This window comes from Lissotriton helveticus, chromosome 8 (assembly GCF_964261635.1).
Source record: "Lissotriton helveticus chromosome 8, aLisHel1.1, whole genome shotgun sequence".
NCBI lineage: Eukaryota > Metazoa > Chordata > Amphibia > Caudata > Salamandridae > Lissotriton > Lissotriton helveticus.
This window is the reverse complement of record NC_136069.1, coordinates 829852031-831005463: the sequence shown is the minus strand read 5'-3', so window position 1 is coordinate 831005463 and position 1153433 is coordinate 829852031. Positions and strand designations below refer to the sequence as shown.

Below are 1153433 nucleotides of genomic sequence, written 5' to 3'. Positions count from 1 at the left end.
AAGGCATTCAATAACTAGGATAATGTAAATGATATAACTATAGAGAAATAAGGACAGGGTAATCATCGAAATACTGTTATGAAATGCAAATGGAAAAATACTATATAATCTCAGAAATGTTTAAGCATGGACAGACTATGCATGGGTAACTATAGGAGGGCCTATAAAGAGTAACACGCTAAACTTAAAGTGAAGGGACCTTTAAACAGTCTAGGTAAGGAGGTTCTAGACCATATCAGAAAATGACAAACTGCAATGCAAAATATAATTTCTACAAGGTAGGATGACATGAGAACATATCAAGAAATTATGCAAATGACTTTACGTTTCAATAGTTTGCGGCAAAAGCATGGAAAAATCAACATGTGCAAGATGTCTTTTATTAAAGCAAAAGACTGAAATATAGAAAGGTGCAAGTTTAAGGAACTTAGAGCAGTATTTACCTAGACTGGTGTGGAAACCAAACCCTGGCCACGGGTCAGTTAAGGACAGGAAACCCTCAAGGAAGGATACCCCTCAAAGGACAGCAGGTGCAGAATGGACACCCCGGACAGGACAGGATACCCTCAGATTAGGAATCAGGACAGGACCTCAGGACAGGACAGCAAACCCTCAGGACAGGACCGCTCAGGACAGGACCGCACCCGCAGTTTGGAAGCAACGCCTGCGCTCCACCCTCTCTGCAGCTATCGATCAAGACCCCGATTGGGTCAGCGAACTCCCAGCAAAGTGCTTCGCCAGCACTTTAAGGTTCAGTAAAACCTTAGTCTATGGTCAATTTCGGACAGAGTGCTCCGCAGCTCTCTGTATCTTCAGTCACCTATTGAGTACGATGGGTCAGTGACAGGTCAGCTAAACCAGACAAGTCGGACAATTCCCTAGGTGAACCCAGGGTAGATATACTCTTTGGGACGGTGTACCACCCCCCAATGTTGCAAAGTGTCAGAATCCCTCAATTTGGATTGGTCCTAAGGTAGGATTTGGGTAACACACCAATCAGAATACAAGATTTGTATGCCTACCTTACATATTTGGGTACCGCCTAGCAAGATTGGGGTTCCCATGAGAAACTGTGCAGTAATACGAGTGACAATTAACATTGTAACACATGAGGAGCAACAATTCTCCGTTCTCGTAGCGCAGAGGTGGCTTTCCCAGGCGCATCTTGACTGTGGCTGCCAGTTGGCTGAGTTCCACTGTCCAAAGTTGCCACCTTTCAGTATTCTCTGGGCATGCGCAGAAGAGACCGTCAATATGGCTCCCAATCAGTTTGGACCCCCATTCCCCGCGGTACATGAAAAGTAAGCGAGAACAAATTAATACACAGAAATAACGTTATGAAATCACATCACAGGGTTGTACTTTCAACTTATCATCATAACATATACTTATGCAGTCTAAATGTTAGCTACATGGAAACAGGCACAAGAGCAGTGGCACGAGCAGTACCACATGATGGGCACAGCTATGTATTACGCATGCGCATAAATTTCCCTCCACTTCTGCAGACGCGTCAGGACACGTGAGTGTGGCTGACGCATGCGCAGTAACTAAATACAAGCGACGGCCATTTTACAGACACGGATTAAGTAGTTAGGAATACACATAGGCAAGCTTCTTAACCCTTATTCAAACTTAATATAAACGTTAGTAAGACGTACACTTATTACCTTGTTACACATAAACGAGGTTCATGACTTCGGCAAGGTCGCAAATATGCGAAGCTTTGCTTCATCAATCCCCTCTTTGATGATATTTACTATCATCACAAAATAAATGGAACCAGATGCCAACTTTCTTTCACACTTTATACAATTCTATCTCTTCCAGCAAGCGTTCCAACTTTTCTCTTTCAGTTTTGGTAGGGTGAGAAGTCTTCACCTTTTAGTATATCTGATCATTCACTTCCTCCAATTCAATCTCATCCATACTTCGTTTCACCCCTCTTGCATTCACTTCATGCTTTCCGGTGCGCTTGCGGCATTTGCAGCAGACAAATATGAAAAATAGGATGAGACCTATAATTCCAATTGGCATCAGTACTTTGAGCAATAAGCCTTTACCTATACTAGCGAACCAATGACCTACATTTGAGAGACCATCTACCAGTCTCTTCCAGGCACTATCAACCTCGAGTGGCCTGAGTTCCTTTGCCAAATTAGTAATATTTTTCACATATCTTTTGATCTGTACACTTTTATCTGGAATATAAGTGCAACAATGTTGCGCCTTCAACATCCGGCAGACTCCGCCCTCTTTTGCCAATAAGGTATCAAGAGCAAGTCGATTCTGCAAAACCATTGATCTGATCGCAACCATTTCGGTGTTGACCAGCAGAAATCCATGAGCTGTCTCAGTAGACAATACATCCACTATAGTAGACAATTTGCAAATTCTGTGAGTGTTCAGAACCACTCCCACTCCAGGTATCAGTGCACTGAAAATACTACCCATTATTTCACCTATGTTTTCTCTTTTACTACGCACTAAGCCATTAGTATTTTCACTGCTTCCAGCACCTCCATTCACATGGTATATTTTCGGGAAGACAATGCCAAAATAGCAACTTCCATACCAGTGATCCGGCAATTTGAAATAAGCCTTGTCCCCACAAATATAATAAATTCCAGGAAACACAGGCTCTGACCCATTTTTGAAACCCCAACCTCCAATTACCTTGTAATTATGTTCGCATTCACTGGAACCAATGAAAATGTTATTATAATAGCTAGTCTTCTCGCGGTGAAGACATAGCTTGCCTTTCTTTTCAAAATCCAGCAACAGAGCAGGACCCGCCCCACCAGTTGAGGTGCCTTCCATGTTTTCTGCCCACTTTGGCTTTTTCTGACTTTCGTCATTAGCCTTCTTTTGTATTCTAATTCTCCTTTTCTCTGCCATGTTTAGGAACATCTTTTCCTGCTCATGCAAAGAACAAGTCAAGTTATCTCTGTGTGCGTCCGCTATGTCAATGTTACCTATAGTCAGGAAATAATCTCCCATGTATCGTATTGCGTCACTTTTGGTATGTACAGGATTCAAGTTCCCACGTATAGGAAGCTCAGAAAAGATCACGTCATTGTTACAGTAATAGTACTGTAACGGTCCTCTTTTGTAAAATAAACTAGCTAAAATGCTACAGGAAATTCCGTATGTCAGTGGCAAGTGATGGTATGTCACGCCTTCAGCTACAGAAGTAGGTAGCTTCATGCAGACATAGCAATCTTCAATTTCCATAGTCTCTACATAGTGTATTAACAAGTTTGCGAAAACATTTAAGCGTGTCCTGTTTTTGATTCTATGATAATGTAGTTCCTCATCTGATGCTTCTAAGTCTTGTTTTGTTTGTCTCAGTGCTCTTTCATGTCTAGCTACACTCTGTGTTGTCAGCTCTTCACTGTCAGTATTTACAATTTCAGTAGGGACAATGTTAGTATCTTTACTCACAGCAAAGGGTATAAAGATTGTTAGTCCTATCCAGAGTAATATCAGGACAACTACACTACAGACACATACCTTGCAGCAAGTTTTGCAACAGCTGCGACTAGGTCTACCACTCACGTTTGAATCAGACATTTTGGCTCAGAAGAAGTTTCTCGACCCCTCTTTGTGACTTTACACGAGTATCTTACTTTGTGCAAATTCACGGTGGCTCTTCTTCCTCTTCGTCAGAGTACTCAGGGACGGGCTCTCCGTCGCTTACGTCAGTGATATCGAGATCTTCAAGCTCTTCTAACACAAGTGTCCATTCAGGTGACTTGTACTTTTTGTTTTGTCTCTTTATCCGATCACTCCTTCTTTTGGAAGAGTCTTCTGGTTGTTCTGCTATACGAGCACTTCTCCTTTCTTCTGCACGTTTTTCTTCTACTGTTTTTATTCTCAATCTCAATTTCTTTATGTATTTAGGCTCAAGATGCTTTCTTTTCTTAAGTCTTTTGGTTGGTACTTGGACTTCGTTTCCTTCTCTTGCCCTCTTATTCTCATTAGCTTGTGGCAATTCTGCTTCAGTATCTTCTTCTTCTATCTGACTAATTCCAGGGCTAGTATCGGTTTCTTCTGCCTGGGTACTAATCTGGCCTTGTTCAGGTATACTGTGTGTTTGCTCTTCAAGTGTCTCTGATTCTGTTTCCTGAACACGTTCTTCTAATTCTATCTGATCCTGTTCAAGCACTTCGATCTCTGGACTTTCTTCTGCTCGAACTATTACACTATGTCTAGTCTGTCCCTTCCCGATATCAGGTGTCAGTGGAGGAGTATCAATCACTTGTTCTGTATTCCTCTCTTGTTCAAGATCCTTCACTTGTTCGGTATCGGGCACTTGTTCAGTCTTATTCACTTGTTCTGTATCAATCACGTGGTCTGTCCCTGTCTGACCTTCTCCTTCCTCAGTTTTGATGTGAATCTCAAGATTCTGAGGCTCTTCGCCTATGCCTTGCTTTTCCTCACTAGTCCACTCTCTACCTTCCCACAGTCTTTCATTTGTTCGAATAGGGTCTTCAGTGAGGTCAATCAATGGAATCCACTCTTCTGGCCATATGCTTGGCAGCTCGTCTTCAGCTATTTCTGGCTCAGCTTCTTGGACCCCTTCAGCAGGCTGGACTCTTGGTAGTTCGTCATCAACTATCCTTGGGCCAACGTCTGCCGATTCTGCAGCTTGACTGGTACTGGGCTGTACGCTGTCAGCTACTTCTGGTCTGGCTCCTGCAGAGTCCTCTGCTGGACGTCCTTCTGCTTCAGGCACTTCGTCTGGTGGTACCTTCTGGGTGTGGCTGGCGTGTATCCAACGCGGAACCCCAGCACACTTGACTGCTGTGGTAGTAACCAGAATCACCTGACGTTTTTCTCCCCACCTTGGCTCCAGGCAGCTCTTCCGAGTATGCTTCTTTATCTTCACCCAGTCCCCTGGGACCAGTTTGTGGAGAGGAGTCGTTGGATTGAGGATGGCGTCTTCTCCGATCTGGCGAGAGATAGAACGCACTTGGTCACCCAATCTCTTGCAGTATTCAAGTACCAAATCATCAGTAATACTCAACAGTTTGCTTCCTGGTATCCATGCTTGTCTCATTATTCTTCCCATAATTATTTCATGGGGACTTAGGCCTGTTTTGCGATCAGGAATACTTCTGAGTCCCATCAGGACCAAGGGCAGGGCCTTCACCCAGTTCAATTTAGTTGCATCACACAGTTTTGCTAGCCTGTTTTTGATAGTTCCATTTATTTGTTCCACCACTCCAGAAGCCTCTGGACGGTAGGCACAGTGTAGCTTTTGTGCAATTCCAAAGGCCTTACAGAGTTCATCGATGACGTCATTATGAAAATGTGAGCCTTGATCTGATTCAATAGTGACTGGCACCCCGAATCTAGGTATCAGTTCTTTTAATAAACACTTAGCTACCGTTTTTGCGTCATTTTTGGGAGTAGGGAAAGCTTCCACCCATTTTGAAAATAAACAGACCATGACAAGGACATATCGTTTCCCTTCACAATGGGGCATGGTGATGAAATCAACCTGTATCCTTACAAAGGGACCCCCGGACCTCCCAATTTTCCCCAGTTCCACTACAGTCTTCTTCCCTGGGTTCATCTTTTGACATGACAGGCACCTCTGGCAGAGGGACTCTGCTACTTTCCTGAACTTCTTACTGTACCAAGTCTGTTGGAACACTAGAATCATGGCGTCCCTACCAATGTGTGATCCTTCATGTATCAACCTCACCATTGCGCTAAGTAGGTGTCTAGGTAACACAGGCATACCAGTTGGACCTATAATGACACCATCCACACGTCTTGGTCTACATCCATCTTCCTTCCACTTCTCTCTTTCTTGCCAAGGTGCCGCCTGCTGCCACTCTTTCACCTCATCCCATGTAGGCACTTCCTCAAACACCTGAAGTTGGCAGCTGGTTCCTGGCCCCCCTCGTTTTGGATTTACGATATACCGATCTCTTGCGCACCATTGGGCCACTCGATCAGCATAATCGTTTCCCAGTGATACCTTGTCCATGCTCTTCTTATGAGCAGCACATTTTACCACTGCCAGTTCCTTTGGTAACTGGATTGCCTCTAAAAGGTCTTGAATAACTTTTCCATTTCGAATAGGGGTACCCGATGAAGTCAGGAACTCCCTCTGCAGCCACAACTGGCCAAAGTCATGCACAACCCCATAACAGTACTGACTGTCAGTATACACTGTTATGCGTATGTTCTTCCCAATTTGGCAAGCTTTTATCATAGCAATCAATTCGGCTACTTGTGCAGACTTGATGTGATATAGATAACCTGCTTCCTCAATTTTCTCTAGGGACACTACTGCATAGGCAGCACTCAGGCCTCCTTGTTCATGCCTTAGACATGAACCATCTACAAATAATTCTTTGTCATGCTCAGGCAACGGCGTTTCTTTTATGTCTGGGCGTGGCTTGGTATTGAATTCTGTTAGGTCAATACAATCGTGTTCATCATCCACCCCCCCTTCCATATCCTTTGGGTCGGGGAGTAAGGTGGCTGGGTTCAGAATACTGCACCTGACAATGTTTACATTTGCAGCACCCACAAGAATCCTCTCATATTTAGTCAGCCGACTAGGGGTGAGATACTGTGTTTTTGTTCTGGTCAACAAAATTACCACTCCATGCGGAACATACACAGTTACCGGATGTCCCATGACAATTGACTCACTCTGTTCTAAACTGGCACAGGTAGCAGCTACTGCTTTCAGACAACCTGGTAATCCAGCAGCCACTGGATCTAAGGTGGCAGAGAAATATGCCACAGGCCTTCTCGTCGTGCCATGGTCTTGAGTTAGGACTGACAATGCGCAATTATCGCGAGTGTCACAGAATAGGGCAAACTCTTTGGAATAGTCTGGCATCCCCAATGCAGGGGCTGTACACAGACAATTTCGCAGCTTGGTGAAGGCTGTTAAGCTTTCATCATCCCATTCTACAATCTCGGGTGTCCCTCTCTTGGTCATTTTTATCAAGGGCCTGGCTAGGACTGCAAATCCCAGAATCCACTGCCTGCAGTATCCTATCACACCCAGGAACATTCTGATCTCTTTTTGAGTACGGGGTAACTGCATCTTTTGAATTATCCTCACTCTTTCCGATGTCACTTTTCTGACACCTTTTTCTATCTGGTGCCCCAGATATTTCACCGAATTTGCACAAAACTGTAACTTGTCAGGGGACACTTTATGTCCCTTTTCACACAGATGATTCAGTAGGGCAATGGTGTCAATCACACAATCCTTATGACTTTTAGACGCCACCAAGAGGTCGTCTATGTATTGCACTAAGACAGAGTTCCTAGGTAAGACCAAAGTTTCCTTTTTTTTTTTAAATTCTTTTTATTGAGAACTTTTTTTTTCACGTTATTTCCCCCCAGCACCTGGGGTGAGGAACATATCACTATGTACATTCAATCATTTATCCAGTAAAAGAAAAGAAAAAATAACTTATATTACATTACACATAGAGGAACATATACATCAGGTGGAGCTTAAGATTAGTAATTGATCAGTCCAATCATGTGGGGCACCTAAAATTAACAAACCATAAAGAAGAAACATGTGACACTTTGTTACCTACTAGTCACTTAAGAGTCCTCCCTCCTACCACACTAAATATTACAAACCCATATATTATATACATTATATATATTATATTTCTTCTCTCCATTTTGCTATCGGCTCCCATATTTTCAATCCTAATCTCCTCCCATACTTTCCTTTTCTAGAATATATTGCTTTTTCCAAGACCAAAGTTTCCAAACATTTTTTCAAGATCTGATTAAAGATAGAGGGGCTCTCTGTATACCCTTGAGGGACCCGGTTCCAGCAATACACGTGACCTTCGAAGGCAAATGAGAAAAGAAATGAGAAAAGAAATTTGCTATCTGGATGCAAAGGAATGGAAAAGAATGCATGACACAAGTCTATCACTGTGAACCACTCAGCATCCCAGGGAATCTGATACAGAATCACTGCTGGGTTCGGGACAATAGGGCAACAGGGAACTACTATTTTGTTGACTTTTCGTAGATCCTGTACTACTCTGTACTTGCCACTAGGCTTTTTGATACCCATAATCGGAGAGTTACATGGGCTACTCATCACCTCCTGTATGATGTTTCCTTCTAACAATTTCTTTATTTCCACAGCAACACCAGCTTTCACTTCTGCATTCATCCTGTAGGGTTTAGTATTGGGGTATACTGCATTGTCCTTTATTGCTATCTGTATGGGGTCCACATTTTTCATCAACCCTACATCTTTCCCAGTAAAGTCCCACACCTCTGGCTTCACGGCTTCTTGTAGTTCTTGGGGTAAATCCTGCATGGTCATTCGTTTAATTTCCGAGTCAGGGCGGACTAACATTAATTTATAAATGCCGTCTTCATCTGGGGTCTGAATTTCAACACCCTTTGGTGTGCAAAAGATGGTACAGTTCATTTTGCACAGCAAGTCACGTCCCAGTAAGTTTACTGGACTGGTGTCGCAAACGACAAATCTATGCATTTCCTTAAAGTTTCCAATTGAGATCTCCATGGGCTTGGTAACAGGAGTACTAATCAATTGATTAGATACACCCACTACTTGGATGGCTTCTCCCGAGAGGGGTAGGTTTGGAACGTCCACTGTTCTCACAGTAGAACGGGTAGCGCCAGTGTCCAACAGAAAGGTGACATCGTTTCCGTCAACCTTTCCTTCAATGTATGGTCCGGACTGGTCAAGTCAAGTCAAGTCAAGTCAAAGAATTTATATAGCGTGCTACATACCCAGAGGGTCTCAAGGCGCTTGAGGAGGGGTGGGGAATTAATTGTCAAATATCCACGTTTTAAGTTGCTTTCTGAATGCTAGATGGTTCTGGGTAAGGCGAAGGTAAGTGGGAAGTGAATTCCAGGTTTTAGCTGCCAGGTAGGAGAAGGATCTACCTCCCATGGTGGTTTTGTTGATGCGGGGTACAGTGGCAAGGGCCTGGTTGGCTGATCGTAGTTGGCGGGAGGGGGTGTAGAAGGACAGTCGTGTGTTGAGGCATTCTGGTCCGATTTCGCAGAGTGCTTTGTGTGCGTGGGTTAGGAGCCGGAAAGTGATCCTCTTATTGACGGGAAGCCAGTGAAGGTTTTTCAGGTGATCAGAGATATGTTCTTTACGCGGGATGTCTAATATGAGCCTGGCTGAGGCGTTTTGGATTCGTTGGAGTTTTTTCTGGAGTTTAGCTGTAGTACCGGCGTAGAGGGTGTTTCCATAGTCCAGTCGGCTCGTGACCAGAGCGTGGGTGACCGTTTTCCTAGTTTCGGTGGGGATCCAACGAAATGTTTTTTTGAGCATGCGAAGAATGTTGAAGCAAGATGAAGAGACGGCGTTGGCTTGTCTGTTCATCGAAAGTGAGGAATCCAGGATGACGCCCAGGTTCCGTGCGTGGTCTGTCGGGATGGGTGCTTGTGGCCACCAAGAGTCGTCCCATGCAGAGGGGGAGGTACCTAAGATAAGGACTTCTGTTTTATCTGAGTTCAGTTTTAGACGGCTGTGTTTCATCCATTCGGCTACTTCTTTCATACCTGCGTGTAGGTTAGTTTTGGCGGTGCTAGGGTCATTGGTGAGTGAAAGGATCAGTTGAGTGTCATCCGCGTAGGAGATGATGTTGAGGTTGTGTTGGCGAGCGATGGCCGCGAGGGGGCTCATGTATACGTTGAAGAGGGTGGGGCTGAGTGATGATCCTTGTGGTACGCCGCAGATGACTTCAGTGGCTTCTGACTTGAATGGTGGAAGGCGGACTCTCTGGGTTCCTTCGGTGAGGAACGAGGTGATCCATTCCAGTGCTTTTCCTTGGATTCCGATGTTTCTGAGGCGTTGTAGAAGGGTGCTATGGCAGACTGTGTCGAAGGCTGCGGAGAGGTCGAGGAGGATGAGGGCGACTGTGTCTCCATTGTCCAGTAGAGTTCGAATGTCGTCTGTTGCTGCGATGAGGGCGGTCTCAGTGCTGTGTTTTGCTCGGAAGCCGGACTGTGAGGAGTCGAGGGATTTGTTGGCTTCGAGGAAGGCGGCGAGCTGGTTGTTGACTGCTTTCTCGATGACTTTGGCCGGGAATGGAAGGAGCGAGATGGGGCGGTAATTTTTGAGTTCGGTGGGGTCAGCTGTGGGTTTTTTCAGAAGGGCGCTGAGTTCAGCGTGTTTCCAGCTTTCTGGGAAGGTGGCGGATTTGAAGGAGCAGTTGATGACGTCTCGGAGGTGCGGTGCTATGATGGAGTCTGCTTTGTTGAAGATGTGGTGAGGACAAGGGTCTGTGGGGGATCCTGAGTGGATGGAATTCATCAGGCGGATGGTGTCCTCAGTGGAGATAGGGTTCCAGTCATTAAGGGTGTTCGAGGGGGGTGCGGGTCCGGTAGATGGATGGGAGGGTTGGTCTCCGGGTTGGTTGTCGAAGCTGTTGTGGATGTCTGCAATTTTGTTGTGGAAGAATGAGGCTAGTGAGTCGCAGAGTGTTTGAGAGGGGGTGATGTCGTTAGAGTTGGCCGAGGGATTGGTAAATTCCTTGACGATGTTGAAAAGTTCCTTGCTGTTGAGGGCGTTGTTATCTAGTCGTTCCTTGAAGGCCGTTTTCTTGGCCTTTCGGATCAGTTGGTGGTGTAGGCGGGTGGCGTTTTTGAAGGCGTCCTTGGTGCTGGTGGTTGGGTCTTTTTTCCAGGCTTTCTCAAGGGAGCGGCAGAGTTTCTTGGATTTCTTAAGCTCATCGTTGAACCATGAGGCCTTCTTGCTGCCAAGTTTGCTTTGACGCTTTTTCAGTGGTGCTAGGATGTCGGCGCTGTTAGATAGCCAAAGGGAGAGGTTGGAGGCGGCTTGGTCGGGGTTAGAGGAGTGGGCTGGGGGGTTTAGAAGAAGCGATGAGGAGATCTGGTCGATGGTGATTTTGTTCCAGTTTCTTTGCAGAGTTGGTTGGGGGTGATTGTTGGGTTTGGGCTTGTTGTAGGTAAAGTGAACGCAGCTGTGGTCAGTCCAGAGGAGAGCCGTAGTGTGGCTGAAGGAGACATGATTGCTGGAGGTGAAGATAGGGTCGAGAGTGTGACCTGCGATGTGGGTGGGGGAAGTGACCAGTTGTCTAAGTCCGAGGTTGGCGAGGTTGTCCAGAAGGGTGGAGGAGTTGCGGTCGTTGTTCTTTTCAAGGTGAAAATTGAGGTCTCCCAGGAGGATGTAATCTTTGGAGGGGAGTGCGAGTGGAGTGATGAAGTCCGTGATGTCTTCACTAAATTGTGCGCGGGGTCCTGGTGGTCTGTAAAGAAGGGTGCCTCTGAGTGTGGTCTTGGGGTCGATGTGGATCTGGAAGTGAAGGTGTTCAGAGTTGGCGAGATTGACGTCTGAGCTGGTTGAGATGTGGATAGATTTCTTATGGACGATAGCGATTCCTCCTCCTGTGTGGCCGGTACGGTCTTTGCGTATGATCTTATAATCTTCTGGGATGGCAATGGTGATGTCAGGGGCGGAGGAGGCGTTCATCCAAGTTTCTGTTAGGAAGGCGACGTCCGGAGAGATGGTGTCTAGTAGATTCCATAGGTCAATGGCGTGCCTGTGGACCGATCGGGTGTTGAGCAGGATGCATTGTAGGAGGTTGGGGTCGGGAATCTGAGGTGTGCTCGCAGCGGAGTTGTAGACGGTGCCGATGAATTTGCAGGAGTAGCAAGAGAAAGGTCCATGGGTGTGTCCAGGAGCGGCTTGGACGCAGTTGGGGGAGCGGCCGGGGTTAAGGGCTAGGAGGGTGGTGGCATCGTAGGTAATGTGGGATGGTTGGGCAGTGCGAGGACCAGGGGGTCTGGCGCTGGGCGCGGTCCAGGCGCGGACGGGCGTAGACGGGCTTACCTTTGGCGCACCTTCGGCGCGAATTGGGCGCGAACGCTGCGCGTAAACGCTGCGCGCGGGGACAACTGTCATATATGGATGGTGGAGGGGGAGGGGCGAGGGCGGCTCAGCTGGGAGGCGGGGCGGGCAACGTAGGAGGACAACAACAACAAAATGGAGGCGGAGGGGTCAGCACGGCAAGAGCGCCTGGGGGAAAACGCCAATACAGCAAGGAATATACGCTAGCAATTGTAATATGCTAATAAGCAAAGCGGCAGTCAAATCAAACAGCAGGCAGTAGATTACAATTAGTTTCCGTGAAAATGCGCTGCACAACGATACCAGAAACAGCAATAAAGTTGCGCTGGCAGTTTCAAAATGCAAATACCAATAAGCAAAGCGGCAGTCAAAAGCACACAGCAGGCAATAGGTTACGAGCAGTTTCAATGCGCTGCACAACGATACCAGAGCCACAGGGGAGCGACCACTCAGCACAGAAGCGAAGAGCGAGTCACAGCGCTTCCAGGTACGGGAGCGCTGTTTGTAGTTTGTGGGAGGGCGGCTCAGCTGGGAGGTGGGGCGGGCAACGTAGGAGGACAACAAAATGGAGGCGGAGGGGTCAGCACGGCAAGAGCGCCTGGGGGAAAACGCCAATACAGCAAGGAATATACGCTAGCAATTGTAATATGCTAATAAGCAAAGCGGCAGTCAAATCAAACAGCAGGCAGTAGATTACAATTAGTTTCCGTGAAAATGCGCTGCACAACGATACCAGAAACAGCAATAAAGTTGCGCTGGCAGTTTCAAAATGCAAATACCAATAAGCAAAGCGGCAGTCAAAAGCACACAGCAGGCAATAGGTTACGAGCAGTTTCAATGCGCTGCACAACGATACCAGAGCCACAGGGGAGCGACCACTCAGCACAGAAGCGAAGAGCGAGTCACAGCGCTTCCAGGTACGGGAGCGCTGTTTGTAGTTTGTGGGAGGGCGGCTCAGCTGGGAGGCGGGGCGGGCAACGTAGGAGGACAACAACAACAAAATGGAGGCGGAGGGGTCAGCACGGCAAGAGCGCCTGGGGGAAAACGCCAATACAGCAAGGAATATACGCTAGCAATTGTAATATGCTAATAAGCAAAGCGGCAGTCAAATCAAACAGCAGGCAGTAGATTACAATTAGTTTCCGTGAAAATGCGCTGCACAACGATACCAGAAACAGCAATAAAGTTGCGCTGGCAGTTTCAAAATGCAAATACCAATAAGCAAAGCGGCAGTCAAAAGCACACAGCAGGCAATAGGTTACGAGCAGTTTCAATGCGCTGCACAACGATACCAGAGCCACAGGGGAGCGACCACTCAGCACAGAAGCGAAGAGCGAGTCACAGCGCTTCCAGGTACGGGAGCGCTGTTTGTAGTTTGTGGGAGGGCGGCTCAGCTGGGAGGCGGGGCGGGCAACGTAGGAGGACAACAACAACAAAATGGAGGCGGAGGGGTCAGCACGGCAAGAGCGCCTGGGGGAAAACGCCAATACAGCAAGGAATATACGCTAGCAATTGTAATATGCTAATAAGCAAAGCGGCAGTCAAATCAAACAGCAGGCAGTAGATTACAATTAGTTTCCGTGAAAATGCGCTGCACAACGATACCAGAAACAGCAATAAAGTTGCGCTGGCAGTTTCAAAATGCAAATACCAATAAGCAAAGCGGCAAGGAGGCGCCAAGTACACACTCCTCGTCCTCCCCTCTCAGGCCCCGTCAGTACTGGTCATCACAAAGGAAGGTATCATTTAGAAGATACTGCGAAGTTGCTGCATTTCTGTTCTCATTGCTTTCCCAGACTTCTATCTCATCTCCCTCTGCCTGTTTTCCCCTGTATACTTGCTTTGGTGCTCGGGGCACCTGAACTGTTTTTACCTGTGGTTGAGTCTTTCTTGGTCTCTCTTTCTGCGTCTGTGGAGTTAAATCAGGAGTTTTGGGGTTATCTTCGGGCAAGTAAGGACACTCGTTACGCCAGTGTCCAATTTCGCCGCACTGATGGCAGGGAAATTTCTTCATAGCCTCCTCCCTGCTCATTTTGGGCCGGGGCTTGCCTCCTCCCCCTCCCCCAGGGCCTTCATTCTTAGCATTTTTGACCATGTTACTCAACTGCTTTTCCTGCTGCTCTGCGAGCTTCACCTGAGCCCACATCACCTTTTCCTTGAGAGCCTTTTTCTTTTCTGCCATCTCGTCCTCGCAGTACTTTGCGTACCGCAGGACCTCATCTACCTTTTTGGAGTGCCAACATATTTTGTTATCTTTTATCCACTGACAAATTTCAGGTCTTAAACCATTTACGAACCTGTAAATGAAGTGCGTCATGTCCTTCATCTCGATGTTATCTATACCACTGTATGTTTTAAACACCTGTAACAGCCTTTCATAATAGGAGTGCACTGTCTCCTCTCTTTCCTGCGTTGTTCTGTCTATCCTGGTCCAATCAGTTTCCTTTGCTGGGACCTTTAGTTTCAGATGCTGAATTACTTGCTCATATTTTCTCATCACTTCTTTCGATGGTTCCCCGGTTTTTTCATCTCTCGGGTATTCCTCACTAGGCCAGGCTATGGCTATTTTACACTCTGCCCATAGATCGACCGGGACCACAATGTCGAAAAACCCATCCAGGTCTTTCCACAGGCATTTCTGCACCTTTACAAACCTTTCCACTTGCCGGTACCATTCAACTGGCTTCTCCCGCAGTTTCGGGAAATCGTTAGTAAAGGACACAATATCCTGTCTGGACCACGGAACGTGCACATACCTCCCACCGGGTACTTCGCGCATGGGGCATAAAGTTTCAGGCTTGTCTACTTCTCTCAGAGGGAACTCAGGGGTAGCTTGTCTGGAGCGGGCCTCCTCTTTCTTATGTGCCCACCTCGTTTTCCATTTTTCCACGTCTCCCCATTTTTGCAAAACTGCAAGCAACTCTTTAATCTGCGACTTTCTTCCTGATACATTCAAATTCTCTAAGTCTTTGTCTGAGAACTCAGCTCGGTATGGTTTCTGCAAGGGCTTTGATCTGGATATATCTATTCCCATACTAGCTGCGGTGTCTGTCAGTTTTTCGTGGAGCACCCTAGTACTCCTAGTAAGACTTTTACACATAAACAGCAACTCTTCTTCAGAATAGGTGTTCAGTCTGTCTAGCCCCACATTTCCTGCCATTAATTCCTCTATTTCTACTCTCAGTTTGTAGAGGTCTAAAGGTTTCGTTTGCGGAGCCTGTTTTTCTAATTCCCGACTCCAATTTTCAATTTCTTCTGGCGTTACCAAAGAGACACTCCTAGTCCCTGTTGCTGATTCTAATTTAATTTCTTTCGCATCAAAAGGATTATGCCTCTTCTGCACTCCCTTCCCTGCTTGTTTGTTTGGTAAGTCCAAGAACACAACTTCAGACTCGCACTCACTGGACTGATCGTCTATCAATAGGGGCTCTTGCCTCGGCGGGGCCATTATCGGGTTCATAACTGGAGGGTTCAGACCTCCTTGATTATTCCCGTACAACGGAACCACTGGTCCGATTGTTACCGGAATAGTCAAAGCTTCAGGACTGGTATTTAACTGGGAAATTTTCTGAATTATTTCTGACCTCTGTTTAGCTATGGCCTCTTGCTCCCTTTCATCTAACACTCTTCCTAATGTTCGGTCAGGTATCATCTGTGGGGTCAGTTGAGGCGTAAAACTCGGGGCCGTAGGATGCGTCTCACTTGGACCCCCACCATAATTTGGTTTCGGGAACAAAGTTCCGGTCCCAAATGACCTGCGCTCCTCCCCATATGGAGGCTGCAAAAAGGGCACTCCTGAACTTAATGGCTTCTCTTCGTTTTCATAAAGGGGTCTGGGGTAAAAGAGCTTTTCACGGGAATATTTTTCCTCCTGGTTCACGGGCATACTGGGATATATATTTCGTCCCTCTGGGGGCTCGGGCTTCTCAAAATAGGGTAATACCTGGCTCCCTTCCCCCCTACATAGGGATCTGTCCTCCTCCTTAATAGATGGACGCTGGTGGTTCTCTCCTGCACTGGAAGTTTGGGCTCCCTCATTATAAGGGGGCGGACTTCTCGTAAAAATGTCATCTAAAAATTCATCGTCTGACTCCCCAGGAGCTCCCCAATGCTTACTCTTTTCTGTCCTTTTCTCTCCCCCAGAAGGGTTACCTGCTGGCATCATGGGAAACAGACCTTCAACAATCATGCTCTGCCTCCACTGTTTCATCCTCTTATCCCTGGTCTCTTGCTTCAGCCTGGGGTACCATTTAGTCAGACCTTTGTCCATTCGGAGTTTCTCTCTTTCAAAAGCCTCAATCTCCCATTCCTCTAATGCCTCATACTGCGTTAGTCTCGGTCTGGGATGTAATTTATTCATGCGGGTTCTCAAATTGAATAAAATTCTACCATTAAAAGTACCGTCTAACGGAAAAGCCAATACTCCGTCATCTTTTGTGTACTTCACCCAATTCTCCAACCACACACAGGTGTTGTACCCTCGGTCAAACATCATGAATGAGGCAGGAGTATTCGGTGGCGGGACAACAACGCCTTCCCTAGATTTAATCGGTTTGTCCGTTTTGAAATAATTCTTTACCCTACTTACAAGGGACATCTTCCTCTTTCCTCCGTACATAATATCGTATCTATTGGCTTTCCACTGATCCCTTTCAAACCCTTGGTTTCTCGGATCGGGTCTAGTCTCTGGACAATACGAGTGCCACATACGATTTCTACGCTTAACTTTGTTTACAAAGCTACTTCCAATCAGAACGCGCCTTGCAATTGCGTGCAACCAATGAGGTGCGCGCGTTCAAATAATTTCGGCCAATGGGTGCGCGGCCCCTTCGTGAGACAGTTCTCACTCCTCGGCGCTTCACCCCTCCTTTACAATTCCAGCCCCGCTACCCGCCCGCTGTTTCTACCAATCCCAGCGCGGCACGGAGTGACGTCAGAGACGCTTCGCGACTGACTCCCTCCCTTCACAAGGTAACGGAAACTTTCTTTCCTTTTAAAGTGCTCAGTGCTTGGTTATTTTACAACAAATACACATTCGCCACAGTGCTCAAGTGTCTAGACAGGATAGCTTTGTTTTACTGCAAGTAAACTACTTCCATTTACTTTTCACGCGCTGCGGGCAGATCTCTTCTGCCTACCCTTCACTCTAGCATCGGTGAACCTGTTATTCCCCTAAACTCATCCACTTCTTTCCGGGATATATTCCGAGTTTAAGGTTTCCCAGCGGACCCCTCTGCTTTCACCCTAGCTCCGAGGAACCTGCTACTTTTCCGATGTGACCCTTACTAGGTTACGCCACTATGGGAATTTTGCCAATGAACCTCGTTACTGACATTTATTCACTCATGTATTCAGAAAAACCCTAGTTAGTGCTTCCCGGTTATCCTAACCTGCACCTAACTTTCCTTAAGCCTGTGACCTCAGGACAATGGATTCTATTCACCACTTGCCCTTTCAATTCCCCGGGGAGTTCGGACAACAAAAAACGATACGGTTTACAAATGCATGGATTAATACATATAACAATATAAGAACAAGAATAATAACAATACAACAATTCATGAATTTCCGCAGCGTATTCACAAGAGAGTGATCAGTCCCCTCGGAACAGCCGCTCTTATAGCAGCATTAATGTACTAGCAGCTTCCGACTCAACTAGTCTAACTAGTTCTACCTAACCTTTAGCTAGTCCCTAACCATCCTCTGATCTACCAGAAAACTGATAGAGCGCGCGAGGTCACCCAGCCAATGATTTCGCCGTTTCCGGCTTCAGGGCCCATATACTTTCAATTCACACTATTCATTGACCAGGCGACTTCACGGGCTGCTACCAATTGTGTGCGTGTTCCCTATTGTTATGACTCAGTGTACCCGACTTACCATCCACCGACACGGGTACCTATGACTTCAATGGATCAGGGGCCTAGCTGTAAAAGGAAAGGCAGCAAATGCAATTTCAAATGACATTCAATATTGTTTAAATGACCACGGACAACTGGAAGTTTTAAAATGTTTATCTAGAGTTCGTTATTTTCATTCATGAGATATACAAGAATAAGGCATTCAATAACTAGGATAATGTAAATGATATAACTATAGAGAAATAAGGACAGGGTAATCATCGAAATACTGTTATGAAATGCAAATGGAAAAATACTATATAATCTCAGAAATGTTTAAGCATGGACAGACTATGCATGGGTAACTATAGGAGGGCCTATAAAGAGTAACACGCTAAACTTAAAGTGAAGGGACCTTTAAACAGTCTAGGTAAGGAGGTTCTAGACCATATCAGAAAATGACAAACTGCAATGCAAAATATAATTTCTACAAGGTAGGATGACATGAGAACATATCAAGAAATTATGCAAATGACTTTACGTTTCAATAGTTTGCGGCAAAAGCATGGAAAAATCAACATGTGCAAGATGTCTTTTATTAAAGCAAAAGACTGAAATATAGAAAGGTGCAAGTTTAAGAAACTTAGAGCAGTATTTACCTAGACTGGTGTGGAAACCAAACCCTGGCCACGGGTCAGTTAAGGACAGGAAACCCTCAAGGAAGGATACCCCTCAAAGGACAGCAGGTGCAGAATGGACACCCCGGACAGGACAGGATACCCTCAGATTAGGAATCAGGACAGGACCTCAGGACAGGACAGCAAACCCTCAGGACAGGACCGCTCAGGACAGGACCGCACCCGCAGTTTGGAAGCAACGCCTGCGCTCCACCCTCTCTGCAGCTATCGATCAAGACCCCGATTGGGTCAGCGAACTCCCAGCAAAGTGCTTCGCCAGCACTTTAAGGTTCAGTAAAACCTTAGTCTATGGTCAATTTCGGACAGAGTGCTCCGCAGCTCTCTGTATCTTCAGTCACCTATTGAGTACGATGGGTCAGTGACAGGTCAGCTAAACCAGACAAGTCGGACAATTCCCTAGGTGAACCCAGGGTAGATATACTCTTTGGGACGGTGTACCACCCCCCAATGTTGCAAAGTGTCAGAATCCCTCAATTTGGATTGGTCCTAAGGTAGGATTTGGGTAACACACCAATCAGAATACAAGATTTGTATGCCTACTTTACATATTTGGGTACCGCCTAGCAAGATTGGGGTTCCCATGAGAAACTGTGCAGTAATACGAGTGACAATTAACATTGTAACACATGAGGAGCAACAATTCTCCGTTCTCGTAGCGCAGAGGTGGCTTTCCCAGGCGCATCTTGACTGTGGCTGCCAGTTGGCTGAGTTCCACTGTCCAAAGTTGCCACCTTTCAGTATTCTCTGGGCATGCGCAGAAGAGACCGTCAATATGGCTCCCAATCAGTTTGGACCCCCATTCCCCGCGGTACATGAAAAGTAAGCGAGAACAAATTAATACACAGAAATAACGTTATGAAATCACATCACAGGGTTGTACTTTCAACTTATCATCATAACATATACTTATGCAGTCTAAATGTTAGCTACATGGAAACAGGCACAAGAGCAGTGGCACGAGCAGTACCACATGATGGGCACAGCTATGTATTACGCATGCGCATAAATTTCCCTCCACTTCTGCAGACGCGTCAGGACACGTGAGTGTGGCTGACGCATGCGCAGTAACTAAATACAAGCGACGGCCATTTTACAGACACGGATTAAGTAGTTAGGAATACACATAGGCAAGCTTCTTAACCCTTATTCAAACTTAATATAAACGTTAGTAAGACGTACACTTATTACCTTGTTACACATAAACGAGGTTCATGACTTCGGCAAGGTCGCAAATATGCGAAGCTTTGCTTCATCAGTTTCAATGAGCATTGGATTTCAAGGTATAACGGATTTACGCTTTTTTTTTTAAAAAACGCAATAGTCTTCTTCGAAAAAATACGTCTCTGCCTGGGCTTACCTCAATCTCTATCTGTATGGTTCCTTCCAAGCAGCGGGGTAACGGTGCCGTCCTCGTACAGCCGGATCACGGGTGACAAGGAGATCACAAAAAGACTCCGTTTATATTGGAGAAATCCCGCCGTCGGGATAGGGCTCACCTGGGTGGGGGTACATGATAGCGATAACGGACTAAATTTTAACTTTCTAAACAAGCGCCATCTTAGACAGGGACACCGGCGTTTAAAGCCAAAGTTTTGCTCCTCTGAATCAAAATATACAAGCTGTATTTTTCTCCATAAAGGAGATCATTATAGCATAATAGCAATAACGGACTAGGTTTAACGTGTTTAAACCAATACCGTCTTAGACAATGAAACCGGTATTTAGGACTAATGTTTAAATCTCCTGCGACGCAGTAGACACACTGCATTTTACTCCATAGAGAGGCTGCATTTTACTCCATAGAGAGGGGAGTTGGTTCATATGCGAGATATTCACAGTTCAGATAGGGGGCGGATCTCTAAGGGAGGCGTCGCCATGGAATGCTAACAACAATAGTCCCTTCAGCCTAACTAAAGGGAGGGGTCCATAGCAAAGCCCCGTAATGCCTTTTTGGGTTTCGCCTGCCGAAGGCTGCGCTCTGCGCAGCTTTTCAGCGCAGGTGAAATCCTATGTCGACAATAAGCACTTCGGGAACGTCCCCCGGCTCTCATTGGCTAGCTCCATAAATGGAGGCTAGCCATTGAGTGCCGGATCTGTCCGTCAAGGCCGGACCAGATTCGGGGGCGTTCCCGAGATTTTTTCCCAGGGCGGAGTTACGTTTTTTCCCGTTCCCTCCCCTTTCACTGAAAGTGAATTCAGATGCGCTGTCCATTCCCGCCCCCTCCGTGTGCCTTTCCGCCCCCCCTCGCTGTCCTGTGCACGTTTCCCGCCGTCCGTGTCCTCTCCCGCCCCCTCCCGCCGTCCGTGTCTTCTCCCGCCCCCTCCCGCCCCCTCCCGCCGTCCGTGTCTTCTCCCGCCCCCTCCCGCCCCCTCCCGCCGTCCGTGTCTTCTCCCGCCCCCTCCCGCCCCCTCCCGCCGTCCGTGTCCTCTCCCGCCCCCTCCCGCCGTCCGGGCCAGTTTCCCGACAAGAACTCCCCCGGTTGTGCTGTGCTGAGTTGTACCGCTCCCCTCCTCTACCTTCCTCTGCTAGTTTCACCCTTCTTGTCACAGACAACGCTGCCGCCCGGAGAAGGACGCCTCTGCCTGGCCCATCAGGAGTTTGTGGAGCCTGCTTGAAACGGGGTTTAAGGGACGCTTGGGACCCCCTCGTCTGCGGAGCCGACGGGCCTGTCTGCGGCCGCCCCCTGCCCGTGAGATGAAGGAACGGCTGCTGCTGCGGACGTGAACGGTAAGTGGGTGACCACCACCGCGCGAGCCCCGGTCAGACTCAGCCCTCCACCAGAGTAAACACATGTGATGTTGGGGGGACGTGCTGTGTTCACTGGGCAGGCTGCGGGGGAGGGGTGCTGCCACTTCCCAGACACTGCTCCCGGGATGTCCCGGACAATGCTGGCGCTCTCGGACATGGCTTGCCTGGGGTGATGACTTCCCTCTAAACTCCTGGCTCGGGAGGGGGGAGTTGGGCTCGCAAGACAGTTTTACCGCTCTCTGAAAATGCTGCGTATTTCACTTGGAAAGCGCGGGATGTGTTTATTATTTCACTTGGAGAGCACAGTGTTTAGTTCCCACGGTCTCTGAAGTCGCATCTAGGCGCTGCCCCTCTTCCATTCTGCAGGGCTGTAGGGGGCGCTATAAAGCGTGCCTTCACTGTTCCTTCTCGAGGAGTATCTCTCTCCATCCTTACATATGCCCCACCACCCCCCATCATCTCGGATATCACCCCCTCCTGTTGTCAGACTGATTGTTCCAAAGTCTGATGGTCCTAATTTACACCTTTGCCTTCACATGTACTGACTAATTTGTACATACTGGCACCTCCTGGTGGACTCCAAATTGCGATCTTTTTTTGGGCTGGAGTATCGAGATCCAGCCCTGAGACCGCCAGAGGCCCTATTCTTGCCGTGTTCCCATACCAATGTCCACACCCTACAGAGTGCTCAGTTTACTTTACAAACTTAAACTTGCACCCATGACAGGTAGCCAGTGTTCAGGACTGTAATGCCTAGAATATTGTCCTAGTTAATCATCATCAGTGATACAAATGTTTGCCTTCTTTTCATAGAGTTTTTTTCTATCTGTCACATGGTTTATTTACGATTGTATGTTTTTCATATTTATGCCTACTACCCTTCCTGGGGGTATATATAGTCCATCCATCAGTCAGTACACATTCCTGTTGATCCACTTTCTCTTTGAGTGGAAGGTTGCTGTGATAATTCTGGGACAGTGGCTTCCCTTCCAATCAGTACTCTGTTGGCCCGTTGACTGCAGGTGTTAGCTTTGGTGCTACTTCCTAAGTATGTGGGGCGTTCTTTCTTGTGTCCAGAATACAGAAGCATTCCTCCTGGAGCCAGTCTTTTTTGACCGAACTGTATCAATCTGGTTTTGCTGATGCCAAGCAGGGCAAAGTCGTATCTTTTCATCCCTGCTGCCCTTGGGTTGTCTTACCTGTCTCGTACATGGTCCTCATGTTTCATGTCCCGATGCAGATGGTCTTGGTTGAACGCAGGTGGGTCAGCTTAGTGGGTGCCAGGGATCTCTAGCTTTTACCACGTGTTGTCATCTCTCTCCCTGCAGGAGATTCTGCTATACTCAAAGCCCAGAATGTCTCTTGGTCTTTTGTTTCACATTTTTGTAGCTAGAATACTATTTTTTTACTTAGTGGGGTAGGTAGCCAAACGCTTAACCCTCCTCTTTTTGCAGCTGGGCTTGGGACCAGCCATAGCGGAGTTTGTTTTTCTGCTTTGGTGCCATTATGCTGCTGACAACTGCTGCAGAGTCTGAACTGTTGCAGTATTTCATTAGTTCTCCTGCAGAGCTGCTTGCAGTTTAGATGGCTTTTTATCTAATCTATTTAATAAACCACGCTGTAATTTGCATCATTTAGACCTATTTTTCCTAAAACCTCCTTTGATGAAAGATCTTTGTCTTCAGATCCACGGGAGAGAGGCAGGCTTGCTTGTGACACTAATATGGTTCGTACAGGGGGGCGGTTTGAACGTTTTTGCATGGGCTGGTTTTGGTTCTCAGTTTGGCTCTGCTTGGTACTTAAGCACTTTCTTAGCTGTTATGGGTAGAAGACCTCGGGATAGCATCTTCTGACTTATGCGTCCCATCACAATAATTGATGCACACCTTCGTGATTCCTGTTATTTCACATTATTTCACATGCCTAGCCACTTCCTTTTGTTTAACTACAATTAACCATTAAATAGGTGCTTGCGGTATATTTCATTCTTGTAATGCTCATGCTGAGTCAACTAAACAGCAGCCCAGTTCTGCTGCTGCTCCGGGGCGGCATGTAAAGGTCAGGAGGGTCGCATGTGGCCCCAGGGCTGTACTTCGAGTATCACTGCTGTAGCTTGAACAGTATGGTATGTGGTAGCCATCTGAGATGTAATGGGACAGTCACATTTAATTGGGACATTAGAAGGCAGCACGTTTTACAATTGATACATCGGTTTAACACTCGCTGCGCCGGAACACTCCGGTTGGAGTAGCTGTTTACAAGTTTCGATCTAGAGATTAAACTATTGGCATTGTAAATGACAATGCCATTTATTTATCTGTTTTCAAAACCAACACATAAATACAAATTTTGTCATTTACAATGCCAATAGCTCAAACTTTTCAAAAGGCGATACCATTGCATTGTAAATACTTGTTTTATATAATAGCATTATGCCATGGGCATTCTTCATTCAAGCCCTTTGTCACAGAGTCCAGCATAAAAATCCAAAACACCTCCCGTTTTTTGCGGAGGTTAACAGGGTCTATACCTGGTTTAGCTTGGATTTTTTCCAGAATGAACCACCTTAAGTCAGATTCACAGTGGGATTGCTCGAGCCAGTGGGTCACTATAGGGGCAGATGTTTTTTTATTTCGAATGTTGCATTTATGCTCCCCTATTCTGGTACGACATTCTCGTCCTGTTTCCCCAACATAGGGGAGGTCACATGGACATAGAATCACATAGATTAGATTAGATGATCGGCAGTTGGTCATTCTTTTATTTCGCGCTATAGATATAGTGCGTTCCGTGGTTTTTATGGTCTCTCCAGTTATTGCTTGGGGGAAAGCGTGGCAAGTGCCACATCGGTGGTTGCCATAGATGGGTTTAGAGTTGGTTATGGCAGTCAATGTGCCCTGTGGGTCTTCTGGCAACTTTCCTCTTACTAGGAAGTTTTTGAGGTTCTTGTTTCGTCTAAAAGCAAAAATGGGTCGATTGAGGGGGGTTCCATTTCTCTCTAGATTTAACAAGTGCCAACTGGAGTTGATGGCTTGGCGGATTTTATGATTGAGATTAGAATGGCGAGTGACACATACCAAGTTTTCATTTTTGTCAGTGGGTTTGGGTTGGAACATGACGTCCCTATTTGAGTATCTCGCCCTTTTAAAGGAATCCTTCACAAGTTTGTAGGGATATCCTCGATGTAACCATTTCTCTTTTAGGATATCTGATTGGATCAAAAATTCCCGCATGTCCGTGCAGTTTCTTCGAATACGGATGAATTGGCTATAAGGGATGCTTTCCTTCTGGCATCGTGGGTGGAAACTCGTATATTCCAGAAGTGTATTGCGGGCGGTAAGTTTCGTGTATAGAGAAACACAGATCGTTTTGTCCTGATGTTGGATCCATATATCCAAAAATTCTATTTTGGAATTACTGGATTGGCTGGTGAATCGAATATTAGGGTCCGCTGCATTGAGCCACAGTACAAATTCCTCCAGGGAGTCCTGATCCCCCTTCCATATAAAGAAAACGTCATCAATGAATCTTTTCCAGTTTCTGACATTCTCATGGAAGGGGGCCATCTCATTGAAAATATTGATGCGCTCGAACTCCCCCATGTACAGACAGGCGATGCTGGGGGCACAACTTGCTCCCATGCTAACTCCCACCTTCTGTCTGTACATGTTTTGGTCAAACTCAAAGTAGTTCTCATTTAGAACCACCTCAAGGCACTGGAGAATAAATTGGGTGTTATTAGCCTCGGGTCCCATAAGGAGAATTTTTCTGATGGTGTCATAGGCTCCTTTTTGGGGGATGTTGGAGTATAACGACTCCCCATCCAGGGTCACCAACAATTCCCGGTCTTCATAAAATGGCAGGCCCTCCACCAGGCTGATGAAATGTCCGGTGTCTTTTACATAGGATTCTAATTCCATAACCAATGGGTTCAGGAATTTGTCTATGTATTTTGATAGGGGTTCTGTTGCAGAACCTATGGTGGAAACTATAGGTCTGAGGGGCGGGTCAGTACTGTTTTTATGGGTTTTGGGGACCCCGTATATGATGGGTACTCTCGTTATCGTGGGGGTAAGGTATTCAGGTTCGGCCTCACAGATTGCATTCTTTTCCACAGCTTTGGTTACTAACCGAAGGATTTGTTGTTTAAGGGCATTCTCTGGATTGCGGGTAATTCGTACATAATGTCCTGAGGATAAGAGTTCATTCATCTTATAGATGTAATTTGCTGTGTCAAAAAGGACGATGCCCCCCCTTATCACAGGGTTTGATGGTGATGTTTTTGTTGTCACTCATTTCCTTCAGGGCTATGTTTTCCAGTTTAGGTAGATTGTTCTTGGGCATGGGTACATATTTAATCAGTTTCTCAATCTTTTTCATTACAGCTTTCTCAAATATATTGACCTCCGGGCCCACCATATCCACGGAGGGAGTAAAACTGGAGGGGGGTTTACAGCCAGATATGTTGTTAATATCGCTGTTGGAAGGGCTGTCTAAAAATAATTTTTTGAGACGGACCTTGCGAAAAAACATTTGTAGATCTTTTGTCAGCTCAAATTTATCAAAGTTGGCCGATGGAACAAAAGATAGACCGCGGGTTAGTAGTTTGACAGCCGAGGGGTCCATCTCTCGGGAAGTTAGATTAAATACAGGGATGCCCCTTATGTTCTCCAGTATTGCTGGTGGCGAGTTTGAACATACATTTGGGGCTGGCCCTGACCCCGATGGAATCTCCTTGTTTGGGAGTTCCGCCGGTTGTGTCGGGTGTTGCCCCGGCGGTTGCCTAAAAAATGATTTTGTGGGTTATAGGACTCATAAACTGGATTTTGGTAATAAGTTGGTATTTTATCTAATACTACTGGGAAGAAGGTTAATTTTTAAACATTGGATTTACTCAACACTACTATCAAAATCAGAATGGCTTGACTCAGTCCTTTACATATATGGGATGGAGACAAATCGCTCTTCATGAACAAAAGTGACTACGTTTTGGAAGCCTTTCAGAGGCTGGCTGGATAGAAGGCGTGATAACAACTAAAACTTGGACTTGGAAGATGGTACAATTCTTGATAAAGTCCAATGATTACTGCCACATGGGAATCTGATGTGGTAGTCAATATCCCCCTCACTTTGACCATACTGCAGTTATCTTGATGTTTCCAAATAAGGCAGGATACTGGGAGAATAAGAGGGAAGCTTGGAAGTTTAATTTGGAAACAAAGATGGCATATAAGCACACAAAAAAAACACAAAGTGGCAACTGTCTAAAATTGTCATTTCTGCAAAAGTTACATTAAATTCGACCTGAGCAACAAGTCAGATGCAATGGAATGGTTATTTTGATACCTCGAAACCTCGGACACCTTGCTAGACTTTGCTGCTGGAGCATTTTCGACTTTACCGCTACTTCTTGCGGAACCCGCTTCGCTTGCCAGCCGCCTGTGCACAGATCTTTGGACCACATCTGTAAGGGATTGGGTGAGAGCAGGGCTGCGAGCCGTGGGACAGGACTACGTTTCCCAGGAGTCCTGTTAACCAGCGCCACCTGCCACCTGGACGCTCTCCCTGCTCGCCCTGCCCCATCTACAGCCTGAAAAGCACTTGTTTGAAACGTTGCTTTGGGACACCTTGCTAGACTTTGCTGGTGGAGCATTTTGGACTTTACCGCTACTTCTTGCGGCTGGCACGCTGCGGCGTGCCAGTCGCCTGTGCGCAGATCTTTGGACCACATCTGTGAGGGATTGGGTGAGAGCAGGGCTGCGAGCCGCGGGACAGGACTACGTTTCCCAGGAGTCCTGTTAACCAGCGCCACCTGCCACCTGGACGCTCTCCCTGCTCGCCCCGCCCCATCTACAGCTTAACTATCCTCCTATAAAACTAAGCACCATTCCCCGCGTTGCGGGAGCGCGCAGGAGCGCCCGGGGCGAAGCCCGGGCAAAGGGCGGGCCGTCTGTGGCCGTCCGGGGCTGAAGGAGGCCGGGCTGGGCCACCCCCTTGACATTTGGACATCGGGTCAGTGGTACTGTACCCTAACATTGTATACAGCCATTTACCTTTTCACACTAACGTAAGTTGTGCGATATATGTTTTGTATCGTACGACCGCGTTTATTGTGAATTGTAATTTACATTTCTTAAGGACTTCCCCCATACCTAAGATGTCTTCATCGGATTTGACCCCTTTACCTAATACCGTAGGAGTATCTATCCTTGGTCCATTGGATAAATATTTTGCTAGAGTTAAAAGTGAGGTTGATAGAGAGATAACGCTGGCGGAGAAGCGTGCCGAGCGCCGCTTCTCTGTTGAACTCCTTAAAAAACAACCACTCCCTGCTTTTCATAAGGTTGACACATGTATTTTATCAGACTTAGCTACACATAGAGAAACGGATGCTGATTTATTCAGCACAGACCTTTAATATTTCAAGAGACCCAATCAGTTTCTGACGCTATTATAGCTCTTTCTGATTCCAATACTACTGAGTCAACTAAAATATCCAATTCTTTAATTGACCTTAGCACACCTCTACCTATTGATGTGGTTCCCCTTCATAATACAAACGTACCTTCTCCTGTGTTTACACCTTTAGCTTTAGACTCACAATTGATTATTGCTTCTGGAAAAAAGTCCAAAAAACCTCTTACTAGGAGGACTAATAACGCTTTTCGCTCCCCGCCGAGAAAGAAGCGAAGAAAGGGAGGAGTCAAAAAGATGGATAGACTTCTCCCCAAGGCTACTAGTAACATGTACTCCCCATACAAGATAATTAAAGATGCAGGGAAGGCAGATTCTATAGGGCATCCAACTGTTACTTCGAAACTTGCACCTAACTATAAAGGGCTCTTAGAGGATATTGAACGCATCCTAAAAGCACTAATACTTCCTCTAATTGAAAGAGTTAAAAGGTTGGGGGAGAAAATGGATCAGATCCTGCCAGGGAAAAGTGGGACGGATCATCATTTACCTACCAATCAAAGCAAAATGCTTCCTACAGCCAAACAGCATTCCAAATACCCACCTAGGCAACAACCTGACACAACCATAACCAACAATACACCAGCTGCTAAAAAATCAAATGAACTAGTGGTCTTTAAAATTGCCACAGACACTGAAAAAATAGACAAAGAAAAAGCCCATATAAGTGTATCAAAAAGAGGCCAAAACACAAAGGATTTCCCCAGAAAGGCTACCAACATAACCAGAACTAAATCTAGTACTGTAGCAGACTTACCCCCGGAATCTTTAAACTATGTCATTATTCTTACAGGTGTTCCGGTAATGTCAGCTGGACATACAGAATATAATTCTAGTCTTAAAAACAAAGTCATTCATTGGCTGCGTAAGAATAGACCACTCCCCCCGCACCTAAATGGAGACATAGTTTCAGTAAGACGCTGCAACTGGGTAGGCTCACGACCCAAGGATATCGAAGGGGACGTGATAATAGTCAATTTTAAAGACCATAGACTAGTCACGTATATTAGTGACTGGTTTCCCGGGAGATGTGAGGGAAGCATTTCAACGCGGAACCTGAGTTACTTCTACCCAGAAGCTCTGATGACGCCCCTAAACAATCCGCTAACGTTAACTAAGAACCACCCCCCAATGAAGCATAGATCTGATGTATCATATAGAACTAACACAACCCGGAATCAGGCTGTACATAGATATTACAGCGAGCATGATACCCCTTTTCACCATCCCATGTCCACCAATCATCCTTCTTTGACGCGTAGACCTGATCCAACATATGGACGAAATTTCACCCCGAACCCGGCTGCCCAAAGATATCACAGTAAGAACGATAATTCTTTTTTCCAACCCTTGTACCCAAATCCACAACAACTTTCGGTTGATAATAATCATCTTTACACTAATAATCCCAGGGACTACTGGGACATACCACTATCCAATCTATTCCACCCCCAGGGAGAGGAATATTTAGGGTGGATTCCAAGTAATAATATTCCCCTAAGAAACCGTTTTGATCCATTAGTGGGAATGGAGGGGTTAGATTGACCATCAGTCAGCCAAAAGGAAAATGTATCCCTCAGAGGAGAGTTGGAGTTGAATATGAGGGAGAATGAGGGTGTAAGATGGAAGGATACCCTTGTGGAAGATGTCTCAGCCTGTGAAGCACAGATTATTAGCCCTTTAGAGTCAGAGGCTCCTATTACTTCTGAATGTGAGCCGAATTTATCTGCTCTAGGACAAGTTTTGGCAACCCAATCAGAACTTGTGGGTGACAATTTGGGCGACCCAAGGCTGCGCCTAATCTCATGGAATATCGCAGGTCTTGCTGGTAGACTAGAGGATGAGGCTTGGTTAGATTATGTGGGCGGTCATGATATCCTATGTTTTCAGGAGACATGGAGCAGATCGGCCCAGGACATTGATGGCTTTCAACCGTTTAATGTTCTGGCGGTCCCATCACCAGCAGGGAGGGCAAGGGGCGGGATAATGACAGCAATTTCCCTTAAATTGAACAATTTGGTAACTTCTAAGATAGTGGATACTCCATGGTACCAATTGCTTTTGTTGGAAAATCTGTTCCCTGAGCCGCTGTTACTGATCAACTGGTATCACAATGTTTTTGATGATAATGAGACATCCATAATTGTGAGCCTGGAGGAAGTAATATGTAAGGCACGCAGTGACCGGCCTCTATTATTTGTCATTTGGGTTGGTGACTTCAACTGTTCACTGTGTAAATTTGGTGGCTCAAATGTCTGTGGTTTGGAGGATATAAATGAACAACCCCTGATACACTTCAAGCACACACCACAGGGGAATGCACTAAATAATATCATTGTTTTAAATGATCTATGCATAGTGGAGCCCTGGGTTGCCCCTAATTTATTACCAATACCAACCTTTCAGGGAACTAGAGGCTCGATGAGTGTCATTGATTTTGCCATTGTGTCTAGTAGTTATTTCCACTATGTTGACAAGCTTGAGGTAATTGCAAACGCTGCAAGTGATCACAACCCCCTAATGTTATCTTTGTGTTGTCCTGTTACTACAAAACATCTAGTTTGGGAGCAACTCATAAAATATAACAGGAACCAAGGTGTCATTTTGAAGTGGGGGAAAATAGATGCTGTAGGCTTAGAGGCAGAGATTTTAAACGTCCATAGATCTGAATTTGAATCATGTTTAGCGCCAACATCCGACCCAGCAAAGGTCATTAGGAATTTTGAAATCTTATGTGGGCATGTGGCTGAGCATCTTAGAAAACCAATTGGGAAAAATAACCCAAAGGCTTTTAGATGGTTTGATGCCGTGTGCTCTGCTTTGCACAAATCCCTAAAAATGGCACTACAACAAAAACCAAGGAATAAAGAGTTGGTCAGAACGACTAGAATGGCCTATAAAGAGGCTATTAGAAAAAGAAAGCAGGAGCTAAAAAACCTTGCTTGGGAAGATCTAGAGAAGGCCTCAGAGCTAAAAGACAGTAGGCTTTTTTGGGAAGTAGTGAATCGTCCCCTTTTTATGAGCAATAGTAAAGATAATATAGTGATGCAGATTACTGGTGAATCGTGGGAAGCCCATTTTGGAAAAATCTTTAACCCAAATGCAATATCATCTCTGGGCTGGCTGGATGACACTGGGGAGTTGGTGGCCTCATCCACAGCTTTTGCTCTAAGTTCCTCGCTTACATTGCAAGAGGTGGAGGAGGCATTGAGGAAAGGTATACTATTAAAAGCTCCCGGCCCGGATGCAGTGCCTCTGGAATTTTTTAGGCATAATATTGATGTATGGGCACCATTGCTGCTGAACGTGTTTAGGGCAGCTGTTATTGGCCGTATCCCTGCATCATGGAAGGAGGCAGTGGTTGTCCCGATTTTTAAGAAGGGTGATAGGTGCGATCCCCGATGCTATCGCCCTACATCATTAATTGATGCATCATGCAAAATATTAGGAAGGGTTATTCTGGCCAGACTGGAAACATGGGCAGACTCTGTGGGCCTTATTGTGAACTCCCAATACGGATTCAGAAGAGGAAAGGGGACGGTCGAACAGTGTCTGAATTTGGCACTAATTATTGGCAAGTACATGAAGGCAAATAATTCCTCCATCCACCTTGCCTTCATGGACTTGTCAAGTGCTTTTGACACTGTTTGTAGAAGTAAGCTGTGGCAAATGATGGATGACATGGGTTTTGAGGAACCTCTGGTCACATTGCTCCGCAGATTGCATTCAGCAACAACTGTGGCTATAAGGTTCGGTCCAGGGGGGGAAAAAACAAAATCTATTCCCTCAACCGAGGGTGTGCGACAAGGTTGCATTTTAGCACCTTTTTTGTTTTTAGTATATACTAACGGCCTGGAGAAGTACTTGTTGGATCACTGCTGTGATTTTCCAAAGGTAAACAGTAAGAGTATCCCCATGCTTTCTTATGCCGACGACACGGTACTAATGACCCTTACAGGAAATAGTATGCAGATCTGTCTTGATGCCTTTAATACCTTCATGCTGGACCTGGATCTGAAGGTAAATTTTGCAAAATCTTCTGCAATGGTCTGTGGTCCAAAAGGGTCAAAATCCAGGAAGCTCATGGTAAATGATTTTACCATTGAAAAGGTGGATAACTTTAATTACCTAGGAAACCTTTTTAATAACAAACTGAGCTGGGCCCCATTAATGAAGGCTCGAGCTCAGAGTGCCAGTCGATCCATAGAGGGCCTGTTTCGCTTTTGTGGTAAGCTGGGTCAAAAGCCGGTGGCACACCTTAAAACCCTGTATAGATCTAAATGTCTATCTGTGGCCACTTATGGGGCAGGGGTATGGGGGACTGAAAGCCCTGCCACAATACAGGTCATGGAAAATACATTTTTAAAACGTGTATTGTCAATTCCATCGGGTACATCAAATAGTTTCTGCCATGACGAGATGGGAATGAGTTATGTGACTGATATCATTCGTCTCTCGCCTTTATTACTATGGGGTAAAATATGGCTATCTGAGGATCTCCAGCTTTCTAGAGATATTCTCCTAGACTGTAAGACTCTTGATAATGCAAAGCAGATTCCTTGGTTGTCATATGTCAGTGATACGTTGCATAAAATAGGTTTGGGTCATGTTTATGACAACCCTGAAAGTATCCAGGGAGACATTAAAGCCCAAATTAAAACAAGTTACCGGAAATCCTTAAACACACTATGCCCGGCTAGGCCAACAGTCTGTGTGGATAAACTACAGCACAAGTTTTATTTAACTTTTACAACCCACGTTCAATGGCGGTTTTATCTCACAAGGTTTAGGCTAAACATCCTTCACTTTCTTTTCGCCTTTCCAAAACAAGGGGGTTGGTGTGAGAGGCTGCCCCCTTGCCCATGCAATAACAGAGCTAGTCAGAACACCATAAATGTTGTCCTCTTTTGTTTAAAATTGTAATTATGTTTTTTAAAATGTATACTTTTATGATTCTTTGTTTGAATCGAATAAAGTTTTTGAACCGAACCGATACCTCGAAATATCATATTTAGTAGCCCCATTTAGAAGTTAGCATTGCTGAGTTGTCAGTGTGGGACTCCATGCTCATCAATTGAGCTACTAGCCTTTCCACAGTGAAATGGCAACGCAAGGTTTTACTGTCAGGACATGGAAAGTTTAGGGAACATATGTCCATCTTTTTAAAATAATGCACCCTATCTTTAGGGCTCAGTAAGCCTCCCTTAGAAGTGTTTTATAAATATTAAAAAGGAAGGTCTTGGCTTTGCCATTACTTTCAATGGCAAAGTCAGGTTATCAGTTTGAAACTGCTCTGTCAGCCGGCAATGGTGGGCTGGGGAGTCATGTTTTGCTTAGTCAAATACGTGGTCAAACAACAACTGCTGCAGTCTCGGAGGTACACTTTAACTTATTGGCCCTTGCAATCATATACTAGGGGCAACGTATTTGTTTGGTGGCATTTTAATGCGGTTGGTGAGGTCTTCTGTTCTTTTTTGTGCTGCTGTGTTTTTTTAACAGTTTTTTGGTTTAAATTTGTTAATTAGTTTTTAACATCATACGTAGCTGATTGGCATAGTACAAACATAAATGAGCGATTCGTATTTGCAATATGGGCAAGAGGGGTAAACATGTACAGGAAATCAAGGGCCTTATTTATGAAGGCCTTGCGCCGCCGGTGCGTCACTTTTTCATATGTTAAAAGTGACGCACCGGCGGCGCAAGGCCTTCATAAATAAGGCCCCAAGTTTGCAAAACTGTTCACACAGTACACAAGTAACATTTTCCAGTGGTACGGTCTTGGTGCCACCTATTTAGTAGGTCTGAATACTTTAATAAACACGTGTAAGAGCCTGGTTGGGCGTGTTTCCCTGGAGTCTGAAAGTATGCCTGGCCCAATGGTGACATATGTGCGCTCTGTAGTGTGATAGGTAATGAGTGCGTTCCCTATAGATGAACACCGGCTATGGAACTGCAGAAGAATAATGTTAACTTCAACCTTGGGGTGATAACTGTTATGCATCTTTGCATATATGATTGTTTAACATTCTGGTGTTTACTTTCGATATGTAAAGAAAATGCTCCAAAATGTTCAGTCTAAAGCAGCACCTGCACCGAAAATTCCTGTGACCGGTAAATACTTAACATTATCTAAGGGGATAAATTAGCTCTTCAAATAATTTAGACCACAGTTAGTCAAGAAATAGAAAATTCTTTAATGAATAGTTAATAAAAACCGTTACAATATAAAATGCAATATTACGATGAATTATTAAAAAGAAAAAATCCTTTCTTATACAGTTTTTAAAACAGCCATTAATTAAAATGATAAAAACACGGGTGTTCTTAGTGTCCTAATGATACAGGAAGTTGATTCTAAATTAGCAGACCACAGTTAGTCGAATTTTGTGGCAGAGACCGTGTCGAAACTTAGCGCTCCCAGTGCATGTTTTACATTATTGTGTCTCTAATGGTCTACTTTAAACTACTTTATGATGGCAAACCTGGCATTCATTGCTCTTATAATATCCATTTTGTGAAGGGCAATGAAATTGTTCAGAGATATTTCACTATCACTTAAGCGAATATATATTTTCTTCCAATCTTAGCAGATTCTTTTTACATTACCTCATTGGAGAATGTAGCTTTGTAACTTTTATGTCTGTCAGGAGGTTTATACATCCACAATGCAAGACAAGCCATACAACATTTTTACACAGGAGAAAGCAGCTGTTCAGGCTCTTTTCGAAACTAAGCAAGTGTTTGCACTGAATAGCATCCGGCATTTAAGATGAATCTCCTGTTGTTATCCCTCTGCCTGCGAGAGGTTGCCTCAAAACAAATTTCACTTGTTTGCTATAACCATTCACGAGATGATTTGTCAGGGGAGCTTTCCAATCCATATTTCCATTTCATATCTTAATGTTTTATGCACACTCTATTGACGGACATAAATTGAAGTGGTGTACCCAATCTTCCTGGCAAATCAGCTTCTTTGTACATAAAAAGAGAATCAGTGGAGTGTTCTCCTTGATTCCACTGAAATTGCGCCATCGAGAATCCATTTTTTATTACTATTTGCTATAGAGCGGCAGTGCCAGTACATGGTGGGGGCTTTTAAACAAAAGGATTTCGCAGAGGATGCAAATACCTAAAGCAACAAAAGCAAAACGGAAAAGTATGTTATAAGGCCTAGGGGCGTAGCTATCACTGGTGCAGCAGGTGCAGTGGCACAGGTGTCCGGAGTCACGAAGGGGCACTGAACCCTGATAACTGCTGTATTTCACTAACCTAACTACAAACCACGAGGTCGTTGTCCCTGCTTGAACTAGGGCCTATGGCATCCTTGCTACACTACTGATACAGTCCTTAAGCAACTGATCCTATATTAAACTTCCCAGCTGTTCTCTCAGTCGCACAATTGTGTGATATAAACATATACCAATTCAGTCAGTCAGTCATTAATCTTTATTCAATTTGAGTAAAACAAATTTAAAAGTTCATCAAAACACAATTACAATAATATCTGAGCAACATTCATCCCCGATAAGGAGAAAACCATATAGCATCTCATACACAGGAAGAAACAAGCATTTGCAATGTAATAGGTCTCGCATTAGGAAAGTTTGAGCTACTGTTATTGTAAATAACACATTTTTTATTTATGTGTTGGTTTTGAAAATAGCGAAATTAGTAGCTTTGTCTTTTACAATGCCAATAGTTATAACTTTCGCAAATGTGATACCTATAGCATTTGTAATGCAATATGTGTTGTATTTACATGACTTAGATGTATTGATATTACAAATAACAATGGCTTTTAATTTTTTTAAATGATTAATACTTAACTAAAAGTTAATGTAATTTATAACGGCAATAGCTTAAAGTTTTGTAAATACCTTTTGTGAAGATTATGTTTAGTGTATTTTATTGTGACGAAAAACCAAGAACAGAAGTGAAATATTAACATCTTTTTGTGACATTTGTAATAAAGCTTAAAACATTGAGAGAACATATTTGAACCAGTTGTTGTTGAATGGTTGCACAGATTGGTGCTGTGGTGGCGCTGAGTGATGTTGTGGTGGCGACGAGTGATGCTTTGGCGTTCAGTGATGCTGTGGTAGCGCATAGTGATGTTGTGGTGCCCCTGAGTGATGTTGTGGTGCCCCTGAGTGATGCTGTGGTGGTGCTGAGTGATGCTGTGGTGGTGCGATAGATAGAGTGCGATAGATAGATAGAGTGAGTGCGATAGATAGATAGAGTGATGACGATAGAGTGAGTGCGATAGATAGAGTGAAGGCGATAGAGTGAGGGCGATAGAGTGAGGGCGATAGATAGAGTGATGGCGATAGATAGAGTGATGGCGATAGAGTGAGGACGATCGATAGATAGATAGATAGATAGATAGATAGATAGATAGATAGATAGATAGATAGATAGATAGATAGATAGAAAGAGTGATGGCGATAGAGTGAGGGCGATAGATAGATAGAGTGAGGGCGATAGATAGAGTGAGGGCGATAGATAGATAGATAGATAGAGAGTGAGGGCGATAGATAGATAAATAGATAGATAGATAGATAGATAGATAGATAGATAGATAGATAGATAGATAGATAGATAGATAGATAGAGTGAGGGCGATAGATAGATAGATAGATAGATAGATAGATAGATAGATAGATAGATAGATAGATAGATAGATAGATAGATAGATAGATAGATAGATAGATAGATAGATAGATAGATAGATAGATAGATAGATAGATAGATAGATAGATAGATAGGTAGAGTGAGGGCGATAGATAGATAGATAGAGTGAGGGCGATAGATAGATAGAGTGAGGACGATAGATAGATAGAGTGAGGACGATAGATAGATAGAGTGAGGGCGATAGATAGATAGATAGAGTGAGGGCGATAGATAGATAGATAGAGTGAGGGCGATAGATAGAAAGAATGAGGGCGATAGATAGATAGAGTGAGGGCGATAGATAGATAGATAGAGTGGGGGCGATAGATAGATAGATAGAAAGATAGATAGAGAGATAGATAGATGGAGTGAGGGCGATAGATAGATAGATAGATAGATAGATAGATAGATAGATAGATAGATAGATAGATAGATAGATAGATAGATAGATAGATAGATAGATAGATAGATAGATAGATAGAGTGAGGGCGATAGATAGATAGATAGATAGACAGATAGAGTGATAGAGTGAGGGCGATAGATAGATAGAGTGAAGGCGATAGATAGATGTCCGTTGTTCCTGTCTGTGAGATGTGCCCCCTGTTGGTCCTGTGTGTGTGAGTTGTGCCCCCTATTCCTGCCTGTGTGAGATGTACCCCCTGTTCCTGTCTATGTGAGGTGCGTCCCCTGTTGTTCCAGTCTGTGAGATGCTCCCTCTGTTGCTCCTGTCTGTGTGAGAAGCATCCTCTGTTCCTGTTTGTGTGAGATGTGGCCCCTGTTCCTGTCTGTGTGAGATGCGCGCTCTGTTGTACCTGTATGTAAGAAGCGCCCACTGTTGGTCCTGTCAAGTGTGGGAATGAGTGAGAGAAAAGAGAGCAAGAGGAAAAAGAATAAAGGTGAGAGAGAGTGAATGAAGGGGAGTCAAAGAGAGAGATAGAAATAAGGGGAGATAGAGTAAATGAAGGGAAGCGAAAGAGAGTGAGAGAGAGAGAGAGAGTTAGAGTTAAGGGAGGAAGAGAGAGAGAGAGAGAGAGAGAGAAAGAGAGAGAAGGGGGAGAGAGAGAGAGAGAGAACAAGTGATACAAAAAAAAGTAAGCCATGCACGAGTGATTAACGAATGCTGATATTTTTAAGCCCACAGCGAATGTTACTTTGCCCAGTGGGAGAATATAAAAAAATGTTTGTAAAAAATTGACAGAGTGCGCAAACCAGAGAGTTAATGGGCAATACAAATAAATCCAAGAGCGAGCCGTGCACGAGTGAATAAGTAATGCTGATATTTTTAAGCACACATCTAAATGGTACTTTGCCCAGTGGTAGAATAAACAACAAATTGACAGAGTGCGCAAACCACAGTGTCAATGGGCAATAAAAAACCAGGAGCAAAACTCCGAACTGTACTCTATTACCCGTCAGCCTCATAAACACGATGTTTTGTGCGCAAAGGATTCTGGAGGTATGTATGGTAATTAGCATTTCCTGTTCACGGCTGGAGCAATAATTCCTTTGACACCACAGATGTTCTCAAAACAACAATTATTTCAAGAGGGCCCTTTGAGTAAAGAAAATCTTAATAATTTCACTTCTCTTTTCTGGGCCTGAAGTTTTAAATCTTACAGTACTTCCTAGAGAGGCACTTACGCTTTACATATATAATGTACAATACTTCTCGGAGATCTTATTTTGCAATGGGTCAAACGGCTTCTAGTAGCTTAAAGCATAGACACAGAGTGAAAGTAGTACTAATACCTAACTGTGGCAAACAGAATAAAAGAGGCACACCTATTATTGCATCGCGAGGAACACTGCGGTGCACCAGCAGGCTGCAAGTATGGTTCACAAGCCCCAGGAGGTGAGGGGAAGGATCGGCTAAGGTGCCTGCCACCTCAGGAGGAGGTCCGTGGGGGAATGAGCAGTGTTCCATGAGTGAGCAGTATTTCTTCCTGCACACGTGGGTAATAACACGGGAAGGAGGAAAGGATGAGGAAAATAAAATAAACCAATCATCCCACTGGACAGACAAAACAACAAGCATTGGCGGCCGCGAATGAAAAAAAAAAAAAAAACGCGAGTGTGGTATCCGGGCTGGGAGGAGTGGGAACGTGCCGCAGCCAATAGAGCCTGTACTGAGACCTAGGGCGTTTGGTATTGGCTACTAGTTGTTGAGTGGGCGGGGCTGTGTGTTCCGCGCCGCTCTGTGTGTAGCTGGGCGCCGCTGCCGGCTGTAGGTGCGCTGTCTCTGTTTGGAGCTTCTGTCCCCCGGCGAGATCCACATGCCTTCCCTGTGAGCCGAGGTAATGTGGCGCGGAAGCCCCGGGCTCCTAGTGCTGTGTTCCGGCCTTCGGGGCGGCGTCCGACGGGGGACTCCATGGCCAGGACAGCGGCTGTGAGGGGGGATCCCCGTCGATGGAGGCTGGGGCGGCTAGAGCGCCGGGCGGCCCGGCGAACAGCAAGGAGAGGAGGCAGCCTGGTGCCCACCTACCTCTGTGCAGGAGCCGCCTCCGCCGCTTCCAGAGGAGCCGCCGTAGTACCGGCTGGAAGACCTGGACACGCTGGCCACAATGGTGCGAGCCTGGTAAGGGGGGGGGGGCGGGTGAGTTTGCCTGTATGTGTGTGTCTGTGTGCCTGCGTGCATGTGCGCGCGTGTGTGTGCCTGCGTGCGTGCCTGTTCACCAACGCGAAAGCGTGCGCGTTCACGCACCCAAATCCAGCCAAATCGGCAACAGAGGCGCGTAACACCCTCCTGTCCCTAATTCCCCCGAGACGGCTGACTAAAGTTGTCGAACTGGAGCATCCTATCGGATGCAACTCCAGCTCGACCTAAAAACCCAGATAAAAACCACGACACATATAAACAGACCGTAGGTGTACTTAAGAATTGAAGGTACAGTAAGGCTGGCTGGTCGAACTTGCCTAACATTCTCTGCTAAAAACAACGGTTGAATGTACTTAAAGCACAAGTTAGAGAATTTAGGACATATAAAAACAATGTGCAAAGTATCAAGCATAGCAGCAGAATCACACAAAAAGGTGCCAGCCCACTAACAACTGGGGAAAGGTTCAATTAAAAATAGGTCGAACTCACCCATGATGAACTGGCATATCAAACAGCAAATATAGCGGCATATTATCAAGCAGGGCGATAAAATTATTGCAGCTTTAGCGGCAGAAAACTGCCGCTAAAGCAGCGATAATGGGCTTGATAATATGCACTTGAGAATTCCAATAGAAGCCCATGTTGACACCAGAACAATTGCTTCTATTGGAATTCCCAAGGACCTATTATCAAGCCCATTATCGTCGCTTTGCGGCAGTTTTCTGCCGCTAAAGCGGCGATAATTTTATCGCCGTTTCTTGATATTATGCCCCATAATTCGATAGGATTTGGGGATTTTAGCATAGTATAATGCATTAGAGATTTTTTAAGCAAACCCATTGTTTCAAAGACTTTTCTATAGTTTTCAGACGTGCCAAAACGAAATCTCAAACTTTTATGATTTCAGGTAGACAGATTAGCAGGGTAGATAAATTCTGCTACCGGGGCTTACTATTGGACACCAAACTTAATTGGCAAATTCTGCTCAATTCCCAGGCGCATACCCCTAACACAGCATTGAGGAGTTTTTGAAGGTGGCTCAGCTGACCCCCATATCACATCAATTGTTGATCTCTACAAAGCTAAATATGTTTCGACAGCTAGATTTGTTTGTGATGTCTGTGGATACAAGGTACTGTTACCCAAATCAGGTGGCAGTAAACATATCATTACGAAAGGTCCCGAGGTTACCCCAAAGTATACTGATGGAGATCGTATATGGGTATTGGCTATATTTTGGGTATATATTCAAGTTGGCCCTTTAATTCTATCGTTGTATATTTGGAACAAGAAGGAATTTGAGTTTAACAGAAGGATTTTAAGTGCTTGTCTTGCCCTCAATCGTAGGCTTGACATTCCTTGGTTAAATTATGTTAAATATGCTTTGAGTACTCTAGGTAACCAGAGCTATATTATATATACCTATATATATATACATATATATACATATATTTATTACCTACTGGCGGTTGACAGTAGGTAGTTATAGTTAGGACTTAAGTTTCCATAGAAAAAGCATTTTTTGTTTTGCCAATAACTTTTGTGGTGCATGACAAATCTCCACAAAATTTTCACAACAGGTCCCCTTCTTGGTTCAGCTGCTGTGTGCAAAGTTTTGCGATGATCCTTCAAGTGGGGGCCGAGAAAAAAAGAGGGTCCCAAAACTCATTTTCCCCATGTTAAGTCTGCAGGGATTTTTCTTTTTTTTTTAACACGACTACAGCCCGAATTGCTAAACAGAATTACATCAAATTTGGCAGAAAGCTAGATGTTGTTCCAGACAGCGTGCTTTTTGTGATTTGGTGTAAATCCGTTCACTAGTTTTTGAGATATCTGTCTTTAAAAAATATAGATAAATGAGGACGCGAGTTCTTGCATTGGACTCGCGAATCCTACAAAAATTTGATTGGCTGCCAACACTTCAACCAGGAAGCGTTGGCAGCCATCTTGAAGCTTGGCGCTGAGTCCCAGATAAAAAGTAAAAATGGTGATGGGGGTTTTCTGAGGGACTCCGCAGTTGACATGCGAATCTGCTGCAATTATTTTAAAATAAGCGCGTACAGGCTCCCGCGTTTCCTTTAAATTTACTACTGGGTGGGCCAGGCCCTGGGGGCATTGTGAAAATGTAGGAGGGGGCACACAGGTACCCCTGCTAGGACTCATCAAAGCACCGGGGACCGCCACCTCCCCGGGGCTATTTTAATTATTAATGTGGGCGGGCCCACTGAGCTCATCTTCAGCCCTGGGGAAGACCACCTCCCTGGGGCTATTTACAATTAATGGGGGGCCTCATGGACTCCCCTGCCCCAGGAACCACCACCTCCCCGGGGCTAATTAAAACGATATGAGGGGGCCTTGTGGACCTCCCTGCCCTTGGGACAGCCACTTCTTCAGGGCCAACTTCAATAATAAAATGTGGGGGCCACATGGATCCCCCTTCTGCCCAGGGACCGACACCTCCCCGGGCACATACTTTAATAAAAAATAAAAAGAACACGTGAGGCCCTATAGCCTGTCCCACAGCCCCGGGGACTGCCACCTCCCTAGGGTACAAATGCAATAACAAAGGAGGTTCATTACAGATCTTCGGCCCTGGGGACCATCACCTCCCTGGGGCAAATTTGAATATGGGACGGGGCCGTGCGGCCCCCTCCTGGAGCCCTATATGGCCCGGGAGACTGCCACCTCATAGGGCTGGCTCCAGCAATGTCCCAGGGAGCCCACCCCTGTAACATTGCAGTTTTCAATGGCATGGTGGGAGCACGGCTCCCGCCATGCCATAGCAAACAGTATGTTCCGCTTTGCTCAAAGCAGAGCACACTTTACTTTTACACATAAGAAGTTGCATGTCAGCAGCTCCCAGTGTGTAAAAGCAATACCAGCTCCCACAGAAGGCAGGGAAGCCGGTAGGGACTGCGGGGACCTTCCAGCTCCCCCCACAGCCCCCAACGATGTGGCCATGCCCTCAGGATAGAAATGGACCTGGGGAGGGAGGCCGTGCCTTTTAAAAAATATATATATAAAAATCTGGTCTCTGGGCTGAGGAGGGGCACGTAGCCCCCTCTCTTTTAATCTTTTTTTTTAAAAGTGGAAACCACAGGGATAGGGTTCCCGGGGCTGAAAATGGCCAGGGAGGGAGGACCCTTGTCCCCCCTCCTTTGAATTAAAAAAATTAAGGCTGGGCCCCGGGAGATGCTGGTACCCAGGGTGGAAATCAGCCCATGAGGGAGGCCACACAGCCCCCCTCCTGTTTTGATATATATGTTTTTGTTTTAAAATGGTCAGGCCCTGGGTATGGGTTCCTTGAGGTCCAAAATAGTCCATGGAAGAGGGGCTATGTGACCAACCATTCCAAAAATATGAAAAAAACAGTAACTCGCCAGAGGCCCCACCCTCTTTCTCCACTACTATGCAAATGCACCTCCTGGTTGGGAGATGAAGTCCCCTTTGCTGCTGAAGGTTCTTAGGGGCCAACAAGATCTCCTGTTACCTCCTGATTAGCTCCAGTAAGCCCCACACAGTTGGATTGGACCACACTGTAGGCAAAGAAAAGGCAGTGCAACTGTACATCCAATTTTTGCCTAAGCTTTTCTGGGAGGCCCATGATCATGCACTTGAGTTTTTTTTTTAATCTCTCAACTAACCCATTGCATTTTGGGTGATAGGGTGAGGTGTACCTGTAGTTTTACCCCACACTCCTCCCACATAGCAGTTATATAACTTGACATGAAGTGGGTACCGCTGTCAGTTAAGACCTCCTTAGGGAAACCCACTCTGGAAAAAATTCCCAGGAGGGCCCTGGCCACCACATGAGCTGTGGTGGTTCTAAGGGGTATTGCTTCTGGATACTTAGTGGCATGGTCCACCACCACTAGTATGTAACTGTGCCCAGATGCTGTAGGAGGGTTCATGGGACCAATTATGTAAATCCCAACCCTCTCAAAGGGAACCCCCACCACAGGTAGTGGCATGAGGGGGCCTTTGTGGTACCACCTGACTTACCACTTGCTTGGCAGGTGGTACAGGAGCGACAAAACTCCTTGGTGTCCTCAGACTTGTGAGGCCAGTGAAAGTGAGGGACAAGCCTGTCCCAAGTCTTACTTTGACCTAGGTGTCCTGCTAAGGGAATTTCCTGGGCCAAGGTGAGTAGGAAGCCACTAAACTTCAGAGGTATGACCAACCTCCTGGTGGCACCAGGCCTGGGGTCTCTAACCTCTAAATAAAGGAGTCCTTCATCCCAATAGATCCTATGGGATCCATTGACCTTCCCAGCAGCCTCAGAAGCAGATTGCTGTTTGAGGGATTCAAGAGAGGGGTAGGTTTGCTGCTCCTGACTCAGATCTGCCCTGGAAGGACCCCCTGTCCCCAAGAACTCAACCTGATCAGGTTCCAGTTCATCTGATACAGTTCCTTCACAGGGACTGAGATCATCTCCTTCAAGAGACTGACTCTCTCTCTGAGACCTGGGGGGAAGACACAGTCTTACCCATCCTGCCCATCCTGCCCCTCCTCTTGGAAGGCACCTCGGCCATTCTTTCAGAATCCAGGGCCTGTGCTGTAGAAGTCAGTTTGGCCTGTGACCTGGTCACCACAAACACAACTGCAGAGATTCCCAGCATTGCTGCATGAGTCCTAAGTTCTACCTCAGCCCAGGCTGAAGTCTCCAAACAATTGCCCAACATGCATTTTACTGGAAGGCCTGAACTAACCACAACTCTCTTTGGGCCAATTACCCCTCCCCAGCTGAAATTAACAACTGTTAAGGAATGATCAGTCCTGACATTGTTAGAATTGGTCACTTGGTACATCTCACCAAGTATGATCTGGTCAGGGCCCACAAGATATTTTGTCAACATAGTGACACTTGCACCTGTGCCCCTGTATGCCAGGGTCTCCTTACTCGTTGATCAAAGGCTGTTGTCTGTATTTGCCCAGGTTACTGGGACTGACAAATAAGGTGGCAATATCTATGCCACCATCACAGACAAGCACAGCCTTAGCTGAAGTTCTGACTAAGCCAGAACCCATCTCATAGCCCGGGATTAACCCTACTAATCCCTTCTTCCCTGTACCACCACTTGAAACTGCACTAGAGGGAGAGGTTGCCTTAGGGGCAGTGGTGGTTTGTGTTGAATCCTTGGCCTTTGGACAATTAACACGTGTTGCCCAATGGGTCTTTTCTTTACATAAGTAACACCAAGGTTTCTTTTTGCCTTTTCCCTTGTTGCTTCACCCTGGTTCTGGCCCACTTATCTGCTTTCTTTTGCAATTCTTGGGGAGAACATCAGATCAGAGTCAGATCAGATCAGAGTCAGCCATCAAACATCAGATCAGAGTCAATCATGTAATGATGCAACAACTGATTCTGGCAATTATTAAGGATCTTCTCCCTCATAATCAAACTGTACAATCCTGTAAAATCATTCCCTTTGCTGCCAAGCAACCAGCCTTTCCCGGAACCTTAATCGTACTGTCCACAAAGTCTACCCAGTCCTGATTTTGTGTCTTTTGGTCTGGGTGTCTCTGAACTTAATCCTGTACTGTTCAGTGGTTAAGCCAAACCCATCAATGACAGCACTCTTCAGGACTGAATAATTGTCTGCATCCTCTTCTCTAACATCGAGGAGCTTATCTCTACCTTTGTCAGCAAAGGAGAGCCACAACATAGCTGCCCACTGCTCTTGAGGGACCCTTTGTACCTTACAGGCCCTCTCCAAAGCAGTTATCCATTTATGGATGTCATCCCTGACATGGTAGGGAGGGACAATCTTGCTCAGGTTCCTATTATCAAAGGAATGTTCCTTAAATCTAGGGACACTGTTGCTGCCACCATGGGTCTCTGGTTCCAACTTTCTCCTAGCTCTCTTGACTTCTAGGGATTCTTTGTCCAGGGCCAATTGTTGTTGCCTGAGCCTATGCTTAGCTTTCTCAAGTTCCAGAAATTGGTACTCCCTGTTTTAAGAGTGGTCCCTCTTCCTAGATACAGAGGTCCCTACAGACTGTCCTGGCTGATTAGACTCTGCAGAGGGAGATCTAGATCTCCTTGGCAAACTCTGCACTCTTCCAGGAGGGGTAAAGAGGGGGCCATCTTGGCTTTCTCCACCATCTCCCTAAAGATCTGAGTTGTCCAGGTGTCAACCTTCTTGTTGCTCCTGGCCAGGGTTAGAGTCTAGGTCATAAAAGGTGTCACCTCCTGACCTGTCTTCATTCCCTGTCCCACCCACTCTGTCCTGTTCATCTGACCCAGGGGTCTTCCTAAGGTCATCTAACAGTAACATCTCAATGAGACATTGAGTGTTGGCACTTCTCCCTGTCTTCAGCTTTCTAGAGGCTTTCAATTCTTGGAATGAAAGCTCTAGAAGGCAGAGAGCCACTGGCATCTCCCTTAGTAGACATACTAAGTGTGGTGTGGTGTGGTGTGTGCACCTACCTAACCTAGTGGGAAACTAAACTCCCTTAGGTTGGAGAAAGGGTGTGCTAAACCCTTGACTTACCCAACCCCAAGTTCAGTAGAACTTACTTATCCAAGCTAGTATTATATGTACCTACTACTTAGTGGTTTTCAGTTAATCAATACAAAGATTTATCAGGTAAAACAATGCAGGCTTTAATTCCAACCACTGCACACCAATGTGAGAAGTTGGCCTGGTATATGATGTCCACTACTTAAAGTGGGCACCTTGCACCAGTCCAAACAACCCTTATGGTGATTTAAGAGGTCAAAGATAACCTTAGAAAGCTATCCAAGTGGTCACTGTGGAGAGCAGCCTGCAGGCTTAGTCTTGAAGAAATGTTAAGCAGCTAGTTTTACCAGAATGCAATCTTGTTGTATTGGTTAAATAAAAGGGAAACCACACAGTAGTTATAGAAATCTGTATTTATTATTATAACACACCTTAATTACCTCACAGCATCTGCTACACACAGATAAACACAAAGCACACAATACTGTAACATAAGTAGCACTAATACACCGTGGGCTCCAGGGGGAGACCAAACCATATACTAGAATAGTGGTACAAGAACCACAACTCGAGTCATGACATTGTCTAGAGGTTGTAGAATCACTGGGACCCCAAGGAACCACTCAAGGTGAGTAAGGAGGGACCCCACGGAGGACAGGGGCAGTGTGACAACACGACCATGTGCTAAGTACAATTCAATAGGAGAGTCGCGGTTGCAGTTTTGGTGTTTAAGGAACCTTCCCAGTGGATTACAGAGAAACCCTTTAGAACACAGAAGGTTGGAGAGCCATCCCACCCGTGGATAATGAAGTACCAGAGTTACCTATCCCAGGGAAGCCGAGTGCATAGGGTCGAAGAGCCGTCAGAAACCGCTGTCATTCTCAATGGGAATCTTCAAAGCAATGGCACTGCTGAAAAGAAGAAAAGTGTCCGGTGGAACCCACAGGTGGATTCTCAAAGGAAGGAATCTGAAAACAGAGTGGACAAAGTCTGGGTCACTCTGAAGTGACCAGGGGCTCAGTAGACGAATGCCCACCGATATCGGGTGCTTAAGGTGTGAAGAGGGAGACCTTGACTCTGCAACCATAGGGACCAGGATATGGATATGAGCTGCTCACGAAGGATGATGAGTGCTGAGTGGTCGGTTTCCGGCGGGAGCACCAACAAGCCTTGGCAGTGGCAACCCATGAAGAAGGTTGAGGAAGGTCACGGTCTGGCTCAGCAAGGACCCGGAGACTTACCACAGCAAGGGGAGTCAGGGCAGGCCTGGAGCAACCAGCGGAGACCAAGAAAAGCAGTGTTGTCCCTCAAATGGACCCACATGCCGAAGGCACAGGAGTCGTGAGGGGACCTTTAGCCATTTTGCAAAACAACAGCTTGGAGGGCACAGAGTGTGAGGAGGCCAAAGACCTTTGTACAAAATGTGTGCAGATTTTGAGTCTATCGATAGCCCGATGCACTTAGATGGGGATCACCAACAAGCATATGCACTTGCAAATGTATGCAGTGCACAGTGGTTCAAGTAATGCGGTCCCCACAAGAGATACTGGCCTCAAGCTTGGTGAGAGGGCAGCTAGACCGCAAGGAACATAGGAACCTATCTCCTGCGTTGCTGGAGCCTTCGGACTCCGCAGGAGCTCAGGATCAGCAGATGGGTCAGTTGTTTTGTGGTGCCTGCGAATTCAGGGAAGTGACTCCTTCACCCCAAGGGAGATACTTCAGTTGTCCTTGATGCTCCACAGGCACTGCACAGAGCCTGTATAGTGCCCGGGCACAGACAATGCTTTGGACAGAGAGGGAGGCGAAGTTGGGCCAAGTCCCCAGAGGCTCTTCACAGCCAAAGGTTAGGTACCAGGGGAAGAACTGGGATCCCAAGAAGGCTTGGCGCCATGACTGTAGGACTTCAGGGCACCGAACTGGCAACTCTGGCTATAAAAGAACAATGTCTCTAGTACACCTTTAGTAAATGCAATGGCTCCAGATAGGATTTCAGGAGAGCACTGGCCATGCCAAGTAGCTCACCCAGGCGACTCTAGTAAGGGATGTGGACACAGCCAACATAGCTGTCTGGTCCACTAACATGCAAAACTACAAACAGCATCCTGCTATTAATGTGGTTAGGGTGGACGCCTTGAAAGACCCTGGTGCAAGCATCACTATGGTGACTGAGTAGCTGGTATCCTCTGAACAGTATCTGCCTGCAAGGACCTATCCAGTCACCAATGCTGACACTGTGACAAAAACCCATCTCATGGTGATGGTGTCATTTGACTGGGGAAAGGTTGCTGGAAAGAAAGAGGTAGCAGTCTCCTCATCCATACCAGTTGCTTGGCAATGATTTGGAGTCATCAGCCTGGAGTGAGGCTGAACTGAGAATCCATGCAGAAATGCTTGGAATCTCAAACCGGGTGTGCGAAAAAAACAGAGTACAGAGAAGAACCCAGGGTGAAAAAGAGGTGTTAGGGCCTGGAAGAATGGCCCAACCCTCCCAGTGAAAAGGCAGGAAGACTAGGGAGCCTGCTTCCAATTAGGCACCAGACCCTTCTCATTCTCATAAGGAGGATGAAGAGTAAGTCCCAGAGGGAGCTGGGCCTCAGGGGCTGGAGCCTTACCGGGCTGAGCTTTTGGGCCCGGGGGGGCCCTCTAGGACAAAGCTGTGACAGGGGCAGAAAACCTGTCCCACTCTCTGCACAGAAAGGAGGCGATACGAGTGGTTCTCACACAACCTATTGGGAGGAGGGAATCCTTCACACTGAGACCAGAGACCCCAAACCCGGTGCCGCTAAGAGAGTGGTAGTGTATCTTCATTTATGGAATTTCTCCTAACGTTGGCCCATGACATCCCCCTAGCTGGACATCTTGACCAGAACAAAACTTGGTATAGGCTAGTCAGTCATCTCTACTGGCAAGGGATGCACCAGAAGGTTAAGGAGTTTTGTAACTCCTGCCCCACCTGTCAAGCTAGTGGCAAGACAAGTGGGCACCCAAAAGGCACACTTCCAGTGGTTGGGGTTCCCATTGGAGAAGTGTGGCTCAGGGGTTAGAGGCAGCAGACCCGGAAGCTGAGATTGGTCCTGGACCAGGGTTCAATTCCCTGCCTCGGCGGGTCTTGGGCTAAAAATTCCACGGACTCGATAATTCTCCCCCCGGTGCCTCCTCGACTCACGGGTTCACACTCTGCGACTCTGGGCAATAGCTTGCTTAATCTCCGCAACGGCCCCTCGCGGCGGGATGCCTGACTTTCACCTTGTGGATACCCTGCTATCTCACAGGGGAATATCAGGACGGGTTCCCTAAGCAAGCGCCGGGAAACCCACTGCGGGTAGCTGTGCGCTATATAAGCTCAACTACATTTACATTTACATTGAGAGGGTAGGGATTTACATTTTCGGTGCCCTTGACAGTATCAGGAAACAGATATATTCTAGTGGTAGTGGATCATGCCACCAGGTATCCTGAGGCTATTCCCCTTAGAAATACCACTTCCCATGTAGTGGCTAGGGCCCTCATTGGTATCTTTACCAGTGTTGGCTTTCCTAAGAAGGTGGTGTCAGACAGAGGTACAATCTTCATGTCTGGCTACCTGAAAAACATGTGGCAGAAGTGTGAAGTGAAAAAAACACGAAGGGGGTACTAATGGTCTGTACAGGCTAATGCAATTTCTGCTTTCTGACAAGTGTAGTGCATGTGCACAAACTGATGAATGTGAAGAAGAAAACCCATCAGCCCACCCATTGGCGGAGCTTCATCATCTGGGATTTTTCTGTACACTGGTATCTACTATGTTCCTCACTAGTGAAATCGTGAGGAAACTCTAGTATCAGATCCACCAGTGATGGGCAGCCAAAAGAGTGTGATGCTTAGGGCTGTGGGAAGAAACAAGTTGCAGTGCTCAAAAAAAGGGTGTGTGATGGTATAAAGTGATATTTAAAATTGACTATCATGGTGCCAAGAAACAAACTTTATTAGAAGGGCCACCATAATGACAAAGTTAAAAGCAGAGTGTAGGATAGTGTTTCAACAAATACTACTATCAGTTGATAAATTAACTGGTCAACATGTTTCAGCCAATCATGGCTTTCTTCAGGACCTATTACTGTGACACTACTGCAACTGTGAAGACAAAATAAACTTCAATTGTCCAAGTAACACAAAACCATGCTGAGAAAAAAGACCTACCATATAATTGATGCTAAATGGTAGGGAATGGAGTCATGGTTGAAGAAAATCCTCTCCTGAAACAAAAACAAGTGTATACAAACACACAGTGTGAAAGATTCAACAAGACCATGAAAGGTTTCATTGATAGACTCCCTGAAAAACTCAAAAAGAGATGGGGTGTCTTACTTCCATGGCTAATTTTTGCCTACAGGCAAGTGCCATAGAAGGAAGGGAGGGTGTTCTCCCCAATTGAACTTCTGTTTGGTCATCCTTTCAGGGGACTACTATGCCTTGTAAAAGAAGGATAAGAGAAACCTTTCTTGAACCTAAGCAATATATAGTGGACTATGTGATTGGCCTCCGCTCCAGAATGGCTGAATACATGTAGAAAGTAAATAACATTTTTGTGGCCAGCCAGGAGCTCCAGAAGCAATTTTATTGTTATTTATTTTATTTTAAAGGTTTTATATAGCGTTGGCTAAACCCGGAGATATCAGAGCGCTTTACATGAGTATCAGACCATGTTTGCAGATTACATCATTACAAAGGTTACACAGTTGTTAGAGCTTGAATAAACATAGTTACATGTAAGGTCGAGACAAACAAAAAGGACATATACATAAGGGAAAAAGCAGGCAAGGGGAGGAATTCAGGGGAGGGGGCAATGGTATGGCCAAAATGCTGCTATAGTTGATTTCTAACGAGCGCCGAAGGTGTGGGGTTTGGAGCCAGTGTCTCGTAGGGCTCTCCAAGACAAATGGAGTGGGCCCTACCCTATCCTAGAAAGAACAGGGGAGGTCACCTATCTGGTGGACCTTGGCTCTTGCAGGAGCCCCAAGAAGGTCATCCATGTAAACCGCCTTAAACCCTGCTATGAGAGGGCAAATGTGACCATGCTCATGGTTATAGATGAGGATTAGGAAGCAGGGAGTGAACCTCTCCCTAACCTTCTGTTCAACAATCCAAAAGATGAGTCAATTGAAGAGGTGGTCTTGTCAGACACCCTCACTGCCCACCAGCAGACTGATTGCAGGCAAGTCCTAAATCAGTTTGCTGAGCTCCTCTCTTCTTGGAATGCCACCCCCCGGGGCTGACTCCAGCAATGTTTCAGGGTGCCCCCTGAAACACTGTAGGTGTTACTGCCAAGCCATAGCAAACTCTGCTCTGCTTCGTACAAGCAAGAGCATGTGAAATGCTCTCACTTTCATGAAGCGGAGCAGAATTGTTTTAGGACAGAGGGAGCTGCATGTTTAGCAACTCCCTCTATCCAAAGGCACGATGCTGGAGGCCCGCACCCTTTCTTCACAACTCTTCAATCACGCCTCCTGGCGCGCTGCTGGTTGGGGGATAAATTCCACTTTACTCCGGAGGGCTTCATGACTAAAGTGGACTTCCTCCCCCAACCACAAGTGTGCTAGGAGGCGCCTATATAGTGGTGGAGAAAGGGGGCGTGGGCACTGCAATCACTTAACAATCCAGCTGTGTGGGACTTATTGCAGTTAACAGAAGGGGTTGCTGGCCCCAAGGACCCTCAGGAGCAAAATAGACTTCATCCCCCAACCTGTAGCGTGCCTGGAGGTGTGTTTGCAGAGTGTTGGAGCAAGGATTGCTAAGAGGTGTTCAGAGGCCACGCCTCCTTTCTACACCACTCTGTAACGCGCCTCTAGGTGCACTACTGGTTGGAGGAAGACCACTTTACTCCTGAGGGACCTTGGGGGCCAAGAAGTACTCCTGGTACATCCTATAAGTTCTACACAGGGGGTTCCTGAGAGCAGGTATGAGCCCCCTTTTCTCAACCCCTCTACAAACGCAACTACTACTAAAATAAAGAAATTCACTGAAAAAAACCAAAGGATACAGGGACATTTTAGTTAGGAACTAGCATTTAAACAACCCTAGAAATTCACTAAAAAACAGAGGTTACAGGGATGTTATAGTTAGGAATTAGCATTTAAAAAAACCTTAGAAATTCACACAAAAAAACAAAGTTTACAGAGATTTAGGCTCAGGATCAACTTGTACAAAACCAGTGAAATTCAGCTGTTATAGTTAGTGAGCTAACTATAACACGCACCCCCTTAATACACAGCTTATTACTTCAAATATTATATCACTCATGGCATGGTCATTGACACCAGTGATGAAATCACTTATGACATCTCAAATGACACTTCGGATTATATCATCCACAGAATCTCTGATGCATCCACTCAGAGCCCCCCATATAACCTTCCATACACCCACTCCAACTTCCACACTACCATTCTCAAACCCATTCATATGCCCATAACACTACTTACGCACCCACTTACTGATTCTTAGGACTGCACACACATCCACCCATTCACCCATATAGCCTCTCATACACCCACTCACTCACTTATAAAGTCACTGACATATCACTCATACACCCATACAGCCACTCACACACTGAGTCAGTCACCCATTGAGCTACTTACAGACCTACTAACTCACCTATACAGCTAATCCTACAACCACTTACCCATACACACACGCCCACTCATTTACTCATACAGATACTAAAATGTACTCACTCACCTAAACAGTCACTGGCTCAATCACACACTCACCCATATAGCCACTCTCACAATCACTCACTGTCCTATATGATCACTTGTATACCCCATCACTCACCTATACTGCCTTGCACATACGGAGTTACTCACCTGTATACCACTGACACATCCACTCACTCACCGTCACAGCCATACACACACTCAGTCACCCATACAGCCCCTCGCACACTCAGTCACAAATTCATACAGCCACTGACTCACCCACTCACTCATCCATACAGGCAGTCACACACACCCTCACCCACCCACAAAGACACTCAGACACTCATACCAGTACTCAGACAACCAATCACTCACCCATACAGACACTCACGTACCTACTCAAACACCCATTCAGCTAATTAGACACCAACTGACACACTGATACAGACATTCAGAAAACCAGTCACTCACCCATACATTCACTGAGACACCTAATCACTCACTTATACAGTCAATCACACTCTCACTGAAATATCCATACAGGCATTCATATACCCACTGATTCACCAATACACCTTGGTATATATATTTAACGCTCATCAACTTTTTAAAAACACTTAAACTCACTGGATGATGCCATCGGTGATGTCATTTGAGATGTCATCAGTGATGTCACTGACCATGTCATGAGTGATGAAATATGTGAGGCCATGAGCAGTGTGTTGTGGGACACGAGTTACAGTTAGCTCACTAACTATAACGGCTGAATTTCACTGGTTTTGTACAAGTGAATCCTTAGCCTAACTATAACGTCCCTGTAATCTTTGGGGTTTTTTCAGTGATATATTGTATTTTTCTTACGTCCCTCCTACAGAAAACTCTAGCTGTCTATTGTTGAAGACCTGTTACATAGAACGTCCTCTGCTTCTCTCTCTCTTCCCTGCCTCATTTCCTTGTCCCCGCTTGCTGGCAGGCAAGCACATTACTCAGTTTACTCACATAAATAGCATCATTAAATGTTTAGGCCCAGATTTACTAGCGCTTTGGGCAAAGTTGGCGTTACTTATGTAGTGCAACTCGAAAACAAAGAGTTATGCTGGGATTTGCAATCAAACACAAATCAGGATTTGCGTTGGATACTTTCCCAAAGTAACGCAAAGTTGCCCTATAAGCTGACTTTGCATCAAGAGGACATTCCATCAGTGGCATATGGGCATTCCCATGCAACCACCCATGGGTTTTGATACAAATCCTTATCTCCAAATATTTGAAGACGGGGAAATGTACCAAAATCTGATGCTTCCTCGAGGCAGGCCTAATGGGAAGAAATGTTTTAATATCTCATGTTTTTATTTATTTGCACGTGTGCCGCACAGTACAGCACACACAAAGCAGAAAAAGTATTCAAAGATTGTATTTGTTCTGGAATGGTTCCTTTCCAGTACAAAAACCAGCCCTTACAGAACGCACCAGTGGCGTAACACAGGCCCCGGCAGACCACGCGAGGCAGGGGTGTCCCCAAGCTCCAGGGGTCCCCCTCACCACAGTACTCTGGCTAGAGAGTTCCTGATTGAGTCTGGAGGGGGCCCCTCCATGTACCTTGCTGGAGGCCCCCTCAAGTTTCTTTGCGCCAGTGGAACATACACACCCTTACGTTATGGCACCAGGGTGTGTTGACACATAGCAGCCTAAGGTGGCCAGCACAGGGAGAGAGGAAAACAGTCCCACGTCGGTAAATATGGCGCTGTTCTGCTCTCTCCCTTTCACGCAACTGAGTGGCATATTACTAAGGGCCCTTATCGCCGCTTTAGCGGGACTTTTTCCCGCTAAAGCGGCAATAATTTGATCGCCCTATTACCAAGCTGTCGCTAACACCAGTTTGCGACAGCTAATAGGCGATAGCGAGCATCTTGGAGCCCGCTTTGCATGTCAGCGATATTTATCGCTAATGACATGCAAAGTGGGCGTGCCAAGATGTTAGCGACTGAAAACAGTCGCTAACATCGCTATCTCCTATTACCTACAAAGGCGTAGTTTTGGAAATATTCGCGCTAAGCGCGAATATCTCCAAAAGCTAACACCTGCCCAGAGCAGTTCTTAGCCATGTTATCCAATGGGAGGTGGATAACATGGCTAAGAGCATTGTCACGATAATGTGTGAATATCGCTGTATTTCCAGCGATATTCACGCATTTTAAATGATTTTTATCGTTTCTGAGATAAACCTTGATGATAGCAAGGTATCTCAACGATAACAATCGTCGTAGCGCGGCGATAAAATTATTCCTGCTAACCCTGCTTAGCGATAAATATAGCTATTTCTAGGTAATATGCCCCTCTGTGTATTAACTTTAGTTGCTGCGCTGCGTGACTTTTTCATAAATGTGGCCCTTCAATTTTTCAAACTGGTGGTTGGTTTGGAGGTGTTTTTATTCTGTGACCATCACTGAATAAAATGAAACGTGTTTCTCAAACTCCATAAGCGTTCAAGACAGAGACACTTTCGGGCTCCCGCACTCTTGTAATCCGTTCTTTCAGCTGTAGTGCAGGTTGCTACAGTGGTTTAGCGGCTCCATCATTTGCTTCTGAAAAATCCATTAATCTCCAGGTCACCAGTTTGAGGCCCGACTTCTCAGCCTTCCGAAGTGGCTGAGCGATAACTGAATAGGAATGTCTTTTTTTTTTACAGCACAGAAATGGCACCAGTTCATTATGAAGCTCTATTGACAACTTTATAATATTACACTTACCGTGCAATATCTGGAAAGTGGCCCCAGTACTCTGACTCATTTGCATACCCACGATTTCTCTGGCTGAAATTTCACGCGGCTGGGTCTGCCATCTTTTTAAGTTCTTTTTTAGCCTCACAAAGAAGGGATTTGAAAGGTGCGAGCAGGCAGTGGATTTGTCATTTGGAGAGGGTCCTGAAAATAAATGCCATCCTCCCTATGAAATCGTTTTTCGAATGTAGCTATATATACTACTAAGGGGCATATTACCAACAACTAGCGATAATTTTTGTCTCTAACTTGTTGTTTAGCTATTAGCAAGGTTTATCGCAAATGCGATAAAAAACGGCCGCAATGCATGAATATCGCTGAAAAGTCAGCGATATTCATGCATTAGCGAGCAAATGCTCTTAGCCATGTTATCCACCTCCCATTGGATAACATGGCTAAGAACTGCTCCTGGGCAGGTGTTAGCTTTTGGAGATATTCGCGCTTAGCGCGACTATCTCCAAAAGTTGGTAATAGGAGAAACAGTCGCTAACATCTTGGCACGCCCACTTTGCATGTCATTAGTGATAAATATCACTGACATGTAAAGCGGGGCCCAAGATGGTCGCTATCTCCTATTAGCTGTCGCTAACTGGTGTTAGCGACAGCTTGGTAATAGGGAGATAATTTTATCTCCGCTTTCTTGGCTTTTAAAGCCAAAAAAGCGGAGATAAACCCCCTTGATAATATGCCCCTTTGTTCGGTACAGCCACGGTTTCTCCTTAGACTGTGCATGGAGAATATAGCCCAGTTTATCAGGCAAGAGTCGCTGGGGAGGGAGAGATCTCTTCACGAATTTCTTTCTGAGCCCTCACTGTCTCCAGCATGGACCTCTTCTGCCCCTGTCAAGTACCACAGCGTGGTCCTTCTTTGCAAAGAGCCAGTCCAGCCTTCTCTGAGCCCACTGCAGAGCTTAATTAGAGACCGTGGTTTCTGGTGCTCAGCACCAGCACCTAATTGTCAGCTCCAGCACAGATGACAATCTGCCACACGGTGGTGCTATGTGTCTAATTTAGAGATGAGCACAACAACAGCTGTGTATTAATTAAATATACATTGAAAATGACTAATATCTGCCACTCAAGACATTGTTACGGTTTGTGTGAAGCTTACTCTCGCATCTTTGCTGTGCCCTCGTTAACTTTGCGGTGAGTCGAGAATTAAAAAAAAGTTTTCAAATAACGAAAAGGGACTTTGCTGTAAGTGTCTTTTTGTGGTACAATAATTGGCACTGCTGTGGTTGAGCCGTACTGTCTTCTCCATGAGAGGGCAGTGCTGGCTTGTACTGCTGATGACTGTACTGCTCTAAATTTAGGCTACAACTTCGCGTGCTGTTCTGTGAACTAGGATTTCCTCGGTCCGTGTCCATTCTTTAACTCTTATGTGTGTTTGAGTAAACCTCACAAAGCATAGCTCTAAAATGATTTGAGATCGGACACAGGTAGGCTATACAATCGTATTCTTTTAACCTTTGGATTTTGGTACCTGACGATCTGCAGAACTACAAGCCCCAGGCTGCATAGATAAAACGGGATAGGATCTGATAGACATGCTTCTCACTTCCTGATGCCACATGAAAGGCTGGCTAATGCACTCCAGATTATTTCTTTGACTTCTGAAGCTTGTGGTCCTGCGTGATTCTCTTATACATTAAAGTGCTAGAATACAAAGAAAGATCGGGCTGGTTGGCTACCCACCCACAGAGTCCCGAAGTCTGAGACCTATGCTGACATGAGACTGCTGCCGACCGTGCTGTGCAACAAAGGTTTGCTTTGCTAGTGCTGTGCCTTTCCGTAAGGATTCATACACTGCTGCTACTAGTGCAGTACGTCACGTGTAGATTTTTGAGGAAAGCATGAGTGAGGAAGCATGCTCAGCTGCGGATGTGCCCTCTGGCCTCTACTTTTTCTGTGCACGAAATAAGCCTACACTTCTGCCTTTCAGTGTTTAGGAGAGCAGCCTAGTGTTGCCGTGTTCGCTTTTTGTGTGTGAGGGAAGCTGTGCTGTTAAGCCTGTATTGTATCTCGTCTACATGTGTCAGATGCCTTATGATGCTGATGTTTATGTCAGGCCTTGTATGGGGTCAGACGCAGCTTTCCCCTGCAAAGACAGTGCTCAGACTTTGGAGAACACCCTTAAGTGCTGAAGATGGGCGTCTTGACTGGCAGAGCTGACACCACTTTGGGAGGGCTCCCGGAAATTAGACCGGATTGGTATCTCTTTCCTGGGAGACTCACAATCCTCAAATCTCACAAATATTACAAATGGAATACGATCTACATCACAACCAGTTTTACCATTACCTCCAGCTCAGCAGTTCCCTGACCTCCTACGTCACAAATATGGATAACCTCCCAGAATACAACAACTGGAGGCCAAGCTACTGCATCTTAGATCATAAAGTGAGGCAGGTTTATAGAACTCTGATCCACCAGACACCCGACACATCCAGGGGCCCCCAAATGGCATGAGTGGTTCCTGGGAGACTTGGAGGATGGGGACTGGGACGAGGCTGTCGCCTCCGCAAGACATGTGGCAAACGCGACCCGATTCTGACTCATTTAGCTGCATTATCTACCTTATGACACACAGTGTCTCGAGGATGGGGTTATTCACTCCCCGTATCGTATCCCTCTGTTGTCCCACCCAGTATGGGGATTTCATACATACCACTTGGTCATGTGAGAGAGTGGAACCATTCTGGAGGCAAGTGATAGCTACCTTGGGCACGGTAATGGGAACAGCCCTCCCCCTTTAGCCAAAATTGGCTATTGTGCACATCACGGCCGACTTAGATCTGCATCAACACTGCCACTTGGGCATGATTGTGGCCAATAGCAGCATTGATCATAGATGAAAAGATCAGGATCCACCGTCTGTGGAGTTCCAGCAGAAAAGTCTTGACTGGTGCATGGGCAGGGAGATTACTGTGTATGCAGGCAGGGGTGGCCCCCAAAAACACATCATGATTTGGGGGGCCTGAGCCAGCTACTGGGGTATCGGTCTTGGCTCTTGACCACAGCTGGAGGCAGCCATAGGCACAGAAATTCTAGCAGCGAGGGGTGACACATTTGTTTCTCTTATAGATTTGTGGGCATATGGGATAAGGGGATTGGTGGGGGGGAGGGAGCACTGGGAAGAGGCAAGAATGCTGTAAGCTATGATTGGTTTGTTCTTGTTTTGCTTCTTGCATTGTCAAAAGTATTAAAATCAATAAATTCTGTCTAAAAAAAACTTGTAATGTCAGTGCTATAGACAAATTGCTTGTAATGAGGACCTTTATTACGTGTGGGTGTTTTTTCCAGATTGTGGCTGAAAATTTTGTGGCACTGCAGATTGATGAATAATGGAGAATGTAAACGAGGACATTTATAATGTGTGGATGTTTATGTCTATAACTTCACTGAAGATTTGGAGACATGGCAGATTGTTGAATAATGCAGAAAGTAGGGGTGACCCACTTAGTGGTGGTGTTACTCACTGGGTTTGTAAGCATGCTCTAAGGTTATATACCGTTGTGCTTCAAGTATTTTCACTTACAGAAACAAAGTATAACTTGCACAGGCATATATTTCAGATGTCATCAATGATTTCTGGTTTTTAAAAGGTAGTCAGTGAAATTCTAAGATGTTTTTTAATGTAAGTTAAAATCTTGTAATTGCCCCAGAGGTAAAATACTGCAAAGTAATGACTCAATGACTCACAACCCATACCTCCTATCTAAGCAATGCCTTAGACGAAGGCTTGATAAGGGAGGGTTGGTCTTGCCTGATTTTAATCTATATTGGGCAGCGTTCCAATTTAAAAACATTCAGGTGCTGTTGGGGAAGCCTGATGATTCCATGTGGGAGAAGCTACAAAGGTAAATGGTGAGAGAGTCAAGTGTGGACGGATTTCTCTATAAGTTCAGTGCTCCCAGATTTTTTTAGAAAGTTTGATTAAATGTACTGAGTTCCGCGCTAAATTTAAGGTACAAGATGAGGAGATTGTGGAGCTTAGATTACTATTCAGATCTGGCCCCGGTTTGAGACTACCCTGGTACCCCGACACGCTTGAAAGACAGGTTAAATCTCCCACTCAGGAGGGCGGGCCTCATAAGATGGGCAGGTTTGATGACAATTGAGGGGCTACATCCTTGGGAAGTCTTAAAACCAAAAGCAGGAAATAACCTGTTTAAATTTATCCAGCTGTCTTCTTGGTTTGCATCATCAAAACAGGAAATGGGGGCGACTGGGAGCTAGAGCTTCTGCTTCAAGATATAAGATCAAAAAGCATGGCGGTTGCTAGGTGGTGTGAGAAACTTTTGGAGACTGATGAGAAGAATTAGTAATAATAATAATAATAATAATAATAGCACATATAGAGCGTGACAGCTACCTCAACGGAGGTGTCCCGGCGCTTTGGCGGAACTCAGGTAGGGTCACTGGCCAGGCGCTAAGAAGCCATCGCCTCCGCACTAAGTATGGAGTGGAGTCCTCCTGGAGACGGATATCAAATTTACTTGGGATAATTCCCTGAGGCTCTTGTATTCCACCGTCAAACCTACTAATCTGAAGAGGAATCACATTTTCACTATTAACCGACTTTATTGAACACCGTCCAAAATCGCAAAGTTTGCCCCTCAGCCCCCTCCTAAATGCATAAGGTATGGCCATTTGGGCGCCAAGGATGTCCATATTTTCTTTCAATGCCCTAGGTTAAGAGACTATTGGGGAGGCATTGAACTTTCTTTGAAAGATATTTAAAGTGTTGAGATTACTCTGAGTGCATCGCTTGTCCTTTTTGGGGTAGATGTTATTACAAGCAGTCTCCTCAGGCGATCGCAGAGAGGGCTGCTTTTCTACCTGATATTAATTGCCTGAAGAGAAATCTGTAAGATGTGGAGGGATCCTATACCTCCGAAAGTTGAAGATTGAATTAGGGCGGCAGTCAGGATATTGTGGTTAGATCAGTGCACAGAAACAAGCTGCTACCGGTGATATGGACTGATTTCTCATCTTGGTATTTTCCTTTGGGTACTGGCCATACATTCCAATGATTACATCAAGGCACCAACAATGGTGAAGGTCCTGTATGGTGTCAGGACCCTGGGCAAATGCAGTGATCGCTGGCTGGATAGATAGAGGGAACTGAAGCAACAAATATCTTCAATTAACAAAATACAAAAAACTGATTGCAACTAACAAAACTTCAGAGTTGCATTTCAGTGGAAACTAATAATATACAAGGTGCCGCAGATTACATCAGGAAAGCGATGAGTGCAGCTTTTTAAGGGCATGCAAATGTGTTCTATAAAAACAGATAGACTATCAGACTGCATTCTAAGAGGTGAAAAAATGAAAGACAAGGCAACAGGCATTTTCCAGCAATCTACCCAGGATGTAGAACAACATCCCTGTATCCACCATGAACGTCACAATGATGTTCAAATTTAGGAAAGATTTGTAGATGCACTTCTTTAAAGAACACTACATCACAATGTGTTAACCGTCTACAAACCAGATACCTCTCCTATTGCTTGTTTACTTTAAGCTGGTATTTGACCTGTACAGTGTTCTGCTGCCTTTTGGCTAGGTGTGTGTTGTAGAAATACCACATATCTACTATTAGACCTGCCAGCCTTAAGGTGGTCTTCCCCAAAACTTTTTGGCTTCACTCTGCTATTTTGGGGGATTCATTTTTGCTGGCTTAAGACTCTGTGCCCTTTACTACAGCTAACCAGTGCTAATGTGCTTCCAGTTCAGGGTACCTCCAGCCAAGTGGGACACTCCTCACTATTTTTCTTGGTAGACTGTTGGCTCCAGCGCATAATTTGTGGAAAAAAAATAAATGCCAGGGCTTCTGCCAGGAGGCCACTGAAGCTCGCACCACCCATTGCCCCTGCTACGCTGCTTATGATAGTAACAACACAACTACTACCCAGCACACTCCCACAAGTGTGACAATTAGGACTATTTCAGGCCCCCAAAGCTATAAGACTGATTTGAGCTGTAGGTAATTGTCATTTTAATGTATGTTGAATTAGTAATTAATATTAATAATTACCTGTTGTTGTGATTGTTTATAAATGAGCCAGATAGCACCACTGTGTGGCAGCCTGTCACTAGCGCCAGTGTTGACATTTAAGTGCTGGTGCCAAGCACCAGAAACCACCAGCTCAAATTAAGCAGTGGTTGGCTCCGAATAGACCATCGAGAGCGTTTGTGTCTACGGTGGGTACGTAACATCATCTGGGTCTCTTTGGAATGCAAGTAAAAGGTTATCCCTTGAGGCAATTAAGGGGCGCTCGAGCAGTCCACAAAATTCCTCCTTATACAGTACCAGTGACACAGCTATGGCCCATTGCACCAGCATGGCCTGCCGCCGCAGAACTCCAGAGAGTGTTGCTGCCTTCCAACTCATTGTAATCGTCCTTCTGGCCAACACTAGGGCCAGATCAAGTTTCCTCAATGTGGTCCCACCTACCCCTCAGCAGTCATAAAGTCCTAGAAGACAAGTCTCCAGCTTGTTCAGGCCTGACTCATCAGTGAAGAATTGTGCAAATCTCATCCCAAAGTGTTGTGCCACTGGTAGTCCCAAAACATATGTAGTATGCCAGCCATTGGGGGCTGTTGGAAATGGCCCTTTCTGCAGGCTCATCCCTAAACTTTTTGTTTTCTTCTCCCCTTTTTCTGACTTTGGTTTTGTTGGTTTTAGGACTCTGGCCCTTTACCACAGCTAATCAGTGCTAAAGTGCATCTGCTAACTCCCCTAAACATGGTAACATTGGTTTATCCACAATTTACATATTTAATTTACTTATAAGTCCCTAGCAAAGTACACTATATGTGCCCAGGGCCTGTATATTAAGTGCCACTGAACTGGGGTGGTGAAGTGAGCTAAAGAATGATGATAGATTCAACCCAGATCTGTGACTGGGGGTGAGTGTCTGAAAAGTTTCAGTGCTCTGTCCATCATCTCCTTGTGTTTGCTTTATTCGGTCTAAGTTGGCAGGGTATGCCCAGACGTGGGTCCCTTGCTCAATTTGCCACTGGATTCAAGGTAGCCTGGCTGATGAGGGGTGTTACTCCGAAACCGGTCCCAGGATGCTTGTTTGTGGTTCAGGGAAGACCTGGCTTGACAGTTCGGCCTGGACTGTTCCCATGAGGAACTGGCTTGCCAGGAGGAATGGGCTTTTTCTAGTATGTAAAAGAGAAGCTACAGATAACAATGCAAGCCGATCGCCAAGTATGCTTTTCATACTCCACCAAACTGATCTGGCAGTCATCTATCCACATGAGCACCTGGCAAAGGATTATCAGCACTGACCACTTACCAAGACATCAGCAGGACATGTAGTCGTAAGCAAAGTACACTCAAACTTGAGGCAATGATAATTATTAAACTAAAATATTCCTTATGTTAGTAGGTGCACTTCCCACCAGCAAACTCACATGCTCATCTACAGGAACAACTCCAGCATACACCAGTGAAGCACCCAAAACTATTCCACTCCATAGCTTCCACCCAAATACTCTCAAGGCCCACACCACCGTATGTGTCACGGTCACATCCACACTCATGCACCCCAGCACTATCCTTCATCCAAAACCTAAATCCACTATAGAAAAAGTTCAAACAAATTCTCATGGCAGTGACAAGGCCAAATGATTTTGTCATATCCAGACAAACAGTTGTTTTACTGAGATGCATTACATGAATCTAGCTTTTTTTTTTTAACCAATTAGTCGTTTTGCTATTTAATGAAACATGCTGCACTTTACGTGAATAATTTAGTAATTTATCTAAAGTGGTCATATTTAATTTCTAATGTGACTATGAGCAACATTTCCCAAGTTTCTTTAAAAAGTAACGTTTCTTGGAAAATCACTCGGAAGGATGACTCGGAATTGTGACAGCCTTTTTGGCCCGCTCTGAAGTCTGTTTAACTAATGCCTTAATATTAGCCATGCGAACAGAAGAGGAGGACTGCGAGGATAGAACGCATTTTGGATTGCTTTTAGATTTATTATGCATTTGGATCTCGGTGAAGGGAATAAATGACTAAAAGGAGCTGTAATTTAGAAAGTAATGTATAATTTACGGTGGTGATTATATTATGTATTTTTTTATTTTACTTATTTATAAAAATACCGCAGCCTTTTATGTCACCAATAGTCTGTGACTGTATGAAATGAGTGTAATAGCATTTGCAAGTTATCTAGCATTTTACGCCAACCATTTAAAAAAACATCAGCCATATGAAAAGTTAGTTACGCTGTGCTTGATATTTTATGTGCTAAATGTAAGAGGGAAGCCAATTTGTATTTAATCTGGACCTCATTCAGCAGCTTAAAATATTTAGAATTTAAGGTGGCGTTCATTTTTTTTAAACATACATTATTGATTTTACAAAGTGCTGCGTCACGCGTGGGCATGAATATGGTCTATACATAGACGATTCAGCAAGTAACGAAATAGCAGGGACAACTCTATACATATAAGGTACATTCGGGACACAGGCGACTGCCTGTGCGAGGCATTTGTATATTGGCGTCCACAAGCTACTATGGATCTATTGCAGATTGGTTGTCAATCAATTTCAATATGAAACACAAAAACTCAAAAAGCATCCCTGATAAACCCTCCCCCCTACCTCCTTTCTAGCTCACCCAAGTTAGGCTATAGCAGGTCTCAGGCATAACTCGTCGTCGATCTTTCCCCTGCAGGGGGTCTCATTCAATGGGGGCGCATTCCCTACCGCCAGGCCCTGCAGCAAGCAGGGGTGGGGAGAGCCGGATACAGCTGCAATCTAGAGGAAGGGGATGAGCGCTCTATCAGGCACATGCATCAATATTGCTTTTTGCAATTCCTTAATTGCGAAAAATAAGGAATCGCAATTGAGGAATTGCAAAATGCAATGCATCAAGAAATCGCTAAATAAATAGCGATTTCTTAATATTCCTTAATTGCGACTCGCAAATTGCGAGTCGCAATTAAGGAATACCTCCCCATTCATTCCTATGGGCCTAGAGGCCCATAGGAATGAATGGGAAGACATTCTCAATTTGCGATTCGCAATTAGCGAATCGCAAATTGAGAATGCGATTTCAAGGTTGCAGGGGTGTCCAAAGGACACCCTGTTGCACCCCTGAAATCAATCTGTGCACATATGTTGTGCACACACATGCCCTAAGGGCATGTGTGTGCACAACATGAAACTTTGAAAAATGCACACAAGTGCATTTTTCAAAGTTTTCGCAAATTACCATGAGGTTCAACCTCATGGTAATTTGCTCCCCTTAATTGCGAAATCGCAATTTTTTAAAGTTTCATGCATTGCATTTAGGGAATCGCAAAATGCGATTCCTTAAATGCAATCGCAAGTTGAGAATTCGCAAATATTTGTGAATTCTCAAATTGCGAGGGCCTTCACGCATTCCAAAAGCAGATTTTGCGATCGCAAACGGGCGATTTTTGCGATTCGCACCGTTTGCGATCGCAAAATCCTTTGATGCATGTGCCTGTATATGCGTTGTGGGCTAGGGGGTTCGCTTGCCTTAAAAGCATTAGATCAAATTCCATGGAGATTGGTATTTTCCGTAGTCCCTTATATTCTTCCCTCCTAATGGCTGTGCTTTCTGCACTGCCCCATTGGACTGCCTCCCCATGCCATGAATGCATTGTTGGGGAGAGGGCCGACTTCCATCTCATAGTGATGGAGCGTTTCGCTATAGGTAGGACTAGCTCAGCAAATCTGAGCTGTATTTTCTGAGACTTGGGGTGGCGGTAGAAACCGGGTATCCACTGCTCTGCTGTGTCCCAGCTAGAGATACCTGTGATGTTTCCTATCGTACATGCAATCTCGGACCAGAACCCCCCAAGGCATGGACACATCCGCAACATGTGCATTATGTCTGCGTTCTCTGTCTGGCATCTTGGGTAGTGATGGAGCAAGGTGGAAAAACAAAATTTTGTATACCCCTCGTGAAATTACTTCCTCATAACAGTAACATGAACTAATTGTGTGATTTTGAAAATTAATCAACATAGAATAGAGTGCACACACAACAATACACGTGGGAAACTAATTTTCTTATGTTGCAAACCATAATCGACTAATTAAGTGATGTTGTTACGTCTATAACTAACGCAATTGCTATAACCTAATCAAAAGCGGCATAAATGTGCTTTTGTCTGTTTATTTTGTGGCATAAAACATGAAGAATGGTGAGTAAATTACGCATATATGTTGCTTTATTTGCTAGGTAATAACTAACAGGGATACCTTAGCAGAGGGAGAGGTAAACAGAAGGGTTATAATTCAATAATTAACGTTTAAATTGTGTTTGTTTCTATAATAGTTCCCGTTCTGGCCCATACGGCCTAAACAAAATGGACGTTTCTGTGACTCTGAGATTGAAGTGCAGTACGCATGTGCAAAAGAGCTTAGAATAAATGTGAGCTGCCTGTGCCTGTGCAGAATGGGTCAAAGACGATGTGCCCTGTGGACCTGTCTGTATGCCAACAAAAATGAACGTCCGTGTCGTGAGCCTGCGAAGAAATGCGAAAATAACGACTTAAGGAAACAAGTGAAATGGACATAAGCTAAAACAAAGACCACTTTCATATTTGATGATCGTGCAAAATTTGAACAATAAAATGATGAGGTTATGCTCATCCGCCCCTCGATTCGTCCAATTAGAACTGTTAAAGACCCTAAATGTTTCAAAATTTAGATAGATTAGTTAGTGAAAAAGGGTATAAAAGTTCGGGGTTAAGAAAAAAGCTTCTTTTCTGATTTCCATCTTTGTATCCTGACATGCTGCCGGATCGCTGAATCTGTCCTGAGGCGCAAGGACTTTGAAATTTTTCTGAACTTTAACTTTTCTTGAATGGGTACGGAGTCTTTAGATGAGGTGACAATTAGGGAGAATAGAGAGATGATTTTTGGGAACTATTCTGTCCTATGCTAATGTCTGTGTCCTGAGATTGTGGTAAATAATTTGCCTTATTTCTGAACTATCGAACTAAAATAAATATTAATGTTTAAATGTAATTCTTCTTTTCTAGGCTACTTTACTAAATGAATAAAATAAGATTGAATAAATAAAGGTCATGCTAGACGATTTTCGCTTTAGAATAAAAATTAAATTAATGGAGAATTAAGCTGGTCTTGTTTATCCTTTAGTTAATTTTTACTAGCAGATCCATCGACAAAATAATGGTGGTGTGTCTGAAAAATTCCCTGTAGAAGAACCATGGTAAAGAATTAAACTGCAGATGTACATATTATAAATAGCGTTTAATTAGGACACTCCGCTAATGATACAGTAGCTCTCCTCTATTTTGAATTTTCACCGAATCATTGAAGTAGGGTGAATGTGTGTACGAGTGACTCACAGTGTTATGGGCCCCACTGATGAGTAAATGTGTGATTCAGTTCTTCAGGGAAAAGGTGATTTGTTTTAAAGAAATTTCTGGATGAGCGCTGCATTAGTAGCAAATCTAGGCAGTGGAGTACATGCAGTTTAGGCGGTGTGGAGTGAGGTTGGCCCTGTGAAGAATCATGTATTGTATTAACTTGAATTTGGGGTTATGGGACACTCTTTTAGGGTGTTCCAGAAGGGAAGCCCAGTCCTTGTCTGATAAGTCCCTACCCAGGTCACCCGTCAATTTCTCTCTCAGTTTCGTGAGGGGGGTCTTTGCATGTGCCCGGTTACCCCTATATAGCCATCTAATCAGGTGGTGTTCATTACCCATATGGTACACTGCATGTGCCAATTCATGTGTCGGAGGCTCTTCGCCAGTTGGTGCCCAGTATTTCTTCACATATCTAACTAGTGCTGCATGTAAAAGAAAGAGCGTGGGATCCCTTGGTCCAACAGCGTCCCATCTGCAAATAGTGCTCCCACTGTGGAGACACCCTCCTGTGTCCATCTAAGTATACTACGCCTAGCGACAAGCTGCTGGGTGTAGGGATTCCCAGCAGGGGGGTGTTAGGGGTGTAAGGCAGTGTTTGGTTTGTGTATTGTAGTGCCCATTTCCAATAAGTGGGTGCTGTACGCAGCAATAAGGGGTCTCAGAGGAGCTTTTACTCTGAGGCAACAGTAAGGTGTGGAGAGTACCTTAGGACAGGAGCTGTGGTGTGTAGCCCAGTTCGAGTAGGTTGCTCCCCGCCAGCCAGTAAGACAGCCACTGCAGCTGACTTGGGTTGCATTAGGCCCTAAAATCCAGCACCCCAAGCCTCCTCTATCGGTCTCCAACTGTTATTTTGTCAGACTCACTCTTCTGCGGCCTCTTCCCCAATTGAGGTCTGAGCGTAGCATGCCCAGTGTTTTAAAAAGGGAAGTAGGGATCAGAACTGGTAAGTGTGGAAAGAAATATAACAGGCACGGAAGCATGACCATCTTGGAAATAGCTATTCTGCCCACTACCGAAAGGGGCAGTGAAACCCAGAAGGAAATCTGGTGCAAAGCGCATTAACCACCCTCATCAGATTGCCCTCTAACAAGTCCTGTGATGACCTACATATTTGGATGCCTAAGTATTTGAAGGTGCTTGGGGCTAATAAAAGAGATAATTGCCCGAACCTAATGGCCTCCGGATGCCCTCCTGTTCTGAAAAAGAACGCATGAGATTTCTTCTCATTGACAGCTAGTGCTTAAGATGCATTCAAACTGTTCGAAAATAAGTGGTACGGGTTCCAGGTCACCAGCTAGGTTACGGATATACGGGATGAGGTAATCGGCATATGCTGACATTATATGTGTTGAGCTACCCAATTGGATTCCAGTTTCCACTGCTTCCTTCTGGAGTCTAACAGCCAGGGGCTCAAGTGCTAGCACAAAGAGCAGTGGTAACAGGGGGCAGCCCTGTCGTGTGCCTCTGCTCACCGAGTAAGACCACGAGATGTGGGCTCCAGATCGGGCCTGAGCCATGGGGGAGGTATAAAGCAACCTGACCCAACTCACATATTCGAGCGGGATGCCAACCCTGCCCATGGTATTAAGCATATATTCCTATCAAAGGCTTGGCGCAAATTGAGAGCAATGAACCCCGTCCCAATAGATTTATTAGGAGTGGCCACCATAACATGATAGAGATATCTGGTAATCAGGGAGGTACTACGGGCTGGAACGAACCCATTCTGGTCAGTGTGGATAAGTTGTGGCAGGAGGGGGAGCAGTCGGCGAGATAATATTTTACTCAGGATCCTATATTCTGTTGGTAAAAGCGACAGTGGGCGGTAACTCAACATTTCCAAGGGGTCCCTGCCCAGTTTGGGAAGTGAGATGACCAAGGCTTAAATGGTGATGAGGGGGAGGGTGCCAGCCTCCAGCGCCGTTTAGTATAAACGCTCCAGGTGGGGAACTAATCTTTTTTTTTATAAATCTTTTTATTAGCAAAGTAAAGCTTGATGGCCATTCCCCACAGGAGTTCAACTACACAGTGTTACATTTACAATTTGTCATAGAAATATGTCACAGCTGGTGGCATAGCTACAAGATGGTAACAATACATTAGTCTCTTACGGAGTCAACTGTTCGTCAAGGGAAGGGACAAGGGGAGGTTCACACAGATTACCACGGTATTCATTCCATTTTGACCAAACTACCATCCACTTCCGGGGGCAATCCCGGGCCACATAGATTGTCTTTTCCTGCAGCATGCACCAGTCAATGTCTTTCTTCCATGCACTGAGTGTTGGAGGTAGTGCCGCTCCTCATAGGCCTGCTATATTTAGTTTCGCAATAGCGAGTCCCAGCGCCACCCACAGTCTGCCTTTCGCTGATAGATGTGTGGGTCCCCAAATGTTCAACAGGTACCTCTTGACTTCAGGCCGTAATTCGACCCCCCCAAACATCGCATATACAGTTGTGCACCCGCTTCCAGTAGGCTTGCATTAGAGGGCACTCCCACAATATACGAAGGAACGTCCCCACCTCCCCACACTGTCTCCTACAGAAACCGTCCTCACTTCTGCCCATCAATACCAATCTGGTACCCAAGATATAGTCACGGTGTAATACTTTCAATCGTATCAATCTCAGTTTTGCTGATATTGCTACCTCTCTGGGAGAGGAGAGTGCTTCTCTCCACTCTTCGTCGTCTATGTCAAGACCATTTGCCTCCCACTTTCTCCTAAGCGCAAGCAGAGGGACTGGAGTGTGGTGTATACGTTTTTTGTATGTGAGGGAGATAGCCTTTTCTGGAAGGTGGCTGTCCAGTATTCTGTCCTGAAGGGGGGGAGGACTCCAGCAACACCGTCCCAGGTGGGATGTTCGCCTGGAGGGAGTGCCTGACTTGCATATATCGAAAATGTTCGCATGTGCCAAGTTATACGTGTGTTGAAGTGAGGTGAATGTCACCACCCCAGTCGGTGCTCATAAGTCTTTTATATGAGAGATCCCTATCTGGTCCCAGTTTCAGAACCCTTTTGTGCAACCCAGTGTTCCCAGCTTTTCAGAGAGTCAGAGCGGGGTGGCTAGTGTAAGTTTGTAAGCCCATCCTAGCTTACAATTAACAATGTGCCAGAGTTGGACAGAGTGTTTTATGGGTCCCGTGAGGGGATACCTGCCTGGATTAGAGTAAAGTGCAGCCTCAAATTCCCACCCGGGAGGAGCCACCTGTGCATACCATAACCGGGACCGTCTCCACCACTGTATGTACCCTGATTTATGGCAGAAAGATGTGCAGCCCAGTAGTATTTTTGGATATCTGGAAGTGCTATTCCCCCGTCGTACCACCCCAGTGTAAGTTTCTCGAGGGAGATCAGAGGCGCTCCGGACCATAGAAGGTCTCTCTGGGTGGCCTCGAGGTGCGCAAAGTATTTTTTGGGGACTAGGTCTGGGTAATTTTGGAGGGCGTATAAGAAACGTGGCAGCGCCATCATCGTGAAAAGCGCTGCCCGACTCAGTAAGGACAGCGGGACCTTCATCCAAACGGCTGTGTCTCTTTTGAACCATTGCAAAGGGGGCAGGAGGTTCCTCTCATGGAGATAAAAATTCCCAAGTAGGTGAACCCTTCCGTGGCCACCTTAATCGGGCAGTTACGCAGAATAGCCGGGGGGGGGGGGCCATGCAGGACATAGAGGAGTGACTTCCCCCAGTTAATGCTATAGCCTGAATTCTTCCCGAAACTGGTGAATATGTCTAGGGCCACTCTGAGGGACTTGTAAGGGGACGCGAGGTACAGGAGGATGTCGTCCGCATAGAGCGAAATCCTGTCCTCCCACCCGTCTGCCCATTTAAGCCCCCTTAAGGAGAGAGTGGGGAACTAATCTATCCAAGAAGGTGTCATAGAATTCCACCGGTAGGCCATCTGTTAGAAATAGGGTTCTCTAGTGGCAATAGTATACACCTTTGACCAAATAGGGACCCTTGCTTCTAAGTCAGGGAAAGGGTTTTGCACTACTGGATAACCCCTGCTCACCCCCTTGATAGCTTGGCATGAGCAGACAGGCTTATCTCAGAGGCAGTGTGCTAAGCATTTGTGAGCACATACGGTAATACAGTGAAAACACTACACATGGAGACCACACAGGTTTTATAAAGATAAGTATTCTTTATATAGACTTATCACAAGACCATAAATGACAAAAATCCACAATACTGTACTTAATAAGAATTTTTCAAGATGGTAGGAATAGTTCAAAAATAGGTTATGCACTTAAAAGTAGTCTTTAGCAACAGATAAGCCCAACTGGAGTTAACACGACGTCAAGGTCAAAGAAATCCCAAAGTACGGCACCGGCCGCGAGGTGCGCGGTGTCGGCTTCGGAGTCGAGACAGACCGACGAAGAACAGTACCTTGGAAAAGTGAAAGCAAAGACAGCTTGAAGGAATATAAAATCGATGTCATAATGTTGGCCTGATATATCCAATATATTTTAGCATGCGGTCTTAGACGAACCCCTTGTAAATATATTTCTACCATATATACATCGAATAGCAAGAATCGGGCCTAGGATGAACAGACGCCATTATGGTGTTAGCTTTCGCAACGTCTGTTTTGTTAGTTAGGAAAGCACGTGGCATACTGCTAAGGGGAGAGCCTGAAAGGTCGGCCTGGGCTATGAACAGACGATTGATTTTAACTTAGGAAACACAAGGTCACATCTGTCTTTGAACACATTCTTGTAGGCGCCATGTCTGTACTCCCGTGCACCAGAGTGAGAGGGAGGCACCTTTACTGACTTACCCCCAGAATAACTTGAGCTAAGTTTCGAATCAATCAGTTGTGCCTTATATGGGTTTTCCTGTTGGCTTCATGAGAAACGATACTTTCCTTGTACGGGGTTTTCATGAGGTATGCTGAAAGTATATATGCACTGTCTTGTATGTAATCCAGCAGTCTACTCTGCACACCTTTGAGAGCTGTGGCGAGAAGGAGGCTCCCCTATATAGGGCGCTTTTGCAAATAAACGATTGAACCTTCTCCATTGCCGACTGACGTATTCTTGGCAAATAAGGTATATGGGCTATTGGTAAGTATAGCTCTATGGTATATTCTTTTAGTACTTCAGTTGGCGACTCCGCCGGGACTCCGCGATAGGGTTGTCCCCTCCTGTAAGCAGGAGAAGAGGGACGGGGAGCGGTTCTGGTCGAGGGGGTGGATTGAAAAAGGATCCTAATTGAGAAACCAGTTTGTGGTAGAAAAGGAAAATTCGACTCTCCGGCCCAGTGACCTTCCCAGCTGCTAAATAACCCTTCGCCGGAGTCCTACGGGCTGACAGCCTGATCCTCCGGAAGGCAGTCCTAGTTTCGATATGTATGTTAAGCATGGTATTTCTCCCGTTCTGTTTAATACACTGTGGAACAAATATACTAAAGACAATGCAGAATTACAATGGCCTTTAACGGGGTCTTTTGATGAAAGAAAAATTAATTATTTACAGAATAAATTGTTTTTGAAAAGGAGCCGCTAGACTATTTTTGACTCGTTGACTTTATGGTTGAAGGAGGCAAAACGTCGGCGAATACGAGAAGAAAAATTGGGAAAGATTAAAGCAGAACAGACTGATACTCAAAAGGCAATGGCATATGAAAAGGAAAAAGTAGAAAAGAATATTGAACAACTGGATAGACAATTTTGATTACAGACAGATAAAAGTTAGGTGACCCGAACCGAGGCAGAGGATGAAATAGAGGAATTATTAGAGGTTCGCCCTCCACCTCCATATGCCCCCCAAGGCTTGTACCCGGCGGTCCTAGTGGACCGGACAGGGAGGGCGGGAGCAGCGGTGCCTGCAGTTGCTACCGCACCGGTAGCCATACATCCTCCGGCTCTGTTGTCCACCCCTCCTACCCTTCGTTCAACTACCTCAGATTTGATTACTTTGATGCCTGGGTCAGGTGCTGCCTCTCCCTTGTCCCCGGTATTTTTAACGTCCCCAGCTAGAGGAACGGCGGTCACCCCGATGGGAATGACCGCTGCCTCTTCAGATGTCACGCCACGACGCCCCATGGGAGGGATGGAGGGTCGACGAGTTTTTACTCGATCATCCTTAGGACCTGAAGAAAGATGGGCTATAGTGATTCAGGCATCCCAATGGATGCGGAATCCGATTTATACTCTGGAAGACATTTGAGGTACTATGAAAGATTTTGAACCGGTTACGCAACAATTAGCATTAGAACACATGGCAATAAGACTGATTTTCTTATGGGAGCAATATTTTCAGGAAGGGATGGCCCCCAGATATTATGTGATATCAAGGATCTAGCTTTTAAATTCGAATTACAGGTCGAAGAAGTATTTCAAAATGTTGAAACTTTGATACAATATCGGGACCAAATGAATAGGAAATGTCCAGATGTAGGGGCGCAGTATCCTATGAGAGAAGTGCACCCTCTTTTTCACCCAGAGATTCCTGAAGCGTTAGATGGAGGGGGCCAAGTGACCAGACCACGTGTAGAGGCACGTTTCCAAGAGCAGTGGGTCTATACCCCTTGGAAGCGGAGTGAGGTTCTTACCTTAAAAGCCCAGCTCCCTGACCCTCGAAAAAAAGCCACAGCTTATTACAAAGAATTAACAGAAGCCGCGAATTTTCCGTTATGACTTTAGCTGACATCGAGTTTTTTTTCGGTCTTTTGATGCCAGTACAGATATGGAGACAGGTACATGATTCAGATCATGCTGCCGAACGTGGAGGGACCTGGGATCAGATTAAGACATGGGACAAAGATCGAAAACCGGGTGACAAGCCTAAAGACGAGATTTTAGCTATACCCGCTCGAATGATTACATATATGCAAACCCTTATTCCCCCACGAAAGGTGGATTGGGATAAACTAACAGTCTGCAACCAAAAGAAGAATGAAAATGTGTCTGATTTCTTCACTCGGTTTGAGAAAGTATTTATTGACTTCAGTGGACAAGACTTGTCCACAGAAGGTGGCATACGACTATTTGTCAATAGATTAGTCACTAATTTATTACCAGAAATAAAGACACGTTTACAGGCTGCCGAAAGTACTTGGACCACTTCGACCCCCTCAGTTATTCTTAGCGTGGCCCAGTATTATGAGCATCGAGAAAACGAGAGCAAGGATAAATCAGATTAAAAGGTTAAGGAGTTGAAAACCCGAGTGCTGCTGCAGCAAGTTAGCAGAGGACAAAACGGTAGAAGGGGAGGAAGGGGCTCCTTCCCAAGAGGAGCAATGATGAGAGGGGGAAGAGGTCCGGGTCCTAATACAGGAATAAACCAGTGTTCCAATTGTAGACAGGAGGGACACTGGCGAGCTCAGTGTCCATTATTATATGGACGGGGAGGTTTTAATCGAGGACGAGGAAGAGGAGGTACTGATCGAAATAGTATGAGACGTGGTAACAGGTCCGGCGATGAATCAGGCAAAAACTATATTGATGATTTTCAGGGAAGGCAATACTATAATGAGGATTATCGGGAAGATGGCTATGATGGAAATAACTATGCATGAGACAGCCACGGACAGAGCAGGGGCCACATATCAGTACCAGTTGACCAACAGGGGCCTTATGTACAGGGGCAATTGATGGGGATATCTGAGAAGTTTTTAGTGGATACTGGAGCAATGAATAGTTATGTTGCTCATACACTGGTCCCAGGGGCTGCTCTGTCTGGGCAAAATAACGCATCAGTGGGATTTTCAGGAATCCCCGTGGTAAGCCCCGTTTCGAAGCCACTTCCCTTTACTATTGGCCCTGTTACTGTGGACTCACCATTTTTGCTTACTTCTAGTTGTGGCGAAAATATGCTGGGATTGGATATACTAAAGAAGTTGCTTGCTCGTATTTATTGTTCTCCTGATGGTGTGTATCTAACATTGCAGCCTCCTCTTGAACGTATGTCCCAATGTTTAGTCAAAGATGCACCTCTCCCTCCTGAGTTTTCAGACATACCCCACACTCTTTGGGCAAAGGGGGACACGGATGTAGGATTGTTGAAAATACCCCCTGTATCCATAACGTTAAAACCAAACGCTCATCTACCACATATTCCCCAATATCGAATTTCGCCCGAAGGTGAACAGGCTTTATTGCAGGTCATCTGTGATCTAATTAAGAAAGGAGTGGTAGAAGAAACGGCTGCAAACATTTGTAATAGCCCCATTTTACCGATTTTGAAAAAGGTCCCTTTAGATGGTGACCCGGATTATAAAGATACTTATCGTTTTGTAATTGACCTTAGAGAGGTTAATAAAATAGTGATTCCTCAATACCCTGTGGCTCCGGACATCACTGCAATTCTGACTATGATTCCCCCTACTGCACAGTATTTCTCAGTGATAGATTTGAAGAATGCTTTCTTTAGTATCCCAATACATCCTGACAGCCGTCATATTTTCGGATTCTCATTATCTGTCCGCAGCTTCAGATTCTGCCGTGCACCTCAAGGCTATACTGAGAGCCCTAGTATTTATAGCCAAGCTCTAAAAGCAGTATTAGATAAATTAGTCCTACCTCCTGGTAATGTTCTCGTCCAATATGTGGATGACATCTTAGTGGCATCAGTTACGGCAGATGGTTGTAAGGAGGCCACAGTTAAATTGTTGCACCATTTGGCAGCTAATGGTAATAAAGTCTTCTTATCCAAATTTCAGTATTGTCGACAGGAAGTGACCTACCTTGGTCATTTATTGTCGAAAGCGGGGAGAAGATTAACTCCTGAACGGATAACTGTTATTACTAACATGTCTGTGCCCCGTACTCAACGTGATGTTCGTGCTTTTCTAGGCATAACCTCTTACTGTCGCCAATGGATTCCTAATTTTTCTCTTCCGGCTAATCCTTTGTTGCATTTGGTTACCAAAGATTTGCATGAACCCTTGCCCTGGACGGATGAATTCTTTGAAATCTGCTCTGTGTTCTGCACCCGTCTTGGGTACTCCGGACTACCGAAAACCTTTTGTACTTACGTGCATGAAGTAGACGGTTGTTCTCTTTCAGTGCTAACCCAGGGTTTTGGCGAAAAGCAACGACCTTGTGCATATTTTTCGGCAGTATTGGATGATGTTGCCAGGGCCCCTCCTAGCTGTTTAAGGGCCACTGCTGCTGTGGCGGTGGCCATTCGACAGTCGGAGTGGATTGTTTTAAATACTGATCTCACAGTGATGGTACCGCATGCTGTGGACATATTATTGAATCGAACAAAAACTCAGCACCTCACGAGTGCAAGATTGACTGGTTATAAATTAACTCTATTTGCACCCCACATTATAATTAAAAGATGTGCCACTCTGAATCCAGCCACGTTACTACCCCTCCCTTCGAGTGATCAAAAGGACGATGTCCATGATTGTATATTTCGGACTGAAGAAGAAACGAAGGGACATGTAGACCTCACTGACTCCCCTTTATCTGACCCACAAGGGGAGTTGTATGTGGATGGCTCTTGTTTTAAGTTACCAGATGGCATGACAACAGCTGCGTAGGCTATAACTACCCTTAGAACAGTAGTAGAGACCGCTCCGGTTTCTCAGCATTCAGCGCAAGCAGCTGAACTAATAGCCTTATTAAGAGCATGTGAACTGAGTGAAGGTTTAAGACTAAGTATTTTTACAGACAGCCAGTACGCCTTTGGCGTGGCCCATAGTTTTGGGCGGCTGTGGAGAGAACGAGGATTTCTTACCCCCCATGGTCAAAGAATACAACATGGCCGTTTGATTGAATGATTGTTAAATGCTCTAACTTTACCAGAGAAGATGGCTATCATCAAATGTAGTGCCCACAAGAGAATTATTGACACTACAGGAGAGGGAAATGCCTTTGCCGATCAAGTAGCGAAAGAAGCTGCACAAACTAAAACGTCCACAATGTTTCCTAGTGTAGCAGTCCGATGGGTGGCGGAGACCACAGTATTTGATAATACTATTGAAAGTGTTAGAGAATTGCAGAAAGAAGCCACTCCTGATGAATTATTGAAATGGGAACAGGAAATAGGACTGACTTGACTTGACTGACAAACAGAGATGGCTATTGCGCAATGACCTGGTGTACGCAGTAGTAGTGATGGCCCATGGCACTGCCCACATTGGAGCAAAAGGTATTTGTGCATTATTGGACCCAGTGAGGAATAACTCAAATATCCCCAAGACTGCTGCCCATGTGGTTAAATACTGCATGGTCTGTTTACAGCATAATCCCGGTGGGAGAGAGACAGTTCTCAGTGGAAACTTTGCGCCCCCTTCTTTGCCGTTTGAAGTGCTACAAATGGATTATATTCAATTTGACAGAGTAAATTATTTAAGTATTTGTTGGTGGTGGTTTGTGCGTTTAGCAAATGGGTTGAAGCATACCCCACCAAAGACAATACTGCCTTGGCCACTGCAAAAGCCCTGATTAAAGAGTTTCTGCCTCGATTTGGTGTGCCCCGAATTTTATGGACAGACAACGGGGTGCATTTCAATGCAGAACTCATTAAATATATTTGTAAAGGGTTACAGATAAAACAAAAATTTCATGCAGCCCGTCACCCGCAATCTGCAGGACTGGTCGAGAAATATAATGGCATATTGAAATTAAAATGGCAAAGATACAGGAAAGCTCAGGTTTAAGTTGGCCCGATGCGCTGCCCCTAGCATTAATGTCAATAAGGGTAATCCCCCATTCTCGGGCTGGGCTGTCACCTTATGAGGTTGTTTTTGGTCGACCAGCCAATGTGTGGGGTGTCCCAAGGCCTAGATCTTTTCGTGATCTTGATTATCCTATGATGACGGATTATCTGTACGCTTTAACTAAAGATCTGCGTTCCATTCATCAACAGGTGTCAGCAGTACTGCAGCTGCTGCCGGAGGGTCCCGGACATCGCTTGGAACCAGGACAGTGGGTCCCCATGCGAAATTACCAACGGAAATCGAGTCTGGAACCCAGGTGGAGCCGTCCATACCAGATCCTTTTGGCCACTCAAACAGCAGTGAAAGTAGATGGGAAAAAGCACTGGATCCACGTTTTGCATGTAAAAAACCTACCCCTACCGCTTCCTTCTGATCAGCAGAACAGAGACAGAGTTCTAACACAAGAGGGAGAGCGGAGGTTGAGTTTTGTGCCTTTCTTGGATGCCATTGAAATCGGGCAAGAGGAAGGATTGTTGACACCGCAAGGAGATGAATCAGCCTCAGTTTCTGAAACCCGTGATAAGGCTGATCCCCCTGCGGCTTCTGAAAAACGTGTTGTACCGAATGTCCCTGCTGCTGTGTTGTTCCATGATCAGGAGCAACCTGGCCATCTTCGATACAATTTACGGCCCCGAAAACAGCGCGATACCCCAGTCTCGGATTGCAGGAGATAGGGAAAGACTTGAGCTGTAGGGCTGAAGATAGCTCTTTACTGGGGTATTGAGCAAGACACTGGACTGAACCCATTGAGAGCTTGGAACTGTTATATTGCTCTGTTCAGAAAGAAAGACTGTGTTATGTTAAGGGCCTAAATTGCAACGTTACAATTACAGTGAACATTGTTTCTGTGGATGAATAATAAGAGCCTGCCTGTGAGGCTCTAGACGGACACAGGGAGAAGAAACCCCTCTGGCAGTTGGCTTGCATCTCATTCCCGAGTTTAGTTTGAACTTTTAGTTAGAATGTATCCCTTTGACCGGTTTGCTCTTGAAGAGGAAAGACCTCTTGCTCCCAGACCTTTTCTAGAGAATGTCCCTATGTTTTCCGGTTGGGCTACCAGAGTGAAGATAGCCTTTGTAATAACTATTGCAGTAATTATGATAATATTAACGAGCGTGTTTATGTATTTGGAATTTCAATACCCTATGCATAAGGTATTAGGTACTACAGCAACCCCACCTGAGCATTTCTTTTATACCTTGCCTCCCCACAAAGAGCGACATCGAGAAACCTAGGCTAAAAATGTGTTCATAGAAATGTTGCACGAAGCTCATAGCACTACGAATAAGACAAACTGTTGGGTATGTGGCCTTTTGCCATCCGTAATTCATCGCCATGATTTATTCATTTCTTTGCCATTATCACACTTAGCAAACTGTGAAGCCTGGTTTCAGTTGTTATCTCTTATGTAGCTGACCCTAAGAGATATACTGAAAAGGATTATGAAGCCGTTTTAAAGTATATAAAACAACATCAGGGATTTGATGCGCAAGGAAACCAAGGAGAAGGATCTTTAGATCCAGACGCCTGTATGAATCTGTATACTACTTATGAAAATGCTACTTGGTTAAGAGAAGAAATGTTAGATTTTGAACAATTTAACTCCACACAATATTTCCAACACTTTCAAGACCGTAATGTTACCGATGAAAAGGCGATGCCAGTTCCTATTCTGAATAGCACTGCTTCCTTCTGTATACAAGGGAAAGGTCATGTTAAAGTAGGAAACAGTAGATGTAACTACACCTACACTTTGCATACTAACAGCACCCCACTTTTGATAACTCCGCCAAATGTGTATTTTGTCTGTGGTGAGAACGCCTACACTTGGCTTCCCCGAGGATGGGCAGGACAATGTTACCTGTCGTTCCTGTATTCTCCAGTGTATATAGCTCCTTCTAATTACCACAAGACACATCAGTTGATTAGACGGAGCTCGGATTCTTATCGAATTAGTAGAAGTATTGATACTGATTGCACTGATCAGACAGATACTGCTTCTCAGTAGTTTGCAGATATAGCAAAGGGCCTCTTCCCTATCTGGGGTCCTATTTTTGCTAGCAGGGATATTAGGCGTCTCTCTAGAGTGGTGGAAAATGTAGTTCAAACCACTACTGGGATTTTGACTAACTTGACAGTGGAGCTTCAGGCTACGAGGCTTGTTTCGCTCCAAAATCGGATGGTGCTTGACGTCATCCTAGCTGACCGAGGAGGAGCATGCTGTGTGATCGGCAGCTCCTGCTGTGTATATATTCCTGATTCTGCTCCAACCATACATTCCATACTGACACTGGTACTTGGTCCTTAACAGGGTGGTTCTGGAATCTCTTATCCACCAGGGGCTGGAAAATGTTCATGATCCTAGCTGGAGCACTTGGGGTGGTATTTGTTTGTTGCCTATGTCTTCATTGTGGGCCAGCATGCTGCTCTTTTTGTGCTGCCTGGCTCACTTCCTCACTGACCGTTTCACGACAGGCAATAATTGAAAAATAGTTAGTGCAGAAGGAAGTTACTGACCTCATGCAAATAGATGAAGGTGTGTTTTTAGATTAAACAATCTGGTACATTGTAGTATATATTGGCTAAATCACGCCAAAAGGGCGGTCTGTAGGAATATAAAATCGATGTCATAATGTTGGGCTGATATATCTATACTAATTTAATAAAGAGAGAGCCCAAACCTTTGAGTCAGGTAATCTCAGGAACCACAGCACTAATCACAACACCCAATACAGCGTTGGAAAGGGCAGTTGCAGCAGAAGGACATAGGCTATGCAGACGCCCACCATATGCATTTAAAAGGTAAAAGAACCGTGCCAGCAAAGTAGTCCCTTGTGAGCGTGTCTGCGTTGTGCTGTGGGCGTGTGCTGGGGGCGTGACAAACGCTGGGGCGTGTGCTACGTTCTGCCCTTCATGCCATGTCTCATATCGTGTGCTAATCCCACCCTGCTCCCTTTAAATACCCCTGCACCCCATAATCATAACCCACCCTTACTCCTTAAAATACCCCAACACCCTTAAACACTAACCCATCTTAACCCTATAAATATACCCTGTACCCCAAAACCCAAACCTATCCCTAAACCCTAAAAATACCCCTGTACCCCAAAACCCAAACCTAGCCCTGAACCCTATAAATACCCCTGTACCTCAAATCCCAAACCTACCCCTGAACCCTAAAAATACCCCTGTACCCCAAAACCCAAACCTAGCCCTGAACCCTAAAAATACCACTGTACCCTAAAACCACCCTCTGAACTCTTAAACACTAACCCATCTTAACCCTATAAATATACCCTGTACCCCAAAACCCAAACCTATCCCTAAACCCTAAAAATACCCCTGTACCCCAAAACCCAAACCTAGCCCTGAACCCTATAAATACCCCTGTACCTCAAAACCCAAACCTACCCCTGAACCCTAAAAATACCCCTGTACCCCAAAACCCAAATCTAGCCTTGAACCCTAAAAATACCACTGTACCCGAAAACCACCCTCTGAACCCTAAAATACCCATGTACCCCAAAACCTAAACCTAGCCGTGAACCCTTAATACCCCTGTACCCCAAAACCCAAACCTAGCCCTGAACCCTAAAAATAACCCTGTACCCCAAAACCCAAACCTACCCCTGAACCCTAAAATACCCCTGTACCCCAAAATCCATACATATCCCTAAACCCTAAAACTACCCCTGTACCCCATAACCCAAAACTATATCTGAACCCTTAAAATACCCAAACACCCCAAAACATATACCTCAGTACCCCAAAACATATACCCCTATACCCATACTTACCTTATCCAAACATTAAAAAAACATGCTTTTACCATTCATGCATTTACAACGAGTTTCGGTGTAAATGTATGCGTGGTAAAAGCATATAAAATGTAATGCCATGCGTTATAATGGCATTGCGGAGTCATGGTACTTTCGTAATGAAAGTATGCGGACTGATGGTATGCGGATAGAAAGTTGCGGAATAATGGGTGTTTACCCTCCCCCGGTAAGTACATTGGTGGCACGGCGGCACACATCTCCAGCAACAACTTTTTTCACCACCCTTTTGAAAAATGCACAGGTCTCTCTCATTGATGGCCAGCACCGACATACACTTTTAGACACACCTCCCGCCACAAGTGCTAGAATTGCGAACTTTAGAGCTGGGGAGATACGTTCGAATCTCGGCATCAGCTCAACATCCTGTGATTCCAGGCAAATCGGTTTGTCTCTCCGTGCCTACCACAAATGAATGTGTTCTTCTGTAATGTAAATTGTGCTCATGCCATGTTGTCGAGTTCGCGCTATGTAATATTGCAAGGAAAAAGAAAGTAGGGAAACTCGAGTTCACACACTACTGAACGCCCACTCTTAAGTGCATCAGTAGTGCACTGTGAATCGGAGCGTTTCACAGGCCTGTCACAGATAAGAAATGCTATCAAAACGAAATCCTACAAAACAATATACTACTGGCCGGCAGCAATTCATATCCGGACAACGTCGGGGCGCGCTGCTAGTCCAATATATTTTAGCATGCGGTCTTAGACGAACCCCTTGTAAATATAATTCTACCATGTATACATCGAATAGCAAGAATCGGGCCTAGGATGAACAGACGCCATTATGGTGTTAGCTTTCGCAACGTCTGTTTCGTTAGTTAGGAAAGCACGTGACATACTACTAAGGGGAGAGCCTGAAAGGTCGGCCTGGGCTATGAACAGACGATTGATTCTAACTTAGGAAACACAAGGTCACATCTGTCTTTCTTGTGGGATGAACACATTCTTGTAGGCGCCATGTCTGTACTCCCGTGCACCAGAGTGAGAGGGAGGCACCTTTACTGACCTACCCCCGGAATAACTTGAGCTAAGTTTCGAATCAATCAGTTGTGCCTTATATGGGTTTTCCTGTTGGCTTCATGAGAAACAATACTTTCCTTGTACGGGGTTTTCATGAGGTATGCTGAAAGTATATATGCACTGTCTTGTATGTAATCCAGCAGTCTCCTCTGCACACCTTTGAAAGGTGTGGCGAGAGGGAGGCTCCCCTATATAGGGCGCTTTTGCAAAATAAACAATTGAACCTTCTCCATTGCCGACTGACTTATTCTTGGTAAATAAGGTATATGGGCTATTGGTAAGTATAGCTCTATGGTATATTTTTTTAGTACTTCAAGCTCACGGAGTCGGGGAGATGCGGCGCCATTGGCGCGTTGCAGTGTTGGTTCCTTGCTTTGGGGGATTTGAGGCATTGGGACCTGGATGCTTGCGCAGGCAGCAGAGGCGTCAGTTCCGGACCAGAGAGGAGGTGACATCACAATGGCGCCGAAACCACGGTTCCGTTCGATGTCACGATGTCGATGGATTATTGACCACCTACGTCGGCGATCGGCTCAGCGATGATGACGGCTTCAGAGTCGATGCGGCACAGCAGCAGGTTTACGAAGTTGTCGCTGGCGTCTATGTGGCAGAGCAGCCGGCGTCGGGTCCACGTCGCAAGTCGGAGCAGCGCTCACGACTTTGTTACAGTTTACAGCGTCGCTCATCGGCGTTGCTGTTGCAGATTCCCTCTGTAGCACTAGAACAGCAAGTTCCAGATGCAGGCAAACAGAAGGGGGTGGAAGTCTGGTCTCCCTGAGACTTCAGTATGGAGGCAAGCTCAAATCAAGCCCTTGGAGTAATATTTTGCAGGATGATGAAAGTTCTTTAAAAGTTTCTTCTCCTTTCCTTGGCAATGAAGAGACCACTGCAGGCAAACCTAGCAAACAGCACACTGGCAGAGGAGCAGTCCAAATTCCTGCAGCTTCTTGGGTCTTCTCATTGGCAAAAGGTTTGTCTTGTTTCCAGAAGGGATCTAAAGTCTTGGGGTCTGGGGCCCCATTTTTATACTCAAACTTTCTTTGTTCTCTGAAGGCAGAGAGGCACCTGCCTCGTCCAAACCAGTTCTGGTCAGTCCTGGAGCACTTTGTTGACAAGACTCCTTCTTTCATTTCACAGTGTAGGCCATGGACATCAGACACACCACGAGGTGGAGCCAGCATTGTGGAGGGAAGGCACAGCCCTATTCAGGTCCCAGGTGCAACTCCTCCCTCCCATCTGCATGCAGATCTCTCTATTCAGCACTGTGCTGACTCGCCGTGTCTCCTGGAATCCCACAGGCCCTGTCACTCAAACTCCAGACAAGAAATACACAACCTAGCAGAGGCGGGCTTGGATAGTTAGGCAAGAAAATACCTACTTTCTAAAAGTGGTATTTTCAGACACAGAATGTTAAAACCAACTTCACTAAAAGATGGAGTTTATGCATACTAAATTTGAATTTTAACCATGTTCCCTGAGTCAGTTAGTATTATAAGATGTAATAATCAAACTGCCCATACTGGCCTATGGGAGGCAGGTAGCCTTGCAATAGTGAAAAACGAAAATGGCTGTAATTCACTATTAGGACATGCCACACACACCAGGGCATGTCCTACCTTATACTAACAATGCATCCTGCCCTTGGGTCTACCTTAGGGGTGTCTGATATGAAGAAAACGGAAGGTTTAGGGGCTGGCAAGGGGATGCACTTGCCAAGTTGACATGGCAGTCACAGACTGCACACAGACTCTGCAATGGCACGCCAGAAACACACTTTACAAGCTGCTTCTGTGGGTGGCACACCCAGTGCTGCAAGCCCACCTGCAGCATTTGATTTACAAGCCCTGGGAACACATGGTGCACTGTACTAGGGTCTGACAAGTAAATCATGGAGTCACTAATCAATACATGAATTTAACATAGGGAGCACTTGCACTGTGGCACTGAAACGCAGTGGCACAGTGCCCAAATCATCTAACCAAAAAGAACAATTGATTGACAGAATGCAGAACAATGTCATACATTACCCCAGTAGAGGGATCTGGGCTTAAATCCATCGTACTTTTGCTCACCATGCCATTCCAGTTCGGACCCAGCCATATGCAAATCAGTCTTGACCCTGCGCCCCATGGGAACAGCCCAGCCCGAACTGCCAGGCCAGGTCCTCCCTGGACTGGAAACAAGCATCCTAGGACCTGTTTCTGGCGTTCAGTCTTCATCAGCTAGGATAGCTTGACTCCAATGGCGTGGAGAGCACGGGACCCACGTCTGAGCATACCCGTCCCACTCAGGGTGACAAATGCAAAAAGAACAATTGATGGACAGAATGCAGAACAATGTCATACATTACCCCAGTAGAGGGATCTGGGCTTAAATCCATCGTACTTTTGCTCACCATGCCATTCCAGTTCGGACCCAGCCATATGCAAATCAGTCTTGACCCTGCGCCCCATGGGAACAGCCCAGCCCGAACTGCCAGGCCAGGTCCTCCCTGGACTGGAAACAAGCATCCTAGGACCTGTTTCTGGCGTTCAGTCTTCATCAGCTAGGATAGCTAGACTCCAATGGCGTAGAGAGCACGGGACCCACGTCTGAGCATACCCGTCCCACTCAGGGTGACAAATGCAAAAAGAACAATTGATGGACAGAATGCAGAACAATGTCATACATTCACCCCAGTACAGAGATCTGGGCCTAAATCCATCGTTTTTTTGCTCACCTTGCCAGTCCAGTTTGGACCCAGTCACATGGAAATCAGTCTTGACCCTGCGCCCCATGGGATCAGTCCAGCCCGAACTGCCAGGCCAGTCCTTAGTGGACTGGAAACAAGCATCCTAGGACGGGTTTCGGGCTTTCAGGCCTCATCAGCCAGAATAGCTTGACTCCAATCGCATGGAGAGCACGGGACTCACGTCTGAGCATACCCATCCCCTCGGGGTGACAAATGCAAAAAGAACAATTGAAGGACAGAATGCAGAACAATGTCATACATTCACTCCAGTACAGAGATCTGGGCCTAACTCCATCTTTTTTGGCTCACCATGCCATTCCAGTTTGGACCCAGCCATATGCAAATCAGTCTTGACCCCGCACCCCATGGGAACAGTCCAGCCCGAACTGCCAGGCCAGGTCCTCGCTGAACTGAAAACAAGCATCCTAGGACCGGTTTTGGGCTTTCAGCCCACATCAGCCAGGATAGCTTGACTCCAATGGCATGGAGAGCATGGGACTCACGTCTGAGCATACCCGTCCCACTCAGGGTGACAAATGCAAAAAGAACAATTGATGGACAGAATGCAGAACAATGTCATACATTCACCCCAGTACAGAGATCTGGGCCTAAATCCATCGTTTTTTTGCTCACCTTGCCAGTCCAGTTTGGACCCAGTCACATGGAAATCAGTCTTGACCCTGCGCCCCATGGGATCAGTCCAGCCCGAACTGCCAGGCCAGTCCTTAGTGGACTGGAAACAAGCATCCTAGGACGGGTTTCGGGCTTTCAGGCCTCATCAGCCAGAATAGCTTGACTCCAATCGCATGGAGAGCACGGGGCTCACGTCTGAGCATACCCATCCCCTCAGGGTGACAAATGCAAAAAGAACAATTGAAGGACAGAATGCAGAACAATGTCATACATTCACTCCAGTACAGAGATCTGGGCCTAACTCCATCTTTTTTGGCTCACCATGCCATTCCAGTTTGGGCCCAGCCATATGCAAATCAGTCTTGACCCCGCACCCCATGGGAACAGTCCAGCCCGAACTGCCAGGCCAGGTCCTCGCTGAACTGAAAACAAGCATTCTAGGACCGGTTTTGGGCTTTCAGCCCACATCAGCCAGGATAGCTTGACTCCAATGGCATGGAGAGCATGGGACTCACGTCTGAGCATACCCGTCCCACTCAGGGTGACAAATGCAAAAAGAACAATTTATGGACAGAATGCAGAACAATGTCATACATTCACCCCAGTACAGAGGTCTGGGCCTAAATCCATCGTTTTTTTGCTCACCATGCCATTCCAGTTTGGACCCGGCCATATGCAAAGCAGTCTTGACCTTGCGCCCCATGGGAACAGTCCAGCCCGAACTGCCAGGCCAGGTCCCCCCTGGACTGGAAACAAGCATCCTAGGACCGGTTTCGGGCTTTCAGCCCTCATCAAACCAGGATAGCTTGACTCCAATGGCATGGAAAGCATCTAACCAGCAAAACAGATAATAAACAGAGGAGGCAATCAGTAAAAAATGGAAGGGAGACTCATGCCAATGATGCCAGGTCCAACACGTGTCCCCTTCAGCTGAAAGGTGGGGAGAACTACCCTTCACCTTAGGAGTTCTCTTCACTTAGGCGGAAAAATCTGGACAGACCATCAGCATTGGTGTGTTCTGTACCAGAGCGGTGTTCCACCGTAAAGTCCATCCCCTGTGGGGAAATGGACCACCTCAACAACTTTGGGTTCTCACCCCTCATCTGCATCAACCATCTGAGGGGCCTGTGGTCGGTCTGAACCAGGAAGTGAGTCCCAAACAAGTATGGTCTCAACTTCTTCAGTGCCCAGACCACAGCAAATGCCTCACGCTCAATTGCACTCCACCTCTGTTCCCATGGAAGTAACCTCCAACTGATGAAGGCTACAGGTTGGTCTAGGCCCTCCTCATTTATCTGTGAAAGAACAGCCCCCACACCATGCTCTGAAGCGTCCCTCTGAACAATGAATTCCTTTGAGAATTTGGGTGCCTGAAGCACGGGTGCTGCGGTCTTCAGGGCGTCAAAAGCCGTCTGACAGGTGTCAGTCCAGTTCAATTTCTTTGGCTGCTTCCTGGAAGTCAGCTCAATCAAGGGTGCAACAATGTTGCCTTACCCCTTGACAAACCTCCTGTAGTACCCTGTGAGTCCTAAAAGGTCTCTCACCTGTGTCTGAGTCTTTGGGGGTTCCCATGCCAGGATGGTATCAATCTTGGGTTGTAGAGGCGCCACCTGGCCGCTCCCTACCTGGTGCCCAAAGTACACCAGGTGGAGAAGTGTGGCTCACCGGTTAGAGGAGGCAGACCCTGATGCAGAGGTCAGACCCGGGGACCAGGGTTCAATTCCCGACGCGGCAGGGTCTTGAGCTCATAATGTCCACGGACTCGATAATTCTCGCCTCGGTGCCTACTCGAATCGTGGGTTCTCACACTGCAACTCTGGGTAATAGCTTGCTCAATCTCCACTACGGCCCCACCGCGATGGGATGCCTGGTCTTCACCTTGGGGATGCCCAGTAGGGGTAATCTCGCAGGGAAAGACCAGGACGGGTTCCCAAAGCAAGCGCCTTGAGACCTTACGGTGATAAGGCGCTATACAAGAGCGTATGATTACGATTACGATTACACCACGGAACCCAGCCCGATCTGGCACTTACTTGCCTTGATCGTGAGGCCTGCCTTGAGCAGTGCCAACAACACTTCCGAGAGGTGGCGCAGATGTTCTTTCCAACTGGCGCTGAACACTGCAATGTCATCCAGGTAGGCGGCACTGAAATCTTCCAGTCCAGCCAACACCTGGTTGACCAACCTCTGAAAGGTGGCAGGGGCATTCTTCATCCCAAAGGGCATAACACTGTATTGGTAGTGCCCATCTGGTGTGGACAATACTGACCTCTCTTTGGTCCCATCAGTCAATGTGATCTGCCAGTACCCAGGCGTCAAATCAAACGTGCTGAGGTACTGTGCAGCCCCTAACCGATCAATGAGTTCATCAGCTCTGGGGATGGGGTGCGCATCAGTCCTGGTGACTGAATTGAGTCCTCGGTAGTCCACAGAGAACCAGAGTTCAGGTGTGGCACCAGGCATGGCAGCCTTTGGGACTAAGACCACTGGGTTGGCCCAAGGACTGTTGGAGGACTCAATCACCCCTAAGGCAAACATCTTGAAAATTTCCTCTTTGATGTAAGCTCTGACCTTGTCAGTCACTCTGTAAACCTCGTGCTTCACAGGAGGACTGTCCCCAGTGTCCACATCATGGACGCTCCACTCTGTAATACCAGGAATCAAGGAAAACAAATCAGAGAATTGTCCCAACAGTTGGCGCCAATCTTGCTGCTGATCAGGGGTCAGTGTGGCAGAGAGGCTGACACCATCCACTGACCCATCTTGCTCTGTTGCAGACGAGGTCAGGAAGAGGTTCGGTCTCCTCCTCCATTCCATCATCTGTCGCTAGGAGCATGCCCACTTCAGACCTTGCTAAGTGGGGTTTCAGGCTGTTAACATGCAGGACCCGCAAAGGGTTTTTAGGAGACCACAAGTCCACCAAACAGGTGACATCACTTTTGCGCTCCACCACCTCAAATGGTCCGGTCCACCTGTCCTGGAGCGCACAAGGCTCCGCAGGGGCTATGACCCAAACTTTCTGTCCAGGTTGAGGCTCAATCAGAGTGGCATTCTGATCATTCCACCGCTTCATGTCCTCCTGGCTGGCTTCCAGATTCGCCTGAGCGAGCTGTCTGAATCGCCGTGTCTGGTTCCTGAATGCCAGCATGTAACTGTATACATCCTGGGGAGGTTTCCTGGTAGATTGCTCCCAGCCTTCCTTCACCATACTCAAAGGTCCTCTTACCGGGTGTCCATACAACAGTTCAAAGGGTTGAACCCTAGGGACTTTTATGGCACCTCACAGTAAGCAAAAAGAAGGTATGGCAAAAGGACGTCCCACTTACGCCTCATAGGTTCCTCAAGACCCATAATCATGCCTTTAAGGGTCCGGTTGAATCTCTCAACCAGCCCATTACCTTGTGGATGATAAGGAGTGGTGAACTTGTATGTAACAACACACTCCTTCCACAGGAACTTCATATAGCTGGAGATGAAGTTGGTATCTCTGTCAGACACCACCTCTCTGGGGAACCCCACACAGGAGAAAATCCCCATCAGTGCACGTCCCACCACGGGGCCTTCACTGTCGTGAGCGGGATGGCTTCCCGGTACCGGGTAGCATGGTCCACCAAGACCAGGATAAACCTGTTGCCCATGGCTGTCTTCGGGTCCAGTGGCCCCAGAATGTCAATACCCACCCGTTCAAAGGGGGTACTGACTACAGGGAAAGGTTGGAGAGGAGCCTTGGGCTTCCTTTCACGGTTCCCACTTGCCTGGCAAGTTTGACAAGTCCTACAATGAGTATCTGTACTCTTCCGCATCTGGGGCCAATAAAAGTGTGTGACAAGCCTTTCAAAGGTCTTGTCTTGCCCCAGATGTCCAGCTAAAGGTACATCATGAGCCCACACCAGTAGGAAGGCTTTGAAGCGCTGGGGTAAAACCAGCACACAGGCTGACCCAGGCTCAGCAACCTTAGGCTCGCTATACAGGAGGTTGTTCTCCCAGCAGATCCAATGTGATCCAGACTGATCACCTGCTGCCTGGTTGATGGCCCGTTTCTGCAAACCCTCCAAGAGAAGAGCACTTCCTTTGCTCTGCACAAAATTCCTCCCTGGAGGGTCCTCCTTCTTGCTGCCAATGGGTCAGCTTAGGTAGGTCCCCAATTCAGCAATTTGCTTCCCTGTAGGTTCCAGGGCATCACCCTCAAGGTTTCCTCCTCCTGGACCGTGGGAACGATGGGGGTTGGTTTTCCATGCCCCCTACCTCTTCTCTTTAAGTCAGGTTCCTGGGCCATACTTCCAGGCTCCAGGATCTTTTGAACACCCTTGGCTGCAATAGACCGAGTGGTCACACACGCCCACTCAGGTAGACCCAACATCTCCAAATGAGCCTTCTTCTCCACCTTAGCCCAAAGGGAGTTTTCTAAATCATTGCCCAACAGACAACTCACGGGCATGGCTGGCCTCACAGCTACTTGAAGAATACCAGAGACCCCCCCCACTGAAAGGGAACTTGATCCACCTCACACTGGCTCTGTGAGTTGTCCGCTTTAACTGCAGGGAAGAATGCATGAGGGATAACCTGCTCTTTGGACACCAACCAGCAACTGACAGCTGTCACACTAGCCCCGGTGTCCCTCAGAGCCTCCACTCTATGGCCATTGATGGTCACCAACTGCCTGTACTTTTTAGTGTTATCAGGCAGCTGAGTCTTCGGGACCATCTCAAAGTCTCCTAATGAGACAAGGGACATTTCTGCGGGACCCCACCCACCTTGGGCATCCATCTCCTCCCCATCCAGGGCTACACTGGCCATCTGACGGGGTGGTGCATGGGGTGGCATATACTGACCCTTTTAGGGACACTGAGGATCAGACCAATTGTGTCCCACCTGCTTACACTGAAAGCAGGTAGCTGGCCCCCTGTGAACAGGTTTACCTGACGGGGGCTCTGACTTTTTCTCAGGGGGAGGCTGGGAACCCTTCCCTTCGTTCCCTTGGGAATTACTTTGGAGCCCTTTCTGAAACTCCCTCTGTTTACCCTTGTCCCCCCCACTCTTCTGCTGGAGACCCTGCCCACCTTTGGCTGAGTCTCCCACATGACTCTTGTGGACCCTGGTACTAACCCAGCGGTCCGCCTCCTCAGCAAGCTTCCTAGGGTTAGTCAACTTGCTATCAATAAGTTGCTGGTGTAGCTCTGGAAAACAATTAGCAGACAAGTGCTCCCTTGCAATCAAATCATAGAGCACTTCAAAAGTATCCACTTTGCTACCCTTCACCCAACCATCCATAGCTCTGCAAAAGAAAGATACATATTCTACCCAAGTGGTTGCCTCTAGCTTCTTACAATTTCTGAACCTCTGTCTAAAGAGTTCTGGACTCAAAACATACCTTATCATCAGGGCTTCCTGTGCCCACCATCTGTGCCTTCTGAAGGCACAGATGGTGAGCTGCCACCAGAGGGATTGATCTGTAAGCCCTTTGCCTTGATCTCTAACTCCCTCAACATCCTCTCATGTTCCATTCTCATTCTTTCTCTCTCCAAGAACAACGTGTTATTTTCTATTTCCCTCTGACCCTTCATCTTAATCTTAGCCATCCCCAGCTTGTGTGTCCTATTTCTCTCCCTGTCTTCCAGCTCTCTGGGGGACAGGTCTTCGGAAGAGATACTATTGCCAGGTGTGGACGGTACCCCTCCCCTGGCTGGAAACACTGGCCTATCCAGTTGCCCATCTGCATCCCCAGCTGACTCCACCACCAACTCAGGTTAATTTGTTGCTTCTACCCAGGCCCTCAGCGCCTTTGGTAGTCATCCTTTTTAGAAATGCCTGGTGTAGCAACTTTCAATTTCTTGCAGCGATGCTTGAGATGTTTCAAAGTGTAGGTTTCCTACCTCTCTTCCTCAAAATCTAGATCCATAGATGCAACAGATGCTGGTCTACTCATGGTAGTAAGAATTGGCAGTTCTCAGGAAAAATAACAGTCCAAGGAAAAGAAATTCGAGCCCAAAAAAATATCTGGTCGCGTTTGGTCTGCACTTACTAGTAGTGTACACCAATCACTGTATATGAGTCACAAATACAGGTCCACATCCTCACCTCTGACCACCAATGTTAAAACTGGAGTTCTCCTTTGACCAACTAGGGACCCTTGCTTCTAAGTCAGGGAAAGGAGATTACACTACTGGATAACCCCAGCTCACCCCCTTGGTAGCTTGGCACGAGCAAACAGGCTTATCTCAGAAGCAGTGTGTGTAATACAGTAAAAACACTACAGATGGAGACCACACAGGTTTTATAAAAATAAGTATTCTTTATATAGACTTAAAACAAGACCATAAACGACATAAATCCACAATACTGTACTTAATAAGAATTCTTCAAGATGGTAGGAATAGTTCAAAAATAGGTTATGCACTTAAAAGTAGTCTTTAGCAACAGATAACCCCAACTGGAATTAACATGAAGTCAAGGTCAAAGAAATCCCAAAGTACGGCGCGGACCGCGATGTGTGCGGCGTCGGGCCCGGATTCGAGACAGACCCACGAAGAACAGTACTTCGGAAAAGTGAAAACAAAGAGCTCACGGCGTCAGGGAGATGCGGCATCATTGGCATCGGTTCCTTGCTTCGGGGGAGATGAGGAGTCGGGACATGGATGCTTGCGCAGGCAGGGGAGACGTCGGTTCCGGACCGGAGAGGAGGTGACGTCACAATAGCACTGAAACCACGGTTCCGTACGATGTCACGATGTCGATGGAATCTTGACCACCCACGTCAATGATCGGCTCCACGATTATGTCGTCTTTGGAGTCGATGCTGCACAGCAGCAGGTGTCGGGCCGGCGTCGCAAGTCGGAGCATCGCTCACGGTTATGGCAGGCTTACGGAGTCGTCGCTGGCGTCGATGTGGCACGGCGGCCGGCGGCGGGTTGAAGTTGCAAGTCGGAGCAGTGCTCACGACTTCGTTGCAGATTACGGCGTCACTCGCTGGCATCGGTGTTGCAGATTTCCTCTGTAGCACTAAAACAGCAAGTTCCAGATGCAGGTAAACAGAAGGGGGTGAAGTATGGTATCCCAGTGACTTTGGTCAGGAGGCAAGCTCAAATCAAGCCCTTGGAGTAATATTGTGCAAGTTGATGAAAGTTCTTTAAAAGTTCCTTCTTCTTTCCTTGGCAATAAAGAGACCACTGCAGGCCAATCCAGCAAACAGCACACTGGCAGAGGGGCAGTCCAAACTCCTGCAGCTTCATTGGTTCTTCTCCTTGGCAAAAGGTTTGTCTTGTTCTCAGAAGTGATCTAAAGTCTTGGGATCTGGGTCCCCATATTTAGACTCAAATTATCTTTGTTCTCTGAAGTCAGAGAGGCCCCTGCCTAGTCCAAACTAGTTCTGGTCAGTCCTGGAGCACTTTCTTGACAAGACTCATTTTTTCCTTTCATAGTGTCGGCCAGGTACATCAGACACAGCACAGGAGGTTGAGCCAGCATTGTGGAGGGAATGCACAGCCCTATTCAGGTCCCAGGTGCAACTCCTCCTTCCCATCTGCATGCAGATCTCTCTACTCAGCACTGTGCTGACTCACCCTGTCTTCTGAAATCCCCCAGCCTCCGTCACTCAAACTCCAGACAAGGAATACACAACCTAGCAGAGGCGGGCTTAGATAGTTAGGCAAGAAAATACCTACTTTCTAAAAGTGGTATTTTCAGACACAGAATGTTAAAACCAACTTCACTAAAAATTGGATTTTATCATTCTGAGTTCAGTAATACTAAATTTGAATATCTACCATGTTCCCTGAGTCAGTTAGGATTATAAGATGTAATAATCAAACTACCCATTCTGGCCTATGGGGAGCAGGTAGCCTTGCAATAGTGAAAAACGAAAATGGCTGTAATTCACTATGAGGACATGCCACACACACCAGGGCATGTCCTACCTCATACTTACAATGCACACTGCCCTTGGGTCTACCTTAGGGGTGTCTGAAAAAAGGCAAGGTTTAGAGATTGGCAAGGGGTTACACTTGCCAAGTCAACATGGCAGTCACAGACTGCACACAGGCTCTGCAATGGCAGGCCAGAGACACACTTTACAAGCTGCTTTTTTGGGTGTCACAACCAGTGCTGCAATCCCACCAGCAGCATTTGATTTACAAGCCCTGGGAACACATGGTGCACTGTACTAGGGTCTGACATGTAAATCAAATAACTCAATCATGGAGTCCCTAATCAATACATCAATTTAACATAGGGAGCACTTGCACCGTGGCACTGAATAGCAGTGGCACAGTGCCCAAAGCATCTAACCAGCAAAACAGATCAAAACAGAGGAGGCAATCAGTAACAAATGGAAGGGAGACTCACACCAATGATGCCAGGTCTAACACCATACATACCTGGAGCCTTGTTACGTGGGAGTTCTCGGATGGCTTCCTTAATTTCCTGTTTGGTAATAGGGCCAGTCAGCTCTTGTAGCAATCGTGCAAGAAGCGCTCCCGATTTATCAGCCTCCGTATGTTTGAGTTTAGTATAGGATTGGTAATCCATTACTCGGAGGCGCTCCAGCAGTTCAGCATGTTGTATACCTGCCTCTTATAGCTCCTCCTTTTTTGTGGGGTTACTCACTGCGTCTTGTTCTAAATTATTCAGAGTGCCCTCTACAGACTTAAGGCATTTATGAATGTATAGCCTGGCCACCACAGTGGTGCTAATAGCAGTACCCCTTATGACAGTCTTGAACACGTCCCACTCTATGAGGCGTGAAGACACCGGGTTGGCATTTTCGTTTAAATAATTAGTTATGACCGATGCAATAGTGGCTCGGAAGGCGGCATCCTCGAGCATTTGTAGCCACAGCTTCCAGGTAGGGATGGGCGTAGGGATTCTCCCCCATGCCAGCGTGATTTCTAGGGTGTTATGGTCGGAGAATGTCTGCCCCAGATAAGTGGTGTGGGTCACCTGGGTTGTATTGGCGAGTGAGCAGAATATTCTATCCAGCCATGTATGTAGTTGGTATGGCGATGAGTAAAATGAGTAATTCCGCCTGTTCGGTTTCTTAAGACACCATACGTCCCCTAGCGACCATCCCGCCGGCCACCCACAGAGGGCATCCACTTGCTTAACAGAGACCTGGTGGACCACAGCTATCAGGATAAGGAGGCTCCTAACCCGCCCGCTCCAGTGCAATAAGAGCAGGTAAATGTATCCTGTCTGCGGTAGACCTCTTCGCCAGTGGTCAGGCAGCCCCCACTGTCTCCATCAACCGGCCCAGGGACGCTCAATCAGGCAGAGGGTTGGTACTCACGGTCTGCCTCCCCACACAGTTCATTCATTTAAGGCCGAAAGGCAAAATAAATCCCAGACAAAGCTGCGCTTCGCCACAAGTCCGGCGCTCCAGGCCAATAACTCGCCGTCTGTATAATCTAGTCTGCAGTGTCCATGTGCACTTCACAGGCCCCCAGCAGCGTAGAACATGTCCGCTCTTGCCTGCCTGCCGGCTCCTCTCCACAGGCGTAATGGGCGGAGGTGCCGCCGCAACGTCGTTTGTTTCAGCCAGCTGTACACAGGGCTGTCTCCGTTGCTGCACCGCCCCAGCGTCGTTTGTTGCAGGCTGGTGTGCACGGACCTGTCTCAGAAGCTGTCTCCAGTCCTGTCGCGCTGCAGCTCAGAGGGAGGAGATGGTAGGCTGCGCCCGTCAGGGACACTGCAGAGTGTGTCGGTACAGCGCTCCTCCCTCCGTTCACAGGCAGCCCAGCAGCATGGGTCAGCGACTCCCCGGCCAGGCACCGCAGGGTGTTTCTGATGGCAGCCTGGATGCCTCAGTGCTCCGCTGTCAGCATCGGATAGCCCAGCGGGCCTCAGGTACTCAGACACATTTGTCTCCAGTGGCTTTGTCGGGTTTCTAGTTTCTGGGCATCACACAGGATGCTTTCTGTCAATTCTGCATCCCTTACAGTCTGTGTGGGCGACAGGGCAGAAACGGGCTTTGGATGGCCCCCAGGGTTGGCGATATGTACCGGATAAGGGAGTCTGGTCACGGAGCTCCACTACTTTGTGGCCGCCATGTTAGGCATGCCCCCCATTAAGCTGGCATTCATAACTGTAAATGGGAAAAATGTGCACGAGTTCAGTAGTTCAATATTTGTTGGTATGAAGCAATCTACAGGCTTACATTTTAATGCCAGTGCAATACAGCCTCACAGTCATAGTTTTCATTTTATTTTACGTCTCGGTCTGATGTCAGCAGCGCATGCGCTGCTCTCGTCATACAAGAATCTTGGAATTGATACGATTCCAAAAGCCTCATCCCAGCACTGCCTTCAGCTTTCATTTGTGCGCGTCGTTTGGCGTCACAAATTATGCTTAAAGCTGTACAATGATTGCACTGAAGGCATGCCAATCATTTCTTGTTGCCGCCCAGTCTCCTTTTAGGCACACCCACTGGGATTGGATCGTTTACGGGAGGACTTACACTCTTTCCTTTAAAGGACTCAAAGCACTTTTTTTTCTAATTTGCAGTGCCGTCCACACACTTGTAATGGCCGCTGACAGCCTCTCCTGCTTCAGCACCCCACCCTTGCAAAATGTGGAATTTTGCTGCATCATCAACGCACCTTATCTCTCTGGTGTTTAGCTTTTTAAAGCAAACAATTCATCCATTCATTTGTGCATTATGATGAGCTGACGAGTATATTTCGTGTGAGGCGGGGTTGGACTACAGAGGTATGTTTGAATGGTCAGAGCCTTTAGAGTCAGAAAACCAGATCAGCAGAGCTGCTTTAGAGCCAGAGAACGAGGTAAGCAGAGCTGGTCTAGAGGCAGACACCAGGTCAGCAGAGCTGCTCAAGAGCCAGAGAGCCAGGTCAGCAGAGCTGCTCTAGAGCCAGAGAACCAGGTCAGCAGAGCCGTTGTAGAGCCAGAGAACCAGGTCAGCAGAGCTGCTTTAGAGCCAGAGAACAAGGTCAGCAGAGCCGCTGTAGAGCCAGAGAACTAGGTCAGCAGAGCTGCTCTAGAGCCTAAGAACCAAGTCAGCAGAGCTGCATTAGAGACATAGAACTAGGTCAGCAGAGCTGCTTTAGAGCCAGAGAACCAGGGCAGCAGAGCTGCTCTGGAGGCTGAGAAGCAAGTCAGCAGAGCTGCATTAGAGACATAGAACTAGGTCAGCAGAGGTGCTTTAGAGCCAGAGAACCAGGTCAGCAGAGCTGCTGTAGAGCCAGAGAAACCAGGTCAGCAGAGCCGTTGTAGAGCCAAAGAGCTAGGTCAGCAGAGCTGCTTTAGAGCCAGATAACCAGGTCAGCAGAACTGCTCTAAAGCCAGAGAGGCGGGAAACAACCTTTACAACGCAACTTTTACAACGCACTACCATTACAACAAAACTTTTAAAACACAACATCCATTACAACGCATGCATTTACAACGTAACCATTACAACGCATGACACAACAACGCACACCACTACAACGCATGTCATTACAACTCAGTCATTACAACGCATACCATTACAATGCATAACATTACCATCCAACACTTACCCTACTGTTGCACCCCCTGGAGTTAGAATAGTAATTTTTACCCCTACACTATCCAACACTTACCCTACTGTTGCACCCCCTGGAGTTAGAATAGTAATTTTTACCCCTACACTATCCAACACTTACCCTACTGTTGCACCCCCTGGAGTTAGAATAGTAAATTTTACCACTACACTATCCAATACTTACCAAACATGCAATGTAATATAATGCGTTGTAATGGTATGCGTTGTAAAGGTATTATGCGTTGTAATGGAATGCGTTGTAAATGTAGTTTTTAAAATTTCGTTGTAATGGCATGCGTTGTAATGGAATGCGTTGTAATGGATGTTGCATTGTAAAAAATACGTTGTAAAGGTATGCGTTGTAAAAGTGTGCGTTGTAACGTCATACATCCCAGAGAACCAGGTCAGCAGAGTTGCTTTAGAGCCATAGAACCAAGTCAGCAGAGCTGCTTTAGAGCCAGAGAACCAGAGAAGCAGAGCTGCCCTAGGGGTAGCGAACCAGGTCAGCAGAGCTGCTTTAGAGCCAGAGAACCAGGTCAGAAGAGCTGCTTTAGAGCCAGAGAACAAGGTCAGCAGAGCCTTTGTAGAGCCAGGGAACCAGGTCAGCAGAGCTGCTCTAGAGCCTAAGAACCAGGTCAGCAGACCTGCTCTAGAGCCAGAGAACCAGGTAAGCGGAGCTGCTTTGGAGCCATAGAACCAGGTCAGCAGAGCTGCTGTAAAGCCAGAGAAACCAGGTCAGCAGAGCTGCTTTAGAGCCAGAGAACTAGGTCAGCAGAGCCGTTGTAGAGCCAGAGAACCAGGCCAGCAGAGCTGTTCTAGAGCCTGAGAACCAGGTCAGCAGAGCCGTTGTAGAGCCAGAGAACCAGGTCAGCAGAGCTGCTTTAGAGCCAGAGAACAAGGTCAGCAGAGCCGCTGTAGAGCCAGAGAACTAGGTCAGCAGAGCTGCTCTAGAGCCTAAGAACCAAGTCAGCAGAGCTGCATTAGAGACATAGAACTAGGTCAGCAGAGCTGCTTTAGAGCCAGAGAACCAGGGCAGCAGAGCTGCTCTGGAGGCTGAGAAGCAAGTCAGCAGAGCTGCATTAGAGACATAGAACTAGGTCAGCAGAGGTGCTTTAGAGCCAGAGAACCAGGTCAGCAGAGCTGCTGTAGAGCCAGAGAAACCAGGTCAGCAGAGCCGTTGTAGAGCCAAAGAGCTAGGTCAGCAGAGCTGCTTTAGAGCCAGATAACCAGGTCAGCAGAACTGCTCTAAAGCCAGAGAGGCGGGAAACAACCTTTACAACGCAACTTTTACAACGCACTACCATTACAACAAAACTTTTAAAACACAACATTCATTACAACGCATGCATTTACAACGTAACCATTACAACGCATGACACAACAACGCACACCACTACAACGCATGTCATTACAACTCAGTCATTACAACGCATACCATTACAATGCATAACATTACCATCCAACACTTACCCTACTGTTGCACCCCCTGGAGTTAGAATAGTAATTTTTACCCCTACACTATCCAACACTTACCCTACTGTTGCACCCCCTGGAGTTAGAATAGTAATTTTTACCCCTACACTATCCAACACTTACCCTACTGTTGCACCCCCTGGAGTTAGAATAGTAAATTTTACCACTACACTATCCAATACTTACCAAACATGCAATGTAATATAATGCGTTGTAATGGTATGCGTTGTAAAGGTATTATGCGTTGTAATGGAATGCGTTGTAAATGTAGTTTTTAAAATTTCGTTGTAATGGCATGCGTTGTAATGGAATGCGTTGTAATGGATGTTGCATTGTAAAAAATACGTTGTAAAGGTATGCGTTGTAAAAGTGTGCGTTGTAACGTCATACATCCCAGAGAACCAGGTCAGCAGAGTTGCTTTAGAGCCATAGAACCAAGTCAGCAGAGCTGCTTTAGAGCCAGAGAACCAGAGAAGCAGAGCTGCCCTAGGGGTAGCGAACCAGGTCAGTAGAGCTGCTTTAGAGCCAGAGAACCAGGTCAGAAGAGCTGCTTTAGAGCCAGAGAACAAGGTCAGCAGAGCCTTTGTAGAGCCAGGGAACCAGGTCAGCAGAGCTGCTCTAGAGCCTAAGAACCAGGTCAGCAGACCTGCTCTAGAGCCAGAGAACCAGGTAAGCGGAGCTGCTTTGGAGCCATAGAACCAGGTCAGCAGAGCTGCTGTAAAGCCAGAGAAACCAGGTCAGCAGAGCTGCTTTAGAGCCAGAGAACTAGGTCAGCAGAGCCGTTGTAGAGCCAGAGAACCAGGCCAGCAGAGCTGTTCTAGAGCCTGAGAACCAGGTCAGCAGAGCCGTTGTAGAGCCAGAGAACCAGGTCAGCAGAGCTGCTTTAGAGACATAGAACTAGGTCAGCAGAGCTGCTTTAGAGCCAGAGAACCAGGGCAGCAGAGATGCTGTAGAGCCAGAGAAACCAGGTCAGCAGAGCCGTTGTAGAGCCAAAGAGCTAGGTCAGCAGAGCTGCTTTAGAGCAAGATAACCAGGTCAGCAGAACTGCTCTAAAGCCAGAGAAGCGGGAAACAACCTTTACAACGCACTACCATTACAACAAAACTTTTACAACACAACATCCATTACAACGCATGCATTTACAACGTAACCATTACAACGCATGACACAACAACGCACACCACTACAACGCATGTCATTACAACTCAGTCATTACAACGCATACCATTACAATGCATAACATTACCATCCAACACTTACCCTACTGTTGCACCCCCTGGAGTTAGAATAGTAATTTTTACCCCTACACTATCCAACACTTACCCTACTGTTGCACCCCCTGGAGTTAGAATAGTAATTTTTACCCCTACACTATCCAACACTTACCCTACTGTTGCACCCCCTGGAGTTAGAATAGTAAATTTTACCACTACACTATCCAATACTTACCAAACATGCAATGTAATGTAATGCGTTGTAATGGTATGCGTTGTAAAGGTATTATGCGTTGTAATGGAATGCGTTGTAAATGTAGTTTTTAAAATTTCGTTGTAATGGCATGCGTTGTAATGGAATGCGTTGTAATGGATGTTGCATTGTAAAAAATACGTTGTAAAGGTATGCGTTGTAAAAGTGTGCGTTGTAACGTCATACATCACAGAGAACCAGGTCAGCAGAGTTGCTTTAGAGCCATAGAACCAAGTCAGCAGAGCTGCTTTCGAGCCAGAGAACCAGGGAAGCAGAGCTGCCCTAGAGGTAGCGAACCAGGTCAGCAGAGCTGCTTTAGAGCCAGAGAACCAGGTCAGAAGAGCTGCTTTAGAGCCAGAGAACAAGGTCAGCAGAGCCTTTGTAGAGCCAGGGAACCAGGTCAGCAGAGCTGCTCTAGAGCCTAAGAACCAGGTCAGCAGACCTGCTCTAGAGCCAGAGAACCAGGTAAGCGGAGCTGCTTTAGAGCCATAGAACCAGGTCAGCAGAGCTGCTGTAAAGCCAGAGAAACCAGGTCAGCAGAGCTGCTTTAGAGCCAGAGAACTAGGTCAGCAGAGCCGTTGTAGAGCCAGAGAACCAGGCCAGCAGAGCTGTTCTAGAGCCTTAGAAGCAGGTCAGCAGAGCTGCTGTAGAGGCAGACGACCAGGGCAGCAGAGCTGCTGTAGAGCCAGAGAAACCAGGTCAGCAGAGCTGCTTTATAGCCAGAGAACCAGGTCAGCAGAGCTGCTCTAGAGCCAGAGTACCAGGTCAGCAGAGCTGCTTTAGAGCCAGAGAACCAGATCAGCAGAGCTGCTTTAGTGCCAGAGAACCGGGGCAGCCGAGCTCTCTAGAACCAGGTCAGCTGAGTGGATTTAGAGCCATAGAACCGGGTCAACAGAGCTGCTTTAGAGCCAAAGAACCAGGTCAGCAGAGCTGTTGTAGAGCCGGAGAACCAGGTCAGCAGAGCCGCTCTAGAGCCAGAAAACCAGGTCAGCAGAGCTGCTGTGGAGCCAAAGAAACCAGGTCAGCAGAACTGCTTTAGAAGGGAAGAACCAGGTCAGCAGAGCTGCTTTAGAGTCAGCGAACCAGGTCAGCTGATCTGCTTTAGAGCTAGTGTAGTGTAGTTCATATATTCCCAATAGGATCTGCGCATTGGAATAATATATCCTATAGATTTGACATAGGACTGAGGTCAACTAGATCTCTATCGAATATACTAAACTTAATTGTGTGTGTGTGCCAGCTAACTCAGAGGTCACTAGAACCTTTCTCGAATACACAAGAAGGGATTAGTTTCTGACAACCGCATAAACATGACAACTTTGTTTCCCAAGAATAAGAATATATCTCTCAGAGTCGCGGAAACAATAGATAAGTATCTCACTCAGTCAATCTTGCATGCTTCGTTTCTACATAGTTGCAGAGAAATAGAGAGACGGTAATTTTCAATAAAAGGGTTTATTGAACAGTCTTCTTTCTCATGCAAGAAAAGGAAACTGCTACAATAGTTATGCAGACTGCAAAGTATAATGCGTACAGCGTAAACAGTAATATTAAATAATACTGTAAAAGCATTGTATGCTTTCTAAGCCATATAAAAATACATACATAAATAACATAGACTAAAATACTCAATGGGTGCTTCTAAAATACGCCTACCCCAATGTACCTAACCTAAGTCTAGTACGAGGGAAGAAATAAGTATTGTGTAGCATAGGTTTCGTTTTTTTGCCAAAAATCTACCAAAGGTTTCTCTAGGTTCTTATCAGCTCCATACCTTGGTTTAGAATGAAGGAGGTCTGGTATCTCTGTCTCAGGACTTGATTTCCCAACACCCCGCAAGGGGAGCCGGAAACACTGGAGCTGGATTCTCGGCAGGAGAAAGGCAGCTTCCTGATCAGTGCGTCATCTGGAGAGTCGGCTTCCTTCTGCACTTGCTGTAATGAGCTGCGTTGGGCAAGTAGGTCTTCGAACTGCTCTGAACCACCATATCTTGCTAGAGCAAGTGAAGGTATATTTATACCTTGAAGGTGTTTAGGAATGCCATAGTTTGACGTAAAGTCGGGCATATGAACGTCAGGAAAGAAGCCCTAGGGAATAGTTGTTCTTTGTAAAGTAACTGAGTTCTTGGATAAATCAATATTCAAGCAAGGGGAAGTTCTCTAACTGCTTAAGCTGGTTTTCCAAGAAATCGTTGTGATGTTTGATACAGGTGGAAGTAGCCATGCCTGTATTTGGGTAGCATGGGCTATGCCTAAATAACGGCTTGTATTCTATGCATATATAAGGGCAATGTGAATTGTACCTATATAAGGGCATGAATCGGGAAAATTCACTTGGAGCCTAAAACGCCACACAACACCCACTCCACTTTCTTATGTATGACATTACTAAGTTCTAAACACATAAAAACATATCTAAACATGATGTGTTAAAACCCACCCAAAATACATAAAAATGCATTGGTACTGGTTGTACATGAAAAGCATATGTGCTGTACGCATTTAAAGCAATGTTTCATCCAAAGCATATAGATGAGATTTGAAAATGCTATCCGAATGAATCACGAAAATACATTTATGAAATGGCTCTTAATTACAGAAGAAAAAGTCGAGACCATTCCATGGCAGATTATATAAATGTGGACAAGGTCAAATATTGTCTCTTGGAAATTTTCAAAGAATTCTAGCTCTCTATGATTAGTTCTACTTTAAGCAGATTACTTTATGCCAAAAACTGAAAAAATACAAATTTGGAAAAACAAAGGTTTGATCATAGAAAAAATAGAGTTCCAAAGTTAGAAAGTTTGTTTTGAAAAATGAAGGTCGAATTCAGAGTCTCTCAGAACACTGCGTGCCAAATCAAAAGTCAGTGTTATTGTTTGGAGAAAACATCAAATCTTCTAAGTCTGAAAAGAATTTGTCTACCATTGTAGGTGAAAGTTGGATTGCCTCGTTAAGAAGATTAACCACACATAGATGTGAAGCATCGCCGTCAGTATTGGTCGCATTAGCAATGTTCGAATTGGGTACCTGTGTGCCGGTTTCCTCTCGTACCTCACTGTCAGAATTTTGCGTCTGTGAGATCTCAATGAATGCCGTCATCAGAATTGGTAGCCGCTGGGGACAACACAGCGCATGGGCCGTTACTGGTTCAAGCAAAAGCACTAACATCCATTGGCATGACTGATGGGAGTGTGAGACAGATGTCTAACAAGCATTCTTCTCAGTATAGCAGGCATCGTAGAACAGGTAAGATGCAATCTTGCCAGATTGGTCTGAATGACAAAAACCATGTGGTATTCAATTCTCTTAAACAAGTTAATCCCAAAATTTGGACTATGCGCTCACGACACTTCATCACCAGCAAAGTATTTTCCACGGTGATCTGGGTGTCTGCTGTGGATTGGCTTGCCATATCGAAGCAGAAGGAGCAAAAATAGTATCCCTGCAGCGAGTCCCAAAATGAGAGGCAGTCCGCAAAACACAGAGTGCACGAAGTTTGGAAATATTCCTAGGACTGCTTCAAAAGGTGCTAACAGACCCGAAAAAATTGTCTTAAATACATGTACAATATCACTCGTATCAGACATGTTTAAGATACAACCTAACATTTCTGATGAATTTACAGGGCAATTTGTAGTTAAGAGGGTGTGTATCTCGGCAGAAGTCCTTGCGACTTGCAGATAATAGGTCTCTTTGGCCGAGGTCAGTGGCACAGTTTTCTGTAAAAGAATGGCTTTCATTCTGCTTAAATTATCAATTTGTATAGAAGAGATGTTATGTGAAGGCCATAACGGCGACTCCCGGTCTGTCTTGGTTTTCGAAAACAATACTTGCATATAGCAAGTGACCCTGGCTGGCACAGTTACGATATAGGCTAAACCTGGCAACATGCCACAGCAGCCGTGATCATTCAACATAATGTAACTTCCATTAGAAATTTGCCTAAAAATTGGATCAATCACTGCAGCTGGTGAACCTTGCAGGTGGCAGGATAAATTGTTAGAGGAACCATCGCAGGCCCCGTGCAAATTAATACCCTGACAAAGGAGAGAGCCGCTTAGTGCGTTTTCACAATTTCTACCACTAAGAAACACTTCTTTCCCCCCACTCCAACATCTGTGTGTGTAAGGTAATTCCCAGGATGTCTTGATGTATTCTTTACACAACCTTTCATATATGCCTGCTGGTATATGTTTTAAGCAATAATGAAAATGGAAAATTGTAACAGGCAGAGTGATTGTACCGTGTATTATCCATTCAATGGTTGGTTTTTCAGCGACTGTAAATGGCAATCTTTCCAGTTTTTCAATGCTCAGCACCATATAGTCTGCTCCCTTCTGTGCCAGTTTGATCTGTTTATCAGTGAGATTGAATTCTGAAAACAGTGACGTGGTATTGATTAAACGCCCAGGGCACATACTCTGAACGAAGGTTTTGTAACATCCAGCCTAATAGCATTATAGGACGTAGTTGCGACTGACCATGTTGCAACATGACCACGTCCTGTTCCATTATGTCTATGGCGGAGGATACTACGCTGTCCAAAGAATATATCCTGGACGACAGAGTCATTACCCATCATCAACTACAGAGAGAGATTTCTCTAAATTAATACGATCAATTTCTCGTATTCGTTCTGCAGTCTCTGTTTGCGTAATCTTCCATGCTTCATTATACAGAGCATAGATGCCGGCGTATATAAAACGTTTATGATGCGGTTTAATAGGTCCTTGTAAGAAGTCCCTCAGGTCAGCGCAATCTTTAAGTAAAGATAAGTGTTGTTTTACTTCCTTTAGTGTAGACTTGTGTAGCCATTCAAGGCACAGTTTCCCTACACTGTATGTTGTTACTATTCCTGGATGCTGTCTCTGAACATATCTTGGATCTGGTCAAATGAATGTGAACCCTTGTGTCTTATTCAGGAATCTATCTTGACAGTTGTTTGTATCTGTGGGCCAGATTAACCATTTTTTCCAATCTGGATCTGTTCTGTTGTGAAGCAAAATAGTATGTATGTCGACCAACCCCTCTGAAGTGTTATTACTATCAGGTGTAGGTGTAGGCATGGACGGTTTGTTTAACTCCTTCATCTTGGCTAATCCAAGACAAGATGTCTGTTGGACAGTGTCATTCAAAAACATTATTTGCTCTGGGATGATGCAGGCTCTAAATAAAGCTTTTAAGCCCGGCACCTGCCATTCTTTTGTGCCCAAGACAGTTTTTGTCTCAATGTTGAATTTCCAGAAGTCGAACCCTAGCGAAGACAGCTGAGCATAAAAGGCCGCAGAATAAATTTGCTTGGTATTTGTCAACAAACTTTTCATTTCTGTCCTTGTGAGAAGTTAGCCTGGCATATGTTGTGCACTATTCTAGTGGGCACCTTGCACCAGTCTAAACGACCCTTATGATGGTGGTTGTAAAGTCAGCCTTATAGATCAGCTATCCTAGTGGTAGCATGGACCAACAGTTTTAGGCTAAAACTTCAGAGAGCATGTGAAGCCAGCTGTTTTACCATATAGACAGCTAGATTCATGAAAGGAAATTGCGCTCGCAATAGCTGCGAATTCGCAATTCCGCTCGCAATTTGCAGGGAAGGAATTCAAGAAACCCAAACAACCAAAATAGCGAATTCGCAATTAAAAATAGCGAAATCGCTATTAAATTCGCAGAATCCTGGAGGATGGGATTTGCGATCCGGAAATTGCGAGGAACCATGGATTCTGCGAATTTAATAGCGAATTCGCAAAAAAAGCCATTCATGAAAAATCGCTAAAAGCGAAAAACGTGAAAATCGCTATTTGTGACTCGCAATTTAAAAAGAACTCAAATCAGGTGGTAACCAGTACTGAAAAAAAAAAATATTCAAAAAACAGTTAGGTCACTCCCAACAGGTGCAGGGCTGATCAAACACATTTAAGGACATGCAGCTGGAGCCTGGTGATTCCCACAATGCCTGGACTTTACATGCTGGTGAGGCGGCGTAGGCTGCAGCGAGCTGCACGCAACAGACGGAGGATACAGGAGCGGATATTCCGCCAGTGGGTCACCCTTCTGGGCCAAACCAGGGAGCAAATCTATGCCAAGTACCGCATGAGCGGGGCCATGATAATCAAGCTCATCCGGGACCTAGACCCCCTGATGCAGCACCCTACAAGGAGGACCAATGCCGTGCCCACACATGTGCAGGCATTGTGCTGCCTGCACCTCCTGGCCTCCGGAAGCTTCCAGGGGATGGTCGCAGTTGCAGGGGGGGTTTCCCAGCCCACCATGTCCCGCTGCCTAAGGAGTTTCCTGGAGGCAATGCTGACCCGGCTACACCACTATATATCATTCCCCACCAGCCAACAGGACCTCAATGATACAAAGCTGCAATTTTACAATGTAGCTCAATTCCCACACGTCATTGGATGTATTGACTGTATGCACGTCCATATTTGCCCACCTGCTGAGACGGAGTACATGTACCGCAACCGGAAATGCTACCACTCCCTCAACATCCAGACGGTGTGCAATGCCAAAACAATAATCACGGACATTGTGGCACAGTACCCAGGGAGCACACATGACTCCTTCATCTTCAGGCACAGCGGCATCCACACACGACTGGCCAGGGGAGACTTTGGGGAAGGACACCTACTAGGTAAGTACACATGCCCCAAATGTGTACGTTGTGATCATGTAGCTGCGCAGAACAGGCACTCACTCTCTGCTCCTTACATACAGGTGACAGCGGCTACGCTCTCCGTGAGTACCTCCTCACCCCATACCTCAACCCTGCAACTCCACAACAACGGCGATTTAATGCATCACACATTCGCACAAGGAACTGTATTGAGAGGACATTTGGCCTGTTGAAAAGCAGGTTCCGCATACTGCACAAGACAGGTGGGGTCATGAAATATGATCCTGAGGTCTGCTGCCGCATCGTGGCCGTGTGTGCCATCCTTCACAACATTGCTACCAAGCGCAGGATCCTTGTTGACATCTCTGGCAGTGAGTCAGAAGGGGACAATCGGCCACCTGCACATGTGCGTCACGCACGCGGGGAGAATCCAGCAGAAGGACACAGGCGCCGCAACCAAATCTGCATGAACTATTTCTAGGGCACCCACACCCATTACTCAACTCATGCATGACAACATTAATAATGACATGAGGCACTTTACGTTATTCAGAATTTTAGTTACTGTTACTGCACAATAAACATGGCATTCTGAAAAGTGTGAAAAGATTGACATATTGCGTCATATGTCCAGGTTAGTCTGTATGGCATGCTTGTTGCGTCAGCATGTGGCCTCATTGTAATGCACAACAGTTCAGTGGCGTCTCCGGGTAGTTGCCCCTGACCTCCTCTCAACGTCCTCCTTCAGATTCTGCCATGCGGCAGCAGAGGGCCTGCTGCTGCGGCGGGGTGCTACGACCGGTGGTATGGACTGGCTGCTGTGGCTTGATGTTGCCTCACTGTTGTCGTCTGCCCCCCCGCCTGGCCATGGCCAGTGGTCTGCATGCCCTGCATGGCTGTTGCTATGTTCTCCAGGGCTGTTGCGACGTCCTGACAGCACTGCACCATTTGGCCCTGCATGGCCAGGGAGCGTCGCGAGAGCTGGGAGGTGGCGTTCCCAATAATGTGATTTGACCACGTGTACGCCGACAGGCGGGTCAATAGTTGGCGGTGTCTGCGGCGATTGACATTCCGCTGCCTGGACATTGCCTGAGTGTTGGCCTCCACAGCTGCTGTCATATGTGCCACATTACATGCCGTCTTGTACAGTTGGAGGTGGATGGCGGCTAGGTGTCGGGCCTGGGTTTGGTGCACACTCAGCATCCTGTGCTCAATAGAAAGCCCACCTGCTCGCACAATTCTGCCCCTGCCAGCGCGGGATGTGTTGGTGCGCGGCTCCCTGACCAGACCGCTCGTCTGGCTCCTCACAGCCGCAGGGCGGCGGGTTTGTTGGCGACCTGCTGCTGGTGTTGCAGGCCCCACTGGTGGCTGTGTGCTGCGTGGTGCTACAGCAGCGCCTGTTGTCACGGGGGTGGCACGGGCCACAGGGGCGGGTGGTGGGATGACCGCTGTTGTGGCAGCTTGCCCTGATGGTCCAGGCTGTGGGGTATGATGTGTATCCCCCTCCGTGTCCTCCGTGTTCTCCTCAATCCCCAGGGCCTCGCTGTCTGTGCTGGGGACATCAGCGCCACCTGTGATGTGAAGTGGACGTTGATTAGTGACATGTTCCGTACACAGTTAGGCTTGCTACATGCATGCAGTCTACCATTCCCTGTCTCGCTGCAGGATTGACTCTCACTGGACATGTCAGGCTCTATGGTACAGGATGGTAATTGTGGGCAGACTACATGTCCCACAATGCAATTGCGCTATGGAGCTGTACTTTGGCTGCATGATTGGGGTTTGTTATGGGATGCACTGGAGTCATGGACGATGTTAGGGGACAGGGGGTTGCAGTCGCATGGCACTTACCTAGTGTGTCTTGGGTTGGTCGGGAGGAGTCAAGCTGGGTCACACCCACGCAGGCCTGTGGGTTGATGGTCTCCTCCACTTGGTCCTCCAGTGGGGTGTTCGGTGGGACAGTGGGCTCCCCTCCACCTGTCGCAAATTGCTCCCCCAGCCTCTCAGCAATCTTTTCTTTTGCCCGCCCTCCTAAGTCATACCAGCGCTTTTTCAGCTCGTCCACCGAGCGCTGGGTCACCCACACGGCGTTCACTTTGGCGCGGATGCACAGCCATATGCGCCTTTTCTCTGCCAAATAGGCGGTTGTGATCCTTGGAAACTCCTTCAATTAGGTGTTCGAGCTCCTGCTCAGAAAACTTTATTTTGCGCTTTCTCCCACTGGTGGAAGCTCCTGCTGCATCCTGTGCCATGCTTGCCACTGTGGTGTCTCCTGCTGTAGTCCTGTGGGAATGCTGGAGGGGAGCTCTGCAACTGCTGCCTGTACTTCAGCCTCTCACTGCTGAATGAGGGTGGGAGCTGACTACTTCCTGGTTGTGATGTCATCACTGTGCTCAAGATGCGACTTCCCGTTTTTGCGATCTCGCAGTTAGCGAGATCGCTATTTGCGATATCTGTAATTGCGAATTCGCAATTTCTACAGGGGTATCGGCGGAATCTGCGTTTTTTTACCGATTTCTGGCTTCTCGCAATCGGCGATTGCGGCCGCTTGCAAATCGCATTTTTAAATCGCAAAACTTCATGAATGCCGTTCTGCAATTTCTAATTTGCGATTCGCATTTTCTCGCTATTTAAAAATCGCAGAATTGGACATTGATGAATCTGGCTGATAATCCCTTGAGTACCAAATGAAAGGACACCACACAAGGTATATATCAAATATATATGTATTTATTACTAACACAACCCCTCTGCACTCTTTATGAGGTCAGAGTTCGAGATATGTTACAAGTTATTCATTAAGCATACTATAAGTTGCACAAATACAATTCTGCCCTAGTGGCCTCACGAACCATATACTAAGTAAGTGGTATAAGAACCACTTCAGGAATAGTGAATAGGCCTAGGGCCTAGGGAATCGCTGGGGCTACACTACAGAACCAAAGGTTAGGAAGTAGGAGACCCACGAGAGACGCGTGAATTGTGGGAACACAGTCGCGAGTTACCATAGAGTTATAAGGGGAATGTAAAAGTTACAAAGTAGTAGATTAAGGACACTTCCGGATGGACTACGGTAAAACCCTTTTAAACTAGGACACTTCGAGAGTCAACACCCACGGGAGCACTGGAGCACTCAAGTTACCTCACCCAGGGAAGCCGGGTGCATAGGTATCTTTTCGTGTCGGGTTTCGTCTCTGTTTCCTATGGAGAGCTACAAAGAAGTGCTGCAGGCGACCAGGAGAAAGGTGTCCGGGTGGATCCAAGGGTGGATCAAAGATGAAAAGAACCTGAAAGCAGAGGGGACAGAGTCTGGGTCACTAGCCAGTGACCAGGAAGGAACCAGGCGATATCGAGATGCAATCAGGTGAAAAGGTGAAGCTTGTCTCTGCAGCCACGAAGACCAGGAGGCGTCGACGATGACCAGAAGCTGGATTCGAGCTGTCTTATAAAGGATCTAGTTGACTGCGGTATCGGTATCTGGATTGGACCCAACAAGCCTTGGTAAACGCAATCCACGCAGGAAGAGAAGATTGGCTTCAGGTCAGACCAGCAAGCTCTGGGTAGCTTCTCCTTCGCAGGGAAGCTGGAGCAAGCCTGGAGCAACCAGGCAAGTGGTGTAGATTCACAAGAAAGTCTTTGGAGGGCTAACTAGCTAACAGGCTAGCAACCAGGAAGACGCGTCATGCTAAAATGCAGGAGCAGGTCCCACGTGGCACTCGTGGAGTGTGGAGGGCTGAGCTTCAGTGCAAATGGCGCTCGGGTCTGGGACTTCTCAAACCCCAATGCACAACTTCAAGGGTGCCTTGGTCGTTGCACTGTTAGCAAAGTGCAGGTAGTCCAGGGTGTCTGGTCCCACGTCTCTCCTGTCCGCCACGGGTCTCAACGTTCCTGAGTCACTGAGTCTTCGGGTTCCGGCAGGAGCATCGACAAAGCAAACCAGCAAGTTACTGGTGGTGCCTGTTTGCACAGGGTGGTCACTCCTTGACCACAAGGGAGATGTCTTCAGTCTTCTAGTCGGTATAGTACGTCGAAGGTCCAAGAGTTTTGTTTCAGAGTTTCAGTCCAGGATAATCTAATGTCTCTAGACACAGCTCCTATCTTTATACTAATCTAAGGGGCTGGATTACCTGCTAGGTCCCTCCTATGGGTGGACCCTGAGAAGGGGGTGGTTACACCCCTTTCTCTTTGTCCAGTTTCACACCAGAGTGGGGCTGGAGTGTCCCAGCAACTGGTTTGGACCGGGCCATGCATGGAGCACCGTGTGTGACCCAGGCAGTGTGTCATTTTGCAGCTCTCCCTGCCCTAATACACTAAAAGTCTGTCTGGGGAGGTGCTAGCACCTCCCAAGGCAGGAAACCTATTGTCCAGGCCTCCCCTGCTGGAGTTTCGTCCAGCAGCAGGAGGTCAGACTCGTGTCTGTGGCAGCAGCATCCATTTTGTGATGCTGAGGCTCTGTTGAACTTTAACCGGGTAAAGCAGTAACTACATGTCTTCTCCCTCTAGAAGGGTGGAATGCTACCCCCGCCGCCAGAACTGGCGGGGGGGTAGTATTCCAAAGTTTTTGAAACTTTACGCAACATGTTTTGATAAAGCCAAACCAAAGTTAGCATTAGCCGCGAGGATTATAATGCACTTAAGAGAATATGGTATGGCTATATCATAGAACAGCCATAAGGACATGGTTCTGAAAGATGCAGAGGGGCTCAGCTCATGCTAGAGCTGCCTCTCACATAAAACCAAGCACTCTGCCTCCAGGATTGTTAAGGCCTGCCATAGGAGTGACTTATAGGTTACTATGTGTCTATATATAAGGTAGATATAGGTATACTATATCTAAGTAAGGGGTGATTACATGACCTTACCCAAGCTGAGTGATCAGCCTGCGGTGTCAGATTCGATGGCCAGCCAGGGGTGGCATAAAACTTGCTGAAGCCCCTGGTAGGCCTTGGATGCACCTATGTCCTGGGTACCTATGGTACACTATACAGGGGGAGTTAATATACCAAAATGATTGCACTCCAGGTGCACAGCCTGAGTTGAACAATGTTAATTATGAATCATGACATACACAATCTTAGGTGCTCTTTTGGTAGCGTCTCCCGACCTGTGACGTCTCTTAATATGAGCCTAACCGTGCTTCCAATTAATCATTAGTCGCATCCCAAAAGGCACACTTTCAATCTCCTCCTCTGTCAAAAGAGGATTCCACTCCAGTTTATTGGTGTTTCAACTTCTTTTATTTATATAATTTTCATATGTTTAAGTATATATAATCTTCAATTTTCTTGTTTATTCAGAAAATTCAATTTCATCAGATTTTCATTGCGTCAATCACTCCTATGCATTTCGGGCACTAGGACGCCCTTCCTCAGGGAGTAGCACTGAAAATTCAGAAAGCATAAGTACTATAAATCAATGCGAACTTATAACTCATGATAATATGCAAACTAAATGCAATGTGCAGCACAATTTAAATAATGGGGAAGTAAAAAGTAAAAAGGTGAAAGATAAAAAAAACAAGTGCATTCATGCTGGAACCAAAGGATAACCCCAGTGTTCAAAAGAGACACTTACATGAAATCCCTGTTCGCTCCGCGAACGTCACAATCTAAAGACAAACCACAATAATTTGTTAGCCTCTGAGAATTTTATCTGTATCTCCATACTCATAAAGCTTATCAGCCGCTCTTTCAGAATGACTAACCTTGTCTTAAATGCTATAGATGCCAGTCGCCAAAAGACCTGTTTCTCCACGTTTCACCGATTTAAAAAACGGACGCTTTCCGTGTTGCCGTGTTACTCTGTGCCCTGACTTCTATTGGTTAGTATTGCGATCACCTGACTCACTAAAGCTAGACAACAGACTCTTAATTCTAAAAGAAAACAACAGCTTTACAAACCTAAAAGAAAGACTCAAGCTAATGAGAAAGTAAATGAGATCCTCGAAAACTACATAAAATGAAAAACACTTCTCAATAATAATCCACAATCAATAACTAACTCATAAATATAAGTATAAAACAGGGGACCGAAATATCCCTAAAAAACGTGTGTAGTTGCAACAGATATCTAATCTAATAGATTGGAAATTTAAATCAGTATTTTGTATTATGTAACTTTATTACACAATCGCACATTCACATACATATCTGTTGCAACTACACACGTTTTTTCGGGATTTTTCGGGTCCCCTGTTTTATACTTATATTTATGAGTTAGTTGTTGATTGTGGATTATTACATAACACAAAATACCGATTTAAATTTCCAATCTAATAGATTAGAAATTTAAATCGGTATTTTGTATTATGTAACTTTATTACACAATCGCACATTCACATACATATCTGTTGCAACTATACACATTTTTTCGGGATTTTTCGGGTCCCCTGTTTTATACTTATATTTATGAGTTAGTTATTGATTGCGGATTATTATTGAGAAGTGTTTTTCATTTTATGTAGTTTTCGAGGGTCTCATTTACTTTTTCATTAGTTTGAGTCTTTCTTTTAGGTTTGTAAAGCTGTTGTTTTCTTTTAGAATTAAGAGTCTGTTGTCTAGCTTTAGTGAGTCAGGTGATCGCAATAGTAACGAATAGAAGTCAGGGCACAGAGTAACACGGAAACGCGGAAAGCGTCCGTTTTTGAAATCGGTGAAACGTGGAGAAAGAGGACTTTTGGTGACTGGCGTCTATGGCATTTAAGACAAGGTTAGTCATTCTGAAAGAGCGGCTGATAAGCTTTATGAGTATGGAGATACAGATAAAATTCTCAGAGGCTAACAAATTATTGTGGTTTTTCTTTAGATTGTGACGTTAGCGGAGCGAACAGGGATTTCATGTAAGTGTCTCTTTTGAACACTGGGGTTATCCTTTGGTTCCAGCAAGAATGCAGTAATTTTTTTCATCTTTCACCTTTTTAATTTTTACTTCACCATTATTTACATTGTGCTGCACATTGCACTTAGTTTGAATATTATCATGAGTTATAAGTTCGCATTGATTTATAGTACTTATGCTTTCTGAATTTTCAGTGCTACTCCCTGAGGAAGGGCGTCCTAGTGCCCGAAATGCATAGGATTGATTGACGCAATGATAATCTGATGAAATTGAATTTTCTGATGAAACAAGAAAATTGAAGATTATATATACTTAAACTTATGAAAATTATATAAATAAAAGAAGTTGAAACACCAATAAACTGGAGTGGAATCCTCTTTTGACAGAGGAGGAGATTGAAAGTGTGCCTTTTGGGATGCGACTAATGATTCATTGGAAGCACGGTTAGGCACACTATACAGGGGCTCACAAAGGTGACCCAGTACCCAATCAGGTATGTACCTAAAGTACATGGTATCAATTTAGAGAGAGAACAGCTGGGCTGTGGGTCTGATTAGCAGGCCCACAGCCACACTAAAGTCGAAAAAACAGAGAAGCACAGCAAAAAGTGGGGTGACCATAGGAAGCAGACCCTACTCTCCTACAGTCCTATTAACATTTTTAAAGTAAAAATATTCTGGATTTAAAAGATTAAAACTTGAAAAATATGGGAATTTGCCAGAAAATGTTTTTGCTGTACCCTTTGGTGGCGTAGGACAATGTTCCCATTGGTTATATTTCAGTACATTTCTAGGATTTGCAGATCTGTGCAAGAAATGATGACCATAGTGATTATAACAATACATTTGTTCTTAATCTGATGAACCTTCTAAGTATTCATGATTAGTACATTTTGCAGACATTTCTAAGTCTGACATCATCTTATTAACAGTCTTGAAGTCCCAATCTTCAGAAAAGGTACTAGATGAAACAAAGTCACTCAAGGAAATCTTGAACTGGTGTAGAATCTTCAACAATTCCGCCGGACCTAAAATGTCATATTCAGTTCTGTCCCAAGCTATACCACCAGGTATAGGAACGGCGGTGATGTTCTCTGATGACAAGTCTCTTTGTTCACGATGAGATGATTTGTGTGGCTTGAGGAGTAAGTTGATGTTCTTACTTGCTGTGTCCTTTTCAACATATCTTCCGTTTATCAGCATTCCCAAAGTAAATACAAGAGTCAACCAAAGTAGAAGAAAAAGTACACCCACCACAATCCAAAGTTCAATCCATGGTGAAACCAGATAAGTCTTTTCCAGTTGCATGTTCTTTAAAAATTATTTTTACTGGTGTCGTTTACGGTTTGTCAAGAACGCCTGTCTACAATGAAATAGCAACTGACTATACAAATGTAAAAAGTGATCAAGTGGTTCCAGCGATTTCAATGAATCCTGATGCAATCCCTTATTTCATTTAAGTCCTGCAAAACAGCCAAACGGTCTTTGATATCAAAGGGTTTTTGTTCTACCACTGAAGTTTGACAATCGAGATCCAAAATTATTATTCTTGTTCCAAAACGGAGTTCATATGGAGTGATTCCCTTTAGAGAACTTCTTGGCAGATTGTTAAGACTACGTTGAACACCTATTAGATGTTTGACCCACCCATCACCCGAGCCTAATACCCTAGCTGTTATAGATTGCTGTATGTCCCAGTTTTTTCTCTCCACTACCGAATTTCCCTCAGGATGGAATGAACTAGAGTACCGCTATGCAACGCCCAATTTGGCCATGGCCTCCTTGTAAGCTCGAGAGTTAAGCGCAGGACCCTGGTCAGAATGGAGCGTGCCGACTGCGTATGTGCCTATAAAGACTCGCAAATCTTTTAGAACAGTTTGAGCGTCAGCTGAGCGCTGAGGATACATCCAAATGAATCTTGTCTTAATATTTGTGGGACCGCATTTGTCCACAGGGACGTCTGTGTGTAGAAAGTCTAATGCTGTCTAACAATGGTGTCTGTACTGGCCTGGCTACACTGTAGTCAGGTATCTGGCGGCATTCTCTGCTGCGTTCTCTGTTGCAGTTGTGGCAATTGATTGCAAATGGGTGAATTTGACTATTCATCCCTGGCCACCAGTACGTCTCTGTTAATTCTAGTATAAATTTAGAGATCCCCTGATGTATCAGACCCTCTCCCAAATGTGCTTCGTGTATCAAAGCTACTCTACATTTCCTGTTTGGAATTACTCTATCCCCCACTCCAGGAATTCGAGCAAAAGGAACGGAGTATGCATCAATTATGTATGAGTATTTGAGTTGATGGTTTTGAGGTAACGCTGCACCGCTGCCTTTGCTTGTAGTATTGACAGCTAGCATTAAAAGAAGTTGAAACACCAATAAACTGGAGTGGAATCCTCTTTTGACAGAGGAGGAGATTGAAAGTGTGCCTTTTGGGATGCGACTAATGATTCATTGGAAGCACGGTTAGGCACACTATACAGGGGCTCACAAAGGTGACCCAGTACCCAATCAGGTATGTACCTAAAGTACATGGTATCAATTTAGAGAGAGAACAGCTGGGCTGTGGGTCTGATTAGCAGGCCCACAGCCACACTAAAGTCGAAAAAACAGAGAAGCACAGCAAAAAGTGGGGTGACCATAGGAAGCAGACCCTACTCTCCTACAGTCCTATTAACATTTTTAAAGTAAAAAGATTCTGTATTTAAAAGATTAAAACTGGAAAAAAATGGGAATTTGCCAGAAAATGTTTTTGCTGTACCCTTTGGTGGCGTAGGACAATGTTCCCATTGGTTATATTTCAGTACATTTCTAGGATTTGCAGATCTGTGCAAGAAATGATGACCATAGTGATTATAACAATACATTTGTTCTTAATCTGATGAACCTTCTAAGTATTCATGATTAGTACATTTTGCAGACATTTCTAAGTCTGACATCATCTTATTAACAGTCTTGAAGTCCCAATCTTCAGAAAAGGTACTAGATGAAACAAAGTCACTCAAGGAAATCTTGAACTGGTGTAGAATCTTCAACAATTCCGCCGGACCTAAAATGTCATATTCAGTTCTGTCCCAAGCTATACCACCAGGTATAGGAACGGCGGTGATGTTCTCTGATGACAAGTCTCTTTGTTCACGATGAGATGATTTGTGTGGCTTGAGGAGTAAGTTGATGTTCTTACTTGCTGTGTCCTTTTCAACATATCTTCCGTTTATCAGCATTCCCAAAGTAAATACAAGAGTCAACCAAAGTAGAAGAAAAAGTACACCCACCACAATCCAAAGTTCAATCCATGGTGAAACCAGATAAGTCTTTTCCAGTTGCATGTTCTTTAAAAATTATTTTTACTGGTGTCGTTTACGGTTCGCTGGGATCCTCGGAAAACGTATCAAAGTTCATGAAATAGCCAGAGGCAGTTCTGTCAATTGTAGGGATTGCATCAGGATTCATTGAAATCGCTGGAACCACTTGATCACTTTTTACATTTGTATAGTCAGTTGCTATTTCATTGTAGACAGGCGTTTCTTGACAAACTGTTATTTGGGTCTCAAGAGGTTCAAGTTCCATGGCTTTGTTGCATAGTAATACAGTACAGCGCCGAGACGCCTGCGGGCATTTGTTTGCGCTTAATAAATCCTAAAAATAAAATAAATAAAATAAATTTTCGCACTGCAGATTCTTCAAAGGTGATGAGTCTCTCCGTTTGAACCTCTTGGATAGTAGCCAGATTACGGCATCTCCTACATCTTTGGAGTCCACTTGACCTACTGCTTATGATCGGCCACATGATGTGGTTTTACCAGGTTGATGGACACAAACCTGTTCTCCTTTTTATCAGCAAGGGGCGGCAGTAATACTGTTCTTGATCCGTGGATGGCTGGGACAGGTACTGGTTGTCTTAAGAAGGCCCAAATTCCTTCTTGTCCGCTATCTTTTCTCTGACTAGATCCCCAATCTTTGGAATCCGGACAGGTCTTGCTGGGACGGTCGGTTTATCTTCAGTGGTTGTTGGCTTCAGGAACACGTTACTTTGGCTTTTTCTTATTTCATTTAAGTCCTGCAAAACAGCCAAACGGTCTTTGATATCAAAGGGTTTTTGTTCTACCACTGAAGTTTGACAATCGAGATCCAAAATTATTATTCTTGTTCCAAAACGGAGTTCATATGGAGTGATTCCCTTTAGAGAACTTCTTGGCAGATTGTTAAGACTACGTTGAACACCTATTAGATGTTTGACCCACCCATCACCCGAGCCTAATACCCTAGCTGTTATAGATTGCTTTATGTCCCAGTTTTTTCTCTCCACTACCGAATTTCCCTCAGGATGGAATGAACTAGAGTACCGCTATGCAACGCCCAATTTGGCCATGGCCTCCTTGTAAGCTCGAGAGTTAAGCGCAGGACCCTGGTCAGAATGGAGCGTGCCGACTGCGTATGTGCCTATAAAGACTCGCAAATATTTTAGAACAGTTTGAGCGTCAGCTGAGCGCTGAGGATACATCCAAATGAATCTTGTCTTAATATTTGTGGGACCGCATTTGTCCACAGGGACGTCTGTGTGTAGAAAGTCTAATGCTGTCTAACAATGGTGTCTGTACTGGCCTGGCTACACTGTAGTCAGGTATCTGGCGGCGTTCTCTGCTGCGTTCTCTGTTGCAGTTGTGGCAATTGATTGCAAATGGGTGAATTTGACTATTCATCCCTGGCCACCAGTACGTCTCTGTTAATTCTAGTATAAATTTAGAGATCCCCTGATGTATCAGACCCTCTCCCAAATGTGCTTCGTGTATCAAAGCTACTCTACATTTCCTGTTTGGAATTACTCTATCCCCCACTCCAGGAATTCGAGCAAAAGGAACGGAGTATGCATCAATTATGTATGAGTATTTGAGTTGATGGTTTTGAGGTAACGCTGCACCGCTGCCTTTGCTTGTAGTATTGACAGCTAGCATTATTTTGCCGTCTATTTTTGTTTTTGAACAAGTGATTGCAGCTACGGAAGCCCTTTGCACAGCTGCCTTTGCGGATTCATTAGCCAATGAATTCCCTGAAACGTGAACACCATCACGTCGATGACTCAGCGTATGTATCACGTGAGTGTTTTCTAGTTCTTGTCGTAACTGAACTACTTGTTCCCAAAGCAACTTATGCTTGATTGTGCCACCTTTTGCATCTTTGTAACCGTTTTGAATCCAGTTTTGCAAGTATTCATTGTAAGATTGAACACAATACTACGAATCGCACACTATGAGTGTGGGGAATTCGTGATCAGCATTTTCAAGCTACGAAAGGGTAAAGGGTGGTGCACAGCGAGTTTGAAGGTGGTTCTAGGACCGTGTTGTAAAAATGTTTTTTGGGTGCACTCGTGGGTAGTGTTTCCGTCTAAAACACCACTTTAATCATCAACAGTTGTGTATTGCATTGAAAATGCAAAATACATCCCCAGGTGAGGCACTCCGGGCTCAAGTAATGATTCAAAAGTTAGTAATCCGTATGTTTAGGATTTATTCAAACAAAGTTTATCACAAGGATTATGTTGATATTATTTTCATATCAATCGAATATTGTATTTTTCAAAAAGAAATCATCAGGTGAACAACTCCGATGCATTTCGGGCGGGGCCCTTTCTCAAGGAGTGCTGTAAGGAAGACAGAGGGGAGTGAGGATGATGGTGATGGAGTTCGGTACAAGCATAAGTTAAGTGCCGATCAATAGGTGTTCAGTGCCGGTTAAAAAATGAAAATGGGGTGTTTGTGCCGAATCGTGAACCAAACAGGGTGTGTGCTTAATGGTAAATGGACGTGGAAAGGTAGTTCGGGTAGAACGAACGTGGGTGAGTTAAATAACTTACTTCATTCCATAGTAACGCAAACGCGCTACTTCAAAAGTTCTGGCATCTAGCGGGAACGCTGCAGTGAAGTGCACGGGGGGAAGGGTAATGTGGGCTAAAAGAACTCGAAATGGAAGAAGGACTAAGCGGAGTGATGGCACCGTGGGGGCCATATTGGAAAGGTGCGAAGGAAGATAAAACTAGTACAACGGTGGGTCTGGAAAGAAAGAAAGTTACAGTACGGTGAACAATAAGCGGCAATATACAGCAAAACAGTGCAAGCATATTATAGATAGCAACTGTATTCGGTGCGGTCGTTGAGACCGAACGGTTTCAATGTCTGTAAACGGAACATCCATTCCAATTCTCTTTGGAGAAGCAGTTTGTTATTGTCAGTACCTTCTCTTTTGATCACAATTTCCAAAACGATAAATTGTAACTGTGCAATGGTGTGGCGAGATTCCAGAAAATGCATGGCAATGTTAGATTTCTCATTTTTGAGACGTATGTTGGATTTATGCTCGTTCAAGCGTGTCTTGATTTTTCTTTCTGTCTTTCCGATGTATAGTTTGCCGCAAGGGCATTTCAAAGCATAGACCAAATTGGTGGAGTCACATGTGGCGTTCACTTGTAGTTTAATGGCATTGCCCTTCATTGGATGGTGGATAATGTTGCCTTTTATGATACAGTTACAGTGGTTGCAATTTAGACAGGGTTGAGTTCCTTTGTATTGTTTACAGATGGAGGTGGGTTTTGACAGTATTTCTTTAATGTTCTTGCTTCTGGTGTAAGCAAACAAGAGGGGATTCAAAAACATGCCCTGAAAATCAGGTTCCATTTGGAGAATTGACCAATGTTTGAGTATAATCTTTTTGTAGGTCTGGCTTGCTGTGGAGTATTTAGAGACAAGAACGATGCGTTGTTGTTCTTTAGTGGGTTTTTTTGTGAGACACTCCTGTCTGGTGATTTGTGCCACTCGAGTTTCAGCCTCAGTGAGGATCTGTGCTGGGTAGCCCCTATCAAGGAAGCGATCATGCATTTCCTTGGTGCGGGCGATCATGATTTGTTCATCAGAAACTATGCGTTTGACACGCAACATTTGAGAGAACGACAAATGTTTTTTCAGTGATCCTTGATGAAAACTATGATAATGTAATGCGTTGTTGCGGTCCGTAGTTTTTCTGTGAAAGTCAGTGGTGATGCCGTTTTGGGTAATTTTGATGTTGACGTCAAGAAATGTAATTTCAGTGTCACTGATCTGCCATGTCAGTTTAATGCGTTCGTCCTTAGAATTGAGTTCATGTAGAGACTGATTTAGAGATTCTTTAGAGTCCGTCCAGACTATGAATAGGTCGTCGATGTATCTGACGTACATTTTCATTTTCTCATAGAAGCTGGTGTTACCATATATATTCGTTCTTTCAAAGTTTTCCATGTAGATGTTAGCATACGTTGGGGCGGCGCAGTTTCCCATCGCCATTCCAGATAGCTGGAGGTACCATTCGTTGTCAACTTGGAAGTAACTGTGGTATAGAGTGTATACCATAAGTTCCATTAGGAAGGATTGCATAGATGCATCAATGTTACTATTGAGCAAAGCTTGTTCAATGGCATCGATACCTCCCTGGTGGGGGATCGATGTATAAAGGGAGTTGACATCAGCTGTGCATAAAATGAATTGATTGCTGTCATCAATCTGAACGTTCGCCAATTTCTGCAGAAACTCAGTAGTGTCTTTAATATAGCTGGTTGCTTTGGTGACAATTGGTTGCAAATATCTGTCAATGAATTTTCCGGAGGATTCGTGAATGGATCCTTTAGTGGAAACAATTGGCCTGAAAGGTGGGTTATTTATCGTTTTGGAAATTGTGATCAAAAGAGAAGGTACTGACAATAACAAACTGCTTCTCCAAAGAGAATTGGAATGGATGTTCCGTTTACAGACATTGAAACCGTTCGGTCTCAACGACCGCACCGAATACAGTTGCTATCTATAATATGCTTGCACTGTTTTGCTGTATATTGCCGCTTATTGTTCACCGTACTGTAACTTTCTTTCTTTCCAGACCCACCGTTGTACTAGTTTTATCTTCCTTCACACCTTTCCAATATGGCCCCCACGGTGCCATCACTCCGCTTAGTCCCTCTTCCATTTCGAGTTCTTTTAGCCCACATTACCCTTCCCCCCGTGCACTTCACTGCAGCGTTCCCGCTAGATGCCAGAACTTTTGAAGTAGCGCGTTTGCGTTACTATGGAATGAAGTAAGTTATTTAACTCACCCACGTTCGTTCTACCCGAACTACCTTTCCACGTCCATTTACCATTAAGCACACACCCTGTTTAGTTCACGATTCGGCACAAACACCCCATTTTCATTTTTTAACCGGCACTGAACACCTATTGATCGGCACTTAACTTATGCTTGTACCGAACTCCATCACCATCATCCTCACTCCCCTCTGTCTTCCTTGCAGTATTTTCAAGCGCCATCTTGAATGCTTGTAGTTCAGCTCGCTGAGCTGTACAATCTCCTAGAGATTGCGGAATTTACCATCACACCAGCGACCTTTAATGATTTGCGCATGTAGCACTATAAGCTTGTTTTCCCCCAGTAGTGGGTTGGGCTGATCCGTCAGTATAAATTATACATTCATACTGCTCTAGAGGCAGAATCTCAGTATACAGAGGACACTCTTGTTCATATTGTAGAAATGCTTGTGTTTTCAAGTAAGGGTCAAAAACGTATTCAACGTCTGTTGCAGCAAGAGAATTAACCCATTGTATCCATCTCGGATGTAAAGCTTTTGCATTCGGAATGCTCGCCTTTGTCACTGCCTCTAAGGCAGGTACAGGAGTAACGACCATTACGCGCTTACCCTTTGCGTGGGCTCTCTCTTTTGCTACTGCAGTTTAAACCGCTGTCAGAATTTTTTCTGTTGAAGTGAAATTCATTTCTTCTTGTGTGTACAAATGTGATTTGAAAGCTATTGGTACTTTTTCTCCTTCATTAAAGGTTAAGTATGTGAATTAGCATTGTCCTGGAATGATTCGGATCACTAAGTTGCGTACGTTTACGCGTGTTTGTAAATGTTTTGTTGCTAACAAGTTTAGATGTCTGTAATCCAAAACTAGACGATATGTATTGTCTGGTTTGGAGACAGGAAACAAAGGATTGTTCATTGACGAGGTGCATGTTTCAATCACCCCTTGGTATTCAAGTTGATCTAATATCTACCTGACCTGTTTTTAGCTTCTTGCTTAACTGGGTACTGCCTTTGTGCAGTTGGTTGATTTTTTAACTGGATTTTATGGTGAGGAGAATCCTCATCCCGTCCTACATGATTTTTATATAATGCAGGAGCCTGGGCTACTGGCCATTTCCTGGCATATGTATATATAGATATATATTTTTTATTAATTTTATTATTCTACAGTTACAAAAAAGGAGAAAAGGCAAAATCAGCAAGCATGAAGCCTTCAAACATAATAATCAAACATTATACATTCATGTGGTCATAGAAGGCCCCCCATATATACATACCAAGTTTGCGCTTTCTTACCCCCATTATAGAATACAAACTCCATTCTAAGTTAAATAAATTATACATTTTGGCCCGCCAAAACTCAAACGCTGAAGGCTCTGGTTGAAGCCAATCAGATGCAATACTAATCGTGCAGCAGTCATTGCAACAAACAGAAAAAAATGATGTTTATACAAGGGATTCCCCTTTTTAACATCTTGGCCTATCCCTAATAACATTAAAGCCAGAGAAATCTTAAACATAACATCAAGAATTTCTGACAACATCAATGTCCTGCAAATAGCTAGTCAGTTTAACACAACAATAAAAAATATGAAGACTATCTGCCTTGTCCCTCCCACATCGGAAACATTTACATCATGACGCCCACTCCATTTAAGCATACAAACCGGGATATAGTACAAGTTGAATACTATTTTAAAAAATTGAGCTTTTAAATTAGCGGATAGGAGAACTTCCCTCGAACTAACAATAGCATTCACTATAGATAAATGTTGTTACCCTCAAGATTGCCTGCCAATACGCGTTTTGTTTCTCCATATCATCTACTCTAGTAGATAGTACTATTTTATATAACACCCCAATTTTTTCTTGGCGTCGTACAGCCTCGACCAAAGAGTTCGGTGTCAAGGCCATATTCTTCCGGCTGAGGAAATCGCAAATTTTGAGATATTTAAAAAACTTGAGAGTTAGGTAAATCATACTTGCTTGCGAAGTCTTCATACAATGGAATCAGACCCACCACTTCATCAAAATCTCCAACCTGCACAATGCCTTTATTCCGCCAGCCTAAAGCCACCCTGTCCCAAAATATAGAAGGGAGCAATTTTATGGCATTCATAGGTGTGTAATAAGATTTCTACAAACTTTTTTTTTCAAATTGTATTTATTGGTTTTTACAAAATGCAAGGCATAGTATCGTACAGAACCCAAACGCTAACAAATAGCCATTTCCAGAGCACATAGAGTACATATAATAAATCAGCACATTGCAATATTTATCTTAATTCTTGTCCTTATACATTCAACACGATACATAAAGTAAATCGACTGGGTGCACATTGTAAATCAAGTCAGCACGTTGCATCAGAAGTCATCAGTACAAAGTACATATCACTTGGTAAATCGAGTTAGGCTGTGTTATACCTCTCACGCATAATCATTAACAATTTTTTTAATATACTAGTGCAGGAGTTGCATCACTCCAATCCACCTTCTCCCAGTATACTCATTCACCTATCGAACCACCTTCTCATAGTTATACCTTATCGCATACAGGGGCCTCTGGATTTAATTGTGACCACTCCAGGAAAGTCTCCCATATCCCATGTGGTCTGGAAGTGGAAGGCATTTGTTACCAAAACAACTTCAATTGAGTATGTCCATATGTTACATCAGATAGCCAATCCGCAAACTTTGGAACTCTCTTCCTGCCCCATCGGATTTCTACTTGTCTACGAGCATAGAGCAGCAATAAAGCATGCAATTTCCTCCTCTTTGGCATAGTGTTCCGTACATATCCCAGTATCCCCAGCAGCGGGGATGGAGAGTCATCCCTGCCAACAATCCTGTTCACAGCATCAAACACCGCATTCCAAAATACAGTCAGTCTCGGGCAGTCCCAAGCCACATGTAAGAACGTCGCCTGTGAGTACCCACATCTCCAGCATCTATCATCCTCCCTCAGTTTCATGCGGTGTAGACTGATTGGTGTCCTGTAGTATCTGAGCAGAAATTTTAAGTGAATGAGCCTTAAGCGGTAGTTGGGCAATAGCTCAGCCAGTTAGCCACAGCAGTACTCCCACTGGTCCTCTGTAATTTGCGGTATTAATTCGCCATTCCAGAGGTCAAAGGATCTGGGTATCAGGACTGGGTAGTTGGCCTGCATCGTGGAGTATAAACGTGTCACCAGTTTCTTTGCTGAGGGCATTTTGAGAATATTTTCAAGTGGTAACAGCGTAGGAGGAGCCTCGGGGAAGTCCGTGCCTAACGCCCGGCATGTAGCACGCAGTTTGTGATATAAAAATGTATCCGCAAATGTCATAGTCTGTTCATCTCCCTCAGGTAGGGGAGGCCCAAACCTATTGTCAGGGTAGAGGTCAGCAAATGTCCTGAGTTTCAAACGCTCAGCCAAGGCTCTGCCAGTTCCCCCCTCAATACAGGGCATCATAGGGTTGTTTTCTAACTGTATGGATGGCGCATATAATATCAACAGTCCTGCCCTCTTTTGCAATTCACGCCATGCCCACCTCACCATTTCAGCGGTATCAACGTCTTCTCTCGGACGTTTCGCCTTGTGATACAGAGTGACGGATAGCGGTACTGGTGTCAAAGTGTCTCTTTCAACCGCAACGTGTGGTTGGAACGGGGTCTCATGCACCCAAAAATGGAGGAATTGAGCCTGTGCACATAGGGCATAGAGCTTCATATGCGGAGCACCCAGTCCCTCTTGTCGCAAGGGAAGGGTCAACAGATCCCAGGACACCCTTGCCTGTTCATTTGCCCACACCAGGGACAGCAGTTGCGAGCGCAAGAGTCCATAAAAATGTTGAGTCAGAGGAACGGGCACATTTACAAATAGGTATAGGAATTTAGGCAGGATCACCATTTTAGCCAGTGCCACCTTTCCTGCCACAGAGATAGGTCATTTGGACCAGATAGCGACCTTCCCCTCCAGCCTGGCGTAAGCTCTGCCAAAATTTAAGTTCCAGATTTCTTGTAGATTCCTACTTAGTCACACCCCCAGGTATTTCACCTCATCTTTCTCCCACCTCAGCGGGAATTCCGACGAGATCTCCCTCGTACCGTCCATAAGCGGGAAAATCACCGACTTTGCCCAGTTTATGGTTATGCCAGCAAAGCCTCCAAATCGTATAAATTCTCGCAGTACTGGATCAAGGTTTACAGCTCGGTCTGCTATGTATAGGGTTACATCGTCAGCATACATGGATATCAGAAGACTTTGTGTACTGAACCCAATGCCTCCAGCGGTGTGGTGCTGGCGTATCCTCGCCGCCAATGGCTCCATGGCTATGGCAAACAGGAGAGGCGAGAGTGGACAACGCTGTCGTGTCCCTCTAGAGATGGACAATTCGTTTCGACACCATACCATTGACCCTAACACGGGCCGTTGGGTGAGTGTAGAGCAGCCGAATCCACTTCACAAATAGTGTACTGAAACCCATGCGGTGCAGTATTTGGAATAGATACGTCCACTCCAATGAATCAAACGCCTTAGTAGCGTCTAAAAAAATTGCTGACACTCGGACGCTTGGATGTAGGTAGTGTATTACTGAGAAGAGCGTGCGCAAGTTGTGTGATGTTGATCTACCCGGGATGAAGCCGGACTGATCTGGAAGGGCAATCACCAGGAGCATCGGTTGTAACCGATTGGCCAGAAGTTTGGCATAAATCTTCACATCAACATTGATTAGTGATAATGGCCGGTAGGAGTCTAAGTCTACTTCCGCTTTGTCAGGCTTCAATAGTGTTATGATTAAAGCTTCGCGCATAGAGGGCGGCAATGTTTCCATCTCAAGGGCCAACTCATCAACGGAAGTCTTATAAAAAGCAGTGGTCAGCCCGTCCGGACCGGGAGCTTTGTTCAATGGGAGGCTTTTTATCACTTGTGCTATGTCGTCTGAGGTGATAGGTAGGTCCATATATAACCTGTGGTTGTCATTGAACCATGCAAGCGCAACTGACTCAAAGAATTCAAGCATTTTGTCCGATTGTTGCTCCCCGCGTGATTTATAAAGGTCAGAGTAAAAAAGCATGGAATTCAGTCAACACTTCACATTGTCCTCTTACCATTTCACCATCCATACCTTTAATCTCATGTACCCATGATACATCATTGGTGACTTTGATCATGTTTGCTAGTGTCCTCCCCGGTCTGTCACCCTCTCCATATCGCCTCGCCTCTGCATTCTTCCCAGGGAACTGAACCTCCCTGTTTGCCTCCTCTTCAAATTCTAACAACTTAGATTTAAGAAGGCCCGCTGTCTTAGCATCTGCGTTCGTGTACATCAGCCCTTCTAGGTCTTTTATCTGGGTCTCTAGCGTTGCCAACGTCCCCCTTATAGCCTTCAGCACCCCCGCCTGTCGCGCTATACACTGCCCCCATATTACCACTTTAAATGCATCCCATAGCATGGCCTCAGTATCCACTGATCCTGTATTAGTTTCAAAATATGTAACGATATCAGATCTTATTTCTTCTTTAAAAGCCTCGTCTAATAGTGCATGTTGGGGTAAACGCCAGGTGAATGCACGTGGCGGGGCTCCGGGGATGGACGGAGCAAACAGGGCGCATGATCAAATAAGGACCTCACCATGTGCGACACTTCCACCGTCCAGGCAGCCACATCTTTAGATATTAACCAGAAGTCCAACCTTGACCCGGCCATTTGGTGTGTGGAGATACAGGTGCCCTCCCCTAGTGTGGGATGTCGTTCTCTCCAGATATCTAAAAGGTTACCATCTGCTAATATAGCCGCAAGAGCTATCCTCGCCTGTGGGTGTAGAGCCCTCTCTGTGCCGCGTCTACCTGCGTCATCTGACAGAACAGCATTAAAATCACCTCCCCCACAGCCCAGTGCCGCAATTCTCAGCCAGAGTTGTCTAAAAAATTCAGGTGAATCAGTGTTGGGACCATATACTGCCGCTAGAGTCACCTCACGTCCACAATGCCTCCCCTTCAATAAAATAAAGCGCCCTTCGGTGTCCAATTCTGAATGTGTGCACTTCCACTCAGTACCTTTTTTTTGTCAAAGGTATTTTTATTGAGATTTTTGGAACAGAAGAGAAAAAAAAAACAAGCGACAGTCCCGCACCATTTCCCACGCAGGGGGCAGATAGTAAGTCAGGCGACAAAGATGTCATAAGTCGAGAGAAGAGCGTGCAGCCAGATCTAAGGAGGGCACAATCCAAGGGGAAGCAAGTGCAACACAGTCCAAATGAGAGATCAGGCTATATAGAGACAGGGCCAATAGCCAGAGTAGGTGCCACTGCAGAATCAAAATGATGAAAGAGGCCAGTATTCTCCCATGTGCGTCCATCTCGCCGCTTCCCACAAGTGGCGGGGCGTCACAAGAACTTGATCTAAACTACCCATACCCACCCCCTCCCCACCCCCCCAGTGGTGGTAGCCATAGTTACACACACAATCATTCGGATGAGTGCTTCTCACACTTGAAATAGATGAAGGGCTCGCACTGTAGGAGGGCAAACAGCAGATGGCAAGCCGGTAGAGAGAAAGCGAACCAAAGGGCCCCAACGGAACTGAAAGTTCCGAAAGTCGTTAAGGAAGATATCAGTCATACTTTCCATGCATGACAATTTCCACAATCTTGCATGCCACAGGGAAAGCGCTGGGGCCGTTCTGGTCTTCCAGGCCACTGCTAGGGTCAGTTTCGCCGCGCCAACACAGAGCCAAAGAATCTTTTTGTCTGCCCTGGTTTGGTGCTCCAGATCCGGATCCCGAAGACCCAGTAAAATGTGAGCCATAGAGTCCGCAATCGGGTAACCCAGAATCTCCTTTATGTGGGATAGGATTTCTTCCCAATAGGGACGTATGACAGGGCAATCCCACCATATGTGCCTGAAATCACCCAGAAGGCCACAGCCCCTCCAGCACCTATCGGAGGAGCCCGGAAATATCCAGCTCAATTTAGCCAGGTATAAATACCAATCTAGCATTGTTTTAAGGTGGGCCTCCTGAAGTTCCAATGAGTGGTTGTGTTTGGCTATATCATGCCACAGATGGGACCACTCCTCGTCCGAGATACTCCTACCGAGGAGATCTTCCCAGAGGGCCATGTAGCGCGGTCTAGGGGAAACGGTCGTGGACAGCAAAAGGTCATAAAGAAAGGAAATGGTACCCCGCATGGTGGACGTTTTAGTAAGCAAGGTCTCAAAGGGGGTAAGTGGCCTGGTGGCCGCGTCTCTGACCGAAGTGGACAATGCCCAATGGAGTAACTGGACGTGGCGGAACCGCTCCGGCCGCCGGACCCCATAGTCCCGCATACAGTTATCAAAGGTGAGCGGGGCGTAGCCATGGAATAAATGCGTGAGAGCAAGGCAGCCCCCCTCCCTCCAAGCATCAAATGGGCCCTCTCGCACAGCCGGGGAAAAGGCAGGATTAAAGTGTATAGGCGTAAAGAGGGACGGGAATGATATCCATCGCTCATCACCAGAGACCAAGTCCCACACCTTCAAAGTAGTGCTGGTGGGAGTACTAATGTAAGCGTTCAGGGGCCTATCTCCCTTGGGTTTCCATATCAGGTCCCAGATCGTTCTCCCCGTGACACTTCTGTCCATGTGCAACCAATGCTTTTCCGAAGTGGGCTGAGACCACGCTACTAACACCCGCAGTTGTGCCGCTTTGTTGTATAAATGCAAGTCGGGAAGACCTACTCCTCCATCCTTTCCGGACGTCGGAGGATGTTAAAGGAAAAACGAGCGCGACCCCCCCCCTGCCAGATGAAGCAAAGCATTAGTGTTTTGACACGGCGGAAGAAGTCCCTCTCAAGGACAATGGGGAGCGCTTGGAAAAGGTATAAGAACTTAGAGAGAAGGGTCATTTTGAGAGCGTGGATTCTCCCCAGCCAAGATATGAACAACGGTCGCCAGCGTGCTAGGGCACTCTGCATAGACTCCACTAAGGGAGGAAAAAGTATAGTTTCCCGATTGTGGGGGTCAGGTGGATCCCCAGGTACAATAGAGATGAGAGGGACCACGGTAAGGGCGTGAGCGGTCGGAGGTGATCCACCGCTGCTGCGGAAAGCGTGAGGTTAAGAATATAAGACTTGTCGAGGTTGATTTTAAAACCCGCTACTTCCTCAAAGCACAGTAGGGCAGGCTGGACGTGGGAGAGGGAGCGGGCGGGGTGCGAAAGGGAAAGCAGGACGTCATCGGTGAATAGGGTGATCTTGTGTTGGTCCCCAGAAAAAGGCAGCCCCTGAATATCCTGGTTCTCCCTTACCGCAAGCGCCAGAGGTTCAATGCTCAGGGCAAAAAGCAGGGGTGAAAGGGGGCAGCCCTGTCTAGTACCTCGCGAATGAGGAAAAGAGGCCGAAAGGTGCCCGTTAATCGCCACTCTAGACCTGGCAGTACTGTAATTCGCCTTGAGCATTGTCAAGAATGCGTTGGAGAAGCCAAACGCCGACAGGGTCCGGAACAAAAAACCGCGGTCCACGCGGTCTAAGGCCTTCTCGGCGTCAAGACCCACCAGAACCGCCGGGATCTTGAATTTGTTGGCTTTCTCGATGAGGTGGATTACTCTCCTGGTGTTATCGTGAGTTTGGCGTTCTTTAATGAATCCCGACTGATCTGGGTGGATGAGAGCCGGTATCAGGTCCTGTAGTCTGGTAGCGAGAATGGAGGAGTATAATTTGGCATCCACGTTGAGCAAGGCAATTGGTCTATACGCCGAGCATTTGGAGGGGTCCTTCCCTGGTTTGGGGATGACCGATATAACAGCCTCCGCCATGGAGCCCGAGGTCATGCCAGTCTCTGCCATGGTGTTTAAAAGTTGCACCAAAAAATTAACCACTTCAGAGGCAAAGGTCTGGTAGAAAAGAGCCGTAAAGCCATCTGCTCCCGGGGCCTTATGGGGATTTAGTGCCTTAATGGCAGACATGACCTCTTCCCTGGTGAAGGGAGCAGTGAGCAGCTCATTCCATTCCTCAGAGGCTCGAGGGAGGGGAAGCCCAGCCAGATATTCTCTTTGCTTCTCGGGGTCAAGGGTATCTCCCGAGTACAGTGCAGCGTAGAAATCGCCGAAGAGGCCTGCCTTGGCCTCGTCACTGTGTATCAAGGACCCCGCCACATCGCAGATCCCTCCGGTGTATTCTCGTTCTCTCTTGTCCCGGAGTTGGCGGGCCAGGTGCCTACCCACCTTGTTCCCCTGAGAGTAGGAAAGGCGGTGTAACGTAAGTAGGGTAAATTCCGCTCTGTTATTGTAATGAGCTCGTAGTTTCCCCCTGACCGCCATCAGTGGCCTAAGTGTCTGTCTGGAGGGGTTTTGTTTGTGCGTCAGCTCAAGAGCGGAGAGTTCCCGCTCCAGCTCCTCTCGTTCCGTCCATCTCAATTTGTTAAGGGCGGCATTGAGCGCCAAACAACTGCCCTGTATCGAAGCTTTGAAGGCGTCCCACCTGATAAAAATAGAAGTATCATTCTCGCTGTTAAAGTAAAAATAATCACGAATATCTTTCCGCAACGCCTTACAGGATGGATCATCCCGGACCAAGGAGGCCGGAAAGTACCACTTGCGTCGGACATTGCTACCCGCCGCCCAGTGTAAGCAAAGTGTAAGTAAACTGTGATCCGAAACAGATAGGGGGAATATCCTGGCGTCGAGCAGGGTCCCCCGGAGGGATTGACTAAGGAAAATATGGTCCAAGCGAGAATAAGAGTGATGTACATGGGAGAAGAAAGTAAAGTCCCTTGCCTGGGGGTGAAGAAAGCGCCAACCGTCCACAAGGCCCAAGTCTCCCAACTGCTGTTGTGTCTCGGGGGAAAAAAGGCCGGTGTCGAACCTCTGGCGATGAGAGCTGTCCAGTTCCCTATTCCATACTAGGGTAAAGTCCCCCATCACGATCAGAGTCCCCTGGACGAAGTCCTCAAGCCTCTGCAGCAGTGCCTGAATAAACGCATTTTGGCCTACATTGGGGGCATACAGTACCAAAAACGTGCTTAGTTTGCCAAGGCGCATACCTTTAACCATAAGCCAACGCCCCTCCCTGTCGTTACTCACACCCAAGGGCTGGAAGTGAAGGGCTGATCGGAAAAGAAGGGCCACCCCCCTGTGTTTCGTGGGGGCTGAGGATCTGTATATTATGGGAAACTGTTTGTGCTTAAGGCGGTGTTCATCCCTACGCGCCAAGTGGGTGTCCTGGAGGCCCACCACGTCTAATTGGTGGTCAAGGATATACTTCCACACCTTTTGGCATTTCTGAGGGGAGTTTAAACCCTTCACATTCCAAGTACTTAAGGTGAGAGGCATAATAGACGGTGAACCCCACCTTGCTCCATTAAAACCGTCAGTATAGCAGATCGCCTCCTCTCCAACCAGAACTGATGTCCCTGCATACTCCCCTCACCACATGTGTAAGCATCGTACAGAAGCCCAGGACCACGTCCACACCTTGTCCAGCAAATCCCGGACCCCCCTCTCCCTCCAACTCCCATGCCTCCAAGAACAGAATATCGAACATCTTCCAACCTCCACAAGACTCGAACACAAGGCACTCCGCTACCACCACTACCCACCCTTCCCGTCCCTCCCCTCCCACTGGTTACCCGTCCCCTCCCAACCTGTAGAAACTCCAAAAGTAAACCAAGTAACAGAAACATTGCAAGGTCTCACAAAGGGGGGTCCCCCAACTATGACCGCAAGGGTCTGGGCGACGAGCCAGGAAGTGTCCACCCAACATACAGTTCTGGGGAGACGCACCAGGGAGTTCAGAGATCATACGTAGTACCTGATGGGGGTGTGCCCCTCCGGTGTCTTCAAAGCACCATCCTGAGGCATCATGCCGCCGATGAGCTGTCCGTTCGCGTCGCCTCAGTCACCAGGGCAACCAAGGCTACTGCCGTTCCCCTCTCGTGTAGGTGAGCCGAAAGGTCCGGCCCCTCCACTGCAGCAGGCCTGCCCATTCTCCTCCAGGCCGGGGAGCGTGATCGGTGTCTCGCCGGGGAGCCCCCCCTCAGGGGGCGTAGTGGCGTCATCCAGGCCAAGGAGCTCTCTGGCCGCTGATAGCGACCTGATCTGAACAAGTCTGTTTTGCCAACGAAAAATAAGACGAAAGGGATGACCCCAGGAGTAGGCCACATTCCGCTCCCGCAGGAATGCGGTCACTGGACGAAATTCTCTCAGTTTCTGCAAAGTCGAGGCTGCCAGATCTTGAAAGAGCTGAGGACGGTTGGTCCAGAAACTGCAGGGGGTTAATTCCTCATGCTTATCTCAGTATGCGCTCCTTCAGCTGGAAGTCATGAACACAGACTAATATATCAGTGGGTGGCGCTCTCTGGCCCCGTGGAAGGCCCACCCGGTGGACCCTATCCATTCGAATTTCCTTGAGGTCATCTTCCGCCAAGATCTGTAGGAAGAGAGCTTCCACATAGCCTTGCAGATCTCCCCCTTCACCTCCCCAGGGCACCGCACGTATCCTGATATTGTTCCGGCGGGATCTGTGTTCTAGATCTTCAGCATGGGCCTGAAGGTCCAGATTCTGCTCCGAAAGCCGAAGTACCTCTTGTTGGAGTTGATGCACATCCTCCGCGAGCCCCAAGTCGTGCTCCTCAAGCGTCGCCACTCTCTCCCCGATGCCGTCCACATCTCTCCTCACCTCACGCAAGTCCGAGGCCAGCTGGAAGCGAAGCTCCGAAATGTCGTCCTTAATGGATGTAAAGAGTGCGACCATAAAGGCCTTGGTGGCGGGCGCATTGTCGTTTCCATGCGGGGGCGATTTGCTGGTTCCAGGGGACGGGGCTTGTGACGGGCCTTTCGGTGCTCCATCTTTGCCCGGCTTGTCTTTACGCGGTCTGGTCGTCATGGTTCTAGGCCAGCAGGCCACTCGTATACAGGGAAAGTAGTCAGACTTCCTCCTACACAACTTACTCCGAGGGCATGAGACCAGTGGTAGCAGACGAGACGTCGTCACGATGCCTGCCCCTTCTATAGCACCGCAGCGGGGATTTTGTTACGAGTATTCACAGTGGCGTGCTTCCCGCCAGGGCCCAGGATCCAAGTCACCCCCGCTTGCTGCAGCCAGGAGGCCCAAAAGCGCAGATCCGGTAGGTTGCGGAAACCGGCTGTCGCTGACCACCACCTCCAATCTCACTGAGAGCAACTGCGATGTAAGTCCCGGGAGAGTCCCCCAGCGAGGTCCCAAGCCGGCTCGGCCGCAGCCGCCGTCGCTCCTCCCCTGCGCGGACAGCGGCAGGGCCGGAGCCGCAGATAAAGTTAGGCCCCGAGATCAAGGCGCCCTCCAAATACTGGTCACGCCAAGGTCCAGCCAGGGGGGCGTGCCGCCACCAACCATGCCGGCACCAGGTAGGGAAGGTCCCGTGCACTCTCCGCCAGCCCCCTAAGCCCCGCTGTACCTTCTCCAGGCGGCTCCGGTGTCACACGTGGCCGAGGTCCCCCCGATCCCAGCGGGGATCCCAGGTAGCTCCCGATGCTCCTCTCGCCACAGGGCCAAGCAGGGTGCCTCCACCACACCTACAGCCGGGTTCGGGGGTGCGGAAGACCCGCAAGGCACAGCAGGCCCTCCAATCCCGCAAGGCCCAAAAGCAGCGGCCTCAAGTAGTGGCGCCGGCTCCCGGAAGCGGGCCGATCTCCGGGCTTCTCTCCACAGCAAAGTCCCCGCGGCCCCGGATCACGCCGCAGCCAGGTCTTTTTCTTAACCAGGGGACCCGAGTGTGTTATGCGCAGTCCCCGGCAGTCCGACCACAGCGCCGCAGCCCACCCGGATCCGGGGGCAGAGGCAGAGACAGGTTAAAGCGTCAGCGGCCGCCGACATAGGCCTCTTCCCGCTCCTCCGCAAATTGCCCGTGCTTCCGTTCCGGGAGAACGGAATGACACTCCACTCGCTCCCGTTAAGCCACGGGTGTCGGCAGGTGCTGAATCGGTCTTGAGAGATGCCTCAGGAAGCAGCTTCACAATGCTAAGCGAGTAGTGGCGCCGGAGGGACACAAAGGCACGTCTCACTCCGTCGCCATCTTGGCCACGCCCCCAATCAGTACCTTTTTTAACAAGAATGGCCACACCCCTTGCATAGTTTGAGTACACTGCTGAATATGTCTCCCCCCATCTGGCATTTTTCAGCTTCTGATACGGTGTCACATTAATATGCGTCTCCTGCAAAAAGCATAGATCTATATTATGCAGAGTTAAATAGGCATGCACCAGTCTCACCTTACGGCCATCACTCAAACCCCTAACGTTCCAAGTGATGATGTTCAATTTAGTTGCATTTGATGACATTAAAAAACCATATTAGCTACAGTTATGCCCAGCTCTGACATATTTGAGGACAGATAGAAGAGGTGCATACCCTACGCGACTTCTGAATCATGGCTAAAAAACACACAAACAAACCCCCCCTCACCTCCCACACCAACCCCCCAATCAGGTTGCAGCAGAACCCTCCCAGACCCAATAACCATAGAAAACAAATGTTTCATAGGGAACCTACCCATGGGGTGCGAGGGTATGCCGGCATACACCCCCGCTTACGCAGGGTGAATAGGGTTGTAGCAGGGATTGCTTCAGTCGCGCCAAAAGAATTTGGCTATCACATACACACCCACCTCTGCACGAGGGGGTCCCATGAGGTTAACCCCTAGATTCCATTGGCATAGAACAACTCACATAATCAGACCAACTTGCAATTTCAAATGTGACTCATCAAGTATACAAAAAAAACCCCAATAAGTTAGTCATTGTCACTCATCCTGTTTTCAGCGGTATTGTCCATTTCTCCTCGTTTCCTGGTCGGCTTGCCAGCAACATGTTTGGCGAATTTCAGGGCAGATTTCGCATCTGTAAAGTAATGTGCCTTGCCATCATGCGGCACCTTCAGCTTTGCTGGGTATAGCAAAGAATATGGGATTTTCGCCTGTATCAGCAGTCTCTTCGCCGGGAGGAATTCTCATCTTGCAGCTTGCACCAATGACGTGAAGTCCGGATAGAACGAAATTATGTTCCCCTGATTAGTTACCTGACCTTTCTCTCTCGCCAGGTGTAATATAACATCCCGGTCCTGATAGTTGAATAATTTCACCAAAATAGGTCGAGGTGTACCGCCCACCGGCGGTTTCTGGTCTAGCGTCCTGTGCACCCTTTCCACCACAAATACCGACGATAAATGCGGATCAAATAGAACGTGCAGGAGGTCAGTCATGTATGTTTCCATCCTGGACATGGCCGTTGTTTCCGGAATACCTGTTACACGGAGGTTACTTCTGCGTGATCTAGCTTCCAAATCATCATTCTTAGCTCGTATTTCGTCCAACAACTTATCCATTTGTAGCATCTGACTTTTTGTCTCTGTCTGGAACTCGTGAAACTCCACGTGTCGTTTTTCAAGCCCATCCAGTCTGGTCTCATGAGCAGAGACCTGTGTTTTGACAGTGTTCAGCTGCTGGGTCAACGTGTCTAACTTGGAGTTTATAATCCTGAGGCTAGTTCTCACCTCCAACAGAAGCGCCTTCACGTCCACTCCCTCTGCACCAGCCTGCGATTCGGTGTCAGGCCCTACCTGCGCTCCAGTGTCGGATTCCATCTGCCTGGCCGAACGTCGGGCGTCTATTGTTATTTTGGGTTGCTTCAATTCTTGCTTTCCCATATTTGACACCGGTTGTTGGGAGCGCAGGGATATTGGCAGCGCTCAGCAAGCCGCGAGGTCTATATGTCCAAGTCCCACCTCAACGTACTCAGGTAGCACGCGTCTAGGTCCTCATGCAGGATCGTCAGGTTGGACAAAATGGAGGATCCGCGTTACACCACCATTGCGTACAGGATCACCAAACTTTTAATGGCACTGCTCACCGGCAGGTCCTCACTTCACTTCCCTGCAACAACATCACAGGCAAATCCAGCATCCACGGCGGTATGCCCCAAGTTCTGGTAGTGGCGGAAATATGCAGGTAGACCACTGGCCTGTCCTGCCTCCGCACACGGTGAACAAGACGAATCTCCGCCACCTCTTTCGTCTGTGCAACGGCAGCCTCGGGTCCGGACACTCCCAGTCACTTTTCCACTCGTTACACACGTTCGTCCCAGGGCCGCGGTGTCATTCCAGCCATGTATAGGGACATACCTCTCTTTCAATGTGCTCGAATTCGCTATACTGTAGCGAACGCTGATAGTCAGAGAAGTTTCAGCCGCAGCGCAACAAGGCCTCTGCCGTCGCGGACTTTATTTTCGAGGCAGTCCAACGCCCTCCGGCCCCAGTCTGCACGTCGCTGCCGCCGTTACCAGTCTCCGACCATAACTCCGTTAATTCGGCACATCCGCTCTCCAAACTTTCACCGCCGAAGTCTCTGAGATACACCTCCTCAGTGCACTGCAGATATTTCGATTGTGACACCGATGAAGCCGGATAAATGTAGGATTAATCACCTAGTCAGCGGAGCTCACCTAGGCAGCGGCCATTTCGCAGCCCGGCTAGCCACGCCCCCCCCAGCTTTCTACAAATTTTAAATGCAGCAGTTTCCAAGACTTTAAACCTGGTCCTTTTGTAATAGCTACTATCAATTTCTCTAAATAAACATGTGAGGGAGACCTCGGGCCCGAACCTACCCATATCCCAAAAACCCTGCAACCTACTCTGTGGAGCCCTTACCTTATAAAAGAAGACATCCTCAAAACGACGCTGTTAATGGCTGCTTCACCCCTCCTCCCGCAGTACGCCGAAAATAACTCGGATGCTGTCGACGATCTGGAAGCCGGGACGGGAAGCCGAGTGGGCCAATCAGGGATGCTTTCAGAAGGTCAGGATAGGCATAAAATGCGAGAGAACACTATGGAAGGCGCGTCAGCCAGAAAGATCCCGGAAGGAGATTATCGAGTCGGGAATTTGCAGAGGAAAAACGCGGACGTCACAGCAACAGAAACGGAAGACTTCGGAAGGAGGATGTTGGAGCGGGAGAACCAGAAGATGACGGTCCAGAGACGTGGTCCAAAGATTGGTGGGTCCCGGAGGACGTACGAGCCGCCACAACTCAGGAGAGTTGTGGATCATAGCGGTACGTGACGGGAAAAGGGGCTTAGAGAGGGGGAGGGAACGTGCTATGGGTGGCGGGAAGTAAGGGGAAGAACGAGGGGCACATAGTTCTTAATACCCCCGTGCTCACCTGCTTCTTTTGTATCCACTTGCACTCCGCCTAAGAAAACCCTCCGATCCTTGTCCCTCCTGCATAACCCACATAAGCTTTTTTTTTTTTTTAATCACCAAGCAAGAAGGCACTTTGGTTAACTATTAACCCCCCCCTCACATGGTTTGGTGACAGTGACCTTCGGTACAGGACTCGTGTCTGACCGCTACTTTTCTCTTGTTTTATATTGAGCTGCTCCGCGACCCAGGGAACATAAGGAACACTTAATAGGTTTCTTAGCCACCGTGTGGACCAGGTAACATCCAGTGCCACCCAGACGCAGAGGAAGTCACTACGCCCATTCTGGAGATACCCAACTGTCTTTGATTTGGACGCACCAGACTGTCCTTTTTTCCCCAACCTTTGTTAATAGCCAAAGATAAACTTCTCATTATTGACCCCATACGACCTCCTCGCTACTGCTTCCGACCATCCCTCCGACAAAACATCTTCTAGCCTCAGTACCTAAAATTAGCTGGAATATAGATGGAGACTCCGCTATATTGCCAACATCCTTCCCAGTCAATAATATGTGCATTTTTTGCAAAAAGCAAACATAGTATTAAAAAACAAAATCCGGTATGGCTCGACCACCTCTTTCAATTGGGAGTGTCATAAATCTCAGAGCTCGCCGGGGTTTACCAGGAGCCCAGAGAAATTTAGAACAAAGTGATTGCAACTGTTGCAATTGGGTTGGCGATATTTCCAAAGGGATGGATCTAAATAAATATAATACCTTTGGTAAGACGTTCATCTTTATAATATTGCCTCTGCCTATTAAAGTAAAATGAAGTCGTTCCCATCTGTCTAGCGAATCTCTTATATTCCGTAATACTGCCACCCAGTTTGCATCTACTAATTCTTTCATTGACGTTCTAATTTTAATGCCCAGGTATGTGACTTTGTTTACTGATCTAGAATCTTGTATTGCAATATTGTGAGTACATACAATTTGCGTTTTAGCAACATTGAGTTTATAGCCAGAAACCTGGCCAAAATCAAATGCCAACCGCTCGATCTCTGTAAGAGCCATAACAGGATAGTCAGAAGTCACAGCTATATCATCCGCATACGCAAAAACTGAGTGAGGAGTATCCTGTACAAAAAAAAGGTTTAATTAAATGACTATTACATAGCATTTCAACAAAAGGATTTATATATAAAGGAAAAAGTATAGGAGAGCAGGGACATCCTTGCCTGGTTCCTCTTGTAATTTTGACCACCTCTGATCTCATACCCATGGCCGCAATTCTAGCGACTTGTGAAGCATATAACATCTATAGCGCAGTCATAAAGCCTTTCCCAAAGCCTGCCCGGTTCATCACTTTCCACAAATAATGCCACTCCACGCGATCAAAAGCTTTCTCAGCATCCAGTAAGATTAGCCCCAATTTCCGTTTCTCAGCTTGAGCAATATCGAAAAGAGTCACTACTTTGTGGACATGTGTGACAGTCCCCCTATACCGAATAAACCCATGCTGGTTTAGTGATACTAATGAGATAATAACCTTTGATATACGATTAGCTAAGATTTTCAAGTACATTTTACCATCACAGTTGAGTAAAGAAATTGGGCGGTATGATCCGGGCAGCTCCGGAGCTTTACCCTTCTTACTAAAAACCACTATGGTGGCTTCATCCCATGACTTGGGTGCCAGCCCTGTCTGTGCCACTTTAAAAGTTGCGAGCATCACCTCCTTCAACTGACCAAAAAAAAGCTTATAAATCTCACCTGGGAGATTATCAGGGCCCACTGCTTTCCCCATTGCTAAGCTTTTAACCGCAGTTTCTAGTTCCTCCATGGTAATTAAACTATCCAGAAACTCGATCTCACTGGAATCTAGTTGGCTAAAGGGTCCCCCAAGTATTACATTATCAGCTCCATCCTCCCGTCTCTGCTGTGTATAAAGCTCCGTATAAAACTGATGAAAAATAGCCAAAATCCTTTGTGGATCGCTGCTTAGTTCTCCTGACTTATCCTTTAGCACTGCAATGCGCCGGGAGGTTTCTTTCATTGCCAGCCTTAGCGCAAGGCATCTCCCCGTTGCTTCCCCATACTCATGGCATTGCTTTTAATAGGCCAAGTATTTCCGCGCATTCTCGATGTTCCACACCCCGTTAAATTTAACCCGACACCTAGCGACTAAATTTTCAAAATCCAAAATATTCCCTTGCTGTGTAATCCCTTGAGTCAACTTCTCCTCTGCTACTCTTAAAGCGAAGTAAAGTTCCTGCATCTCTAACTTAAGCTTCTTTTGATGGAATAGGCCATAGCTCAATACTTCACCCCTAAAATAGACCTTAAATGAATCCCTTATGATATCTGTGCGAGCGGATTGTTTATTATTATCAAAAAATTCCATCATCCAATTCAACATATATTTCTTAAATTGATCATTTACACATAATTTTTGATCAAAGGAAAAATTTATAATTTTATGATCAACCCTAGAGCTGGTATTTCTAAAACAATAGGAGCATGATCAGAAGAGATCCTAGGAAATATTTGCATGGCCGCCCCATCTAGAAAAGTAGAAGACAAAAATAAAGAATCCTGTTGTACCAGTTTTTTATGGGGAAAAGAATAAAACGTATGCCCTAAATCAGCAGGGAATAAACTACCCCATGCATCAACCAAACCATGATCTTTTAACAAATTGTAGAGGGCTTTAAAAACCCGTGGTTTGCATCCCCTATAATATTGAGGTCCTTCTACAAACTCCTGGGTCATCAGATTAATATTCATATCTCCACATACTATCAACGGAGTTACCCATGAAGCCAGCTCTAAATTTAAATCCTCCAAAATGAATGCCTCATCTAAATTGGACCTGTAAATGGGGAATAGTGTAAATTGGCAACCCTCCAAGCCTAATTCTACTATGGCCCAACTGCCCAGCTTATCTGCCAGGCATCACCCACTGGACATACATTAGGTTTAGCTAAAATCGCAACTCCTCGAATCATTGATGTTTGTTGTGAGGCAACAATTAGAGAATGCCTAGGTCTGCTAATTGATGACGGTTACTCCAGGGTAAATGCGTCTCTTGAAGACATACCAGGTCGGGCTGTGTATTTCGAAGTTCAGCAGCTATCCTCTTCCTTTTATTAACATTATTGAGACCAGAGACATTTAAAGAACATATTTTAATCCCTCTAAAAACCATTATAAGGCCAAGAATAAATTCGTAACTGACACCCTATTAACATCTTATTATGAGATAAATAACTGCTTACAGATAGTTTATCTGTTTTATTACTCAACTCCCTTACTAAAACTGTGGATTTGTTCCCCTTTTTACCCCACCTCAGTGCCCCAGCACCCTGAACCCCCCCAATCCACCCTTCCCCCACCCCTCCCTTTAAGGAGGCTTTAGAACTTATGGTCCTGCAGATGTCAAGCTTTCCGTGCGTCCCCTGCCTTTCCTCACAAGTCTGTTCATTCAAATTCACAACATTGCAAGTTACATTAGGAGAAGCGGGATAATTTAACAATATGATACAGTCATAATACATCCTGCTTAGACTCCATTACCCTTATAACCCTAAATAGAGTTCAAAAACTCCTTAGCAAGCCCATCATTTGTGAAAAAGTGAGTGCTTTCCTGAGAGATAAGCTTTTACTTGGCGGGGTTCATTAAATAAGCTTGAGTCCCTTTGGCCTGAAAAAACGTAATGAGCTGACGGAGCTGCCAGTGATTCTCCATTGTAAATCGACAAAAATCAGGCATGACAAAAAATGTAAACCCCAACCCTGCTCTTTTTAGGACGTGCCAACAAAAAGACCTCCTCTCTGGCTAAAAAGCTGTTAAAGGAAATCAAAAAGGGTCTAGGCTTAGCCTCGGCCTGTCCTGCGCGAAGACGAATATTAAAGGGAAACCTGTGTGCTCTTTCAATCTCTCTGTCCCAATTCCATCTGGAAAAGCATTTTTAAAAATTTCAGCTATAAACTTGTGGGGATCCTGTCCTTCTTTCCCTTCTGGAACCTGCATCACTCTCAAGTTATTTCTCCATGCCCTATTTTCAAAATCAGCCATTTTCCACTGGGTATCCTCCTTGATTGTATGTAGCGATTCCGTAACTGCCTTCTGCTGTGTCAATTCATCTTCCAAATGTGAAATTCTTGTCTCTGCCTCATTAAACCTTGAAGCAAAATCAGCATGGGATTTAGCCAACCGTCGTACTGAATTCTGCAGTTTTCGACACAGATTTTGCACCCTTTGGCTCTTCTCGAGTGTCTCATCCCCAGGGACGGACTGGCCATAGCGGGCACTTCCCCGGTGCTCTGCACGGGTGGGGGGCGCGTTTTTGTTACAAGGCCGTTCCGTCGGCCCTGTAACAAAATCGGCCGGAAACCGGCCCCGGCAAAAAGCTCGGCGGCACCTCCAACCCCCCCGAGTGGGGAGGGGGGCCGGCCGAGCACTTTGCCAGGGCCGGTTGTGGTTCCCAGTCCGGCCCTGTTTGAGCTCAAGTGTCCGCATCCGCATTGCTAACCAGCACTTCATTTACAGAAATAAAACTTTCCAATGGAAGGCTATCATAATGTACACTGCTCAAGCCAGGCATAGTTCACACAGAACATATACTCAACGAAAAGATCAGTGACTTCATAAAATTTCACACTGTGCAATTTCTTGCTCATGATAGACTGGTTTGAGTAGAAAATGTGGCTTGTACCTGATGAGAATTTTTTAAGTGACGTAACCTTGTGTGAAAGTTTCACATAAGATACTGCCAAACCACAATTCATGGTATCCATGTACTTTTGCCTATTTCGTAAATTGGCATGGAAACATAATTACACAATTTTACACACACCAAGTCCTAATGTGAGTCTGTGTAAATTATTATAAATGGTAATATGAAAACCCATTTTGATTGGTGAAGAGATATTAATACACAATGTCAAGCTGTCTGTCTTTTCCTCTCTATTTTTTGTATCTTTGATTTATAATGTTTAAACTCTACTGCTGTGGAAACAATAGATGGAAAAGCCAATAGGTCTCACCTGTGGGACTTACTGGCTTTGGCAATTGCTTTTGGCGGGACTGTACAGCATCAGGAGACACACAGGGCAGCATCTTTAAAATAAAAAAGACACTGACAAAGAAAAGACAATAGCTCACGCACAGGCAAGACCTATTGGCTTTGCCAATGCTTGCTGTAAACAGTGAGCCTGGTCCTTATAGTATTGATCTAGAAGAGTGAAAATACTTGCTGGACATTCCATATTTAAATCTATGCCTTGTAGATTGCGTGCAGATTTAAGCAACGGATGCATTCACCCACTGAGTTATCCCACAGCAGCACTGTCTTTAGAAAAAAGATATGTCTGCCTCTTATCTGATCATTTCCAGGCTTAGCTGTGTTCTATAGTGACCGACCCAAGTGTGACTCAAAAAGCATGTGACCCATCGCAGCCGCCAGCAGTTGTTTATTGCAGACAAGTAAAAACAACACTTTCTAGGAACATGAACATCATCATCAATCAAATGGACAGCGTTGTGTGCTCATGCTGTCTGCCTGAAGCATCTAGAAATGCTCCTTCCATGCTCCAACAAAGTTTGGTGTTCAGCAGGGGTCTGAGGAAACAGCTATGAGCAAAATACATTATTGTTTAAGAGGAAACACGTCAGTGAGTGGAAAAACGACACTCCTTTCTTTAAGAGGACTTAATTTGCGGTTTGAGAAAGAGTGACCCTTTTAGGCAACCAGGGGGGGCTAACCTGGCAAATGAAGGGGTGTGGCTAATTTTAATCAATAGGGGCGGGGCTAAAATGGCAGACAATCAGGGTCGGGTAATGCTCGGGCCAAGCTGAGAAAAAAAAGTGGTGAATTCTGCATTTGAAACTGGATAACAATTGGAGCACACATGAACCCTAAAACTACCCCCCTGGCCCCTTAAAACTCATACATTCCCTGATCCCTAAAATTAGCCCCCAGCACCCCAAAACCCATACCCGCCCTCAACCCTAAAATTTCCCCCCCTTGCACCCAAAACCGATACCCACCCTGAATGCTAAAATTACCCCCATTACCCCAAAACCCATACCCACCATGAACCCTAAAATTATCCCCCTGGCATCCCAAAACCCATACCCACCAGGAACCCTAAAATTACCCCTGCCCCTCAAAAACTCATACATGCCCTGAACTCTAAAATTAACCCCCTGGTCCCTTAAAACCCACACCTGCCCTGAACCCTAAAATTACCCCCCTGGTACCCCAAACCCCATACCCACTCTGAACCCTAAAATTATCCCTTTGGAACCCCTCCTTTAATCCATTTGTATTGGGCCTCCTGTTCTCCCATCTGGCTTTGAGTCTGTCCAGGTCTTTTTGTCTGAGATGTTGCTTCTTTTGGCCATTCCATTCTATGGGAGCCTTACATATCGCCACAAGAGTTCCTATTATTCGACCATGAGACACCCATTTAATCAGCCTCATAAGAATGAAATCCTGAGGTGACCATGCTGAAAATAATTAAAGTGTCTTACCTGTTACACGTAGGCAGGATCAATAGAATTATGCGGCAGGGGAAGGCTAAATCATGGGTCAGGGTTGACTAAAGAATGCAGCAAGAAAATGTAAATTATGTGGCATGATGCTGCACATTTTGTGAGTATTATTTAATTATTTTGGCTTCTTTACACTTGTTAACACTGTCTGGGCATAGAATGCACCTTATTGGTACCAGTTTATTACCAAACTATAGCAATAAGCTCCAGAAAGGTAACCAATCAACCTTTGGAAAGGATCTTCCACTGTGCGCCAACACATGTTGCTGCTTTTTTAGTAGGTTTTGAGCTAGAATATTTTTTTTAATCTGCAGATTATTTAGCAGATAATGGATTATTTGGCAAATCAACAAATATGAGAAAAACACAGCATCAGCACAATCGCATAATTCCAGTAGCCCGACCCATAGGTCCCTGCAGAAGGAATCATTCTATCATTTGAAATCATCAACATACATATGAATCTTGTATGAAATAATGTAATAACGGATAGAATGCTCTTTCGTTTAGCCAATGACAAGATAAAACTTTTCTTTTGTTAACTTTTTCCATTAATTTATTTTTCATGTAATGCTGCAAGTTTTTAATAGCCTCATAGTGGGGAGAAAATAAAGCATACCCCGAGTGAATCTGTATTCTAATTGTGTACACATTTGTACGCACTTTTCTGGGAAAAGGAAAATCCTTTGCAAAACGTTCTGTTACAACACTGTTTTCAGCTTCTAGGAACCTTGTGATTGGAGCCTGCAGCCTCTTTGGCGTGAGGGAAAGTGTTCATGATGTCTGTGATGTTCATTTGTTTATCTAAGCAGCTACTATCCCTGCAGAATTTCTTACCACTCCTCAGGCCTCAAACTAACGTATGTCAATGGTAGTAATATTTAAATAAACAATGAGGTACAGCCCACGAGACTTCATACCCCCGTGAAACATTAGAATGAAAAACTTATTTTTCAGTTCTTAATGGCCTGGGGTGGGCCAGCGATTTCTTGGGTGGGCCTGGCCCACCTGGCCCACCCTCTAGAACCAGGCCTGGTGGGAAGTATGCTTTAGAAGCTCAAACTGGCCATTGTCATTCTGTATGTGACAATCAGCCACAGACAGAATGAGAAAGGGCGGGAGGGGCTGCGTGGAGGAGAGCGAGGCGCCCCATCAGAGAGTTGAGGCCTCTGGCAGAGCACAGCTCTTCTCCCTGCAGGGCCCAGAATTACGGACAAAAGGAAACCGTAAATGCATGTGCTTCGCAGTGGGGGCAAGGAAGGGCGCTCCAGGTGGGGGGAAAGCACACCTCATTTCCCCCCCCCTGCGGGCGCCAATACCCACCCCCAACCTTCCTACCCTGAGGCCATTTGCTGAAACAGCAAGTAAGGAATGTGCCACAACCAACCGTAAATTGGGTTTAATCCATTGTTATTCTGCCACCTAAGTTCAGACATTGCCATATGCAAATCAGTCTTGACCCTGTGCCTCATGGGAACAGTGCAGCCCGAACTGCCGAGCCATGTCTTCCCTGGACCGGAAGCCAGGATAGCTTGACTCCAGTGGCGTAGTGAGCACGGGACCCACGTCTGGGCATACCCTTCTCACAGAGGGCGAACAGCAAAACACACAAGTTGATGGACGGAAGGATGCACATTGGCAAAACATTCACCCGCACTCACAGATCTGGGTTTAATCCATCAATATTTTGTTCACCACGATACCCCAGTTCAGACATAGCCATGTGCAAATGAGTCTTGACCCTGTGCCTCATGGGAACAGTCCAGCCTGAACTGCCGAGCCATGTCTTCCCTGGACCGGAATCAAACATCCTAGGACCGGTTTCTGGCTATCTTGACTCCAGTGGCGTAGTGAGCACGGGACCCACGTCTGGGCATACACTTCCCACATACAGCGAACAGCAAAACACACCTGGACGGGCCCAGGGGCAGGGGATACTAGCCATATTATGTTATATACAGCTAGGCAATTGTGGGACCTTAATTTACCCTGTCATGTTCCCCCTTTAGCCACCGTGGGGAAACTCACTGCACTTGGCATCCTACGCAAATCCCCCTCCCTCCACGACCTCTGCACCCCCTGACTGTCCCTTTAAAGAACCATATCTCCATCCGGGTATTATATTTAAACACCCGTTCAATGGTGAGACATCAGGCAGACATCTTCACCTTGCTGACGCAAGAAAACCCTGACCTACTCCTGCTGACTGAGTCCTGGCTCACGGAGGATTCTCTCCCCGACATCTTGGCTGCCCTTCCCCCAGATTATTTTATCCTCCATGCTGATCGTATCGCTGACCACCCTGGTGGCGGGGTGGCGGCTATCATTTCAAAACGATTTCATCTTATTTCCTCGTCCTCACTCGTATTATCACAAGTTGAGAACCTGATTATTAGTCTGGGAGCGGAAGCCGGGGCTTTCTCTTTTGCCCTTTTATATCGCTCTCCTCGACCCATGCCGGATTTGGCCGAGAAACTATGCGAACAATTGACTGCTCTTCTGCCATCATATTCCAGTTTCGCCCTCTTTGGGGATTTTAACTACTGGTTTAACGATGTCAATGCAGGGGCACAAGCCACGGCATCATCCGAGACCCTGACAAGTCTGAATCTGAGTCAGCATGTTTCTTCACCCACTCACGTAAAAGGTCATATATTAGATCAGGTTTGGACTACTAATTTAACCCTTTCCCAACCTTCTACACTTCCATGTGTGTGGTCGGACCACTACATAGTCGACACGACCATCACTCTTAGTGGGCGGACTAAGGCCCCCATGATGGCAGGTGGCTCCTCACGCAAATGGAATAAACTCGACTCTAAGGGATTTTTAGCAACCCTGGCCTCTACCTGCCTGATCATTCCCCCCTATGATGATGTTAACAGGATGGACACTGACATCGGTGGCTGGTTAAAAGGGGCCAGCGACCAATTTGCCCCAGTAATTAAGTTCCCCTGTACCAGACGTCCTAACGCCAACCGGTGGTTCTCTGATAACCTCAAGCAATTAAAGCTTGAGGTTCGCCAACTGGAACGTATATGGAGGCGGGATTATTCCAACTCATCTAGACAGAGATATGCAACAGCTCGCAGAGAATATAAATTAGCTATTCTCTCAGCTAAATCGGAGCATATCTCCGATAGAATCCTCTCAGCTACTAATAAATCTCGAGAGGTGTTCAGGATTATGAACGAGTTGACTACTGACGACAAAATAAAAGACTCCATTATCCCTGCCTCACAGCCGTCATCACTCCTCGACGCTTCCCTGAATAACCCTCTATCCTTTACTCTGTTCCCTACCCTAGACGCCTCCACTTTAGCGAAATTAGCCACCCGTGTAAGATCGGGGTCACCGAATGACCTTTGTCCTCCCTCGGTACTGCGGGACATCTGCCTTAAGTTGCCAGAATGCATACTTCCTCTTCTGAATGCATCCCTTATTTCTGGCACAGTCCCCAGCTCCTTTAAGGAAGCAATTCTGGTGCCGCTCTTGAAAAAGCCAGGGGCGGACGCTGCTGAACCCTCTAACTATCGACCAATTTCCCTGTTGCCCTATTTGTCAAAACTCCTCGAAGCCCATGTCACCCGGTGTTTTTCCAACTTCATCGAGAGTTCTTGCTTCCTCGAGCCCAATCAGGCCGGCTTTAGGCCGGCCCACTCAACGGAAGCTGTTATTTTGGCAGTCATGGATACCTTGAGAGGGAATGCAGACGCTAAGAGACCACAGGCCCTTGTCCTTTTGGACCTGTCTGCCGCGTTCGACACGGTGGATCATGATATCCTTCTCCACCGTGTCGGACAGGCAGGCATTCAGGGTCCTGCTCTTAGATGGGTCGAGTCATTCCTCACAGGCAGGTCACAAGCTGTACGCCTAGGTCCCTTCACCGCGTCAAAATCTTCCACTACTTACGGAGTCCACCAAGGCTCTTCACTTTCCCCTTTATTATTTAATCTTTATCTCCGCCCTTTAATTCGTTCTCTCCATAATTGGGATGTTACAGTCTTCAATTATGCAGATGACTTGCAGCTCGTCTTCCCACTTGATTCTCCACAGGCGGTTAACAACTTTCACGCCGTTATGACTTACAACCAACAATGGATGAATCTAAATCAGTTAAAACTTAACCCTGGAAAGACTGAGCTGCTTCTCCCTGGTTCAAGTGCTGCATATTGGGGCCCGCAGTTCTGGCCCCCTGACTTCGGTCCCCCTCCTACACCACTCAAGGCAGTCAGGAGCTTGGGGGTGACGATCGACGCGGAGCTGTCACTTAAAGCTCAAGTGGGTGCTACGATCTCTTCGTGCATGTTCCAACTCCGAAAGATCCGGAAGATCAGGGACCTACTCCCACATGCGGCCCTATGTCAGGTCGTCATATCCCTTGTCCTATCGCGCCTTGATTTTTCCAATTCCCTTTACCATGCACTCCCACGATTTCTTCTGCACCGTCTTCAGGTCGTGCAGAATCAGGCAGCCCGCTTCATCTTTAAGATCCCCAGGTGGCAATCTGCGAAGCATCTGCTCCGCAGGCTCCATTGGCTGCCAGTGAAGGAGAGGGCAGCCTTCAAGCTGGGTTGCGTGGTATTTAAATCCCTTCACTGTCCTTGTCCTGCTTTTCTGAAATCCTTGGTCACTCTGTATCGCCCTGCACGCTCCCTCCGCTCAGCTCATCATCACCTGCTTGTCACCCCCAAATTCAAAATTAATAAATTTGGGGGTCGCCGTTTTGTTTCTCTTGCCCCTAAATTTTGGAACCCCCTCCCTCAGACCATTAAATCCAGTGCATCCCTTCTTCAGTTCAGGAAACTTCTTAAAACTTTCCTGTTTACTCTTTCTGGGTAATCTTCTCTCTTTTTTTTCCTTCACACGTCCCTCCAGCAAGCGCCAAGAAACCTTCGGGTGTTAGTGCGCTCAAAAAGTGCCATCTAACATAACATAACAAGGTGATGGACGGGGGGTTGCACATTGGCAAAATATTCACCCCCAGTCACAGATCTGGGTTTAATCCATCGGTAGTTTGCTCACCACGCTACCCCAGTTCAGATATGGCCACATGCAAATCAGTCTTGACCCCTGCCTCATGGGAACAGTTCATCCCGAACTGCCAAGCCATGTCTTCCCTGGACTGGAATCAAGCATCCTAGGACCGGTTTCTGGCTATAAGCCGTCATCAGCCAGGATAGCTTGACTCCAGTGGCGTAGTGAGCACGGGACCCACGTCTGGGCATACACTTCCCACATACAGCGAACAGCAAAACACACAAGGTGATGGACGGAAGGTTGCACATTGGCAAAACATTCACCACTAGTCACAGATCTGTGTTTAACCCATCGTTATTTTGCTCACCACGCTACCCCAGTTCAGATATGGCCACATGCAAATCAGTCTTGACCCCTGCCTCATGGGAACAGTTCAGCCCGAACTGCCAAGCCATGTCTTCCCTGGACTGGAATCAAGCATCCTAGGACCAGTTTCTGGCTATCAGCCGTCATCAGCCAGGATACCTTGACTCCAGTGGCGTAGTGAGCAGGGGACCAACGTCTGGGCATACCCTTCCCACATAGGGCGAACAGCAAATCACACAAGGTGATAGATGGAAGGTTGCACATTTGCAAAACATTCAACCCCAGTCACAGATCTGGGTTTAATCCATCGTTATTTTGCTCACCGCGCTACCCCAGTTCAGATATGACCACATGCAAATCAGTCTTGACCCCGTGCCTCACGGGAACAGTCCAGCCCGAACTGCCAAGCCATGTATTCCCTGGACCGGAACCAAGCATCCTAGGACCGGTTTCTGGCTATCAGCCGTCAGCCAGGATAGCTTGACTCCAGTGGCGTATTGAGCAGGGGACCCACGTCTGGGCATACCCTTCCCACATAGGGCGAACAGCAAAACACTCAAGGTGATGGACGGAAGGTTGCACAATGGCAAAACATTCCCCCCCTGTCACAGTTCTGGGTTTAATCCATCGTTATTTTGCTCACCACACCACCCCAGTTCGGATATGGCCATATGCAAATCAGTCTTGACCCTGTCCCTCATGGGAACAGTCCAGCCCGAACTGCCAAGCCATGTAGTCCCTGGACTGGAACCAAGCATCCTAGGACCCGTTTCTGGCTGTCAGCCGTCATCAGCCAGGATAGCTTGACTCCAGTGGCGTAGTGAGCACGGAACCCACGTCTGGGCATACCCTTCCCACATAGGGCGAACAGCAAAACACACAAGGTGATGGACTGAAGGTTGCACATTGGAAAAACATTCACCCCTAGTCACAGATCTGGGTTTAATCCATTGTTATTTTGCTCACCACGCCACCACAGTTCACACATGGCCATATGCAAATCAGCCTTGACCCAGTGCCTCATGGGACCAGTCCAGCCCGAACTGCCGAGCCTTGTCTTCTCTGGACCGGAATCAAGCATCCCAGGACTGGTTTCTGGCTATCAGCCATCATCAGCCAGGATAGCTTGACTCCAGTGGCGTAGTGAGCACGCGACCCACATCTGGGCATACCCTTCTCACATAGGGCGAACAGCAAAACAGACAAGGTGATGGACGGAAGGATGTACATTGGCAAAACTTTCACCCCCAGTCACAGATCTGGGTTTAATCTATTGTTATTTTGCTCACCACGCCACCCCAGTTCAGGAATGGTCATTTTCAAATCAGTCTTGACCCTGTGCCTCATGGGAACAGTCCAGCCCGAACTGCCGATCCATGTCTTCTCTGGACCGGAATCAAGCATCCCAGGACCGGTTTCTGGCTATCAGCCATCATCAGTCAGGATAGCTTGACTCCAGTGGCGTAGTGAGCATGGGACCCACGTCTGGGCATACCCTTCTCACATAGGGCGAACAGCAAAACACACTAGATGATGGACGGAAGGATGCACATTGGCAAAACATTCACCCCCAGTCACAGATCAGGGTTTAATCCATCATTATTTTGCACACCACACCACCCGAGTTCAGACATGGCCATGTGCAAATCAGTTGTGACCCTCTGCCTCATGGGAACAGTCCAGCCGGAACTGCCAAGCCATGTCTTTCCTGGACCGGAATCAAGCATCCTAGAACCGGTTTCTGGCTATCAGCCGCCATCAGCCAGGATAGCTTGACTCCAGTGGCGCAGTGAGCACGGGACCCACGTCTGGGCATACCCTTCCCACAGAGCCTGAACAGCAAAACACACAAGGTGATGGACGGAAGGTTGGACATTGGCAAAACATTCACCCCCAGTCACAGATCTGGGTTTAATCCATCGATATTTTGCTCACCACGCCACCCCAGTTCAGACATGGCCATCTGCAAATCAGTCTTGACCCTGTGCCTCATGGGAACAGTCCAGCCCGAACTGCCAAGCCACGTCTTCCCTGGACCGGAATCAAGCATCCTAGGACCGGTTTCTGGCTATGAGCCGTCATCAGCCAGGATAGCTTGACTCTAGTGGCGTAGTGAGCACGCGACCCACATCTGGGCATACCCTTCTCACATAGGGCGAACAGCAAAACACACAAGGTGATGGACGGAAGGATGCACATTGGCAAAACTTTCACCCCCAGTCACAGATCTGGGTTTAATCTATTGTTATTTTGCTCACCACGCCACCCCAGTTCAGGAATGGTCATTTTCAAATCAGTCTTGACCCTGTGCCTCATGGGAACAGTCCAGCCCGAACTGCCGATCCATGTCTTCTCTGGACCGGAATCAAGCATCACAGGACCGGTTTCTGGCTATCAGCCAGGATAGCTTGACTCCAGTGGCGTAGTGAGCATGGGACCCACGTCTGGGCATACCCTTCTCACATAGGGCGAACAGCAAAACACACTAGATGATGGACGGAAGGATGCACATTGGCAAAACATTCACCCCCAGTCACAGATCAGGGTTTAATCCATCATTATTTTGCACACCACACCACCCGAGTTCAGACATGGCCATGTGCAAATCAGTTGTGACCCTCAGCCTCATGGGAACAGTCCAGCCGGAACTGCCAAGCCATGTCTTTCCTGGACCGGAATCAAGCATCCTAGAACCGGTTTCTGGCTATCAGCCGCCATCAGCCAGGATAGCTTGACTCCAGTGGCGCAGTGAGCACGGGACCCACGTCTGGGCATACCCTTCCCACAGAGGCTGAACAGCAAAACACACAAGGTGATGGACGGAAGGTTGCAAATTGGCAAAACATTCACCCCCAGTCACAGATCTGGGTTTAATCCATCGATATTTTGCTCACCACGCCACCCCAGTTCAGACATGGCCATCTGCAAATCAGTCTTGACCCTGTGCCTCATGGGAACAGTCCAGCCCGAACTGCCAAGCCACGTCTTCCCTGGACCGGAATTAAGCATCCTAGGACCGGTTTCTGGCTATGAGCCATCATCAGCCAGGATAGCTTGACTCTAGTGGCGTAGTGAGCATGGGACCCACGTCTGGGCATACCCTTCCCACATAGGGCGAACAGCAAAACACACAAGGTGATGGACTGAAGGTTGCACATTGGAAAAACATTCACCCCTAGTCACAGATCTGGGCTTAATCCATTGTTATTTTGCTCACAACGCCACCACAGTTCAAACATGGCCATATGCAAATCAGTCTTGACCCCTGCCTCATGGGAACAGTTCAGCCCGAACTGCCAAGCCATGTCTTCCCTGGACTGGAATCAAGCATCCTAGGACCGGTTTCTGGCTATCAGCCGTCATCAGCCAGGATAGCTTGACTCCAGTGGCGTAGTGAGCACGGGACCCACGTCTGGGCATACACTTCCCACATACAGCGAACAGCAAAACACACAAGGTGATGGACGGAAGGTTGCACATTGGCAAAACATTCACCACTAGTCACTCATGGGAACAGCCCAGCCCGAACTGCTGAGCCATGTCTTCCGTGGACCGGAATCAAGCATCCTAGGACCGGTTTCTGGCTATCAGCCGTCATCAGACAGGATAGCTTGACTCCAGTGGCGTAGTGAGCACGGGACCCACGTCTGGGCATACCCTTCCCACATAGGGCGAACAGCAATACACACAAGGTGATGGACTGAAGGTTGCACATTGGAAAAACATTCACCCCTAGTCACAGATCTGGGTTTAATCCATTGTTATTTTGCTCACCACACCACCATAGTTCAGACATGTCCATATGCAAATCAGCCTTGACCCTGTGCCTCATGGGAACAGTCCAGCCCGAACTGCCGAGCCATGTCTTCTCTGGACCGGAATCAAGCATCCCAGGACCGGTTTCTGGCTATCAGCCATCATCAGCCAGGATAGCTTGACTCCAGTGCAATGTTCCCTCTAATTTTTTTCCTCTGTGTGCGGCACCGTAAAGTCTTTGTGCGCTGCAGCCAAGGCTATGTGCGCCAGGAACCAGACTGAGCGTCTAAAGAAAGGGGCGCGGCCAGCATTAAAGGGAAAATGCCTGTGGGGCGCTTTTATCCAAAGTGTAATAAAAATAAAGAAAGAAAGAAAGCTTTTGTAGAGCGGCCGCTGAGGCGAAAGTGGTCGCGCTGTGAATTAAATAAATAAATAAGCGTTGCCGCCAAAGTGAAAGCGGCCTGAGTTGTAAATTAAATAAATGAATAAGCACAGCTGCTAAAGTGAAAGCGGACCGCGCCGTAATTTAAAGAAATAAGCGCAGCCGGTGTAGCTAAAACGGACTGCACTGAAATTGAACAAATACATGAGTTAATGACATGATATAAAAGGTGGCGGCATGCTGCAATATCGCAGGCAAAATAGGGAAGATCATTAAAGAAAACAGTGCTAACCCACTAGATAAAGCAGACTGTGTAACAACACAAGTAAAAACTCCAGTCGTTATGGGAGAATACAAATGCAGACAAGGCAGTACCAAGGAGGGACTACTAAGCCTATTCATGAATGAAAAGCAATGATTTTGTAAGGACAGTAACAGGAGCCAAGTTGGGTGGGAAATGGGCAGAGCTTCTATGCCATACCTCAATACAGCATGCCTCGCAGAGCAGCATATGCGCTGCCCAGGCTCGACCTAAAAACAAACAGATGCTTGGCCTAAAATGATATGGCGCTGTGTGAAGAAAAAGGGCACACGTGCCAGTTGGGCCCCCAGGGCACTGTATCTAATATGACCCCCAGGGGCAGTTCCTTACAAAGGGCGGAGGAACGTTGCCCCGCCTGCAGTGACTCTCCCCTACCCTTCAGACCATACCATTGTTGCTACCTTATAATTATCATAGGCAGTCAGGCATGCGAGCACTGTTCTAGTGGTGAGTGCCGGAGTTCCAGGCCGGGACCCAACTGCTGACAGCAGCAGGATCAGGACGATTTTTGAAGCTGGCTGACCAGTGCGCATGTCAGATTGGCCAGCTAGACATACACACTTCACAACGCACAGCTGGTGTTAACCTGCTGGGTATTTCAGGCACAGGGACCTAGGCTCAAAAGGAGCGCAAGGTTAGCTTTCTCAAACCATTCCTGGGGCTTCTCTCATGCTGAGATCAGCTCCAGGATTGTTAGGATCACATTGGAACGAAGTCAACGTGAACCACGTTCTGTTTCTTTCCTACCCTGAGTGCATGCACTACACACCACCCGGACCTTTTGAGGAGAGCAGGGGAGTTGTGGTGAGAAGGAGAAGAAGGGATGGAGTCACGACCTGAAATGGTGACTGCAGGCAGTGAGCGAGCCTGGGAGCAGTTGAGGAGCTGGACCCCAGTCCAAAAAGAAAAGAGGATTGAGCATCCCCACACTGTGGAGGAAGTCACCCTGCTGAGCAGAGCAACGTAGGCATGTTAGGGAGGCAGTCACCCCATCTCCCCCACCTCCCCCAATGTAGAATGTGTCACCAATATTGGGCTGCAGTAGCTGCCTCTCACTGAGAGCTCAGGGTCTCTGGACAGTTGTCTTCAATCTGTTCAAGGTCTCGTGTCCATGTCACTCTGAGGGTGTGCCGGATACGAATGGTGAGGAGTACCTGCACCTCCAGAGGGCTAACCTTTAGAAGCTCATTCATGCCGTAGATGCAAGGGTTGGAGTGCATGTTCTAGCTGTAAAAAGTGGTAATTTGAGGTTGGTGGATGTCGTGTTCTATTTGGGGGTCGGAGAACAATTTGATGGTTTTCTCTGTCATAACGTTACTTGCAGGAGCCAGCCCACAGTGCAGTTTCGCCTTGTTAAGCATTTATTCCACGCTAAAAGTAAGTTGGAGAGCATCCAGCTTGACCTAGAACACCACCGTAATCGATGGGGGACGCGCCGGGAGAGGGGCGTCTTAATAGAGGGTGTGTGGAATTAAAGTGGTTTGTATGGCCCTTCTCTCTGAGTATGCTGGAGTGTCTAATCTACCAGACCACCACTCACTAAGAACCATCAGGTGTGCAGCTCTGTATATGACTATGTCTGGTGTGACCAGGCCGCCCTCAAAAGTTGTTTTATAGCATTTGGCTAGTGCGATTCTAGCTGGTCACTCCTTCCATAAGAAGTGTTGCGGAGCTGCATCTAGGGTAGTGAAGAAGATCTTAAGTATGTGCTATAGAAAGTTTTGTAGTTGAAATTAAAGACGGGAAGTCCGATCATTGAAAATCGCAGATCTGCTCATGATTGAGAGTGGGGCCCAGAAGTCAGTCTTTATGCAGTCTAGCAAGGTGAGGCCGCAGGTTTTCATATGAGGCCTTCTGGCTGTCCTCTGTGATGTATAGACATAAGTATTGAAAGTCCAGTGCTCACACCTGCAAGACACTTGCCATGGTTAACATATGCGACTGATCCCCCATGGGGTATATTTGGAAGTATTGATATGAAGACCAGAGTAAAGAAAAAATTGCAATATCTGTAGGGCTCGTGGGCCCAACAGCTGCAGGTCAGACAAAAAGAGGAGGCCTTCGATGGCATGCAATGCAGTTTCATCTGAGATTCCCGGGCCCCATTCAAATACCCGTATGTCTGTCCTCACCCTCTCAACCGGTAGCTCGATGGCCTGGGCGAAGAGCAGAGGGAATGGAGCCTACCAGGCTGCTGAAACACTGTCTCCCCACCCCCCCCCTCCCACGGCTATTTTATTTAAAACGTTTTATATAGCGTGAACTTGATCCCGAAGGATATCAGAGCGCTTTACAATTTGAGGCAAAGGTAACAAATCAGAACATTAGTCTAACAAATTACCAACTGCGCCAACCAGGGTTTAATTCTGTTTCAATCTGATTATGCACAAACACAGGGGCTGACTGGCCTGTAGAGCAATCAAGCATTGCCTGATGGGGTGGTCTGACATAATGGTGTGCGCACAATTCTTTTTAACAGGTTGTTGGTTGGCTTTATGGCAAGATGGGTCCGTTTTTGCTGTTGATTTACCGGATATTCCCACAAGCATTGCCTGCAGAAAACACAAATGTATGCAGTCTTCCATATCATGCATAACACTCATACAGCATGTCTTTGCAAGTTCAAAACTTCCAAGCGTGGGCCACTTTGTAGCTATCTGATTTGCTGATGTGGGCTCAGGACAACATTTTGACCCAATCCGAGCCTGCACACACAACATCTGCAGGGATTACCTTAACCAATTGAGTTTTCATGATGTAAAGGTACAACAAAAAGTGCATTTCTTTAACTTGCATAATTTATCTTACAGTTTATTTTATACATAGTTTCCTGAAGATGAAAGACCAATAAAATAGTTATAGAATACTTTGTGCTGTAAGCAGAGCCAAGTTTTTGATCCCACCCTCACATTCTAACAGATATTGATCGCTTTCATTGCACTCACCTTTAGTGGCGTGCCCTGGTGCTGACTCACCTGTGACATTAGAAGTCCTCCAGAGATCGTCTTCATCCACCGTATTCTTGAGCAGATGGGCCAGTGAGCACACTGGTCATGCTGCTGATTGTAGGGTGTATATGGCTGCTGTCTCATTGTGGTCTGGTACTCACAGGCCTTGCTCCTCTTGTCTATTTGTTGCACACTGCGCTGGCATCTCACTAGGCTCTCTGAAAGACGGTACCCGTGTGTTTTTCTCAGCCTCTGGCTTCCTCATCGGCATCCAGTCAGCAGCCCTGAGACTGTAGGTTTCATGGCAGGCTGGGGCTCTGCTGGCACTTTTAAGTATGCGCCTGAAAAACGTCTCTGAAGTCTACAAGCATGACGTGTTCATTCAGGAATTTCTAAAAGCACTCGTCATGCTTGTAGACTTGCTGCATTTCATTTGTAAATAGAGCGTGGCATACAATCTGCCCCGCTTTATTATCAAACGAAATGCCGCAAGTCTACAGGCAGGACGTGTTCTTTTAGAAACCCCTGAAAGCACACGTCATGCTGGTAGATTTGCTGCCTTTCATTTGTTAATAGGGCAAAGCTGCAGGGCAGATTGTGTGCCTTTGTTAAAGTAATCAGGTTAATTGCAGCGCACACGGGCGCTGTGATTAATATGATTACTTTTAAAAAAAGCACACAATCTGCCCCAGAGGCGAGTCCTTTTAAACAAAACAAATGCAGCAGGAGCCACTTCCTGACAAACTTCGAGTGCTCTCCTTCTGTCTTTCGCGCCGCACGCATTTCAAAAGCGCGGCGCGAACTGTCATCAGCTGAGTCTGCACGCTTCGCATATTACACTGCGCGCTCTGGGCAACATATGTGCGCTGTTGCCCAGGCGCGCAGGTTAGCGGGAACAGTGCTCCAGTGGCGTAGTGAGCACGGGACCCACGTCTGGGCATACCCTTCTCACATAGGGCAAACAGCAAAACACACAAGGTGATGGATGGAAGGATGCACATTGGCAAAACATTCACCCCCAGTCACAGATCTGGGTTTAATCCATCATTATTTTGCTCACCACACCACCCGAGTTCAGACATGTCCATGTGCAAATCAGTTGTGACCCTCTGCCTCATGGGAACAGTCCAGCCGGAACTGCCAAGCCATGTCTTCCCTGGACCGGAATCAAGCATCCTAGGACCGGTTTCTGGCCATCAGCTGTCATCAGCCAGGATAGCCTGACTCCAGTGGCGTAGTGAGCACGGGACCCACGTCTGGGCATACCCTTCCCACATAGGGCGAACAGCAAAACACACAAGGTGATGGACTGAAGGTTGCACATTGGAAAAACATTCACCCCTAGTCACAGATCTGGGTTTAATCCATCGTTATTTTGCTCACCACGCCACCCCAGTGCAGACATGGCCATATGCAAATCAGTCTTGACCCTGTACCTCCTAGGAACAGTCCAGCCCGAACCCCCAAGCCACGTATTCCCTGGACCGGAATCAAGCATCCCAAGACCGGTTTCTGGCGATCAGCCGTCATCAGCCAGAATAGCTTGAATCCAGTGGCGTAGTGAGCATGGGCCCAAGTCTGGGCATACCCTTCCCACATAGGGCGAACAGCAAAACACACAAGGTGATGGACGGAAGGTTGCACATTGGCAAAACATTCACCTCCAGTCACAGATCTGGGTTTAATCCATCGTTAATTTGCTCACCACGCACGGAGGGCCTGGCCTGGCAGTTCGGGCTGGACTGTTCTAATTGGGCACATGGTAAAGACTGATTTGCATATGGCTGGGTCCAAACTGGAATGGCATGGTGAGCAAACAAACGATGGATTTAGGCCCAGGTCTCTGTACTGGGGTGAATGTATGATATTTTTCTGCATTCTGTCCATCAAATGTTCTTTTTGCATTTGTCACCCCAAGTGGGACGGGTATGCTCAGACGTGAGTCCTGTGCTCTCCATGCCACTGGAGTCAAGCTATCCTGGTTGATGAGGGCTGAAGGCCGAAACCGGTCCTAAGATGCCTGTTTCCAGTCCAGGGAGGACCTGGCCTGGCAGTTCGGGTTGGACTGTTCCCATTGGGCACAGAGTCAATAGTGATTTGCATATGGCTGGGTCCAAACTTTATTAGCATGGTGAGCAAAAAACGATGGATTCAGGCCCAGATCTCTGTACTGGGGTGAATGTATGACATTGTTCTGCATTGTGTCCATCAATTGTTCTTTTTCCAGGTAAAGGTGTTGTCATCATCAGTGACTGTTTACAGATATGCATTGAAATAGCACCTCTCCTTTGTATTGTAAATTAAAGGCATTCCTCATAGCAGACAAATAATCATATCCTGATCAAAATTGCGATGGCTTTGTACTTGCCCATATTATCTAAATTAAAAAAAAGTCTGACAATACTTTTGGTCACCTCCCTAAATTACCTCTACTCCTTCTAAACACTGTCTAAATACATCTATATATATAAAAACGAATGTATGACTGTCTGTCTGTTTGTCCTTTATGCATTACTACACCATTCATCCGATCGCCATGAAACTTTGGGAAGTTGTTGAGTACACTCCCACGAAGGTTTCTGGAATAATTTTTGTTAAAATATCGGCCCCCCCAGGGCACTCATAATCTTTCGAATATCGCGCGGAATTAGAAAAATCATCAGTGGCTCAGTGCACGGGCTATATTAGCAGCTACGAACAACTATGTAAATGCCATCAATTTCAGCATTCAAAACGGAATACCAGGCGAAGCGACAACGTATAAGTCCATCGATACTGTGATGAATCAAGACGAAGTTGTCAATTACCCAACGGAATTCTTGAATTCACTGGATTTGCCCGGTATGCCAGCGCACATTTTGACATTGAAAATTGGCTTGCCTTTCATTCTTCTCCGAAACATCAATCCACCAGGACTTTGCAACGGTACAAGACTTTCGGTGAAAAAGATAATTAACAATGTCATCGAAGCTACAATTTTGAATGGGAAATTCAAGGGGGAAGATGTACTGTTGCCACGTATTCCAATGATCCCAACAGATATGCCATTTGAATTCAAATGTTTACAGTTTCAGGTGCGACTCGCTTTTGCAATGACCATCAACAAAGCACAAGGACAATCGCTGCAAGTGTGTGGACTCCATTTGGAGGATCCGTGCTTCTCACATGGACAACTGTATGTGGCCAGCTCACGCGTCGGAAAACCTTCTGATTTATTCGTGTACGCACCAGACGGAAAAAGAAAAAATATTGTGTATCCACAAGCACTCGAATATATAAATAGAATTAAAACAACACTTTGAAATGTTTTCTATATTTAAATGAATAAGTTTCAATAAAAATGACACAATGTAAATTGAATGTTATCATAAAAAGTTTCCTTGAATTTCCTTTCTTCTGAGATCGCAGCAACGCGCGACGGGTAAGCTAGTTTTCAATAAAAATACATAAATTGTACAAGCTGTCTCCTTTGTTAGTGCTTTAGGGAGTCTGAGTCCAAGCAAAAGTAAAACCGTTTTAAAGTTTGCATCAGCTGAGCGCATTCTGATCGTAACACACTAATAAAGTTGTTTAGAAACTGAATTGCCGTATTGCAAATAAAAATAAAATGTACAACAAAGAAAAACCAATAAATACTAAAAAAAACTTTACCAACAACACTACAAAGGAGAAAAGTAACACTTCTTACAAGACGGCCAGAAACCAACTAAAAAGGTTGTGCGCATAAACAAACAGAAATACACCAAAGTGAAAGGATACAAGTAACAGGGCCCAGCTCCGTGGAAGGGAGCAAGACACCAAAAGGAGGGAAAAAAACACACATAGAAGCAAGCTTTTGGGAAGGACATGCAAAGAAATGAATGAAAAGCGATGGGTGGGCTGTAAGTCCAGAGTAGACACAACATGTCTTGAAGAGACAGCTCATGAACTGCCAAGGCGAGATCTAAAAAGCACCAGGATAAAAGTACTTTGACGAATTTGGTGCCCTTAACTACTCCCTACCTCAAACATTCAGAACCAGCAATGTTACCCCCTAACAGACACGCTGTCCTCTGGACTAATCTTTCTAAAAGCCGTATGTATGGGACACATAAAAAACGGACAAATATCAAGTAAAACTCCCAGTCAGCTGGAAACCTCTGCCATGCATCCAGGCAGAAAACCAAACAACCTGCAGGAGTAGAATGGCATAGAGTGCAGTGGCGTAGAGTAGATTGTTTCAGAGTAGATTGAAGTGGCGCAGAGTGGAGTGGTGCAGGTTAGACTGCAGAAGCATAGAGTGGCATATAGTGTAATGGTGTCAAATTGCAGAGTAAATCAGATTGGCATACAGTGGATTGGCTTAGAGTGCAAGGACATAAAGGTGAGTGTTAGAGAGTAAAGTGCACTGGCGTCAAGTGTATTGGCGTAGAGTGCAGTATTGCAGAGTGGCGTAGAGTACAGTGGAGTTGTGCAGCGTAGATTGGTGTGACCTAGACTAGAATGGTGTAAAGTCCAGTGGTGTACAGTAGAATGACAAAGAGTGCATTGCCATAGAGTAGGGTGGTACAGGGTAGAGTAGACAGCTGTGGATTGGCTTAGAGTTGATGGCGCGGGATTACCAGCTCAGTTTACGATACTCACCTGGGCCCATAAACATTCACACCTTGAACCGGTAATCCAGCTTAACTTCCAGCCTTTCAGAGTTGGATTCGCATTTAGGATTTATACCTGTACACCATGACTTAGCAAATCCTTGTCACCTGTACTCTAAGTCCTAAGGATCAAGGGAGTTAGAATAATAGGTTGAGAATACCATTTACCTTCATAAATAACCACAGACTCAGATAAGTTTTAAACACGTTATCTATGCAATATTTTATGAGTCAACAGCGACAGTAAGGCAGTCAGAGACTTCTCAAGCAGGAAAATAATTATTAAAGCATAAATTCTGCAAGATTTTAAGAGAATATTTTTAGACATTGGTACCTGGGAAGGGCGAGAGAGAGAACGGTACAAGGACATACCGCACAGATTATATTTACCTAGACTGGTGTAAGGACCAACCCTGGCCACGGGCTGGGACAAGAAGGGGCTCCCGACTAATCAGGTGCCAACAGGACAGGATAGGTGCCGGACAGGACAGGTAACCTCAGCTAAGTGCAACACCAGCGTCACACCCCTCTCTGGCTACACTTGGACCCCAACTGCGTAATCGATTCTTCTCCCTCAATAAAATCAGAGTGCTCGACCAGCCCTCTGCTCTCCTTCAGTATACGTTGGGTCAGTGACAGGTCGGACAATCTAACTAACTGAACCTACCTTAGTTATACCATTTCCAGGGCAATGTACCACCTCCCAGTGTTGCAAATTCATGTATTCCCTTAATTCGATTGATCAGAAAGTGAGGAGAGGTCATCACACCATACCAGTATGAGATCACTTCTATTCGATACAGTTGATCAATGTTCCCCCCCATAATTTACTTTCCCATGATTTTATTCCACCCAGCAATATTTGATTCAAATGTATATACAATGTATTTGATCACTTCATATTTCTTCCTCTTGTGGGATCAAACGGTCAGTTTCCCAGGAACATCACGGGTAAGACAGTCTTTGGCATGGTTTCAATGCCACTGCTCGAGGTCTTTCAGTGCTCCCGGCACATGCGCAGAGGGAATTCAATATGACGATTCAATTCACCCTTCAGGCCCAAATACGAGCTAATAATAAAGTCAAAGAGAGACACATTAGAATGCAAAAATAAATTAATGCACTGTATACCACTTGTTTCTACTCTAACCCCATTATTTTATTTTTAACTATAGCATTAATAGTTAAGCAGTACGAACAAATTTAGTTCGAGCAGGAGCAGGTGCATTAGTATGTGAGACATGAAGCGGCCATCTTTATTACTAGTGCGTAGCTGCAAGAATTCCTACCAAAAGCATAGATAAGTCACACCACGTAGATGTGGCAGACGCATATGCAAAAGAGGTTTGTGCATTTTCGCTGCCCATTTTAGACACTCGGATTACTGTTAGTGAAAGCACAAAGGTAAACTTCCCTTAGATAGTAAAATGTCGTGTAACGCAGGTTTTTTATTCACAAAACATGTTGATTAATAAGTTGCATGTTATTTCGAGAGGATTGAATCCGAGCAAGTTTCTTTATTTGTGAAACCTTCCTCCATCAGAGTGGAGTGGTGTAAAGTGGAGTGGTGCAGAGTCCAGTGCAGTGGTGTGGAGTGGTGCAGAGTTGAGAGCAGTGGCATAGAGTGGAGTATTAATGGTGTGGTAGCACACAGCCATTACAGAGAACACAATTCAATTGAAATGACCATTACATTTGCACAGACAGTTTCACTAATAAAACTATACAGTGCACAGACGAAATTGTGTGGAAATTGCATCACCTAGTGTAGGAGTAGGACTCAGGTCCTACTCACTCTGCGGGGCACCAATTGGATCCGATTCTTTCCAATCTTCCCTTTGACTGCTCACAGAGTGCTCGTCCTCTGGACTGGACTGATCATTTTGCAGTCCATTTCGCCCTATCTGACATTAAATTGCCTATCTTGAATAGACAGGGTAAGGGCGAATTAGTCCATAGATGGGGTAAAATAGACATTTTAAAATTCAATCAGTATCTCTTTGACACTCGTCCCCCGAATGACGAAGCCCCTCTTACAGATCTGAACTTGGCAGTTGCATCTTGGCTCACGAATGCCGTAAATATTGTACTCCCCCCTACTCCGAGACTATCCAAACCTCATCGGTGTCCGGCCCCATGGTTCTCTCCCGATTTGAAGGTTTTGAGGACCAATTGTAAGGTCTTGGAAAGGAAATGGAGGCGCACCTATTCTGTTTCTCGGAAGATCGTTTACAAAGAAGCATTGAAGGGTTACCACTCTAGGTGCAAAGAGGCGAGAGCTACTTACACGACAAATATAGTGTCGCAAGCCCAGAATTGCCCTCGCACCCTTTTTGCAGTTGTCAAAAAACTGACAGGTGCTGATACTTTACCGACCCCTCCAGCCTTGGAAGAAGCCCAATGCAACTCCATTGCTGAATTCTTTATAGCTAAAGTTGAGCGTATTAACAACTCCATGAGTGCTTCTAATACAGTCACTCAGTCTCAACCGGGGTGTGTGATTACGACCGCCCCTCTGTCCCCAGGGACACTGATAACTAATTGGCTCCTGTTTGACGATGACTCGTTTTTTGCCTGCTTGAACAGTGTGAGATCCGGTTCACCGCGTGATCCGGTGCCTGCAAAAATTCGAAAGCTGCTTGATCTTGAGTGCCGGCGCCCTCTCATGAGACTCCTGAATACTTCCTTAAGTGAGTCTCGTGTGCCGCAAGACTGGAAGCATGCGATGGTGATCCCACTCCTAAAAAAGGTTGGTGCGGATACTTCTAACCTTTCCAATTTCAGACCTATTTCTTTATTGCCCATCTTCTCAAAGATACTGGAGAGGCATGTCAATACGCAGCTTACTGTGTTTACTGAAAATCAGGGCTTTTTACATCCATCCCAGTCCGGTTTTCGGGCCAACTATTCAACTGAGACCGCATTACTAGGGGTGACGGAGAGACTTCGGCACGGCATCGATCGCGGTGAAACTTCTGCACTCATCCTTCTGGATCTGAGCGCAGCGTTCGATACCGTGTCCCATCCCATCTTACTAAACTCTCTCCGCTCCCTTGGAATAGCTGGCCCCGCACTTGCTTGGTTTGCCTCCTTTTTAAGTGAGCGCACATTCCAAGTTTTTTCTCAGAATGCTGCATCTACGATTTGTTCTTCGGCGTATGGTGTCCCCCAGGGGTCCATTCTCAGCCCGTTGCTTTTTAATATCTACATCAAACCTCTCGCTACCATCGCAGAGGAAGCAGGGCTGAGTATTTTTTCGTACGCCGATGATACTCAAATCGTTTTCTCCCTCTCCAGTACCGAAGATGGCAATGTGTCTGGTCTGAAAACTGGTTTATCACTTGTGGCTGAGTGGATGCAGAAGCATCTCCTCAAGCTTAACGGTGATAAAACCGAGATTATCATCTTGGGGAAGCAGAAGGATCTCTGGGGCCCTCAACATTGACCTAGTACCATGGGTCCTACTCCTCTTCCAGTCCAGGTGGTACGTAACCTGGGTTTTCTTATCGATGACAGACTGTCCATGAGGCAACAAGCCACCAAGGTGGCGGCCATCTGTTTTACCACCTTAAGATGGCTCCAAAAAATTCTCTGGATGTTGCCCCTTGCCACGCGAAGAACAGTAGTCCAGGCTTTAGTAACATCTCGCCTGGACTATGGAAATGTTCTCTATCTTGGTGCAGATGCTGCCACTGTGGGGAAACTACAGGTTATACAAAATTCTTCGGCCCGCCTCCTCTGCAACATCCCGAGGAGGTCTTCAGCTGCGCAGGCCCTCCGAGATCTCCACTGGTTGAAGATCTCAAGTCGAATTAAATTTAAAGCTTTATGCTATATTTTCAAAATAAAGCAGGGTTCTGCTCCATTATATCTTCAAAACCTGGTCCAACCCTATAGGCCCTGTCGTACCTTGAGATCTTCGGCGAATTGCGACTATGTCATCCCCAGATTTAAGTTAGTGAAGATGGGCGGAAGATCTTTCTCCCATCTTGGCCCCAAACTCTGGAATGCCCTGCCCATTGCCATGAAGACTGAGACTAATATGCTCAGTTTTCGTAAAAAACTGAAAACCTTACTCTTTTAAAGTATGTTTATAGCCGTGATTGATGTCAGCTTTCTTTCTTCTTTAGTCTATCCCTTGCGCCGGGAAACCCACAGCGGGTAGCTGTTGCGCACTATACATTTTAAATAAATAAATAAATATATAAATAATTTGTTTTGATCATATTAAAGTATTTTCAATTAACTTCAGAACTAACAAAAAATGTGGCTTCATTTGTTTTCCTAATTCTGATATATTCTGAAATATTTACACAGTTCATTTAAATGTTGTCATGTGCTAGGAAAAAACTATTTCCTGCCCCCAGTATCCAGCAAGATGGTCACATTATTCTTTTCACTTTGAAGTCAGAGAAAGAAAAGTAAGCAAGCTCCCTTCAAAGACAGCACCTGACATTTGGCCTTGGTCTTTGAATACTCAGCAAACGTGACAAGATAACAAGATTTACAGGCCTATTTACAGAAAGGATGAACTCAGAAAGACACTGTAAACAAGGTTTGGGCAAGGAAAAGTACAACCTCAAGCTGGACAGCCTAAAACAAATAAGGCTAGCAAATGGAAAGCAAGAAAATGTAAGTTACAATTCACAAAGCCAATTGTAAGCAACAGGCAGAATGCATTCCTAGGGCAACTTTCTAAATGTCTTCAAGCTGAGCTGTCTGGTAGACTACGACCTAAAAAGCATACTCGTCTCACTGGCAGCTTCTGCTTTCTTTAGGGGTACTCCTGGCACTGCTGATCAAGTACTCTTCATTGTTCGCCCATAAACACAATCCAAATCACATAGTTCACAACACGTAACTTGCTCTTTGCACAGGGAATGCCAGTTTGTCTCTTCTGCCGCTGTTTCACTGTAAACTCCTCCACGCTACTAAAGGAAGCAAACAAGATTAATAAAAAATAAACATTGTAAAATCGCCTTCATATACAATCTCAAATAAGTCATGTTTCCTTTTGTTAAAAGATTATGATCCAAGGAATGAAATGCCATTACGTTTACTAGGTTTAAATGTAGGAGAAGTTTCACAATGCATTTCACCGTGTCGAACATTTGGGAACCTCATTACTGCTACATATATAGTGTGACAGACTGATTACTTAATGAGACTGTGTGGAAATTAAGCGCCTCTGTGCTGGTACTTCTGCATTTCATTTGTTTCAGTTCATGCCTTTCCCACCCCTTTTGATCTTCCTTTATTCTTCCCAAATGGTCATTATCTGTACCCCGCTAAACCTAAGGTCGTACTGTGTTGAAGAAACAAATGTGTTTAATATATGTTGAAGGATTTTGTGCTCAGGGACTGTACTCATAATATGTAATCATACTGTGCACCAGAGCCTTGTCGGTCTGTTCTTACTGCTGAGGTATCTTTTATCTTCTGGTCATTTCAGGTAATAAACCTGGAAGCAAGGACTAAAGTGACAGCAAAAGAAGCTGAAGGTGATGTGAGTGGAGGAACTATTTATTTATTTATTTATTTTTTGCATTTGTAATGCGCACAGATACCCACAAAGGGTTTCCCGGCGCCATGGCTAAGAGAACAAGACACAGAAAGCAACTGCTGGCAACACAATGATGATCGCTATTTATTTAAACAGTTATTTGATTGGGACTGAAACTGTGTCTCTATGGAGGATCATTTGTTTTTGCTTTGACATTACTTGCAGATATATGTTTTGTTAAGGATTGGATTTTATTTTAAGCCTTACACTTCAGAAGTTCTAGCTAACGAAGTGTGCTATAGAGGAACAATTGCTGCAAAAATCACTGGAATCTGTTTTTTAGTAAGAGTGTGCTTTACTAGACCATTTTAAAACCTGAGGTTTCACAACCCTAGCCATGTGCATCCAAACCTTCCTACTAGTTTGAAAACTGTTTACATGTATGCAGTTCTTTGTCAATTTAATGTGACATACCTAATAGCAGGAATGGTTCCACATTGCAAAACAGTCGCAACGTATTCTTAATTAAAAAGATGAAATGTAAATACCAATAAAAACATTTTAAAAAAAAAGAAAGTATGTAAAGCAAATCAAAGTAAGTGAATTAATTATACCTGCAAACAATAGAGCTTTCCGTGCTGACTTTGAAAATACTCATTCAATCACGGTGTTGTAGTGTAGGCAAAACTGCAGTTACTCACTCAGCGTTTGTATGACTGGGGTTCAGCAGCTTTAAAATAGCAGAGCGACACGAGTATTTAAAACTATGGCCGTCACTTCAAATCAACGAAGCTGTGCTTGAAAAAAAAAAATAAGACAGACTCAATACTGAGCAGGCTTGATTAGTGAAAACCTCCCTATGATTGCCGCAGGGGGCTCCATTCTCCAGCTGCCTCGGCCCATAGGAGGTGGACCGTAACGTTTGCTAGGCGCCGGAGCGCCATATAATCGCAAGAGGCGTCCCACAGCGAGAAACACGTGTGGGCCATGCCCGGTGCCAAGAGACGGCCCTTCTGCTTCTGTCAGCCCCAGGGGGAGTTAGGGTGGGGCCACCCCCCTTAATTCTGCCACTGAAAGTTACTGAATTTTTGTGTTGTTACCCCTAGCCTATTGATTTGTTGACTCCCTGAGGACTGTATGACATTGCAATGCATACATTTACAATGCATGCCTTTACAACACAGTTTTTACATCCCAACATCCTTTACAATGCATTCTTTCACATTGCATGCCATTACATCGCATTTTCAGAAACTACCTTTACAACGCATTCCATTACAATGCATACCATTACATTGTATTTTAGGTAAGTGTTGGATAGTATAGGGGTAATAATTACTATTCTAACTCCAGTGAGTGCAACAGTAGGGTAAGTGAGGGATAGTGTAGGGGTAAACATTACTATTCTAACTCCAGTGAGTGCAACAGTAGGGTAAGTTTTTGATAGTGTAGGGGTAAAAATTACTATTCTAACTCCAGTGAGTGCAATAGTAGGGTAAGTGAGGGATAGTGTAGGGGTAAAAATTACTATTCTAACTCCAGTGAGTGCAACAGTAGGGTAAGTGTTGGATAGTGTAAGGGTACTATGCGTTGTAATGGTATGCGTTGTAATGACATGCGATGTAATGCCTACATTGCAGTGACATGCATTGTAATGATATGCGTTGTAGTGACATGCAATGTAATGGCTGCATTGTAATGACACGCTATGTAAAGGATGTTGCAATGTAATGACAGCTATGTAAAGGTAGTGCGATGTAATGTGTGCGTTATAAAGGTTGTTTCCCCTCCCTGAGATATAGCACCCTGATTTGGTCATCAAGCTTTTTCTTGAGCATCAATTGGGAATTGGAGGGCTGCTCCTGCCCCTGAGAAGCCTACTCCAGGTTCCACCTTAGACAGCTTTCTGCTACGTGCTGTGGGGGGTTATTAGTAGTGAAATTGACTTGGCGGAATGGTGCTTATCTTAGTCATCTTTGTCTGAGCCGTCACCCGAGCTACCACAAGCTCTCCCTGAATCTCATGTGTCCGTCAGCATGTCCCCCCCCAGCATTGATTCTCCTCTACAAGCCTTGGGCCCTGATCAACTGGCCATTTCCAATGACACCAAAACCTTGACTGTTGTCACTACTGAGGAGTGTGGTGATATTATGGTGCGAGACCAACCACCACATGCCTGACTAATTCTGAGGCGACCAACAACAGAGGGGGCAAGAAGAAAAGACTGGACAGAAATGCCATTATCAAAAAGATTACATCCAGAACCACCTGTCGTGTAAACTACCCCAGTCTGTGGTTCAAACTGTGAAAATAGCCCTAGTTTAATGAGTTGTATGCGGGATCCCTTGTCGGTTTTAACCGGGGGAATGTGTAAAAGTGTAATATCTTCACTTACTGCATCTCTGGGCCCTATTATTGATAGGTTAGGCAAGGATGAGGTAGCTTTGATCAAGTTGAGGGACACTCTGCGGATGCAACATTCTGAAAGATCCTCTCTACCTGGCCCGCTAGGTTGCACTACAGACAGGGACCATTCAACACACCCCTCAGCTACTAGGGGTACTGCCTGTAGTTGTAGTCCAGCCAGGCCTATTTAGGTGTCACGGGCATGTCCGCAAAGATTTTTTGAAGGCACTAGGGGGACAGGGTTGAGCAAGCTAGATTTTGTGGTTCTACTCTGCGCACTGGTCTTTCTAGGGGTCATACATTGCAGCTGACCCCTCAGGCTACCCCTTTTGTCATGATTTTAAGAAATGTTCCACCATTAAGCAAGAGCTCATGTGAAGATCACAAGCAACTGATCAACAAGGTTGTCCACAGGGCTAACACTCGACTAGGTACCTTTACACTAGGTCATAACCAGATCAATCTTGTGGGTAGAGTTTCTTGAGTCGGTAATACTCTGAAACCAGCTGACACTGATTGTATTGTTATTAACTTCAAAGACAGAAGAATGGCTAATGACATCTTGTCCAAGTTGAGTTTTACTCACCTTGTGCCAACTGCTATTGAGGCTCTACCACTTTCTATTTTTATAAACCCCAGGGTCGTCTGCCCACTCTTTTATCATCTGGGCTTACTTTCCCAGCCTCTAACAGGTTCACTCCTCTTTCAGAACTGTATCAACAGGATTGACCTCCTGGTGCAGCTACTCCCTTGGGTCTAAGTGATGTACCAGTTGAGTGTGTGCAACCTGGGATCGACATTGCCTGTCTGTCTGTGCCTTTCAGTTGCAGACCTATCCCATTGAGCTCACTGAAAGCCATGCAAAGCAATCACTATCTATAGCCTCTTGAAATATTGCTGATTTAGCCAGCAAATGGGACAGGTATGATTAGTTAAGCTTAATTGATCGCCATGCTATTATATGTCTCCAAGAGACTTTGCTTAATGACCCTATTTATGTGGACGGGTACGCTACCTATCACACTCCAGTAGTCGCTAATAACATGGGCAGGGCTAAGGGTAGTGCCTTCTCGCTTATTTCTCTCACATTTCAGGCAAAGGTGTTATGGTTGAATTGTGATTCAGTACACTATCAGATGATCCTGTTTCAGTGTTCTGCAACAAGATAGTTGCTGACAAATTTATATAACAATGTACTTGATCATTCCAAGGCTGATTTAGCGTGCTCTCTGCTTAAGAATATTGGGAAATGCACTAGTAACATTAAAGGTGGCTGTGCTGGGGTACTCTTGGGGGATTTTAACTTAAATGTATGGCAGTTCTCTCAGGGAAACCTCAGTGGCCTGGAAGATGAGGGTGAGGTTCCTTTCACCCACTTTGTACATTGTCCTCTTTCCGAGGAATTGAATATATTGCTGGTTAATTTTATTGTCATTTTTTCCTTTGATGCTTTAAGCCTAAATCCAAATACTACACCCACTTTTGTGGGGCGAGACACTCTGAGCCATATTGATTTAATTCTTTTTTATGAATCATTAAGAGATTGGGTCTGGATTACAAACTTGCTGAATCCCCCCTCAGACCGTAAACTTTTGTCTCTCTTCCTACATGGTTCACTGATTTCGAGAATGTCTGCAGTGGTCTATCCTCTTCGCTTATCATTATCTAACGATCATGGGGTGATAAAGGCCTGGTCTAGGGTCAATGAACCCTCCTTCCTAGCGCATTTAGTGGCCCCTACATTGCCTGACATTTTGGTCTGTTTATCAGACGACCACATTCAGGCTTGGGATCCTGCGCTTCTTAATAGTTCTGATAAGATCTGCCAAGTAGTATTTGATCTTCTTTTGGTCTCAAAGAATAGGGGCCCTAAGCCACCTGCAAAGTGGTTTGATGTTAACTGCACCCATTCACATGACCAGCTACTTGCAGCTTTGGAAAAACTCCTAGAGAAAAGGATGTGGTGAGGAGAAGTAGAGCTTTGTATCAAGACGTCCTTAGAACCAAGAAGAATACAATCAGAGAGGTAGCTTTTTTATCACTGGTGCAGGCTAGTGAACTAAGAGACTGCAAAGCTTTTTGTGCGACTGTGAATCACAGTTTTTTTAGGCCCAAAAAGATCCTGGTATTGATACTGTCATCACCCCTTATATCTGGGTCGCCCACTTCACCAAGCTTTATGCTGCCCCTTGCTTAGGATACTTGGATACCTTCAATCAATCCCTTTAGTTTCACCTCAGCTGTCGACTGGCCCTTCTACTGTGTCCCAGCCTCCTGCTAAGTTTTTTGCAGGCCCAGGTTTTGAATTAGAAGAGGTCATGTGGGAAGATGCTAGCTGTTCAGGTGGGCGAGCTCCTGGTCCAGATGGGCTTCCTTCTGATATGTTTAAAGCTAACAGCCCATTCTGGGTCTCTCGACTGACAAACATTCTTAATACCGTCTTAGTTGCTGGCCCCAGCAAGAAGTGGTCGCATGCAACTATTGTTCATAATTTTAAAATGGGCTCAAAAAATTATTCCCACTGTTACCGCCCCATTTCACTGATTAAGGCTACAACAAAGATCATGGGATGAATTCTGTTTGACCATTTGCAGTTATGGGCCGAGGAGCGTAATATACTCTCAGATCTTCAATTCGGTTTCCACTCCGGCCTAGGCACAGTTGTGCTGTCCTTATATCTATATTTGCTAATTGCCAAATATACTGTGGCTAAGCGTGGCAAGGTGTATCTAGCTTTTATGGATATGAGTTCTGGTTTCGACTGTCAACAGGGCCAAATCGTGGGGCATCATGACTTAGATGGGGGGTTGATTTGTACATTATTTTCTTAGATAACTACACAATGATGTCATTGCCAGTGTAAGGTATGGCCTGCGGGAACCACACCAGCCTTTACCCTGACAAGGAGCATACGCAAGGGCTGTGTTTTGGCCCCCTTCCTCTTTTCTATTTATATAAACAGCCTGAAGGATACATTGGTGGAACTTAAGGCAGATTGTCCTCATGTAGGTGACTGTAGTATTCCCACATTAATTTATGCACTACACAGTCCTAATTGCCAGGACTGCGAACAGCTTGCAACGCTTGTTTTTGTGAGTTTATGGCCAGTCTACATATTATGGTCAACCAAAATAAGATCCATATAATGATCTTTGGGGTAAGGAAAAAGGACAGTGCATCCTTTTTCATAAACAGCAAGAAAGTTGGCTCTGTTCCTACTTTTTCCTATCTAGGCATCCCCTTTGATACACATTTCTCATGGGCACCCCTGAAGACCAGTAGAGCTGTTTCCTTTTCTAAATCAGTGGAGGCCGTTCTTAATTTTGCTTGCAGACTTGGACAGAAGCCCATAAAGGAAATCTCGTCGGTTTATAAAGCAAAATGCTGTGCTATTGCTTCATATAGCATTAACAACCACAAGGGCTGTCAGACAGCCCTGAACCAGGGACAATAAGGGACAATCAATCGATACACCTAACAATTGGTTCAGGAGAAAGGTCGCTTAGAATGTGCAAATCAACATATCAAATTTAGAGTAATAAACAGTAGTAAATAAAAAGAAAGAAAAAAGAAAAATGAAGAAGCCCTTCAATCATAAAGCTCAATAGTTTCAGTATCAAAAGTTATTATTTATAACACATAGTAAAAACCTCTAAAGCAGTTACGCTCAAGACAAAGTGCTGGTGTACAAAAAAACATATCACAGACCAGACAAGTGGCAAGCAAAAATATTACATGTTACACTAAAGGAACAACATAAACAAAAATAATGTGTCCTTGTATAATTTTGGCCACAGAAGCGTCGACGGCGTTTCGGACGCTGTGTTACTACACGGTCATCTTCAGGAATTACAATTCACTTGAGCGTTACAAGTCTGAATAATAAAAAATGTTTGTGTTAATACATTTATTAAGGTAGACTTCTTCGAAAGAAAAGGCTTCAAAAGCAAGGAGAAAGCTAAAAAGAAAAGAAAAAGAAAATACAAAGTGGCAAGTCAATTTAAGAAAAAAGAAACTGTAATAAGCCAACAACACACCCAGTGTAACTTAGAAAAGGGCAAAGTCCACCACCAAGCTGTAAGAGTGCTCAAAAAAATCACCTGTATAAAAACAATCATTCGAACCAACCTTTCATTGATGGTCGTCCACAGGAATTCTAAAGGTATACTAAAAGAGAGAAAACTATTTTTAAGTAGTGTGAATTGCTCGAATGGGAACCAAATTACAAACCACCGAGTAGTAGAAAGACTTACTGCCACAGACGTAATTTGAACAGATCTCACTGTGTCATGGGCAATTGGTTGAATCTGTCCATGGTGTCAAAGAATCCACCGTACTTTCCGCCCATTTAATCGGCTGGAAATAGGGAAAAAACAACCTTATGTCTTCCACTATTTGACTATCAGAAACCTCACTAAAAACGGGGATGTTGGACTGATCCCAACTTAATTCATAGCAGAACAAACAGCATCGAAACTTTCACGAGCATATATCAACATAACGCCTACGAAATTCATACAGGGCAACCAATCATTGTCTCAATCTATTGGTGGTTCAATATGCAGAGCTGGAATATGCATATAAACTTGTGCATACCCCAAAGGACAAAAACTTGTTGAGCCACAATTATGTACGTAAAATACAAGCATACACGACCATCCAGGACCTTAGTGGAATTAATTCACAAAGTCCAAAATGTCGGAATTATACATGCTCTATATTCTAAGAGCATTATCAGTTAGTGTGAACAGTTCAAAGTCAATAGGCACTTGGTCATTCTATCTCAATTGCCCACCTCTCATAGTTGTAGATGATGTACAGCATTTCGAGCAACATTACGATCTAAACAACGTAAAAAAACGTCATAGCCACCATACCGGCGGAATGCGATCGCAGGCGGAGACCAACCACATTGTTAGATAGTATAAACAGTTCTAAGTCAACAGGCTCTTAATCATTCTATCTTAAATGCCCACCTCTCATAGTTATAGAGGATATAAAACATTTAGAGTAACATTATGATCGAAAAAACGTAAAAAACCTAAAAAAAACTAAAAAACGTGATGGCCACCATGCCGGCGGGGTTCGTTTGCAGGTAGAGACCAACCAAATGCACTCAAGAGCCGATAAGATTGGAATTTAAAAGCAACTACTTTTGCTTACCGGCTCAATCCAGGTTCCCGCAAAGATCGTTCGGGAAGTGAATTACACCCGCTACGCTCCCGCCGGCAATATATCCGAAAGTAGATGCCGTGGCACAGACATAGACAAGGGCCCATTGGATATGTGTAGATACCCAAGGCAAGCACAACAAAGCGTCATCTTGGAGTGTAGTAACAATAGCGAAATCTAGAAAAACATTATCCACTCCACTGAGAAAAAATCTACACTAAGGGAAACCGATTAACATGTAAACAAGTCGAGTAATGTAGAAGAATAATTTTTAATTCATTATTGAGAAATGTCCCAAAAGCTTTATAGCGGTGTCAGCGGAACAAAACTCATTGGAAAAAAGTCCAACAAAGTGAAATATCCACCTCATATATCATAATTGAAACTGAGAAAAGAAGAAAAAACATACACATCCACTAGAGAAAGAAAGGCGTTTTTATTCGAAGAGGCCTAGTTACAATGTGTGGATAAATTACACATCATGTGAGAGAAAATTATATTCACAGGTTACAGTATTGGAATATTAACAATAGTGAAACATATTACATATGTCAGAAGTAAATAGACATAATCCACAATATATTCCAACAGATCGTATTAGCTGGTTATAACAGAATGACACTCCTCCATAAACCTGTGAGGGGAAATTATATTCACAGGTTACAGTATTGAAATATTAACAATTGTGAAACATATTACACATGTCAGATGTAAAACAGACATAATCCTCAATGTGTTCCAACAGATCGTATTAACTGGTTATAACAGAATGGCCCTCCTCCATAGAGTTAAGACCCGTATTTATACTGTCAAATCTCAGTATCCAACGACATTCAGTTTTATTTAGAATGTTCACAATACTACCACCCCTGGCCGGAATATGTACCACTTCAATCATCTGCCAGCGCATATCACTGGGTGCATGATTGAGCTCTAAATAGTGGGCCACCAAGGGGGCATTCTCTGTTACGCACCGAATCCTGCTTTTATGCTGCACAAGCCTTGTTTTTATCTTTTGGGTGGTTTGACCTATATAAATCAGGTCGCATGGGCACTAAATCGCATACACAACATTTGATGTGTTGCAATTTGAGAAGTCTCGGAGGTCATGGTTAATATTGTCATGAGTGAACTGCTTTGTGTTCATACTTGTTCCACACATGAGACAACCACCACATTTATAGTGACCCACTAGCTTGTTAAGGCCCCACAAAAATGTCAAATTGGGGCTCTCTGTCCGGGGTAGTGCTCCTCGGAACCAGATGGTCACGAAGGTTTTTTCCTCTTTTGTAGGAGAATAGGGGCTGTTCCTGCATAATTCCGGTAGAGACAACCAGGGGCCAATGTTTCCTAATAATACCGGATATTTGGTTGCTTCGTGTTCCAAACGTGGTCACACATGGAATACGAATAATCTGTTTTTTAGTTTTTGGGGTCAACAGAAACTCGCGATGGTTATACCATGCTCATTTCATAGATCTTTTTATTAATTTCGGTGGGTAACCACGCTGTTGAAGTTTCTTAGCCAAGATCTCTGCCTCACGGAAATAATCCTCTTTGAAAAAACAATTTCTACGTATCCGCAGAAACTGCCCAAAAGGTAGGCCATCCCTAAGCCCTCTTGGATATTTGCTGGAATACTCCAATAGGGTATTCCGGGCTGTAGGTTTAGTAAATAATCTTGTGGACAGCTTACCATCATGCGGAAAAATTGTAAGATCCAGAAAATCGACCTGGCTATTGCTAGATCTAAACTTCAGGTCAGGAGAGCAAGAATTGAGCCAATTCAAAAACAAGTTCAAATCATCATTAGTCCCAGTTCAAATGAATTAAATATCGTCAATATAGCGTCGCCAATGGCGATCGCTATCACAATAGGGATTGTTGTTAAAGTCAAAAATAAATTGTTGTTCAAAATTGTCAACAGAATTTACAAAATTGGGGGCATAAGAAGCGCCCATAGAAGTACCCTTAATCTGTAAATAATATTGTCCGTCAAACTCAAAATAATTGTGTGTCAGTGATATCCTCAAAAGTTCAAAAATAAAGTCTGTAGGGACTGGCACAGGAGCTGTCCGAGAGTCTAAGACCATTTTAATCACCTCTATACCTTCGAGTTGGGGAATGTTGGTGTATAAGGACTCAAGGTCCAAACACACCAACAACTCCGTCTCGGGGCAAAATTGCATCGCCTCTAACTGTGAGATAATATCTCCACTGTCACGCACATAGCTGCGAGTGTCAGCGGCAAAAATCCTTGAAGAATACATCAATGTATTTGCATAAGGGCTCCAGGACCGACCCACAGCCAGACACTATGGGTCGGCCTGGAGTATTCAACAAATTCTTATGCACTTTCGGGAGAGTATATAGGACAGGCGTCCGAGGAGTTTTACAATTAAGGAACGCAAATTCCTTGTCACTCAGATAACTCTCTGTTTTAGCAATTGTGGTTGTAGCAGCAATCATATTTTGAATCTCAGTCAAAGGATTGGTTCTTAAAGTTTGATAATGGTTTGTATTGTTTAGTTGTCGTTTCACTTCAGCCTTGTATTTGGCCATGGACTGTACAACAATCTCCCCACCCTTGTCTGCCGGCTTAATTATAACTTCTTGGTTATATATTCAAAGTTTTTTTATTCAAAGCAGAGACTTCTTTTAGGACCATAGACCCAAAGGCCAGCAATTCAATTGGCATTTTACTAGTAGGTGGATTAAAGTCATAAAGAGCAGGGATGTGGGGCAATAAAGTTCAGGGGGGCCTTGAAAAAGTTGAGAATGGTTTTATCAAGAGGCTCCTAGCTGTCCCCCAAAGAACAAGCTCCTTTATCTGCTACACGGAGGTAGGGGTTGGTTACATTAGCGACTTCATTAAAATTCAACCCCTCATTCTGTGGCTTAGAATTTGGATGAAAAGTCAGACTTCTTTTAACAGGGCTGTGCTTGTGGACTGCTTAAAACTCGACCACTGTAAGTATTCCTTGGATGAAGTATATTCAAAACATCTGTCGTAGTTTGGGGCAGGAGGATTTGTTCACCTCTCCTAGCAATGCGTTAGCCAACTCTATTGTGACTTTGAAGAATGCTTTTTTAGAGCGATGTCTGGAGGGCGATTGCGGAGGGCTGCGGACAAGCCAGCGGTCCAGACTTTATGGGGATCTGTTTGAGTGTCAGTCCTGCACCATATTTAATATGGGTCGGCAATATGCATTGCAACTTTTTATTGGTTAGATTCAGGTTATGCACTGTGCACTTTTTCACTGCATTTCTGTCACGCAGGTACTATATTTCTCAACTACCCCTGCTTCCTTGTGACGATCAATCGCCCCCAAACTACATTACATTTTATGCTATTCTGTAAATTGTACTCATTGTTGAGGAAAAGCTATCTGCTGCCTATCTTTAGGACAGCAAATATTTGTTACTGCAGAACGGCTTTTATTTACCTTCAAACTTTGTCCACTATTTATATCTATATTTTTGAGGCTGTATATATATTGAACGTGCTATCAAGCATAGGGCCACAGTTTTATGAATTTTATATGGATTTGTGTATACTGTTTGATGTGCTTATTTATACCCCAATTGTTCTTATACTTGTATGGTCTAACTAGACCGAATAAAGATATTTGATGGTGATTAGTGGAAACAAAAGGACATACTCCTGATAGACCTGACGTGCACATGGTAAACTGTATGAGCAGAATGTAGCGGCCATTTCAGTGAGGCAGTAGTCTTAGTAATGCACAACAGCCTTCAGTTTTAAAAAATAATTTTTCTCCAACATCTCAAATGACTTGAAAAAATATTTCATATCTGACCCCGCCACCTTCGTTATCTCGCTTGTGGCTTATTTTGAAAACAGTTCGGACTGGACTGTTCCCATGAGGCACAGGGTCAGACTGATTTGCATATAGCCATGTCTGAACTGGGGTGGCAGAGTGGGCTAAAGAACGGTGATGGATTCAACCCAGATCTTTTGACTGGGTGTGAGTGTTTGATTGGTTCATATGCTCCGTCCATCACCACCCCCTTTTGTACTAATTATTTTGAAAACAGCCACATCCGACAGGTTTCCACGCGCACTTTTGAAATAATAAAGCACAAATTTCAACTGAGCCTGCTCCATGGTTGTTCTTGAGATGTGAGCATACACCCCTCTCACCGCCCCCACGTTTGCTGTGATGTCTCAAAGAAAGCCCCAAGCACATGCATGCCATCTAGCTCACAAGTTGGTCTATTCCCACCTCTACAAGAAGTAAGTCAAAATAATTAAAGCTCAGAGGAGAGGCGGACACCTGATCTACCGCCTCTCACAAACATAGCACTAGATTTTAGCGCAGTATATTAAAGAGTCGTGGCATTTGACGAGAATCACAAAGTGCGAAGAGAGATAGCAAAGAACATACATGTCTCACTTTCTGCTGATTTACTATGTCCTGAACCAAAATACTTAGGAAACAGAGCAACGCTTTCTGAGCAAAAATACTGACAAAACTGAGCAACTCTTTCTTCTTTCGCTCTCTAGTAAGCTCTCTCCGAATTCGCACACAGTCTGACGATGCAGAACTTTCTCTCTTCCCCAATTCAAGTCAAATCAAGAGATACTTTATTTCGGTCTAACAAGGCCATAAAAGCACAGATAAAACATATAAACTACAATACAATCAGGGCTACTTATCCAACATTAAAAGACACACATTAAAATATTTGATCAGTAATTCATAGGAATTATATTGTATAATAAATATTCTAAAAAAGTGCAGGTATCTCAATCATACCGAGTAAAATCAGTTTTTAAAAATAACCTAGAGTCACAGTTGGGAAGTAGGGTCATTTGGTTTGGGATTGCCCTTTCTTTAAAATTACTCGGCATGCACACCACATTGAGAACAGATAGCGGGATACTGAATACACAATGGGCATACTGCTATCATATTTAAGGATCCTAAAGGCCTGTGAGCAGTGGGAGGTTCCAAGGTTCCTACACAGCTGTCGTAGCCAACAATGTCTTGCTACCTTAAATGCCGGGCAGAAAAACAGTACATGAAGGCTGGCCTCTGTACAATTATTGCATGTCGGACAGTCTTTTGTGGAGTCACCCCCCCCCCCTCACTTATGTGTGAGAGCACGCAGGGGAAGTGTACCATGCCTAAACTGCAAGTATAGTTTCTTAGCAAGAGACGACTGTATATGGTCTATGACAAGTTCTAAACTATATTGCAGTTTAACTTCTAGAAAGGATGTTGTCAAGGTACCAATCCTGGAACTCCCCAGCAATAGGGTAAGATTATACTCCTTATAGTTCTTTGTCAGAAACTTCCTAGGTATTAATGGACAGCTGTCTTCGGGACTAGCCCATAAATCTCCCATTCCCATGGATATTAAAGAACTCTTGATGTGAGCAAGCCAAGATATTTTGCTTGCTCCATTTAAATTTGCCATTTCCCTCAATTCCTCTCTGAACATAGATAGCTCTGGGGTGCTCCCTAGGCGGCTCCAAAATGACAAAGGTCTAAGGGCGACCTCTAATGCAATGGGGCTAACTCCAAGATGCATTCGGAGGGGGGTGAGCGGTGTGCTTTTGGGAAGTACAAGAAGTTGACTGAAGAATGAGTTCTCAATCTTGGCAAGTTGTTCAGATGGCCGATGGCCCCAAATTTCCGCCCCATACAGGGCAGCTACTCTAGCTTGTGCCTTGTATATTTCCAACACCGGCCCCATCTTTTTGTGTGCACACTCCCTCTGCAACTTCGCTAGCCCCCCAATGTTTGAGCCTTTTAAACAAGCCTTCTTCATTTGAACACCCCATTCCTTTTGCTCATTTAGGGACAGTCGCAGGTATTCGCATAGAGGGACCTTCTCGAGAAATCCCCCATCTAATTGGGGATTAGGACGTTTTGAGTGCCCTACATTAAAAGCCATATATTTGGTTTTCTGGGTGTTGATCTCCAGGCCCCTGTTCTTGCAAAATGAGTGGAAGATATCCAAAGCTCTCTATGCCCTCTTCTCCAATTGGTTACCCTGCACCTCAGATTCCTTCCAATGCGGAGGCACTAATGTGTGTTGCTGGAAATATAACGAGGAACTGCATGTCCTGGCAGGCAGTGCACACAGCACTTAACAGGGACGAAGTGGCAGCTTGGGTGCTTGAAAGCAGCGACGGGGCGGAAACAGGCGCCCTCGGAAAACAGCAGCTAACATCTGAACTCTGTCTTTGAATGCAAAGAAAATGCAACAACATAAGAACATGATTTACAGCCCTGTATACAGAAACAGACAGAGCGACTGAAAACATCTAGCGCTCGTGTCAAATGCTGGTAGAGAAAGGGAAACGTCGTCCCTAAACAAATGCTACAATGGGACAAGTGAAACAATAAAAGTTCTGGGGTGCTGTTCTGTGGGAGTGAACAACTGATGAAAAGGAGGGACAAATAGTAAAGATTAACCACTTGGAAGGAAGGATTTTTAAAGAACACGGAAGCATACAAATGAAAAGCAGTGGGCTGGCTGTAAGTCCAAAAAGTGTACAGAAAGTATAAACAACAGGCCTCAAAAGCTCAACCTAAAAATAGGTGGGAGTTCTTCCTCCTGTTGATACATTTAACCATTTTTATCCAAGGCACCCAGCTGCATATGTAAAATATTTGCTTCAGTGTCAGATTTGTGCCCAACATGCCAGGCCGCAGAAGCAGGTCTCAAGCACATGTTCTTGCAATACAATCTTATTGGACTGACGTATTGACCTCACAGGACAGCTATCACACACCACAATTAATCAGAAACAAAGGTGTGCCTCTTTTGGCTGGTGGTAACGACAAATACATAAAAATAGTGCGATCATTTTCTGACTTCGCCCTACTCCTCGTCGAATGACAATTAACTATTTCTTGGAAAGTGACGACATGCTGCGGTCTAAGTAGGCTGAGGCAACAGCTCTGTCATGGCAGCAGACATGTATTAAATCTAAGCTCATATAATGGAATGGGATGAGTTCCAACTGAAACTAGCTGAATAGGAGGACACTAGTCCCTCTTGAAATGCGTTAATAACCACAGGGCTAAAATTGAGCTGATAGGCGGTTACATAATATTAGTTCTTCCAGTTATGAACCACAATGAGTGCATGTAACATTGATAGCGAACCATTTTTGTATAGGGGACCCATGAAAGGTACTCTGCCATAACTTAAAGTTGGGTAGCACATAACAAGTGTCACCACTTGTTTCCGAAATGCACACAGCATTGAATATCATTTCATGAGTGGTGGTAAGCCAATGAAATATAAACACCACTTGTGCCCCCATATGAAATGTTGGAAGAAATAGAATCCAAAAGGCATGCTTTTATTGTGTTCGTAACTGAACTTGCCGAAGGAATTTTGCCTTTCCATCTTTTCTATGTTCATAATATACTTTTCACATGGTTCAACTTGAAAAAATGTCAAACAAATAAATGTTTAAAAAAAGGTTTTGTCATTTTCATGTAGAAACCACTGTGTAAATGTAAGTGTTGTTAATGGAAAAAGTTAGTCTTGTTATTCACGATACTGATTAACTTCATAAGTAGCAAATGAGGGGGAGATCCTGTATATCACAATTATTGTTACCGGTCTACTCTACCTTAAATTGAATGTATGACATTGTTCTACATTCTGCCCATCAACTGTGTTTTTTGCAATTTTCACCCCGAGTGGGCTGGGTATGCTCAGACGTGAGTCCCAGGCTCTCCACACCACTGGAGTCAAGCTATCCAGGCTGATGAAGGCTGATAGCCAGAAACCGGTCCTTGGATGCTTGATTCCGGTCTGGGAAAGACATGGCTTGGTAGTTCGGACTGGACTGTTCCCATGAGGCACAGGGTCAGAGCTGATTTGCATATAGCCAGTGTCTAACCCAGGGTGGAGTGGAGTGCAAAAAAACGTTGGATTTAGGCCCAGATCTTTGTACTGGGGTGAATGTATGACATTGTTCTACATTCTGTCCATCAACTGTGTTTTTTGCAATTTTCACCCCGAGTGGGCTGGGTATGCTCAGACGTGAGTCCCAGGCTCTCCACACCACTGGAGTCAAGCTATCCAGTCTGATGAAGGCTGATAGCCAGAAACCGGTCCATGGATGCTTGATTCCGGTCTGGGAAAGACATGGCTTGGTAGTTCGGACTGGACTGTTCCCATGAGGCACAGGGTCAGAGCTGATTTGCATATAGCCAGTGTCTAACCCAGGGTGGTGTGGAGTGCAAAGAAACGATGGATTTAGGCCCAGATCTTTGTACTGGGGTGAATGTATGACATTGTTCTACATTCTGTCCATCAACTGTGTTTTTTGCAATTTTCACCCCGAGTGGGCTGGGTATGATCAAACGTGAGTCCCAGGCTCCCCACACCACTGGAGTCAAGCTATCCAGGCTGATGAAGGCTGATAGCCAGAAACCGGTCCTTGGATGCTTGATTCCGGTCTGGTAAAGACATGGCTTGGTAGTTCGGACTGGACTGTTCCCATGAGGCACAGGGTCAGAGCTGATTTGCATATAGCCAGTGTCTAACCCAGGGTGGTGTGGAGTGCAAAAAAACGATGGATTTAGGCCCAGATCTTTGTACTGGGGTGAATGTATGACATTGTTCTACATTCTGTCCATCAACTGTGTTTTTTGCAATTTTCACCCCGAGTGGGCTGGGTATGCTCAGACGTGAGTCCCAGGCTCTCCACACCACTGGAGTCAAGCTATCCAGGCTGATAGCCAGAAACCGGTCCTTGGATGCTTGATTCCGGTCTGGGAAAGACATGGCTTGGTAGTTCGGACTGGACTCATGAGGCACAGGGTCAGAGCTGATTTGCATATAGTCAGTGTCTAACCCAGGGTGGTGTGGAGTGCAAAAAAACGATGGATTTAGGCCCAGATCTTTGTACTGGGGTGAATGTATGACATTGTTCTACATTCTGTCCATCAACTGTGTTTTTTACAATTTTCACCCCGAGTGGGCTGGGTATGCTCAGACGTGAGTCCCAGGCTCTCCACACCACTGGAGTCAAGCTATCCAGGCTGATGAAGGCTGATAGCCAGAAACCGGTCCTTGGATGCTTGATTCCGGTCTGGGAAAGACATGGCTTGGTAGTTCGGACTGGACTGTTCCCATGAGGCACAGGGTCAGAGCTGATTTGCATATAGCCAGTGTCTAACCCAGGGTGGTGTGGAGTGCAAAAAAACGATGGATTTAGGCCCAGATCTTTGTACTGGGGTGAATGTATGACATTGTTCTACATTCTGTCCATCAACTGTGTTTTTTGCAATTTTCACCCCGAGTGGGCTGGGTATGCTTAGACGTGAGTCCCAGGCTCTCCACACCACTGGAGTCAAGCTATCCAGGCTGATGAAGGCTGATAGCCAGAAACCGGTCCTTGGATGCTTGATTCCGGTCTGGGAAAGACATGGCTTGGTAGTCCGGACTGGACTGTTTCAATGAGGCACAGGGTCATCTCTGATTTGCATATAGCCAGTGTCTAACCCAGGGTGGTGTGGAGTGCAAAAAAACGATGGATTAAGCCCCAGATCTTTGTACTGGGGTGAATGTTTGACATTGTTCTACATTCTGTCCATCAACTGTGTTTTTTGCAATTTTCACCCCGAGTGGGCTGGGTATGCTCAGACGTGAGTCCCAGGCTCTCCACACCACTGGAGTCAAGCTATCCAGGCTGATAGCCAGAAACCGGTCCTTGGATGCTTGATTCCGGTCTGGGAAAGACATGGCTTGGTAGTTCGGACTGGACTCATGAGGCACAGGGTCAGAGCTGATTTGCATATAGTCAGTGTCTAACCCAGGGTGGTGTGGAGTGCAAAAAAACGATGGATTTAGGCCCAGATCTTTGTACTGGGGTGAATGTATGACATTGTTCTACATTCTGTCCATCAACTGTGTTTTTTACAATTTTCACCCCGAGTGGGCTGGGTATGCTCAGACGTGAGTCCCAGGCTCTCCACCCCACTGGAGTCAAGCTATCCAGGCTGATGAAGGCTGATAGCCAGAAACCGGTCCTTGGATGCTTGATTCCGGTCTGGGAAAGACATGGCTTGGTAGTTCGGACTGGACTGTTCCCATGAGGCACAGGGTCAGAGCTGATTTGCATATAGCCAGTGTCTAACTCAGGGTGGTGTGGAGTGCAAAAAAACGATGGGTTTAGGCCCAGATCTTTGTACTGGGGTGAATGTATGACATTGTTCTACATTCTGTCCATCAACTGTGTTTTTTGCAATTTTCACCCCGAGTGGGCTGGGTATGCTTAGACGTGAGTCCCAGGCTCTCCACACCACTGGAGTCAAGCTATCCAGGCTGATGAAGGCTGATAGCCAGAAACCGGTCCTTGGATGCTTGATTCCGGTCTGGGAAAGACATGGCTTGGTAGTTCGGACTGGACTGTTTCAATGAGGCACAGGGTCATCGCTGATTTGCATATAGCCAGTGTCTAACCCAGGGTGGTGTGGAGTGCAAAAAAACGATGGATTAAGGCCCAGATCTTTGTACTGGGGTGAATGTATGACATTGTTCTACATTCTGTCCATCAACTGTGTTTTTTGCAATTTTCACCCCGAGTGGGCTGGGTATGCTCAGACGTGAGTCCCAGGCTCTCCACACCACTGGAGTCAAGCTATCCAGGCTGATAGCCAGAAACCGGTCCTTGGATGCTTGATTCCGGTCTGGGAAAGACATGGCTTGGTAGTTCGGACTGGACTCATGAGGCACAGGGTCAGAGCTGATTTGCATATAGTCAGTGTCTAACCCAGGGTGGTGTGGAGTGCAAAAAAACGATGGATTTAGGCCCAGATCTTTGTACTGGGGTGAATGTATGACATTGTTCTACATTCTGTCCATCAACTGTGTTTTTTGCAATTTTCACCCCGAGTGGGCTGGGTATGCTCAGACGTGAGTCCCAGGCTCTCCACACCACTGGAGTCAAGCTATCCAGGCTGATGAAGGCTGATAGCCAGAAACCGGTCCTAGGATGCTTGATTCCGGTCTGGGAAATACATGGCTTGGTAGTTCGGACTGGACTGTTCCCATGAGGCACAGGGTCAGAGCTGATTTGCATATAGCCAGTGTCTAACCCAGGGTGGTGTGGAGTGCAAAAAAACGATGGATTTAGGCCCAGATCTTTGTACTGGGGTGAATGTATGACATTGTTCTACATTCTGTCCATCAACTGTGTTTTTTACAATTTTCACCCCGAGTGGGCTGGGTATGCTCAGACGTGAGTCCCAGGCTCTCCACACCACTGGAGTCAAGCTATCCAGGCTGATGAAGGCTGATAGCCAGAAACTGGTCCTTGGATGCTTGATTCCGGTCTGGGAAAGACATGGCTTGGTAGTTCGGACTGGACTGTTCCCATGAGGCACAGGGTCAGAGCTGATTTGCATATAGCCAGTGTCTAACCCAGGGTGGTGTGGAGTGCAAAAAAACGATGGATTTAGGCCCAGATCTTTGTACTGGGGTGAATGTATGACATTGTTCTACATTCTGTCCATCAACTGTGTTTTTTGCAATTTTCACCCCGAGTGGGCTGGGTATGCTCAGACGTGAGTCCCAGGCTCTCCACACCACTGGAGTCAAGCTATCCAGGCTGATGAAGGCTGATAACCAGAAACCGGTCCTTGGATGCTTGATTCCGGTCTGGGAAAGACATGGCTTGGTAGTTCGGACTGGACTGTTCCCATGAGGCACAGGGTCAGAGCTGATTTGCATATAGCCAGTATCTAACCCAGGGTGGTGTGGAGTACAAAAAAACGATGGATTTAGGCCCAGATCTTTGTACTGGGGTGAATGTATGACATTGTTCTACATTCTGTCCATCAACTGTGTTTTTTGCAATTTTCACCCCGAGTGGGCTGGGTATGCTCAGACGTGAGTCCCAGGCTCTCCACACCACTGGAGTCAAGCTATCAAGGCTGATAGCCAGAAACCGGTCCTTGGATGCTTGATTCCGGTCTGGGAAAGACATGGCTTGGTAGTTCGGACTGGACTGTTCCCATGAGGCACAGGGTCAGAGCTGATTTGCATATAGCCAGTGTCTAACCCAGGGTGGTGTGGAGTGCAAAAAAACGATGGATTTAGGCCCAGATCTTTGTACTGGGGTGAATGTATGACATTGTTCTACATTCTGTCCATCAACTGTGTTTTTTACAATTTTCACCCCGAGTGGGCTGGGTATGCTCAGACGTGAGTCCCAGGCTCTCCACACCACTGGAGTCAAGCTATCCAGGCTGATGAAGGCTGATAGCCAGAAACTGGTCCTTGGATGCTTGATTCCGGTCTGGGAAAGACATGGCTTGGTAGTTCGGACTGGACTGTTCCCATGAGGCACAGGGTCAGAGCTGATTTGCATATAGCCAGTGTCTAACCCAGGGTGGTGTGGAGTGCAAAAAAACGATGGATTTAGGCCCAGATCTTTGTACTGGGGTGAATGTATGACATTGTTCTACATTCTGTCCATCAACTGTGTTTTTTGCAATTTTCACCCCGAGTGGGCTGGGTATGCTCAGACGTGAGTCCCAGGCTCTCCACACCACTGGAGTCAAGCTATCCAGGCTGATGAAGGCTGATAACCAGAAACCGGTCCTTGGATGCTTGATTCCGGTCTGGGAAAGACATGGCTTGGTAGTTCGGACTGGACTGTTCCCATGAGGCACAGGGTCAGAGCTGATTTGCATATAGCCAGTGTCTAACCCAGGGTGGTGTGGAGTACAAAAAAACGATGGATTTAGGCCCAGATCTTTGTACTGGGGTGAATGTATGACATTGTTCTACATTCTGTCCATCAACTGTGTTTTTTGCAATTTTCACCCCGAGTGGGCTGGGTATGCTCAGACGTGAGTCCCAGGCTCTCCACACCACTGGAGTCAAGCTATCAAGGCTGATAGCCAGAAACCGGTCCTTGGATGCTTGATTCCGATCTGGGAAAGACATGGCTTGGTAGTTCGGACTGGACTGTTCCCATGAGGCACAGGGTCAGAGCAGATTTGCATATAGCCAGTGTCTAACCCAGGGTGGTGTGGAGTGCAAAAAAACGATGGATTTAGGCCCGGATCTTTGTACTGGGGTGAATGTATGACATTGTTCTACATTCTGTCCATCAACTGTGTTTTTTGCTACCTTAAAAACAAGCATTGGCATAGCCAATAGGTCTGGCATTTGGGACCTGCTGCATAACTAAATACCTATAAGGCCCTAAAGGCGAGACCTATTAGCTATGCCAATGCTTGTTTTCCTATTGCAGGGAGAGGCAGGGGTTGAGCAGCACTGTGAGCAGGGAGAGGAGAGAGAGGTTAGATGCAATGGGTTCTGGCAGCACATTCCTGTTCCCTAGTGCTAGTCTGGGCATCAAAGGCAGATTGTGACAGGGCTATTGAGAGTCTGCTCTCCACAAGGTGGATTTCTTTGTCAAGTGCGATCACCGTCTTATCTATATACTCATCTAGGGTGTCAGATTTCTTGTTGACAGCCCCTACTGAATTTAGGCCTAGCTTGTGCTTTGCCATCGTTGTTAGTCACACAGGACACAAGATCCCGCAACAGGAAGCAGCTAGTAAATTAGACACGTAATGTGCCAAGATACCACAAAATCAGAACTGAAGGAGGTAATAGAATGATAAACTAAGTAAGAGATCACAGTACCTCAAAGTGAAAGGCCAAGATGGGTGGCCCAGCCTACTCTACGCACCGATGGGCCTGGACGGGCTTTGCTTTGGTGTGTCCCGTCTGCGTTCCACAATGCAGGGTGGTGTTGGTGCTTTTATAGCATGGTGGGGTATCCTCCTGCATTGCCCCAAGTCAAGAGCCTCCTGGCGACCTGGATACTGGTTCTTTGAGTCCCCAAACAATGCAGCAGTCGACCCACACTGCGGTGTGATGTTGACGCTTTTATAGCATGGAGGGGGGCTACTCCCCCTTGCCTTTAGTCAAGCACCTCCTGGCACCCTGGATACTGGGGCTTTGAGTCCCCAAACAATGCAGCAGTCGACACGCACTGCAGTGTGGTGTTGACGCTTTTATAGCATGGAGGGGGGCTACACCCCCCTGCCTCTAGTCAAGTGCCTCCTGGCGCCCTGGACACTGGGGCTTTGAGTCCCCAAACAATGCAGCAGTCGACCCGCACTGCGGTGTGGTGTTGACGCTTTTATAGCATGGAGGGGGGCTACTCCCCCTTGCCTCTAGTCAAGCGCCTCCTGGCAAACTGCATACTGGGGCTTGGAATCCTCAAACAATGCAGCAGTCGACCCGTGCAGCAGGGTGGTGTTGGTGCTTTTTATCGCAGTAGGGGACTCTTCCCCCTTGGCTCAAGTCAAGCACCTACTGGTGCGCTGGATACTAGGGTTTGAAGTCCCCAAACAGTGCAGCTGTTATCCTGTGCTGTGGGGGGGGGGGTGTTGGTACGTTTATAGCAGTGTGGGGAGCTCCTCCCCCTTGCCTCAAGTCGAGCGCCTCCTGGCGTGCTGGATACTGGTGCTTGGAGTCCCTAAACAATGTGGCAGTCGTCCTCGCACTACTCGATTGCAAATCAAACGAGACCTATTGGCTATGCCAATGCTCGTTAGATTTAATGACTCTCTGGGCTCCCCCTACGCCCCTATTAAATGTCTCAGCACATTTTAAAGGTCAAAATGTGGCCTTTCCCACTCTACTGTGCTCGAAGCTGTTTAGCTACACGGGTCGGTAACGCATTGATGCCCGCAGCAGTGCACCCAGCTTCAGAAATGTCCTTAGCACGAGGAGGCGCTGAGCCTTTCGTACGTTTTCTTACTATTTACCTCAATGTAAAAAATGCTTCTTGTAACTTAACTGTGTGGTTTTACGATCCATCCTGGAAATAATGACGCACATTCGATGAAATTACTTTACTGAAAAATACAGATCAGGGGTTTAGAGAGCTTAGCAAACTGTTAGCCTGAATTTACAGCTATTGCAGCATGCGACAGTAAAGCCTGCGTCTGGACAGCATGGAGGACATTAAGTTGCAACAACGGGCTCAGCACAGACTGCTGATGCACCCACTGCAGCGAAGCCATGCACGCGCGTGCACTTCCAGGCTTGGGGTGCGCGCTCTGGACCCAGCGTGTCTCGGCGACAAAACGTTTCACGTTGCAGCAAAGGGCCCTATCAGTAGCAGTAGGGTAATTATAACCTACCAGACCCTAATGACCAGGTATAGAGAGGTAAGGGCCATTTTGCTGCTGTCAAGGACCCGATGGGAGTGCGGTGGCAGATTGAGTGGAGCCGGACTAATGAAAATTCACAGTTCGTAACTTTCAATCAAGGTCTGTTAGAAGGAGTAGCTAGAACAAGTTAAAAGAACGCTTTTTTCCAGGATCGGCCGGCAGCTGCGGGAAGCTGCGGACTCCAACTTTGGAGGGTCGGGGAGGGAAGGGGTTAATGCAAAGGGAAACAAGTCTCGCGCTAAAAGTGGGAGGGGTGGGGGGAGTGTGGCCCAGAGCACACAAAGCGTCTCCCTTGCAGGAGCGAGCCAGGGGCACCATGTGGTTGCAAGTTAATTACAAACATACGGTGTCAAGCTTTCTTCTGCAAGTGAAATCGCCAGACGTGCACACGTTGCCATTGAAGGCAATGCAACGCGTGCACGTTTTTGGGGCCAAAACTGCATCGATGGCTAAAGGTCTTTTTCCAAGCAACGCATGAGCGCTGCTAGGTGAGACCTAATGAGTATTTAAGAAATGCATATATTATCTTCAAGTAGGTGTTGGGGACTTTTTGTTCCACCTGTAATGATGTCTGGGCACCTAATGCTGTTTTTTTTGCAATGGGAGTGATGAGATAAATTACCCTACTGGTGTTGCTATTGGTAGGAGTGAGCAACTCCCATGGTGTACTCAAACCTAGATCAATCTGGTTCAGAGGTTGTGTTAGATGCCAGACTGAATAGGAGCCGCAAGGGAAGTGTCCTATAACCCGGGGTAAATACCATAACATGTCCTGGTATGTTCTTTGTGATGTGTGTGGTGCTCTAGTGTGAATAACTATGTCACCAATGTTCTTACTCCGTTTCAGGGTGAACAGGAGTTTAGCTAGTGTACTATTACCTGTATTAAGGATGTCTCAATTTCTGTTGATGGCTTTTTTTTTTAAGTGTTAGTCAAGGGCTGTATGTACTGACAAGGACCAGTCTGTACGGAGTGTGTTTGGGGAAGGTTTCCATGAGGTCCTCTCTGTGGTTATTTCTGGCTCTTTTTGTCGCTCTTCGAATGAGATCTCGTAGGTAGCGTCTCTGGGTAAGGTGGTCACTCAATTCCGCTGCGTGTTGTTGAGCTTCTCAAGTTTCATACAGTTCCTTCGGAGTCTGAAGAACTTTCCCACTGGAAGGTTGTCACGAATAGCAAGGCAGTGAGTTCCAGGCCATAGGTTTCTTGTATAGTTCTGAAAATATACCATCGTCCTTTGGGAATAGTAGTAGGTCCAAGAAACGAAGTGAAACTCTGCTGGATTAGCAGGTAAATTTGAGGTGTATGATTCTTGTGGTGAGCCAATCTGAAAAGCTATGTAGCATGGTAAGGTCACCCTCCCAGATGAGCAAGATGTCACCTATATATCTCTTCCATAGTTTGAGGTTCATTTGGATGGGGTTACCAGTTGGGTAGATGTCGGAGGTCTCAAAGCTGTGCATGTAGAGATTACCATGCTTAGAGCAAATGTATGGCCCAGTGAAGTCTCAGTCATTGGGCCATTAGAGTTGGTTCTGGAATAAGAAGAGGTTTTCTTTCTTAGAGACGCGGACTCCATGACAAAGGAGGTGGGGATCAAGTCATCTTGTTCTCTATGTTCTAGCAACTCTGACTGTCAGTAGGATGTCGTCTTGGGGGATGTTTGCGTAGAATGATTCCACATCATAGGAGACCAAATAGTGGATGATGTTTGTGTTGAGTGATTCCACATCATTGCAGACCAAATTGTGGACAAGTGGGTTGAAATGCACATCATTCTGAAAGGTGAGTACATGTTTGGTGTCTGGTAGGTAAGACAGCACCTCAGTCACCATCTGTCAGAGATTCCAACCAGCCTGCCAAATACAAAGCCATCCTGCTGCTTGGAGAGCCTAAGATGCCATTGCATTGCGTTGTTCCACTCTGGAAGTGATGATTGGAGTTGCATGTAAGTGCCACCCATGCGCTCTGATGTCAGTTTCTTACATTCACTGGCCTGCACCCTCAGACATAGAGCCCAACTGCAGATTGCAGTAAGCAGTGTGCAGATTCACAAATTGTGACCTCGTAAGATGGAAAAGGAGATCAGTCCACAGAACAGGGAGGTGGGAGACCGCGGTGAGCAATATGCGGTTAGATAGAGGATCCACCAGAAAAGGTGTTACTAAAGGTGTGCAACCTCTGATGTATACTTCTAGCCGCATATTCCTCACCTTGTGAATAAATACCAAAGTACTAACTCTAAAGGTGGTGGGTCTAAGGAGTGGCTCAGATAAAAAAAAGTCCTTCAGGATCAGAAGGTGAAATGCCCTTCTTGTTGGACATGCCCGTCAAGGCATTAGTGTTTGGTGAACTTTTGCACTGAAATCCACATAAAAGCCTGACAGATTTCCAGGACAGGCACTTCACATGAGGAGAGATAGCAGCCTTAGTTCTGGTGCAATGAGCCCTCAAGCCTTATGGAAGCTGCTTCTTCGCCAAAGTGTAGCAGATCTTAAAATACCTCGTACAAAGAGCTGATCAGCCACCCAATGTTCCATGGTACGATCGATGTAAAAGATCAGCACTCCCTTAGGGTCCAAGTGGTGGAGTCTTTCTTCCTCTTTTGAGGGATGAGCCGATGCAAAGCAGTTTGGAAGAGTGATGACGTGTTTGACATGAAAAGGAGTCACCACCTACGGAAGGAACACTGCTCGTGTACATAACACCAATTTGTCCAGAAAAACGGTGGCATAAGGATGCTGGACAGAGAGGGCTTGGAGCTCACTTACACAGCAGGCCGATGTAATTACAGCCAAAAAAACATTTTAATGTGAGGAGATGCAATGGACAACTGTGCAATGTCACGAAAGGGGTATATGTGAGTAAAGTGAAGACCAAATTAATGTCCACTGTAGCACCACAAAGGGGTTTGCTGGAAACATATAATGCAAATCTTCAGAAAACGCATCACAACTGGTGATTTGAACCAGGACGGCCAGTCAAGCAAATGAAAAAATAGGCCGAAAGAGCTGGTATATAACCTTTAACAGTGCCCACAGCAAGTTATTGGTGGGCCAAAGACAAAACATAGAGCAATACATCTCACAGTTTGGCCTGCAACGGATCTGTCTGCCATGCGTCGCAACAAGCCACAACCTTGTCCCTGTGTTCAGCATACACAGATTTCATAGATGGACATCTGGCTGCCAGGATCACATTGAAGACATCAGGAGGACTGTTGAAGGAGATCATAAGTCACTATTCAATCTCCTCGCATGGAGGTGTAGATGGCCCAGGTGCAGAACCCTACACAGCTGCTACAATAGAAGACCCTCTCCAAGTGGCAGCCTGATCAGACAAAAGATGCTTTGACCCAGAAGTTCCAGGAACCACACTGTCCTGGTCCAATCCAGAGCCATTTGGACGACTTTGGCACAGTTGAAACCAATTTTTTTTAGAACGTGAGGCAGGTGAGGCAACTTCAGGAAGGTATACAGTCCACTGCACCAGTGCATGTGGAATGTGTCTCTAAGGGAGAGCCTACTTGGGAATTCCAACACACAAAAGTGTTGACACTGTGCTTTCTATGCCTTAGCAAAGAGTTTGAGCCAGGGTTCTTGCATCGCTGGAAGACACTCAGCTCCAACTCTGGGTCTAAGTGTCAGCAGCTAAGCTCACCCCCCTGATTTTTAAAGATCTTGTCTGGTTGTGAGCCACCAGTGAAATACCCTGGTGCCTCAAACAGCTCCAGAGGAGCAGAGACTTCTGGCATGGACCCACGACCGACCCTGTCTTGCTTGTTGCAGTACTATAAGCCAGGTTTTATGAAGGGTAGTCTCTGCGAAGGAATCAGGAGTGACTTCAGCAGGTTGATTGAAAACCCCAACAATGTTAAGACGTTCACAGTTGTCTGGAAGTGGTTTGCGACTAACTTTCGCAGGCCTGCCATCAATAGCCAGTCATCAAGGTAGTATCCCCGACCTCTAAAGACCAGTGCCATCAACTTTGTGAACAACTGAAGGAGGACTGATGAGGCAGAAAAGAGGAAAGGCAGATTGAAAAAGCTTGTGGCCCACCTCGAACTGCACATAGCACCTTCGTGCCTACAGAACTGGAATGTGAATAGGTGTCCTACAGGTCCAATGCCACCATCCAGTCTTCAGGATCCAGATCAGAGAGAACCTGGACCAGTGTGATTATCTTCAATTTGTCCTTGCCAGGAAGGCACTGAGAGGGGGAAGATCTAAGATTGGACGAATGCCTTCAGCACAAGGTAGTAACGGGAAAAACATCCAGTCTCTACTTCCAAGGCTGGAAACCTCTCTATGGCTCCTTTGCCTAAAACAGCCTGCACTTCCTGACACAAAATGGAGAACTGGTCCTACGAGAGCTGCTCAGTTGTAGGTGACAGTGGGGTGGGGCGGGTCGAAAAGGAATGGCAGGGCGTAGCAACATTGGACAATTAGGAGAGCCCACCTGTCAGATGTAAAGCTCTGGCACTGTGGCAGGAAAGGTCTGACCCTGCCTCCTAACAGGTGGCTGTGTGCCACTGAGGGTGCACTAAAGAGGTTTGAAGGTTGTTCTTGTATATACGGGGGCTTGGGATGTACACTGCCCCGGATAGCTTGGTTGTTATCTGCTGGGCTCATGGCCTGACCTCGAAATTGCTGGGACGCAGGACTTTATGCTGTTAATACTCCAAGGCCTGGCATATCTTAGAAAATGGAGAAACTGTTGTGGGGATTGCTGGACTGCTGCTGAAAGATAAAAGGAGAATACTGTAGCTTGCTTCTCCTTAAAATGCTCTAGGGCAGAGTCTGCCTTTTTGCCAAACAAACTGTTGAAAAGCATGTCCATTGAGGATGCTGAACATTCCCTAAGAAGGCATTTGATGCCATCCATACGTAGCGCTCTAGCACCACACTTGACTCAATGGCCCTTCCTAAATAATCAGTGGTGCCTAGGCCCCAGGGGATGAAGAACTTTGTTGTATCCCAATAATCCTGAATGGTTTGGGCCAAAGAAACCCATAAGTGTTTTGGTACTGCCAGTAAGATCACACCAATGATGTGCATGTGTGTAACGGCAAAGAAAGCAGCTGGCATTGACTGGCCTCAAGGCAATGCTGGCTAAGGAGAACATACCTTTTCTAAATGTTTCCATATGGCTGGACTCTGAGAAGAGTGGTAAAGGCATTCAGGTTGGTCCTGTTGGCAGATGCCTACGCAACCAAACGCTCAGAGATTGGATGTTGCGTTTCGTCAGCATTGCCTGGAGCTGGCCTATTGCAACGGGTAAACTGTCGATTGAGAACAGGTCCACAGCATGGTTTGCCCAAGTGCCCAAAAGTGTGTCCATGAGGACCTCGTTGAAGGACAGAAGAGGCTGGTCAGTCCTGCACCTGGACCAATGGAAGTGGGCCTAAGGTGAATACTCCAGCTGTACCAAAGCATTCTCTGCCGCGAGAGCAGAATCCACGCATCACTTCTGCTGCAGGAACAGTCCCGGTACATCACACTCGGAACCAGTGCATCGCCATCGGAACCACAGCTCTGGAAACAATGCATTGCCGCCACTGCAGGGAGAAGATCGATGCATCCTCTCTACTGCATGGAGAAACTTGGCGCATCATCTTCGGAATCGTCGCATCTCGGAACCGGCACATTATCTTCTGAACCGGTGCATCGCCTTCATTGCGTGAAAAAAAACGGCACATCACCTCAACTGCAGGATCGACACCGAAGCATCGCCCACCTGCACCCCGCATCTTTGTTGTCGCACCCAGGATCAAGGTATTTTATTCAGCTGGCCTCACGGGGTGCATGTATTCGGCTCGCACTCCATCACGGTTGGCCTGAAAATTTACTTTGTCCTGGTCTGGGATGACCATATATCCCACAAAAGACGCTTATTGCTTCTAACCGCTATTTTACAGCTTATTCTTTATAAATTCATATCTTATGTTCAATTTATTGGCTTTTTGTTGTTTTGGTCTTGTTTTATTTAGTAGATTAAGAGCTATTTTTCTAACCTGGTGTGGAATCTTTTTGTGTGGTGTTTTCACTGTTTACTGTTTGAAGTGTTGCACAAATACTTTACACATTGCCTTTTAATTTAAGCCTGACTGCTCTGTGCCAAGCTACCAGAGGGTGAGCACAGGTTAATTTAGGGTGTGTTTGTTACTTACCCTGACTAGGATTGTGGGTTCTGTTTCACCGGGGATTCCAACCCAGTTAACAGGAACCCAATTTATAATAAATGGCCTTAGACAACAAAATCTTTGTGTTACTGACCTCATTAGAACACCTCTGACAACCACCCCCCACACACACATACGAATTTTCATTAAACTGTCTGACATGAAAGAGCCTGAATACAAAGGCAAAATCTATGTTGAGACTGAATAATATTATGGATGTATTATTGTCATGAAACTGGAGGCCCTGTATCCAATAATATTACCAACTAAGTAATATGTGAATAGCTTTGCTTTCCTCAGTATGCGATAACGATGCAAAAAAAAAAAGAATAGGTTTTAAAAAGGCACTCATGTGTAAATCCAATTAAATTAGGGTTGGTAGACATCAGACCATGTTAAAAAAAACGTAATCCAAGATGTTATATAAACAATCTCTTACAAGTTAATGAAATAAGGCTTTTATTGAGAGGATATTAAACAATACATACAGTTCACGAACAACTTAGCTTCTGTGCAAGTAGGTCTGTATTCAATTGAACCTGGGTCATTTTCAATACAATCTCTCGGTAAAGATCACTGTTTAAGACAAGGTGTTCTCCGGCCCTACTCTGCTTCTGAGCTGACTGAAGCTCGTTTCTGCACTGCTCCACTGCATCCGCCGAGTTGGGAAGAGAAGCCGTGAAACTAGAGGTTCTCTTTTCAGCTTTAGATGTGGCTGTGAACTCTTTTTCTACTTTGTTTATTGCAGAGGTAAGAGATCTCCTGTGGGTCAGCATTTCAGCTTCCAGTGATTGGGCCAAATTGTTCTCGAGGCACTCTTGGGTCCCTAACATCAACTGCTTTACCACACAGGATGGCGGCAGCATTCCAACTAGACTGTGGAGAAACTGGAACAAAATGGACTGGTTTCTGAAAAAGAAAAAAAGAAATTAATGTTAAGAAATAAATGCCTATTTTTGTCTAATAATTTTTTCCTGTTAATCCATCTTGCAATTTCACCAAATTCATAAACAGAACATTTCCTGGTCGAGAACCAAATGACGCAGTTCAAATAAGCCAGAATTGACATTCATGATGTGAAATTGAAACAAATGCCCAGAATAATTTTGCAGCGCTTGGAGGAAGATGGAAATCAATGTGTCTACCAGGAGTGTGCTCAGGCTTACCCCAAAAATATCAAAATAATGCATATGGAAATGTCTTTGTAAATAAAAACCAGAACTGTTAAATTTGGAGTGTGTACACCTGCCCTCTCCTCGCAATATATTAAATAACTCTTGATATCCAATGATTTTATAATTTTGGTGTAGGTTGACTCAACACTCTTGTATTCACGTGTATTTTCTATGCAAGTGTTTTGGTCCTGGTTTATTAGCCGTTGAGCTTTTTCAAGAAGTAGTAAAAGTCTGTAGTGCCTTATGGGTGGGCGAAGCTTGCCTGACTCAAAGATGGCCGCATAGCACAGGGGCTCTGCTCAACCCAGCTAACAATTCATCAAAATCTTGCATATACCGCAACACCTTACTGGCGCAACCACTGTAGATCGCAGGAGGTTGACACAGTCCCTCCGCATGTCGAAAAAGCGAAGCCCAATGACAGAAGAACACGTGAGCATTCCATCTGAGTAAGTGGACCGGGTCAAGGGAAGCAGGCTGAGCGAAGGAGGTGCGGAGCGGCTGCACGCCTGGAACAAGGACCCCTGCTCTGGTGTGGGAGCTGCTGCTCCAATCGTCCACTCTGAGATCCCCGTGGCGGGGGTTGAACTGGGACCGCGCCTGAGCTTTGAGACCCTCCGACTGCTTGCCAGCCTGGGCCACTGACTGAAGGCAGTTTGACCTGCCCTCTCTTGACCGGGGTGTGGCCGCTGCTCACCAGACTGCGGAGATCGGGTGGAGGGTAGAATGAGCAGTCCGCCCACAATGTGTTTTGGGATGGCCGCCCCCTAATGCGGCTACAGGGACGAGACTGGCACGGTACGGAACTCACAGTTCGTATGATGCCACTGACGATAAAGAACACCCATAGGCGGGGGGGCTCCCCGGATACAGCAGCTGGACCACTGTAGGAAGGTGGCTACCTGACTATGGTTACCCCAAATTTTTTGCCTTGTGTTTAGCTGGTTTTTGACTCAGTTGGCCTGGTACCCTGCTAATCAGGGCCCCAGGCTATCTGCTCTCTCTGTAAAATGGATTCCATGTACCCTAGGTACATACCACAATTGGAAATGGACTCCTTGTCAGCCCCTGTACCATGCACTATAGGTGCTCAGGGCATAGGTGCCACCAAGGCCTACCGGGGGCTGCAGCATATCTTTTGCCACCCCTGGCTGGTTCTTAAATTGACACAACTGGCTGATAACTCAGCTGGGGCAAGGTGGTGTAATCACCCCTTGCTTAGATATAGTATACCTATATCTAAACCTATATCTGGACACATATAAACATGTGAGCCACTCCTATGGAAGGCCTCATCAATCCTGGAGGCAGAGTGCGTGGTTTAATGTGAGATGGAACTCTAGCATGAGCTGAGCCTGTCTGCAGCCGTCGGGAACAAATCCCTAAGCTGTTTCAGGATAATGCCATACCATATACTCTTAAGTGCATTATAATCCTCGCGGTTATATAGCAACTCTGGTTTGGCTTTATCAAAACATGTCGTGTAAGGTGTCATACGATTTGGAATACTATCCCCTCGCCAGTTCTGGCGACGGGGATAGCATTCCACCCCTCTAGAGGGGTAAGACATGTTACTTTACTTAAATGCGGTTAATTTCTAAAAGGGCCTCAGATCCACAAAATGGATGCTCCTGCCACAGACACGAGTCTGACCCCCTGAAGCTGACCGAAACTCAGCCCAAGGGGCCTGGACAAAGGGTTTCCTGTCGCAGGGCGGTGTTACAACCCCCCAGACAGGAGATAGTGGATTGTAGCAGGGAGGTTTGAAAGAAACCAGACACTGCCTGGGGAGCACAAGGCTGCCCCTTGCATAATCCGGCCAAACCGGTTCTGGGGCACTCCAGCCCCGTCCCAGCGCGGCCAGGATCAAAGGAAGGGGGTGTATCCACCCACTTCCTGGGTCCCACCCATAGGAGGGGACCTAGCAGGTAATCCAGCCCCCCAGATTCGAATAAGAGTGGGAGCAGTGCCAATGCACTTCAGATTATCCTGATGAAACATAAGAAACGAAACTCTGGACCCTTCGACATCCTACTCAACGTAGAAGACTGAAGAATCTCCCTTGTGGTCAAGGAGTGACCACCCTGTGCAAACAGGCACCATCCAGCCCTTGACGTCTGCTTTGTTGCAGTTCCCGCCGGAACTCGAGCGACAGAGATCGACGAGATCAAGCTTGCCTGCCTTCTAACAGCCCGATCCACAGTCCCTGCAGAGCTGAGACCCGTGGAGGCGACCGGAAGCGTGGGGCACGCCATCTTGGAAAGACCACAAGACGCTGACCGTGCAGCCCACGAGTGACCCTCGAAGCTGTACAACGGGGTTTGAGAAGCCCCAACCCTGAGCCACTCTTGCACCGAAGTTCAGCCCCCTACACTCGACGAGTGCTGCGTGGGGCCCTTCTGCTTCTTTTGGCTCACCGCGTTGGCCAGTCCCTTGCCAGCTGGCTTGTGGCCCCTGTGCCGACGAAACTTGAAATTCGACTTGTGATTCTGGTTGCTCCAGATTTGCACCAGCTCCCCTGAAAAGGAGCCCCCACTCTGACCCTCCTGGTCCGAGTGAGAAGCAATCTTCCAGTTCCGCGTGGATTGCTTTTGCCATGTGTTGTTTGCTCCAATCTTGAAGCCGACAGCGCCGACAGCGAGAGCCTGCGTGGGACAGATCGTGACCTGCTCCTGGACTTCGTAGATGCCCCAGAGCCCACGTGACAGCGGAGAGAAGCTCCTCGACAACCACCTGATTGCGCCCGACATTGCCTGGTTCCGTCCTGGTTCCACCCTGGTCACTGCTGAGTGACCCAGACTCTGTCCCCTCTGCTTTCAGGTACTTTTCGACTTGAGTCCACCCTTGGACTCCACCGGACACTTCTACTTCACCTCGCCTGCAGCCCTTTCAGCTCCAAGCACCAAGAGCCTGCGTGACGAAACCTGACTCAACTTCGACCCTGTGCTCCCGCTTCCTGTGGGTGAGGTAACATTGCAACGCCGGTGTTCCCACACTGGTACACCCCTCTAGGGTCTGTGTCTTAAGTTTTGTTCCTCTAGGTTCAGCGGAAGTGTCCTTAAACTTTAACTTTGTAACTTTTACGCACCATTGGTTAACATTGATGCATGCGTGCACTTTCTGCACTGCACCCGAATCCCGCGGGCTTTTCCCGACTTCAGCATTGCTTGTCCCGACTGCTCCCAGCGATTCCCTAGGCCTAACCACTGATCGAATGGTCTCTCTTATACCATTTTTTTAGTATATGGTTTGAGTGGCCCCTTGGCCTCATCCAAAATTGTGCAACTTTGTATGTTATACTGTGCTTTTGATTTAACGCTTGTGCCCCTTTATTCATAAAGAATACTGGGGATTGTTTTTAGTAATAAATACATATATTTTTATAATATATACTTGTGTGGTGTCCTTTCATTTGATATTACAGGATTGTATGTGGTAAAACAGCTCGCTTAACACGACCTCTTAAGTTAAGCCTTTAAGGCTGCTTAGTCCATGCTACCCCTAGGATAGCTTGTCTAATAAGGTTGACTTACAACCAGACACCATAAGGGTTTTTGGACTGATACAAGGTGGTTCCAGAATTGGAAACATCATATCAGGCCAACTTCTCACATTGGTGAGCAGCGGTGCGGATTTGAGCTTGCTGTTTGTTTTACCATTGCAATCTTTTTATCAAATTGAAAGATCACATCAAGTACCTCTAGGTACATATAAATCAAAAGCTTAGCATATTTAAGTTCTACTGAACTTAGTAGTTGTAGATTAAAGGGATTAGCACACCCTGACTACAACTCACTAGCAAGGTACAGTAGGGAAACACTTAGTGTAGGTAGGTGCATCACTTACACCACACTAGAGTCATGTCTGACACAGGAAAAGCCTCAGGGTCTGTTCCTGTGACAGTTGACCTTACCCAGGCAACTTCCAGCTATGACAAACTAACCCACAAAGACTTGGTTGCCTTGTGCATATCAAGAGGGTTAAAAAGGGGCAGAAGTCCCACCAGTCCTTCCCTGATAGCCATTCTAGAACAGGATGACTTGGAAAAGGCAAATGCAGTTCCCTTAGAATCAGGAGATGGAGTGGACCCCACAGCCACTGAGACCACCCCAGAGGAGGAAGAAGAGGAGGTAGAAGAAGAGGAGGACTCAGAGGTAGATGACCCTGAAGATCAGGATCAAGGGGTTAACCAGGTTGTAGTTGCCAGGCTTAACCAGGCCAACTTAAACCTACTGGGAAATGGAGAGGGCCAGCACCTCCCCAGATCCCACCAGAGCATTCTCCCAGGCAACAGAAGAGTGAGATCTCCATCAGGGGACTCTCATATTTCTAGTGCCTCAAGAGAATCTCAGGCCGCCCGCAGAAGCTGGAACAAGATCACAGCAGACCAGCTCGCCACCTCCCTGAGCCAGCACCCTCCTGCCAGCTCAGCAGACCCCAGCCAGGCCGCCGACAACCTCACGAAGTGGATCAGAAACTGCGCGGACGAACTCGCCCCACTGAGGACCCCGCCCAGCAGACCCGGCAGCAAGAAGGCCCCTTGGTTCACCGACGAACTCAAGAGCTCCAAGAAGAACTGCCGAGCCCTCGAGAAAGTCTGGAGAAGGGATCCGACACCGGACAACAGGACCTCCTTCAAGCTTGCCACCCGGAAACACCACCAGCTGATCCGCGCCGCCAAGAAAACAGCATTCAAGGACAGGCTGGACAACAACGCACACAACAGCAAGGAACTCTTCAACATCGTGAAAGAGCTCTCCAACCCCAGCGCAGGAAACAACGACATCACCCCATCGCAAGACCTCTGCAACTCCCTCGCCTCATACTTCCACAACAAGATCGCGGACATACACAACAGCTTCAACAACCAACCAACGCACACCATGACCGAACAACCACCCCCCACTACCACCCTCCACGCCTGGACCCCGATCAGCACCGAAGACACCATCCGCACGATGAACTCCATCCACTCTGGATCTCCGACAGACCCCTGCCCTCACCACGTCTTCAACAAGGCCGACGCTGTCATCGCACCCCACCTGCGAGACATCATCAACACATCCTTCGACACCACCATCTTCCCTGAGAGCTGGAAACACGCCGAACTCAGCGCTCTACTCAAGAAACCAACAGCGGACCCCACCGACCTCAAGAACTACCGCCCCATCTCGCTCCTCCCGTTTCCAGCCAAAGTCATCGAGAAGACCGTCAACAAGCAGACTTCCTCGAGACGAACGGATCCCTCGACCCCTCACAGTCCGGCTTCCGAGCCAATCACAGCACCGAGACCGCCCTCATCGCCGCCACCGATGACATCCGAGCCCTGATGGACAATGGAGAAACAGCGGCCCTCATCCTCCTAGACCTCTCCGCGGCATTCGACACGGTCTGCCACCGCACCCTAGTACGGCGCCTCAGCAACATCGGAATCCAGGACAAGGCGCTGGAATGGATCATCTCCTTCCTCGACGGAAGAACACAGAGAGTCCGCCTACCACCGTACAAGTCAGAGGCCTCCGAAGTCATCTGCGGCGTCCCTCAAGGATCATCTCTGAGCCCCACCCTCTTCAACGTCTACATGAGCCCCCTCGCGGCCATCGTACGCAAACACAACCTCAGCATAATCTCCTACGCCGACGACACCCAGCTGATCCTCTCCCTGACCAACGACCCCGCCGCCGCCAGAGCCAACCTGCACGAAGGGATGAAGGAGGTAGCCGAGTGGATGACGACCAGCCGCCTAAAACTGAACTCGGACAAGACGGAGGTCCTCATCCTGGGACCCTCACCCTCCGCCTGGGACGACTCCTGGTGGCCTCCCGCCCTGGGCTCCGCACCCAAACCAACAGACCATGCACGCAACCTGGGCTTCATCCTGGACTCCTCCCTCTCCATGACCAGGCAAGTCAACAACGTCTCCTCGGCGTGCTTCAACACCCTACGCATGCTACGGAAGATCTTCTGGTGGATCCCCACCGAGACCAGGAGGACCGTCACCCAGGCCCTCGTCACCAGCCGACTGGACTACGGCAACGCCCTCTACGCCGGTACCACCGCCAAGCTCCAGAAGAGACTCCAGCGGATCCAGAACGCCTCAGCCAGACTCATCCTCGACATCCCACGAACCAGTCACATCTCCGGACATCTCAGAGACCTTCACTGGCTCCCCGTCAGCAAAAGAATCACCTTCCGCCTCCTCACCCACGCACACAAAGCCCTACACGACCAAGGCCCGAGCTACCTCAACAGCCGAGTCAACTTCTACGCTCCCAAACGCCACCTCCGATCAGCCAACCACGCCCTCGCCGCCGTCCCCCGCATCCGAAGAGCGACTACAGGAGGAAGGTCCTTCTCCTACCTGGCTGCCAAGACCTGGAACTCCCTTCCGACCGACCTGCGCCTGACCCAAGACCACCTCTCCTTCAGGAGGAAGCTGAAGACCTGGCTGTTCGAGCAGTAGCGGCACCCCCCCCCCCCCCCAGCGCCTTGAGACCCTACGGGTATGTAGCGCGCTTTACAAGTGTCATTGATTGATTGATTGATAGAGAGGCATGACTGCCTCACAAAAGATAGAGCATAAGGCCAGGATGAGAGCTGTCAAACTCCAAATAGAGAGGGAGGAGGTAGCCCTGGCTCAAGCTAGACTTGCCTTGGCAAGAGAACAGAAAATGTGTGGCTTAGATGCCACTGGTGGCAGCAATATTCCTAAAGAGAAACCCAGGTCCTATGATAGTAGAAACCTGACAAAGATTGTGCCCCCCTACAAGGAAGGGGATGACATCCACAAATGGATAACTGCTCTTGAGAGAGCCTGCATGGTACAGCAGGTTCCTGAGGAACAGTGGGCAGCAATCTTATGGTACTCATTTTCAGAGAAAGGGAGAGATAAGCTCCTCACTGTTAGACATGAGGATGCAAACAATTACAAAGTCCCGAGGAGTGTCCTAATAGATGGGTTTGGCTTAACCACTGAACAGTACAGGGTGAAGTTCAGAGACACCCAGAAGACACAGACACAGGACTGGACTGATTTTGTAGATTGTGCTACTAAGGCTCTGGAGGGTTGGCTACATGGCAGCAAGGTACATGACTTCACAGGATTGTATAATTTGATTATGAGGGAGCAGATCCTAAGTAATTGTCAGAACCAGCTCTTACACCAGCACCTGGTGGACTCAGATTTGACCTCTCCCCAAGAATTGGGAAAGAGGGCAGATAAATGGGTCAGAACCAGGATTAGGCCTAAGAATCAGGACAGTAACCAGAAGAAGGAGTCTACCAAGCCTCAAGATAAGGGTGGGGATAAAAGTAAAGAAAAGACTTCCCCAGGGCCCCAAAACTCCAAGAATGGGGGTGGGTCCCAAGACACTTCTTCAACTGAGAAAAAGCCTTATTGTTATGCCCGTAAACAGGTTGGGCATTACAAAACAGACAACTGTTGTCCCAAGAATAACAATAAAGAGAATATACCTCCAAAGCCAGCTTCAGCACCTCCTGTTACTGTCAGCAGTAATCCCCCAGGAAGTGGGAGCACACCCAGGAATCTGGGTGGGTTTACTTTTGGAGCACAGGTGGACCCTGGCCTATCCAGGTCCCCATCACCCAATAATCTTGTTTATGAGACTGGCATGGGGTTTGCCAACTTCTCTGATTGCCCAAATACTTTGAGCAAATATAGACAAGAACCCATCATCAATGGTTTGAAAGTTGAAGCCTTTAGAGACACAGGGGCTAGCATCACCATGGTGGCTGACTGTATAGTCCCCTCTAAGCAACTTTTACCAGGTGCCACATACCAGGTAACAAACATTGATGGAATCCAAACAAATCATCCCATGGCAGTAGTAAGTCTCAGCTGGGGAGGTGTCACTGGCCCAAAGAGAGTGGCAGTGTCATCAAACTTGCCTGTAGACTGCCTACTTGGTAATGATTTGGAAATCTCAGCCTGGGCTGAGGTTGAACAGGAAACCCATTCTAGAATGGTAAATTCCAATAGAAAGGTTAGTGGGGCTGTAATGGCTACAGCCCCAATTCAAGATGTCCTTCCTGAAAAGGTTGGTAGGGCTGAGCAACTCTCTGCCCCATCTTTAGCAAAAGCTCTTCCTGAACAGAATAGCAAAGCTGTTATGATAACAGCAGAAACCCAAACTGAGTCCCCTCCTGAAAAGGTTGGTGGGGTTGTGATGGCCACAGCCCAAACTCAAACTGATATGTGTGTTGTGAAGCCTGAAAAGATGGATAACTCCACACAAACTGAGAGCATGGAGGAGGAAGAGAAATCTTCCCCTCACCAGACATTAGGACAGGATCAGCCTCCTCAGGGAACTGATCCTACCCCTGATGAAGGAACTGCCCCAGAGGTTGTTAGGCCTGGCCTGACAGAACCTCTGATGGCAGTGGACCCTTCTCAGGTGGGACCCAGTCTGGAGCAGGTAACCTGCCCCTCTCTCCCTTGCCTTAGCCAGCCCAGGGCTGCAGAGGACAAAAAGGACAGTGAGACCCAGAGGGCCCCCTGTCAAATAAAGCACCCCCATCAACAGATTAGGGGCACCAAAACTAGTAGCCCTAGTGAGGTGAAAACATTAAAAACTCCTGAGGGAGCCCCCTAAAAACAGTTAGGGACCTCCCACAGATGGATTCTGTTGGGCACAGCCAAACCTGGGACCCAAAGGGCCCAAACCTGAACTGTCCCTCCAGCAAGCCAAACAGAGGGACCCAGCCTCCAGCTTTAGGTAGCCAGAGGTTGACCCTGAGAGCACAGTGCAACTCAGTTAAAGAAAGAAAGGCACACATGGTGGAAGATAATTGGAGGAAGCTGAGCCCTAAATTAGTGGAGCCTCACTTCAATACTCCATATCCAAACCAGCCTTTAACTTTGCATAAACACACCCAAGGTAGTGATTCCCTATGGCGGAGACCCTCTAATACCCCAAGGGTGAGGGACTGCTTAGTGGACCATGAGACAGGGGGTACCCATGCTAGTGCAGGTACTTCCTTATATGGCCACTCAGGCAATATAGGCTTACCTGGCCAAGGATAGCCTTATCTCCTTTCGTTTGGGGGGTGGGGGGGGGGGGGTTATATAGGAAGGTGGCTACCTGACTATGGTTACCCCAAATTTTTTGCCTTGTGTTTAGCTGGTTTTTGACTCAGTTGGCCCGGTACCCTGCTAATCAGGGCCCAGGCTATCTGCTCTCTCTGTAAAATGGATTCCATGTACCCTAGGTACATACCACAATTGGAAATGGACTCATTGTCAGCCCCTGTACCATGCACTATAGGTGCTCAGGGCGTAGGTGCCACCAAGGCCTACCAGGGGCTGCAGCATATCTTTTGCCACCCCTGGCTGGTTCTTAAATTGACACAACTGGCTGATAACTCAGCTGGGGCAAGGTGGTGTAATCACCCCTTGCTTAGATATAGTATACCTATATCTAAACCTATATCTGGACACATATAAACCTGTGAGCCACTCCTATGGAAGGCCTCATCAATCCTGGAGGCAGAGTGCGTGGTTTAATGTGAGATGGAACTCTAGCATGAGCTGAGCCTGTCTGCAGCCGTCGGGAACAAATCCCTAAGCTGTTTCAGGATAATGCCATACCATATACTCTTAAGTGCATTATAATCCTCGCGGTTATATAGCAACTCTGGTTTGGCTTTATCAAAACATGTCGTGTAAGGTGTCATACGATTTGGAATACTATCCCCTCGCCAGTTCTGGCGACGGGGATAGCATTCCACCCCTCTAGAGGGGTAAGACATGTTACTTTACTTAAATGCGGTTAATTTCTAAAAGGGCCTCAGATCCACAAAATGGATGCTTCTGCCACAGACACGAGTCTGACCCCCTGAAGCTGACCGAAACTCAGCCCAAGGGGCCTGGACAAAGGGTTTCCTGTCGCAGGGCGGTGTTACAACCCCCCAGACAGGAGATAGTGGATTGTAGCAGGGAGGTTTGAAAGAAACCAGACACTGCCTGGGGAGCACAAGGCTGCCCCTTGCATAATCCGGCCAAACCGGTTCTGGGGCACTCCAGCCCCCGTCCCAGCGCGGCCAGGATCAAAGGAAGCGGGTGTATCCACCCACTTCCTGGGTCCCACCCATAGGAGGGGACCTAGCAGGTAATCCAGCCCCCAGATTCGAATAAGAGTGGGAGCAGTGCCAATGCACTTCAGATTATCCTGATGAAACATAAGAAACGAAACTCTGGACCCTTCGACATCCTACTCAACGTAGAAGACTGAAGAATCTCCCTTGTGGTCAAGGAGTGACCAACCTGTGCAAACAGGCACCATCCAGCCCTTGACGTCTGCTTTGTTGCAGTTCCCGCTGGAACTCGAGCGACAGAGATCGACGAGATCAAGCTTGCCTGCCTTCTAACAGCCCGATCCACAGTCCCTGCAGAGCTGAGACCCGTGGAGGCGACCTGAAGCGTGGGGCACGCCATCTTGGAAAGACCACGAGACGCTGACCGTGCAGCCCACGAGTGACCCTCGAAGCTGTACAACGGGGTTTGAGAAGCCCCAACCCTGAGCCACTCTTGCACCAAAGTTCAGCCCCCTACACTCGACGAGTGCTGCGTGGGGCCCTTCTGCTTCTTTTGGCTCACCGCGTTGGCCAGTCCCTTGCCAGCTGGCTTGTGGCCCCTGTGCCGATGAAACTTGAAATTCGACTTGTGATTCTGGTTGCTCCAGATTTGCACCAGCTCCCCTGAAAAGGAGCCCCCACTCTGACCCTCCTGGTCCGAGTGAGAAGCAATCTTCCAGTTCCGCGTGGATTGCTTTTGCCAAGTGTTGTTTGCTCCAATCTTGAAGCCGACAGCGCCGACGGCGAGAGCCTGCGTGGGACAGATCGTAACCTGCTGCTGGAATTCGTAGATGCCCCAGAGCCCACGTGACAGCAGAGAGAAGCTCCTCGACAACCACCTGATTGCGACCTACATTGCCTGGTTCCGTCCTGGTTCCACCCTGGTCACTGCTGAGTGACCCAGACTCTGTCCCCTCTGCTTTCAGGAACTTTCCGACTTGAGTCCACCCTTGGACTCCACCGGACACTTCTCCTTCACCTCGCCTGCAGCCCTTTCAGCTCCAAGCACCAAGAGCCTGCGTGACGAAACCCGACTCAACTTCGACCCTGTGCACCCGCTTTCTGTGGGTGAGGTAACATAGCAACGCCGGTGTTCCCACACTGGTACACACCTCTAGGGTCTGTGTCTTAAGTTTTGTTCCTCTAGGTTCAGCGGAAGTGTCCTTAAACTTTAACTTTGTAACTTTTACGCACCATTGGTTAACATTGATGCATGCGTGCACTTTCTGCACTGCACCCGAATCCCGCGGGCTTTTCACGACTTCAGCATTACTTGTCCCGACTGCTCCCAGCGATTCCCTAGGCCCTAGCCTAACCACTGATCGAATGGTCTCTCTTATACCATTTTTTTAGTATATGGTTTGAGTGGCCCCTTGGCCTCATCCAAAATTGTGCAACTTTGTATGTTATACTGTGCTTTTGATTTAACGCTTGTGCCCCTTTATTCATAAAGAATACTGGGGATTGTTTTTAGTAATAAATACATATATTTTTATAATATATACTTGTGTGGTGTCCTTTCATTTGATATTATGTGGTAAAACAGCTCGCTTAACACGACCTCTTAAGTTAAGCCTTTAAGGCTGCTTAGTCCATGCTACCCCTAGGATAGCTTGTCTAATAAGGTTGACTTACAACCAGACACCATAAGGGTTGTTTGGACTGATACAAGGTGGTTCCAGAATTGGAAACATCATATATCAGGCCAACTTCTCACAACCGTTCAGGACAGCTGGGACCGTGCTGCAAGCGGACCACACTGTAAGCCTCACCTGGAAGCGGCACTCTGGCATCGCCGCTGAGCAATGAGACTTGGTGGATAATTGCAACTGAGGCCCACCTCTCGACATAGGGCATGTCACCGCCATCAATAAGAGCTCAACCACAAAGTGATAGCACAACACTCAAGAGGATACCTGGCCAGTTGGCCTCAATTGCACTACCACCCCTGCCAAAGTGCACCTCATTGCTGGCACCTTGCTAAGGTCACTACACAGGTATAACCCCCATCATCACAAGCTTGTACCTGGTCCAGGCAGGCACAGCCAGTGAGGGTGGGGGGGATTGGAACAGAGCTGGTACAAGGGGTTCGCCAGGGGCACTGAATCCATGAGGTTTCACCTTTGCCCAGCGAGTAGCGTGGATCGTGGAGAGAGGGCAAGTGAATGCAAATTGATCGCAAGAAGGTCATCCGGGACAGTAAGCAACTATGGGCAAAGCGGACAAGGTACAAACCAAATTGGAATTTGGTTCTCGATAGACTCCAAGGCAGAGGGACCCAGAAGCACAGTCAACGGATTCGGAGCCAGAAAACGCGGAGACTGCACTAGATCCTGACCTGAAAGAAATACTTTCAGCCATGCAGAAAAGCTTACCAAGATGGACAAGAAGATTGATGCATTAACTTTCCAAATGGATCGGATGACAGAACGCCTGCACAAGCACACAGAAAGACTCGACATTTTGGAGCAAAGGGTCTCTAATGTGGAAGACATAGTATCGACCGAAACAATGAGCGCAAAGAAGGCAGAGAAACGTATCCAAGTGCTGAAGCTCATAACAGAAGATTTAGAATCCCGGTCTAGGAGGAACACCATCTGAATTATAGGAGTAGCCGAGACCTCTAATACCGACAATATAGAGAGATTTTTGAGACCCTTCTCTGTACCCCACTGGATAGAGACACTTTCTCAGCAATATTCGTAGTGGAACAAGCGCACAGGTCACTAGCACCATGTCCGATCCCTAGAGCTAAACCAAGACCAATAACTTCACACCTTTTGAATTACAGGGGTTGAAATGCTGTACTGCGCAAGGCGCGTGAACTAAAATCAGACTTTACATAACAAGTCCAGGACGCCCGCCGACTCCTCCAGACAGTTAAACGACAACTGCGAGAACTTCAGCTGGAATACAGCATGCTATACCCCGCCAAGCTATGTGTAATAGCAGATGGGAAAATACACAATTTCACAGACCCAAAACAAGTGACGCATTTCATCAAACAAAGGGGGAAAGCGGGGCGGGATGGAACTCCCCACGACAAAATGCCTGAGGAGGCACTCCAGGAAGATGAGGAACAATAACAAAAATGTATAGCAGTGAGTGGATTCCTTGTGAAGTCTAGTGTGCTACATGTGACCATGGACTATCTGGGCACAGAGACCAAGGTTTGCGAGGCAAGAATCTATGGACATCTAAAGAGGGTCTAAGAACCCAACGCCGGACTTATCGTAAGACTGTTCCTACTTAACCTATGGTCGTGTCATTGTGCCAGGAAAAAGTGCAACGAAGATGCGCCCCAAGAGCTCTGAATAATGACTCTTGTGAACATAACGTCACACGTGAGGGGGCTGCACCACATGAGTGATGACTTGGGGGCCACTGAGAGTAAAGACAGGCAGAAGTGGTTAGACGTATAAATGTTTATGCAATTATTTGGTGCAAGCTGGGGAGGAGCATGGGTCCGGGCGACTTCCATCCCTGAGTTTTCACCACACTATTAAGTTGGGGTTGGTGTAAGTTACTTTATGGACTTGTTGGGGAGGTAGTGTTGTTTAAAGTTTGGCCAAGCAAGAGGTTACTGCTTATGGTGTGAGAGGGACTGCGACTGGCACCCATGTTAAGAGATATCATACACTGACATGTGGCACATGACACAGATACCCAACAAAACTGCATACAGATACGGTCCCTTACATGGAACGTTAGGGGGGTTAATGATCAGCGTAAAGTTCGAAAAGTGGTTGCATACCTCAATAGGCATTCGGCGCAAATTGCATTTTTACAAGAGATGCATTTGGTGAGTAGCAGCAATGCGTTATCCCCACAGAGACTATGGGGCCAGTGCTGCGCTGCTGGTTTCATATCTCATGCATGGGGAGTGTTGATCTGGGTGGACTACAGATCAAAAATCCAGCTACAAGAAGTGTATGCAGACCCAGGGTGCAGATTTATTATAGCGCTGCTACAAATCAAAGTGGGAAGCGGTCCTGGTAAGGGTGTACGGACCGAATTTTGATGATCCACAGTTCTATGAGGCACTAGGAACACGATTGGCACGTTGGAGCACGCTTCCTAAGATCTGGGGCGGGGATTTTAATTGTATATTAGATCCAGCACTAGATAGACCCAAAGGCCATCCTCGATGTCCAGTCGCTGCTGCCCGCGCCATAGATGATATATCGGATGCATTAGACCTCGTAGACATTTGGAGGCAGAGAAACCTGAAAGCTGCTGGATACACTCATTACTCAGCAGCACATGATATACATACAAACATTGATTACTGGTTACAATCAAGAGACTTAGCACCTCGAGTTAGGAGATGTGAACCACTTCCACACACCTACTCAGATCAATCCCTAATAGTACTTGATCTTGATTTACGAGGGCAAAAACCGGTCCTGCTCACATGGCGATTTCTTCCATACTCATTACAGGATCAGGTGTTTTGGACCGAACTAGAGACAGCAATAACTGACTTTTTCGTGCATAATGTGGGCTCAGTGGAAAGCTTCACAACGGTCTGGGAGACATTTAAGATATACATATGAGGTATAACGATGGCTAAGCACTTGGGAGTGCTTCACGCCCCCTACAATGCGTGAAGCACTGATAGTTACTCTGCTAAAGTCAGGTAAGGAACCCTTGGAATGTGCCTCATATAGATCACTTTCCCTATTGAATGTAGATACCTAGTTGTATGCTAAGATCCTGGCCAACAGGCTATCACCATTGTTACCCGGAGTGGTAAAACAAGAGCAGTCAATTTGTCCAGGGACGAAGCATCACCTCCAAACTCTGAACACTCTTTGCAACCATACAGTAGATCAACCCGGAAGTAAAAGTTGCTGTGGTCTTTTAAGATGCAGAGAAGGCCTTTGACTCAGTCGAATGGGCCTTTATGCGCTCCTTACTTCAACGCATCAGAGAGGGTGATATATTCCTGACGTTCGTTAATGTCTTGTATAATAGCCCTGTAGCTAGAGTGCATGTTGGAGATGCGGTATCTCCGCAATTACAGATAACAAGAGGTAAGCCGCAGGGATGCCCTCACTTGCCCTTGCTTTATGCACTGGTGGCTGAACCTCTAGTGAGTGCCATACATGAATACCATTGCCACAGAGGCATATGCATCCCTGGATATAATCTCATTGTTTCCGCATATGCGGACAACACGTTGCTACATATCTTTGATCCAGAAAAGAACCTAGCTCCGGTACTCAGAGCAGTAGAACATTACGTGGCACTATCTGGACTCTGCGTCAATTGGGGAGAATCCATAGTCTTCCCCCTTACCCCACGATGCAGCAGATCCCCCTGGAGTTCCCACAAAATTGGTCAGCACAATCGGTTAGGTATTTGGGCATATAAATACACACAGACCCAGTGGTAGTAGTCAGAGTTGCCTACGGGAAGGCTATACACATGTTAGAAAAAGACACTGATCGTTGGATGCAGCTCTTTGTCATCCTGGTGGGAAGTATAGCGATCGTGAAAATGGTGGTTTTACCCAGATTTCTGTTTTTATTTCACAAAACATCCCAATCCTGCTGACGAAGTCATTTTTCGCAACATTGCGCTCCATCTTCATCAAATTGGCATGGGCTGGAAAACAACCGCCCGCAAATTGGGAGACTCTCACATTGCCCTACGACATGGGAGGACTAGGTACCCCAGACTTTGAGATTTACTATAAAGCGGCACAAAGCTCCTTTGCACACTACTGGTTTCACGGACCTCCTGAATTGAGATATCTCCACAAAGAAAGAGTTGCAGCTGAACCTGGGACTCTCCCCCAAACATTATTCTCCTCACCAAAGAGACGCTATGGTTGTTTCGATAGACTGAACACCACTGGGTACGCATGGTGGAGCCTTCTTGAAAAACAGGAGGTGCACTTCTATACTCTACCCTTATCGCAATAGGCTGGTGTTCATGGTTTAAGATTGTACAGGAGAGAGAGGTAGCAGCGACCTTGAAGACGCTGAAGGGCACGGTGAAAAGTTGGGAGGAGATAATAACCAACATAGAGGCCCTAACAAACATGACATTTTCATTTTCACAGAATCAGGCCTGTCCAATTGTGTTTTGAAATAAATTTGGGGTAGAACTGAGTTGGTTTTTGGCCCTGTATCTACAAGGTGGGAACAGCTAAAAACAATTTGTGCGGGAGGACCGTACGACCATTTTTACACAGCTAGAGCCACCATTTTTTTGGTTGTGCACGCTCTATGGCTCCGGGAGGATGGATAAAAAGGGGCACGCTAGAGAGCGCGCAGCGGCGGCGGCAAGATGGCCGCTCCCTGAAGATCTCCGCAACATCGAGCCACGTCCGTTTTCGAAGGGCTTCTTCCACCGCATCGTAGCTGTTCACGGAGGATCATTCATGGACCAGAAGGTGCCTGGAACGTGTAGGCAAGTGTCCGGCTGACTTCAGGGCAGTTTTGACCCTTTTTCATGCATTTTCATTCTCTGTCTCAGAGCCTTCAACACTGCGGCTGCCGCTTTGTGCACTCGCTTGGTAGCGCTCATAACGGTTATGCTGCCTTTATCATAGCCCATCTCCCCATCATGGCTCCAATTTTGGCATAAATGTTCAAATAGAAAAGGAAACCACAACTGCTTGTTTTTCTAACTGCCTGACCTCACTCCATATTTCGGTAATTTCCTAGTCATGTTGTCAGCACAGCTTCTCCCTCTGCAACATTCCTAGTCAGATCACAGGTTGCTTGCTACAAGTCATAGGTCGCCTCATTTTTCTACAGTGCTCCTGCAATGCTCATAGTGAAGGTCTATTAATAACTGTGTGCTTTTTTTCTGCGTCACTGGCTGATTATTATATTTACAATCCCTCAGTACTTCATAAGCTGCAGCATTCTTATCAGTAAAGAGGCCCTTTTTGTGAGCAATTTATTACATGAACTGTTGGCCCAATATCCTTCTGTTTGGTTTTATACCTGGAGTCTTTATTATCTTTTCTTGGTCTTTACAAGTAGTGTTGGGTGTCCGCTTCGTTCACCCTCCTCACCATGGATCATTCGCAGTTCAACAAAACTCATGCACTAGCAAGCGACTCAAAAAGGATCCTTCATCTCCATCTAAGTCACCCCTTCCCCTTACATTAGAGGATGTCATGGATGAACTACGACTCATTCGCCCCTTTATGTCGGATACCACAGCCACTCTTCAAAGAATTGAAGAAAAGTGATCCGGCCTTGATTCGCGACTTTCTGATGTGGAACAAAAGATAAGCGATGCACAGGATGTCATAGCCAAGGTAGACATCCTCACCCAAGAGGTTGCTCAACTCAAGAAGACTACATAGGATTTTGAAAATCGAAATCGGCGTAACAATTGACGCATTTATGGAAGTCCTGAAGGATCAGAAGGTAACGATATCATCTCCTTCTTGAATTCTCAAGTTTTACAGATTGTTGGCCTTCCTAAAACTATGGATTTTAATACCCAAAGAGCGCACAGATTGGGGCCTCGTCATACATCTTCTTCTAATAAACCTTGAGGTATCATTGCATATTTTCTGTTATATTCCGACCTCATGGCAATCGTTAATGGTGTTAAACAACACAAACAAATGTTATGGTCTGGACACAAAATCTTTTTCAGTCAGGATGTCTCTAAACCAACAGCCAGTCGTCGTAAGGAATTCCTTGATCTCAGATCAGCCTTGAAATCCATGAACGCTAGATATGGCCTCATTCACCCCTGCTTCTTCAAAGTAACTTATAAGGACAGAACATTTTCCTTCGAGGATCCAGCTGACCTTCGGAAGTTCATCCATACCCATCGAGGACAACTTATGGAGCTTAGCAAACATTGAGTTCATTATTATTGATTCTATATGCCGTATTCTCTCCTTCTGATCTAATGTGCATATCTTGTTTTGTTAATCCTCATGTATGTTTCTCTCTATTATTTTTTAGGTTTTCCTTCTAGTGTCTTGTGGTTGAAGAATCATGATTCTATTACCCGTTTGTCCATAATGTCTACTTTATCCCGTTGCATCTATTCCCTAATGTCTGGTAAGTTCCCTTCCTCCTTGTCTCATTCGGTTATTTTCTTAATTTTTGGAGTTATCCTCCCTTCTTTCCCCATTGATTTGTTTCTTCTCTTTGTTCTTTTGGGTGGAGTGGTTGTCTTGGCTTCTGCTGATCTCCCTCCAACATTAATGTTTTTTGTTTTCCTGACTGATTTGGCTAAAGCCATTTGGCTTCCTGTCATCTCCTCTTTTTTAACTTTTCCCACACGACTGTTCCCCTTTCTCTTACTGCTCATCCTCCTCCTCTTCTCTCCCTCTCTCCCTGTTTTCTTCTTCTGCCAGTTTGTTCCCTCTCCACCCCTATTCTCTCTCTTTTTCTGGCAACACTTTTACTATTTACCTCATGCTTCACCTTTCTCTTGTCTTATCTCAGTCTATAAATATCTATTGCTCTCTCAATCTGCTCTAGTTTCTATTTCTATGGTGGTCACATGGCTCAATCTCTTCCTTTTTTATTCTTCTTCACTATCTATGTCTTCTCATCCTCTTTCTATCCTATTTTCTTCTACTCTTCAATTGTTCTCTCTATCTTAGGCCTACTCTTATGTAATTTCAAAAGATGAATGGTCTTCATATTATCTCTTTGAATGTTAAAGGTATTCGCAATCCTGTTAAAAAACAATGCATTTTATCTCATTTAGCGAGATTGAAATGCCAAGTTGCAATGTTGCAGGAAACAGATCTTAATTCAAAAGACCTGTCTTCACTTGGTAAACAATGGGTGGGAGAAGCTTTTTGCTCCCCATCAGTGAACAACAAAAATTGTGTTATTATTCTGTTTCATAAGTCGTCGTCTGTTCAGTTACAAAATGAGTTCCACGATACTAATGGTAGATGGTTGTTTTTAGATTGTACTGTTAATAATACCAACATTTCCTTTTGTAATGTTTATGGTCCCAATGGTGTGGACCTAACTTTCTGGACTGACTTTTCCACGCTCCTCTCATCACACGCTACTGATGACTTAATTGTGGGCGGTGATTGCAATCAACTCATGGAGCCCTTTTTAGATCGGAAATCACAGACCAGATATGTTCCCAATAGGATGCAGAAATCCTTTTACAAAACCATTTCCTCCAGAGGCCTCATAGATTCCTGGAGAATATCTCATTCTGATAAACTAGAATTCTCATTTTTTTCTTCTGTACATGCATCACACTCCCGTATTGACTATATTTTCCTCACTCAACACATTTTCCAATTTATGACTAACTCAGAAATAGGCTCTATCCTTTTCTCTGACAATGCTCCTGTTATATTGGACATTGATTACCCCTCGCCTACTCGTGCCACTCGGCGTTGGCGCTTTAATAACTCTCTCCTCCTAGACCTCCAGTTCACTGATCATTTTATGCTTTTTATGGAGGAATTCTTCCACAATAATCTTCACTCCATCTCCCAATTCCATTTTATCTGGGATGCTTTCAAAGCTGCTGCCAGAGGATTCATTATTGACTTTGTTTCTCGAAAGAAGAAAAAAGCTCAATCACAGTCATCACTCATTCTTAAACAAATTCCCAACTTCCCTAAAGACTGGAAGCAGGCCTCAATTCTACCACTGCTAAAAAAAAAAACAATCTGGATGTCACCGATCCCAACAACTTTAGACCTATTTCTAGAATCCCTTTTCCTGCAAAAGTCATAGAAAGGAACATTAATGCTCAACTGAACACCATTCTACAAGATACTCAAGCCCTAGACCCAACCCAGTTTGGGTTCAGAGGAGGTCACAGTACTGAAGTTGCGCTCATAAAATCCACAGAGGAGATTAGAATGATCTTAGACCAAGGAGGCAATGCGGCATTGATAATGCTGGATCTCTCGGCGGCATTCGACACGGTCCATCACGCGCTGTTGATGGACCGTCTACGGGAGATAGGAGTGAAGGGCTCGGCATGGAAACTCCTTAAATCTTTTTTAGTTTCAAATGTGTTTTATTGATTTTGAGAGCAAAAATAGGCATCGCGCTACAATGCGAATGTATCAGGTAAACATAGCGAGCGAGACAGACAGGCATGTCTTCTCTGTAAATTGCTAGAGGGTTAGATGAACATACCAAAGTAGCGGTTTGATACCAAGAAGGCAAATGATAGGCAGTGTAAGAGAACAAAACTGGAACAACAAGACCCAAAAGTCCCCCCCCTCCCCATCCCTTCCTTCCTCCCCCCCTCCCAACCAGTGTGCCGTACGCAGGAAGCAACTTCAGATTCAGTCAAATAGGGGATGGTGCGATCAATCATGAGGGCCCTGTGTTTCACTTGTAGCTTCAGTAAGGCGCAATATTCGAAGGTATTTGGGGCATGTTATTTCATTGAATTCCTTGGATAAAAGGGATATCAACGGGAGCCAAACCTTTTGAAATGCAGCAGTGCTATGTGTGAGGGTGGTTTGGATGCGTTCCATTCCCAGGGTGAACCATAGTTTGTGTAACCATCCCACATGTGTGGGCTTGTTGGTCGATCCCCAAAGCGATAGGACGTGTTGTGTAGCCGCTTGCATGGCAATACCCATTTGGCGACCCCGAATATACTTCAGGGGAAAGGTGAGTGCATTGGGCAGGCCTAGGATGGTGTAGGCAGGGAATCTCGGGATTTCGGTGTCAAAGGTGGAGTCAATGTCATCGAGGACTGTTTCCCAGTATCCCCTAACCTCGCGGCAGTCCCAAAGGATATGAGTTAGCGTGCCACGCTCTCCACAACCCCTCCAACATAATTCGCTGCGGGTCGGGTTCCCTCTGTGAAGCCGGACCGGCGTGAGGTGCCAATACATTGCTAGTATCACCGCTGCTTCTCTACCTGTCGTGTTGCGCGTGGTATGCGAGGCCCTGTAATATATGTGATTCCATTCTGTAGATGTTAATGTCCTACCCAGTTCAGCCTCCCAACGTTTCTGACCCGCTGTTTTACCTGATGTAGGTGGGGGTGCAAGCATTTTGTATATGTCTGAGATAAGATGCCCATCCGTCTCTTTTGTCAGCAGCCATTTCTCGAAAACTGTCATTGGACGACCCACTAGGGTGGTGATGGCTGGGTCGGTGAGCCAATGCCGGAGTTGGAAATATTGAAAAAGGTGAGGGTCCGGGATCTCATAGCCCTGTCTAATGTCCGAGAGGGGAAGAAAGCCCCGTGTGTCAAAGAGGTCACCGGCGCACCGGCAGGCGGTGCCTCGCCACTGCAAGAAGGCATGAGGATCGTTTCCCGGCGGGAAGTCTGGGTTGTCCAGGATGGGGGTAAATGGGGAAGGAAAGGTAGTCAGGCCTTTCTTGACGGCGACCATGCCCCACACCTTCATAACGGTGCGGGTGATAGGTGAGTTAGAGATGTAACGCGGGCGGTGCCGTCGGGGAAGGAAAGGAATCCTCCATAAGGACGTCTGAGCCATAGCCCTATCTTGGAAGAGCCATCTTTTTTCGGATTCTGGCCTGCACCATTCCACCAGATATCGGAGTTGAGCAGCTTGAAAGTATTGCAGTAGATTGGGGACTCCGAGGCGCGCTTCATCCATGCTCTTGTGCGTCAGCTGTTTATGTAATCGCGCTCGCTTACCTTCCCAGATGAAATGATGGAGGGCGGCTTGTAGGTCCGAGATGGCGCTTGTCGGGGGTGCAAGCGGGAGGGTCTGAAAGAGATATACAATTTTTGGTAGGACTGACATTTTTACCGCGGCAACTCTCCCCAAGAGGGAGAGGGGTTGTTTAGACCAACGCAAGGTCCGCCCGAATCTGGGTTGTGAGGGTTTTGTAATTAAGAGCTATCGTCGATTCTGTCTAGGAAGTGAGAGTGATCCCCAAATTCGGGAGTTGTGCGGTCAACTGGAGATCACTCCCAAACGTAGAAGCAGACCCATTAGGATGGGCGTTTCCGCCCAGGGGTAATATCACGGATTTCCCCCTGTTGATTCGGAAGCCCGAGATAGTCCTCCAAAAAGGCGGGCACCGATCGGTCCGGATGGTCGAGGGCAACAATGATGTCGTCTGCATAGAGGCTGATTGTGTGCGGTTCCTGGCCAAAGGTGATACCTCGGATGCCAGGGTTATCTCGGATTTTCAGCGCTAAGGGCTCTATGTAAAGGGCGAATAGAAGGGGGGACAGGGGACACCCTTGTCTTGTGCCCCGTTGGATTTCAAACGGGTCTGATCGAAGACTACTCAAACGAACCCGAGCTTGGGGGCGGTGGTAACAGCAGGCGACCCAAGATTGGAAGCGGTTGCCCATTCCAAAACGCGTCAGGACTCGGTGTAGATAGGACCAATCGACACGGTCGAATGCTTTCTCAGCGTCAATGGCTAACAGGGCAGCATCTGAGTTCTGAAAATGGGCCTTGTCTATCAGGTGGAGTACCCTCTTGGTGTTGTCACTGCATTGACGATTAGGCACGAAGCCCGATTGGTCAGGCTCCAAGATCCCAGGCAGGCATGGACCAAGGTGCGCCGCCAAAATTCCGGTGAAGAGTTTCAGGTCTAAATTCAGCAATGAGATTGGGCGGAACGCCGAGCAGTGTGTGGTCTTCTTGTCCGGTTTAGGTAGCACTACCACTTCGGCCGCCAACATATCGGGAGGGATGGAGCCTGGGCTCTCAAAGGAATTGAAGAGCCGGGTGAGGACAGGAGCTAGCAGCTGGCCAAAGGTTTTATAAAAACCGTCCGAGAAGCCGTCAGGTCCCGGAGATTTAAGCGGGCGAAGGCGGGAGATAGCTGCTGTCACTTCCTCCAGACGGATGGGAGCATCCAGAGCGCCTGCACTAGCCCGAGACAATTCGGTAATTGCCGCTGTGTTCAAATAGGTGTCGACTTCTCCGAGGGGTACCGCCTCCGCCTTGTATAGTGAGGCATAATATGTCTGGAACGCCTCCGCGATCTGAGTTTCCTCAGAGAGGACGTTGCCGGATTCGTCTGTAAGCCCGGAGATTTTTGAGCATTGGGTTTTAGCCTTCAAGGCGCTGGCAAGCAAGCGGGCAGTTCTGTTGCCCCCGACGTAATACGTATGTCGAAGACGGAGCGCAGCGAATTCTGCCCTGTCAGTGTCCAAGCTGGCCAGTTGAGCCCTGGCCGCTTTCAACTGTCTCCAGACCCTTGGGGCGCAGGTGCGGCTGTGTACCCTCTCCAGTTCAGCAACCTGAGCAGTGAGATCATCTCTCTTCGCTCTCCGGTCTTTGGCCTCTGCTGCGGCGATTGCGATGAGTTCACCGCGGGCTACTGATTTCAGGGCCCCCCATAGAGCTGACAGTGATATCTCCGGCATATCGTTAATAGACAAGTAATCAACGATACATTTGTGGAGCCGTTTGGTGACCTCCGGTCTTTGCAGGAGAGTTTCGCGGAGGCGCCACGATCCCCGGGGGCGAGACGACACAGGGATGTTGAGCGATAGCTCCACTGCATCATGATTTGAGAGTGCCGCAGGCACTATACAAACCTCGTTGAGGGTATTGAGCAGTTCGGAGGATCCTAAGTAGTGATCTAGCCTGGCGTAGGTATGGTGTACGTGAGAGTAGAAGGTAAAGTGTGTTGCGTTAGGGTGTGCGGCCCTCCAGAGGTCCACCAGGCCTCTCTCTCGCAACCATTCTATTCCGGTCAACGTGATGGCACCCGAGTCCCCATAACGATGCTTTTGTTCGTGTCCATAACCAAGTTGAGGTCTCCCCCGATGAGCAAGAGCACTTTGGATGACTGAAGGGACTCCGAAACTGCGCCTTTCAAAAAAGTCTCCTGCCCTGTGTTCGGGGCATAGATGGATCCTATCGTCAGACACCTGTCGCCTATCAGGAATGTGTAGGCCAAAAGGCGACCTCTGACCTCCCCTGCCTTATCCCCCACCCTTCCCCGGAAGTGTTTAGACACTAAGATGGCCACCCGGCCTTTTTAGCTGGAAGGGAGGAAAAGAATTGTCGGGGGAAGGCACGAGAGCGCATTTTATGCCAATCTTTGGGCAGAAGGTGGGTTTCCTGTAATAGACAGATGTCTGCCCCGGAGTTCTCTAAGTAGGAAATTATTGCTCTCCTCTTGATAGGATTGTTCAACCCTTTCACGTTAAGGGTCAATACTTTCAAAGTAGGATCAGCCATTATAAGGAGAGTAAGCAGGGCAGCGCAAGGTGAAGGAGTGTGTCCCTGGCAAGCAAAAGTGTGACAGACTAGTCAGTATGAGGTGGACCTCCGGTATCCCGGCTTTCAAGGGAGGTGTGTATGAAGTGTTTTGTGCGAGTAGGCACATATTCGGAAATGTGCGGGGGGCTATGCGAAGCGATGAGGGACAAGTATGAAACACAGCAATTCCACCGCAGACAATTCCCTTTCGGCACACTGGTTCCCACCCTCCAACCCCCCCCCCAGGCCCCCCAAACAACCCAACTGTCAAACCATCTGTTCAAAGCCAAAACCCATTGTCTCAGATCTGAATGGTCATCTCCCCCCTCCCAACTCCCTCCCCCCAACCCCCAAACCAAGAAAAGGTATAGTCCCAGTCCTGTCAGTCCACACAGGGCCGTGGTAAAGGTTCTTACAAGGGTCATATCCGATGGCGGCCATCTCGGCTCCCCACCCGACCCCCCCCACCGCACCATCAAGGTGTGTGCTGTGAGCAATCTCCCTAACAAGAATATAGATCATTCAGAGGAGGAGGTCTCCTTGGCCACCTCTGCCACCGCCGTCACGCGCTCCTGCGTGGTGATGGAGGCGTCGGGTTTCAAGCGGTGTGAAGGGGACCGTCTGTGGCCCACTGTCTGCCAGCCCCCCCTGGAGGGCCCTTGCGATGCTTTCACTGTTGGCACATCATCTTCCTGGTCAAGTCCCAGAAGGGTACACGTGTCTTTAAGCGATCGCATTTGATGTAGAGTTCCGTTCCATTTAAATAAAAGTCTGAATTTGTGACCCCAGGAGTAAGGAATTTCTTGTCGCCGCAGGAAGTCCGTCGCTATTTTAAACTCTTTTCGTTTCTGCAATGTAATGGCTGACAGGTCCTGATATAGGGCGACCGGGTTACCCTGAAATTGAAGAGGCTGTGCTCGTCGAGCCTCCCGGAGAATCCGCTCTTTTAGCGGGAAGTCAGGGAGAAAGGCCAAGATGTCTGGTGGCGCGCTGAGGCAGCCCAACTCTGTGCGCTCTGTCAATACGGATGGCAAAGTCTGCTGGCTCCCTCAAAATGTTCCTGAATAGTGTTTGCAGGTATCCCGCGACATCAGTCCCTTCTGCTTTCTGAGGGACCCCCCGGACCCGTATGTTGTTGCGACGGGAACGGTTTTCAAGGTCCTCTGCGTGGGCCTGAAGGTCCAGCTGCTGGTCTGTGAGGCGCAGGACCTCTTGTTGGAGCTGCTCGATTTTGTTGCCCCTGGTTTGGTCAGCTTCTTCGATGGCAGCCACACGTTCTCCAAGACCCTCCATGTCTCGCCGAAGCTCTCGGACCTCACCCGTCACTTCCTGCTTCAGGGACTTGAAGTCGTCCCTGAGGGAATTAAACAGTGTCTCTAGGAAGGATCTGGTGATGGGTACCTGGTCATCGGACGGTGCCGGCGGAGTTTTCGTGGTCACTGGGGAGGGCGGATCCTTGCTGGGCTTAGGTTGGGTCTTGGCCAGCATTTCGGGGAGTGTCTGGGGCCCATTTTTCCCTCTGAGACCTGCAATGTCGTGACTAGCCACCGAGATGGTCCGGGCGGCGAGCTTCAGGGGTCGGAGGCAAGTGCAGAGGTCCAGCGGTTAAAAGATGAAGGCGGATCGTGCTACCAAAGAGTTGGCACGCCCACCGCTCCGTGCGGGGTCCCGACAGGCCGCCGCCGCTACCGCGCCGCCGGTGGGTTGTGCGTTGTTTTTCCCGGCTTTTCTGGGTCAAGTCCCGTGGGGCAGTTATGGCTTAATGGTCAGCAGTGCGGCAGCGGATTGAACAGCACCAGGGGTAACCAGACGACAGGCGATTTCTCGAGGGCCCTTTGTGTATCCCCAGGGGGCAGACAGCCGCAACAGGCCAGGCGCCTAGCGGGGTGGACTTCCCCTTTCAAGCACCGCACTCCCTCACAGGCGACTCCTCGGCGGCCGCCCTCGTTATTCAGCAAAGGCAAATGGGCCCAGACCCCCAGTTTTCTGACCGGGAAGCGCGTAATCCTGCCCCCTATACGTTGATGTAGCTCGGCCTGGTGGCCTGTAGGCCCAACCGGTCAGTCCCCTCGCCGGGAGCTCGACTGTGCCCCCCGAGCTCTCTCCGCGGTGCCCACCTCCACTCTCCTCACCTTCTTTCTTTGGCTGGGGCTTAGGCTACCTGCCGCTGCGGTTCCGGCTCTCCGGTCTCTCTCACCCCCGTCTCAGGTCGACCCCAGTCCCGGGAAGATCCGCAGGGGAGCAGCCGGTAAATTCTGAGGTACTTCCTCAGGCTCGGTCTGTTGCGGGGTAGCGTGGTGTGGTCCTCAGCCGGCGGAGGTCACCCCCGAGCTGCAGGGGCGAGCCGGCAAGGCTGCGCAGAAGGCCGCAGGTGCTCGAGCAGAAGGCCCGAAGCCGGGACCTCAATTTTCACAGCTCGCGGCCGGTCCACTCCTCCCCACCGGCCGGGTCGCGGCGGCGGCAATCCACGTCGATCAGGGGCCCCACCTCCAAGGCCAGCGGCAGGGGGCTATCCCGGCAGGCTCCGCAGGTAGCCGAGTGGCTTTGCCGCTGAGAAGGGCAGGGGCAACGAGTACTCAAGCCGGTCAGCGCTCCGAGGCAGCCGCCATTACAGGGGCCGCGACCTAGACTTCCTCGTTGTCCGAAGCCTCCCCCGGGGTGCGCAGGCTCAGCGACGGGGCCGCAGCTGTGGTCCGCTTCTGGTTCTCGTGGTTTTGGGTGCTTTAGGGAGATCAGGCGGCGCAGTTAGGTGCTTTTAGGCGGGATCGGGCAGGGAGCCTCAGAGACCTGCGTCCGATCACGCCACCATCTTGGACACGCCCCCTTAAATCTTTTTTAACTGATAGAGTACAAACCGTAGCTCTTGAAGAATTCAAAGCAGAGCCATTCTCTCTGCCTTGTGGTGTTCCCCAGGGCCCATCCCTGGGCCAAACCCTTTTTAATATTTACGTCTCCTCACTGGCCCCCCTTACAGAATCATTTGGATTCACACTAACATCCTATGCCGATGACACTCAGATAGTGGTGAACCTTCTTCCTGGCGGCTCTCAGACTGCCCCCCGGGAGGCTACAGAACTGTAGGACTGCCGTAGGGGTTTGGATGGCCCAAAACTGTTTGAAGTTGAATTCCAACAAAACAGAGGTGGTTTTGTTTGGAAATAATCCTAATCTCTGGACACCTGACTGCTGGCCAGTAGATCTAGGCCAGCTTCCCACGCCAGTTAGAAAAGTGAAACACCTGGGCTTCTGGATGGATGAGAAATTGAACTTTAGGGACCAGATCAATAAAGTGGTCTCGACTACCACCTATATTCTTAAATCCTGTAAAACAATACTGCAATTTCTCCCTAAAGCAGCACATAAAACTATTGTTTCTGCCTTAATCATGCCTAGGTTAGATTACTGCAACAGCCTGTACCTAAAGATACATGAGGGATCTTTGAACAAACTACAAGTTCTGCAGAACGCAGCGGCCAGATTACTTACCCGCATACCTAGAGCCAAATCCATCTCCGCCCAAATCAAAGCCCTACATTGGCGTCCAGTAAGGAAACACATCCAATTCAAAGCCTTATGCTTCGTTTTCAAAGCCCTTCATGGAATAGGGCCAAAATTCTTTAAACAACTCACCCAATGGTACACCCCGACCAGAACGTTACGCTCCTCTGATGCCAAGATGGTAACAATACCAAGGGTGAAGAAGGCTAACTGGGGAGGCAGAAGCTTCACAGTCCATGCAGCTAGGGCTTGGAATGCACTTACCCTCTCTCTGAGAAGCATGACTAACCTTTTTGCTTTCTGAAAGACATTAAAAACTTGGCTGTTTATAAATTGATCAAAAAAAACCCTACGTAACTATCTTTCATTTGATTCCTCTTCAGAACTTCTCCTAGCGCCAGGACACCTTTTTGGTAACAGATGCGCTTTACAAATAGCTTTAACATTAACATAGCTTTAACATTAACAAATCAATGAGCTTGAACACATCTTTTTCACCACTAATTCCCCCGATACACTTTCTTCTCTCATCAAAGCAAAAATGCAATATAATAAACACTCTTGGGACCCTGCATGTAATAATCTCCTTAAACGTAATGCTAAAATGTATGGTGGACGCAACAAAGCCTGTAAATCCCTTGCGAACTACTTCAAAGTTAAAAACACAGAAATCCAAAATCATAGCTATTACTGATACCCATGGGAACCATCAGTACACTGACGACAAGATTCTTGACTGCTTTGTCCAATATTATTCTTCCCTATATACTCCTTCTCCCGCTCAAATTGATTCTTTCTTTCAATCTATTCCTAAATCCCCTGACAATCTTTCAGACCTCTCTTCCCTAGAGACTCCCATCTCGGAAAAAGAAATACTCCATGCCATTACTCTTCTTCCCAATGATAAATCACCTGGCCCGGATTGCTTCACGGTTCGATTCTATTTTCACTTTAAGAGCATATTAATACCACACTTATTTTCACTGATCAATAATTTTCTTGCCATGGGTGAATCCAAGGGTTCCTTCACACAGGCAATGTTATAAAGATAAGGACCCCTCCCTCTGTAAAAATTACCGACCCATCTAATTAATCAACATAGATTGTAAAATCTATGCAAAAATTTTAGCCATTCGAATTAACACAGTCATTCCCGACCTTGTCAATATTTATCAATCTGGGTTTGTTAAGGGTAGATCCATTACGAATAATTCGAGAGCGCTCCTTAACATCATCCACCTTGCTTCAAAGATGGATTCTCCAATCGCAGCTGTCACATTAGATGCTGAAAAAGCATTTGATAGAGTTAGCTGGGACTTTATGTTTGGAGCGCTTAGGTGGCATGGTTTCAGCCCTCCTATTATCCAATATATTCAATTGTTATATTCTGCCCCTTCTACTTCCATTTGGGTCAATGGTTCCCAATCCACTTATTTTCCTCTTCATAGAGGCACCAGACAAGGCTGTCCCTTTTCCCCTCTCCTCTTCATTCTCGCCTTAGAACCTTTCTTAGAAAAATTCCGGTGCTCACCATCCTATACTGGTTTTTCATTTCAGAAAACTCATATTAAATTTACTGCTTATGCAGACGATATCTTACTCTATATTTCTAATCCAATCACTTCTTTACCTGCACTTTTCTCTTTATTACAAGAATACTCCCTAGTCTCTGGCTACAAATTTAATATAGACAAACCTGAGGTTCTACCACTCAACAAATTCTGCCTTCCTCACATGTTCCATGGCTCTGGTCTTGAATGGAATCCCAAAAACATTAGGTGTTTAGGCATTCTTTACACTAATAATATCAGAGAGACTTTTAAACTTAATCATAAAGACATACTTAAAAAGCTCTCTTCACTCATAGATCGTTAGTCCCCTCTCTTTTTATCCTGGTGGGGAAAACTAGCAACTATTAAAATGATGCTTCTCCCTATAGTCAACTTTTACCTCTCAATGCTTCCTATTTCTCTTCCTCTCTATTTCTTTACAACCATAAACCGCATCGTAACTAAATTCTTATGGAATAATCGCAAAGCTAGGATCTCTCTCTCTCGTCTCCATCAACCCAAAGATTTAGGTGGAGTTAATTTCCCCAACCTCACTCGCTTTCACTCTGCTTTTACTTTAAAACAGATTTGGCCTTTCTTAACAGACTCGTCTTGTCCTCCCTTGACAGCTTGGAGTACAATAGAACTTGCACAACTTTCACCTTTCTCATTTCTTACAGCTAGTCGCTTATCTCAACCCCAAAAACGCTTTCTCACTCCTACATTTAAGCACTCAAAAGTACTTGCCCTCTCAATATTTCGCTACTTTTTATCACAAGCAGATTTTAATTTTCTTACTCCGATTTGGTAAAATAAATTCATAAAGATTAATAACAGAGCCCTTTTCTGGAAGGAATGGATTGATAAGGGCATCATCATCTATGATGATCTTCTCACAGATAATTCCTTAAGTGATTTCTCAGATATTTGTGACTCCTTTCCCCTTTCTAACACATACTCTTTCCAATATCCCTTGCTCAAAAACGCCCTAACTACCTTTATCTCCTATCATAGCTCCCTGAACACTGCGGTACCGACTAGTTCCTCATCATCAGATTTTTCCTTCCCTCTCAAAGCTGCTGCCATCTATAAATTACTTTCCCGTCCTACTGCTGATAGGTCCAAATCTAAACTTGAGCTCTCATGGGAAAGGAACTTATCACAGGAATTCTCCCTTCAGGTTTGGGACTCTATTTGGTCTAAAATACATATTGTCACTCGTTCTGCCAGCACCACACAGACTTTATATTTTTTTTATAATAGGCTTTTTTTTACTCCTTCTGACCTATATAAATTCAAAGTACTAAGGGCCAGATGTAGGTAGGCATTTACCGGTCGGTAACGGCCGAATTTGGCCGTTACCGACCGGTAAATGCAATTTGAGATGTAGGGCCCTGTATTTTACAGAATCTGTAAATTTACCGATCGGTAAATTTACCGATTCTGTAAAATACCGATTCGGTATTTTTACCGATTCGGTAAAATTGATATGTAGGTGGGACTCTTCTGAGTCCCACATGCATTAAAAAATCGGTATTTTACCATCAAATCCTATTTGATGGTAAAATACAGATTCCGGTGTGCATGCACATGTGTGCATGCACACCTGTGCCATATGACAGGCAGACCTGCCCTTAGGGCAGGTATGCCTGCCACATGGCACCCGAACCCGTTTTGGGGGTGCTAGAGGGTGTCAAAGTGACACCCCCTGCACCCTTGTGAAATTAGGTATTTACCGATTCGGTAATTACCAAATCGGTAATGCCCATTCATTCCTATGGGCTTCAAAGCCCATAGGAATGAATGGGCATTACCGGTCGGTATTTACCGAATCGGTAAATACCGAATTTTACAGATTCGGTAAATGCACATCTGGATTTACCTACATCTCGGTACTTCTATTTTACCACTTCTTAAATACCGAATCGGTATGATTCGGTATTTAAGAGGTGGTAAAATAAAATTACCTACATCTGGCCCTAGATTCCCAAAAATGTTGGTCCTGCTCATGAGTTGATAGTGATTTTTTCCATATGTTTTTTCACTGCCCGTTGGTTGCATCCCTTTGGTCTCATATTTGGTCCAAACTAAATGATATTTTAACTACTGATCACCCCTTTGATATTGTTCACATTTTTCTGGGTGGCTCTTCATCCGTATGGAATGTTCAATATAATGTTCGTAAATTTATAGATTTATATATAGCCATTTCCTTGCAGATAATCACAACACATTGGAAAGATACTTCGAAGATTTGATATAGTGCCTGGTGGAATCTGTTATGTCACCACCATAGACTTGATCGTGCTTATGCTACTACTACACCTCTTCTGATCAAAAAAGATTTGTTATGGTTGCCTTTAACTAATTTTCTTTCTAGACATGTTCCATGAATTTCATCTTACTATCTTTCTCCTTTTCCAATCGTATTCATTATTTATTATGTCACATTTATTTGATTCTGTTATTTCATTATATTGAATTTTTATTGTAGGTTGCCTTTTCCTTTCCCCTCCTCTCCCCTCTCTCTTTCTCTCTCCTTCCCTCCCTCCCTCCCAAAATACGAAATACCTTTAAAAGCTTTTTTCCTTGGTATAGTTTCTATATCCCTTTTTGGGACCCAATTATACATTGCTAAATTGTGATATCTCTTTAATTTATTTTAATGCTCCTTGCTTTGTAATGATGTTTTACTTGGTTTACCTTATTCAATAAAGCTTTCTAAACAAAAAAAAAAAAGGGGCACGCTGCACGAAGGTGGCTGCTTCAGGACGGACCTGATAATTTTGCTGTTTGCACACGCTCTTGACGCACTTTAATGTTTTACACTTTTCATCAAATTTTAGTAACTATCCAATTGTGTTTTAAATTGAATTTGGGGGTAGAACTGAGTTGGTTTTTGGCCCTGTATCTGCAAGGTGGGAGCAGCTAAAAGCAATTCGTGCGGGAGGATTGTACGGCCATTTTGACTTCATCTGGACAGCTAGGGCCACCATATTTTTGGTTGTGGGCACTCTAGTGGCTTCGGGAGGATGAATAGCGCTACCCATACTGCCTGTCTTGAACTACGAAGGTAATAAACTCCTGTGTAATAGCAATGATTATTTTTGGAGCCTGGCAATGCAATATTCAGTTGACATCTCCATTAAATCAAAGGGACACCGATTTCAAGAAAGTATATAAGAAGGGAAGGACTCGGCAGCACTGATTAGTGCCCACTCGCTATTGAAAAATGGAGACCATATCTGTGATCTGTTGGAGGCTGAGTCTCTGGATTTACTATTTGTGACAGAAACCTGGCTGACGAATACCTAGTATCTGGCCATTGCCATGGCCACCCCTATGAGTATTAAGCTTTATAAGAAGGCGGGGGGCTGTAGCCATGGTCCTCAGAGAAGCTTGGGAGTGTTCAACTTTTGAAATTGAAGATTTGATTGGTGCAGAAGCAATTACACTGTCCCATCAGTCTTCTGTTGCGGGTGCTCTGATTTACAGATCACCAGGGTAGGAGGGACCGTTCCTCAAATCTCTGGAGACGGCGGTCACTATCTTAGTGGTGGAGTATGCCCACTTCCTGGTTTTAAGGGACCTTAACATACAGATGGCTAAAATGGATGCTAATGAGGCTAAGGCACTTAAAGATATTATGGCCTCCTTAGATCCCAGCCAATATATATGTAAACCGTCTCATCAGGCTAGCCAAATACTAAATCAGGTGTTCTCCAACAGAAGGCTACAAATCGATGACCCTATAACGGTGGTTTGATCAGATCACCACCAGATCAAGTTTCCTTAGCAGGTTCTAATTAAAACGTAAGGTCCTGCAACTAGCGTACCTGTAAGGTATAAAGCATTTCACAAAACAGCCTTTAGAATTTACCTATGCCTTCGAAATCAGCTCTCACTAGTTCCTAGGCAAGTTAGATAAGGATGTAGAATTGCTTGATAACTGTATTAAGGACTTAATTGATAAAAGTAAAAGACACACAATTGATGGACAGAATGCAGAACAAATCAAAACATTCACCCCAGTCAAGTGATCTGGGTTAAATCATCATTATTTTGCTCACCATGACACCCCAGTTTAGACCTGGCCATACGCAAATCAGTCTTGACCCTGTGCCTCATTGGGACAGTCCAGTCCGAACTGCCAAGCCAGGTCCTCCCTGGACCGGAAACAAGCATCATAAGACCAGTTTCGGAGTTTCACCCCTCATCAGCCAGGATAGCTTGAATCCAGTGGCACAGTGAGCCCAGGACCCAGGTCTGAGCATACCCAGCGCACTTAGGGCGAGAAGGCAAAAGACACACACAGTTCGGGCTGGATTGTTCCCATGAGGCTCAGGGTCAAGACTGTTTTGCATACAGCTTAGTCTGAACTGAGGTGGCAAATTGAGCTAAAGAACAATGGTTGATTCAACCAAGATCTGTGATGTGGTGAGTGTCTGAAAGGTTTCAGTGCTCCGTCCATAATCTCCTTGTGTTTGCTTTGTTCGCCTTAAATTGGCAGGGTATGCCCAGACGTGGATCCCTTGCTCACATTGCCCCAGGATTCAAACTAGCCTGGCTGGTGAGGGGGCTATGCTGAAACCGGTCCCAGGATGCTTGTTTTCGGTTCAGGAAAGACCTGGCTTGGCATTTTGGGCTGAACTGTTCCCATGAGGCACAGGGTCAAGACTGATTTGCATATAGATGGATCTGAACTGAGGTGGCAAAGTGAGCTAAAGAACAATGGTGGATACAACCCAAATCTGTGACTGGGGACGAAGGTCTGAAAAGTTTCAGCACTCTGTCTATCATCTCCTTGTGTTTGCTTTGTTCACCCTGTTGGCAGGGTATGCCCAGACGTGGGTCCCTTGCTCACTTTGCCACAGGATTGAAGCTAGCATGGCTGATGAGGGGCGTTACCCTGAAACCGGTCCCAGGATGATTGTTTCCAGTTCAGGGAAGACCAGGCTTGGTAAGTTTGAGCTGGACTGTTCCCATGAGGCACAGGGTCAAGACTGATTTGCATATAGCTGGGTCTGAACTGAGGCGGCGAAGTGAGCTAAAGAACAATGGTGGATTCAACCGAGATCTGTGACTGGGAGTGAGAGTCTGAAAAGTTTCAGCGCTCGTCCATCATCTCCTTGTGTTTTCTATTGATAAAGTGGTTCCTCCTCTTCCTAGCAGAACAAGTGGAAATAGGCCTGTGTCTTCTTTGTTCTCCAAAGGTTTGATGGCAGAGTACAAAGGATTTAAGATACTGGAAAGGCAATGGAGTACCATATGGATGCTAAGGAAACCTATAATCAGCACTCAAGAAATACCATGCAGATATAAGAACAGCTAAACATGATTATTTAGAAAAAAAAGATTGACAGTGCAGAGAATAAGGCCAAGAAACTATTTGCCATTGTTAAAAACTTATGTTGCTGTTAGCAAGCTTAACAACACACCACCCTTAGTTGGAATGGTGTGATTAACTAGCCACACACTTTCAAACTATGATTCAGTACATTCAAGCAGGCTTGTCCATCGGGTTAAAGGAAGATTCAGAGCTACTTGACAAATTGCAGGTCAGGCTGAGCCATCCACCTAATTCTACTCTCTTTAGTTTTGAGCCGAGGGCATCAGAGAATTCACTGCAAGCTTTGTGTATTTTTAAATTTGGTTCAGCATCTAATCAGCCTGCCTAACCTACCTGTAGGGGGTGCCTCTATCATAAACCTGCTGGCAAATATGGTACCCTCTTCTTGTAAGCAAGCAAAGATTTTACCTCTGGTAAATAAAACATGAGCAGATCCTAGTATTCCATCAAATTACACGCCGATTTTCTTGCTTACTGCCTTCTCTAAAATCTTTGAAAAGCATGTGAATCAACAGCTCTTCCACTTTTTGGAAGACAATAATTTACTGCATCCTAGCCAGTCAGGATTTAGGACCGGCTTTAGCACAGACTCAGCACTGTTGGAAGTCTCAGAACAAACTAAAGGCATTCTAGACAATGGGGGAAAGGCGGTGCTGATAATGTAATGTAATGATAATCAGCAGACTTAGATAAAGTTCCCCACTCAAGACCTCTAACGTGCCTCCAGGCTATAGGTGTAACAGGACTAGGCTTAGACTGGCTTGCTTCCTTCCAGGCAGTTCGAAGCCACCAAATCTGGGTTTCTCCTTTTTCCTTGAATCCATGTGAACTGACACAGGTGTTCCCCAAGGCTCGGCATGAAGTCCCACCTTATTTAATGTATATCTCACTCCTCCGGTCCAAATTGCTGAAGCACTTGGGGCAAAAACCATATCATAAGCAGGCGGCACGCAGCTGCTGTTCTCATGTGACAGGGGAGAAAAGTTGCCAGGAGCCCAGATTAAAACCTGTCTAACTAGTGTCGTTCAGTTGACGGCCATACACCAACTTAAATGTAATGCAGAGAAAACAGAAATGATCTTTTTTGGCAATACCGCACAGGAATTCTGGAAAACCTTTTGGCCTGATGACGTCTTCCCACCAGGCTTACAAGAGGGCTCAGTTAAAAACCGGGGGATACATTTTGATGACAATTTATCTTTCAAACCCCAAATTAGATCATTAGTAGGCACTTGCTTTGGGGTGCTATGCTGCTTGTTACACTTTCTGTCCTTCTCAGCAAATAAGCTGGTGATTCAGGCTTTGAACCTTCATATTAGACTATGGTAATGCATTATACTTGGGTATACCCCATCAGTTGCTGGGCAAACTTCAAGTTGTCCAAAATGCTGCAGCCCATTTACTTCTGAACCTGCCGATTAGAACACGGATGTCTTCCCATGCAAGATCTTCATTGGCTCCCTATCAAGAAAAGAATCTTGCATAAAGCACTTGTGCTGATACACCCTGCCTTGCATAAGACGGGGGCTGTCTATCTCAAAGCTAGGTTCAGCTTCTATAACCACAGAAACCACAGAAAAATCTATGTTAAGCTAATAAACTATTAGCAGTAATTCCTAAAATGCAATGAGCTAGCGGGGGAGGAATATCTCTTGTGTATCAAGGAGCTGTTGCATGGAATACCGTACCCCTGGAGCGATGAGCTCTAACCAATACGACAAACTTTTTTTTAAAAAGGCTAAAAACGTGGCTTTTTTGTTTAAAATTAACATCTTTTTAGATCTTTTGTCAGGCCTGAAGCTCGGCGCCGAGACACTCTTAGGAGCAGCTGTGCGTGGTAGAGGTTGCTTCATCATCAAGTTTACTCTGAAGGACTCACTATGCCCTGTTGAAGTCAAAAGTGTCTCATGTTTAAATCATACTATCTCATATTCAAATACTTCTATACATTTTAGATGGACAGGCAAACCAAAACATCACATCTCAGGAGAGGCACGTGTCCCTGCACTCTTAAGTATGGTACAACTGTTGTTTTGTTGCTCTGTCCAGCTGTTCCTGATGGAATATAATGCTCCACCTTGCATTTACTCAGAAAACAGTTTATATGAAAACTGATAAAAACTGTTGGAGGTGTAAGAAGAAATCTGGTATTGTGTGAGCAGGAGCAATAACAATATGCATCAGCATTAGGAGCTGTGGTCCTTTTCTTCATGTTAGCACTAAGCTATGCTATCAACACTAAGAAAACAACTAAACATGGGCTGCAATAAGTTGATACAAATATAGTTACTGAATATCAATATTAAAACCTGAAGAACCAAAAAATTCATTAGAGTATATTTGTCATGAACATCTCAGCTATCAGATACAAAATTTTAATGTTATGTCCACTATAGCTTAGTATCTGTCTGGAGAGTCACAACACTGCCGATTCAGCACAGCTCAACAAACTGGCCCTTATCTCTAAAACACCAAACACACCTGATCCTAAAAAAATCTATCATTAACCCCTTAAAACCTCAAATTACTGGCATTTCACAGATCTACCACCCCTCAGAATGATAACTGAGGAAGTGGATGCCATCTACACACATAGCTAAACCTTTTTTAAATAATTTCTTTATAATTTCGCAACTCTGTACAGAGAAAAAGATACAAGTTAAGTAATACAGAGCAAACAAGGAAAAGGAATAACAAAATTCGCAGAATGAGGCAAGTAAAACAATTACAGAACACAGTTAATAAAAATAAATAAAAATAAAAGGCAAATGATGTTGCAAGTAGATTCAGCAAAATAAATCTCAGAATCCATTCAATTAAAAAAAGAACCCCAGATTTGATCACATATCATTAAAGAACGAATACCTCTAGGTTTGGCCAAGGCCAATTCCATGGAATAAATGTCATTTATCAGTGACCACCATTCCATAATATGCGGGGGTTTAGGGGAGATCCAGGCACGTGCAACTGCTAATTTGGCACAGGATAATATAATAGTAACAACGGCTTGTTGCGGGTTGGGTAACAGATGAATGTCGAGTAATACAGAAGCTGCTGTGAGGGGGGGGGGGGGGACAAATCAGTTTTAATTTCAAAATGTTATCCAAAGAGGACCAAAAATCTGATAAAATTGGGCAAGAAAATAGCATGTGTTCCAGATCCGCGGCCACTAGTCCGCATTTTGGGCATTTAGTCCTGTCACTAAACAAGACATTAGTGGTCCATTTGGATATCCTTTCGGGTGTATGATAAAGCATACAGGTAGTTTTAAATTGCTGTAGCCTTAGACTTGAGGACTGTACTAAGTAATTAATATTATGAAAAGATGAAGTAATCATGGTGGAGGTGATGTTAAACCCACGCTTAGCACTCCATTTTCCTGCTAGTTTTGAGCAATCACTGGTTTTATAAGAGGTGAGGCACCGATATGCACTGCTAATTAGAGATTCGCTCTTTAATGAATAAAAGCAGTCCCAGATGTCAGAGTCCGATATTTCTTGTATTCTCATCTTGCGACGGAAAAAATCATAAATTTGCATGTATTTGAACTCATTGATTCTGTAGCTTTATATACGTTTTTGAGTGTCTCAAAGCATAAAAAACCGTGAATGCCAAATAGGTCCCCCAATGTCTTTATGCCGAGAGTGCACCAAATGTTTGTCAAATTATCACAAAAAATCCCTGGAAGTCCGGGATTACCCCACAATACCAATCTAGGATGAAAGAAAGAGGTTTTACAAAAAGCTAATATGTTAAACCATATCTTAACCATGACCCTGGCAGTCTTAAATTTAACTCTTTTAAAATAGTTGGGGTCATTAACTCTTAGTGGGAACATATTAGAATCAGAGTTTAACATAAAAATTTGAAAATAAAGTTGGTTATCTGTATTAAGTAAGCTTTGTAAATGGCCAATAAAAGTTGCCCAACAATAAAGTTTGAAATCCGGGAAATTAAGTCCCCCATTATCTAGGGAACCTTTAAGTAGTAACATGGAGCGATGGGCTTTACGATAACCCCAAATAAAACTACTAAAGATTCCATCTAGTTTTTTGAAAAAAAAGTTGCTAAGAGAAAGAGGAATAGAGGGGAATAAATAAAGAAACTTGGGAAGTATTTTCATCTTAATTAAATTAATCAGACCAATAATATTTAAGGGGAGTTTATGCCATTTCTTTAATTGAGTGGTGGTCGCTTTAACTAAAGCATTGTAATTAATTGATACTATCTCTGTAATTTTTGCTGAAATTTTAACTCCTAAATAGGTGGCCGTATGACATAGCCCCGGTACTGTAGCTGTTGGTATATAATTAGCAATAGTTTGGGTTTTATTAAGTTTAATATACAGCCGGAGACATTGCCAAATCTGCTAGCTTCCATAGTTATTCCATGTAAAGCCTTTACAATGTCTGTGGAATAAATAGCTATATCGTCGGCATATGCCGTAATTTTCAATAAATGCGGACCAGAGTAAAAGGGTATTATACAAGATTGTGATTGCAGAGCATGAAGAAATGGCTCCATTAAGAGAGCAAATAATAAAGGCGACAAAGGTCACCCTTGGCGGGTGCCCCGGGATATGGGAAAAGTAGCAGAGATCAAGCCTGTATAACTGATTCTCACGATGGGGTTGTCATATAAAGACTGGATCCATGTTAAGAACTGACCGTTAAAGCCCATAGTTATCATTACCGACCAGAGATAATCCCACCCCACTCGATCAAACGCCTTCTCAGCATCCAAAAGAATCATACCGAGTGGGGAGGGATTCGTCTCTGCTATATCGAAGGCAGTAACGGCCATATTAATATGAGTTGTGGTATCTCTGCCAATTACAAATCCATGTTGCTGTGGATTAACTAACTTGGGTATCAAAGGGGCTAGTCGCGTGGCCAGCACTTTCGCAAATACCTTTGCATCCGTGTTTATAAGCGAGATAGGGCGAAAGGAGCCACATTCATTAGCCGGCTTATCTTTTTTCAAAAAGAAAATCAGTTTAGCAGTGCTCCAAGAGTTCGGAGCTTTCCCATTCTCACCAATATAACTAATAACTTGGTGGAAGAGAGGCAATAGCTCGTCAATACAGATCTTATACACCTCTAGGGGGAGGGTATCTTCCCCAGCTGCTTTCCCAGATGGTAGAGACAGAATGGCTTGCCGTATCTCTAAGAGACTGATAGGTACAGACAGTTGATCAAATCCAAAATGGTCGGATTGTTCAGATATATGACAATCCAGGTAAGCCTGGATACTAGCCAAAGTAGAAGAGCTTTCCGGTGTATACAGTTTCTTATAAAATTGTACAAATTGTTCCAGTATCTGTAAGGGTTGATCAAATATGACATTATTAGGGACTTTTAAGTGTTTAATCAGGGTGTTAGCTCTCTCATCGACTGCTTTATAAGCAAGACGTTTCCCTACCTTGTCTCCACTTTCCTACTGGGCAATTTGGGATTTTTGTAATTTGATGCTGCTTTGTTCCCAGAGTAATGATTTTAAAGTAGCTTTTAAATGTCCAAGTTTAAGCCCCAGTTCCACCACATTAGAGGAAGATGTGAGTAGCGCGTTGGCCAATAAAAGTTCAACAGAGCAAATATAATTAGTTAAAGTTTTGTTGGTTTCACGGCGCTCAGAGTTTTGTCTAAAAAGAAATTGCTGGGTAAACCCCCGGATGCTAGCTTTACAAGCTTCCCACACAATAATACAAGAAGTAGAATTAAGATTATTTAGAATAAAATCTGTGATATGAGCCTTGAGTTGAGTAATAATCACTGTATTTGTGAGCAAATATCTAGGAAAAGAAAACATCCTGAGGCTTGATTGAATTTGCGGGATATTAAATAAAAGAGAAATAGGATTATGATCAGAGGTGATTCGGGGACATAACGCAATAGAGCCAGTATTCAATATATTATCAGAAGCCCAGGCCATGTCCATGCGAGAGCACAGTTTATGAGGGGCAGAATAGTAGGTGTAGCCAGCATCATTGGGGTGAATACTACGCCAGACATCTTTAATATTATGAATTCGTCCTATTTCTAAGATAGCAGCGCGGGACCTGCACATGCGTTGGAACGCACCGTGTCTGGTAGTATCCAATTGGTAATCCATAATACAGTTGAAATCACCCATAATGACTAATTCTCCCTCCCAGTCTAAAAGTTCAATATTCAGCTGGTCAAAAACATAAGAATCATCACAATTAGAACCATAAACCACACAGAATACAAATTTACATTTTTCGATTGATAATTGCACAATGGCCCATCGTCCAATTTTAAAGAATGGCAACCCCCCTAATTGAGGAATTAAAGGAAGAACAAATGATAACTTCATAGCCAAGCTGTCCCAGTAGTTTCCTATCTTTATAAGCGATATGAGTCTCAGATAAAAAAACAAAATGTGAGTCGTACAATGCTAGCTCTTCACGAACCAAACATCTTTTATTCTTATTATTTAAACCTGCAACATTCCATGCCAAACATTTTAGCCGTAACATTCCAAAATTGTATTCACGCGTATCTTTCCATACTGCAAAATTATAACAAATTAACCTTTCCCTAGTGCCTCCAAAAAAACTCCTACCCGAGTTTCTTTCTTTTTTAAACAAAAACCCTTTCCACGCCCCTCCCCCTGAAAGGCCCACGCCCCTCCCCTGACTCCCTCACCTCCCTCAGGAGGGTACACCCCTCAGCACACTGCTGCCGCTGTATTGGCAGCTACCCTAGGGAGCAGCAGGGGGCTCAACCCATTACCTTACCCGGAAATATGTAATCAGAGAGATAAGTAAGCAAAGAAGAAAAACTGGCCAAACAAAAAAAAAAACCCAAATAGGAAGAAAAAAAAAAAATAATTAAGTATTAGTTTAAATAACTAGATTCTCATTCTCTCTGAATTAAGCAAATGTAGATAATACACTCCCAGCCTCCCTTTCGTCAGTGTAAAAATACGTGCGATTTCCCTTAATAACTTTTAGGCGTGCAGGTTCCTGCAGGAACACTTGCGCGCCGAGGGACTTAAACGGATCAATAAGCTTACGCAGCTTCCAGCGCCTGTCCATGGTGGCTTTGCTGAGGTCAGACCGTACAAAAAAAGTGAGATTTTCAATAGTAACAGGTGAGTTAGGCTTAGCCTTAAATGAGACAGCCTGTCTCAGCAAAAAAATTCCGAAATAAATAAGAAAAGGGCGGGGAAATTTGCTCTCTTTGTTCAGTAGAACAGGTGGTAATCTATGGACTCTCTGGAGTTGGGAGTCCCAATCCCAGTCAGCTAAATCCGGGAATGCTTTCTGGAATAGATTAACTACATAAGCCGTGGGATCAGCTCCCTCTGCCCCCTCTGGAATACCAAAAAGCCTCAGATTTGATAGTCTTTGACGATTTTCTAGATCTTCAATTTTTAATTGTAAAGACGTAATCTGGGCCTCATGTTGCCCCACCGTAGCTTCGGTACGGACAGACCCTTCTTCAATATTAACCACTCTGCTTTGTAAATCCTCCAATTCCTGTGATATCCCCCCATCTTGTGTGTAATCTCTTGCAAAGAATTCGGCAGCTTATTGTTATCATCTCACAAATGTAGGAAATGTTCTTGTGCTTCCTGCCTGTGGTTGCTTAAAGTCTGCAGAATAATGTCATGAAAAGAGCTAACAGCCTCTTGTGCTCCTAGTGCTCCTGGTATGCTTGATCCAGGAGCAGTGATTGGAGAGTGTGGTACTACAGGAGTTGGTGAAAATGGAGTTGGAGAGGTAGATATGGTTAAGCTAGTAGGGGGTAAAGCGGCTGAAACAGTCTCAGTAGATACTGTGGAAGATAAAGAGTTGGAAACAGGCAGCAATAAAATACTAGAGATAGGAGAAGTATCCTCTAATGAAGCCGAAGAGTCTCTGGTGGAGTCGTGGTCTGATAGGCTCGTACCAGACAGTCTCAGAGTCATATTTTTCACCAACCCCTTTGCCTGTATCCATTTCCTAAGGGGGCTTTTCTCTACAGGGTGGAATTTCCTAATAGGTGGAACGGAAATTAGAGATGGTGCGTTTACTAAGCCAAGTGAGTTCCCTCTTTTATTCTTAGTCTTAGTCTTGGATTTTAGGTTGGCTTTATCTCTTCTGTCAGTCAGGTATTTAGCGGTATCTGATGGAGATCCTGTGTCCGCTAAATCCTCATACTCCCCATTAGAGGCATCTTCCTCGGTAGCTAATAGGCAGTCAGTAGGTATAACAGCAGATTCAGGTGCCGCCGCTGCCTCTGCTGCCTCGGAGGTTACATTGTCCCCAACTAGATTCAAACACGTAGTGTTCTCAGTTTCCTGGTTTAAAAGCCCATCATAAATGGTCTCCGACTGAGGAGCGACATCTGGCTGACTACAATGATTTTTAAGTATCTCAAAAACATGTGGTGCGGAGGGCGTTGGCTCAATTAACTGGAGAATTTCAGTACAGCTTTCCGCATCAGAGACCAGTGTCAGCTCAGTAGTAACAATTCCGGTATCTATCTCAACTGCTGCCACTGCATCAATGTTATCACCAGTCTCAATATCCACCCCTCTCTTGTTATTCTTAATATTCTTAATAGACTTGCTTGTAGAAATGCTGGAGACCCCGGACACACCAAGCACGGGTGGCCGAAGCATCTGCTTACCCGATGGAGTTAGGGTGGACCCTCCTGGTGCATTCACTGAAGCCACTGGATGAGAGGGAGCAGTGGTGATTTGTTTAGCTACATTCGTTGGAGCCATATTCATTGAGATTGCGGTTGTTGAGATGGTCATGGTCTGTGCCACCGTTTCCACTTCCACTGCTGCATTTTTAAAAGTGGCGCGGGTGGATCTCGGCACATTCTTAGGAGCCATTGATATCCGTAACCCCCACAGCGCCCGTGCTGTACGCTCTGCTGTAGAAGGCGAGATCAAGGCGAGTCGACACCACAGACCTGACCAGCCGAAAGTCGAGCTACTGACCAGCCATGGCATAGATTGCCATGCGGTCCAAAAGGGAGCTCCAAGCAGCCGCTGCATCGCGGTATCTACTGTGCGGATCAGATTGATCTCAATAGCTACTGTAGCTATGGGTGTATAAAATGCAGATTTAGGTGTTATCCTGAAGAAAACAATTCATGCACCTATGGTGTGACGGGAGTTTGCAGCGACGGCACTTTTCAACCAAAACAGTGAGCAGTGTTTTCACCAGATATCCAAATCCAAATCCAAAATTTATGTCCAGCGCGGCTTTTCTCCGAGTTTACTCTCTCTCCCTCTCTCGGGCTGAAGCTCTCCGCCGCTGCTTACACCGATCAGTACCAGGTTTTACCGATCGCTGAGTTCGGGCCAGAGCGCTTTCTCCGTTCCGCTCCGAATGTTTTCCCCCCGTCGAGTCCCTCGCAGTTCCCGTATAACTCACAGATCCACCAATCCACAAAATCACCAATCCGTCGAAGTGTGGGAGAAAGGGAGCATCTCAGCAGTCTACCGGGTAAGGTAAGTGGGTAGCCTCCGGCTAGCTACTGCTCCGTGGCGTCCTCAATCCGCCATCTTGCTAAACCTACAGCAATCATATTTTAGATGACTACTCTGATTTCAAACTATGCTGCAACACTGAGATTGTACACCGAAGTTGAGCTGGAGCTCCTCTCCTTTTTGACAATGGCGAGCCCTGCTTTTCATCCTGCTCTACCTCTTATCAGCCTTCTCCACTGTTAATCAATAAGTCCTCACCATCATCCTTTCAACTGATACGTGATTGGCAGACACAGCATTTAACCATCATAGGCATCTCAGGAAGAACACTTCCAGGTTGGCTGGTGCAAGAAAATAGGTTATTGGTTGACGGGGGTAACCCCCTAATCAAACAGCAACCACAATTCCTGGCAGGGTGAAATACGAGGAAAAAACCAAAATTAACCTGTGCTTAACCCTCTGGTAGAAAATTGCAAAGAACACTGTTGATGGACAGAATGTAGAACAATGCCATACATTCACCCCAGTACAAGGATCTGGGCCTAAATCCATCGTTTTTTTTGCACTCCACACCACCCTGGGTTAGACACTGGCTATATGCAAATCAGCTCTGACCCTGTGCCTCATGGGAACAGTCCAGTCCGAACTACCAAGCCATGTCTTTCCCAGACCGGAATCAAGCATCCAAGGACCGGTTTCTGGCTATCAGCCTTCATCAGCCTGGATAGCTTGACTCCAGTAGTGTGGAGAGCCTGGGACTCACGTCTGAGCATACCCAGCCCACTGGGGGTGAAAATTGCAAAGAACACAGTTGATAGCCAGAAACCGGTCCTTGGATGCTTGATTCCGGTCTGGGAAAGACATGGCTTGGTAGTTCGGACTGGACTGTTCCCATGAGGCACAGGGTCAGAGCTGATTTGCATATAGCCAGTGTCTAACCCAGGGTGGTGTGGAGTGCAAAAAAACGATGGATTTAGGCCCAGATCCTTGTACTGGGGTGAATGTATGACATTGTTCTACATTCTGTCCATCAACTGTGTTTTTTGCAATTTTCACCCCGAGTGTGCTGGGTATGCTCAGACGTGAGTCCCAGGCTCTCCACACCACTGGAGTCAAGCTATCCAGGCTGAATGAAGGCTGATAGCCAGAAACCGGTCCTTGGATGCTTGATTCCGGTCTGGGAAAGACATGGCTTGGTAGTTCGGACTGGACTGTGGGGGAGGGGGGAGGGGTGAAACCCTCCTCAAGCAGTAATCCAGACTGATGAACTCAAATTCCATTCTTGCAAGTATGGTCACAGAAATAAACAGTCAGGTATAATGAAGTGAATGTGGAAAAACAGAAAGGACAAATCAAGGAAAATGTTAAAAATTGTTGAATATGGATTCAAAATTTTATATTGGGATTTTTGTGTTAAACAAATAACCAAATGGCAGTGCACAAACACAAGCACCGAATGCCACGGCTGCTACCAATGCGAGAAATCGGGTTACCTGTTGGGGGGGGGGGGGGTGAAACCCTCCTCAAGCAGTAATTACAATTCTTGCCAGGGTGAACTCCAAGAAAAAAACAACTTAACCTGTGCTTAAGAACAGGTAGCTTGGCACAAAATCAGTTAGACCTAATACAGTGAAAACACAACACAAGAAAAATCATACACCAATATAGGATAATAGATTAAAATGTAATAAATTATTTGATACTAAAACGAGAAAAATTCAATTAGTACAACTGGAGATGTGCAATTTCAAAGGCTTAGGTAAAATAGTGCTTAAAACCACAAAGCGCCAACCATGGTTATCTGGTTGGGCCAGACCAGGACAAAGTCACAATTTCAGGCCAACTGCGATGGAGTGCGGGCCGGATACATGGTCAAAGTTAGTCTCTCTGAGAAATGTACCTTAAATCCTGGTTGCGGAGTGTAGCAGGTTTCAGTGGTCATCCCTAGAAACGATGAGAGGGCCGCGTCGAAGATGAGTCAAGTCTGCGGATCACAGCTGCGGTTCCAATGAGCTGCGAGGGCTGCGATATGGGCTTCAATCAAGGTGTAGGTGTTTCTGTTAAGAAGCTGCGTGGTCCGCATCTAGTGACGGTTCGAATTGACTGTGCAGGCTATGATGTGAGCTGCGTCGGTTCCGATGAGGCACTGCGAAGAGCAGTGTTTGGTTTGGGTTGCGTCGGTTCTGATGAGAGCAAAGCAGGGCTGGCAAAGCAGCTTTAGCCCCATGGGAGAAAGTGCCATCTTTCTTGCCTTGGTATGCCCCCACTTTTTTCTGAACTGCTTTGACTGAGTGTGCCCTGCGGTCCTGCCAACCAGGTACCCAGGGCCTGTGTTCCTTCCCTAAAACTGTGTTGAAACTGAAATCCAATTGGCATCTCTGGCCACCTGTCAGCCCCTAGTAAATGGTACCCTAGGTACCCAGGGCATGGTGACCAGAGGAGACCCCTAAGGGCTGCAGCACTTATTGTGCCACCCTTAGGGGCCCTGTACCCTGGCACCCACACACTGCATTTGTAGGCTGAGTGCCTAGGTACAGAATTAAACAAAGAGTAGACATGGCACACATCCCTGTGTGCCATACCCACAAACCCACTGCCCTGGCATACATCAGTCACCCCTCTAGCTGGGTGCCCTATGCCAGTGGTGAGGGCACAGGTGCATGAGCCCTGTGCCCCTACAGTACCAAGGGCCATTCCTGGGCACTGTAAGGGCAGTGATGCCTTTAAGAGTATATGGTGCTGGGAGGTCGACATTACGCACTCCACAGCACCATAATGGCTACACTGAAGACTGACAAGTTTGGTATCAAACTTCTCAGCACATTAAATCCACACTGATGCCAGTGTGGGATTTAATGAGAAATCTACCACAGAGGGCATCCTAGAGATGCCCCCTGAAACCTAACCACAATCCACGTCTGGTCTGAGCGACTGCAGAGGCTGCCACACAGCAGACATGTTGCTGGACCCCTGGGTGGAGAGCCCCCCGCTCTCCTGGGCCTGCAACAATGCACATCCTGGGTGAGGTGCTAGGCCTCCTCCCCCAGGATGGGCAAGTGGAAGCTTCAAAGGCATTCCGCCTCTGTGAGCTTCTCCAGACCATTTGCTGTACCCAGCAACTGGCCCCCACCAGTCCTGACCCCCACTCTGGTGGGAAGACTGGCGGGAAAAACTACGTCAGGAAGGGGGGTGTGCCAGCCTGTGCCAACCCCACCCCTAAGGTGGGGGAGACTAGGTGAAGCACGACCCCGGGCTCCGGCCATCTTGAAGATGGGGAGCCCTGCCCAATCACAGGTAGGCTCCTGCCCCCTCCCACGGGAGAGGAGCAGGCTAGGGGGTGTACCCACCCCGGGACAGGGATGGGTACCTATTGGTCCCTGCCCTTGCCCTACCTGGAACGCCCCTAAAATCAGTATTTATGGGCTCCCTGAACGTTCCTTCCGTAGACCCCGATAAGAAAATCAGAAAGAAGATCAAGAGGAAGAAGACGCGCCGTGCAGCTGCTAACAACAGGACGACAACAACTGACTTGGCCCCAGCCCTACCGGCCTGTCGATCCTGGAACCTGCTCCTGCCTAATCCCGGCGACTCCTGCGGACAGCAACCTTGGGACACCCAGAGGACCTGCCTGCCTTGACCCTCTTAAAGCCTGGGACTCCCATCAGCAGAGGCTCTGCTGCAACAACATCTCTGGTGCCAGCCAGGAAGCTTCGGACCAACCCACTCTGCACCCGCCGAGCCCGGCCCGGGCCCGAGTGATCCAGGATTACGAGGACGTCCCCCCAGCGACTGGGACCCGAAGTCCAGTGCCCAAGGACCCTCCTCGACGACCCCGACGACCCCTGCAGCCTCAGGACAGAGGACCCCTCCGACCGCGACCAGCAGGGGGTAAGATTTCCCGACCTCAAAAGACACCCCTGCACCCGGCGCCCACGGCCCTCTGTGCCCAACACCTGGGTGCCTACCTATCCTCCAAGACCCCAACTTACCCCTCGAAGTGTTGGTCGCTCCAGAAGAGCCTTCATCCCCGAGCCTGCAGCCTTTGTTCCCTTTTCAAGTTCCTCATTGAATAACATTGAGTCTGCCGCCCAAGTGCCCCTGACAGTGCAACCTGTACCCTATCCTACTTCCCCCTTTGCCCTGAACAAGTGACCAGGGGCCCAGCTCCCACAGCCGCCTGGCCTGCTAGCCAGCAGCCACCAACCGGAGGCCCCCTTTCCCTCATTGGATAACATTGGGCCTAACTACCTCTGCACCCGGCCGCCCCTGTGCCGCTGTGGATGAACCAACTGCACTTACCTGACCCTGGGGGACCCCTGAGTCTATGCCCAAAACCTTAACTTCACCAGCCAAGTACTCACCTGCAAACCGATAACTCACTTACCTGCTATTGGATAACATTGACTGGTTTGACTAAAAAAATCTTATAAGTGTGAAGTTTTGGAAACTAAAAATATTCATATAAAATCACCCGAATTCCGAATTCCGAAGTACTCACCTGTGATCAGGGGAGAAGCCAGTATTGTACCTTGTAGCCCAGTACTGAACGACAAAAGTAATCCTTACCGGGTTTACTAGTAACTTGTATTTTCTCCATAGGAATCCATTGTCTGCTGTTCTATGAAATTTCTTCTGTCTACTTTTGAAAACTAGAAATATTCTTTAAAAATCATACTGTCCACTACTCCAAACCTTCTGGGACAGGATTTATAATTATATTCAACGACTTTTTCACTACCGTCCGCCCAGAGACTTCGCGTATGTCTTACTGGGGGCAAATGACCCGAGAATAGCAAAGGAGCATGAGAAACACCTCTTGGATCTCATGTTAACACTGCCATGTAAAGTCGTGTTGAGTAAGTGGAAGAGTGCTTCCGATGTTTCCTTCAAAATTTGGCAGGAATGGTTGTCTGCATTAAGGGGCGCAGATAACGACGTTCTTCACTCTTCACCTTGGCAAAAACCCATGCCAAACTCTGGAGCCTACTTGATTCACTGGAGCTTTGCTATGACCCGCCGTAGGCCAGCTTGGGTGTTATACCTCCGACCCGTACCTCATTTAACCACATAAATGGACATGTATATCGACACTGTGAATCCGCTGTCTTGACTTAAATCCGAAGTCACAGGTTACGATGCTGCTGTTTAGTTTTCTTCCTTTTACTCCCCTTTCTCTCCCCCTCGTCCACTCCTCTCGCTCTTTCTTTTCTCCCTTCCCTTCATTATTTTGGTCCTCCAGGTCCAATATTTCACGCATGGGTATTATGTTAAATACTTTCTAGTTGTGAAATATCGGTTTGTCATTCGCCAAACTTATTTCTCTCGTGATATGTCTCTGGATTTTATTGCCACAGTATGTTTCATATGTGCCCACCCATGCATTATTCTTTGTATTCTTTTGTTTATTTTGTATTTCTTCAATTCCTCAATAAAAAAGATTTGAAATACAAAAATCATACGAAATACTGAAACGTAATTACTTACCTGTTTTGAGTTGAGACCCCAGTGCTGGCCCCAGGAGACCAGTACTGGATTACAAAAGTAACAAGATCGTACTTTACCTGCAACCTGAATTTTCTCCCATTGGATAACATTGCCAGATTCCTGTTGAAAAGTTTCTAAGTGTGAACTTGTTAAAAAGCTTTTTATTCCTGAAAAATCACTACAATACCTAAAACGTTTTTGCTAACCCCAGCTTAGACCCCAGGACTGAACCTAGGAGCCAGTCCTGGAATTACCAAAGTAATCTACAAAGTAATCCACTGTGTTTATATAAGGAAATCCATTGAACTCAATGCTAAATTGTGTGTAGAATTGTGTTGCCTACTGCAACCCCTGTACCTATTGTGTTCACAAAGTTTATTGCCTCTTTGCAAAGTAATCACATGAGAGTACTCATATCGAGAAAAGTATATTTTTATTCCTTTTGGTTCTAAAAATAAAACAACTATATCTGTTGATATAAAAACAATTGGCCTGGAGTTCAGTCCTTCAGTGTGTGAAACCTTTTGCTGACTGAGTGTGTACAACAAATGCTTTACATTGTCCTCTGGTACTGCCTTACTGCTTGACCAAGCTACCACTTTTGAGAGTAAGGTCAGTCCTGACTTTAATCTCTGTTATACCTCTGGGGTTTGTGGACTCTATACACACTGTACCTTATTCTGGTCCAGTATATATAGAGCCACTTTCTCACACCCCACTTCCAAGGGTCCAGGACTGGAGAGGCACCACTTCAGGAGTTAGGACTCACAGCAGGCAGAATCCAGGTGCAGGATTCAAGATGGTTGGAGCTCATCCTGCCAACACATATTCGCCCTTTGCCTCACTGTCTGGGAGTAGATAAAGACCAACTTCCAGCTACACTTAGTTATGTGACCCAGAATAAAGGCTGCAGGCACCAAATAGTTAAGCCAAGAAAATGCCAACGTTTTAGAAGTGTGACTTAAAATTCGACTTTACCATGAAAATGTGACTTTCTAAATTGCTCTTAGTCAAAACGTATCACTTAGTCAATCTATTAGGGTAACCTAATGATATCCTATGAGAGAGGTAGACCTTGCAATAGTGAAAAACTATTTTGACAGGTTTTCCCTACCAGCACATGTAACACTTAATAGTACATGTTCCATTGTTTAAAAACAAAGCACCCTCCCCTATGGGCTCTTTGTGGACCAGCTAGAGGTGACTTTTATGTATTTAAAAGGAAGGTTAAGGACTGGCAAAAAGTTTATTTGGTGAGGACGAAAGGGCAGTTTAAAACTGCACACGCAGGTCGCAATGGTAGGCCTGAGGTATGTGTAAAGGGCTACTTAAGTGGTTAGCACACTAAGTTTTGCAGGTCCACTAGTAGCATTTCATTTACAGACCATGGGTGCATGTTGGACTACTTTACTAGGGACTTACAAGTAAACTACATGAGCCAATTGGGTGGTCTTAAGGCCAACAAAAACAAAAGGTGTAAGGCAAAACAAAAAAACTTCTGGTGGGGAGAATTCCTTAGGCTGACAGGTTTAACCGCTGGCACTTAACGCCAGAAGCCTCAAGGACAAATCCTTCTCCATCATCTTTAACCCTTACACACCTCCCCAACAGACATGCTTGCAGACAACAACAAAAAAATCCAAGGTGTTCAGATGACAAACAACTCTCTGAAAATGTTCCCCACCATAGTCATGTGTGCTTTATCCTCATTCAAGTCTGAAAGCAGTGTGCCTAGCTCGAAAATTAAGCTGACAAAAAATGTAAAATGCAGCACCAGAAACGTCTCTTTGGCGTGAAGCTGGGCATATTCACTTCCCACCTCACTAAGTATACCAAATTACTCCGCTATACCGTTGGCAAAAAAAGTCTCTATATCGGTAAGAAAAACTGTGACAGCCTGGTATCAACACTGGCATCTATGAAAAATAAACATCAACAAGCCAGAATCAGATTTCAGAACCATGTCATATCTTGCTTCAATTATTGCAACATAATTTATACTGGCCTCCAAAATAGCTTTTATTGCCAAGCCACAAAGGCTACAAACCCAGTCTGTAGCTTAAATCAACTAAGCACGACCATCTCAAACAACCTCTGAAAGTTCTTCACTTGCTACTAGTAGAATTGAGGAACACATTTGTGGTCTGATGCACCATACACAAAGCATTTTGGGGAAAAGTGAAAAAAATTATTTCCAAGACTACAGAAGAACTAATTTTCAATCATCTGCTGCTAATGTTATCTAACAGTGCACATTCAAGTTGGTGAAACAATGAGACATATCATTAGGAGTACACGGCGCAAAACTGTGGCATGTCCTTGACCCTTCTTTACCAGCAGAACCAAACCATTTGTGCTTCAGGAAATGCCTGAAACCCGAACTATTAAGACTTATTCATTAACTGACATTGGGGGCCACAAGCTTGTTTCTTCCATTTATTATTGTTTTTCTGCCTGGCCTGTCTGTTTCCACAGCTGCACTCTGAAGTAACCAGCAGGCGACAAGACGCACATTGCAAAACTCCTAAATAAATAAATACTGACACTTGAAAACAATTTCTTCTTCCACCTGCCTCCAGACTAAGCTGTAGAGATGAAATACTACATTGCAAAGCAAAGTTTTTACATCAATTAATCTCCAAGCCAGTAATAAAGACGTGCAGCTAAGTTGATGCTGAACCTAATATTTCAACTGATGAATTTAAAAGAGCAAGAAATATACCTGCCAATTTGGTGATAATGCACCCCGCTCCCCAAACGTCTGACTTAAGGACTGCTCAGTTGGCTTTGAATTGAATTGTATAGAACGGTACCCGATTCCCAATACTTTGGAGAATGTAAAGGAGAGGAAAATAAGGGACTATTGAATAGATGCATAGTTGAAATTAATGTTTTGAGAAACCGGTGTAGCTAGTGAGTGACAAATAAGGAGCAGACTTGCCATAAGTATCGGTGATTAAGACCTGGATTATTGTTTAGAAACGTTTAACATTATCCACACAAAATACCCACAACATGAAGCAAATTATTGGCTGAACGTTTTGGCTTTCATTGGGGAAAGTTTGATTCCAACAGAAAACCAGCAAACTGATGACGTTCCTTTATGTCCAATATTGATATCTAGCTAAATTAGGAAAAGTCTGGCCATGCCTTCGCAAAAATAAAACAAATAATAAAGTTTCTGCTCATTTTCTAATAAAAGATTCACATTCAACCTATGAACGCAAATTTCTGGAAAGTATTTTACTTGACAGGATTTTACCATTCATTAGGAGCACCATTTAACTCCCGAAATAGTTTTTCATCTATTTTGTACCTGCAAAATACAACGAGAATTCCTTCACATAGTCCTTCGAGCGTCCATTTAAGCAGCACATCCTCAGAATTGCCCGTTCCTTTGTAAAGCAGATAGTCCGAGTAATGCTCGATTGGCTGGCACTTCATGTTCCTCAGTAGCCAGGTGCTCAGTGGAGAAAGAGTACAAGCATGCGAATGGATTTTAAAAGTAAATTTGTGGAAAGCAGCCAGAAAGGCAAACAAATCTTCACCTCTGTTAGCAGCTGGAAAACAAATGGAGCACAGTTAATACAAATTGAACCTAGTAGAGGCGTAAACATACATGAGGCAAAGCGCAGGAAAGGAACTTGGCTCAGCATTTCAAATAATAGAACCAATTACAAAGACAACATTGTTGACATGTGTATAGTAAAGACATTCTCTAAAGCATCTCACAGAACAGGCGTGTGCAAACACACACAAAGAAAGGATTAGCACCACAATCCTCATTAAACAATACTCAGGTTAATCTGCACCGGCTGTTTGCCCTGATGGACTGGGCACAGGGCGAGGCGGAGAAGTGCTGGGTTGCCTCGTTGAATACCGAGAAGGCTTTTGACACTCTGAGCTGGGCTTATCAGTCTGACGATGGTGGCGAGGGGGGCCATGTAGATGTTGAACAGCGTCGGGCTGAGTGATGATCCTTGGGGTACTCCGCAGCTGATGTCAGTGGGTTTGGAGAGGAAGGGGGGGGAGTCTGATCCTCTGGCTTCTGCCGGAGGGGAAGGATTGTACCCAGTCGAGGGCGGTTCCCTGTATGCCTGCATCATGGAGTCTGGCGGCTAGTGTGCGATGTGAGGCGGTGTTGAAGCCTGCGGAGGTCCTGGAGGATGAGGGCCACAGTGTGACCCTGGTCCAGCAGCTTCCGGATGTTGTCGGTAGCGGCGAGGAGGGCGGTCTCTGTGCTGTGGTTGCTGCGGAAGCAAGACTGGGAGGCGTCTAGGATGGAGTTTTCTTCGATTAAGGCGGTCAGCTGGGTGTTCACAAGTCTCTCTGTGACTTTGGCTGAGAAGGGGAGGAGAGAGATGGTCCAGTAGTTCTTCAGATCCTTTGGGTCAGCAGTTGGTTTCTTGAGGAGGGGTTTCACCTCGGGACATTTCCAATCGTCTGGGCAGATGCAGGATCTGAGGGAGGAATTGATCGTATGTCCTAGTTTGGGTGCAATGACAGCGGCGGCCCTGTGGAAGATGTGAGGGGGGCAGGGTTTAGTAGGGGCTCCTGAGTGAGTCTTCTTCATGGCTGCAGTGATGAGCTCGACGAACACAGGGGCCCAGGAGGTGATGGTAAGCTTCTCGGCGGGGTGGGTCGAGGGGTGCTGTCTTGTAATGGCTCGCTGAATTTGTCATAGAGGGCCTTGATTTTCAGGTGGAAGTAGGCGCTGAGCTTCTGAGAGGGAACCAGGTGCGACTTAGGCATGTTGATGGAGTACCCCAGGAAATGCAGGAGGTCGGCCGTAGTCTGGAGGTGGGAGACGGCTGCCTGGGGCGAGCCCGCCTTCAACAACCAGTTGTCGAGCTAGGGGAAGACAGAAACCCCTGATCTGCACAGCTGAGCTGCAACTACCGCCATCACTTTCGTGAACACCGAGGGCTGCTGGTAAGGCCAAAAGGGAGCACAGTGAACTGAAAGTGCTTGTGGCCTACGTGAACTACAGTTCGCGGTGGGCCGGCAGGACGGGGATATGAAAATAAGCGTCATGCAAGTCCAACGCTACCATCCAGTCTTGGGGTCTAGGGCAGACAAGACCTGAGCAAGTGTGAGCATCTTGAACTTCTCCTTCCGGAGGAAGCGATTGACGTTCCCAAGGTCTAAAACAGGACGCAGGCCCTTGTCCTTCTTTGGAACCAAGAAGTAGTGGGAGTAACAACCACAACCTAATTCTGGCACCGGAACGTGCTTGATGGCCCCCTTGGCCAAGAGGGCCATAACTCCCTGCTGGAGAAGTGTCACGTGATCCTCCGACATGTGGTGGCACTGTGGCAGCATGGCTGGAGGGGTAGTCTCGAAGGGGAAGGAGTAACCCTTTCGGACTATCTGCAAAACCCACCTGTCCGAGTTGATGGTGCGCCAGTGGGGGAGGAATCTTGCCACCCACTGGCATTTGGTGGGCCTGAAACACCGGACTAGGAAGGTTTGGACGCAGTGGCGGCGGAATGACCCGCCCGCTGGCCCCATGACCCACCTCTGCAGGTCCCACGTCTGCGGATGTGCTGAGACTGTTCCTGGGCAGGCCTGCGGCTCTGAAACAAACGTGTTTGGGCGCCCCTTCCTTAGCCACGAAAAGAGCGAAAAGCAGAAGGGAAAGGAGTGCGAGTGGCCGAAAGGCCTAAGGACTTTGCCGTAGCCCGTGAGTTCTTAATACGCCCGAACGCACTATCTACCTTGTCGCCATAAAGGCGAGTGCCATCAAAGGGCATGTCCATCAAAGTGTTCTGGACATCCCAGGAAAAACCAGTAGTCCTCAGCCAGGCGTGGCGGCGTAGCGCCACTGTCATGGAAATCGCTCTGCCCAGCAAGTCGGCGGTGTCAAGGCCACAACAAATTGTGAACTTGGCTGCGTCTCTCTGCTGAGCAATAGCTAGGGAGAGCACTGTCCAGGCCTCCTCCGGACACTGAGGCAGCACCTGTGCAACCGTGTCCCACACAGAATGGGAATAACGGCCCAAGAGGCATGCAGTGTTCACAGACCGCAGGCCCGAACTGGCGGAAGTAAATGTTTTTCTTCCCGACTGTTCCAGTTTCTTGGATTCGCTGTCCGGTGGTGCGGAAGGGAATGCGCTTGGGGACGCATAGGCCTGGACAACCAAACTCAGGGGTAGGGTGTTGGGAGAGGAAAATTGGGTCGCCCGGGCCAGGCGATGGCATCGGGCCACGTTCCTACCCACAGGAGCCCCTGTGTTGGGCCTGGACCAGGTGCCCAAAGGAACGTCTGAAAGTGCGTCATTAAAGGGCAGTAGCGGCTCTGTAGAGGAAGACGCCGGCCGAAGCACTTCTGTCAGGAGGTTAGTCCTGAAGGCCACCATAGGGAGCTCGAGGTGGAGAGCCTTGGCTGTCCTACGCAACACCACAGAATATGTACCACCTTCCTCCTTAGCCAGGGTAGAAGGAGACAGTGTGCCAGGTTCTGGAGTAAAATCCAGGTCACCTGCATCTTCCAGCCAGGTCCCCCTGCCCAGTCCTCCAAATTCTCTTCCCAGTCCGGGTCTAACACGCACTGGGTTACGAAAGGGCCCTCAGACCCCTCCCAGTCTTCCCCGTCCTCCACAACCGGATGTATGACGTTACAACGCATACTTTTACCACGCCTACCATTACCACGCAATTTTTACAACGCAGGATCCATTACAACGAAGTACCATTACCACGCATGCATTTACAACGCAGATACCTTTACAACGCATACAATTACAACGTAAGTATTGGTAAGTATATAATATTTTTTCAAATGTAATTTAATTAAAATTAATATAATGTAATTTAATTTAATTAATTTAATTTAATTTAATTTAATGTAATTTAATTTAATTAATTTAATCAATTTAATTTAATGTAATTTAAATTTAATTATATTTAATTTTTACCCTGTACCCTTTTACCCAAAAACCCAAAACTGACCCTGAACCCTAAAAATACCCCTTTACCCAAAAACCCAAAACTGACCCTGAACCCTAAAAATACCCCTTTACCCAAAAACTCAAAACTGACCCTAAACCCTAAAAATACCCCTTCACTCAAAAACCCAAAACTGACCCTGAACCCTAAAAATACCTCTTTACCCAAAAACCCAAAACTGACCCTGAACCCTAAAAATACCCCTTTACCCAAAAACTGAAAACTGACCCTGAACCCTAAAAATACCCCTTTACCCAAAAACTGAAAACTGACCCTGAACCCTAAAAATACCCCTTTACCCAAAAACTGAAAACTGACCCTGAACCCTAAAAATACCCCTTTACCCAAAAACTGAAAACTGACCCTAAACCCTAAAAATACCCCTTTACCCAAAAACTGAAAACTGACCCTAAACCCTAAAAATACCCCTTTACCCAAAAACTGAAAACTGACCCTGAACCCTAAAAATACCCCTTTACCCAAAAACTGAAAACTGACCCTGAACCCTAAAAATACCCCTTTACCCAAAAACTGAAAACTGACCCTAAACCCTAAAAATACCCCTTTACCCAAAAACTGACCCTAAACCCTAAAAATACCCCTTTACCCAAAAACTGAAAACTGACCCTGAACCCTAAAAATACCCCTTTACCCAAAAACCCAAAACTGACCCTGAACCCTAAAAATACCCCTTTACCCAAAAACCCCAAACTGACCCTGAACCCTAAAAATACCCCTTTACCCAAAAACACAAAACTGACCCTGAACCCTAAAAATACCCCTTTACCCAAAAAACCCAAAACTGACCCTGAACCCTAAAAATACCCCTTTACCCAAAAACCCAAAACTGACCCTGAACCCTAAAAATACCCCTTTACCCAAAAACCCAAACTTATAATATTTTTAATAAAATGATATACTTACCAATACTTACGTTGTAATGGTATGCGTTGTAAAGGTACCTGCGTTGTAAATACATGCGTTGTAATGGTACTTCGTTGTAAAAAATGCGTGGTAATGGTAGGTCGTTGTAAAAGTTGCGTGGTAAAGGTTGTATACCCCACAACCTGCCGGGGAGGCGGAAAAGAAGGAGGTGGATGGAGAAGGGGATAGAAATTCCTCATCGGCGTCAGAACCTGCGTCGATTGACACCGGTCCGGCACTGTCTCAATGTCATAGTGGAAGCCGGGGACGGCGTCGGCGATGTCGGTCATATGAGGCCAACCGACATTGACTTCGATCCATGGGCATCTCTCAGCGTTAAGAACGGGGCCGGAGCCGACGACGAAGAGCGAGGACCCCCAGTCGGACTCTCGGGCCCGAAGGCGTGCCGCAGGTCCCGACGGCCCAAAGACGCGTGCCATGGCTGACAGAAATTTCTGCAGCTGGGCCAGAGCACCGATGGACCCGGAAAGGGCCGGTAGGCCATCTGCAACTGCGTAGGCTCCGCTGGAGCAACGGGGGTGGCACCGCCCGCACCCTCAGCCATGTCGCGCGACAGGCTAGGGGAAGGCAAAGAGCGACGGCGCTTCTTTGACTTCTTGTGCTTCGCCTTACCTGACTCCGAGTGCGAAGACTTCGTTGAATGATGGTGGAGACGACTCCAGGGCCTCTAGCAACTTTTGGAGCTATGGCCCGGCACTCGGGGCATGACTCAGAGTTGTGGTCAAGCCACAGGCAGTAGAGACACTCACGGTCCGTCACAAACATCGTGCGGTGACAAACCGCGCAAGACTTAAAGCACAAGTACCTACTTGTGTAACGATATATCTGTAAGAGTCATTAGTTAGTGACAGATTCCTTACCTTAGAATATCCCCAGGCGTCAGACTGGATCCGGAAAGTTTTGCTTAGCAGTACCCCTGCGCGTCAGTAGGTGGCGTCCTGCGGCTCCGCGTCCATCACTGGCACCGTCAGCACCGAGATTACGCCACGGAGAGTACTTAGACGCTACCCATGCGCGCTGACATCAGTTCTATACACAACTTTCCGCGCCAGGAACGCAGAGTCATGCAAGATACTGACCACTGGTGCATAAAACTAGGGCCCTAAAAGGAATGACCTTAACCCTAGTAATCAGTTTGCAGAACGGGGAGGATGGGAGGGGCGATAAGGAATCTGTCACTAACTAATGTCTCTTACAGATATATCGTTACACAAGTAGTAACTTGTGCATCTGAAAGAGACACGTTAGTGACAGATTCCTTACCTTAGAATAGATACCCCAGCAATACCAACCCCGGAGGTGGGTCTGCGAACAAAATTACACCAGAAAGTCACGGAGCACAGAATGGTCAAAGAAGCCGTCCCTCCGGACTTGACTGTCAAGGTAGTAGTGCTTGGTAAACGTGTGCAGCAAGGCCCACGTAGCTGCCTGACAAATGTCCTGCAAGGGAACCCTGCATCCCAAGGCAGTAGTGGCTGCAGTTGCCCTGGTGGAATGGGCATGCATCCCCACTGGAGGCTCCTTCTTAGCCAACGAGTAACAGGCATTGATGCAGAGAACGAGCCACTGAGAGATGGTCCGTTTGTGCACGGCCCAACCTTTTTTGGTGCCCATGAAGCCAACAAAGAGCTGGTCATCCACCCGGAACTGTTGTGTGTGACTCAGGTAGAAGGAGAGCACACGTTGTAGGTCCAGACGGTGGAGACTCTCTTCCTCTCCGGAAGGATGCGGAGGCGGAAAGAAGGTAGGCAAAGTGATGGTCTGCCCGAAGCAGAAGGGCGTGACAACCTTTGGCAAGAAAGAAGGACGGGTCCGCAGAACCACCTTGTCCGGATGAATAGAAAGGAAAGGAGGTTTAGAAGAACGAGCCTGGAGCTCACTCACTCTTCTGGCAGAGGTGATTGCTACCAGGAAAGCCGTTTTTAAAGTGAGAAGACGTAAGGGACAGTTATGAAGGGGCTCAAAGGGAGCGCACATCAGAAAGGTCAAGACAAGATTCAAGTCACACTGAGGCATTATTAAAGGCACAGGTGGAAACGTATGCATAATGCCTTTGAGGAAACGGTAAAAAATCGGGGACATAAAAAGAGAAGGCTGATCTGGAAGCCGTATAAAGGTGGAGATGGCCGAAAGATAACCTTTGATAGTGCCCAGAGCAGAGCCCTGCTGGGCCAAAGATAGGAGGAACAGAATGACCTCAGAAAGAGGAGCAGAAAGGGGATCCACAGCCTTCGCTGTGCAACATGCCACAAACCTGTTCCACTTGCAGGCGTATACAATTTTGGTGAGGGACGTCTGGCTGCCAGAATGACATCACAGACTTCGGGAGGAAGATCAAAAGGTGTCAACTGTCGCCGCTCAATCTCCACGCATGGAGGTGGAGGCTGGACAGGTTAGGGTGGAGAACCGTCCCCTGCCTCTGCGACAGAAGATCCTCCTGAAGAGGCAGACGGATCAGGGGGTCGACACTCATACTGAGTAGCTTGGGATACCATACTCTTCGAGCGCAGTCCGGAGCCACAAGAATGACTTGGGCCCGGTCGCCCCTGATCTTCTTCAGCACTCTGGGCAGAAGGTATAGGCGGAAAGGCGTACAACAGACCGCAACTCCACTTGCAACGAAAAGCGTCTCCGAGAGAGTGCCGTCTTGGAAATTCCAACGCGCAGAACTGATAACATTGCGTGTTCTCTTCGGTGGCGAACAGATCCAACCAAGGCTCTCCCCACTGCAGAAAGAGACCTTTCACCACGTCCAAGTGTCCGAGTGCAGATGCCATTCGTGGTCCATCAAGTACCAGCGGCTGAGTTTGTCCATCCTGGCGTTTGAAGAACCTGCCAGGTGTTGTACCACCAAGGTGATGCCCTGATGTTCCAGCCATGTCCAGAAGCACAGAGCCTCCTGACATAGGGTCCAGGACCCCACCCCGCCCTGTTTGTTGCAATACCACATGGCGGTGGTGTTGTCTGTGAACACCTGCACCACACTTCCCCGGACAGTGGAAAGGAATGCCTTCAGTGCAAGTCGGCTATGAAAGACAAAGGTCCTTAGCTTATCAGAATCAGCGACATAAATGTAATATAGGCCATAATAGGAAACTATATTTGTCCTCTGTCCAGCCGGACAGGGTATTTATTTGAACACAATCAAACAGACTGATAAATAATTAAGAGGCACAGTCCTGTACCTTACTCAGTAGGGACAAACAACATATAAGGAGAAAAGGTTTCACAGGCAAAAAACGATCAATATTGGCCACTTTTGGCTCAGTGTTTGAATTGAAGTATTGCCAAAAATGCTAGACACAACTAAGTTAAACACAATGGTTAGGTTGTGAAAGCACTATGTGAAGTCGACGTTTCGATCCCTCTTGCTCTAATTACATGGGACCATCATCAGGACTAAAAATGATAACATTTGCCTGCCTGTAATATTAGTACAACCGCCCAAGTGTGGGCTTTGCATATCAAGAGCGTGTTGCATACCAGCCTACGCAGGTGCTCGCAGGGAATGGTACCCGTTTGGCCGGGTTCTAGGGATCCGGGCAGTATTAGATAGACTTCACGGTCCTAGTCTCGTAACCGGGTGTTTCTGTATTTCCGGTGTCGGGGGTTCGGGCAGTCTCAAAGAGCTGCAGGGTCTGGTTGAGGTCACCGGGAGTTTCTCGGGGAGTGCTGTGACTCCGTGATATTAGGTATCCAGGGAGCGGGGGAACGATGTCCTGTCCGTGGATGGACAGGACATCGTTCCCCCGCTCCCTGGATACCTAATATCACGGAGTCACAGCACTCCCCGAGAAACTCCCGGTGACCTCAACCAGACCCTGCAGCTCTTTGAGACTGCCCGAACCCCCGACACCGGAAATACAGAAACACCCGGTTACGAGACTAGGACCGTGAAGTCTATCTAATACTGCCCGGATCCCTAGAACCCAGCCAAACAGGTACCATTCCCTGCGAGCACCTGCGTAGGCTGGTATGCAACACGCTCTTGATACGCAAAGCCCACACTTGGGCGGTTGTACTAATATTACAGGCAGACAAATGTTATCATTTCTAGTCCTGATGATGGTCCCATGTAATTAGAGCAAGAGGGATCGAATCGTCGACTTCACATAGTGCTTTCACAACCTAACCATTGTGTTTAACTTAGGTGTGTCTAGCATTTTTGGCAATACTTCAATTCAAACACTGAGTCAAAAGTGGCCAATATTGCTCGTTTTTTGCCTGTGAAACTTTTTCTCCCTATATGTTGTTTGTTCCTACTGAGTAAGGTACAGGACTGTGCCTCTTAATTATTTATCAGTCTGTTTGATTGTGTTCAAATAAATACCCTGTCTGGCTGGACAGAGGACAAATATAGTTTCCTATTATGGCCTATATTACATTTATGTCGCTGATTCTGATAAGCTAAGGACCTTTGTCTTTCATAGCATACTTTCCCACGGTCCTCAGCCAACTGTTTGGGTCCCCTTGTTATATTAAATAGACTTCAGTGCAAGTCGGATCGCCCACAGCTCCAGAAGGTTGATATGGAGCCGGGACCCTGCCGGAGACCAGAGGCCTCTGATCTCCGCCTCCCACAAGTGGCCTCCCCATCCCAGGAGGGACGCATCTGTCACTACTGTGTGCTCCAGTTGGAGAAGGGAGAGAGACCTGCCATTGACCCAATCGCGATTCATGAGCCATCACTGCAATTGTCGTGTAGCTCTCTCTGAGATCTGAACATGATCGGAGAGGTTGCCCTGATGCTACGCCCACTGGAACTACAGGTCCCACTGCAGAGCCCGCATATGCCACCTAGCATGTGTCACCAGCAGGATGCAGGAGGCCATCAGGCCCAGAAGCCGGAGGGTCAACCTGACCAAAACCCGGGATAGAGGCTGAAAGATCGGAATCATAGCCTGAATATCCCAGACTCGCTGCTCAGGAGGATAAACCCGAAACAGCCTCGAATCCAGAACCGCACCGATGAAAGGGAGCTTCTGAGAGGCACTCAGGTGCGACTCGGCACGTTGATGGAGAACCCCAGCAAATGCTGGAGGTTGGCCGTAGTCTGGAGGTGGTTGACGACTGCCTAGGGCGAGCCCGCCTTCAACAGCCAGACGTCGAGGTAGGGGAAGAATGACACCCCCGACCTGCGCAGATGAGCCGCGACCATAGCCATCACCTTCGTGAACACCCGAGGGGCACTGGTAAGGCCGAAGGGGAGCACGGCAAACTGAAAATGCTCTTGGCCTACCTTGAGCCGCAGGTAACGGTGGTGGGCCGGCAGGACGTGAATGTGAAAATAAGCGTCCTGCAAGTCCAACGCTACCATCCAGTCTCCAGGGTCGAGGGCAGCCAGGACCTGAGCCAGGGTCAGCATTTTGAATTTCTCCTTCTGGAGAAAGCGAACAACGTCTCGAAGGTCCAAGATGGAGCGCAGGCCCCCCTTGTCCTTCTTGGAGATCAGAAAGTAGTGGGAGTAACAACCACTCCCTACTTCCTGACCGGGAACACACTCGATGGCCTCCTTGGCCAGGAGGGCCATGACTTCCTGTCAGAGATGAGCCAAATGATCCCCTGACATGTGGTGGCACCGAGGTGGCATGGCTGGAGGGGAGGACTGAAAGGGAAGAGAGTAAACATGGCAGATTATCTGCAGCACCCATTTGTCCTATGTAATGTCGCGCCAGTGGTGGAGGTGGTGGCGGACCCTGCCACCCACCGGCATGGAGTGCTCCCTGAAGATCGGATTAGGATGGCTTAGAGATGGAAGCAGCGGGGATAGAGGTGGACTGACCTGCACGCTGGTTCCCAGACCCTCCCCTGCGGAAGCCATGGCCGCGGCCGCCTGGGTCTGCACAGGCTTGTTGGAGGAGCGTGCCTGGGTGCCTCTGGCCTGGCCATGAAAGGAACGAAACCCAGGAAGTGGCAGGGTTCTTTGTAGAAAAACCCAAGGACTTGGCCGTGGCCCGTGAATCTTTAAAGCGCGCCAATGCACTGTCAGCCTTATCGCCAAAGAGGCGGGAGCCATCAAAGGGCAGGTCCATGAGCGAGCTCTGGACATCGGGTGAGAACCCATTTGAACGCAACCAAGCATTGCGCCGCAACACCACAGTCATGGAAATCGCCCTGCCCAATGAATCAGCAGTGTCCAAACCACACCTGATGTCAAACTTAGCCGCATCCTTACCTTCAACAACCGCTTGGGAAAGGACAGCCTGTACCTCCTCAGAACAGTGAGGCAAGACCTGAGCAACGGAATCCCACACTGTATGAGAGTAATGGCCCAACAAGCAGGCGGTGTTAACCGACCGCAGCCCTAAGCTGGCAAAGAAGAGCAACCTCTTACCAAATTGTTCCAGCCTTTTAGAGTACTTATCTGGTGGAGCCGTGGGAAAGGCGCTCTGCGAAGTCGAGGCCTGAATGACCAGGCTCTCAGGCGTAGGGTGAGTGGTCAGGAAGGCGGGATCACCCGGCCCCGGGCGGTGACACCTGGCGACGTTTTTATCTACCGGCGCCCCCGTGGCCGGCCGCACCCAAGTGCCCTTCGGTAAGGACCTCATTGAAAGGGAGCAGCGGCTCCGACGACTCCGACGCCGTCTGGAGCACCTCTGTAAGGAGGTTGGTTTTGAGGGCCACTGTAGGAAGGTCGAGATTGAGACCCTCCACAGCTCGACGTAGCACCATGGTGTAGGAAGCACCCCCCCTCCATAATAGGCGGAGGAGAGGCAAAACCCCGGGTCGGAAGAAACATCAAGTTTGCCCGCATCTTCCAGGTCGTCCACCCATTCTTGCTCGGAGTCACATTGGCAAGAGGGTCCTTGGACCCGTCCCAGTCGTCGTCCACCTCTGGCGTAGAGGGAGACGGAGAAGGTACGAACAGCGTTGGGAACGGTGCCGAAAACGGCGCCGATCGGGGCCGGGCCGGAGCCGCTTCCCAATTCGGATCCCAGGCCAGAACAAAATGGTCCAGGAACCAGGGCAGGGGTGGGATAAACGGCACCCAGTGCGATGCCAGGGGTGGAGCAGAGGGCGGTGCAGGGGTTGGAGCCGGCGGCGCTGCACCTCGTGGCGCCGGGGCCGGAGACAGCAGCGTAGGATCCCGTGGTGCCGGGACTCGAGCCAGTGGCGGAGCCGCCGGGCCAGTAGGAGCTAGACACGGGACTGTGGGGCCCCAAGGCGTGCCGGCGGGAGCCCGGGGCCTAAAACGGCAGTCCATGGCAGCAAAAACTCTTGCATCTGTTCGGGAGTCGCCGACGGACCCGGGTATGGTGGGTAGGCAGCGGGACTCCCAGGCTCCAGAGGAGCTGCAGGGGCGGAGCCCCTGTCCCCCTCGCTTGCCTCCGAGGAGCGATGGGGGACGTCGGAGAGCGAACACGCTTCTTCGTCTTCTTTTTATGGCGTCGATACCGGAATCCGAAGGCGGAGATTTGGAGCCCAAGGAGCGGCGGCTCCGGTCCCACAAGCGGTCGCGGAAACAACCCCTGGACCCAGAGCGGGGGTGTGACGAATGCAGAAACTCCAGCAATTTCCAACGCCACTCCCGCAGGGCTTTCGGGGCCATAGCTCGACAGTCCTGGCAGGCCCGAGAGTCGTGATCTGTCTCCAGGCAGTAGAGGCACACATCATGGGGGTCCGCCACCGACATATTACGGCGGCACATCCCACAAGACTTAAAGCCGGGCATCCCTACGTGCACCAGGTGAAAAAAGGGGAGACAAAAGTCTCAAAAGAGTAGTCAAAAAGTGACTAAGGCACGTGCTCAATCCACATCTGTGCTTGCTGGCGCGGAAAAAGAAAGAACTGACGTCAGAGCGCACGGGTGGTGTCTAAGTACTCTCCGTGACGTAATCTTGGAGCTGAAGACGCCAGTGACGGACGCAGAGCCGCAGGACGCCACCTACTGACGCGTAGGGGTACTGCTAAGCAAAACTTTCCGGATCCAGTCTGACGCCTGGAGATATTCCAAGGTAGGGAATCTGTCACTAACGTGTCTCTTTCAGATACCGAGCATTCCTATACACCATTAGTCAAAGACTCAAAGAACAGAGACAAAAGTCCCCAAAAACTCAGTCAAAAATTGACTGGGGGTACCGCTCTCTCCGGATCTGCGCTTGACGTCCGCGCGCGTGGACGCGTCTACGTAGCTACAGCGATGTCATTGCAGCGACTACGATGCCAACGACGTAAGCGAAGCAGCATGACGATGCCTACCGACGCACAGGGGTACTGCTGGCAAAAAAGTTTCCGGATCCAGTTTGACGCCTGGGGTAATTCTAAGAAAGGAATCTATCACTAATGTGTTTCTTTCAGATAGATATATCTATAGAGGCTGCTGGACAGAAGGCATGCAATAGACCTTATCCCAAACAGGTGGGTGTGTATTAACAAGGGAAAGTTGTGAAACATCCACATGGATCTAAATTGCTGTTTCTAGAATCAGCCCAGATGCTATTAATGGCTGAACGTGCATATTTGTCCAGGAAATCTGCTTTCACTGCCTAACTTGAATGGAAGTCATTTTGAGGAGAATGGGGAGGCAGAGCATTGCTCCCATTAAGAGAATTGGATTAGAATCCTCCTGTGCTTCAGGCTCCTAGGGCAGTATGTTGAATACTTTTAGATTGTGATGATCGTTAGGTTTTACATTTTGCTTCCCAGTTCAATTTTGTGGTCCGAGGCAAAAGTGCATTATGACCATCTGTTGTTGGTTGTCACATTTTCATATCCTTTTTTCATAAACCTGCAGCACAGTTCTCTGCAAACTGTGCAGGGGTTCGTCATGCTTCAAGCTCTAAAAATGCAGAGCTGCACAAGCACCAGATACATACTTACAGACACATACACACACAGCCTGCATACATACACATCCTGCAAAGAGAGAGAGACCGTGCAGAGATTGGCATGCGTACCACGTACCACAGACATTCTGCAGACACAGACCCACTGTGCAAATACACACTGCAGGTACACATACATTCTGCGAGCATAAACACACACGCATCCTAAAGAAAAACACGTGCAACCACTTGCATACATTGCAGAATGGAACACCTTACATGCATCCAGACCAGGCTGACTCACACATACCCTGTGGTCTGACAAACAAACATACTCTAAAGGTGCAAACATACTCTGCATATTAATGTCTGGAAAGGCATTCCACTTGTAATCCTACCCTCCAGCAAACTCAACCTCCGTAATAGTATAGTCTGCTGCCTGAATCGGTGGATGACACAAGGCAGCTGCTTAGACAAACCAGCTCAGAGGATGGTATGACCTGCTGAAATGTGTATTATTGATATATGGCCTCACAGCCCATGTAAGTCTCTGATGGACTGTATATATCTATGCGGTATTATCTTAATTGTTTATTTATATAAATGCAACTACAGAACAGGAAATCTGGGAAGGCTTGAAGGATCAAGTTGAACTCAGGCTCTCTTTTTTGGGAACTACAGAAACGGCCTGAGCAGCAAATTAATTAACTGAATTAATTCGGCAAGCTGCACTGAATGCTTTGAGACAGTATGCTGCTGTTTTCGCGGTGGTTCCCTTCTGGTTTAGGGCTGTATTGGCTTTGTCCATTTTTTTCCCCCATGTTGTACAGCAGCATGACTGTTGTGCAGCATGGCTGAAAGTAAAATAAAAAACAAGTGCTATGACACAGGAGTAAGGCGGGCAGGCAAGCAATACGAGGGGATGGAGGTTTGGGCAAAACCACGGGTATCGGGAGGGAGTCAGGAAAAGCACAGGCAGCAGGGTTGGGCTGACAGACTGCAGATATGTGCACTCTTGTAGAATGCAGGTGTAAAAATACATAATGTAAGTCTCTTTGGAAGCTTGCAGCCAGTGGAAGGGCGCTAGCCACAGGAAGCAGTACTTGGTCCAAGCTCCATGGCATGGATGAAGACTCCAAGCCCAGGAGAAAGAGGTCGGAGCTCAGGAGGAGCGCTGACCAATTTGGACGCAAGGAGATGATAGTGGTGTGGGAGGCAACCAATGGTAAGCTAAGGTAAGTAATGGACGGGCAAGTGTTGTGCACGCGAATCCTAAAAAGAACCAGATGGATTAAATGCTTCAATTCCCAAAGCTTGGAACATGTGGCTCCTATTCAAACATGGTGAATGGCGGATTTACGTGAAGCCAGATCTCTGCAACATGATTACAATTATGTGCACTGAGGAATATTACACAGCATTTTAAGTAACAGTACAGCATTTGTTCTTTCAATTTTTATTACATTGTAAACGAAGGGGAGAAATTACCAATTAGTTCAAGTTAAGCCTATGGTGACAAACATAGGATATTCTTACTAAATTGCTTCAAAGTCTAGTAATTCGAACAAGAATGTAATGGTCCCAAAAGGAAATGGAGAACAGAATATTTCTTTCCTATGCGTTTACCAATTAAGTAGATTGTTGGACACAAGTTATCCCACGCCTCTGTTTTTAAACTGCACTGGGAATCTCTGCAGCATGTCACTTTCACGTAAATTACAAAACTATAGAGTGTTATCTTATCTCTGGGGCACTGTAAAATAGAAAATGTAGCGGGTAACCTCATTAGCATAGTAAAGGTGTCTGTTTTTTTTAATGCATGGGCAGTGAGTGCAGGAGATTAAAATGGTCTGCTAAACAATGCAATTTGCAAAATGATTTTGCTGGCACATTCCAAAACAAAGGTCCACTGGCTCGGCTATGGATGGTGATGAATGAAACATTCTGCAGATTTGATCAGCGCCAGCAGGCTGGATACAGCTGTCAAACCCCTGGCCAACTCGACTGACAGAAAAATACTCTTAAAATATCACTAGTTTTTGATTCTTGTTAAATGCCTAATGTACTTGGAAGTGTAATTGTAGGAAAGTGCCCTTTTTGACACTGTAAGCCTCCACTTTTTGCCTAGTGTATGATGTGATTTCAAACTGAAAGTGCACTGGGTCCCTGCCAACCAGATTCCCGGTTCCACGATCGGCACAACTTCAGTCACCTCTGTAAGTCCCTAGCAAATAGTAACCCTGGTACCTAGGGCATTGGTACCGAAGAGGGTACGCTGGGGCTGCAGCACCAAGTGTGCCACCCTAGAGACCCCTCACCAAGACTTTGCAAGCTGCCCCTGCAGGCTGCATGTCTAGGTGCAGAGAAAACCAAAGAGTCGCCATGGTACAAAGCCCTGTGTGCCATGCCCCCCATACACTGCATTAAGTATAGGTAAGTCACCCCTATTGCAGGCCATACAACACTAAGGCAGAGTGCACTATATCTCATGAGTTGACATATCTGCATGAGCAGACATGACCCTACAATATCAAGCCCATTCTTGGATATTGTAAGTGCACAGGGAAGCTATATAGAGTACATGGGCGGGACATATCTGCATGAAATGAAATGAAATTTATTTTTGTAAAGTGCAACACTCACTCAAAAGAAAGCACTGTGCTTGGAGTAGAGTACTGTGGATTCCTGGGAGTGAGCCAGATAAAGTTACATTAATGAGATGGGGAGGGAGTTGGGGGTCCAAAATAGCCAGGTTTTAAGTTATTTTTTAAACGCTGCTTCAGATCTGATGGTACGCATATTACTAGGAAGGAGGTTCCAAGCTCTAGACCTTAAAACTGTGAAAGATTTTCCACCTCGAGATTTTACTCGAAATGTGAAAGGTTTCAAAAGATTCCGCAGATTGAGCAGATAGGAACATACAATATCAAGTCCATTTTTGGATGTTGCAAGTGCACAGGGAAGCCATAGAGAGTACATGGGCTAGATACTTGTCATTATAAGTTTAATAGCTCCATGATGGCTTCACTGTACCCTAAGATGTTTGGTACCAAACATCTTGCCTTAATAAATCCTCACTTATGCCAGTCATGAATTTAATAATACATGCACACACGAAACCCTTTAGAGGGTCCCCTGAAAACGTATCAAGCACTGGGGTGATCTCTGACTAGTCTTAGCCAGCCTGAAACCACCACCTATGTTTATGACCTCCTTGGGTGAGGGCCAGCACTCTGAGGCCAGGAACAAAATCTGCTCTGGGCAGAAGTGCTTCACACCACCCCCAGGATAGGATGGCTTCCAAAGCAGGAAGCTTCAAAGCTGATGCTGCCTTTGAAATGTGACCCAGGCAGCTCAAGCTAGTGGAGGATGCCAACCCGCCCTTTCCTGCTCCATATTTGGCAGGAGGATAGGCGGGAAAATAAGGTAAATTTGGAGGTGGGTCCCCATTCAGCCAGTATCACCCCTAGGGTGATCGTCCTAAGGGCAGGCAATGTGGACCACACTTTTCATTTCCCTTCATCTTGGTTTGAGAGGGAATTAGCTAATTAGGGTCAGGGTAGTACCCCTTCCCACAGGAAGTGGTCACTTAGAGGAAGTAGTCAACCTACATGTAGGTATCCCATTGGCTACTACCTATCACTCCCTTTAATGCTCCTAAATTTAGTATTTAGGTGGCATCCCTGGATCCTGAACCTAGATTTGATGGCACAGAGAAGAGCAGGTGGCCTGAAGACTGGAGCCCTGCTGACAAAAATTGGCGCCAAACCCTACTCAACAATCGCGGTGTGCTGTCTCATTTTGTTGTTTGAATTTTTTTTATTGCATTTCTTTTATGAAAGTACATGAAAATAGGTAACACAGCGGTATTGCAGGATATACATGGCATGTCCTATCAGTTTTCCATACGTGATAGTGAAATAAACACAAAGTAGTGAGAACAACATGACAAGATTGTTGAGCATAGCTGTATGAGAATACATAACGACGACAACAGTTTGCTAGAATAATCTATCCTTCCACCCATATCCCTGCGGTGTGCTGTCTCATGCTGCAACTGTGATGCCTCAGAGAACCCCGCAGCTCCTCCAGCCTACTACAAATCACTAAAGAACTCCCTTCGTGTAGAGGTACTACTCCCCTGCAGGCCGCAGGCACCGAACCAGCGAAGTCGGGTTTGTCAACTTGCTGCTACCCAACGACTCCGACGCAGCACTCAAACCAATATTGGTACATCCGCTCTGGAGGATCAGATCTGTCTCTCCACCAAGTTTGGAGACACCAGGACCTACCAGAGCTGTGCTGCAGCTGCACCCGGGGCACCGGACCCCCTACAGCGAGACAAAGAGTCCACTCCGGACTCCATCTGCCCAGAATGCAAGCACCCATCGGAGGACATCAAGACACCTGAGACCCACTTCATGAGTGTCTCAGCTGTCCCGAAATAGCCTCTCCAAGCTGCCTGCTACTGACCGCTAGGACATCTTGACGTGTGCTGCCAGGCTGACCTATCCGTTCTGCAACAGGCCGACTGGTCTTGGTAATGGCAATCCAGCTGTGCTCCTGTGGTCCTGAGGCCCTTGCGACCTGCTCCCTCAAGTGGGACCCCTCGTTTTTGCCTATAAGTCCCTATGTGCAGTGTTTATTCAAGTGGCCCCCTTCTCGTAGCGCACCAGTTACCAATGACCCAGCACCCTGCTCCTGGCCGAATCCGGGACGCTCTTGAGAATCCGCTGGTGGAACATTGGGCCGGGCCTTGCTACATACTTAAATTCTGAAGGTGAACCTTAAAATTCAAATGTGAGATTTTAAATGCATTTTCCTCTTTTCTCCCGTTGACTTCAATGGTGCATAATTGCACACAAAAGTAATTCCTTTTTCGAACTTGAAAAAATCATAACTTCACAAGTACTTACTTTTAGAGCAAAGTTCTTGGTCTGAAAAATTACATTAAAATCTGTGTTATTTTTATAAATTGGTTTCGGATTTATTCTTGAGTGTGTGTCTCATTTATTACCTCTGTGAGCACAACAAATGCTTAGCATTACCCTCAGATAAGCCTAACTGCTCGCTCACACAACCACGAATAGAGTGTTAGTATTATCTACTTTTGCCTCTAAATAATAATCTGGGTCTTACTCAGTGCTTAATTTGAGCCAGTGGTTTCTGGTGCGCAGCGTCGGCCCTTAATTCTTAGCACTGGTGCTTGTGGCAGTCTGCCACATGGGGGCTAAATTTGGGTATGTGCACAACAACAGCTGTTTATTATTTAATATACGTTAATAATTACTAGCATGTGCCACCCAAGCCATTCTTATAGCTTTGGGGGGCTTGAATAGTATGAACTGGTAACACTTGTAAGAGTTTGATAGTGAGTAGCTGTATTGGCAGCATGGCAGAGGCAATGGATGATGTAAGCTGTCCTGTCCTCCTGACTAGGGCCCTGGCACTTACTGTTTTACAAATTAACCACTGGTCTCACGAGACTCTGCGCAGTGTGCTTCATTTTAGTGCACTATATAGAGAGCCAGTGTCCTACAGTAATATTTCAATCTCTATTATATCCAAATGTTAACAAAATGAAAGAACCCCAGCCTTTTGATGAACTATGTGCTCAGAATGCAAGTTACAATTTAAATCCTTGCACATGTCCTGACTACTTCATCTTCTCGAGCCCTTTTAAACGTGTCTCAATTAGTAAATTAACTCCTGTTATTTCATGCCTGCAAGATGTCTGTAAATTGAACACTTGCTGCTGACATACGCCGTGATCTACAGGTGACAATGTCAAACTCCAGCAAGAACAGCTCAGCCTTCCATCCTTCAAAGGTCAGTAAATTCGGCATAATTATTATACGAGAATAGTATTAATACTTGCTATTTACAGTGCCAATATTGGACAGATGTGCAGCTTGGGGCGCTCTTTAAAACAACGTACTTTTATCACTTACAGCACTTCAACGTGGCGGGCTATGGCACTAAGCTCCAAGACTGTATTTCTCATATTTGCTACAAAACAACGTTTCTTCTCTATGAAAAACATTCACGTTTTTAATGTGTAATATTGGGAACACTTTCTAGTTTTGAAGATCAATGTTTTTTTTAAATCCCTAAATAATGTATCAAGGATTGTGGAAAGCAGACGATTTCCCCAAAAGTATTAGCTTAATTCACGGCTTCAACATTGCACGTTTTATGGTAATTACCTGTGCAGTGGTCCCGTGACAGAGCAGCTGAATGCTTCCCGCCGACAACATCTTCGAGTCGCACAGAAATCCTGCCACACGGTAGAGTCAGTCTTTCGTGAGACTCCGAGCACCCGCTTTGCTGTCGTGCTTTGGTGGCATGCAGCAGCACAAGGCAGGTGACATTCCGGAGCGCGAGCAGCGGTGACAGCTCGGTCACAGCGGTGACCGTCCGCGCCCAATCAGGCGGCGCGTCCGACGGGAGTCTCGCGGTGGATCCGCGCGCGAGGGCCTCGTTGCTCTGGTGACCCAGTTTCATCCTCTTCGCCAGCGGTTCCATTTGGCGTGCGGAGACGGGAAGCGTGGTCAGCTTGAGTACATCACTGTGACACGCGGTAACTGGGGAGACAGGATGGAAGCCTCGCTCCATCAGAAGGGATAAACTCACATCACTCAACGATCTGTAAAAAAAACACACAAAAAAAACATTAAAAAAACAACGCGATTGCTGTTACAGGCACGGGTTTTACAGTACAATTACAATCAGAACTAAATGCTAATTTCCAGCGTACAATCAACGTCTGTTGCACTTCCCTCTGGGTTTTAATTAAAATAAACGGTTGCTTTCCTGATGATGGAGCAAAGGAGGAGTTCAGCTTCAGTGGGTTTTTAGGCCTCATTTAATGCTGCCTAGATGGGGCAGGTAACTCGCACATTACCAGCGCAGGCGAAATTACAGAGCAGGCATTTGCTAAGAAAGCGCCCTGGGCGAGCCAAGTGTGGCGCCCTTCCTTATGTTTTCTCCTCTGCTCTTCTCTATCTCTCCATTAAGCGCTATAAATATCAGGTGTTACTTGGGAGGGAAGAACGTCATTTTTGCAGTACATGAAGATAAGGAACAGGCGGCCAGTAAGAAAACAAATATTAAAATAAGTTATGTAGGTAAGCTAAGTATTCCCGTTTGAAATGTGCAGCTCGCCCATGCCTAAAGCCAGTACTGCGAAATTACTACAAACAAACCAGGTGTTTTTCACCCCGAAATGTCACCTGTTCTCAGCATGTGAAATCTCTGTAAGAAAACAAGGAATTGCCATGGAAATCGGAAGCACTATTACCGATACCCTGGTAATTCCTCATTTCGAAGGCGACCCAAAGGATTCTATTCGTAATAAGCAGCAGACACCGCCCTCTTAGTTACCAGCACCTCCAATAGTGGGCACAGAGATGGTGGAATTACCGGCTGATTCTCTGTGGCACTTAGAATGTGGTTCCTTTAAGGCAGAGGGCCAAGAACAATAATGTAAAGATAGGGAGCTAGACCATCTAAGGATTACAAGTTAGCAGGAAGAGTATCCCCAGGGAGATACCACTCCAGCCGGTTCAAAGTGGACTTTAGTTCCTGAACATGGGATTTCCGGATGTGGAAGCACTGAGCCGGATTGTAATAGGTGGAAACGCTTCTGGTGGAATGGTAAATTGCAAGTAGGTTGGGTCAGGGTCTGCTGAAGAGTGGAGAATGTTCCCCCCAGCAGCATGTGGTACACGGTGCAACAAGTAGACGGAATGAGAGATAACCAGGTGGAAAAGGACATGTTGTTCCTGGCTAAGAATTATTTCCCAGTTGAAGGACCAAAGGAAGTAAGTGCATGGTTCAGGGGTACAATTACCAGCTACAACTGGTGATTTTATTCCCAGTAATTTCAGCACCTCTACACTGTACAATTCGTAATCTGCCCCAAAGTGTGTCATCATCACATGCACTAAAATTTGATCTATGCCGCTAATATTGCCTTATACTAATTAATAGATTAATGACATGGGTCATTTCTGTCAAAAGATCAGGTTTATAGCTGCAGAAAATCTGCAACTAAGGGCAAGACATGGAGCACTTATATGCACCAGCCACCTAAATGTTTATGAATCTACCTACAAAGTCCTAGGTTTGTCGGTATTCATAGGTTTTGTGGTTCATTTATCAATAAATCAGGATTTGTAAAGCACGGCTAATCACCCGATAGGATATCCAGGCACTTGCCGGTCCTAATATACGGCTGGGATAGTACATCATAACAGTGGCAAGTGCAATATTTTGTTATGGTAAAGGTATACACAAGAGGTGTAAAGATACTTAATATAACATAACATGTGTATTTGTAAAGCGCACGTTCACCCCTGACGGGGCATCTCGGTGCTGAAAAACAGATGTTTCTTGTTACCCAACTCAATGGTACTCATTTTATCGACCTCAGATGGATGAAAGGCCGAGTGGACCTGCTGGGATTTGAACCTGTGACCATGAGGTCGAACATAGACCCCTGCAGTAGATGCATTAGTCCACTGAGCCACCAGACCCGGCCAACTATACATAAGTAGGGCATTCATCTACAGGATGCATATGAGCAAATCTTCCTCAAATGTTTCTTTAACCGCATGCGCACTAGCGGGTTTTCCCGCTGTGCGCTGAATTTTGAAAAACGCGCGGTTTGTGACAAAGCCAGCTCGTCCTGCGCGTAGCGCAGGTAACGCCCATGACGAGCTGGCTTTGTCATCCGCGTCGAAGGGGTTAAGCTGCTGAGCAAAGCAATGGATTATCAAGAAGTAGGTAGTTCCTTTCACAGAGCTCGAGTCTCTCCTTACGGGACTGTTACAGCACCATTTGCTACTTTCAGGTCAATAGATGAGGGCAAGATTCTATGAGCTTTAGCAAATGAAAAAATATTCCTGCTAAGAGCAAGAATAAGTCCTTTGATAAATACCGATCCTCGGGATTGATAAATAATAGATATCCCACTATGCCTAAATTCTTTTAAGCATATCAGCTGTAAAGTTAAAAATTATCTAGTTTGTCGTACACTTCTTTATTATGACTTCAATTTTGACTGCCCAATCACTTTACCAGTGGGTTCCTTGGCATGTGTTGGCACTGGGCAACTGCCTGCTTTGCCCATGCCTTAAAATGTCTTTGCCTTCCCATGGTACTAAATGAAGAGGAACGCTCCACTATTTAATCGGGAAAAAAGGAAAGGTTGTCTCAATGGAGAAAAACTTTTTACTGATTGAGGGAAAAACTGTTTTTGCGTTTTTAGGTCAAGCCTAGAGCAGCGCGCATGCACTGCTTGCGAGACTTTTAGTAAGGGACTTCAGAAAGCTCACCACACGCTCGTGCGTGTGTTTTATTTTTCTGCACAGGCTATTGGGCTTTGCGTGCGTCTTTCTAAGAAAGACAGTACGCAATTGGGCAAAGGCGGTGCATGTCCCGCTTTTGCTCTGCCCACAGCCTATTGCTTGCGGTTACCCGCACAGGCATCATCTGTTTTGAATTATCGGGCCCAGACGCGTGCGCGATAATTCAAAACAGATGTCTCGCTGTGGCGCGCCCACCACTAGCGTGCTTGTTATCAGTGCCTAGTGAGCGCTGCCTACAAAATCTGACCGATATCCTAAATGCTGCAAAATCTGACCAAAGTCCTACTTACAGCATGTGACAGCTGTCAACAACCTGAGCAAATCTAGATAATCTCTACTTCAACTGAAAAATACCCGTTTTTTCTTACGATCTTCATAATATTGTGTGAAGGTTACTGATGACACTCAAAGAACAAACTCAATTTTAATTCTCCCTTTGAGAGTTTAATCAAAATTGCCCTGACGAAGTCCTCAGGCTTATTAGCTGGACAAAACACGTGTCGGCAAAGAATTGTACATTAAGAAAATGTTTGGGAGAACTGTACACTGCAACTGCTTATGAACTGTGAAGAAATAAAGGAAAAAGAAAATAATCTTTAAAGATACTCTTTATTTTTTTGAAGAATCTTTATCTTGATTGGACATTTTGTACTATTGTATCTAGATTTGCTCAGGTTGTGAATTGTGTAGTACTTACAGTAGGTGACATCTGCCCATGGAGATAGTTACTTAGAGAGCGTGACAGCTGCAAACAGAGTGTGCTACTTAGAGAACGTGAGAGCTGCTATAGAAAGTGCCACTGTAAGTATGTGACCGCCCACTTTTACAGTTCTTCTGTGACAGATCGGCTAATACCAGACCATACCTGCGCGGTGTCCATTGACAACTCAGCCGTCTACAGACAGCACCGATGGCGTCTGTGCTTGAGACAGCTCCTCTGGACAGCCCTCCTGTGACAGCTGATGCCTGTACCCCCTCAAATGATGGCACAGCTCTCCGGAGCGCTCCGGCAGTCACCATCTGTGACAGCCCACCAGTCTATAGAGGACGCAGAGAATTTTCTGTGTCTCCCTGTCTAGAGAACGCATCCCTGCAGTCTCCTCCAGGAGCAAGGCAGATGTCTGCATAGAGAATTCCTGCAGTCTAGCCCGACAACCCAGATTCTAAAGGCAGCCTCTCTGCATTGTTTCCAGTGACAGCTCAGCTGTCTACAGATGTCACCTCTGCAGTCTCCCTGTGACAGATCTTCTGGCTACAGAGAGTAACAATGCACAGTTCTGTAAAGGCCCAACTGTCTCGTCGCTCGTTCAGGTACCAGTTATCTCTGGAGAAGATGGCGGCACCTCGCCCCCCTGGTAAGGTTGGCAGCCTCTCTGCCACATTTGGGACTGAGAAAAAAGAGATCATCCACATAATAATTTTGCTGAAAAAGAAAAAAATTAATTGATGGGTAAAATAAATAACCTAAATCGCCAAAAGTATATAGTGTGGTTTCTCAAAAATTTAATTAGTAGGACTCCAGGTATATCTAGCTTACTTATTATTCAAAGGCCCTTCCTGGGTCCTGTCACTTGGTCCAAACCCCCATTTGGTGTTCACATTTGGGACAGTTGACGGCAATCCTCTGGGGTCTGCGATACCCAATGTGGAACCAGCAGGCTGACTACTCACGTTAACCCCTCCCTGGCTGCAGAGCCCAGTCCCACGCTGACTGGGTAAACACGTGGCCCGTGGGTGCCATTAGGGTATCACTTTTAAGTCATTGCATTGCTATGTACTGTAAAACTTGTACAGCGCTTCATAATCCCAAGGATGCTGCGAGGCGCTCCATGGCTGTGCCATTGGATGTAATCAGATTTAAGGACTGCCCACCCACCAAAAGTCCATCTTGCAGGATAGCTGGGCGGGAGATGCCAGAAACCCCTCACCCAGAAATATGAATGGGCCCGCTAGGAGGGCACTGGCAGCAGCTTTGAAGCAGGACTTAGTATCAATACGTCACTGCGCGTCAGGTAAACATAACCGGGGCATTAATGTCCTCCAATATTTGCTTCTAGTTTTGTCTACTTCTCCAGTCTTATATACTGTTAGAAAGGCGATCCCAGGGGAGGCAGAAGATGTCTGACTGACCACCCCGAGACCCACCTCTCCTTCTGGAGTTGGCCGAGCGCCGTCGAGAGGCCCCCTTGGCGAGGCTCCTCTCCTAGAATCGTAACAGCCGAGCAATCACACCACTACAAAGGGACACCACACAAGAGGGTAGATTCTTAGAGTCTTTATCAGCAATAAAGGTAGGTTCTCTCAGCAATATGTACAAATGGATCGAGGGATCCTTAATGTCTCGGTAACTGTGGGAAGGGGGTAGCGGGACAGTCTTAGTACCAGCCTGGCACGGGGATTCCCTACGCACAGCTCTCAATCCTCGAGCTGGGGGGTTCCGCAAGGTCGAGCCGCGACGTCGTCAGCAGGGCTCCGAAGATGGTTCAGCGTGGTCGGGCCGCGACAGCGTCAGCAGGGCTCCGAGGATGGTTCAGCGAGGTCGGGGCGCGACAGCGTCAGCAGGGCTCCAAGGATGGTTCAGCGAGGTCGGGCCGCGACAGCGTCAGCAGGGCTCCGAGGATGGTTCAGCGAGGTCGGGCCGCAACAGCGTCAGCAGGGCTCCGATGTTCCGTGAGGATCTTCTTCTCAGCAAGTAGGGGTGCTGCGACCAGGTCAGCAGGGCTCCGAGGTTCCAGGGGTCAAAGTAGCGAGTTCTTCTCAGGGTCAGCCGCGATTCAATCAGCAGGGCTCTCGACTCCAGGATACAACTGCCGACCCCATTCCAGAGCTGCCCCAGATATAGGTCTGGAGTCCTTTGATGTCCGGACCCCCGCGCCTGGGGGTCAGGGGGGCCTGGATGAGAGTGTACAGACACCCAGCAGGGGGGAGGAGCCAGCGCCCAGGGAGGCCGGAGAGCGATCGAAACCAGGCGTCCGGGGGCGGCTGGAGGGCCATCGAAACTCCCCTCCTCCTTGATCCGTCAAGTGGCCGCTTTACCACCTGGCCGGGTCTTGGTGCCTCGATGTCGGGGCTTCGCTGGGGCCGCGGCTGAGGTCGGGCCGAGGCCACGTGGTCCGGACGTGGAGGGCCCACGATGTAGTCGGGGCCTGAGATGGCGGCACGGGGTAGGGGCCGGACCCGCAGAGTGGGGCGAGTAGGGGTCGCCGTGTTCCTGAGGGGGAGAGCCGGGGGTCGCCAGGAGTGGCGGCTCTCGTTGAAGGTTGGAGAGGGTAGTTTCAGGGGGGAGGACAGGGGTCGATGCCGTCCAGGGCCCGCCATGCGGGAGGAGTGGGACCACGCCACAAGGCCGGGTCCAACACACGTCCCCCCCAGCTGAAGGCAGGGAGAGTCACCCATCTTCTTGGGGGTTCTCCTCGCCGAGGCGGAAGAAGCGGGACAGGCCGTCGGCGTTGGCGTGGTCGTTGCCGGGGCGGTGTTCCACAGTGAAGTTTATTTATTTATTTATTATTTATTTATTTGATTTGTATCGCGCGTTATAGCCACCGGGGCCTCTAAGCGCTGGTTGTCCAAATTAACCAGTGGGGCTGAGCATCTTACTTGATCTTGGTGGGCGCTTAGTGGCTGCTCCATGCCTGTTTGAATAAAACAGTTTTTAGCTTTTTCCTAAAAGTCAACAAATTGCGCTCCTTCCTTAGATCTGGGGTCAATTTATTCCACAGAGCCGGGAGTGTTTTAGAGAAAGCACGTCCCCCCACCGTGGCCAGTCTAAATCGGGGTTGGGATAGAAGAGAAGCATCCGAAGAGCGTAAAGTCCTGCTCGGTGTATAGAGTGAAATTCTGGACTTAAGGTATTTTGGTGCATTTCCGTACAGCGTCTTATGCACTATGCACAGTCCCTTGAAAACTACTCTCTGCCGAATTGGGAGCCAATGAAGCTCCTGCATCAGCGGGGATGAGTGGGTCATCCTGGGTTTCTTATAGATCAACCTGGCCGCGTCGTTCATAACCCCCTGTAGCTTATCCAGCAACCGCTGGGGTAGCCCTATGTACAGGGAGTTTCCATAGTCCAATCTGGCCAAGATGGTCGCTGAAACCACCTGTTTCAGGGTAGAGAACGATAGCAGTGCCGATATTTTCCTCAGTTGCCGCATTAAACCAATACAGGTTCCTACTACAGACGTAACCTGTTTTTCCATGGATAGTTTCCCATCCAGGTGCAGACCCAAACTTTTGACTGCTACCGCTGGTTTCGGTGGTACACCCAGCTCTACCGGCCAGAAACTCTCGTTCCAGGGGTTGCCCGTGATGGAAATGGGCAACACTTCCGTCTTCTCCGGGTTCATTTTTAGGGAGTTTTTAGACATCCAATTAACCGTGGCTTTAAGTATGTCCTGTAGCCTGGTAGACGCTCCTGGCCCTTCCTCAAGCCGGATAATGATCCCTTGTAGGGAGATGAACCATCGCAGCAACTTTGGGTTCTCTCCTCGCATCTACATCAACCACCGCAAAGGCCGGTGGTCAGTTTGCACCCGGAAGTGGGTGCCGAAGAGGTAGGGTCGGAGTTTCTTGAGGGCCCACACCACGGCGAAGGCCTCTCGTTCAATGGTGCTCCAGCGTTGCTCTCGGGCCAGCAGACGTCGGCTGATGAAGGCCGCAGGTTGATCAACTCCTTCGGGGTTGATTTGGGAAAGGACCGCCCCGACACCGTGCTCCGAGGCATCGGTTTGGACTACGAATTCCCGACTGTAGTCGGGGGCTTGGAGCACGGGGGCGGTACACATCACTGTCTTCAGAGTCTCAAAGGCGGTCTGACACTCGGGGGTCCAGTGCACCTTCTGTGGCTGCTTCTTGGAAGTGAGTTCGGTGAGGGGGCCCACAATCCTCCCATAATTCTTCAAGAAGCGCCGGTAATACCCAGTGAGCCCTAGGAAGGCTCTGACTGCTGTCTGGGTGACCGGGGGCTTCCAGGCCCTCCCAGGCCATGATGGCGTCGATCTTGGGTTGAAGGGGAGCCACATGGCCGCTCCCCACTTGGTGTCCCAGATAGGTCACGGACCCTTGGCCGATTTGGCACTTGCTTGCTTTTATGGTCAGTCCGGCCCGTCTGAGGGCCGTCAGGACCTCCCAGAGGTGCTTGAGGTGCTCGGCCCAGTGGAGGCTGTACACCGCAATATCGTCCAGATATGCGGCGCTGAACTCTTCTAGCCCTGCCAGTACCTTATTCACCAGCCTCTGGAAGGTTGCGGGGGCGTTTTTCATCCCGAAGGGCATCACCCTGAAGTGGTAGTGGCCATCGGGGGTTGAGAAAGCGGAGCGCTCTTGGGCGCCCGGGGTGAGTCCGATCTGCCAGTAGCCGGAGGTTAGGTCGAATGTGCTCAGGTAGCGGGCCGCCCCCAGGCGGTCGATCAGTTCATCGGCCCGGGGGATAGGGTGGGCATCTGTCCGGGTGACGGCGTTCAGCCCCCGGTAGTCTACATAAAATCGCAGTTCGGGAGTGGCGCCAGGGGCGGCGACTTTTGGGACCAGGACGACGGGACTGGCCCATGGACTGTCAGAGGGTTCGACCACCCCCAGGGCCAGCATCTTTGAGACCTCCGATTGAATGCAGGTCCGAACTCGGTCGGGAGCTCGGTAGGGCCGGTGTCGCACAGGCGGGCTGTCCCCGGTGTCGACATCGTGGACGCACCACTGGGTGACTCCGGGGGTGAGAGAAAACAAGTCTGTGAATTGACCCAACAGCTTTTGGCAGTCCTGGCACTGTTCTGGGGTCAGGGCGGAGGAGAGGGTGACCCCCTCTACGGAGCCATCTTTCTCGGAGATGCTCAGAAGGTCCGGTAGGGGCCCGGAGTCGTCTTCGCCCCCGCCATCAGTAGCCATCAGCAGGCTAAGTTCCGTTCGGAGAAAGTGAGGCTTGAGCCTGTTGGTGTGGAGGACCCGGAGGGGGTTCCTGGGGGACTCCATGTCCACCAGGTAGGTGACAGGGCTCTTGCGCTCCACCACTTTGAAGGGCCCAGTCCACTTGTCCTGGAGGGCACAGAGTTCGACCGGGGACATGACCCAGACCTGTTGGCCCGGCTCGAACTCAATGGAAGAGGCGTTCTGGTCATACCAGCGTTTTATCTCCTCTTGGCTGGCCTCGAGGTTGGCCTCGGAAAGTTCCCGGAACTTCCGAGTCTGGTTTCGGAGGGTCAGGAGGTACCGGTAGACGTCGGGGGGAGCATCTCGGACTGCAACCTCCCAGCCTTCTTTGACCAGGCTGAGGGGACCCCGAACGGGGTGTCCGTACAATAGTTCGAAGGGGCTAAACCCCAGGGACTTCTGAGGGACCTTTCGATAGGCGAAGAGGAGGCCGGGCAGAAACACGTCCCATTGGCGTCGCAAGGGCTCTTCCAGGCCCATGATCATCCCCTTGAGGGTTCGATTGAAACGTTCCACCAGTCCATTCCCTTGGGGGTGGTAGGGGGTCGTAAACTTGTACGTGACCCCGCACTGTTGCCACAGGGACTTCATGTATCGGGAAATGAAGTTCGTACCCCGGTCACTGACGACCTCTCTGGGGAAGCTTACCCGGGAGAAGATCCCCATCAGCACCCGGCCAACCACGGGGGCCGTCACGGTCCGGAGAGGGATGGCTTCGGGATAGCGGGTGGCATGGTCCACCAGGACGAGAATAAAATGGTGACCTTGAGAGGTTCGGGGCTCCAGAGGCCCCACAATGTCGATCCCCACCCGCTCGAATGGGGTGTTGACGACTGGGAAGGGTTAAAGGGGGGCCTTGTGCTTCCCTCCGCTCTTCTCGCTGGCTTGGCAGGTTGGGCAAGTCCGGTAGTGATTGTTCACATCACTTCTCATTTTTGGCCAGTAGAAATGGGTCACCAGGCGGCTGTAGGTTTTGTCCTGCCCCAGGTGCCCGGCGAGGGGCACATCGTGTGCCAGGTTCAGGAGGAAGTCTCTGAATCGGAGGGGGACCACCAGCACCCGGCTGGCCCCCAGTTCGGCAATCTTCTGTTCGCTGTAGAGGAGATCGTTGTCCCAATAGACCCAGTGGGACCCCGAGGGGTCTCCGCCGGCTTGAGCGGCGGCTTGCTGTCGGGTTCCCTCGAGGGAGGGACATGCTTTCTGTTCTTGACGGAACTGCTCTCGTGTGGGGCCACCTTCTTGGCGCCATTGGGCTAGTTCCGGGAGGTCGCAGAGCTCGGCAATTTCTTCACGGGAGGGCCCCAGTGGGCCGGGCTCAGGGTCGGCGTCTTCGGGGACGGAGGGCCACTCCGGTTCTTCGGTCGGGGTGGTGGCCCGGGCGGCCATGGATCGGGTGGTCGCAGAGACCCACTCGGGAAGGCCTAGCATCCCCAGATGCTCTCTCCGCTCGACGTGGGCCCAGGGGGAACTTTCTAGGTCGTTCCCGAGGAGGCAGTCCACGGGGGCATCGTCCCGGACGGTCACTTTCAACATGCCCGACACCCCCCCCCACACTCGAAGGGGATTCGGGCCATCTGGCACAGGCTCTCCGAATTGTCCGCCGACCGTACTGGGCACATTGGGCAGGATCTGGTCGGGGGTCACCAAGTGGCAACAGACGGCCGTCACGCTGGCTCCGGTGTCGCGGAGGGCTTCGGCCCGGTGTCCATTAATGGTGACCCACTGGCGGTACTTCTGAGTGTTGCCCGGGATCGGGGCCCGGGGGATCATGTCTCTTTCGCCTAGACATACCAGGGACATGGCGGCGGACTCCCACTCGGTCTGGTCTTCATCATAGTTCTCTTCTTCGCCCCTTTCTTCTCCCAGGGCGGCGGCAGCGATCTGGCAGTTTGGAGGACCGGTGGTGCCGGGTCGTTGGTTCATCGGGCAGTGGGGGTCACTGGCATAATGACCGGGCCACTGGCATTTGTAGCAGGTAGCGTTCGAGCGGGGCCCCGGCCGTGCTGTGGGGTCCCTCTTCGGGCCAGGGATGGCGAAGTGTGGGTCGGGGGCGGCCCCCGGGGTGGACTCCGGGGCGGCACCGTGGGGGAGTCTCGGTTCCTGTTCTGGCCTCCTCCGCTGCCTCGCTGGCGGGGGGGCCCCTGGGGTTTCGGCCGTAATCTCCCATCGAGTTCCGGGGGACCCCGGTGCTCACCCATCGATCGGCCTCGACGGCGAGTTTACGTGGCTCGGTCAGCTTGCTGTCGAGGAGATGCTGTCTGAGTTCGACAAAACAGTTGTTGGAGAGGTGCTCCCATACAATGAGGTTGAACAGCTGCTCGTAGGTGGTGACCTGGCTGCCTTTGATCCACCCCTCTAGGGCTCTGCTATAGAAGTTCACCTACTCCACCCATGTAGTACCGGGGATTTTCTTACAGTCTCGGAATCGCTGCCGGTACATCTGGGGGTGAGTCCATAGCGAGTAAGTAGGGCGTCCTTCATATGTTCGTAAGAGGTCATCTCGGCGTCTGGGAGCTCTAGCAGGGTGTCTCTCCCTTCGCTGACGAACTTCCCCCACAAGCCGGCACCCCAGTCTTCTTGGGGTATTCGATGAGAGGCCATGGCTACCTCGTAGGCCTTAAACCATTGTTGGATGTCGTCATTTTTATAGTATTCTTTGACGACATCTTTGGGGATGTGGACCTTCGTGTCCGCAGGAGGAGGTGGGCTTCGGTTCCCGGAGGCGCTGGCCTCACCATGTTTGGCCTTGATCTCAAGTTCTTTTAAGCCACGCTCGTGCTCGAACGTGAGCTTCTTCTTCTCTAAGTCCCTCTGCCTTCGTTTCTCCTCCAGGTCTCCTTGCAGCCGTAGTTGCTCAAGGGCTATCTTTTTCTCGGCCAGCTGTAGTTCTCCGTCCAGACGGAGTCGGGCGAGCTCCAATTCGTTGAGCCGGCTCCTTTCTCGCTCTCGGGCGTCTTCGTGGGAGAGGCCCGTGTCTACATTGGCATTTCTTTCCTCCGCTGGGGTTGCGAGGGTTTCCGGGTGCATGTCTGGGACCGTGTCATCTTCGATCTGGGGTGGCGTCGCTCCTGCCTCCACCCATGTTTGTAGGGCCTGCTGGAAATCGTCCTTGGTGCTTAGTCCAGTGGTAGCGATGCCCAGGTCCTTGCAGAATTGTTTCAATTCTTTGTGGGTATATTCTTCCAACCGTTCCTTCTGGAACTCCGCGGTCGGTCTGGTTTCTTTGGTACTCATGGTTGTGGTGTGTTTCTGTTAGTAGTGGGTGAGTTACTCTCTGTACGATTTGCGTCGGCTCGGATCGCACCGCCTGCCACCAATGTTAGAAAGGCGATCCCAGGGGAGGCAGAAGATGTCTGACTGACCACCCCGAGACCCACCTCTCCTTCTGGAGTTGGCCGAGCGCCGTCGAGAGGCCCCCTTGGCGAGGCTCCTCTCCTAGAATCGTAACAGCTGAGAAATCACACCACTACAAAGGGACACCACACAAGAGGGTAGATTCTTAGAGTCTTTATCAGCAATAAAGGTAGGTTCTCTCAGCAATATGTACAAACGGATCGAGGGATCCTTAATGTCTCGGTAACTGTGGGAAGGGGGTAGCGGGACAGTCTTAGTACCAGCCTGGCACGGGGATTCCCTACGCACAGCTCTCAATCCTCGAGCGGGGGGGTACCGCAAGGTCGAGCCGCGACGTCGTCAGCAGGGCTCCGAAGATGGTTCAGCGTGGTCGGGCCGCGACAGTGTCAGCAGGGCTCCGAGGATGGTTCAGCGAGGTCGGGCCGCGACAGCGTCAGCAGGGCTCCGAGGATGGTTCAGCGAGGTCGGGCCGCGACAGCGTCAGCAGGGCTCCGAGGATGGTTCAGCGAGGTCGGGCCGCGACAGCGGCAGCAGGGCTCCGAGGATGGTTCAGCATGGTCGGGCCGCGACAGCGTCAGCAGGGCTCCGATCTTCCGTGAGGATCTTTTTCTCAGCAAGTAGGGGGCCGCGACCAGGTCAGCAGGGCTCCGAGGTTCCAGGGGTCAAAGTAGCGAGTTCTTCTCAGGGTGAGCCGCGTTTCAATCAGCAGGGCTCTCGACTCCAGGATACAACTACCGACCCATTCCAGAGCTGCCCCAGATATAGGTCTGGAGTCCTTTGATGTCCGGACCCTCGTGCCTGGGGGTCAGGGGGGCTGGGATGAGAGTGTCAAGACACCCAGCAGGGGGGTGGAGCCAGCGCCCAGGGAGGCCGGAGGGCAATCGAAACCAGGCGTCCGGGGACGGCTGGAGGGCCATCGAAACTCCCCTCCTCCTTGATCCGTCAAGTGGCCGCTTTACCACCTGGTCGGGTCTTGGTGCCTCGATGTCGGGGCTTCACTGGGGCCGCGGCTGAGGTCGGGCCGAGGCCACGTGGTCCGGACGTGGAGGGCCCACGATGTAGTCGGGGCCTGAGATGGCGGCCCGGGGTAGGGGCCGGACCCGCAGAGTGGGGCGAGTAGGGGTCGCCGTGTTCCTGAGGGGGAGAGCCGGGGGTCGCCAGGAGTGGCGGCTCTCGTTGAAGGTTGGAGAGGGTAGTTTCAGGGGGGAGGACAGGGGTCGATGACGTCCAGGGCCCGCCATGCGGGAGGAGTGGGACCACGCCACGAGGCCGGGTCCAACATATACTTTTCCTCCATTTTCGCATTCTTCATGTTTTACTCTCCACAATTTCTGTACCCGCGGTGATCAGGCCTCCTCAAGCCCCCCTCTTTCCCTCCCACACCCTGTGTCCCTTCAGCAAGCATTACAGTCAAACTGACCCTGTCGTCATGTCAAGGGTAGAGCGTCGGCAAAGTTTTGACATGCATTTAACGAGTAGATAAAACCAAAATATGGTGCGTGTTCTTTGATAGAAACTCGCATACGTCATACAGTGGCTGGAAACGCGGGAGGAGAGTTTTGTGCCTAACCTCGCGCCACCATGTGCCATTCGATCCGTACCATGTGCCCACGCCAGAGACTGCTGCAGAGTCTCTGATGCAAACAGCTGCAGTCCACACGTGTGCACGTGTGATTCCCCAACGAAGACTTTTACTTCTGTGTTGTTTCTCAGTGTACCAATGGGGCGCGCGCAGTGGAAAAGGAATAATGTTTATTGTAGTTTCGGGCACGTGCCATGCGGAGGCCTGGGTGTGTCACGCCTGGCCTGAAGTGAGTGAATGAGGTCCTTGGGGGCGCTAAGTGCCTGCTTGGGGTCCCTTTCAAAGCAAGCCAGATGTGGGGTGTGGTTGGGGTTTCGTTGAGTGTCTTGTCATGGAGGGGTTATTGCTTTAGGAAGGCTGGACCCTGCTATTACCATGAGCTCGGTGAGGTCCAGGTATCCAGTGTGTGTGAGTTGAGTTGGCTGCAGAGACGCCCCACCATCGTGGCAGTTGTGATAATTCACAATTATAGCTGGTGCTGTTGTGAGGTCGGTAATTCCCAATATACGGAGCACTGGAGCTGTGTGTCAGGGAGAAGGTGACAAAACCATAAGGACTTCAAAAGAAGGAGAAGGCGGCCAGCAGCCCCCAGCTCCCAGAGGGAAGCATGCCCAGCACGGCGCACCCACAACACAAAGGGCCAGGTGCATCAAAGGGTTTTTGCCCCCTGTGTCCATGGGAAAATGTGTTCATGCATATGGCCCAAAGAATCAGAGTCACCTGTGCACTTTGCGAAGAAGGTGGAGATGGAGATGCGACCTATAAAATCCGAACAACCTAAATGTGATGATAAAGATTGGGCTTCTCAATCCTATTACATCAACACATAAGAAACACTCATATTATAACTCTGGAGACCACGCATGTTTTCTTAGACAAGCAGAGGAGACAAAAGAGGAATGAAACACAGATGTGTACCAGATATTACCTACTTGTGTGCGCCAGCGGTGCATCAAGATATAGTTATTCTTTTTCAGTTTATACAATGTGAATCAGATGTAAAAAGTAATTGAAGCTCATATTAAAATACAAAGAGATTACTTGACATTGACAATATATTATTGGCCCATGGTGGATGCTCCCACTCCTTTAATAGGAATAAGCACTATCCTTGCGGCAAATCCAGCGTGCATCATTTCAGTGGAAGATTTGAATGTTACTCAGTGTAAGCCAGATTACTCTGTCGCCCAGGAGTAAACTAATTTCTCAAAAAAGGATTAACTTATAGATGCATCAACGTTCGATTTTGCGAGTCCTTAATTGCGAAGTTTAAGGATTCGCATTTAGAGACTCGCAAAATCAGATGCATGTAGGATTTGCTAAAATATTAGCAATTCCTAAATATTCCTTATCTGCGATTCGCAAATAAGGAATGACATCTCATTGATTCCTATGGGCCAAGAGGCCTATAGGAATGAATGGGGAGGACTTCTCAATTTGCAATTAGCTAATCGCAATTTGAGAATGCGATTTCAAGGGCGACGTGTGTCCAAAGGACATCCTGTTGCACCCCTTAAATTGACCTTGACACTGGTATTGCGCACACACATGTCCCAAGGACATGTGTGTGTGTAACATACAACTCTGAAAGATGCACTTTAGTGCATTTTTCACAGTTTTCGCTATTTACCATTAAGTTTGATTTCCCGGTAATTCGCGACCCTTATCAGCGAAATCGCTAGCTATTTTACATTCATGCATTGCATTTAAGGAATCTCAATTTGAGATTCCTTAAATGCAATCGCAAAAAGCGATTTATGCATTTGGGATGATGCATCCCATATGCATAAATACCGGTCGCAGAGGTATTTCCCTTGATGCATCTAGCTGGAAGAAACACACGCAGGAATTGATATGAGTTTATAACTAAATTGAGATGTGCTGGGATAAACATTCCCGATTAAGACACCTCTAGAAATGCCAGATTTACTACAGGAGTGGTAGGGTATGCTCAGACATGAGTCCCTTGCTCACTGCACCATCAGGATTCAAGCAAGCCGGGCCGAAGATGGCTGCAATGCCAGAAACCGGTCCCCGGAAGCTTGTTTACTTTCCAGTAAAGAATTGGCTTGGTAGTTTGGTCTGCCCTGTTCCCATGATGCACTGGGCCAGGGACAGACTAATTTGCATGAAGCCAGGTTCTGAACTGGGATGGTGCAGTGAGCTAAAAAACGGTGATGGATCAAGCCCTGATCTTTTGACTGGGTATGAGTGTTCTGTTTAACTCAGATGCTCTGTCCATCACCACCCCCTTTCTGAATCGTTTTGGCCACTATAGGAGTGGCAGGGTATGCTCAGACATGAGTCCCTTGCTCACGGCACCATCAGGATTCAAGCAAGCCGGGCCGAAGACGGCTGCAATGCCAGAAACCGGTCCCCGGAAGCTTGTTTCCTTTCCAGTAAAGAATTGGCTTGGTAGTTTGGTCTGCCCTGTTCCCATGATGCACTGGGCCAGGGACAGACTAATTTGCATGTAGCCAGGTTCTGAACTGTGATGGTGCAGTGAGCTAAAAAACGGTGATGGATCAAGCCCTGATCTTTTGACTGGGTATGAGTGTTCTGTTTAACTCAGATGCTCTGTCCATCACCACCCCCTTTCTGAATCGTTTTGGCCACTATAGGAGTGGCAGGGTATGCTCAGACATGAGTCCCTTGCTCACTGCACCATCAGGATTCAAGCAAGCCGGGCCGAAGACGGCTGCAATGCCAGAAACCGGTCCCCGGAAGCTTGTTTCCTTTCCAGTAAAGAATTGGCTTGGTAGTTTGGTCTGCCCTGTTCCCATGATGCACTGGGCCAGGGACAGACTAATTTGCATGTAGCCAGGTTCTGAACTGGGATGGTGCAGTGAGCTAAAAAACGGTGATGGATCAAGCCCTGATCTTTTGACTGGGTACGAGTGTTCTGTTTAACTCAGATGCTCTGTCCATCACCACCCCCTTTCTGAATCGTTTTGGCCACTATAGGAGTGGCAGGGTATGCTCAGACAAGAGTCCCTTGCTCACTGCACCATCAGGATTCAAGCACGCCGGGCCGAAGACGGCTGCAATGCCAGAAACCGGTCCCCGGAAGCTTGTTTCCTTTCCAGTAAAGAATTGGCTTGGTAGTTTGGTCTGCCCTGTTCCCATGATGCACTGGGCCAGGGACAGACTAATATGCATGTAGCCAGGTTCTGAACTGGGATGGTGCAGTGAGCTAAAAAACGGTGATGGATCAAGCCCTGATCTTTTGACTGGGTATGAGTGTTCTGTTTAACTTAGATGCTCTGTCCATCACCACCCCCTTTCTGAATCGTTTTGGCCACTATAGGAGTGGCAGGGTATGCTTGCTCACTGCACCATCAGGATTCAAGCAAGCCGGGCCGAAGACGGCTGCAATGCCAGAAACCGGTCCCCGGAAGCTTGTTTCCTTTCCAGTAAAGAATTGGCTTGGTAGTTTGGTCTGCCCTGTTCCCATGATGCACTGGGCCAGGGACAGACTAATTTGCATGTAGCCAGGTTCTGAACTGGGATGGTGCAGTGAGCTAAAAAACGGTGATGGATCAAGCCCATATCTTTTGACTGGGTATGAGTGTTCTGTTTAACTCCGATGCTCTGTCCATCACCACCCCCTTTCTGAATCGTTTTGGCCACTATAGGAGTGGCAGGGTATGCTCAGACATGAGTCCCTTGCTCACTGCACCATCAGGATTCAAGCAAGCCGGGCCGAAGACGGCTGCAATGCCAGAAACCGGTCCCCGGAAGCTTGTTTCCTTTCCAGTAAAGAATTGGCTTGGTAGTTTGGTCTGCCCTGTTCCCATGATGCACTGGGCCAGGGACAGACTAATTTGCATGTAGCCAGGTTCTGAACTGGGATGGTGCAGTGAGCTAAAAAACGGTGATGGATCAAGCCCTGATCTTTTGACTGGGTATGAGTGTTCTGTTTAACTCAGATGCTCTGTCCATCACCACCCCCTTTCTGAATAGATTTACTACAGAAGCTCACCTAGATTTCTTCCTTGCCACATCTGGCATGAATGTATGGTGGGTCGATATTAATCTAACTATTTTCTCTGTATTAATGTAGTGAAGTCCGGAACATGGGATTATGAGGCCCTACTATAAATACAATCCGATCTTGAAAAATATTTTATTGTGCTTTTTGGCAAAAGGTGGTATTTTGAGAATAGCCAATGGGTCTCGCCTTTGGGACCTTAAAAGTGTTTAGCCATGCAACACTTGATGTTGTTGCACCAAGGATATTGTGCTGGATAACTAAACACTTATAAGGTCCCAAAGGAGAGACCTATTGGCTATGCCAATGCTTGTTAAAGTACTTATGAACATTTCTGCCATGCGAGCAATCCACAGTAGTACGCTTACTAGATCATAGCTGGAAAACTAAGTTCCGTGAAGATTTCCCTGGAACTTTTTTTTTTTAAACAACTTCATTTATAATTTGCATTGTCAACATGACATCAGTGCATTAATTCAACAGTAAGCTCATGCATGTAAGAAGATTACATTTCCAAGTAGAGTCCTTATTAATACCCTTTGAATCCCTGAAAATTTGTAAATCAATGCACATTGTAGGTGTAAATATATGCTGTGTACATTTAGGATTTTTCTGTGCATCGGGCTCTTTGTCTATATGTCAAAATACAAAAATAAACAATGCAGAAGAATCATGCTACACCAGTCCATCCAAAGACAACTACTTAAATGTCAAAACTAAAAAAATTCTCTTTGTGACTGACACGTCTCGTACCGACACATAACATGCCTTTCCAGGGCTGGCCTTTACAGCGTGGGTGGTTTGTGTTATTTTGAATCAAAAGCTGTCCCACATATATACAGTAGACTTTTGTGCTGTGCCTGTTTTACTCCTTTTAGTACCTGGTTGTTTGCACTATAGCCCACTTTTGCCTATAGTGCAGATGCACTTATTTATGGCAACCAACAAACCTGTGAACGCCAAACATGGAAATGCTGCCCAGAGTCCAGCAATACCGACATTTGTTATTTTTCAAAGAGAGCTAATGCCAACATAAGATTTGCAATGGCATTATACTTTTTTATTTGTATGGCAAAAAGTTCTCTACTTATGCAGCCTCAATGTGCTATGTGAAGACATTGCCCTAGAGCTGTGATTCATTCAGCAGAGATGTCCAGTGGGCGACTTTATAACCAAAACGTGTTGGTGATTAGGAGGGTGTTGGTTTTAGTCAGGTATGTGTTCTGTAAGTGGGGCATCTTGTAACTCTCCAACCTAACCTGTGTGACTGTTGCATGTGTAGTAGTTTGTCGTTGCATCGTGGTTCGGAGTGGAGGGGTTTCAATCATGAGGTTCGCCACCTAAATAACCTCTGTTAGCTATGACTGTACTTGTTGTGTAGTGGCAATGGAACTAGCGGCCTTTTAAACAAGCCAGGTGAACACTTGTCAGAATCTTTTTAAGTACAGTGCTTGATGATCTTCTGTTTCTCATCCAGGGTGTTTTGTTCCTGATCTTCGACCCAAGGGAATCATGCCTTCCTGAATTTTGCTTCCGTTTCCATGTAGATACAACCAGTGGGGGAACCTCCGCTAAGGTGCAAGAGCCTCGCCCCACTCCTCAAAAGGAAAAATAAAATGATAATAACGTATCGTTATTATCATTTTATTTTTCCTAATGAAGTCCGTGGCTCTTTGGGCAGGCCAGAGCAGGCAGAGGAGTGGTTTGCACTCCTTAAGTGCGCAAACATTCCTGCTCACTTTGCATCTTCCCCACCAGGCTTGCTTTAAACATCCTGTTGAGGAACATGCAAAGCCTCCAAGTCCCCGTCTGAGCGCCGTGGGTCAGCACTCAGACCAATCACAACGCTGCTACAGCATTGTGATTTACTATGGGAAGCCTGGGAGCCCTGGTACTTCCTGCTGCTGGTGGAGACAGGAAGAAGAGGACAGAGGAGAGGCAGCAGCCGGCTGGCCCAGGTATGTGTTTTTTTTTCATTTCCCCCATCACCCCCCCACCACTACTCCCGATCGGTAGCAGCCGCTATTGGCTACAACAGATTGGTGTCCATGTTGCACATTTTCCACTGTTTTTGAGCGTAGTGCTCATATGCCGTTCCTTCTGGTGTGTTGTGGACCAAATGTTGCCCAGTGTAAGAATCCTATATGTTTTGTGTCCTCTGTACCAGTCTTCCTGTCCTCTTGTTGATTTGCCTTGCATGTCTCATAACGGCTGTCTCTAGGTCCCCTTTCTCGAGGGCACCCTCTTCACTTCCCCATCTGCGAGAGTACTAAGCCTCAAGAAAGTGTGGTCCAGGCTGTGAGCTAGATAAATGTATGTACTGCCTGCTAAAAGGACAGGAGAGACAGGCAAATATGTTATATAAAGGGATTTATATCACGCACTGCTACTCAAGAGTGTCCTGGCGCATGGGGAAACAGTAACATGGGAGGCGGCAAGGGCTAGATGGATTGTTTAAACAGATGAGTTTTTAGGCGCTTTTTGAAGATGGACAGTTCCTTAGTATGCCGAAGGTCATCTGGTAGAGCATTCCACAAAGTGGCAGCCTTAACCGCAAAGGACTGCCCCCCAAGACGTGCTCTCCGAAATCTGGGGATCACCAGCCGTCTTTGCAGGGCCGAGCGAAGGGGCCGGCTGGGAAAATAGAAGGCAAACTTGGCACTGATATAAGCAGGGCCCGAGCCGTGTAGTGCCTTGTGAGTCATAGTAAGAGCTTTAAACTGCACACGCTGAGCAACGGGCAGCCAATGTAGGTTGCTTATCTGCTTGCGAACGCTTAGGCACCTCGGGATGTTGAATAAAAGCCTAACTGTAGCATTCTGAATAACCTGCAGCTTTCCCAGGAGATACCCTGGGATGCCGTGGTAGAGGGCGTTGCCATAGTCTAGGCGAGACAAGATGAGCGCCCTGGCCACCGTCTCCCTGGCAGAGCGGGGTAGCAGGGGAAAAAACCTTCTCAGGGCTTTGAGTGTGCCAAAGCACACCCCTGACAGTCTCTTGATCTGCTCACGAAAGCCTAGATCGCCCCCAAACCAAATTCCCAAATTCTTGGCAACTCGACAGTCTCCGGAAGGGCATGGAAACCCAGGAGGCCAGAGAGACTCTCTAAAAGCAGAGGGGAAATGGCCATAGAGGAGCACCTCAGATTTCTCTTCATTGCACTTCAGGCTAGCCTGGGCTAACCATGAAAATACCGATGACAAACACCGCTGAGCCACCTCAGTATGAAGATAATCACCCTTCCACGTGAAGAGAAGCTGGGTGTCATCGGCGTAAGCCATAATTTTGGCACCAGCTTCTCCGCCAAGTAGATCAGGGGTGTAAGGTAAACATTGAACAAAAGAAGGCTCAATGTGGAACCCTGAGGAACACCGGTGGCCACTCTACTATCCGATGAGGAGAAGGGGGGCATCCACACCTGTTGGGAGCGGTTGTCCAAGAAGGACTTGACCCATTCCCAAGCCGTGCCTGTAATGCCGATGTCAGACAGGCGGGAAAGGAGCTGGAGGTGGGGTACCGTATTGAAGGCGGCAGAGAGGTCGAGTAAAATCAGAGCCGCCCTGCCGCCCGCGTCCAGGCACTCCCTGATGGTCTTCGCAATCTCCACTAGAGCTGTCTCGGTGCTAAATGATGTCCTAAACCCGGATTGCGCCGGGTGAAGAGCTCCCGAGGATTCCACAAATCTCTCCAGTTCTTTAAAGGCCACTTTTTCACACACCTTAGCTAAGGCTGGAAGAAGGCAGATGGGTCGATAGTTGGCGAGAAGTGTGGAATCAGCTGACGGTTTCTTAAGGAGAGGGAGGAGTTTGACATGTTTCCATTGCAGGGGCACTCTTCCAGATTGCAGTGAGTTATTAACTAGCACCATGACCTCTGGAGAGACTATCTCCGCCACCCCACTCAGGACCCTAGCAGTGCAGGGGTCTGCAGGAGAACCAGATTTGAATGATTTTAGGATAGCAAAGACGTCTCTCTCATCTGCAGAGATAAAATGCGAGAAGAGCTGGTTGGGTGCGGAGGAGCAAGGGGCGAGTGATATGGAAGGTGAGTATTGCGCTAAGGGGGTGATCCGTAGGCTATCTTGTATTTTTTGTATCTTAGCAATAAAAAAAGTAGATAGATCGTGGCACCATTTGGATGGGATAGAGGGGTGGCGAGTTCAGCAGCAGGTGACAGGAAGCTGCGAACAATGGCAAAAATGTCCTTGCTGTTATTCTTGGCTTAAGAAATTCTATCAGCAAAAAAATTGCCTTTGGCTTCTTTAGTGGCAGCATAATACTCCCTCCGGGTGGCACGAAGTGCCATCTTAGCACGGGGGCAGTACTCCTGGCGCCATCCCTGCTCTAATTTTTTACATCCTAGTTTCAGTGATTTAATGGAATCGGTGAACCATGGCTGAGAGGGAGAGCTCCGTGGAAGGCATCTCGAGGAGGACTGAGGGAGAGAGTTGACCGCCTGGCTAATCCAGTTCGAAAACCTTTCCACCGCTCCATCAAGATTAGAAGCATCGTCCGGGCGCGTGAGGGACAGTGCTCTGGACAGGTCCGGGATGTTAATCTTCTTAGGATACTATCCAGAAGCCATGTCGGCCGGCAAATGAGAACTGCCAATGATCCATGAAAAACTAACCAAAAAGTGATCCGTCCAGGCGACGGGCCTGGGCGCTGACACATTAAGCTCGAAGTTGGAGCATACTGGATCTAATAAGTGACCGCATTTATAAGGGGCAACCAGGACCCGCTGGATCATATGGGTCAAATTACATAGATCCAACAGGTCCCTCGTCCCTGGGGCCAGCGGGTTCTCCAGATGAATAATAAAGTCTCCTAAAAATAGAAACCTGGAGAACCGGAGCACTCGCGAGGCAATAACCTCATCGAGAGATTTAAGAAAGGTGCTCGGCGGGCCTGGGGGACGGTAGGCCAGTAAACCACCCAAAGTAAAGTGCGGAGATATCTTCAATGAGAACTCCAACGCTTCGCCCTCCATAATCTCCCCCGTGAGTTCTTTGGTGAGCGTCCACGTTTCTCTGAACACTATTGCAACACCACACCCTCTACCTGACTGACAGTCAACCGTTACTATCTTATACCCCGAGGGATAGCTAATTCAACCACTGGGAGCAAGAATCATTCAACCAGGTCTCAGTGATAAAAAGGAGATCCAATTGTTCGTCCACAATCAGCTCATGCATGTCCGCGGCGTGTTTCGCCATCGACCGTGCATTGAAAAGAGCCGCACGAATATTAGATTTCCATACTGTGGTGGGGGGGGCGATCAGGCTGGTTCATGAGAAAGTGAAAGTGGCATGAGGGGCAGGTCTTCGACCTATCATTAAGGACCTCCCACTCACTGGCAGTGCAACAGGAAACTTTGTCTAGCCTTAGTAATGTCTCCCGGTCATAGGAGATCATTTCTGGCGCATCCCTGGCAGTGTCACGGCCAGCGTTCCTGGCCCTGTGCGCTGCCGAGTCGCAGACGGGCGCAGATGGGCTTACCTTAGGCGCACCTTTGGCGCGCTCTTGGCGTGCCCGCTGCGCTCGTCCGCTGCGCACACGAGGACACATGCGCGTTTTATGGCGTGCACCCCCGAGCAGCTGGACCGCTAACTTCGGTCCAACCGCGCTTCAGGACACACCCAAAATGGCGCTCGCCCTCCACACAATCAGCACCAACAGCCGAGGTGGACCGGGGCAGGGGAGGCCACAAAGAAAGGTAGGAGATGCTTTGACAATAATAGATTTTAAAAAACGAAGCGTCAAAGTGCAAAGTAACAGAGGATAAAAAAAATTCTGCGCCTGCATCTAAATCATGCAGGAGCAGTCAGCGTGATTCCAGCACCAAATGTCATCAAGGTTTAAAATGCAAATGCTGTAAATGCTGCTCCTCGCTGTCGCAGTACCCCCAGTGGGAAACAGGAGCTGCCACCACCTGATTAGCCCACCAAATAAGAACATGGATATGTATGCAACCATCAACAGATAGCTCATTATAGAAACGCATAGTTCTGCTGTCTATAAGAGGTGAATGGTAGCTCTGATGTTTAAGACAGGTGAGTGATTGCTCCGCTGCCTGTACTGAGCGAGCAATCCACCAGATGAGCATGGGATTCATGTGCCAAAGGTGATGGACAGCTGGGTTGTCAATCCAGGACCATAAAGAAACAAAGCAAAGCCATATGACAGACAGGCCATCGACGAAAGAGATGTTTACGTGGCAAAGGACTAGCAAGAGAGCCAAGAGTAAGCTGCCTGCATTTGGTAAAGAGTCTCTACCCCTAGATTCCCACAGTAACTGTACAAACATGATCATCGGCTGCCTTACAAAACATGGCATGCACACCAAGAAGAGCCACCTATGTTTCAAATAGAAAAAAAACTGATCTTCCACAAGTCACACCCTTGAAAATCACAGACCCACCAGGGTTGGAAGACCACCCTACAAATACCAAGAGCCCACCAGACTGCCAACAAGCATTACGAGTGGCAGTGTAGTTCTTAAATGTAATCAAAGCATGACACGCTAAGGAATAACCACAAAGAACCCAAGAACAGGCCATCAAAAGTCAAGAAGTTAAGAAAGTTACAAACGTTGTAGTTTACAACTGTTAGAAAAAGTAGTGGCTGCTTCTCACCTTTGACTTTGCCACTTTCGGAGTCTCACAATAAACTAGTTCTTTCTCCATCTATCTAGGAATGGATCCAGACATCTATGTTGGAAGCATGACTGAACTCTGCTGTTTTATCTCAGAAAAGTACTATTACCACCGCCTGACCAGCAAATCACACCTGTTTGTAGTCTGGTTGACCATCAATACCACTCAACTATGGCTCAGAAGCATCATAGGCTTTCCAAAGCAACGTCCAGAACACTGACATTTGAAAAGCTAATTCCATTGCCATTCTAGTACAGCCTTTTTCATGATCTACCTGTCTCAAGCATTCTCCAGGTGACTTAGAAAAGCCTTATCGGCGGTCTTGCAGCCATACAGCAGTGGCTCACACAAAGCCTCAACATGACCCAGACATAGTCCTGTGACAGCACATCCAACGTCCTCTTTACACAAGACATGGACTTTTCACTGCTCTACTAAAGATACAAGATTTGGAACTAACCCTGAAAAAGAAGAGTTCAAAAACTCTGTTAAAAATGTCCAGGTCCCTCAAAGGCAGTCTTTGGAAGTCAAAGATCACTTCTAACGTCACTTCTGACTCCAGGATCACTCCTCCACCGATGCACAGCTGTGCAAAGTGGGACATTGAGCACAAACTATCACAAGCATCGGCAAGTTGGACTATCCCAAATGCTCCTGCCGTGTATGCCATCGACATCTCAAACTGTTTCCAACATCCTGGACATAACAGCAGCCAATGTTTGTTCCCGGAGTCACAGACAGGTCACACTACAAACGTGAGTGATGATGTCTTAGTTCAGCCAGCATCTTTCATCCAGCAGCACCAAATGTCCTTTTGAATGGCTCTGAGACTATGGTAGACATACAGCACTGTCCTATTTATTTTGATTTCACCTGCTGTACTACATACCCCTCATTTGTTAATGGGAGGAATGTAGTGTCCAAGAGGACACGTCCTCTACGCAGCACCTTCGCCTAATAGGCTCTCTCTCACTCATACCTCAACAGATGTCATAAAGTCACTAATCCCTACTACTGAGTGCCTGAGCCCTCACTCAAGTGCTACCACTACATGTATGTGTTCATTTTTGCAGTGAAGACCCTGTGCAATGCGACAAAACACTGGTGTCTCCCTCCCACTCTTTCTCTCCCACCTTGGTGTCTCTGACACTGTCTTTCACTTCTTTCTCTCATCTGTCTCTGCCTTTGAGATCTCTCCATCGCTCATGTCTGAGCTTCTTCCCTTTGTCTTGCATACATACCCTTGAAAGCACTCTCTGTGTCTTGTCCCACCAGTTTGTTCGTTCAAAAAGCTTTATTCGATCATTAGAAAAATAATCATAAAAGTGCATATAATATTGCAAAATACAATCCATTAGAATTGAACTCTAATACAATCATTACTAAAAAATCTTAAAAACACGTTAATAAGAGTACAGATACGAGGCAAGTCCTCGGAGTAGCAGGTGCACACTATAAATCAGAAGACCATGCTTTTCCTAACAGCCATAGATTTCAGGATGTACATAGCTGTGAAAAAACAAATATCAGGCTCATTTAAAGAGAAAAGCAGCCTCATGGCCGAATTAATAGTCGTTACTGCATATTTTTTAAACAAGGGTTTAAGATATAAAAATTCTGAGGTGTAAATATAAATCACATACAAATAAAAAGTGCACAATACTTTGTTTCGTAACCCCATCACAAGGGCATGGTATAGAAGGATGTTTTTTTATGTGGGGGAACGCCACCAAGTGGTGTGCAATTCCAAGTCTTAATCTAATGAGGACAAACCGATGAGATGGCCTAGTGACTACCGTTAGATAGTTTTGAAAACCAGTGGTAACCATATTGGAGAAATAATACTGGGGGATTGTTAACAGCATGTTAGCATTTCTGCGTACTTGGATTTTCTTACTCATATAAATGCACTTAAGCTCTTTCTTAGTTATTACAGTTAGACTGTCTGGATTAACCATGATGTTCACGTTAAGTAAATCCCCAACAGTTGTTACAACGTAGTTAATCCAGGGAATCAGTCGGCTTTTATCTTGGCGAAGGCAGTCAATAATAATACTTCGAGTAAAACCAGTTTCCTCCTTCTGCCAGATTGCCCTCCATACCATCAAAGGTCTAAGGCTGATTAGGTCTGACAATTATTCCAACCCTACTTCCTGATGGATTATCTCGTTGGAGGCTGACATGGGTAAGCAAAGCAGTTTTTTAAAAAAACAGTTTTCTTCAGCTTGCAAATCCCCATAACGACAATGCCCCCATACGCCCGATCCGTAAAGTGCAATTGATGTGCATCTGTGACGATATATATGCAACATGTCGTGTATCCGACGATCCCCCAATTTATTTGCAAATTTAAAAACTCCAAAGGTACTTTTGGTCATCTTTGCTTTTACATTGGTTATCTCCTGAGACCACATACCATTACTGCTAAAAGTTATACCTAAATAATAGAATGTGTTTACGATTTGAATTTTCTGGCCCTCAATATAAAAAGCTCTCAACCTCCTCATATTTTTGCCACGTCATAATGAACGTTTTGGTGTTATTACTTTTTAATTTCCTTCCCTTGATAAAACCAGCAAACGTATCCATTAATCTCTGCAGACCACAAGGGGTTCTCGAAAGGAGCACTGAATCATCTGCATAAAGCAGGATCGGGATGGCCTGGCCATCTACTTGAGGAGCATCAGAGTTGACCTGCTTGAGCTCAGCGTCAATTGCATTAATAAAAAGGGAAAAGAGAAGGGGCGCGAGAACGCACCCATGTCTTATGCCTAATTTGACCCTGATACTATCGGTGCATTCTCCCGCTTGGCCATACCTTATACGGGCAGATAATTTGGAATATAATCTAGCCAGGTAGTGTATAATCCCGGCGGGGGCACCTACTTCTAATAGCATTGACCATAGTAGGGCATGGTCAACCAAATCGAACGCGCAGCTTAGATCTGCAAAGCAGAGAAACAACGAGCCCTTCTTGGCGCGTGTATACTTCCCTATTATGAGGTCTAAATTTATGCATTGTTCGATGGTCCCAAGGCCCTTCTGGAACCCATATTGAGAACATGCAAGGATTCCACTATCCTCTGCCACTCCTCTAACCTGGACAACAACACCCTACTCATGGTCTTAAGGGATGAATCTAAAAGGTAAATAGGTCGATAGTGCTTTGCATCGGACCTATTTCCCTTTTTAAATACGGGTATGATTATAGATTCCCCCCAACTACACAGACTACTTTCAATTACTGCCGCATTAAAAACTTTAGTCAAAACCGGGCCCCACAACACCATATTGGCTTTAAACAGGTCAATTGGAACCCCTTCTGGACCGGGGGCTTTCCCTCCCTTATTGTTCCTGATAGCATTCTCTACTTCTAATGCTGTAATATTTAAAGGTACAATTGGCCATGGATCAACATCCGTGATAGCTGAATTAACTACCCCCTCCGGGTCAAAAATACTGGTAAAGTGGGTGACCCAGCATTCCTCACTAACCTGGGCAGTTAAGATTGGCATGTCATCGTTCTTGAGAAAGGGGCTGTTAACCGTGTCCCAAAAGAGTTTACTATTTGAAAGTTCTACAGCCCTGGTCAGGTTATTCCAGGCTTCTTCCTGTAGTTCATGCTTCCTTCGCTTCAGCTGATCTCTGTATGCGACCCTGAGGTTAATAATAGCCGTCCTATCCCTAGGTCTACTAGATAGGGCCTTCTTTAACTTCTGCAATGACTCCGTACATGCGGAGCCAAACCATCCTGTCCTTGCTTTCTTATTACTATACTTTGAAGTGGTCAGGATATTATCAGTTAAGGTACAAATCTTTTTAAAACTTATTAGGATATCCACAGAATCTCTATTCCCATCCAGGCAAATAGACAGTTCGGGCAAACAAGCCGCCACAATTTTTACTAGAAATGTTTCGGAATTTACTCCTCTCCATTTTATTCTATGACCATTGGGTCTACAGGGAACGATATCGTTAACAGTGGGTTTAGCTGTCAATACCTTATTGCCCCAAATAGATAGTGTCAGCGTAATACAATTATGATCTCTGACCGCAAGATCCAGTACTACCGGGGTGTTACAGTGTAAGCTGATATCCTCTGAGATCAACAAGTGGTCGATAACAGTTGTGGCATTTCTGCCAGTAAAAGTTGGAACAGTTTTTCCATCCCTATCTTTGGCGGGTTGTAATACAACTAGATCGCATTTGGCCACAACAGAATTCAGTGATTCTCCGTAAGTACTATGGATAAAGTGGGTGTAACCCTCATCTCTTACATCATTAACCCCGCACACCTTGGTTAAAGATAAAGGGCACATCGGGATATTGAAGTCCCCCCCCCCATATAAGTGCAAAGTTAACACCAGCTTCAAGAGAAATCTTATCGAGGACCTTCTCTAGTTCATTGACTACTGCAGATGAACGGGAGGCGTCAAACATATTATTATAGTGATTAATTAGCAAAACGTTGCGGCCATTTTTATGTCGTAGCCATATCACTTGAGAGTGACAACCAGCCGTTTCATTTTTTATAACTTGCATAGGGAGATTGACAGAGAGTAGGATGAGAAGTCCTCCCTTTGCTCTACCCATAGTCGATCCCTGAGCTGGAAGATTAAAGGAGACAAAGCCCTCATAATTAATAATTTCCTCACTCCAAGTTTCTTGTAGACACAGTATATCATCGTTATTAACAAAGTCTTCCCACCCAAGAGAGTCAACCTTGCTGTTCCAGCCAGCGATGTTCCAACTGACTAAATTATACCATCTACAGCGGGTTAAAGTTCCGGGGTCAGGTGCTACATCGGCTATCCGGGGTATAACATCTGCTGACCTTATTGGCACTGCCTTGATAATTAATTTGCCATTACCAGATAGAGTAGGGCTACACTGGAGATTTTTCCCAACATAATCCTCGTTGTCTTGTGACCCCACTGCTTTGTTCTCTACAGGGCAGCAATCCTCCAGGGGAGTAGGTTGGTCTCGGATGAACAACTCTCGCGGTTCTAAAAGCACTCCTGGGCCCTACTCCTGATCCAGACAGTTTCCTAATTCCTGTATTGGATGGTACAGTCAGTCTACTGCATCTAGGCAGCTATAGCGATTATTGCTATTAAAAGTGTCTGGGAAATGCATAGGAACTGGACAACCCCAGTTCAACCTATTCCCTCCTCTCCTTTCTATTCTTGTCCATTCTTCACACCTCCCCTTAGGTTCCCCCGTGCAGTGCGGTGGATAAAAGTAGGATAACGGAAGTGACTGGATAGTGGTGTCTGGCGCTTGGCTAATCCAAGCGCATATATGAGAGACAGATCTAGGGTCTCTAAAGGTCACCACTACACAGTCACCTTTTAATGTTTTTACCGTTCTACCTAGCCATGGGGTCCTTCTTACCATAATAATCTCGCTTGAGATTTGGGGGGGTAATGGTCTATGTATGTTAAGCCAATTAACTACCTTGTTTTTTAGTGATACAAAAGGTTCCTTGGCCTGCACTTCTAAAACCGGGACACCGGCCAAGACAACCACTAAGGGATTAGCTTCGAGGGGCAGATCCGTAAAAAATGATTTTTTCTCCCTACTGCTGGCCGCATATGTCATTTGTTTAGGTGATGTATCCGGGTTAGTTGGTAAAACCTGGGCTGTTAATGCGGGGCGAACAGATATGCTGGGGTCATGCTGGGAAACAACTCCAGTAGCGGATGGAATTTTACATGAGGACTTGTTGGCGGTAATCAGTTGGACAGCCCCCGGGGTGCAACCCGCCCCTTGACTCTGTGTAGCAGTCGCTGGAGTCTTAACATTCTCCCTAGCTATAGTTAGTTTATCTAGTGTACTAGTATTAGCTACCACTAACTTTTCTAGCTGATCTAGTTTAGCATTAATCATACGTGTTCGCTCCAAAAAAGGCAACATCAAGGATTTTATTAGTGTTTCCATTTTCCCCAAAAACCCATCGTTTACATTACAGTCAGGAACTGGGATAGTTAGGGCCGAAAATCCCGGGGATACACTGAGTGGCTGGGGACTCAGCAGTTGGCGATTTGTCTTTGGTATTTTGGCTGAGCCCCCTTTCTGTGTACCTCCCCCTCTTTTCCTTTTAATATTTTTTTGTATTACAATGGGTTTATTACTTTTAGACAATCCCCGACTTGGGGGTTTTATAGGAGATCTATGTGGCAAGGGGGAATTAAGAATATCGCTAGAATCCGTGCTAATGATAGTAGAATTTTCGATTCAACCAACGTAATACATAATATAGAGCTCTGAACCACTGTGGGGGAAGCAATAGTCCCTATAGGGCCCAAGGATGAGCGTTTTCCTGTCACTAAATCTAGCGAAAAGCGTTTCTCAGTCAGGGCTATTTCTTTCTCCAGGATTGTCATGGCACGTTTGAGAAATTGATTGATAGAGCCAGTAACTACTCCACTTGTTGTCGAGAGAGTTACGTTTCTCTCTTTCCCTGAACGGAGGGACATTTTACTCAGGGTATAGATGGATTAAACTAATACATAAAAAACACAGAACATACCCAAAAGTAAAGTTAAGGAGGGAGGGCCTGGCCCGGCCTCAAACGGCCTCAGACGGCCCGCCTTTTGCCCGGGCTTAGCCTGGCTGGTCCCGCGCGTGTCCCGCATACGCGGGAATGGGCGTATCTAAATAGAGGGGTGGAGATTGCGGGAAGAGGCCTCAGCTGCGGCCGATGGTGATACGCAAGGCCCGCTGGACCTCGCAGTCCCGTTTTCTGATGAAGTTCAAAAGTGCTCTACCCCTCAATCGCCCAATATTCCTGGTCAGCCTCCGTTGGTCCATGTGGGTAATAAAGAAGCAGGAAGGATGAAACAAGCACTGTCCACGCCTGCGAGTGGCTCCCGCGAAGCGGGGGCCGCGACGCGTTAAGTACTGGAGGGGGAGGGTGCGGGAAGAGGCCCCAGCTGCGGCCGATGGTGATACGCAAGGCCCGCTGGACCTCGCAGTCCCGTTTTCTGATGAAGTTCAAAAGTGCTCTACCCCTCGATCGCCCAATATTCCTGGTCAGCCTCCGTTGGTCCGTGTGGGTAACAAAGAAGCAGGAAGGATGAAACAAACACTGTCCACGCGTGCGAGCGGCACCCCACCAGATTTTTCTCCTGCCCTATTTGGTCTAATCCCTACCACTTTGAAGACCCTTTTGTTCTTTCTTTCTCTATGCCTTTTAAGGTGTCTCTTTTCATGTCCAAACTTTGATCTCTACATTTCTCATCCCTTTACATCTTATCTTATTGTCTCTCGATCTTGCATCTCTGCTCGACCTGTATTTCATCTCTGTGCCTTCAATGTCTTTGTGTGCTCTTGAGAAATCTCCTCTGTCTTTCATCTCATCTATCTCTTTCTCTAGCCCTGATCTGTCTCATCTCTACCACTTTGAGCCTCCCCCTCTCTCTCTCAGCCTCTCTTGCTCATCTCTGTGCCTTTGTCTCTCTTACCTTTAAGCATCTGAAAGCATCTCTCTGTGCTTGTTTAAACTCTATCATTCTGCTCTCCAAGTCACTTTTGTGCTTCTCATCGGTTTACCTCTCGATCTGTATCTTGATATGTATAGCTCTTGCCCCTGTTTATTTATTTCATTTTATAAACTTCGCACATTGTTTTCATTATCTTTTATCTAGTTGTATGCCATGTTTGGCCCAATAATTTTTGTGGTTCCTAACCTGTAACCTGCACCTAATTTTCAATCACCATGTTATATTTGTCCTGTAATATGTGTCCATTTATTTATTTATTTTTATTTATTTATTTATAAAGCGCTAACAATCATCCTGGGTAGGATATCACGGCACTGAGGTTTGGTGCTGAGAGGTACGATAACCGCACTGATTACTAATTACTCTAGTTTAGGGAAGAGTAGTGTCTTTAATTGTTTCCTAAATGATAGGAGACATTTCCCGAACATCATCTATCTAATTACTTGAAGTTATAGCTCTTGCACCTGTATATCTATTTTGATTCGCATATTGCACATGTTGCTTCATTATCGTTTTATCTACTTGTATGCCATGTTTGCTTTATATTATTTTCTCATGTAAAGCGCTCTGATACCGCTGGGTCTAGCCCGCGCTGTATACAACTTCTAAAATAAATAAATAAATAAATCATGGTCTCGTATCATGTAGCTCTAATTTTCCATGTTTGACCTTCGTGCCTCTAGTCTTTTTCTCTCAGTCTGGTGATTTTATTTATTGCTCTTTCTCTTCCTCTTCCAGGTAAGAAGGTGTGGGGGAGGAAGCAGCTAAATGGAGTGTGATCACTAATATCAACCCTCCACATTCCGACCTTCAGCTCCACATTGTTCACTTTTTGCCTCAGGAGGAAACAGTCTATTGGAGAGACAACAGCAATGTTTTTCGGCGGAATTGTGATTTGTTCTAAGATATCATTTTGGGCCAGTTGGAATGTCACCACTGTGAGCTCACGATGTTGACTCTGGGTGGTGGAAAAGTTAATGATCCAAAACAATCCTCAACAGACTACATTTTCAGAGCTTGCTAAGAAAGATTCAGTAATCACCACATTTTAGTAGCATGTAGTTTAACAATATCATGCGTCCAGTTTGTGCCAGCTGTCTCATATATTAATTAGATGACTAGTAACTGGAATTTATTTCTGTATTTCTATTTATGATTTTCACATATGGCATTAACAATGCTGTACTTCCACAAGGAAACTTGCTTTGATAAAGCATTCTTGACTCAAAACGCATAGCATAATGTATCTTGCCTTAAATTTGATTTCCTGAGACATGGCAAGATCTGTTTTAGCAGAATGACTCTTTTGCACATGTTATTCTTCAACCTTCCTGCCTCCTGAATAAACAGAGTAGTTACAGCTGCTATCAGCTCAGTGGGAGGCAGGAAAAACAGAAACCTTGCTGTCACTGTCTGCTAGTGAGGCCCTCATTACAAGTGTGTTATAATGAAGATGAATCTGAGACAAGGTAAGTTCAAACGTCTTTATTCTGTCATCCACTCTCCGAACTGACAAGTTGTCCAACATTCCATGGTGCACTCTGGAGGAACATACCAAGTCAGTGGGAGAGGCGGGGGATAGTGGAAGGTACCAAAAGGGGAAAAGAGCCAGGGGAGGGAGGAGGAAGATTACAACAAAGTGTTTTAGATTTTGATAAAGAAAGAGGCTGGAAACTCTAGAATCCCACACAAAAATATCAGGCAATTATGTATATGTTCTCAAAAGGGAGAGTAACTCTTGTAATTAAATGAAGTCCAGTAGTCCAGGTGTAGTTTAGGTAAGATGATTTATTAAATTGTTATCATGAAGAGCCCCACCAGGAGCAGCCTTCCTGTGGCTCAGCCCATTCTCCACCTGACTCTCAAACCTCCACATTCCATAGCATCACCACACACCAACATTCCACACCCCAGTCACACTGGCTGAGCAGCAGGCATGACATATCTCTCATCTTTACAAACACTAGAATAACATTAGCGACTACTCCATGCATGTCTACAAAATAGCAAAACGAGAGGCAAGAAAAGTGCATGGAAGTAACAGGTGGAAAGAAGTTGCACACATGTTGCTGAACTCAGTAAGTAAACATATTGCAAATTTAAATATAGGGATGGTGCACATCACAATATCAAATGTAATAAGAACCTGCATGTAAGTTATTAATTGTAAAAGACCATTCATGCTAATCACCATAAATACAAATGAAGATATAAATGCAATTAGAATACATGCAAGTAACTTGTTGAGTGCAAGCACATTTCCATGATAAATATAGAGAGGTGGTACGTGAAAGGCAAGTAACTTGTTGAGTGGAAGCATATTGCCATTATAAATATAGGGAGGTGGTACACGTCAACATGTCACAATGCTTATACACTCATTAAATAAAACAAACACACCTCGCACATCTTCTCCCTTTCCATTAACAAAAAAACACCATACACTCTTCCACCCCACAGCTCCTCTACCAAACCCTTAAAGACTCAAACATGCCAGCTGGCGCGGTAGATATGAAAGACAATACGCAGAGAACCAACCACCGAAGGAGCAGTCGGGACCACCCCCTAGCAAAACACAAGGAGGGAAGACCTCTCAATCACAGCACACTAAAGCAGCACAATTACACTTACAAATGGGAGATTCACTTACAACTCTCCCACAGCCACACAATGGTGGCAGACCTGAGTGACTTCTTCTCACCCAGTCATCTCAAACACAACACCTACAGTGGGTGATGTTCCTGCATCATCCCACAACCACACAATAGTGGTAGACATAAGTGACTTATAAAGCCATTACAGACACAACACCACAAGAGAGCGATGTAACTCCAATCAACCCACAACCACAAAATAGTGGTAGAACTAAGTGACTTATCCTCATAAAGCCATCACAAGCGATTTAACTCCAATCAACCCACAAACACATAAATAGATGTAGAATAGAGTGACTTAATTCACGCAGTCAACTCAAAGACAACAGTCATCCTAACGGTAACCTCTACGAAAATGAGTGACATAATACACTCAAAGTCAGTCATCTTGATACAGCAACAAACACCTATGTATGTGGGTGATTAACTTATAAACATCCCAACACCACAAAATGTTGTGAAACCCCACACTCAGCAACAACCAATACATAAACTCTGGAGCCAACTATAAATAAAAAAAGTGAAACACAGAACATCTACAAAAAAATGTGCATAACAATTTCTCTTAGAACACCCTGTTGAAGTATATGGTGAGGGACCTCTCACCCTAGTGTACTGCACCATGGACGAAACTGTAAAAATAAGCTCCAAAGCAGACTGCAAGTCTATCACCACCAGAGAGGGGTCTCTCACCAGACGTCCTTCCATCCAGAGAAGTGCAGGAGACACCTCAGTTTACCAGCGTAAAGAGCACTTCTCCAATTTTGAGACTTCTCCGTCTTCCTCCAAACGCCTCACCAATCGTCCTGAAAGTAAAGAGGTTCGCAATGGGCAGACCCGCGGTACTTGCCACAAGTCTGAGCCGGCATGATTAAGTTACGGTGTGCTTATATGGATAAACGCCAATCAATACTGAAAACTCTTCTTCAAACGTCATAACCAACACAAAAGTACATGTAACTCTTCTCAACAATCAAAATGGCCACCAGGGCGTCATTTTGCGCCAGTTTCCAATGGAGATTAGACCTTCATTCTATGCTGACTTCAGTTACAGGCTGCAGGCTTTGTCTCGCGCCTAGAATGAATGCTGCAGCAAATGTGCTAAGGCTCGTGCGCATCTCGCGCTGCAGGAATGGTGCATATCCATATCCCAACCGCAGCGTCTAATGTAAATGCACAGTAACGAAATAAGGTACTCACACTTCATCTTCAAATAATAGTCCACACCCCTGCCATTTGAAGCAACCGAATCATGGGCTGGTTAATAATCCACATTTGTATAGCGCACAATCACCCGTTAGGGTCTCTAGGCGCTGGGGGCCGTCGGGAAGATTAAGCAAGCTATTGCCCAGAGTCGCATGGTGCTGGGCTAACCTGCCGCCGGAGCCGGGGATCGAACCCTGATCCCCAGATTCCAGCGTCAGTCGCCCTGGCCGCGGCGCCACAGCTCTATGACCGCAGTATGATGCCAAATTTTCAATTCCTCACAAATGCATTCATGTCTTTTCCCTGCAAGTAAGCAAGATGAAAAAACTACTGGGCACAACATTTCCTTGTAAGCACAGTGATGTCCCATAACATGTGAACAACATATAAGGTTCCAATTATATGACCGACGGTTTGAGGCAAACAGTCACACACGCTACTGATTGGCTGTCGATGGAACAGGACACTGGTGGGGCAGCAGGGCAGTTTGTAACCTTGAAATTAAAATCTTTGACCTCATTTTTTTCTGTAGTTTCTTCAGGCAATTAACCTCTCATAAGCTTGGTTTCTATAGTTTCTTATTTTTTTCAGCGTATCCATGTGGGTTCTTGTTTACGCCAAAATGTTGTAACTAAATTAAGTTCATCAGTCCAGGTGTAGATTAGGTAAGATGATGTATTAGCTGTTATTATGAAGAGCCCCACCAGGAGCATCCTTCCTGCTGCTCAGCCCATTCTCCAACTGACTCTCTTAAACCTCCAAATTCCACACCATCATCACACTCCAGTCACACTGGCTGAGTAGCAGGTATAACAGTAACCACACAGACGGAGAAATACTGAGTTCTTTTCCTGTGGTTTTCCTGGACTCAGGGCCAAATCCAATTACATTTTACAGGTTTGTAAACATCAGTAGAAGGGTGAATGGCGGACTGGGGTGGGGGCATATGGTCAGAAAGCCAGGGCAGGGTAGGATTTGGCCAGGGGAACAAGTTTATGATCCACGTTGCAGTTGCAGGTCTCAAGCAACACTGGGCTAGGGTCCTGTCCTTGAAGCGGCTTCACTGGGTGCACAACTGCACCTGGTGACAACATTCCCAGTCCGGTGTAGCCTGGTCAGTATGATGGAGTGGGGGGTGAAGTGCGTCCTTCAGATTTCCCAACAATCGCTGGCACTTAATGTTAAAATACATTATATGACAAGCCAGGAGCACGAGAGAGGCTTAAGGGGCAGCAGAAAGTGAGAGGATTGCGTATTGCTAGGGGTACTAAATGAGAGAAAGCACATAATTTGGGAAATAACCAACATGTTTTAAGTCTTTCCAAACAGGGACAGGGAGAGTGTGTTTGAGTGTGTTTTTTTCTGTGTGTGTAAAGATTCCTGGTAAAATATGACAGGCACCTCATCATACCCGACTGAAAGCACCTGCACACAACTATCTATCACAACATACATTTATTACGGGGTGTAACACCCCAAACCCCCCCCCCTGAAGCTGCGCCCTTGGACCCAGTTTCCCCAGACTTTCAAATAATGAGACCCAGAGTCATGCCTTAGGAAATGCGACCAAACAGTAACTTTCAAAATACTTCATTTGGTTAACAATGCTGATTCTTAGATGAGTCAAACTACTAAAGTCATAACACCATGTTATGTGCTTAAAAAAGGATGCTCAGCCTTTTCTTGCTTTAAAAATCCTAAAATCCACTTAAAGCAGTCATCACTTGTGTGAGTGTGGACTAATCTGCGTTAACCTCATTATATTGAATTGACGAATTGGTTTGTTTTGAAGCAAGAGGTTACTTCTGGTGGACCTGTGGGACTGACACCCAGTTGCTTGCGTGATGTCATAGCAGGATATTCTATTCATGTAAAGTCACGCTGGCAACACCACCTCCAACAACCACACACTATAGCTCTTTCAGTGTAAAGAGAATTGCCTCGTATAAATCTTGACTATTTAAGGGGAGGCTCATCCGTTCGAGCGTCGCCCCACTTAAATTACCCCCAAAGATGAAAAATAAAATGGTAATTCATTACTGTTGGAAATGGCCCTTTTTGTAGGGTTATCCCCAAAGTTTTTGCTTCTTCCTCTGTTGTTTTTCCTGACCTGTGGTTGATGGCAATAGGACTCTGGGCACTTTACCACTGCTGACCAGTGCTAAAGTGCATATGCTCTCTGTGTAAATTGTTATTGTAATTGGTTATCCATGATTGGCATATTTGTATCACCAAGAAGTCCCTAGTAAAGTGCACTGAGTGTGCCAGGGCTGGTGATACAAATGCTACTAGTGGGCCTGCAGCACTGATTGTGCCACCCACATGAGTAGCACTAAAACGGTGTCTCAGGCCTGCCACCGCAGTGCCTGTGTGCAGTCTGTGAACTGCCATGTCTTCCTGGTCAGTGTCTCCACTGACCAGGCCTGACCCTTCCTTTTCTGTGCACATTGGTCACCCCTATGGAAGGCCCAAAGCACCCCCTTGGGCAGGGTACAGTGTATGTGAAAGTAGAGCATGTACTAGTGCAGGTGACATGCTCTGGTAGTGAATGACAGCCATTTTCGTTTTTCACTATTGTAAGGCTACCTTGCCCATAGGCTATCATGGAGAATGCTGGCAACAGTGGCTTCCAGCATATCTTCCCACAGGAGCAAGGTAGGACATAAAAGTCTGGTATCCTTGAACTCAGAATTTAATAACACATATTTTAGGAAATCTGTTTTTTAAATCCTGTGTTTCAGAACAGCACTTTTAGAAAGTGGCTGTTCTCTTGTCTGACCTTTCTGTGTGCCTTGGCCTGTTTGTGAATTGACTGTCTGGTTTGTGAGTGACAGGGCTGGGGGTTTCCAGGCGACAGAATGAGTCCGCCCAGTGGTGAATAGAGAGATCTGCATCTAGATGGGAGGGAGGAGTTGCACCTGGGACCTGAATAGGACTGCGCCTGCCTCCAACAGTGCTGGCTCCACCCCCGTGGTGCGTCTGATGTCTCTGCCATACACTGTGAAAGGAGAGAAGGAATCATGTCAACAAAGTGCTCCAGGGCTGTGCTTTCCCTCCACAATGCTGGCTCCACCTCCTGCTGGGTGGCTGACGACCCTGCCCCTCTCTCTGAAACGAAAGGAGAAGCCAGGAAAACGAAGTGCTCAAGGAACACCCAGAACTGGTTCAGACCGGGCTCAGAGCCCTCCTGCACAAAGGGAACAAAGACTTTTTGAGGTATAAGTACAGGACCCCAGACTACAGAAAATTAGATCATCCTGGAATCAAGAAGGAACCTCTGCCAAGGAGAAAGCTGGAAGACTGAAGAAGGAAGACTATCCTGCTGCTGCTTCGCTGGACTGACCTACAGTTGCTTTGCTGCCAAGGAGAGGGGAAGGACTTTGCTTTGTGCTGTGTCCCCTTGCTTGAAGGAATCTCCAAGGGCCTGAAGAAGAGCTTGCTCCCTGTTAAGAAGTCCCAGGAACAAAAGAACTTTACCCCCAGCTTCCCTGAACTCTGCTGAGAGTGTTGTGTCCTTTCTAGCGTGCTTGGGCCAGTTGTGGTGCTTCTGGAAGTTGTACCTGTGTTGGGAAGCTGGAAACCAAGATCTTAAAGACTTTCTGCAAGTTTTAACGCATCGCTTGCTTGCGGAGCGCATCCCCGCCAGTGCGAGGAAATTCCCGCCGTAGCGAAGGCCGAGATCGTCGCAGCGCCTGTTGCCGCAGCCAGAATCGTTGCATCCTTCGCTTGCGGGACGCACCAGTCCAGTGCGGGAAGATTACCATCGCTGCGAGTATCGTCGCAGAGCCTGTCGTCACTGGGTGAAATCGTCGCCACCCTTGCTTGCGGACGGCATCACGTTGCTGCGAGAGTCATCGCATCGAGGGGCCGCGAGAGGAGAAGATCGATGCTGAGCCGCGCATCGTCGCCGCACCTGAGATCGTCGCCACCCCGGAGATCGTCGCATCGCACCTTTTGCGAGCCTTTTAACGCAACCTTAAGAACTCATTTGAAAACTGTATTCTTAAACTGTGTAGGTTGGATTTTTGTCGTTTTGGTCTTGTGTAGTTTAGATTAAAATACCTTTATTTTTCTAAACTGTTGAGAAGTCATTTTGTGGTGTTTTCACTGTGTTACTGTGAGTGTTGGTACAAATACTTAGCACATTACCTTCGATAAGCTTGACTGCTCGTGCCAAGATACCAAGGGGGTGAGCAGGGGTTATCTGAAGAATGTATCCGACTTACCCGGACTAGAAGCAAGGGTCCCTATTTGGACAGTGGTACCTACCTCTGCCAACGAGAGATTCCCAGTTCTAACAATTACTATTTTATTTTTCATCTACCTGTCCTGAACTGAGCATTAAGGCAGGGCCTAAAGTATGAAACTCATTGAGTTTCATTTTGGGATTCCTTGTGGGCCGTAAATCGATCTAGCTCATGAATATATTAATCAGGTAGGTTGCAGTTTGCAACACATTAGGAATCACAGTCATCACAGGGATGGTCGCCTGCTGAGGTCATGTGATTGCTTTAAGGAAAACGGGATCCATTTAAAAAGAAAAAAAGAAAACCTTGAAGTTTCATTCATTTCTGTGGGACCACTGCCTGCTCTTAAAATATTATTTACATTCTCGAATGAAAAGGGGTCCATTGGGAACTCCTTACCCATTTCAAATGGGTTACCATCAGTTTTATACTGGTGGTAAAGTATTACTGCTTTATGACCGAAATGTCGTCACATAAGAGTAATACATACCATACTGATTCTGTATTTGGAAGGTATGCCCTAAACATGCCCCTTCCAAATAATGAATCGCAAATGCAAAATGCGATTCGGTATGCATTTTGGGCCAAAATGTACGACTATTCCATTTGGCGACTCGCTAATTGCGATGTTTTACAAAATGGAATGCACAACAGTGTATGAGACACTGTTTGCGATAACTAAATGGGTCGTAAATGACCTTTCTCATTATGTTCATGATGCAGGTCGCAGTTTGCGACCCATTGGGAATGGCTTGCACTCACAGGGATGGTGGCCTGCTGGGGTCAGTAGACCACCATGTCTGTGACTGCTTTTTCAATAAGGCTCTTTTTTATTTTTATTCTAGGGCAGCCCATTTTCTTTACAGCAAAATGGGATGCATTTAAAAATGCAAAATGAAATGTTTCTGTTTAATTTTTAAGAGTAGAAAGTGGTCCATGGTTCCCTAGGGGACCCCTTCCCGTTTGTGAGGTACTAACCACCTACTTGAAGTAGGTGGTAAACTGCGAGTGTTTGGTGACCACATTTGTGGTCGCAAAACAATTGTACATACTAGTGTGACTCGCTATTAGGAAGGGATGCCCTTTTCTAATAGAGACTCACAAAGCCTATTTTGTGAGTCGGTAGTAGGTTACGGAGTCGCAAAATAGGGTTTGTACATACCACACACCTTTTTAGTGGTCCCAAACGGGCCTATTTCCATATGCAACCGCTAAAAAGGGTTGTACATCTGACCCTCAATCCTGTGCTTTAAAGATCAAACACAATTGTAACACATTGTTAAATACAGAGTAATAAACACACAAAATAAAGGCCCATTCAAAAAATACAAAATATGGCCATGCTGTCCATTTACAATCCCAATAAACGTGCTTGTTTACTCACTAGTGTTCCAGCTAAAACAAGGGCCTCTTGAAACTGCTGTGCACTGCTTCTAATATTGACCTACTACCCATTAAGCAATCTTACTAAATGTGCATAAAGGTCTTCCCAAAGTGAGAGGAGAATCCCACTGGAAATGTTGTTCACACATGGTGATGCAATTACGCATCATGCTTCCTGTGCACACATGTTCTCAACTGGCAATGCATTCTGCTATCTAGCTGTCTTGAACAAAGAAAACATAAGTAAAGCGAAATAATCAAGACGCACAGATAGCCGTAGGAGGTAGGGAATGTTGAGATTAAAATCACAGGAATCTGACGCAATGAAAACGCAGTCATGGAAGGGCTTTCTGGGCTGGAGCAAGAACAACTGGCTTGTCGAAACAGTATGGTTTTAGCACCTTGCAGAAATTAAGCCAGGCTCGATGGTATTATAAAAAAATTGTTAAGTCCTCCCAAAGGCTGACAATAGGATACCTGAGGCCATGAGGCCCAAGGACAAATATGGAAGATGAGCAAAAAAAGCCACAAAATCTGAAATCGTACTTGTAGGGCTACTGATATCTGGCAGACCTTCTTTGCCATCCACTCACTTTAACACCGGCCAGTCCGATTTCAGATTTTTTGGCATTTTTTGCTCATCTTCTTCCATATTTGACCATGGGATGCTCGAGTTTTGGGGGAAGGTTCCTTGGTAACCTCACATTAAACTAAATAATGTTGGGAAACTTGTAGCACGATGACTCACGCTACCTAAGACATTTAGGTATAGATGTACAAACAAGAGTAACACTGAATAGCGTTTTTTTGCGAATCACTCTTTGGTAATCACTATTACTAATGAAAAAAGGAGCTATTTAACCCCTATCCCTTAAAGAGTTATTCGTAGTGGGTCGCAAATAGACCTACCTCATGAATATTAATGCAGTATGCCCAATTTGTGACCCACTTAGGATTCGCTGCCATCAGCAGTCGTTGTGGTCTGCTGGGGTCAGCAAACCACCATTTCTGTGATTGCATTCAAATAAAGCAACCTTTAAAAAAAAAATGCAGCCAGTTTTCCTTAAAGGAAAACGGGATGTGCTTAAAAAGAAATGAATGAAACGTTTAAGTTTCATGTTTTTAAGGTAGGCAGTGGATAACTGCCTGCTCGTAAAAAGTATTTTTATAACCATTCTCAAAGAGGAAAGGGTCCCTTGATTACCCCTTCCCATTTGAGGATGGGTCACTACCAACTTCGAGTTGGCAGTAAAGTGCGAATGTTGTGCGACTACATTTGTACATACCAATGTGAATCGGTATTTGGAAGGGATGCCCTAAACATGCCCCTTGCATACACCGATTCGCAAACCCAAATTGTGATTCAGTAACAGGTTTCTGAATCGCAATTTGGACTTTGTACATTTGGAAATGCCTTTCTGCATTCGCAAATGGCCCAATTCTGCAAATCGGGCAGCTTGCGACCGGAAAAAGGTGTTGTACATCTGTCCCACTGTCATTTAAAAGATAGGAAAGAACCTAGTACAATGTGTTAAAGAGAAGCCCAGAAGATCCGTCTTTGAAAGTTAGTCTTGCATCTTCAGTAGTTTTGAATGGTCTGTAGAAATAACACACGCAAAGGCAATGTAACATCTTTGAGGATCATGCAATCCAACTAGGAGGTTGGGTTATTGGTTATACTATGATTTCTACATTAAGAGAGAAACATACAAATATATGATATATATGAATAGATTTGATTTCGTTTAGGTTCACTAGCTATAATTAGATTTTGTTATTTTGGAGAAAGAAATATAAATCTCATTAAAAAATCGACGAAGATACTGTAAGCTCAATGTAGACGATGTTCACGTAGCAGGGGTAAAGCCACAGTTATTACGTTGGGGGTTGACAGGATAGAAGAGTTTCGTTATTGTGAACTGAAGGTGAACAGTGAGGTGGAGTAAGAAATACAGTTTGAGGCCATGTAAGAAGAATCAGCTATTTCTACTATTGTTTGGGATTTAGGATTAAAATGCATTTTAAGAAACGAGTTTAATCGGGTTGGTTTTACAGGGATTGTTTCCTTTTTATGATGAGACCACAAGTAATGAGTAATAAAATTCGTTTTTTGTATTTTTGGCTGACTTTATCTCACATTTTAAGATGGTTACACTTTATAACTTTATTGGATTTGTGTTATGATGATTTTTGCTACGCAATCAATAAACAGATATGAATATGTTTAATAATAACAGTCAGAACACCCTGTAGAAAGCTGTTTCAGTCCGACCATGCCACTTATCAGTAAGATAAAGTCGTACACTTACAGGTCAGCAGAATCGGTGAGCTTTACTCCGACCACCCAGCGGTCATCCACGACACGTTGCCACACTCTCTCGACAAGGTGTCCGGGGTCAGGTTGGGGCATCTCTTTGACTCCATCTGAAGGGGTGCAAGGTGGCTCCAGATCATCCCAGAGAGACACAAGGCCTTCCTTTAAAAAGCAAACATGTTTACGTCAGTTGTGTAACAGACCTGCTGGACACACTATTATAATACGAAAAGCCAGGATTACACTCGCATTACTAAACAGTTACATCTACACTCAGAGTGTAGCGAAAGATAACTATTCCTTGCGCAATGGATATTTGTGGGGCATATCTGTGGAAAACTCACTGCATGAGACCCACACATGCCTGGCTACAGTGGGATGCTAAACAAAAATACATCTCTTTCAAAATAAAATACACACATCTCTCAACCAGCAAAGAGTTCCTCAACATTATCAACCTGAAGGGAACTCTACATGGACAGACAACGAGTTCACATGCATAAGGAAGACGACCAAAAAAGCTGCAGGATTGTGGAACTCCAGCTTGTTCTGGTTTCAGCATGTGTGTCTTGACTTGCCCTCATTTCCACCCCAGTACCGTACATTCGCGGTGTGCTTTGATCTCACTTCTCACTCTACCTCTGGGTGCCTTAACAACCTAGCTCTGACAATGGAGGCAGTTTGGGTTTTTTAAAACTGTGGATCCAGAAATGTACTGGGGAGGAACGGATGATGTTACTGGTAGTGTAAAGGAGACTAAGGGATTGTAGTACTGGTAGTACTATCCGGGAATTCTCAACTACGACTCTTGGAAGCAGGTTTCCAAGCAGAAGAATTGGGAGGTTGAGACAGTCAAAAAATGCTGATCTCCAAGTGAGCGATTTGTGCCACTGACATCATAAGGCTCTAGTTTTAGCCCATAAACATCCAGAAATACACGAGTGCTCCAGGCAACATTATCCTGATCACTGCCTCCTACCCTTCTCAGTACAGCTGCTTCTTTGACTCACTTGGAATGAACGCCGATCTATCAATGCAAAGGAGGCTTTGAATGTTGTAGTTACGAGAGACGAACAACCCGAGCCCCATGACGCGGTAATTAAAGAAAATTACGACTTCACGGAAAAAAACACAGCGTGGAATAAAGGCAGAACGTACATGTAATGTCTGTGAAGAAGATTACAATGGTTCCCTTATTCAGTTTCCTCAGAAGAACTAAAGTCCTGTCTACAAAAACACTTGGAGAAGTTTAAGTGGCCTTTATGGTGACTCCATTAGTCTTACCCCATAGGCTGTTTGTCATTACCAGCTGAATAGAAAAAGAGGAAACCCTGCCAGGGTTGATTTCAAGGTCCCACAGGGGGATCCTTACACTCAAACAATAGGTGACAAGAGGTTACATATCAGAGCTGACACTTCATCACATAGAGTCCATACACCTTTTTTATGGAAAAATATATATTTTATTTGTCATTGGTTAGGCTTGTTTTACCATCTTGTTCACATTGCATTGCCTCCATGTTACAACTTTAGCTCTAGCGGCTATTAGATATTTTTCCTGCAGGCTGCCATGTACCTTTATAACTGTCTATGTATGAGTGTATAAACATTGTATCGATTGAGGTTGTGAGTGAGAGTATTTTTAGTGGATGACTGTGGGAGTGTGTGGGACTTGAATAAATGTATGTTATCTAAAGCCTCTTATGGCACACTGTATATTCTCAAAATCATTTGGCGTTTTATATGTTTTTCTAAGCACCTATGTGGAACTCTCTATATAAACTTTAGCCTAACCAATGACAAATAAAATATATATTTTTCCATAAAAAAGGTGTATGGACTCTATGTGATGAAGTGTCAGCTCTGATATGTAACCTCTTGTCACCTATTGTTTGAGTGTAAGGATCCCCCTGTGGGACCTTGAAATCAACCCTGGCAGGGTTTCCTCTTTTTCTATTCAGCTGTTATTTCCCTATTTCCTGCCAGTATCCTAAAGCCCCATTGGGGAACCCCCTTCTATTTCATAATGTTTGTCATTACCAATCTGTGGGTACCCTTGCCACCGAGTGGTTGGACCAGAACGCGTTTCTATAGGAGCTTTAATACAGAGATGTGGGCACCAATACCGAGCAATGGCATTCCCCCATTCCAGCATGTATGTGGGATCTTGCCAGATCCCCTTAATTTAAAAAAAAGGCAAGGTAATCAGTGTGTGTTTTCTGTCTAGTGGCAGAAGAGCCAATAAGTGGCAATAATAATGACAAAACCCTACATGTTAAGAGTAACAAAGCTACTTTAAAGGTAATTTTCCCACTCTTATGTCCAAACTCTTTCTCATTCTCAGCTTGCGAGTAGATTTCACTGCAATAAAGAAACAAACCTGAGAAAAGCAGCTTTTATTTAAGCAAACAGGTTCCCGAAGCCCTCCTTCCAAACTTAATCCCGCTCAGGGAAAAAGCCTCCAGAGCGTAATCTCAGCAGAATATATGGAGTGACCAAGGTGACCACATGGCATGTATCTCTGTAGGAAAATGCCTGGAGAATTACACCAGCAAGGGCTCAGCCATTGTGGAGTGTGCCTCGAACCCCATTCTAGAGGTCAGACCTGCTTGACTGCAGATAAATGGAGGAGTTTCTCTGGCTCCAGTAGAAAAACTTGGGATTACCACTGGGACAAATGTGACCCGGATGGCAGAGACAGCTGCTGAGCAGAGATACATTTTCACATCTGAGAGACCCGTGGGTATCTAGGAGCGAAACTTGATGGCAGAAATTGGAGCTCCTTAGATAGTGTTGAGAATGGAAGTTGGTTTACGAAGATTCACTGGGATTTCTTGGCCTCAACTGAGACTGAAGGGGTAGACCTGGTCTTCAACTTGAAGTATTTCATCTTCGCTGCCCTGGATGGTGTGAATAGGAAGCACCAATATGTGTCAAAGGAAAACATACTTTTACAAGACAGGAAGGTCTTTAACAGCTGGGAAACAGGAGGTCTGGACACTGCCAATTTGTCGGTACTCAGTGTTTTTGACATGGCTGTGTCCGTTGCTAGAGGAATTTATCCACCCTCGGACTGAACATCTTTTTCCCCCAACAAAAAAGGAGATTGATGACTTTTTCCTGCATCTCCGCTTCAGGTCCAGGGAACTGAATGATGTCTGCTGCTGCATGACCAGGCCAGAGTTGATGGTCATGAAGGCAGTGTCAATGAGTTCCCTGGAAATCAAGAGTTTCTGCTCTGCAGCTTCCTTGCTAAGAATATGCACACATCCCTACTCTTCCTGTCTTCCTTAGCAGAGTTTGGGCGCAAGGAGACCTGAAAGTTCAGCTTCTACAAAAGGCAGTGTCCTTAACCTGACATAATGGAGTTGAAACTGACGTGAACATGGATGGACCACTGTAGACAACCTGCCTCCTTGTCCATGGGGAAAAGAGTCACCTTACCCTCCAGGGAAACTACAAACAGTACCACAGACTGAGCGGGAGAATTCCTGGGCAAAAACTGGGTACAACTTGGAAGAACAGACCTTGAGATTGCAGGATGAGAGAAAACCGCTTGAAATCTCTAGAACCTGCTTGAGAACCTGGGATCCTATGGCAATGGCTGCCCTTCTCTCTGAGCAATTTCAGCCATAAAGGCACACATCACAAATGTATCAGTCCTTTACTGGCAGGAAGGGTACTTGGTAAGGCACCAGGTAGCAGAGACTCCAGACTTACCTCATATTTTTTTTCTTGTGGAGAATAAGATGTCACATCAGAGATCAGTGACCTTTACTCTGCATGCAAGCCGGTCAGTTCCATATGCTGCATTATGACGCACACAGGGGTAAACTCTGACAGTAAGTAAAAGCTTGTTTTAATACAGCTTTAGAAGTATTATGATCTTCCTACAAGTTGTCAGGGATACCCATAAACTCAAAATGTGACAAATCTAGAGTACAAGAGAATGCAAGAGTACCTGAGACGCCATGTAGATACAAGGTTCACTATTTATGAACACCCCTTTTTCCTTTGTAAAACATATGCATGCCTATGAACAAGAAATAGTCTAGTGTTCCTTTGGCATTACATGTTGCAACCAATGGTAAAATGGGCACTCTGGGATGGCAAAGTGGTGACCTTTATACTTTATAAGGGTGTAGGAGTTAACATTGCATGTTAGCCCCCTTACCATACAAAGTCTACAGATTTTCAATATTACAATTTACTTTGTTCGACCTGTCAGCCTTAAAGCGATGTTCCCCCAAACTTTTTGCCTTCTCCCCCTCTTATTTTTCTGAAAATTGTTTTTTTTGGTCTTAGGGCTCTATACACTTCCCCACTTCTATCAAGTACTAAAGTGCTTGTGCTCAATCCCCTAAAACATGGTAAAATCGGCCTACAACTGATTGGCGTATTTAATGTATTTATAGGTGCCCAGTAAAGTAATATACTATATACCCAGGGCTGGTAAATTAAATGCTACTCGGGGGCCTGCAGCACCTATTGTGCCACCCACCTAAATAACCCCCATGCCTAGCCTAAAACTCAATTTTAATACGTATAATTCACCCTTAAGATAGACCCTAGACACCCCAAATGGAAGGGTGCATTTTGATGAAAGTGTTGGACATGCAGTTTTACATTTTATATGTCCTGGTATAAAAACATTCACAAGTTTGTTTTTTACTACTGTGAGACCTACTCCACCCATTGGATATTATTTGGTTAGCTCATTACATTTAATAAAAGTTAACTCTTGATTGGGAACAGGTGGGAAAGTCATGTTTGGTGTCTGATGAATTCTAATTTAACACCCTATTTAATGGTGAATTTGGATTTTGAGTTGCAATTCTGAAAATGCCACTTTTAGAAAGATTAAGCTAAACAGAAAATCTAGCTGCCTAATTGTTGTACTGACTCAACAAGAGGACCAATAACTTTATTTTTATTAGCGCTTGAGAGTTATTCACATATTCTTCGTGATTTACTTCAGTTATTTATAATACTTTTTTTTAAAACATGACATCGGAGGGCCAAACTTATTTAGAATTTTTAACTTAAACACAAATACATTTCATAGACAGAAAAACCAAAATCATATTATAACATAACAATAACTTTGTTTATACAAACTTAATCAGTACATAAAAAGAATGGAATAGACCATTCTTTGACCAGGCCTTCGTTTCAAAATAGCACTACACAGTGGAAGTAACAATTAACACATAGAAACAATGAACCTCTGCCGGTATATACTAATGGGGGCCACTACTTGTGAATGTGTTAACTAGAGGAATAGGCACTCTGACAGTATTTCCACTATCATGTTGATTTCTTGCAGATATTCTTCCCTCAGAGGCTAGGCCAACGTGTTTTGTACCCCCTTGGCAATAATGGGGTTCTCCTAAGGACCAAGACTGAGTCGATTTTGTGAATGGTAATATATAATAATGTACTAATCACTTTAAACTAACATAAACCTTCCTCTTCTTTCCAATTTTGAATAAGAACATTATAAAGTACCTCAACTTTTCAGGTCGCTTATTATATCACAAGTGCTACTTCTGAACGATTTCCTTGAAAGCCAACTGTCGGTTTTCAATTGTGCATGCCTGGTAAATGATTGGTAAACTCAGGTTACCATCCTGTGTAACATAGTTGTTGAATCAAATAGTGCATATATTCCTGTCACATTTAACTGTTGTTGGTGTCATGACCTTGCCCAAGAGCTAATTGTATTTCTTATTTGCTGTCATTATGGTTTTCAAACAAACGATTTGTTATTAATATTTTTATGGAAACTGCTCGGATGTTGACTTGAACGTTTTTGATCCCTTCCGTCTGAGATTTTAAGTAACAGTCCTGGTGTGTTTTGACCACGTAACTCCATTAGGCAAAACAACTGTTTACCAAATTGATTACTTGCCTCTGATTCCGAAATTATTTTAGTTAATTTTTCCTTTGACTGCGGTCAACTCCGGTCACTGGATAAGTCGGTGTGAAGTGTGATCTCGGCGGTTAACAGTCAAGGCTAAATCAATCAAGCACTATATCGACATTCATTGCCTGTCGGTCTCTGTGGTTCATTATAACTTACTGGGAAGCTGTTATTGCATGCTGGTAATTGTACAAAAGGAAAAATGAACTAAAATCACTTGGGAATCAGAAGGCAAGTAAGGAATGAGGTACTTTATACTGTTGTTATTCAAAAGTGGATAGAAGAGGAAAGTTTATCTTAGTTTAAAGTGATTAATACCATTCACGCGTTTTCCTAGCTTCTGGGGGATGAATAGCCGCAAGAAATCAACTTGATAGTGGAAATACTGGCAGAACGCCTATTCCTCTATAGGCATATACCTATATACCGGCAGAGTTTCAATGTGTTAATTGTTATTTCCGCTGTGTATTGCTATTTTGAAATGAAGGACTGGTCAAAGAATAGTCTATTCCATCTTTTTTATGTGCTGATTACGTTTGTGGAAACTAAGTTATTGTTGTGTTATAATATGATTTTGTTTTTTTGGTCTATGAAATTTGTTTTACAAAATTTGTAAGTTAAAAATTCAAAAAAAGTATGGCCCTCCAATGACACGTTTTAAAAGAAAAAGTATTATAAATAACTGAAGTAAATCATCACGAATATGTGACTAAATCACAAGGGCTAATAAAAATCAAGTTATTGGTCCCAACCCCTTCTTTTCAAAAAAACATTTAGAAAGTTGACATTATCTTGTCCTAACCATTTGGTGCCTACCGCCTGTTCCTGGGTCACATGGCTCGGTATAGTTGTCTGTTGGCCTATGAGTATTTCTCCCTGTCAGTCACACAATAGAGGGACTAGGTGTTGCCTGGATGGCCCATCTCAGGCAGAACATGGGTGGGGGAGGCTAAACACATCCCTACCTGCGCTTCAAAAGTGTGCGCCTCAGCTCTCACACAAAGAACTTCAAACTAGTCCATTGTGCCTGCAGACACACAGGGACGGTGGCAGAGTAGAGGACTGCCCTGCTATTTGAGTTCTGCTTTCCTGCTTGAACCCAAGATATCTTAGAGTGACTCCAAGGGCTAGTTGGCTGGCCTCCTGATCGGAGCCTGAGGGACAGAAAAGGCTCCAACAATCCTGATCCTGCACCTGGACCCAGCCTGAGTCCTGATCCTCCAAGTGGTGCCCCTCTCGTCCAGGAACCAACTTGTGCTAAAGGTGCCCATATAGTTCGAATCCAAAAGTGGGACTTAAAGAAAATTCTGCCAAAAAATGCTCTGAGAACCGAGAGCAGTTCGGGACCTACATGCTCGCTGATCCGCCAAAGGTGCATCGTCGGTCGGCCTGGCTTTGTGGCAGCTCCGGCTTCATTCTTCTCTACAGCAGCAAGTTCTGTTCAGTACTCCTTGCAGAAGGGGTATCTGGCCTCATGGAGCCCTCATCGGCTACAGCTTGCAGCTTTGTCCAGCTAGAAATGTTAGACTTCCATAACAGAGTAAAAATACTCACTGTGACATTTTCCAGCAACTTCGGTAAAACAATGCCTCCTCCTCAGACTCCGCCGGCTGCCTTGCCCTGCTGAACTTTACCTTCTCATATGATTTCTTTAAAATGTCTTCCAAGTCTGAGGTAAATGGAGACCAGGCCCAATCCACTTTGTGTATCCAAACCACCCTCCATCGAGGTCAGCCCTAACTTCCGATTTTGCCCCCATCTCATGCGACTAGAATTCTGTGGTTGGAGCTTTGATCTTTTAGGTGATATTTTTCACTTTAAAAATTCATTATTGCGGTCCTAATGGTTAGGTTTTTGTTGTTGTGGTATTAAATATTTTATTAAACTTTACTCTATTTTTCTAAATTAGTGTGGGATTTTTCTTGTGTTGTGTTTTCCTTCTATTACTGTTTAAGTGCTGCATAAATACTTTACACATTGCCTCTAAGTAAAGTCTGGCTGCTATTCTGCCATGCTACCAGAAGCTTAAGCACACGTTGATTTAGTGACTTGTGTGGTTCACCCTAACAAGGATTGTGGCTGATGCTTGCGAAGAGCTCACACCTCCTCAATCAACAACCCAATTGCATGTTTGCAATAATTCTTTATTTAAGTCATACAACATATCGCACCCAAGAGCTACAAGGCACCAAATACGGAAAACTTTAAACAATCCAATTTCTCACACACTCCCAATGAAGTGCCAAATCCAGGAAGAGGTGAAACCATTTTGCACTAGTAGATTATTACATACCCCCATATATAGGCCTTTCCAATCTTAGGCATATAATTAGGGAAGAAAGTAGCAGAGAGATAAGTGTCTAAAACTGTAAAGTGGACTAAATCCCATGGCCATGTTCAAAGGAGAACACAATGTAGTAGATAATCCACTTAGAGATAAGTAAAACCTCACATGTAAGTAAATTGCTTCACAAAAGCACAAAGTTTGTTTTGATGTCCAGTACAGAAGTGACAAGAATTTAATTAACAGGCATAGGGAAAAACGGTGAAGTGGTAATCTGAAAGCATTTGGAGGAAATATATAGAGTTCATCATATAGACCACACTTCTGTGACAGAGTGAGCACACTAATTGGGTCCTCATACTTTCCTGACTTGAGTGTTAGCCGCTAGAAAGGAATACCTGAAAGACAGTAACAATAAGGGCTGCTAGACTGAGGGCAAAAAGGAGACCACATGAAAAGTTCTTAACATCAGATAATAGAGTTAAGAGGACCTCACTATATAGAGTTGCATTCTGCAGTCCTGACAAAGTCATTGAACAGCATTATTTTACCTAAAAATGAGCTTAAATGTATTTGCCTGATAGGATCCAAAAATGTTTTTGAAAATCTATCCTATTTTATTTTGTGTATATTTTTCTGACAATTGAGCTCTCTGTTCCACTAGTAAGGCAGGAGATCCAGGTAAACTGAAATATTCTTCACTGACCAAGAGAGTATACATCTAATGAAGCTTTGAGAGACATTACACCCAAGCAAAGGCAATCAGAATGATAAGACATTTGCTCTCAATGAAAATGTGAACAATGCAATAGGTGTGCAGTGGCAGCCGCTGCCAATCTGAAGTGGAGGGGCGCGGGAAGGGAGGGATTTGTGGAATAATAATAAATAAAAAAAATAAAAGACTTAACTGCTGCTGACGCTGCCGGCCACCTTGGTACTCCTCTGCAGCTCTCCTCCCAGCAGTCCATGGGCCAAAGCAAAGGCTCCCCGCTCAATCCAGACAATGCTCTCATGCTACACCTAGTATGAGAGAAGAGCCTTTATTGGCCTGAGGAGACTGGTCTGACCCTCGCTCAGGCACAGGGAGCCTGTGGCTTTTCTCCATCCCGGCTGTGCAACTCAGCTGGGCTGGAGAAATATAATTGCCCATGTCTGTTTGGCCAGCCTAAGAAAGCCGGTCAAACTGACATGCACACTTAAAAGTGCCCACCATTCTTTCCCCCTGCCATGGCCCAGCCCTGCCCAAGACTTCACATCTCAGTCAGGTGGCTAAGGCAGTGATAAATAAAATGATAATAAAATAGTTTTATTATCATTTTATTTTTCAACTGCTGGCAGTGGGGTGACCCTCCTCCGCTTTTACAGAGGAGCCGCGCCTGTAGGTATGAAAGACTAGAATGAAACATTTTCTGGAAGTCCCATAGAAGCCGGTTTATGCAATTTTCACAGCTCTTTAACAAAAATATACACTGGTGATGCAAATAGAATGCATCACTCCTCTTCTCCCCAATTGTGATCGTGCGGAAATGCTAGCAACAGGCTGTTTTTCCCTGGAGGCAATAATAAAAATATCTGTAAGCTCTGAAATACAGTTCATGATCATTCATTAGAGGGAATCCACTCTCCTGGGACTTGAGTAATCTGCCTAAAAATTTCAGAACCCTGCAAGATACAATAAAAATGGAGTGACAACAATGAAATATTATGAATTTCTATAAGGGCCTAGAACAGAAATTGAGGATGCTCTGTTGACATAGGGAATAAGATACTTACCTTCGATAATGCTCTTTCTGGAGGATACCCTACCTACTAGCAAATTCCTCACCTTGTGAATACCCCCAGGCGCCAGCCTAGATCCAGAAATGTTTCTCAGCAATTCCCTTGAACACTGATAGGTGGAGTCATGCGGCTCTGCTTCAGGTCCGTCCCATCTTGGAAATGTCTTGGGGCCACAATATAACTACCGCTTCTGTGCATCGACGCCAGGGTCTTTCTGATATACGTCTGTGTCGTTGGATGCAGAGCCCTCAGTAATCAGATTGTGGCAGTGTACAGATCTCTAATTGGAAACTCTCTAGTCTGGACCAAATGAGTCCCTTCCACAAAAATGGGGAGGAGTGTGGATCGGCGAGGAGTCCGCAGTTAGATAGAATATCCACCAGCAAGAGCGCTACCAAAGGTAGGTAACTTGTTCTTCTGATGGATACTAGCACTAGCTATCTAGAAAAGATGGTTGCAGGAAAGAAAGGCCTAGCTGCTTACTCATGCAACAAGATGGCATAATCGCTAAGAGGAACACTCTCTTTAAACTGGGCATCTACAGAGGGCAGCAGTGCACTGGCTAAAATGGAAATATAAAGTCAATATATGGAATGTGAGAATCAGATTCAAGTCCCACTGGAGCATCACAAAGGGATTTAGCAGGAACAATGTAGGTCAGCCTTTTAGGGAAAATCATCACAACAGATGATTTAAACAAAAATGATTGATCATGTACTGTTAAAAAAATGATAAGGGAGACAGATAACCTTCAACTGTTGCCACAGCAAGGCCTTGCTGGGCTAGTGATAGAGTGAAAAGATGGACATCATACAACTGGTCTTTTAAGGGTTAGATATACCAACAAACAACAAACTTCACCCAGCGTCTCGCATTGATGGCTTTAGTGGAGGGACGCCTGGCTGTCAAAATGACATTCACTTCTTGGGGAGGGCGAACAAAGCCCATCAACTAATGCCGCTTTATCTCCAAGCAAGGTATAAGTTGCACAGGCTTGAGGATAGGACCCTGCCCTGCTGTTGTGATAGGAGGTCCTCCAGAAGACGTAGCCAGACCAGAGTACAGATGCTCATGGAAGAAGTTTCAGGTACCACACTCTCCTTGCCCAGTTCACCAACACTAGGATGACTGGGGCCTGATCGTTCCTGATCTTCTTCAGCACTTTGGGAAGGAGAGGTACAGGTAAGAGGGCACACAGGAACCCAGAGCTCCAGTCGACCTGAAAGGCATCACTGAGCAAGAACATCCATGGGAACTCTGGTGCAAATGTTTGGACACTGAGTTCTCAGTGGCAGCAAAAAAGAAAATCGAGCCAGGGCTCTGCCAATTGCTGGAAGACGCTTCGCAACACTTCTGAGTGTAGCCACTGTTAATCTTCCGCTAGGCAATGCCGTCTGAGTTTGTCTGCTTTGGTGAACAAAGATCCTGTCAGGGAGATGCCTAGTTGACTCAGCCATTTTCACAGGCGCAAAGCCTTTTGGCATGGGGCCCACGATCCCACTCTGCCCTGCTTGCTGCAGTAGCACATGGTGGTGGTGTTGTCTGTGAGAACCTGCACCTGTTCCCCCTTGACGATAGGAGGAATGCCTTTAATGCTAAGCAAATAGTCCGCAATTCTTAGAGACTGATGTGAAGGAAATTTTCCATCGGAGAGCAGAGCCCTCTGATCTCCACCTCTCGCAGATGACCTCCCCTACCCAGCAATGGTGCATCCATCCCACCTATTAGCTCTTGGTAGGTAGGGAAAGGAGTCTGGCACTGGTCCACTTACAATCCAGTTGCAATCCAGTAGCTACCACTGCAGATATTTTGCAGTATCCTCCAAAACCTGGATGAAATCCCAGAGCCAATGAGACTTCAGATCCCACTGCAGGGCCCACATGTTCCACCTCAGTGTTCCACCAGTAGGATGCAGGTGACCAAAAAGCCTCTGAGCCACTCTCACTGACATCCAGGTTAAAGATTGTAATATTGGGTTCAAAGCCTGAATATGCTGACTTGTTAAGGTAAAGAGAAAGCTTGAATATACACCTTATCCAGGCTATCTCCAATGAAGGGGAACAACTGTGAAGGAGCCTGGTGTGACTTCGGCACATTTATGTAGAGTTCCAGCGATGTCAGTAGGTGGACTGTCGGCTCGAGGTGCTTCAAGGCTGTTTGAGGGAGCCCATCTTCAGCAACCAGTCATCAAGATATGGAAAGACTGATCTTCCCAACCTTCAAAGATTGGCAGCTACCACCACCATCACTTTCGTAAACCCCAGAGGTAGACTGGCTAGCTCGAAGAAAAGCACAGAGAACTGAAAGTGCTTGTAGCCATTCTGAAATTGTAGATGGGCCTGTGGGACAGCGATGTGGTAATACCACCATCCAGTTGCCTAGATTCTGGGCAGACAAACCTGGGCCAGACTGAGGATCTTGAACTTGTTGTTCTTGAGGAAGAAGTTCCAAGGGTGAAGGTCAAATGTAGGACAAAGCAACAAGAATAGCAGCCGGTCCTGATGGCATCCTCTGTACAGCTAATGGTCCAAGGGAGCCTGGAATTCCTTTCACAGAAGCTGTTGCATTGTAGATGGTATGTTTAGAGAGGTGGACAGGAAGAGTAATGAATAATTATTCTGGATCATTTGAAGAACCCATCTGCCAAAGGTCATTTGTCACCCTTGGAGGTAATATCTTAATAGGGCCTCCAACCAGGTGACAGTGCTTTGCTAAGGACAAACAAAAGAGGTTTTGCAGCAGCGGCAGAGGGGGTGAGGTTTTAGGCAGTTTGTTGACCGAGGGAGCCTGGAAGCTGTTGACTGGATCCTCGATCTCTACCTTGAAATGCTTGCGAGATCTGTTGCGGAGGCACGATCTGGCATTGCTGCTGATGGATGCCTCTTCCGAAGCCCCAAAATGGGCACTATTGTTGGGGAAACTGCCGTATGGGCAGTGTGAGGGCTAGACAGCTCACTGTTGCCTTGCTTTCTTTGAGCACAGGTGTCCTCAAATGTCATGTCCATCAATGATGTCTGGATATAAATTGAGAAGCCTGTAGATTGTACCCATGCATGGCACCGAAGCACCATGCTGGTACCAACTGACCTATCTAGACAGTTGGCAGAGTCCAGGTATGATCGTATCACATATTTCACCAAGTCCTGGCCGTCCTGTATTGTCTGATAGAGGTTGGTCCAATAGTAATACAGGACTGCTGGCAAGATATTGCTTACCATGTCTCACAACACAAGCAAGTAACACCCCAGGAGGAACTCCAGGGGGTAAATCAAATTAAGGATCTGAAGGCAAGGCTGGTAGAGGAGAAGACGTGCTTCTCAAACGCATCCATGTGTTCTGACTCTTTGCCTGGCAGGTGATCAGAAACGCATTTGGGTTAAGTCTAGTCGTGGAGACTTGAATCACTAGGCTCTCTAACATAGGGAGCTGGAAGAGGAAAGCTGGGTTCTCAGGAGCAGGTGTTTATCATCCGGCTACCTGTCAGTTGACAGTAGGGCAACATCCTAGCTTCACCCAGGTGCCCAAAAGAGTGTCTAAAAGGCTCATCAAGCAGTATAAGAGGTTCTGAAGAGATCTGCCCTTGCTGCAGAACCTCTATAAGTATATTTGTTTTAACCGCCACTGAGGCCACCTGGAGATCAAAAACTTCTGCTGATCTTTGTATAAACATTGCAAATGAAGCGGCAGGAGAAGAGTTTAGGCCAGTGTCATGCGAAGTGTCAAGGCTGGAGGTCCAGAAATAGATTTTCATCATCATACATTTGCAATTCTCGTCACTGTTTTCGTGTGGCTCTGGGCATGAAAATCTGTGTTGTATCAGAAGTGTGTCAGTCAGAATGAGAATGTGGCAGAGGTCGTAGTGACCACGACTTTGATCAGGGTTGCAGTTGATTGGCTGCAGAGTCTGAAAGGATTATGGGCTCTCCCTCAAATGTTGGCAGGGGAGCTGCTAACATAGACCCATGGAGGAATGGTGTGGTGTTCAGCGCAGTTTGAGGAGTAGGGGCAGACTGGGGTTGAGTCACGGCCAGGGATGGATTCACAGGCAGTAACCAAACTGGAGGCCTCCTCGGCTCCATGGGCCCCAAAGGCATCAGAGGGCACCAGAAGGGTACTAAAAATCTGCAATGTAGCCTCCTTGAAAGCTTGCTTCTTCTGCGGTGTTACCGATGACCCCAGGAATCCTGGCTGGATCGGGACTAGGGAGGAGATCATTTCTGAGAGTGCACAACTAGGACTGAGGTCTGAGGGTACCCTGATGTCTTCTCCTGATAGTGGTCGCAAGATGGGGAGACATGTTTCTACTTCTTGTGTTTTTAACTTAAAGGAGGATTTGTAGTAGGATGACAGCCTCTCTCGGGAAAGGCCTCCAGACCGAGAACACACACGCATCCTCGACTTGGACCAGGAATTGGTCAGGTGACAGAAATTGAGGGAGCGAACTCTGGATCCACCTCAGATGGAAAGAAAGGAACTGACATCAGTGCACAGAGGTGGCAGTTTTATTGTGGACCTGGTGTAATTTCTAGGGAGGCCAGGTCTGATGCAGAGCCACACATCGCCATCTATCGGCGCATGAGTGAATTGCTAAGAAAAATCTCCAGAGCGTTTGGCACCTCAGGGTATTCTCAAGGTGAGGAATCTCCAGTTAGAAGTATTCATCAGAACCAGAGGTCATATCTGACACAATTAGAACATAATGGTCTTTGAAATGACAAAAAAGAGAGGAACTAACTTAATGGGTCAGAAGAACAAGTTACCTATGTTAACGCTCTTTCTGGTGGGTACTCTACCCAACTGCAGTTTCCTCGACTTAGAATACTCCCCAGGTGCCAGAATTGATCCCCCTTGCCACTAGGTTGCCTTGCTGCTACGCGTCTGCTCCATAAAGGCCTCGAAGTGACAGGGCAGAACTGCATAAGCACCAACCCTGTGCACTGATGTACGTTTCTTGTTTTCCTTTAGTGCATCCTCTGACACAGAGGGGGAACAACTGTTGGTACCCGTTTGCCGACTCCTAATTTGGAACATTTTTAGATGTTAGGAAGAGGCCACTCAAAAGAACAGGGAGCAGGGAAGGCAATGAGGAATTTGTGATTAGGTACAGCATCCACCAGAGAGTTACTGAAGGAAAGTAACTTGTTCTTTTTTACCACATATTTCTTTCTTTGGAATAGATACAAAAACAATACCTTCTTCTGGTGAAGGATTTGTGGAATGGTCTAGGACCAAAACAAAGTCTTGCACGATAGAGCAAGCAAAATGTTTTTTCCTTCGGACCTGGCTGTCAAGGCAGCAGTGCTTCGTGAACATATATACTGGTGCCAATGTTACAGCCTGGCAGATGTCAATGGTAGGCACAATTTATTTATTTATTTTTATTTATAATTACACTTGATTAAGCGCACAGCTACCCGGAGGTTTCCCGGCGCTAAAGTAGACACAAGGTATAGAAGGTGAAGGGAGCGATAGGTCAGCATCTTACATATCAAATAGCCAGGTCTTGATGCCCTTGCGGAAGGTCAAAAAACACCTTTCTGATCGTAAAGATAGCGGTAAGGAGTTCCACAGCGAGGGGGCTAGCAAGGAAAATGACCGACCTCCCATTTTTGCTCTTTTGATTCGTGGTACTTTCACTTTATTTTGGGTGGAGGACCTAAGTGCGCGAGATGGAACATAACGCTGCACTAAAACAGAAAGATAGTGGGGGGCTGTTCCAATCAAAATTTTGTGCATAAGACACAAGGCCTTGAATTTAGTCCTATTCTCAATACGCAGCCAATGCAGGTTACGCATGTGAGACGAGGTCGAAGTTCTAGCAGGAAGGTTACAAATAAGGCGAACCGCCATATTTTGTACCACCTGGTATTTCCTAATTACCTCCTTACTGGCACCCAAGAGTAAGATGTTCCCGTAGTCCAGGCGTGAGATGACAAGAGCCTGGACTACCGTCCTCAGGGTGTCAGCAGGCAGCATCCACGTGATTTTCCTCAGCCACCTGATGATGGTGGTACAGGTGGCGGAGACTTTCACGACGTGCTGCTTAAAGGACAATTGGTTGTCGAGGAGGACCCCAAGATTACGAGCATTCGTAGTTGGGGTAGGAAGAGGACCCATCTCCGGAGGCCAATGCTGTGGGCCCCATAACGAGATATCTTGGCCAAACAGAAGCAGTTCCGTTTTGTCCCCGTTTAATTTTAATTTGTGGTCATGCATCCACGCAGATATTTGTCGGAGTCCATTTTGAAGAGAAGAGGAAGAGGAATTTTTGTTGGTGGAAAGTGAGTAGATGACTTGCATGTCATCGGCGTAAGAGTAAATCGTGAGACCTGCCTGCTCAGCCAGAAAGGCCAGGGGTCTTACATATAAATTAAAAAAAAGGGGGCTAAGGATAGACCCTTGCGGGACACCGTGTTTAGAAGGGAGGATAGATGAAACAGAAGTGGGAGAAAACACTTGAAATGTGCGATCAGAAAGAAAATTAGCAATCCAGGCCAGGGCGGAGCCACCGACCCCCACAGATTTCAAGGTGGACAACAAGATGGAATGGGAGACGGTTTCAAATGCGGCACTCAAATCAAGTAATATGAGTGCCACTGACTCCCCATTGTCCACCTTTAGTCTAATGGATTCCGACACTCCAAGAAGCGTGGTTTCAGTCGAAAAGCCAGTCCTGAACCCGGATTGGGAACCGTGAAGGAGATTAGAGGTTTCAACATAAGAGGAAAGTAAAGAGTTAACGTGTTTCTCCAAAATTTTGGAAAAGCATGAAAGCAAGGAAATGGGGCGAAAGTTTGATGGAACATTGGGATCAGCATTGGCCTTTTTTAATAATGGAACCACCATAGCATGCTTCCATTCATTGGGTACGATAGCTTCAGTTAACGACGTATTCAGAATTTTTAAAATAATCTGAAGCAGGGCCGGGTGTAGGGATCCCAAGACTTGTGGGGGCATTGGATCAAGGGGGGAGCCGGATTTAATATCTTGAAGATACTTTTTTAAAAGTGTAGAAGAAATAGGGTCCCAGGCATACAGAGGAGGACGTGCAGAGGAGGAGCCAAAGTGAGTATCAAATGAGGGGGTGCAAAGAGATGGATCAGAATTAATAGGCCCAGCCAAATTAGAGTTAAAAGTATCATAGATTTTATCAATTTTCTCAACGAAAAAATTGGCCAAAACCTCACATTGAGCAGTATTTAAACAAGGGTCTTTGGGTGCCGTAGATGCACCTGAGAGCTCCTTAACGATTTTAAACAGCGCCTTAGGTCTATTTTGTGCCGTAAGAATAGAAGTGCTGGCAAAGTTGGCTCTGGCGGTGTCACAAGACAGATGATAAGCTTTAAGGGCTACCTTATATTTTATTTTATGGTCAGGATTGTACTCGGAACGCCAAATGCGTTCCAGTTTTTTACAATTTGATTTTTCTTGACGAAATGCGTCAGTAAACCATGGTGCTGGTGGGTGATGTATTTGGGGTTTGTTTTTTTGCGTTGGAAGACAAATATCCAAAGCCGTTGTCAACCATCGTTTAATGGTGGGCAGCTACTTGGTGGATATACTAGGAAGCGCGGGTTTATCCTTGATGAGAAGGACGTTAAGATTGTCAATATCTAAATGCTTCCAGTTCCTACTAGCTTTGTGAGGAAGAGCGGGATTCAAAGGTTTAGCCATCTCTATTTTAATTGAGAAATTTACAATAAAATGATCTGACCAAATGACTGGTTTAGAGGATTGATAGGCGATGCCAGCAAGATTCGAGATAATAGGATCTAAGAGGTTGCCGGCTTTGTGAGTGGGATCAAAATTATGCAAATGAAGATCTAGAGCTGCCAAGTCCTGTAAGAGGCGTGCAGCAGTAGCACACGATTCAGAATTAAAATGAATGTTTAAGTCGCCGATGATAATGAAGTTAGTTGATTGCGCCACGAATGGGGAGATGAATTCTGGGAAGGATGAAGCCCAATTACTGGCGGAACCCGGCGGACGGTAGATCAGCGTACCCGTTAAAGTGAATTGAGGGGAGAGTAAGAGCTTAAACAAACCCGCCTCACAATTTGGGAGATCGAGATCTTCCCATTTACAAGAGAATTCTCTCTTGAAAATGATAGCGATTCCCCCACCGTCTTTGGAAACACGGTTACGCCCAATGTAGGTGTATCCATTGGGAAGAGCCATGGCGATGTCCGGGCCAGAGCTGTCCGTAAACCAAGTTTCAGTGACGAACATGGCAGCTGGGCTATCAGTCTCCAGTAAGTCAAAGATGTCTCTCTTATGTTTCACAAAAGATCGACAGTTAATACTGATGAACTTCCAGGTAGGGCAGGGTTTATGCAAGGTAAGGGAGGAGTTGTGATTTAAAGATGACATTTTCCAAAAAGTGGAAGACATAGAGTCTAAACTTGAAGCGGAGGAGTCTAGTGAGAGGAAACAGATCGGGCACGAAGTGGGTGCATTATGACAGTTAAATATAGCCTTAGAGGAGCAAGGTGGCCCCCGCAGCTGCAAAAGGGCATCCCGGGAGTAGGTGACATAGCTAGGGGCAGAGAGACTAGGCCCTAGGCCCGTGCAGGCGCGGACGGGCGCAGACGGGCAGGACTCTGGCACGACTCCGGCGCGCCAACGTCGCGCCCGCTGCGCTCGTCCGCTGCTCTGCCGCATGAGGGCCATCTATATAGGCGGTGACGCCAGTGAGGGGAGGAGTCAGGAGGGCGGGATAGGGGGGGAGTGAATAAAATAGTCCCGTTACCGCTCGCCGCTCGTATTCAGCGGGGCGGTCCAAGCACGCAGCTGCTCCCAGTCAGCAGCAGAGATCTCCAGGTATTACAGTTTTAAAATTAAAAGTTACAAGTTAGCGCTCAGCGCGCTGTCACCTCTGCCCAATGCATGCCAATGTACTGTTAACAGTTTTAGCCCTTGTGGAATGAGCTCTCAGACCTTCTGGCTGCTGCTTATTGACCAGTGCACATACAGAGGACTATCCATCTTGACCGGGTCATTTTCTGCACAGCTTTCCCTTTCTTCACCATGGAGAACCCCACAAAAAGATGTCCATCCAAAGAGTGTACTTTGATATGATTTATATAAAGCCTTAAAGCCCGTTTGGGATCCAGTCAATTAAGTCATCCTCTTCTTTCAAAAGGTGGAGGGGCAGTGTGGGTAAAGATCACTGCCAATGTGCCAATAGCAGAAGGAAGTCCTGACTATAGACAAAAAGGCCAACCGAGTGCTCAGCACCAGGTTTTCAGGGAAAGAGGTGGTGTACAGCAGTTGCACCAACACTGCCTAAAGTTCACTGACACGATGAGCTAAAGTAATTACAATGAGTGAGAAAGTCTTTAAAGTCAGACGATAAAGCCAGCAGCTGTGCATTGACTCAATAAGTGGACCCATGAGACACCAACACCAAAATAATGTCCCACTGTGGCATCAAAAAGGGTTTGGGAGGAAGACTTTTGTCAACCCTTTTATAAACCTCATCACAGCAGGTGATTTAAACAAAGACGGTTGACAAGGTAAGCACAGAAAGACCAAAACAGCAGACAATCACCTTTAATAGTGTACAATGCAAGGCTTTGCTGCCAGAGACAAGACAAACAAAAGAATATCTGACAGCATGTGTGATTTCTAAAGAGTCTGTCTTGTGGATACCACACAGGGCACAAATGTGACCCAGCACATAGAATATTTTGGACTTCGTGGAAGGGTGCACGCTGGCAAGGATGACATCCACCACATCAGGCAAGCAGTCAGCTGCTGCTACTCAATCTACACACATGGAAGTGAAGAATGTGCAGATTAATATGAAGGATCCTGCCATACTGCTGCAACAAAATGATCCTCCCGAAGAGGTAGTCTGGTTAGTGAAACTAGGTTTCCATCAGAGTCCCCTGATATCCACCTCCCCTAGATGATGTCCTGCACCTAATAGAGGCATGTCCCTTACCACCGTCAGCTCTGCGTGGGGAAGGAAAGGGCTCTACAGCTGGTGCAATTGCATTCAAGCAGCCACCACTGCAGAAGGTGAGCCATTTCCTCAGAGATCTAGATGACATCCATCAGATTTCCTATATGCTGAGCCCTCTGGAACTTCAGATTCCATTGTGGAGCCCACGTATCACTTGGTGTAATCGACAAGGAGGATACAGGAGGCTAAGAGGTCTAGAAGCACCAGAGCTGGTCAAACGGAGATTCAGAACTGAAGCTGAAAAATTGGGATCATATCCCTGAACATCCTGAACTTGTTGTGCTGAGGGGAAGGCCCTCAACTGCACTGTATGCAGGATAGCTCCAATAAGCGGGAGCCTCTGTGAAGGAGTCTGGTCTGACTTTGTCTTGTTGATAGTGAACTACAGTGTTGTCGGGAGGTTTTCCAATGCCTGAAGGTGATCTATGAATGACTGTGCCGAATCTGCCATCAACAGCCAATTGTCGAGGTAAGGCAAACCTGGGATCATTGATCTCTGAAGGTGGGCAGCGACCACCACCATAACATTTGTGAACACCAGAGGGGCGTTGATGAGGTAAGAGGGGAGCACAACAAACTAAATATGCTCCTGGAATACCTATAACCACAGGTAACGTGTGTGGGACTGCAGGACAAGCATGTGAAAATATGTCACCTGCAGGCAAAAAAAAGACCCCATCCAATCCCAGAGCCAAAACAGACAGGATCTGGGTCAGCATGAGCTTTTTACATTTTCACTTCCTCAGGTAGGCATTTAGAGGCCTATGGTCCGAAATAGGTCTACGACCCCCATTTTCCTTCAGCACAAGGAAATAGTAAAAGTAACAACTGTCTTCTTTTTCCAAATCCTGATCCCTCTTGATAGCACCAGTGGAGATTAACACGTGCACTACTTGCAACAGGATAAACAGGTGCTTCTCTGAAAGTCGCTCTGGCGTGGGGAAGATGTGGTGGAGCAAACAGAAAGAGTGTAGCCATGCTGAAATATTTAAAGGACTCATAAGTTGGACGTGATGGATCTTCCTCCTTGGAGGAAGTGCATCCACATGGTGGGTGTGCACAACTAAAAGCAAACTTTAGCGGCTTGGTGGCTGTTGCCACAGGCAAAGGGACTAGGAGGACGGAGTCTCTGCCTACCTCCACGTTGCCTACCAAATCCACGTACCTGACCTCGAAAGAACTGGGGTGAGGTTGGGAGGACTGAATTTGCCTATACACTAACCCCCAGGGTAGCCTTTGAACTTGCTGAACTGACACAGGAACTGCTTGTCATGGCTTAACAGAACTAGGGAGTGTGCAATGTCTATACTTTCTTTAAAATGCGCCAAGGCAGTCTCGGCTTTTTCACCAAAAAAGCCTTAGCCTTCAAAGGGCATATCCATCTCCAGAAAATCCTGTGGAATGCATCTATAGGTGTCGGCAGTGAACAACACTAGTGCCAACCGCTCTTCCCAGGCAATCAGTAGATTCTAAGCTAGCTCTAATTACATATTTGGCCATGTCTTGTCCATCACAAACTATCTGAGAGAGGAAAGCCCTAAGGTCTTCGGGACTGCCAGCAAGATCTCAATGGCTTTGTCCCAAAGGGCATGTTTGCGGTGACCCAATAATCAAACAGCATTTACCAATTATATTGCCAGGCTGGCAGGGGAGAACATATGCTTGCCTAATGCCTTAAACCTCTTGGACTCCCTATCTTGAGGAGTTGTGTGAAATGAAATGAGATTCACCCTAATGTTCAACCCTGAGCCATAAGGCTTGCAGCCGTAGGAGATTTAATGAGGAAATCAGGGTCACTACGAGCCAATCTGTAGTGCCTGCTCACCTGCCTATTCACTGGCGGGCAGGAGCAAGGCTTTGACAAAAGGGCTCTTTAAGCGAGCATTTCCAGGACCCCAGCTGCCCTTCAGACTACTAATGTGTGCCTTGTACAGAGTCAGAGCCAAAAAGATAATGAAGCCTATACTGGCACATCTGCCCTGGTAGAAGCACTAGGCCACAGTCAGGCTGTATGGTGATCGGTTACTCCTTGGTTATTTCATAGCACAACATGAGTTGAGATCGGGCTGAAGTCGGTACAATGTCAGACATCGGAATCAACACTGGATTTGATGGTGTCGTTACCAGTGTTGACGAGGAAAGGCCGTTCATGTCTTGGAGCTGCAGTGAAAGTCTGTACCGGAGTATGTACAGGGTCCAAGGGATGAGACCATGGATAGATCCACTGTCAGTAAATCAATGGGAGGCCCTTGGGGTTCCTTGACGCCATTGAGATCCTGAAGTGCACCACAAATTTGCAGTATGACCTCCTTGAAGGCTTCAACCTGCTCTGGCATTGCCGATGGCCCAGGAAACTTAGGGAGCACCAGAATCAGTTGGGGACCTACAGGGACACATACTAACATTTTGATGCTCTTGTGCCTTCATTATGAATACAGAGTGGCTGCAAAGGTTTGAGTCCTGCCTCACTTTTTTGTGTTTGAACTTTGTTTTGGCCTTATGGAGGACATCGACCATGATTTGATAGGAATATCCTCGGGAGAAGACTGAGGTTCTTACGTTCAACAATGTACTGCTGTGCTTTTCGATCCTGGATTACCTTTGGGAGCGAGAGGGCACATTTGTTGCATGAGTGAGAGCTATGTCACAAGTCCAGACACCAGTGACACATCGTGCGTGGGTCCGTGAGCGACAACTGCTTTCACAGGAAGGTTTGAAACCTGTCATTTTAGAAGGGGAAATAATTCCCTAGCACAATGGATTAAATCTGAGGTAGTGGAAGGGATGAAGAAATTGGGAGCCGAACTCCAGATCTGCGTCGGAAGGTTTTGAAAGAAAAGAACTGATGTCAGCATGCAAGAGTGCAGTTATATGCAGCTCTGCTCTGTAACTTCCAGAATAGTGCAGAGCTGCACATCGCCATCTGGTGGCATATAGGAGCATTGCTGGAGAAAAGGTTCTGAATGCAGTCTGGCACCTCTGGAGCATTCTAAGGTGACAAATCAGCAGTTAGAAGCATCCATCTTAACTCAAAAATTGCAATGTGAATACTAGTGTCCTTCAGTGGAGATATCGAATTGAAGGAAACATCTCCATCAAAAACTTCAGGCGCCTGGTACCTACAGCACTTGAGCTTTTCTGATAGACAAAAAAGTCCCACTTTACACTGGAAAAGTATTAACCTAGACTGGAAAATATGGGCCAAATGGACCAACAGAGAGAAAATTAGAAGAGCAGTTCCTTTTTCTGAAATAGTCTGTAAAAGTTTTCTCTTCATCCTGGTCTGTGTGACAAGCTGACTAGTAGTAAGTCACTGTATACATGTTTGATTGTTTGAAAAAATAAAGGAAATAGATTCTTTATAGGGAATTCTATTTATAAATGGATGTCTAAGGTCTCTCCAATGAAAATCACCTCCATGTTAAATGATCAACTGAGGTTGGCAGTGATTCACATGCAAACTTACCAAACAGGGATGTTGTTCAAAGCGGTTTGCCGATCTCAGAAGATGAAGCTGTTAACCCGGCAAAAAAGCTATGGTTAAGTTATGAACATCTAGCTTAGAGATCTAAAGTCTGTTCAGGCATCTGATCGGGAACAAATGCACTACAATTCTCAAGCTCTTCCTATGAGCATGTCTTAAAGGACTATGAAAGTAATCACCCTTTCGTTCAAAGACACACAGTTCGGTCAAGGACATATAAGCTACTTTCAGCTTTACTAAGAAATTTGACAAAAAGTGACCACTGTGAATGTTACTATTTTTCAACATCTCATTCAGACCTTTCAGACCAGAAATGTTTATGAGCTCTCTATACATTTATTAGGTCTGAAATTGGAGTGATCATGCCTCCACCCGATCAATAAGGACCACCTCCACGTATCCAAGATCCAACATGACAGAATGCCCCCCAGCATTCTCTTTAGGGGTTGCAGATTAATGCTGGAAGTGGCATCTCTTTCATTTATTCACTCAGCAGCCTTAAAAAACATGATTTATTCAAAGACTACAAAACCAATGAATCTTTCAACAACTCAACAATACAACAATAGAGTAAATTCCATATATGCAACATCAAGGAAAAGAACTTCCTCCTCCTTCGCTGTTCAGCAGCCAGATCAGAGCTTTTCCTTAACCATGCATGTTAGCTTAAACAGTATGTCTATATCCACTCAGTAATGTGTATTATTTAGTTATTCAATGGCGCGCACTACCGCCTTAGCCATCTAACACGGGCTGTACTGGCATGATGATGGTGGTTTCCCACTAGGGCATCCAGGCGGTCTCAGATGCAGCCTGCTGCTGGGCCTAGATCACGGGTGTGCGGCGCTTATGCTACTGAAGACTTTACTGGGCTCTGGCCCGACGCGTTTTGCTATGTTTGAGAGAGAAGCACGGTGCAGCTCAGGCAAGGAGGCCTGCTGCATCATCGTGGCCTCCCCAGCTGGAGCGGCTGCATTTTGGAGGCGTGTCTCGTAGCAACGAGATGTGCAGTGTGGAATTCACCCCAATAGGGTTTATGGAGGGCATGCATCTCGGAAGGAGGTGCGCCTCTCCCGACCATATTATGCACATTAGTTGTTATGCGTAGAGGATTGCCTTCCTGCATACCTTAGTATATAGAAGGCTCTTGATAAGCAGTACATCCGCGGAGTGTTTCTTTGTTACCGCCAGTGTATTTAGAAGCTGTTGAGGAGGAGCAGATGCTTCACCCTATCCATGAGGAGCTAGTGGATGCCATAGACGCATCCCTAGAGAGGGCGGTCTCTTTGGCTCCAGGAACCACTGAGTCAGCAAATTATCAAATAGACAGTGGAGACAGTGGGACGCAGTCTCTTACACCCAACTGGGGAAGGTTTGAGACTTGAGCCTGCTTCTGATGCACAGGGGGCCCCTAAGGGCAAAAACAAGGCCAGACTGAATGCTAATACTAGGGTGATCGCTACCTAGTCTGATGCCTTCGAGAGGCTTCGCCTGGTCTTAATAAAAAAGGCGGCTAGACGCCCAGGAGGCACAGTATGATTCCCAGACTGAATACAACCTTGAAGACGATTCTTGCTCCCACCAGGGAGCAGATGACAATACCAGGGATGGTTCAGATACCCCTGATGGGGATTCGGGCGATGAACCAGGTCCGAGTGGTCCCTGGCAACTGGAGAGTGGCGCTAAGAACCCCAGGCTGGAGGACACAGGCGAGCAAGACTTCGCAGGGTGCCAGGCATGTTGAACCCAGAAAAAATCTATCACCCCTGCTCCACAGAATGGGTTCCAGCGTCAAAAGTGGCGCTCTATGTGGCCAGCTGCATCAGAAAACCCATGGACCAGGAGGTTCAGGGACATCTGAGGGCGGAGTGCCACAGGCCCTGCTTGGCCAACAAGGTGGCAAGCACCCCAGACATCGACACCAGAATGGCGACCTACATCACAAAGGTTGTCAAAGATCCTAAGAAAGGCCTAGACCATTCCTGGTGCTCCTGTCAGGATAAGGTCTTAGCTTTTGTGGAGCCACTTACCATAATTATTGGATATGACTGAAGATGCCGGGGAGCCCGGTCATTTGATTGACCCCACGATACGGTCTAGTTCGGCTCAGCGGGCTCTCTGCTTTATAGGCAATGCTAACTGCGCATTATCGACGGAGTGCCAACCTCCTTACTGATTAGGATTGAACCCAGGCTGGGTGAATTGGCCACCACTAAAGCTGTCCCAAGGTGAATGGGGGTCTCTTTGAGGAACCCTTCATTAAGGAGTTGCCATGCTTTGTCAACACCTTCTCATCCCTGGACAAGGCCCAGCAGTCCATCAAGGTCTTTAACCAGCAAATTTTTGGATGGGCTGGAAGAGGAGGGAGACGCTCCTCCGGCCGCGCATTCAACTCTAACTCCCATAAACTTCAGATAAGGTACTCTATCAGTGACAAGACCACAAGAAATTTGGAGGGTTCTACCCCTCGAGAGGTCATGGCAGGGGACATGGTGGAAAAGGAGCCTTCTGCGGAGCCAGCAACGCACCAGGTGGCACCACCAGTAAGCGATACCCCTTCCTCTTTACAGAGGGCAGGTGGAAAGTTACAGTGGATCAGCCAAAAGTGGGTGTTAGTGCGAGGGTGCTCCAAACCATGAAGAGCTTTCACATAGAATGTTATGCTACACTCCATCAACACTCCCGACCCCATCCCATATTCTTCTCACAGGAAGGGATGTGGGTGTTAAACCAGGAGATGAGAGAATTTCTCGAAAAAGGGGCCATTACACATTCTGTTCTTCACCCCAGTGGATTCCTGAGCAATTTTTTTCTAGTCGAGAAGGACAAAGGGTTCAGACCAGTCATAAATCTGAGAGATTTCAATTGTTGGCCATTTCAAAATGAAGGGCATCCACCCCCTAAGAGATGTTCTGTTGCCCAACGACTGGTTAATATGGCTCAATCTGAAGAATGCCTGCCTCAACACTCTGATTTTTCCTCCCCACAAACACTTCCTACAATTCGTGTGGGACTGAAAGATTTTTGAATTTACATGCCTGCCATTCGGCATGTCCTCAGCACCTTGGTGCTTCACCTAGGTGTTGCACCCGGTTATAGAATGGCTCCACGCACTGGAAGTGTGACGAATAGTGTACCTGGATGACATCCTCCTCATGCACCAGGAAAAATCCACTTTCGTCTCTCAACTTCAGATGACCAAGTCTCTATTGCAAGAGCTAGGCTTTAAAGTGAACGTCCAGAAGGGGGAATTTGTGCCGGAGCAGCAAATGACCTCTTTGGTATTTAACGTCGATACAGTATGGCAGTCCCTCCATTTGCCCCAGAAGAAGATACTTCTGATTCATCTGCAGGTATGCAAAACCTTGGAAAGGGAGACGTTTTCCCTATGTTATTTGGTTCGAATTGTAGGCCTTTAGTCTTCATCGACCCAGGCGATCTCTCTGGGTCCACTGCATTACCGGGCCCTACAACGCTTGAAGGTGCAAAATCTCAGGAGGGGACTGATGTATGCGCAAGAGATTTCTCTCTCCCCAGAAGCCTGGACGGATCTTGGGTGGTGGCTCGATCACATGCATGTCTGGAACAGCACAGCCATATTTCGATCAGCCTTGGATCTGGTAATCAAGCCAGATGCCAGTCATCAGGGATGTGGTGCACGCTGTGGAGATATTACCACAGGAGGACAGTGGCCAGAGAGAGAGGAGGCTCCCCCACATCAGTTGCTTGGAACTCCTCGGCGGATCCTTCACGGTGCAGAGTTTGGCGACTGTCGGAAAGTGGCCTTTTGCATGATTACCCTCCACTTTTTACCAGTTTTCTGATGCACTTTGACTGAATGTGCACTGGGTTCCTGTTAACCATGTTCCCAGTGCCTGTATTATTTCCCCAAACTGTACCTTTGTGTCCCCAATTGGCACACCAAGGGCATTGTGACCAGAGAGGGTCGCTAAGGGCTGCAGCGTGTATTATGCCACCCTAAGAGACACCTCACCAAACACGTGCATAATGCCAATGCAGCCTGCGTGTTTTGCTGAAGCTAAAAATGAAGAGTTGAGGCAAAGAGAAATGCAAAGCTAAATGTTGCAAGGAGATTGGGGCAACCGTCATTCCAACAAAAATGGAGTGGGAAACTGATTTAGACTGGTGCTGGCAGGCAGAACAAACAATATGCAAAAGTAAAGGGTGCCCGAGGAAATAGGAGAAAATATGGGGAGCCTGACAGACTTATAGGAGTTTATAGGGGAAGTAGTGTAGGCATTGTCACTACATGTGGGCGAGTTGCTCTTCTAAATACCTATGTACTATTGGCTGCACAGAAAAAAAGAAGATATGGTAATCCAATGTAACTGTTTTCTAATAGTACTGACCACTGAGCAATTATTAATATAAATAACTTAAAAATAAATAAATGAAGAATCGACCTGGCACACATCCCGGTGTGCCAGGCCTGCCAGCACTGCAAGAGGCATAGGTAAGTCACCCCTATAGCAGGCCTTACAGTCCTAGGGCAGGATGGACTATGCCTCTTGTGAGGACATAACTGCATGAGCAGATAGGCCCCTATAGTACCTAAGTCCATTCTTAGACATTTTAGGTGCACAGTAAAACCATACTGAGAACATGGGCTGGGAGCTTGTCAATACGAGTTCCACAGCTCCATGATGGCTTCACCGAAACCCAAGATGTTTGGTATCAAACATCTCAGATTAATGAGCCCACACTGGTGTCAGTGTTGGATTAATTAATAAATGCATTCAGAGGGTACCTCAAAGGCGCTCCCTGAATCCTTACCCAACCTTTGGTGTGTAGCGGACTGGTCTGCACCAGCCTACCACTCCAGCCATGTTTCTGACCCCCTGAAGAGGGAGTCTTGTGCTCTTGTGGGTCAGAAACAAAGCCTGCTCTGGGTGGGGGTGCTTCACACTTACTCCCAAGCAGGAACAGCATTCAAGGGTGGTGAGCCTCAAAGGCTTACTTCCCTTTGTAACGCTAGCCAGGGCCTCTCCTGCTAGTGGAGATGCCCGTCCCCTGACCAAGCCCTACTTTTGGCGGCAAGGTCAGTGGCAAAAAAATTAGCACGAGAGGTGTGTCCCCTCTTAGCCAGGACCACCCCCAAGGTGTTCTGAGCTGATGTGATCCCCTCCTTTCAAAATCCTCCATATTGGTTGTGAGGATTTCAGCCAAAAGGAATAGGGGTATGCCCTCTTCCCCAAAGGGAGTGGAAATACAAAAGATGTAGTCACCCTAAAGGTAAGTAGTTCATTGGCTACTACCTGCCAGCACCCCTAACACCCTAAATGGAGTTTTTAGGGGCACCCCTGAACGTTAATACTTAGTTCCTGATGACCTACGATGGAAGAGGACAAAGAAGAGCTCTGCAATCTAATTAGACTGAAGACACCCATTGACTTGGCCCCAGCCCTACCAGCCTTTCTGCAGCCCTCGAGATCCTGCGAAAACCGACGACTCATCCTGCAGCCTCCAAAAGCCTCTGGAAGGGCTACTGCCTTCAACAAAGACCAGAACTCCTGAGAACATAGGCCGAGTTCAAGAAGAAACTCCAAGAAAGGCCTGTGACCTGAGGAACCGTGAAACCCTGCTACCAGATCCACAACTGCACCCGATGCCTTTGGCCCAAGTCCAAGTGGCCCACCAGTCCCAGCGAGGTCCACCAGCGATCCAGAGCACAAGTCCACCGTGGGCTGACCTCCTCTGGACTCCATGACATTGCCTGCAGCCTCAACACGAAGGACGCCCTGAGGGGGACCTGCTCCAGTGAAGGTTTCCCAACATCCAAAGGCACCCCTGCATACGCAGCCCCCTGGCCTTGGGAAGCCCAGTTGACAATGCCCCGGCATCCAACAACATCTAAATTTACCTGCCCAACCACTGGTCTCCACAGTCCAGCTCCCTGCTCCAAGCCTGCAGCCTTTTGTGAAACCAACGATCTCTAATCACTTGCATTGGGCCTCCGACACTGAAACTGACCTCTGCACGCGGCCGCCCCTGTGCGAGGGAGGGTTTATGTTGGGTGCTACCTTGTGACCCCTCCAGTGCTTGTCCTAACCCCTGGAGATTTCCCCCCAACCACCAACAGCGTTTTACGTACCAGTTATCAACATCTCTTTGAGTGCCTCCAGTCGACATTGACTTATATTTGGCACCCGACACTGATACTGACCTCTGCTGCAGTGCCGCTGGTTGGTTTCAAGTCCCGAAGACTGAAACTGTAAGTGCGTTACTTACTTGGTAAATTGCATATTTGTTTTCCTTCCATAGGCTACCATTGGTAAAGCTGAATATGTTACCTGTATCTAAAAGTCTGCTATTTCTAAAGAAATGTACTTACCTTATTGAAGTGAAGTGTTGCTTGCGAGTAATCACTGCTTACATTGAAATGTATTGTATATGAACAGTAGTTCATCACAAAAGATTGCCAATATTGCACGGTACTTACCTGCAACTAAGTTTCTTTGATTCTAGAAATAAAATAACAAAGTAATCTTTTTTTACAAATAAATTGGTCTTGGATTTAGTCATTGTGTTGCAACCATTTCTTGCCTGAGTGTGTACAACAAATGCTTAACACAGCTCTCTGATAAGCCTAACTGCTCGCCCACACTACCACAAATGAGAGCATTAGTATTATCTACTTTATCCTCCTTAAAGCCAATGGACTCTGTGCACACTATACCTTACTTTAGTATAGTATATACAGAGCCAGCTTCCTACAGTGGCCAACAAGGTGTCCTGCACCATTCTGCTGGAGATGGACAACATCTCGGAGGTGAAATACATAAGCCGCCTGGGGGATACCAGGTCCAAGGTAGTGGTGGATTTGACCATGGACATCTGGAACAATTGCCTGGAGCACAAGCTGTCGGTGATGGCAGAATATCTGCCGGAGAAAACCAATCAGTCTGCGGACTGGCAATCCAGACACCTGGAGAATTACAGCAACTGGACGTTTGATCCCTCTCTATTTCAGAGACTCGTGGCACGGTAGGGCCAATGTCAGGCAGATCATTTTGTTTTGCCACTCAACCATCAACTTCTGTGTTTTTTCAGCCGGCGTCCTGACCATCTAGGGGAGGCGACAGGTACCTTTCTTCAGGACTGGAGTCAGTTTCGGGGGTATGCGTTTCCCCTATTTTCGATGATAGCCAGACTCATGGTGTTGGTCAGGCGATAAAAATGCAGAAGTGATCCTGGCGACACAGCTTTGGAAATCACAAGTATGGTATCCAGTTCTGGAACTTTCTATGGAATTTTCAATCCTACGTCCCCTGACTTCTCATCTACTAACGGATCCTCATGGCAACTTGCACCAAAACTGGTTCAGGACAGGACTCTCCTATTGATGGGTTGGAAGATTACAGGGGATGTTGGAAAGCCCCAGGCCCTTCGACATGGGCTACCTCACTCATCAGAAGAGCCCGGGCAGATTCCACACTCAAGAGATACGGTTTGGCATGGAGGAGGTGGTCACGCTGGTGTCTGCGAAGGGATCTTGATACCGGTGGGGGCAAAAGTAGGGCATATTGTCAACTTCCTATCGGAGTTGGTGTATAAGGGGTTGGCTTGTTGCACTGTCAACGCATGCAATTGGCAAATATAGCGGGCCATATACCTATCCATTATATCCCGGTTGGGGAACATCCACTAGTCTATCAGCTTTCGGGGGTAATAGGTTGTCTTTACCCCCGGAGCCGAAGTATTCTTCCCTTTGGGATGTGAATGTGGTGCTTAGAAGTGCTGCAATCAAGGCAGGATAATCAATATCTGTCGTGTAAGGAACTAACAGGAAATTTAGCAATCCTGTTATGTCTCATCTCTTGTAAAACAGTTTCTGATGTTCGTGCCTTAGATATTACAGTGTGTATGTTTTCTCCAGAAAGGGAGTCAATCGCTATTTCACAATATTCTAAATCCAATCTCAGGGTCGTTCACTACCCGGCCTTCCCGAGTTCACCCAAAATTGTGAGTGGTCCGCTGCCTAAGAGCTTATGAGACTATGACAGAGGAATACAAACCACCTGGAATGGCTCAACTGTTTATTTCTCTCTAGAAGCCTTTCAAGAGAGTCTCGGCGACGACTACTACCTATTGGGTGAGATGCATCCAGCAAGAGGTAGGTATTGATACATCCTCCTTTGGGACACAATCCACCATTGGAGTTATGGCCTCGAAGGCCTTCTGCCTGGCAATCCTCGTAGAGGATATTCTCAGAGCAGCTGATGGCCTTCGGATCCCACTTTCAAGACCTTTTATTTTATACCAATCACTCGCATGGCTTCACTGGTTGTCAACCAGCTTTAAACTAGCATAATATGAGCCTCTGGTCCTGACAGGATATAACATTTCCTAGCTATTGTGAAGGAAAGTTTTAATTCCTTTAACGACACGGAGACAATGAGTATCCCTTCTGATTGGGTACAATCTATTACCCTCTTGGTATCCTACAAAGTATTCGGTGCTGGATGAGTATCTTATGAGTATTGCTGTCACAGCACAGGTTTAATGAAAGTTTTCTTCTGCAATATTTGTTCGGAAATGTGCCTATTTTGCTAGGTAGTCACAATAAACTTGTTGATGTATGGATAGCTTGATCTTTACCAGTACTGTCGATATTGTTGACTGGTTCTAGTCATGTCACTTGCAGTGCAAGAGAACCAATGGCTAAAGTGTGAAAGTATTGGCCATAATGGACTGGAGCAAAATGTAAATGACAGTTTTACAAAGAAATGGATAACGAGAGTTGACCTACAACCAATCTATTAATGAATATATGTATGTATTTTTTATTTGTGAACTGTTTTGATACATGAGGTGTAGGACACACTGAAACGCTTTTCAGGCCAGATCTAAAAGGAGAGGATGACTGAAATGTGACAACAGATCAGACAACATGAATTGGTTAATAAATACTACACTTCTAAGGCCTAGGGAGTTCTATGAAACGTGTCAGCACAATTGCGTTGCTTATACTCTTACCTCGAGTGCACTTGGCAAGACATGCTTCCTCCCCTGGGAAAGATCCATCAAAGCTGCGCAAGATTCCGTGAGAACACTTTCCTTTAGTTGTAAATGTTGCTGCAACTCTTGGACCGAGGCCATGCCAGCCTGTACGAAACAAACAACAGGCAATGAAATAGCCATCGCATAATCACGTGTTTAATTATGGTACATGGGGTGAGCACAATCTAGCATTAAAATAAACAGAAACATGAAAAAGAATACATGCAGCTTGTTTAGTCGACTTTCAATTTTACACACTTTAGTTAGACCACACTAAAGAATGTAAGCATTAGCAAGTTTGGCTGCCGGTGGCGCTCCGTGGGGTTCTAACCACCATGTTAATAAACGTGAGGCAAAAGGGAAGAAACTTTGATTTTTACAGCAACATGACTGTTTAATAAAATTATAAGTTTTACACTACAGTGTAAAAATAGTCCCTGTACTGTGTAACAGTACAGGGACTATTTAAATATTCAAATACTTCCACTGGGTGCTAATCAAGCCAGACCCTTGCGTTGGGAAGACTTTAACCTGGCATAATGTGGCCAGATATTCAAACCATTTTTAAGTCACAAACACGCGCATTTTGAGTTTGCAACCGCAAAAATTATTTTTTTTAATGTACCAATACCACGAGGAGTATGTAAACTCTTACTGACTCCTAAAATAGCATTACAATGTTATTCCAATTCTGTATTAGAAAGGGAGTATTGTAGGCATCTCTTCCAAATACCGAAATGGTATGACATGTATCTGTTTTGTGACCAAAATCATTCGAAATGTACTAACTCTCGAGTTGGGGTGTAAGTCATTAGCAAATTGTAAGGCCCCTACCCCCTTGTGAATGTAAAAAATGTTGGGGAGTAGGCTGCGGTAAAGGGGGCCACTGCCAACTTTCAAACTTAACAAACAAATACAAATAAAAAGAGTATATTTGTTTTATTTATTTTTTAACTGCTGCGTTGTTTGCTTAAGGAAAACGAACTTCATTTATAAAAGAAATTTTACATTGTTTAAAGACAATCTTAAGAAATGGTAGTCTGCTGACTGTAGCCGGCCACCATCGTGGCAACGGCCACCTCTTGGAGTGGGTCATATATTGCAACTTACCTCATTAATCGTCATGAGGTAGGACGAATTACGACCCACTCCGAACTGGAATTTTATGAACCAAACTAATGCTATATAGGTCAGTTCGTAAAATTCCATAGCGATAGCAAATTAAGACCAGTATTTATTACATCTGGCCCACGATTTGTAGCCTAATGAAAAAACTTTTTAAAACAACTTTAAAGTGTGAGAGTGTGTGTGCGTGCACGCACACTTGTATGTGTAGGTGTGTGTGCTTGTGTAGGTGTGTGTGCATGTGTGTAGATGTCAGAATAACCAAGCAGGGTTTTCAAAATAGGACAGACAATCCTCTGCCAAGGAGGTTTAGAAAACACAAACACTTTTCAGGCCAGATCTAAAAGGAAACAGGGTAGATGACTGAAAAGTGATAAATGATCAGACAAGATGAATTGATTAATAAGAAACTTTATACATAGCCTTTGTTTATAATTGTAGCCTTGGCCTCCCTACCAATCCTTATTATTGCCCTTTGTCAGCAACCCTGAAAATTGTGCTTCAAAGTTTATTCAAAATATGGTTGGTTGCTGCTTTTATATTTTAAGGATAAAATGACTGCCTTCCATCAAATTTTATAAAAAATAATTTATTGATTAATCCTGAGAAAGGCTAATTCCAATAAAAGTCAAAGAAGCGGCCTGTGTCTCTCTGCTATACTGGTTTGTGAAGACTAACAGAAAATGCCATAAAATTGATTTTTAATGTGGATAGGGATAGAAACCCTCACCGTCTTGGTAAACACTTGCTGCTTAGGCTAAAATACAGGTGTTAAAGAATCTCTGCTCAACCTCTACCAGCTGTAGCAGAAGCAGCAAGCAATTATCCAGAGAAATGTGTGCTAAGTTCAAGAAGTAACAACAATTTTATAGTCAAGAATAAAACACACAAAAATTCTCAACCCCAGTTTAGGAAACAGGAAAAAGTTCATGAGCAAAAAAACATCAAAATTGCCCAAGGAGAACATCAGACATGAACTTTAAAAAAAGGGTATGATGAAGATCAGGAAAATGGTCAGGCGATTTAGTCGATGTTTCTTAAGTAATTTTGCCCGGCGTTAAACGCCTCTAATACCTTATGAAGATTATCAAAATAAAGAGGCAGGCGCTGGAGACAGGAAGACAGGAAACACGTTTTATTCCGACGGAGCAGAACACATCAGATCGGACAACAATGTATCGTCTCGAGGTGCTCTCTGACAGCCTCTCTGAGACCTGGTCTTTTATACACTGGTTTATGACATGTGACCGTTCTTTATTACAATAAAGACATTGTGAAGTAGTGAAAGATGACATCCCCGGTACCCCCCCCCCCCCCAGTTCCGGCTCATTCCAACACGTGGCTACAGTAGAGGTCCTCACCCCCCATACAACAGGAGGGGGCTATCACTCAGCTGAGTGTTTCGCCGATTCCTTTGGAATGTGCGCGCCTGATCGAATCTCAAGGGGTGGGGAGGTCATGATCAATAGTAGCTCCTTTGAAAAGGGTCGAGTGCATACAGTAGTGGGCAATAAACTGTATCCTCAGGCCAAGGGATGACCAGCGGTTCGTACAGACAATCTGGCTCAGAGGAAGGGGTCATCAAAGGAGAGGTATTCATGGAAGGAAAGGATCAGTGTGATTAGTGTGGATAATCGGAAGGAGGTGTTGGTCAGGCGCGGGGTGTGATTCCTAGAGACAGAGTCATGTGGAAGAGGAGGGTTCATGACTTACGCATGTGGATGCGGGGTCAGCCAGAGTGCATGGGGGAGGCTTGCAGGGTCAGGGAAGTGCGCTGATGATCGATCGTGAACAGGGAGATCATGGTACCTAAAATGGCTGTCGTGTATGTTCATACGTGAGTCTGAGGAATGGACAAGATGGCGCAGATGATGTTCAGTTCACGAACTAAAATTCCACAGTCCTCCCTTATAACATGTCTCGCCAGTTTGTCTATTCGGATCTATCCCCATAAGACCACGTATTTCTACCTCATAGAGGGGACTCATGTGCTCAGTTCCGAAGTCCAAAGTCTTAGGGCACATACAGTTAGAAATGAGTGAACACAAAGGTGGCAGACATTGAATACCTAAGCAGCACCCACACAGTACCACGACTGGTATCAGTATAAATGTATACAATCTCCATCCCCAGTCCTTTAAAGTGTCCCAAAACCAGCTTCCAAGCGACCATCCTTCTTGCTCTTGGTGAACCTCTGAGGATAGTCTATGGAGGTGTTCAATTGCTTTGTAGACTGAAGGCGAGTTATCTGGCACGTAGGTGTAGCAGCTGGAGCCGATGATGCGGCATGCTCCTCCACGGTCGGCCAGAATCACATCTAGAACAAGGCGGTTTTGGAGAGCCACCAGGCGGACTGCCTGAAGCTCAGCCGTGTTGTTAGCAAGGATGCCAGCCGTGATGTTAATGGTTGTTTCTCCTGCCTGAGTTAGGTGTCGGATAGCGCGGCTGTTTGCCATTGGTCCCCACAGAGGAACAAGTCCCTTTGCTGCATCCAGTAACTGTGCTCCGGTGGAGTCGGCTTGTTCAACGTCTCCGGCGCCTTTTGCCGGTGATGGTAGGCTGAGGCCACATACGTGGGAGGAAGAATGAAGGCGATGTAGCACGTACCCCTCCAACCTTTCGGGAGCCAGGTGTAAGCTTTGGTGCCCCCGATAAGAACCCCTGTAGCGGTTTCAAACCGAAATCGATTTTTCTTCCATTGGTGGAATGTGATGCTATAGATGTCTTTGAGCGGGGGGTGCTTAAGGATCTCAAAAGAATGCGATATTGTAGACCACCTGGTTCTGACAAAAATTTATCGTTAGTACAGTGGCAAGCCTTGGATAAATTGAAAGAGGATACCTCAATTGTTATTCGGCCCTCTGATAAGGGAGGGAATGTTGTGGTTCTGGATAGAGATGCATATTTGAAGGAAGGTCACAGACAACTGTCAGATATCACGTGTTATGAGAAATCCGATATGTCCCAAGTAACTGAATCTAACAGAATCTATGGTGAAATGCTCAGTGATTGGCAAGCGCGGGGTCTCATAGAATGGGAGGAATATAATTACTTGAATTGTCCATATCCACGCATTCCCGTTCTCTACCTGTTGCCAAAAGTCCACAAAGACCCGACTAATCCACCAGGGAGACCCATTGTGTCATCTATTGGGTCCCTTCTTGAAATGACATCCAGATTCATCGATCATTATTTAAGACCTTATGTTGTTAGCTTGCCCTCATACCTCAAGGATACCACCCACTTTTTAACAATCATTGAAGGTATACATTGGGAACCTAATTACATTATGGTCACGCTGGATGTGTGCAGTTTGTACACATCCATAAGACACGACTTTGGATTAAAAGCTGTAGAATATTATCTGAGACGACGCTCTATCGCTTTCCTCTCCCACTCCAGAATGATTCTTCAAATGATGGAATTCTGCCTACGGAACAATTTTTTTCTTTTTGATGAGGCCGTGTATCATCAGTCACAGGGCACAGCGATGGGCACCTGCTTTGCCCCCAGCTACGCCAATTTGGCGATGGGCTGGTGGGAGGAGCGGGTGGCCGCCCATTTGGAAAATCATGATCGCTGTGTCCTGTGGCTGAGGTACATAGATGAAATTTTTTTAATTTGGGATGGGGATATGAAATCAGCACATGCCTTTGTGGAGCGTTTGAATGACAACGATCACAATCTGAAATTCACTGAACACATGAGCAGAACCAGAATTGAATTTCTGGATGTGCTAGTGGAAATCGTTGACAACACCATGCAAACAAAACTGTTCCGTAAGAGCACGGCGGGTAACAGTATCCTGAATGCTGCCAGCTCACATCCCAAACAACTGATACACAGTATCCCTTATGGAGAACTGTTACGTGCAAGACGTAATTGTAGCTCTGATGACAATTACCAGTCGGAGAAACAGACCATGATTGGTCGGTTTCTGGAACGGGGATACAGTCCTAAGAATATCCAGGAAGCATGTGCCAAGGTTGACACCATGCAAAGAACTAAATTACTCCATCCCGAAATTGAGGCCAGTGAAAAGAACACCTTACGATTCATCACCAAATATTCGGGTGGAGCTTCACAAGTGCGCAAAATATTACACAAGCATTGGCATGTGTTACTGACTGACACACATTTGGAGAAACACCTAAGTGTCAAACCCCAGATCACTTTTCAAAAAAGCAATTCCCTACGGGATGAGCTAAGTCCCAACCTGATAACTGGGAGGTCTAGAAAATCTAGACCTGTCTCAATAGGCTTTACTAGGTGTAGGAAGTGTAAGGCCTGCAGTAACAGTGTTGATTGCAAAGTTCTATCAATTGCAGGAACTAAGAAAAAACTAACGATCAGAAAGAAATTAAATTGTAACACCATGTATTGCGTGTATGCACTATTGTGTCCATCCAATAGAGCATACATAGGAAGTACCATCAAATGTGCCAAACATCGTGTGCTGGAACACATGAGAGCTATAAGACATAACAACAGACAGTATCCGGTTGCACGCCACTTTTACGAACAACACTTCCAAAATGAAAAATTACTGAGAATGGTTGTGATTGACGAAATTCCAACTAACATCCGTGGTGGCAACCGTAGACTGGCACTTCGTAAGCTGGAGTCCAAATACATCATCGATATGGAAACGATGATGCCACAGGGTTTGAACTCGAGTGAGGAATTGTCAATTCATCTACGTTAGGAACCGAGTAAACATTCATGTCCCAGCGCCCCCTTTTTGATCTGAATAATTTGCAACACTTGTAATATTTGTATATAGTGCCAATAATCAGTATCACTGGCTAGTGGTATGATAGGTAGGAATGGATCTGCTCCTGGATTGTCTATTGATACAAATGTGTTACATTCAAGCGTGCTCTCTTTTTGGTTGCTGCCGTTTTCTGAACTGTTTTTTAGAAATTTGTATATATGTTTTTTTGACTGTACGATATTTTGATTATTTTTAGGTGATGGCACATTTTTGGTGAAGGTGGGACACGCCAATTGGATTTTGACCAGCGCAGCCAGACTGTTCAGTATACCCCCTTTTTTTGATGCTCATGCCCACTGGGGCGAGACTTCTTTACGTTCTATGTTAATCTAGACTAATTCTGAGTTGCCGGCAGCGCAGTGTCGCAGTTATCTTTGAAAAATGATGGCCCACTTGGGCGGTTATATATAGATATTTTGTGATTACAAACAGTTTGATTGGAAACAGTTTGATCAATACTGCTTTACATGATGGTAAAATATCACTGTGAAATGCGGGCACAAATCAATATTATGAATTGTAAATAGGGTGTACGAACATACATTGTATATATTTACCATTAACTGTGACTAGGCCAAAATGGCGGAACATGTTAGTAAGTGGTTCACTGATACTGATTTCACTGTGGTTTTTGAGTCCCTTTTCTATGTTTATGTTTATCACGAAATATTTAAATGTGTACACTGCGGAGCTTCCTTAGCGTGATCAAGCCGAAAGGTGAAACGCGTTGCGGTGCAGTATTACATTTTGAATAAATTACCTGCAATCCTTGCAAGGTGTCCGTGGTGTTTCTTCCGGAGTTGGGGAGTGCTGGACTTTGATAGTATACAGGGCTGCCGGTGCCCTGCCCACGGACCGCCCTGCCTGTCGGCTTTTTTTGCAACCGGAGTTTGTTGGCTCGCGTGCCACAAACAAAGTACATATTCGGAGAAGCAACAAAGGAAGGGGGATCAACTGAGACCAATGTTCTGGTGATGCGGCAGGAACTGTGACCCACCAGTTGTGTTCCCTGGCCTTCGAGACACACGAGTCCTGTGACATTGATGACAGACAGGGCCACGGTCAGGGTGGCAGCCGTTTGCTTCCGCAGGTGGGAGAAGGTGGGTCTGGCTGGATTGTGGAGCACTTGCATTTCGACTCTTTCTTTGGCAGGGATGTTCATAAGGAAGGCGGAACCTGAGGCCGCAGGACAAATGGGGGCAGACGTTCTTCCTGTTTTGTTCAGCCAGAACCCATAGTAGAAGTGTGACACTGTCTGACCAGAAGCGGCGTTGTCCTTGTGGCTCTCCTGCAAGAGGATCAACCAGGCGAGGCAGGAGCCATGAACTGAGAAAGGAGAAGGGATGAAAGGTATGGAGTGTTCAGTGGCATGCGGGAGCAACCCGCAGATCCAGCAGTTCGTGGCATTTGTAGCAAGGTTGTGCTGGTGCAGCAGTTGTACGAAGGAATTGTTCCAGAACTCCCTACGCCTCTCTCGGAGCTGAGGCGAAAGGGAGATCAAGTGATGCTCTTTCATGGTGGTTGGCTGTACAGTGGTCGGCAACATCTGATGAGCGGGTGTGCTTTCCTCCAAGATCCAGAAGGAAGTCATGAGGAGGAGGCAAAGGAGGAAGACAATGAAGAAAGCGATTGTCTTTGATTCGTGCAAATTATCAGTCTTTGGGTTCCTGTAGTGGGTATTTCCTGGTGCTTCCGACGTCTTCTTATCTGGCGCTTCCATCATCTTCTTATCTGGCGCTTCCATCATCTTCATCTTCAAGGTGCTCGGTAGTGGGCAGAACCACAGACTTTGTTTAGCTTCTCTCCGGGTAACCCTTGGTTGCTTTGAGCCACCGTTCTGAGATTTTTAACTTAGTCAGTGGCCTACTTAGCCGAAGCTCCCTCCTTTCGACGCAGGAAATACCCTTCCCGGGATGGCACAGTGGGATCAGAGTGCTTTGCAAGTTCAAGTGCCTCGGTATCGGGATAGCAGTTCAGTGATGGTCGGTCTTTGTCCAGGAGCTCTTCTTGGGTGCTGACGTTGTCTGTCGTGGCCAGGGTCGAGGAGACCTTCTTGCAGAGGTGTGCGTGCAGCCAGTGCTTCTTCCCCTCTACTCGAAGAGCCGTCCGAGTGGTGATCAGTACTTGCCAGGGGCCCGTCCACCGGGGTTCCAGACTCTTTGCTCGTTGGAAGTTTCGGATTAAAACATAATCTCCCGGTTGGATATCGTGACCGGGACCCCTGGAAGCATCGGGGATAGCCTGCTGCACCTGTTGATGAATGACAGACAACGTTTTAGTTAATTTGCACAAATAATCTGACAACAGGACCTCGGGGACGTCGTGAATGGAGGTTGGTTTGGGGGCAGTCCAGAGGTTCATTGGTCGCCCAAACACCACCTCGTAGGGGGTCAAGTGGTGCTTAGTGGGAGTGGAGCGCATCGATAGCAATGCCAGTGGGAGGGCATCTGGCCACTTAAGTCCTGTAGTGGCCACTATTTTTGACAGTTTCAGTTTCAGTGTAGCATTGTGTCGCTCAACTAGGCCAGCGGATTGGGGGTGGAAGACCGCATGGAACCTTTGTTTTACTCCCAGCCCCTTCAGGATTAGTTGGATAACTTCAGCTATGAAGTGGGGGCCATTGTCGCTCCATAAAATTTGGCAAAGGCCGTAGCGAGGGAAAAACTCTTTCAGTAGTACTTTGGCAGTAGTCATGGCAGTGTTATCACGGGTTGGATAGGCTTCCACCCATTTGCTGAAGGCGCATACAATGACTAGTACATACTTCAAGCCTTGGCATCTCTCCAGCTGGATGTAATCCATCTGAAGGACTTCAAAGGGGTGGTCGGGGGTCCCAAACCCTCCCCGGGGTACCACAGTTCCTTTCCCGGGGTTGTGTTGTAGGCAGATAAGACACTGCTGGACCAGGCGTTTGGCTGAGTCGGGGATTTTGTTGTTGTGCCAGACTTTGGAAATGAGTTCAATCATGGGGGCAGAACCTATGTGTGCAGGGGAGTGTGCCATAGTCAGTATGGGGATCAAGTATGAGTCAGGCAGCAACCACTTGTTTGTGTCCTTTGTCCGCCAGCAGCCTTCGTCGTCCTTTAAACCCACCCGTGCCCACTCAGTCAGTTCGTCAGGTGTGCTGGCCGACTGGATGTCCCTAATCGTTTCCCTAGCGTCAGTCCATTTTTCTGCTTGTGACCTGGTCACGTACATGCGTGTCGTCGTCCTATTCTCAGCTGTGGTTCGGGCAGTGATGTCGGCTAGTGCATTTCTTTGTCCAACTAAGTCTGTCACCTTCTTGTGTGCCTGACATTTGATCACTGCTAATCGCTTGGGGAGGAGAACTGCTTCAATCAGGGCGGAGACTAGATCTCCATGGAGAATGGGTGTGCCGTGGGACGTCAGGAATCCCCTTTCCCTCCACAAGAGCCCAAAATGGTGAACCACCCCGAAGGCATACTGGCTGTCCGTGTAAATGTTCGCCGTGGTTCCTGCTGCTATGATACATGCTCGTGTGAGGGCAATTAGCTCTGCTGCCTGTGCGGATCGTTGCGTGATACGGGCTGTTTCAACTACTGTTCGGGCTGTCGTCACCGCATAGGCAGCTGAGGTGGTGCCGTCTGGGAGTTTGATACAAGAACCGTCTACCCATAGTTCTCCATCAGGGTCTGTAAAAGCAGTGTCTCTAAGGTCAATTCTACTTCTGGTCTGTTCGTCCGTGAGGGTCACACAGTCGTGTATAGGGGGCACATCGGGGTCATTTTCAGGCAAGGGCAACAGTGTAGCAGGATTCAAAGTCGTGCATCTCTTAAGAGTGATATGGGGTGCAAGTAGAGTCAATTCGTACCCCGTCAGTCGTGCACTAGTCAGGTGTTGAGTCTTGGTCTGGTTCAAAAGGGTGTCAACTGCGTGGGGTACTAACACCGTGAGAGAGTTCGAAAGTACAATTCCCTCACTCTGACGGATAGAGACAGCAGCAGCGGCTACCGCTCGAAGGCAGGCAGGTAAAGCTCTGGTAAAGCTCTGGCGACCGGGTCAAGAGTGGCAGAGAAGTAGGCACAAGGGCGTTGTTTGGCGCCGATGGGCTGAGTTAGAACAGACAATGCGCATCCCTCCCTTTCGTGAGTGAAGAGGGAGAAGGGCTTGGAGTAATCTGGCGTTCCTAGGACGGGTGCCGAGCAAAGGGCATCCTGCAGCTCCTTAAAGGACGCTTGGCATACGGGGGTCCAAGGGAGTGGGAAGGGAACATCTTTGGCCAACAGGGAAAGTAGGGGTTTTATGACGAGACTGAAATTTGGCAACCATTGTCGGCAAAAAGAGGTAAGGCCCACCAATGAACGGACTTGCTTCTGTGTTTTCGGGATGGGGGTGTCTAGGATGGTCTGGATTCGGTCGGGTGTAAGTTTCCTCCCTTCTTTGGACAGGAGATGGCCTAGGTAGGTCACTTGAGGTTGGCAGAACTGCAGTTTCTTTTTGGAGACTTTGTGGCCATTCTCTGCAAGAAAATGCAAGAGTTGGATGGTGGCTGTGATTGCAAGAGGAGTGGTGTCGGCCGCCAAAAGGATATCATCGACATATTGGATCAACACCACTCCATCTGGTAGCTGGACGGTGTCCAGCTGTCTTTTGAGGACCTGGCTGTAGATGCTGGGACTTTCAGTGTAGCCCTGGGGAGCTCTACAAAATCGGTACGAACGGTTTCTTAATGTGAAGCCGAAGAGGTAGCGGCTGTCTGGATGGATGGGGATAGAGAAAAATGCATTCTTGAGATCAATAACTGTGAAGGTGGTGGCAGTGGACGGGATGAGGGTCAGAATGGTGGTGATGTCTGAGACTACGGGGTACTGTGGCACTACCACTTTGTTGACTTCTCGCAGGTCGATGATGAAGCGGTACGCTTTCTCATCTCCCTCACCTTGTTTCTTAACAATGGGTAGGATAGGGCTGTTGCAAACATTACTAACCACTTCCTCTACCACTCCTGCATCTACCAGGGACTGAATAATCGCTACCAATGCCTTCTCGCCTTCGGGCGATATCCGGTACTGTGGGAGTTTCGGGAGTATGGCGTCTGGTCGGACAGTTATGTGCACAGGATCGATCATCATTCGTCCTACATCCGAGTCGTTTCTGGCCCACAGGTACAGGGGTAGGGTGTCGAGCAAGGTTAGGTCAGCATCAGTGATAGAGTACATATGTCGTGCGGGGCAGGATCTGGACATGCTCGGGTTGTCGTACAGGATGACTCGGACTCCATCTGGGGAACATCTAATAGTAGCTCAATACCCATAATGGCGTCAGGGGAGTTGGAGGAGAGCAGAAATGTTGTGTCCGTGGGGTTGTTTCCTAGGTCAAAAGAGATAGGTACAGACAGGGGATTAGTGGAGGGCGTTCCATCGAAACCTATCGATGTAATGTGTGAGCCAGACAAGGGTGCCCTTGGAATCAGTCGCTTTGATAATACACTACGTGTCGCTCCAGTGTCTACCAAAAATGGAGACTTTGTACCCAGGACCTTAGCGGTGACGTAAGGACCTTGCTGGTCAACACAGAGCTCGACTGGATCCCTCCGTCGCCCTTGGCAGTCCTGTGCAAAGTCGTGAGCATTGTCGCAGCCGGACTGTTGGCACTGATTCTGTCGGGGGCGGTCAAATGTGTTCGGTCTGCCAGGTTGGTCACTGTTGGTGTCGTGGGTGTGCCCTCGTCCCTGCCCTCTTGTCCTGGGGCCATTTGCCATGTCCCTTGTCTCGTGATTCTTAATCGTTTCTCGGAGGACCGGGCATTGAGACTTCCAGTGGCCAAATCCTTTGCAAAACGCACACTGGTTCTCATCGAGGTCTGTTCGTGGAGCGCCAGGTGTGGGTGTGCGGTCTCTAGGGGGTGGATTTCTAGGGGCATTTGACCGGTAATTTCTCCTATACTGCTCCCTTCCTCGAGTCACTCCCTGTAATTGAGCAATCATCACTCGTTCTTTTAAGTCCTTTTTCTTTCTCTCCGTCGCCCTCTCGTTCTCGTTCTTTTGGTGTTCGTAATACTGAGCCATCTGAAGGATAGCTGCAGGTTTTGAGGCCCCGCAACTACTCTCGCTTGTCTGTAACTTCTGGGAGACCTCTTGTAATAGCCCCTTTACGTAGTTTTGCACGAATAGGTGCTGTCCGGTTGCGGTGGTCATGTCTTGGCCACTGTAATCGGAGAACACTGTCTCAAATTGGGAGAAATACTCTGATACGTCTTCCTGGGGTTTCTGACGGCAAGCCGTGACTATCGACCAGTCTACCTTTCTCTCTGGGATCAATGTCTTTAACTTCTGCACTATTTTGTCCGGGAGTTCCAGTATGTCTTTTACAGGTTTCTTACCGGGCTCTCGCTGCCTATCTAGTTCACCGAGTTGATTCCAGGTATGTCCAAACAGATCTGTGTGGTTGGCCTTCCGGATTTGCTTCCACACGTCAGCCGGCAGACATAACCCAAAAAACAAATCAATGTCCGCTAGAGTCATTATGGTTGAGCCCAAGGCTGTACTTAGTTCGGTATAAAATGCTGTCGGGTTCTTTCTTAAATCGGGCAGGGTTTGCCTAAAGGTTAAAATATCTTGTCGATCCCATGGTTGATAAACCCAGTTGTACACAACCCTCCCTTTTGCATCTGTGTGGTTAATATCGTCGTTTGTTCCCTGACCTCTTGGGGGAACCCAGTAGGGGGCGGCTTCTCTGATAGGCATCATAGTGTTGGCTACTTCTAATGGGGGCTCAGCCGTTTCAGAGACTGTGAGCTTAACCTCTGGTTTCTGTTCAGTGAGGTGGCGGAAGACCTCAAGCGTTTGCATGAAGAGGTCCGGCACATCATGCTCAGTCCCATCTCCAACATCGATCTTTCTATATAGAGCCGTCAGCTTAGCAGGACCCTTAGTTTGATACCTATCCTCATATGCGTTCAGGGTGTGGAAGCTGAACCGTAAAATGAAATGCCGTTTGTGGCTACCAGCATGTGAATTGTACATATCCATCGCATATTCTTCGCTCTCTTTCCGTTCTACCAGTGTCTTTGCTATCTTATCAATCCCATCCCGCTCATCTTTGCTCAACCTATTCGGTCTTGTCGTTAGCTGCTTGCTAGTCTCGGGTTCATCTGATGTTGTTACCGATGTGGCCGGTGCGAAGGCCATAAGGGCCGGGGCACTAGCGCTAGGGTCACCCTCGCCCGTGCTCAGGACTGGTAGGTGCTGTGCCAGTGGCTGGCAGGGGGCATAAGGAGGGGGCATGTAGATGATCGGAGGACCTAGCAGTAACTCGTCGTTTGCCCATTGTTTGGAGGGCATCTCTGGGTAGAGCGTAGAGGGGGTCCTAACAGGGCATTGGCCTGTTGACCCTGATTCTTGCGTTTGTCTAACTTCCTCTCTCCTTTTTATCTCTTCATCTAGTTCCTTCGCTGCCAGGTGGGCTGCCTTTTGTAATTCTTTCCCTATTTTTGTTTCTTCTCTTTTCCTTCGTTGCTCTGCTTCTTTGCGCCACATGCCGATACTATCGAGCATAGTGGGTGTTGCCTTATTTATTCTAACAGCTGTTTCTAGCGCTTTTATTTTATGATCATCAAAGGAACCTATCAGTGGCCACTGATTTCTGGGGTCCCTTTTCGTATATTTATGCCATAGCTTACTATAAGCTATGGCGACTAGTCCTTGTTTAGTGAACATGTCCTTATTAGGGGTGCCTTCCAATGGAGCTGGATGGTTCATCTCTAATAAACGGTCCGGGTTGATCCAACTACTGACCAATGGGGAGAAGATAGGCATGATGGGTTACAACGGGGACAAAAGTCTGCACTACCTATCCTTCACTACTTCGCGAAGACTAGACAGAATATTTTTATTCTGCAGTATTCGCAAATAGGGAATACCCAAAGAGAGAACCAATATCGAACAATTAATGTTCGTTCAATCAAACAATCAGTGGCGAGAAAGAAATAGGCGCGACGGGTTACAACGGGGGCAAAAGCCTGCACTACCTATTCTTCACTATCTGCAAAGGAGGACAGAATACCTTTTTTTTACCCTTCCCCGTTTGTAGACAGAGAATTCTCGAGAAAAAACAATCCTCGAACAAGCAATGTTCGGGCAAACAATCAATCAGTGGGGGAGAAAAGATAGGCACGACGGATTACAACGGGGGCAAAAGCCTGCGTTACCTACCCTTCGCTGCATGCAAAGGAAGAGAGAATACTTTTATCCCTCTCAGTTTGCAGACAGAGAATCTCCAAGAGAACCAACAATTCGGAGAGTAATACTAGTATTTTCAATCAAACAATCAAATATTTCTTAGTTTGTCGTGTTACACGACCTTACCCGGACCGTATGGACAGTTTCTCGTCTTCCGCTTCCAGCGCCCGATCGTCCTCTACTCTCTGCTGCTACCGTGGCACTCCTGATGGTTCCCAGTCAGGACCGAAGATCACTCGGGGAGAGGTCTGCTCGGAACCAGTGAAGTTCAGATGATCGGCTGTCAGACGAGGGTCTATCGGACAGGAGCTCTTCCGATCGTTGCAGTCGTTCACTCTGTCGTCGGGACCTCTCCCACTGGATCCACGTGTCGCTGATGGGCCCCACACGTTGGGACGCCAATTGATGAAGATCAGGAAAATGGTCAGGCGATTTAGTCGATGTTTCTTAAGTAATTTTGCCCGGCGTTAAACGCCTCTAATACCTTATGAAGATTATCAAAATAAAGAGGCAGGCGCTGGAGACAGGAAGACAGGAAACACGTTTTATTCCGACGGAGCAGAACACATCAGATCGGACAACAATGTATCGTATCGAGGTGCTCTCTGACAGCCTCTCTGGGACCTGGTCTTTTATACACTGGTTTATGACATGTGACCGTTCTTTATTACAATAAAGACATTGTGAAGTAGTGAAAGATGACATCCCCGGTAACCCCCCCCCCCCAGTTCCGGCTCATTCCAACACGTGGCTACAGTAGAGGTCCTCACCCGCCATACAACAGGAGGGGGCTATCACTCAGCTGAGTGTTTCGCCGATTCCTTTGGAATGTGTGCGCCTGATCGAATCTCAAGGGGTGGGGAGGTCATGATCAATAGTAGCTCCTTTGAAAAGGGTCGAGTGCATACAGTAGTGGGCAATAAACTGTATCCTCAGGCCAAGGGATGACCAGCGGTTCGTACAGACAATCGGGCTCAGAGGAAGGGGTCATCAAAGGAGAGGTATTCATGGAAGGAAAGGATCAGTGTGATTAGTGTGGATAATCGGAAGGAGGTGTTGGTCAGGCGCGGGGTGTGATTCCTAGAGACAGAGTCATGTGGAAGAGGAGGGTTCATGACTTACGCATGTGGATGCGGGGTCAGCCAGAGTGCATGGGGGAGGCTTGCAGGGTCAGGGAAGTGCGCTGATGATCGATCGTGAACAGGGAGATCATGGTACCTAAAATGGCTGTTGTGTATGTTCATATGTGAGTCTGAGGAATGGACAAGATGGCGCAGATGATGTTCAGTTCACAAACTAAAATTCCACAGGTAAATGTAAAGAATTAGTTCCCAGTTGATCATGACCCAGGTCCAATTTCAGGCTGACTGCGTTGGATCGGAGGTGGAGTTCACTAAGCGGCTCAAAGATTTTACAGTTCAAAGTCTTGCAGTGGGGCACGGTCCAAGGCTGAGGTCAGTGAAGGTTTCTTCAGGTCAGATACAGCATCATTAAGCACCCCATAAAGCTGGGGTAAATTTGCCACCTGACTATGGTCTAAGGTTTCGCCTTCCAACTTTTTAGGTCATCAAAATCCTCCAACGTGGCAAGGCTGGAATCTGTAGCTAGGCTTCCACGTGGCTAAATACCTCTACTGGAACATTCCCTTGTACCAGTTTTCAGCACAGTTTTCAGGTGTGACCTCCCAGGCAGCTATAAGCATGTGGTCCCAGTACACTAGAGATGGAAAAAAAACCAAAGTACTGCTTTTTACCAAACTGATGAGAAAATTCCTTCTGGTCACTCTAACAGCCCTCAAGGTAGGATTCTGGGTAACAGATCTCTCATCCGCTAGGACTACAGCAGGGTCCAATCCTCTGTGGCCATTTGGGCCCTCTTGGAGTCAGTAATCATTCTGTTGTTTTTGTCCCTGAAGGAGGCAAACAGGACCATGGGACCATTGGAGAGCAGTTCCAGAGTACCTGGGTGCCCACAGGAGTAACAAGTCAATTTCTTTCACCAGGATCTTCAGAAATGATCTTCTAACATCCACGAATCTTCCCTTGAAGCGCAATGCCTAACCTGCGCACTAGCCAATGATTATAGAATTTTCTACATTCCCTATTGACTACTTTGTCACACTACACCCTTCTCCTTTTCAGCATTTCCTTTTTGGTTTAGTACAAAATTTACAAAACAACTAAATCCAAGAATGCTGCATCTATCTGGCAGGTCTCTGGGCCTTCCCTAGCTACTCATCATTTAGATGAGACACCCTCTCCTCATTTAGGGTCTAATTTGGGTTTCCCTCCTGATGCTGAAACAAGAAGTTCTAGGTTGGGACCGGAAATGAACGAAGAAGTGTTAAGCCTGTCCTTCACATTGCAAACTCTTTCTGTACACCTCCCAGACGATTAATACTTGATAAGTGGCTTGTTGTTGACAACAATCCTGTCTACCAGGGCCCAGAGGGGGAGCATTGAGAACAGAATAGGAAATTATTATCCAGGAAGATGTACTGCACTTCTAGAGTAGAGCTGAAAGGCACACCAGTCTTAAACCATTTTTTTCCGAGGCAGCACAAAGTATAATCTCTTAAAGTTATTTTTCCACAAAAGTTGTCTAAAATCTACTTTCATCATGGAGTTAGATTTTTTAAACTAAGTGAAATATAATTTTGAATCATTTACCTACCATTTTCCTAGGTTGAGTAATAAAATATTGATTTTGTTTAAATCTAATCCTGTTTCGGAAAAATATAATTTTACAGAAAGAGTAAAAACAGCTGTAGAACAACTGTTCACTGTGACAGTGTATATTAAGCACCCTACCCCAGAGCTTACAAGGAACATTTTAGTGGTGACGTATCTAATACAAAGGCTTCCCTACATGGCAAAGGTAGTTTTCCTACCATGTATCACTGCAGTGCATTTAAACTGCATTCCACCAAGCTATTTCCAAGTTTTTATGGGCAGGGAAACATCCACGGAGGGCATTGAAAGATATGACGTCAGCTAAGGACCAGGGCGGTTGGTCGGTCCCTGACATCCAGATATTTTATTGGGCGGCTAATCTCCAGCAGCTGTTTGATCTGCTGGGCAAAGGGCACACAGAACACCAAAATGGATCCTACCCCTCCATATACAAATTACTGCTTGGGGAAGAGGTCCACGGCTGTTTGACACGGCATATTGATCTCGCCTACTTTAAAAGAGTTAAATTCAAGGTAATGTTGCTTTTAAAATTTGGACTTCAATTAGGAAAAAATTAAAATTGAATAGGATACACATTTACACCCCTTTACAAAATAATCAGTTGCTTCCAGAAATTTTCCATGACGGCTACATGGAATCTTGGAAGGAGAAAGGGATACGACTCATTGGAGATTTACTTAGCGACAACACCATTATGTCATTTGCTCTAATTAAAGAAAAATTTGGTCTGGGGGAATAATCATTTTTTTAAATACCTACAAATTAGGGAATATCTATTTTTAAAAAAAACGGTCCTGTGCCACAAATCTCCATTATTGGAGGCAGTTTTAGGTTCACAAGGGGTTTCAATCTCTACACTTTATACTTTACTTAATAATTTAAAGGAGGATGATCTAGGCAAGCATATGGATTTTTGGAAAGAGAAGGTGCAGGCTGATCAAGGGGCCTGCGAGGATTCTCTGATATTATGCTTCACTGCAGCTATCTCAGCTAATATTCAGGTTCAGTGTTATAAAACCTGGTTTAATCTGTACATTACTCCAGCAAGGATATTCAGGTGGGGAGGCACCACTGGTATTTACTGCCCCCGCTGCGGAGAACTAGGCGCCGATAGTGTGCATATTTTTGCTAGATGCCCCAGTTTAGTTAACCTAATTGGGAAAGTGGGTCTTTATGTTACACAAATAATGAATAGAGATATTATGTTATCACCACAGGTTATATTGCTGGTTATAAGCAACCAAGGGCTGTCTTCACCTAACACGACACTTCTATATATTATGATGGCGGTGCTCAGGCTTACTATAGCAACTGTATGGCTTGATAAAGATCCCCCGTCAGTTCACAGTTGGCTGGCTAAACTGTTGGCTACATACCGTTGGGAGAAAGAAGTTTATAAACGCAAAGGAGCCAGAGCCCGCAAAAAAGGGGCAGACATATGGGCCCCAATTACTTTATGGAGTAATGATTCTATATCTTAAATTCTAATTTGAATTCTAATTTGGCAAACAACTAAGCAAATAGCTCTGTCAAGGGCAGGATGAACTGCAAGAAGACAGACTTACAGGCAGTAATCTGGAATCCAACACCCTTCGGTCCTGGGAAGTGGGTGGGCAGGGCGGTGGGTGGGGGGGGGGGGGGGGGTTTAGAGTTAAAAAAATAAATAAATAAATAAAACCCGGATGCTCATATATGCTGTTTTTTCTGTTTTTTTCTCTCCCTGGTTTAGTTCTGACTTGTTCTCTCTGATCTGTAAAACATTCTGTATTTTGTACGATTTATCTGAAAATGTTTTGCTTAAAATAAACCTTTAAAAATAAATAAATAAATAAACTGCATTCCAGCCACTTTACAATGGTTCTACGTGAAACCATACATTTTGTCATTCATGTGGGTCGTGTAAATACATCCTGTAGCCCAAATATGAAATACAATCTCTAACCCAAAAGTGCAATTTTCTTACCAATTTGCGGTGAGCATATTAGAGTTAAATAAACCAATTGGTAGAGAACGATTTACAGCACCATTTTAGGGGCAGAGCGCATGCACTCTGGTAGTGAATGCCAGTGCCAATACAGTGTACGAAAAAAAGCAAAACATATGATCCAGAAAAAGGAACAGCAATCCAGGGTGATTATGCAGAAAATTTGACTTTGCCACATAAATGCACTGCCCCATGTCTCTCTGTTCAGGATTCCTTAACAGTTCTATACTGAGTTTTTTTGGTGCTTTTTGTTGCCCTCATTTAGACCTCAAGCACAGTAATATATGGTTCAGTGAGCCAGCAGACAGAGGTCTAATGGTGTCTGATGCAACAGAAATATTTTCTGCACCAGGTATGAAAGAAACAGAAGGAAGGCTGATATCAAACATGATGACACGCTGCAACTTAACAACATTCTGGTTTATAGGGCTATGGTTTAATCAGCTCAGTGTTCAACAATCTGATAACTACAAGTGGGTTTTGATTCACTGAACAATAATAATATATAACAGTAATGCTTTCCAAGACCCACAGTTTATTATCTGATTTTTATTTGGTCAGTGTTTATTGGCATCTACCCCAACATGGGCACTTAACTTGATACACTTATTGCATTTGATGATCCCTCGTTTGTACACTACTTTTACTGCTTGAATACCATACAAAAAAGAAACCATAAAACATGGGTTCCAAACTACTTTCACTGTGTTATCTTGCAGCTGAAACTAACTTGTTACTGAATGACAACATGATCTAAAATGATTACACAACAGGATTTTCAGGTTGCTACATATATTCTGTAGCTATACTACTGTTACAAGTGTTTGCCCATGCAATGCACAGACATTAAAATTGGTAGACGGGATGCTTTAAAGCAACCACAATTCCCTGAGAGATGACAACAACCTTAAATAGTTCTTTTGGGGCCGATTAAGAGAACTAATCTGAGACAAAATCCTAAACTTACTACTTTTGGTTTTCACAGAAGGCACTTACTACTTTTGGTATTCACAGAAAGCACTTACTACGTTTGGTATTCACAGAAAGCACTTACTACGTTTGGTTAAACATACTACTTTTGGTTAAACTTACTACTTTTGGTATTCACAGAAGACATTTAGTAGTAGTAAAGTTAGGAGTCCTCACTTTACTACTTTTGTGAATACCAAAAGTAGTAAGTTTAACCAAACGTAGTAAGTTTAACCAAAAGTAGTAAGTGCATTCTGTGAATACCAAAAGTAGTAAGTGCCTTCTGTGAATACCAAAAGTAGTAAGTTTAGGATTTTGTCTCAGATTAGTTCTATGAATCGTGCTCATTGATTTGATCCGCTTCTCTAGTCCTAATACGCCTTTTAATTTGGTCCTCCTCAAGACCAGTGCAGTCTTTGGAGGGCAGGTATTGGCTCATCTCATTGCAGAACATATGGGATACACAGCAAAGAGGAAAGAAGTGCAGCAATTAAAGCAAGTTAGGTAAAGGACCGTCTGTGGTTCCATGATGGACTCCAAATATCCCCACGTTTCCTTAAGTTGGCCACAGGGTTCTCTTCAGTTAGTTACCTCCTGACCTAAAACTTTGCAATTGATGCTCAGAAGTATTATCTGAACTGAAGCAAATTTTCAACTTAACTTAGTCACCCAGACCTATTGCCAAAATGCTATATTCTATTCTATTCTGTATTCTATTCTCCCTACATTGTAATCATGCATTTGGGTGCTCAATGTGAGTGCTCAACGTGTCAGTACTGTGCAAAATTATGATTTTGTTTACCTAGGAAAGTTGGCATTTTTGGAGAGAATCACCATGTGTTCTTGCCAAGGAGGTGTTACCTCAATGGTTTCTGCCCACTAAATGGAAATGCATAGAAGCTGCGCAAGATACAGTGGTGTTCACAGTATCATGCGACTCCACCAGCAACATCTGACCATGTGACAGAAGGGCAGGAGTTGCTTTGAGTCTTCTAAACACTCTTCTTCCAGCAACCAATCTATTCCATAATACCAGGGTGGAATTTGTAGATAAATTCTACATTTGGCTCACCCAGAGGTGCTGGACTACTCATCCAATGTGGGTGAAAAGTGATATGCATTCCAAAGCACAGCACAGACTATGCAATAGTTGTAATCTCGGGGTAAATTCCAAATGTGTATCACAAATAAAGCAATACATATTGCAATGTTTTGCACCTGTGGGTGTGATGAACAAGTTAATTACCTTTGGTAACACTTTGGTTGATAACTGTAACTAATCCCAGGTTAATCACCTTATGAATTGCCCTAAGCGACGGACTTGATCAAGAACTTCTTCTAGTGATTGCTCACAGGTGACGATAGGTGGTGCCATCATGTTCTGGGGTGACCTTGCAATGCCTCCAAAAGTGACATGAGCTTTTTGTAGGCGCCACATCTAAACGCTGACAGAAGTTCCTTTTTTCCACGCTCTTTGACCTAGGGCTCTGTGTGTTTTTTTAAGAACATACTTTATTGGTCTTGCCAACATTGTACTCCAAGAGCCATATCATGCATGTACATGTTGAGATAAAGCATTGGCATAAGTAAACAATATAATATTTTGTAACTTAACAATAAACATAGTGCTATGGAAAGTAAAGAACAAATGTCGCGGAGAATTGACTGTGTCCCTGTATCACTTCCCTGGTGATTAATCCTGGTCATCAACTTGTTGGCAGTGAGCATACTCTGTGTGTTAGCCATGGAGCAGTACCGCTAAATCAGACTATGTGGGCTGTAATGTCGGTGGGGCAAGGAAAATACCTCTGTAGTATTGCCAGTGCTGATGTGTGCATGCATGTTTTTGAGGGCAACCCGAGCCTTAAACCTAGGCTCCTCCAACCCCATACAGACATCTAATCCTCTCTTCCAAACACCCAGCAAGGGTGGAGATTCTGCTTTCCAAGAGTAAGCTATGTTTCGTTTGGCCAGTGTCAAATCCAGAAAAAAGCAGGTGGCGTTTATACTTGTTACCCCCAACATCTGAGGGCACAAGTGAAGGAGTCAAATGTTTGCAACTTCTTATTCTAATTACGCCAGAGGCGCGCTTACTTGGGTAGTACCCGGGATCCCCTTTGTGCCTAAGGGAGTTACTTTAGATCCCAAGGGGAGGTATGAGTTACTTGCATGGTATACGTTTGCGGATGTAGTTACAGCGTATCTGGGCTCTGAAGTCCTTCTGGCTAGGGAACTGTACTGTGTGCTAGATGGGAAAATGGATTGTTTTCCCTCTAAAGTAGTCACTAAACAAGCTATGTCGAGCACCCTACAGGACGTTTTGGCAGGCATGGGCTTACTGGATATTTGGGGAGTGAGATACCCTAAAATGAAGGCATATTCTTGCTTTGTGCCTGCTACGGGTACATACTGTCACCTAGATATTTGTCTGTTATCAGGTACATTTCTCCAATGTGTGGAGGCCATTTCCTACCTAGCACATTACATATCTGATCATTCCCCCTTATTGGTATGCTTCAGGATGTCTAAAGAGGCCCAAAGTCTACTCTTATGGAGGATGAGGGTGGAGGCTCTGTCGGACCTGATATTCAATGAGACAGTGAAGTAGGTGGGTGAGCACTACTTTGCTGATAACTGTTGTAGTGCCTCTACGAGAACAATAGAATGGTATGCAATGAAGGTAGTACTATTCTGGGGAATATTTGAAAATAACCTATGGGGTGAGGCAACAACTCTCTAGGTTGTTAGATACCCTGAAACAGAGATTAGGCACTATTGAGGCCAATCCGGTGGAACAGCCTAAGGTGCTTTTGAAGTGGAAGAACTGTAAGCGAGAGTTACTGGAAACATGGGATAGCCTGGATAAATTTGTCCGCAACACCTATTGGCAGAGACTTCATATGGAGGGAGACAAGACGAGCAGACCACTCGCCACTCTCCTTCGCACGAGATGGGCATTCTGCTCCTAGTGTGGACCTGCAATAAAACGGTTAGGACAGTATGTACACAACAGGGAATCCTTGATGTATTTGCGTCTCATTTACAGGAACTATATGTATCCCCACCGCACTGTTCATCTAGGGAGATAAACAGTTAGTTGGAAGGCCTGGAGGTGATGTCCCTAAATAGGGAAGAGAGGGACAGTTTGGATGCCCTCCTAACTAAGGAAGAGATAATAGCGGCAAATGGAGCATTGAGGACAACAAAAGCTCCCGGCAGCGATGGCTTGCTAGCAGAATTTTACCAACGCAGGATGGGTACAATAAACGAGAGACTCCTTGATGTCTATACTGAAGCTTATGGGGAAGAATATACTCCCAGCACCCATGAGGGAAGCCCTCAGTTATGTTAACTAAGTCAGATAAGGACATTGCAGAGGTTGCTTCATATCGTCCTCTTTCGATGTTAGATGTGGATGCAAAGATTCTCGCGACACAACTCTTGCCATATATGCCCCAACTGGTTCACGAACACCAATGTGGTTTTATACCAAGGAGAAACACCCTCTGTAACTCTAGAAGACTCTTGCTGATCTGGCAAGTTTTGGCCTCAATAGAGGACCCATATGCGCTGGCCCTCCTTGACATCGAACACGCGTTCACTTCTCTCTCTTGGGACAATTTATGGTAGGTACTGCATAGGGTGGGCATTGGGAAAGCTTTCCTGAAATGGGTCCAGATATTGTACAAAAAAATGACAGTGAGGTATGGTGTCCCACCAGTTCCCTTTGCATCATGGGACCAGACAGGGCTGTCCTCTACTTCCTCTTGTATTTGTGTTAGCAATGAAGTCGGTAGCATGCAGGATGTGAGAGGCAATGCGGAGATGGGTGTGCAGATGGGGGTGGGGGGCACACATGTGATCTCCCTATATGCTGATGATGCCCTACTTTATTTGAGTCAGCCCGAGTATTCAGTTCCCATTATGTTGGCACTCCTCGCCGAGTTCAGCGATATATCCGGGTTGTTGGTTAACCATACCAAATCTAAATTGTTCCCAATGGGAGGACTGGTCAGTAAACCAACAGAGGCCCTTCCTCAGACTGATCTGACCTGGGAGACAAACAGCGTCAGGTACCTGGGGATTAGACTGGCTCACAGTGCGACGGAGCTCGGGCTGCCAATATGGGGATGAGGAAACTGATTATTGAAAACCCACTGGTGCAGGGTCACCATTAGTCCATGGGTTCTTAACAAGTAAGGAGGAATTGACACTGGAGTGAAATACAAACCAAGGGTCATTTAATAGCATTCATGAATGGGAGCTCATCCGACAAGCACCATGGAGACACTCTATGAGGAAGCACACCGAACGATGGTTACATGGGTTTTTATAGCAAAAGATCACAAACAAGGGATGCTCAGAGGTAAATAGAGCTTTTGGAAGAACACACAAATGAGGTAACAGTAAGAATCAACAGCCTTGGTGTCTTGTGCAATTGTCGAGTCCTAAGGCTGCACAACAAGATATGATATCTGAGTAAACTTTCTTGAGGCTTTACCATTGTCAGAAAAACCCTGAGCAGACGCCAGCTGTTCTTTTGCACTGACTCTGCATGTATACACAGCCTACAATGCCCCAATCTAGATTCTTTACTCATGTTTATACAGATGCAGTGTCAAGGATAGAGCCAGGCTGGAAGTACGGCAGGGTTGAAAAATGGATGAGGCATAGCTTAATCAAAAAAATCAGAGAATCAGATTTTACATTTTAACAGGGAGAATGTTAGAGAGATTGAAACCATCAAAGTTTTGGAACACTTTATTACTGTCCTTGATAGGGAAGCTGGCAATAGTCAAAATGATTATACTGCCCTATTGTCTTTATGTTTTTCAGGAAACCCTGTATGAGATCCCTGGGCAAGTTTCTGTGAAACTAGATAAACTAATTGGGGAACTGTTATGGGCCTCTGGAAGAAAATGCGTGAGCCTATCCACACTTAAACGTACCTGGGGAGGGGGAGGCCTTGAACTTCCATATATATCTCGCAGCCCACCTACAACATGCAGTGCATTGGTTGGCCGGCAGAGAGAACAGGGAAATCTGACTGTTACAGGGCACATGTGGAGGTAATGCTCTCCCGGAGTTGCTAATGCTGGGTGCCACGGTCTTTGCCAAAGTGCCGACTATAATGAGTCAGTTACTCAGGTCCTAGGAATGAGCAGTCAGGATAGTTTTAAAGAGTTTGCCTTTGAAATGCCAGTATGGGTTCTTTGTCCCTGTAGGATCAATGTCTATAAGTAAATGGCATGATACCTTGAGGGACTTGTATCCAGATGACCGTTTTATTACACTTGCTGACTCTATGTCTTCCTTCAACCTAGGATCAAGGCAGTTTCTTCAATACTCCAAAACAGTAGCACCAGCCTGAGGAATTTGGTTGTCTTTCCCTGAGGCTACCTCGGAGTTCCACACTCTGGTGGCCACGCTAAATTTAGGAGGTGGCGTATATTGATTTTACATTTGTTTAGGGTCTTGGGGGAAGACCTGCCTCACACGAACTTCCAGTGTATGCCAGATGGCATGACATATTGGGAACACATCTACAGGCTAAGGACTATGTGGCTATACATGAGGGGGTCAGGACTGTGTCCTCTAATGCCCGATCCAAGCTGATGCAATTTAACGTTATCCATCAAGAGTAGCTGACTGCAACCATTTTACGTTCTATTTACCCAGACAGGTCCACTGCATGCCCCAGATGCAAACATTTAAATGCAGATTTCATACACAGAATCTGGGATTGTCCCTATTTGTGCGGGTAGTAGGAGGAGGTACTTGTCTCCCTGAATGTGGCCATGGGTTGGGACGACCCTCCCCCCTCCGGGGAAATATAGGGCGGTGCCTACTGGGACGGGTTCCTATCAAAAAGAAAATGTTGTTAAGTAGAAGATTCCTACTTCTAGGGCTCACGGTAGCTAAATGCAGAATAGCCATTCAATGGTTATCCCCAACTGCCTCCAAGCATGCTGACTTGAGAAAAGGTATGGTGAATGGACAAATGAGGAGGAATGCCAAATGCGTAAGTCTCATAGGGACAACAAGCTGATGGATGATTTGCAGGCATGGGCTGTGATACTCACCGACGTATTGGATCCCCGGGATGCCTGTCCCCTGTGAGCTGTGTAACATAGGGGGTTGGTATCCCCTAGAGTAGGGGGTCGGTGAGGTAAAGTTTAACCCCACAATAGTGAAGGTTGCAGAGAATGCACTGTTCTTTCATGTTAATATAATGACTGATGCCTGGTTATGGCTATGTCGGGCGAAAACACGTATGGGAACCAGGGACTAAACGATGGTTCATTGAGGACGTTTATCATACTTCATAATGCTGTTATCACACTGTTGTGTTGATTTGTCACTACTGCATCTTGATGTTGTATAAATGCCAATGAAAACAATTACATCATGAGAGCATCCATACACTCAAGTGAATCCTATCACAAGGATGTGTGAGTTATCAACAATATAGTTTCCATCAACCAATGGGCTTGGTTCATTGCTAAACAATTAAGTAGAAATTACTAGTATATCTATCGACTTATCTGTTACTGGGTGAATTATACGGTTGTTTCTCTCATCTACAGGAATCTAATGGCCAGCTGCTAGTCTTGAATTTCTCACCAGGGATCCCATATCCTTTCAAATTTATGTGGGCAACCTCTTGCTCTGTGTACTACCTAGTCGGCCTGCATACACCAGTCCAAATTTTGGACCCATAGTGCCATTTTAGGACACCACCCCGTCTTACCACATCCCTCCTGGCCACAATCAGGGACGTATTAGGCAGTAGTAGGGTATATTTTGGAATTGTTTGCTTTCCCCATATCCCCAAACATACCATTCTCTAGTCAGTTCCCCATCTAAGTCTATTGCTCTTACTATTGTTCGCTGCACCCAGAACTCTCAAATATTTCGTTGGTATTTCATAGAGTCTAAAATCGTTTTTTGAGATAGTGTGCTAACAAAATGTCTCCCGAAGACCACATGCTTCAAACCATGCCAGCCAGCAGGAAGCAGATATCAGTTATTGGTCTCCACAATGTCTTCCTTTCTACCAGTTCATAATATGTTCATTATGCCCAAATGTCCCATTCATTTTTCAAATCTGCATTTCGCTTCCATTTCTTTTCTGCAGTGGATGTGCCTTGGCTGTCAATACCTTGTATTATCCCCCGGAATCCTGTTGTAATGGCAGTGGTCACTATCTTTTTTCCCTGTATTTAAATGTACTATTTTGTCATTAGTAGTTTTTATATATCCTCTGGCGATCTTTTTTTTGCCCATTCCAATTTCTATATTTTTGAATTTCAGGAATTGATAGGAAAAACACTGCTCACATGAATCATATCAATAAGACCTCATTGGTCCTTTGTATTAAATATCTTTTCTCTTGGCTGTTCTCTTACGTTACGTACTCTGGTGCTTGTGTTTACCACCTTATACATACCTGAAACTTCCTTTGGCGCATTTGGTGCTAATTTAAAAATAACTTTCACTAGTGGTGAATTGTAATGTTTTAATCTTTTAATTACATCAGTATTTATTGCTTCATAGTTTCATAATTCTTTCTGATATTTCTATATAGTACGATTTACATACAAAATGTATTCCATTTATGCATTGTTTCCTTTCCGATTTTGCATAATCTCAGAGTTTCCGATGTATGGTTCACAATTTACGTCTTCAATTAATAATATGCTCAGTTTGTGCACTTCAAACATGGAAATGTTCCATTTTTGAGGGGTATATTGGCCTTTGCGGTTCTTTTTTCTACCGTAGTTGCTTTAATCGATTCAATTACAAGATTCTTTTCATTTTCATACGCTATCATCGATATTTCCTTAAATATTTTACTCACTTCGGTGTCATATTTAATTAGAGTATTTCATAACAAATGTTAATCGATAACTTCCCCTTTCTCCATGTACTGCAATAGATGCAGCCTTGTAACAGATTGCATTTTGGTCTCTGCCTTTCTTAAGATGTATTCTTTGTATCCTCATATCAATGTGTTTCTTTTGATGCCTCTTTTCTTTGTCTTTTTCTGAGAGATTTCATTTTAACCTATTGCATGACTGTATAGTACATTATTATTGATTTCAAAGCAACAGGGTTTCAAACACTACCAGGAAGAAACTCAGGCATGTGCGTCCCCGGATCCTTTCTTTTACTACAAACTCCCTCTATTCTGAGAGGTAGAACCCTTGATTCAGTTGCCTCTCCCCAGAAATTACTTTTCCCCCCAGCAATGACACCAACCAGGATGTCACCAAATCACTAATCTTGAAAGTTGTAGCTTTGCTTTCATAGACCCTATGAGTGTGGGTTAGGAGCTATGGAAGGGGGCGAGGATTCTCCTATGTATCTGATATATTCCAGATCTATCACGCCAGTACATCTATTCATCAGCAACATTCCAATGCTCTGCAGTGTTGACTATCACTCTGGCTGCTGGCAGCTCTGCAGCTACTGGAACATCTATTTATTAGGCTTCCAAATAGTCCCAGTGATCACAACCCAGTCTGTGTCTTGTTAGGAGGGAACCTCATGAAAAAAACTAAAAAGGATAACATAACTAGGGATAATGTGTTGCAACCCATTAATGGCGGGCGACGCATTAAATGGAATGAGGTAATACAGACCGAATTCAACGAAAAATTTAAAAAGAACTGCGAAAAGGAATTTTTAACTTGTCTTAGCTCTAACCCCGAGAGCGAAGGAGTCCTTACAGCCTTTGAGAATATTGCCCGGAATGTAGGAAAGATGTTGGACGCACGGGGGGGGTAAATCCACCTCTGGAGGACCTAAGTGGTTCTGGAAAAACTGTTCTAAAGCAGCAAGAGACCTGAAAGAGGCCCTCAAAATACTTCCCCGAGATGAAGCCCTGATCAGCTCACTCCGTCTAATTTATAAAAAGGTGCTGACAAAAAGAAAGAATGAGCTGAAGAATGCGTTATGGGAGGAACTTTTAAATCCACTGACCCTATCTAAAAGCTCTAGATTTTGGTGCACAATTAATCAATCATCCCTAGTACCGACAGGGGCTACTAAAGTGGGGTCAAACATTACGGAGGACGAATGGGTGAACCACTTTGTTACCATCTTTGAGGATAAAAATGTACAACCAGCACCCTTATATGAGAGGTCAGGACGGGACACAATGGCATTCTCAGTAGGTGAATTAATGGAAGGAATAAGTAACCTTTCTAATAAAAAGGCCCCGGGCCCAGACGGCATTCCTCCTGACCTTTATAAATCAGACCCAACTTTTTGGGCCCCAATTCTCACAGCTGTGGGAAACGCTGCAGCCGAAAAAGCTTGTCCAGCTTCATGGGGTCTTTCAACAATAGTCCAGGTATTTAAAAAGGGAGACCGGAATTGCACATTAAATTACAGGCCTATCTCCCTGATTGACTCCATAGTAAAAGTTCTAGGGGGCGTTATCCTGAAGAGGTTATCCATTTGGGCAGAGGAGAATCAGATCATCTCCGATATACAGTATGGGTTCCGTGCAGGTCATTCTACCATGGCCCAATGCCTCAGCCTCTACCTAATCCTGGGTAAATACTCCATCGCACAACCAGGAACTGTCTACATGGCCTTCATGGACCTTTCCTCGGCCTTTGACTGTGTCAACCGGGGAAAGTTGTGGCAATCCATGAAGGCCATGGGGGTAGAGCAACATCTGGTAAATTTCCTTATGGATTTACATAGTGAGACAAAGGCCAATGTCAGATATACCAAGGATCTCAAGGTCACGCGTAGTTTTAGCACCAGACGGGGGGTCAGGCAAGGGTGCATCCTGGCCCCCTTTCTTTTTAACTTATATATCAAGGACTTAGAAGATCATTTGCTTAAGACGGGGGCGGACTACCCGTATGTGGGACGTCGGGGCCTGCCAATTTTACTGTACGCCGACTATGGAGTTCTCCTAGCCCGCACCCCTAAAGGACTACAAACATTATTGGACGCCTTCTATGGATTTATGTTAACACAAGATTTATACATAAACAACACTAAATCCTACGTGCTGCAGGTGGGGGAGGCTGCCAGGAAACAGCACCCATTCAGGGTAAATGGAATTAGGGTGCCTACATGAACCTCCTTTTCTTACCTGGGGGTACTTTTAGACCAACAGTTGAACTGGGTTGCACTTATGAATAGAAAAAGGGGAGAAGTAGCTAGGGCCAATGCTGCCCTTTTTGATTTTGCAGCTAGAATGGGCAATAGACTGGTGGCAGCCATGCTAAAGGTCTACCGCTCTAAAAGCCTGGCGATAGCTACCTATGGGAGTGAACTCTGGAGATACAGCAATCATGAGTGTTTACAAGTTGTTGAAAACAAATTTTTAAAACAACTCTTGTGTGTCCCACAGGGAACCCCGAACACATCAGTGCACGAAGAAACCGGCTTACCTTTCATCAGTGATACTTTGTCATTGCGTCCTCTCATGTTCTGGTTGCAATGTTGGCTCAACAAACACCTAGGGCTCACACACAGCTTGCAAAAAGAAACCTTGAGCCTAGAACACATGTCTAGAATACCCTGGTTGAGATACCTTAGAGATAGCTTTGGCAAAGAGGGTCGACCTGATTTATTTTTAAACCCGGCAGGAATAACGAGAAAAGATCTTACATTCATAAAACAGTCATTCATACTCGTAAGAAATCAGACAGAGAGGAAAAGGACTGGTTGAAGCCTAACGTACGCCTTCATTAAATGTTAATAACCTCATTTGCCGAGGAGCAATATTTACTCTGGCCATTACCAGCATATGAGCGTTTTCTTTTAATCAGGTTCAGGTTTAACCTGTTCCACCTTTTACTGGCAGTCCCTAGAGGGAGTCACAAGGGGACGGTGTTAGCACCCTGTGGCTGCGACAAATTGTCTCCACAGGATCTGCTCCACTTCATGTTCTTTTGTAAATATTATGAATTCCCCAGTGCTTTTATCTTAAGTCTATCTTAAAAAAAATGAACTTTGTACAAGCTCGCCCTGCGTTATTTTACCTTCAATTACTGTACCCAGAAAGTATTCCTCATGTGGCTGGTTTTTAAAAATGTACTATGAAGTACAGGAAACACTTGGATATGTATGACAGTTAAAATTAACCCTTGTGCCTTTTTTTGTTCCCCTTTGACTGTGCAACAGCTTAACATCTTATGTTATGAATAGCCGGAACTCTTATATTGTATTTTGTATTGCATGTTTTTATTTGATAGCCTGGAAGGGTATTTTTATAAGTAACATGAACTTTTATGGTTTTGCACAAAAAAAACCCGAATAAAGTACTTTTTGAATTTGAATCACTGGAACATCTGAAGCTCAAAAGTGAGCATTTGAGGCACGCTATGCTCTCATGTGGGATCAACAGGCATGTGTACCTATATAGAACATATGAGGCTACGCCTCAGATGATGCTGAGCACAAATATGATGGCAATATTTGGAATTTGAGGCTAAGCCTTTGCATTTAAAGATGTACCTGGCACATGATGGTTGTGCATGGACACACAAGGGTTTTGCCTGGACGTATAATGGCTGTGCTTGACCATTTGAGACTGTAACTAGGCGTACACTGGTGTAATAAATGACGGCATTACCTTTGTATTTTATCGATGTGTCCTGACATAATCATGGCTGCAACACTGACATATGGCAGAACCCTAGATAACTTTTGGTGGCATGTAAATAGACTTCTACCCTTAATAACTTTTTTTTATCATGTTATTAATGTTGCAACTTTAAGAGAAAAGTTACTTACCTTTGGTAGCTCTCTTTCTGGTTGATACTCTATCTAATCGCAGATTCCTCACAGGGCTGAACTAGGAATCGAAATTTTGCCTGACCAGCCCCCATATGGTGCATAGCGAGCAAACGAGTCTGACCATTATAAGGGGGTTTTGGAAGGTCCCCTGCCCAAGAATACTTGGGGGCAAATGGCAAAAATGGTGCATTTTACAACACATTGTTCATTATATATTCAGTTGTATTTGTGTTTAAAGCACTGAAAGTGATGACCTTACAGAGCACCAGGACATGAAAATCTTTATTGGGGCTCTTCAATAATTCCTTCACTATCACCTTCCAACAGTGCCTCTCATCTCTCCATAACCCCTTTCTCACAGGTGTACCATTTGTTTTATAGCGCCTCTCATACCAGTGTAGGGTGAAGGAGCATTTTACATCACAGACACACACAGAGACAATTAATCATAAGTTTGTAAATCAGTGTACAGGAAAAGTTACATAAGAGAAAGGTACAAGGTGTAGGATTCACAAGTCATCCATACTGGTAGGCATTTTATTTGAGAGTGCTTGGTCTGGGGAAGCACAAACTCAGGATTCGGAACGTAACATAGTGGTTACTTTTGACTTTAATAATAAGCATTTATTTCTACCCAGACAAACTCTTTTTAGCAAAATTAGGATAATGGAAGGCTGAGAAATAAACATAACTTTCTAACCTAGATTATAATTGTAGTTTATGAACTGCACAGTAATAAAATGATCTCTGTGACAAATGCAGTAAACCACTGAGCTATGCACGTAAAATACTGTTCTGTGATCTACGTAGTACACGATCTTTGCAGCAGGCATATTAACCCTCTGCGCTACCTTAGATGAGTCATAACTGCCAATAGCAAAACATCGATCTATCACCAATAGGTATAATTATCACAAAAGGTATTGTGGCACTTTTATTATTGCCTGAAAACTGTTGGATATACAAGGAACTCTGCAGTGCTTTTAAAACTGCTCATTGCGAGGAGGAGCTTCGCGGGCATCCAAGATGGTCGCATGAGCACCGAGCTCCCCGGACCCGCGCCGCCCTTCACGAATGTCCTGACAACATCCTGATTTCGAAGACGAGCTTTTGTTCGCACATCCTTGCTGATCTTCGCACACTTTGAAAAATCAAATTTGGACGCTGGGGTCCACTTTTGCATCGTCTCTACCTTTTGAGGCCCACCCCGAGGTGGACCGGGGGCTCGGTTGCTGTGCGTGCCGTGGAGTAGTTGATCAACAACGGCTGCTGGGGTCCCCTCTGGTCGACCCTTCCTGACTTTCGGTTTCGGTTTCTGCTCCCGGCTCTGATTTGCAGAGGTGAAGCCTGGCACCACCTTCGGCTGGCCTGTTGTCTCCTTGCTATTTGGTAGTGGCCCGGCTAACTGCCTACAACCCGGCCCTTTTGTGTCTACAATCATCGGAACTAGTCTTATTGACTGTCTGGACACTCCGCGCCCGGCCATTTTTACCGGGTCGCAAGGAACCCTTCGGGGTCCCTTTTCCAAAATGGCCACTGGACAGCCTCTTGAGAAGCGCAAGACTAAGGCACCTCTCCGTGGTGGCCAAAATCAGACTGACATCATGGATCACTTGCAAGTCAAGGGGTCGCCAGGCGCTGTGGGCCGTGCCTCGGATAATCCTAAGACCCTCTTTTCAGCGTCTTCGGACCCATCCTTGCAGGACGTCATGGGAGCCATAGCCAACATGCAGGCCTCTATGGGACAACAGTACGAGGCCTTAGTCTCCAAGATCGACACCGTGGCCGTTGACATTACGCTGATTAGAGCGGACCTGTCGAAGACCAATGAAAGGGTCGAGTCATTGGGCTTGAAGACTTCTAGTCTTACTGCGGATGTCACAGAGGCCCAGACTGAGATGGCCAATCTGCGTTCCTCGCATGACCTACTGGCTCGTCGTCTCGAGGACTACGAAAACAGGGCCCGTCGCAACAATGTGCGCCTTATTGGTGTCCCGGAGAATCCCGAGATTATGGGGGTTGACCTTTTGGTGGAGGACTTGATTGCCAACTATCTTTCTCCCGCTGGACTTAGCAAGTTCTTTGCTGTTGAGCGCGCTCATCGTGTCCCCGGCGGGAAGGCTAAGCCGGGTGCCCCCCCCGAGGCCCATTATTGCCAAGTTGTTTCACTTTCTGGACCGGGACGCTGTCCTTCAGGCCTCACGGGACAAGGGCCCAGTGAACTTTGAAAATGCCTCTGTTTCTTTTTATCCTGACTTTTCGCCGCTTGTTCAAAAGCAAAGACTTGGATTTCAGGGAGTTAAGAAGCGACTGCGTGACATGGGTCTCAAGTACTCCTTGTTGTTCCCTACCAGGCTCCGGATTGAATATCGGGAGCGTGTGTTCTTTTTTGATCGCCCTGAAAATGTCAGTGACTGGCTTGACTCTCTGCCTGCAAGAAAAGAACATACTGGGCACCCCGGAGATGCCGACGGGGGTGTGGCGGAATGAGGACTTCACCTGTGGATCCCAGCGTCTGAACTTTTCTGCTGTTTCAGCTGAGTCTGGACTTGGGTCTTTTGTTAGGCCTAGATCAGCCTGGGGGTGGCGGGGGGTGAATGGGGACTCTTCCTCCTTCTGGGTTCTTTGCGTAGCTTAGTTTAGTAATGGGGCGACAGGCACACTGCAAGTTGGGGTGGCTTATTAGTCTTACGCAGGGGTGCAGGGTGGGGGGAGTAACATGTTCAAGTTGGGGGGTGGTGGGGGTGTGTGTGTGTGTTTTTGTGTACTCACGAGGCATCGTATTGTTTTTCTCATTCGTACTGATCGTGGGGTTCTATGTAGGTCCTGCTCTTTCTCCTTTTCAGGGATGGGGGATGGCGAGTTGAAACTGTTATCCTGGAATGTCAATGGATTAGGGGACCGAATTAAGCGAAGTATTGTTTTGCGATTCCTTAGGCGTCACTCCCCTGATATTGTTCTCCTACAGGAGACGCATTTAATAGGCAATGCTTGTCAGGCAATGAATAGGCGCAGTTATCGGTTGGTGGCCCATGCGGGGTTTACTTCTGGGTCCAGGGGGGCTGGTATTCTCATTCGGTCCTCTCTCCCTTTTGCAGTTGACGAGGTGAGACTTGACGACAGGGGGCGCTATGCGGTGCTCACTGGCAGGTGGGAGGGGAGGACCCTGTCCATACTTTCAGTCTATGTCCCCCCGGGTCCGCAGGCTTTAACCTATGCCGATCTGTGTAGAGCCCTTTTGGACCTTCCTGAGGGGCTCCTAATTCTGGGTGGGGATTTGAATTCGGTGGTTTCTGGCACCTTTGACCGTCATCCTCCCAGGGATCTACCCAGGGCGCAAAGGTGGTTAAGTGATTTGTTAGAGACCTTCGGGCTTGTAGACGCCTGGAGGCTACTACACCCTACACAGTTGCAGTACACTTTCCACTCGGGGGCACACGGTAGCCTGTCTAGATTAGACTATTTCTTAATGCCTGCTGTTCAATCCTCCACCATCAGAGAAATTCGTCAGCTCCCTAGGGGTATTCCGATCACTCCCCCTTGAGGCTCCGGTATGAGGTAGGGGCCGGCGATGAGGGTAGAGTTGCTCCTATTAACCCGTGGTACTTTCGTAACCCCAAGACCCGCTCGGCCCTTGTCAAAGCTATTGAACATTATTTTGACGACAATGTGGGGTCTGTTTCTTCTGCTGTTTCGTAATGGGAAGCATTTAAAACTGTTATACGTGGTCAGTCCTTATCCTTGATTGTTGCCGCTAAGAAGGCTGCAAATGTGGAGGTTGTGCGCTTGGAATCTGAGATAGCCTCTTTGGAGGATGATCTTTGGATGGGCGTCTCCAGTGCCAAGTTGCACTCCCTTGCTTTGAAACAAGCTGACTACAAGGCTCTTGTAACTGATGCTGCGAAAGTGATGTATAGGGAGCAGCAGGGACGACTGTATGATGTGGGTGATAAAGCGGGTAAATTGCTTGCGTGGTTGGACAAGAAAGAGAGGGTGAATCGTGTGGTCCCCGTGATTGAGCGGCCTGATGGTGAGTGTGTCACTGACCCAGCTGGGATCGTTCAGTGTTTTGCGGACCACTTCGAGACAGTGTACACCTCCGTTTGTGATAGGGATGAGGAAGACTCCCGATTGCTGTTGCGGGACATTGCTTTGCCTCGCATCTCTGACTCTGACAGAGTCCTCATGGATGCTCCGCTCTCTGTAGACGAAATTGCGGTGGCTATTCGTTCCCTCCGTTCCGGTAAGGCGATGGGCCCCAATGGCTTGCCCATTGAATTGTACAAGCTGCGACCCGACAAATTGGTGCCTTATTTACGGGACATGTTCCTTGCGGCCCTTGAGTCTGGCTCCCTCCCCTTGGACCAACGACTCACTACTATCGTCGTCATTCCCAAGGAGGGTAAGCCCCGGGATCGTTGTACTTCGTACAGACCCATTTCTTTACTCAATGCCGAACCCAAAATTTTGGCTAAACTATTTGCTAATCGCTTAGTAACTGTGATCGGGGACTTGATCCATCCAGATCAATCCAGTTTTATCCCGCATCGCAACACTGCTTTGAATCTGCGCAGACTCCACGGAGTTCTCGCAAGAGCTGAGACGCTTACTGAACCGGCCATTTTGGCTTCTCTGGACGCTACCATGGCCTTTGACACTATCGAGTGGCCCCACCTCTGGGCGGCCCTCTTGAAATTCGGGTTTGGGCCGGGCTTCATAGCCTGGGTGAAACTTCTTTACGAGAGTCCCCTGGCCCAGGTGGTTGTTAATTGAAGAGTGTCCTGCGTTTTTACGCTTGGAGGGAGTACCCGGCAGGGCTGTCCACTGTCCCCTTTACTTTTTGCTCTCGCTCTTGTACCCTTGGCGGAGTGGCTCCGCTGGGAACCATCTATGCGAGGCATCCGATGGTCTCCTGATTTTGAGGATCGAGTCTCGCTATACGCGGACGACATCCTCTTATATCTCACTTCCCCTAAAAAGTCCCTTAATGTCCTTTTCGATGTTCTTACTTCTTTCGGAAAGAACTCCGGTCTTGTTATCAATTGGGCTAAGTCCTGCATCTACGTTTTGGCCGGAGACCTCCCTCCACTGCTGCGTAGATTTCCGATTCACGTAACGGAGACCGGTTTCAAGTACTTGGGGATTTATGTTTCCTTGGACCCCTCCAGGCGTTACGAGCTTAATTTATTGCCCCCCCTTCAGCGGCTCACGCTTGATGTGGCTCGCTGGCGTAGGTTGCCGCTGTCGCCCCTCGGTAGAGCGGCGCTTTTCAAAATGATGTCTCTGCCTCGATTTTTGTACGCACTCCAGAATTCCTTCGACCCGATTGCTTCGGGCTATTTTCGTGAAGTGGGGAACCTACAGAGACAACTGGTCTGGGATGGGCGTGCCCGCATTGCTCTTTCTAAACTCACGCTTCCGTGGTATGACGGTGGTATAGCCCTCCCGGACATCAGACCTTATTACTGGGCCTCCCAGTTAAGTGCGATTAATTATGGGACCTACGCACCGGGCCCTGGCCCGGCGTTCTCCATGGATAGATTTATTTTGCCAGGGGGGATCTTTAGCAGAGCACTGTACTCTGGTGGTCTCCGTGGAACACTGACCGGTCCCACTAAGATTGCAGTGAGAGTGTGGCGTGATGCAAATGCGGCCTTGGGTTGGTGTGGCAAGTTTACTCGGGCCACCCCTTTGTATGATTCGGAATGCTTGGGACATCTGTGGAAAACGAAAGGCTTTGATAAATGGGATATGATTGGCATCAGCAAAGTGGGCGATCTGTGGTCGAAGGGTACTGTCAAGTCCTTTGATGTGCTTCGAGTGGAGTATGAGCTTGGTGACAATGAATTCTTTAGGTACGCCCAGATCCGTCATGCTCTGTTGTCTGTGTTTGCTGCGGGTGCTGATATTCCTGAGTCTTCCCCTCTGGAGGACCGCATTTTGGATGGTCATGTGCCCGACAGCACGATCTCATTGATTTATAAGAAACTCATCAATAACAGAGCTGATTTGCTGGTCCGCCTCCGAGCTGCGTGGTGTGCGGATGGACTTGAATTGGACGATGAGGACTGGCAATCTGCTTTGTCCTCACCCAAGGAAGTCGCCATTCCTGCTCGTTTGAGGTTTGTCCAGCTTAAGATACTTCACCCAGTGTATGTAACTGGGCCTTGTCTGGTTCGAATGGGTTTTTCTTTGGATGGATTATGTAAGCGTGGCTGTGGGATGTCTGGTTCCTTTCTCCACATATTGTGGGAATGCCCGGAGATTGTTCGGTTCTGGTCCCGTGTACATGATGTCATGGAAATTGTCACGAGTGTGTCCCTGCTGCCCGAGGCCAGGCGTTGTTTGCTGAATGTTTGGGAACCTAATGACTACAGCTCAGCACAGGTCATATGGGCGACCCTCGGAAATATGGTCGCGAAGAGGGACATTGCCCAGCTCTGGGGTTCACATAGGCCACCTACCTTATCCAAGTGGAAAGAAAACATGGACTGGTGCATGTTCCGGGAGAAGACTGTATACCTCTCCTGGGGACGGCCCAGGAAATGGTGTAGAATATGGTCCCAATGGAACGCCTATCGTGGTAATATATGTACCCCCCCACAAGATGTAACCGTTGATGTGTCTTCGTCCCCTTGATTGGCATTCCCTTGTCTTATATGGTCAATAACTCCGCTTGTTTCCTTGTCCGCCCCTGTCCCCGTCCTATCCAATTGCTTTGTATTTATCTAGCATTTGAGCTCTGCCTGCACGGACCCACGACAATGTAATATTATGTTTCTTCCTTGTGAGATTTAGTTTGTCTTTCTGTATGTCTGTTTCTTTTCAATAATTTTTTTTTTTTTTACTTAAAAAAAAACAACTGGTAATTGCTACAAAACCACCCCCAATAACAAAAGTGGCCCCCACCCCTCCAGCCTCCCGGGGAAACTCCTGATGCCCGGTATGGCCAGACCAGCCTTGATGCCTCACATTAGAATACTTCCCAGGTGAAAGATTGGATATGGAAATATTTCTCCAACAATCCTGCCACATGCCGCTAGGTGGCTCCATACTGCCCAGGAAGTAATGGAGAAGAGTTGCATAGAAACACCACCCCTGCCTGTTGACATCAGTTTCTTCCACACCTTGAGACAAAATGCAATTGTTGGTATCACTGTGCTGATTCCTAAATTGGGACCTTTACAGATGTTAAAAAGAGGCTACTCTGCAGCACAGGGAGGAGAGAGGGTGGTGAGAAATCTCCGGTTAGATAGTGTATCCACCAGAAACAGAGTTACTGAAGGAAAGAAATTAGATTTTTTAACTGCAGATTCCTCACCTTAGAATAGATACCAAAGCAGTATCTTCTCAGGCAGATAGTCTACGGTGTGAACTCAAGCCAAAAAGACTTGCAGGATCAAGTAGGCGAAATGCCCTTCCCATTGGACCTGACAGGTAAAGCAGTAGTCAAGGATATGCACTCTAGTTGAAAATGCAGTGGTAGCAGCCTTATCCCTGCTGGAATGTGTTCCCAACATTTCTGAGGCTGTTTCTTGGTCAGTGCGTAGCAGATCTTACTGCATAGGACTATCCACCTCGAAAGGGTTCTCTGCTCCGCCTTCCTTTTTTTTACCATGGAAAACATCATAAAAAGCCTCCCCTCCTCTTTCTAGTGGTGGGGGAGGGGCGCAGAGAACACTGGAAGGGTGATTTGTCCCATGTGGAAGTGTCACAACTTTATGCAAGAACGCAGTCCGCGCTCTCAGCACCAGTTTGTCCACAGAAAGAGGAGATATAGGGCGGTTGCACCAACAGTGCCTGAAGCTCCCTCATGCAATAAACTTAAATAATCACCATGAGGAATACAGTCTTTAAAGTCAGAAGTCGTAGTGAGCAGTTAAGCATGGGTTCAAATTCCACACACATGAGAAACACCAAGACCATTAAAGTTCCTCAGTGCATCACAAAAAGTCTGGGTAGAAATATGTGTGTCAAACATTTTAAAAACCTCATCACAAGGAATGATGTAAACAAGGTCCGTTGGTCTGGCAAATGGACAAAGACTGAAAAAAATAACTTTTAATAGTGCTCACTGCACAGCTTTGCTAGCCCAAAGAGAAAATTAACAAAAGCACGTCCAACAGCATGGCTTGTAAAAGGTCAATCTTGTGGATACCACAATAGGCTTCAAATCTGTCCTAGCATCCACCATAAGTGGACTTTGCGAAAGGATGCCTGTCAGCGAGGATGATCTCCACCTTGTTAGGTGGCAGATCAAACATATTCAAATAAAAACGCTCAATCTACATACATGGAGATGTAGATTGTGCATGTTGGCATCGAGGACTCTACCCTGTTGCTGCAACAGAAGATCTACTCTAAGTGATAGACTGATTTGAGGGCAGATTCTCCAGCCCAGAACCTGATCTTTTTCAGAACTTCAGGAACACGGGGCAGAGGTGGGAAGGAATACAGGGTGTAGGAGAGTAGGGTCTGCTATCCTATGGTCATCCCAAATTTTTGCTTTTTGCTTCACTGGTTTTCGACTACTGAGGCTGTGGGCCTGCTGATCAGACCCCCAGCCTGCTGTTCTCTCACTAAATTACTGATACATGTGCTATAGGTACATACCACAATTGGAAATGGACTCCTTGTCAGCCCCTGTATAATGCACTATAGGTGCCCAGGGCATAGGGGCCACCAAGGCCTACCAGGGGCTGCAGCATATCTTTTGCCACCCCTGGCTGGTTCTTAAATTGACACAACTGGCTGATCACTCAGCTGGGGTAAGGTGGTGTAATCACCCCTTACTTAGATATAGTATACCTATATCTAAACCTATATCTGGACACATATAAACCTGTGAGCCACTCCTATGGAAGGCCTCATCAATCCTGGAGGCAGAGTGCGTGGTTTAATGTGAGATGGAGCTCTAGCATGAGCTGAGCCTGTCTGCAGCTGCGGGGAACAACTCCCTAAGCTGTTTCAGGGTAATGCCATACCATATACTCTGAAGTGCCTTATAATCCTCGCGGTTATATAGCAACTCTGGTTTGGCTTTATCAAAACATGTCGTGTAAGGTGTCATACGATTTGGAATACTATCCCCTCGCCAGTTCTGGCGACGGGGATAGCATTCCACCCCTCTAGAGGGGTAAGACATGTTACTTTACTTAAATGCGGTTAATTTCTAAAAGGACCTTAGATCCACAAAATGGATGCCTCTGCCACAGACAAGAGTCTGGCCCCCTGCAGCTGACCGAAACTCAGCCAAATGGGGCCTGGACAAAGGGTTTCCTGTCGCAGGGGGGTGTTATCACCCTCCAGACAGGAGATAGTGGATTGTAGCAGGGAGGTTTGAAAGAAACCAGACACTGCTTGGGGCGCACAAGGCTGCCCCTTGCATAATCCGGCTAAACCGGTTCTGGGGCACTCCAGCCCTCGTGCCAGGGCGGTCTGGATCAAAGGAAGGGGGTGTATCCACCCACTTCCTGGGTCCCACCCATAGGAGGGGACCTAGCAGGTAATCCCGCCCCCCAGATTCGAATAAGAGTGGGAGCAGTGCCAATGCACTTCAGATTATCCTGATGAAACATAAGAAACGAAACTCTGGACCCTTCGACATCCTACTCAACGTAGAAGACTGAAGAATCTCCCTTGTGGTCAAGGAGTGACCACCCTGTGCAAACAGGCACCATCCAGCCATCGACGTCTGCTTTGTCGCAGTTCCCGCCGGAACTCGAGCGACAGAGATCGACGAGATCAAGCTTGCCTGCCTTCCAACAGCCCGATCCACAGTCCCTGCAGAGCTGAGACCCGTGGAGGCGACCGGAAGCGTGGGGCACGCCATCTTGAATTGACCACGAGACGCTGACCGTGCAGCCCACGAGTGACCCTCGAAGCTGTACACCGGGGTTTGAGAAGCCCCAACCCTGAGCCACTCTTGCACCGAAGTTCAGCCCTCCACACTCGACGAGTGCTGCGTGGGGCCCTTCTGCTCCATTTGGCTCAACGCGTTGGCCCGGTCACTTGCCAGCCGGCTAGTGGCCCCTGTACCGACGAACTTTGAAATTCGACCTGCAAATCTGGTTGCCCCAGATCTGCACCAGCTCCCCTGAAAAGGAGCCCCCACTCTGACCCTCCTGGTTCGAGTGAGAAGCAATCTCCCGGTTCCGCGTGGATTGCTCTTGCCAAGTGTTGTTTGCTCCAAACTTGAAGCCGACTGCGCCGACGGTGAGAGCCCTCGTGGGACAGATCGTGACCCGCTCCTGGACGTCGCAGATGCCCCAGAGCCCACGTGACAGCGGAGAGAAGCTCCTCGACGACCACCTGATTGCGCCCGACATTGCCTGGTTCCGTCCTGGTTCCACCCTGGTCACTGCTGAGTGACCCAGACTCTGTCCCCTCTGCTTTCAGGTACTTTTCGACTCGAGTCCACCCTTGGACTCCACCGGACACTTCTCTTTCACCCCGCCTGCAGCCCTTTCAGCTTCAAGCACCAAGAGCCTGCGTGACGAAACCCGACTCAACTTCGACCCTGTGCACCCGCTTCCTGTGGGTGAGGTAACTTTGCTCCGCCGGTGTTCCCACACTGGTACACATATCTAGGGTCTGTGTCTTAAGTTTTGTTCCTCTAGGTTCAGCAGAAGTGTCCTTAAACTTTAACTTTACAACTTTTACGCACCATTGGTTAACATTGGTGCATGCGTGCGCTTTCCGCACTGCTCCCGAATCCCGTGGGCCTCTCCCGACTTCAGCATTGCTTGTCCCGACTGCTCCCAGCGATTCCCTAGGCCCTAGGCCTAACCACTGTTCGATTGGTATCTCTTATACCACTTGTTTAGTATATGGTTTGAGTGGCCCCCCGCCCTCATCCATAATTGTGCAACTTTGTATGTTTAAACTGTGCTTTTGATTTAACGCTTGTGCCCCTTTATTCATAAAGAATACTGGGGATTGTTTTTAGTAATACATACATATATTTTTATAATATATACTTGTGTGGTGTCCTTTCATTTGATATTACAGGATTGTATGTGGTAAAACAGCTCGCTTAACACGACCTCTTAAAGTTAAGCCTTTAGGCTGCTTAGTCCATGCTACCCCTAGGATAGCTTGTCTAATAAGGTTGACTTACAACCAGACACCATAAGGGATTGTTGGGTCTGATAACAGGTGGTTCCAGAATTGGAAACATCACCTATCAGGCCAACTTCTCACGTTGGTGAGCAGCGGTGCGGATTTGAGCTTGCTGTTGTTTTACCATTGCAATCTTTTATCAAATTGAAAGATCACATCAAGTACCTCTAGGTACATATAAAATCAAAAGCTTAGCATACTTAAGTTCTACTGAACTTAGTAGTTGTAGATTAAAGGGATTAGCACACCCTGACTACAACTCACTAGCAAGGTACAGTAGGGAAACACTTAGTGTAGGTAGGTGCATCACTTACACCACACTAGAGTCATGTCTGACACAGGAAAAGCCTCAGGGTCTGCTCCTGTGACAGTTGACCTTACCAAGGCAACTTCCAGCTATGACAAATTAACCCGAAAGGACTTGATTGCCTTGTGCGTATCAAGAGGGTTAAAAAGGGGCAGAAGTCCCACCTGTCCTATCCTGATAGCCATTCTAGAGCAGGATGACTTAGAGAAGGGAAATGAAGCTCCCTTAGAATCAGGAGATGGAGTGAACCCCCCTGTAACTGATACCCCTCCAGAGGAAGGAGAAGAGGAGGAAGAAGAGGAGGAGGAGGACTCAGATGTAGAGGACCCAGAAGATCAGGATCAGAGGGGTAGCCAGGTCCTAGTTGCCAGGCTTAACCAGGCCAACTTAGACCTACTGGGAAATGGAGAGGGCCAGCACCTCCCCAGATCCCACCATATCATTCTCCCAGGCAACAGAAGAGTGAGATCTCCCTCAGGGGACTCTCATATTTCTAGTGCCTCAAGAGAATCTCAGAGAGGTATGACTGCCTCTCAGAAGATAGAGCATAGGGCCAGAATGAGGGCTGTCAAACTCCAAATAGAGAGGGAGGAGGTAGCCTTGGCTCAAGCTAGACTTGCCTTGGCAAGAGAGCAGAAATTGTGTGGCTTAGATGCCACTGGTGGCAGCAATATTCCTAGAGAAAAAGACAGGAACTATGATAATAGAAACCTGACAAAAATTGTGGCCCCCTACAAGGAAGGGGATGACATCCACAAATGGATGACTGCTCTTGAGAGAGCCTGCATGGTACAGCAGGTTCCTCAGGATCAGTGGGCTGCAATTTTATGGTACTCCTTTTCTGAGAAAGGGAGGGACAGGCTCCTCACAGTTAGACCTGAGGATGCCAAAAACTACTCTGTCTTGAAGAGTGCTCTTATTGAAGGGTTTGGCCTAACCACTGAGCAATACAGGTTGTTGTTCAGAGACACCCAAAAAGCACAGACTCAAGACTGGACTGATTTCGTAGATTGTGCCACTAAGGCTCTGGAGGGTTGGTTGCAGGGAAGTAAAGTTTCAGACTATACAGGATTGTACAATCTTATCATGAGAGAACAGATCCTTAATAACTGTACAAACCAGCTGTTGCATCAATACCTTATTGACTCTGATCTGACCTCTCCCCAAGAATTGGGAAAGAAGGCAGACAAATGGGTCAGAACAAGGATTAAGCAGAACCCCAGAACCAAGGTGGTGACCAGAAGAAAACAGACCAGAAGGGTGGAAATCAGAAAGATAAAGAAAAAGACCAGAAGTCTTCAGGCCCCCAAACTAATGGTAAGGAGGGTGGTTCCCAAAATGGAAACAAAAAGAAGAAGAATAATGGCCCAAAGAAGCCTTGGTGTAATAACTGCAAATCAGTTTCACACTGGGGCAGTGAATGCACCAAGACAAATCCAGTCCCCACCACTGCAGCTCCTAAAGCACCTGCACCCCCTAGTACAGTCAGCAGTGGTGGAACACAGCCAAAGGGTGTATTAGGGTTGACCCTGGGTACTGAAGTAGGATCTGGCCTAGTCAGAATCCCTACTCAGGCAGTTCTCCTATATGATGTGGACCTAGCTTTGTCCACTACAGTGAGTCCCAGTAACTTGGGCAAATATAGGCAGACGCCTTTAATTAATGAGAAACTGGCTCAGGCCTACAGGGACACATGTGCCAGTGTCACAATGGTGACACCTGACTTTGTGGACCCTGGACAGATTGTACTAGGTGAAAGTTACCTAGTGACCAATGCAAGCAACTCCACTACTTCCCATAGTGTGGCAGTTGTGAACTTCTCCTGGGGAGGGGTAGATGGCCTAAAGAAAGTTGTTGTGAGTGCAGACCTCCCAGTAGACTGTCTGTTAGGCAATGATCTTGAAAGCTCAGTTTGGTCAGAAGTGGAGTACAGGACTCATGCAGAAATGCTAGGGATTTCAGCTCATGTCCTTGCAGTGACAAGGTCTCAGGCTAAGAAGTGCCTTCCTGAACCAGTGGTGGATCTTGGAACAATAGACCAACCACAACCCAAGAGAAGGAGCAAGAGAGGAAAGGCTGAGCCTTCCACCTTGCCCCAGGTTGAGGATCAAGTTTCAGAGGAAACTGATTCTGCAGTCCAAGAGGAGACTGTCTCTGAGGAACTTGAACCTGACCAGGTTGAGTTTCTGGGGACAGGGGGACCCTCAAGGGCAGACCTGAGGCAGGCTCAATTAGATTGCCCTTCCCTTGAACCCCTCAGACAGCAGGCTGCTGCTGAGGCTGCTGGGGATGCCCAAGGTACCCATACTGTGTATTGGGATGATGGACTCCTTTACTCAGAGGCTAGAGACCCCAAGCCTGGCATGACCAGGAGGTTGGTTATACCTCTGCAGTTTAGGGGGTTCCTTCTTACCTTGGCCCATGATATTCCCCTTGCAGGACACTTAGGCCAGAACAAGACGTGGGACAGGCTTGTTTCACACTTTCACTGGCCTCATATGTCAGAAAATGTCAAGGAGTTTTGTCGCTCCTGTGTCACTTGCCAAGCCAGTGGTAAGTCAGGTGGCACAACAAAGGCCCCCCTAATACCACTACCTGTGGTGGGGGTTCCCTTTGAAAGAGTTGGAATTGGTATTGTGGGTCCAATGGACCCCCAAACAGCATCTGGGAACAGATTTATACTGGTGGTAGTGGATCATGCCACCAGGTATCCAGAGGCTATTCCCCTGAGGACCACCACAGCACCTGTGGTGGCAAAAGCCGTCATTGCAGTTTTCTCAAGAGTGGGCTTTCCAAAGGAGGTACTATCAGATAGGGGCACCAATTTTATGTCCAGCTAGCTGAAAGCAATGTGGAAGGAGTGTGGAGTAAACTACAAGTTTACCACCCCCTATCATCAGGCCCTAGCCGAAGATGGCCGCCGGGCAGGAGCTCCCGTGAAGAGCTCCTGGTGCTGTGGATCCCATACTGGGCTTTATCCATGTTAGCACACCCCAGCTCGCCGGAACGTGAAGCTGAAAAGTAACTGGAGTAAAAGTAACTGGATTGGCAAGTAACTGGATTGCCCGAGGGGTCCTCTCACGGAGATTGGAGCCTGAAGCTGCGGATTGAAGCCCTCGCGCACCCACCGAGACAGAGTCTGAACTGGGGATTGACGACTGAGGAGCCCCCGCGACCTGCCTCCAGACACCCCATCGCGGCACGGCTGAAGCACCGAGGAGCCTGCTGAGCTGCTGAGTCGGCCGAGCCGCCACTGGATTGAAGCCCTCGCGCACCCACCGAGACAGAGTCTGAACTGGGGATTGACGACTGAGGAGCCCCCGCGACCTGCCTCCAGACACCCCATCGCGGCACGGCTGAAGCACCGAGGAGCCTGCTGAGCTTCTGAGTCGGCTCTGAGGACTGTCCCGTGTCCCGCGCTCACACCACCGCAGCAGAGGACTTCAAATTAGTAACAACAGATCACCCCAGCAGCACCGGGGCCAAAGGGGATCGAGCACCGGACCCCTCCCCCCCTCCCGATCAAAGGCAGATGCTGGCTGCTCAACACTCGCAGCAACGGAGCACCGCGGGATAGCTGGCACCAGAACGAACACCGGACCCCGCTTCCACACACGAGGTGAAGCAGCGACCCCCCCACCCAGAAGACGCCGGTCGCACACAGGGACGAGGCCAAGACAACACCCCCCCCACCTCCCCTCTCCCGCCCGCTCCGCAGTGAAGGAACCCCAGCGGACTGGAGGGCTGAGAGGAGCGGGGGACGCCGGCTTGGTAGGCGGATGTAGACACTGGGGAGGCACAGGCTCTAGCATCGAAAGAAGGTATTTATTTTTGCACATTTTCAGCCCTAATCTGCTTTGCACAAGATGGCGGGCGCCTGAAAAACACAAAAAACTAAGGCCATAAATCACCTTCTGTGCCCATGAGGTTCCCTCGGGATGACAGTCTTCTTCACAGGGTGAAAACGAAACTGCTCTCCCTGCTCCTGCTCTCAAAGCATGAAAATAAAAAGAGGACTAATGTCTCTCAAAGCATGGAAATAAAAAGAGGTCTAATGTCTCTTTCCCCCTCTGTGGCGGCCATTTTGGTAAAGTCTCTCTCTCGGATCACCATCTTGGACTAGTCACTGTTGCTGGGCTATTCAATTTATCACTATCGGAGGTGCATCAAGAACTCACCTTTTTAGGCTAAGCCCAACTACTACCACTACTGTTCTCTGAAATACGGATCTGTGACCTATTGCACTCTGTTGCACACCTACCTGTTTCATGTAATAGACTACCTGCAGCTGCATTCGGCTCTACAAGTATTATACTCACTGTATATTATCTATAGGTTTACCTGTTAACATAACTACTCCCCAATTGGGCACTGCTCTACTCTGCACAATCTCCCCTTTTATGACTGCACATATGCCTGTCGTCTCACTAGTGTATTTTCTGCCTGCTAGTGCCATCTCTGATCCTGATAACCTGTTGTGTGTGCATGTGCATCGTGCTCCGGCATATCACTAGTGTTCGCCAACTCCTGCGCTATACTGCCACCATACCAACATGGAGCTCAGCGGCAAACACACATATACAATTAACTACCCTCCCGTGCTCACCAAAAAAGCTACTAAACGTTTTAAACACGACTTCCTTAGGTCCCACCCAGAAACACCCTTTGCCGACACCTACTTCTCATCGGTCAATGGACCCTTGAGCACCGACATCATTTTCCACACCACACGCAGAGCGCAATGGAAAAAAGTGTTCCTCACCCTATTCACCGTCTCCACCTCCAGGAAATCCGCACATGGCCTAACACTCTCCATTACATCGTCCCAACTCCTCCCAGGCAGAACCACCATCACTATATACAACAACGGGATTGTCTTAATTCAAGCGACAGACAGGAACCTGGAACTACTTGACAACATGTTCCCCTCTCTCAAAGAGCACCTTTCCAATCCTCGGACTTACACGCATATCACCCCCTGTCCTACCTCTCCTAACGTCACAGCTCTCACCCTTAACTCTCCTAACCCAGTTCAGCAGCAAGAAGACACGCACCGCACCTTCACACCCTGCTCCTCAATCAATCACCTGCCTGTCTCAGCTACCCCTCCCCGCCCCTCATACACAGACATAGTGTGGAAAAGTAAATTTTGCCATGTTCTGTGTCCCTACGCGTCCTCCATCATATGTTATGTGTGCATGATTAATATGCATATGTATTCCCCATGTTCGATTAAAGACGCAATTATATTTGTGTCCACCTCTAGTATGCCAATTTCCAGTTCTCGTGAATACTACGAATATCAGGCCTATGTAAAGCTACGTTGCCACGTTTCTCAGTATGCACGTTATTTCATTGTAAAGTTCCCGTTTCTAGGCCTCAAAAGGGCCCGGACACCAGATTCAGCTCCTGTCTTCTGAGTCCTCGCTGAGGAGCGATACAGCCCCCACCTGTATCCTCGACCCTTCACTTACTTCCTGCCTTGCAGTGCCTGGTTCAGCCTGGCTCTGCCTCTGAGTCTGCCAAGAGTATGTTATGATTCTAGTTAATCAGTCCAGCCCTCCTTCTCTGCATTCTTAAGCTACTGAACCGCATCAATAGTTTCCGTTATTGTCTAGCCTTTACGTCTCCATGTAAGAGAAATACTGCATTTAATGGTCATTTAATATTCTTCATCACGCACTACATGTAGAATAATGCATGCTCCAGTCTTAGAGTCCGTTAGCCTCTCCCCTCCTGACTCTTAGTTTATATCAACATGTTCTCTAAACATTAGATACTAGATATTGCTTAGGTACATGTCGCCCTGACTCTCCAGACTTCGGTCTCTGCTCCTAGCACAGAGTTCGTAGCCCCCAGCTTCTCCTAGTAACACGTCATTGCCAGTTTGCGCGCACCATTAGGTCAGAGGTCCCGGCTCCTTAGGTAGCCCCCTCCATGTTTCCGCCCCATTCATGACATATTCTGTTACGTTTGCATCACATGTCTATGTATACGCCTCTGTTACACCTACTTTCACCCTTATCTTTCGCGACTGCTATTGACTACACCCACTGCTCCGCCTATCGTATGTATTGTAATGCAACTGTTTTAGTATATATGATCGTGTATTGTTATTAAATGTTGGCGCGCTCATCCCAGATCCAGCCCCGGCAGCTGCAGGGCCCTGCCATCCTATTCCTATGCAGGTTGTCCTGTTCCTGTCCTTTATGCTGTAATAAACCTGCAAACTCCTACTACCTCGAATCTTGACTCTTATTTATTGAGCTATCTGTTATTGCTAAGTCCAGACAAACCTAGATCCGGTATTATTTATTTATATACCACATAATGGCGCCCGAACAGGGACTTGCCCTTTCCCCACGCGTCGGTGAAGCCACGCCGACCCCCTGACCCTCTGCAGTCGTGACGGAACTCTTCTGCGCACCGGCAGATATTTCTGCTTTAAGTATCCCTCAGGCCCACGGAGGAGACGGAGGTTGCGGTCCAGCATCCAGACGAGACGGTGGAGGAACGCGGCGAGTCCCGACCAGAGCCCAAGCCGAGAGTCCAAGGTATCCGGAGGCCCACCCGTAACAGAAGTCCGAAGTTCGTCCGTCCGGCGTCGAAGCAGTCCAGTCCAGTCCAAGGCCTTCCGTTCTTGCTGCCCGGTGAGTACCGTTGCCGGGGTAGTATCTAGACAGGGTCAATCTAAATTGTCTCTGGTCCGATGGGTCTGGGTACGCAGATCTGAAACGAAGTGTTCACCTAGGTGGATACGGGTCTTGATGCGTCCCTTTATGGGACCGGTATGTTCCGTGCTGTTTCAGCAGCGCATCCAGTAATTCTAGTCTGTTCCGTTCTCGAGAAATTCATGTGTTTCTGTTCTCAGTGTTCCAGGTAGTATTCTGTCCGAACTGTTGCTTCATAATGTTATTCAATGTATTTTCAATGTCGTGGTATGCCTGAATTGTTTTTCTCAATTGTTATTGTTCCTCGTGTATTGTATTGTGTTCAGATTCAAGTTTGCAATGTCCCTCTTTTCGAGATTACGTCAGTTAAAAACTAGAAAGGGTCTGCTAGAAGAAGCAGTTCCTGTCCCGCCTAGGGACAGTCCAGGTCATTTTATGTATCAAAAGCATGGCATAAGTGCCATACTATATCTAGATTTATGGGTAGAGTATACCAAACAGTTAGAAGAAAAGTATAGATGGCCCGTATCGGGTACATGGGATGCCGAGTGCATCATGAGAGTAGAAGAAGCTTTATGGAAAAAGAAAGCCAGACAGTCACAGAAAGATGCCATCGAGTTATGGCGCAAGGAATCTCATAAAAGAACCGAAAAAGAAATCAGAAAGTCAGAACTAAGTAGAGAATCCTTGGAACGAGCCCAAGAAAGGGAATTAATCGAGATTGGTGAACGAGTTAAAACCGAACAGTCAGACAGACAGAGGCATGCTCTTATTAAGGGTATGTATCCTCTTCTTGCCGAGGGCTTGCCAAAAGCGACCCCAGAGGCATCCAGTAATTTCCTGCCACCATTAGTTCCGACCAAGCTACGTCACAAACCGACCGCAGCTGATATTTTCATTTCGTCCTATTTGGACGACACAGTCCCAGAATATGCAAATCCTGTTCCTACTCCGCCAGTCCCTGTAAATCAGGCACTTCCCGCTCCTCCAGACACCGGAGTACCTGTTACGGTACCCCCGGTCCAGCCCGCCATACAAGTCCAGCCTGCATTTCCATTTCCCACTCTGCCAGGACGAAGAGCATCAGTAGACGACTCTAGTTTAGGGGCCGCAGGGGGAGGTCCTCCAGGAACCCCGCCGCCACACAAGCGTTTAACGTTAGTCGAATTACATGCACAAGCGTCACAGCGTACGCCCAGACATCAGTCTGTTGCAGAAATAAGAAAAGCCCTTAATGAATGTGGCTATGATCCAGTCCCAGGCGAGGATAATATGGTTTTATATTCATTACGCGTGAGAAAGGTGACCGAGTATCTAGTCACCCTACCAGATATGAAAGGAGATCTAGACAGAATATATCGTTTCATCCGTACAGGGGATGATCCAGAAAGTATTAGTGAAGTCATGTCTCAAAGGAAAGCTGAGATCCAGCTCATGCTATTAAAGTTCCTGATTAATTGTCTAATAAGAGAACAAGATTCCCCGACTAAAGGTCAGGCCGAAATGAAAATCCTGACAAGGTGGAGTGATAATATAGCCGAGGGTAAGCATAAGAACATCAGTAGTATAGAGAGTATGTACAAGAAAATCCGTAAGGAAATAATAAGGTTACACGATCAACGTAAGGCAGCACAAGTAAGCGAGAAAGAAAATGACTCTTCTACAGAAGAGGTAGAGGATGAGAATCCCGCCAGAATAGCGTATGTAGGAAAATCTAGATTTCCAGATCGCCATTTACGCCTAGAACACAAGTCAGTTTTACATCATCCAGCACCAGAACCAGGTTCCCTAGAACAAGTATTTCAAGCTACCGATCACATTCTGAAATCACGAATCGGTTATAGCGAGTTAAGTACCATGCATGAACAAGAACTAGTCCGATCAGCAGTCCGATGGATTACTGATTCTACCACTTTTCCAGACGAAATAGTGGCACAAATGTTCCTGAAATTGCCCCCAGCCGAGCAACGACTGGTGGGTATGTATATGATCCAGCACCTCATTACATTGTATGAGGGTCAACATTCTGATCCAGGTCCGTTACACGATGTCCTGAACGAGTTACTCCAGTATAGATGGAAAGGTTTAGGTACCGATTTGATTAGTGTCATTCTAGAACAGCGCCACAAATACAGAACGTTTTTGAACCCACATTTTGTTCATGTCTCACCCCCAGAAAGTAAACCCTTTTACATAGACAGACAGAATCCGTTACGAGAAGTACATCCAGTTAAGACAGACGGTGGTGAAATGCAACGAGTGTTTGTTTACACCCCGATCACAAAGATGGAACTCTTAGAGATGAAAAAGTTAATTCCCTGTCATGATAAAGATCCAGCAGGGTTCCACCGAGAATTAAAAGACATGCTCCGTATGGGAGAATACACGTATCCAGATATCATTAAAATGTTAAAAGTCTTGTTGCCCGCAGGGGTATATGAGAAACTCAAAGAAAAAGAATGGGAGGTGGGAGAGAAAAAGATCGATTGGGCAGTTCTAGAAGCCGAAGACAAGGCACGAGTACCAGGTACCGGTCTTGGAGATAAATGTAAAGAATTACCAGAATTATTAATACAAGTTTTGCCCAGACTATTAGCAACTAAAAAGGAAGACTGGGATGCAATCTCAGCATGTAAACAGAAACAAGACGAAGACACTAGTGATTTTTACTCTAGATTTGAAAAATGTTTTATTATAAACAGTGGCCTCAAGACGAGTAGCGAGTCATACCCTCATCTTTTTGTTACTAAACTAGTCGAGAATTCAAGTCCACAAGTTAAGAATCGAGTTTTGAAAGTCGAAAGTACCTGGCAAGCTAATACCCCATCCCAGATGTTACAGATGCTTCAATATCACCAGAATAGAATCAGAGAAGAGCAAGATCACGAAAGGAAACGTATGAAAGACACGAAAATGAAAGTACTAGTTGCACAATCCGTTCCTCAAGACAGTCAGAAAAGGGGACCAAATCAAGCCAGTCATCCTGCAGCTCCCGTTAAAGGAAACTGCAATTATTGTAAACAGCCAGGTCATTTTATAAACGAGTGTGCAGTTCTGAAACACAACATAGCTACCGGTAAGACTAAAGAAAGACCACGTCCGCCGAGACAAGAACAAGTTACACAGACTCCTCAACCACAGAATGTACCACAGACAGTTACAGCACCGCAGCCTATCGCTGCAACACAACATGTTACACAGCAGATGTACCAGTATGCACAGTCTGAGTATCCAGAGTATCAGCCATATTCATGAAACAGCCTAGAGAGGGAGGTAGGCTTGCCTCTCATCGAGATACCTGTAGATCAAGAAGGTCCCTATGTTCATAGTCAAGTATTAGGGAAAGACAGAAAGTTTCTGATTGATACAGGGGCAAGTAGGACCACTATAAGTCACGCCGAAGTTCCAGGGGCTCCGCTCTCAGGCTCTAGAAATGTTTCCCTTGGATTTTCAGGAAAACCTATTGTAAATGAAATATCAAAGCCAGTTACTCTAGAAGTAGGTCCATTGTCCCGCACTACTGATCTGTTACTTACTAAGTCATGTCCAGAGAATCTATTAGGCATTAAAACACTGAAAGAGTTAGGTGCAGTTATATGCTGTTCCCCAGAGGGAATACGATTGTTCCTACGCGACTTCAAGGGTCACTATGTATTACGAGATTTTGATCCCAGATTGTCTAATGTTCCGCAGCATCTGTGGGCGCAAGGTCCAACTGATGTTGGTTATATGCAAATCACACCCCATCGTGTGACTCTCAAGCCAGATGTAGTGTTAACACGAATTAGGCAGTACAGATTGCCACCTGAGGCTGTAGCAGCCTTATCCAAAATTATTGACGAGCTCATCGCTCAAGGAGTAGTTGTAGAAACTGACTCCAATGTATGTAATTCTCCGATCATTCCAGTCATGAAACGTACTGATCCAAATGCACCTCCAGTATATCGATTAGTGATTGACCTTCGAGAACTTAATAAATGTATTATTCCCCAGTACCCAGTTGTCCCAGATATCTCTTCCCTATTGACAGCCATTGATTCTGAAGCCTCATTTTTACGGTCATAGACCTCAAGAACGCATTTTTCAGTGTCCCCATTCATCCAGACAGCCAGTTTCTTTTCGGATTTTGTTTAAATGGAAGGAGCTATATGTTCACACGAGCTCCTCAAGGTTTCACAGAAAGTCCTAGTATTTACAGTCAAGCACTCAAGAGACAACTAGACAACATTCACATGCCAACTGACACTGCCCTGCTCCAGTATGTTGATGATCTACTGATCACAGCCCGTTCTGAACGTGACTGCGAGCGAGCATCCCTTACAGTCTTGTATTTCCTAGCCGAGATGGGACACAAGGTGTCCCCTTCGAAGCTTCAATTCTGTGTCCAGCAAGTGGTCTAGTTAGGACACTTACTGTCCAAGTGGGGTAGGCAGTTGACACCAGACCGTATCCAGTTAATAGCGAGTCTTCCTCAGCCCAGGACCCAGAAGGAGGTACGTGCTTTTATTGGCCTCACTTCTTACTGCAGACAATGGATTCCTCAGTATGCATTTCTAGCTAAACCACTGATACAGTTAACGACACAGGAGGCAGCCGTATCGACTGTTCTCCCTTGGACATCTGAACATGCACTTAGTTTCAATGAGTTAAAGAAAGCCTTATGTCAAGCTCCAGTTCTAGCAACACCGAACTACAGTAAGCCTTTTATACTTTTCGTCACTGAACGCGAAGGTACAGCATTATCTGTCCTCACACAAGATCAAGCAGGACAATACAAGCCCTGTGCTTATTTTTCGAGCACATTAGATCCTGTAGCCCAGGCTCTGCCTGCGTGCCTCAAGTCAGTTGCAGCCACAGCACTAGCTATCAGACAAAGTGATTCCATAGTGTTAGGACATTCCTTGACAGTACAAGTTCCACACTCCGTGGAAGTTCTTTTAAACCGAACACAAACTCAGCACTTGACAATTGCACGTTTAACAGGTTATGAATTGACACTGTTCCAGCCACACATAGAAATCAGACGCTGCAACGTTCTAAATCCTGCCACACTGTTACCGTCAGTTAATTCGAATTCTGCCACACACGACTGTGTGGAAGTAGTTAACATCATGACAAAGCCAAGACAAGACCTGACAGATATTCCATTACCAGATCCAGACCTGACACTTTATGTGGATGGTTCATGTATGAGAACAAGTACAGGAGAACTAGTAGCCGCGTATGCAGTGACTACTGACACTGAAGTTATTGATACACACCGTATTGACACCCTGTCTGCTCAAGCAGCAGAGCTAGTTGCTCTGACTCAAGCCTGCATACACGCTAAAAACCTGAAAGTTAATGTTTACACAGATTCACATTACGCATTTGGAGTTGTACACGACTTCGGAGTGCTCTGGCAGGAGAGAGGTTTCATGACTTCTCATGGAACCAAGATTCAGCATGGTCTCCTTATTCAGGCTCTGTTAGATGCCATACATTTACCGACATCCATTGCTATCATGAAGTGCAAAGCACATACGAAAGTTACTGACACTATTTCTCAAGGTAATGATCTAGCAGATCGCACAGCCAAGCTTACAGCACAGACACCAGACGTTCCAGTAAATAAGACACCGACATACACTCCAGATCCAACTACATGTATGACAGTTAAGGACCCTACTCAAGATGTCATAGATATCCAGTTACATGCTACTCCCGATGAAATCAAGAAATGGTCCGAACAAGGAGGGGTCCAGACAGATCAAGGATGGGTAACAAAGGGTAAAGCCACATGGTTTCTCCCCGACTCCATGGTTCAAGTCATTATTAATACCGCACATAGTCCAGCACATTTAGGAGAAAAAGCTATGTTAGACAGTATCCAGAATATTTGGTTCAACAAGCATTTACGAGCTGCAGCCAAGCAGAAAGTCCGTACCTGTATGATATGTTGCCAGTTTAATCCAGGTAAAAGTGTCCCGGTGGAACAAGGTGGATTCCAGCCTCCTGACCACCCTTTTGAAGTCCTCCAGATGGATTACATTCAGATGGAGCGATGTCGAGGTTTCAAGTATGTCCTTGTAGTTGTATGCGCTTTGTCCAGGTGGACAGAGGCATATCCAGTTCCAGATTACACAGCCGCGACCACTGCCAAGCAGTTGGTTCGTGAGTTCTTCCCCCGTTATGGACTCCCTAGAGTCGTATATTCTGACAACGGCCAGCCATTCTCATCTGAACTCATGAAGCACGTGTCCCTTTTGTTAGGGTACCAGTGGAAGTTCCATTGTGTACGCCATCCAGAAGCAGCCGGTCTCGTAGAGAGACATAATCAGACCCTGAAAATTCGAATTGCAAAAGTTTGTCAAGAGAAAGGTGTGGACTGGCTCATAGCTCTGCCAGTTGCCCTGTTCTATATGCGCATGGTCGCACATTCCAGATCAGGTCTGTCCCCGTATGAGGTCGTTTTCGGCCGCCCCCCTAACATGTGGGGTACTCCTAGACCTCGAAGTATTACCGATGTTTCAAGTAATATGCTGACAGATTACCTAGCTTCCTTGATGTCTGCCCTCAACTCTTGTCGTTCACAGGTTGCCGCCGCATTTCCAGACAATACCGAGGTGGCACCGCATGAAATCGTTCCCGGATCCATGGTCCTAGTGCGAAATTTCGATCGTTCAAGTCCGCTGGAGCCTCGCTGGAAGGAGCCCCGACAGGTCCTCCTGGCCACTCGCACAGCCGTGAAGTTGGAGGGACGCAAAGGCTGGGTGCATCTTTCGCACATCAAGAAATTTTATGGATTGAAACCAGTTTCAAAGAACATTTCCGAGGATTCAAAGGACTGCCAAAGTACTATTCTTAAGGACTGTCCCGCAAAAGACACTGATACTGCACCCTCCCTGTTAGAGACAACTCCGCAACAGGAGTATAAGAAGAAATTAAGGTCTAGTAAAATAAGTCAGCCAGTTTGATTGTCTAAGTCCTCCCCTAGGTGAAACGGTTAGACCGGTTTCTGACATGTATAAAATAGACCCCCATAGTGAGAGAGTTAGTCAAAACTCAATCCGATGTATCGTTTTTCTATGTTTCATATTATTTCTTAGTATTATGATTTCCTGCACCAGTTATGCATTTTATCTGTATTTTCCAGTTTCTCATGTAAATAAGTCCTCTAATGTTACAGTAGAGCACACGTTTAGTGATCTGCCTCCTCATGAACTCTCTTACCGCCTCGCTATGCGTAACAATTCTTTTATCCGCATGTTACATTATTCACACCAGACCAGCAATGCCACTAATTGTTGGGTGTGTGGTCGACTCCCCCCTTTCCAGACACCGAAGGGAGTTCTGCCACTCTTTCCTTATCCATTTTCACATAATGGTTCGTGTGGAGCATGGTCCACGTTAACGTCATCTTTAACAGATATGTCTTTTCTTAACAGTACATGTTTTCCAGACAAGCAAGGTCTTCCCCACAGAACAGGGTTAGATCTAGAAAACGAAGTTTACAATTTAGGTAATTATTCTTCGAATTTCATGGTCCTGAATGTTCAGTCTGATTCCACTCCAGACTTACCTGCTATTTCAGTACTACCAGTCAAAGGCGAATTATGTGTTAGAAATAATGGTTCCGTACATGTAGGACACAGCGATTGTACTACTATTGTCAAGTACAGTGACAGTGGGAAATCTATTTTCATATAATTTCCGCTTGGGGATGGAAAGTCTTGTCCTTTCTAGGTATTGCAGTAGCGATCATATTCAGCTGCTGCCTCTGTATACAATGTGGCCCTGCGATTTGCGGCATTTGTGCTACCTCTTGTATTCCTAGTCCCAAGCCCCGTTTTAAATCCCGTTCCAAGAAAATTCGAGACGAGCAAATGATACTATATGAAATGATAGATGGTATCATGAATATTGATGTTTCCTGATGGAAGCGTAGTGACAAGGAGGGAATGTGGAAAAGTAAATTTTGCCATGTTCTGTGTCCCTACGCGTCCTCCATCATATGTTATGTGTGCATGATTAATATGCATATGTATTCCCCATGTTCGATTAAAGACGCAATTATATTTGTGTCCACCTCTAGTATGCCAATTTCCAGTTCTCGTGAATACTACGAATATCAGGCCTATGTAAAGCTACGTTGCCACGTTTCTCAGTATGCACGTTATTTCATTGTAAAGTTCCCGTTTCTAGGCCTCAAAAGGGCCCGGACACCAGATTCAGCTCCTGTCTTCTGAGTCCTCGCTGAGGAGCGATACAGCCCCCACCTGTATCCTCGACCCTTCACTTACTTCCTGCCTTGCAGTGCCCGGTTCAGCCTGGCTCTGCCTCTGAGTCTGCCAAGAGTATGTTATGATTCTAGTTAATCAGTCCAGCCCTCCTTCTCTGCATTCTTAAGCTACTGAACCGCATCAATAGTTTCCGTTATTGTCTAGCCTTTACGTCTCCATGTAAGAGAAATACTGCATTTAATGGTCATTTAATATTCTTCATCACGCACTACATGTAGAATAATGCATGCTCCAGTCTTAGAGTCCGTTAGCCTCTCCCCTCCTGACTCTTAGTTTATATCAACATGTTCTCTAAACATTAGATACTAGATATTGCTTAGGTACATGTCGCCCTGACTCTCCAGACTTCGGTCTCTGCTCCTAGCACAGAGTTCGTAGCCCCCAGCTTCTCCTAGTAACACGTCATTGCCAGTTTGCGCGCACCATTAGGTCAGAGGTCCCGGCTCCTTAGGTAGCCCCCTCCATGTTTCCGCCCCATTCATGACATATTCTGTTACGTTTGCATCACATGTCTATGTATACGCCTCTGTTACACCTACTTTCACCCTTATCTTTCGCGACTGCTATTGACTACACCCACTGCTCCGCCTATCGTATGTATTGTAATGCAACTGTTTTAGTATATATGATCGTGTATTGTTATTAAATGTTGGCGCGCTCATCCCAGATCCAGCCCCGGCAGCTGCAGGGCCCTGCCATCCTATTCCTATGCAGGTTGTCCTGTTCCTGTCCTTTATGCTGTAATAAACCTGCAAACTCCTACTACCTCGAATCTTGACTCTTATTTATTGAGCTATCTGTTATTGCTAAGTCCAGACAAACCTAGATCCGGTATTATTTATTTATATACCACAATAGACTTGGTCCCTCCACACACCATTCGCTTTCCCAGCCCCCCTACTAACCTGCGTACCTCCGCTCAGCTTCCTGTCTCCTCCCCCACACTTTGCACTCCCGTACCTTCCCCCGCACATTTTCTCTCAGAGCACCCCTCCTCCCCCAATGGCACCCCTCACAACATGACTCTCTCTCCGACTTCCGCCCCCCCCACACTTAGCACTCCCGCCACACCTAGACTGCATCCCTCCTTCAACCTCCCACCCCCCTCGCTCACTCCTCAATATTCCACCTCCTCCCCCACAACAGCCAGCCATCACATCGCCCCCTTATTCCCTTCCCCCCCTAGCACGGATGCGCTTCCCAATAACACCTATCCTCTCGTTAACGCCCCCAACACCCACATCAGCTCCGCTTCTCCACCCGGTCTGCCCCCTGTCATCGTAACCGCCGGTTCAGCGCCAGTACCCTCCCCCAACTCCGCGCCCATCATCACCTTGGACATTATTATGTCCACCCTCCTCCAATTGAAAGAAGAATTTCATTCCATTAAAGAGTTGCTCTTCACACACCCCATCAGACACCCGCCCCCCATCACCACCCCTACCATACCTAACACCACGTCCCTCTCACCTCCTACTCGCCCTACCACACAACACTCCACACACCGGACCTCTATCCCCCCTCGCAATACCAACAGTCGCAATAACAATTGCAATACCAACAATCGCAATAACAATTGCATTCTCATTACTACCAAGCGCAATACTCCTCCTTCTTCTACACCTAACAACACCTCCTCCACACCTCCTACTCGCCTCATCACACATCGTTCCCCACATTGGACCTCTACCCCCTCTTACAATACCACCAATCGCCCCAGACGCACCACCAACACGATCTCTGACCTTGACGTACACACCCTTCTCCACTCTTACGACCCGGCTCCCCAAAAGCCACTAGCTACCAACAACATGTCCATCCCTACGATTATATCTAACCACCTCAGGCATCAAAAGGATAACAACAGAGGCGCTGTCCCCAACAACCTCACTAATGTACCCCTCGTTTTGGAATCATCCTCCACCCTTTGCACCCCTAGCCTTAAATGCATACTGCTCAACTGCAGATCGGCCCAAAGACATTCCACGCAGGTCGCTGACCTCATCATGTCCCTGGAACTGGACCTAGCCATTCTGACTGAAACATGGCTGTCTGATTCCTCTACACCTATACTGGATATCCTAGTCCCTCCTAACTACTGTATCATTAGACTTGACAGGGACAAAAAGATAGGTGGTGGAATTGCCTGCATCTACAGAAGCAACCTCTCAGTCTCCAAAGTGGCCGTCTCCTCACTTACTTCCTGTGAATACCTATGCCTTGATATCATCAGCGAAAGCAAACCGGTATGCTCACTACACATTATATACCACCCACCTGGGGACAATTTCTCCTTCGTCCAACAACTCATGGATACAATTACAGCCAACTCAGGACGGCAGCACACCCAAATTTTCCTTGGCGACTACAATCTCCACTGGAATGACAGCAGTGACGCAGTGGTAAACAGCCTCAAAAGCTTTCTCAACGCACTTGATCTCAACCAAATATGCAACAGCCCGACCCATAAGAGAGGCTCTACCCTTGACCTTATCATCTCCAAAGAGGGCGCTATTCAACTGGAGTCAATCCAACCCTGTGACTGGTCAGATCACCATATTGTCTCCTTCCTCATCAAGGAAAAAAACAGACTTAACTCAGTTCAACCCACTAAGCACAAAGTGTGGAAAAGAGACTTGAAGAAACTCAACCCAAACTCCCTACCACCCAACAGCTGCAATAGGCTACTTCCCCCTCCCGGCGTTACAGACGTTCAACTTCTGACTGACCACTATCTAAATACTATGTCCACAATAATCGATGAGGTGGCGCCCATGCAACTAAAAAGAGTCTCGTCCAAGAAGACTTCCAACCCATGGTATGACGGAAGCCTCAATGAGGATAGACGGGCGATGCGAATGGCAGAGCGCACCTGGAGGTCAGCCCCCTCTGCAGTGCACCTAAAAAGTCTAAAGAAACAGAGAAACGCCTACTTCAGGAAAATAAAACGCTCAAAAAGAGACTTCTTCAGCCTCCAGCTCGCCCAAGCTAAAAACCGTCCAAGAAAACTGTTTGAGTTAGTCAGAACACAATCCAAAGAGCAACCCCAGACAATCAGTTCCATGGACGTTACTCCTTCCTGCGAAGACTTCTCTGCCTTCTTTATCCAAAAAACTGAGAGAATAAGAAGCGATCTCCTCAATGACGCTATCCTGTACTCCAACCCCCGACACACAGCAGTGCCTCAACCTAAGAACAATGCTACTTGGTCATCCTTTGACACTTACTCCGTAGAAGAAATTGGCAGACTGCTCAGCGCCTTGAAACCTTCCAATCACCTCTCTGACCCCCTTCCTGCTAACGCTGTAAAAGACTTTTCCCCCTGGCTTCTCCCACTCTGGTCTAAGATTATCAATAGCTCTCTTCAACAAGGATCCATCCCCAACGCCCTCAAAGTAGGGCAAGTCACACCGCTACTAAAAAAACCAACAGCAGACCCCACTGATCTAAACAATTACCGACCTATTACAAACATCCCCACTCTCGCTAAACTGTTGGAAAAATGTGTACAACTACAATTGACTAAACACATAGATAAGTTTGATCTCCTAAACGCTCATCAGTCAGGCTTCCGAGCAGGGCACAGTACCGAAACTGCCATGACTCACATAGTGGACGATGCCCTCCAAATCCTTGACCAAAATGATACCTGTCTCCTCATCCTTCTGGATCTCTCCTCAGCATTCGATACAGTTAAACATGAGAACTTACTCGAACTGTTAAACACAAGAATGGGCATATCTGGGACTGTTCTAAAGTGGTTCACCTCATTTCTACACAACCGGACACAAAGAATCAAAAGCAACAACCTGCTGTCCTCTCCGGTACCTGTATCGCTAGGCGTCCCTCAAGGATCCTCCCTCTCCCCAACACTGTTCAACCTAGTTATGGAACCTCTCACTACGTTGTTACAGGCTTCTAATGTGCACTTTCACATGTATGCCGACGACACCCAACTTTATCTCAAAATACAATCGCCCAAGGACATCCTGCTGCTGAACACCACGATCAGAAACACCCAATCCCGGCTTGCTGAGAATCACCTCAAACTCAATGCTCTGAAGACCGAGTTCCTCCTGATCTCACCTCCCGCTAAAATATCCACGGCTCAAACATGGCTTAAGCAATTAACGGCTCTAAATGTACAGCCCATCGTAGTAGACTCAGCAAAATCTTTAGGCATAACACTTGACACCAATCTCAACATGCAGCAGCACATCAGCAAGGCAACCAAAGGAGCGAACTTCCAAATCAATACCCTGAGAAAACTTAAACCTTTCCTTCCTGCCAAAGACTTCCAAACTGCAGTTCAATCTATAGTCATCCCGCACATAGAATACGGGAGCACCGCCCTCTGCGGGCTCCCCCTAACTACAACGGCACCCCTAAGAGCGTCCCTTAACGCCGCAGCGAGACTAGTCACAGGCTCAAAAAAACACTCGCATATCTCCCCGGACTTTAAATCACTGAACTGGCTACCTTTTGAAGCCAGAATTCAACTGAAAATCGCATGCATGACACACAAGGCTGTGCATCTGAATTCACCCGCCTACCTCACTCAAAAGTTGACAATTTCGGGTGGCTCCCGAACTACTAGGAGCACAAACAATCTTTTGCTGAAACCTCGAAGATTTCGGAAGGAAAAAACGTATAAACGTTCCTTTTCAGGAATGGCACCCAGGATCTGGAACTCACTCCCTCCTGAAACAAGACTCATCTCCTCCAATACAATCTTTAAGAAAGAAGTTAAAGCGATCCTCATGGCAAAATACACATGACCTATTAATCCGTATCACTCATAAATCTGCTCTGTAAGGCCTGTCCGACCTTGGCCTATTGTACCACCCGTATTATCGAATTACGTAATTGTATACGCTCACTCTTTGTATTTTGTTATAATGCTCGTTGCACCTGGTTGATTATGTATATTGTTATAGTGTTGACGCACCTGGCTGACTTTGCACACTTTACCCTCCCCACCTCAACGATCTATACATCCCTTCTACTGTCGCACCTGTGGGACTATACATCCTGCACACACCCACCTCAACTTGGCCCACCTTTAAACTCTAAATACTCTAAACACGCTTAAGCAAGTATATGCTCCTTGGTATCGCACTTTATGCTATTGACGCAATTGTTTGTCTACTCTCAGTGTACCTACACTACCACACCTGTAACCTACCTCATGTCCTTTGACCTACCTATGTAACTAGCACCTTGTACCTAACTACCTCATATATTACTTTGTATATACGCTTTATTACTTTGTATTTCTACTTTGTATTTTTACTTGTAAAGCGCTCTGATATCTGCAAAGATCTTGTTCGCGCTGTATAAAACTCTCAAAATAAATCCACAGTGCAATGGGCTTGTGGAGAGATTTAACAAGACCCTAAAAGGCATGATAAAAGGATTACTAGAGAAGCTCAGGCGGAAATGGGACATTCTTTTACCTTGCCTGCTCTTTGCTTACAGAGAGGTCCCACAGAAGGGGGTTGGCTACAGCCCTTTTGAACTTTTGTTTGGCCACCCTGTAAGGGGTCCATTGTGTTTGGTGAAGGAAGGATGGGAGTTACCTCTCAAAAAGCCTAAACTAGACATAGTGGACTATGTACTTGGTCTCCGCGCCACCCAGTAAGGGGTCCATTGTGTTTGGTGAAGGAAGGATGGGAGTTACCTCTCAAAAAGCCTAAACTAGACATAGTGGACTATGTACTTGGTCTCCGCTCCAGGATGGCTGAATACATGGAGAGAGCATCCAAAAACCTGGAGGCCAGCCAAGAATTACAAAAAGCTTGGCATGACCAAAAGGCTGTACTGGTAGAGTTCCAACCAGGACAGAAGGTGTGGGTACTGGAGCCAGTGGCCCCAGCAGCACTCCAGGACAAATGGAGTGGACCCTATCCTATCATTGAGAAGAAGGGAGAAGTCACCTACTTGGTTGACTTTGGAACCCCTAGGAGCCCTCACAGGGTAATCCATGTGAATCGTTTGAAAGCATTTGTGGACAGGGGGGACATGAGCTTGCTCATGGCCACAGATGGGGATCAGGAGGAAGAGAGTGACCCTCTCCCAGACCTGCTTTCTCAGAACCCTGATGATGGTTCAGTTGATGGAGTAGCCTTGGCAGGCAGCCTCACTGACCAGCAACAGATGGACTGCAGACAAGTTTTGCAAGCCCACAGGCATTTGTTTTCACTCACACCCAGCCAGACTGACTGGTGCACCCATGTGGTGGACACTGGTGACAGTCTGCCTGTGAAGAATAAGATCTACAGGCAACCTGACCATGTCAGGGATTGCATCAAGGCTGAGGTGCAAAAGATGTTAGAGCTTGGAGTGATTGAGCCATCAGAGAGCCCATGGGCCAGCCCAGTAGTCCTTGTGCCAAAACCTCATACCCAAGATGGAAAGAGAGAAATGAGATTTTGCGTGGACTACAGGGGTCTCAATGCTGTCACTAGGACAGATGCTCACCCCATTCCAAGAGCAGATGAGCTCATTGACAGATTGGCTTCTGCCAAGTTTCTGAGCACATTTGATCTGACAGCTGGCTACTGGCAAATCAGACTAGCTGAGGAGTCAAAAGCCAAAACAGCATTCTCTACCCCTAGTGGACATTATCAGTTTGTGGTAATGCCCTTTGGTTTGAAGAATGCACCTGCCACTTTCCAAAGGTTGGTGAACCAAGTCCTTACTGGGTTGGATGACTTTTGTGCAGCATATCTAGATGATATTGCTGTCTTTAGCTCCACCTGGGAGGATCACCTGATCCACCTGAAGAAAGTTTTGGAGGCCCTGCAAAAGGCAGGCCTGACTATCAAGGCCACCAAGTGCCAGATAGGGCAGAGTAAGGTTGTATACCTGGGCCACCTAGTAGGTGGAGGTCAGGTTCAGCCACTGGAGAGCAAAATCCAGACCATACAGGACTGGGCTCCTCCAGTTACCCAGACACAAGTCAGAGCCTTCTTGGGCCTGACTGGGTATTACAGAAAGTTTGTGAAAAACTATGGGTCTATAGTGACACCATTAAATGACTTGACATCCAAGAAGATGCCAAAAAAGGTTCAGTGGACAGTTAGCTGTCAAAAGGCATTTGAAGACCTGAAGAAGGCCATGTGCTCTGCACCTATCCTGAAGAGTCCTGACTACTCCAAACAGTTCATTGTACAGACAGATGCTTCTGAGTTGGGGGTGGGAGCTGTGCTCTCACAACTTAATCAAGATGGTCAAGACCAGCCCATTGCTTTTATTAGCAGAAGGCTGACCCCCAGAGAGAAACGTTGGTCAGCTATTGAGAGGGAGGCCTTTGCTGTGGTTTGGGCCCTGAAGAAGCTGAGGTCCTACTTGTTTGGAACTCACTTCCTTGTTCAGACAGACCATAAGCCCCTCTTGTGGCTAAATCAGATGAAGGGTGAAAACCCCAAACTACTCAGGTGGTCCATTTCCCTACAGGGGATGGACTTTATAGTGGAGCACCGCCCAGGGACTGACCATGGTAATGCAGATGGTCTCTCCAGGTACTTCCACTTAGAACATGAAGACTTATCTGGTCAAGGTTAGTTTAATGTCCCTGCGTTTGGGGGGGGGGGTTGTGTAGGAGAGTAGGGTCTGCTATCCTATGGTCACCCCAAATTTTTGCTTTTTGCTTCACTGGTTTTCGACTACTGAGGCTGTGGGCCTGCTGATCAGACCCCCAGCCTGCTGTTCTCTCACTAAATTACTGATACATGTGCTATAGGTACATACCACAATTGGAAATGGACTCCTTGTCAGCCCCTGTATAATGCACTATAGGTGCCATGGGCATAGGGGCCACCAAGGCCTACCAGGGGCTGCAGCATATCTTTTGCCACCCCTGGCTGGTTCTTAAATTGACACAACTGGCTGATCACTCAGCTGGGGTAAGGTGGTGTAATCACCCCTTACTTAGATATAGTATACCTATATCTAAACCTATATCTGGACACATATAAACCTGTGAGCCACTCCTATGGAAGGCCTCATCAATCCTGGAGGCAGAGAGCGTGGTTTAATTTGAGATGGAGCTCTAGCATGAGCTGAGCCTGTCTGCAGCTGCCGGGAACAACTCCCTAAGCTGTTTCAGGGTAATGCCATACCATATACTCTTAAGTGCCTTATAATCCTCGCGGTTATATAGCAACTCTGTTTTGGCTTTATCAAAACATGTCGTGTAATGTGTCATACGATTTGGAATACTATCCCCTCGCCAGTTCTGGCGACGGGGATAGCATTCCACCCCTCTAGAGGGGTAAGACATGTTACTTTACTTAAATGCGGTTCATTTCTAAAAGGACCTTAGATCCACAAAATGGATGCCTCTGCCACAGACAAGAGTCTGGCCCCCTGCAGCTGACCGCAACTCAGCCAAATGGGGCCTGGACAAAGGGTTTCCTGTCGCAGGGGGGTGTTATCACCCTCCAGACAGGAGATAGTGGATTGTAGCAGGGAGGTTTGAAAGAAACCAGACACTGCTTGGGGCGCACAAGGCTGCCCCTTGCATAATCCGGCCAAACCGGTTCTGGGGCACTCCAGCCCTCGTGCCAGGGCGGCCTGGATCAAAGGAAGGGGGTGTATCCACCCACTTCCTGGGTCCCACCCATAGGAGGGGACCTAGCAGGTAATCCCGCCCCCCAGATTCGAATAAGAGTGGGAGCAGTGCCAATGCACTTCAGATTATCCTGATGAAACATAAGAAACGAAACTCTGGACCCTTCGACATCCTACTCAACGTAGAAGACTGAAGAATCTCCCTTGTGGTCAAGGAGTGACCACCCTGTGCAAACAGGCACCATCCAGCCATCGACGTCTGCTTTGTCGCAGTTCCCGCCGGAACTCGAGCGACAGAGATCGACGAGATCAAGCTTGCCTGCCTTCCAACAGCCCGATCCACAGTCCCTGCAGAGCTGAGACCCGTGGAGGCGACCGGAAGCGTGGGGCACGCCATCTTGAATTGACCACGAGACGCTGACCGTGCAGCCCACGAGTGACCCTCGAAGCTGTACACCGGGGTTTGAGAAGCCCCAACCCTGAGCCACTCTTGCACCGAAGTTCAGCCCTCCACACTCGACGAGTGCTGCGTGGGGCCCTTCTGCTCCATTTGGCTCAACGCGTTGGCCCGGTCACTTGCCAGCCGGCTAGTGGCCCCTGTACCGACGAACTTTGAAATTCGACCTGCAAATCTGGTTGCTCCAGATCTGCACCAGCTCCCCTGAAAAGGAGCCCCCACTCTGACCCTCCTGGTTCGAGTGAGAAGCAATCTCCCGGTTCCGCGTGGATTGCTCTTGCCAAGTGTTGTTTGCTCCAAACTTGAAGCCGACTGCGCCGACGGTGAGAGCCCTCGTGGGACAGATCGTGACCCGCTCCTGGACGTCGCAGATGCCCCAGAGCCCACGTGACAGCGGAGAGAAGCTCCTCGACGACCACCTGATTGCGCCCGACATTGCCTGGTTCCGTCCTGGTTCCACCCTGGTCACTGCTGAGTGACCCAGACTCTGTCCCCTCTGCTTTCAGGTACTTTTCGACTCGAGTCCACCCTTGGACTCCACCGGACACTTCTCTTTCACCCCGCCTGCAGCCCTTTCAGCTTCAAGCACCAAGAGCCTGCGTGACGAAACCCGACTCAACTTCGACCCTGTGCACCCGCTTCCTGTGGGTGAGGTAACTTTGCTCCGCCGGTGTTCCCACACTGGTACACATCTCTAGGGTCTGTGTCTTAAGTTTTGTTCCTCTAGGTTCAGCGGAAGTGTCCGTAAACTTTAACTTTACAACTTTTACGCACCATTGGTTAACATTGGTGCATGCGTGCGCTTTCCGCACTGCTCCCGAATCCCGTGGGCCTCTCCCGACTTCAGCATTGCTTGTCCCGACTGCTCCCAGCGATTCCCTAGGCCCTAGGCCTAACCACTGTTCGATTGGTATCTCTTATACCACTTGTTTAGTATATGGTTTGAGTGGCCCCCCGCCCTCATCCATAATTGTGCAACTGTGTATGTTTAAACTGTGCTTTTGATTTAACGCTTGTGCCCCTTTATTCATAAAGAATACTGGGGATTGTTTTTAGTAATAAATACATATATTTTTATAATATATACTTGTGTGGTGTCCTTTCATTTGATATTACAGGATTGTATGTGGTAAAACAGCTCGCTTAACACGACCTCTTAAGTTAAGCCTTTAGGCTGCTTAGTCCATGCTACCCCTAGGATAGCTTGTCTAATAAGGTTGACTTACAACCAGACACCATAAGGGATTGTTTGGTCTGATAACAGGTGGTTCCAGAATTGGAAACATCACCTATCAGGCCAACTTCTCACACAGGGGTAATGTGTTCCATTCCAACTGGAATGCATCTTTTATCGAGTGTTCTTGTGGAACTCGGGGCAAACTTTCTGACACTGCTTGACAGTTGTCTACTGGAAGGAGATCAAGGGAATTAGGCGATCGAGACAGTACACAAGGCGCTGTAACACGTTCTATTAGTACGGTGCTAAAAGAGAAGGGATGTCAGCCCTGCATCCCTGACACAGAAGTAAGAAACATAAACGTAAGTCTCCTAGCACACACAATATTTTATAAAGACAAATCTGAATCCTTCTATTATTCTTATGTTCTTCAATCTTTTCTTTAATTGAATTTGAATTCTTCTGCCAGTCTCTGGGCTGTACTCCGTAGTCTCTCTCTGAAGCAAATCATACGTTCATGTGCAGAAGTGCCAAATTTATCAATACTCTATGATTTTTCTCAATCTGCATAAGAGCGTCTTGCTCTAGTATCATCTGTGCCTGAGTACTGGCAAGAGGATCCACGTATTTATCTCTCGGCGTAGGAATCCGTGCACGGGTCGGCAAGTTCAAAGCCGGTATCTCGGCGTGCGTGTCCACCTCGCGTGTAAGGTGTGATGGTGTGTAGCCTTCTGACGAGGGACTTGGCACTTAACTTTCTTTTTTATTTTTTACAATTGAATTTGTCCTTCCACAGGAAGGTCAGAGGTTGAAGGTCTAAAAAGAGCCAGACACCCTGTCTTTCTTTGGCACAAGGAAATAGTAAGAGTACCAACCTTCTTCTCTTTCAGAGTCTTGACCCCTCTAGAGAGTAAAAGTTACACCTGTTATAGGAGAACGGACAAATGCTACTGTGAAAGTTACTCTGATGTGGGGGAAGGTTTGGCGATGCAAAAGTAAAGGTAGCTCTTGGAAATGACCATATCTTGTGTGATATACCCCCAGATTTCCCTTGACTATTTTGGCAGGCTGGAGACCTCTGTGCACTATATTTCTGCTAACCAGAGGTTAAGTGCCTCAGCTGCCCCTTTCAACAAGTTGAAGTTAGCATACCCCTGATTGTCATATTTAACTTATTTATAAGAACCTAGTATATGGTACAAAGGTGTACCCACGGCCTGCAAGTTAAATGCTACCAGTAAAACTAGCACCCATCGTGCCACCCACTACAGTGACAGAGTAAACATGACTATAGGCATGCCACATGTAGCCAGGGTGTGTAGGTTTAAACTGCTAATTCGACCTGTCAAAATAAGCCCTTTTGAAATGCCTAAACCTTCCTTTAAAATATTAATAAGCCACCTCTAAGGAGCCCTTACTGCCTATAAGGGAGGGAGCATGGTATTTAAAAGTAGGACATGCCAGGTCCTTAAAGTGAAAAGGCACTAAAAGCTATGTTCACTTTAGCAGGGTTGGCAGCTCCATCAGGAATCATTAGCACGCAATATTAAATGTAATATTGTTATCTCCAGCAAGGAAACAGCCACAAATGTAAATCATGGATTTTTGTAATGTGCATCATAAGCCCAATTCACATGTGAAGTCAAATTGGTAAGAAACATTTCAGAAAAAGGTACTTTTATATAGTTACCTTTTTCTCTCCTAAAGCGTCTAGAGGCCGATTTGCATAAGCTACAGCTGTCACTAAGGAGCTGAATAACACCCTTGATGAGGTGTGAACTTGCTTCCAGAGTTGAGAAGAGGGCCTTAAGTGTGGAGAAGTGTTCTTATCCTGTGCCAAGGTGACCATCTGGGATGTGCCTAGGAATGTAATTACCAAAGCAACCTACCCTGTCACAGACTGATGTAATTAACACCTGGGCCTGGGCCCGTTCCTTCCCGTTGTATCCCCAGCCATGCAGGCAGCAATCTCAATGGGAAATGAGCTGCCCCAGAACTGGTTAAGAGTGGCCACAGAGGAGGGGTTGCTCATTTCCCTGGCCAAACCTCTGGAGTGGGCACACAGGATCTGCTCAAGGGGAAAAGGGTTTCATCATCTTAAATTTAGAGAGAGAGAGAGAGTGGCAATGTGGGATTGCTTGAAGTAGGGTATACAGGAAGTGCTGTTAAACCGGGTAGGGTTGGCCCTGTAACTTTTACCCCATTAGGGAGGGGACAGAAGTCACCCCAAGCCACAGGCTGGTATTGGACATAAATGTTGTACCAACAGTATTCGCCTCAGAACATTTTCTGGACCAGTGGAAGAACAGAAGAGGACTGGGCCTGCTGTCTGTGACCTGAGTAGAGCCTTGAATAGTCCACCTGCTCTCCGTCTTGTACACAGGAGAAAGAAGTGAACTCATAAGGCTGACCTCCTCTTTGTGTTACAGGAACACAAATAGCTACAAGAGGCCTTTCTGCAACTGCCCAGTTAAAACTGGACCTTCCCTGGACCCTGCTGCAGGTCACTGCTAGAACGTGTGTTGATCCCTAAGAGCTGTCTCCAAGGTCCTGAACCACTGACTATTGTCTAGATGTACTCCTCCTTGCGGTTTCAGAAACCTGGGACTTAGAAACCTTTTAGCAACCTTTTGCTTGGAGAACCAGTGAGGGACCGGAACCCAGGGGCAGCTCCACCATGTGGGCAGAGGAGCGTCGCCCCACTGCTTTCTTGCAGTGCGAGAAGCAGAAACATAAAATGTTATTATAAATACCATTTTATGTTTCTGCTTCTCGCACTGAGAGAAAGCCGAAGGGTTTGGTTGGAGAGGGTGGTGGGCGGTCCTGCTCTAGGGCAGGGGAGTAGTGGCTTGCCTACTCTGAGGGCGCTGACTGCTTGGTCGGCCCCAGGGCTGACCAAACCAGTCATACACACTCTCCCTTTTCTGCATGTAGGCTGCATGCAGCCTACATGGAGAAAATGGCCTCCCCATAGACGCCTGTGTGGTCGGCTTCCCAGCCCATCGCACAAGTTACTACTTGTGTAACGATATATCTGTAAGAGACATTAGTTAGTATTAGATTCCTTACCTTAGAATATCCCCAGGCGTCAGACTGGATCCGGAAATTTTTGCGTAGCAGTACCCTTGCGCGTCGGTAGGCGTCGTCTGCGGCTCCGCGTCCGTCGTCAGCGCCGTGATGACGTCGTCGGAGTACTTAGACGCCGCCTCCGCGTGCTGACGTCAGTTCTTAGACACAGCTTTTCCGCGCCAGAAACGCAGAGCCATGTGAAAAACCAACACTGGTGCCATTGAAACTAGGGCCCTGAAAGGGGACAACCCTAACCCTAGATATTGGTCCGCAGAACGGGGAGGATGGGTGGGTCGGTAAGGAATCTAATACTAACTAATGTCTCTTACAGATATATCGTTACACAAGTAGTAACTTGTGCATCTGAAAGAGACACGTTAGTATTAGATTCCTTACCTTAGAATAGATACCCCAGCAATACCAACCCCGGTGGTGGGTCTGCGAACCAAAATCACACCAGAAAGTCCCGGAGGACGGAACGGCCAAAGAAGCCATCCCTCTGGACTTGACTGTCCAGGCAGTAGTGTCTTGCAAACGTGTGCAGCGACGCCCACGTAGCCGCCTGACAGATGTCTTGTAAGGGCACTCCCCTGCCCAGGGCAGTGGTAGTCGCCGTGGCTCGGGTAGAATGAGCCCGCAATCCAGCAGGAGGCTCCTTCCTAGCCAAGGAGTAGCATGCCTGGATACACAGGATGATCCACCGGGAGATGGTCCTCTTGTGCACCGCTTTCCCCTTCTTCGCGCCCACGTAACCAACAAAGAGTTGGTCATCCACCCGGAACTGGCGTGTGCGATCCAAGTAGAATGAGAGCGCACGTTTTGGGTCCAGACGATGGAGCCGCTCTTCCTCTTTAGAGGGATGCGGTGGCAGGAAGAAGGTTGGCAAGGTGATAGACTGCCCGATGTGGAAGGCCGTGACAACCTTGGGCAGGAAAGAAGGTTTGGTACGCAGCACCACTTTGTCTGGATGGACAGAAAGGAAAGGTGGAGTACAAGAAAGGGCCTGGAGCTCACTCACTCTCCTGGCAGAGGTGATGGCAACCAGGAAAGCAGTCTTCAGAGTCAGAAGGCGGAGAGGATAGTTGTGAAGTGGCTCAAAGGGAGCGCACATCAGAAAAGTAAGAACCAGGTTCAAGTCCCACTGAGGCATCACAAACGGAACAGGAGGAAACGTGTATGTGAGGCCCTTAAGAAATCTATTAACAATAGGGGACTTGAACAAAGAAGGTTGATCAGGCAGCCTGAGAAAGGCTGAAAGGGCAGAAAGGTAGCCCTTGATAGTGCCCAGAGCAGAGCCCTGCTGGGCAAGAGAAAGAAGGAAGAGAAGGACTTCAGAAAGAGGGGCATTGAGGGGATCCACAGCCTTTGCTGTGCACCATGCCACAAATCTGTTCCACCTGCAGGCGTATACCGACTTTGTGGAGGGACGCCTGGCTGCCAGAATGATGTTACAAACTTCAGGAGGCAAGTCAAATGGCCTCAACTGTCGCCGCTCAATCTCCAAGCATGGAGGTGGAGACTGGACAGGTTCGGGTGGAGGACCGTCCCCTGCTGCTGTGACAGAAGGTCCTCCTGAAGAGGCAGACGAACCGGGGGATCGACTGACAGACTGAGTAGCTCTGGATACCAGTACCTTCGAGCCCTGTCCGGAGTCACAAGGATGACTTGGGCCCGGTCGCGCTAGATCTTCTTCAACACTCTGGGCAGAAGTGGTATAGGCGGAAAGGCGTACAACAGACCGCAACTCCACTCACGACGAAAAGCGTCTCCGAGCGAGTGCCGCCTTGGAAATTCCAACGCGCAGAACTGATGACATTGCGCGTTCTCTTCGGTGGCGAATAGATCTAACCAAGGCTCTCCCCATCGCTGAAAGAGGCCTTGCGCCACGTCCGAGTTCAGACGCCATTCGTGATCCATCATGCACCGACGGCTGAGCTCGTCCGCCCTGGCGTTCAGAGAACCTGCCAGGTGTTGAGCCACCAGGGTCACGCCCTGGCGTTCCAGCCATTGCCAAAGGCGAAGAGCCTCTTGACAAAGGATCCACGACCCCACCCCGCCTTGTTTGTTGCAGTACCACATGGCGGTGGTGTTGTCCGTGAATACCTGCACTACACTCCGCCGGACAGAGGGGAGGAATGCCTTCAGTGCCAGACGAATCGCCCGGAGCTCCAACAGGTTGCCGGGTCTCCGCCGGAGAACAGAGGCCTCTGATCTCCGCCTCTCCCAAGTGGCCTCCCCAGCCCTGGTGGGACGCGTCCGTCACAACTACGTGCTCCGGTTGGGGAAGGGAGAGGGATCTGCCGCTGACCCAATCGCGGTCCGTAAGCCACCACTGCAGCTGTCTCGCAGTGCCCTCCGAGATCAGGACGTGGTCGGATAGGTTGCCCTGATGCTGGGCCCACTGAAACTTCAGATCCCACTGCAGAGACCGCATCCGCCACCTGGCGTGATGCACCAGTAGGATGCAGGAGGCCATCAGCCCCAGAAGCCGCAGCGTCAACCTGACCGAAACCCGGGATAGCGGCTGAAAGATGGGAATCAGAGCCTGAATATCCCGGACCCGCTGTTCGGGCGGATAAACCCGAAACCGCGCCGAGTCCAGAACTGCTCCGATGAAGAGGAGCTTCTGAGAGGGGCACAGGTGTGACTTCGGCACATTGATGGAGAACCCCAGCTGGTGCAGGAGGTCTGCGTCGTCTGGAGGTGGCTGACGACTGTCTGGGGCGAGCCCGCCTTCAACAACCAGTCGTCTAGGTAGGGGAAGACTGAAACCCCTAACCTGTGCAGATGAGCTGCGACCACCGCCATCACCTTTGTGAACACCCGCGGGGCGCTGGTAAGGCCGAAGGGGAGCACGGTAAATTGAAAATGCTCGAGGCCCACCAAGAACCGCCGGTAGCGCCGGTGGGCAGGCAGGACGGGGATATGAAAGTAAGCGTCCTGCAAGTCCAACGCTACCATCCAGTCTCCTGGGTCCAGGGCAGCCAGAACCTGAGCCAGTGTCAGCATCTTGAACTTCTCCTTCCGGAGGAAGCCGTTGACGTTCCTTAGGTCCAAGATAGGGCGTAGGCCCCCTTTGCCCTTCTTGGGTACCAGAAAGTAGTGGGAGTAGCAACCACACCCTACTTCTGGCCCAGGAACGCGCTTGATGGCCCCCTTGGCCAAGAGGACTGTAACTTCCTCCTGCAGAAGTCGCAAATGATCCCCCGATACACGGTGGTTCTGTGGTAAATAAATAAATAATACCCTATTTTTGGATGAATGAATGAATAACAGATAGCTCAATAAATAAGAGTCAAGATTCGAGGTAGTAGGAGTTTCTGCAGGTTTATTACAGCATAAGGACAGGATCAGGACAACCTGCATAGGAACAGGATGACAAGGGAAAAGAGGCCCGGCAGCTGCCGGGGCTGGGTCTGGGATGAGCGCGCTAACATTCAATAACAAGACATTCATTTATATACATAACGCAAACACATAGCATTACATTGCAGTAGGCGTAGCAGTGGGTGGAGCAGAAGGCATGACGTGTAGCAGTCGCGAGAGATAACAGTAAAAAGAGGTGTAACTAGGAGTTTACTTAGACATGTGAAGTAAAACGTAACAGAATATGTCATGAATGGGCGGACACATAGGAGGGGGCTACCTAAGGAGCCGGGACCTCTAACCTAATGGTGCGCGAAAACTGGCAATGACGTGTTACTAGGAGAAGCTGGGGGCTACGAACTCTGTGCTAGGAGCAGAGACTAGAGTCTGGAGGGTCGGAGCGACATGTACCTAAACCCTATCTGGTATCTAATGTTTAGGGAACATGTTGATATAAACTAGAAGTCATGAGGGGAGAGGCTAACTTGATTCTAAGACTGGACCATGCATTATTCTACATGAAATGCGTGATGAAGAATACTAAATGACCATTAAATACAGTATTTCTCTAACAGGGAGACGAGAAGGCTAGACAACGACGGAAACTATTGATGCAGTTCAGTAGCTTAGGAATGCAAAGGAGGAGGACTGAACTGATAGCTGGAACTATAACATACTTTTGGCAGACTTAGAGGCAGGGCCGGGCTGCACCGGGCAGTGCGAGGCAGGAAGTAAGTGAAAGGTCGAGGATACAGGTGGGGGCTGTATCGCTCCTCAGCGAGGCTTTCAGGAGACAGGAGCTGAATCCAGGGTCCGGGCCCTTTTGAGGCCTAGAAACGGGGACTTTATAATGGAATAACGTGCACACTGAGAAACGTGGCAACATTATTTTACATAGGCCTGATATTCGTAGTATTCACGAGGACTGGAAACTAACATATTAGAGGTGGACACAACTGTAATTGCGTCATTAATCAGAAATGGGGAATAACATATGCATATTGGTCATGCATACATAACATATGATGGATGGGGCGTAGGGACACAGAACATGGCAAAATTTACTTTTCCACATTCCCTCCTTGTCACTACGTTTCCATCAGGAAACATCAATATTCATGATACCGTCTATCATTTCATACAGTACCATTTGCTCGTCTCGAATTGTCTTGGAACGGGATTTAGAACGGGGCTTGGGACTAGGAATACAAGAGGTAGCACACATGCTGCAAATCGCAGGGCCACATTGTATACAGAGGCAGCAGCTAAATATGATCGCTACTGCAATACCTAGAAAGGACAGGACTTTCCATCCCCATGCGGAAATTACATTCCAGAACCAACCGGACCATGTCCAGGTGCCTGGATCTTGATGTAACAGATGGGCAATTTTATGGAGTCTGGTTATAGCTGAATAAACAGACGGCGCGTTATTTGGAATGAAAATGCAACAACTGGATCCGAGAATTCTACAGGCCCCGCCCCTATCGGCCAGTATGACGTCAAGGACGAGACGATTCTGTAAAACGACAATTCTCATAAAGGATTGTTCTTCAGTTAAGTTACCTAGAGCAGAGGCAGTCTCATCTACTACAGCTTCAAGGGTTCTTGTTAACCTACGAATTAACTTACTATTTACAACTGTACCTAAATAAGGGAAAACACCTTTATCTATATCAATGAATTGCTCTGCGGCGGTTTCAGTATAATCGACAATCGGGAGATTTCTCTTGTGTCTAGTGTGTACTAAGAAAGAATTCCTATGATAATCAGGTGGGGCTAGAAAAACAGGTGGCAGTAGGAAAGCAATGTAACAGGTTCCCTCCCAATCGAGGGGCAGACGGACATATGCAGTTTGACCACAAACAAAATAAGAATGACGTGAAGCTATAAAAATAGATTTCCCACTGTCACTATACTGGATAACAGTAGTACATTCACTATGACCTATATGTACAGAACCATAACTACGGACACATAATTCGCCTTTGACTGGTAGTACTGAAATAGCGGGTGAGTCTGGAGTAGCATCAGACTGAACATTCAGAACCATGAAATTCGACGAATAATTTCCTAAATTATATACTTCATTTTCTAGATCTAAACCTGTTCTATGGGGGAAACCTTGCTTGTCTGGGAAACATGTACTGTTAAGAAAAGACATATCTGTTGAGGATGACGTTAGCGTGGACCATGCTCCACACGAACCATTGTGTGAGAATGGATAAGGAAAAAGTGGCAGAACTCCCTTCGATGTCTGGAAAGGGGGGAGTCGACCACACACCCAACAATTAGTGGCATTGCTGGTCTGGTGTGAATAATGTAACATACGGATGAATGTGTTATTACGCATGGCGAGGCGGTATGAATATTCGTGAGGAGGCAGATCACTAAACGTGTGCTCTACTGTAGTATGAGCAGACATATTTACATGAGGAACTGGAAAACACAGATAGAAAGCATAGCTGGTGCAAGAAATCATTATGCTGAGAAATAATATGAAACTCAGAAAAACGATACATTGCAGTGAACTTCGACTGACTCTCTCACTATGGGGGTCTATTTTATACATGTCAGAAACAGTCTAACCGTTTCACCTAGGGGAGGACTTATACAATCAAACTGGCTGACTTATTAGACCTGAGCTTTAACTTATACTCCTGCTGCGGAGTTTTCTCTAACAAGGGAGGGGTTGTAATAAAGTCTGGTGCGGGACAGTCCTTTAAAACAATGTTCTGGCAATCCTTCGAATCCGGGGAAATGTTCTTGGCAATGTCTTTGAAGTCTGGCTTTGGTCCTTTGAAAAGTTTTACATGAGAGAGGTGGACCCACCCCTTCCTGCCTTCTAACTTGACGGCAGTTCGGGTGGTCAAGAGGACCTGACGTGGCTCCTTCCAACGTGGTTCCAGCGGACTTGATCTGTCAAAATTGCGGACCATCACCAAGGATCCTGGAACGATCTCGTGCGGTGCCACCTCTGTATTGTCTGGAAATGCGGCGGCAACCTGTGAACGACATGAGTTGAGGGCAGACATCAAGGAAGCTAGGTAATCTGTCAGCATATTACATGAAACATCGGTAATACTTCGGGGTCTAGGAGTACCCCACATGTTAGGGGGGCGGCCGAATACGACCTCATACGGGGACAGACCTGATCTGGAATGTGCGACCATACGCATGTAAAATAGAGCGACTGGCAAAGCTACTAACCAGTCCACACCCTTGTCTTTACAGACTTTTGCTATACGGATTTTCAGAGTCTGATTATGTCTCTCGACTAGTCCAGCTGCTTCTGGATGGCGTACACAATGGAACTTCCACTGGTACCCTAACAACAGGGAAACGTGTTTCATGAGTTCGGATGAGAATGGCTGACCGTTATCAGAATATACGACTCTAGGGAGTCCGTATCTAGGGAAGAATTCACGAACCAGCTGCTTGGCAGTGGTCGCGGCTGTGTAATCTGGGACTGGATATGCTTCTGTCCACCTGGACAAAGCGCATACAACTACAAGGACATACTTGAAACCTCGACATCGCTCCATCTGAATATAATCCATCTGGAGGACCTCAAAAGGGTGGTCAGGGGGCTGGAAACCACCTTGTTCCACCGGGACACTTTTACCTGGATTAAACTGGCAACATATCATACAGGTACGGACTTTCTGCTTGGCTGCAGCTCGTAAATGCTTGTTGAACCAAATGTTCTGGATACTGTCTAACATAGCTTTTTCTCCTAAATGTGCTGGACTATGTGCGGTATTGATAATAACTTGAACCATAGAATCGGGGAGAAACCATGTGGCTCTACCCTTCGTTAACCATCCTTGATCTGTCTGGACCCCTCCTTGTACAGACCATTTCTTGATTTCATCGGGAGTAGCATGTGACTGAATATCTATGACATCTTGTGTAGGGTCCTTAACTGTCATGCATGTAATCAGATCTGGAGTATGTGTCATGTTTACTGGAATGTCTGGTGTCTGTGCTGTAAGCTTGGCTGTGCGGTCTGCTAGATCATTACCTTGGGAAATAATGTCAGTAACTTTCGTATGTGCTTTGCACTTCATGATAGCAATAGATGTCGGTAAATGTATGGCATCTAACAGAGCTTGAATAAGGAGACCATGCTGAATCTTGGTTCCATGAGAAGTCATAAAACCTCTCTCCTGCCAGAGCACTCCGAAGTCGTGTACAACTCCGAATGCGTAACGTGAATCTGTGTAAACATTAACCTTCAGGTTCTTGGCGTGTATACAGGCTTGTGTCAGAGCAACTAGCTCTGCTGCTTGAGCGGACAGGGTATCAATACGGTGTGTTTCAATAACTTCAGTGTCAGTAGTCACTGCATATGCGGCGACTAGTTCTCCTGTACTAGTTCTCATACATGAACCATCCACATAAAGTGTCAGGTCAGGATCTGGTAACGGAATGTCTGTCAGGTCTTGTCTTGGCTTTGTCGTAACGTTAACTACTTCCACACAGTCATGTGTGTCTGGATTTGAATTAACTGATGGTAACAGTGTAGCAGGATTCAGAACGTTGCAGCGTCTAATTTCTATGTGTGGCTGGAACAGTGTCAATTCATAACCTGTTAAACGTGCAATTGTCAAGTGCTGAGTTTGTGTTCGGTTTAAAAGAACTTCTACTGAATGTGGAACTTGTACTGTCAGGGAATGTCCTAAAACTATGGAATCACTTTGTCTGATAGCTAGTGCTGTGGCTGCAACTGACTTGAGGCACGCAGGCAACGCCTGGGCGACTGGATCTAATGTGCTTGAAAAATAAGCACAGAGCTTGTATTGACCTGCTTGATCTTGTGTGAGAACAGATAATGCTGTACCTTCGCGTTCTGTAACGAAAAGTGTAAAAGGCTTACTGTAGTTCGGTGTAGCTAGAACTGGAGCTTGGCATAGGGCTTTCTTTAACTCGTTGAAACTAAGTGTATGTTCGGATGTCCAAGGGAGGACAGTCGATACGGCTGCCTCCTGTGTCGTTAACTGTATCAGTGGCTTGGCTAGAAATGCATACTGGGGAATCCATTGTCTACAATAAGAAGTAAGGCCGATAAAAGCACGTACCTCCTTCTGGGTTCTGGGCTGGGGAAGATTCGCTATTAACTGGATACGGTCGGGTGTCAACTGCCTACCCCTCTTGGACAGCAAGTGTCCTAAGTATACCACTTGCTGGACACAGAATTGAAGCTTTGAAGGTGACACCTTGTGCCCCATCTCGGCTAGAAAATACAGAACTGTAAGTGATGCTCGCTCGCAAGCACGTTCAGAACGGGCTGTGATCAGTAGATCATCGACATACTGGAGCAGGGCAGTGTCAGTTGGCATGTGAATATTGTCTAGTTGTCTCTTGAGTGCTTGACTGTAAATACTAGGGCTTTCTGTGAAACCTTGAGGAGCGCGTGTAAACATATAGCTCCTTCCATTTAAACAAAATCCGAAAAGAAACTGGCTGTCTGGATGAATTGGAACACTAAAAAATGCATTCTTGAGGTCAATAACAGTGAAAAACATGGCTTCGGAATCAATGGCAGTTAACAGGGAAGAAATGTCTGGAACAACTGGATACTGAGGAATAATACATTTATTAAGCTCTCGTAAATCAATCACTAATCGATATACTGGGGGTGCATTTGGATCAGTACGTTTCATGACTGGAATGATCGGAGAATTGCATACATTGGAGTCAGTTTCTACAACTACTCCTTGAGCCATGAGCTCGTCAATAATTTTGGATAAGGCTGCTACAGCCTCAGGTGGCAATCTGTACTGTCTGATTCGGGGTAACACTACACCTGGCTTGAGAGTCACACGATAGGGTGTGATTTGCATGTAACCTACATCAGTTGGACCTTGCGCCCATAAATGCTGCGGAACATTAGACAATCTTGAATCAAAATCTCGTAATACATAGTGACCCTTAAAGTCACGTAGGAACAGACGTATTCCCTCTGGGGAACAGCAAATAACTGCACCTAACTCTTTCAGTGTCTTAATACCTAACAGATTTTCTGGACATGCCTTAGTAAGTAACAGATCAGTAGTACGGGACAATGGACCTACTTCTAGAGTAACTGGCTGAGATATTTCATTAACTATGGGTTTTCCTGAAAATCCAAGGGAAACATTTCTTGAGCCTGAGAGCGGAGCCCCTGGAACTTCGGCGTGACTAATTGTGGTCCTACTTGCCCCTGTATCGATCAGAAACTTTCTGTCTTTCCCTAATACTTGACTGTGTACATAGGGACCTTCTTGGTCTACAGGTATCTCGATGAGAGGCAAGCCTACCTCCCTCTCTAGGCTGTTTCATGAATATGACTGGTACTCTGGATACTCAGACTGTGCATACTGGTACATCTGCGATGTAACGTGCTGTGTTGCAGCAATAGGCTGCGGTACTGTAACTGTCTGTTGTGCATTCTGTGACTGAGGAATCTGTGAAACTTGTTCTTGTCTCGGCGGACGTGGTCTTTCTTTAGTCTTACCAGTAGCTATGTTGTGTTTCAGAACTGCACACTCGTTTATAAAATGACCTGGCTGTTTACAATAATTGCAGTTCCCTTTAACGGGAGCTGCAGGATGACTGGCTTGAATCGGACCCCTCTTCTGACTGTCTTGAGGAATAGATTGTGCAACTAGCACTTTCATTTTCGTGTCTTTCATACGTTTTCTTTCGTGTTCTTGCTCTTCTCTAATTCTATTCTGGTGATACTGGAGCATCTGGAGCATCTGGGACGGAGTATTTGCTTGCCAGGTGCTTTCGACTTTTAAAACTCGGTTTTTAATTTGTGGACTTGAATTCTCGACTAATTTGGTAACGAAAAGATGAGGGTATGACTCACTACTTGTCTTGAGACCACTATTAATACTGAAACATTTCTCAAATCTAGAATAAAAATCACTAATGTCTTCATCTTGTTTCTGTTTACAGGCTGAGATGGCATCCCAGTCTTCTTTTCTAGTTGTCAATAATCTGGGTAAAACTTGAATCAATAATTCTGGTAATTCTTTACATTTATCTCCAAGACCGGTACCTGGTACTCGTGCCTTGTCTTCAGCTTCTAGAGCTGTCCAATCGATCTTTTTCTCTCCCACCTCCCATTCTTTTTCCTTTAACTTTTCATACACCCCTGCGGGTAGCAGAACCTTTAACATTTTAATGACATCTGGGTACGTGTATTCTCCCATACGGAGCATGTCTTTTAATTCTCTATGGAACCCTGCTGGATCTTTGTCATGACAGGGAATTAGCTTTTTCATTTCGAGGAGTTCCATCTTTGAAATCGGAGTGTATACAAACACTCGTTGCATTTCGCCACCCGTCCCTTGGACTGGGTGGACTTCTCGTAACGGATTCTGTCTGTCTATGTAGAATGGTTTACTTTCTGGGGGTGAGACGTGAACAAAATGCGGGTTCAGGAACGTTCTATACTTGTGACGCTGTTCTAGAATAACACTAATTAAATCGGTACCTAGACCTCTCCATCTGTACTGGAGTAACTCGTTCAGGATATCGTGTAACGGGCCTGGATCAGAGTGTTGACCCTCATACTGAGTAATGAGGTGCTGGATCATATACATACCCACCAGTCGTTGCTCGGCTGGGGGCAGTTTCAGAAACATTTGTGCCACTATTTCGTCTGGAAAAGTGGTAGAATCAGTAATCCATCGGACTGCTGATCGGGCTAATTCTTGTTCATGCATGGTGCTTAACTCGCTATAACCGACTCGTGATTTCAGAATGTGATCGGTAGCTTGAAATACTTGTTCTAGAGAACAAGGCTCTCGTTCTGGTGCTGGATGATGAAAAATAGACTTGGGTTCTAGACGTAAATGGCGATCTGGAAATCTGGATTTTCCTACATACGCTATTCTGGCGGGATTCTCGTCTTCCTCTTCAGGATCAGAGATACTTTCTTTCTCACTTACTTGTGCTGCTTTACGCTGTTCGTGTAACCTTACTATTTCTTTACGAATTTTCTTGTACATACTTTCCATGGCACTAATGGTCTTGTGCTTACCCTCGGCTATATTATCACTCCACCTTGTCAGGATTCTCATTTCGGCGGGATCTTTAGACGGGTAATCTTGTTCTCTTATTAGACAATTGATCAGGAACTTTAATATCATGAGCTGAATCTCGGCTTTCCTTTGAGACATGATCTCGCCAATACTTTCTGGATCATCCCCTGTACGGATGAAACGATATATTCTGTCTAGATCTTCTTTCATATTTGGTAAGGTGACTAGATACTCGGTCACCCTTCTTACGCGTACGGAATATAAAACCATATTATATTCGCCTGGAACTGGATCATAAACACATTCGGCAAGGGCTTGTCTGATTTCTGTAACAGACTTATTACTTTTAGGAGTACGCTGTGATGCTTGAGCATGTAATTCGAGTGCTGATAAACGTTTGTGTGGCGGCGGGGTTTGAGGAGGACCTCCTCCTGCGGCCCCTAGACTAGAATCGTCGACTGACATTCTTCGTGCTTGCAGAGTCGGTAATTGTAACGTGGGCTGAACTTGTATGGCAGACTGACCCGGGGGTACCGCAACAGGTACTCCGGTGTCTGGAGGAACGGGAAGTGCCTGGTTTACAGGGACGGGCGGAGCACGAACAGGATTTGCATATTCTGGAACTGTGTCGTCCAAATAGGACGAAATAAAAATATCAGCTGCGGTCGGTTTGTGACGTAGCTTGGTCGGAACCAATGGTGGCGGGAAATTACTGGGTGCCTCTGGGGTCGCTTTTGGCAAGCCTTCGGCAAGGAGAGGATACATACCCTTAATAAGGGCATGCCTCTGTCTGTCTGACTGTTCGGCTTTAACTTGTTCACCTATCTCGATTAATTCTCTTTCTTGGGTTCGTTCTTGGGATTCTCTACTTAACTCTGACTTTCTGACTTCCTTTTCCGTTCTTCTATGCGCTTCCTTACGCCATAACTCGATGGCATCTTTCTGTGACTGTCTGGCTTTCTTTTTCCATAATGCTTCTTCTACTCGCATGATACATTCGGCATCCCATGTACCCGATACGGGCCATCTATACTTTTCTTCTAACTGTTTGGTATACTCTACCCATAAATCTAGATACAATATGGCGCTTATGCCATGTTTCTGATACATAAAGTGACCTGGACTGTCCCTAGGCGGAACAGGAACTGCTGCTTCCAGCAGACCCTTTCTAGTTTTTAACTGACGTAACTTGGAAAAGAGCGGCATTCTAAACTTGAATCGGAACACAATACAATACACGAAAAACAATAACAATTGGGGAAACAATTCAGGCATACCACGACATTGGAAATACATTAAACAACATTATAAATAACAGTTCGAACAGAATACTACCTGAAAATACTGAAAACAGAACAGAATTCTCGAGAACGGAACAGACTAGAGTTACTGGATGCACTGCTATAACAGTACGGAACATACCGGTCCCATAAAGGAACACATCAAGACCCGTATCCACCTAGGTGAACACTTCGTTTGTGAGCTTGGGTACCACCAACCCACGGACCAGAGTCAATTTAGACTGACCCTGTCTAGACACTACCCCAGCAATGGTACTCACCGGGCAGCACGGAACGGAAGGCCTCGGACGGGACTGGACTACGACGACGAACTTCGGACTTCGGACTTCAGTTACGGGTGGACCTCCGGATACCTCGGACCTTGGACTCTCGGCTTGGGCTCTGGTCGGGACTCGCCGCGTTCCTCCACCGTCTCGTTCGGATGCTGGACCGCCTCCTCCGTCTCCTCCGTGGGCCTGAGGGATACTTGAAGCAGAAATATCTGCCAGGTGCACGGTATGGTTCCGTCACGACTGCAGAGGGTCAGGGGGTCGGCGTGGCTTCACCGACGCGTGGGGAAAGGGCAAGTCCCTATTCGGGCGCCATTATGTGGTAAATAAATAAATAATACCCTATTTTTGGATGAATGAATGAATAACAGATAGCTCAATAAATAAGAGTCAAGATTCGAGGTAGTAGGAGTTTCTGCAGGTTTATTACAGCATAAGGACAGGATCAGGACAACCTGCATAGGAACAGGATGACAAGGGAAAAGAGGCCCGGCAGCTGCCGGGGCTGGGTCTGGGATGAGCGCGCTAACATTCAATAACAAGACATTCATTTATATACATAACGCAAACACATAGCATTACATTGCAGTAGGCGTAGCAGTGGGTGGAGCAGAAGGCATGACGTGTAGCAGTCGCGAGAGATAACAGTAAAAAGAGGTGTAACTAGGAGTTTACTTAGACATGTGAAGTAAAACGTAACAGAATATGTCATGAATGGGCGGACACATAGGAGGGGGCTACCTAAGGAGCCGGGACCTCTAACCTAATGGTGCGCGAAAACTGGCAATGACGTGTTACTAGGAGAAGCTGGGGGCTACGAACTCTGTGCTAGGAGCAGAGACTAGAGTCTGGAGGGTCGGAGCGACATGTACCTAAACCCTATCTGGTATCTAATGTTTAGGGAACATGTTGATATAAACTAGAAGTCATGAGGGGAGAGGCTAACTTGATTCTAAGACTGGACCATGCATTATTCTACATGAAATGCGTGATGAAGAATACTAAATGACCATTAAATACAGTATTTCTCTAATAGGGAGACGAGAAGGCTAGACAACGACGGAAACTATTGATGCAGTTCAGTAGCTTAGGAATGCAAAGGAGGAGGACTGAACTGATAGCTGGAACTATAACATACTTTTGGCAGACTTAGAGGCAGGGCCGGGCTGCACCGGGCAGTGCGAGGCAGGAAGTAAGTGAAAGGTCGAGGATACAGGTGGGGGCTGTATCGCTCCTCAGCGAGGCTTTCAGGAGACAGGAGCTGAATCCAGGGTCCGGGCCCTTTTGAGGCCTAGAAACGGGGACTTTATAATGGAATAACGTGCACACTGAGAAACGTGGCAACATTATTTTACATAGGCCTGATATTCGTAGTATTCACGAGGACTGGAAACTAACATATTAGAGGTGGACACAACTGTAATTGCGTCATTAATCAGAAATGGGGAATAACATATGCATATTGGTCATGCATACATAACATATGATGGATGGGGCGTAGGGACACAGAACATGGCAAAATTTACTTTTCCACAGTTCTGCGGTGGCATGGCTGGAGGAGTCGCCTCGAAGGGGAGGGAGTAGCCCCTTCGGACGATTTGCAGCACCCACCTGTCCGATGTGACAGTGCGCCAGTGGAGGTGGTGATGGCGAACCCTGACCCCCACTGGCGTCACATGGGCCTGAAAGCACGGACTAGGAGGGTTTTAAGGCGGATGCTGCGGGGGAAGGTGTGGACTGACCTCGCCACTGCCCCCCGACCGCCCGGACGGCGGTTCCCACGGCCGCCACCGCGTTGGGTATTGCCCTGCGGTGCGTGGCTGGCGGCGCGTGTGGGCGCACCCCTTCCGTGGCCACGAAAGGAGTGAAAGGCAGCCGATTGCTGGCGCTGGCCCGAGAGGCCCAAGGACTTGGCCATAGCCCTGGAGTCCTTAAAGCGCTCAAGCGCATGGTCTGCCTTGTCGCCAAAGAGGCGACGGCCATCGAATGGCATGTCCATGAGCGTGCTCTGGACATCTGCCGAGAAGTTGGCGGACCTCAGCCAGGCGTGGCGTCTGACCGCCACCGTCGTTGCCATCGCTCTACCCAGCGAGTCAGTGGTATCCAGCCCACACCTGATGGAATACTTGGCTGCATCCCGGCCCTCCACAAGGGCTTGGCCGAGTTTGGCCCGTACCTCCAACGGACACTCTGGCAGCACTTCCGCGACCTTATCCCACACAGAGTGGGTGTAACGTCCCAAGAGGCAGGCGGTGTTGGAAGACCGCAGGCCTAGACTAAGGGATGAGAAGATCTTCTTCCCATACTGGTCATACCTCTTGGATTCCCAATCCGGCGGGGCCGACGGGAATGCGGTCTGGGAATTGGAGGCCTGGATGACCAGGCTCTCGGGGGTAGGGTGGGAGGACAGGAAACATGGGTCGCCCGGGGCTGGGCGGTGGCGTCTGGCCACGTTCCTATCTACGGGCGAACCCGTAGCGGGCTTGGACCAAGTGCCCAGAAGAACGTCGGTCAAGGCCTCATTAAAGGGCAGCAGAGGCTCGGCCGAGCTTGACTGCGGTTTAAGGACCTCAGTGAGGAGGTTAGTCCTCACGGCCGCGACGGGGAGCTCAAGGCCCAAGGCCTTGGCAGCCCTGATCAGCACCACACTATATGTTGCCCCCTCCTCCGAAGCCACGGTAGGAGGGGAGACAAACCCAGTGTCTGGAGGTGTCCAGGCCACTGGCCTCCCCAAGGTCTCCTGTCCAGTCCTCATGAGACTGACACTCCCTGGTCAGAGGGTCCTCAGACCCCTCCCAGTCCTCTTCATCACCCATCTCCTGACATTCAGGGTTCTCAACCAATGGGGCCTGGTCATAAAAGTGAAATTCACCAAACGACGTCTGAAGCGGCGCCCAGCGGGGCCGTCCCGACGGCTGAACAGGAACGGAGGTAGGACCGGGGCCGGAGCCGCCCGGGGCCGCGCCGCCCGAGGACGGCGCCGGAGGCGACACCTGAGGGTCCGATGCCGGGGAGATCGTCAGATCCACTGGCGACGAACCAGACCCCGAAGGAGGACCAGCGGCGTCCTGCGGCGCCGGGCCCGAAGGCGCCGGCGGCGTCGGAACAACTGGACCCCTCGGCGCCGGGCCCGAAGGCGCCGGCGGCGGCGGGATAATGGGGACCTGCGGCGCCGGGCCCGAAGGCGTCGGCGGCATCGGGCGGAAGCACTCGACGGCGTCGGGGCCGGAGCCACCGACCCGCTAGGGGCCCCAGACGGGTCCGTTGGGCCCGGAGGCGCCGCGGAGCCCGTCGGAGGAGAGAGTTTCCTCATGGCCATGAGGAAGCGCTCGATCTCCTCCGGCGACGCGTTCAGCCCAGGGACCGGAGGGTGTGGAGCTGCACGCGGCGCCCGCGACTCCAACGGAGCCGCGTGGGTGGTGTCACCCGAACCCCCGGCCGCATCGCGCGAGCGTCGGGGGGAGTCCGAGGAGCGATGACGCCGCTTGGACTTCTTGTGCCTCTTACCTGACGACGACTTCGACCCGGAGGAGTGCGGCCTACTCTCGGAGCTGTCCCTCGACCTCCCATGGGATCGGGACCTCTCACGGCGCGGGACCGACTGCCGGAGCTCGAGGCACCTACGGGACCGCTCCCGCCTGGCTTTCGAGGAGAGGGCCCGGCAGTCGGAGCAGGCCTTGTCGTCGTGGTCGACGCCCAAACAGGACAAACAGACGCGGTGAGGATCCGTGACCGACATCAGACGGTCGCAATCATCACAGTGCTTGAACCCGGGCATCCCTACGGCACTGTTCAGAGTCCAGAGACTTCGAAAAGCAATCAAAAAGGATCAAAAAAGTTAGTCAAAAAATGACTAGGGTTACTGCTTTTTCCAGATCTGCGCTTGCTGGCGTGGAAAAAAGAAGAACTGACGTCAGCACGCGGAGGCGGCGTCTAAGTACTCCTACGACGTCATCACGGCGCCCACGACGCCGTCGACGGACGCGGAGCCGCAGACGACGCCTACCGACGCGCAAGGGTACTGCTACGCAAAAATTTCCGGATCCAGTCTGACGCCTGGGGATATTCTAAGGTAAGGAATCTAGGGCCAGATGTAGGTAGCCAAATACCGGTCGGTAACGGCCGAATTCGGCCGTTACCGACCGGTATTTGGCTTTTGAGATGTAGGTGGTTCTGAATTTACAGAATCGGTATATTTACCGATTCGGTAAATTTACCACTTCGGTATTTTACCGAATCGGTAAATATACCGATTCTGTAAATCCATATGTAGGTGGGACTCTTCAGAGTCCCAAAGGCCCTACAAATTCGGTATTTTAACACCCAATCCAATTGGGTGTTAAAATACCGAATTCAGGTGTGCATGCACATGTGTGCATGCACACCTAGCCATGTGACAGACAGACATGCCCTTAGGGCATGTCTGTGTGCCACATGGCGCACATGCCTATTTTTGGGGTGCCAGAGGGTGTCAAAGTGACACCCCCTGCACCCTTGCTAAAATCGGTAATTACCGATTCTGTAATTACAGAATCGGTATTGCCCATTGATTCCTATGGGCTTCACAGCCCATAGGAATCAATAGGAAATACCGAATCGGTATTTCCAGATTCGGTAAATACCGAATCTTAACGATTCGGTATTTCCACATCTGGAAATACCTACATCTCCCCCCTTCATATTTACCACTTCTTAAATACCGAATCGGTATGATTCGGTATTTAAGAAGTGGTAAATATGAATTACCTACATCGGGCCCCTAATACTAACGTTTCTCTTTCAGATGCAACGCTGCCACTGCAGCATTGTGATTGGTTTAGGTGAGGCTGCCTGCTTTCTGTGAGGAGCAGCGAGAGAGGAGCAGACACAACGCGGGCCCGGAGTGGGCCGGCGAAGGTAAGTTAAACAACTTATTTTTAATAAAACTTACCCCCCCTAGTGCGACCATGAACCCCCCCCCCCCCTCCCCACGAGTTATGCCGGCCGCGACTGCCGGAACCTATGTGTCAAGCCGATCTGACAATGGTGCTTTGCTGCTGGGCCAAAGATTCAGCTTGCTCCCACTCACATATTTTACACATCAGCAAATCTGATTCAGAAGGACTTTACAGAGAAGGTATCCAGCCTCGTGGAGCCCTCTTCGGCTACAGTCTGCAGCCCTGCTGGAAAAATCCAAGCCCAAAAAAGTGACTAAGTCAGAAGGAAGAAATCTTTACGGGGTGCAGGCACAAACAGTATTCAGCCACGGAGGGACTTTCTCAGAGTGCAAAATTTTTATTTCTCACGCTCAGAGTTCTCCCGCCAAAAGTCAACAGCTTCACCTAGAACTCTTCCAGCAGCCATCCGATGACATAGAACCCTTTTTGGCCACAGTCTGCTGCCTTTCCCTACTGAGGATTTTTTACTCCATTGCAGAAACTAGGTTTGGCAGTAGAACTGCAGACCAGGTCAAACCGGGGTACTGTATCCTACCAGCGCTCTATCATGGTAGCCCTTAAACTATGCTTTGGTACAGTTCAAACGGATTTGTTATCAATTACCCCTCCCATAGTATTTTATTTAGGTAGGGTACTCAACAGAATAAAGTATTTCGGAGGAATCCTTAACCTATTTTTATTCACACTACATTCATCTACATTTGACTAGGCCCCTCACCCCCACTGCACCATTACGGCAAGGAACAAAAGATATCCGGCAAAGAGCCCCTTTAAGGGTGCCCGTTGGGCATTGCAGCGCCGGCCCAACGAGGAGCAGGCTCATATGATGAAGCATGACACCTAGCTTGCTGGGTGTGTGAGAGCCCTAGTTCCGAGAGGAGGAATTCCCCATCTCCTCTATTTAATTTGACACCTGTTTTTCCTCTTTTTTTCCCCCTCTTTTTTGTTTTTCCTCTTTTTTATTTATTTTGCCAAACATTCCAGGCTTGACTCCTTGTGGTGAATAAAACTTCACCTAGGAACTGCGTACCATTCTTTGTTTAACCACAGTTCAAACGCAACCAGACGACTGCGGTTGGTGCTTAATGCTTTTTGGCACTATTTTCACAATTAAACTTTTAAAAATCATATCTCCGGTTCCCTTATTGGATTTTTGTCATTTTGGTGTAATTTTATTTATTAACATATTCTCTAGTTTTCCAACTTGGTTTGGGATTTTCTTCTGTGGTGTTTTGGATTTATTACTGTTTTGGTACTCCATAAATACTTTACAATTTGCCTCCAAGTTAAGCCAATCTGCTCTGTACCGGGGTTTGCGCACATGTTAATTTAGTGACTTTATTGGTTCATCCTAACAAGAATTGTTGTTACCCGAGGTGGGTACCTACTCCCTAAACTAATATCCTGATTTCTTACTGTAAGGTATAGCCAGGTTGAACGATTTGTAGGAACCATCTGTTGGACCTTGTGAGGAAGTGCTCGAATCTGGCCCCACAGGATTGGTGTGCGCCACTAAAGTGGCTTGGTGGCTGTTGCCACAGGGGAAGTTGACTCGGAGGATTGCTGCCCCTGCTGACCTACGTGTTGACTGCCAGACCCATGTCCATGGCTTTGAAAGATCTGGGTGATGCTGTAGTCATTGGGGACGCGGTCTTTGCCTGTATGCCAGCCCAATAATATAGGTTCTGAATTTTAAGAACTGATGCAGGAACTGCTTGGCAGGGGTCAACAGACCCAGGGACTCGCTGTATCTCTACTTTATTCAAAACCCTTCAGGATAGAATCAGCTTTTTTGTTGAAAAGGAGTGAGCCATCAAATGGCATATACAAGAGAGAGACTTGTACATCTTCCGAACATCCGGTGGAATGCACCCACGCTTGTCAGAGGAGCATAAGACTGCTGCCAATTGCCCTTCCCAGGCAATCAGTAGTATATAGACCTGCACAAATTACATATTTGGCTGTGTTTTGTCCATCATGAATTGTCTGAGCCATACAAGCCCTAAGGTCTTCTGGGATCATCTCCAAGATCTTGTTTTCCATGTGCAACAGGGTATGTGTGTATTGACCCAATAAGCAAACAGCATTGACCGATCTCAGTGTCAGGATATCAGAAGAGAACAAACTTTTTTTCATGTCTACATCCTCTTGAAATCCCTATCCAGAGGAGTCATGGGGAAAGAATTGGGATTCACCTTGCAGGTTGAAACCTGAACTACTTGGCTCTTTGGAGTAAGATGTTAGTGAGAAAATCAGGATCACCAGGAGCTGGTCTGCCAAGCCTGGCTGCCTGCCCATTCACCCATGGGCAAGAAGAACAGGGCTTTGACCCATCAAGGTATCAATGAGGGTCTTATTAACGAGGTGCAAGGGCTCAGACGTGGCAGATTCAAGCTTCAAAATCTTAGGTTGTTTATTTTGCCCTCGACTGATAGAAGGAGCAAATCCAGAACCACATCTGCCCGGCAGGCCAATAATGCAAATGATACACTCTCTTCCGCTTGTGGTTCAAGTGGCGAGTCAAACCTTAATTCAAGGGAGGTATCAAGTCCACTGGTCTTTTTAAGTCCATGTAAAAGATGTTATCTCTATAGTGAGGGTAGAAAAAACGAAACTCCTATCCACCATCATCATCTCCACCTCAGTGTGTACCCTGCTTAGAGTCCGAGCAAAAAAAAAATAAGAAAGACTCTGCTGGCACATTCGCCCTAGTAAAGGGAAGGATTCAGAGTCAGGCTGTATGATGATTGGTTGCTCTTTAGTAATCTCATAGAGTGACATCGGTCACGATCGGGCAGAAGGGTGTTTGGTGTTGGACATTGAAATCAGCATTGAATCCTCTACCAGCCCTGGTGGTGTCAGAACCGTTGTTGATGAGGAAGGACCCAATGCACATCTGGAGCTGGAGTGTACATCTGTACCGGAATCAGTTCTGGGACGGAGGTGCGTCCAAAGGGGACAGATGATGCTGAGAACATTTCAGACAGGAGGAACCTGACTAGAGGCCCTGTCGTCCGTGGGCGTAGGAAGTGTGGGGGAAGCAGGGGACATATCCCCCCCAGATTTTGGAGTGAGGAGACACGGGGGACAAGGGTGGGGGGGACGAGGGGACAAAGGAATTTCCCCTCTCCTGTGATTTACAGGGCCATTAGCACGCGACAGCGCATAATGGCCCTGAACTTGACTTGTGACCAGCCTCAAGTTACCTGTGATTAGCTGCATGCCTGATAGAGCTAAAAGGGATTAACACCTCCCCCCTGCTTCCACCCCCCCTCCCTCGTCCTGTGTCTCAGGCTGGGGCTGCTGCAGCTCGAGTTGCTGTGAGCTCGGCTGGACAGTGTCTGGTGTCTGCCTCTGTCTCTGCTACACACAAGTTTTTCACAGGTCTTTCTTTAAAAGACCATTTACATTCATTTGAACTGGCTAAGAAGGCTTTGTTGTTTTGTAAACTTATTCCAGAACCCCCAGTGTCCCCACTCTGCCTATTCTCTATTCCTTACTTACTTAATTGTATTTTTACTGTCACAGTAGAAGAAGGCATTTAATGAAAAGGCATCTCACAAGTAGGGATGCCGCCACCTTTCCAAAAGAAAAATACCTACCATTTGTTGTTTGCTGAGTCCGCAAGAGAACTTTTTGTTGAGAATATATTGTTGCTTACTTTTATTTTTTGTTGTAATTTAGTCTTTAATGTTGGTTTTTCAGAGCTATGACACTGCTTTGTTGGAATCTTTTAAACCTGAATAACTATTTTCCTACGGGGGCATTCATTTTTAAACGTTGAGCGCAATTCTAACTGTTTTAGAAATGTACAAGCTTTTGTTGCACTTGTATACTGTGATCATTATTGCTTAGCCACAAAATCAGTGTTCATCCGTTGAAGTGCTTGCTCTTCCACATGCAAAGCGCTGTCACATTTCATGTTGGTTTTCAGTGCCTTAGAGACAAACCAGTTTAAAGACGTGCGGGCATTCTCTCTGGGAATTGCAGCCTGGAGTTCATACCCTGACTAATGAACCTATGGCAATACCCCAATAATTTGACATTACAGTCTCAAAGTTTGGAAACCGGGGGGGGGGGGGGGGGGGGACTTGACAACTTCTGCAACAACACGAGCTAGAATCAGGATACTTTCTCTCATTGTTGACCTTTATTAAGGTTAGTTTTTTCTGAATTCAGTCACACTTTGTTGTTGATAATTGCTCAGAAGTGACCACAAGCATGTGTGAGCACTGTTAAAAGATTCTACAAAACCAGATATTTTTTTGTGGCGCAGGTATAAACATGTAGTACATTTTTCATTGAAACGAGTTTGATTACTTTCAGTTATGTGCAACATATACATATGTTCTGAAGCGGATATCTGTTGCTAGCAAGGCTTGCATTTTGTAAATTCAAAGGGGAAAACTTTATTGACCAACGATTTTCTTAGGATGCAGCCAGGCAAATGTGAACCTGAAACCAAGTTTTTGTAGTTTACCACAGTGGTGACCAGTTTGCAATTGTTGCTTGAACTCCTGTTCGACTTTGCAGTTTTCTAGTGCAGGGGCTACAGCGTCTGGAGCTGGCAAGAGTGCCTGTAACATGTGGGAGACCAGAAGACTATTTCTATGGCACTTAGCATAACAGAGTAAAGGATTTTGCTGATTCAATGCAGGCAAAGTATGGAGGGGATTGCTGGTGAAAGGGTGCAAGGTCAGCAGTCTAGGTATGAAGTTGTATGGAGGCTCCTCTACTGTGGCACAGAACGGAGGGAAAGTCCCACCCTACACCTGATACAGCAGAGAGAGGAAAGGATGGCACCCCAAACTGAACATCGGTGAGCAGGGTATGGTCCTCAGAGAGAGCAGAGGAAACAGGCAAAAGGAGGACTCTGTTGGGACTGGACAGTAGAAAAAATGTTGTAAATGAACCCTTTGATTTCCCCGTTTGGCATCCACTGCCATGTTGAGAGAGCTCCTGAGAAATGGATTGGAGGTCACACCTGAAGCTGCTTTCATAAGATATACAAGTTTAGTAAATTCCTTAGGGCAATAAGGCAGTGATCCACATTCCTATCTACTGGTACTTAAAGCACTGTTCACATTAGGTTTGCAGTCAAATGTGATTGTTACTCTGTTTTAAGCATTCTAACAATTAATAAAATAAGACCCATCATTTTGGTGTCTCTAGAGTGAAGAGCTTTTTTGTGTTGTGCTGTCGTTGATGACTGTTACAAAACACAATGTCCATGAAGATGATGTACAGGCACCCCAAACTCTGCAGAGCCATTAGAAATCCATAGTAAATGTAGATTTTCGGAAGTAAGCAAGGAGCACCTACAAGGAAGATTCATACTGTGCTCTCTAATTGAAACTCAGGAATTGTGTTCAGAAGCACCACCAGACAACCAATGGTGCAACAGGTTTGCTAGAGGATGCTTGAAGAAATTAAAAAATAAAGGCATTGAGGCACTCAGCATGACAACATCAGAGTGAAGGGTTATTTGGATCTGATGCCATTTTACTGACAATGTGCTGAGATGGAGGAGGAAATCAAGTGTTTGGAATTCTGGGGGGGGTCTCCCTTTTAGAGGTGACTGGTAACCTCTGATTGCCGTGGGATTCCTGAAAAATTTGCAGTTGCAAACTGAACAGTTTTTTTGTCACAGATGTAGCACCTTTGTAACTGTAATTTAAATGAATTACCACACCAAAGATCATTTTGTGGGCCCTACTTCTACTAGCAAAAATGTAACTAAAAGGCTTCAGTCTGTGGCCAGGCTCTATACTGTGCATATACAACCCACACATCAATACAATGCTGAGTTACTACGGGTGTCTGAGGATACATCCTGCATTCAGACACCTCACCCTTCATTCTCATCACTCACCCCTCATTTTCACGCTCACCCTGCACTCATAGCGATCACACTGCTCACCATGCACTCACACCATTCACCCTCCTCCTACCCTGCACCAACATAAGCATACCTCTTACCCTGCATGCACATGACACTCCACTCACTTGTCACTTTCACTGCTCACCCTGCACTAACAGCCATCACACTGAACTCACACAGTTACTGTCTACTCACACATTCATCCTCCTCTTACCCTGCTCTCACACAAGCACACCACTCATCTTGTACTCACAGCGACTGCACTGCACTCATGTCCCTCACCATGGACTCACGCTGTTCTCCCTCCACTTACCCTGTGGTCACATGAATACACCTTTCACCCTGCACTTACAGTGATTGCGAAGCACTCACACCACTCACGCTTTTCACCCTGCACTTACATGAGCACACCACTCATCCTGCAATCATGTGCCACTTCAATCACCTGTCAGTCTCACTGCTAAATTTGCAGTCTCACTCAAGCACATTTCTCACTAAGCATTCATTACTCCCACTCTGCACTTTCACCCGCACCCAAACTCATATGTCACAACACTTACCATGCAGTCACTCCTCTCACCCTACTCTTCCACTGTCACATCGCTCACTGTGCACTCACATAGACATTCCTGTCACTTACACAGCTCACCCTTCACTCACATCTTCACACACATCTTGACTCACATCTTGGCTCCCATGGGCACAACACTCACCCTGCACTCATATCACACAACCAAGCACAGCACTCACCCTGGAGCCACACCACTTACCCTGCACTTCCTCCTCTCACCCTGCACTCACACAGACAAATCTCTCAGTCTGGATTCATCAAGGCACCCTGTTCATCCTTCGTGCACACAGGGACAATAGTCTGCCGGAACACACCACTTACTCTGCACTAACTACACTCCACATGCACTCACCAGACACTCTCACAAATCACCCTTCACCCTTGCCGCTCACCCTGCATCACACACAGGCACACCATTCATCCTGTACTCACACCACCTTGCATTTGCCCCTATCACTGCACTCACTCCTCCCACCCGACAATCACATGGGCCCTCCTCTCACATTGCATGCATGCAGCTCACCTGACACTCACATTGGCAAAATGTTCACCCTACACTCTCGCCACTCATGCTACATTCACTCACACTATTCACCATCAACCAGAACTTACATGAGCACACCTCTAACTCTACACATATACAAAATTTTACAACTCTCATGAATCTACAAATATTTCTACAAAGGCACCCTTAAGAATACCTGCTCTTTCCGTGGTACTACATGCCTAATTAATTCCATCTACAACAAAGGGGCTGGTGCAAGAGCAGAGAGTGGACTGACAATGTGGTATGGCATGAGGAGGAAGACTAGGGCGGAGGCTTTGGGGTATGGTGCTGGATTGAAAAAAGTGTGACAGCTTTAGCCATTCCTGGCTTTCCATTTACTACAATGCTTCATCCAGAGACATGTCGGTTTGTTTTTACATTGCAAGTTGGGTCTCAAAAAAATCAAAAATGTAAAGTGTTACTGGATAAAATCCATGGTTGTCGAAGAAGTCAAGCATTTCATTAGGTCAGTTGGATGCTGTGATACTACATGTTAATACTGTAACTGCTTGATCCAAAAGTGAAACCAAATTTAAGCCATGCAGAGCTATTTTAAGGAAGTGCATTTTTCATTCATATCATACTTGTAACAAACATTGACAAAGCAATATATTACTATGTTGAATAATGTGTAGAGAATCTGTTTTCATTAGGTTTCCCTAAAGGGTAAGGCAGGTACAGCAGCAGCAGCAGGGCAAGCTTTTCTAACACAATAAAAGCAAATTTACTAATTGAAGTGTGAGTGGCAGTGTGTGAGTGAGTGTGACAGAGTACAAAGGTACAAGAGTGCAAGAGATATAGTGAGAAAGTGTGTGAGAGAATGTGTGTGTGTGAGTGTATGCATGCTATGCTTACAGAGGGAATTTTTATAGGCACTCAAGACTATTGCTGCAGTATCCATGGTAACTTTTTGGCACTGTCATATTGAATGTACTCATTGGCATATGGGGCTCCCCCATGAAAAAATTAGGACCTTGGCATAGTGGAAGTTATTTCTGACATGAGACATTTAAAAACAATCAGATTTACTCCTACAAAAGCCAGGCCTCCTTGGTGCACCTTGAAAGTACTGGAATATTTTATGAATGCCCATAAGGGTCTGTCACATTTTAGCAATTTGATCTCACAAATTTAAAAACATTGTCAGGGAAGAAGTCAACTCTCCCTTAAATCTTCTACAAGAAATCTGGTAAATTGTTTTGCTTGCTGCAATCTGGGGGAAGTATCCCACCCCACCAATTACATGGATGCTTTTAATCATATAATGGCTATAAGGTTAGGTCTGACCCCGTTTCAGGAAATGCTTGTGCTACCCCATTGCTGGGAGCTTGACCGGCTTTAGGGCGGTGTGATCTGTTGCAGCCGCACCTCGCGTTGACTTTGGTGAGGGACACGGAGTTTAAAAATTATTTTTGGTTTAAAAGCAAATGAACTTCCTTATGCATTAGGCAGTTTTCAGGCAACAATAAAAATGTCAAAATAACTCTAGTGATTAATGTTCCTACTAGTGAGAGTTCGAAATTTTGTCTAGTGAAAGTTTTGGCTCATCGTAAAGTAGCACGGAGGGTTAATGTGCCTGCTGCAAAGAACATGTACCATGCAGATCACAAAATTGAGTGAACTATGAGTAGCACTATAAAAAATAGACATGATTTTTCCACATTTGGTCTAATTACTTTATGAATGCAAATAACAATAAAGCATACTGTGACTATATTCCTGCCTTTCTCAATATTTTTCTTCAAAACTATCCGATTATATTCATTTACGGGGCGTACGGTTTCATGCAATGGACGATTTGTATAGGGACGCTGGAATGTCCACAAGGTTGTCCCTGTCCTCCCCAGAAATTTAGTGTCTCCTACGCCCCTGCTGTGGTCCCTTGGGGCCCAAATGTGTACCTGGGGGAGTGGAGGGCACCAAAATTCTGCAGCATTATTTCCTCGAAGGTATCAATCTGCTGGAGTTTCGCTGATGGCCAGGGAAATAAAAGGTGCAACCAAAATCAGTTGGGCAACCAGGTATCGAGGGAAACCAACTGATATTGTGATGCCATCGAGCATTCTATTTGGATACGGAGAGGTGGGATGGGGTTGAGTCCCACTTTGATTTTTGTGCTTATGTTTAGACTCCAATTTGGACTTACTGGAAGACTTAAACCACAAAGTTGACCTTTTGCGGCAATGGCCTCTGGAGCCAGATTGAGTATGCGCCTCCGATAATTTAATGTAATTAGCAAAATATAGACCACTGAAAGAGCTAGTTAAGACAATCCTTCCCAAAGTCTTTGACCACAGATCAGGAATTAGGTATATCAGCGAACCGTGAATATTTAAACCTTTTTAAAATGCATAGAGTTACCACATATTGCCAAGGGATACTACCATGCACACACGGCTAGGAATATGTGACGTTGCAACACATGCGTTTACAACGCATGCCTTTACAACGCGGTCGTTACAACGACCCAGTTGTTACCACGCATTCCATTACATCGCAAGTCGTATCAACGACTTGCTGTAGGGGGTGCGCTGGACTTAGGAATAGTATTAATTACTATCCCTACTCCAGTTTGATCAACAGCAGGGAAGCTGCTGGATTTAAATTCCAACACCTTCCCTAGTGTTGCACACTCCCTGCATGATACGACGTGCAATGTAATGGCACGCATAGTAACAAAGCGGTCGATGTAACGACCGCGTTGTAAAGTTACCTCGTTGTGTTTACAGCATTGTAAACTCGGTTTCCCAACTGGAATATGTGACGTTGCAACGCATGCGTAAACACTGTTTACCGGCTCTCCTAGTAAATCGATTTGTAGCTTAGAAATGGGCAAAAGTACACAGAGTAGAATTTGTGGTTCTGTGATCCGATCCTCGCTCATAGTCCAGCTGGGCACTTTTATTATATGCATTGATTATATCTGTGAAGCACACTAGACACTGAAACGTGCTGCTAATAAGCGGGCAGAAATGTAGTTCTATCTGCCAAAAATCTGAAGTATCAGGCACATTAAAAGGTAACCTAAAATCAAGTGCCTTTAACACTACAGCAATCGGTGCTTCACAAAATCTCACACGACCGTTTAGTGGCGAAGTAAGTAAGGCTCATGAATTGCACAAAGTAAGGGTAAAAGTTAGCCAGACATTCACTTTTCATTTTTGCCGAACGTGCACAAACATATCAGTGGAAGACAGATACATATTACACCATGTATAATGGCAGAAAAACATTTGACTCGTTCAGCAGGCAACATGCACATTCTTGTGCCAAAATGTAGTAAAGAGACAATGTTGTAAACTCTTCCGCGAGAATGTGACCTGCGTTACTCCTTTTATGCTGCTTCCCAGCCTTTTAAGGCAGAATACACATTTATTCTATAATTAATCTAGCATGCCCTGATCCTGTTTAACTTGCATCAGTTATATGCCATCTGCTCTGGGCAACGCGAATGCGACGTGAACTGTAAACAAAAAGGCCCTAAGAGGATTTGCAACTCTAACTGATTCAGCAATAACAACGGCACGTGAAATCTATCATGTTTAAACCAGCAGAAGCAAAACACTGTCCTTCAAAGATTACACAATAGTGCCTTAAAAAAGATCTGATTTTGTGCTACCTTCTTAAAAACGAAACCTAACTTTTGGGACAAACGTCCCTAAGGATCTTTCTCCTGTGATAGCCTCTTTGTATATTCACTACTGAAAGTTGTGTTTTTTCGTCATAGTGGCCTTGAAACTTGGAATCCCTGCAATATAGTACATATGTTTACATATGTCTCCTGAACAGGGTGTACCTAAGGAATACCACCAACTGCAGTAGAGTCTTTCTACTGACCTTACATCATCAGACAGAGATGACGGATGGCTGCTGTGAGCCCTTGATATGCCTTTTCACCTTTAACCCCTGGGAGAGTGGTCTACTAAACCTTTTGTTGGAATCAGCCCACACTCCCTTATGTGGGATCTTATACTTCATCTTGAGGTTATGTTATATGACACAAACCAACATTTTCAATCTGGAAGTGAGAGATTTTGGGGAAAACAAAATTGGGGCAGATGCTTTTTCCCACTGGCTTATATTGAGGCAGAGACAATTTTAGGCTGGAAACGCCTAAAATAAAGCACAGCCTAAAATAAAGCCACTTTTGGGCAGGGACATTTTAAGGATTTAGCAGGCCCTGGGCCAAATATATTTTCGGGGCCCCTGTTCGGAACAACTTTGAATTTATGATCCAATTTCACCTCTTTCATGCCCTCCTTGGCCAGGTCACACTGACTGTGCACAGGCACATTCCTCCAAATTCTAAATGTGTTGTAGGTCTAATATTCAGGGATAGTGATGTGTGTTTTCAATATTGTAACAGAAAAGCAGTTCACTAATATTACTGCAAATAATCTCTGTTAAGACCTCCCATTTCTCATATGTGAGGTCTTGTTTTGCTCTAAAGAAATATTTTTATGGCTGTAGCATGAAACGTAAGCACATTTCTTAGCAAAATGTCCGTGGACTCACACATCAGGATCACCCACATTAAAAATTGAAGAAAGGAAAATGGTCTTTAAAACAATCTGTTTAAGAACTTTTCAAGGACATCAGGGCAAGACTCTTCAGAACAGAGCTGGCTCTATCAGTGGGCCCCTCTGAAAGGGTGGAGCCTGGGCCAGAGCCCACTTTGCCCATGCAAACGTCTCTGTTTTTGGTTAAAAAATTGAGAGTCTACGGCTCGAAAGGGTCTTTTGGCATGTATGCCGTACACTTTTATTGCGTGTGGCATGCATGGTGACGGTGAGCTATGTGAAAGATGTCCTCCTCAAAGACACAGCACTGGCATCCCAAGATGGCGGTTCCTTGCATTACGTTCAAGACCAAGCCAGCCCCCATGATGTGAAGAAGAGACAATGCCTATTCGAGTAGACGGAGAGCTTGAAATGATTTGTTTAGACACAAGTACAGGAGCCCAAGACCAGTTCTGCTCTCAGCGCCAGCGTCCTTCCAACTGATTAAGTTGAGAAGAACAGCCACCACGAGAACAACACTGCGCAGTGGAAACACCATCACATGAAACCAAGCCACGAGCAGCATGACTGGAACCAGTCATACAAGTCGTGTGCCTACATATGCAGTATAACAATGATCAGTACTACATACCAATATACAGCATGGAACATCATCTTCACCATTCATAAAAAAAAAACCAACAACCTGGAAAGAAGAACTAATGAAAATAAAAAATACTTGCAGCGAGAAGGCAGAGACACATTACGAGTAGGCATATTGGAGGAATAAAGTAAGTTAGCAGTGATGCAACCTGCAGGGCAATAAAAAGTATTTGGGGAAATATGGAAGGTATGGTTACAGAAGGCAACTGAAACTTGACCACCAATTCGCATCAAGAAAGGCATGATGATTCACTTCATTACCACGGCACATCTTGACTTTCAAAACCTTATGCACCTGTTCAGGAGAAACATTCACCAAGCTTCTTCTGCTTCACCAACCTCACCCATGATTAATGCATCTCCCTTGGATAGTTTGATAATCTGGGTGGGATTCAAACATTGTGACTCCTCTTTCTTAACTTTGGTGAGCTTCGTGATTAAAACCCAATCACCAATGTCGACATCAACATCCTTCCCATGATATCTTTTAACAAAGTTGTCTTTGATGCAGTTTTGTTGTTTCCCAACACTTGTGGTAATTTTGTTCTTAGAAAGATGAAAGGGACGAGTGTACCTGTTCATATTCATAATCATAATCCAATCAGGACATAAAGTAGTTCTGAGTAGTCTTATGTGTAGGAGTTTGAAGGGTGAAATACTGGTGGTACAGTGTGGTGTGGTGAGGTAAGACCTTTTTAAAAGAAAACTCTCGACCTCAACACCCATTGCAAGTGCTGTAAGAATAACTTCTTTTGTAATGTGTTTTCATGCTCCACCATATCGTTTGAGCTGGGAGAATATAATGTAACCCTGAGGTGCCTAATGTGAAATGTATTAATGAAAGCTTTCATTTGCATGGATGCGTAATGTGTTCCATTATTTGTGACAATTTCTTTTGGCGCCCTCTTGATTTAAAAACAATTCTTAAAAAATGTGATAACTGCTTTAGTATTTTATAGAGGTGTGAAGTCAAAATATACATATTTTGAAAAATAATCAACATATGGCAGAAATATCATCATATGGCAGCCGCAATGCGGACGGATCGCTACAGCGGCGACGAGCGCACGCTACCATTTAAGTTTTAAATCCCCCCCACCATCCCCGCTCGTATTAAAGAGTAGGTAACGGGGAACAGTAAAACAAACAAAAAACCCTGACCTGTCTTCGGCTACTCCCCCTCCTTTTGAGGCATCTGAACACATGGAGGGCGAAGAGTATTCCTGACCCCAGCTGTGTAGACCGAAAGATCAGCCTAGAAGAGAGTTGCAGCGGACTGGGAGAGCAAAAAAGATGGTTGAGGTTTTAGAATGTATATTAAAAATTACCCCCTCATTAAGGTCCTTCTTTAAGGTGTTATCCCCTGATGTGACCCTCAGATAACAAGCCAAAGGGGTTGCTGAGTGGACAGGGACAAGCAGTTTAATCAATGATGGTAGCGGAGGGGAGCACATCCAACCCAGCAGGGGTATTATTCATGAAGCTGTTTTAAACAATGCTAGACCAGATGTGTCTCTAGGTGGAGAAAATGCTAGATTCTAAGTTGGTGATAAAGATGAACCCCTGTTTGATACGACCCTAAAAGTGATAGGAGAAGAAGACACAAACTGAGAGGCCCCAGCTAGCGATTTAGAAGCCACGTTATCTTCACTCACGGCGGATATCAGGAAAGGTTTTGCGGTTTAAGAAGATACTTAAGGTGAAATACGCAGTGTCTGTGAGGCCCTTGAGAAAAAGATAGCCTTCTGTATATAAGAACGCAGACTCTTGAGATTACTGTCAAGGAGCTGAGAGAGGATTTGAGTAATATTAAGACGGAATTAAAGGGGCTACGGCGAGATGAGCAAGAGTTGCAGGAGAAGCTGGAAAATAACTCAAGAAGGAATAACTTGAGTATTCTGAATGTTCTGGAGGGGAAGGAAGGTGATGAACTAAAGGCATGTGTGGTTTCTCTTATAAAGGTAACAGCTGAGGCTTTTGTTTCTTTGGCAGAGCAGAAAGTTTTCTCAGTCAAGCCAGGCCTCTCTTCCCCTTCCGCAAGTTGAGGATGAAGCAGAAGTGACGAGCAAGTGACGAGCAAGCGGCCAGGCGGCGGCGGTGCAGCTGAAGTGGCCGCGTGGTCTCTGGGTCTCTGAGAGCTGGGTTCTGCTAGCACTATTGGATACGGCCTCGGGTGAGAAGTGGAGAAGCCGGAAAAGGGAGAAATCTGGAAGGCTTTGTCCATATCGGGACGAGAACAGTGGGACTGAACGGGTGGGGCTAGAGCAGCGTCTGCCTCTTGGCAGTGAGGAAGCGGGCAGCATTAGGCTGGTCAGTGCGGTTTTCACAATGGGGGGAGGGGCGCCACAGTTTGGGTCCGTCTCATCTCTGTTTTACTCACATTGTTTTATTCTGCTGCCATATCTATCCTGCTCCCGCTCGGCTCCCGCCCAGCCCTGCTCCTTCTTAGAAGCATAGGTTACTCCTCTTAGAAACATCGGTTACCCTTCTGCCCGTGAGAGAGTTTAAGGGGGAGAGGGGGAGAATGCACAAAAGGAGCAGGGGCGAGACCTGGTTAACTTGTCAAATCCTGCCAACCTACAATATTCTTGCCTTTAAAAGCAACATAAAGTTTGGTCATTGTATGCCTACCAAGACAAGATAATGTGTCCAGGAAATATCCAAGTATATCAATAACTTGGTCACCATTTGCCTTAGGTTGCACATCAAGAGCCTAAAGTCTGACATCCATACCCAAATGCCCATAAAACAAAGTGTCTGCAATGAAGTGATGGGGCACCATCATGGTAAGGGTTATGACAGACCCTAAGTTAACCTCACACAGTGGCTTCTTTATTAAATCAGAAGTCACATCAGTGGTCAAGACAATCTTGTAAAGATCCATGTCACAGTCATCCTGACCCAAATCAACGCTGCTCATTTTGAAAGAAAGTCTACTGCTTTTACAATCACTTTTTTGCACTTGTTGCACTTTCCCTGTGCAGTGGAACTTGTACAGTTACTCATTTGAGACTTAGAATCACACCTGAAATAAGTAACATTAGTTTTATGTAGAGGCAACTTGTAGTTCCCATCTTTAACAGAAATATCACGAATATTGTCAGGTTTATTAATGGCATTAACTGGAGATGCAGAAGCACTACTAGAATGTTCCTGTGAAATAAGGCGAGTTGACACAATTGAGATTTTAATGTTTTTGGCAATACCAACCTACTCTAACAATGAGGATCTCTGCTTTCCTCAAGTAAAAGCTGTAAACAAATAGATCACAATAAAATTATCTACGGATATTTCAAAGTTGCAACTGGAAGCCAAAAGTCTCAAAGCTAAAGTAAATGTATCTACACTCTTATCAGGGTTTTGTTTACTTATGAAGAAATTAAATCATTCTAAGAAAACACAAAGCTCTTCCATAAACTTGATCCCGAGCCTAGTAACTGCCTCAGCATACTCATCCCAGTTACCAGCTTGATTAGGAGGGGCGTGTACCTCAAGTTAGTTGTCAAGTATGTGATGTCCCTCCACGATGACTATAAAGGAATGGTACTTGCATTTGGGTTTAAACTCCTCAGCATTAATGAAATCTAAATAGTTCTCAAATGAACATATCCAGGATTTCCACCAAATGTGTGACTTGCCTGGCTTCCCTGGTGTAAGTATTCTGGTTCTTGGTGTATCTATGGGTGGGATGACTCTCTAACCTTGTGGGTTCCACTGGGTTTATTCAGGGTCCACTGGGAAGGGTAACTTCTTCTTAAAAACTGCAACTGTGACTTCCCTGTTGACTTCTATTTGATACGTGGCTGTGTTTCCACTCTGCACACAGCCTCCGTGGGGTTCCTGGGTACTTACCATGGGTGGTTCCTTGTGTCCCCAGCTCCTCCGAGTCTCCTGGGGCAAGTCCTGACTCCAATCACAGTTAGTATTCCACTTTTTAGTATATGGTTTGGTCTCCCCCCGGAGACCACTATATTTTGTGCTACTTACCTTATTACAATTGAAATATTTTTGTGTATTTACCTTTATTTCTCCTGGTAGGAGATATACCATTGTGTTAGTAAGTTTTCTGTAAATTAAAGACATATTTTTATATATACACTGTATGGTTCTTTTTCGTTTAACCTACACTACATGATTACCCTGGTAAAACAGTCTGCTTAACACTGCTTCAAGATAAGCATGAAGGCTGCTCCCCACAGCTACCAATCTGAGAGGATTTCAAAAGGTTATCATAGACCACTAAAATCACTATAAGGGTTGCCCGGATTAGGGCAAGTGCATCACTTAAATAAGTGTGCACCATATGCTAAGCCAGCCTCCTACATTGGTTGCAGAGGTTGGAATTTAAGCTGCACTGTTTTACCAGTTAATCTAGGTATGGCTAGATGAAAACCCACACTACACCTAGTATTAGAAATGGGGGTCTCTGGTTGGCAGAGGTTTGCACCTTTGTCCAAGTAGGAACCCTTCTTTCTAGTCAGGGTAAGGGGGATACACTTCTAAAATAACACCTGCTCATCCCCTTGGTAGCTTGGCACGAGGCCCTTGGTAGCTTGGCATGAGCTGACAGGCTTATCTCAAAGCAAAACCAAAGGGGATGATGGACGGAGTGTTGAACATTGCAAGCACTCACCCCCAGTCAACTGATCATATGTTTAATCCATCATCATTCTTTAACTTACTCCGCCACCCCAGTTCAGACATGGTCGTATGCAAATCAGTCTGACCCTGTGCCTCATGGGAACAGTCCAGCCCGAACTGCCAAACCAAGTCTTCCCTGAGAGGTAGTGTGTAAAGCATTTGTGCATGCATACAGTAACAGTGAAAACACTGGAAATGGACACCACAGCAGTTTAGAAAAATAAGCAAACTTTATCTAAACCAACAAGACCACAAACGACAAAAATCCAACACAAAATACTCTTAAAAATAGTTACGGTGCAAAATAACCTTTAAATTGCAGGAAAAACTTGAAAATACAGTTCCTCTCACGTCACGGTGCCCGGCCTTGGTCGTCACTGAAGGATTTAAGTACCTAGGGGTGTACATCACCAGAGACAGGGCGGAGTTTTTCACCAAAAACCTGGAGCCGCACCTGGCAAGGCTGGTGTCGGATGTCGCTCATTGGCAATACCTGCCTCTCACACTGATGGGGCGCGCTGCGCTCTGCAAAATGCCGATGTTGCAGCGTCTCCTCTATATTCTGCAGAACACGCCTTACTCGGTGCCGGACGGGGTGTTTCGGTGCATAGCCCAGGCCTTGCGGACGCTGCTTTGGGACGGAGGGAACCCGAGGGTAGCACTGAATAAACTTACGAAGGGAGTGTATGATGGAGGGCTGGCCCTACCGGACGTTCAACTGTATTACTGGGCGTCTCAGCTCCAGGTCGTTAATGACTGGGTGTATGGGGCGGCCTCAGAGCCAGCCTACAGGGTGGACAGGTTTGCCATGCCGGATGGTAACTGTGAACCCCTTCTTTATTCCCGAAAGCAACGGAGGGATTTGCTCTCGCACACGGGGGTGGTGCTGCAGTGCTGAAGAGAGGCCAACAAATTCCTGGGATGGACAGGGATTGTAACTGGCAGGACCCCGCTCTGGTTTGGGGACCAGTTGATGGAGGTAAAATGGCTTGCCGGCTTCAAGGGCTGGAAGCTAATCGGAATCGAATACCTTGGGGATGTCTGGAAGTGGGGGCCATCAGATCCTTCGAATACCCCTCAAAGGAGTAACAAATGCTCGACTCCCAACACTACCATTACTTGCATCTCTTGCATGCTCTACGTGCACATATCCCGTCGGGGACTTCAATCCCCGAATACTTGCCAATGGAGGACACGCTCCTGCTTGACCCAATCCTGGAGAAGCCCACGACCACTATCTATCGTAAATTGATAAACAATATGCCTGACTCCCTGTTGTCACTGCGGACGAAGTAGGAAGGGGACATTGGCAGTCTAGAAGACGACAACTGGTAGGATGCCCTTTAGAGCCCGAGGAAAATTGCGGTGAGGGTCTGGTTCGGCTGGTTCAATTCAAAATCTTGCATAGGGTATACTACCCGCGTACGTACCTGTTCTCCTGGAGTTTGTCTCCTTTGTGTGCGAGGGGTTGCCAGGGAGAGGGAACTTTTTATTATATCCTCTGGGATTGCCCGAATGTGGTCCCTTTCTGGACTAAGGTGACTCGCACTATGGAGATTGTCGTGGGGTCTGTTTTGAAAAGGTCTATAGCAAGTGAAAAAACCTAAATCGATAGAGAGATCCGATGCATTGAATAGGAAATTAGGTGGTGTCCATGTGCACTCAACCATATAGGACTGTATCATTCAGGTTGTTGCAATTTACGTGTATTGTTTATTTACATCTACTGGTCATTGAATACTATCAAAATAAGTATCTTGATTAGATCTAAAGAGGTGCATTATGGCTGGTGCTTGTATCTTTTTGAATAAATGTAATATAATGTTGTCTATAGATACATATATGAAACCTTCGGTATTTCTCCATCCTCTTCCTCCTTTTTCCTCTCTGTAGTAATTTTTCAGATAGGAAATAGTAACAGAAAGATGTCTTGATAAAGTTGAAAATCTTTGAACCTACATTTTCTTCATTCTTTGAATGATGCGGCAACGAATAAGTAATGTACGTTTATCTGATATGACCTAGGTATTAGTACATTCTTTGGACATGTATATGATGTATCATTATGTTTTTTATTGTATATAAGGAATGTATAATTGTTAGAATTGTTAAGAAATGGAATCATAGATATATATATGCCCACTACAGCTATGCCCTCTTTCTTGTCTGTTTGATTGTCACTATGTTTTTTAAATTGTAGTGCCAAAGACGGGTCACCTGATGAAGGCTCCCAAGCCGAAACGCGCGTAGTGTGTCACCCACCGCTTTGCCTGTGTGTTACCTACCACGTTGCCTCCATCATTACTTGGCGTATGCTCACTTATGTGTTTGTTGTGCACTTTTTTAGACTTGTCTGTGTAAATTCATAGAACTATCCCTATATTATGAAATGTTTTGGAATGTATCCATGAAATGTATATCTATTTTTCTGAAAACTTAAGTTACAAAAATATACAAAAAATATATATATGTGAAAAATAAAATTGGAATAGAATACATCTATGTAGTTGTTGACAAGTTTGTATGTAGCGGGCATATGATATAGATGCATCTATCGATTTAGGTTTTTTCACTTGCTATAGACCTTTTCAAAACAGATTTTCTCCCCTATGTATAGCCAGTGTATCTTTATATAGGGGTCCCCTACTTCCTAAACAAAAGATTGTCGTGGGGTCGCCGGTCCCGGTGGAGCTATTAATGATCAAGGGCCCAACTGACTGGTCAAGGCACACTGAGATCTGGCTGGCTCTAGTGGCCCGGGGTGGCCAAACGAAATGTAGCAAGGGGCTGGGGAGCACAGGAGGCCCCACAATGGGACCAGTTGCGGCGGGACTTAGACTGGTGCCAAAGAGCGGAGGAGAATGTCTATAAAGCCAGAGGGTGTGTGAAAAAATGGAGGAAGATCGGGGGCCCCTGGAGAAGGTACCGGGGTGCGCAGGGGGCTGCGGGAGAGGTGTGATAAGAGGGATGCTATAACGATTCAGCATGACTTGCCCTTGAATGTACAATGTATTGCTAAATATTTCTAGCTATGCGATCACTGCTTTGTATTTTGTGAGTCTGTGAGCGATATTTAATTAAAAAGATAAAAAATAATAATAAAATACAGTTCCTCCAACTCGGTAGCCTTGTCCGGGGCTACCGCGATACTGAATACGACAGAGTCTAACAATTCCAGCCAACCGCATCAATACAGGTTAGCTGAAGAGCCAACAGACTCGGAGACAGTACCTTTTGTTGTTGCAGCCGACACGATGGTACGATCCGGTCCGGGGCAACCGTCGCAGTTGCGATGTGAGATGGAAGCGTTGCATCATGCTGTGTCCACACAGCTTGGTGCAGGCAGCGGTTCGTTGACAGAGTCGGTGAGACCAAGGCTTGGGTTGCAGGGTGAAACAGTGCTCGATGCAGTGCTGGCAGGTCACGATGCGGCAACGGAGCCTGTTGATGTTCGAGTCGGGAAGCGACGGAGTTGATGACTTCAGTGCAGTGTGTAGCGAAGCGGTGCGGAGTGCGATGCCCACAGGAGGCGGTGCAAGCAGCGGCTCGTTGACGGAGTCAGTGAGACATGGGTTGTGTTGCAAAATGAGGCAGGGCTCTCTATGGTGCCTTCAGGACACGGAGTCCAGCGACGGACTAGGTGACAGAGATGTTTACACTTTTCTTCTCCAGGCAACTGAAACCAGATGTTCCAGAGACGGTGCCCAGAAGCATGGTGAGGTCTTTGATGTTCCTGAGACCTCGTGAACAGGGGGCAAGCTCCACTTCAAGCCCTTGGTTATCTTCCTTAAGCAGGGGACTCAGCATAGAGCAACGTCCTTCTCCTTTCCTTGGCAGAAAAAGCCACTGCAAGCCAACCCCAGACAGCAAAGAGGCAGTTTCTCCAGCTCTTCTACTTGGCAAAGGTTCCTTTTGATTTCCCAGAAGTGATCTAAAAGTCTGGGGTCTGGCCCCCTCTTTTTATACAGCAAAATCCTTTGTTCTCTGGTGGCAGAGAAGCCCTTTGCTCAGTCATAACTAGTTATGTCCTCTCTGGTGCAGCTTCCTGGAAGGAGGTGGGGACAGCATTGTGTCAGGCAGACCAGGACCATTCAGATGAAAGGAAATCTCCTCCCCTTACTCTAAATGCAGCCCAGGTCTATTTAGCCCAGCCCTGACCCATGAGACTCTTTGGAGCCACTGCTTATCCCCAGATCCAGTCACTCCAAAGCCAGAACGTCAATACACATCCTAGCATAGGCACGCTAGATGGCTAAGCAAGAAAATACCTACTTTCTAAAAGTGGTATTTTCAGACACAAAATGTAAAAATCACCTTCACTATAAGATACATTTTAACATTCTGAGTTCAGGCATACCAAACTTTATTTTACTACCTTATTCCCAGGGGTAGTTATGTTTATAAGATGTCATAAGCAAACTCCCCATTCTATCCTATGAGAACAGGTAGCATTGGTGAAAAACGAAATTGGCAGTATTTCACTATCAGGACATGCCACACACACCAGGGCATCTTCTACCTTTTACATACACTGCATCCTGCCAATATGGGTACCGCGGGCTTACCTTAGGGGTGACTAACAAGTAAGATAAGGGAAGGTTATGGCCTGGCAAGTGAGTGTACTTCCCTAGATGATATTGCAGCCCTAGACTGCCCACAGGTACTGCAATGGCAGGCCTCATTTACATTTACAGGCGTCTTATGTGAGTGGCACAATCACTGCTGCAAGCCCACTAGAAGCATTTGATTTACAGGCCCTGGGCACACACAGTGCAGTGTACTAGGCCTGGGTGGTAAATTCTGTTCCACTCGCGGTATTTGCGGAATTCAGGTAATTTCACAATCCGCTGAGAACGCGGAATTGGCAAAAATTCTGGGTTTCGCGCAATTTTTTGCTTGTTCGCGCTTTCAAAATGCATGCTCGCAAGATATTTCTCCCTGAGAATGCAAACAGCGTTCGCAAACAGGAAAAAAGCATCGCGAACGAGCGGAACAAGTAATTTCGCTTGTTTGCGGAACTTTTGTGGGCTCGCAGAGATTTTTTTACCGTTTCGCAGAGCTTTGCGTAGCGCAACTACGCAAATTCCGCCCACCCCGCCCACCCCTACACTGTCCTAGAGACTGACTAGTAAATCAAATGTGCCAATCAGGGAATCACTAATCCATAATAATACTTTACAAAGGGAGCACTTGCACTTTGGCACTGAACAGCAGTGGCAAAGTGCCCAACGCATCTAGACCTGCAAAAACAAAGTCCAACACACAGCAAAACACAGGAGGCAAAGGCAAAAATACTGGGGAAATCCAAGCCAATGTTGCCAGGTCTAACACCTACTTTACCATGTTGTTAGTTAGGGAAGCCAGTGGGTCCCAAACTTCTAGATACAGTGGTCTTAAGTTCCAGGAACTTAGGACCCTGGCTGCATCCAGGAAGTTAAAGATAGGTATAAACCCTAACACAGACCTACTCTTACAGATGCTTCTGCAGTATGACCATCAGGATCCTGGAAGGCCAGAAGATCAGATTAACTCTGGGTTGGGCGAGGGCCCAGAAGAAGAGGGGACAGGGGTGGCTCACCCCAGTGACCCCAATTCTGGGCCTGGCCGGAGAGGTCTTAAGACCCCACTCTGGTAAACTCTGATCTCCCAGGGAATGGTTTAGATGACCCAGAGGAGCACCCTAGAGATTGACCACCCCCTTTGCTTCTCCTGGGATGGTTAAAAGAGTCCAGGGGAGGTCTAGGTCCTCCTCTATCAATTCTAATACCTCTAGCACTTCAATAGGGACCTTCATCTCTGACCTGATCAAACTTGAGAGAGCAAAGCTCAGGTTCAAGAAGGAGTGGTTTGCCCTTGATAAGGAGACCCTAGAAGGTTAGGCAGGATTTGTGACTAGGGTCCCATGGTGGCAGCTCTGACAAGCCTAGGATCAGGAAGAAATCTTTTGACACCAGGAACCTGAGCAGGTTAGCCCGTCCTTACCAGGAGGGGGTTAATATCCATAAATGGATCACTGCTTTGGAGAGGGCCTGTAAATTGAAGTAAGTCTCTCAAGGGCAGCGGGCAGCTATCCTTTGGCTAGCAAAGGTAGAGAGAAACTATTCACTATTAAGGAGGAAGCTGATAACTATACAGTTTTGAAGAGTGCCCTAATGGATGGGTTTGATTTAACCACTGAGCAAAACAGGGTTAAATTCAGGGACACACAGAAGGCACAAACCCAAGACTTTGTAGACTGTGCTATTAAAGCTCTGGCTTCATGGAAGTAATGTACATGACTATGAGGAACTGTACAATTTATTGAAGAGGGAGCACATCCTTAATAATTGTTCACATCAGCAGCTGCACTAGTACCTGGTGGACTCTGATCTGACTTCTCCCCAAGAATTGGGAAAGGAGGCGGACAAATGGGTCCACACCAGGATCAAGCAGAACAATAATGGTGGTGACCAGAAAGGCAAGATTTTTTATAGGACTAAGAGAAGGGTGGGGAGAAAGGTAAACACAAAAAGGAGTCTTCAAAAACACCCTACAAATCTTCCTCTGGGGTGGGTCCCAAGCCTCTTCTTCCTTTGGCAAGAAACCTTGGTATTACCTGTGCAAGGAAAAGGCCATGGAGGCAGGGATGCCTATTGCTCTAAAGCTAACACAAAAGAAGCTACTACAACTGCCCCCAAGGCAACTAGTGCCCTTAGCACTAGTACAATAGTAATAGTGCCCCTTATGGATTAGTAGAGTTAACCATGGGTTCTGAAGTGGGTTCTGGCCTAGACAGAACACCCACTCAGGCTGTCCTTGTCTGTGACAGTGGCATTGAACTTGCAAGGGCAAGTACAAGCAACAAACTCTGAAGAAGCTCTGGCATACAAGGACACAGGGGGCAGTTTCACTATGGTGACAGAGAAACATGTGACTCCTGATCGGATCATACTTGGTCAACTTTACCAAGTGACCAATACAAGCAATGTCAGGACTGATCATTCCTTGACAGTTGTAAATCTCAGCTAGGGAGGGGTAAGTGGCTCTAAAAGAGTTGTGGTTTCCCCAGACCTACCGGTGGACGCTCTGTTGGACAATGACTTAGAAACTTCAGCCTGGTCTGAATATTTGTGTAATATCCTCTGTCTTTTGTACAATTTTAGATTATATGACCTATACACTCTATCCTTTTGGCACATGCATTGGCACATGATGTGGCACTTTGTTACTGTGTTTACGGTTAGCATAAGAAATGGTGTGTATTTTACGTATATCATGTTGTGTTTCTTTTTGGTTCATTGTATATGTACTGTCTTTGTTTGTTATGTTGTATATATTATTTAAGGTAAATTATTGTGTATTTATATGTCCTTTATATGTATATTTATGTTGTATATGTTGGGATTATTACAGCCATGACGAAGTTCTTTTGGCACTAGGGAACGAAACGCGTTGGCTGTGTGCTGGTTTTAACCAAACTACATAAAGAGAAGATTTTTGGATAACGTTCGCCTCCCGACTGACCTAACTTAGAGTGCACCTTCCTTTCTTGTGGACTTGGTCTGAATTGGAGTTCAGGACACATGAAGAGATAATGGGAATCTCTGCCATTACATTTGCTTTTACTAGGGCTCAGGCCAAACAGGTAGGCAATGAGGGAGCTCTGGATCCTGGAAATACGCTAGCTCCTAAGAGAAGAAGCAGTAGGGGTAAGGAATGATCCTCCTCTCAGACTCCCAGTGAAGATTAGTCTCCTGAGAGATATGACCTTAGCCTCTGTGAAGGAACTGTCTCAGAGGAACTTGGGCCTCACAGAGAAGAGTTATTGAAGGAAGACTTGAGTTTGGAGCAGAAATCCTGTCTCTCTCTTGAACAGCTCAGATAACAAGCAGCTGCTGAGAAGGCAGGGATAGGATCTTTTGGGAAGGTGGGCTCCTGTTTTCTGAATATATAGAGCCCCCAAGCCTGGGGCCACCAGGGGGTTGGTTATACATCAGAAATTCAGGGGTTGTCTTCTCTCCCTGGTATATGACTTTCCCCTTGTAGGACATCTTGGGCAAAGTAAGACTTGGGACAGGTTTGTCCCTCACTTTCACTGGCCCCACATGTCTGAAGACACCAAGGAGTTTTGTTGCTCCTGTGTCATGTGCCAAGCCAGTGGTAAGTCAGGCGGTACTTCAAAAGCCCCGCAATTCCACTTCCAGTGGTTGGGGTTTCCTTTGAAAGGGTGAGGAATAGACACTGTTGGTCCCTTAAACCCTTCAACAGCATCTGGACACAGTTACATCCTAGTGGTGGTGGACCATACCACTGGGTATCCAGAAGCTTTTCCACCTAGGACCACTGCAGTTCCCGTGGCAGCTAGGGCCCTTCTAGGAGTGTTTTCCAGAGTGGGGTTTCCTAAGGAGACAGAGGTACAAACTTCATGTCTAGCTACAAAACTGCAATGTGGAATTAGTGAGGTGTAAACTACAAGCCTACCATACCCTACCATCCACAGTAAAATGGGCTTGTTGAAAGGTTTAACAAGACCCTAAAGGGTATGATCATGGGACTCTCAGAAAAACTCAGGTGAAAATGGGATGTCTTGGTACCCTACTCAAAGTTTGGAACACGCTCTTTCAGGATCGGTGCAGTATCAGAAGCAGGCAGGTTGGTGTTTTGAATGTGGCATGTGAGGAAATTGAGCTGATTGCTTTTTACCAAACATCATAAATTTGGGTGATTGATGAGTTTTTGTTATTCACGGTCTTCTTTCATTCTAGGTTGAGTGGCAGGATCGGTCCTTACTCCATTTTCCCTTTGGATTGTGTGTCATTCATTCATAGAGTGGGTGGCTAAGCAAACAGAGAATATGCCTTGTGAAAGGAACTTGGGTTTTTGCTTTGATGAAATTCACATTGAATGGTGGGGTGGAGGTATAATATGGGGTCAATTGCTTCCCAGTCAGGCGTGGGTCGAGGTCGTGGTCAAGCATTCATGTTTTCTGGATAGCATTCGTCCCAAGAAGGTTCTGACAAGGGCGGGGTAAAATATGCAGCAATTGAGAAAGCAAGGAGGAAGTTGAACAGAGAGATGCAGTGTTTTTGTGAGGAGAAGGGAGTGGGTTGGATAGAAGAAAAATGTACTTACCTTCGGTAATGCATTATCTGGTAGAGACTCTATCTAGCTGCAGATTCCTTACCTTTGAGTTTCTCAGGCGTCAGGCTGGATCCAGAAACTTTTGCTGAGCAATATCCCTTGCCTACACTGTCGGGTGGTTTCATTTGGCTCCGCGTAACGTCGTCTGTTGCGTCACTTATGACATTGCTGTGCCTACATAGGTGTCACCCAAGTGTGCAGATGCCAGTACTTTGCATTTTTCCATGCCAGAGGCACAGAGCCACAAAGTACCTGATGCAGTAGTCTGCAAAACTATGGCCCTGAAAGGGGGAGTTATCCTAGCCCAACAATATTAGTCCACAAAGCGGGGAGGCCAAGGTGAGGCTGTAAGGAATTTGCAGCTGGATAGAGTCTCTACCAGATAATGCATTACCAAAGGTAAGTAACTTGTTCATCTGATAGAGACTTCTAGCTGCAGATTCCTTATCTTTGAATTAGATATCCAAGCCTGGCAGTGGGCTGCGGACCAATGCCTTAAACTAGAAAGTCCCGCAGGACTGAGCTGGCAAAGTGGCCATCCCAGAAAGGGAGGGGAGGTGCGAAAACCACCCAGGCTCCGGCTCCGCGGAACTGTGCCTAGAGCATCGGTGCTCCTTACCTCTTCCATCGACGGATGACAGCTGAGTTGAATATTAAGTCCGCTTGGACTTCTTCTTTTGCCTCTACCCTGAGTGTCCAAAGGACCTCAAGTGGGATGAAGAGGACTTAGGGCTCTGGGAGCGGTCCCACGACCCTCGCTTCTTCGATAGGGACTGGGACCTCCGTGGAGTCTCGCTCAACGGTGTCGACTGCCAAGCATGACTTCGAGTCGTGGTCGGGCTCGAGACACCAGAGACAGACAGTGGAGGGGGGGGTTAACTGACAACTTGTGGTGGCAAGCACAGCACGGCTTGAAACCTGTTTTCTTCAAAGATATACCTGGCACACCAAGTTAAAAAAATCTCAGAATATGACAAAGGTGCCTTTTTGCCTTTCTCAGACGTCCCCTGGTCATGGCATCTTTCCATCTTATGAAATCTCCTCTGAGATGTGGAAGAGGTGTCACTATCCTCCTCATAAGAAGGAGATCTCTGTGCCTTGGCTTTCTGAAGCTACAGAAGAAGTCTCCCCTTTCTGTCCTTCAAAGTTTCGGTGGAAAAAGAGGGTATAAGCGGTACAGACATTTCTTGTGGGGGATCATCCACATTAAGCCTTTTCTTTCTACATATCTTGCATGGGCTCAAGAGACAATTTTTAGATGTCTCAGACATGGTATAAATAGCAGTAGTAGTTTCCTGAAACTGATTTGAAGAAAACTTAGAGCTCAGGGAGACTTCGTTCACACGACGTGTGGCAGAAAATCTGAGGGAAATAGCCTCTCTCTGGAGTATTCTAGATGGTACTGTATCCTTATCTGCTGAAGTTTGGTCCTTTTTTTTAAAAGGACATAGATAGGCTATTAAAATGATTGTTCATTACCATTATAACCTATAATAATGATACATACTGCTTTATTAGGGTACCGTGGGACTTCCACTTCGACGAGGGGGAGTGATTCAAGCATGTGAATCGATAAAAGATCCAATACTGGAGAATCTAACTTACACCACCTCACTAGAATTAATGATTTGTTATATCAGCTACGATTTTTCTGTAGCGCCAAATTTGCTTAATAACCAATTAGCCACGCATTTCGAGAATTTCAAATCAGAAAAATTTGAAATGTATCCATTTAGATTATGAATGAAAACCCATCAATGGCAATTAAGGCTACATCAAACATTGCAAGACATAATTAAACCATGTGATATGGCCAAATGAACTAGTAAATAAATACATTTTGAATCCGGGTCAAAGAAAGGGCTTTACAGCATCAGTCATGGCAAATCACAATCAAATGAGGCAGGTGTTATTGAGTATGAATCCCGTGTTGAGGTAAATCAGCTGTTACACGCTCTGCATACCAAGGGGGTCATGGGCCTCTGTGCAAGCAAGAAAAATAGACCCCCTTTTGCCTCCCCCCAGTCTTTGTTAAAAGATCTCTGTAACTGCAGTGCGGTTGACACCTTGAAACACTAATTCCAAGTGCACTGCACCAGTAGCATTGTTCACATCTAAGCCCATGCCCCTCTCTAGCTCCACTCCTCTTATACCTGCCTCCTTTCACTCTACCCTCCCATCCACTTCCAATCTCTTTCTTGCTGCTATGTATCTACGTTCTCCCTTTCTAATTTTTTTCTCCCCTTCAACCTGTCCACCTTATTGTCCTTCTTCTCTCTCCCCAATTTCTCCCTCATCCTGCCTTTGCTCACATATATGTACAAACGAAACTTTGACAGGATATTAACATAAAAAGTTAAACTAAGTCTTTGTCTAGAGACCTGAGGGTAGATGAAATACCTAACTTGTGTATGTGGAACACCATGAAATGAGAAAAAGTCAATGAGAAATGGTCTATGCTGTGATTACACCACATCCAACTCCGAGCAAGCACTGATATCACTATTTCTCTAATGCTCTCCCTCACAGTGTGGGCCATCTCACAGATATTTGCAAGCCCTATGCTGAATGGGGGAGCCCAATGAAGGGTGGGGGAACCTCTGCGCCACCGGGGCTGCATGGGCCTGTGTTATGCCCCTGGCCAGCTGCACAATATGGTGGTCACAGTGACCAGAATGAAAGCTGGAAATTAGGGTGGCCACACAAACCCAGAGGAGGGGCTGGTGAAGCTGGAGAAGGGGGCTGCTGGAGAAGGGGGCTACCTGGGAAGTAAAAACTATAACTGCCAGACAATACACGGAAGACGCATAGACATAAGAGAACCAGGGGGCAGGAGGATCTACAGAGAAGGGTACAAGAAATCCACAGCACTGAAAGCAAAGGATAAGCTCCCACTTAGGAACAAACATAGGAAAGGTGTAGCATGAAGGCTAGGGGAAAGGGGGCAGTGGGGTGGAACTGCCACCAAGATAAAAAAAAAAGAGGCAAAGGAAAATAAATGTGGGTGAGGGTGTGAAGAGCATTTCTAATTGCATGAACATTGTAAAAGAAAGTCAAAGGGTCACTTCGCATGCTTAATAGAACCATCGTTGGCAAAGTCAGTAGATCTGGCTTGCATTTTTGAGTCCTGTGCAAAGCATTAAAATGGCTGCTGTAGTATGACAATCCAAAACAATTGTTTCCTGCACGCAAAGCATCTATGAGATATTAAAAATTCCTATTTGTAAAGCGCGAACATATCACCTCCTTAAGGGTTTCAAGGCACTGGGGGCCGTTGGGTGGTTAAATGAGCTATTGCCCAGAGTCACATGATACTGAGCTGAGCTGCCGCCAGAACCGGGGATTGAGCTGTGAGCCCCATGCTCTGCAGGTAGCCACCCTGGCCACTGCGCCACACCTCAGAATTTATTGTGAGGTGATTAAGAGTACTTCTAGGATGCAAAATAATCCCTAAAGTATTTGGGTGCAAGCACTGCACAGGAGGTGGAATGATAGACAAAATAGCCAATAGCATGAGGCAAGAGAAAAGCACTTCTCTGGGTGGAGCCAAAGCCCATATTTTATGTATAATTTAGAGAACTCATAACAATAGTTCTTCCAGACAGCTTCCCGGCCTAAAACTATCAGACAGTGGAAAAGGTGAGTAGGATGATGTGTAATGATGCTGTAATATTAAAACTCCCATGCTAGAATTCACCTACAATCAAGTCCTGGGGAGAGGCAGGCAAAAGCAGTAGAAACCACTTTAAGAGACATGCCTGCCAAATTGTTATTTTAATGTTTGACAAAAAGAAATCAAAGATTATGAACATAAACGACTAGCACTAATTACCCCCATTTCACCCATCACAGAACCCCTTGAGTGAACACAACACAGCTATTTTTAAAATTCTTCCTTCAGTTAAGCTGATGTAGCCGACGGACACTATCCCAACTACTGCCACTTCTTTTCAAAGAGGACCCTATTGAGGTAGAGGCAGCCCCAGGGAAGGGAGTCTTCCTTCATGGAACAAAAGCACAACAGGAAACCAAGAAGACCTAAACACACCAGTGGTGTTTCAACCATTTAATTACAATGGGATTCCTGATTCAGACACAAGGCTGGCCTGGGTGTTTTCTATACTCTCACAACAGTCGAATAACAGTACGTTATTCTTGTCCAGGTATTTTTTGGGATTGTGTAACAACAACAATAGCTGTTGGCTCAGAATGTGTGGCACTGTAAACTAACCACATCATTCATAAAATACGCATAAATATGTGCTATGAAAGCCCTCCCTCTCCCAGTTCCTACACAACAGGCAGATCACTTTTTCACAACGGTGAAAGGGAAATACAGCACAACACAGAGCTGCAGTAGAGCTAGGCAACATCCTATTTCTACTGTTTCTCAAAGAAGCAGGTCTACAATCTCAAATTCATCAGAACGTATTTCAAAAGTTTGAAATAGGATAAAATGTAGGCTGCCCATCACAATCCTCTATACCAAACAGGTGTACAGCAACATAAGGTTTCACGCCTGATCCTAATGTTGCCACTTTTCGCAGAGAAAAATACCAGCCATTTGTTCAGGTTTTCACATTATGCAAAGGTCCAGACACTATGCCTAAACAGAACTTTAAATAAAATAGTCTGTGATTATTTTTAGCATGGCTTTTCTGCCTTTGTTTAATTATCAATCAGGGATTATTAAGGCAGTTGTAGAATTTGTGTTTACTGTTTAAACTATGTGCTGCTTTAGGTGATTCTCCTAAATTTGGTACCAACTGAAACATTAAAATACTGGTAATGCCGGTAGAAAACATGCCCACTGTAAGGATACTCCAAACATTTTTGCTACCTTGAAGGTGAAGGAAGTTCATGGTAGCTGTGTAAAGGGGAGGTGGGGTGCGAGTACAATGCTTGTTCCAGTGTCCCCAGGTCACAAAGCACAGTCATGGCCCACAACCAGACCCAACTTCTTTATTTTGTTTTGGAATGTAACAGCCTACAATGCCAATTTTTCCTCTAGCACAGGTGTACTGTATTGTGAATACATTTATATAGTGCTTCATACTCCCGGACGAACGCACATTAGTGTGTGAATAGAATGCTACAACCGGGAAAGTGCTAGATTTGCAGAGTAATGAATAACAGCGTGGCATACATGGGTAACGTTTTGGTGTTGTTCGCGAGCGACCAGACTGGTGCTCTTTTTTTATTTTTTTGCCTGAGGTAGGTGTGCCTGGGCGTGTTATGGCACACAAGAAGGGGAACGGGCCGAGAAGGCTCAGCCGGACTGTAGGAGGACCTTGGCTAACATGCCCCGAAGGGCGCACGGAACACATGGGCTGGTGCACAGCCGTGGCCAATTTAAGCCACTCGTGGCATTGGTCAGAATGGTTTGAAATGACCAATACGGAAGAGAAGGAGTGTCCCCCTGCATTGCCAAAAGTGGAGGCCAGCAGGGGCAACAGTCATCTGCTGACCATGAATGCTGTCCCACCCACCCACACCTACCTGGAAGTGGGTGTCGCAGCCGCAGCACGTGCAGATTTGGAGCATTTAGCTGAACCAGCACAAATAACCGGCATCAATAACACTAAGTAGGCTGGATGGGAAGAAGTGCCTGAGGGGAGTCTTTGGGATGCTTCATGGCAGGGACACCGTAGAGCAATGGAAGAGCCAAGAAGGGGATAACCGCTGTGCAGACACGGCACTTGCAGGCCAGGCACGGCCACAGAGCCGCAAATGTCACACATCGGTAGCACGGGAAGCCTAGAATTTGCAACGCTTAACCCCAGTGGGCCTTCTCTTCCATGGCACAGACTAGAACTTAGCCAGAGTGCTGTCAAAGACGATTATGGTGACAACCCACCAGCTTAAGACTGGGGATCAATGATTTGCGATTGGACAAACTGATGTATGGCGGATGCCATTTCGTGATTGTGTACACAGATGATTATTTATTGATTGTTGTGCTGATTTATGACCGATCATGTGGCTTATGAACAACTGCTAATAAACTGCGGCCAACTTTACACCACCACAAGGTCTGGAAGTGTTATTGATTATTGGTGGCTGAGCGGTGGCCAAGAGTGTCGCCCACCTGGGGCAGGTTAGATTTTCAGGCGTAAATGTCTGTTAAGTGAACAAATAGCTCAAGACATGAGCCATCACTAGCCTTTGTGAGGTCTGCCTTTGCCTTGTGTACTGTGCGCGTACCTATAGCATTCTTGTCGCAAGACTAGGAAGTTGCTAAAGGAGGCTCCTTAGCATATTTTATATCTTTTCTTGGGCAAACAATATTTTCGTAATAAAGGCTAGACTACATCTAAACATCACCACATGCTTTTAGTCTTTTACTGGAATTTTCGATGGAACACAATATTTTGGTTAGTCGATACAGACCTGCAATCTCGTTTCCAGCGCCTGCAGCGTGCGAAAGCGGATCTCCAGACCCTCGTCGGTCGCAGCTTCCGCTTCTGAAACAGGAAGGCCGCTCTGAAAAGCAAACAGGGCACGTCACTGCTTGAAGCTTTGCCAGAAACCATTACCGTGTAATAATGGAGACCCTGTGATAAGGAATTACAAAGCGAAGACACAACAGCAAGCAATTAAAAAACCAAGGGCTGGTGGCATTTGAGGTTGATGTTACTGCACAGACCAATTTATAAAAGGTTAATTAAAGTACCCGTCTCTTAAAAGAGGAGTGTCGTTTGGCTGACCATCAAGGAAGAAACACACATTAGTTCAAGTTTCAACAGCTGTGCACGTGTCAATTTAAATCCTGCTCAGAAAAAGAAACACACAGCCAATTCCTAAAAGACATTCTGATGTCCCGATCAGAGCTAATTTCGCATCAGTACACCCAGTTGCCAGTACTAATCAAAGTGAGAGGGTAGACAGATATGCTTAGTGCGCCTAACAGAGAAAACTGGCTCTTGCTTCCCACTATTACCAGATTTGGAAATTTAAACAATTGATTCTGGGATTATGGGGTGTAGCACAAAGGGGTCGAGTTATGAGGAGCCAAGTCTGATGACGGTCAACAAATGTATTATATTATTTTTAAACTTTACCCCAAAGACATTGGCAACAGTAGGCAAATGTGATAGTAAACTTGTTCTGGCTTAATTGGTCACAACAAGGCTGAATTTTATTTATCTTGCCGGTTTGCTCCACCTGGAAGGCTTTTTGTGCTCACTTTGCCACTAGATTCAAGCTAGCCTGGCTGATGAGGGCTGTTAGCCCGAAACCTGTCCCAGGATACTTGTTTCAGGTCCAGGGAAGACATGGCTTGGCAGTTCGGGCTGGACTGTTACCATGAGGCACAGGGTCAATACTGATTTGCATATAGCTATGCCTGAACTGGGGTGGCAAAGTGAGCTAAAGAATTATGATGGATTCAACCCAGATCTGTGACTGGGGGTGAGCGTTTGAAAAGTTTTAGCACTCCGTCCATCTCCTTGTGTTTGCTAGGCTCTTTGTGTGCCCAGGAATTCTGAGGGGATAATAACAACGAAAAGATAATTCTGGTGGTTAATGCACTTGCTGGAGAGATCTGGGTTTTGTTTCGTTACAGATTTGCCTCATCATAAGGTAGCATAGAATAAACTCCTATTACTACTCAAACCAAGGTGCTATACTTTAAAACCTGTCTTAGTGTTTCTCCAGACCAAGCACCCTTAACACATAACGCCAACTAGTGTGGGTGATATGTGACTCCTACACTTCGTAACTCTCATTGTCTTATCCAACATTTCCTATACAATGGATGTATTCACTTGTATAATTCACTGACTCTGTATAATATGCGTTTGTGTCTCTGACGCCATACATTGAGATGAAAAGGGCAAGAGAAGAAATTTAAAAAATAGTAAGTGCCATTCAAATTTGTTGATAGTGTAATTATTCATATATACAGATACATATGTCATTATTACAGTGAACAAAGTAAAAAACCTGCCTTCAAATCAGTTTCTCTTAAGCACTTGTGAAGTGATAACAAGCGGAGTATCTTTTTTTCCCTTATTTGCCTTGGCATCTAAGTGTTAGGTTCCAGGTAGCCCCCGGCCAGGATAAGACTCCAGCAAAGGGAGGTCTGACGGCCCTTTGAATGAGGCCTTTGTGTTGGCCCCAGCTTGAAATGCAAAAAATAAGAAACTCAAGTCTGAAAAGAAAGCAAACAACATGCGGATGCAGCTGAGTGTGCCTTGGTGTTGGCCAACTACACTTGGATAAATTCAGCATATTTCATTGTGGCCGGCAAAGATACGGCTCAATAATTGCTGCCCGATCGAGTATCTCTCTGGACCCTCCTCATTTCCTGCACTGCCTATTACTCTGACAAAGGGAAGGGCGAGCTTGGTTGAAAGAAAGGAAACAGGGCCATGTGAAATTATATAATGACCTTTTATCAGGGATTTCTGGTTAGATTTTCCTGAGCACCGTCATCTGGCAAACGCTAGGTGAGACGGGGCGAGTAAGCAGATTCTGTTATTAGAGTTAATGAAGATTCTAGGAACAGCCTGTCTTTTTTCAGTCCCCAACTACTACCTCAGCAAGGCGTATGATCGCAAGGTGCCGGAGTATTCACACTTCACACTTGTGCCCATGTTTTAGTTCAATTAATCAATCAATTATATCTTTATTAGGAAACAAAAGTATCCGTAAAAGTACAATTTAAAACACAGAAGATATTAAAACTGACATTTCATAAAAATCACAATAAAATTAAAAAGAGATATGTCAATAGGTTATGATGTTACTATAAGACAATTCTAATAAGTGTCCATTGTCAAGCGTGCCGGACAGCGATTTTAAGAAACAAACCCACATGAAAAATATATTCTCATCGTCAGTGAGTGAGAGCAGCTTGCTATATGCTACACTAAAATCCCTGATGGCAAACTTCTTAATTAGGGGAAGTAAAATGCTCATAGTGTACAGGTTTTAGTTACTTCTACTTGTAGCCAGCATCATCACTACCTGCGTTGAAAGCCATGACATTTAACAAAGGCTGTCTGCACAACTACTAGAAAATGACAATTGGAAATGGAACCACTCCAAACTAGTTACACGCCAACATCCACTGTCTGGAAAATTAGTGAAAAAAATAATCGTATCCAAACCACTCCACTTTTATTTTCTGTTCCAAGTTCTTAAAAAACGAAGGGTGTACTCTGTAGAGTCCCCAAGAGCTACTGTGACACCAGGGCTGGTCTCTGCATGGCAGGGAGAATCTCAGAGGTGAGGTGCAGTCACCTGAAATAAGTGTACATTGCTTGAGAAACTTTGGGTCTGGCCATCACCTAAAAGTCTGCCTGCTCAGAGAAGAAATGAAAGTACCTGGTAGTGCAGGAGGAGAGGCTACCAGAAGAAGAATCCCAGCCCTATTGCCTGTGTGAGGAACACACAATAAAGCTGCCTGCAAAGTGGAAGCATCATCTGGACAGACCTGTGTCTTGAGAGGTCATCCATTTTTCCAGAGTGCGGTTCTTATGGTGAACTACAAAACTTTGAGCCAAGCAGCAATGTGCTGTGGGCACCCCTCTAGCCCAAAGGACTTGTGTGGCACAATCTCAGAGGAGCCATTGCTACCAATGATGATCTGCCCCAGTCCCAAGGCTGAAACTCTGAAAGACTAGCATCTGCCAATTCAACTTGTTAGGCACATCTGCCACAGCTGAGAGCCTACTAGACTGGCCCTTGAGCTGCGACTGGCAAAGACGAGCATGCTCTAGTCCAGCCTGCAGATTCCAGCAATAGTCCAAGAGAGAGGAGCAGGGCCGCCAATGTGGTTGAGTGACAAGGCAGAAGACTCAGACGGTGTCAGCCAACAATGTCAGTCAACCGTGTCTCTGCTGAGCATGTATATCCAAGGCCTCGCCTTCAGAGGCTGAAAGGCAGTAATTCAAACAAAGATAAGCTGCAATAGGAGGTTGCTCTTATTGATGAGACACTTTGGGCTAAGAACTGTTCAGATTGACCTATAAGTTGCGAGGTGACGACTAAGGTGATGTGCAGTGGCCATCTTCATGGCTAGGACCTGTGTGCAAGGATATCTCTTTCTAGTTCACAGGCTGACATTCCTGTACTTGCTACTGGGGCTTGCATCCATGTATAATTTTGCCTAAACCGGACTTGTGGGGAGGCGACTACAGACTCTGCGGGACAATAGAGAACTGGGAGGATGGAACACTAGAGGGTGTAGCGCTTCAGTTAAACCTTGTAGTTATACCCCTGTCTAATTTGGTAGTATTCCATACTGCTGTACTATTAAATGTACTTTCTTTTACTAAGGAGAAACACTGGGTTGAACAACGATTTATAGTGTCCATTGTTTGACCATTGAGTTCTGAGTCTCTGTGGCCTACATTATCTCCCTCAGAAGCCTTTAACTTCTCACCCTTGCTACCCTGAAAGTCAAGTGCGGAAGGGTTGTACCTAGCCCAGTTTGCAGGGCCATAGTAAAATGGACCACGGGAGATCAGTAGCAAATACCTAGAAACACCACGATTTTGGCCCAGTACTCCCTATCTGCCCTGTGACCCCCCAGAATGAGGTATTAGACTGTGTGAATGGAATGCTTGGTTACCCAAGAGATTGGGTATTCCAACATGGAGGACCTCCTATAGATGAGGCCCCAATATTGTAGGGTGTTCAAAAAGGATAGTTGGACCTACAAAGCAAATTGTCTCCCTCTCCTGCAAGTCCCTGGCACTGCTCTACGCTTTGTCCCTCCCAACTCAGCCACTTAGCACCAGGTGCTATGGAGCGGCTCCAACCTAGGGGTTTTCAATGTTGGATTCTTTGTGACTGATAATTGCAGCAATACTGTGCAAGCTGTGTCAGACTGCAGAACACTTCAAAAGTTCAAAATGGTCATCAGTTACAAGATTTGTACTCATTCTAGTCATTCCAATAAAGTCCAGACACTATGGAGGATGCTTCAGTGTGCTAATTCCAGCTCAACAACTTCCATTACACAGGGGATTGATTCCTATATGTTAAAACTCCACTCTGGACATGCTTCAAACCCTGATAGTTGAACTAGATCATAGCCGTGCCATTGACAGCATGGCAACACGGACTACGGAGTTCATTATTAAAACCCTTACGTCCTTTGAGGATGTCACACTCACTCAGCAGAGTTGATGCGACTATTTCATCTCAACACTCCATAAGCCAAAGTCTGAGCTGTAGCAAAACATTTCAAATTGTGAAGTGACGGGGAAGTATGTGAAAGTGGAATGGTGAGTAATGGAAGTAATTTTGTGGCATGGAGAATTCGCACCGTCTAGTCGAAATGATGTATTGGATGTAGTGAAGATGGTTCATAGAAGCCGAGTGATTCAGTCCCTTTAATTCTGGGAGGACATATGTTGGAAGGGTGGTTTGAAAATTTTAGTTTGAGGCGAGAAGGAGATAGCAGGATGGTGAGGTGATATTGGTGTGTTGATGAGGGGCAGTGGGAGCTGAGAGAAGCACTGAGGCTTTCAGAGCCGTGCTAGTAGTAAGGAACAAATGAGAAGAGCATACACGGCGTTGTAGAGAGCATTGTGTAGGAAAGTGGACGTATACCAAATGCAAACGGGTAAGTAGCTTTGAAATCAAAGTTTGATGCAAGTGAGACATTTTGTAGTGTAATAGCAGTAGGGTCCTAGTAAACGTTGAACACCCTTGGGTATAACATATATATTATGATATATGCTATTATTTAGTATACCACGAGGGCCAAGTAGGAGGCATTACAAAAGCGATCAATAGGCAAATGGAGCCTTACTGGAAGTAAAGAGAACTGCAATTAACAAACAAGTATATAGATTAAGCCACATTAATATACAGGGATCATGATACACCAAGCATCAAGATTCTTCTACTGCATGCAAAAGCCATTTATAAAACAAGTGGAAATGTTGGTCATTTATAGGTAACGCCGTGGATCCAAGGCATGGCATTAACAAGAGAAGTGAAGACATGGAAAGTATAAACATATGTTTTAGTACAACCAAGAGGTGATATGGTAGAGGTATAAAACAGTAATGAATCTTACTACAATAGGACGACTCAAAAGGCTAATTTATGAGAAGAGATATCTGCGATACTGAAGCTACTGTTTAAGAGGCAGTTTGTGCACAAACTAGAGGGCGACTTCCAGAAGTGATTGGGGCTGTCTAGGTATTGTGCTCCTTGTAGTCACTTAGAGCTGAAGTAGCAATATCCATAAATAAATGTTCTTTCAGATCAAAACAAGACCTCACATATGAGTAATGGGAGGATGTCACAGAGATTATTTGCAGTAATATCAGTGAGCTGCTGCTGTGTTACATTATTGAAAACACACCTCTCAAACCCTGAATAGGGGACGTAAAAACATTTAGAGGCGTGCACTTGTGCACTGTCAGTGACCTGGCCGATGAGGGTATGAAAAAGCTGAAACTGGATCATAACTGTAAAGCTGTTCTAAACAGGGGCCTCCAAAATACGTTCGGCCCAGGGCTCTCAAATCCTTAAGATGTCCCTGCAGAGCTGCGGATGAAACGTTGATACAATTGAGCTAGCTGATTTTTGCAGTCTTTTTTTAAAAAAATGTAAAGAAATTTAAATTCCCAGCAACACCACTGTGAATCTTGTGAAAGATTTCAGAAATGCAAAGCATGCAGCTTCACAACTTCACAAACTCACAATGGCAGGACCATGCTATAACAAGAATGGCAGGACACTGTTTAAATAATGTAATTAATAATAGTGTTCAAGAAATAGTAAGGGTAATGTATCACCATGCACTTGTGCTCAATGGAATCTTCCAGGTCCTTCTCCCTAGTGATATAGTCCACCCACCAGTGACTCACCGAGCACTAGAATTCAGCATTCCTAGTGATTTTGTGCATGCCCTTGTCTGCGCTCTCCTAGTGGACCAGCTCTCTGAGAGGGGGCAGGCAACCTCGGCCTATCATTGGTTGCTAGTACACAAAGAAAGTGCTAGTACAACAAAAATAGCCACCTTCTTGTCGCAAAAACATTGCGACTCCTAAGGGGGCAACAGGTCTGGTCATTGTCTGTCTTGCTGTTTAGAAAAAAAATAGAAAAATTGAACTGCAAAACAACAAAAAGAAAAAAACAAACCTAACAAAATAAAAAGCAAAGGAAACAAGTCAATTACAAGCAAGTGTTAATAAAAGAAACATGCATTGGCAAAGTTAATAGGTCTCGTCTTAGGGAACTACTAGCTTTGAGAATGCCGGTGATGATACATAGCAACGGCTGGATGCAGTACAGCATGGCCAAAAGAAACAAGCATTTACAATGCAACGGTCTCGGCATTGCAAAAGTTAGAGCTATTAGCATTGTACATGAACGCGAGTTTAAGGTCTTGACATTGTAAATGACAAGGTCTTTTATTTATGTTTTAAAAACAAAAACATAAATAAAAGTCATTGTCATTTACAATGCCAATAGCTCAAAGTCGCGTAATGTGTATGGCTAACTACAGTAGCCAGAGAGAGCTGCAATGCAATAGGTCTCGCATTAGTAAAAGTTTGAGCTTTTGGCGTTGCAAATAATAATGCAAGCCCAATAGCCCAAATTATTAGTAATGCGAGGCCTATTGCCAACAGACAGCTACACAAAAATAACGATCAACACAAAAATCACTCTCAATAGAAAGCAACAAGCTCGATACTCCAATGCCAACCAATGGAATTGCTTAACGTGAGGGTCATGGGGTGACAGGTCGAACATTCGTAAAATGTTTCAGTTACTCTCTCCATCTCGACGCCAGGATACAGTATTGTTGCATAATAACAAAAAAATGAAGCATAATTTGTAAAACGTGAAAACTTGTGCCGTGGTTGCGTTGAAAGGTTGGCCAGGCGTTCCTCCGGTGATTGCGGCCTTCAAATGCACAGGATGTCTTTTTAATTCAACTGCTGTTTAATGTAATTAAATTCAATCTACTAAAAGAAACAAAACAAAAAGCGGGCAGGTTGTCTGTGAAGGGTCCTTCCCAGGGCCCTGCTGGTGCCAGGGCCTCTCATCGCAAAGACGATCGCCTTGGCAGCAAAGAGCTATGTAGGGTGGCCCAGTTCATCTTTTAGTGCCGCTTTGTGTCTCTGAGACACACGACACTGAGGCCATTGGGGGGAGTAGGGAGGCCCCTTTAATTAAGGTGCCTGAAAACAGGGTGAGAATTATAGAGGTGGGACGTGTCTGCTGACTTAGCGTTCTGCTGCCAGGGGTGTCCAAAATCAGGGCTGCTGCTGTGGAGTCATTGAAGGCACTTCTTACTGGGTAAGGACAAGGCTGCCAAAGCAACATCCACCCTCCCTAGGATTTTAGGGAAGGAACTGCCCGCACCAAGGTTGCGCCCGCTCAGTGCTTAATTTGTGCCGGTCCTTGCACACAGTGGGGAGCAGCACTAATTTTTGGGGATCGGAGATCGAAATGTAAAAAAGGGACACAGAAGGTAGAAGAAAAAGAGAGAGAGAGAGAGAGAGAGAGAGAGAGATATGTGATGTGATGTGATGTCATTCTTAGCGCCACAAATTGTGCCTTTATCAGTATAGGTTGCAATGCGGCACCGGTGCATCGAGAGGAGAGGGCCCCCGGTCACCAAAAAACAACGAAGTAGACCATTTTTAGACTGCAACCCACAACGTTCACCGCCTACAGGCCGAGGCCAGCGATCATCCCCTTAGCAGCGCTTGCTGCGCCTTCCACCTTACAGGCAGGTGGCACAGTGCTCGGGCACAGGTACTGGATACAGTGTGAATGCTAGGTACCAATTACAGTCGGATATGAATCCTAGAGCGTTGCACTACCCGTCGCTGAGCAGTGTGGTGTGCGCTCTGATCGAGAGTACTATGCCGGCCCTTCGACTGGCAAACAGTGGTCTGCACATGTGCATTCATTGGACGCAGGGCACGAGAGCAGGCAGCCACGAGCGCAGTGCTGGCAACCAACTGTGGTGTGCAGAAAGTGTCCCGGGTGTAGCGCACACCATCCCAGCGGGAGCTGTAGTGCACAGTTCCCACAGGCAGTGACGGTGCAGAGGAGCCTCAGGTACAGTGGAGAGGAGAACCAGTAGACGGCTGCAGTGTACAGCAGCAGCCAAGGGGCTGTGCCTAGTACCAGGAGCCTACCACACTGCACACTAACGGCCCCAGTGTACATAGTACCAGCAGGAAGCGTGGTTCACATTAGCAGCCCCTGGGACAGTACACACAGCCAGCATGCAGTGGCACAGCACATTGGTTTTCGGCACAGTGCCCGGCACCAGCAGCTAGCTGCAGTGCGAAGAAGCGGCTCAGATCCGGGTGCAGTGCCTTTTACCAGCAACAAATCTAATCCTTTCTGCTACGTCCTATGTACAGTGCCAGCCTTGGATTTCAGTAGGCAGTGCTAGCCAGTGGTCACAGTGTGCCCTACCACCTTCACATTCACAAAGCGGTGCCAGTCATGTGTTCGCTGCGCACTGTCAGCCACAGGGCATACCTGCTGCTCTGTGAAGTGTACAGTACCAGCCGCCTGGCACCGTGCCTTGTGGCGGATGCCTGGCATGAGACCTGGAGCTAAGCGCACTCTTTACGGCTGAATGCAGTGAGCGGTACCTGCTCTACGGTACAAAGGCAGATGCTTGCGTTGTCTGTCGCACAGGGAGCCATTATTGCGGCAGGTTATTTATAGATCCGGAGATAGGTGCCATCTGAAGGCCTGGAGTCCAGCAGAGCAGAGGGGCCCGAACAAAGCAGCGCGCATTGTGAGGATGCCACACACAGGGATGCAGCCTGGAGAGATGCAACATGAAAGGGGTCTGGGAAGAGTTATCGGCGTGTACACAAAGTTGTAGCACAACAGAAAAGGCAGCGTCTGCTCCAATGCAGATCAAAGAGCTAATACTGGCAAAAGCAAGCCTGAATTTTCTCTTTCATCCATGGTCCGGGTTTATCGCTAGCAGCAGAAATAAATATGTGCACTTGAGCATTCCGAAGTCAGACGTGGACACTGACAAATTACGGACAGAGAAGCAGCACCACGTGGGCTCAAGACCTGACCGATGTAAAAAGACTTATTAGCGTTGACAAAGGCAATAATCTTGCTTGCATTATGAGTCCTGACGAAGATTGTGAAAGAACTTGCGGCAGTGAAAAACAAGAAGCGGAAAAACGGAAGTCAGGGAAGGTCGCCTGTGACGGAGGCGGGGCCGCGTCCGGACCGGAAAAGGTATGTGTGCGACGGTGACGGCGGCGGGGAGGGGGGGGCCTTGGTGCACTTGTGTGTGTGTGTGTGTGTGTATATGTGTGTGTGGGGGAGGTGTCTGTATGTATGTGCGTGCGTGCGTGGGCGCTTGTGTCTGTGTGTATGCGCATGCGTGTGTGGTGTTTCGTGTGGTGTTTCGAGCTTCCCAGGAGACAGCGCCTGGCCACAGCGCGCGTGCGCGTGGCAGTTTCAAATCGCAATGCGCGTGGCCAGGATTGTCTCCTGGGATGCAGACACGGCCACAATAGGTTCTTGGCGGAGACGCGCTTCCGCGCGTTCAGCCGAGCCCTACAAAGTTGTATATGTCTGTTATTATTAATGCAAGTCTAGAGAATGCCATATGCACCATTCTTTCCTTTACTCATCCGGGATGGATCCGTAAATAAAAAAATGGGGAAAAAAGTAGCACAAAAGCATTTCTATAAAGCAAGTGTGTGCCTGCCCACCTCCCAAATATATATATATATATATATATTCACAGAAAAAACCATAGGTTATAGACCATATATAGTTAGGAATTAGCATTTACAAAACCTTGAAAATTCACTGAAAAAACCATAGGTTATAGACCATATATAGTTAGGAATTAGCATTTAGAAAACCTTATTTTACTCACACAAAACCATTGAAATTCCATATATAGTTAGTTGCACTAACTATATATCGCGCACCCGCAATCCACTGCTGATGATGTCACATATTACATCATTCATGACATGGTCAGTGACATCACTGATGACATCACTGATGACATCTCAAATGACATCACGGATGACATCACTGATGATATCTCATTTGACATCAATGACCACATCACTGATGATATCATTCATGTGACAATACAATGCATCTCCTCACATTTTAATATAACCTCTGTTACACTCAGTGTTAAATACAGAGTATAATTTTTGAAACCATTGACACACCAATACTAGTTACTACATACGCACTCACTGATTCCTACGTCTACACACACATTCACTCATTCACCCATACAATCATTCATACATACAATCAATCATCTTTACAACACTATCATATGCACTCATACACCTATACAGACACTCACACTCTGCCACTCATCCATGGAGTTACTCACACACCTAGTCAGTCCTGTAAAGAATCAATCACACTTCCATTTTCTAATCTATACAGTTAAACATAGAGCACCTTACGTTTTCAACCATATACTAACACATACTTAGTCTCTTATACAATCATTGATACAAGTACACATTGATCTGCACAGAGTCACACACCTCCCAGCCAGCCACACACACACTCAGTCTCCCATGCAAATACTTGGGCAATCAATCAATAACCCATATAGTTACTCATATAGCTACTGATCAACACATGCTGCAGTTTACAGAACAACAGACATAATGATGCACAAATTAAGACAGTTTAGTCACTAACCCATGCACTCAGTGAGACACATTTAATCACTCACTCATACATTCAGTCATGCACCTACTAAATCCTTCGTCCAGACACTTATACTTCCACTCATTCTTCAATATGTAAGACATATTTTAACTTTACAGAAACACACAGTCACTGGATGTTGTCATCAGTGATGTCATCCGTGATGTAATTTGAGATGTCATCAGTGATGTCATCAGTGATGTCACTGACCATGTCATGAATGATGTAATATGTGACATCATCAGCAGTGGATTGCGGGTGCGCGATATATAGTTAGTGCAACTAACTATATATGGAATTTCAATGGTTTTGTGTGAGTAAAATAAGGTTTTCTAAATGCTAATTCCTAACTATATATGGTCTATAACCTATGTTTTTTTCAGTGAATTTTCAAGGTTTTTTAACAGCTAATATCTGTAGCTGTAAAATGTATTCTTCTTTAAATCCAAAAATATATTTTATATGTTTATGAATAATTTTTTTTTTAAATATTTTTTTTTCTTCGTTCCCGCTTCGCGAATCGGGAAGCTTCCCGTTAGCTGACCTTGATGCCGCGAAATAGACCGCGAGCCGGTAAACGTTTCTTTACCGCAAGTGCCGCGTTAGAAAACAACATCGTGACGCCTCCCGTCCGCATGACGTTTCACGTTGTCGCGTGATACGTCATATGACGTGCTACGTTAGCGAACTGGTACGCGAAGCGAGTCGCAAAGCGCAGGTTTCTGGAAGCAAACCGGGAGGCCCTGCAAAGCGCTTAACGTAAACACAGCAAGTCATGTGACTTGGTAATAACACTTTTCATTGGTTCATTTCACTTTTGGTTTCCTAATGATGTAAGACTAGGTCATATAATCTAAAATGAACACTTTTGATTGGTTGAGAACTCTTGTTTTTCCCAAATGATGAAAATCCCTCCTTCTTTCCTCACTCTGACTTTCATCATTGTGAGAGAAAGACCCTTTGTGATCACTGAGCAATGGCTTCTTTAGTAGCTTCAGCTGGTGCTTCCCCACCACCTCCACCACATCCAAGGAAGAGTGGACCACCTGCTCAAGTTGTAATTCAACAAGAAGAAGAAGAAGAGGAACAGGAGGACGAGCACGAAGAGAGGCAGTTTTTGCCTGAGCAGCCCAAGACGTCTCACCGGAAAGAAAACTTCATTTGGCAATTTTTTAAAATTCCCAAAGGTCAGAAAAAAGTAAATGCAAGATACGTAACTTGCCTTATATGTCAAGATAGACTGTCCAGAGGGACCGACAAAAAATACAGTTTCGGAAACTACACAATGCATCGCCATATGACTAGGTGGCATCCTAACAACTACAGTGCTGCACAGTTTCGGAACGACCTAGATAATCTCCCTATTATGGCCAGAAGATCTGTTGTACCGGAAGTAACGGGACCAGAGGGCAGGGAGATGGTGCCAAATATACAAATGAGATTTGGTGATGTAAAACACATCTGCGCATTTTGCGATGGATTCATTTCCTACGGAGAAAAAAGCATCACTCTGATCAACAGAGCTATTGACTATCATATGCAAGTTTGTCCGAAACGCCCAAAATAATAAATACTTCTTTTTTTTGTTTTGTTGCTCCTGTTGAGCCCTTTACAATGAATCGTTTTCATTGCCCCCTCCAAGAAAAACCCAAAAAAATATAAAACTGTTCCGAAAAATTCAAAAACAGTAAAAAAATGTTCAGAAAAAAAAAAAAAAAAGTTCTTTTCAGAACTACCTCCCCGTTATTAAAAAATTGGTACAATATTTGGAACTGTGCCAACCTCTATTTCTCTTAGTTCGCTTCCTAGTTCGCTCGCCGGTACGCGAACCGGAAGCGAACCAAAAACAGTAAGTATAAGGGAAGGAAACAGACACTTATGTTAAAAGAAACACAGCTATAAGGGAGTAAACTAGAGATACCATTACCCGTAATCCACTGCTGATGATGTCACATATTACATCATTCATGACATGCTCAGTGACATCATCAGCAGAGGATTGCGGGTTTTTTGGCAACATGCCTTATCCACGGTTTAATAACGCTGCCTTTTGCTTTATATAAGTTTTCAAATTGTATGAAATATATACCAATAGGTCGTTATGAACCTTTAGGTAGTGCTTTTCTTCATGAGGTCTGGTCGCTTCCATACACATACAGATGTTTCAAAGATGATCAAGAAGTTTATCTGAATGGAGAGGAATGCACTGAGACGCCAGATCATTCACTAATGTGTAGGCACATACAGTTACACGGTTCATGCAACAAACACCGACCAAATATGGCTTGCGTGTTGCAAGGCACGCCAGTTCCTGCTATCATCCCCACGTTCAAGTTGTTGGAAAATGGTAGTTATTTGATGCTCAATAATGAAGATTGTTCTGAGTTAATTAAAAGTATTCCTTTTATCGTAACAGTAAGTGAACGGGTTATTTGCTGCAGAAATGTTCTATTTCCTCCCACACATGAACATAGGGAGTTTTCAATCTGGCCACAAATACCAACCTTGGGACACGTTTCAACGGCATGGCAAGAATAAGAGCTCTTTTGTCTCAGAGAGAGGTGGCCTTGAGTTCGGCCCGTGAAACTTTCGTACTTCACATAGCGAACACCCATACAGAGGTGCACACCCTTTTCAATTAAGATTTGCCTTTCAATTTCAGCAACATGTTTCCGACTATCTTTAACGCATCCTCCACAAAGTCCCTGGCACACTTTTTTAAAGTTGTTACCAGTGGTCTCGTGACTTCATTTGAGAAAATCTTTGGAGTCATCCCTGCTTCCTTTCATTGTATTTTCTGCACTCTGGTTCGTAGATTGGCATTTTTACTTGCATTACCAGCGGACGCTCTTGTGCTTTTTTACATTTTTAAATATGGATGTCCCTCCTATGCAACCTCCGACCCTGCAGCTGCTGACACTGTTCCGCAATCGCATGCTAGAATATTATGGCACAATGCCGTTGGCGATATTAAGCACGGCATATGGATTATCTTTTCGGTTCTCCTACTTCACCTGTGTCCAGCCTGTATTTCACTGCCTGACCTGTGATTTCGATTGGGCCATTGATTTGTGTCTCTGCTGACCGGTTTCTCCTGACGTCGACTTTAATCAGCTGATGACTCCTATCATTACTCACGAGTTGGTTTGTCCTGGCGAAAGGATTATGGCTGTGGCATTGATGCATGGACTACTTGGTCCCTGGAATTTACTGGCGGCAGCACAGTCTTTCTTGGAACAGAGCTTTCTTGAAAACCCACCGAGCTGTCCTCTGATGGTGATAGAGGATCCGGTGCTGGGAGAGCACGTATGTTCTTTTCCGCTTTTAAATTGGATGGCTGAACTGTTTTCGGATGAAGACGGTGACTTCCTATTGGAGGCTGTTGCAGCTTATTTTGCATACACAGTTATGTCATAGACCTTTTTCATGTTTGATATGCTGAGTACTAGCATTTCATTGACAATTCATTGACTTATTTGTCAAGTTTTTATTATTTACCTTGCCTATTGGCTTAAGACTCGATAAAGTACTTGGCTGTTTTATTTTTCTTTAGCATTAAATTTTCCTAGTTTTTAATGCTTTACCTTGCGGACCGTCCACATATAAACTTGCAATCTGCTCTCATGAGATGGCACTTCTATTATCTTATTCAGTTCGTTTCCGGATCATGAGGAGGTGTCATCTAGGTCCTGGATATCTTTACACCGTGTTAAGTTAGCATGGGCTCATTACCGGTTTAAACGCCATTTTTCCTTTTTTGCAACTTCTGCACACGACACTTAGTTGTTGCTTTAGCTTTCCACCTAGTAGTTCATCGTGGTTTACATGAGAATAATATGTTATTGGTCTACTATCTGCTTTACTTGTTAAACTATATCTGTACAGCGAGTGCTAAAGTTTCAAGAACAACACGATACAGAATTGTTATGAGGTCTGATCTCCACGACTTCATACTCATAACATAAGTGCAACTTCTGCCAATTCTGGGCATGAGGCGGGTTTTATATTGCTTTGCCGAACACACATACACAACAGTTGATGCGGTTCACATGAAGAGAGAGCTGGTGTATGCTGATGTGATTCCTTCAAATCTAAGACACTAAAGTATGGGCACGCCCTAAACCAACACAAAGAGACCTTCTTAGCAAATAATATAATATGTGTATTAGGGAGGGTGAGATATAAGCAGCCGCGGGCCGTGGAGGGAGTTACGATGGGGCAGGGAGGCGGGGAGGGGGAGAAGCAGGGTGGAGCCCTCTCTACCTTGCCCCTCCCCCTCCCCGCCTCCCTGCCCCACCGTAACTCCCTCCACGGCCCGCGGCTGCTTATAAGTGTTGCTAACTCTTATTCATTTACAGCATGTTAACATACTGTCACCATTCGCTTTTTATGTACTAGTAACTATGCTGGTAATTTTGCTACTGATAATATGTGTACTTGTATTCTCCACCCTGCTTCTCCCCCTCCCCGCCTCCCTGCCTCACCATAACTCCCTCCACGGCCCGCGGCTGCTTATAAGTGTTGCTAACTCTTATTCATTTACAGCATGTTAACATACTATCACCATTCACTTTTTATGTACTAGTAACTATGCTGGTAATTTTGCTACTGATAATATGTGTACTTTTATTATCTAAGGTACTACGCCTGAGAAGACGGCATTAGTAAATAAACATTTCAAATACACATCTGTTCTTCTTAACTCCATGTTCTGGTTTCTAAGAAATCTATAACGACCGACTGTTCATGAGTTCCACGTATCCTGAGGTACTATAAGTTCATATTCTGGATTGTCTAAACATTGAGAGTTTGTTATATCCAATGTGACACTGTACCTAGCTTGCTAAGGAGTTTTTGATTACTAACGTGAGTTTTGGGACACCCTAATTCGCCGAGGTTCCAATCCTCTGTCCACAGTTCTGTGTGAGAACAGAAACCCTGCGACAGGGGCACCCCCGACCCTTGCTGGAGCTTCATCACACTTGCGATACAACTCCAGCAATGCATTCGCCGAGGTTCCAATCCTCTGTCCACAGTTCTGTGTGAGAACAGAAACCCTGCGACAGGGGCACCCCCGACCCTTGCTGGAGCTTCATCACACTTGCGATACAACTCCAGCAATGCGCCACCTTTACGGCACAGATACATCACGCATCTGTGCTGTTTTTGCCCCATGATGCGCCGCATTGTAAATGCAGCACACCATAGGTGACGGAACAGCGGCACAGAATGACTAACACATCCCTGGTGATACGCCAGTCATCATAAATGTATCCCTATGCTTCTTATCTTGTTAGAGATGAACCGCCATATGTATCATCAAAGTTATTTGCATTTCCTAAATAGCGAACTTTAAGGAATAAATAGCGATTCTTTACCATTCCTAGTTTGCGATGAGCTATTTGCTAATTAGCCGAATGTAGCCCAATGAAGCCCAATGTAGCCCAATGTAGCCCAAAGATGGCCGCCAGACACACAAAAAAACAAATGTAGCCCAAATATCAGCCAGATGTAGCCCAACTATAGCCCAGTGACAGAATGACCAATCAGCTTCGCAAACCTCCGTTACGCGAAGCGGAGCGCTGTTACAGATATATATCTTTTTTTGAACGTTAATTTCTCAAAATCCACTGGAGCACATATATTGAGACCTAGCAAAGGCACATCGGGCTACCAGTCCCTAATATTTTGCCAAGTTTCGTGCAAATCCATTCAGCCGTTCAATTATTATTATTATATTTTTTTTTTGCCCCGCGGGGCCCTTTTAAAACCTCCACATCAAACCTAGGGGGTCAGCGAGGATCTACTATGCCCCCTTATAGTTATTTCCCCCTTTGTTTTGACCTCCTCTTGTCTCTCGATCCTACCGAGAGACAAGATGGCGGCCGCTACGGACTGTTTGGAATGTTGACAGACGCCGGAGAACCAATCAGCTTCGCTTCACAAAGCTCCGTTGCGCGAAAAGTCCGCGAACCAGTGCGCTGCCCGGTCCGCTGTTACAGATATATATCTTTTTTTAAACGTTAATTTCTCAAAATCCACTGGAGCACATATATTGAGACCTACAAAAGGCACATCGGGCTACCAGTCCCTACAATTTTGCCAAGTTTCGTGCAAATCCATTCAGCCGTTCGGGCTAAAAGTGAGGCCAACCGCCCTATGGAAAACTCAATGTTAAAAACACGTTTTGGGACCCCCCTTTTTTCTCGGCCCCCACTGGACGAACCCCCCCCAAATTTTCAAGGGCTGCTCAGAAACAAAATGTGCCATTTTCCTGAAAATTTCAGCCAATTCCGTCCACAAACGCCAAAGTTATTAGACATAGAATTTTCAAAAAACCCATAGAGAAAAAATCCTAACTATATATACCTACTGGCGACCGCCAGTAGGTAATGTATATTTTTAAAGACGGTTGGTGTGGGAGTGGCTACACAGAAGGTGGTATGAGAAGCAACAGGGAGTTGGCGCAAAGCAGCACACAAGGAAGAGCAACATGGGAGGTGGGAGAGAAGCACATGATCAACACCTCAACACGGCATGCATGGAGAAAGGGAATTTGGTGGTGGGAGAAGCACACAAGAGTGAGCTTGCAACATGAGTGAGACAGCAAAACGGAACCCAGGTGTGGCGTGTGGCACAGGGGAGATTCTCAGGAAGGAGAGGGATAGAAAAAACAGGCAGCTTACGCAAAAATAAAAATAGACACTAAAAGTGGGCAAGACAGAAGCCAGGCAATCAGAGACGATAGAGAGGCTATGCTCCAGGGGAGGACAAACTCAAGAAGGACAAGCAGGGACAAGAATAGTCAGCAAACATACTTTGAAAGATACAATACTGTCATTGTAGCCATTATGCATAAGCGATTTTATCTGCTGCGGCTGCCTAAAGTTATGTGTTCAAAGTTAAAACATTTAGATAAAAAGTTAATTCACAGCTACTGCCGTGCCAGCCTCGTTCTCTCTTGAACCTCAACTGATGACTGTTCTTCTGGCAACAGGAACAGTTCTTGAAACTTGTCCAAATAATGCAGCAATACATCTAAATGTTAAAAGGCAGCATTTGAGATTCAAATCATCCAGGAGCCAGAGCTCAATCTTGGAGATTCTCAAACACAGGCAATGAAATACTACCATGAACTTTGCCTTGTTTAAAGAACTAATTATTAACATTTCTGAGAAATTACCTTGTGGTTTCTATTACCATAACAACTCTATTTAATTCTCACAGGCTGTTCGACCACTTTTGACGAGATAAATATAAAGCATGAATATAGTAAAAACCTGAGAAGAACCTATGTGAAGAGATAACACATAGCTAGTAGAATAGCTCGGTGATATTGTAATTGTAGTTGCAGTTATATAGCGGGTACCACCAGGTCAGTTGTGATCATTAGATGGGGGGGCGGCGGAGGGGAGCACATGCATATGGTTCATTTGATTAATAGAAGAGTTAGAGTATATTAGTTATTGTTATGTTGCATTGGTTTGACTTTCAGAGGAACAAGGAGAGTGTGCGATTTTGTAAATGAGTTGTGAGCAATTTGCAGAAATGCAATAATAGAGACTTGGCAGCCATGCATTTGTCAGAGTAGTTTGTGCGCCTAAAGAGGAGGGATGCAGAGGATGGAAGGGAAGGAAGGGGGCATCTGAAAGGGAGAAGAAAAAAACAAGTTACTTACCTTCGGTAAGGCCTAATCTCTATCTAGCCAAAGATTCCTTACTTAAGAATTATCCCCAGGTGTCATACTGGATCCAAAACGTTTTCATCAACAACAACCCCTGCGCACCAGCCAGTGCCAGCGTTCAGCTGCTTATGGTGCAGTTTGCGTCATTTGTGCTGGAAGGGACGTGCGTGGTTCTTATTGAGTTGCCACCGCAGCACACTGACGCCATTTTGTTTTCACTACTTTCCACACCAGAAGCGAGGAGCCACAAAGAACACAGATGACTGGTGTGTGGAAACAGGTTGATGAAATTAGGCAAGCCCTGTACCTAAAAATTTGTTCACAGAGCAGGGAGGATGGGTGTGTCAGTAAGGAATCTGAGGCTAGATTGAGTTTTTATCAGGTAAGGTGTTTCTGAAGGTAAGTAACTTGTTCATCTGATAGAGTCTTTTAGCTGGAGATACCTCACCTTAGAATAGATACCCAAGCAATATCTTCCCAGAGGAGGGTCTGCAAACCTGATTTAGACCAGAAAAGTCCTGCAGGACTTAACGGGCAAAGTGCCCATTCCGACAGACCTGACAGTCTATGCAGTAGTGCTTGGTGAACGTGTGTAGCGGAGCCCACGTTGCTGATCGCCAGATGTTCAGGACCGGGACTCCGCGTACTAACGCAGTGGTTACAGCTTTTGCTCTGGTGAAATGAGCATTCAAGCCCTCCAGGTGTTGCTTCTTGGTCAATGCGTAGTAGATTTTAATGCAGAGCACAATCCATCGGAAGATGGTTCGTTTCTGCACAGCCTTTCCTTTCTTGGCTCTGACATACCTCATGAAGAGTTGATCATCCACCCAGAATGGTTATGCGCATCAATGCTCTTTTTGGGTCCAGCTGATGGTGTCTCTCTTCTTCCTTAGAGGGATGAGGTAGAGCGTAAAAGGTAGGCAAAGTGATGGACTAGCCTACATGAAACGAGGTGACTACCTACGGCAAGAAGGATGCTCGAGTCCGAAGCACCAGTTTGTCTGGGGAAAAAAAGTTATATGGAGGCTAAGATGGCAGTGCCTGTAGATCACTGATCTTCTGGGCAGAAGGTATTGCCACCAGAATGGCCATCTTGATGGTGAGAAGCCTAAAAGGGCAGGTATGAAGTGGCTCAAAGGAAGCGCACATCAGAAATGTAAGAACCAAGTTAGGGTCCCATTGAGGGTCAACAAAGAGAGCAGAAGGATACGTGTTGCATACCTTTAAGGAACCTATTTACAATAGGGGACTTGAAAAGGGAAGGCTAATACAGCAGCTGCAGTAAAGCAGAGATAGCAGAAAAATAGCATTTCAACATGCCCAAGGCAGAGCCCTGCTGGGGTAGGGTAAGGATAAACAAAAGCACTTGTGAAAGGCCTACAATAAGGGACCAACCTGAAAGGCTGTACACCAAGCCATAGACTTCGTATACCATTTTGGTGGGGCAACTCGCAGCTACCAAAATAACATCACAGACTTCGGGCGGGAGGTCAAAAGCTGTCTACTGTTGCCGCTCAACCTCCACATATGAAATTGGAGCATTAAGAGGTTGGGGTGGAGAACCCTTCCCTGTTTCTGCAATAGAAGATCTTTCAAATAGGTAGTCTGACCAGAGGAGCAATGGACATGCTCAACAGCTCAGGATACCAGACTCTCCAAACCCAGTCAAGAGCCACAAGGATGACTTGGGTCCAGTCGTCCCTGATCTTCTTGAGAACTCTGGGAAGGAGTGGTATGGGCGGAAAGGCGTACAATAGGATGGAGCTCCACTCAAGACGAAAAGCGTCTCAGAGTGAAATCGTTTTGGAAACTCCAGCATGCAGAAGTGCTGACATTGCGCTTTGTTGGTGGTGGCAAACAGATCTAACCAAGGCTCTCCCTACTGCTGAAAGAGACCTTGAATCACTTCCAGTTGGAGACACCCCTCATTATTGACTACGCATCTACAACAGAGTTTGTCTGCTCTGGCGTTCAGAGAACCAGTCAGGTATTGAACCACCAGGGAAATGCTCTGACTTTCTAGCCATGCAGGGTCTCTTGACAGAGGGTCCACAACCCCACCCTGCCCTGTTTGTTGCAGTACCACATGGCAGTGGTGTTGTTTGTGAACACCTGCACTAGCCTTCCAGTGAAGGAGGGTGGGAATGCTTTCAATGCCTATCGGATTGCATGGAGCTCCAACAGGTTGATGTGAAGTTCGGATTCCCCTGATCTCCACCTCCCTCATATGGCCGCCCCATCCCAGGAGTGACGCATCTGTCACTACCATCATATCTGGTTGGGGAAGGGAGAAGAGTCTGCCGCTGACCGAATCGCTGTCCTTCAGCCACCACTGCAGATCTTTTGCAGTGGCTTTCAAGATCTGAACCATGATCGAATGATTACCCTGATGTTGCACCCACTGGAACTTCAGGCCCCACATAAGAGTCTGCATGTGCCAACTGGCATGCACCACTAGCAAAATGCAGACGCCAAGAGGCTTAGCAGCCTCAAAGTCAGTCTCAGGATAGAGGCTGAAGTATCAGTATCATAGCCTGAATATCGCAGACTCGCAATTCAAGAGGATAAGCCTGAAACTGAACTGACTTCAAAACAGCTCTGATGAAAGGTAACATCTGAAAAGGTATTAGGTGTGACTTTCGCATATTGATAGTGAACCCCTGCAAATGCAGGAAGCCCGTTATAGTCTGGTGGTAGGAGACAACCTCCTGGGGATAGCCCGCAATCAAAAGCTAGTCATCGAGATAGGGAAAGACTGGCACCCCGGATCTCTGCAGATGAACTGCAACCACAACTATCACTTTGGTGAACATCTGAGGGGTGCTGGTAAGACCAAAGGGGAGTGCAGCAAACTGAAAGTGCTCATGGCTACCATAAACCACGGGTAATGTCTGTGGGCAGGCATGACGTACATGTGAAAGTATGCGTCCTGCAAGCCCAATGCTACTATTCAGTAACCCAGGTCCAAGGCAGAATGGACATGAGCAAGCATGAGCATTTTGAATTTCTCCATTTTAAGGAAGAAATTGAGAGAGCGCAGGGCTAAGATAGCACAAAGGCCTCCATCATTTTTGGGGAACCAAGAAGTAGTGGGAATAACAACCACAACCAACTTCTGATGCCGGCACCGGCTCTATGGTTCCCTTGGCCAAGAGAGCAACCACTTCCTGGCAGGCAAAGAGATGTGGTCCTCCGTCAGTCTGTCACAAGTGGGAGGCATGTGTGGAGGGGTAGTCACGAAAGGGAGGGAGTAGCCCTTTCAGGTAATCTGGAGAACCCAGTGGTCAGATGTTATCCACTTCCAGTGGTGCTGGTGATAACATTTCTTGCCACCCACTGAATGCCCATGATGGTCGGAGGGCAAACTAAAGAGACTTAGAGACTGCGGCTGTCGGGGTGGTGGTGGACTGGCCCGACTTCTTGCTACCTGATCTATGAGGTATGTGGGTACCGCATCCTCGACCACGCAGAGGCTGGGAAACGTGAGGGCTGTGATGGTTGGGTGCATAAAGACACGTCTTGGCCGTAGCTCTGTTGTCCTTGAAGTGCTATAGCGCTGAGTCTACTTTGTCTCCAAAGAGACGGGAGCCCTCTTAAGGCATTTCCTTGGGCGAGTCCTGGATATCCACTGAAAAGCCAGTGGTTCTCAACCAGGCATGGGGCTGAAGGGCCAACTACAAGGAAACCGCTCTGACAAAGGAGTTGGCCTTATCCAGCCCACAGTGTAACTTAGCTGCGTCCCTCCCATTAGCAATTGTTTGGAGAGTAAGGCACAGGACTCCTCTGAGACAATAGGTAGCACCTGCGCAACTGAGAGCCAGAGCAAATGGGAGTATTGGCCTGAAAGGCCCTCTGTGTTCAACGACCACAGTGCCAGGCTGGCAGAAAAAAACAACTTCTTCCCCAAGGGAACCAGCCTCTTGGATGCCCTGTCCGGTGAAGTGGTGGGGAATGCACTAGGATTTGCTCTGGAAGTAGAGGCACAGCCACCCATCTATCTGGAGTGGGGTGCTGGATGAGGAAAATGATGTCCCCTGGGACGGAGTGATGGCGACAGGCAATTGTCCTAGTCACAGAAGCCCCTGTGAAGGGCTTGGACCAGGCTCTGTGTAAGAGGTCCGTAAGGACTTCATTAAACGGTAAAAGTAGTTCGGATGGGTATTCTCTTGGCTGATTCACTTCAGACAAGATGTTCGCCTTGACAGCCACAGAGGGTAATGTAAGGTGTAGGACCTCGTCTGCCCTTCTCACCACCATAGTAAATGAGGCTCCCTCCTCCGTAGCCATGGCAGGAGAGACCAAGCCAATATATGGGGAGGTGTCCAGCCCAATGGATTCCAGCAGATCCTCAAACCAGTTGTTCGTATTGGTGTCTAGGAGCTGGTATTCATAAGGGTCCAATGGCCCCTCCCACTCTTCCCCAAGTCCTAGCCCATAGGAATAGGGCACGGTCTCTGGTCTCCATGAAATGTCTCCAGTTGGACGACACCCACCCGGCTCTGTGTTGGGCATTAGAATGAGGGTCTTGGCAGTGGGGCCGGCACTAGGAAGGGTCGAGGTGGCTCGACTGGCGCCGGTCCGGACCAGTCAATGGATCCAAGGGGCCTTACTAGCGCTGGGGGCAACCCTGCTGGCAGAGAACCAATAGGGGCCCTCCTGAAATCCGTGGGGCCATAAAGCATGCCAGTGGGGATGGGCCACCCAAATATGTGGTGGGTGGCCTCATAAAACTCACGGAGTTGGGTGGGGGTCGCTTTAACTCCTGGAACCTCGGGGAGGCGTGGAGACGGCCCTGGCGCAGGCTCAGCCATGGAGCCACGCCGAGAATGCTTATGTTCCATCGTCGGATCACTTCAACAGGCGGAGCAAAATTGAAGACCTTTTCAATGACTTCTTGTGTTTGCAGGACCTACCCGAACAACTTTGACGACAATCGATGGCTATGCAACCGATTCGGGGAACTTCCTCTCGGCCAGGATCGAGACAGTCGCGTGTTGCACATCAAGCGGGAAGGAGCTTGAGGGACTGCTCCGTCAAGGCATTGGGGTGCATGGCGTGAAAATTGATGCAGGTCTTGGCGTTGTGGTCACGGTCAGGAAACCAGAGGCAAAAAAGGTGTGAATCCGACGATGCTGACTAAGCCATGCGGATCTGAATGCCCCCAACTACTGGCACGCAGGGTTACTGCTCCCGAAAAATGTCCAGATCCAGTCTGATGCCTGGAGATAATTCTACTGCAAGGAATTTGTGGCTTGAAGTCTCTATTCGATGAGAGGTGACAAAGTCGTTTTAATAAACTGTTTTTAATGCCAAATTTAAGGAATGTAGAGAATATGTTTGAAACAGCATGCAGTTTGTGGATGCAACAATGTAGATAGAAACAACATTATTTACTTATGAAGATTGTGCTATATTAGGTATTTTTGATTGGTACTAGAATCAGGTAAAGCATTCCTCTGCTGCTAGGCTACTGCTAGTCCACCGGACCAACAAGGTCAGTGGATCAGCTCAAGGGCTTAAAGTTACAAATCATAGTAGGAAGCATATGCTGAGAAATATCACCAGCTTTAGTCTTTACTCTGAGGAAGCAGTAACTTGAAGATCATAGCTGTGTGATAATATACATGCGGTATGATATACACATTGAAAAGGAGATTCTGCAAATGCTGGAGTGGATGTCTTCTGATGTTCATCCTCAGGTCTGGCTCACAATATTAATTACAAACAGTGTGGGATCAATTTGAATGCCTCTGGTTTACTTTGACAACAGATGGAATGCGAGGACAGGTCCAAGACAGTGGAAGTGCTTTACCCACACACCAGTTGCTGGGGGGCAGGAGATGCAAACACTGATGTGAGCCTAGGGATGGTGAAAGGGCTCCCTTTACAAATTCAATGAACACTTTATTAGCAAATGGCTGCTTATTAGACTTCCAGAAGCCCTGCTATTTAAGTAGATGTCATGGGTGGGTCTGAATGTTGAAGGGAGCCATTTAGGTGATGCCAAGCCTTTTGTCTACCTTGATCACACTTAAGTGCAGACCCTTCACACCTCTTTGTGCCTCTGCTGAGGGCAATTCAAGGTGGAGATGGCCAGCTGTGAAGGTCACCACTACACAAAAGCTATGTATGGAGAGCAGCATGGGAAGACATTTGAAAAGACAACCGCCCGAACCGGTTCTAATGGATCCCTGCCAGCAGTAAATATTTCAATTTTTTAGAAGGATCACCCTTTAAATGAAGCTAGCCCTCAAGCTCCGCTCATGGTTACTCCTGCTGCTGCGCCTTCCTGATTCCAAAGGAGCATATGTCCACCTGCTGTTGAGAGACCTGTCTAACATATAAGTTACAGCTTTACTTCCAGTCTCAAACAGAAAAGCAGGAGTGGTTGAGACATGTTTTAAAACTCACACAAGCACTCTCCCAGTAAGTGCCTAAATCGAATTACAGCAGAAGACACATTTCCAGAAAATGCAGAATAAGGTATGTGTAGAGACCGTTTTTTTTTTCCTGGAACACGCCACGGGTCTTAAAGAGGGCACAAAATGTGTCGAGTGACTGAGTTATTTACTTTGTAAATATGAGAAATGAATCATAAGGCCGGCTCATCATATGATCATAATTGTGCAATCTTGCACAAAGTACTTTATCTTACTGTGCCTTAGTTTGCATACTGTTTGTGCCAAAACCAGGTCTGCCAACTTAAAAAAAATATCATTTTCACTGTGTGAGGAGGGGCGGGGACTAGGAGGGTACATGGCCTTGTGCTAATAACTACTTAAAAGGCACCTCTGCCCTCTCCAACCCTACCTCCCAAACAAAGGCAACAAAGCTTGCTAAGGCTGTTGCCTCGTTTTGAAGGTCACAGTGTGAGATCAGCTTTTCATAGGGTGGCCATATGAAAGGAGGCATTACTGTGTGACACACAGTGGCACCGAGTGAGCTGACAGGTCTCCAAAATGGCAGCACAGTTAACCTGTTGAAACTGAATGATTAAATGTGTACCCGAGGATGACGGCAGTCCATCCAAGCCAGCGTGAGGCGTTAAAGAGGGTTACCTGGCACACCCCTTTCAAAAACATAACATGACACACAAACAATTCACGGTTCGGCCCAAATGAGTGGTGAAGCAGGGGATAGGGGAACACTCCTCACCCCCACATTGCAGCCCTATTAAAAAAAGAAAGAAAGCATGATGGACCAACTCAATAGGGGTGAAGAGAGCAGGCTGTGCCTTGGAGGTGGGGCACAGTGTCAATCCTGCTTCAATTCCGCATCATGGCCCTTCTCTATCTTCCCTGTCTGAGTCTGCCAATATTGTTCAGAATAACAAGAGAAGAGGACCTGCGACTAGGTAGGATACGGTTTAAAAAAGTTATGTTGGAAAAAGGCTCCGACCCCTCCTTCCTCGGTGTGGTTCATCCGCCTCTGGCATGTAATGGCGATGGAGCTTTTCTCCAATCATTTAGCACCCACTAACGCTAAATTCACGCGTATCTGGCAACCCTTAGTGCTGCACCTCTCTAAACTGGAACATGCTAGATTCGTCCCTCCCGGCTTGAGGGCTCTCCAGTTATTTGAAGATGATTTTCTTCCTCAGGGGAGAGACTTATTAGGGTGAGGTGGGGTGGGCGGGAGATCCTCGATTGCCCCCACCTACTGAGGCTAGTATGGAGAAACATGATGACGATGACTGGGGTGTATACACCAAATAATCTATTTGAGGGAGCCTCCTCCCCCCGAACCCCCTCATATGTGGTCTCTCTCCCCACCTCTTACCCCTCCCTCTTACTTCTTTTCTCCTTCTCTCTTCTTTTTTGATTTCTCTTCTCTTTTTGTAACTTGACAGAACAGCTTTTTATTAGGAGATGGTTTATCTACAATTTATACCAGTCATTTTATGTAGAAGCCTCCCCCTTTTATAAGCGGCATGCATACTTGTTGGCTATCGCATAGCGCTCTTGAACTCTGTTAGAGAATGACACAGTTACAACCCTCCTCAAAGTATTCTACTGCTCTTATTGTCAAATGTTGTTCACGTAACTTATTGTCTGATTGTGATATAAAACAGATTTCAAACAAAAAAGGTATGTTGGATAGAAATTAAACAAAATTGCTGCCACACTGGATGTGGGGGGAGGGCCTTGTACAAAAAATGTAACAGGGAACAAGAATTCGCTGTGAGGAAGCCACTGAAAGTGTATGGACAATGGGGAACTTCCTGAAATGTAATAACCTAGAACCACTCGTTCTTGAGGAGTGACTAAGAGGAAGGCATTCCAAGTGCACACAAATAATCAAGTACACCCTTAGTCAGAAATTAGGAACTACAAGCTCAGCACTGGTTCATTAGCAGTTTAGAAACCCTGTCTACCCATCCTGAAGGGTCCACTGACACGCCTTTGCCAATAAGAGTATTTAAAAAAAAGGCTCTGAGCATGATTTCAAATTTAGAACTACTTTGGAAAAACACATTAAAAGTACAACTGAAGAAGACCTAAAAAGAATAGAACACAATAGTTAAGCTATCAAACTTCATTGATTGTGATTCTTGAAAATCATTTAGGGACAGAAGTCTGACTAGAATATAGAGAATGTTATAATAAATGGGTCAACCCACTAGTACTGGGACCTGGGTAATCAATGATATATGAGGAGGGGTCCCAGATGGAACAAATTAAAACACAAAAATCAACAATTTGACAAAATTCACTTCATCAATATGAATTTCAAAGAATGTTATTTAATATACATCCTTCTTAGAAAACTAATCACCATGTCTTTTACAATAATATAATTTAAAGCATTTCATGATAAGCCCAGAGAAAAGCGTGAAGGGGGGAGTGAAGGAAGGAAATTTGTGCAACATAGGTTCAAATTAGTCATAGAGAAATAACATAGTATGCGGTCTCATCAGTATTTGCACATGTAGTACCACACTAGATATATACACATTGTCATGTATCAACTCATAAATTAAAATAATCCTATCCTGTTAATGGCTGGCACAGTCACAAATGAACAGATTGCCAACAGGTAAGAGCAGATAACAGTGTGTCACACTGTTATCTGCCAGCCATTAACAGGATAGGATTATTTTAATTTATGAGTTGATACATGACAATGTGTATATATCTAGTGTGGTACTACATGTGCAAATACTGATGAGACCGCATACTATGTTATTTCTCTATGACTAATTTGAACCTATGTTGCACAAATTTCCTTCCTTCACTCCCCCCTTCACGCTTTTCTCTGGGCTTATCATGAAATGCTTTAAATTATATTATTGTAAAAGACATGGTAATTAGTTTTCTAAGAAGGATGTATATTAAATAACATTCTTTGAAATTCATATTGATGAAGTGAATTTTGTCAAATTGTTGATTTTTGTGTTTTAATTTGTTCCATCTGGGACCCCTCCTCATATATCATAGAATATAGAGAAAGCAGGGTAGATTTAGAGTTTGGCGGGCGGGTACTATGCCACGAAAGCAACGGATATGCCATCTGCATTATTACTAGTGCCATGGGATATAATGTCGGAAAGGAGAACAAGAGAACCCTACTCACAGAGGAACCAGGGTGCGTACTTAATAATCAAAACTGGAGCCACTGTTTTGAATATGGGATATAATGTGTCTACATGGGAGCCTGCAATCCCCATATAATACTGGTCTCCAATTTTATTCAATAAATGGAATTCAGCAATTCCTGTATCAAAAATTGTGACGCTCCCAGACACCTATTAGAAAGAAATGGCATAGCCACTCAACTGTAATAACCTATTAGAGTTTTGATGTCGCAATGCCTGCTGCCACAGCCAGGGGAAAGGCAAGTCAGGTCACGGAGGATCATTACGGCAGTTGTGTACAGAAAGAAAAAGAAGCCTTGCTTGGCTTTCTTCTGCTCTGTATTTCTAGCTGTTCAGAAGGCAAGCAGAAAGGAGAATTTTTATATAAACATAGTTATGTTTTGCACTCCCTAGATCAATACAGAAAAGTTAGAATGTTCAGCCCGTTTCCAAACATTCTAAGCAAGCTACTGCACCTTAAAATAAAACACATATACACACACTTTTGTGTTAACCCAATTCTAATATCTTTTTGCAAAAAAATCGTTTTTATTTAATAATCCGTTAGAGAAAGTTCACAGTAATATTACCAACGTCCTTCATGGGTCAGAAATTCATTATACACACAAGAAACAGCATAGATCCAGTAAAATGTGTATGAGAAAGAGAAACAAATTGGAATTTCGTTGAGCACAAAACGTCCCTAGTTCACAAACGTGATGAAGAACAGTGACACATAGTTAACATGACATGCGAAACTAAGGAACATGATCCAATACATCAATCCAGCCAATCATGCAATATCTCTATACATTGTTTCAGAACACCAACTCTGTGTGCGTATAGCTCTTCAAGGCGTTTTACATGCTTCATCTTCATTGCCCATTGATTAAAGGTGGGTACTTCAGTGAAGCGCTACTTTTGCAATATTAAAAATTTAGCTATCAAAATGGAAATAAAAAGATATTGTTGCTGGAGTACAGTATTTTGGATTGACGAAGGGAGCATGCCAAATAAGACTCTGTAAGGATCTGGGTCGATCCTAGCTTGCAGCTTATCACTAATGAAATCAAATATTTTCTGCCAAAATTGGAAAAGAGATATGAAGCTTATCGCTCTTAGCGCGACAACACCTAAAACAAGCTGCAGATAGCAGGGAATATCTTTTGCAGCTGAAAAGAAATAAAATATAGCATCCATTTGGAATAAAAAGCCATCCTTTTAAAATTTGCACCACAGAGAGTTGTATGAGCCAATTGATTGTAGCAGAGCCATGCCCGCATGTCAAGCCTACATTCTGTGAAGGCTTGCACCTTAGTCAAATAAGTGGAGAGCACTGCCTCAAGAAGCTTCAGATATAATAACGAATACCAATCCTCTGTCCCAGAGAGGCGATCGCAAAAAAAGTTTGACTAATGTCCCCAGTTAGTAAAATGGGAGGTTGTTTGTAGCTCATATATAAAATGACTAATTCACAGAGATGGTCAACTGTTCCCAGGATATAACAGTCTCAGACAACATAAAATCTCTGCGCCTGAAAAACCCTGCCCTTTCCCATTCCCTCGTGACTGCCATCATCAAGTGTGGGCAGTCCCTCAAGCAGATATGGAGATGAAAAGGGGGAATCTGATATTCAGCCTTTAGTTTCGCTTATCTAAAAGCCAAGACAGGAAAAAGCTTGTGCCTTTGGGAATTTTTTAAAAAGACAAGAAGCCAGATATCGGCCTCCCATAACATTGGCTGGAGGTAAAAGTAATCCAACTGGTTGCTCGTATTAGCCGCACAAACAAGCCAGTCAAAAAATGCAGCTTGATGGTACTTTTGTAGGTGTGGGAGAGCTAGTCCACCATCCTCTAAATTCAGCTGTAAAGTCGTCAACTTTCTTCCCCTGCCACAGAAAATGGGGAAGCATGGAAATAATTTTTATTAAAAAAAGATTGCGGAATTTAGATCGTGATATTCGCAAAGATAAAAATGAATGGAGGAAGATTGGCCATCTTTTTTTTATATAATCTTTTTATTAGCAGTATGCAGATCAGAATCAGCGTACAGACATTATTTTTACAAATATAGAAGAATAGTATCTTAACTAAGGCCATATGACCTATAATAGTAAGAGGCAGGGAGAGCCACTTATGAAGTAGCCAGTGCACCTTATTGAGGGTGGTGGTATAGTACAATTTAAAGAAATCTGAAAAAGTTTGTGTGACAACGATGTCTAGATACCTGATAGGACGAGTACTCTAATAATGAGGTCTCAGCGGCTGGCAGTCCCACAGGGGTACAGTTAAAAAGAAGAGCTTCAGACTTGATGTGGTTTATTTTGTAGCCCCCAATATCTGTAAAAGCCTGAATTTTAGCAAGTACACTGAGAATATTGTGCTCCTTGGCGGATAAATGTAAAATCATGTAATCTGCAAAAATGTTTTATCTTGGGGACGCCCTGAGTGGGATCCCTAATCTGTGGATCTTGTCTTAATGCAGTGGCCAGAGGCTCAATGAATGGGGCAAACAAAATGGGTGACACAGGGTACCCTTGCCTTGTGCCTCTATTGATCGTAACATACCCCACCATTTGTGAGTTGTTCATGATTTTAGCCTTAGCCACCTTATACAGATTTTGAAGTAGACATACCAATTTCCGAGGAAAACTGAAATTCAGTAGAATGGCAAATAGGACTTCCCATTGTACTAAATAGAAGGCCTTTTCAGCATCCAGCATGATGATTACTGCCTTAGTAGAGTTATTAGAGTAATAGTCAATCGACTGTAGCAGAAAGTTGACGTTGGATGAGATCAACCTTCCGGGCAAAAAAATACTTTGGTCGAAATGGACCAAATTTGACGCTAGGGCAGGCTAGACTGGCCGCAATGATTTTGGTAAAAAATGTATAGTTGCTATAAAGCAAGCACATTGGGTGATAAGAGCCTGGTTTGTCAGGGGGGGGCTATCTTTATTTAGGAACCTAATAGTTACTGCTTCCGTGAATGAACTGGGATGCTCACACTGTTCAAGGATCTCATTGAAGAAAACGACAAAAAAGTAACTACTTGGGCTTCAAATACCTTGTAAACTTCGGCAGTTTGGCAGCCACACCCACAGGCGTTTGCATTGGGGCAAGATCTGATTGCATCTTGTACTTCGGCCAAGGTAATTGGTGCTGTAGCTCCTAACTCACTAGATAGGGTTGGCAATCAAATAAAATGAAAACATTCCTCAATCTGCACAGGAGGAGAGCTATTAGTTAGGGCATACATTCTTGCATAGCGGTCAACAAAAACTTTGCCTATCAAATCTGATTGGGTAACTACTCTGCCTTCAACTTCATTAATAATAGCCTTAATTGCTTCGTTATACCTTTTTCTTTGACTGACCATGCAAACAAATGTCCTATGTGCTCCCTCTCCTCATAAAAATCTAGACATGTAATAGTCTTTTAGATTTTGGTGCGCTTGTTGGATCTTAGTTCTAGTACTCTGTGTTTGGGCCATGGACTGAGCGTGGCCTGATCGGGTTCGTACTGCAGGGCTGTAGCCTGTTTCTTTAAAAGTTTATTGATTTCAGCTTTAAAAGAAATTGGCTCACCCCATAGAAATGCTTTAAAAGCCCCCCAAACTGAAATAGACAAAGCTGAGCCTATATTTCGTTAAAAAAAATAATCTATGCCACAATGCATAATCATAACCCACCTGTCGTCAGTTTATAAAGATCTGCCGAGGCACCAGCGGGACCATTGGGGCCTCAGATCTTTCAATGAAAACCTCTACAAACTGGACTGAATGGTCGGATAAAGGATTGAGTAATATAGCTCAATCGCCTCTGTTCCATAAAAGAGGAAACCAAAAGCAAAACCCCCCCCCAAAATTCTTGAATCAGAGTTATATTGTTTTGAGTAACATATATATTCTCTCCCTAGTATGTGATTGACCTGCCATGGATCTACTAAAGCGAGTGGAAACCAGCACCACTGGGCTGGTCCATGGACTGTCAGAAGGCTCAATTACCCCCAACTCCAGCATCTTAGCTACCTTAGCCTTGATGCTGGTTTTGAAATGATCAGACAACCTGTACAGTTTATTTTTGACAGGTGGGTATTCACCTGTGTCAGTGTGGTGCACAAGCCACTCAGTGAAGCCTGAGGTCAAAGAAAACAGACCATCACACTGTTCCAGCACTTACGTGCAGTCTCTGCGCTGCTAGTCTGTCAATGTGGGAGAGAGTACAACTCCCTCCACTGACCCATCTTGCAAATACATTTTTGAAGAGGAGGTCAGGCATTGGCTCAGTTTCTTCCTTCACTCCCTCACCGGTGAACAGTAACATAGTCATGTCGGCCCTGTCATGGTGGAGTTTTAATCTTTTCGCATGCAGGACCCCCATGAGGGTTCCTGTGGGGTGCCAAAGTTGACCAGGTAGGTAACCTCACCCTTCTTCTCAATGATTGGATAGGGCCCACTCAACTTGTCATGGAGGGCTCTGGGAGCCACAGGCTCCAACGCCGACACTAACTGTCCTGACGTATTCTCAGACATAGTAGCCCTCTGATCATACCAGTGCTTCATGAGCTCCTGGCTAGCCTCTAGTTGCCTGCCTTGTACATGTACTTTGCCATTCGAGCTCTTAGGCCTAGCACATAATCAAGCACATTGTCCTTTGCTTCTTTGAGAGGCTTCTCCAAAGACTCTCTAAGCAGGCACAATGGTCTTCTCACAGGGTGTCCAAAATACAACTCAAAGGGACTGAAATCAACCCCTATTTGTGGAACCTTCATGTAGGCAAACAGTAAGCATGGAATGAGAACATCCCATCTCCTCCTGAGTTTTTCAGACAACCCATTGATCATACCCTTCAGGGTCTTGTTGAACATCGCCACCGGACCATTAGTCTGGGGGTGATATGAGGTGGTGAACTTGTAGTTAGCACCACATTCATTCCACACTGCTCTCAGATAGCTGGACAGGACGTTTGTTTCCCTATCTGAAATAACCTCTATTGGAAAACCCACTATGGTGAACACACCAAGCTGTGCCCTAGCCACTGCATGAGTAGTTATTGTCCTGAGAGGTATTGCTTCAGGATATCTAGCGGCATGGTCCACTACCACCAAGATACACCTATTCCATGATGCAGTAGGTGGGTCCAGGTGATTAACAATGCCCATCTCCACCCTCTCAAAGAGAGTCCCAACCACTGGCAGTGCTATCAAGGGAGCCTTCAACTTGCACCCTGCCTTGCCACTGGCCTGACTGGTGACACAGAAGCTGCAAAACTCCTTTACCTTTTCAGACAAATGGGGCCAGTAGAAATGGTTCACCAACCGGTTCCAAGTCTTAGTCTGTCCCAAATGTTCTGCCAAGGGGATAACATGATCCAAGGTCAGGGTGTGCTTTTGGGGCACCACCTACCTCCTGATGGCCCTTTCCTTGAGGTTTCTAGCCTTAGTATACAGCAGTCTATCTTCCCAGTAGATTCTGTGAAATCCACTGTCAACCCCCTCCTCTTGCTTGGAGGCAATTCGCCTCAAGCTCTCAAGGGTGGGACAGGCGCTCTGTCCCTGACAGAACTCCTCTCTGGAGGGTCCACCTGCTCCTGTCAGTTCTGCAAAGTCTGACAGGATGGAATCCCTTCCTCAGTGGTCAGATCCTCCTGTCCCTTTGAAGTTCCCTCGGCTGGCTCACCAGACCCAGTGCCCTTGCCCTGGTATGCTTGGCTCCTTGTTCCGGGGTCCAAGCACCCAGCCTTTGCGCCTGGATAGTCTGTGACCTGGTCACAGCCCATACCCACTCAGGGAGCACCGATATTTTCATATTCACCCCACCCAGGTACTTTAAGGTTGCCTCTACCATTTGCCTACTCCTCTCTGGGGCACTCCTCACCCCCACACTTACACTAGCAATCCCTGGGGATGGCCCACTAGTGGGAGGCTTCTTTGTGCAGACAGCATCTCCCTTCTTGTGCCCTGGCTGATTACAGTCAACCCACCTTTAAAGGATCAGAGAACCAACCATTCTTTCCTTGATGAATTTGGGCTGGGTCGAGCCCCACTCCTTGTTCAGGTGTTTGTTGGTCTTTGGAGGACTCCTCCTGTGTTTGACCTTTTCCCTGAGGTTTCCTCTGGGGAGGGATCTGTCCTCCTTTCCTCTGGTCGACCCCCTGGTGCTGATTGGAAACCCGGGTACTCACCAACTCATCAGCTGCTTCCCTTAGCTCTCTGGGGTCTGTCAGGTTAGAGTCCACTAGGTACTGGCATAACTTCTCTTCAGCACAATGAGTCAAAATACGTTCCTTCAAAAACAAATTATACAAACCCTCATGTGTGTCAACTTTGTTACCAACAATCCAGCCTTCCAGGGCCTTCACTGAGACATCCACAAAGTCCATCCAATACTTTGCACTCTTTTTCTGGGTGTCCCTGAACTTCACCCTATATTGCTCTGGAGTCAGAGCAAACGTTTTGACTAAGCATTGCCTCATGTGTGAATAGGATTTCGCCTCATCCCCCTTCAGGGTCTGGAGCCTATCCCTTCCAGCTACTGAAATCAGTTCCGACAAGAGTGAACCACAATGCTTGTGTCGGACCCCCCACATCTCTAGGGCCTTCTCAAATGCAGTGGACCATTTGTCAATGTCATCCCCCTCTACGTACATGGTACTATACCCTTGGGAAGCTTGTGGTCAAATCCACCACCGCATGACATCTCAATCTCTTCATCATTTTCACTGCCAACATTAATTTTGGTCACCTCCTCCCTCTCCAACTTTCTCAGCTAATTCCAGTTTCCTCTGCTCCAATGCTGTCTAAGCTAGCTGGGCCTTAAGCTGTCACTCTGCAGGGGAGAGTGGTGGTTCCTGAGTAGGGGTCGCTGCCCTCCTCCCACCATCTGGAATCACATAGCTAACACGTCAAACAATGGAGGCGGCATCATCCTCATCCTCCTCCTAGGTGACATGGGTGGGGGGGCAGCCTCCACCCTCTACCCCTTAAAACTCCTAAACTACCCCAGCTCAGGCCTTCAAACACAAAAGTTTTACTTTAATTTAGAGAATTTGTATCATCTTAATTCACTTCACAGAAAGGTGTACTTTTCAACACAAGTCCTCATTCACACCGCTGAACACCAAATGTTGGAAAGTGCTTTATTATTAGTGGTAAATATGCATCTACCACTAGAAATAAGGCCACTAACACAGTCTAGTGCTCAAACTGGGTCTCAGAAAATTATTTCCATTCTCAACCTTTAGTAGCTTGGATTAACTTTTAAAAATAACAATTTAGTAAATAATTTAGACACAACACAATAAAAATCCCACACTAACCTATACAAATAGGAAATATTTTTACCTTCAAAATGACAACAAAACGAAAAAAAATCAATGTAGGGAACCGGAGATATGAATTTCTAAAGATTTTGCACTGTATAGCACATAGAAATGTATATTGTCTATTAGGACATCTGGTCGCCCTAGCCGGGTGCAAAGTCAACATTTCAGGCTGAGCACGTTGGAGCCCTGCACAGCTACCCCTTGCAGTAGGCCTCATTCAAATTTTACCTTTGGACTTATGTAGTAATTCACTCCAAGCTGGTGGAGCTATTTTTGAAGTATTTATTGAAGGAGTCATATGTCTAGTATAAGAACCCCACCAGGAGCAACCAGCATGCTGCTCAGCCCCATCATAACTGTCCCTTTCCAGTAAAGACACTCAACATTCTATATCACATCATCAAGCTGTAAGACTCTAGAGGCAGGGCACAAGATGAATAAAGATATAGAAGCATGGACAGTAGTGTAAGATACTACATATTAAAACTTTTCTGGAGCTTTTTCTGCTGGGGTCCCTCGATACACTTCACCAGTCTGGGTTTGGTGAGGGTTCGCCGGCTTGCTTTCAAGGGTGCTCCCGGCCAAACTCTGGAAGTTGGACCTCCAGAGCCTTACAGGGGGACGAACCACCAGGGCAGGCCGGCTTGGGATGAAGGTCGCTGGCTTGGTGTCAGGGACTGTCCGGGACTGTCTCGGACACAGTCAAGGACATGGGCAAAGACTGGCGACTGGGTTGAAAACGTAAGCAGAAAGAGAAATACAGCGCTGCCCAGGATCTCACAGGAAGTCAGAGGCGAAAAGAGATCCACAGGGGAAGCCTGCATAAAGTAACAAGATGGCTAAGACTCAGAAAGGAAAGACACTCATAAGGCGATTTAGCATTCAGAATAACTACACCCAAAACGGACGTGCAAAACATATATATATATATATATACACACACAACAACATTAACAATAAAGGGAATATGGGGTAAAGTACTCAGGAGCTCCACGTTGTAAGACTGAAGCTCAGTAAATTCCTCACCCACAATTGCTGTTACAGATTCTGAATGCAAATACCCACATATAGGAAATACATGCAAAGGCAGGCTCTGTGGAGCTGATACCTATGGTGATGTTACAAATGTAACTCAAAGACAATACTCACAGTGAACAAGAAATAACACCTAGGTAGTCAGCTGTGCCCATGGATCCTGGTGATCAAACGGGAACATGCGAGGAAGTAACGGCAAGGGCGTAGAACTAAACACAAGCACAATAGACAAGGAGCTAGCAAGGGGGAGTGCTTAACAGGAAAGGAAGGAAATTACAGGGCACGATTGGCAGAAAGCAAGTAACAAACATAAAAGGTAATATAAGAAATAGAAAGACAGCAAACTAGGAACTGAAACCAAGGAAATGGGAAGAAAGGCAGGGACTAGAAAAGGATATACAAAAGGGGTTGCTACAAGGGTATGCTAGACTAGCACTGGCTCAGGAGTCAAGAAAACAAAGTAGCACTGAAGGCTGTGCTCGAGCAAGAACAAGAATTGAGCAAAAGCTCAAAAGCCAAGGTAGCACTGCAGGCAGATCTGTTTAGCCGAAGAGCCAGGTCTTGAGGGTCTTCCTGAAGGTGTTCAGGGAGGGGGCAAGTCTGATGTCTGCCAGTAGCTCGTTCCAGGTCTTGGTTGCAATGCGAGAGAAGGATCTTCCGCCTGCTCTGGCTCTATGGATGCGTGAGGTTTCGGCCAGTGCGAGGTTGGAAGATTGGCGGTTTCTTTTGGGTAGGTGGAAGTTGATTCTGTCTTTGAGGTGTTTGGGTCTGTTGTTGTGTAGGCATTTGCAGGCGTGAGTGAGGATTTTGAAAGTGACTCTTTTCTCCAAGGGGAGCCAGTGGAGACTTCGTAGGTATTGACTGAGGTGTTTGTGTCGGAGGATGCCGAGGACGAGTCTGGTGGCGGTGTTCTGTATTGTCTGGACTTTGCGGAGTAGGGACTTGTTGATGCCAGCGTAGAGTGCGTTTCCATAGTCCAGTCTGCTGGTGATGAGTGCGTGGGTGACTGTCTTCCTTGACTCAGGGGGGATCCACTTGAAGGTCTTGCGGAGGGTGTTGAAGCAGCTGGAGGTGACGGGGTTGACCTGTCGGTTCATGGTGAGTGATGAGTAGAGTACGATGCCGAGGTTCTTGGCATGGTCTGAGGGCGTAGGTTGGCTTCCGTGGGCGGTCGGCCACCAAGAGCTGTCCCATGCAGAAGGGGTGGATGAGGACTTCTGTCTTCTCTGCATTGAGCTTCAGGCAGCTGTTGGTCACCCTGACTGCAACGTCTTCCATTCCTTTCTGGAAGTTGAGTCTGGCAGTGGTGGGTTCTTTGGTGGGGAAGAGGAAGAGCTGGGTGTCGTCTGCATAGGATACGATGTTGAGGCTGTGTTGTCGGAAGATGGCTGAGAGGGGGAGCATGTAGATGTTGAAGAGGGTGGGACTCAGGGATGAACCGTGTGGGACTCCACAGGTGATTTTCGTGGGGTCGGAGAGGAAGGGTGGGAGTCTTATCCTTTGGATTCTTCCGGTGAAGAATGAACGGATCCAGTCCAGGGCTGTTCCTTGCATGCCTGTGTTGTGTAGTCAGGAACAGGGAATTAATAAAGCTCAGGAACAAAGAAATAACTAAAGCTCAGGAAACACTGAAACAAGTATATCAAAAGCTCAGGAAATACTGGAAACAAGGGTCGGTCTCACCAGTACACAGTAACAATGACCAACGCTGGACTGAAGGGAGCTGGGGCTTAAAAGAGCTCACAGTAATCACATTCATCAGGTGTGAGCAAGCCAGCAGCAGCCAGCCACAGGTGAGCTGAATTCCTCCAGCTATGCTTAGCCTGCAGGGGTGACGACGAAGTAGTGAGCAGGGAATTCTAGGTAACGAGTTTCAGGCATGAGCAGGCTAGCTTCCACAAAACCCGGCATGGATTGGCAATGGATGTCAATTCCCAAATAGTGTCCAAATGGCTGGAAGTCAGTATATGTATGATGGGGAATGTCTGGAAGCTTATTAGAACACTGGAAGGGCACACTATGAGGCCCCCTGGTGGTGGGCACTGGAACACAGGGAGCAAATCGTGACACTTGGCTCTCCCGGTTGTATTGGCTCCCCTCTGGAGCTTATTTCCAAAGTTGCTCCAAAGTTCTCCAAACTTCTGGAACTTCTTCCTGAAGTTCCTCTGGGGGGTCTCAATGTGTCCAAAACACAATCCAAGGGTCTGGAATACACAAGATGGACCTTGAAAGTTTGGGTCTTCAGTTCCCACAATCCACTTGGACAAAACCCTTACAAATCCACGTGACGCATTCCAGGTTGGGAATTCCTGGTGGTGATGGTCCAGATGAGCTCTGTAAACCTGTAGGGAGTGAGTCCACTATTTATTCCTATTGAAGCAAGTTAGGTCCACAGGGCTGTAGTTCCAGATTGTGCAGCAGGCGCAGTCCATTAGAGTGCAAGGCATGGCTGGAGCAAATCAAACTTCCAGCATGGACCCTTCTTCTATTAGTTTCAAGCAGCAGGTCTGAGAGGCTCTGCCCCTCTCAGATACTTATGCAGTGTTCTCTGGGATCAAGCAGGCGGGCACTCCAATCCAATGAGATACAAGGCAACACCCTAGAGCATGCCCACTTCCTCCAAAGTGTGGTATAATGGTCTGCTGGCCTCTAAACTGCCATGACCTACTATATACTAGGGACTTAAAGGTAGTGTTAATACCTCCTGTCCTATTAGGTACTAGGGGCTTATAGGGTAGGTCATGCCAATTATAGCGGTACCCCGAGACATAGTGTACCCTAATGTGTGTGTGTGTTTTCACTGTGTTTTCCACCATAGCCCTGGGCCTGGTTAGGCAGCGCCCAGGGAGGGTCAGTTTACACCAGTACCAGTCAGCATAAAATGGGGGTGCCTAGGGCACAGGATGACTGTGCAACACACATGCTTGACATTTAGATCAGAGCACTATTTGGTGACAGTCTGACCGTACTCTTGCCTCTCGGGGATCCCGACAAATCTGCCTTGAGTCCTTGAGGAAAAGCTGCTCCTGTAGAAAAGTATTATCCAAGACTGCCTTATCTCCTTCCCCACTAGGAGTTGCCATGACCCTGTGAGGCCATATTCTCCAAAGGGTTATATAGAAATGGTCCTATGCAGAAGTCGATGGGTTTCCCTGTAGTTTCACGAATAACCTGGCTCACAGCCTGACTGACTCCGAGGTCAACAACCTCCCTCCATGGCCCCTTATAGCCAGGAACCATAAGCAAAGAATACATTGGCAGCGTTTTAGGTCTGACGCAGCCCAGCAAGATGGTAAGTGAGAGGCGCTGGCAGAGACAAGAGGTACAGATTCGGGAGATGGTTGTGAATTGAGACTTGGGGTGGGTGAAGTGGGTATCGTGGAAGGCTTTACTAAGGCGGTAGCAAGCTATGTCCTTACCTTGACTAGCCCCATCAAAATCCGATGTTGATGAATTATTGAGACTGGGTCATTGGTCCCCACCTCAGTAACTGGAAGAAACCCTGGGGCCACCAGTTCTTTTGCGCATGTCTCCCACGACAGTTGCACCAGGTAATTTGCCTGACATACGTTTTCTGAACTTCTCGGCCCCTGCATCAAGATAGAGGTCATGCGTATTTGGTGTTTTGCTCCTCTTATGTCTTTGCCCGGTGCATGACTTAACAATATCCATTGAAAGTCGCTTCATTGATGCCAAGAATGTACATTATGCCTTTCTCTAGAAGTGACAAGATAAAATGTGAATTATAGGACAAAAAACAGGTGGCTTCACACCACCTTCCGAGTTGTGGCTAACCCTCTTTAGGATAGATATGAGGGGGTATGGCAAGTGAGGATGAGCCCGGCAACAACAGATTTAAGGAATACGCAGGTGTTCTCTGGGAGGTCACAAGCCGCATCCGCAGTTATGCAGACTGCCTACACAACCCCTCCAGGGTTTCCCTGTGCCAGTAGGGGCTGCTAATGGGGCCAAACAGGTCCCTCCTTGAGATTGCATGAGATCACGTTGCCTAGATACCCTGCTGCCTTGATGCCTTTAATGTCACAACACTTAAAAATGCTTGAAAAGCCATGCAACCTTGAGCATCATGTGAGTCTTCACTGCCTCACTCCCACTCCGCTCAACTCTGCTTGAGACTGCCACTACGTTTCCACAGCCAAGAAGCAGCCATGCGTAATGAGCCTCCTCGATCCACCGACTGCACTGAAATATAAAAGAACAGCCCACTTACTTGGGGAGCTGAAGCACTGCTTGCCTTGACACACGTGACTCCAATCCTCAAGTGTCCTTCAGCGTCTGACCCATTAAGATGTAAGGATGATCGGGAGGGAGGAGCAGAAGCAGATAGAAAGCCACTGAAGCCCAGTATGCGCAATGTGCATTCTAATCGCGCAGAACGGAGGCATGCTTGCCCAAGAGCGGTCAGGGCACGCAACAGTGCTGAAAAAGTACGGCAAAGTCCCGGGAGATCTCTCGTGTCTGCACCACAGCTCGTGTCTCTTGTGTCTGTACCGCGGAGCAGAAGCCTGGAACCACAAGTGGGTCATTACCAGCAGAGCGCGGCCATCTTGCCCTCGATCACCCAGATGCAGTCACACAGCCACAGAGCTCTACGTGGTGAATGACCATCAACAACTTTATGTGTTTAATTTTGCACTAGATATTCTATTTTTATTCTTGTTGTTTGCAAACATGCTCTCTCTTTTATATGAAATAACTAGGCACTAAGGATTTGAGTGGTTTGTGGGAAAGGTGATGGTGTGAGCATGTATTATAAGGCAAAAGTACCTCCAGCTGTGAATGATAAGTCACCTCCGAGTTCCAGAACCTTATAAAGGAATTCAGGCATTGGCCCCATTACTGTGCATAGTCTTGGGAATTACTCAGTGACTTGCAATATCCTTACAATATACGTCGGGGTACTTTATCTCATATATTACAGTGGATTTGACATATGACATAGTTGTTCAACTAGAATAACTTATTACAGTTCAGTTCTGATGTCAGCCATGGGGGAAGCCAGTTCACAGAGATTAATTACCCGCAGTTTCAAAAACGAAAACAAAAAAGTGACGTTTCCTTCCTCTACTTGGTTTTGTAGATGAACAGTGATAAACAGAAAGGTGATATTTATGGCAGTGTGTTTTTTTCAACGCTTTTGGTAATTATAATAAAGATTGTATCTCTTTGCATGTTTCTAATCGTTCTGAGCACAGCACTTTTTTAATTTTTCATGTATTAAACTGACTCAACTATTTTTTTAAAATAAATATCTAACTAATTTTGTGTCTTTAATTTAGCATTAGAGATTCTAATTGTATTCTTTACCAATATACTACCTCTTTCACACGAAAGCAACACATCACAAATGTAAGCTTTTGTGGGAAGAGTAATGGTGGGGACATGTATCCTAGGTAATAAAGTATTATCTGCCATACATTATAAGGATCTTACAAGTAACCTTTGAGCTCAATGACCTTAAAAAGGAATGTGGCCTTCAGCCTCATTCCTCTATATGGTCAAGGAACTCCTCAGTGACTTGCAATTTCTTTCTAATGTATGGCAGTGGTGGGATCATACACTGAAGAAACGAATTCCATATATTTTATGCAAGTAGTAATTATAGAGATATGATATCTGAAAAATTACAAAGTCTTTTTGTTTCTTGATACAGAAGCGCTACCACTCAATCCATCCAATAATCCCTTCAGATGCCATCTTCCGAAGTTAAATCAAGCACTTAAGTTAAAAAAAAAAACACACAACACACCACATGCTATCAGTCGTTAACGCTTGCATCTATCCTTTTATATGTAAGCCGGTCTTAGTAGGGTGAGTAAGAGGGCAACCAGCGACATCCAGGAAGAAAAAAGGGAGATGGGGGGAAAAAAACCAGGAAAAGATACTGGAAAATAGGGCCAGGAGGGTGGGCCTCGCTCCTATTGCATTTGCTGTAAGCGACAGAGGCATCAGGCTCAAGATAAAAGCACAGGGATCAGATCTCAGAAGATCCTGAGCATGGTCGTTTGTGCTGCCCATGTTGTGTTCTCAAAGTGATGCAGAGGCCTAGCCAGATATTGTCAGGGTGTGAATTCAAGTGGTCCAATTATAATTTTTAACATGGGCCTGTAATTGCTCTATAAGTTTTCTGCAGAGGTGCACTATGGGGTATTTGCACAACTCTCTCAACTATTCTGCGTGAAGTGAGTGATACTTAGCTGTCACCCAGGACAATCCACCCTCTTCAAAGCCATAGTGATAGTGTGTCGGGCCAGGAAAAGATCTCACGTCAACAAAACGTGCCAGCGCCCTATCTGCTGACGGTCTTCTGAATATTCTCAGCAGACAGTCTCTGAGGAATGTTGAGTAGACACCTCTGTGCTAGTAGCGATGGTATCTGTAACACAATCCCAAAAGTGAATGAGTCTTGGGTAGGACCATAACGTGAAAAAAATATCTTGCTGAGCAAAGCATCTGGAGCAATGGGCGAGGCACTAGTGAAAATCTTGCCCGGAGTAAAGAAGGCTCTATGTAAGGCGTAAAATGATATCAACTGAAACCTAGAGGGTTGTGAAACCTTGTGAAGGTATTAAAACACCTTCCTCCCACTCTCTATCATTAAAGGCCTTGCCAATATCACACTCCCATTATCTTTGAGTGAGGACTAGTCCATGGCAGTTGGCTGCAGTTGAGCCAAATAGAGGCATCTGACTAGTTTACGGCCCATTCTGAATGTGTGCATGGTTTGTAGGAGCTCTTGAGTTAGAAGTGGTTGTGGCACAGCTTATCAATGTGTGTGTAGTGCTGTTTTGATGCATTTGTAGGTTATAAATTGCCCTTTCTAGAGATCTTATTGGTCACAGAGTCTATGAAAGCCCATCAGGGTGCAGGACCAAAAAGTTCCCTAACTCTAGTAAAGTTTTTTCAGACCAGGGGGTTAAAGCTCTAGGGAAGTGACATCCAGAGTGTAACGAGAGGCCCATCAAAGGCAAAGCCAGTGCATGTAGAGGATAAGGCCTGGTTAGTGTGAGTCCATGCTTCAGCACTACCACAGCAACCGATAACAGCTTTGAGCCCTCAATAGTTTGACGGGAAGTAGGAAAAAAAAGGACACATACAGTCTCTCCGATGTGAGTTTGGTTTGGGACAGCATTGTTTTGGCCTCGGAGTGTTATGCTAACCATTTTGTAGGCCAATTGCAATTGGGCAGTCAAATATTTCCTGCAGTTTGGGACTCCCAAACCTCCTCTGTCAGTGAGTGACTGAAGCTTGGTAAGTGCCACTTTTCCCTGTCCTGTGCCCCTCAACAGGTCCCCCCCCAGAAGCTGATCCAACCCTTTAAAAAAGGATCTAGGTAACCCTACAGATATGTTAACAAAATAATAAAGAAGTCTGGGCAGAATGAGCATTTTAGCAATCACTGCTCGTCCTGTCAGTGAGATGGGCAATGTAGTCCAGAACTTAATGCGTGCTTTCTGTGAACGGGCATGTGGCACCAAATTACCTCCAATATTATTTGCGCTGAGTTATTCGAAGCACCCAGCACAAAGTTACTTAACCCTGCGCACTGTGGCCTAGGGCTGGTGCCCCTGCATAAAGGGAAGACAAAGGACTTACCCCCAATTGACTTTGAGCCCGGAGATGAGGTAGAACTGTCACAGGATCTTTTCTATCATGGTCAGATCGCCCGAAACGTCTTTGATGTAGACCAGTAAGTCATCTGAGTAAAGCGAGACTGCATGCATGGACCCAGCCACAGGGATGCCCAGGCCCGCTCTGCCCATTGGAGCGTCTCAGCAAGCGGTTCAATAGCCAACACAACAAGCATTGGAAATGCAATAGGGCTCGCATTAGAAAAGTTTGAGCTATTGGTCTTATAAATGAATTTTTTTTATTTATATGTAATTTTTTTAGATAGCTAAATTAATAACTTTGTTATTTACAATGCCAATAGTTATAACTTTCGCAAATGTGACACCTATAGCATTTGTAATGCAACATGTTTTGTATTTACGTGACTTAGATGTATTGATATTACAAATAACAATGGCTTTTAATTTTTTTAAATATTTAATACTTAAATAATTTATTTAATTTGTAATGGCAATAGCTTAAACTTTTGTAAATAACTTTTGTGAAGATTATGTTCAATGTTTTTTATTGTGACGAAAATCCAAGAACAGAAGTGAAATATTAGCATCTTTTTGTGATTTGTAATAAAGCGTGAAAGCTTGAAAACAGCTTGAAACATTGAAAAAACATATTTGAACCAGTGATGCTGTGGTTGCGCTAAGTGATGCAGTGGTTGCGCTGAGTGATGCTGTGGTGGTGCTGAGTGATCCTGTGGTTGCGCTGAGTGGTGTGTGCATCGGTGGAGCTTAGTGGGTGCATCGGTGGAGCTGTGTGGTGGGTGCATTGGTGGAGCTTAGTTGGAGAATAGGTGGAGCTGTGTGGTGGGTGCATCGGTGGAGCTGTGTGGTGGGTGCCTCGGCGGAGCTGTGTGGTGGGTGCATCGGCAGAGCTGTGTGGTGGGTGCATCGGCGGAGCTGTGTGGTGGGTGCCTCGGTGGAGCTGTGTGGTGGGTGCCTCGGTGGAGCTGTGTGGAGGGTGCATCGGTGGAGCTGTGTGGTGGGTGCATCGGTGGAGCTGTATGGAGGGTGCCTCGGTGGAGCTGTGTGGTGGGTGCATCCGTGGAGCTGCGTGGTGGGTGCATTGGGGGAGCTGTGTCGGTGGAGCTGCGTGGTGGGTGCATCTGTGGAGCTGTGTGGTGGGTGCATCGGCAGAGCTGTGTGGTGGGTGCATCGGCGGAGCTGTGTGGTGGGTGCCTCGGTGGAGCTGTGTGGTGGGTGCCTCGGTGGAGCTGTGTGGTGGGTGCATCGGTGGAGCTGTGTGGTGGGTGCATCGGTGGAGCTGAATGGTGGGTGCCTCGGTGGAGCTGTGTGGTGGGTGCATCCGTGGAGCTGCGTGGTGGGTGCATTGGTGGAGCTGTGTCGGTGGAGCTGCGTGGTGGGTGCCTCTGTGGAGCTGTGTGGTGGGTGCATCGGTGGAGCTGTGTGGAGGGTGCCTTGGTGGAGCTGTATGGTGGGTGCCTCGGTGGAGCTGTATGGTGGGTGCATCCGTGGAGCTGTGTGGTGGGTGCATTGGTGGAGCTGGGTGCATCGGTGGAGCTGTGTCGGTGGAGCTGTGTGGTGGTTGCATCGGTGGAGCTGTGTGGTGGGTGCATCGGTGGAGCTGTGTGGTGGGTGCATCGGTGGAGCTGTGTGGTGGGTGCCTTGGTGGAGCTGTATGGTGGGTGCCTCGGTGGAGCTGTATGGTGGGTGCATCGGTGGAGCTGTGTCGGTGGATCTATGTGGTGGGTGCATCGGTGGAGCTGGGTGGTGGGTGCATCGGTGGAGCTGTGTCGGTGGAGCTGTGTGGTGGCTGCATTGGTGGAGCTGTGTGGTGGGTGCATCGGTGGAGCTGTGTGTGTGGTGGGTGCATCGGTGGAGCTGTGTGGTGGGTCCCTCGGTGGAGCTGTGTGGTGGGTGCATCAGTGGAGCTGTGTGGTGGGTGCATCGGTGGAGCTGTGTAGGTGGAGCTGTGTGGTGGGTGCATCGGTGGAGCTGTGTGGTGGGTGCCTCGGTGGAACTGTGTGGTGGGTGCATCAGTGGAGCTGTGTGGTGGCTGCATCGGTGTAGCTGTGTGGTGGGCGCATCTGTGGAGCTGTGTGGTGGGTGCATCTGTGGAGCTGTGTGGTGGGTGCATCGGTGGAGCTGTGTGGTGGGTGCATCGGTGGAGCTGTGTGGTGGGTGCATCGGTGGAGCTGTGTGGAGGGTGCCTTGGTGGAGCTGTGTGGTGGGTGCATCCGTGGAACTGTGTGGTGGGTGCATTGGTGGAGCTGTGTCGTGGAGCTGCGTGGTGGGTGCATCGGTGGAGCTGGGTGGTGGGTGCATCGGTGGAGCTGTGTCGGTGGAGCTGTGTGGTGGCTGCATCGGTGGAGCTGTGTGGTGGGTGCATCGGTGGAGCTGTGTGGTGGGTGCATCGGTGGAGCTGTGTGGTGGGTGCCTCGGTGGAGCTGTGTGGTGGGTGCCTCGGTGGAGCTGTGTGGTGGGTGCCTCGGTGGAGCTGTGTGGTGGGTGCCTTGGTGGAGCTGTGTGGTGGGTGCCTCGGTGGAGCTGTGTGGTGGGTGCCTCGGTGGAGCTGTGTGGTGGAGCTGTGTCGGTGGAGCTGTGTGGTGGCTGCATCGGTGGAGCTGTGTGGTGGGTGCATCGGTGGAGCTGTGTGGTGGGTGCATCGGTGGAGCTGTGTGGTGGGGTCCTCTGTGGAGCTCTGTGGTGGGTGCATCGGTGGAGCTGTGTCGGTTGAGCTGTGTGGTGGTTGCATCAGTGGAGCTGTGTGGTGGGTGCATCGGTGGAGCTGTGTCGGTGGAGCTGTGTGGTGGTTGCATCAGTGGAGCTGTGTGGTGGGTGCGTCAGTGGAGCTGTGTGGTGGGTGCATCGGTGGAGCTGGGTGGTGGGTGCATCAGTGGAGCTGTGTGGTGGGTGCATCTGTGAAGCTGTGTGGTGGGTGCATCTGTGGAGCTGTGTGGTGGGTGCCTCGGTGGAGCTGTGTGGTGGAGCTGTGTCGGTGGAGCTGTGTGGTGGGTGCATTGGTAGAGCTGGGTGGGGGTGAATCGGTGGAGCTGTGTCAGTGGAGCTGTGTGGTGGGTGCCTTGGTGGAGCTGTATGGTGGATGCCTCGGTGGACCTGTGTGGTGGGTGCATCGGTGGAGCTGTGTGGTAATTGCATCGGTGGAGCTGTGTCGGTGGAGCTGTGTGGTGGGTTCATCGGTGGAGCTGTGTGGTGGGTGCATCGGTGGAGCTGTGTCAGTGGAGCTGGGTGGTGGGTGCCTCGGCAGAACTTTGTGGTGGGTGCATCGGCGGAGCTGTGTGGTGGGTGCATCGGCGGAGCTGTGTGGTGGGTGCCTCGGCGGAGCTGTGTGGTGGGTGCATCGGCGGAGCTGTGTGGTGGGTGCATCGGTGGAGCTGTGTGGTGGGTGCCTCGGTGGAGCTGTGTGGTGGGTGCCTCGGTGGAGCTGTGTGGTGGGTGCATCGGTGGAGCTGTGTGGTGGGTGCATCGGTGGAGCTGTATGGTGGGGGCCTCGGTGGAGCTGTGTGGTGGGTGCATCCGTGGAGCTGCGTGGTGGGTGCATTGGTGGAGCTGTGTCGGTGGAGCTGCGTGGTGGGTGCATCTGTGGAGCAGTGTGGTGGGTGCCTCGGTGGAGCTGTGTGGTGGGTGCATCGGTGGAGCTGTGTGGTGGGTGCATCGGTGGAGCTGTAAGGAGGGTACCTTGGTGGAGCTGTATGGTGGGTGCCTCGGTGGAGCTGTGTGGTGGGTGCATCCGTGGAGCTGTGTGGTGGGTGCATTGGTGGAGCTGTGTCGGTGGAGCTGGGTGCATTGGTGGAGCTGTGTCGGTGGAGCTGTGTGGTGGTTGCATCAGTGAAGCTGTGTGGTGGGTGCAGAGGTGGAGCTGTGTGGTGGGTGCATCGGTGGAGCTGTGTGGTGGGTGCATCTGTGGAGCTGTGTGGTGGGTACCTCGGTGGAGCTGTGTGGTGGGTGCATCGGTGGAGCTGTGTGGTGGGTGCCTTGGTGGAGCTGTATGGTGGGTGCCTCGGTGGAGCTGTATGGTGGGTGCATCGGTGGAGCTGTGTCGGTGGAGCTATGTGGTGGGTGCATCGGTGGAGCTGGGTGGTGGGTGCATCGGTGGAGCTGTGTGGTGGCTGCATCGGTGGAGCTGTGTCAGTGGAGCTGGGTGGTGGGTGCCTCGGCAGAACTTTGTGGTGGGTGCATCGGCGGAGCTGTGTGGTGGGTGCATCGGCGGAGCTGTGTGGTGGGTGCCTCGGCGGAGCTGTGTGGTGGGTGCATCGGCGGAGCTGTGTGGTGGGTGCATCGGTGGAGCTGTGTGGTGGGTGCCTCGGTGGAGCTGTGTGGTGGGTGCCTCGATGGAGCTGTGTGGTGGGTGCATCGGTGGAGCTGTGTGGTGGGTGCATCGGTGGAGCTGTATGGTGGGTGCCTCGGTGGAGCTGTGTGGTGGGTGCATCCGTGGAGCTGCGTGGTGGGTGCATTGGTGGAGCTGTGTCGGTGGAGCTGCGTGGTGGGTGCATCTGTGGAGCAGTGTGGTGGGTGCCTCGGTGGAGCTGTGTGGTGGGTGCATCGGTGGAGCTGTGTGGTGGGTGCATCGGTGGAGCTGTAAGGAGGGTACCTTGGTGGAGCTGTATGGTGGGTGCCTCGGTGGAGCTGTGTGGTGGGTGCATCCGTGGAGCTGTGTGGTGGGTGCATTGGTGGAGCTGTGTGGTGGGTGCAGAGGTGGAGCTGTGTGGTGGGTGCATCGGTGGAGCTGTGTGGTGGGTGCATCTGTGGAGCTGTGTGGTGGGTACCTCGGTGGAGCTGTGTGGTGGGTGCATCGGTGGAGCTGTGTGGTGGGTGCCTTGGTGGAGCTGTATGGTGGGTGCCTCGGTGGAGCTGTATGGTGGGTGCATCGGTGGAGCTGTGTCGGTGGAGCTATGTGGTGGGTGCATCGGTGGAGCTGGGTGGTGGGTGCATCGGTGGAGCTGTGTGGTGGCTGCATCGGTGGAGCTGTGTGGTGGCTGCATCGGTGGAGCTGTGTGTGTGGTGGGTGCATTGGTGGAGCTTTGTGGTGGGTGCCTCGGTGGAGCTGTGTGGTGGGTGCATCGGTGGAGCTGTGTGGTGGGTGCATTGGTGGAGCTGTGTAGGTGGAGCTGTGTGGTGGGTGCATCGGTGGAGCTGTGTGGTGGGTGCCTCGGTGGAGCTGTGTGGTGGGTGCATCGGTGGAGCTGTGTGGTGGGTGCATCGGTGGAGCTGTGTAGGTGGGTGCATCGGTGGAGCTGTGTGGTGGGTGCCTCGGTGGAGCTGCATGGTGGGTGCATCGGTGGAGCTGTGTGGTGGGTGCATCGGTGGAGCTGTGTGGTGGGTGCATCGGTGGAGCTGTGTCGGTGGAGCTCTGTGGTGGGTGCATCGGTGGAGCTGGGTGATGGGTGCATCGGTGGAGCAGTGTCGGTGGAGCAGTGTGGTGGCTGCATCGGTAGAGCTGTGTGGTGGGTGCATCGGTGGAGCTGTGTCGGTGGAGCAGTGTGGTGGCTGCATCGGTAGAGCTGTGTGGTGGGTGCATCGGTGGAGCTGTGTGGTGGGTCGTTCGGTGGAGCTGTGTGGTGGGTGCCTCGGTGGAGGTGTGTGGTGGGTGCATCGGTGGAGCTGTGTGGTGGGTGCCTCGGTGGAGCTGGGTGGTGGGTGCATCGGTGGAGCTGTGTCGGTGGAGCTGTGTGGTGGGTGCATCGGTGGAGCTGTGTGGTGGGTGCCTCGGTGGACCTGTGTGATGGGTGCCTCGGTGGAGCTGTGTGGTGGGTGCATCGGTGGAGCTGTGTGGTGGGTGCATCGGTGGAGCTGTATGGTGGGTGCATTGGTGGAGCTGTGTCGGTGGAACTGTGTGGTGGGTGCCTCGGTGGAGCTGTGTGGTGGGTGCATCGGTGGAGCTGTGTCGGTGGAGCTGGGTGGGTGGTGCATCGGTGGAGCTGTGTCGGTGGAGCTGTGTGGTGGGTGCATCGGTGGAGCGGTGTGGTGGGTGCATCGGTGGAGCTGTATAGTGGGTGCCTCGGTGGAGCTCTGTGGTGGGTGCATCGGTGGAGCTGTGTGGTGGCTGCATCGGTGGAGCTGTGTGGTGGGTGCATCGGTGGAGCTGTGTCGGTGGAGCTGTGTGGTGGGTGCATTGGTGGAGGTGCATCGGTGGAGCTGTGTCGGTGGAGCTGTGTGGTGGGTGCATCGGTGGAGCTGTGTGGTGGGTGCCTCGGTGGAGCTGTGTGGTGGGTGCCTCGGTGGAGCTGTGTGGTGGGTGCCTCGGTGGAGCTGTGTGGTGGGTGCCTCGGTGGAGCTGTGTGGTGGGTGCATCGGTGGAGCTGTGTCGGTGGAGCTGGGTGGTGGGTGCATCGGTGGAGCTGTGTCGGTGGAGCTGTGTGGTGGGTGCATCGGTGGAGCTGTATGATAGGTGCATTGGTGGAGCTGTGTCGGTGGAGCTGTGTGGTGGGTGCATCGGTGGAGCTGTGTGGTGGGTCGTTCGGTGGAGCTGTGTGGTGGGTGCCTCGGTGGAGGTGTGTGGTGGGTGCATCGGTGGAGCTGTGTGGTGGGTGCCTCGGTGGAGCTGTGTGGTGGGTGCCTCGGTGGAGCTGTGTGGTGGGTGCCTCGGTGGAGCTGTGTGGTGGGTGCCTCGGTGGAGCTGTGTGGTGGGTGCATTGGTGGAGCTGTATGGTAGGTGCATTGGTGGAGCTGTGTCGGTGGAGCTGTGTGGTGGGTGCATCGGTGGAGCTGTGTGGTGGGTGTATCGGTGGAGCTGTGTCGGTGGAGCTGTGTGGTGGGTGCATCGGTGGAGCTGGGTGATGGGTGCATCGGTGGAGCTGTGTCGGTGGAGCAGTGTGGTGGCTGCATCAGTAGAGCTGTGTGGTGGGTGCATCGGTGGAGCTGTGTCGGTGGAGCAGTGTGGTGGCTGCATCGGTAGAGCTGTGTGGTGGGTGCATCGGTGGAGCTGTGTGGTGGGTCGTTCGGTGGAGCTGTGTGGTGGGTGCCTCGGTGGAGGTGTGTGGTGGGTGCATCGGTGGAGCTGTGTGGTGGGTGCCTCGGTGAAGCTGTGTGGTGGGTGCCTCGGTGGAGCTGTGTGGTTGGTGCCTCGGTGGAGCTTTGTGGTGGGTGCCTCGGTGGAGCTGTGTGGTGGGTGCATTGGTGGAGCTGTATGGTAGGTGCATTGGTGGAGCTGTGTCAGTGGAGCTGTGTGGTGGGTGCATCGGTGGAGCTGTGTGGTGGGTGCATCGGTGGAGCTGTGTCGGTGGAGCTGGGTGGTGGGTGCATCGGTGGAGCTGTGTCGGAGGAGCTGTGTGGTGGGTGCATTGGTGGAGCTGTGTGGTGGGTGCATTGGTGGAGTTGTATGGTGGGTGCATCGGTGGAGCTGTGTGGTGGGTGCATTGGTGGAGCTGTGTCGGTGGAGTTGTGTGGTGGCTGCATCGGTGGAGCTGTGTGGTGGCTGCATCGGTGGAGCTGTGTGGTGGGTGCATCGGTGGAGCTGTGTGGTGGGTGCGTCGGTGGAGCTGGGTGGTGGGTGCATCGGTGGAGCTGTGTCGGTGGAGCTGTGTGGTGGGTGCATCGGTGGAGCTGTGTGGTGGGTGCCTAGGTGGACCTGTGTGATGGGTGCCTCGGTGGAGCTGTGTGGTGGGTGCATCGGTGGAGCTGTGTGGTGGGTGCATCGGTGGAGCTGTATGGTGGGTGCATTGGTGGAGCTGTGTCGGTGGAGCTGTGTGGTGGGTGCCTCGGTGGAGCTGTGTGGTGGGTGCATCGGTGGAGCTGTGTCGGTGGAGCTGGGTGGGTGGTGCATCGGTGGAGCTGTGTCGGTGGAGCTGTGTGGTGGGTGCATCGGTGGAGCTGTGTGGTGGGTGCATCGGTGGAGCTGTATAGTGGGTGCCTCGGTGGAGCTCTGTGGTGGGTGCATCGGTGGAGCTGTGTGGTGGCTGCATCGGTGGAGCTGTGTGGTGGCTGCATCGGTGGAGCTGTGTCGGTGGAGCTGTGTGGTGGGTGCATTGGTGGAGGTGCATCGGTGGAGCTGTGTCGGTGGAGCTGTGTGGTGGGTGCATCGGTGGAGCTGTGTGGTGGGTGCCTCGGTGGAGCTGTGTGGTGGGTGCCTCGGTGGAGCTGTGTGGTGGGTGCCTCGGTGGAGCTGTGTGGTGGGTGCCTCGGTGGAGCTGTGTGGTGGGTGCATCGGTGGAGCTGTGTCGGTGGAGCTGGGTGGTGGGTGCATCGGTGGAGCTGTGTCGGTGGAGCTGTGTGGTGGGTGCATCGGTGGAGCTGTATGATAGGTGCATTGGTGGAGCTGTGTCGGTGGAGCTGTGTGGTGGGTGCATCGGTGGAGCTGTGTGGTGGGTCGTTCGGTGGAGCTGTGTGGTGGGTGCCTCGGTGGAGGTGTGTGGTGGGTGCATCGGTGGAGCTGTGTGGTGGGTGCCTCGGTGGAGCTGTGTGGTGGGTGCCTCGGTGGAGCTGTGTGGTGGGTGCCTCGGTGGAGCTGTGTGGTGGGTGCCTCGGCGGAGCTGTGTGGTGGGTGCATTGGTGGAGCTGTATGGTAGGTGCATTGGTGGAGCTGTGTCGGTGGAGCTCTGTGGTGGGTGGAGCTGTGCCGGTGGAGCTGGGTGGTGGGTGCATCGGTGGAGCTGTGTCGGTGGAGCTGGGTGGTGGGTGCATCGGTGGAGCTGTGTCGGTGGAGCTGTGTGGTGGGTGCATCGGTGGAGCTGTATGGTGGGTGCCTCGGTGGAGCTCTGTGGTGGGTGCATCGGTGGAGCTGTGTGGTGGGTGCATTGGTGGAGCTGTGTCGGTGGAGCTGTGTGGTGGCTGCATCGGTGAAGCTGTGTGGTGGCTGCATCGGTGGAGCTGTGTGGTGGGTGCATCGGTGGAGCTGTGTGGTGGGTGCGTCGGTGGAGCTGGGTGGTGGGTGCATCGGTGGAGCTGTGTCGGTGGAGCTGTGTGGTGGGTGCATCGGTGGAGCTGTGTGGTGGGTGCCTCGGTGGACCTGTGTGGTGGGTGCCTCGGTGGAGCTGTGTGGTGGGTGCATCGGTGGAGCTGTGTGGTGGGTGCATTGGTGGAGCTGTGTCGGTGGAGCTGTGTGGTGGGTGCCTCGGTGGAGCTGTGTGGTGGGTGCATCGGTGGAGCTGTGTCAGTGGAGCTGGGTGGGTGGTGCATCGGTGGAGCTGTGTCGGTGGAGCTGTGTGGTGGGTGCATCGGTGGAGCTGTGTGGTGGGTGCATCGGTGGAGCTGTATAGTGGGTGCCTCTGTGGAGCTCTGTGGTGGGTGCATCGGTGGAGCTGTGTGGTGGCTGCATCGGTGGAGCTGTGTGGTGGGTGCATCGGTGGAGCTGTGTCGGTGGAGCTGTGTGGTGGGTGCATTGGTGGAGCTGGGTGGTGGGTGCATCGGTGGAGCTGTGTCGGTGGAGCTGTGTGGTGGGTGCATCGGTGGAGCTGTGTGGTGGATGCCTCGGTGGAGCTGTGTGGTGGAGGCCTCGGTGGAGCTGTGTGGTGGGTGCCTCAGTGGAGCTGTGTGGTGGGTGTCTCGGTGGAGCTGTGTGGTGGGTGCATTGGTGGAGCTGTATGGTAGGTGCATTGGTGGAGCTGTGTCGGTGGAGCTGTGTGGTGGGTGCATCGGTGGAGCTGTGTGGTGGGTGTATCGGTGGAGCTGTGTCGGTGGAGCTGTGTGGTGGGTGCATCGGTGGAGCTGGGTGATGGGTGCATCGGTGGAGCTGTGTCGGTGGAGCAGTGTGGTGGCTGCATCAGTAGAGCTGTGTGGTGGGTGCATCGGTGGAGCTGTGTCGGTGGAGCAGTGTGGTGGCTGTATCGGTAGAGCTGTGTGGTGGGTGCATCGGTGGAGCTGTGTGGTGGGTCGTTCGGTGGAGCTGTGTGGTGGGTGCCTCGGTGGAGGTGTGTGGTGGGTGCATCGGTGGAGCTGTGTGGTGGGTGCCTCGGTGAAGCTGTGTGGTGGGTGCCTCGGTGGAGCTGTGTGGTTGGTGCCTCGGTGGAGCTTTGTGGTGGGTGCCTCGGTGGAGCTGTGTGGTGGGTGCATTGGTGGAGCTGTATGGTAGGTGCATTGGTGGAGCTGTGTCAGTGGAGCTGTGTGGTGGGTGCATCGGTGGAGCTGTGTGGTGGGTGCATCGGTGGAGCTGTGTCGGTGGAGCTGGGTGGTGGGTGCATCGGTGGAGCTGTGTCGGAGGAGCTGTGTGGTGGGTGCATTGGTGGAGCTGTGTGGTGGGTGCATTGGTGGAGTTGTATGGTGGGTGCATCGGTGGAGCTGTGTGGTGGGTGCATTGGTGGAGCTGTGTCGGTGGAGTTGTGTGGTGGCTGCATCGGTGGAGCTGTGTGGTGGCTGCATCGGTGGAGCTGTGTGGTGGGTGCATCGGTGGAGCTGTGTGGTGGGTGCGTCGGTGGAGCTGGGTGGTGGGTGCATCGGTGGAGCTGTGTCGGTGGAGCTGTGTGGTGGGTGCATCGGTGGAGCTGTGTGGTGGGTGCCTAGGTGGACCTGTGTGATGGGTGCCTCGGTGGAGCTGTGTGGTGGGTGCATCGGTGGAGCTGTGTGGTGGGTGCATCGGTGGAGCTGTATGGTGGGTGCATTGGTGGAGCTGTGTCGGTGGAGCTGTGTGGTGGGTGCCTCGGTGGAGCTGTGTGGTGGGTGCATCGGTGGAGCTGTGTCGGTGGAGCTGGGTGGGTGGTGCATCGGTGGAGCTGTGTCGGTGGAGCTGTGTGGTGGGTGCATCGGTGGAGCTGTGTGGTGGGTGCATCGGTGGAGCTGTATAGTGGGTGCCTCGGTGGAGCTCTGTGGTGGGTGCATCGGTGGAGCTGTGTGGTGGCTGCATCGGTGGAGCTGTGTGGTGGCTGCATCGGTGGAGCTGTGTCGGTGGAGCTGTGTGGTGGGTGCATTGGTGGAGGTGCATCGGTGGAGCTGTGTCGGTGGAGCTGTGTGGTGGGTGCATCGGTGGAGCTGTGTGGTGGGTGCCTCGGTGGAGCTGTGTGGTGGGTGCCTCGGTGGAGCTGTGTGGTGGGTGCCTCGGTGGAGCTGTGTGGTGGGTGCCTCGGTGGAGCTGTGTGGTGGGTGCATCGGTGGAGCTGTGTCGGTGGAGCTGGGTGGTGGGTGCATCGGTGGAGCTGTGTCGGTGGAGCTGTGTGGTGGGTGCATCGGTGGAGCTGTATGATAGGTGCATTGGTGGAGCTGTGTCGGTGGAGCTGTGTGGTGGGTGCATCGGTGGAGCTGTGTGGTGGGTCGTTCGGTGGAGCTGTGTGGTGGGTGCCTCGGTGGAGGTGTGTGGTGGGTGCATCGGTGGAGCTGTGTGGTGGGTGCCTCGGTGGAGCTGTGTGGTGGGTGCCTCGGTGGAGCTGTGTGGTGGGTGCCTCGGTGGAGCTGTGTGGTGGGTGCATTGGTGGAGCTGTATGGTAGGTGCATTGGTGGAGCTGTGTCGGTGGAGCTCTGTGGTGGGTGGAGCTGTGCCGGTGGAGCTGGGTGGTGGGTGCATCGGTGGAGCTGTGTCGGTGGAGCTGGGTGGTGGGTGCATCGGTGGAGCTGTGTCGGTGGAGCTGTGTGGTGGGTGCATCGGTGGAGCTGTATGGTGGGTGCCTCGGTGGAGCTCTGTGGTGGGTGCATCGGTGGAGCTGTGTGGTGGGTGCATTGGTGGAGCTGTGTCGGTGGAGCTGTGTGGTGGCTGCATCGGTGAAGCTGTGTGGTGGCTGCATCGGTGGAGCTGTGTGGTGGGTGCATCGGTGGAGCTGTGTGGTGGGTGCGTCGGTGGAGCTGGGTGGTGGGTGCATCGGTGGAGCTGTGTCGGTGGAGCTGTGTGGTGGGTGCATCGGTGGAGCTGTGTGGTGGGTGCCTCGGTGGACCTGTGTGGTGGGTGCCTCGGTGGAGCTGTGTGGTGGGTGCATCGGTGGAGCTGTGTGGTGGGTGCATTGGTGGAGCTGTGTCGGTGGAGCTGTGTCGGTGGAGCTGTGTGGTGGGTGCCTCGGTGGAGCTGTGTGGTGGGTGCATCGGTGGAGCTGTGTCAGTGGAGCTGGGTGGGTGGTGCATCGGTGGAGCTGTGTCGGTGGAGCTGTGTGGTGGGTGCATCGGTGGAGCTGTGTGGTGGGTGCATCGGTGGAGCTGTATAGTGGGTGCCTCTGTGGAGCTCTGTGGTGGGTGCATCGGTGGAGCTGTGTGGTGGCTGCATCGGTGGAGCTGTGTGGTGGGTGCATCGGTGGAGCTGTGTCGGTGGAGCTGTGTGGTGGGTGCATTGGTGGAGCTGGGTGGTGGGTGCATCGGTGGAGCTGTGTCGGTGGAGCTGTGTGGTGGGTGCATCGGTGGAGCTGTGTGGTGGATGCCTCGGTGGAGCTGTGTGGTGGATGCCTCGGTGGAGCTGTGTGGTGGGTGCCTCAGTGGAGCTGTGTGGTGGGTGTCTCGGTGGAGCTGTGTGGTGGGTGCATTGGTGGAGCTGTATGGTAGGTGCATTGGTGGAGCTGTGTCGGTGGAGCTGTGTGGTGGGTGCATCGGTGGAGCTGTGTGGTGGGTGTATCGGTGGAGCTGTGTCGGTGGAGCTGTGTGGTGGGTGCATCGGTGGAGCTGGGTGATGGGTGCATCGGTGGAGCTGTGTCGGTGGAGCAGTGTGGTGGCTGCATCAGTAGAGCTGTGTGGTGGGTGCATCGGTGGAGCTGTGTCGGTGGAGCAGTGTGGTGGCTGCATCGGTAGAGCTGTGTGGTGGGTGCATCGGTGGAGCTGTGTGGTGGGTCGTTCGGTGGAGCTGTGTGGTGGGTGCCTCGGTGGAGGTGTGTGGTGGGTGCATCGGTGGAGCTGTGTGGTGGGTGCCTCGGTGAAGCTGTGTGGTGGGTGCCTCGGTGGAGCTGTGTGGTTGGTGCCTCGGTGGAGCTTTGTGGTGGGTGCCTCGGTGGAGCTGTGTGGTGGGTGCATTGGTGGAGCTGTATGGTAGGTGCATTGGTGGAGCTGTGTCAGTGGAGCTGTGTGGTGGGTGCATCGGTGGAGCTGTGTGGTGGGTGCATCGGTGGAGCTGTGTCGGTGGAGCTGGGTGGTGGGTGCATCGGTGGAGCTGTGTCGGAGGAGCTGTGTGGTGGGTGCATTGGTGGAGCTGTGTGGTGGGTGCATTGGTGGAGTTGTATGGTGGGTGCATCGGTGGAGCTGTGTGGTGGGTGCATTGGTGGAGCTGTGTCGGTGGAGTTGTGTGGTGGCTGCATCGGTGGAGCTGTGTGGTGGCTGCATCGGTGGAGCTGTGTGGTGGGTGCATCGGTGGAGCTGTGTGGTGGGTGCGTCGGTGGAGCTGGGTGGTGGGTGCATCGGTGGAGCTGTGTCGGTGGAGCTGTGTGGTGGGTGCATCGGTGGAGCTGTGTGGTGGGTGCCTAGGTGGACCTGTGTGATGGGTGCCTCGGTGGAGCTGTGTGGTGGGTGCATCGGTGGAGCTGTGTGGTGGGTGCATCGGTGGAGCTGTATGGTGGGTGCATTGGTGGAGCTGTGTCGGTGGAGCTGTGTGGTGGGTGCCTCGGTGGAGCTGTGTGGTGGGTGCATCGGTGGAGCTGTGTCGGTGGAGCTGGGTGGGTGGTGCATCGGTGGAGCTGTGTCGGTGGAGCTGTGTGGTGGGTGCATCGGTGGAGCTGTGTGGTGGGTGCATCGGTGGAGCTGTATAGTGGGTGCCTCGGTGGAGCTCTGTGGTGGGTGCATCGGTGGAGCTGTGTGGTGGCTGCATCGGTGGAGCTGTGTGGTGGCTGCATCGGTGGAGCTGTGTCGGTGGAGCTGTGTGGTGGGTGCATTGGTGGAGGTGCATCGGTGGAGCTGTGTCGGTGGAGCTGTGTGGTGGGTGCATCGGTGGAGCTGTGTGGTGGGTGCCTCGGTGGAGCTGTGTGGTGGGTGCCTCGGTGGAGCTGTGTGGTGGGTGCCTCGGTGGAGCTGTGTGGTGGGTGCCTCGGTGGAGCTGTGTGGTGGGTGCATCGGTGGAGCTGTGTCGGTGGAGCTGGGTGGTGGGTGCATCGGTGGAGCTGTGTCGGTGGAGCTGTGTGGTGGGTGCATCGGTGGAGCTGTATGATAGGTGCATTGGTGGAGCTGTGTCGGTGGAGCTGTGTGGTGGGTGCATCGGTGGAGCTGTGTGGTGGGTCGTTCGGTGGAGCTGTGTGGTGGGTGCCTCGGTGGAGGTGTGTGGTGGGTGCATCGGTGGAGCTGTGTGGTGGGTGCCTCGGTGGAGCTGTGTGGTGGGTGCCTCGGTGGAGCTGTGTGGTGGGTGCCTCGGTGGAGCTGTGTGGTGGGTGCCTCGGTGGAGCTGTGTGGTGGGTGCATTGGTGGAGCTGTATGGTAGGTGCATTGGTGGAGCTGTGTCGGTGGAGCTCTGTGGTGGGTGGAGCTGTGCCGGTGGAGCTGGGTGGTGGGTGCATCGGTGGAGCTGTGTCGGTGGAGCTGGGTGGTGGGTGCATCGGTGGAGCTGTGTCGGTGGAGCTGTGTGGTGGGTGCATCGGTGGAGCTGTATGGTGGGTGCCTCGGTGGAGCTCTGTGGTGGGTGCATCGGTGGAGCTGTGTGGTGGGTGCATTGGTGGAGCTGTGTCGGTGGAGCTGTGTGGTGGCTGCATCGGTGAAGCTGTGTGGTGGGTGCATCGGTGGAGCTGTGTGGTGGGTGCGTCGGTGGAGCTGGGTGGTGGGTGCATCGGTGGAGCTGTGTCGGTGGAGCTGTGTGGTGGGTGCATCGGTGGAGCTGTGTGGTGGGTGCCTCGGTGGACCTGTGTGGTGGGTGCCTCGGTGGAGCTGTGTGGTGGGTGCATCGGTGGAGCTGTGTGGTGGGTGCATTGGTGGAGCTGTGTCGGTGGAGCTGTGTGGTGGGTGCCTCGGTGGAGCTGTGTGGTGGGTGCATCGGTGGAGCTGTGTCAGTGGAGCTGGGTGGGTGGTGCATCGGTGGAGCTGTGTCGGTGGAGCTGTGTGGTGGGTGCATCGGTGGAGCTGTGTGGTGGGTGCATCGGTGGAGCTGTATAGTGGGTGCCTCTGTGGAGCTCTGTGGTGGGTGCATCGGTGGAGCTGTGTGGTGGCTGCATCGGTGGAGCTGTGTGGTGGGTGCATCGGTGGAGCTGTGTCGGTGGAGCTGTGTGGTGGGTGCATTGGTGGAGCTGGGTGGTGGGTGCATCGGTGGAGCTGTGTCGGTGGAGCTGTGTGGTGGGTGCATCGGTGGAGCTTTGTGGTGGATGCCTCGGTGGAGCTGTGTGGTGGATGCCTCGGTGGAGCTGTGTGGTGGGTGCCTCAGTGGAGCTGTGTGGTGGGTGTCTCGGTGGAGCTGTGTGGTGGGTGCCTCGGTGGAGCTGTGTGGTGGGTGCCTCGGTGGAGCTGTGTGGTGGGTGCGTCGGTGGAGCTGTGTGGTGGGTGCATCGGTGGAGCTGTGTGGTGGATGCCTCGGTGGAGCTGTATGGTGGGTGCATCGGTGGAGCTGTGTGGTTAGTGCATCGGTGGAGCTGTGTGGTGGGTGCATCGGTGCAGCTGTGTGGTGGGTTCCTCGGTGGAGCTGTATGGTGGGTGCATCGGTGGAGCTGTGTGGTGGGTGCCTCGGTGGAGCTGTGTGGTGGGTGCCTCGGTGGAGCTGTATGGTGGGTGCCTCGGTGGAGCTGTATGGTGGGTGCCTCCGTGGAGCTGTATGGTGGGTGCCTCGGTGGAGCTGTATGGTGGGTGCCTCGGTGGAGCTGTATGGTGGGTGCCTCGGTGGAGCTGTATGGTGGGTGCCTCGATGGAGCTGTGTGGTGGGTGCCTCGGTGAAGCTGTGTGGTGGGTGCCTCGGTGAAGCTGTGTGGTGGGTGCATTGGTGGAGCTGTGTCGGTGGAGCTGTGTGGTGGGTGCATCGGTGGAGCTGTGTGGTGGGTGAATACCCTAGTGAGCAACTAACAATAACTCTTAGTACCACACCCCATTACTTACCAAAATTGGGAGTAACTAAATATGTTTTTGTTTGTATTTGTGCAACAATGTAAAGCTCGTTTATTCAGTTGCTGCTCTTTACTTTGTCATGATTGTTTGACATCAGATTGATAGACTTCAGTCAAAATTAAGTAATGTTAGGCTAAACGTGCTTCCCGGCGGGGCAAGGAGAGTTAAGTGGAAAGGTAAACAAGTGTCGTAGAAACAAACAAATGTAGTCGTGCCTGGGCAGTGAAAGGGGAGGAGGGAGGAGAAATGCGAGTAACGGCAGCAGCAGCCTTTGATGTGCCGGCCGGCCGTGCAGTGAATAATTAGGGGAGGAGAAATGCCGGCTGGGGGAAGCTTGAGATGCCTGGTGGCTTTGATGTGCACGCGCTTTTTGCCAATGCGCTTGCGCATTGAGCATGTTTTTCTCGGGCACAGCAACAAATCGCCGAGATGGATAAGCTCTGTTTAAGCCACAATATAGCTCGCCAGCTATGCGCATGCGCATCAGCAGGCGAGCCCTAAAAAGCAGAGGGGAGAGGGAGAATCCCTGCTACATACAAGTGCCTTGCGGGCTACGAGGCCAACGTTTAAATGACTTGTTAATATTCAAAAGGAAGTTTTGGCAGTCAGAAGGGTTTATTTTGGGAGGTCGAAATGCCGTTTTTACACTGCTACAGTCAGGCTACATGGGAGCCCTGATTCCGCTGCCACTGTAGTGGATTGCACAGTAGGTGCTACAGTCCACAAACTGCATGGCACCTTCCATGTCCTAGGTGTACTTTTTTCACCATATACTAAGGAATTAGAGGCATGTTAAATGCTTCAATTGAGAATAAGGCAATGCAATCATCTTTAAAGGGGAAGCACAAACACGTTGCTACTGGTTAGCAGGCTAAGAGCATAGAGTTCTAAAGCCATCAAAGGTAAAAGGTCAAACAAAAGATAAAAATCCAGGGTGTCCACTCAGAAAAGGTATATTTTTTACAGTACACACGTGGGATTTCTAGAAAGCAAACCTTGCCAAAGGGCAGCAGAGCGCTGTACAGTGTCAGGTCAACAACTGATAGTAAAGGTAGCTGGTAGTAGATGGTTCTGAAGTGTTCTTTAAAGATGTGCATCTTCAACTCTTTCCTAAATTGGGGCAGAGTTAGGCGGTCCTTATGGATATGGGAATGATGCCCCTGATTTTGGGTACTTACATGGCAAAAGCCTGCTGCCTTCTTTTTAAATTCCATTGCCTGCAGTCTGATTATATCCTTGCTACGAGTGTGTTGAGAACCATCAGAGATAGGGAGCTTTCTGCAAGATAAGCGTGGATTCTGGTCGTGATGGCTTTGTAAATCATACAATTGAGGGTGAAGTTGATGTTCAGGATGAATCCAAATGACTTGGCACTCAGTGGACGTTGGGGCTCGAAGACGTCCAGATTCAGGCCATTGAATCAGTGTTTCTTGTTTTTGGCAAATAACAGGAATTCTGAGCTGGTTGGGTTGAGTTGGGGGTTGAGGCTGGACATCCAGGTTTGGATAACGTACACGCAGTGTTTGAGCCATTGGATGTCTGAAGCAGAGGAGGCTTTCAGGAAGAGTTGTGTATCATAGTCAAAATGGCGAATCTGGAGGATGTTGTCTGTGAGTAGAGCACCTATAGGCTCCACACAGACGTAAAAGGCAACAGGGGACAGTATAGAACACTGGGGGATTCCGAAGATGACATAGATCTTTTGTGACCTGGAGGTGTCCATGTGAAGAAACTGGTCTCAGGTGGAAAGGTAGGGGATGAACCAATGAATGATTCACTACCAGACAACGTTAATAGTGAATGCCATTCGAGACTGCAAGATGGGTGTGAGCATGGGAAGGTTGACTATTGAGGGCAACTGAAAGCTTGACTAATATCAAGAGGAAGTAGCCATCTTCATCTGTAGTCAGGAAGGCATCATCTGTGATGTGTTGCAGTCTCTGTGCTGCAGGGTGTTCTGAAGATAGATTCATAGTTGTGCAAGAGATTGTTAGTATTAATGTGATATTGGAGTTGGACCTTGGACATAGACTACATTTTCAATAATTGTGCTGATGAATGGAAGACCAGTATGAAAAAAGAGGGACAGCTGAAGAAGTAAAGTGAATGTTGCTGAAAGGGAAGAGCTGGCTGAGGGAAAAAGTGTAGCTGTCATGTTACATTTGTGGAGGGAGGTCAAGACTTGTTTTGCTTGAAGCTACTTGTCAGACTTTGGAGCCTGCTGAACTTCTTGCACTGTTGAAAAGAAAATACTGCTAAAGGCTTGTCACATAAGCTTAGCAACTCAGTTGAGCTTAAGAAACCAGCTGCAGTGCAATGAATGTGAATCGTTGTTAAAAATTGCTTATTCCATCTTTGCTGTGGAAATATACCAGCATACCTGGCATGCTCAAGCTCTTGGCTATACTGAGCTACTGTACAGATGTTTGCACACAAACCGCTGGTACTCTGTTACATCAACATCATCCAACTTGTCTCCACCATGAGAGATCTGCGTTTATTTTTACAGAAGATCCCATGAGTACTGGTACTACAGCAAATGGCAAAACCCACATTCATAATAATGTCTTGTCACCTCAACAGGCCTAACACATTTGCAACGTTGGGAGCTTGCAGCAGGAGGACTGGAAAGAACATTCTCAAGAACTGCCATGTTTCAGCTTGAAAATGTTTTGTATATAAGAATAGTGATACTTGCATATTTGACTAAGACATATTTTCACCAGCAGGCAGTGAAAATATATGTGTTTTTGTTTATTCTAAGTAGATGTTAGTTTTCTGTCTGGTGCCAAAGCTAATTGATCATGCTGTACTTTATGTAAGACCCAGGAGTGCATTGTGATAACACACCCACATCACATCCATTCAACCATCCTGTCCTAGGTCTCCAACTTACCTGTAACAAACCCTCAGCCGGTCCTTTACAAGGCTTGGGGGATTCACTGAAAACTCACCTAGAGGCATTTTATCTGTTGTTACCATATATCTGACAGACTCATTTGAAGAAGCACTTCTCTCAGCCAGGTCTGGCCATGGGGTGTACCACATGTTGACTGAGGTGCAGCGGTTCTTGTTTCAGGGGCACGATCCTGGCCCCAAGTATGACATGCAGAACAGCCAGTGGTGGCATGATGCAGGATCTCAGAGGAAAAGCCCAAGAGTCTAAGATCTTTGAAAATGAGCCATAGGGTTGGTGAATTTGGACTTTGGATCATTCAAGTAACAAAGCTGCCTCTCAGACCAGGACCGCTCTGTGATTACAATCTGCCATGGTGGTACATTTGAAACAGACACAAAGGACAATGCGTGATCCAATTAAACACTGTATTATAATGCACAATTATGTCTAGGATTAGGGCACAACATTCTTTAACTTTAAAAGATTGTAAGGTGAATAACTGACTGTAAGCTATAAAGTAAATTGGGCTCACCTCATAGTTCACTTCGCCAAAATCGGTGATTTTGAATGCACTCAACAGATCTGTGTTAGAAGATGAATCCTTGAAAAGTACAAGAATCTGTTCACTTCCTGCACCAATAAAATCATCCACATGGACAGACCTCACCCCTTGCCAACTAGCAGCCACCTGCAATGGAAACGAACAGGCATCTTAGACACAGGTTGGCTAGTGAAGTTTTATGTTACTTCCTTTTGTCACTGGAAGGATGTTTCTAAACAGGTGAACTGAAAAAAGTTAAGAACCCACAATCTGATTCGAGAAAAGACATGGCCATGTTTGCATGTATCACAAGTCTTAAACATAAAGAAGCAGAGGCAACGCGGAAAAGTTAGACATGTGTAAAGTGAAATCACACACAAGCACAACATATGGCGCTTGCAGGCTCAAAGAGCAGCACACATGCTCCCCAGAACACACCTACAGGCACCTATTTTCACAAACCCAATCAGACAGACTGTCAACTATAAGCAGAGACCTACAGTCATTAATGCATGCTTTGGATGTATCTGAAAATGCCCATCCCTCTCGAATATTAGCAGAGCACCTCCGTTTGACATATATCACATCTTTCAATCATACTTTTGATTACACCGAGAACAAGCATTTGCAATGTGAGAGGGCTCGCATTTGCAAAAGTTTAAGCTACTGGCATTGTAAATGACGATGCCTTTTATTTATCTGTTTTGCTAATTAACACATAAATAAAAGGCATTGTAATTTACAATGCCAATAGCTCAAACTCTAATAAATGCGAGACCTATTCAAAGAAGCGGGCGCCCTTGTCCTGGGCTGCTCAGAAAGTGAATGTTGAAGGAAAGCATGTTGTGCCTGCAGTAGGAGAAACTCATTGAAGAAAATAGTGCTTACAGATTACAGAACACGTACTGTATAACAACCGAAGTAAAAGGGCCAGTCCTCATGGGAGGTTACAAATGAAGACAAGGCAGAACTAAGGAGGGACTAACAAGCCTATTAACGAATCAAAAGTCAGCATTTACGAAGGGCATTGACACAAGCCAATGACAAATATGGGTGGAGAGTGTGCGGGGCTTCTATTCCATATTCCAGTAGAGCAGGCCTCGCAGAACAGTGCATTTCCTGCCCAGCCTCGACCTAAAAAGGCACTGACACTTGTCCTAAATAGGGTGTATAACAACAAGCATTTACAATGCAATGGTCTCGGCATTATTAAAGGTGGAGCTATTGGCATTGCTCATGATTTTTTAAATCATAAATAAATGGCATTGTCATTTACATAGCCAGTAGCTTAATCGCTTGTGTGTTTGAAATTGTGTTGCCTATTGCAACAACTGTAACTATTGTAATCAAAAAGCCTATTGCCTTTTCAAAAAGTATTTAACTAAAGTAACTCATTCTGAGAAAGTATATTTTGATACCTTGTTGGTTCTTAAAATAAACCAACTATATATTTTGATACAAAACAATTGGCCTAGAGTTCAGTTCTTGAGTGTGTGAGACCATTTGCTGACTTAGTGTGTACAACACAATGCTTTACACTGTCCTCTGATACTGCCTTACTGCTTGACCAAGCTACCACTTTAGAGAGTAAGGTTATATCTAACTTTAGCCTCTGCCAATCCTCTGGGGACTGTGGACTCGAATAACCTATTGAAATGGGGGTCTTGCAAACAAAGTGATAACAAGTGTTGGCACTTTGTTTGTGAGACCCCCATTTCAATAGGTTATGGGTATAGTAAAAATTGGGGAATAGAACTGTGGCAGGTCGTTAAATTATCCCTTTGACCCTACCATTCTCTGAGTGTTTTGTTGATGACCGTGGACTCTATACACACTGTACCATACTCTGGTCCAGTATATATAGAGCCACTTTCTTACAATACCTCAAAAGGCATCCTCTAAACTCCTTAAGTCCTGCATCAAAAATGTACCTTAACTTGAAACTTCAGACTCATGCCTCTCCTTTTCCCCCTCTTTCAAATGACTCCCTCCTTGAAGGCCATCCTCTGCATGCCTCCTTTGAGTACACTTATCTTTAAGACCTATGCATGTTTCCTTTTTCTTTTATTGTATTTCTGCAAATTGTCCATGACACATATCAAGGATCACAATTTCTGAATCGTCAATAGCCATGCCCATACCACCTAACTCTCCTTCAGTCCATCTAATAATCCTGCTACCTTCTGCATGATTCACATATCCCCCACTAATGATCACACCTATCTCCTATTAATTTACCACAAACTGGAGGAAATGCATGGAATGGTTTCCTTGAGAGCACAAGACTAATTCTAACAACCAAAAATAACCAATAACCACTGAATTAACCACTAACCCTGTGTTTACGAGCAGTTTAATGCTTGTGCTTTAACACTTTATAAGATGTAGTGAGCCCTTTTTTAATGAAATTACATGACACTTTGGTATAAGTGAGATTTATGAATGAAAGGCAACATAACATACCAAACATATATACCTACCAGGCTTACAGAGGTTTTTAAAGTAATATTACCACCACTACCTTCTTGTATTTTTTGTACTTGCATATTCTAGTTTATTTTTGGGTCAGCTATTGAAGTGACATGCGTGACACATCTGTGCTACCCTGGGGACTACTAAGTTTGGTGACAAGATGTGAGCGGACCGTTATGCTCCCAGCCAGGCACAACTTCAATAAAAGGAATTGCCGATTGTCTTGGAAGTATCGCATTTTTGAGTCTCTAGTACGGTCAAGGGACATTTTCTGATTCTAATTCACTCCCAAAGTCCTGCACGACACACAAATAATGAATGTGTAGCACAGACACTGCTGTTTGTGTCCAACGAGTACTCAGAGTCAAATTTCTAGAAAACAGAACAGCTGTCTGAGGTGTATTGGACCTATTATTTTACAGGACGGGAAGCTCAACCGGAGCAGTTAAGAACCCCCGCTTCTTTTTTTTCTAACAAGTGTCATGCGTGTGCAGGGTCTACCCGCCACTTACACTCTGCGGTACCACACTGGGCCCGGTCTCCATGACTGGATAACCAGACAACTCACTCTCACTACTGTTCTAAGTCTTGTCATAAAATGTTGGTGCTTTTTCCTTTTCTTTTGAGAAACGCAGGTTCAAGCCCCAGAGGATTCCAACAAATATGCATCTACCACTGGTTGTATTAATTCCCAATTCATTCCAATTTGTATTCTGTATTAGTAGCGTGGAGTATCGTCCTAAAGAATGGCTTCACATCTCAGACAGTGTACTTGATATGATGGGGACCTCTAATTTCGGATCAACTAACCCCTTCCTTTTTGTCTTCTCCATACCGGGGACAGGAATAAAATGTGTAGGATCCACCAAAAGGTAGTTTTAACTATTGTTTTCCTCTGCAGTCTATCTATTCATACAACCACATCTATCCCTACAGAGGACCGGCTTCTGTTTCCCCAATACCTAAAGTTTGCAATAACACTTGTGGAGTCAGTGTGAAGAGCACCCCTGTGACAAAGCAGCCACGGGTAGGGGGATCTTCCAACCTTTAAATTGAAATGGCCAACAGACCGACATTCTATTGCCTTGACAGTCAAGACCAGGTGTACTCGTTATTAGGAAGTTGTGGTCCCTCGTCATGGCATTAATATACCCCTTCATGCCAGCAAAAGCGTGCGTGGGTACTCATCGCTGCTCGCAGTCAGGGCAGGCTGCGCAGGCAGCCACAGAAGGATGCAGGGGCCTAAACGAAGCAGCTGCCCACTAAGTGCAGGGCAGCTGTAGGGACTGCGCCTGGCACCAGCGTGCCTTCTGAGCCTCCTTCGTGGGCTCCCCAAATGACACAGATGCCCCCGAAGATGCTGGAGCCTCGTGAGTTCTAAAGAAATAACTGGGGCCTCAGGAGCCTCGTGGCTCTGAACAACAAATGCCCCCTTTGAGCCTCCTGGGCTCTCAAAACAATGCTGCCACCACTGGGGGAGCGGCCCGCTGCCAGCTGGGGCCGCTCTACCACCAGGAATGCCCGGGATCGTGGGAGCCTCGTGGGCTCTGAGATACAAACACAAAATGCCCTTGAGCCTCCCGTGGGCTCGGACCAATAATGCTGCCCAGAAGTTGGAGCCTCTTGTGGGCTCTGGAGGACTCGAAATACACAAATGTCCCCAAGAGCCTCGGGGCTCTAAAGAACAAAATAATGCCCCCTTCGGTGGAGTCCCGCTCGGGGGACTCAATGAACAATGGCCCCAAAATCAGGAGGATCCTCGTGCGAGCCTCGCAGGCTCTCAGTACCAAATGCCCCCAGCGCTGCCAAACGGAGCCCCACTCACCGAGACTCCGGCTGCTGGTCTTCTGTTGGTGCCGCCTCTGGGCTTCGCGCCGCGTTGTGGAGCCCCCCTTCACAGGGTCTCCTTTTCCAGTGCGGCTTGCCAGGCGGCTGGGCTGGCTTCTGTTGGCGGCGGGCGGGGCTCTCTCCCTCGGGAGAGCCTCGCTGGGACGGGACGCTGGCTCCCTTCCGGCGGCGCTTGATGAACCAACAGGAATCCCACATGGCAAAAGAGGGGCTGGTCAACCACCCACTTTACATCACCCGCCACTGGATGTCCTCGAATAGGAAGCCTGTATTCACCATTTGACTGACGTCATAGCCACGCCTCCCAAGGAGCAGAGAATCGCCGTGCACGAACGCGGTTGCAGCAGCAGTCCGGGGTGTCAATTACATTGCTGCTGGTTACATTATTCACAGCAAGTCAGAACCAGAGTAATAAAAACTACACTGAGTAAACCCCTGAACAAGCGCTCGACATTTTTTTAAGCTAAGCCCTGTCCTTTTCAGACTGGGGGGCGTGTTTTTTGTTGAGTGACGGATGACGTCACGGTGAGAAAGAACACACAAAACACACCCCCGAATCCGAAAAAGACGGGGCTTAAAGGGAGTGACGCCCCTCTCCTCCAATGGCTGGCCAACATTTACGAGGGCAGCCAATGGAGAAGAGGGGCGGGTTCAAGCCCCCTAACTAAAAAACATTAAATCTTCGGACCGAACTGCGCAAGCGCAGCCTACGGTCCTCGACCTAAAGAGGAGCAGCATGTTCTGGTATGCCCATTATTAGGTATAGAAAGCATGGTTCTACAGCATTCATTTAATCAGGACTCACTTCCTCACAGATTGTTTCTTATTAATGCACATGTGCCAACAGTCATAAAAGTGAGAAGCAGGGACTACAGGGTGACAGGCGTCAGCGGATCACATGAAATGTGCGTTTGGGGGACACAAGTGTGGAATTAAAAAAAAATTACTTGTCCAAGAGACAGGATCATTCAGAAAACCACTTGTGAAGCAAAAATTATGTTGCCACTTTTGGTGCTATGCAGTTAGGAGACACATTATGGAGCATTCTCATTGTGTCAGAGCTCTGATAATAGCCTCTTGGAGCTCACATGCTAGTGTGCTTTAGATTCTAGCAAGGTGATTTTGTAACTTTCCCACAAATCTACTTGCTGGAAGTTGGCAGGGCTGGAATTCTCTGCAAGTCTGTGCACCGTAAAAATATGCACGTTAGCCACCAATTCCTCTTCAATTCCTTCCCACATTGGAAAAGGTTGAAAAGGTACTCCTGATGAAGGTAGGAGTAAATCCATTTTCAAGGGTGGGAAAAAAGGGGTGTAGGAAAGAGAATTTGCAACAATTCAGCACATTTTCACAGGAGCAAATAAACCTGTGTTAATAATTGCTCAGGGAAAAACAGAATTTCCAAATGTTTGTCAGGAATACAGTTCCCAGCCCTACTCGTTTAAACCTTTGAAATCCTAAAAGTCATACTGCAAGCACAACTACCTGCGGGTGCACTTGTGGGTCTTTCTTTAGGAATCTGGCCCCTAAATTATTTTCACTTAGCCCACAATGATGCCCTTAACACTTTTTACACCGATTCTCTATTATTAATAATATTGACATGCATCAAACATGTTTTAACTAACTGATGCCTTAAAGAAATGATATTCAAATCAGCACAATAGTTTAGCAAACATCTCAGCCTACGTTTACCATTATAAATGAAGGACTTAAAGCACAAAAAGGTGAAGAGGACATCATAAAATTACAAGCAAGGGGCTCCATGACATGAGAGACACCATCAGCCAGTCATGTTTTTTTTTGGGTTGGCGCAATTTTACAGGCTGTAATTTTCAAGCTTTTAGTGGTATTTACAAAACTGCAAGTGAACTAATGCAAAGATCTTTTGAACGCACTAGATGAATGTGTCACAAGTCATGGGACACTTGCCTGGTGTACAAGTGCGTTGATGGCTGCACATAAACACACACTTCCTCATACGCTGATGACACTTTCGTTTTCCCGATTTAAATCGTTCCCTTTTCATGTCCAAAGTTCGGAATTTAAGAAACAAAAATGCGCCTTAATTAACATCTTCACTTATTTCCTGGTACTTGTATTCCTCTCAACCCTTTTCATATTCAGTGTGTAGATTTCATAGTAGTGTGCGGTGGATAATTTTAAAGGTTTTGGCACTGTGTGAGAAATGAAGTATCCATGATAGGTAAATACAATAACCCTGAATCAAAAAATGAAGAAATGCTATCATAAATAAAGTCAGCGGTCCAGTGACCCTGAAGAGCACCCAAAGATTTCGCTTTTAAATTAGGAGATGAGTGTGTATTAAAAAATAGGATTCAAGATGTGGGGATAAAGAAAGATTAAGCGTTAGTGGTAATTATATGGAAAAGATTACTGTTCACAAGCTATCAGGGTACAGGAAAGGAGGCTAGGGCAAAGGTTGGGGTTGATGATATATTTTCAATGCTATGAAATTCTTCAAAAGTATTCTTCATTTCTACAGAAATCCTTGATTTTTAGGATGCTACAAATACCAAACGCAATTTAACAACAGAGTGATCCAAAAGACGAGGTAAGCAGCATCAGTAGAAACAACAAAGGAAATATGAATGATTTAACAGAGATAAAAAGAGTAAGCGTCCAATGAGATTCGAGAATGGGCATAAAAGGAGTAAAAAAACTGCTTGTGCACTTTGTGGATAGTCAATAATTGAGCGGTAAACGTCAGAGAGATAAACCATATGTACATAACTATATTAACAATCAAGTGGCTGGAAACCCTTAAAAAAATACAACAAACATTGGCAATGCCATAGGTCTAGCTTATGATTGAAAGGGCCTTGTGGGTCACTGATAGGTGTAGACATTCACTAAGTCATCATACGTACACTCTGTAACTAATCTTTACACTCATACATCCATTCATCAATCCCCGGACTCGTCTTTCCATTCACTCAATGACACAAACATACAAACATCAACATATGCAAGAAAAAGTAAAAGAATACAAATAGAAAATGTTTGCAATAACAAATATAAACACGGCAACAGGTGTCCGTATTGCATAGATGAATTAACACTTTTGTTTATTGGCATTTACAAGATTACATCACTGCAGTACTATATAAACACTGAATCAGTTTCCTGGGTTTACAATTAGCAAGGATGGGGTTATAAACTCTCTTGCATGAGGACCAAATGCCATAAGATAATAATACACATGTAAAATATAAGCAATAACCATGGCCATGCACGTCTAATGCTTATTACAGAAGGAAAGAGCAACATCAATTGCAGCAAAGCTGGGGGAGTGGGAGTGGGGTCCAGGGAAGGGCAATCCATTCTATCTACGCAGCGCCAGGACCTGTGCACCATCAGTTCCATCCGGGCTCAATTTTGCAGACAGAACTCCACGCCACAGTCGACCCCTCCTCAGACACAAGTTCAGACCCAAAGGACTCCCATTTATCAACCACTTCCCTCCAGAGCAGTTCAGTAGGTCTATGGCAAACCCCCCTTGCTTCCTCCCTCTGAAGCACGCTTTCCTCAAACAGTGCCCAGCTAGTGACATCAGACACCCATGTTTCCACATTAGGTCTCCTGGGTTATTTCCAGGCCACAGCCACACGTCGCTTGGCCAGGGCCAAGTCCACAAATCTGCTCCTCACCTTCTTGGGGCCCAGCCTATGGAAGAGGCCAAACAGCATGTGTATTAGGGAGTGACCTAGACAGGGTCTTATTAAGATACAAAATTATCCCCCCCAATAACCCTGCAAGCCTTGTGTCCAAAGTCAGCGCCTAGAGTCGCACAGCGAAGGCAAACTCTAGGCTCCCCGCCATACACAGTTTAAAGACATGTGTTGCGAGAAACTTTCTGCGGATAAGCAAGCACCCTCCCCCATTCAGCATCGGTCATGTCCTGGCTCAAGTCAACAATCCAGTGAGCCAAAAGAGCACCCAAAGGTTTCATTACCAGCCCATTTAGAGTCTTATAGAACCACATGACCAAGTGAGATCCTGATCCCAGGGTCAGAAGTAACTGAAGGACCGCATATGTTGGAGGTTCCTCTCCCGCATTCCCCTACAGGTCCTGTATGGCACGGATAAGCACCTCATATGGAATTGTCCCTCTGGCAGGCCATTCTGCTCCACCAGCTCTCCAAAAGGAATGAAAACATTTGTTTGAAAATAGCCTCCTAGGGTCACCAACCCCGCCTCTGCCCAGGAGTCCATCTGCCTAGCACTAAAGAGAGACTATGGGTCGCCATGAGGGAGGCCTACCAAAGGGAGTTCTAGGGCATAAGGGGACACCATACCACTACGTCGCAGCCCAAGTCGCTAGCAATTCAGGACGGTAGACAAAAGGTCCCCCTCAAGTGGTGGTCGTGGGTGGGTTCTGGGTGGGTTGCTAATGCAACTCTATGGCACCCACCATCCCATATCAGTTCATGCAGAAGTGTGTCAAGTCTCCGAAACCAGGACACCGATATTTTTACCGGGAGGTTTACAAAAAAGTAAAGAAGCCTTGGGAGCATAACCATTTTGGAGAGTGCAATACATGCCATGGCTGGCAATTTGAGTGTGCCCCAAAAAGACACACAAGACTTCAGCAATTGAATGGGCCCTCCCAGATTCCCCTCATGCAGATCGTCCAGATCGTGGAAGGCCTGGATGCCCAAAAATTTAAAATCTTTGTAAGTTGTGAGAGGTGTTACGAGTCGGTATAAAACTATTTTTGTCCCCATGAATCACGCCCTGCATATGGAGTAGCAGCCGGTATGCTAATACTTTGCTGAGATTTTTGAAGTCAGAGTTCAAAATGGAGAGAGGTCGGAAAGCTGAGGGTGCCACATATCGAGATGTAGATTTGGGCAGGGGCACCACCAGAGCCTCCCTCGTTGTTGCAGGGAGGATACCTGCTTGATAGGCATCCGCATACATTCCTGCCAATTTAGGCACTAGATCGCACGCTAACACCTTGTAAGGGGAGTGCCAGGAGTCTTACCTAGTGCCATATGTTTGATAGCATTCTCTCACCTCCACATAAACCATTAACCAGCTTAGTTGTTCTTTTTCCACCATCGGGAAGGACGGAAGTGGGAGTCCATCCAAAAAGGATTGACATGCTGTCAGAAGCTCTAGCTCCGGGAAACTATAGAGGGACACACAGCAAGACCTGAATGCCTCATTTATACGTTTGGCAGAAAAATGACCGTATCCGTATTGCATAGATATTGTAGATAGTCTATCATTGTTTTAAAGTTCGAGCATGACCGTCACATTTAGAACCAAGGTGTGAGCCTTCTTGGAATGGTAAAACAATGATAAACTATGGACAATAGCATTCCATAATTATCTTCTGGCTTTGAGGAAGTGATCATGTAGCATGTGGTGCACTGTAGGTGTAGGTGAAATTAGTGTCACGCAAGAAACCTGTTAGCTCTGCCTGGAGCTGTAGTATCCACTTAAGAAACATCCTGGGACACCCCGCTCAATCAGTTTCTCCAACCTAACAGTCCAGCCTGAACTGCCAGGCCAGGTCCACCCTGGACTGAAAGCAAGCATCCTGGGACCGGTTTCTAGGGTATCACCCCTCATCAGATTGAATCAAGTGGCACAGTGAGCATGGGACCCACGTCTGGATCCCCTTCCCACTGAGGGTGACAAAAGCAAAAAGAACAAACTTTCTCAAAGTGGCATGATCATAATTGTGATTTAAAAAAAAAAATAATAATCTACGTGGCCATTAAAGAGGATTTTCAATTACAATTCTTTAGACACCAAACTCGACTTGTCTACCTGCTCCCAATTGTAAGCTACAGCTTATTAAACGTAATAAGACAACTTCAATGTCTCCTAGAGCCATTTTCTAAATTCAGTGGGTTGGACTTTGTTTGTTCACAGTAGTGTAATTTTCCCTGACGTCCGCCCGTATACGTTTCAGGGGGCCCCTTTGTTTATTGGACAACTTCAATGTTATCCTATGGGAGAGGTAAGGCCTTGCAGTAGTAGAAAACGACTTTAGAAATTTTTCACAACCAGAATATGTAAAACTTATAAGTAGATGTCCTACACTGCATCCTGCTCTCTGGGCTGTTTAGGGCCTACCCTCAAGGGGTGACTTATATGTATCAAAAAGGAAGGTTTAGACCTGGCAAAAGGTTTTTTCCAGGTTGAAATGGCAGTTTAAATAGTACACACATGCTGCAATGGCTGGCATGAGACATGTTTAAAGGGATACTTATGTGGGTGGTACAATCAGTGCTGCAGGCCCACTGGTAGCATTTAATTTAAGAGCCTGTGAACAAGCAATACCACCTTACTAGGTAGGGACTTACAAGTAAACTAAATGTGCCAACTGGGCCGAAGCCAATTCTACCATATTTTGAGGTGATAGGACATGCACTTTAGCACTGGTTCACACACTATAACGTGTTCAGAGTCCTAAAGCCAGCAAAAACAAATTCGACAAAACAGGATTATTGAAGGCAAAACGTTAGGGGAGAACCATGCTAAGGATGCCAGGTCTAACAGTTAGTAATACCTGAAACATATTGTATGCTATAATCATAGTCTCATAATCTTAGTGAACATTTTGCAGTTGTAGGAATGGCATTATGCAACCCTTTCTTGTCAGTAAATTGGTCGAGGCTTTTAGTTTGCACCTGACAATTACATGAGAACCTTAAACCAATGGATAGAGTGCTCTAAGCCCCAGACAACAGTCTTCTCTATGACTGATTTCCTGGTTTCTGGAGGGGTTATTGCCCTGGAAGCTATAGTTATTTCCTTCCCATCCAGATACTTTTGAATTAAAACAGCACCTAACTCCTTATAACTGGTGTCTGTGGTTAACCCCTTTGCTGCTACGCCTTTTCCCACCCCAAGTGCTAAGCCTTTTTTTGCCAATTTGGGGTAATTCGGGGTTAGGCCTCCATAACTTTTTGTCAACATAAGTTATCCATGCCAAATTTGCGTTCTTTTTTCCCTACATCTTGGGGATTCTAAAGGTACCCTGGGTTTGTGGATTCCATTCGAGGGACTGAGAAATTAGCCAAAATATAGCTACAGTTTGGGTTTTTAGGGAAAAATAGGAAAAAAGTGCTGCAGAAGAAAGCAACTATTTTTTTTCTGCAGATGGCCTCAACGAAGGGTTTGCGGTATTAAAAATCACTATTTTCCCAGCTTTCAGGAACAAACAGACTTCAATCAGAAAACCAAATGTTTCAACACAATGTTGGCATTTTACTGGGAGATAGACCGTTTTCCTGTTTTTTGTGCTATTAACCTCTTACAGTTATTGGTGGAAACAGCCCAGCAAGCTATACAGTTCTAAAATGTAGACAAAATTCTGAATTCTGCATGGGGTCATTTGTGTAGAAAAAATATTGACGTTGAGTTGAAAAAGCAGCCATTTGTGTCTACGTTTAAATCTGTAACTTTTTTCACAAGCTTTAACAAGCATTTGCAATGCAATAGGTCTTGCATTTACAAGAGTATAAGCTATTGTAATTTACAATGGCAATAGCTTAAACTCTTGTAAATGCAAGACATATTTCACTTCAAAGAAGCAGCCGCCATTGTCTAGGGCTGCTTGAAAGTGAAATCGCGCATTGCGAAGAAAGCACGCCGTTCCGGCAGTAGGAGAAACCCATTAAAGAAAAGAGTGCTTACAGACTAAATAACACATACCTGTCGCAACAGATATAAAAGGGCCAATCGCCATAGGAGTTTACAAATGCAGACAAGGTGGTACCAAGGAGGGACTAACAAGTCTAATGATGACTTGCAAGCCAGTGTTGATGAAGGACAATGACAGGAGCCAATGACAAATATGGAAATGCAATCCAATACTGCATGCTTCGCAGCAGCGCATGCGCTGAGCAGGCTCGACCTAAAAAACTGGCCTCCTGCCACCCTCCCCTCCCCAAAGACTTGCACTCTCGTCTCCATGGAGCAGAGAGCAACAGAGGTGTCAGGCGGATAGTCTCTTTGAGAGCCTCGTCAAGACAGCTTTGAAAACCCTGTCAGTGTGGGTCTCATGAGAGTTGACACATCAGAGAAGCAGCAGTAAACAACTTTTGTTTCCCACTGCAGGGATGTGGTAGCAGTGGATTTCAATCTGATGTTCTTCCTACATACATAACATTCTTATAATCAATACAAATCTACACACACCATAAACTCGTTTGCTTTATCAGTAGTTGTCATGACCGATCACCACACACGTTTCAGGGTCCCAGAGTGACACGGGGATAAAATGCACTCAATCAAAATCACAGACGAGTCAGTGGGGAATTGAAACTGGAAACCAGGAACTAGTGTCTCCTGATACCAAGCCTTAACCTTCAGTAGCCTCTATATTTGCTCTGTGGTGTCATCATTTCAGCGCAGCAGCGCACGTGTGTCAGCAGATGACTTTAAAATGGCAGCTACGGAAGGATTCAAGCACGTGACAATTATTCGGGAAACTCCATTTAACAGGAAGAGTCCCAGCACCAGGAGCAGAGCTCCGTTTTAAACACTTTAGCGCGCCACCTGCATCATCCTGCCTTTCATGTGATTGCATTCCATTTTTAACCTCATGTCCGAGATTTTTATGACTTTGTAAATACATGCTACACTCTGTCAGTTATTACACGAGTCCCTGAGGATTCATTCACAGTAAGACATGTTTTCTTCACACGATCAGGAAAAACAGTGATTAGGGAACAAGGTTCAAAAGTGCTAACATTAAACTATTCGTCAACAATAAAGACATTTAATTAAAAGAAGCCAGTTTCTCCACTTCTGGCCAACATATAAAGGTGCATTCTAACACAAAAATGGAATTTCCATGGAAATTACATTTTTCGTATATGGACTCGTGTGTTTGCACAATTCCTCCCCTAGGTGTACATGTTCAAGCAGTTTGTGCAGCATCGTGGTGCGGGGGTTTGTCATCTCTTTTAGTTTCAACCACTCTCAAACAAGCATTGGCATAGCCAATAGGTCTTGCCTTTGGGACCTTATAAGTGTTTAGCCATGCAACACTTGATCTTGTGGCACCAAGGATATTGTGCTGGATAACTAAACACTTATAAGGTCCCAAAGGCGAGACCTATTGGCTGTGCCAATGCTTTCACCGGCTCTGTGGGGAAGTCCGACCTTTAACACACAGAGGAGAGGGACATAAACACTACTGGAGTAAGAAAAACACATTTTTAATGTATTATATCATATAATACATAACAAATGTATTTTTCTTACTTAACACCTTAATTTCTTTGCTGAATTCAGAGCTTCCTCCTCCTCTATTAAAAGCATCAGGGTTTTGTTTACATGTGAGGAAGAGGCCATGGCTATTTTATGGCTGTACGGGGGCAAAGCATGTAGTGAGGTGTGCGCACAGCCAATAAGAAGGCAGAATCTTTTGCTGTCTGCCGGGAGACCTCCTAATTTTGCGGCCAAAATAGTAAACATTGTGGCCATCGCGGCAATCAGCTAATTTAGTGATTTTTCAGTGAAGCGCGAAGTCGCGAAATGCTGGAGGGTCTGCCTAGTGATCCTGCTAGAGTGAACTCGGGGACTGATCGCAATCCTTTCTTCTTGCCTCTGGCTGCGGCATCAGCAGTATTTGTTTCACCTGGTGGTCTGGCGGTACAGACAAGGGCAAAGTCACTGTTTACCTTCATTGCGGTCGCGTGATTCCCGCTGGTTAGGCTTCGCACTCTCCTGAGCGAGTGGGCGGGGCTGATGGACTATCCCACATTCATTAACGCGGGTGGCCAGGTTGTTTTTTTTATGTCTTTAATGCGGCGTGCACACTTGCCTAACGCGACAGCAATCTCCGCATTGGTTTGTGGGACCATCTCCCTGGCACCTAGGGCATTTTCTACGTCAGCCGGTTTGCCAGTTATATGTATATGAAGGTTGGCAGTTCAGAGTGCATATTGTACTGCAGTATGGAGTCGGGTGGAAAAGTGAATGAGAAGTCCCATAATGTGGAGGATGCTGGTGCTTCTGAGCCACTTTCTTCTTTGGCTACTATTCAGCAGATAATCCAGGCTGCTGGTGCTGCTGCTTGTCAGATAGGGCACATAGATTAAATACATTCACCCTCCAAGGTTGTTCAATCGGTCCCTTGCTCGAAGTACCCTAGAGAAGAACAGCCACTATGTACTTCATCACATTCACCACTGTGCTTTCATAGTCATAAAAAAAGTTTTTCTCTCCAATTGTTTACAGAAGTACGATAGAAGAGTGGAGCTGTAGCATGCTAGTTGTCAGACACAACTAGGTATTAAAACTCAAACTTAGTTATGCTGATAAAGCATGGATGCTTTTTGTAGTCTCTCTGGAGGGAGGGCAGTAATCACGTGCAATGATGTAGCCTTATAAATCGGCGCAGTGCGGGACTTCATTATGAGGTGTTGGTGCCCAACGATTCCTTTACATCCTCGCTGAAACAAGAAAATACCAAAGGATTTAGTTTCTTCTGCCCTTCGGATCTCACACGTTTTTTTTTACCAGTAAGGGACAGCGTGGATTCCTGTGTGTCTCATTTAACATGCATGATCATACTCACAGCTGAAGCAGGATGCCGCATGTATTAAGGAACAGGCTGTTAAGCTGAAGTCGTGTACGATTATGTTGTCAAGCATGTGTGCCGTGTCTGCTACAATCTCTCTTTCAGTTCAGAACTAGGAGGCATCTAGGAATTTGAGTAAGGTGAAACAACACAACCATGTCAATTGTAACATACTTTTCATCAGTAATGCACTCTACTGGAAATGGCGTGCTGGTCTTCTGTATATGCCCTCTGGTGCTCCTTGCCCCGGAAACATGATAGAAGAGGTACAAATGCTGACTAAGTGCCGTGGTTTCTTAGAATTTGCATGTGTCATGAAGAGGAATGTGGTGCTGCGCGTGCCGCAGGAATGTGTACTCCCCCAGACTTTCATGCAGCTTGTGTGCATCCGAGTGACTGTGCTCCAACCTGAGGGCCTGACCATACAGATTGAAGAAATGTATGCCATTCTGGGAAATGTGCCTAAAAAGCAATGGTAAATTATAGTTTACCTACGGAGTTATGATAGAGTAATTAACATCGAAATTAAATATCTCATAGCAGGAAGCAATTTGACAGTGACTGACAGAGCAGGTGTTAGGTGGTTCATCTGCAGGAAGTAAGAGCAGTGAATAATTAAACAAGCATTGACCGCGCGGCCGTAAAAGTAAAGCTGCGCGGCCGTGAAATGAAATTTTTAAAAAACCGTGAGTGGTGACGCAAGTGGTGCGCATGCGCTTCACCACAAGTGCTACCTTGCCGGCTACCAGCTGGCTATTACGTGCATGCGTGCGCGCTCTTGTGTGCGTCATAGTAAGCTCGTCGCCGGGAAAGTAGCACTTCTCAAAGCAGCTACTAAATGTCTGGACGAGACCAGCGCATGCGCTGGATGAGGCCGAGACCTAAATATCATCCCACTGTACCGAATTCGTTTCTCCTCTCTAGTGTTTGCTGCAACGTCCATGTCTGCGAATATTCCCGTTTTTAGAGCTCTAGATTGCTATTTTCACGTTTTGCAAGTATGAGGGCCACGTCTAAGAACCGTTGTGTATTTTGGGTGACTTTGGTGTGTTTCACCAGGCCTAGGAAACAATGTGCAGGATCTGCGGGGGCTGCAAACCTAATATATCTGACAAATACGTCATTACTGCGCCCCAGTACTCCCCGATCTATGGACAGAGCCACGCCATGTGGTAAAAGTAGGCATATCCGCCTGCTCACCTCGGGCAGCTATGTTAACTTCCGGGTACATTAGTGTGAGGCGTCCTGGGGTAAAATATGTGCGGTGCAGATCAATGAATAGAGTGAATTTGAGCCAGGCATTCCAGGAAAGATCGTTGAACACAGAGAGGCATGCCTCCAACTGGGTGTGCGTTCGGTCTTTCCTATATCGCCCTCTCAGTATCTTTTCAGAGCAGTAAGGCGGAGCCCTTCCTTGGTTTGTAACATACTATATAAGACTCTCACTGCCTTCCTGGGCCTTCCATGTAGCAACAAAGTTTGTAAAACCAGCGATGTCCTGGGGGTGTTGAGCGTTTTGTTGAGGATCAATGACAGTTGGTGTGTTGGGGTGGAGTACAAAAGAAAGGTGCCTGCAGATAGGCCCGCAGTCGCTGTCAAGTCCTCAAACTGCCATAATAGCCCATCAGTAAAGAGATCCCCCAGGTAAAGAGCCCTGCATCTGTCAAGTGGCATGGGTGGCTATCTGCGACCATTTACTCCACCCAGGAAAAGATCTGCTGCATAGAAGATGTATCCTTTTGTCAGCCGGACGTTCGTCTTTCAGTTGAGGTGTGCCACTCGCATCGGTGCATTCACACTAAAAGGGGGTACTATCTATGTTGATCCCATCAACCACTCAGGTGTAGGTATCATGCGCAGGGGTGTACCCACACGGTGATACGCTCACCTGTACAGCAAGCAGTGTACATTGTGTGAGTGGGTCCACAGTGATACGCTCACCACTGTATTTATAAGGGGAAAAATGGTTAAAATCCAAACACTTATGATCCTAAGTAATGCATGGAATGGATGCACAGTTTAAAAAACGTTGGTGATATGCTCACCACTTTGGAGCATACCCATGATGTGTTACTCATTACTTCCATAAATGGATCCTTGGTGATACACACACCTTGAAATGTTTGATTTGATGTTTGTATCAGTTGAACTGATGTATATTTTAACTTATAGGACACCCAGTTTCAATTTTCTTTTTTAATTGCAATGCTTTGCTCTGTTTTCACTGTTTTTATTTATCCCTTTTCAATATTGAGTAGTAGTACATTTGGCAACATTTTGTCTAGTACTGCCCCACCACCTTCGTTTTTAGCAATGTAAGAGAGACCCTTCAATGGAGTTGCGATTGTGGTTTCCTATGTTTTTGGCTTATGTTGACGTAATCTTTCCATTTATACCTCACAAACTCCAAAAAAACTATTGTCTCTGTTCATATTCTTTCTAACCTAGACTATTGTAATGTTCTCTTTGTCGGTCTACAGAAAGGTCTTCTGGTTCTTCAGAACATGGCGGCCCAACTTCTGTTGGGAATTCCCAGGTATCATTCTGCCAAACAAGCTCTTATCTCCCTTCATTAGCTCCCAATGAAGAAAAGGATTGACTTTAAAGCCTTATGTATTTCCTTTAGGGCCTTACACACTTCTGAACTGGAATATCTAATATACTGGTTCCACTGGTATGTTCCACCAAGAAATCTCCAGTCTCCCACCCACAGTCTGGTTGAGGTCCCCTTATTCCGGCTATCTAACTGGGGTGGCAAAAGTTTTGTTACCACCACGTCCAAACCGTGGAACACTCTTCCTGCCCATGTAAATTCATAACAACGATAAACAGGTTTTCAGTTTGTGCCAGCACCTTTTTGTGCATGACTGTTACTTTGCGCACCGCTTGCTATCGGGAATGCATGCTGTGGTTGGCTCGTACATTGAGGCAGTCGGTGCCTGGCATGCACAAGGGTGCTGGCGCAAACTGAAAACCTGTTTATCGTGGTTATGAATTTACATTGTGATATTTACGGTTATTTCTCTTTGCATTGAAAATGACGTGCATTTATATGTTTTTACAGATTTGCCCCTGACGAAGGAACAGGCGTCTCGAAATGCATTGAGCTTTTTGTTTATTTTGGAATTATGTATTAATTTGTATTATTGAATTGTGAGATTGTAACTCATATTGAAATATTTGCTATTTTGAAAATGTCTGTGGTTAAAATTACATATGATATCATGCAATAATTAAATTATATGAGGTGAATGATAAATCGTTTTTACATTGAATACTGTTACGAAAATTGTTAAAAAATTGCTTCATATTAGTATTAACCTCCCCTACTGAGCTCGTGTGAGTCCAGGCTGCCTGTTTGGGACCTGGCCACTTTTGATCCTAACTGACGTGTTTGGCTAACAATAGGTACACGACGCACGTAAAATGAGTTAAACAATTAAGCATTTAGTAAATCACTAGATACATAGGTGTACATAATCCACACTTCTTTTTCATTACACTGTAAGGCTTGATGAGCCAGTACAGAAAGCCAGATGGCTTTGGGTAGGACTTTTCAAAAGCCCACTACTAAATGTCTCGCAGAGCAGCACATGCGCTGGCTCAGCGAGACCTAAAAATCAACACAGTAATGGAAATGTTCAAAATTTTATTCCAGAGCATAAAAAGAGGAAGAGATTATTGAAGAGTATGTGTCAGCTCTTAGAGCTTTAGCAGCATCATGTGCGTTTGAGACCATAATGTATAACTAGGTCTTAAGGGATCAGGTAATGATGAAAAACAAAAGTAAAATAAGTGTAAGAAAGACTTAGGGTGTGCACAGACATGACACTGAATGCCACAATTCGTATTGCAAAGAGAACAGAGCAGTCTGAGAAATGTGTGCATGAGATTAGATGTGGTAGTGGCAATGCTGCTGGGGATGGAAAGAAACCAGAGTCCAGTACAAGTGTTAATGCCATTAAAGGTGACAAGGAAAAAAAAGTGTTGCTACAAAAGAAAATTACATACAATTTGCTACAGATGTGGCAGTAGTTTTCATCTTGGTAATTTTAAAGGTTGCCCGGCTATTAACAAATCCTGTAGCCATTGTAAAAAAGGGACATTTTGGAAGGGTGTGTAAGACTAAACGTGAAACTACTGTCAACTGGGTGGCAAATGAGGAGTATGAGGATGAGTTGAATCCCAATGCTATAGTGTGTCACGGGATGCTGGGGTAAATAGTTTTCCGAATTGAATGTGTGGTACAGTATCATTAGTAAAGACCTGTGCAAGACATATTGGCAAAGTGAGAAACTGCTGAAACCGGATGTGCTTCCTGGTGGCTACACCGGTCACAGGATTGATTTACTTGGTTATTTCTGAGATAACATTTGTTTTAAGGAAAGGAGGACTCGAGGGAAAATTTACGTGGCCGCTAAGTGTGACCCCATTTTGGGATGGCCTCATCAGGAAGAGTTGAACATGCAGATGTACCCAAATGCAGTTCCGCTTGTGTATAAAGTGGAAGATGTAAAACAGGATTCATGTAATGGTGAATATAAAGTCAGAATTTCCAGAGTTTTTTTTTGTAATAAATGGGGAAATTTTAATGGGTTCAAACACAGAATTGTCTTACTGGATAATGGTGTTCCAGTCAGACAAGGTTTGTAATGTTCCTCTTTCTTATAGAGCTAGGTTGAAAGAGATGATAAAAGATGTATGTAACAACGAGGTAATTCAACCCATAGACTCTTCACCATGGGTTTCTCCGGTGGTCATTGCTGCTTTGAAGCATTCAGGAGATCTCAGATTGTGTGTGAACCTTGGGAGCCCTAACAACAAAATATGGATTGACAGGCATCCTTTACCAAATTTGCGTGAACTTGTTTCCACTCTGTCTGGGGCAACAGTTTTCTCCACGCTAGACCTGGCCATCAGGTAGAGTTACAAGAGGAGTCATGCCATTTGACCGCATTTGTGAACCCTACGGACTGTTTCAGTTCTGGAGAAAGCCATTCGGGCTGGCCAGTGCAGCATTCGTTTTCCAATGTTTGATAAAGGAAACATTTGAAGGTATCCAAGGAGCCATAGCTTTCCAATATGGCATTTTGGTCTATGGGAGAAATAAGGAAGAGCATTTATTCAATCTAAGGGTTGTTCTTCAAAGGTTACGGCAAAAAGGCTTGACTAGACAGTAATCGAAATGTAGATTAAAATGTGATGAGGTGGAGATTTAGGTCACTGTACCTTTAAAAATTGAATTAAGTCTAAACAAGATCATGTCAAAGCTGTAGTGGATACTCCTGTTCCAAAGACAAAGGAACAATGGTTATCTTTTTTGGTTCTTACAGAGTTTTAATCTACATTTATTGATAACTATGCTGCCAAAGTTGAATGTCTACACAAGTTGCTGAGAAAGAACAATTCGTTTTTGTGGAGGTTAGAGCAAGATAACACCTTTGTGGATCTCAAGAAAGATTTGGTCAAAGCTCCTTCTCTTAAGTCATTCGATGTTAGAGGAGAGTGCATTGTTGCTGTGGATGCCAGCAATTACGGTTTGGGGGTCACACTGTTATAAAAAATGAAGGATGAGGAGTATGTGGTTTTGTATGCTTCCCGTGCTTTGAGGGAGTCCAAGAGAAACTACTCCATAATTGAAAAATAATTATTGGCATGTACTTGGGCAGCAGGTCATTTCAGGCAGTTTTGTGGGAAACCCGATTTGCGTTAAGAACAGATCACTGTTGAAAATGACAATGTATATGCACATAAGCGGCGTTCATTTCTGTTCACTGTACCCCTTATTGTAAACAGAACGGATATCGCTAAACACTGACTGTGTTATCCCGCCAGCATAGACCCATGCACACACGTACACGACAGCCATTTTAGGCACCATGGCCTCTCTGCCCGTTCGTTCCTGGCACCCCTCCCCGCGCGCACTGCTCATGCATCGGCCATAAGACCCTCTCCCTCTGCGTGACCCTGCCCTAGAAGTAACCCTCCTGCTTGACCCACACCCCCCATTTCCTCCCAAGAGCACCCTTCCCCTCAGCTGATGAGCCCCCCCCCAACTGCACTTGGCCCTTCGACCCGGTCCCAAGTCCTAAGACCAAGCCTCGTGGATGTACACCCCCCCCCTTTTCTGCCCAGCATAACAAAACCGTGATACACCAGCCGAAGTCCCCGATCTTATCGCCTGTCCAACCTTTGATCTGATCATCCCCTCCTGCCCTGTAGGAGTGTCCGGCTGAGAGATCACAATCTCTTGTTACATTCAGGAGGGGAGAATGACATCTGATCGACTGGTATGGGAATAGGCCTGAAGCTGGGATTCCAAGCATGCTTCTTCCTACTTCAAAGCGTCTTTATTGCAATAAGGAATGTTTTGTGCATCATAAACATGTGTATAAAAGACGAAGCCTCAGAGAAACTTGTTAGAGCACCTCCTGAAGACACTATGCGAGTGTCCGAAATGACAGGCTCTCCTCATGAGAAATAAAACTCTGTTCTTGTTTTCCTGCTACCAGCGCCCGTCTCTTTATTTGGTAATTGTTCAAGATGGGAACTAAGAGGCGTCCTGCGCCAGCAGCCTGGGCATCAGGTGGGTTATGGGCTGACTTTTCCACATCACAAGCCTCTGGATTATGTTCTTTTTCCAGGAGGGGGCAGGAGTTTGACAGCTAGACTGGCACATTTGATGGCAAAATTGAAATCATATCAGTATAGGATTGAGCATGTTCCAGGAAGACGGACTGTTCAAGCTGATTTTTTTTCATTATTGCCATTGAGTACTAAGTTCGGAGAGAATGATACGAAAAGTGACTGTGAAATGGCTTATATGATTGAGGATATCAATAGCTGGGATCATTCTAATGATGATGTGGAGATGATTTCCAAAGAGTGTTGGGTGGAGCAACTGAGAAAAGACGTGGATTTTACTTCAGTATGTGATTACATGATTAAAGGTTGGCAAGATGAGTGGAAGCTCAATTGGAAAAACGGTGGTATTAGTTAAGGTACTGAATAAGTCGATGTATGATAGATTCTGTTTGTTTTGTGGATATTAAATTGTCCCACCTTTTGGGCTTAGAAAGAAAGAAGTTTTCCAAATAGGGCATGTAGGACATGTTGGTATGTTTGTCACTAAAAGGCGCATTCAGGAACTCTACCGGTGGCCTGTGTTGGATGGCATGGTGGAGGAACTGGTGAGAGAGTTTTGTTTGTGAGCATATAGTGACAATATGCTAAATCCTTGTGTCACAGAATCGTCTCCTGTTGAATTTGCTACTGGACAATGGAAGAAGTTGGGTATACATATTTTAGATCCATTTTGTGCTATTCCTAGGAAAGAAGCATTTGCCATTGTCCTTGTGGACTATTTTTCTAAATGGCCTGAGGTTAAAATGACTGAGAAAGTAACTTCAGAAGTTATTTTTGAGTTTTTAGAGAATGTTTTTTGAAGGGAAGGTTTGCCTGGGGAAGTGGTTTCTGACAATGGTCCCCAGTTTGTGAGCACGTCTTCTGAAGATTATTTGTCAAGGTGTGGGGTGAAGCATAAAACCACTATTATTATCCCCAGTCCAATGTTTAGACTGAGAGGTTCAACCATGTGGTCAGAGAGTCTATTCAGTTGGCTTGCAAGGGAGGTTTGCCTTGGAAGAAGGCTTTGCAGGCAACTATGCCATATCGCACTATGCCTAGTTCGGTCACAGGATGTTCACCTTTTGAACTATTGCATGGTAGGAAGCCACAAACCAAGTTGGCTCCTTGGTGGTTGAAGGAGTGTTGTGGAGAGTCATATGTTTACATTGATTATAAGAAAATCAGGGAGCATGTGGAATCCTATCAAGGGAAAACGAAGAAGGGTATGAATAAGAGCAGAGGTAAGCCGCCTGGTGTTAGAATTTATATTGGTGACTGAGTTTTTTTTTATCGTAGGTTTTATTAAGCGCTCAGCTACTCTAGCAGAGTGTCCCGGCACTGACAGACCAGACACAGCATAAATCATCCAACGGAAGGGGAATTAGAGGCAGAACAGCCACGTTTTAAGGTCTTTCCTGAAAGAAGCCAAATTCTCGCTCTTTCTCAGAGCTAGAGGCAGATCATTCCAGGCCTGTGACGCTAGATGTTGAAAGGATCGGCCCCCAGTCCGTGCACGCCTAATTACTGGGATCCTCGCTCGTGACATGGCAGCCGATCGTAAAGCTCTGGTTGGAAGGTGGAAGACAACTCTCTTCCGCAGATAGAGAGCCCCAATGCCATGAAGGGCTTTGAAAACGCCATAGTCAGGGCCTTGAACTTAATGCGCTTCCTAATTGGAAGCCAATGAAGGGACTCCAGAAGGCCAGCGGCATGGGAACGGCGACCAAGGCCGAAAATGGCCCGAGCCGCCGCGTTCTGCACTACCTGTGACCGTGACAAAAGATAATCAGGCAGGCCGAGGTAGAGTACGTTCACATAGTCCAACCTTGATCCAATCAGGGCTTGTACCGTTATTTTCCTATGGGCGATAGAGAGAAAGGGGAGACATTTCCTCAACATTTTGAGTATTCCAAAGCACTGCCCCACCAAGCCAAGAATCTGGGGTTTCAATGAAAGGCAATTGTCCATCTTGATTCCCAGGTTCTTAGCTACCTTGGAGTCAGTAGCAGGGGGGAACATTCCTGCAGGCCACCAGGTCTTCCATCCGGGATCAAGGGGGCATCCGAAGAAGAGAAGCTCGGACTTGTGGGAGTTGCATTTCAACTGGTTAAGTTGAAACCAAGCAAATATTGCGCCCAGGCAGTTCTTAATGCTCTCGCCATCAAAGTCCATGTTCTTACCACAAGTGAAGAGAAGCTGGGTATCATCGACGTACGATATAATCTGGGCACCCAAAGACGCTGCCAGTGCCGCGAGGGGGGACATATAGATATTAAAAAGAGTGGGGCTCAGAATCGACCCCTGAGGGACTCCCACCTCCAAAGGCGGCACTACAGCAGAGTACGGAGGGGCCCAGACTGTCTGTTGTCGGTTGGAAAGAAACGACTCAAACCATCTGAGTTCACATCAGGAGGTCTGTGGCAAGTGGGAAAGAGTTACCCAGGTGGTCAGAGCCTACTTAGATGATTCAAGTGTATGACAAAGCTGTGAAAGTTCAAGGAGGAAAGGTTTGGAATATGAGAAGGGTTTCTATTTTCAGAAGTCCTGTGTGTGCTGAGACTAAGAATGTGGATCAGTTTTCAAGAAGGGAGGATCACAGTAATGTTATCATGGATATTTAAACCAGTTAAAAAAAGTTTGATGCCAAAAGAAATGGAAACTGTTTCTAAAAGTAGTTTGCATGCTAAGGAGTTTGTGGATGTGTTAGAAGGAGTTCAAGAACTAAAGAATGTGCTGCAAAGTTCACAGAATATGTTTATTAGATTATAACCCATTAGGTACAGTAGTGCATTAACATTTTATATCATAGTACTTTAAGTCTTTGGTCAATAAGAATCACACCTTCTAAATGAGCAATTAAGAAGCAATCAGCATTTCCCTCATAGCCCTCGCATCAGGCCACAGGGAAGAGCAACAGGGGCACTGTGGTGCGGTTGTGTCTAGTGTGCATGACTATGACAGATCTAGCTCGTCTCCTCCACTTGCGAGTAAGGGGCAGCTGCTATCTACGCCTGGCAGCAGATTCTCCCCCGCGTGTACTCTAGCACTTCAGCTTTCTATATGCAAGTTGCAGGTCCCTTCAGTCTGCAGCTTCTCTCAAATATGTCAGTAGGGGGTCACAGATATCTCGTGGTTGGGAAGTCAGTGGCAGAAGCTCTGCATATGTCGTCAGTTGGTCCTTGCACTGCGTTAGATCGTTCATCCAATCTTTAAATTTGGGGGCTCGTCCCCAATCCATCAACACGCCACTCTGCGTTTCGCCTGGAGAAGTCCCAGGAAGATACATTTCCAGTGTTTGACTAGGAGTGCTTCTGTGTAGCCTAAGCGTCTTATGAGTGGAGTAAGGAGAATAAGAGCTCCATCTGGGACAGTGCATCTGCCATCTCCGTCCAATATTGATGTATTTGTGCGCACTGCCAGGGTAGGTGCAGGAAGTCTGCTCCCTCCTGTCCACATCTGTCACATAGGTCGTCTGTTCGCTGCTTGCTTCTATTAAGCCTTGCTGGTGTATAGTATACTCTGCGCAAAAATGTTAAGTGTATTATGCGCAGTGGACTACTGGCAGTGATCATCCCTGTTTGTTTGCAGCTGTAGAGTCATTTCTTATCAGTAAGTGGTGTATCTAGTTCCATGTCCCAACCAGTCCGCGAGCCTATCCGCGGGCTTGGGCACTCTGTGAAGGCAGCGCGGTAGAGTCTAGAAACCGCATTTGTCGGTCCAGGCGTCTTCAGTAATCTAGGTAGTGTATCTAGGATGGGGGGGTTCATGGGAAAAGCTGGCATGGCGGTCTTGGTGTCTTGCCTAATTCTGATATATAAAAAGATTTACAGTGGTGTTCTGGGTTCGTCGTTCAGCAGTGTGTTTCGATCTTTGAATACTCCCTCTAGATATAGATCCCCCATGTATCCACAACCCTCCTGCGCAGCATGTTGCGGCAGGTGGTCTTGTGAGTGACCAGGATCAGAAGGCAGTGTCCTCGCCCGGGACTCTGATTCCTAAAAAATAAGTTAGGGGTAATGGGTCCATGTATCCTTGCTCAATGGCTAAATGGGGCATGTAGGGGGCGGATTAATCCAGTAAGTCACAAAGTGGGTTTGAGCGCATAGATAATATAGTTCCATATCCGGCGCTTCAAACCACAAATGTTCCACAGAATTCCACAGGGAATCCATTGGTTCCCGGAGTCTGGTCTCTCACCATTTGTTTAATGGCTTTGTGTATCTTTTCTGCTGCAAGCGGAGCATCCAGGGCAACCTGATTTTCAGCAGAGACCGTTGGCATGTGTAAATCCTCCAAACACCTGTCAATGGAAGAGACGTCCACTGGCTTAAAGTTCTGTGTAATAGGAGACAAATACCTTGGTCATCTCAACTTGTGTATTCGCTAGAGTCCCTTGTTGGGTCCTTATTGCCACTATTGGGCTCTGGGGACTTCTGAACGCAAGAGTCATGCAAGTAGTCTTCCCGCCTTATCGCCCTCCGCGTGCTGATGACGCGCAGTATATTCTCTGTAGTCAAGGATACATTGACTGTCGTCCTGTCTCACTTTTATCAGGTGAGGTAGGTCTTCGGGATTACAGAAATCTGTAGTTAACCTCAAAGTCAGGCACAGGTACAAATCCTGGAATAGACAACGCAGCTTTCTTCCTGGCCTGATTCCTAAAATAGTTATCATTGAGGTGATCAACAGTAAAGGCTGTTGCTTCCAGCACTGCAAAAAAATTACATTTTCGGCAGAAAGTATAGCATTATATATATTATTTAGTTATCAGAAGTGGCGAAACACCATCTCTCCAGCAAATAAATACCACACAGAAATTCTAGTGTTGAAATTGTGTCCTGTGCATAGAATTTACAGCGAGATTTAAACATCAGGGTGGCAGCTGGCGGTGATGGGATGCGTAATAAAATGTGTAAGTCTGACTGCTGTCGCACTGGCTGCCAGGTGATTCATCATGCCTGCTTTCCAAGAGACAGTGTGAAGACTAACATTTTAAACGCACCTGCTCGGCCTGGTTACCGCTGACAGGCCGTGGTTCATTTTAACTGCAGCAATCATTTGTCAAACTCACAAAAAAGTAACAGTTGCACAGCTTGTTGCAAGGCATAAAATGGCACCGGCATGGGAAAGAAATGAAAGCGGCTGGTGTTTGTACCAAATAAAATGCAATTCTTTTTTATGGTGGGGAATACATTGCCTTCAACTGACCATTACTGTAGGCCCTACTCTTGCTTGTCACAGTTCCTACTCCGCTGTGGGACTACAGCATCCTGTAGACAAATGTGGCTATTTTTATAACCAGAAAGAAGCCTCTGCCCCCCAAATATCCTCTAAAGGCTAGCTCCCTCCATAAACGCTCCACGGGTGGTTACCTTGGCTACCAAGAAGTAACCAGACAAAGCGGACACTAATCTAACAAGTCGGGAGTTAGAGTTCATGTCGGAAAATGCTACCAGTTGGCCTGAGGCAGGGTCACTGGAAATATGTGGTTCTGCGCCACCAGCATTTTCCACCACATTATAGATTTGCCACATAATTCATCATCTGCTACATAATTTGCAAACATAACAAAAATATTGTTTCTAGCTCGAACGGATCAGGAGTTACTAAATAAGCAGCTACACGTGTAGCCTACAGTGGAAAGCCCTTCCCATAGGTTGGCTGGTAGCTTTTCAGAAGCTCAGTGACGTAATTGGAAGTTAAGCTGGTACAAATGAGGAGAAATGTTTGCCCAGTGTAAAAAAGACAAATTAACTATTATTATTGCTTTTCTCGCTGTATAGGTTAGTCAACCTGACCACATAATTTGGTCCTCCCTAGTCGCATAATTACAGTGGCCCTGGGGCGAGGTCACCAAGAACACTATGCAGGGGGAGGCAACAGAGGGCATGAGGGGAAGCAAACAGACAAAGACACACAATTAGCACCTCAAGCAGCGTTACTTCTTTTTTTTAAGACCCATTGTGAATGTCATCCCATTAGAGCTCTCACCCTACGCGGACAGTTTACGGACAACCATCTAGTGAGACCTTCATTTGAAGGACTTCAGCAGGTCAGTGATAAGATCCATATTGATTTGTAAATATGAAATCTAAGGAAAAAGATTACTCTGGCGGGTAAATTGGACTCTGCATGCAGCTGGCTTGAGGTTAAGCAAGAATATTTTCAAAACAGTGGTACGAATACTGGCTAAATACTGACTAAGAATCTCTGATCTTTGCAGGTTTATCCCCAAACTTTTTGACTTCCTCCGACTGTTTTTCTGACCACCTTTTTGTTGGCTTTAGGACTCTGGGTACTTTACCACTGCTAATCAGTGCTAAAATGCATATGGTCTCTCCTTTAAAACATGATATGATTGTTGTCTCCATGATTGGCATATTTGATTTACTAATTAGTCCCTAGTACAGTGCAGTACATATTCCTAGGGCCTGTAAATAAAATGCTACTAGTGGGCCTGCAGCACTGATTGCGCCACCCACCTGAGTAGCCCTTCAACCCCGTCTCAGGCCTGACACTGCAGAGCCAGTGTGTGCAGTTGTAAAGTGCCATGTCGACCTGATAGCATCGGGGTCCGGTTTCTGAGGGATCGCATAGGTACTCAGCGGGTGCCTAGCAGATCGGGCGGTGTGCCACTGTTGCTACCACCCCCCACCCGAGACCCATGGTGAAATTAATGATTACACCGCATAATAAACTTGGTTCCTCTCAACACAATGGACTCCAGAAGTACACCATTAAAAAAAAAAAATCATATTAGAACCTCAGGTTAGGGTGGGCCTTAGCGCGCCCATACCACCGAGGTTCACACACCTTTTCTGGTCCTGACGAATGCCTGTTAAATCACAACACACCGGCTGAAACATGTTGACCACGTTATAGTGGACCTTGCTGAACAGTTTATTCTGCTTTGATGTCCCACACCTTACTTTTATTCATGTCTGATTGGCTTTTAATAAAATGTATTGTTTGACACAATCTAGACATTTTTAACAATTACTTTCACTACACACTTCAAAACCAGTTCCACAGTAATTCTGGCGTTGAAGCACACCAGGGTGGCATTTGGCCTCTCTTGGTGGGGCCCGATGATGAAGCATGTCACCACCTAGGTTAGTGAGTGAGGGCTTTACGAAGAACCTAGTTGGATTCTACTGTGTTGCTCTTCTTATAATTATAAGGCACACTCTTTTGTTGTTTATAATCAGACCGGATAAGTTCACCTACTTACTAGGCCCAAACCTTCCCTTTTATGACATGTAAGGCACCCCAAATTTTTTGCGCTAGGCAGGCCCATGGGTAGGATGCAATGTAGTTTAAAGGTAGGCTATGTACTTTTATGTTTTCCTGGTAGTAAAAAAAACGCTAAATTGGTTTTTCACTAAAGCAAGGCCCATCTCTCCCATAGGTTAGCTTTGGATCTGCCTTGTAACACTGTACAAGTGTATCTTCCAATTGGAAGCAGATAGAAAATTGGAGTTTTGTGTCTCAGGACTAACAATTTAAAAACACATCTTTCAGTGAAGTTGGCTTTTACATTGCAGGTCTGAAAATGCAAAGTTGGCATTTTGTTAATTTAACCATTCTGCACCTCTGCCTATCCTTGGCACACACTTCTGGGTCAGGGAGACAGTTGGACTTTGTGAATTCCCTCTAGACAATCACAAGCAAAGGGAGCTGAGGTAAGCCCTGCATATCCTGAAGGTTCGTCACCAGGCTGAGCTAGAGTGGTGGGAGGAGTTCAAACTTGCACCTGAATAGGGCTGTGCCTGTCCCTAAACAAAGGGCTGCATACCCCCTATAGTGTGTCTGGCGCCAGGGCCAGGAAGGGCAAGGTCTTGTGCTCTACAAAGATCTTTCTTTGAAGTCTCCCTACTTCAAAGGCTAAAATCGGTTGAAGTACTGGTCTTCTGACACCATATACTCAAAACACTTCTGGATTGAGGACATTCTGCCAGGAAGAAGAGCTGTTGTGCTGCCAGGAGGGACTGCCACGTTGCCTTTTGCTTTGCTCTGCTGGTCTGCTGCCTGCTGCTTCTGTCCTGGGAGTGAGAGGACTGGACTTTGCTTTCTGCATCCTGCTTTCTAAAGTTTCTCCAAGGGCTTGAGTTGAGCTTGCCCCCTGTTGGAAGTCTCAGGGCCATCAAAGATTTCACCTGAAACACCTGGGTTTCTTTGCTGAGAGCCCTACTCTGCCAAGTGGTGCCAAATCTAGTTCTTGGGCTCTTGATAGTGAGTTTCTGTGCTAAATCAAAGTGCCACTTCAGGACTGGTGCAGCTGACTACACCAAAGCCATGGTCCCCGCTCAAAGCAACGACCATGACTTACAACACAAGCACCGATGCAGCACTTCCAAAGAGCCTCCACCGTGTGAGTCTTAAGTACCGCGTCACCGAAGTCTGTGACGCCCAACTCTGAAGCAGCACTGGTGGTCTCGTGGTGGGACATCGACCATGCGAAGTGGATTCCTCATGGCTTGACCTTCAATGCTTTGACATGTGGTGGTGGTGGTGATGGTGGTGGTGGCGGCGGCGGCGGGTCTGCCTGTGTGCCTGTGTGTGTGGTGTGCACGCACAAGCACTTTTCACATTGCCTATTTAGTTGAGCCTGACTGCTCTGAGCCAAGTGACCAGAGGGTGAGCACAGGTAAACTTAGTGTGTACTACACTTACTTTGACTAGGGCGTGGGTCCCTACTTAGATAGGGTGCAAACCACTGCCATATATTGACCACGTCTCTAACATGGGGATTCGAAGTTATTGTCTTCAAAAGCAAGGATATAACTAGGTTTATTAAATTATAGGTCTGGGGTTAGACAAGACCTTTTGCTTTTACTAAAGTTCAGGCATGTGTAAATCATATTATCCAATGCAATGATATTCTTTTGAGGTCATGGACAAAATGTTTTCATGCGTATTTTGACCACTGGACAATTAGGATCAAACCCCTGCAGCACAAACTATTTTGATGCCAATATTAAAAAACATATAATGCAGAATCAAGGGAAAGGGAAAACTATTATTGGCAGCATTGAAATAAATATGGAGGGAAGGGCAATTCTTAAAGTCACAGAAGTGCCCCCACAGGTCTATGTCTTTGAAATTGATTTTCAGGAATCCACAGGAGTGTATAGAAGTAGGCATTGAAACTATACTCCTAGCAAACTTTTCAGAATTCCTTTTTAGCATGGGAAAACATACACAGGTACATTCACTCATGTAAAAATCTCATGAGCAATTGTAAATTTACTTTCCCAACAAACCATTTTTTCCCCACCCTGGAAAAGTTTTCACATATGACCTTGTCAGTAGTACGTTTTAAATGTTTCAGTGGGGCAATAAATAGGGGAGGAGTTGGTGATACCTTTAAACCTCTTAATATGTGGGTGTGAACACACTTACAGGGAATTCCAGCCCTGGATCTGCTGCTTCTCACCTACTTCTAGACCCTATATGTAGTTTTGATGGTAAGTGACAACATTGTTAGATGACAGTCCCTCATACAATATAAGCCCTAACATAATTAGAGAGGCTACTATCAGAGTCCTGCTGTTATAAAAAAAATCTGCCATAATTTCTCACTGTTTTGCATGGCACCAACTGGAACAAGTAGATTTTTGTTATAGCACAAGTACATTCCTGAAGCATCCTGTCCCTTGAACAAGTAGATATTTCTTTAAATTCTATGCTACTAAAACTTATATCTGCATAATGTTCTAATTTACAAAGGCTTTCAGTCACTCCTTTTCATCCATTGGTTCGTTCCGGAGTCATTCCTATTATTCTTCAGTCTACTGCAGCATACAGCATGGGGCAATGATTCAGCACACATTAGCTAACTTCACTGTGAGTGATGGCATTCCACTCTTTCACAAGAGAACATCCACACACAAAGTAGTCCCCTTCCGTGCCAGTGACTACTATTGCAAGGTGTGCTTTTTGAGACCATAAAACTATTTTTGCTTTCAGACAAGAATATTTTTTTATTTTGGTAAAGACCTGGCAACTCCGACAAAAAATAAAACTTTACAAAACCATAAACAATAAAACAAGCATTTACAATGCAACGGTCTCGCCTTTGCAAAAGTTAGAGATATTGGCATTGTAAATGACAAAATTGTTATGTAAGTGTTGGTTTTTAAAACAGATAAATAAATGGCATTATCATTTACAATGCCAATACCTTAATCTCTTGCAAATGCGAGACCTATGGCTTTTGCACCCCCACAGAGCCACACACACACACAGAGCCAGAGCCACACACACACAGCCACACACACACACACAGACAGAGCCCCCCACACACAGAAAGAGCCACACACAGACAGAGAGCCACACACACACACACAGAGCCGCACAGACAGAGCCACACACAGACAGAGCCACACACACAGACAGAGTCACACACACACAGAGCCCAACACACACCGAGCCACACACACACACACACACACACACACAGAGCCCAACACACACACACAGACTGGAAGACTTCTGAGCACATTTATTATGGGGTTTTCTATATGTTTTCCAAAATTTCCATAAGATAAGCATGCAGCTGTTTAACAATAACACCATCAAGAACATGGTCTGTAATCCTGCAGCAAATGTACGCCTTACTGGAGTTGACATTTTGTTATAGTTTTGTGTAAAAATAGAAGGTTAAAGTAGCGTAGCTACGTGTCTACTTTATGACTAAAAATGTCAAATTGCTTTTTTTAACAGGTTAAATGCACGTATTCTCTGTCTGAAACAACACACTAGTTCCACCATGTTGCTTACTAGTTATTATTAATGCCCTGATTGCCAAACACAGTTCCCTACCTCTTGAGGAGCACTGCATGTACATATATAGTTATTTAATTGGAATTTCAGACATTTACTTTATTTATAATTGGTGTTTTCTTCATAACGTTTGTTTGAAAGCGTAGCTAAGCACTTTCCAGGCATGTTTCATGTATGCAAGGGCGTACTTACAATTGTCTTTCGTTGAAGGGCGAAGGGATGAGAGAGGACCGCTCTGCTCGTCACCTCCTGCCCTGGCTCATTGCAGCACCCCCAGGGATTCAGGTTTTTCCCACACTTGTTTTCTGCTTGTCAATGAAGTCACTTGGTGAGCTCACAGGTCCAGGGGAAGGGGTTCCATCAATATGCGGCACACACTCACACACACCCTTCTGCTATAAGGAGCCGTTGCCTTCCATTCTCTCTTGAAAGCCAGCGGCCTAAGATTAAACACCAGAAGAGCTCGATTATTGGGCCTAGTAAAAAAAAAATGGCCGCCCTGACTATCATACAGATATTACATTTGTAAACGATATGATGCGTGTCTTTTGATTCCTTCACATGAAACCTCTGGGCTGCACCTTCTAAACACTGGCAAGACCTGTTTAGGGCTATTTTTAAACCTCAGCATACCTGGCAGCAATAAATAACAATTAAGAATGATATATCTTCATGCCGGCCAGACTAACACCATGCCACGTAAAAGCAACAAGAAAAACTAGAAATAGCAACCGTGGAAGCCTGCACATTTACCTGTGATCCAAACTAAGGGAGAACCATGTTCCATTGACCAGTGACAACTGAGATGAGGAATTACACCAGTAAGAAATACCCACTGCATTATCAGTCCAAAGCCTCCTTACAAATATGATCTTTTCCCCAACTAGATTAAAACACCAAGCAGTAGCCAAATGTATGAGTGATGGATGTGAAGAGTATTTGAACAGCCACCCCCCCCAGCAAGCCTTACCAGCGCAGGAAGAGCCGAGCCGGTGGCACTGAGTGCCAGCAGCCCCACCAGTGCCAGGGCGTGCATGGTCCCTTGCTCACTGCTCCATCAGGATTCAAGCAAGCCGGGCCGACGAGGCTGAAATGCCAGAAACCGGTCCCCGGTAGCTTGTCTCCTTTCTGGTGAAGAATTGGCTTGGTAGTTTGGTCTGCCCTGTTCCCATGATGCACTGGGCCAGGGACAGACTAATTTGCATATAGCCAGGTTCTGAGCTGGGATGGGGCAGTGAGCTAAATAACGGTGATGGATCAAGCCCTGATCTTTGGACTGGGTAAGAGTGGTCTGCTTAATTCAGACACTCTGTTCATCACCACCCCCTTTTCTGAATCGTTTTTGGCCACTATAGGTGTGGCAGGGTATACTCAGACATGAGTCCCTAGCTCACTGCTCCATCAGGATTCAAGCAAGCCGGGCTGACGAGGCTGAAATGCCAGAAACCGGTCCCCGGTAGCTTGTCTCCTTTCTGGTGAAGAATTGGCTTGGTAGTTTGGTCTGCCCTGTTCCCATGATGCACTGGGCCAGGGACAGACTAATTTACATATAGCCAGGTTCTGAGCTGGGATGGGGCAGTGAGCTAAATAACGGTGATGGATCAAGCCCTGATCTTTGGACTGTGTAAGAGTGGTCTGCTTAATTCAGACACTCTGTTCATCACCACCCCCTTTTCTGAATCGTTTTTGGCCACTATAGGTGTGGCAGGGTATACTCAGACATGAGTCCCTTGCTCACTGCTCCATCAGGATTCAAGCAAGCCGGGCCGACGAGGCTGAAATGCCAGAAACCGGTCCCCGGTAGCTTGTCTCCTTTCTGGTGAAGAATTGGCTTGGTAGTTTGGTCTGCCCTGTTCCCATGATGCACTGGGCCAGGGACAGACTAATTTGCATATAGCCAGGTTCTGAGCTGGGATGGGGCAGTGAGCTAAATAACGGTGATGGATCAAGCCCTGATCTTTGGACTGGGTAAGAGTGGTCTGCTTAATTCAGACACTCTGTTCATCACCACCCCCTTTTCTGAATCGTTTTTGGCCACTATAGGTGTGGCAGGGTATACTCAGACATGAGTCCCTTGCTCACTGCTCCATCAGGATTCAAGCAAGCCGGGTCGACGAGGCTGAAATGCCAGAAACCGGTCCCCGGTAGCTTGTCTCCTTTCTGGTGAAGAATTGGCTTGGTAGTTTGGTCTGCCCTGTTCCCATGATGCACTGGGCCAGGGACAGACTAATTTGCATATAGCCAGGTTCTGAGCTGGGGCAGTGAGCTAAATAACGGTGATGGATCAAGCCCTGATCTTTGGACTGGGTAAGAGTGGTCTGCTTAATTCAGACACTCTGTTCATCACCATCCCCTTTTCTGAGGGCGTGCATGGTGGCAGGAGGTTCCTAGACAGCAGGAGCTCTGGTGCCGCGTGCCAGGCAGGGTGGGCGATGCTTCGTGCCGCTGGAGTGGTCGAGCGTGTGGTATAGGGTGACCAGACGTCCCGGGTTTCCCCGGACGGTCCCGTATGTTTTTTGCGAAGTGTCCCGACACTTTCCTTCAAAGTTCAAACTGAATAAATGTCCAGTTTTTCTAGTTGTGGCTGAGCTGAGCAATACACACTGGTGTTAAGATTTGCGCATGCTCACACTGCTCACTTCTCACTACTGGAGAAGTTACTGCATGACGTCATGCCAGGTGAGGTAAAATCACTTACCCGGGGTTTAAAAGAGTCTTGTGTCAGGCGGTCTCCACCTCTCCTGACTAATAAAGGAAGTGTGATCATGAATATACGAGTTTATGGTGTTATACTGAATTGTAATGTTATGTTATTTATGTTATGTTATTTATTTTCTTCTATAGCGCACGGCCACTCCGAAGAGCATCCCGGCGCTTTGGCGAAGAGAACTGTATGCAGAGTAACAACACAACAACTAAAAGCTGAAAGAGAAAAAAAGAAAAAAAACAAAAAACACCTATGCGGAGAAGAGCCAAGTCTTTAATTCCTTCGTAAAGCCAGAGGTAGCTCGTTCCAGCCCCGCGACGCCAGATAGCGAAAAGCCCGGCCTCCAGTTCTGGAACGCTTAATGACAGGCACAGCCACTTTGGCCAAAGAAGCAGATCGTAACGCCCTGCTAGGCTGATAGAAAGAGAAGCGTTTCCCAATATACTTAGGACCGATACCATGAAGGGCTTTAAAAACCAAAGTTAGCCTTTTAAATAGGATTCTCTTAGAGATGGGTAACCAATGCAGAGCTTTGAGTAACTCAGCAGCATTGGCCCGTCTCGGGAGCCCAAAAATGGCTCGCGCCGCAGAATTCTGCACCACTTGCAGGCGGGTCAAAAGATATTTGGGTAGACCTAAATAGAGGGCGTTCGCATAGTCCAAACGCGACCCTATTAAAGCCTGCACGATGTTTTTTTTGTGGTGAAGTGACAGCAAAGGAAGAAATTTCCTAAGCATCCTGAGAATGCCGAAGCATTTCCCTGAAAGCGCGATGATGTGGGGCCTAAAGGATAAGTCACAATCAATCAGAATTCCGAGGTTTTTCGCCTTGACAGAGGCATTGTCCGGGGGAAACATATCCTGTGGCCACCAGGCCTTCCAGCTGGGATCGGGAGTGCAGCCAAAAAAAAGAAACTCCGATCTATCGGAGTTGCATTTGAGACCCTGACATCGGAACCACTCGAAAACAGCATCGAGACAGTCCCTGATCCGTATGCTGTCGAACGTCCCACTTCTGTCACATGTGAACAGAAGCTGGGTATCGTCAGCATAGGATATGATCTGGGCGCCAAAGGATTCCGCAACCGCCGCCAGAGGGGCCATAAAGATGTTAAACAGCATGGGGCTAAGAATGGAACCCTGAGGCACCCCCAACTCTAGCGGCGACATATCAGCTGAAAAAGGAGGCGCCCAGATCATTTGCCGGTGGCCGGTCAAGAAAGATTTAAGCCAGCCCAACACCGTCCCCAGAAGGCCAATTTCCCAGAGTCTTGTCAGGTGGCCATCATGGGGAACGGTGTCGAACGCCGCCGACAAGTCAAGCATAACCAACATGGCCTTACCTCCAGAATCTAAAACCTCCCTGATGGCGTCAGTAACCTCGAGAAGGGCAGTCTCCGTGCTGAAATTCGCACGGAAGCCAGATTGAGACATGTGAAGAAGGTCGTTCTCCTCGATAAAATTGGAGATCAACCTATGTACATGCTTCTCTGTTACTTTCGCCAGCGCCGGGAGGAGAGAGATCGGCCAGTAGTTTGCGTGTATGAGAGGGTCAAAATTTGGCTTTTTGATCAATGGTAGGATCAAAGCACATTTCCAGGCCTGAGGGACCACTCCAGTGGACAGAGAGGAGTTAAGAAGTGGGTTCAGTAAGGTGTTTAGAGCTGACGCCACTCTCCCCAGACACTTTGCCGGACAAGGGTCCAGCGGCGAGCCCGACTTCAAACGGGACAGGAGGTCAAAAGAATTAGTAAGGGACATAAGAGGGAATTCATACATGAAAGGACCATTGCCATCCAACGGAAGCAGGGACGGCCGACAGCTAGCATCCAACAAAGGACAAGCAGGAGGGAAGGAATTCTGAATGGATTTAATTTTATCCACGAAAAACTCGGCTAGTTGCTTTATCCAAGTGCGTATGAGAGGGAGTATTTAGGGAAGGAGAAACAAAATCCTTTACAATTCTAAAAATCTCTCTACTAGCGTTGTCGGCTTCGTCTATCCTGCGCTCCAAAAACGCCTTTTTCCCCACCCAGATTTGCCTGTGGTATGATCTTATCACCACTCTGTAATGCAATCTCTCGGCTGGATCATAGGCTCGTCGCCAGGCTCTTTCCGCAGTCTTACACTCCTGACGTAGGGCCTTCAGATGTGGAGTAAACCATGGAGCAGAGCTGCGTCTCTCAGTAGATTTAGTCCTCTTCTCAGGGACCAGCACCTCCAGTCTGGCCAAAAACCACTTCTGGAAGAGAACAAGATCCTCCTCCAGGTTGCCGGAAAATTGGCAAGGGAAACTGAGGAGGGCTTCGGATAACATATCGGCGGAGATCGAGTGAAAAGGCCGAGAGGTCCTCATGGTGTTTTTTAGAGGCCTCATTCGAGATGTTGCAGTAGAGAGCAGCGCAAAGTTGATTAAAAAATGATCAGACCACAGGACAGGCTGCGGGGGAGACATATTTATTGGTCTTGTGGAGAAGACCTGATCCAAAGTGTGACCTTTATTATGAGTCGGCCCCTGAACGAAAGGTACCAGCCCTAACGGAGCCGTAATATCAACAAGTTTTAGAACCTCAGGGTCTAAATTATTGTCCATGTGCAAATTGAGATCACCAAGCAAAATGCACTGTTCTGATCTAAGACACGGTACAGAAAGTGCCGCTTGCAGGTCATCAAAAAAAGACCCAAGAGGTCCCGGCGTTCTATAAAGAAGGATCCCAGTACAGGCTTGAGAGGAAGAAAAGTGGAGGGTAAAGCCTAGGGATTCATAGCCCTGAATATTGTTTACAGGAAAGGTCGTACAGAGGAAGCGATTGTCCACAATCAGAGCCACCCCTCCTCCTCTACCAGTCGCTCTGTCCCTCCTAAAGATATTATAATTAGGAGGTAAGGCATTAGCCAAATCTGGGGCAGAGCCTTCCCCCAACCAGGTCTCAGTGAGGAATAAGCAAGATGTCTTCGTTTCCATCAAGAGATTCCAAATGTTGAGGGAGTGACAGCTCAACGATCTTGTATTGAGAAGGACACAATGGTAGTGGGGCGGAGGAGTATCCAACAAGGGGCTCCGCAGAGCTGGAAGACGCCAGCCGCACTCCGTACATCCCTTCCTGAGAGCCCGGCCCCCAGGAAAAACGTGGTGACAAGAACCACGAACACCCCGTAAGGAAAGGAGGACCTCCGAGGAGTAGGAGAGCATGCTTACCAAAGCAGCGATAGCGACGAACAAATTGTCCTGCCGTCTCGCCCCGGCCGTCTCGGGGACGCTGACGGGCGCAGACGGCATTTATAAAGCACTTACTACCCCCAGAAGTCTAATCACAGCTGCAAACGTGCTTGACTGGCCCCCAACTTAGCATCCAACTTCCATTATGTTGTTATGTGTGTAATTTACTTTTTTTTAAAAACTGTCAAGGAAGCGTTCAAGCATTTACCGTCGTGGCTTAACGGCCAGAGCGGCCGAGTTTTGAGCTGGAGAGCCAGGTTCGAGTTTCAACAGGGTCGCTCAGTGTTGTGTGGTTCTCTGCAAATCACTTAATCTCCCCGGGCCTAAAAATTCATGTGTCGTTTGTAATGTAACTGGTGCTCATGTAAAGCGCTCTTGATACCTTCGGGTTAAGTTCGCGCTATATAAAACAGGGAGAGAAAAAAAAAGAATAACAAACTTGCTTCTCCCTTATCTGGCTCAGATAAGGCCCCGGAGATGCCGCCGATCAGAGTGTGTGCGTGTGTGTTTACCATCCCCCCAGGGCAGGGCAGAGGCGCTGTAAACAAAAGACGCCGGCCTTTTCAAATTCAAAAAAGCTTAATCTTTATTAATTAGGGGGGTAAAAAGCTGCTTACGTAGGCCGGCTCCACCATGACACCACCACGCAGCTAGAGCGGATGCCTCCCTGCTCCCCACGGTGAGCGAGTGCTCGCGCTGCCGGCTCCTGAGTTTGTGAAGAACAAGCGAGCTCCGCCATGACACCACCACGCTGCTGGAGCGGACGCCTCCCTGCTCCCCACGGTGACCCCGGAGATACCGCCCCTCAGTGTGTGTGTGTGTGTGTTTACCAACCCCGCAGGGCAGAGGCGCTGTAAACAAAAGACACCGGCCTTTTCGAATTCAAAAAAGCTTAATCTTTATTAATTAGGGGGGTCAAAAAGCTGCTTTCATAGGCCGGGTCAGTAATCCACATAATAATGACAAGTGAGCTCCGCCATGACACCACCACGCTGCTGGAGCGGACACCTCCCTGCTCCCCACGGTGAGCGAGTGCTCGCACTGCCGAAGGGAAGGAGAATGAAAGTACGGGAACCAAAACAAGCAGGAAACAGAGGACACCACCATCTTTCTCCGAGGCGATTCAGAAATGCCTCGGAGAAAGGCAGCGTCATTTTGAGACTGGGGGCGTGTTTTTCTTTCTCTCCTCTTCCCATTGGCTGGAATGTAAAATTCCAGCCAATGGGAAGAGGAGAGAAAGAAAACAGAAAGAAAGGAAAAAACACACCCCTCAATCCCAAAAAGACGGGGCTCTCTCGTCCAATGGCTGGCCTCCGTTTAGGAAGCCAGCCAATGGAGAAGAGGGGCGGGTTCAAGCCCCACTCTCTAAGACATAAAATCTCGGAGCGAGACTACGCAAGCGCAGCCTTTCGCTAGCCGAGACCTAAAAAGGCATTGACAAAGTTAAAAGGCTGGCAGCCAACAACATATCCATTGGCTTTGCCAATGCTTGTAATCAGAACCATCAACATATTACCATGGGCTCTCTGCTTTCTGTTTTTGTTACGTACATTCACTTTTCTCCATGCGTTTTAAGACTCTGTCCATCTTGAGATGCACATTTGGTGCACTGCTGCACAGTGATACTGCCTGGTGTCAAACTGCTGGATGGATGCAAGGGTGCTTTAGTGGTTAAATGTTAGACATGACTAAAAGTAAAACATGACAGACACGATTTTTGTTTTCATTATTGCACCACACTCTTTGCGCAACATTCATTAGGAATGTCTTCATTTGAAGCAACTACACGATTAAAAAATTTAGCCACTTTAACTGGGTACATTTTTAGAGAAAATGTGCATTAGAACCTGTCTGAAACAATTTCATTGGTCTAAATCAACAACATCCAATTGACAACAGGGAAAGTGTTGCATCCAAAACAATGTCATTCACCTAGCTCTTTTGGTGTGGCATTAAGCCCATTTTTTCCACACTCCCCTTGCCTCATTTGCGATATCCATGGAACCATGAACTAGGGTGTCTGTACATTTGAAACCAGTACGGGTTTGCTACAGGGCTCACTATTGAATTTTAGTTCCATTTTAGCACGAATTTGGCATCTTAAAGTTAGCCAATATATGCAAAATAAAATATGGTAGCTAAGCAATCATTAAAACACATCTCATTGTAATGTCTAGGAAAACGAAAAAGACAAATTCAACTCAAAAATAGTTAATGTAGGTAATTTGTGGGCGTATTGGATAGTTAAAAGCAGATCCACCATCCATTTTTTAAACTTGTATATTTCCGACTATTCTCGACTATCTTCCTTCCCTCTGTCACTCAGAGTAATCATATACCCGCCCACTGATTAAAGAGACCTATCAACGCTCTTGTGAGTCTGGCCTTTATCTTTAGCTGTCTCATTACGCTATTGTTTTTCTTTTTAAAAAACACACATATCAAATAAATATATAGAGACAGGGACTTTCGATCAGTGGGATTCATCTATTGGTCTGTTTAATTGTCATTCACACCATGCTTCTGCCCACTTGCAGCATACTGAATGGCACAATGGGTGAGCCCACTTTACCCATTGGCTCTCTTCACTTTCGGTGACTTCACAAAGCCCTTGTTCATTGTGCAAATTTGTCTAAAAACAATTCCTTTCTCTTCCATGACAGAGCTGGTTCAAAGCGTGCTTTGTTTTATTTTTTTATTTTTATGCTAACTTTAAATTTCGGCTATTTGGTTGCGTACACTTTCGCGGCCTAGTTAGAGGGTGATTTATTTTTCGCCTCCTTTCTAAAGATGCTTTAAATGACACTCTAACATTGTAGCTGCCTGCAATTCGGGTGCTTGGTATGGTAATAATGTATTATTGTCTCCTTGACAGATAATAAATAATGAATGGCACAAATGGAAAGCTTATTTAGAAAAAACACTAATAAAGAGGCAGCGGAGTTAATGTTTAATTGCAATTTTTTTCATTACAAGCATCAAGCAGCCACGTTTTGGTTGTTGCATTTTTTCCATATTATTTTGGGGCATGGACTTGCATAAAAAAAAAATTAAGAATCGCATTGGTGAAGAGCAGAACTGTTGGCTTGGCCAATGTTGTTTTGTTGCGGTGGGTTGTAGTTTTATTCTGTAATGTGGTCGTTTCCTGGTCATTTCTTCAAATTAATCATTTCTTTAAACTTTGTAATGTTCTTTGATTGTACGCTATTAGCGGACTATTGGGCTTCTATACAGAAGCACTTGTTTAGTATTTTTAATGTTCCTATTAAGCTGTCCTTTTTGATGGTTATAGTGAGCCCCTGGGCTGCAACTGTTCCTTTCCCTTTAGACAAGTCTGACATGTCATTACTGGACTTAATTTTTTCTATTGCAATCAAAGTGATTCTCACAGAATGAAAGTCCTTCCAGCACATTTCTTTTCACAATTGGTGGGCATGGGTGTCTTATCTTTGTAGTGCTCACACGCTGCACTCTCAGAGTCACTCCTCTCCGATTATCTCCAGAACTTTGGACAATTATGTTGAACATTGTGCGTCCCTGGGGCTTCCATTTCTTACACCTCTAATATCTAAACACTTTCATTGTTATTTCTCCTGCCTACTCTTTCTATCTCTTTTTCCATTTCCTCTTTTTACTTTTGTAGAGATATCTTCACTGGAATACCCCTGCCCCCTCCTTCCCCATCCTCTTTCCCTTTTCTCTCTTTGTTTTTCCCTGTCTATTCTTTACGGTATATTTTGTGATATATGGCTTGTCTTTTTCCAGTTCATGCATAACTTTTTCAAGTGTATTTTGAGGTTTATATGCTCCTTGATACCTTTTGCATATATACCGCTTTGTCGAGCCTGTATCACTCGTTGCCTTTATTATTCGTACTTCATTCTTGTTTAAACTTCAATAACATTATTTGAACTAAACTCTCTAATCGTGGACTGCTCGATTATTCTTGGGAGTTTGGTGTTTTTTTGAATGTGCATGAAACCTCGCAAAAATTCTGAATACGATATAAATCTTTCTTTGGCATTCGATCATAAGGATATTCTGTCTCTATAGTTAAATTCATCCTGAGCCCCAGTACCACTGTCTCAGTATTGTTGAGTCTAGACAATGAAAAACCTTATTTCGGCGTGGCTTGAGCTGAATGTAAATATACAGATGTACATACCCTAAACTTCCGGATATATTCTTTTGAGGGTTGCGTCTCAGGTTGTACACCTTTGCAGTCATTTATCAGGCACACAGCCGGAGGCTGGGGGAAATTCAAATTGTGCTCCATATTTGTTGCCATATCTGACTGTCCTATCTGCCACTAAGTCTGCTTTATTTTGAGCCTTCGTGAAGTGCGTATCCCACGCAGCTGATGGTGAGAACGTGAGGCCCAAGTAGGCCGGATTTTCGTTCTACAGCTTCACATTTCTAGAAGTTTCCATTATTTCAGTTGAGGATTTACACATTTGGATGTCATCATCTTGACAGAAGAGCCTAGTTGTCCGAATCGGTTGCAGAAGCCCCAGATTATGTGCTGTGCCAGAAGGAACGTTATTATCTGCAGGGCTTAATTTGCGCCGGTGGTGTATATCGACACTCATTTTTTGGGACCCGGACTCATTATTTATCATCAGGCTTCGGCCCAGAGCAAGAGGAATTCAGAAAATAAGGAAGGAAGGAAGGAGGAAGAAAAAGAAAGGAAAACCAGCAAGATAGTGAGAGACAAGAAGCTTGGGATGGTGGAAGAAAAAAGCCCGTTATAGTATCTGCTACCCTTGGTATTTGGCAGCGCAAGCCTCCTAATAAATATGTTTGGGACCCTACAATTACTATTATTATTTTTGTACAAATCCAGCACTTGTCTCAGCACACATCAGGATGGAGGTTTTTCTCTCTCCCATCTACAGGACATCCATGCAGGACCATAAAAGTGTCACAAGCAAATGTTGGCTATAAAGATGAAAATGTTATTGTCATCAATCAACCTTGCTTAACTCCAGACCTGATGGAAAACGATTGCGTTAATCGTACTCTGTCTCCAAACCTCACCTGAGCTCTGCTGGTGGGGTTAACGTCCTTTACTAAATTAAGTTTGATCCACAACTTTATTTTTCTCGTTCTCTCCCTTTCATGAACAAAAGCATACTTTATTGCTCTGACTCTAAGCCTCTCACGTTCTCTAATTTCTTCGATCGACCTATACAAGTGGGTATGAATGTGTAAATTAGTATTGACTTTTCAAGTAAAATATGAACACACATTTCTGAATAACTAACACCTGGCAACACAGAAAACTGCAGAAGAACACCTGAAAGTAAGGATGACTATAACGAATAGTAGGAGAAGTAAACAATAGGCAGGCTGTCTATTCTTTAGGTATAGGTATCGCATTCGCGAGAGTTTAGGGTATTGACATTTTAAATGACAATGCATTTTATTTCTATGTTTCGATAATTAACAAATAAATAAAAGAATTTGTCGTGTACAATGCCAATACCTCAAACTCTTGTAAATATGAGATCTAGTCAAAGAAACGGCTGCCATTGTCCCGGGCTGCTTAGAAAGTGAAAGCGCACATGGCGCGCTGAATGTTGCAGGAAAGCATGTCGTGCCTGCAGTAGGAGAAACTATTTAAAGAAAATAGTGCTTACAGACATATCGTGTAACAACCGAAGTCAAAGGGCTAGTCCTCATGGGAGGTTATGAATGAAGACAAGGCGGTACTAAGGAGGGACTAACAAGCCTATTAATGAATCAGAAGCCAGCAGGTATGAATGACAATGACACAAGCCAATGACAAATATAGGCGGAGAGTGGGCGGGGCTTCTATTCCATACTCCAATACAGCATTGGTTTGCAGAGCAGCGCATGCGCTGCCCAGGCTCGACCAAAGAAGGCATATCAGCCGCACCCACCTTACCTGCTGCACAATCTCTATATTTTGTTCAGAGGACTATACTATCCGTAGCAGCCACATAAATGTATTTGAAAGAAGGGTTGCATATTGAAGGACAAAACCAGAGCCGTACTTAAATAGTATAATTTGAATACAAAGGAAAGAGTACACTCAGTTTTTTGTAACGTGAAGAACATTTGTAATAAAAGGCTGATGAGCAATCAAAGAGGATATGCAGATCCGTGCTAATTTTAGCATCAGACCGCGCACTGCCATAGAGCTGGAACAAGCATTGTCAAAGCAACTAGGTATCGCCTACGCAAGAGCTATTGGCTTTGCAAATGTGTTTTTCCATGTTGTACACCAGTGTGGCAGCTGTTCAGAATGGCTGAAAGTTAGTGGCTTAGAGGAGAGTGTCGTAGAGTGAATTGGCATGAATTGGCATAGAAGGTCATGGAGTGGCGTAGAGCCTCATGGAATGGTGTAGAGTAGAATGAAGTAGAGTGTTGTGGAGTGGAGTAGAGTGGTGTAGAGTGTAGTGTAGTGGCATAGAGTGTCGTGGAATGGAGAGTTGTGGAATGGTGTAGAGTCTTGTGGAGTGAGCTAGAGTGTGGTGGAGTGCCATTGAGTGAGTAGACTGGAGTGGAGTGGAAGGGAGTAAAGTGGAGTAGAGTGTCGTAGAGTGGAGTGGCAAAGATTGTCGTAGAATGGAGTAGGGTGTTGTAAAGTTAAGTGGCATATATTGTCATAGAGTTGAGGGTCGTAAAGTGGCGTGGCGTGGCAGGGAGTAACATAGAGGAAGTTGTGTACAGAGGAGTACAATGTTGTGGCATAGAGTGGAGTACATTGTCGTGGAGTGGAGTAGAGTGTCTGAATGGAGTGTCGTGGAGTTGAGTAGAGTGTCAGAATGAAGTGACATGGAGTGTCATACAGTGTTGTGGAGTGTCAGAGTAGAGTGGAGTAGAGTGTTGTAGAGTGAAGTGGCGTAGAGTGGAGTAAAGTGGTGCAGATTGGCATAGAGGGAGTGGAGCAGAGTATCATAGAGTGGAGAAGAGTGTTGTAGAGTGAAGTGGCACAGATTTGTCGTAGAGTGTTAGGCCTCGAAAAACATTACTAGACCTCAGGTTTAGTGACTCAGATAATCTACTCAACCTGTTGGTAATCACGATATGGGTATGTATTTTTATTTTTTTATATTAGCAGCTTCACCATCCCTAAAAAACAAACTGGACATTTCTATAAAACTCCCTGTTTTTTCAGCTGTGTGTTTTATTTTTTAAATCAGCGAGACCGATTATACAAAATGTAATAAAATTTAATTTTAGCAAAGCAGAAAGTGTATTCAACAAAATAGGAGCCTCTACTACATTAAGCACTATGTTCCAGGATACCACACCTAAGCTACGAGTCCCTTGAATCAACATTTTCTTAAAGGCACAAAGTGCTGCTACATAAGCCTGTGCAAACAAGCATTAAGCACTAGCAGACAGCACCTGGCACAGAAAGGCAGCAGAAACGACACACGCGCACACACCAGGAACACAAACAGACCCCGAACACGTACCAGGAAACAACCACAAGACTTGAAACATTAGAGGAACATAACCTTGCGGTACTACATAACTTCTGATTCTTAAGTCCTTTTTTTTTTTAACACTTCAATTTTATTGTGATGAAATGGTAGACATCGGAGGAAATCACAGTGGAGCTCATCCCTGATCCAAGGACCTGGACGTTAACCAATAGAACACAGCCATTCAGCCCACGTCCCGGGGCCGGGCGGCAATGTAATAATAGTAGCATGGGCTCCGTAGTCTTTGTAAGTCGCCAAACACGCGATTCTTAAGTCCTTTATGCACAGAACACCCGGCCACAAGGAATGTGGCGACTCCGTATTCCAATTACACAGTGATTACTACTCCATTAAGTGAGCACTGTGCGAGGTACTGACACATGTCTAGTTGCTACCTAATCCAAGGAGCAGGCTTAAACACGTAGGAGAACGTGATGGCGGACTCAAGAATTTGTTCCAAATAGAAAGTGAAAGGAAGAAATTATCATCCTGCTCACCGTTTCAGCTACAGTTTAGCTTCCGTTATAGTAATGACCCATTTAGGTGTCTGCCAATAGCGTAGTAACACCCGATGGCCAGAGTATATTTGTCTTTTGCGTCACGTGGCCTTGTGTATGCATAAAGTAACAAAATAAAACAAGGCAAATAGCTGATAAAACCACAGACTTGAAAGCTTTCTATCACTAAATGAATCCTCTAAGCTATAAAAGGATAAAGTGAGAGCCATGAATGACACATCTGCGGCCTCTGTGGACCAGACATGCAACCTTCTGTGTCTTTAAGGGGGAGGAGTGGGCATGACACTAGGGATCGTACGAGAGAATTTCGATGACGCCGTTTGGGGATGGAACAGGCACCATCGGAAAGATTTAACAAGCCCAACACCCCTTGAAAGGAAGTTGAAAAACAAACGTATTCCCAAACCTAACTGAAGCCTAACTGCCGATCAACATCCAAAACTGCAAAAAAAGGTTAAAAGCAATGAGCGGGAGCCACAGCGCAGAAGGCAGCACTAACCCAACTGTGACATTAAGGGGAGGTGGGAGGGAGAAATGCTGTAGTTAAATCTAAGCAGCCATGGTACCAAAGCTGAACCCAGGCAAACAGTAAAAGAGCAGGAACCCAAGAAAAAAATTGTTACCCAAAGAACAGATAAAGAACCATAGTGTAATGAGACAGTACTTAGTCCCTGCTGTGTGGGAGGAATGGAAGAGAAAACAAGCATTAGAAATGCAATCGGGCTCGGATTTATTTGAGTTTGAGCTAATGGCATTGTAAATGTCAATGTATTGTTGCTATGTGTTATGGAGTGTGTTCATGTGGTGTGTACTGCCAGTGATCTCCTTGTGAGTATGAGAATATTGCACCGTTACTGCCTGTGATGTCCTTCTTGTGAGTGTGAGAAGCTTGCACCTCTGCTGCCTGTGGTCTCCTTGTGAGTGTAAGAAGCTTGCACTGCTGCTGCCTGTGATGTCGTTCTTGTGAGTGGGAGAAGATTGCACCTCAGCTGCCTGTGGTCTCCTTGTGAGTGTAAGAAGCTTGCACAGCTGCTGCCTGTGATGTCCTACTCACTACTCTACTCACTACTCTACTCACTACTCTGCACTCACTACTCACTACTCTACTCACTACTCTACTCACTACTCTACTCACTACTCACTACTCTACTCACTACTCTGCACTCACTACTCACTACTCTACTCACTACTCTACTCACTACTCTGCACTCACTACTCACTACTCTATTCACTACTCTGCACTCACTACTCTACTCACTACTCTACTCACTACTCACTACTCTGCACTCACTACTCACTACTCTACTCACTACTCACTACTCTACTCACTACTCTACTCACTACTCTGCACCCACTACTCACTACTCTGCTCACTACTCTACTCACTACTCTACTCACTACTCTACTCACTACTCACTACTCTGCTCACTACTCACTACTCTCCACTCTACTCACTACTCACTACTCTACTCACTACTCACTTCTCTACTCACTACTCTGCACTCACTACTTTACTCACTACTCTACTCACCTCACTACTCTACTCACCTCACTACTCTACTCACTACTCGACTCACTACTCACTACTCCACTCACTACTCACTACTCTACTCACTACTCACTACCCTGCACTCACTACTCACTACTCTACTCACTACTCTACTCACTACTCACTACTCACTTCTCTACTCACTACTCTGCACTCACTACTTTACTCACTACTCTACTCACCTCACTACTCTACTCACTACTCTACTCACTACTCACTACTCTACTCACTACTCACTACTCTGCACTCACTACTCACTACTCTACTCACTACTCTACTCACTACTCGCCACTCACTACTCACTACTCTACTCCTCACTACTCACTACTCACTACTCACTTCTCTACTCACTACTCACTTCTCTACTCACTACTTTACTCACTACTCTACTCACCTCACTACTCTACTCACTACTCTACTCACTACTGACTACTCTACTCACTACTCTGCACTCACTACTCACTACTCACCTCACTACTCTACTCACTCCTCACTACTCTACTCACTACTCTGCACTCACTACTCACTACTCTGCACTCACTACTCACTACTCTGCACTCACTACTCTACTCACTACTCTACTCACTACTCTACTCACTACTCTACTCACTACTCTACTCTACTTACTACTCACTACTCTACTCACTACTCACTACTCTGCACTCACTACTCACTACTCTACGCACTTCTCTACTCACTACTCACTTCTCTACTCACTACTCTGCACTCACTACTTTACTCACTACTCTACTCACCTCACTACTCTACTCTACTCACTACTCTACTCACTACTCTACTCACTACTCTACTCACTACTCTACTCACTACTCTACTCACTACTCACTACTCGCCACTCACTACTCTACTCCTCACTACTCACTACTCACTACTCTCTACTCTCTACTCACTACTCACTACTCTGCACTCACTACTCACTACTCTACTCACTACTTTCTACTCACTACTTTCTACTCACTACTCTGCACTCACTACTTTACTCACTACTCTACTCACTACTCACTACTCTACTCACTACTCTACTCACTACTCTACTCTACTCTACTCACTACTCTACTCACTACTCACTACTCTACTCACTACTCTGCACTCACTACTTTACTCACTACTCTACTCACTACTCTGTACTCACTACTTTACTCACTACTCTACTCACTACTCTACTCACTACTCACTACTCTACTCACTACTCACTACTCTGCACTCACTACTTTACTCACTACTCTACTCACTACTCACTACTCACTACTCTACTCACTACTCACTACTCTGCACTCACTACTCACTACTCTACTCACTACTCTCTACTCACTACTCACTACTCGCCACTCACTACTCACTACTCTACTCCTCACTCCTCACTACTCACTACTCACTTCCCTACTCACTACTCTGCACTCACTACTCTACTCACTACTCACTACTCGCCACTCATTACTCACTACTCTACTCCTCACTACTCACTACTCACTACTCTCTACTCACTACTCACTACTCTGCACTCACTACTCACTACTCTACTCACTACTCTCCACTCACTACTCTACTCACTACTCTACTCACTACTTTCAACTCACTACTCTACTCACTACTCTGCACTCACTACTTTACTCACTACTCTACTCACTACTCACTACTCTACTCACTACTCTGCACTCACTACTCTACTCACTACTCTACTCACTACTCACTACTCGCCACTCACTACTCACTACTCTACTCCTCACTACTCACTACTCTCTACTCACTACTCTCTACTCACTACTCACTACTCTGCACTCACTACTCACTACTCTCCACTCACTACTCTACTCACTACTCTACTCACTACTTTCTACTCACTACTCTACTCACTACTCTGCACTCACTACTTTACTCACTACTCTACTCACTACTCACTACTCTACTCACTACTCTGCACTCAATACTTTACTCACTACTCTACTCACAACTCACTACTCTACTCACTACTCACTACTCTGCACTCACTACTCACTACTCTACTCTCCACTCACTACTCTACTCACTACTCTACTCACTACTCTGTACTCACTACTCTACTCACTACTCACTACTCTACTCACTACTCACTACTCTGCACTCACTACTCACTACTCTGCACTCACTACTCACTACTCACTACTCACTACTCTACTCACTACTCTACTCACTACTCTACTCACTACTCTACTCACTACTCACTACTCTACTCACTACTCGCTACTCTACTCACTACTCACTACTCTGCACTCACTACTCTACTCACTACTCTACTCACTACTCACTACTCTACTCCTCACTACTCTACTCCTCACTACTCACTACTCACTACTCTGCACTCACTACTCACTACTCTGCACTCACTACTCACTACTCTACTCACTACTCTGCCCTCACTACTCTGCCCTCACTACTCTGCACTCTGCCCTCACTACTCTGCACTCCCTACTCTGCACTCCCTACTCTGCACTCCCTAGTATGCACTCCCTAGTATGCACTCCCTAGTATGCCCTCCCTACTCTGCCCTCCCTACTCTGCCCTCACTACTCTGCCCTCACTACTCTGCCCTCACTACTCTGCCCTCACTACTCTGCCCTCACTACTCTGCCCTCACTACTCTGCACTCACACGGACAAACAGTTGTACGGCAACACTCTCCGTAGAAACCTTCTTTTAAACATAAATATATTTTATTTCATGTTAAGAAGTATATATAAATAAAACAAATATTGTTATTACAAAATATGTGAATAACTTTTAGTCAATCCACGCTCAAAGGTTGTCCACCTTATGAGTAGCACGCGAGCAGCAGCTTTATTTATGTGTAGGTGAGGACGGGGATCCGCTCGTAGACGCCGCTCCGTAATGGATCTGCCCGACGCGTTTCGAAGCTCCATCTGCTTCTCTTCAGGGGCTTTAACGGAAGCGGTGTGCGCACCCGTTACACTTCTCCAATTTCATATAACTCACCCGCCAATGGGAGGCTCCAATGAGACTTCTGGGAAGTGTAGTGCGGAAAGCACACAATCAAGTCCTGTATGGACTCCACGAGTGGGCCCGTCCTCGATCCCATGTACGGCTGCTACTTCACTGCCGTGACCCCCACGTTAACGGGGTGGTGCATACTCTGCGGCTGGACTGCCGCATATAGATTCACGCTCCAAGGTTGTCCACCTTATGAGTAGCACGCGAGCAGCAGCTTTATTTATGTGTAGGTGAGGACGGGGATCCGCTCGTAGACGCCGCTCCGTAATGGATCTGCCCGACGCGTTTCGAAGCTCCATCTGCTTCTCTTCAGGGGCTTTAACGGAAGCGGTGTGCGCACCCGTTACACTTCTCCAATTTCATATAACTCACCCACCAATGGGAGGCTCCAATGAGACTTCTGGGAAGTGTAGTGCGGAAAGCACACAATCAAGTCCTGTATGGACTCCACGAGTGGGCCCGTCCTCGATCCCATGTACGGCTGCTACTTCACTGCCGTGACCCCCACATTAACGGGGTGGTGCATACTCTGCGGCTCGACTGCCACATATAGATTCACGCTCCAAGGTTGTCCACCTTATGAGTAGCACGCGAGCAGCAGCTTTATTTATGTGTAGGTGAGGACGGGGATCCGCTCGTAGACGCCGCTCCGTAATGGATCTGCCCGACGCGTTTCGAAGCTCCATCTGCTTCTCTTCAGGGGCTTTAACGGAAGCGGTGTGCGCACCCGTTACACTTCTCCAATTTCATATAACTCACCCGCCAATGGGAGGCTCCAATGAGACTTCTGGGAAGTGTAGTGCGGAAAGCCCATTGGCGGGTGAGTTATATGAAATTGGAGAAGTGTAACGGGTGCGCACACCGCTTCCGTTAAAGCCCCTGAAGAGAAGCAGATGGAGCTTCGAAACGCGTCGGGCAGATCCATTACGGAGCGGCGTCTACGAGCGGATCCCCGTCCTCACCTACACATAAATAAAGCTGCTGCTCGCGTGCTACTCATAAGGTGGACAACCTTGTGAGCGTGAATCTATATGCGGCAGTCCAGCCGCAGAGTATGCACCACCCCGTTAACGTGGGGGTCACGGCAGTGAAGTAGCAGCCGTACATGGGATCGAGGACGGGCCCACTCGTGGAGTCCATACAGGACTTGATTGTGTGCTTTCCGCACTACACTTCCCAGAAGTCTCATTGGAGCCTCCCATTGGCGGGTGAGTTATATGAAATTGGAGAAGTGTAACGGGTGCGCACACCGCTTCCGTTAAAGCCCCTGAAGAGAAGCAGATGGAGCTTCGAAACGCGTCGGGCAGATCCATTACGGAGCGGCGTCTACGAGCGGATCCCCGTCCTCACCTACACATAAATAAAGCTGCTGCTCGCGTGCTACTCATAAGGTGGACAACCTTGGAGCGTGAATCTATATGCGGCAGTCCAGCCGCAGAGTATGCACCACCCCGTTAACGTGGGGGTCACGGCAGTGTAGTAGCAGCCGTACATGGGATCGAGGACGGGCCCACTCGTGGAGTCCATACAGGACTTGATTGTGTGCTTTCCGCACTACACTTCCCAGAAGTCTCATTGGAGCCTCCCATTGGCGGGTGAGTTATATGAAATTGGAGAAGTGTAACGGGTGCGCACACCGCTTCCGTTAAAGCCCCTGAAGAGAAGCAGATGGAGCTTCGAAACGCGTCGGGCAGATCCATTACGGAGCGGCGTCTACGAGCGGATCCCCGTCCTCACCTACACATAAATAAAGCTGCTGCTCGCGTGCTACTCATAAGGTGGACAACCTTGGAGCGTGAATCTATATGCGGCAGTCCAGCCGCAGAGTATGCACCACCCCGTTAACGTGGGGGTCACGGCAGTGAAGTAGCAGCCGTACATGGGATCGAGGACGGGCCCACTCGTGGAGTCCATACAGGACTTGATTGTGTGCTTTCCGCACTACACTTCCCAGAAGTCTCATTGGAGCCTCCCATTGGCGGGTGAGTTATATGAAATTGGAGAAGTGTAACGGGTGCGCACACCGCTTCCGTTAAAGCCCCTGAAGAGAAGCAGATGGAGCTTCGAAACGCGTCGGGCAGATCCATTACGGAGCGGCGTCTACGAGCGGATCCCCGTCCTCACCTACACATAAATAAAGCTGCTGCTCGCGTGCTACTCATAAGGTGGACAACCTTGGAGCGTGAATCTATATGCGGCAGTCCAGCCGCAGAGTATGCACCACCCCGTTAACGTGGGGGTCACGGCAGTGAAGTAGCAGCCGTACATGGGATCGAGGACGGGCCCACTCGTGGAGTCCATACAGGACTTGATTGTGTGCTTTCCGCACTACACTTCCCAGAAGTCTCATTGGAGCCTCCCATTGGCGGGTGAGTTATATGAAATTGGAGAAGTGTAACGGGTGCGCACACCGCTTCCGTTAAAGCCCCTGAAGAGAAGCAGATGGAGCTTCGAAACGCGTCGGGCAGATCCATTACGGAGCGGCGTCTACGAGCGGATCCCCGTCCTCACCTACACATAAATAAAGCTGCTGCTCGCGTGCTACTCATAAGGTGGACAACCTTGGAGCGTGAATCTATATGCGGCAGTCCAGCCGCAGAGTATGCACCACCCCGTTAACGTGGGGGTCACGGCAGTGAAGTAGCAGCCGTACATGGGATCGAGGACGGGCCCACTCGTGGACTCCATACAGGACTTGATTGTGTGCTTTCCGCACTACACTTCCCAGAAGTCTCATTGGAGCCTCCCATTGGCGGGTGAGTTATATGAAATTGGAGAAGTGTAACGGGTGCGCACACCGCTTCCGTTAAAGCCCCTGAAGAGAAGCAGATGGAGCTTCGAAACGTGTCGGGCAGATCCATTACGGAGCGGCGTCTACGAGCGGATCCCCGTCCTCACCTACACATAAATAAAGCTGCTGCTCGCGTGCTACTCATAAGGTGGACAACCTTGGAGCGTGAACTTTTAGTCAATGTAAGTATTTCTTTAAAAAACATTACATTATTTTAAATAAATTCTATACGTAAACTTTAAGATGCATGCAGAGGGGTGGGGGCAAACCTGAATTTGTCAATATTTGTGAAGCACAGCTTCGGCGTTTCCTCTGCACTGGGAGGGGTCAGAATTAAGGGTATGGAAAAAGTTTTTTTTTTTTTTTTACACAGGCTACTTTTGCCAAGTGTCTGGATTCCGACATTCAAGTTGGAGAAGTTCCTCAGTTTAATTGCATCTTTGCCCGTGTAAATATGAGCCACAGGTCAAGATCATTTCCAACCTGATCGAAACAGCCAAGATGGAAATTGTACACAGAGCTTTTCTTTGCAGTTGTTTTTTAATGCACAAAAGCACATTAAGCAACTGCCTCTCCAAGTTTAGCTTCTGAGACACATTGTCCCATATTTATAAGGGAAAAGCATAAAAAATTCACATCGTAAAACTGCCAAGGTTTCCAAAGACGTTGGCTTCATGCAATGCCTGTTTCTGCAGCGAGTTCTGGATGTCTGCTACCAACGTGTAGCATTTCCAGTGTTCTCTCCACTCTCAATGTCCTTAAATTCTATTTTTTACTGAATGTCTTCGGTGAATGAAGTACCAAGTCGCCATTTTGAGAATGAAAGCTTCGACACTCCTTAACACTATTCCATTGCCAGGAAGCCCATTAAGGAATTTCCATATGGTTCATGGCGTCATCTCTCGTTGCTGACATACCATCGAAGCCCAGCATGCAGGGGCTGAAACATTTTGCACTAACAGTGTTAAGGCACTAGGATTGCGAAGGGTGCCGCGGGCAGAGAGCCGGAGCGTTAATGCACCACACTGCGCTGCAGAGTCGATAGGAACCCACTCTACATTCTGACCATTTCTCTACAGAGAACATGCCCATCCTCAAAGAAAACACGTGCACTTGTCAGTGGCCAGACGAGAACAAGACATGACCATCCAACTTGAGCACTGACATTCCAACAAGGTGCCGTGCCCCCCTGAGTGAGGATGGCTGCAGAGCTAACTTTGCCTATCGTGTTTCGACGCAATCACAAACTTTTTAATTCCATGGTGACCAATAACTGGAACTATACATGCCTGGCTATTGTAGGCTCACAAAGCTGAGACGGGTCGCCACTTATATAACTTGCCTTGAAATTCCAAGGGTCAGAGTGCCAGAACAGGAACAGTGATGGGCAAGTTCCTGGCATAGGAATTCTAGCAGACGAATTAGCTGACATTGTAACTTTGATGCTTAGATTTACTTACATACAAATTGTGACTATTATAGTCCCCGGCACAAGAATGTCGAGCACAATATGTAGTTGTCAACAGCGCTGTTGCGATGCAAAGCTCGAGTGATGACCACCCAGACAGGTAGGTTCAGAGGATCTCGGATGTTCCCTCCTTAGTTAGTGGCTATTCCATGATCGCTCCTGTGTTAGGAAGTATTTCTACTGAGCTTCGTCAATGGGACAGGTATTCTGAGGAGCTGATTGGTTGGCATCTGAATTCTATAGGACCATCAATGGAACAGGTATTCAGACGGCATATTGAAAAAGCGCCGGGATTGTGATGGGCGGGGGTAGAAGTACAGAAGCTCTCAAGATGTCCTGACAAAGCAGTTCAGATGGGAATGTTCTAATAGCACGGAAACCCACCAGAAGGGAATGTTTACCGGCTCAAATTTTGCCTGCGTGGCTTTTAATGGACTCATTCAGCACTATTGAGCTGTGTTCAGCCTCTTCCCTACTGAATTAATTAAAACATTTCACCGGCTTATCAGACCGCAAAAGTGGTCGATGTTCCCCAATCATTACGAGTGACCCTGCCTCGCGTGTGATTTTGCTTTTGAAAACCAAGGACAACGACTGTTGCAGGTTTATTTCCAAAGGTCAGAGCCAGGACGAACAGGCGAGCTAATTATCTGAAATTCACCTCTTGGGAATTTAAGAATCACTGTATTGATTACCTCTTATATTGTTATCAATACAGTATTTGCACCCGTGACGAGAAGCCAGCTGGGGTGAGACCAAGTAGGATGCACTATTAACAGCGTTTAAACAAGACAAAAATAGTGCAGTGCAGCCAGCGTGCGAGGAAAAGAAGGAAATGGCGCCCTTTGGAAATGAGACTCTTCAGGAAACACAAGAACTACAGTGTGGACGAGCATGTATGAGTCATCTTCTGTGAGCCTCGCCTGCTGCCTCTCGTCATTTAACATTGAACGCGCTCACCGCTGTGAACGCATTCGCATCATCTGGCTTGCATTACACGGGCACTCTGACAGCTCGTAATTAAGATTAATCACTCTGCCGTGCTCGTTCTCGCACACAAAATGCCACATCGGGCACGCGTAAATTACTTACAGCCTATCACTTCAAGGCTACTACATACACAGCACAGGGAAGACGAATCACTGACCAGATGACAGAAAACGCTAAGGAATGTGTGGAATTCCTCTCACCAAGGCCCTAGGAGATACTTCTTTTTTTTCTCCTTTAACATTAGTTCTCGAAACTCCTCCCAGTTTCACTGGGGAGGAGTCCGAGCCCTAAAAAGAGGGACAACGAGGCAGGATTGACCATTGTCTGAACTTTTTGCCGCAGTATTGCACCGGGGGGCCAGGAACAGCAACACCCAACCTCCTTTGTGGCCAGCTCGCGGCCAACATCGCCCGCAGTGGCAGGATGCGCCTGGAGGCGGATTAAAAAAGCCTTGAGGGCTCCCCCGGTGCGGGATGCCAGTTGTCTGCACTTTTTGCTGCAGTGTTGCACCAGGGGCCAGGAATCGCAACACCCAGCCTCCTTTGCGGCCAGCTTTCCGCCTAAGTCGCCCTCGGCGCCTGGAGGCGGATGCAAAAAGCCTTGAGGGCTCCCGCGGTGCGGGATGCCCGTTATGTGAACATTTTGCCGCAGTGTTGGACCGGGGGGCCAGGAACTACAACACCGAGCCTCTGTTGCGGCCAGCTCGCCGCCTACGTCGCCCGCAGCGGACTTCCTTGATATCTACGATGACTCCACGGCCCAAGGTACAGTGTTTTCTTTTTACATCAATGCTATGAGAGCAGTGGCTGGTCGTGTTTGCCTGGTATAAAGAACGCTCACCTACTCTGTTTACCCCATCTCTGTGTCTGATCTAAGTCCTCCTTCTAGTTAGGTCTTCACAATGGGTAAGAGAAAGGGTGCTCCAAACGTCTCCAGGATTGTTACCACCTCCCCGCACCCGCTCGACAATAGACAACTGCTTAACCTGAGCCGTGGATATGGTTTCAAACAAGATCCGGCTGGTAGAACGTCACCTTTCACTTACAACTGAAGAGGTCACTCATCCACATCAAAGTTGTAGTGATCCATTACCATCTCAGAGCGCTCCAGAGGTACCAAGAACCTTGACTTGCTCTCTGACGCAGGTCCACAGTGTGGGTGCAAGTACGGCCTGCATGGGGGTTGCACCTGGAGGATAGCCTGTGTCTGGCTCAACAAGCACAGACGGTGGTGAACAGTTTTGCGTTTTCAAGGGGGAGAGTGGTCCAACAACCAAGCGGAGGAGAAAGAGTGTCAAATCCACTAAGCTGAGAAATTCTGCTAAAATCAACAATTTTCCTTCGCACAATAAGGCCTAGATGGTGTTCCATCTGGGGGACTGGTTGAGGCTAACGAGAATACATGGTGTGATTTGAGCAAATGCCTAGGTGATCTCCTGGACTCCAAGATACGTCCCATTCTTGATCGATTGGTGAAAATTGAATACAACCTGGCGAGGTCGCTGGATCTCAAGACTTCCATTTCCACTTGTACCTAGTAAGCGGCCTCTGACTTTACCTCTACTATCCCTGATCAAAGCAAGAGTGCTTTTCATTCATTTGAAATCTTACCAGTATCCCAACCTGTTATTCAACAGGCAGCCCGTGTCCCAAACCTGGCTGTTCTTCCTGTGATAGACCTTCCCCCAGCATCTGCTCCATATGTCATTGTACTGACTAACGTGCCAAGGCTTACAGAAACCAGTATGGAAACTACCAGAGGCCTAATGAATAAATCCATCCATTGGCTGAATAACAACGTTACTGGACACTGGGACACATCGAAAGACATTTTGATGGCTAGGTGGGTGAGAGACATTGGGGACAGGGGCCTTGGAAATAATGGAGCTGTTATTGAGGTATATTTCTGTTCGCCCAGGTTATGCAGGAAATACTGTATAAAGCAAGTATGGGAATGGTCAAAACTAGCTCCATCAAGATGCTACCTCTTGGCTTCTTTTATCAGCATTTGGTGAGTCAATCAGGTACTCCTGGTAGTTTTGTCCCCAGAGACTCTGCACTGCCTGGACCCCTACCTTCAGTATCACTCCACCTGTCCAATAGATTTGCCCCATTGGCTGGGTTGGAAGAAAGTGATTGACGGTTTGGGGAGGTGTCTGTCTGTTCTGACCTCCAAGAGGTGGAGAGGTCACTTGTCAATCAAGTCCTTGTTACCCAAATGCCACCCTCACCCCAATATAATCCTTCGCCCTTGGTGTCAGGTTTAGAGGAGGAGGGCAGGATTTCTTGTAATCCCAGTCCGGTTGTACTAATAAACAATACTCTACCACATGACCATTTGTGTGTAGGACCTCGTACTTGGAATTGTATGGAGGATCTTGCTAATTTAACCTCTGCTCAAGAACCGCCCTTAGGTTCCTTAAAGAACCCTCCTCCTTTAGGGTAAGTGTGCGCTTAAGAAACAACGAAGGACAAATAGATGATGTATGCCTGAAAATCGTAAACTGGAATATAGCGGGTGTAGCCTCAAAGATCGCATTGGAGGGATGGCGAGAAGGCTTTCGACCGAGTCTCATGGTGCTTCTTATAGGATGTAATGAGGCGTCGGGGTTTTGGGCCAGAGTTTATTACATCGCTGCAGACATTATATTGCCAACCCGTTGCCCGTATTTGCACCATGGGACTCGAGTCAGAAGCAGTTCACATACAAAGGGGCACTAGGCAAGGGTGCCCGTGCTCTCCACTTCTCTTCTCATTATATATTGAGCCGTTTAAAAAAATGCTGGAATCCAGCACTAGGATTCAGCCAATAGGCATACAGAATTACCGGTTTTAGGTCCTCGTTGCTGTTGTCACACCTAGACCAACCATAGCGATGCAGGAGATCGAACATCTAGCTGCAGAGTTTGGGGCAGTTTCTGGCTACAAGCTGAATACGGTCAAAACTCTGTTGTTATGCGCCAATATGCCAACGTATTCAGACCCAAGGGTTTGCCAGGAGGTTACGTATCTGGGTGTCAAGCTCAGGTTCTCGGCAACTGCCTTGGTTAAATCGAACTGGGAGGCTCTCCTATCGGGGGTAAGAAGACAGTTAGATCAGGCGGAATGCCTCCATCTTTCCCTTGTAGGGCGATGCAATTTATTAAAAATGATGATACTGCCTAAAATGTTGTATTTCTTTAGATGTGTCCCCTTAGAAATTCCAAAAGCGAGCCTGGCACACCTCCAAGCTATTTGCATGTGATTCATGTGGTCTAGGGGCAAGGCCCGTCGGGCTCAGCGAGATATGGTACTACTGAGATTGTCAGGGGGCTGGTCGATACTGGATTTCACTTTGTACTACTATGCTTGTATGATCCAAGGCATGAATATTCTGTTAACAGGGGTTGGCCATCTCGATATCGCGGAGTGCCCCTCCATATACCAGATGCTAATGGGAGTGAAAGCTAAAAATTGCTTGTTTTTACACCTAGATGGGAGTTACTACAAACGCACTAGATTTAAGGTTTTGTGGGCAACGTACAAAGAGTGGAAAGCAATAAGGAGCATGTATGTTTTCGAGAAAATCTCGTGGTACACACCATTGGTATCTAGAACATTTTTGCCACTACATTTGTGGGATCGTGTGGCTCACGACTGGAGAGCAAAAAGAATACGGATGGTGGGAGATCTGTATTCGGAAAGGGGTCTCAAATCATTTGAACAACTTAGGGAACAGTATCAGCTGCCGAGGGAGAATTTTGCTAAGTATTTACAAATTAGGCACCACTTGGTGAATAACTGCTGTATTATCCAATCCAATCCTCTAATAGAAGGAAACATGGTAGGAGCACGGATAGGCACTCTATACGGTCTTATGTTGAGTACTAAGGCTAATGATCTGGAGGAACAAAATCGTAAATGGGGGATTAAATTGGGTAGACAGGATATACAAATAGAGGCTTCTATTGACTTGGCCAGTCAGTTATTCTTGTCCGCAAAACTGTCAGCCCAACATTTTAAATCACTCTTTAATCTATACTATACCCCAGACAAGGTGTCTAAATGGATTGGTGATCAAATAGGGGAATTTCTTCGCTGTGGACACCCATCTTCTGATGATGTGCATATTTTTTTTGCTTGTCCATCTGTAGCTGGTTTATTAACGCAGTTGGAGAAATTTCTAACAGAGATTCTTGGTGTCCCTATACAATTATCTGCCACTCAGATTTTTTTAGGGGTAGAGATGGGTTTGGCTGCGGCAGGAATCAAAAAACATCAGGCTTTTTAAATATTTTTAGCTACAGCTGTATATAGATTGAGTATAGCTTCACTTTGACTTCAACAGGATCCGCCTACATTTGAGGCCTGGAGGGCATGTTTCTTCTCTGTATAGAACATGGAGCACAGTTTATATGCCCTCAAAGGCCATCGTAAAAAGAAGCTTGGCTGGTTAGTCTGGGGCACCGTCTCGCAATATTTGGATTGTGAAATATGAAATCTGGGGCCGGTAGAGTTCCTTGATCCTTGTACAATAGGGCTACAGGTTCACACCTTAATTAATTAAGGATTGCAACATCGGTATTCTTTCTTCTATGTATTGGTTAATACAGAGGCTGTCATTGTTGTTTTCTGTTTTTTGCTTTGCCTCTTTGTTAATCGGAAAGCCCGCAGCGTATATTGTGTGTATGATATTGATTTGATCCTACTGACTCATGTATTTTCAATAAAAAAATAAAAAATAAAAAACGGAGGGATGGCGATCCTTTCTTATGACTTATGATATCGTTTTTATGCAAGTACTCTGGGAGTGCAATGATATTGTATTTGATGGGTTCACGTGTTTTAGTCATTCCATCCATAGCAGGTAGAGCTAAACGGGGTTTGTCGGCCTGGTTTGAAGTGGAAATTGGTGGCCTGATTGTTCAGTTACTCCAGGAACAAGGGAAGGCGCAGGCTTTTTGTCTTTCTTGGAATTATACTTTTAAGTTGTATTTGGTAAATTTCTATAATAATAATTTTACATCCGAAGGCGATTTCCAAGGCTTTTTTGTGCTGATTGACATGCTTGCGGAGAGAGAGGCTTGAGCGAATCGCCCCTTTAAGTTGTTGGTGGCTGGGGATTTTAACGCAAAATCGGGGCTTCCTATGCCCTTTTCACGACCACCTTTGATCCAGTCTCCCATGTGCTGGACCAAAATGTGATGGATGCTAGGGGACAGGTCCTATTTACCCATTTGCTAGAACGGGGTATGGTCAATAAGGCGCCCAAATTGACTGACCAACATATTCCCACCTTTATAGGACGAAGTGCAGGAAGCACCATCGACTATATATTTGTTTCTGGAGCATGTTTTCCCTTATTAAGGACTTTGAGGTTCTTATCCAGCCATACAGCGATCACAATCCTATCTCTGCAAAGATGGTGTTACCATATAGGGGACAGAAGCCTAAGCCTCTATCTATCCAGGTATTATCCACCAAGGATGCAGGGCGCAGGGTGGTTTGGCATTCAGTGAAAATGATCAGCATAATGTCCCAGGTAATACCAATCAGTTCTGCCCTGGTATTTAGTTGTAATTGCATACCATATGAGCCAGCCCGTATCCTACATGGTTTTGTAATTTTGCTAGACAAAGTCAAACATTTATTTTCTAAACCCATTATCTAGTCTTGCAATCGAGCACATTCCTGGTTTGATAATGCCTGCAGAGAAGCTAACAACACCGTACGCAGGGCTCTATAGCAAAATTCTAGAGACCAGACGGTGGTCAGGGAAAGCAGGAAGCTGTATAAGCTTTCTACAAAAAAATTAAAGTTAGCCTTGAAGGAAGAGAAGTGTGAATTAATAGTGGGCTCCTGCCATTCTAAAGATCCTCAAGCCTTCTGGAAAGCAGTACGGTCAGTTCTATCTCCCACCCTACCAGCCGATAAAGTAACCATCCATATAACTCCCGAGACTTGGGTAACGCATTATGCTGGTCTCTACTCTGCTGATCTTAGTGCTGCAGTTTGCCCCACTACAGCTGAATTTAACATGTTCAAATCTCGTTTTTAATGAAGGGGAAGTCTGGAAAGCAATTGACAATAGTAAAGGTAAGAAGCCTCTGGGCCCGGATGGAATCCCACTGGATTTATTCAAGGAAGACCCCGTATTCTGGTCCCCGGTACTCACCGTTGTTTTTAATTCAGTTTGCAGCGAGGGAGTGCCAAAGTCCTGGTGTTCATATGTTATAGTGCCTATTTTAAAAAAAGGAAACATGCACAATCCCAAATGCTATCGACCGATATCTCTCTCGGACTCCTCAGTCAAAGTAATTGGGAGAGTCGTGCTAGACCGCCTACTGGACTAGAGCGTCCTTTTAAACTTTGCCTTTTTCAGTGACTAAATCTGGATAGATAGATATATTTCATTGTAACTGAAAAATACAAGGATTAAAGTTGTGTTCATGATCTCTTGATTGGTGATAGAAAACTGTACACAGGTGTAGTTTGTTGACACCATTGACACTTTAAGGATGTAGCGATTGAATAGTTTTAATTAAATATCAATAAACATGTTTATTTTACTTCAAGTCCACAAACCCTATAGTACACTCTCACAATTATTGGATGATGTCATAAGTGATGTCATCTATGATGTCAGTTGAGATGTCATCAATGATGCCATTTAATGTCATGAATGATGTAAAATGTAAGGTCATGAGCAGCTCATTGCTGTAGCACAGGTTATAGTTAGCTCAGTAAACTAGAACTTCTGAATTTCAGTTTTTTGGGGCTTTTAAATGTTAGAGTTTATCAATTTAAACACATAACTATAACTTTAGCATCACTTTATATCTTGTTTTTTTTCCAGAGAATTTATGGGGTTTTATGGTAATGTTCAAACTTGAGCATACACCCAACCCCCCAGGCAACCTACAGCTACTGCTCCTGCAGTGCATGGTCTTTGGACGAGCTAAGCAGAGGACTGACCCCAAGGCCAGGCACTGTGCCCAACCCTGCTGCGGCCAGCCAACCCTGCCCGCTGTACATGGCCTTTGGCCATGTGCAAGAGAGAGGAGGTTGTCCGTAGTGCCTCCATGCAAACCCCGAAGGCACCCAACCCCCATTTTACTCTCTCTTCTGAAGAAAAAAAAATCTGGTACTGCAGGACCGTACATGCAAGCTTCCTCCCCATGATACCAGGGTATCTTGGGATGGAAGCTTTATTAGGAGATTCGGCAGGAGTCCCACAGTACCTCAAGGGAGGGCCGTGCTTGGTCCATCTGGAGTACCGTGGTACCCAGGCCTGAATCTTTTTTAATCTTTCGGAAATCCCTCTGGGCCCCTAGCTCCCACACATACCTGGGAGTCGGGGTTTCCAAACCTGCCCCCTTATGCACTTTTTCACAAAGTTTTTCCGGACACGTTCTGCAATGGCGGCCACTACATGCTCTTCACAGTTGCAGCCAGCCAACCAGATCGATTGGTACTTAAATGGCTGACAGAGAAAAAGCTCCTTTGGCCAATCAGAAGAGCCTAATTTTTTTTGGTTTTGTGGGGCTACCACGGGATCCACCGTCCATACATGCCTAACTTTTTAAATCTATTCATGCCCAACCTGTTCCCCAAAGCACGCTTTTCAAATAAAGTTCTAACTTTCTCCCAAATTTGGTGTAATTCCGTTCAGCTGTTTTTTCGGTATCTGTTTTTGGGAAAGGCAGTTTTTGTGCTGAGAAGGGGTGTAAAAAGAAAATATTAAATTGATCTTCATGCTCATGCAAAACCAAAAGTAGAACTACACTTGCACAGGTCAAAGAAGGGAGCAGCCAGAAGTAGAAAGTCTCTAAATTATATTACATCTCACCTCTTAGATCTACCATTTAACAGACCTGTCCGCTATCCCTGTCCCAGACCAGTTTGGTGAGCATCAGTATTCTTTATTACATATTTAAAACATTGGAATAAACCATTTCAGTGTGTTTTTGTTTTTTTAAATTAGAGCTGAATGGTGGTAATTTTCTATAAAGAATGAAATTACTAAATTCTGTTTTGCAGTGAACATTTACAATATTCTATCTGGGATTGGGATGCACCAACTTCTATACAAAATGCGAAGGCACACAAAGCCGAAAAAGAAAACTAGCTCTATCTAATAGAGCTGAATCTATCAAGGAAATGAGAGTGCAGCAATAATATAGACCCATGTAGAAAGTAATTTGATAATCAAATACTAAATTACGAGCTCAGAATGGAAATAAAGATGTGACAGACTTAATACTAAACAGTCTTAAAAAAAAAAAACATTGATGCACTTAGTCTTGAAACATTACCTGAAAGCTGTCCTTCCACACCGCACAGGCCTCAGAGGGATTAAAAAACACAACAAAGACCATGTCGCCGTTGCCAGTTGAGGCAAGTTGAATTCGAGAGGGCTCTTCAAATGGAAGCTGGCAGGTGTCCATAGGGACCCCATCCTGGAACCAAAGTAACTGCTTCTTGCTAGTTGCAGCCACCACGTTTGTCCTCGGTCGTCCATCGTGGTCTTCAGCCACAAAGACATGCATGCAAGCTAACACACAACTGTATCCGTGGGGCAGAAGACCACCAGTAGTCACCAATTTCTGCTTCTCCAACGCATAGCCAATGAACTCGCTTCCCCAAATTACTCCATCGGACAGCGAGAGGCTTGGTCCATCCCCATCAACAGGCAAATGCACACTTTTCACTCCTACTACAACAAGGCCCTCGTCCTCAGACTCGCCTGCCCATTTAACAGAGGGGAACTCGACCAGAGCGTTCGACACTGTTTTGGTTTGGGGTGATATGTAGCATAGACTACTTTGTCGCCTCCACAACACTGTTGGTCCGTCACACAGCTGTACGTCGTCTGCAATTTCGTAGTCCAACTGAAATTTTAAACAGCATTCTAAGTCATCAGGAGTGTGAAGAAGCAATAAAACATATTTAGTACCACCGCTTTTCTTTCGCCTTTTGTGTATTAAAACACAGGGAAGGACCATCCCTGTCCTGGAATCCACTGCACAGCTGCAACAGATAATTTTCAAGTTCACTCCTTTAAAGCCAAATTGTCCGGAGCCTTTCTGTGAAAAGTGGCCCGTGCCGGGATCGAAGGCCAGTCTCTTAAAATGTAGTGTGGACATTGTCTTATAAGCACCGCTCTCCGCAGCCTTGGATCTCGTGAGCTGGAATACAAGGATCTCCCCATTGTAGGACAAGAGGTGATCTTTCTCTCCATCAGCAAACATGTTGATTGTGGTCTCTGCATGCACTCAACCAAAGTTCATTGTATCTTTGCCATGCGAACTCGGCACCACATATTGTCTTGAGTAAGACCATAGCAAACCTTAAAAGGAAAAGAGATTCATAAATAAATAACAGGATACAATTAAAGCAAACAATGTTAAGTTTTGAGCATTTTTTTGTCTAGTCATTCCTCCTACCTAGAGGGATTCATTCACTCCAACAGCAGAAACGTCAGTATCAGGTGAGTGTCTGCTTGCTGGGTATTTGCTTACATACATATAATGATGTTAATGTTAGGTTATACTAGTACATGCGCAACCAGTGAAGATTCTATATCATTATATCAAGGTCAACAAAATGGACCTAAAAAAAGATTGCATCCACTTATTGCCTACCATTAGATAGTGAAGTCAAATAGATATTTACTATCCTTCACTGCACATATGTACCTTGAAAATGTTTTGGTACTCAATAAGATTGTCATGTGATAAGTCACATGCAACATTGTGGTCCGTTAACGACCAAATGAGGTCCAATTGGAGCTGAGCAAGATCATGAACTACAAGACGGAGGAAGGTGGCAGGATTCTTGCTAGAGTTTCATGCTACTTTGGAATAAGAAAGGTTTTTCACCCTATAGAGGTAATCATCAGACTTGTGTTATTTTAAGTAGAGAATTCCGGACACAGCTTCCCGCACCAACAATGATCTTCCTCAAAACACTGCACCTTTGAATTGGAGAACCATCATTCTCCACAAGCCTCTCACTTGTTGGTACAACAGGAATATGTTACATAGAAATCACTAGCCCTTATTCCAAAGGGTGTACTGTACAGGAAGCTTTAAACTCAATTCTTAGGTCATTAATACGAGGTTCCTCAATTTTAATGCAGGGAATCGATATCACTAATTCTGGCCGGTATGCCCACGCCAAAACATGGATCTTATGATAAATTTTCACCAGAATAAGGAAGAACACGTAGACCCAGGAGTACGGGATCCAACTGCGTGGGTTTTCCGATTTTGGAGAAAGTAACAGGTCTAAATCCACATCCATTTATCAACTGCTTGGAGCAAGTCTTTAATGCTAAGGGGCTTTGTACTAATCCATTGGTGTGTAGTGTGGTGAGATGAATTCCAGAAGTAGAGTGGGAGCTGGTCAGAACATTTGCTGCTCATCGGGTGCAGCAGGAGGGTGGGGACCATGTTCAGCAGTTACCTGCAGCCCCAGCAACTCCTCTCTCAAGGTCTGATTCAGTGTCTTCGAGCCCAGGATTACCAGAACTAGTATGTACATGTCTGGTAAATTCAGGTCCATAGTTACCAAAAAGCCAACAATGGCCCAAAAAGGTACCCCAGCCCACCCCTGAGGGATACTGCTCCAGCCATCTTGTAATAAGGGTTTTCGTCTCACTGACTGGCACTGGGGGTATTGTAATGCATCAGAAAGATGGCCCCAGCATTTCATGCTATGCAAAACCTTGCTGTCATATTCTACAGCCTTTGAAATTGATTTCGCTGTTTCGGGAAAAGCCTAGATTGACGACAAAAGTTCTCACAGAATCTGGACCCTATTAGGAACCTCGAACAGTTTAACTAAAGGTGCTGGGACTTGCCATCCTCCCAGCACAACCCCTCACCACTGACCTATTCTGCATTTCAGATAGGTGTGCGCTATATAAATACCACATATTAAATGCATACTTAGTGTTCCATTCAGCCAGGCGGTCGGTCTGAAGGTGGCGGCAAAAGCAGAAATCGCCAGCACCCCTTGCTTTAACATAAACGCAGGGCCCACCACGGGCAGCCAAAGGAAAGGTCTAGCTTTGCCACTGGTGTCATAGTATATCATTGAATTAACTCAATTCCTGAATAAGGCCATGCTAGTCGATGTTCTGCACTGCATGTAACACACCAGCTGCTCACATTTGTCCTCTGTAAATTATACGTTACATGCCTGATTTCCAGCATTACACTGCAACTGTAAACCTAAAACTGTTTATGTGTCTCCCACAGTAAGTATGTATATCTGCTTCTTATAACCCTCTTCTGTTTAGGTTTCCTGTGAAAAGCAATCTGAGGCAGGGTTCCAAATCCCCGTGGCTTAACACAAGGATATATAACTAAAGGCAAACCATATCTTCTTAATGTTATTGTTTTATTTATTTTCAAGCTAAACAACAGATGATTGGAAAACACTTTAATATAAATCACGCTGATATACTCCATACAATACCCCTGAAGAGATGCACCTTAACAAGTAGCACAGAGTGTGGTAGAAGGCAAAGTGCTGACTTTCCACAAAAGAAATTGTGGTTGTGTGTGTGTCATCAGCATACGTTGTTAATGGCAGGCCAAATGATTTTATGAGTGTAGCTAAGGGGGTCACATACAAGTTAAACATGGTCGGACTCAACAATGAGCCTTGCAGCACTCCACAGGAGAGAGAATAAGATTTTGATGTGAACTCTCCTACTGTTACTGCACATTTTCTACCAGAAAGGAAGGACTGCAGTAGGGCGAGGGTAGGGCCTTCGATCCCAAGGTTGAGCATACGGTCAACCCGCAACCCTTGGTTGACCGTATCTAAAGCATCTGATAAGTGTAACAGCAACAGTGCTGCATTCCCTCCATTATCTAGTGTTGTCTTGGTTTTCTCCATGGCTACCACCAACATCGATTCACTGCTGTGGTCTGGTCTAAAACCAAACTGAGTGTCATCCAGAAGATAACTGGAGTCAAAAAATGAGGCCATTTGCTCGTTCATCACTCTTTCGACTAAGTTCACCGAAAAGGGAATCTTAGAAATCTGGCTAGTTATTCAAGTCCATCAGGCTTAGGTTAGCTTTTTTTTAATATGGGAAGAACTGTGGCTGACTTCCACTGGGAAGGAAAAACTCCGACCTCGAACATGGCCAAGAAAATTCTAATGAGAAACTGTGCAACTGTCTCCGGAACTGCGTGTACTATTTTGGGAGGCCAAGGATCCTGAGAGGAACCAGATTCAATTTTGGGGACAATTCTAACAAGCTGCTCTACTGTGGGAGCTTCAAAAACCCTAAATGCTGTGTTCCCCGAATGTACATTAGGAAAATACCTATTATCCAGTCTGATCTCGCTATTATCGGTAAATTTATTATAGATAGTCACAACCTTATCTTAGAAGAAGCTAGTGAATGAGTCTCAGAAACTTGACTATTCGCTGTTGGGTTGTTGGTAGTAGGTACAGCCAGTTTTGTTTTAGAAAAGACAAGAGTTCTATTGAAATCCCTCGCTAACATTATTTGCTTCGAAAAATAAGCAGATTTTGGGGCCAGATCAAGCTTTTTATGATCAGCAAAGCATTGTTTATATTTTGCTTTTTCCAGTGGATCGTAATGTTTGCACCATTTGCACTCTTGTCTTTCGACAACCCTGTTTGGACACTCTAAGAGTCTCATCGTACCAGGGTTGAGATGGCTTTTTGATTTTGATGCTTCTTTTCTTTTACCGGGGCCATGTTGTCTAGTGCGGAATTCATCCATTTCGAAAAATCTACTGCATGACCACCCCACTGTGATATAACTCCCCTGCTAGTGCAGGACTGTCCAGGTAAGTATAGTCTCCACACACGCATAAGACTGGACAACACAGGGTTATGAAACACTGAGGTGGTATTTTATTCAAAGGGCTGCCCGATAAGTCTGTAAATTAACATGAGGTATATGGGGGAGGGGGTTGGTATCTAGCAATTCCCAGATGTCCAGGCCATTGAGCGGTCTATATCACACCCATCCTGGGACGAGACCCCTGAATGAGTCTAACAGAGACTCTCCCTGAACAGGTTTGAGCTGTGGCGCCACACAACCTTTGGGCCTGCTGTTGGGCCGACTGGCTATCTGGTGGCTGGAAACACACGGAGCCCCTGCGTGGAGGGGCCCGCAAAGCCGGGATTTCAGCTCCTACCTACCACATGAAAAGTTGCGTGGACACAACAGGGAGCATGGACAGTGGGCGGGAGCGCCTTCTCCATTTGCATCTGCCAAGCCCCAGCTTGATGAACTAATTTTCAAACTAATCTAGTCTTATGTACTGCAGCCCCTCTTCTGGGCAGACTGGCTGGTAGATTTCTATTTCCTACTTTCTATGCAGTTAAAAGTTTTCTAAATACACTGAATGTTTCAGACATCAAGGGGTTGGGAGTTTTTTTTTAAGGCTTCTGTAGTGGCTCTAAACCTCGCTGCTGCACGCTTTCCAGCTTCAGGGACGTGTTTGAGCAGCGCCCCCCACTAAGGAATACAATAGCTTAGGAAGGACTAAAAAAACTAAACATTTGTTTAGGGGAAAGTTAGACGGGGAAGAGCTTGTATGCATAGCTACAATGTTTGGAAAGACACAGTTGGGATACAGAAGTGGGAGTCAAGCCTGGAAGATTGCTAGCCTGGCTAATAAAGAGAGAGAGTTTCCACACCAGGATATTGTGCCTTAATAAACTTGATTCAGAAAAGGGGGTGGTGATGGACAGAGTATTCTGAATTAAGCAGAACACTCCTACCCAGTCAACAGATCAGGGCTTGATCCATCACCGTTTTTTAGCTCACTGCACCATCCCAGTTCAGAACCTGGCTACATGCAAATTAGTCTGTCCCTGGCCCAGTGCATCATGGGAACAGGGCAGACCAAACTACCAAGCCAATTATTTACTGGAAAGGAAACAAGCTTCCGGGGACCGGTTTCTGGCATTTCAGCCGTCGTCGGCCCGGCTTGCTTGAATCCTGGTGGTGCAGTGAGCAATAAACTTGATGGCAGAGCAGCATGCACACAACCGAGCATAAACACACTACTACACAAACACTTGGCGGACATATACCAGAAGCCCATGCATGCCACCCCTACCAGTTTGAAAGCTGTCGACGTTTCGACCCTAAAAACGTCAAAAACAACAGCTTTCAAACTGGCCAGCTTGTGCTTTAGCACAATATGTTTACGAAGGCTTTCAAGCATGGTTAAGTGAACTCATGACACTGTCGCCCAAACACCCCTCATCATGCCCAGATGTGGGTCCCTTGCTCACTTTTTCCACTGGATTCAAGCTAGCCTGGCTGGTGAGGTGTGTTACCACGAAACCGATCCCAGGATGCTTGTTTCCAGGTCAGGAAAGACCTGGCTTGGCATTTCAGGCTGGAATGTTCCCATGAGGCACAGGGTCAAGACTGATTTGCATATGGCTGGGTCTGAACTGGGGTGGCAAAGTGAGCTAAAGAAAAATGATGGATTCAACCCAGATCTGTGACTGGGGGTGAGTGTCTGAAAACTTTCAGTGATTCGTCCATCATCTCCTTGTGTTTGCTTTGTTCGCCCTAAGTTGGTAGGGTATGCCCAGATGTGGGTCCCTTGCTCATTTTGCCACTGGATTCAAGCTAGCTTGGCTGATAAGGGGTGTTACCCCGGAACTGGTCCCAGTACGCTTGTTTCCGGTCCAGGGAGGACCTGGCTTGGCAGTTCGGACTGGACTGTTCCCATGAGGCACAGGGTCAAGACTGATTGGCATATGGCTGGGTCTGAACTGGGGTGGCAAAGTGAGCTAAAGAATGATGATGGATTCAACCCAGAGCTGTGACTGGGTTTGAGTGTCTGAAAATGTCAGCGCTCCGTCCATCATCTCCTTTGTGTTCACAATGTTAGTAGTAACTTGGCACTGATCTTTTTACTTATAGATGATGGGGTAATAATGGCTATGCCAGGATTTGCCCTCGAAAAGAAACTTTTACATGCATTTGACAACTCAGAGAAAACTTTGAAAAGGACTGCAGATGGATCTGAAGTAAAAGAGATAGGTAAAAGGAAGCCAACTAAAACAAATACAGCTATGGAATGCAGGACAAGTAATTTTTATGGCTATATAGGGACTCGGTTCACAAATACCTTATACTGGATTTAACAGAATGGAAACAAACCCATTACACATGCTAGTTTAATGAGCCAAAATTGTAATTTGAAAAATATATGAAGAATGGTTTTCTCAAGGGACCGATGATACATAATAATACTAAATTTACTGCAAAGGGAAAACATAGATCGGATTCATGGGGCATAAACTGCCCAAAACAGTAATAACTATGAGAAATATGTTTATTAAAAGAAGGTTGTGAAACTTGCAGGGGGTGAGTAACATTATTGCACATTGAAAACAGAACACGAAGTTCTTCAGTGATAGCACAGAATACATATCAACATTTTAGAATAGGAAAGTGGGAGATTTTGAAAATGAATCGGGGGAATGGATTTTCAACAATGATTTCTATTGGTCAGAGGCAATTTCAGGCGGGAGGCAAAAATAAAGTACTTTTTAGCTTAAAAAATCGTGAGTCCCCCGACTGAATCGGGTCTATTGGCTTGTATGGTATAAAGCTGAAATCAGTTATATGGTGTTTGAAATTTGTGGCAAAAGAGAAGCCGTACCTGATATTCATGCTAATAAAGAATGTGCTCTACTCTGCAAGAACGAAAGGTATGCTGCGCTTTTAACAGCAAATCACAATTCTATTACAGGACCGGAGGCTTCAGATTATGCTTCTCAATCTTTACTGCCAAAACACAGCAGCCAATGAAAATGCATATTTTCATAAATACAGTATAACAAAACTACATTTCCCATGATACACACATGTATGGGCACGCCCCCATAGTCCATAAGAACCCTCTGCGTGCCTCCATCTTCCTCTTTCTTTGCTGCTCACAGCAAGAGTAAAGTGCACCTATTTACTGGTTCCCTTACTTTGCTTGGCATGGGGATATTTGAATGCATTTAATACTTGGGAATTGTTTCATTGACATTGTCTGGTTATGCATGGTGCCTTAGCTCACTTGTGGATCGATTGTGCCGTATTTTTATAATCTCGGAGCTTCGCTCCGGTCCGCCTCATGAAGCCGCGATCGCCTGGGGTAACACGGGCTGTGCGACGGCTTCAGATGAAGTCAGGTTCATTGCAGACCTCGCGACAATAGTTGCGCTCTGAGTTTACGGTCCCTGACCGGCAGAGGGGCGGCCGCGATTCTTCACAGGAGCCTCGGTTACCAGCAAGTTCTCTTTCAACTCGCGTTGGGCATCCCTAATAGCCCTCCTACCCGTACAGGCCGGGTGGCTCAGAGCCGACGCGCGCGCCCAAAACGCGACCAAATTGGGCTTGTTTTCGGCAGTTTTGGTCGCGTTTGGGCTGCGCGCCTCGGCGCGATTTCTTCGGCAGACTCGGAACGCATTTTAGAGCGTTCAGCACCTCGGCAGCCTCTCTGTGTAATCGCCTGCACCAAAGGTTGTAAAATCTCGGCCATTAGAGGGAGCACACGCTCTCTGGACTGTATTCTGGCCCAGGTCACTGACCTATTGACTACAGCTTTGCTGAGGGGTCCAAGTAACTTTGCATTATATTGTGTGCGTGTGGGCTGACCCCCCCATTACCCCTCCTGGTAGTGAATATTTAAGAGTTGCTCCACTAATATAAGTATCTATCCAACCCTAAATATGGAGGAGTGGTCTCAGGACCCTGAAGAATACTACGAAGGGGAGGAGGAAGTTGGTGAAGGACAACAGGAGGCTGTCTTGGAGGACAACCTAGTGGAAGCCCTAGATGCTTCTGTCCAAGCTTCAGTTAATAAAGCTATGGAGACCAAAGTCCCTCAAACTGTGCAACAAGCACTGGCAGTAGCCCTACGCCCAATTAGGAAACAAATGGAGGGTTTCGCCAAACGTCATGGCTACTACAAGAAACGTCAGAAAAAGAAATCTGAGGCTTCTACTTCCGGCACAGGTTCAAGTACTCCCAAACAATGGCCGCACTCCCAAACTCTTGCGACCCTGCCTCCTAGTGGGTCGACGGCACAGGCCTACGTAGGTGGTTTACCCAAAGCTACGGCCAAGGTTCAGGTTGATACGGATACCACTACCACTAACACTGACACAGACACTGACACTTCAGAGGAGCCTTCTCCTCCACCGAAGAAAGCCAAGGTTGGCCCCAAGGCTTCGGCCGAGCCTCCTAACACCCCTTTTACCTTTGACCCCTCAGAAATCGTCCATCCTTGGTCCTCGGACTGGATTCCGCCTCCTGCGGTTTCAGATTACCTTCATGAAAATCTGAGGAAGGGATTCTCAAGAGACGTACGTAACCGACTCAGATCGGAGTGCCCCAGACCGGAGTTGCCGGACAAGGTGGCGGAGACGCCCGAGATCGACGCTAGCATGCTCACATTCCTTAAGAAGTTTTCAAAGGACCCGAAACGTGCCCTAGACCGTTCGTGGCGCGGTTGTCAAGACAAAATGCTAGACGTTGTGGGACCTCTGGCTAAGATTCTAGAAATGGCTCTGGCGGCCAAAGAGAGCACATCTTCTATCGACCCGGATATTCTAGCTGGCTGGACCCAGCGAGCTATCTGTCTTATCGGAAATGCCAATTGTGCGATATCGTCGGAAAGGCGAAAGTCCCTGTTGATAAGAATGGACGGCAACCTCACTGAATTAGCAGAGGCGGAACCCGGCCCCCTGGCTGGTGGCAATTTATTTGGGGACCGTTTTGTCAAGGACGTTTCAAAGTACGTTGGTACATTCACCGCCCTAGACAAAGCGCAAAGCGGTATCAAAAGGGCTCTTAACCAAGGTGTTTTCAACCGGGCCGGGCGAGGCAGGGTCGCTCGTCAGGCCGAGGATTTCACCAAGGTTCCCAATGTGGCGACTTCGGTCGTGGAAGAGGAGAGTGGGACTCTACCCGTGGAGGTACCTTTTACCCTGCCCGCAGACGATTCAGCAAAGGTCGTTTCCAGACCGGAAACAACAGGGCGAACTTCAAGACCCAACAATCCGCAGGTGAGTGTAGTAGATTTGTCTCTACTTCCTTTGGGGGGGCGGCACACGACATTATCTCCAGCAATGGAAGGGCCTAACTCAGGACGCTTGGGTTTTGCAAACCATTCAAGGTTTTCAGGTGGAGTTTTACTCTCCCCCCAGACAGTCAGTTCTCCCAGCAGGTCTCCAATTTTCCCAACAAGATTGCAATTTCATCGACAAAGAAATTGCAGACTTGCTACAGAAGCACGCAATTTCTCAATGCCAGGAGGGGCCTCACGGCTTCTGCAGCAATATCTTTGTCGTTCAGAAGAAAGGAGGCGGCAACAGGCTTGTGCTGAATCTCAAGGAATTCAATCAGTTCCTTACATACAACCACTTCAAGATGGAGGGTATTCATCTTCTAGCGGACTTATTACAGGAAGGAGATTGGCTGGTTCGGTTGGACCTCAAGAACGCTTATCTCTCCATTCCAATCTTCCCTCCACACCGCAGGTTCCTTCAGTTACAATGGAACGGCCGATGGTACGAATATTTGGCTCGACCTTTCGGGCTCTCCTCAGCTCCTTGGTGCTTCACCAAGGTGATGAAACCAATAGTGGCTCACCTCAGGGAGAGAGGGATACGACTCATAATATACCTAGACGACATTCTGATCATGGCACAGAGTCGAAGCACGCTAGAGCGACACCTCGTTCTTACGACTACTCTGCTTCAGAGCTTAGGATTTGTTATCAATCAAAAGAAGTCGGTGATTGTTCCGACTCAGGTGATAGACTTCCTCGGGTTTACGATAGACTCACTGTCGGCCCAACTGTGTCTCCCCAGGGCGAAATGGAAGGATCTCAAGAAGGAAATCCTGAAGCTGTTGAACAGTCAGACAGTCACTCTCAGGGCGATTGCCAGAGTTGTGGGGATATTAGCCTCCTCGATTCAGGCGATATTCCCGGGTCCTCTTCATTACAGGGCCCTTCAACGACTAAAGATCAGGCATCTTCAGAGGGGATTGTCCTACTCGGACATCATTCCTCTGTCAGAGGATGTCAGAACCGAATTACAGTGGTGGCTAGGACATGTGGACGCCTGGAACGGCAGAGCGATATTCGCCTCTCAACCAGAGGTGATAATCGAGTCGGACGCCAGCCGTTGGGGCTGGGGCGCGCGCTGTGGAGACGTCTCCACGGGCCGCAGATGGCCTCAGCAAGAGCTATCCTTGCACATAAACTGCTTAGAACTGCTTGCAGGGTCGTTCGCAATCCAGACACTATCTCCAGGCAGACATCGTGTTGTATCCCCCTACGCTTGGACAATGTGTCCGCGGTGAGATACATCAACAAGTTGGGCAGCACAAGATCGTCTCTTCTTGTACAGATAGCCAAAGAATTTTGGCATTACTGCCTCACGAATCAGATCTCAGTGATGGCGGAATACATCCCGGGACAATCCAACCAGGTGGCGGATTGGAACTCCAGACATCTGAGGGATTACAGCGACTGGAAATTGCTTCCCGAAGTCTTCCAGTGGTTCAGAGAATTTGGGGCCCGTTGTCGACGGACCTATTTGCCTCCAGACTGATACATCAGCTTCCTCAGTTTTTCAGCTGGAGGCCGGACCCATTAGCGAAAGCGACCGATGCCTTTCTCCAGGTTTGGCTGTCTGCGATTCAGTATGCGTTTCCCCCGTTCTTGCTGATACCCAGAGTCATGACGCAGGTGATCAAGCAACGGGCGGAGATAGTCTTGGTGACGCCGTAGTGGACGTCCCAGTCGTGGTTTCCCAAGTTGTTGCAGTGGAGTTGCGATTTCCCCAGACTCCTACCGGAGTCGGAGACGCTGTTGCTGGGCCCTCTTCAGGAGCGGCATCCATTGATTCTAGAGGGCAGATTCACGCTGATGGCATGGAGGCTTTCAGGGAACAGTGGCAGCTGCCAGGAGTTTCGAGCAGGACCTCTGAATTCATCAGACAGGCCTGGGCACCTTCTACCAGGAAATGGTATTCCTCAGCCGTGAAGAACTGGGTGAATTGGTGCGTGGAACAACATCTGGATCCTGTGGGGGCGGAATTATCCCAGGTGTTGAATTTCCTGTGGGATAAGGCAGCGGAAGGGCTGGCCTATCGTTCAGTGAACAATTTCAGGTCGGCAATTTCTGCGGGGCATACCCAGATAGACGGGAAACCGGTAGGTATGCACCCGGTAGTATGCAAACTACTTAAGGGAATTAGGGTTGCCACTCCACCTAAACCCAAATATACGGCTCTATGGGACGTCTCTTTAGTTATTGCCTTATTTAATAAATGGCCTGCTAATACACTCTTATCCAGGAAACAGTTGTCGGCCAAGCTGGCCATGCTGCTTTGCCTGTCGTCGTGCAGACGTTAATCGGATGTGAGGGCACTCGACATAACAGGTAAAATATTTACCCCGGAAGGGGTTTCATTCACTATTACAGGTCGTACTAAAACATTGTCACGTCATATTGATTATAATTCCTTTCCTGAAAATGACAAATTATGTGTGGTACAATGTTTGAAGACATAAGAAGGATGTACAAAGGTCTTGCGGCCTCAGGGTTGTTCTCAGTTACTGATTGCATTACGGAAACCTTTTAAACCTGTGGCGGACGCCACCATTGCCAGATGGCTTTGTTTTATAATGAAAGAAGCTGGTGTTGACACTCAAATGTTTGGTGCTCATTCTGTGAGAGGCGCTATGGCGTCAAAGACGTTCAGGTTGGGTTCTACTATTCAGGACGTTATGCGTTGTGCAGACTGGTCCTCTGAGTCACCTTTTAAGACATAATATTATAAGCCGGTGGGTGATATTACGTCTGTGGTATTTAAAGAGCGTTAAACTAGCATAATCTGAAGCCTCCGGTCCTGTAATAGAATCAAAAATTTGCTAGCATTCGCTACAAGAATTTTCAATTCTATTAAGGACACGGAGGCGAGGATTATCCCACCCGGCTTGATTAAGTGTAACAAGCTTGCCCACCCACATATACTGTGGTTACGGTTGTTTCTTTTCCTTTGTTTCAGGATCAGACAAGAAGTCTGAATAGACGAAGAAGGATGCCAGGAATCTATGCCTGATGATCATTGTTTCTTCCACGTTGGAGGAGTTGTACAGTTATTCAGTTAGCATTGGACTTGTGTTCACTACAAAGAAAGAGGAAGATGGAGGCACGCAGAGGGTTCTTATGGACTATGGGGGCGTGCCCATACATGTGTGTATCATGGGAAATGTAGTTTTGTTATACTGTATTTATGAAAATATGCATTTTCATTGGCTGCTGTGTTTTGGCAGTAAAGATTGAGAAGCATAATCCTCGCCTCCGTGTCCTTAATAGAATTGAAAATTCTTGTCACGAATGCTAGCAAATTTTTGACTCCCTTCTGTGGCCATCAGGAGCTTAAAAAAAAGCTCATCCAACTCAAATGCTAACAAGCATTTGCAATGCAATAGGTCTCGCATTATTTAAGTTTGAGCTATTGGCATTGCTAAATAATGCAACACCAATAGCTCAAACATTAATAATGCGAGACCTATTGCATTGCAAATGCTTGTTAAATAAAGAACCTTCTCGTAAAGTCCCCTTCTGGCGGGTTACAGGAAACTGCGGTGGTTCAGGGTGCAATTAAATCTCTTCCCGTTCACCGCCTCTTGCCTCTGCGAGGGACACACAGCTTAAGGGGCAATACGGCGCATTACTATGTTGTACCCACACATAATCTATAGCACTGCCCTTTCATGCTCTCCCACACCAAGGTTCATGCCTCCCTCCCACCCAAATAAGGCCCCTTAACTCTTACTCACACCTATGTCAAAATAACGGACACTTCGGGGGTGTTTAATCACGGCACGCGTGTAAGGCGCGGGTATAAAAATGTGAACAAAAGAACACACACCCACCCTTCGCTTCAACAGCACCCATCAGGCTGCCCACAAACATTTCATATCCCCAGCGTCAAGGCAGATTTCTCTAAAAAATGATCAACAATCGCAGAGTGTGCTGGGCGTTCGCCCTGTTGGCTACCCGCTGTGATGACAATGACAAGCTCCGATACACGGATGCCTGCTCACGGTTGAGCCACAGTGCCATAATGTTGGAGTAATTAGCCCTGTTGCTGTGACGGAATCTTTGGAGGAACGAAAACTGATTACCCGGAGCACAAAAGGTGAAGCACTACAGGGCACGTGGGTTTATCCACAAGTCCTATCCCGACCGGGCAGAGACAAGGAGACATAGGATGAAAAGGCACTGGTCCGTGAGAGGGAAGGTATATTTCTGTGAAAGGTTCATCCTAGAACATAGACCTGATACAGAATTGGAGTGGGCGCAGCTACAAGCAGAACACGCTACCTCAGCGCGAGGAGTGGGTTCAAGGACAGCTTCTCAGTGGATGCATCTCCCTTGCTTCTTTGTCTGCATCAACATTCTCAGTTCTCGCCGACAATGAGCATTCTAAAAAATTACAAAAACTCTCTGAAGCCATGAACAGGTTCAGCCAAGTTATCACTGAGAATGACAGCATTGGGAAGAAAAGCACTTCCAATAAGAAAGGGTTAATGGTCAACGTTAAGGCATCCCATGGAGGCTTTAATCATTTAATCTCTGGAATGTACCAACTAACAGTGGCAAGAAAAAAATACATTGTCAGTGCCAAAAGGTCTTGTGTTAACTCAAGTAAGCAATCACTGGCAAAGCCAAAAGGTCTAGCCTATGCAAAAGCTACTGGCATTGCTAATGTGCTTCAGCCATGTTGTACACCAGTGTGGCTAAACGTTAATTCTGTAGAGAAGAGTGGCATGGAGTGTCGTAAAGTGGAAAGGCAGAGTGATGGGTATTGGAGCGGCATAAAGTTGAGTTGCATAGAGTGGTGTGCAGTGGAGTGGTGCCCAGTACTGTGGACTTGTGTAGAGATTACTGGCGTAGAGTGTTGCAGGATATAGTGGAAAAAAATGCAGTGGTGTAGATTAGAGTATTGTATAGTAGAGTGAAGGCAGAGAGAGCAGTGGCATAGGGAGCAATGGTGCAGAGTAGAGTGGCGTGGAGTATAGTGATGCAGAGTTCAGTGGTACAGAGTACAGTAGATTGACGTAGAATAGCAGAGAGTGCAGTGGCGTAGAATGGAGTGATGCAGAGTGCAGTGGCATAAAGTGCACTGATGCAGAGTAGAGTGGCGTAGAGTGCAGTCGGGCAGAGGTATAGAGTGCAGTCAGGCAGAGGTATAGAGTGCAGTGGCACAGAGTAGAGTAGAATAGAGTGCAGTGGTTTAGAGCAGTGTGGCATATATTGCAGTGGCGTGGAGTAGCTCAGAGTAGGGTGGAGTGGAGATTAGAATGGCATACAGTAGATTGGCGAAGAGTGAACGGGGCGTAAAGTGGAGTGCTACAGAGTAAAGTGCATTGGCGCAGAGTGTACTGGCATAGAGTGCTGTGGGGTAGAGTGGAACTGTGCAAAGTGGACTGGAGTGGTGTAGAGTGCATTAGCATAGAGTAGAGTTGAGTAGAGTAGAGAGACGTAAAATCAAGTGGCGGAGAGTGATTTGGTGCACAGTGGTGTAAAGTGGAGTGGTGTACATTAGTGTGGACCAGTGCAGAGTAGAGTGGCAGAGAGTGGAGCATGCATGGTGTGATAACACAACATCATTACAGACAAAACATTTTCAGATGAAATGACCATTAAACTTGCACAGACATACAGTTTTAATATTAATACTATAAAGCGCTCAAACGATAATTGTGTGGAAATGGCATCACCTAGTGTATTGATTTATTTTGATCATAATAAAAGTATGCTTCCAACACACTTCATAGTTAACAAAAAATTAGCTTCTTTTGTGTGTTCCTAATTCTGATATATTCTGAAATCCATGCAAAGTTAATTTAAATGTTGTGTGCTAGAAAACAAACATCTCCACCCCAGTACTCCCCAAGACTGTTACATAAATCCTCTCCTTTTGAAGTCAGCCAAAGAAAAGTAAACATCAAACTCCCTCCGAAGACAGAGCCCAACAGTTGACCTCAGTCTTTCAATGCACAGTACATGTGACGAGATAAGAAAAAGATTTACAGGCGTGTTTACAGAAAGGAGCACTTGTGGAAGAATACAAAGGGAGTTTGTGTGAGAAGGCTTTGCTCCTTGGGAGGGACAAACTCATGCTGGATAGGCAAAAACAAATTGAGCTAGCAAATATACCAGGAAATGTGAGTCACACACCATAAAGCCAATGGTAAGAACCGAATGCATTCCCAAGGAAGCTCTCTGAACGTCCCCAAAATGTCATTAGCAAACTAGACAGCTGTGCTGTTTGGTAGGGTTTGACCAACAAAAAGGCATAAACAAATGTAATTTATCACAATAACGCCTACCCTTTTAGATTTGCCAATGCAGGGAAAAAAGAACAAAACATTATTTTCTGACTAAAAGGCAAATAGGATATGAACAACTGAATCTGGCAAACAGCATGATGTTAAAGCGTATTGTTAACACGTAAAACAAGACCTCATGCTTTCCAACAGAAGCCCTTCCCAAAAGGCGGAGTGATATAGCAAAGAGCCAATAGCAGGAGGATATAGAGGATTTCTTCTCTGGCTTGAGCTAAAACACACCCTGTGCATATGGAAAGAATGGTAACAACACATGTCCAGACATCTGCACTGTCAGGCCAGCCCTACTCAACCCCTTGCAATATCACAATAACCACACATGCAATGGCGTCACACCAGACAGTCAGCCATGAAGACCACAAAAGCCTCTCTCTTTCTTTGCTGCTGGCTTCAAGCTTACCAGGAGCCATTTTGGCCAGTCTCTCTAGCATACTAGCTCATCTAACAAGCATCGCGGCACCGACGCTTTACTTTTCATGTTAAAAGTAAAGCCCGGGTGCCGCGATGATACCAAAAGTAAAGAAATAGAAAAAAACATCTATTTTTTACTTTTGCTATAATTGCAGCACCTGCGGTGGCCAGCCATTGGGAAAGAGCTTTTGATTATGTATACTTTTGTCTTTTTTGAGCCGTCCCACTTGGACTGGCTCGCCTGCTTTCCGTTGGGCGTAAAAGATTTCTTATATTTATGGGGCCGTGTTGTTCAAACACATGGCCCCATAAAGACAAGAAACCTTTTGCGACGCACAAAAGTGGAAGCGGACCTTGTTTCCACATGAGATTTAGTGGACTCCGGGCTTTGGGATTGAATGCGCTGAGGTTTGGGTAAAAACATGTGGTTTACCCTACTTTCTCAGATTCCAAAGCCCCCCTGCAGGCCCCCTGCCTAATTAATGGCGATATGCAACGCAATCTAATTATTCAGTGATTTTAAAAGCAGTTTGTGCCCTTCGCCTATTTGTAAAGGGACTCCCGGACCCATGAAGCTTTCTTTGAATGTTGTTTGTGCGAGGGGTGGTGGTCGCTACTTTATGCACCCAAGCAAAACACTGACCGGTGCTACTGCGGAAAGGGGTATTTGGAGAGCGCGTTTTGAAGGCAGAATTACACGTACCAGAGGCACCAGCTAGGAGTCAATTTTGCTTTCACATTCCTGTAAATATAAGCAAACTAGTTTTATGTTACGCTTAAAGAGCGTTTTGGTAGTTTTACGTGAAGTAAAAAAAAAGTATCTCCTCTGATGCTGCAGCTGAAATAACAAAACCACAAAAGTGCATTTCAAAACCCCAGATAAGGTGCTCAGCTTAGTGCGCTGCCGGGATTTTCAGTGCGGAACATTTAGGCCGGTGGTTGGGGGAGGGGGGTAAGGGGAGGCTGTTCAGATCAAGAACAAAAAAAGGAATGGGAGGTTGGGTGCCTGAATAAAATACAGCTACCCCAACAAAAAATAACAACAAAAGACCTGTGGAAAGAGGTACCCAGTAACCACCAGACCTGTGATTGGCTAAGACAACACATCTGCTTTCCCGGTGTGGGCTTAGTGGGTTGTTGAAACAAAGGCAGGGGTTAATGTGCAGGGTGGTATTGTTATTAAACCTGCGTCGATGCTCGACGCATGCACAGCTGACCGTGAAGATGCATGGGAGACAGGGGTGCATGACCGAGGCCCACTCTTGTAGGCCAAGACACCAGCCCTCCCCCTATCCTCAGCACTATTTTTCCAGCGAACGGCCTTCCCCCTGAAAGAGAGGGAGAGGGGGCATCGCAGGGCGAGTTAGCAGCAATCTGAATCAAGCCTGCGCCGGGCTGATTTCAGTTGACAGAGCGTATGTTGAGACTGAACTATATAATTTGCACTTCACTCTGTTTATTAGGGTTGGGCAGCAAACAAATGAGCTCTCCCCTTGCACAGTGTCATTTGTATTTATGTCCCCTGGAAACTGGCTCCTTCGAGGAGCCTCGGCTGCGCTCGGGTGGGCCCCCGTATCAGGAGGTGCCTGCCTACAGTCAGTGATGCGTAAACGGGGCTGCTTCGGTCCCTGATAGATGCGCATCTCTGGCACACTGGTGGCTCCTGCCTACAGCTGGGGGACGTAATATACCCTCGCACAAACACACCAAGGCAGGCAGTGCAGACAATACCTGGGGGGGTGCAGAATGAGAGCCATGGACCCTCGTAGCCCCTAGGAGCCCCCCTTTTGCCACATGAGCACACCGAGAGTCAGGGGTGCATGCGTGTTTGTGTTGCAAGTGACACTACACAGACCCCTATCTCGCATCGTCTCAGCTGTTGACACTGATGTGTGGAGGGCATGTACGGAACCCAGTTGAGGCAGTGTTGCAGGCAGTGCTCTGCTGTCGTGTTTAAACTGCATGCCACATGTTGCCCCTGTAAGATATCTGCCCTTGTCAGGATTTACGCCCAGTGCTGGAGGCTGGCACACAGTCAGTGTCACCAACTCGCCACTTTTCTTTCTAGGTGAAAAAGAAAGTGCTGAGTATAAAACCCATGTCAAACGTGCACTGAAGACATGTTTCAAAGAATCCTAGCCTTCCTTTCCATGAGAGAAAAGCCTGGCCTTTCTATGCGGCCGCGATTAAGCGATCGCGTCACGATTGTCAACAACTGGTGGTGAGAGCGCACCACAGAGGAGCAGGGGAAGGGAGCGCGGCAGAAAGACGAACGCGCGCGGCTTTGCTTGCTAGCCACTGTCGGGAATGGGCGTTTCAAAGGCGGGACATAGTCCCGCCTTTGCTCAATCGCGTGCTGTATTTTCTAAAAAAAAAAAAGCACACGCAAGCCAATGCCACATGGGGAAAGTAAAACAACACGCATGAGCGTGTGGGTAGCTTTCTAAACCACGTACAAGAGGTTTCGCGCTGCACGAGAGGTGCTGCACACTGCAATGATAGGCGCGAGACCTAAAATAGGAATAAATGAAGCCTTATAAATATCCTGAGATCAAAAATACCTTACGATCAGAAATAAACTTTCTTTCCACTAGAGATGCCATGAAACTGTATCGGAGTGTACTAGGGAGGACATCTGAAAGAAACCCAATACCTTTTTTTAAATTTTTTAATAACCAACTTTATTGGAATCATTTTTGGCAGAGCACAGCATAACACCGTTTTGGCAGAGCACAGCATAACACAGTTTAATAATGATTGATGCAGAGGCACGGCATTACAATGAGTCCAAACATTAGTATTGTAAAGCGTTACGTTATCAAATTGACACTTCAGAGAAACTAGACCATCCCCCATATTTGAATATGCTTTTGAGGACAGGCACGTGCCTCAAAGATTGGTTACCCCTGATGACTGTACTAGTCCATCCCCATTGCGCCAATTACTGACAAACAGTGGTTTATGCTCCTTCCCCGCGTGGATAACATCCCATATAGAAACCAGACAGGCCACCCTAAAAAGAGACACTGCACTCTAGGGCCATCACCTCCTCCATCAGCCCCAAGGCAGATTTCTCTCAAAAATTATCAACAATCACGAGGCCGTGCAGCGGCTGCGCAGTACACGGATGCCTGCTCACGGTTGTGCCACAGTGCCATAGTGTTGGAGTAATTAGCCCTGCTGCTGTGACGGAATCTTCAGAGGAACGAAAACTGATTACACAGAGCACAAAAGGTGAAGCACTAAAGGGCACGTGGGTTTATCCACAAGTCCCATCCCGACCGGGCAGAGACAAGGAGACATAGGATGAAAAGGCACTGGTCCGTGAGAGGGAAGGTATATTTATGTGAAAGGTTCATCCTAGAACATAGACCTGATACAGAATTGGAGTGGGCGGAGCTACAAGCAGAACACGCTACCTCAGCGCGAGGAGTGGGTTCAAGGACAGCTTCTCAGTGGATGCATCTCCCTTGCTTCTTTGTCTGCATCAACATTCTCAGTTCTCACCGACAATGAGCATTCTAAAAAATTACAAAAACTCTCTGAAACCATGAACAGGTTCAGGCAAGTTATTACTGAGAATGACAGCATTGGGAAGAAAAGCACTTCCAATAAGAAAGGGTTAATGGTCAACGTTAAGGCATCCCATGGAGGCTTTAATCATTTAATCTCTGGAATGTACCAACTAACAGTGGCAAGAAAAAAATACATTGTCAGTGCCAAAAGGTCTTGTGTTAACTCAAGTAAGCAATCACTGGCAAAGCCAAAAGGTCTAGCCTATGCAAAAGCTATTGGCATTGCTAATGTGCTTCAGCCATGTTGTACACCAGTGTGGCTAAACGTTAATTCTGTAGAGAAGAGTGGCATGGAGTGTCGTAAAGTGGAAAGGCAGAGTGTTGGGTATTGGAGCGGCATAAAGTTGAGTTGCATAGAGTGGTGTGCAGTGGAGTGGTGCCCAGTACTGTGGACTTGTGTAGAGATTACTGGCGTAGAGTGTTGCAGGATATAGTGGAATAGAATGCAGTGGCGTAGATTAGAGTATTGTATAGTAGAGTGCAGTGGCATAGAGAGCAGTGGCATAGGGAGCAATGGTGCAGAGTAGAGTGGCGTAGAGTATAGTGATGCAGAGTTCAGTGGTACAGAGTACAGTAGATTGACGTAGAATAGCAGAGAGTGCAGTGGCGTAGAGTGGAATGATGCAGAGTGCAGTGGCATAAAGTGCACTGATGCAGAGTATAGTGACGTAGAGTGCAGTCGGGCAGAGGTATAGAGTGCAGTCAGGCAGAGGTATAGAGTGCAGTCGTGCAGAGGTATAGAGTGCAGTGGCACAGAGTAGAGTAGCATAGAGTGCAGTGGTTTAGAGCAGTGTGGCATATAGTGCAGTTGCGTGGAGTAGCTCAGAGTAGGGTGGAGTGGCATGGGGCAGTGGTGTAGAGTTGATTGTTTCCGAGTAGAGTGAAGCAAAGTGGAGTGGTACAGGGTAGGGTGCAGTGACAATATGCAGTGTAGATTAGAATCGCATACAGTGGATTGGCGAAGAGTGCACGGGGCATAAAGTGGAGTGCTACAGAGTAAAGTGCATTGGCGCAGAGTGTACTGGTATAGAGTGCTGTGGGGTAGAGTGGAACTGTGCAAAGTAGACTGGAGTGGTATAGAGTGCATTAGCATAGAGTAGAGTTGAGTAGAGTAGAGAGACGTAAAATCAAGTGGCGGAGAGTGATGTGGTGCAGAGTGGTGTAAAGTGGAGTGGTGTACATTAGTATGGACCAGTGCAGAGTAGAGTGGCAGAGAGTGGCGCATGCATGGTGTGATAACACAATATCATTACAGACAAAACATTTTCAGATGAAATGACCATTAAACTTGCACCGACGTACAGTTTTAATAATAATACTATAAAGCGCTCAAACGATAATTGTGTGGAAATGGCATCACCTAGTGTATTGATTTATTTTGATCATATTAAAAGTATGCTTCCAACACACTTCATAGTTAACAAAAAAGTAGCTTCTTTTGTGTGTTCCTAATTCTGATATATTCTGAAATCCTTGCAAAGTTCATTTAAATGTTGTGTGCTAGAAAACAAACATTTCCTACCCCCAGTACTCCCCAAGACTGTTACATAAATCCTCTCCTTTTGAAGTCAGCGAAAGAAAAGTAAACATCGAACTCCCTCCGAAGACAGAGCCCAACAGTTGACCTCAGTCTTCCAATGCACAGTAAATGTGACGAGAAAAGAAAAAGATTTACAGGCGTGTTTACAGAAAGGAGCACTCACGCTGGATAGGCAAAAACAAATTAAGCTAGCAAATAGCCAGAAAATGTGAGTCACACACCATAAAGCCAATGGTAAGGGGCGAATGCATTCCCAAGGAAGCTCTCTGAACGTCCCCAAAATGTCATTAGCAAACTAGACAGCTGTGCTGTTTGGTAGGCTTTGATGTTAAACAGAAGCCCTTCCCAAAAGGCGGAGTGATATAGCAAAGAGCCAATAGCAGGAGGCTATAGAGGATATCTTCTCTGGCTTGAGCTAAAACTCACCCTGTGCATATGGGAAAGAATGGTAACAACACATGTCCAGACATCTGCACTGTCAGGCCAGCCCTACTCAACCCCTTGCAATATCACAATAACCACACAGGCGTCACACCAGACAGTCACCCATGAAGACCACAAAAGCCTCTCTCTTTCTTTGCTGCTGGCTTCAAGCTTACCAGGAGCTATTTTCGCCAGTCTCTCTAGCGTACTAGCTCATCTAACGAGCATCGCGGCACCAATACTTTATTTTTAATGTTAAAAGTAAAGCGCGGGTGCCGCAATGATACCAAAAGTAAAGAAATAGAAAAAACATCTATTTCTTTACTTTTGCTATAATCGCGGCACCTGCGATGGCCAGCCATTGGGAAAGAGCTTTTGATTACGTATACTTTTGTCTTTTTGAGCCGTCCCACTTGGACTGGCTCGCCTGCTTTCCGTTGGGCGTAAAAGATTTCTTATCTTTATGGGGCCGTGTTGTTCAAACACATGGCCCCATAAAGACAAGAAACCTTTTTGCGACGCACAAAAGTGGAAGCGGACCTTGTTTCCACATGAGATTTAGTGGACTCTGGGCTTTGGGATTGAATGTGCTGAGGTTTGGGTAAAGACATGTGGTTTACCCTACTTTCTCAGATTCCAAAGCCCCCCTGCAGGCCCCCTGCCTAATTAATGGTGATATGCAACGCAGTCTGATTATTCCGTGATTTTAAAGCAGTTAGTGCCCTTCGCCTATTTGTAATGGGACTCCCAGACCCATGAAGTTTTCTTTGAATGTTGTTTGTGCGAGGGGCGGTGATCGCTCCTTTGTGCACCCAAGCAAAACACTGACCGGTGTTACTGCGGAAAGGGGTATATGGAGAGCGCGTTTTAAAGACGGAATTACACATACCAGAGGCACCAGATAGGAGTCAATTTTGCTTTCACATTCCTGTAAATATAAGCAAACTAGTTTTATGTTGTGCTTAAAGAGCGTTTTGGTAGTTTTACGTGAAGTAAAAAAAAGTATCTCCTCTGATGCTGCAGCTGAAATAACAAAACCCCAAAAGTGCATTTCAAAACCCCAGATGAGGTGCTCAGCTCAGTGCGCTGCCGGGATTTTCCGTGCGGAAAATTTAGGCCGGTGGTTGGGGGGGGGGGGGGGGGGGGTAGGGGGGGGCTGTTCAGATCAAGTACAAAAATAGGGATGGGAGGTTGGGTGCCCTAATAAAATACAGCTACCCCAACAAAAAATAACAACAAAAGACCCGTGGAAAGAGGTCCCTAGTAACCACCAGACCTGCGATTAGCTAAGACAACACATCTGCTTTCCCGGTGTGGGCTTGGTGGGTTGTTGAAACAAAGGAGGGGGTTAATGTGCAGGGTGGTATTGTTATTAAACCTGCGTCGATGCTCGACGCAGGCACAGCTGACCGTGAAGATGCATGGGAGACAGGGGTGCATGACCGAGGTCCAGTCATGGAGGCCAAGACGCCAGCCCTCCCCCTACACTCAGCACTATTTTTCCAACGAACGCCCTTCCCCCTGAAGGAGAGGGAGAGGGGGCATCGCAGGGCGAGTTAGCAGCAATCTGAATCAAGCCTGCGCCGGGCTGATTCCAGTTGACAGAGCGTATGTTGAGACTGAACTATATAATTTGCACTTCACTCTGTTTATTAGGGTTGGACATCGAATTAATGAGCTCTCCCCTCGCACAGTGTCACTTGTATTTATGTCCCCTGGAAACTGGCTTCTTCGAGGAGCCTCGGCTGCGCTCGGGTGGGCCCCCGTATCAGGAGGGGCCTGCCTACAGTCAGTGATGCGTAAACGGGGCTGCTTCGGTCCCTGATGGAGGCGCATCTCCGGCACACTGGTGGCTCCTGCCTACAGCTGGGGGACGTAATATACCCTTGCACAGACACACCAAGGCAGGCAGTGCAGACAATACCTGGGGGGGTTGAGGATGAGAGCCATGGACCCTCGTAGCCACTAGGAGCCCCCCTTTTGTCGCATGAGCACACCGACAGTCAGGGGTGCATGCATGTTTGTGTTGCAAGTGACACTACACAGACCCCTATCTCGCATCGCCTCAGCTGTTGACACTGATGTGGTTAGGGCGCGTGCGGAACCCAGTGAGGCAGTGTTGCAGGCAGTGGTCTGCTGTCGTGTTTAAACTGCTTGCCACATGTTGCCCCTGTAAGATATCTGCCCTTGACAGGATTTACGCCCAGTGCTGGAGGCTGGCGCACAGTCAGTGTCACCAACTCGCCACTTTTCTTTCTAGGTGAAAAAGAAAGTGGCTGAGTATAAAACCAGTGTCAAACGTGCACTGAAGACATGTTTCAAAGAATCATAGCCTTCCTTACCACGAGAGAAAAGCCTGGCCTTTCCATGCGGCCGCGATTAAGCGACCGCGTCGCGATTGTCAACAACTAGTGGTGCGAGCGCACCACAGAGGAGCGGGGGGAGGGGGCGTGGCAGAAAGACGAACGCTCGCTGCTTCGCGTGCTATCCACTGTCGGGAATGGGTGTTTCAAAGGCTGGACATTGTCCCGCCTTTGCTCAATCGCGTGCTGTTTTTTCTAAAAAAAAAGCACACGCAAGCCAATGCCACACGGGTAAAGCATATCGACACGCACGAGCGTGTGGGTAGCTTTCTAAACCCCGTACAAGAGGTCTCGTGCTGCGCGAGTAGTGCTGCACACTGCAACGCTAGGCGCGAGACCTAAAAAAGGAATAAATGAAGCCTTATAAATACCCTGAGATCAAAAATACCTTACCATCAGAAATAAACTTTCTTTCCACTAGAGATGCGATGAAACTGTATCGGAGTGTACTGGGGAGGACATCTGAAAGGAACCCAATATCTTTTTTAATTTTTTTAATAACCAACTTTATTGGAATCATTTTTGGCAGAGCACAGCATAACACAGTTTTGGCAGAGCACAGCATAACACAGTTTAATAATGATTGATGCAGAGGCACGGCATTACAATGAGTCCAAACATTAGTATTGTAAAGCGTTACGTGATCAAATTGACACTTCAGAGAAACTACACCATCCCATCCCCCATATTTGAATATGCTTTTGAGGACAGGCACGTGCCTCAAAGATTGGTTACCCCTGGTGAGCGCACTAGTCCATCCCCATTGCGCCAATTACTGACAAACAGTGGTTTATGCTCCTTCCCCGCGTGGATAACATCCCGTTTAGAAACCAGACAGGCCACCCTAAAAAGAGACACTGCACTCTAGGGCCATCACCTCCTCCATCAGCCCCAATAATGCAATGCAGGGTGTTACCTCCAGGGTGCGGCCCAAGACTTATGAGAGTACTTGTCCCACCCCCTCCCAGAAGAGCTTCAACACTGGACGTTCCCAAACCAGATGGAAAAAGTCGGCCGCCAGAAGCACGCAGCGCACACATGCTGCCTGAGCGTTAGGAAGCGCATGTTTTAAATGCCGCGGGAGTGAGATAAGTCGCATGTAAGTAATTCAATTGAACCAAAAGCAGCCGTTTTTATATCGCCAATTCTCGAGGTGCCAATCATGCCTCCCTCCACTCCTCGTCATTCAGCGTTCCCAACCAGTCAGCCAACCTCTGCCTGGCCTTTTCGAAACCATCAGGGGCATGAACGACCAGCAAACGATAGATAGCAGAGGTCGTGCCCCTACCCAAACGCCCTAAGAAAACCTTTGCCTCCAGGGGATTGAACTCGGGCAGTGAGTCAGTCGGGAGTTCATAAGCCGGCAGTGAGTGGCGTAATTGGAGGCAAAGAAAGAAACACGTATTGGATAGGGTGTACCTAGCTTTCAGATCTTGAAACAACACCATACTACCTCCCTTAGGAACCTAATATCTTAATTAAGTTGAGCCCCCTCTATTAAATAGTTGAAAGCACTGGTGTTAGAAGAAAGGTAGGTATTCAAACTCTTATGTTCTATTCTCGACTGGGAAGAGCTACACATAACTATCACCTATTACTCTTTTGTCCTTTGTATACAGAAGCAAGGGTGGCTATCTCTACCACTGATCAGGAGAGAAGATGTTCAGTTATAAGACCCCATACAGTACCTACATACAGTACCTCCTAACATCTACTGATCTAGGGGTCCTCTATAAGTTACCCAGGTATCTTAGGGTACATAAAGGATAAGGAATATTATTCACAGTTCACTCAAAATGAAGATGGCGATTGCCAGTTATTGTGAAAGGTATTGTTTCCCTGGAAGGTGCTGCATTTGCATCAATTAACCTAGTAAAGTACCTTACAGGATGGCAATGAAGAAGGTATTAGAGCAAAACTGAATTTCAGATAAATATAATTATTATCATGCACGTGTCACTTTTATCCGTATGACATAAGCTTACAATGGCTCTCCTTATATTTAGCAGGCTGCTGCTTCCCAGTGGCATAGGATGACAAGTAGGGTTGCCAGATTACCAGCTGGCTAGCTTTTTACCGGCCTAACTTGTATTTGTGTGTCCCTGCCAGTTGAAAAAACAAAATGAGAAAAAGACTGTTTTTTATTTAATCTTTTGAAATCGAAATGTAAAATAGCAAACCAAAGAGGAAACCGCATAAAAAGCATTTTAGAACTGTTTAAATAACTTTACATTATTAGTAAAAACAGACATAGGGATAACTGCCATTCTACAAGCTTCTTCTAAGTGGACTGGAATCCCTCTGCTCTGAACTCCAAACCCTTCAACCTTCAGACCAATAGTGGCAGCTTTAACAGTGGCAGACAACGCGGTGCTCAAAGAGGAAAAGGTGACAAGGGAATCCTCCAGGTAGAAGACAGCGTACTTGGTTTCAGGTGCGGAAACCATGGGCCTCCTTACAATGGCCATCGCAGCAGAATTGAGACCGCCCGACAAGTAGTCAGCAGTCCCACCGCCATATTTTGATACGACCACCGTGTGGGCGGTTGGAAACTGCATTTTTCTACTGTGGCTCGGAAAAGTGCCACAGCACAAGCTGCAGTAGAAAAGGGCATATTTTCATACAGCCATGCACAGTGTGACAGGCACCATGTGGTGCCTGGCACACAGTGCATGGATGTTTGAAGGGCACCACGTGTATACTTAAGGGCCTACTTTTATATAGGCCTCCAAGGGCAAAAAACACCTTTTTGAATGCCATTAGCCGTTTTTTAGAATCTAGTATCGACGCATCTGATTTCACAATATTAGGAGATTTTAAGTATCATATAGAAAAACTGGAGGACCATGACACAACCTAACTAGTTGATATCTTGTCTAGTTTCTCCCTGACACATATCGCCGAGCACAATACACAAGTTGCAGGGCTCACCTTAGATGGCATATTCACGTCAAATCTATCCTTTGCCCGTTCCATGGTCAGACCACAAAGCTATAATGTTTACATTAAGTAGGGATCAGCACATCTCGAGACCTCATAACCCTCTGGTCTCAGTCAAAGGTGGGATTGGGGGAATATCAACCCCCGTACTTTACAATCGTCCCTATCCTGCACAAAGCCAGACCTTACCACTGATGCTAATACTGCTGCCCACAGGTGTTCCACCTGGATTAAAGCCTCAGTCGACCCTTTAGCCCTGGTGAAGACCTTTTTTTCCAGGCAGAAAAATCCATCAGAAACCATGGTTCTCTTTCAAACTAAGAGCACAAAAACAAGTCTGTAGGAAGATAGAAAGGCAGTGGAGAGCAAATTACAACCCCATAAAAAAGCAAATATGTACAAGCACTGGCAGCCTATTAGAAATTGATATTGGAAGAAAAAAGTAAACACTTTTCACAAAAAATCTTACAGGCAAGAAATTCTAGCAAGGAGCTCTTTTCAATAGTTAAAAGCCTAGCTAAACTACCGGAACAACCTAGGATGGAAAGCAGCGTTGAATAGTGTAACTTAGTGGCACTGACTTTTAGGGATAAAGTAGAGACTGTGTATAAATCTTATGGACTGCGTTGATACCGTTTCTGGGAACTACAGAGCAGTGACTTATCCCCTTCCATCCAAGCTGCTTACCTACTCCCCCCTACCATAGAACAGATCTTCAGGTGGTAAAAACATCCAAAATCGGGAGCTCCTTCAGACCTCTGCCCTCCTAAAATACTGCACCTGGTCCCCGAACTTTTTAGTGAACAACTAGGTGTAGTGTTCAACGAGGTAATTCGCTCAGGCACCTTACCTGATAACTTGAAAATAGCATCAATCCTCCCCCTTTAAAAAAAAAACAATCTCAATCCAGCAGACCCTAGCAGCTATCAACCCATCTCCACACTAACGTTTCCGGCTAAGGTGCTGGAGAAAATATTAAATGCACAGCTCACTGCATTCATCTCTTCCATGGACCTCTTGGATCCCTCACAATATGGGTTCTAGGAAGGGCATGGAACTGGACAGTGCTGGTCATGGCGGCAGAATAATTAAGAGCAATTCTGGACACTGGGGTAAGGCCACCCTGATTTTGTTAGATCTATTGGAAGCCTTTGACACAGTAAACCACGAAATATTAGTCAACAGGGTATCTGAGCTAGGGATCAGAGGCACCACTCTTATGCTGCTGACATCATTTCTCTCCAATAGGACTCTTTCGGTAGAGACCGAAGATTTTTCATCTGAGTACTTTAATCTCCCATATGGTGTGCCACAGGGCTCGTCCCTGAGCCCCACGCTTTTTAATTTATATGTCACTCCGCTGGCTAAAATCATTAGACAGTTCAGCTTCTCAGTGGTCTCATACGCAGATGACACCCAGTTAGTGGAGCCCAGTTCATGTAATATTGATGAGACAGCTGATCGTTTTAATAGCTGCATGACGCAGGTAAACCTATGGATGTGATCCAACAGCCTACAATTGAACAGCAGAAAGACGGAGGTTCTGTTGCTTGGCTCTGACACATCCTTCTGGTCACCCAGATGGTGGCCCCCCAGCTTGTGCAACTTCCATGTTCCAGTGCAAAAGGTAAAAACCATAAGGTTAATTTTTGATGACAAACTGACATTCAAAAATCCGATCAGTACCCTCACTTCAACCATTTATTTCATCCTAAAAATAATAAGGAAAATTCGCCCTTTTATCCCATTAGATTCCCTAAAAACACTGGTTACAGCATTAGCCTTGCACAGATTGGACTATGGTAACGCTTTTTACATGGGTATCCAATCACAGCATCTACAAAACGCGGCAGCTAGAATACTACTGGATATTCCTAGGTCCCAGCCTGTCTCCCATTGTCTAAAAGCCCTGCACTGTTTCCCAGTGGACAAGAGGATCAAGTTTAAATCCAAATGCCCAGCATTCAAAGCACTGCACGGTGCTGGTACTAAATTCTTGAAGCCACATCTGAAGTGGCGCGTGCCTTCCAGAAGTCTAAGATCTGCACATAGTACAACGCCTAGGTTCAAGAAAGTTCGCTGGGGTGGAAGTAGCTTTCTGTTAGGGATAGTCAAGACATAGAACTTGCTCCCGCGCAGCATAAAGAGTAGCCCTACGCTGCGAACTTTCAGAAAAACGCAAAAAAGTTGGCTCTTCGCGAACTAACATTTCATCTACAGTTACACCGGCTTATTACTTGGCTCTCTGGTATCAGCGCCTAGACGCCCATGTGCATTTGTGCGCTTTATAAATGCACAAATCAAATCAAATCTGGGGCCCCCAAAGTCCCTTTCTGGCAGCCTTTTCATGTCAGAAAAGGCTGTCGGAAATGGACATCCTAGTCCCTACGGCGGTGCTTGCGCAGGCAGTAGGGATTAGTGTCCAACCACCGCCCTGATGGGCTCCTTGAGCCTGTCTGAGTCAGATGTTTGTCCCCCCAGACCGCTGCGGTCGAACTGTCTGCATTGTAATGCAGCGGTTGAACCGACGGCCTGGATGTCAGTGAGATTGCCACCAGCGGTCTGTTGTTGACAGTCCTACAGACATCAAAATGAGGCCCCATGTTCTAAGAAGCCAGAGGGCAGAACTGCTATCACCTTTGCTGCCTTCTCCTGAACCCTTAAAAGAAACAGAGGGTTAACAAGAATAGGAGTAAAGGCATTGGGGAACTGAGACGAACAGAGTGTCGGGAGGGCATCGACTTCCCAAGCTTCTGGGACAGGACAGCGAGAACAAAACCTGGGAAGCTAAGCGTTCTCAGTAAAGGCAAAAATGGCCAGAAAAGGTCCCCTGAATATCTGTCACATGATTAGGAAAACTCTTGAAGGCAGAGACAGAGCTTGAGAGGAAGGAAAACAGTGCTTAGACAGTGAACTGCCACACTGTCCTTCTCGCGAATGTGAACGGCCTTCAGAAAAAGGATGTTCCAACAGTGCTACAAATTTTAAGGCTACAAGATTGAATAATGTTGACCTGCTTCCCCATGTCACTTTATGTACACAGTTGGCTTTGTTTGGTCTGTTTAAACTAAAACATGTTGACATATAAGAGATAACTGGAAGTGAATCCAGGCCAGATGTACTGTAGACAATTCCCTTCAATTTGATGAATATTTTTTCTACTTGTACAACCATCTCCAGTGTACTGACATATCTATCAGGTTTTCTCCCCATCCTCTTGCACTGGTGTCCACTGTTACCACTCAGCAGTGCAAGACAGAAAGAAAATCCTTTGTTGAGAGACTCCGGGTTCAGTCACCACTGATGTAACGTCAAGATGCAAGCAGTCACGGGATTTTCTTTCTAGGGACTCATGGAAGCAGGATTCCATTAATTTTGATAATGTATTAGAAGGGGGTGAGATGGATTCCAGAGTACTAGGAATGAATAAGATACCATATCCCTCTGTACCTTTAAAGTGAAATCGAGCTGGAGCCTGCTACAGTGACAACAACTAAGACAGCACTAATCTTAGTTTCTTTGATCTCTCCAATGGTAGGAAAAACCTTCTCATATCTGTTTTTAAGAAGTCCCTGTCTTGTGCTGTTGCCTCCTATTGGAATGAAGAAGACTGCTTCTTCTTAGGGCCATGACCCACTCAGATTGGCCCTTAATACTTCACATGTTAGGACCAGAGAAACAGATTGGTGCACTTAACTGGAAAAGGGTTTAACCCCCTCATACTCATACTCATGTAATGGCAATGGAGCTTGTTTCCAGTCATCTTGTACAAGCCGACGTCAAATTTACGTGTGTTTGACAACCACTGGTACAACACTTATCTAAATTAGAATACGCATAATCTATCCCCCCCCCCGCCCCCCGTCCCCCGTCTGGGGGCCATTCAGTTGTTTGAAGACGATTTGCTCCCGAGAGGGGTGGACCCCTCGGAGTGAGGCGATTCAAGTGACGGCCTCACTAAAAGCCTACTGCCCCTTCCTCCTGCTCATGCCCCTGTACGAGACAGGTCATTTCCTAGCACCATAGGTTTGATGTATCTCCAGGCACAGCAGCGTGAGCATTGCTCTCTCTCAACTCCCCCCTCGCCAGGGACTCTCCCCATTATCCTCTTTTGTTCCCCCTCTCTTTCACTTTTAGACCTCGTTTTTCTGTTTTTATTTAATTGCAGTGGTTATTTGGGCTTGTTTTCTACCACTTATAGAACAATTGCACAAGGAGAAAATGTATGTTGCTAACTATGTCGCTATATCATTATTGGCCTTTCTCCCTGTATTTAGATAATGTCACTACCTGTTAATGTGCACTCCTAAACAGTGATTAGAGGCTTCTCCAGCGGATGGATGAACATTGTTGTAGCGATATAGACTGATGCTTTGGTAGTCTCCCTGCCTCCCGCTTTTATTGACATTGTAAATGTTCGATGCTACTGCTGATTTAAAAAAATAATAAAAGAGATTTCAAAGAAAGTGCCTGAGAACTGGCACTGAAGAAATACTAAGCAGTTCTCCCACAAGAAATCGCATATTTTGCTGCACTCTGCACAATATCGCTGGCAACATGTCCTTGTAAATATATTTTAGGACCGGGTAGCCGGATGGGCAGTGCTATATAGGGAGGGAAGAAGAGGGGTCAGGGTGCAGAAGGGGACGTCAGGAAGGCGAGCGTGGGTGGAGTCAACGCAGGCGGCTGGGCCTACCCGAGTGTCTGCGTTGGTCCTGAAGATGATCCTGACTCACTAGGATCGAAACGTCGTCAACTCCTCAGCGCAACTAATGGCACCAAACCTCTTGTAGTTCGATTAAATTACTCAGTCATCGCATACCCTAATATTTTAAATCATCCCTTTGAACCACAAAGTTCACTGTACATATTTCACAATTTGTGTCACCTTGCGCCTTCTCGCTGATTTCACATTGTCACTTGCGTCGCCACTTTTTTGTGTCATGATCACAATTGTGCACTAAGTCTAATATGGGCTGCCTCTGCATTCTATGCCTAGAGTGCTTTTACAACTGTACCTTCATTTGTTACTTTAAATATATGAGGCCATGTGCACATTTATGAAACATATCCAGAGTCTCCCTTCTTCTTTTTTTGTAATGTATTGCACGTACTTGTCTAATTGACTCCCTTAATGATACCAGTTGAGATATTGTTGTTTCTTTTGGTATAAAAGTGTACACATTTTAGTTTTTTTTTTTTTTTTTTTTTTTTTAAATTTGTTTTTATTGTTGCGGTAAAGTATCTCGACACAGCATAAACAGTCCGCCGACGTGGCCTCAACATTCAGCCACGATCAGCTATGTGTGCAACATTTTCTTGCTATATAGAACTGGTACACATAAACATGACTTCGCGAGTCTGTGCATTATAATCACATAAAGGCTCCTGCAGGCTGAGCAGTGACGGGACGATATCGCCATAGGGGCGATGAAGCAGATCAAATGGGCACTCTCATGCCATAACAGCGCTGGATCTGGATCTGTACCGTGCACATAATAGTGTTACCAGTAAACAGGGGGGTAACAGAACTGTGGGAGGGAAGCATGAAGGCGTTAGCAGGGTCTAGGTAGAGGGAGGACTGCAGCGGATGTAAAGGCGGGGGGGGTGGGGGGGGGGGGGGGAGAAGCCCACAGATGGCCGGACATGCAGGAGGTTGCCCATGACATAGGGGGTTAACGGGGTCCGACTCTGGGGTGACTCACGTCAGGTGAAGGCTACTGGTCTCCTTGGGTGGGGGGAGGGGAAGGGTCAGGCGGGTCACCAGTCTGCGTGGACTGGCGGAAGCTGTGAAGGAGCATGGCCCATTCCATGGAGATGGGAAGTTTGCGCGCGCCCTTGGCTTCTTCCTCCCTTAAAGCGTCTTCCTCTGCTGCCGCCCATTTGCTAACCGCCCCTTTCCATTGTGCTATGGGGGGACCCTCTGGGGATCGCCAGCGCATGGTTATACATCTATTGGCTAGCAGGAGCGCTAAGGGCACGAAGCGCCGTCGTACCGGTTCACGCTTAGAGATGTGGAGGATGCCTAATGCACTAGTCTCCCAGGTGGCTAGTGTAGTGAGTCCCGTGAGTGCCCGTAGTGTGTCGTGTACCCCCTGCCAGAATGGCTGAAGATTGGGACAGTCCCAGAACATGTGACGGAAGTTCGCAGCCGGGATGCAGCATCTGGGGCACAGAAAGGGCGTGGAGGGGTAGAACTTCTGTAATCGTGCTGGGGTGAGATATGCCCTGTGTAATATATAATACTGAATATTTTTGAAGCGGGCGTTCCTAGAGACGCGTTTAGGGGCCTCGAGAGCTTTAGTCCACTCTGAGTCGTGCAAAATACGACCTATATCCTCCTCCCAAGTGGCTCGTAGGGTCGCCAAGGGGGTGTATGAGAGTTCCCGGATGGATTTGTAGAGCCATGTGACCAGGTGGCGACCCACCCCCATATGTAGAATAGTATGTATTACTGGATGCGTGTCTGGCTCGCCATTCTGAAGATTGAAATGGGGTCGGTATCCGTCGAGTAATTGTCTATACCTAAGGAATTGGCCAGGGGAGAGCCCGTACTCTGCGATCAGGCGGTCCAGCGGTTTCAGTTGACCCTCCTCGAAGAGTGATTCCAGGTCTGTGATACCACAGCGGGACCAGTCGGCGAGTAGTGGGGCCGCAAAGTAGGACTCCTGCTTGGGGCCGCCTATTAACGGCAGCAGCGGGGAGTATGGGGGCCTAGCGGGGGAGAGCCGGTGTATCCGCAGCATACATCGACGCGCGATCGTCACCTGAAGGGGGTAAGTGCGCCGTGGCTTGGTGCCCGGAAGGAGCAGACGAGTGAGTTCCGGGGTCGTGATTCTCCCAGTAGGAGTAACCGTTTCCTGAGGGTAACGGTCCGCTGTCCAGTAGGATAGCCACTGGAGCTGTGCTGCGAGGAAATATGCCTCGAAGGATGGAGCTCCGAGTCCCCCCTGTGTTGTGGGGAGTTGAAGAGTTTTCAGGGCGACTCTGTGGCGGCCGGCTCCCCAAATGAGGGTTCCCAAGAGGGAATCAACGTCGCGAAAGAAGGACCTGGGTGGTATCACCGGCAGGTTTGTGAAATGGTAGAGGAGCCGGGGGAGCATCACCATTTTAGCGAGGGCTATCCGTCCAATCGGGGCCAGTGGTAAAGTATTCCAGAAGGCGACCGTCGGGCGCAGACTCTCGAGTACCGCGCGGTGATTGCCTTCAAGGATGTCCGTCGGAGAATGGTATAGGCGGACGCCAAGGTATCGGGGAGCTTCCGTGGACCATGAAAGACTATGTGGTCCGAGGTCGATGTCTCGGGGGGGTAGGTCCGGGTGTAGGGGGTAAACCACGGACTTGTCCCAGTTGACTTGCAGACCCGAGGCAGCCGCAAAGTCCGCCAATGTGGTCCCTATGGGGGTTAGGTCCATTGCAATGTCCCGGACATATATGAGGAGATCATCCGCGTACATGGACACACAATGGGTCCCATCTGCAAGCGGTACTCCCCAGTTCACGCCCTCCCGACGCAGTCGAACCGCCAGCGGCTCGACCGCTAGCGCGAACAAGAGGGGCGACAAGGGGCAACCCTGCCTTGTGCCCCGTCGGACTGCAAACGCCGGTGAGATACGTTTCCCGATACGAACTCGAGTAGTGAGGTCGGTGTATAAGAGGCGGGTATATGCCATGAGCGTCGGGCCGAGATTAAGGCGACGCAGGACCGAAAACAGGTAGGGCCAGGTGAGGGTGTCAAACGCCTTCTCCAGGTCCATAATGAGGCAGGCAGCACGGGGAAATCTGTCGCGTATCTGATCTTGGATATGGAAGACTCGACGAAGGTTCTGGGAGGTATTCCTCCCGGGGACGAAGCCGCATTGGTCGGGATGGACCAGCGGGCGTATGATCTGCGCATAACGCTCAGCTAGGATCTTCCCCAGTATCTTACAATCGGCTGACAGGAGGGTGATAGGTCGGTATGACCCCATGTGAAGCGGGTCTCTGTGGGGCTTAAGGAAGGTGACAATCACGGATTCCCGTAGCGACTGGGGTAGTGTCCCCGGGTGCAGTGACGCCTCGAACATCCGTGACAGACGGGGAACCACCAGGGGAGAGAATGTGGCGTAGTATTCTAGTGGGAAGCCATCCAGTCCCGGCGCTTTATTTCGGGACATGGCGCGCATCGCCTGGGTGATGTCAGCAGGAATTATCTTGGCGTCTAATGTGCGCTTGTCGGAATCCGATATTGCGGGCAACGTCAGAGGGTCTAAAAACCGATCCGCGGTAAACAGGGTACAGCATGCCGGGGACTCGTACACTCGTGCATAATGGCGTCGGAACGCTAGGAGAATCTCATCCTGTGATTGCACCAGTACACCCTCCGGGTTGAGAATGTCCGTGATCGGCTTGATTTCGGTGTCCCGCTTCGCCATCCAGGCCAAAAGCGCCCCGGTTTTGTCTCTGTCCTTGTGTACCCGAGAGGCGTAAGCCCTGAAGTTATATTTACGGAGGTCAGCGCAGGCGGTTTGATATTCCGTCTTGGCCTCCGCCGTGAGTACGGCGTGTTCCTCCGAGTCGTCAGGCCGTTTGGTGAGAGCAGCTAGAGCCCGTTCCGTCAGTGAGAGCGATCGTTCTAAGGTGCGGCGGACCCCCACTATCTGTTGGATGCATTCTCCTCTCGCCACCACCTTATACGCGTCCCACTCCACCAGTACTGATGACGCTGTGTTCTCGTTGTGTGTAAAGTAGTCGCTTATGCAGGTTTTGTGCGCGTCCTGAAAGACCGGGTCCGCCAGGCAGTCTCTGGGGAGGCGCCAGGTGGGGACCGGTGGATGTGGGGGGCGCCAGGTAAGCCGTATTATGTGGGCATCATGATCCGAGAGGATCCGTCCCAGGTAATCTGTAGACATAACCTTAGGGAGGATCGAAGCAGAGCAGAGGAAACGGTCCAGGCGGACCCGAAGGTTATGTGGAATCGAGTGGAAGGAGTAGATGCGAGCCAGTGGGTGTAGGTGTCGCCATACATCAGTGAGCGCCCAGTGTGTGGTCCATGCCTTGAAGAGGGCCGCCTGCCGGGGGGCCGGGGAGTGCGTGGGGGGAGGGTGTGAGCGGTCCAGCGAGGGGTCTAGTGTGCAGTTAAAGTCACCTCCCAGCACCCATGGGACTGTGGTGAATTGGGCCAGGACGCCCGTAAGGTGTTCCCAGAACCGGTCTTGATCTGTATTAGGGGCGTATATGCTGCCCAGAAGCACCCCCTGCCCATCAAGAATCCCCTCTAGTAGCGCATATCTGCCCTCTCTATCCACTACTCGCCGGAGCGCCCGGAAGGGAGTACCAGGTCTCACCCAGATCAATGCGCCGCGTGCAAACGCTGAATATTGTGTGGCGCAGATGGTCCCTCGCCACTTGGCCTGTAGGCGAATGAGTTCAGTAGCGTTAATGTGCGTCTCTTGTAAGAACGTAATGTTGGCCGCCATGCGCCGTATGTAGGAGTATACAGAGTAGCGCTTGCTGGGCGTGTGCAGGCCCCGCACATTTAGTGTAAGGATACTAACGTCAGAGTGGGGGACAGCCATTTCTAGAGTGACGTGGTCGGGGAAGGGGCACCTCTACAGTTCCTGTGTGCCGCCCATGTGTGCGTGTCATGTGTGTTCCTGCGCGCCAAGCTTCCTTAACCGTGGGGGGGGGACTGGGGGAATTAACAACAACTAGAACCTTGGGTGGGCAACTGTCCCAATTCTGGGGATACGTCACTGGGGGTGGCATATCCAAACGAGTGTCCCACTAGGGGAGAAACCAACAGAAATTCGCGGGGGTGGCAGCATGTGTCGCTGCTGGGCCTGTGCGCGAGTCGGGCTCTAGTAGGAGAAGTGTGTATCGCTCGCCGGAGCTCGCAATTATCTAGTAGAGTAGTCTAGGCTTCTAGATATCGCGCATTACAACAGGCAATCATGGAAAGGATACGTCAGTTCACAGTTCAGGTGTTCACGAAGAGGTGGTAGGCTGATTGGCCAGGGCAGCGTCCAACGTGTGTGTCACCCCGAGAGGGGAAGAGACCGGGCCAAAACCCGACATAGTTCCATCACTGTCCCGGTCTTTCTCTGGAGTGAATAGGTGCGGCTGACCCTCCAGGTCCGAAGCCGGAGGTGACGAGTGCAGTCCGGTCACCGCTCGTAGGGCGTCTCGCCGCTCCTTTATGATTTCTGCGAGGTCGGGTGAGCCCGCCTGGGAAGACGCCCGGCTCTTGGAGTGTCCAGATCGCCCACGGCTCGCGCCCCGTTTCCTGGGTCGTCTGGAGTCATTGTTGCGCGGCTTCTGGGGTCCGGGTTTAGGGATCAGTGGGCAATGAAATTCAGTCCAATCCTGCGCGTCCGCTGCCGTGTCAAAAAAGAGGGCTTTCCCTTTGTGGATTACCTTGAGGCGAGCGGGGAACAGCAGGGAATATTGAAGATCGTTAGCGCGGAGGCGTCTTTTGACTTCCAGAAATGTGGACCGCCGCTGTTGGACCTCCCGGGCATAGTCCGGGAACACCATGACGTGCTGGTCTTCCACCCGCAGGGGGCCCGCCGTCCGGGCCGCGCGGAGCACCGCATCTCGGTCTCGGAAGTGCAGGAACTTGGCCAGCATGGGTCGTGGGGGAAGGCCAGGTTTGGGCGCCCGGGCTGGGACCCTGTGGGCCCTCTCGATGGAGAAGAACGGCGAACGGTCGCAGTCCGGGGTGAACGATTTAGTCCAGGATTCCATGTATGTCAGGGGGTCCGAGTTTTCAATCCCCTCCGGCAGGCCCAGGACACGGATGTTACAGCGTCTCGAGCGCCCCTCCAAATCCACTGTTCGTTCCTCCAGGGTCGTCACGCGGCGTAGGATCTCCTGCATGCCCACCTCCTGCGACTTCACCGCTGGTCGCAGTTCAGTCACAATCCGTTCACCCTCTTTCACCCTGTCTGCTAGTTTACGGTGTTCATCCCGAATTAGGCTGATGTCTGTCGTCAGGGTGCCCAATCTCTCCTCCATCGAGAGGCGAGACATTTCTATTGCTGCCAACACCTGGTCCAGCTTCGCTGATAGTGTAGGGTCGGCTTGCGACGTGTTGGTCTGCGTCCACGCTCTCGTCTGTGGCATCTTCTCGGCGGCTGTTTCCGGGACCGCCGTCATCTGTGTGGCTCTCGGCTTCCCCATGGGCGCTGCTTGGAGGGAGCGGGGGTTTCCCTCCGGTCGTTGCGTGTCCCGGGGGAGATAGGTCGTCGCCACGCAGTGCTACCGGGTGGCGGCAGCCGGGTGCAGGACAGTGTCCCCGGTCCCTTCCAGGTCCAAGGGCGTCAGGGGAGGTTCGTGGTTGTCAGGGGCCGGCTGCTCTGACCACGCGAGGATCCTCTCTGCTCCGCGGGGTGGTCGTGTGCACCGGGCACAACAGGTGAACGTGGCTGGGTCAGGGGGCAGTGTAACATCTGCCGGTCTCTCTTGTCCACTCAGGGCCTGGGGCGGCCTCCTCCCGCCTCAGGGGACGGGCGCTAAATCAGGGGCAACAAGGGCGTGTGGGTCTCCCTCGGTGTGCGGCCCAGCGTCAGTAGCAGCCGGTAGGGCCGGAGGACAGATGGTGGAAGTACGAGGGGGTCCCAGTGGTGAGGCTCGCGCTGGTCGCAGTGTTCAGGCCTCCACGGGCGCCATCTTAGGGTCAGGCGCTTGGGGCCGATGGTCGTTGCGGGGCTGCGGGGGCACCCTGAGTCCCCGAGTTATCCAGCGGAATGATTCGCAACCATATGCCGAGCCCCCGAGGTCGCGGGGGGGGGCTACAGGCATCAAGTGTCTCGGGGGGAGGGGGGGGGGGGGAGAGAGGCGGCCACTCACCGCCGCCGCGTCGATACGCCTGCTGGCCCTGGAATGGCCCACCACCACACCGGCAGCGCGTCCGCCGGTCCTCCACACCCCGTGGCGGCGGAGCGGGCGATGACGGAGAATGTTCAGGCCCCCGGTGAGGTCGCAGCGTCTGTGCGGTGGAGCTCCGGTGCGGCGGCTGCCATCTAGCGCACCGGGGCGGCGGATCAGTCGAAGGGGCCGCCTGGCGTGTACCTCGGGAGGGTTGGTCTCGCTGCTGCGTCGGGATCTCCCGCCGGCGGTCGCCGGTCCCGCCTCCTGGAGTCCGCAGTCACTGGGTCGGCTCTCGGCGGTGTACGCTCTCGCTGGACGGAGCTGCACCCGCCATCTTGAGTTGAGGCGCCCGGCCCCGACTTCTGCAAATCGGCCTATGTCGCCCGTCCGCCGCCGTCTGAGGTCGTCAGAGCGGTACCCCAATGCATGTGGGGGGTCCCGGGTGTCTTTCCTGTAGGCTGAGGCTCCCGGCGATCTCAGGAACTGGGCTGGATGCTAGCCCGATCGCGGAGCCTCAGCAGGACACAGCCGCCATCGTGGCCTGCTAAGCCACGCCCCGTGTACACATTTTAGTTATGTATCACCAGGTGCTTACATTAATCTTAGAAGTTGCAGGGTACTTTGCATGTATAGTACAGGTATGATGGAATTGAGGATTTAGTTACCACATGTATTGTTATCAATTTGTAGGTTTTGCTTAAGTGGGAGGGACGTGGATATGCTCTGGCAGTCGCCAGAGGAAACCTTTAGCGTTTCTGTACAATTATGGAAGCCAGAAATTTGAAAATAACTCCTTGGCTATATAAATAAAAATTCACAGTGCTGCTGTGTGAAAGTGGAGACGATATTTTAATTTCTGCTGAATGGTTGCCAACAGGTTCGGTAACTCGTAAGCTGAGAAACAATGAAAAATGTTTGCTTTTCGTTTTAAAGCCTTATTTTCCAGTTTTGATACTAGAAATCCCAGAATTTCTAAAACACCATAGGTGCATTATCACGCGAATCCTCAAACAACCTATTCTGGTGCGGGCAGGAAACACGATGTCTGTATTTTCACGGAGACTATCGCCTGTAAGCAGAGTCCCAAGTTTAAAGACTGTCGTAGGCTGTGAACAGACGATCAGTGTGGTTTTCGGTCCCCTGAACCGAGTTTGCCACATCAGCAAGTAACCTCGGGTGTGCTTTTGTCAAATCATTGCCGTTTTACTTACCAGCCTTAGTTTAAATTGTAATCGAGGCTTTCAAAGAGTCTGTCACACTTGTTTTCCACGCACAAGCCTTCTCACAACAAGTATGAAAAGTTAGCTTGTTATTCTTTCCATAATACAGAAAAGCTGTCTCTTGGGTAGCCTTAGGGAAGTGATGCAGAAATTGCATACACCCACACACACGACAGAAATAAGTAAACTTTCTGGCCTATTATTTCTGAATGAATGAATGAATGAATAAAATATTTAATAGAGCGCACTGCGGCCGGGCGGCTTCCTGGCGCTGGGGACCTGATCAGAACTCAGCAGAGGAGACCCAGGGAGACTAGGAAGGGAATGCCTGGGAGAAAAGGAAAGTTTTGAGGGCTTTGCGGAAATGGGTGTAAATGGGAATGGAACGGATGGAGAGAGGAAGACTGTTCCAGAACTGGGGGGCCAGGACTGAGAACCGGGTGCCCCCCGTTCTGGATTTACGGAAGCGAGGGATATGAAGAAGAGAAAGAGAGGAGGAACGAAGAGTGCGACTAGGGGCATGAGAGGAGACGAGGGAAGTGATGAACAGGGGAGCAGAACGGGAGTGAGCCCGAAAAGCTAAGCAGGCCAATTTGAAGAAGGATCTGAAACGGACAGGAAGCCAATGAAGGGACTTGAGAACCGGGGTGATGTGAGAAGATTTAGGAAGGGAAAGGATAAGGCGAGCAGCTTTGTTTTGGATGGCCTGATAACCAGCGTCACCCCGGTCGAGTGGGGGAACTTTGAGACAGTTTTCTGCTGCCCTTACCGCTTGTGCCCTTGCCGTTTCTGCAGTCCTGAGGTCGGACCCTGCCAGGGGCTTTGCTGCCCGCCTCCCGCAGCTTGACTCCTTCTTCCATCTCGGGGTCTGCTGCCGAGTGGAGCGTGGGCGCAACTACAAGACCACAAGCCCCAGCATTCCTAGCGGCAGACACCGCGAGCTTTCAGCGCCAGGAGGCGCTCATAACCAGCGTCACCCCGGTCGAGTGGAGGAACTTTGAGACAGTTTTCTGCTGCCCTTACCGCTTGTGCCCTTGCCGTTTCTGCAGTCCTGAGGTCGGACCCTGCCAGGGGCTTTGCTGCCCGCCTCCCGCAGCTTGACTCCTTCTTCCATCTCGGGGTCTGCTGCCGAGTGGAGCGTGGGCGCAACTACAAGACCACAAGCCCCAGCATTCCTAGCGGCAGACACCGCGAGCTTTCAGCGCCAGGAGGCGCTCATAACCAGCGTCACCCCGGTCGAGTGGGGGAACTTTGAGACAGTTTTCTGCTGCCCTTACCGCTTGTGCCCTTGCCGTTTCTGCAGTCCTGAGGTCGGACCCTGCCAGGGGCTTTGCTGCCCGCCTCCCGCAGCTTGACTCCTTCTTCCTCTCGGGGTCTGCTGCCGAGTGGAGCGTGGGCGCAACCACAAGACCACAAGCCCCAGCATTCCTAGCGGCAGACACCGCGAGCTTTCAGCACCAGGAGGCGCTCATAACCAGCGTCACCCCCGTCTCGCAGGACGCCGGGCGAAGCCCGGGCCAAGGGCGGGCCCGTTTTAGCCCGTTCTAGACCGAGCAAGTCCGGGCTGGGCCACCCCCCTTGCCCCTGCGACTTGGGCTACACGTCTACTACCTAAGGTACATATGTTAGTTCTCCATTTTTGCTATATTACGAGACCAGAAGTTAACCATCCTACCCCATCATGACCAGGGGAACCAGAAGCAAGACGGCCATGAAAACTGCACTGCTTACTGGGCCCCTTGATCAATTTATTACAAGAACTAACGAGGCCATCAATTTAAGTATTTCTTTATTGGAGCGGAGGGTGTCACAGGATTTGGCTATTGCTAGGAGATCCTCCCTAGGCCCCCTAGCATCAGTACCATCGCCACTTCAGTCGACTACATCGATTCCGGTGCTATTGCAACCAAACGCCATAGCTGAAGTTCATTCTATTCCGAAAACGGTTGACCTGTCAGCTACCAACATCACCTCTGACTTTGATTCTACGGGAAACCTTGAGAACTCTCCAGACCTTCAGTTATTGTTAACTCAAGATCAATGCCCCGATATTCAGTCAATTGGGGCTAAGGAAGGTGCGGTTCCCAAACAGGTCACAGACCCAAAGAAAGGCAACCTTATGAACCATCAATCTGTTATTACCAATAAGAAGGGGGCAACCATTATTTCATCACAGGTCGCCCCGAATGATTCCATCCCGTCATCTATTAACTTATTGGAACCCACAGCTAATTCAGCGCCTATGGCAAGAGTAGGGGGTGTCTGTACCTTAAGTGATGCCGATTCCCAGCTTCTAGCAAATATTAGGGATTTACTTCACCTTGTTTTGAAACCCCTAGAACTGAGCATCATGTCGATAGAAAAACAACTTGCTATTCTTACTCAGAAGCCACCGACTCAGCTTAGCCTGACCCAAGCAAAACCCGGGGTGGGTATTATGATCCCTTCTAGACCAGGAGTTTTAGGGGTGCCCTTGGATAGTGGAGCTACGTGTTCTACGTCATTAATAACTCAGCCCAAAGTAACCAAGTATAAAAAGCCAGAAACACCCTCTTCGACCCCCCTTGGGAGTGTGTGTATGACTGGACCCACGGCCACCTCTTCTTCCCAGCTCACTGTTGTTCAGTCCACCCTCTCTTCTCAGCCCACTGTTGCTCAGTCCACCCTTTCTTCTCAGCCTACTGCTGCTCAGTCCACCCAGCCTGCATCCAATAAGGGTCTGTCTCATCCTTCTAATAAAAGGCCTATCACCCCACTTTTATCCCAGCATCCATCATTGACTCGACCAGAGGAGGGAAAGAGGGGTCCCAGGTCTAAACGCCCAGTTCATCTATCACCAGAAGTGTCCCCTTATACCATTATCCTTACCGGGGTCCCTGAACTATCCACAACTAAAGAGGAGCCATCCTGGTCCCTTTGGAACAAGGTCTCACTGTGGCTCACAACGAACAGGTCCCTTCATTCCTCCCATAATAGTCGAATCTCAGCTGTACGTCGAGTCCCGTGGATTGGGGACGAACCAAAAAATATACAGGGAGACTGTATTATAGTGACCTGTGACGATCCAGATATGGTGGATTACATTTGTTCTTGGCCTGCTCTGGCCAAGAAGGGAGGGATTGACGCACATCGTCTCTCCTCCTTCTACCCATATGAACGTAGCCACCAGAATATGCCAGTTCCTAATTGGGTCCACCCTCCTGAGCGTCAGCACCCGACAATACCAAACTGGGCTCAACCACCTGAGCGCCCGCCCCCGATAGTTCCAACCTGGGCCCAACCATCCGAGCGCCAGTACCCGATAGTCCCAAATTGGTTACAACCACTCGAGCAGCAACACTCGTTAGTACCTAACTGGTTGCAGTCCCCTGAGCGTCAGCTCCCGTTAGCCTCTAACTGGGTACAACCTCCCATGCGTCAACATTCATCAGTTTCAAACTGGGCGCAACCACCCGAGCGCATGTGGAACAACATAGGATCTTGGTACCCACAGAAGAATAGGAGTAGAGAGTGGGGTCAGCGGCCATGGCACCCTAATAGTGACCATTCTACTGCGGGGGGATGGCGGGGCATCCCCTTTAGTAACAGATTTGACTGCCTGGAAATGGTCGATTGACCATTGGCCACTTCTGATGGGGATAACCTTATCCAGGGGGACCAGGGGTCAGATGCAATGATAGGCAGTATCTTAGCTACCCACCAAGAAACCTGTATAGCTCCAGATTTATTTACCAATTCAAATTCCATTATAAATTTGGCAGGTACCCATCCCCCAAGCAGAATCTTAGACATGGAAGTAGCTCTCTTAGTGCCTCACCAGGAGCCATCTGTAGTGTCCATAGATGATCAGCAGCTTGCCCCTGACATATTGCCCGCCCCATATCGAGATAGGACTACACACACAGTAGCGTTATTGGCGGGGCTTAATTTTGTCACCTGGAATATAGCAGGTATTACAGGTAAATTGAACACCCCTTTTTGGGAGGAATTTATAGGGGCCGGTTATGACATTATTTGTCTTCAGGAGACGTGGTGCCAAGAACCAATTTACGTAGAGGGCTATACATCATACTGCCTTACTGCATCTAATTCCCCATCAGGTCGAGCCAAGGGCGGCTTACTGATGCTAATTTCTAACAAGTTGACTAACTTTTATATAAAAAGTTACTCCTTTATTGAACCACATAGCCAGGTATTATGGTTAGAGGCCAGTAAATATAGAGATCTAATCCTTGTTAACTTTTATAATAACATCTTTGATGCTTCTAGGGGAAATATTTTATTCCCCCTGGAATCTGTTCTCAAGGGTGTATTGGCATCCTCCCGTAGAGTGGCAGTCATACTATGGGCTGGTGACTTTAACATCCAGCCATGCCCTTTAGCACCAGGTAATCCATGTGGTTTCAGGAGAGAGTTGGGCAATAACGGGGTGGCTGACAGAGTGGAATCTCTTCATTTTCCACACTGTAACTATGGTAGTCTTTTAAACAACATGATAGCTAAATTCGACTTAGACCTGCTTAGCTGTAATAGAAATGAGCTCAACCATACTTGCCCTACATTTACAGGCAGGCATGCGAACACGAACATCGATCACATCCTGCTGTCAAATACTAGCGAATTTACCAACTTGAGGGTTAGGGAAGAATCCCTTAGCGATCACAACAGTATCCTTTTGACATTATTGGGCTGGGGATCTAAGCCATCCAATAAAGAATTCTGTTCTACCGATATTGTCCCCATGAGACCGAACGGCCCAAGAATTAAATGGGCCGGAATTGACCCCACGACAAAACTTAAGGAGGTCGTGGAAAAATGTAGGAATGAGATTTTCTATTGCCTTGGAGAAGTCACTAACTCAGAAACCCTGCTGTCAAACTATATCATGATAAACACAGCCATAGAAGCTGCTTTTATCAAGAAACAGTCTAAAATCAGAGTAGCCAGGATAGGATGGTTTGATAAACCATGCACCCTGTCCTTACGTGATCTCAAAAAGGCACTGAGTCTTAAACCACGCGACCTTAATAATATCAAAATTTTACATGTCAAATAGAAGGAGGCCCTCTCTAACAGGAAAAGGGCCCTGCAAGAAGAAGCTTGGGATAATCTCTATCGAGCAGCGGAAACCCAAAACAGTAAACTTTATTGGGAGACAATAAATAGCCCTTTTTTAAACACTGATGGGATTCCGGAATTGACATCGTATGTAGCATGTAATGCATGGATTGAACATTTTTCCAACATTTTTAACCCGGAAGGGAAACCCCTAGAAATTCCGGACCAGGAGGTATCAGCCTGGTTGCCCCTACCACTGGGAATTAACCTGGAGGAGGTTTATGAAGGCCTGTCCGATAGTAAAGGAGGTAAGGCCCCTGGCCCCGACGGAGTGCCTATAGACCTTCTCAAAACTGAAACGAATCTGTGGGCGCCCATCCTGGTGAGGGTCTTTAATGCTGCAGCTGAGGGATGTCCACCACCATCTTGGGGCCAATCGGTCATCGTCCCCATATTCAAGAAAGGCAGTAAATCGGAGGCAGGTAATTATCGCCCCATCTCCTTATTGGATGCCTCAGTAAAGGTGATGAGTCGAATTATGCTGCAGAGGCTAGAAACCTGGGCAAATGAAAAGGAAATTTTAACTAGGGTCCAATATGGTTTTAGAAAAGGTATGGGGACACTAGAACAGTGTGTTAATTTAGACCTTTTAATTAACAAATACACAAAAGTTAAAGAAGGGAACTTGTTTTTATGTTTTGCGGACCTGAGTAGTGCGTTCGATTTGGTTGACCACCGTATATTATGGCAGGTCCTGACAGAGGCAGGAGCATCAAAGGAGATTGTACATTTTTTGGCCAGGCTATATGAGAGACTGTCATGTAAGGTGCGATATGGTTCCCTAGGCGAATGTACCCCCTTCTTCAAAGTTTCAAGAGGCATCCGCCAGGGTTGCGTTTTGGCCCCTCTTTTATTTTCTCTTTTTATTAATCAAATTGATCTTACTTTGTGCCAGACCCCTGCTGATGCACCTTTGATCGGAGGTAAACCGGTGCCAATTTTATTGTATGCGGATGACGCTGTGCTATTATCCCGTACACAGATTGGTTTACAGCGCCTCATTGATAGATTTATGATGTTCATAGATAGTAGGAAGCTACTAGTAAACAAATCTAAAACCTTTGCAATGTCCTGTGGGATGAAAGCCAAGAAATCCAATCCCAGCTTTTTTATTGGTAAGGACAAAATGACATTAGTAAAAACTTTTTGTTATTTAGGAATTACTTTTGCCAATAATGGGTCCTGGCAACCTGAGTTTGAAAATATTAGCCTAAAAATGAAGAGTTCCACCAATAGTATCTTCAGATTCTCATGTAAACTTGGGGTGAGGAGCATCAAAGATATGATGAATATTTACAACGTAAAATGTGTGTCCTCAGCCTTGTATGGTGCGGGGGTCTGGGGTCATTGTGTTGGTACAAATGCGCAGAGAGATGAAAATAAGTTCCTCAGAAAACTGTTATGCGTTCCACCGTCAGCATCGGTGGATCTGATCCATGAAGAAGTAGGAATAGAATTTATCTCGGATTTGGCAGCACTACGCCCTTTGCTGCTTTGGCGTTCAATTTGGGCCAAGCCTGAAACCGAATTTACCCAGGAGATAATCCTTGATTGCCTCAGGCTGGATCACTTTACTCGTATACTATGGCTTAAGTATATTCATCACTGGTTTTATCTCCTTTTTCAGTTTGACACTTTTCTTGACCCCAAATCCGTGGTATCAATCCCTAAAAAAGACATCAAACAAAGGTTTCTAAGTTATAAAAAAGAAGGTCGTGCAAAGGTGTCTGGAAAGCTGCAAACTGTGATGACCTACCGGGACTATAATCTACCTACTGGTTTCCAACCCTACCTCTCGGATGTTACTCGTAATTCCCACCGGTTTGTTTTAACCCGTTTACGATTGGGAATTGTTCACCATCTTGTTGCATTCCCCACATTGAACTCTAGATCTGACTTAGCCTGCCCTTGTGATAATGTCTCTCGCCAGAGCTGTTGCCATTTCTTATTGTTCTGTACATTTTATCATTTCCTTAGGGTAACATATTTAAAACCAGTCTTTTTAAAATATAATGTTCGTTCTACGAGGAATGCCTTACATTTACTTAGTTCCTTAGAGAATATGGATATTTGCTTCTTCGTAGCAACATATATATTAAAATGCACAGCTGCCAGGAAAGCCATAGTTTTATGATATTTCGGACTGTGTTCTGTTTTTATTTTATTAAATATACAGCTGCCAGGATAACCGTAGTTTTATGATATTCCGGATTGTGCTCCGTTTTTACCTTGGTTTCCTGTCTGTATATCTATTTATTCATTTATTTATGTGTAATATATCATAAGTATAATGTATGCTCATGTTTCCTTTTTTAAAATGAATTTAGTCTTTTAGGATCAACAGCTTTTGTACAGTATATATTTAACTTTGGTCATATTATGTTCTTTGAACCCCCCCTACTATGTATTTAATGGTTCTCTTCTGATCGTATTAATTGTCATGTCCTTGATGCCTTTTTAGTAATGTTTGTTATATACGTATGTGTTCTGCTTGTATGGTTTGTGCTACAAATCGAATAAAGCTTTGAAACTGGAACTGGATGGCCTGTAAACGACGGGATTCGTAGGCAGGTATGCCCACGTACAGGCCATTACCATAGTCAAGGCGGGAGGTAACAAGGGCCATGACTATGGTTTTGAGTGCATCGGTGGAAAAGAACCGTGAGATTTTCCGAATTAAACGAAGGGACAGAAAACAGGAGGACACGACGGAGCTGATCTGACTGTGCATAGATAAGTCATGACTGACTTTAATACCAAGGGTGCGAACAGAGGAAGCGGGCACAGGGGGGGGACCAAAAGAAAGGGGCCAATGTGCAGGAGACCAAGGGTTCGAGGGACCACCAGTGAGGACAAGTTCCGTCTTGTCTGGATTGAGCTTCAAGTGGTTAGCGCTCATCCAGTCAGAAATAAAAACTAAGGTGGAACAAAACTTGGGGAGAGAATCAGGGGAAGAAGAAAGATCGAAAACGAGCTGGAGCTGGCATCTATTCCAAAGAAAAGTCGAGATTCGTATCGCTAACACCTCTTGACACCATGTGTGATCTTAGACTTGATATTTAACCTTTAGAACCACACCTTAAACCACTAAGGTACCAGGGTTTACAGGTGTGTATATCTAGGATATATCGCCACATATTGTTTCAACGAAGGGCGTGAACATTGACTAGCAGTAGAAACAATAACTGTTAAACACTTACCATCTATATGTATTCGTTTTACACTCGTAGCTAAAAAAAACTAAGAAGAAGCAGGGTTGTCGTAAAATAAGCCTCTTTACAGCCTCTTTACAGTTAACAGTACCCCCCAGATTGGGGAGACATGAATATTGAGCCCCAAATGCACCTAGTGGTTCAATACGTGTACGTAATGGGGAATGGGAGCCACGTCATACATTGATTGACTGAAAAATTATTAGCCCACACTTTGCAGCCCTTAACGTCCTAGTACACAACATGAGAAGGAGACAGGGGAGGCCCATGGACGGAGAAGGAATGGGACATAATTCTGGCCAGTGCGAGACCGATCCCACGAAATGCCAAATTTCCTGCTATACAGACATATATCATACACAGAGCATATTTGTCACCAGACAAAATAAACGCATTTTTCCAACTTACAGACTCAGCATGTCCCCGCTGTAACCAAGTAGGAGCAGATTTCCTCCACATGATGTGGTCCTGCCCTATGCTACAACCATACTGGCATGAAGTAACAACGGGACTGGCGGAATATACCGATAGACCCCAACTACATACATGGGAGGAATGTATACTGGAAGTATTTCCTAGATCGAAACAGCATAAAGCTACTTCCAGATTCATAGACTTAGGACTTATAGAGGCCAAAAGATTAATCACCAGGCGATGGAAAAAAAGAAACATCCCCGCACCCCTCACCTCACCAGGAGAAAGGCGGGGCTGGCATCCACCCGCCACAAGTATGGTGGGCGCACCGGCCCCCACCCTCTCTCTGTGGCAAAGGCAAACCTGTTGCGCTACAATGACGCGACAGGCGAGCCTTGATGCTGATTGGCCCCAGGTCTCCCAGAGACCCGGATTTCGGGTCACCAGGGAGCAAAGGCCAGGCTGGTTAGAACCAGCCTGGCAAGCAAGGTGTTAAAAGGCCGGGGAGCACGGGAGTCTGCCTCTTTGACTCCGTACTCCACGGCCTGCCCCTTCCAGCCTCTAGAGAGGCTGTAATTCTTTTTCTTTGCTTTGTTTTGCAGGTCTGTTTGGTGGCGAGTCGAAGGCGACAGGACGGTGTAGCCGTTTCTCCTTTTTTGTTTTTTATCCCCCTGCAGGTTTCTCATGCTGAAGCGGTAGAGGTGGAACGTGAGCAGATATCGGAGGAGCGGCAGCCGGCGATTCCAGTTTTGGTCGGAGGCGAGTACGGGAGAATCCGTTGAGGAGCCGGTACCGCCCTAGTTTTTTCTCACTGACTTCTCCGTGTAGGAAGGCGCACACGAGCGCCTTAAAGGTACTGCGGGGGCGGGTTGTGTGGACCAAGGTTCAGATCCGGCCTCAGCAGTGAGAGTCTCCCCAGTTGGGAAGTGAATCAGTGGCATCATACGCTTATGGAAAAAGTTTTTTAAACAAAAACGGTGCCATAATCATTTAAAAAAACGGACAGGCGCGACTCCAGCAACAACATTGGGAGGAGGACCCGGGATCCGCTTAAGCGGTGATAAACAGGTCAGGCGGGTTCAAAGGGCACATAGCGTAGCCAGTTGAGCAGACAATTTACCCCTTTTTTCTTCAAGCGGCAGTTGCGGTGGCGCCAGCGCGAATAGCGCGTCCCGGGACATAGCGGCCCCAGAAGTTTCCCCCTTTTTTCTTTACAGACAGCAATTGTTGTAGCGCCAGCGCCTATATGGTAGTCCTGTATTAGGATTCATAGGTGTTTTGTTAAGCTTCATATTGAGTTGGGGGTTAATTAACTAAGGTTTTTTGAGGTGCATGGCATTCTTTTGCATCTATTGGCAAAGCTGAACAAAGTCAATTTGTTTGCAAAAGTGTAGTGTGTATATATAGTAATTGACTTTGGATAACTGCTTTTCTGGCGGCTGGCAGGTTGGCATAAGGATACATTACAAAGGAATACAGCTGCAGATTGAGCTTCTGTAAAATAATATTCTGCTTGTCATATTTACAGAATCCAAGTGCTTGCGAACTCTCCACAGTGGCGCTTCGACGGCGGTACAAGGACATCGCTCACAGAGGTCACAGACAGGCCTGCATTTCACTGCTTCTGTGGGCCGCACGGGCTTGAGATTACTCGCCCAACACCCAGGTTAGCTGGTGTGGCGCGGCTCCAGTTGCGTGGTGCTTACGGCTGGTTTGTGTACCTCCAACAGTGCGCAGGTAAGGTCCTGGACAGGTTTCCAGGCCAGGCAATATTGTGGGGAGGCTCTCAGGGCGAGAAAGCACCTAGGGGCAGATAACATTGTGTTCGCGGTGTTACTGTTCATCAGTTCATAAGGGACCCAGCAATTTGGGCGCAGAAGCTATGGCCAGTAGGCGTGGCGCAAAGCGTTCCGGCATGGAGTGCATGATGAAGTCAATGATGCGCAGGATGGGGACTATGGATAGGAGATGGGGAAAGGTTGAAAAATTAAAGCAGAGCCTTGCTGAACTCAGGAAAAGAGTGCAAGGACAGATTGAGGTGGTTGGGAGGCCCAATCGAACCATAGTGCCCCCAAAACCCAGGGGTGGATTGGATCCACTCCCTAGGCGGGCTAGGCCCAGGAAGGGGAGGAATCAGGAAAAAGTCCCCGTGCCACTCCATAATCTGGGGAGGTTCCTTTGGGCGGGGGTCGCTCAGGGGTTCCATTCACACCGGTCCCGGTGGTCCCCACACCTATCCCAGTGGTCCCCACAATTATCCCAGTGGTTCCCACACCTAGCTCAGTGGTGCCCACACCGGTTCCGATGGTCCCCACACCTACCCCAGTGGTCCCCACACCTATCCCAGTGGTGCCCGCACCTAGTCCAGTGAGACCTGTACCTGTCCCAGTGGCGCCTACACCTGTCACAGCGGTGCCGGTAGGGGTGGCCCCGCAGGGTGGTGTCACGCCAGATGCACCTGGGAACACCAGTTAGGTCCCACAGGAATTAGTGGCACAGATAGCGGCGGTTCTCCCTTGGTAAGGTACGGAAGGATGGTTGCCAACGTCTGTGGGTTCAACGGAGGTAGGGGAAGACCCTTTGGCTGAGGCAAAAAGATGGTGGCAAAGATTATTGCAACACCAATTGGGATGCTAGGCGAAGGGCCTGGTACTTCATCTCTTCCACAACGAACTGGTGGGGTTCCCTTAGTAGGAAGCGACAAAGATGTGCCTGTGAGCAGCCATGGAAAGGACAAGCTGGCGGAGCCAGCTGGAGTTGTTTCAATAGGTAAGGAAGTGACATTACCTTTACTGGGCGTGGGTGAGTCACGCACCGGAAGGGAACATTTGGCCAGGCATGTAACACGGGAAGTGAAAGAATTGGTATGGTCTGGTGCTTACGTTAATATGTTCTCTCTGCACGTGGACGACAGGAAAATGGAGTATTCCAGGAAACAGAAAGATTGGATGCTTCGTTGTGAATGGCACAGTGAATTGTTGAAATTCAGGGTAGAGGAGAGTTTGAGCAACTGGATTAGGGCTTTTTCAGTATTTATGGCAATAACAGCAGAGCGTTCTCCTAACATAAAAACGGAGATGGCTTGTTATCAGAGCAGGATTACTATGTCCCATGATAAATATGGGGGCATAGGGTGGAAGGAATATGACAGGAATTTCAGGCTAGGGCATCTGACCCATCACTCTCCTGGGACCGAGTCGACACGATCGCATGGTTGGATCAGTTTGGGCCAGGGCAGCCGGGTAACCCAGTGCAAAACTTCAACAAGGGTCACACATTTCAATCTTCTCAGCCCTTTCGGCCATCCCAAACCTCGGGCACGGCCCCTAGTCCAGGGAGCGGTGGGGGACGGAAAGGGACATGTTGGGATTTTAATAGGCAGACATGCACCAGGGCCCAAAGCACTTGTAAGTTCAGGCATGCATGCTCTATCTGCACTAACCCACCTCACCCAGAAAAAAAATGCCTCAAAAAATCAGGATATCGAGGAAAGAAGAAACAGGAGTGAGGAGAGGACACATCTGGTAACACACTCACCCAATGACGTTATGGCTATGACTCCTAGGTTAAACAAATACCCAGATCATGCCACGGCTATGACCTTACAAGAAGGCTTTCTGTATGGCTTTAGGATTCCTGCATTGGATTACATAGGGACATCAGATTGTAAAAAACAGCTTTCTGTAAGGACCAATCCTGGGGTGGCAGCAACAAAGATTGCAAAAGAATTACGCTTGGGCAGAATAGCTGGTCCTTTTGATCACATCCCAGTACACAATTTTGTTTGCACACCCCTTGGAGTGGTCCACAAGAAGGAGGAGGGGGAGCTCAAGTTGATTCATAATCTGTCTGCCCCTAGAGGCAAGTCATTGAATGACGCCATCAATGAGGAAATCTGTAGTGTTAAATATGCTTCCTTTGACCAGGCAGTGGATATGCTGAGGGGTCTGGGCCCCGGGGTCTTGCTAGCCAAATCAGATATTGAGTCTGCCTTCCGTTTGCTGCCGGTCCATCCTCTTGATTACCATCTTCTGGGTCTTAAATTTCAGGACAAATTCTACATGGATATGTGCATGCCCATGGGAAGCTCCATCTCCTGTACTTACTTTGAAAAAATCAGTTCATTAGTGGAATGAGTTTTTAGACAGGCGACGGGGGACCAATATGTCATGCATTATTTTGATGATTTTCTTTTTCTGGGGTCGGGGGCTCCCGGGAGTGTGCTTGGGCATTGCAGGAATTTTGCGTGCTCATGCGTGCCTTCGGGGTTCCCCTGGCGCCAGGGAAGACGGTGGGTCCAGTGACCACAATAGAATTCCTGGGCATTGACTTAGACTCAGTACAGGGGTGTTTCCGGTTACCTATGGATAACATTGCAAAATTTAAGACAGCACTACAACAATGCCTGGCAAAAGATAAAGTAACCTTACATCAACTACAACAGACAGTGGGTCAGTTGGATTTTGCACTAAGAGTCATACCTATGGCCCGACCATTCTCCCACTCCATCTCACAGGCCATGACAGGTCTCCAAGAAAAACACCATCACACAAGATTGTCGTCTGAGGTTCGCCAGGACATGCGTGTTCGGATGGCATTTCTGGAGAGTTTCAACTGCGGGCTGGTGTGGCCCGACCCTCCTACTACTTCGGTGGAGTTAGGTTTATGGACTTACGCTGCGGGCAGTGTGGGATTTGGTGCCATACTTGGGAATGAATGGGTGCCACAACATTGGCCGGCATGGTGGGTGGAGAATGGTGTGACAGCCAACATTGGTTTCCTGGAACACTTTCCCATCTGGGTGGCACTCACCGTTTGGCCTCATCATCTGCGTAATCAATCTGTGATTTTCTGGTCAGACAACATGACCGTAGTAGAATGCATCAACCAACAGGCTGCACGGTGTAAAATGATCCTCCGTCTGTTGAAGGAAATAGTGTTGTTATGTATGAAACTGAACATACAGTTTAAGGCTAAACATATCCCGGGGGTCTTGAATAATGCTGCTGACGCACTCTCTCGCTTCAAGATGCAGGTTTTCAGGGAACACCTACCCTATGGGGAGGCAACACCAACACTCTTCCCGGAAGTACTTTGGCAGATTGGTGCCTCCAGCTACAGAACCTCGTGGCAGCTAGCCTAGCTCCCAAGACCAGGAAAGCTTATGAAGGGGCGTTTTGGGCTTACTGCGCTTTTTTGGGGCAGGATTGGGTAGAAAGCTGGCAGGAGACAGGGGCATTCCGGCGGTATTTAGATGCTCTGAATAAAGAGGGGCGCACTGTGGCGGCAGCCAGGCGTCATGTGGCAGCAATCTCTTTCTTCGCACAAATCAAGGGCAGCAGGGATCCTACCAATAGTTTAGTTGTCAGAAAGGCACTGAAGGGGTGGCGACGTCTCCAGGGGTCAGTACAAGACACAAGACGCCCAATTGGGATAGAAATACTGACATCTCTACTAGCAGCTCTTGCCGGTATTTGCAGCTCAACAGGGGAGGCGTTGCTATTCACAGCCGCCTTTTCATTGGCCTTTTATGGAGCCTTTAGGATAGGAGAGTTAGTGGCGCAGAATAAACAGGATGTGCAAGGAGGGCTGCAGCTTGAACATGCAAAAGTACAGGGCGACACTTTACTAATAGCTGTTAAAAAATCCAAAGCAGACCAGGAAGCCCATGGCGAAGGGATAGTACTCCACCGCACACTTGATAATCCTTGCTGCCTGGTGACTCAGCTAGAAACATTCCTACGACAGAGGAATCTTGCAATGGGGGGAGCGCTACTAATACATGCAGATGGGACCCTGCTCACCAGGTTCCAGTTTAAGAGGGTCATGGACATGGCAATAAACAGGGCAGGTTTGGTGTGGCATTTCTCACTTGTACTGATGCATGTTCCATCTCTGCTTACATTTCAGTTTCTCAGACCTGTCTCGCGGGGGGAAACTGGCGTCGGCGCACCAGCAGCAAGATACAGTACAAGGACGGGCACATCCACATTAAGCAGGATTACATGTTGTTTGGTTCATTGGCCACTCATATATAAGACTTTTGAATGCAGTTTTTCTTTCAGGAAATTATGGACACAGAGTTGAGCAGGCCAGTTTTAGGGTATCATTCCATGGAAAAGGGGGTCTCTGCCTTAGTCAGTTCAGGGGTTTCGTTACAGATCTTTTGGGTAAACATGGGGCTTCACCCAGCATAGTTATCCTACACTTGGGTGGGAACGATCTGGTAAATCTGGGTAGAAGAGGCTTGATGGAAGACATAATCTCAGAAGTGGGGTGGTTAGCTAAGACATGCCAGGGGTGCACCATAGTATGGTCTCAGACGGTACCCAGATTTAAATGGAGGGGGAGTCTGTAAAAGCGTTGAATCCCTCTGTAAGGAGGATCAACAATAAAATAGGCAAATTGTTCAGGTCTCCTCAGCTACAGACGATCGCACAGTGGTGTATTAGGGGGGAGCCGTGCTTCTTAAAAGACGGGGTCAACCTGACTAGGGTAGGGAATGAGATCTTGTTAGAAAATATAATGGCTTGGCTAGTGAGTTTTAAGGACAGGGCATGACCTTTCAGTGTAGGAGGGTGGGGGTGAGGGCAGATAGTCGGTCAAGTACGCTGGCCTGTGGCGGTAAGGTCATGATTGGTGAGGCGTAAATTTAAGGTCCTTAGAGGGCGGCGCCATTCTTGAATGGGGTCGCCCAAGGGGAGGGATAAGTGGTCTCTCCTAGAACTCCAGGGGCAGTTACAGTCTGTTGGCTAGGTGGGGGAGGGGGGAGTCACGCTTTCTCTAGGCTAGTTGGCCACCCCGCACGTGCACAATGACGCCAGTAAAGGGCGCAGAGATGCAATGGCCCCCTTTAATGGAGTTAATAGAGCATACGGGGGTAACTGGGGGTGGGGGGAGGAGTACCCTCACGGTAAACGGGCCCTCTGTGCAGGCATACTCCTAATGGAGGGCGTGGTTAATTGATAAGGATCTGACACCAGTTAGCGACCTTGCCGTAGGCCCAAATAGGATACGCAGAAAAGTAATTACTGTATGATTATGGTTAATATGTTAGATTCGGATAGGAAATACCTTGTACTAGAATTTTGTTAAGGTTAGCCATCTGATATCTGTATTTATCAATTGTAATCAATGTCATGGAAAGTTTTCTGCGTAATCATGTAAATATTGTTTATTTCAATTTTGTTTTATTTTTATGTTTAATAAATACGGCCGGGGGTTGTACGACCCCCGCTTCCAAAGAAATCCCTCTCATATCATGTTAATAATGTTTGATAAAGAAAGGGGGGGGGGTTTAGGCAGTCCCTGGCCATACTGAAAAACGCTCACTCGCTGTATGGCTGAGACAGACAGCACTGCTCTACATAGGGAGGAGATAGCTGGATTACGTATATACCCCATAGCACAATGCTGGGACACGGTACTGGCAGATATACACCATACAGAGTGAGAGTCGGAGGGTGGCGGCTCAGGAGGTGAAGGGGAGGTCGGACAAGATGCAGTCACTTATACAAGACATGACCTGGGTTCCACATGCAACGCACGGAAAGGTCACCGAACAGGAACTGTGCGCACAAGAGATCCCGGGGCATGTCTGTACACAAATTCTAATACAGGACGGTATCTGTTGGGGCACACTGGAGACGGTGTGGGGCACCTTCAAGATACAGTCACCACAAAGGACTGGAGTGTACTGGGAATACGTGTTTGTTATAATAGGTTTAATTTTTTTATTTCCTATACCTTTCTCATCTCAATCTTACGCTAGCAATGCATTGTTCAAGTTCATACCACACTGGCATTGCAGACTTGGTGGAAGCAAGCCTGGTCGTCAATTTTGTTCACTGTGTTACATATATACTAGAAGTGTGTGAAGCTTTTCATGATTCCCATTAATTGGAAGCTTAGATGGTGGGTGTCTCTGATGCACCGGAGACTGTAGAATTTTACTTGGTATAATTAATGCATTTAAGCTGTAATGCCTATATAACGCAAAGCAATGACTGTCAGCTGAAGCCTGACATATATCCTGAACGGTATAACTTATGGCAATTATATCCATACATAACAAAAATGCAAAAAAGAAACATTTAAAAATAAAAAAAATAACATTGCCCCACAGCATCGATTTAAAACAAATGACAAATTCTTGAAGTCTCTGACTCCATAATTGTGGATGTGTCAGTGACACCTGCTATTTGCTTTCAATTAATGTTCTACTCGTGTTTGCTCGGTAAGTTTGCAGACGTCCGTCGGAAGACACATTAACACATCCCTATTTGTAAACAAGCAATGGCAATGCCAATATGTCACTCCTATGCAAGAACTATTGGATTTGCCAGTATGTTTTAGTCATGTTGTACACCAGTGTCACTGCTGTTCGGCATGGCTAAAAGCGGGGTAAAGAAGAGTGGCGTGGAGTGCAGTACCATAAAGTGGAGGGAGTGTTATGGAGTGGCGCAGTGTGTCATAAAGTAGAGTTGAGTGGCTTTGACTGGAGAGTTATGGAGTGGTATGGAGTGGTGTAGAGTGCCATGGAGGAAGTAGAGTCTAGTAGAGTGGAAGGGCATAGAGTGGAGTAGAGAGTAAGAGTGGAGTAGTGTCGTAGAGTGGAGTGGCAAAGAGTGTCGTGGAGTGGTGTAGAGGGTATTGCATAGAGAGAAGTAGAGTGTTGTAGAGCAGAGTAGCGTAGAGCAGAGTAGATTGTCGTAGAGTGGAATGTAATAGAGTTGAGAAGAGTGCTGTAGACTCGAGTGCTGTAGAGTGGACTGGGGTGGCACAGAGAGGAGTGGTGTAGAGTGAAGAGGAGTAGAGTGGAGTAGTGTGTGTCATAGAATAGAGTGGAGTAAAGTGGTATGGAGTGGCATACAGAGTTGTGTAGAGCGTCGTAGAGTGGAGTAGTGTTGTAGAGTGGAATAGAGTGTTGCAGAGTGAAATGCCGTGGAGTGACGTTAAGTACCGTGCTGCAGAGTTGATTGACAAAGTGCAGTGGAGTAGAGAGCATTTGTTTTGAGTAAAGTAGTGTAGAATGTATTGGAGCAGAGTGCAGTGACGTTGAGTAGAGTGGCATCGAGTGGTGCAGAGCAGATTGCAGTGGTGTAGAGTGCAGCGGTATAGAATGCAGTGGCACTGGGTAGAATTAAGTGGCATAGAGTGTAGTGGTGCAGCTTGGAGTGGTGTAGTTTAGAGTGCAGAGGTGTAGAGTAGACTGCCATAGAGTGCAGTAGAGTAGAGTGTATTGGCTTTGAGTAATGTGGTATAGAGTGTATTGGTATAGAGTGTATTGGTATAGAGTGTATTGGCATAGAGTGTATTGGCATAGAGTGTAGTGGCATAGAATAGAGTGGTGTGGAGTGGCACAAGGTAGATTGCAGTGGCATAGAGTGAAATGGCGTAGAGTGGAATGGCGCAGAAAGGAATAGTGGTGCAAAGTAGATTGTTTTGGAGTAGAGTGCAGTGGCATAGAGTGCAGTGAAGAGTGTTGCAGAGTAGAGTAGAGTGGCGTACAGTAAATTTGGGCAGAGTAGATTGGTGTAGAGTGTATTTTTGAGTAAAGTGATGTAGAGTGCATTGAGCACAGTGGCATAGAGTGCAGTGGCGTAAAGTGCAATGGAGTAGAGTAATGCAGAGTAAAGTGTCAGAGTGCAATGGTGTAGAGTGGCATGGAGCAGAGTGTTGCAGAGTAGAATATGGTGGCGTAGAGTGCATTTGTGCAGAGTAGATTGGCATAGAGTGCAGTGGTGTGTATTGGCTTTGAGTAAAGTGGTGTCAAGTGCATTGGTGTTGGGTGCAGTGGCATAGAGTGTACAGGCATAGAATAGAGTGGCATGGAGTGGCACAGGGTAGACTGCAGTGGCATAAAGTGAAATGGCATAGAGTGGAATGGCGCAGAAAGGAATAGAGTGGCATAGAGTAGACTGTTTCAGAGTAGAATGCAGTGACAGAGTGCAATGGTCCAGAGTGCAATGGTCCAGAGTGTAGTGGTGCAAAGTAGATTAGAGTGGCTAAGAGTGGATTGGTGTAGAAGAGTGCAGTGGCGTTGAGTGGCGCTATGCAGAGTAGAGGCGTAGTGTGCATTAGAGTAGAAATCAGTAGAATGGCGTAGAATAGAGTGGTGAAGAGTAGAGTGCAGTGGTGCAGAGAAGAGGGGCATAGATTTCAGTGGCTGAGATTTCAGTGTTGCAGAGTGGTGTAGAGAGAAATTGCGTAGAGTGGAGTGGTGCAGAGGCGTAGAATGCAGTACCGTAGAGTGCATTGGCAGAGAGTGCAGTGTTGCAGAGTAGACTGTCGTACAGTGCAGTGGTGTATAGTAAAGTACCATATAGTGCATTGTTGTGGAGTGCAGTGGGGTAGAGTGGTGTAGAGTAGAGTGGCACAGAAAGTAGAATAGAGTGGGGTAGAGTACAGTGACGTAGAGTACAATGGTGTATAGTGCAGTGGCGTAAGGTGTTGTAGAGTATAGTGGCACAGAGTGGGTGGTCCAGAGCAGAGTGCAGTGACGCAGATTGGAGTGGTACAGTGTGTAGTGGCGCCAAATGCAATGACGCAGAATGCAATGGCATAGAGTGTATTGGATTTGAGTGAAGCGGTGCAGAGTGCATTGGCATTGAGTGCAGTGCTTTAGAGTGGTGCAGAGTAAAGTGACAGAGTGCAATAGTGTAGAGTAGAGTGGCATAAAGCAGAGTGTTGTAGAGTATAGTGATATACAGTGCATTTGTGCAGAGTAGATTGGTAGAGTGCAGTGGCGTATAGTGTATTTTCCTTGAATAAAGTGGAGTAGAGTGTATTGCTGTTGGGTGCAGTGGCATACAGTGCAGTGGCATAGAATAGAGTGGCACCGGGTAGATTACAGTGGCATAGAGTGAAATGGCGTGGAGTAGAATGGCGCAGAAAGGAATAGAGTGGAGTAGAATTGATTGTTTCAGAGTAGAGTGCAGTGGCATAGAGTACAATGTTGTAGAGTGCAGGGGTGCAGAGCAGATTAGAGTGGCTTAGAGTGAACTGGCATAGAGGGGAGTGATGCAGAGTAGAGGCGTCGAGGATAGTGGTGAGCAGTGCTTTGGCATAGAATGCAGTAGATTGGCGTTGAGTAGAGTGGTGCAGAATAGAGTGCAGTGGCATGGGGTGCAGTGAAGAGGGAAGTAGACTTTACTGGCAGAGATTTCAGTGTTGCAGAGTAGAGTGTTGTAGAGTGAAGTGGCATAGAGTGGACAGGTACAGAGTAGAGTGCAGTGGTGTACGGCGCAGTGGTAGAGAGTGCAGTGTTGCAGAGAAAACTGTCGTATAGTAGAGTGGCGTAGAGTGTACTGTTGTGGAGTGCAGTGGAGTAGAGTGGCATAGAGACTAATGGCGTAGAGGACAGTGGTGTGATATAGAATAGAGTGGCATAGAGTGCAGCGACGTAGACTACAATGGCGTATAGTGCAGAGGCGTAAACTGTTGCAGAGTAGAGTATAATGGCGTAGAGTGGGGTGGTGCAGAGTGTAGTGCTGCAGGGTGGAGTGGCGTCAAATTCAGTGGCGCGGAGTACAGTGAATTAGAGTGGTGCATGGTTAAGAACAATGGCGAAGAGCACTATGGTGTAGATTGCAGAGTAGATTAGAGTGCCGTAGTGTGGACTGGCATAAAGTGCACTGGTGTAGAGTGGAGTGGTATAGAGTAGAGTGCAGTGGCATAAAGTGCAGTGTTGCAGAGTAGAGGGGCATAGAGTGGAGTGGAGTGGTGCAGAGTGGAGTGGAGTGGTGCAGAGTGGAGTGGTGTAGAGAGCAGTGGCGAACAGTGCCATGGTGTTGAGTAGAGAGGCATACAGTGAAATGGCGTAGAGTGGAGTGGTGCAGAGCAGAGTGCAATGACACAGTGGCGTGGATTGGTGCAGAGTAGACTGCAGTGGTGTGGAGAGGTGCAGAGGGGAGTAGGGTGGGGTCTGGTAAAGTGAAGTATGCATAGTGAGGTAGTGCACTGCCAAAACAGACAACACATTTTCAATTGAAATGAATTTTACATTTACACAGACATACAGTTTTACTGACCACTAACGATAAGGTTTGGAAATCTCTTCTCCAAGTGTATTGGTTTGTTTTTATCACATTAAAATATTTGTTTCCACCATACTTTAGAATTACCAATGAATGTGCTTCATTTGTGCTTTTCCAATTTTGATATATTTTGAAATATTTGTGCAGTAAATTTACAGACACTTACATTTCGTTTTGTGCTATAAAAGAAATAACATCATACAGCCTTCCTCAAGAACACTCCCAGTAACTAACATGATTTGTCACTGAAATCCTCTCACTTTCAAGTCACAGAAAGTAAAGTAAACACCAAGCTCCCAGGAAGACAGAGGCTGCCATTTGATCTATGCCTTTTAATGCACAGCAAATGTGACAAGATAAGAACAAGACAATAAGGCCTGTTTACAGAAATCCAGTACTGGTGGAAGAATGCAGTAAATAGAGTTTGGGCAAAGGACGGGACAAACTCAAATTCAAACTCTATAAACCAAATAGAGTAAGGAAATAGAAAGAAAACAAATGTGAGTTACAAACCACCAAGCCAATGGTAAGCAATGGGTGGAATGCATGCCCAGGGAAGCTTTACAAATGTCCCCAAGAGGTAGGCTTCGGCAAACAAAATGACAGGGGTCACCGTAAATTAAGCCTTCTAATAGTTAACCTCGCTCCACAGAATTGATTAAAAATAAATAATAATTTTCTGAAGTCATTTACCCCATAATTGCAGAAGTGTCCGTGACAGCTGCTGTTTGCATTCAATTATTGTTCTACTCAAGTGTGCATGGTAGGTTTGCACAGATGTGTCTGTAACACACGTTAACACGGATTTCTGCCATCTGTGATGTGTGCCTCTTCATATACATTTGAGTAATTGTAACTTTTGCTTATGGAAAGAAATCCAATATCTTCGGCCGTGTTGAATTCGCATTATAAAAGTGGCCAAAATAGAAAGAAAAATAGAACCTCAATCACAGCACAGGCAGCGGACAGACACTAATAAAGACAAATCAATCCGTACTTGGTCCATGTGCCACAGAAAGAAAAGTAGACATCGCAGGAAGTGCCGCTTCACATGCGCTGCTGAATCAGAAGGCAGCCAAGAAGCTCAATCACAGCACAGGCAGCAGACGAACACTAATAAGGACAAATCAATCTGTACTTGGTCCAAGTGCCACAAAAAGAAAAGTAAATATCGCAGGAAGTGACGCTTCACATGCACAGCCGAATCTGAAGGCAGCCAAGAAGAGTGAAATGGTGCCAATGAACGGTAAGTGATGGTTTTTATTTTTAGGACTCACCTAGCAGCGCTTGAGCTGTCTCTTCGAGACATGCTGTATTCTGGATATACGGTACAAAAGGGGGTGGTAATGGACAGAGCATCTGAACCAATCAAACACTCACACCCAGTCAAAAGATCTGGGTTTAATCCATCACCGTTCTTTAGCCCACTCTGCCACCCCAGTTCAGACATGGCTATATGCAAATCAGTCTGACCCTGTGCCTCATGGGAACAGTCCAGCCCGAAATGCCAAGCCATGCCTTCCCTGGACCGGAAACAAGCTTCAGAGGACCGGTTTCTGGCATTACAGCCGTCTTCAGCCCGGCTTGCTTGAATCCAGTGGCAAAGTGAGCAAGGGACTCACGTCTGAGCATACCCTGCCACACTTATGGCGGCCAAAAGCGGTACAAAAGGGGGAAGGAAGGGAGGCAGTCTGCAAACTCTATGTATCTGCAGTGGGACCCTCAGTGTTGGGGTGGATGGACCAAGGGGATCTAGGAATCAAGCATGACGCCAGTAGGTCAGACCCAGTCCTGGTCGTACATGACAGTGAGGAATACAGCAAGTCCTTGTGTCTTCAATGGAGAAATTGGCGCACTTAAGGGATACAAGCACAAAATACAAGTCAAGACCGATGCTACCCCAGCAGTGCATAAAGTACGTAACTTACCATTTTCAGTGAAGGAAGAAGTGAAGGCACAACGTGACAAGCTGCTACAGGATGGAATTATAGAACACGTCGAAGCATCTGAATGGATAGCACCATTGGTCATGGCTAAACGGCCCAACGGCAGCTTGAGGCTGTGCATCAACTTGCGCAATCTTAATTGAAACATAGTGGTTGAGCAATACCCACTGCCAAGAATCAATGAGATGCTAGCAAAATCTAAAAGGTGTGAAATGGTTTTCGACAATAGAATTGAAATCTGCGTATCACCAGGTCCCTGTGCATCGGGAGAGCAAGAAACTTACCACGTTTGTAACGCCTTTCGGGTGTTACCAGTTCAATAGAGTGCCCTTTGGATTGGCCTCTGCAGCCGCAATGTTTCAGAGACTAATGCAAAACATCTTCGCAGGCATCCCAGACTTAATGATGTTTCAAGATGACATCCTCGTCATGGGAAGGTCTAGGCAGGAGCATGACGACAAGGTCAACCAAATTCTTGGCATACTTGCAGCAAAGGGTTTGACAGTTGAATACAAGAAGTGCAAGTTTGCTTGCAGCAAGGTTAACAATCTGGGGCATGAAATAACAGGAAGTGGAATATGTTTGAAGAAAGAACTATTGGAGGCAATCAACGAAGCACCTGTGCTAAAGAACAAAGAGGAGTTACGATCCTTCCTAGGATTGGTAGAATTTTATGCTAAATTCATAAAGAACTTCTCTCACAAAACGTATTCCCTTAGACAATTGTTAAAATTGAAGAACAAATTCATATGGGATGAGGATTGTTAGAACACTTTCAATTCTTTAAAAAAAGAAATGTGTTCAACTGTGCCATTGCAAGGTTTTGACCCCCTACTTGAAAACATTACAACTGACGCAAGTTGTAGGGGAATGGATGCTGTTTTAACACAATGAGATGCTAAAGGCAATGAGTGAACCATAGCTTTTGCCTCACGTTCATTCACTCCGAGTGAGGAAAAATTCTCAGTCATTGAGAGTGAGGCTCTGGCATGCATGCGTCTGGGGCTTTGAACACTTAAGACAGTTTGTCTGGGGTGGCAATGTTACTCTACGCAGCGACCATAAACCACTGACAAAAGTCTTTACCACTAAGGGATTGTACGCAGCATCGCCTAGGCTAGAACGGCTATCTGTTCGATTGTTTGATTACAATTATGTTGTGGAGTATGTCCCTGGGGCAAAGCATGTAGTTACTGACTTTTTAAGCTGCATGCCCATACCAGAACGTGAGAAACATGATGAAAGTGATGAACTATGTATCGCTAGTGTAAACGAGGAGCTAGAGGGAATCTCTATAGATGAATGGATTTCCGAACAAAACAAAGATAAGACACTCTGTGAAGTGGTTGACATGGTAACAAAGGGCTGGAGTTCTAAGAAAACCTTGCTTGAAAGATTAAGACATTTCTGGGAGGTGAAAGAGGAACTCTCCCATGAAAACGGATTACTGTTAAGGGGGGGAAGTTATCCCACCTACCATGCTAAGAAGGAAAATAATCAAAATCTGCCACGAGGGAAATCTGGGCATTGCAAAAACTAAAAATAGAATTAAGAACAGTTACTGTTGGCCCTGGGTAACTCTAGCAGCTGAGAGAGTAGTCAGGGACTGCACCTTATGTCTTAATTCAGACAAATCACAGGTGACTTTTAGACCCCCATTACAACCCATTCCCTGCCCGTCCATGCCGTGAGAAACGGTAGGGGTAGACATTATGGGGCCCATAACTGAAAATGGGGACATGGTGTATGTATTTGTCCTTATCGACCATTTCTCCAAATGGTCCGAGGTTGGGTTTGTCACCCAGCCAGATTCCTTAGGTGTTGTAAAATTTCTTGAAGAAGTCTTTACACGTGAGGGACTTCCCAAAACCGTAATCAGTGATAACGGACCTCAATTCACGTCGGACACCTTCAAGAGCTACATCCTTAGAAACAAAATCTGTCACAAAACCACCTCTGTATATCACCCCGCTGGCAATGGGGCGGTAGATAGGTTCAACAGAGTCATCAAGGGCATTGTGCAACTGGCAAATAGCAATAAACGGGAGTGGAAACAGGAAATACTTAAAACCGAGTGGGCGTACCGCATCACACCATGTGTCAGTACTGGCCACAGCCCCTTGTGCTGATGCGAGGTAGAACCCCCTTGTCCAAGGACAATGTAGGTAGGGTCAAGGCAGCAAAAAGGGTCAATTGGTCAACAGAGCAAGTTAGGGGTAAGCTGAAGACAGCGCAAGCCAGCAGCAAGGGAAAGTATGAATCATGATTTAAAACATGGGTGCAAACCTGTCAAGCTTTGAAATTGGGGACACCGTCAAGGTTAAAAGAAGCAGTCACATTAGCAAGGACAGTGATATATTCACACAGCCCCTTATTGTACGCAAAGTGTACTGCAATTCAGCCTTGCTCAGTGATGGTAGGGTGTGGCACTTCTCTGCCCTTTCACGGTGCAAAAACACCCCGATTGACAATGACAGTGATAACCAAACCCACACCCATGCATTTGTCAGTACGTTAACTGAGTTGTCAGACGAGGAAATGGACTGGGAATCTCACACCCGTAACACAGCTGTGCATCCCACTCCAGAACTAATGCCTCTTCCATCCACAGTGGGCCGTGTTCGACAAGAACAGGCAGAACAAGTAGAATGTTACCTCCCACACCCACACTCAACACAGTCCACAGCTATGCCACCAGCAGGGCGGGTAGGAGGTTTTTACCACCTGTGAAACTGTCAGACTATGTTTGTGAGTTATACATTGTGTAAATCCTCACCTGTTATATCATTCTTTTGCCTTGTTGCCTCCGTTGTTTCCCCCCTTTCATCCTCCTTCCTGATCTCTTTTCCTCCTTTCCATTCTTTCTTTTTCTCTCTCTCTCTCTCTCTCTCCTTGGGGGGAAGATGTGTTATGATTGCTTTGTGTCCACTTACGGACACCGTACCATTGCTCTCTACGTCACCAGCTGTCAACTCAGGAATGTTGACAGTTGACAGCTGGTGACCGGCTGAGCGGAGGCGTTGTTTGCGCTCCGTATTCCACGAAGCCTGTGTTGGTGAAATCTAAATGAAGACGTTTCTTCACAACTCATCTAAGTGTCGGAGTTGTCAGTTGTGGAAATGAAACATCAACTGTCAATGGCAACTAATTAAGTGCATCTGTGTGGCATCCTGGCCAATGGTGACTAATGAAACCATGGGTCAGGATTCTACATGACTCATATTCCATTTGGAGTCAGTTGGCCCAGGCTCTTTAACCCAATGGTTCAATGTATTTATAACCAATAAATACATAACTTAATTCACCTCGTCTGACTTCTTTATGAAATGTAACACTGGCGACGAGGGTGGGTATCAATATTTTAAATCAGGAAAGATGGAAATTTTGAGAAAAAAATCAGGGGAATGTTGCCGCTTTGACTTCTATTGAAAAAGAAGAGAGACAGCTCAAATTAAGCCAATTTGTACCTACTCCCGAGTTTCCCCCTTGAATCGGGTCTATTGACATACATAAGATACACTGGTTTAAACAGTTCAATTAACTTTTCTTACATAACGGCTTTACCATTCAAATGAAAGTTTCCAGGGGAGAGACCGCCAGTGATCCTGCAGCTTCCATGGGTGGCATTATCCTGCTTGTGCTGACGCTAACGCACTTCCTGAAGCTTTTGCTCTTCGCGCAGCGTCGTTGAACAATATCCAATGAAGCACAAACTACGCTGAGTTTTGCCATTTAACAATCATGTAAAATATTCATTATTTTATCAATATAAACCAAGTGCTGGTCAACTCACATAAACGATTAACCTGGGAAAGTCTAAAAATGCCTGGCTCTGACATGTCTGCCACTGTCCAGCAAAGCATTTCGGGAGATAGTTGCTCAGCAGTTCCGTGGCTTCCGGAGGGTTTGTATCTTGCCCTATTCAAGTTATTCAGTGATCCCAGGTCACCGTAGTATACTCAATATCCGACGTACCCCATCATGTCGCACGTCGTGGAGACCACAAATTGTATACTGGTCAGGAACTCTTACCGTTCAAGACTAGCGCAAAAGACTCGAAGTTCGAACCTTTACTGTTATAAGCTCCTCCGCTCTAACCATATACCGCTTTGAACGTCTGCGAGAAATAGAAACTCAAGAACCATCTTTAAATTAAATTTGTGTGGGTAGCACAACCAGCTGTACAAACTGACCTGCAAACTTGTTGTACCAACCCTAAACTTACAATAGATGTTTGACTATTTATGCCGCTGACCCAGAACTTCGACATTTTTCCGTTTAATCTAATAACGTTTCGCTTCAGCAATTTTGTTCAAACGCATAAAAATCTTTCGAAAATGTGAGCAGTCTTTTTCGCTCACATTTTAAAGTTCACACTATTGATCCGTCTGAGTGTTTGTGCCACCTTAAACATTTCTGATGCCTTTTCAACATGGGCGGCATTTGTAACTGTTTGTGGGAGTAGCCGTTTATCTCCCACCCAACCTTGTTAGTGACATTCTTTCATTGGGAAGGATTTATCTGCCAAGTCCTTCTTCGATGTCTATTTTCTTGTCTTATTCTCGCCGCTTGTCCTGTTACAAAGTAGTCACGCTCTGGCTTCGGAGATGCCCACAGATAAAGACGATATGGCAGATGTGAGTGTCAGTAATTCGGCGACGTGAGCTGAAACATGGTTAGGTGCCGTATTGTCAGCGTATTTAAAGTCCTCTCCTCTGTTTTGTTTTGTCCTTCTCATAGGACAACGGGCGAAAGCTGGAGGAAACTAGAAGACGCTTTAAAGAGCAGTATATGCTAGGTAAGTACAGTTAACGGGGTTACGAGAAGGGGAGGGGGAGGAGGGGGGGGGGGTGCTTCTATAGGAGGTTACTAGCCTCGTTGAGGTTAGGAGTGAACCTTGTTGTGACGCCAGTCTCCCCACACACTCCTATCCCGCGCAGATCACAGGTGCAAAGAGCGCATCTGGTTTCTCTGGTCCAACCACCTGTTTGAACCGGTGCATGACCAGCTAGTAAGAGCAGTGTGACTGGAATGAGAAAGTATCGGGGTTGTTTTTCAGCTGCTGCTGTAAGAAGCCGCACTGTCTTCTATATGTCTAAACTTTGTTTTTATTTCATCCAGTAGTCAAACTGTGAGACGACGTGGCACTGCGGCCAGAGTTGTTGCTTTAGGAACTGGGGAATCTGTTTCCATTTTCGGTCGGCCTAACATCATGTGATTCCGATCAAATCACATAATCTACACGTGTCTTGAAAAATCAATGTGACCCTGTGTAATGTAACTAATGCTCATTTAAAGCGCTCTAATTCCTTCGTGTCGAATTCGCGCTAAAGAAAACTGCAGAAAAGGGAAGTTATTAATGGCACAGATGATTCGAAACAGAGTTGATAAGTGTGGAAGTATTTGTGAATCTATTGTATCAGTCGCTTCAAGCAAACGTTAGTGTAATTGTCGCTTTGTTCCCCGCCTTGTGTTGTTTTTGTCTTTCACACAAAGGTTGTACATTGGCATTTCATGCTTTGCCTGGGCATATATGGGGCTGTGACTGCCCAGGCATTTGGAACTTTTTCTTGTAAACATACTCGTTGCATCTGGGCTTGCGCCTATCATGCTTGTGAATATCAGCCTATACCAGGAAATGTATTGCTATACTTAGTATTTGGAGCTGTATTTTTATTATTCGCCTTTTGAGCCCATACGTTAGCGTTTTAAGTAGGTCTTTGGTATACAGTGATTATATACGGCCTATGATAATGGCTGTGCTGTTGAGTGGTAACTAAAGTAGACTTTTATCTGATTTAATAACGTTCTTGCTATTTTATTGAGCTGGCTGTTTTTTTAAATACATTGCTGTCACTTCCTGCAATGGTATCATGGTGAATTGTCATTTGACATCTTTCCTGGTGATATAGAACTGCTTCTTTTAAATGCACACCACTTTTGTCATCACATGAATCCGTGTTATATTATTTGACATTTATTTAACCTTTTGATGAAACTCCTCTGATCACGGGGACCCTTTCTAATTACCCTATTGCTATATCGTGAATTGTGGGAATGCCTCCAAGCCCAGCAAAATGACATTTTCTTTTTTTCCAAACGAGTCCACATTTTGATTGCTATTTTTGTTATCAAGATGTTTTGTGTTTTATTTCTGTGATTTTTTTTTATTTAAAGAAGTTCACTTAGGTGTTTCCTTTTGGAAAAGTAGTAACTTGCATGCAGCTATAGTCTATCATTCCTTGTGATGCCATCAAAAGTTTCATGAGGGCATAGTGCCACCTGTTTTGCACCTCTTTGATAACTCTCTAAATCTGTGTATTACCCTCTGTATCATGGCTACATACATTTTTTGGCCACATACAACACCAATGTTGCTTTGATTAATGATGTTCTACAATCCGTAAAAATCGCCAAATACGTTGTGATGGAATGTGTGCTGTTAAAAATGCTCCAATTTCTGTAATGTTGAACTCGATTGAGTACATGATATTCTATCATATTTTTTTGTTAATTTGATCATTTCCCCCTTCAGCTTTGCTGTTTTATCCAAATGAAGACATTTGTTAGAAACATGTGCCTGCTTCAAATATAGCATCTTAATATACTACAAGGACTGACTCTAGATTGTACCTCTGTTGTCAGGGGCACGACTACAAGATGTAAAATTAGTTATGAATATGTTCCTCTGAAATTGTATTTGACCATTCCTGGAGTATTCTTTTAATGAATAAGATGGTGTTGGTATTGCGAGTTGGAACGGTTGACAGCATTGCTGCCAAACTGCTCAATATCATGTGACACCTTCGGCCAATGCCCTTTTGTACGGCTTTTGGCCGCCATAAGAGTGGCAGGGTATGCTCAGATGTGAGTCCCTTGCTCACTTTGCCACTGGATTCAAGCAAGACGGGCTGAAGACGGCTGGAATGCCAGAAACCGGTCCTCGGAAGCTTGTTTCCGGTCCAGGGAAGGCATGGCTTGGCAGTTCGGGCTGGACTGTTCCCATGAGGCACAGGGTCAGACTGATTTGCATATAGCCATGTCTGAACTGGGGTGGCAGAGTGGGCTAAAGAACGGTGATGGATCAAACCCAGATCTTTTGACTGGGTGTGAGTGTTGGATTGATTCAGATGCTCCGTCCATCACCACCCCCTTTGTACCTTTTTAGATAGCAGCACTTTACGTGGTATGATTATTTTTTTTGTAACCCAAGGTTACAATGCTGAAAGTGAAAAATCTGTTATAAGTCAGGGCATGACAAGGGGCCTCTTGGCAGCTCGTTATGGGAGAGCTTGTCTGCACTACATTTTTCCAGTTAAGATCAAAATGAAAGCAATTCAGGTTTTGGAATTCATTAAATTGCTGTTCTTACATTTAGTAATGGCTTATTTTCTGCTGCATTTATTTGAAAAAAGTGGGTGACCCAATAAACCTTTGCGAGCTTGGGCTAATATATGATAAATACAAATGCGCCTGCAAGGGGATTTGTTTGTTAGAAACCAATCACAGATTATAGACCTATAATTATTTGTTATGGATCGTGGTCTATCCAACCTAATTGGCATCTGTTTATAATTCCTTGTGTCTCAATATTTAGGACTAAGAAATTAATCACAATAGGTACAAAAAAACTACACAGGATATTTGTTTCATAGAAAGATGATTATTTTTATATTATTGAAATTAGGGTACTGTTCAGCATTAAAAACAATTATACAAAGCCTTACAAATGAACATGAATTAAATAAATCACTTGATGAATCCATCTGTATTAAAGTCCAATCTATTACAGATATGCGGCAGCGACTCCTATGTTCAAACAAAAAGAGATGCTGCTGTTCAAATTAAATCAGAACAAAAAAGATCATATCTGTATAATAGGTACCCTAAATTCAATAATATAAAAATAATCATCTTTCTATGAAACTAATATCCTGTGTAGTTTTTTGTACCTATTGTGATTTAATTTCGTAGTCCTAAATATTGAGACACAAGGAATTATAAACAGATGCCAATTAGGTTGGATAGACCACGATCCATAACAAATAATTATAGGTCTATAATCTGTGATTGGTTTCTAACCAACAAATCCCCTTGCAGGCGCATTTGTCTTTATTTTCTGCTGCAGCATAATCTAAAAATATCTATAAAGAACACACCTGCAGCACAGCGCCTGGATACCCTCTTGGGTGATGAGCAGCACTACACAAGTACGACCTAATTGATTGATTGAAAAGAGTTCATGAGACTTGGGTAATATAATTGAACTTGTGCAGACTTGATCACAAGAAGCCAGCCCTGAAATCACTCCATTAGTTCTTGGAAGAGTTCAGAATCCCATGATAAAAATAAACAAGCATTTACAATGCAATGGTCTCGGCATTATTAAAGGTAAAGCTATTGGCATTGCTCATGACATTTCTTTTTTTGTTTTTTTGTTTAAATCCTAAATAAATGGCATTGTCATTTATATTGCCAATAGCTTAATTGCTTGCAGATGCAAGACCTATTGCATTAGCACCCACACACAGAGTAAGTAGTAGAGTGAGTAGTTGATAGTGAGTAGGAGAGAGTTATTACCCTGGGGCCGTGAGCACCCACACCTCTAGGATTGCACCACTGAGCACCGTGGCACATGGTTGCAGCATGAAGTACGGATCAGCGCGCGCACAGAAAATACTTTTATTAATAGCAGGTAGAGCAGGTTACACCCACACCGTATCTGTTCTAAAACCTGCAGCGCCCCTGGACGGGGAATACACAGGGCTGGAAATCCCCTTCCCAGACAGGGCCAGCAGCACCAGCTGCAGCGAACGGCAAACCAACCAGAAACCGACCTATCATCCCTGGCACCGCCCTCCCGAGATAAGCAGCAAGCTGCAGAATGGGAAAGGCAAAGCCAGCTCAACAACCCCTAGAAGGCACCGGGAAAACACGAAGCACAAAACCAGCAGACTCAAACACAGCTGGAAAGGTGGTTTGTGGCTGGAGGCCCCGCATATTTCAGCTCGATATCACTTATAGCAAGAAGCACTTCCTTAGCAGCAGTAATCACTCGTTTCCAGAAGCGCTCTGAGAGACTGCTGGGGACGGGAGGGTAGAGGGAGGAGGGAGACTGGATGGAGGCGAGCTGGGAGTGAGAGTGCAGGGAGGTGGGAGATTACAGGGGAGAGGAGCGCGCAGGACGAGAAGCACCGAGAGGAAGCCTGCCGGAGCAGGGAGCTACGGACTGGGAGGTCGGGTGAGAGCAAAAGGGAGTAGAAAGGTGGGAGTCTGCAGGGAAATAGCAAGAAGGAGACCAAGGAAAATCAATGGAACAGTGGGGAAAAGAAACGAGGCAAGCGAGAGCAGCCTACCTCAACCTTACCAGCAGCAAAATGGCGGCCTCAAGCTTCCGACATTTTTCGGATTTGGGGGCGTGTTTTGCTGTCCTGAGTGACGGACGACGTCACTGTCTAAAGAACAGCAAAACGTACGCCCCCAAATCCGAAAAAGACAGGGCTTGTTTGGAGTGACTCCCTTCTCTTCCAATGGCTGGCCTCCATTTAGGAAGCAAGCCAATGGAAGCGAACGGAGCTGAGAGGCGGGTCTAAAGTGCCCTACTCCAAAACATAAGATATCCGGACCGGAAGCTGCTTCGCAGCTTATAGGTCCCTCGACCTAAAAAGCAGTGGCCTGTAGTGTGACTTTAATTAATTACCAGCAGATGCAAATAATTTAAGCATTCCACCATCCACCTTTCTGTTTGTCTAGGTGAGACACCCTAAGTGCAACAGGCACCCCCATCTGTGGGCCTGGGCTCACTGTGCCTTTGGCCCAAGTTGCATCTCACTGATTAGGCCTAAATCGTCTGACACCAATGTGGTCCCATCTGGATGAGGTCAAGGGTGGCAGTTCAGTGCTTCTTGTTTCTACTGGATCATGACCAAGGCTGGCTTGCATGCGATGGTCTATGGCTGGAGTGGTATAGTAGGCACAAAAAATCAGTACTTACCAGTGGTTGGGGTTAACTGAAGAATTCCACCCATCACTTTTTCTTTTTCTACATGTCATTGAGAGAGTATCTTCAAGACGTGGTGTGTGTTCCACCTTCAGATACCCAGACGAGGACAATAAAATAACTCAGTGATTTGGATATACACTGACTATATCTCAATCTGCACGTCACAGCTATTAACCCCGATGCGTTTCAGCCTTTCACCCTTCAAATGGTCATTAAACAAATGCTATTGAGTTGTTTCATTATCTTTTTTGAGGTCGGAGAAGTAGTGGTTTGCAGTTTGCACAAACACGAAGGTCAAATTCTAGCTCTTTGGTTTAGTTGTGAGCTCACCTTCAATAATTGCGACCAGGAGTAGTGCTTGGTGGATTATACTTCCGTGCATTAAAGCCCTCTCTTCCCTTTCATAAATACGTTGATTCGGAAAAATCCAAGACGAACTAGCGAGGGGTCATGCAAAGGGACTTTACTATGTCACTACAGAGTTGACCCTTGACCTCATCCCCTAGCAGCCTCCTAGTCACTGCTCAGGTGCTAGCAGATGAGGAGCAGTGGATACCACAGGAAATAAACACGTTTCTAAGGGCCCTGCCGGCTTTCTCTACCGATGCCTCCGGTCCTGACCCCTGAGATCAGCAACAGTAGGGGTGGTAGCGTCCGTATCGCGTGGCAATCCCACGGAGAGCAGTGACTTCCCTGGCTAAGCCTAACGGGCGTCCAGCCTCGTAACAATAGGATATGCTTCCCTGAAACTGGCCTGTGGCAGAGTCTCACTGGAAACATACAAACACGCAGTCAGACCACAACAACCCGCCACTCAGAGCCTGTCTGCAAACCTGTACTACACCTGTGACTCACCGTGTGTTTGTGCGAGGAGAAAATCATGTAATGCCTGGAACGTGCATTCCATCCAAGAAGTTGCATAAAGATTTCTGCTAAAGCTTGTTTTTCGCACGAGAGCCGCATTTCCTGGTCTGGTGCTTGCAATTGCCCCATTGACCTGAGAACCTGCCACTCGTATCGCCCTTGTAGATCTTGACTCACGCCTCTGTTGCTCAGGCTCATTGTTTATCTGAGGGTTGCACAAATGTTATTCACGTTTCGGGACGGAGGAGAGCTGCGGGCGGAGGGAGGGGGGAGCGGGACGGAGGAGAGCAGCGGGCGGAGGGAGGGGGGGAGCGGGACAGAGGGACAGAGGAGAGCTGCGGGCGGAGGGAGGGGGGCGGGACGGAGGAGAGCTGCAGGCGGAGGGGGGGAGCGGGACGGAGGAGAGCTGCGGGCAGAGGGAGGGGGGGAGCGGGAAAGAGGAGAGCTGCGGGCGGATGGAGGAGGGGGAGCGGGACAGAGGAGAGCTGCGGGCGGAGGGAGGGGGGACGAGCCGAGCAGCTCTGAAAACCACCACCGTCTTTCTCCGAGGCAAAGCAGAAATGCCTCGGAGAAAGCATGGTAATTTTCGCATTCGGGGGCGTGTGTTATGTTGTTCTGAGTGACGGGTGACGTCACTGGCGAAAGAACAGCAAAATGTACGCCCCCCAAATCCGAAAAAGACGGAGCCTATTCGGAGGGACGGCTCTCTCCTCCAATGGCTGGCCTCCATTTAGGAAGCCAGCCAATGGGAGAGAGGCAAAAACAGAGGCGGGACAAATAGTCCACACTAAGAAACATTAAATCTCGGTACTTCCGGTTCTGCCTTCGGCCGACTGGATATTACCTCGACCTAAAAACTGTCAGGCACAATGCGGACTAGGGCAACGGTCCATGGTACCACAAGAGCCCGAGCAATTAGCCATCAACTTTTCCTCATATGGTCCTCTCAGAGGGTCCTGAAAACATAGCTGTTCAAATTGCAGTATGACTGAGTATCTGCCATGGCAGTGGGAGTGAATAATGGATATTGGATCAGTGAAGCAATCGTACCACCTGGCTCAATTCTAACTTCCTGAAAAAGTTCCACCCCCCCCTTGCCAATAAGTACAGTATTCTACCACCCTTACTGAAGTGGTCTATCACAACAAGCCAATGCTCAAAAAACTTCCTAACTAATAAATGCAATCTATTAGATCCACTGTGGATGGTTCACGGAGCATGGGCGAGAACATTGAATCAGCGAGCAGTATGCACGATCAGCGCAGGTATGTTTGTTGCCCAAATCAGTCATATTTCTTCTCGTTTTTCTGACATCTCGCTTTGCAATGTTATTTTATTTGATGTTCCTAGAGGTAGCCTGGCTTCACGTTGCTGTTGGGCATGAGGTTGCTTCCTAGTATTGCTTTAGTGTAGCACAGCCCGTGCAGAATGGCATTATTCTTATGTCTGATGTAGAGAGCAAATTAAATATCATATATTGCACACATTTGGCTATCATGTGGAAGGGTAGATGGGGCAAATTTATCCTAAATGAGTAAACAGAACGAATTTAATTATCTCAATTTGTAAATGTTTTTCTGATGTAACTTTTTTAATGTGAACAGGGTTACAAAGTTTGATATGAACTTATGCAGCATTATAATACTTCCCCATCACTTGATTTATTTCATTCTTGAGGGCTACAGAGTGTGTGCCAAACATTAAGTAGCACCATCCACTTGTGGACATGGCAGATGTGTGCAAAAGTTCCATTTGTTACTTTTACATAAATAATGACTGCACTGATTAATCAATGCCAAGTTGGCATAGTGGATGCTGAATTAATCTGTTTGTGTTAAGACAGACCTAAAGTGACCTGAGTGGGTGTGCCATGAAGTTGTGACTCATTAGCTTAGAAGAAAACGCCACTTTAAATATATGGAGTAATGATACCACTTCATTGGCTCAAGAATTTAAAGGTCGGTCACACAAATTAAAACAATCATAACACTTCTACCAAATTCTTGCACTCTACTCATATGTTTATTTTGTGTTGTTAATAAAGTATTCATGTGTCTCCTATACACCACTGCTAGGTTGATTCATTGGTGGCAGGGAAAATGTTCATCCCCTTAAATCTCCAGGCGCAGACTATTGTTGGAAATGCAATCAGAATCTTTGAACTTAGATTTATTTTGGAAGTTCACAACAAGTTGTACCTGCCCCTATAAGCTCTGCAATGCGTATTTTATTTGTGGTGGGAACTGAGATGAAGGCTTTAAAGAGGTGTTTGTCAAACAAGATAGATTAGACTTGGCATACAAAAGTGAGCGATGTGGCTGAAAGGAAGTAACGAAAGCAAACTCCTGATAAGTGGGAACTGTTGGTGTTGAGTTGGTGCCAAATCGTTATGTGAAGCAGCTAATAATCAGTGTTGTTTAAAAAAGCGTTGCTACATGGTACCGTTTGTGAAACTTTATGCATGAAAATTAAATACAGTGTGTGCATAATTATTACCTTTTGTATTTGCAAATTGAGAATAGTTGAGGCACGTCTTATTTCTTTACTCTTATATAAAATTTTCTATAGGAGTGCTGCAATTTGCTATTTAGTGACATTTAGGCGACAAAGTGTTCAAAATAAAGCTTCCCTAAAGTATTATGTGAGCTGACTAAGTTTGTATTTTGAGAAATGTATTAGCTAGAATAGAAGTAAACTACAGTAATGTGAAGGATATAAAGCATCCCACTTTACATTTTTCCTTCAGAGTGAAATTTTTGAACATTCTCCTTCTGAGCAGCTGAAAGAAAAATCCTATTGTTTAAGCAACGTTGCACTGCTTCCCGCTTCATTTCTTAACGAACATTTACAACGAGGCATTGTTAATTGTCGGTCTTAAGATTCAGACCCGATTATATGACTAGCTGAGCATTCAGTGCTTGGTACTCTGTTTGAATCAAGGCTCTGTTACGAGCTTGGACTGTGAAACCTTTTAACAATAAGTGATACCTTATCTCTCAGGTCCTCTATTAACTTACATTTGTTTGCATCCCAGGAGCCTTATACTGCATGTCTTTGGATGCGTTGGTTTTAAAGGCCTAGTTAAGTGCAAATCTTATTGCAAACTTGAAGACGATATTCCTACTCTAAATGATATATGCCTAATTATTATAACCTAGTCAGTACTGTTTACATTTTATCAATATGTTTATGAAATATATGCTTCCTTGTGCGATGCGCATTGTTGCTTGTAAAGTCTTGATGAGGTGGTACTCCTTCCCAGCGAGTAAAGCGTATAGCACTAAGGTGTCGTCACGTAAAAAGTACCTTATTTGAAGTATTTTAGTACTTATGAGACTATATTTTTTTAAGTGTGCCACCATTGCAACATTAACTCCCACTGAAACCTTTGTTTATTCAGTTAATTTCTTTCTATTTTCACAATGGCTGTGCAAGTAGCGATAAGCAGGACAATACTAATTTGCTTAATTGGATTTTTTTTTATCGTTTAGTTTTCATTTACATATAAACCACATAAACAACTGTGTTCTCCGCATATGACAAGAACTGTACATTATATATCTATACGCTACAGGGGTGACAATTTCACTGTAGTTATGGTTGCATCACTTTTCCATTGGGAAACTCGCAGGAGGTCCAACAGCAAGTGCTAAGGAATCTGTGTTGATTCGTGGAGGGGAGATATAGGAATATTTATGCCATGCCTGTGAAAATAAATGTGCTAATTTATACATGTTAATTGAAGCAATAGTAATAAACCTAGTCAGACTTTTATTTCTACAGTGTGAAGGGGTGCTGGCATTATCCTCCAGCTCCAAGGAGGGTGTGACGTCCTCGACAGCGGGGACCTAGTCAGGTGCAGATCACAACATGCAGGCTCGACCCACTGGTCACAGCAGTTCTCCTTCGGTCGGGCAGCGACATGAACCCTAGGCTAAAGTGTACAGGCAGCTTCTCCTGACATACGGCATTGCCACAGTATTCACAATGCAGGCGCTCCTAATGTGATCGCCCTCACTACGGTGTCCCTCCCTCCCTCTCCCCCCCCCCCCCCCCGAGCATACAGGACACCGATTTCGACAGTCACAAGTTCCTGCGCACCTGGCCCAAACTCAGTTCACTGGTGACCAATTTCCTCCCCCCGCCCCTGCACGCTGGCATACAGGGCCATTGCTTCTCTGAGATGTGGCTTGGTGCTTCCGGCTCCGCACTCCAGATTCGGCTCAGTACAATGTAGCCCTCTCCTGGCATACAAGGGTTGCAGAGCCAATACTACACATGGGCAACTTCCTGATTGGTGCACAACTTCACTCCTGGCTAAAGGAGTCCTCGTTCAGGGCTCCCTATTGGACCTCACTCTTTCCAACACTCTCCTCTCCCTCACAGGGCACACTCGTCTTGGCAAGCAGGTAGGCAATGGTGCCCCACGCTCCGGGGCAGGTGATCTTGGTGTTTTGGGTGATATCCCTTTTCCCAACAGAGAGATTAGCAGACCTATGGCCCTAGGCCTGGTTACAGGTAGAAGTCTTCCAGAGCATTCCCTTCTCTCACAGCCTGCCTGGCAGATGACAGATGTCTGAGGACTCCACCGCCCCTTCTTATAACCTTTTCTCAGCCACCAAATGTGATTTAGGGTCTTTGTGTTGGGGGTCTGCTTCTTTTGAAGTGGACACTTCTCCTTCTTCTTTCCTTATGAAATATGTTTGTTACAGCAGGCATGACTCCAAAGCTGATTGACTCACAACTCAATTCATGAGAGTGATCAAAGTTCACACCTGGATGTTAGCCACTGTGATATGTGCATAAAAAGATTAATTCCAGACTCTCAGCCTTACTGTTTATGATTTCCCATTTCCCATCCTGAGATGTGTCACTGAACTAAAGAGCAACCATTTGAATTACAAAGGAAGTCTCTCCCTTCATTCCAGTGTGTCCCTCCTGGCACACAGGAATGAACAATCAAAAAACCTGTCTGTGCGGGATTCCTGTCCTCCTCATGTCTTTACCAGGCAGGCCCAGGCTTCCAAAATAGAACCCAGAAGCCTCCATATAATGCTCCCTGCAGGCACATTTACTCGGTGTACACTCACAGCACCCTTACCTTCCAGTACTAATATCTCTAAGCATTGTACCATTGCATGCACACATACATTCAATACACACACTCAGTCTGCACGCACTGTTCAGTACTGAAGCTTTCCTATATTCACCAGGGTGTGCTTAGTTCAAAACACACACACTGCCAGCACACACAATTACTGTGTGAGTGCTGCGCAACACTTTATGTATTATACTTCGCGCTAGCACACATACGCCCAGCACATGCTTTCTCTGCGTATGCACTGAACAGCACTACATCTTTCATGGAATGTATTACTCTCTGGCATGCATACACCCAGTACATTTACTAACCACACAAGCACTCCACAGTACTGCTCCATCCCTCTATGGTACCCTTCCAAGGCACGCATACAACCAATGCAGTCACTACTCCTGCATTGTGCAGGATTCCACATCTACCTGATGTAGGCCAAGGGAGAGTTAAGCACACATCAGCAGAACTTTTTAAAAGGTGAGTGAGCCTGTAGTCCTGACACAGGATAAAAAGGTGCTGTTCACTGCTACTGATCACTACACGCTATTCTGCCACCACTGTGCTTGTGCTGCTTGACTCCCGGTGATGGCGGTAGCCTTCCACCACTATGAGGGCAGTGCTTGGGCTCCCCTTCTGGTCTAACCGGATTGCAATCAGTGAGAGAGGCCTAGGTCATGGCGCACACATGATCTGTGTTCGCCTATGACAAAAAAGTTAGCATTAGTGATACAGACAATAGTACAGGATACTCATTTCTTTACCATACAGATGACTTTTCCATACAAACAGTGGCATTATATAATATATATATATATATATATATATATATATATATATATATATATATATATATATATATATATATTGTGCTTTTGCTTACCATTGTTGTGTAAGTGACTTGAGGTTTCTTATCTCATAATTCATGGCCTCTCCACATTCGGCAATGATGATGGCAAGTCCACAGACTGTAATATGCGTATATCAATATTTGTTCGCAAACAATTTAAAATTATTTTTGAAGCGTCTTTCTAATAAATTAGGTGTATCTCATAAGTTCCAGAACAAGGCCACAATGAATAAAAATTAGATTGTTAAACGGGTCCAAAATGACCACACTGATCTCATGCCATTGGTGTCATTCAAATCCAATAGTGCCTCACTGGCCTCTTCTTCCATGGTGAGAGTGGTGTAATATGTTTAGTCCACAATGAAACAGAGGTAAATATGCCTCTGATCATATTAAAGGTTGTACAATTTCATAATATGTGGATTTGGGTTTCAGTATGTTCGCATGTGGTTGTCACCTGAGACAAATAGCCATGCCCCCAGCTATTCGTCTGCGTTTAAATGTCCGAGCATTGATGGCAAATATTGCCACCTAATATAAGGATTTTTAATAATTCCTTTAAATGCTGTGGTTTTAAACTATAAGCCAAACTGTTCTATATTGTACAGACTTATTTCTAGTTAATCTGCCTCCAAAATAATATAAGTAAGTGTTTAGCTCTTCCTTACATGACTGTTTTGGGGGTAATTTCATCCAGGAATCTAAAGTTTCATATCTGCACTGCGGTTGGGTCAGTACTAAATGACAAATATAAGTTTTTCCTTTGTGTATACTGTTTGGCTATGGTCTTCCTAGATCTGTCCACCTATGGTACCGGCTTTACAACTAGAGGATTCAAAAGGCCTGCTCATCAACAGTTCCAGTGACAATAGACTTATGGCCAAAGTCAGTTCAGACCACTTCAATCGGCATTGATCTATGTAGGCAGAATAATCAATGTAGTGTGACTACCTTCAACACATCTATAGAGTGTGTACATTATGGGAGCCACACTGGGTCAAAATATGGGATTGCCTTTTCCCGCTCTAGTTATTATCCTTCCCTTCGCGACTTGCACAGAAAGGCCCTATATCTTTTATTTAACTAACCGTCTCAACATTTTCATTACAACTTCGCCATTGATTTTTTTTATTTTTGTGGCATAGGATGACCATCAACTTATTGTTTTATTGACTAGGATACCTAGGCACTCCTAACTTTCCACCCTTTTCCAGTGTTTGCACTTTGAGGTACCAAGCCCTCTTATTGTCGAAGTTTCCAGAGCACACTACCTGCGTTTTTGTCAGGTTAACAGTAACTGAATTGTTTCCTGCATGGCCATTAAATTATTCTTCTAAGTTTCTTTTTGTACGACTAAATCATCTGCATACTGTTTGTGTCTCAGTGTTTTTGTAGGAATATCTATTATTGCTCAAGGCAGTTCATTGTTTAAATCACATAGGTATAGATTTAAAAAAAAAAGGGTGGAAGTAAACATTCTTGCCTCCGTCTCCTGCTACACTTACCCCTGACCCAAGTTCTGTAGTGGTATGTTTCATCTGCTCACTTGTGTTATACATTTCACTAGTATTTCTGTAGGGTCTCCAAGTCTGCATATCTGCTCCCAGAATATAGGTATATTAATGGTAATGAATGTCATAGCATAGTCCGCGAATGTACAGTACAGCAGCAGTGTCCCAAACCCAAGACTCCCATCTTGCCTATATGGTTTGCTCCATTATACCATGTTCCATGTAGAAATTCATATGTAAGCTGATTTACGCCAGTGGCAATGTCTGTTTTTCAAAGGACCAAAATTGAGTCTGTCTAAAAGCGCCTTGTCTGATAGATCTGTGGGTTTGATATTGCTGCTAACGTATAACCAGTTTTGACTGATGCTAAAGCTGCCAGCAGAAAGCGGTCCGGTTCAGGATTTTTCTTACTGAGTCTAGTGCGCAGAGATGTGTTACGGTTCTCGAAGCTTCTGGCCTGTCCAAGGTAGGGGGTGACCCTTTCTGGTAGCCACAGTACTGCTGACAATGTAACACCAGGGCAGACAGTGCCTTCCAGAAGGAGTCCTCAAGACGGAAAAACCTCTGGCAGAAGCAGAGCCTCCGTGAGTGGAATGGAGAAAACAAAGGCCCAGGGCACGGAAGAAGACAGAAGGCCAACACATAGAGATTAATACAGGGAAAATTCAGAAGGAACAAGGAACACGGAACCAGGAAATACAGAATAGAAGTTGATAACACTGACATGAAAAAGAAAATCCACCAGCAGGAGTGAACACACACCAGCAGGAGTGAAGAGTGTTGCAACGCAAGGAAAAATAAAGATTTACCCCCTTTAAATACCCAAGTACAGGAAGTGATGGGACAGGAAACGCACGTTCACCATCTTGGATAAGTAAGTAATAGTGGCAAAAGATAAGAAAGGTTGCAGTCTTAGAATGTTTCAGGAATCCACCTAAAGGCATGCTGGGGCCAGGATTTGTGGGATTATAGGAGGAAGACCATCAGGAAAAATGCCCCCCCCCCCTCCCCTCCCAGGGTAGGACAATGACTGCTAGAACGTTGTGCCCCCAGACGCCAAGTGAGAGTTTTAGGGCCCCAGCAGGGAATCATAGCTCCTAAATTCTTACTATGGTTTACTCGAGACATCAGGGAAACCACCACGGGCCGCAGCATAGATCCGCAGCGTGCCGACATAAGGGAGGAGCCGCAGGCTGAAAACAAGCAGATGTCGCAAGACACACCTGTGACGCCAGAACAGCAGGCTGCCGCCTGGACCCACGGCGAGCCCAAGCGGAAGGAGCAGATGCTGCAGGCCGCACCGCAGTCTGCAGTCGTGTAGATGGAGGCGCCGCGGTTCGGGCTACAGCCCGCGGCATAACAGTAGGCCCCCGTTCCAGAGACCCTGGATTTGGCAGGAAAAAGCTGGGGACAAAATGAACAGAGGTAGCATCCTCCCATGATCTGTCACTGGGAGGGTAACTGTTCCAATGGATCAAAAACTGTAAACTGTTTCTAAACAAAACTTGAGTAGCAGATTTCTTGGACCTCGTACTATGGTAGATCATTGACCCCCAACTGGAGGAGATTGGGGAAAATACTCTTTTAAAGGGGCCAGTGACATAAGGCTTTAGTTGTGAGGTATGAAACACAAGGTGCACCTTCCAGGAACGAGGCAACTGCAGGTTAAATGACACTGGGTTTACTATTGGAGTGATCTTAAGGGGCCCATAGAAACCAGGCCTAAAATGATTGAGGGACAGGCGATGAGGTTAGTATTTCAAAAAGAGCCAAACCATATCAGTGATTTGATACGATGGGGACTAACGTCGAAGGACGTCTGCAGTATTATTCGTTCTTTTTTTTTTTTTGTTGCTTCCTGCAGGTTGTAATGTATTTTCTGCCGTACTACTCTGAGATGTCGGGTAAACAAAGCTGCTGCAGGAGCAGAAATGGAATCTTGTAAAACAGAGAGAAATGCTCTTGGATGGTAGCCATATAGACAGAAAAAAGGGGTTGCCTTGGACCACTGTGGACAGCATTAATATAGGAAAATTCTGCTAGCGGTAAGTAGGTAGCCCATTCGCTTTGGGTAGAGTTACAGAAACAACGAAGATACTGCTCCAGACCTTGATTATCATTTGGTCTGAAGATGGAACCCAGAGGAGAGTGCTACCTCTATGTGAATGGACTTGCAGAAATGTTTTCAGAACTGGGAAACATACTCGGGACCTCGATCAGAAATAATGACCTCTGGAAAGTAATGAAGATCAGAGAATTCCTGTATGAAGATCTTTCTTTACTCTGTCAGTGGGTAATTTCCTCAAGGCTGTAAAATGGTCTATCTTTGAAAAGGAGTCCAATGTCACCATAATAACTTGGTTTCCAGCAGACGCGGGAAGGTAAGAGATAAAATCAGTGGACACTGTATGCCATGATTCTGGAGGAACAGATAAAGGTTGAAGCAATCCCACAGGTCTGGTGTGAGGAGTCTTGTCTTGAGCACAGTTCGGACAGGAGAATACATATGCCTCTGTATCTTCCTGTACTGATGGTCACCAAAAGGAATAAAGTATCAATTCAAGAGTATCCTTGAAACCACGGTGTCCAGCGATGGGAGAATCGTGACACATCCGTAAAGCCTCCAGTTGCACCTTCTTAAAAGGGAAAAACAGCACCTTTTCCTTGTAATAATGTTTATCTCGTTGGCTAAGCCGATCGGTTATGTTCTTCCAATCTTCTTGGGCTAGGGATGTTTATTCTGACTGGACTCTGCCATTAAACGGTGCTGACGATTCGTTGTGGTTCTATTATGTGTTGTTGAGGAATAGTAGGATTTTCAGGGTATTGATGTGATAGAACGTCTGCCAAATTGTTTTGAGAACCTGGTATCTGGGTAATAGTAAAGTCGTAGTGACTAAAAAAGTAGGCCCAGCGAGCTTTGTGGCTATTCCGTCCCTGAATACTCCAAAGACATTGTAGGTTCCTATGGTCTGGTCTGATTCCAAATGGTTTTTAGTGCCCATTAAGAACTGTCAGCATTCCCGACAAGCTAGTTTCATTGCCAAAAGTTCTCATTCTAGAACTCAATAATTAATCTTGGAATCCGATAGAACATTTGACAAATGGAAGACTGGGAGTTCCAGTCCGTCGTCCTCTTGTTTTTGGAGTAGTACAGCGCCTACTGCTTGGTCTGGCGCATCTGTTTCTACTAAAAATGTCTTGGTAGTATCTGGATGATGCAAGATAGGGGCTTGAGTGAAGGCTTTTTTCAGGACCTAAAAAGCCTTTTCTACATCCGTAGTCCAATTGATTCCCTGCCGCAGATTTTCCTTCTTTTACTTTTGAGAGATGAAACATGTTTGGTGGGAATAGTTGTCAAAGAACTGGTGATAAAAGTTTGTCAATCCGAGGATGCATTGAGTTTCATTGATGGTTGAAGGTGATGGCCAGGCTAGAATAGCCTTTGTTTTTTGTGAGTTCATACTGATTCCTGTCGTGTTGATTCGGTAGCCCAGAGACGCTACTTTGTTTTGGTCAAACTCATATTTTTCTTGTTGACAGAAAAAATTGTTCTGCCGTAATCTTTCCAAGACCGGAGTGTCATGTGCATGCTGGAAGTTGGGATCTGAGTAATAAAGTTCAATGTAATCAAAATATACTACAAAAGTCTGGTTGAAGAGATCCGAAAAAACATTGTTCATGAATTGTTGCAAAATAGCAGGGGCGTTGATCAACCTGAGGGGCATAACCCTATATTCAAATTGGCCCAAAGGTCTTCTTAATGTAGTATTCCATTCATCTCCTTCTTTGAATCAAGAGTTGATAAGCACCCCGAAGGTCGAGTTTAGTAAACATCTGTGCCCCTCTGTCTGAATCTAAGATGTCCTTGATGAGAGGCAAGGGGTAGCGATCTCTTATTATGGCCTTGTTCAATCAATACGTGGCCATAGATTTTTAGTTATCTTTGGTACGAAGAAGAGTGGTGCCCCAGCAGGTAACGAGGACCATACAATAAACCCACTTTGGAACTTTTCCTCAAGGTATTGTATAAGTGTTTCCTTCTCCGGTTCAGTGAGGGATTACATGCTTCCAAAAGGTACGGTGGCCCTTCATTCAAGAGGAATAGCACAGTCATACTCTCTAGGAGGAGGTAACAACAAATTCTTCGGTTTATGGAAAATGTCTGCATACATCTGGTGGTAACTAGGTACCCCATGTACCTCATTGATGGAGTTACATATATCTTCCTTCACTAAAGTCACTTCCATAGGTAACCAGTATTCCTCAGTAGGATAGCGGTGTTGGCAAAAATGCGAAGACAAGGAGATAGTCCTGGTTTCCAAGTGTATATATAGGGATTGTGCCTAATAATACGCCAAGGGATTCACAAAATCATGATCCGTTTTCGAGAAGCTATAAGATTAAAGGACAGATGCTCTTGATGTCTTCCGAACATCAGTCGTAACGATGATGTCATTTCTTTTACTGGTCCGGAAACAAGTAGAGTGCCGTTCACAGTATTTACTTGTTCTGGTTTTTCCGTAGGAACTCGGAGAATTTGTTATTCCGGGCCCATCTTTCATGCAAATAAATGCTGCTGGCTCTGCAGTCTAACAAAGCTAACACTTGTTCTTCTTTGCCATTGGGTAACCCCAATAGCATAGATAAAAGAAAAAGGGAAACCGATGATTCCTTTGAAGAACAGGTGGAAGGTATACCAGCCCATCCCGCTATCACCCTTCTTAAAGAGGGCAAGCTCCTGTGTTTCCTGACGGATTCTGTGGATGAGTAGGGCAGTTACACACTTTGTGGCCAGGAGAACCATAATATAAACCTAGTTCTTGTTTACTTCTATGTTCTCGTTCCGTCTGGGACAAGGGTCCTCTAGTCAGACCTATTGGCACAGGCTCTTCTGTCGAGCGACATTTCAGGAGAGGCAGCATCAGTTCTACAAGAAGTCAGGCACGCCATATGCTGTTGAACACGAGTCTTGCTCCTCTCCGATCGGCGTTCATTGAGACGGTGTTCCACAGATAAAGCCAAATCCATCATACCAGCCATAGCATCATCCCTCAGTGAATGTACAAGCTTGTACTTTATTTCCTCATGAAGGCAGCGCTAAAAGAGGGTAATGAGTGTGTTCCACCCAGGTTGTGTCAGCCTCTAGTGGTCGGAAGCAAGTTATATATTGCAGAACATCGTGGTTCCCTTGTTGTATATCACACTGGGCTTTATCTGCTGAGGTTTCCAAGCTGAGTCTTTAAAACATTTGTCGAAAAGCAGTAATAAAGAGTGTGTAGTTGGACAATGGTAGGTTGTCTGTGGCTACCAGAGGTATCGCCCATGCTAATGCAGGACCAGACAAGGCAGAAATTAAATATCCAACTTTGGTTCTGTGTAGCAAAAACGGGGTGGACGGAAAGCAAAGAACGCCGTCAAAGAATCGTGGAATTCCTTGAGTTTATTTGGATCACCAGAATAACGAGGAATTGTGGCTGAGACCGTTGGTATATCTGTAGTCCTTGTTGCAAGATTTTGACGTAAAGCTTTATTTTCATCTCGCAACAGTAGTAAGTCCTGAGCTTGCGGTTGGACGGTTTACAACCAGGGCTTGAGGTGCCTCAACTGACCCTTCTGGTGACGCTTGAGGAACATCCATAATGTCGAGAACAAAACGGGTTTTTGGGCATTGCAATCTATCACGTTCAGGACTTTTCTTATCCAGTCTAGTTCATAGAGACGTTTTCCCGGTTCCAATTCTTGAAGATTCTTTTCTATCCGAGGTAGGGGATATCCTTTCTGGTAGCTACGGTGCTGCTGACAATGTAACGCCAGGGCAGAGTGTGCCCTCCAGAAGGAGTCCCCAAGAGGAAAAAAACAAGAAGGAAAAAACTTCTGGCTGAAGCGGAGACTCGCTGAGCGGAATGGAGAATATAAAGGACCAGGGTACAGAACAAGGCTAAAGAGAGAAGGGCAACACTGAGAGATTAGTACAGGAAGCAGGGACAATCCAGAAGGAACGCAGAACCAGGGAATCCAGAATAGAAGTTAACACCAGCAGGAGCACAGAAACACCAGCAGGAGGGAAGAGTGTTGAAACGCAAGGAAAAAGAAAGATTCTGCCCTTTAAATACCCATGGACCGGAAATGCACAGGCACCATCTTGGATTAGGATCCAATAGTGCCAAAACATAAGAAAGGTCGCCATCTTAGAATGGTTCAGGAATCCACCCAAAGGCATGCTGTGATCAAAATTTGTGGGATTATGGGAAGAAGACCTTTAGGAAAAATTCCCCCCCCCCCCCTTCCAGGGCAGGAGAATATCGTACCCCCAGGCACCAGGTGAGTGTTTTTAGAGCCCCAGTAGGAAGTCATAGCTCCTAAATTATTACTATGGCGTACTCGAGATGCCAGGGAAACAACCACGGGTCGCTGCATAGATCCGTGGCTTACCCGACATAAGGGAGGAGCCGCAGGCTGAAAACAAGCAGGTGTCGCGGGATGCTCCCTTGACACCAGGAGATCAACAGCGGGCTGCCGCGTGAAACTGGCAGCAAGCCCAGAGGAAGGAGCAGACACCGCAGGCTGTACCGCATTCCGCGGCAGTGTCAATGTAGGCACCACGAGTCAGGATCCAGTCTGTGGCGTAACGGAAAGCTATCTTTCCCTTCTCTCTGGATATTTGCCTCTATCCAACTTTGATAAGAGAACAGTAATGCTACGTCCCACTATTGAGGGCAGGCATTAAAGAACTTATTAACGCACTCCTGAAGTCCAGTTACAGTAGAACTTTTATGTGGCATGATCTTTCTTATATTTTAAGTACACCCAGTACTCAAGTGTATTATCCTACCAATTTCGAACTACACAAAATACACTTTTCAGCTCAAACATACAGAAGTTTTGTGTGTGATTTCCGTACTTCATCAAGCAATTAGCTATAATTCACCATCCTCACCGTCGTTGACAATTCTTCCTTTCCTGACAAACCAGTCTTCTTTGCTTTCCAATTGTATAATTTGTAATGGCTTGTTGCACTTTTAAGTTTTTTTTATGTTATCCTAGTTTTGCAAGTATAACTACAACGTTTTAATTATGCCAAACTCTTGTATCAGTTCATGTTTTGTATGTACCCAGTCCTCTGGTCATCTGCACCACACTCCTATGTCACTTAGTTCCCAGTTAAAGCACTCTTGATTATATTTGAATTAACAGCTTCGTTTTTTAAATATTCATTGAGTGGTTTTCTGTATAGAACAGTAAAGAAAACCACATGTTGTATACATTGTGTCCTAGCGTTAACACCCGTGAGCCATGCAAATAACCATACAACTCAACAACAGATCCAGCAGAATCAATAAAAAAGGACACCAAGAACTCCAATATAAATTCATAAACGCCTCACTAGATGCAAGAGCAACTGAGCGTAACTAGGCAGATCAAAATATATAAATACTTCACAGTAATTCAAAACAATTTCTCTACTCCTTTCTACAACATGCAGACCGGTATGTGTGCAGAGAGTGTGGTTGGTCCCCGAAACGTGTATGCGAAAATCTAACTGACCCTACCCAGTTCAGAAACCAGGGCACTTTTCCTCTGTATTTGTGGGTCTGGCAGGCTAAACGGGGCAAACTATCAGCATTGACACATTACCAGGTATCAAATGCCAATGCTTTTCAGATGTTTTCTGTTTTGGAATGTCGTGACCACATGGCAGTAGAAACCATTTACACCTTCCCTGCATTCTCTTCATGTACATCATTTTGGGACCTATCATTTAAATAAATTGCTGTCTACTGTCCTAGTTCTCATAAGGTTATGTGTAAATCTCTTGAATTGTTGTGGAAGGAGGATGTGTCCAAGGAGTTGCTTTTCTGAACTTCAAAACAAATTTTATTTCTGTGTGTTTGCTTCAGATGTAACAGATTTAAAAAAATATATATATATATTGATGTGAAACTTAATGTTTAATAAAGTTAACATGCAGCTGTTCAAAAGTCAAGTATCTAAATCAAACCATCAATCTATATATATATATATATATATATATTTTAAATAAGTGGCGTAAACATGGGACATTAATGGAGTATCTAAAATTGAAGCATGCAGTAATGTGATCAAACGTATATGCAGATATAGAGACCTACATCCTCACAGTACTGGTGAGGTGGCTTTCTTTACCCACACCCGATAATTACAAGATAGGATGAGTATCCTTATTTACATTGGAATTGTTGGTTTCTATTGTAAGTAGAATGTTTTTACAGCTCTATTTCAAAATGTGTTTAGAGTTTAGATGGTGGATGATCACTGTCCAGGAGAGCATTAGTTAAGCCAGGCCTACCAGTGCCTTAGGAACTGAAGTGGGCATACAATCATTTCATTAATAAGAGAGGTATAAATGGCTTCCTTGTTCTGGTTGTGATTTATTGAGCGTCATGGCAATTCTTTGCATAAAAACAGTCTTACAATTATATGGGAATTCATTACATGTAAGCATGCAATAAAGGCTACATTTGTATTTATTTACTGGAAGCATTACATGCTACCGAGAAGGCTTTAAATGGCTATGCATGGTGAGGTTAAAAATCAAATCCTTGAATAAATTGATTAAAGCATTCTTAAATTTTGAGACTTTGAATAATTTGTAGTTTTTGTCTACACCAGCAACCTAACCTGGTTCAACTACTGACTAATATAAACACAGTATATAGATTATTGAAAGTGAGCTAGAAGTATAGAAGAGTAAATATAAAATTTGACCTAACCCAAACAAAAGATGCTATATGAAAACGATGACACAACGAGACTATATGAAGCCCATGTTAGAAATGGGATATCTGGCTTGCTGAGACTTGCGCCAAAGCGAGGCAGAAACCACCAACCTAGTCCGGATAAGGGAGTTACCCTTCTAAAATAACCTCTGCTCACCCCCGTGGTAGCCTGGCACGAGCAGTCAGGCTTATCTTAGAGGCAGTGTGTAAAGCATTTGCACATAAGCAGCAGTAATACAGTGTACGCACTACAAAAGGACACCGCAACAGAAAAATATCCAATTTTTATATACTTAAGACAAGACCAAATACGATAAAATCCACAGCACTATGCTTCAAAATCTTCATTTATCAAAATATGCTTTTAAAAATTGTTCCTTACTGTTGATAGCTCCGTCCGGGGTGATCACGGCGTCGTGAACAACAAATCGAAAAACAGTTCTGGCTGACCGTGGGGTTGCAGGCCAACTAATTTGTTGGAAAGACCTGCTAACAGTACCTTTCAGAGATGAAGGGCGATGGGGCGCTCTAAGTCACTCGCGTTGCAGGTCGAGCTCCTTTCTGATGGGATTCGGAGTGAAGGCGCCAACATGCCTCTTGTGCTGCGGTATGAAGAGCAGTGGTGCGGCGTGCAGTGCCCCAGGTCGCAGTGAGAGCAGCGGCGTCAAATGGCGTCGTCGGTGAGACCAGGGTCGTGTTGTGGCGGTGCCCTCTGCTGTGCCAAAGCTTCGGCGTGAAGCAAGGCGATGCGAAGTGCGGTGCCCACCAGTCTGGGTGCGAGCAGCTGCTCGGTGATGGTGTCAGCAGGCGTAGTTGGTGATACCAGGGTCACTGTGCGGCGTGTCGATGGTGCCTTCTGTGGAGCCAAAGCTTCGGCGTGAAGCAAGCCGGTGTGGAGTGCGACGCCCACAGGTCGCGCTGCGAGCAGCGGCTCGGTAATGGCGTTCGCAGGTGTTGTCGGTGAGACCAGGGTTGCGGTGCGGCCCGACCCTCTGCAGTGCCTTCAGGACACAGGTTCGGCAGGGTCGTCGTAGAAGTCGAGGGGCGTTCATAGGGTTGCAGCACAAAACACACAGTCCTCAGTGCTGCGGGTCGAAGAACCTGAAGTCTTTGCTGTTCCTGTGACTTTGTGAACAGGGGGAAATCTCTTCCTCCAGCCCTTGGAGAGTCTCACCAATTCGGTTGCAGAAAGTCCAGTCCAGGCCTTTCACTGCCCAAGACACAAGCAGCCACTGCAGGTCAGCTTAGCAAAGCACCCAGCAAAGCAGTCGTTCCTTTCGCAGCTTCTCCGGCTCTTCTTCTTGGCAGTCTTCTTGTTCCAGATGAGTTCTAATGTTAAGGGGTCTGGGACCCAGCATTTGTATAAAAAAAACCTTTGATCTTTCAGGCAGAGGGTATCTGTGGCACGGCAGAACCAGTTGGACTGTCTCTGGCGTGAATTCCTGACAGGAGGTGGAGATGGCCCTCTGATGTGTAAGGAGATTCCCTCCCTCTTCCCCCTTCGTAACCCAGGTCTGTTGATCCCTTCCCTGACCTACCTAGACTGTCAGGAGCCACCCCGTTCCCTGAGCCATCTGTCGTCCCAAAAACCAGACAGGCAATCCACATTCCAGCAGAGGCACACCGGAGACAGAGCAAAATAATACCCACTTTCTAAAAGGGGCCTTTATGAACTCAGAATGAAAAGGGCACCCTTGCTAAAGGCTGCGTCTTTAGACGCTGAGTTCAGGCATACCAAACTTCATTCACTTATACCTTTTTCGGGCTATGTACGTGGGTGGCACAATCCATGCTGCAGGCCCACGAACAGCGGTAGACTCACAAGCCCCGGCACTCGCAGTGCCCGTTACTGGGGACTGACAAGTGAGTCGCACATCCAATCATAACACAATGTACCACAGGAGCACCGGTGCTTTACCACTGATCAGCATTGCGAAAAGTGTGCAGAAACGTTATACCAGAAAAAACTGAGTCAAAACCAGGAGGGTACAAAGCAAAAACTCGGGGGAAACCCGCCAAAAGATGCCAAGTCTAATAGCCCATATCATTTTTAGGATTTTACAGGCATTCTAAAACAAAATGTAAAGAGGTAAAAAAATATATAAAGTAATGTTGATATCGATATACTGGTTTGTGTCCAAGGCCACTTCTTTGAGCATAATTTGCCTTCTCGAGTGGTGCGTTCTAGGCCTGTGAGCCATTAACATACATGTCATTTCATCTCTGTATATTAAACCAAATTTTCATGTCTGTGGCCAGTGCCGGACTGAGAACCAAAACCGGCCCTGGCAAAGTGCTTGGCCAGCCCCTTGGGGTGCGACTGAGCTCCCCGGTGGGGCCGTTTTTCGGCCATTTTTGTTACAGGGCCGATTTTCCAGGGCTCAAAACCGGCCCCCACCCTTCCGGCGCACCGGGGGATTGCCCGCAACAGCCAGTCCGGGCCTGTCTGTGGTCGGCTTTATAGCGAAGTGTTTCAGTGTAAAAAGTCAGATTTTGCTAAACTTTACAGTGAAGTTGCCGTTTAAAAAAAAAAAATGTTGCTTGATTTTTCATTGATATGCAAGGATGCATAATATAAAAAAGTCTAATAAAAGCAATACTGAAGCCTAACTCTACATTAACACAAATTTTGATTCTAAATGTAATGCTTTCTCTGACGTTGGCCCCTGACCATAACCGACGGTTCAACTTAAATTTTTGTCTGTACTAGACCAGTGGGTGATCAAACACTTGCTAAATTAGCCAGTGTTTGATTTGATTAGTCTGATGGATAAATAACATGAATCTGTACCAGCCTATTCAGAACCTTGTTTCTGACTGGTGTAGACTGGTTTACCTTTTCCATATATTGGAATTATCTGACAGCTGGGTAGAGCTATGATGGCACCTTAAGTAGAGCGGCTTCTAGCCCTCGTAACCACACTTGGTGAAGTTGTTGAAAGGGATCATTTACACTCTGGTCCATGTAGACTGCCATCTTTCCTCCGGTTAGGATGGCTGCGCTTTACAGCCCAAAAATTGGTTCAACCTCTTCCAGCCAGTCATTTCTGTTGTCTACAGGCCATTGTTCATCTTGCAAATGTTAATTTGAGTTTTTCATTTTTTTTAAAACCTTTCTTTTTATTAAACAATCAAGGAATCCGCACTAAAACAGATGTCGTATGTATGTGTACAGACATGAGGAGTAAGTTTGGTGACATTTTGATAGTTGTGGCTACAATAAGGATAAGCCGAAGGCACATCTGGGAATACATTTCTTATGGCGAGGACAAGTCATCCAAGGTTGCGCTTCGTGGTGGACTACAAATCTCCCCACGGTACGTGTTCCATCCCTCCCCCATATTAGTGACCACTTCTTAGGGCAACCTCTAGCAATATATACTGTCTTTTCTCTAAACATACACAGTCCATGTTTTTCATCCATTCCGTTATAGTTGGGAGGGTATTAGCCCCCCACAGCTGAGCTATGTTCCTCTTTGCCACCATTAGGCCCAGCGTTACCCAGATTTTACCCATTTTGCTCAAGTCTGTCGGTTCCCACACATTTAACAGGCACCTCTTCGCCTCAAGACGGACATCAAGCCCAAACACCTCACTGAGTACTGCATGTATTTGGCGCCAGTATGTTTCAATCAATCAATCAATCAGGCATTTATATAGCGCACTACTCACCCGGAGGGTCTCAAGGCGCTGGGGGAAGGTGGTCTGCTACTGCTCGAACAGCCAGGTCTTGAGCTGCTTCCTGAAGGCGAGGTGGTCCAGGGTCTTGCGGAGGTGGGTCGGAAGGGAGTTCCAAGTCTTGGCGGCCAGGTAGGAGAAGGACCTTCCTCCTGTGGTGGTTCTTCGGATGCGGGGGACGGCGGCAAGGGCGTGGCTGGTCGATCAAAGCTGGCGTTTGGGAGCGTAGAAGTTGAGGCGGCTGTTGAGGTATCCTGGGCCTTGGTTGTGTAGGGCTTTGTGTGCGTGGGTGAGGAGCCGGAAGGTGATTCTCTTGTTGATCGGGAGCCAGTGTAGGTCTCTCAGGTGTCCGGAGATGTGGCTGCGACGGGGGAGGTCCAGGATGAGTCGTGCTGAGGTGTTCTGGATCCGCTGGAGTCTCTTCTGGAGTTTGGCGGTGGTTCCGGCGTAGAGGGAGTTGCCGTAGTCCAGACGGCTGGTGACGAGGGCCTGGGTGACCGTCTTCCTGGTCTCGGTGGGGATCCACCGGAAGATCTTACGTAGCATGCGCAGGATGTTGAAGCACGACGAGGAGACGGCGTTGACTTGTCTGGTCATGGAGAGGGAGGAGTCCAGGATGAAGCCCAGGTTGCGTGCGTGGTCTGTGGGTTTGGGTGCGCTGCCCAGGGCGGGGGGCCACCAGGAGTCGTCCCAGGCGGAGGGTGATGATCCCAGGATGAGGACTTCCGTCTTGTCCGAGTTCAGCTTCAGGCGGCTGTTCGACATCCATTTGGCTACTTCAGTCATCCCTTCGTGCAGGTTGGCTCTGGCGGTGGTGGGGTCGTTGGAGAGGATCAGCTGGGTGTCGTCGGCGTAGGAGATGATGTTGAGGTTGTGCTGGCGTGCGATGGCTGCGAGGGGGCTCATGTAGACGTTGAAGAGTGTTGGGCTGAGCGAGGAGACTTGAGGGACGCCGCAGATGACTTTGGTGGCCTCCGATCTGAACGGGGGGAGGCGGACTCTGTGTCCTTCCGGCGAGGAAGGAGATGATCCATTCCAGTGCCTTCTCCTGGATTCCGACGTTGCTGAGGCGCTGCACTAGGGTACAGTGGCAGACAGTGTCGAAGGCCGCGGAGAGGTCCAGGAGGATGAGGGCCGCTGTTTCTCCGTTGTCGAGCAGGGCTCGGATGTCATCGGTAGCTGCGATCAGGGCGGTCTCGGTGCTGTGGTTGGCCCGGAAGCCGGACTGCGAGAGGTCGAGGGAGCCGTTCGTCTCGAGGAAGGCGGCCAGTTGCTTGTTGACAGTCTTCTCGATGACTTTTGCCGGGAACGGGAGCAGCGAGATGGGTCGGTAGTTCTTGAGGTCGGTGGGGTCGGCTGATGGTTTCTTGAGTAGAGTGCTGAGTTCGGCGTGCTTCCAGCTCTCCGGGAAAGTGGCGGTGTCGAAGGAGGTGGTGATGATGTCCCGCAGGTGGGGTGCGATGACCGCGTCGACCTTGTTGAAGACGTGGTGAGGGCAGGGGTCGGTTGGAGATCCGGAGTGGATGGAGTTCATCGTGCGGATGGTGTCTTCGGTGCTGATCGGAGTCCAGGCGCGGAGGGTGGTGGTGGTGGGCGGCGGTGGTTCGGTCGTGGCGTGCGTCGGTTGGGTGCTGAAGCTGTTGTGTATGTCCGCGATATTGTTGTGGAAGTAGGAGGCGAGGGAGTTGCAGAGGTCTTGCGAAGGGGTGATCTCGTTGTTTCCGGCGTTGGGGTTGGAGAGCTCTTTGACGATGTTGAAGAGTTCCTTGCTGTTGTGTGCGTTGTTGTCCAGTCGTTCTTTGAATGCGGTTTTCTTGGTGGCGTGGATCAGTTGGTGGTGTTTTCGGGTGGCGAGCTTGAGGGCAGTCATGTTGTCCGGTGTTGGGTCTCTGCGCCTGGTTTTCTCGAGTGCTCTGCAGTTTGAATCCGTTCACACTCCCATATAATATGCATAAACGTTCATTCAGAACCACATTGCCTCCTGCATTATCCCTCATCCACCCTCCCCATATTAATCAAGCAGGGTCCTGTAATTTACATCCTATGCAAGATTTTAAGTTGTACTAGTTGTAGCCTGGCCGATATGGCCACTTCCTTGGGGAGGACAGTGCCTTTTGCCATTCATCATCGTCCAGTTCGAGGCCAACCCTTTCCCACTTTACTCTAGTGCCCTGGACTGGTTCTTCTGTGTTGTTTATTAGTTTTTCGTATGTGAGAGAGTTCGCTTTCTCTGGTAGATAGCCATCCAATAGCCTGGCTTCAAGAGGTGTATGTTCTGGAGGGGGGGGGGGGCCTCTAGGGAGGTGTGACTGTAGTGCATGACGGACTTGGAGATAGTGAAAGTATTCTGTATTGGCTAGCTCCTACTTCTGTTGAAGGAGGGCATAGGTCACTACGTCTCCCTGTTCCCACATATCCCCAATTTTTGTGATCCCTATGAGATCCCATTTGTCAAATCCTTTTGATTTCCAAAGGTCACCTAGTCTCTCGGAGTCCCAGAGGGGTGTTGCTAACATTAGTTTCCGTTCCCATCCCAGGCTTTTGGTGGCTGCGTGCCATACCCAAACCGAGTGCCTTGTCCGCCCCGTTAGAGGGAATCGCCGTGGCCTGGAATAAAGTGCTCTGTTATAATTCACCCCTGGTAGGAGCCATCGATCCATGGCGTATCCTGGGTTGTCTATTCGGCGATATGTGCCATGATTAATGGCTGGGAGGTGTGACGCCCGCTAATAACGATGCCCCCCTAGGCAGATTCTAGAACCTTCTGTATGTACTGCGGTGCCCGAGCAACCTTTGGCCGATGACTGGTGGAACTGCCCTATGCAGCTAAAGAGGAGTTTGGCTTGGGTTCACCCCTCGGCCGTCACCTACCCAGCCGGACGTCGGACACTGTATTTCCTCGTCTCCCCGTTGAATTACTTACCCCCTTGACCTATGTTTATGCTATGCTTTTGTAACTCATGTAACTATTCTCCAACACCTATTTGGCCGTCACCTACACAGCTGGTCTTCTGACATTCTTTTCCTTGTCTCCCCTTCTGGGTCTCCTTTCCCTCCCTCTCCTCCTCCCTCTTGATCCTTTGATTCAAACTGATGTAACTATGTAACCCGTAACTTGCTGATTCAACTGATGTAAATTACAAAAACTGTTTGTACCTACCACGGAGCCTGAGCAACCTTGGCAGATCATGCCCGGTGGAGCTGTCCTCTGCAGCTATAGAGGAGTTTGGCCCCTTGGCCGTCACCTACCCAGCCGGTCATCTGACATTGTTTTTCCTGGTCTCCCCGTTATGTGTCTCATCCTCTCCCCCTTCGATGGAACAATGACGACGCCCCCTAAGCGGATAACAAATCTGTTTGTACCTACCGCGGAGACCGAGCAACCTTGACCAATACACGGTGGAGCTGTCCTATGCAGCTATAGAGGAGTTTGGCCCCTTGGACGTCACCTACCCAGCCGGTCATCTGACATGGTTTTCCTCCTCTCCCCGTTCGTGTCTCCTTCACTCCCTCACCCTGTGTGATTCTTTGATTCAAATGGTTGCAACTATGTAACCTGTAACTCGCTGATTCAACTGATATAACTGTATCCTGTAACTTGCTGATCCTCATGTAAAGCGCTCTGATACCTCCGGGTCTAGCCAGCGCTATATAAAACTTTGCAAATAAATACATATTTTTTAAAGTCTGGGAGACTAATCCCCCATCATACCCGTTGAGGGTGAACTTTTTGAGTGATATCCAGGGTTTCCCACCCCACAACAGCTCCCTCTGTAAAGATTGAAGTTCGTTAAAATAGTGTGCAGGCACTGCGTCTGGGCCGTTTTGCAGCACATATAGGAAGTCGGGCAGGGACATCATCTTGAAGAGTGCCGCCCTGCCCAGCAATTACAGAGGCAGCGCCTTCCATGCGGTGGCGTCGCGCTTCAATCTCTGTAGTGGTGGTAGCAGGTTCCGTTCATAATATAATTGGGAGTTTGATGTAACGTAGATCCCCAAGTATTTGAAGCCAACTGTGGTGACCTGAATAGGACAGTCCTTAGGTGCAGCGGATGTGTTCCCGTGCAGAACATAGATGAGAGATTTGCCCCAGTTAATAGAATAGCCACATAATCTGCCAAACATTGCAAAGATATCAAACACCGCAATCAGCAACTTTTTTGGATCACCCAGGAACAGCAGGATGTCATCCGCGTGTAGCGAGATGCGGTCCTCCCATGTCCATCTTAGCCCGCGTATTACCGAGTCTCGCCGAACCCAGGCCGCCAGGGGTTCCAGGGCCAGGGCGAATAGGAGGGGGGAGAGCGGACATCCCTGGCGTGTTCCCCGACCTGGCGGGAAGACGTCATACTTTTTGTTGTTCACAACAACTTGAGCCAGAGGTTCCGCATAAAGACAAATGCTAATTTAATTAAAGAAAACCCTTTCAAAAGCTGCACAGAGATCTTAACCCAGAACCTGTGCTTGCATGTAGTTATTCTCACACTGGTCAAAGGTCCAGTACTTCTTTTCTAAACCCTAACTGTTCCCTAAATTTGACAACTAATTTAACCATTTTCTAACTTCTCATTCACCATAATCTAACTCTTACTGTGATGCTAACATTTTTTCTAACCCTTACTTTGACTTTTACCTACGTTTAAATGTACTCTGTGCTGATTAGTGGGTTTCTTCAGTTACTTTGTTTTGCAGTGAGTTGCTGTGCACTTTAGTGTATTGTGAATGACAAAAGGAGATAATGATATGGCCGGGTTTTAAATGCTCATACCCGTTGGAACCTCCTTTAGGTCCAAGACCTCCCTCTGAAGTCACACCACCTGTGACTCGATCTAGCCTGTTCTTTGGAGGTAAGGATAGGGGTACTATCCCTTTATTTACTCCTGCAGGATTCAGTGCCTTCTCTGCTGCAGATGTCCCTTTAGAGAGGTACCGCAAGGGAAGTACAGAGGACCTTTCATTGCCTCCATCTATCTTCCTTACAGGATTGCTGTGCTAGTCAAATGCATACTGTGACCAATAGGGTGATACTGTGTCCTATAACCTGGCAAATATCTACCCGCCTCCCCATATACCTCAAACAGCACAAGTAATGTATGTAATGTAAGAAGGTATGGCCACTTCAAAACCAGTCCTCTCCCAGCCTGTAGCACCAGGCTCTGTCACCTAATGGGTGTCTTTCGACTTACAATGATTTCTGACTTAAGACCTCAGGAGGGACCTCAACACTTTCTCGGGGTCTGTCAGACGTTTCCTTGGATTACTATCTGCCTATGGATGATCATAGGCAGATAGTTCTCCATTCGAAAGTTATACCAGTTAGCAAATTAGTAGCCACTACTCTGTTTTAGCCTACTAATATCAGAGAACTTACCAAGAAAATGCTTTTCAGACCCAACAGTCCTTTATTTGCTGTAGTATGAACATGATGTTGCTGGGGTAGGACGAGGATTACTGCAAGAAGAGTAGTTTAAAGGTCATAGTGCCTTTCTTCTGTGGGAGAAACTGCATTGCTTTTCCTACTAAGAGGTGACGCTTGCCCCTCATCAAGCAAAAGTCCTCGCAGACGCAAGATGATGGCTAACTCTTTAACCCTCTGCAGCAGCGAGCATTGGGATTTGCAACTTATAACAACATTTGACATATCTCCCTAAACACCATATGCTACACAACCCACTGAAAGAGGGCATATTGCAAATAAGAGTCAACTGTCTCAAAAGGCATTGTTTAGAAAGCGTAAATCTACTTCCAAAAAGTTCTTAGTGTTGGGGTACAGATTCTGAAAAAATTTGTTTTTAAGGTGGTGACAGGGTATACACTGGGAAGCATAAAAGAAAGCGGGCATTGCCTGGAAATAGCATACCCATAGTGCTCTAAAGAGGGCGTTCCTGCCCAGTTTTTATGCGGTTGATTAATGATATTAAAGTCATCTAATTACGCTTTCTAAGACAAGTACATTTCCAAGTTAAAGTAAGCTACTAAAACTTCCCCTTCTATAATTTTAAGATTGTCTATTGCACATTCTTTGTTGTACCTATTTGGGTCTCATTTCCACAGCCTGGACGGTCCTACTCATCTAGAATTCCTCTTCCACAGATAAATCCGACAAGTATGACTCTCGAGATGTTGAAAGGTTGCAGAAGGATGATTACTGGGTGGAAAGCTTCTTGCTCTGGCGGCATAATGTGGTGGATGATGCACTGAAGATGATTGATGACAGCTTCCAGTGGAGAAAGGAGTTTGCTGTTGGTGGTAAGTAACTAAAGTGCATCTTGAGATGGTGCTGTTCAGCATTGATGGTACTGATGACGAGTTAACGTAATTAATATGAAATCTACAGTGTGTGAGAGATGGTGGTGCGTTCGCATCCAAGGGCCTGTTCATGGCATCTAGTATGTCATTTAGTGATGTCGTGCAGTGATATCATGCTTACCAAATTTTCCTGGCAATTTGTGCTCTCTCCATGCCTGGCCGCTCCTCCGCTTAGGCGGAGGAGCGTCGCCCCACTGCTTTTCAGTTGTGCAAAGAAGGAAAAATAAAATAACACAATGTTGTTATCGTTTTATTTTTACATGCTGAAGCACATTTTGGGGCGGGCTTGGTTGTCTTCACAGCCAGCAAAGGGGGGGAGGGGGGGTGTAATATATGCACCTAAGTGCATGACTGTTGGGCCGGCTTTCTTGGGCCAGCCAAACCGTATTGTGCACTTAGCATGTTCTCCACCGAGTTTTAATACACAGCCTGGGTAGAGAACATGCACAGGCTCCGACCAATCTCAAAGCTGCTAACCGCAGCGTTGTGATTGCCTTAGGGGAGCCTGTGTGCGCTTCCTGACTCGAAAGAGAAGACGATAAGAGATGACGATGGAGGAGGGTCGGCGGCCTTACAGAGGTGAGATTTATTTTTTAACCACCACCCCCCCCTTTCAGTACCAGGCTCCAATGTGTGGGATCCCGAATTCTGAGACGAATGGGACTAGAAACACGGATAAGCTCTTCTAAGCATTTAGAGAGCAGACCCGTTTGTCCCACGAAAAACCTATAAAAAGTGAGAGCGTGAACCTTCTGAGAAAATGCACTCGGATGTGGTAAATAGTGATCTGGGGTAGCCCCCCAACATAAAGTGAAATACATTTCTCATCATAAATGCGAGCTGCCATTGCCACAGCATTTCTTCTCAAGTACTGACACTTCTCCTCTCTATACTTTCTTTGCATTAAACACTGCCTTGACTTTTTAATGGTGGCAGGCTTTAATTTAATCGTACTTAAGGAGTGAGTTGCCTTAAACCCACATCCTTCCTACTTCATGACACCTGGTTTGTTTTCTTTTCTCTGCTCACTGTGTACAGTCTGTTCCATTACCTCCTCGTAAGTCTTCCTCGCCACATGAGACTCAAAGTGAGCTTTAGCTCCACACCAGTACCCTCCAAAGAAAAGTTAGCCTCCCATGCCGCCCATCCCTTCCTAACATGGCCGACACTCGTCACCCCAGACCTTCTGTAAGAGGAGAGACAGCCCATCCCACTACCTGTTTTTTTCGTTCTGCTCTGGACTCTCCAAGTGCGCTAAGAGGTAAGTCTGGGTCCTGCTCTAGCAGGATCCACGACCCCTGGGTGGAGGCCCTGTGGTAGCGGACCTGAGTACTTGGGGGTCTTCCCCTTTCTTTCCTCCGTTCCTCCTAATGGAGGGTTTCAGTTAGGCTCTGCTACAGCGAGTCAGGAGTTAATAGGGGACGAGCCGCTCGTACATTCGGGCTTGGAAGTGTGCTTCCTTCCCCCTGCGACTTAGAGAGCGATGGTCAGCAGAGCGGAAGCCGGGACGGGGAATTCGCATTTGGTCTCTGCTCCTGCCAGTACTCCGGAAACCGCAGGGATTCACAAGGCGGCAGATAGACCTGGTGCGCTGCTCTTCTAACGAGGCCAGTTCAGGCCTCGCGTCCCTGCGTCGGAGTCGCGTGGCAGTTGATCACAGGCTGGGTCGTTCCCCTGCTCTCCCGGCGCTTTTTCAGCAGGTGGGGGGGGAAGAGCTACCTTTCTTGAAGGCAGCAACTGGAGGGCTTATACCGCAGCAGGCCTCCCAGGCCTTACTGGCCTCCAGGGGGACAGGGCTGAGCTATAGCTGCCCCCCGGCGTCCCAGGTGTTGCCTGGAGACTAGGTGACCATGCGTTTCTTGTCTATTCTCCTCACGGTTACGACAAAGGGCACTATTAGCCTGCAGTTGCTGATATCCAGGCATCTCATTATTTGTTCTTCTACTACCATACCAGCATGGAACAGGGGGCGGATCCCCCTGTGGTAGCGGGATCCAGCTCCCCGCCGCCCTCTGAGGTGCTATCTATGCAGTCTATCCACACTATGATTCAAGCTGCAGTAGCGGCAGCCCTTGAGGAGCGTGAAGGGGGCAGGGCCCCTCTTCCCCCTAAGATACAAAGACTGGACTCCCCTCCAGGCACTAAAGGGGAAAGTGAGGAGGAAGTCCTCAGGGGTTGTTATGTGCAGGGCCAGGAATTGCGTGATGTCCTGCAACACATCAAGTCAAGTCAAGTCAAGTCATAGAATTTATATAGCGCACTACATACCCAGAGGGTTTCAAGGCGCTTAGGAAGGGGAGGAGGATTACTTGTCAAATATCCACGTTTTAAGTTGCTTTCTGAATGCTAGGTGGTTCTGGGTAAGGCGAAGGTAAGCGGGGAGTGAGTTCCATGTTTTAGCAGCCAGGTAAGAAAAGGATCTGCCTCCCATGGTGGTCTTGTTGATGCGAGGTACAGTGGCGAGGGCTTGGCTGGAAGAACGTAGTTGGCGGGAGGGGGTGTAGAAGGACAGTCGAGAGTTGAGGCATTCTGGACCGATGTCGTAGAGTGATTTGTGTGCGTGGGTAAGCAGTCGGAAAGTGATCCTCTTGTTGACGGGTAGCCAGTGGAGGTCTTTAAGGTGACCAGAGATGTGTTCGTTGCGTGGGATGTCTAATATGAGTCTGGCTGAGGCGTTTTGGATTCGTTGGAGTTTCTTCTGGAGTTTTGCGGTAGTACCTGCGTAGAGGGTGTTTCCGTAGTCCAGTCGGCTCGTGACCAGAGCGTGGGTGACTATTTTCCTTGTTTCGGAGGGGATCCAGTGAAATGTTTTCCTGAGCATGCGGAGAATGTTGAAGCAGGAAGAGGATACGGCGCTGACTTGTCTGTTCATTGAGAGTGAAGAATCTAGGATGACGCCTAGGTTCCGTGCGTGGTCTGCCGGGATGGGTGCTTTTCCGAGGGCTTCCGGCCACCAGGAGTCGTCCCATGCAGAGGGGGATGTACCTAGGATGAGGACTTCTGTTTTGTCTGAGTTCAGTTTCAGACGGCTTTGTTTCATCCATTCGGCAACTTCTTTCATTCCTTCGTGTAGGTTAGTTTTGGCGGTGCTGGGGTCATTGGTGAGAGAAAGGATCAGTTGAGTGTCATCCGCGTAAGAGATGATGTTGAGGTTGTGTTGGCGTGCGATGGCCGCGAGGGGGCTCATGTATACGTTGAAGAGGGTGGGACTGAGTGAGGATCCTTGTGGTACGCCGCAGATGACTTCAGAGGCCTCGGACTTGAATGGTGGAAGGCGGACTCTCTGGGTTCTTCCGGTGAGGAACGAGGTGATCCAATCAAGTGCTTTTCCTTGGATTCCGATGTTATTGAGGCGTTGTGAAAGGGTGCTGTGGCAGACTGTGTCGAATGCTGCAGAGAGGTCAAGGAGGATGAGGGCGACTGTGTCTCCATTGTCCAGTAGAGTTCGAATGTCGTCTGTTGCTGCGATGAGGGCGGTCTCAGTGCTGTGTTTTGCTCGGAAGCCAGATTGTGAGGGGTCGAGGGATTTGTTGGCTTCGAGGAAGGCGGCGAGCTGATTGTTGACAGCTTTCTCGATGACTTTGGCCGGGAATGGAAGAAGCGAGATGGGGCGGTAATTTTTGAGTTCGGTGGGGTCCGCTGTGGGTTTTTTCAGAAGGGCGGTGAGTTCAGCGTGTTTCCAGTCTTCCGGGAAGGTGGCGGAGTTGAAGGAGCAGTTGATGATGTCTCGGAGGTGCGGTGCTATGACGGAGTCTGCTTTGTTGAAGATGTGGTGAGGACATGGGTCTGTGGGGGATCCTGAGTGGATGGAATTCATCAGGCGGATGGTGTCCTCAGTGGAGATTGGGTTCCAGTCGTTAAGGGTGTTCACGGGGGGGGAGATGATCAGCAGATGTTAGGGTGGGTTGGTTTCCGGGTTGGTTGTCAAAGCTGTTGTGGATGTCTGCAATCTTGTTGTGGAAAAATGAGGCTAGGGAGTCGCAGAGGGTTTGAGAGGGGGTGATGTCGTTGGAGTTGGCCGAGGGATTGGAAAATTCCTTGACGATGTTGAAAAGTTCCTTGCTGTTGTGGGCGTTGTTGTCAAGTCGATCCTTGAATGCTGTTTTCTTGGCTTTTCGGATTAGTTGGTGGTGAGTGCGGGTGGCGTTTTTGAAGGCGTCCTTGGTGCTGGTGGTAGGGTCTTTTTTCCAGGCCTTTTCAAGGGAGCGGCAGAGTTTCTTGGACTTCTTGAGATCATCGTTGAACCATGAGGCCTTCTTGCTGCCAGGTTTGTTTTGACGTTTTTTCAGTGGTGCTAAGGTGTCAGCGGTGTTGGATAACCATAGGGTGAGGTTGGCGGCGGCTTCGTTAGCGTTAGAAGAGAGGGCTGGGGTGTTTTGAAGGAGTGATGCGGAGATTTGGTCCGTGGTGATTTTGTTCCAGTTTCTTTGCAGGGTAGGTTGGAGGTGGATGCTGGGTTTTGGTTTGTTGTAGGTGAAGTGAACGCAGCTGTGGTCAGTCCAGAGGAGGTCCGTGGTGTGGCTGAAGGAGACATGGTTGCTGGATGTGAAGATGGGGTCGAGTGTGTGACCTGCGATGTGGGTGGGGGAGGTGACTAGTTGTTTAAGTCCGAGGTTGGCGAGGTTGTCCACGAGGGTGGCGGTGTTGCGGTCGTTGAACTTTTCGAGGTGAAAGTTGAGGTCTCCCAGAAGGATGTAGTCTTTGGAGGGGAGCGCGTGTGGGGTGATGAAGTCCGTGATGTCTTCACTGAATTTTGCGCGGGGTCCTGGTGGTCTGTAGAGGAGGGTGCCTCTGAGTGTGGTTTTGGGGTCGATGTGGATCTGGAAGTGAAGGTGTTCGGAGTTGGCGAGGTTGGCGTCAGAACTGGTTGATATGCGGATTGATTTCTTATGGACGATCGCGATTCCTCCTCCTGTGTGGCTGGTACGGTCTTTGCGAGTGATCTTATAGTCTTCAGGGATGGCAATGGTGATGTCTGGTGCGGAGGAAGCATTCATCCATGTTTCCGTGAGGAAGGCGATGTCCGGAGAAATGGTGTCTAGTAGATTCCATAGGTCAATGGCGTGCCTGTGGACCGATCGGGTGTTGAGAAGGATGCATTGTAGGTGGTTGGGGTCGGGAATCTGTGGTGTGGTCGTAGCGGAGATGTTGTCGGTGCCGCTGAATTTGCAGGAGAAGCAGGAGAAAGGGCAATGAGTTTGTCCAGGGGCGGCTTGGACGCAGTTGGGAGCGCGACCGGGATTAAGGGCTAGGAGGGGGGCGGCATCGTAGGTAATGCGGGGGGGCTGGGAGGGACGGGGGCCAGGGGGTCTGGCGCTGGGCGCGGTCCAGGCGCGGACGGGCGTAGACGGGCTTACCTTTGGCGCACCTTCGGCGCGGATTGGGCGCGGTCGCTGCGCGTGGACGCTGCGCGCGGGAACTCCTATCATATATGGATAGTGGAGGGGGGAGGGGCGAGGGCGGCTCAGCTGGGAGGCGTGGCGGGCTCAAGGGAACAACAGCAACAGAATCAAAATGGAGGGGAGGGCAGAGCAGGGCGCCGGGGGATAACACACGATGTCAATTACACAATGCACAGGTAAATATTGGAGCAAGCAAGCAAGCATCCGGTAAAGCAGTGACCAGGCGGTGGAAAATGCTAATGAGTCCTGGCGCTGTTTAAATGAATAAATAAATGCTCAAACGCTATAGAATCCTTGCGCTATGAAAATAGATAGGAAAACAACACTGAAACGCGGTTAAGTTCTGGCGCTGTTAAATTAATTAAATAAATGAGTAACACTTCGACAAGATCAGCTTTGCAGTACAATACCGCCTTTCAGCAGCAAGCAGGCAGGGGAGCGACCACTCGAGGCAGGAGCGAGGAGTGGATCACATCAAGGATAACATGGCATTCCCGTGTCCCCCGATCGATGAACTGTCTGATGATTTTTTCATGCAGTATCAGCTCAAGGAGCCTGAGTCCCTACCACTGCATTCTTCTGTGAAGAGGGTTATTGATCCTGAATGGCAAGAGATAAGCATGCTTTTCTGTGTTAGCTTTCCAAATGCTACGCAATCCAAAACTTTGCGAAGGATTACCCGTCCTTCGGACCCGGTCGACAAAAGAGTGGAGGCTGTGGCTAAAAGTTCCTATGCGGCAGCCAACTTCACCATCCGGGTTTCCCCGTATTTGTTGTACGCAGTTCACTCTTTATTGAATGACTTCCAATCCTTGGCTGAGCTGCTAGAACAGGGGACTGATGTTCTTCCTACCTTGGCAATTCTGGAACAGCAGACAAGAATTTAGTCAGATATATCTATCAACACCTTGGGGGCCGCTGCCGTAGCTGGTGGCACTGCGATCCAGGCCCGTAGCCTGATATGGCTCCGCCACTGGAAGGCTGAAGCTGCCCAAAAGGCAATCCAGAAGACGATTCCTTTTTCATGAACTAAGCTGTTTGGCGCTTCCCTGGAGGAAATGGTGAAGAAGTCCGCAGAGGACAGGAAGCTGTTGGCTCCCGTCCATTTCTCATGGGATGCTTTTTTGGTCCTAAACGTGCCTTTACTCCCAGTTCTACATCCAGGGGAAGTCGGCCCTGTCGGGGTCGCGGCACCCCATTCTTCAACAAATCCCGGTCTCAGTCTGCAGCCTTATTCACAGCATCAAAACCCTGACTATCCACAGCTCTTGTGTATACAACTAGAGAGGCGATCCCCCTGCCAAAGGGAACAGCGCACTACTAAACAGTAGGGAATGCAAAATTTCCCCCTGGGGATGAGGTAAAATATAACAAATCGACACTCATATATCATTCACTCAGGTTATATAATACACTAACCAGCCCACTAAACAATATATCGCCGAATCGGAGATGCAGCGCTCAAAGCTTGCTTATTTTGCTGCATAAAAAGGCCTAATAATCTCAAAAAGGTCTGACCTCTCCTTTTTTAGGAAACAAAGCACTTCTGTACTCATAAGTGGGATATAAAATTCATGTACAACATGCAAAATTTAATCGAATACAAAATTACATTACAATTTGGGCTCCCCTTTTATATGGTATTTATTTTTTATACATTTCCGTCCATATTTATTTTTGTCAACTTTATCTGTATTTATCCATATTTATTATGGGTTTTGTGAAACTAAGAAAGCTGAAACTGGTGTATTTCCGCATTTATTTAACCAATAAATATGCAGTCACGCTTGAATGCCTGCCAGATTTCAGTGATATGAACACCATCAGAATATAAATCAATGCACTTGTATGAAAATATGCACATTTCAGTATCCGCCTTGTGCAAATCTGCTGTTTAAGCCTTTTTACTAAAATTACTTTCTTTTTTTAACCCCCTTACCTATCTACCCATACAGTTATTGACGTGGCTGTCAGGGCAAGGTGTATTAAGAATCACTCAAAAGCACCCAATATCCGTTTTTATCCACATTTAAAAATAAATCCAAATATGAAAATAAATGGTTTTCTGTCTGTATTTATCTGTAAAAACGGAAAACAGGGAGCCTTAATTACAATTCAACAAAAATGAATATATGATAATACAACGCTAACGCAAAATTTACGTTACTTAACCTCTTACGTCCTGTCCTGTACATAATGATACTGATGGGCTAAAAAAAATAATTTCCAAACTGCAGAACAAAGCAAAATATCGATGTTTATAACAAACCAATACTACAGATTACCTTTCTTTTTTAATTTACAATGCGCTTTAATTATATTTTTTTATGTATAAACATTGGATCCTTATCTCACCTCTCCACGCCTTTCACCAGCTGCCCTTCACGGAAACGAGCGTCAAAACACGTTTTGAAAAATAGAGATAGGACTACTATAATGACGTACACGCCACGTCGCTGGGGAGGCTCTGTTCTTGATCGTCAGAGGCAATTAATATAGTTTTTTTTCTCATTTTTCTTTTTTTTTTTCAATACGCTTGTTTTTTTTGGGGGGGAGACCCTGCCCCCCCAGCCCCCTTTTTTTTATAGTTCCTTTTTCTTAATGATGAACACGCAGGACGAAAGAACGAAGACTGGAAGGAAAGAACGTTGCGTGGTAAAGACGGTCGTGGAATGCAGCCGCTTTGAAAAGACGTTTGCGTGATAAGTGAACCGTAGTTAACGTCACGCGTGGTAAAGACATCGTAGTAAATGATGTTGCCCAACAAAAATTTATCACAATCATGTTAAAATCTGGCGAAAAACAGTCGGTTATAAACATCACACAATGATAGAATAAAAAATGTCAGACCCTATCTACATAGTTACAAAAGTTGCCTGTTGTGTCCATTGATCCAACACAAAACATCAAGTTATAATTCAGGTAGGTGTTGCAGTTAATTCCTTCCCCGAAGTTCTTGTGGTTGGATTCAAAGTAAAAAATGGCATTGACGCGTTTCTGTGGTACATCTATTTTATTTAAAGCCACCTTCCTCAGGACTCAATATTAGGGGAAATGTAACTCCTTCAACCATTGAAACAGTGATCACTCCTGGTGTAGTGTTGCTTATTGGAAAACCAATAGTCGAGCTGTGGTTTCTTTACTGCTTACAGCTTTCACTTGTATACTCTTAGACCTCTATTACATGATTACTCTCAAATGAAAATATTTTGTATTACAAGCTACTCGTCGATATTTAAAATGTCTTTAAAACGTCCCGGGAAATTAGTTCTCCTGATTTTACTGCAGAGTTGTTTTTTGCAGCAGCCTTGGGCTGTTTGCCTGCCTCCTTCCTGGAATCTTCCGTTGGTTTTACAGGCCCTTCAGGGTGCTTCCTTTGAACCCTTGGGTTCGGTGGATTTGAAGTTATTCAACTTAAAGGTGGTGTTCTTAGTTTTGATCGTCTCAGTGGGTCGGATTGGGAAGCTGGGGTCGGATTGGGAAGCTGGGCTCCTTTCTGCGGTCTCCTTTCTTGCGGATCTTCCTAGATCGTGTTGTTTTGCACCCTGACCCGAGGTTTCTCCTCAAGATTCTTTTGGTGGTCTAATGCTCGCGCAAGGTGGTATTGCCGTCTTCCCCTCCTGTTTCGGAGTCAGGGTCTGAGTGATCTCTCTCGCTTTTGGATATTTGTTGGGCTGTCTTGTTGTAATTGGATCGGACAGCCCCTTTCTGTTGTTGCAACAATATGTTTGTGACTTTTGGTCTAGTTCAGTCTGGTCACAAGCCTTCTCTATCCACTTTTAAGTTGTTGGATCAAACAGGCTCTCTTGCTTGCCTACGATTCTCGGGTCTAAGCTGTCAGCCAGGATCGTATAAACATCTGTTTGAATAAAGAAATGAGGTTAACGAGGAAGTACAGCATTAGTGAGGTACAGTACTTCCAAGAGCTTCGGTATGTTGGCTCGCAGTGAAGAAACAACTGATTTATGCTGTATATATTTATAATTTTTCATAGCATTTGGTTTTACTTCAATTAGTCGTGAAGTTAGTGTGTAGGATACGTGGGTCGGGCCTCTGATTTGTTAGAGTTTACCTGAGGAGTCGATTAGTCTAAACCCTCAGCGTAGTGATTTTTATCACATTTAATTTGTTTGGATAGGATAATTGAAGTTCTTCCCGTCGATGATTGTTTGTTAACAAACAATCGCCAGGACAAACAAGCGCCGGGACACTCCTCGGAGTAGCTGAGCGCTATATAAAACCAAGTTTAACATAACCTAATGTTCTGAATGGTTGATCTGAAGCATGCTTACTAGAATTGGTGTAATTTGACAGGCGAACAGCGGTTTCGAGATTCTGGGCTAAGAAGAGGTGTTAATTTTCCTACTATGGTATGGATTCTGTGATGGATACTGGAATCCATGCTTTCTTCTTATAGCTGCTTACGTACTCCTCCAATTTGTGCAAGATCTAAAGAACTCCATACACTTGAATTAAGATTAATATAAGTAAAGTCAATGAGTGTGTTAGGGTGGTGTGGATTTGTGTGTTTGAGGCATGGGGAATTGGTGCAGGGTTGAGATGGTCAGCCAGTGTGTAGCTTGAATCATAATGATGTTTTGTAAACAATGTGCACAGCAAATGGATTCTTAATACTTAGAATATATCATTGGATAGGTTCCTGGCTGTAGGTATCGTAAACGCTAAATTTTATTTATTTTATTTTTAGAGTTTTCTATAGCGCGAACAAGACCCAGAGTAGGGTATCAGAGCGCTTTACAAAACAGAGCAGAGTAAGTATAAAACATTTTGCAGGAACAGAGCAGAGAAAGTGTCACAATATTGTTAACAGGGTTCGGCAGCTAGCAGAAGTGATAAAACGGGATGATTTGTTCTGAGCAGTAGGAACAAGTTCGGGTACAAGGAAGTCATCCCACTAACCCCACCGTGGAGCTGTTGAGAAGCAGATTTAGGTTGCTCCTACACAAAGGGTGAATAGCCATTGTAAAATATCCTGCATTTATTCCACGCAGCACCCGTTTTCGTCTTATTCAACACTACATATTCCACAGGGCATACCTTACCCCTGCGAAGATAATCTGCTATTATCAGTGCACAGACGCTGCCTGCCCACGCTTCTCCCTATGAGATGCTGGTCTGGTGCACATGCTGTGGGACTGCCCCTCTAATCATCAATACTGGCTGGGTGGAACCTCTCGGTTAGCATATTGCTGAGAGAAACCGGTGACTCGTACCTAGGTGGCCTGCTTGTTGGGCTTCGCCCGCAGGGACAGCAATCATAGAGCCACCACACGATTTATAGACCTGGGGCTGATCCTGGCCAAGCGCTTATTCACCCACGGTGGAGATCGTCGGCACCGCCGGTAGGCTCAGCTTGGAAACTGTCCATGAACGCATGGGCCCGTGGGGAGGACATGCGTGACCTGCGCAAAAACCTGCTAGCAACCAGCAGGGAAGCTATCCTGGTGGCTTCCAAGGTGGCATCAACACCTGTCGATGCTTCCTCCCAGGCACCCACATACTCAGAGGATGCGGAAGCCCTAACCAACCCTAGACCTGTAGCCTAATCTGCTGGATGCACCCGCCTTCCCCGGAAAGCCTCCCCCCCACCCCCCCCACCCCCACCCCCACAGTGCTAGCTGCTGGTATAACCCTCAAACCAATGAATTCTCAGAGTTATATTATACACTGGTCCTTCCCTCCTGTCTCACAAAGCCACCAACCCCCTACCCCCTTGTTAATGTCTCCCCATTGGAGTTGAAATACTCCCTTGTTCTTATCTTGGTATTCTTATATTGTTTTTTTCTTGTTTTATATTGTTTATACCCAGTATGTTGAATCTTCGACTTAAACCATTTACGTTAATTAGGGAAGTAATATGAGGGTTACACACTCGTCATGTATGTCTGTACTGTGCGCGGTAACTGTATACAACAAACCGCAATAAAAGGATTCAAACAAAAAAAAATAACAGAAGGAATTCATGAAACGGTACCACACACATACTCAAAATACACTGCTGCCTGAGAAATGCAGTCGCATGCTCTGAAATTAAAAATTAACTCCTCATCCACCCCCATTTTCCCTTTTGCTTCAACACGTTACACCACTGGTCCATCAACTCTGTCGAATTACTCCTGTGCTGCAGGAGATGAACTGAGAACACATTTCCATACAGTTGCTGAAAATAACTGCCTTGCAAGACTAAACAGGAATACCGGTTAAATTGAAGCTCCGGCACAGCCGCAACATTCACTAATGTGCTGCTATATCAAATAAGCCTAATTTATTTCAAAAAGCTTGCAGAAACTAATGCATAAATCGCATATGGCTAGGCAATGCCACCTAGTTCAGATCCTGATGATGTTCTCTCCTCCACCACATCCAAAGTGCACAACTGAGACAGGCGCTGCGAGAAGTAACAGTTTAAAAACCGATGCATGACGGTGTCCAGTAGGGTCGTTGTCCTTTACTGGTTTTCCTCAGGTGCTCGTCGAGTGGGCCCCACATGTGTACTTTGGCGTTGTGTTCTTTCGAGAAATTGCCTGTGATGTTGTCTGCCCCTCTCAGGAAGGTGACCCAATTAATCCAGGTTTTAAAGTTTGCTTTCGCTGTGTTCTTCCAGTTAGTCAGGATTATTTTAAGGGCTGCTGTGAGGAGTAAGTCTAGTAGTTCTCTCTCTTCTCTACTTCTTAGGTTCGCGGTCAGGTGTTCTGTCGCCAGGCTTACGAAGCTGATTGTTAGGTCAGCTTTGAGCATGTCGTTTATGAAGGCGTTGATCTGTGTCCAGAACCTCTTGACTTTCGCACAGTTGAAGATGAGGTGTTCGAGGGTGCCTTCTTCTTTCTGGCAGTTCCAGCATTTGCCCGACCAATGTATACTCCACCTATATATATATTTTGGTATGGTTCTTTATTCTTGCTGATGCCAATAAAAGCTTTTGAAATAAAAAAAAAAAAAAAAAAGAAAACGATGCATGACATCTGGATTTCTTAAAGTAACAGTCCCCCGGAGGACCAAGTGACAGTGTGAAATGAAACAAACCTATTGTGAAAAGTCAGCTATCTACTCACTTATTCCAATGGTGAGAACGAGGGGGTACTGTGTGTTTGAGAATGCCGATAGGCAGACCTCTTGTTCTATCTATACGATTCGGTCTAACTGTGGGTGTATAGTACGATCGGGGGGGGGGGTTGAAGGGAGGGGAGTTAGATTTCATTTGTATTGCTTTTTAATCTCCTGTCTTTAAAGTTGAAAATGTCAAAGTCAATATAATATGATTTGATTGTGCAGATGTCTCTGGGGTACATAGCCCTGCTATACATGTGTAACTTGACAAAAAAAATCTGTTTTAAAAAAAATATATATTTTTGGGAAACTAAGCAATTATTATTCTTGTTGAAGACGACTCCTCCCTCTAACTACCCTTGAAAATTGGGTAATTAGGGAACCGTTTGATTTAAATAGTTACTTTTTTGGAACATACATTTAGATGTGTAAATGGGGAGGAAAAACTCATTAGGGAGGTATGTGAAAATACACAAAGTTATAACTTAGTGGGTATCGCCACCTCCCTTGAGGCATTACAATTTCACACAAAAATATAGTAATGTAAAGTAAAATGAGACCTGCATGATGGACAAATGAACCATACGAGCTCGTTTGGAGGAATGGCGAAGACAATGAAAGCAACACGCCCTTTATTGTAGCTTTGATACAAAGAATGTATTGAGATACACGGGAGGCACATATTCCTACCATTAAGTCCATTTGCACGTCCCCATCACTGTTTATCTCAAAACTCAAGGTTCGCTTTTGAAAGATATGCCCACCAAGTAACTATTCCTTGCTATACCATCAACCTTTTCATCCTCAGCAGATGTTCACTTAGATCCAGAGGTTTTCATTGCAGTGCACCTGTGTGCCACAAGGTAGTGTCATGTGGCTCTGTGTTAACTTAATTTTGCCTCGAAAGAGACAAAGCAGAGCCACCCCGCGCTCTAAAGCAAATTTCTTGCTTGAGTCTCTCTGTGCCTTAGAATGCACAGCACAAAACAGTTGGCGGTACCAGTGCGCAGACAGAAAAAACAGCTGGGGTGTGAAGTACTAAATACATGAACGAAATGTTAATGTTATATGGACTTGTATAGCGCACGGCAGCCCCAGCCAAGGGGCGTCCCGGCGCTGGCTTCATGAAACTGAGGGGGGAAAAAATGCAGAGGGAAAAAGTTGGAAATATTACAAACTAACAAAAGAGATGAGTTTTTATAGCTTTTCTGAAGGACAGCAGATCATTCAATCACCGAATTTGAATAGGGAGTTGGTTCCAGAGCTTTGCCGCAAGAAATCTGAAAGAGCGGCCGCCCATCCTGGCTAATTTAATGCGAGGGACTACAGCTAGGTTCTGTCCCTCAGAGCGCAAAGTGCGTCGGGGAACGTAGTATGAAAGGAGTGGCCATAGCATGGGGGGGAGGCAGTTTTCAGGATCTTAAATGCTAGGCATAAAGTTTTAAAGTGGATCCTTTTTTCCACGGGAAGCCAGTGGAGTTTCGTAAGGGCACTGGTCACTGACTTATGACGTGCTGCATTTAAGGTAAAGGGGAAGCAGGTTTATTTCTTGGCTCACTGGCACTTGTACTGGGATAAGAGGCCTTCTAGATCTACCGTAAAGATTACAGCAGAAGGGAAAGTTGGAGTTCCTTTAGTAAGTTGGAGTATTGAAAGTAGGAAGTGAGATGAGGATATAGTTGAAAATGTAGTATGGGATTTCACCAGATCACACATTGAGGGGTATGTGGGGTCATATGACAAATTGGGCGCACTGTCCTCGTTTGCACCGCTGTGCACCTTTTAACAAGGAGCGCGGATGCAAACAGCGACACGCTCTCTCCATCACCCAAACGCCGACCGCTCACCGTAGCGCTTCTGGATTCTCATAAACTCTACGCCAAAACCGTCACGGATCCGCATCAATGGTTGTCCCGAGCCTGCGCCGTGACCAACATGTCTGCAGCGGGCTTAAAGACTTCCGAGACTGACTGAGAGTGTTATCGGCGGCATCAGGCGACTACGTGTCCCAGGACTCTGTGGGGCTGAGAAGCCGGTCTGTTCCATCACTGACACCGGCTGACTGTTGGCGCTTTAAAGCTCATTGATTGGACCCGCCGCGCGGAAGTGTGCATCAGCATCAGGAGGAATAGGTGTCCCAGGACTCTGTGAGAGCGAGGAGGGCCCATTCCATCAACCACACCTGTTGCCTGCAGGCGCTATTAAGTTCAATGATTCGATGCGCTGTGCAGCAGTGTTATCTGCGGGATCGGGGGATTACGTGTCCAGGACTCTGAGCCGAAGTGGCGTGGGGGCTCATTTCATCACCCGCACCTGTTGTGTCTGCTGGCGTTAAGCGCATTTATTGGACCCGCTGCCTGGTACGCACCCAGGTGAAGCCCCGGCCAAGGGTGCGCCCTGCGCTCGTCAGCACCAGAAAAAGACCGGGCAGGGCCACCCCCTTGGCTTTAAGACAGGAGCCTTTGCACCATCAGTGCTAAGATCACCAAGTATTTATTTATTTAATGCAGTTTTATATAGTGCAGACTTTACCCATATGTGTCGGAGCGCTTTACAATAGAACCAAGTAAGTTGCATAAGTAGATTTACACACTAACAAGTTACGTATACAATCAGGATTATTAAATCATGAAAGGTGGCACAATTAGGTTAATACAGGTATTGAATACATATTTAACTCCTTGGTACATCCATTTATACCAGCTCCTTCTCTCAATCGCCCGCTGAAGAGAGGTCAGCATGCTGGAACCTAAAGTAGGGGCCCGCGTGCTATTGGTACTGGGCGCATTTGCCCGACTCATTTCACTTGCTGCTACTACTATTTGAAGAGGGTCAGAGTTTTGCATTTAAAGCGCCTGGCCAGCCTCTGGGGTGGGCCAATCTTTTTGCTCATATTTGGCCTACTCATTTGCTGGGGAGGGTCTTTGTGCTCCCGACGCCACCCCTCAGGCATATGTTTGGTCTCAGGGCTGGGAGAGCCTTTCAAAAGGGTCTGCCCATATTTTATCGTTATTTCCTCTCAAGGTGGTGGCTATTTTCTTCTTTAAGACGTCATTTGGACTTTTTTGGACACATATCACACTCGGGTACGCCGCTGGTGTTTTCACTTCTTGAATAGGCCTTGTGCCGTGGGGCTTGGCATGCCTTATTGGAACTATTCGACCCTGTTATTGGTCTTTCTAAAGAAAGTTTTTTTGGTCAGCTCAAAGGGTGTATTTAATTAATTGAATTTTAACTATATATTTTTTTTATAGAATTCATGTTATTGTATGTTGAACTTCTTTAGCTTTTAGGTGCCTTACTGGATGTTACGGAACTTGTGGGTCCTGTGCTAAACATCCCGCCATTAAGTGTCAATTGCTGCAGTAAGAATTAACATTTTGGGTAAATTCCTTTACTTGAAATGGGGAAAGCAAAAGCTACGGATAACCCAGTAGAGGCAAAAAAGGCTAGGAAACGGGCAAAGCAGGTGTCATTGAATTGTGTCTTAGATGAAATTGACGTTCTTATGGAAGTTGGAGGCTTATCCAAATTTAGTGAGAAGGGAAAAAGTCCAGCTAGAGCTGTCCAGGGTAATATCAAGTTTTATTTGGATAAACCATGTGGGAGTTAGACAGGAGGTAATCAGACAGAAGCTTTAGTACCGCAAACAATGAACCAGTGGTATCTGATCGAGACCTCTAGCAACAGATTCCTTACCTTTGAATTTCCCAGGCATCAGACTGGATCTGGAAGATTTTTCAACGAGCAAAACCTCTGCGTGCCAGTAGGTGGTGTAGGCTGTCTCTGCTTGACGTTTGTGCCAGAAGTGACGTCTGCATCAATTATATAGGTGCCACCTCCGCGCACTGTCTTTTTTTTTTTTTTTCACACAAGTGCTGATCCGCGAAGAGAGCTGTCCTCTTGCGCTTTTTGACAGGATTTTTCAACTTTTTTGTGACCCCCCCCCCCCCCCCCCCCCCCTTCTCTTTGGCTTGTACAATGTCATCTGGGAAGCCTTGGGGTTTTAGCAGTGCAGCACCTGTCATCGTGCCATGTTGGCGACGGACCCCATTAGGTCTGTCTGTGGTATCTGGAGCTTGACCACAACTCCAGGTCGTGCTCTGGCTGCCGGGCAGTAAAGGTTTTGTGGGAGCAGTCCCTGAAGCCGCTCGCGGCCCTGCAGGTGATGCCATACCGGACTCCTCGAGTTCATGGTCCCAGTCGAGAATAAGGTTCTGCCACCACTCCAACAGTCCCAAGTCCTCTTCTTCCCACTCAAGATTGTCAGGGCACTCATGCAAGGGGCACAAAAAACACAAGAGGTCGAAGCGTGCCTCGGCTTCTCCCCGTCTGTCTGCCAATGTGACGGAGCAACATCTGTCTTCAAGGCCTCATTCTCCAGAACCTGCGCCGACTCTGCGCCTTCCCACTTTTACTGGATCAGAAGTGACCCCTGCTCAACTTAGAGAATTCTATGAAGCCATGTGCCTTATTTTTGAGTGGCCTGACCCCTCTGGCGCGCCTTGGGGCCCAGCAGGGTTGGGTCCGTGCTGGCCGCCCCCCTCCGATATGGAGATGGATCCACTTCGATGCCTCTCAAACCACTGCGACCTTCCCTGAGACCAATGTGTCCCTGGCGCCAGCCCTATTCTGATTATTGGCGACACTAAGCCGGAGCTGCGTTGACCGACGGCAGGACCAACGGGTCATAGGTCATTTCTTGGGCCTTGTGGAGGGCTAGGATTGGGAGAAGAATGGAAGGGATCGCTGCACCCTTTAGAAAACCAGCCTTATGAACACAATATGGACTGGTATGAGGAATTGGGTGAAGCCCGTGGACTGAGTACCTCTCCAGATACTGGCATATTTGTTCCACACGCTATGGCAGAGGGAGCATTTTACACAATGGTGATGCATAGTGTGGCTAAGGTCCATGACCTTCCGCTACTCTCAGTGGCGATCAAGACTAACGTTGTTACAGAAGTGCTACAGCCGGGAGCTCCTTCTTTTGAACCTTTGCTTCCTTTTAATGAAGCCCTCACGGAGGTCCTTCTGGGAACATGGTCCAAACCCAGCACAGGGGCTCCTGTGAACAGGACGATTGCCCGCTGCCACTGCTCTATCCCGGATGACCCAAACTTCCTCACTACCCACCCCGGAGAGCTTGGTAGTCCAAGCCTCTACCTCCGATGAAGCGTCCCCTGCTGCTCCCCTGCACAGAGAATCCATGAGGCTGGACAGGTGGGGCACACATTTTTTTTTTCTTCCACCAGCCTTGCATTGCGGTCAAGGAACACCACATGCCTATTGGGCAGTTATTTACATTGTGTGTGGGAAATGGTTGTGCAATTGCTGCCTCCGTTCCCTGAGGCGACCCGGGCCATCCTCTTCTAAGCTGTAACAGACTGGAGAGATGCAGCAAAGTTTGTCATTCGATGTGGCTTAGATATGACCGACTCCCTGGTCAGAGCCATTTCTACGGCGGTGGCTGTTGGATACCACGTTTGGCTGAGAACACCTGGCTTTTCAGGAGATGTCCAAGCTTCGCTCATGGTCATACCCTTTGATGGCACCTGTTTCTGCGGAGACAAGGTAGCCACGTTGCTGGAGCATTCAAAGGACTCGCAGGCTACAGTCAAGTCCTTGGCTGTCTCCCGTCCCCAGTCTGCCTTTCAGCCCTTAAGTGGCTACAGGAGGGGGGCTTTCAACCGTGCCAGCCGTACCCTAGCCACCGTGTTGTGCAAGTTCCACAACCCATGTGTTGGCGAGGGCTCAGTGCATTCTGACCCCATGGGTCGGGTAGCCAGAGTTCCTGTCAAGCCATAGCCCCCCACCCCCGGCAGCTTCAGCTTCCAAACCATCCTAGTCTTGTACTTCAAGAACATGGACGTCCAGTTGCTGGCAGGATCTGCCATCACCTCCACCAGACGCAAAAAATGACTTCGGACAGGTGGGTTTTCCAGATTATCCGAAAGGACTACTCCCTCCCAGTCGAGACCATCTCTCCCTCCATGCCTCCATTCTTCGACTGGCTGACGCAGGATCATCTACTTTTTTCTCCAGGAGGAAGTTATGGTTCTCTTGGCCAAGGGAGCCATAGAAAAGGTTCCAGCGCAAAAAGTAGGCTGCGGTTGCTATTCCAGCTACTTTCTGGCCCCAAAACAAACTAGGCCTTTGTCTTATCCTAAACCCCAACTTCTTCCTAAAAAAAACCCACAAAAAAAACCAAGATGCTCAAATGGCTCAGGTTTTGCCTGCCCTGGACCCAGCAGACTACATGGCAGTGTTGTACTTGCAGGACGCGTATTTTCACATCACAGTTACCAGCGATTCACGGTGGGCCACAAGCACTTTCATGGTGCTCCATTATGGCCTTGCCAGCGCCCTCCAGGTGTTATTCAAAGTGATGGCAGTGGTTTCAGCTCCTCTGCACAGATCAGGGGTTCCAGTCTTCCCCTATCTCGACGATTAGCTGTTGAAAGTGGGTTCACTCAAGGCGGTCGTTTCCCACCTTCAGATTAGAGCAGACCTCCTGCTTTCTCTGGGGTTCACAAACAACATGCCAAAGTCACACCGGACTCCCTCTCAGACGCTCCTCTTCATCAGAGCTGCCTGGACACAGTGCAGTTTCAGGCCTATCCTCCCGAGTGTGGATTCCAGGATATTCAGGCTATGATACCGATGTTTCAGCCTCTATCCTGGATTTCGGTGAGAAAGACTCTAAAGGCTGCTGATGGCCTCCTGATGGGCCTGATGGCTTCCTGCATCCTGCTAGTGACACGTGCCAGATGGCATATGCAGGCTCAGCAGTGGGACCTGAAGTTCCAGTGGGCTCCGCATCAGGGGAGTCTCTCTGACATGGTCCAGATCTCGGAGGGAACTGCACGAGACCTGCAGTGGTGGCTGACAAACCTCGATTGGACTAGAGGCAGACCTTTCTCCCTTCCCACAACCAGACCTCACAGTAGTGACAGATGTATCACTTCTGGGATGTGGCAGCCATCTGGGAAAGCTAGAGCTCAGAGAACTCTGATCTCCGGCAGATTCCGGACTCCACATCAACGAGCTTCGAGCGATCAGATTGACATTGAAAGCCTTTCTACCCTCCAGCAAAGGAAGGCTAGTTTAAGTGTTCACAGACGACCCCACTGCCATGTGGTTCTGCAACAAACAGGGCAGAGTGGGGTCATGGACTCTTTTGTCAAGAACCCTGAGTCTCTGGACATGGCTGGCACAACAGGGCATAACCCTGGTGATTCAATACCTGGCAGGTTCGCTGAATGCCAGGGTGGACCAACTCTATCGTTGATGCCTAGCGGATCAGAAATGGCTCTTCATCCGGAGGTGACACCCGGTCTCTTTCAGAAGTAGGTAGGGCTTTGGTTAGATCCGTTCACCTCGAAGAGAACGCGTAATGTCTGCATTTCTGTGCGCTGGTGTTTGCAAGGTGGCTGTCGCTCGGAGACACTTTGTGTCTTGAGTGGAGCTCAAGCCTCCTGTACGCCTTTCCACCCATCCCACTCCTGCCCAGAGTTCTCAAGATGACCAGGAACGACTGATCCAAGTCATCCTTGTGGCTTCGGACTGGGTTCGAAGAGTCTGGTATCCCGAGGATCTGCAAATGAGCATTGAACCTTCGATCAGGCTAACCCCTTTGGGAGGATCTTATGTTGATGTTAACCTGCCCCCTCTCGCGTTGTTTTTTGCCCTGTCCCTCCAGGACCCTCCCTTATTGTTGTTTGCCCTGTTCCGCCAACCTTCTGCGTTGCTGCTTTCTCTCCTGCATTGTTGTGTCCCCATCCCACGTTGGGGCTTATTATTCCATGTTGTTTCGTACACCTCGAGTGTTGTTGCTTCCCCCCACCTGTGTTGTTGCTTGCCTTGTCACTAACCCTCCCTCCAGCTTGCCCCACCCCGCTCTCCTCCTGCAGTGCTGTTTGCCCTGTATATTTAAATGTATATTTGAGTGATACATCATTTTGTGAAGAGAAGACTTCTAACTAATGTATTACCTTGGTGCCTGGGTTGTTTCAAGTATGACAGACCTGTACTACCCAGGTAACGTCATTCTAAATTGACCAATCTTTTTTGTTGCTGTTGCAACCCTGCCTGATGCACTGAGGTGGTACTGGTGCTAATCTTGCGTAGGGTGGCCAGCAATGCAATCTTGTCTGACATGGTCACTATTACAACACTTGAATTCTAATAATAGTAGAAGCGCAGGAGCCATAATTAATAACCTCAAGATGAATTCCACGAGATTCCTCACAAAGTAATTAATAGGCCTGATTTTTGCACATGGAATCATGAGGGTGTCCTGCATGTTTGTTTGTCCCCTCCCCCTCGCTTTGCTTCCTAGCTTCATTTATGACAGGTTCCAATTTCTTCCTCTCCTGGTGATGTCCCTTCGAGGCATAGTGAGTCAAGCCCCTTCACTGGTTTGTAACCCTTGGTGTAAATTGTGAAGATTAGGTTCCAACATCGCTTAAATATAGCGACCATTTTTGCAATCCTGCTTGATCTACTTTGGCATGCATTACCAAGAACTACCTCCCTTTTTGTACTTTCTGCTCTCACAGTACCAGTTCTGGGATTTTAATATTCTGGGTTTTGTCCATATAATCTATCAAAAATGTTTTCTTTCATGAACCTTTTTGGTCCTTCTGTAAATTCCCCAACTAGAGTTCTATTTAAATTGCCTATAAAATGTACTTTTTAAGTTGCCTTGATCCCTAGCCAATATGAGTGCATTTCTGTCTGACATATGTGTAGGATAGTATTTTAATGAAGTCCAATATGTGTACCACCACTGCCAAGCCTTTTCGCATACGCTTTTGCACATGAAATGTTGCATTTGGTGAATACAGTGCGTATATATTAATACCATGTTTTGAGTAAAGTTTGGTGTTTATCATCAGTCATTTTCTATGGAAACCTACTGTAGGATATGGTTTCTAAACCAATGATTCGTAAAAATGTCCTCCACTTGTAGGACATGGTCTTCAACATCCCCTAGTGTATCAGATCAATGCAAGCATCTCTGTACTTTGTTTTGCATGCCACCATGGTATTTTGTAGGGTAAAGCGATGATGATTTTTAGACCGGTCAAGGATTTGGTGTGACGTGGCATGATCCAACACTTCCCTATACTGAGGTGGTTACACAAGAAAATCACTTTTTTCAGAAATCATATCAGTACAAACAATGAGTGTCTGCAGAAAATTGGAGGCCTGACAAATATTTTACAAATTGTACTGAACTTTTGCCATTATCCTTCTCTGACTTTATATCTGGCCAGCCAGTCACCTTTGTCAGATCTGTTAAAAGCCTTAGGTTTTGCCTCTGTGATCTAGGGATCAACTCACAAACTGTTACTGTGCCCAAAAAAAACTGTTGCCTACATGCCACCTTATTTGTGGTTATTATCAACTCTAATCATAATGATTCAAATGCCCTGAAAAGACCGCTTTTGTAACGCCTACCTTCATTGCCTTGAAAAGTTGGAAAAAAAAGCAGTGTCTGCATCATTGGAGAACTAAAATAAAATTTAAAAAAAATCAGAACCCCTAATGAGCTTATTCTAGCTTTCAGAGACTGTGAGAATAAAACAAAATGTGAATGATTTTCCAGACCTGCAGATGTTTCTTTTAATGACTCCAACAAAACCTATGTAGGAAAATCTCCACTATTCCATGTAGGCCACTTCCCTGGCTCTCTCATCCAAATCCAAGTTTGTAGACCATACGAAGTTATTCTTTGTGCTCCTCTATATAAATGGTATTAACTAAGGTTGCGCATTAAACTTGGTAAATTAACATACAATGGTTCTTTTTGATTTTAGACCTCAATGAATCGACCATTCCCAAATGGTGCTTTGAAACTGGTGCAGTTTTTCTCCATGGATACGACAAGGAGGGCAATAAATTATGCAAGTACCTTATATCTTATTATTCAAAATGCATATTTTTTCAAGTTATTCTTGGAACATAATGTTGGAAAATTAATTATATATATTTTTTTATTCTAAGTTGAAACTGAAAACCAAAATGTATGGCAATATCTTGTGCAATAGAGCTGTGTGGTGTATCTCCAAAGTTCCAGTTGCATGACCATAGAGTGTGGTTTCAAAACCTTGGTTGTGTCCTTCTCAAACATAGTGAGCAGTGGAATGAACAGTTAATTAACAGTGCTAACAGACAGCTGTTTCTTACTGGAGAACCACTTCAGTGACTGCTGTTCATGCACTTCCTGTTGCTGGCCAAAGGAGCTTGTAGGGCAGTTCAAAGGATTAGCATAAACACTCACCTGTAAGATAAAATGTCTTATGGAAGAATATCACAAGATACTTGTCTGGCACAAAAGAAACCTTGAACTGGCTTAGTAATTATGCGAGTGAGTTACGGTAAAGGGGTTTCGTAGAATACTCTTGAAGGAGTACTAATTTCGATTCAGAGTGTAGGATCGTTTGAAAGAGCAATGATGAATTATCAGTAGGTGACGTGTTCAGCAGACCAAATATGAAGACACTGTGTGAATGGAAATGCACAAGACACAATAGGAGGACACAATTTGTAGGTTCTAAAGAAGAAAAAAAGCACAAATCAGATTAAGTGCCTCAGAGAGCCGCTTTAGGACATCTCAAATTAATATAATTTTATTAGGAGATCATAATGCTAGATTGTGAATAAGTTCCAAAAGAAAATAATCTTAGCATGAAGAAAAGAGAGAGAATAGTTGTGTGGCTAGTTTGTTGTCAAAGCTTGCCTCCGAGTGCTCAGTCCAGTTTTTCATTCAAGTTTGGACCTCCGAGCAAGGATAATCTATTGATAGTTTAACTGTTAATGCTTCTATTACATACAACATGCAAGCTGTAAAACGTAATCCACTTTTCTCAGGAATTGGGTTTCACACTTAGATGACTCCAATCACTTTTTGTCAGAAGTTTTATAAATGTTCACTGATACTTTGAAGTTTTTGTGGAGTAAGTGACACTTGGCCTTGTACTAAAAAAATATTGTTTTGCCTCAGTAATGACGACAGGGACCTGTCTCTACCCAATAAGTCCTCTACTTCTCTCCTCTTTATAACTACCAATCCTGGGAATGCGATCCGTGTTCACCCCGTTTCCAAAGGTGTCATTCTGTTGATCCTTATAACAAAGTACAGATCTGGAGTTGTCCTTATGCCAACATTTGTTGGCACAAAGTGGTGCACCCCTCCATTTCCTGTCCAATTTATCCAGTCATTGACTTTGCATAGCTTACATCCTGTGAAAAATACCCACTCCTCTAGTGGTACAACTGTTCTTAACTTCTCAACCAAATATTCTATGTTCATATAGGCTTTGCATCCACCCCAACCCCTGCCCAATTGCAATATCAGATCACAATTGTACCCAAGACTCTAACAAGACTGCAGCCAGCAGTACTTGCCCAGGAGGCTTTCTACCTCTTAAAATAAATGTTTGCCTGCTCTGGCTAGCATGGGGTCTAGACATGTAAAAGATTCAATTTTTGTCCAATCAGATCCCACATTTATACATAAATATAGATTCTTGATTATTTGTTTTGTCTACAGATTTTTTGGTATCCATCAGCATCTTCTGTGAAATAGTCTAACCTATCTTGTGACAAAGGAAAACTAAATAATTATTCCCAAAATGTACCTTTCATTATCTAATGGTTACTGAAATTAAGTGTTGTGAGGGTACTTCCTTGATCATAGGAACTCCCTTCATATGCCTTACTGAATGATTGACATTTATATGTCTATCAGAAACAAAAAGGTATCTCTACTGTTGTAAGTGACATCTTGCATTTTCCTATAATATTTCCTGATGGTCCAGACGGTCCATACACCTTTTAATGCACAGAATAAAGGCTTCTACCAACGTTGCCCTATGAATACAAAATGTAATTCGTATTTCGATCAGTATTAGTATCTACAATACTTTTAACAAAAAAGTAAATCCTACTGCTAAGTTTCCAAAGCATAATATAGTATGTGATACCAACGTTGTAGTAGGTCACCAAATTAAGAAAAGTGTTTAAAAAAAGAAGTAATCTATTTAGTTCTAGAACCCAATATTTAATGCAAAGCACAGAGATATAAAATAGAATTTACAGCCCACAACCTCCCCATAGGCCATATTCTTGTATCTAAAAGTGGAAATAATTTGGGTAATGTTAGAAATGCATTTGCCTTTCTGCATAGGAAAAGAACTGCCAAGGATGCTAGCATTCAACATATTAGTCAATTAGATTCACACGTATTATACAGTCCCTACAGTCCCTATTTCTGTTTTGCCAATATACAAATGTGTCCAAAGTCAGATTGTGCCTAGCAAAAATGGACATTAATTCTAAATTTTGACTCCATCATTATAAATATCTCCAATATAAGATTTTAGTAGACCCGCCGGACCTCACGGGTTTTTATTCCAATATACTGCTGTAGGATGGTCAGCCACAGCTCTTTTTCAAAATGTAAGGGTGATGCAACTCCCCTGTTGATTTTTAGGATTCTATCAATTGCTTTTATTGATATGTGAAAGCTCAAATAACATGCATTCACCTTCCTTCCACGAGACCACTTAAAACTGTGTTTTAGCTATCCATTGTAGGTTCAGTCTAGATGTATGTTGTTTGTAATTCCGTTTAAATTGTGAATTGTTAATCTGGTGTCCGGTACCAGAGGATTTCTCTCTTTTCCACCTCTGTCCTACCAACATTGGAGGGAGGTACTTCACAGATGTTTAGAATCATTGCGAAAATGTGCTGAGACTTGATACTTTCATGTTTGTTCCAGTGATGTTTTTAGTTTTTTATTTGTGGTACTCAAAAACGTAGGATCCTTAGGATCCTCTTTAAATTTCGGAAGTGTATCACCTTGACAGAAGAGCTATCTGCAGTATACTTTATTCCCCAATAATCTGCAGAGTACTTGTAGATCATTCTCACCTGGAAATGCTATTGTAAATGTGCCTGGGTGATCACTGCCAGTAATTGCTGCTGGTGCCTTTTGGCTGAAAGTATTGTTGAGAGACTTTACAATGTATATAAGTGGGGGGCAACCTTTTTGTGGCTTTTGTCGATCTTCGTGCCGCTTTTGACCTGGTCCCAAGGAAAAAGCTAAGGATGCCCCTGCGGGAGATTGGGGTTCCCATTTGACACTTTAAAGATCATAGTCGCCTCCATGAGGGGAACTATGCCAGGATTTGATGTGGCACTAAGGGTGAACTGACGGATCCAATGTGTATTAATAAGGGCCTCCCCCAGGGGTGCGTCCTGGCTCCTACCTTTCTATATTAATAACTGTGTGAAATACTTGATTAACTTTTATTGATTCCCCTACTCTTGCTGGTTAGATACTCCCAGGCCTCTTCTATGCTGACAATACTCTCCTGCTGGCAAAAATGAGGGCCTTTAAAACCTTGTTGACCACGTCTTTACATTTTTGTGCAGACTATGAATTTGAGGTAAATGTTGCCAAAACTAAACTGATGGTTTATACCAGGAGAAAGAGGGTGAATGGCATGGTATAAATGAGTAACGAAGTACTGAAAAGGGTAGCAGAATCTGCCTATTTAGGGGTCCAACTGGCCGATTCTAGATCTTGAACACCATAGATGACAAATAGCTCCCACTCTGTAACCCATAGAACGGGGACTATTATTATCATGGCCAAACAGGCTGAGCGGTTCCCTGTCCTCACAGCAATAGAAATCAATAGGATGAAGGCACGAGGAGCAGCATTATATGGGGCAGAATTTTGTGGTTATTGGAATCTGAGCGTTTTGAGTACCAAAGAGAAGACCTTTTTTAGAGCTATTACAAGGTTAGGAAGAGAAACTCCTATGTTGCCCTTGTCGCTGGATCTTGGCATTGATTTTGTTACTGAATTGGTGGGCATGAGATCATTGTTATATTGGGTGCGTGTTTGGCCCACCAGCGATTTACAAGAATACAGAGTGGCCCTCACTGACATTATGACACTCCAATCTTCCATTGAGGCCAAGTGGCTGAGTTATGTAAAAAGATCTTGGATGGAGCTGGGTCTATCTGATTTTTGGAAAGATCCTTCGTCTATCCCAGCCCATGCAGCTCAAATAGTTAAATTTAGATATTGGGAGAAGATACCTGCACAAAATGACCAGTCGAGTTTAGGGGGAGACTCGCAAGGTGTTTTGTAATGTACAAATCAGTGCCCAAAGCGGAGAAATTAAATGACCATTCCCCCAGTGTGTGCTTGTAATTTGTTCTTGCAGTTTAGATATGGGATCTTTCCAACTGCTGCTTTTACTGCACTATGGGATTCCTCTAAGATGGGCTTGTCAAGCTGTAGCTTTTGCACCTCCACCTATGAAACTGAGGAGCTCATGATGATTTTGTGCCCTAAGTACGTAATCCGTAGGCATAGGTCGTTTGCTTCCCTATGCAGGCATTTATTCGATTTGTAGGCGATAACCGCCCTTAGAATTTACAAGAGTGATTCCTCATCTGTGATTGTAGTGGCAGTCTGTAAGTTTCTCTGAGGCATGGTTCGTTAGGCAACAATTATTAGCACATCTGCAGTGAATTGAGGTATTGTGGGAGATTTTGTGGTGCAATATACCTATATAGATTCTTCTCCTGTTTAATATTTATTCTGCTGTTTTGTACATTTATGATGATGAAAATGTAATTTCGATCTGTAATCAATGGGTAAATCTGTCCCTCTGTACATTATTGTCTTATCTGAGCATTACCACGTCATTTCAACCCCATAGCTATTTCTGGCTATCAACTGTGACCTGCAATTTTTATTCAGAAAGTTGCATTATTTGCCAGCAATTACATATTTTAATGTAGTCAAAGCTTTACATTTCCAAAGAGGGTCTTAGTTATCAAGTAGGCATCCCCCTATTTATTGGTTTATTTGAATTCTGGTGCTGATGTAACAATTTACATTTGAAAGTAGACCTTTACTGCAAAGCACTGCAAATGTATAAACTTGGAGCAGGTCTGTGCTGGGAAGAAGAGGTGAAGTTGGGACTCCTCATGACCATGAACCGGGCTGAACGCTGAAACACTGCATCCTGCGATGACTGCCAACGTGGAGCTTGACCAATGACCATGTCTTCGTGCTCCAGCAATGACCATTCGTGATTCTCAACATGCCCTTAGCTGTGAATACCTCCTCTTCCAATGCGAACGTAACTCTTCACACCAGACTTGAGAAGGTAACTGTTTGTTAGTACTAACCTGGTCCCTGTATCTGATCCGCACTCCATTGAGTTCGGCCTCAACTTTGACTTTCCCCCAGTGAAGCATGACTAGATGATCACGATTGGCCCTTTGTGCTTTTAGGTGCTATTTTAACTTAAAACTTTCAAATTGAATATATCCGGTACTACTCACACAAGGACTCAAGGACTTCTGAATCCTGCTGGCACTGCTTTCCAAGCTTCAAGTAGTTGGCCTCCTTACCTCCTTCAGGAACACAAAAAGCAGAAGGACTCTTGACTCCAAGAGAGCCCAGATGACTGAAAATGACTGCATCCTGCAGCAGATCTTGCTAAATTGAAACCTGGTGCTGAGAAGCCTAGCTAGGGGGTTGAAGGGCTGCCCATAAGAAGCTTTAGCCATAGTTGGAGGCTAGGTTTAAGGGTTAAACCTTTGACAACCTGCTTGGTGTATGGCAGTCAGCCTGATATTGCTCCTAGTTTAAGATCCATCACAAAGTGTTGTTTTTATAGTGCTTGACTATTTTTAGGCACCTTTTGCTATAAAACTTTTAAAAAAAATTAAAAATCTGATTTTCCTTTGCCTATTTTGAGTATTGTCTTTTTTGCATTAGATTTTTTCCCTATTTTTCGAAATTGGTATGAGAATGTTGTTGTGTTCTTCACTTTGAAATTCACGGTCCTGTGTGTCTTTAGCGCACACTTTTCTGAGCATTGCTTGCTGCTTGTGCCAAAGGTACCGGGGTTTGTGCAGAGTTTTTTTATTTAGAGTTGGTAAGGGTGCACTCTCCCAAATGAAGGTCTCCATTTCTGGCAGTTTTCACTTTATTCCTGAGTACTCCACTTTCCTACTTGGACCCCGATAGGATATCCTGCACTGTTTTTAAAAAGAAAACGTTTGTTACCCAAACGGTGGTTTTTGCAGAATGTAAGGAAGCTCAATCATTTTGAAAGGTGTACCTTTCCTAGCAAACATAATGAAAGAGTTCCCCAATGGGCCATCTCATCCCAGAAACAATCCAGCATTATTTCTAAGTTATCTTTGTAGATTTGTTTTCATCCCTCAATATGTAAACTCCTAATTATTTAAAGCCCTCCATATCTATCTTGAATGGGAATATTCAGCATGTTTCAGGACACATTTCTCCTCCTGTGTAGAGTATTCGCTACTCCTAATTAATCTTGAAGCCAGAGATTTTGACTAACGTGAAAACCTTAATCAGTGTTCTTATAAAATTGTGAGGGCACTTTATTTACAATAAAATATAGATCGAGTATAGCAATATCCTATCTTGCCATGCAGGATACTACAACACACCCCTAATCAGTACATCTTTATGGATCCACCATACAAGTGGTTCAAGCAGCAAGGCAAACATTATCGGTTATAGATGGCATTAGTGTCTGGTGTCTCTTCACAGGAAGCATTGTGACCACACCTGTTTTACTCTTACTTTATCAATTGGCGAGCCATAAATCCGTTTCCGCCATGTCCGCGTTTAGGGCCCATTCCCATTTGTTTCTAGTATCGACAATAAGACCATGTCACATAATCAAGAACCCCTTTCAGCTACGAATGATAATATTACCATTGACTACATGACCCATATCGTTATGTGAAGAGAGTAATACAGCCTTCGTAGATATATACTAGGGCCTCTATTTGGCATAAAGCTAGCTTGGTTAGGTTATATTCAGACCTCTATTAACCCTACAAGATATTTGACCAGTGTCCTACCGAGTACTAAACTCTGCTTAAGTACATTAAATTGTTCTGTAAGACTTGCATCTATCTATAGATTTGTCTTTCTTACAGGTTAGTGCAGCAGTGGTCATTCTAAGGTCTTCTCATCTGGCATTATCCTCTCTTGAACGCACCATAAAAGGCTTTGTGAGTTGCGGAACTATAGTCTCAGACATTTTATGAAAACCTTTGAGCTGGGAGTCTTTTTGGGCCCAATGACTTTCATGACTGGAGCTTAAACATTACAGCATGACCACTTCCTCTATAATGTCTGCATCTGATTGTTCACCTTACTGCTTTTCCAAAATGGGTATTAGCTATTCTACAAAATTGAGCATTTCCAACCCATATTGTGAGCTTATGCGATAAGAGAAAACCCAGAGTAAATCCACAACTTCTACCTTGATTTGCAGTCAAGTCTTATTCCTCTTTTTTTACAACTGTCTACTACTGTAGAACTTTTAATTAAACAAAAAGGAATCCACTCTTATAGTGGTAGTGGTCCCTACAATGGTGGGGAGCACACAGTGTTGTATAAATACCCCTCACACACCAACAGGCCCCTTGGTGTCATGCTTCATCATCGGGGTCTTCGCACCCCTCTACGGGATGCGGCGTGCTACGACTCACGACTACGTAGGAGCACTGAAAGTGGACTATGTGTTGATGTGTGTGAAGGAAATAAAGGTGAGTGGTGAGGTGAAAGACAGTGATAGTTAAAAGATACCTGGCTCGTAGGAGAAAAAATAATAAAAAGTTTTTATTAAGCCCTCGGCTGGTATCGTTAAAAAAGTGCAGGGTGAGGTTGTATATACTAGTTAGGGTACATCAACCTCTAAAGTGCGCCGACATGTTTCGGAGTGACAAGGACTCCTTCTTCAGGACGAGGATGTGCACTATTATCCCCACCTTACTCACATGTATGTAGATGTCAAAGTGTGCTCTACAAAAAATAATAGGTGAAATGTAACTATTCGTGTTATATTGAATTTGGTCTGTTGCGCCCAATTGGCGTTGTTAATACAGAACCTGTAAATAAACAAAAACATCATGAAATATAACATCACTTTATGATATTGAGAAAAACCTGTGTAGATACACAGGAGGGTGATGAAGAACCAAAAAATAAGGTCCAAAACCCTGTAAAAAAAGGACATAGACAAACATATAGACTAGGACACACATAGATATGATATAGTCGCCATTGGTATCCCTGGGATTGAATAGTGGGAAGAAACACATTATTTAGCACATATACAGTTCTTACTTTTGGACAAAGGCTAAATGGCCTCATGAGCCAAAGCGTGGTATTGGGGGTTCTGTTGTCTTCTTGCTCAATGTAGCAACCTAAAAGATGTCAAAAAAACCACCGCACCTCAAAACCAGCAGCCTTTTTTAGCATGGGGCCCAGGACCCCGCAGAGGCAGGAACAAGAAGGGGCTCAATGTCACCTGGCAACCAGTGGACGAGGCAGACCCCAGGGTCCACACCAGGAGCATGACGGCGAACCAGGCATCAACAAGCAAGAGGGGAACCTAGTTATTAACATCTCTCCCTGGCCCTTAACAGACCTACAGAACCAGGTACTTAATAAAGGCCTAGGGTATGTTCCAACAAACAAACCAGACACGTTCCGCTTACACAAAGAGATTCAAGACTTTGTAAGAACTATCAAGTTGAAAGCATTTTTTGAGAACCAAGAGCCTACCCGTGATACATCTGACACAGGGCTAAGGCCAAAATCAACTTTCACACCCTTGGACACTCAACTTCCTGTTGAGGTCCTGGCATTTGAAAAAGCTATAATGCTTGAACTTGGCAAAATGAACCTCAACCAGAACGTGTTCCAAAATATGAGTAGACCAGAAAATGAGGCGATAAGGGAACTTTCACAAAATAAACAACTCATCATAAAGCCGGCAGACAAAGGCGGGGCAGTGGTGATTCAAACAACGACAGCATACGACCTAGAATGTAGGAGATCTCAGATAGGAGGAATTATCAGATCCTCTCAGAGGACCCTACAGAATCCTTACGTATCCAGATAGGAGCAATGATTGAGGAAGCTCTGGCTCATAACTGGCTCACAAAGAAGGAATCAGAATTTTTGGTACAAAAGAACCCTCGTACACCCTACTTTTATACTATACCAAAGGTTCACAAAAGCCTAGAAAAACCACCTGGTCGTCCAATTGTGTCCGGCATCTCTTCCATACTCGAACCACTATCTAAATTTGCCGATGCATTTTTGAGACCTCTGGTACAGGCAACCGATACATACCTAAGGGACACGAAAGCGATCCTTCAGTTGTTACAGAATCAACTCTTTGACCCAGACTCACAGATGCTGCTGAGTCTTGACGTAGAGAGCCTCTACACCAGCCTTCCACATGATGAGACCCTCCAGATCATTGAGGAGGTGCTCCACTCCAACAGATGGAAATACCAAACCCCACGAGGAGTTGTCATGGAATGCATTTCCATAGCACTAACTAAGAACTTCTTTGAATATGAAGGCATCTTGTATCTACAATGTCACGGAACCAGCATGGGTAGCACTTTCGCGCCGAGTCTGGCAGGGCTATACGTGCACCATCTGGAGTCTACCAAGATCCTCCATCCCAGTAACCCCTTCCGGGGCAGAATCCAAACATGGCGACGCTACATCGATGACGTCTTTGTCATTTGGGAGGGAGATAGTCTATCTATTGCAGCGTTCATGACCTGGCTTAATACACAGAATGCCTTTTTGAAGTTTACTCGTCAAATGTCTAAGGAATCAATGGTGTTTCTGGATTTGAACATCTATCATGAGGCAGGGTTTTAGAAAACCGAGACACATTTCAAACCAACGGCGAGGAACTGCCTTCTCAGGTTTGACAGTTTCCACCCACGTCACCTGAGGGAAAATCTACCATACGGGCAGTTCCTACGTCTACGCCGCAACTGTAGCGACGTATCCAAGTATAAATCCCAAGCCCAGGACCTGAGTGAAAAACTTAGACAAAGGCAGTATCCGGACGGAATCATAAAGAATGCAATGAAAAGGGCACGGAATAACAACTGTGAAGCCCTGCTGGGGGACAGAGCCCCTAAGGAAAACACAGCCAACAGAACAGTCTGTGTTACAACATACAGCTCTATTTCAAACCAGGTCTCCAAAGTGGTGAATAAACACTGGCGGATCCTGACGAGCGGCACTCTTAACTTAGAAAAACCTCTCTTTGCACACAGGAGAGGAAGAAATCTAAAAGACATCCTAGTGCACTCAAGACCCCCCACCACTGTGATTCAACAAACTAGACTACAGGGGCTACATGGACACCACCCATGTGGGAACTGTAACGGTTGCCATCTGACTGAGAAGAGTCTGACCCTTACCTTTAAAAATGGCACTAAATGGGAACAACGAGCCTTTACTAACTGCAACAGCAGGATCGTGGTCTACCTTATTACGTGCCCATGCAAGAAAGAGTACGTGGGCATGACCACACGAGCTGTAAAAACTAGGATAAATTAACATAAAAGCAATATAAGATGCAAAAAATCAACTACTAAGATGGCAGCACATTTTCTGGAGCAACAGCATTGTGTGAATGAATTACACTGGACTGTGATTGAGCAACTTCCATCAGACACTGGTTTATTTGAGAAGGAGCAGAGGTGGGTGTTCCGTCTGGGCACAGACACCACCGGACTAAATGACTCCATTCCCTGGAGCCAGTTACGATGAATGTACTTTACCAACACACTGCCAAGTAACAGTATATTTGTAAAACCCTGAGATGAGCTGGACCTTAGGTAATGACGGAAAAACATTATGTGACACGATTGTCAACATAAAACTACCCAGGAATGTTATCACCTTTAATAACACTTAAAATCATAAAATATTGTATAAGATGTCTTATGCATATATACACTAATTGCCATGTTTGCACAACCTTGTCAGGCTTGTTCCCATCTTTTTTGAATGTAACTAGCTACGAATGCTCCAACGTTTTTAAAATGCCCAGAACCAATGCCGATGTCGGAATAACCGCTATCACGCGCATGCGCGAGAAACCAGTGTTACTCTTTGCGCATGCGCATTAGGACAGCAAATCAAGACGCTACCTGCCTGCGCATGCGCGGTCGGTCCCTGACACTCCCTCCTCACGCGCGCAGGACCGGACCTGATTTCTCATGTTTAGGTCCTTCTTTGTGCATTTTCCGATTCCTATTTAACGCTAATTGGGGCAATTATTACTACTATATAAGGCACTTGTCCAATACGACTCGACATAACGTCGGAGCCGCGTTGAGGGGATGACAGCCTACCAGTTTTGGCAGTAACCGTGAGTTTAGACCTTGAAGCATGGAGGAACCTATTTTCTCAGAAACAGCGTTTTAGATTCTAAATCCGCGCTGTTCCCTTTTTTTTTTTTTTTTTTACATCTTTTAGGTTGCTACATTGAGCAAGAAGACAACAGAACCCCCAATACCACGCTTTGGCTCATGAGGCCATTTAGCCTTTGTCCAAAAGTAAGAACTGTATATGTGCTAAATAATGTGTTTCTTCCCACTATTCAATCCCAGGGATACCAATGGCGACTATATCATATATATGTGTGTCCTAGTCTATATGTTTGTCTATGTCCTTTTTTTTTTTTTTACAGGGTTTTGGACCTTATTTTTTGGTTCTTCATCACCCTCCTGTGTATCTACACAGGTTTTTCTCAATATCATAAAGTGATGTTATATTTCATGATGTTTTTGTTTATTTACAGGTTCTGTATTAACAACGCCAATTGGGCGCAACAGACCACATTCAATATAACACGAATAGGTACATTTCACCTATTATTTTTTGTAGAGCATACTTTGACATCTACATACATGTGAGTAAGGTGGGGATAATAGTGCACATCCTCGTACTGAAGAAGGAGTCCTTGTCACTCCGAAACATGTCGACGCACTTTAGAGGTTGATGTACCCTAACTAGTATATACAACCTCACCCTGCACTTTTTTAACGATACCAGCCGAGGGCTTAATAAAAACGTTTTATTATTTTTTCTCCTACAAGCCAGGTATCTTTTAACTATCACTGTCTTTCACCTCACCACTCACCTTTATTTCCTTCACACACATCAACACATAGTCCACTTTCAGTGCTCCTACGTAGTCGTGAGTCGTAGCACGCCGCATCCCGTAGAGGGGTGCGAAGACCCTGATGATGAAGCATGACACCAAGGGACCTGTTGGTGTGTGAGGGGTATTTATACAACACTGTGTGCTCCCCACCATTGTAGGGACCACTACCACTATTAGAGTGGATTCCTTTTTGTTTAATAAAATTACTAGGGGAGACAGAATCCACTTCCTCCTCTCCCTCCCTCTTCTTGTTATTTTCTTCTTCTACTACTGTAGAACAACTTGTATACCTTCACTAAGATCCTTCTTTAGTTGACACAATTGAAGTTTCAAGTCCCTGACCTTCCTAGCCCTTTCCTTTTGATTGTAGACACCATTTGAATTGTCTGTCCTTCTACTACCATCCTATATGTTTCCTATACCATGGTTCTCACTCTTGGGGACCTCAATTGATCGTATGACTTGTTGGTGACTCTTGAAGCTCTTGTTAGTTCAAATGCCATCTCTCCGTATGTGAGGCCCTCTGGTACTCGTTGTCCTCATTAATGGAGCAGGATTGAGGACACCTCAGCCAAGTAATCTTTCTCTATTAATCCATTTACTACCATTCCTATGAAACAAAAATAGGCAAATCTCAAATATGGCCCATGGGCTCCTAAGTAGTATGTGTCCCTTGTATGCTTGAGAGGGACACAACTTGTCCTCCCATGGCATCCACAATCTCATCAGTTTGGGGTCTTTATTTTGACTTGTACATGGAAGGCAAATGCTTCCCATCCCTTTTTCCGACCACAATGTCAGCTACAGTTGGTAAAGACCATTTCACCACTCCTCTGGATCTCGACGAGAAACTAGCATGTACCATCGGTTTATACTTTCCTGTCCCTTTAAATTCACATTTGTTTCCTTCCAAATATTATTATTATTCTTTTAAGAGTTTTATATAGCGCAAACTAGACCCGAGAAATCTGGTATCCGAGCGCTTTACATGAGCACCAGTTTCGTTACAGACGGACACATTAACTTTTTTTTGTTAGACACAGGGAGATGAAGTGATTTGCCCAGAATCACAGGATGTTGAGCGTCGTTGCAGAGATTCAAACCCGGTTCCCCTGCTTCGAGGGCGACCGCTCTAGACGTAAGGCTACATCCTCTCCCAAATGTGTCTCCCACAGGAGAACGACATCAGTCTGTCTCCATGGCATCTTGACAACCACTACCCTTTTCACTTTATTGCTTAATCTATTGACCGTCGTTATCAGGAGTTTGAGTTAGCTTTCAGCAACAATATACTGATTCTTAGTCTCCGCTATGTATGGGGTTGGACCAAAACTATTGTTACAGGAACCGCTATGACCTAATTAACAGCAGCTGAAACCCTTAAAGGTTCAATTTGTGCCTCCCCCACACCACACAGTTGTAGGGCAGGTTCCAGGCTAACCGCATTCCCAATGTACGTTGTGCCTGTTGCTTTTTAATACACCATTCCCCAAAATTGAAAGTAGCTATTAACTGAACCAATAACTGTAACTTTTCAGGTAAAATAGCATTGAACGAATACATAATCCAGTAAATATGTCTCTGTTGTAGAGAAATGTCTGAACGTCAGTGAGACCTATATTGCTTTACCCAATGCATTTCCTTCAACGTTTTTGTCTCACTGTTGGACTTGGTCCTTCTTGCAGGGTTAACCCCAAACCTTTTGCTGCTTCCTCCTATTTTCTATGACCTGTTTTTGTTGGCTTTAGGACTCTGGGCACTTTACCACTGCTATTCAGATCTAATTTGCATATCCTCTCTGTGTAAATAATGATGACCATTGGTTATACCTGATTGGCATATTTGATTTACTGGTAAGACCCTTGTAAGGTGCACTGAGTGTGTCGGGCCTGTAAATCAAATGCTACTAGTGAGCCTGAAGCACGGATTGTGTTACCCACATGAGTAGCCCTGTAAGTGTGTCTCAGACCTACCACTGTAGTGTCTGCAGTTGTGAACTGCCATGTCGTGCTCCCCCTTGCCAGGCCCTCCTAACCTTCCCTTTTCTTACATATAAGACACCCCTCAGGTAGGCCGAAGGTACCCCCCCATGGGCAGTGTATGTGAAATTTGGGACATGTACTGGTGTGTGTGACAGGTCTTGATACTGTCAATTTCACCTTTTCACTATTGAAAGGCTATTTGCCCCATAGGATAGAATGGGAGATACTTTATAACATCTTACAAGTACAACTTCCCATTGGGACAAGACAAAGAAATAAAGTTTAGGCTCTTTGAACTCAGAATTTAATAACGCATCTTTTAGTAAAGATGTTTTTTAAATTGTGTGTTGGAAAATGCCACTTTTAGAAATTATGCATTTTCTTGTTTAACCATATTGTGTGCCTCTGCCTGTTTGTGGATTGACTGTCTGTCTTTGGAGTGATGGGCTGGGGATGTGCTTTCACTGTAAACAGCCACTGGGGGTATGAGGTGTGCCTGTTCCTTCCTGGATGACTCTGAGCTGAGTAAATAGACATTGGCTGCGTTTAGAGTAATGGGGGATGTTTTCCTTGCACCTGAATAGCGCCTGTCTCCCCTGCACAATGCTGTCTCCACCCCCTATGGTCATACTGCACACTTGAGGACAGAACTGGTTTGGACTGGGCTCCGAGACACTTGCACAAAGAACAACAAAGGCAAAAGGGGGTATAAGTAGTGGACCTTAGACCCGAGAACTTTAAATCACTTTGGGACTCGAGAGGAACCTTTGCAAAGGAGAAGAGCTGAAGAGCGGTGAGGAGGAGTATTGCACCTTTGCTGTGTGGGCTTGCCCTGCAGTTGCTGTTTCTGCCAAGGAGAGGGCAAAGACTGGAACTTTGCTGTGAAACTGTTTGAAAAAGAATCGCCAAGGGCCTGAGTGTGCTGGCCTCCTGTTCTGAAGTCTGAGGGACACAAAGACTTCAGCCCAGCTCCTCTTAACTCTATTGCAGATTGTTCTCTAGCTTGAGCCCTGTACTTTTCAATCTTTATATGGTACCCCTGATCGAGCTCATTTCTTCTTATCAGATCAGTACTATATCCTACGCTGACGATACGCAGCTTATCCTGGTACTTGACAGGGAACTGCCCGGAGCTGAAGAAAACCTTAATAATGCCTGACTGCCACATTTGAATGGATGAAGACCAATCATCTCAAATGTAATTCTGGGAAAACAGAAATCCTACCGTTTGGCCCTCAAAATCTGTTCTCCCCTAAGCAGTGGTGGCCGGAAGATGCTGAAGCCCCCCCAAATACCATCCTTTCTGTCCGTAACCTGGGTATCAAGTTTGATGACGCACTGTCATTTAAGCAACAAGCCATCGGGGTGGCCAGCCCATGCTTCTATATCATCAGAATGCTCAGGAAATTCTTCGACCTCCTCCCACTGTCAACTAGGAAAACGGTAGCGGTGGCCCTTATTACATCAAGACTGGACTACTGTAACAGCCTGTATGCAGGAGCCAATAAGACCGTGCTCCACAGGCTGCAGATGGTCCAGCATGCCACCGCTCGCCTGGTCCTTGGTTGGCCCAGGAAATCATCCGCTTCAGCTGCACTACACGCCCTTCATTGGCTTCCCATCCATAAACGTATCTTATTCAAAATCTTAATTATTACTTTCAGAGCTTATCACGCACAAGGACCCAGGTATCTCTTAAAGAATTTCAAACGCCACCTCCCCACTCGAAGTCTGAGATCCTTAAACCAGAACTTGTTAGTTGTTCCAAGATTCAGACTAGCCACGAAAGGGGGAAAATCCCTTGTGGTACTGGGTTCCAGAGCATGGAATAAATTGCCTCTCTCGCTTCGGCAAATCTCATCAGAATCCCTTTTCAGGAAAGCCCTGAAGACCTGGGTCTTCACACTTACCGATGCTGCCTGTAGAGCCTTAGTGTAGAGGATTTTAGTTCCTGGGAATTGCTCCAGCTAACCACCCTTCCATCTTAGGGTTGGTATTTAGCGCCAAGATGCTCCTTGGAGTGATAGAATGCGCTATAGAAAAGTTGTTTTACATTACATTACATTCTGACCTGCCAGGAGGTGCCTATTTCATTTTTGGTCTTCTGGAGGTTTTCCTGCTGTTGGGAGCTGGAAGAAACCTAAGAGAAGTAAGAAAACCTGTCTCTGCTTGGTCAGTGACGACACCTTGACCTGCACTGATGCCAGGGGCACCGCTCGTGAAGTGGGTGCACCAACCAGCCTGCACCGCAGCTCCGACGCCTGCATTTATTTGCATTTCCAGACGCCAGCACTCCCACCGACTGTCATCGTCTGCGCCTGCATCCTGTAATCTTGGCACCGATAACAGCCGAGCGTGACTCCACGAACTTCCCGTTGTCACCAGAACCGACGCATCACAGCTGATGCAACCGTCTTACCCTGTCCTGGACTCGACACGTTGCCTCCTCGCGGACACAATGCCTTGCCTGCCCTGGAGCCAGCCTCTACCTCAGCACCAACGCCTCGCCTCCTAGCCGCCGTGCATCATCATAGATTTCATTTCCATGGTGCTGTACTTTGGATTTATTGCTGTCATGACGTTGTAATAGCTCCAGGTAGAGCTATTTGTTTTCTACAAGCTTTATTTTAGAGGTAAATGTTTAAAAGTGCTATCTTATTACCTGTATCTTGGATTTTTGTCTTTTTGGTCTTGTTGAGTTTAGATAAATATACCCTAAATTGGTGTGGTGTCTATTTGTTGTGTTATCACTGTATCACTGTATTACTGTGTGTACTGTGTGTTTTGAGTACAAATACTTTACACATTACCTTTGGGATAAGGTTGTCTGCTCGTGCCAAGCTACCCAGGGGGTGAGCAGGGTTGTCTAAAGTGTGTATCTCCCTTATCCTGACTAGAAGCAAGGGCCCCTCTTTGGACAAAGGTACCTACCTCTGCCAACAAGATACTGCCATTTCTAACATTCATCATGATCGGTTTTCTTGGCTTCACCTAACCAACCTAAAACAAAAAGTACTGACCATAGTCTGTCAAATAGTTCATAAAGCAGTTTCACTGTTGGATTGCTCCTCGCCTCAGTCAGAACAAGTTTCTATTTGGTTTTCCTGTTACTCATTTTGTCATAGCCCCTAGTTGTCTCTATGCTATGGATATCCAGAAGGAAGCCCCATCTCCAGTCCCCCACCTTCTCAATGGTCATCGGAGAGATTTTCTTTTATTCTTTCCAGTCTTTGTTGATAGGAGAGGACCTTCTCTTTCATAGTCTCTTAAAATGCCACCCCACATCAAAGCTTTGTGTTGAATGGCCTGATTGAAATCTGGGAATAAGATCCAAATTGAGTTCTCTTAGGAGATGGGTCTTGCCATCTTGGACAATAGCGTCCATGATTCGGTAGTCTAGAAAGCAGGCCATGATGGCACTGGGATAGGCACCAGATGTAGGGGCAACCGGCACTCTATGACCTCATTCACCAGAGGAAATAAAATATGGAACCTTTTAGCCTTAAGAAATATGTATTCTACTCCTCATTTAATAATTCTATGTTTGGTCTTCGGGTGTTCTGGCGTACTCCTAAATCGTATATTTTTGTGATTCGGCTTTTGCATCTTTCAGGCACTGTTGCAATGCCACATTATTTCTTCATACAACCCTCAAGTTGCTCCACTTTGGATATTTTTGTGGACGCTCGTCTCTACTGTCTCCACTCCGTCATTCAATTAGGGACCTGCCGATTTTTGGGTCTCCAGCCTCAACAAAGCCTCTGACCTGCCTGCAATGGCCTCTAATACACTTCCTCTGTAATTCATGTTTTTAGCTCAGAGCTTACAGAATCTTAGTTAGTTCCTGTTGTCCCCTTTTAAAAAGCAGATCATGAAAATTGGCAAGGATAACTGGCATGTTCAATTTACCGCTGTATAATGGTTCTGGGAGTACTTTTGGAGCTTTCCTATTTCAAGCCCTGAGACTTTGAATCTTGATGTACTGAAGCTTAAGACATTGAAGTATAAAAAGCTTAAGCAACAATAAGCATGCTACATCAGGGATGTCAACATTCCCTAACCAGGAAAATACAGTTGATACCAGATGTATAAGAAAAAATGTGGGCTATTTAAATACTGCACTGAGGATGTAATTGAAGTAATTACTGGTGGCAATGTTTCCAAGCCTAACCGTTCTTGAATGTTACAGCTCTGTCCTTATTACATAATGTATATGTCTGTTTCATGCTTGGATGATTGTTGGTAGGCTTTAGGTGGTGGTCTGCTCTGTTTCCCTCACACACCTGTTGTATATGCATTTGTAAATATGGGCACATCTGCGTATACATTATAATCCTTTATGGTGAGTATTCTGGCTCAAGAGCTGTGAATGTAATTGATCATGATTACCGTTGTACCATTGGCATTTCTAGTCAACCAGGTCCATCTGATTTCCACAGTCCATCAGTGCCTCTTAGGCATTTACCCCATTTACAGTCTAGCTTTGAGAATGAAGCTTGCGAGAGACATGCTGTGATGTAGGGCCATGTGGCAGGAGATTACGGGTATTTGGATAGAGCAAATCAGCGGGTGGGTGTATGTTTATAAAGGCACATTTAAGAAAAATCATGGATGGTCCCCTGCCCTTTCAGGTGTAATAGCTGTATATACACTTTACCACTCCTGACTTTCACAGAGTTTCTGGGAGATAAAAATATGAAATAAGGTTGGTACGGTAAGCATTCTGCTGCTAATGTTGGAAGCAGCTATCCAAATTGTCCTAAGAAATTAAAAGAAATAATTGTTTTGAATATAAATCCAGCCCAATATGGTAGATGGTGCCCCTCATTTTAACAATTTGTATTGCTTTTCTGAATCATAAACCAACAGCAATTTCATGTGTGTGGATACAACAAATATATATATGCATGTCTGAAATTACATCTTCCATGCCCTGTCACATAACATGCCACTTAGTTTTCTTTATTATATTGCATTGGGTCTCCCGACAAATGATACCAGCTTGACCAAATCAAAGGACAATGCCATTCCATGAAGTGAATTAATTCAGATCATGGTGGCCCGTGCATCTGCTCCACACCTTAGCAAACTTCTTGGGACAACCTCGATCTGGGTCTATCATGATGACTGTTTTTTAGTAACTGATCCCAACTTTCCTTCAGAACATGTGTATCTTTGGGCAGTCTGCTAGAAAAAGTATCAAATCCTCCATAGTCCTTTAAACAACATCAGTGCCTGTTCTCCCAAATGTCAACCTTTGGGTGAGGACTCCTTGTAAGAACTTCAGTTGGACTAGTTTAAAACCTGGTCTGATAGACCCTTCTCAAGGGTACACCTTGTTTGCTTCTTACCATTTTCGCTCATCCAGTAGGCCACAATCTCACCTTATCAACCTTTCAACTTGTCAAGGGTTTCAAGAACATTATCAATCAGCATCTGATAAAATATAGGCACTGACTTCTTTCTACAGGTGTGCTATATTACAAATATTGTAATGTCTTCACATATCTTCTTATCCAATATTAAAGTGTTCGTCTTAGCACATTAACTGACCATTTGCAGATTCACATCATTTCATAAACTGAACTGTCATCCTACTGCTATTACCAATGTGCACAGTAAAATTTAAAACCGGAATGATCATGCATGCGTAGTAGACAGTGTTAGAAAATACCTTTGCTCTTTTAGATCCTAGTCTGAAGAAAAAACTAACACCACACAAGCTTATTTTTGCTTTTTTTAAATGTCTCTTGCAATGTCTTTTCATCTCATTTTAGTCTGGTTCAGAGTGAAGCTTCACTTGAGAGACGCCAAAACGCACATCGAAAAAAAGAAATGCGTGGCTTTTTGGCTAGAGCGGTATGCCAAGAGAGAGCCTGGGAAGGCTGTGACAGTGGTGTTTGACATGGGCGAAAGTGGGCTCAGTAACGTAGTAAGTATTTTGGGGATCTGGTTTATTTTCAGGTTTTATGAACTGTTATTACTTATACATTAATTTTACTTTTTGAGAAGGGCCCCTGACCCTTTTCTTAGTGAGACCACCTGGTAGTTTCCCCATCAGTGCTTTGTTATTGGTTTACTCCACGAGACGTTCAAATTGCTAGTATTCCAAGGCTTTGTATTCTAATTTCCAAATGCATTTAGTGGACAATAAAGGAAAGGCCATGAAAGTCCAACATTGCTTATTAGAGGCTTCTGAAGTTTTAACACATTTATAAAGGAAATGCAAGTATAATGTTTTTTCTTGAGTACTTTTGATTTTTCTTGTATAATAAGGGTTAATTTTGTAGGCCTCATACAAGGCACATACCTAACTTAAAATAGTATTTTAACTGACTGCTTTAGAGCAGTAGTCTAAATGTTAGGAGTTACCAAAATGCAGCGCTGCACACAACGCATGATAAAATGTACATGTGAACAAAAGAACAGTTTGTTCATTGAATAATATAGGTAGAAATTGCACATTCTTAACATTTTGACCTTTATACTCTCCACCAGACTCCTGCAAGTCATTACAGCTCTAATCCATAGGGAGAAGTCTGGCATTATGCCTGTTAGATCAACTAGATGCAATCTACGTCGCACACATACCTGGCTGAACTAAATTAGAAATCAATCTGATCATGCTTGCATCTTTCTAGCGTTTGACGCAGAAAAGGCATTTGATGCAGTGCTTTGGCCTATTTTTGGACATACACTGATGAAGTTCTGATTTGGTCCCTACTATAGGAAATGGGTCAAATTACTATATCATGCCCCAACGGCTGCTGTCCCAGTAAACTGGGTACTGCCTGCAGAATTCTCCATTGATAGAGGTATGAGACTTGGTGGTCCCCCTGGTCCCCCCCTCTTCTTTTTTCCCATACCCTGGAATCCCTGGCCTGTGCGGCTGTGATCACTCTGGGATCCGTGGATTCCGGATTGCGGGTGAAACTGCCGGAGAAGAGCAAATTTCGCTCTACGTTGATGACATTCTCCTCTGCATTACAGAACCGTTCTTGTCCCTTCTGTTCACCTTCCAACTATTTGAATATTATGTGAGACACTCTGGATGCAGTATTTAGTGGGGCAACTCAGTGCTTTATCTTCCACAGAAAAGGATGGAGGTGCTCTAACTACCTTGTCATCTGAAACACACACAGCCCATAGATACAAATACTTGGATATCTACATAACACTGGAAAGGGAGCTTTGTTTTGAGCGCAATCTAGTGAGGGTGTTACGAGCCTGCCAAGAAGACATGGAGAGGTGGCGAGGGCTGACCCTTGCTCTGATGGAATGGGCGACAATGTTTAAGATGATCTTTCCTAAATTGTTCTACGCACTGCAAGACACTTACTACTGGATCCCCCCAGAGACCTTCAAGGTGATTGAAGGGGACATGTCAGCCCTGTTTTGGGACAGCCAGCTCCCCAGATTTGCCTTTAAAACCCTAGAACGCAAACAATATTTTGGCGGGTTGGCGTTGCCTGACATACATGCCTACTATTGGGCTGCCCACCTCATGAATGTGAACAATTGGTTGTTTACCCACCTGGATCACTCAACCTTCAGGCTGGAACAGGCACAATTGGGTGAGAGCTCCGGTCTGCTTTACCTGTACGGAGGCAGAGGGACTCTGTGTTTCCTCCCTGCCACTCGGGTCACAATAGCGGCCTGGGACAAAGCTATGACAACCATAGGGTGTCTCTGTAAACCTATAAGGACAACATTCTTATGGGAGGGGCATTGGCTTCCCGAGATAAAAAACTAAAGGGATTCAAGGCCTGGGAGTCAATCTGGATATCCATTGTAGGAGACCTGATTGAAGATGGCAACCTCATGCCATCTTCCTCTCTCCAACGAGAATACTGGATAAACTTAAATCAGTTCCTAAAATAAGCTCAAATACAGCATGCGTGGAGGACTTAGGCACTCCCCTGGGATGGTACCCCGGAATAGGCCCCTCTTGAAGGACGACTTCTACAGGAGGAATTTGGATGGGGTACAATTTTTCTCGCATACAGAACCCTCCATAATAACATGCCTGATATCCTACTTAAGCTGCGGGGAAAATGGGTGGAAGAGGTGGTGGAACTGGAGGACATAAGTTGGGATGTGGCCCTAATGCACCAGAGGGAAATAGCAATCAAATCATGGCTACAAGTAGGGCAGTTTAAATATTACATTGAGTGTACTATGATAGACATTGGTTGCATGCTTTGGGAAGGGCACAGACCCGCATTGTTTGAGATGGCAGGGAAAAGATGGTTCCTTCTTTCATACGATTTGGAATTGCTCCCTGATACAGGACTACTGGGTTGCAGTCTCCCGGGAACTTATTAGTTTGTTTTCGGCACAGATCGTGCTGGACCCCAAGTTCATCGTTTTGGGGATTTTCACTGATATTGACCTACATCGGGCTCAGCTCTTGCTCTGTGGTCTTGGCTTGGTAGGGGCCGAAAGAGATATAGCTCAAAACTGGGGGGCACAGGAGTCCCCAACGATACAAGAATGGAAACTGGGAATGGCTATGTACATGGTGGCTAAAAAAGTAGCTAATACCAGCAGGGGCCGCCCCCGAAAATTTGTACGGTGTGGGGTAAATTGATTTAATACTTTTCCTTGGAGGTAGCAGAAGTCATTGCGACGCAGAGTTGGGTGGGGACTTGATGGGTGAGAGAGAGATGTTGACTGATGTAATGGAGTGTATATTTTGGTGTTTCCGATTGCTGCTGAACCAGAACTGGCTGGTGGATATCGGGGGAGGGAGAGGGGGTGGAGAGATTGTACGCTGTTAATGACTTCTTACTGTAAAATGGTCAATGGGGTTGGTCCCTAGACTAACTATGCAATGTTTTATCTTTGCTCCTGTACATTGTTTGGAAAATAAAATAAAAATATCTCTTTAAAAAAATGTTCACTCGAATTTTAATAACTTGTAAACCTCCAAAAATGAACAATTAAAGCCTAAACGCAGAGTGCCTTAACTAAAAATATATTCAGTATACTCCGGGATAAAACCATATTCACTGGAGTTACTGCAAATATACTAAAATATAGATTAGCTGCTCTGTCTCTGTTACCACCCAAACGTGAATGATGCGCTTGAGAAATTCATGGGGTTAATTCCAGGTGCTCCATTTAGGGTCCAAAGTCATACAATGATTTTGTATTTATCTATTTAATTGGAAAGGTATGGAAGAAAAAGCAACCAACATTTGAGTATGTGAAGCATTCGTTGAGGGTGCACTCTTTTTAGTAAGATGAAAACAGTGTTCAGAAGATCTCATTTTTCAAGCCTGAAGTTTGTGGGCTAATCCATACACCCAATAACACTTCATTGAGTCCTGTTGTCAATGAGATATTCTTCCTAAAAGGTATATATTGTATATTTTTACATGGTTGCCATCTTCATTGGATTCTAGATTGTGGATTCTAGTGGCAGAGTGATTCAACAGTTGCTGAGGTGAGAAGACGTGTTGGGGGCTGTTGCTCTGCACTTAATAACCTGGTAACTCACATCTCCTGTGTCCTGGTGTCTTAAAAGTGGTGACAAGGATGGGATGCTAATTTAGGACACTGTACTGCCAGGAGGATTTGAAGGTGATTGTGACGAGTTGCAGAGATCAAAAACAACCCCTGGTACTCCGTGTGGCCGTGAGGAGCCAAAAGAAATTGACAGGACGGGACCTAGTGGCGCTGTGGTCCTGTTTAGTGAGTTGCCTGTTTTAGATGGATAGTGGCATTTCTGTGAAGTTACGGGTGTACTGAGGTACACGGGATCTAGTGTACGGAGGGTGCGAGTTTACACTATAGCTGCGGTGTTGCCCTTCATACGCTGCTCGTGCGTCACCCTCCAGCGCAGGCATTGTGCCTCAGTGGCGCAAGATAGAGCGAACTATGTTGTGTTCATTTGAAGATGAGCAAGCACATAATTTACCAGGGGCAGGTATTGAGCCTCAGTGACGCATTGAAGTCTGTGTCAGTGTGGCAACTGCAGAATGTGGCATTGTAGACCTTTGAAAGTCGGCTGTCAGCTGAGGGAGATGACGTACTGCCTTATGTAAGTACGTTGTGCATAGTGCATGCCGGACGCATTCAGTTGTTGTGGCAACCAAGAGCGGGGCATGCTGTTGTGGAGACATGTTACTAAGTGATCTTCCCGTAGTTTGTTGAGCACTTCACACACTGCCAAAGAGCGTGTTCTATGGCAATTTGAGTGCGAAGCACGTGGCATATTGCTGAGGAGCATGTGTAAGGACGGTTTGGAAGGTGGAAGCTAGGAATTTCTTTTGAGTTAGGTGAATCCATCATAAAGAGCGCCTGATGGACTACGGTGACCACTTTATTTAATTTAGTTACTGGTTTGTTGGTATAAAATTACATTGTGTGCACAAGATAATTAGACATTGAGTGGTGGTTGTGAGGAGATCGTTATACAAGTAACTTCAAGGTAACAAGTTGTTGAGCATATGTTTGGGTAAGACGGAGGCATCATCAATAGTTGCTTCTCCAAAAATGTTACAAAATCCTGGGGTTCCTGCTATGGTGTGGGAAGCATGGTGCTAGTATTTAGAGATATACTTAGAAGAAATTGGGGGGAGCTTTTGTAGTGTCTCGCAAAATAGCACTATTAAAAAACAATTTGGGTGTTGAGGGCATAAAAGTTTTGAAAACCTTACCAAAACCAGCATGTGTTAACTAACCGTGAGGAAGGGACTGAATCGAAGGAAGTAATGTCAGAGGTTGAGCTCATGAAAGCCGCGGAGGACAATTATGAGAAGAAAAGAAGTAAAGTGGGTTGAGAGGCTAAAGAGAGAATTTAAAGACTTGCAGAAAGAGATAAGAGACCAGTTCATTAACAGAACCTGTAATGTAAAAATTCAAGAAAGAACCGAAGGATCCTTCTTTACAAAAGACCAGACAATGCATGGCAGGTAGAACACATGTCTAGATATGTTAAAGAACTTAATGAGGATCAGGTTAAGGACCAATGTGATCTTAAGAATGTGAATGTAGTACAGAAAACAAAGAAAGGGTTTGAAAATGCAACCAAAATGCTGGTAACTAAAAACAAACATGCGTGTTTTAGGTGTGGTAGTTTTAGACATACTGCAGAGGCAGAAAGATGCCCTGCAGCAAAAGAAAAATGTTTTAAATGCAAGAAGTTAGGGCATTTTTCGCGTGTGTGTAAATCAGAGTCAAGGAATGTTGAAACATTCCCTGAATGCCATCAAAGAGTTCGGTGGAGAGTGTTTCTTGTAATTGGAGAAATAAAAGAAGGATATTGTCCACCCAAATGCACCATGAAAATCAATAAAACTAAGGTCTCGGTTTGGGCGGACTCATGCTCCCTGTACAATAATATTAACAAACATGTGTGGGAAAGTTTAGGGGAGTGCAAATTAAGTCCACCTGACCTAGAACCTGTGGAGTATTGTGGTGTGAAGCTTCTGTTATCAGGATTTTTCAATTGCAAATTATCTTATAAGGACAGGAAATTGAATGGAAGAGTGTATTTGGTGGAAAGAGGGAGAGCTCTTTTGAGTTGGAGAGGGCAGAAGACGTTGGGCATTATCCTGGATCCCAGTCACTGTGAACAGGTATTGTTGACGGAGGATGTGGAGAATACGAAGTGGAGCACCGAAGATTCTAAGTTATTTGCAAGCATGCTTGAATGTTTAGACAAATTTGAACATTGCATAGTTCTGAAGTCCAGGAACTTACCAAAGGTACATAAAGTGAAAAACATACTGTTTGTGTTGAGAGCACAATTAAAGGAGGAACTGGATAGGTTGTGTGAGTCAAAAGTCATGGAGTCAAAAGTCATCTGAGTGACTCAGTCCCATCATTTTAGCATGCAAACCGAATGGCAAAGTGCGTATATGTCTATTTTACAGACCTCAATCAAAATATTTGGGTCGACAGTCATCCATTGCCACATATAAATGAAATGATTTCCAGTATAAAGAATGCCGAGCATTTTTCGTCAATAGGCTTATCCAATGCGTACCGCCAGGTCCGTCTACATCCTGAATCCAAACAGCTCATTCATAACACCGGCGGATGCATTTCATTTTGTACGTATGCCCTTCGATTTGGCATTTACCTTCGGTAACACCTTATCTGGTAGTGACATGATATAGCCGCTGTTTCCTTACCGACCCACCCATCCTTATAGCCCTACAGATCGGTTGATGTCAGAGCTTTTCCCTTTTAGCGCCCTATTAGACGCAACACACCGTTTTTAGTCAGCTTCATGGCTCTACGCTTCTGGCGTGGAAAGTTGTGAAAAGTACTGGTGTCAGCATGCCTGGGTGGTGCCTATATGGACGACACGGATGTTCCGATGACAAACGACGTTATGCGGAGACGGCCGACGCCACCTATTGGTATGCAGGGGCACTGCTCAAGAAAAATCTTCCGGACCCAGTCAGATGCCTGGGAAGTTCACCTGTAAGAAATCTGCGGCTAGAGCATGTCAATACCAGATAAGGCGTTACTGTTATGCACAATATTGCCCCCTCTGCACTGTCGTGTCTGCGCAGTTTCCTCCCAGTAGGACTTTTAGGACATCACCCATACCAAAGTCTGTAGTGAGCGCCATCTTGAAATGGCTGCAAAGTTCAAAACAGGGTGCAAAAACGATTATTCCTGATTTCCCAATTAGCGCACCCCTCGGGGTGAGGCTGTCAGTTCAGAAGGATTTTTGTTATGTTTTAAGTTTTCGCTGTAGCAATTGGCATGTGTATGACAGTGTTTCTAATGTCGTGGTGTCTATTCAGTGTGTAAAGTATCTGAAGCTTCCTCAAGTGCCCTGTCTCCTGCATTCTAATGAAGAGGACAGCATCAGATAGAAATGAAATCAGACTTTAAGGCGCTTCCGTGTTAAAAGACGTCTCTTGATCATTTGTATTTGCATATGCAATCCTCCTGAGCGACACTTCTCAAAGATAAAATAAGGGATTATATCTGTTCCTTATCTTTGTAGCTTCTAAAATAAATGTAATTTGCAACAACGACACTGCCTTAAGGTCAGAGTTCAGATATGTAGATTCGAAAAGGGATCTAAGTCTTACAGGCCCGAAATTAACGTTTTTCATTCGACTACTTGTTATTAATCCCGTGGAGATATTACATCTGGTTCGAGGAATTCAACGAATAACCAATGGTCTTTACTTTAGGTTGTTGTTTAATGAGATTGCATGTTACTTGCAAGGTCTTTCAGCTGCCTCATAAAACATCTGGAAGCAGTATTTATGTCACATCACATCAGTAGTCCGTCTGTGATTCCATTCGCTGGTCATTTTTTTGCTAATAAGACTTGCAATCACATAAGGTTTTGCCATGATGGTTTTAAATATACTACTCTCTTGTGAACATTGCGAGATTGCTTGAAAGGGCTTTACAATTGGCCCGTACTACCACGGCCTCTACAGCTGTAGCCTTCTCAGTGCTGTCACAGTGCAGTCTTCTGTTTGTATTTCACGTGCACACCAGGTCTAGGATTATGTGCAGCACAAGTATAGAAGTCTGAATTTAAGCTGCAAGCGTTTTTTCAGAATCTTCGATTTCTTAATAGCACTATGATTACGGGTTCATCTTATAAACAACCGTAGTAAGTTTCTGAAATATTATCTTTTCATTTCCTGGCATACCTGCCTCACTATATTGTAAATTCAATTTAAATGAAGTACCGATTTTTCCCCATCAGTGGGAAAAGGCACCTCTCTTTTCAGGATCCCTGATGTTCAATCGCATAACTATCTGACCTAGTTTTCCATGCTCAGTGTATTTGCTCAGACACATTTGACATGAGTTGAACATGCCCAGCCAAGGACAGGCCTTCTGCAACTACTGATTGGACCTCTTGAGGAAAGTGTAAACAAAGGCAGAGAATGTGCTCTATGTGCTTGGGAAGTATACTGGGTTAGGTAGCAGCACTTTTGTCACAGTATTGGTAGCTGTGAAATCACTGCAACCTGTTTGCAGAAGCCCAACTACTGTTTTTATAGCAGCATAACATTGTGCATTTAAACACACATTGACTTGCACATTTTCCACTCTGCTTTCCGGGAGATAAAGACTACTAAGAAACCTAAAATGACATAAACCTGACTGTATATGAAACGTTTTTGTGAATTGGACAGTGGATCGTTCAATCACAAAAATAGTTTTAGTTTCTTCACCATATGTCATTGTCTCATTTCTTTTTCTGAACAAAGAGGTGTTAGAGTTGGGGGTCTCTAGTTGGCAGAGGTAGGTACTGCTGACCAAATAGGGACCCTTGCGTCTAGTCTGGGTAAGGGGGTACACTCCTAAAATAACCCCTGCTCACCCCCTCGGTAGCTTGGCGTGAGCAGACAGGCTTATCTCGGAGGCAGTGAGTAAAGCATTTGTGAACACATACAGTAACCCAGTGACAACACTACAGATGGACACCACACAAGTTGTAGTATAAAAATAAGTATTTTTATATAAACGTGACACAAGACCACAAACAACAAAAATCCACAATACTGTACTTCAAAAATGGTAGAAATAGCTTAGTTCCCTTTAGATGTAAAATGTGACACTTTGAGTACAATGTACCTTAGGATGCGTAACGCTATCAACGAAAGTGTTGCAGGGAAGGTGATGCGTCGGTTCTTTACACGCAAGAACGGTGATGCGTCGGGTCCCTACTGATGCGTAGGGGATGCGTTGGTTCTTCTCTGCGAGGGGAGGTGATGCGTTGGTTTCTTACTGCGCTTCTGTGGTGATGCGACCAGCAGCAATGTGGTGCGATGAAGATCCGGTGCAATGAACAAAAATGGCATCTTCTCTGATGTGACACGATGCGTGCCCACCCGATGGGTGTGCGGCGACTCAATGATTCTTCTGAGCTGCGACAGGCCCTGCAACATGCTTCCCGGTGATGCGGCAGCATCTGATGCGACGTCGATTCTCTTCTCCGGCGATGCGAGGCGCTTCAGCAACTATGCGATAGCTACAGTGGCGACACGCTCTCCCAGCGATGCTGCGGCAACACGTTCCTCCGGTGATGCAGCGGCATCTGGTTTGACGTCGATCCTCTTCTCCGGCGATGCGAGGTGCTTCGGTGTTGTGAAGCGACGGCGGCAGTTTGGCAAAACACTTCTTCTCCGTGAGTCGCACTTCTAGCTCCTTGCGACACACAGTCCCCCAGAAAGTCCAGCACAACTGCAGGCCCTTCCAAAGAACTCTTGGGGAGCTGATAATTGAAGTCTGTTGTCCCTGAGACTTCAGCAGGAGGCACGCTCTATGTCAAGCCCTTGGAGATACTTCACAAGTTGAATGAAAGTAGCACAAAGTCCTTTCTCCTCTTTGAGACACACTTTACACGGCTGCTTCTGTGGGTGGCACAACCAGTGCTGCAAGCGACCAGCAGCATTTGATTTACAAGCACTGGGCACACGCAGTGCACTGTACTAGGGTCTGACAAGTAAACCAAACCAGCAAATCATGGAGTCACTAATCCATACATCAATTTACAATAGGGAGAGCATATGCACTTTAGCACTGATCAGCAGTGGTAAAGTGCCCAGAGTCGTAAAACCAACAAAAACAGGTCAGTCAAAATACAGGAGGAAGGCCAAAAGTTCATGGATGACCCTGCAAAAAGGGCCGAGTCCAACAAGAGGTTTTTAGCCTGAACGAGTTTTCAGCTGTCTGTGCATGAATGTCATTAACATAAGTATTTCTTACAGCCACTTTTGCTTCCCTTTGGTCTTGGACCGTTAAGTCCTTTTCCTCATTTCACATAATAGTAATAATGGCTGCAATCTCTTACTGGTGATATGACAGGATTTAGACTTTCACTTGGCATGCCTCCAAATTTAGGGAGCTAACCTTTATCTCAGTATGTTCTGGGATAACTATACACAGAGCTCTATTCCCCCAGGGCACAATTGACCATAATGAAGTAATAGAGACCATCCTTTGTGAAGAGGGACATTCACTGTATTTGGCTAAGACCAACTCTAGTGTGAGAAATTGGCATTCTACTCCTCTAGCTCATGTCCTGCTAAAGATAATACTCTGCGTATGTCAGCTGCTCTCCACACAGGCTTGAATCCACAGCATTAGAAAACTGTCCTCAGGTACCAAGACATGTTATCCAATTTCGCTTCTGAATTCCGTGGCACTGAGGAAGGGTCCCAGTGGCTTAGAAGTACTGCATCATTGAGAGGTTAATCAAGTCTTGGCCACACCCATACCGCTCCATAAGATCTCTGGAACTATTTTGAGATTTCCTGTGTAAATTGAGAATTATTTATTCTGAATCGGGCAAGCTTTAAGTCCTTTGCAGACAATCCATTGCTACAAAGAGGGTCTTGATGGCTCCCTGACTCAAGGGAAAATCTGTTCAGGACTTAACTAAGTGTTGATCTTTAGTCTAAGATTTCTGTTTGATAAATTTGGTTCTGTCAACAGAGCAATTCAGTTCTGTCAACAGAGCAATCTGTCTATAGTCCTGTAATGCAGAAAAGCTAGTTCTGGCCCAACAACTATCCTTCAGATTTCAACCTGTTTAGATACTCCCGAACATCAGCAAGAGAAAAATGTCCAATGACCAAGCATTTTTCCTTTCCCTTGCAGCAATGTGTTCAAATATGGACTTTCTTGCAGCTAAGCTTCCAAGATGTAAGTTTGAAGCTTTAACCTGCTCTGCTCTCTTCCTACAGAACCTGCTCTACCAGTTTCTCTGGAATTTCACGAGTTCTCAATACTGTCAAGTAATCTGAATTTCTCCACGAGGGCAATGAAACATTTAGAATAGTGCAAGATATAGCCACACTTTGAAAATACCCTGGAAAGGAGGATAGTTTCCTTGATTTACTTTGTATGAAGTGGATGGATGCGTTCTGGATGTGTCATACCCTTTAGTAACAAGTGATTTTGCTCTGGTAAACATTTGGCAAGGTGTGAGTTTTTTTCTGTTTAATCAATTTTACGAATTCGTTTGGCTGATGTGATGCTAATACATGCCAGCAGAATCACCACCAAAGTGGACTCTGCATATTGGCGACTCCTCTAGCCGTATTTCAGTAACCGAAGTTGTGAATTTGATATCTTGCATACTACCGCAGCTTCTATACGGTGGTGGTAGGTGAATACCAGAGGGCAAGTGGAAGAGGTGTGGCGCAGCGGCCAGGGTGCCTGACTCCGGACTAAGGGGCTCATGGTTCGATCGCCGGTGCAGCTCAAGTAAAACAAGGACCCCCTGTATCCCAATAATGTTCCTAGGACAGGGCTAATAACATTCAAGTATACATTTCCTAGGCAACAAATGTCTTGAAGATACTCAGGTAAACAGTAAGAATATGTTTAAACCTCAATGTACTGACTCAACCACATTTTCATAAAAGAATTTATATATATTTATTCAAATTTACGATATACACCAAATACAAAAATTAGTTATTAAAAATAGGTGGCCACAAAGATGACCAAGTGGCCGCTTAGATCCTCAATTTAAAAAACATCATATATGAATTAATACACACCCAAACATTTTTACAGTCAAATTTATAATGGTTAAAACAATTTTTCGCACAATCATGAAGAAGTTTTAATGTCTAAACAGTACGTAAATGTTCATCATCTGTCTCTACGCGCGTTTTGGCGAGTAAACGCCTTCTTCAGGAGAGTCACACGATGCTCGAAATAGTTACTAGTCTGCACTTCACATAAGTAGTGATGGAACAAGGTTAAATGAAACAGCTATCACTGATAACGTATTAACGAATCGCCTTGAGTACTACAATGACCAATTGAGAGTAGTATAACTATCGCTGTATACAGGCTCGGTTCAGATCTGAATAAAGCTATCCAGCATCAATATAGATGATATTAAGCCACACAAGTAAATTTATTCTTGTTGTAAACGTAATTAGATTAGCAATACAGGGTCTTGGCTCCTACCACAGCAGGGCTAAGCCAGAAATATGGAATAAACAACACAAATGCTAATACTGTATTTCACTCTCTAGAGTCTGTTAGAACCCATATGAACAAAACATACCGGTCTGTTTAGTATAACGTCACTAGTTTATTGGTTTATTTGTTCCACTAGTCCGTAATTTATTTTGTAACTTTTTTTTCTCAGAGAAATTTTTTGTGCATATACAAAAATATACAATTAGATGCAATCTAAAGTAAAGACAATCACTGTACATATTTACAACTCATCCACTCCAAACTTTCAGTCTAATACATTCATCCTGCATTTATACCAACCCTTACAAACCAAAATGGATCAAAAAAGTGTGACCCTGTGTCAAAACAAACGTTTTGCTTATACACTTGATGTACCCTAAAGGCCGTTTCAATGTAACAATGTTACATAAAAGGGTTCAATTGGAACCATATCCTATATTTTCCTAACATCGTCCTTCTAATCCTTATTATTGACACTGGGCCAACTAAAGTAGAAGCGTTTCGAACTCCCTGATTACGGGGTTCTCCTCAGGACCATAGAGTTCTACAAAACAAGAGACAAATGCGCCAGATTAAGTCACCTATTCCAACATATATGCATAATTAGAAGAACAAAATGCCGCCACCAGCCGGCTGTAAACTGCCTCCCTTAATCCTAGTGGGATGAATATCCCAATGGGGGGTCGTGTAGTGAGGTCACAAGGTTCTAAACACAAAGGAGACATTGATATACACACACAACTTTATATGTCTGATCTATATACTCGCTGATTGACAATAGACCACCTATGATGACAACCCGGCAATTCACGCAGTGTAGTCACAATAGTCTAAATGAAAGGAAACTGATGGGAATTAGTGGGGTCAGTTCAGGGGTGGAGCACCTGTATTGCGTATGAGTCTAACACTGACCTTATTCAAAGTGACGGACCCGGAGAGCCTGGAAAAAAAACATAAGTAGGGTATTAATTTCAGATAGCACCGCTGTAGAAAAGCATTTTTGCTTAAGAGAGGCAGTTCGGCACGTACCCGGTACCGTGCGTGGAAAACCCAACCCGGGCTTAAAGATTGTTGCCGGCGGTCGCTTTTTTACTCGGTCCTGCGAAGTCAAATCGGAACAAATTATTAGTCCTTTGGTCATACGGGGAGAACACCGCTTTTAAGATGCAATTTTAAGATTTATACTCCTTACATTATTCCACGATTTCTTCTCCGTAAATTTATTCCAAGCGATTGATGGTTGAAAGTCCCTTCTTCCATTTCTACATTGCTCGCTGGTCTCATGATCGTCATTTTCATAAAGGTGCAAATACCCGTGAATATTATTAAACTTTATTCATAACAAGGGGTCACAGTTTAAACATGAATTCTTTCCAAAGTTTGACGATGCAAAAGAATGTGACACCATTGAAATGATTTCTCAAGTCTTATTTACTGCCTTTTGAAGAGTAAGTGTTAATGAAGAGTGGAACTGCATTCTGGTCTATGTATTTCTGGGTGATCCATCTGACAAACCATTCTACAATGCCAAATGCCAGGATTGCATTTTAATGTTCCCAGTCTAATGTTCAACAGTATACAAAGTATTTATGAAATGTTTCTGAAAATTTCAGAAATCTCATTTAGGCCATTTAGAGCAGTGTTATACTTCATTATCAATAATGCTTCTCTTTGCCCCAATCTTGCCTCTAGGTCACCTCCTCGTGGGTCATGGTCAATTTTTGAGATTATAGTCAAGCGTAAATCCTCCTCTTTGTGTTTCTTTAATAGCCAATGGTGGACCAATGGCGCATTAGGTACTTCTCTCCTTAAACGTGATTTATGTTGCGTAATACGCTGTCTTGCCTCCTGTGTGGTTTTTCCAATATATAATTTTGGGCACTGGCGTACTATCCCGTAGACCACATTTTTAGTCTGACAATTTGTAAATTTGTCGTGTCTCCAATGTATCCCATTGAAGCTGAATACTGCTCCTTCATCCTTTTGTTCACAGCATGTGCAATTCCCACACTTGTGATGACCCACTATTTGAGGTAGTCCTAGCATTCCTCTCAAAGTGGGTTTAGTTTCACGGGGTAAAGCTGCCCGTACCACATGATTCGCCACACTTGTTTCTTTTTTAAAAGCAAAAAGGGGTGGTTCCTGTAAGTCACAATGAAGATGTTTGACCAAATGCCAGTTTTGCATTACAATTTTCCGCATTTGATGTGTACTAGGGCCAAATGTGGTGACACACACAATCCTTTTAGAGTCTGCACGTTCCTTCTTTTGTAGCAGAGTTTCCCAAGGGACCCACCACGCTCTTCTTAATGAGTTTTTAGTCGTTTTTTTGGGTAGCCTCTCTCGAGTAGCCGTCCCATCAGCCCATTTGCATGTTTAAAATACTCGTCTTTATTGGAACAGTTTCTTTTTATTCTTAAAAATTGTCCAAAGGGCAAGTTTTGCTTAAGACTTCTAGGGTGATGGCTTGTAAAGTGGAGTGCTTTGTTTCTATCGGTTGGTTTTCGAAACAATGTTGTACCCAGTGTGCCTTCTGTTGCATACACTTCCTCATCTAGAAAGGTAATACTTATATTAGATGCTGTATGACTAAATTTGATGTCTTCAGTCCTCAAGGTAAGCTATGTCACAAAGTCATTAAGTCTTTCTTGGGTTCCTGACCAAATAAAAAATACATTGTCAATGTATCGCATATATTTGGTAATGAATTCTGCAAAAGGATTATTATTATAGATGAATCTGTTCTCATATAGACCCATAAATAATACGGCCAATTCTGTTGCAAAGGTGCAGGCCATGGCTACCCCCTTAGTCTGGAAAAAGAATTCTGTGTCGAACTGGAAATAGTTCTTTTGTAAAGCAAACTTGGCAAGTTTGACTATGAAACTTGTGGGAACTCTAGTGGGTCGCTCCCTTTGGTCCAGGAAAAATGTTAGTTTCTAGTGCCTGTTCCTGGGGGATTTGGGTATACAAATGAGACTACGTCCATTGTGACCATTAGCCGGCTAGTCGAATTGAACTGCACAGATGATATTGCATTCAAAAAGGCTGTTGTGTCTTTGAGATGTGCCGGAATTTCTGTAATACATGGTTTTAGAAAGAAGTCAATGTACTAGGCCACCGCTTCTGTTAGTGATTCGCAACCCGATATAATGGGGCGTCCTGGGGGGACATTTGCATCTTTGTGCATTTTCGGGAGTACATAAAAAAACTGGTATCCTAGGGTTCTTGTTCTGGAGGAAGCCCAATTCCATTGGTCCTAGGATTCCTAAGTCGTGTCCCTCCTGAAGAATTGCGAAAAGCTAGTTTTGCAGTTCCTTTGTGGGGTTGTTGCCGATCTTTTTATAGCAGGTCGGGTCCTCTAGTTGGCGTCTCACTTCTTTTTTTATATTTACTGATGTCCCAGAGAACCACCGCTCCCCTTTTATCCGCCTGTTTGATTACTAGCATTTTGTCATTTTTTAGGGAACTGATGGCATCCTTCTCATTTTTTGATAAATTGAAATTGACATATTGTTTCTTCTTCTCCAGGGCTGATATCCCTTATAATATTGTCTTTTCAGAAGTAATGACCTCTTTCGGGGTCTTAGATGCCAGTGGACAGAACATTGTTTTTTTCCGGATGCCAGTGACTTCTGTGTTGTGGGTCTCCGGTATATCTTTAAAGAATGTTTTCAGTCGTATTTTCCGGCAAAATTCTATTGCTTCCAATTTCATTCTTACAAAATCTGTGGGTTTCACAGGAACGAATGAAAGCCCTTTTTCCAGGACAGTTCTTTCTGAGGTAGTTAACACACAGTCTGACAGATTGAATAGTGGTGAAGTTTTAACTCCTGTAGTGCTGTCATCTGGTTCTCATTTCCCATGGTTGGTAATTGGGACGTGACCGACCTCTTGCTCGCTGCTGGCCTCTGGCTAAAAAAGGCTGGGGATTTTGCTGTTGATTATGTTGATTGCCCCTATAGCTTGAATTACTCCTTGTATCACTTGTGTCTGTCACTCTAGACTCTAGACTCTAGACCCTAGAAGTCTTAAGCAAAACTTGCCCTTTGGACAATTTTTAAGAATAAAAAGACTGTTCCAATAAAGACAAGTATTTTAAACATGCAAATGAGCTGATGGGACGGCTACTCGAGAGAGGCTACCCAAAAAAACGACTAAAAAACTCATTAAGAAGAGCGTGGTGGGTCCCTCGGGAAACTCTGCTACAAAAGAAGGAACGTTCAGATTCTAAAAGGATTGTGTGTGTCACCACATTTGGCCCTAGTACACATCAAATGCGGAAAATTGTAATGCAAAACTGGCATTTGGTCAAACATCTTCATTGTGACTTACAGGAACCACCCCTTTATGCTTTTAAAAAAGAAGAGTGTGGCGAATCATGTGGTACGGGCAGCTTTACCCCGTGAAACTAAACCCACTTTGAGAGGAATGCTAGGACTACCTCAAATAGTGGGTCATCACAAGTGTGGGATTTGCACATGCTGTGAACAAACAGATGAAGGAGCAGTATTCAGCTTCAATGGGATACATTGGAGACACGACAAATTTACAAATTGTCAGACTAAAAATGTGGTCTACGGGATAGTACGCCAGTGCCCAAACTTATATATTGGAAAAACCACACAGGAGGCATGACAGCGTATTACTCAACATAAATCACGTTTAAGGAGAGAAGTACCTAATGCGCCATTGGTCCACCATTGGCTATTAAAGAAACACAAAGACTAGGATTTACGCTGGACTATAATCTCAAAAATTGACCATGACCCACGAGGAGGTGACCTAGAGGCAAGATTGGGGCAAAGAGAAGCATTATTGATAATGAAGTATAACACTGCTCTAAATGGCCTAAATGAGATTTCTGAAATTTTCAGAAACATTCCATAAATACTTTGTATACTGTTGAACATTAGACTGGGAACATTAAAATGCAACCCTGGCATTTTGCATTGTAGAATGGTTTGTCAGATGGATCACCCAGAAATACATAGACCAGAATGCAGTTCCACTCTTCATTAAGATTTACTCTTCAAAAGGCAGTAAATAAGACTTGAGAAATCATTTCAATGGTGTCACATTCTTTTGCATCGTCAAACTTTGGAAAGAATTTGTGTTTAAACTGTGACCCCTTGTTATGAATAAAGTTTCATAATACTCACGGGTATTTGCACCTTTAAGAAAATGACGATGATGTGACCAGCGAGCAATGTAGAAATGGAAGAAGGGACTTTCGTCCATCAAACGCTTGGAGTAATTAACGGAGAAGAAATCGTGGAATAATATAAGGAGTATAAATCTTAAAATTGCATCTTAAAAGCGGTGTTCTCCCCGTATCACCAAAGGACTCTTAATTTATTCCGATTTGACTTCGCAGGACGGAGTAAAAAAACGACCGCCAGCAACAATCTTTAAGCCTGGGTTGGGTTTTCCACGCACGATACCGGGTAAGTGCCGAACTGCTTCTCTTAAGCAAAAATGCTTTTCTACAGCGGTGCTATCTGAAATGAATACCCTACTTATGGTTTGTTTCCAGGCTCTCCGGGTCCGTCACTTTGAATAAGGTCAGTGTTAGACTCATACGGAATACAGGTGCTCCACCCCTGAACTGACCCCACTATTTCCCATCCGTTTCCTTTCATTTAGACTATTGTGACTACACTGTGTGAATAAGGTCAGTGCTAAAAACTGCCAGGTTGTCATAGGTGGTCTATTGTCAATCAGCGAGTATATAGATCAGACGTATAAAGTTATCTGTGTATATCAATGTCTCCTTTGTGTTTAGAACATTGTGACCTCACTACACGACCCCCCCCATTGGGATATTCATCCCACTAGGATTAAGGTAGGCAGTTTACAGACGGCTGGTGGCGGCATGTTGTTCTTCTAATTATGCATATATGTTGGAATAGGTGACTTAATCTGGCGCATTTGTCTCTTGTTTTGTAGAACTATATGGTCCTGAGGAGAACCCCGCAATCCGGGAGTTCGAAACGCGTTGACTGTAGTTGGCCCAGTGTCAATAATAAGGATTAGAAGGACGATGTTAGGAAAATATAGGATATGGTTCCAATTGAACACTTTTATGTAACATTGTTGCATTGAAACTGCCTTTATGGTACATCAAGTGTATAAGAAAAAACGTTTGTTTTGACACAGGGTCACACTTTTTTGATCCATTTTGGTTTGTAAGGGTTGGTATAAATGCAGGATGAATGTATTGGACTGAAAGTTTGGAGTGGATGAGTTGTAAATATGTACAGTGATTGTTTGTCTTTACTTTAGATTGCATCTAATTGTATATTTTTGTATATGCACAAAAAATGTCTTTGAGAAAAAAAAGTTAAAAAATAAATTACGGACTAGTGGAACAAATAAACCAATAAACTAGTGACGTTATACTAAACAGACCGGTATGTTTTGTTCATATGGGTTCTAACAGACTCTAGAGAGTGAAATACAGTATTAGCATTTGTGTTTATTCCGTAAACGTAATTAGTGCGGTCCACCTAAAATGAATCTTGATTCTGTTGCCAATTACAGTATCTCTTGAAAGGTAATGGCGGTCATAATGGGTAAAAAGATATATAAGGCTTCTTATTTAGTTGTTAGGATTCAGTGTGAAGCAGCAAGGATATTTGCGACCCCGGCACTCTTTATGGTGCTTATTTTCTGTAGGTTAAAGGCGAGAGGGTGATGGACAATGCTGTGTGTCGGTAAAGTCTACGTGCTCTCTTCTTGATACAGACAAGAAGAGAGCGCGTAGACTTTATATTGGTGACCGCCATTACCATTCAAGAGACACTGTAATTGGCAACAGAATTGAGATTAATTTTACGTGAACCGCACTAATTACGTTTACAGCCAGAATAAATTTACTTGTGTGGCTTGATATCCTCTATATTGATGCCGGATAGCTTTATTCAGATCTGAACAGAGCCTGTATCCAGCGATAGTTATACTACTCTCAATTGGTCATTGTAGTACTCCAGGCGATTCGTTAATACCTTATCAGTGATAGCTGTTTCATTTAAACTTGTTCCATCACTACTTATGTGAAGTGCAGACTAGTATCTATTTCGAGCATCGTGTGACTCTCCTGAAGAAGGCGTTTACTCTCCGAAACGCGCGTAGAGACAGATGATGAACATTTACGTACTGTTTAGACGTTAAAACGTGTTCATGATTGTGCAAAAAATTGTTTTAACCATTATAAAATTGACTGTAAAAAATGTTTTGGGGTGTGTATTAATTCATATATGATGTTTTTTACATTGAGGATCTAAGCGGCCACTTGGTCATCTTTGTGGCAACCTTTTTTTTAATAACTAATTTTTGTATTTGGTGTATGTCATAAATTTGAAAATATATATAGATATATATATATATATATATATATATATATATATTACCTACTGGCGGTCGCCAGTAGGTATATATAGTTAGGATTTTTTCTCTATGGGTTTTTTGAAAATTCTATGTCTAATAACTTTGGCGTTTGTGGACGGAATTGGCTGAAATTTTCAGGAAAATGGCACATTTTGTTTCTGAGCAGCCCTTGAAAATTTGGGGGGGGTTCGTCCAGTGGGGGCCGAGAAAAAAGGGGGGTCCCAAAACGTGTTTTTAACATTGAGTTTTCCATAGGGCGGTTGGCCTCACTTTTAGCCCGAACGGCTGAATGGATTTGCACGAAACTTGGCAAAATTGTAGGGACTGGTAGCCCGATGTGCCTTTTGTAGGTCTCAATATATGTGCTCCAGTGGATTTTGAGAAATTAACGTTTAAAAAAAGATATATATCTGTAACAGCGGACCAGTTAGCGCACTGGTTCGCGGACTTTTCGCGCAACGGAGCTTTGTGAAGCGAAGCTGATTGGTTCTCTGGCGTCTGTCAACATTCCAAAAAGTCCGTAGCGGCCGCCATCTTGTCTCTCGGTAGGATCGAGAGACAAGAGGAGGCCAAAGCGAAGGGGCAAATGACCATAAGGGGGAATAGTAGATCCTCGCTGACCCCCTAGGTTTGATGTGGAGGTTTTAAAAGGGCCCCGCGGGGCAAAAAAAAAAAATTATAATAATAATCTTACGGCTGAATGGATTTGCACGAAACTTGGCAAAATTGTAGGGACTGGTAGCCCGATGTGCCTTTGCTAGGTCTCAATATATGTGCTTCAGTGGATTTTGAGAAATTAACGTTCAAAAAAAGATATATATCTGTAACAGCGGACCGCTTCGCGTACTTTTCGCGTTACGGAGCTTTGCGAAGCGAAGCTGATTGGCTCTCCGGTGTCTGTAAACATTCCAAACAGTCCGTAGCGGCCGCCATCTTGTCTCTCGGTAGGATCGAGAGACAAGAGGAGGCCAAAGCGAAGGGGCAAATGACCATAAGGGGGCATAGTAGATCCTCGCTGATCCCCTAGGTTTGATGTGGAGGTTTTAAAAGGGCCCCGCGGGGCAAAAAAAATAAATAATAATAATAATCGAACGGCTGAATGGATTTGCACGAAACTTGGTAAAATATTAGGGACTGGTAGCCCGATGTGCCTTTGCTAGGTCTCAATATATGTGCTTCAGTGCATTTTGAGAAATTAACGTTCAAAAACAAGATATATATCTGTAACAGCGCTCCGCTTCGCAGAGATAAAATTATATCTGTATTACGTAGCTGTTGCTAACACCAGTTAGCGACGGCTAGTAGGAGATAGCGACCATCTTGGGCCCCACTTTGCATGTGAGTGATATTTATCACTAATGACATGCAAAGTGGGCATGCCAAGATGTTAGCGACTGGAAACAGTCGCTAACATCGCTATCTCCTATTATCAACTTTTGGAAATATTCGAGATAAGCGCGAATATCTCCAAAAAGTAACAGCTGCCCTGAGCAGTTCTTAGCCATGTTATCCAATGGGAGGTGGATAACATGGCTAAGAGCATTAGCTCGGTAATGCATGAATATCGCGGAGTTTTCAGCGATATTAATGCATTGCGCTCGTTTTTTATCGTATTTGCGATAAACCTTGATAATAGCAAGGTTTATCTGCGATAATTTCTGACGGTAAAAAAATCTTTGCAATGCATCGTTAGGGATAAATATCGCTTAACTTTGGTAATATGCCCCAACGTCTGTTAACGTTCGATTCGAAGGAAATCAGGAATTGTTGAAAAACATTGTGTGCGCCATCTTGTCTTTTTTCAAATGCCACACTTTTGTCGTGCACGGCAGCCATTTTAGATGCCTTGACCAGATCCACTCTGTGCACGCTGTCGATCCTTAGCATGGCTCCCCACCCTCGCAAGCATCTCCCCCAGGCAGTGGTCACCCCCGCTCTCTGTTTTATGCATGGGTAATAAACCTCCCCCCATCTGCGCTGTTCTTCCCTGAGAATCACACCCTGTGCCCGCCCGACACCTCCCTTTCGCCCTATTCACTACCGCACCCTCTGACACTCCTTTTCCTCTGTGTCCGATTGTCCAGGCCGGTCCTAGGCTATCAGCTAGCCCTGCAGATGTAGTTTATAGCCACAGCTGTAAAGAATCACCCGTCTTCAAAGGAGTTATAGTAGATCAAGGCCCACACTCGATGAGATCCGTCACAGCAGAAGCGTTGCTATTATCTGAAAACCATCCTGTATTGTGATTGGGGAGGGGACCGAGCGTGAAGCGGAAGATTCCAGGGATGACTCTTTGTACATCAAAGTTTTTACAATTATGTGTCACATTAAAAATATATAGCACTCCGACAAAGTAGTAAGATTATAAAACTTTAATAATTTATAAATATATACAAGAAAACAAAAATAGTAATAACATATAAACATTTTTAGAGAAAAACAACGAAGTAGCGGTCGGCTGTGCGAATAGTCCCAACGCAGCACAACGTCCAGATTTCCGGCGTGGGGCGTCGCGGGGGGTGGGTGATCAGTAGCAAACTGTTGTGCGAATAGTTCCAAGGCAGCAGAACGCGCCGAAATCTAGATGACACAAAAGTGATGTCTAGTAAGTTGCCACCCAGCAAATAACGGCGTGGGGCGTCGCGGGGGGTGGGTCATCAGTAGCAAACTGTTGTGCGAATAGTTCCAAGGCAGCAGAACGATGGCACCAAGGTGATGTCCAGTAAGTTGCCGCACTGGTTTTGGTATCCTACAATGCTGCTCCGAATAACGGCGTGGAGCGCCCCGGGGGAGGCGGCGTGAACGGGCCTCTCCAGGTGGAGTCTCGTCTGTTGTAGTGGGGCGCCCCTTTACCGTTTCAGTTGCCATTCCGTCCGCTTTTGGTCCACTGTGTCAAAATCCGCCATTCAGCTGAGTTGCGCCCACTCTTGCGGTGCAGCGATAGGCGGCTGTCACAGGACTCTCAAAATGGCGGCAGGCTGTTTCCTTTTTGGGCCTGGTCCACTGAAATGGCCCTGGGACACCTTGGAAATCGGACGCTTGTCTGCTAGGTCTTGGACCCCATTCTCGAAAGCGTCCCCTCCGCCTTGAGAATTCATCAAAAGTTTTGGGGGCCCCGACTCCTGCAGGCTTCTGGTGGGGAGCGGCTGCCATGATTGCTCGCGGAATGACCACGACGGAGCTACGAGATGGTGGTGCTCTCATGGTGACGCCAGCTTCAGTCTGAAACATCCAGAAACAAGGTGGGGCTTTCATCGTTTGGGGGAAAAAAAAAGTTTTCATCCAATGAAAAGTGTTGTTTTTAGGTCATATGATCAAGCCTTCCATCATTAGGAAACCAAAAGTAAAATGAACCAATGAAAAGTTTTATAAACAAGTCACATGACCTGTTATGCGGCATAGGGTATAAAATGCGGAGAAAATACGTTGGCACGTGAGGCGGCGTCAGTAGCGGACCGATGTGCGAATAGGCCGAAGGCAACACAACGCGCCAAGATCCGGATGGCATCGAGGTGGTGTCATAGTTGAGAGTTCTGAGCAGCGGTTGTAACACTGTCTGAAGCTTATTTGCAGCTGCTGCAGCTTCACTACGCGCCAAGATCCGGATGGCACCGAGGTGGTGTGTAGGAAGTTGCCGCACTGGTGTGGCCATCCTACAATGCTGAAAGTCGGCGTGGGGCGCCCCGTTGGCCTGTGAGTTTGCGTCAGTAGCGGACCGATGTGCGAATAGGCCGAAGGCAGCACAACGCGCCAAGATCCGGATGGCACCGAGGTGGTGTCTAGTAAGTTGTCGCACTTCTGTGGCCATCCTACAATGTTGAAAGTCGGCGTGGGGCGCCCCGTTGGCCTGTGAGATGGTGTCAGTAGCGGACTGATGTGTGAATGGGGCCAAAGGCAGCGCAACAATATTTTCTACTATATTTCCGGTGTAGAAGAGACCACAAGGCGCTGAGATGCCAAGATCCGGATGGCACCGAGGTGGTGTGTAGCAAGTTGCCGCACTGGTGTGGCCATCCTACAATGCTGAAAGTCGGCGTGGGGCGCCCCGTTGGCCTGTGAGATGGCGTCAGTAGCGGACCGATGTGCGAATAGGCCGAAGGCAGCACAACAATATTTTCTGACTGACACCACAAGGCGCTGAGATGCCAAGATCCGGATGGCACCGAGGTGATGTCTAAGTTGCGGACTGATGTGCGAATGGGGCCAAAGGCAGCGTAACAATATTTTTTGTATGGAAGATACCACTAGGCGTTGAGATGCCAAGATTCGGATGGCACTGAGGTGATGTCTAGCAAGTTGGTGTGGTCATCCTACAATGCTGAAACTCGGCGTGGGTCACCCCATTAGCCTGTGAGATGGCGTCAGTAGCGGACCGATGTGCGAATAGGCCGAAGGCAGCACAACGCGCCAAGATCCGGATGTCACCGTGGTGGTTTCATAGTTGAGAGGCACTTCATCTGCAGTGGGGCGCCGAGATCCGGATGGCACCGAGGTGATGTCTAGCAAGTTGCTGTACTGGTGTGGTCATCCTACAATGCTGAAACTCGGCGTGGGTCGCCCCATTAGCCTGTGAGATGGCGTCAGTAGCGGACCGATGTGCGAATAGGCCGAAGGCAGCACAACGCGCCAAGATCCGGATGTCACCGTGGTGGTTTCATAGTTGAGAGGCACTTCATCTGCAGTGGGGCGCCGAGATCCGGATGGCACCGAGGTGATGTCTAGCAAGTTGCTGTACTGGTGTGGTCATCCTACAATGCTGAAACTCGGCGTGGGTCGCCCCATTAGCCTGTGAGATGGCGTCAGTAGCGGACCGATGTGCGAATAGGCCGAAGGCAGCACAACGCGCCAAGATCCGGATGTCACCGTGGTGGTTTCATAGTTGAGAGGCACTTCATCTGCAGTGGGGCGCCGAGATCCGGATGGCACCGAGGTGATGTCTAGCAAGTTGCTGTACTTGTGTGGTCATCCTACAATGCTGAAACTCGGCGTGGGTCGCCCCATTAGCCTGTGAGATAGCTGTTCTTTGGATTTGGGCCTGGCTCGTCTGCTGTAGTGGGGCGCCCCTTTACCGTTTCAGTTGCCATTCAGCTGAGTTTCGGCTGCTCTTGATGCTACAGCGACAGGCGGCTGCAACAGGACTCTCAAAATGGCGGCCTGTTCTTTGGATTTGGGCCTGGTCCACTAAAATGGCCCTGGGACACCTTAGAACTCGGACGCTCGATTTTTTTTTCCTTTCCTGTACATGCAAAAAAAGGTAAATGCCCGGTACGTTACACGCTTCATCTGCCACGATGAACTCTCCAGAGGAACCGAAAAAAAATATAGTTGTGGTAACTATACCATGCATCGTCATATGGAGAGGTGGCACCAATTAATTATAGTGCTGCATAAAAGAGAGATTTGGAGGAGAACCCCTGACCTGCTAGTACATTCATCAAAGAAGTGGCACTGAGAGCTTCAGAGGCAAGGGAAACGGTCCCAAATATTTAGAAGAACTTTGGAAAGATTAAAATGACATGTTTAGATTGTGGCAAATTAATTTCATGTGGACAGATGAGTGTTACTCTAATAAATACAGCATATGAACATCATCATAGTCGATGGTTGGTAGAGACATTTTGACTATATCCTGGACCTGCCCGTCCTCGCCCAAAATGGCGCCAGAATAAATGGGACTCGTAACTCCTTGTTGTGTACTGGTTGCAGAACCTTGAAATCACGAGATACGTATGCAGTTTTGAAGCAAATGGCGGGCGGGGACGAGAATTGATTGAATATTTCGACATCCCTATTGATATTAAGTTCTGATGTGTTATTGATTACTGTACTGTTGAAAGTTCGAATTAACGTCACCCATGGTACTTGCCCGCAAATGTATATCTAGATAATTTTATTGTAACTGGCCCTGTCGTATTTTAATTATAAAATGTACGTCCACCGATTCCGTAACTGTTAGACACCTTAGTTCTTGCAACGTAATGGCCCGCCCGTTACGTTCCTCTACAGTGTAAATGTCTATTCATCATATACGATTACAGTTTGCTCCGTGGCCGGTCCACGTGGTTATAGGCTCGTATTTGTATAATGAAATTTTCACAATAAAGGTTTTTAAAAGAAAACATGGTAGTAGTATATACATTGGTAAAGTTTTTAATAATAGTCACTGTTTTAGAATCATTAAAAGGCAAGTGAAATAAAGCAGACCAATTACATGAAGGGTAAAAGGTATAATACGAAGGAACGCAGTAAAGATAAATGGTCAAGGGCTGTTGTGTTTTCTATTCCTGCAACATAAAGTGATCGATAAGAATCTCATATTCAGGCGTATCGGCGACTAAGACAGCAGGTCGACCCTCTTTTGCTCAACGGCTCCGTCATGGGACGAAGAAACGCTCTTTTTCTCGAAAAAAGAATATATTTTACTTGCAGGACAGTTGTAAAATTTCCGGGAAAGTACATTAGCCTGGAACATTATAACATATATTTAAGAAAAAATAATGTTCGGAAGTAATGAAAAGCGTAATTTTTAGGTCATATGACCAAGCCTTTCATCATTACAATAAGAAAAGTAAAATGAACCAATGAAAAGTTTTATTAACAAGTCACATGACTTGTTATGCTTACGTTACGCGCTGCGCGCCCCGGATGACTTCCGGATGCGCTAACGCGGCGCGTCATATGACGCATTACGCGACAACGCAGGTACAGAATATAGTCAAAATGTCTCCACCAACCAGCGGTCGGAACACAACCCCTTTCAGCAGGCTAAATAGTTCTGTTAAATGACAACAGAAGGGACAGGCAACAAGAACCATCAGTCAAAGAGGGGAGGGCTAGTTCTTCTCTACCGGGTTACATTGGGGCGCTACCGGAACTGATCGAATTGGTAGTCTACAGTGTTTCTGGATGTTTCAGACTGAAGCTGGGGTTAGCATGAGAGCAGCACCATTTCGTAGCTCCGTCGTGGTCATTCCGCAACCAATCATGGCAGCCGTTCTTTATCGTTATTTTGGGCGGGGTGGGTGGCGGAGCCGAGCTGTTTTGCAGCCATCATTGTGTGGAGTTCAGTTCATCTCACTAGTTTTGTATTTGTCATGAGGGGTTGTTCCTAATGTTTCTATTTTAGCGAGGTCAAAAAGAGATCCCATTAGTGGCCTACTGATTTTGCTCGATTCCTTTTCTTTTTTTTTTACACGATTTTTCGTTATCTGCAAAGACTAAACAGAGTATTGCGACTCTGTGTTTGTTTGTAAATAGAGAATGAACCAAAGAGAACTAATTCTAAAAATGTAAATACTTGGATAACAATGAATCAAATGGAGAGAGAAGCAGGCACGACGGATTACAATGGGGGCAAAGACCTGCGTTAACTACCTTTCACTATCTGCAAAGAGAGAGTACTCCTAATAGAAATGAGGGGGGGGGGCACCATTCAAAGCAGATCAGTGTGCATAAACACGAAAATGTTTTCACTTACCACGTACTTGACATTCGACAGCTTATGATATTTGCTATTAGAAAACCATTGAAATTCACTGAAAAAACCATAGGTTATAGACCATATATAGTTAGGAATTAGCATTTACAAAACCTTGAAAATTCACTGAAAAAACCATAGGTTATAGACCATATATAGTTAGGAATTAGCATTTAAAAAACCTTATTTTACTCACACAAAACCATTGAAATTCCATATATAGTTAGTTGCACTAACTATATATCGCGCACCTGCAATCCACTGCTGATGATGTCACATATTACATCATTCATGACATGGTCAGTGACATCACTGATGACATCACTGATGACATCTCAAATGACATCACTGATGACATCACTGATGACAACATCCAGTGACTGTATGTTTCTGTAAAGTTAAAATGTGTCTTACATATTGAAGAATGAGTGGAAGTATAAGTGTCTGGACAAAGGATTTAGTAGGCTGAGTATGACTGAGTAGGTGCATGACTGAATGCATGAGTGAGTGATTAAATGTGTCTCACTGAGTGCATGGGTTAGTGACTAAAGTGTCTTAATTTGTGCATCATTATGTCTGTTGTTCTGTAAACTGCTGCATGTTTTGATCAGTAGCTATATGATTAACTATATGGGTTACTGATTGATTGTCCAAGTATTTGTATGGGAGACTGAGTGTGTGTGTGGCTGGCTGGGAGGTGTGTGACTCTGTGCAGATCAATGTGTACTTGTATCAATGATTGTATAACAAGGTAAGTATGTGTTAGTATATGTTTGAAAATGTAAGGTGCTCTATGTTTAACTGTATAGACAAGAAAATGGAAGTGTCATTGATTCTTTACAGGACTGACTAGGTGTGTGAGTAACTCCATGGATGAGTGGCAGACTGTGAGTGTCTGTATAGGTGTATGAGTGCATATGATAGTGTTGTAAAGATGAGTGATTGTATGTATGAATGATAGTATGGGTGAATGAGTGAAGGTGTGTGTAGACGTAGGAATCAGTGAGTGCGTATGTAGTAACTAGTATTGGTGTGTCAATGGTTTCAAAAATTATATTCTGTATTTAACACTGGGTGAAACAGAGGTTATATTAAAATGTGAGGAGATGCATTGTATTGTCACATGAATGATATCATCAGTGATGTGGTCATTGATGTCAAATGAGATGTCATCAGTGACAATAAATCAAAAATGGACTAGCTAAATAATCAAAAGAAAATAAATTGTTTTAATTTATCAAGGACTCAAGTATGCTTTGTCAACGGTTTGTGGCACCTGGTAGGTGTGCTCATAAAGCCCTCACCCACCAACCTAGTTGGTGGCATGCTTCATCATCGGGCCCACCCAGTGACACCTAGCGTGTCCCGGGTGTGCTTCGACGCCTGAAGACAGCGGAGCAGGTATGTCGCTGTGTGTGCGGTGAAGACTGTTATGGATTGTGAATTTAAAACGGCTTGGCGGGGATCCCAGTGCCCGAGGGCAAATACACTTTATTAGCTGGGTCACCGTCAGCGGTTAAAAATAAGGCTATTGGATGTTAGAGGCGAGTTACGACCTCCCACATCCTGGGGTGTGTCAACATGTTTCAGCCAGTGCCTTATTACTATGCTGGCTTTCTTCAGGACGGGTAAAAAAGGTGTGTGCAATTAAAACTAGTGGGTGTATATCCAGACTATGTGTATACACGCCCTAAAGTGTTTTTCTATGTGTGAGTGGGGAATTCCCATCTCAAGAAAACACGCTAGTTTGTCAAAAGTGCTACTTCATGGTTTGAGAAGTGGCATGGGTTGACCTGAGTTCTTGGTCAGAGCCTGCCGTGGACCTGTACTGCCTCCTTCGCTGCACCGGTCAATCATCAGTGATGTCATCAGTGATGTCATTTGAGATGTCATCAGTGATGTCATCAGTGATGTCACTGACCATGTCATGAATGATGTAATATGTGACATCATCAGCAGTGGATTGCAGGTGCGCGATATATAGTTAGTGCAACTAACTATATATGGAATTTCAATGGTTTTGTGTGAGTAAAATAAGGTTTTTTAAATGCTAATTCCTAACTATATATGGTCTATAACCTATGGTTTTTTCAGTGAATTTTCAAGGTTTTGTAAATGCTAATTCCTAACTATATATGGTCTATAACCTATGGTTTTTTCAGTGAATATATATATATATATATATATATATATTCGTTTATGAAAATGTGGTTGAGTCAGTACATTGAGGTTTAAACATATTCTTACTGTTTACCTGAGTATCTTCAAGACAATTGATCGCCGGTGCAGATCAGCCCAGCACTATGTGACTCTTGGCAATAGCTTGCTTAATCTTTCTGATGGCCGCCAGTGCGGGGACACCTCTCCAGAGGTAGTTGTGCGCTTTACAAATGCTGGTATTTCATTTCAAGGCTGTGACGAAACGTGAAGCTTCCTTATCCCCCTCCGAGTTGGCATTTGAGGCCTTTCCAGTTTGCAATTGTACTTGACAATGTGTACTTTCAAAGTGTATCTCTAAATTCAGTGCAGTTTCTGAATTGTTATTGTGAGAAAGTAATTTGCTAATACTTAGCAAGGCTAAGTGTAGGCTGCTAGTGTGTGCGAGATATGTCGATACAAACTGCCCACGCTCTTCTCCAATTCTGCTACTTTCATGTTTTCACTAAAATCGCATATTATCAACTGCCCACAGCTAATGAATTGAAACCTGTTACTGGGACGAAAAACTGAAGAGTGATCGACTTAAATTTCCGAATCTGTTACTACAAAAGTCACATTTTCTTTTTCAATTTATTTAAATGAATGCATTACTTTAATATTAGGTTCCATTTCTCTCAATAAATCACAGCGAAGTAGCACCACTGTAACTCCCTTCTGATGTACTGAGATGAGCTTAGTCAGAGGGAAGGCAATTTATATGGGCACTCTAAAGCCAAATTAACAAAACCTGTGTCTTTAGATGCAGGTTAAATTACATCATCAGGTCATCGTAATCTCGAAAAGGAACACTATGCTAAAGTAAACCAATAGAAATGTTTAAGCTTATATTGCAAGTAATAGAAAGTTCAAAAATAAATTGTAATATATTGTGCTAAACATGTAGTATTTTAGAGACCCAAAGGCCAGATGTAATAAAATTAAGCATAACGATTTCCTAATTGAGATCATGTCCGAATCGCAATTAGGAAATCGGTATTCCTAATGTATGAAACTCTTTGAGTTTCCGTAGCGATTCCTAGTGGGTTGCAAATAGACATACCTCATGCATATTGAGGTAGGTTGCAATATGCGACTCATTGATAATCACAGCCATCCCAGGAATGGTGGCCTGTTGAGGTCAGCAGACCACCATATCGGTGATTGCTTTTTAATAAAGTAATATATATGTTTTTAAATACAGCCCATTTTCCTTAAAGGAAAATAGGATGCGTTTAAAAAGATTTATTTTTTAAGAGGAGACAGTGATCTGTAGGAGCACTGCCTGCTCCTAAAAAATATTATTTGTATCCTAAAAGGGGAAGGGGTCCCAGAGTAACTCCCCCTTTGCAAAAGTATTACTGTTTGACGGCCGGAATTCGGTTGCAAAACCACATACCATACGATTTGATATTTGGAAGGGACGCCATAAACCTGCCCTTTCCAAATACCAATATGATTTGATAATAAGTTACCAAATCGCATTTTCTAAATTGGAAAAAGCATTTTTCTGATCCCACACGGGCCAATTCTGTGAAAAATGCTTTATACATGTGCCCCTATAGTTTTATGAGCGTGTGAGGGATACTCCCACAAATAAAATGGTATAGTGTAAAAAAATGTTGATTCACTGTGCTCCTGCAAATATTGGCAAAACCAATAGGTCCCGCCTTTCGCTTTGCCAGTGCAGACCCCTTGACTGTGGCAATGCATTTTTTTGCCTATACTGTTAGCCAATTGCGAAGAAATTATTGCCACCAGCAATGGTATGGAGAAAAAAGTGCAATGATGTGTTCTAACGCATCCACTATTATGTATGTGCCCATATGCATGATGACCCTATGGTGTCCAAAGGTGAATACTCATACATGCTCATGCACCACTGTGCATGCACGAGCACAAGTGTTGATGCAGCTATACCATTTGTTAATTTGGCATTCCAGCCTAGATCTGTAAATGAGAAAATAATTAAAATGTGCTTCAAGGTGCCTTCTGAGAAAGGAGAGACTCAGCGGCAAATTGCAGCTCTGGGCGCTTCATAAAAGACAAAAAAAATAAGTAACAGGATGCCACTTAGTGGGACAGGGGAGTGAAAGTGGAATGCTTGGGGTGCAAACATTGGTGGAAGTCGGAGAAAGGGGGTAGCAGTGGAGGAGCTTTTTGGGGTATAAATAAAAAAAAAGTAAAAATCAAGCGAGTGGAATGTGGGCAGGTGAGGAAAGCAACAGGTACTCCTAGGGCAGTGGTCTTCAAACTTTTTGATGTTGTGACCCCCTTGTTGAACCGTTTTAGGTGTGAGGACCCCCTTCTGACAATTTTCTAGAAACTGGTCCTTCTCGTCATCAACATATATTGATAACTATACATGCCCCTGTTATACCTGCCATCTTTTGGCATAATTCTCCAGTTTTTTCTTTTCTGACCTAGTTTTGACTCTGTTTTTGCTGGTTCAGTGTATCTGCGCACTTCCTCATTGCTGTTCAGTATTAAAGTGCAAGTGTTCCTATTATAAATTGTATTATGGATTGGTGTTTCCATGATTGGCATGTTTGACTTACTGGTAAGTGCCTAGTAATGTGCACTGAGGGTGCCAGAACCTGTAAGTCAAATAGTGCTGGTGGTCCTGCAGTACTGATTGTGCCACTCACCCAAGCAGCCCTTAAAAGGGTTATCAGGCTCAAGGTACCCCTGTGGGCAGGGTGCTGTGTATGTTAAAAGTAAGACATGTACTGGTGTGTGTGACATGTTCTGGTAGTGAATTACAGTGTGTTTAATTTTTCACTATGGAAAGGCTATTTGTCCCATAGGATAGAATGGGAGTTTACTTAGAACATTATATGAGCATATCCAAACCAAAGGTAATTGAGCGTAGGGGTGTAGCTAAAAACAAAGGGCCTTATTTATGAGGAATTGGCAAAGGACAGCGCAGCAAGTCTTCTTGCGGCGCTGCCCAATGCCAATGTGAAAGGGCAGGAATAAACTGTAATTATGAAATATGATGCATTCCAGTTCTTTTCCCTTCACAAATTGCTGCCTAGCACCAACGTAGGTAGAATTGTTTTTGTACGGGAAGAGGGACCTTCCATCACCAAAACAATCCTGAGGGGCGTTTTCCTATTTCCATGAGAGATACAGAATGCAGCACACATGGAAAGAGGTAAAAACAAGGAGAACTTAAAAACATTTCTCCTCGTTATGCCTCCACTGGAGAGTTTTTGGAGCTGCCCCGGATTTACATTATTTTGTAAATATGAGGCAGGATCAAAATCCATGGGCTTTGCGTGGGAACCCCACGCAAACACCATGAAATACCTCCTTGACGCAAAGCAACGCAGTGACTTGCGCTGCTATGTCTTATTGATTACTCCATATGAGGCAATGCAATGCCATGCAGGGTGACTTTGCACTGCCTCATAGGTATGGTTGCGATGGTTGCGCCACCGGAGCATCAAAAAAAGTGATGCTCTGGCGATGCAAGTCTCTCATAAATAAGATTAAAATATTCTTATGTTTTTTAGGTATTTCACCTTCAGGTATCTACATATAAAATAATGGGCAGTGTAAATGAAAAATAAATGAAATAAGTTATTGCTCACTGGGAAATGCACTGTAGTACATTATGAAACATCTATTAGTTAATGCACTCCAGAGGTCTGTGTGTAACCAGAGACCCAGAGAATTAAATCTTGATTGGTGCAGTGGAGAATAGTGATGTGTATTTTTATTGCTACAGAGTCACATCCTGTGACAGAAAGCACTGTGAATATGCAAGTCAATTTTTTATACTTGCATTACACACAGGGTAAGATACAATGCTGCAAAATGTGTGATTAGTTTTACAGTAAAATGGTGCTTTCAAAATGTAGGTTTTAATAATACCACACCATATGTAATGCAGTTTTCTTTTCTTTTTTACATAACTGTCCCTTCAAATCCTCTTTAGGGGCACAAAGGACTGTGTAAATGCAGTTAAAATTAAAAGAAAGAACTTCCCAGCCTAGCAGTTAACTCTTTGCACTTCCACTAAAAAAACACACATCACATCTTTGTCTTCACAAAGAGCCAGAACTGCTCCTAAGCATCCTTTACACTTGCAGATTACCAGTTTACCAGCGCAGATTACCAGCGCATTCGCCTTTCATTCGGGCAAACATCTGATAACAATCTCAATTAGCAGTCCCAGGACGGCAGACAGCTGTCTTTTTACAAGGACAAGTGAAGCTGGGGAATCTGTGACCCCCTTTTTGGGACTCCAGGACCCCCCTGGGGGTCGCGCCTCACAATTTGAAGACCTCTGTCCTAGGGAGTGTAATTTGAACTAGAAGCACATGCGGAAGTAAGCAAAAAACGCGAACATTTCCATGAAGTTTTAAAAAAGCAAGACCTAACCAGCTTTGGCAATGCCAATAGGTTCGACTCATGAATGAAAGTGTCTTTTGTGTAACTGATGGGTGACACGCTCAATAAGTCATCATACATGCACTCTGTCACTTATCTTTGCACTCATGCATCAGTTCTTTAGTTCCCTGACTCATCCTTTAATCACCCACTAACATAACTGCAATAAAGCACACAAAAACTCGGCAATATATGCAAGATAAAAGAATAGAAGTCAACAAACAAAACATGCTCCCTTCAAAACGCTGATCAATAACAAAACTAAACATAAGCAGCAGGTGTCCACCTAGCCGAGGTATTGTAAATAGCCTATTGTGTTAAAGTTCAAGCATGGCTGCCACATATATTGGTCTAGAGGAAGTGACCACATAGAAAGTTGCTCAGTGCAGATTAAATGAGCGTCAAGCAAGCATCCGATTAGCACTGCCTGGAGAGCTGTAGTATCCTCTTAAGAAACATGAACATAATAGAGAAGAAAAGCAGAACTATAAAAGGAGGGAATTCAAAACTGACCGATTAGCCAACCATTTTTAACATAAACGCACACTCTTGGTGTGAGAAGTTGGCCTGGTGCATCCTGTCCACTAATTAAAGTGGGCACCCTGTACCAGTCCAAACAACCCTTATGGTGATTTAAGTGGTCAAAGATAACCTTTGAAAGCTATCCAAGTGGTAGTTGTGGAGAGCAGCATTCAGGCTTAGTCTTGAAAGAATGTTAAGCTGCTTGTTTGACTAGAATGCAATCTTATTGTATTGGTTAAATGAAAGGAGAACCACATAGTTATAAAAATATGTATTTATTATTATAAAACACTCTAAATACTTCACAGTATCTGCTACATGCAGATAAACACAAAACACACAATACTGTAGCACAGAAACAATTGTAAGTCGCACTAATACTCAGTGGGCTCCAGGGGGAGACCAGACCATATACTAAAACAGTGGTATAAGAACCACGACTCGAGTCAAGACATTGTCTAGAGGATGTAGAAATGTTGGGACCCCAAGAAACCACCCAAGGTGAGTAAGTAGGGACCCCACGGAGGACGTGTGCAGTGTGGGAACACAACGTCATGTTCCGTGCAATTCTATGGGAGAGCCGCGGTTGCAGTTTTAAAGTTTATGGACTCTTCCCAGTGGATTACAAGGAAGCCCTTTGGATCATAGGAGGTTGAAGAACCACCCCACTCATGGATACAGTAGTGCCAGAGTTACCTATCCCAGGGAAGCCGGGTGCATAGGGCAGAAGTGGTGTCGGAAACCGCTGTCGATCTCAATGGAGGACTTCAAGGAAAAGCCACAGCTAGGAAGAACAGTGTCGGTTTGAATCTAAAGGTGGATTTGGGATGAAGAGTCCCTGAAAGCAGAGGGGACAGAGTCTAGGCCGCTCAGGAGTGACCAGGGGCTCGGTAGACTAATGCCCACCGATGTCGGGTGCTTCAGGTGAGCTCAGGGGGTTCTAGACTCTGCAGCCACTGAGTCCAGGAGACGTCGAGGACGACTAAGAGCCGGATACAAGCTGTCCCACGAAGGATGTTAGGAAACCTATATCTAAAGTAAGAGGTGCATGCACCCTCTTACACAGACTGCAATGGCAGGCCTGTTCCATTTTGCGTGACCTCCCATGGGTGGTTTAATGCATGTTCAGCCCATGGGAGGCCTCTGTAAGTAAGTAAGTAATTTTTATTTAGCATAGTTACTTAAAACCATTGCAATACAAAAACAGAGTAAAAGAAGATTTTTTAAAACTACATACTTGATAAAACCAGTAAAACACAGTCGCAGTTTCTCTATTCATTTAGGCATAAAATGTCATCCTGTTAGATTAGCCTTTTAAAATTTGATTCAGTTTTCTTTTATAATATATTGTTACTTTCCTGTTTCCTCATTTTTCTCTTTGAGTCAGCCATGACGATGGGTGCTGTTATGCTTTGTCAAACTATATCAAAATCTTTAGGGATTCGTTTTTGGCATCTTCTTTTCCACTGCCTTCATAAATTTCACAAAACTACAGTTCAGCTGGGGGTCCTGGGATGCAAAACAGGCAAGAACTGCATTCCTTCGTGTGCGTATCCCTCGTCGATTGAATTGATGTTTCAGCAGATATTTCCGTTCATCCAGCAGTTTCTCGCAGGAACATAGCAAGTGCAACATGTCCTCTTGCGCTAGGCCGCATAACTGACAGAGGGAACCTGCTTTGACTTTTAGCCAGCGTGGAAAGTTTTGAATACAGGGTAGCAGGCCCAACCTATACTTTAAGAAACACATTTTAACGGATTTGGCATAACCCACACCAAAGTAGCTCTGTGGTCCTTTTGTTGAGTAAGAGTTGAAGGTCATCCAGCCATGCGTTCTTTTTGAAAGGGCTGCCTTATCTTGAACCCATGATAGTTGTTTGATGGATTTCTTGACCAGATTTTTAAATGTTGTGTGATTTGCTGGGGTGTCCCAAAGCTGCTTTAATCCCGTATTTGCCAGGCTGCTCGTAAGATACTAGGCTGCTGGTGAGGATGGATGTTGCTCTAGCTCCGTCCATATGTGCTCGTTTAGAGTTCCTTGTTTGGATTTCCTCACTTTGTCCCAGGCGGAAATATAAGCCCCCTGTCTTGCCAGGAGCTGTTGTTGGATGCCGAACTCTAGCCTGATTTGTGCTGGTGAAGTTCGCTTGGGCAGGCTAAAAATGATTCTGTAGGCAGCTGTAATTGTATTGTCAAGGATCTTTGCGCCTCTGCCTCTATGTACCTCGCTCCCGTAGGTGATTGTTGGCAGAAGTTTGGCACGAATTACTTGTGCCAGAGGTAAAAGAGAGGGTCCAGAGAGTTTGCTGTTTAATGTGTTTAAAAAGATTGCCAAAGCGAGCCCTTTTCCTCTGATGCTCGTTCTCTGAGCGGTATACTGCCCGCTGTTATCAATCTATACTCCTAAATATTTGTACATTGGCGTGTCTTCAATTCGTGTGTTGTTCCAGAACTACGATATAGGTTTTCTTTTGTTCTTACTGATGGTCATCGACTGGGTTTTCTCCAGATTTATTGTCAGGGGAGGCCTCTGGGGTACCGATGCCCTGGGTAAAAGGTACCATATACTAGGCACTGACAAGGGTACCCCAGTATCCAATCTGGAGTGTACCTTAGTACATGACATAACATTTCAGGGAGAAAGCAGATAGACTTGGGTCCTGATTAGCAGGATCCCAGTCAACTAGTCAAAAACAGTGTAACATGAAGCAAAAAGTTGGGGTAACCATAAGATCCTACTTTCCTACACCTGGTTAGTGAATGTACACATGTAATTAGATAATGCCGTCATACACAGGGCAAAGGAGTGCGTGACTGATGCTGACTCGACTAAAGGCAGAACCGAGTGGACCCAAAGGCCCCCTATGTATCTTTAAAAATACCTATGGCTGTATGTATCATTTGATTCTTTTTATTACACGATCTTAATAGATGTGAGAGCTTCTAGTACAAATTATTACAGTGCAAATCTTCTCCCCCAGGTTTTGTCACAGACAGTACATATTTGTAGCTTTTAATCCAAAGAAATAACAATCCACCTGTTGATTTTAACATCTACCTTTGCCAGTCAATATGTCAAGTCTAGTGCGTTTATCATAGCATTTCATAATAAACAGATCAGGCCTATGGCAACTAAAATATTTTTTCATAGCAAGGCCTGTAGCTGTTTTCGATGGCTTGTCATCCTAACCAACCAACTGACACCTCCGGTACTAAAAAACAATTGACAGAAAAGGTATCATGCAAACAAATCTTATCTTGTGATTGCATCCCAGAAGTGAAGAAAAGAAAAGGGTAGGGAGGCCCGTGCAGGTGGATTTGTGGTGATGGGTCCCTTCCTTTCCTCCTGCAAAGAAGACAAAAAAGATAAGATGTGTTTGCATGATACCTTTTCTTTCAATTGTATTTTCATGGAACTTCTGCACAGGCTGTAAATTATAAATGTAAATTGATACTTGTATAGCGCACTACTCACCCGCAAGGGTCTCAAGGCGCTTGTACGAATACCGCTGTGGAACCCCTCCTGGCTTTCCCTGTGAGGTGTCCACTCCTGGGCACCCCCAAGGTGGAGGCCAGGCGTCCTTAGCGTTGTGGGGGCCGTTGTGGAGAATAAGCAAGCTATTGCCCAGAGTTGCAGAGTGGGACTCCATGATTGGAATAGGCACTGAGGCGAGAATGATCAGGTCCGTGGAATTTTGAGCCCAAGACCCGCCGAGGCGGGGAATTGAACCCTGGTCCCGGGCTAGACCTCTGCATCAGGGTCTGCCGCTCTAACCATTGAGCCACACTTCTCCACCTGCTGCTACAGTTGACTTAAGAGAGAACGATTGTCCTAGTACCCATGTTAAAATCCTTGTCCATGCTGTTTTAATTTTTCCATACCAATCAGACCCACTCATACCACAAGAGTATTATTTGTAGAACACAGCACTAATTTGGCACTATGCCAATACGCCTACTGGCAAGCCGATCTCTGTTCTTGGGTTTAGGGTGATTTTTTTGCACTTAGACTTTTCTTGGAGCACATTGCACCTATAGTTAGCCTTCACCAGTTGGATACTATTTTTGTGACTAGTAAACATTTGTTGTTTTCTTGGCTAACTGTTTACATGTTTTTGGCTCTGTTCTTTACTATCTGGCAGGTTTTATCACTTTCCATGGCATGTACTTCTTAATTTCATTGTCAACAACCATGTTCCAACATGTCCGAAACATTAGATTCTAATGTTGTCCTTTTCTTTATTTCTATCATGCATTTTTAAAGCCACCCCATTGGTGTTGAAACACATGTGACCAAGGCTGCTGGGCAGTCGAAACGCGTTGTGTTAATAAACAGCTTTCTGCTTAACTGAGACTACTTTTTCTGCATCCTGAGAGTGCACCTACTTAACTTTGCTTTAGATTTCCAGCCAGTATGCTCTGCCGGCTGCGCACCACCTCCCATGGGTCCCACAGCTCCAGAAGGGGCAAATAGGATGTGTGTCTCTATCTCTATCTCTATCTCTATCTTTTATATTCCATTTAATTTATATAATAAATACACATTAATATAAATGCAGATCAACCAGTGAGACATTCAGAACTATATATGGCCCTACTTTTAGTTCAGATCTCTTGATTTATTTATTTTACATTTTAATGAAAAATAATACAGGAAGAGTCTTCCTTAAGTTTTAAAGATTACATCTTCAATGTGGTAATGAAACCTAAATACTATTGTGCCCTTGTGAAAGAGGCACAGTTTTGTGACCCTTTTATAATAAATGTAATGTTTGAAAATATCTGCATGCATTGTACTCTTACTTCATAGATGTGCTTGAACTTCCTGTGGCTTTTACAAACAATATCTTTCATTTTATTTTAGGATATGGACTTTGTTCGGTTTATCATCAACTGTTTTAAGGTTTATTATCCCAGATATCTTTGTAAGTAATATTCTTTTTTTGAAATATGTTTGAGAGTTACAGAATTGTCTTTCAATATTCTTAAGAGCTGCTATCTTTGCCCCCGAGCTCCAATGTTTTTGTCTCTTTTCTCCCCACCCTGTAATTTCCCCATTCTCTCATATTCTCTCTAGTCACTTTGTATGGAAGACGGTCCAAATATCATGTATTTCTAAAAAGCTGTAATTGTTTTCAGCAGAAATAGAAGAAATATTTTTCCACATCCATTCTCCAAATTTTGCTGCATATTTGACAAATCATTACTTTTTTTTAATGAATGTTATGGTTGTCCATGTTTGGCTCTCTTATAGTGGTGATCAGCAGCAGCTGATGTTTGTAGTTGCTATTAAGGTATTCTATAATAGACATTCACTGATAACTAGAGTCCTAAGGGAGTGAAAGACACATGTTTATAATGTTCTCTCTCCTTCAGTATATAAGTGATTATTAGTAATTGGGTATTTGACTGGACCACCAAATGATTTCTTTGGTGATGAACTACCTGGCGGGTCTTTAAACGCCGGACGAATTCAGTCACAGGTGCCTAGCGGATCATGAATGGCAATTGCACCTGGAGGCAGCACAAGGCTCTATGTGTAGAACCCTGGCTCAATCATTTCACCACCACAAAGAACACACAATATCAGCGCTTTTGCACACTGGACTTTCCAAAGCAGCTCTCTCTGAGATTTCTTCGTTCTATAGTGAAGCTCCGGACGCCTGTATGCCTTTCCCCCACAACTTCTCCATCCTCTGGTTCTGAAGAAGATTGGGAACAGCCGCCCCAAGGCAAACTAGTGTCACGGATTGGGCCAGGAGAATGTGGTACCTGGGACTCCTGGGCATGAGCATCTGATTAAGCTGCTGCCTCAAGAGGATTTTCTGTCACAGCAGAAAGGCTAGGTAGTGCTTCTGGACCACACAGTTTTCACCCATGCTTTGAGATTGAGCTGCAGCAGTTGACTTCCTTCTACCTTCCTCCTGGGGTCGTTGATGTCATTTTGGAAGCGAGACCTCTCTCCATAAAATCAGTGAACACCAGTCGTTAGGACAAATTTGTGGATTGATGCAGCACTTGAAAAATGGACCCATTAGAGGTAAGGTTGTCTGAAGGTTTGTTTGTCTGTCCCAACTCAACAAGGACTTGCTTTGTGCACTGTTAACGGCTACTCGTCGGCTCCATCAGTCTTTTTGCAGTTGCTGGATTAGCTTTTGTAATTTAAATCCCCTGTTGTGATAATTTTGAAAGTTTAGAACATCTGTTTCCACTGAATACCTTTATGATGCCTCTCTGGGACTTAAATTTAGTCTTCACTTTCTTGATGTGCACCCCTTTTGAGCCACTGCATAGTTGCTTCTTCAAACTTCTGACCTTGAGTACAGTATTTCTTATTGCCACACCAGCTAGACGTAAGTGAGATTCAAGCTCTTTCTTTAAATCAACTGTATACCACCAGATAAAATTATTTATTCCTCCTCATCCCTCTAAGGTGGAAAAGAGAATCTATTGTTTGGACCCTAAAAGAGCTTTAAGCTTCTACATCAATCATACCAAGGACAATCAGCTCTTTGTGGGTTTTTCTGGAGCAAGGACAAGGCAGTGCAAAAAACAGACCATCTCTTGATGGATTGTTCTCTGCATAAAGATCTGCCTTGCACAGGCTAACAAGCAACCCCTAGAAGGCTTGTGGGCTCATTCTACCAGGGCCAAAACTTCTACGACTCTATTGACATGCAGAATACCTATCCTGGACATTTGTCAAGGTGCTCCGTGGGCATCTCGACACACATTCACGAAGCACTACTGCGTCCAGAGTCAGGTCTGTGGAGAGGGGCATTTTTCCCACTCATTCCTGCATGACTTTTTATCCGAGGCAATTCACAGATGGCCATATCCTGCATTTTAAAGTATACATCAGAAAAGCAAGTTATTCATCTTTGTTAACAGTCTTTTTCTGGTGTATTCCCACCTAGCCACGGATAGCTCGCTGACCCTTTCACCGTACCATTTTGTTGACTGAACCTCATATATTTCTCACACATCATTCAGCCATCTACCCATCATTGGTGCCATTGTTCCCTTTCATTCTGCAGCTTTGCAAATTTTTGCTAAACGAATTATACATTTATATGTGATTGAAACTTTCTGAATATTCACTGAGGGCTTCTGAAGTATAGCTATGGACCATCTTCCAGAAAACCGGCTGTTAAAGCACTGAATCCTCCATATGTACACCTCATTAAACATTCTCTGTCTTCAGTTATAACCCTGCTGTACTTTACAAGAGTAGTAAACCGTTTTAACTGCAAAAATGTCTCTAATAGTGTTTATTTAGTAACATGTTCACTTCATCGAAACACAGCCAAACCTCAGCCAGTGAGGGCAATGCACTCTGAACTCCACTCCATCTAGACCTCACCATAGGTCAGATTTCTTCCTTCCATCTTGTGTGAATGAAATCCCTTGTGCGCTTTCACTACTCCTAAGGTAAGTGCTATATCACCTTCAGATCTGTCCATTTTCCTCTGGAATGGCTTACCAAACCCCTGACCGCTTCTTTCTTATATCTGAATCCTCAAAAGAGACTTTATCCATATTCAGTTCTTGTTCCACATGTGCTCCTAAAAAATCTTCAATGAGTGTATATACTGCCTTCATCCCTGCCAGAAGGCAAGAGATTGGAGTCCTCTAGGATCAATAAAAAGAACAGTCCTTTAGAAACATTCCACAGATTGGAAGGCCATATCTGTAGATTTCCCTCCACAAAGCCAGCTGACGTCTTTACCATCTATTAAAGTCTTCCATAACATTAGTCTCTGCCAAGGCATCATGTAGAACTTCATCATGACATGGTTGTCTATGGCTATTTTTCAGTGACTTCTACTTCATCTTTGATTTCTTGATGGATATTGCCCCCAATTTGGACTTCATTCAAGAGGGCAGAATAAAAGAGACCAATAATTTTGTAAGAGGAGGAGTGACTCACCTCAGCAGCTATGTATATGGTAAATATTGGCTTTTGATAACATCAGGAATTTGTTGCCAGAATTATCCAAGAAACACCATAAAGTGCATAATAAATTTCTTGATATGCACTTCAATGAGTGAATTTACTAGCTTCAACCCAGCCAGAAGGCAAGAGATTGGAAGTTTTTAAGCACATTCTCTGCAAAAACCTTGAAGCAAAGCAAAAATGGACTGTTACTGCCTTGAAGTCTGCGTCCCAAAAATAACCCCTCCTCATGGGATGCATCGGTGAGGTATGCCCCCCTCTGCAATATCCAGAAAGGTAAAAAAATGCAAACTATTTGAAATCCCTAAAAGTGAGGTATCTAACAAAGTGATATGACTTCTACTGAAATGTCTACTGATGATCGACCTTCTACCTCCATGAGTCCTCTAGGATCAATAAAAAGAACAGTCCTTTAGAAAAATTCCACAGATTGGAAGGAAATCTAAGGAACCAATTATGGTGCGCTCAATGTCCCCTTAGATTTGAATGTCAATTGATATGGTCTGTTGGGGTGCAACGTGGGTGTCCTCAGTTTCAACAGTGACAAAGGTATCAGTTGCTTTTGCCTCCAGAAACGGGTGGAGTGTGTGGTGCACTATGGTAACGTCCGCCGCCATTTCGAGGAGAGTCCCCACCCAACCTCTGCCCAGGAGAAGGGTTCTCGCCATCTGGGGCATATTTTGCTGTCCAAGCCGCAACCTTTTTCTTCTGGAACAGGGCTCTATACGAAGGTGGTTTCTCCCTCTTGACTTTCATGTCAAAGGAGCACTGCGGGTCCCACTGGGGTTGAGTGGACACTCCTTATCTGCGATCTTGCCGTCCTCTCCTGTTGTCGTTGATCATACGATTCCTGAGAGGAACGAGGAGAACGATGATCAAGAACCTGAAACCTCTCAGGAGTTTTAATCTTGGAGCGATCACATAAATCATATCTATGTTCAGAAGCATCTGGCGGTGGCGACGCACCACGAGAAGTTGGCTTCTGTTGCTTATTTTTGTCCCAAGTCTTTTTAGGAACAACTGGGCATCCCTCCTTCACAGGAGGGGACTCCCCCTGAGACTGTGGAGAAGGTCTCACCCCCACATTATTGCGTCCCAAGATGTATAAACGTCAGCAATAATAATCTGCAACTTGCGTTCCTGATCTAGCTCCGGCACCACGGAAAGGCATTGACGAACCATCAAAGCTGCTGCTTCACCTTTTACGCTAGAAAGAATCGCACCGAGACTACTGGAAAAATGCCCAACAATTTCATCACTAGGTCTAGGGTAGGACCTGCCCCAAGTTCAAGCTGTACCTGTTTAAGAGCGCTCATGGAGGGGGTGCCATAACAAAATGTATACCCTGAGATAAACACCGTCCCCCAGGTGTTGCAGTCGGTCAAAGGAGAAATTAGACCACTAGCCAAGCCTATAGTAAGGATCCTATGCTTCTCAACAGGACCTCTAAGAGGGGAAAACCGCATTAAGTCCTCACGATCCTGAAGACGTTTGCCCATCACTAAAATAATCATAATAGGGCTAATCACAAGACCTCCACCGTGTACAGCCTGCAAACAACTTGACCATACAATAAACAAACCTCCACCAGATTTGCATTAAGATAATTAGGATACAGAGTAAAGCCTGCCAAAACAGGCCAAGTGGCCCCATCAATCCTCAAGGGGCCCATACGAACAAAGGAAGGAGGATGGGGTAGGGTACCTTTAAACCAAATTTGGTGCTCCCAGGCCGTAAGAGGAACTTCAACAACCGCAATAGGGCGATAAGCCGCCTGAACAGTGACGGGAGTATACGCAAGGAAAGAATGAGCATTCGAATCCACAGCATGGAACGTAAACCAGGAGTTAAACACTTTGAAATGGTATGCAGGATCCGCCTCTATTACAAAGACAACTGGAGACCCCGCATTGTGGATGCTGCAACAAATGCTGAGTGAGGGCAACATGGCAATGAGCCGGAATCGGAATTGGCTGTGCCATCACGGAAAGCCAATGGAAACAAATGGTAGCACAATATGGGTTGAATACTATTTAAATTCAAGCTTGAAAACCTACAGCAGTAGGTGGACCCAAAACACTGAGGAGGCAAAGCCCTCTCACTACGGAAGTCTCCGGAAAACGGTGCAAGGGTATTCTGAACAAGCATGAGTGCTATTCAGGGGTCACGTGAATAAGTACCAGGCCAAATGTTGGCGGCGCCATGTTGTAGGGATTCTGTGGATTCACCGAACTATGCTTGGGACTATGGGACCTTAGTTGGCAGGGACTGAGTAATCCTACCACCTGAGAACCCATGAGCCCAGGACCGACTAGCTATAGTGTCTCAGTTGCCCTCCTACTCACTCACAGAGGAACAAGTGGTTAGACACCCCAGAACACAACCCTCTCGACCCTCTCAGGAATCGCGGTTGCGGGACACAACCTTTCTCTCTCTCAAACTCGTTCTAGTCCACAATAAGTTCTGACAGACACGAGAAGTTAAAAATGTTTATTGTAACTATTGTGCTCTAGTATGCAGTGTACGTGCCACAGCAAGTAGGAAAATGTCTAACACAAATACGACTAGCATGGCAAGTAGTCCGTAAATCATAAATGGAGCTATCCTTATATACGACAGTGTGGCTTAAACTCCCTCCTCTTCTACAGAAGTAAAATGATTATATATCAGAAGATCTCGAAGTGTTAGGAGCAGACCCTCATACCTCAGATTACATAGATGAAAGCTCTACATCCCAGATGCGGTCACGATCTTTTCCTTGGAAAGGTCCCTCTCCAAGTGTGTGTTATTTATCTGTGCATACCTATAGGACAGAAAATACGTGTTCCCAAATAGCAGCTACATTTGCGTGTTTTGTCTTAGTGCTAGGGCATGACCAGAACATAATAACAAGGGGCATTGTAGTTTGACCTTGTCTACATGTTTAGACTAAATCCCAGGAAAGAACAGAGCGCAAAAACAACAGCGTGTTCTGTGTGAAAGTACATTGTGGCTCAAAGCAAAATATATCTGTAAGGTAACGTGTGCAAAACAGAGGACAGTCTGCAACGTTCTCATGCCAATAAGGGAAAATGGGCCAGTGCGGGACTTATGACAGCAGTGTACTTAAAAAAGGTAAGACATGGAGTGGTGTGTTTTTACATGTCCTGATAGTGAAATATGTTGCATTTCATTTTTCACTATTGCAAGACTATCTCTTCCATAAGTTAACATGAGGTCTGCCTGGAAACACCTTACAAGTGCAGATGCCCATTGGAAGATAATAGGAAGATGGAGTTTGGGATGACTGATCTCCCAATTTAAAAATACATCTTTTAGTGAAGATGTTTTTTAAATTGCGTGTTTGAAAATGCCACGTTTAAAAAGTGGACATGTTCATGCTTAACCATTCTGTGCCTGTGCAAATCTGTGAATTCACGTTTGTGTTGCCTGACAGCTCGCCTTTCCAGCATACACTGTACACAAAGTAAGCTGGTGTGTGCTCTACATATCCTGATGGCTCATCACCTTGTTGATGGGCCTTCCTGAGCTAAAGTGGTGGGAGGAGTTATCACTGACACCTGAATAGGACTGTGCCTGTCCTCACACAATGCTGTCTCCACCCCTTGTGGTGTGTCGGAGGGCAGAGCAGGGAAGGGCAAGGTTTTGTGCACATCAAAGACTTTTCTTTTTAAGTTTGCATACTTCAAAGAGCAAACAATTGTTATAAGTATTGGGGCTCTGACTCCACAATTTTTGAATCCTCTGGACTAAGGACTCTAATGACAATGAATGAAGAAGTCAAGGCGGGACTTCATTCATTGTAGCGGTACGGCCAGGCGGAACGGCTGCCTATCTCGTGGAACAACGACTGACTGATGTGGTCTCCTCCTTAAATTTCGATCATAAACGCCAACTATGTGGCAATTACAACAGCTCAGCAAACTTCACTCTGGGCGGTTGAGCCTTCCCATTTTCATGCCGCATCTATTATTTTATATCTATGCACCAAGAGAGTTGCCAGCAAGAGATTAATTCACCGGTCTTCCAGGCACCCTTCTGCAGCCTCCCTTAAATCAGACGCCACTTGCAGCGTCCACTCCTGATTAACTGATGCCCCTCCAGCTGGGTGCCTACGCAGTAATTTCACCAGGTACCGGCTTCTTCTAGGTTGCCTAATTCTTCTTCCTCACATCCTTTCTGTCCTGATGATGAGCTCAAATCAGTGAGATTGAAACGTTGTCCACCCCTATACAACAAGAAACTCCTTTTATTGTTCAAAATTACACCTAGGAGTTTCTATCCTTGTTGTCAATGTGATGTATATATTCCCATTAGGAACCAGCACATCACACTTAGAACCGACACACTGCCGCCGTTGCATGGAGACAATTGACTCTTCTCATCCACTGTGTGTCTTGAGCCCAATGCATCGCTTTGGCTTCACCTTGCATCTTCTTCAGAGACACAGTACGGATCAAGGTATTTTTGTTCAGCGGGCCTAACTGGGTCACTGTATCTGGCCTGTTCTCCATCTGGTCGGCCTAATCTTTTGAGTTTGCCCCAGTCCAGCGCAACCAGATATCACAAATAGACGCATATTGCTTCTAAACACTATTTTATAGTTTATTCTTGAAAAATTTGCATCTCGACTTTTACTTAATAGATTTTGTTGTTTCGATCTTGGTTTAGTTGTAAAAAATTATTCTTTATTTTTCTAACTTGGTGTGGAGTCTTTTTGTGGTGTCTTTACTGTGTTGCTTTTTGCAGTGTTGCACTAATACTTTCCCATTTACCTCTTAAGTTAGGCCTGACTGCTCACCAGAGGGTGAGCACAGGATAATTTAGGATATGTTGTGACTTACTCTGACTAAGATCGTGGATCCTGCTTGGACAGGGTGCATACGTCTGCCAACCAGAAACCCAATTTCTAACACACATCCTAATACTTAACAAGAGCTAATAGTTACTTTTCAGGTCTTTAATGGAAATCATGAGCTGTACTTGAAAGGCAGCAAACTATCTGGTGCAGTCTTTGGGACAATAGCGAGGATTTAAGTTTGTTCTGTGCACACATTTGAAAAAGATAATCCATTGGAAGTTCTTACTTTAGACTATTCCAATTTCTTTTGCTTCAGAATTTTCCTGTTTTGTTGTTGTTTTTTTTTGTAAATGTGTTCATGTAAATTATTGGCGATAGCTGACAAGATTGTCCGATATTACCATGGCCCTGCATACATGTTAAGAGGCTTAGACTCTGAGAACAAATGGCACCTCGAGGAGTTTCAGATTAGTCTAGTCTTCCATTGTTACCCTCACCTACCACAGGCAGGAAGTATCCTGACCTTTCCATGACTCTTTCCTGAACCTTGCCCATTCTCTACATCCTAGTGCAAAGATATTTCTTTAATTGGGCATGCTCACAAATTTCTGGTCACTTCTGATCAATGAAAATGAGTTTGCTTGTGTACTACTTGTTGTAAAGGGCATTCTGATTCTCTTTCAGGCTTTTTTTTTATTAATTTCCTTAACTATTGATTTAACTGGTATCAGTTTAACTCCAAATATCTTCAGAAGTTAACTCATCTCTTCACCTTGCTCAACACGCATAGATTGTCGCCAGTGTTGTAAACGAAGTCCAGTAGCCATAGTATAGATTATAAGAAGGTGGTTTATTAGATCTTAGTTACAAGTAAGTAAGTAGATAGCTAACCCTTCACAAGGAGCATCTTTGCTGCTCAGCCCTATAACTGACACTCAATCTCACTCACACTCTCAACCTTCTACATGACTTCACACATTGGCTGAGCTGCAAGGACTTGGGACGCTGGGGAGGATGCATTAAATTACAACACTACTAACAGTAATGCTGTTCTTAATTCAAACAATGGCAGTGTCTAAGCACTCGATTGAGGCGTGTGGCCCATTTTGCAAGATGGATGCACGGAGCAAACTGTGTTTTCAAAATTCAGTTCTTGTATGTGCTGCATCAAAACATACAAACATGTTAAATTGAATCAGCCTTTGTACCTGGAGAGGAGTTCTCAAATCAGAGGGTGATATGGAAAGCCGGTGTTGACATTTTGTTGTGTTATGTTAATTTTGGGTATTTCATTGGTATGAGCATGTACTATAGCTCAAGTGGCTTTTTAGCTATAAAATGCTAGAGTGAGTATCCAGAGTGTGATAGATGAATTTTGAAAAGAAAAGTGTCCTAAAATATTTGACATCTTTTAAGTTTGACTTTCTTTTTTCCCCCTCATTTCAGCAAAGATGGTCATTTTTGAGATGCCTTGGATAATGAATGGTAAGTTGCAGTTAGTGGAATATTTTCAATCAGTGTTTAATTGTTTTATCGCTAAGAATACTTTTTTTTTTTTTTAAAGAAAGTGGCCCAATCCACAAATATTGTGTTGTGGCTTACTTTTGTAATTCTTCTGACTTACCACCGAAATTCATACCTAATCACTAAGCGATCGCTGTGAATAGGGCCCAGTGTTTTTGCATGCCTTCCTTTGTATTTCAGTATAGGCTAATTTGGTGTTGAGCATTGTGATAATCTGAATTCCAGAGACTGCCAAGTTACTCTAATGTGAATGGATGATTCATTTCTCAGTGCTGTTTAATTTTGATACGTTACACAAACCTCTATCAAAGATGTTACCCCCTTGTTTCAGTTATGTTATTTTATATTACTGTACATGATTTTCCTGTAGTATAGCATTCAAGCACTCATTGGAATCTTGACGGAGTAAGGTCCTGTTAGACTCATGTTTCTGATTATGGATTTACCCAAAAAACAGTCACCTTTGTAATGGTTCGGGGACAGCAGGGGGCCGTTCAGCCTTTCCCTGGTCAAAATAAGTCTTACCAATGTAGTTGTGGTGGGGTTGAAGTAACAGGTCGGAAGCCAGGTCTACTCAGATAGGGTTTTATTTTTCCAATACACGTTTATGCCGTCTGGTAAGTCTTTTGGCGGCAGGGGTGGCGGGATCCGTCGTGCTGGTTATCCTTTGGCTTCTTCCCACAGACTTCGGCTCCACCTCCCAGGGTCCGGCACTTGTCTCGGGAGTCCCTCTGTGTTGATGGGGTGTAAAAAGAGATGAAGAAACGGGTATCAGGACGCTGTCCCGTGAAACGATCAAAAGTAAGGGACTGGGGAGTGAAGGGGCACCACACACTCTTGTGCTCTTCTAAACAAAAGAAAACAAACTAAAGAAGAAAGTGTGACTAGTGCTCGTTTTGTGAGGAAGAAAATTGGGTAGTGGTACTTGAGAGGGTCTGTAGAGGTCCCGTTTAACTAACCGGGTTGTCCCTCCTCCCAACCCACCCTGAGACCTTTGCTCATATCTGGGCAAGCCACGCTCCTGGACCGTGGCTCGGCGACTCGTGGGGACGTTGGCCTTCTGGTTCATCCCGGGCTCCTGATGGTCTCGTCCCGTGGTCTGTCTCGCTGTCCTAGTCTTCTCCATGGCTCACCACAAACGCTCCGTCACTCGAATCTTCTCGCTCCGATGTCGATGCACACCCACTTCCTGGATTCTCCAGTCCTCATCGTCGTGAACATGCTGACTTCGCTTGGGGGTGGATTCTCGTCGTCCTGGAAGCCCCAGTTAAAGGAGCCAATTCTGTCCTCTTCCCCCGTCGGTGTCAAAGTTGTGCTATGTGTCTTCCAGTTGTCCTGCTGGGAGGAGATAGGAGGGAGAGATAGAGGCACTGCAGACCACCAGTCTAAATCAGGTTCATGTCTCTTGCTCAGCGAGCCCACCCCGTCACACTCCTCCCCCCAGGTTCTCCCGATCGGGTAGAGGAAAGACCCTGGAAAGGTAGTCTGTGGTCCCATTTTCTTTTCTCTTCCGATGGCGTACCTCAAATGTAAAAGGCTGCAAAAATAAAAATCCCCTGAGGTTCTGGGCTTTGTTCCGACACATCCACTCCAAAGGGGCATGATCCATGTATAGAATGAAGGGACGCCCTTCCTGGTAATAGCGTAGCTTATCAATAGCCCACCTAATTGCTAGGCATTCCTTTTCAATCGGTACTTGCACTCCCTGGGAAACAATTTCCTGCTAATATATAAGACAGGGTGCTCTAGACCATCGCCCCCTATTTGGGACAATACTGCTCCTAGTCCAAAGTTGGAAGCATCAGTGGATATTATAAAGCTCTTACAAAGATCTGGGGAAACTAGTACAGGCCTGTGGTGAGAGTCTCTTTCAGGCTCTGAAAGGCGTCCGGCATCTCTATTGTAGGACGTAGTAATTGCTGCTGCAGTACTTCTTTTCGCCGGATATTTGTCAAAGGGGCTGCTAGTTCTGAGAACTGCAGAACAAAGCGTCAGTAATATCCAACGAAACCAAGAAATGTGCTTAAGTCTCTCTTTTTGGTAGGAAAGGGAGTTTCTGCTATCGCTCATACTTTTACAGTCTGTGGGGCGATCACCCCATGTCCCAGTACGTATCCGAGATACTTCACCTTCTGATATGCCACTTGAGATTTTTTTGAATTGATGTGAAGCCCGGCTTGTTCTAGTGCCTGTAGGACACTTTTCAAGTGCTGTAAGTGCTCTTCCCAAGTTGCACTGAATACAACTATATCATCCAGGTATGCTGAACAAAACGAGGGGTAGGCCTGAAGGATGGTGTTCACAAGTCTTTGAAAAGTGGCGGGTGCCCCATGGAGGCCGAAAGGAAGAACGTTAAATTCGAATAGACCTTAATCTGTTGCAAATGCGTTTTTCTTTCGGTCCTCCTCTCAAAGGGGTACCTGCCAGTACCCTTTTGTTGAATCAAACGTGGTTAGAATCGCCCAACTTCTCAATAAGCTCGTCGATTTGGGTAGACATCAAAGGTGGATATTGCGTTTAGGGCGCGAAAGTCCATGCAGAATCGCATCTGTTCGGCTTGGGGACCATCACGATAGGTGAGGACCAGTCGCTTTTGGACGGACGCATAACACCAAGCCGGAGCATCTCATGCACCTCACTTCTTACTGCTGACCTTTTTGCAGCGGGTATCCGATATGGCCTCTTCTTTACTATCTTCCCGTCCTGTGTTTCGATTCCGTTTTCAGCTAGTGAGGTCTTCCCTGGTGTGTCTGAAAAAATGGCTGAAAAGGGGATCAATGTTTGGTGGAGGTCATTCTTCTTGTCTTCGCTGAGCTCCTCGTTGATTACGAGTCGATCGAGGATAGTTTTTCCTGAAGAAGAAGTTGGTAATGTTAAGTGGGCTGTCTTGGGTAAGGGCCCTAACCATTTTTTAAAAAGGTTAATATGGTAACAACGCTTGCGAGTAGGTGATACCTGAACTCGGTACGTGGTGTTGCCCAGGGCCTCTAACACCTTATAGGGACCCAGCCTTTCTCAGATAGGGTTTTATTTTTCCAAATACACGTTTATGCCGTCTGGTAATTCTTTTGGCGGCAAGGGTGGTGGGATCCGTTGTGCTTGCTACCCTTCGGCTTCTTCCCCCGGACTTCGGCTCCACCTCCCAGGGTCTGGCACATTGTCTCGGTAGTCCCTCTGTGTTGATGGGGCGTAAAAAGATTTGAAGAAAAGGGTATCAGGACGCTGTCCCATGAAACGATCAAAAGTAAGGGACCAGGGAGTGAAGGGGCACCACACACTCTTGTGCTCTTCTAAACAAAAAAACCAAACTAAAGAGTACATAAGATGATGGTTTTGTCTACAGTCTTGTTTCCCGGAGACAGATCCTATGCCACTCCTTCCTAACCATTTGAGAGTGAGAGTTATTTTATCTTTCTGTGATAGTGAGAGAGGAGTTCCAAGTATTATGAGCCTCTACCTAACTTATCACAGCAATGGCAGTTCTGTTGTGTGGAGACAGGAAATTGTCTTCTTACAAGCACCTAAGTAGTTGTTTTTTTAATACTTCATGGTGCTGTGGTTGTGATTCTTCTGTTTCTCATCTTTAATATATTCTTATGATCTGGATTCTAAAGGCTTCACAGAATCCTGAGTATTTGGATCCAGCTATATTTAAGGCAGCTCTTTCCACTTATTAATCTGTTTGTTATTCTCAAATCCTTTGTCCCTGTGACCCAATCCCGTGCCACTCGTTGAGAACCTATCTATCCCTCTTTTCCCTGCATCTGTGTCCTTGTTCCCTTGTTTGTCACCATCCGTGTCAGTCTCTGAAGTTGCCTTTGAGTAATGCCTCTTTTATTCCTGCCTTCCTGTACCTCTGTGTCTTTATCCGTTAGCCACACTGTTTCATGGATCCTTGGGGTTGAAGGATGGATGGAGACCAACAGGCTGACTGAACAGATCGACAGTCAGACAGGGTCTTAAATATTGAGGTAAAGGCCAATGCATCAAGGCAGATCTCAGCTCATTGTGACAAGTGAGGTATATCTTTGGTGTCCGCTCTGAATAAGAGATCAATCAGGGTTCCCTCTGCCAACATGGAGAGCTAGCTCTTTTGTTTGTAGCAGATCTGAGTTAGCTCTTCCAATGTTTAAAACTGAGATATTTGTGTATGCTCTGAGCGAGAGATCAGTAAGTTAAGCAAGTCAGCCTCTGCTTCCTTGGACAAGGAAACTAGTGTAGTGTTTTAGTCTCTCACTTTACTAAAGATTTTGACTTGTGGGAGGGGATAGACCCCTCCAGGTGGCGAGACGCCCCCTACCCTTTCTCCCCTCTCCCACCAAACTGCGTTCCTGTACTTCCATAAATCACCACTGACTAGTGTGCTTTGGTGCCATAACAGGTCGCAGTTAATTTAACATCACATATTTATACATTTTCCGCATTCATGGTCATAACCTCTGATTGTTTAGTGTCCAGTTTACACGTTTACATTCACTGGTCTTTGCCCTTGTTTTGCTCGCAGTATGTACCCAGCCTCCTCAATGTCCCTGTTTGGGCCTCTGATTTACGGGTCTAGGCTTCAACTTGCTACCGGCTTGGAGGGTCTCCGTCTGGACCTGCCCGGGCTGCAAGTGCCGTCCCGCTCGCCCTGTACCCTTTCGTGGGCACTCCCTGCTCCCAGGGGTCCCTGCTCCCAGGGGTCCCTGCCGTGCAGCATCCCAAGGACCTTACTTGAGCATCTACTCTATCTTTCCTGAGGCTGAGTCTCTGTATCTTTCTTCCTCTGTACCCATGCCGTGAGGCATCCCAAGGGTCCTGCGGGAGCTTCACATCTACTCTTTTTATGGTGGCCCGCCGCCCCTTGGCTCCCTCAGTGCACCTGCTGTTAGGCATCCCAAGGACCCTGTGAGAGCCATCCATCTTTCTTTTAGTAAGTTCTCTCTTTTTACAACCTTCCTTGTGTTCGATCCGCCACAATACCTACGGTTTCACGACCGGAGTGAGCTCCCCTCTAGCCCGGTCCCCTCTTCACTCTCAGTTGAAACCCATCTGCTCCAGTACCCCTTCAGGAGGAACATGTCCATTCCTACCCCAGTAAGGTGCACCCCGTCCTCCAGGTGGTAACCCGGGGATCTCAAGTTTATGAACCCGTGTCTAACAAAACCCCATCCTTTGGCCCTACAAACTTCCGCCATGGTAATATTGAGTTTCCATCTGGATTTTTTCACCGCCCCCCGCTAGGCTCTCCGTACTATGAGTTCAGAGAAAATTACTTAGGCTGGACGGATCAGGCGTGCAAGGGCTATGAGGCTTTTTTGCATATTTTCTAACTGAGCCTGCCAAGTAATTTCCTCCCAGGTGGACCACCACTGTGTCCGGTCTCCCACCTTGATTTGAGTCTTCCAACGTGTAGCAATTGTTCCCATTTAACTCTCCAGCACCTCAACCAGATTATTTTGGTGTCCCGCAGCTATATTCCACCGAATTCATGTCTTGCCGGTTCGAGGCATGTGGGCTGCTAAATTCATATCTTAGCATTAGATCGCCGCCTAGTGTTGGGTCCGTATGATCGCACATTGTTGTCCTGGAAGAGTCTTCGAAGTATCCTGAGATAGGTGGCTCCTCCCCTGGACTACAGTGCGCATGGGCATCGGCTCCATCCTCAGATTGTTTTTTTCCGCCATTGGGTTCGGATGCGGTCTCGACTTCTCTCTGTCGGAACCGAGTAAAACTTACTTTTTAAGACCAAAAGGTCTTATATTTTATAGCGTCGGTATTGTTTGCGCACGGTCTCGAGTTCTTCCAACTCTTGGAGTCGGATTCAGCGGAGTTTTTCACTCTTCGGACGTCGAGGCCTTCTCATCGCGACACGACCGCTACTTTCAAGCATGGAGCGGAGTCCGTTTAAGTACTGTCCGCTCTGTGGGTCTAAGTACCCACATATAGACCTGCACCCGGTCTGTAACAAATGCCTTTCACCGGACCATGACGACGGCAAGTGCAAGGCTTGCGCTCAGTTCCGGTCAAAGAAAACTCTTAAGCTCCGGCGCGCGGTGCGCCTGGAGGCCAGACAAGCGGCCCCGGATCCAGAAAACATCTTCGGCGACCAAGAAGAAGATGAACAGGGTCATCATCTCCAGATATCCCCACCCGAAACGGAGGTCGAGGCGGATCCGGCGGACGACGACGGAGTCGCGGGTCAAGGCCTTGAATACGTCGACGAGGTAGGGGACGTCGAAGAAATTTATGGGGCCGCGGAAGATAGCTCAGGGGACAAGCTATGCCCCGAAGGTTTCGAAGATCACGATCAAGTCACGGGATCGCCAGTCGGCCTTACCCAAGACCCCGTGCCGCAAGCCACGGCCCCGCCATCAGGCCCGGCCACGGACATACTTGCTGAGCAGGCCACATCGAAACCGAAACCAAAACCTACAGGGTCTACTACACCTAAAATGGCCGACCCTAAAACGAAACCGAAACTTATGGACTCGAGCGTCCCTAAAATGGCGGCCGGCACACAGAAAACTACTGCACCCGCCGCCGCATCGGCTCCGTCGACCTCCGGTCCGCAGAAGTCGAAGAAGCCGGTCGATTCCAAAGGGTCAAAATCGGCGCAAGAGGAGGGATCCTCTACAAAAGGTGGTCGGCACGGATCAACCGCGGCGACGCCGTCTAAGCACGCCATGGCCAGCGGCACGGCTCCGGTTACGCCTGGGACTCCGTTGGTCGGTCGCGTAGTGGACGCGGAACCGACGAAGGCGCACGGATCGACAGCTGGCACATCTGCGCATCGATCCAAGGACTCTGGGTCGGCGACAACTGCATCGGCGTCCAAACCTAAGAAAGGCCACCATGACGTCGGATCCGAGGGGAAGGTCAAGACACCCTCGTCAGCGCCAAAAGACACTGTGAGTGAAGCGTCCCCCATCGCCGCTTCGCTACAGAGAATCAGGGACAAGGCCGCTGCTATGTCGGCTCCGTTGCCGTCGCCTCAGATGCCGAAGGACGCTCCGGCAAAGCCTAAGAGTAAGCTTCTCTTCCTTCTGCCGCCGAAAGAGGCTCCGAAGGCTTTTTCCACGAAATCGACGCCAAAGAAGTCGGATTCTTCTACGGCAGGTGCACCTTCAGGTCGAGACCTCGAATCTGAGGACGATTCGGAGCACTTCATCGACGCCAACACAGGCAACCCTCTACAAAAGGAGGATCACTTCGGAGCCTCTGGACTCCTATGTCATCCCACTAAAGAAGAAAGGGTGCCTCTGGACGCTTCTAACCTGATAGAGCCTATCCAGCCTCCTCCTAGAAGAAGCCCTACTCCCTCACCAGACCAATCTGAAGGGGAGGGATATGATGAAGAGGACCAATACACCTTCCCCATCAATGAACCAGATGCACATCCAGATGCATACGATGACATTGGTGACCAAGGCACCCAGAGTGTGGGGCAAGATCCACAACCATTCAGTGCACGTGCATCCCCAACAGAGGATTCTGCAGGTTTTCATGCACTAATTGAGAGGGGCAGCTGCTAATCATGATGTGGACATGCATGCTGACCCGGTTGAAGAAGACTTTCTCTTTGACACGTTTTCAGTCTCTGAGAGGACTGTAAAGACACTGCCTATGCTCAAGGGAGTCCTCAAACATGCTGCGGACATCTTTAAGGAACCCACTAGGGCGAGAGTGGTCAATCCACGTATTGAAAAAAAGTACAGACCAGCACCTGCAGACCCTGCATACATTCGGGGACAGTTGCCGCTAGACTCCCTGGTGGTCGCCAATGCCCGCAAACGGGCCAACTCCCAAACAACGGGTGAAGCTCCTCCCCCGGATAAGGAGTCCAAGGTGCTAGAGGCAGGGGGCAAAAGAGTAGCTGCACAAGCTGCCAACTTTTGGCGTATTTCTAATACACAAGCACTCTTAGCACGTTACGATAGGGCGCATTATGACACCCTAGAACAGATTGTACAACACCTGCCTCCAAAGTTTCAAGAGGGCACAAAACTGCTTATAGAGGAAGGAAAATTGATCTCCAACGCAGCCATCAAGTGTGCACTTGACGCCGCAGACACAGCAGCTAGGGCGATCAACACTAGCGTCATGCTGAGACGACAGGCTTGGCTCCGCATATCTGGGTTTAAACCTGATATTCAGACAACCATCCTTAATCAGCCAGTCAATCCTGATCGACTGTTTGGTCCAGATGTTGACACCACCCTCGAAAAGATAAAAAAGGACACAGAAACTGCTAAGTCCATGGGGGCCCTACAGTCACAACAGTTTCGTGGCAACAATTTTCGTCGCTCAGGTGCACGTGGAGTCACCAGAGGACAAATGGGTCAACAATCTCAATTCTCAAAAGGTGGAGCACAATCCTCGTTCACAAAACAGAACAAGGGTGGTTACAGAAATAACAGCAACAGAGGTCGCGGCAGAGGAAACCGCTCCCGCTCCTCTACCCCAAGCAAACAGTGACTCTCTGTCACTGCCCCCCGACCACTTAACACCTGTCGGGGGGAGACTGCAGCAGTTCCTGCCCGTCTGGAGAAACATCACCACAGACAGGTGGGTGCGTCAACTAGTCCAGTATGGTTATTGCCTAGAGTTGAAATCCACTCCACCCAACATCCCGCCAAGGCAAAGGCCTATGTCCGCAGAGCACTTGCACTTATTGCAGCAGGAGGTAGTGGTGATGCTGCAAAAAGGCGCAATCGAGCTCGTGCCAGTGGAGGAGGAAGGCACAGGGGTGTATTCCCTGTACTTCCTTATCCCAAAGAAGGACGGATCTCTCAGACCCATTCTGGATCTACGTCCCCTAAACCTGTATATACTGTCAGAACATTTCCATATGCTCACACTGCAACAGATTCTTCCCTTATTAAACCAGGGGGACTTCTTAGCAACCTTAGACCTCAAGGATGCTTATTTCCACATACCACTACACCCGTCCCACAGAAAATACCTCAGGTTCACTATCCAAGGCAAACATTATCAGTTCAAAGTCCTACCCTTCGGAGTCACCACAGCCCCAAGGGTGTTTACAAAGTGTCTGGCGACAGTAGCGGCGCACCTCAGGAGGCAGGGCATCCATGTCTACCCCTACCTGGACGACTGGCTCGTTCAAGCCAAGTCAGAACAACAGTGTGCCGCGGACATGTCGACTACCATTCACCTCCTTCACGATCTAGGTTTCTCGTTGAACTACCCAAAGTCGCACCTTCAACCGGCGCATGTCCGGCAGTTTCTAGGCGCGACAATCAATACCCTGACAGCCGTGGCTCAACCAAACCAAGTCAGGATAGACAGCATGCAGTCTCTGATCCAGAAGTTCAGATCACAACACTCACTTCCAGCGAGAGTGTTCATGCAGTTGATAGGCATGATGGCCTCCTGCATCTTCATAGTCCCTCACGCACGGCTACATATGCGCCCGCTCCAGGAGTGCTTAGCAAATCAGTGGACACAGGCTCAGGGACAATTAACAGACCTAGTGTTGGTTACCAGTCGGGCATACGACTCTCTGCATTGGTGGACTCCACACAACCTTTGCAAGGGCAGACTGTTCCAGGAGCCAGTGCCACAGATTACCCTGACAACGGACGCATCTCTCCAGGGATGGGGAGCTCATCTGCTCAATTACACTGTGCAGGGACTATGGACGACGCAGCAACAGAAGATGCACATCAACTATCTGGAACTGATGGCAATCTTCATGGCACTCAAGTCCTTCATTGTACATCTGTGCAACAAGGTAGTGTTGGTCCGGACGGACAACATGACCGCGATGTACTACATTCAAAAGCAGGGGGGCACCCACTCGCCACAGCTGTCTCATCTGGCTCAGGGCATGTGGCGGTGGGCCATTCAGAGGAACATCTTCCTCATGGCAGAACACCTCCCGGGCAAGGACAATCTAATGGCGGATCTGCTCAGCAGACACAGCCATCAAATGCACGAGTGGGAGTTACACCCATCTGTACTCCACCCGTACTTCCAGCAGTGGGGTCATCCGGAGATAGACCTGTTTGCAACAAAAGAAAACACAAAATGCCAACACTTTGCCGCCAGGTTCCCTCACCCACAGTCGCAGGGGAATGCGATATGGATGAACTGGTCAGGCAAATTTGCGTACGCTTTTCCGCCAGCCCCTCTGATACCGCTGGTGGCAAGAAAGCTAAGGCAGCACGCGATGACTCTCATCCTAGTTGCTCCAACGTGGGCGCGCCAAGCATGGTACACCACGTTCCTCGAACTCTCAGTGGTGCCGCATCAAAGACTGCGCCTCACGCCCAGACTTTTGATGCAGAACCATGGAGAAATTCAGCATCCAGATCCGCAACAGCTCAACCTGGCGATCTGGCTCCTGAAGTCCTAGAGTTCGGATACCTTAACTTACCTCCAGAATGCATGAACATCATCAAGGAGGCAAGGAAGCCAACTACCAGAGCATGCTATGCTGCAAAATGGAAGCGTTTTGTCATTTACTGTACGGCTAATGACATCACCCCGCTAGATGCATCTATCCCTAACATCATTTGTTATCTGCTACATCTGTACAAGTGCAATCTAGCGTACACTTCCATTCGGATACATCTATCCGCCATCGCAGCATATCTTCAGAATAGGCAGCACCTCTCTGTCTTCAGAGTGCCGGCCATCAAAGCTTTCCTTGAAGGTCTGAAACGAGTCATTCCCCCAAGAACACCGCCAGCTCCGGTGTGGAACCTCAATGTGGTCCTCACCAGACTGATGGGACCACCATTTGAACCACTGCACTCGTGTGAACTCCAGTTCCTAACGTGGAAAGTGGCTTTCCTAATTGCTATTACGTCACTGAGGCGTGTTAGTGAGCTGCAAGCGCTCACAATCCAAGAGCCATTCATTCAGATTCATCCAAATAGGGTAGTACTACGTACTAACCCCAAATTCCTTCCGAAGGTGGTGTCACAGTTTCATCTCAACCAAACTATTGACTTACCGGCATTCTTCCAAAACCCACAAACGGTGGCGGAAAGAATGCTCCATACGTTAGACGTACGGAGGGCGTTGATGTACTACATTGACAGAACACAACACTTTAGGAAAACAAAACAACTTTTTGTTGCCTTCTCACCACAACACAAAGGCAACCCTATTTCCAAAGCAGGAATAGCCAGGTGGATTGTTAAGTGCATCCAAATATGTTATCAAAAGGCCAAGCGCACTTTAACGATACCCCCAAGGGCGCACTCCACACGCAAATTGGGGGCATCCATGGCTTTCCTAGGAAACATTCCTTTAGAGGATATTTGCAGAGCAGCCACGTGGATTACACCACATACCTTTACAAAACACTACTGTGTTGATGTACATTCCAAGCAGCAAGCTGCTGTAGGACAGGCTGTTCTCAAGACACTTTTTCAAGTTTCTGCAGCTGGCACGGGCAACCGCCGCTGATGGAGGGACTGCTATGTATTCTATGCTAAGATATGAATTTAGCAGCCCACATGCCTCAAACTGAATATGCTACTTACCAGTATGCATCTGTTCTTGGCATGTAGGGCTGCTAACATTCATATTGCCCACCCTCCTCCCCGGTGCCTGTCGCAGCTGCAGATATACTATTGTATTCAATCATTAGCATGGACATCCTTTACACTTTTCACTCCATCTTCTGCCACAATGGCGAAAAACAATCTGAGGATGGAGCCGATGCCCATGCGCACTGTAGTCCAGGGGAGGAGCCACCTATCTCAGGATACTTCGAAGACTCTTCCAGGACAACAATGTGCGATCATCCGGACCCAACACTAGGCGGCGATCTAATGCTAAGATATGAATGTTAGCAGCCCTACATGCCAAGAACAGATGCATACTGGTAAGTAGCATATTCATTACCCATTGTTGGGCCCTTGTCACATAGGAATGCCCCATGAACCACACCTTTCAGGAATGGTTCGGACCTAAATGGGTGCGGGGGAAGGAGGAGAAATCCAATTCAGTACATTGTGGGGCGGACATAATGCTTGAATGCGCTGGATGCCCAGCGCCCTATACCCTTGATCTGCTCACTATCCAACCCTAGTCCTGCCGTCGTGGTGGCTTCTCCTATCCTGAAAGAGTGGGAACCAAACTCTTTTGCTGGGAGGCTCATCGCACCCAGGGTCCTTCTCATCACTGCTATGAACTGGAAGCGGCTAAGGAATGACCCATCCCTATGTTTGAAAAGTGGCCACATGGCTGTCCTCCCCAGGTCCCAAGTATTCTCGCAGCAAGCAGACCGGACAGCAAGCCGCATCCTTTATGCAGTGTATTCTGGTCCATGTTCCCCTTCCTGCCTGGTCCGTTTTGGACCATCTCAGCAGTATGTCCATGCCCCCACTGCCTATCTCTATGTCCCTTCTGTTAATGCATGCTGACCGTGGGTCATTGACCGATGGGGCTACCAGCTCGCTGACCCTGTAGACCCCAAAGAATGCTAGTGTGAATGCCTCGCCAAAGAGTGTTGTTTCATGCCTCGAGGTGCATATCCCTACCAAAGCCGCAAACATCCCCTGCAATGTGCTAAGGTGGATGGGACGCCTTGCGTCTTTCTGTGCCGGTTGTAACCTGCCCCAACCTCTCATTGCCATTTTGCTTTGGAACAACCTAGTTGGGTCTTCCCTTGAATCCATCTTTGTGTGATAGGCCACCATGTTTAAGTGTGATTATGCCCAGGTTTCTGTCTTGCCTGCCGTGAAAGTCCAATCATTGAACCTTACGACTTCTTCCCGCTTAACCCGTTGACCCATTTCCATCCCTGCCCAGGCCATGAATGTCCCACAACACTTAGGGTAATGTTTGCTGGTTTTGGGGCAATGCATTATCCAGCAGTGTCTTTAACCCTAGTCCACCCATGCCCATGCTTCCGCTGGCACTGGGGTCATCTCTGTCTGCGTCTGGGGCAAACTCTCGGAATTTCTCCCACTGAAAACGAGAAATGGCATCTGTCACTGAGTTGTCTAGCCATGGGATGTGCTTCGCCCTTAACGCGATGTTGACCTTTAGCTGACAGCTGACTTGTTTCCGTCGCAGCGTTGCCATCGCCGGGCATTTTTCTGCCCTAGAGTTGATTGCCTGCAACACTGCGTGGTTGTCCGACTATAGCGTTATCTGTCTGTCCGCTAGCTGCTGTGGCCAAATGTGGAAAGCCAGCACTATTGGGAACAATTCCAATAGGGATATGTTCTTGGTGAGCCTCGCCCTCTGCCATGCTGTTGGCCAGGCCCCTGCGCCCATGCATTCTTGAGGATTGCTCCAAAGCCAAAACCCCTGGCTAAGTCTTTGTAGAGCTCCAAGTCCTCTACCTGTACCCATGGGTCTCGCCATATTAGGGTGCCATTGAAATCTGCCAGGAAATTCTCCCATTGCCCCAGGTCCTCCCTTACTCCCTATGTGATGCGGACCCCGTGGTGCTTGTGTGTCATGCCCCTGGGCAACCATGCCAATCTTCTCGCAAAGGTGCGCCCTGGGGGTATCACCCGAGTGGGAAAATTCAATTTTCCTAGAAGCTGCCTGAACCTTCCTATGGTGTCCTGCAGTTTGGTTACTTTCTCTGGCGGTAACCGGTATGTTCCGGCTACGGAGTCTAGTTCTCAGTTTCGTGGTTGGGCCCTTTGTTTTATCCTGTGCTAATGGGATGCCTAACTCCTGGGCCAGCGTTACAAAATTGATTAGCAGGTTTGCGCACTCACCTGTTCCTGCTCTACCAATTAAAAGGAAATCATCTAGGTAGTGGACCCGTCCACCCTTTAGGGTGCGCAGCCCCAGCTACCACTCCAGAAAGCTACTGAAAGCCTGGAAGTGCGCGCATGATATAGAGCACCCCATTGGTAGGCATTTGTCATGGTAGTATTGTCCTTCTAGTTTGAAACCCAACAGGTGGTAGCTGTCTGGGTGCACCGATAATAGCCTGAATGCTGATTCTATATCTGATTTTGCTATTAGGGTGTGATTCCCTTCCAACTGATGAGATCCACTGAAGCGTAGGCTACTGAGCATGCCCCCTGCTCTAACCAGTCATTGATGGACTCTCCCTCGGGGTGCAACAGGTGATGGATCAGCCGGAACTTCCCGGCTCCTTTTTGGGCACCACGCCGAGCGGTGATACCACTATATCTTTCATTGGGGGTGGGGGGGGGGGGGAGTGAACGGGCCGGCCACCCTCCCCAGCTGTACTTCTTTCTCTACTTTGTTTTGCCACCTCAGGGTTGTCTCTTACTGATTTCAGATTCAGGCTTTCCCGGGCGCCCCTGGGTCCATTGTAAGGGACTGGGAAACCTTGTGTGAAGCCTTCAGCCAATAGCTGTCTGTCTGTCATCTTATGATCGTCTTTTAACAAATGTAATAGTCTGCCTGCCTTTATGGGTGTTGGTAGCGTCTGTCCCCCGCCCCACACCCCGTTGTCCCCGATTGGGTGGGCTCGACCTCATTTTTTTGGGCCTGTCTTATCCTTGCTGGCTCCTGGCCCTTTGGCCCATCTACAGCGTATGGTGAGATGGTTTCCCCCGCATGCCTTACATGCGTGCTTGAATTTGCATGACACACCCCATTTACACTCGTCTTTGTCAAACTTCCAACATGGCTTATTAATTTGCTATTGTCCTGGCTTTTCCCTTTGAAGTCTTTGCCTTGCCCCTCAAATCTGCCCTTACTCCCATATGGACGAAAATTACTCTTTCTTGCTGACCTCTTCCCTTGCTGCTACTATATGTTTCATGAAACCTTCCATGTCCTGATAGACCCACCCCATGATTGGCCATGCCTGCATCTTCTCCGTAAACTCTCGTTGTATTTTAGCCGTGCCTCACCCTGCTGCTGGCCTTGTGCACTTTTTGCTCGTATAAAATCAATGCTGCTGCGCTTTGCAGGAATTTTTCTATGAATACGCATGCTTGTGTTCTGAATGCTTTCAGCCCATTGTCTATTGATCTTTCTACCCTGGGTTTATGGGTGGCCCTTGTGTCATCGTCCTCCTTGTCCTGTGTTGTGAGGTCTAGGCCTGCCTGGCGCACTTCGAGCAGTGAAAAGATGTCTATGAACTCCTTTGTCCATATCCTCTCATTCACTGTTAATGGGAATTCATTGCTGCTCCAATCAGTGTCCGAATAATTCATCTGCTGCGAGGCGGCCCTTATTGGGGGGGTTGCCCCTCGCCTACTTGCCCCATTATTGGGGGGGTGCTTGTACTTGGAGGACCAATCATGGCTCCCTCTGCCTAGGCTGTAATGTCAATGAGGGGGGAATGTGGGGCAGGCTTGCTGGGGGCAGGGCAGGCTTCCCGCCTCCAGATGGCGTTCGACCCAGTCCCCCATCTGGTTCGGCGTCGCCTTCCGGGCCCGGGTTACGAGATAGGAGAGCTTGAGTTATATGCCTTCATTGGGTTCAAGGAGCAGGTAATGGTGCTTGCTGTTCTCAGGGCAGGGGTGCCTGTGGTGCTGTTGCTCTAACCCAGACCCTAGGCTGTCGGCTTGGCTGCTCCAGTTGCTAAGATGTATCTGGGCCTGACTAGGGTTGTGGATGCGTACAAACGTGTTACTGAAACAACACGTTTGCCCAAAGACTTTAACAGGAAGTTATTCTCAAGCTGTACTTCTCAGTTCGCCACTGGTCTAAGTTATGAGTCCTCTTATAGGGAGATTCGGAGTGCATTTTTTGCTATTTCTTATAAAGTTAGGGATCTCCTTACCCTCCCACCTTCATGAAGGGACGAGCCCTTCTATAGAGGGTTTAATAGAGGATGTTCCTTGGCGAATAGAAGATTAGAGAGCCTTAAAGTCCAAACCCAGAGATGAATCATCCATAGCCTCTTGTCACATTAGTTACAAAGCTGAGATTTTTTAAAATTTTTTAAAACAGATTTTATTCGTCACAGGTCACATATACCGCATAGCGCCGCAACCTGGAGTCTACTGCACACATCAATGAATCAATAACAATGCTGTTGACTTTTAAGGACCAAACAAACCCCCCTCCCTCCAATTGCGTTTATGCCGCCACAAACAAAGATTTACATTTCGGAACTAGCACACTGAGTCCATCAAACACCCTGCCTAACCCACGCTCCACCCACCTATTAGTCTGGCAAGGGAGCTACCCCCTCCGGCGGCGGGTCCAGTTCCAGTCCACGGTAATCCGCCCATCTTTTCCAAATCTTAAAATGTTTACGGGGGCATCCCCTAGCAATAAAGATTGGCAACTCAAGCCCCCTGCAAAAGTCCATCCCGTTCTTCCATGCAGCCAATGACGGGGCCCGGGGCGCCTTCAATACCCTGGCTATGTCCCTCTTTGCCCGTGTGAGACCCAGCAGCAACAGGTGACTCCTATCTATTGACCCCAATACCCTCCATCACATGCAGCAAGGCCAATCGCGGCGTGCGCAGAAGCTCCCAAGCCAACACCTACGACAGGCAGGAGAACACCCCCCTCCAATATTGATGTAATGCAAGGCACCCCCAAACTGTATGTAGAAGCGTGCCCTCATCCGTCCCACAGCGGAGACACTCAGGGTAGCCAATCATTCCTGCCCTCCACAGGCACACTCGTGAAGTATGTACGATGCAGGTATTTGAACTGTACTAGTCGTAGGTGTGTAGATATTGCTGCACCCCGCGGGCTCGCCAGTGCTTCCACCCAGTCCTCTTCCTCAAGGTCACCCACATCTCCTTCCCATGCAGTCTTGAGCCTCTGTAGGTCAGTGGAAGAATGATGAACTAAGGTCTGATAGATGCAATAGATCTTGCGATCAGGTAGTTCCCCCATAAACACCTTAGCCTCTATTGGACTAAAGTCGGGCAGAGACTCCAGACCCTCCAGGTGTGGTGTCAGTGCATGCATAAATTGCAGGTATTTGAAGAACCGGGCCGCAGCATCTCATATTCGTCCCTAAGATCTTGGAAGGATTTGAGTGTCGGGTCTGTCATCACGTCTCCCAGGGACGAGATTCCTATAGAGTTCCAATCCCGGAAGCCCTGTAGCGCCGCCAGACGGTGCAATCGCCCATTTCCCCAAAGAGGAGGCTCCCGGGTCAAAACATTCCACCACCCCATCCTACTTTGAGCCGCCTCCAGACACGAAACACCACCTGTGTAGCCGAGGGAAGGCACTTTTGTAATGGCGCAGAATACAGTAGCGTGTGTAGAGACCTAGTACCCATCAGGTGTCGCTCGACCGCATATGCCAGGTCCCCTCTGTCCCCGTACCACCACTCATTAAGAACAAGTAAATGCACGCCTGATAATAGGAGAGGACATCCGACGTAGCAAGCCCCCCAGTATATGTGGATAGGAAGCATATGCGCAGGGCCACACGCACTGCACCCCCCTCCCATAGAAACCCACCCAGCGCCGAATTAACCTGCTGGAACTAGCGGGGCGAAATCTGGTAGGGGTGATTTTGTAATTGATATAGAAGGTGGGGAAGCGCTACCATCTTGAAGATGGCCGACCTGCCATAGATAGTCAGGGGCATGCGGGACCACACCTTAAAATCCTCGTGTGTACGCTCCCACACCGGGGCCAGATTACGGTCTCTAGATAAGACTGACGTGTCAGACAGGTATATCCCTAGATACTTCGTCCTACAAAGCTGAAATTTTAAGGCTGGAAACTTTAATTAAACATAAGCTTGGACGAAGGTTGGAAGTTCTGGCATGCCCAGCTGTCAAATTAAGAAAATAACGGGTATTTATGCACACTGTTTAATTTCTGTTTGTCTGGATTATTTATCAAGAGGCCCTTTGGAAGGTGGGGACCACCAGGCCCTGGGTATTTCTCCATTTTTTCCACGCCTGTAAATGTCTTTGGACGCCATTTAGTGGTCGCCCTTGGCTTATCCTATGCGACCTCTGCAGTCAGGTTGCAAAAACAGCACCTTTTTAGTGTTAGAAAAAAAAAAACATCTTCTACCCACTGCCTGTCAAAAAGCAAAAGATACAGGCTGCTCGTGTGGGGCAGTACAAAGTTCGCTTCGAGGCTCCAGGCCCTACAATGAACAACTGCTTGTGCTGCAGTTTCTGGGTCTTTCCTTGGACTTCATCTAGTGTATTTTTTGTATTCGAGAGAAAAATAGTGGCTGTTTGTCCATGTTTGAAGATTTTGGAAGGGCCAGGAAATGGTACTTAAATAAAAATGTGTGTGCATTTCTTTGTATATTGTGTTAGCAGGGCGCCTCTGCTTCTGCTTTAGTAATCCATTAAAGTTTTTTTTGGATGCTCTAAAATACTTGGCAGTGAATTCCTCTATTTACTATTTTTTTTTCTTCAGTTTTAAAAGCTTTATTGAATATGATGAACTTAATAAAATATCAGTACAAGGGAAAATATGGCAATAGAAGAAGATTGAAATGATATTAAGAAAAGCATGTGTATATAAATATCCCAGAAAGGGAGATATAAACTGTACCTCAAACAAAAAGCTTTTAAGGTTTTTGATTTTTTTATTTTGGAAGGGAAGGAACGAGAAGGAGAGAGAAGAGGAACAAGGGGTGAAAGAGAGAGAGAAGGCAACAGACTAAGCAAATCAATAAATCAATAAAAGATGGGTATTAATAAGTTAGTAATAAGACAGATAATTGAAAGAGAAAAAAAGCTAACGAATGATATAGTAAGAAGAGAAAGAATAAAAGTTCAAACAGCATGTCTGGAAAGGAAATCAGTTAAGGGTAGCCTTAAAAGGACCTTTTTGATTAATCGAGGTACAGAGGTGGCAAAAACACAGTAAAGTCTATGATGGTGACCTAACAGATTCCACCAGGCGGTATATGAAATATTTGAAGTGTCCTTCCAATTAGTTATGATAATCTAAAAAGAAATAGCAATATACAAATCTGTAAACGTGCGTACATTACATGAAACATTCCAAAGAGGTAAGGAACCACCCATAAAGATATGTACAATCTCAAAAGGGAAATTAATGTCTAAGATATCATTTAGTTTGGACCAGATGTGAGACCAAAGGGATTTAACCAATGGTTAGTAAAAAAACATGTGGAGGAGGTCACTATCAACATGCGGGCAGGACCAACATTTCTTGGAGTCAAGCAGTTTGGATTTATAGAGATCGGAAGGGGTAAGAAAGTCTATTATAAAAAAAAATGTCTGTGTAGTGCTTGCAGAACGGGAAGCAGTGTGTATTTTTGACCATATAGAATCCCAGACTTGAAAAGAGAACTCCTGAGCTAGGTCCCCTTCCCATAAGAGTTCTATTTTAGACTTGGACCTCCAACCAATGGGTGGAATAGTAGTTTGTAGATAGCAGCAGCTTTCAGAGGAATGGAGAAGTCCGGTGGAGGGGAAAGGGACGTAGCGTTGGTGGATGGAGGATTGTATTGAGAAAAAATTGAGGCTAGTGTGTTTGACAGTAAGGGGTATTGGGAGGAATGTGCATTTGAAATATGAAACAAGTCGCAAATGTCTAAGAAGTCTCTCAGGGAGTTATCTTTAAGTAAATTGTCGTAAGTTAATACCTTTATCAATCCATTCCTTCAAAAATAGCGCTCTATTATTAATTTTTAAGAATTTATTATACCATATCGTGGTTTGGTGGTAAGAGCCAATTTGTGAGGTGAAGAAACGAGAAAGTGAATGGGTAAGTGTTTTGGAGAATTTAAGTATGGGCGTAATGAAACGCTTTGGGGATTGGGATAAGCAAGTAGCTGTAAGAAATGAGAAGGGCAAACTAAATTTTTGCAAGCTCAATTGAGCTCCATGCTGTTGAAGGAGGGCAGGAAGAAACTGATAAAGGCCAAATTTTGTTTTAACGTAAAAGCTGAATGATAACGGCTAAGATTTGGAAAGTTTACCCCCACCAAGGTTTTTGGGTTGTTAAAGACAGGAAAGAGAAATCCTAGCTTTGCGATTATTCCATAACAATTTTATTAAGATGCCATTAACAGTTTTGAAGTAAAAGAGCTAGAGAGAGATGGGAAGCATTGAAAGATAAAAGTTGACTATGGAGAGGAGCATCATTTTAATAGAAGCAAGTCTACCCCACCAGGAAAGGAAAAGAGGGGACCAACCTTCAATCATTGTAGATAACTTTTTCAGTATGTCTGCGTGATTAACCTTAATAGTTTTTCTGTGCTTGTGTAAAGGACACCTAAACATTTGATGCTGGTAGGATTCCATTCAAAACCGGAACCACGAAACATATGGGAGAGGCAAAATTTGTTCAGAGGTAAAACCTCAGATTTATCAATATTTAATTTATACCCTGATACAAGAGAATATTCTTGTAATAGGGAGAAAAGAGCAGGTAAAGAGGTGGATGGATTGGAAATGTATAGTAAAATGTCATCAGCATAAGCGGTTTACTTAATATCAATGTTCTGAAATTTAAAGCCAGTATAAGATGATGAACGCTTAATTTTTTCCAAAAAAGGTTCTTAACCCCTTCAGCGCTAATGACAAGGGTAACTCGTCATGGACTTTCCATTGATTTCAATGGAAAGTCAATGGAACCCCTCGCACACCCCTTAGCAGCCAAGTGGTTAAGCAAGAATAAAAAGGAAAGGGGAAACGGGACAACCTTGTCTGGTGCCCCTGTGGAGAGAAGAATAATTAGATTGAGAACCATTAACCCAAATGGAGGTAGAGGGGGCAGAATATAACAGTTGGATATGTTATTTTTTTAAACCTCTGTTTATTGTTTTTCAGGGTAACAGGTTCATTATCAGCATCTTACATCTTACTTGAAATCCAGATCAGGTTCATTGCAACAGTACATACATTTCTTAACTTGTCTAGCATATTACATCGGTGGAACAACACGACCGTGTTAACTTCATACATATCAGGGTACCTGGACATCCCGTCTCTACATCTTCTTTTTTTTTTTTTAACAACTCTTTTTATTGACAGATCGCATATAAGACACAGCACTCCGAACCCCGGAGGAGCTGCAGCAAGTTCAACATAGCATAATCAGCGATTCATTGTACATCTAAATACGGAACCCCTAACCCCCCCGCCCCTTTCCCCCTCCTCTTTGGCCCACTCCCTCTCCCCTCCCCCCCTGCACAGTGTCTCTCCATTCCTATAGAAAAATGTCCATACATAAAACAGTGTGTATAACATTGCCCCCACGTTCCCATCACATCTGTCCCTCTGCATCTCTTAGCGGTGCCAGGGGTTCCAGCCATAGACCCCTGTAATCCGCCCACCGTTTCCATATTTTGTAATGTTTCCTGGGGCAGCCTCTGGCTTCGAATATTGGCCGCTCCAATCCCATGCAAAAATCAAGACCTTTTTTCCATACAACCACTTTGGGAGCCCTGGGGTCTTTCCATGCCTGAGCCACATCCCTTTTTGCTACTTTAAGGCCCAGCAGAAGTAAGTGTCTCTTGTAGATGTTACCACCTACCCCTTCGAGAACGTGGAGTAGTCCTAATTTAGGGTTGCGAGGAAGGCGCCACCCCAGCACCTCCAATAGACAGTCCCACACCCCAGTCCAAAATCTTACCAGACCATCACAGCTCCACACTGTATGTAGAAAAGTCTCTACATCTTCTTACTATTTTTCCATATTACTTTTCATACATCCAAGTACATCGGAATATCAATATACATACATGTCTGAAGCATATTGTCGTCTCCTACTACATTTGGCAGCGTTAGGCATTCTTATTATTGCGGTCTTATCCCTTCTTCCCGCCTGGTGTCTAGGACCACACTCTCATTTCCCTCCGTACCACAATACTCTGTAGCCCATCAGGTCTCGTCTCTCGGATGAGCAATCAAGTAGCTCTGCAAAGGAGCCCATATATCTCTGGGCCTGGAGGCTAAGGGTAGTAATTCTGCATAGGTCGTAATTCGCTCCTGGCATATTATCAGGTCAGCAATCCATTCCTTGAACTTGGGTGCCCGCCTCCTGCCCCACCGGCAACCCACCGTCCTTTTGGCCATTAGGAGTACCAGCGCAGCAAACTTACTGAGTTCAGCTCGTAGGGGCTCGACATATCCCAGTAGTGCCTTCAATGGCGTAGCCTCTACAGGTGTATCTATCATGATTCGCAAAGCCTGAAACACTTGATCCCAGTATTCTTTCACCCCAGGGCAACCCCAAGCTAGGTGTAGGAAATCAGCCCCCGCTGCATGCCATCTATCACACCTATCATCATCTCTCAGCTTGAATTTATACATCTTGGCCGGTGTATAATCTATCCTGTGTAAGAATTTATAATGTATTATCCGGAGTCTGCTGCTGGCCGATACTCGTTCGGTTTGCAGACAACACCCCTCCCATTGCTCGTCTGTCAGGGTTTGTCCTAGTTCCTCGTTCCATTTTGCGTGCGACAATGTGGGTGGAAATGCCTTCTGTGTATGCACCGTTTTATATAGCAGTGAAACCAGTCTTTTAGCCGTATCTCTCCCTAGTATGAGTTGTAGTGGGGCTAGTGCTTGTGGTTCCGCCGGGAGCTCAGGAGTAAGTGATCGCACCCCCTGCCGCAGTCTAATATACACAAAGACATCTAGTGGTGTCTTCTGGGCATTTTGGAACATGTGGTCTTTATTGCGGAATTGGCCTTCATGATACAGGTCACCCCAGGTACTAATGTGGGTACGCTGTTGAAAGTTACAAAAAACACCCTCCTGTAACAGCGGCATAGCAAGATGGTAAGCAAAAGGCATCAAGGGTGAATATAACATGGGAACATCCAGCATATATTTTATGCGTTGCCATACTGCTATCGTGCACGTCAGGGCGTTGGGTGCTCTGTCTCTGTTTGTTACTGGTGCATAGAGTGCTCCTTCTATCGGCGTGGGATGCGCAAGCCAATGTATCGCTTCGACTTAAGGCATATATCTCGGCTGCTTTACCCAGAACCAAGCGTAGTGGACCTGTGCACGCGTAAAGTAGAGCTCGAAGTTTGGTATACCAAATCCTCCCTGCGAGTAGGACCGTGCTTTACCTCCCATTTTAGTCTAGGTTGCTTACCTCCTCATACAAGACGTATCGGCTCCGACTAAAGTGATTTAAAAAAATTGTGCTCCCGGATAAAACGGGATGTTTAAGAAAAGGTACAACAACTGGGGGAGTACTGCCATTTTTTATCAAGGACGCTCGGCCCGCCATGGAGCGGGGTAGCGCAACCCAACGCATGACACAGTCTGCAATTCGAGTTATGGCCATCCCATAAATAATCCTCATAAATTCCTCCTTATCTAGAGGATAATCCAGCGAGAAGCGCGTTGTGGCTGCTGTCAATGGGGAAAATGCTTGATTTCCCCAAATTATTCTGGATTCCAGAAAGCTGCCCAAACACAATGAATTCTCTAAGTATCGGGTTTAGGTTTTGCTGTGGGTCCCGGATGTAAAGAGTGATATCGTCTGCATATAATGATACTAGTATTTGGCGCATTTTACAGCGCAAGGCCTTATCATTGTGGTGCTGTCGCAGTTTCGCCGCCAGCAGCTCCACAGCGATGGCAAATCGTAATGGGAAGAGAGGATACCTTTGCCGGGTTCCCCTTGTAATGCTAAAAGTCTGTGATGTCTGACCATTTACAAGGACCTTGGCCACTGGCAGGCAATATAACAGCTTTATCCATTATAAGAACAACGGAGGGAAGCCCATGCGTATCATTACCCCAAATATATAATCCCACTCTATGGAGTCAAACGCTTTCGTAGCGTCTAAATAATTGCTGCCAGCGGGTAGTCAGGTGAAACATTATTTAAGACAGCAAATAACGTCCTTAAGGGGGTGCTAGAGGGCGCACGGCAAGATGGCTGCACCTGTGTGAGGCTCTGCCCGGCTAAGCCAAGATCCGAGCATAATCCGCCTACAATCCTGATCAACTGCAATTTCCAGAGAGCGAAAGTGATCTAGTCGGTGTCCTGCCTGCATTGCTGTGTTTGCGAGACTGCTATCTGTCTGTTTGACGTGCAAACGCACCGGTGTCCGCATGGCCTGGTGTACAATGGTGGAGCTGGCCGGGCCGTGATCCTGGAGGCTGACTGATCGGCGGCGCGTGTCGCCGCAGCTATGGAGCAGAGTGAGGCCGGAGACTGTGTGGAGGACAGCAATAGATACGGTCGCCTCGTCTGCTCTTGACGGGACGGAGCAGCACCCTGCAGTCCGCAGTGATCAGTGTTGGAGCGGGCAGACCTCCCTGGCATTTTGGCGCCTGGGCCCCAGGTGCCGGTAGCGGTGAGTGGGGAACTGTCGGTGCCGGGTCGCTGCTCGTGGAGGAGGGGGCGGCCTGAGTGCGGGCTGGGTCCGGGTCTCGCTGCCGGGCGCTAGGGGCTTGAGGCTGCCACGAGGAGAGGCTGAGATCGCGGGGTGGACTGGGCCCAGAGCTCCGCGGGGCCTACCCTGGGTGCAGCGCCCGTACTGATTTGCCCAACTAGGCCCTTCGAGGGGATTGCGAGTCAGTGAGGCGACTGGCTGATTTCCTGGGCCTGTTGATGGCGGCTCCACTGGGCACTGCACCCCTACTCTGCCCTAACTGCATGACTTTCCCCATATTTGGATATTTACCGCCACTAGCAGAACTATCAGGGCTGACTCCCTGAGCGGGGCTGTTGCTGTAAGGCAAGGTCGGAGGCCCCCTTTCCACCCAAGAAACCCTGTGGTGAGAGCCTCTGGAGCTTGGGGGCTGTGTACTTTGGGATATTACCGGCCGCTGGAAAACCTTACCACAAACAATTTCCCTTCGCCATTTGACCTTATTCACGGGCTGCTCACATCTTCCTTGTTGAAATGTTATGCTTGCCTCGTCCCCGCCCGATCCTCCCCGCCCGATCCTACCTGCCAGACCACTCTTTGAGACCTACACACTTGAGCGCTTGTTGCGACGCCTGGACTGCAGGGCGAGGTGCGCGCGCTCAGATATTGATTCTACTACTGCTCATCATTGACGGCCTCTGCCGCAGCGACCTGTGTGTGAGGTGGTTTAATTGTGTGCGGCCACTCTGGAAGGTGACACGATGGGCAGGAACGAGAAGTCCCAGACACGTCTCACGTTTGAGGCGCGTAAAACAACAAAACCTTCCCAAAAGGCGGCCTCTGAGGAGGAGGTCCCTGTGACAGAGCAATCCACCTTGGAAACCACGCTCCTCGCAATGCAACGCAGCCTCCATTTCATAGAGGGCACGATGGCTGCGGTGAACCATCGATTGGACCACGTCTTCCCAATTGGAAAAACAAAATGCCCGCATGGGAGAGGTAGAGCAACGGGTTTCCGCAGCCGAAGATCGTCTTAATGACGTGGCTGGGAAGGCCTTGAACATGGAGAAGGTCATCACCCTCATACAAGCGAAGAATGAGGATTTAGAGGCCCTTTCCCGAAGGAACAATATACGTATTGTTGGGCTGCCGGAGTCCACAAATGTGGGGAACATGGAGTCCTTCATTGAACGGTTAATCACGGAGATTTTTGGTACCACCCACCTGTCCTCTGTTTGTTATTGAACGAGCGCACTGCTCTTTGGCGCCCAAGCCGATCCCTGGTGCACCCCGACGCCCGGTGATCGCTAGGGTGTTAAACTATAGGGATCGGGACTCCATTTTGAGAATGGCCAGGGAGAAAGGGTCAATTGAACACCAAGGAAATATAATTTCTTTTTTCCCGGATTTCACGGTGGCTGTGCAAGTGGCTCATTGAGAGTTTGGAGCCGTTAAGACATTTTTACAAGTGGAAGGGGTCCATTACGCAATGCTCTACTTGGCTCGTTAGCGGATTGGAACAGATGCTCCATCAAAAATTTTCACCACTCCAAAAGCGGCCATGGAGCATGCAAAGAAATGGAAGAAACGGCGACTTGAATCGCAGGCGACCCCTGATGTGGATGAGTGAAGTGGACTGCACTGATATTTACCGGCTATAGAGGGCGCGGCTATATATGGGATGGGAGACTGCGGTCTCCTGGAATGTTGCTCTATGTTCTTCTTTTTTCATGCCTCAGCTTGGTGTTTGTGCTTTACTTCATAGACACAGCAGTTATATCAAGTTTTATATATTTGTCCTGGAACTGTAGGAACTATTATGTGGTTTGGTATTTTGCTTTGATGCAACTATTGTAGCTTAGCCACCTCCTATAAGTTGGGAGGACAGTAGCTCTTAACGCCCCCCCCAATGGGAGTACCCCAGATGTCTGTGCTTCTTTTCATGTTGGGTTGGGGTGGGTATGGATAGGGTTGGGATGGCTTTGGCGAGTTGGGGGTGCTGAGGTTAGAGGGGGGTTGTTGGCCTGGGTGGTTGAGGGGGTTCAAGGCTGGAACGGGGATTCTGAAATGGCACGAGATGATGTGGTTGATATATTGGTCCTATGCGGGGAATGGCGCGCAATGTATTGGCTGGCCTGGTGGCCTGGTGGCTATGTGGTCAATGTGGAACATGGGGTAACCTTACGAAACTTTTATGGGGATGAATAATACAGTTGGCTTCCTCACCTGGAACATCCGTGGGCTGAACTCCCCCAAAAAGATTAGATCAGGGGGCGTGGCTACGAGCCGACCGAGATGGCGGCGTAGTGTTAGGGCTCTCGGACCGAAAACAGCTCTACCTGCATTAATCCGTATATTTATCCGACTCTTTGCACCTTCTGAAGCCGGGCCGGAGTGCTGAGACCGGGAGGTTCTGTCCGACCCGATCCCGGACGAGATCGAGTGAAGCCAGCCGAAGATATACCGAGGTGACGGGACGGGCCCTGCAGCATATTTCGACTCCGTCCTGCCGCGGAGCTCCGAGCCGACCGGAAGTGACCTCTGCCCGGGGTGATTCGCCGGAAGGTGCCGCTGGCCGACGGCGGACCACAACGAAGTTCGAACTACATAGGAGCAGAGGGGGGCCCACTACGGACCATCGTCTGCCCAGCGACGCTGCCGCCCTTGTGTGGGTAGATTCTGGATCCCCAGCGTCGGACCATCTGGTAAGCCCGGCGCACCTCTGGACCGGGAGGGCTTGCGGACTGCTGTGCTGGCTGGGCCTGCTGGCGGCGCCTACTCCCGCTTTCCCCTGGACATAAATAACTCTATCTGCCTGTTGTAAGGGTGCAGGCGCGGCGATAAGGAGAGCCCGGGGTGGAGCTAGCTGGGGCCGAAACTATCGCACTTCATCCGCGGGGCAGGCGCTGGAGAAACCCCGCACTCAGAGGGAGCACATTGGACCTTGCGGGCGCGCCCCTTACTCCATAGTGCTAGGAGTCCGACACTGCACCCGGCTGTGCCTAAGGTGATAGGGAGACTGAGTGGCAATACCGCCCGATTGGCGGACAGTAAGTGCTAGTGGGCGACCGGAGGAGAGGAGAATTGTGAGTTTGACACTGAGACGGCGGCGGAGCCGATACCTCCTTCCTCACGCACGCCGTTGGGCTGTCTCCCCTTGTGGCGAAAGGGGCCCTGGAGGGCGACGCCATTTTAGACACCGCCTCCCCACGGCCTACAACGGGGGTGCCATAGACATACTTGTTAAACGGGGACGCGGGTGCAATAACGAACCAACAACTAACAGTAATGGCAGGAAGGGGACCTAGACATACTGCGGCACAATCGAAGCTGGAGAAGTACGCCTTCGAAAAACCTTCCCTGCAGCATCCGGAGGGCCGCCAGTCCACGGGCAAAGGTCCAGAGGGGGATGGCTCCAAGAAGGTTACACTGGAGGACCTGATGAAGATGCTCTCCAGCGTCCAAACGACGGTGGGGTCTATATCAACGGACGTTGGCCTGCTGAGGGCTGATCTCCACAAGATGACGGAGCGTGTGGCACAGGTAGAAGTAGTTACCAAATCCTTAGTGGAAGACACCTCGGAACTACATCGCTGCGGAGGGCATGGAAGCGGTCACCAGGAAGCTACAGGAACGACTGGATGACCAGGAAGGGCGCTCACGGAGGAACAACGTCCGAATTTTAGGCATTCCGGAGTCGGAAGGCAAGCAAGTGATGGACCTATATGTGGAAGACTTAATTAAGACGAAACTGCAGCCGAAGGGCCTCTCCCACTTCTTCTCTGTGGAAAGAGCGCATAGAGTCCCAGGGGGAGTGCCGAAACCGGGGGCAGTGCCGGGACCGGTCCTGGCCAGACTTTTTAATTTCCGTGATAGGGATGTCATACTCCAAACAGCCAGAACCTCTGCGCCTATTAAAATACTGAACTCTACTATTGCCTTTTTCCCGGACTATACAGCTGAGGTGGCCCGGCGCCGGAAAACCTTTACCGATATCAAAAAAGCTTTGCGCGCCAATGAGTTACCCTACTCTATGCTTTTCCCGGCCAGACTGAGGATCGTAGACAATCACAAAGCATGGTTCTTCGACTCCCCGGAGGCGGCGGGAGACTGGCTGGATGGATGGAGGCGTACTGAGGCTCCGCGGAGAACTGGCAGGGGTCAACGCGACCAAAAGACACCTACTCAGGCGAAACAGCAGGCATCACAGGGACATAGTCAGGACCTATTTGAATCAGGCCTGGGGGAGGGTGAACCTCTGGGGGAGTAAACGCCGGAGGCCTGTACTATTGATTCAACTTCTACTGAAATCTATTTGTGAGACCCTTGGTATTCACTCTGTGTCGGGCGGAGCAGGTCACATGAAGCTGTTTGTGAGGTCGCAGAGCTACTTACCCCTTGCAAGCAAGTACAATGGGTTGGGTTGGGTTGGGACTAGGCACTCTGCTAAGTTGGGGAGGCGGGCGGTTTTAGGCCCGTGCAGCAGGGAGGGGGGTGACTGTTTAAATGTTTTGGTTTTTGTAATTTGTGGCAAAACGCGGCATGTTCTACACAACACGAAGGAGACAAGTTTCTGGGTAAAGGTGCGCGGCGAGGTCCATCCCCTACTGGCCTGTACGAAAACACACACACACTTGAATGGCAGCACAAGGGATGGATACACCTGAAGACCTTACACCACATTCCTCCCACACGTCGACCTTCACAGTCCTAACATGGAACGTCGGGGGATTGGGCGACAGGGTGAAGAGGGGCCTGGTACTATAATATCTGAAACGCTGCAAGCCAGCGATAGTCCTCTTACAGGAAACCCATCTTGTTGGCTCAGCCTCGAGGGCAATGGATAGATGGGGGTATAAATTCATTGCACATGCAGATTTCTCATCCGGCTCCGGAGGGATAGGGATACTTATTCGGAAAATCTCTCAAATGGTGTGTCAGCAGACAAAAATAGATGACCAGGGACGCTTTGCAGCTGCGACGATACAGTGGGAGGGCCAACTGTATAACTTTGTATCTGTGTATGTCCCTCCTGGCCTGCATGCTACGGCACACACGGCCCTGGCTACCTTACTCTTGTCGTTACCGACAGCGACGCTAATAATAGGAGGCGACTTTAATGATGTGCTAGATCATGAGATGAACAGACACCCACATAGCACAACGGTGCGGGGAGGTGGGTGACTCACCGGGCTATTAGACGCCCTGGGACTGACGGACTGTTGGCGCCACAAACATCCCTACGATAAGCAATACACTTACTATTCAGCGACGCATCACTGTCTCTCACGTATAGATTACATTTTAATGTCAGGAGATGGACCACATGGCATTGAGGAAGTAGACATCCGTCCCAGGGGAATATCAAATCACTCTCCGCTGCGACTCACGTACACGAATTTCCGCTCCCGTAGAAGTCGCGTTTTTCCTATTCACGCAGGCTATCTGCAGAGCGCCCCCTTGAGGAAAACCCTCTCTAAAACCGCTAAACACTACTTTCAGGAGAACTCGGGCTCCGTGAGCTCCCATGGTACCCTATGGGAAGCATATAAAAAGGTCATACGTGGGCAGGCAATTGCATCCATAGTCGCTCATAGACAGACTCAGAATCAAGAACTTAGCACCCTTGAAGGAGCTCTCAAAGAGGCCATCACTGACCAAGAGGACCACCCGTCCCCGGGAGCCACTCAGACGGTCCGGCTGCGACAGGTTGAGTGGATGTCGTATCAAAGAAAAATGGTACAGACTACGATCCAGGCCTCCCGTCATAGGATATACGAATTGGGCGATAAGGCAGGAAAGATGCTGGCTTGGCTCGACAGGAAGGAGAGGGCGGGCAGGGTCATCGCACAACTGACTTTACCCGGGGGTCATTTGACCTCGGACCCAGGAGCCATAGTCGACCTGCTGGCTGATCATTTTGAGGCAATATATGCCCCCCAGGCGGCGTACACGACAGATGAAGCTTATGACTATATTAAAGATCTGACAATCCCCTGCCTCTCACCAGAGGCGGCACTCCTGCTGGAGGCGGATATCACCGTGGAGGAGGTGCGGGAGGCAACTAACGCACTAGCGTCCGGCAAGGCTCTGGGACCCAACGGTCTCCCAGTAGAACTGTATAAGCAAACAGCTTCCGTAACGGCTCCCCATCTACTCAAAATGTTCGAGGACAGCCTACAAATAGGAGAACTACCTAAAGATCAACGCCTTGCCACGATCATCCCGATCCATAAACCTGGTAAAGCGCCGGAAGCGTGCGGTTCCTACCGTCCCATTTCCTTACTAAACGCTGAACCTAAGATCCTTGCCAAATTACTGTTGCAGCGTTTGGCCCCCCACCTTGCCACTTTGGTACACCCGGACCAGTCTGGCTTTATGCCTAATCGTAACACCTCGCATAATTTGCGCCGTCTACAAGCGGTGCTGGCCCGCCAGGAGTACATACAGGAACCGGCTGTACTTTTCTCTCTTGACGCCACTATGGCGTTTGACACCGTGGAATGGCCTTATCTATTTGCGGTGCTTCGTCACATGGGCTTCGGCCCCAAGTTCTGCGCGTGGATCCACCTGCTTTACACCGGGTCCTTGGCCCAGATAGCCGCGAATGGTCACATCTCCAGGGATTTCCCGCTTGGCCGCGGAACACGGCAGGGCTGCCCGTTGTCCCCCTTGCTGTTCACGCTGATCCTTGAGCCGTTAGCGATTTGGATTCGGTGGGAACCATCCATCAAAGGTATCAGATGGTCGCCGTCCTGGGAGGATAGGATATCTCTCTATGCGGACGATGTCCTTCTTTACCTTACCTCCCCATAAAAGTCCATCTTAGAAATACTTAATGTCTGTGAAAAGTTCGGGAGAGTTTCAGGTTATAGAATTAACTGGACTAAATCAGTCCTGTACGTTCTCGCTGGCTGTCCGCCTTTACTTCCGGTGGACTGTCCGCTATGTTACACGGACACCCCTTTTAAGTATTTGGGAATCCATGTTTCATCCAACCTGGTCGAATTCCACGCCCTGAATTTGAGACCCCCACTGGAAAGGTTTACTCGGGATGTAAAGGTGTGGCGTTCCCTCCCTCTCACCCTCCTCGGCAAGGCCGCGTTGTTCAAAATGATGACATTGCCTCGTTTTCTCTACCTCCTTGAGAACACGCCATTCCCGGTCCCCTCTTCCTACTTCAAAGCCATCGCAGCTGCGGTTTCTACTTTGCTATGGGACGGGAAACCGGCACGAATGGCGCAATGCAAACTGGTAAAAGATTGGTATGACTGGGGCATATCGCTCCCTGATATCGAATTATACTACTGGGCTGCCCATCTTAAACAAATTAATTACTGGCTACACGCCCCACAGACGGAGCCCGCCTTTTTGGCTGACAGGCAGGGTATTGAGTCCAGGGGACAGTTAAGAACCCTCTATAGTCGTAGCATCCCACCCGACCTCATTGGTCCGACCCGTCACACGGTTCAACTCTGGTATAAGTCACATAGGCACCTTCAGTGCGCAAACGTTATCACACAAATGACACCCCTGTGGGACTCGCACAAATTGGGCTTCATGGGTAATAGCAAGGGGTTTCAGGCATGGGAAGCCATAGGCATTTCAGTGGTGGAAGATCTCTGGAGAAAAAACAACATAGTGGACTTCACTTACCTACAAACCAAACACGATATGGCCCAGTCGGAGTATTATAGGTACATGCAGATCCGTCATTCGCTTCTGTCGGCCATCCCGGCGGGGACGAAACTCCTCTCCGCTGGAAGATAGGCTGCTGACGGAACATATGTCCCACAAAGCGACGTCCTTCACATATAGGAAACTGGTCAACAACCTCCCTGACATGCTATCCAAATTGCGCCAGACTTGGGTGGGCGATATTAGCGACCTTGATGACTCGGAATGGCAGGAGGCTCTCTCGTCTCCCCGAGAATCAGCGATCCCTTCCAGACTTAAACTGGTTCAGTTAAAAGTACTACACCGCACATACTACACCAGAACGGTCCTTTACAAAATAGGGAGGGCCTCCCACGAATATTGCCTCCGCGGATGTGGAGAAAGAGGAACATTCTTCCATACCATTTGGGACTGTAGCCGGGCGGCCGCGTATTGGGCAGCGGTAATGCGAACCATTTCCCAAGCCATAACTATTTCGCTGATGCCCAACCCACGTCGCTGCCTGTTAAATATCTGGGATGCAGAGGACCTGACCCACCATCAACAAGACTGGGCCGTACTGGGGATGTTAGTGGCAAAACATAATATTGCTAGGCTGTGGGGTTCTAGCATACTGCCCACACTGCGAGACTGGTGTAAGGACATGGACGAAGCGATGGTGGCCGAGAAGGCAGTATTTGTCCATCAGGGATGCCCCGAAAAGTGGGGGCAGATCTGGGGGGCCTGGAACAAATTTAGGGGAGACATATGTGAGCCACCACGAGTTGACCCAGATGAGTGTCTTTCAGAGTAAAGGTTGGGCCTGAAGTTTATATATGACACTGTGTAACTCTCTTGCTGTGATGAACCCCGTCCTACTGTTTCTCGTGCATCACAATGTGGGGTCGGGATGTTAGCTGCAACACCAATGTTAATAAAGCTGCAGATCTGAACATTGTTTTGTCGCCTTTGCGGAATTGAACGTGCTAAACGTGTTTTCTAATTTAAATGTAAAGTTTGTCTCTTGTTTATAAAAAAAAAAAAAAAATCTTAGACCTAAATCGTATCGTATATTTATATTCTTTGTATCATGGTACAGCATATTTTCATTCGTCGCCGGGCCCCTGGGTTATCGGCTCTAAGGCTGTGTTCTCGGTACAACGACATTTAGTCTGTGTTGCTGTTGCGGCCGGCCCAGGAGGTTGTAGGCCCTACATTGTGTTATGCTGAAAATGTACAATAAAGGTCTTCAAAAAAAAAAAAAAGATTAAAAAGATTAGATCAGTTTTGGCCCATCTGGATCGGTTGGAAGTGCAAATGGCCCTGCTGCAAGAGACCCACTTCACTGCAGATTCAGCCAAGAGAATAGGTGAACGTTGGGCGGGTATCAAGGTGGCCTCCTCTTATTCTTCCTACGCTAGCGGGGTGCTGGTGTTAATTAAAAAAGGCGTCCCTTTCACAGTGTACAGGGAGGAGACGGATGATCAGGGGAGAGTGGTGCTCCTTTATGGATGCTTGGGCGGTATGAGTGTACTGATAGTGAATGTTTACGACCTCTCCTTCTATTCTGATGTGTGGCGAAGAATTTCTGTGTTCCCTCCTGCGACGATCATATGGGGTGGCGATTTTAATGTGTGTCTAGACCCACGACTAGATAGAACGGGTAGTAGCGAGGCGCGTCTTAAGTGAGCCTCTGAGGCGCTGCAAGGGATCTGTGATGCAGGAAACCTTTATGATGTGTGGCGGTGTCGACATCCTGATAATAAGGAAAGCACGTTCATATCCACCGTCCATGGGTCCTGGTCTCGTATCGATTTTTGGCTACTTTCTGAGACTGCTTGTGCATGGGTGTCGGAGGTGAAACATGCGGCACGCACGCTGTCGGACCACTCCCCGGTTACTTTGGCACTACAGGTTCCCATTTGCGAGCGCCCTCCTTATTCGTGGCGTTTGCAGCCTACGGAACTGGCTGATCCGGTTTTTCGACAGACCATTACGAAGGCGATTGGCGACTATTTTCGTGAAAATGAGGGCACTGTGGACAGTGCGGGAGTGCTTTGGGAGGCCTTCAAAGTGACTATACGTGGGGTGTGCATTGGTGCGAAGGCAGGAGTGCTGCGGGATATCCGGCGCCGCCTTAAAAAGCTGGCATCCGATATTTCTGCAATTGAGCGGGAGTTTGAGGCTTCTCCCTCCCCACAGATATTGGCGACATACGGTCCCTCGTCACCGAATATAATGAAACAGTGGATCAAGAGTTACTCCATTGCTCCTGTCGTAGAATAGCTCGCTATTACGGTAATGGAGGGCACCCGAGTGGATCCTTAGCACAGAAACTTGCAGCGCCTAAGACCCAGAGACACATTGTGGAAATACTGGATCAAGATGGCAACCCGCACTGTTCCACGCCTGAAATTAGTGAGTCGATTGTGCAATTTTATACCTGCTTGTATGCTGCCAAGCACGATATCTCCCCAGAGGAGATAGGCAACTATCTAGATGACGTAGCGCTGGGCTGGCTCTCTAATGCGCACAGGGAATATCTTGTGGTGCCGTTTGATGAGGAGGATGTTAAAATGGCAATTATGGCACTTCCCACTTGCAAGACGGCCGGCATGGACGGACTACCCAGTGAATTTTATAAAACATATGCATCTGAACTAGCCCCGAGATTACTGGAAGTCTTCGCAGAGGCCTATGACACCGGTCACTTGTCTCAGTCTCTCCAAGAGGCGCTAATAGTGATGCTTCTGAAACCCGAAAAGTCCTCAAACATGTGAATCATACCCACCGCTATCCATAATCAATATAGACGCAAAAATATTGGCCAAAATGATCGCAACTAGATTGCAACCCTTGGTCCCCTTGCTGGTCCTCTCGGATCAGTCTGGGTTTGTCACGGCGCGCTCCACGACACATAATCTTTGCACCATTTTTTCGACATTGCATTATTTCTCTCCTGACTTTCAAGCGGTTGCGGTACTTTTAGATGCAGCGAAAGCCTTAGATTCTTTACAATGTTCATATATGTTTACGGTGTTACTGCGAATGGGTTCCCCCCCTTTTTTTTTTTTTGCAATGGATCAGGGTACTGTATGACGACCTAGTTGCTAGGGTACGCGTGAATGGGTGGGTCTCCTCACAGATTCCAAACAGGAGTGGCACCCGTCAGGTTTGCCCAATGTCCCCATTCTCTTTTCGCTTGCCCTTGAACCTCTTGCCTGTAAGCTTCGGCAATTACATTTGTTGCGTTTCCGTCAGCGCCCGCTGGTGGTTTCACTTTACGCGGACGATATGCTGCTTTATGTGCGAGTTCCCGAGGTACATCTGTCCACGCTGCTCCGGTAATATGTTAAATTTGAGCGTTTTTCTGGCCAAGGAATTAATTGGTCAAAATCAATGCTCTTCCCACTCACGGAACACACAAAAGAGATTACGCTAGACTTCCCGCTGACTTGGACATCCGACCCAGTCAAATATCTGGGAGTCTGGATCCACAGGGATCCAGCGGTGGTGATTTCGGAGAATTATGGGCGGGCAATCATGAATATTACAGACAGAGCTGAACGATGGGTGTACTTACCCCTTTCATTGGCGGATCGGTTAGCAGTCGTCAAGATGACTTTCCTCCCCAAATTATTGTATTTCTTTATCAACATCCCTATAAAACTGAATATGGCATTTTTTAAAGCTTTACAATCAGCACTCTTGACATTTGTCTGGGGAGGGAAAAAATAGAGATGTGGGTGGGATCTTCTGACGAGACCATTTGAACAGGGGGGTTTTGAGGCACCTGATTTCAGGCTCTATTATTTGTGCGCTCAGGCGCAGTTCGCCCATTAGTGGCACTACCCGCAATGCTTCCAGCCTCATGTGGCCATAGAGGCGGATACGGGATTACCTATGGCGGTCCAGGCGGCAACACTTTCCGGGGGCACTGGCGATCCTCGTACTGAGATTAGTCACGTGCATTGAACAGCCTGGGCATGGCGACAACTTGCAGACAGAGCTCAATTATCCTATTTATATGCCCCGTTATTGCCACTAGCGTCCCATCCGGATATCTCGGCTGCAACGGTTGCTTCAAATCATTGCATGAGGTGCGTACGGGAACGGGTGGTGGTTTCATGTTGGGGTTCATGTTTGTGAGAGTGAGGCAGGCCATTCAGGCAGCATATCCGGAGTTCCCAGCAGAGCCTACCACATTGTGGGCCCTGCAGGCAATGCTAACAAGTACTGAACGCCAGGCCCTAATCACCAGTCTCTTAAATGCCTCCCTACGTGAGTGTGAGCAGGAAGAAAGTCCCTTGTTTGTTAAGTGGCAAATGGTGATGGGAGACACTTTCACACTGGAAATGTGGGTGACGTGCTGTAAGCTCACTGGCCGCCTGACGGCGAATTGCAATTTGCGAATGATACATTTTAAGTTTTTGCACCAATTGTATTACACCCCGGTAGAACTTTTTAAATCTGGTCTAAAAGAAACTGCCAATTGTGTGCGATGTGGAGGAGCAGATGCGGATTTTGTGCATATGGCCTGGCGGTGTGAGCGTGTGTTTGCGTTTTGGGAGAACGTGACGAGAATGCTAGCAGATATCACGCAGGAGCCGGAACGTTGCACCCCTGAAATATGTCTACTAGGGTATTTCCAATGCTTTAAGCCCTGCAATAGGCGACTCATTGCTATTTCCACCCTGTTTGCAAAGCGAGCTGTGGCACAATGCTGGGGCGCAAAGGCGTCTCCGACCAAGAAAAGATTGCTTCTGGACCTATTGTATTGTAAGGCACAATTGCACACACATGAGGAAGAGCTCCCTGAGGCGTCCCGCCCGAAGGACTTTTGGGCTCCATTGACTGCTTACTTACTCACTTGTACAGACCCTGAATAATTCTTTGTACATTGGCCTGTATCAGCTTTCTGATCAGCTTAGTTTGGTTCCGAATCATGCTCCCTGGGAGGACATTACCGAGGCTCTTCGTTGTACATTGACTATGATACCCGACTGTGATATAGCTCGCTCCAGGCCTTTTCTGTGCCCGTTTCAACTACATTGTATATGTACAGTTACATGTGTGCTTGGGTTGTGTGGGTTTCAGCCTGGGTTGTGTGGGGGAGGAATGGGTGAGGGGTTTCTTTTGCATTGGTTTGTTGTTGATAAAGCTGATGAATCCATGTCACTACTATGTGCAGATGTATATCCTTGTTGTTGGATGAAAACCAATAAACATATTAAAAAATAATAATAATAACGTCCTCAAAATATGGCAGGTAGCCCTGCCGGGTACAAAGCCCGATTGATCAGGTAGGATCAAATTCTCCATTAGCAAACCCAGGCGCGTCGCAATCAATTTGGCCAGAATTTTAGCGTCGCAATTCAGGTCTATATGAATCTCATTGCTCTGGTGCCTTCCCCGGCTTCAATAGCGATAGTATGAGCTCTTCCCTCATAGTGGCAGGCAGACGTCCCACTTCAGCGCATCCTCATACACTTCCCTAAATATAGGGACCATCAAGTCTATATACGTTTTGTAGAATTCTGCCGGGATGCCATCCGTCCCTGTGGCCTTACCAGACTGCAGCCCCATTATTGCTTCTCGCACCTTGTCCAGTTCAATTGGCGCACATAAAAAGGTCCTCTGCACTTCACTAAGCCAGTCCAGCGACACATCCCCCAGAAAGCCATCTAGGTCGAGGCCACTCATTCTGGTTGTGGAATATAGTTTTTTGTAATGGCTCAAAAAGGCATTAAGAATGCTAGCTGTGTCGCGGCATGCCCCCCCCCTTCCAGATCCTCCACCTCCATCACATAGTTATTGTGGTAAACAACGTTAATGACAAATTGTTCTTCCCGCATGATTCTGCATACCATTACTCCGCAAGTCGGATCAATGACTTGCGGAGGGGGTGTTGGATTTAAAATCCAACACCTTCCCTAGTGTCCGCACAGACTGGAGTTGGAAGAGTAAATTATACTATTCCAACATCCAGCACCCCACCTCCGTAAGTCGTTGTTCCGACTTGCGGAGTAATGGTATGCAGAATCACAACGCGGTTGTGATAACGACCGCGTTGTGATTCCATGCGGGAAGAAAGACTGCGGGACAAAGAGGTATATTCAGTTATTGCAGCGGGGTTGTTTCACTTTTTGCGCCAACGCCTTACCAGGCCTATCTCCTTCTCCATATTGCCGGACCACCCAATATTTACCCCGAAACCTCGCTTCCCTTTGTGCTTTCTCCATGTACTCTGTGAGCTGATCTCTAAAGGTAGCTTGTGTTGAGGCCTTCGGGGCCCTTGCAAGTTCTGCTTCCAATGTTTTAAGGTCTGTTTCTAATGTCCTCAGGGTGTTCTGAATATCCCTAAGAACTCCGGACCCCTTTGCTATGCAATATCCCCTTATAGTTACCTTAAATGCCTCCCAGATGTTCTCAACACTATTCACAGTTTTTATTTTGCTCAAAATAGTCGCTTATCTCTTCCCACAGCTCTTCCTTGAACACCGTGTCAAGTAATATAGCGGCATGGAGTCTCCAGGGGCTGCGTGGCAATTTAAAGTCAATGGAAGAGAGCACCAGTACCACTGGTGCGTGATCCCAGTAGGTTCTAGCTAAGTGTTTTACTGCTGTTATCGTTGGGGCCATCCCACTGGATACTAATAGTCTAGTTGAGCCCAGGACTTCGCCTGCGCCGTAAAATGTGTGCCTTCTTGTGCCCACGGGTGTGTATGCCGCCAGGCATCAGTCAACTGATAAGCAGAGATAATGTCTCTCAGCACCGCCTGCGCTTTAGTGTAATGGTGTGGTGCGGGGTGTGACCTGTCCATTCTGGGACAATATGTAACATTAAAGTCGCCTCCCCAAATGACATTGGCAGAGTCCACCTCGAAGATCTTTGCCCACAGTGTATCAAAAAACCCTGGTTCATCTCTGTTCGGCCCATAACAGCATGCCAGCGTGATGGATTTGGATCCCAGCCGGCCCCACGCGAGACAATACCTGCCCTCTGTGTCCCATGAGGCTCCCTCCAGCCTAAAGGGTACCTGTTTTCTTATCAATATCGCTGTGCCTCGCGCATATGGGGAATAAGAGGAGAAGATTCTATGTTCCACCCACTTACTGGCGAAGGTGGACTTCTTTTGACGAGCAAAGTGAGTCTCCTGCAACATAGCGATATTTGCGCTGTGCCTGTCCAAATATGACCGTATATGCCTCCTCTTCCTGGGATCGCCCAGTCCCCTTACATTTCATGTAATAATGTTTAGTGTACCTAAGTTGACTTGAGCCATGTTCTCCAATCATTACATGTATCCTGATTGTCATCCAGTCAAAGCTCCTGCATAACTTTTTTCACAGAACAAACAGCCCAACTTCTACCCCTCCACCCACTGAAGCAACCCAAACTTGCCAGAATCCGTAGTCCCCCCCCCCCCCCTCCCGGGTCAAAAACTTTTTCATGCCCCCCGCACAGAATGTGCCATGTTATGCCATAGGGGAATACCCATTGGGGGACATATCTAGTCGGCAACGTAAATACTGCTCCCCCCTCAAGTCCTCTTTTGTTGTAGTGTCTGGGCACTATGGGGGGGGGGGGTAGTGGATCCTGGAATGCATTATTACTAGCCCAAATGAGTCAACTGGTAATGTCTAACCTCTTTTCAGCCACCGAATTCGCAATTACTTATCAATCTATTCAACATCACCTTATAGTGTGAGATAATGCCTTTAGTAAAGTCTCATTGCGAATCATCTTTGGCCCCTGTGGAGTTGGATTGCTGCCAAGACCCAAGCCCACCGCCGCTTCACTGACAAGAGAAAGTCCTCTGCTTGCTGCGGGTTAGTAAAGAAGCGCTGTTTCCCCTGATGTGTAACCCTACGTTTTGCTGGGTACAGCAGTGCATAGTCGATTCGTGCCGCACGCAGTTTCTTTTTGACGTCTATAAACTTGCGCCTTTCCTCTTGTTCTATGGGCGTAAAGTCTGGGTATATCGAACGTGTTTCCATCAAATGTCAGCGTCTGTTTATTGCGTGCTGCGCGAAGGGCCACGTCGCGGTCTCCATAATTCAGCAACCTTGCGATGATGGGCCGCGGGGGGGGGGGGTTAACAGGTGTCGGTCTCGGCCCAAGAGTTCTGTGAGCTCTTTCAACTATGAACTGCATGGAGAATGACTCCTTTTCAATAGCCGCCAGCAGCAGTCTTTTGATATACTCTTCCATCTTACCAGTGTTAGTCGATTCTGGAATACCAATCACGCGAATGTTATTGCGCCTGCTGCGGGCTTCCAAGTCCTCATTTTTGGCTACAATTATTTTTAAGAGCTTATCCGTTCTTGTGAGTTGTGCCGTGTGGCTGACGGTGGTGTCGTCATTGTCGGTTATGCGCCTTTCTGTCTCTTTGATGCGTTCTTCGTGGCCCTCAAGTTTGTGAGCTATAGCATCCATCCTCAACAACATGCAGTCCACTTTGATTACTACCGTTGCAAATCCTTGCCGCATCTCTTGTAAAATACTGTGTATATTCGCTGCCTGCGGGGCAGATCCGTCGCTGGTTTTCTCCGCACTTTCTGAGTCCCGATCATCTTGCGTGGGCCTGTTCACTCTCCTCGCCATTTCAAAATGTAATTTAGGTTGTCTGGTGTCAGGTTCCCCATATCACCCGCAATGCGCCGTTCCAAGTATATGCTGTGTTAACTCACCAGCAGCCTCCCACCCTCCCTTCCGTTGGTATTGGACCAGGCACAAGAAAGCGAATGTGCCTCAATACAGTGGTCTCGCTTCCCTCAGCAACTGCGTGCACAGGCCTTCAAGCTTACTATCTTGCGCCCTTCTGTCGAAGTTCGCAGCCTCCGGCTTTGGGTCCACTCCTCAGCCGCTCGTATTCGCCCCCTTCCGCCAGCTAGGTCTCCACTATGCGGCCTCTGAATATTACCGGAGCGCAATGAGACCGTACCGGGCCGCTTTGTGCTGATCAATATCTCCCATGAGAGGGTTGCGCCACCCCCAGGGCTCCCTCGTTCGCCTGGCTGCTGGGGACCACCCCCACGTCCTTCACCCCCAAACGGCAGGCCTGTCTGTTGTTTTTCCAAAATGGCGCAGCACAGTGGGAATTAGATTCCTTAATCAGTCCCCAGTAGTACACAGCACGTGCATAAACATAGAAGCGACTTGCCTCCACGCTTCCAGTTCTTCCTCACAGTTAGCAGCGGGGGGGGCACTTCCCCACCGTTCTTGCGCAGTTCAAGTCTCTCCGTCTGCTCTCCCAGGGCCTCAGAGGGGACGCTGCCTGGCCTTGTTTTCTCAATAAGCAAGTGTTCACAGTTAGTGCTCCACACGCCAGTAGCGCGGTGCTCAAAGAGCAGTTTCCTGGGCCCCCTCTTACTTTCGCTCTTCACAGAGGGTCCCAGTGGTAGTTCCGCTCAGGTCCCGTTATCGGCCGCCGCAGTTATGGCCTCGCCACGCCAGCGCTCAGCTCTGTCCCGCTGCGATCCAGGTGCCAGTCCCGGCTTCCGCTGCCTCTCCTACCACTGCACGTTGCTCTTTATCGCAGCACAGGCCTCCAGACGCCGCCTATCCTTTCCAGCACAACTGTGCTCGTCACTCGCGTCCTGGTGCACGCGTGGCCTGGTCGTCTCGTGTGAGGCCCCGATCTTGCCTAGTCACAGTCGCCGCCCCGCGACCACACCACACCACACTCCGGTGGCAGTTGCGGTCATTTCTTTTTCAGTCTGGCATCGGGCATGCAGCATCCGATCTTTCCACTCTTCTCACCGAGTGGAAAGGTCAGTTACATCTGTGGCTTGGCAAAGTTTCAGCGATGTTGCAGCTTATTCTTCCAGGATAAATGAAGGATTTGTATTCCCGGGAGCAGGAGCCTCACGTCAGTGTGGCCATTCTGCTTGCGTGCCCTCTAGCTCCCCAACAGTTGGATTTGTTGATTAATGTGGGGACTAAAACCGTGCAATCTCAATGCTCCAAACATAAAATCCCAGCTAACCCTCTCGAAAGCTTTCTCAGCGTCTAAAGTGATAGCTGCAATTGGAGACTCCATCTTGGAAGCAAGGTGGATGATGTTAAGTAGAGTTCTCGAGTTATCAGTGATTGATCTGCCCGTGAAAAACCCAGATTGATAGATATTGATGAGGTCAGGAATAACTTTTTTTTAATAAACTTTATTTTCCATTTTGCATGAAGACAAAGAAAACAAACAATGAAATTGCAATATGGGAACATCAAATGACATTTGCGAAGAGTCTAAAAAACATATCAATAAAATATGAACACAAATCATGAGGACAGAAAAGAACAATGTGATACACAAGTACTGACAACAACAATCTATACTATACTTAATAAAGTCAATCTCGTGACAAAACTGCAAACAATAGATACTGTCGAAAGCAGAGACCAAAAGCCAAACCGATTTAACGTCATGATTTCCCTGTTGTTCCATTCCAGAGTCTGTGGGGAACTATCCCACTCCAGTAGGGGTGATGCCGGACTGTAACTGAGAATCATGGGCTAATTGGTGCTGTAGATATAGTCTCTATACGGGCCCCAGATATCGGTTGGCTTGGAAGAAGTGGGGAGTAAGGTACTGAATTCTTTGCAATTCACATTGCAGAACGCTAAACTGTTTAACCAGGAGCGAAGAGTAGGGGCTCGCCTACTGCCCCACAGCAATGCTTTCTCCCTTTTGGCTAATAGGAAGCCAAGCTCCGCTAATTTACGAACCTTCTTAAGGAAGTTCTCAACATACCCCAATAGCGCAATCTCAGATGTAGTAAGAAGCGGCATGGACAATATATCACCCAAGGTGGAGTGGATTTCTAACCAATACTGGTGTATTTTGGGACAAGTCCAGGATAGGTGTGCGAAGTCAGCAAAGGGGGCAAGACATTTCCGACAGTGGTGAGGCCGGGAATTGTCAATTCTGTGTGCGCGGGCCGGAGTGAAATACATCCGACGAAGAAATTTAAACTGAAGCAACTTATGACGACTGTTCAAAGAGACGTCTGTTGTAGTCCTACAGCAATATGCCCATTGATCATCAGAGATAGACCCACCCAGGTCCTCCTCCCAAGCGGCCCTGAGCCTAGAGTCATCAATTGGTTTGAGTGCCCCACACTGTTTATACAATTTGGAAATCAGGTGCGTATTAGTTGGGTTCTGAATCACCAAAGTGAGGGGAGGCGTCTCATCCGGGGCCAAAGGAAAGGAGGGGAAACCCGCCCTCAAAGCTGAGCGAATCTGGGTGAGAATGAATGTGTCCATAAAGGAGCGATCGCTAAACCGGGCCTCCTCCGACAAGGAGAATACATGCCCATCTGGGAACAAGTCTCCGAGGGTGCATATGTTGAATTTCGCCAGGGTACGTTCTACCAAAGCCTCCCCTGTAATGGGGAAAAGGGAGGCATTGGGAAGGGGTAAGGCCAGGGAATATAAGAGATCTATTCCCAAAAATCTACGCAATCTAATCCAGGCCCAGCATGTGGTGGAGACAGTCTGGATGTCTCGAGGGTCACGAGGGAACCAGTGGGGAGAATTGTAAGGAGCCGTCTCGGGAGAATCAGATCTGCCTCTGGCCGTAAATATGGTATGCGTGCGTACGGATGGAACCAAGCATATGCGTAGGCACACTGCGCAACTAAATAATACAAACAAAAGTCTGGTACACCCAACCCTCCTCTGTCCAGTGGCAAGGTCAATACTTTCCAACTGACCCGGGGTGTCTTATCTCCCCAGATCAAGCGAAGCAGAAGAGAGCGGAGTTGCGTGAAAAATACCTTGGTTAAGGGAACGGGAATATTATTGAAATAATACAAAAAGCGGGGCAATAATACAAAAAGCGGTGCAATACTATCATTTTACTAATTGCGATTCTACCTGCCATGGATAGGGGTAAGCGGATCCATCGGGTGATCTGTGATTCCAATGTGCTGATAGCGGAGCCATAGTTGAGACGGATCACCGATGCAGTGTCTAAATGAATGTGAATACCCAGATATTTAATGGAATCATCGCACCATTCCAGCGGAAACTCAAATGACCAAGGCGTAGTGCAGGCTGTGAGCGGAAAAATGACTGATTTGTGCCAATTGATATGGAGCCCGGAAAAATTGCCGAATCATATGATTTCCCGAATCAATGATGGCAAATTATCATGAGGCTGTCAAACATATAATACCATGTCGTCCGCGTACATGGACATCAACAAAGGGCCAGTGCGAAATTGCAACCCACGCTCGAGGTGGTTCTCCTGAAACTGCCGAGCCAAGGGGTCCATGGCTAAAATAAAAAGTAGAGGGGAAAGGTCAGGAATAACTTTGTTAATACGAATGGCTAGAATTTTAGCACACATTTTACAATCTGTGTTGATTAAGGAGATAGGCCTATAATTTTTGCAAAGTGAGGGATCCTTGTCTTTTTTAGGAATCCGGCATAACATTGCCGGAGTAAGGGTTCCTTCAGAGCGTCCCTTATTGAGAAAATAATTAATCAATGAAAGTAAATGGGGTATTAAGATTTGTTTAAAATGACAATAAAATCTAACAGTGAGGCCATCTGGACCGGGTGCTTTATCTTTGGGTAGTTGAGTGATGGCATTAATTATTTCTTTGTCAGTGATATGAGTATCTAGGGAAGTAAGATCTGTGGAGTTTCAGAAGATTTGGAAATAGTTTGGAAGAAGGAATCAATCTGTGCTGATGAAGGAATGGACTCCGGGGTATATAGAAAAGAGTAATATTGGACGAAACATTCAAGAATTTTGTCGTCTGCAGAATAACGAATCCCCAAATTGTCCGTGATGGATATGATTTTGGATTTCTGCTTCTTAATTTTGAGATAGTTTGCAAGAGATTTACCCGCCTTGTTCTGCCCACCATACATTTTTGCATTGAATTTAAGGAGATTATTAGTTGCAGAATCCCATGAGTGTTTATTGTATTGGATTTACGCTTTGAGAAGATAATGTATCGGAGGAGTTTGTGGTGAAGTATTGGTGTTCAAGATCTTTAATTAGTTTAAGGATAAAGGAAGATTGCGATAGGGCTCTTTTCTGTTTTTGTTCTACAAAGTTGATGATAAAGCCTCTAGCAGCAGCCTTAAAGGCATCCCAAATAAAATGAAATTGTGGGGTAGAGTGAAGATTGTTGTGAAAAAATTCTTCAATAAAACACGTAAATTGCTCAACAAATTGGGAATCTAAGAGGAGAGAGTTATTAAAAGGCCATCTACGACAGGTGGGAGAAGGAGATGGGTGATCTAAGGTTAAAATGACAGGGGCGTGATCTGAAATAAGGACAGAGCCTATTTCTGAATTAGTCATGAATTGTAAGGTATGTTGAGTAAGAAAAATGTAATTCTAGAGTGTCGGGTGAGAGTTTCTCCAAGAATCTATTTTAGGATTTCTGCATCTTATTGGGAACATATTTGGTTAGTGATTTCCGGTCTAGAAACAGGTCCATAAGTTGGTTACAATCACCACCCACAATTAAATCATCAACTGCATGCAATGAAAGAAATTAGAAAATTTGTTCCAAAAAACTAAATCAATGCCATTAGGGCCATGAACGTTGCAGAAAGAAAGTTGAGTATTATTAACAGTAGTATTTAAAAATAACCATCTACAATTATTATCATGAAACTCATTTTGTAACTGAACATTTAACGACTTATGAAACAAGATAACAACACCATTCTTGTTATTCACTGCCGGAGAACAAAAGATTTCTCCTACCCATTGTTTACGCAGTGAAGACAAATCTTGCAATTTGAGATGCTTTTCTTGCAACGAAGCAACTTGACATTTCAATCTTGCTAAATGAGATACGGTTTGCTGTTTTTTAACTGGTTTGCGAATACCTTTAACATTCCAAGAGATAACACGAACACCATTCATACAAAGTTTTGGGGAAAAGTAAGCCCAAAGATAAAGAGAAATTAGATACAGGAATGAGTAGATAGTAAAAAGACAAGGAGGGGATGAAAAAATGGACCGTCAAAGGTAAAGTGATTGAAATCGATGTCCACCACATGTGCGAGAAAAGAAAACTTTGAAGAACCATGAGCTGCAAAAGGAGAGAGAAGCATAAGGCAAGAAGTAGAGAGTAAGAATGTTGCAAAAAAGACCATGAAGGGGGGGGGAGAAGATGACTAGAAGAAGATAGAGAAGAAGAGATGACAGAAAGCCAAATTGCTTTAGCCATTACAGTCCACACAAAAAAATAACAATAGTGTGAGGGGGTGTCGGGACGGCAATAACCAAGACGCCCACTCCACTGAGAAGAAATAATACTGATATGGAAAACAATAATGGAAGGAGGGAGAAAAGACTCCAAATTAAAAATAATAGACAAGTGAAACAAAGAGGAAGGAAACTTACCAAACTGTAAAGAACAAGACAACAGGGTAAGACGGATGAGGTAAACATGAGGATAATGCAGGGATGAATCTTCAACAACACGACAGCACAAGGGGGACCTGAAAAATATGAATGGAATAAAGGCACAATCAAGAAGGATAACACGACATACCATACGTATTAAGCTTCAGGGAGAGAAACAAACGGTTATAACAAATAACTAGACATTCAATGATTGCTAAGTTCCATGATTTCTCCTCGGTGAGAATGGATGAACTTCCGAAGGTCAGCTGGATCCTCAATGGAAAATGTTCTGTTCTTGTATGTCACTTTAGAGAAGCATGGGTGTATGAGACCATAGTGAGCGTGCATGGATTTCAGGGCTGGTCCGAGATCAAGAAATTATTTACGTCTATTGGCTTTTGGTTTGGATACATTTTGACTGAAGAAAATTTTATGCCCATACCATAGCAATTGTTTGTTGTTTGGCAGCATGGAGTATCGCCATAAGATCAGAACACAGCAGGAAATTTGCAATGATGCCTCTTGGTTTTGTAGAAGAAGCAGAAGCAGACTCGGGCCCTAATCTGTGCGCTCTTTGAATATTAAAGTTCATTGATTTAGGAAGGCCAACAATCTGTAAGACTTGAGTTTTCAAGCAAGTGATCGTGTCGGAACCTTCGGAGCCCTCTGGAATACCATAAATGCGTAGGTTGTTACGCCGGTTTCGATTTTCTAAATCCTCTGCAGTCTTCTTAAGTGAGTAACTTCTTTGGTGAGGGTGTCAAGTTTAGCAATGATATCTTGTGCATCACTTATCTTCTGCTCCTCGACATCAGTCTCATGTCAAGGCCGGACCATTTCTCCTCCATTCTTTGAAGTGTAGCGGTGGTATCAAACATAAAGGGATGAATAAGATGTAGTTCTTCCATTTATAATATCCTCCAGCATGAGGGGAGGAGGTCATTTAGGCGGAGAACATAGGTTCTGATTGAGACGCTTGCCAGAATTAGCTGTTGTCTTTACGACCTCCAGAAACAGCCCCAACAGAACCCTGCGGCTTGGGAGACTGCAGAGGGTCCAGGATACACAGACCGAGGCAGGTTCAGAGCTCAAATTGTGAAAAAACACCAGAGACAAATAGGTATTTCTGGGAATAATGATCAGAGCATGACGGCGTGCGAAGATGGTAGCCCAATCAAATATTGCAGAGAAGAAAAGAAAACAGTAGTCTGTCATAATAAAAGCCACCAAATGACTGGTAAACGGGATTAAAGCAGCCAGCAGGCGTATATATCGTTAAGATACTAATGCTGTAGAAAATGAATAGTGCTACTTATTAAATTGATAGACTAGACTGTAGGCGCACAAAAAAGTAGTATATAAACAGGCATGTAAGGAGTGCGTCAAACAATAATGACGTGATAATGCAAAAATGCACCAAGTAACAGGAAATACTGCAGGGAGAAAAGTAATGCTGACATGGTGCTGAGGAATTTTTTTTTTCAAAATGCAGAGGAGAAAACAGGCCCTCCAGACTGTTAAGAAAAAGCATCCATTAGCAAGAGAACGATAAATTATCGCCCAGATAAAGTAGCAGGAGATTCAGATTCCAAAAAGATTAGCAAACAGTCATTGAGTTAATGGTGCTGAGAAAAAATATTTCCAAAATGCCAAGGAGAAAACAAGCCTTCTAATCTACTAAGAAAGAGCATCCTTTGACAAGAAAACGATAAACTATCGCCCAGATAAAATAGCAGGAGGTTCAGATTCCAATTTGATTAGCAAACAGTCACGAGTGAAATGCGCGTTATATCGAGACCGCACAAAATGGCGGTCGCCATTGATGAGGAGATAACAATGCGGGCAAAAGAGGAGTTACTTGGTGAAGAAAACGGTCGGAAACTTGCCCGAGTGCTCCTGGCAGTTTCCGACGCGCTTGCACCCCTCCGCTGATATCAGCGATGCAGTAAAACAGCTCCTCCGGCAGAAAGTGAAGCTTGGTGTAGCAGAGCTTCTCAGGTTGCTGCCATCTTGTCGCCGCCGCGGCGTGTCTCCTTGTATTTACTGATATAAGTTCATATTTAGAAGGGGAAAAAGTACTGGCTTTTGCTGGGTTTACATTTTTTCACCGACCTTGTCAATAAATACTGGCCACGTTGCAACTCTATATCCATCATAGAAGGAAGGTATTCAAATTGCCCATGTCAGTAGTATATTTTATATTTTTCCATCCACTTTCTAAATGTCCCATCTTATGGCTATACTAATCTCAAACTTCCCATGACTTTGCTTCCTGTGAAGTCTTCAGGCACTAAAGGTAGTATGATATCATAAATTGTGTTGTCTCAGAGGACAATTCATAGAATTCATACATGCCACATGATCTTCTTTTTTCAAGCCGTCGGTGCAAAACTCCGTCTGTGTTACAAATAGTGAGAAAATAAAGGCACTATAACTAGGTCAAACTCCCATCATCTCAGAGTTAGATAGTACACTATGCCTTGCTGTGAAACTGCCCACCGGGAAAAAAAAGTAAAAATTTATTTTAATAGCTGGAGTAATATTTTAATGTCATGACATTTCCATTCGCCTGTTTAATTTATTTATGTATTTTCATTTGTGTATTTCCCATTCCTCCTTACAGCTGAACAAGAGTGCTAGTGGGGGGTAGAGGGTATGCAGTAAAGGCAGAGTTGGGCATAGTCAAAAGTACAGAAGGTCACTACATGAAGACAGCTAGAAAAAAGACTAGTCCGTATGAATTGCAGAAGTGGTGGACTTTCAGACCTTTACAGTATGCTTTTCAAAGTCCGTCTCCAGATGGAGGATGGGACAGAGAGAGTGCAAGATGGAAGGTTTCTTAGAATGACATTTGTAACGTTACTTCAAGTACACAGATACACTTATGTAACTACGGATGTGCACAGAGATCAAAATAAATCCGCTGAAATCAATCAACATGAAGCTGTATTCTCATTTCACTCCTACTTTGTTTTTTTCCTACAAAAGGAGTGGAGAACACATTATTTGGAGTTAGCCGGATAAAGCACAAAGATTGTTTTGCCTAACCTATTAAAATGTTGATGTACCCTACATTTTCAGTCATTAATGCATATTCTTTTACGTTTCGTTTAGCTGCTTTTAAAATTGTGAAGAGCTGGCTTGGTCCGGAAGCGGTAAACATGCTGAAGTTTGCAAATAAGAGTGAGGTGCAGGAGTATATAAGTTCTGAGTACTTGCCTCCACACATGGGTGGTTCTGTAAGTATTCTTCCTCTTATAAAAACATTGTTCTATACATTTGATCACTTGTTAATTTGACCTCTTCAGGCCTTTTTTTTGGTAATATATCTTTATTGGCATTTGAGACAGGAATAAAAAAAAAAAATATATATATATATATATATATATATATATATATATATATATATATATATATATATATATATATATTACCTACTGGCGGTCGCCAGTAGGTATATATAGTTAGGATTTTTTCTCTATGGGTTTTTTGAAAATTCTATGTCTAATAACTTTGCCGTTTGTGGACGGAATTGGCTGAAATTTTCAGGAAAATGGCACATTTTGTTTCTGAGCAGCCTTTGAAAATTTGGGGGGGGTTCGTCAAGGGGGGGCCGAGAAAAAAGGGGGGTCCCAAAACGCGTTTTTCCCATGTTAATTTCCATAGGGCGGTTGGCCTCACTTTTAGCCCGAACGGCTGAATGGATTTGCACGAAACTTGGCAAAATTGTAGGGACTGGTAGCCCGATGTGCCTTTTGTAGGTCTCAATATATGTGCTCCAGTGGATTTTGAGAAATTAACGTTTAAAAAAAGATATATATCTGTAAGCGCGGACCAGGCAGCGGTCTGGTTCGCGGACTTTTCGCGCAACGGAGCTTTGTGAAGCGAAGCTGATTGGTTCTCCGGCGTCTGTCAACATTCCAAACAGTCCGTAGCGGCCGCCATCTTGTCTCTCGGTAGGATCGAGAGACAAGAGGAGGCGAAAGCGAAGGGGCAAATGACCATAAGGGGGAATAGTAGATCCTCGCTGACCCCCTAGGTTTGATGTGGAGGTTTTAAAAGGGCCCCGCGGGGCAAAAAAAAAAATAATAATAATAATCGAACGGCTGAATGGATTTGCACGAAACTTGGCAAAATATTAGGGACTGGTAGCCCGATGTGCCTTTGCTAGGTCTCAATATATGTGCTCCAGTGGATTTTGAGAAATTAACGTTCAAAAAAAGATATATATCTGTAACAGCGCTCCGCTTCGCGTACTTTTCGCGTTACGGAGCTTTGTGAAGCGAAGCTGATTGGTTTTTCGGCGTCTGTAAACATTCCAAACAGTCCGTAGCGGCCGCCATCTTGTCTCTCGGTAGGATCGAGAGACAAGAGGAGGCCAAAGCGAAGGGGCAAATGACCATAAGGGGGCATAGTAGATCGTCCCTGACCCCCTAGGTTTGATGTGGAGGCTTTGAAAGGTTCTCGCAGGGCAAAAAAATATATACCGTTTTTTTAGTTTTTTTGCGTGGAGTGCGCTCGGTTCGCGAACCGGGAAGCGTTCTGGGGAGCGTACTTTCTTGAAAATTAGTGAAAAAAGTTAGAGTACAATAATAATTGTGAGTGATCAGATGTAGGGTAGCTCTGAGAAGAGCTTTTGGGTTTATGGTACATTTAGGTACTTATAAGTAGGTACCAATGCACATTCTTAAATTCAGAGTGAAAACTCTGTTGCCCTCATCTGAGAAGTGAACTCCATCTCCTCTGTAGATATCTTGCATGTAGTAACGCAAGTTATTGTTGTACAGGGAGCCCATTCCATGGTCTCTCATGTAAGCTGAAACAGATTTGTTTACATGCTTCCTCGATTTCTCAATTTGTGGACAAAATTGGTTCGACCACCTCCATTTCTGTCTTTGGCATATATTTGAATATACCAAGGCAGTCTGAGGAAAAAGTGCCATCAATTGCTCAAAGGTGTCCTTTAAAAGCATTTCCAGACCTACCCCAGTCAAAGTGCCCAAATCATTACCTCCACAGTGCACAATTAACAGGTCAGGTTTTGGCAAATGCATAAAGGTTTTCACCAATGGTATCAATTGGTGACATTTTAATCCTCTGTGGCCAAACCACTTAATTTCCACATCTTGTAAATTGAGGTTAGGTAAATTCCTGTTTTCAGCGTACCTTTGAGCCCAATAGATGTAGCTATGTCCAACAATCCAGACAGAAAACATGGCGAGAGAAGGTTCTCCTGCAGTCAGATGAAGTGTGGCAATGAAATGGCAGTTGAAAAAATGAGAGTGTAAAATGAAAAAAACTGAGGAGTTTCTGTGTTAATGAAGCAGTAAGAGTGATTGGTGGATTTTGATTGCTGAAAACAGAAAGTTAGTGTGCATGGATGAGTTCGTTGAAAGATGTATTTTGAGTGGCGAAGAAAAAATCATTAAATGAAAGAATGCTTTGGATATGCAGGTGCACTGAGAGTTCAGAGTTCAATTGCAACATTGTTGTGTGAGAGGTCTTGCAAGAGGTGGTTGCTATGCAGAAAAAGCAGAGAGGGGGCAGAGGGGGGAAGGGTTTTGCTTTGAAAAAAAGTGAGGGAAGAGTTTTGATTGGGTGACATGAGATATCTGTGTGAGGAATTACAGCATTTCTGTGCTTTTGATAGCTGCAGACTCTGGAGTGCATACCTTTTGCTCTGCTGAAGACAAATTGGTGTGTTTCTGAGACTGTTTTGAAACTCAAAGTACTTGCTAAGGTGAGAAAAAATTTCTTTAATTTAGATAGAAAATAGTGTGCTTTAAGGAGAAAATTATGAAGAAAGTTGTGTTTTTCAAATGTTGCTTTGTCTCAAGTGTTTCACAAATAGATTTTGTTTGTTTGAGAAATTGTAATTGGAGAAAATGTGAAGTATTAGTACTGACAGGGCTTTTATGTGCATAGGAGCTGTGGAGTGTTTTCAAATTATGACTTGTAAATCGTTTTTGAGAAAAAGCAATGGTTTTAATATTGATGAGAAGGACATAATGGTGTCTGCTTCTTTATAAGGTAATTGAGAGTCTTTCCCATTTCAATGTAAGAAGTTTGTCTGTGGAGCAAATTGCTTGTAAATATGCTCCCACCTGTGCATGGCAAATTTAAATTTTGAATGTTTCCGTTACATAGGCATGTTAAAGGTGACTGAAACATGCTGCAAAGGCAATCAAAAAATGCTTTTATGTGTCTTAAGGACATTTTAAGTCATTTCCCCATGTGCAGTGTTTTCAAATTATGAGTTGAAAATCGTTTTTGAGGTAAAGGAATGTTTTCAAAATTTATGTGCGCCATATGACCCCAAATTTTTTTTTCAGGGGTGCAGCAGGGTGTTCTTGAGATACCCCTGCACCGTCGGAAAAATTCGTAATTTGCGATGAGGTAATTGCTAATCGCAAATTGCACCTTCATTCCTATGGGCCTCCTGCTGCATGGAAATGAATGGGTAATCTTGCTGAAATGCAAAGTCGAATCTGTATTTAAAAGGGTCTGCACCTCTGTACGGGTGTTCGCTATGTGAAGCACGAAAGTTTCACGGGCCGAACTCAAGGCCACCTCTCTCTGAGACAAAAGAGCTCTTATTCTTGCCATGCTGTTGAAATGTGCTCCCAAGGTTGGTATTTGTGGCCAGATTGAAAACTCCCTATGTTCATGTGTGGGAGGAAATAGAACATTTCTGCAGCAAATAACCCGTTCATTTACTGTTACGATAAAATGAATACTTTTAATTAACCCAGAACAATCTTCATTATTGAGCATCAAATAACTACCATTTTCCAAGAACTTGAACGTGGGGATGATAGCAGGAACTGGCGTGCCTTGCAACACGCAAGCCATATTTGGTCGGTGTTTGTTGCATGAACCGTGTAACTGTCTGTGCCTACACATTAGTGAATGATCTGGCGTCTCAGTGCATTCCTCTCCATTCAGATAAAGTTCTTGATCATCTTTGAAAATCTGTATGTGTATGGAAAACCACTACCTAAAGGTTAATAACGACCTATTGGTATATATTTCATACAATTTGAAAACTTATATAAAGCAAAAGGCAGCGTTATTAAACCGTGGATAAGGCACGTTGCCAAAGCAGTCAACCTTTTGGATTTATACTGGAAATGTTAAAGGAAGAATTACGGAGTAGGGCCTGTAAATCTTTAATAGACAACGAGTAAAATTACTCCAACCATCGTATTCCTCTAACTCCGGGATAGTAGGGGTGTTTAATTTTTTAGAAGTAGCCAATCCAAAGCATTTGGTCTGGGAAATTGTTTCATTCACAAACAACATATGTTTTGGGATGAGACATGCACGGTGGAAAGCCTCAGTGCCTTGTACCTGCCAGGTTCGTGAACCCCAAACTGATGTAGATCCTGGATATTTTTACTCTGTATTACGTTAGCATGGTCTCATTACTGGTTTAAACGCCATTTTTCCTTTTTTGTAAGTTCTGCACACGACACTTAGTTGTTGCTTTAGCTTTCAGCCTACCTGCGTCAAGATCTATGCCTGCTTCAAGCAGGCGCAGGGTTTTGATGTAGCTTTGTCCTATCTGATTGTAAATGCGGCACACCGTGGGTGGCAGAGCAGCGGTGCACGTTAACTGGTGCATCCCTGGGGATGTGCTAGTTAATATAAATCTGCCCCTTTACATTTAATTATGTGCAGGGGACACAGAGTAGGTGAGGTTTATCCAAGGTTAAGAAGAGATGAGTCCTGTTCAGTGAAAAATTGAAGATAGGCTTCAGTATATTATATACTTAAGTAGTGTGTTAAGTTTTTGATGACTGTTATTAATTTACTGTTGGGTAATAGTGGTTAATAACATTTTTTATTATATTTTACCACAGATTCAACTGCACATTATTTCAAGATTTTAGGATGCCTAGCAAAGAAAGAGTAAGAAAGGCTGGAAAACGTCAAAGACAGCAGGAGCATGGAATATTGCAGCAGTCCTCTAACAAAAAGATTTGTCAAGTCACCAAGAAAGCACCGGGTAAGAGTCGAAAAACAGTCATAAGAAATATGTCTAGTAAAAAAAATATTACTACAGAAAATGTTTCACTCCAGAAAAGGAGACCGAATTCAAATGGTAAGGAAAGGCCAATGAGAAATGTTACTGCTAGAGTAAGAGATAACTCTATGCATGAAAGTAGAAGGAAACAACAGTTTAGGGATATTCGTAAACGAATGTTCCGCAACAGGATAATTGGGAATTTGTTAAAAAATATTAAGAAAGGTCAGCAGAAAGTGGTTTTTTATAAGAGAAAAAAAATAGTTGAGAAAGTTATTGATCAGGCCTTTGAAATTAAACGTAAGTTATTTATTTTGACAATCAATAGAATTAGGAAGCTAAACAAGGTAATTTATGATTTCAAAAGAAATAGTAGATGGAAGAGAATAGTTAATCGTAGTAATTTTTGTGAAGTTTTTTCTGGAGAATGGATGCATAGTTCAAGCTCTGAGGCATTTTTTAATGAGGAGAGTTATTTCCAGGATAATGATTTGGTGCATGCAGTTGACACCAGTGGTCGAGCTTATGAAGTGAAAGATGGTTGTCCAGTTGAAAAAGAAAAACTTGTGAGAACAGAGATAGAAGAGGTGTTAGGTAATGAGGTTTTAGGGAGACGTCCTAAGGGTCCTGTGTACACCTGGAAGTGTAGTAGTATTTGCAGTGTACGACAGGATTCCATCAATTTGCTTTGTGATTTTATACGGTCATTTAGTAAGAAAAGTTTGAAGCAGAAAATGAAGTTGTTGCAAGAATTAGATCCTTGCAGAGTGAGAGAAGTGATAGGTTTGCATGGTCATTCACTGGCTTGTCTTTCCAGGAGAGTATGCCAGAGTGTTTTTCATCATTTCAGGATGCTAGCAGTGCATCATAATAAAGTGAGGAAATTAGTTAGAATGTTGTATTATGCTAAGAGTCCAGCAATTATGCTAAAACAATTATGCGCTGCTCTTTTGCATGGTTCTGAAATAGATGTGAAAAATATATGTGAAGAAATTGAGTTTTGTTACTTTGGAAGTAAAGAGGAGAATGTTGAAATTGACCAAGAAGAAGAGAGTAATGTGGAAGATAGTGTACAGGTTTCCAGTACAGATAATTTCCAGAGGGAAATTGCGACGTTTGAGGTGAAATCAAGTGAGAGGCCAAATTTCACTTATGTGTGTTGTCGACGCACTTATTATAAGAATCAAACTAAGTTAGTGGATTTATATGGAAAAAGTGAAAGGGAAAATAATAGTGAATGGAAGGATTTTACAACATACTTGATGGTAGAAAATTGTTTTGATTTGGGATTGGATCAACGTGTGTGTACTTATTGTTGTAACAAATTAAATCAAAACCAGATGCCTGCTAGAGCAGTTCATAATAATCTGGAATTGGTTGAAATTCCTTCTGAATTGAAGGATTTAAATACTTATGAATCTATTTTGATTCAAAGTATCCATCCCTTTCAGGCTATTGTAAGAATGGAGCCAAAGACAGGGAAATTGCCTCCATCAGATTTACAGAGAGGATTAAAGGGAAGAGTTGTTTATTTGCCTCTAGATTTGAAGAAAAACATTAACACAATTGGAGTAGAAAAAGTGGATCTTAGTTAATGGGGTTCCGACAAAGAATAAGAAAATATGGCAAGATTTAGTAGATGTTAGGAAAGTCAAAAGGGCAACATTGTATTTGAAAAAATATAATAAATACTATAAAAATGTATATGTTGCAGAAGAGGAAGTAAGTGAGGAAGAGGATAGCGATTTGTGTGCTGGTCAAATTGAGAAAGTAGAACCCTGTACTAGTGAAGAAATATATGAACATTATAGTGTTCATCCTTTGCATTCCAAGGAAGTCATGGGGAATGCTATTGAGTTGTTTCAAATGAAACAAGCGAAAGGGAGTCCCATTAGTGTTTGGGAGGAAAGTTTGGAAGCTCGGTGTTTCCCACAGCTTTTTCCAACAGGTCAGGGAGGAAGATATGATGAGCGACCTCATCAAATTCCTGCTTCTGAATACCGGACTTTGCGATTGTATGCAGGAGATCCTAGGTTTCGACAATGCATTCCTTATTTGTTTCATCTCCTGTTTGAAAGCGATCTGTCTGGACTGTCATATGCAGTGAACCACATCTTGAAAAGTGGTATACACATGCAAAACATCTCGGCAAGTGACTTTATGGATAAAGTCAATGTCCAAGACAGTATTTTGGATTCTCACCTGATTAATCTCATGGCGTGTCAGCGTGGTACTAATGAGTACTGGTACCGTCGTCATGGTGATTTAAAATGTATGCTGAGGAACTTAGGAACTCCCACATGGTTCCTCACTTTGAGCTGTGCTGAGTATGGCTGGGAAGACTTACTTGAATTTCTACGAGAGGCAAATGCTAACGTAGAAAACATCGAATTCAAGACACCCGGAGAACTGTGCTCTTTGGATCCAGTCAATGTATGTAGGTACTTCAATCATAGATTTGAAGGTATGATGTCTTTCATCATGAATAAGAAGAATCCACCTCTTGGAGAGGTGTTGGATTTCTTCTGGAGGAAGGAGTACCAAGCAAGAGGTGCTCCTCATATACATATGTTGCTGTGGATCAAGGATGCACCTAAATTTGGAACGGATGCAGACGACTCAGTGATGAGTTTCATAGAACAGTATTCTACGTGTGCTGTTCCAAACGCAAAGGAGAAAAAAAGCCTAAGAGAAAAAGTTCTACGTTTCCAAAGCCATCGATGTGGAAAGTACTGTCGTCGTAAATTCCGGAACAAAGACAAGTTCTACACCAAATGTCGTTTCGGCTTTCCACGATCGGTGATTTCTAAAGGAAGAGTGAACAGTTTGATGTCTTCGCTGCGACATAATGTGATGAAGAAATCACCTAAAAACACATACAATTTGAAGAGGAACGAAGAGTCTAAGTACATCAACGACTACAACCCGGTGATTTTGTCCATGTGGAATGCTAACATGGATATACAGTTTGTGGCTGATAACTGTATGGCTGTGGCTAGGTATGTGACATCTTACATCACCAAAAAAGAGAAGACAGAATTGAAGGATATGTGGGAGGACATTTCCCATGAAAAGAGCCTCAGCAAGAAGTTGTACAGTTTCAGTCTGAAGATGTTGTCGCATCGAGAAATCGGAGCTTACGAATGTTCTGACCGGTTGTCTTCAGCAAGTCTCTATGCCAAGTCCAGGAGTATCGTTTGGGCGAGTGTTGGTCTTGCTGCAACGCGTAATCGAGTTCTGAAACCTGTGCGGGAAATTGAGTATTTGGCGGAAAAGGAGCCAAACAGTACCGACATTTTGAAGAGCAACATGTTGGATACATATTATCCAAATCGAAGCAGTCACCTCGAGAATGTTTGTCTGTATGAGGTTCTGCAAAATTACATATTCAAGAGGAACATCAAAGAAGATACTGAGAAAGGAGTGTATGCTGTAATAGGAAGTGAGGGATGTCTGGTCAAGCAAAGAAAATGCCACTTGATAAACCATCGAAAATTGAGTGGCGAATCTCCTGAAAAAAAGGAGTTTTTCTATTTAGCACTTTTGCAACTTTTTAAGCCTTGGCGTGGAGAAGAGGAACTGCTTGGAGATTTCCTCTGTTACGAAGACTCTTTCAATGCTGCCAAGGAGACCATAGAATGTCCTGCTTTTCTCAAATATGTAGAAATGTTGAATGTGGAAATTGAGCAGGAAGCAACGATTGCAGCCGAGATTGCCAGAGACAGTTCTCAGGACAGTCAGAGTTCTGCTTCATTGAGTCAGGATCCACTAGGAGGACCTCTTATCGAAAATGAAGCTGCCACTGCTATGAATGAAGTGGAAAGAGCCATGGCACATGCTCAGGAGGATGCGGTTAACTTAGAAGAGTTGGAAAGACAACTCAACGTTGAGCAGAGGAAAATATATGACGAACTTACCATGCAAATTGATCATGGATTAAGTCATGATAAGAAAGAGTGCTCATGTACGTCGTTGAAGCCTGTCCGACTGTACGTGAGTGGAGAAGCGGGAACTGGAAAAAGTTTCCTTATTAAAGCAATTTCATGTTATTTGCAGGAAAGGACAGAGTCATCGCTGTCTTGTGTTGTCACCGCTCCAACTGGACTGGCAGCACATAACATTAAAGGGATTACTTTACATCGTTTACTGATGCTGCCAGTGGAGCATGACAACAAATTAGAATATCACAAGCTATCTGGAGATGCTTGTTTTGAAGTTTCAAGAGTCTTGAGGAAAATGAAACTTCTTATCATTGACGAAGTAAGCATGGTTTCCAATGTTATGCTTGCCTTTGTGCATTTGAGAATGCAAGAAGTTCTCAAAACAGAGTATGATGTGTTATTTGGTGGCAAACACATCATTGTTTTTGGAGATCTTCTGCAGCTGACACCAGTGAAAGGGCAACCTGTGTTCAAAATGCTCACGCATGAAGATACCAGGAAGTGCTTAGGGAGTATTGGCAACGTCAATATATGGTTAAACTTCAATTATGCTGAACTGCATGAAAATATGCGTCAGGCAAAGGATGAAGTTTACAAGACTATTCTACAAGATGTTAGAATTGGAAAAGTGACCGAGCATGGGAAAGAAGCTTTACATGCACGATTACTGACAAATTTATATCCAGACGAAGATGTTGTGCCTGAGAATATTTTTCAGAAAGTTACTGAGAAAAAATCTGGAATATGTTTGATGCCAACTCTTGCAGAATGTGCCAAATTCAACAACAAAATGTTGCATTTAGAAAAGCAAGAGATTGTGAAATTGGAAGCTATTGACAGAGTAGAGCATATGGGATCAACAATTATTTTGTCTGAGAATCTGAAAACAAAATTGGATTCATTAGAGAAGAGTATATCTAAAACTGCGGGTTTTGAAAAGACTCTGAATGTGTGCTTGAACTGCCGTATAATTTTAAGAAGGAATTTACATGTTGAAAGAGGTCTGGTAAATGGATCAATGGGTAATGTTGTTGATTTTGTGAAATACAGAAATAGAGATGGAATTGAATTTTTAAAAATTAAATTTGATGGCATTGAGGAAGTACAGCTAATTGCTCGTTGTTCTGCTAGATTTTTGCTTGTAAAAGACTTATATGTTCGTCGTAAGCAGTTTCCTGTTTGCTTGGCATATGCGGTGACAATCCATAAATCGCAAGGTTTAAGTGTAGACTGTGCATTGGTGAATATTGGCAGTTCTGTGTTCAAGGAGGGTATGGCATATGTGGCATTGTCACGAGTTAGGACTTTATCGGGATTGTACTTGATTGAGTGTGATGTCACAAACATTTGTGCGGATCTAGATTGTGTTAAGGAATACAATAGGTTGAGAAGAGAGTATGCGCCACATTTGCCTCAGTATCCTTTGTTTGAGAAACGTGTGGTAGGCCGGAAACGAAGAAATGTGACCAATACTGGGGAGGTTGTAGCAAAAAGACGAAAAGTTGATGAACCTGAAATTATAAGCAGAAACAAAAAGGATTCTGTTGAAGATGTTGTTGGTTTTCAATTTGAAAACAGTTCTGGTGTCAACTGCTATGCTAATGTAGTGGTTAATGTTGTCTTTTCTCTAGAAACTTTAAAAGAACAGATTGTGGTCAATTCGGATCAAAGATTTTGCAGTTTGTTAAATTCTGTGTTAGAGAAATGTAGCACTGATAGAACAAACATAGAAAGTGTGTCTGAAATTCGAAATCTGTTAGACAGATGTTCAGGCCAAACACAATTCTCTCAAAATAGTCAGCAAGATTGTCAGGAGTTTTTAATGTATATGCTTGATGTATTGCATGATGAAGGTGTAGATGTAGATCACCTGTTTGGGCTTTCTTATCAATGGCAGCATGACTGCGAGAACTGTAGGGTATCAGCTACTACTAGTGTAGACTCAGAAAGATTTATATATTTAACTTTGCCAGACAGTAAATCAGTCTCTTTTAATAAGCTAGTAAAAGCAGCTGATCACAACATGGAGTGTAGCCAATGTAAATCTGAAATGATGTCCACTTTATTTATACGAACATATGGCCAGTATGTCATTTTAATGTTCCAACGATGTAGGCCTGATGGAACAAAATTGACAACTTTAATTAAAAATTTTGTGGCTTCACAGTTGTCAATATCAGGAAGGACTTTTGTAACTGTAGCAATTATATATCATGATGGTCCTTCAATAACATCAGGACATTATACAGCTTATTTAAAGTGTAGAAATGGCTGGTCATTCTGCAATGATTCTGTTTTAATTTTCAAAAAAAAATTGCCATATGACCTTAAAAACTCTTACCTGGTGTTTTTAAAACCAAAATTTTAGGGAAAGAATCTCGGGATGTGCTCTGAGGAATTTCAAGAAGTTCTTATGGCTCCTACACTATTTGGCCTTGAGGATAAGTGTAGTACAGAGACATAACTTCTAACCATAAGACTGGACGTCATGGAAAAATAACTGCACTTTGAATGAGTTCAGAAAAACTATTTCTTTTTATAAGCTAATTGAAGCAGCGAATCAAAACATGGAGTAGAGGGAATGTAAGTCTGCAATGCTGTCTACTGTTTTACATTGCTTTGTGATTAAAAGTGATGTAGAGAATTAAATAATTGTACTAGTCATAAAGGTAGTGTAAGTCTGCTTCATAGTAAGCAGTATCAGTGTGATAGGAAATGTAGAACATGATTGAGCAAGAAGGGGAAGATATTACTAGTCCAGGATTGTGTAAATGATCTTCAACATTTTAATTCTGAAAGTTGCGGAAATGCGAAAAGACGGGATTGGCTTACAAGAAATCCAAGAGTTATACATGGCTCTGACACGATTTGGCCTTGTGGAATCGTGTGGTAGAGAGCGAGAAGTCATTTATTGTATGTAACATGTTTTTGAAAACGATGGAAGTTTTCTTTCAGAAAGTGGCGGGTTGAAAGTAATAACAGCACAACAGAGTGTAAGCTGTTCATAGGACATCCTTGGCCGTCATGGAAAGTAAGTTAACTTTAAGGAGTTCTGAATTCTGATTTGTAATGTATGGGTTTTTTAAACACAATCATTTTGATTGTGTTTTTTTTTCCCCGCTGTTATATGATGAATACCTTCAAGTCACTGTTTTAGTGAAATTTGATACATTCTGAGAACAGCAAAAATAAACCATTTAACATGTATAATTAATTCTGTTCTGTTTGCATTTATGATGTACATGTAGAACTGTGTAGGAGGCATGGAGAAGATGAGGCTTCTGTCAGTGTCAAAGTTGTTGCATACAGTGGTCATATTCTACGTAGTCTTTTATATTTCATTACTTTCACTGTTTCTGACAGATCTAAAAAAATTTTTTTTAAAAGAACAGTAAGTATAAGGGAAGGAAACAGACAGTTATGTTAAAAGAAACACAGCTATAGGGAATAAACTAGGGATACTGTTACCCGCAATCCTCTGCTGATGATGTCACTGAGCATGTCATGAATGATGTAATATGTGACATCATCAGCAGTGGATTACGGGTAATAGTATCTCTAGTTTACTCCCCTATAGCTGTCTTTCTTTTAACATAACTGTCTGTTTCCTTCCCTTATACTTACTGTTCTTTTTTATAAAAAAAATTTTTTGGTTCGCTTCCGGTTCGCGTACCGGGGAGCGAACTGGGAAGCGAACTAAGAGAAATAGAGGTTGGCACAGTTGCAAATATTGTACCAATTTTTTTATAACGGGGAGGTAGTTCTGAAAAGAACTTTTTTTTAAATTGTTTTTGTTGTTTTATATTTTTTTTATTATTTTTCTGAACATTTTTTTTACTTTTTTTGAATTTTTCTGAACAGTTTTATATTTTTTTTGTTTTTTTTTCGGAGGGGGCAACGAAAACGATTCATTGTAAAGGGCTCAACAGGAGGAAGAAAACAAAAAAAAGAATTTATTGTTTGGGGAGTTTCGGACAAACATGAGCATGATTGTTAATAGCTCTGTTGATCAGAGTGATGCTACTTTCTGCGTAGCAAATGATTCCACTGCAATGTACGCAGACTTGTTTTACTTCACGAAATCTCGTTTGTATATTTGGCACCATCTCCCTGCCCTCTGGTCCCGTTACTTCCGGTACAACAGATCTTCTGGCCATAATAGGGAGATTATCTAGGTCGTCCTGTTCCTCTTCTTCCTCTTCTTGCTGAATTATAACTTTAGCAGGTGGTCCACTCTTCCTTGGATGTGGTGGAGGTGGTGGGGAAGCACCAGCTGAAGCTAGTAAAGAAGCCATTGCTCACTGGTAACAAAGGGTCTTTCTCTCACAATGATGAAAGTCAGAGTGAGGAAAGAAGGAGGGATTTTCACCATTTGGGAAAAAAAATAGTTCTCAACCAATGAAAAGTGTTCATTTTAGATCATATGACCTAGTCTTACATCATTAGGAAACCGAAAGTGAAATGAACCAATGAAAAGTGTTATTACCAAGTCACATGACCTGCTGTGTTTACGTTACGCGCTTTGCAGGGCCTCCCGGTTTGCTTCCAGAAACCTGTGCTTTGCGACTCGGTAAGCGTACGAGTTCGCTAACGTAGCACGTCATATGACGTATCACGCGACAACGCGAAACGTCATGCGGACGGGAGGCGTCACGATGTTGTTTTCTAACGCGGCAGTTGCGGTAAAGAAACGTTTACCGGCTCGCGGTCTATTTCGCGGCATCAAGGTCAGCTAACGGGAAGCTTCCCGATTCGCGAAGCGGGAACGAAGAAAAAAAAATATTAAAAAAAAAAAATTATTCATAAACATATAAAATATATTTTTGGATTTAAAGAAGAATACATTTTACAGCTACAGATATTAGCTGTTAAAAAACCAATGAAATTCACAGAAAAAACCATAGGTTATAGACCATATATAGTTAGGAATTAGCATTTACAAAACCTTGAAAATTCACTGAAAAAACCATAGGTTATAGACCATATATAGTTAGGAATTAGCATTTAAAAAACCTTATTTTACTCACACAAAACCATTGAAATTCCATATATAGTTAGTTGCACTAACTATATATCGCGCACCCGTAATCCACTGCTGATGATGTCACATATTACATCATTCATGACATGGTCAGTGACATCACTGATGACATCACTGATGACATCTCAAATGACATCACTGATGATATCTCATTTGACATCAATGGTCACATCAATGATGATATCATTAATGTGACAATACAATGCATCTCCTCACACTTTAATATAACCTCTGTTACACCCAGTGTTAAATACAGAGTATAATTTTTGAAACCATTGACACACCAATACTAGTTACTACATACCCACTCACTGATTCCTACGTCTACACACACATTCACTCATTCACCCATACAATCATTCATACATACAATCACTCATCTTTACAACACTATCATATGCACTCATACACCTATACAGACACTCACACTGTGCCACTCATCCATGGAGTTACTCACACACCTAGTCAGTCCTGTAAAGAATCAATCACAGTTCCATTTTCTAATCTACACAGTTAAACATAGAGTACCTTACATTTTAAAACATATACTAACACATACTTACTCTCTTATAGAATCACTGATACAAGTACACATTGATCTGCACAGAGTCACACACCTCCCAGCCAGTCATACACACACTCAGTCTCCCATACAAATACTTGTGCAACCAATCAATAACCCATATAGCTACTTATATAGCTACTGATCAACACATGCAGCAGCTTGCACAACAACAGACATGCTGATGCACACTTTCAGACAGTTTAGTCACTAACCCGTGCATTTAGTAAGACGCATTTAATCACTCACTCATACAGTCAATCACGCACCTACTAAAACCTTCATTGAGACACTTATACATCCACTCATTCTTCAATATGTAAAACATATTTAAACTTTACAGAAACACATAATCACTGGATGTTGTCATCAGTGATGTCATTTGAGATGTCATCAGTGATGTCATCAGTGATGTCACTGACCATGTCATGAATGATGTAATATGTGACATCATCAGCAGTGGATTACGGGTGCGCGATATATAGTTAGTGCAACTAACTATATATGGAATTTCAATGGTTTTGTGTGAGTAAAATAAGGTTTTTTAAATGCTAATTCCTAACTATATATGGTCTATAACCTATGGTTTTTTCAGTGAATATATATATATATATATATATATATATATATATATATAAACATTCTAAACATATTCTGACCTATGCTGCAAGGAAAACCAATTAACCAAGGCAACGACAAGGTGTAAAACAAATACAGGCTGCATACATACATTCTCCTGTTCATCATAAAGCATCATTATCCAGTATTAGGGGTGTCTTTCATAGATTCACATGCCTGAATCATTCCCCGTTGTCGAGACGGGAGCCTCCGGTATATAGAAAAGTAATGTCCTATAGACATACATAAAGAAAAATAGGCCTAAGGGCCTCACCTTAGTAGCCTATCCTTGTCCTTATGCAAAAAGGACCAAACTCTTAGAGCCAGCCAATCAGCTATCACCTCCCTCTAGAACCTTCCCTACAGGAGCCTCAGTCTCTCAGATTTTCTACCGCACGTTGTGCTAAGGGAGTCTCCTCTGAGCTCTGCTCAGATTCTGTGTTTTTTCACTTCATTAAATGACTTTGTTGTCAAGGATTCTTTTCTACTATGGATTATCTTCAAATACATTCTCTAAAGAACGTCTGGTAAGGAGAAGAAAAGATTTTTTAAGAGCCTGTGCATCTTGTTTCTAGAGGTTGCTCTGCTTTGATCCTCACACGGACCGCATTTACTTTCTATACCACAGGCCAAAGACTGCAAGGTATGTCTCACTTTCTCAAGTAAGTTTTTGAGAGGTCGTGAAGGGCGATTTTTAATATGGTGTCAAACACTAAGACCAGAAAGGAGGTTTTTCATTTTCTCCAGTGTCCGTGATGAGGCGTTATCCTCAACGTCTAGGAGACCTCAGAAGAGAATCTCCTCAGACTCATTCCTCAGGGGAAAATCCTGAGAAGGCCCTCAAAAAGATCACCCATGGGTCTTCTGGGCGCAGTTCTTAAAAATCTCCTCACTCTGTGGTAAAGGAGAGTACAGGACTTGCTTTTGGGAGAAAAATCATGTAAAAAAGACGACTTCTGAGCCGTCAAAGTCGCCTCCTCTGGTCATAAGACCCTTCAGGAAGGCGTCTTCTATACCTCCTGAGGTAAAGACTAAGAAGCCAACATCGTCAACAGGATCGTCGACGAAAAAATCATCATCATTGCCTATTACAGCCTCTTCGTCTACGATGGCCTCGTCTACGATGGCCTCGTCTACGATGGCTCGTCTACGATTGCCTCGTCTACGATGGCTCGTCTACGGCGGCTCGTCTACGATGGCTCGTCTACGGCGGCTCGTCTACGACGGCTCGTCTACGACGGCTCGTCTACGATGGCCTCGTCTACGATGGCCTCGTCTACGACGGCTCGTCTACGACGGCTCGTCTACGACGGCTCGTCGACGAGGGCTCGTCGACGACGGCCTCATCTATGATGGACTCTTCTACGCCTCCTCTACGATGGCCTCGTCTACGATGGCCTCGTCTACGATGGCCTCGTCTACGATGGCCTCGTCTACGATGGCCTCGTCTACGATGGCTCATCTACAATGGCTCATCTACAATGTCTCGTCTACGATGGCCCGTCGACGATGGCTCGTCGACGATGGCTTGTCTACGGCGGCTCGTCGACGACGGCTCATCTACAATGGCTCATCTATGACGGCCTGTTTACGGCGTCGGCGATGACCTCGGCTACGATGGCTTCGTCTATGATGGCCTCGTCTATGATGGCCTCATCTACGATGGCTTGTCTATGATGGCCTCATCTACGATGGCTTGTCTATGATGGCCTCATCTACGATGGCTTGTCTATGATGGCCTCACCTACGATGGCTTGTCTATGATGGCCTCATCTACGATGGCTTGTCTATGATGGCCTCATCTACGATGGCTTGTCTATGATGGCCTCATCTACGATGGCTTGTCTATGATGGCCTCATCTACGATGGCTTGTCTATGATGGCCTCACCTACGATGGCTTGTCTATGATGGCCTCATCTACGATGGCTTGTCTATGATGGCCTCATCTACGATGGCTTGTCTATGATGGCCTCATCTACGATGGCTTGTCGACGACTGCCTCGTCTATGACTGCTCGTCTACGACGGCCTGTCTATGGCGTCGACGATGGCCTCGTCTGACGCTCGTCTACGACGGCCTGTCTATGGCTACGATGGCCTCGTCTACGATGGCCTCATCTACGACGGCTCGTCTTCGATGGCTCATCTACGACGGCATCGTCATCGACTGCCTTGTCTATGACTGCTCGTCTACGACGGCCTGTCTACGGTGTCTACCATGGACTCGTCTACCATGGACTCGTCTACCATGGACTCGTCTACCATGGACTCGTCTACCATGGCCTCGTCTACCATGGCCTCTTCTACGATGGCATCGTTTACGATTGCCTCATCTACGATTGCCTCATCTACGATGGCCTCATCTACGATGGCCTCATCTACGATTGCTCCTCTGCGATGGCTCGTCGTCGACGGCCTCGTCTACAACGGATCGTCTATGGCATCGCCTACGGCGGCCTCGTCTATGACTGCTCGTCTACGACGGCATAGTCTATGACGCCGATCTCGTCGACGGACTCGTCGACGAGGGAAATTCTGACAATTCTGGAATCTTATAATGTGGTAGAGAGGGCTGCTCAACCTTTTAAGATCTCAATGGTCTCTCAAGAACAGGTCTGCTTCTTGTATGACTTCACAGAACCTCTCAAGAAGGCAGTAAGGTCAATACCGATTATCGATTGCTTATAGTCAGAGGGGTAAGGTTAATGCAGAACCCCTCCTCTGTATCACCAGTGATCCCTCAGTTGGATAAGAAGTATAGGGCGCCAGATACAGCGCCGGCGTGTTTAACAGGACATACTAAGCCGGACTCCGTGGTGACACTGGCGGCCCAGAAGACCTCCAGGATTCCTTCGGCCCCTCTGTCGCTTCCTCCTGATAAGGAGGTAAGAAGAGTGGACAACATTGGGAACAGGTTTTCCTCAATATCGGCAATGACGGTAAAGGCCGCAAACGCCCTAGCACTCTTGGGATGTTATAATAAGCAATTGTGGGCACACATAGCCCCATAGCTGTCGGAATTGCCAGGTTCATCCACTGAGGTAGTAAAGCGGATTCTGCTAGATGGTGAAGCATCGGCGTCGGAAACTATAGACTGCGCGATGGATATCGCTATGACAGGGTTCTGCCAGTTGGCTGGAGCAGCAGTCTTGCGGCTCCAAGGAAGGCTAAAGGCAACCTCTTTCCGTCCTGAAGTGCAAACAAAGATTTTGGACATGCCATATGTTAACCAGTTACTATTTGGAACAAAAAATTTACGAAGCTGACCCTGCAAGAGCTTTGGGCACTCTTCAGTATAAGGATCAGTCCTTTAGTAGAATAGAGGAAGAGGACAGTCTTCCTACAGAGGAAATTATTAATACAAGTCTTCCTGCCGTTCGGGCCAGAGTAGACCGCAATACCAACGGCGCCAACAACAGCAAAACAAGCAATCCTCTTTTGGGAGGTCGTCCTTTCAAGGTAAAGGACAGCGGACATAACAAAAATCTACGGCTGCTTCTATGAGAAATCTCGATTATGCTGCAGAAAGGAGTAATAGAGAGAGTACCTCCATCTCAGAAGGTAAAAGGGTTTTATTCCTGCTTCTTTTGATCCAGAAAAAAGACAAGAAGTGGAAACCAATCTTGGACCTTAGGGCCCTCAACAAATTCCTAAGAAGCAGTTGTTTCGCTTGGTAAAGATCCAGGAGGTCTTGCGACTACTGTAACAGCAGGATTTTAGGGCGTCCCTGGACATACAGGACGCTTACTTCCATATCCCAATTCACAGGAATCACAAAAAGGTACTTGCGATTTGCAGTAGCGGGCAGACACTTGCAGTTTCGCGTTCTGCCCTTCGGGCTCAAGTCTGCACCGCGCATATTCATGAAATGTCGTACCCCGGTGGCGGCATATCTCAGACAGTGCCCTCACCAAGTCTTTCCGTGTCTGAATGACTGGCAGGTCAGGGCTCCATCCTTAGAAGACACGTCCAGGCCTTCCAACGCCTGTTTAAAGCTTTTCGATTGCTTGGGTCTCACCCTCAATCAGGAAAAATCGGTCCTACAACCTTCTCAGTGCATCAGTTTCCTAGGTGCAACCCTGGACACACGGTCAGCAAAAGCTTTCCCATCCAGAGAGAGGATGAACAAGTCTCTTGCACTAGCTGCTATAGTAGCCACAAAGAAAGTCTTGACAGTCCGTCTCTTCAAATCCCTCCTGGGGATGATGTCAGCGTGTATCCTCCTGATTCCTCACTGTCGACTACGAATGAGGAATCTACAGGAGGTGCTCTCGAAGCGGTGGGTCCAATACACAGGGTCATTCGACGACCACATAAAAGTGAATCCTCAAATGGTCGGAGACCTGCAATGGTGGATGTAATCTCAAAACCTGTCTCAAGGCTTGTCATTCCTGCTTCCGGCTGCTCCTCATGTTGTCACAACAGCGCCTCCTTGGAAGGCTGGGGAGTTTTTCTGCGAGAGCTACAGATAAGCGGGTAGTGGTCTCCTATGGAGAAGAAAATACATATCAATCTGCTTGAACTGCGGGCGGTCTTCCTGGCCCTTCAAGCTTTCCTGCCAAGAATAAAACATTCCCTGGTGCTCATCCGGCCAGACAACACCACGACTAAGCACTACCTCAACAAAGAGGGAGAGACACGCTCTCTGACACACTCTCGCGAGTTGCAAAAAATATTCTGGAATTGGCTCACACTCCACAATATAACCCTAAGAGCGGAATATGTCCCAGGCATGGACAATGTGCTCACCGACGTGTTGAGCAGGCAGAAAACATCGTCACACGAGTTCGAATTAGATCAACAAATTATCGACCAGATCTTCTCCAGATGGGGCACGCCGCACATCGATCTATTTTTGACGACAATGAACGCCAATTGCCCACACTTCGCAAGTTGGCATCCCCAGTCAGGGTCTCTAGGGAATGCATCTTCCATCGCATGGCGCAACGTCGTTGCGTACGCCTTTCCGCCATTCCCCATGCTTCCCAGAGTCCTCAGCGAAATTTAGGTGGAGCATTGTACTCTAATTTTAATAGCCCCAACTTGGCCGAGGCGGCATTGGTTCACGGAGCTCCACCGTCTATCCCTGGAGCCGCCGGTCCACCTGCGGCAGTATCTATCTCTGCTTACAATGAACAACAATAAAGTGCACCATCCGGATCTGAAGTCTCTCAGGTTCGTCGCCTGGCTCCTGACTTCAGAGAGTTCCACAATCTGAATATTCCACAAGACTGCAGACATTCTTGCCAGAGCAAGGGCGGATAGCACGACCAAGACGTATTCCCTGAAATGGAAGCGCTTTTGTGTTTGGTGTGCAGATCACGGAATTCGGCCTTTCTCCACATCACCGGAGCAAATATTGACTTATCTATTACATCTGGCACAGTCGGGCCTAGCCCACTCCTCCATTAAAGTACACTTAGCAGCAATATCTTGTTATAAAGAACTTCAACGAGTCCATCGCTCTGGTCAGGCGGGTTGATTAAGCAATTTCGAAAATGATTATACAGATCTTTCCCGCCAGTAAGGATGTTGCCACCTACCTGGCATCTCCATGTGGTTCTTAACCAGCTCATGAAACATCCGTTCAAACCAGTACACTGAGCTGACCTAAAGTATGCCTCGTGGAAATCAGCACTCCTCCTGACGCTCCCATCTGCAAGGGGGGTCAGTGAGCTACAGGTGTTTTCAATCCAGCATCTTTTTCTACTATTTAATAACGACTGAGTAATCCTGAGAACCAATCCTAGGTTTATCTCAAAAGTCCCGTCGGACTTCCACCTTAATGAACCGGTGGCTCTACGTTCCTTCTTTGCAAACCCTACCACTGCAGCAGAAAGAACATTACACTCCTTAGACCTCAAACGGTGTATAAAGTTTTACTTGGACAAGACGAAAGGCTTCAGGAAGTCTTCACAACTTTTTGTGGCCTACAGTAGACCAAGGCTTGGTCTACCTCTAACAAAACAGAGTATATCTAGGTGGATCTCTTCAGCGATAGCATTCTGCCATGACAAGGCCGGCCGGCCGTTGAATGCCACGGTTCATGCACATTCCACAAGAGCAATGTCCACATCAGCAGCGCTGTTCGCTGGAGTGCCGATTCTGGACATATGCAGAGCAGCGACGGGGAAGTCACCGCTTACGTTCGCCAGGCACTACTGCCTGGATGTTGAGCTTCTGCAGGACGCAGCAGTGGGTCAGGCAGTGCTTCGACATCTATTCCAGTGAGGTGAGCCTTCCTACATCCCGCCATCCTGGTATGCACATCTCTTCTATTTGGTTATGTTGCTGTATCCTAATGCTTACAGTCGCATGATACTAAGTGTGTTATATCACTGATTATATGGCATCATTGCTCCGAAGATGTGCATAGTGTATTGCTAACTACTCTGATTCAGGCATGTGAATCTATGAAAGACACCCCTAATACTGGATAAGAAATGCGTTACTTACCTGTAACAGCAGTTATCCAGTATTGGTGTCTTTCATAGATTCACATGCAACCCTCCCGCCTCCCCTGGAAGGTCTCACTTTCTCTCTACCTGCATTACGCCTACCTAGCTTGGTGCGTACGAAAATCTGAGAGACTGAGGCTCCTGTAGGGAAGGTTCTAGAGGGAGGTGATAGCTGATTGGCTGGCTCTAAGAGTTTGGTCCTTTTTGCATAAGGACAAGGATAGGCTACTAAGGTGAGGCCCTTAGGCCTATTTTTCTTTATGTATGTCTATAGGACATTACTTTTCTATATACCGGAGGCTCCCGTCTCGACGACGGGGAATGATTCAGGCATGTGAATCTATGAAAGACACCAATACTGGATAACTGCTGTTACAGGTAAGTAACGCATTTCTTACCCATATCATTGCCTCCCCCCTGCTCCTGTGTGGCATTTCCCATTGCAAACGTCTCTAACGCCCAAAGAAAAACTCGTATTATTGAAACTAAACTACCCTCTCTCCCTTAACTGAACCACCCCCTTCCATGTCTAGGTGTGTGTCCTTTTTTGTTATTCCTCCCTCTTGTCCATCCCTATGCACCACTAAATAGTCATAGGGTGTATATTCTCCTACCTCTCATAATCATCTTTTTATCTTGCTGACCGTTCAGTCCCTGTATCCTCAGTCTGGGACCCAGTGGGAATCCCATCAGTCTGCATGTCTTCTTCGGGCAATGTTTATGAACTGTACAAAACATTATCGTCACAGAAACCTCTTTTAATGTTTATACCTTCATGCACTAAAGACATATTAATGCAAATGTATGGCCACAATGGATCATAATTTCAGTGACATTTTACTTTAATGTTACATTTTAATAATATCAATGTGTTCCGAAATGTTAAAACGTAAATTATCCATTTAGGGATACTCTCAAAATTCGGAACCTCTGAAACAGTAACATTTATCACTCCAATGTTTTCTTTCATCACTATAATAGTTCTTTGTGTTTCAACATAACAATAAAACAGTGTAGTAGTGTAGCATTGCAAGAAGTTAGTGACTGTTCTTTAAATTGCGTTAAAATTGGTTTTTAGCGACAGAGGGCTCAGCATATTCTTAATTTTCAACATGTTGGAGGATGACAATTTACAATGTCATTTAATTTTACCTTTACTTTTAAAATATACTTGTGAATGCATATCTGAAAGACAGTTAGTTATAGATTCCTTACCTTAGAATTACCCCCAGGTGTCAGGCTGGATCCGTAGAATTTATACAGATGCGCAGTACCCCTGTTCATCAGTAGGTGGCGTCGGTCGACTCCGGCGTCGTGGTCGCCAGTATGACATCGCAGTGTGTAGTGAATGTAATGTTGACACAATAGGACAAGCCTGGACCCTGCACTCCCAAGAGGAGGCAAATTCACAACTGTACCTTTAATCAACAATTTAAACAGTACTCCCAAATGACAAGGCGATAAAACAAAACCCAGCACTCTCAAGGCGAGGCAAGAAGACAAATTCAGGTGCATTTAAAGTGAGACACATCCTTTTTTATTAATTCAATATTTTAAAAAGGAAGGCAAAATATATCAGTTAAGTCAGACTCCCAAATATCATATTACTCCAATACAAAACCAGAATGAAATGCAGCATATATACGTGTAGCAATGACCAAAGAAACGTAGTAATTAAATACATAAAAGTAAGGAACACCTCACCGATCGATTATGCAACATCCTTGCCAACTCAAGCTGGAGAAGCCCTTTGACAGCCCAGGAAGGAGTTAGATCAGGACCCAAGTTCTGTCACTTCCACAGCAATATTTCTATTCTGTGGTGAGCTTCTAACTGCACCCCGATGGTCCCCAGCTTTAATACCCTTACTAAATGTGAGGCAAAGATTCTAGAAACCTCGCCCCCTTCTATTGAAAAAAACAGCTGGCTGTACTGGTATGTGTCCAGGTCAAGACGGAGGCTGGCCTGGCTCCCGTATTTTGACTCCGAGATGGAACTGTACATTCCACACATTCACAGACGGGTACCAAGCAACATGTTCCAGTTCACTCTGATCAGTGAGGAGCGGAAAATAAGTGAAGAGCATAAACATGCCCTCCCCACTTTGCAGCTATGTGCAAGCACAGAATATGGAGTCTGTTCCACGGAATGGAATCAGCACAGAAAATGGAGTCAATTATGCCAAATGCAGCCTGTGGTCAATACTCAATATCCGTACATTCCACCCGATGACCATTGGCTCTCATAACATATTGGTCAGAGATCAACTGCTTTAGGTCGAAGCATAGATAAGAGATTAGGCACACACTGGATACAACATAATGATATCAAGATAGATATTGCTAATGCTATCCCACCTAGAACAGAGCGAAGTTTACCAAAATACGGCAGCCACCCCAACAACCAATCCCACCACCTTTCTACATCCTGCTTGACATCTTTGGCTAACTTATGTAAAGCGTCAATGTGGAATTGAATTGACTTAGAATGATCAGAAATATTAAAGCAACACATTCCCACAAAGTCTGAACATCCATGATCATGTTTTAAGAGTAAATAATCAAATGCGGCTCTGTTCTGTAATATAGCTTTTCTTGCTCCTCGCACATCTAAATAATTCTGCTAAAGCAACTGATGTATGATTAATATTTTTCACCATCAAACATGCTAATTCACTAATGGCCCAGGAATTATAAATGGTTAGACCTGGAATTCCTACTATTGAAGCAGCTAAAGTAATATATTCAGACTTGGATAATAAATGAATTTCAGAATCACAATGTTATTTGAGTTGAACAGCTTCTCTGGTATTCTGAACATGTGATGATGCATCTAATGGGAACATCATGAGGCCTAATCTAGTAAAGGCACACGGTCCACCTGTTATATTTGCTAGAATATACGTATATGTAACATTACCACATGAGAATAACCAACCTACAGGCAATTTGACATGTCTTAACTAACTGTCAGCAGATACTACATTTTCGCACATAATGTGGTTTTGCATATTTTTGGAAGTACTGTCATTCTGATTTTTGCATAGTTTGTTGTTCCAACGTCATTCGCGAGTCACTTCTTTCAAGTCGTATTTGAGGACATTTACCAATGGTAATGGGTTCACAACTCAAATTATAGCAAATGTCGCCTTCAGAGATGTTGAACGTTATCACTTGTGTTAGATTTTTCCAATCATCATCAGTAGTTTCTGGATAAAATCGACAAAACTCATAAGGTGACAAGTGAGTTTTCACATCATGTTCCTCCACTGCCTCGTCTGCATTTGTGACATTGAATGTCTGCAACAGCACATCAACTGGGGTAGGTATATCTATGAGGCTCGTGGAAATAATATCCATGGTGCTTTTCATGTTTGTCGTGCAAAAGTACGACCTGTTGAGGACTGTCTGTGCAAGATAGGACCACACATTTTCAGGTCGAGTCAGCAATATTGTCAATCTGTGTGGTCGACTGGCCACTTCGGAGTAAGGGGATCCCCGTCCCCCCGGCCCCACTTGAACGCGACCAAACACACTCCAGCGAGCGCAAGCAAAACACAGGCATGCTGAGATCTAAAAGAACAGAGGACAAAACAGGTGTTATTCATTCTCGCAAGTAACATTTATTAGCAGATGTTTCCATTTTTCCTGCCCTGGCTTCATGACTAACAAGACGTTGTCCTTTCCTATTGCAATAACCTCTGCCTGTTTGGGGGACCATTTGGAGATTGTACCCACACTTTGGCTCCTGGATTCTTGTCAGTAGAGCCAAACCCTCCTTCCCCACGCATGATGAGAAGGGCTGAGGAAGCCCCCTTCTTGACTATCCCTCCGTATACTGGCATGACCACTCTTTGAGCAACTCTGTCTCCAGGTTGTACTAACAAATCAGCATCTCCACTATTAAGTAGGATGACCTTGAATTCTCCTTGATAGTCTGCATCAATGCAGCACTCGAATGCCCTTTCAGAGCCAATCCAGATCAAGGGGCAATCTAGCCAAAGAGCTCTGGGGGTATCTGGATTCCCACTCCTGTCTCAATGAGTGCTATATCCCTTGGTTTGAGTCTGTACAGATTCAAAGCATGCAGATCAAGACCTGCAGCCTCAGGTGTCACCCGGTACAGAGCCAGAGCTGCAGGAGCTGTCTCCCAGTAGAGCATGGTATTGGTGGCTACATGAGGCTGAATCTGCAAAGTTGAGGTTAGCATTTGCATCAAAGGGGTTTCTGAATTTGCTAAGGGTCTATTATTCAGTATTTGTAATACTTCATTAAAATGATCTCTCCAATTTTTCAATGATCCATCAGCCTGCGGGTTATACGGAATATGAAAGACCCACTCAATGTGTTGTACACAATATTCCTGCACCAATTAGCCTTTGAAATGAGACCCATTGTCACTTCGAATCTGTAATAGAACTCCATAATACAAAATCAGCAAGTCTAACGTTTTCAATGTGTTCAACTGAGTAGCACGTTTACATGGAAATGCTATCAAATATCCGGAGTATGTGTCTACGGCTGTGCACACATATTGACATCCTCGACTAGTTGGCAGGGGCCCAATGTAATTAATCTGCCAGATCTGTGCTGGTAATTTTCCTCTGCCTAACTGGCCTCTCACTATCTGTGGGACTGGTCTATGTCTGGTATGCTGACGAACAGGACATTGTAAGATCGCAGTTTTAATCAGATCTAGGGTAATGTGTATCCCTATATTCTCTGCCCACCTGCTAGTAATCTGTTCTCCAAAGTGTCCACACTTCTGATGTGCCCACTTCGCAATCCCAACCAGGTCATAATCTTGCGTTGCCACGTCGGCCTACGAAATCTTAGCTTTTTCATCTGTGAGCGAATTAAACAAGCGGTCGAGTGAGTCGGTGGAATAGTGAGCATCTACATGATACACGGTAACTGTGCTTTGTGGCAACATGGTCTAGATCTCTTTCCACAGTTCCTTACCCCACACTTCCTTTGTATTTATCATCCAGTTATGAGCATGCCAAGTGGCTAACCCATTTGCAGTGGACCACGAGCCAGTGTAAATATGACATTTTCCTGGCAATTCTTGTTTCAAAGGTTGATACACAGCATATAGTTCTGTGAACTGGCTACTCTTTCTCTCTCCAGTAGTGGTCAACAATTTCTTGGTCACAGGATTGTAGGACACTGCCTTCTAGTGCCTTTTAGCCCCTACATACCTGGCTGAACCATTAGTAAACCACACATGCTTCCTGTCCTCTAAGGACAATTCTTCAAATGGCTTACCCCACTTCACAGGAGACTCCTGTATCTCAGGTACATCATGCAACACCTCTGTATCTCCCATTGGGGCCTGTGCCGCCTGCTCTTGTAACACCGCAGTGCCTTTGGTACCTACTCGGGCCCTATCCTGTATGTACCACTTCCATTTGATTATGCTGGCCTCTTCCGCATGTCCTATTCTGTGAGTCTTGGGGGAACACATCACCCATTGCATTATAGGAATCTCAGGTCTCAAAATCACATTGTGTCTTAGGGTCAATTGCTCAGTATCCACCAGGGCCCAATAACATGCAAGCAACTGTTTTTCAAAAGGAGTGTATCACTCTCCAGCATCTGGCAATTTCTTTGTCCAAAATCTTAAAGTTACCCTCGTTTTTTCTTGTTTCTGCCACAGACTCCAATTAGCATGCAGTCCTTGCACTGTCACATTCCGCTCAACATCCCCCTCCTGCACTGGCCACAAATCTAAAACGTGCTGTATAGCCTCTTTTGCTAATTCAAATGCAATCTGCTGTTGCTCTACCCATTCAAATGCATTCTTCTTTCTTGTAACTTTATACAAAGGGGCCAGAATCTGACTCAAGTGAGGGATGTGCTGTCTCCAAAAACCAAACAAACCAATGAACCGCTGGGCTTCCTTTCTATTTCGTGGCACAGCAAATTCTTTAATTATGTGTCTCCCCTGGGGCACCACCTCTCTGTGTCCCTGATGCCATTGAATACCCCACAACCTCACACTTTGGGAGGGGTCTTGTAATTTGGTGGGATTTATCTCTCACCCTGTGCTCTGCAAATGCTCCACAATAGTTTCCAGCTGAATCTGCACCTGCTCTTGTGGCTCTCCCTGTGTCTTCAAGTCATCAATGTAATGGCAAAGCTGTACCCCAAAAATAACTGGCACCTCACCTAAGTGCTCCACCCCCAGCTGGTGACAGTTGGCAGCACTATGTTAGTACCCTTGAGGCAAATTTCTGAATGTTAATTGTCTGCCTTTCCATGAGAAACTGAATTGCTCTTGGCATTCAGGGGCTATTTGTATAGAAAAGAAAGCATTGGCAATATCAATAGTCGCATACCAAGTCCCAGGATGCTTCTGTATTCTCTCAATTAAAGTAACAGTATCTGGGATAGCGGCAGTCAAAGGAGGTGTGTGCTTGTTCAATTCGTGATAATCAACTGTCATGCACCAAGTATTGTCATTTTTGTGCACAGGCCACACAGGGTTATTCCAGGCGGTAGTGATTGGAGTCACCACCTCTGCCTCTATTAAGTCCTGTATGGTTGCACTGATCTCCTCATGCCCTCCTGGAATTCTATACTATTTCAAATGAATTACCTTAGCCTGGGGCACTTTCACTGGAGGAATCTTCAAGTGACCCACCCTCACGGCTCCAATTGAAATGTACTTCTTTGATCCAAATTGATAGTTCCCATCCTCCAAATATAGTGCCATTCCTTTCAAGATATCAATTCCAATAATATATTCAGAGAGGGGCACAATCAATACAGTGTACTCTCTTTTTAGTATTCTCCCTATTTTCATTTGAACCTTTGTCTGCACTGCTGGTGTCTCTTTTCCGCATACGTCTGTGATTGTGAAATACTGTCCTTTAAACTTTTTGGGATTTCCATATATCAAAGTGGCCTCCACTCCGGTGTCTAATAGGGCTCGGGCCCTCTGAACATTACGATGTTTCCAATGAATTTGTATGTCAACATAAGGTCTATTGTCTTTGCGAGCCCATCAATGCTTGACCTATTTCCTAATCTGCTTTAAATCTGTCAACCTTTGCCCAGGTCAAATCTGGGTACAACCTGTCATATCCTCGATGGAGAAATTCCTCCTCCCTTCGGTTCTCACTGAGCCATTCACTTTCTAAATTTCTCGGGTACAACCTGTCATATCCTCGAGGGAGGAATTCTTCCTCCCTTTGGTTCTCACGGAGCTAATCACTTTCTGAATCCCTCCCGTCCTTCGTACTGAAATGGGCAGCTCTCGCTCTCCTTTTCCTCCTCATCCACCTCTGGCTTTCTTCGCATTTTATTTTGTTTATTCACTCTCCTGCTTCCTTCCTTTTTATCCAAACCTCTTTTCCGATGCATCTCCCACAGACTTGTAGTCTGTATTCCATCTATCTTCTCTTTCTCCACTCCATCATTCAACAAAGCCAAAAACATTTCTCTCCTAGACAGCCTGTTATTGTCACTCTGCCCTCCGGGCCAAGCATACCGGGATATTCTAAGGATGAAGCGCCTTCTGACATAAACAGTGTAGCAGTTTACTAGATTTATCCCCCCACTGATAGATCCTGCTATGAGAAGCAAGCCATACACTCGCATGAATCTGTTGCATGAGGAGTAGCTGACGACTCGCCTGACCACCGTCTTCCCCTCGGCCGTGCAGCTCCAAATATATGTTGGGCCTCTGATCGCAGTAGTGATTCCCAACGCGCTTGTGCAGCTCAAAAGTAAATATCTTTGCTGCGAAGCGTCTACTTCAAGCCTCCCACAAGGTCTTGACCGATGCCACCAAACCCACATTACCATCCAAATATTGCTCGATTGCCCATTGTAGATGTGTCTGATATTGTTCGGCCTGTAGCTGCCATGGGGAAAGGCACCAACTGAAAGCTGTTCTCTGAGCCTATCTGAAGCCCAAGCTCTACTGGGGAGTGATACGTCAAACCCCTAGGTTGGATCCCTGCGGTCCTCACTCTGTGGCATAGCTGGAGGGCAAAAATCTAGTCTAGACGGGAGCAGGAATAGTGTACCCCAAAGTAATACGTAAACCCCTTGTCAGTCGGGCAAAGTCTCCTCCAAGTGTCTGTCCAACCCACCCTTTCCGCTAAGGAGCCCAGTTGTAGATCGCATTGCGTAAATGGGCCACTTGCCTCTCGCCACCTATCTTTGGTTGGGCCACATTCACCATTCCAGTCCCCACCTAGGACCACCAGTCCGTCAGGCAGCACGGCCCAGAGTATCGTCTGGCGCTCCACCAGGGTCCATGTCAGAGGTGAGAGGCAAATACGCTGCCCTTGACAAGTCACTCCCCATACAGTGTGTCTGATACAAGTATATACTTACCCTGTGTTTCTGTCCAAGACCTATTGTGTTCAAATGGGAACCTGATTCTAAGAATCTGCTGTTTCATGCTGGGATGTCCGAGTTCCTCTGTTTAAGTCACTTCAAGACTTGGAGCACCTTCGTGTTCCACTTCCCTTTGGGTCTTGCTGTCTTCAGGCCACCTGACTGGAGGATGAGTACGAATAAATACGGGGTGGCGTGTGGGGCTGAAGTTTCACTGTTTTGTCTACCTAGGCGAAATCTTCCTCAGGAGACTCGAAGAAGAGTGTACGTGATTGGAGTACAACTCTTAGTCTTGCTGGGAACAGCAGAGCATATGGGAGTTTTAGTTCACACAGGCGGGCCTCAGCTGCTGTGAAGGATTGTCCTCTCTGTTGGACCAGTCTGGTGTAGTCTGTGAAAATTAGGATACAGTGGGAAGCATATGTAGGAGACTCCCTCAATCTGGCCTGTTTCAATATTACATCGCTGTTGTGGTAATTTAGAATCCTGCCAATGACCGGTCTTGGCCTGGCACCTTGTGGCGGCGTCTGCAATAATGCCCTATGGGCCCTCTCAATTACGAAGCATTGTGATAGCGAGTCAGAGGGGTGCCAGCCCGTAAGCCACTATTTGAAATCAAGCCCCCAGTCTTAACTCATGCCGTGGACGATCTATACACCAATGCCATCCAATTCACAAAGACGTCCCATATTCTAAAAGCACGCATAACCTGAAATAGATAAGGCCTTTCTAGGCTATCAAAAGCCTTTTCGCTGTCTACCGAAAAAATGGCGGCAGTTGGTCTCGTATGTGTCAGCTTCCAAGATGCAAAGCAGTCTACGCACATTGATCACTGTATTTCTTTTCAAATGAATCCCGCCTGGTCCTCATGAACCAATTGGGTCATGTAGGGCAGTAGACGGGTCGCTATTATTAGGCTCAGGATCTTATCGTCGGTAGTAAGCATAGACAGAGACTGATACACAGTTCTTTTAGAGGGCATCTTCCCTGGTTTCCACAACGGGACTATTAGTGCTCCTCTGGTAGTTTCCGGCAGATGCCCAGTCCTTTTAGCCTCATTATAGAGGGCTACTAGTTTGGGCTCTAGCAGGTCTCGGTAGGTTAGATAGAACTCTATCGGTAGTCTGTCCGTTCCGGGTGTTTTCTTGCGAGATATGTGTTTGATCGCTCCTCTAACTTCTGCTAGCGTGATATCCTGTCCTAACTGTTCAGCCTCTGTTCTATCAAGCTCTAGGAGAGCAGCCCCCTCCAGAAACCCCCTAAGAATGTTCTCATTGAGTCGCAGCCTACTCTGATAGAGGTCCGCATAGTATGCTAGGAATTGCTCACCGATTCCCTGTTGCGTGCGATGAAGGTCTCCCGTCGGGTTAGACTGTTCCAGTATCGAGGATACCCGCCTCTCTGGGTTGGCTAACCAAGCCAATAGGGTGCTAGATTTGTCTCGCTCAACATGAGCACGTGCAAGGTATTTTTTTTAATCACGTAGTCTGTTTCCACCGCTACTGCTTCCCTCGCTTCCAGCAGATCTTTCTCTATGAGGTTGCTCAGGCCGAGCCCGTTCCTGGTCATGGAGACGCTGATCCGCATCCTCTAAGTCTTGGAGCAGAGTTTTCCGAACCCCAGCCACATTGGATATGCACAGGCCCCTCACCACTACTTTGAAGGCATCCCATTCGTTCTCAAGGAAATACTGTCACCCCAATTTTCACCGCGACCCAGAACACAGGATCCTCTAAGAGCTCTGGGTTTAACTCTGGGTTTAGCTGCCAATTTGGAATCAAGGAGTGGACCCGAGTCTGTCCTGGTGAGGTATTCACTGTGTGTGACTTGGTGTGCAATTCTGAGGAGCAGAGTATAGCATCCAGCCGTATGTGTAGTTCGTGGAGGGCCAAGAAGTAAGAATAGTCTTGGTCCATTGGATGATATGCCCTCCAGGTATCCACCAAATCCCAGTGTGCCTGCCAGTCCCTCCTGACTCCAGCTATTTTGTGTGAAGTGGCCGTCGGAAGAGGTGGATAGGATCTATCTAAAAGGACATTGGTGACTTCATTAAAGTCTCCGCCGAGGATTACCTCACCAGTTAAATAAGGCGCCAGTTTATCAGACACTTGGGCAAAAAAATTTGTTTTGGTCTACATTTGGCGCATATACACTGCCCAACGCCACCTCCCTACCGTTAAGTCTACCCAGCACCATCACATATCTTCCCTCTGGGTCTGTAATCTGTTGTACCAGCTGAAAAGGGACCCCGCTCTAACCCTCCATGCGCAAAAGCGGGACACCTGTGTGATATACCTGGCCTCCATCTACGCTGCAGCACCGTGCCCTCTTGCCCGGCGATATGAGTTTCTTGGAGGAAGGCCACTTGAATGCCCTTGTGCACCAGATATATATCGGCGATTCATCGTATGGAGACCCCTGACATTCCATGATATGCATTTTAAATCGAGGAGCGAACCCATGGTGTCCGCTGTACCCAACCAATAGTGCAAATACTGGTAGTGCCATGTCTGGACCCCCACGAAACAATCCCAATACCCCAACTCCCCCTACCAAGGACAGTAACTGTGGAACAAGCTCCCATCCAAACTATTACGGAACTAATGCTATAGGAAACCTCCAACTAATTCAGAGGACTTGGTGGACGCGGCCGACCATGGGCTTGAAGGTCAGTTTGCATTGCACCAGCTGCAACATAACACTAATATCGCAGGGACCATAGGTGGAAGAAAACATTATAAACTGAGCTATTAGTGGGTCACAAACACCCTCACCTGCTCACACAATATCATCTACGCTTTGAGAAGTTATCACCGTAAGTTTCGTACTGCTCCCATTCGACGTGTCTGAGTCATTGTCATCTGAGTCTCTGGCAGTACCTGCACCATTATCTATCTGGGTGGGACTCCTGTTCTGCGATAGGGACACCATGACCCGTAGCGCAGCTCCCCGCTCACTTGATGCTTGCGTTGTGCTGGGTTTCATCCGAGCTCTCGTCCGTATTTTTCGTGACCCACGTGCCCCTGATGACTTGTTCTGTTGTTTCGACTCCTCGAGGGCCGCAGCTGATGTCAATCCACTTTTGTAGGCTTCCATCCAGTCCCACACCTCCGAGGGAGTATCAAAGTAGTGAGTGGTATTATCAAGGGCTATGCGTAATCGGGCTGGGAACATGAGGGAGTATTGGAGCCCTTCTTCTAGTAGTGCTTTCTTGACCTCTAGATAGGACGTTCGCCTCCACTGCACCTCCAAGGTGTAATCTGGGAATAGGATGACCTTGCTATTGCCTACTAGGAAGGGACTGTTTGCCCTCACTCTTTGCAGTAATATGTCCCTGTCGCGAAAATGAAGCAGGCGGGCCACTATCTGTCTTGGGGGCCTTGCCAGATCCAAGGTTCTGGCAGGTACTCGTTCTAGCGTGTAAAAGGAGGTCAGCCCCTCAGGGGCCACTACTGTTCTGAGCCAACATTCTAGATAGGACACCATGTCGGCCCCTTCAATTCCTTCCGGCAGTCCTACTACTCAGACATTGTTCCGCCTATTGCGGCCTTCTGCATCTTCAGCTCTACGTTCCAGCATACCAACTCTATCAGTGAGAGAATGCAGCTGCTGCTCCGTTGCCTTTTGCGCTGGCCACAATTCCACCAAAGAAGTTTTGTTGTACTTGACCCTTTCAGTAAGTTTCTTGTGCTTGTCACGTAAGAGTCCTAGGCCCAGCGCCACTGTACTTCTATCTTGATGGAGGGTGGCTTTGGTGTCAGTGATGGCGTCCAATATCTGCTTCAGCTGTTGGACTCTCGCCGAGTTTTCCCCCAGGGTCCCACGACAGAGTGAGCCGCAGCCTTCGCTGTTTCGGGGCAGAGATTCCCGCTACGGCAGGACCTCCCCAGTTAGTCTGCGATGCAGGCTCCTTCCTTCCTGATCCATTTCGGGGTGCCCCTCCTCACAATCCCTGGCTTATGCACTCCCACAGGCGCTCCACTCAGCTCCCACGGCTCCCCCCGAGCTGTAGGAACAGTCACTCCAACAGGCGTGCCCAGGGCAGTTCGTTCTGCGGGGTCATCCAGCTCAGCCACACCTTCGGTCGCGCATGTCTCTCAGCCGCAGCCCCCTACGGAGCTCACCCCTCAGCCGCCGGTCTGCTCCAGGGGTCTCTATCAGCACGCAGCTATGTGCGTTTGCTAAATTCACACCAAACCCCCTCCCCCCCCCCCCCCCCCCCCCGGCCCTGCATCTATGTAAGCTTCGGCCCGTTCTCCTCACACGCCGGGGCATCCCGTAATGACAAGGCCGCCTCGGTCGCTCAGCTAGTCAAGCCCCTCCACTCGCAGGCTACGTCGATCAGCTCCACAGCTCATTCTCAGCTTCAAAACTCCTTATTGGCAACCCCGCTCCTTGCCAATGACTTCCCGGATCTGCTGGCAGCAGTGGAGTGTCTCAGTCCCTTCTCCAGCAGTCCGTAGATAAGGATATTTTAGCAGCCGGTGTGGAGCTCTTTGTTCAAGCGTCCACCATCGGCCCTAGTCAAGCCACGCTGTAGAGTGGTCGCAGAAATGAAGAGCTGGAAGGCAAGGGTGAAGTTGTTGAGAGTTTTATTGTAAACTCTAAGCAAGAGACCTCATCCTTCAAAGTCCAGCATGCAACTGACTTTAGCTTGAGGCAAAACATTCTAAAGAAGCTACATTCTACAGTGGAACCCTATACACATGCATGAGCCTCAGAATACAGCAGATAAGGTTGGCTCTGCTTAAACAAGAATACTACAACACCTCCCTCTTATCATCAACAGAACAAATCAGACAAAAAGAGGAGAGAAGATACAATTAAACAAAATCTTTCAAATGAGAAGGAGTAGATCTTTCTCTTTCAGATCTTCTCACAGCATTAGCTGGAGAAGAAGTGGAAGGAAGAGAGATGTCCACTACAGCATCATTAGGACAACATTTAGCAATTCTATTGAGGTTCCAAACCTTATGGTCTTGTGTCCTAACAGCATTACCTAACAGTTTGATAACTTTTATAGGTTGACCATATTTGGAAACTCTCGGGTAATTTTATCCTCACCAAATCTCTATCATTCACAACAGTTTTTTTTTAAAGCTTTCCTCATAAATGGCCACCTGGGTTCATATCCCATCCTCGTCGCCAAAATGTAGAGTGGTCGCAGAAATGAAGAGCAGGAAGGCAGGGGTGAAGTTGTTGAGAGTTTTATTGTAAACTCTAAGCAAGAGACTTCAACCTCCAAAGTCCAGCATACAACTGACTTTAGTTTGAGGCAAAACATTCTAAAGAAGCTACATTCTACAGTGGAACACTATACACATGCATGAGCCACAGAATACAGCAGATAAGGTTGGCTCTGCTTAAACAAGAACACTACACACGCCCCCTGCGAAAGCATTTTTCTTTGCAGCAAAAAGCTTTTTGTGAGATAAATCTGGAAGTCTCGCTTAACAAAGTTGTAAGTTTTCGGGCTGGTTTCACCATGACAGTTCTCCAGAGGACCAAAAATTATTAAGTCCCAAATTTTTGCCTTAGCAGGTCACTCCTGCATCGCCCAGACGACCAGAACTTGCTGCAGTAGGTTCCTGTACAGTCATTCATCCGTGCTCACTTGGTTCTTCCACACAAGGTGTACTCTTTTTCAGCCTTTCATGTCCCTGAGGCGAACAGGAGGCTGGACAACCCACCCTTGGTGAGCACTTTCACGCCCTGATTACAAAAAGCAGGTCACACATCAGTCCTCCTAACAAGCAGATCCAGGCAGAACTTATGTTTTTTAGTGTCTTCACCAGATTCAGTTCTGTTCTGTGGAGCTGGTGATGGGCGTCCAGTTTTAGACTACCCTAGCTAATTATTGATTTTTTTTTCAAACATATTTTTATTCTGCATTTTAGATATTGACAATAAGACATATACATAATGACTGTTATTTGAGGCATATCACAAGACTTGGGTATGCACATACAGGGACGTATACATCATACCTTCCTCGCCTCCTCACTTCTTCTACTGAACTCTAATGGTAGACAGTGGTATTTCCCAGTGTCATTTTTCCATATTTCTGGGGTATGCCAGTGTGGTCTATCATCAGTGTCTGGGGTGCAGTCGCCTACCCTTATTTAATCACCCACCTCGTGGGAGTGTGTGCATATGTCTGTTTGATATTTTAAGGAAACTAAGGTGAACTATAAAATATGTGTACATAGAGAAACATGCAGGGGGGCAGTCACTACTTTAGTTTAAATGGTCGTTCATGTGTCTTAGGTTACAGGGAGTACGGGGGGCCTGGGGTTACTTGTGTGGTTTCCTGTTGGGCCTATGCTTAACTCACCATTCGATATCTGTTCCCTTTAGCATGAGGGGTAGAGGGGGTGAGGCTACAAATACAACTGGGTAATTGATCTCCTTTTTAGCCATTGCCTCATCTGCCTCTTGCTAGTCTAGGGGGCTATTGTCCTTCCACTCTATAAGTGCATTAGCAGTAATTCATGTATACTACATGTTTTTTAGGTCCCTTCAGCTTCTCTGTTTCGCAGTTCATCCCTATCTATTGGCACATCCTCATCTTCCTGGGCCCGTGTCCGGTGTTCCCAGTTGGACAACACTTCCCCTAGCTAATTATTGATGACAACTCTTAATGCAATCCTTAGAATTACCAATGTCCGGCCTGCCTACTTTATCACAGTTCCTGTTTTCTTTGCTGCAAGCTATCCCTGAAAAACACACTATGCAGTCTTCCAAAATGTTAGGACCCAATGTCTTGCTCTCTCAAATTCCACACCTTTTCACTCACACCTGTTGGTGGTGTAAATGTACACTGCAGCCCACATGTGGTATTTCTTTATGGCACTTGTGACTTTCCTGTGCCAGAATTACTACCTCGTTGCTTGAAGGTGAAATGTGCCATGGAAACAGCAAACCCTAACCAAGAAAATAGGTAAGCCGCTCCCAAAAAAATGCACTTTTTTTACTTCTTCGTGTCCATGACCAGAATCGGCTGGTAAACTGAAAAGGGAAAAATGTCTGGCCTTGACATTTGGGTGAAATAGTGAGCGCTTGAAAGATTTAGGGTTATTGAGAAACATGGGTAGAAGGATCTACTAATGTTAAATTGGTAGTTCAAAACAGGATATCATTCTTAAGTAGTTTCATGGAAATGCCATTAGTCATGGTGCCCCAGAATATCTTGTCCCGTTAATGCTGATAAGTAACCTGGTCCTATCCAACATTCAGATTCCAGAACAGGCGACAAATCTGATGCCTTGCTGTGAGCACATGTTGGCAGTTTTGGAAAACTGAGTGAGTTTATAGTAGCAATTGATTAAATTGTATCATCAATAAACAATTTACCCAATTATCTGTGGAGGATCCAGAATATAATTTTGATCTGAGAGGATACCCGTAGTTGGGCGAGGTAAATGTTGTGATTCATTGTTTGTCCTTGACAAAAAGAAGGTTTACAATTAATTTAAGTTGTGCTGGAGGTTTGAACCTACATGTTCACAATACTAATCCTCAACATGGTTTAATTTCACTGTTTAACAATATTGTAAAAACTTTCTCTTCCTTGCTAGGATCCTTTCAAATACAGCTATCCACCACTACCCGATGATGACTTTCAAACACCCATGTGTGAGAATGGACCTATTGTCAGTGAAGACGATGTTGAAACAAAGGATGAAGTTGAATGCGAAGTAAGAGATGGAGTCGGATTTAATCAAAGTGACGAGCAACTACTAAAGCCTAAAAAGGTATGGTCAGAAGAAATACTTATTGCATTTTTAACTGCTTGTATACAATGTGAATCACTTTTCCATATCCGTGTGAAATGTGTGATAAGTAGTACATCATATGGGTAAATATATTCATGTATATGAAAGGAGTGAATATCTACTGGAGTTTCAAGATCCATGTCTCTGTAAAAAGCTCAATTAATCTGCAATAAAAACATTTGACCAACAACTTTAAGTGAATTGCTGCCTCCTTCCATCTACATTATTTGTTTTCTATCCACCATAGCAAGAATTGGTGAAAAATAAGTTTGCTACACATGGGGCCACATCTCTGGTCGTCTCACACAGGAAGTGTTTTAGAATTGTTGTACTATTGCAAGAAAAATATAAATCCTAGGGAAGTAGGATACCCACACTGGAGTAGGCTGATTATCTTTCAAGTAGTATTTAGCCTGGGAACTAGGACTGCTGTTTCTTCACCAAAACTCGTTGGTTCTACTCTATTCCTAAGCATTTGTTAAATCCTTTCCCAGATCCTGGAATGCCAGTAAACAGTAAGCTATAGTGGGTGTAAGATGTGCTTTCTAGAGATTGGTGGCTGCTGTGGAAGATTGTTTCAGCGCTTGGGAAGAGGTAGAATGCTAGTGGAAGGCAAACATAGTGAGATCTCTTGCATTAAAAGTGGACTACATGTTGACTGCTTCCCAGACCTATCATTGTTTCATATAATTGTTAATGGAGACAAATGCATCAAGGAAAATAAGTTTGCTAATGAACACACTTTTATTGATTAATTACTTTGGTGCAATGGTCAATTTCATTATTGTTGCCACAGTACAGCTTAACACAATTGAGAAAACAATGCACATTGTCTCACAGATTCCCTTCTGGTATCAGTTGACCGAAGGAAACAAAGATGCCATACATCACAAGCCTTCCTTACTGTGATTTAGTCTTGCTTTACAGATTCACCCACTTTAGTTGTGAACCTTTGTCTAAAAATGCTGCACTTGAACAAAACATTATGGCAAAAACCATACATGTAGATGTTTCAAGTGTTTCATACCCTTTATTACTATTGTTGAGTAACTGCACACCCTGTGTCATGGCCCATTTCCACACCCATCAATGGAAATAAAACTATTTATAGATATCTTTCTTTTTCAATCTTTGGACTGAACAATCTTTGGACTGAGGTTGTATAAGATTTTCATACCTTCGCCTTGTCTTGCCAACAATCAAGTTGGTGTACTCTTTAACACTATCATCCACAATTTAACTGAACCATACCCACTTGCTTGTTCACAACATAGCAGTTGTACTAGCTGGCAACGAAGATGGCTGCAAGATAGAAGAACGCCGATGACTGCCCTTTAAAAACCCTAAATCTGTCACAGATCCGTTCCAGTGGGGCAAACACATGCTTTTAACCCCCTAACACCCCGTAGGAGATACTGCCGGCAGAAAAGTCTGGAGCTCGTTGCATGGTGCTGTAACGATCGCTAGCCTAGTTTAGAGTGCAAGCCTTGACCTCCAGTGCGTGGCCCTGTGGAGCGAAGGAACCGGAGGGAACACCCATCTTCCCTACTTGCTCCTTAGACAAGGCTGACAGTGAAGCTGACTGGAGCACGCGGTGGAGCAGAAACAGGCCAAATTCGCTCTGATCAGGAAAGTGTGGAACCCTCAAACGCCGCCTGGCTGCTAGAAAAGAAAGGAGTGGGAGTGGCGCATGGAAAATTGCAACGTATCATTGGCTGTGAGGGGGGGGACCAACGGGAAGAAATGAGGTAAGCGCCTGCGAAGAACCGCCAGTAACTGCCACGCAACCGCCTGAACCAGAGGGAAAGGGATGCGGACAAGGCGTGCTGACTTCCCCCACCCCCCCTTGCTGCAATTATAAACTAACGCACCCAGATCTAGGCAATGTGGGCATCTACAAGAAGGCAGAACAGGGACCAATTCACCATAGATAGGCCAGAAAATGATCAGCGGTGGGCAAAGTAACCAGCCTAGAAATCGGACTCTGGGTGAAAAATGGGGAAAAAATGGAAAAACTTGGTCCAGACAAAAAAAGGAAGGAGGAAAGAAAAAGCTACCTGCACTAGGTTAATAACTCTTTGCATTGCTATGCCCTTCAAGACTGAAAGAATTGAATGTCCTCAAATCCTGGAGGGGGGCATGATGTAGAAGGTGGTAGAGCCCTCCCCTCCCATCAACTCGTTAAGGGGGGAGCTGCCGGGGAGAAGTGAACTACACCCTTACAACAAAGGGACAAATTGAGAGGCACCGACAGGCCTCACGGAGCCCCAAGTGGCACCGAAGGCAGGCAGCAGAATTTCCCAACACTACGCTCAACTATAAGCTCCCACCAGAGATATGACTTTAATAAAGATTAACATGATGGGGGGCGCTAGTATGCAACTACCGGCAGAGTAATAGATAGATTTGCATGGCAGAAGAACCCAGAAAAGGCTACTCAATCCCAGCCCCAACAGCCGGCCCGACGTTGCCCGAAAGGTCTCCCTAATCAGAGCAGACCTCCGGAACTTGGGAACGAGGGTCACTGAGGTGGAGGAAAAAGCCACTAAACTGCAAACTGACACCATGGCTCTCATAAAACAAGTCACTGACCTCCAAAGGAGGTCTTGGAGAAATAATGTCAGAATTATTGTGGTGCCGCAATGGGCGTACGGGCCGGCAACTGATCTCTTTGTGGAGGAATTGATCCTCAAGCAACTCCAGCCTTGCGGACTTTCTAATTATTTTTCTGTAGAGAGAGCATTTCGCGTACCAGGGGGCAAATCCAAGCCAGGGACTCCCCCCTCGACCTATCCTAGCTCGCATTTTCAAATTCCGCAACAGATGTCATTTTGCAGATGGCACGAAGTGCCACACCAGTAAATTACAAGAACAGTATTGTTTCCTTTTTCCCCAGACTTCACAGTTAAAGTGCAGAGGCAAAGAAGCTTCCTAGAGGTCAAAAAAGCAATGTGCGACAAGGTAATCGATTACGCCACGCTTTTCCCAGCTAAATTGCGCGTGAAGGCGGAAAGGAAAACTTGGTTCTTCACACAACCTGAAGAAGCTTGGGATTGTATGAATGGGTGGCGACTAGTAGGAAATCCAAACCCGAATGCAAAGCAAGACCAGACTGCGGAAACAGCTGAGAGACACTGTACTGGAAGTGGGCAGAGATTGACGAAACAATACAAGAGGAGGAATGAGATCCCACTAACACTTATGGCTCAGACTCTCTGCATAACGCAAAGATAAACGAACCTGAAGGCGGACTCAACTGCAAAAAGCAGGCCCATTCAACCGTCGGAAGAAACTGATTATTCGTGGCTGGCAGACTAGCAACAAAAGTCCACGAGAGACATTAAACAATCTTCTACGAGTTAGGTACCCGCTAACATTATTTTTCTAGGCGTGGGAGGACGGGAAGCAGCACATGCTGAGCCACAACCCTATAGTTTAAAGTGGGGAGGGACGACTGGGGCTCTGCACAGTTGGGGAGGCGGGTACGTTTGGGTCCGTCATGCAGGGAGGCATGGTAGGGCGCAACCAGTTACACTGTTGAAGTTCACCAGTTCCATGGTTTTTACCAGAGCATTCAAATAGTGACACTTAGGGAGGCTGTCCTATGTACGACTTCACAGCGAAACTTGACCTATGTCAAGTGTCAAACAGCCCTATCAGACAAGCAGTTTTCTCGTCCTGGGGGGAGGGAAGGCTGGGAAAACACACACAACCAACACATGACTGACACCGTCCACCCCTACACTCAAGTGCCTATCATTGAACGTAAACGGACTCAGCGACGAAATAAAACTCTGCATAGTGCTACAATACATTAAACGGAAGGGACCAGAGGTAGTGCTCCTGCAAGAAACTCAGTTAGCTGGCAATGCATGTAAGGCCCTAGATAGGTGGGGGTATTACTTCGTTTTCCATGTGGGGTTCACCTTCGAGTCTAGAGGGGTGGGCATGTTATTGAGGAAAAACCTCCCACTAATAGTGGAAGATAAATGGACGGACACCCAGGGCCGATTCACGGCAATTGCTGCGTATCAGGGAAGGGAAGCCAATCCATGTGATCTTGGTATATATACCGCCCGCCTTTCATTCAGTGGCACTACTGGAGTTGAGTACACTTCTACTTGGACTGCCTGAGGGGGTAACTCTCGGTTGGTGGAAACTTTAATGTGCCAATGTGAGATGTATTAGATCGCAAGCCTCCTAGAGACGACACCAACCGGCTACCCAAACTCCCCTATTTTAAGAGCATTGGAGCTGATTGACTTATGACGAACACATACCCATTACTGAAGCAGTATACATTTTACTCAGGGGCACATAGCAGCCATTCACAAATGGATTTTTCCCTAACGCTAGCAGATAGAACCCTCAACTTCCAAAGTGTGCAACATTTAGCGCGAGGCATCTCAGACCACTTTCCTTTTTGGTCACAATACCAGTTAAATGAGAAACAAACGGTCAATTATATTGCAACCTTGGTATTTAAAAATCCCACACATTAAAAAAGACTTAGAGAAAATTACTGATAACTGTTTCAAGGAAAACAAATCCTCAGTTGAATCACACTGAACTCTATGGGGGGCCTTTAAAACCGTAATAAAGGGACACGCGCTCTTCCTGACGATAGGACACAAACAAGATAGATGAGCAGCAGTTGAGAAACTGGAAAGTGACATACTACTCCTAGAGCCAGAGGCAACTGCACCCAATAACGACCAGGCAATTCATAAACTAGAACTCAAGAGGCAGGAATACCGAGACCCAGTCATAGGAGAAACTAGGGCCAGGCACACCGCAATGTAATATAAAATATATGAAGTGGTGGATTAAGTGGGTAAATTATTATCATGGCTAGATAAAAGGGACAGAGTGAGCTGCTGGGTCACTGCCCTAGGAGATGAGAAGGGAGACTCACATGAAATAGCACAGGCGTATGCAAGCTATTTTCCGAATCTCTACTCTCCAGAGAGCACAGCCACAACAGAGGTGATTAAAGATTTTGACTGACCTATCACTCCCGGTACTACCCCTGGGAGACAGGGAAACAGTGGAAACTGACTTCACAGTGGAAGAAGTAACAAATGCATTCTGTAACATTAGATATGGGAAAGCAATGGGCCCCAATGGCCTTCCCATTTAATTTTATAAAATGAGCGCTACCTGTGTCGCATCCCGTCTGTATGTATAATGAAAGTGTCAAATATCACATGTTGCCTAGGGATCAATGTCTCACCTCTATAGTAGTGATCCACAAAGAAGGGAAGCTGACTACTCAATGTGACTCGTATCAACCTATTTCACTCCTCATCTCTGAGGTCAAGATCCTAGCCAAGATGGTGGCGGCTCATCTGATCTCAGTCATAACTCAATTGGTCTACCCCGATCAATCGGGTGTTATGCCTGGCCGTAATAACGCCCTTAATTTACGCAGTCTCCATTGAGTATTGGGCAGGGCTGACACCATACACGAAGAAGCATTAATTATGTCTGTAGATGCCAGGAAGGCCTTTGATCCTGTGGAATGGAAGTATCTATTCTCTGTTCTAGAAAGACTAGGATTTGGCCCAAAATTCCTGAAATGAAACAGATTATTGTAAACGTGTCCGCTAGCGCAGGTGGTAGTGAATGGGTGGACCTTACGTACATATCCCCTTCAGAGGAGCACGGGACAAGGATGTCCCCTCTCGCCGCTCATTTTTGCCCCAATCCCAGAACCCTTATCCACTTTGGTCAGAGGTGACCCATTGATACGTGGACTCTGTTGGCCCCCTGATTGGGAGGACAGAATATCCCTCTAAGTAGATGTGTTGCTATACGTCGCATCACTACGCGCCTCTATCCAGAGTGCTGAGCATATTCACAAACTTCGGCCAATATTCCTGCTATAAAATCAACTGGTCCAAGACCGTTCTCTTTATACAGAGATGTAAAAATGTGAAATTACCTTGCAACTGTGAAGTGGAAGTGGCAACCCAGGAGTTCAAATATCTTGGAATATATGAGACTAAAGACCCAGAGCTCTTTTATGAGCGAAATCTGGCTGCCCCACTGAAGTAGTTGCAAAAAGATTTTAAACACTGGCTATCACTCCCTCTTTCCTTACTAGTATGCATTGCTCTATTTAAAATGTCTCTCCCAAAATGTCTGTTTGTGCTACAAAATACACCATACCAAGTGCAAGACTCCTTTTTTCGGGGCAATAGACAATGAGATCAGAAATCTGCTCTGGGGTGGGAGGCCTCCTAGAATTGCCACACAAAAACTAGTAGGGGGTGGTACGACGGCAGAATAGCACTGCCAAATATCCAGACTTACTACTGGACCGCCCAGTTAGCAGTAGTCAATGAGTGGGTTCACTGCCCGCATGCTGAACCAGCATACAGGATGGACAACCACATATTCCGACAGGAGGGCTAAGCCAGAGCTTTATATACAAACCCCAGGAAATACAACATGACTGGACCTACACTCCATACAGTTATGCTATGGCACAAGATCCACATAAAGATGAGATGGAATGCTACAATAACACTAGCGACACCGCTTTGGGATGCTGAAGTACTAGGAATACTGTGAAACAGTCCTGGGTTTGAGAGATGGGATCAGATTGGCATCTCTACTGTGAAAGAACACTGGTCTGAAGGAAAATTGCAACAAGACTATGACCTAACCACTACGCAAATGCTTTGATACCTTCAAATTAGGCATGCACTGTAATCAGTCATAACACGGGGAAAATACTGCTAGAGTCAAACCCACTAGAGGACAGGCTGTTGACTGAATACATGGACCATGAGCGCCAACTCCCTTACCTACCGGAAACTAGTAACCAACTCCCCTGACCCACTATTAAAACTCTGTGATAAATGGCAAACGGACCGAAGTACACTCGAAGGTGAAGACTGGCAAGAAGCTATTGCCTCACCAAGGGAATCGAGCATGGCTTCCAAATTTAAATTAATTCTATTTAAAATACTCCTTAGGACATATCTATCATGTAGCGTCTTATTGAAAATGGGAAGGGCCATTGACTCGACATGCCATAGAGGATGTCAGCAAGAGGGATCATTTTACCATATACTCTGGGAATGTCCAGTTATCAAAACTTACAGGGAGGCAGTGATACAGTTTATGTGGGAGGTGTATGTGTCCGAATTGCAACTCCTACTCAATTTGTTCCTCCTACATATATGGGACGATACAGACCTCACTCATAAACAGCTGTGGGTAAACACAGACCTAATGATTGCCAAACATAACATAGCCAGGAGATGGGGAATGCCGAATACAAAAGGATATGAATTGGTCCATGGTGGCGGAGAAAAGTGACCTGCGAAAATAAGGGATACTCAAAAAATGGGAGCAGGTTTGGGGGAAATAAAACACCTTTTGGGGTAATATATGCCCCCCTACAATAGCAAGACCCGGAGGAGAAACAAGGGAACCACTAGCGCACAGCACACAGATCGACCCACTTTTTCCTTGACCTCAAAGGAAACAAGAGAGGAAGATGAGAAATTGTGAGAATGTATTGTAGAAATATTGAGCTACCTTCAAATGCCAATGGAAATGTGTGTAATAGACTATATGCAGATATAACTGTGATTTGCTCGGTTTAAGGTTTCAATAAAAAGAAATTAAAAAAAACATTGCAGATTTTTTGTCTTACAGAACATGCATTTAAACATTCTTCACCTGAGGGAGAACAGTCTTTCAATCTAGCTTGATAACTCAACTCTAGGTTGTTCATATGATCTTAGTACTCTGTCTTGGGCAAAGGACTGTTAATTGATAAGGCATCTAGGTGAGCACCATAAACATGAAGAGATGTATCTTTGGCCGTCGTTATTTGACAAGGAAGAGGTCTGAAAAGAAAACCCACTATTGTGCTTACTTGATTCTAACACCATTGCACAGATTAAACCAAATGAGGGGATTACTATGACAATCTTCAGACTTTCATAATGTTAATTCCACGGTCTTCTCAGGCACCATTAAAGTGGCTGCAGCTGCAATCGCACAACCCTTGTCAGAAAAAAATACATGATACCATAAAACCTAGAAGACTGATTTGACTCTCTGGCACGTAGAAGTGAGAACATGTATAACCTAATGACTTCTATGTATTATTCTGATTTTTGTAGGCAAAACCTTGATCTTGGTTGTACCCAGAATCGCTCCTATAAACTGGAGGCGTTGACACAAAATAAGATACTAACAACCAGGCATCTAAATAAGGATACAGGAAGTATACCTGGCGAAGGGTGTGAACAAAACTAAAGTCATTCTTTTTTGTGAAACTCTCAAATCTGATGAAAATCCAAAAGAAAGGGCCTTGAGTTGCAAATGTATATTGGCTACCGTAACACTTGGATACCTCTGAGCCTCTGTTTTGTGATCAAGGAAATAAGTACCCCGGTGGTACCAGCAAGTCCTACTTCTGAAAGGACTAGATAACTTGCTGCAATGTTAACATTTTGACACTCTACTTTCCAAGATGTTTGAAGGCTCTTCAGTCTAAAATTTTATGAAAACCATCTTCGTTTGGCAACCTTTTGTCATTTCAGCCACAGGTGTTTGCAGTTGTGGGTACCTGCTTTGGGCTGCTTCTAGTCTTAAGTTTCTTTTTCTTCTACTGTTGCATTCCAGAAAGACGGTGGTACAGGCTCTTGTCACCTCCATTGTTCCATATCTGGGCCTCACAGATTATTTGATTAGCAGACTGCAATTTGTTCAGAATGCTGCCGCACGTCTCATCTTACACTTCCTTCTAGGCCATCTATGTCTCATCATTTGTGATCTCCGCACTGGTCACTAATAAAGAAGATAATTTGCAAAGCGTTAATTTTGGCCCTTAGCAGTGTTAAATCTAGAAATCAGATATTGAGGGTTCTCCCAAGCAAGAGCGTTATGCTCCTCACAATCTTCTGTTCCTGTGGTTCAGAGGATTAGTCCGGTCAGAAGGGAATGAATCCCTACTCGGAGAGTTAGGTGGTTCAACCTTGCGTCTTCCCAAAGGTACAACTCACAAAAAATGGTCACTTGAGGGTATTGAAGTCAAACCAAACCTATTCTTGTTTTTTTGCTTATTCTAGTAGTGGGGCAACAAAAGATTTTTGAGAGGTCGTCTCACCCTGAACTCATAGAGGCATGCTTCGTCATTTGACAACTCTCATCAGGGTAAGGGTAGTACTAACCCGGCGGACTCAACCGAGGGAAGCTAGTCTTTCCCTGGGATTTCCATTAGATCTATATTTGGGATAATTACACTGGGTCCTGTTTTTTTGGGGGTGGAGGGGGCACAAATTAATCTAAAATATACCTAGTGGTATACTCAAGAAACTCCTTTATTCAGTGAGTACCACTGGTATGTTTAAAAACACTTAAACTCAGTTTTATAGTGAATTACAATGAATCACTAGACCTTGAAATTCTAATTGCCAACATGTTTTGACCGCTCTGGAAGCGTTAAGAGGTCAAGGGTCTTCGTCGGGGTAATATAATAAACAGCAATTATATATGGTATAATCATGCAATCAGGTAAGTATTAGTACCTACCGGTCCCTCTTGGAGATCTGTAAAACCCCATTCATACTAGACTATGGGCTCCATGGCAAGGTGTGGTGGACGCCACCTCCATTGTCACACATTCATCAAGAGGTCAGCAGTGCGATAGCACTTGCTAGGGCCTCCTCCACTGCCATACCGTGGGATACCTGATTTCTAGATTTAACACTGCTCCGCAGCAAGAGCTTTACGCTTCTCACAATCTTCTGTTCCTGTTGTTCCAAGGATTAGGCAGGCCAGAAGGGGAGCCACTTCTCTAATTTGGCCGCACAGGCGTCGAATCAGCTGCCGGTAGTGCTTCATTTGGTGAGTTAAGAGTTCTCTTTCAGAAAAAATCTTCAAACCTGGTTATGTATTATGGCTTAATTGTTATCCAACCCTCTTATATTCTTTTTTAAAAACTTCAGGACAATGGGATCAAGTCCATGAGTCTTGTAATGGCAACTGCAGCATTTTCTTCTAAGTGGCAGTCGGCCAATGAGATTGCACGCTTTGTCAGGACTGATCTCCTATCTGATGTACTAAAATGGCTGTTTTGAGAAAAAATCTCCCTTGTCCAATCAGAAGACTAGTTTTCTTTTGATTTGGGGTACTGCTGGCCTCATGCAGGACCACCTGTCCCGACATGCCTATCTTTTTTACCCCTGCAAGCCCATCTGGAGCCCTTCTTTAGATGCAAATTTCTTAAAAATGGCTGAATGGATTTACACCAAATCACAAACAGAATTCTTTCTGAGTAGAAGTTCTAACTTTTTGTCACATTTTGTGTAAATCTATTTCCCATTTTTTCTGTATCCGAGAGAGACGTTTCCTTTTTGAATTAACATGAGAAACAAGTGTTTTTGGAGCCCCTTCACTATTTTTTTTGTGACAATCCCCCCCCCCCCTCACCCCTCCCTCCACACACACACCCCAAACTTGGCTGATTGCCGTGAAACATTCCATGAGGTGGGTTCACTTATTTTGTTGTTGTTGAAAATATGCTGCATATTTGCCAAACGTCGATTAAAATTAAAGAAAATACTCTTCTTGTAGAACTCAAATCTATCGAAAGCTACACAGTAGCTACCACCTCTATGTAATGTATTGTAATTGCAACTTTACAGTTCTTTCATAGTATAACTCGAATGGGGAACACAGAGATACACATACGTAATGACATCCGGTAGAGGACTATAAGCTGTCTTTGATTATATTTTCCTTCCCACCTTAACATCACATCAACCCACACAGTTCTGACCACAGAGTATGGTTACCGAACGGGTGGCTGCTCAGATAGATGACAATAGAAGACCTTGATTTTGGAATGGAATGTTCTTGGACTGTGTCAGAAAAGTGAACATCTTTAAAACCAGCATTGGAAGCCAACCTACTATTATCTGCCAGGTGAAGCGAGCCATATGGAGCATCCTGAACTGGTACTACTCTCTATGATTTTCAGCATTTTAGCATCCCCAGACTCCATTCTAAGCCTAGGTCACAAATGGTGCAACCTGTGGAACACACAGATTCCATTGGTGCCCACCTTCATAGTAATTGCACTGCACTTTGCAACTGTCTAAATTTCTTCTTGCTGCAGAATGAATGGTATACTGCCTTTTCTGTTTTTGCACTTGGCAGCAAGGAGAGAATTCTCAACCTTGTTTGCGGTCTGTACTCTACACTGTAGTAAGGAATACAGATTAGTGGGTTACGCTGTGGGTTAAGATGATAGCCACGGTGATGCGAGTGGTGCACTTGTCTGTTTCTGCATGTGTCTCAGTGAAGAAACGAGGAACATGTAACCCTGAAAGTGTATCATGTGTTTCACAGACGCTGCACTGAAAGAACATCAATATTCCCTCACAATTCAGTTTTTCGTTTTTGACCCTATGTGAGATTATTCACTGTGTGATTGTGCTCTATTGATACCTTGAGCTAGCCCCACATATTATACAGTCCTCAAGTAAAATAATGGTTTGCTTCAAGTACCCAGTATCATTATTATGTTGCGCAGGCCTGTAGAGTCTCCGGCGTTTTCTCCATAACTCTTACTTTCATTCATGTTTACCTTACTTTGAGTCTCATTAATCCTGTCCCCAGGGGATTGCAAAGTAGCCATTGTAGAATTGTACTTCTTTTCACTTGGTTGTACCTGCTTTTGTTGCACTGTGTCTGGATTCTTAGCGGCTGACAATGTATCAATTGCTAATAGTCCCCCTGACTGCTCTGTACCATTTGTTATAGCAAAATAAACTTCAAAAAAATCATCAGGGTCTGGATTTCCATAGGCGCAGATGCTCAAGAGCAATGAATGTGAATTAAGAAGTGCTTCTTCATTCCTATTCACTACTGTTGAGTGCCTGAGTATGTGAAAGAAATCTCAACGACTGTGAATGTGAATGAAGATGTGTTTATTTATTCATGGTCAGTGTTGTTGAACTCCTGAGCTTTTGGGGATCTGGTAACCCAAAGTGTTTTTGAAGTTAAAGCAGCGTCTCACCGCTTTCAGTATTGCTTTTTTAGCAGCATACATTTCTACTGATATGGAGAGTACATTTTAATGTTTGTACCGATGACGACCCCTATGAAATATTTAATTGGGGTCAAGATGTTAATGAAACCTATGATCTTAGACTAGATGACCGTGAAAGATGGATTTCCCATCGAGGATAAATTGATGTAATTATACCAGTGTTCCCTTGTATGTGTTGACTGCAGTCATGCTTCCAATTTAGTTTGAATTGTTGTTCAAATGTTCAAAGTCTTTTCTTTCACTTTGTCAATTCTTGTGTGCTGCCCCATTTTTTTTTCTTCTATGGAGTGTATCTATGTACATGGTATTACTAAAGCCTAAACCTAGTCAAAAGACAGTAGAGCGCTGCCGCGTCAAAGACGAGCATAAGCGCCAGGATGCTCCTTTCGGAGCGGCAGTTCGCGCTTTACAAATTCCGAATAACATTAACATTAACAAAGTCAACGAGTGATGAGAGAAGTAGCTGGGTTGGGAAATGTTTTTGTAATGTGTACTGTAAAGTCTTTAGATTTTATTTATTTTTTTAATTTTTTTTTTTTTACTGGAAGTGTTTCCATTGAATGTTGACTCATTGAGGGTACTGGCTTAGCCGCTCATAATCAGTAGATTCAGAAATGAATTGGTCCGTAGGAACCATTGTTTACTTTGCCGTATACGATTACCCAGGTTCTAAGGAATACCTTGTTACCCCTTCAATTGGTAGCATTGTACCATTTGGTAATCATCCATGAGCTTCACAATAATATGCTGAGAGTTTCAGTTATGTAAGTAGTCAATGATTTGTCAATTCATAATCCTTGCCTGTATCTATATAAGGTAATTTGTAGTCTGTGCCTTTGGTCACTCCAGATTGCTCTTCTGCTGCCATTTCACAATGTTAAGTTCTTATTGTCTTACAGCTTGTGTGGTTGCATGTGCCTGCCTTTCTCCTTTCCTTCTAGTGCTTCATTAACATGGCTTCACCTATTAAGGCATCTTCAAAGGAAGAAAGAACAGTTGAGTCGGAAAACATGAAGCGAGTTGAATGAACGCAAAGCACATGGCAGCTCAGAGATGTGGGGTAGCATCATTTGGGTCTTATCCAGCGTCACAAGTAGGTGCTCATTCAGCGGTGGTGGGGCCCACATCACGGTGCATTCGCGTATACCATTTTGCAACACAAGAGCAGCAAACCGTAATCCACTCAAATGTCAATTTGCTGTAATGAGACGGTGAGCTAGGACGAAGCCCTAACTATTAACATTGTGTGACACTTAGTAATTTGAGTCTCGAATACTGTATGGGACAAGGTTACAGACACGCTGTGATTATAGTGCTAGTTTTACTGTGAGAATTCAGACACATAAATAAGTAACTGGAAAAAAAGTAAAAATTAGGTCATTGTTCTGAATCTGACAAGCCACAGTTTTACTGTACCCTTATTGATTATATTTGGTTTGACTAGCCATTCAGTTCCTTCGCTATAACGTACCAGCCATAAAAATATTTAGTTACCAGACATTTTAGAAGACATTCACACTTCTAGCTAGCCCAGTAAAATGAAGCCAACTTCACAATTACCTACTAACAACTCTTAAGTTGTTTTCCTCTCTTTTTTTAAATAAACTTTGACTCTCTCCTTGAAATATGAGAAAGATTATAGCATCAGCAAGCAGCTTTGCTGTGACAAAGACGGTACTTAAGTTGTACTGTTGATTGGAGGTGGTTGGCAACAGTGCTCATTTATAGGGATTAGGACTTGTTTTTAAGAATCAGACTTGACCCGGAGCAAGAGAGAGAGGCCGAAAAATGAGAAGGAGGCAGTAAGAGAAAGGCAGGAACACAGTCTCAAAGGTAGAGAGCAGGGATGTAGTGGAAGCTGCAAGAGTGAAATAGTGACTAAGTTTAGGGCCGTGGAAAAGAGAGGCATATGTTGGAGTCAAAGTTTAGGGAGCCTTTGTAATCGACCACCCCAGCATTTGGTAATGCTGGCTGGTGGTGGCTCCTAAGAACAATGTGTTCATGCCCTATAGTTTTTTTTTTATATAGTTTAAGTACTTGTCAAATGGCACTGCTGGCATCTCACTTGTGGAGGTTGCTCAGCAACACCTACTCTCAGCAAAGCCCTTTGCCTCCATTAGGAGCGAATCTGAAAGTACAAAAAGTGCTGTAACTTGGACATAGTGCTTCACATGTCCTTACCACACCATTTACTAATTGATGCCTCGTATTGCTAATAAATGAAAGTGAAAAGATAATTCTTGATACTCTGCCAGTCATCTGGTATGTAAGCGTGCAGCAGATTAGCAAGAGCAGCACAATTATCTACCCAGACATGGGGGAGGGGGGGGGGGGGACACTTTTCTTTTCTTGCACCTCACAGCACCCAAGGAGGAGTCTTTTGTAGACCACCATCTTTGAGTCAGTGGCATAATGCAAAATGATGGGGCCCACATGCAGAATGTAAGGAGGGCCCCAGAAGACTCCGATATCTCCTAAATGTTCATCGGCTTTAGGCTTAATGGTGGCCCCCTGAATGAATGAGGAGCCCCTCAGGGTTTGGTCTCCCTGCACTGCAGGAACTGCAGGGGCCCCTGCTTTTAGTACTCTATGCCACGGTTTGTGTAAAGGCCATTATTGCAGATTTGCTGCTTTCTTGGTGCTAGGTTTAGTAACCACCACGTGACATGGATTGGAGGCATGAGCCACTAAAGTGAACATGTAGGTCTTTAATCATTTGCAAAAAGAACGATGTCAGATCCTGCAGCTGATACTGAAAAACTCTGCATGCCCTGTACAATTCTTAGCAACAAGACGTCTGTGCCAAGGGTAGCGGATCAGAGTTGTCAGATTTTTGGCATAGCACAAATGCAAAAAATGAGCGCTGCTAATAATGGCACAATGCAAATTATTCTTGAAATAATAATTCATCTGAAGGATTAGCAGGCGGTATGGGGCATGTTCATGATAAGGGTTAAGATCAAACTCCTTTCCAGAGGATCAAGTAACTGACACTCTGAGGAAGACATTAAGTGCCACGAGTTTACTCACTGGTGGAACTGAGATAAGGAAACCGCTCAGTTCCTCCGACCAGATCTCCTTAGATGAGTGGTTCCATTGCTAGCCATCTAACCTCGATCTTTTACTAGCCGCAGTGCCATCTCATCCAATCACTGATCAGCATCAGACATCAGTTGAGCTTTAAGCACTGCTAACTAATACCAGTGCTCAATCAGAGCAATACTTGGCACCAGTGTTGGCAGAGGTACTCTTTTCCTCTACTTAGGAGTCAAACACGGCATGACTTTTGTGTCTACTTTTACATTTCACTGGTAACTTTATGGAGACTTTACTCAGCATTTCTTTGGCATTTATAGCAAGGGACTGCCTGGCATGCTTTAATTTTTTCCCCAATTTTTTCTTTGCTTTCATCTCCATTCTTTGGATAAAATGGTGGCACTTTGTCTAGGTTCTACAGTATAGGACGTCTGGCTATTTAATAACCTCTTAATCCGCTTACTTCTATTTGACGTCTCACCACTTGACAGTCAACCTTTTCACCTTCCTTCAGTTTTTATACCATTTGGCTTCCAGCTACTGTCCTCTTCTCTGCATTTGTTTTCTGCTTTCAGGTTATGTATTGGAGCCTAAGTTTCTCTAAATTATAAACATCTGGATTGCATTGAGACAGCTCACTAGACCAGAACTAATGGATGTATTTCTAATACGTGGTTCAGGAGACTAACACTATATTCCCAGCTAATGAAGCATTTGGGAGTTAACCAGGCAGGAGTTAAAATGGATCACTGTGGCGTATAGCAAATCAGATGATGCCACACCTCCAGAGTGAATCCACTGCAGGGCTGCATGACTCACTATGTAATTGCTTACATTTGTGGGACGCTGCAAGAGCTACTTTCTTTGAAGATCTCCAGTAGCTTTGTTCAAGTGCTTAGCTCTTTAGGGCTGTGCTTCCCATTCCGTTAAAGTTATTCAATCTGATAGGGGTCTTTGCCAGGCAGTCTTTTTTCCCCCCATCAGTATTGTATTAAAATATGATCAGCCAGTGCAAACACAACCAGTTTCAGTACATAGAACTTCTCATATTGACCTGACAAGCAAGCAAACGGGCCTTTAAAACCAGACCTTTCACATTTTGATAATGAAACAAGAGAATCTGCCTTCCAACCCCCCCCCCCCCGAACACACTCTGTCGAGGCCCACCCAATAAATGCACAATAGCATTACTGTTTCTTCCTACACAATACATAGATGAACCCCGCTACACAGTCCCTGAACCAAAACCGGTATTTTCATCATGCCTCCATAGCCCTCGGAGGCCCCTCTTAAAGCATAAACCTGAGGGACCGCGGCGATCTTAGACACCCCAGCCCTGGCACAGCTCATCCAAGATATTCAACCAGGGACTTACATTAATTTCCAAATTTTTATGCCATATCGTGGAGCCCCTACATTAACTTCTCCTTCGCCAACAATCCCCCCTCCCTTCTGTCAGCAGGGAATGCGTCTTGGATATAAGACCCTTGGGGCAGTATAGGTTGTAAATACTTAGTTCCATGGGGTCACGAGGCGATTAGCTGCTATTTTATTAGGAGGAAAAAAGACCCAAAGGCGTAATTGACAATATTGCATCCTCTCTGTCTCAGCCAGTGAAAAGTGTTTCTTGCACAGCGAGAAGTGCCGAACGTCACCACCATGGTGCAAATCTCGCAGCATTCTGCACCCTCCTTCAGACCAGGACCGAAACAACTCCCCGCCTCAATGCCGGGGCAGTCTTTGTTGCCATATAGTGGTGTTAAGGGAGAGGGGGAAAAAAGTTAAGAGAAGTTTTTAGGGAGCGTGTCCATATCTCAAATGTGGTCTGCAGAATCTGACATCACAAACCGCGAGCCTAGTCGCTTGTGGTAGCCACCATACTGCCCATGGGGCCAACCCATCACGGCTGACTCCATATGCGCCCAATGACATTCTGTTTTGTAAAAGGACCACTCAAAGAACACCCGAATCTGGGCCGTCTGATAGTACTATTCAATATCTCAAAGCGTTAAACCCCCCCTCCCCAGCTAGCGCTTAGAGGCTCACAATAAAGTGTGACACTCTAGCTCTCTTTCTAACCCATATAAAAAAAAAGTCTATGGACTTCTGTAAGCTTTTTAAGTCACACTCTGGTACTTAAACTGGGAGCACCTAAAAAAGATGGAGCAAGCGGGGATCACATTCTGCTTAATGACTGCCAATCTCCCCAGCCAAGAGAGATAGATCGATTTCCAGCATGTCAAATCCACTTTAATGGTGCTAAAAAGGCATGGGGTTTTTGCGGCATATAGCTAACACAAGCGTGGGGTGACATACACCCCCAAATATTTAAGGCCTCTGCCTGCAGCCCAGCGCTATGGAGGCAGGGTGGTGAGTGTATTGCTCACCTCGTGACAATCCCACACCCAACATATCAGATTTTCCAAGGTTCACTTGCAACCCAGATATCGCTATGTAGGCATGCAGCACCTCATTTACCTTCAGGATCGAATGCCTGGGATTTGGCACAAGCAAGAAAATGTCTTCCGCGAAGAGATGAATGGTATGCCTTTCCCTGCCAAAGAGCATGCCTTCAATGTCCACCTGTCTCTGTATCGTTGCCGCCAAGGGTTCAACCGCTAGGACAAACATGAGTGGGGATAATGGACACCCCTGTTTAGGCCACTTATAAAAGGGGATCCCCCTCCATCTGTCCCCATCCACTAAAATTCTAGCCCTCAATCTCTCCCCATTCACTCGAATTCGAGCACATGTAGAGCGATAATTGGCAGCTATACGAATTAGCATACAGGGTCCCAAACCTATGGCCTCCAGCACCTTGAAGAGAAAAGCCCAATTAACTCTGTCAAGTGCTTTTTCAACATCGACAGAGTATGGCCATAGGGATGGACTGGAAATTGGCTTCCTCCACAAGGTGTACCACCTGCCAAATGTCTGATGCTTGGCGGTATAGAACAAACCCCAATTGGTCTGTGTCGAAGATGTGGCAGATGGGGCAATAAGTGATTTGTGAGGGCCTTTGTAAAAAAATTTACATCAGAATTTAGCAGTGCAATCTGGTGGGATAAACTGCATTCATCAGGCAGTTTACCTGGTTTAGGTATTATAGATAAATGCTCCTCTGCCATAGAGGGGGCACTGGTTGTTAGGAGAGGAAGGAGTTATAAAGGGCTGTTAATTGGGATGTCATTGTTACTTTAAAAGACTTCTAGAACCAATTAGTAAGAGCATCTGGGCCAGACACTTTATCAGGATGAAAAGCTGCATTGCTGCCGAAACCTCATCTTCCATTATGAATTCCTCTAATTTCTCTGTTGCTTCGATTAAGGCAGGGCAAGGTCCCCATATCAATTAAGAACGGTGCCGTTGCAAGATTGGCGGGTCTTACCGAAATAGCTCTTTATAAAAAGCTTCAAAGGCTTTAAGCAGGTCAGAAGGGCTATTCTACACCATAGAGGCCAGGCCCAAAGTGTTGGGATGGGCCCGACCACAGCTTGGCTTCTAAGACGCAGAGCAAGCAAGGCACCCATCTTATTAGCCCTTTTGATGGAGCCTGTTTGGATTTCTCCACTGGAAGCAAACCTAGTTGCCCTTTATCAGCAGTGGCTTCTTATATGTGTAATGGTGTTGGGCAGCAGTGGCCATATATGCAGCTTCAAGAGAAGCTTTATGCTTCCCATTCATTTTACTCTGTCTGGCACGCTCAGCTATACATTGTCCCGGTAGGACTGTTTTAAAAGCATCCCACGTCACATTGGGAGGGATATCTTCCCCTGGGTTCTCTTCAAAATATTCTGTAAATGTGTCGCCCAGGGCCTGCCAGATTAATCTGTTCCGGAGCAGAGACTTATCAACTTGCCATAACGACCTAGATAGGCCCCCCTCCCACTGGAGTGAGGCATGATCAGAAACCGCCAGCCCTTTATAAACAACAACTCTGTTATAGTCCACATCAACAGGCGCTCCCCACATTGTCTTTCCAAGAGTAAGATCTGTGTACATGGGGGGAAAAAGGTACATTCCGGCCCATCAATATGGCCATGTCTCCACAGATCCACTAGGCCCAACAATATTGACAAAATAACATTCTCCTGGTACCTGTCCTCCAAATAAATGTAGCGACCCTCAGAGTTGTCCTTGTATACCTGCACAATTTCAAGGGGAAAGTTCTTATGGATCTTCATTCCGCACTTCTTGGATTGTGAGGAGGCAAAGAATTGTGTAGGGTAGAACCTGTGACACATTAAACGAGTATTGGATGCTTTGAGGTGCGTTTCCTGGAGACACAATACACACAAAGCTGCACCTTTAATTTCCCTCAACACCCTATGTCACTTGACGGGGACGTTTAGGCCATTAGCATTTCATTATACTACACATACCATCTACTGTGCTGTGTATAGGCTAGGGCTAGAGCTGGGATTAAGTTCCATTTGATAGCTGGAACAACCAAGTAAGAACATGCAAGTGGGGCAACAGAGGTACATGTTTCAGGTGGGTAAAACCAGTCATAAAACCATAAAACCAGACATGAGAGATTTCCCCCTCCCCCCCCACCACAAAAAAAAATACAATAACATGAGATTATGTAGAGATACTGACCAGCCACACTGTGGCCACAGAAACCCTTCCAGGACCTCCTCACCCGCCAACACGTCACACAAAACCGATATTTAATACTCGCAAATGGAGGTTTATTAAAACAAATATAACATAATTTGACTAAATGTAATGAGGTCAGGCAATCTGCCGAGGAAGTCTGCATGGAAACAGTGCCACAGAAGTATTAAAGTTTGTCACTTCGATGCAGCAAAGAACTCCAATGTCCCCACATATCGTGGGCCCTAATGCGAAGGATACACTAAGCAAGCTTCATACCCTGCACAGACCTTGAAAAATCATAAACATTTTACTACACCTGGTAGTTGAGTAACTTGAATAAACGACACGACCTAACTGTAATGTACATGACCCGTAAACTGGTCTCAAATTGTGTAATTATTGACAGATATTTTATTTAAGAGTCACCTTTTTCTTCATTCTCACATGAGTGCACCTTCAAATATGTGAGTTCGGCATTTCTGCTGTACACAACTCTTTTGTTTAGTCATATAGACTAAACATTTGCTCCATGTGTAATAAGAAACTAGCCCACATATAGGGTACACATGATCTCTGGCTTGCCTTTAAGTTTACTGATAGATTGCCATCAGGGCAGAGGGCAGGAGTGTTTCAATTCACGTTCCAACACTCCCTTTCAATAAATATATTACTAAAGCATGATGTAGTAGCACACTGTCTTTACAGGCAGTACATTTCCAAGAAATGACCAAAATGTTCCCACTACCTAGCATGATTATCTGATGAAACTATATAGTGTATTAACAATTTGTGACAATTGGGTTTCAGAAAACATTTATCATTTGCACATCACCAAGTAAAGTGTTCTGATTTGTTTTTCATCCTATTAAAATATTTTATTCATCACACAGAAGTACAAAAAATGGGCATTCACAACTACTTAAATATATTTTTTAATGTTTGTACAGTCTATTAGCTATTCAAATGCTTTAGGAAAAACCTGAGACCCTACAGCCTTTCATTTCACATTTTGTACAGCAGTTCAGACAGTTCACTTTCCAATATCCTGGAACTCAGTCAGACAAGGAAAAGTATTTGTAAACTGACTTCTGACCTCTGTCTCGGAGCATAGAGCAAATGTGACCAGATAAAAACAGGAATTAGAGGCAACTTTATTGCCCCTTTGATTTCTGAATGAACAGAACACCTGTTCTTTGTCAGCTCACCAGAAGAGGCGAGCAGGTCCTATTTATAGTTTGACCTGATAAAATCTGACTTGCCCCAGCGAGTGGACGAGTAGTTTTTTCGAGGCCTGCTGCAGTCCAAGGCTTACATTCAATCTTCATCATCTCATTTACATGATACTCTACTCCCATTTCTCCTTGGGACTATGCTGCTGTTCACATCACTACCAGGTGGGGAGGTTGAACTCTTCTGTGGCGAGCCTAGGATGTCTTGTGCCTCCTCTGGTGTGCAAACAGTATATGACTTAGTCTTTCCGGAACCACAAAGCGAAAGGGAACATCCAGCAGTAGCGTATCTGGCGCTTACATAACTCTGCCGTTACTTCGACCATGGTGCAGCGTTTATTTAGCGTGGCCTGGGAGAGGTCCTGGTATAATTTGATCGGGTCGTCCAATATGAGCATCTTATCCATCTTCTGCGCTTCATTGAGAATCCGGTCTTTCAACTGGGAGGAGACCAACTTAACAAGAATGTCCTGAGGTGGGGGATAGGTCGCAGGGTGAGGGGCTCCAACTTTGTGCACCCTGATAAGGATATGATCCACTTGATCGTCCTTTATGATTGCCTGAAACAACACTACAAAAGTGCATATTATCCTCTCCTTCGAATACCTGTACATGCTGTATGTTTTCATGTCATAACCTATCTTCCAGTTGTGTGCATTTCTCCTACAGGAAGAGATCCTATTCCAATTTAGTTTCAGTCTTCTGCAGTCTTTTAATATTCTGACTCGTGGGGATGATATAATTTTCATTGGTGGCCACCCACTCGCGCAGGGTATGGGTTTCCTTGGAAACGCAAGCCAGCCCGGATGACTGATCCGACTTCAGGGCCTGTATTTGTATAGTAATCATGTTGGTGAGCTTGTTATAGAGATCACAAAGATGGGATTGAAGATCTACCTCATTAGGGGGCAACTCCTTTGCTCTAATTCGCCGCCATGGTGTCCTGGCTCCGTTCAGACAAAGGAGGGCAACCCAACAGTCAAGAATTTTGCTTGATAGCGAAAGCACTTTGGCATAAGTTAGAGGATATAGGTCAAACCCTGTTAAGGCCAAACTGCTAAGGTGAGAGGATACACTAACGACCATCAAGGAAAAAAAAACAGAGGGTAGCAATCAGAGGACCTCACAGGGAGTCCTATGGGCCAGCGCTACTCTTGTAGGCAACAAGAATAGCAGTCTGTAGGAGAGTCCACGAGAGATCTATCTTCCCTGGACAAGTCTTCAACTCCACATATGGCCTCCTCCAGGTTATGAAAGCATGCAACCTAGAGTATTAAGCAAAGGGGGTCCCTCAGACATGGGGGAATCGACGCAAAGAAAATAAACATGGCACGGAGCGCATGACGATTGTTGACCAACACAAACCTCGAAGCTGATATGAGATCTGCAGACCACCAAGAACAAGATGATGCGGCAAACGGGTATGGCGAGATCACTCCCAGTCCTCCAGGATCCAAATAACAGCCAGACAGGACCGCCACCCCTGCGGCCGCCGTTATTCACTGCAGCGTGGCCTCGTTGCAATGCTGGAGGACCCACACATGGCCGCCAGCGAACAACCCGATCTCCAGTACGGCTGCTCCAACAGCAGACGGTGTAAGAGTGTCCCTCTCCGTTGCGTGATAAGGTTTCGTTGCCAGCCCTCGCTGCTAAGCCATCGGTCACTGGCACCTCTGTGGGCTTCATAGGAGGCCCAGGAGCAGAGCTTATCAGCAGAGGGCCATGGCTGCTCAGCTACTGGTCACACACAACCCCAGACAGCCTTAAGCAATATTTCTGTTTTCCTTTCAATACGCTCTCTCACTGGGATCAATAGGTTTTCATGGTCTACTCCATTTAAGTTTTACCAAATAATAATCAAAGCATATCTAAATTCATTCATCCTGGTGAACAAAGCAAGCTAGAGTGATAATTGAAAGCTTTTGCGAAAGGAGCAGTCCTTGACTGAGTGGAAACTAGTAACTGGTCCGTTTCGAAACCAGTTGTTGTGAAAGTTTTTTTGTGATGGTGTCCACCAAAATGACGGCGCTCAGAAATTGAAATGACAACAGGCAAAGGTTAAAAGCTATGCTTACACCAAAAGAGGTGTCAAAATTTGCCATGAGAATTAACAAGCACAAATTTTCATCCACCTGAGTTTAGAAACTCTATTAATGTAAACCAACAGTCTTTATCCATGCCATGTATTAGAGTCCTACACCCTCCTCAAGATCTGAATATAGAGACTTTTCAATACAGACTTCCAAACGCAATTATTCAGTTCCATATTTTGACACTTTAGCCAGTTTTCTCCAATATTTTGACACTTTAGCCATTTTTCTAAAAAAAAAATCTTAGAGACATTAACATGTAAGGTACCAGTGCAAAATAGAACATACCTTTCACTCACTACTAAGACCCCTTGTTTCCTCAAAATATAGCAGTGTTCTTAGATCCTCCTTTAGGGATATGGGTAAATCGATACTGTAATACAGCATCGGGAAATACTGATGTGTGGTTTGATGTGGTAATTATCTGGTGAGATATTACTGCACCATTACAAGTTTTCCCATTCACAGTGACAAATAACTGCTGAGAATCAATTTTGGCACACCAGTTTCTGAAGGTTTTCCAGTCATTCCGTGGCTCACTTACTACCCCTTACTGCTTGCGGATGGCTTATAATCAGTTTTGAATTGATGGTAAAATATTAATGTTTTCCAACTGGATTTTGGTTGCAAGATATTAATACATCTTTTAGGAATCGGTGTTTGGAAGGGGCTCCCTTAAGCCTGATGCAAATAGTGATTGTTTAATATTTACTTAACCCATTTAACGATATGAAACATCTTTTCCGAACCGTTAATAGGGTTTAGTTCGTTACAAAAAGTGTTTTGGTAGTCACAAACTCTCAGATTGACTGAATTTGTGGGTTTCCGACTGTTAAAACTTTTCGTACATCAAGCCCTAAATGTCAATTTTATATCTAACCTGAGTTTTAAGACTCGTTATTTGCAGTAAATTGATTTCACAAGTGAGGCAACATTCTTCCAGCAGAGCAATACATTTCTTCTTAAAAAGAAAGCACTTTACACCACTCTGCTTCCCACATGCTTTCCAACAACCTTGAGCAGCCGCTTTGCAGAAATTGTGAAACATGCACATCTCCGGCCACCTCAGTGAAACTTTTACATAGAATATTCCACCTTGCTTCCAGAGCAAGGTAGAAAGCACACATCCATTTGATGGCGTTCTTCTGCGATCAATAAAAGCGCCCACTGCAGTAAGTTTAATTAAATTGTATTTAAAGTAGTAATTCTTATTAGTTAAGTACTTGAATATATAATAGTTACTCAGAACTTTCCTTTATTGTCCTTCACCTTTTTCATTTCTTTTCAGGGTGAAACATAACAACACATAACACAAAGTCAACAGTGGGAAAAATGAGAGACGGCTACTGAACCAGCAATTGAACTGCATCAGCAATTGAAAATGAACAGTATTGATTGTATTTTCATGGATATTTTGCTGCAAGTGCATTTCTGCACCTTTTCCCCCAGAGATTCCAGTTCATGTGTAGATCATGCAAGTTTGCACTTTTTACCAGGAAGGGCAACTCTGCAGGTCAGACCATTGTTCCAGTCCATGTGTAGCTCATGCCAGTTTGGGCTTATCAGAGAGGGCCAATCTTCAGGTTAGATCTTTATTTCTTCCAATGATTATAGTTAGTTTAGATTCAGCCATAAACTTGTTCTGCCAGTGTTATGCAGTCCTTCATGTCCATTGTCAATGGAGGAAAAATGACTGAATGTCTTTTGTTGTATAAGAGTCAAAGAGCACTCCATTTGTACATTTTAGTTAGAAATCAATTCAGGTCATCGTTTATAAGTTTCTCAGGTGATAAAAGTGGCGAGGTAGTTTCTAAGAAGAGAATCCTACCCTGTATATAAGCAGTGATATGACTGGCAAAGACAGAACAGCCAGAAAGAATCTTGGTGTAATGGATCCTGTGCTATCGTCCGAGTAGTGCCTTTGTTACGCATCAACATCTTCTTCCTTAAAATATGATCATTAATCGCCACCCACTAAATTGGTTTAAATGAGTATTGCTTTAGAAATTTTCTGTGGATGACCTTCAGTTATGTATGTTCTGACACATGATCTGTTTTATAGCAGATTTATTGTCCTCCTGCCTCCCCTCATTCTGTGGATATTGGTGGTTTGTCAACATATATCAGTAATGCTTGTTCTTTAGCGCCATCTCCATCTGCTGCCTTTGTGGATTTGGAGAATTGAGGGTGAGCAATCATATAAGTGATTACCGTGTACATCTATGGAAATAGGAGGTTGCTTCTGTGGTGATGCCTCTCCATTTTAGCCCTTAGCACAGCGCTAGCACTATCTGGCACCTGATAGTAAAGCTGAAAAATATGTCTAGATCCACTCCGACATCTAGGAATGTTTATACAGATGAGAATTCTGTAAAATGTGTTAACCAGAAAATAGGCCTCTCAAAATAGTAATTAACTAGTTATTTTAATAAGATCTGTTGGATTATATGATATTTGTATATACCAAGCAGAATTACACTTGTTTTTTAATGAGCTTATCTATTTCAATGTCCAATGACTTCAATGCCACAGCTAGGTCAAGTAGAGACCGTGAGTTGTCACTGCACTTTGCACAATGTTAATTAACTTGGCCCACTACCAGCTTAAGAAAGCAGGTCCAGGAACACTCCCATATATGATGGACAGTACCCAACCCACACTATTCACTTCTGCTTTAGATGTTCTACCCAACACCTGTCCAATACCGTAAACACCCAAAATACTCCCAAGAAACCTACCAACAGAACATCAAACCTGGTGCACTCCCACCGAATCACTCCATAAAAATAATGCCACTTTACCCAGTTATCCATTTCCTAATGTCCTCCTTTTATATAGGCTACCTCATGGAGGTCATGCTCCAGTGCTAAAGTAACTCCCCTTTGCGTCAGAAGGCACTCCTGATCAGAAGAGACGTTGTCACTATCACAAACTTTTCAAGAATGTCCATACTGCGAAAGCCATATCTCCTCCAATTTACAGCCACAGTCCAGAGATGTGGGGACCCGTACATACTGAAATATGGAATAAAGAAATATCCCATTGCCCACACACACTCTGACCTGCCCCTCTACCCGAAACACGAGTGACCTAGTATGATTCTTGAGAGCCTGCCAAGCAGGATACTCCGGAATCTCTTAACATGGTCCCTCAAACGCTAACCACCATACCCTATTTAGTAGCAGTGCCCAAATTTAGGATAATGAATTATGCTCTTTTTTTTTAATCCAAGACCTTTTTCTGAAATGGGCTGAAAAAAGATTGTCTAACTAACACAAATCATTCTCTGAAGCAACCACACTTCTTCCATCCATCAATGAGTAATAAAATCCCATGAGTTTCTATGTCTATACTGAATAAAGTAAATCCATACACATCAACTCTTGTTTGTGACCACATAACATGCAGACCTTAAAACCTACTCCAGTATGTTGAAGAGCAGCAAGCAACAAGGGTAATGAAAGCCGGAAAGTTACCCCTCCTTTAGTGCCCAACACTCCACACCAAATCCAAGGTCCCCAAGGACACTCTAGGACCTCCCGCCGTTTGGACAAGCTTGACTGCTCTCCCGGCTTACTAAATGCTGTGATATTACCAGATACATCAGACCTTAGAGTTTGCATAAATTAGACAGGAAGCATTCCTTTCTACGTTTCATATATTGGAATTGCTGGACCCACTTGAAGCGGATACTGGGTTAACCCTGTTCCTGAAAAGAGCCACTGTGTTCTTTTTGCATGCAAGGACAAATACTCGAACTGCCCCTATGTTTGAGTGTTCGTCCGTCCCACCCACCTTCATTCCGTCACTTACGAAGAATTCTTCAAACGAGTCCAGTGACTCCTCCAGAAGGCTTCATAGGCTTAAACTTCTCGATTTAGAAATTAACTAATTGATGCTTTCTTCACACGGCATACATTAGCAAGCACATCATATCACACTGACCTGGGCCTAATCCCTGCAACACTCAATTTACGAATCCCTAAATTCTGTCTACGTGACTGGGTTTCTTGCACAGTACAGAACCGCAGAATCAAAACCAATGTCCAGAATTATCCACCGTCTCCAATTTGAGCAACCTTCTGTCAACCCTAAATTGAATTCTAGTCAACACAGGCTTTATATGGAGCCACTAGTTAATCCACCTCAACAGAGATGCATCGCAAGTAGCTTTATAAAAGTAAGAGCAAACGCTGATATTACATATAGTCTGCACTAATGTATTTTCGTACAGCTTGATATTACATACGAGTATTGCCAAGTGTATGTAATGGTTCGCTTGAATACTAAAACCAGAGCCCTACAGTCACAACATATGGAGAATAATAGTAAAAACATTCTCCCTGGGACTCTTATCTAGCTTTCTTTTAAAGAAGAAAGTTATTTTACATGGGGAAATCCATGTTTTAAACCAGCCTACTCAAATGATAATCATTTGCTTAAAGTATCACATACTTGTATTATAATTATATGGCTTTTTCCTAAATGAAGAACGTATTTTTGTTCTGTACTTCTTTTTGAAATGATTAAAATCTTAATTCATTTTCATTGAGCGTCATAGACTCTTTTAGAGTGTGTGTGTGTGTGTGCGAGGCCAAGGTGACTGCTGTTGTTGATGTTGAACTTATAAGCATTCGACCCAATAAGTTAATTTTCTGAGTATATAGGTCCCATTTAAAGATCTGTGTCAGATATTTTGGGGAGCAGAAGAGAACATTTTTCTATTTTCATGTACTAGCCTTTTCTGCCTACTTTAGTTGGTATAATTATGTCATATCATTGTCTCTATGAACTCTTGAGAACATGAGTGAAATAGAGAAGGCCTTCAAAGCCAACATTGATTTCCTCATAAGACCTGTATCACATTGCAACAATTTTTATTCATGAGCGTTGATTATTATTTCTTCTGTGTGCTCTGGGCCTCCACGTCCTGTCAGAATGCTCAGAACCAGACAAATTGAATTTGTACATGTGATGATGCATAGGAGAAAGAAGACATCCAGGCTTGCAGCTCCATTTCTTTCCCAGTTCTCCTAATTTCTGAAACCTGAATCAGTTGGCCTGCCCAAAAACGTACTATTATGATTAATACAATCGTATTTTAGTTTGGGATGATGTCGCTTTTTTATTTTAAGTATGCATCAGTTGGGATGGTGAACTCGAGCACTGTTAACAAATCCAAATCGAAGTATCGTGTTTCGAGCCTTGCACCAGTCCAGGGTGTAAATTCTGCTGAAATAATATTGCTTACGTGTAGCTAAATAGAATATTGGCATGGGTCTTTTTATATAGATGAAAGCAGGTTACCAATTTATCATCCTATAGTAAATTACTGAACATTATTGGAAATTATGGAGTTGTAACGTGGAATTGCATGGAAAATTATGGTGTTTCTGCAATTGCTAATGGAACATTTGCACCATTGTTAATCAGTTCAATAGAATTTGCATCAAGCAGCGATCCATGATGGCCATTTTGGGCACAGTAACCCACAAATAAGACTTTACATATGTGAAAATCCAAGATTTATTAGAGCTGTCAAAAAAGCGTTGATAATAATTACAATGTATGATGAATTTATGCTTTTAGTGATTATAGAGGCGTTGGTGTTGGCGTCCATGTTGTCCAAAGATGTTGGTTGATATGACTACATCTTCAGACCCCTACACGTGAAAATGTCCAATTTTATCCTTAATTCTTTGTCTTCAAATAACAAGGTCAACCCAATTCTTTTGTATTTGCACAAATACATGTATGTGAGGTGGTAGCAGTGTCACCTCGAGGTTTCATAGACTGCATTGTAAAGGATGTAAGGCCCAGTAAGCCTTTTGTTTGTCAAGCTCCAAATGAGTTGTAACTTATTTTTTCTACTTGCACAGTAACCTCTACCTTTGGTAGCAGAACTTCACTGAGAATAGGTACTACCTGGTCAGTTAGGATAATTTTTATATCTGATCCTGCTCATCTTCTGGATTTAAATACATTCTAATTCTGTTTTATAACGTTATTGCTATTTTAATAATACTTTGCTTTCAGTTAATTTAAAATGTATTTGTCTCGATGCTAGATGTCTATTAAATGCGCACATTCAAAAGCTGTCTTGTTCTAGTGCTTAAAAATACCTCTTCCAATTGTTCTTCTAGTGGTATTTTTCGTTTTGCTTGACCTGTTTTTTCCCAGATCAGTGTAGTATTCTCTTTGCATAATAGCCACCTGTATACTCCATATAACAAGCTCAAATGCAGAGGCACTATTCTCAATCATAAAATATTGAATATTAATTTACAGATACGAATCTACTGGCCATCTTATTTTATTTCCATATGCAAACGTTGCCCATTTTCAGCAACCAGCCAACAGTAGACATGAGAACCTTTAAGTTGTAAATATAAGGAGATAATTGTTGTATGTATTTATAGATCTCAAGCTCAAAGTAAACATTCAAACCCCCAAATGACACCTGAACTATGGGGGGGGGGATTATTTTAGTTGTCTAGGCTTGGTTACCTAATTAAGGTCTGTAAAGTTACAGTAGTCGGTGAGGAGTTGCCTCCTTTTTTCTGACCATGTTTATAGAAACCCATGTTTTTTGTTGAGTGTAGCCCATACTTTTTATGACATCTGCAGTGTAGTCTGCTTAACAGATGGCAACCATTTGTGAGTTTTTCAATAGACAACCACCTTTATTTCAAAATTGCTATAACTTTGACTCTTGTAAGTTCACTTCCTTTGTGCATTCCCCTTTGCATGGTTGCAAGAGTGCACATGTGAATTGTCCGAAAGACCAATGTTTTACCCACCTGCACCTAAAATATTGGTTTTTATTTTGTTATAAGGAGTTTGTGATTCAGGACGTAGTCTCTCTGTGTATAAATGTACCCTTTACACCACTCAGTTTTGATAGTGCTATGGAAAACAAATTAGCTATATATTCTTAGTGTGTTAAAAAAATAGTGAAGTTAAAGCCTTTTGCCCATTCTACCAATTTGTGAATATTAAAAATGTGCTGCCTGATTTCAGATGTCATAAGGATATCTGTCTGGGCTAACACACCTCCATACCGTCTGTCCAGCGAACCCTGCCATCTGCTGCTCACACTGTGGACAGGTGGTCTTTGGGGAGTCTGGGATTTTCTCAGGATTGGGTAGGCCTCATCCCCCATAGAGATGAAAGGCAAAATACCATGCAAGATTTGCTGCAAAGACAGAATCTACCTGCTTCCATAGAGGAGAGAATAGATTGCTGCATGCTGCTGCAATGTAGAGTTCCAAACTGCCTAGCGAAGCGTGTCTGCAGCTCTGTCATTGTCATCTGCTTCAAGATTGTTCTTGAGCTGCTGGTGCAAGGCTCATGCTGATCATTTTGTGCTAACCCTAGTTTATATAACCCATCCTCCATCTATCCTCTATCTGGAGGGTGAGAGAGGACACTTATGCATTCCTGAAAGAATTTAAGCGAACCATTTACAACTGACGATAAGTCCCGCTTGACAGTGTGAACCATTCCTCATGCGGCAGGAGGTTTCCAAGGGAGCTGTGACTTACTGTGAAGAATTCATGAGGACAAGTTAGAATTAGATATTTGCCTCCAACCTGAAATTGGATAATGGGAAGCAGTCTGAAATTGGAACTCATGGAATGTAGTCTGAGTAGCTACTCCTAAAGATTTGAAGACTTCTCTGCCAGGCAGCAGTGCCACTATAACATTTTCAGCAACTTAATTTCTGCAGGATAAAGGACCTCAACAGTATTTCCTTTGAAAAGCTTTCTTCTGTAAGCTTTATGGTGAGAAGTTTTAAAGCTCCATCAGAACTGTTCAACCAGTGTATCCAACCCTGTAGAGTAATGTCTACAGTTGGCCAGCAGGACCTTTTCAATTCCAGAAAAGTTTCTAAATCCAAAGGTAAACTCTTTACACAACAGTGGTGACCCATGAGGGAGCCACAGAGAGTATCCAGGTGAAAGGCATCCTCTTGGAGGACACTTTGACCTGTTCCTGTATTTTTCCTTGGACACCACTCAACACATTATGCTAATGCTTTTCTATGGGGGTGGTTTTTGTTTTCAGTGTAACTTTTTTCCATTTGTCTAATTGTATTCATTTTGTGAACTCTTTGTTTAGTTAACCATAACGGTGTGTGCTTTTTCATTCTTGTTTCACAAATCTGCTCTTGCTTTGGTTCCTTGTTGCATATATCTCCTGCATTTCCTTAGCGAGGTATTGCTGCTTCTTCCAAGCTACCAGTGGTGAGTCATGGATCCTTTGAAAGAGACCAGTTTACCTTTGCAGGTCACATTGTTTGTGCCTTGCTGGAGCTCAGTCACAACTCCATCAGAATTTGGCCTACTTAACCATAACCCAAAACCCTGCCCCCATTATGATAATATCCCCATATGAATAAACTTATTGTGTCAAGAAATTATTGTGTGTTGTCTTTTAAACTTCTGTTTCTACCTGTATTGTGTATCATTGTTTATTGACTACTTATGGTTTCTCTCAGAGTACCGGAAAAGGATTCCTACTTTTTTCTGGACAATACCTTCCTTGTTCATCTTACTTGTTATATTCCAAGTCTAGATTTTTATTTCTTGTTGCTTACCCTCATCTTCACTATACCATTTTTGGAAAAGTTACTGTTCTTCTGCTTTCAAGCTGTGCCTGTTTTAAGTTCTGAAGAAGTTGTTTTAAGTTCTGAAGAAGTTACTGTTTTATCTGATAAGAAATGCATTTTATTCCTATATTTGTTTTAATTCGGACTGTTACAGATGTGCTAAGAGATCGTCTTTCTTTATCTTGAATAAGACTTCTATATCCTTATTAACAATTGCCCCAAATGATTATTAAGCCAACACCTGAAGGTACATTTAACTTAATGAGAGTTCAGTATTTTGTCTAATTCACTGACTAGCTGAAGAAAAAACTGCAGAGTAAAAACAAAAATAATTCTTAGCCTCAAAATTGCCCGGAAAATGGAGGATTTTAATTGGCCTTCTAGCATCTATTGATCAGTACCATTTGGCTGACACTACTGTTAAAACATTATTTAGAGAGAATGATCTAATAAGTGCTAAGTTATTTTTTTTATTTTCTCATGTTTGGAAGCTGAATTCCTAAATAATTAAAAAGAAAACTTAACTTAAGTTTCCAAAGTGAATCTATAAAGAAGATTGAATATCATTGTATTTCAGTACCATATGATGAGATGCTGCTCTAAGATCATGTATAAGAATAAATGGACATCATTTAGGGTTCGCCATTTGTCGTACCTGTGACCACTGGCTTGTCCCTTGCCACCCCTGGCCTTGCCTTTGCAACCCTTGGCCTCTGAGGTGACAATGCCAAGAACACAGAGGTGTCTCAATCGTCCATATGTTCTGCCCATTTTTGATTATGCTAATAGTGGATAATGTTTTATTATTCACTATTAGTGTAATAAAAAAAAGAATCACACTTGTATAGAACAAGACCTTTCGTGGCAGCTGTGGTTAGTAAAAAACAGTTTTAAATGTATGTTGTGTAGGCCTGGGCGGTAAATTCCTTTCCGCTCCTGGAATTTGAGTAATTTCGCGCAGAGAACGCGAAATTGCCAAAATTTCCGCGATGCGCGGCTTTGCGGAATTTTTTGCTTGTTCGTGCTCTCATAATGCGTGTTTGCTAGATATTTCCCCCGCAAGCACGTAAACAGCGTTTGCGAACAGGAAAAAAGCATCGCGAACGGGTGGAACAAGCAATTCTGCGTGTTTGCAGAACTCTGCGTGCTCCCGGAGATTTTTTACCATTTTGCGGAGCTTTGCGTAACGCGACTACGCAAATTCCGCCCACCCCTAATGTTGTGTGCATGCCTACGGGTGGAACTGTGTTTGAGAGAGTATGTGTGAACAAGTACCTGTAAGCATAAGCATAAGCGTTTGTGTGAGTGAGTCAATAACAGGTAGTGAGCAAGATTGAGACCCACATTTACTATTTTCTGACACAAGACAACACTGCACCAAAGTTGCTGCGCTGACTTGCATCAAAGTCACAGGAAACAAAAAATGCCATATCTAGTAAGATATGGTGCATTTATTCTTCACCCATGTGCAAATGCACTTTTGGCAGTAATGTGCCAAGTCATGTGCCATAGCACAATGATGTGTGCTTTCTCTGAAACATAGCTTTCTGCAGTAGAAGTGGCCCCTTCCATTGTAAAAACTATGCGTTAAGGCTTTTCCCACTTTGTAATTGTGCTGAACAATGCAGCACACATTCAAAGTTGGAAATACTCCTGCTTCAAGGAGGCATACACATTTGGTGCAAATTCCTGTCTATCTGTGTTTATAGATCGTAATTTGCATCAAAACAAACCCATGGGTGGTAGCATGCGAATGCCCATGCAGCTCACAAGGAACATCCCCCTGGAGCAAAATAACGTAGGTAGTATGCGTTAAATTAGGATAATATCCAACGTAGATCCTGATTTGTGCTGGATAGTAAATCCCACCCTAACACTTTTCACCAGGTTTTCTTCACAAAGTTGATGCAAGCCGGGCACAAAGCTTTAGTAAACCTGGACCAGAGTGTCCGTAAGTATGGGTGAGTAAGAGTGAGTACAAGTGAGTGAGAATGAATGAGTGAATGTGAGTGTGTGATAATTAATGTCATATAGGGCGCCCGTGGAAAATACTGGCATACTTGCGGAAATTTCTTGGCATGTAGACTTCAATGGCAAATTGTTGGTATTAGCACAATGGAGGTAGTTCTTGGCATAAATAAACACAGAAAACATGGTATATAGCAGGCAGTGCTTAATTTGAGCAGGAGCTTTCGGTGCTCAGCACCTGCACTTCTTTCACAGGGCATGGGCTACAATTTCTGACCCTGCAGGTGGTGGTCTCAAAATTAATTGTTCAAATTCCAAATAAAAAGAATAACATACATTGCATGGTTTCTGGCTGGTAAATGTTCATAGACAGGCCAGCATACGCTGGTCCAGGCAGGCATGATTGTGTATCACCAAGTTAGTGATGATGTCATCTCGCCGATCACAAATCCAAGAAGTCATCGACAAACTGTGTCTTGCATTCTATTCCCAGAGTCTGCTGCACCATGCCACTGCCTGAGCCTAAGCCTCCCATTGGATAATTGTAGTTGGGGGCTGGCTCAAGGCGGAGTTGAGGCAAGGAAGCTGCGAGAGCGCATTTGGAACTTGGGAGTGAGGGCTCTTGAGGAAGAATAACCGAAAGTGTGGACTTTCCACTTGCTGTGTAGCCAGAGTAGCATATCCTGCAGCCCTGCATTGCTGCTATTCTCAACGTGCTCGATGCGTCTGTAACCCAACACAACTTTTGTGCGCCATGGCGTCAACTGTAGAATCTGTGCGCTGCACCCCAGTATGGTAATTGCTGAGCGTGCGTGAGTCCAGGAGGCACCACAGCCATACTTACAGGCATTGGAAGCATTACGGCTGGGGACAATGCCTATGCCTTAGCAGGCAGGGTCACAGCAAGCAGAGCAGTGGATGCCAATGCTGTCGCCTTTCCTGGACCTACTATTTACAGGCAGCACTAGTAGTGACATCACCTGCTGTACTCGAGCAGCTACTTGTTCTGCAAATAACCCAGTTATACTGCTCTGATTAATATATGCAAAAAAATAATTTTCATTTGGTGTACATTTTGTTTTTGCACTCGGTGTAGGTAAGAAAGTAAAACACATGTCATCTTCCTCTTCTTTAGGAAAGACAACAGGAAAACGTGGAGTTAAAAATAGCAGGGACATGTACAGGCTGACGACAGAGGTCACAGGCAGAAGCAGTGTTATAGATGAGAGAGAAGGCAGGAGTAAAGAGGAGAAAGAAACAGGAGAGGAGAGAGATAAGACGGAGGTAAGTAGAAGAAAAGGACCGCAAATCAGATATAAAGAGAAAGCAGCCATGAGGTGAAGAAGAGAGCATTAAGAAGAGAGAAGATAGAATGAAAGGATGTAGAGGACAGGACAGAAGAAAAAAGCAGACAAATGATAAAACGGAAACACAGCTAATCGCTGCTAGAAGAGTGATCGTAAAGAGCCAAGATCGAGGGGAGAGAGAGCGGAACAAGGATAAAAGTGAAGAGGAAAAAGGGCAGGGGTAGAATGAATAGAGGACAAATCAAAATAAGGTAACACACCAGGTGTGACAAAGATGATAGAAAACAATTAGAGAGGTTAGAAGATAGACTCTGAGAGCGAAGACGTTGGGGACAGACAACAGATCAAGATTAGACGATAGAGACTGAGGCAGTGAGAGTGTTGAAAATGGGGCTCACTGGAGGAAGAAGTGAGCTGTGGCCTCCTTGGCATAAATTTCAGCACCTGCACTTTTTTTTTTTTATACAACTTAAGCGCTGACAGCAGGGTATTAACCATGACCAAATGCTAGCCCTGACATACTGAGGTAATTTGTTTGAAATTAGTCACCTATGGTATATGGGCAGCATTAATTGCAAAATTCTGACACTGGCATATGTTATGTCATTTTTGAAGTAAGGAGGCACCCATGACAAAATGCTGGCTCTGGATCAATGGAGGTAATATTTAACCTATGATGGCAACGTTACCAAATGGGATCAACTTGTGGGTGGCATCTGTTTTCATTGACTTGGCAGACCAAGAAAGGATTTGAATATTTAATGAGTGCCCTTTCTACAGATATATTACATTTTACCAAATTTATGTGAAAAATGTGTTTTAAAATACACAATTTTACCCCATTCTTTTCAAATATATCTTGTAGGGAGAAATCCACCTAGAAGAGGGCTGGCTTACTCTCCTTGCTGTGCACTACAAATCAGGGACAGTATTATGCCCAGAACTTCAAAGGATTATTTCAGCAGCATAATATATCTAAAATAGAAATAGTCTGGGTAAGGGTATTATTCTAATCATGGAGTTATTATGGAACTTCAGCGATTTCAGTTATGTTATTTCCAATTGCCAAGCCTTCCTGGATATAAAATGGGAATCAAGGGTCATATTGCGTCACTTACTGTGATGTCATTATGGTCAAAGGGTATGTGAAGTCACTTCTGCTACCCCAGGCATTTTGCTGTATCAATGCCAATGGCTAAGATAAATAAAGCAGAGGCCGAGACTCAATCCTACAAATGAATGAAGGCTAAACTTATCTTCACAGTGATTGAGCAAAGGTGACAAGATGGTGGGAACAGAACAGGAAAGGACCTTTAACATTTAAAAATATTATTGAAATGTGGCAGACTTGGGCATCCGTGGCTTAGTGTGTAGGTCCAGCCTGTCATGAAGTCATCTTTTACTCATATTGTGCTTTTTATGAGGATACGGTTTGCTTCCATGCAAAATGAGCAGTGCTTTGAATACAGTCAATTTGAAATTGCAAATAAATCTCATACATCTGAAGTAAATCATGTAAGCGCGTACTTTTGCAGAATCACTTAGTTAGGACTGTAAATGTTTTTGAGGGTCCTCAGAACGAATCAACATAGGGAGGGGGTTTATACCTTTTCTGTGTTAGGGCATCAGATTTCAGCCGCCCTTCCGGAAGACCTCAAACGGCTAAGCAACCCTCTGGAAATTTTGAGAGGTGGTAAAAAAGAATTTGTACAATATGTAGGTCTTCCCTGTATGTTAATCTTGATAATGTGCACAGTAAAATGTATATACTTCCTTTACAGGTTTAATGCTACTAAAGTAAATTGAGTTTGTGGAGGGTTATGAGGAACATGAAGGAGTTACATGAAGTTTCTTGTTTATGTAATATCATGTAGGACCACAGACGCATCCTCCGAATTGATGAAGCTTATGCATGAAGAGTACCCTAGCCCTTGTAAAAAGGCCAATTTTTAAAGTTTCTAGATCTATATTAAATGTCCCTCAATAGACTGAAAGGTCCTTCTTTTTAAGGAATCTGGACTCTCACCGTTATTTTGTGGCATGGGTAAAGTTGCCTTTTAACTGTAGATGCTGTTCCACAGTGTGTTGTTAATTAAGAAGCCGCTCTTTGGAGGTGAAAATCAAATCTAACTGATGAGGGTCAATCGGCTGAAATTGTATGGTGGAAGATCAGTGCCATATATTTTATTATGAGCTCCCTGTTATTATGCAGCATGCTTTGTAAATAAAATAAATTAACCATGGGATATTTTTACACATCAAATCTGATAAGCACATAGAGATCACAAGTGCTCTATATCAAATGAAAATTTAGTTTCAACTAGATACAAAAACATTTGACTGCCAATATGACAGTGCTGTGCTTACACAGAAACTCAAGTAAAGTTTTTAGACTTTTCCTAAAGACTGTGGTGTTAAACACTCGAGCACTGATTTTCAAAAAAACATTTTTAAAGATACTGCATAAAATAGTAAAGCGCAAAAGCGCAGTCACCATGTGCATTTGTAACATTGTAGTACTGCATGTATTGTATTGGAATCTATGGATATCATACATTCTGCTACTACACTGTAAAGATGGCCTATTGGGAATGGTTTTCAAGCACGACTGTACACTGGCCCTTGTGAAGTAAGTTTACTCTACATGGGTTTTCTCAATTCCATGAATTCAAACCCAATATTAATGTTCTCTAGCACCTTGAACACCTAGTAAATCACATCAGTCAAAGGTACTGCCCACCCCATCCAGGGTCAGAGTTGCAAGAGTACTGAATTTTGCCCATTCAGTGCATGAGCATCTGCACCTTTCAAAAGTTCTGATGCTTTGATTGATGGGCATGAGCATGGATTGGTCAGAATTACTAATTATAGTCATGACTCTACTGATACTCTTTAACACTTTAGCCATTACTTGGATACCTACACATAAAAGAGAGATTGACCAAAAGATGGCACAGTCACTCTAATAACTATGATTAGTACCTTTCTTAGGTAGTGTCAATTTGTGTTCTCCCTGAATCACAACAAATACAAAACTAATGTGACTCTATTTTCTCCCAGCCCTCAACACAATCCTACAGACTTCCTATTGTCATTAGTGACAAGGTATGTTTAATGTACTGGACTGTTAAATCCACCTCCAATGTCTACTGCTCATCGCACCCGAGAAAAGTCCATTTAAAAGCCATCAATCCTCATATTCTTTCTTTCATGTGGATTGCATATTCTTAAAGAGGGCTTCAAATGCTCTTGATAACCTTCTTCTGTTGTCCCTATTTTTCAGTCCATCCCTTTCACTGCACACACATATTTATCTTGTTCACTGCTCCAATTTAGCCAAGGTATTTTCTCAAATGTACCCCCTAGTTCTCAAATATTCTCAGCGCTGCTACTTACTCCACTTATTTTTGCTGTTTAGGTTCCTCCAGTCTTTCTTTCGATCTTTATCTTAAGGTCTTTTAAGTATGCATTCTCATACCTCTCCTGTTATTGGTGGTTACAGGCCCTATCTTCGTGTTAACTTTAGATACTTTCTAAACCTTATCATATTCTTTTTTGTCCTTTATTCAGAATAGTTTGTCACATTAGTCTTTCAAATACGTGTCCTTAAGATGCCGCAAGCCTTGCCTGCATTACCATTATAGTACAGAAAAAGGGGTCCCAACAACAATTGCATATAAGACACCAAAAAATGTTTTTTAAAGAATAAGAATACGTATAACGAAATATGAGCAACTTGTTATTTAATCACAAGTATCTACATAGTCATTGCAGTTTATCATCAAACGACAATAGTGCCCCTAGAAGTGAAGGCGTGCAAGTAAAAGTGGTAATTGTGCAACGTTCTCAAAATTGTGACAAAAAGGCAAAATCCAATCAAATCACAGTATAAAATTCAACCCGGCTTTCAAAGAGCCGAAGAGTACAGGAACAACCAGTATTCAATTAATCACAAATAACCATGCCAAACGCATTGCAAGTAATGTCCACAGTTAGTAGATGACGCTGGCTGGTTTTGATGTGGGATAAAGTCGACGTTTCGACCCCAAGGATGTAGGTATGGATGTGACCTTAAAACGGGGTCTTCCTCAGGACAGGGTGAAGTGTAGGGTGGGTGTGGTGGCAGGGGCCAGATTTATCTAAGAAAATACATAAATAATGATCACAATCGGAAGGTAAAAACAGAGTTTGCATGAAACAAACAAAACATGTCACTGCATTTGTCTGAAATAGACTCTTACACATTCCCACATTAAAAATAAATTAAAAGTAAACAGTGCTTAAAACTATCAATGTAAGATTGATTCCAGGTCATCGCGGCAAGCCTGCTGAACAGAGCTGGCTCTATCAGGGGCCCCTGAAAGGCTGGGGCCCAGGGCCAGAGCCCTCATTGCCCATGCATTCAAACGACTTTGCACAGAGCCCTCCAGACACACCGAGCCCTCCAGACACACCGAGCCCTCCAGACACACCGAGCCCTCCAGACACACAGAGCCCTCCAGATACAGAGAGCCCTCCAGACACACAGAGCCCCCCAGACACAGAGCCCCTTCTGTAGTGACTGACGTTCACTACACGCTTACCCAGTATTGGGTGAGGTGTTACTGAGGGAGGTTTTGGGCATGCTGTTACTGAGGGGGGTATTTGGTAGATGTTACTGAAATAGGCGCAAGAACATCCCAGGGAGAAATACAGCTCCCTCCCACGAGGTTAGGACTGCAGATGTGCTTCCGTAGAGCTGCAGACACTTTAAACATGCCTATTGCAAAATGGAATACTTCTAAAACAGTTTCCATTGATTTCAGACTGAAAATGAATGATTATGAGTAAAATAAAGTGCAGCAAAAATGCTGCTAAATATCCATATTTGTGCCGCTAAATTTCCATATTTGTGCCGTTAAATTTGCCACTCCATGCCGCAGTATTCTGGGGGGTCTGATTAGTATGTTTGAGTGGTCTGATAGTAGCTTTTGAGGGAACTCCACCTGTGAAGACCAAATGGATGTCTGTGCTTGAGTAAAGAAGTAGTCTGAGCTGAAGCAGTACGATCTCTGCTCCCTGTGTCTGTCTTCAAAACCATTGTTTTTAGAGCTAATGTCCTTTAAACTTACCATTTGTGTTTATCAGTTCACCACCTACACCCTTTCATATTAGTTGACCAATCTCTTATCTGGTCTATCCATTCTTCTGAATCACCACCTATCCGCAAACTCTCAAATGGGTTTCGTATTTTACCTTCACCTCTGACGTTCCCTCCCAACGGTTTTCCAAAGACCCTTTGGGATTCCTCATTTTATTAATGTTTCCCACAACCTTTTAAGATCCACCAAGCCAAATGTGGCATGAAAGTCTATGAAGCAGTAAAACAGTTAGCCCCTTTGTTCCACCAACTTTCACACTAATGCCCACAGACTAAAGCAGTGACCTATCATTGAGTGGCTATCTTTAAACCGCAAGGACAAATTAAAGGTGCTCACCCTGGCCCAGGTCTCGTCTGACCTCAACTCTGGAGACTGGATGGTAGTGCCTGAACTGCAGGATGCTTATATCCACATCCCCATCCTGCAAGGCCAGAGGCCTTATCTGCAGTTCACGGTGGGCCAAGTGTAAATCTATTTTGCTGTGCTCCCCTTTGGCTTCTCCAGCGCTCCTGGGTGTTTTCCTGGTATTGATGGTGGTAGTCACCCTAAGCAGTCGTCGCCGACCTCAAGACTGTGGTGAACCTCCTAACATTGTTGGGGTTCACCATTAACGTACTGAAATCACGCCTTACTTCTTCCCAGATGCTCCCTTACATCTGAGTCATTCTGGACACAGTGCAGTTTCGCACCTTCACACCCCCTTAGAGGAGAGTAAAGGATATTCGGGCTATGATCCCAATGTTTCAGACTCTTTTCTGGATCTCAGTGGGGTTGGCTCTGAGGTTGCTGGGACTGATGGCCTCCTGCATCCAGGTGGTAAAGCATGCCAGGTGGCACATGCAAGCTCTGCAGTGGGATCTAAAGTCCCAGTGGGCGCAGCACCAGGGTGATCTCTCCAATCGGGTCCAGATTTTAGAGGAGCCTGCTATAGATCCGCAGTGGTGGCTACTGGACTGGGATTGGGTATGGGGCAGACCCCTTCCCTACCACAGCCAGAGCCAACAGTGATGAGCAATGCATTGCATCTGAGGTAGGGCGGGCCATTTCAGAGAGGTGGAGCTCAGAAGTCTCTGGCAGTTTCCACATCCGCTTCGTGGAGCTGCGAGCCATTCGCTCGGAGTTGAAAGCATTTTTGCCATCCATCAAATAGAGATTGGTGCAGTTGATTACATACAAAACCACTGTCATGTTGTACTGCAACAAGCAGGGCAAGGTGTTATCGTGGTCTTAGGTTGGAATGCCTTGGAATTTTCCTGGTAGTGCAGCACCTGGTCAGATCCAGGGTGGACAAACTCTGTTATCGACTGCTTGCGAATCACAAATAGCGTTTATACCTGGAGGTAGCATAAGGTCTTCTTCTCAATTGGGAAGACCCTTGTCTCGATCCTTTCACCACCGCGCAATGTCCGCACTAGCTCACCTTGGTATTTTTCCGAAGCAGCTCTTGATCTGAGATGCATTCTGCTTAAAGTGAGACTCTAGAATTCTGTCTATGCCTTTTCACTGATACCCCGTCAGCCCCAGGTTCTGAAGAAGATCAGGACAGACCGAGCTCAATTGATTCTAGTGGCTTTGGGTTGGTACTGGAGAGTATGGAATCTCGATTTCCTAGACATGAGCATCTGTCCTCCGATCAGCGTGACCACTCTTAACTCTATTTTTACTTTACACCTGAACACACTCCTATTTCTCATAACTGTAATGCTCCCTGCTCTCATGTAGTTTACTTGATATGTCACAGGTCCCAATCATCCTTGTACAGCTTCGCCTTTAGTTAGGTTGATAGATATTTTGTTGCATAATCTAATTTATGTTGTTCAGTATTGTGGTAGCGAAATAGGAGTAATGTGCTGTAATTGCAGGACTACAGAAAACATAAAATAAAATGTTACTAAAGTTAACTCCTAAATGTGAAGTTAATGAACCAAAGTAGGTGAACTGTTATTAAAAAATGCGAAAGCATTGGAATTCTCAAAGTCTTCAAATAAATCTTTGTTTTTTTTCCCCTTTCCACTATGGCAAACATCTCACTAAACATGTTTGGCGTGAAAAAACGTTTTTTAGAAACATATTTTACTAGTTTGTTAGGTTCTTATACATTCTAAATTTGCGTAACTTAAGGATATTAATAGCCATATTCACAATCATTGTGCATTACGTTTGATCATGGCATTTAATATTTATTTTTAAACCTGTTTCACTTATCAAATCCTTCAGTAAAGTGTGTGTGTGTTTGTGGGACTCGTTCCACTTTACACAGTCCAGGCTTCACAGATAGAACCAATATCAATGGTCCATAGCCATTTCATACATAGACAAAGTTTTGAGGAATTCACATTTAGTTCAGAGAAAACATTTTTATTAATTATAAATAATGCTTCTATAGCTGTGTTTAGGTTAGCACAACTAGGCCGCAGAGTAACATCACTAGGCCTCAGCCTGCTTGCACTGAAATCCATGATAAAACATCTGAAGAAAAATGTTGCTTTAATTTTCTTGAATGAGCTTTAACTTTCACCTGTAATTTTCCCTTTCAGATAAATAAATTAAATAGATTTAATTTTCATGGTGCTATGGAAGTTGCATATAAAATGTATTAATTTGTTCCTGCAGAAGGAAGCCATGTACCAGGAGATATGTCGCACAATTAACATATCCATGGCAGCTGACAAGGGCACAACTGTGCTTAGTTTATGTCCTAAATGGCTTCTTATATTTTGTTTGCATCAATAAAGCAATGCTATTTCTCTTGTTTGTAGGGTAAAGGGAGTTCAATAATTTTTTTCATAATGTAGATCTTTTCTAAAAGTATCATTTTACGTAACACACTCTCTACAATGTTGATTGGATCTTTGTATGCAACTTTGTTCACACCATGTCGAGTGTGTGATTTTTCACTGTCTGAAACCTATAACATGTGCCCTTTCTGAGGTGTGTGACAGATCTTTCTTTGCCTTTAAACCAAGTTGACACTGTTAGACTGTTATCTGACTTTATTCTTAGACTTTTTATGCCTTTCAAACCGAGGCTCCCTGCTAATTTACACTTGGATCTTTTGGCTCTTTCTTGGCAGCAGGCTTCATGCTGGTTCTCTCGCTGATTTGCATTTAGACTCTCCCTTGACTTACCAACTATGTAGATTTATGCTAGTTGTTTGCTGAACTATATTTTGGTGTTGGCTTTTTTTTCGTATTCTATAACCTCTCATAATTGGCTTTATTTTTGATCTATTATAGATGCGGATTTGAATCTGACTAACCAACTAATTTTTGACTTCTGTAATGATTCTTAAGTTTTGAATAAACCGTTATGGTTTTTACTTTGAATTTTGTCTGCAAGTGTTTTCTTTATTTGCACAAGGGCCCCTGTCTTTTGGGACTCACATGGCTCAATACTTTACATGAACACTTTAAATTAATTAGTTAAGAGCTTTGACAGTACTCCACACATTCATTCTTTCTAAACCCTTATCTTGGAGTCTGCCTCTCAAGCATGCTTCTTTAGAGAACTCCCCAGTTAAAATAAGGTAGCTTCTATTGTGATCTTCATTTGACTTGTATTGTTGTATCACATTGCAGCTCTGCACAATTCAGATTTTCTCATGTAATTTTCGGATTCCATGTGTAGACTAGCACTCTTAATTTTGGTCCATTTTAGCTCATCTGTGCTTTGCTTTTTGAACCTCCGAACCCCCATGGATCTCCACATCATCACTATTAGTTGTTTCGCCAGCAGCAAATCAAGATTTAATAATCTGCTTCTTTGCTTTATTTTGGCGAGTGAACTAACCTAGCAGGCATATATCTGGCTTCCTCAGGTTATATCATCCTACGGCCCTAGTTAGTTGTTGTGTTATGGCTTCCTGACAGGCCGACACATCCTGGCTGGTCCCAAGTATTTGTAAACACCCTGCTTTTAGGGTATTTTTTCCCCAAGGCAAGATCCTCCCAGTCCTTGATAAATCTTGCTTAATGTTGTGTGTGTTATATGGAATTTGTGGTAAATGTTATATTTTATGTTTGGATCGGGCTTTTCCAGACACTCTGGGCATATGGCTCACAATTAGACACAAGTTAATTTCACCTATGCATATGTTCATATCCACTGACTTTTTTTCCTTACAACCCCTCCAAGGAACTCTCGGGGTCCACAGTTGATGTCAAATATAGGAGGGTTACTGTGTTCCTGTTCCTTCCTACAGTAGAGTGCCGGGACAATGCCATGTATGGCTGGTTCGGAGTTCTTACCATCCAGACTTATTTCTATTGTCAGTTATAAGAGAATGTGTCCTCCTGGAGATATCCTGAACTGGGTACCTAAATAATATAACTCTTATTCTGGCCTGCCCAGGCCACTCTCTCCAAGTGACAGTCTTGTATTAATAATTGCCATCCAATGCTTTTTAGGTCTTGGCTAGAAACGCGCGAAGCGCGTTCTCGCCAGTGAACTATAGTCGGCGTCTCAGCTGTCTCAGAACGACGAAGGGAGACAAGACCTGGCCGCGCGCCCAGCATTCTCTATGGCGGTGTCGGATTCCGACGCGCGCCTTCGGATTGGGTCGCGTGTGTGAGCTTCTACAGTAGAGAGCTCACGTGACGTCGCTCGGCCCAATCCGAAGGCGCGCGTCGGAATCCGACGCCGCCATAGAGAATGCTGGGCGCGTGGCCAGCTCTTGTTCCCGAGCAGTCATCCGTTCCCTGGCATGTGGCAACGTCTTGTATTTTAAAGCTGTACACCGACTCCCCCATTAATATTTCCACTACGATAGACCCTTCCGAAGCTCGCACCAAAGAGTTTGTGTATCTGAACCAGCCACCGTATCTACAGGAGCAACACAGCACCACAGTGACAAGAACACCTCTTAAAGCTGCCAGTTTGCCAAGGAGTAACAGAGGTTCAATGAAATAGAGCCTCGTGCTGAAGATAAAACAGCCTGTCAGAGGCGGCAACGCCTGAAGGGAAAGCGCACGAAATTCACGTTGCAGACATGAATGATATTGAGAGTTTAAACTGTGCCCAAGGGCCGGGGCTTTTCCGATCTGGCAAGCTCCCTTTTCAGCGCCTTGCATGGCTAGAATTTCTACTGCACTGCATGGGCAGGGGTACCCGCTCTTCAGCTGCTTCTGTAGAAAATAATTGAGGGAGCCCGACTGGTGCAGCTGACTATACAAACAGCTCCCGATTTCCATAGGTTACAAATCCACCAGTGAAATGGTTAACTGGATTCAGAGAACCTATATTCCAGGCACTGCACAATGGTTGCACTCAAAGTATGCAATAAATCTTATATTTTATTTCCCTGGTCACAGACTGCAGCCAATATAACTACCTCGCTGGCGTCTTGCAGCCTGAACTGCAAACAGTTCACGGCTAAACAACGCGTACTTCCCCTTTGTATAATCAAAAAAATAGTAAAACGAAAAACCGTCAGGGGAAAAAAAACAAGAGACTATACCCTTTCACTCGAAGTAGTCTGCTGCAAAGGTCAAATGCGCCTCCGCGTCAGCTATCACTTGCGCTTCTCAGTGCCAAGTCAGGTCAAGTGATCAGTATCTATCAAACGGAATTCTGAAATGTGGGGTTAATTACTTAGAATTGAGGACATTTTATGAGACTGTGACTGAACGAAATCCGATTGTGTTGAAATAAAATTAATTCGCATGGCAACAAGAAAGTTACAAAGGGGCGTGGCCAATGTAATTAAGCACGTGGCTTAAAACACATAAGCTAAAAATATGTGTTTAGCATAGTGTGCTGCCTGACTTGTGTTTTGTTGTTTCTGTCACTGCATCCAGAAGTTTGATACAACCAGTAATATCATACCTACAGCAAGTCAGGACTTTTGGCTTTGTCAAAGGTTGTAGTTGCATAAGATAGATAGGCAGGAACTATGGCTTGTATATAATATTGAAAAAGCTTCCACTTAAAGCCCTGGTGACACCAAGACAATGGGTATCAAATTCTGAGGAATAAAATAGGCCAATAAGGTGTAGGCAATATCAATCCACAATAAAAATTAACCCACGACATTGAAAGCCCTGATCTTATGAAGAAACACATACACTGTACCATCACAGTGACGCCTCACCCGAGGCTCTCTCTTCCCTGTCCTCCATGTTGACCCATAGAACACCAGCCTTCCGCCACCCCCACTGCCCTCAACCCTAGATCACCTGTTCCTCAGACAGACTCTGACAAGTATTGGCAAAGCCAACAGGTCTAGTTGTGATGTGCCAAAGCATGTGAACACAAGCATTCAAAAATAGGTGAGTGGGATGTGGTGTATGCACACATGCTGCTTAATACGTGAGGGCTGACCGTATTGGCATTGCCAATACTGGTTTATTTATTTATTACTTATCACTTTTATATAGCGCAAACTTAACCCGCAGGTATCAGAGCGCTTTAAATCAGCATGCTTATAACAAGCAAGACTAGCACTCTATATTACTGCCAACTTAGCTTAGCATAAGCAACAGCTAACCACTCAAAAACAATGTTTATATACCAATTGTAAATTTAAAAAAAATTAATGCAAAGCATTGTCATTTACAATGCCAGTAACTCAAACTTTAATGCTGCGAGACCTATTGCATTGCAAATGCTTGTTGAACTTCTGTTTCAGATCCTGCATGATTGAATCTAGGTTTTTAAAGAGCCTCTGGGCAGTGCTACAGGTAGACTAGCAAAATAATTCAACATTCTGAGAAGAATCGCCATCTTCAGTATCACAATTGTGCCAATAATGAACAGAAGCTATTTCTTCTAGAATGTCAATTACATTCTAAGATCTACTGTAGCAGGTTTAATATTGGCATCTATGACCTCATAATCCGTATGTTATATTCTGACTTATAGACCTCGAAACACTGTTGGATCCCACTTATGAGCTCTCCAAAGAACTGGGTAGTTTCCTGTCCCAGGGCGCCGAGGGAAAACACAGGACTTGGGCCAATTAACTTATAAACCCGATATCTCTCAAACTGGCCAATGCTGCTGGGGTACAGTCTGCCATGGTGCCTGTATTATTCAGTACTGGTAACCTAGCATTATTGTATAACGAAATGCAAAAACGTGTATTTACCCTGCTGGTGGAACTAGTAATGGCCTCCATTACCAATGCAAATATTGTTGTAGCCCTTTTTCAACTTTGTGTGAATCAGATATTGTATGTCCCTTTATGACCCTTACAATGGGTTAGTGTACAGCAAGGAGGTCAGCATTGCAAATGTATTTCTAAAGGACATGAGTTTATATTTCCAGCTAAGTGTATTAATCTCCTTTTCCGGTCTATCACTGTTTCTATTGCATTGGGTAAGTGAGGTGGAATATTGTGACAGGAACATACCCCTTTTTTTAATCCGAATGCACACACTGTGAAGCAGAGGAAGGTGTTGACCAGACAATGGATGAAGTTGCCCCATCTCCAAAGGTGTTACCTTTACATGCCCTCAACTTGGTGCTGGCAGAACCAAGCACCATGATATGGGTATTGCTCTCATTAATAGCTAGATCCAGCTGTGCCATAAAAGAGGTAAACCCATCCTATAGTTTGTGCAGACTGACAGGAGACCTGGCCAGCAGAACAGCGCCCTTTGCACATAGCAGCACTGTAATCTATTGTGGCCCTACATGGGGGCGGTCACAACCTAGATTTACCAAATGCTGCTCCAATCCATTGATTGATGTAAAGTGTAAAGAAGAATGGTGCAAGTATACACCCCCGTCAGACTCCCCTCGCTAGCCTTAAAGGCTGCGTGGTCTCACTTTTGCAGCCATGTCGAACACAGGCAGTGACCTTCAAGTGTAGTTGTCTTTAGAAGTCCACAATGGGTTTGTCTACCCCCAATTAGTTCATATTACTCCAAAGCCTTAATCAATTTGCGAGATCTAAAGATGAGCTCAGGTGAATAAAAGGCAAATCAAATACTCTGCTTACCTATAGTGTATTTAGTTTTCTCGAAGGTACACATCTGATAGACTTCTAACCGCAGATTCCTTATCTTAGAATATCACCCAGACAGACTGGATCCAGAAAATCTTGAGCAGTACCTCTGTGTGTCGGTAGGCAGCGTCGATAGACTGTGCGTCCACACTGGCCACCTTGAAAGTGATGTCGCAGTTGCTACATGCGCGTCATCCCTGTGCACTGATATCAGTTCCTTCCTTTCTTTCCATGCCAACAGTGCGGATCTGGAGTGCTACCCTGGCCACTTTTCGGCCAACTTTTTTTGACTTTTTGTAGAAATTGTATTTTATTGAGCTTGCTCCCAGTCCCCTGCAGAACCCTCTGGTTTCAAGCCTTGGGGGCATTGTCACCATCAGATGTCGAAGTCACATCCCCACCTGGTTTGTCTCTGGTGCCTGGGGTTGGGCCACTACCCAAAGGTCTGGGCTGAGTGGAAGTCCATGCATCCGAAGGCGATATGCGAGTGAGCACTGAAGCTCCTGGCTGCCCAGCAGAAGAAGGCGCTGTACAGTTCCCGTAGTCTCTCCCGAGGCAGATTTAGGATTCGCTCCCACAGATGGTAATTATCGAGATCAAAGACCACCTCGTCGAAGTTGGGTCAGTCTAAGAAGCACAAAAGAAGTCATCAAAGTGCTCTTAGGGTTCACCCGTTCGACCTCATGCTTCTAGACCCTGCTCCCGCACTCCACTTGCACAGCTGGCATCAGGGTCGACCCTGAGCTACCCAGAGTTTCCCTGTGCCGGGGTTACGCCTGCCCAGTTACTTGAATTCTGCAATACAATGCATGCCATCTTTGGGGCCCTGACTCCCTCTGGTGCACCTTCGGGCCCCCACAGAGCTTAAAAGTACCCTAGCTGGGTAGCTGCCAGTGCAGTCGCCGCAGGTACTGGTCTGGCCCTCAGGATCATTTTCTGGATCCAGGACTCTGCTGCCCAGTGTAACATCACTTACCCAAGCTCTATGCCGTCTGGCACCTGCCATATCACCATTTACACAACGAACCCATAGTCATTCCAGACATTGAACCAGCAGCGCCTCGGGCTGCTTATCCCATCCCTATCCATGTTTGGCTTTTCCTTCACTGAAGTAGCCCTATGGCCCCCAAGAATACGATAGGAGGTGGTGTATGGTCCTTTGGAAGAGGACCCTACTGATGACCAATACTGGTATGAGGAGCTGGGAGATGGCAGTGGCCTTGACACCCCACCGAACACTTGCATGTTGTCCCCTGTGGACCAGGCCTCTGAGGAAGGCACGCCATTCGCCACAGTGATGTGCAGTGCTGCGAAGGTCCTTGACCTTCAATACCCCGCTGTCTAGGTCAAGTCAAACATCTTGATCGAGGGGATTCAGGCAGGGGCAGGCTCCCCGGAACTAGTGCTGCCTTTAAATGAATCCCTCGCAGACACTATCCTCGGGTTCTGGGCTAAACCATGCTTTGTCCTCTCCCAGGAGACCAAGCCTTCCTTTCCCAGTTCACTTCCTCAGAGAGCCGGGGGGGTCCAGGCATATGCGACCATAATCATCCTGTGCGCGTAACCGTTCCCTACCACACTACCGAATAGGGAGTCCAAATTGCTGAATACCTTTATGAAGCGCATCTTTTCTTAAACATGTCTTGCATTGCTGTAGCTAAATACGGCATGCCTCTTCGGCTGCTATTCCCATGCATGGGGGGATTTAGGCATGCTGCTACTTCCCATACTGCCTCAGCCTCAGAAGGGCTGGGCCATCTTAGACCACGCTTTAATGGATGGCAGGGATTCAGTAAAGTTTGCCATACGGTGTGGACTGGACACCACGTACTCTCTTGGTAGGGCCATGGCCTGTACAATGTTGCTTCACTGCCACGCTTGGTTACGGTCCACTGGGCTCTCGGGGGATGTCAGTCATCCATGATCGAAATGCCCTTTGATGGGTCCTACCTATCGAGTGCTTCTGCGAGAGCAGGGTCCTGATCCTTGGTCCTCATCCATTTGACCCAGCTGCAACAACAGTCCTTTAATCCCTACCCCGGCCACAGCAGAGGCAATTTTGGGCTTCCACAGTAGCCCAACCATGTACAACAGCCTGCCCAGTCATTTTGGGGAAGGGACTGCGAAGCCCAAGGAGGATGCCAAAACCATGTCCAGTAAGCTGCCCAGTTCCCCAAACCAACTGGCCACCACAGCCTCCAAGCCTCTTTAGTGTGCCCTCCAACCGGCACACACCATCCTGTGGGGGGCAGGATCAGACATCACATGTCCCAGTTGTCCAGCATCACGTAGGAGTAGTGAGTGATCCAGGTAGTGTGGGAGGGGTATGCCCTGTAATTTCTGGACACCTCCAACCCTTTCCACCATCCCAAAAATAGGTGACAGAGGACCATCCTGTTTTACTCGGCCAGGAAGGGCAGGCCCTCGAGGAGGCCATCAAGGGAGGGTGCCCTTGCCAGAGAGAGGGAGTGGCTGATATTCCTCCTACTTTTTGGTACACAGAGGAATCCACCCCATCTTAGACCTGCGCCCTGTCAATTACTTTTTCTGGAAAGAAGTTCAAAATGCGCAGGTCCGCTCAGGTTCTATCAGCCGTGGATTCTGGAGTCTGGGTGGTGGCTTTGGACTAGCACAATGCCAATTTTCATCTCCCCGTCCTGCTTGCCCAGTTCACAGTGGCCCATGAGCACTTTCAATTTGTGGTGCTCCCTTTTGGCCTCACGAGTGTCCATCAGGTGTTTATCAAGTGGATGGATTCCAGCACATCTCCGGAGGTCAGGGCTTCCAGTCTCCCCCTACCCTGATGACTGGCTGTTAAAGGTGGGCTAGCACCGGGCAGATGGTATTTTCTATCAAATGCCAAAGTGGCACGTCTTCCTCTTAGATGCTCCCTATGATTCGAGCCGTTCTGGACACAGTGCAGTTTCGGGTCTATCCCCCGTAAAGGCGAGTCTGGGCTATTCAGGTTATGGTATTGATGTTTCAGTCTCTCCTGGATTTTTGGTGAGACAGACTCTGAGGCTTTTGGGCTTCATGGCCTCTTGTATCCTACTAATAAAACATGCCCACTGGCAGATGCGGCTCTGAAGTGAGACCTGAAGTTCCAGTGGATGCAGCATCAGAAGAATATCTCCCACCTAGTCCAGATATCAGAAGACGTGAAGTAGTAGTTTATGAACCACAAATTGGTCAGCGGCAGAACCCTCTCTTCCCCACCAGGACCTCACAGTGGTGACGGATGCCTCACTTCTATGGTGGAGCCGTCATCTGGGAATGGTAGGGTCAGTGGACAGCTCTATATCAATTTGTGGAGCTGAGAGCCTGGCAGTGGAAGGCTTCCTACTGTTTATCAAAGATGGCTGGTTCAGGTGTTCATGGACAATACCACCGCCTTGTGGTATTGCAAGATGGATAGAGTTGTGGGCTCTGTACCTGGCTGGAGAACCAGGACAATTTCCTGGTTGTTCAGCACCTGGCAGGCTCTTTAAACGCCAGGGCAGACAAGCTCAGTGGAAACATCTGCGGTCAGATAGTCTCTACCAGATAAGGTGTTATCGAAGGTAATTAACTTGTCCATTAGAAACTTGCTCGATAGTGCCAAACCCGGCTTGAAAACCATATAGAAGATCATAATTCATTTTACTTTCCTCGACCCAAGAGTCCAGGCGATTTAAAGAATTTTCCCACCAACATTTACAATGGATTCAATGAGGAAAGTGGGACAATTAGGGGTCACCTTTGTCTCCCTTCTTAAAAATGGGGACATCAACCAGGTGTGACCATTACTGCGGTGGACTGTCCTTAGATGCTCTTTTCAGTACATTTATCACAAGCAATATTCACATGTGCAAATAATCTTTAAATATTTCAACATGATCCCTAATAAAGCCAAATGCCTTACCAAGAAAGCACCAACAGATAGCTGGCTATACCTCATTTAACTTGAAGTCCAGATTGGAGGCTACATAAGCTGAGTTGGCAAACACTAATGAATCTACTTGGCAGAGCTAAAACTACAGTACACCTTCGTAAAGTAGGCCCACCATGTATCAGTTTGAATCCCTACATCAGGAGCTACATCAGTTGAGTCCCTAAAAAAAAAAGTTCATAATCTGCCAAAAGCTCTATCAATCGTAGCACTGGCTTTTATCCACAACTCCCAAGCATCTAATTTCCTTTTTTTCTGTGTTTGAGAGCGGTTTTGGATGTGTTTGTCCTGGTGTACAGCAGTCCTTTCCCTAGGAACTGATTCCAGCACAGACAAAAGCTTGCTTACTATGGGGGTCCGATCAACTGATGGCTTTCTCCTTAGCATACTGTTAAGGAACAGACCTAAAATCCTTAAATGTAATACAAAGAGGTCCGTAAGAGTGGACAGTGACCTGGTTTCCAGCATTACAATCCAAGCAAGACATCAGGATAGTTAGCTGAGACAGACTTGGGACCTGATTTAGATCTTGGTGGACGGGTTACTTTTTCACAACGGTGACAGATATCCCGTCTGCCAAAATATAAACCCCATAGGTTATAATGGAATTCATATTTCAGTGGATTGGTTATCCGCCACCATTGTGATTGTGTAACCGGTCAGCCAAGATCTAAATCGGGCCTGAAGTCTGTTTTGGCCAACAGTGCAACATATATAACTAAAGTCTCTAGTTCAGTTTGATACCTTTCTTTTTATACACAGTCAGTGAAGTGGAGGGAACAAGTTGTATTGGCCCAACATAGAGCAATTTAAAGGAAATTGAGATCGCTGAAAGAATTTTCATGTATCATTGAATTAGAAATGCTATTGGTAAGGTCAGCGTGTTACAAAATATAGTCAATAACACTGTGACAGCCCCGGCCAGTGAAATTTGGCCTTTGTGCAACCTAATGAGTAGCCATGCTAGAAGTAAATATCAAATTATGTTTAGCAAATAATTCATTTAGAGCATCTCCATCATTGGGAGTGAGTGAAGTGTTTCGAAAATTCTCCTCGACCATAGGATTTATTGGGTAGAGAATGACAAAAGTCGATGTGAAAGTGACCAGCCTAAATGATGCGAACAACAAAATGATGACTATCTAAAGAGGACCCATGGGCCTTAGTCAGTGATGATATAATCTCAAGGTTAGTTGCATCAAAGTTATTGTTGTAGAAATTAATCAACAGGAGATTATTTGTCTTGCCCAGAATCAAAAAAAGCTGGAAGTGCGGAGAGTTGAAAAACATATATAGATTTAGTTTTCCCCCTCAAATGTAATAGAGTGAGCAGTCCCACCTTTCCTGTCCCTGAGTTGGAAGAATTAGCTGGTGTATGAAGAGATAAAGTTGTTGAGGTAATAAGTTGAGATGGCGGCAGGCAGCGTTTCCTGAAAGCAAATCAAATCAAATCATACCCACTGCTATTACTAACCCACTTATCCCACCAATATTCACGAAGCTAATTAATCGAAATTAGTAACTGTAGAGGATGCTGGTAAAGTTGATAAAGGAAACCTCCCTTGCAGCCCGTATATTATTAATAGTATCCAGGACAGTCCAAATAAACGCGTCGTCTGAAAATGTAGTTGAAAAACTAAAAGGCAGTGGAATTAGCTAAGGCCAGATGTGCCATTATGGGTGTTTTAAAAAGTGAAACATAGCATAGCTGCTAACAATATGTCAGTTATAGCAGGTTAAGTTTGCAAGCGCTACATTGTATAAAAAAAGAATTCACCAGTGTTACATGACTTCGAACAAGGGCCTCAAATGACTTACTTTTTCACTACCCTTATTTCCAAATATTTTCATTAGTTTTTTTAATACCCGTGCTTTTTCTTATCCAGTGTGTAGATCTGTTTGGAAGAAAAAATGTTTTATTAAAAATAAACTAACGTGTGGCTGTTCATTTAACAGAGTATGCTCAGACGCGAGTCCCTTGCTCACTTTGCCACTGGATTCAAGCAAGCCGGGCTGAAGAAGGCTGTAATGCCAGAAACCGGTCCTCTGAAGCTTGTTTCCGGTCCAGTGACGGCATGGCTTTGCAGTTCGGGCTGGACTGTTCCCATGAGGCACAGGGTCAGACTGATTTGCATATAGCCATGTCTGAACTGGGGTGGCAGAGTGGGCTAAAGAACGGTGATGGATTAAACCCAGATCTTTTGACTGGGTGTGAGTGTTTGATTGGTTCAGATGCTCCATCTATCACCACCCCCTTTTGTACTGTTCTTTTAACAGAAGCAACTACATAAAACTAAATTGGAATACTAGTTAAACATAAGCTTGTAGATGTTTTCCTATTTTCATACGCAATAAAATGGAGGAAATTTGAAAGACTGTAGTACTTTTTACTTTTATGCGTTTTCTTTTCTCCTGTTAACGTATCGCTCTATCTTTTCAAATAGGTGAACTGTACAGATGAATTTGCTAAACATGAAGAGTGTGAAAAAGCAGACTCAAAAGCTAAACCTTCCAAGAAAGCATTGACCACATTCAAAGGCTCGCTGCTTCATATCAGGTAACATAGTGCTAACTTTAAAGTGTTCATCCTCTTAATTTACTCTGTAGAATGATGTACATATGTTTTGAAGATATGCATTTTATACTGAATATTCCCAATATATTGTATTTATATGGAAAGTACTTTATCTATTTTACAATTTATCATGATTTTCACACCACACCCGTCCTACTGCCTTAGACAAGCATGCTTCCCTATTTGTTTTACTAGTCAAGACTTTGAAATCGGCTGGAATTATGTAATCATTAAGCTTTATATCCAGATTTATGAAACCATGGCATCCATCTTAAAAACTATGTTGTAAGAACCATTCAAAATGGTGCTCTGGCCTAACTGACCATTCATCTGTTCTCCTTTTAGCCATGGCTGATGTCCTTTTAATATATACTCTGCTCAAGTTATTAGAAATGTGTTATGGTCTATGGAAGACTGTGCCTTAGAGCCTCGGAATGATCAAGGCTCAGATTAAATCAGTTAAATGAATATACCTAATTCTGGTTAAAGTATTCCTCACTTATCTAGTCATAAGTGTGTGAAATATTTGACCAACTAAAACAAGGACATAGCTCGCCTATCCTGTGTAACAAGCCCCTTGCTCCATCAACCACTGTATCGTACAAAGCGTATCCTTATTAGGGGTGCAGCAAGGCAGATAGACTGGTTGCTAGGGGAATGCTTTCAGGCCATTCTTTGACTTCAGGAGTAATGGCGTACAGTATGTGACAGGGCTACACATCATATAACAATAGAAACATAGCTGTAATAACTTTAATAACTTATGTAGGGATTTTGGATTCATTGTGCATAGATGTGTGAAGAATATTATCGTATTCTCTCTTTCAATGTAATAACTATTTGTTTGCTTAATTGTTATGGTAGTTTTTAAGTGAGTTCTAAAATAATGCGATTTAATAAATTATAAGTTTATTGAAAAAACACCTATACTTGTGTACGTAATAATCACCTGCAAGTGAGAAATCTCTGATAGGTTTGTCTGACTCATAAGACTTGCATCCACACAAGCTTAACAAGTTGGAAGGAGTGGAAGACACCCTCCACTTTTCCTTTTCTCTTAAAAAGTCACAATTGTGTATTAGAGCTTAGAAAATCTAGCAAGTGTGACTCAATTTGTTTTCATGGAACACAAGACATGATCATAGGCTTTTGACTTGGGGATGGCAGTGATTGTCTAGCACAAGGGGAGTGGTTGGATTTATTTTCACAAATGGTGGCAGGAAGAGTTCATTTGGGAGAAACTGAAACATCTTCCCATGAAGTGGTGATTTATAATCCGAGGAAAGTCCCATTACATTAAGAGAGGTAGGTTTCTATAACGTTCCAAGAATAAGGAATTACACTCTGTTTAACTTTTCATCAAATATCAGTTCTGTTTCCTAACACACATACGTGTTAACCTTCTAGAGCTGGCAAGAAACCGTAAATTGAAATAGTTTGAGGATTGTCCATTTTGACTATTTCCTAGTAAATCTTCTGTGCCAGGTGAACTGAAGCAGTGTTGTTATTAATTTCGAATAGCCATCTATTTTAGAATGATTTACATATGATAACCACGGGTGGGGATCGACTTCACTCCAATGTTGTAAACCTTCCTCCTGCCTTCTCTTAGTTATAATTTAAGTTTGCTCACTTATATTGTCCCCCAGACCACTTGTCAACACCAGTCCTCCTTAATCGATAATTCTCCTTTGGCAGGGATCACCACGCATTTTGGCTTTTGTTTTTGTGATTAAATAACATGCAGATCTTACTTTGACTAAGTTAAGCTTTAGATGAGGGGAGATAGCCTGCAAGAAATTGAAACGATGATTGGGATGTTAATGAATAGAGGAATTCCCATTGACTAAAAGTGAATTTTATTAAGATGCTGGTTTTGGTGGTTGGTGTCGGTGATGAGCACTGAAAGTCCTCTTTCTTGTCATTGCAAATTAGTCCTTGTACTAACCTTTCTTCAGTGGTCAGGAACCTGGAATTTAAGGATAGAAGCGCATGTAAATGATGTGCCTTTTTTTTCCACCTCAAACTATTTAAAACTGTTCCCAAAAACTTTTCCATTACTCCCCTATGAAAGCCAAGTCGTTTTGGTTTTACAAACCCTTACAGTAAGACCAAGGGGAAGGCATTTCATTTGGTAATGTCACAGTATCTCAGTAGGAAAAAACAGAATATGAAAAACATGGTTAAACTGCTGCCGGTGGGAGGCAGTATTACTAAGCAATTTCTGAATTACACTTAGGAGGTTGTGATTGCTTATTGAGGGATTCATACATATGAATGATAGCTTTACAACTTGCAATATAAAGATCCAGGCGTTGCCTGATGTTTAGTTATTTGATCCTGATTATTCATCTTGTTTTGCCTTGTGACGTCTTTCGTTCCCCTCATTCCTCTGAGCATACTATCATTTGTCCTTTTCCTTTATTATTTGTACCTTACTGTGTTTGAGAATCGATAAAATGTCTCAAGGTGCTGTAAGAAATCCATTGAAGTGTATTAATAAACACTTCTTAAAGAATTTCCTTTCTGTTTACAATAATCTCATGGATCCTTGAGCAGAACCAGCGTACCTGTGTTTCAAGACAATTTACTAACCAAGCGTTCCCAGACAGTCATTGGCCTTCTTTACTAAACCCAAACCCTGAAATGTTAAATAGAAGATCTTCCTCAAATCCAACTCGGCCCTTTCATTTAAATATTTTTCAATGTTTGGGTTTCTAAAGTAACAGCAAGGAAACTCCCAGTATTAGGCAAACCCTTGAATAAATGAATGATTAAATAAATGAGACAGTGGTTTCAGTGGAGACTCTTTCAAATTTTAAACTCTAGGCATTCATATTAGAATAGCTTCTAATTTGTTTGAAGATTTTCTGAGGGATTTATCGTTTTTGTCAGCCAAGATGATGAAAATAGAAAGATGTTAAAGATTCAGGTAGAGTTTATTTAAATTGAACTTTAATTAACCATCTACATGGTTGATATAATCGTGGAGATATTTAGATAATCACATTAAATATCAAATTTAGATCATTTTTAGATAATCACTTAAAAGAAAGAATTTTTTTTTTAAAAACAACAAAAAATGCCTATATGTTTCAGCAAGAAGTCCACACGTTAAGAGATGTGTTCTACTGAAGTAGCGTCCTGCTCGCTGCAAGTCTTATTCTGAGGCAACAAGGCATTAAAGACAATACTGAGAACCAGAACTAGAAATTTGTGACCTTAGTGAAAAGGAGTGAAAGGGCGCCGTTGCTTACTGGTAAACATTAAAGAGGCTGCAAGTTGCACAGATTTACAAGCTGCTCCTGTAAAAGAAAAAAGCTCAAAACAGATGACAGAAGAGTGGATGTTATAGTGGCAGTTTAAGGGGATTTGCCCAGTGCAGTTTTACAAAGAACAAAATGTGAAATTTCTTTCTGAAAGCATGCACTTAAGAGCCAGAAATCTAGATGATTGTGAAATCAAGAAAGGTTTTGTGCTGCAAAACAAAACATTAGAAAGAAAAAACGAGAAATGATGCCCTAAGATATAATTTGTAACCATTTAAATGCATGAAAAGTTAAGCATTTCTCTGATTGTATATTTTGATAATTAGAACATATAGATGTTATTTTTCTTCTGGGTTAGGATATATCTTTGCTCATTGTCCCTTTCATCAAATTAAAGACACATGGGTGACCCAGTAGCCATCAACAAGAGGCAACCACAAAAGCTAGGAGTCATTCCCGGATCTACCCTAGTTGTACATGCATGCAGTTTCTATAGGGAGCAAGAACATGTGGATACATGGCTCTGAAATGCCATAGAATAGCTATAAACTGACCATAAATGCTAGTATAAGGTCCATTTTTCTACTAATTTGGAGGAGCGTGACTACACCACAAGTAGGTATATGACTCTGAATTCTGGAGTCATTCTCTAATACAAGACATCCTTTATATGTACTTAAGAAGCCCTTACCTTTTGAGTGAAGGCTTGACTGGAAAAGGTGTTCAGGATTTAACACATGAAACTAAATCTCATGATGAGGTTAATTAAGATTGTACGTGGTTGGCGCAGGGAACATCGCATGAAGCTCCCTGGGCGGCGCAGATGTCAGTCATCAAAGTCTTCTTTTCATGCTCTGTCCCCTATGCGCTTTATGGGCCAAACGCATGTCCGCTCTTGGAGCTGTTCCTGCTAGTGTCTCATACTCCTTCGACGTCTTTAGAAAAGTCTCGGCGTTGGCAGTCAAAGTCGCAGATCCTCCCTCCTTTGTCACCTACCACTAGTCCCTGTCATGTCAGGTCATAAGTCCGCCCACGTCTCCCCAACTAACCTGGGGCCCGGGCGTCGTTGACTCAGTTGACACCACATTCTAAACAACTTCGTTCTATTCTTAGGTCGCCACCTCCCTCCTGTGTCTGACACCTTAGCAACATGGGTGCACAGCCTATCGAGACTTCTACTTTGGCTCCTGCTGCTGGATTCCAATATTGGCGTTGGGCTCTTATATGCCTGTTCCCATAGTGGTACAGCAAACAAATGATGGACGGAATGCTGACAATGCAAACATTCCCCCCAATCAAAAGATCTGGGTAAATCCATTGTTCTTTTGCTCACCATGCCACCCCAGTTTAGACCCATCCATATACAAAATCAGTCTTGAGTCTGTGCCTCATGGAAACAGTCCAGACGGAACTGCCAAGCCAGGTCCTCCCTGGGCCGGAAACAGGCATCCTGGGACCGGTTTCCGGGTATGTCACCTTTCTTCAGCCAGGCTAGTTTGAATCCAGTGGCACAGTGAGTAAGGGACCCACGTCTGGGCATACCCATCCAACTTAGGGCGAAAGTGTTACAGCAAACAAATGATGGACGGAATGCTGACAATGCAAACATTCTCCCCCAGTCAAAAGATATGGGTTAAATCAATCGTTCTTTTGCTCACCAGGCCACCCCAATTTAGACCCAGCCATATGACCGTGTGGCTAATGGGAACAGTCCAGACTGAACTGCCATACTCCCATAGTGGTGTCATCAATGCCGATCGACACTCCTTCCAATATTAAGGTGTCCCCTTCCTGGCTTCGACCGGCTTCAGTTACGGCTTCGGATGCAGCGCCGATGGAGCCGACAGTCTCAGACTCCCTTCCTCTGGTTTTTCCTTTTGAATACCATGGTTGTGAAAGTACTGGAGACGGTGTGGTGTGACATGCTCAATCGAGTTTTGGTCGTACTGGATTTACAACTTCTTTCTGTGGAATTGTCAACGGACCCTATGATTGGCATTCTACATCCTGACCAGTCTTACTAAGAGCTTGTACTTTTTTACAGGCATCAACCGGCCCCGGGGGATCCCTCCTGTCTCCTTAGACATCCTTCTACTAGGAGCTTTGTGATTCAGGATGCTTTAATCACCAAAATATTGATTTTTCTCCCTCCTGTACCTCCAGAAAGAGAGGCCAGAAAATTTGGCTCCTGTGGTAGGAGAATTTATTCTTCTTCTAGCTCTGCCCTGCACTCTCTGAACACTTCTTATGTCCTTGGCCACTTCTACCACACCTTGTGGGACTCACTGGAACACCTTTTGCCCTCCCTTCCAGAAGAAGTCCCAGAATGCTCTTGTTCCCCTGGTACGAGATGGGCAACAAGCTGCCACTTTTAGCATGGGCTGTGGTACGGATACCACTGATTCTGTTGGTCGGGCTCTGGCCGCTTCCATAGTTCTGTGTTGGTGTGCATGGTTGCGTACTTCGAGGTTTTCGGAGGCTGTGCAAACTACTTTAAATGACATGACATGACATGACATGACATGACATGACGAGAGAGAGAGAGAGAGAGATTGAGAGAGAGAGATTGAGAGAGAGAGATTGAGAGAGAGAGATTGAGAGAGAGAGATTGAGAGAGAGAGATTGAGAGAGAGAGATTGAGAGAGAGAGATTGAGAGAGAGAGATTGAGAGAGAGAGATTGAGAGAGAGAGATTGAGAGAGAGAGATTGAGAGAGAGAGATTGAGAGAGATTGAGAGAGAGAGATTGAGAGAGAGAGATTGAGAGAGAGAGAGAGATTGAGAGAGAGAGAGATTGAGAGAGAGAGATTGAGAGAGAGAGAGATTGAGAGAGAGAGAGAGAGAGAGAGATTGAGAGAGAGAGATTGAGAGAGTGAGAGAGAGTGAGAGAGAGTGAGAGAGAGTGAGAGAGAGTGAGAGAGAGTGAGAGAGAGAGATTTTGAGAGAGTGAGAGAGATTTTGAGAGAGTGAGAGAGTGAGATTGAGATTTCGCGTTCGCTCTCTGACTCTGCTTTATGCCCGTTCAGAGATGGTCATGGTGGTACGGCATCTTAACTCTGTTGTTGTACTAGGGTTGTCGGGACAGTTTGTTTCACCTTGTTTTCACTTTATTCACCTTTATATGGCGGAATACCTCTCTTCCCCTCTAGGGTTAAATCCAATGTGGTGTTCCTGCTTTCTGCAGGTTCTTTTCTTCGTATTTATGTTGTCAGCCACCTGGAACAAATCTTGCTCTGTGGTCTTGTGGGAGTACTTACTCTGTGGCAGGTATTCAGTTTGTTGTACGTAGGTACTTTTGCCTTGTTCCACTTTTTCGGGTACTTTATTTTGTTTGCCTTATAGGCATTTTGTGAGCTATTTATGCACTGAGTATACCTTATGCGGACTTCAACTTGATCTTTTCTCTGCCCCCTCCATATGAGCGGCACTGGTACTACATGCAGGCACACTCTTGGCCTGGTTAATGTTTGTTCCGGTATTCGACCCTCTTCAGTGTGAACCTTCTCTTTGTTCTGTTTTACTCTGTGGTACACATGGATTTTCTCCTACTCATATTTCCTAGTGGGTCGTGCCTGGGTTCCAAGACTCCACCTCCCTAATGACCTTGAGGTATCGGCATCTTACTGGCGTATTATTTGGAAGTGCGCCTGGGCACTGCATTCTTGTGTAGGCCCTTTTCTACTTTATTGTGCTCCTGATGCTGTTTATCTTCAGCAGTCTGGTATTCTTGTATGTGTTTTACCTTTTCAGTGTTCTACCTACCTATTTATGTGACAGCTGCCGCTATTGCCTCCTGCTGTTTTTTTCTATACTTATCTGCTATCGCACCTGTGGTATAGCTATTGTCTGTTCTTTCAGTTCTCTTCACCTGGGACACCAGTCCTCTTGCTTGTTTGGATCCTTGTCTGGTATCCTTGTTTCACAAGAGGCTGGGTTTCCCTTCCTTTCCTGTATCTTTCCTCCCCCCCACTCCTGCCTACGTGGCGTTCCTTTTTCTATGGGAGAGGTTCTGTTTGACCCCTTTCTTTGTTTGGGATATATCATTAATTTTTTGGGGGGCATACCCTATCTTTCCTCCAGTTTCCTTGAAGCGTTGGTTAGGTTTCTTACCTGTTTCTCCTGCATCCATAAGTTGGACAGTTTGTGATTGCCATATTCCACTATCTTTTTTCCATAGTGTAACCTTAAGGGTTCACAAGGAGGGAAGGAGCCAACACTGAAGTGCGGTATAACTGTTTTATTGAGTGATTTCAACAAGGTCAAAGAAAGTCCGGTTTTCAAATTATATCCATAGGGCAAATGTCCTTGCGGTAGGGGGTTGGCTTCCGTTCTCGGGCTGGTGTAGTCCTCCTCTTCGACCCGTCTCGCCCGAACCCAAAACAAAAGGAAAAGAAACGTGGCCGTTAGTTCACAGCTCGATATCTCTCAAGACTTGGGAAAAGGGAGTGAGGTTAACACTTGTGAGGAAGGCAAAAGACCGTCACCAGATGCCGGAGAGTGAGTTTAACCCGGAATGTGCAGGGTGCTGTGCTCAATAGACCGCAGTGCCCGGCCAAGTTCCTCCCTCCTCCCTCGGTTACCCGGTCCCTGCTAGTTTAAAACTCAGTAACGTACGCAAGCGTTCCCGTACCTGGGGTAGCCACGCGTCTTCCTGCGCGTGGCTGGGCGATGCGTGGGGACGGTGTCCTCCTGGGATGACGCCTCTGGATCGTTCTCTCGGTCCAGAGGTCAGATACCGGTTTCCCTGACTTCAGCTTCTTCTTGGACCGTTGCTTCACTGGCGGATCTCCCTCCTCCGGCGTCCTCCACGTCCAGTCCTCCAAGGTGGTTGGCTTCTCGTCGGCTTCCGCTTCCCTGCTCCAACTCATGCCGCACCATCCACACCTCCGCGTCTTCCGGGTCCGCCTTTGTTCTCCCTGTGCCTGAATCCGATTGGCTTGCGGACTCAGCCGTCATAGGGGTGGAGTTCCAGTCTAGGAAGTCCGGGCCGTCCTTAAAGGGCCCGGACCAGTCCTGCAAGCGATAATGAGAGTCCGTTATGGGACAGGTCTTGACCCCGTGACACATAGTTTCTGCCAGCCTTCCTTCTTCCTCCTCTTTCTCTTCTCCTCGTACCACTTACTTGCATCCTTTCTCAGTCGTGGTGTTGGTTCTTGGATGGTTGCCCTTGTTATCCTGTAAGAGGGCGATGCCTTCCACTCCCTACTCTTATGTGGCATTGTGTTGCTGTTTCTCAGCTTTGTCTTTCTATCTTAACCTCAGTTACTGTTGTAACCTGTTCCTTTAGGACAGAAGGATGTATTATCTCTGCCCTTCCATGGTTACCTCTGTTCTTGAAGTGACCCTCGTTCCTCCACTTATTGTCCTCCCGCTTACTGACGGAGGACGTGGGTTACCTTCGGAGGACGTGGTATACTTTTGATGTTCCCTGTATGACTTGTGTGTCCAGGGGAATTTCTATGTTTTTTATATGCATATTTATCCTTATATACATTTATCTTTGGATGTCTCTGCATGTATATACCTATCTCTTGACTGGATCTCTTGTAGATGTCTTTTATTTCAGTTCTATATATGTATATGTTTTGAACATATGGTAGTCTGGCCTCCTATACTGTGTAAGTCACTGCAGTTTACCTACACCCTTCTTGGTGACCTGGCTCAATCTTCTTGGTTGTACTTGTATTTTCCTTCCTTCTCTACAATGAGCGTCTCCATTACATTATTACGGCGAATGCCTTGTATATCTATCAAGGTTCTCAGTATGAGAGCGGTTTCTTTTTACCATTCTTGTTTTTCTAGCAATGCTCTTTAGCATTCATTGTTCTCTCTTTCTCTTTTCTCCATCATTCTAAGATTGGAAGTCCCTTTTTCGAAATCTGCTCTTTCCATAGGTTTTGAGCCTGGACTCTAGGGACTAATGTCCTTGTTCCTTTTATATCTCCTGATCGTAGGGTGCATCCCTTTTTGGGGCTGTCTCTTTTACTGGTTCTATACTGTGTTTCTCAGTCTTGTAGCTTTCTAGTCCCTCCGGGCTTCCAATAGTCTTTCATTGAGATTAATCCTTCGGTGAGCATCTTTACTTCACCTATAATTTTTCAGATAGTCTGGTTCTTTCTAACTTTTGGACCTGTGTCATGGGGGAACATACGAGACCAGGGAGGGGAAGACAATATAGATAATTGTCATACTACTTTACCATCAGCTCACAAAATTCCTGTACTTCTGTATTTGCAGCTGCTGTCTACTAAAATCTTGACGGGAACCTATCCCAACTATACTGCATGGAAAGGCACTGAAACAACTCTGCTAAACACCCAAGAAACCACAAAGTGTTAGCAGTCCTTTAAGGGGGAGGAGCCTTCATACCAAAGGTCAACTTTTTCTGACATCACAGCTCTTGCCACCAGTGCGGGGAGAGATAAATTGTGCCTTCAGAAGGGAAGCAGAAAAGAAAGTTGACGGCTCGAATGAAGACAAGAACGAAGACTCCAAGGAAAAAACGAGCAAATAGACACAGCGAGAAATTAGATGGGAAGGAGAAAACCATTCTGCAGAAGAGAGGAGGAATTCCCGGGGTTGTCTCTGCCAGTTAAGTCCCCCTGTAGGTCGGTGGCTTACCCAGGTCAGTGAATGGGTTTTGGGAGGTGGAGAGAAACGAAATAGAGGGACAACGAGAGTTAAAACCGCTACAGCCTCCTTAGTTATGGACAGAGCCTCCTCTTACTAAACTATGCGACTGGAGAACATACAGCCGCGATATTTAAGTTTGTGCGTTTGTTTTGTAATTTTGACGAAAGGAGACATTTACTTTTGCCAACTGAAGAAAAAGAACATATTTTAAGTTACTTTCTCATAGTAGAGACGTGAGAGGCTTTCTTTTTGGAGGCTTATTAGTAAGAGATATTTAGGGACAAGTTTCAGTTAAATATCAAAAGTGAAGGCAAATACTCACTCCTATTAGCAATGGTGATGGTTCTAGCGTGCATGTCTGGTTCTCCCAATTCACAACCCACCCTCTCATCCTGTGTGTTTGACAAACAGACCCTCTCATCCTGTGTGTTTGACAAACAGACTTACCTGTGGAACTTTCCTTTTACGAAGGGGCATTCCGGTATCGCAGTGTTCTTGGACCACAGCCCAGTGTGTGACCTACAAAAGAAGAGGAGAACATTTCTTCAGCGATACATAAGTAAATGTACACACACACACACACACACACACCCTCTACACCAACTGAGAGACTGTGTTAATTACACCCGCTGAGTGACACTGGCTTCTCCTGTTTGGAGTTCTTTGGTGAGGTCCGTTTGCAGCCTTTCCTCCAATGATGGTATTGCTTGGGTATCTGATTCTAAGATAAGGAATCTGCAGCTAGATGTCTCTATCCGATGGACAAATGAGTTACCTTCAGTATTTCCTTATCTGGTGGAGACAGGATCTAGCCACTTGTTCCTTAAGGACCACTCATCCTCCCCACTCTGCGAATTTAGGGCCCTAGTGGTCTACTAGATCCCCTCTTTGCATTCTGCTGCAGTTATTTAAATCTGTCCTTGTTGATACAAGATTTTTCCCTTTTTGGCAAAGTTTCCTGAAACTGTTTCTCTACGTATCTCCGCGTTGTTGGCGCGGAAATGGTCAATGAAAAAAACTGACGTCAGTGCATCGGGAAAGGGCTTATATGGACTCAGTTGATGTCACATTCGGTAGACAACCTTGCTAAGGAGTCACTCGACGCCCTCTACTGACTTGGAGAGTTACTGCTGAAAACAGTTCCAGATCCAATCTGGCGCCTGGGGAGGATTCTAAGATTAGGAATCTGCGCTAGATTCTGTCTCTACCAGATAAGGCGTAACTAAAGGTCAGTAACTTGTCCATTTTAGATTCTGTTTTGGCCCCTAGAATGAACAGGGCACCACCAAGAATTTTCTTTTATGTTGTAAAGTGATGCAAGAAGTGCAGCAGCTCTCCAGCAACTTAAAAAAAAAAGTAATTCGCCAGGGTCATTAATTGCATGATCCCAAGAGATCGTACCATGTTTTTAAAGCATTCCTAGATGGAGCTCTAGGGTCTTGAGCTGGGCGCAGGGGCCTCTAGTGGTTGATTTTGTGGGCTGAAAAATGTTAAAGGAAAGACTAAAAAATATGTTGATTCATTACTTTACGCCACTCTACTCTATACCCGTTGCACTCTATGCCCCTCTATTGTAAGATGCTGTAAAACACGCCACACTGCCACAACGCTCCACTAGGACATGCCACTCTATTGTACTCTACGACTTGCCACTGCACCCCAGTCTACGCCACTCCACTCCATTCCACTGAACACTACGACATTGCCAGCCATGACCCTCTACGCAACTCTACGACACTTCGCTATGATACAAGATTCTACAACACTACACTGTATGACACTCCGCTTTACGCCGCTCCACTCTGTGCCACTCCAGTCTACCACACTCTATGGCACTTCTCTCTACAACACTATACTCCAGTCTATGCCACTGTACGACACATTATTCCACTGTGCTCCACTCGATTATACTGGGTGGCACTTGAGTCTAGCACACGCTACCACACTCTACTCGATGCCACTCGGCTCTACTGCACTCTACTCCACTGTGTACTACTTCACACTCGCACTTTCCGACATGCCACCCAATGACACTTTACTCTACTCTGTTCTGCACCACTCCCCTGTACTCCATTCCACGCCACTCTATACGATACACCACTCTACGAGACACCACTCCACTCTGACACTTTACACCACTCTACTTTACAACACTCCAAGGCTTGGCTGGAGTAAATATGAGCTGTAGTACCTTTAGAAGTGTATTTTGTAAACTGCAGTTTACTTACTCTTGTGGGTGTGAGTTTTATAGTGGCATGCCCATCCCAAACCTCGCCTTAAATTTCCCTAAACCCCTGACCATTCATTAGTAATTATTCCCTGTTTTCCCACCACCTTTCGGTCCCCTTACATTTACTACTAAAATCTATTCTTACATGCGCGGGGATTCCCTCACCGTAGCAAACACCTCTGCGCTAAAAGCATTTGAAATGCAGAGGTCTCCAGCAAGAGGTTTGTGAATTGTAGTTAGAAGTTCTGTAGTAGTGACCATTGTACAACTTTATGTACTTCTAAATGCAGTTTGTGAATCAGGAGCTATATTTTAATCAAAAGTATACCATGAACAGGCAATGTGCCACTATTTTTTCTCATTCCTTTCCTTACCGACATTGCTCACACCTTTTTACACCCTGTTTTACTTTCCCCAATGCTTCATGTGCGGAAATGGTATTTAAATTAGTGATGGATACACTGCTTTTGTAAGGTAACTCAAAGTCAAAAGATACTTTATTTCGGCCTCACAAGACCATAAAAGCACATATAAAACATTTACATTTCATTAGAATTTATCAATATAAAATATTTCTATACACATAAATATAAAATCATCTAAAAAAGTTAAAGAGAGAAAATATTAAAAAGCTTGGTAGGCATTGTGTATCTCAGACGTAAAATATAAAGTTGAATGAATTAGAGGTCAGAAAATAAAATGAGGTGTCCGGGGTCTTTAGAAAGTACAAAGAATTGGCAGTTTACACTTGTACTTTCTTTAGAACTACACGACGAGCACACCACATTGAAAAATGATAACGGGACACCGAATAACCAATAGGCATGCCGGTGTCGTATTTCAGAATTCTATAGGCCTGTAGGCAGTGGGAGGTTCCAAGGTTCCTGCAAAACTGTCTTAGCCAATGGGCCTTTATTACCTTGTAAGTTGGGCAAAAAAACAACACATGGAGGTCGGTCTCCGTACAGTTTTTGCAAGACGGACAAGCTTTCGTCTGTCTACCCCCTACTTATAGATGACCGCATGTAAGGGGAGTACGCCATGCCTGAACTGCATTTAAATTTTTTTGGCTAGGAAGGGATGTATATCATCAATGCTAGATTCTAGGAGGTATGAGAATTTAACATCTAGGAAGGATGTGGTGCGTGTGCCTGTCCTGAGGCCACTCTGGAGTAAATTGAGGTGGTGATCCTTGAAGTTTTTTTATCTGGACTTTTCTTGGTGTAACCAAAGAGCTTTCTTCTGGGCTATTCCATAAATCTCCCATTCCAATGACTGCAAAGGAATTCTTAATGTAGGTAAGCCAGGAGATTTTGCTTGCCCCCCTGTGATTGGCCACCTCCCTCAATTCCTCCTTGTACGTGGATAACTCTGGGATGCCCCATAATCAACGCCAGTAAAGTAGGGTTCGGAGCGCTACCTCCTGTGCCATTGGGCTCACGCTCAAATCCATTCGGAGCGGAGTTAATGGGTGTTAGACCTGGGGTTACCAGTCCACATAGGGTAGCTTGGCACAGAGAGGGGAAGGCCTATCCCAAAGGCACATGTGTAAAGCTTGCGTCGCACCCTTCAGTAACACAGCGTCCCTCCACTAGAAAAGAAAGACTCTACACCAGTTTTAGGAAAATACGAGCTGTTTTATAAAAATAATCTCCTTTGTTGTTCAGCAGTTCGTGGTTCAATATATAAAAATAGCTCCACAGTGGTGTACGTATATATAGGCACCAGTTCAATCTTGCACACACAACATTTCTTTTCTTCCCCAATCAAGAAGAGTTCACTTCTACATCTTACCCCTTCTAACAGCAGTAATTGGTTCACAGTCTCAATTGCAGCAACTAGAAATTATCACTTCTCTACACAGTTGATTACAGTGGAACCTTACTCTTGGAAGCCCAAGGTTCCTATTGAAAGCAGGTTACAGATTTCCGTCACTTACATAAATCCATTAGTGAGCATTAGGCTTCCACTTAGTGAAATCAGGCAGAACACCACTTTATCATGAAAAATAGTATTACATCGTTCTCCTATCAGCTGTGCTTCTGCTGTTAAAAACCAGGGAACAGAACTCTCATAGAGACAAGATTTGCCTTATTGTCGATCAATGCATGTAACCTCCCCCATTTATAAACAGTTGTAGGGGAAGAACGGATGGGTTCTTGATACTGGTCAGACCCCAAGCTTCTATAAGGGGGGTTCAGTATTTTCAGCTCATTCAACACCTGTCCCAACCCAATCAGAGAACAGGAGGTATGAACAACCACTGAGCTTTACAGCTCGAACTCCTGGGCCTCTGTTTCACACCAGCCCCAAGACCTCGCTGCTGTTAGGATACCCGATTGTCAAGGGAGATCTTATCTGTTACCAGAAGCTTAGGAGGCTTACTTCTTCGCCGGTCGGTCCCCGGCGAGTTTGCACCGAGAACCAAGCCTTCCCTCCAAGTCACGCGACCCCTAACAGGGCCCACACGGCCGGCGAACGCCTCGCCTCGCCTCGCCTCGCCTCGCCTCGCCTCGCCTCGCCTCGCCTCGCCTCGCCTCGCCTCGCCTCGCCTCGCCTCGCCTCTATGGAGCCGCCCAGCCCTTCACCAGGCCTGCGCGGAATTCAGGACACTTCCGCACCTAGGAGCCGCCCAGCCCTTCACCAGGCCTGCGCGGAATTCAGGACACTTCCGCACCTAGGAGCCGCCCAGCCCTTCACCAGGCCTGCGCGGAAGTCGAGACACTGCTCCGCCTCCACGCGCAAAGCAGCTGCGTCAGCCCCAGCCTCCACCACCAGTTCCACACTCTGGGCAGAGAGTCGCGGCGCCTCACCGAAGGGGCGCTTCCAGCCTTGCAGAGCTCCCCGCCCGTCACCACTAGCGGGGACCAGTCACGAGGGCGCTGCCAGATTCAACCCACAGGCGCAGCGCCCCTTTCACCACCGGGAGCTTCGTAGTCTGGAGGCAAGTAAGTTGGCAGTTCCTTGCTACCGAGTTCAGTCTTAGGCGGGACACGTCGGGAAAGCCACAAGTCTGGTCTTGCAGGGCACTGGGGTACTGCAAGTGTAGGTATATACTTCCCCCCGGGTCTTGACTTAATTCAGAGGTCAGCCTCAGTCGCCCTCACCTGGCAATTTCTCACAGTCCTCGCCTCGTTTGTCCCACTTGAGGCACCCAGAGGACTCTCCTGCATCAGGGTTACCACAAGTCAATGTTCTGGCAGGGTCAGGTCAGCAGGTGAGGGATACTATCGATCAGCAGGGATAGCAGCCCCAAGAGGCTATCAAACCCCTCACAGCGCGCCCACCTCCTCACTCCACAGCTCCTGACCTACAGCTCTTCTCTCCACACGACACCTCAAAATGGCTGCCCAACATTCCGCCTTATATAGGCTGACCCCAGAATGTCCAGAGGAGTCCAGAAGGTTCTGGAAACCCTCATACTGTCCTATGGACCTGAATCCTGAGGTAGCCAGATAGGTGGCAGTTGGAAGCCACCATTTTGTGTTTTCTGGGGTTTCAGTCAGAAAAGGCACCTAAGGCAGGGGGAAAAAACTATAGGGGCAAGGAGCACCTAACCCCTAGGTCAACACCTGAAAAATTCCAGTGGACATAAAAAAATGAAAGGCTAGGAGGCAAAAAGGGAACAAAAATAAATAAATGACAGGAGGGACCACCAAAAGGACTGACCGGTCTAACAATGGGGTTCTATTAGGACGACCCACCAACTGTCTAAGGAAAGAATTTTCAATCCTTGCGAGTTGATCGGTTGGCCTATGGTCCCATAATTCGGCTCCGTACAAGGCGGCACCTCTAGCGTGCGCCTTGAAAATTTCCAGCACCGGCTCCAGCATCTTACGTACACACTTCTCTGCTGTTTCGCGAGGCCCCCTGATGTTTGCGTCAACTTAAGACATACCTTCTTGATTTGGTCTCCCCACTCCATATTCTTCTTGAGGGTTATTCAGATCTTCGTATCAACAAGCTTGTCATCGACAAACAAGTGTGATGCAAGTGTCAAAAGTCTAACTTACCTGGGTTATTTGAGAATGCTCAGCCATATACATTATGAATAAATTCAGCAGTAAAAGAGTGAGTTTCACAACAATCACGGAAAATAAATTCAGACACTATTCCTGCCCCCGCAGGCACACCGAGGCTGTGCATCTTGACAATATAGTGTCAATTCTCCTCTGGCCCTTTGTATCTCAGACGCTTCGCTTATGGAGCCCACAGTGCTGTACGCTTAATTTCATTGACCTTACCCTTTTAAGTAGTGATTTCTTAGTATTGTGCTTTTATACTTTTGATGTCCCTTTGAACCAGGGTGATTTTTTAGAATTAAGATAAATTGATGCTTGTGATGAGGCCTGGGGAAGGAGGAAGGATGTAAGTGTCTGTTTAGCCTGCGAGCTCACACACACGTGCCCAGTGATGCTAATTATTTTTGATATGTTCACTTTTTATGACTGGGGGGTTTGAAATTCTACACCGCTTTCAGCTCTGCTGTGGCAACACTGCTATAATTAATACGGAGACAAGAAACCCTGTGACATGACTAAAATCAACATTTCGAATCTGTCAAATGTGTGCCAACCCCCATGAGCTTCTAAGTTTGAGGTGTGGCCTCCCTTCATTTCTCCATCGGTTGAAGCAGGAGTGCTTGTAGCTGTCACATTCAGTTCCAGGGAAGAAATACCTTGGCACTCAGCTGAGATTTTAGCTCCAACAAACAGTACAAGCTGTCTTTCGCTCTTCAAGTTTTTAATGAGGAGTGCTGTCTTGGGGAGGGAGATTGTCTTCCACAAAGAAGTCACTGCTGCTTTGTTTTAATACCTGTTCAGACACTTCAATTTAAAAGGAAAGGCTCTGCTCAAGATAAAAGCCCCCTTCGGGCACTGTGCACAGATTATTCCACAAATTAAGTCCGATTAAATGTGTGTTTTAATTGCTTGATCATCACGTAATGCACGTTAATTTCTTGTGAATAATATTACATTTGAGGCTGAGCGCACTTTGTTACTAGGGAATGAGAATACAATTTAGCAAGTTTCTGTTACCACATTTTCTTTAGTTGGCTACTTTCTGCATTTTGTACCAGTGAATCGTGTTTTTTTTCCTCATGTGACTTAATTGAACCTCATGTTATAATATTGGAGCGCTACATTCACACAGTAGTTTGCCTAAAACAGGGGAGACTGCAGAAGCCTGCCTACAAATATTTATTTTGCAGTTATGAATACAAAAAATTGCTTTAAAGCAAGAAGTGCATTCATATCTGAAAGAGACACGTTAGTATTAGATTCCTTACCTTAGAATATCCCCAGGCGTCAGACTGGATCCGGAAATTTTTGCGTAGCAGTACCCTTGCGCGTCGGTAGGCGTCGTCTGCGGCTCCGCGTCCGTCGTGGGCGCCGTGATGACGTCGTCGGAGTACTTAGACGCCGCCTCCGCGTGCTGACGTCAGTTCTTCTTTTTTCCGCGCCAGCAAGCGCAGATCTGGAAAAAGCAGTAACCCTAGTCACTTTTTGACTAACTTTTTTGATCCTTTTTGATCCTATTTCGAGTCTCTCGACTCCGACACGGTGCCTTTAGGGATGCCCGGCTTCAAACCTTGTGACGATTGCGACCGGCTGATGTCGGTCACGGATCCTCACCGCGTCTGTTTGTCGTGTTTGGGCGTCGACCACGACGACAAGGCCTGCTCCGACTGCCGGGCCCTCTCTTCGAAAGCCAGGCGGGAGCGGTCCCGTAGGCGCCTCGAACTCCGGCAGTCGGCCCCGCGCCGTGAGAGGTCCCGATCCCATGGGAGGTCGAGGGACAGGTCGCGGGCTCGGAGCCATCCCTGCTCCGAGAGTAGGCCGCACTCCTCCGGGTCGAAGTCGTCGTCAGGTAAGAGGCACAAGAAGTCCAAGCGGCGTCATCGCTCCTCGGACTCCCCCCGACGCTCGCGCGATGCGGCCGGGGGTTCGGGTGACACCGCCCACGCGGCTCCGTCGGAGTCGCGGGTGCCGCGTGCAGCTCCACACCCTCCGGTCCCTGGGCTGAACGCGACGCCGGAGGACATCGAGCGCTTCCTCATGGCCATGAGGACACTCTCTCCTCCGACGGGCTCCGCGGCGCCTTCGGGCCCAGCGGACCCGTCTGGGGGCCCTAGCGGGTCGGCGGCTCCGGCCCCGACGCCGTCGGGTGCTTTGGCCCCGACGCCGCCGACGCCTTCGGGCCCGGCGCCGCAGGTCCTCGTTATCCCGACGCCGCCGGTGCCTTCGGGCCCCGCGCCGAGGGGTCCAGTTGTTCCGACGCCGCCGGCGCCTTCGGGCCCGGCGCAGCAGGATGCCGCTGGTCCTCCTTCGGGATCTGGTTCGTCGCCGGTGGATCTGACGACCTCCCCGGCGTCGGACCCTCAGGTGTCGCCTCCGGCGCTGGCCTCGGGCGGCGCCGTCCCCGGTTCCACCTTCGTTCCTGTTCCGGCGTCGGGACGGCCCCGATGGGCGCCGCTCCAGACGCCGGTTGGAGAGTTCTCTCTCTATGAGCAGGCCCCATTGGATGAGAACCCTGAATTTCAGGAGATGGGTGATGAAGAGGACTGGGAGGGGTCTGAGGACCCTCTGACCAGGGAGTGTCAGTCTCATGAGGACTGGACAGGAGACCTTGGGGAGGCCAGTGGCCTGGACTCCTCTCCAGACACTGGTTTTGTCTCTTCTCCTTCCGTGGCATCGGAGGAGGGGGCAACTTATAGTGTGGTGCTGATGAGGGCTGCCAAGGCCTTGGGCCTTGAGCTCCCCGTCGCGGCCGTGAGGACTAACCTCCTCACTGAGGTCCTTAAACCGCAGTCAAGCTTGGCCGAGCCTCTGCTGCCCTTTAATGAGGCCTTGACCGACGTTCTGCTGGGCACTTGGTCCAAGCCCGCTACGGGTTCGCACGTAGATAGGAACGTGGCCAGACGCCACCGCCCAGCCCCGGGCGACCCATGTTTCCTGTCCTCCCACCCTACCCCCGAGAGCCTGGTCATCCAGGCCTCCAATTCCCAGACCGCATTCCCGTCCGCCCCCCCGGACCGGGAATCCAAGAGGTATGACCAGTATGGGAAGAAGATCTTCTCATCACTTAGCCTCGGCCTGCGGTCTTCTAACACCGCCTGCCTCTTGGGACGTTACACCCACTCTGTGTGGGATAAGGTCGCGGAAGTGCTGCCAGAGTGTCCGTTGGAGGTACGGGCCAAACTCTGCCAAGCCCTTGTGGAGGGCCGGGATGCAGCCAAGTATTCCATCCGGTGTGGGCTGGATACCACTGACTCTCTGGGTAGAGCGATGGCAACGACGGTGGCGGTCAGGCGCCACGCCTGGCTGAGGTCCGCCAACTTATCGGCAGATGTCCAGAACACGCTTATGGACATGCCGTTCGATGGCCGTTCGATGGCCGTCGCCTCTTTGGCGACCAGGCAGACCATGCGCTTGAGCGTTTTAAGGACTCCAGAGCTACGGCCAAGTCCTTAGGCCTCTCGGGCCAGCGCCAGCAATCGGCTGCCTATCACTCCTTTCGTGGCCACGGAAGGGGTGCGCCCACACGTGCCGCCAGCCACGCACCGCAGGGCAATACCCAACGTGGTGGCGGCCGTGGGAACCGTCGTCCAGGTGGTCGGGGGCAGCGGCGAGGTCAGTCCACACCTTCCCCCGCAGCATCCGCCTCAAAACCCTCCTAGTCCGTGCTTTCAGGCCCATGTGACGCCAGTGGGGGGCAGGGTTCGCCATCACCACCTCCACTGGCGCACTGTCACATCGGACAGGTGGGTGCTGCAAATCGTCCGAAGGGGCTACTCCCTCCCCTTCGAGGTGACTACTCCAGCCATGCCACCGCAGAACCACCGTGTATCGGGGGATCACTTGCGACTTCTGCAGGAGGAAGTTACGGCCCTCTTGGCCAAGGGGGCCATCGAGCGCGTTCCTGGGCCAGAAGTAGGGTGTGGTTGCTACTCCCACTACTTTCTGGTACCCAAGAAGGGCAAAGGGGGTCTACGCCCTATCTTGGACCTACGGGACGTCAAAGACAAAATGCTGTCACTGGCTCAGGTCCTGGCTGCCCTGGACCCAGGAGACTGGATGGTAGCGTTGGACTTGCAGGACGCTTACTTTCATATTCCCGTCCTGCCTGCCTACCGGCGCTACCTGCGGTTCATGGTGGGCCACGAGCACTTTCAGTTTACCGTGCTCCCCTTCGGCCTTACCAGCGCCCCACGGGTGTTCACGAAGGTGATGGCGGTGGTCGCAGCTCATCTGCGCAGGTTAGGGGTTTCAGTCTTCCCCTACCTCGACGACTGGTTGTTGAAGGCGGGCTCGCCCCAGACAGTCGTCAGCCACCTCCAGACGACGGCAGACCTCCTGCACCTGCTGGGGTTCTCCATCAATGTGCCGAAGTCACACCTGTGTCCCTCTCAGAAGCTCCTCTTCATCGGAGCGGTTCTGGACTCGGTGCGGTTTCGGGTTTATCCGTCCGAACAGCGGGTCCGGGATATTCAGGCTCTGATTCCCATCTTTCAGCCGCTATCCCGGGTTTCGGTCAGGTTGACGCTGCGGCTTCTGGGGCTGATGGCCTCCTGCATCCTACTGGTGCACCACGCCAGGTGGCGGATGCGGGCTCTGCAGTGGGACCTGAAGTTTCAGTGGGCCCAGCATCAGGGCAACCTATCCGACCACGTCCTGATCTCGGAGGGCACTGCGAGACAGCTGCAGTGGTGGCTTACGGACCGCGATTGGGTCAGCGGCAGATCCCTCTCCCTTCCCCAACCGGAGCACGTTGTTGTGACGGACGCGTCCCTCCAGGGCTGGGGAGGCCACATGGGAGAGGCGGAGATCAGAGGCCTCTGGTCTCCGGCGGAGACCCGGCTCCACATCAACCTGTTGGAGCTCAGGGCGATTCGTCTGGCACTGAAGGCATTCCTCCCCTCTGTCCGGGGGAGTGTAGTGCAGGTGTTCACGGACAACACCACCGCCATGTGGTACTACAACAAACAAGGCGGGGTGGGGTCGTGGATCCTTTGTCAAGAGGCTCTTCGCCTTTGGCAATGGCTGGAACGCCAGGGCGTGACCCTGGTGGCTCAACACCTGGCAGGTTCTCTGAACGCCAGGGCGGACGAGCTCAGCCGTCGGTGCATGATCGATCACGAATGGCGTCTGAACTCGGACGTGGCGCAAGGCCTCTTTCAGCGATGGGGAGAGCCTTGGTTAGATCTATTCGCCACCGAAGAGAACGCGCAATGTCATCAGTTCTGCGCGTTGGAATTTCCAAGGCGGCACTCGCTCGGAGACGCTTTTCGTCGCGTCCCTCCACAAAGTCTGTATACGCCTGCAGGTGGAACAGATTTGTGGCATGGTGCACAGCAAAGGCTGTGGATCCTCTTTCTGCCCCTCTTTCTGAGGTTCTTCTCTTCCTTCTTTCTCTTGCCCAGCAGGGCTCTGCTCTGGGCACTATCAAGGGCTACCTTTCTGCCCTTTCAGCCTTTCTAAGGCTACCTGATCAGCCTTCTTTGTTCAAGTCCCCTATTGTTAACAGATTTCTTAAGGGCATCACTCACACGTTTCCTCCTGTTCCGTTTGTGATGCCTCAGTGGGACTTGAACCTGGTTTTGACATTCCTGATGTGCGCTCCCTTTGAGCCACTTCACAACTGTCCTCTTCGCCTTCTGACTTTGAAGACTGCTTTCCTGGTTGCCATCACCTCTGCCAGGAGAGTGAGTGAGCTCCAGGCTCTTTCTTGTACTCCACCTTTCCTTTCTGTCCATCCGGACAAAGTGGTGCTTCGTACCAAACCTTCTTTCCTGCCCAAGGTTGTCACGGCCTTTCACATCGGGCAGTCCATCACCTTGCCTACCTTCTTCCCGCCACCGCATCCCTCTAAAGAGGAAGAGCGGCTCCACCGTCTGGACCCAAAACGTGCGCTCTCATTCTATTTGGATCGCACACACCAGTTCCGGGTGGATGACCAACTCTTTGTTGGTTACGTGGGCGCTAAGAAGGGGAAAGCGGTGCACAAGAGGACCATCTCCCGGTGGATCATCCTGTGTATCCAGGCATGCTACTCCTTGACTAGGAAGGAGCCCCCGGTTGGACTGCGGGCTCATTCTACCCGAGCGACGGCGACCACCACTGCCCTGGGCAGGGGTGTGCCCTTACAAGACATCTGTCAGGCAGCTACGTGGGCATCGCTGCACACGTTTGCAAGACACTACTGCCTGGACAGTCCAGTCCGGAGGGATGGCTTCTTTGGTCGTTCCGTCCTCCAGGACTTTCTGGTGTGATTATTGGTTCGCAGACCCACCACCGGGGTTGGTATTGCTGGGGTATCTATTCTAAGGTAAGGAATCTAATACTAACGTGTCTCTTTCAGATGCACAAGTTACTACTTGTGTAACGATATATCTGTAAGAGACATTAGTTAGTATTAGATTCCTTACCGACCCACCCATCCTCCCCGTTCTGCGAACCAATATCTAGGGTTAGGGTTGTCCCCTTCAGGGCCCTAGTTTCAATGGCACCAGTGTTGGTTTTTAACATGGCTCTGCGTTTCTGGCGCGGAAAAGCTGTGTCTAAGAACTGACGTCAGCACGCGGAGGCGGCGTCTAAGTACTCCGACGACGTCATCACGGCGCCCACGACGCCGACGACGGACGCGGAGCCGCAGACGACGCCTACCGACGCGAAAGGGTACTGCTACGCAAAAATTTCCGGATCCAGTCTGACGCCTGGGGATATTCTAAGGTAAGGAATCTAATACTAACTAATGTCTCTTACAGATATATCGTTACACAAGTAGTAACTTGTGCTTTAAAACAAATAACACACAATTAGGGACACAATTTACATTGTTGGTGGTCAATCAAAGATCTGAGTTCCAGTCCTAGTTTCTTGGCAACACCTTTGATCCTGGGATGTCGCTTTTATTTCTCTCCTTCAAGTGAAGAGAAGCAGGCAAATGTTCAAGGTACTCATTTATTTAAAAACAATAAACTACACTTTAGATTATTTGTTTAATCTTTTTGACAGCAACATATATGCATATTCACTTGTTAGCAGATCAGCTTTCACCTGTAGCAGGTCTCCCGGACTCTCCCTACACGCACTGTATGCTTGGTGCTGCCTCGTTTTGCTTGTGATTGACAACTGTGCTGCTGTCATCCTCCAAATGTTTGAAGTACCTTGCTGCCTGTTAACCTTAAGTTTACTTTGCCTTCAGGTTCATTATGCCTTGTAGTCGATTCCTCTGTTCTGGTTGTCTTCTGCATTGTCAGTAGCCGGTCGCTCCTTTCCCGCCTGTTTCGCCCTCCCGCTTCCCACCACCCAGCGCCCGTCCCCTCACAGGACCTACTTAATGGAGGTTGCAGCACAGTGGGCATGCCACTGATCCATGCCTGGACTGATCCCAGCAAGAGTAACCCTGGCCCTCTGGTCGCCCACAGATACTCCGCCACAGAACTCCAAGCCCTAGACCTCAGATGCCGCAACAACTGCTGCCTCACATCATCTCGTTCAACTGCAGGACCACTGCTGTCGCTTCACCTGCAACTCAGGACCCTCTCCCTCACAGAAACCCACACTACTTCGCTGACTGCCCCAGAACCACTCTGATGCCTTCTGCTCAATTCCTAATGTCTCGACAAACACGCCACCAAAGTGTGGAACGCCATCTCCACCACGCCTCCAATGTGATCTTCATCACTGAGATCTGGCTCAACCCCTCCTCTACCCCTTTCACCACCACAACGCCCAATAGCTACAAGATGACACACCGGGACCACATTAACAAACACAGAGGAAGTATTGCCATAATCTACATAGAAACAGCCCGCTACACCTACTTTGAAGATGACACCACACCGATCATGGTACACCCCAACGGCCAACTACACCCTGACAACAGAATGACCATTGGCGGCACCCTTGCCTACAGACCCCAATTACCACGCACCGGCTTCTGTGACGCCATCACCGACTTCCTTGCCCCACTAGCCATCGAGTTCAAGCACTACATCATCCTCTGACCATTCAACCTCCACCTCGATGTCCCCACAGACACAAACTCCACCAACCTCCTGGAACACATGGGCAACATCGGCCTCATCAAGCAGGTCACAGAACCCACTCACAGAGCAGAGCATACACTTGACCGGATCTTTCACGGCTAGCGACCGTTAAATACAGCCATGCCACAGAATTCACCTGGACCAACCACTCCATCGTCCACTTAACCATCGCAGGATCACCATGCATCACCACCAACCCCCTCAGAGTGACACAGACCCAATGGATGGACGGCCTCAACACCAACCAGCCCGACCCTGGAACAAACCTAAAACTAGCAGTCCAGAACTTCATTACCTGGATCACCAAAGCCGCCAACCTAGTCGCTCCCATTAAACCAGCCAAGACTTCCAGATCCATCAAACAAGCCAGCTGGTTCACATCAGAACTCAAGACAGGGAAAAGCAGCTGCAAACAACTGGAGAGAAGATAGCGCACCAGCAGAGACACCACATACCGAGCCAAGACTTCCAGATACATCAAACAAGCCAGCTGGTTCACATCAGAACTCAAGACAGTGAAAAGCAGCTGCAAACAACTGGAGAGAAGATAGCGCACCAGCAGAGACACCACATACCGAGCCACATTCAAGTCAACCCATAGCAAATACCACCAACGGCTCAAAGAGGCGAAAAAGGCGCCCTGCCAAACTGCATCAAAACAAGCTTCAACCACACCACAGAACTCTTCAGCATCATCAGAGTTCTCCTACCCAAGGCCACCAATAACACGAGCCCTCCTTCACAGGATCTCTGTGATGCTCTAGTGATCCATTTTCACAACAAGATATCCACCATCTACAGGAACTTCAAGCCCCAACCCACTGACCTCCACAGCCTCCTTAATCCTACGGATGACCAGACACTCACCGCATGGGAACAGCTCACCACACAGAACAACACAGCCATCATGAACTCCATCCACTCCATCCACTCGGGAGCATCCACAGACTAATGCCCCCATTGCCTGTTCAACCTAGGAAGAAAGGATATAAGCCACTAATTCATCACCATCCTCAACGCCTTCTTTGCCACAGCCATCTTTCCCGATGCATGGAAACACACAAAAGTCAGACCTCTCCTCAAGAATCCTCCACTGCCCCATGACGCTGCTTCTGTTCCCGTACAAAGTCCTCAAGACTGCCCTCAACCAGAAACTCACCGAACACCTGGAGAGAAATAACCTGCTCGGCGTTTCCCAGTCCAGTTTCAACTCCAACCGCAGCACCGGGACCGCCCTGATCGTCGCCACTGATGACATCCACACCTTCTGCGACGTGATAATAGGCAGCCCTGATCCTCCTCAACTTCTGCAGCATCCAACACCGTATCCCACCACAAACTCAAGAGTCTACACCACATCGAGATCCAGGGAGATGCCCTCAGATGGATCACATAATTCCTCATGGGACGAACTTAAGACAATCCACCTGTCTCCTTTCACCTCAGAACCCAAAAGCACCCTCTTCAACACCTACATGACACCTCTAGCTGATATCGTCAGAACCAACGATCTGAACATCATATCCTACGCCGACGAAACCCAGCTCATCCTCTCGCTCCCAATAAATCCCACCACCATGAAGACCAACTTCAACAACTGCATGGAGAATGTTTCCGACTGGATTAAGGCCACTGTCTGAAACTCTGCACTGATAAAAATGAAGAGTTGATCTTTGGCCACAAGGCCTTCCCTTGGAACGACACCTGTTGGCATCATCCTGGTAAGCTCACCATGAAATGACAGATCAACAGTCTCCTCCGCCTGCTTCCACACACTTTGCGTGCTCTGAAGAATCTTCAAATTACTCCCCATCGGCACAATAAAAATCATCACTCAAGCATTTATCACCAGCCAGCTGGACTACGGCTTCGCACTGTATGCAGGAACCACCACTGAACTCACGAGGAGACTCCAAACGTTACAGTGGCCTGATTCATTCTCAATCTGCCCAAATGGACCCATCTCACCCCACACTTTAGGAACTTCAACTGGCTCCCATTCCAGAAAAGATGCCTATTTCAAGATTTTGACACACATCTCTACAAAGCCCTCCACAACCTATGCCCAGCATACATGAACCACTGCCAGAACTTCCACCAACCATCCAGAGACCTTCGCTCTGCCTCCCTCACCCTCCCACAGACACCGTTCAGCCGCCAAAGCCACAGTGGAGGCCTTTCCTTCTCCTCCCTCACCACCAAGCCCTGGAACGGCCTTCCCCTCCACCTCCTTACATCCCCCTCGCTGACGGAATTCGGGAAAAGACTCAAAACCAGCAAACCCAGCACCTGGATTCCCTCAATAGTGACTAGCAGCGCTTTACAAATACTGATTGATTGATTAGAAGCTGATTACTTAAAAATACCATCCCTCAAATGGCTTTTCAGATAAATTATTTTAATTCAGAAATTTGCATTTTATAAAGTGAAATCAAATTGGATGAGTTATTATTTCTGCCTTTTATGATTTAGTTACATGAGTTGTATCTCAAAAAGGAAGTAATATAAAAATAATGGACAGATGTACATAGGTATTTGTATTGCTTTCTTAAAAGATATCAGTTTCTCAAATTTAGTTATCTAGAAACATAAATGGGGATCTGCACTGAAGACTTAACACCGAAATGTGTGAGTTGGCACACCACTGTCTGTGGATAATGTATGCAATTTTTGCCTTCCCCTCACTTTAATGATCACTCTTTTCAGGTGCCCGTACTTTGGTTAATGTTGTTAGTTAACTGAGCAGGTTATTGTCTCTGCTATGGAGCTCTGTGTATAACCTGAAATTCACAGTTGTGAATCTCCAACGGGTCATCTCAGAATTTGTTCCTCCCTAAAGTCTACATGCCTTGGAAAAACCATTAGGTTTGGCTTTAGTCTGGTAGCATATGCAAAATAGGCATGCACATATGACTGCATGAGTTGCTACATTATAGCTTAAGTGATTGGCTTTTCCAATGCTCGACGGCCACGGCAAAATGAATTGAGTGGTGTATATTTGCAAAGGTGTGATCTACTGGCTGTGCCAATGCTTGTTTTTAAGAGTGACATCAATATCTATTTTGGAACCCGTGATAAGCCAAAAGAATCCGCCACATTTCATAATTGCCTGGCATGTATTCCAGATTTTCTTGCATAAGTGTATGAAATCCATTCCAAGCACCGTGGAACCAGTAAATGTGATTATACCATGGTTGACAGGATTGAATGTGGATCTTTGTTTTCTAAGAACTTTTCTTCGTTACCGAGCATTCAATACATTTATGATAACAAGACCATGAATACTGAATTGACATTTTTTGGGGGCATATCACCAGTCAGAATGTTCCAGGTGATGTCCTTCAGCATATGAAGTTTTCTAGTGGCTCTGAGCCCCACTCTTTTTTTTTTTTTTTTTCCGAACCTTTATTTGTAGCAAACAGAGTACAGAGATGGGCCTACAACCATCTTGGCCGGCCGCTAGGAAAGCCAAAACATTCCGAGCTATAAGCATTATGGCAACAAGTCAAGGCACAGGATAATACAGCAACAGTACTGAATTCGGATGCGGCATAGCAGCTCGAGTAAGGATATGAAAGGTTCATTTTACTAATAAGGAACAAAAAGAAGCATCACGCAGTCACACGCATTCCCACGATAGTGCGTAAATCAGGATAGATTAAACAGTGTCTATACGATGAGGGGGGGCCCCGGGGACAGAATAAACATAACAGGAGAAGCCAAGGCACAGCCCCAGCATGCAACAGGTCCAAACCCACCCTTTAGCGCCATACACACCGCAAGAAACACAGGCAACGACGACAATGAGAAAAAGAAAGACTAGAGGGCCATAGTAACGAACACAAACATACGCCCCACCCGCAACCCCCCACCCTGCACACCCGCAGAAGGTCATGGCCTACCCCCCAGCCGCGTGCCTGTCGCCCTAATAGAACCCAAAATAAAGAAAGATAGAAAAGAAGGAAAACAAAAAGAAAAAGAGAGAAATGGAGGAGGACCCCCAGTGCGCCGCTCGGCCCCGCCCTGCACCCCAACACTGCGAAAATCCCAAAAAGGAATCAATACCACAAAGTAGATCAATAAAGCCTGGGTACAGGAACAAAGAAATAGCAATCACAGATATCCACGACACCGCCCGTCAATAATAAAGCAAATAGAGGGCAGGGCACCTCAGCCCTGACCCTGTCTGATAAGAATACTGCCTGAAGTTCTATCAATAAGCAATGGGAAGCACAGTCTCGGAGATCCGAACAGGATAGGCGAGCCCGGACGGAACAAGGCCACAAAAAAGCACAATAACTCAAAGCCACCCAAATACAAACATGAAAAATAAGGCAACCACAGCGCCAGGCCCATGAGCTTCCAAAAGCTGACACAAAAGAACAGCATCCAGGAGGAGAAAGGCAAACAGTCCAGCCATGGCCGCGAATCCCCGGGGTCAGTCCAAGACGGAAAACAGCGCTCCACTCCCAGCCGCCAGTCAAACATGTGCCCCGAGGACAAAGTCATACAGGCGATCAAGACGGCCAGCACAGGCAAAGAAGTCCGGGTTTCAAGCGGTCCGAGGAGCCTCCGAGGAACCAAAACCTTCCCCACAGAGGCAGCAGCATGGGCAGCGGTCGACTCCCGTAGTAAGATCATGGTCGACCTAGGTAGCGAAACAGCGATGGCATCCAGTCCTGTACCCAGTACTCGGGCGTAGCAATCAACAGTCTCCTGCAAAGTCGTCAAAGCAGCCAACACATCTCGGGGTGTGAACTCCGTTGTGCGATGCGGGCATCCCCGTCCCATCTCTGGAACAGCCGCCCGGCCCGGACGTGAGCCGCGAAGAAAGGCGACAGCCGCCATCTTGAGCCGATCGGCGCCGGTCCCCCGCATAGATCCAGGGAGCGGGCCGCACCGTGGGGACACCGCAGGATGCATCTCCAGGACAAACAAATTGTGGGGCAGGGTCCAGAAAGGAGAGCCACCAAAAGGCTAAAGTCCCACCGGGCCCCGGGAGTCGCCCACCTGTATCAGAGCGATCTCCGGTTATGCCTGGGCAACAAACGTTGGGGAGGGGGCAGGAGTCAAGCGCCCCCTCCGATCCCACGCCGCCACTCTGTCCCACGAGGGTCCACGTCGATCAGTTTGTGTCGTTAACGCTGGCGGCGGTCGTTCAGAACATCGGCCCCCACCGGCGAGGCACCGCTCCACCCTCGAAGGCCGTCGATGCCGAGGCCGGAGGCTCCGCCTAATCAACGCCCCGGTCCCACCATCACACGGGCCGCAAAGCAGACGGAGAGATTTCTCAGGATCGGCGGCACGTAGACGCTCCGGAAGCAGACGGTAGGTGTTCGTTTTCTCTCCGGAGGCAAAGGAGGGCACTTTGGGTCAGGATATTCGGCAGGATAGTCGTGTGGGGCAAAGGGGCTCACGGAGCCGAGCGACTATGCGGCCATTGCAGACGGCTGCTTGGCTCCTCCCCCCAACCCCACTCTTTTTAACATCTATATGGACACATTGACTTCAGTTGTGCATTGTTTGGGACTGAACATTGTATTGTATGCTGATGATACTCAACTTATGTTGTCATTTCAACAACTTGATGACCCTGTATGCACTACACGACTCTGACCCACCAGTTTCGGGCAAGCACCAAACCCCTCAACAGGAGCCAGGAATTTTGGGGTGTTACTGGATACAGTGTTTTCCTTTAAACTTCAAGTCAATGCCGTTACTGCCACTTTCTTTGGTCTTTTGAAATCTTTGAAAAGACATTTATAATACCTCTCTCTGGCCACTCAGCAAGGGATTGTTCATGCCTTGATTGATCCCAGAATAGATTATGCCAATGTCCTCTATACGAGAGCGGCTAAAGAACTGCTTAAGCGCATTCAGAATGCAGTTGCCATGCTTGTGTTGAACATTCCAAAAAGGCACTCTATCAAGTCAGGTTTAAAACAAAATACACTGGCTTCCAATCAATTCTTGAGTTAAATTCAAAACACTTTTGATTACCTATAGAGCTTTCCGCAAGAATAGCCCACTGTATATTCAGAACAGGTTAATAAAATACTCCCCTCTGAGGGCATTTCGTTTTGCAAAGCACTATTTGTTTGGGTACCTAAAGCACGGATAGCAAAACTAGTAGATATATAGGAGAAGCAAAGATCCCGGCTCTCCTGTACGCGGATGATGCTGTCCTAATAGCGCGCACAGGGGTAGGCCTACAGCGTTTGCTTGATTCTTTTGGTACCTTTATGGACCAGCTGGACCTTAAGATCAATGCAAATAAATCTTACACTATGGTGGTGGGTTCACATAGGAAAAAAGGAAGTTCATGTCCTTTTTTTGTAAAGGAGAAGCTGTGTCAAGGGTGGGTACTTTTCCTTACCTTGGAGTTATGTTCGATGAGGCGGGCACATGGGGCCCACAAATAAAGGCCAAAAGTCTAGCCTTGGTGAGAGCCAGCTCGGCTGTGCTGAGTTTTTCAAAAAGGTTGGGTGCTAGACCTATGGATGCCCTCTTAAAAATCTATGACTCTAAATGAATCTTCATAGTTATGTATGGTGCCCCGCTTTGGGATTATGTTTCAGAACATCAGATACAAAAAGCGGAAAATAAATTTCTGAGACGCTTGTTATCCACCCCTCAGTCCACACCAACATTTTCAATTCATGGGAAAGTGGGACTTGATTATGTTACTGACAGGATCAAATTAGCCCCACTTTTATTCTGGCTTAGGACGTGGCTGAATGACGAGCTGACACTTAATCATTCCATCTTTTTTTGGTTTTTGGTCCTCATCTCACCTTTCAAGCCTCTGCGGGTCTTATGAAGCCGCCTTCTCAATCTGTCGCCCCCACGGCTTACCGCACTCGCTTGGGTCATCCGACCTGCTTTGTAAGAGGCCATGGTGTAATCATAAGACCAAAGATGTTTACAGTAATCTTAGCGTCTTACCCCAGCACACAAGGGGATGCCATATGTTTGTTACCTTGTCCTTCACGCCCTCGTGCTCTAACCGTGACATGGTGAATACAGCTTTGAGCCAGTCTTCCCTTTGGGGAGGGAAGGGGTCCTTCCACCTCTTGCACACCTCCCTTCTAGCCAGCAATATCAGATACAATAATAAACCCCTATCTTTCTGAGAAAGGGTCTGGCTGAGGCATCCATCATCTCCAAAAAACACCAAAGACATGTTGATTTCTATACTAGTTTTGAAAATGTCTCGTATGTTATCTCCCACCTCAGCCCAAAATTTTACAAGTGCTGGACATTCATGGAAAATGTGCATATCGTCTGCAAGGAGTGTCGCACACCTAGGGCATTTGGGGGCGGGGTGTGGGGCGAACTTTGCAATTTTTGCGGGGGTGTAGTAAAGTCTATTTATAACAAAAAAATGTGTTTTTTTTAAGCAAGCGGGCTTGACGTATCTGTACATAATCTTTAGAGACGGTTTATTCAAGGAGTCTATTTGCGGCCCAAGTGGGGTATCTGTCCAAACTGCAGAGAAGTGGGGTACCACTTTGTCTTCAACCTCCAGCAAGCTGTTATACCATATGGATACTTCTTTATTTAGTGGTCGGTTAGCGCTCAACAGGTCTTCAATATCTGTTTCCTCCGGTCTCCCCCTTTTCTGCCTCGTACCATGATGTTAACTGCATATATTTAAATCTTGAGAGTCCTGGCCCGATCTTTACCCTTAGGTACTCCCATGAATGGACCCCCAGGCATCCAGCAGTTCAGACCAGTTTGTAATACCTGCCCTTCTTATTGGCAACGCCAAACTGTCCTTCAAACAGTCCGGTGTACCTGGTGCATCCCATACAGGGGCATTCTCAGAATGATTCCCAATGCCCCAGGTGCGCCTGAGCCTATACCATAACTCCAGGGCTGCCCTCAGAACCTTCAGCCGCACCCTCTTGAAGAACCTCGGTGACCCAAACTTGTACAAAAACGCCGCACCTTCTCCACCTCCTTCCACCCGCACCATTTCCCCCAATAGCCTCCCCTAGGCTGATTCCCCCGGTTTCACCAGCAGCATCCGAATGCTTTTAAAGTGGAAAGCTGCCGCATACAGCCTTACATCCGGAAGGGCTAACCCGCCCTTTTTTAGTCTGCGCCTTAGCTTTTTCCATGCCAAACGGACCCCTTTGTTACCCCAAATAAAACTCCTGATTTTGCTCTGTATTTTCATTAAGCTATTGCTCGCAAATGTTAATGGAATTGAAGAAAAAAGATAAGACAACTTGGGTAATATTGTCATCTTTACCAGATTTGTTTTTCCATAAATAGTCAGGGGAAGATTGCTCCATCTGTTAAAAAGACTATCCATTTCTCTCACCACCCTTGTTGACAAGAAACCCAGAGAGCAATCCGAACTCACTCATACACTCTTCCGCCCTCGGGATAGATATCTCAGGGTCCCCCATATACAGTATCAGATCATCGGCGTATAGGGCGATTTTTGAGCTGTATTGTTCTGATCTAAATGGAATTATTGAGTCATCCAATCTTATCATCTGGGCTAATGGTTCCACATATAGGTTAAACAGGAGGGGTCATATCGGGCACCCCTGCCTAGTTCCCCTCTGAATATTAAAACTCTCCGTCAGGGCCCCATTTAGAAGTATTCGAGCAGTGGCACCTTGGTAGCAATTTTGGAGAGTTTGTATAAAGACTGGACCAAACCCCATGACTCTCAGAACCTCCCATAAATATGTCCAGCAGACTCTATCGAAAGCCTTGGCCGCGTCGACAGCGACCACGGCCAAGGGCTCTGTCCTCTGAATGGCCAGGTCTATGTTGCCAATCAGGAGCTGCGTTTGTTCCTGGATGTATCTCCCTACAACGAACCCTTTCTGATTCGGGTGTATCAAATTTGGTGTTAATTTAGCCAATCTCCCTGCTAAAATACCCATAAAGATCTTATAATCTGCATTTAGCAGGGAGATTGGACGGTAGGAATCAGCCTTTTTTGGATCCTTGCCAGGTTTTAAAATCAGGACTATTATAGCCTCCTTCCATGTATTAGGGACCTTCCCTGTTATACTATAAATTGAATTAAAAGTGTCCCCCACTGCCTCCAACAGCTCATTCTTAAGATGTTTATAAATTTCGCTCGGGATTGCATCTGAACCCGCAGCTTTTTTGTTCTTTGATTTCATGATCTGAGCTGCTACCTCCTCCAACGTAAAAGGGGCATCTAAGATGTTTTTACTTTCTTCTGAGAGTATCGGCAGTTGTTTACTTCCAAGGAATGTCTGTATCGCACTCAACTGAGGGGCCAAGTCCTCTTTATACAGCTCTGAGAACATGGATAGAAGGCAGGTCTGTATGTCCTCAATCTTGTTAGAGACTACCCCGCTATCATTGATATTAAGTTCCTTAATATCATTTCTGACTCGGTCAAACCTAGCTTTCCATGCCAGTAGAGCACCCGCCTTCTCCCCATATTCAAAGTTCTGCATCCCTCTCGCGGTCCACTGTGCCCTGCACTTGGCCTCCAATTTCCCTTTATATTCTGCTCTTGCCTCTTCAAGCTTGCCCGAGATCCGAATGAGTTGCTCTTGGTCTCCAATGCTAACTTTATCCCTTTCTCTCTCCAAGCCACTTATCTTCCCCTCGATGTTCTTTAATACCTCCGCATCAGACTTGTTCTTATAACAAATAATTCCGTGGAGTTTCCCCCTAAGCCAGGCTTTATAGGCATCCCATATTACATCTGGTGTTGTGGAACCTGAGTTCAAAGCAAAGAACTCCAAAGGAGGGGCCTGCACCGCGGCGATCACATCGGGGTCTGATAGCTTCGCCCTATTAAGTGTCCACCTAGATGCTTGCCAATGTGCCTCTTTTATCGGATATACCACTTGTAAAGGCGCATGATCAGACAAGTGACTCGGGAGGACTAGGATCGCCCCTAGGTTGCCTATAGATCCTCTATCCATAAAAATATAGTCGATCCTGGAGGAATGAGAGTACTTCTTGCTATAAAACGTAAAGCCCTTCTGATCTCCCTTTATCTCTCTCCACACATCAACTAAATCCATATCGTGCATCATATTGACTAATGCCCGACGCACCTTCACAGCTCCTTTATAATGGCTTAAATTGGATCTGTCCTTGAGAGGATCCATCCACACATTAAAATCTCCTCCTATCACATATGGTGGTGGTTCCAGCATCAACACGGACTGTAGTTTGTTAATATGTGACGGATCGTCCGTGTTTGGGCCATAGAAGGAGGCACAGACCATCTCAAAGTTTTCAAATGTCAAACAAACAGTCAACCACCTACTGGTGGCGTCTGATTGTTCTTTTCCTATAATGCAGGGAGTTCCTTGTTTAATCAGTATTGCAACCCCTCTGTTTTGTACTGTCTGTCTTGATGCACTGAAAAACTTTACCCATTTAACCTTGGAGAAGACTGCGGTGCTCTCTTCCCAGCTCAGATGCGTCTCCTGCAACAAACATACTTGTGCAGTTGACAGTTCTAGATGCTTAAGAACTAACCTCTGCCTTCGGGGGCACCTCAACCCATTTACATTCCAAGAAACAAATATAATCCCTTTATTCCTTAATGTCATACCAGCCATATTCCTCTGTTCCTACTGATTGACATTGTCTGTGTTTGACACAAAAAATTACTAAGGCTGTATAAAGGTTTAGATGAGGATGAATTTTTTTTCTTTTTTTCCCCACTGCTCCCCCACCGCGTGCCCCCCAACCACCCTCTGCCCTGTGCCCCTCTTTCCCCGAGGAACCCTCCCAGCTAATAGGCAAAAGCCTATTCAGCCTTCCTTCCCCCCCATGGAGTGGCAATTTCAAATTCTACCGTACACTTTTTCCTGCTGATCCCACATCATATTTTAGTGGAAGACCCAATTTCTTTATTTTATTTCCCCTCCTGACCCCCTTTACTGACCCTTATCTTGGCAATAAGAACATCTGCTTCTTCCCCTGACCTGATCAAGTGCATTTTATTATCCCACATCACTCTCAACTGTGCTGGAAATTTCAGCTGTGCCTTGGCTCCTAAGTTATTCAGCACCTCCAGCCTTTTACCCAACTCCCACTGTTTTGAAGCGGTGATATGCGATATGTCTGATCTTATATGGAAGGTAAAGGGATTAGAGCTATTAAAATGTATGGAGCCCTCTTTTAATGCGGCAGAGAGAATCTGCTCTTTTATGGAATAGGTCAAGAAATTCACCAGGATCTTCCTAGGCTTTTGTTTTGCGAGGTTTCTCCTGAAAGGGTCACGGTGCACCCTTTGTATGTCGTGCATCAAGTCCATCCCCGATGAATCCTTTAGTACTGTCCCCTTCAGTAGGGATATTAAGAACCCCTTTATATCGCCCCCCTCCATAGCTTCCGGTACATTCAATATTCTTAAGTTATTTCGGCGTGAATAGTTTTCCAACCGCTCGATGTCCTCTTTTAGCTCCATATTCTGAGCTGACAGCTTAGTGACCTCGGCTTCAGTGGTACTTAACGCCTCCTTGATCTTGGGGAGTTCTAACTCCACTGCCTCTGTAATGAGTGTGACCTCATCCACCCTCTTGGTCAGCTCCTCACATGAAGCTTTTATTGCTGCTTGGTTAGCCTCGGAAACTGAAAATCTATTAGCCAGCTCAGCTTGGTTAGTTTCCGAAACTGTAAATCTGCTAGTTATTTCGTCCTTCATAGCCAATAATATATCGGCCAGTGTACCCGTTGTTGCCTCAGATTTAGCAGTGTTATCCATAGCAAGCTCTTTGCCTGTTTGGCCGAGGGAGGTTGTAGGGGTAGATTGCGGCGTATTCAGTTTACCCATACTACTGTCTATTGCACTTAAGACCATATTACTTAACCCATCCGTCTCTAGTGCAGAAAATCGATTGGTCAAACCGATATCCGGATGCACTGTCACCACAGCCTCTTGATCCATAAGGTTATCTGCTCTGTCCCCTACCACTCCTCCCTGTGTTGGTGCCAGCGTGCCGCTTGATTCCTGGGTAACTAGGACGGGGTGTGAGTTCTGCAGGGGTGAAGGCAGGGACTGGGTGTCCTTAGTGCACTGGGCAGGCTGAATAGACTGTAAATGCTGCGCAACCTGAGCACTGTAAATGCTGCGCAACACTAACTACGGGGGCGGAAATAGAGGTAGGTGGAGTAGAAGTAGAAGTAGTGGTGATGTTAGACATTACCTTGTAATAGGATTTAAGTGAGGGGGTGACTTTAATACTGGCCTCTGCTGGTTTCACCACCTTATTTTTTTCCCCGACTTGTAATATTTTTTGCGCTTAAATACTCTTCAGAGGTTTTCGGTTTTGTTTTGCCCCTCTTTGTACGTTCCCTTACTTCCAAAATAGGGGGTGAAACTCGTGGGGGGTAAACAGGTTTTACCTTGTCACCATTGAACACTGTCCTGGCTCTCAGCGTATACCTGTTTATTTTTACGGTGTTTTGATTCTCCTCTTGGCCAGTACTTTCCGTTCCTCCTTCGCCACCCGTACCCTTGTCTCCTCTCCCCTCAATTTCCATGCAGCTTACCGGGGCGTCAGGGAAACTGTTCGTGCTAAGCTGTGGCGGGCCCGGAAAAGAATCGCCACACGCACTTACATGTGCAAAACCCCCCTAGCTTTCTCCTAGCCTCCTCGCAGCCCTCCTTCCGTGAGCCTGCACACCGGTGAAACCAGGGCTTTGGACTACTTGCGGTTTCCGCCGATGCCGATGCCTCCCACGCCGCCTCTGCGCCGAAGATGCTGCCGCTGGCTCTGCCTCCACTGACCCGGAACGCCAACAGGGCGAAGTCGCGCCTCTTCCTCTGCTTGGCCGCCTCCTCCCACAGCCAGCTCTGATTCGTCCAGACGCTGACCTCTCGCCTCAAGCGGCACACCGCAGGAGACTCGGGAGACACGCCGGAATCTGGGGGCATATCTCCGACCTCACCACTTCCTCACCGCTCGGTACGTTCCGATATTATATTTGGGGTTGAGATCACTTGCAAAAACAATGGGTCTACCAATCTACAGTTTTAAATCATTACAGCAGAAACGCTCACTACCCCATGGAGGAGAGGTGGCTACGGCCGTTCACCTAGCGGCCGCCATGTTCCTCTCAAGCCACACCCCCCTGCTTAATCATTCCATCTTGACTGATGTTATGACTTTAGACCACGCCATGAAAATTCCTTGGCTAGAATATATAAGATACACCTTTGCGCAACTAGGGCGCCCGGATTTATTCAATGCCCTTTCCAGCATTAGACGGGAGGATGTGACTTGGGGACAAAAAAGAACTTTCTGTCCATGGCAAGAGCAACCCAGGAAGAGCATGAATTGGAGAAGCCATTGGTGAGACAACATTACCTGTTATTAAGTTCACCTTCCCTTGAACCCTACCTAAGAGTTGTGACCAAGCCGTTCCATAGGCTTTTATTAATTCAATTTAGATTCAACTTGATACATCACACCGTAGGCACTTTTCACTCATGGTGTAAACTGGAAAATGGTCGCCCATGTGGTTGTGATGAATTCTCCCCACAGGACCCTATGCATTTTATCATGTTTTGTAGCTTGTACATGGTACCTAGGAAGAAGTACTTAGTACCCTTATTAAGGGAGGCAGGTTTTATCCAGGTTAGGCCTGCCTTCGTTTACTTACAGTCTTTATGTAGCATTCGTGTCATTTTTTGTGTAGCCAGTTTTCTAGTTGCGGCTCATAGAATCAAAACAAAAAAATTTTGACTAAAGTATTCTGTATAGTAAAAGCGCGTACCTATATACATTATCCATTAGATGCTTAGATTTGTACTTGTTTTTAACATGACGTACAATGATTTCTGATGATTGCATATTTGTATCAAATAAGTGCTGTTTTTATTGTATTGTATATATATGTTACATATGCTTTTATGATTTTAAAAGAATTGAACAAAGTGTATTTTGACTGACTGACTGACTGACTGACTAGTAGATATATCTTTCTCCTTTCTTGCACCCAGCGGTTGGATCTCTTTACCTCTCGCACCTCCGTCCTACTCCTAGTGAAAGCCAGTTTACGGCTCATTTGAAGACGTTTTTTATTTTGGGAATTGCAGATTCTGTCCCTACTCTCCTGTTCCTTTAGTGCCAGGACACTTCTCATGAAGCAGCAGCTGTGCTTTATAAATCTGATAGAGACTACTAGCCGCAGATTCTTGCACGTAGAATTACTCCCAGGCGTGAGACTGGATCCGGAAACTTTTTTGCCACATCATCCCTGCACGCCAGGGGTGGGACGACATCACGCGACTCCGCCCAGGCGTCGTCCGCGTACGTGACGTCAGCGAGGTCACATAAGACCCGCCCCGGCGCGCCTACGTCAGTTTTTTCATTTACCGCGTGCAACGCGGAACCGGTCCTTGCTACTGGCCTGTTTCGGGCCCCTTTTTTCTCCATTCTTTTGGTGGAACAGTGTGCGAATGCCTTCGAACTTCAAAACTTGTACGTTTTGTGGGCGTCTTATGTAGGCGACGGACCCACACCTCATTTGTATGTGGTGTTTGGGGGAGGATCACGGCATCACTGATTGCGAGGCCTGTCAGCAGTTGAAGCCGAAGCCGCGGCGGGAGCGCCGCATGAAACTTCTCTTGGCACGCCTCTCCAGGTCGACGTCCTTCCCTCGGTCTGCTTCGGCAGACGGCTTCAGGTTCGGCCGAGGTAGTCGTCTGCGCCCTTCTCCGGTGTCACATGAGCGTCGCTCCCCAGTGGGTAGGTGTCGCAGTTTGTCCCTTGGGGCTGGGCTCCGGCCGACGTGGGGCATAGATTCTCCGCGGGTGATGCGGCCCCGCGTGTCGTCTTATCCACTGTTTCCTGGAGTTGAGGCGTCGAGATTCCAAATGGAGACTTATGCGGCGGCTTTGCAGGTCTTGCTGGCGTCTCCCCGTCCTTCCCCTCCTGGGGCATCGGTGGACCCCTCGCCTCGCGCAGGGCCCTCCACGGCGCCGCTGGTGGCTCTGGCACCGACTGGTTCAGTCCAGGCTTGGAGGATGTGGTGCTGTTGGGGTGCGGCTCCTCTGGGGCACCTCCTTCAGGCCACGGCATCTCTGCCTCACCGCAAACTTCTGCGGGAGTCCCTGTGGTGTCGCGGGAGGTCGCTGGGGCGTCGCGTGAGGTCGCTGGGGCTCTGGTCGCATCCCCGAGCCCCTCTCGATCCTTTGACAAGGTGGTCCTTTCTAAGGCTGAGGTGACGCCCCTGCTGCGCCGGCAGCTGCTGGACCGTGCGGAGCCACATGGGTCGGTGCACCCTCCGGGTCGTGGCCGGGTGCGGACCCCTTTCCCCTCTTCGGGCCCCTCTCGTCTCGACGGAGGGCGAGTAAGAGATTGAATCGTCCCTGGCACCGCCTCATGGGTTGCCGAGCGATCTACCCATCATTCTGGGCCGTGGCTGCGGAGGGCTTCGTGCCACTCCCCAAGTCAGTCTCGTTCCCTCGCACAGGTGGCTACCTTGACCGGGGTCAGGTCGGCCCCGGTCCGGCACTGCCCTGGGGCCGGTTCGACTCCAGCTCTGCTCCGGTCTCTGCTCCGGTCTCTAATGCGGGGTGACTTGGAGGTACCTTGTCTGGCGGGTCTGTTTTAACCCGCGAACTTCTGCCGATTGATTGGGCATACGCTGGGCTACAACTAAAGGTTCCGTTTGGATTTCCTGCCATAATGAAGATATAGTTTTACACTAGCTGATTTATCTGTCCTTGATTTGTGTTATAAGGACCTGCGAGAAATTTTAACGTACTGCATCTACCGTTCAAAATTTGAATGGCCTGCTTTTAATACTGTTACTGAAAACGCTCAAACCACTGTCTGTCCTGATGATGACCGCATAGTCATCCAGCGGTCGAAACGTCGTCGACGCATTCTGTGGCCACAAACTGTGAAAGACACACTATATTTGTTTTTGTTGTTCTTTCTGTATGTGTAATGTTTGTATGTTAGCCACGTGTTTGGCAATATGAGGTTGTTGTTTTAATTTTGCCAACACACTTGTTTATGAGCGTTTTATTGGATCTGTAATGTGTTTTATCTGTAAATCATATGTTGAATAAATTATGAACACTTTTTTGAATTGTTATGTTATGTTATGTTAAATGTGTCTTTTATAGCGCACGGCTACTCCATGGAGTGTCCCGGCGCTTTTATTGTAAACCTGTAGCAGATAACACAACACAGAAAATAAGAGACCCTGACAGCAGAAAAAAGCGCACTAAAGAGCAAAAAGACAAGTTTTGAAACCCTTCCTAAAAGTCAGCAGATTAGAAGTGCTACGCAGTGCCAAGGGTAGAGAATTCCAAAGCTGTGGTGCCAACAGCCTGAAAGACCGGCCTCCAATGCGGGCCCTTTTTACCCGAGGGACCGCGGCAAGGAACAACGACTCAGATCTCAGAGATCGGGCAGGATGGTAGAAGGCTAGCCTCCTTTGGAGATATTTTGCTCCAGACGTATGGAGGGCCTTGTGGGCCAAGGTCAAGGCCTTAAAAACTATCCGCTACCGGATAGGCAGCCAATGAAGCGACTGCAGGAGGCCGGAAGTTCTAGCTCGCCTGTAAAGGCCAAAAATGGCCCGTGCAGCCGAGTTCTGGACCACCTGCAACCGTTGCAGGAGGTACTCCGGCAGACCGAGATACAGGACATTGGAATAGTCCAATCTCGAACCAATTAAGGCCTGCACCGTAATCTTCCTATGATCTTCTGAGAGCAGAGGAAGAAACTTACGGAGCATCCTGAGGAGGCCAAAGCATGTTCCCGTTAGACCCAGGATCTGTGATCTCAATGTCAGGCCATTATCGATCTTAATCCCCAGATTCTTGGCTAGCTGGGAAGAGCTCGCTGGAGGAAACATATTGACAGGCCACCATTCCTGCCAGTCTGGGTCAGATCGGCAACCGAAGAAGAGTACCTCCGATTTGTCTGAGTTGCACTTGAGGCTGTTAAGCTGGAGCCATTTAAAAACAGCCCCAAGGCACTCGCGGATACTCTCTCCATCAAAATCTGCTCCTTTCCCGCACGTAAAGAGGAGCTGGGTATCATCGGCATAAGATACGATCTGGGCCCCGAAGGACTCCGCCAATGCCGCCAGAGGGGTCATAAAGATGTTAAAAAGAGTCGGGCTCAACACTGAGCCCTGCGGGACTCCGACTCCCAAAGGCGGCATCACGGCAGAGCTAGGGGAAGCCCAGACCATTTGTCGGCGGCCAGCCAAAAACGATCTAAACCAGCTGAGCACCGTCCCCCTCAGACCGATCTCATGAAGTCTGACGAGGAGACCCTCATGGGGGACGGTGTCAAAAGCCGCCGACAAATCAAGCATCACAAGCATAGCTTTGCCTCCTGAATCCAGAGCCTCTTTAATAGCTTCTGACACCTCCAAAAGCGCCGTCTCAGTGCTTAGGTTGGGGCAGAAGCCAGATTGGGTGGAGTGCAGCAGAATGTGAGATTCCAGAAAATTGGAGAGCACAATATGAACATGCTTCTCCAAGACCTGAGCAAGCGCAGGGAGGAGAGAAATGGGCCTATAATTGGCCAAAGCCTCAGGATCTAAACCAGGCTTTTTGGGAAGGGGAATGACCATCGCCTGCTTCCAAGCCTGCGGGACCACCCCCCCACTCAAGGAAAGATTCAGAATTGGGTTCACCAACGGATTTACGACTTCTGCCATTTTCGCCAGAAATTTGGCCGGGCAAGGGTCAAGAGGTGACCCAGATTTGAGGTTGGTCATAAGTGCCAACGACGAAGAAACTGAGACTGGCGGAAAGTCTGCCAAGACTGAATCTGAAGAGGCCGTTAGAACTGACCCATCATCAGTGTTGGGAAGTACTTCAGCCACCCTCAAAGGAAAAGAGTCCTGGATCAGTTTTATCTTGGTGGTGAAAAAGTTGGCAAGGGCATTTACCCACGGCTCAGAACGAACATCCTGGGTCGAACTAGATCATCGTGCCGTAAATTCCCTGACGATAGTAAAAATCTCTTTGCACGAGTTAGAGGCAGCCTCAATCCTCTGTGCAAAATAACCCTTTTTTTCAAGGAGAATATCACGATGGTAAGCTTTCACAGCCGTCCTGTAAGCAAACCTGGCCGTGGAATCATACTGTGAGCGCCAAGCCCTCTCACCCACCTTGCACTGTTGCCGAGATGCCGCCAGTGCTTCAGTAAACCAAGGGGCAGAAACCCGTTTAGCTGTTTTTCGGGGGGCCATCACAGGGGCTAGGTCGTTCAGCCTGACCATCAGCCACGTCTGCAGAGACTCTAAATCCCTTTCCAGGTCTCCTGTCAAAGAACACGGATGGTCCAGGCATGCCTGAGTCAGCATTTCTGGAGTCACCCGGTGATACGCCCTAGGTGCTTGACCCTGCTGCCAGCGAGCAGCACTCGACGGTTTCTTTGTACCCACCACATAAAATTTGGCCAGCCTGTGATTCGACCAGAGCACCGGCAAAAGTGCCAGCACCTCTAAAGGAGTCGTGGAGAAGACCTGATCCAGGGTATGGCCTTTTTCATGCGTCGGTCCAGAGAGATAAGGGGAGAGGCCTAAAGGAGCCGTAACATCCATCATTTTAATCGTGTCAGGGTCCGATCCCTCATCCATATGGACATTAAAGTCCCCGGCCAATACGCAGTGCTCAGACCTCAGCACCAAAGCAGAAACTGCCAACTGGATAAAGCTAGGGATTCAGATCCTGTGATAGCATCCATAGGAATAATAGAGCATGCGGCAAATTTATTCACCACGAGTGCCACACCCCCACCCCTTCCCTTCAATCTATCCTGCCTAAAGATATTATACTCTGGGGGGATTGCTGTGGCGATATCGGGATTAGACGACTCACCTAACCACGTCTCTGTCAGCATCAGACATAGCGGCTTTTCCGCGGCCAGGAGATCGTAGATATCCTGAGCATGTCTGCTCACTGATCTGGTATTTAAGAGCAGGCAAAGATGCTTCACGCTGTCCACCTCCCTATTCGATATAGTAACCGGGGCATTGCCTGGCAACCACCCACAGCCAGGACACCGCCTCTTGCCCCTATATCGACCAGGAAAAACTTTATAGCAAGAGCACGAGACCTTTTGCAATGACCGAAGCTCCCGTGAGGTGTAACATACCATAGTGGCAGCAGGAGTAGATGTCTCCGTGAAAGGCCAGCCCCGCCCGCCGCTCCGAACGCCTCCGGGACGCTGACGGGCGCAGACGGGCTGGACTCTGGCGTGACTCCGGCATCGCTGCGTGCGAACGCTGCGCGTAGAAGGGTCGCTTTATATGCAGGCCAGCACGTCCTTATGACAGCTGGTCTGCTTGCACCAATGGCGCCGCCAGGCGTCCGAGAAAACTTCCCCCAATATGGCGGCCAAAGTCAGGAGGAACCGGGGAATGCAGGGACCCGCCAAAGCGCGGTGAAAAACAATTACAGTGCGAGTGAGAGGATGACACAGGCTAAAAACAAGGTAAAATGGCAAAAAATATTGAAATTAAATACAGAACGGGAGCAGTTAAAAAACGCTACTGCGTAGATCGCTGGTGTGCGCTGAAATGCGCTGTTGGTATCACAGGTAGGTTGTTAGAAATTGGGTTTGAAATATAGGTTTCTTTTTTCCTTTTCTTCCCCCCCCCCTCTTTTTTTTCTTTCTCCTCCCTTTTCTAACCCACATGGATTTTTTCAGTCTTAATTTGTAGCTTGTCTTTGAAACTGTGTACCTGAACCTTTGTTAGGTGTTACTATAATTTGTCCCTGGTTCAGGGGTATTGGACAGCCTCTGTCGTTGTTAATGACAACCTGCCTCAGACTGCGGACTCTGGCTTCGCACAGGGGTCGTACCGCGGATTCGTCTTCGGACGCTCCTTCTTCTCCGGAGGCGGCCTGTATTTTGGTGTCGTCCTCCCCGGAGACTGGTTGCCGTGTGGTGTTTTTTTCACCAACGTCGAAGGCGAGCTCCCCGCCCTTCCGGAGGCAGAGGTGTTCGTTGGAAGAGTGGCATGTCCCTCATTCTTCGGCTCCTTCTGTTTCAGGTCTGGCCCTTGCCCATTCCTCTTGGCCTCGGGGACGGCCGCCTTAGTTTGCAGCTGTCGCCCACGGAGGAGTTGCTTTCTCCACCGCGGGGCCCTACAGAGGCAGGTGCGGCCTTCGCTCATGCAGTGTTCACTGCTGTGGGCATTCTGCGTATTGATGACCCGGTGGCTCACTTCCCGGCAGACCATCTATTGGAGGTCCTCCACCAGGGCTCTGGTGGGAGGGAGATCTTGCTTCCCTTTGAAGGTTCCCTCTTTTCTTTATTGGCGGGGGCTTGGAGGCATCCTTCCTCAGGGGACCCGGTGCCTCAACATCTTCTGCACCGGCATCTCCCAGCGCCACGTGATCAGGCGTGCCTTTCCCTCCACCCCTCTGCCTCCAGTCCTCTTTTGCGGACTGCTTTTCCCATCCTGCCACCACTGTTGACTCCGCCATCCCGTGAGACTTGCTGGCTGGACTCTTGGGGGGGCAACATGTTCGCCTCGACCAGCGCTGCCCTGCGGGCCCTGAACACCTTGTGTGTGCTGGCTCGGGCCTCCTCCTATTTATGGGATTCTGCTGAGTCTCTGGGATCCGCAGCGTCCCAGGAGGGTAGTCAGGTGAACTTGCGGCATCATGCGTTGGATGGCCGGGAGCTTGCGGCGTTTATTCTCCGCTCCACTCTGAACATCTCAGAGGTGCTGGGCCAGACCATGGCTTCCTCGGTCGCTCTCCGTCGCCATGCTTGGCTTCGGGATGGAATTTTCCCTGAGAATATTCAGGAGCGACTCATCGACCTTCCATTTGATGGCAGCCTGTTGTTCCATGTCCTGGCCGACTCTGCCATCCAGAGACTCTTGGCATGGCTCTGTCCTCCGCCTTATCCCCCTCCTCCTCCGTCCCCTCCTCAGTGACTCCGGAGTCTGGTTGATTCTGGGTCTTCTTAGGCCGGTTGTTCTGGCTGTGGAGTGTGTTTCTGGCTATTTGCGTCCTTCCTTGGGAGTTTGGCATTGTTGACTCCTGGATGGCCTTTTGTTGATTATGTGTGTTTGAATTGTTGCGCAGACTTGGCCCTGAGATTAGGCCTTCTGCTTGCTTGGGCTGCTTGTCAAGCCTTTCGTGGGGTGTTTTTTCCCCGTGACTCTTTTGTGTTTCCTCTGCCGCGGAAGTTCTTCCAAAAAGGGTTCCCATATTTGGGACTTATCGTACCATAGGTGGGGTAGTGGTAGCTGTCATATGCTCTGCTGGAGGGTTCTAGTCGCCTCCGGGTGCCTGTTCTCCATGGCGTTGTGTAGGTTGCTTTTGCTCCTTGAGGTCGTGTGCGCAGCCACTCGTAGTGGTGTGCCCGGGCATCTCCTCCTCTCCCTGCTCCTGCCCTGAGATCTGGAATGATCCTATGTTCTCCCTTGCCAGGCACCGTCTACTCTGCCTTCCTAGGGCCTTGGGCTTTTCTTCTTGCTTCTGGTGGCTTTGACTGCCTGCGCTGTTCTGGCTGCCGGGTTGTTCTCCACCTGGAATGGGTTCGCATTCTTTTCCCTCGCTTCCTTGGATCTTCTAGGCTTCTTCTTCCTACCTTCCTGTCTTGGCATTGGGCGGAAGCTGTGTTGCCTTCTGGGGCAGTGGGGTGCTTTGGCCCCTCTGTCCTGGCCCTTGGTTCCTCTTCAGCCTTCTCTCCCTCCTACATCCTTTTTGCGGTCGGTGGGTGTCTACTTGGGGTCGGTGGGTGTCTACTTGTATCTCCTGTGAGTGCCTTCTTTGTTCTTGACGGGTGGCTCCGTCAGGGGGCGGTTCATTCCTCCTATGGTTCTTTGGAGGATGGGGTTCCGGTGCTCCGGTGCCCTGCTGCTCTGGCTACTCCAGGTTTGGGGAGGATTGCTTTCTATCGCTGTCATCCCTCCCCTCCCTTCCTTCCATTGCTATCCTCTGATTAAGGGTCATCTGGCCATGTCTTGCCCTTGTCCCTTGTGGGAGGTTGCCCTCTATGTTGGGGTGGCTGGAAGTTTTGTTGTCCCGGTTTGTGTTGGGACTGGACCCCTTCCCTACTTTGGATGGGGGTGGTGGGTTTCCTACGTGTACCATGTACTTACGCATGTTCCTTGCCTCTAGGGTACAGAGGTGGGAGGCTGTCTATGTGCTGACAGGGTGGGGGTGTAGGGCTCTGCTCTCTTCTTTCCCTGCCTTGGGTTCTGCGTTGTGACACTAGTGTGTGGTGGTGTTAGTCACCGTTTCTCTCCACATTTTTAGTTTTTTCTCACACTGTTCCCATGCTTCCACAGTTTTTTATCTGGTGGTTCCGCGTTGTGGTGTGGAAAAGTTCTCCGAAGAAAACTGACGTATGCGCCACGGGGCAGGTCTTATGTGACCTCGCTGACGTCACGTACGCGGACGACGCCTGGGTGGAGTCGCGTGATGTCATTCCGCCCCCGGCTCAGGGATGCTGTGGCAAAAAAGTTTCCTGATCCAGTCTCACGCTTGTGAGTAATTCTCCGTGAAGGAATCTGCGGCTAGAATCGTCTCTACCAGATGCATCGTTACCGAAGGTAAGTAACTCGTACGTTACGTTTCATTCATTTTCAGGTCCTCTGATAATGTACTGACCGATGCATAATTGTGTACACTGACAACATACTTAAGTGTTCCCTCACCAAAGACACTGTTCTCCACATACTAAGACTTTTATTGCTACTTTGATATGTGGGTAGAATTGGGTAAATCCTTGATACAGCAGTGGATTTACAGGATTTTTTTCAATTTCTTAGAGGCAGGGAAACGGAGACTCAAAAGGTGAAAACTGTTTATATTAATCTCCTTTCTGACCCCACCATTTCTGTGTTAAAAATACATTTTCTGAATTCACAATTTTTTTTTTTTTACATGTGCCTTATTCGTGATTTCTCTTAACTTAGTTGGCCACTCACTTACTGAAGGATGTTAATTTCGTTTGTCCAAAAGTGGCAAATGGTGCTTTCAAGAAGCTGGAGACAATTCACACAAGCTCTTGTGCCTGTGTACCCTGCTCCTGAGCACCATTCTTAGTTGAATCGGATGAGTTACACAGTTGCTAATTTGTCCTTTAAATACTCACCAGCAGAGAAGCTGGTAAGGAACGTGAAGATCTGAAGTCTTCCTTTGAGGAATGAATGCATTATTTGAAGGGTCTAGACACACATTATTAAGGTATCTCTTGATCCTAGGAATCTAGAAGTATTCAAGATCATTCATCCCATACCTCTATAGTAATGTCGTTGGTCCCTGTTTTTTGTAAATTTCAAATGGGAAAGAGGATGCTGTTTCTTAAAAGGCAGGTTCTGATATGGATTGCTTCTCATCTTAAATTAAGGTCCACTGTGTTGCAAACCAGACACTTAAGCCCTGATTACGAGGCAGCCAGATTTACCTGCATCATTTCTGCTGGTAGCCATGCACATACATCCAACTTTTATAAGTATTTCAATAATATGCGAGCCATCAAGTACTGTAGCCACATCCGCGCTCAGTGTTCGTATTCTGTTGTAAGACTTCTTCCATTTAGCACCTGATTGAGCAGGTGGTAAATGAAGGAGAGATTCGGGATGATGGGAAGCAGGAGGCGGGAGGAGAGGAGGATGACAGGGTACATCACAGTCTATAGGCCTAAAGTGGGGAGCATTCCATGCCCCCCCCTGTTTACTCAAAATTAGGTTGAGCTAACATTTCTGCAAAGGATTTTTTTTTCTGAATTTTTTTCTTGTAACTTAAGAACCTTGGCATATCCGATGGATTTCATCGTTGAATTTCCAGCTTATTGTCCGTACAATACCATTCTGCTGACCTGAGTTATTAACACAAAAACTGGCCATTCCAGCCAAGGGACTCCCTAGCACAGGTATTCTAGTTCAATCATGTCTCCAACTATCTGCTCAATTACGTGATCTGCCCACAATTGTAGTATCCAGTAACAATATGTTTCCAAATTTTGAACAACTTTGTATGAATTAGACATGAAAAAGAGGTTGTCTTTGACATGCCAGCCAACGATGGCAGGCACCTTAAATCAGGTGATAGAACAATGCCTTACTTTCTCTAAGTGCAAGCAAAAGCCTAGGGAAGCGAAGTGAGACATGTCCCATTTCCACCACTCTGATACCAAAGAGCAGGCGCGAGGGCATAATGATGTCATTCACACCATTTCGAGGTCCTCTGGCAATAAAACTGATTACTCAGCTGGTCCCAAAGCACCCTGAATTTCCCTGGCTGTTGTTGACCCGCAGCAGATCGTGGCCTTCAAGGAGGCTAAGCTGCAAGTTTTCAGTGTGCTTCTGGCTCCATCTGGTGCACCTTCGGGCCCCAGGAAACCACAGGGGCTTCCGGTCAGGTTACCATTGCGGGGTCCACCTCTGGCACTGTCTGTATCCTTGGGACCCATTAATGAGCTTGTAACAATGCCGGCACAGACTCCTACTCCCGACCGAAAGTCACCCCAGATCCTTCTACACAAACTCAAATGCCATTGTTGGAAGAGGATCTGGTGAAGGCTACAGTGTTGAACCCGTAACCAACTTCTGCTTGAGCTCGACCTATATTATGCTATGAAATCACAAATGCGCAACCGGTCGCCATGCAGTCTGACTCTAGCCGCGTGCCTTTGTCATGTCACACCGCCCAACAAAGGCCACATTATCTTTTTGGGTTCTGACTCTGATCCTATGCCAGAACAAGGGGCACGCCATGATGTTGATAACAAATGAAGATAATTGGGATTGCTTTTCCCACTCACTATACTGATGCCTTATATACACATTGCCTGAGACAGAGCTTGACTCACCCCTTGGACTACCAATGGAATAGAGTACCACAGTTATGGTGGTGGTCTGGAGGGCTGCTGTAGCACTATAATTGCAGCTTCCCTCAGTTGAGACCGAAATAAATGTTCTAGCATAGATTTTGCAGCCATGTCCAGCTATGTCTGAGCCCTTGCTTGCTTTTAACAATTCCCTCAATGATACTTTGATGGCCACTTGGTTGAAGCCTTATTCTTGCCCTCCTATGAAAAGACAGATGGACAGATATCACAGACAGGCACCTGGTGACCCAGATTTCCTCACCTAGCACTCCACCCCGGGGAGCCTTATTGTACAGGCCTCAACCAGTAATGTGAATCCCAACTCATTTACATCAACTCCATATAAATAATTCAAGGAGATTTAGGCTTTTGGCAAATGCATGTATTCTTAAGCCAGTCTAGCATTGCAATCTGTAAATGCGGTTTGTTTACTGTGTCATCAGACACTAGCTGTGGAACCTAGTCTGAGAGATCTGGCTGGCAGACCCAGAAGACCTTAGGGTCTCTTTGCCCAGACGATTCATGATAGACAGAGCGCAGCCAAATATGTTTTCCATGCAGGTTTGGATACTACAGATTGCTTGGTAAGGACAGTCCGAACTACTGTTGTACTTCTTTGACACATGTTGATGCATTCCATAGGATTCTTCTACGTTGTACAGGCATGCCCTTGATGGATCCTGCCATTTTCAGTGAGAAGACTGACTTTGCGTTGGAGCTCTTTAAGGGGTTGCTTAGTCCTGCCTTACTTGTTGACTCACCCTGACGCTGTTGTGCCATCTGGGACCTTGCCGCGCCACTTGACTGGGGCTCTTCCTTGCTACTGCCCGGTTGCCATTTCCACCCGCCGCCAGCGCCACTGAACACCAGGCGCAGCCGCAGAGAGGGGGAAACAGAGTACTACAATGCCCAGGAGCCCTCAGCTCGGCCACGCCCATAACGTGCCCGGAGGCGCCTAAAAAGACGCGCTATCTCCCGCCTCGCGGGACGAGCCGGGCTAACCCGTCCAGGGCCAGACGAGGCCGGGCCGGGCTGGGCTACCCCCTAACGTGCACCTCTAGCCGGTAAGACTATAAGAGGGGGTTCGGGACGATCACCTCTGCCTGATATAATTTATTTGTGCGTCCCAGTGTGTATTTTTCAGACGAGCTAGCCCCCCTCACTGACATTCTGCCCGAAATGGCCCATTACTCAGGGAAGGGGAGAAAGACTGCAACAAGTACAATTGGGGGTAGTATTACTGAGACTCTGGACAACTTTATTACCAGAGCTGCCGGTGTGCTAGAGCAAGAAATAGCCCTCACAGAGAAACGGCTATCCTTGGAACTTATGGGCTCTAAGCGATGCCCCTTGGGTGATATACGGAACGCTATTACACCAGATCACATTGACAACTGAAGACCTAGTGTGACCAGCTCAAGATCCTCAAGTAAAGGTCCCGATGGGTGTACCCCCATCCCCTCGGTGAATATTTCATCTTGTAGTAGCCTATCTTCTGAGGACTTCCACCCTATTGTGTTAACTGCCAAGAATGCTCAGGCTGTTGTTACACCAAAAAATCCAGCTATTTGTCCCAAACAAACATGTAAAAGAAAGAGGGTAGGGGGCCGTCAATCAGGTAAATAACCAAAGGTACCCAAAACAACAAATAAAACGGTGAAGACCACTACCTCTAAAATAACTATAACATCTAATACACCTGCCACAAGTATGCCTGTTTCATCAAAACCTATATTAAGCACCATCCCTCAGTCTCTCACCCCTGCTACAGCTGATGCTGTTTGCACTCTATCACAAGTGGAACAGTTGCTTAAATCTTTTATGCTTCCACTTATTGAGAGACTTAAGATAATTAATGAGAAAATGGAACATCTTTATAAGGTAACCGCAGAAAACACCCTCATGTTGGGGAATTTAACTCCTAGCCTACAGATTGGGGGTACCTCAATTGACCCAAATAAACAGGCCAAAAATCCCCCTTCTGTTTCCCGTCTGAATTCAACTAGCGTAGTCAACGAGCCAAGGATTTAAAAAAATAAGGGGAACGAGACGAAGGGAGGGACCCTCAACCCATTGGGGGGCCTATGCCAACAAGTTACTATAGAGGAAAGTGGTAAAAACTATAGACAGAACACTCCCTTCCCCACTCTCTTACCCGCACAGATAGAGGGGGTAAGAAATCGGGACAAATCCACCAATTTCACGCCCATTCCCCCAGTTATGGACCTACCCCCAATCCACACCGCTGGTGTTAGTGTTAGGCAATGTACCCCCCCCTCAATGAGGGAGTCAAAGAGGACTATAGCCAATTAATAAACAAGGTTGTCTATTGGCTGTCCTGCAACACCACAGTAGGTAATATGGTAGGGCATAGCGTTATAATGGCCCGACGGGTCTCCTGGCTGGGAAGGTCAAGAAAATCTATAAACGGAGATTGTATTGTGATCAACTTTAACAGCCCAGCTCCAGTTGAAAGGATACTGAGGGGAGTAGTGTGCGGTGGGGGGCACATGGGCTCGGATATCGAGATTTTACCCCTTGTTTTTTTTTATGGGGCATCGAACCGAGCACGACTTGACACATGGAACGGGTGGCAACATGTCAGGACACCTCACCACAGAATACAACAAGGATCGGGCCGATTATGGGTGAGACAATCAAGTGAACCATTTAGGGTTGGATATGGGTTTCTCCCATCCCTCGAGTGGTCAAAACGATTTGCAGCACTCTCTGGCCTCAATGACTGTGATTGACTGTGCTGCACAAATGTAATCCCCACTCCCTGCGATAGAAACACTTCACCCAAAATTAATTCTCCTCGGGTCAAGAGCTCAGGGTCGGAGCCCGTACCAGTGGGAGACAAATTAGATCACCAAGCCTCCCTTACAGCTGATGGGCATCAAGAATTTAATTCCCCTGAAATAGTTCTGTCTGCGCCCCTTCGGGCAGTCACCCCTAGCTTTAAGGGGAATAAACATGTAAATAATGTAATTTCCTGGAACATCGCGGGGTTGGCGGGAAAAGATACTGACCCCTTGTGGGTAAAGTTCGTTAGTAACTTCTTGTTAATATGTTTACAAGAGACCTGGCTTACTAATAGCAACTTTGCACTGGAGGGTTTTAAAGCCCTTTTTGTCCCAGCCATCAATGTCACTAGCGGAAGGGCTAGGGGTGGTTTGGCAATTTTTGTATCACTGGCACTTAGATGTAGCATTAGGGCTATCCCTTCCGATAATAGAAATATTCAGGTTATCTCCCTGGGACAAAAAGACAGTGCCCTCCACGTGATAAATTTTTATAATGCTACCCATAAAGATGAGAGCTGTGGGATCACTAAGTTGAATACCTTTATAAAACAGGGCCGCGGCTCCCAAATTAATAACCTGCTTATTGTAGGCGATTTTAATGTTCATCCCTGTGGTGACCCCAAGTTGAACACTATGGGGTCTATGGGTTGTCCAATGATAACGGGACTTCATTTCGAGCACACAAGACAAGGTAATGCCCTTAACGAGATGCTCAATGAGGGGGACTTATTCTCCGCGCTAAGTTTTGCTCCACCACTCAGCAAACAAAGTCACCCAACCTTTAAAGGTAGAGGTTGTGGCTCGTTTATTGACCACATTCTCTTGTCTAGGTCCATAGTACCCCTCCTACAGGGCGTTTCTATAATTCCTACCTCACAGCGCGATCATGACCCTGTTTGTGTGACAATGGGAGGAAGTATATGGAAAAAAAAAGGGAAAAGCACTAAGAGGCGACACCTTAAAACCAATTGACGGAGGGCGACGGATTAAATGGAGCCAAATAATCCCGTCCCTTTTTCATGACACATTAAAGGCTACCTGTGCGGCAGAATTTTCCTACTGCCTCAATGTAGACTCCATGGCTCCAGGAATATTAAAATCCTTTGAGGGCATTGCCACTAAAGTAGAGGGCCTGCTATCAGCCCCAGGTAGACCTGGTCCATCTAAAGATCCGAGATGGTTTTGCCACTTATGCTCAAAAGCAGCAAGAGAATTAAAGGCAGGTTTAAAAACCATGCCCAGGGATAACTCCCGGATTAGAATCTTGCGGAAAACTTATAAAAACGCACTGGTTAAACGTAAAACGGAAATAAAAGATGCATTATGAAGGGAGCTTCTAGACCCCGAGACCCTATCTAGTAGCTGTAGATTTTGGAGTACCATCACCTTTTTATGCAGAAGGGGTTAAAGTGGTGGGCTCCAACATAACAGAGGAAGAATGGGTGCCATTTTGCTTCCACATTTAAGAATACGTCTATCCTGCCAGTGATACCCGTCAAGAATCCAGGGAGTAAAGTTGTGATGTTTTCTTTGAAAGAAAAAGAGGTGGCTATTACGGACTTTTGCCTCTGAATACCTTCATGCAGAAAGACAAATTAAAAATGCTCATGCTGGCCCAGATTCTGTCTGCTGTGGACCCGGGTGACGGGACCATGTCCTTAGAATGGCAGAGTGAGTATTTTCAGATACCTGGCCTGTAGTCCCACAAATATCTGTGGTTCTAGGTAGGGCAAGGGCATTTTCAGTTTGCTGTGCTATCTTTTGGCCTCACCAGCGCCCCGCTGGTATTTCACACTAGTGAAGGTGGTGGCTGCTGCCCATCGTCTGAGTTCAGTTATACAAGTAACTTAGATTGACTGCTAAAGGTGGTATTGCTACAGATTGTTGTGGACCACCTCTGCACAACAGCAAGTGTCCTGACATCTTTGGGGTTCACTATCCACAAGCCTGAGTCCCATCTGACTCCTCAGAGGTTTCCATTCAATGGCACAATCCTGGACACATTGGAGTACAGAGGTTTCCCTCCACCAGAGCGAGTTCAGGATATTTGAGCTAAGATCAAATCTCTGGCTCGATCTAGGTTGACAGTGAAAGTAACTGTGATTCTACTTGTCCTTTTAGCCTCCTGCATCCTTCTGTTCAGCTATGCCCAGTGGCACATACAGCATCTATAATGGTATTTGACGTTCCAGTGGGCCTAGCATCAAGGGTGTCTGACTGATGACCAGCTGAACTCCCTGCGAAGCGGTTGCTCCTTGCTCACCTCCCGACCTACAAGCGCCACTGCGGTATCGTAGCGCTGACTATTCATTCACTGGCAATATCTTTCATTTGGCATTTTACTCTCTCGTGATTAAGCGCCCATTCCCCAGCGTAGCGCTCCGCATTAGCGTAGTTGATTGCAGTTTAGTGCAGATATTGTCTCAGGCGTATTGTGCTGTTACTGCTGTTGTCCATCTCAGGAATTTTAATATTATTTGCTACCTGTGTGCATAGCGCCGCTGTTTTGACTGATCGCATTTGTTTTGGTGCATTTACTTTGCCCTCGCATAGCGTCGTGTTGTTGTTTGGGAGCCCTCCATTTTGTTGTGCCTGCAGCCCGTCCCTCCCCCTTCGCTAACGCCTCCCAGCTCACCCTCCCACGCTCCGCCCCCTCCATCTTCCATTTATGCCCAATGCCCCCACACGCAGCGTCCACGCGCTACGGCCGCGCCGAAGGTGCGCCAAAGGTAAGCCCGTCTACGCCCGTCCGCGCCTGGTCCGCGCCCAGCGCCAGACCCCCTGGTCCTCGTAATGCCCACCCCTCCCGCATTACTTACGATGCCACCACCCTCCTAGCCCTCAACCCCTGCCGTTCCCCCAACTGCGTCCAAGCCGCTCCTGGACACACCCATGGACCCTTCTCCTGCAACTCCTGCAAGTTCGACAGCACCAAGAACAACACCGCATCCACGAACACACAACAGACATCCGACCCCAACCACCTAAAATGCATCCTGCTCAACACCCGCTCGGTCCACAGGCACGCCATTGACCTCTGGAATCTACTAGACTGCATCTCTCCGGACGTCTCCTTCCTAACAGAAACATGGATGAATGCCTCTTCAGCCCCAGACATCACCATCGCCATCCCGGAAGGCTATAAGATCATTCGCAAGGACCGTACCGGCCACACAGGAGGAGGCATCGCTATCGTCGATAAGAAATCCATCCGCATCTCAACCAGCTCAGACATCAATCTCGCCAACACTGAACACCTTCACTTCCAGATCCACATCGACCCCAAGACCACACTCAGAGGCACCCTCCTTTACAGGCCACCAGGACCCCGCGCACAATTCAGTGAAGACATCATGGACTTCATCACTCCACACGCGCTCCCCTCCGAAGATTACATCCTTTTGGGAGACCTCAACTTTCACCTTGAAAAGAACAACGACCGCAACACCATCACCCTTTTAGACAACCTCGCCAACCTCGGACTTAAACAACTCGTCACTACCCCCACCCACATCGCAGGTCACACACTCGACCCTATCTTCACCTCCAGCAAACATGTCTCCTTCAGCCACACCACAGCTCTCCTCTGGACTGACCACAGCTGCGTTCACTTTACCTACAACAAGCCCACATCCAACAACCACCCCCAACCCACTCTGCAAAGAAACTGGAATAAAATCACCATCGACCAGATCTCCTCTTCTCTTCTTCAAAACCCCCCAGTCCACTCCTCAAACCCAGACCAAGCAGCCACCAACCTCACCCAATGGTTATCCAACAGCGTAAACATCCTAGCACCACTGAAAAAACGACAAATCAAACTAGGCAGCAAGAAGGCTCCCTGGTTCAACGAGGATCTTAAGAAATCCAAGAAACTCTGTCGATCCCTTGAGAAAGCCTTGAAAAAAGACCCAACCACCAGCACCAAGGACGCCTTCAAAAACGCCACCCGCATACACCACCAACTGATCCGGAATGCCAAAAAAGCCGCTTTCAAGGACCGACTAGATACCAACGCCCACAACAGCAAAGAATTATTCAACATCGTCAAGGAATTTACCAACCCCTCAGCCAACTCCAACGACATCACCCCCTCTCAAGCCCTCTGCGACTCCCTAGCCCTATTCTTCCACAACAAAATTGCAGACATCCACAACAGCTTCGACAACCAACCCAAAGACCAACCCACCCTACCCCCTGCAGGACCCACACCCCCCCTGAATATCCTCAATGACTGGAAGCCAATCTCCACTGAGGACACCATCCGTCTGATGAACTCCATCCACTCAGGATCCCCCACAGACCCATGCCCTCACCACATCTTTAACAAAGCAAACTCCATCATAGCACCGCACCTCCGAGACGTCATCAACTGCTCCTTCAACTCCGCAACCTTCCCGGAAAGCTGGAAGCATGCCGAACTCAGCGCCCTCCTGAAAAAACCCACAGCTGACCCCACCGAACTCAAAAACTACCGCCCTATCTCACTCCTTCCTTTCCCGGCCAAAGTCATCGAGAAAGCGGTCAACATCCAGCTCGCCGCATTCCTCGAAACCAACAAATCCCTCGACTCCTCACAGTCCGGCTTCCGAGCCAAACACAGCACTGAAACCGCCCTCATCGCAGCAACAGACGATATTCGAACTCTACTGGACAATGGAGACACAGTCGCCCTCATCCTCCTCGACCTCTCCGCAGCCTTCGACACGGTCTGTCACAGCACCCTTTTACAACGCCTCAGAAACGTCGGAATCCAAGGAAAAGCACTGGAATGGATCACCTCGTTCCTCACCGGAAGAACCCAGAGAGTCCGCCTTCCACCATTCAAGTCAGAGGCCACTGAAGTCATCTGCGGTGTACCTCAAGGATCTTCACTCAGCCCCACCCTCTTCAACGTATACATGAGCCCCCTCGCGGTCATCGCTCGCCAACACAACCTCAACATCATCTCCTATGCCGACGACACTCAACTGATCCTATCACTCACCAGAGACCCTAACACTGCCAAAACCAACCTGCATGAAGGAATGAAAGAAGTAGCAGAATGGATGAAGCACAGCCGTCTGAAACTGAACTCAGACAAAACTGAAGTCCTCATCCTAGGCACCTCCCCCTCCGCCTGGGACAACTCTTGGTGGCCAGAGGCCCTTGGAAAAGCACCCATCCCGACGGACCACGCACGGAACCTGGGCGTCATCCTGGACTCTTCACTCTCGATGAACAGACAAGTCAACGCCGTTTCCTCATCTTGCTTCAACATTCTTCGCATGCTCAAAAAAACATTTCGCTGGATCCCCACCGAAACTAGAAAAACAGTCACCCACGCCCTGGTCACGAGCCGACTGGACTACGGAAACACCCTCTACGCCAGTACCACCACTAAACTCCAGAAAAAACTCCAACGCATCCAGAACGCTTCAGCCAGGCTCATATTAGACATCCCGCGCAATGAACACATCTCTGATCACCTGAAAAACCTCCACTGGCTCCCCGTCAATAAGAGGATTACCTTCCGGCTCCTTACCCACGCACACAAAGCACTCTACGAAACCGGACCCGAATGCCTCAACACACGACTGTCCTTCTACACCCCCTCCCGCCAGCTACGATCCTCCAACCAAGCCCTTGCCACTGTACCTCGCATCAACAAAACCACCATGGGAGGTAGATCCTTCTCCTACCTAGCAGCTAAAACCTGGAACTCACTTCCCACTCACCTTCGCCTTACTCAGAACCACCTAGCATTCAGAAAGCAACTAAAAACGTGGATATTTGACAAATAATTCCCCTTCCTTCTTCAAGCGCCTTGAGACCCTCTGGGTATGTAGCGCGCTATATAAATTTTCTGACTTGACTTGACGCCATGCATGTCTCAGAGAGGACAGTTCGAGATACGCAGTGGTGGTTGAGTGAATGCAGTTACCCCCTCTCCCTTTCCCACCCAGAGCTGACTGTGTTGACAGACTAATTCCTGCTGGGCTGGGGAGGTCATCTGGAGAAGATGGAGATCAGGAGACTAGCTTTGACGGAGGGCTGGGTTCACATCAGTCTGCTGGATTTGCTTGCCATTTGTCTGGCTCTGAAGGCCTTCCTGCTGTATATCAAGGGGAGGCTGGTGATGTTTCTCAAAGATAACACTAGATCCATGTGGTGCTGCAACATGTAGGGCAGAGTAGGGTCTTTGTGAGGAGGCTATGCGACTCTGTAGATGATTGGTGTGCCAGCTCATTTTCATGGTCTCAAACCACCTGGCAGAGTCCATGAAGGTGGGAGTGGACAAACTGAGCAGGCGGAGTCTGCCAGATCACGAGAGGCGTCTGCATCCAGAGTTAGCGCAAGGTGTCTTTCAATAATGGGGAGAACCCTGGCTAGATCTTTGCATGTACTCTCTAGTGGAGAAATCTAAAGTGTTTGGCACGTTGGGTTTCCTGCGTGAACACTCAATAGGAGATGCTTTCTGCTTAATGGAATACAGAACTCCTGTTCACCTTCCTGCCGTTGCTTATCCTGTCCTGAGTTGGAAAAAGATGAGGAACAACCAGGCCAAGGTCATCCTAGAAGCTCGGCATTGGGCAAGGAGAGTTTGGTACCCAAACCCTCTGGGCATGAGCATCTGTCCTGCTATCTAACTGCCACTTTGCAAGGACTCTGTTGCAGAAACAGGGCCGGGTCCTCCACCCAAATCTGCACAATTTACAACTGCATGTATGGAGATTGAGCAGCGGCAACTATCTGCGTTTGATATGCTGCCTGAAGTGGTGGATGTCGTTGTTGCCACTTGTCACCCTTCCACGAAATCCATTTGTTTGGCACCCAGATAAAATTTGATGCCTTGTATGGGCAAGATTGCCCCTTGTGAGCAAGGCTGTTGCACATCCTTTTATTTGTTTTCTCGTTTACCCAGCAAGGCCTTGCAGTGGGCATTGTTAACGGTTATTTGTCAGCACATTCTGCCTTTGAACGTTTGCTGGACTAATCATCCTTGTTTAAATCGCCTGTAGAGATTTATTAAATGTTCAATACATGTGTTCTCTCCCAGACAGTTTGATGCCACAGTGGGACCTTAACCTGGTTTTCACATTTATCATGTGTACACCCTTCCACCTGATTAATGGATGCTTGCTGCATATCCTAACTGTAAGAGCATCTTTCTCATTTTGATTGTCAGTTTGTCACTTCAGGCACTTTGGGTGCAACTGCCCTATACCACCACTTTCCCTGATAAGTTTGTGCTGATGACTCGGGTGCCATTTTTGCCAAGACTTCCTTCCACATTGGGCAATTCATCACTCCACCATCTTGCTTTGCTGTCCTTCGTCCCCTGAAGTACCAGGAGAGGCTCCACATGCTGAACCCCAAAAGTGCTTTAAGCTATATAATGGCTGTGCTTCAATAGCATGCCAGTTAACACGCAATCTGATCCAGCTGACCTCTAAAAAGCCTCTGTTAGCGGCCTTGGTTATCTTCTCGTGCCATGACAAATTGATTAATTTGAGCCAACCATTGATTCACTTATTCCACGATTCTCATTTCTTCGCATAGACTAGCAAAACAAGATAGTACAACGCCTTCCTTTCACTCACAGTAAACCTCATAACACTCACAACTACAGCGTTCCTCAATTCCTAATGCCTCCAAATATCACTTCAACTATTCATAAGGACCTTTTACCATGTCATATTTCCTTATCAAAAATTGGATTTGCTCATAAATGAACTAATGGAATCATCAAAGAGAAGTCTCGCCCATGACACACATGTCCTGAGACTTTGCATTGACATATATGACTACATAAACAAAACCTCTTGACAGCTTTCCACCAAAAATTATAGGTATTGAACTTTTACTCGACCCAAGGGGTGTGTACGGTCTTGTAAGTAATTATCATAAACTTCAACAGACTGGACAATGAAATAGTCGTGCATGTAGACTGGTCCAGTCTTCATCTAATTACTTTTTCTCATTGACTCTTCAACTTAAGTGTATTACCAAATTCACTGTCACATAAAAGGGGAAAGGGCCTTGAAAAAAATCACGACAGGCTTATATTTTTAGACTACATTTTATAACAAACTTGAAAGATGGCCGTAACTGTGTTGTAGTAGACTTACATACATGAATACTGCATGCAATTGATATATTAGCCAGGTAAAGTGTTTACAAAGTTGTGCAACCTTGTGTCCGCAAGTATAAAAAGTTGAATGTGCATCTTTGCACCGCATGATGCTGAAAAGCATTCCACTGCATTACTTTCATGTGCAAAATCTGGAGTTTTAGGAGTATAAAATAGTTAACTGGACAAATAGATTTAATGCAAAAAATTGTCACAAATGTTTTGCATTTTTCTAGTAAGAAATATTGAAAATTGTAGTTAACACACTCCACCTTCTAGAGAAACAAGACTCAAGCCTGCTTGTTCATCTAGATCTTTCTGGGGCTTTTGACCTAGTGAACTACAGCTCACTGCTGAGAATACTCGAAGAAAGATTGGGCATAAAGGGTAGTCCTCAGATGGTCATCATTCCTAGAAAATCGTAGTCCGAGTCTACTTATTCCGAGTTCCCTCTCCACTGCAGCTGAACTACACCAAGGAGTTCCAAAAGGCCCAACAATGTCGCCTACACAAATAAACATTTATATATGAAACAATCTAACGTTAGTTATCATCATAACTTTATTTGGTTTTTTCAAACCATTAAAGTGCACAGAACATGATAAAACAGTATAATATAACAAGTACAATTAATCAAAAACAGATCTGGAAATCAAATGACAAGTTAAAAGTAAAGCACTAGGCAAAGTGAGAAGGGCAAGCTATAGTCCAATCACAAGTGGAGGATATCACAACACCTCTTCCAGTTCGCTAGATGGCTTCCAACGCGAAGAAGTCCTTCTTGACTTAAATATCCAGTTTTAAAACATGTTAAAGATACAGTGCGGAGCTAAAACATCATAAAACCAGAAATGAGGAAACCACGTGATATTCAGCTACCACATATGGCTGACAACTGTGCAATAATACACAGGAGCTCAAGTGCGTGTGCTCTCATCCAGGGGCTAGTTTTGTCCCGTCTTGACTACAGCAATATGGTCTACCTGGGCGCCCCAGAGGCCACCCTGACCAGACTACAGCGGACACAGAACGCTGCGGCCCGTCTGCTCACGAACCTTCCTTCGAGAGTGTCAGCAAAACCAGCCCTCAAGGCCTTGCACTGGCTCCCTGTTCGCCAAAGGGTGGAATTCAAAGCCATGTGTACAACACACAAACTTATCAACGGATCTGGCCCTACTATCCTCAGCAGCCTGGTCACCCCCTACAAAGCATCCATATCCCTCCGTTCAGACAGTGAGCACCTGGCCAACGTCCCCAAATTCAAAAGGACCCGCACCGGAGGCCGACGATTCTCAGTGCAAGCGGCCGTGAGATGGAATTCCCTCCCACGCACCCTCAGACTGGAAGCCATCTACCTGACCTTTCGCAAAAAACTGAAAACGCACCTATTCCCGAAATAACTGTTCCTCCTCCCTCCCTCTCCTTACAGGATAAACAATCTCCTTACAGCGCGGGGATGCCCTTGGGTCACCAGGCGCTATACAAATCGCTAAAATAAAAAATAAAAAAAAAATGAACAGAAAAGAGCAACCATGATGAATTTAAAAGCTACATTAGGAGAATTGTCCGCTTTTACCATGCACCCTGCAAATACTGCATTATAGCACACGCAGCAAAGAGTCCTACCGTTTCTTAAAAGCCAACAGCGCGGATGTCTGATTGGGTAAACCCAACGTGCGTTATGCCAGGATTATCCATCTAGAGGGACTTGCTGGACAAAAGAAAAGGAAATCTGTCTTTGTCTCATTATAATAGGAACAGACACAGCATGCTGTGGAACCCCAGCATTAACTAACCAAGTGCTTGAAATGCTGCAAGGGGAAAAATGCCCAAGCAAAAATGTAAATAAAGAAGTTGCAGATGCAGGGCAAATTGTATCTAAAAACATTCATAAACTGGGAGCCCTTTAAAAGTTAAAGATTGAGTTTGCACACCTGCAGTTCCAGGAGACATAAGTTTAGCATAGTGCCTTTCCCAAAAGAGTTCCAAAGAACCCTGGCGGATGAATTCAGGAAAATTTTTAAAAACTTCCATGTCGACCTCCATCACGTTCACCTTGATCGATCTTAGCCAAGGAATCTTCCTTGAAGCTCGTGACCTTCCGACAATGTCAATAAGTCCCTCCCTGTATTCTGCTTCAAATACGCACCCAGTAAACTTATGGCGAAATTTGGCCACAGGCCCAAAGGCCTTAGTTTAACATTGAATCATACAGGTAGCAAGGGGCAACTCTGAGGGAGTGCTAATAGTGATCAAACAAGTTTGTTTTCCTCATAGCTCAGATTGGTGAAGGCCGAAGGGGGCAATAATTTGCTAGTCCAAATGGAATATGGATGTCGCACTCCGATACGTTTGTGCGTGTTAGAGTTTCTTTGAAGTGGTGGGTGCCGTAATGGTAAACCCTCCTGGGCGTGAGGGAGCAATGGTACAATTTACATTGCTTCCCGGAGGAATAGCGTTTCCAATGGGCACTCCGATTAATAATTTGATTACATTTCAAATTAATTTCATTGACTCTTCATGTGGATCTTGTAGATGATTTGTTTATTTATTCTTCATATAAGAATCAGTAGTAATTAAAGCAAGGACGACTTAATAATTACTAAAGATTTATTGATCACAAACGGTCGTGGAGCAGAGAAGCAGCTCCACCAGGTTCAGCAGTAGGCAACTGCCCTATTCATTCCAAGAGTGTCATAGCAACAATAGAACATAACTTGCATTCTCATATTAAAATGCAAGCTAGAATATAGCATACCTCTTTTCCTTCTGACAAAACAATACTAAAACACAGTACAATTGTATAAGAACAAAAGAAATGATATAGATAAAAAAAACAAAGAAAAAAAAAAAAGAAAAATTCAAAGCATTAACATAAAGCTAGAGAATTTATCTGTACCGAGCAGCCAGGACTCGTTTCCTAGAAATTTTCCTTACAGAACCATTAACATAGGAATCTGAAGTTGAGCGTGTCTCATTATCACGAATGACTTTGGAAACTTTATTGGATGAGCTTATCTCATTATCACAAATAACTTTAGAAACTTTGAGATTGCACCAATGACCATCTTCGATCTGAACAGCATTCCCAAAAACCTTTATAACACGTTTGACATCACTAAATTTACTGTCTCCTTTCTTGGTATACAAAGGAGATTTGATCCTTACCATATCCCCAACATTTAAAAAGGACATTTTCACACCCTTCTTTGTGTCAAACCAAGTCTTCTGTTTAGACTGTGAAGCCTTAACATTTTCTTTTACTATAATCATGAGGTCATCAATACTCTTAGCAGAACCCAATGACTTAGACATCCACCCGGGTCTAAAAGATGTATTTGCTTTCCTTCCTCTCATTAACACAAAAGGAACAACATCGGTGACTCAATGTGGTGTTGTTCTATAAAACCACATGATATCTTCAAGAGTACTTGCATTCTCATATTAAAATGCAAGCCAGAATATAACAGAATCCTCATACTATTATCTTCATAGTATATCAAAAAAGGTATTCACATTTTCCGCCCAATGCATTTCGGGCAGGCGCCCTTCTTCAGGGAACTTAATCCTGAAAGCATACAAGTAAAGCACATCTGTAATAACCAAGCGATGAAATTGCTTAACATTTATATAATATACATGTCGGTGAATGGTGACAGTGATGTGACAACATGCGCAAGTATACCCTGAGTCCATATTAAAACAAGCTGTTGAGAGGGTCCAGAACATGGACAGAAACCAATTGTTAATTTCGCAACACAAAAGTGACGAACAAAGGTCAGTTTTCTTTTCAAAATTCTCAACAAGAAGCCACAGCATTAAGAAAGCCGTCTTAAAACACTGGCCGTTACTCGCATTGGAGTATTACTTCAGAGGTATTTTTTCGATCTACCCCAGGTTTGCCTATGAACGCACCAAAAATCTTAAGGTACTGTTAAACACCAAGGAAACTACAGCAACCATGAAATATTGTGGTACCCTTCCATGCCACAAGTGCAGTAATTGTAACACTATAATTAAAGGAAATGAAATATCACATCCAACAAGGGGAACCGCCATCAAGCTAAAAGTTACAGGTACTTGCGACAGCAACAATTTCGTATACATGTTGAAATGTCCCTGTGGACTGGTCTACGTCGGAAAAACATCCAGAAAAATAAAGACACGAATCATTGAGCACAAAAGCAACATTTGACTCCAGAACACCAAATCCACTGTAGCTGTACATTTCAACCAATTTGACCATAATCAAAGTCAGTTACGCTTCTGCATTTTAGAAATGGTACCACTACTGCCAGGTCGAGACCTTATCCTCAACATCTTCTAAGAAGAGAAACGTATTGGATAAATCACCTATCATCATTACAGCCAAAAGGACTTAATGAGCGTTTAGAACTCCGTTGTTTTCTATAGACCTTCAATGCACACTCATCATATGAATGTCCTGAATTCGCAATGTCATGTGCACATGTTCATATATATTGTCCCATATATCTTGTCTTTTACTCAGTGTCATTACCTATTATTAAGCCAGGTGTAACTTTATACCTCCTTCACTTCACCCCATCTTTTAGTTTCTACGTTTACCTTACACACCCGTTTTTTACAGCTTTTTCACATGTTTTGGTTCACTGAATCCCACTGATTTCGTCACTTTTGTAATCATGAACACGCACTTAGAACTGTCACTTGGGACGTCTTGTCACTTTTCACAAGCCATCGAACTACATATAGGAGTATTTTTTCTGTTTCCATTAGTCACATGATCGGATCTCCTTTCAGCACGTCACTCTACCGGAACTTTAAAAACTGGCGTATTTGCAAACACATCACCGCGTTTTTCTAATCTCGGAGCTCCATCGCCTTGAAACCTTTGTAAGAAGGGCCTTCGGATCCTTTGGCTTAATCTTTTATTACACTTTATTCGCCACGTTGCTAATTACGCTAACCACTCTTTTTTTTAATCGCAGGCACCCGCCAGCGATTCGTATACGCTACTGATTCTGACATCCACAAAGTAATGCCTCTGGTCAGAACACGGTTAACTGTTTGAATTCGTTTATTCAGTAGGCACGCCGGGTAAACCGCCGCAGTAACTGCACTTTCAAATCACCCCATGTTCACGTTTATTCACGGGTAGTTTGTTTCGTTTAGCAACGTTTTCACGACGCACACGTTTTTTAAAGGCACTTGAATAATAAATAACACTCCATTCACATCTATCTATGGTCGGCTGACCGTCCTTTTTGCACTCTACAAACACGTTTCAAAGATGCTGTAATAGAGTATATGTCACACGTTTCTTCGTAGGTACACTTTCGAGTCCCTGGCTACTTTTGTCTGATGCTTGTGCACTCTTGTGTTGTTGTGCTTACGCATGTTGTCACATCACTGTCACCACTCACCAACATGTACATTATATTAATGTTAAGTGATTTCATCGCTTGGTTATTACAGATGTGCTTTACTTGTATTCTTTCAGGATTAAGTGCCCTGAATAAGGGCGCCTGCCCGAAATGCATTGGGCGGAAAATGTAAATACATTTTTTGATATACTATGAATATAATAGTATGAGAATTCTTACATGAAGAATAAATAAGCAAATCATGTACAAGATCCACATGATGAGTCCATGAAATTCATTTGAAATGTAATCAAATTATTCATCGAAGTGCCCTTTGGAGACGCTATTACTACGGGAAGCAACTCAAATTGCAATAATTTGCTGCCATACAATGCCTCAGTTAGAAATTGTGCTGCATCCACTGCTCCCTCAGAATGCCCCACAATTTCTCCATCGGAACGAGATCAAAGGCAGAACTGAGGTCAACAAAGGCGACAAACAAGTTGCCGCCTCTGATGTCTACTGTCCTCCACTTGGTTACCAAAAATTTAAAGGTCTAAAGGTTTAGCCAACAGTGCCTACAATATCTTGGCAGCCAGCTTGAAGGTGGGTAATATCTTGGCTGTTGACTAACCACCCATTGAGCTTATCGAGAATTTGTCTGCAAAATGTTTTTGGAGTGGAGTCTATCAGACTAATGGAGCATTAGTTCTGCAGCATATCCCAGGATCCCTTTTTATATATGAAAACAATCTCTGTTCCAAGTTTGAGGTATCAGAGCACCTGCAAGAATGGCGTTCAAGATTGTATTGATATATGGGACCCAGATGACTAAATTTGATCGAAAGAGAACCACAGGAATCTTTCTAGGCTGGAAGCCTTCCCCTTCTTTTGTGCGGTCCCAGCCCTCTCAGTATCCCTTAACAAAATTTAGAAATTGTTCAAGGTGGAGATTGCCACACTCGACCAAGGGGCTGTAGCTGTATCTACCCATGGCTCGCACGTTGAAGGTGTGCTATTTACGTACAAAAGTTTAAGATGATTCTCCCACACTTCCCCACGAATATAAATTTCTTAACGCATTGCCTCGTGAGAAGAGTCATGTTTAACAACGTGCCAAAATGTATTAACATCTTTACTAGTTGCCACATTTAAATGGTCTGTCCATAATTCATCATTGAAATGAATGAATGAAATAATTTTATAGAGCACGCAATAACCGAAGGTGTCTTAGTGCTATACGGATCAGAAACGAGGAGACCTACCGCCTTGAAGATTTACCTCTGGCATAGCTAATGTCCTACTGGGAAAACAACCAGGTCTTGAACTGTTTTCTGAACAGCTGCAAGACAGGTTGTGACCGTAAAACAAAAGGTAAGGAGTTAGTTTCCCTCTGCGGTACAAGGGCATTCTTCCACTCCACTTTGCTTTATTTTTGGGACAGCGGTCATGTGCGCCAAATCGATCTGAGGTTCCTACAAGGAATAGATAAGGAGAACCTATCCTGGAAAAAGGTCAGCTCAGCTCTGTGACAGTCCTTGTGGATAATCCAAAGGACTTTAAGTAAAAACCTCTTTTCCACTGGCAGCCAGTTGAGGCCGTACATTAGATGAGAGATTGGTCCACATTTGGGGACCTTCAATAATGTTCTTGCTGCTGCATTTTGCAGAGACTGGAGCTTTTTTATCAGATATTTAGAGGTGCCTAAATATGGGGCATTAAAATAATCTATCTTCAAGAACATGAGTGCCATTATCACCGTCTTCTGTAGATCAAACGCAATGAACGGCAGAATTTTCTTAAGAACCCTCAGCATAAAAAAACCTGCTAAAGTCACATCATTGATCTGTTCCGAGAAACACAGCTTGGTGTCAAAGATGACACCCATATTTCTTGCCTTCTGCCCTGGCCTCGGTAAGGCGCCTTACTCCGAGGGCCACCAGGATGCATCCCAGAAGGAGGTACTCTTTCCAAAAAGCAGAACTTCCATTTTAAACAAGTTTAGCTTGAGATAGTTTCTCTGCATCCAGCTTGCAATGTGGGCCATGCATCTGACTAAGTTACTTGCATCCTTTTCCACCTCCGATGAGATAGATACCACAATTTATGTATCATCGGCATAGGAAAATTCAGTCAGGCTAAAACTGTGAATGAGATTAATAAGGAGAGTGACATACACATTAATAAGGTGGGGCTAAGGGCAGATCCCTGAGGCACCCCACAGGGGAGAGAGAAAGGTCTGAAACTTGCGTCTCCCAACTCTACACACTGTTGTCTCCCGTTGAGAAACAATGCTAGTGCAGTGATCCTAAAACCTAGCGACTGTAATCATCTGATGAGAAGTGTCCTGAACCGTGTCAAAGGCGGCAGAGAGATTCAGTAAAATTAATGCAGCTCTGCCACCTTTGTCAACTACTCCTTTTAGTTCCTCTTTGCATTCCTGCACTCTTTTGTTGTCCTACTTCCTTTACTCCTATCCCCTCTCAGCTGAATCGTTCCCCTTGACTGCTACACCGCCTAGCCCCCTGTCCATTTGTGCCCTTTGACTAAGCACTCCTTCTCCCCTTGTTTGGGAAAGATCCAATATTTATACTCTGGAGTCTCCGAGAACCCGCTGAGAGAGTCCACAGTGCCTAGGGAGCCACTCACAGTTGAGGTATGGCATGGCACCCCTTGCCAAAGCACTCCATCTCCCCTTTTTTGGGGAAGGATCCAGTATGTAGGCCTTGGAGTCTCAGAGACCCCTCTGAGAGAGTCCACTGCGTAAAGGGAGCCTCTCGCAACGGAGTTGGGGGAATGATACCACTTCCCCTGGGATCACAGCTTACTGGACTTTAGACGCAGCTCTGACTCGTCTGCCGGTTTGTGTCCCCCGTCACCCCGCCCCTCCTCTTTCCATGCTGTGTCTCTCACCCTCCCCTCCTCCATTCTCTGTCTACCTCCCCTGCTCTTACCCCCTCCTCCCCTAAATCTCTCCCCTTGTCTGTTTTTACCCTTAGTATATGTCCTTTTTGTTTGTCTCGCACTTACTTGTCACTATGTTGCCAGGCTCTAATAACTGTGTAACCTTTGTAACAATGTAACCTGCAGTTATGGTCTGATACTCATGTAAAGTGCTCTGATACCTCCGGGTCTAGCCAGCTCTATATAAAACCTTTAAAATAAATAAAAAAGAATTAAACCAGGAATTGGTTTTAGCTGATGTCCTTGCTGGCTTGAAATCCTTCTCATAGATCCCCTAAAGCTTTGTAAAACAGTTGTTATGACTAACTAAAAGAAGTTCACTATTATCTAGTTTGTTAACAGCTGGACTTATTGTAGAAAATAAGATATCATACATTTTTACAATTACATCTTCTGAGGCAGCAATAACGTTCCACTTTAGGGTCCTCCCAGAGTTGGCGACTTCAAACGCAGCTCAACCTGGGTCATTTTTCGGCACCTCTTTCCATGCCCCAGGTCCACCGCAAGAGGGAAAGTATCACTTTCAAGTTTTAGGGATTACCATTTCAGTCAAAAACTTCAAAGCTGTATTGTCGAGGAGGATATAATTAATTCTACTCCTATAATTGAGTCTGTGAAAGGTCGGAGGCAGTGAAGCATCTGATTTTGTATTGCCATTACAAGCTCTCGGCCCATGCGACAAGCAGTTGCTGCTTACTTGCAGGGCAGTGGCAGATAATCGGGCAATAGGTGACACCTGTATGGAGGGATGCTTCAAGATGAACCCTCTTCAGCTATTAGTTCTGAGAAGCATGCACTAAACTCAAATGTAACGTTGAAATCCTCCTGCTATGATGATGATGATGTGCGACTTGGCATAACTGTTAATAAAACTGTCCAAAATCTGTAAAGTTGGGGAAGGTACTTTAAAAGACATGGACCTGTTATAAACAGGAATAACTAGCCAATACTTCCCACCAGGCTCAGCAACCTCTAGCCCCACTATGGTCGGGACTGTACTGAAATCGCTTGTTTGCCCCCTCAATGTAGTTTTGACCATATTAATAGGCCACCAGAAGGGAGGCCGGCCACTGAACAGGTGGCGAATTTGATGTAGCTTGGGAATCTGTCTCTGTGCTCACTTTCTGTGGCCCATGTCTCCTGGAGAACTCGGGTCAAATCCATCATCACGAGCACCCCAGACATTAGCTATCAATTTTACCCTTATCACACACAACGTTTCCGCAAAATCTCATTGCCAAAAGACATTGATGCTCTATCTCACGTTCTCAATGAGTCATTCATAGATGTCCCTCTACCATTTGAAACAAAGCCCTATTAAGACAGAATTTCTCCTCATTTCACCAACCAACCATAGCTTGCTAGTGCAAAGTTGGTTTAGGGAAAGACCAATTCTTAATTGCAACCCAAACCTTGTCGACTTTGCAAAATCCCTATGCTTCACCCTGGACAAAACATTTTCAACCTAGTAAAGGGAGCTAATTTCCAACTCAAGCTACCCAAATGATTCATGCCGGATCTTGATTTAAAGCCCTATTACTACCAAGGTTAGAATATGGAAATTCCCTAATAGAAGGGATTCCCAAACTACACCTGGCTCCCCTCAAGGCTGCATTACGTATGGCTGCTAGACTAGTCCCAGGACGCCGGAAAGCTGACCATTTCACTTTTATCCTTAACACTGAAAACTGGTTCCCACTGAAGCAAGGTGTGTATAAAAACTGGTATGCATATTTCAAACTATTTCATGCTGAAACACCAACATAATAAACTTTAGACTTGAGGAGGTCAACAGCCACAAAGGAGCTCAGAAACTTCAGATCCCGCTTCTGAATAAAGCTCTCGCAATGAATGAATCCTCAGGTAGTGCACCTACAAAAAGGAATTTGATCCACTCTGTTCATCTGGACAATTTTATTTTATGAACTGATCAAGATGAAGATTACTAATCTACTTTTCAACCACCACCTTCAAGTAGGTCTAACTTAGCCCCCTTAAATGGACTCTACTCACGATGGCTACAGAACATGGCTACAGTCCCACATCCCTTCTCAAAGAAAACCTGTATCTTGATCTCAGACGTTGATCTTGCCAATGGCCATAGAGTTGACTATCAGGTATGTGTGTTTTCTTTTAGCCATGAAAGGGAAGGCTGTATATAAGAGGACCCTGTCCACGTGGATATTCCTCTGAAATAATGTCTGCTACGCACAGACCAAGAAATAGCCGCTGCAGGTCTGGGAGTCCATTCCACTAGGGCCAAGGCTGCTACCACTACATTGACACACAGAGTGCCTGTCTTTGACATCGACCAGGCTGCATCATGTAACGCACGGCATATGTTCATGAAGTTATACTTTCTGAAAGCCAGATCCAATGGGAAGGACATTTCACCCACTCAGACCTGCAAGACATTTTGGTCTGATGGTCTGAGCCACTCCGCAGACCCTCTAAATATAAAGGTACTACTTTGCTGTTTGTTCTAAGGTCAGGAATCTGTAATTAGAAACATCCATCATAAATGACAAGGTACTTACCTTCAGTTATATCCTTTCTAGTGAATACTCTAACTGCAGATTCCCCACTGTCCTCCCACTGCCCAGTTCTGTGGATTGGCCTCTTTTTAATGCCTATAAAAGGTCCCAAGTTACTATGCAGCACACTGGTACCAGTAATTGGTCACACTCTGTGCCGGAGGGTGCGTAAAGGGGAAAGACAAGAAACTGACAGTGCACAGCGGTGGTGCTTATATGTCTGGTGGTGTGGAGTCTGGGTGAAGTTGCACAGTGCCACCTATCAGCTTTCAAGAGTTTTGCTATGGAAAAAGCATTCCAGAACCAGTCTAGCTCCTGGGGAGTTTGGTAAGGTGAGAAATCTGTGGTAGTATCCACCAGAAAAAGGGTTACTGAAGAGAAGTACCTTGTTTTTTTAATGCCGGCTTTATGTTCTGTTACCATTTACAAACTGCCCAACCACTGTTCTTCTGGTTTATTATTTAGGAGAGGTATCCCAAGAATATTCATTTGTGTCTTCGCTCGCCTCAGTCCGACATGGATTAGCATAGGATATCAGGATGTGTGGGAGAGCTAAGAAATGTGCAAAGCATACTTTCATTGTTTACCTAGCTTAGATGTTGATTTTATTATTAGAACTCTGCTTTAATCGATTCTATAGTTAACAATGTTTGCTGTATAATGGACTGAAGTGTTTCATTCTTTTTCTAACAGCCCAGCAGAAGAGTTGCATTTTGGATCTAAAGTCAGTGGAGAAAGAAAATGCTTGATACTTCTTACTAATGTAACAAAAAATCCAGTGGCCTTTAAGGTAAATAGGATGAATGCTAATATGTTTGTTTTACAACTCAGTTAGAGAAAAGCAAAATAACCGGGCTGCATTTTTCATGTCTGTATAATCATGAATGTTTTACAACACTAATAAATAACGGACCGTATAATTGATTAAATATACATTTATAAAATGCAGGTGTTCTAATAACTATATTTATAGTTTCTAAAAGGTACAGCGTGATTTGATACAAATTGATTAGCTTATATGTTATCAATATGTTCATTAACAGAAGAAAAGAAGCTCAAATCCTATTACAAGACCACTCTCGTTCTTTATAGCAGAAATATCGGTGACTGTGACAATGTAGTAATTTATTGGTTGTGATAGAAGAAGAGTCATTGATCGTCATTATAATTTGGAGGTATTTGTGCTAGTCCTGAGCTTCTGATTCTCTCTAGTCTTACTAGTCCCATCATTCCAGTTCTGGGTTCATACCAAAAGAATCACAAGTCTGTTAACCCCTTCGGCGCTGATGACGAGCTCAGCTCGTCATCAGTTGCGCCGCTCGCACGCTGATGACGAGCTGAGCTCGTCATCTAACCCGGCTTTTTTTTAAAAAGCCGCGTAGCGCGAAAATCGCCGCAGCGCGCATGCGGTTAAAGTTATTTGTAACATGTCTTGGACCATCGCTGTCATTTCTTGTATATTAAAAATGTTCCCAAGTTCAATTCAGGAAATACTCCACCGTGGAGGATTAAGAGCTTTCTAGAACTGAACTATAGCATTTGTGTAGCTAATTTCCCCATGAGTGTTGTGAGTAGATATAGACCCTCTTGCCCAGTGTAACTCAACAACAGAACCATTGGCTTTAAGGGAAGTGAAAAAATTAATGTTGCAAATGGGTTCCTCCCATGTAGTACACCAGGATTTTTTACTTTTGATCATCCGGTTTTTGGACCTTTATTGTAGGTGAGTCAATCTTCCTACCCTGCATAATAATTGGACTGCGCATGTTTATTGCCAGTGTTTCCCTTCTAAGATGAGGCCACTCTGATGCAACTAGGGTAAGGCACACTGGGCTGGTTACGTGTGAAAATATTTGCAGATGTGTGGAGACTGCACATGTGATACTACCATTGTTCTCAGCCCGGTAATTGTGCACAAGTAGCCTCGTGCAGAAGGGGCCCTGCAAGGGTATGTGCTGACCTGTGGTGGGCCCTGTAGTATTAGTGGGTTTTCATAGATGGATCAGTAGGGTTACTGGATTATCTTTAATTTCACAGTGTTATACACCTAGGTGACCTCTGTCTTAAAGTGCAGTTTCGCTCCACTAATGACTAAACAGTCCAGCACAGTGTCAAATTGGGTGAAACCAGCACACTAAGTTTGAATAAGCAGGTTTTAATAACATGCATGTGCATTTTATGGGTTATCCAGAAAAGTTCTATTTCTCTGGCTCAGGTCAGAATTAGATTCCAAGCCTTTTGTTCTCTCCTGGGCCAAGTTAATTACTTTGCTCTACAGCAGAGGGAGGAAAGGCCTCCCTATACAAAGGGGAAAGGAGCGATTATCAGTGCTTGACAAATCTGCACCTGGTAATTGGCTGTCACCCGGCACCTGAGCTGTTTCAACCCAGGCCCTGTGAACAAAGGAGGAAGCGCAGACATTTGGAGCCAAACACTGGGGGGGGGGGGGTTGGTTGATGTTTTGGGGGGGGGGGGTTGGTTGATGTTTTGGTGAGAAGGCAGTCGGCAGTGGTGTCAGCTAGGGGTAGAGCTGAGGCCTTTAGAGGAGCTCTGCACAGAGAAAACGTAAAGCTACATAATTCATTGTCCCAGAATGCTGTTGAGGAGTGTTTGGACTGGGATGGAGTGATGAAGCTGTATCCTAGGATTCGCTCAGGTGCCTAGCATCTAGAACATTCCACAAATACTTCTACACCCGTGCACAAGGGAGAGACAGAGCTCAAGACGCCAGGACCTGGAAGGGGACACCACTAGAATCATGGACAGCTAGAAGGGCAAGCCCTCTGATGAACTAAGGACTCTTTCTGCAGCTTGACCTCTTTGGACTAGATGGATCTCTCCATGGCCAGTGACGCTGGCCCTCCATGGCCATTGATTCTGGCCCTCTTACACCACCAGTACCAGTTGTGGGAATACTTTGGGTCTGCTGCAACCCCAGATGCCCTGCAAGACTGCCATGAGGCCATGGGGTCTGCAGACGTCAAAGCAGAGGAGAATTCTGGTGCAGGGAGCCAGGGAAATCCACTCCCCACAGAGTGCACCCTTTGGAGGCCTGTGGACACTGTTCTCGGTGGCCAGAGCCCACCACCAGGAGCATAATTATCCCAAGATCATCAAAAGTGACCCAGTTAGGGGCGAGATACGACTTTTTAAAGGATTTGACCTTTGACCCGGGAAACAAAACAGAGCATGTGGTTCTCCGGTGCATCCTAAAGATATACCTTCAGGGTGGACCAGTGCCCTGCACAAAATTACTTATTTGTGCCCAGGGTAGGGGCGTACATCAGGACCTCTCCTGAGACTCATTCATGACCCAGGGGCCCCAGCCCCAACCATATGATGGGTCCTGGGGACCCAGAAGCCAAAAAGTAAAAGGAGGGGGTGTGGCCTCACATCTTGTACAACCAAACCCAATTTCTTACAACTATGATTTTCTGAACTGTGTGTAAATCAAGTTTCCAGTGTTTGTGTCAGCTGTATTGCCACCACATATGTGGCATGGTACCAGACTCTTCACATGCACTCTGTATTGCTTTGAGGACCCAAAGATGGCTCTCAATCCCAGTGGGGTGAAGAACCGTGTCATTAAAATATTTTAAGAATGTATATTCTGTGCTTATTGATGATCCTGAGAATCTGCACCTTATTATTGCCAAAGAGATCTTCAGGTATTTTAGCTTCTAGGGCTGTCTCCCAATTTGACATATACTTTTTGTAGAAAGCTGGCTTAGTATAATGTGCCCACATATTTAAGTGAGCTCCATGCACTAATCCAGACAACCCTTAGTGTGATTTTAGTAGTCTTAGACAACCATAGAGAGCTCTAAGTGGTAGCTGTGTAGAGCAGCCTTCAAGCTTAGTCCAGAAGGAGTGTAAAGCAACTTGTTTTGCTAGAATTAATCATATAGTGTAGGTTTAACGAAAAAGAACCACACAATCTATATATATAAAAACCAAAGTATGTCCGTTTGTCCTTTATGTATTACTACACCATTCATCCGATAGGCATGAAACTTTGGGAAGTTGTTGAGCACACTCCCGCGAAGATTTCTGGCTAAAAAAAAAAAAAGTTAAATATCGGCCACCCAGGGCCCTCTTAATCTTTCCAATACTGAACGTTTACACTTTCCGGTGCGACTCGCTTTTGCAATGACCATCAACAAAGCACAAGGACAATCGCTGCAAGTGTGTGGACTAGATTTGGAGAATCCGTGCTTCTCACATGGATAACTGTATGTGGCCAGCTCACGCGTCGGAAAACTTTCTGATTTATTTGTCTACCCACCAGACGGAAAAACAAAAAATATCGTGTATCCACAAGCACTCGAATAAAAAAACAGAATTAAAACACTTTGAAATGTTTTCCATAATAAAATGAAAAAGTTTCAATAAAAATTACACAATGTAAATTGAATGTTATCATAACAAGTTTCCTTAAATTTCCTTTCTTCTGAGATCGCAGCAACGCGCGACTGGTAAGCTAGTGTAGTTATAAAAATAGTTATATTTATTATACATACTCACTAACACATTGGTATATCTCCTACCCAGAGATCTCAACACAATACACACAATATTTCAAAAGTAGAACAGGTAAGTAGCACAAATACACAGTGGTCTCCAGAGGGAGGCCAAACCATATACTAAAAGTGGAATGTGAACTGTGGCCGAAGTCGAGACTTGGACCAGAAGACTCAGAAGAGCAGGAGACCCAAGAAACCTCCCGAAGTAAGTACCCAGGAACCCCACGGATGCTGTGTACAGAGTTGAAACACAGCTTCGTACTCAATGCAAGTCAATGGGAAAGTCACAGTTGCAGTTTTCAAGAAGGACCCTTCCCAGTGGACCCTGAAGAAACCCCGTGGAAGATGGAAGGCTGGAGAGTAACCCCACCCATGGATACCCCAGGAAACAGGATACCTACACCAGTGAAGCCGGGTCCATAGGTGCGAAGTGATGTCAGAAACCGCCGTAGACCACAGTGGAGGACTTCAGTAAAGACGCCGCTGGCAAAGAAGGTGAAAGAGTCTGGTGGAATCACAGGATGGATTCTTGAAGAGGATTACCCGCAAGCATAGGGTACAGAGTCTATGCCACTCGGGAGTGATCAGGAGGCACTGATGACAGAAGATGCAGGAGAATTGACGATGACCTCACAGCTGTGAGGACCAGGCAACGCTGTGGAAGAAAAGGAGCCGTTCACAAGCTGTCCCACATTGGAAGTCGAGAGCCAGGGGTTCAGTGTCCGGCGGGCGCACCAACAAGCCTTGGCAGCAGCAACAGATGTGGTAACCAAGAAGGTGCAGTGACGGGACCAGCAAGGTCCAAGGGACTCACCAAGTGCAGGAGAGCTAGAGCAGGCCCTGAGCAAGCAGGGAAATCCCCTGAGGCCAAAGAAGACACTCTAGGGGACCCTCAGGCTGAAGGTACAGGAGTCGCAAGAGGACCTTGAGCAGCTCGCCAATGATGCAGGGCCACTGTGCAGAGGATGTGGTGAGGACGAAGGCCTTGGTAGGAAGAGATGCTGGAGGCTGGAGCTTCTTGTAGCCCGATGATCTCTGGAGGACAGAGTCAGCAAGCCTTGCCAATGGCAAGTCGACGTGGTGCACAAGGGTTCAGTTCCGACGAGGGACTCTGGCCTGAAACTTGCAGAGAAGACAGTGCAAGCCTCGAGGGACTTGCAGAGCCACCCCTTGTGTTGCTAAGCCTTCCGAAGTCCGTGGGACGTCAGGAACAGCAGACTGGTCAGCTTAGTTGCGGTTCCTGCATATGCAGAGGAGTAACTTCTTCACTCCAATGGAGATTACTTTGGGTGTCTTTGATGCCCACAGGCCTGGAGCAGAACTTGGATGAAGCACAGAGGCAAAACACTGTCAGGACGACGAGACAAGGAGCAGCAGAAGTCTTCCTTGATGCAGTCTCGGTTCCAGGCGAAGTCCAAGTTGCCCAGACGGTTGAAGTTGAAGTGGTTTCAGATCTGAATCTTGTCTTATAACCAATCTGAAGACCCACCCACAGGTAAGCCCTTAAGTACCCTAGGGAAAGGGTATGAAAGATTCAGGGATCCTTCCAAGAGAAGGGGTTGGCCAGAGGAAAGGATACTCCAATGTCCATTGTCTAGTTTTGCTTCAGAGCGGGAGCCAACAGAACTGGTTCCAACTGGACTATGCAAGGCACCAAATGTGCCCTTCAAAGCAGCCTGGTGATACTAGCAAGCACCCCTGAAATGAAATACCAGCATTTGTAAAGCACACAGCTACCTCTGGATTGATGTCCTGGCGCTGGGAGCCCTCTGGAAGATTAATCAAGCTATTTCTCAGAGTCACATGGTGCTGGGCTAACCTGCTGCCTGCTACGGGGATCGAACCGTGAACCCTTTAGTCAGGAGTCAGGCACCCTGGCTGCTGAGCCACACCTCTTCCACATCCCGAGCTAAATACCCGAAGCACTACCCCAGCCCAATGCACTGTCATGTCTGAGAGGGGAGTCATACCACCCTGTGACAAGAAACTTATTGTTCTACCTTCCTGAGCTCAGCTCGGCTCAGCAGCAGGAGGGAAGTATCGGATCTGTAGTCGGCAGCAGCACCAGCTTGCTGTTAGACCCTGAAAGGCTGGTACCTGGAATACATCCAACACTTGACTCATGCTGGGGTAGAATTCCAACATGTTTGATACCGAACATGACCGATGTCGTTGCAGCCACTACATTCCTACTAGAGGACAGAGGAAAAGTTATCAACAAGGTTTTCCCAACTTGTTTCACTCCTTAAGAGTATAGCTAACTGCACATTTTTTCTCCAAGTTTGAAAGTTTTAAATATGCTCTGTCGTTTTTATAGCAACTGCAAGGATATTTCCCTGGGGGCAATTTTCAAAACTTTAAGATATTAACTTGTACATCCCATAACTAATGGTACTGTGGAATGGCTTTGTCACAGCAGGCTTTGTGTTATACTTGTGTGAGGTAGGAATGTGGAACCCCTGACCGGATTCTATATTCCTACGAATGCTGTGGGGATTCGACAAAGGGCAGCTGGAGATGGGCTGGCAGGGAATAACGGTGTTATTTGCCAACCCACCCAGTTAGGAGACCATGCACTGGGCCCATTGTATCTATGTTTTTTGTGACAGTCTCCCCCCACTAGTGTTATCCTGTATTTCTGGATACATTGTTCTTGTTAGAACTGGGATTTCTGGTTGGCTAAAGCTTGCGCCAAAGTCAGGCAGAAACCACCATTCTAGTCAGGGCAAGGGAGTTACACGCCAAAGATAACCCCTGCGCACCCCCTTGGTAGCTTGGCACGAGCAGACAGGCTTATCTCGGAGGCAATGTGTACAGCATTTGCGCACGCACACAGGAACAACATCCCACGCTCAACACAAAAGGAACTCCACATAAGGTTATATAAAAATAACTTTTGTATTCTCAAAACACATCAGATAGTAATCACACAATATACATTGTGCGAACTGGCACGGGCCACATTCACAAGGAATTATTTACACAGGACAGGGCCACGTGGGCCAGAAATTGGTACAAGTAAAAATAGATCATAACCTACAACCAGCAACTACTGGTAATCACTGTACTCCACCTCAACCTGTAACATAACTTTACATTATATACAGTCACATCAGGCGCGCATTACATCCAACGCCAACCGCGCCTGCATAAACACATTATGCAATCTCCTCACTAGTCTAAACACATTAGACCCTACCTCCTAAGTATAACTCAAATTAGGGGCATAAATCACAGAGTGAAACATAACCTCACTAGCATAACCACATGGAATGCAAAATAACCTCATAATCAAAAACCACAGTTTAGAGGTATAAAACACAGGGTGCGTAAAACATACTAAATGCATTACATTTCCTAGCACCACAATCACTTCAGCACATAAATCACATTAGGGCCCTGCGCCCTATACATCTACCAGCCCCCCTGGTCAACTGGCCATCTCAAATAAGGGGGGGGGGGCTCAAACGTCCCATATCCACAGAGTCAGGGCTGCTGCCTAAGCAGCGAAAGTCGAGGTTGCGCCACTGCGCCAAAACCTAAACGTTGCAGCTGCCCACTACTTGCTGGGCAGGTGAGGACAAGAACAAGGCCAAAACGCTGCAGCTGGCACTAAGTGCTGCGCAGCTGTGAAAGGCCAAGGTAGGGGCGAAGGAGTGCGTCCCACTCCTGAGTTCACCAAGAGCATGTCCCCTAGAGAGAAAGAACCTAAACGGTGCAGCTGCCCACTACTTGCTGGGCAGCTGGAAATCAGCAAAACTGCGGCATGGGTTCTCACTGGCCCTCAGAATAAATTGCGCCCAACGTTGGAGCCATCTGGCTCTGAAAACACTGGGGACAGGACACAGGCCCTTAAAATAATGGTGCCCCACGGTGGAGCCATCTAGGCTCTGAACAACTCTTGCCCAAACGCTGGAGTCACCTGGCTCTTAAAAGCATGAGGTACAACTGTCGGCAAGAACATGGGCCTTTAAAAGGATATGTAGCCCCCGTGGGAGCCATCTGGCTCGGAAACTCATGGGGGGGCGGGGGAGCCACCTAAGCTCCATAAACAACATGCCCCCAAACGTAGGAGCGGCCCTCTGCAAGACTGGGCCGCTCGAGTTGCAATATAGGCCTGGGACCTCGACTGGCCCCAGGCAGCATGGAGCCCCCACTCACCGGGTCTCTGCAAATGAGGGGCGTAGCATTGGGGCAGCCCTCTGCCAAGCGGGGCTGCCCTGAAGAGAGGCACCGGCGTGGTGCTTCCATGCAACCCCCTCCCAGCCGGCTTCACTTACCGGCTCAGAGTTGAGTCTCTCTCCGTCACGCGGCAGGGCAGGCAAAGGCAATGTGCCTCAAGCCCCTCCGCGTCTCCGCACTCTGTGGCGCCTGCGGGGCTCTCACTCCTCAGGAGTGCCCCACCTTTGCAGCGCCAATCTTCACCCGGTCCCCCATCTTGGGATCGGATCTTGTGGCTCTCAGGCGGCGAGCTGGACTTCCTTCCAGCAAGCGGAAGTCCCGTCCCACTCCAGGCGTCTGGCCGCCTGACTTCCCGTTTTTGCCCGCGGCTGTGACGGTGAATCTCGGGGGCGAAAATGAGAGGTAGGCTCCCTCGAGACCAAATAGACAGCGAGGTGGGCACCCGCTACGACGCTCACATAAGCGGGGTGGGCACCCGCGTTGGGTATAAAAAATAAAACGAAGCCACAGGGTGGGCACCTGTGCACCCTAATTAATAAAATAAGCAGGGTGGGCACCCGCAGGGCTTCAAGAGGAGAGGGGATATCCCCAGGCAGGGGGAATCCCCTCTCAGCAGCGGCGCGCCATCCAGCGCCGCAGGGAGAAGGCAAGCACTCCCAGGGTTCCAAAGCAGTACATCAAGTCCTGGAGCATCAAGATGGAGCACAACAGCTCCCAGCAAAGAAAAAGGTCTTCCAGACATCCAGGGGCTGGGCAGGTCCCAGCGAGGCAAGCCTTCCCCTGGGCCCCAGCAGCAGCACGCCCCTGGTAGATTCAAGTCAGAAGCAGGAACAAGAACATTTTTCATGTGGTCACAGCCCTTTTTTATACATAAATCCTTTGTTTCCAAAGGTGCAGGCAAGGGGCGAACCAGATGCAACTGATTCTTGAACACTTTGTTTTGCTCAGCCCCTCTGCCTATTCACAGGATGGGTCAGGAACATCAGACACACCACAGGGGGTGGAGCCAGCATTGTGGAGGGACAACCCAGATCTATTCAGGTCCCAGGTGCACTCCTCCCTCCCATCAACATGCATATCTCTCCATTCACCTCCGGGGCAGACCCATCCTGACTCCTGGAGCCAGGCACACCAGCCAGCTCCAGCCAATCACAAGCCAGACCGTCAATTCACTTTCACTGCACAGATATGCCAACTTCTAAAAGTGACACTTCCACACTAGACACGATAAATCCGTGCACATCATCGCGCAGCATTTAATCTCACGAGTTCACACATTCCAAACTCGCCCCTGCACTCCCCACACATCAGGAACTACCATGGACACACACATTCCCCATGAATTCCTATGGGAGGACAGGCCAGTCTCACCACACCTACACAGAGACACTTTACACTGGACCACAGGGAAAAGTGTGCAGAAGCCTAATATCACCAACACCAGGTTATAGAAACAGGCTAGGCAAAAGCAAAAAGTTTCGGGGTGAACCTGCCACAAGGGCCAAGTCCAGCAGTTCTATTCCATTTTTCTGATATGCAGATATGTGCTGGTGCCATCTGTGCTACTTCGGTACATTGCATTTATGCTTGTGCCTCTCCCTCTGCCGGCTGGCACTGTACCTGTCCACACTCTTCAAGAAGCTGAAGTATTGAGAGTGGGCCTTCACAAGTACATTTAATTTTCTTGGAAATATTACCATATAATGGAGTCTATTTTCCCTAGTTTCTTCTTACCACCTCGTATATGGTCTTCAATCTTGCATAGTAAAGAAAGAGTGAGATTAAAGTTTTTCCTAGTTTCAAAGTATGGGAAACGCTTCTCCCTCTCGTTGTCCGTTCTCTGTCCGTGTAGTTTAACATCTATGGGGAGCATGTCTCTTTGACTACCTTGCAGTCACTCAGTGTGCTCTTTAATCAATAACGCAGGAGGAAACGTATTTGTGTCAATCCAGTCCTTGAACCACGCCTCCGGAAGCAGTCAGTGCTGCTTCCCCTTGGCTCAGGCACCGAAATGGCTGTGCTAGGCATCCATTTGGTGCCTTCAGTTCTGATTTCCAGTTAGCTTGCTCTCTGTTTTAGTGTTTTGTAATGTTGTTCCTTCATGCTTAAGACTCCTGAACTAGGATCTTGTGCATGCATTGGTGAATCACAGAGGCTTCCTCACTTAATGTTCATATTGTAGTTTGCAGTAATTCTTTTGTATTTGCCTTAAACTAGTCTGCCACCTATTTCTCAGTTTCTGGCCAATTATTTTCCTTCATCATTGACAGGTTGATACCTTCTTCTGCTCATCTCGTATTTTGTGCCAATGTATCTATTTAGGCTGTTACAAGGTTGCCTATTCTTTCAAGGTTGTAGCGAGGATGGTCTAAAAGGCCACTTAATATATATCAATTCAAATTCTCGGCTCAATGTATGAAAAACACCATGTGTTATTATTTGTTTTATTTATTAGCTTTTTTTATCTATAAAGTTTACACCAAGAACTGAATCACATCTAGGCGGTGGGAAGATTAGTGATAACTAGCAGCAAACTGTGGATATAAAAGTTAGCAGAAGAGCCAACAATAGCAGTTTTACAGAAAGATTGTCAAGGCTCCACCCTCCGCAGTTACAATTTGTTCCAAAGCTTGAGCCTGCTCACTGAAAAGTTTGATATCTACAGTTTGTTGGAGTAACCCGAAAAAGACCAACTTAAATGCAGCACAGTGACATTTGGGGCTAGCGTAGCATCTGTGTAAGATAGAAAGATCCAATAATGTAAGTGCTGGTCTGCTCTGGGTCAACAAACTCAAAAAGCCCCAACTAAGCGGGCCAGGCTTGAGCAAGGGAACTAGACATCCATCCTTACTGTCCACTTTCAGGCAAAGGACTATTTGAAACTTTGCTATCACGCACGATGCTACGCACCGGCTGCACTTTTATGCTGGCCCGCCCTGTGCAGCTTGAAATGCACCGGGCTGGTCTCAAGCAAGAGAATTTCTGCCTTTCCCCTAACTGCCTACATTTAGGCTTGAACCCTGCAAGTTGTTTGTATCTGCTTTTATCATGGGCTAATCATACGGCTTTTTGTTTTGTATAGAACTCTGTACTCTAATACCTGATACTGTTTGTAAAGATTTTTATTAACTACACAGTAAAATTGACTATGACTCAAATGTATGTTCTTTAAAGGTCAGTGTCAAGATTTATTTTAAACTGAATATTGGCGTAGTTTACAATGGACAGATTGTGGTGGGAGGTATGGTATGGCTAAAGGAGCCAATGCATCAGGCAAAGTGATGCTTTGTGTAACAGTTGCACTTAAGTTAGTTGACTTTCTTGGAGGCCACCAAATAAAGCATTCCTATAATGTAGTTTTTTAGTGACTGCTTCTACACCTTGTTTGGGGGTAACTGGTGGTAGGAAGTATAATAACCTACAAAGCGCATCTTGAAGGAATATACAATGTTACCCCGCATACTTTCATCCCGCATACCATTACTGCTTATTTTTCACAACGAAAATGGAATTGCTACGTGATACCATTACCCCACAAACTTTCTACTCCTCATATGACTTTACCACGCATGCCTTTACAACGCAAATGCATGCGTGGTGAAGTCCTAAATTGTGTAAAAGTGATAGATATATATATATATATATATATATATATATATATATATATATATATATATATCTAATATATATATATATATATGGGACGCATCATGTGATCAAGCTTCTTCGTGGAGCGAAACGCGCCATGGAAGACACTTGTCTGCTTTGTATGCCGGAATAAATATCACACTGCTTGCACACTCCATACTGTGTGGTAGTCCGTGATTCAAGGGGAAAGTTTGAAGAGGTCCATACCTGAGGGTTTTCCGCCGTGCATTAGGCGGTCAGGAAGTATCTGCATATATATTCATATATATATATATGTCCAAAACCCCTCCAGCATGCCAAAGGAAGAGGCCACGCAGGGAATCCAGGTAATGCTTTAATTCGACAGCATATAGGCATAATGCATTTTGGCCATTTGGCCTTCCTCATACGCCACTGCTAACAAAAGACAATGCCGCGCCTCCACCTTTGAATGGCCCTGCAGTCCTCCCATTGGTGGGAGCACCCTCCATCCCCAAACATGTGCTCGCCCACCGAGTGCAGCGCTGTAGGTACTGCAACTCCCAAGATGCAACATTCTCGGGCTGGTGTTGCGTGGGGAAACTGAATGAAACCCGAAGTGGCTGATGTCCTGCAGGTCAATGCTCAGGTTTTTTAAGTCCAAAAGCCCCCCTGGGTCGCCGCATACGTTTCAACCACACAAATGGAAGTCCCTCAGGCTGCAGGCTGATTATAATAAATCGGTCTCGCTTCGTGAAGTCACGCGCTGCCTGATGGCAGCAAGCCCTGCTGAACAACCACGGCTGATGCCGTTCCAATCCCTTGGAGAACAACAAAACTGCAGATGCAGAAGCTAGTGAAGACACCTGCCAACTTGCGAAACGGGGCCTCTTAATGCTCCTCTGGCTGACGCAGCAAATGTCCAAAACCCCTCCAGCATGCCAAAGGAAGAGGCCACGCAGGGAATCCAGGAAAGTGCTTTAATTAGACAGCATACAGGCATAATGCATTTCGGCCGTGTGGCCTTCCTCAGATGCCGCTGCTAACAAAAGACAATGCCAATGCCAAAAAGACAATATGTATATCAATCATTGCAGCTTTACCCATATGAAGGAGGCCACACACAGAATGGTTCTTTCCGTAGTTTAATTGGCACCCAGCAAACACAATATTAATCAGCAGCTTCCATCAAACAGAGTTCGGACGCGTTTCGGGAACTCACTTTCCCTTCTTCTGCGGCATATAGTTCAAAGAAACTGCAAGCACATAACATCAAGCACACCTTCATTAAATACCTAAAATGCAAAGCCTCTTGGATATTGTAGTGCGCTGCTAATTAACCCATGTGGGTGTGCTAGACAGTTCCAAAATAAAACATAGTTTATTCCCCAGTGGATACATGGAAAAACCAGCGGCCATCTTGTGCCCCGCTCTGTGGCTGCCAATCCGGGTGAGCAGGCGTTATCCTGCAATAGCGCCAGCCTTGGTCACTTCAATCCACATGGATATGAACACTGGTGTGATTTAAAAGTAAAGAAAGCGCACCCACTGGGGATGACGAGTTGCGCACTACAGATTCCAGGAGGCCACAGTGATGGCCACGCCCATCTGGGCAGGAACTATTTAACTACAGTGCGTAACTAAGGCGCTTCTTTTGCTGTTGAAAACCAATGCCACTGAAGAAGGGAATTCTACTCCCGAAACGCGTATGGCGTTTTATTTTATTGATTTGCACTTCGGACTGAGAGCCTGCTGGCAAGCTGTCAAATGAATTAACTAAGCAGATTTTACTCGTGTGGTCTCTTCTCGAATTGGGTTCCTGAATCGATATATATATATATATATATATATATCTCACTCTCTCCTCTGTAAAGAAGACCCCCAGGGACACAGCGGGATTCTAACTTGTATTTTATTAAGGATCCATGGCGTGACCGGTTTCGGCTTGTGCCTTTTTCATAACGCCTTTGTCCGTATGCAGTGTCAGCTCCCACACAGTTTTATAGAAGCTCCGCCTTCCAAGTGGTGGTGGGCTCACCTGAATCAGATTGTCTGTGCTCGTGTTCGTGTTGGGGACTCCCAGTCCCAAAATGCAACGTGCTGGCAATCCGGTTACAGGATGATGGGGCCTAACTTTTATAAAACAAAATTTCTTTGTTGCAATTAAAATTCCGCACTTTCATGCCATCTCATCAAAGACAAAACGCTTGAGCGTGCAGATCGGGTGTCGGCGTCTCTCCGCACCTTCTGCTACCGATGTTACCAAGCTGCCTCGGATGTTTGAATGGCGGGCCGTGGATGCATCCGACTCCTCGGTAACCACTCCTTTTTCCAACTAAAGCCACGGCCATATATATATATATATATATATATATATATATATATATATAAACTAAACCCACCCTGAACCCCAAAAATACCCCACCACCCCAAAACCCTAACGCACCCTGAACCCCAAAACCTTAAACACACCCTGAATCCTAAAAAATCACCTTACACCTCAAAACCCTAAACCAGCCTGACCCCTAAAATTACCCCTGCACCCCAAAATCTAAATGCACCCTGACCCCAAAAATACCCCTGCCCCCCAAAACCTAAACGCACCCTGAACCCCAAAAATACCACTGAACTCTTAAAATTCCCCCTACACCTCAAAACCCTAACCCACCCTGACCCCTTAAATTACCCCTGCACCCCAAAATCTAAATGCACCCTGAACCCCCAAAAAAACCCTATACCCCAAAACCCTAACCCACCCTGACCCTTGCACCCCAAAACCTTAAACGCACCCTGAACCCTAAAAATACCCCTTACACCCCAAAACCCTAACACACCCTGACCCTTGCACCCCAAAACCTTAAACGCACCCTGAACCCTAAAAATACCCCCTACACCTCAAAACCCTAACACACCCCGACCCTTGCACCCCAAAACCTTAAATGCACCCTGAACCCTAAAAATACCCCCTACACCCCAAAACCCTAACCCACCCTGACCCCTAAAAATACCCCAGTACCCCAAAACCAAAACGTACCCTGAACCCTAAAATTAACCCAGCACCCCTAAACCCACCCTGAACCCCAAAAATGCCCCTGCACCCCATAATCATAACCCACCCTAACCCCTAAAAATACCCCAGTACTCCAAAACGCACCCTGAACCCTAAAATTACCCCAACACCTTAAAACCCTAATTCACCCTGACCCCTAAAATTACCCCAGCACCCCAAGACCTAAACCCACCCTAAAATTACCCCAGCACCCCAAAACTAAAACATACACATAACCCTAAAATGACCCCTGAACCCCCATAACATATACCCCTACACCCCAACCCCAAACCCTATACTTACCTTATACTTACATTTTAAAAACATATGCTTTTACCATTCATGCATTTACAACGAATTTCGTTGTAAAAGCATGCGTGGTAAAAGCATATAAAATGTAATGCCATGCGTTGTAATGGCATTGCGGAGTCATGGTAGATGCGTTGTCAAGATATGCGGGGTCATGGTATGCGGGATAAAAGATTTGTGGTAATGGTTGTTTACCTTCTTGAAGCGGTAGTCCTTGGCCACCAGTACTCTAGAGGTGAGGCTTAAGGCTCATATCTCTATCCTAGATTGCACCAACATTTCTTAACTGGTGGTTTGTTGACTAGTGAAGGGCACCCAAACTAACAAGTGCAGAGACTAGGGCGGGAAGTTCTTGAGGGAAGCAGACACATTTGACTTGGTCCCTATAGCATGCACTCATAGTTGGTAGCTGTGTTTAGTTCGCTTCAACAATAGCCTCCAGTCACTAAAGACATTTATGCAACGGCGTAGTTCTTGAACAGTATTTGTTGCATATAAATTAGGATATCAACACCCCTGAAATGAAATTGGAGACCTGAGCAGAAGCCAAATAGGTATGTTAAATAGCATAAAAGAGACTAGGAACCACTCTCCATCTGTAGACAGCAGTGTGGGAGTGGAAAGACCCAACTGGGCCTGTATTATCATCCCTGTATTTCCTGCACCATCAATTCTTTGTCTTTGCTACCCATTATGCATTACTCTTTTATTTTCTTAGGATCTTGTAGTTTTCAATCTGCAAGTAGATTACAATGAGAGTAACCTCATCTTCATTTCCAATTTTTGGTGGGAATACATGTATTAAAGTAAAAGTAAGTTTTGATGATACACTGTGGATCTTAAGACCTGTTTCTGTGTATTTCGCCCAATCTTATTATGCTTTGAAGCAGTCGAGTTTCCAGTCCTGCATTTAGCAGACACTACACTTACAAATCTGAATATGTATAAATCCCTCGATTTGCAATCTGCTGACTCAAGAGACCGTTTGGGATGAATACCAGTATAATGAAGTGTCAGATTGGGTTCATTTAAACAACAACGAATGGTAACTGGCTAAGATGTATTCTATGTAAATATTGGTTAATGACATTTTCGAAAATGCCTCTGTTTAGTATTACCTTTCTTCTACTTCAGTATTTTCTATTACATTGTCTTTTTGAAGCGGTGCTTTGTTGCCAACGGTGCAGCACTCTATGAACAAATGGAAAAATATTCTTAGTCACTCCAAAATCCGTTTCTCTGTTTAAGGTGAGGACTACTGCTCCTGAAAAGTACAGAGTGAAACCGAGTAACAGCAGCTGTGAGCCTGGCACATCGATGGACATAGTTGTATCTTTACATGGAGGTGAGGTAAAACTTAAGAAAACGTTTCAAGTAAAAATAAAATGCATTACAATGAATATTATCATGCAATGGATGCACTTTGGCGTAGTGAACTCATTACTTAATTTACACCGAGTGCGGGGAATTTGCCATTGTTTAGTGCACTACAGAGACAACCGTGCCCGGGATGTCAGATCTGCAGGTTTTCGACTTTTTCTCTTTTATTCGTTTTTCTGTTTTCATTTTGTTAACATTTTTATGACCATGTACCGGTATGGTGCTCCATTTCACATTATGAAAAGCAAATTGTGAAAACAGAGATCATACATACTGGATTAGATAATCTAGGCAGTGAAAACACCTCGGTGCAAGCATGACAACTGTAACAAAAAAAAAGAGGTGATGGGTTAAAATAGACAGGAAAAGAGACCAACATGTTGTTATAGTTTATTATTGATATGTATATAGTGCAGATTCTGCCATAGGCAAGGTGTCATAACGCTTTCAGAGCACTTCATCATTGAGTGTTCTTGTGATCTGGGGAGTCTCTTAGGTCGCTGTTTCTTATTCAGTCTGGTGTCTTTGTTATTCAGTCAGTTTTCTTTGTTATTCAGTCAGTTGTCAGTGTGCTATGATTTTGGTATTGAGAAAGGTGAGCAATCACGTATCTTTTTTTTTTTAGTGGACATGCATATTGGTCAGGTGATGTACTTTTGTTTGTAGAATTTAATAGCAAGTGCGGTGGGAAACTGTGTTACCCGACTACATGCCACATCTGGACTCATTCGGATCTGTTAGTTCTTTCTACTGTGTTATGTTGTATTTGTGCGATCCATGTCATGGCAGGGAGTGCGGTTGAGAGCATCATGAACACCAGCTGTATTGTGTAGTTCAGCTTTGTTGGATGTTGTCAAGACAATTCTCCAGGACCTGTGAAAATCTGATAGAACTGGACAGTCCTTGCCTGCTGTCCCTGGATCCGGTGGAGCCAGAAGGTACTGCACGCTTCCTGAATTAGGAGTTACCTCAGTTTTAAGTTTTGAACAGTCCTAGCTTATTTTTGGAGGGTAACCTAGGGAAGAGACACCGGTTCAGACGTAACATACAGTGATTGCATTACCCACCGGTTCTCTTTAGAAACGAGATGATACTTCTATTTCTTCTCATTTCAGTTGCATAGTAGTGTTTTCAAAGCTTACAGTAGTAGTGATATGTTTCAAACTAAAGCAAGGCATATGAAACTTTTAGACTGCACAATAATCAAAGCAGTAGAATTATCTGGTCTGCATGGGTAGGGTACAGGATTCAGTGTTTGACAAAGTTTTAATTAGTTCTGAGGCACACAATGCTGCACCAGTGTTATTCCTCGTGACCATAGTTGATGTTCGAGGTGGCGACATAGAGGAGAAAGGGGTACCTTCTGCTGCTGTTGCTGCTAGGATAGAAAATCATGGATCGGTATAAACAGGTTCATGATCCACATATCTCCACAGTAAAGGAGTGGGAAAAATCACAGGGAAAGTGTGATTATCTGGCCTATAGTCTGGGGCAATTAAAGCAAGAGTCGAACTTGGAAGTGGGTGCTGTTGGAATACCAGACCAAACATGGCTTCATAGCTGTTTTGGAATACATCAAAATCCTTCACAAGCTTGTCATTTAAACTAATTATCTATTCAAAATACCACTATAATTGGGATGCACAAACCCTATAGTAGTGGTGAAACTGCTGTATATTACTTGAATGCTGTACAATTAACAGCTGGTAATAGCGTTCTAGATGTGTGAAGACAAGACCTGAAATAACTCCTGTTGTCTGGCAGTGAAAAGAGAAACAGCCGAGCACAACCATCTTCATAGCATAGCCCTCTCAGTGAGAACAGCTCAACACTATCCCGGTCTCTAACACAGCCTTTGTTGGTGCATTGGAGACAACTGTGGCCCAAACAGACTCTACACTCTGGTTGTTGACCTAGATGAGGAAAAAGAGGTGTTGTGCCAGGCAGCTTCTGCAGGACATGGCATGGTCCTGCTGCTCTTAGGAGGGTGCTAACATTAGAGTGGACTGCTACTATATCAGTCACTCTAGTGGTAGACATGCCTGGTGCTCACCCCATCATTATGTATGTTGCTCCTCTGCACCTTCAGACGTTGACACTCTTTGGCCGGCCTTCCGAGTCCTGCTGTGCATTTTGGTAAAGTGGTCTGCAGCTGTGGATTAGAACTTCCTGATAGTAGCTCAGTGGTCCTCAGAGCAACATGAGATTCATTTTTGGCAAGCGTCTTAAACGAGTTAAAATAGAGGTATCTCTTCAGCACACAGTACATACTTCTAATGGTCATAATTTGTCCTTAAAGTGCATACATGACATATCCCCTCGCATATGTAATATCGGTCCCACTGCTAGGAATTTTGTAAACTTTTTTGGGGAGAGAGAAGCTTTTGGAAGTCCACTAGACAATTAAAAATAATTGGCTCAATAGTACAGGAAAAATGCTTTTCAAAGTCTACTGTCTTGCCTCTAAATAGGTAAGCATCTCCCTCATTTAAGGTATTTGACACTGTTAAACTGTTCCCTCACTACTTGTGGGTTATCTGTCACTACAATGTCTCCTACAATGGCTGGGGTTTGAAGAATCATGCATTTGCAATGCTCTTTGTGGTGCAATACCATCAATGCAGGATCGTGAATACACCTTTTGAATACTGAACATAGCTCCACAAGCCATTCCGCTACACAGGACTAACTCTCAGTCAATACGGAGTTTGATTGGGTGAAGGCCAAGCATGAGACTAGAACTTTATAGAGACTGGCACTAAGCCCCTTCCTACCTTAACTTCCTTGCATACTCAGTGGGGACAATTTGCTATATTACTCTGGTTAAACTTCTTGCATTTTTTTTTACTCAACTTCAGGTTTTCTCACAGTGATGGTGAAGTGACTTGTGTGTGCCTTTTGTTTGTACTAACTCGCCTAGTTAGCAACCCTTTTATCTCTGTATGTCTCCTGACCTTTGTTACTCTCTACACTTTCCTCCCTTTTTACTCAAGTGCCGGATATGCGTTTGGGTTTCCTCAAGTTCCTTGTCTGGTTCTGGCACTTCCCACGTGCCTCTGTTTCCCTGTTTAACATGGGTATACCTCTTTAAAACAAATTCTGACTTGTCCCCTACCAATATACTACTCTTAAACCAGATGCTCTACATATCTTTTGAGTGCACTCATGACAACCCCTAAGGATTGACAGGTTGGCCTTGATGTAAATCTTGTTTACACTTTATAAGATACTGCTTAGTGTATTCTCTCTATTTTGGAGGTCTTTGTTGTTTACTACTCTCACTCCCCTGGAGGATTGCATGTATTATATAAAAATGATTACATACAAATCATATGTTTACCCTTACATAGTTGGGGTCTTGTAATTTACCTTTTATCTGATTGTAAGTAAAGATTTATATGTATTATCCTTGTAAAAGAAGAGAAATCTAGAAGTGCTTCAGCTCTGTATGATTCCACGCAGACCTTGGTAGCTCCACCAAGAGAAAGTATTTGGGTTTCTATTAATTCACTTGTCAACTTAACCGGTGGTATACTTTCTGGACAAAGAGTGCCAGCCTCTTTGAGAAAAGTAATTATTCCAATATTTAAAAAAAGGATAATGGAGTGATGCTATGTCGTACAAAACCATCACTCGATTGGGTAGTTTTAAGAAATTGTGTACTTAATAGAGCTTGGTCAGGGAATGGGCTACAGAAAAATACTTTATCCCCATTTGATACAGAGAGTCCATAACATACCCTCATACCTATTCTTGACTGCCATTAAGGCTTGGTTTTCTGCAACTTCCAGACAGGCAGGTTTTATAAGTAGATTTCCAACTAATAATCACTGCATTGTTTTCAAAACCCTTTTTGATTAACATGTAAAACTTAGGCAAGGTAGATTGATTGTTAGCTAGGCCTTTGTTTCGGTTAACAGATTGCTACCTCAGAGGATGTTGTACAACAGTTGAATTGATGAAGGGCTTCTGCTGTTGATTAATTCCATGAATTTTGACACAGTTTGTAGTGCGCCACTAGGACCATCTGGCATGCAGTAATCCCCCTTCAAACCAATCTATGGGTATTGCTGGGTTGTTAATTTAGCCCTAGTTTTTTTTCTTCTCTATTTCTCAGATTTTTAAGTACACTATTGGAGATGCGTGCCCTCTAGGTTAGGCATTTGGGCTACAATGCCCTGCTGTATGCAGATGATAAACCACTTTTTTTTGGAAATTGCAAACCATGTATATCCTTAATGATGTGTAACCTGTGCTGATGGTGCTGCTTTAGGAATCAAGCTGTGCCTAGCAAACAAGACTTATATACACCAAAACCCTTCTGGGGTTGCTTTCGTTTCCTTCTGTAAAGCACCCGGCCTAGCGGTACAGCCTGAACTATTCCTATTGGAGTGAGATTTGCATGTGTCCAGATGGCCAGTCACTGGCTATAGTGGTATAGTTGCCCAAAAATAAATAAATGATTGACTCGAATTCTACCTGGAATCATTACCGGTGGCTGAGATTAATTCAAGCATTCCACGTATCACCTTGTTTTCTTCACATGGAGTAGTTACATCCCTGAAATTGGCACCACAAGGCAGGTCAGAACTACCAGCAGTGGAGTTCAGGTATGCTGTAGGTGAAATCTTGCTGTACCTGAGACTTCTGATCAGGTGGCATGCTCCACTTCAAGCCCTTGGAGAATCTGCTTAAGCAGGATACAGCAAAGATAGTCACTCTTGCTTACTAGAACCAGTTCTGTCATTCCTGATCCAGCCACACTACACGGGGTGGAGACAGCATTGTGAAAGACAGACATAGCCCTATGGTGTGACTGACAACTCCTCACACCCCCCACACTAGCTCAGGAAGACCCATCAGGATATGATGGGCACATCTCAGCTCCCGTTGTGTGCCTGCCTGGAGTGAATGCACAAAACAGCCCCTGTCAGCCTAAACCAGACGTTGATTCAACAGGCAGGCCGAGGCACACAAATTTGTAAAGCAAAAAATGTCCACTTTCTAAATGTGGCATTTTTTTAAACACAACATTTAAAAAACAACTTCAGGCAAGAAGGCGGCTGCTTAGAGTGCCGGGGGGCTCACCCTAACCAACTTTCGGTGATTACGGTGCTAAGAGATGGCTCATTATGAGGATGGAAATGACTAGCTGCGTCATCACCTACCTGTGGTGACCTGAAAGGGACCGAATCTCGTGTGGCAGGTTTTGCATGCTGCTGGGCTTCTTCGCTCATTCAAAGAGAGTTCGACGAGTTATTGCGCTGCTGCCGAAAAGTCTGGTCGGCAGTAGCATCGAGCTCTCGCTGCGGAGCAGGTGTCAGAACTTTATGATACCGCCCTGCTCCAACAAAACGGCGAAAGAGAAAGATCGAAGGGAAGCTCTGCAGGCCCTCCTCTACCTGGCAAACCACACATGGGGGGAAAAAAAGGCAGTGAAACTGATATTGACATTAAACAAAGATCAAAATCAGCTGCCCCGGCAGAGAAACCGAGGTCATTGAAAGATATCTGGGTCATGACCAGCACGCAAGCACAGGCGGATTCGAGGCAGTCTATAAACCCTGCATTCTTCAGCTCAGCTACTGGGCTTGTGGAATTGGAAAAAGTAGGTGAACAGACACTGAAGGCTGTGAGAATGTGTCCATGAGTATCGTAAAGGTAGTTCCAGAGGATGGTACTATTTCAAGGTCTTTGACATATACGCAGGAGTGGGGTCTAGAGGTGGAACTAGGGTGGTGATGACAAAGTGATCAATGATTCCACCCCCGCTGTACTGTCTGAATCCCTGAACGGACCCAGGAATGGGAGATTGTGCCCAGCTGGTTAGATATATGGCCTCCCCACTAATTATTCCTGACCAACAGCTTAATTTACCCTGAATCTTGGACCTAAGCTACACAAAAATCCCAGATCAAGGGGATAATTTTTTTCCGCCAATCGACTAATCTGAAGGCTCGGTCATAACTGAAGACCTCTCCGAGGAAGGCCTGGACTCTAGAGGATCCGATAGTAGCACCTCTGAAGGAGTTAGACCCCCCTAGTACACAGAAACGTCCCACAAAGAAGCAGAAAACAAGGAGCAGCTTCCACAGTAAAGGTGGCTCCATAAGGGATATTATCATTATTGCCCCAGCTGATTCTTCTCAACTGGTTTGGAATTACTCCGCGACTCAACAAGTGTATGAAGATTTGGGGGGGATCAACCTGTTGAATGGGCTAATATGGCTTCCCGAGAACCTCCTACTATGGATCTTATATATAATACTTTAAAACAGATACAGGGGGAAGCGAGAGCAGAAACTCGGAAGGCTCATTTAGCCACCAAGAAGATTCCGGGGGCAATCCGCAAAGTGAATACATTTTGCACAGATATGGTGGAGAGAGTGTCTGCAATAGAAGCTCGGACAGTTGCTATTGAGGAGACCACATGTGCATTACAAACACAAATTGAGGGTCATGATGCTCAACTGGTTGATGTACACTGGAAGCTAGAAGAATTTGAAAAATATCAGAGATGGAATAATCTCCGCTTTTTGGGTATATCCGAGAATGTCGAAGGAAATGATATCAGGACTTTTATTATTAATTTGCTCAAAGGTGCCTTTCTTGATCTCTCCAACTGGAACTGGGATACAGAGATACAACAGGTGCATAGATTCTCATTGATGCTTCAGAGAACTGGGCAAGCAGACCAGCTGGAGAGACCTAGAGCAATCCTAGTTTTTTGGGGAAACTTTCTACTACGGCAAGCTATCTTTGGAAAGACTCGGCCAGATGCTAGATGCTCATTTGACTGCCACACATTTTTGAGAGACCCGATTTTTGCCATGCTACAATGGAGAGGAGGTGGCGTCTACAGCAGTTGTTTTCTCCACTAGAAGGAGCTGGCTGACAAGTCTTTTTATTTATTCCCGCCAGGTTACAGGTGGTCTATAATGGCAGAACCCACCCATTTACATCAGAAATAAAGGCACAGGAATTTTTAGACGAGATCCTAGTCCGTCGAGAAAGCCTCAAAGGGAGTAGCACTGGCTAAACTTGGAAGGATGGTTTGGATGGGCCTCTTGACTCTCTGGGATTACTTATAGACTGGAGGATCTTTCAGAGATTTTTTTTTTCTTTTTGCCATCTATTTCTCTCTAATTTGTTTTTTTTTCTCCTGGGATTTTTCTTCTCTCACCAGAGTGTAGGGGGTGGGCACCGCACCTTAGTAGGAGCCATCTTTAGGTCCTGTGTGACTTACAGCTCCATTCGGGGTTTGCGATTGGGTGAAGGGAGGACTTGGGCTGTTGTGAGAGGTTTGGGCGTGGGAAAGGGGAAGGGGGACAAGAGAGGGGTGAGGGATGTACAAGCAGACAAGCACATGAATGTGAGAAAACAAATGGACACTTCTGGACATATGAGTTGGGTGATATGGCTAGGTCAGGCTTAGTCTTGTGCTTTGATTACTGTGTTTTTTTAATGAATAAACTCCGTATTGCTTCTGTTAATATATGTGGGCTTATTGGCAGCCGGAAAAGGCAAAGAGTGGCTTTTGACATGAAGATTTTAAAACCTGATATGTCTACAAGAAACACATATTGAGAACACTTGCAAGCATCTACTCGGAGGGTTGGGGTTTCAAATTGTTCGTTGTACAACCCAAAGAACCTGCACCAAGGGGGTTGCTATCTTCTCCAAAAGAGGGGTCTATGATTTCCCTCGGTCACGGTCAGAGGTCGGAAAGATTGTTGGAAACCAACTTGGTACCCTTGATACTAAAGAATAAACAGGACTTTGGGAGATGGAATGATGTGAGACTCTCAAACTTGATTAAAATTATATTTCTACCCAAAGTTCTGTATCTCTTTCGGGATATCCTGTTGGAGTTTGGTAATAACTGGTTTAGAATACTTAATGGGTTATTAAAGCGATTTCTTTGGACATATGCTAACACAAGGAGAGCATTAAGGTCTTTGACCCAGCTGAAAGAACACAGTGGGTTAGCAGTGCCCAATCTTAAACTACACTATTGGGCTGCTGCCTTGTAAGAATTCGCAGTTCTTTTATATAAGAAGGAGGCCACTTTTGTACAGGATATCCTGACCCCATCTACTTATAAGCTTTTGCTAGGGGAAAAAAACTTGGGATGCCTTCTTTGGCAAATTGAATTTGGGTACTACAAGAGAGTTCGGTTTAAGGTTTTAATTGCGGCATTTCGTATGTGGAGTAAAGTTTGTAAAAGATTTGGTTTGGCGAGACTTAATGACTATACTCCAATACAGAATAATCCTCTTTTACCTGAAATTTTTCAGGATTTGGACATTAGCAAATGGGTGAGGCATGGATTTTTTTACGCTTGGGGAATTAGATAAAGACAATTGATATTATCTGTCAAAATTTTTAACTTGACTTTAAGGATATTTTTTAAAATATCTACTAATTAGGGATTCTTTAAGGAAAAAAGGTGGGATGGCCATGAGATTTGAAAAGATAGATGGTATTGAGAAGATTATTGCTGATAATACCACAATAGTGGCTTTATATAGAGTTTTGAAGAACACAATGCCGGATAATTTGTCCAAACACTGAAAGGACTGGGAAGACCAGATTAATGCTTTACTTAGTGACCTTGGTAGGTCGGTAGAAAGTGCTCAGATGTTTTCAATCTCTGCTAACCTACTGACACAACATTTTAAAACTTGTTTTAACATGTATACAACTCTGGGGAAAATAGCTAAATGGGGAGGGACCACAGGGACAAGAAGCCCAAGATCTAAGGAATTTGGTGTAGACTTAGTTCACATGTTGGCCACCTGTCCAGCGCTTGATGGTCTCAAATCTGGGATTATTGAGTTTTTTGCAAACAAACTAGGGATAGATTTTACGCTGCCACCTCAGTTAATTCTATTAAGGGTTTATCACAAGGCAACTCCATCTAATATTCAACCCTTTTTGTTTGTTGCTATGGCCATTTATAGGTTATGCCTGACTACAGCCTGGCGTGATTCTTCCCCGCCGGTATTTCATCAATGGTTTATGCACCTATTATCAGTTTATCATTTGGAAAGGGCAATATACTCCGGAAAAAGTAAGAGGACTGGGGAACATTTTTCAAAAGTCTGCCTCCCCCCTCAGTAATTGGGAACTGATAAGTACCACTGGGAGTAGCGGGGAAATCCAGACTGTTCTAGCGGGGCAAGGAGTTGCAATCTGGATATGCACTTTTCTATTGTCAATATATTTATGTATGTATTTCTCTAAGCAGCTTTTTTTGATCCTTTCTTCCTTTTAAATACCTGATGTGGTTTATAGATGTATGTATTTGAAGAATTTTATGTACTGTCAACTGCTTTATGGATTCGGTGTATTTATGGAAATGATATGCTTGTGGGGTAAGGGGGTAATTATCATCATGTAAAACTCAAATAAGCAAATCAAACTATAAAAAAAAAAAAAAACATGTTCAATGAAAGATGTTTTTAACTTCTGAGCTCAAAGAGCACAAACACCAAATCTCCATCTCATCCCAATTGAAAGTTACACTTGTAAGAGGTTATAAGGCAGCTCCACTGATAACCTAAGGGAGATACAACCTTTCAATAGTGATCAACGAAATTGGCAGTATTGAACTATTAAGACATGCAAGACACACCAGCACATGTCCTACCTTTCACATACACTGCACCCTGTCTATGGGGGTACCTTGAGCCTACCTTAGGGATGCCTTACATATAGAAAAATGGAAGGTTAGGCCTGGCAAGTTGGTGCACTTGCCAGGTCGACATGGCAGTTTAAAACTGCACTCACACACACTGCAGTGGCAGGCCTGAGACATGTTTTCAGGGCTACCTATGTGGGTGGCACAACCAGTGCTCCAGGCCCACTGGTAGCATTTGATTTACAGGCTCTGGGCATGCACAGTACACTTTACTAGGGGCTCACCAGTAATTCAGATATGCCAATCACAATCATAATTTACACAGGAAGCACTTGTACTTTAGCACTGATCAGCAGCGGTAAAGCGCCCAGAGTTCCTAAACCAGCAAAAACAAAGTCCAGCATACAGTCAAAAAACAAGCAGTAGAGGCAAATAGACCAGGGAAACCACACCAAGGATGCCAGGTCTAACATCAGCAACAACAAAGCAGACTGAAGATGGGTTATGTGTTCATGAGACCTTTTTTTTGCGTTGCTGTACTTCTATCACCGCATCCATCTTTTGAAACAGAATCACTGGCTGCACTCTCCAGATCTGCTCTATTTAGCTTTAATCTTCCAGCTTGTCACAGGACTTCAGGTAACCAACATAAACAAGCAGATTCCTACTTTGCATTGGTGGGTAGAAGGACTCTCAAAAAAGGAAATCGGCAACAGTGCATTTCTTAGAAAAAGTAGTCAGTGCCGCTAGAAGAAACTATCACGAAACTTCCAACGGAGTGGTACCCTAGAACAGCGTTTTTTACCCATTGGACTTCTGTGGACCCCCAATGAATCATCACTGCAATCTGGGAACCCCACTGAGTCATTATTGGAAGCTGGGGACCCCCGACCTAAGCAATTTTTATGATTTGAACCTCAAACCCATACACAAAAATACAAAAACAAGTATATACGATACAAATGCTCACATAGCGAAATATTTCTAACACCGAAAAAGTTTTCTAATTTTCAATTTTTCTTCTTTATTGGTTTATGCATTATTGATTAAAATGGGTTAATTTTGCTATTATTTAATTTCGTAAAACTGTCATGGACCCTCTGAATAGGACTCGCTGACCCCCAGGGGTCTTTGAACCACAGTTTAAGAACCACTGCATCCGAAAATTCACAGCATGGGTTCTTGTGGGTTTAATTCCTAAAGTTTCATTGCAACCCTGTGGACATCTTTCACCTAGACCTATGTACTTGACCAGCAACTAGCCATGTCAGCATGATATGAGATAGCCTGACTAATGTTGGTCCTCCTCACTTCTGTATCTTCTTGAATTCCTCTGATTAATTGTAATCCAATGCCTTCTCCAAATTGACAAGACGGAAGTCCTCATCCTGGGCTCCTCGCCCTCCGCCTGGGACGACTCCTGGTGGCCCCCCCGCCCTGGGCACCGCACCCAAACCAACAGACCACGCACGCAACCTGGGCTTCATCCTGGACTTCTCCCTCTCCATGACCAGACAAGTCAACGCCGTCTCCTCGTCCTGCTTCAATATCCTGCGCATGCTACGTAAGATCTTCCGGTGGATCCCCACCGAGACCAGGAAGACGGTCACCCAGGCCCTCGTCACCAGCCGACTGGACTACGGCAACGCCCTCTACGCCGGAACCACCGCCAAGCTCCAGAAGAGACTCCAGCGAATCCAGAACGCCTCAGCGAGACTCGTCCTCGACATCCCCCGACACAGCCACATCTCCGGACACCTAAGAGACCTGCACTGGCTCCCGGTCAACAAGAGAATCTCCTTCCGGCTCCTCACCCACGCACACAAAGCCCTACACAACCAAGGCCCGAGATACCTCAACAGCTGCCTCAACTTCTACGCTCCCACACGCCAGCTCCGATCAACCAGCCACGCCCTCGCCGCCGTCTCCCGCATCCGAAGAGCCACAACAGGAGGAAGGTCCTTCTCCTACCTGGCCGCCAAGACCTGGAACTCCCTCCCGACCCACCTCCGCCTGACCCAAGACCACCTCACCTTCAAGAAGCAACTCAAGACCTGGCTGTTCGAGCAATAGCGGACCCCCCCTCCCAAAGCGCCTTGAGACCCGCCGGGTGAGTAGTGCGCTATACAAATGCTATGATTGATTGATTGATTGATTGATTGATGGTCATGGTACTTTTAGACTGCATCAAACCAAAGAGAATAAAGTCGCAGGCATTGGAGATGCTGGTTTCGTTGGTGAGGGGGGGTTCTGGTTGGGAGCAGAGAGACAATCCATACTGCACAAGCAGTCACTTGTAGGTCTGAAATCAGATTCCCTGATATCAGGCTATCCCACACCTAGACTGATCTAATTTATAGTAAAGGCTCCCTGTGAACTGCACTCTCCCCGCAGCTGAGCTGTAGGTGCCTGTGAGAAAATATATAAAAGAGTTTGCCAAGAAATACCTAATTTCAGCTCTTTACTCTTCATTGTTTATATTATGGTGACATTTTACGACATTTACTTTGAATTCAGAGTTAATATTAAACACTAAGATTGAATACCAGCAATGTTAATTAAATCAGTTTGTAGGCTGTTTCAGGTCTTATTATGTTGTCTTAATTTTGATATGTCTGTTCAAATTCCAAATATGCGGTTGCATTCTAATTAGGGCTTTAACACAAACAGACAGAGTAAATTATCTTAATCAGGTGCATATTAACGAGGTGCAAACAAAAAAGTCCTTGAAGGATTCAGTCTCCGAATAGTACAGCTCTGCATATTTTACTTTCCGTAGTGATTAACAGCAAGTTGCTACCAGAGGAAGGAAAGCTCTGCAAACAACACTTTACGAAATAGGTTTGTCAGAATGTTCCCAGCAGGATTACTCTTCTTGGCTCGCATTCTTCAGCCTGCTCCTGCCCCCCACATCCAGAAGAGCAAAGAAAATTCTCCCAGAACAGTCTGGTGGCAGAAACCATAGACCTCTCTGGCTTTCTTTCAGATAAAAAACATTTTATGACCACAATTTGAAAAACATTCACAATTATTACGATGAATCGGACAGCATATTTACAATTCAAGTTTGGAAGTCGATATTCCTGCTAACCAATGTTCACTTAGGTCAGACATGTGCAAAAAAACTCACAATGTACAGAAGAGTCACCATATGTCGAGATTATTAGGTACCCTATCCGATAAAGACTTCTAGCCGCAGGTTCCTTACCCTAGAATATTCCACAGCCATCATTCTAGTTCCAGAACATTTTCTAAACAGCTATCATGTGTGCTAGTTGGTGGGGTCATTTGGCTCCACGTGTCGTTGTCTGCGCTGGAAGTGATGTGCGTGGTGGCTATATAGACATTACCCCACCGCGCTCACTTAAGTTCCACGCCATCAACACGGATCCAGATTGAGCTCCCCTCAGCCATTTTTTTACTCGATTTTTGGGACTTTTCATCAACAATTCTACACCAGTGTGCCTTTTCTCATATTGTTTTGACTATGTCCCCTAAAATAAAATGGTGCTAAGCCTTCTGGTGCCTGTCACAGGCAGATGTCTGTGACAGACCCCTCTCTTGGTGTGCCTTGGATGCCTAGAGCCGTACCACAACTCCAAGGCCTGATCAGAGTGCAAGACTATGCATTAAAAGGCCATCCATGTGGGAGAAATGAGCTCCTGGCCACTCAACACACAACTTCGCTCTAGGTCATGAAGGAATTCCCAGGACTGCTCCAATGGCGTTGCAGGGGAGTGGGTGGTGGGGGGGGGGGAGTTGTGGTCCGGCATGCCGTCCTGGGTGGCATTCTTTTTGGGTGCAGCAGAGGTGAGCAAGTAGTGTCTTCCAGAGAACAAGTCACTCTGTCGGCCAGGCATCCCCCGCCTCTTACCTGCATTGGGCGGCAAACTTAGGGGCCTAGCTACGCCACTGGACCACTCTCTGAGTTGCTCATTCCTGTCATCATCGCAATGCAGGACAAATTTAGGTAATCCACACAAAAGGAGTCCTAGAAGTTGAGGAGCACTTCTATTTTTCTGTGCTGGTCCAAATCATCGGACGAGGTGCAGGAAAAGTGCCACAAATCTAGGCCTTCTCCCCGTCCCCTTGGTTGGGACGGATACCGACTGGATTTACACTGGCAAATTGGCCATATGGGATTTCAATACTCTACCAACAAGGGCCACCATGGAAACAATCACTCTGTCCAGCGAGTTGGTGGTATCCAATCTGCAGTGAATAGTGAACTTTGCTGCATGTCTACTATTTGCAAATGTGTGGGAGAACGGACAATCTTCAAGACAAAAGGCAGCACTTGTACAACCGAATCCCATACAGAATGGGAATATTGCCCCAATAAGCATGTGGTGTTCACTGACCACACTGCAATGCAGGTAGAATAAAAAATGATATCCCCAAATATATCCAGGCTCTTGGATTCCCTATCCGGCAGTGTGGTAAGGAGCACACAAGGGTTCATCTTGGATGTGGAAGCGTGGACCACCAGGCTCTCGGGGGTAGAGTGCTGGGTATGGAAGAATGGTTCCCCTGGAGCAGGGCAATGGTGGCGTAGATGGTCCTGTACACAGGAGTGGCTGTGCATTGCTAGGCCTAGCCCAGAGAAGGTCTACATTCTCCATGGAGCTTGACTTAATAATTAATTTGCTTCTTCCTTTTTTGGTTTCTAATTTGTTGTGCCTTTATAGAATGGGAGATCGCAGAGAATGCGCTAAAGGGACTACTCGTTTTCACTGTTAGGCAGAATAATGGCTTAGTTACATCACATGCAGTTTTTATTTGCTGCTAGACTTGTGATGGTATGTCTCTATAGAGTAGGAACTCTTATGCTTATTAATTAAAATAAATGTTCATTAATTAAAATAAACGTGGCTTCCAATAAATCTTTATTTTTTTATTTGATTTTATTAGTAGTGTATTCGCTAAACAGTTTGTGACCCCTTCTTTTTTTCTCTACTGCCATGCTGCTTGATGGACCAGATTAGACTAAGCATTGCTTTCAGCCTTATATAGGATTCTCTGTTCTGAGGCAACCACTTTTTAAAGACGTCACAAGTACTTTTGTGAACTTCAAATCGAAATTCGCCGGTGCTGTTTGATGGAAATAGACATTTTTGCATTTACTAGCTGTATTTGTATAGTACCATCTGCCACCTAGACCATAATGAGGTTAGAATTTGTTTTTATAGGTCAGTAGGTTTTGAGGTGAAGATCTGTCTCCAAGAGGATGCGAAGTCAAATTCCAGTTAATTATTGTTGTACTCCTATGTAAGTAGTGCAGACCTAGTTGGTAGCAGTAGAGCGCTGTACATCAATTGGCACAGATAAGCGGTCTTCCCAATATCACTAGATTTGCAGTCACATTCTGCAACCCAGCTTAGAACCTAGGTTCCTGAGTCGTCAGCTTAGACACCACACCACATCCCCCTTCTGTTCTTAGAACCACTGACTTGGTGTCCAATTGACATTACCGTAATGAAACTTGGAGGCACTGAATGAATCCAACTTCTTTTCTGGTCTTTGGATAATGATGATGTTATTGAAATGCCTGCAGTGGGGTAAAAAAAAAAGTACCAATTACCAGAAAAAAGCTGCCTGAGAAATGGGTTGGAAAGTGAAGGTTGTTTGAAAAACTTAGGAGGGCAAGACTGAGGGTCTGATTTAGGGTTTGGCAGACTGTACACAGTCTGTTACGGTGATGAAGGACATTTCCTCTGCCACCCTGACGGATTACACTTATGGTTGTATATGTACTGTGAAAGGAACTGCTGTCACAGTGGTTTCCTTCAAGGCACTAAAAGTTTGGTTCATGGCTGCCATCAGTTTTGACAACCATTCACTCAACTTCTACATTTTGTGTTTTTTTCAGAAACTAACTCTCAAAGTGGATGTTTGTTTCTGAAAAACAAAAAAACAAATGATTCAGGAAGTTTTCTCATAGGGTGTGGGGATTTTTTTTTAATTATTGTTCCTTGGCGGCGAACAGTAACAAGAACAAGCGCTCGCCATGATGTCGTCATTTTCTCTTTTTCGTCCGTCCCACTTGAACTGACTCAACCTGACTTCCTGCTGGCGTAAAAGGTTTGTTATCTTCTTTTTGGGGCCATTTGTTTCGCCCCATAAAGAAGATAACAAACATTTTACGCCAGCAGTCAGTCAGGGCAGCCCGTCCAAGTGGGACGGCTCTAAAAGAGAAAAGTGTACGTCGGAGGACGCTCTCTTCCAATGGCTGGCCACCGTTCACCCTAAACGGTGACGCCAGCCAATGGAAAAGAGGGGCGGGGCTTAAAGCCCGCTAGTGAATATCCCCTGATATCACTAAATCTCACCAGCGAGACTGCGCATGTGCGCAGTCTTACACTAGGCTTCGACCTAAAAAAGGACATACGCCATCCCCCCTAAATAAGACGGGGCCTATAAATGCCCTTCCTCCGATGCCCTTTACTCTTTCAGGTCGTCCTGAGCTTTGGTATTCCCGCACATGCCTTAATCCTGACGCACATGCCTTAATCCTGATGAGGCTACTTACTCCCATGTTTACTCTATTCGTATTACAAGCTCAGACATAGTAATGGTCTGCGAGACTATTTGTCTTTATATTTTCTTCTCCCCACTCTCTCAAGCTAGGGTGCAGAGTGCATTGTTTGTTGATGTAAATCAGTAGGTGTCTGATGTGTTGCCAGTTTTGTGATGACATGTACTGTAAATTGTCAGCATAATTAGACTCGTCACCCTGACACCTGAAAATTAGGGTTGAGTACATGAGATTTAGTGTGTTTTTATTTCTGAGCATTTTGAGAATAGGTGTGTTGTGCTATCCACAGAATGGAATTAGGAAATATTTTCTTCTGTCAGGGTTTGGGTCTGTTCTCCAAAAGGCAGGGTCCTACATGCACATGTGGTGCTGCCACATGCCTGCGAACATTATCACAAAAGAGGTACGAAAGTCATGGAAGATGATATGCATGTTTTTTTAAGTCAAGATTATCGATATTGAAGAAGTATGACTGACCATCCTTTTGCAGGTTTGGTTTGAAGAAAGGATAAAAGAATAATACCTGAGGCAAAGCTGGATTGAATGAATGTGCATGTCAAAAATATCCTTGTGTGTTGTGATTGTGAGCCTGTGAAATCAGCCTCTAGTTGCAATTGTAAGTGGTCCGTTGTGGTGAGCACTTGTTATAGGTTTGGTCGTCTTGGTGAGAGGACTCTCTGTTAATGGTTTGCTGTTTTCTTTCACCCTCCCTCGAAGGGTGGGTGCTGTAACTGCTTATTCTGTCTAGATTCTATGAAACAGAATTTACTTATTTTTCCAAGTGTGGCCTGTCTCATCCAAAGGGTTGATGTGATTAAGATTACTCCTCACCTCCCTTAACAAAGCCACCTAAAAGACAGGACTGGTTGGGGATTTGGCGTTGTTGGATTGGTAAATGCTCCCTATCTTTCTGAGGAAAGGTGTAGGTTTCTCACTTTACCTCACCCAAACTGTCTGAGGCTAGGATTCCCTCAAGTAGTTAGCAGATTTCCCTGAACCTGCCAGGGTATTGTGTCTGGGTTATTTACTGTACCTGGTTAGGCAGGGAACTAGGGACTTGACAGAATCGAAGACTGTTAGAAATGGGGGTCTCTAGTTGGCAATGGTTTGCACCTTTATCCAAGTAGGGGCCCGACCTTCTAGTCAGGATAAGAGGGATACACTACTTAAATAACCCCTACACACCCCCTGGGTAGCTTGGCACGAGCAGGCAGGCGTATCTCAGAGGCAGTGTGTAAAGCATTTGCACATAACCAACAGTAATACAGTGAAAACATTACAAAAGGACACCGCACCAGTTTAGAAAAATATCCAAAATTTATATTTATCAAAAACAAGACCAAAACGATAAGAATCCAACATACTGTACCTAAAAATGTATACGTTGCAAGATATCCTTAAAATTGCAGAAATATCCTCAAAAACACAGTTCTCCAGAGTCAGTAGCTCCGTCCGGGGCTACCGCGATGCTGAAAACAGAGACTAACATTTCCAGCCGACCGTGTGGGTACGGGCCAGCTGAAGCGTGGACACAATCGTGAAAAGTACCTTTCTCGTTGCGGCTGGCACGTTGGTGCGAGCTGGTCAGGGCAACCGTCAGGGTTGCGTTGCAAAATGGAAGCGGTGCACGGTGCAGTGTTCTCACGATGAGGTGAGGTCAGCGGCTCTGTGACGATCATCCAGACGGCATTGGTGAAACCAAGGCTTATGCTCGAGGCTGTGCTCGATGAAGTGCTGGCAGGATGCGGTGCAAGAGACAGAGCTGGTTGGCGGGAAAGGGCGTTGGTCGGCCCAGTCTGCTATGCGGGACATGGCGGTCCATCATGAAGCTTACGGACAGTGTCCCCAGACATGATGCGGTCACAGGTGTCGAAGTCGACAGGCAGCAACTGCATCAGTGAGACCAGGGTGGAGAATTGAAGCGATGCATTGCAGTGTGCAATGGCCTGAAGGTCACGGTGCAAGCAGTGGCTCGGCGGCGGTCGTCGGTGAGACCAGGGTGGTAGTGCGAGATGCGGCGGTGCCTTCAGGACACATAGTCAGCGACGGAGTCAGTGACTGAGTCGGTTGCTTCTCCCTTCTCTGTGCCAACTGAAACAGCGGTTCCAGAAGCGGTACCCAGAGGTTGGTGAAGTCTTTGTAGTCCCTGAGACTTCAGAACAGGAGGCAAGCTTTACTTCAAGCCCTTGGAGATACTCAGCACAAGTAAAGGAAGTCCAGTCCTGTCACTGACCAAGGCAGAAGCAGTAAATGCAGGCCAACTCAACAAAGCAACACCACAGAAAAGGGGCATTACTCCTCCTGGCAGCTCTTCTTCTTGGCAGGTTCCTGGATTCCAGCGAGTTCTAAAGTTCTGGGCTCTTGGCCTCAATATTTATACTCAAAATTCCTTTGTTCTGTCAGGCAGAGAGTGTCTGTGCTTAGTCCAAACCAGTTGTGTCCTCTCTGGCCCTGTTTCCTGGCAGGAGTTGGAGACAGCATTGTCCAAGGCAGACAGGACCTATTCAGGTGCAAGGGAATTCTCATCCCACCACTTTATATGCAGACCAGGCCTATTCAGGTGCTAGTAAAAACTTCTCCCACCACTCTGAATGCAGCCCAGGTCTATTCAGCCCGCCCTTACTCATTCAGTAAAGGCAGTACACACATCAACCCCCCCCCAGCCCCCCCAGTGGCTGTCTGAGAGAGTGCACATCTCCAGCCCCTGTCACTCCTAAACCAAGCAGTCAATCCACAAACCAGCCGAGGCACACAGGATGGCTAAGCAAGAAAATACCCACTTTCTAAAAGTGTTATTTTCAAACACATAATATAAAAATTATCTTTCCTAAAAGATGCATTTCATATTCTGCGCTCAGGCATACTAAACTCCGTCTATATATGTTGTCCCAATGGGAAGTTATATTTATACCATATTATAAATAAACTCCCATCCTATCCTATGGGACAGATAGCTTTTCAGTAGTGAAAAACAAAATACACTGTATTTCACTATCATTAATGTCATACACTTCAGTACATGTCCTACCTTTCACATACACTTCACCCTGCCCATGGGGCTATCTTGGACGAACCTTAAAGGTATCTTACATGTAAGAAAAGGGAAGGTTAGGGCCTGGTACGTGGCTGCACTTGCAAATTCGACATGGCAGTACCAAACTTTGCACAAACAAGTCTGGTAAGTCTGAGTTACATTTACAGGCTGCTCTTGTGGTTTGGACAATCAGTGCTGCATGCCCACCAGCAGCATTTTATTTACAGGCCCTGGGCACACACTGTGCTCTGTACTAGCTAGGGACTGAACAGTAAATCAAATATGCCAACCATGAACTCACCAACCCTTAAACACAATTTACATGGAGAGCACGGAATAGCAGTGGTAAAGTGCCCAGAGTTCTGATACCAACAAAAACAGGAGGCCAAAAAGTCTGGGAATAAACCCACTGTAAAAGTCAAGTCCACAAGGGGTCAACGTTTGTTTTTCATCCGCATGGCTGGAGCCATTTAAGTACTTCTTTCATAAATGCCTTGTTTATGGTTCACTAGTTCTAGAGTGTCTCTGTCAATCAATCAATCAATCAATCAATGACACTTATAGAGCGCGCTACATACCCATAGGGTCTCAAGGCGCTGGGGGAGGGGGGGTGCCACTACTGCTCGAACAGCCAGGTCTTCAGCTTCTTCCTGAAGGAGAGGTGGTCTTGGGTCAGGCGGAGGTCGGTCGGGAGGGAGTTCCAGGTCTTGGCGGCCAGGTAAGAGAAGGACCTTCCTCCTGTCGTCGATCTTCGGATGCGGGGGACGGCGGCGAGGGCGTGGTTGGCTGATCGGAGGTGGCGTTTGGGAGCGTAGAAGTTGATCCGGCTGTTGAGGTAGCTCGGGCCTTGGTCGTGTAGGGCGCGTGGGTGAGGAGGCGGAAGGTGATTCTTTTGTTGACGGGGAGCCAGTGAAGGTCTCTCAGATGTCCGGAGATGTGGCTGGTTCGTGGGATGTCGAGGATGAGTCTGGCTGAGGCGTTCTGGATTCGCTGGAGTCTCTTCTGGAGTTTGGCGGTGGTGCCGGCGTAGAGGGCGTTGCCGTAGTCCAGTCGGCTGGTGACGAGGGCCTGGGTGACGGTCTTCCTGGTCTCGGTGGGGATCCACCAGAAGATCTTCCGTCTGTAACAATAGTGAGGGATTTTGCAGGCTTGCTTTAATCCCCTAAATTAAGTGGGAGTGTGTTAGGATGGAAATGTCTCCTGCGTGGTACGAGATTGTCTGACTGCACGTGCAACTCGTATTCTAACTTTTTATTTGGCTCTGGAGAAATACTAATTTAGCGTGTGTGCAGGGGGCTAGGTCTAACCTTGGTAATGCAAGGTCCAGAACGTCTCCTGTGGTTAAATAAACTGAGTTTTGCAACTGATCATTAGGATAACTTGAAATAATCTGCTCATATGCCTAATTAATACCTATTTCTACTGTATTCAGATCGTAGCCAATATTACTGCCTTATAATTTCAATTACATATCAGCTGTGTAGAATTTTGTTTTGTTTCAAGATTAAAGTACTTTTTTTTTAACTAAAGGATATGCTCTTGGTTGGACAATATATTCTTGTCTGCTGGTTGACGTTTGAGTTCTGAGCAGTTATCTCACGCACTACCTTTCTGAAACGACTTTGACTGTGTGCCCTTGAACCCTGAGACTCAAATGTGGAACATGTTGTACTTGGCCCAGTTGGCAGTGCCATAGTAGGACGGGCCCAAGGGCTCTGGTGGCTATCAACCTCAACTACTGCGGTTGGAGCCCAGAAATCCCTGCCTGCGGCCCTTGAAAGGGTTTGGCAGAGCATTGTATTTATTGTTCTCATACAACGTTTGACCTGCCTAGCATAGTAGGAGTGCATCCTGGAAACACCCAAAAATCTCTCTTCTCAAAAGGCAGGACATTGACCCCTCTTCTTTGTAATGATAGGGTCAACTATTTAAAATATGAAACCTAGCATGGGGTAGGCATCTGGTTGTGAGGTAACAAAGCATAGACCATAAAAAATATAACCAAGTATATGGGAATACAAGTAAGCAACATTAGGAGTTGACAAAGAAAGTTGTGGGGGCATTAGACCAAAGTGCCCCACATTTTTCGGTGTACGGTCAACTTAGGACACCATGATTAAAGGCGCATCTGTAGAGGGGGATGTGTTCATTTTCAGTACTTAATACAATGAGGGTGCATGTGAGTCCTCAAATTTGACTGTCACACACAGCTCATCATGGTATACATTTGTAATTTTTATTTTCCCTGATAATAGCATAAGAAAGGCTGTAACACTTTTTTCTTCTGATAGGCTTTGCTGCTTCACCCCAGGACCGTTTCTTGGTAATGGCAGCAGAAATGGACCAGTCTTCCGGAACGGGATCACAAGAGCTGTCGCAGTTTTGGAAAGAGGTTCCCAGAAATCTGGTGATGGAACATAGGTACGTTTTTTCAACCCACGTCTAGTGCATGTTCACAAAATGTGTTTGACCTGCTCATAATTTGCTTAAAACCAATATTGTTTAAAATGTTACTATGATTGTCATCTTGTCTTTATATCATTGATAGCTGTGTGTAGTAGACGCCCAATAAATGATCCTTTGTATGCTTTAGAGGCCATTAAGCTAGACCATAAAGTAAGAGAATACAAACCGTAGAACCTTGCCCCGAAGCATACATCAGAGTTCTTTTTAGCTTTCACCTCAGACAGTGCAGATTTAGGGAATGCTTCTTTTCTAAAGGGAGAGGTCCCAACACCAAGAAAGCATGCCATAATCACCCCAATCCTGAAAATAACCAAAGTTTTCCCAAAGTAGCTCTAGAATTAGATGGAATTCCACCCACACTCTCGTCTAATATTGACAATCTGCTTCTAAAAAAACATAGAAGGAACAGAAATGGTACTAGTCCTCATACATGAGGGCCTCCCAACCACAGTAAGAAGACTGGCTTGCAGTGCTGCTACTACTAGACCTCTTGGCAGCTTATAACATTGTTTATCATGAAATTTTGATAGGAAGGTGGAAGGAGTAGACCAGAATGGCTTTAATCGCCCTACAGTGGACCTGATCATTCGTAAGAACTGCAGCTAACGAATGAAAATTGGGTCAGCTCAATGGGCTTTACGCAACATCCTTTGCAACATACCACAGGCACTTTCCTCGGGGTAGCTTGGTCAGCAAAATAATGATGGATTAAACCCAGATCTGTGACTGGGGGTGATTGATTTGCCATTGTGCAATATTCCGTCCATCTTGTGTATTTTGCTGTTCACCCTATGTGGGAAGGGTATGCCCAGACGTGGGTCCCGTGCTCCCTATGCCACTGGAGTCAAGCTAGCCTGGCTTAAAAAGGCTGATAGCCAGAAACCGGTCCTCGGATGCTTGATTCCGGTCCAGGAAAGACATGGCTTGGCAGTTCGGTCTGGACTGTTCCCATGAGGCACAGGGTCAAGACTGATTTGCATATGGCCATGTCTGAGCTGGGGTGGCTTGGTGAGCAAAATAACGATGGATTAAACCCAGAACTGTGATTGGGGTGAATGTTTTGCCATTGTGCAACATTCCGTCCATCATCTTGTGTGTTTTGCTTAACAATCCTGAAGGCAGGGTGCTGGGTTTTATGTGAGAGGGTGCCCCTGCATGTGCAGAGCTCCTCTGCAACCTTCGGAGACCATTCTCCGGGATTGTCTGTGATGCAGCGAGATATATAGGTTTAAGTGCATTATATCCTTGCGGTAAATGCTAACTTTAAAATGGCTTCTTAGAAACATGTTGTGTATAATGTCAAATACCTTGGAATCATACCTCAACACCAGTAACTAGTGTGAGAGGTATGATTCCACCCTTCTAGAACCACTACTGTGGATCACTGGTCTACCCGGTACCAGTTTTCTTGACCTGGGCAGCACAAACTGGATGCTGCCAGCCACACACAAGGCTCTGCTCTCCTGCTGCTGAGCCAAGCTCGCACAGAGGAAGGCATGACAATAGGCATCCTGTCACAGGTAGGTGTAAGTGTATTGGGGCTGGGTGGGTGCACTCTCTGAGTGCCAGAAAGTCTGCACTGGGGGCACATTTGGTGTCCCTGTGCATAGTCCAGCTCAGACCAGTTCTGGGAGCCATTGGGTCCTGCTCTGGCGTGAAACTCGACAAAGGACAATGGGTGTAGCCACCCCTCTGTCCTGCCCCTCCCATAGGAAGGTCCACAGAATCTATCCAACCCCTTCCCGTGGGTATAAAGTGGGTTACCTGATCACAGGGCTTTAGATTTTACCTGGGCAAGATTCTGCGAAGACGAAACCAAGTACTTTGACTGCCTGCACAACGCTGGACGACTGAAGAATCTCCTTGTGGAGTAAAGGAGTTACTCCGCTGCAAAAGCAGGCACCTAAACGCATCTACCTGGTTTGCTTCTCCCAAGCTCCTGAGGGCTCTGAAGATTTCAGCAACACAGGAGGTGGGTTCCAAAAGGTCCTAGAGGTCGATCTGCTCTCTCAGCAATTCTGAGATCAGTATCTCTCCTGGGGACTGTGCTACCCGGATCCCCGTGCACTGCGTATTTTTGCAGTTGCATATGCTTAGTGATGATTCCTTAGCCTGTGCTTTGGACTCCGTGTAGTCCTGACCTGGGTCAGTATGTGCACCGAAGATTTCCGGCCTCCACTCTCCGAGTGTCCTGTGGGCTGGTGCTTTGCAGACTTGCTTGAGGTCTCCTCGCGAACCCTGGTCCTTTGGCCTGTGGGTTCTGGCAAGGGTCACCTTGTGAATTATTGGACTTATCTTGTTGCTCCAGACGTGCCCTGACTCCCCATTGCATGGAGAGTCCCCTGGACCTTGCTGGTCCACACCCTAACCTGTTTCCTCTTACTGTGTTGGGTGCAGTTGCCAATGCTTGTTGGTGCTTCAGCTGGACATCGACCCCTCAGCTCTCGACATCCTTCGTGGGACAGCTCACCTCCGGATTCTGGTCATCCTAGATGTCTCTTGGTCCCCGTGGCTGCAGAGACATGCAAACCTACTTTGTACCTAAATCACCCGACATCGGTGGGCATTCGACTACCGAGCCCTTGGTCACCAGAAGTGACCCAGACTCTGTCCCCTCTGATTTTAGGTTCCTCTCACCTTGAATTCAGGCTTGGATTCCACCGGACACTCTGCGCCATCCTGGCAGCAGTACTTTTTTGCAGCTCTACATTGAAAACGATGAAGCTTTCCAACACCACTTGACCCCTATGCACCCGGCTCCTCTGGGATAGGTAACATGGGTACCTCGGTACTCACTGGTGGGTTGACCTTAGAACCTTCTATATTCCAAAGGTTTCGCTCGAAGTCCTCTTAGAATTGTCCTTAACTTGTAATTTTCCAACCGCGACTTTCCTATAGCGTTGTACGGAGCATGCATCTGTGTTAACTCACTGCATACGTGCTCCCTGTGTCACTCCTCTGGGTGGTTCCTTGGGGTCCCAGCGATTCTACGTGCTCTAGGCACTGTTTCTAGTTAAGTTGTTGTTGTTCTACCATTTTTTTAGTATAATGTTAGGTCTCCCCCTGGAGCCCGCTGTGTATTGTGCTATTTACAAATGTTCTATTGATTCAGTATTGTGTGCTTTGTGCCCTAGTCTCACATAGAGACTAGTAGAGAGTGTTATATTAATAGATACATATTTTTTATACACACTGTGTAGTTCTCCTTTCATTTGGGAGGTGATATTCTGGTAAAATAAGCTGCTTTACATTCCTTCAACATTAAGGCTGAAGGCTGCTCTCCATAGCTGCCACTAGGATAGCTTTCAATAAAGGTTATCTTTTTTTCTTCTTCAGTGGAGAAAATGTTGCTTTATTGGAGGAAGTATCAAGCTCACAGGTTTTCCATCCCTGGCTTGTTCACCATACACATTAATCATGTCCCTAACAGCAAACAAATAGATGTAGTTTTCTTTACTCATCAACCCCACCAGGTAAACAAATGCATCTACTCATAGTAATGGGGCCAGAAGCTAGCTGAACTGCACAGAAAGTAAATAGTCAATGCTGCTTGGCGACAAAACTTCTGGGATTTGGGGACAGGAAGTCAGAGAGAAGGATGGGGATGATCAGGACACATGCATCGGAGACCCACTCCAACGTAAGTTGGTCACTCCGATTGACACAAGCACCCATGGCTCTACTAAAAGGACCAAGGCACGCACCAGTGGCTTTACTAATTGACGCACCCTCACAAAACTCCTGGCCACCCGCCGAGACACTACAACCCTTAATGTCTTTGATGCACCAACAACTTTCCCCAACTATTGACCAACTCTGCCTTTACGTATTCCAGAGCCTAACATTCTTGAACACAAGGCTTGCCACCACTCCTTCATTCTAATGGCCTAACTGTCCCCTGGTGAATCTGCCTTCACTTGGATAAATGCTGCACAAACAAATGATGGACGGAATGCTGAACAAATCAAACATTCACCCCCAGTCAAGAGATCTGGGTTAAATCGATTGGTCTTTTGCTCACCCCAGTTTTTAAGTTTAAAAAAAAAATGTATTTGCATTTTTAACCGACAAAAACACAGCTGGCAAGTCACAAGTGAATACCCACTTACCCTGGCTCTCCCCCCCCCTACCCCCCATCCATATTGACAACATCAAAATTATCAGCTCCACAAGATCCCGCCTCCACCTGCAGGGCAACGTTCTGTAATGCCCTTTCCGTGACCAACGACTTCAATAAAGGTTATCTTTGACCTCAGTAAGAAACACAAAGGGGTGCTATCGGTCTATATTGGCTAGAAAGTGTCTGTTTTCTATTGGAAGAGTGTATGTATGAACTATAAGTGTGGAAAAGGGGGAAGAACAAGAAATAGGAAAAGTAAACCCATCAGCCCACCCATTGGCGGAGCATCATCATCTGGGATTTTAGAATACAAACTGGTATCCACTAGGTACCTCACCTTGGGAGAGTGTGAGGAAACTCTAGTATTGGATGCACCAGTGATGGAAAGCCAGACAGCAGTGTATCATGAGCTGTGAGAGATGAAAAAGTTGCAGTGCTCAAAGAAAGTGTGTGCTAAATAGAAAGTGGTGATTTAAAATTGACTAGCATGGTGCCTAATGACTAATTTTATTCTGGCGGTCACCATGTTGACCAGGTTAAAAGCAGAGTGTGGATGGATGAAACCAAATATTACCATCCATAGATGAGTTAGTTGGTCGACATGTTTCAGCCTAAAAGGCTTTCTTCAGGACCTATTGTAACACTACTGCAACTGTGAAAAATAATAAAAAGTACCAAGTACATACCATGCAAAAGCAATAAACCTACCATACGTGTGTATACTTTGTGGTAGGAAATGAAGTCATGGTGTGTAAAAAATTAATCCGCTCCTAAAACACAAAAAATAGTAAAGACAGACACATATATCAATTGTGTAAATATGAAAACAACATATGTAATGAGACATATAGCAGCCACAGAGTCATTGCTCAGTTAATGTTCATTATGTAATCACTCACCCAAAATTTACTTGGGGGTGGCCTCACCTCGCCTGGCGCTCACTCAGGTAATGAGGCCCCGCTCTAAAGAAATTGGAAAGAAGGAGAAAAATATCATAACATCAGCTTATGTATGATATGGATCCATTTCATAGATCTCCTGGTGTTCCAGAAAGGCAGAAATGCAGAACAGCAGTCCTCGCTGGCCTAGCCAGCCGATGATCAGAAAGGTGTTAAGACATTCATCAGTTCAATTTGTGAAAAGAAAAAGACGGCTTGCGTCTGTAGTTGTTTAACAAACATGGCCTGACAATAGGCTCAATAACCTGAATGGCACCTATTTGGTTAAGCAAATAGGAGATCTGCAAAAACTAGGTAACCGATCTATGAAGAGAGAACTGCAAGTCAAGATAACTAGTTTTTAGTCACTTAGCTTATTAAAAACGAATTTCTCAAGATAAAAATGTGGCCATCAAGACTTAAATTGTAAACCACCTAGCTGTTACAGTATGGGGTTAAGAGTATAAGCCTCCCATGTTTGTAGCCTCTAGCACACTCACCTGTCCGTCGGTACCTCAAGCCCCTTCTGAGTCGAGGGGAAGGTAACTAGACGGACAGGGAGATCCGTGTAAATACAGGTTAGGCGGACCTGAGAGGGAATTGCAATTAAGCACAGACCGACAGTAGAGAAGCGGCCTCTTGATTGGTTTACAGTGTATGTAAGCACTCGCTATTGGTTATAGCGCTAGCCAATGGGGATGGAGTATGAGCCCCATCGTCCAATGAGAGCCAAGAGAGGCGTCCAAGGTCATGTGTTGTCATGGTGTTTTATTTTCATACTTGCAAAGTTGCAATTGAGCAAAATTTCAATTGAGCACAGACCATCTGCAATGTATGGGACTCTCCTCATTGAATCCCAGCGGACCGAAAACAAACCGTTGCTCGTGAGGCGTCCCTCAGTAGAAACACAACCTCTGATAGGTTTACAGCGTGTGTAAGCACTCGCTATTGGTTAAGGCGCTGGCCAATGGGGATGGAGTATTAGCCCCATTGTCCAATGAGAGCCAAGAGGGGCGTCCAAGGTCGTTTTATCATGGTATTTTGTTTTCATAATTGCAAAGTATAAAAAACAAAAGTACGAAAACAATCATTATGAATGGAAACGATGTAAAAAATGAAAAACCATCTTAGAATATGACAACGCGGTAAGGGGAACTACTAATGTAGATCGTGAGCAGCGTTGCAAGTGCTAAGGCTCGCTATTGGTTAGGTGGATGGCCAGTGAAGAAGAAGTATTCACACAATGGCCCAATGAGATGTTGATAATTGCCATTGGAGATCATTGGGAGAGGAAAAGATCGTCATCTCCTTAGTTAGTTGATGGACAGCAAAAGCTCATAGAAGGAAAAAACCTTCATAGAAGGATCACAACAGAGTCACTGACTCTTATAAAACTGTATATGTTGCTATTGTGAGTAGAAATTGTCAATCTATGAAGACTGGATACTCACAACTACAGAAATTTTATGACAGCCATGAGTTGCTACAGTTGTCAGTAATAATCATCAAATCTGGACCCACGGGATCTCATCGTTTAGCCCTCCGGTGACACAATTTAGTTTAAAAATCCACTTTTGTTCCTTCACAAACAAATAGTGAGAAACATCACTAACATGCTGGGGAATGAAAGGTTTTTCGAGTACTACACACTTCAAATCTTCAACATTGTGCTTCATGGTGAGGAAATGATTTGTCAAGCGTGTTGCCTGTCGATTTTGCCTAATAGTGCTTTTGTGTTCCAGTATCCTGAGCTTTACTTTTCTCGTGTTCATTCCTATATAGCGAAGGGGACAAGGACACGATATCATTTAAATCACCTTTTCGCTATTACAATTAGTGTGATGTTTCAGAATCCAAGGGCGTGCTGTACCAATGTCGACCGTTAAAGTCTTCTCAGTTTGAGGACACACAGAGCAACCCCCACAAGGATAATGGCCCTGAACTGATGGTAGATTCCACAAAGTAGTGATAGAATCCTGTGGGAAGGAGCGAGGCCTGGTATGTACCAGACCATCACGCAGATTTTGGCTTCTCTTGAAGGCGAACAAAGGGCAGGGGATAGTCACTCCAGCAGTGTTCAAAATCCGCCAATTTTTGCGGATTATTTTCTGTACTTGTGTGGAAGCTGTACTAAAAGTAGTTACAAAAGTCAGATTCTTTAAAGGAGTTTTCACAACTGGTGGGGCAAGTAAAGCCTTGCGATGGTTGTTAGAGGCCCTCTTTCTTGCCTTGCGTACAAGAGCATTCGGATAGTTCTGTTTTCGCAGCTTAGTGCTCAGGTCCCTAGATAGATCTTCATAGTCACACATTATAGAACAATTTCTCCGCACCCTAAGAAACTGTCAAAAGGGCAAATTCTCTTGCAAAGAGCGTGGATGGTGGCTATGAAATTGAAGCAAGGAGTTCCTTGACATAGGTTTGCGGTACAGTCTGCTGGCCAGGTGGCCATCTTTCGGAAACATGAGTAAATCCAGGAAAGGAAGCTCTGTCTCGCTGTACTCAAGGGTGAATTTGAGAAATTGGTTCTGGGCATTGAGCCAGGTCTGGAATGAGAGTATAGATGTAATATCCCCACGCCACACTACCAGGACGTCGTCTATATATCTTTTCCACAATATCGTTTGTGTAAAAAACGGATTGTTGCGGTCAAGTACAGACTGTGTCTCAAAGTGATGGACGTAAAGATTCGCCAGACTGGGGGCGAAGACGCTCCCCATTGAGGTACCCGATGTTTGAAGGTATAGTGAGTCCTCGAATTGAAAAAAGTTTTCGGTCATGGCTATCCTGGCTAGCTCCATAATAAAGCTAACAGGGGTAATACTTTCAAGATTTTGGGTTTCCAGTAGATCTCTAACTGTCAGCAGAGTCTCCTCCTGAGGGATACACGTATAGAGCGATTCGACATCGAAACTGACCATTATGTCAGTATCGGTGTTGAAATCAACTGCAGGCAGTAACCGCAGAAAGTCCTTTGTATCCTGGAGGTAGGTGGGCATAGCACGCATCAAAGGTCTCAGGAAGAAATCGACAAAGGTGGAGAGTGACTCCAACAAGGACCCAATGCCTGAAATGATAGGTCGTCCAGGTGGTGGTCTAGTGGGTTTATGAATTTTAGGTAGGGCGTAGAAATACGGAGTCACTGGATGGCTGGTAACCAAAAATGAGGCTTCTTGTGGTGTAATCCAGCCCTCCGCACTTGCTTCCTCCACTAAATTCTTGATTTCTGCCGTTAGTCTGTTGGTAGGGTCTTCAGTCAGTAAGGTGTTAGAATTTGACCTCAGACATCATAAGGGTCGTGTGGACTTGTACAAGGTGCCCACTTTAAATAGTGGACAGCATATACCAACCCACCTTCTCACACTTGCAACAAGGGGAAAGCAATGAAAAGGCGTTTTAAAAAACCTGGGTAAAATAAAAAAGAAGAAAGCATTGAAAACGAAGGGAGAGCAAAGGACAAGGCACTCAAAAACGAGGGATAAAGCAGTGAAATGAAGAAAAGGCAGAGAGAAGGCACTCACAAAGCGGGGGAGAAAGCAGGGAGAAGACCGGAGCAAGAGCAGTGCAGTAGCACAGGAAGAGCTGGGCCTGGGCCTGATCAATGGGGTTGCGCTGCCGCCTCCATTAAGTAGGTCCTGGGAGGAGGGTGGGCTGCTGGGAGGTGTCGGGCGGGGAAAAAGGTGGCAAGCAGAACATCAGTGAAGAAAAACCAGGAGAAAACATTAACACCGAGGTAAAAGCATGGAGCAGGCATTCAATAAAACAAGGATGTTAGCAAGGAGAAAGCAGTGAAAATGAGAGAAAAGAAAGGAGAAGGCTCTCAAAAAACCGGGGAACAGGAGAATCAAAGCAATCAATCAAGGATTAATATGGTGCTGCAAATCACCCATGAGGGTCTTGGTGCCAAAGTTGCCAACTGACGATTTTTTTGGGGGGGTGTTTACGAGGGGAAAGCAAGGAGAAGGCACTCAAAAATGAGAAAAAGTAAGAACAGGACAGCAGCAAGTGCGATGCAGCAGCACGGGGAGAGCTGGGAAGTGGTTGGCGGGGCTAGCAAGGAAATCCACTGACACAACCATTTGGTCTGTCCTGCTCAACAGACCTTAGTCACATGTGAAGTCTGATGCAAGATGTACGTAAGGTCCATACTATGCGCCTACATTCTTCACGTTAGACCAACCGTCACCCAAATTTTGACATGTAATAACACAGTATCCCGCAGAATGGCACCTTTTGGCACTGATAGGATACAATAGGGGGGGGTACGTAATTCCCTTCACTTATGTCAGCATCTATCTCCAGTTGCACACAGATATTTTCGACCATATTTCTCTTGCCACGCATATACTCAGTATGATGATAATTCTCTTGCAAGTGCTGCTGCAATTTGGCAACTCTCAGCATATTGCTTTCTCCACCATTTGTGCTGAAGACATCCATCAACGGATTATGATCATATTTGTAGGACTACTGGGACACTCCACACAATCATTTTAGAATTCTGAGTGCCTCATTATAAGACATTGCTTTCTTGTCAATATTAGAGTGTGTCATCTCAGACCCCCGTAGTGCTCTGGAAGCAAATACAATTACCCCATCTCTACCATCCCTTCTCTTTCACAACCGCACAGCCCCAAAAGCATTATTGCTCACATCAGTAATGCTAATGGATGGAATCATGCAGGTCACAGGGTTTTAAAAGGAAGGCACCTACTGTGTCATACTTAATCTTGTCCACAGCACTTTGGCACGCCTCACTCCACAAATACAGACTCCCTTTTTTGAGTAAGGTTCTTAATGGCAGTGTATTTTTGGGCAAAGTGTGAGACAAACTTTGAATAATGCTAAAGAAAAACGAAATATGTTTTAGCTGGTCCTTGTTCTTGGGGGTAGGTCTTCCTCTATGGCATATAGGATTTTAACTTTAGGTTGCATGCCTGTCGCACTTATGTGGTTTCCAAGGTAATCCACACCAATCTCCTAAAACATGCACTTGTCAGAGTGCAGTGTCAAACCTCTCTGTTTCAACATGGACAACATTTTGGTCAGCCATTTGTTAAGTTCCCTCCCACTGCTACCAAAGACCAAGTTGTCATCTTGGAAGTGAACAGGAAATAGAACTCCCTTCTGATCTTGAAACATCAGCCACATAAGTATTTGGAAGAGTGATGAGGCCAGCGCCAGGCCAAAAGTCATGAATTTGTAGCAAACACTCCCCAGTAGATGAGGTAAGATGTTCTGAGTCATCAGTTAGCATTATCCTATGTTATGGACATATCCAGTGTGGAAAATACAACGCCCACTTCAAAGTGCACAACTTTTCATTAACATTGAGCATATGTTTCCAATATACCCAAATATTATGATTCAAGGTGCACACATCCAAGCACAATCTCATCGTTTGAGCACCTTTATGAGGAAGAACAATTGGTGACACTCTCAGAACCTTTTATGGGTTCAGTCATTCCAAGCTCTCACAAATGGTTTAATTCACCTTATAACACATCCAATTCACCTCAAACATAGTGGTGCTTTATGAGCTTTGTGAACCACTGGTTCGGCATTGTCCTTCAACATAATTTTGCGCGGAATACCATACGACTATCCCAATTCATATTTAAATACGTCAGAAAATCTTAAGATCCAGTGCACACCAGAAGACACACTTATGCAGGTTTCACATTAAGTTGTCCGTCAAATTCATCTTCATTTTCGTCCCTCCATCCGTGAAAATCTTCTCACCTGACAAAGGTCTATTAATTTATTTGACAACATTTCCCTTTCCATTAGCCCTAGCTAGCCTGACCCAAGCTCAGACAAGAAGTAAACCGAATTACATTCAAGCGATACTTCTTATCTGTTGAACATGCGCAACTGTGAAATATTACATCCGTGTACATTGCAGCATGAAGCATCTAACAAGGCTGTTTTAGGGGTATCACCTCACATTTGAACTGGAAGCTTAATTGTTTGTGACGTAATCTGACAGTTTACAGCTACTCTCTACTTATTAAAGCTTGATCAGCCTTCTCCTACACAGTCCTCCTATCCAGTTATTTGAATCTGGAATACTGACACAAGGATCGGAAGGGCCAGGTTGGTTTTAAGATCCTCGTCAATCACACAGGGCGAGAAGGAGGTGATACCATCCCATATCCTCCAACAAAGGTCACATATCACAACAAGATGTGAAAGTCTCCCAAGGGATGACTGACATTTCCCCAACCCTACTTAGTCTGATACGTGTGGACATGACATTTATATTGGATGAGGAAGAGCCATCCATATTTTGCAATAAGAGGAAGTTCTTGATATTATAAAGAATGGATAACCAAGAGATCCAGGTGAAATAAAGTAAGTTAATAAATACCTTGAGGTAAACCCAATAGAGATCCCTTTTATAAGGGGATACCACAGCTATGTTAAAAGGAAAAAAATGTGGGTTGATGCTTCTTTGGAATTAATGGCCAATACATTCATATTGAGCCAACATGTTTCTGCCATCTTTAGTGCCGATAGCATTCAAATGGCATTCATCAGGGTAACAAGGATCCCTATCTCTTATTTTATTTATAAGAGACCAGATGCAACATTGTCATAAAGGTAATTCCTGCCTTGACAAGAGGAATAAGAAGAGTTTCTACAATAAAAAAAGAAATATGAAGAAACCAAGCATTGTTAATTGATTATTGACCACCCTCGGCTCTATTCCTTTTAAATTGCACAAGCTTATTCTTTTATGGAATGTACTACCCACGCCCCCCTCGTGTTTTTTTTGGGGGGGGGGGTTGTGCTTTTGCAGCTGTTGCACACATCCTACTTCTCGGTCGCAGGTGTGAATGCCTTGTAATCATTTTAATATTTTAATTACTGTGTAAGTAACCGGAATCTGTGCACACAGTGCAGCAAAGCACAGACAGATCTGAGGGGGTGCCATCTCTCCGTGATCCTCAGTCTGTGGTCCGGAGTCATGCTCCCAGGCACCTGCTATTGGCCTCTCTTGATGTGGTGCGGGTTTACGGCTGCAGGCAGCCCGACTTCTGTCCATGGAGTTTAAAGCTGCTGCAGCCTGGGATTATGCACAGTGACAGTCGTCTGCTCAGCCTGCACCTCAGAGCGAGCTCGTGCTGCGCTTGCAGCAGCAGGCTGCAGCCCCACCCCCCGCTTGTGCACAAATGATCCCTTATACACAGCATCCAGTTAGCTGCCCATAAGCAAGGGAGGAAATAATCAATGCTCGAGTGGTGGAGGGACAGGGCTCTCTCAGCACACTCTGCCTGCTTAGAGTGAGGACCAGTCTAACCTTCCTGCGATGCTTTGCTTGTGAAGAGTGCGCACTATTCAGCACCTGTACTGAAGAGTCGTGCACTACTCTGTACTTTGGGAGAAACAACGATATGTTTGCACGTTTACATATGAAGGCGCATATATACAATGTCATATGCATATAAAGCTCTGTCCACTCATACCAGTCGCACAAATCGACAAAATAGTACTTACGGTAAGCAAACATACACAAGCTCATAAACAATTAAGTACAACTATGCACACGTATTAACCACACTGTCGCACAAAAACTGTCCCATACCCACCTGTGCCATTAATTATACTCAAAACATACAAGCAGCAATCACCGACCTAACACAATCCAACATGCATCCCCTAGCTACTGCCTAAATACGCACCAACATGGTCGCCACCTGCATTACCTCTATTCTTTAGTAAAATGCAGAATATCATGATTATTTTGATTATTGCTGTGTACATGTGCCCTGCTCTAATTTGTTGTGCTGTGCTGTGCTGTGCTGTGCAGCGCACATGACACACCCCACCTCTCTTTGCTCTTTTTGCTTTCACATGCAGTACAGCTCCCCTTTGTGTTCAGGAAGAGGCGGACATCATGTTAAAGGGAGAGTGTGAGATAGAAACAAAAAACGCAAGTATGCCGCTCCTTTTCACAGTTTTCGATTTAGAGGATCCGTGCCACGCCTTGTCCCTTTCATCCTCGTCCTCTTTAATGTTCCTAAGACACTGTTGCCTATCTGTTGTGAACAGGAAATGGCCCCGGTGCTGGCTCATCAGCCAGCATTATGCTAGTACGAAAGTTACGGTTTAATATTCCAATTTCCCCTGGCATGGTTTGGGTACTTACTAAATCAAGCTTGGTGTTTTTGATGTGCTGTAACAGATTACATCGGTTTCTACGCAAAATTGATTGCTTTATTTATTTGAATCCCAGAGCAGTCTCTGTTTTTAGATTTTAGCAGAGCGGTTCTGGTGGGTGGGACAAACCGCACCAGGCAGCCATCCCACGGTGTGCTTTTCAAATGTATATGTTGGTCGTTTTTGTGAAGTGCGCTGTGGCCCTTTTTCCCGTCAGCTCTAGGGTGACCAACGGTCCGTAAATTACACGGACCGTCCGTGATTTGGATCTCACGTACGTTGTCCGTGATGATCCCTTTTACGGATGCCTTTTGTCCGTAATGTTGGGCGTGTCCGGGAGCACCACTGTTCTCCTCCGAGAAGCCTCAGCTCCCTGATGGGGTCGCCTCACACCCTTCCCCTGAGCACAAGAGCAGCCCCACCCTGCCAATTGTCATTCTGTCTGCTGGCTGATTGTCACATACAGAATGACAATGGGCCAGTCTGGGCTGTTAAAGCATTTGGTGGCCCTCCGTCTAGGGCAGGGGATTCTGTTTTAACAGTACATAAAGAAAAGTGTTGCACCTCACCTGATGATAGAAATGTACAGAATCCAGTTCATTAAAAGAAGCCAGCAAAAAAAGTTCGAAAGAATTGTTTAGAGTTCTTTCACAGTCTGAAGCATTTTCAATATTGTATTCAACGAACCATAGTTGCTACTCTTTTTTATTTTTGCAACTAACAACCATTGACAAAGTCAATAGTTCTGACTTTTTGTAGGTGTAATGTATTATATACCTGGGTGCAATAACAGAAGTAGCAGAAAACCAGTCGGAAGCACATTATGCTGAGCACAGTTTTTAGCTTATGTGTTTTAAGCCACACCCTTAATCACATCGAAAACGCCATTTGCGAGACCTCCAAGTTTTTTCAACCCACTTAAAACCCTCTAAACAACACCATGTCAGTCGCCTCATACCCTGGCACTGTGCATTGTGCATGACTTATGACTTCCAAGTTTTCCGATTGCCTATGTGCAGGAGCATAGTAAACTCTCCCTGCCTCACCACTTGCGTTAGGAGCTACAGCAATGGTGGAGTCCTTGATGGGCCTCTTCTGTCTGCAACTCTGCAGACAAAGGCTCAGCTCATAATTAATTTGAAAAGGTGGGTGGGTGAGTAAGTAAGTGAAGGAATGGGTGAATGGCTGGATGGATTAGTGAAAGAATGGATGAGAGAAAGGGTGAACGGATGAATGAGAGAAAGGATGGATGAGTGATTGGAAGGATGGATGAGAGAAAGGGTATATAAATAGATGTATGTGTGGAGTGGCTGATGTATGGGTAAAAGTGTGGTGGCTGGATGGGTAAAAGGGTGGATGGATGAGTGAAAGGATGGATGAGTGAAATGATGGATGGATTGATTAATTGTTAAGTGAAAGGATGAATGAGTGAAAAGGTGGATGTAAGGATGGATGAGAGTGAAAGGGAGGGTAGATAGGCAAAAGATTGGATGGATGAGTGAAATGATGGATCGGTGAGAAAGGATGGATGGATGAGTGAAAGGATGGATGAGTGATAGGGACAATGGATGGATTCATGAGTGTATGAGTGGATGGGTGGGTCGGTTAAGGGATGGCTAAGTGAAAGGGAGATGAAGAGAGAAAGGGAGAGTGGATGATGGGTGAAAGTATAGGTGGATGATTGACAGGATAGATGGGCACATGGGTGAATGGATGAGTAAAAAGAAGGATTCGAGAATGGGTGAGTGAAATAATGTGTAGATGAGTGAAAGGGAGGTTGAAGATCTGGGAGAAAGGATGGATCGATGAGTGAAATGGTGAATGGATGGACGAATGGACAGATGATTGACTGGGTGGATGAATGGATGGATGAGTAAGTGAAAGGATGACTGGATGGGTGAAAGGGTAAATGGTTGGATGGATGAGTGGATGGATGCTTGGAAGAGCGGTTGGATGAATGAAGGGATGGTTGGGGCAGAAGGGTGGATGGATGAATGAATTGATGATTGAAAGGGTGGATGGATAGAGGGATGGATTAGTGAAATGATGGATGGAAGGATAGATGGATAGATTTGGAAATGGTGGAATAGGTTTGGATATGGATGGGCACACAGAGGGAAGCACAGGATGAATGGTGAAAGACTGAATGATGGATGAAAGAAAGAATGGATGCCCCAGCCCTGTTGACTCAACCTTCTATCCCAAAGCGACACATGACGTCAGGCAGCAAGCGGGAATTCAGGCTTGAAATGCTCCTTCTGCCTGCCAAAAAGCAGAAACTAATTCCTTGTACGGCGCTGTGGTACCACAAGAGATGTTCTGTTGTTGTGCCGCTAGGTGGTGCTGCTCTCATGCCAACCGGAAGCACCGAGAGCAGACCTCCACCTGCCCCAAGGCCATGAGAGATGCGTGAGCGCACGGCTCCCTGCAGCCCTTCTGCGGCAATACAACAAGCAAGCAAGACAACATAACATGCACTTGCAGACAACACCGACTTCTTTGTTTAAAAAAGGAATCGATCACTTGCTACAAAGACATGCTCGCATTAATAAACTTAATAAAAAGTAATTTTAAAACCGTTAGTTTCCCCCATGGGCAGATCTTTTAATTTTCTGAGTCTTGGATGAGCGTGTATGGGGGTTGAGGTCACATTAGTGAATGTCCAGCCACAATCAAACTTTTATTCTCAGCGATACTGCCATTTTTTCTTCAATGATTGTCCTGGAGCTGTTTTCTTACTTCAATCATGAATTTAAGACCCCGACAGGCCAGAATTGAGGAAGAACCTCCCAGCCATCTTATTACCGCTTGCCGGCATGTTTTTATTTTCAGTTGGATCAAGATATCCCGTAGGTACTGTCTTCTTAGTGCCATGAGTGCTGGGCACACACAAAACAAATGAGTTAGGGTTTCGTTGCAGTATCCGCACAGTCTGCATTGGGGGCTTTCTTCTTGATATTTCCAGGACGGTCTCAGGTCCTTGGAATAATGAAGACCCATTCGATAGTCTATGTAGATCTTTTTTATATACAGACTAAAAGGGGTAGCTAAATAAACCTGCGGTTTTTGATGGTTATAGGAGGAGATTACAGTCCAGGCATGGCGTCGGTTGGTCAGTATTTTTTTGTCCTCTAGCAGTGATTTTCTTTTTGCTGCAATGTTAGCTGTTTTACTAAAGTATGCTTGATCTATTTTTTTGTTCCATACTTCTAGTAATTCCAATTCGGACAGGCAGGTTCTCAAGTAGGTTGCCCACAAGTTTCTCGAAGGCTCACTGTCCTCGGTGTTTATTTCTTGCCAACAGATGTGGTTCATTGACTCGGGTTGGGCTGAGCGAAGTTTGTGGCATAGTTTTACAAACCTTGTCATGGACCGAAATTTTTGATTTTGTAGTCCGAATTCAAGACGGACTTGTGCCGCGGATGCTGATTTAGGTAGTTTGAACACTGCTTTATATTTTTTGGTTTGTAGATCGTTTAGTAATTTAGCCTCCCCTCCAAGCCATGTTACTAGTCTATATGACTGTGTTGGTAGAATATGTGCGGCCATTACTTTTAGGAGGTGAGTGTGGTTCGGGCCATCCATTTTTAGTTGGAGTTGCCTGTAAGCGTAAATTAACGTTTGTGACTTTGCTTTTATTGCCAAAGTGTGTTCTTTTTTTGAATTACCTTGTCCGATAGTCACGCCTGGATACCGGTAGAATTTCTGTTCTTCTAACGCTGACTTGTCAATTGTCCATTTGAATTTGATGTTCTTATGCTCCATTAGTCGCAATACTGTTTTTTCCCTGTTCAATTCCAGGTTTTCTTGATCTAAATAGGATTGTAGCATATTTATTAAACGTTGTAGGCCTATTGGCGTTTTACTTAATAGAACAATGTCGTCGGCGAACTGCAGAATTGGAATCAGGACGTTGCTGAATTTAGGTGCATGACTTTCGATTAATCCTAGGTTTCTGCCTAAGTCTGCTAGGTATAGGTTAAATAGACAAGGGGCCAAGACACAGCCCTGTTTTAGGCCGTCCTGGGTTTCAATTTTAGATGTTAAACTTGATCCTTGGCCTTGTTTTACCCTTGCCCATGTGTCTGTGTATAGATGCATAACTGCGTTTAGTAGAATATTGGGCAACCCCCTCTCTGAGTTTTCCCCAAAGTCTCGACCTGCTCACTCGATCGAAGGCTGCTCTTATATCTATAAAGCACCTGTATAGCCGTTGGTTCTTTGTTTTGGCACTCTCCATTAACAGTGCAAGGGTGGTCAGGTTTGTCGTTGTCCCCATCCCTTGTCTGAAACCGATTTGAAAACTGGGGATTAGGTTGTTGTTTTCCACCCATTCTTGGATCTGCTCCAAAAGACATGAGGTATAAAGTTTTGCTTCCACGTCTATTAGAGAGATCAACCTGTAGTTCCCCGGGTGTCTTCTATCACCCTTTTTATAGATCGGGTGGATGATGTTTCCTTTCCATGATGTTGGCATATGGTTTCGGGTGAAGACTTGGTTGAACAGAGCTGTTGGATGTTTAGCCCAAAAATCCTCGTTGAATTTAAATACGGCGGTAGGAAGACCATTTGGTCCTGGTGCACCCTCGGGTTTGAGCTTTTGTATGAACTTTTTTACACTTTTACAGGAGATTGTTGTAGGCTGGTCGTTCGCTCATTTTTCACTGTCCGGGTCGTTAAGGATTGGTGCCCTATCCAAGGATCCTACTAGGTTGCCGGGTTCCGTTTCTTTTTTGAACCTTGGATCTTGTCGATTGGATGGGGTACCCTTCTTAAGTAAAGGTTCCTTACATGGTCTTCCCATCCACCGTCGTCAATTCCGGGGTCCCGTGACATTGCTTCACCGTTGTTTAAATTATTGACGATGCCCGAGAGTCCCGAGAATTTTGCTTTTTGCTTGCGAATAATAATTTTGCCCACACTGCTTCTTTGTATTTGGCCTTTGCGGTCCACACCATCTTGCGATATTTTTTTCTCAAGCTCCTGATGAGGTTGTGATTCGATTTAATTACCTGTTTTTTGTTCCTTAGTTCCTTCCATTGCTCCCGGGTAATTTTACTCTTTTCTTGTCTCAAGTCATGGGTAAACCAAGGTTCTCTCAGCACTTTTGTGCCATTTTGTGGAGGGGGCGGAATGCTTATGGATCAAGGCCTCTATCAGATTTTCCCAATTTTTTACGTAATTTCCGTCTTCTTGGTATCCATGTTTTATCATAAAGTTACTTGTTGTTTCTTGTATTGCTTTCGTTTCTCCGCCTCTCCATATTATTTTTCGCAAGTTAAATTTCTCAGGTTGTTGAGACAAGGAAGTTAACTTTTCGGACCAGGTAACCGCGATGTTTATTCGTGTGATTTGGGGAAAGTGGTCGCTTTCTGTACGTTGAACTATATTATAGTCTTCAATGGTGGCTAATAAGTTGTTACTGATTATTGTAAAGTCTATTGTTGACATGACTTTGCTGCTCATATATGTTGGTACTGACGTTGGAGTTCCCCTTTTCGTCGTTTTTAAAATTGATAGACCCAATGTTTGTAATCTGTTCAATGAGAACGGGTTGTTCCCGTCTCGTGGTTTTGTCTTCTGATTTATGAGTAGATATGTAACAACAAAAGGGAACCAAGAAGGACAATGTTTTAAGGGGTCCAGTGTACGTGTCCGATAGATTAGCCACAAAGAAATGTACAAAGTTCCCCAGATCGGGTAGAGAGAGGGTAGAGTATGTCGATATGAAGTGTGTACAGAGAAAGAAAAAGGAAAGTCAAAGAGGGGAATCCCCTAGTTGGGACTAAAACCCTCACACACCTAGCAAGCTAGGTGTCATGCTTCATCATATGGGTTTGCTCCTCGCTGAACTGGCGCTGCAATGTTCAGCGGGCACCCACAAGGGGGCTCTTTAACGGAGATCTTTAATCCCTGCCATATGGTGCATGCGGGTGTGCGGGGAAGAAGGGGTGTAGTCGTGAGAGATGTGGTGAAACTAAAAAAGGTGGGTCAGTCCACAATGAAATTTATTGGAGTGGCTGGCGCCCTTGGTTAAAATAGTGGGAGGGGAGATAGTTGCTACTGGTAATGTTGGGCAAGATATCTACAACCCCCTGGTGTGGTCAACATGTTTCATGCCTACGCGGCATTTCATCAGGACCTAAGTGGGACGTACTACACAGTGAAAATAGTATAAATGATATAAAGGTTAAAATTGGTCATACAACCTTATGCCATGAGGTCATAAAGGGGCAGGCAAGAGAATCCTGCTCAGTATGAGTGACCCTAAGGGAGATCGTGAGATGCCCCGCAGTCTGCTCCAGTGGGACCTGCACGTAAAGGTCAGGAACCCGGATAGCGTGCGGTCGGAGCCGCTAACACCTACCCCCACCGTCTGGTCAGGACAGAGCAGCTTATGAGTAGATATCCCATTGCTCGTTAGATTAGAATTGAAGTCCCCTGATATTATCAACGGGCATTGGGAGTTTGATTTCTGGAAAGCTTTGATAAGTTTAACGAGTGTATTCATTTTTTCTTTTTTGGTTGAGTGGTCTGGGTGGATGTAAACGTTTATTATTAGAAGTTGCTGCTGTGGTTTTCTGATGATTTTTGTTACTTGGACCCAACTCAACCCCACGTCCTGATTCTCAGTTTGCCAATTACATTTCTGTGACACATACGTCGATAGCCCTCCACATGGGTGTCCATAATTGGACGCTCTCTCTGCAAGTGTGTGGTGTTCAGAAAATCCCGGGATTGCGGGGTGTGTCAGGTTCCAAATCTCTTGTAAAAGAATGATGTGTTTTTGAAAAAAGGATTGAGACTCGTGGTCCTGATCCATGCTGCAAAATCTGTGAGTGTTCCATGTGCACATGTTGATTTTTGCCAGGTGGTTTGTGTCCGTGTATTGGTCTTGGGTGTTTTTATCTGGTGATAATATTGCGTCTGCTTTAGGTACTCTTTTGGCTTAGTATCATCGGGATCCATGACCAATCCTGTTTGATGCTAGGTGGCCCTCCTTTGAGTGCCTGGTTTGGATGGTTATTCGTTGTTCCAAGGATTTTCTCCTGTGAGGTTGCTCGGGCAAGACATGATGATTGCTTACAACTTGTTGGTTTGTCCCCTTTTAAGTGGGGATATACTTTTCAGAAGGGGGTATGGATATCTATGCCGCATGTGTTGTTTCAGGGTTATTCCCCAGCTCTCGAACAATCCTTTATTAGCAAAGATCTTGGCGGCTAACTCCTTGGAGGCCCAGGTGGTCACAGAGTCTTCAATGTCTAAGATGTCTTTGTTTTGAGGGAACTCCACTGCTACCATATCTTGAGAGACTATACCCCTTAGCTCTGGAATTACCTTAATTAGTTTAATTAAGTTCCCTCTATTTAGAATATCCTGCCTGCCCTTTGTGGCGTATTCGGGTATAAATGACAGAATTGGTTCAATATCGTCTAGGGAAGTTTTTTGTTTTCCTCGGGAGGCCGGTTCGGCAGGTTCGTTTCCACTTGCTGGGTTTGGTTTAATTTTCGCTGCCACCTGTCCTATGTGGTCCTCTTCCCTCGTGTCCCTGGTTAGTACCTGTCCTTTTGAATTCTGATTGTTTTTGACTTGATCTTGGTTTTTACTTAGTGCTATGCATTGCCGGTCATGTCTATTTTTTATGATCTTAATAGGGGTCGTGTCCCTAGTAGGTCTATGTCCTCCTTTTGTTCTTTGGTTGATTCCCTCCTGTTCACAAATTTTACTTTGAGTTATACATTGCCGGCCAGTTTCGTTTTTTATGATCTTAATTGGGGTCAAGTCTGTTTCTAACTCAACGGACTTTGTTTCCTGGTTTTGATAATTGGAGTCGTTGCCCAGTGATCTGCGGGCGCTTTCTAGTGCTGTCTCTGTTGTTCGATTCTTCGGTGGCGGGCTGACCTCTATGGCTATATTTGTATCTCTTGGTGATGGTGAGTGTTTTGCTGAATGCTTCTTTCGGGGGTCTTCCGCCAATGTTGTCGGTGTCGTTGCTTGTTCATTTAACCTCTTTAGGTTGGTCTGGCTGTGGGTGGTTGCGAACCCTAATTCGGTCCTTCGAGAGTTGTTAGGTCTGGTTCATGGAACTGTTCCGACGTTGTCAATTTCTCGAACGAGAAGCTTACCCGATCTGTTTCTGGATCTTCCGGTCTATTAGTAGAAGCGTTCGGTGAACTGTTTGTCATTACTCGTTCTTGTCTCGAGTTGTTCTTGAATATTGAAAAGGGATTGTCTGTAGCAAACAATTGGTTGCCTTTTAATGTGGGCTTTCTTTTCTTGCTCGTTTCCTTTGACTTTTTGTTAATTTATCTTGAGGCTGAAGGTCCAAGTTGACCGGAGGTTTGGTTGCTTGAGTTTCCAGAATTACGGATTCCTTTTTCTGGTCCTCTATGTGGTCCTCTAGGTTGGATTTCCCGTCTCCCTCTCTGCTGTGTTTTTGTTTAATTTGGGTGGTTGGAACATTTAATTTATCCTTACTGGGTTTTTTTACTGGTGAGTCTTGGTTGCCGTCCAATTGTTCGCTGTCTTTACTACTCCGAGAATGTCTTTTAGAATTGCTCGGAGAGACTCAAGTTTCTCGATAATACTCCCACAATCACAAGCACTTTGTTTATGTTCAGTTGGAAGTTGATCAGTGTTTCCTTTGTTGGTTGAAACCTTTTTTGGGAGATCGTGCATGCTTCCTTTGTTTGCCAATAAGGATATTATTGAGTCAGTCTTGGAGCTGATATGTGCAATGTGCTCTGCAATAATATTTATGAGGTCGATTTATACCTCCATTTTATCGGACTGATAGTTGAGCGCCTTTATGGCTTGGTCCAGTGTGCTTATTAGCGCGTTCCCCCAATGTACGTTGGGCTCTTGACTGCCTATGCTCCCTTTTGGGACGTCTGAGTGTGTAGTCATGCTTGCCGACGAAATGGAAATTGGCGTCTGCATGATTCCTTTACTTACTTTGCCTCCGGCAGTTTAAGCTATCTTCTATCAAGATTCTTTGGTTGCCACTATTTTCCCTTAAATTGTGTGGCGTGGATGCAACTAGGCCCAGCCTTGGCTCCTTAGGGGTTAGATCCTGTGCTGGGGTATGCCCTTACGGAGATGTTCTTAATGCTGATCTTTTTGTAGTTTTGGCCGAGTTTAAGTCGCTAGGTACTGGGAGGGAATATAACCAGTCATCCTCCCCTTCTAGCCTCTGTTTTATCGGTTCTTCGGTTCCTCCTGAGTGTGGCTCTTTACGCGACTCTTTACGAGGATCGTCATAGTTTTTGTCCCCCGTACTGATCTTGTTATCGGAGTTATTAAAAATATTCTCCAGAGATTCATTTTCTGGGGATATCGAGGAAATCAGTGAGATTTGTTGTTCACTCTTCATATCTGACTTCCTTGTTTGTTGTTTCCCTTCCTCTAGTCGGCTCAGTTTCGGCTCGATTTCAGTCAGTGATTGATTTGTTTTATGGACCAGGGCCTGCACGGTTTCCTTTTTTTTCCCTAGGTGTTGTTTATTCGATTGTTCGGAGAATAAAGCGGATAAGGCTGTTGTGGGGTCGTCGGGTGTCGGTTCCATTGTCGGCTTACCCAGATTTAAACTTTCCGACCAATTTGATGGTTTTGGCTTGTCGGGCTAGATAGGGCTCGGTAGGTTCAATGCCTCCCTTGTTGTTGCAAGGAGTGCAGATACCGGATCTCTCAAAAAGAAGAATTTGTTGATCTTCTGCTGTTTTCCTGTAGTTGGTCCGTGTTTATCAGGTGTCAGGGCTGGTCCTTCCGTCATGCTCGCCCTTGGGGCTACTAAGCCCCCCCTTCCGGGCTGCAGCTGGGGAGAGACTTTCTTGGAGGGACGTGTCTGGGTTAGGTTTTTTTGTTTTCTTACTACATGGGGCTTTACTCGATGGCGCTTGCCGGTTTGTTCCTGATCGCATTCTCCTTATTGTTTGATTTTTTAAATTTGTGCTCCGATCGGTTAACAACAAGAAAAAGTGCAATGAATTCGATGAGCTATGAGTTGTTAAGCTTGTTAGGCTTATTGAGCCTTAATGGACCTTGCTGACCCTTGATGGTTCTTATGTTATTGCACCTTTCGGTGTTGCCCCCTGAAGCCTTGCTCCTGATCTCTTAATTCCTGGATCCTAAATGGCAGTTTGTCGGTTCAATGGGGTTTGTGGATCCTGTTGGACTAATTTGACTGAATTGTACCCTCCGTGGGGGCGTTGGCAAGCTTCCTATGAAGCGAGTAGGGTGTTTGGTTTTCAACGGTGGAGACAGTTTGTTAACTGTGGCACCCCGGCAGCAGCTGGCAGAAAAGGCAGTGAGGGGGCTGTGAATAAAGCCCACGAAAGCACAAAAAGGAGCTGGTCGCGAGAAGAGCACTCAGGGGGGGACCGCGGGCAAAATCGGACCTAGTCGGATCTGCCTAGGTCAAACCCCGGGCTCTTACTTCGCAGCCGCCTTTATCGGCAGCCGCGCTCGCGTCTTTCTCCTCGCCCCTTCCTCGGAAGCGGCCTCACCTCCTTTGCGGTCCTGGTCCCGGTGACGGCGTCAAGGCAGAAAAGACCCGACAGCTTCTGCGGGGAATGCGGTTAAGACCTCCTGCGCTGCAACCGAAGCCGATGCGGGGAAAAAACGCTGCCCGCCGCCCACTGCCTTCACTTGGGGTACATCTGCGGCTGCGATGGTTCTGCTCCTGCTCCTGCTACGCTCGCTCTTGCACTCCATATTTTTTTCTTTTAAAATGTTGCACCCCTAAGAATTTTGTGCATGGGCCAACTCCCCCTGTGGCCTAGCCCATGCTACGCCACTACCTACCAGTATGGATGCCATCTGACTCTTACACATTGTAGTCCTCATTTTCTTAAGTGGCATTTTCTATACATTGACTTTCACATTTATGAGTCATTGTATATAATGTGTGTGATGTAACGCCTTCCGACACCCTGTTGTTCATACTTCAGATGAGAAGCACTATAAAATAAATACACATGAGAGAGGGTCTATGTGAAGATAAGGGGCACCATTGGAGGGTGATAGCAAGGCCGAACTGGCCAAACCTGACATCGGGCGTTTCCCTGGGAGGGTGGGGGCGTGCTTTGTTACTGGGGTATGGCACTGCAAAGTTCCTTGCATATCCAGCAGTTTTCAGGCAACAATAAAAGTGTCTTGATAAAACTGGTGACTAATGTACCTGCTTAAAAGAGCTGAGAGTTTTGTTTAGTGGCAGTTTTGAAGCATCTAAGGTAGCACAAAGGGTTATTGTGCCTGCTGCAAAGAATGTGTACTATTCAAATCAAAGAACCGTATTTTATGTGCAGAGCTCAGTGGGTTACTTATTTTGTCACGGAGTTTTTTTTTTTGTTACTGTGCAGTTCATAAGTTACATACGGAATCTTTCCTAGTGAGCTATGAACTGCCATCAAAGAGCTGCATGCAAGCTGCATGGTACAGGTTATTAATTAATGTTTTCTTCCCAGTTTTTCATTATCCTGATGTTGCTAAAAAAGGTTTGTTTGGGTAGTAATACATTCTTATCATTAAAGTCAATGCTAACAACTGGGTTATGTTTTGAATCCTGAGTTTGAGCTTCTTCAGACAAAGCACTCTTACAAAATGCCTACCAGTATGAGTGACGTGCATCATACACCTTGTAGTCCTTGTGGCCTTATGTAACACTTTCTATACACTGATTTACACATGTATGATTCATTGTCTATGTATGTGTATGTGATGTAAAGTGCTCTGGCACCCAAGACTGGTATAAGAGGCACTATAAAGCAAACAAAATCCATGTGAGAGAGAGGCACTGCACTGTTGATGTTAGTGAGGGAATCATTGAAGAGCCCCATGGAAGATTGTCGTATCCTAGTGCCCAGTAAAGTCATCATTTACTATGCTTTATAAGCTAACCCGCTTACCCTCAGAGAAGACTGGTCCTCTAGGGATTCTATCCATTACTCGGTACTGTAGCAGCCCCTATGCAAGTCATCACCGGCTGAACAGAAATGGAATACCTGAAGCGATCTGACACATGAAGCTGGCCACTCGGAGGACTGCACTCTAGTCCAGCACTGCAGGTCCCAATTAGCTACATCGTATGTCTTCCGCTCTACTTCTCACTATGGCACTGATTTTTCTGTAAAACTTGCCTTTTGTGCCGAAGTTTTGCCCGACATTTTGACCTTCTGTCCTGAATTTTTGTCCTGAATTTTGACCTGTTGTCCTGAATTTTTACACTCACCATCCTGAATTTGCCCCCATGCCTGTTGGTCACCCTAGTCGGCTCCTGTGCATGAGCACTCGCCCCTGCCAGTTCACACCCTCCGTTGTGCACCTAGGCAGTTCTGGGCCTGAAGCATTATCCATGTAGCAGTGTTGGGTGTTTGGCCCTCCATGCTGCACCTCTGGAGACGGATGGGTGGAGGATTGGTCAAATGCTCTATTTGGAGCCTGGATATTCTTTTTTTAAGTTTGATTTTATTGAAGTATATGGGATACAAAAAGAAAAAAAAAGTATTCAGGGAATCAGAAAATCAGGAAAAACAGGAAACTGAAGAGAACAATCAAAGGTGAATCAATCAAAATATCATCGAGGGGGGTAGGGGAGGAAGGGGGATGAAAATCATGTAGCATTGTAAGTATTACGGAACAATATAACCAATAGCATTCAAAATATCAAGGTAAGCAGTAAAAACATAATAGTATAAACATTGTATGAACATTCAAGGAAAAAGTTTCAAGGTGGTTTACGGACCTCAAGAGAATGGGTATCAAAGGTGATGGAGGAAGGGGCATTGGAAGAGAGGTATTCAGATAATGGTAGCCAGAGTAGATCTTGCTTTATGGCCAAAGAGACAGGGGAGACAAAATTAGTGTCTAATCTATGATGGAAACATATTGCATTCCACCATGATTTGAAGGAAACAGAGGAAGCCTGTTTCCAGTTGGAAGTGATGTGATGAAAAGCAACAGCCAGAAAGAGATCCATGAGAAGATAATGTGTGCGGCCTTGGGGAAGTGACGGAGAGAGGGAACCCAAAAATGCAAGAGTAGGGGAAAAGAGAGTGTTGAAATGAAAGATCTTTTGAAGGTGCGACCAAACTAGAGTCCAGAACTGAAGAATAGGAGGGCATTCAAAAAGCATGTGAAATAGAGATGCTGAAGGGCAGGGGCATGACCAACAAATGGGAGAGGTGTCCGCTAAGAAAGAGGACAACATAACAGGGGTAAAGAGGGTGCGATTATAAATAAAATAAAGAGTTTGAGTCGTGTTGGCAGCTCTAGAAGTTTTATGAACTTTGGTCCAAATTTTGTCCCATAATGCAGTTGGCCAGATTGAAGAGAGATCCTTCTCCCAAGCCAATTCAACTTTTGTTTTGGACCTGTCTGTAGGGAATTGAAGTGAGCGGTACAGAAAAGAAGCCGAAGGGGAAGAATCCAAAGCCAAGGCTATAGGACGATGCTCAGGGGGAATGGAGTGAGAATCCGGCAAAAATGTGAGATAAGAAATAAGAATGGGATAGAGAGCATCGTATTGGGAGCGTGAGCTAGAGGGTAATGAAAATTGAGACCTAAGAACTGAGAAGGGAAGAGGTTGGTTGTCAGAGAGTAGCTGAGAGATCCAACGAATGCCTCGAGAGTGCCAAGATTTCCAGAAGAAAGTACGATTGCGGAGTAAGAGCGCTTTATTGTGCCAAATAGGAGCCTGGATATTCTGAAAGGGTTAACCGCTGCGATGGCCGCGCAGATTTCAGCGCACACACCTAAAGTTATGTACAATACGAACCAGAGAGGCAATCGAATGCATCGAACCAGTACATTGAGATTATATTAATGTATATTGCTTGTAAAAAGCCGTTAGATGCCAGGCACCGAGCAGACACTGTTATTTATGCAGTTACAAATGCTGCTGACTCAAGTTGACTCAGAAATGCTAAAAAAAAAAAAAAGAAAGGAATTAGAAGCCGGGTAACAGAAACTGCTCACTGGTTATTTAGTGCCTGATTGAATATCAAGTAAATTATGGAGGTGTTGAAACATCATTGTTTTAGAATGTTTAGCAGTAATGCTACGTACGAGGCGCTTAACGTGTGAGCCTTGTTTGTTGCTCCATCTCTTCCTCATATCGACCCGCTCCTCATTTATATGTTTTCCACAATTGTGCGTTTTATATGCCAAATCTTAATTCACCTACATTAAAAGGGACGCACGATTTTTACAGACACACACCCCTCTTGTGAGGGAAGTCTTAAGGTTTATGGTGTATTTGTGTGTTTGCTTCTGGCATCCAAACCCCCCCCTCCCCACCACCACCACCGAACCAGTGATGGGATGTGCTCAGTTTGGAGAGTAGTCTTTCGCAGTAGGGTCATATATCTCCGAACGTACTATATGTGTGAATCAGTTTGGGATTGCTCGCACTTCAGCGTTAGCACAACATGCATTTGCTTTCTTCAGGCACCAGCCAGTGACCCCATCTGCTTCAGTGCAACCACCCTTATTAGCTGTAACGACAAATAGGCGCACTTTCCGAGACCTAACACAAGGGCACTGGAATCTAGAATGTTCTCTCTGAGTCATAACTGTTCTGCTCACTGGGGATATAACAAAGCGGTCATGGACTTCTGCGCTATGTGTAAATGACGTCTCCTTTAAAGTAAGGTTCTGCATTCGATTATTGGCTGCTCATGTGTGTAACTTATGTTTTTTTCCTTGTAGTATCCGATATACACGTACCTCTTCCAGAAATCTCTCAGGCTGCCCTCTGTTTTATATAAGCTAGTTAAATACCATGGCATTATTATTTTTGTTGAATATGCATCTCAAAGTGAATTCAATTGCTGTGTACCGTAATATTACGGTACGTGCATACTCAGACAGGCATGGCCATATATTCTAATACTTAGGGCAGGAACTCAGACAGGCATGGCCATATATTCTAATACTTAGGGCAGGATTCACAAAGATGCCACTGGGTCTTACTCTTATAGTATTCCAGACTTACTCAGGCATTTCAAGAGTAAGCCAGGGCTGCATGGCTAAACACTTAGAAGGTCCCAAAGGCGAGACCCATTGGCTATGCCAATGCTTGTTTTACTTGTAACCACCAAATCAATCCCTTTTAAATGTGGAGCTTATGATCACCAGCTCCCCCGTATAGAGTTCCACCTTACGATACAAGGTATAGTATGAAGCAACACAATTTTTTCTTCTTCAAAGGAATGTTTCATATAATTAACCAATTCCGTTCCGACACACCCAATACCACGCACTCCAGTTAAGTGCCAAGCCATACATATTCATCCTGACTCAGCAGCAGCGGGGGAACAACTCCCAGTCAATACAAAATTCTGTTGACTAAAAATGGACTGATGTTTTTCTTGCAAATAATGATCTACCTTTCATCTACTCATCGCACATCTGACCACGACACTAGCTCGCAAAACTAAATCACCTGTTAGAAACTTGCCTAGTGGATTTATTGTCTGTGTGGTTTGATGGTTGCTTCTGTTAAGAGAATAAAGACTGAAAATTATTAACCTGCAGGCTTTAAAGTATCTGAACTTATTTGTTGTTAGTGTTGCTCTGTCTGCCGGTTCTGATGGCTTAGTGGGCTAATACATCCACTCCAGAAACCTGTCTGACCTCATGGCCACAGGCTCAAAAGCGGGCAGTTCACTCAGCTTTTTACTACATCGGTTACATTGAGTTGGTTAACAATAAAGACCTTCAGGGCGTCGCCCCACTACTGACAGCCTGATGAGGTCAAATGAAAAATAAAATGATAATAAAACCATTTTAAAATAATTCTATTTTTCACAGAACCAGACGAATCTTAGGGTGGGGCCGGGGCCACTATAATGAGTCAGGAGCAGGGTGGAGGAGTGATGTACACACTTAAGTGCGCATGTCGGTTTGGGTGGCTGCCTTATCACGGCCAAACCGACATATGCACTTAGCATTTCTCCAATCTGAGCTGTTTTGCACAGCATGGTGGAGAACAGATGCAGACTCCAGGTCCTATTGAGCGCCCAACCAGGCCGCTCAGATAATCCCAGCGCTTATCTCATGCTGGGAATAGTATTCCCAGCATGAGAGCAGCCTCAGGATTGGCATCTGGGAGCCTGCACAGTGTGCAGCAGTTTGTGGACGTCGGGACGGTGAGGATCCGGACAGCAGAGAAGCGAAGCGGCGTCCAGTAGTGGCAGGTAAGTACCCCCCTTTTTTTTTGTTTTACTATTTTGACTTTTTTTTTTTTGTATTATTCCCGCGTTGCCCTCCACTTGGGATTGAGAGTAGCCACCGCTGCTTTCAATCTGTTCTAAGGTGCCACGAAGGGTGAACAGGCACTTTACAAATACACATGCTACTTATTTAAAATGCCATCGCTTTCCATTACCCTTCACTGTGTCTCTTTCCAGCTTGCTCTTATAGTATTCCAGACTTATTTCTTAATTTCAAGAGTAAGCCAGGAATCAGCGCTGCATGGCTAAATACTTATAAGGTCCCAAAGGCGCATTGTACGCCATCTTTTTATTGTAAAAAATATATCATTTTACAATCTACAATAAACGTATTTATTTAATTTCTTTTATTGTTTTTAATTATTACTTATTTTAAAAAATAGTTTATGAAAACTATTTAACCGTTGTAGGTCCCTTAATAATTCGTATTATGCCTTTTAGCATCCTTCATTTTATGTAATCGCCCTGTACTTTCTCACCGGGAAATTTATCCCATAACTGATATGTTTTTATAGTTTTTCTACATTTTGGAAGAACATGTAGGCTATTGTTTGTCTTTCCTAAACGTTTGAGCTTTGCACCCTATGCCTACTTTATTAACCCCTATTGGCACTTGCTTCTTCTAACATTGTGATTTGTGTTTCTGAAGCACATGAAGGCTTGGGTAAACTAGATTTATCATTTGCTGTCATATATTTTGTGTTATTAATTCATATATTCTTCTACTTAAAATGAGGAAATGTATGGTGGAAAGAGTTTTGTATGCATTTTATGGATTGTGTATAGGATAATGCGAATTTTAATTGAGATCGGTGATGGAGGGCTGGATGCATTTCAGACACAAGTCCTGTTTGGGATACTGTTCGTTCAGCCTATGACCCAACCACACTTGTGCAACACTTCTTGAAGGCATTGAAGCTGGTTAACAAACTATTAACTAGAGAACTAAGTGTAATATTTCATTATAATATGAATGCGCATTCACTGTTTTTTATACCGACCCAATTTCCAAGAACAGAAATATTTGTTGTATGGAAAACACGTGGGGTGCATTTAATTAAGACATATTTAGAAACGTTTTTAAATGGATTGTCCTACATTAATATTCCTTATGAGAAACCTTTCCCAGTCGTCGGACTGGTAGCTAAATGTATTTGCAGTACAGTCAATCGACTGGCGCCAGGAGACACCCAGGTTTGTGACCTAGTGAGCCCATTTAGGGTTCCACCATAGACTGTGATATCTGTTCCTTTTTTCCTCACACCATTTACAGATTGGGAATCTGGGGCTGCTGAGGTTTTTCTATCTCATTTGTGTTTGCTGTTTTTCTCTCAAAAATAAGTGATGGGACTGTGCACACCGTCCTCCGCACATGTTCGGCTAGAAGCCGCGATAGCTTTGTCACGGACATGGTTGTTACTGATTCACACACAAGTTATTTGTAGCGCCTTGGCAGGGATCACAATGGAGGCATGTGTATGTGACTTGTGTGTGCAGATGCACTCCTTGTCCATCCATAAGAGGGAGGGCAAGATTTTCATGGTGCTCTGAAAACCGTGCTAGGTTTCAAATCAAGGGTCCACCGTAGAACCTGTGGAAGAGCCAATCATTATGGAGAAAGAGTTCCCAACCTATGAAGCACAATGTCCTCATAGTCCTCTTTCGATCAACATATTGAGAAACCGGCTCAAGTCAGTTCCAGTCCAATGTCTTCTTCAGCCACAAGTGAGCTTTCACTCAGCAGAGCACGTTTAGACACTGAACCAGGCTATGTTGGCATGTCAAATCAAAGGCGGGCGCTCTGCCTCCCTTTGAACCTGCAATTCTTCCCTAGGTTGCAGTTGGCCTCCAGTCAGCGATGGCATTTTAGACCTTTCTCTTGGCCATCCAGGGTAATCTAATGCCTTAGGTGCCAGTGACTCCCAAGTTCTAGAAAATAGAGCAATATGGTAGTGGTAGTATTAACCACAAAGCTAGGAAGGACAACTCCAGTGGAACCTGTCCATGCTCTACATAAAGAGTGAGTAATTTTGGACGGATTTCTGACTCATGCAAGGGAGAGGAGTCTTAAGTAACTCAGTGAGGAAGCATACAGCTGGCTACCATTCAGAACAAGCATTGGCAAAGTCAATAGGTCTGGCCTTGGCAAGCTGTGCAATGGTTAATTCTTTCTTAAATAACACACATTTAATTTCAAGCAGTTTGTTATTATTTGTGCAGGAGACCAGTACATTTTTATTTCAACTATTTACAAGCATTTCCTTATTTATATTCAGTAACCGCAAGAGTATAAAAAGTGAGACGATTCAAATCTTTTAACGCGGAAACAAAGTGTACTACGCAAAGTGAAAAACTGACTTAAATCACTAAACTTGGTTAATCATTGAAATAAACTGAATGTGGGGCTTAACATAAAATGTCGTGGCTACATGGACTGGATAGCTTAAAAGATTTAATTCTAAATGTTATACCTCAATCGTGCTAAAGTTTTGCAAGCGCTTTTGTAGAAAAGTTTAAAACCGTGAACAGCCAGTCCCTGTTAATTAAAAATAAGGCATCTCCATAACACTAGGGTGGTGAATCAGTGTGGCATGTCGATTAATAGTGCCTTGAAGCAGCCAGTCTACATCGTTCATAAATTTGACGAACCTAAATAGAGGAGGAAATTTGCAAAGCAGATATTTTGGAAAAGGTTTTAGGTTTTAATGAGTTAAGATGTTGCAGATAACATCCCAGGTCATGAAGCCAGGCCCACAAGTACATTTCTTTGATGCTTTTGGGGAGGAGTTTGTCTTCTAAGATGCCAAGCCCCTTGATTTTTCATTGTCATCAAAGACCACTGTTAGAAATTGTGTTCATGGTTGACTGGGGTGTGAGCCCTGGTCAAGCAGCAACCACAATCCTAGTCAGGGTAAGGCACAAGCAAACCTCCTGGTAGCTTGGCACAGAGCAGTCAGGCTTAACTTAGAGACAATGTCTAAAGTATTTGTGCAACACTTCAAATGGTAAAACTGGGAAAATACCACACAAAAAGATCCCACACCAAGGTAGAAAAATAGAGCAGAATTTAATAAATAAAACAAGACCAAAACGACAAAAATCCAGTCAGAAGAACCAGAGTTATGATTTTTTAAATAAACTATAAAATAGAACCTAAAAACAGAAAGCTCCAACCACTACTATCTGGCCGCACAGGACCGGGTCAAAGTCAAATGTTTAAGCAGACCGCAATGGAATGTGTGTCAATTACAGTCCCATATTAGTCCCGCTAAAGTTTTACCTTCTAAAGATTTGTGCAAAGAGTCCCATTCATGTTTGAGAGGGACACAGGGTGGTGGTCTGCACGGTGTGAAGACCAGGCTGGAGCTTGTTGATTGGCGAACTGGAGCTTCGCAGTGGTGGTTCTTTGTGGGCGATCTATGCTTGCTGTGCAACGAGACTGCCAAATCAAACACCACTGGACTGCCAGACCTGCCGCACCCTCAATTGCGATTGTGTCTACAAATTGGCTCCCTTGAGCTTTGAGCCGACGGGCTCCTGGACGACGCACCTGCGTGCCGGTTCGGGCATCGAGGCCTTTGACGGTTGCTTGGCGGGCTTCTCTTCCACCCCTAACTATTTTCTCTACTGATGAGGGAAGTTATCCCGAAACCCGAGCCATCTCTCGGGCGATATCCAAAAACCCGGGACATGTATCGGGTCTAGAGATCATCAGTTCAACAAGTACCTACTTGCACCCACTGGGGTAAACCACTCAAGAACTCCATGTACCAGAGTCCCTAGGGGCGATCCGGAGGAGGGGCTAGCGGTGTGGGGTCCATTGAGATTGTGCACCCTCAATTCTTGACAGCTGGGAGAGAGGACTACAGCCCCCAAGCTGCAATGCGAGCTGCTACATCACCGCCAGCAGGCTCTTAAATCGCGGCCAGTTGCGGGAACCCTAATCAAACCCCACCGGACTGCCAGACCTGCCGCACCCTCAATTCTTGACAGCGGGGAGAGAGGACTACAGCCACCACGCTGCAACGTGAGCTGCCACGTCACCGCCAGCGCCAGGAGGCGCTTAAATCGCGTCCAGAGCTCCTGCAGCACAGGACGGGCGTGGGCGTGCCCAGGCCGGGCCCGTCTGTGCCCGTCCGCGACAGGACTAGGCAGGGGTGGGCCACCCCCCTGACATCAAGACTAAAGGAAAACTCTTTTGCTGCAGAGTGGGTTCCAGGGTGGCTAAACAAGGACATAAAAGGTACTGTCATTTGCATCCTACAATAAAGCGTACTCTGCTTACAGAATGAGTAAGCGCAAGGCAACGGGCTCTTTGGTGGGTGGTGGGGTCACGGGGACTCTAGATGCCTTTTTAATCAGAGCGGAATCGCTACTGGTGGACCAAATCCAGCTCACGGAGAAAAGACTTTCCCTGGACTCTATTGTGGCACAAAAACGTAGGTCCATGGGCGGATTAGCTATGACTAAGTCCCCCAATGACGGGGTTCATTCATGTCTAGCCATGTTAGGAGGTAGTAATAACACCGAAAGAGCAACATCTATTGCCCCGCCTCCGATGTTATCTCCCCTGTCATCCCCCCTGTTGCAAGAACTCATAGAGACGCAGCCTTTTGATATTGGCCTCTCAGAGACTGTCGCAAGGGATACTGTAGGAGACACTGATTCTGGCTTATTGTCACAGCAGGGGCCAGGCCATTGCATTGATTAGACCGACTGCAAGTAATGTAACTACCTCAAGCTCTGTTGGGGAGGTTATCACTCGCTCAAAAAGGGCCTCCAAACTCAATAGCTCCACAAAGCCACTAGATAGCGACCAGGCCCCAGTAAAGAGATCCAGAGGTGGGGGGTCCTCTAATTCTATACAAAAACAGAAACAAAAGCCCAGACTAGCGTCCAAAGTAATCAGGTTCCCTGTCACAGCAGGCACTGTAGACATCCAAATGATCCAAAATCATGAAGACCATAATGCGGGTTTAGGGAGTGGACACTGATCTTTGGAAAAGGATGGAAATTATGCTAACTGCTCTTTTGGGGCCCTTATTCGACAAAATCAGGTCTATTGAAGACAAATTGTTGCTGCCTTTTACACAGAATAGTGTACCAACTACTGAGGATAACCGGTGTGTATCTAGCTGTTCTGGGGCACAGGAGGGTCTCGATTTATCAGTCGCACCCACCAGAGTAGAGGGAAAGGGAGTGGAAAACTATGTAAATGAACAGCCCCATGGCATACAGGATGGGACGACTAGAGTGCCTCCCCCATGTTTCCTGGGAGGAAATTCAAATAGCACAAATATTAACCCCAGGGGTCACAGGGACTTGTGGGCAGGGACCTCAGGCAACATTACAGTCCAACATTCAGCCCCCACTAACATAGGGGGTAGAGCCTCCACAAACCAAAACTCTGGGGAGAAGTTTGTTTACAGCGCTCGGCGCATCCCAGACCTGCCGTTTCTAGATCTACCACCTGCATCATATCCTCACACTGTGGTCCTGACAGGTGTCCCTGCCTGTTCGAACAAAGGAGAAGAATCCCCCCTAATGTTGATCAATAAGGCAGTGCACTAGATGAGTAGTGCCACAGACTCTCAAACAGACAATTTTCTCTCTGGGCGAGATCAAGGCAGCAATTGAAGGCCTGACCCGAAATAAGGCCTCGGGTCCTGACAGGATCCCACCTGATCTTTTTTTGAGCACCAATCATGACCAGAGTAATTAATGCAGCAGTAGTCCTAGCCATGCCACCATCTTGGTCCACAGCCACGATTGTTCCTATTTTCAAAAATGGCAATAAGGATAGCCCACTTTATCGCCCCATTTCTTTAATTGATGTGTCCGCAAACGTTTTAGGACAGGTTATCCTCAGCCGGCTAATGGACTGGGCTGAGGATCAGCACATTATAACTGACACCCAATATGGCTTTAGGCCAGGAACGTCAACCACCGACCAATGTCTTAACTTATATTTACTGGTAGTCAGGTACACTATTGCTAGCCAAGAAACTGTGTACCTAGGGAGAGGTATGGTGCCGCGGCCAGGGCGACTGATGCTGGAATCTGGGGATCAGGGTTCGATCCCCGGCTCCAGCGGCAGGTTAGCCCAGCACCATGTGACTCTGGACAATAGCTTGCTTAATCTTCCCGACGGCCCCCAGCGCCTAGAGACCCTAACGGGTGATTGTGCGCAATACAAATGTGGATTATTATTATTATTATTTATGGACTTGGCGGCTTTTGACCGAGTTAATCGTAGGAAATTATGGGCAATGATGGGTGGCCTTGATGTGGACCCTGGATTTATTAATGTTTTAAAAGCTTTGCATCAGAACACCCCCGCCACAGTTAGATACAACCAGGAGGGAAGTACCACTGACCCTTTCCCATGCTTAAGCGGGGTCGGACAGGGTTGTATCCTGGCCCATTTTTGTTTACTTTGTACATAAATAGTTTGGATCAGGCACTTAGCACTTTAAAGGTTGACACACCAAGGATTGGTTCAAGAGGGATCCCTGTCCTGCTTTACGCGGATGACGCGGTTCTCCTTGCCCGTACACCCAAAGGGCTTCAGGGTCTGATAGTTAGCTTTGTTTCCTTTATGGAGAGCTTAGATCTGTCCCCCCAATCTTTCCAAATCATACATTATGGAAGTGAGCAAAAAACAAGCAAAAAGTATGATTACACGATTGGCTCTCACCACCTGGATAAGGTGCACTCTTTCTCGTACCTGGGGATTTTATTTGATGGACATCTACAATTTAAAGAACTTTTAGAGGGAAAATGCAGTATGTAAGCTAGCTGCTTCGGGTCGATCATGACTTTTGCACAAAGGCTAGGCCGTTGGTCACCGGAGCAAATTCTGAGATTATACAGCTCTATTTGTTGTGCCAAAGTTCTCTATGGAAGCGATGTATGGGGATTTATTGATGCACAGTACTTACAAATAGAGGGAAATAAGTATCCACGGCGGTTACTTAAAGTGCCACAGAGTGTACCTTCCCACATTATCCACAAAGAACTTGGCTTCAGTTACATCCGGGATAGGCTAGAAGTCAAACCCCTAATTTGCTGGGTCAAAATCTGGGCAAATACAGAGGCCACATTCAGCAGGCTGATCATAGCAGACTGCCTTGCCCTCGACCGGGGGTTGAACATTTCATGGCTCAAGTATGTGAAGAAAACTCTTGAAGGCATAGGATGCGCAGGTCTCTTTAACAATCCTACTAAAATATCTATGCAAGATAAGGGCTTGGTTATGGATAGGTTCCTCAAGCATGTCATAATACTCAGGGAAGATAGGAAGCTGATTAAGCCAACAGTGAGAGAACATCTTCTGACCAAATCATGCGTGGGTATTGAGCCTTACCTATCTTATTTTCATAATGCCCACAACAGATGTGTAATGACAAGGTTTGGGCTTAATCTTTTGCACCATATATTAGTTGACCCGGCAGGATATACTCCGTATATAGAGTTGAGGGGTCCTTGTGGCGGCGACCATCGGTCTCCACAGGATACCCTTCACTTTGTTTTATTATGTCCTTTTTATTCACAACCTAGGAGGTTTTTAAAAAAAAAAGTATTTTAAAGAGTGGTAGATTTTTTTTTTTAGAAATATTTTTATTTGTATTTTATAGGTACACAACAATACAATCATGTAATCAAGAAAGTACACACTCGTAACCCCCCTCCACCCGCCCCCGATTCGCATATTCCTGACAAAATTAACTCCAATCCGACCGAACATCAATTGCAGCATTGTATTGTGATCTATAAACACCCTAGTCATACTTGTCCCATTTTTGCACTTGTAGGTACGCCCACCAGCACTAGAATCTCCACCCTCACAGCCCCCCATCCAATCCATGATAAGAGCGCCACCTGGACCAGACCCTCCGAAACTTTTTCGGGCACCCCCTTGCCTTATAGGTCACTCTCTCAGCGGCCATATACATGTCTAGCCCTCTCCTCCATTCCTCTAGTAAAGAATGCTAGATTTAAGCATACAAGGGTGGCCCTGTTATTTTTCAAATTGTCCAGACGCATTAACTCTGTTCTGCACTGTAAATTTTTTAAGGGCAGCTGTCAGGGTCAGAACAACAAGGGGCATTAGGTAAACACATATGGTCTGTGATGTTAGTATTTTAATGGCCCTGACTATGAATTTGATGAGGGGTTCTTCATCGCGGATGAATGGAATATGTACTATTTTAAGCTGTCAAACTGTCTTGTTTTTATATCGTGATGTATTTTATTTGCACTTTGATGGTATTGTTTTTTTTTACTGAATAAAGTATTATGATTGATTGATTGATGGCTTTGAAGTGCATGGAATTTCCTGCCTCCCCTACAACTAGGCAAACACATCGACAACGTCAACCTCCTCTACCCCTTTCAATTAGGCTTCAGGAAAGGCTGCAGCACCAAACGCAATGCTCAATGTTATCGATGACATCCACCACTCACTCGATAATGGCGAGACTTGCCGCCTTATCCTCCTTGATCTCTCCGCAGCGTTCGATACAGTCAACCATTAAGCCGTCCTTAACGTGCTTAAGACCCGCTTCGGCCTTAATGGTACTGCCTATAAATGGTTTGTCTCCTGCCTACAACACCGAACTCAGCAAATCAAAATTCAAAACTGTCTTTCTAACCCCACACCTGTCTCCCTTGGAGTCCCCTAAGGGTCTATTCTCTCTCCCTCCCTCTTTAACCTCTTCATGGAACCCCTTAACCTCATACTTAAACAACCAGGTATCAACTACCACCTCTACGCTGACGACACCCAAATCTATTACAAGATTATAACCCATGATGACACCCTACACCTGAAAAACACCCTCACCAAGATCCAAACCTGGTTCCATTCCAATCATCTCAAACTTAACCCCAATAAACCGAAATCATTTTCGTCTCCCCTAAAAATAACCCTCTGGCTGTTCAGTACTGGATCTCTGACCTTAACACACTCAACTGCTCACTCACCTTGTCCAATTCTGTCAAATCTCTTGGTATTTTTATTGACAACAACCTAACCCTCAACGTCCACATCAAAAACTCCGTAAAAAGAGCCCTCTTCACTCTCCGTCACCCCAAGAAAATCAAACCCTTTATACCTACCGATGATTTTAAACTTGTTGTACAGTCACTTGTTCTTTCTCGTATTGATTATGGTAACACCATCCTCAACGGAATCCCAAAGGTCCACTTTGCTCCAATCAAAGCTGTGCTTAACCTTGCAGCTAGGCTCATCACAGACTGCAAATGTTTCGATCATATATCCCCAGCTCTCAAATCTCTTAAATGGCTCCCTATTGAAGGTAGATCTGCCTACAAAACTGCCTGCATTACTCATAAAGTCCTCCACCAAAACACTCCGCAGTACCTCTCCAAGAAACTCCTCATTGCAGGCACCACACAAACACTGAAAAGCACCAACACCCTCCTCCTAATCCCTCCACTTCATAAAAAGAAATCCACACAATCACGCTCCTTCTCTGGTAATGCCCCTATCATCTGGAATGCCCTACCAATAAACCTGCTCTGTAACCCCTCCTATTCCAACTTCAAAAAAGACCTCCAAATCCACCTCCTAAATTACTATTGGGGATTCTAACCTGTGACCTGCCCCGAATCTCAAATCACCATGTCTATTTGGCCAGTAATAACCTGTCCATTTCCTGAACATCATCTTCCTAACTACCTGCTGAAATGTATAGCGTTTTACCCTTGCTTTACCTATCTGAATTTGTATATCCTGCATGTTGTCTTCATTACTCCTTATCTACTTGTATACCATGTTGGCCCAATTAGTATTGGGGGTCCTAACCTGTGACCTGCACTTGATCCCAAATCAAAATGTTATATATTTCTAGTTATTTGGCCATTTCCTTAACACCACTTACCTAATTACTTGAGATGTTTATTTCTTGCACCTGTTTATCTATTTTCCTTTGTATACCTAGCTTGTTGTTCATTATCCTTTATCTACTTGTATGCCATGTTTATATTATATCACTCATGTAAAGAGCTCTGATATCTCTGGGTCTAGCCAGCGCTATATAAAACTTTTAAAATAAATAAAGTGACAATGCAAGGTTGTTAGACCCTTTGTGTGAAGGCAGAGCACAAGCTATTCAGGTGTAAGTAGGGCTGTGCTCAGCTCTGCTCCCCATCCTTCCAGCAGATGGCCCACCTAATCCCTGTATTGTGTGACTGTCTGAGAGGAATTCACAAAATCTATCAGTTACACCCAGTCATGGGACCCAGGACAAGGTATATGGATGAAAGGGCCAAGGACAGAAAAATGGCAACATTCTAAAAGTTGAGTTTTTTTTAGCTTTTGATCAAAAACCTGACTTCTCCACTAAATGGGGCATTTCATCCCAATTTCAAAGACACCAAGCATGAACTTGTCATCTCTTCCCAATTGGAAATTACACTTGTAAAATGTAACAATACAACTCCAATGTTTTCCTATGGAAAAGATAGGTCTTGCAGTAGTGAAAAATACATTTGAGTTTCTCACTACCGCGACATGCAGAAATTAAAAGTACATATCCAACCTTTAAAATACATTGAGGCCTAAACTAGGGGTGACTTATATGTATTAAAAAGGAAGGTTTGAGCCTGGCAAAATGTTTATTTTGCCAGGTCGAAATGACTGTTTAAAGCTGCACATATAGGCTTCACAATGGTGGGCCTGAGACGTGTTTAAAGGGCTACTTAGGTGAGTAGTACAATCAGTGCTGCAGGCCCACTAGTTACATTTAATTTACAGGCCCTGGGTACATGTAGTGCCACTTTATTAGGGACTTAGCAGTAAATTAAGTATGCTAATTGGGTATAAACCAATCTAACACATTTTAGGGAGATGGAACAAGCACTTTAGCACTGGTTAGCAGTGGTAAAGGGCTCAGATTCCTGAGGCCAACAAAAATAGGTTTAGCAAAATGGAGTAGAGGCAAAATGTTTTAGGGAAGACCACCCTAAGGCAGACAGATCTAACAACCACTGTTAGTTTTTCACATTTTATACCCATTAATTTTCTTTGCAATAGTTGTTCATGACATTTATCCATTTTTGGAGTCCAGTTCTTTTTTTGATTCAGAAGACCCACATTGTCTTCATATTGAAGCAATGTAGTATGCTGAGAGCTGATGCTTGGTAGGTGAATCAGCTGCACCAAATTGTGTACTCAAATCAGAGATGACAGATTGAAAAGCATCAGAGCCTGTACAAAGCATTGCTTCAACCCTCTCTGAGTGTAAATATTGGGTAAGAGCACCTGGTTGGCTCCAAGTTTACCTTGTTCCTGATTATCCGTGTTCAGGAGTCAGAAGTTAGCTTGCACACAAGATTGGCTGGTGTGCTCAATTTCTCCAGTTTTCGAGCCACATCTGTATCTATCCAGTCACCGCAGAGTGCAAGCTTCACTGCTTTGCCTGAGGAGGTGATGCCCGCAGACCTCGTGAATCAGGTAGCCAGTGGTCAGGCCAGTCAACCAACCGCCTCACCGCCACAGCCTCCCAGCCCTTATTAGTCTGCCCCCATATCGTGCACACCCAGTGGGCAACAGGATCTGCCATCAACTGCACCACTGGCTGTCTAGTACATTGGACCAATGGGTTTTGCAGATTGTCCAGAGGGCCTACTCCTTCCCCTTTAAAATTACCCCTCTACCCATGCCACCTGCTTGCAATAGGGTAACCGAGTACAATCTTTCTCGTTAGGAAGTGACTGTTCTCATGGCTGAAGAGAGAGAGCGAGAAGGGTGCCAGCTGCAGAAGTAGATCATGGTTGCTATTTTCGCAGCTTTTTGGTGCCCAAGAAAGATGGTGGCCTTCATCCTATCCGAGACCTGCGTCCTCTCAATTTCTTCCTGAAGAAGTTGTTCAAAATGCTCACGCTCACTCAAGTCTAGTCTGCCCTGGATCTGGAAGACTGGATGGTAGCACTGGACTTGCAGGACACATATTTCCACATTTTCTGTCCTGCCTATCCACAGGCGGTACCAGCGGTCCATGGTGGGCCATAAGCACTTTCAATTCGCTGTGCTCCCTTTTGACCTCACCAATGCCCCTTAGGTGTTCACCAAAAAGATGGCAGTCATTGCAGCTCATCTGCAAAATCAGGGGTATCCGTTTCCCCCTATCTCGACGACTGGCTGTCCCACCTACAGACTATGGTGGACCTCCTGCATTCACTGGCGTTCACTATCAACGTGTCGAAATCACACCTGTGTCTGTCAGATATTCCTTTTCTTTGGGGCTGTTCTGGACAAGGTGCAGTTTCTGGCCTATCTTCCCGAAAGGTGAGTCCAAGATATATTGGTTATGATTCTGATGTTTCAGCCTCTGTCCTGGATTTCGGTGAGTCTGACTCTGAGGCAGTTGGGCCTCATGGCCTCCTGCGTCATGCTTGCTGGCATATGCGGGCTCTGTAGTGAGACCTGAGGTTCCAGTGGACGCAGCATCGGGGAAATCTCTCCAAAATTGTCTCGATCTAGGAGGGAACTGCACAGTTCTGCATTGATTGTAAACGAACCACAGTTAGGTCAGCGGAAGACTCCTCTCCCTTCCCCAACCAGATGTGACAGCAGTGACAGATGCGTCAATCCTGGGATGAGGGGGCCATGTGGGAAAGGTGGAGAGCAGAGGTCTCTGGCAGAATGTGCACTCCACATCAACCTTCTGAAGCTCTGGGCGATCAAGCTGGCATTAAACGCCTTTTTACACTCCTTCAAGGGAAGGCTAGTGCAGGTGCTCACGTACTACACCTCACCATTTTGTACTGCAACAAACCGATTGGTGTAGGTTGTGGACACTTGGTCAAGCGGACCGCGTCTCTGGACATGGCTGGATAAGCAGGGCGTTTTCCTGCCAGTTCAACACCTGGCAGGCTCTCTGAACACCAGGGCGAAGAACTCCGCTGCAGACGCCTGGCGGATCACAAATGGCGTCTCTACTCTAAGATGGTGCAGCGTCTCTTTCAGCAGTAGGGAAAGCCTTGGTAAGATTTATTTACCACCCCGAGAATGAACAATGTCAGCACTTCTGCATCCTGGAGTTTCAAGGCGGCTCTCTCTGAGACACTTTTTGTCTCGAGCGGACTGGGCTCTGAGAGTTTGGTGTCCCGAGCTGTTGAGCATTGCCTTCGGTCCTCCAATCAGGCTGCCCCTTCAGGGGGGGTGGCGGGGGTCTTCTGTCACAGCAGCTGGGGAGGGCTCACCACCTGTACCTGTCAGCCCACTGTCTTCTTGTTTGAAGATTGAGCAGCTGCAGTGTTATTCTGCCATCCAGGTGTCCTTCCACCAAAACAGTATACCCCTGCTGTTGGGGAAAGCTTGTGGCATGGTGTGCAGAAAAGAAGGGGCGTGGCTTGGAAGCCGATGCGGATGGCAGCGTGAGCGCCGAGCTCCGCTGAACAACCCCGCAAATATGCTGAAAACCGAGTACCCTGAACCCCCTATCCCCACTGGAGGGTTGAAGAACGAAGGGGAACCAAGTTGGAGCAGAATCGCTCCTGAACCCGGCGTGAACCGTGACTTCCAGGAGATCTTTTGAACGAAGACGGAGGCTGGAGGAACGGGTAAAATGGCGGCGCACTAACAAAGAGGACGACTGGCTCGGGCCATGAGGGAGCTGCGACGGATCGGCCCGCGAGCAGCAGAGGTGACGAACTACAACTGGAGGCGGTGGGGCTCACACTGGGCACCGGAGCACAGAAGGCTGGATGAATTGGTCGCGGCACCCGCCGACCGGAGGACTTGCCTGGTGATTTATTAGAGGTGAGGGCGGCGAGTGGGGCTCAGAGTACGATAGGACTGGTGCCTTCGGAGTGCAGCTACTACAGCGAGCGGCACAGAGAGAGTCGTTTCCAGCTGGGGACCAGCAGACAAACAGACGGTAATCGACCCCACTCTTGTGAGTGAGCTGAGGCGGAGACCGGAGCAACGGGCCGTGGAGGCAGACGTGTGGCTCCCGAAACGCTGCGGACTGCGAGCTGGGGCTTGGGCGGTAGCAGGCACCATGGGACGTTGGCTGGTCCCTGGCGGGTAGCGGTGGGACACGAACAGGACTGGTGCGCAGTGTTGGGGACCCACTGCATCTGAGGGCTTAGCAGCGGTGCGCCTGTGGAGGAACTATGGTGGAGTGGCGCTATCATGCCTGAATTGGGAGCCGGCAGCGGCAAGCGGGTCGCCTCAGGCTAGAGACTGGCTGCAGGGCCTATGGGAGCCCCAGGGTTTGACACATTCCAGGGGTAAACCAACCGAGGCTGGGGATCGCAGCGGACGCGGTCTACAGGAAGAACTGGATTGGGGCCGGAGCTGCCACGCAAGCCGAGGAGAAATAAAAGGCAGCGGAACGGCACCACAATATTCACTAGAAAGGATTGCGGTGCTTGGGCACAATCTGTCACCGGACTGGACAGCACTGGTAGAAACCCTTTTGAACGGAGCCCTGACGGTGGTGCGGTCATGGTGCGGTCATAGCGCGGTGGGGCCTGGCGACATTGGGCTGGACTGCACTGGCGATTGAAAGTGGAGCAGGCTGATGGGCTGGATACTAGCAGTGATCCTGCGGGGGTGCGATATCTGATTCCTGTTGGTATCAGCAAGTGGGGCTCAGGAGTATAACACTTCTTTGGTAACAGCAGGCAAACCTCACCATGGGCAAACCAAGAGGGAAGAAAGAGGAGATGCAGCAGCACTCGGACACTGAGCACCCGACCCAAGCCGAGCAGGAGGTGCAGGGGACGCCTCAGGACTCTGGCATACAACAACAATTTGATCAAATGTTGGCGGCAATAGCAGACTCCAGTGCTGCCCTCCAGCAAGACATTGCGCAGGTGGCGACAGGCCTAAGCCTCCTGCGTGTGGACCACTCCAAGTTAGCGGACAGAGTGAAGACCGTGGAAAGTGCGCTCCAAGAGGTGACGCAGGCACAGACCGTGCTAACAGCGACCATGGCAACTGCCTTGGAGCGAATTGGAGCGCTGGAAAAGCGAGCCGAAGATGCGGAAAGTAGGAACAGACGGAATAACAGCGGCGTAGTGGGACTGCCTGAAAAAGCGGAAGGGACAGATATGGTGCGCTATCTGGAGGACTTGCTGAAAACAGTGGTAGCTCCTGAGGGATTGTCGCCCTTCCACACCCTAAAGCGTGCACACAGAGTCCCTGCAAAACCACCGCAACAGGGACGCCCCCTCGACCAGTGGTGGCACGTCTGTTACACTTCTGGGACAGAGACTTGCTGCTCCAGAAGGCCCGTACTGATGGCCCCTTCCATGTAGGAAATAGTAAGGTCACGCTGTTTCCGGACTACACCTTCGAGATACAGCGCCGCCGTGCGTCATTCCAATCGGTCATAAAGGAACTGAGCTCAAAGGGATTGCAGTACTCCCTGTTATTTCCAGCTAAACTGAGGATAGCTCTGGATGGGAGGACTTACTTCCACGAAACACCTGAGGAGGCGTGGGAATGGCTGGAGCCTTACAGAGCTGGCAAAGATGGGCCAGAGCAACAAACTCGAGGACTCGCAGGGGAGCATCAGCTCCGCAAATCACAGCGGATACAATGCCGACGGAGGGGATTGCAGAAGCCATCAATCTCGCAAACCGAGGTGGAGCGAAAAGGAGTCCTGAAGGCAGTAACGGCTATATCTAGTGAACTGCTAGGGTATTCGCAGAAGGGCACGGACACTGAGAAGGACTTTGAACACTCGGACACTGAGTCTTCAGGGGCGGACAGCGTACATTTACTGTTGGTCACTCCGGGAACGGCGGATGGACTACTAGATAAGTAAAATTGTATACTAAGTGGGTGAGACATGATTGTTGGGGGCAGGGGACAGTGGATGAATAGTGTTGCGGATTCATTATTTGGGCACCTGGACTTACGGAAGAGAAGGGGGGCACCGGTGTGTCTGCTACGGTGTGTGATGTAATGTGGGCAGTACTGTATGGCAATTTGGATAACACCTGATTTACGTTGTATTACCTGGAATGTGAGGGGGCTCCATACAATGACGAGACGGCACAAGATACATGCATATTTGGTTAGAAGGGGAATACATATAGCACTACTCCAAGAAACGCACCTCACGAAGGCAGAGGAATTGGCATTGCCACGAAGGTGGAGAGGGCAGGTATTCAGCACGGCATATTCTGCATTTGCTAGAGGGGCATGGATATGGATGAGACCAGGGGTACCATTCCAAGCCACGAAGCAAACCATTGATCCGGAGGTCAGATTTGTAGCAGTGGAAGGGAGACTAAGAGGGAAGGATATAGCGCTGTGCAGTATTTATACCCCAAGCATTGAACAGGCGCGCTTCTTCGAACATTTGTCAGGCTCACTAGCGCATTACCTCACGGGCCCGGTGATACTGGGGGGAGACTTTAAATCTATGGTAGATGTGTCGCAGGATAGGTCGCACCCCCCTCTACTGGACTCCCCTGCCCATAGATTGGCCAAATGTAGACTGAATTGGCAGACTAGATGGGGTTTAATAGACGTGTGGCGCACACAGCATCCACAAGCCAGTAGAGTACTCATACTTCTCGGCAATTTACGAGTTTCACATTAGATTGGATGCAGTCCTATGCTCTTTACAGATAGCGTCCTCCATAGTTCATACTGAATACCTCACGAGAACGTTGTCAGACCATAATCCACTACTATTCAACGTGCGTTGGATGACGGCGCAGTCTGACATCCCCACATGGAGGCTCCGGCCTGAGACATTGGACGACACAGTTTTCCACAGAACAGTGGGCGAGGGAATAACGCATTACTTCAATGAGAATGCGAACACAGCAACCAAGAGGCCGATAGAATAGGATGCATTTAAGGTGGTGATACGGGGGATTTGTATCAGCAAGCACGTGGGAGTGAGGAAGGTGCTGCTGCAAGATGTGGATAGGGCTAAGAGCAGGCTGAAGGCAGCTGAGTTAGCGCGACCTGGCCATCCTGAGGTGCAGGAGGAGGTAGTGACAGCCAAAGAAGCCGTGGCGGAGGAGGTGGAGAGATTGAGAAACTATGACTACAAATCCTATATTACAAGAGTGCATGCAGAGGGTGACAAAGCTGGGACGCTGTTGGCCTGGCTAGCCAACCCCATGACACGAGGGTCACCGAACTTGGCATTAACAGACCAAGGAGGTGACACCGTCTTCACGCAACGAGAAATTTTAAACAGGTTCCTGGATTATTATGAGACGTTGTATGAAAGCTCACTAGTAGCCAGGGGATTCGGACATTGAAGCCTTTTTGGAAAGTGTGCCCTTCCCGCAGATGGAAGAGGAGCAAGCGAAATGTTTGGGTCAGGAGGTCACGCTGGAAGAAGTTAGGTGTGCCATTAAATATATGGCCCGCAATAAGACGCCGAGCGTAGATAGACTCCCGATAGAATTTTATCTACAGTTTATTGATCCATTGGCTCCATGAATGCTTGAGGTTTGGGTTACCTCCCCAGTTCCATGAGAGAAGCGCTTGTTATCCCGCTGTTAAAACCTGGGCGGGAGAGCACAGATATAGCAGCTTACAGAACATTATCAATGCTGACCACAGACTGCACGGTTTTGAGCAGGATTTTGGCGACCCGCCTGCTGCAACACATGACTGGTTTGATTCACAAAGACCAAGCGGGGTTTATTCCCACTAGAAATACAGCCAACAACATACGGAAACTGATGAGGATTATGGGGGAAGAACGCCCAGGCACCCTGAACCTAATGGTGCTTTCAGTGGATATAGAAAACGCCTTTGATAGCATAGAATGGCGGTACCTACACACGACATTGGGGCGTTTTGGGCTAGGAGATGACTTTGTGGGCTGGACAAGGGTGCTGTATAATGCTGCGGTGGCCAGGGTGAAAGTAGGAGGGCTGATATCACCTCAGTATGGAGTAGCTCGTGGCACGAGACAGGGCTGCTCGCTCTCTCCGTTACTGTTTTCCCTAGCAATAGAACCCCTGGCGGCGAGAGCACGACTGGGGCGACACTACAAGGGCCTAGGTTTCAGGTGAGATCGGTATATTTCTCTGTACGCAGATGATCTGCTGATGTTTCTAGGAGATGCTGGTGCAGCGTTGGATGGAGCAGCAGCTCTGTTGAGGTTTGGAGATGTTTCAGGGCTACGAGTGAATTGGGCCAAGACATGCCTGTTCCCAGTGAGACGCGATGGGCGCCCCCGGAGGGATCAAGAGAGGTGCGTTGGGGACCGACATGCCTGGTATACCTAGGTGTAAACATATATCATGGAGCTGCTGACATGCTGGAAGGAAATATTGGTCGATGTATGAGAGTTTTAAAGGGCAATATGGCCTTCTGGTCCACACTCCCGCTGTCTGTGATGGGCCGCATAGCTTTACTAAAAATGGTGGCACTACCACGAATGCTATATTACTTTCTAATACTGCCTGTTTGGATACCGAACTCGCTCTTTAAATCTTTGCGATCCTTGATAATAGGCTTCCTATGGGGAACTGGTAGACGAAGAGTTGCCCAAGCAACTCTAGTGCGACCGAAAGCAGAAGTGGACTAGCGGTGCCAGATTTTAAACTGTAGTACCTAGCGGCACAACTCCAGGTGTTGACACAGGAGGTTGCAAGGGAGTTTAGGGGTCCGGAGAATATGAGAGGGAAGGGGATGCCACGACATGTTTTATCCTTTATAATTTTACAACAGAAACTAGACCTTGCCGACCTCTCCCTGGAGGAGAAAACGCTGTGAATGTGTTGGAATCGTAGTCAACGTAGAGCGGGAGTGCAACATCTGTATGCGCCTGAAATTCCACTGGGGATGCTTACTGCATTACCTCATAGGAGTGACTGGACACCTTTGATGGACTGGGAACATGCTGGGGTCCAGGTAATTGGGGATCTATATGAAGACTGGGAACTGCTGCCTTACGGGGCCTTGCAAGAACGATATGATCTTCCTAGGAGAGGTTTCTTGTTGCATGCAGCGTTAGCTCATGCAATACGGCTGCAGTGGCGAGAAGGGCAAATAGAACCCAAAACGACGTTGGCATGCAAATATGTAGTAATGGCGGCTGGGACTTTTAAAGCGGTCACATGCTTGTATTCCAGAATGTTAAATGAAGGTTTAGCGCCCCTAGATGATCTGAGGTTAAAGTGGGAAGCAGGAGTTGGGAAACCTATACCGGAAGCCCCGTGGGAGCAAATAATACGTAGGGCTTGGAAGGGCACGAGGAACACGCGATTCCAATTGGTGCATTTCTTTATACTGCACAGGGCGTATCTGACACCTGGTAGGGTTAAGAAGTACTTCAAAGTGGAAGACGCAGCATGTCCTAGATGCAGGAGTGAAGGGGTGGAGCTGAAACACATGCTGTGGGGGTGTCCAAAATTGGGAGATTATTGGAAGGAAGTGGGGAATATACTGAATGAGGTTACAGAGAGGCGCTTAACATTTGACATGGCAACTTGCATTCTGCACTGGTTCCCCCACACCTCCAAAACAAAGATGACTAGTAAATTTGTGGACCTTGGGCTATTGTTAGCTAAAAGGGAAATAACGAGGCGCTGGAAGACAAAGGAAGGGCCCGATAGCGGGAGATGGAAAGCTGAGATGCAAAAATGGGCCAGTAGCGAGAGTACACTCAGATTTCAACAGGCGAGTGAGCTGCAGGGTTTGTCATCCAAACCTCCATACCTTAAAATCTACCCAAACAAGCTGGATCTATGAAGTAGAGATTCCTTTCTACCAAAAGTCATCACTCTGCCTACCTTTTACGCTCTGCCCCATCCCTCTAAGGAAGAGAAGCAACTTTACTAAATGGACCCAAAAGGAGCATTGTCGTGCTACCTTGACCACACAAAAGAGTTCCAGGTGGACGACCAACTCTTTGTGGAATATGTGTTGGAGCGAAGAATGCAAAAGCTGTACAGAAACGGACCATCCATCAGTGGATCGTGCTCTGCATTACAATCTGCTACACATTGGCAACCACTGGAGGTTTGCATGCTCATTCCACGTGAGGCAAGGCTGCGACCACTTCATTAGAACGCGCAGTCCCAGTCCTGGACATCTGCCAAGCAGTATTGTGGGCCTCTCTACACACATTCACAAAACGCTACTTCCTGGACAGTCATGCCCGTCGGGATGAGGACTTTGACCGTTCGGTCCTGCAGGACGTTTTGGTATGAAATTGTTTTGCACTCCCACCTCTAGGAAGGTATTGCTTGGGTATCTACTCAGAGGTAAATAATCTGCTTCTAGAAGTCTCTGTCAGATGGAAAAGTTACTTCCCTTTGGTTAGGCCTTATCTGGTAAAGACTCTACCCGCAGATTCCTTACCGTCCCACCTATCCTTCCCGCTCTGCGAATGGATTTCTAGAGACCGGGCTTTCCCCTTCAGGGCTCTAGTTTTCCACGCCAGTGGTCCAGACGTGGAAAGTTGCAAAACGTAAGGGTCGTCAGTGCCCTCGGGTGGTGCTTATATAGGCACAACACACGTCACTTGCAATATGGACAACACCCCATGGAGCCAATCAAGGCCACCTACTGCTGCGGAGTGGTACTGTTCACAAACATTTTCCGGATCCAGTCTGATGCCTGGGGATAATTCTAAGATAAGGCATCTGTGGCTAGATAGTCTCTACCAGATAAGGCGTTACAAAAGGAAAGTAACTTGTCCATTTCTTCCTGTGTCTGGCAGCTTTGTGGCTAGGGCTGCATTTCTTACCCGATGGCACTAAATTGCCATTACAGCAGAAAAAGTTTCAGATCCAATGTGACGATGAGAGTTTAGTTCACATAAGAAAACCTCATGGTTGCCAGAGAGACCGTTCCTGAAGGAACCCAACCTTTTCTTCTTTTTTGAACAAAGCAATATCAATTTTAATAAACTTGTTTTAAAATAAAAAAATAAGGTAATTTGCTTTAAATCAAATTTGAATCTAGTTGTAGCATTTCTGGAAAAAAAATCCATGAGTCTTGCTACGTTTGCTGTTTTCAAATAGTGGCCGTTCAAATTGTAGTGGCAAGGCTTAGCATTTCCCGAGAGTCATGTGGTTTTTAGTGTTAGTTTTATTTCTGTATCTTTTCCGTGAAAACAAATCATTTGAATGCTTGCTTTCAAATTCGTTTCAAAACCGAATCAGATCATTTGATTTCACACATTAAAACTGGTATGTTTTAAGAAGTCTTATCTAATGTGAATTATTAACCGAATCCTAAAACGCCTGCGGGAAAGACGTGTCTAATACACTTTACAATGAGAACTCCAGAGAACATGATGTTCCAAAAAGTGTGCGTCATCAATCAAGTAATGTGGCATCGAGATTTACGTAACCCCCACCTAACCTTAAAATGCAGGATTAAGTCTTAATGATGTAGGCCATAGCATAGCTGTCAACCTAAGCTAGCCATATATACACAGCTCAAGTCAAATTAAATACTGATATTCTAATTACGAATTGTAGTTATGACCTAGAAACTTTGCGTTGTCTTTTTTCAAGCTGCTTTAATCTAACATTGTTGATGTTTATATCAATGAAAGGAAGTGCTGACTGCCATGGGTTATTAACATTTAGGTGCCCCCAACAAATCCAGTAACCAGATAGAGGAATGTGGCCAAGGCCTTTGTACCTTTCTAAGGTCAAGTAACTGAGAGGGGATTCACAATATCTTTTGGGTCTTGCTTAAGACAGCTCATGTTCTGTTGCTTGCAAGATCTTTTGTAAATAAAATACAATTGGACAAAAAAAAGGACCTAAAGCCCGCCTGTTGTATCTTATATCTTCCTGCTGCTCAGCTAGAATGCATGTGTTGTGGAATGTTGGATGGGTGGAATGCTAGTGGTTTGTGAATGTCAGTTGGGTGAGGGCTGAGCAGCAGGACAGCTGCTCCTGATGGGGTTTTCCTATCTTTTATCATAACAACTTATCTTAAATAAAGTAACTTGAATTATTTATCTTGAAGTATCCATCCTCTTTATGATTACATCACCGCCCCTAATTGCCATTGGTTTCCTTTGATGTCACTCATTATTTGCTTCCTGTGTTTGTCAATTCTGTGGAGCATGGACCAAGTACAGCTTTCTGTCTGTGGCTGGTACCGTTCCACTGGCTGCAGGTTTGTAGAGGTATTTTATTTTTATTTTGTAGTGTGCATCTTTTGCAGGCAGTCTCTAAACGCCCCTCCCACCCGCCGCGCATTCTGTTTTTGCTTGCCCTCTCCCTCCAGCCACTTCCCTCCTTTCGCGTCTTGCCCTTCCCCCGTTGCTTGCCCCATCAAACACCCTACCCTAGAACCCTGTCGCTGCTTGCCTCCCCCATCTTGGCTTGTGAACTGTAGCCCACCCGACATCCTTTATTGCTAGCCCCTTGCTCACCAGAATAATAAGTGCTATGATGCAGCCAAATCTGGCCAAGTCATAACACTATTTTCCATCCTCTGCCCCCACCCTCTTTCTTAGATGTGGCACCTTGTTTTATTATCTCATGGTTACACCATCCCTTTTTCACAGACTGCATTTTGGAAGTATAGTGCTCAGGACGAATGCTGAGAAAAAATGTCTGCAGTAATACAGCATGTTGAAGCGGGAAACAGCGTTTACTATGACGTTTTTACTTCGTATATATATATCATTTACCACGCATTTTCTGTATCGTAAAGATTGTTGCCAGGCAAGTCTTTACATTGCAAGACAGTAGATGGCAGTGTTTAGCAAGGTAAAATGACCGTATGTACAAGAGGAGTAGGAATATATAAAAGGATTTAGAGGCACAGTTATGGTTGAATTAAACGTATGTAAATAATTTTGATAAAATACATGATTAATAATGTAATAAAAAATCGTATAAACAAGTTAAAAGTACTTTTTGCCAGAATGGGTTCAAAATAAATATTGTGTCAAAGTAAATAGTCTCGCAATAAAATAAAAACAAAACAAACCAGACGTTAATCAATTGCACTCATTTTTATAAATGATCCCATAGAAGTGAAAAAAAAGCATTACAATGAACTAATACAAAAACGCTTGCTGTTAACACTAAGAACCCATACAGACACTTGAAAACAGTAGTCCTTTTTCGCCTTCCATGCCTATTCCCGACCATACTGGTGGAGCGTCTCTTTAATTATAGAGCAAATAAAGTCGTTGGAGCTGAATGGACGAACGAATCAGAGTGCTGCTTGCAGGTAAGTTTAATTTATATTCTTGTTAAAATTAAAAAAACATTAACAGCAAAGGAGGAGAGAGGGAGGCAGAGTCGCGTTCTAAACCAGTATGCTCTAACAATTACGTGTAGTAAATGATATGCGTGGTGAATGTGTGCGTGCTGGTTGTTTGCATGGAAGAGTACTTTTGCCTCATGTAACTAAATATAAATGCATACTAATGGTGTGCGTTGTAATATTTGCGTTGCAAAAACATGCATGGTAAAACAACGTGTTGCAGTGACATACAACCAAATTGCTAATCCGGCTGCAAAAAAGTGTAAGCAACGTACAGTGGAGGGTCCCAATAGGAAGAGAAGAGGGGAAGTTAGGGGGTAAAACAGAAAAGGGCATACCCCAGGGACAGGGGTAAGAGTGAGATAGATTACAGAAAAGAACCAAGGTTACTGGGTGAAGGAGCCAAGGTTTCATAACGCAGGGGCAAGGGAAGAAAATGGTACAATAGGAGCTGCAAGAAGGTGGTTTTAGGGAAGAGGGCGGACAGGTGGTTCATATTACTAGGTGCACCCTGTGTTGATGAAGATGGCCATTGGAGAGAGTGTAAGAATGATGGGCATGATATGGCCAGGAGGAAAAGGATGGCTTTTCCAGTAGCCATTTGATTGTGCCATGACAGGATAGTTATGAGGGGCAGCCTTGGTTGGAGAGATGGGCGGAAGAGGTGGAGGAACTGTTCATATGGGTACATTGACTGGAAGGGTGTCCTGTTATGCAGTTTTGTCAGCTTGGGCTTGTGAACACTGCAAGGGAGGGGTGCTCTTCATCCAGTTCTTGAAACGTGATAGTTGCACAGCAGTGGTATATTGCTAAAAGGAGAGTGCCCCCCTGATCCAGCGGGTTACCCACCTCAGGAACTCTATCACCATATATTCACCAGGGCCCATAAACACGCACTCACTCATATATGCTGGTTATCACCGCTGGGGGTTAATTTTTTATAAACGCTTTAATAAGATCAGTTACCTGTTTCATTAATCTTTTCACTGATCAAATAGTTCTTTCCCCTGGTCAATGGACCTGTTAGTTGGAAGTAGTTAATGGTGAAATTACATAGGTTTATTTTATCTTCTATTTTATTAAATAACCACAGACTTTGGAAAGGTTTAAATGTTTTTTTCTAGTTAAAATCATATGAGCCAAACAAATTACAGTACGAACTCCATCTCTCTGAGGAAGTAGGATCAATTTACCCAATATTTAGTTATCTATTTAAATGAGATTATCACAATTACAGTACCTCAGGAAAAAGAGGATAGAGAGGGCATCACGTTGACATCCTACACAGAAATATAATTACCTAGGATGGTGTGGAAATCAGCCCCTTGGCCAAGAAAATTTAAGAGTCCCCTGGGATTGATCAGGTGACAAAAACTTCAGGACAGGATAGATGACCGCTTCTGGATTCGACGCCTTCGTCGCACCCCTCTTTGACACTAACTTCCTCCTCGATTCTTCCACGATCATCTTCTAATTATTTCGCTTAAAAATTCTAAGTCTGCTTATTCAAATTTGAGCAGCACTCGGACAGCATCCCGTTCTCTCACCGTTCTAGTCTTGCAGCGACTGCCACACTGGTCTAACTAAACTACCTCAATTATACCTTTCTAATGGCATGTACCACCCCTAAATGTTTCAACTTTATGAAACTCCTATTTCTGATTGGACAAGCTAAGGGGAATGATCATCACACCATGCTAAGTTTTAATAATTTTCTTTTAGTTCTTTGTTTTATGTTCCCGCCCATCAATTTGTTTTCCTAAGCATTATTTCCCACCCGTATTCACATTTTTATCAACAACAATGTATACATATTACAGTTGTCAATTGAGTTTGCAGGATGTCCAGCAGATTCCCAGGACATGTACCCAGGACGGCCTTGGACGGGTTTCAAAATTTGGCATCATGGCGTCTGGCTTGGCATCATTGTGCCTGCGTGAGGAGTCATTTGTAGTGTAGACTTTAGCATCGTTCAGAGGCCTAAATACGAACTAATAGAGAGGTCAAAATAAAAAGTATTAATTTCGAAATAAAATGATTTCAATGTATACCACCTATCTCTACTCTAATCCCATTTACTTATAAAGACTCTACCCGCATTAGCATTTAGTAAATAGCTCAGTTTAGTTTCAGCAAAGCAGAAGCTTAGCATGTGAACTTCCAAGCAGCCATTTTAGATGCATTTGCCCATAAGAAGAATTTTCCCTCCAGGCGCAAAGACGTCATTCTGCGTAGATGCAGTTGACGCATGCGCAGTACAGTTTCCCACATTAGCAACCATTTTACGTTCCACTCGGGTTACTTGTTCGTAAAACACATATGCAAGCTTTGTCTAGCTAAAAATATATATAATGTGGTGCATATTAGTTACACAACACATTATTAATACAATGTTACAGGTTTATATGAGAGGATTGCATCCGAGCAAGTCTCTTTTATACGAGTCCTTGCTCAATCACCTCCCCCCCCCCCCTTTTTTTTTAAAGTGTTCTGGGTGACTAGGGTAGACTTGAAGATCCTCAAGGAGCAACAAGAAAAACCTTGCTGTCTTGTATTCTCTTAACTGGAGTCTAAGATTTTAACCTTGTGATGTATGTTTTGCATAGCCCCTTAGTCTTGGTCACTAGGTTCTGTGTGAGGATGGAGTTGTATGCCATTTAAATGATGCTACATCTCTTGTAAACTAAGCAGGGAGTCTGGGGGAACAACTAAAGATCCTTGATTATCAGCATAATTCTGTCAGGTTTTCAAAGATGTTTGAGATTACATTTTTACACGCAGAATGTTTTTTAAGGAAGGTCTAGGAGATGTCAGCCAATAGAGTATTGTCTCTACCGAGATGGGTCAGCTAGCGGTCCCGAAAGACATTAGGGTCTCCTTGGCTTGGATAATCTTTGTTGGGTACGATGCAGTGAAATGCATCATCCATGCAGGCATTCACACCACTCAGTTGGTGCCAAAGTCGTGCTCCGCAGATACTTAGATGAGACTGGATTTTCTGGCAATGTGAAGGCATCACTGATGAACATGCCTTTTTAATGAGTATCACCTTTTCGGAAAGAAAGCAGACTCCATGCTGGAGTACTTGAAGTATAGTTAGGCCACAGCTCCTTCTTGCTCTTTTTACTCCTGTGCAATAATAACTCCATCAGTTATGCAAAATTAGGGACTACTCCATTGCAAATGAGTACTACGAGTTGGGTAACAATACCATCTGTTATTCAGGGCCAAGATACCCTTGGATGAATGTATGCTTTACAAATACACGTTCCCTTCTATAGACAACAGCTACCTTCCCAGCCTGTGCTGCAGCAGAAAGCCCCATCCTTTCAAGGTTGCAGGCTTATCACCTGCAGACATTGCACTGTCCTGCAGGGATACCAGTTCTCCAACTCCTCTTCTCCTGCTGCAAGAGCCACAAAGAAGCTTTATTTTACCTTCATTTGCCCATGCACCATGGGTGGGAGTCAGGATTCAGTATTTCCTCTAGGTAGGTGATCCACCACATTTGACAGATATGTCGTCTATATTATCCAAAGAGGCTACACACTGCCCTTCATTTCCTTCCCACCTCACATTCCTCACGCTCCAGAATGAATTTTAGAGGAGCGTCTGTTTATTATGCTACAGGATGTACCCCTCTTACTCTCCAAGGATACCTTTGAATGGGTACCAGAGTCTAAGATGCCAGACTTAGAGCTCGGCAAGGGTTGTTATTCGTGTTACTTCTTTGTTCTGAAAAAGGACAGGGTCCTTAAGCCATCTTGGACCTTTGACCCCTTAATGCCTTCATGTGGAAGAACAAATTCAAAATGCTCACTGAGCCCCTATCTGCTCGTGACCTGGGAGCGTAGATGCAGTCCTAGGACTTGCAGGATGCATATTTTTATATATCCATCCTGCAGTGCTACAGGGGTTTCCTGTGGTTCAAGGTGGGCCATGAACACTTTATTTGCTGTGCTCCCCTTCAGCCTCGCCCTGTCCTCCCTGGTGTTCACAAAAGTGATGGCAATAGTTTCGGCCAATCTTCAGTATTTCCAGTATTGCTGCACCTCAGCGACTGGCTGCTGAAAGTAGGCTCACTGCAGTTAGTCATAGCCAACACCAGTTGACATTGCAACTCCTAATGTCATTGTCCCACCTGCTTTCCTCGCAGAGGCTTTTGTTCATTGTGGTGGTCCTGGATACAGTGAGGTTCGAGGCTTCTTGCCCACTGAGGAAAGTCTGGAACAATCGGGCTATGTCCAAATATTTCAGGTACGAGCCTGGATGTTGAGAAAGGTGACACTGAGACCTCCAGTGTTGTCCTTGTGAACTACCCCAGGTGCCACATACAGGCCCTGCAGTGGAACCTAACATCCCAGTGCGCCCAGAATGAAGGCTACTTTTCCAAACCCATCCAGTTCTGGAAGAAGTAGACCCAAAATCTGCAGTGATAGCTGACCGGTTAAAATTTGTCCTGTGGTAGACGGTTCTTCCGTCCCCATCCAGAGCTGACAATGGTGGTGGACACGCCATTACATTATAATGAGTAAATGAAAAAGTAATACAACACCAGTATTCCTGTGCGTTGATATCAGGTATTACTGGGAATATCCTTAATAGTAGGATAAGTCACCTCACCTCTACCTGGGGTACCGATGGACAGAGCGGGCCCCTTCCCAGAGATGTTGCCAGGTAGAGGTGAGGTGACTTATCCTACTATTAAGGATATTCCCAGTAATACCTGATATTAACGCACAGGTATACTGGTGTTGTATTACTTTTTCATTTACTCACTATAGTATATGTAGCAGCAGCATTAGATCATTTTTTTGGTTTCTGAAGAAAGCCAATGATACATTACATTGATCAGATGGCTGAAACATGTCAACCTATATCTTTGAGTAGTTTTAAATCTATACTACTCTTTGCACTGCTCTTTTAATCCTGCCAGTGAGAGCAAGCTAATAAAGATATATTTTTGCATCCATTAGGCAGTTTTAAACTCACCCTTATTGTTTTCTTTTCTCCTTTTGCGCTGCACTCTCACTACACCAAAATACTCACATATGGGATTTTAGCATCTCAAATCAGATAGTTATGATCTCTTTGAAAACATCCCTGAGCTCCTTTCTCACAGTGAGGAAGTTGTAGCCCTCAGTAAGACGAGGTTTTCCTACTGGGAGGAGAAACCCATATGATGAAGCATGTCACCTATGGTGAGTGAGGGTTTTCGTCCTTAAAGGGATTATCCCCCATTTATTGATGAGAGATCAGGAGAGACTCTATTTACTTTACACATATCTTTTAATGTAAATACATGATTTGTGTGCCAGTGTAGACCCAAGGTTGTGTTGTGTAATTTATTACGATTAAGGGGATATTCTCCTCGTTGGTCTTTAAAATACTTTCCCTTGGACCCTCCTCCACCTTGTTGGTTTTATAGTAAAGATACGCACCCTGCATTAACCTGTGCTCACCCTCTGGTATCTTGGCACAGAGCAGGTAGGCTTAACCTAAGAGGCAAAGTATACATTATTTGTGCAACACTTAAGAGTAAAGCAGTAAAAACACCATATAAAAATATTCCACACCAGGTTAGAAAGATAGAGCTTCATTTAATGAACAAAACCAGGACTACAATAATCCAATAAGTAAAACCGGAGTTATGGCATTTTAAAGATTAAACTGAAATGTAGTGCTTAAAAGCATAAAGCGCCAACTGAGGACAACCAGTTATGTTTTACTGAGGTAAATCCAAAAGTTCAAGCCAACCGCGATGGAGCGCTGGTCATAAAGAGGGACCAACTTTGTCTCACTGAAAAAGTACCTTGTTGTGCCGTAAATGGGCCCGATGCGTGGAGCAGAGGAGGCAATGCGTTGTCGATCCGGCTGAATGTAGGCGATGCTTTGATTCCAAAGTGCGCAATAAGAGATACGTTGGCTTCATTGCGATGTTAGGGATGCGGCGGCGTCACCAAGCTGCACAGCCGGCGATGCAATGTCTCTGCTCGCAGTGGCTATGCTTCAGCATCAAGAGAAGATGCATTAGTTCTGATCGGTGCAACAATGGCGATGCATAGATTTTTAAAGAAAACAGCCAGAAAACCCATGTCCAAGTGCGTAGGACTGGTTTGGCACCACTTGGCAGGGAAGGACTCGCAGTTGGCAGAGCCCCGAGGCAGTAGCATGGTCGTTGGAAAACTTGTATGTCCCTGAGACTTCAGAACAAGAGACAGGACAGCAAGCCCTTTAAGTTACTTTGGTTCTTGGGATGTGTAGATGCAGGTCCAGTCCTTCCTACTCCCAGGCTATGAGGGCAGCAGGCAGCAGAGTAGGTGCAGCAGAGTCCACCAGAGTACCATTCCTTCCAGCAGCATAGCAGTCTTTCCTGGCAGAGTGTCCTAAGGTCCAGAAGTTTACTGAAGCGGTGGTGTCTGAGTTCCAGGACTTATACCCAGTTGTGCCTTTGAAGTGGGGGAGACTTCAAAGAGAGGCCTTTTTAATGCACAAAGTCCCTTCCCTGTCTCCAGACTTACTACAGGGGGGGAGGGGGGCTGCAGCTCGTTGTATGGGGACAGGCATAGCCCATCCAGGTGTTAATGGCAGCTCCTCCTATCCTTCCCAGAATGATCCTTCTGCATGTTAATGGCCCCCAGTATGTGAATGGCCCATCAGGCACCCCTAAGCTCCCTTTGTGAGTAGCTGTCTAGAGAGAATGCGCAAAGCCTACCTGTCACCCACCTCAGATGTATATTCAGAGACAAGCAGAAGGCACAGAATGCTTAAAGTAAGAAAATGCCAACTTTCTAAAAGTCTCTGGTAATAGTGCCTACAAGCAGTATATTTTAAAAATGTATTTCAAAACTTTAATTACTTATTAAAAGTCTAGTCATGACATCAATAAAAATAATGAAAGACACAGTATTCTGTATTATTTTAAAGAGAAACAATAAATCAATACAACCAGGTGCATTTCTAAATATATTATATGTTATTCAAAGTATGATAGTTGTTTTAGGGGTTCCAAATGAGGAGGTACTTCGAAGGCGTTGATAACAGAACTGAAAAATTGTTGACATTTAGATTTTGCTAGTTATCAATGCACATTATCCAATTTCCAACAGTATAGTGTGTAGACTGTCATAGACATAGGAACAAAGTCTTCCAGGTTGTCTTAACAGAAACTAAAGGGAAAATGTGTTAAAGTGTCGATGTTTCTATCTCTTTCCTAATAAATCTACGAGACCATCATCAGGATGAGATGTTTCATTTGAAGATACAAGACCCCTTGGTACTAGAATCGAGACATTTCTGTTGAAGATGGTCACGCAGTTAAGTTGCAGAATTTGTACGCTGAATTGTGGTGGCCTCTAAGTAGCAAACACGATTAAATCAGTGTCCGTATGCTGTCCACCACATAGTGGATTGCATACGGAGACCGCTGACTGTGGCTGCTGCTACTGCCTTTTGCAAATTTATCTGTGAAACAGTAAAGATATTGGATCCTACATCTGACCAACCCGGATCTCAACAATAGGAAAAACAGAACAGGGTGGCTGGACAGGATTATTCGTGAAACAATTCACCAGACACACAGTCAATCTGTACCGTGTGACCACTGGATTTAATTTTCCAAACAAGTTTATTTTTCTTTTTTAAATTTATCAGCAATTTTTTGGAACACAAGCACAAACAAAACCACTGTCAATTCAAAAGGTTCATATATACAGTATCTACAAATGCACACATTTACAAATTTACAACAAAGAATCAAACAAAAGATTGGTTAGACACACCAAAAGACAATCACAAATGTATAATAATTCAAATAAATTGCAATTATATACAGTGCAGAGTTTAATCCATAAGCGAACAAACGGGAACCAGTCCTAGAGATTGAAAAAACCAAGTGACAGGCGGGGTTGAGATCAAAAACAAGCCTGCCTGTCAACGAAAGCCTGTGGTGTAATGTTAAATAGGGTTGCAAGGCTAGGATACAGAGTGGTGGTATGATTTACATCCTAGCGGCACCCTTTGTTGTAGCCACAGGGTGGTATTGTCGACGCGTTTCGAACCTAAGTATTCAAGGTTCTCTTCAGGACAGGGACTGGGAAACAGATTCTGCACGCAGGCACAAAGGTTGCCGTGGCGTAGGTATGTCGTGTTCACACCTGCAATAGGCGCAGAGCAGGACTTAAGGCGTGGTGTCAGGCTTCAGAAGCTTGCAGGTATCAGGGCGGCTCACATTATTTTGCGCGTGTAGGTCTGGCTATGCAGACCACAGGGAGGGAAGCGGCCGGTCACTGGCCTCAGTTCAGGCCGGTAGTTAAAGTTGGCCCGTTTTCTGAATGAAGTAATCAAGCCACAGAAGGTCCGTGTTGCTCACTCTCTCCCAGGAACAAGCTGTCTGTAGGTCACCTACAGACAGCTTGTTCTTGGGAGAGAGTGAGCAACACGGACCTTCTGTGGCTTGATTACTTCATTCAGAAAACGGGCCAACTTTAACTGCCGGCCTGAACTGAGGCCAGTGACCGGCCGCTTCCCTCCCTGTGGTCTGCATAGCCAGACCTACACGCGCAAAATAATGTGAGCCGCCCTGATACCTGCAAGCTTCTGAAGCCTGACACCACGCCTTAAGTCCTGCTCTGCGCCTATTGCAGGTGTGAACACGACATACCTACGCCACGGCAACCTTTGTGCCCGCGTGCAGAATCTGTTTCCCAGTCCCTGTCCTGAAGAGAACCTTGAATACTTAGGTTCGAAACGCGTCGACAATACCACCCTGTGGCTACAACAAAGGGTGCCGCTAGGATGTAAATCATACCACCACTCTGTATCCTAGCCTTGCAACCCTATTTAACATTACACCACAGGCTTTCGTTGACAGGCAGGCTTGTTTTTGATCTCAACCCCGCCTGTCACTTGGTTTTTTCAATCTCTAGGACTGGTTCCCGTTTGTTCGCTTATGGATTAATCTCTGCACTGTATATAATTGCAATTTATTTGAATTATTATACATTTGTGATTGTCTTTTGGTGTGTCTAACCAATCTTTTGTTTGATTCTTTGTTGTAAATTTGTAAATGTGTGCATTTGTAGATACTGTATATATGAACCTTTTGAATTGACAGTGGTTTTGTTTGTGCTTGTGTTTCAAAAAATTGCTGATAAATGTAAAAAAGAAAAATAAACTTGTTTGGAAAATTAAATCCAGTGGTCACACGGTACAGATTGACTGTGTGTCTGGTGAATTGTTTCACGAATAATCCTGTCCAGCCACCCTGTTCTGTTTTTGCAAATTTATCAACACTGATTTAATTGCGTTTGCTACTTAAGACACCACCACCATTCGGCTTACAAATTCCACAACTTACCCCTGGGAACTTCTTCTGCAGAATTGTCTTGAATCTAATAAGGTGGCCTATAGGAGAGATAGGCTTTCCAGTTGTGTAAAACGAATTTTATTGGGACACGCCACAAGGGCCGCTGCAGGGGCGCACTACAAGCCCCTGAGTGCCCGACAGCCACGAGGAAGTGGTGAGGGGAACCTCTGTAGCGCCCGACCGGCGCTCTGATGCCCATTTGTTTACCACAGCAAGTGCGATGCGCCACAAGCACTAAAAACCCGAGAGTGCTCTACAGACACCAGGAAGAGGTGGGGGAACCTCAGGATGCCGGCCGGGTACTAAAAAAGGCTGACTTGTTTACTGTGGCGCTGGACACACTGCAAGGAGCTTTGCAGGGGTGCACTACAAGTCCCAGAGCACTCTACAGACACCAGGAGGAGGTGGGGGAGCCTCCGCGGACTGGTTGGGTTCTACAAAACACCTGCCCATTTACTGCAGGATGCGCCACAAGAGTGGCTGCTGGAGTGCACTACATGGCCCAGAGGGGGGAGACTCAGAGCACCAGTTGGGCGCTACAAGATGCCTGCTTGTTTACTGCGGCGCAGGATGCGCCCAAGCCAAGAGCTCCTGGAAGAGGCCCTTTATTCGGGATCAGGGCGCACAGTGATCCTGCTGACCTACTTCGGACGATTGATGGTGAGAATTATTTTTGGGCTGTTTCCTTACCTGCCTTTGAGTATTTATACTATGGAGCCCTAAGTTTACTGCTTGAAAAACCTGCCCGTGCTGGGGAGTTGATTTTTTCCTCTTATCTGGGTCATGTCGGGCCCAGTGATGTGAAGGTTTTGCCATTGGGCTAATTTTACAGAGATGTGGGACTGAAGGGTGGTGCACTGAGGTCTAGGATTGTCCCTGTGCCATCACAAACTGTATCTTATTCTGTCTCCACCTCCAACCACTTTCCAGCCTTACCTTTGGGTGGGTGACATTGATTGACGTCATAGCCTGGCCTTGCCATCGTTCAGTTTTGTGGAAACTGGAGGCAATTAATTTTCCAGGGTATCCACTGTGCAGCCGGTTACTGACACAACTAATGAGGATGCTCACAATTGTTCTACGAGATCTCCTCCTTTCCCTTTTTATTCTGTTAATGTTAATATGTTGAGTTGGAACATTGCGGATCGCACAGCCAAAGTGAATATGAAGAGTTGAGTGAACTTCATTTCAGCATTTGACATTGTTATCCTACAGGTGGCATTGGCCAACAAAGAACTTTTTTGTGATGGTTTTATGTGTTTTTCTGTTCCAGCAACACCTTCTGCGATGGGTAGGGCCCGAGCTGGGCTCACTGTGTGGTGTAAGACCTGTTTTTGAGTGTGTTACATCACCCATTTACAAAAATAGCAGTTTTTTTAGCCGTTTTCTGTAAAGTGACCCAACACCTTAAGTTTGGTCTTATGAATTTTTATATTGACAATTTTTCCAATCATGGTAATCCTAATTTTGTGTCCCTTTTATATTTTATTGGGGAATTGAAACATAGCTTCACCCTCTCAGATACTGCTTTCAATGTTATTTTAGCAGAGGATTTCAATGCTAAACTAGGCGTCGATGTGAACAACCCAGCCGGATCCAGCTCCAATATCTTTATTCCCTATTTCCCGGCAATCCCTGAGGGCTCTAGTGATCGTAGAGGGTCGAAGCTGCTTCCCTATTTGCTCAAGTATAACCTCTGTAATACGCTTTTATGGTCAGCACCGCAGAATCTCTGAACCCTTACTTTTATTGGAGGTACTGGTACATCCACTATTGTTTATTTTTTTACCAGCAGGAATTTACTTGCACACATTAAGGATGAGGCGGTCATTCTAAATACATTGAGCAATTATAGCTCCTTATCTATCACACTGACGTGCCTAATGCATCACCTTGTGTCTTTGCTGTAGGCGGCACCACTGTCTTCCAAGGGACAATGGACTTACACTTGTGTGGAAATCTTGTAAGCTGCACGATGTCCAGCTTAGGCTCTGTGCCGAACATCTGACATTCATTTTTCATTGCCTTTTTTTTCTTCGTAGTTTGATATAGCGTGAACTTGACCCGAAGGATTTGGGTATCAGAGCTCTTTATATGAGCCCCAGGTGCGTTGCACAAGGACACCTTCATTTTTGTTAGGCATGGGGGAGATTAAGCGATTTGCCCAGAATCTCAGGATTTTGAGTGTCATTGCTGAGACTCGAACACGGTTCCCCAGATTTGAAATCGACAGCTCTAGCCGTTAGGCTAGATCCTGCCTTAAGGCGATTGACAAATTTATTAGTAGCGTGGACACCTTTTTCATTTTAGGTAATACTATCTAGGTATATCTTATTAGACCTATAGCTCGTTCTAAGCAGTTTGCTAATTCCTGGTTTGATTAGGCCTGCAGAGATGTTTGTACCGCGTCCTTAAAGCAACCCCTAGAGATTGGCCAGTTGTTGCTGCCAATAGGAGATCTGATAAGGTGGCTATCAGCCGGAAGAAGGCTGAACTAAAGGAGGACCCTTGGACAACGTTGGTCACCTCCTGTAAGGACAGAGACCCTGGTTTATTTTTGCACCCAGTCACTAATAACACATTTTGAACTGATTCTAACTTGGTCTGTGCCAGTAGTGGCGCAGATGCCTGGGTTGATCACTTTAGCCACGTGTATTATTCAATAGACTGTGTCAGTGAGGTACCCAATTCTAATCTATCTACTGTTCCACTGAGTAATGAGTTCTCTCTGGATGAAGTAGTGGAGGACATTAATGCAAGCCCTATGCATTAAGGCCAGGGTCCTAATGGGGTCCCCATGGATTTCTACAAATTGTAGGTGGACCTGTGGGCTCTTGTTATTTGCCAACTATATGAATGTCGCGTGCAAGAGCGGCATCCTCCAGTCATGGTGTGCAGCCATTATTATGACCATTTTTTAAAAACGTGAGAGGGATCCCCCAAGCTGCTATAGACCTATCTCTTTAATAGACTTCATGGTCAAAGTCATTGGCAGGGTTGTACTCTATAGACTTATGTCCTGGTCCTCAGAGAATCGTATCATTTCTGAGGTTCAGTGCAGCTTCTGATCAGGTTTGGGTACTCAAGACCAATATCTCAATTTACATTTGTTAATCAACAAATATACTATATTTCGTGGGGTTGGTGTCGAGCCGCCAAAGTTTACAGAGTACTTCCAGGAGTTGTACGCCCAATAGTCTACGCTAGAACAAAAACATATAGTTGATTTTATTCAGGCTAAACCTCCCAGATTTTTATCTGAAACAGCCCTTGCACAGCTGATCACTGAAGAATTATTGGTGCCTATGGCGGTGCTGTGGCCTGGAAAGGTCCCGGATCCCAACAGCTTCCTGGTCAAATTTTTTAAAACCCATGTGCCACAAATGGGTAAACATTTTTTGGGGCAATGCATCCAGCGCTCAATGTCTCGCGGCACCCGCCATGTTGTCGACATGCTGAAATTGGCTTTTTTCCTAAGCGAGGCAGCCCGCCGGATGCACATTCATCCTACTGTCCCATTTTGCTTCTAAACCTTTAGGTAAAACACTTGGCCAAAACCTTGGCTAATAGGTGGACGAAACATATGCCCGCCCTGTTCCATTCTGATCAAGCTGGCTTTGTGCCTTGCCGAGCCACACGCCACAATGTTCGACACGTCCGCAATGATCTGGCCTTGACGGACCGACTTGGGTGGCTGGCGGTGATACTTCTAGACGACATAGACAAGACTTTTGACTCAGTAAGCAGGGGATACCTCTTTAAGTTACTGTGACTCAATCTGGGACCGCGATTCCTTTCCAATTTTTGTTTGCTGTACACTGATCTCACCGATTCAGTTTGGGTCGTGAGTGATGTCTCTGCTCCTTTTCCAATATGTTGGCCCAGGGGTGCCCACCGTCTACCCTGCTGTTTGCCCTAACCATGGAGCCTCTGGCTGCTTAGGTCAGGATTGACACCCAGGTGTGAGGATTTGAATGGTCTGTAGAGCTGTCTGACAAAATAGCCCTGTATGCTGATGTCTTGTTCCTCTCAGACCTGGCGTACTCGGGCCCCACATATTACAAATTAGTCAGGTTTTGGTGAGACCTTCAGGTTATATATAAATGTGGGGAAGTTCTGTATTATTCCCCGTTGGTGAGACGGCTCGAGGCATAAGGTGGGTGTCGGACTTGACATTGGCTACCCATAGGTTCAAGTGTTTGTGGGTGTTTGTCTCTCCAGACTCGAGTGTCTTGTGGACCCAAAATATGACCCCATTATTATCGTGAGTTAAAGAAGTGAAGGCATGATCCCCATTGCTGCTGTCCTTATTTGGCAGATCTGCCATTTTCAAAATGGTCTCTTAGCCTCGTATGGTATATCAACCTCAGTACCATCCCTATGCTTACCCTCCAGTGTGGTTCCAACAAATCAATGTGGTAGTGTGTCATTTTTATGAGGCGGAGGAGCCTTGAGCATAGCCTTTCGTACTTGTTTTCAGTCAACGTATTGAGAAGGCATTGCTGCCCCTGACGTACAATGCTATTATGCGGTCCAGATTATTAATGATCGGTAGTATAGTCCTCCGGAGGATCCAGCCTATGCCACAGAGCTATGGGCAATGGGTGACACTTCTGTGCTTGCCTTTCCATATAGCAGGAGGGATATGGCATTGCTTCCCCCAGCTACCAAGATAGTGAGCACTATAAGGAGACAGTCCTTCCCTATTATTGGGTGGTGGAGGAGACTTAGCAGAAGACACCGTTGTGGCAGGGCATTTACCTTTAGCAGGTGACCCAGTTGAGGGGGTGTCACAAATGGGACACCATTGGTGTTTCCACGCTAGGTGCTTTCATGCAAGGCACAGTGCTTAAATCATTTCAGGAGATGCAAACTGAATATCGGCTGCACCGTAGCCAGTTTTATAAATACCTACAGTTGTGATATGCCATATCCCCTTACCTGGGAGACCTTCAAGAGCTGCCAGAATTTAGCCCATTTGATGGTAAGTTATTGATGGAGACCTTGAAACCCATAAGATTAGCAAGATTTTTCAATTCTTGGCTACGAATAGCTAGACTAAGCTACCGGCCCTAGACAATGTGCAGGTTCATGTGTTCTTCTTGTTCATGGGATTTTCTATCTTGATGTCTTATGTACGTATACGAGTCACCCTGGGGCCTGAACAGTGCAGCAGGGAAGGTACTCTGCTGGTGGCTCTGCGCTGGAGCTGCTGAAAATTCCCCTGGGCGAAGGCAAGTGCCATGAGCCCAGCAGAGGACGGGACCAGCACCAGAAGCTAGTGGGCAGGCCCAAGCTCACCTCATTGGAGGGAGAGCTGTGAAATCAATCTCCAGAATACAGACACCAGGAGACCTGAAGAAAATATTCTGGTGAAATACCTTGCCACCAGGAGTAAAACAACACCAGAATCATGAGAATCGGTCCAGCAAGCCAGAGAAAACCAAGGTAAAAGTTCAATCTCCAGGGGACCAGGCGTAAAACAGAACACATAGTGGTCCACGGCAATCTTTACCCCTTGGGACGGCCATGCCCAGAGGTCAACGCACAAACAGCGTAGCATACCTCCCCTCAACTATTCCAGTTGCTCCCAGCCGCCCCCATCTCCCGGGTAGTCAACGCAAGGATACGAGCAATGCCGCACTAGGCAGCATGTGACTGGACCCTGGGGGACTCCCAGTTCCCTGGAGACTGACGAACTAAGCCAAAAGACTCCCGGGGCAGACAGGAGTCTGAGACCGAGACGGGTACTTGCCCTATTGCCTGTGTCTGGAGGGGGCTTACACAGCCTATCAGCTGTAACTGTCTGTTCCTCACAAGGACAAGAAAGAACTCCTGGCTCTTGTATATTCCCAATGGGATTGGGCCAGGCACGAGAGAGCCGGTCACGGCTTTGTGGCTGCCTTCTTGGCCCACCAGAAGAATTGGACATGAGTGCCAGCCCGGGCCTGATGCCTAAATGTGTGGTGGGCCACTAATACAACTTGCAAAGCCTGAGACACATGAGGGTGTCATAAGCCCCCATGAGGGGCTAGAGATTTCTGTATTTGTTTTCTGTGATTCCCCAGAGAGGGCAAGGGAGCCACAGGCAGCTTCTGAAGAGCTGCTCGGGCTGCCCGTTCCCCTAATGTTATGTTTATGTCCCCGGGAGAGTTTGATTGTAGTTTCAAACACTCCTGTAGCTTTGTATTTTGCCCAAATACCCTTGCGGTTTGTTAAGTCAAAGAAAGTCTCAGGCGTGCATTAAATTTAAATTGTAATGCTTTAATGGCAACAACAAAATTGACAATGAAATGTTATGTCTTAATCAAGGTCATGGGACTGGTTTATTGGCTAACAAAGTTAGTAGTCTAACCGCACCAGTACGTTTGACCACCCACATCATTGCTTGCAATACCCCGTATGTATTCCTGTGGTAATTCCAAGATTTTCTTAACACGCACCTTTTGTCAAGATTCTTCTGATGAAATAAATGTTCAGGTGGAAAAACATCGCAGTCGATTTTACTTATTAATTTTTAACCCCGATGTGACAGCTAACCCCTGTTAACAGTGGGTAATCCATTGATGAGATTACCTCCCAAATTGGGAATCAGCTCCGTATTGGTCTCAGAATGATGGCATGTTTTCTAATGTGATGGGAGGCTGTTACAGGAAACCTGAAAATTGTATAATCTGTCGCAAAATAATTTTTTAGGATAGGACAGGGTCTAACTGGGACAAAAAAGAGGGCCGAGTATAAAAAGGGGCCCACATTAGCAAATCAGGTAACTTAAAAAGTAGCCTCTCTTTCAAATCGTGCCAGTTTTGAATTTATAAAGGCACTCTGTGCAGGTATTTTGCAAGGTATGGGGGAGGCTGCATGCATCTGTGCACTCTGCAGGCAATGTTCGTGGCAATGTCAGAGAAATCAACTGAAAAACCGGGCCAACAGGCCTAGAAACAGACAAAATAACCTGTCCACACCAGGACCGGCTCCAGTAATTTTTATTTGGGTGGGCCAAGGGTGCACATTGGGTGTGCCACTGCGGGCTCAATTTGTCGCATATATGTCTAGGCAGGCCTGCTTCAGGGCCCTCCTTTATCTCTTCTTAGTCTTACAAGGTCCAGTAAAACGCACTCTTTTCCAAATCTCTTCCTAAATATTATCACTCTCAAAAAGTGTTTTTTCCATGTAATGTTCCTTTGATGGGAAGAGGTTTCTGAGGTGGGAGTATCAGGCAAGTGACACTTCTCGGGCTCCCTCTGTGAGAGCCTTCAGGGAGAATCCCTCTTCATTACTACCTCCACCTGAACACGGACTCTGCAACGCACTCCCTTACAGGCTTGACTATCCACTACTCCTCTCCAGTGCACCTTATCGCACAGCTGATCTGTGCCCCCAGCCCCATATCAGCAAACACAACAATGATGGACAGAATATGGATCAATGTCACACATTCACCCCAGTCCAAAGATCTGGGCCCTAATCCATCGTTTTTCCACTCCACACCACCCTGGGTTAGACAATGGCGATATGCAAATCAGCGCTGACCCTGTGCCCCATGGGAACAGTCCAGTCCAAACTACAAAAGCCATGTCCTTCCCAGAACGGAAACAAGCATCCGAGGACCGGCCCGGTTTCGAGGTAACACCTCTCTTCAGCCCGGCTAGCTTGATTCCAGTGGTGTGGAGTGCCTGGGACTCACGTCTGAGCATCCCCAGTACACTTAGAGCGGTAACTGCAAACACAACAATGATGGACAGAATGTGGATCAATGTCACACATTCACCCCAGTCCAAAGATCTGGGCCCAAATCCATCGTTTTTCCACTCCACACCACCCTGGGTTAGACAATGGCGATATGCAAATCAGCGCTGACCCTGTGCCCCATGGGAACAGTCCAGTCCGAACTACAAAAGCCATGTCCTTCCCAGAACGGAAACAAGCATCCGAGGACCGGCCCGGTTTCGAGGTAACACCTGTCTTCAGCCCGGCTAGCTTGATTCCAGTGGTGTGGAGTGCCTGGGACTCACGTCTGGACTCCGGTCCTCGGATGCTTGTTTCCGTTCTGGGAAGGACATGGCTTTTGTAGTTCGGACTGGACTGTTCCCATGGGGCACAGGGTCAGCGCTGATTTGCATATCGCCATTGTCTAACCCAGGGTGGTGTGGAGTGGAAAAACGATGGATTTGGGCCCAGATCTTTGGACTGGGGTGAATGTGTGACATTGATCCACATTCTGTCCATCATTGTTGTGTTTGCAGTTACCGCTCTAAGTGTACTGGGGATGCTCAGACGTGAGTCCCAGGCACTCCGCACCACTGGAATCAAGCTAGCCGGGCTGAAGAGAGGTGTTACCTCGAAACCGGGCCGGTCCTCGGATGCTTGTTTCCGTTCTGGGAAGGACATGGCTTTTTTAGTTCGGACTGGACTGTTCCAATGGGGCACAGGGTCAGCGCTGATTTGCATATCGCCATTGTCTAACCAGGGTGGTGTGGAGTGGAAAAACGATGGATTTGGGCCCAGATCTTTGGACTGGGGTGAATGTGTGACATTGATCCACATTCTGTCCATCATTGTTGTGTTTGCAGTCCCAGCCCCATATCAGGCACCATCAGGCTCCACTTTAATTTTTCCCGGTAAAAACATTAATAAAATCACCTCAAACTTAAAACATTGAATATAGCATTAAATATAATTAGCATGCACTTTAAAGTATGTCCACAGGAGCCCTTATGACCCGACTGCTAATTAAAAAACAGACGGGCCATGACAGATGCAAAAGTTTTTTTTGGCGCCTAACCAATAACCTCTTTCGCCGTAAATACCTTTACTACCACCTTCCAACAGTGGCCCTCATCCCTCCATGCCCCCGCCCCCCATTTGACCTCCTCGGATTCCCTCACTGCCACATGCCACAAGTGCCCCTCCTCTCCCATAGTCCCTTCCTCTTATGACCGCTCCTGGGATTCCCTCACTGCCACCCTCCACCAGAGCCCCTCATCTTTCTGTAGCCCCTCCCCCTTATGATCTCCTCCTCAGACTCCCTTCCTACCACCCTCCACCAGTGCCCCTCATCTCTCCCTAGCTCCCCCCTCCCCCTCATGACCTCCTCTTCGGATTCCCTCACTGCCACCCTCCACCAGCGCCCCTCATCTCTCTGTAGCCCATCCCCCTCATGACCTCCTCCTTAGACTCCCTCACTACCACCCTCTACCAGTGCCCCTCATCTCTCCCTAGCTTCCCCCTCCACCCCATGACCTCTTCCTCAGATTCTCTCACTGCCACCCTCCATCAGTGGCCCTCATCGCTCCATAGCCCCTCCCACTATCTCCTCCTCGGATTCCCTCACTGCCACCCTCCAACAGTGCCCGTCATCTTTACATAGCCCCTCTCTCATATCCATTTCATTTGTTGTATAGCGCTACTCATATCAGTGTAGGGTGTCACAGTACTTTACACCACACACACATTATACAGAGACCATGAATCATACAAGTATGTAAATCAGCCTATAGGGAATGCCATATAAGCCAATGAGGATTACAAGGTGTATGAATCGCATGTCATCCTTACTGGTGGGCAGTATATTTTAAGCAGGTTTGGTCTGGGGAAACACAACCTTAGGATTTAAAGAGTATTCCGTGGGGGTCAGCTTTACTGATAAAAATGTATATCTGCTCAAACATACTCATTTTAGCAACCTTAGAATAATGAAAGACTGGGGAAGTTCTAACTATATCACAAAACAAAAAAAGCGAAGTTCTAACTATACCATTCATGTTTGTATGCAGCTCTTTAATGACATTTCATTGGTCACTGTCCTATGTTAGGATTGTAACTTCTGAACTGCAAGTAAAACAAGGATCTCTGTGACAAAGGCAGTAACCCACTGAGCTATCCATATAAAATACAGTTCATCTGCATTTAAAAACGACTAACCGACAAATGATTGCTCTCCAGCAGGATCTTTAATCACCAGCGTTATCTGGGCATTTTGTATTGTCTTGTTGTCCTGCATCAGCCATGATAATGATACAAACTGCTTAAATTAAGCACACACGAAGTATGTGTCCTGCAGGTCCTGTGCAGATTTTAAAAAGGGAAAAGTTTAGTAACGCATTCTCTTACCTACTCCATATGTCAAACTTTGTGTCACAGCCTGATGTGATAAGCCACTGCAGGACTCAGGAAATATGAATAGGAATAAACAAACTTCTTTTCTCCTGCGCTGCATAGAAATATCCACACAGCAGAACAGTAGACAAAGGTTACCATTGTCAAAGAAAGGATTTGTCGCCTTTCGCCATGTGGAGATGAAGGGGTGAAAAAATAAACAAAGCCTCTTTAAATGGTCTTATAAAGACCTGTGAAGTACTCGGGTGCGGCTCCATAATCTCTAAAACTGTCTGCGTGCGCCCGAGAAACTGTCGCGGCCCAGGCGCACACACACGTTGGGTAGGGTTGAAGCACTTTGGGCCCAATGGCGTTGCGCGTCTGCCTTCAAGCCCTCACTGCGAGGGCCAACGCTCCTGTTGGGGTGGGCCGGGCTCATGTTTGGTTGGGCCTGGCCCACCCACTCGAACCGGGCCTGGTCCACACTGACCTGTCAGGCCAGCATGATTGTCCAGTAGGCCAGTCCAACCCTGGCTTAGGACCATCCTCACTAGGTTCTGTGAATTATTTGTTTCTTTACGTATTATTGGTAACATGTAAGTCCGCATATAAAATAAATGTTCTTTTTTCTTACTTCACACAGGCTACAGTGCCACGTTGTTGGAAGTAGTAAACCTGCCTCTTTGCTCCTGAAAGAGAATGTGAACAGCCCTGCAAAAACAAATGAAGACATATATTTCAAGGTAAAGTAGTGGTTCTCTGATCATAACATTCGTCTCCGCGAACGTTTGATTTCAGCTGCAGGGTTCGTTCCCTGTCGCAAGGAGCAATCGATGCAGATATGATCACTGTGAAGGTGTTTTGACTCCTTGCGAAAGTACATTTGCTTGCCTGTATTTGAACCACGTTCTCAATTACTGTGTTCCCCAGACAAGCAGAAGAACAATATTGCTTTGCAACCTTTGATCCCAGTGAATTTCTGTGGTGAACTCCATTCATTTCTTTCATTAATTTGCTGGTGTTCAAGTGCTTCGATCTCATTAGAAGAAGGTGTGTTTTGTAGGCCTAAGTCATTAATAGTAATTGCCTCCATCTACATAATGCTGGATGGATGAGACTTCCTTAACATAAAGTAATTCAGGTTAACAAGGGGCATGGTAAATTGGCTTCTCTTCTAGTTGGTCTGTCCTTGCTAATTAGCAATTAAAACCGGGGTTGAAGGTAAACTGTCTGGGATTTATTCGCTGCTGCATAAAAACAATGAAAAATGTTAATCTTGTTTGTGGTTCCTACACATATCCCTTCCGCATCAATCGAATATATTTTTTTAAAGCAAGCATTTCACTACAAAACGATTCCTCCTTGGACTTTTTTAGTTTAATGGCTTTTTCTTCTTTTTCTTCTTGTTTCACAAAGATATACAGCCAGATTCATCAACGGAAATTCGGCTCGCAAAGGGCCAGATTCGCATTTGGGATTCATCATCCCAAATGCAAAAATCGCAAATTGCGTAATCGCTAAATTGCGAGGAATTGCATTTTAGGAATCTCTATTTGAGATTCCGTAAATGCAATTCATGAACCATTTTAGAATTGCGAAATCGCAAGTTTTGGCCGCTATTTACCGCGAAGTCTGACTTCGTGGTAAACAGCGAAAACTAAGAAAAATGCACTTTAGTGCATTTTTCTAAGTTGGATGTTACACACACACATGTCCTTTGGACATGTGTGTGCGCAACACTAGTGTAAATCACCATTTCAGGGGTGCTACAGGGTGTCCTTTGGACACCCCTGGCACACTTGAAATCGCATCCTTATTTGCGATTAGCAAATTGCTAATCGCAAATAAGGAATGACTCCCCATGCATTCCTATGGGCCTTTAGGCATGGGGAGTCATTCCTTATTTGCGATTAGCAATTTGCTAATCGCAAATAAGGAAGCTGTAGAAATCGCAATTATTTTTTTATTTCTACATGAATCCCGTTTTGCGAGTCTTTAATAGCGATTCCTTAATAATCGCTATTAAGGACTCGCAAAACGGGACATTGATGAATCTGGCCGTTAGTATAGAAACCTGGGGCTGGGGTCCGCCTCGCTTCACAAGCTGAGATTACCACTGTATATTTTCATAATTTAATAGCATAGCTTTATGCCTTACGTTCACCTTATCCCTATCAATGTCTACTTTGCTTAATCTAATGTGTTCAGTTTAGTTCAGCCAACACTATTCATGAGGGAAGGGGTGAGTGGTGAGAAAGGAGTACATTTGGTTGTAAAAGTGTGGCACCGAACCTCTAGATATCTATGCCTCATACTATTTTGTTGAGATAATTTGTTTTTGATTGCGATTGATAAAAATCAAACTGAAATCTCGATTAGAAGATACAGCTAGCTTTGTGTGGCTTAGTTATTTCCGAGCTAAGGACAACAGGCATCTTCAACAGGTAACGGTCACTGGACACTCTGTTGGAGGGATTCTGCAAAGTCACATAACTATGCTTAGGGTCATGGAAACTTAGTAGGCAGGGACTGAATCATCCTGCCACCTGAGTACCCGGGAGCCTGGGGACCAACTTGCTATATTGTCTCACTTGCCCTCCTACTCACTCACAGAGGACCAAGTGATTGGACACCCCAGAACACAACAGTCCCGACCCTCTCTGGAATCGTAGTTGCCGGACACACCCTTTCACTCGCACTCTTATACTCGTCCACAATAAGATCTCAGAGACACGAGAAAAGTTTAAAATGTTTATTTTAACTATCATGCTCTAGTATGCAGTATAGGTGCCACAACAAGTAGAAAAATGCCTGACACAAGTACGGTCATCATAGCAAGTAGTCCATAAATCATAAAAGGAGCTGTCATTTTATATGACAGTGTTGCTAACCTCCCTCCACTCCCTAAGATCGCTGGTTGTTAGCAGCAGACCCCGTGCCTCAGTCTATAGATGGAAGATCTACATCACAGGTGCTGACACTCTCCCCTCCCTGGAAAGATCCCTCTCCAAGTGTGTGTGTTGCCTATTAGTGTATACCTATATGACCAAAGTACGTTTCCAAACTGCTGCATCTTCATGTTTTGTGTAGGTGCTAGGGTCTCAACAGAATAAGAAGGGGCATTGTTGTTTGACGGTGTCTGCAATGTTCTGACTAAATTCCAGGAAAAAACAAAACTCACAAACAGCATGTTCTATATGAAAGTTGCAGCTTGGCACAAAGCAAAATAAGTTTGTGTAGTAACATGCGCAAAGCAGAAGACAGTCTGCAACGGGCTAATGCTAACATAGGGAAAACGACAATGGCTGCATGGGCCATGGGACAACTCCTCCGCCATCCCATCGCTATTGTACCCTTCTGAGTCTTGGTGTGGAGAGTGCTCAACATATTCTGGCATTTTAAATAAAGCAAAATAGTTCAAATTCTTATGGTACCTTTCAACACTCTGTACTCCCTCTGTGCTGGCCACTTTCTTTCTACACAGAGGCATCCACCTTATGCATGAATAGACTCATGGGAGGTACATTCTGTGTTGATTACGTTAGCTTTTCTATTCTGACTGTATATAGGGCACTTCAATTTTTGAGAGGCGCATGGCTTAAACATTTGATCCAGAACCATCTTTCTTGTACCTGGCAGGTATGGGGAAACCATCAGGTGTGTCTCTGTCTTCATCATAGTTCTCAAGCTTGCTACGACTTGTATTTTATGTAGTGCCTTAGATGTTTTTCTTACCTGTATAGTGCATCACAGTTCTGCCAACGTGAGAACCGACTGAAGGGGGAAGATGTAGAGGGGAAGCTGAAAGAAATTAGGTAGAGAATATGAGGAGCAAGCAGTACAAAAGGGCTGAGTAAAAGCACATTTTGACCTAGAAAATGCCCTGTAAAATACCTGAATCAAAGTTGGTACATTTAAAAGGGATGCCTAGGAATGAAGGGGAGAGCTCATTAGATAGCTACTTTTTTTTTTACTGTTCTCGTGTTGTGAAAAGAGAACCCACAGTAAATGTAACAGAGTTACGGGGCACTCCTTGAACACCCATTCTTCACACTTTTTTGCCCTCTATTACTCACTTTAGTACATGGTGCTACAGAAACTGCTCCTGTATTGGCTCCATGTGGATCTTTTGACTATGAGTGACTCAGTAAGTCAATTGATGTTAGTCAAGTTATGCGATTCTAGATTCAAGCCATCCTGTACCAAGTCCTCTGTGTCTGGATTACGAGCCTTCCTATCTGTCCGCTCAAAAACCTTTTATACTTCATAGAAGGAAAGTTGTTATAAACTGTTAGATTTGCCTATCTGGGTCCTATTTATTTTGGGAAAACACTGCTTTATACAGATTATTTTCTCATGCACCTTGCCATTCTCCCAATTGCAAAAATGTTCTAACACTGCAGGTAACTACCAATCTCGGGCTGCAGGATTTATGAAGCTAGAGTATCCCTGTGGCCTACCTGTTGCTGCTCACAACCATCTGCTATTACTTTCCAAACAGGTATTTATGTCTGAATCCTATTGAGTTAAGATTGACAAGGCAACTTTGCCTACCCTTCTGGAAGCACTGATGGTTTAGTTGATATTGGTCTGCCCAGGATGATTCCATGCATCAGTCCGCTCTAAAACGCTTTCTGACTGAACAGTTCACCTTCGCCTTTGACATTGCTAGAGTACTTGGGTGAATTTAAGACAGTACATCCTCCGAAGAGAGTTTGCTGTTGACCTGTCACTCTATCTTTGCCCTGTCCACTTACCACCCTGTGTCTTAGACCCATTAGGACTCAACTGACTAAATTGTATTCCTTAGTTGTTGGAATGTGAGACCACCTTCTACTGATAGTTTGATCTCTCTTAGTAACAAACCTTCAGGTTTTGTTAGATTATCCAGAAGGAGTGTTCTAGAGCTACCCTCATCCTTGTAAATACGTCTGATCAGTTTGGAAATGTTATTGTGCACCTAGCTTCATCTTGCATCTCCTCTAATTCCTATTTACTACTGCAAGTCTTTCTTTATCATGCAGTCTTTTCCACACATGCCTTTACCAGGCATCTTTTTTTACCACGCAGATGATGCCTTGAACATGCATGGTAAGTATAGTTAAGGTAAATATATATTAAGTAAAATAGTTTCTAAAGGGAGAGATAATTTTAGGGTTATGGGGTGGGTCATGGTAAAGGAAGGTAAGGATGATTTTAAAGTTCAGGGAGGGTAAGGGTAAAGAACGGTAAGGGTAATTTTACGGTTTTGGATGGGTAGATGCAAATAGTGTTAAGGGTATTTTATGATAAAAGGACAAAACTTTCATTTTAGGATTTTGAGGTTGGTAGAGGTAAGGGTAATTTTAGGGTCCTGTGGAGGGTAATGGTAAAGGGAGGTATGGGTAATTTCTGATAGATCCTACTAGCTGCATATTACGCACCTTTTGAATATTCCACAGACATCAGACTGGATATAAAAACTTTCTACCAGTACTTCTGTGGCTTTGCACTGATGCCATTCCACTCTGGAAATGACATGCTCAGCCTATATATATGGGCTACTCCCCACGCTGAAGTCAGTTCCTTTCTTTCCATGCCACCAGACACAGATCCAGCGTTCCACCTCATCTCGTGGAGATTCAATTTACCTATTCAAAATAGTAAAACTGTGTGCAAAGGAAATGTTACCTCCCAAAATGATTGTTTTTTAAACCTTGTAGGGGCAAACAAATGTCTGTGACAGACCCTCATAAGGCTTGCCTTTGGTACCTTGGGTCGAGTCACGACTCAAAGGCTAAAGAGCTTAAGTGTCAACTTGAAGGCTTTCCAAGACTGCAAACCAAAACTATATTGCAAAGCACCAGAAGCCTTAGTGATGGGGACTGTTCTAAGTTGAAGGTTCAATCATGGTCCACTTCCAGAAGTCACAAGAGTCATTACAGGCATCAGTCTTCGTCTCAAAGATGTTTGGTATGTCAAAGAAAAAGCACAAGTAATGTAAGCTAGACTTCTGGCACGCTCACTCTCCTGATGCATCACCGTACTGCTTGATCTCACTCCCAAAGTTGGTCAACGTCTAAGCATATCCTGCAACTTGTTGCAGCACAACCTGTGTTTCTGGTGCCATCCCCCATGCCAAAACAAATTGAAAAGTACTGCAAGGCCTTGCTCTGACTCTTCAGGCCCTTGCGGACTCACTTTGGTATGCCCTCAGACCCCGCAGAGCTGAGAGGCCATCAGTCCGGAATACGTCTGGCAAGTTCGCTCTCTGCTAGAAGAAGATTCAACCACACTCCAGTTACGTGTTCAGTGTGAAATAATGAAACCTACAGTTTATCAGTGTAATCAGTGTGTGCTGCTTTGAGTAAGGATCTGTCCGTGTCCAAAAACATAAATTACAAATCCTGGTGTGCAACAACATGCACACCTTTCGCAAAGCACACTACTTCAAGACCCATAGATTTCTAACAAATTCTGTGTGTTATCAAGATTATATAGAAAAAACTCATCGCAAAATTATCATGACATTTTGGTCAAACGTTTATAGATAACATGGGTATAACATTATCATGATATACATAAGCATGTCAATGTTGCGTCACCTCCCTGTGTTTTTTCTTTTTCATTTAACCTACACTTCATGATTAAACTGTTAAAACAAGCTGCTTAACACTCCGTCAAGATAAGCCTGAAGGCTGCTCTCCACAGCTACCACATTGAGAACTTTCCATTGTTATCAAACACCACTAAAATCACCATAAGGGTTGCCTGGATCAGTGCAAGGTGCACTACTTTACTACCATATACTTAGCCAGCCTCCTACAGGCCCCCATGGATCCAGTCATGGATCAGAACCGGTACCAATCATGCCATTTTGACCTATGCTGATGCTCCCAGCCTCAACCAGCCACGCTTGCCCATTGTGATTCCCGAATTTGACACCGAGTTGCATCGACCAGTGCAGATTCTGGTGCTGACAGGACCCCGTGTCCTAGCCCTGTTCCGAACGGTTGGTTCTCAGGGAGGAATGGGAGGGTTTGCTGCACCCTTTAGAATATCAGCCTTGTGATCAGGATATGGACTGGTGTGAGGAACAGCATGATGCAAGGGGACTGGCTACGTCTCCAGATACTGGCATGCTTTCTCCCTCTACTGTGGCTACTGAAGAGGGTGCTGTATACACAGTGGCAGTGTGGTGGGGGTGCTTGAGGTCCTCGACCTTCAGTTGCCTTCTGTGGCAGTCAAGACCAACATCTTGACAGAGGTGCTACAACCCGGAGTCTCCTCCTCTGAACCCCTACTCCCGTTCAGTGAAGCCCTCACTGACATCCTTCTGGGGACCTGGTCCAAACCCAGCACATGGGCTCCTGTGAATAGGACGATTGCCCGCCACCACCTCCCCATTCCTGGGGACCCAAATTTCCTCACCCACCATCCTACCCCGCAGAGCTTGGTTGTCCAAGTCTCCACTTCCCATGGCACACTAGCAGCCCCTGGACAGGGAATCCAAGAGGCTGGACTGTTTGGGAAAGAAAATATTTTCTTTCGCCAACTTTGCCTTGCGGTCAGTGAACAATGCGTGCTTATTGGACCGTTACTCCCACAATCTGTGGGAAACTTGTGCAAGTGCTGCCACATGTTGCGGAGGAGACCCAGGCCATTCCATCCCAAGCAGTCACAGACTGAAGAGACGCAGCGAGGTACCCTTTAAGCTGTGGATTTGGATATGACCGACTGACTAGGCAGAGCTTTTTCGACAGTGGCCCTCAGACGCCACGCCTGGCTGAGAATGGCTGGCTTTTCTGGAGTCGTCCAAGCTACCCTAATGGACATGCCCTTCGATAGCACCTGTCTCATCAGAGACGAGGCAGATTTTGCGCTGGAGCACTTTAAGGACTCGCGGGCTGTGCCAACATTTTGGCCCTGTCTGCTGCCCCTCGTCATTCCCAGTCTGTCTTTAGTGGCCATTGAAGGGATTTTCAAACTGACCACCCTATCCCAACCACCGAGACGCGCAAGCTTCCCAGCTTCTGCTTGGAGGAGTGTGCGGTTCCTACCGGCCTCATGGGTCGGGTAGCCAGCGGTCTGATCTTGCCACCATCCCTGGCAGCTGTGGCCTCCAAACCTTCCTATTCTTTCTCTTGTAGATCATGGGTGTTAGACCTGGCACCATTGGCGTGGGTCTCCCTTCTATTTTTACTGTTGCCTCATGTGTTTTTGCTGGTGTTAGATGCTTTGGGCACTGTGCCACTGCTGTCCAGTGCCACTGTGCGAGTGCTCCCTACTGTGAATTGATGTATTGATCAGTGGTTCCATGATTGGATGTTTGGTTTACTTCTCAGACCCTAGTACAGTGCACTGAGTGTGCCCAGGGCGTGTAAATCCAAATGCCGCTAGTGGGCTTGCAGCACTGATTGTGCCACCCACAGAAGCGGCCTTGTAAAATGTGTCTAAGGTCTGCCATTGCAGAGCCTGCGTGCAGTCTGTTATTGTCATGCTGACTGGGCATGTGCACCCACTTGCCAGACCCTAAACCGTCCCTTTTCTTCATATTAGTCACCCCTATGGTAGGCCCAAGGGCAGGGTGCATTGTAAGTATAAGGTAGGACAAGCCCTGATGTGTGCGGCATGTCCTAATAGTGAGTGACAGCCATTTTTGTTTTTCACTATTGCAAGGCTACCTGTTCTCCAATGGCCAGAATGGGCTGCTGGATTGTTACATGTTTATAATCCTAGCAGACTCAGAGAACCTGGTAGAAATTTGAGTTTAGTATGCCTGGACTCAGAATAATAAAATACATCTTTTAGTGAAGTTTATTTTATTATTCTGTGTTTGCAAATATCACTTTTAGAAAGTAGGTATTTGCTGGCCATACCATTTGAGCCTGCCTCTGCGAGGATCGTGTAATTCTTTGTCTGGTTTTGTGAGTGACGGGGCTGGGGGATTTCAAGAGACAGGCTGGGGCAGCCCGGTGGTGAATAGGGAGATCTGCATCTAGATGGGAGGGAGGAGTTGCACCTGGGACCTGAATAGGGTTGGGCCTTCCCACTACAATGCTGGCTCCACCTCCTGTGGTGCGTCTGATGTCTCTGCCGTGCACACTGAAAGAAGAGAAGGAAGACTGTCAACAAAGTGCTCCAGGACTGTACTTGCCTTCCACAATGCTGGCTCCACCTCCTGTGGGGCGTCTGATGTGCCTGCCCTGCGCTGTGAAAGGAAAGGAGAAGTCCTGTAAACAAAGTGCTCAATAACTGGTTTTGACTAGGCAGAGGCCTCTCTGCCTTCAGAGAACAAAGAGAAAAGTAGTGTAAATATTGGGAACCAGACCCAAGGACTTTAGATCACTTCTGGGAACAAGACAACCCTTTTGCCAAGGAGAAGAACAGGAGTTCTGCAGGAGTTTGGACTGCCCCTCTGCCAGTGTGCTGTTTGCTGGGTTGGCCTGCCCTGCTTTGTTTGTTGCCAAGGAAAAGGAGAAGGAACTTTTTAAGGACTTTCATCATCTTACAGAATATTCTCCAAGGGCTTGAGTTTGTGCTTGCCTCCTGCTGAAGTCTCAGGGACAAAAGATTTTATCTCCAGATCCCCTCTGAATTTTCTTGCTAGGAATTCTAACTGTAGAAGCCTGCGTGTCGCTGGAAGCGCGACGCAGCAAGAAGAAGTGTGATGCTGCCAAGCTGCCTGCTGTCGCATCACCGGAGAAGCGTGACGCCATCGAGAGGGTCGCCGTCGCATCACCAGAGAAGTGTGTCGCAGGGCCTGTCGCAGCTCCAAAGTACAGAGTCGTCGCAAGGCTGCCAGGGCGTCTACACATCATCGTCGCAGCAAGGGCGCCATCTTCTTGCATCGCATCAGGATTGTCGCATCGCATCGAGGCGCCAATTTGCGCATCGCAACCAGGCTGAGAATCTACGCATCACTCCTGCATCGGTAAGGATCACAACGCATCCCCTACTCTGCACAAGCATTGAGGCACGACGCATCATCTCCCCCGGAGCACTGAACCAACGCATCTCCCTTTGCGAACCTTTTGTTAATTTTTGGGTTACGCATCCAGGTACTTTGTTCAGAACTGTGTCGCATTTATCACCAACTTGAACTAAGTAACTTTTACCATCTTTAAGTAAATCTTAAGTACAGTATTGTGGATTTTAGTCGTTTCTGGTCTTGTGTTAAGTCTATATAAAGAATACTTATTTTTATAAAACCTGTGTTGTGTCCATCTGTAGGGTTTTCACTGATTTGCTGTGTATATTCACAAATGCTTAACACACCGCCTCTGAGATAAGCCTCCCTGCTCGTGCCAAGCTACCAAGGGGGTGAGCAGGGGTTATCTAGGAGTGTACTCCCCTTATCCTGACTTAGAAGTAAGGGTCCCTATTTGGACAAAGGTGAATACCATTGCCAACTAGAGACCCCCAGATCTAACACTCTCCTTTCGACTCCCTGGGTATTCAGAGGGAGAACCTGAATTACAACAGCATCACTAAAAAATGGCTTATTCAAAGTGTCGGGGAGTAAGAAAGAATAGGGGAGCATATTTACTCATCGGCTCCATCATGATTGCTCCCAGTTTACCATTGGCAAAGGAGCATGCTGAGCCTCAGTCAACTGCGCTTAGGGGTCGGGCCCTCTCTTTCGCTGCAGCATGCTTGTCCTCCATCACCCAAGTGCCTCAGTGCCAACTGGAATCCACCATGTGAGCGCAATGAGGACAAAAGTATTGTTTTCTAAGTAATCTGGTCTAAATTTGGACCCACGTCAAAAGAAAATTGAATACAAAGATGGAGCCCTTCAGTCACACAAGCAGAGCAGCAACCCTCCGCACTCCATCAGCATCCCACCATTCCCTAAAACCACTTCATGAATTACTGACAGTCAAAAGTTGACTTAGTGTTGAAAGGGGTAGAAAGGATGCTGACTGTAGGTCACTGAGGAATGACCCTTTGTGGGTGTGATCTAAGGATGCTGAATAAGAAGACTAAGACTCTGTGATTAGATGAAGTAAGACGGGATACCTGGGTGTAAGTGCTTTGTGTAGCATTGGGCAGTGGTACTTTTGGCTGAGGAACAATCACAGATCTAGTGGTCGAATAAGCACCAGTAGTACCTGCATAAAAAAAAAGCATTAGGACTTTTGACATCACCGAGTACTCATGAAAATCTTTCTCATCACATTACATTGTCCAACACTTCGCTTTTCTTAGTTATTATTATTTTGGTTCCTTGCCAATATACCTTGAGACAGCCAAACATCAGTGATAGATTTTGAAACAAATACATCTTGGGTCCAAGCCTAAGTGTCTTTTGTGGAGTAGTCTGACTCGCTAGCTTTAACTTCAGTTAGAGTGCATTGTATGTAGTGACGCTGGTAGCTGTGGTGTGTGTAGTGTTGTCCTGTCCAGACGAAGGCTGTCCAGTGGCTATCCTATATTTTTGTATCTCTTTATTTCATCAGACCTTATTGTTTGTGTGCACTGCAGTTCTTTTGATTACGTTGAAAATTGTTTTGTACACCGTGCAGATTATGTGGGTCTCATTTGACGTTACTTTTCGGGATTTGAACCGACTGCACGTTGGTGGCCCTTTTACCCATTACCTACTCCCTTTCTGTTGAAGCCAGGATTCCTTTTGCCCTTGTCCTAATTGTCCCCACCTTCATAGTCACATCTCCTCACATATTGTAGTGTAGCTCCTATTTTCCCAATAGGCTCTGCGCATTGGAATAGTACCTACAGCAGTAAAGGCCTAGGCCAGACGTTAACTAGGTCTACTACTGTCGAAACTAGACTTAATTTTTGGGTTTGCCAGCTAAGCTCAGAGTTCGCTAGAAACTTTCTCGAATGTTCAAGGAAGGAATTAACTCCCCTGATTAGACAAGAAGGGATTTAGTTTCTGACAACCATAGAACATGACAACTTTGCTCTCCCCTAATCAAGAGTCAATCTCGAGAGTCGTGTGAGCACAAGGCAATTATTTTACTCAGTCAGTACGTGCATTCTTAGTCTCATCAGAATGTAGAGAAAAGGAAGAGACGGGCGTGTTCAATAAAAGATGTTATTTATTGATCAGTCTCTTTTCTCATACAAGAGAAATGGATCGATATTATTGCAATACTTATAGTTAAGTAAAGTGCATACATTAGAAGCAATAGTATAAAATAATACTGTAAAAACATTGATATGGTTTCTGAGCCATATGATGTTTAAAATGATTAAAATATATTTACATACACATATACATTTGACTAAACGTACTCAACTGGTGTTTCTAAATACGCCTACCCCGTGTACCTGACCTAAGTCTAATGCGTGGGCGGGAATAGAAAGTTACAGTTTAGTTTAAGTTTGTTTTTGCCAAGTGAATAACTAAAGAATTCTCTAGGAGGGGTTATTCAGTTCTGTACCTGGAATTTAGGATGAATGAGGAATGGTATCTCTTTCTCTGCTCTCGATATTCCAGGCTGCCTGCGAGGGCTGCCCAGAAGCGCCGGTGCTGGGTCTCTCGGCTTGAGATAGCAGCGCGTCTCTCAGCGCGTCAGGAAGGCGGGGCTGCTGCCTGCGGGGTCTGCTTCTGCTCTCGGCTTCGGCAAGTATGGCTGCTCCGTCTTGTCACCACGCGTGCCTTTGCATAGGGCAAGGTCGGCAATATTTATACCTTAAAGGTGCCGAGATTGACGTAAGGATGGACATAGGTACGTCAATAAAGATGTCATACGACTTGCTCGTTAGCACATTCTTTACTAAAGTTCTCTGTGAAATCAAAACAATGGCCGCACGGATTATCCAGGTTGTCATAGGTTTGATTTGTTATGAGAACGTCGTATGCCTTATCAGGGGCTGGAGGAATATCGCTTGTCTAATTAGATCTCAAGCGTTATGACCTAATCAGATAACACGTTCCTGTGCCGTAGTGTGACTGCGTCAGATAACGGTATCTGCATCATGGGGGATTTCTTGCCTCATGGGCTGACTGTTAGTTAACTAGCTAGTAAGTTTAACCAGAATAGGGTCAGGAATAGGGGGATCGAATCAGAACCTATAGAAATACACGACACCCACTCCACGCTAACTATGGTCATATCTACTAATCTATGCATAGTATAACATAGTACAACATACTATAGAGTATAGTGTATACCTTACCACCCCAAAATACATAAATGCATTTCGAAATTTTCAAATATACTGAAAAATTGCAGTCATATATATTGTATGCACTTAAGCTATGAATTAGATGCAAAAGTGAACACGCATTGTTATGCATTATTGATTGTTGGTATATGAGAAATACACATGAAATGGCTCTTAATATGGCTATACAGAAAAAAAGTCGAAACCATTTCATCACATAAAATATATTGTGAACATACCAGCGGGCAGCTAAAGTCTATATAAAGTCTATAAAGTATCTAAAAAAATAGAAATCTTAGTTCTCTAGGAATAGTTTCTTACTTTAAGCAGAAGATCAGTGTCCCGGGAAAAAATATATAGAAAAATATTTTAGGGGCTTGCTGAAAAAAGTTGCTGTCCGTGAACTGGATTGTAATTGTTCATGTGACTTTATTTTTAAAGTTGAAGGCCGAATTCAGGGAACGCCGTGTGCGAGTTTACTCAAAAGTCTCTATTTCTGTTCCGGAGAGAACATCATATCATTCAGGCTTTCGAAAAAACTGTCAACAGCTTCATGGGAAAGTTCCACTAAGTCGGAAATAGGGGTAACCATGCATTCATGCGCATGATTGTCTCCATTGACATTCTGATTTGCATTGCTGACAGAAGGTCGTACCTGTTCGATGCTGCTTTCATCTTGAACTTCACTACTCTTCAATCGCAGTGGTGAAGATTCCAGGAATGCCGTCATCAGAATTGGCAGCCTTTGAGGGCAGCACAGTGCGTGAACCTTGGTAGGAACCAACAGTGTATCTGCATCCACCGGCGCATCCGATTGTAGCGTCAGACAGGTGTCTAACACGCATTCTTCTCCGCATAGCAGACACCTTAGTACAGGTAAAACACACCTTTGCCACATTGGTCGAAATGATAGAAACCAAGTCATGTTTAGGTCTCTAAGCCGGGATAGTCCCAGGATTTTTGATATCCGGTCCCGGTATCCAATGGCTAGGATCGTATCTTCCATTGTCGCGAGAGTTTGATCTGTGACATGGGTTGCCATAACGAAAAATAAGGACTAGGAATAGGATTCCCGCAATTAGTCCTAGGATCAGGGAAAGTCCGCCAAAAATCGAATGGACGAAGTCTGGAAAAATACCCAGTATGGCTTTGAATGGTGTTAATGCCATCGAAAATACTGTCTTAAATACCTTTGAGACCCTGTGGTATCAGAAATATTTAAGATTTCGCTCAGGATTTCCGCGAAATGTACGGGGGAATTAGTTGATAATAATGTATGTATCTCTGCAGTCGTCCTTGCGACTTGTAGATCATACGTTTCTTTAGATGACGTGAGCCTTGTAGGCGTCTGAAGAAGCACTGTTTTCATTCTGCTTAAAGTGTCTATTCGAATAGAAGTAATTTTCAAACTGGGCCATGCCCTCGCCTCCCTGTCTGGAAAGGAGCTGGGGAACAAAGAACGTCCACAGCACTTGACCTTCGCCGTCGTAGTGACGAGATAAGGAGTCCCGGGCATAAGACTACAGCATCTGCGGTCTACAATAAGAATGTAACTCCCATTATAGAGTCTTTGAAAGAATGGTTCTATTTCAGTTGCAGGTGCGCCTTGCTGGTGACATGAAAGGTTGTATGAATTCCCTTCACAGGCTCCGTGCAAACTAATACCGTTACACAGAAGCGTGCCGCTTAGTGACATAGCACAATTGATGCCACTAAGAAACACTTTCTGTCCTTTGTTACTGATACATGCATGTGAATAGGGCAGGTTCCATGTTGTTTTAAGGTACCCCTTTCCCAATTTCTCGTACATGCCAGCCTGTATATATTTTTGGCAGTATTGAAACCTGAAGGTTGAGATTGGAATATTTATGATTCCGTGGATTATCCATTCACTGACAGGTCGTTCTGACATTGTCAACGGTAATCTTTCTAGTTTTTCAATGCTCAAGATTGTATAATCAGCACCCTTCTGCGCCATACCGATTTGTCTATCAGTAAGGTTAAAGATTTGAAATAGTGACGTTGTGTTGATTAAACGCCAAGGCACGTAGCCTGAACGCAGATTTTGTAACGTCCAGCCAAGCTGTACAATAGAACGCAATTGTGACTGACCATGTTGTAATAACAGTAAGTCTTGCGATAATATATCGATTGCTGAAGACACAATGCTGTCCAATGAAAAAATTCTGGAGGACAGAGTCATTAACCCATTGTCCACTACAGAAAGTGATTTTTCCAAATTAATACGGTCAATTTCCCGTATTCTTTCTGCTGTCTCAATTTGAGTAACCTTCCAGGCCTCATTGTATGCTGCATATACAGAGGCTGCTATGAAACGCTTTTGACGCTGTTTGCGTGGTCCCATTATGAAATCACGCAAGTCAGCACCATCAGTAAGTAAAGTTAGGTGTTGCTTAATTTCAGGCAGTGTGGAAGTTTGTAGCCATTGAAGGCATAATTTGCCCACACTGTAGGTTGTTATTATCCCTGGGTGATGTCTTTGGGGATATCTAGGGTCTGGCCTGTTCATTTTGAAACCCTGTGTTTTATTCAGGAATCTATCTTGACAGTTATTTGTATCTGTGGGCCAGATCAACCATTGTTTCCAATCAGGATGTGTTCTGTTTTGGTTAAGTATATGGTTTATGTCTATTTCTTCATCTGTTTCAGAGTTATTGCTAAACATTGTTGGCTTTGGAATAGACAGGTTATTTAAATCTTTGATTTTGGCTAAGCCAAGACAGGTGGTTTGTTGAACGGTGTCATTTAAAAATATCATTTGTTCTGGGATCATGCAGGCTCTAAACAAAGCTTCTATACCCTGTACTTGCCATTCTTTTGTACCCCAAACACTTTTCAAATCAACATGTTTGTCCCAATAATCAAATCCAAAAGTATTCATTTTTTCAAAGAAAGAATCTGAATATATCAATTTTGTGTTGGTTATCATGGTTTTCATCCCTGTCTTGTTTGACAATTTGTAATAAAATGTTTCAGCATTAGTTATGTTAAAACCTGAAAAATATGAGTATTTGCCATACACGGTTCTAGAGCTCCCTTTTGGAGGTGTAGCACAATGTTCCCATTGATTAAAATTTAAAACATTTCTAGGTTGTGCAGATTTATGCAAGAAATGGTTACCATAATGGTTATAGCAGTACATGCTGTCATAATTTGTAGAACCCTGCAAATAATCATGTTTTGTAAATTTAGCAGACATTACTAAGTCAGACATCATATTATTTATACTTTCAAAGTCCCAATCATCAGCAAATGAGTTTGGTTTTGCAAAGGCACTCAAGGAGATCTTGATTTGGTGTGGATATTTCAGGATCTCGACCGGACCATAAATTTCATAGTCAGTGTTGTCCCAGGCTACCCCACCAGATATTGGAATTGCTGTGAAGTTGGCTGAAGAAAGTTCTGAAGAAAGTTCTCTTTTCTCGACGTGTGAAGATGTGTGTGGTTTGAGGACCAAGTTGATGTTCTGACTTGCTGTGTCCATTTTAGCATATTTTCCCTCAATGAAGCGTCCCAAGGTAAATACCATGATGAGCCAAAGTATGAGGATAAATGCACCAAAACCCACCCAAAATTCAATCCATGGAGAAACTAGATATGTTTCTTTCAGTTGTTTCAAAAGTTCCTTCGCTTTGTCTTTAAAGGATTTTGATGTTGGCTGTGTCTTTTGTTCGCTGAAGCCTTCAGAGGAATCATCGAAGTTGATGAAGTAACCGGATGCAGTTCTGTCAATTGTTCCAATTGGTTCAGGATTTTTGTTTCTTGCATTTTCACTTGGTACTTCTGTATAGATTGGTGTGTCTCTGCTAAATGTCTTTATTTGGGTTTTCAGAGGTCTAAGTTCTATTGCATTGTTGCATAGTCCTTGTTGTTCTTCTGTAGGCGTTTCGAATGTGATGAGCCTCTTTGATAGGACCTCTGTACTGGTAGCAAACCTTGGTGTTCTGCTACTTATTGGGAGTCCACTTGGCCTACTGTTGGTTATCGGCCACATGTTGTGGTTTTACCAGGTCGATGGATACAACTCGGTTCTCCTTTTTTCCAGCAAGTGGCGGTAGTACAACTGATCTTGTCCCGTTGACAGACAATACAGGAACTGCTTTTCTGTAAGAAGGCCCAAATTCCTTCTTTACCGCGATCTTCTCCCTGACTAGATCCCCGACTTTTGGAATCCAGACAGGTCTTGCTGGGACAGGTGGTGATTCTTCAGTGGTCGTTGGCTGTTCTTTCAACTGTATGTTGCTCAGGTCTTTTCTTGTTTTGTTTAAGTCCTGAAAAATAGCCAAACGGTCTTTGACATCAAAGCTTTTTTCTGTTACCACTGAAGTCTGACTATCAAGGTCAGAGATCAACATCCTAGTTCCGAATAATAATTCGTACGGACTGAGTCCCTTCAGAGAATTTCTTGGCAAGTTATTTAGACTACGTTGGACACTTATTAGATGTTTGACCCACCCAGCTCCCGAACCTAATACCTTTGCCGTTATAGATTGCTTTATGTCACGGTTTTTTCTTTCAACAATTCCGTTCCCCTCAGGGTGAAATGGACAAGAGTACCGCAATTGCACGCCCATGCTGACCATGGCCTCCTTATAAGCCCGAGAGCTAAAAGCAGGACCATTGTCCGAATGCAGAATGCCAATTGCGTATGTGCCGATAAAGACCCGCAAATCTTTTATAACAGTTCTGGCGTCAGCCGTTCGCTGGGGCCACATCCATATGAATCTCGTGCATGAGTCCACTGCGACCAAGATATATTTATAGTTACCGTCCCTTTGTAAGGGACCACAGTGGTCTAGATAAACACAGGCTAATGGTTTATCCGAGATTAGAAGGGGCGTCTGTGCTGGACGTCTCACAGTTGATACTTTCATTTTTTGACATATTTCACATGCTAGAACATAGTTCCTTGTTTGTCTTCTCATTTGCGGCCACCAGTATCTCTGTTTTAATAATGATACTGTGGCTGAGACGCCAGCATGGGTAGAAGCAAGCCCTTCGTGTGCCGCTATTATTAGTCCTAATCTGTGTTCCATGTTTGGAATTGCCCTATCCCCCACTCCAGGGATTTGAGCAAAAGGAACATTGTTTTCATCTGTTATGTATGAGTACTTTAATGGAAAGCCTTTAGGGAGTGGTTCTATCGAATCCTTTTCAGAAGCGCTGACAGCTTGTAATATTTCGCTGTCTATTTTTGTTTTTGACCGGGTGATGGCAGCTACGGAAGCCGTTTGCACAGCTGCCTTCGCGGCCTCATCAGCCAATGAATTCCCTGCAACGTGAACGCCATCACGTTGATGACTCAGTGTATGTATCACGTGAGTCTTTGGTAGTTCTTTTTGTAAAAGAGCTACTTGTTCCCATAGCATTTTATGCTTGATTGTGCCTCCTTTTGCATCCTTGAAACCATTTTGAAGCCAGATCTGCAAGTATTCATTATAAGATTGAACGCAATAATACGAATCGCACACTATGAGTGTGGGGAATTCTCGATCGGTATTTTCAAGCGCCATCTTGAATGCTAGTAATTCAGCTCGCTGAGCTGTGCAATCTCCTAGAGATTGGGTCTTAGTTAGGGTTGGTTTAAATTTCCCTTCGTGCCAACGACCTTTAACAATCGCGCACGCAGCACTGTAAGCTTGTTTACCCCCTACTGCGGGTTGTGCTGATCCGTCTGTATATATTATACAGCCGTATTGGTCTAGAGGCAGAATTTCGGTTGGCAGAGGACATTCGAATTCATATTGTAGAAATTCTTGTGTTTTTAAGTAAGGATCAAATTCGTACACCACGTCTGTTGCAGCAAGAGAGTTAGCCCATTGTATCCATCTCGGATGGAGTGCTTTCGCATTAGGAATGCTTGCCTTTGTTACCGCCTCTAAGGCTGGTATTGGTGTCACGATTATTATTTGTTTACCTTGTGCCAGGGCTCGTTCTTTTGCTATAGCTGTCTGTGTTGCTGTAAGAATTTTTTCCGTTGGGCTAAATTTCATTTCAGCCTTAGTGTACAAGTGCGATTTAAATGCAATTGGTACCTTATCTCCCTCATTAGAGGTTAGGTATGTGAATCCGCATCTCCCTGGGATGACTCGGATCACAAGGTTGCGTGTATTATCACGGGTTTCTAATTTTGTTTTAATTAGCATGTCTGTTTGTAAGGATCTCAAAATTTCTGTGTGTGCTTGAGTCCAACTGGATCTTTTAAAGTCTGGTTTAATTAGATCGTAAAGGGGTTTGACCCTTTCTGCGTAATTTGCAATGTAAGTTCTTCCGAAATTTAGGAAGCCTAGAATTGACTGTAGGTTTTTTAGTGTTTTAGGAGCTTGGATTACGGCACATTTCTCTAGGAAATTGTCTGCCAGGCTTTTGCCTTCACTTGATAACTCATATCCTAAGAATAGGACCGTCAGATGGGCAATTCTGGACTTTTTGAAGTTGAATTTGTAACCCTCTGCAGCGAAACCAAGTATTATGGTGTTCACTCTTTTCAAGTGAGTTTCCAAGTCATCATCTGTTAAGTAAATGTCATCGACATAAGATAATGCTTCATCATCATATAGTTGTAGTAATTCTGTTACTCTCGCTGAGAATACCCCCGGGCTGTTCTTGTACCCCTGGGCTAACCGACAGAATTGTTTTTGAGTGCCATTTACTGAAAATGCAGTTAAATATCTGCTCTCTGGTGCTATGTTTTGACAAAAGAATCCGTTGGAGATGTCCAAGGTTGTTTTGTATTTTTTGCGCACTATGTTATTCATTAGTGCAGCACTGTGTGAGTTTTGCACTGCAAAAGTTTTGCAATATGTGTTAAGGTGTCGGTAATCCAAAACTAGACGGTACGAATTGTCTGGTTTGGAGACCGGAAACAAAGGATTGTTCATTTGTGAGGTGCAAGTTTCAATCACCCCCTGGTATTCTAGCTGATCTAGTATTTCATTTACTTGTTTTTTAGCTTCTTGCTTAATTGGGTACTGCCTTTGTGCAGTAGGTTGTGATTTTAACTGGACTTTGTGAGGAGGAGAATCCTCATCCCATCCTACGTGATTTTTATATAAAGCAGGTGCTAAGGCCACTGCCCACTTTCTAGCAAGTGTGTATTTTTTATGAATCGGTATTTGATTCGAGAAGGCAGGCATAATTACTTCTTCGCCATGAGGGCACTCCCTGACAAACTCCGGTGGCCAGTCTTTTTCAGCTAGAAGGATGTCATAGCCCTTGGATAGGTTATCCCAAAATAGTCCCCTTATTTTCCTAGTCTTATCTCCCTCTATACGTAATGTTATCTCGTATATTTTGTGGGGCTTGCTAACTCTGGTATCTGCAGTTTCCACTTGAAGGTATTCATTCGTGTCCACTGTCTCCAGATGATTCATAAGGACTTTGCGAGCTATGCTCACCTCTGCTGCGCTGTCTAGCATTGTCTGAGCCCATTCTCCGTTTTTCAGTTGTGTCCTCAGTATTCTCGGCATTGTTAACTACCTTGATACTGGCTACCTTCTTTTTTGGAAATTGTGATTTCTTTTTCAGTTGAGCAGGTTCCTTGTCTTTGGACTTGGCGTGCTCTTCTGATCGTCCTCTTCTTTCCGATTTCTGCGAGGAATTCTGAAAAGATTGAGACGGACGTGTATCAATGTCTTGATATCTATCAGGTTTTTTAATATTATCCCTATTTCTAAGGTTATATCTATTCCCAGAGGGTTCACTCTGAGGTGACCTTTGTCTCGGGTTTGGAGATTTCTCTCTTCGCCTAGGAGACCTTCCTCTGGACTGGAATTTCTTTTCTTTAGGATTGGATTGTTTATTTCCATCCCAGTTCTTTTTTGGTGAATTATTATTAAAAAATATTTTTTCTGGACTTGTAGTCAGTTGCGGTTTTACTGGTATTCCACCTAGACTATCTCTGCCTAGTTCTTCATAGGATTTTTCTATGATTCTGGCAATTTCAGCTGGTTGGTCTGCTATATCTGTCTCTTTTAACCTCTGGCGGATCGCCACGTTTGCTGCTTCACCCTTTATGTTGGCTAGTAATATAGCCGAGACCTGCTTGAAGTCTTTCAGTAATTTCATACCAAGAGTTAAAGCAGGTTCTGGACCGTATTCATCTTGAATTTGTTTTAGCACATCTGGTATTACCGAAATGGATGGAACACCGTGCGTTTTTGTGTAGATTGAAGCAAAGACCGTACCCCAAGTGTCACAGTCCTCAATGTGTGGTGCGATTCCCATTGGGAGACATATAGTCAGAATCCTGTGCTTTTCTAATGGGGTGGTGTCAGGAAACACCGCCTCTATTTGGGTGATTTTCTGTGCCAACCAGAATGGTATCTGTTCCCGTTTAGCTGGAACTTTACCTAGGCAGGATTGGATGTTCTGTGGTGTGATTTTATTTGTGTTCCCCTGGTGAGGGGTCAGCTGTGGAATTTTAATCGCTGGCTGAATTGTTGAAGTCCGCATTACATACTGAACTAATTGTCTGTGAATTTTTAGTAGTTGTTTTAGCTGTATTAATAGCTCTGGTGCAGTCATCTCGTCGATGTCTGGATGTGGTGTGTATCCGGCTAAGACCGGCCACGTTGCTCCTGGTCTTCCTAAAGGACCGAGCCTTGTAATGTGATTATTATGTTTTAGGGCGCCATCAAATAAGAGCAAATGCTCTTGGAATTTGAGTGGTACTTCCACCTCCTCGAAAGGAGTGTACGTTTCAGGAGGTTCCTCTACTTTGTAATAGTGGAAGTACTTTGTTACAGCATTTGCTGCTGGAAAATGTATCCATGTATAGTATACCTCTGTCTGCCGATATTCGTGTGCCTCAATTACGAATATGACTGTGCCACCTCTAGGTGTCAGTCCATTTCCTATAAGTTTTAAGGTTATAGATCTCCTTTTGGCGACCTGGATGAGTATTATATCCGGGTCTGCTGTTTGCATGGTAGCATCAGCATCTGCTATTTCAGTAGCTAATCTAATTGCCTCTCTTTCTCCATCACTGTCTCCCATTTTACTGACAGGATGGTATTATTTTTATTTGCAGATCAGGTTTCTTTATGGAAACAGAGATTAGGTGCACAATATTTTGGAACTGTTTTATCCTTCAACGTTGACTAGACCAAGAACCATACATAGGAGTTCCCTCCTGCGAGGTTTTGGAGGATATAATAACCTTTCACCCACTCCAGACGTCTTTGGAGTATTTGGGAAAAGGGGTCTGAGTGAGAAAGCACGACTGAGTTACTCTAAATGTCTTACGTTAGTTTTATCGCCCTTTCCAAACGCGTTGGGCGCCATGTAGTGTAGCTCCTATTTTCCCAATAGGCTCTGCGCATTGGAATAGTACCTACAGCAGTAAAGGCCTAGGCCAGACGTTAACTAGGTCTACTACTGTCGAAACTAGACTTAATTTTTGGGTTTGCCAGCTAAGCTCAGAGTTCGCTAGAAACTTTCTTGAATGTTCAAGGAAGGAATTAACTCCCCTGATTAGACAAGAAGGGATTTAGTTTCTGACAACCATAGAACATGACAACTTTGCTCTCCCCTAATCAAGAGTCAATCTCGAGAGTCGTGTGAGCACAAGGCAATTATTTTACTCAGTCAGTACGTGCATTCTTAGTCTCATCAGAATGTAGAGAAAAGGAAGAGACGGGCGTGTTCAATAAAAGATGTTATTTATTGATCAGTCTCTTTTCTCGTACAAGAGAAATGGATCGATATTATTGCAATACTTATAGTTAAGTAAAGTGCATACATTAGAAGCAATAGTATAAAATAATACTGTAAAAACATTGATATGGTTTCTGAGCCATATGATGTTTAAAATGATTAAAATATATTTACATACACATATACATTTGACTAAACGTACTCAACTGGTGTTTCTAAATACGCCTACCCCGTGTACCTGACCTAAGTCTAATGCGTGGGCGGGAATAGAAAGTTACAGTTTAGTTTAAGTTTGTTTTTGCCAAGTGAATAACTAAAGAATTCTCTAGGAGGGGTTATTCAGTTCTGTACCTGGAATTTAGGATGAATGAGGAATGGTATCTCTTTCTCTGCTCTCGATATTCCAGGCTGCCTGCGAGGGCTGCCCAGAAGCGCCGGTGCTGGGTCTCTCGGCTTGAGATAGCAGCGCGTCTCTCAGCGCGTCAGGAAGGCGGGGCTGCTGCCTGCGGGGTCTGCTTCTGCTCTCGGCTTCGGCAAGTATGGCTGCTCCGTCTTGTCACCACGCGTGCCTTTGCATAGGGCAAGGTCGGCAATATTTATACCTTAAAGGTGCCGAGATTGACGTAAGGATGGACATAGGTACGTCAATAAAGATGTCATACGACTTGCTCGTTAGCACATTCTTTACTAAAGTTCTCTGTGAAATCAAAACAATGGCCGCACGGATTATCCAGGTTGTCATAGGTTTGATTTGTTATGAGAACGTCGTATGCCTTATCAGGGGCTGGAGGAATATCGCTTGTCTAATTAGATCTCAAGCGTTATGACCTAATCAGATAACACGTTCCTGTGCCGTAGTGTGACTGCGTCAGATAACGGTATCTGCATCATGGGGGATTTCTTGCCTCATGGGCTGACTGTTAGTTAACTAGCTAGTAAGTTTAACCAGAATAGGGTCAGGAATAGGGGGATCGAATCAGAACCTATAGAAATACACGACAATATCCTCACATATCATAACTGTGGTCTACCTGCATCACAGAGGCCCTGTTTCTTAAGGTTAAAATGTTCTTGTCACTGGGCTGTAACCACCTCCCTTGACAGCCCAGGATGCTCGAGGCCCATTCAGGAACCTCTCCTAACCTGAGTGTTGTATTCACTGTAGCAATGGCTGAAGTATGATTTAGTGAATTTAGGCTATTGCCCTTACACCATTCTACCCTGGCCTCACGATGCTGCTGTTAGCCAGGTAGTGTCAGTCGCCGCTAAGGTAGTGAAACGTATTGTTGTGCTGTTGTGTCATCTCAATTATTAACACTAAGAATTGTCGTTATTAGAAATAAGGCTATCTTCTACTGGAAAAGTGTTGAAGTAATTTCACATCCAGTAAGAACATTGTCCACTAGGCTGAAACATTGTTATTACAAAACCGTTGGGGTGCAACTAATAATTATATTGCAGTAACAATGATACCGTTTGCGAGATATTTGTCATCTTTTAATACAGGTTCGTTGTATAATTGGCATTGATTTATGTTTTCGGAGTGCCTGAAATTATTAAATGTTATTGTATTAAAACCATTGTGTATTTCTCTCATCAGATGACTCAACTATTAGAAATGAACAAAAGACTCGAAGAGCAAATACATTACTGTGTCTGGCTTCAGCAGTTACTCTTTGCCTTGGTGGCTCTCTTAATTGCCATTATTTTTGTTGCCTACGTGCTTTGAAGACGGAAAGGTAAACGGCGAGCTTTTTGTGGAGGACATGCAACAAAGAGTACTGCTGAGCAGTGAACCCTGGCACAGCCTAGGTAAGGAGGGATGTGCTTTTCAGCTGCCTGAAGACCAAGGACGAAACTGATGATACCTCTCAATAATATAGGAATTTTGCGATAAAGATGAGCAAAGAAATGTGAACAAGATTGTCTTGCCAGTTATTATGGGCACAGAAAGAAGAGGATATTGGACTACACTAGAGTTGTGTTCGGAAACTGGATGTGCTCCTAATGACAGCGTTCTAATAGAAATGTTATGTACGGTAAAATCTACATCTTATTTAATGTGTCTTGCTTTATCTAAGTTTGGAGCAAAGTATTAGCAGTTTTCTAATTCTATATTTCCTTTTATCCTGAACTGGAAATGATTAATGCTTTGAGTCAGAACTCAATGTGCGATTGCTTTCAGTGACTACTAAAAAGCTACTTACGAAAAAGTGCACTTACTATATTTTTATAGCTTGGATTTAATAGTGAAGAATTATCAGTCGCATATTTTCAAATATTTTGTATGCATTCATTTTATTTACTCCAGTGCACTTGCCAATTCCTCCCACATTTAAAGACAACATCCGTCAGCGTTTCAGCTATCAAGCATTAAGCGCACCATGGATCTTGCACGACAACATTTTAATTGGGAGTTCCCAATTGTAGGATTTTTAGTTTTGTACTTGTTAATGCTTACTTTTATGAACGTTTCATTCCTTTAAGAACCCCAGTTAATAAAAGATCATTTCAAACTCCTGATTCTAGAGTTCTGGGTAATAGCCATTTTGTTGTTTTCAGTAATCTACTAAACTCTTCTCTGTCAGCCTGTTGATAAGATGAAGTTTGAACTTCTGACTCATTTGCATCATCAACCATTAAAACTATAGAAAATAATGTGTTTTTATATCAATAGCAGGTCATTTAAGCACAAGTTACACCATAGCGGCAATCAAAAGGTTGTACCTGGCACAATTGGAGTCGACTAGTATCTCAAGTGTTTCGTTTCATTTTAGAACGCATTATTTTCTAGGTATGGTTCAGAAACCTAAAATTCAGGTTAGTTCAACCGATGCTGCAGTGAGTTTCCCCGACAGCAACATAAGTTTGCAGTCATTTCATAGTTGTCTGGTTGCTAAGCAGGGCCTCTGCTGCTTAAAATGAATACTCCATTTTTTTTCAGCCTTCAACAGCTAATGGTGCCCGTTTACCTCAACAATTTCTCACCATGAAAAATGACATTCCATTGTTTGTGTTTTGGAACTAGTATATGCAGGAATCACATGATTTATACACTGGAAAACAAGTACTTAAACTCTGGAAAATGATCTGTAATTCATCTGAAATATAATTATGAGGTATAACATACTACACACTGCACAGTAATACTGTATAACACTTAAGGTTGAAACGTATATATTTCGAAGATTGAAAGCATTTTAGTTTAACTATTTGAGAGCAAAATTAATCGCTTCAGAAAAATATATTTCTGGAAAGATATTGTATGTTACATTTAACTACATATTAAGGTTCTTGTCGTGCGATGGAGGGCCTGCCCCTTAATTTGTTGGTATGGACACTTCCCTAGGTACAGCATCTGTAAAAATACTATAAGGTGCATGGAAAAAACATAACATGTTTACAAACTAGAGTACCATTCTTTGACTCAGTACGAATTCTACAAAGGACATTTATTACCTCTCATAATATTGGAATCCCCGCCATTAGGATTTTGGTGTTTATTTGTGGGCCAGTTTATACCTTTCTCAGTTCATTTACCTTTCTTAAAAATATAAAAGAAAATTGTATCTTTTATAATACAATAAACAAACTGTTCATGCAAGTGTTATTGCCACTTGGACTTACAAACTTTGACAACTAGATTAAACTGAAGATTTTTTTGACAAGTGTATTTAAAAATTCATCAGTTGGCTGTTTATTGTAATGTCCGAGATTAAAATGATTAAAAAGTAACTATTAGACCTACAGGTGTATAATGCTAACAATCTATTAATAGCCATGCCTGGCTTTGTTGTTTACGAGGCAGCCCATTCCTTAGAAATGTGAGGTCGCAAATGAAGAGAAGTTTGCAGAAATATTTCAGTGAATAACGAGATCGCTTTTATTAGTAGAATATCTGCATTGCAACAAAAGTGCCATTATGAGCTAGCTTGCATTCAAAGATGGTGTATCTCATTGAAATATAGCACTTTGTTTTCAATCTTTCACCAATGTTGAGTTTCATATAACCAAATGGTCCTTCAAAATAATTCAGGAATTGCAGGCCCTCTGTAAAACCTGAATTGTTTCAACAAGCCAAATTCATGTATGAACAGTTAATTATTTTCATGGCTGAAAACATTTTAAGTTGTGCTGTCTTTAACCTTTAATTATCAATATCCTGAATGAAAAGAGTTGGTGGCTTTGCATAAATGAATGCATAGCAGTTTTTTTTCTATCGGAAATCCAAATTATAATCATTAAGATCTTAAAGAAAATCCATAGACGGCAATGTTTTAAAAACCTGTCTTGAATATGAAAAGTGTGTTCTTAGTTAGATTCCTCTCCATCATTGCACAGACAAAAAGACATGAAAGAAAAACTATTATTTCGAATCGCAGATTGTAACAATATTTTTTTTACAAAATCTTCGCTACGTCTGGACATGAGAAGGCGTTAAGAAGGTTTTGCCCACCTCAAATTAAAAAAATCTGGTTTACAATAGAGGATTACAAGCCTAACCCTCTAAGAACTACATTAATCTAGCAGAGTGATTTCCTGACATCTGTAATCCTCAGTGCCATCCTTGTGCTCTGTTTTTTATTAATTGCAAATTCATAGAATAGGTTCAACCTTTAGAATTTACACTGGGAAATGTGCATTGTCTCTCTTTGCAGGCAAATCTGTTGTGTGTGCAACAAGGTAATGGTGGTTTTGACTTTTATTTCAATAAGAAAACAAGCCATTGTAATAATGTGTAGTGGCAAAGTGAACAAGGTATTAACTACAGGATATATGTTTAGATATCTGTAGCTTATATTATTGGTAGAAGTATATATAAAAAAGGAGGAACACTGCTTTTTCTTATTTTAGTACAATTAGAATCTGTTGTGCCATTAATCGGGAGGCATTGGATGCTTTTTGTAGAAAATGAACGAGCATGTGACTGATACATTTAGTGAGTTTGATTGCCATAATTAAGAATTATGCAAAATATACATACTAATGTGGCTAATTAACACAAATGTTTACTGCATGTACATTTTGACAGTAGCTTAAACCTGTCCATTCCATATGCCATAATTTGTCAAGTTATATCATCATTGAAATCATTATTCTAATCTTTTGGTGCAATACGTAAACTGTCTTGGCAGTGCATTTGTAACAATTTTTACAACAATACACATGGACTGATTGTTTGATACAAATATTGAAACCGATGCTCCTCTCATGGACTATCTACATCCATTAATGTTTGTAATATTTACATTCCACCATTTAAGAACAACTCTTTAAAATTCTGAATGTTAGTTATTATAGAAAAAAACTATGTGCAGGAAAATTGTGTTCTCATTACAATGCCTCTTTATTGCTATCTGACTATAAGATTACCAGTCCTTAACACGCTTAAAAGATGCAAAGTGCGATTATTTTTGTGCCATAAAACTTCTGTCTACCAGTTATGTGGACGGTTTAATAATACTATGCTCTTCAGTTGAAACATATTTATCTTGGAATCATTGCTAATATAACCATTCTGTTTTAATGCTTTCACATATTTTCAGTATTTTATTGCTGTTTTGATATTTATTTTGTACAAATGATCGAAGGATTTCATTTAATTTAATTTCATTGTAGTGAAATAAATATCCTCCAAAATGGTTTGAGTTTCCATTACCTTTCATATGAACAGCGTGAAAAATAGATTTTGTGTGTTAAATTGTTATTTTTGGTACCGAAAACAATGTAATATTTTGTGTCTGTAGCATAGATTTAGCCATACTTTACTTAGCAATGCATGGAAAATACATTGCATATATTTTAAATCAGAAACTTATACGGTATAGCTTCTCATTTGGTATTACTTATTTAACGTTCATGCAAAGCAAGTTATGTCTTCATAGCATTGTTCTCGATTATCCTTTGATATTATAGCAATAGCTGTTCCAGTAAGTGACAGTGCATATGATTTGTTAACTGGTGAAATGAATTTTATTAAAATCATGTCTTCATGGTGCACCTATTCCATTGATAAGGACAGCCAACATCCTCTACTACAGAAGGAAATGGAAGAGTTCCCCTTGTTTAAGTCTGAAACTCTCCAAGACTGGAAGCTGGAAACCATAGAGCCTTTCATTAGTAGTTAAAGCCACATATGCAGGATGTGTAATTAGTCAATTTGCTAGACCTATGCGGTGTCTAATTTAAATTTCTTCAAAATAAACAAACTAATCCAAAGTTTGTGCTTAAATGTCTTGTCTATTTCTTATCCTTTTAAAAAAAATGATGCGAATTTCAATCCATAATTACGAGTTGGCAACAGAATCATCCAAAATACATAAATACATCCTTCTCTGTTTTAAGTATCCCAATGCATATTGGGCACTTAGCTCTTCATTAGGGGAAAATCTATGATATAATCTAAGTAAAATACAGTGAGGAGGCCGTCCAATTGGTAATGAACAAATACAAAAGTATGGCAATGAACTGGGGTGTTATATGGTGATCACATGCATCCATGCAATCGTTGTTCATTACCAATTGGACGGCTTCCTCACTGTATTTTATTTTGTTTATATCATAGATTTGTCCCCTGATGAAGGGCTAAGTGCTGTTCCCTCGAATGTGCTGAGGTGTCGTCGCAAAAACAACAATGATGGACAGAATGTGGATCAATGTCACGCATTCACCCCAGTCAAAAGATCTGGGCCCAAATCCATCGTTTTTCCACTCCACACCACCCTGGGTTAGACAATGGCGATATGCAAATCAGCGCTGACCCTGTGCCCCATGGGAACAGTCCAGTCCGAACTACAAAAGCCATGTCCTTCCCAGAACGGAAACAAGCATCCGTGGACCGGCCCGGTTTCGAGGTAACACCTCTCATCAGCCCGGCTAGCTTGCCTCCAGTGGTGTGGAGTGCCTGGGACTCACGTCTGAGCATCCCCAGTACACTTAGAGCGGTTACTGCAAAAACAACAATGATGGACAGAATGTGGATCAATGTCACACATTCACCCCAGTCAAAAGATCTGGGCCCAAATCCATCGTTTTTCCACTCCACACCACCCTGGGTTAGACAATGGCGATATGCAAATCAGCGCTGACCCTGTGCCCCATGGGAACAGTCCAGTCCGAACTACAAAAGCCATGTCCTTCCCAGAACGGAAACAAGCATCCGAGGACCGGCCCGGTTTCGAGGTAACACCTCTCATCAGCCCGGCTAGCTTGCCTCCAGTGGTGTGGAGTGCCTGGGACTCACGTCTGAGCATCCCCAGTACACTTAGAGCGGTTACTGCAAAAACAACAATGATGGACAGAATGTGGATCAATGTCACACATTCACCCCAGTCAAAAGATCTGGGCCCAAATCCATCGTTTTTCCACTCCACACCACCCTGGGTTAGACAATGGCGATATGCAAATCAGCGCTGACCCTGTGCCCCATGGGAACAGTCCAGTCCGAACTACAAAAGCCATGTCCTTCCCAGAACGGAAACAAGCATCCGAGGACCGGCCCGGTTTCGAGGTAACACCTCTCATCAGCCCGGTTAGCTTGCCTCCAGTGGTGTGGAGTGCCTGGGACTCACGTCTGAGCATCCCCAGTACACTTAGAGCGGTTACTGCAAAAACAACAATGATGGACAGAATGTGGATCAATGTCACACATTCACCCCAGTCAAAAGATCTGGGCCCAAATCCATCGTTTTTCCACTCCACACCACCCTGGGTTAGACAATGGCGATATGCAAATCAGCGCTGACCCTGTGCCCCATGGGAACAGTCCAGTCCGAACTACAAAAGCCATGTCCTTCCCAGAACGGAAACAAGCATCCGAGGACCGGCCCGGTTTCGAGGTAACACCTCATCAGCCCGGCTAGCTTGCCTCCAGTGGTGTGGAGTGCCTGGGACTCACGTCTGAGCATCCCCAGTACACTTAGAGCGGTTACTGCAAAAACAACAATGATGGACAGAATGTGGATCAATGTCACACATTCACCCCAGTCAAAAGATCTGGGCCCAAATCCATCGTTTTTCCACTCCACACCACCCTGGGTTAGACAATGGCGATATGCAAATCAGCGCTGACCCTGTGCCCCATGGGAACAGTCCAGTCCGAACTACAAAAGCCATGTCCTTCCCAGAACGGAAACAAGCATCCGAGGACCGGCCCGGTTTCGAGGTAACACCTCTCATCAGCCCGGCTAGCTTGCCTCCAGTGGTGTGGAGTGCCTGGGACTCACGTCTGAGCATCCCCAGTACACTTAGAGCGGTTACTGCAAAAACAACAATGATGGACAGAATGTGGATCAATGTCACACATTCACCCCAGTCAAAAGATCTGGGCCCAAATCCATCGTTTTTCCACTCCACACCACCCTGGGTTAGACAATGGCGATATGCAAATCAGCGCTGACCCTGTGCCCCATGGGAACAGTCCAGTCCGAACTACAAAAGCCATGTCCTTCCCAGAACGGAAACAAGCATCCGAGGACCGGCCCGGTTTCGAGGTAACACCTCTCATCAGCCCGGCTAGCTTGCCTCCAGTGGTGTGGAGTGCCTGGGACTCACGTCTGAGCATCCCCAGTACACTTAGAGCGGTTACTGCAAAAACAACAATGATGGACAGAATGTGGATCAATGTCACACATTCACCCCAGTCAAAAGATCTGGGCCCAAATCCATCGTTTTTCCACTCCACACCACCCTGGGTTAGACAATGGCGATATGCAAATCAGCGCTGACCCTGTGCCCCATGGGAACAGTCCAGTCCGAACTACAAAAGCCATGTCCTTCCCAGAACGGAAACAAGCATCCGAGGACCGGCCCGGTTTCGAGGTAACACCTCATCAGCCCGGCTAGCTTGCCTCCAGTGGTGTGGAGTGCCTGGGACTCACGTCTGAGCATCCCCAGTACACTTAGAGCGGTTACTGCAAAAACAACAATGATGGACAGAATGTGGATCAATGTCACACATTCACCCCAGTCAAAAGATCTGGGCCCAAATCCATCGTTTTTCCACTCCACACCACCCTGGGTTAGACAATGGCGATATGCAAATCAGCGCTGACCCTGTGCCCCATGGGAACAGTCCAATCCGAACTACAAAAGCCATGTCCTTCCCAGAACGGAAACAAGCATCCGAGGACCGGCCCGGTTTCGAGGTAACACCTCTCATCAGCCCGGCTAGCTTGCCTCCAGTGGTGTGGAGTGCCTGGGACTCACGTCTGAGCATCCCCAGTACACTTAGAGCGGTTACTGCAAAAACAACAATGATGGACAGAATGTGGATCAATGTCACACATTCACCCCAGTCAAAAGATCTGGGCCCAAATCCATCGTTTTTCCACTCCACACCACCCTGGGTTAGACAATGGCGATATGCAAATCAGCGCTGACCCTGTGCCCCATGGGAACAGTCCAGTCCGAACTACAAAAGCCATGTCCTTCCCAGAACGGAAACAAGCATCCGAGGACCGGCCCGGTTTCGAGGTAACACCTCTCATCAGCCCGGCTAGCTTGCCTCCAGTGGTGTGGAGTGCCTGGGACTCACGTCTGAGCATCCCCAGTACACTTAGAGCGGTTACTGCAAAAACAACAATGATGGACAGAATGTGGATCAATGTCACACATTCACCCCAGTCAAAAGATCTGGGCCCAAATCCATTGTTTTTCCACTCCACACCACCCTGGGTTAGACAATGGCGATATGCAAATCAGCGCTGACCCTGTGCCCCATGGGAACAGTCCAGTCCGAACTACAAAAGCCATGTCCTTCCCAGAACAGAAACAAGCATCCGAGGACCGGCCCGGTTTCGAGGTAACACCTCTCATCAGCCCGGCTAGCTTGCCTCCAGTGGTGTGGAGTGCCTGGGACTCACGTCTGAGCATCCCCAGTACACTTAGAGCGGTTACTGCAAAAACAACAATGATGGACAGAATGTGGATCAATGTCACACATTCACCCCAGTCAAAAGATCTGGGCCCAAATCCATCGTTTTCCACTCCACACCACCCTGGGTTAGACAATGGCGATTTGCAGTAACCGCTCTAAGTGTACTGGGGATGCTCAGACGTGAGTCCCAGGCACTCCACACCACTGGAAGCAAGCTAGCCGGGCTGATGAGGTGTTACCTCGAAACCGGGCCGGTCCTCGGATGCTTGTTTCCGTTCTGGGAAGGACATGGCTTTTGTAGTTCGGACTGGACTGTTCCCATGGGGCACAGGGTCAGCGCTGATTTGCATATCGCCATTGTCTAACCCAGGGTGGTGTGGAGTGGAAAAATGATGGATTTGGGCCCAGGTCTTTTGACTGGGGTGAATGTGTGACATTGATCCACATTCTGTCCATCATTGTTGTTTTTGCAGTAACCGCTCTAAGTGTACTGGGGATGCTCAGACGTGAGTCCCAGGCACTCCACACCACTGGAAGCAAGCTAGCCGGGCTGATGAGAGGTGTTACCTCGAAACCGGGCCGGTCCTCGGATGCTTGTTTCCGTTCTGGGAAGGACATGGCTTTTGTAGTTCGGACTGGACTGTTCCCATGGGGCACAGGGTCAGCGCTGATTTGCATATCGCCATTGTCTAACCCAGGGTGGTGTGGAGTGGAAAAATGATGGATTTGGGCCCAGATCTTTTAACTGGGGTGAATGTGTGACATTGATCCACATTCTGTCCATCATTGTTGTTTTTGCAGTAACCGCTCTAAGTGTACTGGGGATGCTCAGACGTGAGTCCCAGGCACTCCACACCACTGGAAGCAAGCTAGCCGGGCTGATGAGAGGTGTTACCTCGAAACCGGGCCGGTCCTCGGATGCTTGTGTCCGTTCTGGGAAGGACATGGCTTTTGTAGTTCGGACTGGACTGTTCCCATGGGGCACAGGGTCAGCGCTGATTTGCATATTGCCATTGTCTAACCCAGGGTGGTGTGGAGTGGAAAAATGATGGATTTGGGCCCAGATCTTTTGACTGGGGTGAATGTGTGACATTGATCCACATTCTGTCCATCATTGTTGTTTTTGCAGTGTCGTCTTCTGGCTCCCTTGTCCTCTCCCCATGGCCGGGCTTGGCTCCGCCCCCCTGTTCCATCGTACCTGCATTACCAGGGCTTCTACCGACCGACCGGCCGGGCTTGGCTCCGCCGGTCCTGCCGCCTACAAGTCCCAGGATCCCCTGGGGCAGGACGCTGAATACCACGCGCCAGGAGGCAAATAAAGCCCCGCCTGGTCCCTCGCCCTGCGCGATCGCGCGCGCGGGCCGCGACGGGCTAAGCCCGGGCAAAGGGCGGGCCGTCTGTGGCCGTCCGGGGCCAGACGAGGCCAGGACGGGACCCCCTCCCTTTCACCTGCGATGCTGGTTATTCGCCTGTAATGTAAGACTCTATAACATTATATCTAGTGGGACTATTGATTGGAACATCTGTCTCTCTACCTAGTTTGAGCCTGGGTCACATTTCCAAAAGTAATACCAAATCTTGTGCGTTTACCCCTGCTTACATCAACGTTTGATCAATTTTATATGTGTTTCTAAGTAGTTTTATTTCTTATACTTTAATACCTTCACCCCACGTTCATAATGGCGTTGCATCTAAGAAATGGGAGGAAGATTGTATAGAGCTGTGTGGGGGGCTTCGTGTCAGGAACGCTTGATCAATTTATGTCAAGAGCAGCCGTTGTCCTTGAGCACGAAATTGCACTTACAGAAAAAAGGCTGTCTCTAGAGCTATTGGCGAAGAGATCCGCTTTGGGTAAAATTATGGCAGCTGTTTCCCCAAAAACGTTGCAGTTAGACAGTGAATCTAGTGCGTGCCTGTTGGAACCTAAATATGTCAGGTCACCTAGGGTAGCCTGGCCTAGGGTAAGGCAATATCAACAGAGGCACATGTGTAAAGGTTGCAAGCCACCCAGCAGTAATCTAATGCAATATCACTCAAAAATGACACTACACCAATGTTTGTGTAAAAATACGAGCTTGTTTTATAAAAATATTTTATCTACTCTTCAGTCATTTTACATCTCAATATACTGTACAAATTGGTCAGAAGATTCCAGTTGACATATAACCTCAGTAGAATTAAGTTCAAAAGAAGTTGGTCTTCTACAGTGTTAGGTTTCTCACCCCAGTGGAGGCTCTCTAATTATATCACCAGAACGTCCACAACGTTGACACTTCCTCCACATTAGAAATGTCCAGGTCTTAGAACCCTGGAAGGTTACCTCCCCTAGACAGAGCAACACCCTCCTCGCAAGAGATCAGTAACCCCAAGATGACAGTTTCAAGTTTCAAATGGAATGTTTCTAGAGCACAATTATCACTTGCACATAGGTAAATAAAATGAGGACACTGTTTCTTCTTCCCCTCCCCCTCTGTAAAATAATCTCACACTTCAGCATTCAAGTTTATAACTTTCCGCAATTGCAGGACATTCCCCCAGTACTGTGGAGATTTTTCATAAATGCCTCCCTCTGAGCTTGTTAAACGTAGGCTTGTCTCCGGCTCTCCCGGGCCCTTCCTGACTCAACACGGAGATCCCCAGGAAATAGCGGGTAATGAGGGAGGGTTCTGTCAGGTGATTCCAACAAAGGGCTCAAGAGAACTCCTCCTCCGCTTCTCGTGTGATCCCCTCAGTCAAGCTGTTCTCCTCCCTTAAACCTCCACCTTACTTGATAATGGAGCAGAGGGTGGCGCTGACTCGGTTCCCCTCAGCTCTCCCGCCTCTGCTGCTACTCCGCTCACGAAGCACGCCCTAGACGCCTGGGCTCGCAGGGGGCGGCGTCTGGGCTGAGGCAATCGGGGTTTCCGGCTCCCGGGCAAGACGCACTACTCACTGTCAGGATGCGAGGCAGCGCAGGCGCGGGTGATTAGTGTTCCCGCTTGGCGCCGCCTCACTTGTTTGCTCGCCTGCCCTGACACCGCTTCTGGGCCTGCGCTCTCTCTCCTCACCCTGCCGCACTATTGGAACTGCACAGAGTCGCACGCTCACTTCCTCCTGTGCTCAATGCCGCACAAGCTCCGCTGTCACTCGCCTCTCTACTGCAGCTTCCTGGAGACGCAGGGCGTCACACCTCGCTCCAATCCGCTTCCACCAAAACGCTGGTAGGTGAAGTTTACCAGGGGAATGTAGGGAGAAGGTCCCCAGCAGGAGCTAGGACAACGGGGGAAAGAGGGGCCAAGGGCTCAAGGGGGGTCTTCCGCCACAGCCGGGCCAATTTCACAGAAGAAGAAGGCGGTTGGGAGGGTTTGGTCAGGGGCCAGAGGGGGAACGTCTCCCTGAAGTGGTTGTCTATCACACGGACAAACTAACTGCTTCCAGTGCGTCCTCCTCCTCACACCACTGCCTCTCTCCTCCAACTCCCTGTACTACACAAAATGGCTCCCTGACCCATGCCCTTTTATAGCCAAACCACACAGGGTCCAGTAGGGTCCAGAAAGTTCTGGAAGGCCTAATGTTAACCTATGGGGCAGTCTAGGATGTGGCAGTTGGGGACAGTTGGTGACCACCATTTTGTGAAACTCAGTAAATCCCTGACAGGAAAGCCATCTAAACTGAGGTGACTGTTTATGAGGGAAAAAGAGCACCTATCCCCCCAGGCCAACACCATAAAAATTTAGTGGACACAAAAATAAATAAAGGCATGAGGGGCAAAAAGGGGACAAAATAAATAATAAATTGAAGGGACTACGCAAAAAGTCAGACAGGTCTAACAGTGCCCTAGCTTGGCGAAGGTTGGGGATGATATTTCTAACAGTTCTTTTTTAGATTCCACCTTTGACAGTATTTCCATTTTAGGGAATAGACCTTCTGTACCAAATCCCATCGTCATGTCCATCCCGCCTCAAGTAGTTACACCATCGGCACCACCTATAGGAAAGGGAAACTCATCCCAGTTGACTGCTGGTAAAAGAAAGCGTGGGGGAGGGTCCCAATAGGGGAGATGTGCTAAAGTTTCAAAAAACTCTACTCAGCCACATCCTATTCCACCAGTAGCACAGCACCCAATACCCACAAACGATTCTAGATGTAGAACCCATAAGTCAACTTTCTCCCATCCTGTAGAAGTCGATCTCCCTATAAGAATACTGGAATCCCTGGAGCAATTATTGAAATCATTATTGCTTCCATTAGTCGAGAGAGTTAAACAACTTAGTGGGAACGTTGGGAAGTTGGAAAGAAGTGTCCTAGCAAACACGACTATCCTGGAAAAAGCCATAGATTTCCCCGCTGGTCTCAGGGCCCCACCGCCCCCAGGCATGGTTGTACCTCCTAAGAACACAACGACCGGTACATCCATTCCCACTACACCTAGTCAACTTGCTCAACACCATCACACAGCTACCCCCAAAGGACGAGAAATCTCCTCTGTCTCCACTAGGGAGGCAGCTGCACCCCCTGCCAGAGATGGCAAGAGGAAGTCGGTTACCACAGTTTGTAGTAGCGATCAAAATAGAGAGAATAAGCCCCCTGGGAAAGAGGGATTATCATCAAAGCCCCGATGTATTAACTTACCCCCAGAGTCAGCACCCTATACGGTAATTATGACAGGAGTCCCAGAGCTTAAACAAGACCGGCTAGAGTCCCATAGTGAGCTCAAGAATACGGTCACCTTTTGGTTAAACGAAAAGAGGTCTCTCCCTCCCTACATAAGCGCAGAAATTTTGCTCTGTAGAAGGGTGAATTGGTTGGGTACCAGCCCAAAGGATTTGGAGGGCGATTGTATAATTATAAATTTTAGGGACCCTAGAGTGGTTAGGCACATTTGTCACCACCCTAGAAATCTGGCTGTTAGAGGAATTCTTACTCTTGATTGGCGATATTTTTACCCCAAATCTTTTTGTGGTGAGCATTATGTTCAGAGTGAGGGCTGGGAAACTATCCCCGGACGACCTTATGGTCCACCCAGACAGGTGTCCCACTTCTCTCTGTTTAACCGATTTGAGCCATTGAGTAATCTGGAGGGGGGTGTACTGACTGGCCTATAGCCATGACCGCATACGCCATGTTAGGCTTAAGGGGAAAGGTTGTACTGTCGTGGGGGAGAACTTAATTAGTAGCAGCTAATTGTGCGCAGGGAAAGAGTGTCGTAACATTGCCCTGCCACTACACCCTGTGTCGAAATTTAGACTGGAACCTAAATCCAGCTCTGTCCCCTCAGTGAGTGCTCTGGGCACGAACCCATCTAGCTCTTTGTCCTTGAAACCTGTTATGGCTCCACCGGTTGGGGAGGACCCCTTGGAAACGGGAGAGTGTACACCCAAGGAACCCAGCTCTTGCGAGTATGGGTGTCCGAATTATGGTAACATCGACGATTTGACTACTCATCTTGCTACATCTCTGCCCCAAGAGCTTGTTGACAGGGACGCCCAATTGCTCACTGTGGTTTCATGGAACATAGCAGGGTTAAGGAGTAAAATCCCCATAGCCGAGTGGTCTACCTGGGTGGAGAATTATGACATTCAAGCCTTCCAGGAGACGTGGGCAGTGGATCCCGTGTACCTACCTGGTTATCTTAACTTTTATAAAGCAGCAGTTAGAGGGGAAAAGGGCAGACGTTCAGGTGGCCTTAGCATATGGGTGAGGCAAAGTATTAACTGCAGACCCACTGAATTAGTCATTGGAAGTTTAGATCTCTTAGCCATTCTGTTGCACTTTCAGGATTGTCCTGATATCCTCATCATCAACGTATATAATAGAGGCCAACCCGGAGGGCGTGGTACTGAGACCTTTCTAAAACTGGATGGGTTCTTGGATTCAGTTAGCTCCGATATTAATGTAATATTAGTAGGGGATCTAAATTGCTCTTTCGAGCCTCTGAGTGTAGACGGGGAAACTCTGCAGACAGAAGCAGATGCCCAATGGAACATCCCCATCCTTGATCTTATACCCATCAAGAAATGGACCGAATCGGCCCTACAGTGGATGGGCCTATGTTTAGAGCGCGGTTACAGGGCGGCAAATGGACAGACTGTCTCCGACAAATCAGGCATGAACACCTTTGATAACGGCCTACGTAAAAGCCGAATAGACTACGCCCTCCTAAAAGTTGAATTCTGGTCAACTTTAAGGGATATGGAGATCTTGGACCGCCCGGGAAGCTACCACAACCTTCTTCTAGTCAGCCTCCAGCTATCCAGTGTCCCCAGACGTGATGCTCACACAGAGTTAGTTACTGCTGATGCCCTACTTACTAACAACTTACGTAGGGTGCGCTGGGCAAGGGTCGCTGTTGACCCTGGGGCACTAGCAGAGATCAGTACGGAAGTCACACGGGCCCTGGTAGTTTTGCGCTCTCTCCCAACCCAGGAAGATATTAATAGAGAGATCACAAAACTTCATGAAGATCTATTTTCTAGCCTTAAAACTCACTTTTCCAGACCCATTAACCCAAATAACGAAATCAGTCAACCAAAGCGCAAACATTGGTACAACAAACAGTGCCGGGATTTCTATGGTAAGCTGGCCTCTGCAATTAAATCCAAGAACATGGCCGATATCAGACTAGCTAGGTTTAACTACCGTAAACCTAAAAATCGAGCTAAACAAGAATGGGATAATGAACACTGGCAGGACCTTCTTGTTGCCAGTAAACAAAAAAACCTGACCAAGTTCTGGCACATTGTTAAATGGGGCAATTCTTCCAACTCTCAGGTTCCCTTAAACTATGTCCCGGCGGAGACTTGGGTTGAGTACTTTGAGTCCCAGTTTCGTGGCCCTCAATTGGTAGTTGAAAGCTCTCTTTTAGATACCTGCCCTACGGCTAACACGCACGACTTCGTATTTGACTGTAGAGAAGTCGAAGAAGCCTTGAGTAAGATCCCCAGTGGAAATGCTCCAGGTATTGACTGCATCCCGGCGGACCTCTTCAAATCCGATCTAAACAACTGGGTCCCTTACATTGCTTTCTTAGCCACCGCCATTGCCAGGGGGGCCGCTATCCCAGACACATGGAGAGGAGCCGAGATACTGCCAATATATAAGAAGGGTGATCGTTCTAGCCTGGGGAATTATCGCCCAATTAGTTTAATCGACTGTATTAAAAAAAACTGTGGCCAGGATGATCCTGGCTCGAATACAGAGTTGGATGGAGTTGGAGGATATCCTATCACCCCTACAGGCCGGGTTTAGATCCTGTATCGGCACCATCGAGCAGGTCCTTAGGTTCCAGCTGATATATTGGAAAACAGTCAGCCTAGGTGGTGGCACTCTGTTTGCTGGCTTCGTTGACCTTAGGTCAGCATTTGACCTAGTTCCCAGGGCCAAACTATGAGGGGTTCTAGATAGCCTGGGGATGCCTCCGGACCTTCTAAATGTCGTAGTTAGGCTCCACAAGGCAAACTAGGCCCAAGTTCGTTGGGGCAAACAAGGGCAGGTAACTAACAGATTTGCAGTGACACGGGGTGTAAGACAAAGATGCGTCTTGGCACCTACCCTTTTTTTGTTATTTATAAACAGGGTTGTGCAGTATTTTTCTTCTTTCTCGACAGACGCTCCTTCTTTGGGTGGCATAAAGTATCCGTTACTAATGTTTGCGGATGACACCCTCCTACTCTCCCAGACACAGAGGGGCCTGCAAGCTGCCTTGGATAGGATTGATGTTTTCTGCCAAGACCATGACCTACAGGTTAATGTCACCAAAACCAAGTTTATGGTCCTTAGTAAGGGGAGACACGTGGTAGGCCATGTCACGCTGAACAACACCAAGCTTGAACAGACTAATGTAATGACCTACCTTTGGATAGTTTTAGAGAGCAAGATGAGTTGGAAGCCCCAAATTGATATTCTATCCCTTAAGTTTTCCCAGCTTTCAGGGTGTTTGGTTAAAGAACAGAGAATGTCCCAGACCAAAAGGATTGGCCCCGCGTTGAAGATTTATAACTCCAGGATAGGTTCAGCGATCCTGTACGTGGCGGCCTATGGGGTTTTGGGGACCTATCCTCTCTGGTCAAAATACAAAACAAATTTTTAAGAACCCTTACAGGTCTTCCCTGTTCTAGTCCTATTGGTCCACTATTAATGGATTTAGGCTGTCACTCTATTGATGACATTGCACGATTCAAACAAGTGGCCCTATGGAGGAGGATCTGGACCACCCCATAACTAGCCCTTTACCCTAAGGCAATACTTGACGTTAGATCTATTTTGGGTTCAGGAAATTTACAATGGTTTAAGCAAATTAGATTGCTCTTGGAGTCAATGGGCCTGGGTAATCTGTGGTCTGATCCCGCTAATAATCCTTTCCCCTCCAAAAAACGATACAAAAGCCTATACTGGTCCTTGATAGGGCAGAATCGCTTCAAAGAATCATCAGCTACCTCACTGGTATGTTCCTGGAGTTTAAAAGTGTCTCTTCACTAAGAGAATACTGGGACATTATTACCAGGTCCAGCGACGGGAAACTCTATCACCAGCTAAGGGTTGGTTCCCTACCCATTCGAACTTTTACCAAAAACTGGAGGGGACAGGTGACCGAATTCTGTCGCTGGTGCAATGACCGTAGGGAATCCATTGGACATGTATTTTTTGAATGTCCGGCTTATGAAGCCCTACGTGTTAAATGGCTAAAACCTATTTGTAGAAATTTGGGCACAAGGGTGGTGTCTGTAGCTTTAAGGATTCTGAGGTACGACACGAGCGAACCGATAGTAATTGCTGTGGCAAAATTTCTAGGTTGGGTGTGGATCATTCGGGCCAGGCCATAGTTGTGTAGTGATTCTATTTTTATTTCCAATGTAATTATTGTATTTTTACTGTATTTTTACTATGTTTTTACCGCATTAACTTTAAATTTCTAAGTTTGTGCTTTTTTAATACTCATGAATTTGTATTTTATTCTATTTTAAATGAATTATTGTACTCCTTTCCCCATGGATGTCTTTTTTATATGTACAAAGTCTTTTATGATGAAATCATCGAAATAAAGACAACTGAATTGAAATTGCTAAGTGCCCGAAATGCATTGGGATACTTAACACAGAGAAGGTTGTGTTAATGCATTTAGGATGATTCCGTTGCCAACTCTTCATTATGGACTGAAATTGAGATTCATATCATTAAAAAAAAAAAAAAAAAAAGATAAACACACAAGACATTCAAGCACAAACTTTGGATTAGTTTGTTTATTTTGAAGAAATTTGAACAAGACCCCGCACAGGGTTAGGATTGTGCCCAGGGGGACTCACCCTATAGCGGGTGTGCAATTGTTTTCAATTGCTCCATGTAAGACATTGGGTGGCTCCACTCTAATAATATACATAATCCTTGTCATGGTGAGCCACAAAATTCCCTAAATTTAATTTTGCTCAACTCTCTGGAGCTTTGCATTAAAGCAGTCAGGATTCACTTAGAGGCAACGTGTAAAGTAACTATGCAGCACTCGAACATCATCTGCGGCATACGCCAGGGATCCTCCCTCAGCCCTACACTGTTAAACATTTACATGGCCCCGCTCGCACACTTCGCCCGACAGCATGACCTCAACATAATCTCCTACGCCGATGACACTCAACTGATCCTCTCCCTCGCCAAGGACCCCATCACCGCCAAAGCCAACCTCCACGAAGGAATGAAGCCATTTGCCGACTGGATGAAGATCAGCCGTCTGAAGCTGAACTCGGACAAGACGGAGGTCCTTGTCCTCGGCTCCAACCCTTTAGCCTAGGACGACTCCTAGTGGCCGGCACTGGGGGCAGCCCCGACACCCACCGACCACGCAAGCAACCTGGGAATCATCCTCAACTCAATGCTCTCGATGACCAAGCAAGTCAACGCCGTCTCTTCCTCCTGCTTCAACATCCTCCGCATGCTCCCTAAGATCTACAGATGGATCCCGACAGATACAAGAAAGACTGTCACCCAGGCCCTCGTCCGCAGCAGACTAGACTACGGAACCGCCCGCTACATGGGAGCCCCGACCAAGCTCATCAAATGACTACAACGCAACCAAAACGCCTTGGCACGACTGATCCTCGACGTATCACGACATGGCCACATCACCCCCACTTGAGAAACCTGCACTGGCTCCCCGTCAACAAGAGGATATCCTTCAAGCTCCTCATCATACACACAAAGCACTCCACAAGGCCGGCCGAGCCTACCTCAACAGACTGCTATCCTTCTACATCCCCAACCGCCAGCTACGCTCCGCCGACCTCTCACTCGCCACCGTCCCGCGCATCCGAAGAACCACCGGCAGGAGATCCTTCTCCCCCCTCAGTGCTAAGACATGGAACACCCTTCCACTGAGCCTGCGACCGACCCAAGACCTGCTGACCTTCAGGAGGATACTCAAGACCTGGCTGTTCGATCAGTAGTGACCCCCTGCCCCCAGCGCCTTGAGACCCTCGCGAGTATGTAGTGCGCTTTACAAGCGATTGATTGATTGATTGAACAGGAAGTAAGTGAGAAAGCAACATAAGAAAAAAACACATTTAGAAAAGTAAAGTATTGTTTTATAAATAAAATGGCATAACAACAAGAATGCAATCATTGGAACTGCAGATATAGGTTTTTAAAGTTTTAGGTTAAAATAGAGCCAAAAAGCACAAACTGACACTTGCAGTTATCTGGTCACACTGGACTGTGTTGAAGTCACAGGCCCAACGCAACGGCACGTGTGTCAGATACAGGGACCAGGTTCGTCCCCCTAAATATTAGCCTTCTCCAAGTCTGCGCAAAGAGTGCCGTTCACGTTGGCAGAGGCCAGGATGAAGAGGCTGTCTGCGTGAGGAACAGGTCGAGCATTACATGCGGTCGCTGCTGTAGCATAAAGTGCTGGTCGTTGTTGAAGATTAATTTTGGCTGTCGCTGAGGGCTAGCGGCGAGAAGAGCAGGTTTCACTGGAGCTCCACGTTGGCGGGCAGGCCCTATTTTTGCAAAGAGCTGGCCATTCGTGAGCATCAGGTTAGTGGTCATCACAGACTGTTGATTCTCTGCATGAAGAGGTTACTTCATGGTAGCAAAGAGCCCAAAAGTCTGTTTCGTCACGTTTTCTTCAGGACGAGTACCCAATAATGCCACCCAAGGGCCCAGGATGTGGTGGGCACCACGTGGGGTTCAGTACTCACTCCAGCAGAGGCCACCAGTAAGGCTGAGGTAGGTCTAGATAGTGCTGGTCAGCTGTGAAGTTGCAGGGATGCCTCTAGAAGCTTGATGCATCCCAATAGCTCAAACAGGTCAGTCATCTGAACCTTAGATACACTTCTAGCACACAAGGGTTCAAGGCATGCAGGTCCAGTCTTCTTTCTTGAGACAGCAGGACAGTTCGTCTGAATCGGCCACAGCCTCAGGAGTGTTCTGATGAGAGGTTCTGAAGATGCCACTTTTATTGTTAGCTCCAGCCTGTAGGGGAGTGATGT

General features: G+C 46.0%; 2 protein-coding genes across 4 annotated transcripts; one reads left to right on the top strand and one right to left on the bottom strand.

Annotated features, from left to right (window-relative positions):
* Positions 1-196101: 196101 nt before the first annotated feature.
* Positions 196102-662441, bottom strand: FANCB (FA complementation group B). 3 transcript variants are annotated; one of them, XM_078657640.1, is made up of 9 exons: positions 662189-662441; positions 595204-596237; positions 530894-531049; positions 467098-467190; positions 345681-345809; positions 313242-313408; positions 269272-269711; positions 249724-249967; positions 196102-196568 (listed from the first exon to the last, which is right to left on the bottom strand). In XM_078657640.1, the coding sequence occupies exons 2-9, from the start codon at positions 596137-596139 to the stop codon at positions 196151-196153; spliced, it is 2583 nt and encodes an 860-aa protein (XP_078513766.1). In that variant the 5' UTR covers positions 596140-596237; positions 662189-662441; the 3' UTR covers positions 196102-196150. The 3 variants fall into 3 exon arrangements, with proteins under 3 accessions (XP_078513766.1, XP_078513764.1, XP_078513765.1); XM_078657638.1 differs by having other exon boundaries at positions 661960-662438; XM_078657639.1 differs by lacking the exon at positions 662189-662441 and adding an exon at positions 661172-661308.
* Positions 662442-662931: 490 nt separating this feature from the next.
* Positions 662932-1137743, top strand: MOSPD2 (motile sperm domain containing 2). The gene is made up of 15 exons (XM_078657641.1): positions 662932-663032; positions 663136-663193; positions 695246-695401; positions 717756-717842; positions 737776-737930; positions 776787-776847; positions 786127-786165; positions 835527-835651; positions 872987-873163; positions 927568-927680; positions 999149-999245; positions 1015373-1015469; positions 1037008-1037137; positions 1109950-1110049; positions 1133701-1137743. The coding sequence occupies exons 1-15, from the start codon at positions 663003-663005 to the stop codon at positions 1133827-1133829; spliced, it is 1554 nt and encodes a 517-aa protein (XP_078513767.1). The 5' UTR covers positions 662932-663002; the 3' UTR covers positions 1133830-1137743.
* The last annotated feature ends 15690 nt before the right edge of the window (positions 1137744-1153433 follow it).

Bases quoted from the DNA above. Each gene is read 5' to 3' on its own strand.
- MOSPD2 (XM_078657641.1), top strand. From the start codon at position 663,003: ATGCCCACAGATAAAGACGATATGGCAGAT. The intron at 663,033-663,135 runs GTGAGTGTCAGT...TCCTTCTCATAG, and splicing joins ATAAAGACGATATGGCAGAT to GACAACGGGCGAAAGCTGGA. The intron at 1,015,470-1,037,007 runs GTGAGGTAAAAC...TTCTTCTGATAG, and splicing joins AGTTGTATCTTTACATGGAG to GCTTTGCTGCTTCACCCCAG.
- FANCB (XM_078657640.1), bottom strand. From the start codon at position 596,139: ATGTTTGCTGATGGAGAGAAAGATCACCTCTTGTCCTACAATGGGGAG. The intron at 269,712-313,241 runs GTAAGTGTACGA...TTTTTTTTACAG, and splicing joins CTCACCGATTCTGCTGACCT to ATCGTTGAGTGATGTGAGTT. The intron at 196,569-249,723 runs GTACAAAATAGA...TTTCTTTTTCAG, and splicing joins ATTCTCGTTGTATTTTGCAG to AAACCAGTCCATTTTGTTCC.